General features: G+C 46.6%; 2 protein-coding genes across 4 annotated transcripts; one reads left to right on the forward strand and one right to left on the reverse strand.

Moving 5' to 3' along the window:
- Positions 1-734: 734 nt before the first annotated feature.
- On the reverse strand, positions 735-148365 carry LOC138503248 (uromodulin-like). Its single transcript, XM_069622841.1, has 6 exons — positions 147934-148365; positions 109742-109816; positions 81930-82022; positions 52779-52993; positions 12348-12508; positions 735-1091 (listed from the first exon to the last, which is right to left on the reverse strand). Exons 2-6 carry the CDS (start codon positions 109803-109805, stop codon positions 938-940), a joined length of 687 nt encoding a protein of 228 aa, XP_069478942.1. The 5' UTR covers positions 109806-109816; positions 147934-148365; the 3' UTR covers positions 735-937.
- A 144306-nt stretch (positions 148366-292671) lies between these two features.
- Positions 292672-802478, forward strand: CEP85 (centrosomal protein 85). Of its 3 annotated transcripts, XM_069622842.1 has the most exons (15): positions 292684-292729; positions 342681-342751; positions 346941-347004; positions 347505-347645; positions 348611-349305; positions 371520-371656; positions 377521-377638; positions 524699-524884; positions 525230-525382; positions 541764-541918; positions 638114-638234; positions 691157-691207; positions 691434-691541; positions 737223-737451; positions 800153-802478. In XM_069622842.1, the coding sequence occupies exons 3-15, from the start codon at positions 346950-346952 to the stop codon at positions 800314-800316; spliced, it is 2313 nt and encodes a 770-aa protein (XP_069478943.1). In that variant the 5' UTR covers positions 292684-292729; positions 342681-342751; positions 346941-346949; the 3' UTR covers positions 800317-802478. The 3 variants fall into 3 exon arrangements, with proteins under 3 accessions (XP_069478944.1, XP_069478945.1, XP_069478943.1); XM_069622843.1 differs by lacking the exon at positions 342681-342751 and having other exon boundaries at positions 292672-292729; XM_069622844.1 differs by lacking the exon at positions 342681-342751 and having other exon boundaries at positions 292672-292729; positions 737235-737451; positions 800153-800446.
- Positions 802479-908664: the final 106186 nt, after the last annotated feature.

Raw genomic sequence — 908664 nt, forward strand, 5'->3', positions numbered from 1 at the left:
ACTCATTTCTCTTTATTTCATTTTTCTTAGAACACCCTTTTCTCTCCTGATGAACCATTACTACATGTGATGGGGAAAAACGTGTTGGGAGAAGTGTTTATCTGAGTGGGATACTTAACTAAATGGTATTTGGAAACTGTGATTATTTTACAAGGTGTGATGTAACACTCGAGAGATTTGTTTATTTAAGTAGAATACTCAACTAAATGGTATTTGGAAACTATGAAAAGAAAAGAAAAAATCATTATCTTACAAGGTTTAATGTAACACCCTGCCACATTCAGCACTATTATTTATGCAACAAATAAAATTGGATCTTTTTCTGAACCCAATCTAGCTTCAATGTACTATTTCATCTATTGACTCACCAACAAGCATCTCATGAGTTACTGATTATTCAGGTTGGCGCATTTGAGTCTCCTTCTCATGAACATGAATCTTGACCATAATAATTAATAAAAAATAAAATGTAACTCCCAGATAACACAATAAATACATACGATCTACTGACCACGTACCAAAGAGTTTTGCATTCAGCAATAAGGAATAGAAGGCAGACCTCCTCAACCCTCCCTTCCACCCAAGTTGATTGATTGAATTGTATTCGATTTACACGGAAAGCTACATCCATGCAGCAATAATTACAAAGTAAAGCAACAACTTATGCACTGCATGCACGTAACTTGTTTCAACACAGACCCATCATAAAACGTTCAAAACAATTGGCAAAACAATAAAGTGCATACATATTTTTTATTTTAAGGAAACAAAAGATGACAAAGTGGTTGCCATAGAGAAGAGGCACTGTTGAATGGTTTGAGGTTCAGAGAGAGCGCCCTCTTGGCTAGGAGTTTCATCATTGCTTGATTTCCATTAATTCTCTACTAGCTTCTAGAAGATTCCTTCCTGATTACCGCATCAGACATCCTCTTGGTGCTCACGGATTCTGCTGGATTACTGTGACATTTAGTGACTCATCCCCAGAAAATGTCTCTGATGGTCCATATGGAATAAAATATCCTTCATCTTTGAAGAGGTTCATTGTTGGTTCTTGGTCTCCAGCCACGTCAGGACCTGTAACTGCCACGAGACTAAAAAGAGAGAGAAACAAATGAAAAAATGGTGACTGACCATAACTGGCTTCCTGGAGTCTGAGGGTTTTGGGCCTGGTTTCTGATCTGGAAGACAGGTGTTAGGCTAGCAGGCCGAATCTCCATCACTGGTGGATTTGTGTGTGCAGATGTAAGGACACGTGGCTTTGAGCGAGGCAAAGGTCTACAGATAGAGTGTCTTGGTGCAGAAGCAATGTGTGGTATGTTTGTTTGTTTGTTTAGTATTTATTATGCACGCCAGACCCGAGGGTAACAGGGCGCAGGTAAGTAAGAAGTCATACATCTTGGTGCAAAGTTACATTGGTTGCAAAGTATCAGAAAAACATGTGATCAACAGCTCATGGTGTGGGTACATACAATAGCCACATGAAAAGCATATGCTTGAAGGACCAGACAGGTTAAATACAGGAAGTAGAGGCAGGGTATATACAGGAAGAAGAGGCAGGTTATATACAGAAAGATCAGCAGTTATTTACATGTAAGATCAGGTTTTGTACGTTCATTTATCGTCTTTCTCTATTAACCATCTGATCAGATTTTGCCTAAATTTGGTGAAAGTTTGGTCCGTTCTCATTGTGGTAGGTAGTTCATTCCACAATTGGGCTGCTTTGACTGGGAAGCTGGAGCCCCCAATAGTGGAGCGTTTAAAGCGGGGTACCTGAAGGCAGTTGGAGTTCGCCTGTCTCGTGAGTCTGGTGGATGTTTTTCTAGAGAATCTATCTGCTGGATATTGTGAGGGTTTGTTGTTTAGGCATTTGTGAATGAGGTAGGCAGTCTTAAGTCTGATTTTCTCATAGGTGGAAAGCCATTTATACTTCCTTCTTGTCTCAGAAATATGTTCTTTCTTAGAGATGTTCAGTGCGGCTCTGAGGGTATTGTTTTGGAGTATCTGTATTTTGTTGATAGTAGATTTGGTCGCTCCAATGTAAACTGCATTGCAGTAATCTAGTTTGGATATAATCAGGGCTCTAGCTAAGGACAGGCAACTGTTGGGGGATAGGAACTGTTTGCCTGCTCTAATTAATGTACATGTATATGCTGTGGAAGAGGCTAGGGTATTTACCTGTTTGGTAAATGATAGAGTGGAATCTAAGTAAAAACCTAAAGTTTTTACTTCCTTAACGACCTTAATAAGGTTCCCATCAATGATGAAGGATGAATATTCCATGCCCAGTCTGGTGAGAAGAGGTACAGTTCCCAGGATGAGAAGCTCTGTTTTATCATCGTTCAGACAGAGGCCGTGGGTGACCATCCATGCCTGAACGATACTATACATTTTATTCACCATTGTTAAGTCCTTGCTATAGTCCCCAGTGAGTGGAAGGAGGATCTGGGTATCATCTGCATAACTAGTGTAGGTGATACCCAGATGGTCCATGTCATCAAACAGAAGCTTGGTGAAAATATTATACAGTGTTAGGGAGACACAAGAGCCCTGGGACACCCCACAAGTGATAGGGATGTGGTCTGCAGCTGCAGATGGTGAGAAGGCCCTCATGGTTCGGTCACTGAGGAATTATTGTATCAATGCTATTGTCCCACTGGAGAAGTGGGGATGGCTGAGTCCAAGTGGCTGCATAGGACTTTGTGGTCCACTAAGTCGAAAGCCGCCGACAGGTCGAGTAGAAGAAGTAGTGCCGGTTTACCATTGTCTCTTAGTTTGTCAATCTGGGTTTTAAGATCAATGAGTGCAGTTTTGGTGCCATCTAATGGGTGGAAACCAGATTGATGAGAACCTAGGAGTTGGTTAAGTTCTAAGAAGTTCTGGAGTTGGATATATGCCACCTTGTCTAAGATATTCAGCAAAAAAGGTACGGTGGTGTGTAGTGATACACGAAATTGCAACTTTGCCAATCAGGGCTTTAGATGACAGCATTAGCCGCTGAAAGCCAATAGTGTATTCAAAGTATGTGCTAAAAATGCTGACAGTAGTCTGTTGTAGCACTTCCATTATGCAGTAGTGAGCTACAAGGAATATGCAGGCCTAGTATGAGTGATAGGTCACATTATGCATTGTTGATAGACAGGCAGGGAGAGGACCCTAGCTCTGTAGCTAATAGGTATTTTTGGAGTGTTTGGAACATTAGGGCACCTATATAGCGCTTAGATAGCCAGTCTTAAGCGCTATAAACACTAAGCTATGAGTGCATGCCTTTTAGAGCTTGCAGATGGGGTTAATACATCCCTGCTTCCCTTAGAATATTCAGCCTCACTAACGGTATCCCTGGCCCCAAGCTAATCTTCCTTTTCTCTGGGAAGGCACTGATAAGACATTCCTGAGCTTTCGCAGATGGGAGCCAGGGTGGGGCTCAGACGGAGCAGTGGAAATTAACAGAGTTGGGTTTTTTCCATGAGCCAGCCTATATTTTGCACAGGGAAAGTTCTGGAACTGTGCGTCACGGACGGGCAGCACGAGATTATAAAATACACATGCTCACATGACTCGGGTGGGAGATCGTCCTGTGGACTTGGTTCGTGCAAGGTCAAGTGCCCGGAATTGGCTCTGACGGCGTCCTGCAGCACTGTTCTCTGAGCGGGGCTTGTTTACAGCTAGTTTATGAGGGCCAGGGTCTCCCAGTGCTGATTAAAGGGACGTAAGACTGTGTTTCTCTATGTTTCTCTATATTTCTCTATGTTTATCTAAGTTCCATGTTTCACTATATTTTGCATTTCTCTAAGTTTTATGCTTTGTAATATTCTCTAATTTGAATCCCAAATGTATATGAAATTCACTGCTTAGAATAAATATGCTAAAACTTATTTGAAGGTGTCATTTGTCACTAGCATGAGATCACTGCTCAGCACAATAGAACCTGTATTTTGGGCTGAATTGGGTATTTTTTGCTCTCAAAGGGCTGGCCCCGAGGAAGATTTTGCCCAGATCACGACATTTGGTGGCAGCTTGGGGAATTGTGCAGAGCAGTGCCTTGCTGTGAAATGACAAATTGTGTGAGAGAACACAGTGTAGAGTGAAGAGCAGGCTGTCGCATTTCCTTGGGGGTCTCACTGCAGCTCTGAGGCTTCAAAAGACAGCAGCGTTGTGTCGGCTTGCCGTGGCCGATAGCTTGTGTGGTTAAGACTCCCTTCAGTAAATCAGTCGTGACTGACTTATTGCTTGGGAATGGAGCCAAGGGAGTACAAGGCGATAAACAAGCGGGAAATGGCTTTGTTTAAAGCGCTCCGATGAATGGTCAAGAAAGATGTATGCTCAATTAGAAAAGAATTTTATTATGCGGTTTCCCCAGTTTAAAGTTGTAATTTGAAATGCAAAGTGAGACGGTGTTCTCATCTCTATTCTGTCATGAGGGCAGGGAAAAATAATTGCAAGGATTTGACATGCAAATTGTGAATAGTAATCTAACCATTGACTCAGCCCCAGTGTGCTAGCAAGTGGGGGGCTGTAATGTTCGGAGGCGAAGGTTCGCTTTTTTGATGTATGCTTTTGAAGTGTTGACATTCCTGAAAAATAACGTGGGGAATGAGCCGTGCTTAGGAGAAAGAGTAACATCTGTGCTGAGAGCCTAAAGGGTTTGTTTTTTCTTTTGGCAACTGTAAATTCCATGTGCTAGTGGTGGCGAATTCTGTTTAAAGGAAACACACTAAAATGGTTATATTGCATTTTAAGCTGTGCCATGCTTATAATGGGTGAGAGACTCACTTAAAAAAGGAAAGTGAGTGAATGTTATTTGGATTTTCGATTTTTTGTGTATTGATTTGAAATTGCAGAATCAGTTTGCAATGGTTTGGGGGGAGAAAAAACAATTTATATTTTTCTAAATTGCCTCTAAATTGCCCCTGGAGTATTTTTGACTGTTCCCACGCTATGCCATGGATTTGTACTGTTGCCTTATAAGTGATGCATGTTTGGAAATAGTGACCTGTTGACTGTGATATATGGTGAAAAATGTTGTTGACACATTTAACAGCCCACAAGCAATACAGAGTGTGGGTTGTTCTTGCAGGAAAAAACCGTGCAGGGAGCTGCACTAAACATGGCATTTTTATTTTTAAATGCACTGAAATAAGTGGTTATATTCTGGCAATGGTACAACAGAATGAAAAATCTGTGTGTGATAAGACAGCACAAAGATTTAGTGGGTTGCGGATTCTCTTGAAAAGGCACACATTACATTGGATTGAGCTCGTGAAACCAAAACTACAAGGTGACGAGGAAGAAGGAGAAAAAAAAACGTATGCCTTTTAAATGAGACATTAATCAGTTTAAAACAGGCTAAAGATGCTTTGACATTTTGCAAAATTACATGGAGTAGAATCTGATGACAAGAAAAGTGCCTCTTTTGAAAATAAGAGTCTTGCTGTGTGTGCAGAGCTTGTGCCTTGAAGCTGTCTTGGGTGAGGTGCGCGAAAGGAAGGCAGACAAAAGCAGAATACTGCACTTCTGTTTAGTGAAATGATGCTTCAGATATGGGAGCTTTTCTGAGTTGCTGGACAAGAGCAGTGCAAGAAAGAGTTAATCTGGATGAACTGTCTGAAACGAGTGCCTTTCCATTGAAGCTGCCACAGTTTAAGAGTTATAGAGCAAAGAGATAAGCTTGCTGCGTGCTCATGGCGCTGCCAGGTGCACACGAAAGATAAACAATGACATTCCTGCATTCCTTCCCCTGTGAAAAGACCGTCAGTGAGCAGAAAACTGAGGAAGGGGGTGCAAAGGCAGAAAAGAGACTTTCTAACGGCATGCAATAACAGAACTGATCAGAAGTAAAGAATTTGCCCAGTAACACTGGAAGGAAAACAAACGCTGCATGCAGGATGGCAGACGGGCACATCACATCTGAACATTGGGGAACCTGTGCACCTGTGAATGGGCTAAGAAAAGACAGCTGCCCATTCCAACAGACATTGCCATGCAAACCGCATTCCCATGCACCATGTGATGTGATGTAAAGTGAAACGCTATTACTGTGCAAGCTGTATTCCCATGCACCATGTGATGTGAACTGAAGTAAAGCGCTGTGCACTGGAGAAGAAACCTCCAGGCGCTTTGAGAAGAGAGAATACACAGCTGGCAAACTGCAAGCTACATTGCCAGGGATGGAGTAACTGACAAAGACATTATGGCATTCCAGATGGAAGCAATACTGACAAAAGTGCTTAGCCGTTTTGCAAGAGACAACATGCAGAGCGGGGCTTTGGAGTACAACATGAACACTGCACATTAGCCATGATCCAGAAGCCTCACGGCTTAGTGCAAGAATGAATGATTTGTTGAAGCAACAAAAGAAACTGACTTAGACTATTGCGCTCAAAGGGGTGGTCCAAGAAACAGCAAACACCCTTTGAGAAAATGACAAGTGAAAAAACCAGAGGCTTGAAAGACACTAGCTGTATGGAGAAAAATAAACAAAGCTGCTTGTGCAACTGTAGGCGGTATTGGACTGAAAGACTTTACCTTTGAAAAATGGAGTGATGCCAGCAGGGCAAACTAAATCAAGATCATGAGACACTGGAAGCAAGTTGGCGCCTGGCATTCGTGATTGCTTTGGTGAAAAAGAAAAACATTGTGCGACCTGGGTACTTATTATATGGCTTTTGTAAAAATCACAGATCAGTCTGAGGTACCATTGACCAACTATGATCGCATTGCACAAATGAGTTTGTGATTAGGCAGTTACACCCCGTATGGTTGAATGTAAATAAGCCCCCAATAACATGCAGACGGGTGATAAATAATTGCAGTAGCAATGATAAAGTGTGTAGTTACCTGGTGAGACTTCTGAAGATGGGGGTGGTGTTCAAGGAAGGGGTGGATAACGCTGATATTGATGAATAATGACATTGTACTTTTAATGGCATCCTAACATTTCTGTTTGTATTTTGCCTAGGCAAAAAAGCAAGACAATAGCGTGTCCTTATTGGCGTAAATGTGTGCAGTATGTGGGTGACACTGGTCTCAGAGAATTTGCGAGTTACTGCGAGATGCGAGTCAACTTTAAACGCGTCCTGCACCGCACTCAATGCTGCAATTTGTTCTGCAACCTGCGAACGGTGTCCAACAGAGTAATAACTTTTGCTGAACTGGCACGGTGCAGACTTGGCTAATTATCAAATATTTGATGCTACACATTCAAATGATTCAGTTGCTGGAAATAACTTAATTGACATGTCTTGCCTTTCTTGTTTAAAGGACTATGGACAATGAGTTGTGGACTGTAAGATCATGCACCACAATGCTAACACATTGAAAAATGGTTTTTAAATGCACTTTTTGAGATGAATCTGAAAAAACGAAATGGTTTTGCTCTTCCAACTGAATTGCTTTAATCAGAGATGTTTTGCTTTTTGAAAAAAAAAAAGTTCTACGTTGCACGTAGGCAGGAAAATGATTTATGAATTGTTGGGGCAGCAGGATTATGCAAGCAGGAGCGTAACTTATTTTGAGATAAATTGAGTGCGCACATCAAAGTCACCTGTGCGTAGGTTAAGATTCTTAATTTGAAGTAATGCTGCCAAGTGTGTGAGCTCTAATTTGAGATGGTAACCTTTGAAACACTGGATACTTTTACAGCCAGCTTAAGGCAGGTAAATGAAACCATGACTGACTTGATGTTTGATTTTATGACACAGTGTGTGACACGGTTTTTGTTAAACCAACCAGTTTCATGTTTTTGTGGGGACAGCTGTCTCCAGCACACTAATGCAAAGAGTCACCTTTTGATTGTAGACATTTGGAATAATTCTTTGGAAAAGCGCTACAAATGAGTATCCACATGGAATTGCTAGCGTACTGGCCTGGCACATTGTCAGACATCTTTTGTCACTGACTCATATGACTGGTGTCTATGAAGTCATAGGCCTAAATGTTTCAGTGAATGGATACAACGATTTGTTTAAATTTGTTTAATGTGATGTTTTTCTGACCAAGAACTGCAGCGAGTGTTCTCGCCAAGATTTTATGGACTATAACTTGACTAAATGCATTTTACACAATGGTGTGATGAAACAGCCACTGCCGGATAGTAGTATGGTGTTTGCGGCTAAAAACTAATATTGTATATGGTAGATATCCCACTTGAAGAAGGGTATTCTCCAAGTCACAATAGGTAGACACTGTGAACATGTCAGATTTTCTAGTAGTAAGGCAACATGTAAATTGTAGGCTGGTAATGCACACCTCCATTATTACAGTGATACACTTAGACATAGATTTATCATGAGGCAATATTTCCTTAGTACTACCAAGCTGCTACAAATGGAGTCCATTTCTATGGCCCATCACTAGAGTGCGCGTAGCTAGGGAGCTAGATCCATTAATTGCAGGAGCTTTATATGCTTGTGACATAGAAACTGTGCACAATAAGCTAGCCACTATGGGTTCTGATGCCAGCTCTGCTATAGAACTTCTGGCCTAGTGGGGTTCATTGATACGCCCAACACTGCTACAAGTATTGGCAACCACTGAAGATGGCAGAATTTTAGGTATAAAGACATTTTTTCTGCCATAGGGCAGGTCAACAAGACTGCTAAATACACACGATGCATTGTATGGCAAACATTGTTTAATCAGCAGGTGTTGGCTTTTTACTGAGTGGGGGCGACCATCCTCCACACACTGGCACGCAGAGCTACAGTTACCGGCATACATATGGATCAAAATGCTTGCTTTTGATTGCATGAATAACACATGCCATGCTTGATGTAAATTAGTAGAATTGTTTTTATTTAGACAACCTGGTGCCCATGGGTTCACCTTGTTCACGAAATTAGATGGTTTCTGGTTGGGTTCCACATACATGGGGGAAGTGTCTAGTCACACAGCCCATAGTCACGTTTGAATGCCCTGGGATCAGGGGGAGGGTAGGCCCTTAGAGTGAAAGGCTGCCAGGTTTTAGAATTGGTAACCATACATAAATGCAATAGTGCATTGTAGATTAGACTACACTGGATTGCCTTGACATTTTAACTGCATGCTGCTTTTTAACTGACAATCAGTTATACAATAATTATTTAGGTATTTTTGTGTAGGCCAGGTTTTGGCTAGAGTAAATGTCCATGTTCACTTTGTGTAGGTATTTTTGTGTAGGCCAGGTTTTGGCAAGGGTATATGTCACTGTTCACTTTGTGTACATTTTTATTTAGGTAGTGTTTTACCTTGCATGCCACGCTAACTAACCGCTAGAAGGTAGTTTGCTTAAACCTCTTGCAAAGCCCCAAGACCTTTATCACTGCACTAAATACTATATTGATAGGTATTAGTCAGCATTTGTCGCACACACGTTGAATAGGGGTGGAATGTAGTGATACATGAAATTGCAACCTTGCCAATCAGGGCTTTAGATGACAGCATTAGCCGCTGAAAGCCAATAGTGTATTCAAAGTATGTGCTAAAAATGCTGACAGTAGTCTGTTGTATCACTTCCATTATGCAGTAGTGAGCTACAAGGAATATGCAGGCCTAGTATGAGTGATAGGTCACATTATGCATTGTTGATAGACAGGCAGGGAGAGGGCCCTAGCTCTGTAGCTAATAGGTATTTTTGGAGTGTTTGGAACATTATGGCACCTTAGATAGCCAGTCTTAAGCGCTATAAACACTAAGCTATGAGTGCATGCCTTTTAGAGCTTGCAGATGGGGTTAATACATCCCTGCTTCCCTTAGAATATTCAGCCTCACTAACGATAGCCCTGGCCCCAAGCTAATCTTCCTTTTCTCTGGGAAGGCTCTGATAAGACATTCCTGAGGTTTCGCAGATGGGAGCCAGGGTGGGGCTCAGACGGAGCAGTGGAAATTAACAGAGTTGGGTTTTTTCCATGAGCCAGCCTATATTTTGCACAGGGAAAGTTCTGGAACTGTGAGTCACGGACGGGCAGCACGAGATTATAAAATACACATGCTCACATGACTCGGGTGGGAGATCGTCCTGTGGACTTGGTTCGTGCAAGGTCAAGTGCCCGGAATTGGCTCTGACGGCGTCCTGCAGCACTGTTCTCTGAGCGGGGCTTGTTTACAGCTAGCTTATGAGGGCCAGGGTCTCCCAGTGCTGATTAAAGGGACGTAAGACTGTGTTTCTCTATGTTTCTCTATATTTCTCTATGTTTCTCTATGTTTATCTAAGTTCCATGTTTCACTATATTTTGCATTTCTCTAAGTTTTATGCTAAGTTTTATGCTTTGTAATATTCTCTAACTTGAATCCCAAATGTATATGAAATTCACTGCTTAGAATAAATATGCTAAAACTTATTTGAAGGTGTCATTTGTCACTAGCATGAGATCACTGCTCAGCACAATAGAACCTGTATTTTGGGCTGAATTGGGTATTTTTTGCTCTCAAAGGGCTGGCCCCGAGGAAGATTTTGCCCAGATCACGACATGGTGATAGGCTTGTAATTGGTTGGTATGGACGGGTCTAGAGTTTGCTTCTTAAGGAGTGGGAGTACCCAGGATTCCTTAAGGTTCCTGGGAATCGTGCCGGTTGTGAAGGAGGCATTAATCAGTCTAGTGATAAAAGGTGCTAGAACCCTAGCGGAATCTTTGATGAGTTGTGCTGGGCAAAGTTCACCTTTACAGTTGGATGGTTTGAGTCCTAAAATAACTTTCTCAACCTCTGTTACAGAAATTACGGAAAAAGTGAAATTGGGTGGTGGGTTTGATTCTAGGTGGTGCTATTATGTTGGGAGGTGTCGAGGTACTTAGTGATGCTTTCTTTAGTTCTATCTTCTTTTGGAGGTTTAAGACTTTGTTTGCTAGCGCATGCTGGATATCAGAGCACCACGTTTTATCTTTGACACAGTTATCTTGAGATGTGATGGGGTTTTCTAGTTCTTTTAGTATAATGAACAGCTCCTTCATACTAGAATTCGCTTGTGTAATTCTATTGTTGTAGGTTTCTCGTTTGGCCGAAAGGATCTCTTTATTGTATTGGGATGAGGTATTTATTAGCTTTAATTTGTTTCCTGCAGTGGGATGAAGTTTCCAAGCAGTTTCACATTTTCTTTTTTGTAGTCTAAGGTTGTTTAGGTGGGGAGTGAACCAATTGTTTAGGTGGCTTTTAGGTTTACTATTTCTAAGTTTTAGCAAGGCAATGTTGTCAAGAGTTTTGTTCATGATTTTGTTGCATTCTTCAACTAGGAGGCTAGGATCCAGGTTATCCAGGTTATCAGATAGGGAGTTAAGTGTAGGCAAAATGCGAGGGAGTAGTTTGTCTACTGTAATGATGTACACTGCAACCATGTTCATGGGCAGCATTACTGTCTGTATCATGAGAGCAGCATAGTGAAGAGCATATTCAGGTAAGTGTTTTGTCAACATACACACAGGGGTCGGGATCCAGGAAAGGATGTCTGCATTCTACAGGTTTAAGTGGCAAGGTAGGTGCACACAGATACGACACACTCCTGGGTGGTAGCAGCTAGGTGGTGTACTACATGACAGCATTAGTGGAAAGGCAGGTTTAGAGTACTCTTTGTTACCAGTCTCTGTGGGAAGTGGAGGGGAACAGCATTGTATTAGTGGGGGTGTAGTGGGAGAAACTCAGACCATAGTCGGATGGTGCATAGGTATGATCTGATCTGATATGATAGGTTATTTATAATGCACTTAATACCAAGAGGTTTCTAAGCGTGGACCTGGGGATCAAACCTGTGTTGCTCTGTGTTGTCTTGCTTGCAAGGTGAGCACGTTGCCCCTGAGTTATCTTCCTAAAATGGAAGGACAATGTAGTTGTGCCAAATCACAATTATCCATGGGTTCTCCCAGGTCAGCCATATATAACTATGATTTGTCTGTATTACTTTCCTGACGGTAAATCCCTACTGATGGAAATATTCATGGAGAGGGTGGTGAAGGTACTATGGAGGCACTTCCAGGGGGGGGGGAGACATGAAACTATTAAAGTGGGGCTAGGTTAATGTACTAAGGCAGTTTTGACATTTTAGGTGGTGGTTGTGGAAATGTCTCTCTGAATCATACATATATCATATCAGTGTGGTGGGGGTGTCGGATCTGCAGGTATACAGAATGTTATAACTGCCATGTATGGGGATAGGGAGAAAGAAGGGGTAAAAGGGCCCTCTAAACCATGAACATTTAGAAGATGGGGCCATCAGAAGTATTGCCAGATGCAAGCTATTTTTTGAGAGGTACCTGCACTTCCATAGACATTAGAAGGGGAGTCTGCACAACGAGGCCATTAGAGCAGGGTAAAGTGAATGCACTGTCACAGGGACCACATTCAGAATCATGAAAATGCGGGGATGAGAACGTGCCAGTACTCACTCTGAAACCACTTTCAGGGGTGGCAGCATAGCCGCCTGCATCGCAAGTGGATACGCGCAGGAGAAGCTGATGCTGGCGTTGTTCTTCATGATGATTCCACTAGAGAGCACCTGAGCTGGGATTGTGAGGGCATTGGAAATGATGACATGGGACCCATTCATCTGGAAAGAGAGCAAAAGAGGTCACACAAAGGGAAGGAAGTGTCTTGTCATTGTATTTCTATGTATTTTCCATAGAAAATACACATTTCCACAATGTCTTAATGAAAGTACAACGAAACATGCATTGCAAAATACACAATATTTATTCATAAGTTAGTAAATCCACTCTACATAAACAGAAATACAGTTATGGTTGCTTCTCGGTTTGACTGCCATTCCGACAAAAATATTTTGTTGCCATACAGGTTGGTGCATCTTGTGAAATGATCCACTTCTTTGCGCCTTAGATGGTACCCTTACTTAGTAAGACACGACCAGGTCCAGCAGGAGAGGCCTTTATTTGCATAGGATGCAGACCACGCCAAAAGAACCTACTTGGTTCTCGGGCAAAAGTATTTGGTACCTTTGTTGGGGATACCTGACCATTCACTTTGAAGAACAAGCTAAGGCATCAGGACCCTTAATAAATCTATAAAAACCTCTGCAGGAGGTTTAGGAATTTACAGCTGGAGGGAATGCCAGCAAGAGGCCCAAGGTCATGATCACCCCCCTTGCATGTGGTCCATGGGACTCTTGTAAGCTTTGTACCCTTTGTCCTCCAACAATAAGAATCTAGCCCTTGAAAAACATGCTCGGCTAAGAGGGATCGAGTGGTAACCCGAAGGCTATTGGGAGAAATGGGACGGATGATAAGAAGGGAAGAGAGACTTTTTGAAAAGGTGGCAACGTACTCATGACAGGGCAGTGGTGAAAGAGGCCATGGTGGGAATGGAAAATGTACAATTGAATTTCACCATAATAAAGTGTCACCAATGGTGCATTTGGCAGTTTGAGCGATTTGTCAATAATGTTATGTGTATATCCAAATTACATTTGACTGATCTGCATTAAATTTATATGGCAGAGCGGAATGCTTTTGGCTACATAGAACAAGAACCTCTGGACCGCATACAAGGTCATTCATTGTTTGATAATATAGGAGCCCAAACATCATCTATCAGTGATATCACAGGAGATTCCTTTACTAAATTAAAAAAGAAACAATTTATAATAGAATTACATGCACATTTCCTTAGAGACTACGTGAAGGCTAATATAATTCCATTCAGTTTGCAAGTCAAGAACTCATTATGTTTCATTTAGCGTAGGGACTTTAAGACCATAATAATTTCAACAACAAAAAAACATAGTGACAGAATTCTACAAACATTATCAGAAGCTGAATAGAAATGTTTGCTTAATAGTGCAATCACTGAGGCTGCTGAAAGCTGAACACAAATCAATTTACAAAATTGAAACATTTCAAACCGACACCTCAAGGCAAAAATCCTCAAAGGAAATGTGTGACATAAAAGACTATAGCAAGGAAATTGTATAATCATGTCTCCCAGCGGAATACACACAATCTCCAAGTGTTGTCCTTCAAAAAACAATAAAAGAAGTACCTATAAAAGGAAATTGGTGACTGTTTCAGAAAGGTCCCCCGTAAACCATCAGAGCAAGAAAATACAAATGCAAGCAATCGATCCCAGACTCCAGTGTTAGCAAAGGCCTTTCTTAGTACAAGGCCAAAAGGCGGCCAGAGACTTCGAACAGACAAATGTACGCAATCGGGTCACAAGAGGCCTTCAGAATGCATTTAAAAGGTCTTTAATTTGTAGCATCCCAGATTCCATCTAACATGGATATTGAAATTAGCTTACAGGAACTTTTTGAAAATAATGAGCACACAGAGGAACATAGCATATCTGGACTTAAATGTCCCTCCTTTTTTTAATCTTAGAACATGATGCCTCCAGAAATCTTGACTTCTATGAATAACAAGGACATTGCAGGGTATTGAAAGAATTTTGTCTGGCTCCATCAGAAATAACATGAAAACCCTTTCTAACGCAAAGTGGCCTGCACTTAAAGATCTTAGATCGGATACAGAAATTATCATAAAACCAGAAGAAAACAGAGGTGGTTTAATCTTGATGAGTGTAGAACAATATGGAAAAACTGTTCTTGAACGGCTCGATTTTCCAGAAAACTATCAGCATAATCCATAATCTGAACCATAATCCAAATGGAGGAACTGATAGGTGCAGCCAAAGATAATAAGAACAATCTGCAATAAGGAATTTGACTTTTTGAACCACAAGTGTCCAAGCACCACAGTCTTTAACAGTCCTCCAAAAATTCATAAAAATTACACACATCCCCAGGAAGACCCATTGTGTCGGGATGTACTTCATTGATTGAACTACTTAGCAAATATATTGATTTTGTTTTGAAAGCGCTAGCCACTTGCACCACAGCCTTTCTACAAGACACCAGTGATTTGATAGACTTAACTGAAGGCCTAGATTTCAATGATAAAAGTGAGAATTTAGTATCCTTGAATGTGGAATCATTGTCCAATAGTATTCGCCAGGAGGATGCTATTGAAGCTATAGAAGTCTGCTTTAATAGTGTGACAGGGTTCATGACCTGACGCTTCCAAGAGGGGATAGGGACCCTCTCAACCTTGGACCAGAGGCCTACCAGGGTCTTTACCAGAGCCAGTCCTGCCACAGAGGTGGAGTATGGGAGTCGGGAGGGCCCTAGTTTCTGTCCCTTCCACCTGTGCATGGTTAAATGAGCTAAGGACCACTTTTTCCTGACCCATGCCTGTGGTGCACAATGCTGGCCAGAATTGTTCTCTTTTTCCCCTAGGACTACAACTCCCAGAAGTCCTGGAGGCAGAAGCAAGAATGTGCAACGCCCACAGTAAAAGAGCCGGCACGGATCATCAGGGCCATGGAATGATCTGCACAGCACCCCGACAATCCACATGCTCTACACCACCCGGACATAGACTGTGCAACTAATACTACCTTCGGCAGAACCATGGAGTGGTCCGTAACCCAGACCTGCACTGCAGATGTTCCACAAAGTCATGATACGAACACTTACATTGACTGCACCTTTGAAACGCTGCCGTTAGTAGACACCAGCTGACATATGAACTCTAAAATAGACTATATTTTTAGGATGTCATTTCCAAATGCCGGCAGACCTGCGTATACTGTGAAAAACACACAATGTCTTCATAGCATGTCTTGACTCTAAATATAGTATACTAAAAAGTTGATAGCACAAGGAAAAAATTCCTCTCACTTATATAACAGAAATCTTGTAGGGCCTTTATGGAAAAACAGCAAATATTTATTCACGCTATTTTACTAAAAATATACAACATAATCAATAGACATACAAATTAACATGCATTTCATACAGAAATAACTTGCCAAAATATTGGCCACAATACAAGGTTGGTGCACACAGATAATACTAACACAATACAAAAAATGCCTAACATGTAAACGTTACTAAAATGCTAATAAAACTCAAAAATAACATTTTTGGATGTATGCAATGAAAAGTGTGGCTGGAGTGGAGCGCAATCAGAAGATGGCACATCCACCCCTAGTCCCAGAAGCCATCATGAAAAAGGCCAACTAGTCAACAGTAGTATTTCGATAAAAATGTGAAAAACAGCACATTCCTCAAACCATTAGCCAAACCAAAGCGCTGTTAAACAGAAAAAAAAAAATAATAAAGCTACCATGGTCAGCGACTAGTTTCGACTAAGACAAGCAGTTTAGACGTCTTCCTCAGGGCCACAACAACGTCTGTAATAAATATAAATATGACATAAGAACAGCTGTATACCCCACACGCAATGCAACAAATCCAAATAATCTACAACAAATACCTGTATACTATCAGGTAAATCCATATGTGATAGGTCATCTGTTTCAAGCTTCAAAAATTCCTCAAATGCAGAGACACTGTACAAGGAAGCATAAATCCTTCTCTCTCAAAATACATACCAAATTAAACAGCAGGTAGGAGCCGATGTTGGTCCAAAATCATGCAGCGAATGTCAGCAGCCACATGCATAATGGCATATTAAAATAAATGTGCGCATCCCAGAAATGCAGACACACGTACACAAAAGGGGTAGCGTTTAACACTCGCTATATACTTTTTTTAGCCTGTAACCCGTGTGTGTGTGTGTGTGTGCGTGTGTGTGTGTGTGTGTGTATGCAAGGTGAGTGATGCTAACAGAGGAAGAGTAGGAGGCGAATATGATTAACTGAGCAAGTGACTCGGAGTGAAAGGAGGGTGACTTTGGTAGAAGATATGGGACGGCAGTGTAGATTAGTAGTGCAGAGAGGGAATGGTGCTGCTGTGGAGAAGGAAGAGTAGTAGTGTGGAGAGGAGACAGTACTAGTGTGGAGAGTAGTAGCTTGGCGAAAGGGGAAAGTAGCAGTAAAAAGCGGACGACGGTAAGAACAAGAACATTGGAGGGCAGAGATGAGGGAGGGACAAAAGAGTGGGAGGAAGATAAGGGAGGAGAGTGGAAGGGATTAAGAGGACAGAACATCGGGAGGAGAAATATAAGAGTGTGCAAGGAATATCAAAAGAGACCCAGGTGATTGGAAGGCACCACTTCTTCATTGTATTTTGAATTATGGGAAGCAGCTTAAGATCCACCAGGGAAGTCCCAGAGGGACTCAGAGAGAGAGAGACATGGTGTTTGCCCATCGGCGCTCATAGTTAGTCAGTCAGTCATTAGACAGATGTGGTTACTGATCTCTAGTGACCACCCTGGGTTTTAGGGACACCTCGGCTACCAAGGGATTTGTCCAGGGAAGATGAGAGAGAGAGGGAGAGAGAGAGAGAGACGGCTCTTAGTGAGCCACTTCTCCATTATTTCAATGCAAACACTTAAAAGGTCTTTGGGAGTTGGTGGGTTCTTGAGGGCACCTGTGACAATTAAAGAACACCACCACACAAAGTTTCTATAGAATTTATCATAGATTGCCTGAGAATTGCATTACAGAGAAACCTTTTTGCTATGAGGGCAAATTCTATGCTCAGATTTAGAACAGCAATGAGTGCAGCATTTACACCCAAATGAGCTAATCTGTACATGTCAATATTTGAAGAAAATTAGATTGTGATGAGAACAATCCCTTTTTTTCTAAAATCTGTCTATTGGAAAGATTCATAGATTAAATCATTTTGATATGGCATGGTACTAAACAAGATCACCGTTTTTTCCATTGCTGGTTAAATACCCAGAATGAAAATCATAAATTCGCAATGACGCATGCTCAGAATTAGTTACCATTTTTGGACATTATGATAAAAATGAGGATGGCAAGATATTCAGTACTCTATACAGCAAAGAGATGGATAGCGACATGTTTTTGTAGTCCTCAAATGAATTCCCTCAATTACTTAAGAACAATCTTCCATTTGGCTAGTGCTTTAGACTCCACTGTGATTGTAAGAAAAGGTCTGATTGCTTCAGGTCCAGAAAGGGAGGTTTAGAGCAGATAGATGCTAAAAATGTTCTTACAGGATTGTTAAAAATAGCCTGCTATAGAGACAGGACTGACATTCTTAGGTCTAGCGCCATTGACAGAGGGTTGAATGACAAAAGATTGTCTGTGTAACTACTTTCAACAAACATGGTTTGTCCATCAAGGAAACTGATACTTAAAAACTGGCCACTGTTTTATTAAAACATTCAGGAAGGATTCTGAAACTGATTTTGACAGCGAATACTCAAGGACATATCACTCGAAATCAAGAGGGGCCAATTTATTGAAAAAGTGCCTGAAATGTGACATTGTGGTGGTATTCTGGATTATGGGGAGTAGATATTTGAAATTGAAAGGTCAAATGAATAATGAGCTGTACACCCTCAGACATATATGTGTACCTTATAGTAATCACAATAGATTTTTTCAGGCATTTTCTGGTGGACGCAAATCCTTTAATACAAAAAACCTGATACTCAAGGGGGAATTTAATATTAAAAAAATGCTGGAATGATCCCTGGGTGATAATCCATAGGACCACCGATATAATAAGAATTTGAAGAAAGTAGTTTTACAATTTTGGTGCATATTACCAAATCCCATGTGCTCACCCAATTAAATGCTTCTCCAATATATAATACAAGCTCACCAGAATGAATTGTCATAAAACGTACATACAATATTCATTGACAAAAATTAAAAAAAACATTTAATCCATGATGTTGATATATTAATTGATTATTATGTATCACCATTTATCTATCTGAATTAGCCTTTGCCTACACATGTTTCACCCGCCAAGGGCTTTCTCAAGGCTATACGGAATTCTATCCTCATTAAGTTACACATTTGGAGAAACCACATTATTCCAAACGAATTGACACATTTTAAATCCATGAACAATGGTTGAGGAGAAATCCAACAGGAAAAAAGAATAAAACCAGAAGGAAAGAAAAAATATAAAAGGATTACCATTAGTGTGTTTTCAACGTAAGCTTGAAGTTTCTCAATCATTCATTTATACCTTGCTAAAACTTTTGCAAACTATTATGAGTGTTCCTTTTGCATACTTCTAATCATAAATTCCTAGTTACTTGATCATTCTTTATGATACTACTTAAGCATTCCTGAAACTATTATCACAATAATAATGTGTGTTTTATATTTAGTGCATTCGCTTAGCTCATCCTGCATAAATAGACTACGGGTGCTTGAGTTTTGCAGCATATATTATTGCATTGTTTAACATTTTGAGATTAGTAATACCAATTAAATTCCTATACAGAAAGATCTGTTCTACTATATATTCCAAAACCTGATCATTAATAGGATTATTTACCTCCACCATTATATACGTTAATCAATGTCTTATTCCATAATTATGTAGTTACCTATTTCTTTTCACATCTAGATCTCGTTCCTATAGCAAAAATATGTTTCTGATTTATACTATAATGCTCTGCAATAGTGCATCATATATCTAATTGTTATAAAATGAATAGTAACTTATCTATTAGATATCAATTTGTTGTTCACGATCTAAAATTATTCTCAGTGTTCCATTCTATATCCCTTAATTGGGTCGTAGTAGTCTGGATATCATATTGTGGCTCCCTTATTGGTTATTCAAATTACTAGAACCAAAGGTATAGTAGGAGCATTTAGTATATTAGTAATGATTATTCCTAACTGTTGTATGTACTATCCTGTAACTTTTCTTTTGTGTACCTGTTTGATGAGAGACTTATTTCTACCTTTGCCCTTCTTTTCGGTAGCTTGCCACTTGTATAATGGTGGCCGCAACTGTATAAATAAGGGCATCAGTGCATGTGATGTCACTCCATGAGACACCATCCTTTATGAACCGTATGAGAGCAAGTGCTACATGAGTTGAATAACCATGAAGTAAATGATTCCAAAGACTTTCAAGACCATAACACTTCAAATTTCTGACCAATTTACCCATGCACACAGTACGTTGTTCAATTATGGCAGGACAGCAAGGTATCACATGTTTCAATGTTTCTGGTACATTAGCATCTGAACAAAACCTACAGTGGTCAGCATCTGAAGAAATCATGTTCCTAAATAAAATGGTCCGCATTAAAATAATGTCCAGTCTAATGGGCATAAAATCCCCTCTGAACCTACAATCGAGAAAGATGCACAAACAAGGTGAAAGTTGGCGTAATTTCTTATATTCAAATGCAAGGTGGGACAGAGAGGGACATGAGCGGATGGTGGTCAAGGTTACCATCCAATCGTATTCATAAAGGGAATTTGTTTACCAGACTGGGGTTATTAACAAGGTCATCCACCCCCAAATCAATCCTGGCTAAAAAAAACTCCTGCACTTCTCCTCAAAAAAGTGAATAGCGTGTCTGCGCCATGTGGCAAAGACATGGGCAAGTTCTGCATACACAGAACCGTCCAGAGGGTCCAAATATGTACGAAACAGCAGAAAATAATGCCATTTAGCCCTCACAGTAAGCGATTTAAGACCAAGCACATAGCATATAGCTACCAATGGAACACAGTTAGGTAAACTAAGGACCCTCCACCATACAATGCCTTCACACCTGTCTAAGCATTCCAATGCCCAGAAGTGCATAACCTCAATCCCATAAGTGATCTATGCAACCAACTTGCCATCATAAAATATGACCAAAGTCACAACCGAGAAATCTGCCATACTTTGCATTAATCCTAATCATCTGCCCAACAGAGGCCAACAATTTGTTCTTCAGGAATTCCATTAGCTTTGTTTTATTCAGTTTATCAAAAATAGGAAAACCTAAGTACACTAAGCTGGATACTTTCAATAATGGTGTCTTATCTAAAACCCATTTAAAAGACACTATTTTCTTTGACCTAGTGAAGCAAAGTATCCTGAATCTGGACAGATTCATGTTAAAAATATGATCTGCTGCAAAATTGGCAAAATTATTCAAGGCCCGCTGTAATCCCACAAGGGTATAGTCGATTATCAGGAAATCGGTGGCATATGCCAAACATGGAAATCTCAAATCTGCCAGATTTGGCGGCATATAAGAATCTTTCACTAAGCACTGATCCAGGTTAAAAAAACAAGGTGCCAAAATGTAACCTTGTCCAAGGCATGATCGTGTGTAGATTTTCTCTGATAGATTCCCCTCTCCATCTAGCTGCACCTGAATATTAGAATCATGATGCAGCCCAATGATTAACTGCAGCATACCTGAAGGAATGTGCCAATCATCCAATTTTTCCCATAGATGCTCTCGCTACACCAGTTCAAAAACCGAAGTATGATCGATTGACGCAATACCAATGGATAAGTACGTAGTTTCCCATGTTAGATCTTTACAACATTTCAGCAGAAAACCATTTATAGAATTGCTGTGATGCTCCCTGAATCTAGTTCCAAAGATTCTAGGATGTCCCATACTCTACACCCATATAAGATGTTCCAAAAGAATTGAGGCAAAGATCTTACTATCGGCGTCCATGACGGATATCGGCCAATGGTTCTTAGGTTCAGTTCTCTGCCCTTTCTTATGAATTGCAACAACATATGAAGTTTGCCAGGACTCAGGAAATGAACTACTCTCCATAATGTTCTTAAAATAAATTTTCAATATTGTCACCCATGTATCAGCGTCTGATTTAAACAGTCCATTGGATACATTATTTAGGCAAGCTGCCCTGGATGAACTGAATTTCTTGATGATATTATAAACACCTTCCCAGGAAATCATGTGTAATCAACACTCTTCATCAGTATCAAGGGCCCAAGGGACAAAGGGGCTCCTCCATTAATGAATTTTATAAAGACTCGAAATGCTCCACCCATATAGGGTCTAGGAATGGATTAATTTGTAAAGTCTTTGTAGCACCACCCAAAGAATGAATCATCTCCCAAAATGAGCATCATACCTAGAAGACAAAACCCCCAGCTTTTCTTCCCCATCCCTACATAGCATAGTTACATGACAGCTCTACACCTCATTTTTATATACCTGTATAAGCCTGTAAATTTCCTTAGCCCTGTGTCCTCTTCACCTCATGAATTTTACTCCTAAGCTTTTTTTTCTTTTTACAAACCAAATTATTGAATACATTGGAGTGTGTGGACTTCTGACCATTCCTCCCCACCCCCTCCAAAGGAAAGGTACTATTTACGGTGTCTAAAATGAAATATGCAAAATAACATAGCTAAAAGTATCCACCTTCCATCCATACAACATATCATTCACAATAATTTCTCACTTGACATTCAATTTGTACATGATTTGTTCATTCTATTTCATACAATTTATAGACTGATTCATCTCTAAATTAATCATGGTAGATGTATCAGCTTTCCTTAAAACAAAATTTAAATTAGCAGTGACCATACTATGATCACTCAAAGAAGTGTCATGCCCATTGAAACATACACATCTATTATATAGAAACTTATCAGCAAAGATCAAATCTAAGGAAGTTGAGGAATTCTCCCTGTGCCATGTTGATTGGTCACCCATGGCACCACTGGGAATGTCGTTAGGTTTAATGAGACCCAGAAAATCAAGGGCTGTAACCCATCTATGCCCACTCTCATGCTTAGTTATTGTGTGGTGTGTGCTAGTTGCTGATAACCATAGCTCCTCCATCTCTTTATCACTTGATAAACAGAGGGAATTTAAATCCCCAACAATAACAACATGCCCATCAATATCATTGCTCATCCACCCTTGCATAAACTGTACTAAGAGATCTAAGAACTCAATCAAGTGGAAAATACCCTAATGCCAATAGATATTGATAATGAGTAAAGTGAGGGCAAATTCATCCTGTGACGTCTTAACAACTGTTGGAGGGCCCCTCTCACTAAGTCCAGATCACAAACAATGTTAGGCCCCACCCCTGATTTGGTTAGTGACAATGGCCCCCCAAAGGACGACCCCCTCCAACTTTGGTCGCAGACTGAAAAGAGCTTGCATACCCATCCATCACCAGACAGTCCATCAACCATGATTCTTGTAATAGAATCAGATCATATTGTTTTAATTCTTGATCTATTTCGTTGATGGTGATCAATATACGATAGCCCCTGGTATTCTAGCTCAAAATCTTTAAGTATTTCTTGTCACTATATACAACTCTTCCCCCTGTAAGGAAGTCATGGAATCAAACAGTAAGACAGACACAAGTGATCAGAGTTCAAGGGTGTTTATTGAACTTCAATTGGGTTTGAAAAACACCTATCTAATCCTAAATCTAAAGATGGGAGCAAGCTAAGACCATCAAATAATAATGCAGTCCTAGTCGAGTCTGTCAAAATAAAAGGGCATATACTAATAAACCTATTGCCTATCATTACTACTAAATACAAAGTGTGGGAAACAATGTTATGCAAAAGAAAAGTGTTCAAGAAATAATATATGTCAGGATATTCAAACCATTGGCTTCCCTTGCCCAGGTTTTCAGCACAGGACAAGGCGGCTCTCTCGAGCTTAGAATACTCGCTGGCTTCTCTAGCACGAGAGTGAAGTTCAAAACTTCAGCATCAGGGCCTTCTGCACCAAAGTCTATTTGCCATTCAAAGTGTCTTATTTCAGAGGGCCTGATGCAACACGACAAAACACTAGAGTTCCTTTCTTCTCAGGTATTTCACTTATACACCTTCTCAGGTGATTTATTGTTCACCCCGGGTCCCCCTCTGCCGGGCTCAGACCAACTTGAACATAAAACCTTCAATTGGTCTCCCTCTGCCAGGTTCGAACCAAATTCATATACTTTTTCAAACTTGCTCTACTTAATCAAAAACAAAGACTTTCGAATGTGCGCAGGATTTTGTTGGACCTGTCGCAAGACCATTCGATTCACATTTATTAATTCTCTTTCAATCGGTCTCCTTCCCTCGGACCAAATTTATCTACTTTTGTCACTTCTCAGTTGGATACCTTACAGAGACCTTCAATTGAGAACCCACACGGTGCCTGACTACTCTGTCAAAGGTATTGTAGCTTGTTTTAAAGTGCAATCACTCATCAGCAGTTCAACTTCACTTGCTTCTCTTATCACACGCATTTTAACTATGTTTGTTCCAGAGCTCACCATACAATGTTGCTGCTTGCAAACTTGGCTTCACACAGACCGGTCTTGTATTGGTCTCCCCAACTCACCGGCTGTGTTGACTTCACTGAAGCTGCTTTGTTCTTGGACCCAAGGATGGGACCACACCGGCTGGTGATGCTCCCTGCCTTGATTATTGACGCAGGATGGCCAGGGTATCTCCAACACACAATGCAGTATACTTCAGCCTGGTTTCTTGGTGTTATGCTTTCTATTCTTGAGGTCTCTGGAAAGTAATGTTTCTGTGTCGATACGGTGAAGGGAAATTCCCTCCATGCGATCCCCTTTGGTTTTGCCGTCTTTCCTCTCTTGCTCAGATGCCGCCTCAAAACTGCTGTTTGCTTGTGTGTTTTGCCTCGCTCAGAGTGCTCTCATGCTCCTCCTTTTATCCGTGTGGGGAAGTCTAATGGAAGTCAGGTGTGTGTGATGGTCAGTAATTGCCTGACCTCGCCTGACCATTGTATTGGGACATGTCAGGTATACTGATCATGATTCAGTCTGTTTTCTCTCACAGCAGGCTTGTCGTGAGAAAGTGTTCATGTTGTAAAAGGGGAGGTGGGGTTAGCGTTCCTAAATATCAGACCTGGTAGCATGGGGTAAAAGTGTTACAGGCAAGGCAATACTGCATCTCACCATTCGGTGTCCCATTCCCACTCCCTGAAGATCCCTCACTTAGGTGCTCCTCCTGCACTGGTCCACCCCCAGGAACTTGATCCAAAAGCGATGGCTGTGTCCTGGCCACCTGGATGACAGATCCCCGGGGACTAGTGTGTGGGACACCTTCTGATTTCTCACACGCTCTAGTATCTCTGTGTTCCGAAGAGTTTATTTCACTGGAAAGCCATGACCGGTCATGAGATTCCAAGCAGGCACTGTATTTCAAACATGCCAATGTAACATCTCTTGTCCCCACTCCTCAGCTTGCAACAGTCATCTGTATACCCTTTGAGTCCCAGTCCACCTCAAACCTCTCAGGTTGACACTTCTCTATAATAGAACATCCTCTAAAAGGGGTAATATTGTATCTCAATTGCCTTAATGGTGTTGATTCCTTTAAGATTAATCATACACTATTTGTGAAAGAATATTGAGGATGGATTTATCAGTAATGAAGTCATCCAAAAACTCCACATATTTTAAGATGAAATTGCCCCTTGTTTGAATAAGTTTGAAACTTCATTGAGCAAAGCTAGCACATTAGATCGATTTAGCAAGTATGGATTATCATCCTTAAATAAACGGTCAAGCAAAAGGCGATGCAAGTAATTACACTTAGATGGAGCAGAATCTACTTCGCCCCTATGGATAGGCTTAGCGGAAAATGATGGATGGGTAACCAATGAATTAGAATGCTGATGCCCTTCTGTACCTGTTAAAACACTATAAACATGTCTAGGTCCTGTTATGCAGGGTCTTTTAGAGAAATTTAAAGGCCCCCCATGCAACATTTTCAGTAGGGGGATTGAAGTAGCTCTTACAATCACTGCCAATGCATAGCGAATCAGACACACCCATGGGCACATTAGAGATCTGACAAACCAACGGATCTTCCGTTAAGCCCACGTTTGCTCCTTGAGAAGTCACTGAAGCTGGCAATAGCTGATCAGTGTGTGAAGTGTGAGGAACGACAGTAGAAGGTAAAATTCCTCACAAACATATTCTGGCAACTGTAAGGGGCCTAGATTAAGACTCAGAGACAGAGGCATGTCAAGTGTTGGTTATAAACTTTTATTTATCACAAAATGATAATAGGGGTTGGGAGAAATCCTATCTATGCCTAATCCTAAAATGGGTTTCCCTGCCCCAACAAATCTAAGGAACGTCTGTGTCAGGATGGCAAAGCAAAGAGCATCCTCCGTCCTGTGACCAAAAGCCTAAACTGACCCTTACACGCTAAACTCAATATAATGTGCAACTTGGGGATTCCGGTACGCTATGTACTTGTAGCTTACTTTCAAAGTTTCAAACAATGTTTTAAGGTTGCGAAAAGAAAAGGAATGCATATCCACCATCTGGTGATTCAAATGTCACTTTATCACAGTTCCAGCTTGTTCAAGGGGGAAGACTCTTCCCTTGAGTCTCTTTTCAATATATAGTTATTATAAATATATTAAGTTTCTCACTGGATCTCAATTAGTTTTAAAGGGGTATGGTTCTTCCCTCCTACATTTGACAGTCACTGTTTCACAATTTCAAGCAGGGCTTTTGGCCCCTGATATTTCTTAATCCTTTTCCTACCCCTGGTGTACACTCCTGCCAGGGTATTGTGATGAATCAGAGATGATTCTCCCAGAAAACCTGGCCTGGGACTCTTGTCATGTGGCCAGGGAATGACAGATCCCTGGTGTTCTGCAGTAGGATCCCATGAGGAGGGGGAGCAAGTCAGGAGGAATGGGAAACCCCCTTTCTCAACTTCCCCCGAGACTCCAATCTTCTAATGGCCTAATGTAAAATAGAAGAAGTTAGAAAAGCTGATCATTTTGGACTCCCAAAATTCACAATTACTGGAACAAAAAAGAGGGCTGAAGAGGAACGAAGCGGCCTATTGTAGCTTGTTAATCAAATTGACCCACATCTGAGAGAGACTTGGAGGCCTAAAGGGTGTTGCAGCAGAATCTGGAGGGAGAAGAAGATGCCAGGACCACAATCGCGCAGTTGCCGGTCCTTAGAGGGTATTTGCCTCCATAAGGCTTAATTGTACAAGAGCTCTCTGTAACCACCAGCTTGCTCAAACGAGGAATTATAACATAAAAAGTAACAGATATAGAGGGAAAGACAAGAAGAAAAGTACTTTTGAGTATTTTGAAAACCAAACTGACTTTAAGATGAGCGAGTGGAATAATAAGATCTTGATTATCAGACCAAAGTGGTGTGACTCCAGGCATGTGGGTCCATTTGAAAGCCTTGTCAGGGTAGGGATAGTGAAGTGTTTAGCCAACCTTTTGAATGAATACAAATGGCATCTATTGAAAAACCTTTGTAACATTGTTTTGTGAACCAGTGCTTGAAGCTTGGGGAAGGGCCTCCTGAGCTCTTTTGGAATATTGTTTTGTGAACCAGTACTTTGAGCTTGGGTAAGCGAACCCTAAATCCTGACTTAACATTTAAACCTATCATATAAACTGTATCCTGAACTTGCAAAATGAGCTAGAGGGTACTCCAGACTTTATTTTGTACACCATTTGAGTTAGAATAACCCTACACTAGATTTCTGTATTAGATGTGAGGGCAAGCATATGTTTTGACACAGAGAGACTCTTGATTTGGATTTATGTACATAGACGTTCCTTAGTTTCTTTGGGTAGGGTAATCCCTGCCATAGCTATAGTGCAAACTAGGCATTACACCCATTCTGATATTTAATAAAGATCTGATTGTTGATTTCACACTCTGTTGTCTGTGTCATCTCTTGATAGCATGCCGGTCTCGCACCGACCAAAGGGGTATGATTCCAGGCGTGTGGGTCCATTTAAAATCTAGCAACAAGAAGGGGCAATATTTCAAGAACTCATTACAAACTACCATTGCCAAAGCCAAAAGAGGGTTTTAACAAGGCAAATTAAAACTAACAACCACTGCCAAAGTCAAAAGGGGGCAAATGAAAAACGGAAGTAGAACTTATTACCAATGTTTGAAGCATTTAATAAAAGGAACTGATTCAAACCCACATTGCTAAAGCCGAAGAAGAATCAGAGTGAAATAGACAGATTTTTGTCAGTATTTGGTAATGAAGAAGTTGGCAAACAAGAGTGGCAAGAAAGCTGCCCTTCTGGTAAAGAATATTCAGAAGGAGTGGAGCATAACCTGCTGAGTGTGTGGAAGTCACACATGTATCATAAATAGTATCAATGTGAATCTTGCTTTCCCTTAAATCTTTTGAAAAACCTTCACAACGATATCTGCCTCACATTTCTGACCCCTCACTGTGTTGACAGCTTTATTATTTCTTTAGTTTTCTGGATCTCAATTATCTTCCAAAGGGGTATGGGTCTTCACTTTTGTATTGATGGTCACTGTTTCACAATTTCAAGGAGGGGTTTTTACCCCCGAGTTCTCTCACTTCTCTTCTTACCTGCGGTTTACTCTCCTGTCTGAATATTGCACTTTGGTGCAGGTCCAAGACTCGCACACTGGCCGGTTTGTCTTCCTGCCAGGGTTTTCTTCTGTCTTCTCATGTGTACAAGTCCCAGACTCACTGCTCGCCTCGTTCACTATCCTGCCAGGGCTTTTATGTTCTCCATTCACTCTCTCTTGCATCGGGGAAATAATGTCTTTCAAGTATTGGGTCACCAACCCTTTCTTAACAAAGTGCGGCTTCATATCAATTATTTCAGTTCCTTCACTTAGGCCCTCTCACATTGTCAACGGTATGCAGTATTCTCCTTGAAGCACCCCAGTATCCCATTTGCTCTCCCCGGGCTCACCGTCTTCTCTGCTATCGGCCCGCTGACTGGGAGTGCGTCCCATTAGCTGCTTGGGTCCTGCTTTGCCTTCCTGTGCATCTGGCAGCTCCAGCTGCTTGTGGCAATAGTACATCAAAGGTCTCTCGGCTCAGTCTCACTGCACTCTTCTCTCATTGGTGAGCGAGAAGCCACAGGAGAGACGCACAGCCCACCAGACGCACAAGGAAGCTTGAGAGAGGGAGCACAGGATGCCAGAGGTCCGCCGCAACAGCTGACCATGAGAAGGAGACACCAAAGAAAGCCGTGAATTGGTCAAATACTAACGCTGAGCCTGGGGCGCTCCAAATAAGAAAACTGCTAAAAGCACATACTTTTGTATACCCAAACAATTATAGAAACAAAGCAGAAACCATATGACTTTGAATACCGAACAGTTAAAAAAGCAGAGCAAAAATTGCAAGAATGTAAGTCCCCTTAAATGGGACTTCAATTGGGGAATGCTTATAGTCCGCATTGCCAACAGGAAAGAGGCTATGAGAGAACCAGCCTATAACAACAAGGACATATATCCCCGAACAGGAGATAACACATGGGGAAAGCTTATAACAAGAAGTTCCAACAGCCAAGAGACTGTGAAACCATTCTTGAACATCAACTGGGGGAAAATTGTAAACCACACTGCCAAGAGTCAGTAGGCTGTCAAGAAATAGTTTAAAGACAATCTGAAAACAATGCTTCTATTTTGAATTACCAGTTTGCGGAAAACTGAAACATACCTTAACAAGAGTCAAGAAACTGTAATAAAAGGCAATTATTATTCAGCCCTCCTTCCAAGAGATATGGGAATGGAGAATCTTGGAATCAATACTGCCCTCAAGTTTTATTGCAGTTATAGGAGTTTTCTTCCTGGCAGGCGAGTACACCAGGAAAGGGATCATAGTAGTTAGTCATGGCAGGCGAGTGTACCAGGAAAGAAGAAGATGATTTGAAGAAGTATGTTTGTGGCAAAAAGATGTGGTGGAAAGAACTTATTAACTTTTTGATTTGTTTGATAAATGGTGACACCGCCAAGAGTCATTGCTGTGCTTTCTTGACAAAGGTGTTTCACTTGAAGTATTGTTGGACATTTGAAAAGAACTATCACTTTGGATTTTTGAACAAACATTTGTGCAAAAAGACATTTGTGGTATCAATGGGAAATATGTTTTGAAAGAAAGAAATTTGCCTTTCCAAAAGGATACTGTGGAGAATAACGGTGGTCTTGATTTATGAACAAACCTTTGTGGAAAGGACATGTGTGGTATTAAGGGGAAAGACACAATTTATGGAACAGACTTTTTATGTTGCACTGAACAGAACTTTGGGGAATCAAAACTTTACTCAAAATATTCCTGAATTGATCCAGGGGAAGGGAGCCCAACCCAGTTACAAGGAGGGTTTCCAAAAACTCTTACGTTTGAACTGACACATTGTTTTGTTGAACTAAAAGATAGCCATATATTTCATGTATGATTTGTATTGTATGTATTTCGCGCCTAGAAATACTTGTGTACAGGTGCGTTATAAATGCCACATCATATCACTTGTATTAGTGTGAGGGTCAGAGACCTTTTGGACATTAGGTCATTTTTTCTTCAGTTTTAGTTTGCCAGGTAGGGACCTACTTTTCAGGATAGGGAAACCTAGGCATTTATCCCACCCATTTTCATTTAATAAATGACAAACCTTGAGAAAGCTTTACCTTTGTGTCCGTCTTGCATCTCTGACCTCTTGCATATCCCATTATCAGATGCTTCGATAATTATAACAGAAGGATCCATTGCAACCACCCCATTCTAAGGGGTAAGGGGGGAATCTCTATACCAAAGAACCACATAGCGCCTCTCCATAGATTTTGCAAAAATGTATCCTTCCAGGTTATTTTGTTTGGAGACAATCATGGCAAGAGAACACTCCTGTGCTTTGAAATCATCCCTAATTATTTCGTACAATCCGACTAGTGGCGCAAGAGCAGATTTGAGGACAAAAAAAAAAAACAGCACTTGGGGAATTAGACTCCTCATTTAGGGACAGTAGAGGAATCAGAGGTGGGCTCTTTGCAGAAGAAGGCATATAGGAGTAGGCTGATGGCTCAAATAGTTTAGAGTTGTCTGATTCACAAAGGGAAGGTGGTGATTGTGAAGGATGTGCAAGTCTCAAACCGTTGTCCTCTGGGAATGTTGGGGCAGTTACAATGGGAGTTGGAGCAGCAAAGTCAGGTACCACTCTCTGCCCAATGCCCAAGGCAGGAAGACGCTCTCTCTCAGTAGCCAACCCCACCAGCTCATTCATAGCCTCCATCATGGAAGTGTCACTGAGTGAACACACATACCCCTATCATCCTTTCTGTCTTGGAGGTGTTTAAATCATGTGACAAACCCCCATCTGCGGCTGCAGGAATAATTGCACAACGGTTAGTCAGACCCTCCTCCATTGTTGGAGTCCTTAACACTGCCGCAATCTTAGATCCGAAAAAGGTATTTGGTAGTGTGGCCATTTCATGTATCCCATGACTTTGTAGTGAATAAAAATTCATTCAAATAATGTTTGCCCTTGCAGATATTGCTCCAGCTTACAGCAAACAACACAATGCAAGAGACTGAGAGACAGAGAGAGGCAGGACCTCAAACAACCCCCATTCTGGTCACAGTAATTGGCAAGCCACAGTGACCACACCCAAAGTACCCTCTCCAGTCACTGCCAGTCACTTACAACAATCACCTAACCTCTATACAATCAGTAGGTTAAAAACCATTGGCAGGTATAAGGCAGGCAACACAGTGTGGTCAACCCTCAGCTCACTTCAGGAATTGTGAGGAAAGGACCACGCTACGCTTGTGCGCACAAGCTAACCTGTCTGTCAAGCCACACCAAACCTATTGTTAACCAAGTGACAAATATATGTGTCTTTCCATGTTAGCTCTTGCAGTTTTTGTACAATATGCATAGAATCTCTTACATATACGATTGAAGTTTATGTGCCTCCCTCCGGTTGAAAGTATTCATCATTGAATATGGAATCCAGCCACTACGATCAAACCAAACCTAGTTTCACAATTGGATTTGATGAGTGGAGGCCACTTCACCCACAAGGTAGGGATTGTACCTTATCTCAGAAGTGCAAGCAAGCCATTCCAGAATCAGCTATGTATTAATTTATAGTGAGCTGATCAGTGAAATAGACATGGCAGTGATTGGCAACATTTGTATTCCTGACCATGTTCTGCTCTGGTTGAATATCAGTTTGTTGGAGTGGGGCAAGAATTACCGGTTTTATTGAAAATATCAATTCTCACTTGAGGGCAGACTCGTTATTGGTAGCATTGGAGCAGAAATTGGGGACTTCGAACATGCAATTTGCACTTCATAGACAAGACTGGGGACGCCTATGACACGATGAAACATTAGATCAGTGAGAGATGAATTCAAATTAGCACAAGGGGTTTTGCGAAAAGATAAAAAGATTTTGACAAAATATAGGAAATCAGATTTGGCAGAAGACCTACAAGACCAAACTGTTTGTAGAATAAGGGGGTGAAGCTGATGCACTTGCAAAAGGAACCCTCAGTGAATAAGGGAGACCGGCTCACAGACGCCTTAACATGTCAGAGGAAGATGTGCCAGCAACTGGGTTGGCACGCCCATCGGATGTATTTCAAATGGTGCAAGGCGAGCCCGTGCCCTGGCAACTACCCACTGCTTTTGACCTCAGGACACCAACAATTTGGGCCCACAGTGGATTTGTTGGCCAAGGACTTCAAGGTATACATTGAATGCATGGGCCTCTTAGAGGATGAAAGAAAGAAAAACATGTTAACATTGGCAGTAGGGGCGGCCGTACAAGACACTGGGCCTCATTCCAAGTCCAGCGGTAACACTGCCGACGCTGCCGCCAGTTGCCACCGGACATGCAATATTTGCCAGTGCATGGCTTGCCGGGGGATTGCGTTCCAGGAAGTCAGGCGCTAGTAAATATTAATCCCCATCCCCATCTGACTCCCATAGGACTCAATGGGAATGGGGACCACGGAAGCACCGGCACCGTTAATAACGGTTTCCATGAAACTCTGTGGGCGGGTGCAGTTCCGCCCGCCAGATCTGACCCTGGCAGGCGGGATGGCACCCGTCCACAGAATTGTAGTGTGACGGTCTGCAACAACGGTGCCGGTAGGCTTACCGGCACTGTTGTTACCCGACCGACACACTTGTAATGAGGCCCATTCTATTTGAGCTGGTGGAGGAGGAAGTCCACATTCAGATGAGTACAAGAAGCATTAGCAACATACTTCGCCCTGCATACTAATGTGGACTTTGAGAGGCACATATTCCACACCACCATTCAAGAGAGGGGCAAAACTTTGAACAATTTTGCTATGCACAACTGAATTCGCATAAAACACTGTGCGTTGCATCACTTCTCAAATGAAGAAGCACTGTACTCCCAAGTCATAGTGGGGTGCAAATCTCCAGAATTCAAAAAGAAACTATCACAGAAGCAACGGTCCCTAGAAGAAATCCTGGCTATGGCACGGACAGACTCAGCTATCTCGCAACAGGTAGTCAACATAGGCAAGGTTAAACTGTCCTCAGCGGCCATGGACCAGGACTCTTTCAAGAAATTGGGACCAACGCCCCAAGACAGCACCAAAAGCACCAATAAGACATGTTTCCGGTGTGGATATGAATTTCCCCATGAAGGCACGTGCCCAGCACTAGGTCAAAAATGTGCATCCTGTGGGGAATTATCAATTCTGGACAGTATGTCGAAAATGCTCCTGCCCTGACACCACAAGGGTTTTCGCCTAGGAGTTGGAGAAGACAGCTTAAATATCGCAACTACGATCGGAAACTGAGTTGCGAATACTGAAGATATTGGCTGGCTGAAGGTGAGAGTGATACATATCAGACCCAGAGGTCGCACAGGTCCCCGGACAGGAGGTGGTCCTACAGGATACAGCGGAACATGCGTTATGTGGAAGTGAGATGCCAGTCGGGGAGTGACTCCTCACCTTCTCCAGACAATCAACGGAAAAGGGGATGTGTGGGCATTGGGCAACAAGGTTACAAAGGAGCATAGCCAAACGCTTGTCTTGCAAGTAAACACGAAGACAGAATTTCTGGTCGACACCGGCACAACAGTAAATGTGATGAGTGAATAAGCATACAATCTGCCACTCCATCTGCCGAAAATGAGACAGTCGTCAGTGGACATATATCCATACAGCTCAAACATGCCACTGCCCAGCAGAGGCATGTTCATGACGGTGTGTGCACACAAATCTCACAGCTTGCATATAGCTACACGTGCTGTCCACTCATGCCAACAGTGGGTGCACACTGAGTTTCCGAACTGCAATATCGGGCTGGTACATATCCTTTACTCTATGATGGCCCACAAGTACTTGGGCCCTGAGGGTGATGTCGTCAAATCATTCCCCAATCTTTTCAAGGGCCTGGGCAAGCTACACAATTGCAATATACGCCTCCACATTGACCGGTCAAACTTGTCACCCAACACTACCGAAGGGATCCCCATTAACATTCAGAAGCAGGTCAAAGAAGAGATTTCGTGGCTGCTAGACTTGATCATTGAACCCACTGTGGGGCCCATCACATGGGTCTCACAATTCATAACAGTCCTAAAACTTAGCGGAGGGTTCTATCCGACTCTGTGTAGAAATGCGCCGGCCAAACAAAGCCATACAACAAGAACGTCACTAGGCCCTCAGAATCACTGACTTTATTCATCTTCTCAACGAAGCAACTGTGTTCTCCAAGCTAGACCTCAACAAAGGTTACTACCAGCTGAAGCTCGCCCCACAGTCACACTACATCACCACTTTTGTGACTCACATGGGATTATACTGCTACAAGAGACTGAATTTTGGGATATCATCCTCAGCTGAGATATTCCAGGAGGAAATATACCAGGTCATCAAGCATATACCCAACTGCCTCAACTGCAGTGATGATATCTGAGTCTTCGGCAGGTCAACAAAAGGAACACAACGACACACTACATCTTGTCTGCCTAGCTTTAAAGGCAGACAGAGTGATACTAAATAAATACATGTCTGAATTCAAGAAGCGCACATTGAAATTCTTTGGCCATATATTCTTAGAACAGGGCATGCGGCCAGATTCAGACAAAGTGGCTGATTTAAATGTAACCCCTCACCCAAACGTGTCTGATCTGAGGTTGTTTCTCTGCCTGGACAGCTACTGGTCACGATACCTGGAAAACTACACTACAGTGAGTGACCCACTCCTGCATCTCACGAGAGACAAGCAAGAGTTCATATGGACCTTTGAGTGCCAGACAAGCTTTGAGGCAATGTGGGCGGCGATTGCATCTGCTACAGACATGGCCTACTTCAGTTCACAAAGGAGACAGAGGTGACGGTGGACACCAGTACAGTGGGCCTGGGTGATGTTGTGATGCAATTTGATGAAAGAACCCTGCACATCAAATACGTTGTGTCATATGCCAGCCATAGTCTGTCGACCACTGAGCAAAAATACTCACAAGCTGAGAAGGAGAGCCTGGCGGTGGTCTGGGCCTGTGAGTATTTCCATCTCTTCCTGTTATCACATATCACTAGGCACTCCTCTCCGAAAGAAAGGATGTCTCGACAAATTGCAAGATGAGGACTCTTCAAAACTACAAGTTTATGACCCGCCACAGACAAGAACCCTGCAGATTATCTATCTCGTCTCCCCATGGGGTCCTCCCAGCCAGAACACTCAATTGCAGACATCTATATGCACTATGCTATTCATCAGATGAAGCCATTCCCTGATACGTGGCAGGCACTTCAACAAGAGTCATCTGCAGTGCCCGCTATCATCACATGCTGCATCACAAAAGGAAAAATGAAACATGTAAGGGATATGGAAAAGCACCTCGACACCGCCTTCCAAGAAGACCGAAGCATGACCCTGGTGCAGGATGAGCTAACGGTCACTAAGGACCACATTGTGATGAAAGGATGAAAGATTGTGTTGCCCAGGTCATTGTGCTCGCCAGTCGTAGACCTGGCACATGAGGCGTATCAGGGGGTGGTCTCCATGAAGAAAATGCTCCGACAGAAAATATGGTTCCTAGGTCTAGACAAGCAGAATGAAGAAACTCTCAAACACTGTTCCGTCTGCTGTGTGGTGGCACCACTCCCCCAGCCTGAATCCGCTGCAGATGTCCCCCTGCCGGAGGGCATCTGGGAAGACCTGCTGATTGACTTTTTCAGCCCAGTACGAGATGGCTCTTATGTCCTGGTAGTCATGGACGAGTACTCAAGGATCCCTGAGGTGCAACTCCTACCTTCTACGGCTGCCACATACGTCATACCTAGATTGGATTGCATCCTCAAAGCATATGGCGTCCCCAAAACCATCAAGTCAGACAATGGGCCACCTTTTACAAGTCTGGATTTTGCCAACTTCGCACAGTGCATGGGTTTCAAACACCAGAAGGTCTGGCCCCTTGGCCCCAGGTCAACGGCATTATTGAACGATTTATGGGGAATGTCAAGAGGACTCTGCAAGTCACCTTGGTGTCAGGAAAGCCATTTGAGCAAGCCCTCTACCAGCTGCTGAGAGATTATTGCCACACACAACAAAGCACCACAGGCATGTGCCCAGCGGACCTGATGTTTGGCAGAAAAATAAGGGCTTGCCTTCTTCAGGCTCCAGAACCCAGCGTGTCAATGACCAATGACCAGTGGATTTGAGATAAAAACACGCTGGAGAAGATGCAAATGAAGGTGATTACAGATGCCAGGAGGGGTGTGCGTGAAGGTGCCTTTGCAGCAGGGGACCGAGTGATGATGAGGCAGTCACAAAGTCAGCCGAAAGACCCCAGGTTTTCCCCAGGTGTTCTCGCAGTCACACAGATGAAGGGTGCCATGGTCATGGCGGAGGATGAAGAGGGGAGGACAGTCATGCGAAACGCATCCCACTTCAGAGAATGCTAGTATTAGAATGGAAGGAGTGAAATGTCCACAGATGCTCTGAGGATGTGGGAAGCTCCAGAGTCCAAGAAGCGGAGAAATTAGACTGACTGGTGGTTGGGAACATTTCTCTGGCTCTGAAATCTCTAGAGCATGGGAAGAGCCTGGGCCCAGAAAGTTTCGAAGAGGACGTCTATGACTATTGACAGAATTCATTGTGCATATCTTGCCTAGAGTTCATAATGCAATCCTGATAAAACAAAGACTAGCCACTGTCGATCTACCTGGCATTTATCACAGGTGCTCCGAGACCCTCTAGGTAGGGCCAGCGCTAAACAAAAATTCAAATAAAATATCAAAGGGTGGGAAGTACCTGAGTAAGTTAAGGATTTTTAGAATAATATCACTCATAAATACTAATGTAAATATATTGAGTAGGTGTGACAAAATGACTACTGATCTGCAGGAGAACAAGGATGAGTTGCGAGTAAAATGCCAATTTAGCCCTACACTACTGCTAAACTAACAGTAATCATAATCAAAGTTGAAACAGTCAGAGCCAGACAAGTATACCTCCCTCCCCTCTTTTGGAAACATGGTTCGAGGGCAGGCTATACACTTCAGGAGGGATGCGAGTTGGGACAGAAACAATCCAAGCAACAATAGTACTATGTACCAAAATAAAAGAATGTCCAAACACGGTTCTATAAAATAAAATAGGATCTTTAATTAAACTAACAAAAATGCACACAACTAATAAAAACACTGATGACCCAACCTAGTAAAGGAAAACACTGAAAGAGTAGACTTTAAGATTGCGCTGCAGACAGGGGTACTAGGCAAAGATTACAGCAGTGAATGTCAAAGGTATTGGATATTTCTTTCAAAAAGGTAGAGAAGAGGACTTAAAAGTCACTAGGGTCCTTAAGGCATCACAGGGGGACAGGGACACTTGAAATGACTTTCAGTTCATTTCCATTAGGTTTTGCTGCGTCGAATCGAGAGTCTGCGTACTTTCGGCGTTGGGCGTTGTTAGTCAGGGGGAGTATTGTCGGGATCCAATGAATTGGTTCAACAGCAGCAACGCTTGAGGTTTAAGTTGCTAGGAAATGGCAGGTGGTCAGTTCGGTGGCATTGAAAGGCCCAATTGCATCGGGATGGAAAAGTGGCCTTGAGCAGCAAACAGACTCAACTTGCTCAACACACTATCGGGGTGTTGCAGCGATGACTGCTTGGAGCTCAAATAGACTGGTAACCTGGCCATTGATGTCAATTGGGGATGCAAGAACTCTCGGCAGGTAGCAGAGTGTCAAGTGAAACTTGAATATGCAGGCAGTTGAGGTCAAAGATGTCTCAGGCATTCTGTAGGAGCATATTGGACAGCACCAAAGATGTCCAAATTGGTTTCAAGGCAGTTCAAAGATAGAGAGAGACACAGGGGTTGCTTCATAGGTTCTGTGATTCCTGGGAGACCCAGTTCGTGGTCTCTGGGGCAAGATGATTCCTTTCCTCTGCTCTCCCAACCACAAAGGTTTGTATAGGGCACTTGCAGGGATGTAGTCACCTACAATAGAAGGTCTATGGGTACCAAATCCTCATTTGCAGTAGCCCTTGTCCAGCGAGCGGTTTCACCCCTAATACGCAATTGGGAGGGTTAGGGCAAATAACGTGCCTCTTCCTTGGAGCTCTCAGTCTTCACCTGTGTGGCAGAAGACTTTGGGGAAGACTGTGCCCAAAACAGAGTTCTAAGTTAATCCTTCAAGAGTGCTCTACCTACCATTATGTAGGCAAAATGCTACAGCAAACTGGTCCAAAGCAAGCCTATTGTTAAGGGTTCAATCCTGGCTGCTGTAACACATTTCCTTTTCTTTTCTTTTGCCTTCTGATATCATACCCAGAGTGCCTTGGCTGCAGGAAGTGGGCAGAGGGACAGACATCTTGGGAGCTCTAGCAAAATCAAAGATGGTGAGACCCTTCTCTTGACTTTAACTATGCCCCCTTCCTCTGTCTGCCTACTTCAAAAGGACTTCAGATATCAGCACTTAGTGTGAGGTGGCCATTGTAATGATAGGACTATCTTTCAATCATCCATTCCCAGGAGACCTCCCGGGGAGTGTTCCTATTCCCTGGGGGATGGCAACAACCCTTCTCAGGGGGATAAAACAAGGGCTTCCTGGACTGGACCCAACATGGTTGTTGAAGACACACCAAGTGCATCCTACTTAATACATACCAGGCTCTGTCCTGAATGAGTCGCTAACCACTAAGCTGACAATAATATTAAATCAAATGCTTGTGGCTGTACAATCGTCTAATCTCAGTTGTCAGCATGTCAAAACTAAACATGGCTTATATATATATTTTTTTTAAACCTGCCACCAGACTGCTGAAGTACAGAATTTTGAGGTTTTAAACCAGAGGTTCATACGGTTAAAATGCTGACTATGTCTGTTGGAAATTTGTCTTCCAGCAGCTGTGTTCAGGAAAGCTCATTTGACCTTGGAAACGATCATGAGGAATACAGTAATGCGGACAAGGGAAGTGCCATTAATATTCAAAGTACTGTGAAGAAGAGAGGGCATTATTGGCATGATTGGACAGGCGTACTGTGAACGAGAGAGTAGAGATATTAATAGAAAAGCAACATCGCATTGTAAACATGACAGGTATTGTTAGCATAGTATAGCAAATACTGTAAGCAAGAAAGTACTGTTATTAGAAAGAAAGTGCTACAAAAGAGTGTTGCATTAATTGAATGAATTGTATAGATCACTGTAAACAAGAGCTCAAATGGTTAGTATATATATAAGAAAATGCTTTATAACAGGGTTAGGGACTTGGCCCTCCCTGTCGGGGGGTGAGGGCAGCGGGACAGGGACCCCTCCCAGCCTGGGTAGGAGACGTGCCAGGGCATTTACCAAAGCCAGTCCTACCAAAGCGGTGGGAGGAGGGAGTTGGAAGGGTCCCAGTCTTTGAACCCCCAGAATGGGCCTTGATTGAAAAGACTGGTACCACTTTAAATCACCCAATACCATTCAGCCTCAATTCTGGTTCAAGTTCCCTTTTCTTTCTTACAGAACTACAAGGACTAACATGTACTGCTGTACAGTTCTATCCCAGAAAAACACTAGAGAGAGACAGCTACTTCCCTAAAGTTTCTGAGGTTTTGATGCATGTCCGACACAAGAGGCATTAGTCACTGCAGCTTAAATGGAGTAGGATGCTGACCCGAAATCCAGTGGCGAAGAGAATAACAAAGATGGCTGAATATGCTACACACCAAAGGGGACAAGGCTATAATGGGATTATGTGGCTTTACACCAGCATAGCCCCATCTTCAGGGAACAAGACAGCATTAGATTAGAATCTAGGATCAGGTGGAATGTGATTCCAATCGGGAGAAGGTTAAAGGCATGAAGTCACTGGTATAATAGACCTTTGGATGCCACAGACCGAGAGAGTAGAAGAATTACAGAAGTTGGAGAGGAGCGCTGAAACGACTGAAGAGATTTGATAGGAGTGCACATGTGAGGTATTGTGTGTGACATAGAGTGGTACTAGTGGGGAGAGTGAAGCAGTGATTGTGATAGTGTGAGTGAGAGGCAGTGGAATGAGGGTGTAAGGGATAGGGGAGAAGTAGGGGAGAGTAGTGAAGGTAAGAGGGTGAAGGTGAGAGCAGAGAGAGAGTATAAGAGGGGCAGATGTTGGAGAGCGAGAGAGCGAGGCAAGTGTAGGGGAGAGTCGTTGTGAAAGGTAGAGAGAAAGGGGAGGGCGGAGTTGTAAAGAGGGGAAGATTGGAGGGCAGAGAGTATTTAGTGGAGAAAGGGAGTGAGGGGAGAATAGTGTGAGACGATTAGAGGGAGAGTGGAAAAAAGAGGTAGGATGAGATAAAGAATGCAAAGGAGAGAAAGGGAGGCGGGATTGGATTATGGGAGAGTTGGAGGAGGAGGACGAGAGAGGGAATAGGATAAAGAAGGGATAGAAGAGTAAGAAGGCATACGATTAGGGAGAGGAGTGAAAGGAACCTAATGAGCAGGGCCAGTGGTTGAGACAACTTGGGCATGATCTCAAAACATTGAGACCTCATTTGCGCAACACCAGAGTAGGGTACCCTTAGTAAGTCCCAGATGAAGTAAGATAGATACGGTTTGGCCTTTAGGACCTCTCCTGATAGAGAGGTTATCCTACCAATTAATGCTGTTTGCACTGACCTTGGGCGATATGGAAGTCTGGGACAGTGTGGAATGAACCCACAGGAGACTAAGGAACCAGTTAGAACACCTCCTTTATCAAATTACCCTACAGTCTCCAAATCCTCACCACAAAGAGTTGTTACTAAAGCCCTTGAACCTTTGATTGGGCTTGCGAGTTCATTAAGGCAGTCTGTGACAACCGTGAACACTGAAGTAGGGCTATTAAAATGCACGTAGAAGTACTATCAACAAAAAAGCATTGTTAGTTGTGATAAGGTGACCTTATGTTCAGGTGCAGGGGTCCTTTTCAGTGTCAGGTGACCCATCAAACGATCCCACGTGGCACTGACGCAGTAAAGGTATGAGAAAGAAGTTGTTATGGGAAACAGTTGCTTGACGCAGAGGAGTTATGTGATGAGAGGAAAGCCAGCAAGACTCTCAGCCTCCAAAGACTGTGGAACCATTGGACAACCCATGTCTGAAACAGAATCTCTGAGGAGCAGCGAAGATGAGAAAAAGCATGTGTGTGTGGGTGTGTGTGTGTGTGAGCATAGCAGCAGGATGGCTGCCCATGCAAGCAGAGGTAGAGGGACAGATAACGGACATCAGAAACTCGTTGTGAAGCCACCAATGAAACATGTGCACAGAAAGTAGGAGTGAAGCCGGAACACCCAATCACAAGGTAATCTAACGCGGAGAGACATTGCTGAGGGGACACTGCCTGACAACGGGTCCACAAGGGAGTAACAAGAGAAAAAGTATAGTGCGGAGGGCGAACCAGATAACAAAATCTAGGACTGGAGAGATGCCAACTCAGCAAAATGCCCAACAATAAAAGTTACTTCTACAGGGAGGTGGAAAGATTGAAAAGGAAAATCAGTCATTACAGTTTAACAGACCACTTGAGTAGAACTTGAGAAACCCAGGTGCACTCTGTTGCAAGTTTGAATGCCCTGGTAGAACAAACAGCTGAGCATTCTCCCGGATACTCCCTGATAGGAGATTAAGAATCCAGATGATAGTGTTGCTAGTAGAAGAGCTTGGTGAAAAAGTATGCTGTTGAGAATCCCTCTAGAGAGCAGTTTGAGGATTCAAGCTCAAGCTGTTGCAAGTATAAACATCTCATGAAAAGAGAAGTTGGGGAACATACGACTGGATAAAACATGGAAAAAGAACAGAGAACATTGTGTGCTGGATCTTGCACTATACTTGAACTACAGACAGAATGATCACACTTTGTCAAAAGGACCAGCTACATTGACTTCAGTTCTCTTTCCACTTCTTTGGGATCCAAGAGGCTCTAGCCTCCGGGGATCTCCCTTTACTTTTCTTGGATCATACTCTACATTGATTCAGGCTTCATATCTCAGTCTTTTTTGCTTAAGTCTTTTCTTTTAAATAGGTGTACAATGTAAATCAATATCTTTTGGAAGGGACGTGTTTTTTTTTCCTCCCACCATTCACTAGTGCACTTTATTTTAGATTCATGGACATCTTGTGGGATAAAAAGGCTCTTTCTCCCAGAGTGCATCAGTTTGATTCGTCCCACTTTGTTCTTGATAACTCTCAGAACCAAAGACCGAAGAGAAATGGAGGAAGGTAGAAAGAGAGAGAAAGTGAGAAGAGAGTGAGAAGGAAAAGAGGGGAGGGAGTGAGAAGACCGCAGGGTGTCGATGGAGGGGAGAGAGGGAGCGAGACATTGAGAGGAAAGGAAGGGGAGACGAGAGAGGGAATGGAAGAAGAAAGGGGAGTAGCGAGTAGGAAGGCAAAAGCAGCGAAAGGGATGGGTAGAGAGTGTGTCTGGCAGACACCTTTCAGAACATCATTGAGAAAATTGCTGTGGAATTCTTAGCGCAGGTAGCCAGGGAAGGAGTTAGTTAGATAAATAAGGTCATGGCCACAGCCGTCCCGTCACACAGAGGATAGACTAGACAGTAGCGGTCACCATGACATGCTAACCCTGGGTGCTAGAGAACCCAGGATTAGCGTGGAGGGAGCCCATAGGAGGTCAAAGGATCAGTGTGCCTGAAGTCTCAAAAGCATCACAAAGTCACTTTTAAAGTACTATTAATAATAACCCTTGAACCCTCTATCTGCTGAGATTATTAACGCCATCTCTGTCACTACCCATATCAATCTCTGACTGTTGGAAACTTTTTCTTCATAGTTGTAAAAGGTGCTTTCATGGGTCTTGGGTGTGCAGAGCATCTGTTGCCAGGATATCACCCCAAAACGGATGGATGGACAGAATGAATACATCAGGAATTTTTGCAATATTTGCACTGCTATTGCACCCAACTAGAAGATTGGGTATGGTGTCTGCCTTTTGCTGAATTCTCACATAGCCCAAGCACCTACATAATCATTGGAACCACTCTCCTGTTCCCCTAATCACCATCATATCCACATATGCACACACATTTGAGGAAGGGATAACAAGCATCAATGAAGCACACCATTCTATACAACATCCCATAGGGAGCCAGGCAAACACAGCATGGAAGCAGGAACCTCCATACCAAGAATGTGAGTGGTGCATCAATCAACCAAAAACATATGGATGTATGAAGACACAAAATAATCTCCAACCCCAATATTTATCGGGCACTACAAGGTCAAACCTTGAGCAGATATGCTTTGCCTACCTGAAAGACTGAAAACCCACCCAGTATTACATGTGTCACACTCACAACCATCTGCAAAATCAACCAATTACTCACTGGTCCCAGTCTCATATCCCACTCCCCACACATCCTAATGAAGAATATGAGGTCTCCTGAGAGCTTGATTCAAAGTATGACAGCTACGGATTGTATTACCTCCAAGATTGGGTGGGATACAATATGGAAGATTGTATGTGGGAACGGGTCTCTAACAATATGCACCTTAGCGATCACATATTCTTCACATTAAACACTTGTTAAAACCCGATTTCTAGGTAGGGCAAGGCAGGCAATTCTGTTAACCTTGTGGGGAGGTGACAGGGTGGAGTACCCCTCTCGACCATATCCACTGCTTACCTCCGTCAGGTTCTCTTCCCGGCTCTCCTGCAGTAGGCTAAGGGAGGTAAAGGGCTGTGACTGGGTAGCTAACTTACCGGCCATCACGCTACCAAGACAAAAGCCACAATTGCCATTAGTTCTGGTAGCCTCAATCAAGGCTACATAGTGTGAGGGTGCAGTAGTGAGAGATCGACACAGGTGATTTTTGTTGCTACAGATTTTTATTCAAATGAAAGTAGGGTTGGGGTAAATGTCTCACTAGCCCTAACGCTAAGAGGGGTTTCGCTGCCTCAACACAAATCTCAAATGGGTCCGTCAGGATATCAAAATAAAAACAAGCCAAAAAACCCTAACTCTAATGACTCAATAGTAGGTGCAAAGGGGTTCTCTTCTCAGTGGGTCTTTCATAGTTCTTTTCCGAGTTCATAACACAAAGGTGCAAAAACAAACACGTTTCTACAGGTGTCAAGAGGATGTTGCCAAGTCCCACCGGGGAATGACTCCTTCCCCTGGTTTCGTTTAGACTTCCTTGAAGAGCCAAGAGAATGTCCTCCTTCGCTTAGCTTTGCCACAATGTTCACAAATTCCCGGGGTCATCTCCATTCCCCAGGTTTCCCTTCCTTTGCACAGCCAACCAGGTTCACTCTTCTCTCCGGTACTGTGACTATGAAGAGAAGTAATGATCGTTTTTCCTATATGAGTGTGAGCCTCAGAAGTGACTGGTTTCAACAGTTCTCTTGCCGTCCTCTCCTGCCAAGTGCTATCTATTGCACAGCACACATGGTTCAGCTTCTCCTAGGCACTGCGACTAGAAAGATGAGCAACTGAAGTATTTCTGTTATGGGTGCGAGTCCCAGACTCGCCTGTCTTCAGTGCCTCTCCTTCTAGGTAGGCTTGGTTTACTCTTCTGCCAAGCACTACCATATATTATTATAGATGTGAAGGTTTCTTCAATATTAATTTCAGGGTCCCAGACCCTCAGTTCAGGGTATTTCTCCCACTCCTCTGTTTGCCGACACTTTCTTTGCTTCCCAGGGTACCAGACCCTAGGTTTGGGGTATGTCTCCCCCTTCTCCGTTTGCCACCACCTTCTCTGCTTTCCAGCACCATTCTGCCCCTCTCTGTGCCTGTTTTCCTGGTTCACAAGGGTGTTGGCCTTCATTTAGCTTCCTCCATCAGATGCAGGACTTGTGATACTTGGGGAAGCTTTATTTGGTCTGCGGTGGCTCCAAAGCACAAACCGCCCGTCTGGAAGTCGTGGCGCTTCCGAAGCCTAAGGACTGTATGTCACCTGCGTCCCCCAGGTTGCCGTCCTTTTTGCTGTGTCAAGACCAGCTCCGGAGCACTCAGCTCCTTCCTGGGCGTCCCACTTTTCTCCCCGTCTCTGGCAGACACAGTACCTATCCTCGTGGCTCCTCCAGGAAGGATGGTTCCTCATGGGAAATCCTTCTTTCCTTTTTATTCCACAGCTGAGTTTGACTAGATCAAATAGGCTGGTCTGCTTACGGTTGTTCTGAAGGGTGCTCTTCTGAACTCCGCACATCATCTTTGTCTAAGTACATTTCTTTAAGATATCAAAACTGTTATTTTTCATCTCAGTACTATTTAGGGGAGGACAACGTTCAACGTTGCTCACATACATAGAAGCATGAGAGATTACAGGATTCTGGAGAGGGTAAGAGTGTAAGGGAGTTGGGACAGTGGTAGAAATAATATTGCGTCTCTCCTAGGGTGTCGACCCTCATCCCATGAGGGTTTTCCCTCCCCCCTATAATCCTCCCACGGTGCACCACCCCCAGAGGAATTATTGGACAGTGGCTGCACCGCTCTGGCCAGAGGAGAAGGGTCCTGCCCCATGTGAGAAGGAACGAAATCCAAGGATTCTTCACAATAGTTGATGTTCAGGTGGAAGATTAAACTGCCACATGAATGAAAAGAGGAATACTGTCACTTCTGGTTTCTTGTTGTGGCCTCTAATGCATTCAGTACCATCGGCTTAATTTTTAGTTATCCTTTGCAATGACTGTTCCAAAGTTCCAACAGAAAGGCCCCATGTGAGAGGTAGACTGCACACCGAAACAGGGACCTAAAGCATGTGCCACTTCCCTATGTGGGGGCCTGTTTTGGCCTCTGCAGGGGAGTTGGATATGTTTTCTAACCACAAATATTTTTAGCACATGGGTGTGTCACATTCAAAATTATATTTCTAGCGCATGCCCACCAGAAATAGAGCACGGTTGAGTCTCATGCTTACATAAGAATACATAACATTTCTAGCATGGGGTCGCCCATGCTAGAAATATTATCTAGTCTACATCCATTACCACATGTTTGCGAGTTTATTGTGGAGCTGAGAACCGAAGTGAACCACAAATATGTGCAGGCATCTTGAATTTTACAAGCAAGTACCTGCAAGAATTTACTGGATACATTTAGAGATGTTTGAGCAGGACTAACAAGGACCTCAGTCTTTACAGGCACCAAGATTTCTGGGTCTTGCCCCAGAATACCTAAGAGATTTGATCCCATTATATCAATCCCCAAGATCTCTATGCTCTAATGACCAGTACCTTCTGGTTATCCCCCGTGCAGTCTATAGCTCAAGGGGAGACAGAAGATTTGCTGTGTTTGGGCCAAAACTATGGAACTCACTACCACTGGAAATCAGGACTCTCCAGTCATTTGCACAATTTCGGAGAGCATTAAAGACCTTCTTATTTAGATAGATTTGTCTTCTTATTTTTATATTGAGCTGCCTCTTTTTCTGGATCTCTGTCTAACCTCTATACAATTTTTGTCACATCTGCGCCTCCATACGGTTCATTCCGTCATGTTCACGTTACAAATACAAAAAATCAAATCAAAATCAAATTAATCAAATCAACACAAGCCCCTTCGCCTGTATGTCCTACACCCCTACACAAGAGGACTAAAGCAAAGGGGTCACGTAGTCAAGCTGATATACCCTGAAAATGAGCAGAAATGATCATGAAACTTGTACGTGTCGAAGGATTCCAAATTCTATAAGAAAATCACCATCAGAAACTGCCAAAATGCCCCATCTACTCAGCATATGTTTTAGGTTTACGTCAACAGCAAAGCTGTTGAGCCTTGTGTCTTTTCGGCCATGTGGAAGAGGAAAACTTCCCAGCCATTGGATTCAAGGGAAAAAGAAGACAAAAAAAATCACAGCTGTCATTGATTCCTCTGGACAGGGGGATAATACATTTTAAGGAGTCATTGAACCAGCAAAGGAGACAATACAGGAACGGCTGCATACCTATGATGTGTATGCAAAGATAAGTAAGTGGAGTAGGGGAGATGGGTATGCGTAAACGCTATGGTTGGCATACTATTACATTAAGCAGATACAGTGAAAAGACTTCAGTTCGCGGCATGTATGAAATAGTTATACTAAGTCTGTGCATAACGTAATTGTGTGAATACCCTAACTTGCACGTATTTTTAAGCATTAAGAAGCGATGTACTAGGCACATGGACATTATTTAAATAGTCTGTCAGTTTAAAGCTATGTTTTGCAGTAGTGAAAATTGTAGTGAACAGAATTTAGTTTACTACTATCTATAATTAACTAACAAAAAGTACCCGTACTCTGCATGGGTTCTGTAGACAGACATGTTAACACTCATAAACTGTTGAAAATCAATGATCCTATAGGTTGCTGTTCGGAGTTGCTTATCGCTTGATATGCTTTGCACTCTGAAGTAAACTGCACTGAGAATGGGCATGTGTGGCTGGCTAACATACCCTGGAGCAGACATGGAGGGGAGACAAGAGTTGGCAGGCTGCATCATAGTGGGACCTTCTATGTGCTCTTCCCACCTATTGCCTCACCCTGGTGCGGTGCAGTGCGTTGCAGTGCAAATATCTCGGAAATGGTGCATCCTTCTGCCTTGAAACGAGGTTAACAAGGTGTGGGACCTTTGAGTTTTGTTTTTTCACGCATCAAGTCGCTTAAAATTAGCTTTGTCCGGACCTTCTACGACCACATTGATGTTTCGCCGATTTGAGGCAACCATCTCATGTGTGAAGGGGCTAAAATCCGGGGGAGGGGGTGGGGTGTCCAAATAGCAAGTAGCCCGAAACTTCTGGAGGGTCCTAACAGGTAACTATGCAAAGTTTAGTTCAGATTGGTGGAACAGTGTGGAATTATATAAGGAACAAACTAACAGATTTTCTTCTCTTTTGTTTAGGGTACCTTGAGTGTACAAAAAGTGGTTTTATTATAATACACAGTGCAGTCAACTTTACTGGTTTTTTTGCAAAATATTTGGCAAGCAGCCACATATTGCCTTTGAAGGACTAGTGCCACACTCAAGGTACCCTACACAACTCTTGTAACACAGTCTAAGGTTTGGGCATACCTTATCGGTACCTGGGGCAGCGAAAGTCAATTTTTTCAGAATCTTTTATGATTGGCGCAGAGTGAGCAGTACTACCCATAATCTGTACTCTATAACAGATTTTCCGCTTTATATAGAGAGAGATGTAATCGTGTGGAAAGCCTAACTTGCACACATTTTTAATTGTTGGGATGTATTTACTCTGTGTTAGGGCAGATGTTTTGACAGGAGTTGAATGACAACTGAAGGAGAATTATATAGAGAGAGATGTAATCGTGTGGAAAGCCTAACTTGCACACATTTTTAATCGTTGGGATGTATTTACTCTGTGTTAGGGCAGATGTTTTGACAGGAGTTGAATGACAACTGAAGGAGAATTGGGAAAATATTATGTAAGGAGTTTCTTTTCTCTCAAAGCACCAGGTAACTAAGCAGACAGGCAGTAACAACACACTGTTCTTTTCTCAAAATAGAAGAATCCATGAATGAAGAGTCAAACCAAGACTAAGGGCCTCATTATGACCTCGGCGGTAGCCGTGCCAGTGAAAACAGAGTCGTGTTTTTTTCCGGCGCCTGGCTTTGGGGAATTATCGGGACATTACAGCCCCGGCGGTCTCATTAATTCCCCAAAGCCAAGCGCCGGAAAAATTAACTCCCCATTCTCTTTCGAATCCCATTGAACTCAATGGGAATGGGGAGGACGGAAGCACCGGCACTGTATGAAACAGTGCCGGTGCTTCCGTCAAAGTCTGTGAGCGGTGCTGTTCCGCCTGCCAGGTCAGACCTGGCGGGCGAAACAGCACCCGCCTGCAGAACTCGGAGTGTGCTGGTCCGGTAACAACGGTGCCGGTAGCTTACCAGCACCATTGTTACCGGACTGGCACACTGGTAATGAGGTCCAAAGAGATCTGGGTGTGCACTGGTTGTACACGTAACATCCAAAGTATGAGGTCCTAAAAATATCAATTGATGTAAATAGAAGGTGTAATATAATTTCATGAATAACTATTTTTTCTTTCATAATTGCTAGTTATTTTGTGCTTGCTTTATTTATTTATTTATTTTATTGGATATTTGTAAAGCGCTTATACTACAATTCTTCTAAAAGAGCTTGGCTGCTGCCGTTTGGTCTAACATGGCGACATGGTTAAATTGATTATCAATAATTATCTAGATGAGTCCGTTCAGTGTAGATGGTCACGTCCCTCCAGGTTTTGGGTTTGGCCAAGAACAAACCCTCTTAGTCATATGGGTAAAAGTTGAATAACCCGGAATGAGACTGCGCCCAATGTGCAAGGGTGTGATTTATTTAACAAAATGCCCTTTTACAATGACACGTGTTTCGGTCTCCCATGAGACCTTTTTCAAATCAGGGCCAATGTACTTAAAATCTTCTAGTGCCCCTACCAAATTTGGCAAAACGTTGTCCACAAAACCTGCATACTGCCATTTTGTATCTCTTTGTGAATCCCTTCTCTTATAATATGTATGTGCTCATATGTTTCTTTTGGAGCCACTATTCATGTATTTCGGGCCATCTAGCCAGTGAGTACAGCCTTCAGCCATGCCCAATAACATTTTAAAATGCTACCAGGCCACAAGCTATGGCTTTTTAAAATCATTTTTCCCATACGCAGGTTTATATTAGCAATGGACTTCAAATAACCCCAGTTATCCGTAAATGCCCATAGATGACTGTGTTTATCCGTGTGACACACTTTCATTTCTGTTCCCATTTTCTACTATAACCCTGAAAATGCAAAAATAACCCAGAATCTGTGAACATTTTTGAGCTCTAAACGTGGTCACCAGCCCCCCAAACTCCCACACACACTCTCCCAACTTCCCAATTTCACACTACTTACTCTAAGGGCAGAATCCTAGATTTGATTGCTGACCTCAATTGCGACACTAAGGTCAATTCCAACTTACCATGTGCCTGGACGGACCATTATCTTATCACCTTTAGCATCCCCACTAAAACTGTCCATTCCACCCCTAACATAGCACCTGCCACACTCACCAGGAACAAGCGCAACATAACCTGCGCCAAACTTATCCCACTCATCCTCCCTGCCCTCGATGATCTTGCTTCAACATGCTCGGATCCTACTGTCTTGGTAGACTCCTATAATCAGACCATGTTAAAAGCATTAGATCTCATTGCTCCCTCCAAACTACGTAAACCTAAACCCCGGGCTCACCTCAATTCCTGGTTCACGCCTCAGCTGAGAACGTTACGCAAGGAAAAAAGGACCCTTGAAACTCGCTAGAGAAGCCACCCGACCGAATCTAATAAAGTAAGCATGGCACTAGCGACGCTAAACTATAAAGAAGCCATACTGTCTGCTAAAAAAGAGACTTATAACAAACGTATTGAACTTGCCCAATCTAACACCAAGGAGCTTTTCAAAATCATGAAGGAATTGGAATCCCCCGTCCCTACCACAGACACCTGCTCCAAAGACAGCACTTGGTGCACTAACATCCAAGAGGCTCTCCTGGGCAAAATCACCATGCTTCAAACTAAAATTAATGTAAAAAAAACAGCCTGCCCTCTCTTATAGCACAGCTTGCTCCTCAGGCTAACCACAAACCCACCACTGCTTCCTTGCAACCATTCTGCTTCTCACCTCTATCCACTTCGCAAGTTGAACACATCCTCAATAGCCTTAAGCCCTCTAACTGCCAGGGAGACGCATGCCCTGCCACTATTATCAAGGAGGCCTAACACAACCTGGCGCCTTTCATCACCTCACTCTTAAACTCCTCCTTCAGGACAGGGATCGTCCCGGACAACCTCAAGGATGCCTGGGTTATTCCTCTTCTGAAAAAAACAACCTTGGACGCTAACATTTCCACCAATTACAGGCCAAACACCACTGTGCCATTTCTCTTAAAAATTCTTGATCGAGCGGCATATCTGCAGATCCAAGATTATCTCGAAACCAACAACCTCCTGGTTCTAAGGCAATCGGGCTTCCGCCCTCGCCACGGCACAGAAACTGCGCTGTTAGACTTAAAAACGCAAGTAGAAGACTTAAAAGACAAGGGAAAACTGGCGCTCTTACTCCTCTTAGACCTTTCCGCAGCATTTGATCTAGTCAATTATCAAATCCTCTGCCACCACCTCAAAACTGCGGCCAACTTCTCTGAGAAAGCCACAGCCTGGATTACCTCCTTCCTGGACAACAGATCCATGAGGGTCTTTTCCCCCACTGCCACTGCCGCACCTTCCCCTGTCACATGTGGAGTCCCCTAAGGATCATGTGTGTCCTCGACACTCTACAATGTCTTCACAAAACCTCTATTTGACATACTGGACCGCATGGGCATCACGTACACTAATTACGCCGATGACACACAAATACATATCCCAATTACAGGCGATTACAAAACTGACTCCCTAGCTATCAACGCCATTTATCAAGTCATCCAGGCCTGGATGGCACAGCAGGAACTGTGCTTAAATGATGAGAAAACTGAGATCCTCATTTTAGGCTCATTTTAGGCTCACCCCATAAACTCAGTAAACTTGACTCCTCATTCAAATCCTTTAGCATTGATGGCAACTCCCTCAAAGTGGCCAATGACCACGACATGTACCTTGATTCCACCCTCTCCTTAACTAGACCCTCTCCTTAACTAGACAAATAAATGCAGTCTCCTCAGCCGCATCCTACACATGCAAGCTTATCACAGCCTGCCGCCACTTTCTGTCCCCAGCCAACTGCACTACCCTAGCCAGGACAATATCAGTAAACTCCAAATTATCCAAAATAATGCTATTACAGCGGCCATTAACTTCCCTAGGACCTCACACATTTCAGAATACATACGAAACCTCCACTGGCTCTCAGTTACCCAAAGAATCTCCCTTAAAGCTCTGGCACTCACACACAAAAGTATCGCGAATCAAGCCCCCAGTTACCTCTCCAACAGGTTCACTTCTCACTCAGCTGCGAAACCCCTCAGAAGCACACACACCAACTGTCTGGTCATCCCATGCTTCAACCTCCAAAAATCTGGAGGTCGCAGTTTCCCTGTCCTTGCAGCCAAGCTATGGAACACACTACCCAACCCACTCAGAGCTGAACCCTCGTTCCCTGCCTTCAAGCGTAAAGCCAAAGCTTGGCTGTCTACCCTTGACTAGGCATGTCCTTGACTGGAATATTCATCACAGCATCATAATCTGTTTCTTGCATTATATCCTGCCTGTGTACTTCGCTCAGCCTGTGTAACCTGCATACCACATATTATGTATCATGTATATTTTGTATATTTTTAATGTAAATATTATGTCTGTAACCTGCCTGTAACTAAATAATGCACCCGGTTGCTCTCGGGCCTTGTGCGCTATACAAATAAACAAAATACAAAATACAAATATACATAGTGCCCTCTTTCTCCCTCCCCACCTATATCCTGATGCCATTTCATCCTTGTTCCTCCTCCAAACAGCATTTTTTCAACTTTTCGTTTTCAGCTAACACCGAATATTTCCCCCAAAAAATTAAAGCTTTTTCATTTCGAAAACGTCTCTGCTGCAAAGCACCATGGGAGATATAGCTGTAATTTTGGGAGAAAGGGTCACCCCTTCTTCCATCTAATATTTTTAAAACTACTGGACGCAATAACCCTAGCAACCTCCCAGGAAAAATGCTTTGTCAATGCTCTGTGCCCAACCTGGTCCAATTCCGTCCAGCGGTTTTTGCTGTGCGGTGTGCAGAAATATGACATTTTCTCTATGGGGAAAATAACGGGAGTAGGCCGAAAACAGATTTATTTAGCTTTTTAAATAATTTATTAAGCCAGATCTCTGATTAACCCCACCCCCCAGAATACCCTCCTGGTCTGCACTCACCGTCATCTGATTACCACAGGCGTCTTCCCTGGCCTCCACACTCACGACGACTGTGGCTGTTGTGCTGTTCCCCAGCTGGTCCCCAGCTCCTGTGCAGCTTGTGTCCCTGAGGTGCAGTCCATTGGGATTATAGTGGTCCTTTTCCAGCTGGCACTTACTGAGTGTCAGAGACATGTTCACTGTTGAGCACTCCAGCACTGGTGTAGGAGGCTGTCCTGCAGGAAGACAAGGGAAGACAGGAGCAGAGGAAGCAGGACATTAAAAAAAAGGGTAGCTTTGTGTCTTTATCCACACGACCAGCTGAGGTACTTTGGATGGATAAAGTCCAGCTAGGGAGGTCGCAGCATCAATGTTACAAGACTCCAAAATATGACCCAAAGATTTAAGTATGGGAATTCTGCCAAGATGGTCAACTCTTATTATGATGGCCCTTGGTTTTCTCACCTGCCAGAAACCCCAACATGTAGCCAATATTGAGATTTGTGTACCTAGTGTCAGAGAGGACCGAGAACACCCCACCGGTGTGAACCCCGCAAGAACAGGAACTGCATCTTGCCCACAAATGTGGAGCCAGCAAATTGAAACGCAGAGTCACATGTATGCCGAAGGAAAGACTGGACTTCCGCCTGACTCCGAAATGGCTGCCGGGCCTTTTGAAGTCTCAGGCACTAGGCTGAGTAAGCACCTGCAAGTAATATGACAGAGGGAGTTTATATAAAGCCTGTACCTTTAGACTCAGAAGTTAAAGAACCTGATGGAGAGGCTAATGGAGCGTGAGAAGCAGACAGAGCTGCAAAGTAGAAGGAGATGGATTGCTAATGTGTAGATCGAGATATGCAGAGCAGATGCTGTGAATTTATGAGATCATGGAGAGGGTCAAAAGGTTTTAGTGGGCTGAAGGGAGGCTCTTTGGAGAAACCTGGGCTATACATCTGTGATGCTCCTGTAAGGACTTCCGAGGGAGTTGGGTGCTGTATTCCTGATGGCACAGTGAAAACTGCAAAGAGAGCTTGGCGCAATAGATATGAACACCACAGTACAAGAAGCCATAGCCATAGTGAGCTGGGCTGTAACAAGTGGTTATGTCGACATCTGTTGCATCGACCACAGAATTAACATTGTGCGGATGTCAACATACAAACACACTGCTAGTCCAATGTGGTACGGCGTGGCACTTGATGTCACAGGAACACATGCAAATAGACAGACTAGAAAGATGTTGGGGATGGAACGATAAAAGGACAGCAGGGGGAGTATGCAGTGTGCTGAAAATGTGGAGAAAGGGTGGGAATGGCAGAGCAGCAACTGGAGGGAAATAAATAGGGGTGCAAAGTGTGGTGGCAGACCGATGGGAGTAGGGATGGGGAGAAAGGGTGGGTATGTTGGCACATGGGTGGGCAGAATGGGGAACTCCAATTTCAAAGAGAGCGTGAACCTGATACGAGTGGGGGTAAATTGAGCCCCGCAAAAGTGAAGCAGGCCACAGAAGCGATTGCCAGATGCATGCACAGTGGGTAAGACGAGAGAGAGGTCTCATAGTGTGGAGAATAAAGACTTCCACAGATTGTGGGTATGGCTGGCAGGGACTATACACCATTTTTAAGAACTGCAAAGCAGGGAGAAGGGATAGAGAGGAGCAATGTAATGGTGTTTGTTGCAAGGAAAATATAGTGAATAAAGTGTGCATTCGAATTTGAGGTCAAAAGAATTCCAGTTGAACAGAGAGGGATAATATCAAACCGTGCACATAACAAATGGCTGAAAAAGAACCACTGAGCTGTGCACTATATCCTCATAAACCACAGTGGAGGAGGCCACAGCAAGCTGGGTGCTATATCCCTGGAAGCCAAAGAGCATTGCAGTATGCATGGAGGCAAAGAGGTGCATAGAGTTGCAGAGTAAGCCACCTGACTGAATAAGTTGGGCACCCTATTCCTGAAGGCACTGTGGGTGATACAGCCATGGAGACAATGTGATGTATGTGATGACAGTGAGAACAGAAGGGTCTCAGACTTTGGGTATTTCAAAGAAACCTCTATTAGGCAAGCGTAAGACAAAAAAGAGGTTTGAGGAATAACGCAGTGTTCAAACATAAACGATTTAAAAGTCCATCCCTTTTTACATAACACAAACTTAAGTTGCACTTCAGCAATGAAGTAAAAAGGTGCCCAAATAAAACGCTAAAGAAAACTCACCTGTCACAACTAATCTTCAACTGAAAATAAAGATTTCCCGAATCAAATGTTCCTAAAAAGTGAGTTGTCAGAATAGCTAAAACAAATGGTGCAATGAGAAAATAAACTTAAAGTCCTTCCCTTAGGTGAAGAAAGTGTTGAAGGTAAAATATCTAACTTGAGGTTCACTCTTAAATTAAGTCCAGCAATTAAAAGAGGTGTAGGCCCTTCGCTAACATCTGGCTCCTTAAGAACTTGATTTAAGTAACTCTGTGGAGAGTTGTGCATTTTCCTTTTTCTTCTTAATCTGTATTTTATTAGTGTAGGCCCTCAATTGTGTACAGAATTCTGGGAAAATTAGTAATATACACACATTTTTGATGTAATATGGGATCTATTACTAACGGCTTATTTAAACATTCGTTTTTCTTTTACTTCTTTTTATGCATAATATTCTTTTAGGGCTTGTACTAATGTATTAATGTATATAACATATGTTGTTTCTTCTTTTTAACATGTGTAAAGTTTGAATTTATTTTCAACCTATATCACATTAAAGAATAAATAAATAAATTAAAAGAGGTCTTCTCTTAGGGTTTCATTGGGTAGACAAGCAACAGGGCAGCTTACACAACAAACTCAAACTAGGACCTGTAGGCAAGGGATCAGCTAGATTATGGGCTTTGGTTCTTTTTCTCAGCACTCTGGGTGATTCATCACTCTCGCTCCCTCTCTCTTGGTTGTTTGGTATGTTGCACCACCCTCCTGTTGGGATATTCATTCATTCTCTCTCTCTCTTTCTCTTTCTCTTTCTCTCTCTCTCTCTCTCTCTCTCTCTCTCTCTCGGGGGTACTCTCACTGCTTGGTGGCTCTTTTGTAGGGTAGGCCCAAAACCCAAGCGACCAAAAAAGCAATCCATAATGAGTGCATGAATTGCAAGAAAACCCAAGTTGTATTACATGAAACTTCGGCCGGGAAGAAAACAAGTTTCATTCAACACGCCTACATTAAATAACGCTATATGAAAGGAGAAAACTGCAAGCTATGATGAATATGAGGATATCATCCCTTCTCCCCTAGGGGGACACCTTTCCCATGGGAACAGCGCGGTGTGTCTGCAGTACAATAGTCCCCCTGGGGGTGGTGTACCGAGGGAGGATCACATGGGGAACTTATCTTCCTATAGGATTGGGGATGACTATTATCAGAGAACATGGTATGACACCACTTCAATACTCTCAACCCCTTCTCCAATACTAAATCCCCTCCACCCCCAGATGGAGCTAATGTGTTTTGTTGCCAAATTAGTCAACCTAACATAAATGACAAGACTGAAAGACCAGAAGTATCATGCATATTGTTTTGAATTTGGTACTGTGAAAAAGATGATGACCGGGAGTTCAAGGATAACTCTGGAGAACCAGAATTAACGGTCTAGCCTCTCAAGGCAAGTAAGTGGCCCAAAGTAGTACAACAATCTCATACAGGAGTTTCAAATTAGGTCAGATGGGACGCTAGAGACGGAAAACATTCCTCTGAGGAGGAACACCGGGCGTCATGCACTGGAAGAGTAGACGCGAGCCGGAAGGGGAGCCGTGACCGAAGGAACAGGAGAGACTGAACGTGGTCAAGGATGGAAGGACTATTCAGACTTCAGCCAAGGGAAGCCTATGGTTGCCCCAGGACCCAGTGAATTACAGGAGAGAGAGAGGGAGAGAGAGAGAGAGAGAGATAGAGAGAGAGCGCACAGCCAGGAAGATGTCTGCAGAGCTGCTGCAGACCACGCCAGTTACCCGAATGCTACCGGTGCCTCGAGAAGAGACGCTGAGTCACGGGAAATGCACGGAAGAAACAAACAGGTAAGTGGATTACTTGAGAGGTCCTAGAGGTCCGGGGAAGCACGGGGTATAGACCGAAAGTTGAAAAAAGAGGGTCTGGGACCTGTGAGAAACCCGAGGGTATCCTCACTCCTACTCCCCTGAAGCCTCTTCTCACTTGGCCAGGGAAAGGCCATTGCTTTTGGATTCTGACCCCGGGGGTGGAGAAACGAGGGAAGATCACCTGGGTGGAGGGTCCTTGGGGATCAGGAGTGGGGCACCCGCCAGTGACCCATACATGGTATCCCGTTTTCCTTTTGAAAATGAACCGCCCCCGGCCTTTATGTGCTACTGAAAGACATCTACCCTCATTTACCCCATTTACCTCATTTACCCCATTCAATATGCAAGGGTACTGGGCTGAGGAAGAGGCGACTAAGAGTGGTGAACACCAAAAGGTATTTTCACCACTCTCGTACTAAGAGAAGGAAGACGACTGCACAAGAGTACCACTGGGGAAGTCAGAGATGGCCCACAAATAGGCTGTCTAGATGTCAGGCAATTGAACTCACTGACCCACACCTGTGGACCCTTAAGTCCGCAGAAGGAGAAAGACACCCCGGCCGAGGGCCACGAGGGGGTCGGAATATCCAGCTGGGCTCTGGTTGCTGATAGCAACAGCAGGAAGCTTTTCTCTCCCCAAAGCCCACAGCCGCTGCGGCAAGCGGGGGAGCGAGGGAAGCTCTCAGTGGCCGCTACAAGATCAAACAAGAAGGACCGGCTATGCTGCAGAGAGTGGTCACGCACTGGTGAGTGTAATGCAGGGAACACTCTGTGTGAAGCGCCCAGCTAATGCTGACACATACTCTGAAAATGCTGAGCGAACTGAAATAAGTAATCTGTGCATGCCGAGCCATTTGAAAGTAATTGGACATAGTCCCGAATAGCGAATTAAAATGTTTTGAATATCAAGCAAGTAATAAATACTTCAAATAGGATGTTAAGCAAATACTATATACCGAACTGAATGAAAAGGTTGTGGACAGAGCTACAAGCTGATGAAGGTTAAATGGAAAAGTGCCCATTTAAAAGCGAACATACAAAATAAGAGCTCTAGTGTGAAAGAGCATGACAGAAAGGTGGGGAATAAATAAGACCACCACAAAGTGAACTTTATGAATGAATACAATGCTGCATGGCCAAAGACTGGCAAGGGTGTCAAACAGATTGTGGCAAAGCCATGAGGCCGACAAGGAGAAGCTAAGCGAATGTGAATCTGCACACAGGGAAACATATAGGGGAACCTGTGTGGGCTGGAGAGTCTAGGGTTCTGGGTTGGGCAACCTGTGATGGGTGGACAATGTGGTCTGACAACTGTGCCTAGATCAGGGAACCCTCCATTGTGAAAGATAAAGACATTGTGAAACAAACAAAGATGGTGCACTTTAAGTGAACTGTGAATGCTATCCAGGAGGGATGCCAAGTTGACCTGGAGTTGTGTTGCACATTGGAAGACTGAAACCAAGTATAAGTTGATACGTTGAAGTCTCGGGGAAGGGAACCCTAAGGCTTGATGAACTGTAATGCTGTCTTGAAGAGGGGGCCCGCAAGACCCTTTTCTTTAGAACTGTGTTGTCTTGAACTTGGGAAAGGGAACCCCAATAATTTCTGGAACTTTCTGGAACTTGCGGAAGGGGAACTGAAAAGGAAGATAGAAGCTGGAAACAGCTTAGAACTTTGTTTGATCACTGTTTCTTTTATTACTGATATACCTACACATTGTTTAACTTTAGTTTTGAGGGCAAGGATAGGTTTGGGCACACACTTTTAAGTTGACATTTCTCACTCAGACTTTCCTTAGTTTCGTTCAGGTAGGGAAATCCCACCTTAGCATCGGGTAAGTTAGGCCTTCAAACATCCTGAAATTTGGTTTAATAAATTGTTTAATTCTGAACTTTATATCTGTTGTCTGTGCATTGCTTCATGATGCATTCACAGACCCTAAATGAGAAAGTAACAAATCAGGAAGAGTTGTATATTTTCCAGCGAAGTGAACCAAACAGATATAACGTAATAGTGCAAATCTGGGACCTGCACCCAAATAAGAACCTGAGAATAAGACTATCTGGGACCTTGATTGCAAAAGAAGTAAACCCGAAAGAGTTGTGTGCTTGGCAGGAGAGTGAACCAAGCGGATACAACACTAAAGTACGAGTCTGGGTCCTGCACCCAAATAAGAAGTCAAGAATAAGAGGGTCTGGGACCCTGAATATAAAAGAAGTAAACAAGGAAGAGTTGTATGCTTTGCAAGAGAGTAAACCAAGTAGACACAACGCTACACTGCAAGTCTGAAACCCGCACGCATGCGAGAAACCAAAATATAAATGTATGAAGTGTAAAAGGTTCTGGGACCCTGAGAGGGAAAGAGAGACAGTCCATAAAAGGACACTGCCTTGGCAGGCGAGTGAACCAAGCAGTTCTGCCAGTCGGGGGCCCGCACACACATGAGAAGTTGGGAATAAGAGTGATAAAGCACTGTAAAACCTTGATATAAGGAATCCTATGCTTGGTAGCAAAGTGTGCCGAATTGGTGCGATGAAGGACTGTGAATTCATGATAAAAGGAAGCCTACTGTGGCAAATCTATCAATATATTCACTGATTCTCTGGAGGGAAGCTTCTCTTCCATGGCCAGGGAAAGGCAAAAGCTACCTAACACTGACTATAGTGGTGAATTTCTGTGGGAGGACCACATGGGGGGAGACAAACTCCAGAGAGACAGGAAAATACTGTATCAAAATAATCCTGCAGCCATAATTCCTAATGACACCCATATGCCTTTGCAACATACCTGTGTGGCTTATTGGGTTGTAGATAATGAATTCCCAGGTTTTCTCAGCCAAACACCTTGTTTACCCCCCTTTTTAGTAATGAGACAAGGAAGAGGGATAGAGCAATGAAGATGACCAGAGGCGGCAAGCCAGTGGTGTGTTCTAGTCTTTGGAAAAAGTTAACCAATGCCAGGAAGTTTAAAAGTGCCACAGCTGACTAGAATTAGAAGGAGAGGCAGAGACCGAAGCTGTTTCCAATTTGTTCTGACACCGGCTGGAACGCTGGAGACGAGCAGGCTGTGAGAAGCAGCACAGTGGCTGACACGACAGCAAGCAGGGAGCCTGAAAGAAGTTCACTGCTTTGTGGCCATGGGCACCTGGAGCCGCCGGGAGCAGAGGAAGGCCAAGTGGGAGCTAACCGCCAGACAGGACGCACACCCAATCAGCAGGCTGAAAGGGAAAAAGGAAAGATGTGAGGAACGCCAAAGCTGCCCGGTAAGCTCAAGGAGAACTAATGGGTTTCCGGGGACTATGGGGGTGAATACTGCATCGTATTGACAGCTCAAGATAGACACATTTAAACCAGTGTAGAAACTGATACAAATATGAACAATGTTAAGAAAGGGTCGGTCATCAAAACAATATATAGTCACTGCTGCATTGAGTACTTCAAAATTTAGTAGAACATTGCTTCACACTGGTTGCGTGTATCTGCAAGGATATTGCGCTTGGTAGCCCCAAGAGCAAATATGAACAATGTTAAGAAAGGGTCGGTGACACTGTACTTTATAAGAGGATTTTATATTAATACAAACAGTTTTAAGAAAGGTTGGTGACCCAATATTGGAAAAGCATTATTTTGTGGATGAAAGAGAAAGTGAATTGGGAACGGAAAAGCCCTGGCAGGTTAGTAAACCAGGCAAATAGTGAGTCTGGGACTCACACGCAGGAGAGGAAGATACAACGCTGTAATATCCTGACAGGAGATTAAACCAGGAGTGAGAAAAGAAGTAAACCTGAAATTGTAGGAGCAATGAATATCCTGGCAGAAGAGTAAATCAGGAGTGAACAGAGAAGTGAACCTGAAATTGTAGGAACCATAAATATCCTGGAAGGAGAGTAAACCAGGAGTGAGAAGAGAAGTGAATTTGAAATTGTGGGAACAGTGGTAAACATATACAACAGGGAAGAATCATGCCACTTTTAAGGATTAACAAGAAAGTTGCAACTACCCTGGCAGGAGAGTACACCGGGGACGAAAGCGAAACAGTGAATGGAAAATGGAAGGATCATACCCTTTGTTAAACTAATAGAAATAAAGAGTATGAGCAACTGAACATTATAAATAACTGTATTTAAACGAAACTCAAGGGAAGATTCATCCCCATAGAATAAAGTTGAACTGTGTTAAAGTGTTGAATTTTGAAAACAGTAGGAATCAAGGAAAAGAGGTGTTTTCCTTAAAACTGTGGAAGTATACAAGTGGAGAAACTCAAGGAATGAGTCGCTCCCCCCTTAAAACTGTGAAGTGAAATATTGGGAGAAAAGTGAAACACAGGTGAGAAGTCCTCTTTTTGTTTGGAACAGTGGATAATTGTTGACCTTTGTCTGGAAGTACAGTTTAGACAGTAAAAGACTGGAAGAAGCCTAGGGGAAGAGTGGGTCCCTTTTCTCTAGCAGAACATTTATTCCTCTTCTATTTTGCACCTTAAAACATGTTGTTCAGAACTTTGAGAAAAAGCTACAAGTGCATAGCTTACAGAAATCCCCTTGTGCACATTATATTGAGTTTAGAGTGTAAGGGGCAGCTTAGAGTTTTCAGACACAGGACACAAGACGTTATTTTGTTTAACATCCTGACACAGACATTAATTAGTTTTGTTGAGGCAGGGAAACCCTTCATAGACTTGAGACAGGTAGGATATCCCCATTCTTTCCTATTATTATTTTTACAATAAAAGTCCTATTTCATCCTGAAACTGGTTACTGTGTCAGAGTCTTACTCTGGATCCCTTACACTACGCTTGGTAGCAGAGTGTGCCAAATGGGTGGGATAAGGAACTGTGAGTTCAAGAACTATATGCTTGTGAATGACCCAGGCTCATTTTACCAAAAGGGTGAGAGGGGCTCAGGTGCCCTAAATGAATGGAAATAACATACAGAGTAGTCTAGGGGAGGGCGCATTACCCTAGCATTGGACTCTTGTATTTGGAACACTGTTTATTTGTATCACTTTTGTCTACCAGAGAGACTGGGAAATTAGAAGGGACCATCCTTGCACAATTGCTTTAGGTTATTAGTGTTAAGGACAGAGGTAGCTCTTGAGACACGACCGTGACTGACTTTTTAGTTTTGGACATCCTGACAATTACACTAATTTACTTTGAGGCAGGAAATCACGTCTTAGATTTAGGAATAGAGAGGCATTTTTCCAACCTTTCCTCGTCAATAAAAGCCTATACACAAAGGGATACAAACATTTTGTTCTGAGCCTTTCTTCTGCACCATTACAAGGCATAAAGATGAAACAGTTGCAAAATCTCTACAATTCCATTGGCTAACATTATAAGTCCCCTAAAGAAAACCATAAATTAGTTGGTCCTATTGGACCAAATCTATCCCTGTGAGCAAATACGACAAGCCCCTCTATCAATCATCTCATGCCTGACTCCACCAGAATTCTCTGTCCCCATTGGCTGCTAGCTTTGGGTACATTTATTGCATTCAGACCCTTTCCCTATTGGTCAACCCACCCTCGAGTATCTCATGGTGTGTTTTGCCCCTCAGACCAGACCAATCCCCTGTGAGGTATAGACAGTGTGACAAAATACCTCATACTTTTCCCATGTGACCGGACTATTTGGCACCCATGATATTTGTCATCCTTGTGGCTGTACACTTGGCAGCTCTTGATACGACTCCTGGATCTCTGGGACACATCCTTCCCCTCCTCCTATGAGACCATGTTGCCTTCTAATAAGCACCACTAAGACACCACTCATTGGAGACCAATTTCCTGAATTTATAAGCTTTATTATACTGTTCTTCGTTCACTGTCTGTGATACAGCTACACCCTACACTCCTAAGCCAATCACTGCACGGCCCTTTACACCACCTCCAAGGATGCTGACCATGTCTGTGCACCAACTGGGAAGATCAGAAATGAAGCCTGCTTTTACTATTGACAATCTAGCTACCAACTGCGGCCCAATGATTTTGTTAATCATATACTGCAGCTTCTTACGTACCCTAAGAAACCTGGCCTGCTACAACATATTCCCTCACATTTGTTAATATATTCACTACTCACTCTTCATCTACAACTCATGCAACCAACTAAAGGTTTTTTGTTTTCCTGATACCTGCTACCACGCTGCCCAATACCATATGGATCTGCACTCTACATGTGTCAAATACTATGTGTTATTGGCCTATATTTCATCAAAGGCCACCCTCCAACCTGTCTCTGCATTACCCTTAGCTCAAGCTTAGCAGGAATGTCTGCTGATGACAAAGATGTGGACACTGAACTGACCAACTCCTCCATGCTACAGGAAAGTCCTCAATCTGTACTTCCTCCCTTGCTTGGGATGTTGGACTTTCATCCCAACACTATTCTCTGGGATTTTCTCTTTCTTTTTGATTTGCCCGTCTCTTCTTCAGGCGACTTGGTGTTGCTCCTCTTTCTTTCTGAAGTCTATATTCTTTCTCTCGCTCTTTGCCCCTCTTCTATTCAGGGGTCCTGATTCTGTCTGGTTCTTCTACCAGGGTCTTAGCAAGGTTTTGCCCTAGCCTCGCCCCGAGCAGGTCAGTGCTTCCACCTTTTTGACTTGTCTGGTGCTGCAGGGGTGCTCTCCTCCTTTCCCCTGGCTTAGTCAGTTTCCTCAGCCTTTTCCCAGATTGGCCAGCTCTTCCACCATTTAGGCTTAGGTGGTCCTGCAGGGGTACTCACCTTCCCCTTGGGTAAGTCTGTTTCCCCCAGGCACCTTCCAGGCCGGCAGTTCTCCAGGGTAGTCTAGGCTCCTTCACCTAGGCAGCCCCCCCACCATTCAGGATACAGCCCCCCCTTCATGCACCAGCATCTGGAATGAAGTACCGGAAATGTGCCCCTGACTTAGACAAGATCAGAGTGAGCTGGCTCTGCTTTTATAGCCAGACTCCTCCTCATGCTGTGGGTCCCTGTTTGGTGGAAAAGCCCTGCTTGCAGGATTGGATGGCAGGGTGTTTCTACTCTGTTCCTCCTGTGTTAGACTCGCTTGCTATTAGCCAGTTTGAACTTCTGTTATTTTAATTAAGGTTTCACTTTTCCTTACTTTCTTTTATTTATTCATGCTTTATCCTGGGCTCCTTTTATATACTATTTGTCCCGTCCTTGGTACCTGTTTTACATTTTATTAATTCAAGTACCCCTTACATTTCCCTAAATTCCTTAATTGGGGTTTGACCCAGGCTCCCCCCATAAGCTCCTCCCATAGGCTGACATAAAAAAGGCTAGGGCCTTTCTTCTGAGGTCCTGCAGTGCCTTTTTGCCAGCATCTCTCCACTTCCATCCCACAGCATGGAGCACACCCCTATCCTGGAACACAAGCACAGGTATGTTGTGCCCAGCTGTCCTCCACGGCAAGCTGTGCCACTGCCATGCTTCCTGGTGTCCTGCTTCAGTGGCCAGCGCTACCAGCGCTGCAAATCAGTCATGGTTAACTCTCTTGTGGGGATCGCAGTACTGCGATTCACCACAGGTACCTAGTAAGCTGGGCGCCACCTACCTGAAGTCACTGTGTTTGAACGGCATAAAGTGCGCTGGCCACTATATTTCTGCATGCAGAGGAAAGAAGCGTGCTGGCTACTAAATCCCAGAGACTCAGAAGCATACTGGGCGCCATAGCCCTGAAAGCGAGAAAGCAAGAAGCGTACTGGGAGCTATATGCAGGGGACTGAGAAGGAAAGAAGCAAAAGTACCCAAATGGGTTGTGTAGACAGCCATGATAGCACTCATCAATTGTTGAAAATCAATGATCCTGTAGGTCACGGTTCCGATTCTCTTATCGCTTGATGTGCTTTACACCCTGCTGAAATAAACTGCACTGATAATAGGCATGTATGGCTGGCTGACATACCCCAGAGCAGACTTTGCTGGGAGACGAGAGTTGGTGTGCTGCTGCATACTGGGACCTTCTGTGTTCTCTCCACACCTGTCGCCTCACCCTGGTGTGGTGCAGTTTGTTGCAGTGCGAATGTCTCGGAAACCAGGCATCCTAGGTTTCTGAGACCTCAGAAACGTTGTTTCTGAGGTCTTATAGGGACCTCGAGTTTTGTTCCTGGTGTCGTGACCGGTCCTTCTGTGACCAAATTGATTGTTTTACCGATTTTAGTCAACTGTATCATGTGTGAAAGTGCTGAAATCTAGGGAAAGGGTTGGGGTGTCCAAATGTCATTTAGCCAGTAATGTCCGGAGGGTCCTAACAGGTAACTATGTAACATTTTGTGCAAATTGGTGGAACAGCGTGGAATTGTATTAGGAACAGCGCTCCGCCAAGCCACAAACCCACACATTTTGACTTTTGCTGAAACCCGGAGAAAGGTGTGGGGTGTCCAAATGCCATGTAGCCAGTAATGTTCAGAGGGTCCTAACAGGTGACGAAGCAAAATTTGGTGCAGATTGGTGAAATGGTGTGGAATTTTATAAAGAACAATGCTTTGCCAAAGCCACAAACTGTGATGAATCAGTGAATTTCCTCACAGAAACCGGGTCTGGGGGGGCCAGCGAAAGGCAGACGCTTCCTGATTCTGACACTGGGGGTGGTCTGCGTGAGGTTCGCATGGGGGGGGGAACAGACCAGAAAGAATGGGAAACCCCTCTGTTTAACTTCCTCCATAATCCCACACTTTTGATGGTTGCTTGCAAACTGCAGAAGTTAAAAGAGATAACTTTGCTGAAGGGGACTACAAATCCCATAATCCCAGGAGTACTGGGATGAGGAAGAAGGCTGAAGAGCATGCAGTTGCAGTAGTCAGGCAATTAAACCTAACAGACCACTCCTGAAGGAACCTGGGAGGCATAAATGGCCCCCTCAAGTGCAGGCAATTGGAAGGAGCTGGGACTGTGACTGAAATGCAAGCCATTGCAGAAGTAGCAGAAGGAAGAAAGTACAAAGCGGTGCAAGAAACCTGAAGGCATCCTCACCTCCCTCTCCCCAGAATGCTCTACTCAGGTGGCCAGGGAAAGGCCATCACTTTTGGATCCTGACCCAAATATGCGATGGAGGATCACCTGGATGGAGGAGACTTGGGGAATGGAAGAAAGGTGTCTTTAGGTGATACGCAGTATCCCCCACTTCCATTCCACAATGAACCCTCAGTCCATGAAGCCTTTCTAGGGTATTGTCAAGCCCCCTCCCTTACTTCTTTACCAATCAAACCTCAGGTAAAACATCCCTATAAAGGAAAAGGAAAAAGAACAAGAAGAACATCTTCTCTTACAGGCAGATCAGACCCACATTCCCCTCCTCTGGGTAGATCACAAAATGGGAAAAATACATCCTACCCTTCCCCAACCTTCATAGGCTATTACCACTCTTCCCCACTGACACATATTCTGCATATATCCCATTCACGTACCTTTAGTACTGGGACGAGGAAAAGTCGACTAGGAGGAGCGCACACTTCCACCTATGCACACCACATTGGTACTGGGACGAGGAAGAGGACTGTAGAACACCATTCTGAAAGTCAGGCAAGTCCCAATAATTAATTGTAGTCAGGCAAAGGACTTGCACCTGCAACTCCTTAAGAGGCTACAGGTGCATATAATGGGCAGTGACCCACATGAGAGAACCACTTGGGAAGCCAGGATGCCGTGGAGCAGCTGGTGAAACGGATGCCAGCAGCTGCAGGAGAGCCAGATGGACGCTGAGGTTTGAGAGAGCCGTGACAGAGTCCGGAGTCCGGCAGAGCTCCAAGCAGTGCATCCCCAGCTAGAGCTGCAGGAGGCAGTGTGAACGTCAGAAAGATGTGAGCGTGGCTTGCCAGTTCTCCCGATGTGTGGGAGGGGAGCGAGCAAAAGTAGAAGAGGACCACGCAAGCACCTGTAGAAGCTGCTGCATACCGGTGAGTGACAGGGAGAGAGCACTGGAACCATGGTGCTCCGGGGGCTTAGTCTGGGCCAAAGAAAGGGCTGTACAAATAAATGCATATAATGAAAGGGTCTGGAGACCCGAAGGACATTAATAAGTGACGAGAGAATTACCAAGTACTTAACAAATATTGAATACCAAACTAAAGAAAAGTTATGCACAAGTGAAATTAAAATACTGCACGAATGGAGAGAAAGTGATGTGTATTTACGAACAGAGTGAAATTAAGGAATAAGCATTTATGAACAATGTGAAAGTAAAAAGCCAAGTGAAACCTAGTAATGAGAATTGGTGAAGCAGGTGAAAGACAAATAAGAAGCACTATTGGTCAGTGTGAAAGCAAGGTGATAACAAGAGTAAATACAGCAAAGTGAAGTGCGTTAAAAAGGCACGTGTTGGGAGAGTCAAGAAACTGCCAAGAAGAAACAAGAGTGAGAATGTCACAAGTGCAGAAAGAAAACATATGGTGCCAAAGTAGTCCAATGAAAACCAATGAACATTATTAGGTGCCATGGGGTTATAGGTTGCGTGACTTGTGATGGGTGGACTGTGTGGTCCGACAACCACGCCTAGACCAAGTAACCCCTACTTGGAGTGAGCCAAGGAAAACAACGAGATTGAAGCAGTTTTATTTTGTTTCATCAGTCTGGAAGTGACTAAAAGAGTAACAAGAGCCAAGCGAATGGTGAGGAAGCCTAAAAGAATAGCATTCATACCAAAAGCTAAGTGAATTGTGTTTAACTTAGGGAAACGCTAAGTTGTTTGCAACTTTGTTGAGCTTTCGGAAGGGAACCCTGAGGTTGTTCAGAACTTTGCTGAACCTGGGGAAGGGAACCCAGAGGTTGTTTGGAACTTTGTTGAACTTGGGGAAGGGAGCTCCAAGACCTTTTGTGGAACTGTTTTTAGTCTAAGGAAGAAGAAGCTGGAAACCTACCAAGAGCTGGAAGAAGCGCAGAACTTTACTTTTAATTCTGTTTCTTTGGTTGCTGAACTCCCTACACATTGTATATATTTAGTTGTGAGGGCAAGCATAGGTCTGAACTTTAGGACACAGACTATTCTTTGTTTCTTTAGGTAGGAAAATCCCACCGTGACATAGGGCAAGTTAGGCTTTACTCCATCCAGACATTTGAGAAATAAAAAGCTATATTTTAGAAAAGTGAATCTGTTATCTGTGTCTTACTTCAAGATGCCTTCACAGCTGGCAAACTAAGCAGAAGTTGGAGAACAAGAGGGACACCGGAACATGGAGAACGCAGATTTCACCTGCTTGTTCTGAGAGGATCCTGTTCCCCCAATCTCTGAAGTGCAGAGGCTTCACAGCGGAAGGCATGCAAGAGAAATTTCTTTCCCCATGTGAGCCCGATTGTGTGATTGCAGCGCAGCGAATGTGATGGAGACTGAGCCGTGGAGCAGATTTTAAGCCAGCTGGTCTCTGGAACGAGAGGGGCTCATAAACGTGTGGCCAGACCAGAGACACCTTCACAGAGGAACAGTCTGGGTCCTTAAGAAGCCAGAAGCAGCAGAAGTTGTGGCAAAAGTTTTAGAAGCAGTGTGACCCGCAGAGCAAGTGTTAAAGAAGCCAGTGAGTGAAGCACGGCATTCGAAAACCTTGCGTGAGCATTGCCAGCAACGGTATCCAGTTCCCTATTCACTTGCGTATGGTTTAAAGCGAGTACAAATTGTTCATTTTATCTGTTATACTTGAACAATGGAAATTTAGCACTCAGGTATATTATGAAAATCATTTTATTCGCGTGAAAGGCGAACACTGCTTAAACCCATTGTTCAACCATTAAAAGACTGTTACTGTTATGAAGGAGTGGTCGCATATCATTAATTTGGAAGAGTGAACGTTGTGAAGACCATTATTGAAAATGTAACCTTGATAACACCATTGTTGAAACATTTAACTTGTAGAAACTACATCAAGGTGTGGTGCCTAAAGAAAGACTGAACTCCACTCTTACCTTTAACGCGGCATACCTTACCTATATAAGATGTTAGAGTGTATATATAGCCGGTCAAGTGGCACAGCGAGTAGAGTGCTCACCTTGACATCCGTGCAGAGCCTGCTAACGCAGGTTTGAATCCCGGCAGGGCCAAACTCAGCCTTTCATTCTTCCGAGGACGATAAATGAGCACCACACACCGTGGGTAATAATAAGCAATGCTCAGATACCTGAGGGTTTGTAGCGCTATAGAAATGCAAAATTATTATTATTATTATTATTATGTTATTGAATTGAAAAAGAGACCAAGCATTGCTCAAGCCAAGATTCTCCCTATTAACAGTGAAACCAGCCTTTCTTAGAGTTAAAAAGAAATCTGTTACTGTGACGTTAATAATAATTTGATTGGTGTAAGCATTAAATGAAGCTAAGAGAGTGGCACCAAGTCTTCTGGGTAATTACTTCGGCTGATAGCTGGCAGAAAGGTGCAGGTAATGTTGGGGAAAGGGAAACGGACTACTTGTAAAGACTATTTTGAAGTGGACACAATCTTCACTGCCAGAGATTGTGGAAGACAGATAAAAATGAGTCTTAAAGGCAAACCCAGATTGTTATTGTTTCAGACAGACAAGAGAAGCAAAGAGGCTGCCCCTTTTGAAGAGAGATATTCCAGGAAGAGTGCCTTGTCTACTTGAAGGTGTTGAAGTACTTTAAAGTATATCTTGTCGAAGCCTGTCTAGAAGTACAAATCACTGAAGCTGTGGTAATAGTCCCATGTACTGAAGCTGTGGTGGGATATCTGGTTGTCAGTAGATGCAACATTGTAGTAGTCTAAGCAAGGTGGCGCACTGTGAGACAAAGGTGACTGTTCTCATGGTGAATCAAGTAGAAGTTAAGTTGTTGAAGTGGAAGCAGCAGCACTGAGAAGTCATTCTGACAAATATACCATTGTGAATTCTAAAACTGTAACTAAGGAAATATTAACTGTCAACCAAGAACTATGTATCACTGAAAGCTGTGGATATTGCATTTCTTTTGAACTGTTACAAATCTTCTTGAAGAGGTGGCAAAGCATTGGGGCTGGGATTACCATTGGTGCTATTTGGTGGAAGCGGAAAGTAGATATTTCACCAAGGAGAAAAGATTTGCCATCACTGAAACTTTTGTTGACACACTTTTACTTTGACTTTGAAACATCAAGAACTGATTTGAGACATTTCTTTCTTTACTTGAACATTAGCAGAATGGACTGTGAATCCTGGGGAAGGGAAATTACCCAGGACATTAGAAGTATTTTCAGAAACTGTGAATGTTGTTCATGTCTTCGTGTGTTGCCATATATTTTCCTTGCGTATTTGTTGCTCAGAGTGAGGGCCAGTTATCCTGTGTTAGTGTTTTCCTTTAGCTTTGGGGAGGCAGGGAAATGCTCAGCAGAGTAGGGATAGCAAGGACATTTTTATCATATTTCTTTTGAGAATAAAATGGCATGTTTTGATAAATCATCAAACCGTTGTCTGCCTCGCATTACTGACCCCTCACAAAACCCACAAACACATTTTGACTTTTATTAATATAGATATATGCTATATAACAGAGACTGGAGAAGATAGACTGAGCCGGGCACGATGTCCATGTATGCAGAGTAAAGAAACAGGTTTCACGATATATCGCTTGGGGCGGAAGGAGCTGGGTTCTATAATCTTGGATAGAGAATAAAGAAGCATGATTCACACTATATCCCAGAAGGTGAGAAAGTAGGAAGTGTGCCGGGAACTATACCCAAGAGACAGAGAAGGAAAGGAGCATACTGGGCACTATGTACCTGAGACTCTGAAAGATAGATTGAGCTGGGGACTATATACTTGAATGCAGGGTAAAGAAACTTGCTTGATGCTATATCCCTGACACTGAGCTGGCAAGAGAAGCATGATGGCTGCTCTCTCCATGAGACTGATAGGAAGAAATGTTGGGTGCAGGATCACTGAGGGAGGGTGGGTAATGATAATGATGTCTCATTTATATAGTGCTTTTGCCAAAGCACTCTACACAGAACATATTTACATACAATATCTCCCAACCAAAGTTGGTACTCATTGATCAACCTACGAAGGATGAAAGGCTTAGTTGGCTTTGCCGGGTTTTTGAACCTGCGACCTGCAGTTCACACACAGATCACGGCAGCAAGCACTTAACCCATTGAGCTATTTTACCAGGTATTTCCTGACACTATTAGTTTGCCTAAGTCCCTGTAGTTTATGATTATGGAATTAAGCCAAGGAGCATGCTGGGCCCTAAATGTCTGCAACTGACAGTGAAGCTAATGGGTACTGCACCCCTGGGATGAGGGGTATTTCCTAGGTCCTATTAAGCTCCCTAGTTACTTGTAGCCTAGAATCATATTATTGAGATGAGCAACATGTATAGTGATTATTGCAATACACTCTGGCTATAATAATAAATACTTCACAAAGGATAACTTGTAGTTTTGCTGATGCTCAAAATAGGTATATACAGCATGAGGTGGACACTCAGTACGAAGGCATGGACAAGGAAGGTAAGGGCATTCTGCTAAATGTAATGTGTGTCAAGGTCACCCAGTGGTGATGAGATCCGTTCCCTTCCCATGGGCAGATCCCTGGGCACACACCACAATGGAGCAATCGCATTTCTCGTTCCCTAATAGGGTTCACATTCTCTCCTTTGGAGTTTGGAGCATAGGTAGGAAGTCATCTTGGGCTCCTAAGTGGGAGAATCTGCATTCATTATCTTAAAAGAACCAGATTCTAGGAAAGAGAAGAAAGTGAATTTTGGATTGGAGGTGAAGGAGGGATAAAAAGTGTGGATGAAGGCAGTGGAAGAGTGAGAAATCGGATGAGGGTATGGGACTTAGTGTGTAAGGGTATAGCTCACTGAGGTAGACACTACACATAGGATAGTACAGGGGCAACATGCTTTTCTCTAAAGCAAGACAACACTGAGCAGCATGGGTTCGAAACCCAGTCCTGCGCTTTCAGGCTAGATTCCAGCATGAAGTGCGATATAAAACCCTAATTTAACTTTTTTTTTTTAATGGGGCACAGATTAGGGTGAGTCTCTGTAACTCACGGTCTAGACTCTAGCATAAAGGTCCTGGTAGGCCAGCTTTCCAGATTGCAGAGTCTCCGTCATGCCCCAGAATAGGTCAGGCCCTGTAAGGAACTCATGGGGGCAACAGTAAAGACACATGATCACAGTCCAAGGGTGATTATTAAACTGTATAGGTAGGGTGGAAGAACGCCTAATCTAAACCTAAATCTAAAATAGGAGCAAGCTATGACCATCAAATAATAATAAGGTAGTCCTAGTGGCGTCTTGGCAAATAAAAGGGTCTATACTAAAAAAACAACTATTGCCAATCCTACAACTAAAAACAAAAAGAGTGTGGGATAGGGTTCACAAGAAAGAAAGAAGTGGTCACAAATGATTAGTCAGGATATGGTAGCCGGGTGTCTCGCTTCCCCATCTTTTGAGCACGGGACAAGGTGGGACTCCTGAGCAAAGCACACACTTGAGCTTTCCCAGCACAAAACAGTTCCGTTCTCAGGTATCAGGACCTTCGGTGGTTAAGTCTCTTTTCTACAAATGTCTCTTGCCTCCGAGAACCTGATGTGTCCAAAATAATATACAAAGGTCCTTTTCAGTATGTGATGACCTTTCACCCCTGGATCCCCCTCTACCGGGCTCAGATCCACAAACAGTTCCTAGCAATATTAGGACCTTTGGTAGTTAACTCTCTTGCTTCCGAGGGCCTGATAGGTTCAAAATAATGAACAAAAGTTCCTTTCGGATTGCACTTGGGGTGATGATTCTTCAGCCCTGGATCCCCCTCTCCCGGGCTCAGACCCCTCTTGAATATCAGCCTCCCTCCATCAGGTTCACTATGGCCTGTATTCAAACACTTTTCTCTGTTGCATTTACGTGTCAGTGTGGTGATGGCTTTTCACCCCTGGATTTCCCTCTTCCAGGCTCAGACCCTCCTCTAATGTTTGCCTCCCTCCATCGGGTTCACTACGGCTTTTCCTCAAAACAATTTCACCTGTGGCATTCACAAGTCTATCAGCATCTGTCCGTCGGGTTCACTGTTGCCAACTCTTGCGAGTCTCACAGTTCTTTCTCTTTTCTCATTATGCAGGATTCATCTCCCTTAGCTTTCCAATTACGTGCATGTTAAAGACTTTCGACTGTACAGGAGTTTTTGCTAGACCCCTGTATGACCACTTTGACCTTTTCCTTTTGGCTCTCCTAGGGCCTTCTGGTATCAGTAGTTTCAACAAACATGGGATCAACCGGAGTCTCTCGAATAAGCACCCACGTGGTGCCGGACCCCTCTGCAGCTGGTTTTCCCTTAAGAGTTTAACAGTTATTTGAACTTCCCTTAGGTTGCCATTTGCAACTTTTGTTCAACACAGTTCAGTTTCTTATCGGTTCTCTCCTCGACTCACCAGCTGTGATGAACCACTTGGCTTTTCTTTCTTCTGGAGTCAAGGGCGGTGCCACGGTAGCAAGCTTCTCTCCCTGTCTTGATTATCAGCATAGGAGGGCTCAGTGTACCGTTGACATCTGCTGCAACACACGCTGGCTATTGTTCGCAGTCTTGCAATTCCTTTCATGGAGGCTTCGCGGGCCGAGGTCGGAAAAGGCAAGGTCGCTTCTCTCATTATTGCCCCTTCAGTTCTTGCCGTCTTTCTCCTCCTCTTGAACTGCCGGACCTGGATAGCTGTTTCGCCATGTGGTTTACCTTGCTCGTAGTGTGCTGTCATGCTACACCTTTTATCCCTGTGGGGATGAGAAAGGGCAGTCAGGTGTTATGTTATGTTATGTTACTTTGCATTTATATAGCGCCTTATATACTATTGGTATGGTCTGAAGGCGCTGGTAGGTTGAACGCCCTTGGGAACCGAAGTTCAGGTCAGTAGAGAGAGTAGAGAGAGTCAAAGGTGCGTGTGAGCACCGGATATGTGTGCAGCTGGTGTGGTATTCGTGTAATAGCTGCTTCTTAGCGGTAGGTGTGGTGGTTGAGAGATCAAGAGTATGTGTTCTTTCTGGCAGAATTTATCCAGACCGATTGTGGCTGCGTTAGGCCTGAGGAGAACGTGTGGCTGGGGTGTGTGTAACCAGCAGTGTTTAGTTAGAGTGATGGGGAGTATGAGGCAGATGTTGGTATGAGAACAGTTATACCGAATGGTGTCATAGTATCTCTGTGTTCTAGTTGAATGGTGGTGTAAAGAAGAGAGTAATCGTGGTGATGTGATATGGTGGGTTACATGCTCTTCAGACGTTCCATGCATTCCAAACCATTCCATGTAAGTCGCGCAATTCTATGCACTCTATTCTGCTCCATGCACTCCAGTCCGCTCCATGCACTCCAGTCAGCTCCACGCACTCCAGTCCGCTCCACGCACTCCAGTCCGCTCCACGCACTCCAGTCCGCTCCACGCACTCCAGTCCGCTCCACGCACTCCAATCCGCTCCATGTACTCCAATCCGTCCAGAGTATTTCTAAGTTGTTTTATGCACTCGATCCACGTATTTCACCCGTACCACATACTTAATCCGTTCCATCCACATATTTCACCCTTTTAATCCACATATTTCACCTGTTTCATCCACATATGTCACTCGTTCCATCCACATATGTCACCCGTTCTATCCACATACATCACCCGTTCCAACAACATACGTCACCCAATCCATCCACATACATCACTCGTTCTATCTACATACCTCACCCATTGCATCCACAACTTCACCCGTTCCGTCCGCTCAAGGCACTCAACGGCTCTACGTAGTCATCCGCTCTACGCACTCATCCGCTCTATGCACTCATCCGCTCTAGGCACTCATCCGCTCTAGGCACTCATCCGCTCTGCAAGGTCTAGGCACTCATCTGCTCTACGCATTCATCCGCTCTACACAGTCATCTGCCCTACACACTCGTCTGCTCTATGCACTCGTCCGCTCACGGCACTCATCCGCTTTATGTCCTCTCGCGCTCTATGCATTCACCCACACTATGCACTCACACGCTCTACGCACTCACCCGCACCCCTCCGTTCTCATGCACTCATTCGCTCTTACGCACTCATCTGCTCCATATGCTCGTCTGCTCTACCCACTAGTCTGTTCTACGCATTCATCCACTCTACACATTCCACCGTTTTTACACACTCCTTTGTTCTACACACTCTTCCGCTCTGCACCGTCTTCCGCTCTGCACCGTCTTCTGCTCTGCGCACTCTCCCGCTCTGTGCATTCTTTCGCTCTGCGCACCTATCACGATCTGCGCACCTATGACGTTGTGCGCACTTATCCGCTCTACGCACTCATCCGTTCCCGGAACTCATTCGCTCTATGCACTCGTTCTTTTCATGCGCTCATCTGCTATATGCACTCATCTGCTCCACAAAGTCATTTGCACGTACGCACTCATCCGCTCTATACACTTATCTGCTCTATACACTCATCTGCTCTATACACTCATCCGCTCTATACACTCATCCGCTCTATACACTCATCCGCTCTATACACTCATCCGCTATGCACATTCATTTGTTCTATGCACATTCATCTGTTCTATGCACTTCTGCATTCTACACACTCCTCCGCACTTTCGCACTCATCTGCCCTACACACTCGTCTGCTCTACACCCTCGTCCGCTCTACACTCATCCCCTCTGCACATTCGTCTGCTCTATGCACTCCTGCGTTCTACACACTCCTCCACACCTACGTACTCATCCGCTCTACACACTCGTCCACTCTACCCATTCATCCGTTCTACACCCCATCCGCTCAACACACTCATCCGCACAACATACTCATACGTTCTATACACTCATCCGGTCAGCACATTCATCTGCCCAACGCATTCATCCGCTCTCATCTCTTCTATTGCACGCATCTCTTCCATTGCACTCATTACAGTCTTTTGTATTCATATTTCCATCCTCTTCTCTTTATTCATTTCGCCTATTTTGTTCATTTGTCCATTGCATTCATTACATCCATTTCATTAATTTAAACCTCATTACTGGTTTTGTACGATTTATTCTTTTTATCCACTTCACTCCTTTGATCTACTTCACTCATTTTATTCCGTTTGTCCTTTTAGTTTATATTAGCGGTTATTACTTGTCGCTTTCTCGCATGGATCTTGATGTTGTATTGTCATTTGTCTTCTTGTTATTCAAGATCTAGTAGTTTGTTGGGTTGGTGTCATTGAGATGCTGTTATTCAGTTTGGGTTAGTTTGCGTATGGGTTGGTTTTAGGGGAAGAGCCAAGTTTTCAGTAGTTTGCGGAAAGACATTAGATCTTCAGTTAGGCAGATGTGGGGTGGGAGTGCGTTCCACAGCGTGGGGGCCAAGACTGAGAATGATGATGCGCCTAACCTGACTGAGTTTGTTTTAGGTATGACTACGAGGCTGGCTGAGCTTGATCTTAGAGTACGTGGAGGATGATAGGGTTTTAGCTTGTCTTGAAGATGTTGAGGTCTGGTTTTATGCACTGCTCGATACGAAATGCATAAGGTTTTGAAAGTCACCCTTTGGGCCACTGGAAGCCAGTGCAGAGTTTTAAGGGCTGGGGAGATGTGGTCTATCGGGCCGAGCGCTAGTAGTAGCTTGGCTGCAGCGTTTTGTGCTCCTTGAAGTTTATTCAGTTGGTAAGCATGGACTCCGAGGTAGAGGGGGTTAGCGTAGTCCAGTCTTGATATAACAATTGATTGGACCGTGGAGAGTCTGTTAGGGAAGAAGAGATATGGAAAGATGCGCCTAAGAGTTTTAAGGTGGTAGTGGCAGGACTTTGAGACGTTGTTGACTTAACGCGAGAGTGTTAGGTCAGAGTCAAGGGTGCATCCAAGCTTTTTTACTGAGTTAGAGGGAGTCGGTGAGTTGCCCATGGCAGGTGGCCAGGGTAGTGGGTGTGGAAGAAGTTCGGAGTTGCCACATACCATGATTTCGGTTTTCAAGGGGTTTAACAAAAGGTGGCTTTGGGTCATCCAGAGGTCTATGTCGAGGAGGCAGGAGGAGAGGTCAGGTCGGCGGTTGGGTTTTGAGTTCAAGAGTTTTAGAATTAGTTCAGTGTCATCAGCGTAGTTGTAACACAGGATGTTGTGTGAACAAATTATTGGTGGGAGGGTGATCAAGTAGACATTGAACAGGAGGGCAGAAACGCATGCTCCTTGTGGAACTCCAGTATCGACTGGCCGGGCTTGGGATGAGTAGGTGGAGAGTATTGTTATTTGGTACCTATCTTTGAGGAATGAGGCTATCCATTTGAGAGTGGTTCCACAAATTCCTAGGGAGTTGAGTGATTGATCATGTCGAAGGCGGCGGATAGGTCGAGAAGGATTAATGCGGCGCATCCCGCGTAGTCTGCCGTGATTTTAAGATCATCCCAGATTGAGGTTAGTGTGGTTTCAGTTTCGTGCCGGGCTCTGAAACCTGATTGTGCGGGGTCAAGGAGGTAGTTGGCTTCGACAAAGGCATTTATTTGGGTGTAGGCGGTTTCGTCAATGAGTTTGGCAAGGAACCTGGTGTGTGAGATCTCGGGGGGCTAAGGGAAGGTTTTTTTAATTAGAGGTTTGACATGAACCGTTTTGAATGCATCAGGAAAAATACCCGAGAAAAGGGAGTCATTTATGATGGATCTTGTGTGTTCTCCTGCGCAGGTAGAAGCGAGGAGTGCGTGATTCCTGTCAATTTCCTGACTCTGCATGACCCTTGCGTCGGGACATGTCAGGTAAAGTGTTAGTCTGTTGTTTATTATGGTATAAGAAAGTGTTCATGTCGAAAAAGAGGGGGTGTTATGAGGAATTATGTTCTTCGTCCTAGGCGGTTGGTAAATTCAGAAGGGTGTGTTAGGCAGAATTATATGCAGTACCCTTTGGGAACACCACACACAATTAAGACTAAAAGTGACAGTACCAATTCACCTTTGGTACAAGCCTGTACTACACAGTAAAGTGGTAGCGATGGCTGAGCAGCCCGACTTATCGCAAGAGCAAGTGAGCAGTATCAAATGGTTACACAAAGGACAGCAATTACTATGATTCAAACAAACACTGACTCAAGGTTTCTGAGTAAAATAATATACATTTATTTACACATCAGTTGTATAACATCTCAGTAAAGTAAAGTAGTTGAAAAATCACACTCTTAATACACCACACCGCTCCCAATAGATTCTGGAAAAGTTAAACTCACAATGAAGTATGAGAGAAATGGCACTCGAGTAATTTAAAAAGGGAGAGAAAGTCAAAGTTAGACACAAATTGAGCAGCACCAACAGGTATGTAAGCAGGGCAATCTAGAAAGAGGAACTACAGTGATGGAATCAAATCAAAAAGGCTTAGGGCCAAAGTCAATAGGACAAAACTGTTTTGCTCAAGATCACACAGTTCAGGGTAGTTTGCGGTTAAGTCTTTGCCAAGCGTTCCGGACAAAGTTGGTCAGCAGAAAAGTTAGTTTAAAGAGTAGAGAAGGACAAGCCCTCGGATTGGCGAAAGGTTTCTCACACCTTCACCGCGGCTGGACAAAACAAACAACCGGATTTGCACAGTACCTTTAAATGAAGAAGAAGCTGTAGCTGAGGCGGACGTTCCTGGCAGTTCCTGCAGGCTCACGGTTCCTGAAACGACTGTAGGATTGACATGATGTAGGAAGACTGGAGGGTCCTGCACCTCCCAGGGAAGAAACCAGCAGCAGAGCAAAGCAACGAATAAAAGGTGCGCTCCTTAAAACCCAAGCAGTGTCCGACCTTCCTGGCTATCCGGTTCACTGTAGCTCTGTACAGCAAATTCGACCAGAGGAGGGAGTCCTGGCTTGCAGTTTGGGTGAACTGGTTGGTCCCACCAGCTCAGGGGAAGGAGATTCCTGGTAGATCTTCTCTGTTGTTGGAGCTTGAAGATTCGGACCTGCAGCAGGGCTTCACCGGGCGCTTCAGTCGTTTTAGGGGTCCTCTTCTGTCAGCTTCTCATCGGTTCTTTCGTTCCAGTGGCGACTCTGCCTTTCCAATCCCAAAGACCTGCTTTTTATGCAGTTTTCCCCCATTCACACAGCCTGGCTGTCAATCACACAGCAGAGTGGCTGTCCTGGCGGGACAGTCACCCAGCCAATCAAACAGGAGTGCGACTTGGGCTACCAAGGGAACCCATTGCAGGGGTCCTAAAACCCCTCCCTAACATCCTGCCTACCCAGACCTTCAGGTGCCTAAGGCGGGCTTCTGTGTAGAAGCCCGCAAAGAAACGGTGAACAAAGGAACCAAACCTGGTTTGGTGCGCAGAGTAAAACACGAGAAAGACATTTTCAAAAAGAAATGGGGAATAAACCCAGCCGGAACTGTATAAAAACGTCATGGTCTAGTGGGTTTAAGTTCGAGGCTACCAAGATAGCCTAAAACAATACCAAGGTTATTTAAGATAACCGCGGTAGAATAGAAAAAAATAGGGTAGTCCACTGCCACCAGCCAAGTCTTGATGAAAAGGGAGCGAAACAATGCTCCAAGAGAAACAGACAAAAAGGGATAAGTATTAACCCTTTCCAGTACTCTATGCAAGAATGTTTGTTCTGGGTCTGTGGATTTAAAAGACTAATAAAGTCAATGGCAACTCTTCATGTTCTGGGAGACAGTAGTCAGTCCAGAAAATTGAGTACGAGTTGGGAAGTCTAAAAGACAACCCTGTGTCACTGCACTGAAGGTGCTGTGTAACACAAAGTAGAAAGATGATGCCTGTGGAGTAGGTGTGGCTCCATAGTCTAGGAACACAAAAAATGTTAAACACACACAGCAAAACACATGTAAGAGTGGGAAAAAAGGCTCACACTCTTACGAGGTGAAAAGTATAAATCCTAGAAATCCAGCAAAGCTGCTGAGGGACTCAGTTGGTAAGGGAAATTAGCCACTCTGGAGAATTCTCCCTAACAGGGTGGAATTGGTAGGGTTTGTGAAACAAACGGATGGTGGGGATGGTGGGAATGGTGGGAATGGTAGTGTTTTGTCAAAGTAGACTGGGAGTATGGGAAAGAATAATCAGAGGGATGTGGAGAAGAATGATTAGGAGTATTTGGGTAGGAAACAGGAAAACAGGGATTCTGGGAGTTATGGTTTTCAAGTGCAACAGTGTTTCTAATGGATTTACCAGATGTGGAGGGGATGTTGAATTCTTGTAAAGGAGGTTCATTGGGTGGAAGGGAGACTGAGTTGGTACAGCCTATAAAGGTTTACAAGGACCTAGTCATTCTCGTCCCTTTCTCCAGTATAGTACTGCGCCTCGACTGGGGCATTACCCCGAGCATAACCCCAGGCTCCCGTACCCAGGTGATCCTCCTTCGCTCATCCACCCCCAGGGTTGGGATATGAGAGCGCCAGCCCTTCCCTGGACACCCGAATAAGGGATTCTCTGGGTCTACTCGGGAGAACACCTTCAGGTTTCTCACAACCCCCAACATTATCCCAGTATGTGGACATTATTGATCACGCTTCCCAGAACCCTCACACATTCCTTGGGAGTCCATCACAGATATGATCCTTAGGACTCTGTGATGAATCGCAGTATTCTATCACTTCTCAGGGTGGATCCTTTGCCTGTGAGGCTAGGGAGGTGAGTCCGCTACGCAATACCCTTCCTAGGGGTAGAGGCAAGCGAGACCTCACCAGGAGAGACTCCCCCTCTGGGGACAAGGACTCCCGTTTTGGGAAGGAACTCCTTAAGCCATATGATATTAATGCTCCTTCAATGACACCTGTTGAAGAAAAGGATGAAGAGTCAATCAGAGTCTGTTATTGTCAGTCAAATGCATTAGAATCAGCAGTTCGAGATCTGCAGAGGAGAGACTGGCTGCGCGGCATCCAACAATTGAGAGGCGTGTAACTGTGGAGCCTAACGCCTACTGGGAAGCAACCCAGGAGACACGGGAAACTGAAGAGAGCCCAAGACGTCCAGTGACTGAACAGGGTGGTGGTGTGACCGTGCACAGAATGCAGTGGACCAGGAGGTCCGGTCACAACGCTGATACCACCTATGGTGAAACCAAAAAGAATCAGGCAACCAAAGAATGAATGGAAAAAATACTGAGAATACATGACAAAAGTAAAAACTGTTAGTCGAATTACCATATTCGTCCCAGTGAAGAGAAAATAATAAGTACCTGAAGAAAGCAACAATCATTCCTGGAATGCTCATACTCGTCCCAGTGAAGGTGGAACATTATGAATAATAAAAGAGACTGAGAATCAATACTGGAGCTGTCAGGTTTTCTCTAGTCCAGATACAAATCAGACAATCAAAGAGAAAAGTATAAGTTTGAAGAAAGAGAAAGAAATAAAGTCTCCCTGTGAGAGGAGAGCGACAAAGCTGTTTAGAATCAATCAAGAGGCAGTGAACAGAAGAAGAAGGAGCAATCACTTAAAAGAGAAGGATGAGACCTTGCAGAGCCCCATAACGGAACTGTATCATTTGATGGAAAGAATCACCAAGCACTAGTTTTGGGACAGTGGACTGTATTTGGTTTTGGACTCTCATAGACAACTGATGACTCCCTCCTAGTTAGTTGTGTTCGGTAAGGAATGCCTTATAGCCTAGGGAAAGTCACAGTTTTCAGCATTTAAGTTAATAAAATATCAGTGAGATGGAAAACCAGGGTCTGTGTCCTTCTTCTGGCCCACCACAACTCCCACACATTATGTGCCCGTCAATCGCGGAGTTTGCCCTAAGGGCTGCCTGCGTATTCTGCGTCTCACTGGTATTACACATTGTGTGCAAGTCCATCATATCACCACCCGGGATCTTCACACATTCAGTACCTGTAACTCACTGGTATTAATCACAGGGACTCTCACACATTGCAGTATATTTGACCAGTCAAAGAAATTTGCAGTTTTTATTAATGAAATAAAAATACCACCTGATACCAGTAGACACCAAGGACTTTAATAAAGCAAATGGAATCAATTTTCCATACAATCCAGAAAATGTCCAAGCCAGTTGCCACTGGTCATCTGGAACGGGTAATCTGTAACTTTTACCAGGGTCACTGAAAACACCCTTACGAGGCGGAAGCAATTGCTTGTGCCTGTGTCCAGCAAACACACTGTTTTAGGCTAACGGTGCTCTGTGGTTTCTTGACTTGCGCTTCACTCAGTGTACTTCAGAAAAAGGAAGACCGTCCTTTAAGATAAGTATCCCATGTGTCCCTGATTACATTACCTGAGCGTGTGTACAGGAGCAGGTCACAGTCACAAGTGGAGGTTGCAGTGTTGCAAATCTCATCAGACGCACAAGTTGGGCACTGGGAGGAACCTGAAAAGGGCACATAGGTAACACATGTTAATATAATGAATGGTAAGCTCATATGAGACGGGGCTATTACCAAAACCCACATAAGAGAGAGCATATTACTGCATGAGTTCCTAGACACGGGCATTTAAACCAAACCAATGTATAAGGGATATATCACCCATGGAATATTACTCACGTAGATTAGAAATGCACATTTCACTCAGGGTAGATGGCCTAGAAGATGTTTCAAACGTTGTATGTTATAAGCGCTTTGTAGCACTTGACTTGTGTACAAGCACTGTACAAATACATAATAAATAAATAAATAAATAAATAAATACATCATTGAGGATATTGCAAGCTAGTGAGGACTTCCTGGACCATGATGAGGCATAAGGTGGCTAAGTCACAAATTCAGGAATGACCTTGAAGGGTACATTATCCTAGCCAAACATGAAATCCCTGGGGCCACCCTTTTCTTTAAGTGTCTTTTCCCAGCACTGTACCCATTTTATCAGTCTAACATCTCTCCTCCATTCTTTTTCTCTATCTTTGCATATATCCTTTTTCAACTGTTCTGTCCCTATTCACTACTTTTCCTTCTCGTTTCCTTCTCTTTTGGTGTCGATTTTATAGGTTTGCTTGTTTTTCTGCATAGTGTCTTTCTTCCCAAGTACTTTCCCCTTGTTTTGTTTTTTTTCTACAGTTACCTTTCTCTCTGATTTCCGTTCCACCCCTTTTCAATCCCTCGTTTCCAAACCTGTTCTTATCCCAGAATCTCACTCATTTTTTTCACCCGTCTTATCATTTCCTTTCTACCTTCCTTTTTATCCCTCCCTGTCCCAAAAAGAAATTCCTCTAGTTCAAACATATAGCAATCACAACCGAGAACCTTCTCTCACAAAGAATCAGCGAGAGGAAAGAGGCACCACTCTGAGATGGAGTTTTGCGGGGGCAGGTGAGCACATGCCCAGCGAGCATGCGCGTGTATGTGCATGCATCTTCCTGTGAGCTCAAATTAGCGTGTATGCATACAGATGCAACTATTACCATGAGTGTATGCACGTGTCTAGCTCTGTGTATATGGCGTATGATTCGGACAAGTGATATAATTTATTTATTTATAAAATGTTTGTAATGCGTACAACCCAAGGGTATTACAGCGTTTCTACAGAGTAGTCAGGGTGAAAAACAGCATACGGTTAAGTAGGTGGGGAGCAGAGGAGCAATGTCATTAGTCATATTTATTGGAGAGTCAAGTTTTCAAGAGTTTTTTGAAGGTGGAGTGAAGAAATTTCCAGTCTAATGTTAGAGGGAAGTGAGTTCCAGAGAGCGGGACGTTGACCACAAAGTTAACTCCTCCAGCTCTATCCTTCTTGAACCGTGGAATGGCAAGAGTGGTATTGCTGGTAGAGCGTAGAGTTCTCAAGTGGTGTTTCAAAGAGATGCTCTTGTTTAGATACATAGGGGTAAGATTGTAGATGCAGTGGTGAGTTATTAAGAGAGTTTTGAACTCAATGCACGCTCTTATGGGAAGCCAGTGGGCATTGCACCTGGAGGAAGAGATGTGGTCAGATCTGCTCAAAACCAGGGCGGCCCGGAGGGCTTTGGCTAGGTTGGCCGCTAAGGTGCCAACGAGGAGGACATTGCAATAGTCAAGCTGCTGATAATTGTTCTGGCAAGAGTGAGGCAGTTGGTTGGTGAAAGGAATTGCCTGCTGAGAGAAATGAGCTGTACAGTGTAAGCTGTAGAAGACGCAAGGGCGTTAATGTGCTTAGTCATGTTCAGTTCAGCATCAAGAAAGACTCCCAGCGTTTTGACGTGCCTGAGGACAGGGATGGAAGTGCCATCAATGGAGAGAGAGAGAAGTAGGCTTGTCCAAGCTTGCTGAGACGAAAAGAAGGAGCCCACAATCAGTAGCTCAGTTGTATCATTATTTAAGAACAGGGTGTGAGCGGCCATCCTGCTTTGGATGGTAGCATAGGACGTGTTGATGATGGTGTCCTCAGCATGGTTACCTGTGATGGGGATGAGGATTTGCGTGTCGTCAACAAAGTTGGTGTATTTGATGTCCAGAGAGTCAAGTATGTCAAAAAGGTGCTTAGTGTAAGTGTTGTAGAGGGTGGGGGAAAGGCAGGATCCTTGAGGGATGCCGAGAGGCGATGGGATGGGGTCAGCTGAGGAGTTCCCAATGCAAATTCTAGAAGTGCAGTCCCCCAGAAAGGATTTGATTTAGGCGATTGCGTCGGACGAAAAGAGAAAGTGGGAACCAAGGTGTCGGCAGAGCGTGTCGGTCAACTAAATCAAAGGCAGCAGAAAGGTCGAGGAGGAGCAGTACGGTGAGGTTGCCTGCAGATGCATTTTCAAATCCCGAAGAGCGGTTTCCATTCTCTGCTTTGGTCTGAAACCAGATTGTCTAAAACCAAGGAGTTGCTGTGCTTCTAGGAAGTCTTGGATTTGTGAGTAAGCTATGCGGTCAAGAATTTTAAGTACAAAGAGGGCGGTGGTAATGGGTGATGGGTCGGTAGTTGGTAGGTTACAAAGGATCAAGAGAGGGTTTTTTGAGGAGTGGGGGGACCCAGCAGATTTGATGCTCTTGGAAACAGAGCAGGTCTCAAAGGAGGCATTCACAAAGTCGGTGATAATAAACATAGCTTGATAATGTGCGGCGGACAAGAGTCACCGTGCAGTTTGAGGGTTTGAGAGAGAGGATGGTATCCTTCACAAAGTCCTCAGTGACTTGTGAGAATGAGAATAGGGTTTTCCCAGTGCCAATAGGGGGGCAGTGGGGTTGCGGACGGGAAGGAGGATGCTTTGGTGGCTAGTACTGTTTATTTCGTGGCCATTTGATTTTGTAATAGGGTGATTTTGTTGGCAAGGATATCCTGAATGATAGTGTACCATTCTTTGTCGACTCTCGAGAATGTGTTAGGGGAGACAGGGTTTTCTAACTCACACAGAATAGAGAATAGTTCTTTGGCATTTAAACTAGCATTCGATATTCTGGTGTTTTATGAGTTAGCCTTGTGGGTATACTCTTTTCCCCCTGTGGTTAGATTGGCAAGGTTGGCAGGGGAGTTTTTAGTAGAGGTGCTCAGGGTCTCTCTTGCTTCTTCGAAGCAGGACAAGTTCATCAGAGAACCAGTGACTGGTGGGTTTGTGGGGTTTAGGAACTTTGGGTTTGAGAGGGGCATGTTGGTCCATCATGAGGAAGAGGCTCTGGTGGTAGTGGTTGGCAATGGCCTAAGGGCAGTAGTTGGCTGTTGGGGCAGAAGCAAGAATGGAGGATAGGGTGGGCATGAGCAACTCCGACATTAGTTTGAGGGTGTTGCGAACCAGGATGGGAGAGGGTGAGGGTGTGGAGGAAGTTGGCAGGGTGGAGTGCATGATAGCAAATTCGATGAGGAAATAGTCCGACCAGGCTACTGGGTCGATGGAGGAAATGTTTGTTGGTGAAGTGGTTGGTAAGGATCCAATCAAGGGTGCGTCCCTTGCAGTGGGTGGGTGTTTGAATTATTTGCGAGACGTTCATTTCTTGTAGGGTAAGATTGAGCAAGGAAGCTTATTTTTCACATGAATCATTAGAGCCTAGGCTAAAGTTGCCTAGGATGATGAATTTAGTTGAGGGTTTGACTAATTGTGTGATCAGGAAGGGGGTGTCGGCTTCAGGTCAGCTGGAGTAGTTTGTTGTCTGTATAGCATGAGAAGGTTGTTGGTTGTCTGAGTATTTATGGCAAGTTTCAGGAGAAGAGATTTGTAACCTGTAATTGAGAGGAGTCAATGCTCCTAAAGGGGAGGGAGGATTTGGCTACCCTCCCGGGTGTCCAATGCCGCCCGTCCTGAATATGGGGTAGTTATGGCATGGAAAGTAGTGAGCCGGAGGCAGCAGAAAGCCAAAATTATGTGATAGCAAGTAAGTCTAGGTCCCTCTCAGTGATGATGTCATGGATGTCAATGGCGTGGGTGCCAAGAGAACGGGCATTGATCAGGGCGTATTGAAGTGTGGATTTTCTGTAGTTAGAGTGAAGAATTGGCATGGCGGAGGGGGCACAGAGGGAATGGGGGTTTGGTGCGGGCGTAGAGCCTGGAGTTTCTGGCAGGTCCCAAATGATTTGTTGGTCCAGAAGAGGAGGTGGAGGAGAGCTGGTTTCTGGTGTGTAATCAAGTCAGGCAAGGCTGTGAGTCAGTGGTTTGGCTATGTGTATGTTTCGAGTAGTCTGGATTGAACTCTTCTTTGGCTCCCTTCCCCAAGTTCAAGGCACTCAGGTAGTGTTCAAGAATAAAGTTAGTGTAACCGTGGAGCTCCTCTGCAGCTCCCTTGCCCAAGTTCAAAGCACTCAGATTTAGAAAGTTCCACAGAGTTTTAGAATTCTCTTGGAAATTCAGATTCGCTTGACAAAAGTTCACAATACCGTCTCTTGTCAGGATATTCTTCTGAAACAGGTCCCTCAGGCTTCCCTCAACCCGTACTGGACCCTCTTAATTGGTTTACGCTCCACACAATGTTTAACTGGCTCACCATGTCCTCTTGTACAATATCACAGTACAGTTCACTATACTTCATGGAGTTTAGGGCTCCTTTGGTTGTGGCGCAGTTGTCAGAACGCATGGTCCTCCCACCACAGGTCGAGCAAACAGGTGACTTTCTTGTTCAATGTTTCTTCTGTTTTCCTTGTGGGGTTTCTGCAGCCCTCCTGTTCAACCTACTGCCTCGGGCCACCCCAATGCTTCTTTACACTCTTGGTTTATATGGAAAGTCTCTTTCCCTTTACTTTGAGATTTTGCTCCCACTTTGGTTTCACACAGCTCCCCCTTTTCTCACAGGAGCTCCTCATTCAACTGCAGAGTGCTCTTTATACTGTCTTGAAAAGCTTACAGGCTGGAGGTGTGCATGAAAGTCAATTGCCTGACACTGCCTGGCCTTGTTAATGTGACATAGAAATGGAGAGGTTGGTGTGACTAGATCTGCATTTTCTTCTTCTAAGTAGTATAATGGTGTTTCTCATATGAAATTTGTACTCTTCTTCGTCCCAGTACTTAAGTGGTGTTTGAGGGAAAGAGCAGAATGTGCCTAAATACATCCTATGAAGGCTGGGGGGGGTTGTGTAGGTCCTTATCAATCAAGAAAGGGGGATGCCATGTCTCATTCTTGGGTGTTCCCTCTCCAATCCCTGAGGACCCTCTAACCAGGTGATCCTCCCTCGCTTGTCCACCCCTGGCTGCCTGCGTAGAAGATCCCTGTGGAGTAGTTTGGGAAATACCCTTAGGTGTTTCACATTGGGAAGAGCCTGGAGGTGGTGGGTAGGGGAGGGACTGGGTATGGCTGGCAGGCAGTTGGCTGGGATAGCCTTGTCAGTGCTTGGGTTCAGTGGTGTTGTCAGATTGGTCTCCAAATCTGGCGTGGGCCTGCAGACATGAGGTAATGCAACGCCCCATGAAGGCAGCAAGGGGGTGGAAAGGGGTAAGCACTTGAGATTGGTCATGTCTGCAGAGTGCAGGGGCCAAGTCATTGGTAGTATGTGGCTGTCAAAAAGCACGGGATGTAAGAGCCGTCACTGGTAGGGGAGCTGGCATGGATGGGAAGGGCAGGAGGGAGAATAGGGTGGGAGGAGGGGGTGAGTGAGAGGAAGTGTCTAGAGAGGGGCCCTGTTGGGGTCTGGGAGAGCAGTCATGATTAGGGAGGTTATGCATGGATGCACTGGCAAAGTAGATGGGGGCCAGGAGAGGGGATATGGCAAGGTGCGTATGGCTGGCAGGGGTTAGGAAACACGATGGAGAAGGAAGGTGAATGGGATGGTGGGTGACAGGTGAGGTTAACGCAGATTCTGAGGAGGAGATCTGAGCGGTGCAGCAAGGTTGCGTTGGGTACAGTGCAACACGGGTCGCCGGGTGTAACATGGTAATTGAGTGGTTGTCATGGGAGCTAATGCGAGCGGAAGCAATGCAAGAAGCAGGAGGTACTGATGCAGTATTTGCAGTGCAACTCTTACGTTGGGTGGCCGTGTGACTCGGAAAGACACCGTGAGTGGGCAGGCTGCGAAGTGAGAGCAGGAGGGGAGAGCAGGCGGTGGGCCCAGGCGGGACAGAAGTGCAGGAGTTGTGCAGTTAATAGTTTTACAGTATGGTTATTATCAGTTTAGGCAAAGAGGGACAGGATGGATGAATGCCTATAGAACCTAGGGGTTAAGCTTATAATAAGAAGGGACAGCTCACAAAAGATGCAAGGGTCAGGATAATGTAACAGTGTGGGTTGGTGGGCATTATTCATCCACCCACGCTCTTGGTTTTAACACAAACAAATGCCTCTTCTTAACAAGCCTCTCTCCACCAATGCAACGTGGAAGGGCAAAGGGAGCCTACCAAAGGTTTTAACCTAAACTTAGCAAGTAGTTTAGCCTCCTGGCTAACCTTATTCTAAACCATCACAAAGTCTAAAGTCTTGGCTTATAGAAAAGCGCCAAACCTATTCTCTAATGTTCAGCCCTATTCTGGGAGACAAACACAAAATGTGCTCATTTACATATCGAGGTCCTCTGTTTAACAGGATCACAGTCTCTTCAACACTGTTTAGCTTGGGGTATTCATTCCCACCCACCTACTTTGTGTAATGTAAAGTTGGGCTATCTCCCTGCACTATTACAGGGTCTTGTAGTAGGCAAGTAATTTTTGTTCCCCGCCATCTGTGTCTTCTCTTCAGACGGCTGATTTGTCCCTACTGACAGTCAAGTGAGTTTTCAGGAGCTAGGGGATTCTTCCTGCGTTTCCCCAGTCTAGTCGCGACACAGCAAGTCTTTTCTCAAGTGGTGATATCTTCTCAGACCTTATAGCATTCAGTTGGGTTGTCCCCTGACTCAAATGAAACCCCCAGGGGTTTTGTAGACAAGTGGGTATTTTTCTCCCTTCCCCTAATGTATAAAGGTGCTTATTAGGCTGGCAATGTTATATCTTTATCTACCTTTTGGATTGCTGGTGGAAAGTCCTATATATGAGCTTCCATAGGGTAGACAGTCTTTTTGCTGGCAGTTTTTTTTAATGCGTTTTTTTAAATGAAGAATGTTCATCAAAAAAACTAATTGAACAATAAAGGGGGGTGGGTAAGAGGATAAAAGGGGCAGGGGGTTTGGGATAGGGATAAAATAATAGGGAATGGAGAGGCTGGGGGATCCCCCCAAAATCATTTTTTAGAAAGGTCGATGAGTTCTTTCGATGAAACATTTGTGTAAAAAAACACACTGAAAAGAAACCCGGTGGCAAAAGAACACATAACTCTCCCCAGGTCCAGGACTGTATCTTCATTGGATGCTTTCAAACAGTCTATATTATCTTCTCCTTCCCTGTGGATTGGTGGTCAAAAGCCTTGGCCTCAGGCACTCAGAGTTCCTCTCGAGAGTTTGGGTTTTGATTCTAAACAGTCAATCTTATCTTCTGAAAGGGGACCATCAGCCTCATTTTAAATGAGGCAGAGTATTAAAGCATAATGCCTCGCTTTAACACCTCTATTTAACGCCTCCATTTAACATCCAGTCTCATTTTCCAGCACGTATGAGACGGAGGAGGGGCACAGAGCTGAATTAAGAACTCTGCATGGATTCCTCCTCCGTCTCATTAGTGCATTTCGTTGTACGCCTGCATGAGATTTTCATGTAGGCATAGAATTAATGGATTCCTCTTGGAACCGGCTCAGAGCTGCACCTGGTCAATAGTAATCCATTGTAAACGCTGCCTGCAAAGCCTATTTATAGGCAGCTTTTACATTTCTATGAGACGCAGTGGAAGAATGCCATGGGGCAAGTACCCATGCTTTTGATAGTAAAGTATGGCAAAGCAGCCAGTGTCCCTCAGCCTTGCTGCACTCCTCTCTAGTTCTTCTGCCAGAAATATCGAGTTGGTGATACAAAAGGCACACATATTGGCTTTGGCAGCACTTGTTTTCTTTGCCATCCATGCGATTGGTCTGCTGAGTGGTCTTTTGAGTTTCACCATCACAAAGGTTTTTCAAAATGGCGCATGCTTCTGGAATCTAAACACATGGGGGCAGAGAGGGAAAGACCTTTGTTAGGGTTCACTTTGTAACTTGCCCTACTTTTTATTCCAGTGGGTGGGGTTCGATGGAAGTGTGCTTAATAGATCAAGTTTGAGGTTCTGGGTTTCTTTTTTTGAGTGTTTCTGGAGAAGCCTGGCTCAAAGTAATGGGCTCTATTGCTTGATATAAACACTGGGATCAGTTAGGGTCAGGCAATGTTCAGAAAATGTTAAGTCTGCAACACTGTGAGGGACTAAAACCCAAACAGAATAGAAGAGAATGCCCTGCCTCAGAATTTAGCAGGCGTATATACATGTGTGACCAGTGATCGCATGACATTTCGCATGTGGAAATGTTCATGAGCCCACCAAAGTGCAAGTTCTATATTCTAATTAATGCTTTGTGGTGCAGCCTCACCTAGGCATTAAAGGTCAAAGGCTTTATTAGTTAAATGTTAAAGGTATTTGTACCGCGCACCGTCACCAATGAAATTGGTCCCCAGGCGCTCAGGCGGATCTGGGAACAAGAAGGCGGGGAGAGTTAGTAAGGTGAAGAGGGAGGAGGATAAGTGGAGTCCTGTTGGCAGCTTCAGTTCGGTTTACACCGTGCGCGGTACTTTGGTGCGAGCATCGGTTCGATGCCAGTCCTCATGTGCTGTTGGTGCGGCTCATGTGTTGTTTGTTGTTGCAGTGTGGTGAAGTGCGTGCGGCTTGCTGTGCGAGAGATGCTTGTGTGAGTTTTTGTATGAGTTAAGGCTGCAGAGATTTTGAGCTTTTTTGGTTAGTGGGTTATATATCTCGCAGCTGATCGTCGTAGTTTGGCTAAATGCCTAGATTTGAGAATCCTGTATGGTGGGGGAGAGGCCCAGGTCACACAATATACTACGTTTCACCATACAATAGACAGCGATGGAGGCTGCATCTAGATTTGAGAATCCTGTAAAGTGGGTGAGAGGTCTAGGTTTCATAATACATTACGTTTCGCCATACAGTAGACAAATATGGGGGCTATACCTAGATTTGAGAGTTCTGCATAGTGGGAGAAAGGCCCATGTTCCACAGTGAGTGGGTTTCAAGATATAATAGACAAAGGTGCAGGCTACACCTAGATCTGAGAGTCTTGCAGAGTGGATTTGATGCAGGCTAATGTTCACAATTCTATCTAGGTGTAGCACCTCCTACCATTCACAATTCTGTCCGGATGCGACGCAGGCTAATATTCACAATTCCATCAAAGTGTGGCACATGCTAACATTCATCAATATATATTTTTGTCTTTCTTTCGTCTGAACGAGCACTAGCCAAAATGGTCTTCCAATCCCAACAGCCTCTGCGCTTTTAGGCCACGCCACTGTGTGCTACACTTCAAATTCTGTTTTTACCCCCACGTCACTTAATGGGAACTCATGTGCGACATTCCAGTTTCAAAGTATGGGAAGGGTATTGGTGGTGGGGAGAGTTGCAGTGCTAGGTTTAGTGACAGGCCGCACGCACATGACACCACCCTAAGCGATTGAAAGATGGGATCCTGTAAAAATGGACAGGTGTACACTGCGACCACCAACTGATAGCTATTATGCCTACCATACCACTACTATAATGGAATGTGAGGGACCTCGACTGGTTTCTAAAGTTCCAAAGAGTTTGTGCCACCAGTGTAGGAAGCAAGTCAAGCTAGCCTTTACACAGGAAACTAAGTTGAAGGGTGGGATGCAAGAGGGGTTTCTTGGTTTGGCTCGATGAGGCAATTCCATTTGTGTTGAGCCCCTTAACAGCTGATGGATCTAGGAGATGGGTGTGCATCAGGGGGAGGTTGCACGGAAAGCAGATATTATGACTCAATATCGATGCCCAAAGCAGACCATAATAGACCTCTCCTAGTGCCGCTGGACTGAGCAAAGTAAACACTGCCTCACATATGCAAAAGGTAGGGAGGAAACAAGAACCAGGGCACTTCTCCAATGGCAAAAACAAAAACATGCGTGCATGGACTAATAATATGCAATTACATATATAGAACAATATGCACAGAAATATCTGTATGGGAATGGAGGACAGGTTCTGGGAGTGGAGGAAGTGGTATGAACCTCAAGACTTTTGTTAGAGGTAGGCAGGATCCTGCACCGATCAGTGCATGGTCGAGAAAGAGAACAATTCAGAAAAGAACTCAAGACCCACCTCTTCAAGGAGTCTCTCCTCCTCAACACCTAGGCCACTGCGTTGACCCCCACGTCACCTGACTTGCTAGACACAGTCCACCCCTCTCCTTCCCACTACAGCTGTACCCCTCCTCTGTGTCCCTCTGTATCCTACCCCTGCAAGATAGAAGAGGCTGCTTTTATGGGGTAGTCTCCTCTCCCCATGGATGGTGCTAACAGACAGTGAATGCACCTGGACTTTGTGTGCCAGGCTATTCTGTGATTTGGTAATGTGCTTGCATCATGTGGGCTGAAAGGCGGTTCACCTAAATTTATATTAAACCCTCTTCCATTTTGGAATGGCCCTTCTCTGGAACATATGCTTTCCTATCATGTGAATTACAAGTCAGCAAATCCTCTGTTAAGCCTGGTAATCTGTCTGGTGCATGTGTGTCTTTTTTGCAATGAGAGAGTTGCAGCTTTGTAACTCCCACAATTTTCCCTGGAGCAGGAGAATGAGATCTGCTTATTTTCCTTCTCTCATTTATAATGTGAGTCACATTTACCAAGTCCTATAACTAGATTGCGATCCTCTATTTGGGTGGTTGCACAGTCCCTTTTAAATGGGATTTTGTACTGGACCCAGCCAATAAGATACCTGTGAATGGCAAATCAGGGCATATCTAGGATCTCAAGTTCAAAAACCCAAGTTTGCATGTGAGCTTCTACACAAGTCAAATATAGATTGATGGTATGTTCCACTACAGTATCAGTTGAAAGTCTACTAGTGTCCATGGCCTGTATAAGTTCTTGTTCAGGTTTGTAAATTGTAGGGTCACAAGGGTAGAGTTCATATGAAATGCGATATCCATGTATTTACCGGTCGCCCCCCGGGATCCATTAGTGGACCCTTTGGCCAGGACAAGGCTACCCGTAGGTGTGTGTGTTGAATGACAGAATGCAAAGTATTTGCTATTGACTGGGACTAGGATGTGGTGTTGCTCTCCTACTCACTTCCCTTCAGGGATGAGCATCGGCATTTCCCATTTGCATCAAAGTTTATTTGGGACATTCCAGGATGTTGTGGTCATATGTACCACAATAAAACACAAAGTCTGGTTGCAAACTGTTTTCCTTGCTTCTGTGAAGAGGTCCTCATACCAAGTCTACAGATCCAATGTATCTTCTGTATGCCTTTGGGAGAGCTGTTACAAAGACCCTGGCACATGAGTTGCTGTAATCCAAGAGAATTCAAGGAGCCAACATTCCCATCCTGATGTTTTTTAATACTTGGTCCAATGCAAGGCCACATGAAAAAAGTATCTGGGTAAGGAGGGAATTATTGCCAGGGCATCTTTTAACTCATTTTGTAGAACTTTATAGTAAACCGCAGTCTTTTTCATTTTGGGCAAGTCTGTAGAAACAGTCAATTGGTTGTATTTAGCAATATATTGGAACAAGTCTCCATTTCCTTGCTTCAAGTCCAGTAATTCCAAGCCCGTTGCTTGGGTCTGATTGCAGGTATCAAAATCCCTGACCAGTGCTGTGGTCAAGGCATCAAAGTCATGAAAGAGCTCAGGCCAAAACTCCTCCCCCAAAGTAGTGCAACAGGAATGTGGTTTTTGAGGTAGAGAAGGCTTACCGACGGAAAATGCAATGAAATTTGAACCAATTCAAGAACGTTTGTTAAGCCTTGTGGTTCCCACTAAAGCATTCAGGATGGGATAGATGAGGGCTCTGCAGCCTTTGGCTCCCCAGATGTTATGGACTACAATTTCCATCAGCCCTAAACAGCATAGTTAATAAAGAAGGGTCGTGGGGCTTGTAGGGAAAAGTATTTGCTGCAAACGCTTGGGCTAGGTAAAAAGGGGTCCTAGGTACTATATCTACGACTGATGTGGCTGCAGGATGTGAATCTCCCGGGGAACTGCAGGATCATGGGGAGGGTCAGATGCTCCGAGCTCCGGGGACTCCTCTTGCAATGGGTGTCTGTATGCCTGCAACTTATCAAATCTAGCATGAAGTGCATTTAGATACTGTGTGAGCCTGATGAAGCTCATGCAACTGCAGCTACTGGGTCTCGGTTGGTTTCATGTGGGCGACAGGGCACAAGGCGCCACAATTTCACATTAACTATAATCGGTGCCTGAAACCGCATCTCACAGACCTCCGCGACTGCCGATGAAGCAAAGAAAACAATGAACAACCTCAGACAAGCCTTGAAAAGAAAGAAGCTGGCATATCCCCAATGGCTGCAGAGAAAAAACCCACTGACAAGTACGAACTAATAATAACCAAGTACAATTATATAAAAATAGATACAGAAAAAGCAATAGAAAGGATGACAGGTCCCCCGGGAGGAGCTACTGGTAAGAGCCTGGAGGCTGTTGTAAGTGGCAGAACAGGATTTACACCTGTATCAGGTTAACAGGCTGCAGGTGTGGAATCAGAGGGAAGGTTGCCTGACCTTCAATTAACTTATCTTTGTGATATGCCTGATCTTTCCACTGAATGGGATTTAGTCTTAAAGAGACAGTCCTTTGGATTGTAGGTTCCCTGTGAATGATGGTGTGCTGCAGGGGAAACCTAGGGTAGTTAGACGGGAAAGGAGCATTATGGGATATGTAGTGTCCCCTCAGAATTTTGTTTGCATTGAGATTGAGGGACGGTTTTGTTTTCCCATGATGTTTTTGCTTTCGTTTCGTTACAGGAAAGTGCTGGGGCAGGAGGGGACTTTGGTGGCAGTATCCCAAAAAAAGCTGAGCGGATGTCGGGTCGGGGTGTGTCGGAAAGGGGTGATACCATGTCTCGCCCAAGGGTGTTCCCTCCCCCGTCCCCAAGGATCCACTGCCCAGATGATCCTTCCCTGCTCATCCACCCCCAGAGTCAGGATCCAAGCACAATGGCTTTCCCCTGGCCACCTGAACAATGGAACCCCGGGGTCTACAAGTGAGATCACCCTCAGGTTAATCACAGAAGCTTATGGTGGCTTGTGGAACAAGGACTTTAAACTGAGTTTCCCAGTAGGAGAGTGTACTGGGAAGCGTAAAATGGCTTGTGCAAAAAGGACTTTAAACTGAGTTTCCTAGAGTTTCTTAGAAGAAGAGTGTACTGGAAAGCTTGTTTTGGTTATTGCGAGTGAAATGTAACAAAACAGTGAATGGTGATGAAAGTAGAAACAATAAGGCTTCAAGGGCAAGTGAGAGGAATAAGTCAAGCCTTATTGTGAAACTGGAACTGTGGCAAAATAACTAAGTAGCAGATGCAAGAAAAGTGTGTCAGTAGCCTGACCTCTAATGGGTGGACTGTGTGTTCCAAAAAGAACTGCACCTAGACCACCTAGCCACTTGGTGATGGAATAAAGGAAAAGCCTGTATAAGTGAAACTGAGGAATTGAACTTATAAACTGGTGAAAGGTAACCAAACTGAAGAGCTGGGAAATGTCCCAAGAAATGGTGTTACTTTGGAACATTGACAATCCTAAAGAACTGTGTTATTTTGGATCTGTGATATTCTTTTTTTTTTTTTATTGAATGTGCATTTGGTTTAACTTCAACCTTAACACAACACATTATAAAACATGATAAAATCCCTACATTAAAACTATAAATATAAACTCAGCTATACAATAAAATGCTAAATATAAAGTTTGCAGCCTTACAATACATCAATAATTTACACTCTTTGTGCCTCATTACACGGACGGTGGTAACCATGGCGCTATTAGCGCCATGGTTGCTGCCGGTATTTTACCGAGTCCGCCATGGTGAATGGCGGAATTACCGCCCTATTCCAGGGTGTGTGGGGGCGGTAATTCCCCATTCACCATGGCACTTCCCCATTCCCATTTTTGCCCCCATAGGGCTCAATGGGAATGGGGAAGGCGGTAATTACGGTACCGCAAATTGCGGTACCGTAATTACCTCCAAGGTCCCTTTGCGGGTCCCGTCCTTAACGGCTGGTAGAACCAGCCGTTAAGGTAGGGTTCCACAAAGGGACCTCGTAGTAAGGCGGTAAGGGTTTACCAGCACTGGTACCCTTACCGGTACCGGTAAACCCTTACCGCCATCCGTGTAATGAGGCCCTTTATCTTACGACATGTTCATAAATATGTGCATTGGTTATGCAGACCTCTGTCGAAATGCTCACTATTTACACCGCAAAACTCAAGACACCTTCCAAATTGCATTGTGTTTGTAGTTTTAAGTCTTATTATCAATCTTAATATTATATATAATAGTTTGGCCTCTGAGAAGATTTTTACATAGAGCCTCATTATGAGGCTGCCGCTCCCGTAATAAAGGGTGCCGGTACGGGACCGGCCCCCTTCATTCCGGGAGCGCCGATTACAAGCATCCCATCGCGGGACCCGGATCGCACGCCTGGTAAAACCAGGCGTGCGCTCCGCGTCCCGTGTGGGGAAGAGGGAGGCAATAACGGGCCAGATGTAATCTGCCCGTTATTACCTCCCTCCCCATTCCCATTGAGCCCTATGGGGGCTCAAATGGGAATGGGGATGAGTTCCTGCAAGGAGGAATTACTGGGTCCTCCTATGTCGGAGTAACCCGGTAAGTCTCCATTGCAGGAACCGGGTAATTGAGCCCGGAACGGGGGCAGCCATGGAGCTAATAGCTCCATGGCTACCTCCATTCTCGTAATGAGGCCCTAGAGTCAGCTGCTTCGAACTGAAGGTTTAACCTCAATAAGAAATTAATTGTTGCAATATTCAATGAGATTTGATTTGCGTTGAAAATCTTGTGCCACATCTGTTTTGCATCCAATAGCCTAAATGAGATCAGATGTTTGAAGAAATATTCCTTCCTCCATTCAACCAGGTTTTTGCACTGAGCTAGTAAGTGCTCTAGTGTCTCCTCTTCAGATATTATTTTGCAGAACCTACATTTAGCATCTTGAGTTGCATGTTTGCTTCTCTTCGCTAATACCGCTTTAGTTGGCCATAAATGAAAGTGCAGCCTCATACTATGGGATCTATATTTCTGATTTGGGAATTGTTTAGTATTTGGTGCAAAGATCTTAACACAAAATTGCCAGATTTAAAAGCTTTGTGCCTCATTACAAGTCCGGCGCTAACCCTGCCGGTGCTACCGTTGGGTTGCCGCTGGACTTGCAATATTTACTGGTGCCTGGCTTGCCAGTAACACTGGGGTATTACAACCCCAGCGTTCCAGGAAGTCAGGTGCCAGTAAATTGTTAATCCGCATTCCCATTGAGTCCCATAGGACTCAAAGAAAATGGGGACCACAGAGGCACCACCACCCTTAATAACGGTGCCAGTGCTTCCGTGTAACTCTGCGGGTGGGTGCTGTACCGCCCGCCAGGTGGTAACAATGGTGCTGGTAGGCTTACCAGCACCGTTGATACCGGACCGGCACAGTCAGAATGAGGCCCTTTGAATTTAGCACATTTGTCCCATAACAATATCCATTCACAACTTCTCTGTTTTTTTTTGTTGCCACCTCAGGTTGTTCTTTAGGAGTGAATGGTCTATTTCAGCTATTTTCATTATGTTCTTACATTGGTCTCTCCAGCTTTCCAAGGATTTCTCATGTTTATTCATTAATGCTTTAGGAAGAATTGGTAGTAATGTTGGTTCATCGCTATCTGCTAAGAAGCATTTCCTATATTGTTAATACTTGCAATTTACCATTGTCTCTATTGAGATTATTTATAATTCAAATCTGATTAGTTGGATCAGAAGGCTTTTAAGTAAGCATTAGAGTGATTTCCAATACATCCCTTGAATCATATTCCAATCAGGATGATAATCTTGTGATTTTGTTTGCACACCATATGTAATTATGGGTATAACCTTCTGTTTATAAAATGATGCTATAGGGATACATGAATATTTGCCATATGTCTTTTGTATGAGTTTGGCCTGCGATGTTTACATTTCCATTTTATATCGGATTTCATTTTTGTATATACTTAAAAGCTTGGAGAAGAGAACCCCTCTTTTTGTGAAATGAACTGTTTGAATTTTGGGAAAGAAAACCTCTGACGCTCTGACCTTTCCTTTTGAACACTTTTTTTATTTGATGCCGACATCCCTACACATTGGCCCTCATTACAAGTTTTCCGGTATACTGCCAGCGATTCCGTAGTCCCGGGGGTGCAGCCGTAACCACGGAATCACCGGCACATCACAACATTGCAAGGGCATGCATTCTGGCATTCCCGGAATTGGTGCCACCAAAATGACAGAAACACAGTTGTTGCACTGTTGCCGGTGCTTCCGACTCCGAACATCTCTGACATCTCTAAGAAGTCACACTACCAACTGCACCTCCTCAGAGGTATTCTTCCTTTCCTCACCTTCCCCCAGAAGCTCACTGTCTCCAGAGCCCTGGTTCTCTCTATGCTGGACTACTGTAACAGCCTCCATCTAAATCTGCCTGCCTCTACTCTCCGCCCTCTGCAACTTATCCAGAACAGGACTGTGAGACTTGTCCTTGGCCTCAAGCCCAGGGATCGTATCTCTCCAGGACTGAAATCTCTGCACTGGCTCCCAGTGGCTGCAAGGATTAAATTCAAAACCCTTTGCATTGTCCACAAGGCCTTCTGGGGGCTGGGGCTGAAATACCTTCAACTCTCTCTTCCTAAATATCTTCCTTCCCGAGCTCTTCGCTCATCCGCCTCCAACTCCCTCAGGGTCAGTCGCTTCTCCAAGCAACGAGTTGGTGGTGGATCTCTCTCTTCGGCAGGGGCCTCCGTCTGGAACAGCCTTCCTGCCTCCCTAAAACTTGAGGAGAACCATCTCCGGTTCCGGAAGCACCTCAAAACCTTCCTCTTTGCTTCTGCTTTCTCTCTTCCTCTCCCTGCTGATTCCTGGCTGAAACTGCACTGGTTACATGGCCTCCCTCTCAGCTCACAGGCCCGGCCCTGCCAGTTGCTCACCTGCACTGCCTCCCTGGCAACCCTGCAATTGGAGACTGTTTCTGTATCCCTACAGTCCCCCTACCTGCACTTATGCCTGCACTTACCTTGCACTTGCCACTAGCTGGCCGTTATTTATTCTTATCCTTCTATCCCATTTATTGCACTTTCCCCTCTCCCTGCACCCTCGCACTTTTTCCCTTTCCCCCTTCCCATGCACTTGCGCGATCTGAATGACACCTGGCCTAGTAGGATCGTTATCTTTCTTCCCCTGTTCCCCCTCCCTTGCCTCGTCGCGCCTTGAAACACTTGTGTATAGGCGCGTTATAAATGCCATATCATATCATATATCAACCAAAATGCCAGTGGCACTGTTATCGGTGTGTATACTACGGAAACATCAGCGACGGAAACACCTAGATTGGAAACGTCATCACAGGAACTGGAAGCTCACCGGCGGCCATCTTTAAAAACACAATCCATATAAAATCACCCACTTCCTGTTGCCAATGCTGGGGAGCTATTTGCAACAGACTACAGGCGTTCAAGCCAAATGTGAAAGACTGCAATATGGCTGGAGGTGGCACAGAAGGTGTCGGATGTGGGCCCCGTGCCCCACACTCCAAGAGATTGTCACAAGCGATGAGACTGCCTCCGCCTGAGAGTCTGCAACCTGCTCTCGGCCCACAGGAGGGAAAGCATGGCAACAGGAGGCGGGACAGGCTCCCCAGTCAAGATGATGGCCTGGGAAGAGACATGCAGCACTGTGCTGCATCTCAAAGGCATCAAGGGAGTTGAATCAGTGGAGGCTGGTGCTGGGACATATGCAAAGGGTGGTGAGTACAAGGTGCAACACCTAAACAATGACTGTGGGCATGCAAATGTAGGGCACAACACACAGACATATCTCCAACTGCACAACAACAGACCACATCCAACCCATACAGTGGCCAACGAACCATGGCTGTTGTCCAAGGGTGCACAAACATCACCCCCTTCCAAGCAGAGATATGCCCACATGAGAACAGGTCATGTGCAGACACTGACAACATGAGAATAAACACACTCCAAGGCAGCATGCACTCACCAAAAGCAATCTGCCCCGTGACACACTCACATGCATGCATGCATCCAAAGCACCCTGCGGTACCAGGCACTGGCATGGTTGACTGGCTACCTGTCTGGCCGACACCCCCAAGTGCAACAGTGCCCTTCCCATCTGTTCACCTCACTTCCCCACCTGTAGCATCCCTCAGGACCACATTCAAACCCCGTGGCTCTTCAACAGCAACCTCACACCTCTGGCCCACTCGATCAACACCATTGCACCCCAGTCCCAGTTTTATGCTGATTGCACACTGCCCACCTACAGACTCCCATCCGGTGCTGCCTCTCCATCCCCTCCCAAAAATGAGTGCCTTACCGCCAGTCATGCAATATGGCCTGCCGATGATCCCTGCCTCAACAGCAGCAAGACAGAGAAGCCCTTCACCTTGACGGCTGTGCCCTGGCACCCACCAATTCCCTGGCCGCCCTCCATGGGCCCTCTCCCCATACCCCCCTGAGAGGCCACAGACCCTGTTGACACCTTTAACCCATCCCACAACTCGCATCCGCACATCACAAACCATGGCAAGAGGGCCGACCCACAGCACCACCACCTCAGAGGCATCCTCCGCTACCTCCCCTACCCCCAGGAACCCCCAATGTCTCCAGAGCACTGGTTCCCACTGGACATGACAACAGCAAAAGCCCTCCCTCATTGTGCCTCTTGCCTCCCTTTGCCCCCTCATACAAATCCAGAATACTGCTGCGTGAATCAACATAGGCCCAAGCCCCTGGGACTGCTACATCCCGGCCCTGGAATCCCTCCAGTGGTTCCCTTTGACTGCAAGGTACAATGCAAAGACCCCCTTCTCCATATACAAGGCTGGCTGGGGCCAGTTCCCCCATGAGTCACACTGCTGCCATCCTGTTCATGACCAGTCACACCTAGCATCCCACACAGGCGCTTGCCTATGGCCACCCTTCCCTGGCCTATCCCGACTCTGGGCCAGCCCATCCTTCACACTGTACTGCATTCTGCCCCCCCACTCTATCACCCCTGTGGCACCCACCCCCTGCACTGCGCACCTCCTATCCCGGTAACCCTCACAACGCTGTGCCCTGCACTTGCACGGTAACAATGACACAAGGCCGAGAACGGCCGTATCTCCTGATTTGTCCTCCCATGTCTACCACCATCTTGCTTGTGGCGCCAGATGGCCTGATGCACTTTATCAATGCATGAACTATAGACACCATGCACAGGCATCATGTCACATGCTGTTTGAACTGCATGTAGCAAGGCCATAGTATGGCACAGAGGTGACTAACGGCATGCCCATTTTGCACCCACAGGCATGTCATCTGACAGTGATCAGGTTGGCCCAAGCACATCACGGACAGCCACACGGAGGAGGAGAACGATGCCCCGCCACACCTCTGCCAAGCCAACACCAGCAATGGCGACACAAGGCAAAGGCCCAGTGAGTCTGCCACCGGCCCCTGCAGCTACCCCTGCTTCCCCAACAGAGGGTCAGCCTGCATGTCCTGCTGCTATCCCTGCTGCCCCTACAGAGGCTCAGCCTGCAGGCCCTGCAGCTACTCCTGCTGCCCTTATAGAAGCTCAGCTTGCAGGCCCTGCAGCTACTCATGCTGCCCCTACAGAGGCGCCACTAGGACGTCCAGCCCCCCCCTCAACCAGCTCCCCATATACATTGGAGAAACCACGGACGATGATACCGGGCAGGAGGCCAGGGACACGACTGAGGGGACATCTGAGCACACCCCTTGCCACCGTGCCTCATTCAGCACCAACGGCATCCACAGCCCACCCATCTCAAGCATCAGAAAAATGGATGCCTGCTTATGGTGCATCGAGGACGAGCATGACCAGATGGTGGTACACGTGAGCCAGCACCTGGAGGAGGCCAGGTTGAAGCGGGAGGAGACAGGATTGATCCGGGAGAGCGTGAAGGCCACCAGCCAGCACTGTGCATGTGCCCTTAGCCGGTTGTCATGTGCAATGGTTCTGCTCGCACCGAGGGTCTGGGAGGGAAACGAGACCATCTCAGCACTGGCTGAGACCCTCACCCTTTCCCTGCAGATGGCACTAGAGAGCATGGACATGGCAGGTTCAAACCCACCCTCATCAATCTGCACACCTGTCAGCGCATGAAAGAGCATACCGAGGCGATGGTCCATGCGCCTATCAGGCTCTCCACAAAAGGGCAGGTCTGGTGCAAAGAAGCCATGGAAGTGATCCAGGCACAGACATCAAGTGACACTTGCTTACCAGGGGGTGTTGTTGAGATTGTGTGTGTGGGAGGGTCAGTTGGGGAGGGTCATTTGGGGGGAAATTGGGGGTGTAGTGGGGGGGTGGGGGCAGATAGTGGGGGGATAGTGTGGAGGTAGTGGGGGGGAATTTGGGGGTGGGGGTGGTGGACCACACATTCAACTTGTGTGGTTGAGTGCTCTATTTGTGTGCAGAAACACATGCAGTGTGAGATTGGATCGTGTGTAGGTACTGTGTGCTCACAGGTATTTCTGTATGAGTTCCTGGCGGGCTGCATGGCCATCCATGTCATCTCTGTTGTGGCATTGTCCAATGTCTGCCGCTGCATCCACTTCGCTTTCATCTTCATCGTCTGCCGGAGGCATATCCATGTCGGGTGGCAGGGGAATGCTGCGCCTGATGCACATATTGTGTAACATGGCACAGGCCAGGACTATCTTGCCCACTTTCACTGGCCTGTACATCAGTGCTCCACCGGAGCGGTGAAGGCAATTAAATAGTTCCATCAACAGGCCAAAGGTATGCTCAGTTATCGCCCTTGTTTTTATGTACTCTGTTTCCTGGTGGCTCTGTGGGGGTCTTCACAAGTGTCATCAGCCATTGGGAGTAAGGGGTAGCCAGAATCACCTGCATGGAAAGGAACAAATGGAGGCCATGCCATTGTGCTGACTGGGCAGTACACGCATGTTGGGATGTGGTGGTGTGACACATGCATCTGGATCTGGGTGCTTGCAGCCCATCAATCACCTTTCTGAACCCTGTGACAGGTAATGCTGGTCAGGACATGTGTAGGACCCGACTCACAGGGATGGGTTGGTGGTGGTGGGTGGAGCATAGTGAGGATATGCTGTGCTTTGTGACATGGAGTGATGCATTCTGGTACTTGTGGTGCATTACATGTGTCTGTCCATTCATGCCCAGATTGTGCTGGTGTGTCCTTCCATATACTCATGTGGTACAGTCCAGTCATAGGCACCCACTTTTGCGTGCAGTTTGTGTGCCTCCATTTGCATGGTGCCTGTGGGCCATGCAATGGTGACAGTGGACCCCCATGGCCCAGTACACATGCAATGTGGTGTATGAGTACATCCTTTGACTCACAGAATAGCCAGGTCCGCTGCCCACCGTAACACGCCATGTACCCAGGCAGCGTGCTACTGTGCAGGATAATGGAGTCATATGTTGATCCCGGAGAGCATGCGCAGCAGTGTGTGAACATCAAGTCCGCACCACAGACGACCTGCACATTCATTGAGTGGTACAGTTTCCTGTTCAGATACACCTCCTCTGTGGTGTGGCTGGCCACTAGCTCAATGTGTGTGCAGTCCAGTGCACCCAATACATTTGCCATGCCCACAGGGGCATGGAAGCAGACCTTGGTCGCGTTCACCTGGGCCTGTGTCATTGGTAAGATGTGCTGGGACACATGACGTAGGAGCATCCAGGACCTGCACAAGAACTTTTGGAAATACTGGCTGTGAGATGCCATGCATCTCGCCAACTGTGTGCTGAAATGTGCCTGTGGCAAGGAAATGTAGCACAGACTCCACCTTCAACAGGAGGGGTATAGCAGTCCGGATGCCAATGATGCTCTGGATGTCGTCCTTGATGAGGTCCACTATTGCAAGGATGGTCTCCCTGTTCAGGCTAAAGTGTGTGGATCTGCCTGCCAGTCAGAGACCAGGGGGTGGCTCTTGTGCTGGGTATGGGTGCATGCCTCTGGGGCCCTTCTTGCTTCCCATTGTTCCTCTGCATTCTCATCCTGCTCCTCCTCTCCCTGTCAGCCTGTTGCCACTGTTGCACCTCCTGCTCATAGAGCTGCATTCCTGCATTCTCCGAGTGGCAGCATGGCTGTGTTGGAAGGTGTGTGTGGGGTAGGTGTGATCCTTTTCAGAAGTCCCTGTGCTCATTGTGTGCACCTGGGTCAATTGGGGGCACCTGTGGCCTGTTCCTGTACACCTGAGCCTGGTTACCACCTGCTCCGTGGTGCTCGTATTTCCAGCACAGATTTCCAGGTGGCTACGGCATTTTTGTGGCAGTGTTTCTGGGAAGTCTGCTGTTGTAATGCCACCATATTTCCGTGGTGCCAGTGTTTCAGACACTGGTTGAGGGGGGTCCCGCAGTTTACGTTACCTGTTACCAGCAACACGGTGTACGCTGTTACCAGCAACCCGTCTCTTAGTGCGGCGGTCTGGAATGTGTTCCAGTAATCAGTATTACGTTGTTTCAGTACTGCCACACTTGTAATGAGGGCCATTGTATGCAATTAGATGTGAGACCAATTATAGCTTTTGTACACAGACAGACATTTGCTTTGGGCTTCCAGACACAGAGTATCATTAGTGTAAGTTAGGTAGGGAAATCCCACCTTAGTATAGGGCTAGTTAGGCCATTTCAGTGGTCTGTGTCGACTTCATGATGCCTTCACAGCTGCCAAAACATGAACTGAGATTTAGGACACTGGCACACCCCAGAATAATGGTCATTCTATTTGATCTACCAAATGTGCAGGAATAAGACTCTTAAATCCTTCATGAATTGAATGGACTAGTGGGACACTGGGCCTAGCTCTAGAATAAAATCAAAACAATGGAAAAATTGGTAGAAATGATTACTCTAAAGCAATTCACCAATTCTTTACCACCCTTCTTGCAAAAGGCAGTACTACAACTAAATTGACCCACCCTAGTCATGGCTATTGAGACTGCCAAAATCATTTGGACACAGTCAAACACTTACACTCGGTCAATCGAAGTGAGGAGCGGAAAGATCACATGCTCAGTCATCGCTTCCAACCCCAGAAACTAGATAGAGGGGGGGATCCTATACATCCAAGGAATGGATACCAAAAGAAAGAATGGAAGTTAAAAGAACTGACCGAAGGGGTAGATGGGAAAGTAAAATAGAAGAACCTAAAGGAATCAAACCCTCTCCTCCTATCTGCTTTTCATGTAGAGAAACTGGCCATTTGGCCAAAAACCGTCCTACAAATCTGAAGGAAGAACCCATGGAAATAGGCTGTCTACGAGGGGGAGAATGGGAAGAACCTGAAGAAGATCTATAATCATTTAGTATATGTTTATGTCAATCTTCCACCGACTTTATGTATGAAAAGCCCATGGTAAATGGAAAACAAGTTAAGGCATTAATCGACTCAGGTAGCAAACAGACCGCTATAAGGGCCAATGTGATTACAACAGACCTCGAAAATGCATTCCTAGTCAGAGTTACATGGGTACACGGGAATAACAAAATATACTCCAAAATACCGGTGTACATTAACATCAGGGGAGAGTCATATTTGGTATCATCAGCATTCAGGATTGGCAATAGGTTTATTAGTATAGACCCTTTTAGTTTGACAAGACACCACTAGGGCTGCATTATTATTTGATTGTTTTAGCTTGCTCCCATCTTTAGATTTAGGATTAGATAGGAGTTTTCCAAACCCAACTGAAGTTCAATAAACACCCTTGAACCGTGATCACTAGTGTCTGTCTTACTGTTTGATACCATGCCTTCTGTACATATCCTGGTGGTGGCTGAAGCTCACTTGACAGTAGCTTCCATGCAGGGGGTGTCACAATCTAATCCAGCCTCCATCAAAGCCCCAGAAATGAGAAAGAAGAAGAGGTCGGCAAAGTTGGGAAGTAAGAAATCAGATTATCTTTTAGAGGATTCATCCAGGTTGCTCAAAGCAATTCCAGATAAATATTGGCTGTACACCAAGACAGAGGTATTCTTTGCATCCCACTTAACACCAGGGATCAGGCTGCAGCAAATGACAAAGAGCAAGGCCTACACACTATCAAGAGTGAGCTGCGGGTAATTCGATTGATTACACTTCAAAATCGATATGTCCTGGATCTCCTGATGGCGATAGAAGGGGCAAGTGCAAGAAGATAGGGTTAACCTGCTGTACGTACATACCCCCAAATGGCACAGAGAACGGGTCCTTGACACATATCATAGGAGCCTTGCATGTGCTAAAGAATGGCATGGAAAGTGAAGTGAGTGTGCAGGCCAAAGATTTGTTCAACATGTTGTTCTCCTGGGTGCCTTCCTGGCTTTGGCAGTGTTGTAGATAATGGTTTTGATTGTGATACTTATGCTGGTGTTTAACTGCATGTGCCAGATGATGCTCCAATGCTGTGCAAAGACTATCCCGAACAGCGCAATGATTATGGTTACTATCGGGGCAGGAATGGCTCTCCTAGGTACAAAGGATGGGCAAGCTCAGACTGAGGACCCAAGTATGCCGCGAATGGTTAGGACTGAAAGGCCTATATACCCACCGGGGACATTAAAATCACTCTCACCAGATCTAGAGAAATACACTGAGCACTGGGTGGATTTAGCGGGTGATGGAGATTGCATATATCTTACATATACTCAAGAGAAGTATGCACCGGAGGGTGGGAGTCTGCGTCATGTGTGTTGGGCATGGGTCCCCAAAGATGAAGGTGACAGAGAGAGAGAAAGTGAGAAGTTAGTTAATGGATGATTAACCAAAGGGGGGAATGGTGGGATGCATGTTCAAATTACCCCTCCCAGACGATTTTGATTGCGAAAAATATATTAGCACGTGGAAAATGTGTTGATGATGGTGTAGGAGGGATGGGGGTTTCTGCATGGGTGAGTATGACGGTTAGGAGATACATATCTACATAGGGGAAACAAATCAATTATTTTGCAATAGTGTTGCATAGGATACCGTGCTTATAACACAAACTAACATTGCATTTAAAAGTAGGCCTGAATCATTGCAGGCCATGTTGGAAATACAAAACAACAAGGCCCTGTCACTTGCTTGATTATCGCATTCCATTCTCCAGGCACGTTAGGGAACACTCACATACCCACATACTTAAATGTATCAAGCTGAACCTTTGACCAATTAGGCAGGAATCTGCCCAACCAAATTGGAGAAGGGCTGAGGCCTACCACAAAGGCCATACTCTTGGGAGCCAGGGAAAGGTCTTGGGCTGCCAAAACATGAACTGAGATTTAGGAGAATAGCGCACCCCCACCCCCAGTATAATGGTCATTCTATTTTAACTACCAGATGTGCAGGAATAAGACTCTTAAATCGTTCATGAAGTGGATCGATTAGTGGGACATTAGGCCTACCTCTTGGGAAGGAGGAACAGAGAATGACAAGGTCAGTGATTTGTACCAGGGAGAGCAAAGGGTAATGACAATGTTTATAAGATTGCAGCGGGGAGGCATGATGGGGGCACCTGGGTGTCTAGGATGAGAAAAGAGTTGCTTTGTTTGCATGGACCAGGCTGACCTCAAAGTTATCTGCCAAGTTCATGTTGACGACCAGCTGTACATCACATGGTTAGGAGTAGAGACAGGTTGGTGTCCTTTTTAAGTTTAACCAATTGCTTTGCAGCACTCCAAGGTCAAGAGGCCGTCACCCATGTGTGGAGATGATGGAGGAGAGGTCATGATCACTATAAGATTGCCAGGGAATTCCTCTCATCAGGAGATTAAGGGGCACCAGACCACCAATATGGGGGCTAGATGGGTGTTAGCCTGAAGCTCCTGGGATTCATTATAGCCATAGGCATTCCTTGCTATTGAGGGATAAGCACTTCCTGGTACTCTTAAAATGGTGGTTCAGTTGGCCTCAGACATATCTAGTGAGGGCGCTAGTCTTTGAGCGTGGCTGCCTATTTAAGCCACGTACAGAAGAAGACGAAACAGCCAATTGAAGAAAGGCACATATGTCACTATTAGCATGTATATAGGTGCTAGCCAATGAGGGTGGGGGATTAATACTATATATCGAATCAATCATGAATGACAATTTCTATGGATAACAGATCACATTTACTCTGATGACAAAAGAGCTCTGCAAAGGTGGACTTGTAATACCACGTCAGCACTTTCCATTTTCTATGCAAAATAAAGCTCTTGTTCTTCTCATAAAAGAGTGCACCCAGCCTTTTTCCCTAGTGGGTTGCATTTTCTATGTCTGGTTGTCATGGAGTTACCCTACACCCTATTCCGTTTAATCACTGCCTCCATCTCCTTTCCTATCCTCTTCACTGCAGGAATTGTTTGGGTCCACCATTGATCCTGCACTTTTTTACTCAAGCCTGGAGGTTCTAGACACCAGCGGGGCCACCTCCTCATTCATTTTTTCAAATGTGTCCTTTAGCCGTGACATCGATTTCTCGATGCGTCCCAGTGCGACCATTACTGGGTCCCTAGCAGGTGAGGTAGGCCTGTAAGTATCTTCACTGGCCTGTCTGTGCTATGCCATGTGAAGAAGTCAGTGTATCCTACCTCATTCCTCTTTTAATTTTTCATGAATGCCATGAGTAGGCTCCTGACCCCTGAAGAAAGTATGGAGTTGAAGAAGGCTTCAGTCACCAAAAATGTAAGTGATGGTCCACAGAGCAGGCCTTATAATGTACATTGCATGGCATATTTCTCAGCTTCAACTGAAGGAGAATGTTGTGGAATGGAAATGTTCCCAGCTTGTCTGAACCTCTGCGGAGTGCTCTTCTGAACTATGGGGTGAGATTTGCCACACAATGGGTGCACCATTGATTTTGCTCAGATAAACAACTTCATTCCCCTCTTTTTCTGTGCTGAACCGGTATCCAACCTACATAAATCATATAATGAAATGCATTAGAAGCAGGAGCAGCAGATGAGAATCCTCATTGTCCTCCCCAGAGATGGCCGCTCCCAGGAATGCAACACTGCAGCACCAGTAGATGCGCCCTGGGATCCGTGGGAGTGCGCGCCTTCACCCTTCTTGTGTTACCATGTACTTTGTGGAGATCCGGACTCCAGAGGCTGCAGCACTGGGGTCATTATGCCCTACATTGGAGAGCCATAATTATGGCCTGCTAAGTGTAAGATGTGTGTTTTTAGAGGGGTGTCTTTTCCTGGTCACCTGAATTGTTAAAATGGTTTGACTACAGCTACCACAATTCCTAGAGACTGCAACAGCAATTATATTGGATTCACCTGAACAGAAAGGCAACTCAGTCTCCCTGAGGAGTGTTGGCGACACGAAAGCGCAAGGAGGAGAACAGCAGTGCAAGAAGGGAATCAACCATGTGAACAATTGGGCAGCAATTGGGATTTAACCCTGTGAATGAACTGGACACTTTGGGATTTAACCCAGTAACTTTTTTTTTCAGGTAATATATTGGCCAGGAACTGGAGTGCGCGTCTCGCCCCTTCTTGTTTTACTATATATTAGAAGTAAGTTTATGATATGGAATACTGTGAATTTCATTGTGCATCACTAGCTGTTTGAAGAAGACAATTATCAAATACAGCATTTCTAAAAAATGGACACATTACAAGAGACAAAGCACCTTTATCGAAACAGCCAAGAGTGACGAGGAGCCCAAGCCAGGCCTTTATCTTCAAAGACGTCATTCCTGGGATCTCTAGAAGACAAAAGCACAGCTTTAGACCATCAGGGATGTAAGTATACTGTATCATGTGTGATGTCATTTGGCATGCATGCTACATGTGAGGTCATCAGCCATATATGTCTGGGGCTGAGAGGGGGAGCACTTTATGGTTGCGGTGCTAATTATAAGTGGTACATTCCAGTTTTTGAATCATAACCTCCCTTCAACTGCTTTACTTTTTTGAGGGAATTTGTCATCTTTTTTAGTAGCATAGATCCCAAGAAGTGTAACGTTTGTAAGTCTGTTACTGTGATTTTGTAATGTTATTCATGGAACATGTAATCCTGGCTCCTGTCACTGTGCTGATGGAATGTCTTATGACCACACTCCAGGAATAGTTTTCTCCCCACAGTGCACTGCTGACCTTATGCCACTTTGTTACCCTCCAGGTGCATTGTCTGAATGTCATAGTGTATGGGCAAAGCACCCAGTGTTTGGCCAACAACCAGGCCTAGGTATGTTGCTCCAACTTGTACTGGCCAAGGGCATGATCACAGCACAGTGCCCCTTACCTCCAGTACCCACAGGGCATAGCATTTTCCTGGTTTTATTTATTTTACAAAGCAAACATCATGGAATTCTACAGAGCTGTCTAAAACCCTTGAAAACAGCATAGTCATTGTGGTGATACAAATGAATAGATGCAAAATTGTAATCTCACTGAGTAAACATCATGAACAATTAATATTGAAAGAAAGAAGGAAGAAAAGAAGCGGTACACGAAGAATAAGCGCACACCAGAGAATATACATTCTATTGGGACACATTAGCCATAAGCATGATTACAATTTGTGCCTTGGGTGAAGGGTCCATAGGTTTGATTTTGAGTCATTTATAAAGAGCACCTAACTAACCAAATCGTATCTGGCGCAGATTGAATATAAATACACTCAAGCGAACAATGCGAGAAAAAACATTTCTACCAGATTCAAGAACATAATCCTGAGGAAACTCCTATATTGGCGCCATCCTGCCACAGTTACTTGAACAGGAGGGTCTTTAAAACCTTGCAAAAAGAACTGAGCGTTTGTATGGCCGAATTTCCAACGGAAGCTTATTGCATAACTGTGGGCCATATAGTGCAAACCTACGATCACCCCTAAATACACAATTTGAGGGGGGGATTTGCATCAACAGCTTACCGCAGGACCGCAACCGTCGAGTTGGTTGGTACTGAGATTTTTTCTGAAAGATAGCTGGGAGCCAACATATTCACAAATTTAAACCCCAGACAGAGATTTTCAATGTGCTGCTTCACCATAACCCACTGCAAAGTATGGTGCAGGCGTGGGTCATGGCCTATTGGACTTTGGGCAGCACAGACAGACGCTGAGCAAGGGTCAAACCCTAAGAGCACTGCAGCTGTACCTAGGCAGGCAGCACAGGAAATACTGGAATTTCTAGTAGGATCATTATATTTGGGACATGGCCTCAGACCACACCCTGTGGGCAAGAAAAGTAGTGGCACTAAACCCTGGGAAGGCCACAGGAATTGAATGCATTGCAGGAAGGGAGACTCGCCTGCAGGCATTGAAGGTAGTGCCCTCAGTGCACCGCCTGCAGTTATACCCCAGCTGCAATACCCAGCCTGCAGCCATACCCCAGCTGCAATATCCCAAGTCTTCACTGCCCAGAAAATCATGCACAGCCATGCCCCATGATAGACTGCACCATACTGCAGTGGTAGCAGGGAGTGGATTTCAGTCATTTTTCTATAGGCACTGCACCCAGGACATGGCCTCAAATCACAGTGCCTCTCTCTCCACAGTAAGGTCTCCAATCCTTTGGGTTTTTATCAGACCACCATTGTCAAACACTGCATGTTCTCAAGTGAAATGTGGTGCAAAAACCTGCATTCTGTGAACCAATGTTCCCACAGAACCTTTCCCCATTCTTAGTGAATGGAAATAGGCATACATTTGATTAGCCCTGCCTTCCCAAACATCTGGTGTGGTTCGCAGAGAAGCACCCTGATGTCCTTGATGTTCTTGCAGGATTTTCCTATCCCCAGTGAATACGGCCATGCATACAGTTTCATAGCCCATATCTCCCCACTGTTCATTTACACATCAATGAGATATGCATACAGGCTAGCTAAAATTGACAGTTCTTTCCGAAATTCGGGACACTTTCACATATCCTTGTCATCCCTGGTCAAGGATGGACCGGTGAGGTACAGTGGTGTTTACATGTTTGCAGGTTTGTGTTGATTGTGCTCCATAGCGTAGCATGTGGATCACACTCTACGTCTCAAGGAAGGTTCCCATTTTAGTGCATCATCCAGTATTCACTAGGAAATCTAGTGTGAGAAACCTGAAGGTGTCTCCCTAGCTAGCCCCTGAGGGACTGTCATCCAGGTGACCAGGACACCGCCATCGCAATTGGATCCAGTTCCTGGGGGTGGACTAGTGAGGGTGGATCACCTGGATGGGGGGTTCTCTGGGAGTGGGACACCGAAGGGTGAGACACGGTAGTCCCTTTCCTTTGACACCTTTTCCCCATCCTCTCACGTAGGACATTCCAAACCTCTGACCCCCCCGCCACTTTTCCAACACAAACACTTTCGCACAACGCAAAGGACAACAGACTAACACCAGAGTCATTTATCTGACATGTCCCAATACAAGGGTCAGGCAAAGTCAGGCAATTGATCAGAATAACACACACCTGACAGCCTTTTCCCTTCCCCACAGGGAGAAATGGTGGAGCCAGAGATCACAGTACGAGCAAGGTAGACAGCACGATGAGACAGCTAATCAGGCGCGACAGTTCAAATGAAGGAGAAAGACGGCAGGAAGAGAGAGGGTGGCGAGGAAAGAAATGACTTTGCCCTTTTTGTCCCAGACCAGCAGAACCTTTGAGGAAGAAAGCCTCAGACCACCAATAATCGCAAAAGTGTCTTGCAGCAGATGTCAACGGCACAAGGGCCAAGCCTACGTCAATAAGCAGGAGCGAGGGAAGCTCCTGCGATAATGGTACCGGCCTTGACTCCAATGAAGAGGAAAGACACGCGATTCTTTCAGCCCGTGAGTCGAGGGGAGAGCCGATAAGAACCAGGCTGTGTTCATTGGTAATCGTAAAGTGGTAAGTTTTGAGCCAAGTTCGAGGAACTGTAAAAGAACTGTAAAGTGTTAAGGGGAGACCAGCTGCAGAGGGAAGCCGGCACCACATGGGTGCTAACTCCAGAGACTCTGGTCGATCCCCATCTGAGAGAAACTACAGAAACCAGCAGGCCATAGGAGAGCCAGCGTAATAGGTCAAAGTGGTCATACTGCGGGTCAAGCAAGATCCCTGTACAATCGAAAGACTTTGATCTACAAACTAAGTGAAAGAAAGGGAAGTGAATCCCACAGTGAGAGAAAACCAGGGACACAAATCCAAAGAGGGGCAAAGTCTAAAGTCCCAAGAAACAGAGTGTTGACAGACGTAAAACCCAACAGAGAGATGTTCACTATGAACTGTTTGAAAAGACATTGAGAAAACAAGGGAAGTGAATCCTGCTAAAAAGAGGAGAGAAGGGTCAGCGCCCAGAAGAGGGGGACCCAGGGGTGAACCCATCACCCAGCAAACATTGGGAAAGAACTTTAATTTGTTGAAGGAACTTTTTGTTTTTGTTAATTGAAGACATCAGGTCCTCGAAGGCAAGCAAATTTCAAGTGAAATGAGACTTGGCCATCGACGGTCCTGAAAGCCGCCATTAGAACTGTCCGTCTCATGCTGGAGAGGCCAGAGACTGTACCGTGCTCCAAGATACCACCTTACCCTGTGTTCAAAACTTGGGAATGGGAGACCCAGGCTACTGCATCCTGACATATTATTTGAGAACACTTCTTTCTTTTCTTGAGGACTATCCCACACCCTTTCTTGTATCAGTTGTAAGGTTTGGCAATAGGTTTCTTAGTATAGGCCCCTTTCATTTGTCACAACGCCACTAGGACGGCCATAATTTTCATTTGATGGTCGACGCTTGCTCCCATCTTAGATTTAGGTTTAGAATAGGTGTTTTTCCAACCTGCATACAGAATCCATGGTTCAATAAACACCCTTGAATTGTGACCACTTGTGTCTGTCTTACTTGTTGCCACCATGAGTTCCTCACACTGGTAATGCTAATTATTATTTGCACCTCAGAAGCAGTGAGCAGTGGCCTTCCAAGACAAGGTAAACTATCAGAACACAACAAGGAGAGGGCTTTAAATACATGCCCTCCATAGATTTTGAGGTTGGCGCTTTCCACTTTAAAATGTTTTAACGTAATCAGTGCAGCAGTGATCGCACATAGAGAGCAAATTCACACGTGAACACAAAGCACATAATGCATTTATGCATCCATAAACAGCTCAGCTACCAGGAACCATAATGAATGAGATATTAAGCACCTTGGGGTGTTGAAACATGTACCCCAGCAAGTCTTAATGATAATATGATGCAAATAAGATTGATGGTTATCCCCTGAAGAATGTCCAGCAAATAAAAGCGAAAGGGACTGAAACTTGTGCATTTAGGGTTACCTCAACCCTAATAGAGTTAATAGAGCGGTGCGAAAGAGCTACATTAGCAACACAGACTAGGATTATAGCTGCAACGTATTGCACAAAAATATCAAGTGGTGAAGGGACAAATGGTTTTTGTATTGCTTTTTTGTTAGGTGTATGTTAACAGGTGTTCGTTATCAAGAGTGAACGTCAGAAGAGTGGTTTTTGACAGATCTCACAAGGTTCATACTTAAACACAACTATTTCTGCTTCAATGGAAGACATTTCCCACAAAAGCCTGGAAACTGCCATGGGCACACTAATGGCACCTCACTATGCTAACCTTTTCATGGCAAACCTCGAACAGAGGTTTTTACAACAACAATCTGTGAAGGCATCATGAAGCAAGACAGAGACAACAGATTCACTTTGATAACAAAGAGACTTTATTTTATATGTCAGGATGGATTAAGGCCTAGCTTTCCCTATGCAAAGATGGGATTTCCCTACCTAAAGAAACTAAGGATAATCTGTGTCAGTAAATTCAACTTAAAAGTCTGTCTATGTCCAAAACCTATGCTTGCCCTCACAACTTAAGATGTACAATGTGTAGGGAAGTCTGCACCAACAGAAACAGTGTTCTAAATAAAGTTATTTGCTTCTTCCAGCTCAGGCTTGTTTCAGCTTCACCTTCCCTAAGTTGAAATAGTTCCACAAAAAGGACTCAGCTTTCCCTTCACCAAGTGTAAAACAGTTCCAGGATATCTCGGGGTTTCCTTCCCAGAGTTCAACAGAGTTCAAGAATGTCTCCGGGTTCCTTTCCCCCCAAGTTCAATGCTTTTCCAGAATACCTCTGGTTTCTCTTCCCAAAGTGTAACACATTTCCAGAATACTTGAGGGTACTATTCACCAAGGTGTTAACACAGTTCCAGAATACCTCAGGGTTCTCTTCCCAAGGGTTAACACAGTTCCACACAGTTTAAGTCTCTTGACTTTCACCAATAATTTCAGCTTCACTTTACACTCATTTTGACTCGTTTCAATTCAAACATATGCTTTCTTTCATTTCAGCACTTGCAGCACACATCCTTGGGCTTTGGGCTCCTCTTTGCTCTTTCCCAAATCAGGCTACTTGCTCTAGGTGCAGTTGTCCGACCACACGGGCCACCCATTACAGGTCACGCAACTGTGAGACAGGCATGGTATCAAGAGATACAGACTCAAAAGTATTTATTTTAAAACCTTTATTTATGAAAGTTCCTGGGTTGGAGGAATGCCTGGCTGGCACTAACTCTAAAGGGATGGTTCCTTTAACTGATGTTTCTAATGGCCATTGTTGTCTAGTAGTTCAAAATAAAAGTCTGTCTGCGTCTAAACCTATGCTTGCCCTCTTGCTGTCCAAAAATGTAATATAAAGTATTTTTGAAAAGGAAAAATGCTGATTTCAAATACCTTCAGTGTCTTTAAGTTCCTTGGTGTTCCCTTGCCCAAGCTTCAACTTGTTAACTATTCTCAATAGGCCTCTCAGACCCCCCTTCCGGTTTTCAGCACAAAACACAAAGGGCCTCATTAGGAGCCTGGCGGCCGCGGAATGAAGAGTGCTGGTAAGGGACCGGCACCATTCATTCTGGGCCGCCTCATTACGAGGTCTGCTGCGGGTCCCGCTCAGGATGCCTGGCCAGACCAGGCGTCCTTAGCAGGACCCACTAGCAGACCAGGATGCTAACAACGGGCCTGTCATTAATTCCCCCATTCCCATTGAGCCCTATTGGGCTCAATGGGAATGGGGATTCATTTTTATCGGAGCCCAGAAAGGGGCAATTACCGGGTCTGCCAAGGTCAGCATGACCCAGTTATTGCCCTTTTCTGGGCTCCGGTAAAAAATCATTACCAGCGGCAGCCGTGCCCTTAATAAGGGCATGGTTACCGCTAGGGTTGTAATGATGCCAAAAGTCTACTTTCCTCCATAGGCCTCTCAGGGTTCCCTTCCCCAAGTTCAGGCCTCTTTAAGCTTTCAAAACAACATACAATATATTACAGTTTCCTTTTGGTTTCACAGGGCACCCTTCCTCAAGCTTAGACCCCTCTAGTTCCAAACACCAATTCATCTGGTCAGGATATACCTTTACCTTATGTATAGTCCTTCTTACACACCATCCTTTCATGTGGTAGAAGCAGAGGCTTTCAAAAATGCCAGACTCTTTGCTTTTCCTCAGCGTGACCACTCTGACACTTTTCCCCTCTCTTTGTTTCTTACTCTTGCTTTCCTTTGCACTTTTTTATCTTCAGGTGCTTCCTGCGTCACATTCGTGCATTCCTTTCCCTTTGTTGTGCACACCTGCATGGTCCTTTAATTCCTCCTCTTTGTTGTGCCTCTTGCATGTTTCTCCATGGGCTTCTGAAACCTTTTACACTGTCTTTTCCTTTCCTGCCTCTTGCACTTTTCCAGGGGCTTCTGGACCCTCCTTTCACTCGAATCACTTCATTGTCAGACTGTATTCCATTTATTATTTCACACACGCGCGTCTCCTTAGTTTCATGGTTACAATCTTACTTGTATCTTTCCCAGCGTTGAAATGTTCCCTTTAACTTCCATAGAACACTCACACAAATGTGGTCCTCTTTCTTATGTGTTTCAGATGCACTTTGTATCATGCTCTTCACAACCAGGCTCTGCAATTCTTTCAGACTCACTGGGCTGACTTCTGCACTTTGGCTTCACAACGGCTCTTTGTACCGAGGTCAGGGTCTCACCGCCTGCCCCTCGGGCACTACTGGGCTGTCACACCGGCCCAAGGGAATGAACACTCGCATTTGCAGTTTCTGCAGGGGACTAGCACGCCTCTCGGTTCCCATACAAGAACTCTTCTTAGCTTAGAAACGACTCGCTCGCCACGCTTCTGCTCTTGCGAACTGCAGCTTCTCAGCATCTCTGCACCCCAGTCTCTAGCCTCTGGTCCTGGGCAGCGCTGGCATCTCGGCTCTCCTCCCAACTCACTCATCTGCTTGCTCACCTTCTCACTCATCCATTTGTGTAAGACCACACCTTTTATAGTGAAAAGGCCAGTCAAGTGGAGTCAGGCGTGAATGATTGCCACTAAATGCCTGACTCTGCCTGACTCTATTAGTGGGACAACTTGAGTTCTTTCTAGGGTAGGTTTCCCTTGTTTTCCCCATGTTAATCCTATGGGGAATCTTTACTGATTTTAGTTACCTCTTTCTCATCTCAGTATTTGTTGGAAATGGGGAGGGGGAGATGAGGTGAGATTGGAGATACCGCATTAAGGCTGAGGGAGAATTGTTTGGGGTTGTTTTGGGATTGGGGAACTACCATGGGTATCTTGGGTATCCTCCTCCCAATCCCTCGTCACCCTCCACTCAGGTGATCTTCCCTCGCTTGTCCACCCCCAGGGTCGTGATCCAAAAGCAATGGCCCTTCCCTGGCCACCTGAATGGAAGATCCAGAGGGAGTGGGTGGGAGAATACTGTCAGGTTTCTCACACTACCAATAACCCTTGGCACTTTGTAATGCTCTTATTCTTTCTTGATTAACACCAGTTTTCACCTAGCACCAGTGTCAGTACTTAACATATGCTGTGGTTTCTCTTTGGCAGTCTTTCGGGCATGGTCATAACTTGTATATTGACAATCCTTTGACTACTTTCATTCACCTTATTCTCTGGTGTATATCTGCTTCAACCACATTGCTTTCACCTTGCCTCTTCAAGTTCAAAAACTTGTCTTTCACACTTGCCTTTCACTTAGTTCATAAGTATTCATGACAGACTATCACTTTGTTTTCAATGCTTCTTAGCAAGTTTCACTCCTTTCACAATATCACATCACTCGCTTTCCACTCGTGCTATAATTTCACATGATTTCCGGAACTTTTCTTTAGTTCGGTATTCAATATATGCCGTTGTATTTCCCAAAATACTTGACAACTTGTTCGAGATTCATTATTTCATTATTCGAGTTTCAAACCCCTTTCTTACAAGCTTTCGCTCGTTCGCAAACATTAAATGTCCAAGTCCCACTAATAGAGTGCCCCAGTATGAGTGTTCCCTGTCTCATGCTCACTGGGGCTGCTCTGCTTCGCCGGGCGTCTTCTTGCTGTTCTCCATCCTTCTCTTCACCCATTGGTACGCGTCGGGATCTCCAGCGAGCAGCACTTACTGTCGGGAAACCTTCTTGCAGCGTCCACCCGCGGTTGGGTGGTTTACGTGTTCCCCAGCTCGAGCTGGGAACAACCGGCTCAGGTAATTGCTGGGGCTCTGGTTCTCTCACGGCCCACTCGGGTCACAGCACCTCTCTCTCTCCACCTGGGAGCACACAGCATCCTCTCTGCCAGTCCTGCTCCAGCCTGCTCCTCGCCACGCAGCTGCTACCTTCTCTCCAGGCAAGATCCTCCTGCTTTCCTGCTTGGGCCTCCTTTTAAGCACCTGTGGCCTTCCAATAGGTTGCATGTGCGAGCAGTTTGCCTGACCATTATTACACCAATTAACCTAACATGCCTGATCCTCCATAGGCATCTTCGGCTTCTCAGTACCACAGTGATGAAACGGACTAGACATTTGCATTACTCCTAGTCACCTCTTCCTCGTCCCAGTCTTAAAGGCATACAATTGTGGGACATGGTGTGTGTGTGTGTGTGTGTGTGGAAGGGACAGGGATAGGGATTCCTGCTAGTGGTTTACTTTCTGGTTTGGTATATGTTCGAGGTGTCTGAGAAGCAACATAAGTGCCTTGAAGGAGTTCTACCTGGTCCTATACAGAGAGTTCCTTTGAGGTGTTATTTTCCTAGACCTTTTATAATAAGGGTGTTTCCACTGGTCGCTCTGAAAGTGGATAAAGGGGGTCTGTTGACAGGACCCTATTAAAGCTTTCGGGATGGAAGGGTTATCATGAAAAGGGAATGGGAAATACTGTGTCCCACCTAAGGACATCCTGCCTCCATTCTTCAAATCTCCTCCACCCAGGTGATCCTCCCTCACATATCCACCCCCAGGGAATGGATTCAAAAGCGATGGCCTTTCCCTGGCCACCTGAGCAGAGGAAGTTGGGGAGAAGAAAGTGAGGACACTCTCAGGTTTCTCAAAAATCCCAGAAACTACTAACATACATGCGCTACATCAATGATAATTTCTTGATTTGGACAGAAGGTGAAGATTCCCTGAAACAATTTGTATGAATCCCCAAATAGCTGCCACCACTGCACTAAGTACACCATGGAATACTCCAAGGTGAGTACACTTCCTGGACACCACCATTTCTTTTGGAATTAACAGGAAACCAACGGACAGGAACAAATACTAAAATGGGACAAGTTTTCATCGATGCCAAACAAAACGTTCCATCATCTACAGCCAGACCATCCGATACTAGCATATATGCTCCCACAGGAAGTAAAGGGGCAACCAACTTGCCACACCTTGTACCTCCTTCTTGCAAAAGGGACACTCAGCCAGACAAATTGACAGGGAATTTGATTGGGCATTGAGAATACCCAGAAATTACCTGCTTCAATACAGAGACCGGGAAAACGCGGAAAGAATACCCTTGGTCGTCACATATCATCCAGTACTAACACAACTGAATAGAATTGTTAAGGACCTACCATCAATATTTAACAGAGACGAGGAGCTGAGTGACGTCTTCAAAGAACCTCTTAAATTGCACACAAACAACCAAACAATCTTGCGTGGTCCATCACCACGAGCACGTTTCTACCAGATCAAGAACAGAGATGTCAGGGAACATACCCACTCAATGTTAGGAGATTCTAAAGCTGTGAACACCTCTACACTGAATCAGCTGCAAAAACTTCACAGAACCAAACACTACAGATACAAGGAACATACAATTGCAAATCATCCTATGTGGTATACCTCATCCAATGCAAGAAATGTCCACAAGGAAAGTATGTTGGTGAGAGCTGCAAGGACCTACGTTAAAGAATGAAACTGCCCAGATACACCATCATGAAACATAAAACAGAAACACCTGTTGGCCAAAATTCACGCAAGATGGGCACATGCTGCATTAACCGCCAGTAATGGTACTGTAAGGTTACCTCTTGAATATGTGAAGGTGTAGAAGAGGGAGTCTGACAAGGAAGGGTTTTGTTTAGGGCTACACATTTTATTTATGGAAGAAAAGAACCTATCTCTCCCTACTTCTAAAGGGCTAGGAAAATGTTTAGTGACCGGTCACAATGTCCATCCAAAAGTAATATGTTCTCTGCCCTCTGTCAGATACCTAGCAATCTAACCCTAACACTTAAACCAAACGTTTATAACAAAAGCAAAGTTCCTTCAGAAGAATTACTCACTTTTCCTGGTAGCTTGCTTCAGTCTTCTCGTAATAGTAATCCTTTCAGTGTCCCTTCAAAACAGGGCCAGGGAAATGACTCCCATTCCCCGGCTCCTTTATCAAAGTTCTCCACAACGATTCTTCAGCACTTTTACAGAAAACTTGTGTCAGTCCCTTCAACTCTTTCCAGGAAGTAGAAAAGCTTAGGGCTTTATTTTGCTTTCCTTTAATGTCTGGAGGATAAATATCTGTTGCGGGCTCCCCTGTATCTATCTTGTAAACCTTTCACAAGTCTTCTTGAGCAGTGGTAATGGTTGGGCCAGTATAACGAGTGAGATGAGTCCTGATGCCATCTGCTGGAGCAGTGGTATTTGCTTGGCCAATGCGATGGGGAGATGGCTCCCTTTGCACTCTGCTGGAGCAGTCATATTGACTTGCCCACTGTGACGAGGGAGATGACTCCCGTTGAACTCTGCTGGAGCAGTGGTATTGGCTTGGCCCCTGCGATGATGGGGTTCTATTTGTTTTGCCGACAGGAGTTTATTTGATGGAATTTTTACCAAAGCAATTCCATCAAAAAAACTCTTCAAAATATATATTTTTTTTAAATTCAGGGTTCTACCTGCCCTCCCAAACCCCTCCTTCCATATATTAGTATACCTATCCCAACCCCCCTTCTACTTCCCCTTCAATCCCCATACCTCCTTGTATATTTTGATTAGTTTTGTCGATGGAATCTTTTCAGTAAAAATTCCATTGAAAAGAATCCTGTCGGCAAGAGCACGTCGTACCGACGACAGAGATGACTCCTGTTGCACTCAGCTGGAGCAATGGTATTGGCTTGGCCACTGCGACAAGGGAGATGACTCCTGTTGCACTCTGCTGAAGCAGTGATATTGACTTGTCCACTGCGAAGAGGGAGATGACTCCCGAGGTACTCTGCTTGAGCAGTGGTATGGGTTTGCCACTGCGATGAGGGAGATAACTCCCAATGCACTCGGAGTGAGCTGGGCCTCTTCCCGGACCTCATCCAGTCTTCCTGCTGTTCCAGTTATCTGCAGTACCTTGGTGATATGGCTCTGGTTCTTCCCGGGTTCGCAGGAGAATTTCCTCCCCCTTCTCGCTTCCGGCATGGCTAAGCGACAGGCTTGTGGTCTCTGTGTCATTTCTAGACCAGACAGTCTACCTTCCAGCGGTCAAAACACCACCCAGTGAGTAGGCTCCCTGCCGGCTCTCAGGACGCTTTAGCAACTTCCTGCCTTTCCGCTATCACTCCCAGAGAGACATGATTGGTCTGGCTGCAGCGTTCCAACTTTAAACTTCCCCGGCTTTGTTTGCGTACTTCTGGCTCCCGCTATGAGATTGTCTTTGTCCGCTCTCGCTTTCCTGTTTATACTGGTGACGCAGCCCTTGCGTAACGTCAACACCATCTATGAAAGTCTATTTGACACTCTTCAAGCCTCCAGTGAGACGCCTCATTCTAGTACTTGGCTGTCTCATCATCTGGTTACTCTATATGCCTCTCACATTCTTCTTCGTCCTAGTAGTTCATATACTTGTCACAGTCATGGGTTTACAGTAGCACATGGTTCTACTATAAAGGACGGATGAAAAGGGTGACCATGATTGTCAGGAATTGGAGGCTGTGGAAGCGCTGGAAGCTTTGATCACGCTCCAGTCCTCACCCAAGATGGCCGCCGAACCTTTATAGGCAGGCTCCTCCCACAAGCCGACGTGTTGTATCTGTTTACCAGCGCTCGGTTCGTGTGGAGATTCTCTCGTGAAATTCATCCGTTCCGGCTTCCCTCTTTCGCCTATTGTTTGATTCTTAACTGTACTCCTCAGCCCTTCTTGTGTTAGCCTTGTACACCCGTTGTTTTTTGCTTTCTCCTTTGCCTAACATTTCTACTGCACTGTACGCGGTATTTCGGCTTGCTCTGGGCCGTGCCGTGCTTACTTTTTTCTTTTTTGCCTTCCTAATGTGTATTTCCGTTGGTAATTCTTTTGAGCACTATTGGTCTTTTCATTTCTTTTACTTTTAGGTACCGGGGGTATAATTGCAACCGGCGCCGTCACTCTGTTTTAGCGAGCGAAGCCTTGCTCACTAAGACCTTAAGGAGCATTTCTTAACTGGGGAGTGGTTTCTTTCACGGTACTTCTTCCTTTTTTCCTAACTGTTCGCCTTTGCAATCTGCTCTGAATGGGTTCTTTTTCTCCTTATCTACTTACCTTTTCTAGTCCTTTTTCTCTGTTATTCTGTTTAGTCTGAACCTCTGGCTCTAGTAGCTATCTTGTATTCTCCTGTTTAATATTCCACATCTCCTGGATACACTGAGCATTCATCAGCGGTGGAGTTTGTTCTAAATTCTAACGGACTTCCTTGCCTGCTGCAAATGGAACTTTCATAATGGGAAGAGAGGAGTTCTAATTGCCGCCCAGCAGAACCCAATTGGGAACAGGGTTTTTTCTGCCTTAGTGCTTTTTCCCTGAATCTAGGACTGGCCCCCTGGGGATCCCCGCGGTCAGGGAATATCTCTGCCAAGGTGGCCTCCGGAGGGGACAGACCCTATCTGTACGGTAAAAAGGCCCGAGCACCAAAGGACAAGACTCCCACAAGGAGGAGGGATCAGAAGAGATCAGAGGCTACTCTTACAGAACCCATTCCGGAAGAAACAGGTGAGGAGTTGGGGGAGGAAGCCTCGGTATCTGACAGCATACAACGCGCCAGATCCTTCATGGCGTCACTCGAGCAGTATCAGGAGTTGGTGGCTGCTCTGCAGAACCTTACTATGGAGGTGCAGGCCCTGCGAACAGAGAACGTAGCCCTCCGACAGCAAGTGGTGTTACATCGGGATGATCGCGGGGACCTGCCTACTATGCCCCTTTCCTTTGGCAAATACAATGGACATCCAGGAGAACTGAAGGAATTCCTTGACGCTTGCAGGGTGTATTTCGCCTTCCGACCTCACGCCTTTGAGACAGCCAGATCAAAGGTTGGGTTCATTATAGCCAATCTTACCGGAAACGCTCTTTCATGGGCTACACCCATTGTTACCCGAAACGATCCCCTTCTGAGTGACTATGACCGTTTTACGGAACTTTTCAGTGAAAGGTTTGATAGGCCAGAAGTATTCTATTCATCCTTGGAAGCAATCCTAGATATCAAACAAGGAAATACGGACGTTCAAACTTATTTAACTCCTTTCCAGAGGCTAGCAACCAAGGCAGATTGGCCTGATTCCGCCCAGCAAACCATCTACAGAAGAGGTCTCCAGGACGAAATCAAAGATGAACTAGCCAGAGTAGCCCGTCCTGCAACTTTTCAGGAGCTACTGACATTGTCCCTTCAGATTGAATTCCGACTTCAAGAAAGAAGATCTGAGAGAAGAAGAAACCGAAGTTTCTCACAACCTACCCCTACTCCTCCACCTAGAGCCAGCCCTGCTACAGATGAGCCTATGCAGATTGGAGCTGCCCGTGGTCCTCTGACGCCAGAAGAAAGAAGAAAGAGGAGAGAGGCAGGACTGTGCATGTACTGTGGCTCCTCGACACATTTGTTGAGAGAATGCACTGAAGTCCCTCCTCGTCGACAGGGAAACTTCCGTCCCCGATCTATAGCAACGGAAGTCTCGTGGGAGGTAACAAGCACCCTTGCAGCTACACAAGAGCAGTGAACACCCCGGAAGACAACAGTTTAATGGTGTTCAGAGTGGACCTATGGTTAACCGAAGAAGCTCCCACAGAAGTGTTCGCCATGTTGGATTGTGGAGCAGCGGGAAATTTCATCGACTCCAAGTGGGCTACTGAGCACTTGGTACCCGCCAAACCCAAGGTTACCCCGATTCCGGTAGAAGGGGTTGATGGTAGACCCTTGTCATCCGGACCACATAACTTTGGAAACTGTTCCATTAAGGGTGAGGTTAGGTCAACATGAAGAGTTTCTGGTGTTTGATCAGATCCGAGCTGCTCATTTCCCATTGGTATTAGGGATTCCTTGGTTAAGAAGACACAACCCTCACATAGATTGGACTGCAAACCAGGTTTCTTTCAATTCTAAGTTCTGTGATAATCACTGTATGACCTTGTGTAACGCTCCCCACACTGTAGACCGCAGGAGAAGTATCCAGAAGCCAGTCACAGTGGCCTCAATTCCCTTACATTACCAGGACTTCTCAGAGGTATTCATGGACACAATTCCAAAACAACTACCACCCCATAGAACCGAGGATTGCTGTATCGATCTGATACCGGAAGCAGTAGTACCATTCGGAAGAATGTACCCTTTGTCACTACCGGAAAGGAAGGCATTAAGAGAGTATCTAGATGCAAATCTGCAGAACGGACTCATTCAAGAATCCAAATCTTCATGTGGTGCCTCCCTATTCTTCATCCCAAAAAAGGACTCGACAGAACTTCGCCCTTGTATAGACTACAGGGGTCTCAACAAGGTCACTGTCCGGGATAGATATCCCATGCCCTTGATTCGGGACGTCTTGGAGGCTGTACAGGGGGCGGAGTACTTCACGAAGCTTGACCTGAGAGGCGCCTATCACCTCTTGCGAATCAGACAAGGAGACGAGTGGAAGACGGCTTTCCGCACCCCATTTGGGCTCTATGAATATCGTGTGATGCCCTTTGGCCTAGTAAACGCACCAGCCGTCTTCCAGAGGTACATGGACAAGGTTTTCGCTGACATGCTGTTTGTGTCGGTAGTGGTGTACCTGGACGACATCCTGATCTACTCCAAGTCCTTGTCTGAGCACAGATCATTGGTCCGACTGGTTTTACAACGTTTGCAGTCCCATTATCTGCTAGTAAAACCAGAGAAGTGTTCGTTCGAATCCAAGAGGGTGTCCTACTTGGGTTTCGTACTGTCTAAGGAAGGTGTTGAAATGGATGCAAATAAGGTAAAGGCCATAAGAAGCTGGAAAGATCCTACCAACATCAAGGAACTGCAAGGGTTTCTAGGATTGGCAAATTTTTATAGGAGGTTTATTCCCAATTATTCCAAGAAGGTACTCCCTCTGACCTCCTTGTTGAAGAAGGGCGTTAAATTCGCCTTTGACGGAGAACCTCGAAAAGCATTCGACTTTTTAAAGGAATGCTTTTCTACAGCACCCATCCTGGTTCAACCAGATCAGGCTAAGCCCTTTATTCTGGAAACAGATGCTTCTGCGGGGGCAGTAGGGGCAGTATTACTTCAAGAGGCAGAAGACAGCTATGAACATCCGATCGCATACTACTCCAAGACTTTAACTAGTAGTGAGCGAAACTACTCTGTTATCGAAAAGGAACTTTTGGCAATAAAACTGGCCTGCCAAGAGTGGAGACACCTCCTGCAGGGAGCCACACATCCATTCACTATCAGAACTGACCACCGCAACCTACGGGTCTTACAACAATTGGAATGTTCCAATGCCAGACACGCCAGATGGGCGTATTTTTTCCTACAATACGACTTCATGATGACTTACATACCCGGCACAGAAAACAAGAAGGCAGACGCCTTATCTAGAAGCCTAGGAGATCCATCCGGATCCTATATAGGACATGAACTGGTTTTGCCACATCTCACCGTGTTGGCTTCTACGGTTTCGTTTCTTCAGGATTTAATCCCTCAATATCAGATGTGTGCTGAACTTCCGCTGTCTACTAAACAGGAAAAAGATGGGTTGTTTTATCATGAAGGAGCCCTCTATATCCCCACAAAGAAGCTGCAAGAACAAATACTTTCTTGGTGTCATGACACCCCCCTGACAGGGCATTCTGGTATTAGGAAGACCTTTGATTTGGTCCGGAGAGGATTCTGGTGGCCTACCCTACGAAGGGACGTAGGTCAGTATGTCTCTACTTGTTCAATTTGTGCTTCCAACAAACACCAAGCAGGAAAACCTCTGGGGTTATTACACCAACACTCCTTACCGGATCGCCCATGGGAACATTTATCCACTGACTTTATTGTGGATCTGCCTCCTTCATACGGAATGACCACGATCATGGTGACGGTCGATTCCTTTAGCAAGCTGGCACATTTCTCCGCCTTCAAGCAAGTGCCTTCGGCCTCAGAGATGGCTGCAACATTTCTCCAAGACATAGTCCGTCTGCATGGCCTACCTAAGACCATAGTTTCGGACAGAGGACCACAATTTACCTCAAAGTTCTGGTCTTCCCTCTGCCAGGTTCTCGGAATTCATAAGGCTCTTTCCTCAGGATACCATCCTCAAAGCAACGGCCAAACGGAGAGACTCAATGCCAATCTGGAGCAATATCTCAGGTGTTTTTGTAGTCCCCAACAGGAAGAGTGGTATCGCTTCCTCCCGCAAGCGGAATTCGCCTACAACAACTCTCTTCACACCTCGATCCAGATGAGTCCTTTCTATTGTACCTATGGCTACCATCCTCAACACTTGCCCGGGCTCAGTCCGCCTTCAACCAAAATTCCAACTCTGGATACGATTCTACAGGACTTGCAAGAAGCTCACAAACTCGCTAAGGAGGCACACCAAGCTAGTCAACTTTCACAAAAGAGATGGGCCGACAAAGGTCGGAGAGCCCATCCCAGCTGGAAGGTGGGACAATTAGTCTGGTTATCCACCAGATTCCTACCCAAGTGGGTTCATAGGGGGAAGTTCTCCTCTCGTTTCCTTGGGCCATTTTCCATCATACAACAAATCAATCCAGTTGCTTATAAACTCAGGATGCCAGAATACCTCAGAAGGATACATCCTGTCTTTCATGTCTCACTTCTCAAGGAACATAAGGAGGATCCCTTCAAGAGACCTGTGAACCGTACACGAGCCCGTGTGAAACCAACACCTGAAGAATACGAGGTGTCTCATCTGGTGGATTCTAGTTACCGCAAAGGGCGGTTGTACTATCTGGTCCATTGGAAGAACTATCCAGTAGCAGAAAGGACGTGGGACCCTGTGGGTCATATACACGCCCCGCGTCTGGTGCAGAAGTTCCATCAACTCCATCCGGGCAAACCCGGGGGTGCCCCGAGAAAGAGGGGGTATACTGTCAGGAATTGGAGGCTGTGGAAGCGCTGGAAGCTTTGATCACGCTCCAGTCCTCACCCAAGATGGCCGCCGAACCTTTATAGGCAGGCTCCTCCCACAAGCCGACGGGTTGTATCTGTTTACCAGCGCTCGGTTCGTGTGGAGATTCTCTCGTGAAATTCATCCGTTCCGGCTTCCCTCTTTCGCCTATTGTTTGATTCTTAACTGTACTACTCAGCCCTTCTTGTGTTAGCCTTGTACACCCGTTGTTTTTTGCTTTCTCCTTTGCCTAACATTTCTACTGCACTGTACGCGGTATTCGGCTTGCTCTGGGCCGTGCCGTGCTTACTTTTTTCTTTTTTGCCTTCCTAATGTGTATTTCTGTTGGTAATTCTTTTGAGCACTATTGGTCTTTTCATTTCTTTTACTTTTAGGTACCGGGGGTATAATTGCAACCGGCGCCGTCACTCTGTTTTAGCGAGCGAAGCCTTGCTCACTAAGACCTTAAGGAGCATTTCTTAACTGGGGAGTGGTTTCTTTCACGGTACTTCTTCCTTTTTTCCTAACTGTTCGCCTTTGCAATCTGCTCTGAATGGGTTCTTTTTCTCCTTATCTACTTACCTTTTCTAGTCCTTTTTCTCTGTTATTCTGTTTAGTCTGAACCTCTGGCTCTAGTAGCTATCTTGTATTCTCCTGTTTAATATTCCACATCTCCTGGATACACTGAGCATTCATCAGCGGTGGAGTTTGTTCTAAATTCTAACGGACTTCCTTGCCTGCTGCAAATGGAACTTTCATAATGGGAAGAGAGGAGTTCTAATTGCCGCCCAGCAGAACCCAATTGGGAACAGGGTTTTTTCTGCCTTAGTGCTTTTTCCCTGAATCTAGGACTGGCCCCCTGGGGATCCCCGCGGTCAGGGAATATCTCTGCCAAGGGGGCCTCCGGAGGGGACAGACCCTATCTGTACGGTAAAAAGGCCCGAGCACCAAAGGACAAGACTCCCACAAGGAGGAGGGATCAGAAGAGATCAGAGGCTACTCTTACAGAACCCATTCCGGAAGAAACAGGTGAGGAGTTGGGGGAGGAAGCCTCGGTATCTGACAATGATGGTAGGGGGTTTATGTGATGTGGTGGTGGTGGTATGGAGGCTTTTCTCCAGGTGAACATCCTTATCCACAGGAGGCCAATCCCTCCCTATAAGGTCTTCCCGCATATTACCATGACTAGGGACACTATTGGGTAGTGGCCTCACCTCCCTAGCCTCATAGGAAAGGTATCCCCTCTTGGGAGATGTGATGAGACCGGGTGAATTGTTACAAATACTTAAAGTACTTAAAAATTCTCGTTGGCCCGGGATGTCAGGCAGTGGGAAAGTTCCCATTCCTGTGGAGTCTGCGAGGACTCCACGTTGCTAATGGTCCCTGTGCTTCCGTGGAAACCATGCCTGCAGGGGCTGGTGCTTCTGGTAGGTCAGACCTCCAGAAAGGGTGCTGGTACGGTACTACCAGCACCCTTGTTTCCGGATCGCCAGACTTGTAATGAGGTCCAATGTTTAGATTCCCAAATGGGTAAAGACACAGGCATCATGTGTGGCAATTTTTTATGTTTGAGCATAAATGATTGGTACCCAATCATTAAAGAAGAGGCATGCCAAGGAAACAGTGAAAACTTCACCATTGGAATAGTGGTAAAGTATTTCTGTTTTTGCCACTTTGTATGCAAGTCATTAAGATACTGTAAAATATGAGTCACAACTAGGATAGATTTGAATGTAACACCTTGGAAGCTTTTGTAATATTTCTGTACTAGTTGCACCATATGCATAGAGGTAGGCCTAAGCAAATCAGGTTAACCTATTGTCCCACCCTAGCACAGCATGGAGGCTGCAGAAACATGCAGCCACCTATAACATATTTTAGTCCCCACACACTGGTGCACAGTGCTTTTCTTAGTCAGGTGGGGCATTACAATCACTGCAAGAAATAATGTGGTTGTCACTGCCAGGACAATGCTTATACACAAAGTTGAGTCTGATTATAACATTGGACAATGGATACAACTGTACTTGTGAAAAATTGTACTGCGCAGGGAATGTATGAAAAAGCATACCCTTTTCTTTTCAAAATGTTTGCCTTTGAATCTAACATTTTGGAATCTGCCTTCAAATAGTATTCCTGTTTTTTGATGCTGGATTCCACACATTAGTGTGAGAAACCTGAAGGTGTCTCACCCGCTGATCCCCGGAAATCTGTCATCCAGGTAGCCAGGACATGGCCATCGCTATTGTATCCAGTTCCTGGGGGTGGACCAGTGGGGAAGGATCACCTGGACAAGGGGTCTTCGGGCAGCGGAAGTGGGACACCGTTGGTTGAGGCACAGTATCCCCTTCTCTAAAATGACTTTTCCCCTTCCTACCCTGTAGGATATTTAGGAGCTTTACCGCCTCTTTCCACACAAACACTTGCATACACGGTAACAGACAATGGACTAACCACATAGCCGCTTACCTGGCATTTCTCCAACACTTGGGTCAGGCAGAGTCAGGCGATTGACAATAATCACACACACCTAACGGCCCTTTACCTTCCACACAGGGATAAAAGGCGAAGCTCGAAAGCACTCTTCGAGTAAGCATGAACGCACGAGGAGACAGCTACACCAAACCAGCAGTACGAAGAAAAGCGGTGAGACCAAGAAGGACGACGAAGAGGGAATTGCCCTTGCTCTTTTCAACTCAGACACGTGAAGTTTCCAAAAGGGAAAATGTAAGACCAGGAGTTACAGCTGGTGTGCAGAGCAACAGAGATGAATGGTACACGGGGAACTCCTGCTTTGATAGCGCAGGTGGAGAAGCAAGCTGGCTACCGTGGTACTATCCTTGACTCCAGAGAACAAAGAAGCCAACGAGTTTGACACAGCTGGTGAGTCGGAGGAAGCTGATATCAAACCGAACTGCGAGTGGCAACATTTTGAACACAAGAAGAAAGAACTGTGTGTATGTTTGAACTTTAAAGAAAGCCTAGTTGAGGTCCAGGTGCAGAGGGGTCTGTAGCCACATGGGCGCTCATTCGAAAAGGCTATGACCAGGACCTATTTTGTTTGAAAACTAAAGAAACCAGAAGGCCTTAGGAAAGGGTGGCATGGGGGCTCAGAGTAGTCTTATGAGGGTTGCACCAAATCCCTTATACAATCAAAAGTCTCTGACCCATTTGCCAGAGGAAAGCTAGGGGAAGGGAACCCTGCTTTCCACAATGATTGTGAACTGTAATAATTGGCAAGTGATTGAACCTGCCAGAGGGATGCCGAAAGAAAGATAAAGAGAAGGAAACCCCACTTTCTGATAAAACTGAGCTATACATGAACTGTATTAGGAATACATGAACTGTGTTGAAGAAAGGCCATAGTGAACCCTACGTAGGGAGGCCTGTTTTTGTAAGGAGGATCCGAGCCTGGCACAGGGAGAACCAAGGGACAAAGAACAATTGCCAAGGTACATTAGTAACGAAGAAACCTTTTGTTTGTTTGTCATTCTGAAGCACCATAGGCCTTCTGAGGCAAGAGACGTTTGCAGGAAAGAGACATGTCCTATGAAGGTTTTCGATATTGTTGAACTGAACTGTGATCCTTGTGCTGATGAGGCTAAAGAGGGTGCTGTGCTCGAGTGTCCCGCCTTATCCCATGCCTCAAACATGGGGAAAGGAGACCCAGCCATACCATCCTGACTTATTTTGTGAACACTTCTTTCTTTTCTGGGGAACATTACCCTACACTCTTTTTGTAATTTAACAGTAAGGAATTGGCAATTGTTTTTTTTAGTATAGGCCTTTTTTATTTTGACTAGACGTCACTAGGTCTGCCTTAATATTATTTGTTGGTCGTAGATTGCTCCGATCTTAGATTTAGGTTTAGATTAGATGTTCATCTCACCCATTATAAGGTTCAATAAACGCCCTTAAACTGTGATCACTTGTGTCTGTCTTTACTGTTGCCACCATAAATTCCTTACATTAGACACTACACATTTAAATGTTATCAATTTCAAAGCATTTGATTGAAATGTAACTTCTTAGCGAGGGAAACTGCCTCTCCGTGTTTGAGCATGTGTCTGTTTTTCGCTTCCAGTGTATGGCCCTTCAGCTAAACAGGCCTCGCAGGACTGAATTCCTGGTATAATTTTTTCCTGCAGCCAACAGAGTTTAAAGTGGGAGAATCCCTTGCTTTTCATCCCCCATGTAAAGGTGGTGTCCAGCTCTGTGTGCATTTTCTTTTGGTTCCCATTTGTCTTGTAACTACCATATGATTAAGAGGTCTCTGCGACTTGGAAAACCTATGGAACCACTATCGGAGCACAATATTTTGTTAGTTCAATAAAAGGTACCACAACTTGGACTTTGCTTATCAGGAAAAAAAGCTACAGACTTCTTGCCCTCTGGTGCGGAGGTAATTACTGTAGCATTTGGATCTCCATGGTAGGATTGTGCACCCATGTGTGCCTTAATGGTGCTGGTTTAATCCAAGGTGTTATCAGTCTAGGAAATGGACAGGGCTTTGGGGGCTCTGGCATATGATCCTTGGGGGATGGTGTGCATGAGAGAGTAGGTGGCTCCTTTTGGGACTTTCTTCCCTTTCAATACGGCGGGTTCTCTACACATGGTCACTTCTATGCTGGGGCACTGACAGATGAGTCAGCAAAAAATGAAGTTCAAGTTTTGAAAACCTACCCCAAACGTGCTGGGTGATCATTTGCCTGTGCATTTACGTGTGTTCATAAATTTTTAAAAAATTACAGATTGAAAACTTTTTGATGTGCAAATCTAAACCAAAGCACAGAGGGAATTGAGGTTGGATCAAGATCCACCAAATTTTGAGAAGCTATCCTTGCCACCCTGTCCTGTCCCTTACCACCAAGCCCTGTAGTTATCTGTGACAGATTTGCTCAAAACTTTCCAAAACAAATCTAAGGTCACCAAAGACATTTTTTGTAGGTTTCATGCCGATTCCTCCTTCGTTAGTCATTACCCCAAGGGCAGCATCTGTGAAATTGCCAGAGAAACAATGCAAGGGTTCGTTCCACCCTCCAACAAGCAAGAAGGTCACGTTGCCTCCTGCCACAGGCATTCAGATTCTGAAACGGAGCCAGAGGCCAAAGGAAGATACTTAGACAAAGAGCATCTGTTTGACATTTTGCTTTGGATCAAGTCTAACTGAAGCCATCCAGATCCATCCAGTGATTTGATGTGAGCCCCACAGTGTGTCTCCCCTTTCACCCTGTGGAGGAGGTCACCTTGCAGAAATGGGTAAGCTACATAAGAACCAACGTTTATAGCCAAAATGTCCCTCGGTTGGTCGGACAAGAGGATGCAATATCAAACTATTCTAAATGGTTTGTATCAAGCTAGCTTCATGGGTAGCCCTTTTATCGAAGCAGAAGATGCCACAATAAGCAACTCAGTTGATAAGAAAGTTGACTCAGCTCTGAAAAAGTCTTATGGTGGAGTCCATTTGCTTCTTAGAGCGAATGCGGCCAGGATTTGAGAGTCCATTCTAGAAGACTTCCGAGCATTCTAGAATGCTACTGACAAGGAGGCCACATCCTCCACAATTGTGCAGACTATGCAGCGGCAGGCTGAGGGTCTCTGAGTCTTAGCCTTTGATGGAGTCAGGGACTGCGGCATTGGCAGAAGGCTCATCTATCCTGGAGAGAAGACCGTTACAGAAGGAATAGAGCTTGTGACAGTGGTCCAATAATGACAACACAGCATATTTCTTATCACTGGAGGAGCCAAGATGAGACCCAGCAACGGATTGTTTCACTGTTAGCCAAGAATGACCATTGAGAACCATGTGATTTGGTGGATGTTTTCCTTCATGTCCCAATCCACTTTAAAATTAGCAGATCCTGAGGTTTGCAGTGGAAAACCAGCATGTTCAGTACAGCGCCGAAGCATTCAGATTCATTTCTTTACAAAGTTGCTTGCGGCCTGGAAGGGCAGCTTCTTGAGAGGGGAATCGCCACCTTCCCCTATTTGGATGATTGGTTGATAAGGGCTCTGTCCTCTTCACCTCCCAAGACCCATCGGTCTACAGTATGTTCCCTTTTGCAGACCCACAGAGTTTCCATGAACAAGGAAATGCCCCTTCGTCATCCCTCCAAAGGGCTGACCTGGATAGGAGCACAGTTCTGTACTGAAATGCTTCAGGTTTTTCTTCCAGAGTAGAGGGTGATCATGGTCAGATTGGCATCACATCCTCTTCTGAACCTTGCTCACATTCTGCACTGAGCCAGTGCATTGGCATGGGCCTGGCTCAGGGAGCAGCGCTTAATGGAGTCTTTATCGTTCCATGAACCAGAATTGCTTTCACGCCCACTGTGCACAATTTCACTCCTGCTGGAACAATCAGGATCCGGGTTTCAAGACCCTCATTCCTGACTCTTCGGGGGTGAAATGCTCTACATATATTGAGAGGCTCCTCTATACCTCGGTAAAGGGATTTCATTTACTCCCTCTCTCTGAAGGTAGATGGCAACTCTTATAGGGCAACATCCTGGGATTACAGATAAATTGAAAGGATTGGGTGTGAAATAGTGAATCAGACAAAAATATGGGCGGTCAGGAAGTCAAACACTACCATAGATTATATTGTGTTTAAAATAGGATTTTCAGTTTTGGAGCCTCAGGACTATTCTGGAAAAGATCAGGTATTACTGATTGTGCTTGTATTTTTGCAGTGCTTTTTATTGAAGGAATGCCCACACTCCCTTCCACGCCTACGACCTTGAAAATCGTTTTTAAAAAGGTACCCATATCGCCCCACTAAAATACAAAGCTGTAAGAAAAATGCAGCAAATTTCCTGTTTCACCAAATGCAGTAAAACGGGCGTGATCAGATGTGCGGATACCTTCCTAAACAGAAGGATCTTATTTTAAATTTTCCTAAATGCCTCCCTATAGTACACCCCTCCAATCCCTGCACTCAAATTGAGACTTTAGAAAACACAATTACTTGAGAAAGAAAAGGCAGAAGCAGTCTGCCCATCTGTTTAACCTGTTATTTTGCCACAATCCTTTACTCCAAAAATGATAAGCATGGCAGTATTTGGCTACCAAACAAATGTAATAACTTGTACATGTTTAGCCATGGACTTGTAGTAGTTACTCTATAAAACATGAACCGGAAGCTCTGGTAGGAGACAGAGCCAATACTTTCTTCGGGTTGGAAAGACTGCCTATCAATCTTCAGGTTTCTCCAGTGGCGTCTTACCTTCCTGCAGGGGGCCGCCCCCTGCTCCCCTACCAGGATGGACAGTTAGATCATTACCTCTGGCTTTTATCAACAAGCCAGGTCCAGACCTTTGGTGGAGGTATCATGGCAGCTGTTTTTTTGAACGGTGGGGTTAAGGTGTGATGCCCCTCTCTCACATCCACTCTCACTCACAATATTAACATGATCCTTCCTGGAATGGATGCACATGCCCCTGCCAACAACTGTATCTTTAACACAAAACAATACAATTTAAAAACACTGATACTCGAGAGAGTTAAAAGAAGAAAGACTCAGAGCTGAACAAAAATGGATCTCCTCTAAAATTGATATTGACTATCGGTTTCTAAAACAAAAAATAAATCATAAATATAAAAAACAACTTAAAAGAACAAATATTCATCTGAAATGATTCATTGGAGCAATAATGCTGCTCCCGAAGGGCTGTCGCTCCTGGTAACGGCCCACCATCCTAAGGTAATGGTCCAAACAAAGAGGTCTGAGGTGATGGCCAATTACCAGGTGGGACAGCATGGCTGGAAGGGCATTACTGCCATTAGCACCCCACGGTCTTTGTCCAGGTGTACATCTCTTCTTTTTTAAAGGGAATGCACACTCTGTGTGTTCATTTTCCTTAGAAAAGTGGAAAACAAAACGAGTGGAAATAGAAGTAGGAAAAGGGCAGAAGTGCGTTTTCTGTTTCTATCATGGGAAGATGTAGTCGGAAATTACACCGGCAGTCAGTCCCAGCAGAAGTGGTAGGGTGTGGGGACAGAGAGTGAAGATTTGAGGGGATGGAGGAATGCCAGCCCAGCTGAGGAAAGATGGTGACTTGGTGGAGAGGTGCAAGAAGAAGGGATGAGCTTATCCCCACAGATATCGACCCTGTTCATAGCTTCTTGGTTGGCTGTTGCCACTCTCACGGTTCCTAATTCTCTAATAATATCAAAAAGTTAATGTTTAACCTTTTAGATGAACTAGATGACAATCTTTTGATATAGTATTAAACCGATCCATGAGCTACATAATGAGAAAGCCAACAGGGCCTGCACTCTTGGTCGTGGCTGTTTCCCCGCATTTAGGGAAACTGTCATTTTGCCGCATTTCTCTGTCTCTTTTATGGCAGGATAGAGGCCATTTTTTACAGATGTTCAGGCGAGGGGGGAAAAGGGCCCTGGAGCAAGGGGGAATTGTATGGGTGCCTGCCCCACAAAAAAAAGAGCGCTGCAAAGAATTTGGCAAAATGCCAACCAATCACTAGTCCCTGATCCTACCCAAATACTTTACTAATAAAAGCAATACCATTCAATATGATCCTCTTATCAGATGGCCATTACCTGATGAAGACATGAATGTGAATTGGTGTGATCCACTGTCAAAGCCCTCAACATATGTTAATATGACACCTGTCAGGCACCAGGACTGCAGAACAGTTCCTAATAAGAGCTGGCTCAGCAGGTTCTCTCAGCACACAATGCTAAACATACATGTTCCTTGATTAACAATCACATAAACAAGTTATAAATCTGTCACCTGCACAGGGCAAGATGCCAGAGATGATAAAACATGACATGATTCTTACACTACTTAAAACGTCATCTACTTAAAAAAACAAAGTGGGGAGCAGACCGTTGATGCACTCTATGTAGCCCTTCCTTCTTGGGGAATTTACTTGAGGCAGTGGTAACACGCGTTGAGTGCGCAGAATGCCCTAATATTCTGGTTGATAAAGTGGCAGGACTTCATCTTGGGCGTAGGTACATTTGCGGCATCGTCCATGACTGGTGATAACTGGAGAATGGTAGAGGGTTGCAGTATCACAGTGTTGGTCCCATTAGATTTTGTAACCACCTTCGACACCATCAACCACGCCAGTCTCCTAGAAAGACTGCAACGCTTCAGAATCACAGGCACTGTGATCCATTGGGTTAAAGACGTGCTATCTCATACCATAGAAGCCAATCCTTGGCTCTTGATAGTGTGACGTCATTCTCCACTCCCACTGCATGCTGAGTCCCCAGGGAGCCTCAATCTCACCCTTGATCTTAAAACTGTTCCTAGAGCCACTAACTAAATTGCTTCATTCTTTCAAAATAAAATCTGACACTTTTGGCAACTATTACCCGATCCTCTTATATCTGGCTGGGTTCATCATCTCTAACTTTACATGTTTTCTTTTACATCTGGCTGGATTCATCATCTCTAACTGTACATGTTTTCTTTTACATCTGGCTGGGTTCATCATCTCTAACTGTACATGTTTTCTTTTACATCTGGCTGGGTTCATCATCTCTAACTGCACATATTTTCTTTTACATCTGGCTGGGTTCATCATCTCTAACTGTACATGTTTTCTTTTACATCTGGATGGATTTATCATCTCTAACTTTACATGTTTTCTTTTACATCTGGCTGGGTTCATCATCTCTAACTGTACATGTTTTCTTTTACATCTGGCTGGGTTCATCATCTCTAACTGCACATATTTTCTTTTACATCTGGCTGGGTTCATCATCTCTAACTGTACATGTTTTCTTTTACATCTGGATGGATTTATCATCTCCAACTGTACATGTTTTCTTTGGGGATGTTGGCAGTCGGCATCTGGGTGGAAAAGGCAGCTTGAAACTTAAGGATATAAAACAGACTTTCCTGCGGTCCATTCTAGACTAACCGGGGGACCTTCTCTCTGGCCATCTGCCCTTGGCACATGTCCTTCTTCTACAGTGTGCACAATCTTGGGGTCACAACTGGCAACCAATTCACAAGGATAGTGTAAATGAACAAGGTGGTGGGCATTTGTTTTGGACAATAAGCAAAAACGTGGGAGCCCCCCTACTGAGAGCGAATATGGCCAAAAAACCTGTTCTTTACGATGGATCCCACTCAGGCCCCTACATTTGAGCTCACTCTTCCTTGGGAGAGGAGACATTTCCGTTTGAAAATGAGCCATTTCTTTTTGTAGAAAACTCGGGCAAGTTAAGAGTTTTCTTATTCTGTTCTCTTGTAGTCATCAAGTTAAAGTGGGCAATGCTTTCATTCTTCTAGATTAAAATGTAGTAATACAGCTTATATAGGTTTACCAGAATATGTGAGGGTACAAAATGCCCTTATTCAAGCACGCCTTAAAATTCCTAGGAGAGCTTCAACGACTTCTTGTATCAAACAACTACACTGTAGTGACAGAGCGTGGAAAATGTAAACCGTTATGAAGACACACATGGCAAACTAACAATGTGCCCCCTCACTTTTTTTCTCAGATAGATAAATACTTTATTTTGGTTCTCAGAATTTACAAACAAAATGAAATACAGTACAAAATACATTATTAAAACAGCCGTGGTTAAAATATAAAGTACAGCTATTAGAGGCAAGACTGGATCAAATGAAGACAATTATAAACGTAACATTTTCTTGCCATGCGCTAAAAAGAGGCAATTATATACTCACGTACATCGTTAACAAAGCGAGCATCAACACAAGATTTAATACGTCAGAGACGAGGCTAATGTTGTTAACAATGAAATGTCGTCTCAAGCGCTAAGTTCTCAAATGGAAACAAGTTTCACAGATAAATAGAAAGTGGGTTAAATCCTGTGCAGCCCTACTACCGCAAGTACAAAGCCTAGTATGGAACTGCCACGTCAGCTGGGCTTTTTTTCTCAGGAATGCCTTTGTTAAATGGACTTCCTTCTGCCTTTTGCACTATGCAAATTATATGTCATTAGCCCCTCCCATATTTCACTGCCTAAGATGAGACAAGCGTTCCTTCTCTCATGAAACTTCCCTGTGATGGAGCTCTATTCAAATCGATATTAGGAAGACTGTCAATCACTTGTATTTCTAAAAGCCTTGAAAAGTGTCGCCTTCATGTCTTTGTTTCAGGAAGGAGCTGAAGAATGGCTCCTCCTTAACACCCAGGTCCACACATCTTTCACTCCCTGCCCTACATGAGACTGGAGGATCTGCTCCCTCTTGCTGTCTCCCCTAGCTGCTTGTAGAACTCTCGCTGCTAAATTTCCCACCCCCTGCCCCTTTAGCCCCCCACTCCCTTGTATCTCTGCTTTCCTCGCCATGTACTTCCCCCATGACTTGCAAAGCATTCAGTTGCTTCTGAAGCTGATTCCATGCTCAATAAATATCCTAATACTAATTTTAGCTGACCGGACATTGGATTCCGGAACTTGTAGTTCCAATTGGTTTCGTAAATGTGTGTCCCAGCAAATAGAGTGTTATTATTTTTGCAAAACTAAAGAGTCAAATGAAAATTTGAAACATCCATTATTAAATTGCCAAGCTCTAGCATTACAGCGCCAGACCTATTTGGGACACATTCTCTTTGACCTTCATTCTTATGACGAAAGCGAATGGTGGTCACGTTTGCTGAGCGGCGAAAGGACTACATGGGTGATTGCTGTCACTAAAAAAAGTGAATAACGGTTAGGGTTTGGGGGGCGTTCTTTGAACCGATCAATAGAACCTGCATCGACAAATGAAAGGAGAAATCTCCAGGGACTTTGAAAGCTGAGGCTGACCATTAACTATTTTGTGCACCATAGTTTTTTCTTCATTGCCTCCTCCCTCTCTAGGATTTCGATTTTCTTTTTACTTTTACTGGACAACAGAAATGAAAATGTCGACTCTTGTAAAAATTGATTTTCAATTAAAACAAGTAATAATAAAAACATTAAAAAATGTAAAAAAATAGAGTGCTCATGGATAAAAAATACAGCATTAGGTGACAATGACCCACCTGACATGGGGAGAGTTATCAGTCTTATCTCACATGTGTAAGAAATAAAAATATCCAGGTACACCCTGGCCTTGCATTGCTCAGCTAATGCAGCTCTACAATGGACGAATGCAACGAATCTAACTTTTCTAATGTTTTTAAAGTCAAGCTACCAAAAATAGGTCCACCAATCTTACCACTCAGAAACAGGAGTCGATGAAACCACCACATACCACCATATACCCTTTTAAGACCTGCCACTTCTACAAAGCATAATGGGATTTAAATATAAATGTATGTGGGGAAGGTGTGGGGGAAGGGGCAGCGTTGGAAGGAGGCCAGAGGGAAGGGGAATGGGGCATGAATTCCCCCCTTCCCCAATGACAAGTTGAAAGAGAATGCAAGCAACCAAACGCATGTCAGCCAAACGTACCACATAAAAGCAGGAGTAAACAATACCACATAGAACCCCCAATAGGTATGGAATGCGAAATATGGAAGGATATAGCACATGACTAAATGGAGGCTAGAAGCAAGGATGCCTAGGTGAGGCGCATGTCTGTCCCAGGCGGAGAAGTGCAAGGAGTAGACCAGTCTCACTCTCATAAGGGCTACGTAAGCAAGGTCACAGGCTTGAAGTAATGAAATGTTCATTGTAAGCCCACCTGAATTGTATGAAAATGGTCTGCATTTCTGACTCAGAAGTTCTGCTAGTCAGACGGGATGCTCAGTTGGTGTATTTTCTTGAATTGTAATCAAGAATAAACTGACTATGACAAATGGGATTCTGTTCTGCAGAAGTACCAGGATGAGTAGAGGCTGCAATGCCCACTCAGGCTTCACATTGCTACCAACTAAGAGCAAACATAATCATAAAGGTAAAACAGGCACAGTTAAGAGATACACCTCCTTTGCCTTTTGTGATAATGTGGCCCGAGCAGTGGCTATAACCTCAAGATGGGTGGATCAGTATCGACCCAAACAGCATAACAGTTCAAAACAAACGGAATGACAAATCAAGGGTCTATAAAAATAGATATACTTTAATAAAAAATACCATCTGCAAAATAACTAAAATAGAAAAATACTACACAAAACCCACCTCTGAGGAAAGAACAGAGAATAAGCAAAGATGGCACAATGTAGCACTCAGAGTAACAAATCAGAGGTCTAAGCCAAGTAAAAACCACATTGTTCTTTAAAAATGATACGTTTCTAGCGCCAAAAACTAGAGCACAGAGACAGTTAATTGTCAATAGTACCTTCTTGTGGTTCTTGAAGGTTCAAGAGCGTCGAATCTGGCTTTGAGCTGTTCTGCAAGTTTGCCGAACCAAGTTCAGGGGCGGTGTGTCGTAGTTGATCCAAGCTTAGAGCAGACGTTGAGCCGGATCGAATATGAGACCTCAAAAGTTCGAAGGCGGCACTCGAGCAATGCATGTCGGAATGTGTACCAGGTTTGACGTTGAAGCAGGTGTATCTGTTAGATAGGATTGATGAGCGACGCTCCAACAGTTCACATCAAGGTCCGGGAGGGGTTTGAAGTGGTGCCCTTTTTATTCCAGTATGTGGTACAGCAAGGCGGCAGGTCGAGCAGGATCGAATCATTTGATTACAGCTGGGAGGAAGTCAGCGAGTGACGTCCCAACAGTTCAAGTTGAGAGCCGGCAAGGAGAAATTGATTGTCGTGGGCGAGGTGACGGGCTCAGCAAGGTACAAGGCATTGAGGTGGTTCACTTGGCACAAGCACGTTGGGGCGAAGAGTTGGGGACAGCAGCTGTTTGGGGACAGCAGCTGTTTGGTTCCAGGCAGCGAGCGGGTGTCTAGCTGGGAAGTACGTTGAAGTTCAAAATGGTGCTTGAAGAGGTGCAGGTCGTGAGGGCCACCAGTGTTGGTTTGACCGTCCAGGTTGGCGAGGATGCTGGTGACTGGATGCGCAGAGAGGTTTGAGGGCTTTGAGGTGGCTTTCGAAGATTGCTGTTCAAGGGAGGCCCCCCAGTTCTGGCCGACTGCCAATGAAGATTGGCAATCAAGGTGCTGGCAGTTCAACAGCAGTTCGAAAGCTGCAGCTGCAACAAAGATCTTCTGCTTCAAGCCGAGGCAATAACTCACTCAGCTGTGTGAGAAACGTGAAGGTGTCTCACTTGCTAGTACCCAGGGTTCTGTCATCCAGGTGGCCAGGAAGAGCCATCGCCATTGGATCCAGTTCCTGGGGGTGGACCAGTGTGGGAGGATCACCTGGATGAGGGGTCCTCGCAGAGTGGAAGTGGGACACCGACAGGCAAGACACGGTACACCCTTCCCTACAACACCTTTTCCCCCTCCTACCCAGTAGGATATTCAGAAGCTCTACCCCTGCCACTTTTCTTACACAAACTCTTTCCTACACTGAGACAGACAATGGCCGAACACCAGGGCCGTTTATCTGACATGTCCCAACGCAGGGGTCAGGCAGAGTCAGGCAATTAACTATAACTATACACACCTGACGGCCCTTTCCCTTCCCCACAGGGATAAAAGGTGGAGCACGAAAGCACACTTCCAGCAAGGCCGAACACATGAGGAAGCAGCCATTCTGGACCGGCAGTTGAAACGGAGGAGGAAGGCGGAGAAACCTGGGGGGATGATGAGGAGGGGATTAGCTTGACCCTTTTTACCTCAGACCCGCGAAGCCTCTGAAAGGGAAATCGTAAGACCGGGAAGTCCAGCTGGCGTGTGGTGTGACAGTGGTGAACAGCATGCAGGGCCCTCCTGCACTGATAAGCAAAGCTGGGGAAAGTTCTTGCCACTGTGGTGCCGTCCTTGATTCCTGAGACAAGAAACTGCAATTGTTCAGCACAGTCAGTGAGTCGGAGAAGACAGATAGTGAAACCAAACTGCTGGGTCCAAGGTTGCAGGCAGCAACCTTGTTGAACAAAGAACTTGTGTTTCGAACTTCAAAACAAACCCTGTCGAAAGGTTCAGAAGCAGAGTGGTCAGGCGTTGCAGGGCACTCATTAGAAGATCTCTGACAGAAGCCCTTTTAGGGTTGTGTTGTTTTGTTTGTTGGAAACTACAAAGACCAAGAGGCCTTACGAGAGGCTAGTGTAAACTGTCAAAGTGGTCCTATGAGGGTCGAGCAAAACCCCTCGTACACTCGAATGTCTTTGACACATGAGAGAAAGAGGATTGACATTAGAATGGCTAAGTGAACCCGACAGAGGGATGCCAAGGGAAAAGCTAAGAAAGATAAAGCCTGCATTGTCATAAAACTGTGAAATCGGCAAATGTGAATCCGACGGAGGGATGCCTGCAAATTGGGAGAATACAGTGATATACTCATTGAACATTGTGGCGACAAGTGTGAACCCAGCTGAGGGGTGCCAGCAATGAATAGTTGTTGGAAAAGACAGTGAGACTCTCATGTGTTATGTTTTGAATGAATGGCCATAGTGAACCCGATTGAGGGAGGCCAACATTGCAAGAAAGATCGGAACCCGGCTGAGGGGGATCCAAGGGGCAATCACCCAGCATAAAAGATTACCAAAGAACGTTTGTTTTGTTACAGCCGGCCTTCTAAGGCAAGAGACTAAAGCAGGAAAGAGACTTGGCCTCAGAAGGTCCTGGCATTGTTGAAAGGAACTGTAACCTCATGCTGGCGAGGCCCAGGAGTGTGCTGTGCCTTGTCCCATGCTAAAAACGTGGGGAAGGGAGACCCAGCCATACCATCCTGACTTATCATTTGGAGAACACTTCTTTCTTTTCTTGAGAACATTGTCCCACACTATTTTGTATCTTAGTTGTAAATATTGGCAAAAGTCTTTTTTTAGTATATGCCACTAGGACTGCTTTATTATTGTTTGATGGTCATAGCTTGCTCCCATCTTAGATTTAGGTTTAGATTAGTCATTTTTCTCATCCATTATACTGTTTAATAAATACCCTTGAACTGTGATCACTTGTGTCTGTCTTTACTGTTGCCACCATGAGTTCCTTACATATAGTCTCAGCAATGGGATATGATTCAACTGATAAAAAGTGAAGCCCATGCTAATAATTGTGGTACCACCAGAACGGGAAAATAAAATAGTTGATCTCCTAGATTCTAACCACGGATCCACACAGAAAGAGGTGTTGTCCTCTCAAATGCTTGTCCCGTCTAGTCAACAGGATCTGTTCTTTAAAACTCAAGTGTTGCCATTACAACATACAATCTTGGGACTGAATAATAATAAAAGTTCGACCTGTGTTTTCTTTAATCAGACCTAGTGCTCTGAATCCCTCTCCCTCCATGCCTTTTTTCCCCATGCTACCCAGTCCTCTTCCATCGCGGGGCCATTATGGTTAAAAGTTATATTACCACAGTCCACTCCTTCAACAGCCTCAGAATCAAAAGACTGAGGATTTTGAAACCTTATCCGAGGGAATTGAGAGTTGTTTCTTTTCTTATTCAGACATCACAGAAGGAACCCTTACACCCCCGGAAGAAATGGCTGACCTAGCCAATGTCATTACCCAATTAGCGGTCCATCAGATACAGGCCGAAAATAGACTCCAAGAAAATCTAACTAGATTAATTGAATAACAGGTGATGCCCTTACTACAACAGGGCGTACTTCAACCATATTTTGAAGGCGAAGATTTAGGAAATATTTTTTTAAACTTCAAATGCCTGGCCGAACAACTGGAATGGGAAGAGAATCTCAAAAGATACTATTTGGGTGCCTTGTTTAAAGGAGAACTCCAGACTTCCTATCAACTACTTAACCTTGCACAGGGAACCACCTTTCTATTCATCAAGGAAGGGTTGTTAAAAGAGTGGGGCAAGCCTGCAATTTTTATCAGAAGAAATTACAAGCCATTAGGGTAAACCCAGGAGAAACTCCTTTAGAGCTGGGTGAACATGTCAAAAACATGGTGGCCCTAAGAACTAAGAACAAGTCCTAAGAAGAACTGACGGAGATGATTACCTTAGAACAATTTACAAGTTCCTTACCCCCTTTGTTGCAAAAATCCATCCTTCAGTTAAATCAACCTACCCTAGCCATTGCTATTGAGACGACACAAAACCACTTGAATGCAGCTAAACACTTCCATTTGGCCCGTCGATAGGAAGGACGGAAGGATCATAAGCCCATCCATCGACCTCAACCTCAGGGAGTAGATAAACAAGGGGGGGTCCCATAGGATCAAAGAAGGGATACCACGAGAGAGAGTAGAAATCTGGAAAACTGATCCGAAGGCTAAGGATGAAAGCAGGAGGGAGGAATTAAAAGGAAGCAGACTACCTCCTCTGGTCTGTTTTTCCCATAGACAAACAGGGCGTCTAGCTAGACACTGCCCAAAGAATATAAAAGACGAACCTATGGAAATAGGCTGTTTGAAGGGCGAAAAGTGGGAGGAACCTGAGAAAGAACTGGGGACCTTTAGCATTTGTTTATGCCAAACTCCTACCGAGTCCACATAAGAAAAAGCTTGGGTGAATGGGAGGCAAGTAGGGGTCTTGATTGACTCAGGTAGTAAGCAAATCGCTATACGGGCCGATTTAATTACAACAGAAGACCTATACAACGCTGCCCTAGTCAGAGTGACATGTGTACATGGAGACAATGAAGTATACCCTAAAATACCAGTACACATTGAAATTCAGGGCGAATTCCCCCCCCCCTTCAGAGGGAAAGGAGACTTGGCCCCGGAAGGTCCTGGCCTCAATGAAAGGAACTGTAACCTTGTGCTGGAGAGGCCCACGAGTGTGTTGTGCTCAAAGATCCTGCCTTGTCCCGTGCTAAAAACATGGGGAAGGGAGACCCAGCCATACCATCCTGACTTATCATTTCGTGAACATTTCTTTGTTTTCTTGAGAACATTATCGCACACTATTTTGTAACTTAGTTTAAGGATTGGCAATAGTTTATTTTTAGTATAGGCCCTTTTATTTGACAAGACGCCACTGGGACTGTTTGTTTATTGTTTGATGGTTGTAGCTTGCCTCCATCTTAGATTTAGGTTTATAATAGGTGTTTTTCTCACCCATTATACAGTTTAATAAACACCCTTGAACTGTGATCACTTGTGTCTGTCTTTACTGTTGCCACCATGAGTTCCTTACAGCTGGCACATTGCGGCGAACCTGTTCAAACATGTGGCAAAGCGGTTCAAGATTGTGATGAGCCAAAAGCAGCTCCAGAGGGTCCTTCAAGTCCAAAAGCGTTGAATCAGGCTTCAATCACGGTTCAAAGTACTTTTACTGAAGAACATACGATTCCTGGCTGTCTTGGTGCTCTGGTTGCTCCGAGCCCCCACCCAGGGGCTCAATGATATGTTTTTGGTCCTTATTCTTATTCACCCATGCACAAGGGAGGCTGGGCCACAACTGCAGGGAGGTCCTGGGTACCCCTGTGGCTGGCAGAGGCAGGTGTTGTCCCAGCAGCAGGTCACCCCAGTGGTCCCTGGGAATGTTTAGGGGACAGAGATTGTCTCTGCTTTGGACACCGTCTTCACTTCACTGGCAGAGGATTTAGGAGAGATCAACTCTCCCAACAGAGGCCCCAATGATTCACAGATGTGGTGTGAGACCCCTTCTTTTAAAGGTAAAGGTCGACAGGTGATTGGTCTAAAGCAAGCCTTCTTTAAGGGTCCAATTTCTGTTCTTGAAAGTGAACTTTGACCTTCTGAAATCACACCCAAAGTGCTTTGTGCTAGAGGAAGTGGAGGGGACATCCACAGGTGTACACTATGCTTTGGCATGGAGCTTATGAAAGGGGACTCTGATCAGCAGATTACCCTTTCCGATATTTGCAAATTGTGGTACCATTATTTACACCTTCCCCATTCCCATTGAGCCCTATCGCGGCTGGGGAATGGTATTTTCAATGGGGACTTACCAGTCCCGCAAAGGTCCGAATAGACCGGTAAGTCCCCATAGAATGAGGGCGGACTCGGTACCGTTATTGGAGGCAGCCATGGCGCTTTAATAGCGCAATGGCTACCTCCAATCTCGGAATGAGGCCCAATGTGTCTAATGGAAGTCAACAAAATGATAACAATACCATGCTTACATATAGTGCTGTATGACCAATTCCCCCCGCTTAAAGCGCTGTAGTTGATTGCACTCAATGGATTGTTCTCCGGTGAATGAAAGGCAGTCCGCCCAGCAGTTGGCACACAGACGTCTGAAGGAGGTTTCGTGCCATCTAAATATTAATATAAACTAATCCGCCGCAATTCTTTTGCAGCGCTTTTAAGTTGTCCCATGACATGTATGAGTTGGTCATCCAGTCCAGTTTTTAACTTTGAATTCTAGAAGTGCTGAACTTAAAAAAACGGCAAAATGAAACCTCAAGTCTCAGAATGAAAAGAAAAAGCAAGTATTATTTTTTTATTTGTATACCGCACAACAGCCCGTGGGCACCATGTCCTAACAAAGCCAATAGTTTTTGCGCTTGCCATCGTTTACTACATTTAAACTGAATAGGGATCGATGCAGTAAATGCTTGGGCCCTGCATATCCAATAATGTCACAAAGATGTGTGCAAGTTAGTATTTGTGGACACATGCGAAATGACTGTATAAGTAGGGCTTATTAACGTAAGCACTGTGATTTTGGGAGCGAGCTGAGGGGTGGCCGGTGGGGGGCAGGGTTGAGCTAGACAGAGTGGGCGGTGGTCAGCAGAGATGAGCTGGGGTGGGTTAGCTTTGGTGAACAAGAATGAGGTGTGGTGGGTGAGTGGAGGTGAGCGTGTCAGAAGCATGGTGGTGATAGGGTGTGTGGGTGGGGTGAGCAGTGAGGGGCTAGGGTGAGGGAAGCATGGATGAGCTAGGGTGGGTGGATGAGGTGATCACAGAAGTTCTGGGGGTGGGGGATGCAAGGATACGGTAGATCAGATGTCTTCCATAGACTCCCAGCAAGGACCGGTCTTCTCTAACTATGCTTCTCCATTAACTTGAACAGGATCCCACTCCAACACTGTTCAGACATAGAAACACACCCTCCATTAACTTGAACACAATCCCACTACTAACACTGTTCAGAAGTAGAAACACACCCTCCATTAACTTGAACCGGATCCCACTCCTAACACTGTTCAGACATAGAAACACACCCTCCATTAACTTGAACCGGATCCCACTACTAGCACTGTTCAGACATAGAAACACACCCTCCATTAACTTGAACAAGATCCCACTACTAACACTGTTCAGAAGTAGAAACACACCCTCCATTAACTTGAACAGGATCCCACTACTAACACTGTTCAGAGGTAGGAACACACCCGATGGCAGGTAGAGGAACATGCAGGCGTGTATACTGCCACTAGGGGGAGCCGGCTTACCTCTGTATAGCAGCCGAACAGGTAAAGCGCAGAGGCAGCCAATGCGTCCTGCTTGCGCCCGCTTCACTGCCGGGCAGGGGCTGCTGGTCCCACGGTGTCCTCGTCCGCCACAGAGCCCGGGACAGTCGGGACAGTGCTCTTACCAGCACCGGGCAGTATTTCCCGGCGGTTCACGCCCTGCGCTCGCACGAGAGAGGTGTCCGAGGCTTCTAATGATATATTTATTTTCAAAGGCAGGTATGAGACCGGTTCCCCTCCCTGAGCGAAGGGGGAAACGAAGAAAAATAGGGCTGACGTCATCATGGGCAAGCCGGGCCATCCTCCTCAGCAGTGACAGAGCCTGTCGGGTTTCTAGCCTTGCCCATAGAGCGAGCGATGAAGCTGGCCTCCAGAAAGCCACATCTAAGGTTTAAGCCGCTTGCCGAGGAATCTACTGTAGGCATACATAAAGACCAGTTTAAACTGGACAAACTGCTTTGTTTTTACGTGAGACGATAATAGTTTTTGGTATTTCCTGTGTCAATGCTTATAATTTTGTCGGCGCATTTGTAACATTTGACCTGTAACCTATACACAAATCCCCACGGGACGGTGCTCCTAACACATATTATCCAAGATTATCTTTGAATTGATCGGAGTGTGGGTAGGGCAGGGGCCAGCAACCTTTCAATCACCAGATGATTTGAACTAAAACCCGCATGTGCCTTCAGCAACTAAGGCATCATGGGTGTGGTAGTCCAAAGCATTTCAGGAGTTTCAGGTTACATGTAAAGTAATCCCCGAGCCACCTCTTGAGGCTCATGTGACATAAGAGTCCCAGAGCAGCTGGACATGGTGTAGCACCCACTTGTCAACGTAGGTGAGGGGTGTGGTGATATATACACCACCTTATTGAGTCCAATCTTGGTTTTAACTTTGCATTCTGGAACTTGTAGTCCAGGGTTTATAATGGGGAAATCTGGGGCTTGTAGACCCTGAACTTCGTTTATAGAGGTGTAGGAGCCAGAGATTTCATGGGTCGCGCCGAGCCAGGGCCAAACCTGGGGATCAGGCCTTGCTGTAGTAGCCCACCGGGGACCGAAGCTGGGAAATGGCTGCACACAACTCTTTCTCCAAAGTGCTGTACATACAGCATATTTGCATGTCGATAAATGTGTTCCGCAGTTAGTACCCATTTATCTACCTGGGAAGGATGAAAGGCCAAGTTAGTCTTGCCGAGATGAGAACCTGCAACCTGTATATCACATACTGATCGCAGAAGCGAGCGCTCAACTCACTGAGCTATCTTACCCGCCATGGTATAGCATTAGGACACTCCCTGTTATTCTTTAATATGGAGTTCATACATTAAGTGGTGGTGACTGTTACTAAGTACGTTTGCAAGACATGTACATTGTGTCCTGCACTGCATTTTCATTGACAGTGTTAATGAAGGCTAAGTGCCTGCAAAAAGTGGGAGAAGGATCAGCAATTAATTGACATTCAGAGATGGAAGTGCAGTATAAATCACTGGTACGCCATGCCATTAGTTCTTTTAATTGCCTTTAGTTCAAAGGCTCAAGAAACGTGTCCTTGGTGCTTTTTCCTTCTCCTGAGCCAAATATAGAATCGGCTCAGGCTGGACATTCAAGCACTGTCAGTTTCCCAAGTCTCAGCTTGGTAGACACGCATACAACATCCTTCGCTCTGCAGGTCGTTAAGTGCTCAGGTTGCAAACACATTTCTTTTATCAGTGGCAGAGCCTTTCATATGCATGATGGAACATATCCAGCTCAAACAGCTCGCAAAGAACCAGTTACCTTGCACATCTGTGCTAGTTGAAATCAGCCACACAAGGCACCCATTCAAATATTTGTTTATATCTATGATGTCTACTATCTTGATATGCAAAACAATAAAGTTGCTTGAAGTCACTAATTACATGTTTTCAACATCATGATTAACCTAAGAAAAAAGGACCGAATGTGGTCTGCGGCATCATAGCAGGACAGCGCACCATGGAAAAATTGCTGCGCTGAGAGGGGCCGCGGCAAAAGAGGTGAACGTGCTATGTGTGCTGTTGCATGGAGGAAGCCAGGAGAGTGGTGGAGAAGGACGTGCTCTCCCGGGCAAGGTATGTTCGAGTCTGGAGCCAGAATACATGCAAATACGAGGGTTTTTATTTTGTGTTTTTTTAAATGGATGGATGGGCGAGCACCCAGTAGGCCTTGTGGCTGACCACTGCTTTGGGCAGTCACTGGCCCGAGAGGGGGGGTCAGGCCAGAACCCTAGGTTGGGCTTGGCTGACCCAGCCCCGCCAGACCCAAGAAGCTCTATGGATTTATTATAATGGGGAGTCCCTGAATGCAAAGTTAAAAGCAGGACTGGACTAGCATCTCCCGAATGGAATAGACAGCGCGCAAGCATCATGAGATGAAGCACAGGATGCAGGCGGCATGAACAAGCAGCACTGTGCTCTAGGCCTGCTCCTTGACTTTGCAGTCCATATACTTTATAAACCTTACCGCAGTCATCCTGTGCAGTATTCCATTGTTTTGGGATTCCTGACTCCTCAATGACAGCAAGCGATAGGCTGATGCAGGACCAACAGACACCATGCAAAGTGCCCCACCACTGCCGCTGTGCTTCCAGTCACCAGGAGGACCAAACCATTCTGTGGAATCACTGGCTTCCATTGTCAATGAGTTTTGTCGAAGTTATTGGAGGTACCTGCTTTACCCCTCGGTGCAAAAAGGCCATGATACTGAATGTCCAAGGTGTGGAGGGACAGTGAAAATGTACCTGCCTAAAAGAAATACCAAGAAAACCTAGCGCTCCACAAGATAACGTTCTACACGAGAACCCAAGCGCCCGATGAGCAGGTAAATGGCAACACTCTGTTAAACGGTAATTATATAGTCCCGCCTTAATATTTTATATTGGCCTAAGCCTAGTCGCACTACACGGAAAACGGTGTTGCAAAGTTCCGATTTTGGGTTAACTTCGCCGTCATTTTAAGATTCATCCGCCATTTTGATTTCTACTCATGTGTTCTTTGTTCTAAAATGGTGAACTATGTTTTCAACTTGTAACCAAGACTCCCGACCTTTGAGTTCTGTTAATGTTTAGGCTGTCCGAGAGCCGACTGTTTAGACTAGGCAATGAGACCTTGTGCTGCACTTGAACTGTTGTTTAAGTCTTGTCTGCGCTCACAAGACTTATCCTTGTATACACATTGGGACAATGAAGAACAAACCTCGAGCATATACATAGGCCGAATAGAATTGTAAAGAGAAGTTGCACGAGGCTTACCGCGGGATCTGAGAACATACATCACCATTGTGCCTCCATGGAAATGCAAACCTATGTAATCCTTTTCATAATATTGTATAATCTGTATGTGAACTAGGCACAAACTCTAGACCACAAATTATTAAAGTGAAGGGAGGCTGGACAATATTACATGAAATTGTATAAAAGCACGAATGTTTAGACGTCCAGCACTCTCTCACCTCTCTCTGTCAGGCTGGTACACATTGCGAGGTGTTGGGAGCCAGATAGCTATCTGTGTTGCTTTGTAAACTGTACAGTAATAAAAGATCTGTGAATCTTTTTAGCCCGTGATTGGTGTATTTCCTTTGTGGTACTCAGCCGCGATATTTCCTTGTTCTTTCAACTCTGAGATTAACAGCAAAATCATTAAACTGTAATTTTGGTGACAGAGCAGATGAAATGATAGTATTCTATTAGTCCATACAAATAAGAGGAGAAGAAAGGACGCAACGATGCAATGGCAAGTAGCAGAGATCAGGGGCATATCCTAGTCATTTTCCCAAAGCTCACACTAAACGTGGAATTGAGCTCAAGAAGGATGTGAACCAAGAGGAAACGAGAAAACACATGCAAGGGGAACCTATCATGCAACAGATACAGAAGCGGGTATCATATGGCCAATGAGCGCACATGCCCAGCAAGAAACGAAGGGTACAGATCAAGTGCCTAGACTGGCCACTTTAAGAAAGTATGCGGGCACAAAGCTTGTAACCGCCGTTGAATATTAACCCAACAGTGAAGTGGAATCTGGTGATGACACACACGTCGTATTCATCATTGTCATTGACATTGAACCTATTAGAAGAATGAAACCACACGGCACAGTCCTGGTAGACAATGACCCCATAGATTTGATGGCGGATTGGTAATTGGACCTTATGGCTATACTAATAAAGCCTTATAAGAAATTGGTAGACAAATACCAGGTCAAATTAGTACGTGTATGTAACCCCAACGGCTTACCGAAGGCAAGTAGGGAAGTTGCTAGGCTGAAAGACTTGTATGATCAATTGAAAGGGTGCCAGGCCAATGCAAAGATATACTTTGCAGGACACAGACCAGTCCTTCTACGATTACATAATCAAGTCAGATTAGTCATTGTCCTCAATCCCAACATCAAGTATCATGTGGTCTTTGCAAATTGGATCAGACTGGGAACACACAGGAAAGCAATAGTGGGACCTCTTCGCAACAAATTGGGGAGCCTAAATAGCTATGTCCACAGACTCAGACTACGCCCAGAAGCAGTTCCAGTAAAACACAAAGTCTGCCCAGAAACAGCCACAACAATACAAGCTCTCAAAGATTTTCTGCTGACATTTTTAATTGACAATACGATAGAACCAATAGAAGCCTCAGAATGGCTGAGCCCGCTGGTCCTCATCAAGAAGCTGAGCGCAGACAAGATTCGTCTTAGCATCAAACCTCGGCGGCTTCAACCAAGAGATACAGGCCAGTGTCTTTTCACACTTTTTATATTAGAGTTGATCTTGATGTTGAAGGATGTATTTATTTTTTATTTGTTTATATATTTATAACACGCCTAAGCTAGCAAACATCAGGGCGAGAATAAAAACACGTGGAATGGTTGGGACACAGGACAACGAGAATGGAGGACACGTGTCCAAAAAGAAGAGAAGAATAGTCACAAGCTCAAGTGCTATTTGAAGAGGGCAGTTTTGAGCTGCTTCCTAAATTCTAGGAAGTTGCTTTCAAGTCTGAGATGGCGAGGTAGCTCATTCCATTTTGATATAGCTTTGGTGGAGAAGGTTCTTTTTTGGGGGGCTGACTTCCAGCAGTCCCTGGTTTTCTGATCTGAGGCTCCACCTGGGTTAGTACAGTTTTAAGCCCTGTTTTAGGCATGCAGGGGCCGTTCCATATAGGCAACAGTGGAATAGTGTCAGAGATTTGAACGTGATGTTTTCCTCCATTGCTAACCAGTGGAGGTCCTTTCTGTCATTCGTAACATGTTCCCTTCTGGATTTGCATGTAATGGATCTAACGGCGTTGTTTTGTATTGTTTGACATTGTTTAATGCATTTTGTGCTGGCTCCCAGGAGCAATGCATTTCCATAGTCAAGACGTGACAGAATAGTAGCCCGAGCTATTGTGGCACTATTACGTTTATTCAGCAGGGGCTTGATGCGGCACAATAGCGTTTGGTAATATGGACAGTTACGCTTAAGATAGGATATTTGGGCTTCTGCTCCTAATGTTGATTGTAGGTAAATCCCGAGTTCTTAACCTTATCTGAGACTTTGATGGCAGAGTCTTTTATCAGAAAGGAGGAGTATGCAGGGTCTAGTTTGCTTATGGCTTGAGTCAAGCCGAATGTCATGAGCTCTGTATTTGAGCCATTCAGGCACATCCAGTTTGACTTCATCCATAATTCGATGGAGTTATAGATGGCTGAAAGTCTGTCATTATCAATGGTGTGGTTTCCGCACAGTTCCATGACCAGTTGTGTGTCATCTGCGAAGTTTGTAAAATAGACCCCCAGTTTTGTCAGTAGGGAGCAGAGACAGCGAATATAAAGATTAAAAAGTAGCGGCGAGAAGCTGGCCCCTTGTGGAACACCACAGTCCACAGGCCTAGATGTCGAGGAGTGGCCTCCAAGATGATTTTTGAGCTTCTGTCTTCTAGGAAAGAAGCAACCCAGTCAATAGCTTATTTACAACAGTTTCCTGCTGTATTCAGGGCCTCTCGGAGCTTCCGATGGTCCAACAAATCGAAAGCTGCTGAGAGGTCCAGAAGGATCAGGAGACCTGTCTTTCCTTTGTCCAAGATGGCAAGCATCTTGGTTTGCAAATCCAGTAGTGTGGATTCCGTGCTGTGTGCACTTCTAAACCCAGATTGTTGTGAGAGAAGGAGATTGTTTTTGTCGACGTAGTCCTGAAGGTGATTTGTAGTAAGAGTTTTTAGCAGAAAATTACAATTTGTAATTGGTCTGAGATTGGATGGGTCCTGTTGATCTAGTCCTGTTTTTTTTTACTAGAGGGGTAACTCTAACAGTCTTTGTTTCCACTGGACCTTTACAGTCCCTAAAGGAGGTGTTTGTTAATCGGCAGAGATAAGGGGCTAATATTTCTACATTTTCTAGTATGAGTTTAGGGGGTAGAATGTTCTCTGGACAAGAAGTGCAGTGTATGCAAGAAAGAACTATCATCATGTCTTCCAGTGAGATTGAAGAAAACTGGAACCTCGGCTCAATGAGCTCGATGGGATCCTGTAAGGTTGGGGAGGAGTGTGGTGGGTTTTTAACTTTACAGTTTATTATTGTTTTTCTGTCTTTTTTAATCTTGTTTTGAAAAGCTGTTTGAACATGTACACAGTCTTCAGAGGTGGGCTGGAACAGAGGAGAAAGTGTAGCTGGTTTCTCGATAGATTTTAAGATTGGGAATAATTTCCCAGTGGAGTTGGTGGCAGAGGAAATCTGGTCACTATAGTAGTTTTTTTTTTATTTCAGTTAATTTAGTTCTGTAAATACAATCAGTATTTTTCCAATTTTCTTTGTTCGTCTCAGAAGGGTCTTTACGCCATTTTCTTTCAAGTTTCCTTTTGGCTTTTCTAAGTTTGACAGTTTCTGCTGTAAACCATCCTTGGTGGGTGGGATTGGGGCAAACTTGTTTATTTTTTTAGAGGAGCGTGTTGGTCTAGTATCTCTTGAAAATGGTTACTGTAGGTAGATGCAATTAAATCACAAGGGTCTTCATCCGTCATGGTGTTCATAAAGTGGGTGATTCCCTGTGATAGATTGGCTGGTGTGATTTTTTTTTTAATTTAGTTTTTTAGGTTTCTGCTTTGGTTTGTCTTAGGAGTGTTGTTAAATTTTATATTCCTGTTTCTTAGGGAGAGATTAGCTTCACCTTTGTGATGGTCTGTCCAGAGAGAGGGTAGGGTGTTTGTCACTGTTCCACCTTATTTGCTATAATCCATTTGACATTTCCTCGCCTAGGAGCAGGATCCCTGTATTAGGTCCTTTTTAGGTTGTTCAAAATATGACAGAGCTCATCATTAAAGTCTGGCATTATCGATGGGGGCCTGTAGATGACAATGAAGTTGATACAGTGATTTTGGGTGGGAGTCATTTCTAAGTGTAGGATCTCACATCCTGTACATTGGATGGTGGAGGGAAAAAGCTTGAGGTTTTGTCTAGCTATTATGGCAACCCACCTCCCTTCCCAGACTCCTTGTTTACAAAATAGATGTTATAATCTGGGGGAACTGCGGTATTAATGGTGGGTCCTGTTGGTTCTTGTAACCAAGTCTCAGTGAGAAATAAAATATCTAGGTTGCCCTTTATGATGTAGTCATAGATGTCCTGAGTGTGTTTGTTAAGAGATCTTGTGTTTAGCAGCATGATTTTAGCGTGTAGACGATGCTTATCAGTGTCTGGGAAAGATTGCGAGGTTGTGCTCATTTTTTGGCTACCTACGTCACTTGCAGTGGTAACAGATATGGTGGGTGAGTTGTCTTGGATGCTTTCCATTGGGTGTAGATGTTTTATAAGCACTGTGCTGGCAGCAGTGAGGAGGTTTTGTTTAAATTGTGTCACGGTTGCCGCACCGGGTGTGTCCTCTGGTGCATGTGGGTTGAGCGTTTTGCTTTTGGAGTGAATAAATCTTTGCACTAGGTGTTGGTTGTGAATCTGGTTCTTACCAGAATGTGCTGATACGGAAAGAAAATTGGACGGAGTGGAGTAACAATATGCCGATGTCCGTCGTGGACCGGGGTAGACCGGCTTCGTCGCGGAAGCGCTGGCACTGAAGCGCCTGAAGTTTCCCTTTGTGCGATGTTGGGGCTTCTGGGAACAGTAGTTCCCAAGTGTTTTAGTTGAGCGCAGCACATGTTCAGGCCTGAATGGATGGTGGTTCTGTGTGCAGAGAGATGCAAATAAGTTGAAACAAGTCTAGAAATAAGAGTAAGTAAATTCAAAGTAATGTAAGTCAATTCAAAGGATCCGTAATAACAATGGCAATCACAAAGTTACACAAGGTTTCACAGTTCTAATTCACAGTTCTAAATAGCTATTCTCATTCAAGTGAGTTTCCAGAATGTGCTAGTCTAACCAGGGAATTCTGTCAGTATTTGTAGAAGATGCTACCTAATATATGGCGTGCAGCTTCACAGCGTTTGACTACAGCTGTCTGACAGCAACTAACCTTTCAGGATGTCGGCAAAACGAAAAGCATATGAGAAACGCTTACCAGGAAATAAGGCTCCAGCGATTCAAAGTTACTCACCTTGTGTATCCCCCCTTTTTGGTAGATCCAGATAAAATCGTATACCATTTGTACTCCTGTCAGCTGGATCAGTCTTTCAAAGAACAATGGATTACACAAAGATGTGGCCACCAACAAGCCATCCCCTCGTTTTTTGTTTACGGGGAGACTAGACTACATTGGGGTTCGTAATTCTTGCAACACAACAAGAGTGACTGACTTCCCCTCACTCGTGTAAATATATTTCACAACTACAGAAAAAATGAATTACTGCAGACGGACCTCAGGTTTTTGCTCAGGTAAATCCAAAATATATTCATTTTTCACATTAATTATAAAAATAGCTATCAGTGTTCAGGACACACCAAGATATCTAATACAAAAAACATACAAAACTCCTTCAAGTGCAAACATAGTATATTGAATATTAATGCAGATATAATATTGTGAGTTTCTATCAAGTACCCCTTGGGGAGTTTTTTCTTCAAAACATCTTGCATGAATTATAAACCCCTCACTATTTTGTATACTGGAACGGTATAACCACAATTCTCCTTGGGATTACTACTCATGGATATCCCGATTTCAAAAGGATGTTTTTAACAAATATGTCGACACGCAGTGTTTTGGCCTTTTCTCCAAGATCCACCCATCCATTAGCAATCTCTTATTTTCTTAAACATGTAGGCCTTCATCAGGACAAAGCACCTAATTATGTAGCGAAATCCAATCTCTTCACTACCCCTTATGTACTGTGTTCATGCCAAAATGAAAACACATATGAGTTGAAAGTTGGAGGTCCTATACTTGATCACTAATATAAAACACAATCCCATTCCAAAAGTTGCTACTAACCTCATTATCATTTTCGCAGGCGAGCATGCATAATTTCGTATCCTACATCACTTCATAGCATTGATATCTGAAAAAATCATACATTAGTCTCAATATTACTGTCCCATTTCCTCTCTTCTTCTTTCAACTGAATATCATTTGTTACCCAAAACCTGGTAACTAATATCCATTTTTATTTTCCAATTCTCTTCAAAGCAAAAATCTCTCTTGGGATCGATGTCCACCTGGGGCCAGATTACGAAACTTTGCACTGCTGCAAGTGCAAAGTTGCATTGTATTACCACTAGAGCAAAGTTTGCCCTATTTTTAAAAACACTGGGACATATTAGAAAACTTTTGCACCATGACAAGTGTAGTTGAGAATGGTATAAGCACCAGGGCAAAAATTGCCACAGTGCAAAAAAGATAGATTTTTGATGCACTTTTTCAGTAGGGCAAAGTTTAATTTCTCTCGCAGCACCTTCATGACATTCATTCCACTCAAATATCACATTCTTTTTCATGATTTCTCTCCATGGCTGTGTAATTTCTGCAAATCCTGGGATAAACGTGTAATACTCAGCTAAACCCAGGAAAGAATATTGTTCATCTTTGTTACTGGAACAAGGTTCCCATTCCACTGCTTCCATCGCTTTCATCTTCAGTTTGTATCGCCCCAAAGTATAACCCAACTAACCCACTTCAGGTACTCCAAACGTACATGTCCTGTACTCTACCATTAAACCCTTCTCTTCCAATATTCTGAACACTCTGCTCAATCGATCATTGTGCTCCTTTACTCCTTGTCTACACATTAAAATGTCATCCTGGAATACCTGCACTCCTGCTATCTCCCCTAACCTGTGCATCATCACTCTGTGAAAAATCGCTGTGGCTGAGGCCAGCCCAAAAGGCATTCTCACGTACCTATTCATGCCAAACAGAGTAATAAACGTGCTATATGTTTGAATTTTTGTATATTTATATTTGATGGTATGCTGCTGACAGGTCAATTGTTGAAAATATATCTGCATCTCTGATATCACAGGAAATGTGGATACCTTTCCACCAGTATTGTCTTGTTTAACTCTCAAATCCATGCAAATCCTCACCTTGCCATATGCTTTCTCGCAACCACAATGCAAAATACCCACTCAGAAGCTCTACCTCCTCTATCGCTCCCTCTTAAGTCTGTTATGCTCTTTCTTAACATCATCTCTCAGAGCAAATGTTATATGCCTCACTGTATGTGACCTGAGTTAACACTTGCTTTGAGCTCATTCTTGTGCCTATATCCCTTGAGCTTTCCAATGCCCTCCTTAAACACTCCAGGAAACTGTTCTTTTTCCTTGCCTTTGGAGTATTCGCTAATCTCCTTTTCACTTGCTGTTACAGCCAAAACCAACTCTTCACTACAAGGATGGAGTTTGATTTTTAAATTGGCCTGATCTTCCCAGCCTAAAATATTTACCCCCTTCTTTGCCACATACACCTTTATTTCTGCCATTCTACCTTTTGAGCTCAACCAAAGCTGTCCTATATTCAAGCATTCTAATCACAGAACCTTCAAAGGCTCCCGGATTCCTAATATTATATTTCTTCAAATTTGGGCAATAACCCTTCCTGCACAGTTCCACCCACTTTTCTTTTGTAATAATGGTGTATGGCGATCCTGAATCTGCAAAACATTTTGTGTTTATACCATCAACCTTAAACATACTCTTAGGAGCTCCTTTCTAATTACTTCTTACAATAGTACCAACTTCAATATATTGCGCCTCTACCTCGTCCTCTGCATCTTCATTCACCCATTTCACATTCATGGAAATGACAGATCCTTTCCTACTAAAGCAGAAACAAGTTGGAATAAACTTCCTATATCCCTGCGATCAGAGGAAAGTTATACCACTTTCAGAAGAAATCTGAAAACTCTGAGCAAAATAGTCCTCTCAGCCACCTAGTTCTCCCCCAGTTTTTTTGATGTTGTCGGTTTTGCGCCCTAATGCCTGTGGCCTATGACACGGTAGAAATAAATAAATAAATAAAATAGAAATAAATAATGCTTTGCTTCTCATTCCTACACACAATACTAAAAGCCCTTTCATTCCACAATTATAGCATCTTTGATTTGCACCAGGGCATTCTTCACAATTTGCTTAATGTCCTCTTTTTCCACAGTGATAGCATTTTCCACAAAGGAACTTTCCTCTTTCCCCTCCAACTTCCTCTAACTATGTGTCCTTTGATGCTTCCTTGTTCTTGGCCTCCTTGGTCTTGACCACGGATATGTTCTTTCCTTCTTTTGACCTTACAGTGTTACCCGTGGTCCTTTTCTGTAAATCCTTGTAATTTTCCTTCATGGTTTTAGCACAAATTGTGGTGTGTTCCACCTTCTTAGCTATTGCTATAGTGTCCTATAAGGAAGGATCGCCACACATCTACAACCTTTCTTGCATTGCATTGCTATTCATGTGTATAATGATCTTATCCCTTTTGAGATCATCCAATGTTAACCCTCTTCCAAAGTAGCAGGTTAAAGCCAATTTCTTAAGGGCACTCACATACTCGCCCAATGTCACATCCATTTCTTGTTTTCTCAAATAGAAATAATATCTGTTCACAGTTACATTAGTTTTGGGTCAGTAATTCACGTCTTGATGTTTCTGTACTTGTTCACACTCTGTCCCCATCACCTTCTCCCAAATGCAAAGGAGGTGAATCTCAGAAAAACTCTTTGCTCTTCCGGGCCCAAAGAATGCAGTAGCAACATTTTCTTCTTTGCAGGAGTGAAACTCTCATTCTCAATTTTCCCCACATAGTTTTTCAATACTCTTTCCATTCCCTACATGGAATAGGTGATCCCCATGTATTGCCAAAAAGGGCTGCAGTCGATAAATAGTAACTCCCTGCATTCCTGTACCTTCCTACTTGCACATATAATAATCGTCTTAACTAGTCTCCAATGTTTCACCAAAGATGACACTAATTGATTCCTGTAATCATTATCAATATTTTAGTACTTCAACGAAGATGATACTTTAAAATGATGATCACTCCTCTATGATCATCTCTCAGTACTGCCACAAAGAAGATTGTGCTGAAATGATGATCACTGTGTCCACAATACCAAACAAGATGGTCACTGGTTTCCTTATGTTTTGGGTCCTTTCTGCGAAAATGTCCAGCCAACATGGTCCTCCAAGATAGCCGCAAGCAGTCTCCCGTTCGACGGTCCTTTCCTCAAATGCCAGAGCAACCGATGATGCAACTGTCACTAGACCCTTAAAATGATGCCGCCCTAACACTGGCCCAAAATACACTCCTCAGTTTCCAGAATTGTCACCTTTCACTTCGGAGAAGCCCATATCCTCACAGCAAGGATCCCAGGCCCACTGACAGCAAGAGATCTTGAAGGATCATGGACGTTATGGCAAGTCAATGCATTGCGGCTGTGTCCTTCCTCACTGATGTTCTCAAGCCGCTCGTCGCCAATTGAAATGATAATCACTCAGGTAGATGATTTATCTCTTTCCACCTAGTGAGCCCCGTGCTCTCCTTCCCTGCCACTCCCGCTTCCTGGTCCACCTCCCTCCCACCTCCCGACCCGCCCACCACCCTTCCAATTGGCCATCCTCCATCCTGTTCCGAGTCTACCGACTCGCGTGCACCCACCGGCGCCCCTTCCATCCAGGAGCTCGGTGAGTGTGCACCTGCAGCAGCGCCTGAAGTTTGCGGGCATTTTGTTTTGTAAGTAGCAGATTTGAAATCCGCCTAGTGAGCCCCGTGCTCTCCTTCCCTGCCGCTCCCGCTTCCTGGAACACCTCCCTCCCGCCTCCCGACCTGCCCACCAACCTTCCAATTGGCCATCCTCCATCCTGCTCCGAGTCTACCGACTCGCGTGCACTCACAGGCTCCCCTTCCATCCAGGAGCTCGGTGAGTGTGCACCTGCAGCAGCGCCTGAAGTTTGCAGGCATTTTGTTTTGTAAGTAGCAGATTTGAAATCCGCCTAGTGAGCCCCGTGCTCTCCTTCCCTGCCGCTCCTGCTTCCTGGTCCACCTCCCTCCCGCCTCCCGACCTGCCCACCACCCTTCCAATTGGCCATCTTCCATCCTGCTCCGAGTCTACCGACTCGCGTGCACCCACCGGTGCCCCTTCCATCCAGGAGCTCAGTGAGTGTGCACCTGCAGCAGCGCCTGAAGTTTGCTGGCATTTTGTTTTGTAAGTATCAGATTTGAAAGCCGCCTAGTGAGCCCCGTGCTCTCCTTTCCTGCCGCTCCCGCTTCCTGGTCCACCTCCCTCCGGCCTCCCGACCCGCACACCATCCTTCCAATTGGCCCTCGCACCATCTATCCCAGACCATTACCGACCATCCTCAGGGCAGCCCTCTGCCCGTGCAGCCCCTGCGGCTAAGAACCCGAGGCAAAGGACGGCTCATACAGTGGACGGCTCCTGATCGTATCTGCAGGTATCTGCAGGAGAAGCAAGAAGCCAACAACATGTAAGTCTGGCAAGGGCGGGGCCAGAAGCAACTACTTCAGGCCATACTACCCTACCACTCATCTAACAAAGCATCACCAACGTAAATTCATTATATTTACATTCAGAAACTCTGTCGTTTGCATGTTAAAGCTGCATTTAGAAGTTGGCCCAATAGCCTAAGTGTGTATTTAGAACGTGTGCGCAACAGCCTCTCTGAGAAAAGTTGCATTTAGAAGTGTACCCAATAGCCTATGTGTGTATTTAGAAATTGGGCGCAATAGCCTCTCTGAGAAAAGTTGCATCTACAAGTGTACCCAATAGCCTATGTGTGTATTTAGAAGTGTACCCAATAGCCTATGTGTGTACTTAGAAGTTGTGCCCAATAGCCTTTCTGAGAAAAGTTACATCTACAAGTGTCCCCAATAGCCTATGTGTGTATTTAGAAGTTGTGCCCAATAGCCTCTCTGAGAAAAGTTGCACTTAGAAGTTGTGCCCAATAGCCTCTCTGAGAAAAGTTGCATTTAGAAGTTGTGCCCAATAGCCTCTCTGAGAAATGTTGCACTTAGAAGTTGTGCCCAAGAGCCTCTCCGAGAAAGTTGCATCTAGAAGTGTGTCCAATAGCCTCTCTGAGAAAAGTTGCATCTACAAGTGTACCCAATAGCCTATGGTTGTATTTAGAAGTTGTGCCCAATAGCCTCTCTGAGAAAAGTTGCATCTACAAGTGCACTCAATTGCCTATGTGTGTATTTAGAAGTTGTGCCCAATAGCCTCTCCGAGAAAGGTGCATCTAGAAGTGTGCCCAATAGCCTCTCTGAGGAAAGTTGCACCCACAAGTGTACCCAATAGCCTATGTGTGTATTTAGAAGTTGTGCCCAATAGCCTCTCTGAGTAAAGTTGCATTTAGAAGTGTGCCCAATAGCCTCTCTGAGTAAAGTTGCATTTAGAAGTGTGCCCAATAGCCTCTCTGAGAAAAATTGCATTTAGAAGTTGTGCCCAATAGCCTCTCTGAGAAAAGTTGCATTTAGAAGTTGTGCCCAATAGCCTCTCTGAGTAAAGTTGCATTTAGAAGTGTGCCCAATAGCCTCTCTGAGAAAAATTGCATTCAGAAGTGTACCCAATAGCCTATATGTGTATTTAGAAGTTGCGCCCAATAGCCTCTCTGAGAAAAGTTGCATCTAGAAGTTGTGCCCAATAGCCTCTCTGAGAAATGTTGCATTTACAAGTGAACCCAATAGCCTATGTGTGTATTTAGAAGTTGTGCCCAATAGCCTCTCTGAGAAAAGTTGCATTTAGAAGTCTGCCCAATAGCCTCCCTGAGAAAAATTGCATTCAGAAGTGTACCCAATAGCCTATATGTGTATTTAGAAGTTGCGCCCAATAGCCTCTCTGAGAAAAGTTGCATCTAGAAGTTGTGCCCAATAGCCTCTCTGAGAAATGTTGCATTTACAAGTGAACCCAATAGCCTATGTGTGTATTTAGAAGTTGTGCGCAACAGCCTCTCTGAGAAAAGTTGCATTTAGAAGTGTACCCAATAGCCTATGTGTGTATTTAGAAGTTGGGCGCAATAGCCTCTCTGAGAAAAGTTGCATCTACAAGTGTACCCAATAGCCTATGTGTGTATTTAGAAGTGTACCCAATAGCCTATGTGTGTACTTAGAAGTGTACCCAATTGCCTGTGTGTGCATCTAGAAGTTGTGCCCAATAGTCTCTCTGAGAAACGTTGCATCTACAAGTGTAGCCAATAGCCTATGTGTGCATTTAGAAGTTGTGCCCAATAGCCTCTCTGAGAAAAGTTGCATCTAGAAGTTGTGCCCAATAACCTCTCTTAGAAAAGTTGCATCTCCAAGTGCACCCAATAGCCTATGTGTGTACATAGAAGTGTACCCAATTGCCTGTGTGTGCATCTAGAAGTTGTGCCCAATAGCCACTCTGAGAAAAGCTGCATCTACAAGTGTACCCAATAGCCTATGTGTGTATTTAGAAGTTGTGCCCAATAGCCTCTCTGAGAAAAGTTGCACTTAGAAGTTGTGCCGAATAGCCTCTCTGAGAAAGTTGCATCTAGAAGTGTGCCCAATAGCCTTTCTGAGAAAAGTTGCATTTAGAAGTTGTGCCCAATAGCCTCTCTGAGAAAAGTTGCACTTAGAAGTTGTGCTGAATAGCCTCTCTGAGAAAGTTGCATCTAGAAGTGTGCCCAATAGCCTTTCTGAGAAAAGTTGCATTTAGAAGTTGTGCCCAATAGCCTCTCTGAGAAATGTTGCACTTAGAAGTTGTGCCCAAGAGCCTCTCTGAGAAAGTTGCATCTAGACGTGTGCCCTATGGCCTCTCTGAGAAAAGTTGCATCTACAAGTGTACCCAATAGCCTATGGTTGTATTTAGAAGTTGTGCCCAATAGCCTCTCTGAGAAAAGTTGCATCTACAAGTGCACCCAATTGCCTATGTGTGTATTTAGAAGTTGTGCCCAATAGCCTCTCTGAGAAAAGTTGCATTTAGAAGTGTGCCCAATAGCCTCCCTGAGAAAAATTGCATTCAGAAGTGTACCCAATAGCCTATGTGTGTATTTAGAAGTTGCGCCCAATAGCCTCTCTGAGAAAAGTTGCATTTAGAAGTTGTGCCCAATAGCCTTTCTGAGAAAAGTTGCATCTAGAAGTTGTGCCCAATAGCCTCTCTGAGAAAAGTTGCATTTACAAGTGAATCCAATAGCCTATATGTGTGTATTTAGAAGTTGTGCCAAATAGCCTCTCTGAGAAAAGTTGCATTTAGAAGCGTACCCAATAGCCTCTCTGAGAAAAGTCCAATTTAGAAGTGTGCCCAATAGCCTATGTGTGTATTTAGAAGTTGTGTGCAACAGCCTCTCTGAGAAAAGTTGCATTTAGAAGTGTACCCAATAGCCTATGTGTGTATTTAGAAGTTGGGCGCAATAGCCTCTCTGAGAAAAGTTGCATCTATAAGTGTACCCAATAGCCTATGTGTGTATTTAGAAGTGTACCCAATAGCCTATTTGTGTACTTAGAAGTGTACCCAATTGCCTGAGTGTGCATCTAGACGTTGTGCCCAATAGCCTCTCTGAGAAAAGTTGCATCTACAAGTGTACCCAATAGCCTATGTGTGCATTTAGAAGTTGGGCCCAATAGCCTCTCTGAGAAAAGTTGCATCTAGAAGTTGTGCCCAATAACCTCTCTGAGAAAAGTTGCATCTCCAAGTGCACCCAATAGCCTATGTGTGTACTTAGAAGTGTACCCAATTGACTGTGTGTGCATCTAGAAGTTGTGCCCAATAGCCTCTCTGAGAAAAGTTGCCTCTACAAGTGTACCCAATAGCCTATGTGTGTATTTAGAAGTTGTGCCCAATAGCCTCTCTGAGAAAAGTTGCATTTAGAAGTTGTGCCCAAAAGCCTTTCTGAGAAAAGTTGCATCTAGAAGTTGTGCCCAATAGCCTCTCTGAGAAAAGTTGCATTTACAAGTGAACCCAATAGCCTATGTGTGTATTTAGAAGTTGTGCCAAATAGCCTCTCTGAGAAAAGTTGCATTTAGAAGCGTACCCAATAGCCTCTCTGAGAAAAGTCCAATTTAGAAGTGTGCCCAATAGCCTATGTGTGTATTTAGAAGTTGTGTCCAATAGCCTCTCTGAGAAACATTGCATTTAGAAGTGTACCCAACAGCCTATGTGTGTAGTTAGAAGTTGTGCCCAATAGCCTCTCTGAGAAAAGTTGCATTTAGAAGTTGTGCCCAATAGCCTTTCTGAGAAAAGTTGCATCTAGAAGTTGTGCCCAATAGCCTCTCTGAGAAAAGTTGCATTTACAAGTGAACCCAATAGCCTATGTGTGTATTTAGAAGTTGTGCCAAATAGCCTCTCTGAGAAAAGTTGCATTTAGAAGCGTACCCAATAGCCTCTCTGAGAAAAGTCCAATTTAGAAGTGTGCCCAATAGCCTATGTGTGTATTTAGAAGTTGTGTCCAATAGCCTCTCTGAGAAACATTGCATTTAGAAGTGTACCCAACAGCCTATGTGTGTAGTTAGAAGTTAGGCCCAATAGCCTCTCTGTGAAAACTTGACTTTAGAAGTGTTCCCAATAGCCTATCTGTGTATTTAGAAGTTGTGCCCAATAGCCTCTCTGAGAAAAGTTGCATTTGAAGTTGTGCCCAAAAGCCTCTGTGAGAAAAGTTGCATTTAGAAGTGTACCCAATAGCCTATTTGTGTATTTAGAAGTTGGGCGCAATAGCCTCTCTGAGAAAAGTTGCATTTAGAAGTGTACCCAATAGCCTACGTTTATATTCAGAAGTTGTGCACAATAGCCTCTCTGAGAAAGTTGCATTTAGAAGTGTGCCCAATATCCTAATAGTCTAATATCATCTCTATAATGTAGAATCTATTACTGTGCCTAATAGTCTAAAATCCCTTTTATACAAAACTTAATCTAGAGGTAGACCTAATACCACCTCCGATGTACAGTCAAATCTAGAAGTGTACTTAATAGTACCTAATACCCTAACATCATCTCCGTGTACAGTTGAAGCCAGAAGTGCACCCAATAGTCTAATATCATCTCTGTGCAAATTGAACTTGGAAGTGTACCTAATAGCGTGCTCCCACTAAATTTAGAACTACAATCAGAAAGCCCTCCTAAACTCCACCTAAAAGTCCAACTAAAACCATACCTGGAGCGTTGCTACATTCAACTTCTCCTTAAATAGCTTACCCATATTCCAGCTTATTAGAAGAATGCCAGCCTACTAAAAGAAACTCTACCAACTGCGTTACTGTGCTGTAGCTACAACTAAATAGACTGCCTAACTAGCATAGCCTACGGTCTAGCTACACCTCAAAACGGCCTAATATCTATAAAGTAGTACAACCCTGAAATCAAGACTACTCACAGCCAGTGATATAGCCAAACATATAAAGCCCAATAAACTTAAGTTTCAATTGAGACAACTCCTAACAGCTCGTACTAAGCATGAGTACACCCACTCCAACAGAGTCTGTCGGAAACGACCACCGTGGACTGCCCTCACTTCCCGGTGTGCCTTCTGCCCCATACCCCCCTTCCCAAATCACCCCACCCTCATTGGCACTCCCTACCATTCCACTCTCCAAACACCAAGCCAGATGGGCACGATGGCGAGCCAACCACCCAAAGACCACTCCTCCCCCGAACCCCACCACCGGCCAGCCCACGTTAACCACGCCCTCTTTCCTCACTATCTTAGCTGGCACGCCTTGCTCTGCAAGCATCCACCTCCCACCTTGCCCACAAACCCCCACCACCTTCCCCCCCGAACACACCCTTTCCCGTCCCTAAAAACTGCACGCCTAGCCCTAGCAAGAACCGAAGCCGCATCTCTCTCTCCCTCTAACCCCCCTTCCCTCTCTCACACTCCAATCGCAACAAGGAAACTAAAGAGTAATCGCACCTGGTCTCCCTCAATCTCTCAGCACTCCTCGCCTCCCCTGTCCCGACCCTCCTCCACTTTCCCCCAATCACCTCCATCCCCCGTAGCTTCGCCATTCCTGAAACCCCTCTCCCTCGACTTCTCATCAACTGTAATGGAAACTCCTAACCTCCCACACCCTACTTTCCAATCCCCCAAGCCAAACCCGTTCATCAGAACACATGCAGCCACCCAATCCCGCCCGAAGCCCGCCAAACCTTCTGCCCGGCCACTCTTCCCACCGATCATCACCCACGCCCTCCCTCTCTAGCTTCCTCTATCTCCGCCACTACCCCCTTCTGCACCAGCCCCGAGACCAACCTCGCCTGCCGATGTGAACTGCATCCTATTTAATGCCCGATCCGTAGCAAAAAACAGATTCTCCATCTTTGGCCTCCTCACCTCTGACAATCCAGACCTGGTTTTCATCACCGAAACTTGGTTCTCTGACGACTTCGTACCAATCGCCAGTGAAACCTTATCCCCTGACTACTTCCTCATCCCACTAAACCATCCCTCTAGAGGAGGGGGAGTCGCATTCGTCTACAAGTCTTTCTTCCACGCCTCAATCATCGACAACCAACCTTCCATTCCTTCCTGCGAATCACTCCTCGTTAAACTATCCCTCTCTCCGTCGCCCTCGCACAGCTTCCTAATAATTTACAGGCCCCCAGGCTACGATAGACAATTTGCAAACAACCTCTGCGACTCAATCGCCACCCTTCATCTAAACCATCCCAACCTCACCCTTCTTGGAGACTTCAACATTTGGCTCGACATCCCCACCAACCCTATGACACACTCTCTGGTTGACGGTTTAGACGCAATTAACCTCCAACCCACACAAATGGCCCGACTCACTATAAAGGACACACTCTTGCTGCTATCTTTAGCTCCAACACCCTGATTCATTTAAACCCCCCATCCCCATCATCTGGTCCGATCACTTCATTCTCTCTTTCGCCGTTCACTCACCCGACCCCACTCCCGTACTCGGATCTGAATCACCAAATCTACGCAAATGCTGGAAAAAACGAATAATCGTCCCTGACCTAGCCGAAGCACTCCTCCAATCTCCACCACCTACCTGCCAGCTGACTAAACAACTAACCCCTGATGCCTTTGACTCATGGCTCAACGCATCTCTGATGCCGCTCACACCCCCTTGTAAACCATCATCCCGCCGTGGCCTTTTCCCCAGATGGTTCACTCCTGAGTTGAAGACCACTAAACAACTATATAAATACCTAGAACGCAAATTGCAGAAAGACAAAACCAAGGAGAACAACCCGACACCTCTATCAGTACAAGGCCAAAATCCGAAAAGCAAAAAAAGCCCACTACAACTCCCAAATCGTAAACTGCGAAAACCCAAGCAAGGAACTCCACAAAATCATCTCTGAGTTCACCAAACCGGCTTGCACCACGACCGTCCCGAACACCTCACAATCACTGTGTGACTCACTCTCCCTCCACTTTTACACCACAGCTCTGGAAAGAACAAATACTCTAGCCACCAAATTGGCTCTCTCGCATCCACCAGGCAATACCCCCTCCCTTAGCGGCAAACCCCCCAGCTGCGACCACTACGCAACCAACGTTCTAATCCTTTAGTCCAATATCACCAGAGCAATTTCTCAAACTTCTATCTGCCCGCAAACCATCTGGCTCCCCGCTGGACCCTTGCCCGGCCACATCCCTCAAAGAAATGTTCACTTCCACCTGCGTAGGAGAACACGCAAGATCCATCATAAATGCCTCCCTTTCCTCTGGTATCTTTCCGGACGCATTCAAAACGGTGCATGTCAAACCACTAATTAAAAAACCTTCTCTCGACCCACTCCAGCCCAAAAACTACCACCCCATCTCAAACACCAGATTCCTTGCAAAACTCATTGACCGAACCGCCTACTCCCAACTAAATGCCTTTGTCGAAGCCAACAATCTACTAGACCCTGCACAATCAGGTTTCAGAGCCCGTCAAGGAATCAAAACCACCCTAACCTCGAATTTGGGATGACCTTAAAATGACGGCAGACTCTGCGGGATGCACGGCACTAATCCTTCTTGACCTATCTGCCGCCTTTGACACAATCAATCACTCAATCCTCCTAGACCGCCTCCACTCATTAGGAATTCATGGAACCGCTCTTAAATGGATAGCTTCATTCCTCAAAGATAGGTACCAAATAACGATACTCTCCACCTATACCTCCCAAGCCCGACCAGTCGACACGGGAGTCCCACAAGGAGCATGCCTATCTGCACCCCTGTTCAATCTCTACTTGATCACCTCCTTCCAATAGTTCGTTCACACAACATCCTGTGTTACAACTACGCCGACAACGCTCAACTAATTCTAAAACTAATGAACTCAAATCCCAACTCCCGACCTGACATGGCCTCCTGCCTCCTCGACATAGATCTCTGGATGACCCAAAGCCACCTCTTGTTAAACCCCTCCAAAACTGAAATCATGGTTTGTGGCAACTCCGAGCTTCTTCCGCAACCACTACCCTGGCCACCCGCCATGGGCAGCTCACCGACGCCCTGCAAATCGGTGAAAAGTCTTGGATGCATCCTTGACTCTGACCTAACACTCTTGCGCCAAGTCAACAATGTCTCAAAATCCTGCCACTACCACCTTAAAACCCTTAGGCGCATCTTTCCATATCTCTCCTTTCCTAACAGACTCTCCGCGGTCCAATCAATTGTTATGTCAAGACTGGACTATGCAAACCCCCTATACCTTGGACTCCACGTGTACCAACTGAATAAACTCCGAAGGGCACAAAACGCGGCAGCCACATTGCTGCTTGCGCTCGGCCCAAGAGACCACATCTCCCTAGCCCTTAAGACGCTGCACTGGCTTCCAGTAGCTGGAAGGGTGACTTTCAAAACCTTATGCATCTCCCATCGAGCACTGCATAAAACCGGACCTCAATATCTTCAAAACAAACTAAAACCCTATAACCCTCTTGCACCCTAAGATCAAGCTCAGCCGATCTCCTAGTCATACCTAAGACAAACTCAGTCAGATTAGGCGGATCATCATTCTCAGCCTTGGCCCCCACCCTGTGGAACCCACTCCCACCCCACATCTGCCAAACTGAGGATTTAACATCTTTCCGCAAACTGCTGAAAACCTGGCTCTTCCCCTAAAACCAACCGGTAACCAAACTAACCCAAACAGACAAACAGCATCTCAACGACACCAACCCATCAAACTACCTGAGGCGAGAAATGGACAGCTGATAACCCTGAATATAAACTAGAAAGACAAACAGAATTAAACGAGTAAAGTAGATCAAAACAGTGAAGTGGATAATAAGAATAAATCATGTGGAAACAGTAAGGAGATGTAAACTGCTGAAATGCACATAATGCATGAGGAGGGAACGAAGTGAATAGCATTGATGAAATAGTTAGAATGGATGAAGCGTGTGAACAGATGAATGCACTGAATGAAAGAATGCATGAGTGGAAGAACAGATGACTATATAGATTGAATAAGTGTGTAAATCGAATACATCGAGATAAGAGAGTACATCGGATAAGTGTATAGAATGGATGAACATGTTAAACGGCCGAGTGTGTAGAGTGGTTGAGTGTAAACAGTTGAATGCACTAAGTGGAAGAATGCATGTCTGTGGAACAGATGACTACATAGATCGAATGAGTGTGTAAATCGAATGAGTATGTAGATCGGATGAAGGTATAGAATGGATGAACATGATAAGTCAGATGAGCATGTAGAGTAGATGGGTACGTAGATCAGACGAGTGCGTATGGCGGACAAGGGCATAAATACAGAGAAGCGAATGTAGAACTAATGATTGCACAGAAAGTATGAGCGTGTAGAGTGGGGGGAGCGTGTAGAATGGGGGAGCGTGTAGAGTGGAGGAGCGTGTAGAGTGGGGGAGCATGTGGAGTGGGGGAGCGTGTGGAGTGGGGGAGCGTGTAGAGTGGGGGAGGTTAGAGAGCGGATGTGGTTAGAGAGCGGTTGAGGTTAGAGAGCGGTTGAGGTTAGAGAGCGGTTGAGGTTAGAGAGCAGATGAGGTTAGAGAGCGGATGAGGTTAGAGAGCGGATGAGGTTAGAGAGCAAATGAGGTAAGAGAGCAAATGAGTTTAGAGAGCAAATTAATTTATTGAACAGGATTACTGCGTACTAACAAATGACTCTAAGGGGCTGATGAGTGTATACTAATGTTGAATGCAGGGAATGCATGAGTGCATAGAGCGGATGAGTGTGCGGAGCTGGTGAGTGCAGGGAGCTGGTGAGTGCCGGGAGTGGGTGAATGCGGGGAGCGGGTGACTGCGCACAGTGGGTGAATGCGAAGTACAGGCGCAGACAGGGTGCTTGCGGGGGGAGACACGGGTGCATGCCTGGGGCTGTCAGGAGCACGCGGGGCGGACTGGAATGCATGAGTGCGTCGAGCAGACCGGAGTGTGTAGCACTGACGGAGACGCATGGAATGAATAAAAGTGCATAGAACGGACTGGAGCGCATAGAACTGCGCGATGTACATCGTATGGTCTGGAATGCAGAGAATGTATGAAAAAGCATGTAACCCATCACATCGCACCCCACGCTTACTCTCTTCTTTACACCACCACTCAACTAGAACACAGAGATACTATGACACCATTCGGTATAACTGTTCTCATACCAACATCTCCCGCTCACTCCCCATCACTCTAAGTAAACACTGCTGGTTACACACCCCCCAGCCAGGTGTTCTCCTCAGGCAAACGCAGCCATAGTCGGTCTGGATAAATCCTGCCAGAACGAACACATACCCCTGATCTCAACCACCACACCTACCGCTAAGAAGCAGCTATTTAACGAATACCTCACCAGCTGCACACATAACCGGTGCGCACACGCGCCATTGACTCTCCCTACTCTCTCTACTGACCTCAACTTCGGTTCCAAAGGGCGTTCAACCTACTAGCGCCTTCAGACCATACTAATGGAATATAAGGCGCTATGTAAGTGCAAAATAACATAACATAACATAACATTACTATTATTCATAAGACCCCCACGAACACCTCACCATCTCCTTCCCTTAGGTAGCTGCAATTACTTCTCTTCCCAACCATCCTCCAATACCTAACCTTTCACATTCTACATTCCCTTTCCAAAATACGATTCTATCATTCCAACACGACAGGAACCGGGTTGCCTACAGACAGGCACGAGAAAGCAAGAGAGTTGGAATGCAAACCTGGTCATGAGAGCCCTAGAAAGTTGAACATTGAATATTGGCAAAGGTCAAGGACACACAGAAAGAGAATTACCAGGACCTGGATGGTCTTATAAAAGCAAGGGATATTGCAAGCCACATACATTGAAGAGAACCTTCAGGGTTCACCCAAGTCAATCTTATATTAAAGGAAGTACAAACAAGTTGGTGGAGGAGGAATAAAGGATGAATCCCCCTGTAAAAATACTAAGGCCTATATTCACAGACCGTTTTTCAATGGGATTGCGCCATTATAGAACACTTGTGTGAATCAGGCCCTAAGACTTTGGGTCTCATCACGAGTTGGGCGTTATCCAGGCGGTAATACCGCTGGGATACCGCCCACTGCTAATAGTGTTATGGCAACTCGGTCCGGCACAATTTGTGCCGGATCACGAGTTGTGGTGGCGCTTTTAGTCCCCATTCTTTTAGAGTCCATAGGATTCTATGGGGCTTTTCGGCGCTATTGCCACTGCCACGGTAATGTCGCCAGCGGTAAGAGCGCCAAAAATGGCTAACTGCTGGCGCATTCACCTCCAGCTCAGAGCGGGAGGTGAATGTGCCATGGCAGGGCCAATCTTGTGATTGGACAGAGCAGTAAATGCGGCAGTAATAGTGTTACCGCTGGATTCTACCGCTCCGCCCAACTCGTGATGAGGCCCTTTGACCTTGCATGAAGAACTATTATTAAGAAATCTTTTTGGGGAAATTGAACACTTGTTTCTGGTGATCTTTAATGGGCTCTTTTCTTTTTGTAACCAGAAGAACTATTTGGAGAGATATCCAAGTGACTTTTGGCCAGATGAAGCCTGAGTCTGATGCACATGGCGCTGTTCTCCAAAAAGTGGTAGGGCTAGGAAGTAAGCAGGTATTGGATGGAAGTCAGACATTTGTTTTGTACGATGGACCAGCACCCTTAGTCTAATTTGGTAGGTAGGGAATTCCCTCTTAGAGATAGGGCTAGATAGGCAATTTTCCTTTTACTTTTGAATAAACACCCTTGAAATGTCCTCTGAGTCCAACTCCTTCTTCTTGTCTGCCACACTACCCAGAGCTCTTGATCACACCCCATTCTAACACAACATGCAAACATATTGTGAAAACAAGTGTGGGATAATAAAACAAAATGTAATTTTCAAAGCTTATCACAAAACACACCAAAACAACCCACTCACGTTCCCTAACAGGAAATCCTCATAACCATGATATGATATGATATGATATGGCATTTATAACGCGCCTATAGACAAGTGTTTCAAGGCGCGACGAGGCAAGGGAGGGGGTACAAAGGGAAGACAGACAACAAACCTACTAGGCCAGGTGTCATTCAGGTTGCGCAAGTGCAAGAGAAGGGGAAAGAGAAAAGTGCGTGGGGGAAAGGGAGAGGGGAAGTGCAGTAGGGGCTAGTAGAATAAATATGATAAATAAAAAGCAGCCACCTGGTGGCAAGTGCAAGTTAAGTGCAGACAAAGGTGCTGGTAGGGGGACTGTACGGATACAGAAAACAGTCCCCAGGTGCAGGGGTTGCCAGGGAGGCAGTGCAGGTGTGCAACCAGCGGGGCCTGGGCCTGAGATAAGAAGGGTGGCCAGGTATCCAGTGCAGTTTCAGCCAGGAATTCAGCAGGTGAGAGGGGGAGAGAAAGCAGAAGCAAAGAGGAAGGTTTTGAGGTGCTTCCGGAAACCGGAGATGGTTCTCCTCAAGTTTCAGGGAGGCAGGAAGGCTGTTTCCGAGGGAGGCCCCTGCCGAGGAGAGAGATCGGCCACCAACTCGTTGCTTGGAGAAGCGACTGACACTGAGGGAGTTGGAGGCGGATGAGTGAAGAGCTCGAGAAGGAAGATATTTAGGAAGAGAGAGTTGAAGGTAACGCGACCCCAGCCCCCAGAAGGCCTTGTGGACAATGCAGAGGTTTTTGAACTTAATCCTCGCAGCCACTGGGAGCCAGTGCAGAGATTTCAGTCCTCGAGAGATACGATCCCTGGGCTTGAGGCCAAGGACAAGTCTTGCAGTCCTGTTCTGGATAAGTTGCAGAGGGCAGAGAGTAGAAGCAGGCAGATTTAGAAAGAGGATGTTGCAATAGTCCAGCCTAGAGAGAACCAGGGTTTTGGAGACAGTGAGCTTCTGGGGGAAGGAGAGGAAAGGAAGAATACCTCTGAGGAGGTGCAGCTGGTAGTGTGACTTCTTAGACACGTCAGAGATGTGAGGAGAGAAGGAGAGTGTGGAGTCGAAGATGACCCTGAGGTTTTTTGCCTTGTAGGTGGGAGCAGGAAGAGGGCCAAGAGAGGCTGGCCAGAGAGCTGCAGGGAAGGAGGGAGCGGGTGTGCCGATGAGTAGAATCTCAGTCTTACTGGCATTAAGGCAGAGGTCATTGGCGGCACACCACTCCTGGATAGCAGACAGACAGTCAGAGATGAGGGAAGGAGAGGAGGATGCCGAGGGTAGCCTGAAAATGAGCTTGGTATCATCTGAATAGCAATGGAAATTGGGGCAGAGAGCAGCGATGCAGTGGGCAAGGAGTGCCAGGTATTGGTTGAACAGCCAGGGAGAGAGGTTAGATTCATGGGGGACACCACAGGTAGAAAAAAAGATATCGGAGAGGAAGGACCTCAGTTGGACCATCTAACAGCACTCACACACACCCGACACAAAACAACACTGCAGTATAAGTTTTGATTTGATACAGATCGTCTGTGCATCGGCCTCCTCCTGACGGAAGGTGGTGAGTTGCAGGAGGAGGCTGATTCCTCACTCCTAGTAAAATTCGAATAGAGCAGCATGGATCTGTCCACCCGCCTAATTATACACTGTAACAACCGGATTTGAGATGTGAAGCATGACGCTGTCCACCTGTCTAATTATACACTGTAACAACCGGATTTTACTATGCAGCATGGCGATGCCCAGCCGCCTAAATATACACTGTAACAACCAGATTTTTCTGTGCAGCATGGTGCTGCCCACCCGCCTAATTATACACTGTAACAACTGGATTTCACTGTGAAGCATGGCGCTGCCTACCCGCCTAATTATACACTGTAACAACTGGATTTCACTGTGAAGCATGGCGCTGCCTACCCGCCTAATTATACAGTGTAACAACCGGATTTGACTGTGAAGCATGACGCTGTCCACCCGCCTAATTATACACTGTAACAACCGGATTTGACTATGCAGCATGGCGATGCCCACCTATCAGCCAGAATCATATGCAGTACCCTTTGGGAGCACCACACACAATTAAGCCTACAAGTGACAGTACAAATTCACCTTTGGTACAAGCCTGTACTACACAGTAAAGTGTTAGCAATGGCTGAGCAGCCAGACCTATCTCAAGAGTAAAGTGAGCAGTACCAATAGTTACACAAACGACAGCAATTACTATGGTTCAAACAAACACTGACTCAAGGTTTCTGAGTAAAAGAATATACATTCATTTACACATCAGTTATAAAACATTTCACTATTATCAAGCAGTTCAAAGTTAGACAAAAGTTGAACAGCACCAACAACTAAGTAAGCAAGGCAATCTAGAAAAAGTAACTACAGTGAGGAAATCAAATTAAGAGGCCAGGGCCAAAAGTCAATGGACCAAAGTCTTTGCAGAGGATCACACAGTTCAAGTCTTTGCCAAGAGTTCAGAACGAAGTTGGTCGGACGAAAAGTTACTTTAAAGAATAGAGAAGGACAAGCCCTCGGATTGGCAAAAGATTTCAAACACTTTTACCGCGGTCGGACGAAACGAATGACCGGATTTGAACAGTACCTTAAATGGAGAAGAAGGCTGTAGCTGAGGCAGACGTACCTGGCAGGTCCTGCAGGCTCACGGTTCCTGAAGCGACTGTTGGACTGACAAGAAGTAGGAAGACTGGAGGGTCCTGCACTGCCCAGGGAAGAAACCATCAGCAGAGCAAAGCAACAAATAAAAGGTGTGCTCCTTAAAACCCAAGCAGGGTCCGATCCTCCTGGCTATCCGGTTCACTGTAGCTGTGCACAGCAAATTTGACCAGAGGAGGGAGGCCTGGCTTGCAGTTTGGCGAACTGGTTGGTCCCACCAGCTCATGGGGAGAAGATTCCTTGCTGATCTTCCCTGTCATTGGAGTTTGGAGATTGGGACCCGCAGCAGGGCTTCACCGGGAGCTTCAGTCATGGTGGAGGTCCTCTTCTGTCGGCTTCTCTTCGGTTCTCTCGATCCAGTGGCAACTCTGCCTTCTCAGTCCCAGAGACCTGCTTTTTATGCAGTTTTCCCCCATTCACACAGCCTGGCTGTCATTCACGCAGCAGAGTGGCTGTCCCGGCGGAACAGTCACCACAGCCAATCACACCGAGTGCGACATGGGTCTCCAAGGAGACCCTGTGCAAGGAGTCTCAAACCCCTCCCTCACATCCTGTCCCCCTCAGACATTCAGGCGCCTAAGGAAGGCTTCTGTGCAGAAGCCCGCGAAAGGTCAGCAAACAAAGGAACCAAAACTGGTTTGGCACGCAGAGTAAAACACGAGAAAGACTTTTACAAAAAGAAATGGTGAATAAACCCAGCCAGAACCAAATAAAAGTAAATATGGTCCAGCGGGTTTAAGTTTGAGGCTACTAAAATAGCCTAAAACAATACCAAGGCTATTTAAAATAACCGCAGTAGGAAAAATAGGGTAGATACCACTGACACCAGCCAAATCTTAATGAAAAGGGAACGAAATAATGTTCCATGATAAACAGACAAAAAGGGATAACTATTAACCCTTTCCAGAACTCTATGTAAGATAGTTTCTACTGGGTCTGTGGATTTAAAAAGACTAATAAAGTCAATGGTAACTTTACATGTTCTGGGAGACAGTAGTCAGCCCCAGAAAAAGGAGTTTAAAGTGGGAAGCCTGAAAAGATACAACCCTGTGTCTCTGCACTGAAGGTGCTGTGTAACACACAGTAAAAAGATGATGCCCATGGAGTAGGTGAGGCTCCACAGTCTATGAACACAAAAATGTTAAACACACACAGCAAAACACATGTAAGAGTGGGAAAAAAAGGCTCCCACTCTTACCAGGTGAAAAAAATAAATCCTAGAAATCCAGCAAAGCTGTTGAGGGACTCAGTAGGTAAGGGAAATTAGCCATTTTGGAGAATTCTCCCTAACACCACCCGCCTAATTATGCACTGTAACAACCAGATTTGACTGTGCAGCATGGCACTGCCCACCCGCCTAATTATACACTGTAACAACTGGATTTGACTCTGCAGCATGGTGCTGCCCACCTGCCTAATTATACACTGTAACAACTGGATTTGACTGTGCAGCATGGCACTGCCCACCTGCCTAATTATACACTGTAACAACTGGATTTGACTGTGCAGCATGGCACTGCCCACCCGCCTAATTATACACTGTAACAACTGGATTTGACTGTGCAGCATGGTGCTGCCTATATGCTTGGCCACACACTGCAACTACTTGATATGTCTTTGCACCCCTGCGCTGCCCACCCGCCTAATCTTACACTGTAACTACCTGATTTCACTTTGCAGCATGGCGCTGCCTATATGCTTGGCCACACACTGCAACTACTTGATATGTCTTTGCACCCCTGCGCTGCCACCCGCCTAATCTTACACTGTAACTACCTGATTTCACTTTGCAGCATGGCGCTGCCCGCCCGCCTAACTATACACTGCAACTACCTGATTTGACTCGCATCCTGGCGCTGCCTACATGCCTTTGATTTTACCCTGAAACTATCCGACTTGACCATTAAGCACCTGCACTTTGCATCCAATCTAACTATATTGTAACCCATATCATATACATGACCTGTAACCAACTTAGTAAGAACAAGCGCCCAGATGCCTTTGGGTTCGGCGCGCTATATAAGTGTCAAAATAAATTAATAAATATATAATTCATCGCTGAGGCATAACATCTCACATTGACCTCTCAAAATAACTGCACGCAGAGCAAACCTTCATCCGCACCTGCAGACAACAAAACGCATTGGAACAATCCACACACGTTACCTAAGAACAGGGAATTCTTGTAGCTATGCCCCAGCATTCACTCCCACTACACCCAAAGACACCACGTCCCCGGAGGATAGCTCGGAGGCAACGTGCTCGCCCTGGAAGCAAGATGACACGGAGCAACACAGGTTCAATCCCTGGGTCCGCGCTTAGACATCTCTGCGTATTAAGCGTGTTATAAATAACATATCATTTTATAATAACTTTTGATTTCATACATGTGCCATTCATCACTAACGCATATTAGCCCAGATGGGCCTCCTCAAAATTCTACCCAGAACAACCTTTCATCCACACTGTTGGGCAAAAAAGACATCAGAACAAACCATACGCATTCCCTAAGAAGGACCTGGATGGTTGTAGGCCTGCCCCACCACTCAAACACACCACAACCAAATACAACTTTGTGTAATAAATGTGATAAGGAATAATCCCCAAACATGGGGCAATAGACACAAGGTTCATAACACACCAGTACTTACTTCACCTTGTGTGAAGATTCCCTAGGGATCCTCTACCCTGTTTTCCACAAAGGTTCATAACACACCAGTACTTACTTCACCTTGTGTGAAGATTCCCTAGGGATCCTCTACCCTGTTTTCCACAAAGGTTCATAACACACCAGTAAAGTATCTGAGCTGCTCCGACACTAATGCATCAAATCTAGCAGAGACCTTCAAAAACTGTGTATCGAAAAAACTCTCAAAACATTTTAATTAGCACATTCTGCTAATACAGGCACATGAACTGTTTGCAACATCATGCATGTCACAGCATGAAATCGCGCATAAACATGACAGCACTGCTCATACCCACACCGATTCACCAACTAGGAAAAGAAGGGGGAAAAACAAATCAGTCAAAACAAACATGTTTACCATCATGTGGCCCATAAGGTGTCTATTTACCATTATGTCAAGAGAAGCCACAGCAAAGGCTCAACATCCAAAAGTAAAGCTTGCATTGATACAGATCTATCATACATGACATAATCACTTGCCGTATTGCAGGCAAAACTGCTGCATTATGTTTCACTAGTCTCAACGAATGTGTCACACCTCCAAAGCTGAAGCTGTTGTGTGTGTTTTTTACATAAATGTGTGTATGGCCCCTTTGTACACATTCAATTGCTTAAAACTTTTGACTCAGTGGATTGATCTGTCTGTACATTTCAGTATTCTGGCATGTGAGCCCCCAAACTGAGAATTTTGGGTCAATTCATCAAATGGTTCAAAGGTGATTGATCATTTCATTAAACTGTTTCGGCCATAGTCCATTTATATTCCAATAGAGGAAAAGGTGCCTTCTTTGAATACGTGCACAGCAAACATTGCTGGATTGGTTTGTGCCAAATAAGAAACAAGTTGGCCACAAGCTACTGCTGATAATGATTTGCCTAATGTTGTTACCTTGCTCAATGCCCACGCTGATGCCCCCATGATCATTTCAGCTGAGGCACCGTCCACGTCTACCAGCCCACTTACTCCTAAGCACCCTACTCCCTACACAATCAGTTGCGCCATGCTTAATGCACGGTCCTTGCCTGCCCACGCCCTTGACATTAACGATTTGCTCATCAAGTCATTAAGAACGACCTTGACCTCCTCATCCTTACTGAAACATGGCTCAATGAGAGCTCAGGCCCAGCACTATCGCTGGCCATTCCATCTGGATACTCCATCCTCAGGAAAGACCGCACCTCTCACAGAGGTGGAAGCGTCGCCCTCATCGCCATGGAAACTCTTGCCATCAGAGTAGTCGATGGACTACTTGACAACAACAGTGACTACCTCCCACTAAAAATGAACATCTCCCCTTACTGCACCATAACTATGCACATCGTGTATAGACCCCCAGGCCCATGTCTCGACTTCCACGACCCCCTCATCCCTGCTCTCTCCAACAACATCAAAAAGACATCACTGGTTATACTTCTGGGAGATCTCAATTTAGGACTCAATGACCCCAAGTACTCCCCTGCCAAATCCCTTAAGAAGGCATTGTCCAACCTCGGCTTCATGCAATCTATATCTGACCCCACACATATCAAAGGTCGCACCCTTGACTGGAACAGCCACCACAACTGTTCCCTTCTCATCACCGCCAACACCCCCATCCCTTGGTCCGACCACCATTACATCCAATTCAACCTTGGAACCAAGAAAGTTGCACTCTCAATCCCGCCCCACCGTGCCTGGCCACCTTCACAAGGAGCTCACGTCTACTAACAGTAAAGAATCTAGCACCCTACCTTCTCCAACCTGCCCTACAGGCCCTGTCCTCCAATAACCCCGAAACCTTAGCTAACACTTTCAAGCAAGTCATCACGTCAGCCGTGGACGCCATCGCCCCACTGACCCTCAAAAAAGCAAAAAAGGCCAAACATGCCAATGCATGGTTCACTAAAGAACTCCTTGACCAACGTGCCCTAAAGAGGACTGCCCTCTCCGCATGGAAAGCCAACCCCTCTGAAGCCACCAAACAAAAGTTCAAAGCCATCTCCAAATCCCATAAAACAAACATTACCACAGCCAAAGCTGCCTCCTTCAACGTCAGGATCACTGATGCCAAGTCGGGATCTAAGGAACTATTCACCATCTTCAGGGAATTGGAAAAACCACCTGCTCCCTCCTCTTCAGTCCTCAAGGACGACAAGTGGTGTAATAGCATCCAATCCACCATGTTAGAGAAGCTCAACACTCTCCAAACCAAAATTCGCGGACACCAAAAAGCCCTCTCCAACCTTATAGCCAATCTGCACGCTAAACCATCCAACAAAACCACCCCCTGAGCTAGAGGTCATTGCCCTGCTAAACTCCATTAAACCTTCCAATTGTAAGGGTGATGCCTGCCCAGCTAGTCTCATCAAAGATTCGGCACTCACCCTAGCCCCATTCCTTACTGCTTTTATCAACGCCTCCTTCCAGTCAGGCCATGTCCCGTCTGGACTTAAGGAAGCCTGGGTACGGCCACTCCTTAAAAAATCCTCACTCAACCCAACGGTCCCTGGGAACTACAGGCCCATCACCACTGTTCCGTTTCTGCTAAAAATACTGGACAAAGCAGCCTACCTGCAAGTCCAAAAATTCCTGGAAGACAACAGTCTCCTCGGCCTGCGGCAATCTGGGGTCTGCCCACGCCATGGCACCGAGACGGCCCTCCTTGACCTAAAGAACCAAATGGACGATCTCAGAGACAAAGGCAAACCTGCTCTCTTATTGCTCCTGGATCTCTCCGCCGCCTTTGATTTGGTGGACCACAACACCCTGTGCCACCATCTAGCCACCCAAGCCAATATCTCTACCAAAGCGTGTCAATGGCTCTAAGAAAGAGCCATGAAGGTCTTCTCTGACTCAGCATCCGCCTCTTGCACACTATAGGGTGTGTTGAATAATCCAACTACTATATCCTCTAGGAACTAAATTCTTTGTGAGTAATTGAGTAGTATTCAAACACAAGAAGGAAGGATAAGTGGGCACACAATCAAGGTTACAGTATGATGGAAGGATAGTCTAAGGCAACCTAGGTGGGGCTAGTGCAACGGCAACGGCAATGCAATTACTTCTAAATTGTAAGTACGGGTGATCTGCTCTAAACTGGTGTGGCAAGGAGTTCCACAGTTTGGATGCTTTCACGGGAAAGCTATTGCCGCCAATCTTGTTGAGTCGGAATCTTGGTACAGTGAGGCAGTTTGTGTTGCTGGCTCTCGTGGGTTTGATGGACGTGCTTCTGTGTAGTCTGTCTACAAGATAACTAGGGGCAGCATAGTTTAATGCTTTGTGGGTAAGGGAGACCATTTTTAGAAGAACTTTGTTGTGAGAGGGAAAGCCACTTGTATTGGCGTCTAGTTGCAGAGATATGTTCTCTTTCATTCACGCCTAGTGCAGCTCTTAAGGCGTTATTTTGGAGTGTTTGTAGCCTGCCTTGTTAGCACCACTGTAAAGAGCATTACAGTAATCTAGCCAAGAGAGTATTAGTGCTCTGGCCAGAATCATACAGCTGTCACTTGAGAGGAAAGGTCTGCCTGCCCTGATGAGCTTACAAGTGTAAGCGGTGGTAGAGGCCAACGATTTCACCTGTTTGTCAAAGGACATGGTAGAGTCAAGGCTACCCTAATGATGTTTCCATCGATGGCAAATGATGAATATTCATGGCCTAGTTTCTTAAGGTTAGGGTGGAAGCCCCGGATGATGAGCTCAGTCTTATCATCATTCAGGCATAGACCGTGGGTGGCCATCCATGTCTGGATGATGAGATACACTCTATTCACCAGTGCCAAATCCTTGTCATAATCCCCGGAAAGTGGGAGGAGAATCTGAGTATCATCTGCATAGTTAGTGTAGGTGATACCAAGAAGGTCCAGATCATCGAACAAGGGCTTGGTGAATATGTTGTATAATGTGGAGGAGACACAGGAACCCTGGGGTACACCACACGTGATCAGGATGGGGTCCGCAGCAGCCGATTGGGAGAAGACCCTCAAAGTTCTGTCACTCAAGAATGAGTATATCCATCTGATGGCCTCTGTAGAAAAGTGAGCTGCTGAGTCCAAGTGATTCCAAAGGACCTTGTGATCCACTAGGTCGAATGCAGCTGAGAGATCTAACAGTAGGAGGAGGGCTGTTTCTCTTTTACCTTTATCTCTTAATTCATCAACCTGAGTTTTTAAGTCAATGAGGGCAGTTTCCGTCCCATATAATGGACGAACGCCAGATTGTCTTGTTCCTAGGAGCTTATGCAGTTCTAGAAATGTTTGGATATGCGTATATGCGACCTTGTCAGGTATTTTGAGTAAGAATGTTACCGTTGTGATGGGACGGTAGTTAGTAGGAATAAGTGGGTCTAAGGATTGCTACTTTAAGAGTGGGAGCACCCAATATTGTTTCAAATTAGAAGGAATAGTGCCAAATGCAAAGGGGGCATTGATCAGTGTCAGATACATCAGCCAGTATGCATCCTTTTTGAGATGGGAAGGTGTTATAAAAGACCACGTTACCTGGCGACCATGCAGAGTAGCGGTAGCAGCAGAACCAACAGAGGAAGCAGTGTGGTGAAAGAAAGGGAATGTGGAGTGCCGGGGCTCACCCTGCTCTTTGCATCACGTCATGGATCCTATGACGCGATGCAAGGGCGAGGTGGCAAGAAAAGCGCAAGGTTGGAGGAAGACGGTTGGGAGCCGCAGAGAGCGGGACTCGCTTTCCCATGTTATATTAATTAACCTTTTATTATATATAAAATACTTATACGTAAGAACCACTCACTGTTCTCAAGTCTCATGCTTCAAGTTTGGATCTGTACTTTGCCTTTTCTGCTTTCAAACAAGTTTCTTTATAAGCAGTCTCATAACAGTCAAATTATAGTTGGTGCAGTTGCCGGAATGCAGTCCCCCCTTGCTTTGGGTTGACTCACTGGTTCTCTCCAGTGTCTCCGGTACTGTCAGCGCTTCTCACTCTGCATTGTGCAGATGTCCGTCCAGCTTCATCCGTGGCTCCGCGGGTATACACCTGCTTCCCTTCAGGTCCCAGTACGGAGAATGCTGCTGAGCCCCCAGGAACTCAGAGGCAGCTCTCAGCGTCTCCACAGCCCTTCCGGCTCGTGCACTGCATGTTGCTTTATGTCTCAGTGGACTCCACTGCTCCGCCACACAGGTATGTGTCTCCTGCACTCGTAAGCCTCTGCAGAGCAACCAACATCTTCTCCTACACTGCCACTGCTACTGCCGCCCACCGCAGTAATGCGGTTGCCATCTTTAATGTCCAGTGCACGAGTTGTTTCGTAGAACTAGTATGGGAGTTGTAGTCCAGGGTGGTCATTGGACATACAGTATTAGAATAGTCTTTTTCAGTGGTTTTACATGACAAAACAGTTTCACATAAAGATGCACCAGAAGCACAAAAGGTGGTGTTGGAGGTTTTATTCTTCAGGTGATAAGTGTGGTTTGACTTAAAGAATAGTGGGAAGTGTTTTTGTTGTTGTTGTATTTCCTATACAAGGGCGATCAAACCCATGGCAATAGGCCATCAAGGTCTTGGGCATTAGAGGGTCTTCGTCATGGGAAAGAGGGAGATACTGCATCTCGTCCAATGAAGTCACAACATCTCCCCGGTAGTTGTCTCCTCCATATGATCCTCCCTCATAAAACCACCCCAAGGGTCAGGATCAGGTAGCAGCTGCCATCCCCTGGCCACATGGGAGGAGGTCACTGCCGGGGAATTTGTGATGACTCCACTAGATTCACCACACCTCTCACCAGACAAAGGGGCCTTATCTGTCATCTATTTGTACTATTGGTGACCAGTCTTCTTTTCACAGAACAAAAATAAATGTGCAATGACAAACGCATGCATACATACAAAATATATGACAGAATTGGTGAAGTTCTCGGTGGGCCACCAAGAGGCTCAGCACATCCCAGCATGCCATAGCTATACACAGAGGCATCACGACCCCTCGCCCCCAACCTATGGCTATGTATTTCGGCTCATCCAGAGCTTTCTCCAGGCTAGTAATGAAAAGGTGTAGTGATTAGGGAATTACTTTTATGTTTCACAGAAATAAATACCTATCCTCCATTTTCTTCTATCCCAAAATGCAATGAACATAAAAATAATATACAATGAGCACGTTTTGTATTGCTAAAGTAAAACATTTCTAAACAGCTGGAAAAATAACCAGAACAAATATATTAAGCACAGCCATTAATTACCTATTTAATAATTGATCATTTCAGAGAAAAGAGAGCTGTGTCTTACTAGCAATTCACCCTGCAGCCTTAAATGTGATTGTGTTGGTAGATGTACGCTGTGGCTGCTCATGCTGGGTTTACTAAAGACTGCATTTTGTGAATTTTGACTGAAGTGTTCATGTTTGCCATAAATGATATAGTTGCTACATAGGCACAACAGGTTTAGACACAAAATCAATATTGGCAAACCTGGTAACATGAGCTTATAGTATACTGCCATCTTGTGGACAGAGCCACGTAAAAGAAGAAGAAAAATATACATTTTTCACCCGTATCCAAGCAAAATTCTCGGTATAGTATCGTAAAAAAGTAAGGGACACACGCACCTTAGAAGGCAAAGCAGCGATGGTTCTAATGTTCTCAATCAGTAGGACAAAAAGACTTTAAATATTCATGGTAAAACTCACTATTTTAACCATAGCGAGTCCAGCTGCATAAAAAACAAAGATCACGGACCACAGGAAAATAGGAAGTGGGACAGCTAACAGACAGCCAGAGGATGCTTACCTATCCCTATTTGTGGATAAAAACACTCCAGAGAAAAGACAACCCGCTAGGGAAATAGGCCAGAAGATAGCGTTGCAAGGATAACAAGGTTTAATTGTAAAGAATACAAATATCAACAAAGGACTCTGCTGCTCAAGAGCGCTCTGACTCGTCCTGCTACAAACAAGGGCTTAAAAGCCCAAAAAACGTCATTACATACAGTACTAATTGGTGCCACTGATTTGTGGCACCCTACACATGGGCCTGCTCCATAGCGGATGCCAATCTGTAATAGGTTGGTTCTTTCCTGTCGATCGGGATCCACATGGGTCAGCTGTGCTCATCCTCGCAGTGAGTGAAGGTCAGGGGACACATTAATACCTTGTTTCATTCTAAGCTAAAAATGCTAAGCCTGGTTATTATATCATTGTGGCAGGCACCTGAGCGGCACTGGAAATTGTGCCAGTGGGAAGGGAGGATAAAATACGGTCACGCTGACCCACACATTCAGGGTTTCGTTGATACTGCAGTTCCCACACTCAAGATCTGCACACAGGGTTTTGATCTTTAATTTATCTCTCCCTGTACCTCGTGTTACAAGAGACGCATTTTCATGCTTGAAGAAATACAGCTGTGCATGCTTAGATCGTCTGTGTACTCTTGATTTGTGTTGGGACAGGGGGATCGCTTGCTTATCAAGGAATGCAAAAGAAGTGGGGGTCAGATCCAGTGGAGTAACTTTGCTGAAAATGTTGGGCGGACATGACATCTGAAGAAAAGGTGCCCCAGCCAAATTAATGGGGACAAAATGGTATGCCATGAAAGTTGGGGGGGGGACATAGTCAGGTCAATGGTGTGGGGCTGGCTCCAGACTGGCTGGGTGGGGGTTAGAGACCTATTGGCAGTTTAGTGGAGATGGATGGACGCAGTGCGGATTGTAGTATCATCTCACGTTCTTGCAAGGCACATTCCTCTGATAGATACTAAATGTTTGCAATAGTGAAAGGACAAGGGGGTAGTGAACGTCCGTGAGAACTGGCTCTGCGGATTCAGTCTGTTTTACTGAGATTGTGCCTAGTGAACTGGGTTCGCAGACAGCATGATTGTGTAAGCCCAGGCTTTTTAGGCATTATACAAAATGGAGTCATATGCTGTGTGTTTGTCTAATGTCGCACATCTACTTTCTGAATACTACAGTGCTTCTACATGGTGTTTACTAGTGCGGTTTTGCTCCCCCCTTATACACTACATCACCTCATATGGTGTTCGCCTCACCTAAAAGCGCCTATGGGGGTGGGAAAGACTCATTTCTATCCCAACATTCCCCCTTTCGTTACTTCTAAAGTAACAAAATCTCCCCCACCATATTTAGGCTAATTTGCATGCCTTTCCGCTTCATCCCATGCTGATGTTCCCTTGATTGGCATCCATGCTCTGCATGCGTGTTGTAAACTTTCACCCCTTTGCACATACTGTTCCGGGTACACGTCAGGGACAATGGTGGTGTGGTACAAGTTATCTACTACATCGCCAATAGGGATTGGGACCATGTGGTGGACGGGGCGGTCATTTTGCTCAGTTTGTATTTCGACTTCCTTTGTATCATGAGATAACTTATTATTTCCAATACTGAGCATCATCATGACGCTATGGCACTGCTTTGGCACAACATCAGAGACCCAATTGGCACGTGCAAAAGATCACCAGGATAATCACGATGATAGGAACCAGCATTTTGGCCAATGTTCCAAGCCACGATGGGACCCATCTTAAGGCCAGGGTAAACCAGTCCTCTTCTTGAACTCCAGCTTCTTTTTAAATTTTCACCGCTAGTTCATGTACTGCAGTAATGACGTGTGAAAATGTCCCATATTCAGAGTCTTCAGAAGGTACGAATGTGCAACATGAACTACCAATCTTTTTGCAAGCACCGCCTTCCATAGCTGTCAGGAGGTCTAACACGTAGCAGCTCTGCATTATCAATAGTCTGAGGGCCTTTAGTTCCACCTTTATGATGTTGAATCCTTGCTCCTTATCATTATCGAGCTGGATCAGCTCCCATAGAACTATCTGGAGCTATTTGGCATTGGCCTGTGTCTGGATGCTGGCTACTAAGGATGCAAAAAATGTCTCTGCTTAATTGGAGAGTTTATATTCTTCAGGTATTTGTGCAAGCAGCTTGGACGAGTCGTTGGATATGTAATTCGATGCTCTTTTCCTTCTACGTAGTTGGTCATAGGGCTCTTTTGTGAACATTTGTGGTGGCGCTGTGTGCGAGCTTCTACAGTGGGGGGCACAGTGAGAGCTTCGAGTAGGAGTCCCCCCTCTTTATGTGCTCTTCTGGTACGATCAGCAGGGTGGAGTGTAGCGTTGCTAGCAAACAGTAGCCCCTCCAAAAAGGCGGCAGGTGCAAGTATGCTTGCTGGCCGCAGATCCAATAATAGTCCATCAGCATGGCTGTACCTTTCTTGAGGTCGGGTACTATGACAGTTTGGTTGCATTGTTCGTTGGACCCGACTGCCACTCTCCCCTCGCTGAAAAAATAAAGTTTGTATGATTTCTGTTGGTGCTACTTCACTGGTTTCTCGAGGGCCACAATCCAAGTTAGCTTTGTGATATGTTCTGCCCATGTTTGCTTGCAGGTTTGCTCCATGAGCATTGCAATTTTCTCAGACAGCCCCAGAAGTCCTTTGGACCTGCATGCATATGTAGACAGCCCCAGAAGTCCTTTGGTCCTGCACGCATATGTTGTTACTTGCCACTCGTTGTTGACATATCTCGCTCCTTCAATTACTAGATGTGATTCTTTGAGACAGTTGTGGTTATTGGAACTCGTTTTGAACTTTTGGGGATCAGGATCGATGAGTTCTAAATGGACGTTGCGTGCCTGGAAAGTGCCTTTGATCCTACATAGAAGAATGGGGGTCTGGGAAACTCTCTACCAGCACAAACACAGCCCATTGACTTGTTCTTGGGTGCATGGCCCCTGGGAGAGTCTCAACCAAGTCTTTAGCTCACTGTTCTTTTCACAGAGAAGAAATTTCCCCGCATATCAGTCTTTGTCCTGCCCAGGGGCAGTCCAGCAACGAAATGCTAGGCAATTCTCCTCTGAACAAGAGTACCACAGCAACCCCATACACGTGTTTCAGCCTTGTTGGGCATCATCAGTGAGGTGAAGCTGCGCCTCTCTAAGAACAGTGAGCAAGGGGTCCACGTCTGGATCGCCCTGGTAACTTAGGGTTAGACCCAAAGTTAATTTATGCAAAAGAATGGGGGTCTGGGAAACTCTCTACCAGCACAAACACAGCCCATTGACTTGTTCTTGGGTGTATGGCCCCTGGGAGAGTCTCAACCAAGTCTTTAGCTCACTGTTCTTTTCACAGAGAAGAAATTTCCCCGCATATCAGTCTTTGTCCTGCCCAGGGGCAGTCCAGCAACGAAATGCTAGGCAATTCTCCTCTGAACAAGAGTACCACAGCAACCCCATACACGTGTTTCAGCCTTGTTGGGCATCATCAGTGAGGTGAAGCTGCGCCTCTCTAAGAACAGTGAGCAAGGGGTCCACGTCTGGATCGCCCTGGTAACTTAGGGTTAGACCCAAAGTTAATTTATGCAAAAGAATGGGGGTCTGGGAAACTCTCTACCAGCACAAACACAGCCCATTGACTTGTTCTTGGGTGTATGGCCCCTGGGAGAGTCTCAACCAAGTCTTTAGCTCACTGTTCTTTTCACAGAGAAGAAATTTCCCCGCATATCAGTCTTTGTCCTGCCCAGGGGCAGTCCAGCAATGAAATGCTAGGCAATTCTCCTCTGAACAAGAGTACCACAGCAACCCCATACACGTGTTTCAGCCTTGTTGGGCATCATCAGTGAGGTGAAGCTGCGCCTCTCTAAGAACAGTGAGCAAGGGGTCCACCTCTGGATCGCCCTGGTAACTTAGCGTTAGACCCAAAGTTAATTTATGCAAAAGAATGGGGGTCTGGGAAACTCTCTACCAGCACAAACACAGCCCATTGACTTGTTCTTGGGTGTATGGCCCCTGGGAGAGTCTCAACCAAGTCTTTAGCTCACTGTTCTTTTCACAGAGAAGAAATTTCCCCGCATATCAGTCTTTGTCCTGCCCAGGGGCAGTCCAGCAACGAAATGCTAGGCAATTCTCCTCTGAACAAGAGTACCACAGCAACCCCATACACGTGTTTCAGCCTTGTTGGGCATCATCAGTGAGGTGAAGCTGCGCCTCTCTAAGAACAGTGAGCAAGGGGTCCACGTCTGGATCGCCCTGGTAACTTAGGGTTAGACCCAAAGTTAATTTATGCAAAAGAATGGGGGTCTGGGAAACTCTCTACCAGCACAAACACAGCCCATTGACTTGTTCTTGGGTGTATGGCCCCTGGGAGAGTCTCAACCAAGTCTTTAGCTCACTGTTCTTTTCACAGAGAAGAAATTTCCCCGCATATCAGTCTTTGTCCTGCCCAGGGGCAGTCCAGCAACGAAATGCTAGGCAATTCTCCTCTGAACAAGAGTACCACAGCAACCCCATACACGTGTTTCAGCCTTGTTGGGCATCATCAGTGAGGTGAAGCTGCGCCTCTCTAAGATCAGTGAGCAAGGGGTCCACGTCTTGATCCTACATAGCGCAAGATGAATTAGGCATTGGGTCTCTATCATGGGTACTTCTTGCGGAACTAAGACCTTGGGTGCCCCAGATGCATGCAGTATTAAGGAACAGACGTTGCAACTCCCATTAGTCATTCATCTTCCCATTGCACTCATGTCGGAGTACCAACTGTTAGAGTGTTCAGGATGATGAATATCTTCCACTGCATCTATTCCTAAACCATGATATGTATGATATGATATGGCATTTATAACGCGCCTATACACAAGTGTTTCACATCGTATAATTGCATTGGCGTGCTTGCTGTTTCCTTCTGCTACTACCTATTGCATGTCTTTTTATTAATGCACTTCTACTGCTAGTGGTATTTACATTATTACACAAGGAGTTTTTTACATTCGGCATTATGATATGGCATTTGATATGATATGATATGATATAGCATTTATAACGCGCCTATACACAAATGTTTCAAGGTGCGACGAGGCAAGGGAGGGGGAACAGAGGGAAGACAGAAACAATGGGCCTCATTACGAGTATGGAGGTAGCCATGGTGCTATTAGCGCCATGGCTGCCTCCATACCGGGCTCCAATACCGGGTTCTGTGAATGAGGGATTACCGGGTCATTCTGACCTTGGAGGACCCAGTAATTCCTCATGCACAGAACCATTCCCCATTCCCATTGGGGAGGACCCAGTAATTCCTCATGCACAGAACCATTCCCCATTCCCAATGGGGAGGGAGCTAATAACGGGCACGTTAATAACGGCCCGCTATTAGCTCGCTGTTCCCCTCGCGGGACCCGCTAAGGACGCCTGGTTTTACCATGTGTCCTTACCGGGTCCCGCAAAGGGAACCTCTTACTTGCGCATCCCATAATGAAGGGTGCTGGTCCCGTACCGGCACCCTTCATTACGGGAGCGCAAGCCTCGTAATGAGGCCCAATGATCCTACTAGGCCAGGTGTCATTCAGATTGCGCAAGTGCATGGGAAGGAGGAAGGGGGAAAGTGCAGGGGGAGGGGCAGGGGACAGTGCAGTACATGGGATAATAGAATAAATAAACAACAAGTAAAAGTATGGCCAGCTGGTGGCAAGTGCAAGGGTAGGTGCAGACATCAGGTGTCAAGTACTGGTAGTGGGACTGTAGGGATACAGAAAACAGTCCCCAAGGGCCTGGGTTGCCAGGAAGGCAGTGCAGGTGTGTGACCGGCAGGGGAGTGGACCTGGGCCCGAGATCTGACGGTGGCCAGGTAACCAGTGCAGTTTCAGTTTCAGCCAGTGCAGTTTCAGTTTCAGCCAGGAAAGTCAGTAGGGGAGAAGAGGAGAAAAGGCAGAAGCAAAGAGAAAGATTTTGAGGTGCTTCCGGAACTAAACATGATTCTCCTCAAGTTTCAGAGAGGCAGGGAGGCTGTTCCAGAGGGAAGCCGCAGCCGAAGAAAGAGATCTACCACCAACTCGTTGCTTGGAGAAGCGACTGACCCTGAGGGAGTTGGAGGCAGATGAGCGAAGAGCTCGCGAAGGAAGATATTTATGAAGAGAGAGTTGAAGGTATTGAGGCCCCAGGCCCTGGAAGGCCTTGTGGACAATACAGAGGGTTTTGAACTTAATCCTCACAGCCACTGGGAATCAGTGCAGATATTTCAGTAATGGAGAGATACAACCCCTATGCTTGAGCCAAGGACAAGTCTCGCAGTCCTGTTCTGGATGAGTTGCAGAGGGCGGAGAGTAGAAGCTGGCAGATTTAGAAAGAGGTTGTTGCAATAGTCCAGCATAGAGAGAAGAACCAGAGCTCTGGAGGCAGTGAGCTTCTGGGGGAAGGAGAGGAAAGAAAGAATACCTCTGAGGAGGTGTAGCTGATAGTGTAGCTTCTTAGAGACGTCAGAGAGGGGAGGAGAGAAGGAGGGTGTGGAGTCGAAGATGACCCCAAGGTTTTTAGCCTCACAGGTGGGGGCAGGAAGAGGGCCAAGAGAGGCCGGCCAGTGAGTGACATGAAAGGAGGGAGCGGGTGTGCCAATGAGGAGAATCTCAGTCTTACTGGTATTAAGACAGAGATCATTGGCGGCACACCACTCCTGGATGGCGAACAGACAGTCAGAGATGAGAGAGGGAGAAGAGGTGGCTGAAGGTAGCCTGAAAATGAGCTGAGTGTCATCCGCATAGCACTGGTAGTTGGGACAGAGTGCAGCAAGGCGGTGGGCAAGAAGTGCCAGGTATTGGTTGAACAGCCAGGGAGAGAGGTTAGACCCCTGGGGAACACCACAGATAGAGGTAGAGATAGAGGAGAGGAAGGACCCAAGTTGAACCTGGGAGGGTCGATCAAAGAGGAAAGAAGTCAGCCACGCCAGGGCCTGACTTGTGATACCCAGGTTATCGCGGAGATGGTTGAGCCGGATGGCATGGTTGCTCGTGTCAAAGGCAGAAGAGAGATCAAGTAAGATGAGGACACAGGGGGGTTTGGAATTAAGGTTGGCGAGCAGGTCTTCACAGATGTTCAAGAGAGCAGTTTCTGTGCTTCTGGCAGGTCTGAAGCCAGAATGATTATCATGGAGACAACCAACAGATTCAGTTTGGAGATTGAGCTGGGAGACGGCCAGTTTTTCCAGGAGTTTGCCCAGGAAAGGAGTGATGGAGACTGGGTGATAGTTAGCCGGGCAGGACGGATCGGCAGAGGGTTTCTTAAGAAGAGGATGCACAAAGGAGTGCTTCGGGGGAAGGGAAGACTCCAGTGGCGAAGGAGTGGTTGCAGAAGTCGGCCAGAGCAGGAGCCAGGGAGTCAATGTGGTGATGGTTTTGGAGAAACAGGGATTAACCTATTTTGACGAGACTTTCATAGATCGAACTTGTCTAGAAACCTCATCTGGAGAGAACAGGGGAAAGGCAGAGAAGGAGGGAGGAGAGGTGGCCGAAGAAGGGCCAGAGGAAGAGCAGGGAGTAGAAGGGAGGAAGGGGAAAAGAGTAGAGATAGGACAGCTTTTGTAATGTTGTACTATTACATATAGTGGGTTGGGAGTTGCTACTACGTATGATGGTCACATTATATATTGATCCGATGTTCATTGCAATGGTTGTTTCTGGATTATCAAATTGTTCACTCTCATTCCTCCTTTCATTTGTGTGTGAGCCTGGGCTAGGACTTATCACTTTGACAGGGGGAGGTTAGGATAAATAGTACTTCTGATACATTGCAAGGGACCATAGTGATGTTGAATTTTAGTTCAGTACCATTAAAAGGTGATCCAGTGACATTGGAAGTTATGTTCATATTCAATATTGTTGTGGTCACCTCCCCCTTCTTTTAGATGGCCAGCCCAGACGTTGATGCTATCTCTATTATTATAAAAAAAATCTCTATTTTTATCATTACTTGACGAATAGCTCAGTGGTGTCATCTCCATGTTTGTTGCACCTGTGAGTTTTGGAGAAAATGGGGAGGGGAGGAAAGAGGTAAGTGGTGGGGGAGAGAGAGAGAGAGAGAGAGAGACAGAGAGAGGGAGAGAGAAAGAGCGTTTTAATTCACGTAGCTCATGCTCTAGGAGCAATACATGTATTCTGTATCTTCTCACATGCACTAATATGAACAGCGTAGGGCTACGTGTTTGAGGTAGATGTTTGTTGTTCACTGTGTACACTTGGTGTCGCGTCATGTGTTACCATGCAAACGTCTGAAAGGTGTATCCAGTACCTGAGCCCCTTCACTTTCACTGCAAGGGGAATGGAGTACACAACCTCATAGGGTCCATGGAGGGGGGCGTGGCCTGAGCCTATGGAGTGAGGACGTTGCTGGGCTGAGCTCCTGCCGCAATCCTCATAATTGATCCTGATAATGCATTTGTCCACGAGGAACTGCAGTAGAAACCAGCTATGAGTGTGGGCAAAGCGATTGCCCGGATCCCCAGAGGAAATCTGATGCAAATCGGAGTGGGGAAACTGCTGTTTTGGCCGTCGGAAGATACTCCCTGGGGCGAGCAAGATGGCGACTGCTGAGGCGGTGAGGGGAATGGGCAGGCACTGTTGTGAGCCCAAGCGAGATGAGAACCACTGAGCACCGTGATTGCCCCTTCCTGTGACTAAGGGCGCAGACCACCAGCACAGAAAGGACCCGCAGAAGGTGCTGCCTGGTCTGGCTACACAGTGTCACAGGGTCACAGAGCGATTAGAAGCTGCGCCCGGGCATGATCGTACCGCTTAACACCAATGCAGAGACACGGAGCAGAAGGAGGCGAAGCCCGACACAACACAGAGGCGCTCCATGAAACAGAACGCCTGGCAGCAGATTGCATCAGGAAGCTGTGAACTGGACCAGGGATACAGTTTGTGCTGGTTGGGGGAGGAAAAGGAAAGTAACAGTGGATCACACCGCGAAGGAGCTGCACTTACGCTGCGGTTGGGCCGGCTTGCCGCAGCCAGCCTTCTCCCGCCGGCGAGCATACTAAGGGAGGTGGCAGTGGTCGTGCAGAGTGGCGCTGCCCACTGAAGGGAGCACTGGCACTGTGCAGCGCATGGTGAATGCGCGACCAAAACAAGCGAGGCAAAGACAAGGCGACCGCAGCTACAGCTCCATGAGGATATGCTGCGGCTACTGAACAGCGCTGGGCACACGATCACAGGTACAACTACCATAATGCATACTGCGTGGAGATGAGAGAAGGGAAAGCAGAGCATTAGCAAGGCTGCGAGGACTGCAGCCAAGGCACGGAGCACTAATTGGGAGACACGAGGAGAACAACCTTGCCTAGATGGGGTAAACAGCCTGCCAGCAATAAGCACTGTAGAGCACACCCCTCAACATAGGGCCATCATGCACCCAGGAGAGTTAGCAAACAGCACAGTGCCTGACCCAGCAGCCCAGGGGCAGACTTGATCGCATCCAGGTGAACAGGTTGAAGAGAAACTAATGCAGGCAGCGGCACGAAGCAGTCGAGACAGCAAGACAAACGAGTGGATCAACATAGGCATGGTACAAACAGAGCAGTAGGTGCACACTGCAACAGGGGCACTCCCTTGAGGGTGCACTCTAAGGAGGGAGAGTGGGACAAAAATAAAAGGACCCTGTTTTGGTTGGAGAGAGAAAGAACCGCAACCCACTGCAACGAGATACCCACAACACAACCAAATCACAGAGCGGGGCACACTCAAACAGCATCATCAGAAGAAGGCAGTGACACCTCACAACAGAACCGAACCTCCACAAGCAGCGGTTGGTGCCCAGAACCGTAAATCTACAAGTGTGCAAATAGAAGTCGGGTGGCAAGCTGCCGAACTCATCTGAGGGACCCCTCCACGAGAAGGACTAACGGCACGCAATTAGTAGCACACAAGTCAAACAGTCCTCTACCAAGAACAAGAAGGAATCATATATCATGGACTCCTTCAATGCAGCCAAGCAGGAAGGGCAACCACAAACTTCCGCGGAGTCGCAATCAGGGACTCCAGACAAGGAGATTGACACTAAAGATGGTCAAGTGCTTGAAGCAATTGCAGCCCTAAGATCCTTTATTGACACAAAAATGGAGGTCAGATCGGATATGCAATTGATGAGGCAAGATGTCCGTAACCTCACAGAGAGAGTCACGACGGCTGAGACAGGGCTAAGAGAGACGACGGAAACCACCAAAGAACTGGAGAAACGGCTAAAGGAGCTAGAGAGGAGAAATGCGATGCTGGAGGCCCGGGTGGAAGACATGGAAGGACACGCACGGCGCAACAACATACGCCTGCTGGGTGTCCCGGAGGGGATGGAAGGATCCAACCCAATGGACTTTGTTGAAAATCTACTACTACAAGAAATAGGGGAAGGTATTTTGTCGCAGGGGTTTGTAATAGAGAGGGCCCACAGATCCCTACAGAGAAAAACACCACCGGGTTCTCACCCTCGCCCCATGATAGCAAAAGTACTGAATTTCCGCGACAGAGAATCAATATTGAAATTCTCAAGAAAAGTAGGGGAGATCCGCCGCGACAATGCTAGCATAGCCATATATCCGGACTATACACCAGCAGTGCAGAGGGTAAGGAACTCATTTGTACCAATCAAATCGAAGCTCCGGAAACAGAACCTCAAATGCATGCTGATGTACCTGTCTAGGCTAAAAGTACTCTATAAACGACGTGCTGTTTTCCTGGAAATGCCAGCGGCGGCTACAATGTGGTTGGAACACAACAACTTTGATGACGGAAAAGAGGCAGTGACATGAGGTACGAATGGAGAAAGGAGAAGGGGGAGAGACAAGACACACTGATGGAATGGAATGCTGGTGAGCGACAAGAAACAGTAATACACTTTGTTTTTTGCCATTTTTTGCAATATGGCAGGAGCGAGGTAAGCACCTCGAACAGAGAAAACAGACACACCCCACAACCTGGTAGGCATCGGCCAGTTGCTGGCGCAACACAGTCCGCTCGCTGAAGCCCGGATGGGCCAAGCTAATGTGGGGGCGCTCAAGCGCCACGGTTGGAAAGTGGCAGCTGAGTGCAGTTTTCTAGTTTTGGTTTGGTTCGGAGTTTGTAATGGTTTGAACCCTCACGGAGCGAGGTATGTGCTAGGAAATGTGTGAATGTGGTCTTACATAATGGAACGGGGGCGGGGGCTACCTCGCTGTTAGGGAGAATTCTCTGTTTAGGCTGAATTTCCTAACCTAGTGTGTCCCCCAGCAGCTTTGCTGGATTTTTGGGGTTTATGTTTTTCTCCTGCCAAGAGTGAGACTCTCTTACCCTCACTCTTGGGCATGATTTGAGTGTGTTTCTTTGAATCTAGATGTGTTTAATGGGCTATGGGGTCTTTTACTCCATAGAGCTTCATGTGTTTTTGTGATGTGTGTTAAACAGCACCCTCAGTGCAGTAACATAGGGGTGTCATAGTGACCCCCCAGTATAGACTCCATACCCTGGGACTGACTACTGTCTCCAAGGGCATGTAAAGTCACCATTGACTTTACTAGTCTTAAATTCTGAACAGAACCAGTACAAACCATCATATTGTGGACATACTGGCTGGGGCAATTCAATTGCCCCGGGGTCTGTTAGTCGAGGGGGCACGTCTCCGTCCCCCCTGATCGAGTTTTGGCTGGTGGCAGCGGATACTACTTTTTATATTCAACCGCAAATATTTTCCAATGGGATTTCCCATTGTTTTAGGCTACTATCTTTATTTAATTATTTACGGTAGCCTTGAACATACCGCCGGTTTATTTAATTAATATTAATTCTCCGGTTGGTATTTTTTGCCAAAACTTGATTCTAAAATGGCGCTTGTGTTCTCTTCTGTGACTCCAACCCAAGTCGAGCCCTTTGTTCCACTTTTTGGCAGGCTTCTCCACAGAAGCCCTCCAAAGTGGTGCCACTCTCTCTGGGGTACTTAGGAGGGGTGGAGGGAAATTTAGGCACCCTGGACGGAGTTGCCTAGGCAACTCAAGTCACACTCCATCCTGATTGGCCCAAGTGGTGAGCCGGCCGGCTCGCCACTTAGCATGTTTGAGTGACAGCTAGGCTGAGTGAATGGGGGTTTGCTGCATAAAAGCAGGGCTTTGGGGACTGGAACTTCAGAAGTCGCCACAGGACCTAAGAATCTGACGAGGGAGAAGCTGAGCCGACCTGCCACGACACCACCACCGGTGGAGCCCTGCTGGACTGCCTCACCACTTTTCCCAACGACAGAGGAGATCTCCCGCCGGAGAGTCTTCTTCCTTTGACTGGTGGGGATAACCAGTTTCACCGTCTTTTCACTTTCCCGATGTACCTCGTGGCCGCCTTGCCCGTGCCAAGCACCCCGGCAACCGGGATACCACGTTTTACCACGACCACGAAACAAAGGTACCACCTTTAACCAGAAAACTCGGCGGCTGGTTTCTGCCCTGGTAGTGCAATGACCTTCATCTTTCCTCCAAGTCGAGATCTTCTCTTCCCCTGGACGACGACGCAACTTGCACCCACTACCAGGAACAACTGCCACAGCTGGAGAATCCTTCCCACTTAAGGTACCGTGTCCCGCCTGGCTTCCCTTGCTACCGACTGTACGGGGTAGATTTAGCCCCCGGCTTTCGGACCTGGGTTAGCCTGGGACACCCTGGCCAAACTTTCCTAAGCCTCTCTAAACTCTTTTTGAACCCTCTGCAAGACTTTCTAAGCCTAGTGTAACTGTGTGATCTTGGGCGCATTTGTGCTCTGCTCTCTCTAAGAGGGGGCCCAGCCTTTGGACTTTGGGTCACCAGTGACTTTTGTTCTTCTGCCTTGCTAATAGTGTTCCTGAATCTTAGAGTGGTGTACCTTTCCATATTCTGTCTTTTTCCCTCCCTTTTTCACAAACCTATTGGAGTGTAATCTAGTTAAGCGCTCACCTCTGTATGAAAATAAGTGGTGTTTTACTGTGACTTATCTGATAAGGAAAAAAGGGGTGTACATATTACAATAGTAACTGTGTTTAGAATATTTTACAACAAGCGTGCTGGAGTGTTTCAAACCGTGTGTTTTTAAATAAATAATTATATACTTTGATACCAAAGCTCTGGTCAGTGTTTGCTTGTATTGTCGTATCTGAGTGCCTATTGTGTATACTTTGCATACTGCCTAACTCTTCTTGAGGGAAGTCTGACTGCTCAGCCACAGCTACCAGGTAAATCTGGGTGCTGCAGACTGCTACCAAGTGGGTTTACTGCCAACACCTGTAGTCTTAAATCTTTTGCAGTGTTCCCTAAGGGAACTGCACAGGTTTCTACCTAACACTGGTGTACAGCGGTGGGATTTGTATTGAGTATACACTTAAGAGTGCTTTAGGATACCTTAGTACAACTAACCACAAAGCTTAGCACTGAAAAAGTAATCTTTCTAACCTGTCAACTATGGAAACTTATAGTCAAGAGTCCCTTGCTACAAAGACTGCTGATTGTTTAAGAGTACTATGTAAGCATAAGAACCTCCTGACTAAAGGCAAGAAAATGGAATTAATAGAAAGGTTGTTAGCTAACCAAAGTCTGGATGATGGTTCAGAGGAACCTACCATGACAGAAAATGTAGATAACAGTACAGAAATTGATATTGATCAAAATGTTGATAATCTTGAGGAAGAGTCAGAAGAGGAGGGTGAGGCTGCTGTGACTGTCCCCCCTAGGCCTCTGTCTGCTCTACCTGCTGTACCTACTGGGCCTTTGCCAAGTCCCACACTTAGTCCTCAATATCTTGAATTAGAGAAAATGAAACTTGAACTAGAGTTCAAGAGACTGAATACTCAGGCTGAACAGAGACATCAGGAACTGAATCAAGAACTAAGGCTAAGGGAAATGGAGCTCAAGCATAAGCTAGAAATGAAGAAATTATCTGTCGAAAATGCTTCTCTCTCTGGCTCCTCTAGAAGTTCCAGTCCTAAAAGACCCCGGATGCCTAAACAATTGGTTGGTATGTATGAGCCTAAGTTGGATGTGTTGGATTGGTTGTCTTTGTTTGAATATAATCATGGGCTACAGAACATCACAGGAAATTACTTACTCACCTGGTTGTTCTCTAGGGTTCCCCCTGTTGCAACTGATGTGGTAATGGAGTTGGGGGAGGAGGATAGGAAAGAGTATGAATGTGTGAAACTAGCTCTGATAGCTAGATTTGGGAAGACCCCTTCCCAGTATCTTAAGAGGTTTAGGACCCTCAAAAAGAATGATGGTACCCCTTGGGCTACCTGGGTGAGTGAATGTTTGAAAAACCTAGAGGGATGGATTAAGGGTTACAAGGTTAACACTTATGAAGGTATGAAAAACCTTTTTATGTTGGGGTCAATTTATGATGCCTGCTCTCCTGAACTCAGACAGCACCTGGCTTATTCAAAGGAATAAGATTCCAGAAAACTAGCTAAGGCTGCTGACTTGTGGGTTGCCAACAGGGCCACTCACAAGGATTCAGGGGTCACTCAGAAAAAGGATGAGGGAAAGCAGCCACCTAAAGTAAATCCAGAGAATTCTAATACCTCCCATGCCAAAGAGGGCCACAAACAACAAAATAACCAGGGTAAGCCCAAGGGTAAACCGAATCAGGCTAGTGTCCCTTCTGGTCAACAACCAGAAGGAGGTCAGAACAAGCCACCCTTTCAGAGAGCATTTGGACAATGCTATATCTGTAAGGCTACTGACTATATCAAAGGGGATCCCAGATGCAAGGGTAAGCCTGCAGGGATCAACACAGTCTCCTTAGCCTTCACTCCTGAGGATGAAGTACAGATGGCTAGTGCCCACTTTGAACTCTTTGCTGAAGAACCCTTGGGTCTTCAAGCCACAGTAAACTTAGAGCCTATGGGTCTGGTTAGTCCCCAGTATAGGGTTGTGTATAACTCCCTACCTGTTAACTCTAAGGTGTATTATGTGGACAGTGTTCTTGTCAATGGCCAGGATACCCCTGCCAGGAGAGACACTGGGGCCAGCAGAACAGTAGTGGATGAAAGCTTCTTTCAACCTGAGGATGTGGCAAAAGCACCCAAAGGTCCCACTAAAATGTCTGGAGGCCCTGTCCAGATGGTTCCTATTCTACCAGCCCTCATTCAGTGTAACAACATGACAGTGAGGATCCCTGTCAGTGTGCAGACTGAGGTGCCTGGGAAGGTCCTGTTGGGGAATGGCCTGAGAACTCTAGGAGTAGTGTCACATACCCCCAGGCCTCCCAGTATGGAGACCCAGAACCTAACCAAATTGGCTAGAGAGGCCACCTTAAGGGACCCCTCTAAGCCTGTGGGAACCTCTACTGAGACCCCCACTACAAGCCCTGGTGTTAGTAAGTTGACCTCTAACCCAGGCACATTTCAGGCTAATACATTAGGGAAATGGGAGCCCCAACCAAGCTCCATCATTGTTCCCCCAGTTTCAGAGTCTGTGACTCCCGCTGCTTCTGAGGAAGAGGAGGATAGACCTATTGGACCCTTACCTAGGCCTGAGAGAACTGGTAATTCTCAATGCTGGTGGAAAACCAGGAAAGAAAAGTCTAAGGCCAAAAACCTTCAGACTGTTGGACCTTCTACTGAAGACCCCAACTCAAATCCTAGTATTAGGGGGGAAACTCCTAAAGTAGGTACGGTTAGATCTAAGAGGAAGGGGAAGCAGGTACATTGCCTAACCCCAACCCCTCCAACCAAGAGGCCTAAGACCGAACCTGCTCCCACAAGAGAGGTGGTGAGGAACCTTGGAGGCCCCTTTAGATCTAAGGGAATCCTTTATAAGGACCCCTTGAAAAAGCCTAACGCAGGTTCAGAAGTTGTAACCACTTCTGAGGGACTGGTCAACCAGGTCCCCTATAACTTTAAAAAGACTGATGTTCCTCAAAGGGTTTGTAGGTCATATAGCTTACAAAGGAAAACCTTTGCTTGGGCCATAGAACATAGGTCAAGGTGTCACCATCAAAATGCTGATGGACGCTCTAGGATGTATGTCATCGACTAGAGGTATGAGGTTCATCCAGGAGTGGATTAAATCCTCCTGTCCCTTAGTCTGGGGGGGGGGGGGGGCGAGTGTTAGGGAGAATTCTCTGTTTAGGCTAAATTTCGTAACCTAGTGAGTCCCCCAGCAGCTTTGCTGGATTTTTGGGGTAAGACTCTCTTACCCTCACTCTTGGGCATGATTTGAGTGTGTTTCTTTGAATCTAGATGTGTTTAATGGGCTATGGGGTCTTTTACTCCATAGGGCTTCATGTGTTTTTGTGATGTGTATTACACAGCACCCTCAGTGCAGTAACACAGGGGTGTCATAGTGACCCCCCAGTATAGACTCCATACCCTGGGACTGACTACTGTCTCCCAGGGCATGTAAAGTCACCATTGACTTTACTAGTCTTAAATTCTGAACAGAACCAGTACAAACCATCATATTGTGGACATACTGGCTGGGGCAATTCAATTGCCCTGGGGTCTGTTAGTCGAGGGGGCACGTCTCCGTCCCCCCTGATCGAGTTTTGGCTGGAGGCAGTGGATACTACTTTTTATATTCAACCGCAAATATTTTCCTATGGGATTTCCCATTGTTTTAGGCTACTATCTTTATTTAATTATTTACGGTAGCCTCGAACATACCGCCGGTTTATTTAATTAATATTAATTCTCCAGTTGGTATTTTTTGCCAAAACTCAGTTCTAAAATGGCGTTTGTGTTCTCTTCTGTGACTCCAACCCAAGTCGAGCCCTTTGTTCCACTTTTTGGCGGGCTTCTCCACAGAAGCCCTCCGAAGTGGTGCCACTCTGTCTGGGGCACTTAGGAGGGGTGGAGGGAAATTTAGGCACCCTGGACTGAGTTGCCTAGGCAACTCAAGTCGCACTCCATCCAGATTGGCCAAAGTGGTGAGCCGGCCGGCTCACCACTTAGCATGTTTGAGTGACAGCTAGGCTGAGTGAATGGGGGTTTGCTGCATAAAAGCAGGGATTTGGGGACTGGAACTTCAGAAGTCGCCACAGGACCTAAGAATCCAACGAGGGAGAAGCTGAGCCGACCTGCCACAACACCACCACCGGTGGAGCCCTGCTGGACTGCCTCACCACTTTTCCCAACGACAGAGGAGATCTCCCGCCGGAGAGTCTTCTTCCTTTGACTGGTGGGGATAACCAGTTTCACCGTCTTTTCACTTTCCCGACGTACCTCGTGGCCGCCTTGCCCGTGCCAAGCATCCCGGTTGCAACCGGGATACCATGTTTTACCACGACCGTGAAAAAAGGTACCTACCACCTTTAACCAGAAAACTCTGCAGCTGGTTTCTGCCCTGGTAGTGCAACGACCTTCATCTTTCCTCCAAGTCGAGATCTTCTCTGCCCCTGGACAACGACGCAACTTGCACCCACTACCAGGAACAACTGCCACCGCTGGAGGATCCTTCCCACTTAAGGTACCGTGTCCCGCCTGGCTTCCCTTGCTATCGACTGTACGGGGTAGATTTAGCCCCCGGCTTTCGAACCTGGGTTAGCCTGGGACACCCTGGCTAAACTTTCCTAAGCCTCTCTAAACTCTTTTTGAACCCTCTGCAAGACTTTCTAAGCCTAGTGTAACTGTGTGATCTTGGGCGCATTTGTGCTCTGCTCTCTCTAAGAGGGGGCCCAGACTTTGGACTTTGGCTCACCAGTGACTTTTGTTCTTCTGCCTTGCTAATAGTGTTCCTGAATCTTAGAGTGGTGTACCTTTCCATATTCTGTCTTTTTCCCTCCCTTTTTCAAAAACTTATTGGAGTGCAATCTAGTTAAGCACTCGCCTCTGTATGAAAATAAGTGGTGTTTTACTGTGACTTATCTGATAAGGAAAAAAGGGGTGTACATATTACAATAGTAACTGTGTTTAGAATATTTTACAACACGAGTGCTGGAGTGTTTCAAACCGTGTGTTTTTAAATAAATGATTATATACTTTGATACCAAAGCTCAGGTCAGTGTTTGCTTGTATTGTCGTATCTGAGTGCCTATTGTGTATACTTTGCATACTGCCTAACTCTTCTTGAGGGAAGTCTGACTGCTCAGCCACAGCGGGTAAATCTGGGTTTACCCGGTAGCACTGCTACCAAGTGGGTTTACTGCCAACACCTGTAGTCTTAAATCTTTTGCAGTGTTCCCTGAGGGAACTGCACAGGTTTCTGCCTAACACTCGCGAGTGACACAACTAGAAAAACCTGAAACAGTAATTGGAGACGAGGGGGGGCGAGAGGGCCGGGGGGATCCACATATTGAAATGGCCAATGAAATTAGAGTATTGACATGGAATGTCCGAGGTCTGGGAACATACATGCGCAGGAATCGGGTGAAATCCTTTATTAACAGGAAAAGGGTGGGCATTGCAATGTTGCAGGAGACCCACCTGACCAAGAAGATTATGGCCGCGGTAACGGAACACTGGGATGGGCAATGCTATGGGGCCCCCTACTCAAAATACACTAGGGGGGTGCTCATCTAGATAAATCCGCCAATTCCATTCAAACTACTGAGCTGGGAGGCAGATCCCAAAGGCCGGTACCTAATAGTAAAAGGATGCATTGAGCTGGTGGAGGCCTGCATAATAAATTCATACTTCCCCAACCATGGGATCCCGAAACACCTAGATACACTGGGGGCCAAACTAGGCCAATGCCGGAAGAGTTTTTTCACATGGGGAGGGACCTCAATTGTGTTAGGGATTGGGAGCTGGACAGGTCTAAACCAACAGCAACCAGAAATGACACCGCAACAGGGGTGCTAAACACACTGGTAGAAGACCTGGACCTAGTAGATGTCTGGAGGGAGCTACATCCCACAGACAAAGGTTACTCATACTTATCATCGCCATAATCCCTGCACATGAGAATTGACTACTTATTTGTGGCCAAGGGCTACCAAACACAAATAGAATCAGCACAGTACTTAGGCAGGTCAATATCAGACTCACTCACCGATACTGATGAATTGGAAAACACGGGGGGCCTAGACCGCCCATACTGCTGTGGCGTATGGCACCAGGAGCTGCGAGATAAAATAGAGGAATATGTGGAAAAAAACGTAGGTAGCGTTGAAACATGGGGCACAGTCTGGGAGGCAATGAAAGTAGTGGTGAGGGGCGAGGCCATTGCGGGTGCGGGGGGCATAGGGAAAACGCTGAGAGTTGAACTAGAGAAACTGGAGGAGGAGATAAAACACAAAGAGTCAGACACAAGGGGAACAAGGGAGGAGGAGGTGGAACTAGCACAACTGCGAGGAGACTGCCAAGAAGCATGGGGAAGGCTCTCCAAGTTCGATTACTCAGTGAAAACCGCAAAAGCACATGCTGAGGGCGATAAGCGGGCAGACTGTTAGCGTGGCTATGCAGGAGAGAACACCCACGATCTCAAACCACAGAGATCAAAGATACAGCAGGCACAACACGTAAAACACAACAGGAAATCAATTACATTTTTTGAGATTTTGACTCGCACTTCTACAGTCATGATCACCAGGTGCCACAAATAGACATATTAAACACATTGGACGAAATAGGCCTTCCCAAAATAGATCCATCACAACAGGAATCCTTTGAGGCTCAAATAACAGGGGATGATATCATGGAGGCAATACGGTCACTTGCCTCTAGTAAAACACCAGGAAGTGACGGACTCCCCCCCGAATTCCATAAAACATATGAAGCAACCTTTACACCGGTGTTGCTCGAGGCTTTCGAGAGGCATACACGAGAGGAGAACTGCCGGAATCCATGATGGAAACCCTAGTTATACCGATACCTAAACCTGGGAAACCAAAGGATTACTGTGATTCATATCAACCGCTAGCGATGCTTAACTATTATGTCAAGATTCTAACCACCATACTGGCCAGGCGCCTGAACAGGATAATGGGGGCTTAATACATAGTGACCAAAATGGCTTTATAATGGGACGCAGCACAGCGTTGAACTTACGCAGGCTACAACACATACTCAAACAAACAGCGGCATCCCAACAACAGTATGCCATACTCTCCCTGGACGCAACAAAGGCGTTCGACTCAATATACTGGGAATGGCTGGTGGCAACTCTAAGTGAATTTGGATTTGGGAAGGAATTCATCCAATGGGTGCAAATATTATACACAAAACAAAAGGCCAGGGTTAAAACAGGGAGGATAGTGTCAGCAATCTGGGATATAAAGATAGGGACGAGACAGGGATGCCCATTATCCCCAATGCTTTATGTGCTGGGCCTTGAACCCATAGCCATATACCTCAGGAAGCAAAACCTTGATGCTGGCATCTGGGTTGGGGGAACAGGACACCTGCTGTCGCTCTACGCGGATGTCGTGCTGCTGTGCGTGAGAGATCCGCACCTGAATGTACCACTGATCCTGGACATACTCGATAAATACGCGAAAGTGTCAGGGATCCACTTCAGCAAGAACAAATCCTGCATATTCCCGTTAGTGGGGTTCAGAGGGAGGAGTGTCAGCGAACTACCAGGGGTGGGACTTAACTGGGAGGTGGACTCGTTCAGGTACCTGGGGGTGAATATTAGACATACACCGGATCAAATGCACAAACACAACACGGCAAAGGTGGTGCAGGGCTTGAGGAAGTCTATGAAATTCTGGTCGAAGCTGCCACTATCACTGTTAGGTAGGGTAGCCATCACCAAAATGTTTATTCTTCCGAGGTTGTTGTACTAGATGAACAACGTGCCCTACTATGTTGGGGTGTCCTTTTTCCACTCCTTGAAGGTGCTGCTCTGAGAATTCTTGTGGGAAGCTAATCGCCACAGACTCCCACTAGCAATTTTATATCTACCATACGATAAGGGTGGGTTGAAATTGCCAAACCTCAAGAAGTACTACCTGGCAGCCCAGCTCAGTCACGCAATTAAATGGCTGGCGGATGAGACTACCTCGGAAACAAACTTCCTGCAGCACCTAGTGGCTCCCATCAAACTAAAAGAAATACTGTGGGTAACACAGGAGGGCCCGGAACACACACCACTGATGGTAACACTGGGTAGGAAGGTATAGAGGAGAGTGCAAACCTTACTGAAAATAACAAACCCCTACTCACCGGAGGTGCCGATAGCAGCAGACACATGCAAAGACAGTACAGATATGGCAGTGGTATGAAAATGGGAAGGGAAAGGGATATACATATGGGGAGATGTATATGAAGACAGGGACTTCAGGGAATTCGACCCAATGCGAGAAAGAGAGGAGCTGCCGATCGGCCAATTTCTCTGGTACCGCAGAATCAGGGAAAAGGCAAAAGAAAGGTGGGAGGGCTGGCCAGAGGAACCACAGGCAAGTCCACTGCTGACCCTGATGTACAATTTAAACAACGGCTGGAGGCCGACCTCTCGGCTGTAGAGCATGCTGATAGACACACCCAACCCCAAGGGCACAGCACTGAAAGAACAATGGGAGAAAAACCTAGGTGCAAACATAACAGAGAAGGAATGGGAGAGAATACTGAGCTTTCCTAAGGCTGTATCGAGGAACCAACTGAATGTGCTGTACCATACATACATGACCCTGCACAGAATAGCTATGTTTAACAAAGAAGTGAGTTCACAATGCCCGTGGTGCAAAGGCAAGTATGCTGACCTACTACACATGTTCTCGGGATGTGTGCAGGTGCGAAGTTTCTGGGCATGCATAGAGTGAGCGTGCAGGGAGGCTGGGGTAAAGAGGTATGAGTGGTCACTGAAAGAATGCCTGCTTGGTGCCTACCCCAGAATCAGCAAACACAAACATGTGGCCAGGTTTATGGACCTGGCATGCATATTAGTCAAGAGAACTATCGCCATGTCCTGGAAAACTGCTGCGTGGCCACAATATGGAAAATGACGCAGGGAATTCGAAAGGTGGGCAGAGGCGGAGACCAAGGTGTGGGTGGAGGGAGCGAACAGATCGGAACCTGATGGTACTGATAAATGTGCAGCATGGAAAGCGTTGCTCTGGGACATGTTTCACCCATCTGATGACAAACCCCCATGAGTGCACCAACTACACCAGGAAACACCCACGGTGTGCCCAGCTAGTCACCCCCCGGCACCCAAATGACATTGCCCAACTATAGACATGAGGAACGAAGAAACTAAGTCCCAAACATTGAAGTGTTTGCCCCAACCGAGGTTATAAGTAACAAATGGCACATGTAGGAAGTTGTTTGTTAATGGTTATTTGTTGTTGTTAATCTAAATGTAGGCATGCAAAATGTTAACTGAAATGCACAATTGTAACTATACAAATGCCAATAAAAACATGTAAAAATAAAATAAATAGGGTACATGGAACCTAGAATTGTTCAATTTTCGTACAAAACCTCTGACATAGACCACTTCCCCTAGCAACAATGGTTGCACCAGGGCGATGTCAGTTTGTGGTGCAGTTCATGCTTGTGCGTTATTTGTGTGTGGTGGAGCCATTTGTTTTGCAATACTCCTTATTGCAGGTGTCAGTTGGGACAGGTATTGCTTGAATTCTTCTCCTAGAATTGTGGCTACTCTATGAGCATCTGATGCTCTCCGTACTGGTGACAGGGGTGTTTGCATATGCCTGCCTGTCGATAGTTAGTGGGAGATATGTGGTGGTCCTTACTGGGCTGTGTGCACAGATGAAACAGTGTCAGGGGCAGGCAGTACACCCAATTCTTTTTCAGGGTGTTGCATAGTTTGGAAAGTCTGCTTTTAAGAAGGCTGTTGATCCTCTCTACCACCCTATTTGGTTGTGGGTTGTAAATGGAGCACATACAATGTTTTAGTCCTAACAGGGTGGTTATTTCTTTGAACAGTTCATTGAAAAATGTGTGCCATTATCTGACCCTAAAACGTCACACACTCCCCAGCGGTGGAAGACCTCTCTAAAGAGTCATATTGCAGCACACTTGGCATCTCGATGGGCACACAGACCTGCTTCAACCCACCTCGAGAACGGACACACCACCACAATCAAATATCGTGCCCCATTACATTGCTCTCACATGTCTGCGTAGTCAATGTGCAGTTCACGGAATGGACCGATGGGGCGCAGCAAAGTCCCTCAGTGTTCTCGGTGTCATTCCTGTACTGTATACTTGACACACTGTACATTGGACCATTATTGAGAGGTGTTCTTATAAATTTGGAATAAACCAATCCTCCTGAAGGTCTGCTGCAATATGTTGTTTAGAGCTATGGGATGGGAAATGCAATTGTTGAAACATTGTGTGCAGAAGTTCCACTGGCATTACTACTTTTCCTGTGCTTTGCTGTCTTCACAAGAGATCTGTGGGTGATTGCATGCACCCACGTTTGAGCCATCAGTCCTGCTCTTCTGGGGGTGCCCTGCGCTTCAGTTCAATAATTTGTGCTAAAGGGAGGGCTGTGTATGCATCTGTGCCGGGTCTTGTGTGTACGTGGGTTACGACGTATTCAGCTGATGTTGGGGTTGGGAGATGTGCCGCATTCTTTGCTGCTGCATCAGCAACTGCGTTTCCCAGTGATATTTCGTCTGTATTATGTGTATGTGCTGCGGATTTGACAACCGCCATCACAGAGGGTTCTGCAAGGGCAGAAATCAATGTGTTAAGCAGGGCACCATGCTGTACTGGAGAGCTGTCTGCTCTTCTGAATGCTCTCCTTCTCCAGCGCAACAGACCTGCATGCACCATAGTGGTGATGTATGCAGAGTCTGAGTATATGGTGACACAGCACCCCTTAGAGGCCTTTAGGGCCTCTATGAGTGCTACTAGTTCAGCTGCTTTTACAGAATAATGTAGAGGTAGTCTTTTCATGACGTGTCTTTCATATTCTCCCTCGTCTAGGCATACCACTGCTGTCCCAACATGTCTTTCAACTGTTTCCTGATCAATTGACGCTGACCCGTCAACAAAGAGCAATTCTCCCTCTTCTTGGGGGCTATCTTTGGTTTTGGGGATATCATCGTCTTCCCCTTCATATAATGCACAATCATGTTGCTGTAAGTCTTCAAGCGTACATGGTTGTGTGAGAAATGAGGCAGGATTCACCGTTCTGCATCGTACCTCATGGATATGGGGGCTGGACAGTATTATTTCATATGCTGATGCTCTTTGGGTAGTGAGTGTGTATTTGGAGCTGTCCAGTATTGCAAAAAGTGAGTGCTCGATGTACAACGTTACTGAGCACCCCATGACAATTGTGAAACTTTTCTCAATGGCAAAGGCTGCGGCTGCTAGGGCTTGTTTGCATGCGTATTGTCTCTGCATGACAGAATCGAGTGTGCCGCTGTAGTAGGCTAGTGGTTTGTGGACCATTGTACTTTTCTGTGTGAGTACTGCTGTCATAGTTGTGCCATTTTAGTGGGAGAAAATGTAGAACTCCTGTGTGTAATCAGGTGTGGCAATAACGGGGGCTGTTGAAATCACCTCTTTTAAGTCATTAAAACTGGTAATGATTCTGCTGTCCACTCAATTGTGTTTCCCTCCTTTTGGGCTTCTTTAAGGCCATGTAGGAGTGGTCTGGTGTACGCTGCGTAATCTAAGATCCACGTTCTACAATAGTTCCATAACCCTAGTTATTTTTTCTTGTCTTTCACTGTGAGTGGTTTGGGAGTGACACGCACTCTAGCTGCCCTGTTGGGAATTATCCACTTACCATCCTTGGAGATGAGTTGCCCTAAGTAACGTACCTCCAGTAGACAGTACTGGACCTTGGCTTTGTCCACCTTGTACCCTTTTCTCGCTAGTAACTGTAGTAGTGCAATGTCGCTGCAGACCAGTAGGGCATCTACGTATTGAATTATTGTGGTTGGTACTTGAATGTTCCGTAGATTTTCATGCAGTATCCTATTGAAAATACTTGAGCTCTCACAGTACCCCTGGGGCAAGCATCAGTGTTCATTGCGCTTTCCACCCAGGGTGAATGCAGTAAGGTACTGTGAGTCTGGGTGGAGGGGCACTGGGAAAATTGCATTCTTCAAATCAACCACTGTGAAATGGGTAGCTTCTTTGGGAATGCTACACAAAATGGATGCTGGGTTGGGAACTAGTGAAAACTCCTTCTGTACAATGTCATTAAGGGGCCTCAAATCCTGAATTATCCTCCAACTGCCCCTGTTGCTTTTATAATGGGGTATATAGCCATATTGCATGGTGAGGCGGAGGGCCCTATGATCCCTTGGTGCAGTAAGGCTGCAGTGTTTCCTGAATCCCCTCCTCTGTCTCCCTGGACAGTGGGTAGTGTTTTACTTGCGCAAGGATTGCTCCTGGTTTGAGTGTAATTCTTACAATGGTCACTTCTTGCAACTTCCCTACATCGTGGTGGCTAGTTGTCCATAGGTGTGTGGGGATGTACTGTAAATCTGTCTCGCTGAATGGGGGTGGACCACTGACATTTGCCATAAGGGGGCTCTGCACTTTCCTGTACTGTACCATTATGTCACAGGGTATACACATTTCGAGGATGATTTCTCCATCATTATCGTAATCCTAAAACAGATCCTCATCTGTCAACTCTCTTAGGGGCACATTGGGGTTGATGCACAACCCATTTCACCATTGGCACCCATGGGGATTGTGGGCTACATTGACCCACTCAGCAGAATTCCCATCCAGAACCGATCTGTGCTTCTGCGGTCAACAGCAAAAAGGCTGTGCTGGCTCCTTAGAGCACCATTGCATCAAAACTGTGTTTGGCAACGACAAAAGCATGGCTGCACCACCTTGCCAAACACCTATTGGGTGAGTTGGAACATGGAGCACACCGAGAAAAGTGCCAGTGTGTGTTCTTGTGTGCACCAAAAGAAGCGAATTGAAAAAGGACAGCGCTGCTCAGCTGCTTGCAAAAAGTTCCCATTGAAAAGGGAATATTTTACACTAAAAATGATGCTGCCCTAATGCTATTTTCATCCATTCCATATCACATTACTTTTATCAATAAGGCCCTGCTATGCCCATCCATATTCACATTGTGCTTCAGCAGAAGAGAGCATTATCCCTGAATGACAAGCTAATGTCAAGCCGCATCTGGGAAATCTAATAAACTTCACTTTCAGCCATGCGAGAAAATGCTTACCTTTTGGGTTACAAAATGTTAAAAATCAAGGCTTTAAAGAAATCCTAGCTCTATGGTCATATGTTAATTTCAGTGAACCTGTGGCTTCAACAAACTGCTGGATAAAAGAAACTGAATAGGGCTGCAAAACAATATAGGGAAGTCAGATGGAAGAACCGAATTTAAAAGAGAAATCCTAGCAGCTTACACCAGGTGTCAAAATGGGCTTTTGCAAACCAAAAGAAAATGCGTGTTTTAAAAGTACAATGTTGAATAAAAACTTGTCCCTGCCTAGCAATGTAAAGGGGTTTTTGCTGGGGAACATATGTGGGATGTTTTACTCAATAGGCTTGTTTTTGATACAAAACAAAATAAAAGAAAATAAAATGAATTAAAATGCATTGGCTGGATTTTGCCAGCTCCAGAATAGGTCTTTCTGCTGGCTAAACTGAGGCCTTCCCCCTAAAGGAGCCACCATAAACCTCTGGGACACATAAGTGATAATCGCTAGCTTGGAAAACTTTGAATAGGACCAGAAGGCCGCATATCGCAGGCTCATCAGACTTTTGCTGTGCAGAGGCCTCTTACAATAGAGATTCTGGCACACCAACCTGTGAAGTGAGGAAGTGGCAATAAACATTCAATCAAACTGGGAAATCCCCATGGCCACCCTGGGCTGAAATGACAGTTGGTGGCAGCTGAGAAAAGAAAAATTGGCCAAGTGAAGGACAAAGGCCAGCCCCATTTGCTTCAAAATACTATTTGATGAAGAAACTTTTAAGACATTTATCTTTGCAACAGGATTTCACAGGAACGTAAAACGTTAACTATGGAAATGTAATTTTGGGGTTTTTAATTTAAGACGTGGTAGCCTTCACTGCCATATTGGGAACAGAAATGGCAGAGAATTGCATATTCGAAAGGAAAGTGTACATGATGCCACTTTCAAATTCAATACTGATATGTCTAATAATAATCTATATACATGTATAAAGTTATAGAATTTTAGGCCAAATATTTCTTACTGAAAATGACGTAAAATTGTTAAGCGGACGAAACAAAGTCTTACAAACTGTAGAGTTGGACTGTCATGCTCTGCTTAATATATGGAATCTGCCCATGTGATTTGTTAAAGTGCCACAACTGTACAAATGTGTAAATTGTGTCAAGGTGGATTTTTGGCAAAAAGGTCTGTGGGAAGGCTTTGTACATCATAAAATCCAACTCCATAAACTGAGTAACCTCCTAGAGGAGGCAACCAACATTTGGTGTCCTATCCGGGTCTTGGGGATAGACCTAGCTCAGTTCTGCCCACCAGTAATTCTATGATGTCACCATGTCTTATAAATAAGGATGGCTGACAGAACTACACACACACTCTCTTCTGAATTTCCAGCGCCTGTGTTTCCAGATCCCACATTCACCCTGCAATATTCCAGACCCCATTGCCAGAAAAGGGATAGTTGACCCAGGCCTTCCTATCCAGGCAGAACCACCCTTCAACACTAAAACCCCATAACAAAATCCCACTAACTTCAGGGAGAAAGTGTTACGCTCACCTGGCTCCCACAGGGGCGTCGGTCAGACCCGGACAGCTGCGGTCTCCACCCACGTGCGCGTAGTGCAGCGATGACTGACTGGATCTGCCCTCCTAATCTTGTCTGCTAAACCCGTAGAAATATTCTCCTGCAAGTGGAGAGATGGATTTAGCCACTTGTGGATTCAAGTGATGGCACCCTCCCAGTCCTCCCCAACTAATCATCTTAAAAATGCCCTCACAACAATCTCAGCTTATATTCTTGAAAGATGAGCTCTCCATCCTGCGTGGATTTGCAGGGGCGCGTCGATTCCAGTTACTTCACTGTTTTGAAGGCTCGGGAGAGTTCCCGAGAGTATTGACTGTGAGGTTCTTGGTGAGGACCAGTAAGTGTTAAGTTCATAGAGTTCAATATGTCCGATGTTCACTCTTGTTCCCCCCTTCCTTTCTTGTCTTGCAGCTGGCTCGTGAAAAGATGCTCTTGTGCCAGCTGGTGGCGCTCAGGTAAGAGTCTATATTACCCAGCGATGTCCGATAAATGTTGCACATGGAAAACGTGTTGTTTTGTCTCTCTTTACAGATGCGGCACGTGAAAATATGGAGTAACAAAAGGATGCCTCCGGTGGTAAATCAGGTTAGTCTATGGTGGTAAGAATTATATTTGTTGGTTCCCTTTGCTCACCTTGTGGTTTTCTTTTGTCTCCTCGGTGCTGAAGTTCGGCGAAGAAATGATGGAGGCAGCGCCGACCTGAAGGATGCTGTGAAGACTGGTGAGTATGGCGTGGCGCTGCAGCTGGAGGTGCGGCGCGTGCAGAAATGATGTTCTTTACAGGTCCGGAGACGAGATGGATCCAGAATCAGGTGTGGAATAGAAATAAGTTCGTTTTCTAACCTTGTCCCTTTCTTTCCTCTTTGTTTTAGGAGCTCCGGATTCGAGGCGGGCGCGGCAGAAGACTGGATGCAGGCTGCAGGCACGGTGAGCGTTACGCTGCTGGATGCAGAATAACGCGAAGCGTGTGTTGCTGGTCGGGCGTGGTTTAAATAGCCTCAAAAGTAGTCCCAGGTAAGAAGTTCCTAGAACCACACCCGAGTGGCCTTAGGCGCCAGGACTGATTTCTACTATGAGCCTGGCGCATAAGGCGCCAGGACTGAACCCAGATAGCCCTTAGCCGGGGCTGCTTAGGTTTTACTAAATGTCTAGATGCCTGCTCCCGGGGCTGATGGGCTTAGTCCGGATGCCTGGGGGTAGGCATCATGACAGAAAGGGGAAAGGTGGCTGAGTCCGCTTTGGCATTCTCCAGTGCCGCCTGCTTGCCCTGCTTACCCGCTCCATCCAGCTGAGGCTTTGCTGTGTAGTGACCGGACCTTTGCCCAGCTGTCTTTTGCCAGGAGAGCCTGCTATACAGTGAACAGATCCTTTTGAACCCAGAACCCGGTTGGCTGTCCAAAATCCCAAACTCAAGCTTGGACTGTGAGTATTTACCCATCCCGTAGAAACACATTGCATACCCCATCTTGACCCCTTGTCTTTGCCCTATTTTCTAAGTAATCCTGCCCATAACCTGATAACATGTCTAAACTGGTCTAATTCTCTATGCACCCTGTCCTTGTTTTTCTAGTGTTAGTGCAATTCTCTCATTCATCTCACCTTGAAACTCCTTAGCAATATTTGGAATAATTTAAATTAATTCCCACATAGATCTGAACGCGGGGTGAAAGTGTTAAGTTCAAATTAACCCGGGATTGTACCGTGTCTTTCTTTAACAATTTAGTCTCAATAATCTAGTTTTAGTAAGACTTGTCCTTTTTCTCTCCAAACCGATTTCCTCCCTGTAATGGCTTTATTTTCCCAAAACCGACCTTCCTTTTATCTTGCAAATCTCATCCAGTTCTTCAGCTATAGCCCTCCTTTCACTTCTATTTTGTCCCTGTGATGTGCATCTATCCCCCAGCCCAATAACCGCATTCCAGTTCAGTGTATTTCACCTGTTTTTCAGAAAAAACAGGTGAAATACAGAACAGAAAACTAAAAAAATGCAACTTTTCCATGTTTGATTGACGGCACTGTGTTTTCCATTTCAACCTGCTTTGTGAACTGTTTGCCTTGTGTGGTATCTTACCTTATAGTTGCGAGTGATTTGATAGCCCTGAGACTGTGATAAAACACATGTTCATCATTATTTAAATACACATATAATTAATTATTTGTTAAAATCCAAGTGTCCTGTTAGGCCATTGTGGGTTGAGGGAACACTGCACAGGGAAATATTAACTCTGGGGCTATCTATCCTAATTGAAAAAGTGCTCCTATTCAATTGTGCTTAGGATATGTTCTTGTAGAAGGTTACCCAAGTGTACTTCAGTAGTTTTCATTGTGATCATCACCCCTTTGGTGATTGCTGCCCAATATAAAAATGTGTGTGATTTCTTTGAATTTTAAAATAAATAAATATTGCATTCCCACCAACCGGGCTGGTTCATGGCCCATTTTGACCCGGGGTATTTGTAAAAGGGGGTGTGAGATGGGTTGTGTGCCATCTCAAATTGAATTCATAGAAAATAAAGAGAACACATTCCAATTGTGCGCTACCTCCTAGGCATAGACCAAGGTGTGTCACCCGATTGAAATCCTTAACAAAATTGGGGGCTCAAAGCTGGGATTGGGTTTGTTTATTCACCCGTGATAGCTTAACACAGCAGGCTAACCTTCAAGGTAGTAATACTTTGTGTGGCTGGAACACTGTGTTACGCTGTAGAAGCGCCTCCCCAAAACAAAAATCCTAAGTACCAGGCCTGTGTATAATATTAAAGCTAAATCAACCCTAAAAAGAGACAAACAACAAAAGAATACAGATTACCCTTATAGAAATACATTAATAAAGAGAGAACACTTTCCAAAATGGCCACAGTAGAAATCAATATAGGTAGGGAGCACCTTCTGCACAAATGATTTGTCAGGGGGAATGGCCAGAGCAAGATGAAAAAGTCTGGCTAGAAGAAATGGTGCAACTGGTCACCCCATGAACATGGACATGTGGAAGGACAGTGGCCTATTACACCAAGCTTTGAGTGAGTTATACATGACCCCAAAAATTAAAGAGGAGCAAATTAAAATTGTCACAATCACGGCCTACATGTATCTCCATATGGGAGTGATGAGGGAAAAGCATGAGGAAAATAGAACTCTTGCGAAAAATCAATCTGAACTTTTAGCTCAAATTCAGACTGAGCTAAAATAAGCAGAACAAAAATTGCAAAAGAGTCATGATTCTGGGGCAGAATCTGGGAATTATATCAAAAAATTAAAAGAGGACTTGGATCTCCAACAGCAGAATAATTTAGAACAAGAGGACCAATTAGATGCATTAAAAGTAGAGTATAAGGAAAAGGTTGACTCTCTGGAAAAGAGTCAACAGAAGCTGACTCAACAATTAACATATAACAGGGTCTGCTCAGGACAAATACCCATGCTGCAAGATCAGGTCAAAAGGTTGGAAGAGGAGAATAATAAACTCGTTATTAAAGAACTCCACTCCCAAGCAGAATTTGATCTTGTGCGCCAGAAATTAAATACCATCAAGCAACAAAGGGGTGACCTGGCTGAACAGAGGGGCACCCTAAATCAGGAGAAAGATGCCCTATGTCAGGAAGTAAGCAATTTAAAAACAGAGTTACAGAAAAGTGAGTTGGGCCTCCAGAAACTAACAGCCTGATTCATGGATTTATTTGCGTGAAGAACACAGATTTGGCCGCCTTTCTGTCCGAAAATCCCTGAAGTACGGGGATTTTCGGGCAGAAAGGCGTGCAAATCTGCGTTTTTCACGCAAATAATTCCATGAATCAGTCTGTAAATGAACTCAAAATAGAATATGGAAAGTTATTGGAGCACACCAGATGGGTAGAAGATGCTCTGGAAGAGGACACCCAAACTAAAAATGCACAGACTCAGGAGGTGAGTCTCCTGCAACAAAAATTGAACTGGCTCAGTGTTCCCAAACTGTACAGGCAGCACAAAGAGATAATGAGGCCCTCTGTGAGGAGAAAGATGGGCTCCACAAGCTTGTGGCAGCTCAAGAGCGGGTCATAGAGGCCAGTTAAGCTGTGATAGCCGAGCAAAATGCTCAGATCTTTGCCTATTATTAAGAGGTAGGGGCTGAGAAGGAAAAACTAGCAAGGTTGGAGAAAGGGTATCCTAGATCTAATCCAAACTGGAGGGACCCCGAACAGGTAGAGAGGGACAGGGCAACCCCGGATCATAGTATGATGACCTCGATACTGAGGGACACCAACCCATTTAATACTTTGTGCACTGCTGACTTCATGAATACCAGTTCACATGAGCCAGAAACCATGAGGCCATCAGAATTGAATAGGCCTAGCATGATGGAGCTGACAGATCAGCGCCCCCCAGAAATTGATAGAAGGGCATACCAGGATAGATACAAAAAGATAATGGCTGATGTCTCTGACTCGGAAACCTCCTGTTAGGAGAAAGTCAGGGAATTTGATTTGCAGAATCACTACCTCCAAAGGGACCAGTTGATTCGATTTGCACAAGAACAACAGGAAAAGAGGCCCCAGAAGAGCATCCTGAAGACCTCCACCCAATCAGGGCTGTGGGGAGGATACTCTGCTAACCCTGGAACCAGGGAGGAGTCGGAAGACTACTCTCCTGTGTGCCACAGGGTAGAAGAAACTAGGCCCCATCATTCTGCGAGCCCCTCCCAATCTCACAGAATCAGGGAGCGCCTAGATGATCATGAGGGGACCTCAAACAGCAGCACCCTTTGAGTCTGAGGATGAATGGACTAGGGTGACGCAGTGAAAGAAGACAGATAAACCCAAAAGAGTGCTGGTGAAAGCCCCCATTAGGCAGATCAAGGCCATCAGGAATTTCATGACACTGTAAAATAAAAACTCAAAATATTCTGTCTGGGAGCATTTGGAACTCTATGAGCAAATGATGGACACATTTCACATAAAGGATAGCCAGAACTGTATAGATTATTCCAAATGGACATTCTATCCAGAGTACTCCAGCTTCTTTGCTGGACTGTAAGACCAAAAACATTCAAGATGGTCCACCTACAAGGCGGCCATCTTGAGGCACCACCCATCGAAACCCCCAAGAGGCTCGCAAAGCAGCCTACAATCTACAGTGTGGAGAAGATCAGGCCCCACGAGAGTTTGTGCAGGAATTAAAACACGCCTTTGCCAAAACCACCAGAAGGGTGCACACGGATAGCAGGGAGTTTATTACTACCTACTTTCATGCTCTCCCAAAATACATTATGACCCAGCTGGTGAGGGATTTCCATGATAAAAGATCTCTGGACTGGGTAATTGAGCAGGCTACCCGGATATATGAAGTCCAAAAACCTGCAGAAAATAAAAATCAGGTTAAAAACTCCAAGCCAACCAACACCCCTGCTGCTGCTAAGGTGGCAGAGGTGAAGGTTGCCCCCATTTTAGACCTAGAAATTGGGGAGCCTAAAAATGCACCAATCCCAACCAGCAAAACCAGAGGCCAAGAAGGCCTTCATGCCAATCAGAAACAGGTGGCGGTCAGGGAGGCAATCCCACCTATGGAACCGCTAATTCCCCTGATTATATAAGTCCCAGATACAAGGGCTACTGACCAATCTTGGGGTATGTATGGACTCCCCCAGCCCAAGGGGGGGATCCAATCAGGTAAGTACTGCCCCGGGAAACTTCCCTCCAAGCTTCCCCCAGGAGGGCAGTAATCCCCCAAATGCTGGGTTAAGTTTCTTTCCCCGGTATCCACAAAACCCCAACCTGCAGGAAAACCCTCCTTTCTTTCCCTGCTTTCTGGAGCCCAGACAACCCAATCCGGAAGAGGGGAGCCCAAGGGTGGAGGGTTACCAAAATCCACAATTCCTAGGGTACTCCGGGAGAAGTTACCCTTCCGGAGATCAACTGAGTTATGACCAGAGACCCCTGTACCAGCCAGAACAAGTGTCTCAACTGGAGCGCTAGGTCCAGAACCTCACCCAGGAGCTGGCTTACATGTTGAGGGCTCAGCAGAACCCTCAGATGAACATGGAGGCTCGGAACCTCACAAACCAAGGGTCTGGCACCCCAGAAAAATGACAGGGAGAGAACCCCGACAATTCACCCGTTCCAGAGGAGGAGGCATGGGAGGAAGGGGGTTGTAAGCCCTAGAGGAGGCTTCAACCCTCACCCGTGAAAAGCCCCTGGACACCCAGGAACTGGAACAAAAATCTCTTGCCCCCGAAAATCTGCAAACCAGGGAACAGAGAGTGGGTAGGAGAAACAAGGACAGTAAAAAGGCCCATTTTGAGGTTACCGCTGCATATAACAGCCCAAATGCCAAATACGAAAACAGTAAAACGGAATGTAAATAGACACAAACAACGAAAGGAAAACTTACCCTTAGCACCACAAAGTTATGTAAACATGATTGTACCAGAAGTATTACAAAAAACAGAAAAGGTAGAACAGTTTCTATGGAAATCATTAGAAATAAAGAGTGAGAAAATGTTAATTTTTACAACTTTTCAAAATATAACACACTTGGGCAATTCAAACATTTGGCATGGAGACGCTACATTTAAAACCTGTCCAACACCATTTCTTCAGTTTTATAGCATTTATGGAACAATAAATGAAACAGTGATACCTCTGATTTTCGTTTTGATGCCAGGAAAAACGGAAGAACTGTACAGCAGTATATACAAATTAATTCACGAATCATTGCCGGAAAAAAACCCAGAAACAATAATCATGGACTATGAACAGGGACAAATGAATGCATTTTCAAAAATGTATCCAGAAACTCATATTCAAGGATGTTTTTTTCATTTTAGTCAATCATTGTGGAGACGAATTCAAAAATTAGGATTACGGACATTATACATAGAGGACACCGAATTCCAGCACCAGATCTAGAGATTATAGGCTTTAGCATTTGTAAAAGAGGACATGGTTACTAAATATTATGACACTTTGATTGCATCTGATTACTACACAAATCATGAAGAACAATTATGTAATTTACTGGACTATATGGAAAACACGTGGATTGGGCAACTTACTAGACATGGGACCAGACAAAAAGGAAAATATGACATAGAAATATGGAATTGCTATACATCAGCGATAAAAAAATGGCCAAGAACAAACAACGTGCAAGAAGGTTGGCACAGCAAGATAAATAAAGAATTAAATTCTCACAACCCGACACTATGGCACTTCATCAAAAGTCTCAAATCTGAACAGAATAGGCAAGAAATAAAACTATCCCAAACACTATCACTGGAAAACCGACCAATAACCAAAAAAAAATACAGAGACTATGAAGAAAGGATTGCAAGCATTGTAAACAATTTTAAAAGTACAGAACCTATATAATTCCTAGAAGCAGTAGCCTACAATTTGAAATGTTAATAAAAAAAAACAAACTCACCGAAAAAAACCCAGCTCGAGGCACGAAAACCATTCACCAACTGCAGGAAATCAAATCCAAATAGGGACTCGATGCTAAATCCATCCATGGTAGAAAAATCCCGAATCCCAAAAACGCGTACTCCATGAAAAACCAGGAAAAACAGAAATCCTCGCTTTACAAAAAAAAAATTTGTTGCAGTGAAAAACCCAAATCCATGAACACATTGTCCAAAAATAAACCTCCAAGACACAATGCGGTAAAAAAAGCATCCAAGCAGGGGCAATCCATGATAAAAACCATCGAAAAATCCAGGAAAAAAGGAAAAATCCATCAGAAAAACCAAGAAAAGGGGGAGCGCGAGCAACAGGCATCCAAAACGCAAGCAAGGATCTTCAAAAAGGGCGTCTACGTCGACGTAGAAAACGTAACACGTCATACGTTACAAACTTTGACCAGTTTCACGTTACTATACATTTAAAAAATGATGCAATAGCACCATCTAGTGTTCAAAAAGAAATACATTCTTTCAAACTTTTTTTCATTGAACAAAAAGATTTGTTATGTTTAATTAATTAGTAGATAACAGCACAGTAATAATATATTTATATAAAAAGTTAACTCTAAAATGTTTTAAATGTTTAAAAACTATAAAATGTTTAAAAAGATACAACAAATATATGTAAAATAATAAATAAAAAACAATAAAATAACAAAATAAAGTGAATGTTTGAATCATGTAAAGTGTATGCTTGTATCAATTTCGATCAAAATGAATGCATTTTATTACGATCCTTTGACCATTCAACCAAATTGGGACGACCCTTTGTCTGTCGACCCTTTGTCTGTCGACCATTTGATAAATTACAAAAGCCTGGTCCTGACTAGGGGGCTATCAAATTGGAGAGGGGGTCACCATCCCAGAACATACCCGACAATTCCCACTTGAATTAAAACTTAAAAGAGGACAGAAACTGCAACATCCTGACACAAATGTACACCTCACTGCCCATCTCCAACAGCAGGGGTTGGGGTTAAACCCAACCCCATTTGTCAATGTAGAATGCAACACCATTCAAATAGTGGTGGATAACACTGACCTCAGGAGTATCACTCTGGGCGCAGGCACCATTATTGGAATGGCAGTTAATGAGCGACATTTTTCCATGTATCTAGGAAATGAACTGATAGGACCAATCCTCAATGACTGTTTTGACAATGACAGTGACAGTGACTTACCACCAGATATGTGGGATGTTGCTACGCTCACCTGATTCCCACGGGGGTGTCGATCTGGACTGGCCCGCTGTTGCTTCCACCAGAGTAACACGTAGAGCCGAGATGACAGACTGGACAGACCCACTTAGCTTTGTTTGTTGGACTCGTACGAATATCTTTCTGCAATGGAGAAAGGGAATTAACCTCCCGTAATCTGAGCGTTAACCCGCCTTCCCACTCCCCTTGTCTGCCCACAGAACACTCCTGAAGTTCCCTCTTAATCTCACCTGAAGATTTGGAAAGATGAGCTCTCCATCCTGCGTCGAGCGAAGGGGCGCGTAGACGACCAGTTACTTCACTGGCGTGGAGGAATTGGTGAGTTCCAGTATTGACTCTAAGTCCAATTGTTCGTAAGAGTTCAAAAGTCTGATCTTCACTCTGCCAGATTCCTTGCAGGTTGCGGATTTAAACCACCAGAAGAGTTCCAAGTGGCAATTGGTAAGTCTATTATGGTTCTCCCCTTTGGGGCCGGGGTACAGCGATGATGCAGAATTAACTGCGCCGACCCGAAATTAGGTGAGTACCCCCCTGTGGTAATCAGGTAAGTCTTTCGGGGTGATTTGTATTGTCCTTGTTTTCCCCTTAGGGGCCGGGGTGCGGCAGTGATGCAGAATTGACTATGCCGACCCGAGATGAGGTGAGTACCCCCCTGTGGTAAATCAGGTAAGTCTTTGGGGGTGGTAGGTATTGCCCTTGCTCACCTATCTGTTCTTGTATCCCCCAGGTGTTGAAGAATGGCCTGCAGATGCTGGATTTGCGATGGAGTAAAGGAATGCAGCCCCGGTTGGTGAGTTCAGCGCGGCTCTGCGAGGTGCGTGGCAATGCACCTGAGAAGGCTTCTCTCTTCCAGATCGACGATGTGCTGGATCAAGGATTCAGGTAAGGGTTTTGTTCTGACCTCTTCTCCTTCTCCTTTACTTGTTCCAGGTGTTCCAGGGCTGAAGCGGGCGTGGCTGAAGACTGGAGCTGCTGAAGACACGGTGAGCGTTATGCTGCAGCAAGCAGAATAACGCGAAGCACGTGTGGCTGTCCGGGTGTGGCTTAAATAGCGTTGGAAGAAGTCCCAGGTAAGTATTCTTCCACAGCCCCACCCGAGAGGAAAGGAGTCCCTGAGGTAAAGTAGTCCCTTTTAGCCTCATTTGGCTTGTGGCTTCGTGCAGCATGGTCTGCATCAGGTAGGTATGCAGCATGGTCTGCAACAGGTAAGATTTCTGTAATGAGCCTGGCGCCCATGGCGCCAGGACTGACTTTATTCTTATGAGCCTGGCGCTATAGGCGCCAGGACTGTAGCCAAAGAGCCCCTAACTGAGGTTTTTGGGCATGCTTCAAGTGGTATGATGCCTGCTTCCGGGGTTGCTGGGCCTGGTCTGGCTTTCCGGGGGCAGGCATCGTGACAGCTGTTTTTACCCATGCATCCAAGCCCTACCATAAAACTGTGCATTACTGGCATTGAAAACATCATGATGGCCAGAACTCCCCAGAGAGTGCACAGGGAAAACATGAAGAATAGGCTGCCACCCATTTTTGCCTATGTTGTGAGCACAGGAGGGCACTGCCTAAAACCACCATTGGGCTACACACACAGCAGCTGAAACCATTGGGAATGGCAATGCTGATTGCCAAAAGCAACCCAGAACTGTGGGGAATTCATTTTCTTAATGTCAAAAATGGATGCAGTACTGGTGCTCACCACTATCAGAAAGCCGGCGTTTTAAAACCACCAGACTTGTGTGTAAAACTGAACAAATGAACCCAAACCGGGCCAAGGAAAGACTTGCTAAGAGGTGGATACAATGTAAAACTATATTCTGAAATGACTTGAAGGAAGTAATTATTTAATGTATATATAAAAAATAGCTGGGGATGTCAGCAGCTTAAGAGAATTTGGGTTTAAAGCCACTAAAATCGAAATGTTTAGAATAAATGAGTGACCTACTTGGGAGTGTAACATAGGTTGCAACTGTTAAATGTCATAGTTTTGAACTTAGAATCAGCATTCTAGCTGCATGTGCAAAAATTGTAAGTGGATTTGAATGTAGAAAACTGGCAACTAAAGTGACATTTAGCTGAATTCTGCCTGACAACTACCCCCGACAGGAGTTGAACTGGCTCAACAACTCTTCCCAGGCCTGGCTGCATCCTGCTGCCCCCATCAAAAGGAAGTGACACCTCTTTGATTGAATTAGGGGAGTGGTACCTGCAGACTGCAGGAAGCTGAACAAAGCCCTGTCCTGGACTCAGGCAAATGTTATATTGGGGGAGCCGTAAAGTAGCTTCCTCTTGGGAGAAACTGGGAGGGGCAGTGCCTGTGAGGGCAAGCTGAGCTTGGGGGAAGTGGATAAACCAGAAATTCCACCATGTGCTTTGGAAAACCACACCCCTTTGGGGCCAGAGCATGATTTTAAAAAGATGGATAATTCACAGTGCGGACTTGTCAAAATTATATACATAACATCATCATTTTTGTGATTTTTCTGTGCACATTTTAAGAGGTGTTAGGACCCTGTGGGATGTTCTTGGGGATAGTAGCGGAAAAAAGGGTTGTTACTCCAAATGTATGCATGTTAAAAATCTGACACTTTATCATCTGAAACCCATATCCCTGGTGCACATCTGTGTAAAATCTGGAAAGGTTTAGAGGTCGTTATCTAGATGAAAAGGGGAGAATTCTGTCATAAGTGGACACGACATCGTACAAAGACAGGGATCGGATGGTTTGGTGCTACAGAAAATATGTTAACTGGACCTATAACATTAGAAAAATGGTACATAGATAAATATGTATTTGGGTCAGAAATAGATTTGTGTGCAATTTGACAAGGGGAGGTTCCTCTGACCATAAAACCTATAGCATCACTCTGACACTCCATTTCTTTCCCCCAATCATTTGAGAGAGGAAAGCTTGGCCAATGATAAGTGAGAGGGGCAGGCTTAGCTAGGCCCAGGCACACACCCATTTTCAAAACACATGAAAGGAACATTGAAACCCTGGTAGAGACATTCACTTTCCACTTTCTTGCGGGACGCGTTGCCGGGAGACTTCAGACTTCACATCCAGAGATCCAGACTTCAAATCCATCAATCTCCAGAGACCAGAAATTAACTCCAGAATTTGTAGCAGAGAGGCCTGAATCCACAAGCTGAATCCTCTTCAGCAGGCCTCAAAACCAACCAAACTATTCAACAGCCGGGTGAGCTGTTTGAATTCTTTGCCAAGAATTTTTGCAAGAACCTGTAGCAGTATCCAGAAAGCAGTGCTGTATCCGGAACCAGAGAGAACCAGAGACCAGACGCTGTGAGCAGAACCGCCAGAAGTCCCGTTCAACCTCTGTTACGCTCACCTGACTCCCACGGAGGCGCTGGCCAGGATCGTGCTGCTGTGACCTCTTCTAAGGTGTTGCGCGGGGCTCAGAAGATGAACTGGACCGGACTCCCAACTCCTGCTTGTCCGGCTTGCAAAAGTATCCTTCTGTAGGCGAGAATAAGGGATTAACTGTCTGCTGGGAATGCTACCAGCCTCCCCCTTTCCCCTCTCACCCTCCTCGAAACCCTTCTGTGCTTCCCGTGGCGTCTCACCTTAGGGTCTTGAAGGGCGAGCTCTCCTTCCTGCTTCTGATGCAGGGGCGCGTTGCTATCCAGTTACTTCACTGGATTCTTGGTTTTATGAGAACCAAACTTGCTTGGCTTCCAGGTAAGTTCCTTGAAAGGTTCCCCTTTTGTCCTTGCATTAATATGCTAATGTCAATGTATTTTTCCCCATAGGGGCCGGGGTACGGAATGCCGGGTTAAAGGCACCGACCCGAGATGCGAGGTGCAATCCCTGTAGAAATCAGGTAAGTCTTGATGAGCGTTTTTGGGTAATGTCTTTTCATTCGCTCATTGACGCTAATGTCTTTTTCCCCATAGGGGCCGGGGTCCGGAAACGCCTGGATGCGGCGTGGACCCGAAATGAAGAGGGAATGACCCAACAGGTAAGTCTTAACATGGAGGTTTAGGTTTCCTCATTCCCTTCTCTCTCTCACCTTTGCTCTTGTCTTTTTCTCCCTAGGCGTGGAAGCGTGGCTGCGAATCCGGGTGATCGCTGCTGAACATGGAGGCGCCCTGTGAAGGTGAGTGGAATGCGGCGCTGCGGCGGTCGATGCGATGTGCTTTTAAATTAAGTGTCTTCCTTTGCAGGATCGTCGGCGAGCTGACTCCGGAATGCGGGTCTTGCAGGTAAAGTCTTTTCCTTCTCCTATTCTCTCTTTCTCTTCCTTTGTAGGTGATCAGGATGCTGGCAGGCGTGGCAGAAGTCCGAATGCAGGAGCAAACACGGTGAGCGTCCAGCTGCTAGATGCAGAACAACGCGAAGCATGTGCTGCTCTTCGGGTGTGGTTTAAATAGCCTGTAAAGTAGTTCCAGGTATGTATCCTTCCACTCAGGTATGTATTCTTCCTCAGACCTCACCCGAGTGATAAAGTAGTCCAAAAGATAAAGTAGTCCCATTCAGTCCTCAAGAGGGCCTGGATGTAGCAGCACGGTCTGCTTCAGGTAAGTGCACATTAAAACACTTACACACATGTCTTGCTTTATGAGCCTGGCGCCTAAGGCGCCAGGACTGGGGTCCAGAATGAGCCGGGCGCCAAAGGCGCCAGGACTGCGTCCAAAAGGCCCCAACTTGGGCCCGCTGAGACGTCCTTGGGGAAAATGATGTCTGCCTCTGGGGTTGCTGGAGGTAGGCATCATGACAGTACCCCCCCACAAGGCCCCTCCCAAGGTTGTTTACTCCGGGGGTTTTGGCTTGTTCGGGAATCTACGGTGGAACCTTCGTATTAATCGAGGTGCGTGAATATGGTTACTAGGCTCCCACGATCTCTCATGAGGTCCATGACCCTTCCAGTCAACAAGATAGAAGAGTTTTGACTTTAACATTTTGGAGTCTAAAATGTCTTTCACTTTGAATTCTAATTCCCCATCAATTTGAATAGGATCTAGAGGCTTGGACAGTCGGGTTCCTGGTTGTACCGGTTTCAAAAGTGATGCGTGAAAAACGGGATGAATACGCATGTTGGAAGGCAAATCCAGTTTAAAGGCCACTGGGTTGATTATGGCTTTGATGGGGTAAGGCCCAATGAATCTGGGATTGAAAGTCCGTGGGCCCTTGAGAGATAAATGTCTAGTTGCTAGCCAAACCTGGTCTCCTACTTGGTAAGGAGGTGTTTTACTTCGGTGCAAATCAGCGTTTTCTTTGTACTTTTTCTTGGCTTGCTGTAAATGAGTTGTAGCTTCTTTGAAGGCTCGGGTTATTGTGGAATGCAGATGATTTACTGCGGGCATTTCCAGGGTCAGAGGTGGATCTAGGTCAGAGCTTCGAGGATGGCGACCATACAAAGTATAAAAAGGAGTTTGACCGGTTCCGGAATGCATAGAATTGTTGTATGCATATTCTGCAATCCAAAGAATGTCTTTCCAATTGTACTCGGATTGGTGCAACATGCACCGAAGATATTGCTCGAGAGTCTGATTTGTCCTCTCGGTTTGTCCGTCGGTCTGGGGGTGGTGGCTGGTGGATAATCGCACATCTATTTGTGCTAGTTGGCAACACTTCCTCCAAAAATGGGAAATTAATTGACTTCCACGATCTGAGACTAGTACGGGAGGGAAACCATGTATTCAAACTATATTCTCCAGGAATTCCTTGGCCAGGATGGAAGCTGAAGGCAATCCTTTTAGAGGGATAAAGTGGGCCATTTTGGAGAACAGATCCACGATTACTAGGATAGTGTTGTAACCACCACACAGAGGCAGGTCCGTAATGAAGTCCATAGACAAGGTGTGCCAAGGTGCCGGTGGAATCTCCAAGGATAGAAGTAGGCCGGCTGGCCTGTTCCTTTGACCTTTATTTTGGGCGCAAACTCCGCAAGACATCACAAAAGACTTTATGTCTTTTCTCCAAGAAGGCCACCAGAATTGGCGTTTGATCTTTTCTTCCGTTTTAGCGATACCAGGGTGTCCTTCCATTAACGATTCATGATAATGAGCAATAACTAGTTCTTGCAATTCCTTACTTGGCAGAAATAACCGCTCTTGGAAGTACGGTAAGTTATCCTTAACGGTGAAGTGGGGACCCTTTTGAGTCCATTCCAGTAAGGCTGAAGGGTCAAAAAGTGGTTTGACTCGAGTTTCAACGTCCTCGATGGTTTGCAATGAAGTCAAACCTAAGATTCTTTGCTCAGGTATTATCGGCACAGGTTCTAAACATGAATTGGGTTCTTCCATGCCAATCCGGGATACGGCGTCCGCTTTGCCATTCTTGCAGCCAGGGCGATAGGTAATTATAAAATCAAATTCTGCAAAGAATAAAGCCCATCGGAGTTGTCGTGAAGATTGGGTTTTGGCCGTCTTTAAATACTGCAAATTTCTGTGATCCGTAATTACAGTGATGGTGTGTCTTGCACCGAGGAGGTAATGACGCCAAGCCTTAAAAGCAGATTTAATGGCCAGTAACTCTTTGTCGGTAATTGCGTAATTAATTTCAGGAGCTGAGAATTTCCTGGACCAAAAGGCTACAGGGTGTAGCTGGTTAGTTTTCGGATCCCTTTGCGACAGGACAGCTCCCATGGCTAAACTGGATGCGTCAGTTTCAACAATATACGGGAGATCAGGACGCGGGTGCTTAAACACAGGTGCGGAAGTGAATTTGGTCTTTAGGTCTTGAAAGGCTTGTTCGGCCTCTGGAGTCCATTCAAAATGTTTATTCTTACGTAAAAGAGCAGTAATGGGTTGGACTATTCGTGAAAACTCTGGGATGAATCTTCGATAGAAGTTGGCAAAGCCAAGCATACTCTGAACCCCTTTCACTGAACCGGGAGATGGCCATTTGAGGATGGCGACCTCCTTTCGTGAATCCATTCGAATTCCTTTAGGAGTCAGAACAAATCCGAGGAATTCAACCTCAGTGGTATGAAAGACACACTTTTCCAGCTTGGCAAATAGTTTGTGCTGGCGCAATTTCTCTAGAACTGCTCGAACATGTTTTCGATGATCTGACTCAGAAGATGAGTACACCAGGATGTCGTCGATGTATACAATGACACAAACATCAATAAGTTCTCGCAGAACATCGTTCATGAAGAATTGAAAAGCTGCAGGCGCGTTGCACAAACCGAAGGGCATAACCTGATATTCGAAGAGCCCGTATTTGGTGCGGAAAGCTGTCTTCCACTCGTCACCATCTTTTATTCGCAGTAGGTGATAAGCTCCCCGGAGATCTAACTTGGTGTATATACGAGCATCTTTTACTTGATCAAGAAGTTCAGGGATCAGAGGCAGGGGATACTGATTTAAAGCGCGGTAGTCAATACAAGTTCTAAGGTCTCCTTTTTTAGGCACGAAGAACAAAGCGGAAGAGACCGGGGACTTTGATGGGCGAATAAAGCCATTGGCAAGGTACTGATCCAAATACTGACGCAAATGCTGGTTTTCAGGTTCAGTGAGAGCGTAAATCCTACTACACGGCGGTTGAGCATTGGGAACTAGATCGATCTGGCAATCGTAAGAACGATGAGGGGGTAGCGTGTTAGCCTGTTCTTTCTGAAAAACGTCCTGGTATTCAAGGTATTCTGCCAGTAGTTGAACAGTGGCGGGGGATACTGTGGCTAAACCAATAGCTGGATTTCTAGGATAACAAGTGGGACCACAATCTGGAAAAGTTGTTCTCTTTGCTCGCCAGTCTATTCGAGGATTGTGTGTTTCTAACCAAGGAATTCCGAGGATTACTTGAAATTGTGGAGCCTTGATTATATCAAACACTATTGCTTCCCGATGTCCATCCTGACTCACAAGTGTCACTTCTGTGGTGGAATGCGTTACCGGCCCAGAGGCTATTTCGGTACCATCAACCGTAGTAATGACATCCTGGTTTATTTTTGGATGCAGAGGAAGGTTCATCCTGGAGGCTAATTCGCGGTCCACGTAGTTTCCGATAGCTCCGCTGTCGACGTATGCTTTAATGGCATGCAACCGTTGGGGCTTTTTTGGATCCACGAGCACCATTGGCAAGACAAAATGCGAGGTCAGAGAGTTCGTTTTCAAGCTCGGCAAGCGGACCTCTACGCTTGTCGAGCCAGGTCGTTTCCCGAAACAGGTTCCATTAAGTTTTTGTCAGAGGCACCAACCACCTTCCTAGGTGGTTTTACCGGACAATCACGAAGAAAGTGACCGGAAGCCCCGCAATAGAGGCATAGTTGCTTTTGTCGCCTTCTCTCGCGTTCCTTCTGAGTTAACGGCCCCTTAACTCCCCCTATTTGCATAGGTTACGAAGCTTCGGTATTCCTGGAGTTTACGAGGGTTCTGATCGGTACTCGGGTTTCAAACTTGGACCGATCTGCTTTCCTATTCTGAAGTCTGTGATCCAGTTGTACCACAAAGTCAATATATTCTGCGCAGCCCTGGGGTGGATTCACTACTTGGGCCAGAATGTCTTTTAGCTCTCCGCGCAGACCCCGGTGAAATAAAGTGATCCTTTTATTTTCAGGCCATCCGGTTTCCACCACCAGTCTGTTAAAGGAGGCTATATAAGACAAAAGATCTTGACTACGTTGTCGTAGAGATAGCAGTTCGTTGTCAAGGGCCTGTCCCTGCGAGTGTCGAGCGAACAACCTTTCCATGCTGGCCTGAAAGCCCTGAAAATCCTGGAGAATTGGATCGTTCTGGTTCACCAAGGGAACAGACCAATCGGCAGCACAGCCACTTAGGTACGATAACACGAAGGCCACTTTGGTCCTATCATCAGGGAAGGCTCCTGGTCTGCATATAAAATGTAAGCGACATTGGTTCATAAAAATGGCATATTTCTTTGGGTTCCCCGCAAAACGTTCAGGCAGTGCTAAAGGCATGGATCCCGGCAGATTGATCTGAACAGGGTTACTCGAACCCAACGAAGTGGAAATTCCCCCGGACTAGGTAAAGCAATTTGTCCAGCCTGACTCTGTAGCAATCGTTTGGCCAGGTCATCAGTTTGTTCCTTGGAGAGAATGAATTCTCTTTTGAGGGCATTAGTCTCTTGGCGAGCTGAGTGTACCTCTGCCATTAATTCCCCCAACAGCTGGGCCAGCTGGTCTGTCTCAGAAGTCTCCATAGCGCCCGGGTGGGAAATTGTGGGTAGGCTTCACGTTCTGTTACGCTCACCTGACTCCCACGGAGGCGCTGGCCAGGATCGTGCTGCTGTGACCTCTTCTAAGGTGTTGCACGGGGCTTAGAAGATGGACTGGACCGGACTCCCAACTCCTGCTTGTCCGGCTTGCAAAAGTATCCTTCTGTAGGCGAGAATAAGGGATTAACTGTCTGCGGGGAATGCTACCAGCCTCCCCCTTTCCCCTCTCACCCTCCTCGAAACCCTTCTGTGCTTCCCGTGGCGTCTCACCTTAGGGTCTTGAAGGGCGAGCTCTCCTTCCTGCTTCTGATGCAGGGGCGCGTTGCTATCCAGTTACTTCACTGGATTCTTGGTTTTATGAGAACCAAACTTGCTTGGCTTCCAGGTAAGTTCCTTGAAAGGTTCCCCTTTTGTCCTTGCATCAATATGCTAATGTCAATGTCTTTTTCCCCATAGGGGCCGGGGTACGGAATGCCGGGGTAAAGGCACCGACCCGAGATGCGAGGTGCAATCCCTGTAGAAATCAGGTAAGTCTTGATGAGCGTTTTTGGGTAATGTCTTTTCCTTCGCTCATTGACGCTAATGTCTTTTTCCCCCTTAGGGGCCGGGGTCCGGAAACGCCTGGATGCGGCGCGGACCCGAAATGAAGAGGGAATGACCCAACAGGTAAGTCTTAACATGGAGGTTTAGGTTTCCTCATTCCCTTCTCTCTCTCACCTTTGCTCTTGTCTTTTTCTCCCTAGGCGTGGAAGCGTGGCTGCGAATCCGGGTGATAGCTGCTGAACATGGAGGCGCCCTGTGAAGGTGAGTGGAATGCGGCGCTGCGGCGGTCGATGCGATGTGCTTTTAAATTAAGTGTCTTCCTTTGCAGGATCGTCGGCGAGCTGACTCCGGAATGCGGATCTTGCTGGTAAAGTCTTTTCCTTCTCCTATTCTCTCTTTCTCTTCCTTTGTAGGTGATCATGATGCTGGCAGGCGTGGCAGAAGTCCGAATGCGGAGCAAACACGGTGAGCGTCCAGCTGCTAGATGCAGAACAACGCGAAGCATGTGCTGCTCTTCGGGTGTGGTTTAAATAGCCTGTAAAGTAGTTCCAGGTATGTATCCTTCCACTCAGGTATGTATTCTTCCTCAGACCACACCCGAGTGATAAAGTAGTCCAAAAGATAAAGTAGTCCCATTCAGTCCTCAAGAGGGCCTGGATGTAGCAGCACGGTCTGCTTCAGGTAAGTGCACATTAAAACCCTTACACACATGTCTTGCTTTATGAGCCTGGCGCCTAAGGCGCCAGGACTGGGGTCCAGAATGAGCCTGGCGCCAAAGGCGCCAGGAGCGCGTCCAAAAGGCCCCAACTTGGGCCCGCTGAGACGTCCTTGGGGAAAATGATGTCTGCCTCTGGGGTTGCTGGGCTGTGCCTGGCTCCTTGGAGGTAGGCATCATGACAGTTGACCAGATCCGTGACGAGGCCCATTCCTGTCCAAAATGTAGTGTGAGTACCCAGCTAGCACTGTGCCAAAACCAATCTCTTAGTTTAAAATAATCTAATCCAAACTATTTTAGCCTATTAGAACTGCCTCCTAAAATCGTGTCATTCTGTCATCTTTAAAACTGAAAACTGTCATCCGTCATTCTGAGCTTTAAAATTTCAAATCCGAAAAACTACCTTTACTAAATCGGTCGTATCTCTGGAACCGTTTGTGCTAGGAGCGAGTTTTAACTGTCATCTTAAAGCTATGATTCTAAGCTTTCAAACGACTTCCTACTCCTTATAGTGCCTCCGTAATTGCGCTCGACGCACGCGTCTAAATTTGCCGCGATTTGACATTTTACTTAATTTCAGCCACGTGTAAAAATATTTGTCCTTGCTTTCCTTGCTGAAATTCGTGTGCAACCTGACAATCATTCATAGAGCATTGCTAAAGTGATCCTGAATTAATTTAAGTATCTCTCACTCACCCTGAACCTCCTATAGGGAATTAAAAGCATTTTTCGCATATTTTTCACTTAATTGCAACCACATCAAAGTATATTGCCTGTGTTTAAAACTCCTACCTGTTTTCCTCTAAGCTTGCTAGGGGGGAACTGAATTATATTTGATTGCATTCCTGAGAACTGTATGCTCACCTTTTCATCTCCTTACCTTGCATAAAGGGGGGGGGTGAATTGTCAAAGAAAAGTGATTACATTGTCTTTTGTTGAAGTCATATCAAGTTTATTTTCTGTACTGCATTTTCATTCATCATTGCGCGTTGTCCTTGAAGCCATAAAAGCATTCTCAGCTACTTCATCCTCTCTATATCACTTCTAAGCCATCAAAAAGAGTGTACCACTGTAACATTATCCATTGTTGATCACTATCATCCTCACAAGTGTGCTATCAAATATTAATTTACTATAAAAGTGTGATAGATATATATTGTTTATTTTTCAAATAAACCTTTTAAATTTGCAAAACAAACCTACTTCTTGGCTCAGCGGGGTCAGGCGGATTCTGAGAGAGGGGTGTTATATAAGGGTTGTCATCCAGAGTAAATGAACTGGAAATAAAAATACATCAATAAGGGCTTCCATCAGCATCCCAGACTAGGCATTGACTTAGCTGTAGTGTTGAATTGAAGTCGCTTACAGACAGGATCTTCACCCGGCAAGGGGGAATTTCCTGGTGTACTCTTCCTGCCCTTACTGGGAGGAAGAGGTGACCTGTGACATCAGGCAGGATGAGGTGTTATTCCAGGTCCCCAATGTCTGCCTCTCCTATCTGAATCCCTCTGTCCAGGTCAATACTCTAACCAGAGACCTCTCCACCCAGCTGGAGGAGGCCGCTGAGATAGCAAAACCGAAAGTCTTTCCAGGCTTCAGGCATATGGTTGAAGAGCGGGTCAACGTAGCTGATGCCTGTGAGACTCTGGAGCAAAAGCAAAAGTTTAAACAGGTCTTCTTAGATTTTCAAGATCTCTTTGCGGTGGACTCGTATGACTGTGGTTGCACCGAAATCCATACTACAGCAATTCCCACGGACCCTGGAATGACTCCTCTGTTTTTAAAGCAATATTGCTTGCCTCTCACATCCATGGAGTCCCTGACGGAAATCATCAAAAACCTTGAGTCCCGTGGGATAATTCATCCAGTATTATGCTCACCTGGTCTCTGTGGGGACGTTGGGGCATGGTTGGAGCCCTACCAGGAGTTGACTCCCTTGGACCGCTTCTCACTCCCAACCACAGCGGTATCGAGGGCCCGGGGTGCTGGTACTGTTTTGATGTAAGGATGGGCTCTGCGTCCTGCTTTCCTTCAGCAGGGGTGCTGTGGAGGGACCTAGTTGCGTCACTGGTCCTGAGTGTGGAGGTCCAGACCGGCTGTGACCATTCTGTCTTGAAGGTAGGTTTATTACTATGATTATTGTCCGTACCCTTTGTGATCATTTTCACCAATGATTATTGTCGGTAACCATATATTGTCCTTTCTCTCTCTAGGTATGAAGATGGCCCATGAGCGCGTGAGGATGAAAAAAGACTATCCAGGAGGACCTACTGGTGGTAAGTAGACTGTTCCAGAAACTGCGCCAAGTTCATGAGTTGCACTGCTTAACATGTTATAGTCTATCGATTGCTCACTTAGTGTTTCCTTTTCCCTTTACAGGTGCAGCTGGTCGATGTTAGCTGGTGAGCGCTTTCCTGACACATGCAGGCTGCCGGAGATGAAGATCTGCGTGGATGCTGCACCGGAAGATGGCCCCGTGTTCATGGGAGTTCGGGACACGTGAGGATGCTATACAGCATCCGCGGAGGATTCGAGAAGACTGGTAAGTTGAGCGCAGCTGCTGCAGAGTTGGAAGCGGTAGCAGTGCTTCTTCAAGTGATGGCGAGGCTGACTCAGGTAAGATGCACGCTGAGACTCAAGAGTTGGGAGTAGGTAGCGGGAATTCCAGCGATGACGTGGTCTCAAGGTAAGATGCGCGTGGCTGCTGCAGATGGGAAGCAGATGGCAGTGCATCTAGCGATGGCGTGGCTTCAAGGTAAGATGCTCACAGCGTCTGAAGATGGGAACAAGATGGCAGTGCTTCTAGCGATGGCGTGGCTGATTCCAGGTAAGATGCTGGAGGGTTCCGGAGACTGAAGATGCATGTGCTGAACCAGGTAAGAGTCTTCTGAACGGCGGTAAGCGTTATGCTGCTCTAGCAGACTAACGCGAAGCGCCAGCATGCGGGTGCGGCCGGCTTATATAGCCTGGCCCCAGCCACTCCCCTTATGCCCCGCCTTCGAGCCCCACCTTGCCCTTCCTCCTGTCTTCTTCACGTGCCTTTCCTGTATTGGTAGGGCCCAGCCCGGTCTAGAGGCACGTGCTTTCTGTATTCTGTGTACAGAGCACACTTTGTAATGAGCTTGGTGCCATAGGCACCAAGACTGGGTCCATTGGGACCCTGCAGGTGGTGAAGTAATTGGCCCTTGACAGCCAGTACACAGCACCTTTAATAATCCGGTGCTCGGGATTTTAAAACCAAATGGCTAATGGAGACTCTGTGCAGACTTTAGGGACCTAAATAAACAAGTCCACATGTCCCGATGGCCTCTCCCATATATTGACCAAGGACTGGCTCAGATCCAGGGGTCAAAGGTATACACTGCCATTGACCTGACAAATGGGTACTGGACCGTGCCAGTCAGTAGGGAGGACCAATACAAGCTGGCCTTTACCTTTGAGGGGCAGCAGTACACGTGGAACCGGACTCCCTTCGGGCACATTAACTCTGGCAACAAATTCAAAATCTTCCTACATAAGGCCATGCCGACTTGGGTGAAAGAGGTAACCTGGCCTATGTGGATGATGTCCTGATAAAAAAAGCTCAACTGTGGAGGAACACATAGCAGAAATCAGTTATGTCCTAACCCAGTTGAGGTTTGCTGAAGCAACACTGTCCTTCCGAAAGGCACAGTGGTGCAGGACCCGTGTCAACCTCTTGGGGCATGAGATAAATCCTGAGGGTCTCTGTTCCCAGGAGAAGAACGTGGAAGCACTCCTAAAACTAAAAGACCCCACAACTCTGCGTCAGCTAAGAAGCCTCATGGGACTGACTAATTACAGTAGGAAGTTCATTGAGAATTAGGCAGAGGTCAGAAGACCCCTGATCCATCTGTTGAAGGGGGGGTCAAGTGGGAGTGGGATCCAGAACAAGCTGAAGCAGTAAAGCAACTCAAAAGAAGCCTCTCACAAGTGCCTTGTCTAGCTTACCCTGTCAAAATCAAGGAGTTCTTCTTGGAGACAGGGTTCTCGAATACACGCTTGACAGCAGTATTATAGCAAAGGCATGACAAGGTCAATAAAGTCCTCCCCTATGCAAGTAAGACTTTATCCTCTGGGGAGGAAAAATTCAACGATTGTGAGAAGGCATTCCTGCCAACGGTGTGGGCATTGAAGAATGTCTGCCTGTTTATCCAGGGGGAAAACATCATAGTGGAGACTCCCCACCAGCCTCTGCAATACCTCCAAAGTGACAGAATCCAGGCCGGAAATGTGAGTAATTGCTTCCTGGATTTTGTCAATGCAAGGCTTTCCTGTGGAGGTCAGATATGGCCAAAACAAGAAGAGTCCCCTTGCGCAAGGTCTGGCTGACTTGCATGCCAGAGAAAACTCGAGGACGAAAGTCTTAAAACCCAGGGCAACACAGAGGCGTACTCGAATTCCCTGCACAAAGTCTATGAAGAAGACAAGTTCCTGGGAATGCCCACAATTTATGTGGATGGGTGTGGACGGGTAATCCTACCATGTTGCCAACAACGGGGAAAAGGAACTGGTGGCCGGCGTTGGGAATGCCTGGGTGAATGATGCCCCGGAACCCTCCACTGGATACAAAATCAGTCCCCGTTGTTGTCAGGTGGCAGAGTTGATGGCAGTTCATCAGGCCATCCTCACTGCTGTCCAAAACCAACTCCACGAACTGGTCATAATCAACGATTCAGATTATGTCCGGAACGGGTTTGTGGAACACCTGGTTAATTGGAAAACCAGAGGCATGTAGTGTGCTAATAACAAACCTCTCAAACATGACAAGCTAATCCAAAATATTGATGATCTGGTCACCTCTAATGGGATGACCATTTATTGGAAGAAGATCAAGGGTCATTCCAGAATAAAGGGGCCAGGCAAAACTGGAAACCACCTTGCTGATCAGCTCGCCAAAACCGGAAACATCCAGTGGGATCTACTTGAGATCGTGTCCCTGTTATGGGAAAAGCCAAGTTACTGCTATCACTAGGTCCCAGACAAATGCTCACAATGAACTCTCAACTGCCCAGTGGATTAAGGAGACCCCAGATGCTGATTTAATCACAACACATAAAGGGGATCCAATTATTGGGAAATGTTATCAACACATTGAGGACCCTGAGAACTTTCCTCTGACGGATACTGATTACATTGGGAAAGAGGACCTCAGAATGTTGATGAAGTGTCCAAAAATGTTCTGACTCCAAGACGGTTTGTTGGTAAGGAGATCCATCTCTGGCTTTGACCAGTGGGTGGTACCTACCTCATTCCAAAGCCTGATGCTTAGTCATGCCATGATGCGGCCACAGCCGGTCATCAGGGGTTTCACACTACTTTAGAAGTCTTGTGGGAGGTTGCATACTGGCCACACATGAGGCAGGACCTCGACCAATACTTGGAGGGGTGTCTTGTGTGTGCACAATTTCAGCCAACATCACTCACACACCGAGCTCCCCTCCAGAAGAGGGGGATGACGATGCCTTGGTCAGATTTACGAGTAGATTTTATCGGGCCCGTGATTCGCTCCTCTAGGGGGAACAAGTACATGTTAACAGCGACATGCTTGTTTACCAAATGGGTGGAATGTCTCCCGGCCCCAAATTGCAAGGCAGAAACAGCAGCTGCCCTGATGATCAACAATATCTTCTCGTGTTTTGGCCTACCCCAAAGGATTGAGTCAGACCGAGGTAGTCACTTCACCAGCAAAGTGATGACAAAGATGTTGCCGATACTTGGGGTAAAAAGGAAATTTCACATTGCATACCGCTGTCCTCTAGTGGTGGAGTTGAGCGGTACAATAAAAACATTGTGGGTACGTTGGAGAGGTGGGGGAGGTCCTTAGTGGGGTTAGTTGGTTGGTTGGGGCCTGGCTGGGGGGTGGGTACGTTGGGGAGGTGGGTGGGCACAAGTGTTCTACTTTGCCATCCAATTCCCTTTACCCCTGTATTGTTGGGAATAAAAGGTTGTGCAAATTCAAGTGACGAGTGAACATCCATGATTTCATGTGCATTCAATCCATTTAATATTGTGCAAAATAAATGATTTACATGATGTGCATGTACAGTCTCAAAAGAAATTGTGAATGAGTGCTGCCCGTGCTTGTTGCCCATCTGGGCACCCCTGCCAGGGAGTGCACCCATCGCATCACCATTATCGTCATCATCATCATCATCATCATGGCACAGGAAAGCACTATTCTCCCTGTCTTGACTGGGCTGTACAACAATGATCCACCAGATTGGTTCAAGCAGCGGAACCTGGCCTTGAGTAATCCAAAGGTACGCTCTATTATGCCACGTGTGCATATGTTTGCCCTGTTGTAGGTCTCCTCATGCTGTTCCTTGTCCTTCGCATGGGGTTCATCAGCCATGGTGTGAGTGCATATCCTGCATCACCTACATGGGAGTGGAAGCAAGGGCACATGTCAGTGTTCGTGGTTTCATAGTCAGATTCAGATGCAGTACAATCATGTACTGTTTGTGGATCTGTCATATGGGGCATCTTGTGATCAGAATTGGAGCACAATACCATTCCGGGGCCATTGATGGTCACATTGGTGCATTGGTATTGGACAACGGCTTGTTGCGCGCAAGTCGATGCCCATGAGTTCATGTGTGGTTGGTGACAGTGGCATTGTGCTGTCATGGCCACACATGCACCAGTCAGACAATGGTCACTGTGAATTAGTGGTCAATGCACACTGCCGGGTAAGCGCACATTGTGTGCATTGTGGGTGCACATGAGCATTGAGCAGGCAAGGGACCCACATCCTCATGTCGGCCTTGCTTGTGGTGCAACAACATGTCTAGGGTGTGCATGGCCATTGGTGGTGGAGGTACCTGCATGCTGTGGCATTGTAGAATGTGAAGCGATGCACTGTGTGGGGTGTGGTGACTGTCCATGCCCTTGCCCAGGGGTCATGCATTGGCAGTTGTAGTTACCCAGTAGACATGTCATATGTCCTGCATAACGTTCCATGTAGCGTGGCAATGTTGAATTCTGCAGGACCATGGAGTCATGTGTTGACCCCAGAAAAACGTGCACAGCAATGGGTTATCACTTGTCCAGCGTCACATACCATCTGGAAATTAAATGAGTGGTATTGTTTCCTATTGCGGTACACCACCTCCATTGCATGTGGAACTGTCAGCTCTGTGAGGGTGCAGTCTAATACACCTATGCAATTTGGCATGCCTCCGATGGCATGGAAGGCCAACTTGCTGGCAATGACCTGGGCAGGGGTACGCGGGAGGTAAATTGTTGTGAAATACAATGTGCCATATTTGCATATTTGGGCCTTAGATGGCTGCATTAACAGTTAAGCCTAATAGCTTATTCAAAGTATATGCTAAATGCTGAAAGTAAGGTGTTGGTAGCACCTACATTAAGCATTAGTGAGCTACAAGGAATGTGCAGTCCTAGGAGGCTTCAGAGGTTACATTATGCATTGTGCATAGAGAGACCCCAGTTTAGTAGCTAATAGAGACTTGTATTTGAGTGTTTGGAGCATTATAGCTCCTATATAGTGCTTAGATAGCCAATCTTTGAAGCACTATAGACACTAGCTAGCAGAAGGCAGGCCTGGTAAAGCTTGCTCACTAGGGGTTAATTGATTTCAGCTTCTCCTAGAATATTCTGTCTTTGCAACCGTGGCTCTGCCAGGCCTGGTAAACATACCTTCTTTCTCTGAGAAGGCCTCGTACTGCCTTCCCAATGCTGATAAGACATTCCAGTGCTTTAGCGGACAGGGTTTCAAGGGAGGGGTACGAGCACGGAGCATTTCAGAGAGAGTTGGTTTTTTCCATGGGCAAACATATTTTGCAAAACAAAGGTTCTGGCACTGTGCGTCATGCTGATTGACAGCACGAGAGCACAAAAGGTGCAAGCACCCAGAACTGGGTGGGAGATTAATAATAATAATAATAATTTTGCATTTATATAGTGCTACGAACCCTGAGGTATCTAAGCGCTGCTTATTATTACCCACGTGTGTGGTCCTCATTTATCGACCTCGGAAGGATGAAAGGCTGGTTTGGCCCTGTCGGGATTCGAACCTGCGTTAGCAGGCTCTGCACGGATGTCAAAGCGAGCATTCTACTTGCTGTGCCAGTTAACCGGCATAGATTCATCCGCATACTTGCTTCAAGCAAGAGCGAGTGCCTGGAGTCGGTTGCCTCGTGCGGCACCTTGAATTGCTGTTATCTGAAGGGGCTGGCAGCAGCTCGCTTAATACAACCCGGGTCTCCTAGCGCTGAAGATACCATTCAAGGGACGTAAGACTGTGTTTCTCTAAGTTTTGGGATTTCTCTGACATTTCCATCATTGCTAAAATGCTGCTATATTTACTGTTATGTTATATTATGCTATATGTCTCATAAATGCTAAATCTATACTGAAGGTGTCATTTCTCATGCATGAGTTCATTGCTCAGCACGAGCGGACCTGTAATTGGGTGGAATTGGGTAATTTAAGCTAATAAGGGCTGGTCCCTGGGAAGAAATACCCCTTTTCAAGACAGAAATGTACTCTGATGCATGGGTCAGCAGCGCATCCAGTACCTGGTCAAGTATTCTGGAAAAAAAGGGTTGTGACAGCCAGTGCTTCTCACCGACAGTGTGCTGATATGTTCCATTTCCAAGGAGCTGCTGGTGTCCTCCTCAATCAGGGTGACGATGGACATGATTGATGGACAGTCAAGCCGGTATAATGTGTGTATCTGCTTTGGGATCAGGTTCCAGGGTGAGGCCCTGATGCAGGGTATTGCAGGCTGTCTTCCGGCTGCACATTTATGTTGCTATGGGTACGGGATTCACAATTTTCTGCCTGCACCTCCTCCTCCTCCTCCTCTGCCCCACTGCTGCCACAAAGTGCACTGCTGCCTGTAGATTCAGTAGCCCAAATGCTGCTACACCCGCTGGCTACATGGTTGTGTTTGGAGGTCGCCTGGGTGTGGGTGTGGCCCTTTTGTAGGTTCCCAGTTGCCTGCAGGGTGTAGCTGGGCTACCTTTGTGCACCTGTGGCCTGATTCAGCTCACCTGTCACTGTTTACCGCCAGCTTCGCTGGTGCCGCCGCGATCTTCACAGTGTTTCCAACATTTCTTTGGGGGTGTTTACGTGTCCGTGCTGCTCCTACTATGCATGGTGTTGCGCATTGCCGGTTACTGGGGGTGCATTGGTGTGTCATCACGCTGTTTCCGCTGACGCCAATTCAGGGTGCATTGTCACTGCGGGAGTGGCTCAGAGGTGATGCTGTTTCCGGGTTCACGGGTCAGAATTGGCCGGTCCGGAAAATGGAGCTGGTACGGTTTTACCGGCACTGTTATATCCGGACCGGTGGACTCATAATGAGGCCCATGGTGTACTTGTACAATTTCCAAAGGAACCAGATCAAGGAGTGGACATTTTTACCAAGCTAGCGTGGTCCTTTTAAAATTGTAGATAAAATTTCACCTGTCGCCTACAGAATCCGCATCCCCAAAGGAGAACTGACAGAAGAGAAATGGGTCCATATTAATCAGCTAAAGAGTTGTCACCATAGGCACACTTTGCAGCAAATTGAAGAGCCCAGAGAAAACCAAATAGAGGAGACATCTGGAGAATAAGAACAAGAAAAAGAAGAACCAGAAGAGAACAGATAGGTTCATATGTATATTTAATTAACAGGGAGTATTTTGCTGCAGTGTCGGGACGAAAGGGATTCCCCAAAAATGCTAGACAAACCAGTAGTCATCTGCGTTTTGTGAGTGATCACTTGCCTTTACCCTTCTAGTACTGTAATAATTGAATGTATGTATGTCCCACTGCTGTCAACCCTCCCGGAAGGCAGTCAGTGGGAAAATGTAATAACCGGTTTGTATTTATTTAATAGATTCATATTGGCTGCGCTCGTCATAGACCAAGGAGGACCTCCCCGTGGACCTTGAAACGAGAGATCAAAGAAGAATCTGGGGGTATCGCTTCACACCACAAAGAAAGACCCAAGAGAAAGCTGTGGGTGTCACTGTCATGATGCCTACCTCTAAGGAGCCAGGCCGGGCCCAGCAACCCCAGAGGCAGACATCATTTTCCCCAGGGGAGTCTCAGCGGGCCCAAGTCGGGGCCCTTTGGACTCAGTCCTGGCGCCTTAGGCGCCAGGCTCATAGCGGACCCCAGTCCTGGCGCCTTAGGCACCAGGCTCATAGAAGAGGATATGTGTTTAAGTGCTTGGGTGCACACTTACCTGATGCAGACCTTGCTGCTTCATCCAGGCCCTCTTGAGGCCTGAATGGGACTACTTTACCTGTAGGACTACTTCACCACCCGGGTGTGATCAGGGAAGGATACATACCTGATTGGTGGAAGGATACATACCAGGAACTTCTTCCAAGGCTATTTAAACCCCACCCGAACAGCCACACATGCTTCGCGTTGTTCTGCACCTAGCAGCTGGACGCTCACCGTGTCAGCTCCTGCATCCTGACTTCAGCCACGCCTGCCAGCACCCTAGAACACCTGCAAGGGGAGAAAGGAAGAGAATAGGAGAAGAAAAGCCCTTACCTGCTAAATCTGCATCCCGGAGTCATTTCTCCAAGGGCCCTGAAAAGGAAGACATCATTTTAAAGGCATTTCGTTTTGATCGCTGCAGCGCTGCATTTTACTCACCTTTGCAAGGCGCTTCCATCTTCAGCAGCGATCTTCCGGATTCAGCTACGCCCCGGCGCCTAGAGGAAAAAAGACAAGAACAAAGGTGAGAGGGAGAAAAGGAATAAGGAAAGCTCAGTTTCCTTTTAAGTCTTACCTGTTGGATTATTCCCACTGCATTTCGGGTCCTGCCGCTTCCTGGCATCTCCGGACCCCGGCTCCTATGGAGAAAAAAGACAAAGACATTGAATGAGCGAATGCAAAGACATTACCTGAGCGCTCATCCAGAACTGTTTCACTTCGGGTCGGCGCCATATCTCCGGCACTCCGAACCCCGGCCCCTAAGGGGAAAAAGACATAAGCATTAGCGCTTGCTGCAATTAGACAACGAACATTATTATTAAGCTTGAACTTTTGAACAGAACTTTTACAGCGCCTTACCTGAACAGTCAGGCTTACCTGAACTCCCATCAATCCTCAATCCAGTGAAGTAACTGGGTTTCAACGCGCCCCTGCATCAGAAGCAGGATGGAGAGCTCATCCTTCCAAACCCTAAGGAGGATATCCAATGAGCCAGGGAAGCCAGAATAGAGGGGCCCTTCCTGTCCATCTTCAGAGTTCTGCGCCTTTGACGCCGCGCCTCCGTGGGAACCAGGTGAGCGTTACAGTCACTCCATACTCCAACGAGAGACAACGGGAGGATTGTGGCGTACCGCTCCCCGATGGAAGCACTCCAGCTGTTGAACCCCACTTTGGCCTACTGATGAACCCCACTTTGCCCTACTCTCCCTTGACAAGGATCTCAGAAGAGTGGGGATTTGTGGGCTACATTGACCCACTCTGCAGAAATCCCACCCAGAGCCAAGCTGCGCTTCTGCAGTCAACAGCAAAATGGCTGTGCTGGCTCCTTGGAGCACCATTGCATCAAAACTGCATTTGGCAGTGACAAAAGCATGGCTGCACCATCTTGCCAAACACCTATTGGGCGAGTTGGAACCGGGAGCACAGTGAGAAAAGTGCCAGTGTGTATTCTTGTGTGCACCGAATGTAACGAATTGAAAAAAGACAGCGCTGCTCAGCTGCTTGCAAAAAGTTTCCATTGAAAAGGGAATATTTTACACTAAAAAGGATGCTGCCCTGTCGCTATTTTCATCCATTCCATATTACATTGCTTTTATCAATAAGGCCCCGCCATGCCCAACCATATTCACATTGTGCTTCAGCAGAAGAGAGCATTATCCCTGAATGACAGGCTAATGTTAAGCCAGATCTGGGAAATCTAAGAAACTTCACTTTCAGCCATGCGAGAAAATGCTTAACGTTTGGGTTACAAAATGTCAAAAATCAAGGCTTTAAAGAAATCCTATGGGCATATGTCAATTTCAGTGAACCTGTGGCTTTAACAAACTGCTGGATAAAAGAAACTGAATTGGGCTGCAAAACAATATTGAGAAGTCAGATGGAAGAATCAAATTTAAAAGCGAAATCCTAGCAGCTTTTACCATGTGTTAAAATGGGCTTTTGCAAACCAAAAGAAAATGCCTGTTTCAAAAGTACTATTTTGAATAAAAACTTGTCTCTGCCTAGCAATGTAAAGGGGGTTTTGCTGGGAAACATATGTGGGATGTTTTACTCAACAGGCTTGTTTTTGTTTCCGAACAAAATAAAATTAAATAAAGGAATTAAAATGCATTGGCTGAACAGGCCTTTCTGCTGGCTAAACTGAGGCCTACCCCAAAAGGAGCCACCATAAACTTCTGGGACACATAAGTGATAATCGCTAGCTTGGAAAACTTTGAATAGGACCAGAAGGCCGCATATCACAGGCTCATCAGACTTTTGTATGGGCAGAGGCCTCTTACAATAGAGATTCTGGGACACCAACCTGTGAAGTGAAGGAGTGGCAATAAACATTCGATCAAACTGGGAAACCCCCATGGCCACCCTGGTCTGAAATGACAGTTGGTTGTCCTATCCGGGTCTTGGGGGTAGGCCTAGCTCAGTTCTGCCCACTAATAATTCTATGATGTCACTGTGTCTTATAAATAAGGCTGACAGAACTACACACACACTCTCTTCTGAATTTCCAGCGCCTGCGTATCCATATCCCACCTTCGCTCTACAAGATTCCAGACCCCACTGCCAGAAAAGGGATAGTTGACCCAAGCCTTCCTATCCAGGCAGAACCACCCTTCAGCACTGAAACCGCATAACAAAATCCCACTAACTTCACAGAGAAAGGGGAAAGGTGGCTGAGCCCGCTTTGGGATTCTCCAGTGCCGCCTGCTTGCCCTGCTTACCCGCTCCATCCAGCCGAGGGAATGCTGTGCCGTGACCAGACCTTTGCCCAGCTGTCTTTTGCCAGGAGAGCCTGCTATCCGGTGACCAGAACCTTTTGAGCCCAGAACCCGGTTGGCTGTCCAAAATCCCAAACTCAAGCGTGGACTGAGAGTATTTCCCCATCCCATAGCAACACATAGCATACCCCACCTCGACCCCTTAGTCTTTGCCCTATTTTCTAGGTAATTCTATCCATACCCTGACTTGTTAAAACTGTTCTACTTCTCTGTGCACCCTGTCCCTGTTGTTCTACTGTTAGCACAATTCTCTCATTCACCTCACCTTGTAACTCCTTAGCAATATTTGGAATAATTTAAATTAATTCCCACATAGATATGAACGCGGGGTGAAAGGGTTAAGTTGCAAATTAACCCGGGTTCATACTGTGTCTTTCTTTAACAATTTAGTCTGAATAATCTAGTTTAAGTAAGACTTGTCATTTTTCTTTCCAAACTGATTTTGTCAGGACTCAGGGCTGGCAAAGACGAGGAGTGTTTAAATATGCCTCTTAAGCTGGGAAAGTCTAGAAACTACAATTCCCAGCATTCTCTGGTCTGCGTGTAGTTCGACATGCGCGCTTGGCCAGCTGTCTGGGATTAAGGGCAGCATATTAACTGGTAACGGCAGCGTGCAGGTGTGGCTTATTCTGATTCAGCGTGGAGGCATACCGGCCGCGTGCGGAGAGGAACGATGAAGAGCAGGACTGCATGAACTACAGACGGCCGCATTTCGGAAGGAGCAGGAGAGTGCTGATAAGGATCACGGCTTTACGGTCATTGTCTGGGATGTCCCGTGGGGCTCCCCAGACCAAAGATAAGTACGGGGAAATGCACAGTGATTGCTTACATTGTTGAGAGGGATTTACAGCGGGTCGCATTTCGTCTGGGAAGTCCTGAGGGACTCCCAGACATAAGATAAGTAGCGGCGAATGTTTTTTGGAATGTTGTGCTGAGAAAACACAGTGTATGCACTCATGTACTGCTGCTTAGGAACATCCAGGGTGTTCACTCATTTACGGTTGTGCTGGTCAAACCTAGTGTGTAACAAGCAATAGTGAATCTGCATCTTTAATGGGTCTCTATGAGTAACAAACTCTTTACTGACAAAAGACTCAATATGATACATGGACATTACGTTTACCAAGTTCACCAAATCTTCACAGGTGCAGTAAACTAGTGTAGGAGGGAAATCATTTATGTTATTTGTTGCTTTGCTGCCCGAAGGGCCATGTGTCTTGTTTATCATGATGGGAAGTTTTCCTAATGTTTGTTTTTATCATGTTGCTTGCTTATGTGATTTATTGTGAACCAACAGGGGTTAGTACACGTATTAAGGTGTAATAGATAGGAAGTCAGGTTATTTACGTGGACAGTGTTACATGCTGGACAGAGTAGGGTTCTTTCCTGGTGCTTCCCCTGTCCCATCCAAAGTAGGAGTTCCTTACCCTTTTTCCGGTGTTCCTAAATTTCCCATCCTATTCACAACCTCTCCCTAACCCCTCTTCCCCCCATTGGCTGCCACGTGGCGACCTGTTTTATATATCGGGCGTCTGTGCCAACCACGGTGGGAGGGTCAAGTTCATTCGGCTTCCGTGGTTTGGGGGAGAGTGTCGAGCTCTCTTCCTTTCCTTTAAAGTGTGATTGTGACAGATTTCCTCCCTATAACAGCTTTATTTTCCCAAAACCGACCCTCCTTTTATCTTGCAAATCTCATCCAGTTCTTCAGCTATAGCCCTCCTTTCTCTTCTATATTGTCCCTGTGATGTGCATCTATCCCCCAGCCCAAAAACCTCATTCCAATTGAGTGGATTACAACCGATTTTTGGAAAAAACATTTTTGTCATTTAAAACGGCAAACTAAAAAGATGCTACTTTTCCATGTGTGATTGACTGCACTGTGTTTTCCATTTCAACCTGCTTTGTGAACTGTATGCCTTGGGTGATATCTTACCTTATAGTGCTATCGATATGATAGCCTTGAGACTGTGATAAAACACATGTACATCATTATTTAATTACACATATAATTAATTATTTGTTGAAATCCGAGTATCCTTTTAGGCCATTGTGGGTTGAGGGAAAATTGCAGGGGGAAATGCTAACTCTGGTGCTATCTATCCTAATTGAAAAAGTGCTCCTATTCAATTGTGCTTTGGATGTGTTCTTGTAGAAGGTTACCCAGGTGTACTTCAGTATTTTTCATTGTAATTATCACCCCGTTGGTGATTGCTGCCCAATATTAACATTTGTGTGATTTCCTTGAATTTTAAAATAAATAAATATTGCATTCCCACCAACCGGCCTGGTTCATGGTTCATTGTGACCCGGGGTATTTGTAAAAGGGGTTTGAGACGGGTTGTGTGCCATCTCAAATTGAATTTGTAGAAAATAAAGAGAAAGCATTCCAATTGTGCGCTACCTCCTAGGCCTAGACCAAGGTGTGTCGCCCGATTGAAATCCTTAACAGGATCATTACCCAGCACTGGAATTCTTTTAGCAGACACCAGAATCCCTTCTAAATCTAATGACACGATTGTACCAGCAACCACTTCAGGAAGTACCACAGGTCGAAAGATGAAATCAGTGTGTACTCTCCACACCTTTCTGGTGTTCTGGGGGACAGCTCGAGCAAGCACTTTAATGCCATAAACAAACATGTCAGGGTTGACAGTGACACCTCTCACTGCCACTTCACTGGCCACGGTATGTATTACTAGCATCGCTCGTAAGAAGCACATGCCAGGTGTGGCACAGACAATCCCTCTGTCTGTAAAAGAGATTGTCATGTTCAACTTGCTAAGCAGATCCCTACCGAGCAAGTTGAAAGGAGAACTCTCTCTATAGAGTAGGGGAGCTCGTACATCCTTCCACCCCACCTTGACGTCTAGATCTTTTATGTACGGAACCATTAAAACAGCCCCAGAGAATCACTGCGTGTCGAGAGTTTTTCCTGATAGCGGGAAGTTTCTTTCACTAATTCACGACTTCTCCGCCACCATGAGATGAATTGTTTGTTCCCTATCTCTGCCCCCACAAGTGGCTCCTCTTCTGGATGTGAGGTCATTGACAGGACTGGACATGCAAATGCTCTCTGTGGGCTGTCCTAGTCAGGGTACTGTAAAGAAGAAGCCAAGTACCCCCACCTCAAGCACCGCTCCCATGATGCCTATATACTAAGAACCAAAATGTGAGACATGTGCAGTGCCAGTGAAGATACCAATACAAAGGAGAATCCTGGAAGCAAGGTTCCCATTGAGAAAACCATACCTGCATACAAGACAATATGATGGCCATTTGAATGAAATCCCAGAAAAAGTGGCAAAACTGAGCAAAAGGGAAGATTGGTGACTTCACACAAAGTAAGACTGACACACTCAGAAGAGATGAAGAGGCAAGAGAAAATAGACATCCTATAGGTGTTAAGAAAGTGTCGAAGATAAGAACATTTTGAGTTTGAGGTGAAGATGTTTATGCTACGGAACGATGAAGATTTTAAGTCCTTTTACACGTGTATAGATGCAAGAAATGCAAGCAGACAAAGTATTCTTAAGGCTAACTATGTAGTGAATAGATTGCGGCATGCACCAAACATATATATATATATATAGAAGTGAATGAACTATGGACAATTCCACAATGCACTTTAGCAGAGCTGGACCCAGAGAAAAAGAGTTTTTTTCAGTATGTCGCAGCTGAAATATAATTGAATTACAGAGGTGAACCATAGAAAGGCGAGGCTGGACCAGTACCAAGAGGTCAAGGCCACCTTGGGCCTGAATGATCAGACAGTAGCTACAAATGTGTGAAAAGAACAAACTTCTGTTCAGAGGAGAGGCACAGGAACAATGAAGACGTCAGAGGTTCATTAAATAAGAGTATTTTAAATGCAGCAGAACTCTAAAACATGGTCTTCAGTCATGTAGATGAGTGAAAATAGATAATCATGATGTGCTACGCCAACTCTAAGAGACAGAGTATGCTATACTCCCTATTATTCCAGGCACAAAGAACAAACTCAAGGCCAATCTTCAAAGGGATAATTGACTGGCAGGCGAGTGATGATGGATAGTAGGCTAATTGGTGGGAAGCAATGGTCAAGACATACTCCAGCAGCACCCAGGCTGGCATCCAGGTGCTGGTGGGCTGGTCTTGACCATAGATCATTATGTCATAGGGCCTCATTACGACGCAGGCGTTAAGGGTTAACGCCGTCGTTAACCCTTAACGCCCATTCCGATTTTAACGGCTGCTTTTAGCAGCCGTTAAAATCCATGGCGCTAACCTGCCATGATGCTAATTACGCCACCGTAATTTACGGTGGCGTAATTAGCGCTTTCCCCACTCCCATTATGCCCTATGGGGCAAAAATGGGAATGGGGAAGGGAAAATGGGAAATGGGGATTTACCGCCCCACTCACCTTGGAATGGGGCGGTAAATCCGCCATCCACCATGGTGTAAACAAAGTTTACACCATGGTGGTAAAGTTGACGCAATTAGCGCCTGGGTTGTAATGACCCCCATAGTGTATTTCAATGTCATATTGATTTACTCTGCATCTTATGAGGAGCACATAAAGCACGTCTCTACAATCTTGCAACATCTACACGACAATCATCTCTATGCAAAACTAGAGAAGTGTCTGTTTCATGTTACTGAAGTTGAATTCCTAGGGTATGATATCACCCATGAAGAGATTAAGATGAGTGACTCCAAAGTGAGACCAGTATTGAAATGGCCAATCCCTACCACCGTAAAATCATTGCAGTGGTTTCTTGGCTTTGTACATTTTTATAGGGGGTTTATCCGTTCTTTTTCTGAAACTGTCATACCGCCGAGTTCCTGGCGTCTATGGAGCCGCTGGCGATGCGGAACCTAGCTTCGTTCGCTTCGGCCACGCCCCCTATTTCCTGGTTCCCTTTTGCTGATTCCGATTGGCTAGACGCTCCGCGGCCCGGTGTTTTAACCGGCCACTTCCGGGTCACGGACGCGTTGCAACGCTTCCGGTTTCGTCCGTAGGCTGTGCTGCTTGCTACCTGTGGCTTTCGTGCTGCTCTCTCGCTTGCTGCTGGTCGGGTCCTCGTACCCTGTCTATCCTTTCTGTTATTCTTTCCGCTGTACCTGTCTGCCTTTCCCTTTCTCTTTTGGTCCGCAGTATTCTCCCTTGCCCTCCTTCCATCTTGCTTCCCCTCCCACCTTCCCATCTTCACTTACCGCTTTTTTCCTTTTCCGGTCTGTTACTCTCTCCGCTCTTCCTTCGCCTACCTTCAGCATTGCTTCTGTGACCTCCCGTGTACCAGACTCCGGCCTGTTCCCCTGGACTGCCTTTGCTTGCTGCATTAGTACTTCCTCACTTAGCCTGTGTACCAGTTCCTCGGACCTCTTAATGGACTGCCTGTGTTTTCTGAGTCTTCACTCCACGTGTTGTCTCCAGCCACTGCTACCAAATCTTACCTTATAAGAACTCCTGGTTCCACATCTCCAAGACACCCAACGATACTACAGGGGTTTTTTGTGCCTAAGGCTTTTTCCCCTCTTGGTCGATCCCGGGGGTGGGCCCCCTGTTCTCCCTTCTTGGGGAGCACGGTGGCTTCCTTCCGGGGTCGTCCCTATCTTCATAAAAAAAAGGTGTCTACTCGAAGAAAAGAAAAGAAGGGTTCTTGGAAGGAAGAAGAAGGTGAGGAGTCGGGGGAGGGGGAGATTTCAGAAGCTACACTTTCGGACGAAGATATCACCGATCCCGGTGACAGTTTGCAACGCCAAAAAGAGATGGCCACCCCACAGCAGGTACAAGAACTCGTAGCCGCTGTACAAAGTCTAAGTCTAGAGATGCAGAACCTTAAGACTGCTAACGCCACCCTTCAACAGCGTATGACGGACAGAGAAAGACCTTTAGCCGATTTACCTCCACTTCCCCTAGTATCAGGGAAGTTTGATGGATCCCCAAAGAAGGTTAAAGAATTTCTGGACGCATGCAATCTTCATTTTACCTTTCGCCCTCAGACCTTCGCCTCAGATCACGCCAAGGTGGGGTTTATGATCACCCACATGATCGGAAATGCCCTGGCTTGGGCTACCCCTCTAGTAAACCAGTCAGACCCGGTTTTACAGGACTACGATGCCTTTAAGGCCCTGATTCAACAAACCTTTTTGCGAACAGAGAGTACATACTTGGCCTCGGAGGACCTCCTTGACATCCGTCAAGGGAATTCTGATTTACTGACCTACATCACCACTTTCAAACAGGTGGCTGCAGAGGCAGGTTGGCAAGAACAGGCTCAGTATGCCATATTTCGGCGAGGTTTAAGGGAGGAATTGAAGGACGAACTTGCCCGAATAGAAAAACCGGCGTCTTTCGCCGAACTTCTGACAGCTACCCTCCGAATTGACTTCAGGATGACGGAAAGACGTCAAGAAAAGAGGAAAAACAGGCTAAGCGTACCCCCTCCCATGGAGACTCCTTCACCAGCGTCCATACCCTTCCAACGGACAACTAAAGAAGAACCCATGCAGATTGGAACCACCAGAGCCCCACTGACACCGGAAGAAAGGAAACGGCGCAGGGAGGGTTCCTTGTGCATGTACTGTGGATCTTCATTACATTTATTAAGAGATTGTCCGGAAGTACCACCCAGAAGATCGGGAAACGCTCGCCCTCGGTAAGCATTGGGACGCATTACCGAGGGGCTGCTTTTAGTCCCTACGCACCACTTTCTGTATCCTCTACAGAAACATCTGAGGACTCCCGGTTGATGGTGCTCACAGTTTCTCTCAGAGTAGGCCCCAAAGAAGTAACCGCTTTAGCACTACTCGACTGTGGAGCAGCAGGAAACTTCATGGATACCCATTGGGCAGAACGACATGGAGTCAAGAGGATAGCCAAAAACGAAGATCAAAAGGTGGAAGGAGTTGATGGCGAACCTTTGAGCTCGGGTTTGATCACTCATACCACTAAAGCACTTACTTTATCCATCCAACAACACACCGAAAGTATCACATTCGATATTATCAGAGCTGCTCACTTCCCTCTTATCCTGGGTATCTGTTGGTTACGCAGACACAACCCCTGTATTGACTGGTCTAGAAACCTACTTAGCTTTCAGTCCTCACTATGCAAATCGGAATGTTTGCCAGAACCAAGATTCGAGACCGTCAAGACCACTAATAGCTGCGAAGTCAAAACGGTGCACTGTCTTCCCCACTACCTGAAGGAGTTCAATGAAGTGGCAACTGAAAAGATACCCGTAGAGCTCCCTCCTCACCGGCCTGAAGACTGTTGCATCGATCTCACCCCAGGTGCATTGGTACCCTTCGGTAGGATGTTTCCACTATCATTAGAAGAAAAACAATACCTCCGAAAGTACCTGGACAGCAACATGGAGAACGGGCTAATTAGGCCTTCCAAGTCCCCTGCAGGGGCATCACTGTTCTTCATCTCAAAAAAAGATTCTAAGGAGTTGAGGCCGTGTATAGACTATCGCGGCCTAAACAAGGTTACCATAAAGGACCGGTATCCTATGCCATTGATAACCGATATCCTACAAGCTGTACAGGGTGCTACCATCTTTACCAAACTCGACCTGAGGAATGCGTATCACTTACTCCGGGTGCAGAAAGGAGATGAATGGAAGACAGCATTCCGGACTCCTTTCGGACTTTTTGAATACCAGGTAATGCCGTTCGGATTGGTAAATGCCCCGTCGGTATTCCAACGATTTATGGACAGACTATTCTCAGATCTCCTGTGCCAAACCACATTGGTTTATTTAGATGACATACTGATATACTCTCGTACACCTGAAGACCATGTGGAACATGTTAGGGAAGTATTCAGAAGACTACAGAGAAACCAGTTGTCGGTTAAACTCACCAAATGTGTGTTCTCAGCCTCCTCCATTCCTTATTTAGGATACATTCTGTCAGATCACGGAATCTCCATGGATCCAAATAAGGTGTCTTCCATCCTTGAATGGCCCTCACCCACCTCAGTCAAAGAGATACAAAAATTCCTGGGGTTAGCAAACTTCTACCGGAGATTCATCCCAAATTTCTCTCAAAAGATATTACCCATCACCTCGCTCTTAAAGAAATCTGCAACTCCATTTAAATGGACAACGGAGGCAGAAGACAGCTTTGGTACTCTTAAAGAAGCCTTCTGTTCAGCACCCATTTTACAACAACCAAACCAACATCTACCCTTCATTCTAGAGACGGACGCTTCTTCAGCCGCAATAGGGGCTGTGCTTCTTCAAGAAATTCAGGGCACAGAACATCCGGTGGCTTATTTCTCGAAGACCCTAAACTCCAGCCAAAGGAACTACTCGGTTATTGAGCGAGAACTTCTAGCCATGAAAGCGGCCTGTGTAGAATGGCGTCATCTACTTCAAGGAGGAAGGTTCCCGTTCACCATAAGGACTGATCATAAGAACTTACAGGTTCTCAAACAGTTCGAGTGTTACAATACTCGACAGGCCCGATGGGCTCACTTCTTCGCCCAATTCGAATTCAACATAACTTACATCCCGGGAAAAAATAATGTTGTAGCCGACTCTCTTTCCCGCCGGTGTGATTACGTGTCAGAGTCAGAGACGAATCTTGAACGGATGTTTCCCCAGTCCAGGACTATCGGAATAATTTCTAAATTCCTTCAACAGGTACAGGAGGATTCTGGAGGTCGTTTTGAAATCGAAAAACACTCTAAAGATCTGGCCTATGAAATCAGGAACGGTCTTTACCTAGTAGGAGGAAAACTTTATCTACCCACTCCGGCTTTTCGTAGAACCGCACTTGTCTGGTGTCATGACTCTAAACTAGGAGGACACAGGGGTGTGGCTGGTACTCATGACTATCTTCAAAGACATTTCTATTGGCCTACAATGAGAAAGGATGTAGAGCAGTACGTTCAGTCATGCATCATCTGTCTGAGGAGTAAATCATCCCGAAAAAGACCAATTGGTCTACTGGAACCTAATGCTGTACCCAAGGGTCCCTGGAGCACAATTTCAACTGATTTCATAGTGGATTTACCTCCGTCTGAAGGATGCACCTGTGTCATGGTAGTAGTGGATTCATTTACCAAATTGGCTCACTTCTCCCCATTACCTGGCGTCCCTACGGCAGCCAAGATGGCGGAAGTGTTTCTCCAAGACATATTCCGGTTACACGGTCTACCTAACAAGATTATTTCAGACCGGGGTAGTCAGTACACCTCCCAGTTCTGGAAGGCCCTGTGTAGCAGACTAGGTATTGAAAGAGCTCTCACCTCTGGATTCCATCCACAATCCAATGGGCAAACTGAACGTTTGAACGGAACCCTGGAGCAGTACTTAAGATGCTTTATCAACAACCAACAAGACAACTGGTGCACACTACTCCCTCTAGCTGAATTCTCTTATAATAACTCCACACATGCAGCTCTGGGGTTCAGCCCTTTTTTTGGTACTTATGGTTTTCACCCTCGCTCCATTCTTCCTGTCTCGGGCCTTTCTACTAACGTACCTTCAGTAGATTCTTCACTCTCCCTCCTTAGAGAGACACACAAGAAGGTAGAAGAAGGCCTTAAGTCAGCCCAAGCCCGATATTGCATTCAAGCCAATAAACATCGTAGACCTGTACCAGGATGGGATGTGGGTACCCAAGTTATGCTCTCCACTAGATATTTACCTCGTTGGGTACATCCCTCCAAGTTATCTCCAAAATATCTAGGGCCATATGAGATCATACAGAAAATCAATCCTGTGGCTTTTCGCCTAAGACTACCCAATAACCTAAAAAGGGTACACCCTGTTTTCCATGCTTCCCAACTTAAGTCATTTCATGCTGATACATGGGCACGACAGGTTAGACAGACTCCTATTCCCCAGGGTTCCACTCGAGCTGAATATGAGGTCGCCCAACTCTGTGACTCCAGGTATCATAAGGGCAGGCTGGAATATTTGGTTAAGTGGAAGGGCTACCCTTCTTCGGAAAACTCTTGGGAACCCATCTCACACATTAATGCTCCTGTCCTACTTCGCAAATACCACTTTTTCCATCCAGGGAAACCCGGAGGAGGAGCGTATAGGAGGGGGCATACTGTCATACCGCCGAGTTCCTGGCGTCTATGGAGCCGCTGGCGACGCGGAACCTAGCTTCGTTCGCTTCGGCCACGCCCCCTATTTCCTGGTTCCCTTTTGCTGATTCCGATTGGCTAGACGCTCCGCGGCCCGGTGTTTTAACCGGCCACTTCCGGGTCACGGACGCGTTGCAACGCTTCCGGTTTCGTCCGTAGGCTGTGCTGCTTGCTACCTGTGGCTTTCGTGCTGCTCTCTCGCTTGCTGCTGGTCGGGTCCTCGTACCCTGTCTATCCTTTCTGTTATTCTTTCCGCTGTACCTGTCTGCCTTTCCCTTTCTCTTTTGGTCCGCAGTATTCTCCCTTGCCCTCCTTCCATCTTGCTTCCCCTCCCACCTTCCCATCTTCACTTACCGCTTTTTTCCTTTTCCGGTCTGTTACTCTCTCCGCTCTTCCTTCGCCTACCTTCAGCATTGCTTCTGTGACCTCCCGTGTACCAGACTCCGGCCTGTTCCCCTGGACTGCCTTTGCTTGCTGCATTAGTACTTCCTCACTTAGCCTGTGTACCAGTTCCTCGGACCTCTTAATGGACTGCCTGTGTTTTCTGAGTCTTCACTCCACGTGTTGTCTCCAGCCACTGCTACCAAATCTTACCTTATAAGAACTCCTGGTTCCACATCTCCAAGACACCCAACGATACTACAGGGGTTTTTTGTGCCTAAGGCTTTTTCCCCTCTTGGTCGATCCCGGGGGTGGGCCCCCTGTTCTCCCTTCTTGGGGAGCACGGTGGCTTCCTTCCGGGGTCGTCCCTATCTTCATAAAAAAAAGGTGTCTACTCGAAGAAAAGAAAAGAAGGGTTCTTGGAAGGAAGAAGAAGGTGAGGAGTCGGGGGAGGGGGAGATTTCAGAAGCTGCACTTTCGGACGAAGATATCACCGATCCCGGTGACAGAAACAGTGGCTGTAATGATCACTACAAACCGTTTCCGGCAATACATCAGTCTTCAGGCATTGCAACACGGAAAGCGTAGAGTCTCCTACCTGGAAATAGATGAATGACCAAATCGTAGCTCCAATGGTGTTCCAGGTTTCACAAGAAAAGATGGAAAGATATATCCCAGTAGAACATAGGAATCCCCCTGGCATCCCCTTCGGAGCCCGGTTAAGTACTTGGCGACCGTGGGAGAACCAGGGAAACCCTCATGGGGGAGAAAACCCTATGAAGAGCTGCTGGGGAGCGTTGGTATAGGCGAGGCAGACAGGAGGAAACTGAAGGACCTCGGGTTCCGATTATAACGTTATGTGTTGGTTAAATGCTGGAGAGGTATAAGGGTGAAAACACAAGGTTCAATTGAAAGATCAGAAAACTACACAATAAGGAATGATGGTGAGATTTGGAAAACAGAATTACCATTCAAACATCTAGACAGGGAGTTTAGTAGTTGAGGAACCCTGGGAACCGAGTCCGTTCAAGAACTATTCCTTTGTATGAAACGGGAAGTTCTGGGAAGCAACATATAAAGAATTTAAGAATCAAAGAATGTCGGATGGCAAAGGTTGGAGTGTATGAGTGTATGAGAAAGAAATCTACCTTCAAGGGGAACACGAAATAAGGTCGATATTAGCCGCGCACTGTGGGGGCGTGGCTTAATGGTTACCAATACGATACCCTCGATCCGATCGTATTCCGGATTCCAAGAATGAACAGATGCATCAATAGGACGAAAACACGGTACGGATAGAAGGAAGGAGGAAACAATGAGATGTAAAGACTAAACTAGCTATACTCACTGAGCGTCCGTATACTCCTAAGAGAGTAGCAACGCGCCGGTATCCAGGACTTCCCGGCTGATATGCCGAAGAGAGAACGACTTCCGCATCCTGCGTGGCTCGAGGCAGGGAAACAACTAGACCGTTGCTAGGGCTGCCGCGGTCATAACCCGGTGCGGCCATCTTGGAATAGGTGGAAGAGGAATGATTCGTCCTCACGAACATTACAGTGGCTCCGTTGACAGCATTAACTAGTAACAAACATGCGTTTGTCTGGAATGGAAGAGCTCAACAGGCCTTTGATACTTTGAAAGCTGCTTTCACAACGGCTCCAGTACTCCAGCATCCCGTTCCTGAACGACCTTACTATGTCGAGGCTGACGCTTTGGATGTAGTGGTTGAGGCAGTATTGTCTCAATTGTGTAATGATTCAGGTATCCTGCATACAGTGGCCTACCACTCATGGAAACTCATGCAATATGAAGTCAATTATACTGTCACGGAGCGCGTGTTGTTGGCTGTGAGGGACGTGTTTCTGGTTTGGAGGCATCATCTCCTGGGAACGGCCACTCCTATACAGGTTTACATTGATCACATGAACTTACTTGCCTTGTAATCAGTTAAGTGCACTACTGCTCGTCATGCCAGATGGCACAAATTCTTTTCAATGTTCAATTTTGTACTAACGTTTCGACCTGGCTCGTTACATTCCAAAGCTGATGCATTGTCACGAATGCATGGTTCCTCCTCACTGCGTTCTTGGGATAGGATTATATTACTACCCAATCAGGTGGTCTGTGGTTGCATTTTACAGCCTTCATTGATATCACTTATCCAAGATTGGGTAAATAAGGAACCTACAGAAATAAAACGATATAATATGGACATAATCCAGTCACTGCCCTATGTCGAAGGACGTGTGTACATCCCGGGTACTGCCACTAGACGCATCACTTTGATATGGTGTCATGATTCACTCCTGGCTGTTCATCCTGGTTGGCGCAAGACTGTAGAACTATTGAAACGTTGGTGTTGGGGGCCTTCTTTGCATCGAGATGTAGCACTACATATAGCTTCTTGTTCTATTTGTGCACAGTGCAAGGGTACCACTTACAAACCTGTGGGTCTTTTACAACCCCTTACAGTCCCTAGACGTCCATGGGTAATGATTTCAATGGACTTTATAGTGGACTTTATAGTGGAGTTACCCTTAGTCACAGGACACTATTTGGGTTGTGATAGATTACTTTTCTAAGTTTGACCTGCTTATTCCTTGCCAGGGTTCACCCACAGCACGTATTTTTGCAGAACTGTTTTTGCACAATGTGTTTCGCTTCTTTGGTCTCCCCGACGTTGTCATCTTGGATCTGGGTGCACAATTCATTTACGATTCTGGAAACATCTCACAACCTCCAGGTGTCGTAAATCTCCCCCGTCTCACCTGGGATCGCTTCTTGCTCTGTTGCGCGGGAGGATTCCTCTTGTGGACGGATGGGGTCTTGTATAGGCTCGCTCGGGTCTCGTCCGGCTGCAGAGCGCGTTCAGAGTTCCGGGAAGGTCGCACTTCCCGGATGTCCAGGAAAAAAGGTAGCGGTCGCAAGGGATGAGGATTCCGGGAGCAGAATTAGAGGGAAGGGGTGAAAGGAAGGAAGAAGGAACCAGGAAACTAGGAATAGTGGATTCGCCGAACATCACACACACGTCAAGTCACTACCTAATGATAGCGTTGACACGGGCGGGGCCGTGAGAGCACGGCCAATTTATAGAACGTACCGTGTGCGACGTGAAGGCTGGTGCGAGGCAAGTCACTTGGCACGACCATGTTGGGAGTAACAAGGAATACAAGCCCCGTCGCGATAAGGACCAGGAAGTCCAGAAGGGGTAAGTTCTATGGGTCATGACAGCATGCATCCTCCGAAGACCTGTTCCACCAAGTTTGCCCGGGTGTATGAGATGGAATCTTCTAAGCAATCGAGGGGCATTTAAGTTAGAAACTGGTTCCCAGGTTCTCTCGCTAGGAGGATATCCTTTCCCTTCAACCAGGTATTGAAGTCGACCACGTTTATACCTGGAATCACATATTCTGGATACTTCATATTCCAGCTGATCGTCCACAATAACAGGACTGGGTCTGCAGGATTTTCGGGTGGATTGGATGTAGGGTTTCAATAGGGAAGTGTGAAAGACTGGGTGTATTCTCTTCCAGGAGTCAGGTAGCTTGAGTCGGAATGAGACAGGATTGATGATTTCCTTTATGGAAAATGGTCCAAAGTACCGAGGGGCTAATTTGTTTGGCCGTAGATGTTGTGGTAATAGTTTTGAGGACAACCAGACTTGATCACCAACAGAATAAGAAGGTGCTGGTCTTCTTTTGGAGTCCGCATAACGCTTAGTGCGTGTCTGGACCTCTTCCAATTGTTCCTTGGCTTCCTTGTGTATGTTGATGAGAGTGTGAATCCATGAGTCAAGAGTAGGTACTGGAGTGGGATGTGGAAGAACGGATGGGTAAACGGACGGGTGGAAACCTTGACTGCAATAGAAAGGGCTGACCTTGTGTGCTGAGTGATCGGAATTGTTGTAGGCAAACTCGGCCAGGGGTATGAGGAGAGACCAGTCATCCTGAACCTTGGTGGCAAAACAAAGAAGATATTGCTCCAGAGTCTGATTTACACGTTCCGTGGCTCCGTTGGTTTGTGGGTGATAACCCGATGAGAGAGCGTGTTGGATCCCTAGAATACGACACAGATGTTTCCAGAATTGTGAGACGTTTTGAGGTCCTCGGTCCGATATGATCTTGGAAGGAAGTCCATGAAGATGGAAAATGTGTTCCAGGAAGAATCCAGCAAGTTCTGAGGAGGATGGTAGTTTATACAAAGGTGTAAAATGAGCCATACGAGTGAACAAGTCTATGATTACCATGATGGTCGTGTATCCTCGGGAAGGTGGTAATTCCACAATGAAGACTGTAGCAATAAATTCCCATGGTCTTGTTGGCAGTGATGGTTGCATTAGAAGACCCGCCGGTCTCTTGTTATCATGTTTGTTTTGACCGCAGATAGCACAAGCCTTGATGTACTGTTGTACGTCGGTCTTCATTCCAGGCCACCAAAACTGTCTTTGTATAAGATGGAGGGTGTTAGTTATACCATGATGACCGGAGTGAAGGGTATCATGGCAGAGGTTTATTATCCTTTGTTGTAATTTCTGCGTAGGAATGACCAGTGCATTGTCCTTGAATAAATATCCTTCCTTAACTCTTAGATTCCATGGATTCTTCCTTGAAATATCCTTCAAGAGGTCACAGGACTGGGTTTGCACTCAGATTTCTTCCAGGAGGTTGACTGCTTGAGCTATAAAGATAGTGTGGGGAAACATCTTAGGATAGGCCTTGTCTTCAGTGGCTACGTAGTCAGGACGTCAAGATAAGGCGTCAGCAATCATGTTTTGTGATCCGGAACATGAGTGATTTGGTATTGGTACTGGGCAAAGAAGTAGGCCCAACGCGCCTGACGACTGTTCCTGCACTCCAACGACTGTAGAATTTGGAGATTCCGATGGTCTGTGCAGACCTGAACTGTATATCTAGCACCCAGACGTAGGTGTCGCCATTCAGTGAAGGCTTGGCGGATGGCCAACAGTTCCTTCTCCAGGACGGAATAGTGTGTCTTGCTGGGAGTACGGGTTTGTGAAAGGTAAGCAATGGGGTGTTCCAGTTCATCCTCAAGTTCTTGTTTCAAGACCGCTCCTATGGCATAGTTAGAGGCATCTGTTTCCACTAGGAATGGGCGATTTATGTCGGGTTGGGCCAGGATGGGGGCTGGCGTGAACTCTGTCTTCAATCGTTGGAATGCTCTATCTTGCGGTGTAGACCAGATAAAGGGGGTGTATTTCTTCAAGAGAGCAACGATCGGCTGAACGATCTTGGAAAAGGTAGAAATAAACTTCCGGTATAAGTTGGCGAGCCCCAGGAAGGATTAAACTTGTTTCACAGATGTGGGAGCGGGCCTAGCCAGTATGGCCTTTACCTTTGAAAGGTCCATACCAATTCCTTCTGGGCTAAGGATGAATCTTATGTAGTGAACAGAAGTAACGTGAAACAAGCATTTTTCGGGTTTGGCTAAAAGTTTGTGTTCACAAAGTCGTTGCAATACTGCCTTTACATGTTCTTCATGCTTTAGAGGATCCTTGGAAAAAATCAATATGTCATCTAGATAGACAATGACGAAGAGGAACAACATGTCAGAAAACACCCTATCCATAAAACGCGGAAAGACCGCGGGAGCATTAGCTAGTCCAAAGGGCATGACTAGATATTCATAGTGTCCAAAGGGTGTTCTAAAGGCTGTTTTCCATTTATCTCCTTCCCGGACACGGATTAAGTGGTGGGCACCCCAGAGGTCCAACTTCGTGAATATTACGGCGCCTCTCACAGCTTCTAGGATATCCGAGATCAGGGGCAGTGGGTACCGATCTTTGAGGGTGCATTGATTTAAGCCTCGATAGTCGAGGCAGGGTCTGAGTTCCTTGGTATCCTTCTTGGGAACGAAGAACAGCGAAGCACCCGCTGGAGAATTCGAGGGTCTTATGGTGCCGTTTTCAAGATTGGTGTCTAGGTATTCCTGAAGGGCCTTTTTCTCAGGTTCGGAAAGAATGAGCATTCTGCCGAAGGGAATTACTGCTGAGGGATCTGTATCTATGGCACAGTCTTGGGCCTATGAGGGTGTAAGGCTTGCACTATGGCAGTAGAAAATGCATCAGCATATCCCTGATAGGCCTCTGGAACGTGTATGATATTGGAAACCATGAGTGGTGCTTTTTGGTCTCTTGGTCGTTCTTTAGGAGGTGTCAAGGAAGGATCCAGGGATAGACAGTGGGACATACAGAACTCTGAGCCCAGGAATAATGATCCTGCTGTCCAATTGATATACGGATTGTGCTTTTGTAACCAGGGCACACTCAAAACCATGGGGTAATGGGCTGACTTAATGATGTCGAATGTAATCCGCTCTTGATGATGGTTTATGGAAAGTTGGATCTCTTTAGTCTGCAGGCTTATGGGTCCTGATGAGAGGGGTCTTCCGTCAATTGCTTTCACCGGCTGCATGGTGTTTCGTGTCTCGTGCGGAATATGAGACTAAAAACCCAGTCTTGATCAATGAAAATTCCCATAGCTCTGCAGTCCACCAAGGCCAGAATGGGATAGGTCTTGTTCTTGGAGGGCGACAGGAAGGCCTGTAGTATCACCAAATTGTTTTGTCCAGAAGAATTCAAGGATAGAATTGATGTGGAGCAAACATCTCTCTCCCGACACCTCGCTCCATCTGGGATTGGGAGCTGGCGTTTCCCGAACGCCATGGAGGGGCTAGAGGGCATTCTCTAACGAGATGTTTATCCGAGGCACAATACATGCACAGGCCTGTGTGGATCCTTCTCATCCTTTCTTGTGGGGAAATAGGCCCACGGAAGGCTCTTATTTGCATGGGTTCCGGATCTATGTCAGGGGTTGGGGCAGGATCGGTTTTTACAGAAGTCTCAAGGGAATTCTTTTGAAAGGGTATCTTGGTCTTTCTTCTTTCAGCCTTTCTTTCCTGGATTCGGGAGTCTATTTGCATGGCTAGATCCATAAGAGCCTGGAATGAGCTAGGACGAGCCACCTGGCTAATTCGTCCTTAATATCCTCGTTTATACCCCTGCGAAATAGAGTGAAACTTGCTTCTGAGGACTGTTAGGCAGAAATCTGTGCAGTTCCCTTTGGGAACACTGCAAAAGATTTAGGACTACAGGTGTTAGCAGTAAAGCCACTTGGTAGCAGTCTGTACCACCCAGATTTACCTGGTAGCTGTGGCTGAGCAGTCAGGCTTCTCTCAAGAAGAGTTAGGCAGTATGCAAAGTATACACAATAGGCACTCAGATACAATAATACAAGCAAACACTGACCAGAGCTTTGGTATCAAAATATATAATTATCTATTTAAAAACACACTGTTTGAAACACTCCAGCACTCTTACACAGTTACTATTATAATATATACAACCCTTGTTCCTTATCAGAGAAGTCTTACTTAACACCACTTATTTCCATACAGAGGTGAGCGCTTAACTATAGATGGCACTCCAATAAGTTTATGAAGAAGGGAGGGAAAAAGACAAATTATGGAAAGGTACACCACTCTAAGATTTAGGAACACTATTAGCAAGGCAGAAGAGCAAAAGTCACTTGTGAGCCAAAGTCCATAGGCTGAGCCCACTCTTAGAGAGAGCAGAGCACAAATGTGCCCAAGATCACACAGTTTTACACTAGGCTTAAAAAGTCTTGCAGGGTGTTCGAAAAGAGTTTAGAGAGGCTCAGAAAAGTTCAGCCAGGGTGTCCCAGGCTAACCCAGGTTCGAAGGCTGGGGGCTAAATCTACCCCGTACAGTCGGTGGCAAGGGAAGCCGGGCAGGACACAGTACCTTAAGTGGGAAGGATCCTCCAGCGGTGGCAGTTGTTCCTGACAGCGGGTGCAAGTCTCGTCATCATCCAGGGGAAGAGAAGATCTCGACTTGGAGGAAAGATGAAGGTCGTTGCACTGCCAGGGAAGAAACCAGCCGCAGAGTTTTCCGGTCAAAGCTATTACCCTTTAATTCGCAGTCGTGGTAAAACGTGTTATCCCGGTTGCCGGGGTGCTTGGCACAGGCAAGGCGGCCACGAGATACATCGGGAAGGCGAAAAGACGGTGAAACTGGTTATCTACAGCAGTCAAAGGAAGAAGACTCTCCGGCGGGAGATCTCCTCTGTCGTTGGGAAAAGTGGTGAGACGGTCCAGCAGGGCTCCACCGGTGGTGTCGTCGTGGCAGGTCAGCTCAGCTTCTCCCTCGTCGGATTCTTAGGTCCTGTGGCGACTTCTGAAGTTCCAGTCCCCAAAGCCCTGCTTTTATGCAGAAAACCCCCATTCACTCAGCCTAGCTGTCACTCAAACATGCTAAGTGGTGAGCCGGCCGGCTCACCACTTGGGCCAATCAGGATGGAGTGCGACTTGAGTTGCCTAGGCAACTCAGTCCAGGGTGCCTAAATCCCCCTCCACCCCTCCTAAGTACCCCAGACAGAGTGGCACCACTTTGGAGGGCTTCTGTGGAGAAGCCCGCCAAAAAGTGGAACAAAGGGCTCGACTTGGGTTGGAGTCACAGAAGAGAACACAAACGCCATTTTAGAACTGAGTTTTGGCAAAAAATACCAACCGGAGAATTAATATTAATTAAATAAACCGGCGGTATGTTCGAGGCTATCGTAATTAAATAAATAAAGATAGTAGCCTCGAACAATGGAAAATCCCATAGAGAAATATTTGCGGTTGAATATAAAAAGTAGTATCCACTGCCACCAGCCAAAACTCGATCAGGGGGGACGGAGACGTGCCCCCTCGACTAACAGACCCCAGGGCAATCGAATTGCCCCAGCCAGTATGTCCACAATATGATGGTTTGTACTGGTTCTGTTCAGAATTTAAGACTAGTAAAGTCAATGGTGACTTTACAGACCCTGGGAGACAGTAGTCAGTCCCAGGGTATGGAGTCTATACTGGGGAGTCACTATGACACCCCTGTGTTACTGCACTGAGGGTGCTGTGTAACACACATTAAAAAAACACATGAAGCCTTATGGAGTAAAAGACCCCATAGCCCATTAGACACATCTAGAGTCAAAGAAACACACTCAAATCATGCCCAAGAGTGAGGGTAAAAGAGTCTCACTCTTGGCAGGAGAAAAAAATAAACCCCAAAAATTCAGCAAAGCTGCTGGGGGACTCACTAGGTTAGAAAATTCAGCCTAAATAGAGAATTCTCCCTAACACTCGCCCCCCCCAGACTAAGGGACAGGAGGATTTAATCCACTCCTGGATGAACCTCATACCTCTAGTGGATGACATACATCCTAGAGAGTCCATCAGCATTTTGATGGTGACACCTTGACCTATGTTCTATGGCCGAATCAAAGGTTTTCCTTTGTAAGCTATATGAACTACAAACCCTTTGAGGAACATCAGCCTTTTTAAAGTTATAGGGGATCTAGTTGTCCAGTCCCTCAGAAGTTGTTACAACTTCTGAACCTGTGTTAGGCTTTTTCAGGGGGTCCTTATAAAGGATTCCCTTAGATCTAGAGGGGCCTCCAAGGTTCCTCACCACCTCTCTTGTGGGAGCAGGTTGGGTCTTAGGCCTCTTGGTTGGAGGGGTTGGGGTTAGGCAATGTACCTGCTTCCCCTTCCTCTTAGATCTAACCTTACCTACTTTAGGAGTTTCCCCCCTAATATTAGGATTTGGATTGGAGTCTTCAGTAGAAGGTCCAACAGTCTGAAGGTTTTTGGCCTTAGACTTTTCTTTCCTGGTTTTCCATCAGCATTGAGAATTACCAGTTCTCTCAGGCCTAGGTAGGGGCCCAGTAAGTCTATCCACCTCTTCCTCAGAAGCAGGGGGGGTCACAGACTCTGAAACTGGGGGAACAATGATGGAGCTCGGTTGGGGCTCCCATTTCCCTAATGTACTAGCCTGAAATGTGCCTGGGTTAGAGGTCAACTTACTAACACCAGGGCTTGTAGTGGGGGTCTCAGTAGAGGTTCCCACAGGCTTAGAGTGGTCCCTTAAGGTGGCCTCTCTAGCCAATTTGGTTAGGTTCTGGGTCTCCATACTGGGAGGCCTGGGGGTATGTGACACTACTCCTAGAGTTCTCAGGTCATTCCCCAACAGGACCTTCCCAGGCACCTCAGTCTGAACACTGACAGGGATCCTCACTGTCATGTTGTTACACTGAATGGGGGCTGGTAGAATAGGAACCATTTGGACAGGGCCTCCAGACATCTTGGTGGGACCTTTGGGTGCTTTTGCCACATCCTCAGGTTGAAAGAAGCTTTCATCCACTACTGTTCTGCTGGCCCCAGTGTCTCTCCTGGCAGGAGTATCCTGGCCATTGACAAGAACACTGTCCACATAATACACCTTAGAGTTAACAGGTAGGGAGTTATACACAACCCTATTCTGGGGACTAACCAGACCCATAGGCTCTAAGTTTACAGTTGCTTGAAGACCCAAGGGTTCTTCAGCAAAGAGTTCAAATTGGGCACTAGCCATCTGTACTTCATCCTCAGGAGTGAAGGCTAAGGAGACTGTGCTGATCCCTGCAGGTTTACCCTTGCATCTGGGATCCCCTTTGATATGGTCCGTAGCCTTACAGATATAGCATTGTCCAAATGCTCTCTGTAAGGTTGGCTTGTTCTGACCTCCTTCTGGTTGTTGACCAGAAGGTACACTAGCCTGATTCAGTTTACCCTGGGGCTTACCCTGGTAATTTTGTTGTTTGTGGCCCTCTTTGGTACGGGAGGTATTATAATTCTCTGGATTCACTTTAGGTGGCTGCTTTCCCCTCATCCTTTTTCTGAGTGACCCCAGAATCCTTGTGAGTGGCCCTGTTGGCAACCCACAAGTCAGCAGCCTTAGCTAGCTTTCTGGAATCTAATTCCTTTGAATCAGCCAAGTGCTGTCTGAGCTCAGGAGAGCAGGCATCATAAATTGACTCCAACATAAAAAGATTTTTCATACCTTCATAAGTGTTCACGTTGTAACCCTTAATCCATCCCTCTAAGTTATTCAAACACTCACTTACCCAGGTAGCCCAAGGGGAACCATCATTCTTTTAGAGGGTCCTAAACCTCTTAAAATACTGGGAAGGGGTCTTCCCAAACCTAGCTATCAGAACTAGTTTCACACGTTCATACTCTTTCCTATCCTCCTCCCCCAACTCCATTACTACATCAGTTGCAACAGGGGGAAGCCTAGAGAACAACTAGGTGAGTAAGTCATTTCCTGTGATGTTCTGGAGCCCATGATTATATTCAAACAGAGACAACCAATCCAACACATCCAACTTAGGCTCATACATACCAACCAATTCTTTAGGCATCCGGGGTCTTTTAGGACTGGAACTTCTAGAAGAGCCAGAGAGAGAAGTATTTTCAACAGACCATTTCTTCATTTCTAGCTCATGCTTGAGCTCCATTTCCCTTAGCCTTAGTTTTTGTTCAGTTCCTGGTGTCTTTGTTCAGCCTGAGTATTCAGTCTCTTGAACTCTAGTTCAAGTTTCATTTTTTCTAGCTCAAGATATTGAGGACTAAGTGTGGGACCTGGCAAAGGTCCAGTAGGTACAGCTGGCAGAGCAGACAGAGGCCTAGGGGGGACAGTCACAGCAGCCTCACCCTCCTCTTCTGACTCTGCCTCAAGATCATCAACATTTGGTTCAACATCAATCTCTATACTGTTATCTACAGTTTCTGGCATGGTAGGTTCCTCTGAACCATCATCCAGACTTTGGTTAGCTAACAACCTTTCTATCAATTCCATTTTCTTGCCTTTAGTCAGGAGATTCTTATGCTTCCAGAGAACTCTTAAACAATCAGCAGTTTCTGTAGCAAGGGACTCTTGACTATAACTTTCTAAAGTTAACATGTTAGAAAGATTACTTTTTCAGTGCTAAGCTTTGTGGTTAGTTGCACTAAGGTATCCTAAAGCACTCTAAAATGTATACTCAATACAAATCCCACCGCTGTACACCAGTGTTAGGCAGAAACCTGTGCAGTTCCCTTTGGGAACACTGCAAAAGATTTAGGACTACAGGTGTTAGCAGTAAACCCACTTGGTAGCAGTCTGTACCACCCAGATTTACCTGGTAAATCAGAATTCTCTCAAGAAGAGTTAGGCAGTATGCAAAGTATACACAATAGGCACTCAGATACAATAATACAAGCAAACACTGACCAGAGCTTTGGTATCAAAGTATACAATTATTTATTTAAAAACACACTGTTTGAAACACTCCAGCACTCTTATTGTAAAACACTCTAAACACAGTTACTATTATAATATATACAACCCTTGTTCCTTATCAGAGAAGTCTTAGTTAACACCACTTATTTCCATACAGAGGTGAGCGCTTAACTATAGATGGCACTCCAATAAGTTTATGAAGAAGGGAGGGAAAAAGACAGATTATGGAAAGGCACACCACTCTAAGATTTAGGAACACTATTAGCAAGGCAGAAGAGCAAAGGTCACTTGTGAGCCAAAATCCATAGGCTGAGCCCACTCTTAGAGAGAGCAAAAATGCGCCCAAGATCACACAATTACACTAGGCTTAAAAAGTCTTGCAGAGAGTTCGAAAAGAGTTTAGAGAGGCTCAGAAAAGTTCAGCCAGAGTGTCCCAGGCTAACCCAGGTTCGAAAGCCGGGGGCTAAATCTACCCCGTACAGTCGGTGGCAAGGGAAGCCGGGCGGGACACGGTACCTTAAGTGGGAAGGATCCTCCAGCGGTGGCAGTTGTTCCTGGCAGCGGGTGCAAGTCTCGTCGTCGTCCAGGGGAAGAGAAGATCTCGACTTGGAAGAAAGATGAAGGTCGTTGCACTGCCAGGGAAGAAACCAGCCGCAGAGTTTTCCGGTTAAAGGTATTACCCTTTAATTCGCGGTCGTGGTAAAACGTGGTATCCCGGTTGCAGGGGTGCTTGAACAGGCAAGGCGGCCACGAGATACGTCGGGAAGGCGAAAAGACGGTGAAACTGGTTATCCCCACCAGTCAAAGGAAGAAGACTCTGCGGCGGGAGATCTCCTCTGTCGTTGGGAAAAGTGGTGAGACGGTCCAGCAGGGCTCCACCGGTAGTCTCGTGGTAGGTCAGCTCTGCTTCTCCCTCGTCTGATTCTTAGGTCCTGTGGCGACTTCTGAAGTTCCAGTCCCCAAAGCCCTGCTTTTATGCAGAAAACCCACATTCACTCAGTCTAGCTGTCACTCAAACATGCTAAGTGTTGAGCCGGCCGGCTCACCACTTGGGCCAATCAGGATGGAGTGCGACTTGAGTTGCCTAGGCAACTCAGTCAAGGGTGCCTAAATCCCCCTCCGCCCCTCCTACGTACCCCAGACAGAGTGGCACCACTTTGGAGGGCTTCTGTGGAGAAGCCCGCCAAAAAGTGGAACAAAGGGCTCGACTTGGGTTGGAGTCACAGAAGAGAACACAAACGCCATTTTAGAACCGAGTTTTGGCAAAAAATACCAACCGGAGAATTAATATTAATTAAATAAACCGGCGGTATGTTCGAGGCTATCGTAATTAAATAGATAAAGATAGTAGCCTCGAACAACGGGAAAATCCCATAGAGAAATATTTGCGGTTGAATATAAAAAGTAGTATCCACTGCCACCAGCCAAAACTCGATCAGGGGGGATGGAGACGTGCCCCCTCGACTAACAGACCCCGGGGCAATCGAATTGCTCCAGCCAGTACGTCCACAATATGATTGTTTGTACTGTTTCTGTTCAGAATTTAAGACTAGTAAAGTCAATGGTGACTTTACAGACCCTGGGAGACAGTAGTCAGTCCCAGGGTATGGAGTCTATCCTGGGGAGTCACTATGACCCCATAGCCCATTAAACACATCTAGAGTCAAAGAAACACACTCAAATCATGCCCATGAGTGAGGGAAAAAGAGTCTCACTCTTGGCAGGAGAACAAAATAAACCCCAAAAATCCAGCAAAGCTACTGGGGGACTCACTAGGTTAGGAAATTCAGCCTAAATAGAGAATTCTCCCTAACAAGGACCAATCCGCTTCCTTGGCCAGTTGTTTGAATCTAGTAACGTACGTTAGCATATCCTGAGATCCCTGCCGAAAATCAAGTAACCATTCCTGAGCACTAAAAACCTGTTCTGGGCGGTCGAACATAGTCTTGAGTGCCTGAATGAATCCATCATAATCATCCAGGAGGGCATCTCCTGAGTTGACTAAGGGAGTGGCCCAGGTCAACGCGTTCCCTCTGAGGTGCGAGATTATGAAGCCCACCTTCGCCCTGGAAGTTGAAAAATAATAGGGCTTAAAAGTAAAATGCACCAAGCAGGAATCCAGGAATCCACGTAAGGATTTTGCCGAGCCATCATTGTCTACCACTCCACCCAGTAACACACTGTCCTTCTTAGCGGGGTCGCGAGACAAAACAAGCTGCTTTAACGCAGCATTCTTAGCTTTTAAGTTCTGTAATTCAGTTGTGAGTTCTTGCATGCCATGCATAAGGTCCTGGACTGCTTTCTGCATAGCAGTATCAGTGTCGGTCCTTTGGCGTCTCAACCTGTCGTAAATCTCCCCCGTCTCACCTAGGATTGCTTCTTGCTCTGTTGCATTGGAGGATTCCTCTTGTGGACGGATCGGGTCTTGTATAGGCTCGCTCGAGTTTCGTCCGGCTGCAGAGCGCGTTCAGAGTTCAGGGAAGGTCGCAGTTCCAGGATGTCCAGGAAAAAAGATAGCGGTCGCAAGGGATGAGGATTCCGGGAGCAGAATTATAGGGAAGGGGTGAAAGGCAGGAAGAAGGAACCAGGAAACTAGGAATAGTGGATTCGCCGAACAGCACACACACGTCAAGTCATTACCGAATGATAGCGTTGAGACGCGCGGGGCCGCGTGCGCGTGGCCAATTTATAGAACGTGCTGTGTGCGACGTGAAGGCTGGTGCGAGGCAAGTCACTTGGCACGGCCATGTTGGGAGTAACAAGGAATACAAGCCCCGTCGGGATAAGGACCAGGAAGTCCAGAAGGGGCAAGTTCTATGGGTCATGACACCATGGGCATTGAGGAACGATATTCAAGTGCTTACCAACCTCAGACAGAAAGGCAGACAGAAAGTTTGAACGCCACATTAGAGCAGTATTTGAGATGTCTCACTTTACAATATCAGGAATCATGGTTTTCGGTCCTTGTTCATGCTAAGTTTGCTTATAATAATTCAGTACACACCTCTGGCATGACCACTGTCAAGGACTACGAGTTGTGCCACAAGCAGGCTCTCACAATAGCCCTAAGGGCCTTAAAACATCTGCAAAACGGCTTCTGGAGCCAGTCCTGGCGCCTCTGGCACCAGGCTCATATGCAGTGAGGAAGATAATTATCAGGTGGGCTTTCAATTGTAAACATGGGACTAGAAATCTAACATGAAGGCAATCGCATAGCTCAGTTCTTTGAACCAAGCCATGCGGTCTAGTGTTTTGGGTGTGGCTGGGCCTGGAACTACTTACCCTGGCACTACTTTACCTCGGCTATATAAGCCACACCCAGACTGCAGAACACGCTTTGCGTTATTCTGCAACTAGCAACATGATGCTCACCATGTTCAGCACCTTCCTGTAGCCCTGCAAGAACAAGAACAAGAACAAGTTTATTCTGCCTTACCTGAGAAGTCTTGATCCAGCATTCTGCATCTCAATCATCCCTCGTTGTAGACCTCAACCTGAACCTGTGGAAACACAGAAGAAGAGACATCACTCACCTGTGAGTACGAGTGAAGGAATTCCTGTAATCCGCTGTCGTAGCTCCCGCTTGAACATCGCTACCTACAATAAGAAAGGGAAATATTTTAAAACGCGTGCAGTTCCAGAACATCAGACTTCATTATCCTTACCTGAATTCCATCACGCTACACCGCGTTTCCATCCGGAACACCACATCAAACTCCTGCAAGGGAAAGGGAGAAATATTCAGGTTCCCTTTCATTGTTTAATAAACACACAGCGCTTACTTACCTTAACAGATTCCTAGGGCCAATTTCCACCGTGCTCTCATCCACTCGTAGTATCACAGTGGCATGTGAGGAGGGGAATAAGAAAAACACAGGTTAGCCTTAAAGAACAATTACGAACGCTGCGTTTTGCGCTTACTCTTACCTAAAAGTACTTCTTCATCCGGCACGGCTGCATCAGGACCTTTACACCTGAAAAGGAAGGAGATAAAACATTAACCTTTATCCATTCTATACAAAGAAACAAGATTGCCTACCAGCAGACTCTGGTCACAGCAAGCCTGGACCCGAAAGAAGGTGAACTGCGCCAGTGAAGCAACTCAGACAGACTGCCAACGAATGCCAAGCGCCCCTGCACGAGAGAATCAGGACTGATAGCTCACCCTACAAATAATTAACCTCTTAAGTGCCATTGAGGTTCCCCCCCAGTGCCAATGGCTTTTTTTTTAAATTGCGGTATTCACCGCCCAAACCCGCCAACATTTCCCCCCTCATTTACCCCTTATGTGCCACTGACGAGCCGGCTCGTCGGTGGCAACCTGGAGCGGTTTTTACCGACGAGCCGGCTCGTCGCTGGCATTTAAAGGGTTAAGCAAGACTCAGTGAGAAGGGAATCGGTCGGAGGGGGGTGGGAGATCTGCCCAGTGGAGACAGTTTTCACAAAATCTCCCCTCCTGTATTGCAGATTTATTTTTCGCAATAGAGCAACTGTGTATCCAGGGTTCCAGACCTCAGAGCCTTCCAGACACCCCCGGGGATATCATGTGAGCGTAACACCTCAACAGGGTTTTCACCTTTCTTTGTCCTGTATGGTCAACATCCAAGAACATTGCCTCTTGATCTGGCTCCTGATTCAGATAACCCTGTGGTTCATGGGAGTCTTAGAGACCTTTTGGCTTTACATGAAGCCGTTGGTTTTCACTTGAAGCAGGCTCAAGAACAGGCCAAATCATATGCTGACCGGCATCGGTTGAAGGCTCCTACATACCAGCCTGGGTCCAAGGTCTGGTTGTCCACAAGAAACCTCTGCATTCCAAGTCATAGATGCCTGCTGCCTCGGTTCGTGGAGCCTTATGTAATTAAGGAAATCATTAAATCTGTGGCGGTCACACTCTGTGGCGCTCACCTGACTCCCACGGAGGCGCTGGCCTGGTTCGCGCTGCTGTGACCTCTTCTAAGGTGATGCGCAGAGTTCGGAAGACAGACTGGACCGGGCCCCCCAAATCTGGCTTGTCTGGCTCGCAGAAGTATCCTTCTGTAGGCGAAAATAGGGGATTAACTGTCTGCGGGGTAATGCAATCAGCCTCCCAGTTTCCCCTCTCACCCTCCTCGAAACCCTTCTGTGATTCCTTGTAGCGTCTCACCTTAGGGTCAGGAAGGTCGAGCTCTCCATCCTGCTTCTGATGCAGGGGCGCGTTGGTATCCAGTTAATTCACTGGATTTTCGGATTGGTGAGAACCAAACTTGCTTGGCTTTCAGGTAAGTTTTTTGATAAGAGGTTCCCCTTGTGTCCATGCATCAATGTACTAATGCTTGTGTCTTTTTCCCCATAGGGGCCGGGGTACGGAATGCCGGGGAACAGGCACCGACCCGAGATGAGAGGTGAAATCCTTGTAGAAACCAGGTTAGTCTTTAATGAGCGTTTTTTGGTAATGTCTTTTCATTCGCTCATTAACGCTGATGTCTCTTTTTCCGCTTAGGGGCCGGGGTCCAGAAATGCCAGGATGCGGTGCGGACCCGAAATGAAGAGGGAATGAATCAACAGGTAAGTCTTAACATGGAGATTTAGCTTTCCTTATTCCCTTCTCTCTCTCACCTTTTGTTCTGGTCTTTTTCTCCCTAGGCGCTGGGGCGTGACTGCGAATCCAGATGATCGCTGCTGAACATGGAGGCGCCCTGTAAAGGTGAGTGGAATGCGGCGCTGCAGCGATCGACGCAATGAGCTTTTAAATAAAAGTCTTCCTTTTCAGGATTGTCGGCGAGATGTCTCCGGGATGCGGATTTAGCAGGTAAGGACTTTTCCTTCTTCTGTTCTCTTCTTCTCTTCCTTTGCAGGTGATCCAGGATGCTGGCAGGCGTGGCAGAAGTCAGGATGCAGGAGCAGACATGGTGAGTGTCCAGCTGCTAGATGCAGAACAACGCGAAGCACGTGTGGCTGTTCGGGTGGGGTTTAAATAGCCTTGGAAGAAGTTCCAGGTATGTATCCTTCCTCCAATCAGGTATGTATCCTTCCCCGACCACGCCCGGATGGTAAATTAGTCCCACAGGTAAAGTAGTTCCTTTCAGGCCTCAAGGAGGCCGGGATCCTGCAGCATGGTCTGCATCAGGTAAGTGCACCCAAGCACTTCCATAATGAGCCTGGCGCCTATGACGCCAGGACTGATGTCTTTTATGAGCCTGGCGCCATAGGCGCCAGGACACTGTCCAAAGGGCCCCTATATGGGGTTGCTGTGTCCTTCCTTGGGGACTGGATGTCCGCTTTCGGGGACGCAGGGCTTGAACCGCCTCCCCGGGTGTGGGCATCTTGACACACTCGTGTTGCCTTTGTCCTGGAAAATCCATCTGGTTTTTCACGTTTCATTGATTAAACCTTGTGTGGGCAACACCAGATTCATGGACCGTCCTCCTACGCTCACGGTACATGGATCAAAGGAATATGAGGTGAATGCAATTCTTGACACTAAAATCTCTGGGGGTGTTCAGATGTTTTTGGTTGATTGGAAAGGCTATGGTCCGGAGGACCGCACCTGGGAGCCTGGAACTAACATCCATGCCGTCTCTCTTGACCCGCTTCCTGGCTTCAAGAAAGGGAGCTCTATCATTGGGGGAGTATACTGTGAAGAAATCACGGCATTATACAGGTTTTCGTAAATACCAGACTAAGAGACGTAAAACTGATGATTCATCTTTCATCCCTTCCTGCTGCCCATCCTCTCATGTTGTGGAACGGAGAAATCAACGTTCTGTGTTTAGTAAACACGGCAAAACCCCAACGCGTGTTGTTTCATTTTGCTAACGGTGGGGGTTACCATGGCGATGTTGGTATCCTGTTTGGCGATCGTCACGTTTACTGTCACGTTAATTGCAGCTTCAGCCGATCACGTGATGGTTCATTCAGCTTCTTAAGTCCCTCCCATCCAAGGGCTCAGCGCTTCTGAATTTGTTTTCTTAACCTCTATGACCTTTGTTGCTGTGTGGTTTGGTATTTGATCTACGCTTTGCCTCACAGATTTTCTACACGTCTTGCCCTTGCCAGTTTAAGCATTCTCTTGGCTTTTGACCCACGGAACGTCCTTGACCTGTTTTTGCCTGATCCTCTTGTCACCGTTCTTGACAGCTCATCTCATCGACCCTGCTATTCCACATGGATTGCTATTGTCTAGCGTCTTTGATATATTCTCGCCCGGAGGGTATCGACTTGCAATTCTTTGGATTGCTCAAGTGAACTTGCATCTGGACCTTACTCACGTTTTGTTTGTTTCGAACTACCCAAAGAATCACTGACTTGTGCTTGGACTAGAGACTGCCATTTGAGCATTTAGGCATCCTCGTGCCAACGTGTTTTAGGTGGACACAAGTTTTGCTTCATCTGGATTTACAGGAACTTTCTTTCACGCTTCAAGTCACCACGCTTCAAGACATTACCCTTCTTGGTAAAACATTCCCAGATGCACATCCTGTTTTACTTTTCCTCATGTTTAGTTAAGTTTACTAATAGTCGTAGAGTATTAAGTTTAAATCCTGTTATCCTTTTCTACAGGATAATACCCATCTTGATTCACGAACAGGATCTGTTTGGCACAACAGAAATTATTGTTAGTTGCAAGGTAGCAATTTCCGTCTTTATCTTGCATATATGTTGATTGTTGTCATTGTGGTGTTGATCGTGTATTTCATTTTGCAGCCAGCTGAATCCTGTGGCGTTCATCCATCTTTTGGTCAATTTATCTCCCAGACAGTCCTTCTGTACTCCTTAGAGTTACATTTGCAGAAAGAACTCGTTGACGACACGACTTATTCAACTACCTGAAGCAGAACACATCTTGAAGAATACAGGTGGTTCTAACAGAGATGATGGTTAAAAGCCCATCGACCTAGTAAACTTTGGGGTCCCAGAAATATCAGACGGCCTCCGGTATTTAGCTGGAGGAACGTGAAGCTCCCTTTTAAAAATCTTGCAAGTACAGATGTGACGGGTCCCTCATTTTCAAGCGGAAATTCCCTTCCCGACGTCTACAGGAAGCTGAGCGGACTAAAGGTTGAAGTGGCTGGTTGAGGAGGCGATGATCCCGAGAGTCCGTGAAAACGCAAATGGTGAGTAAACTGAGTGAGGTGGCAAAACACGCATGGGTATTGAATGTGGAAAGTGATGAAGAGGAAATAAGCAACAGAGGGTTGGTTGGGGTAAATAACTTGAGACAATGAGCGTCAAGATTATTAAAAATAAAAAACTCGAGACGACGAACGTCGAGTTATTAAGTAAATTGACTTGAGACAAGGAGTGTCAAGCAATAGAGAGTATATAGACAAGAAAGGATCTATATGATAAGACCAAGATCCTACTTCAATGGATGCTTAGAAGGAGCTGTTTCAGAGTTCCAAGGTGGATGACGCAGTATAGAAACAGATTATTCTGTTAAAGGGAACAGCTCACACTCCGTAGGAGTAGCTTTAGGGGCAAAGAATAGTCCGAAGACCGTGGACTGAGAGATATATGTGGGCCGGCCAAGTCTTTCAGTTTGTCTATGGGCCTCATCACGTGTTGGGCGGTAACGCCGGCGCTAATAGCGCTGGCGCTATCTGCCTTACCGCCAAACCCACCGGCACTATTAGCGCTGGATCACGGGTTTGGCAGATTTGGAAATCCCCATTCCCCATTGAGCCCATTCTGGAATGCCCCATTCCCCATTGGGCTCAATGGGGAAATTTCACGCTCATTCCACCAGCAGATTTCTCGCCGCCGGTATGAGCATGAATTTTCGGCGGATTTCCCCCCAGCTCAGAGCTGGGGAGAAATCCGCCGAAGCCCTGATTTGGTGGACCCTTAAATCCGTCGGTAACAGCGCTACCACCAGATTTAAGGGTTACCGTCAAACTTGTGATGAGGCCCTATATGTTTGTGTTGTATGACATGTATGTGGTGAAGAAATAAAGCACTGAGTTTTGAAATGTTATTATGTATTTATTTAGTTGACTGATGATGTTTAGTGAATAAAATAGATTGAAATAGAACATGACATAGAAGGGTTGGAGCTGCGACGATTGGTGCACGCTCATATAGTATATTTTTTTCTGAAAAGTGTTTGTAAGGTGTAAAAACAATGGTGAGTATTCACACTCAAGTGTGACTCGTCAAAATTGAGGATATTACTCTGCTTATACATTTGTGCAAACAGCACCCAAGCTTGGAATGGGTTACGGGCACAGCAGGTAAGATGTTCATGCCATGGCCACAAGGGGGATCACTGGCAACAAATGACGACATACTTGCACGCAGAATACACGGTTAAAAAGTTATAAAAGAGGTTAGCAAGCTTAGAGCTCTGGAAAATGTATCAGGAGGATACCTCCTGAAGACTGGATGCTTAACCAGTGCAAAGAGGGGGGTGAGGAACCTTCTGCTCCCCCCGCCCGCCTGAAATAATTGGCGATAGTACGAAGGATGACAGAGTATACTCATTAAGAGAGCTGAAGGCAGCGAAAGGGTACAGCAATCTGACATATGAGTAGCCTGTGCATAGCAGCGACGATAGTCCAGAAAAGACTCGAGAAAGGGATGTAATCTCTAAAGTCCCACGGGACAAGGAGAGAAGTGAGTGGCCAAGTACATCCCTAGACATAGGGTGGGAGATAAAGAGATGGAAAGGAGAGAAAGATAAGGCTGATGAGGTGGCGCTCATACAGAACGAATGGATGGGCTGTCAGATTTTGCTCAAGCTTGATGGGAAGAGCATTGAGAAAGTAAGGCAAAGAGAAGATCAGGACGAGTAAGATAAAAAAGATAGAGAACAAGGGAACAAGTGAAATGATTGAAAGAGGACGAGGCTAAAAGAAAGAATAGACAAAGACGGGAGCAGCTGTATCAAGATGAGCAGCTGAAAAAACAAGAAAGAGCAGAGGAGCAAAGGAAGAATGATACCAAGCAGAGAGCAATCGAAAAACAGGATCAGCTACAAAGAAAGAGAGAGGAAGAGGAAGAACAGAAATTGAGAGACAAAAGAATACAAAGACGAACGGATGAAGAACTACATAGGGCAAACGAGAGAAGAGAGATGAAAAGACAGGAAGAGGAAAGAGTAACGGAAGACGCAAGGAAAGGAAGAGAGGTTGATGAAGAAATAGAACTCAAAAGGAGGAAAATCGAACGCGACATTGATCACATAGAGAAAGAGTTGATGGAACCTAATCCAGTAGTAGCATTGGAGGACATAGAAGAATTCTTCCCGACACATGAACCAATTCCAGGTCCGCCTAGAGTAAATCTAGAGGATAATTTTGACATAAGGAGCATTGGGGACAAAATCAATAGGTCTATCCTGAAATGAGGACCAAAAAAGAATCAAAAGGAAAAGGAAAAAATTCTTGATTTGAAGGTACACAGCCGCAAGGCAAAGAGGGAAATTTGTACAATCTTGAACATAGAGCTTTGTCTTTGGACAGGCTATCACTGAACAGAGACGATAAAGAGGGAAGTCACACAAGTTAGGGACAGGAAATATCAGATGAGGACAGAGAAATCTATCGTGGGGAGGAGGGAGCTAGTGCATGTGGTCCTGAGGAGTGTTCTCCGACAGAGAGAGAAGTAAGATGGTCAAACCTTGACCTACCCAAATTAAGGACATCAGAGCCTCTGGCGCTTTCAGGTTGAGCTAAAGGGCGATCCCATAGTGAGAGTGGGGACTCGCCACCTTATTTGAGTAGGCTAAGGTCACTACTGGGAAGAAAGCGGTGCAGAACCATTGTCCCTGCCATGGACAAACAGACGATGGTGGATGAATGCGATTTTGGGATCTCGCACTTCCCGTTGCTAGAGAAAGGAGGGGCCGGACTGCAGTATATACCTTGGCAACAGATGGATAAGGATAATTGAAGGTATAAACTTCCCAGTTTAACTTACAGCGCAGGAAAATTGATACATGAACTAGAGAAAATGACAGGAGAAAACACGCTAGCTGTAGGAGACATTAAATGTCTTCTAGCTGCTATTCTTGGGGAGAGAGCTGACAACATTTGTTTGAGCGCCAGATAAGCAAGTGTCACTGTGCAGAACGCTGCTCATGAGGGAGCACAATTTAATAATTGTAGGGCAGCAGTCTGGAAAGCGCTTAGAGTACAATATCCAGATACGTCAGATATGGGAGCTATAATGGAACGAAAGAGGCAGGAAGCAGAGGATCCTCTTGTTTACATTCAGAATTTTCAGGAGGAATGGAGTTTGGAAATGTGGGAACCATGGGGGAAATCTATACCTGTATTCTATCATATATTATGTCAAGGGCTGCCAGATCAAGTGCAGAGACAGCTCAAGAAATTGGTGGTTATGGAGGTGAAACCATGGTCAGAAATACAGCTGACCTTTGCGCATTGTTGCCGATTGTTGCAGGAGAAAAATCATCGAAGGAAAGATGATATTAGGAAATTTGAAGAAGCAAAGTTAGTGCAGAAGAAATTGTCAAAATACACCATCGAAGGGGTGATGTTGACTAGTGGAGAAGGGTTAGTATCACAGCAAACAGCAGGCATGCCACAGGAAAATAACCAAAGGCAGTTAGATCAAGGAAATAACTGATTCGTACCAAGGGGTATGGGAGGCTTCCGAGGAAGAAGCTTCCAAAATAATCAAGGCGGCTTCCAAAATAATCAAGGAAATGTTCAGAGTAACCAAGGTAGGTTTCAGGATATGCAGAATGACAATCAAGCCATGCAGGGAGGGCAAATTAAGAGACTCCATCCTATATGTTGGACATGTGGAATGACAGGGCACATAGCGCAAATATGTGGGAACCAAGGGTTTGTGCAGAATGGGCAGTTCTCAAGGGGGGAATGACTTATCTGACGGCGTATAGTCAACAAAGTAGGGATGGGTTTGCCCAAAGTCAGACAGTGCCGAGCTGAGATCCACAGTGGAACCTCTCCTCACCATGAAAATGTCATCGATGTACCTGTACCAGCAGATGATGTTATGTTTGTATGGATTGTCTGCATGGTTAATTGATTTATCTTCTAGATTGGCCATAAACAAATTGGCAAGATCCGGGGCGAAGGTCGCCCCCATGCTTGTTCCATGTTTTTGGTTATAGAATCGGTCTTTATAAAGGAAAACATTTTCCATTAGTGTGATTCTGGCACATTCTAGAAGAAAAGTAGTGGGTACAGAGTGTAGGGTGGAAGTTCTCTTATGTATCTAAATAAGAGAACTTCCACCCTACACTCTGTACCCACTGCTTTTGTTCTAGAATGTGCAGAATTTCACTAATATAAAACAACATTTACATTTTAACTGGGACAAACAACAAACTTTCTGTGCCTTTCTTAGATTTAAACATCACTAAATCTAGGGGTGGTCATTTGGAAACCACACTATATCGAAAGGACACTGATAAAAACACTCTTTTAAGATTTGACAGTTTTCACCCGGAAAGAAAATCTTCCAATAGGGCAATTTCTTAGAATCAGACCAATTGTACCAACATGTCTGATTTCGAACACCACGGCAAGCTCTTAAAAACCTGCCTACAGAACCGTGGTTATCCCTCTAAAACCATCCAACGAGCCTACAGAAGGGCTAAGAATACTAATAGCCAAAGCTGTTTAGCTCCTTCTGACAGAAATAAACTAGATAAAATCACGTGTGTCTCGACTTTTTCACCTATCAGTCATAATCTAAGGAAAAGTATATTGCAGAATTGGCACATCATAAAAACTCCTGACTTTGACCCCTCGACGCCACGCTTTGCGTTCAAGAGACAATCCAATCTCAGAGACAAATTGGTACACACGTACCCAGATACACATAAACCATGCAATCCACAAACAACACTGTGGTCATTACCACCAGTGGTTGGCCACTATAAATGTGGCTCGTGCTCTGTCTGCTTCTTAACCAAAAATCTAAAAACGCTTGAATTATACGAAATGAAATGGACTCTCTCAGGCTTTTCCAACTGTAATACTCCTTGGGCCATTTATGGCATCAAATGTCCCTGCAATTTACTGTATGTTGGGAAGAAAAAACGACCAGTTAAGCAAAGAATATGTGAACATCGCTGCTGTAATAAGAACAAGACAGACAACAAACCCATGGTAACCCATTTTATTCGGCTCAAACATTTCTATAATGACATATCTTGGTTCATTATTAAAACCATCCCAGCACCAACTCGAGGTGGCAACAGAGATTGGCTCCTCACTAAACAAGAACAAAAATGGATTTTTAATTTGTGAACTGTAAAATGGGGTCTCAACACTGCAGTGGAGTGGTCCTTATTTTTGTAAAGGGTGCCCATTATGGTAGATACAGCTCCATCATAAAATGCAGGATATTCGTTTTTCGTTAATCTTTCCCTAGCCATGACCTGCACATCCCTTGCATAAGTGGCACCCACCCATACATGTTCGCACATTAACAACATATATACGATCAAAAACGCTGCGTCTTTAGATTCATTCACCGCATCCGATTCTTGCATGGGCCGCCATAATGAACTTAATTCTTATACAATTTATAAGACAGTTTAAAATTCTTAAATAAGCGTGTCCACCTATTTTGTAATAAGCATATTCAGATCCTTGTGTTGAATCTATACTAAATATAAAAATATATAAAAATATTTTGATCACTCCACAGACCGTCTCATCGTGCTGAGTTACATCCGGCCTTTAACGGTCTAGTGTTTTTCCAGCACACCAACGTCACCCCAGACGTCGGGTACACACAGAGGCTCTGCAGTATAAATCAGCAGCACGCCACGGCAACACGTACGCGATACGCTGCTGCCTACGACCTGGGACGCTGCCCTACTCGCGGTTTGCTGTTCATTCATAGCATTGCCCAGCCGATAGATAAAATGAAGGTAAGCAGACTACCAAGTTTTGTTACGGACACCATAGCAAAAAGAAGTACAGGCTTTTGACTGGTCCTCCCCATGTGTATTTTTTCCCCTTGCACTTGTAGGGATAACCCGATCACAGCATTGTCAACTCCATTCGAATCATCCCAGTTAAGTGAAGATTCGTTTTCCACAAGTACAAAGGTAATAATTCCTTCCTTGTTGGGTTTGTTTAGAATTTCCGTAGAATTTACATCATTTATAAATAGCCAGTGACCTTTTCATGTTGGAACTCATAGTTGGGCACCTGTTTAGTTCAACAGAACATTCACTTTGGGAAGTTGTGACAACGACCTGCTATATAATATGTTGGTCCGAACAACACACCTCCAAACAAACTGAGGCTCAGTACCGCACCTTTCAAGACATCCGCAACAGGTTCGTACGTCAATCACGTTACCTCTGTTGACTATTAGCGAGTCTGTCGTTAACCAGATGAAAACTCCACCCTTGTTCATGTTTACAGATCACGGTTGAGCAATCAGATTAAAAGAATCTCTGGGCCTCGCCAAACTCCGCCTAGTGTATACCTGATATTCAAAAAGACCTTTCCAATACACCTAGGTGAGAAAACAGTATAATCAATAAGCATTTGTGATTCATGTCCCCTGTTTTCAATAGGTGGCAACAATGAAGAAAAACAGGCATGTCATTTTACAGGCATTTTTGCAAAATACATTTTGTTCTGATGGCTAAAAATAAGGTTTTGAAACAGTGCATGATAAAACAAAAAGTAATAATCAGGGATTTCATGCTAGACTCTAGTCCACAATCAGTAATGATTAGGCCAATGATGTGCACAATTACAGAAGATTTTGCGCTGCAATTTTTGCAATTTTCCAAACATGTATACATTTTTACAAACACTATTGAGATTTTATTTATTATTTTTTTTTTTTATTATTTGATTTAATTGTACAAACAATTTTTTCAAAAGTAAAATAATAGTTCCATAGGTTCCAAAGTGGTCCCTTTCCGCCTTGAGTGATCCAAGAGAAGGCGCGAAAAGAAAGTCCCTTCCTTGTCCTCCATTTTGACCCGTACTGTTTATTCCTCTGCCTGACCTGTTGGGTTATTTGCGTAGTTCTAGTTGTTCTCAAGGTCTCCAGCCAATTTCTATTATCAAACTTCCTTGCATTATTTATTTATATAATCCTTTAAGTCTCTTCGTGTACTCATACGTTTTCACACTTGAAGTCTTTTACTTCGATGGTATTCTTTTTCTTCCCCTGGAAATTCTTCCTATTACTTTTACTTAGTTATTAGCCTAAGGTTTTCAAAGAAGGAGGCCACTGCAATCACATTTTTGTTATTTTCTCCTTCGTTAAAGGCCTGCCACCAGTCATCCTCTGTCAGTGTGGAAAATGATTGCATTATTTTCCCTATATAGGCTGCTCTCGATGTGTTGGTACCTTCACATTTGAGTAAAAGATGTCGACTAGTTTCTACTATCTCCTCTGATTTGCAGTATCTACATTTATTGTCCGGTGACAATTTCCTTATAAATAGGATTTCGTTAGTATGTAGTTGGTTTAATCGAAATCTTAAATATGTTCTGGCCAGCTTTTTATCCGGGAACTTTTTCAGATAACCTCTTGTATCGTATAGTTTTTTCGGGGTCGTTGGGAAATCTGTCGTCAGCTTATATGATCGCGCTATGTCCTCTGTCCTGATCCAATCTGCTTCAAATAGTTTTTTTGATATCTTGACTGGGTTTGTTTCAAGTGTCTCATCTGTGACGTCTAGATCTTTCAATAGCTTCGTATTTCTCAACTTCCAATCTTTTAGAGCCCGGATCTTGTTCGTTAACATCTCTTTATTTACCAACTCCAAAGGTTTTGATTTATTCTTCAATTGGAGTTTTCGATATAGCATCAGCATGTTTCTCTCCTGAATCGCTTTTAGTGACACGAGACATAGCTCTCTCCTTAACAATGGCATAGGAGTAGATTGTGCCAGATTAAGCACTTTCTTCCAGAAATAGCTCTCTAGTTTAGTCCACAGTGTGTCAGGTATTAGGAACATTGCATCCGCTCCATAGAGGATTGCAGGGACCACCTTCGCCTTATAGAAGTTGATGACTGCCAGTAATGAAAATTTCCCATATTTTTTGTCAATCATCCTTGCTTGTGTTGTTAACGTTTTTATCTTTGTCCATAGCAGATTTTGCATTGTTATTTCTGACTCGTTGATTGACATCATGACTCCGAGATATTTGAAGTCTTTTACTTTTTCCAGTTTTAGCCCATCCGCGAACCAATTCTGTTTGTTTTGGTTCTTTTTTTTCTTGCCTTCCCAGGCCATTATTTTGGTTTTTTCTGGATTTAGCTTTAGATTGTTCTGCTTTAGATATATGATCAGATTCGTCAGCTGTCTTTGCAGACCTATCGGCGTGTTGTCTATCAGAATGATATCGTCTGCATATAACAAGCGCGATATTTTCTCACCCCCAATAACAGGAGGGAAGCATCTTATTGCCTTCTCGTGTTCAGCATAGTCAGCGATGTATGCGTTAAATAGAGCAGGGGCCAAAGGGCAGCCTTGTTTCACCCCCCTGGAAGTTGGAATTTCCCTCGACAACAGACCATCTTGCCCAAGCCTTACTTTGATAGATGTGTCCTGGTACAATGTTTGAATCGGGCCCGTAATAGCTGGAGGGCATTTCATAGCGGCCAGCTTTTCCCATAGTTTGTCCCTGTTGACCTGGTCAAAAGCCTGCACCAGGTCCACGAATGCCATGTATACGGGTTGCCCGATCTGCATTGCCTTGGCCTTGATTGTTGTTAGCATTAGTATATTGATCGATGTTCCTGCATTTTTTACAAATCCTGTCTGGAATGGATCTCCCTCATTATTGGCTTTAAGCCACGTTTGAAATGCTTCCAAGGCGAGGCCACCGTATATTTTCCCGATGACATCCAACAAGGATATGGGGCGGTAGTGGCATGGATCTTCTCGATTTCCACGTTTAAATATTGGAACCACTATTGCTTTCCTCCATGAAGCTGGTATATTTTGCTCCTGGTTGCAGGTTTTAAAGATGTTACTGATCAAGGGAGCCCATATTTCTTGGTGTTGTTTTAGGTCACAATTTGTGATTCCATCCGGCCCCGGGGCCCTTGAGTTGTTAAGTTTTTTAATTTTTGCCAGGATGACTTCTTCCTTTGTTGTGATCTCCCACGGCAAGTCAGTCCCCTTTTTCCTTTTTCGGAGGCAGGCACTCTCTATATCGGGCAGTGGTGCATATAGGTTGGAGAAGTGGGAGATCCAGCTCCCTTCTCCTACACAGTTTTGTAGGGCGGTAGTAGATGACGTCATGGTTCCCTTTATAAGGGTCCAAAAGTCTCTTGATTTTTTCCCACATAAAGTTTTTAACATTGACTCCGAATCTGCCTGGTAAAGGGAGTGCCTTTTTTGAATTATCCAGGATTTATAATTCCTGTTGGCGCTCTTCCAACTTTCATGTGCCTCTTGTGTGTCAGATCTGATCGCCATCCGCTTTAGTTTTCGTACAGTTCTTCTTCTTATTACTAGTTCCTGGTTATAGACATGAAGATGATTCATTGAGATCTTTTTGATTTTATTTGTCGTCTTCATGTATTTATTTAGCAGAAGTGTATAATCCATCGTCTTCGCTGACTTCTTTTTTATTGAATTAACTTCCCCATCCCTTATCCTGGAGTATTTTTCAGAAATCTGCTTTATTGCGTTCTCCGTCAATTTCAACCTGGATTCCTTGATGTTCACATCTAATTCTTGGTTGAAGAGCTGTTGGGGTTTCTGTGGATTCGCCCACCTTATATGCTGTAAATTGTGGTCACTATTTTGAGTCCTTACTATCGCGAAACTGACTATATCTCCCAGCAGCTCCTTGGACACGAATGTGTGGTCTAATGTCCCAGATTGTTCCATTCTTTGCCAAGACGGGATCATCAGGTTTTTATCTGATCGTATCCAATGCAGGTTGTGCAGGTCTCTTGAACTCAATATTCTTTCGAGTTGTTCACCTCTTTTCAAGATTGGCGCAGATTTTGATAAATGTGGTCGTTGGTTTCCAATGTTCTTACATATGGCATTAAAATCCCCTGTGATTATAGTGTGATTACACGTTTGGTTTTCCGTATTTTCATCTAGAATATTTGTAAGATTTTCCAGATACAGTTCGTCCTTACTCAACTCTGGGTTCCAGTACGTGTTAATTAGTAGTATACGCTCTTCCTTTTCTCTATTACTACTGTCTATATATTTCCAGGATATTATTAGAATTTGGGATTGATCACAAGTATTTTTATGTTCTATCACTTCCAATCCAATACCTGATCTTATTGCTGTAAGTAGACCAGCGGTGGGACGGCCTTTTAGGCCCTGTTTTGCAGGTACGGCAAATGTAGAATATCCATCCATTTCTGGTTTCTGTGTTAGCCATGTCTCCTGTAGACATAGTATGTCCCATTGCCCCAGATTCACGTCACTCTTTACAGTTAGGTGACTGAACCCACGTGTGTTCCAAGAGGCCATTTCTATGAAAAAGTTTCTCCGTGTCAATAAGGAACATTCTTTTACCAGATGATCAGCCTGAGGAATCCCGATCCGGTTTTCTAGTTGCTAATTGTGTTTCTTTTTGTATGTGTCCGACACTTTCCATGACCAGTTTGGCGGTGATCTCCTCACTATATTTTCCGCTCCATGGCTACTCTTATGGGCCAAGTCTTTACTTCCTTTTAATCCATGTTGGTTTTCTTTTTCTTTTTTCTCCTTCACTGGGTGTTTTTGATTTCGTTCAACGTCATCCGTCCTTTCCCTTCCTTTTAGGTTTGCCCATCGAGTATTTCCGATGTTTTTATGAGGAATGTCTTTTGTCTCGTCCTCTTGTCTTGACGTCTTAATCCGTGATTTCCTTAGCTCATAACCCAGGATGTCAAAGTTTGCTGTTTCGTTCTCAAGCATCGTTTTGATAACTTCTGACTTAATATGTAGATAAGAGCAATCTTTTCTCCCAGTTTCGCAAGGTTCTACCATCCATAAATCTCGATTTTCAATGCATCGTAATCTTGGAATCTGTTTGAATAGGTCGATAATTGTATTTCTGTTTAGAATTAGATTGTCTTTGGAGCTTTTTTTCCGTTCCAAACGAAATATACATGAGCTTTGTATTCTGGACGAGTGTGTTTTGTCAGTTTGTTCTTTGTTCGGTGTATTTTGCCTCAACTCCTTACTCCACCTTGGTTTCTGATTTATCGGAGAGAAATTTCTACCCATGGTGTTTCTGGATTTGTTTCTGGGTGGAGTGACCCTTATTTCCTTCTTCTGGTCGGATTTCTTTCTTGGAGTTTCTTTCCGCCCTGCTGAACATTTTGGGGTCCGTTTATTTTCTTCTAGGGTTGAATTTCCTTTCCCTATTGTAAACAGCCTCTTGTCTTGATTTTCTTTTTTATTATTTGCAGCCTTCTCAGCTGCTCCCGATTTTTCATTCTCTCCTATAATACGAACCTTCTTCTTTGGTTCCATTTCCATGTTAGAGAGGTCTAGAATGACTGCTTTTCTTTTAAATCTTGGAGATGCGTTGTTTTCTGTTTCGTATTCATCCACTGTGTATACACTCCATTCACTTATGTCAGTTCCTGAATCTATTGTCTCGTCAAGTGGTTGACTACAATTAGTAATAATTTTATTTATTGTCTTAGTGGCTTTTTTTTCCGTGTATAAATTCTTTCTTGTTTGTTTAGATTGGCTATTACTGCCCACTGTACTTGTCAATAATTGTGGATTACTCACGATAGATTTTTGATTTGTGAATATTCCAAATGTGAAATTTGTTTTATTTCCTGACTCTTTCTCTTTCCCCTTTTGGGTTATAACAGCTTTTTCTTTCTGTTGTTTTGTCTGCTTGTTCTTTATTTCCAACCCGTCTTGGGTCTCCTTTCCTGCTATTTTAATGTTTCCGTTTGGTTCTTTTAAGGACACTTTTTTCCCACCTTCTATCACCTTCTTCTTCTCCAGATCTAAGTTCCTCGGTGAAGTTCCTCCATTATCTTTCTCTATCAACCCATCTTCATGTATTTTCCGTGGCCTGTCTTTTGCTGTTACATATCCTTCCAGATATGTTAATTTCGTGTTCATAAGGGCGATCAAAGAAGTCTGGTCCCTTGCTGTATCATTTAAAGCCTCGTATAGCTTTGTAAAGGGTGCTAGCGCTATGGTTAGAGTCGACATTATTGACATTAAGTCTGTTTTTTGTATTACGTCGCTATTTGAAGATGAGGGTTTTTCACTACCACTTCTGCTAGTGAATGATATTTCGTTTTCTGCCGACGTTTTTGGTTGTGGCGATCTTGTGTTTCTGTTAGGGTTTCTGGGTGTTCCGCCCATTTCGTCATTTTTGCTAAGATTAAATTCAGTTTGTATCCCAGCTTTCTCTATATTCCCAGAATTTGCGTCTTGCGTTAAAGCTGTTGTCTGTGTTGCAACTGACACTTTTTTTATTGTCATTGGTTCTGTTGAAAATAGAGTAGTCTGTGTGTTGATAGCTAATGTTTCAGAGCTGAGGGTCTCGATCACCTTCATTTGAGATGAAGGCGTAGCAGATAGGATCGCTTTTTCACTGAGTAGACTGTGTTTAACGTCCGGCTTCTTAAAATGCCATCTAACCTGCGCATTATTAACTTCCTTCGCTTCTTGCCCTCTTATATCCTCTCTCTCTTTGACTGGCGTGTAATCACAGTCTTCCGTCTGTAGCACACTATTTAGTAATTCTGCATCAGATATTTCTTCTTCTATGTCCTTTTCCTTGAGTTCTTTGAAGCCAAAGTAGCTTTTTATACGGTCTTTCTTTGTTAAATTCCGCAAGATCGATTTGTAGGTCGACTTTTTTTTTTTGCCTTTGAATTTCGGTGGGTTAGTCAGTAATTTGCAATACTGTTGTTTCTGGGAGTCTTTTCCTTGCTTCCTTTTACCACCTTTTCCACTTTCCATTAGTGTGGACTTTGTTTTTATTTGATCTTCCGATTCATATCTTTTGAAATTATCCTTCTTATCTGATCTTGTCTGTATTTCTTGCGTCGTTTCGACTCCTCCACTTACGTTTTTCTCTTCAGACATTTTGTCAGTTATTATATCTGTGTCTGAAGATTCATCCATCTTACTTTTAAGAAGTTGATGTAGACGGTCATATAAGGCCGCGTTTGGAGTTGCAGCGATATCATCGTTATTAAAAACGTCGTGAATCGATGTTATTTCTTCTAATGACTCATCCATGATTGCTGTTGTTTTTGTTGGAATTTGTATCTTGCCAATTGAGATTTGTCTAGGAGTTGAGTGCATTTCCACTATGATTTCCATTTTTTGATTTGGTATCTGGGTTTGCTCAGGAGGATTATCGTCAGTTGCAGTTTTGGTCCAGGTGTTATCTTTTTCTAGAGTTTCTTCAACTGCTTTTTGCAGATAAACTGCGTTTTCGGTATATTGAACAGCCACCTTGTTCACTCCCTCCTCCTCCCCCAACTGTGTATTTTGCCTTATATCCTTCAGGCCTTTGCAATTTGTCTCCGAATCCTGTTCCCTCGGCGGCTCTTCAATCATCTCAGCTCTGGCTTCCGATGTTATTTCCACTATTGGAGGGCTTGGTTCCACCTCCTTTGCTAAATTAGTGATTAGGGTGGCTCCTGCCTTTTCAACATCTCGCACCATGGATGGTATTGTTCCTTCATTGACCAGATAATCCACCTCTTTTACCCCTATATGGGTGTCAAAAGAATGGACTCCCCCTTCGCGTACTCCCTCCTTCTCCATGTAATTTGTAGGACCGATTCCCGTAGTGCCCTTCAGGGCACTTCTGAGTAAGGGCCCCTGATTTCCCACTTTCCCCCCTTCTTTTTCCAACTGCCCCAAAATTGATTCAGCTTTCCTCCCGACCCACGAGGTCTCATCTCTCTTAGCGGTTGGCCATTTTATTTTGGACTGCGTTGGGTCTCTCATTAGGGCCTTCGAGTGTCTCCTCACCCTTTTCGATTTCCCCTCCGGCATGCTTCCTTTTCTCCCACTTGGACTGTGCCCAGTCGCCTGTGGCAAAGACATGGCCGTGGGCAACTGTGCGGAAACCGCCTCATGAGTGTTGAAAGGTGGAGGGTATAGAGGCGGCGTGGAGGCCCTACCTTCCTCCATATTCTCGTTGGGGTTTAGGTCAGAGGGAATCGTAGGCCCAACATCTTCTTTTTCGGGGACCCCTTCTTCGGCCCCTCCCGAACCCTTCTTTTCATTTAATTTCTTACCTTCCAGGCAGTTGGTCCTGTCCATTTTCGACTGCACGCCCACCTCGCACTCCACTCCTAATTCACATCTTGGGATGTGTAGTGGATTCACCTTCTCCTTTGGTGAGGCGGGACTCATCCTAGCTTCCTGTTGCCTCCAGCCACGAGCGGTCCCACAGCTCCAAACAGACTCCCAACAGACTTTGCCTCCGCCAATCTCAGGTTCGCCTCAGCTATTATTGGCAGCTGTTGATCTTATGCAGGACCCATATGATTATTTGCGCCAACTGCGCTCAACAGCCGCACAACAGGCACTGGGCTTTACTCCAGCCGGGCTTAACGCCACAAGGGTGGTTGCCTTGGTCCTTTGTAGGCGGCCGCGATCACGTGATCCAGTCACGGGTGGGTTTCGCTGTGTTTTCGCAGAGTTCTCTATTGAGATTTTATGTACATTTATGTTTTTGTTTGTTCACTTCTAGTGAGTTCCTACACAACAGCACAGTCAACAAGAAGTACTCAGCACCATCAAATTTCATATTTATCTTCTTTTTTTTCCTGTCCTGAAGACGGCTATATTTGCATCAACAGACAATTTTGTGTATTGCCTGATTTTTTTTGTTGCCATTAGCCGAAACATATTTCGACTTCCACAATTTAAACCTAAGACATCTAATAGGTTTTGCCTTTGATAAAGATGTTTTGACCAAGAAGTGCTCTACTCCGAACTTGTGTTTGAATTTGTACAAGACACAATACCCATGTACTAACCCCACCACAGTTTGTGTTATATCAGACCTTTTGCACGCTTTTTTGTTGATTCATGGATGAAGATTTATATCTCTTTTCTCTTCTTTCTCTTTTTAAACAAAGACATTTTTATATAGTTTTTAGTCAAGTTTAATAATAAAATTGATTTTGTGACTTTATAGTGGTTGTTGTTTTGTCAGGGTCACCGCCTTCTTTGTTTGTTTGTTCACTTCTCCTTTGATCCCTGAAGGTGGTGTTCCCAGAAACATGATCTTCCCCAACTCTCACATTGCATTTGGGACAATGTACTGCCAGCTTTTCATCTGAATCCCTCCTCGTCAGAGGAAAGATGGCATTCTCTGGATGTCTGCAAAGCAGTGCTCGCATACATTGCAAGGACTACTGGTTTTTGGAAGGTGGACAACTTTTCTGTCACTTAGGGGGCCAGAGTGGCTGTGAGGAAGGCGTTGGTGGTTTCAATCAGCTGCTGGATTAGAACAATCATTTGCATGGTCTATGGGGCAGCAGGAGTGTTGCAGCCTTTGCAGATCCATGGTTCATCAACCAGAGGCATGGTGAAGTCCTGGGCTGATGCACAGGGCATCTCCCTGTAGAGGTAATGTACAGATTACTTACTGGTAATCTTCATTACTCCTAGTCCTAATCTTCCTGGTCACAGTACTTGCGAGAGTTGCAACCCGCCTCTCCAGCCTGATGAGGAATGTTAAGGCCCGAGATACTTGTTTGGAAATGGTTAGCTGAAAGGAATCTGCAAAGGGAGGTATTATAGCTGCTAGCAGGCGTGCAACTCTATTGAGCTAACATGGCTTCAGCCCACCCCATATCCCCAGAAATATGGGTTTAGGGGCAGGGCTTTCTTCGATGTTGCATCTCCCATGAGCCTTTCCTGGAACTGGTGTGGTTAAGGTTTTACTGTGTTTGTGCAGAAAAATGTACTTGCACAGACGCAGTGAAACTTTAAAGCTGTTACTTTCTAGAAAGGGTTCAATCGCGTGTCTGCCTCAGGAAAAATCAAATGCACACATCGGCCACCTCCCCACAGATGCGAGCAAACATATAACAACGTTATGTGTTCTTTCACATCCGAGGGAAGAGAGATAATGTGCACACTTGCATTTTGTTAGGCAGAGAGGTGAAGGACGCCTTTCCTGACACTGGCAGCATGAACAATTTAGTTTGTTTGTGCAGAAAAACCGACATGCACACATTCTGCAGCCCCTGAGAGGCAGATTTCACCCCACAAATCGGGAGGGTGTATTTTTCGAATAGGATTGCATTGGGGATACAATTATTTTAGGCGGGAGACAGTAAAAAAAATAGCACTACTTTTAATTTAAAAATTGGGAGTCTCCAGCCGAAATCGGGAGGGAATCATGCATGGAAATATTTACTTCTATCTACTTTCTGCATATTGCGCTTTAAAATGCACCTTTTCATAGTTGGTCCTCACACCAGACCTCGGGGGTAGGACAGTTTGCCAGCCCCTCCCTTCAAAAGTTACCCCCATCCCCTCCGAAATGTAGGTTTCCTTATGCCCCTGTCTTCTAGGGCGGGGCAGAACACATTTTGATTGGAAAGGTTTCCTGTCACAGGAGGCTGAGATTCAAATGTACTGTGACGAAGAAGAGTAAAGAGTTAGGAGTAATGAGGATTACCGATTAGAGATCTTTTAGCAGTCTAATCTTGTGTCTGTTCTCGGAGCGACCAAATGTCGACCGCCATATTGGTATGGGCTCCTTTTTCCAACCGTCTTTTTTCAGACTGACAGTAACTACCAATCAGAGGGACGAAGGCGGGGCTACCCGACGGGCAAGCGGCTGCAACGACCAATCAGAAGTAAGTATGTCAGCGGTGCTGCTGTGTGAGTTTCCAGTAGAGACACACACCGGTAACGGTGAGTGCAAGGTTGTGTGTTGTATGGGGGGGCGAACCTGTGTAGCACGGAGTTGCCCAGTGTCAGACAGCAGTTGGGTGAGACGGGGTGCTTGGTGTTGAGTTCAAGGGAGAGTTTTATGAACCCGGCGCGATACTTGGGGGCTGTTGGTGGATGAGCGTTGTAACTCTGGGGGAGAGGACAGTAGGAGGGGACCTGGAGGAAGGAATCAGAGGGCGCTGCGGATTAGAGGCCAGTGAGTGGGACAGTCGGTAGAGACTGCAGGTGGGACTGTACGGTAATGCCAGTGAGAGAGAAGACTGTCGGCAACAGTGCGGAATGGGGAACAAAGTACTCGCCAGTTCTGGGTCAGATGAAGTATCCTTGTGTTTAATAGGGTTATCCGGGGACAAGTTCAAGTAGAGGCATTGGCGGTCACCGTAACTCTACCAAATTGGCGGTCACCGTAACTCTACCAACTGTCACCGTTGGCACCCTTAAATAAGATCCTGCATACCATTAACAATAACGACTGACTTGGGGGTGTTCAGAAACGCTTGGCATAAGTGGAACTGTACACATGAGGTTAAACGCCAACGATGTGTTGTAAGGTAACTATAGCCCACTTACAGTGACGGCCCGAGCGGTGGTGGGGCAGGGGGAGGCAAGCTGCTTTTCCCCCTCTCCCTCCCCACACGCTCTTTTGAGAGCCTGACCGGGACTGTGAAAGGTGTCCCGTTGGGAGGACCGCACTGCCTGCAATTCCTGCTCAGCCCGGGCACCTTACCTTTTCTCCCAAGGGGATCTGTGAGGCTATTAGCAGGGACTTTTGTCGGTATGTGCATTGGAGGCAGTGAGAAGGGTGCCCACTGCTACAGGCTTTATGAAATAATGACTTTGGCTTTACCCAAGGGGCGGTTTGTTAGACTAATATTAATCTGCATGATGGTATTGTGAATTTGCATGAGCCATCTTCGTATTGCTCAATATAATGTGTTTATAGTGTAAAATTAATTATGAAAGGTAGTTTCGTGTTTAATGTGCTGGCATTGATTTAAATAAAGTATTATTTAAGCACACGAAATGCAAAGGGAAACATTAATATCTATATCGACTAAACCTCTGAAGATGTGCTCAGTTGCTTAAATTGTCCACATCCCGGTTTCACCGTTTAAGCAAAGTGTGTGTTCCTTGGCAAATCAATTAATCAAACTGTGTTATCTGCAGTTATGTGATTCACTCCAGGGCTTATAAAATATAATGCTGTTATTTTTTTTAAAAAAACCTGACTATAGAGTTGCTCCATAAATAACAATAATGCAATTTGGGTATTTTGTACCTCCCAGTTATTTGCCTCTTGGCTTACTTATGGCAACTTATTCTAAAGTTGCTTCCATGGTACCTCCCACGTTTCGAAGGCTGATGATGCTCCTTGCAATGACATTTTCTGTGAAGTTTTTTCTGTTGGTGCAAGCCATATACAAATTAGGCTTGTATGTATTTTGCCCCAGAACGTCCAGACAGTTTCTTGCATCCGTAATGATTTTACAGTTTTTTTTTTTGTTTGTGTTAAAATGCCATCTACCACTAATGTTACCAAACAAGTAGAATGGGGCGGGCGGTTTGTGGGTGTAAATGACACCATATGGAATTGTGCGCACTCCATTTGGGGTGTGGGGAGTAGCAGTACTTTTTTTGTGATTCGCCTTTATCCACAATCTTCTCCACATGTGAGTTGTCCAGCACTTTTTGCTGGATTTATTGATTTTTGGTCTGTTCCCCTGAGTGAGTTTTTCACACTCATTCCTTTACCCTATATTTTGGTATACCTTTGTGTTTCTTTGTCTTTTTCTTGACGTTATACTTTCCTCCAAGTTTTATGGACTCTGTCTTTTGATCTGTGCATCACACAGCACTCTGTGCATGTTGCTGGGATCCCTTTGGGCTTTCCCTTTTATTTCTGTTATAGGGGGATATTTCTATCCTTCTTATTGTGAGACCAGCACACTCCACCTAAGGGGAGTTCTGAGGAGCTGCATAGTATCTCCGTTCTCACTGCTTCTGTGACATTTTGGTAACAGTAACAAGCTAACCTGACTGGCTGGTGGCAGTGGTTTCATCCTACCTACTGTTGTGCAGTTTTGACACCCAGGCTGTACTCGCAGCTGTGGTAGTGCACAGAAGGTCCACCATTGACCCAAAATGGTGGCTGTATTCTTTTTTCATCATTTGTTTGCTTGGTCCTTCGTCTGCTGTACTGGCAGGGGGAGGTCCTCGTTTGACTTTTTGTCTTTGCAAGGAATTGTTTGTGAAGCCCGCCATGGCTCCAGTGTGTCTGTGAGGACAGGAAACTGGGTAGGACTCAAATGCCACTGTTCTGTCTTCTGGTGTGCCTGCCGGAAGCAGTTCTAACTGGGGGTATGTCTGTCCTGAAAGGAACGCTACGTTTTGTCACCTTTTATTTTGAAGCTGCTATGGGAACATAGAGAAGATCTAGCATCCATTGGCTTATCAATCTCTATTTTTGCCTCGCTTGAGGAAGCAAAAAACGATCTAGGAACTATGCCTCCTGTAGTTGAAAGTATAGCCTCTTGTTCCATCGAGGGTGCTCCCGCAAATTTTGATGCTGATACTATGAAACAGTTTGTCATTCATGTCGGCACTAAAGGAGATGTCATGGAGGGATCCTAAAATCGATCAGCCCCCAAATCAATCTAAAGGGATGAGAGACTCTTAGCCTGCTTAAACTTCACATCATCTCGTGGAACCCATGTGGAATAAACATTTTCAAAAAATGGTATAGCCTAAATTATCTCCATAGACCTGATATTATATTTATTCAAGAATCTATGAACCACTATCTTTACCATAGAGGGCTATTTCGCATTTATACAGGTCGCCTTGCGATACTCATTAATACCGCTTCAGAGAGGATCAGTAGTTCTGAATCCATTCTCGCCATTATATTAAAAGACGACGAGGATCCCTCGATCCTTCTTCTGTTGATCTGTATATATTGGAACAAACTCGCTACAATTGAGACCATCTTGGGTGAAATGAAAGATGTACTAGAAAAGAGTCTGATTTTATTTCCTTCAGCTAGAATAATCGTCGGTGGTGATCTAAATTGTTATAAGTGTTCATAATTTTGGAATATGCACTCGCTAACCTCGAAGTTTGGGAAATTGTGGAGTACTTTCTTTCTTGATTGGGACATGCAGACACCTTACTTTCGCTTGGAACGTTACCACTATACTTGGGCGAGAGCAGATAGTAAATCTTTAATTGATTACATTTTTATTTCTTCGAGGATATACTCGACCATTGATGTCCTTACTATCATCAATCCGAACCTAGGAGATCATATGATAATTCTTTGTCCTTGAATATCCCTATGGCTCGTTTTGATGACAACCTTTTTCTATCTCTTATATAAGCTGATCGTCACTGTCAAACAGTTGGATGGAATCCTAGAGTTTGTTCGACATTCATTCATTATCTAGAATGTGACCCCACAACTCCCTTTTTCATTTGGACAACTTAAATTCCAAAAGAATCCAATTTCATCTTCACAAACTAAATTACACACAAAATAAGAATGAGCTAGCTACCTCTACCCACGTTTATAAATTTAACCTTCAAGTTGCATGCCTAAAAGCGCAGAAAAATGTTGAGGTCAGAAAGCTTATTAAACCATTTGTCTTTCTGAAATCCGTGGCAAACTGATTAAATTGGTTAGACAACGTTACCGAAACAAGTTAAAATGGTTGAAAGGTAAATTGCACTATACAGACAATCAAAAAGTTATTTTTTATCTACTTAAACACGACTCTAGGCAAATTTGGTGTACTTTGCGCTCTATCACCTCGGAATCAGCCAACCAAATTGAATCCGTGATTAGTGCAGTAAGTTGGGTCTCCTATGTTAAGACCAAATACCTCATGCCCGAGCGTTTCTGTACTCTAGGGTGGAGAGCCACGTTTGTGCTTAGACTATCACTTCAGATGGTCTATTAGAGATATTATTGATGCCATCGGCAAACTTAAACATTCTAAGACGCCAGGCCCCAATGGCATCCCTCCCTGTGTATACAAGTCAAATCCCGACTTTTGGTCTCATATCCTTAAAATTAAATTTGACTCCATTCTGCTTTCTGGCAACATTCCTATATCCTGGTCTTCAGCTTTGGTCATTCCGGTTTACAAAAAGGGTCCCCCCCCCCCAGACTGCCCTTCTGATTACCGACCTATTGCTCTCACTGATGCCTCATCGAAAATCTTCTCTATTCTGCTACTTCAACAATTACAAACTTATATCCATGACCTCCTGTCTATTTATCAAGTAGGATTTAGAAAATATATTGGTTGCCAGCTAAACGCACCATTCTCTCTCACCTTCAGGCCCACACCTCCGTCTCTAAATCTGGTGCAGTCTATATGGCTAGCTTAGATTTGACCGCAGCCTTCGATTGTGTTATACGTGAAATCTTGTGGAAGAAAATGATTGTTTTGGGTATTACTCACCAACTGGTTGCCTTGATCGCCCTGCTCCACAAAAATACGAATGATCGTATTCGCTTGACTAAAGAAGGCACTCTGACCGATCCTATTCCCACCGAAATCTGAGTAAAACAGGGCTGTAATATGGCAGCGGTGCTGGTTCAACCTATACTTGCTTGGGACTAGATGCAAATTGGCAGACTGGAGAATGTTTCCCAGTGAAGCTTGGCTCTCTCAAGCTGAACTGGTTGGGATTCGCGGACAATCTGCTTTTCTTTGACAGAACCCCTTTTGGTCTCCAACGCAAATTAAATCTATTTGCAGACTTCGCATCCAGTCACAATCTCACTCCTAATTCTGCCAAAACCTTCATTCTGATTTTTTCTAATGGAAAACTAAATGCTCACCATTTATCTTGGTATTTAAATGATACTAAAATGGAATACTCTCCCGATGATGCGATACTTGGGATATCCTTTGACAGACAAATATTCATTAATTATGTGGAAAAACTAACTTAATCAAAAAATTTTATCCTCCCAAATGAAAATTAATTTACCATAAATATTGTATCTTTTCTCTTTTACCCTTGATACAATTTTATTTGCAAAAAGTAGAACCTATCATTATCTACTCCTTGGATAGATGTTCTTATGACATTGATGTTTTCCGAAATATCCTTCAGGGAAAACTTTGGAAAACTGCTTTGGGTCTTGCTCTTTCTATCCCAAATGTTGTGATTTGTCACGAGTTAAATTTACTACCTCTATCTGTAAAGCATACCTGGCTAAGTATCACCAACTATTAAGATGCATAATCCTCCTAAAAACACGCTCTACACTGAATTGAACAAATTATTGGGTGAATCGCAGATTAAATCTCTCAACATTATTTCTGAAAAACTAACAAATATTTTATCTATCAATGAAACTCCTGCTTCTATGAACATGTGGTTGCCCAGCCAAAAAAAAATAACAAAGGCTTTATTGGTGCAAAATACTCGACGAAATGGGCACTTAATTTTCATTTAAAGAATATAACAGTGTTCATGTTAAATGGGAATGTAGATTAAAATACCTAATCCAATTCCCATCTGCTAAAGCAAGGAAAACCTACATGCGATTTTGCCTAAATCAATTCGTTACACATGATCGGACCAAATACTGGGCTGGTAAATTTTAAAAAGTATAAATGACATGATGTGTCGCTTCTGTGAAAATAGTAAAGCGCCAGAAACTTTGAAACATCTTGTAATTGCATGTCCATACTTTGAAAAATCCCGTGTCCAAATCTTTGAGCATTATTATTCGAATTCAGATCCTGCTAAGGAATTTTTATGGAAACGCTGTATGGAAGGTTATAGTCAAAAACGTATTCTTAACCTAAATAACTTGTGGCGAATAATAGAGATTAAGTTGGCGGAAGCACTGTCGCTGGTTCAACCAGAGTAACATCCTATTATCATGTAATGCTCTGGCTTCAAAAAATTCCTCTGTGATCACTGTATATATTGTTTATATCTAATGTGTTGACATCTCAGATATGTCTTTGCACTTATATATAATCGTATCATCAGCTATGTGTTGAGTCCGGATTTGGGTTATGTTATTCGTTGACCTGTACACATTGGTGTTTTGACTTGCAATGCATTGGTTAATGTAATGTTGTTCAAGGGAGAATTTATTTTTTTTTCTTCTGTTTTAATGTGTATTTTAAATTTTGTATAAACATAATGTTCATATGTAATTTTTATGATTCTATGAAAAATAATTGTAAAGGTTTGTTTTCAAATAAACCAAAAACAATGAAAAAAAAGGAACGCCACCATCCAGAGTTTGAATGGTGCATGGGTGCTCATTGGCTGCGTTCCTGCATAAAAGGCATGGATCCTGACTGTGACGACAAGCTGACCCGTGGAACAGACGAATCGATGAGTAAGAAAAGGAAAAGATGTCGGCAGCCACTTCCAGGTGACTGTAGATGTCTTCTGAGTAATCGCTGCTGTCTGGCACCTTCCAAGCGTCGGGAGAACTAGGAAGAGGTCAGCTCTCACCTTTAGACTGGTGGGACCAATGAGTCTTGAGACTACCTGCATTTTGAGCCATCCCACTACTTAAGTGTGACCTTTGTTGGGGAGAATTCTCATTTATGGCTAATTTCCCTCACCAAGTGAGTCCCTCAGCAGCTTTGCTGGATTTCTGGGGTTTATTTTTTCCACCTGGTAAGAGTGTGAGCCTTTCTTCCCACTCTTACATGTGTATTTCTACTGTTTGTGTGATCTTGGGCTCTGGAGCTACACCACTCCATGAGCCCCACTTTTTGTGTTAAACAGCACCATCGGTGTAGTGACAGAGGGTTGTCTTTGAGACTTCCCACTGACTCCATTTTTCTGGGGCTGACTACTGTCCCCCAGAAACATGTAAAGTTGCCATTAACTTTATGTAGTCTCTTTAAAACTACAGACCCAGTACACCCCCTCTTACATGGAGTATTGGAAAGGGTTAATTCTTACCCCTTTTTTGTCTGTGCCTCTTGGAGCTATGTTTCGCTCTCTTAACATTAAGACTTGGCTGGTGGCAGTGGTATCTACCCTAACCTTTCTACCGCGATAAATGTGGTACTGTTTTAGGCTATTGTATTAGCCTCGAACATAAACCCGCTTGACCAAATATTTGGCTCCGGTTGGGTTTAGTCACCATTTCTTTTTGTTAAAGTCCTTTTTGTGTTTTACTTTTTGTGCCAAACCAGGTTTGCCTTATTTGTTCACCGACCTTTTGGCTGGCTTCTGTTCAGAAGCCCTTCTTTGGCGTCTGTGTGTCTAGGTGGGCTGAATGTGAGGGAGGTGTTTAATCACCCTCTGCACAGGGTCTCCTTGGAGACCCAAGTTGCACATTGTGTCGATTGGCTGAGGTGGTTGTCCAGGCCGGACAACCCTTCTGCTTAGTGATTGACAGCCAGGCTGTGTGAATGGGGGATGTTGGCATAAAAGGCAGGACACTTGGGCTGGAAGGCAGAGTCGCCACTGGAACTGCAAGGAACCGAAGAGAAGTGGAGAAGACAGCTGCTGCAACTCCTGAGTCCCGATGAAGCCCTGCTGCCCTTCAACGACAGAGAAGATCCAGTCTGTCTTCTTCCTTTGAGCCGGTGGGATCAACCAGCTCACCTTCAACAGCCAGAGGATCCTCTTCTTGGTCGAAATCGTTGAACACAGCTGTAGTGGTCCGGATAGCCATCTGAAGAGCCTCTCCTGTTTTTAAGGAGGGCACCTTTTATTCACCGTTGCTGCTGGCCTCATCCCTGGATAGTGCAGATCGCTCCAGACGTCGTCCTTCTTGTCCCCATGACTGAAGCTCCAGGAACCGTGAGTCTGCAGGAACTACCAGAAACAACTGCCGTGGCACCAGCTTTCTTCAAACGAATAAGTTACTGTGTCCGACTTCCAGGAATTAGGGTGAACCCTTCTTCCTCACAAAAGGCTTGTCCTTTTCTTCCTTCCCTCTTATACATTTTGCTTCTCCTTTTTGACAATATCCAAGCAATCCTGGCAATCTCGAATCGTGAACTGTTCTAACCATGTGACCCTCGACAACGGGACTCCTGTTCCATTTGACACTGGCGCAGGCCTATTGACTTTATCTACTTTTTAGAAAGTGTCCTCTGATTCTATCCGCCTTGACAAAGGTATTGCCTATGATTTTTATCCCCTATTCTCTTGTATTTAATTCATGTGCTAAGTGTGTTTGACTTCAGTTACATTTCTTCCTGCGGGTATGCTTTTCTTTTGTAAGACCGAACTGTCATTACTGTCAAAAAGTGATTGCGTATTAACCCACGGTAACGTCCTTGTTTCACAACACCGTCTGTCCAAACTCAATGTACTTACCGTGAATTTATCTGCACAAGGGTAATTGGTAGTGAAGTGTTTTGTGAACAGATGGTTTAAAAATAAATGTACTTATATTATTTTTTTTAACCAGAAACCTTGAGTCAGTGTTTGCTTGAGTCACAGTAATTGTAGTCCTTTGTGTAATCTCTACTACTGCTCATTTGCTCTTGAGATAAGTCTGGCTGCTCAGCCATTGCTACCACTTTTTCTGTGTAGTACAAACTTGTACCAAAGGTGAAATTGTACTACCACTTGTAGTCTTAATTTTGTGCATTGGTCCCTAAGGGCACTGCATAGGATTCTGCCCAACAACCTTCATGGGCTGGAAACCGCCAATTCCCTCGGACTTGTTGCCACTGTTCAGTGCATCATCTTCCAAAGATCAACTCTGGAAACTTTGGACTCCTTCCGGACCTCCTGAGGCAAGAATCCACTCCTTGAAATCCCTTCACCAGACTGCAGGACCGTGAAAGCGAGACAAATCGACCAATTGTTCTTCATTGGTGTTTCTCAAAAGGCACCAGCTTGTTGGTACTTGGCGCACCAGCCAAGTACCAACAAGTACTGTTAGCTGTGGATTGCTCTGTGCCGGTCTTTTTCTGTTGGATCCTCGACGCAGCGCTGCTCCTGGCTCACGCTGCCCTGTGCAACACCTTCTCTTTGCCGTTGGTACGGCTCGGACGATTTGTTGCAGCTTGAGGACGTCTGACTGTGTAACACACAGTTTGCCTGGCCCTGTTCGCTGGTCAGAGAAGGTGACTGTTTTCCCTATTGCTTTGAGCATTCCCCATTGAATTGAACTGAACTGCCCCCCACGTCCCCTTTTTTTTCCCCTGAGACTGTTTTCAGCAGTGTCACTTGTTTGGAGGTGTGTTTAATTTCCCATCATTTGTGTTTCCCCGTCCCTAAGGTTTCCTCTGCACGGGTGGCTCCGCCCCCCTGCGCTGCGTGACGCCCGGAAGCCTCTACTTAGACCTACGGCTTCGCGCACCAGCCAAGTACCAACAAGTACTGTAAGCTGTTCGCGGGGAGCCTGGAGGCGGTTGTATGGCGACCTTCGCCTTGTTTGCGCATTGAGGGCAACATTTTTGTTGGTGTTTGCGAAGGTATGCTAGTTCATTCTTTGCCACAATCTCTTGTCATCTGATCCAGTTTCGGGGGGAGCGTGCACATGCTGGGCGCCCTAAGGGGTTATCATGTACTTCCTCTTCCACCTTTGGTTTTCCCCCTTCATAGGAGACTGCAGGCTTTAGGCCTTTGATCCTGGGGGATAGGTGTGAAGTGTCTAGTGTTTTACCACTATGTGCTCCAAGATGGCTGCAAACTTTGTCTTGGCGAGCTACTGGTGATAATTGAGATTTGGTCAATCTCACAGCACCCTCTATGATATGACCATTTGTTATATTGTTGTTCAATCCACTTGCAGGTTAGGCGTATGCAAATGACTAGTTTTCTGGTCCAATGATCTGTGGCATTACTCTACCTTGTACATCTTGTGTGTAGCTCTTTACTTTAGTCACAGTTGATATACTGAGCGGTTGTGAGGGAAGGGGAGTTGGTTCAGCCTTTCCCTGAAACTGCTATGCAAGGTTGCGTCTCTTTCTTCTGATCCCTTGGCTTTGCAACTGTCTATACAAAAAGGGGGCTGTCCTACCTTTTTGTTTTTGTGGTGTGTATAGCTGTCGAGCATGAGCCCAATTCTAACAGGTGGTTGTAAGACAGGTTCTCCATCGAAGGCAACCCCGTCACACGCTGGGAATAATACTAAAAATCGTACCCTCCCCCTGCCACCTACCAACAAAAAGTCCTTTATCTATGTCTAGTTCATTGGTGGAGATGGCTGCTGGGTCGGCTCAAGATGGGGGTCCTGAGATTGCTACAACGGTAGCACCATCTTCGATTAAGGCTCTTCCCCCACTTGGCCCTCCCTCCGCCTTGGTACTGTCAACTTTTTCTGTTCAGGAAGCCAATGACAATGTTGGGGAGGTGGGCGATGTGGATGTCCATGAACATGATAGGAATTGTTCCCCTGTGCATGAAAGAGTCCTCCCCCGCATCTCGGACACCTCAATGTTGGCACCCAGAATTGTGAGCGAACTAAGTAAGAGTGCGGCTTTCATTGGGCGGCTCCTCTCCAGCGTCGCGTTCCTTCCCCTTTCGTGAACAAGTCCATTTCCATCTTCCATCCGAAAGAAGCTGTAAAAAATTTGGTGATCATGGAAGTGCCACTTTGGTTACTCCAAGAAGGAGTTTGGAAGGGGGCCCCGCCCCTCATTATGACAACCTTCACGTCGATGAGGGTCTGCTTTCAGGGATTTTTCTTCCATCTGGAGTGGACCCTTTTTCCCTAGGGAACGAAGATGCCGACCTCTCTGCCCCAAAGAGGGAAGTAAGATCGGCTTCCACCCCGGAAGATTTTTCTTCCACCACCCAGCCCAATGAGCCCTCCAATTTTCCGGTAATTTCACATATACTTAATCTGTGGGACAAGGGCCATAGTTAACACACTGATCAAAAAGGCAGATGCAGGCTTCTCTTGCGCTTATGATTGGAAGGTTTTATTTTAGCAGAAGAACAATCTAAACCCTTCTATCTGGCCCAATTTGAAAAAATGTTGGTGAGTGTTGCCTCCATATCGAAACAACCCCCGTGCTGCAATTCGACTTGCTCCCAAACTGAATCTGGGATCCGCTCCACATATCCGCCACAGAGATCTTACTCGCAAGGCGATATGTGGGACAAATTGGAGCATGGCGATTCGGAGGCTATTGATCTGTTGGCAGTTCTTAAACTCCAGCACGATCGTCTCCTGCAGGTGGAGCATCTCTTATACAAGTTGGCTGTGACCCATCACCATTTGGACTCTTCAGATTGCCCAGGCGAGGGCCCCGTGGTTGTCGAGGGGACTGACGGACCTCCGGACAGCCCCTCTCTTTTGACGGATATTATTGATGCCCAGTCCATCCCCTGCCCCCCCCACCCCTCTCCCCCTTGGCTTCTGTTTTGCCTTTGGAACCTGAGGAGGGCCCTGTAGTGCATGAAGGAAGGCACTTTATTTCTTTATTTCTCGCAAGGCAAGGAAGTCCTTCCTAAGAGCCCAAAAACGATTAAATCTGACAAAGGCTATGCAGAAGAAAGCTGCCTTCGAAGCACCCTCTGTCAAGCGTGTGCAGGTGCCATCCGAGCCCAGCTCATTATCAAATCTCAACAATGTTGCCAATCATGACGACCTCGGATTGGACCTTGATGAGGAAAGCAAGAAACATCTACAGATTGCAGCCCTGAAAAGTGGCAATGTCCAGATTGCACCCCGTGCTTCTCCTAGGATTTCATCGGTTAAGACGCAACCTCAGCTCCACTGTTTTTTCCAAAATATTGAATCTAAAGTGATTACCCGGTTGCCAGGTGGCTCAAAAGTGGCACGCGCTACGAGCCCAGTAAGCGTTTCGTTGCCCTCGGCACCGTCTTCTGGCGGACTGGTAGTTGACTCGGTTACTCCGGCAACTGTCTTTGTGGTACCTGAAGAGCAGGTGGTGACTGCCTCTCAACTAAAGGTCGCACCGGCTCCTTTGGTTCCGGTGTGGCCTGGTCTCCCCTGCAGAGCTCTCTATTGATGCCTTGTCCTTTTCGCAAACTCCCAAGGACATGAAACTAATCCTTGGTTGGACTAGTAACCCGGACATCAATGGCCTAGTTCGTATAAATAGGTCATTTCTGATGAATTCTTTCTTTCAGATTCCTGCATTAAGGAATTTATCATCTAAGGACCTCGACTGGGTCAAACCTGCGGCCCATAACAACCATAGAGTGCTCTGTAGAGTACAATCGCAGATTATATCTAAAATGCTTTTGGACTTCTCAGATGATCTCCACTCTATTGGTCTTGTGCCTAGCTTGTTTTTGGACATGGAGAGTGCCTGGGCCTTTCTTGACTGGGTACCTGCCCCCCCCTCCAGAATGCCCTGTAGGCCCGGCCTTGGTCCCCTTTGGATCTCATGCTAACCAACTATCTGTACAACTGGCCTCGCTTACGCAAGCACTCAGCGGCCTTTCTTGGTTGGAGCCCTTGATAGAAGTGGCTGTCGCCATGAAAGGACCCACTCCTGTTTCATAATTGGCCAGCTTGACCGTTGCCTCCTGGAACTGCTGTGGCTTAGGCAACCTCGGGGTATGGCATAGACGGGTTGTGCCTGTCAAGAAACCAGATATCTTATTTTTACAGAAAACTATGGCTTTAAGCGATATCACGTTAGACGGATACACTTCTGTTCCGGCTCGTCGTGTGCTTGCGGGCCGCCCCTCTGGGGGTATCGCCGTTCTCATTAGTCACGGCCTGAAGGTCGCTCAATTTGGACTCATGTATATTGGTGGAATTGTCGCTTCAGCACTTTAATGTTCCGTCTCTGCTCTTGCTGTCTATATACTGGAATCCAAAGTTAGTCTCTCTGAACTCGATCTTAGAGGAACTGGATCAGATCTTGGGCCATGCCTCTCTCTTGTCCCAATCACGAAATTGGAGGTGACCTGAATTCATAGCTAGAACTTCACAACGCTGCACAGCCCTCTTGTCTCTCCTCTCTATGTCCAACAAGCCTTCCATAGAGGATATCAATGGACACGTTTTTTCGAAGCATGGGGTATTTACCCAATCAAACTTGCGCCACATTCCATCAAAACCTCCTCGAGGCGTGGTTCAGCTTCATCTCTTATTGATTATTTACTTGCGTCTAGAGTGTGTTCTGGTTTGCTTGACCCAATCTTAGTTTTAGATTTGGGAGTGAGCGACCATCACATGCTGTTCTCGCGCTTACATATGGGGATTGATGCATATAAAGCCTCGGCCCCAGCTCGTATGGTTGAATGTGATAGGCATACTATCTGTCAAATGGCACCCTTCGGTTTGCAGGAAATTGGTGTTCCTGGTGAATAGGGATCTCCTAGTGTGCCAGGAGGACTTTCTCTTGGTGGGTAATGTGGAAAAAATTAATGAAATAAATACCACAATGATTCACAGGCATCTGTCTACTCTAGTGAATGATTCCCTGGTTAAGGGCAACCCTCTGGATGCCCATCCTAATTCGGACTTGGTCGTAATCCTAAAAAAGCAAAAAAATAGCGACCTTCATAACTTAAGAAGTCTATTAGCTTGCCTAATTACCACAGAGAAAAAAACTATATTGCCGCCCGCTTTAAGCAGCAATTAAAGACTCTTCGTCAGGCTGCGTACAACTTAGCCAACCAACATATGATTGAGTTGTTATGCAAAAAAAAAACAGGATCTATGGGCTATCCTAAGAAATCTGTCTGGCAAGGGAGACACCCGATTGGTTGCAAGTATTTCGGGCCCTGAATGGGAGCAGTTTTTTTTGTCAAAAATATGCACTGCCGGAAATCCATTCCAAATTAGAATCGATCAACATACAGTTGTCCCCTTCATGTGTTTGCCCATATAATGACTTTAAGTTCCCATGGGCAATCTCCCAATTTTCGAAAGCGGCTGGTCCAGATTGGCTGCCCCCTCTGTCTTTAAGGACGATCCCAATTTTTGGGCTAGGTACCTGCTTCCACGTTTCCAGTAGATTTATCAAACTGGGAGAGTTCCAAAATCATGGTTGATGGCCATAGTAATTCCGATACATAAAAAGGGTGCCTTAAGTAACCCGTTAAATTTTAGACCATTTGCCTTAATAGATACAGCTGCAAAAATCTTTGCACGGCTGATCCTGTGCGAGTTGGAAGCTCATTTAAGTGCCTCGAACATCCTCTCAAAAGCCCAGGTCGGTTTTCGGCGGGCAATGGGCACTCAATTAAATGCTTCGATTCTTGCTCACCTCCTTCAGACTGCGCACTCCAAGTCCAATGGCACCATATATACGGCAGCACCTAGATCTGTCAGCTGCCTTCGACAACGTACTTCGAACTCGCCTTTGGCAGAAGATGTCATATGGCATCCCTTCTGCATTGGTAGCCATAATTGCTGCTTTACATCAAAATACTTCTTATAGGATCCGTATCAATTCTGAAGGGCTATTAACCGATAACATCCCCACGTGCATAGGTGTAAAACAGGGTTGTAATTTGGCCGTGGTATTATTTAACCTCTACCTGGCTGATATTGATAAAATCTGGCAGGGTTCTAATTCTTTTCCGGTAGCATTGGGTAATCTACGGCTTCACTGGCTGGCATTTGCGGATTACGTCATCCTATTCAATAGAGTTCCCTTTGGACTCTAAAATAAATTAAAGGTGTTTCACGACTATTGTGTGCTGAACACATGACCATTAATCCAGCTAAATCTCACATAATTGTCTTTACAGCTAAAAAAAAATACCCAGATTTAATTTTGTTATTAACGCACAATCTATCTTGAGAAAAGAAGAGATTATCTATCTTGGGATACCATCTATCGAATGGGATGTCTATCAGCGCATTGGCGCACAGTGCTAAACGCCAAGCTTAACCCACTGTTGGCCCAAATGAGAATTATCTTTCAAAGATACTGTAGATATTCACTTATGCCCCTTTTGCAATATTCTACTATGAAAGTAGAGCCCATCCTACTTTATGCCGTGGACGTGTCTTTTGAAGTTGGGGCCTCTATTAAATCTTCTACAAGGAAAACTTTGGAAGAAAATCTTAGGTCTACCAGGATATTTACCTAACGCCATCATTTTACATGAACTAGGTTTATATCCCTTAGCGGATAAATATCTCTGGCGGATGGTAAATGCCTTTTCTAAAATTATTTCGCCTCCTCCAAATTCTCTTTGAGGACTTTCATGCAATGCTTGCTCATGAGTGTCCCTCTTCGATTTCTGAAGTTAAAGATCGAATATATGCCACTTTAACATCGCTGAACATGTCCCAGCAGTATCTAATTGATTCCCCGAGTAAAGAAGTCGTTTCTTTAAAAACACATGGGCATGCAACTCTTATCTGATCGGAGGTTACTCCTCATTTAGGACCTATGCCACATTTAGGCAGGTAGTTACACCTCGGATGCCCTACTTACTATGTTTTCCTGATAAAGATGCAAGAAGGACTTATATGCGATTCCGTTTGGATCTTATCCACACGGGCTCCCGGATTGGGAACTGGTCGGGTTATAGGGATTTGGTGAAGTGGGAGGGATGTAGATTTTATTTAAAAAATACTGAGTGAAACACTAGAACATCTGTTTATGTACTGCAATTTCTTTCTCAAACACAGGCGATGCTGTTTGGGTGCATTTTTGATCTCCTATTCCTCTTTTGAATGTCACCTAGTTTGGCTTCGATGCATGCAGGTTAACACAAATTATATTATGTTAGCAACTGTTAGACATGTGTTGATTGAGGAGTATCTGCTGCCACTTAATAGGGCCATCTTGAGTGGGCAGTTTGTGGAGTACTCTCCTCCACCTAATTAGTAATTGTGTAGTAACTCTAACACACTCTTGGCCTCTGATTGTTTGCCTTTTTGTGTTTTCGTTTTTTCCTAGTTTTTCTTTAATGTTTAAAGATGCAGTTTTTTGTTTGAATTCATTAGGTATATATTTGAACACCTTTTTTGTGGGACTAAAAGTTGGGGGGGGGGGGTGGTTGTTTAAGCCTCTTAAAGCCTGCTTCTGCGAGATCCACTCCAGTGTTCTTCTTTCATCTGCCTGATGTTAAGCGGCTTCACTTCAACACTACAGCTAAGTCAATGCCCAGTCTGGGATGCTGAGGGAAACCCTTATTGATATATTTTTAGGTCCAGTTCATGTACTCTGGATGACAACCCTTATATAACACCCCTCTCTTAGAATCCCACTGAGCCAAGAAGTAGGTCTGTTTAGCAAATTTAAAAGGTTTATTTGAGAAATATAACTATATATCTATCACACTTTTATAATTAATATTGGATATCACACTTAAAATATGACGGTGATCAACAATGGATAATGTTCTACTGGTAAACTGATTTGGTTACTTAGAAGTAGTATAGAGGATGAGGTAGCTGAAATGCTTTATGGTTTCAAGGAAATGCAAGGTGGAATAAATGCAGTACAGAAAATAAACTGATATGGTTTCACAAGAGATGTTCACTTTTCCCCTGGTGGCAATTCACTCCCCCCCCCCCCCCCCCCCCACCCCCCCGCTATATGCAATGCAAAGAGATGAAAGTAACACACACAGTCTTCAGGAATACAATCAAATACAATACGGAATTCAGTTCCCCCCCCAGCAAGCTTAGACAACAGGTATGCTTTTTAAAACACGGGCAAGAGTGCTTTGTAATGTGGTGGCAAGGAAGTGAAAAATGCTAAAATTGCTTTAATTCCCTATAGGAGGTTCAGGGTGAGTGGTAGACACTTTAAATCAGTTCAGGTCAGCCCTAACAATGGTTCAGGGATGGTTATTAGGTTGCAAACTAATTTTAGCAGTTCAGGCAAAAGCGGCTATCTTTTTACAGATGACGACATCATGCCAAATCGCAGTAAATTTTGCGAGTGCGTAAATCACGATTGCGGTACAAGTATAAGGAGTAGGAAGTTGGTTCTAGGCTTGTTGGAAAGTTCCTAGGACAAACGGTTCCAAAGATACGGACGATTTTGTGAAGGTAGTTTTTCGGATTTAAAGTAAGCTCAAAATGACAGGTGACAGCTTGCAGCTGCAGAATTGACAGGTGACAGTTGTGCAGCTTTAAAAATGACAGATGACACGATTTCTAGGAGGCTGTTCTAATTAGGTTAAAATAGTTTGGATTGATATTTTAACTAAGAGATTGGGTTCTGCACAGTTCTGGCGGATACTCGCTCCTAATTTTGAAATGAATGGGCCTTGTCACGGATCTGGTCAACACGTCCAGCGGCGGTTCTCTCTGCTCGGCGGGTCAATCAGGCACCGGTTCTGCTCACAGCGATCCGGATCTCTGGTTCTGCTCACAGCGGTCTGGGTCTGGTCTGCGGTTCCGGCAAAAGTTCTTGGCAAAGAATTCAAACAGCTTGCCCGGCTGTTGAATAGTTTGGTTAGGTTTGCTGGATTCTGAAGGCCTGCTGAGAATACTTTGCTTGCAGTGGGCCTTCTAGGTTCAAAGTTCTGTAGTCTATGGGTCCCTGGTTCTGGTCTCTGTCTGGATGGGATGTCGGCAGTCAAAATGCTCTGCAGAAATGGAAATGAATCCCCCTACCTGTCCCAGCAGTCTTTTTGTGTGTTTTGGAAGTGGGTGTGAGTGTGGCATAACTGAGCCTGCCCCTCTCACTTGTCATTGGCCCAGTTCTCCCCTCTCCCTTGATTGGGGAGCTGGGTTGTGTCATCTTTATGGCTTACAGAAAGACACCCCCCTTGTCAATGTGCACACAAATCTATTTCTGATCCAAATACATATTTCCCAGGTACACAAGTGGTTGACATTACATGTACATATTACACATTGCTTCCGGTAGTCTCTGTTCCGACTCTGGCGTTTCTAGGAGCTTGCATTCAAAAAAGGCAACTTATTTTCGATTTTAGTGGGTTTTGCAACATCGGATTTTCATCAAAAATTATACAAAGGTACATTTCCCTTCCACATATATCCCAGTAACTTTCCATGTCCCTAGCTTAAATACAGTGTCTACAATATTCATAATTAGCAGGGTTTTGCCCTAGAACATGGTACACATTGGCGTTTGGACTCAAATTGTGAGGGCATTTTCCATACTAAGACTCTCAAAGTTGTACATTCCTGTCATTTGGTTACAATAGGTTATAACTGTTTCTATAAAATATATATTTGTTGCAATTCAACTCCCCAAAGTGTTTGGGTCCGCCTCCAGAAGTCTGGGTGGGTCAGTGATCACATGTCTCTCCTTGCTGGCAGAGGGCTGTTGACAGGAAACGCTCAAAATTAACATACCCCATTCAACTGAAAGGGACTATTGTCTCTCTCCTCCAGGCTGAAGGGGAAACCCCCTCCCTCTCACTCAGAAGGGCCATGTGATATCCTGCCTCCTGTTGTGAGTCTCTGGGGTGTTAAGAGTTCTCAGCCTCTTGGCTTCTGGGAGCAGCAGGTGGCTAAGATTTATTTTTATTAACCCACAGGCTTTGAAGTCCAGTTGACTCGGGTCCCTTTGTCAGCCAGTTCTCCTGTCAGAGTTTAGACTGCTAGCGCCGCCTTGTGGAATTTGTTGGTACTGCATCCATTTTTGAGTTGTCTTGAATTTGACAGGAGATTTTTGCTATTATTTTGATAGGCATCCTTACATTAGAGTGGTTATGTGACCCCTCCCCCCCCAAGAAGGTTGAATCTTTAGAGTGGTCTTGTGCCCATGATTTCAGCAACTTTTTGACATCAGTAAAACGGATTTTTGAACAAAGGTCTCCGGTAAATGTTAAACAATTGTATTCATTTTTGCAACAAGGTAGCTCAGACTTGCATATCCATTAACATTGCACTGTATCAAAATGTGTCTGTATATTTCCCCCTTTCACCCAACTCCTCCTTCCCCATCTCCCAGCCTACTCCACCTACATTAATGCTATCGAATTGCAACTGACTGTACTCAGTCTCTACTTTAGCCTCTATTCTTGACTATATCGGATACCATCTGTTTCTAAGCATCCAAATCTACATTCTTCTCTTCCTGGCCTCGATGGGCTGCCTCTTGCCATACTGAGGTTTCTGTGTTCATCCATATTTGAAGGTCTGCCCAACATAAACGTACTTCCGGTCCCTTATGTGCTTTCCACCCCATCGCTTTTCTGCGTCTCGCCAGTATATATGCCAGATCTTATAACTTACTCGCGTGCCACGCCCATGCAAAGCCACCCAGCAGACAGGCCCTGGGAGATCCAGTATCTAGTGTTATGCCCACCCGTGCTAAAGCTTGCGTTATCTCTTCCCATTATTGTCTAATCTTTGTGCATGCCCAGCACATGTGTACTAGATCAGCATTAATCTGCATCATGGGCAGGATTGTTCTAGTGCCCATTACCTTCTCACGTTTAGTCTCCATTGTGCATCTTCCCCTGTAAGTGGGATCTCGGGGGGGAATATGGTGTTACCTTCCCCAGAAAACAGCAAGCCCTGCGCCACATTGCTCTACCTAGCGTCGGCAACAAAGGAAGCCACGAATCGCGAGTGTCCATTCACCTCTTTCAGAAAGAATGGGGTGTATGCTGTATGCAGCAGCTCTCTCTCGGGTCTGCTCGACGGACAGCCATTTAGCCACGAATTGCAATTGGCTTGCCACGATACTTCGAAATTGTGCACTTTTATACCACCTTGCTCGTACAGGCTCTGAAGTTTTGTGAGTGCCACCTTACACCTCGAGTTATGCCATAGGAAGCTCCGCCATATACCACCAATGAGAGAGGTCTCTTAAAGAAGGCTTTCGGGCTATCATACGGAACATTGGCGCAGTAACGAAGTAGTCTCTGGAGCACCTCCATCTTCAACAGTGAAGCTTGCTCCATTAATGGTAGCAGCAACCTAGTCCAGAGGGTCATGGAGTTCGATCTACTGTTTTCGGTGTGTTTTGTATGTGTCCTGTCTTGGGATCATGACAAATTTCTACTCCCAAGTATCTGAATGTGTGCCCTTCCCAACTAATCGGTAGCACCAGCAACATATTCGCTGGTTGTTCCTTGTAACCCGCCAGGTGGAACAAACACGACTTTTGCACATTGATCTTTATTCCCGATGGGTCCGCATAGCGCTCCAACACATCCAGGATATATTGTAAATTGGTTTCTGGCTGTTGTAGGCACAGAAGCATATCGTCCATGTATAGGGAAATCGTGCTGTCCCCCTGGCCTAACTATACCTGCGTCTAGATATTCTTTTTGAAGATACACTGCTAATGGTTCCAATGCTCGAATGAAAAGCATCGGGGACCATGGACAGCCCTGTCTTGTGCTCTTGCTCAATCGCCACTGTTGCGAGTGTACCTATTTTGACCCGCGCCGTTCGCTATATAGCAGCTGTACCCATTTGATGTATGTGGGTCCCATGCCAAAGCTTTTCAACACCATCAACCATGGCCATCTGACGGAGTCAAACGCTTGGACTGCATTCAGTGAGGCCACTGCCAATTGTTGTGTTCCCTGGGGAATGGTCAATTATGTGGTGTAGCCTCCTAAGGCTGCTTGTGATATTTCTGGGTGGCATTTACACTCCGATTGGGGTATCGGCTTGGCTATAACCGGCTTTATCCTATTGGCCATTAGGGCTCAGAGAATTTTCCCATCTTGGTTAAGCAATGAGAGAGGTCTATACAAGCCACAGTCGGTGTCAGGCTTGTTGGGCTTCAATAGGGGCATATTTATTGACTCTGAACCGGGCAGTATATAGCTAGCAATAGGGACATGACGTATGTAGAATTCACTGGGCAACCGATCTGCCCCTGTAGGCAACTCCCTTATGACGTGTTCTAATTCTTCTATAGTTGTGGGGGCTTCTAGCCTATTGGCCTCCTGTGTTCAGCTTTGGGAGTTCTATCTATGACAGTGCCTCCTCTGTCTCCGACAGTTGACATTCCGAGTGTTCTGCATCTAAGTCCCTGTAGTAGTCGTAAAAACATTTATTCACCCCTTCCTGCATCTCTCACATCTCCCCATTCCTATCCACAATTGTTCTTATCATTTCTTTCACTCTTGTAAAGCCAGGCCAGCAGGCGTCTGGTTTGATCTCCTTCCGCATGCTGTCGCTCAACATGCCTAGCCTATTGTGTTCCATACATTCTTGCTGTAGGTGGGAAACCTCTTGTGCCCTTTCTTTAAACCTGTCCTCCAACCTTCTATGGTTTCCAGTTTAGATTCTGTTTTGTGTAGGTCTCTGCATACCTTTTTTGTTCGCTATTGCCGCTGCGCTAACAACTACTTTGAAGGCTTCCCATAATGTACCTGCTGATTCCACACTACCCGTGTTGTATTTGAAGTATTCTTTCATCCCTTCTCTAAGGTGTTCCCAGAACACTGCATCCCTAAGTGATTCCCCTCTGAGCCTCCATGTCGGGATCCTAGCCCTGGGGCAAAGAAACTACCAGGCGATCACTAAGGGGGCATGGCCCGAAAGTACCTGCGCTTTGTACTCCACCACTTTGAATTCACCCAGAGTCTCTTCTCCTGTGAACACATAATCTGACCTTGTGTAGAGATCCTTAGGAGTAGTATGATGAGTATATCCTGTCGTGCAGGTGCAGCTCCCTCCATATATCGGACAATTGGAATGTGCGCAACAGCGTGTTTAGGGCTTTAGTCAAAGGCGCTGGGTGTGTGAATCTGTCCAATACCAGGTTAAGCGTGCAGTCACAATCCCCTCTGACCGCCCAACCCACAAATCAGTATGCCATTCCTGTATGAACTGATCTTGCAATATAATGACCGGAAATAGGCTGCTGTTAATAACACAGATTTCTCTACTCCACCAGTCCCTGAATTACGATCATCCTACCCTCTTTCTAGGAAGGTCTTGAGGACTCTGAATGGGACGATTGATGCCACCCATATCAAAACCCCTCTGGCATATGCTGAATATGAGCCTAGGGTTGTGCCCCCCACCTCCTTTTTTGCTAAGGTGTTCTGCTTATCTCTAGTGAGGTGGGTCTCCTACAGGAGAGCAATATCGAGTTTCTGGCATCTCCGGTACATTATTCTATTCCGTTTGATATAGCTGTTTAATCCCCTGACATTCCAGGTCGCTATTTTAAGTTCCGCCATCTCGCGTTGAGGTGCTACCATATTTTACCGGTCCGTTGCATGCATTATATCTATCCTGCGTGATTCTGTAGAGTAACTCCCTTCCAACTCCCTCCTTCCCAAAAATTGACCAGCTCAATACTATGTACTCAGGCATCCCTGTGTCTCACTCCTGCTCCAGACACTTGTCCCATCTGCTCAGAGTGCAGCAGGAGGATACGTAACCACTAGTATCCTAGAACAAACCAATCTAGTCTTGGGTGTAGGGCATTTCCTCCCAGTGTGTACCTAGCTGGGCACTTCACCGATGGTTCCTGCATTTTACCCCAAAAAAGTTTACAACTTGTGTCTTCAGTGTCACGGTTGTGCTTGTTTACAGTCCAGTAGCTGTTCTCCTTCCTGGTTGTTCAGTGTCTACTCAGTACCTTTGCGTGTGTCCCTTCCACCTCTGGCTTGGTCAGCCACGTCGGTTGATAAGGTCTGTATCCATCCACTTATGTGCGTCTTCTGGAGTCTCGAAGAAGATGACATGGCCCTTGTGCATGACTTTGTCTGGCTGGGTACAGCATCATATATTTGAGATTACCTTCCCGTAGCCGCCTCCTTGAAGGATGTAAAGTTCATCCTCCCTTTCTGCACCAGGAAGGTATAGTCCGGGTAAGCAGTGGTGATGGCCAATGCTTGCTGAATCGTTCCTCCCTTGCGGAAGTGTTAGATAATTTTTTTCCCAGTCCTTGTAGTTTATCCTGGCTACTATAGGCCAAGGCAGGTGATGGCCTCCTCAACAAAGACCTATGTGCTCTCCACTGTGAACCCGAGTGAGGGCTCCTGGGCCCATTTCCTGCAGCAGCATATTTTCTATGAAGTTGGTTGGGTTTGATCCTTGTTCCCCTTCTGGAAGCCCGATGATTTGTACGTCGTTCTACCTTGATCGCCCTTCCGCTCTGCTTTCAAGATTCTACACTTGTTGCAATATCGATATTTCTCTGGAATTGTCTTTCTAGGTACTCGTATTCACTGCTACTTCTTTTTCCATAGCTCCTGTATGTTCTGCCAGTGACCTAGCATCCTGCCTCAAAAGGTTCACATCTAGGCTTATAGCGTCCATTTTGAATTCCAGTGCGGTCTTTAAAGCTGCTATGGCTTCCAGGACTTGTTGGTCTACTTGTTTGGGCCTGCTCTCCTTGTGCCGCAGAGGTCGTTGGGTGTGTACCATCAGATGTTTGCGCTGGTCTAGCGAGCGTGTCTATCATGGGCTGCTTCGCCTTGTTTTTGTGAGCCTTCGATGCCATGACAGATTGGGCCGGCGCTGGAGTGCCCTCACCCTTCCAGTGATTCCTTGCACTGTGCTTCTGCCATTGGGGTCTGGGCTATGCTGGGTGGGCTTATTCTGTATTGCTGCCACTTTGCTGCTGCACAGTAGGCGTCAGTCGGGGGGTCGTAGCCTGGTTACAAGGTTACGCTGCCGGCTATTTGTCTGTTAAGCACCCCTGGTGGACATGAATACTTCCTCGCTCCACAGCTTGTGATATCCCATGCTACTGTAGCAGGTGTCATTTGAGTCGCCCTTTTGATGGAATTTGTGGTGCCATGTATTTACTGCTCCGGATCTCTGATAGTGCTCGGTGTGTGCATTCATGGGAATGGGACTGCCCGTCCCTGTTCTGCGACTCCAATGTCGGGACCTCCTGGGCTTGTGGGGGCTTGTTCTCCTTTGCACACCCTGGGGTGCACAACATGGGGTCTGTGGGCTTCTTGTGCCAAGACCCTTTGCCAAATATCCGCCTTTGGGTTGTGGTTGCATGTCTACGCGCTACTCCTATATGCTTGCGGTGCCTTCCTAGATCGCCTTCTGCACCAGGTCCCGTCTAGCTCCTGTGAGATACTTCTGTACCTTTCGCTGCACTTCAGCCCACATTTTTCTCAGTCCTTAAACTGCACTAGTGTGCGTTGCCTTTCCCCCCCCCCTCCGGACAGGAAATCCTATGCTGTGCCTTTTCTGCATGGATGTGTGATTGCTCTGCTTCCGTTGCAGTGTGTTCATTTTGTATCTCGGTGTGCTCCTCTTTTCTTGCCTGTCCTCGGTGTCCAGTGCTTCCTGCTGATACACCCTCGACAATGCTCATTCAACCCTGAGTTCAGGCTTTACTAGGCGAGGACTAGCACCTTTTTTTTATAGGTGACTTTCTCGATCTTTGCATATTTAATACCTGCCCAGCACAACAGGCTCCCAGCCATTCAGACGCATTCCCGGGCCCCTCCTCCGCCTCCTAGTACTATTTGATCCTTGTATCAATGGTGTTCTGTCGACTTTGGATCCCTTCGCTTCATCCTGAACCTCGTTAGCGTTTGGGGGTTAGTGTCTTCTTCTCTTGAATGTTGCAGTGTTGTCTTGAAGTCTGCCTGGGTGAAACTCCACACAACGCGCTGCAAAGTGTGCGCTCCAGCACTGGCTTGCCAGCTTGGGCATCCCACCAAGTGCCTGTCGCTGTTGGGAGGGAGTCCTTACTTGTTGCATCTCATTGTTTTGCCGTAATGGCACTTCTGGGTGGTCAACAGAAGCAGGCCTCTGATTATGTGCCTCACTTGATCAATCTTCCAGTACCCAGCTGTGAGTTTCGGGTTTGCCTCGACTTTACTGCAGGGACATATACGCTCTTCTGTTGGTTTCCTTGCATTGCTGTACCGTGTTTTATGGTATTCGGTGCCATGCTTGGTTGTCCCCCAGTCCGCCTTCTACGGTCTTCACTGGTTTCCCACACCGCCTCCTTCCTCCACGCAGCCGGTGTACACGGTCTGCGTTGGTGAGGGCTGGCTCTGTTGTGTGTTTTGTGTTACAGTAATACGAGCCTCACACGCTTGTACCGACCTACATTCAGCAGTATGTGCCGGCTTCCTCCTCTGCTTGTTTTCTCTATATTCCTGATGCTCGAGCTTTGCGGCCGCGTGGGCTGGCGCTGGCATTCGTTTCAATGCTGCTCCTCCTTCCCTCACACGTACGGATTCTTCTGGCGCACCGACAGTGTTGCTTCGCTCGCGTACTTCCTGCGGCTTATATAGAGGTGGTCCCACTGTACTTCCCTGCGGTTCCTCAGGTGCCTTCCGCCGGAGTGGGGCACCTGCTGCTTGCCTCGCACTGGGTTCGTGGCAGTGTCACTCCTGCTTTTTCCGAGGTAGTGTGTATCTTGGTCCTTTGTCGTGCACTTAGCAAACGTCTACTGAACTGAAGCTGCCAACAGTACATCACAGCTCTTGTTCTTTCTCCCGGTCAGTTCTACTAACTTACCCCCACAACACCCCACTCCGCCTTTGCTTTACATATCCTCCATAAATGTAGTAAATATTTTGAAACAAAACCTCTTTGCTGTTCAACTGTTTGTTTCTAATGGGTCCTATTCATTTTCAGGTTTTGTCATATGGTTGCCTGTTGCGTACTTCTTATACTCTTGCTGCGGCAGATCATTTTTACACCTTTAATTTACAGTTGAATTATAACTGTGTGTAAAATGATGTATGTACAGTCTAGTTAACATCCATTCCACCTTGCAGTCAATGGGGTACATTAATATAAATGGTCAGTGGCACCGAGTCCTCCAAGAGTGATTGTCATTACACCAATCACAGCTGTTGCAGCCTCTCAAATCTGCAAGACTGCATCGAAACCCGGACTCTCCAGGAAGGGCAAGCGCTGTTCAAAAACAAATTCTATTTCATTTACAAATGTAACTTTAAACTCAGCAAAACGTATCCCTAAAATATTCCAGAAAGGTATTGTACTTTTTTTATGTACAGCTTCATGCATGGTTCGTCCAACATCTAGGATCTATGTTAATTAAACCTCAGTCGATAGCCTGTTTACTAACCTCTGAAGGATGTTAGCCAGTAAGATAGCTCAGCCGGTTGAGCGCTTGTTGCTGTGATCTGTGCGTTACCTGTAGTTCACAGGTTTGAATTCCGGCAAGGCCATTTCAGTCTTTCGAGGATGAATAAAGGAGTACCAACTTCAGTTTGGGTATAATTGTGATAAATATGTTCTATGTACGTAGGCAAAAGTGCTGTATAAATAACAATTTGACCATTAGACTAGGTATAGAATGGAGTCCTTGCCTATCCACAATGTTGGATCGTAAGATTGGCATTCCATTAGGTAGTAATAGTCCCAGGAAATGAGGAACATTTCAAAAGACACTTTTGATATTGAACATCAAAACACACAATGTTTGCTTTACTATGTAATGCGCTAGGTTTTTGTGTTTTCAACATCTAAATATATACAGGAGAGATCAAATTGCCAGACCATAGAGAAATAATGAAAGGTGTATTCTTCCACAATGCAGAAAGCTGACGCTTGGTAATGATTCCCATACAGTTTTTGTCCATGTCGGCTGGATGTCATACATTTTACTCTGAGTGTACGTGTGATTTCAAGAATTCTCCTTTGTAACAAAGTTTAGAAATGGGGGAGTAAAACAAATACTCCCACTTATCTGTAGCATTGGCTCCGAGACCGCTCGCATGCACGATACAGCCTTTTACAAAGTAGCAAACACTAGCCTATGAGTGAAAGTAATGCTACAGATAATTTTGAATACCGAACTATCAGGAAACAATGTGTTTTCAAAACCAAATTACTGTAACTTTAGTGTGCGAGTTTGAGAACCTAGCAACAAGATGGGGGAAATATTATTAGAACCTAAGACAGACCACCATTCCCCAAGCCAAAATAAAGTGAGTAGTAGGAAATTTGAAATTAAAGGATATTGAAAAAGGCAGGAATGGCCTAATGGAAGGTGCAAAAGTTGTGAAGCTTGTTGTCCATATTTGAAGAAGTATATACGAAACGCTGGTATAAACCCACATTGCCAAAGCCAAGTATGAAGTACAATAACACCTTATCCTTGTCAGTGTTTGGGTACTCGTGCAGTTCGGAAGCAAGAGTGGCAAGACGGCTGCCATTCTGGAAAATGTTATTCAGAAGGCGAGGAGCAAAACTTTCAGAGGTTTTGCAAAGTGCAAAGGAGTACGAAAGAGCACCATGTGAATATTGTTTTCCCTGAGGAATTACTAAATGTCTGATGTTGTGAAGTAATGAACACTGTGAAGCTGTCCTAAGCTTCTCTTAACCACAGAGGCACTTGTTGTTTACGAATCCCTATTCGGGTAGGGGAGTATACCCGAATGGCAAACCTTTGAAGAAGTAGGCCTGGCACGGAAGTAAGCCAGGTAGAAGTTGATGAGGTGCTGTAAAGTGGTGCTAAATAGTTATTTTGCTAGGCTTTCATTGCTGTAGAAAGAACTGTATACAACTACTGTAGTAGTTATATATTTTCAGAAATAACATGTTGTGGCAAAACATCCTGACAATTTTTGCTATTGACCAACTAATTATCTTCTTTATTTGAAGATAATTCTGAATCTAATTATGGAACGAGGAAGAGAAAGAACCTTTGTTGAACCACTAGAGTGTTGGAACCTTCTGTTAAGACTTTTCTATCATCAACTTGGAATCACAAAGAATTATTGGAAATTTGTGAAAAACTAGGATTTTCTTGTATCGTTTTGTAGCTGTGGAGCATAATCCTACTAGAATCTGGGGAAGGGGAATTCACCTAGATTGTAAGGTGGGACTGCATTACCTTGAGTTACTGTATGTGTGGGACAGATTCTTTGTTTCCTTTAGTTTATTTTAGGCGGGAAATCCTAGTCAGGGTAGGAATAGTGAGGCGTTTATCCAACCTTGTTATTCAATAAAGTGGCATCTCACATTTCGAGCCCTAACAGGACCCAGTGTCATACAACTGGGGTATGTTCATGAAATGCCAAAGACATTGCGTCATGGATTTAAAAAAAATCTCCTGGCTATCCAGTATATTTTATAGGCATGGTTGAAGAAGATATTTGTGCCCCTGTACCGTGTTCTCTTGAATCTTGGTCTCTACCCTCTCTATTGACCTGATTACATTCCCCAACTATGAAGACTTGGGCTTCCTTAATTGCCCTAACACTAATGTAAACTTACTTTACTGGTAGCAGCAGTTCATGGATCTGCAGCACACCTGGTGCTTTTGCTGTTGCAAAGGCACCAGGAGGAGTGTGTTCTCTCGTTTTGTTGCAGTGAACCGAAAGTCCTTCCGGTTCCATGCCTCTGGATCTGCCTGACAAGGGTCTGGAAGGCACCACATTGGATGCAAATCCTGATGCACCAAGTGACCACGGCATCCCTGTGACCCTCGCATTCAGCGAGGGTCAGCACAGCAAACCATGCAAGTACAGGGCTAGGGAGTTCTGATTGGACGGTGAGGGTTGGGGCAGTATGCGTGCTGGAGAGGGGACTATTCCTTGTGGACTGTTCCTAACATTTGCTACAGTATGCACAAGCACTAATAATTTACACAAAAATGGGAAATGATGAACACAGTAGCCTGGTTATTGGGTTTTATTCAAGGTCTGTTGGAACCCCATCACTCGCTGCAGAGCCTATAAGCGTCCATTTGCCCCATACAGACACTGCATCATCAGTGTGGTGGCAACTTTCAGGCAGGAGTCGTGCAATGACAAGTCTCCAAATACCACAGCAATTCCCGCCTTGAGTATTCCTGTCGCTTTCAGTTATTTCAACCATAAATGCTGCACCCCCTCCTGTCCTCTCCCATTCATGATATGCCCCCTTGTCGCACTGCTTTCAGCAACAGCCAGGGTTGTTGTCATGCGTACCTGACAACAGGAGGTTTGCCCCAGAACAGGAAGTTTGAGCAGAGCTCTCAATCATTGTATGATCTGCTGTGTACAGCAAGTTGTTTTAAGTACATTTGTTTCTCTGTGGTGGTCTGTTTAACTACCGTTTCTTCATGACTTGTTAACTCTCCCTGAACTCCTATGTTCTCCTAATATTTCAGCTCCTAGACTTGTCGGAAGACCTCAAGGTACAAAGAAGATGAGAAAACAAATGTAATTACCCTTAGGACTTGTTATTGAGTTTAGACCTGGCCAATCATCCCTCACTTTTGGAGATACACTTCCACACGTTGCCATCATTAATTCTACGTACCATCTTCTTAGCTTGGTGATGTCTGGATGGCAAGAATGCACAATCTGTTTTATCACATACTTGTCTGCAGGCTGGTTAGCTTGTGGTTAAGCAGCATCCAATCGGCCTCTGATAAACTGGGATAGGGTTATTCAAGTCGCCAACGTATGAGTTGGCAAAGTCAAAAGTATAGTCCAAGACAGGACACAAACATGGGAGGATTCTCACAGATTAGAACGTCCGGAATTGCTATTTCTCCTTTATTTTAATGTATTCTCACTCCTACATTTGATACACCTTCTAGACTTTCCATCTGCACTCCTTGACTGCCTTCCAATACACATTCTCTTCATCTTCTGTTCTAGCCTTTGGCACGTTATACAATTTTTCAGTGATATTCCTCCTTCTGCAAAACATTTCTATCACTTGGTGCCATCCCCAGTTATTGCTTTCTCCCAGAGACTCCTGTTACCACCCCCCAATCCCCCCCTGCCCTCCCCATTACATCCACACGCTGCTTTCACCTGTGTTATTTGTTAACTACAAGCTGATTTCATAAACCTATTTTCCACTGGGTAAGTAGACAGTAGTCTGCCTGTATAGGTTTTTGTTTTTCATATTTTCAAAATGCTTTCTTTGAGCGATTTTGTACTTGGGAGGCATCATGGTTAACAAGCGTGTGTTGGTGATTTGGCTGCATGGTTCCAGAAACTGCGTTCGGCATTCTGGTTGGAGAGTTACATTTTCAAAGTGGGTAGTAATTTCAAAGTGCGTAGTAATTCTCCTTTAACGTTTAAACGCGGGTCCAACTACAGTTACCCATTGAAATGCATTGGGCTGTAATCCAATCTTTGAACAGCCACACTATGAAAGGTCTAATTTGGAACTAACAAAGTGTAAAGCTCAGGGCAGTGCAAAGGAAATTCTGTGGATGAGTTTTTAGTACTCGGAGAAGTGGCTTTAGATAAGCAAGCGAATGAGGAAGACTGAACGTTCGTTTTGAAGGGTTCTACATTTGTCATAGCGCATTAGCAGCAAGTAGATTATTGGCACACAACAATTGCGCAATTATGTTTTTGTGTATTTAACCGTGTTATTTGCTTAGTTGACGCACTGCCTTTTTTGTTTTACAATTGATTGCATGTGATCTGAAGTAGTGGTCTTGTTTGACAGTGCCAGTTATCTGATCCGGTCAAGGGTCCTCTTGCAGCCTCAGGTGTGAGGCCTACCACAGGGATTCCCAGAGCCAGCCCTACCTTTTGAGGCTGGAAGTGGGACCCTGAAGGGCCCCAGGTTCTGTCACTACTTTTTGAGCTTACATGCAGTAAGCTGAACTCAAGCACCCCACACATACAGAACCCCACCTGCAACTGTACCCAAGAGATCAACACTACGGGGCAATATGAATACCCACAAAGAGGAGACTGTTGCCGAAGTAACAGAAGGGACAGGGGTTTAGTAGAAGGGCATAGTATGTGATCTAGGGTCCCCTTCTTGCGTGTGCGTCCCGACAGTCGAAGGTGTTCTGGAGTCGAATAAACTACTTGGTATTTGCATTTGGCAAGCACTTGCTCTGCGCTTCAATGTAGTGCTATTAGCTTGATCTGGCCACATCAGCTCCTCCAGTCCTCATGTAGTGCCCTAGACCAAAGTTAAAAACGGTTTCTTTTTAATGATGCTGGATCCAACAAGTTTGTATGTTCCGTAAGCTGTCTCATGTCAACCAAGAGCCCACAACTTTGATATTCCAAGAAGCTGCAGCCTAAGCCTGCATTCATGCTTGGCAAACTGCATCACTTGGCTTTTCCAGATTTCACCCCACACAGGAACTAATTAATTATTCCAAAACATTTCCCATGCCCTTTTAATCCAAGTGTTGAACCATAGGGACTTTTCCCTGAATATGAAAGCATCCACTGCTGCCAAACCAATGGTCCTTGTCAAGCAAGAATTACATAGCAATGGGCCATCGTCCTTTCTGTAATTAACTCCAATTCTGTTTCCCCTCTTGCTCAGTCATCCTCAATCTCCCCTTTCCAGTTTATGATGGTGTTGCTCAATGCTCAATATGACCTAAACTAAGGTTAAAATTCCAGGAGGGGTCTCAATTCCCACCCGCCCTGTCCCCATCTTGCCCCCCCGCACCCACACCCCATGATTGCAATATTTAAGGCATTGAATTTAGACCTTTCCAGATGGTCTATTAAATCCCCTCCGTATTCCCATAGCCCACCACTAGTGGTATCGACATGTAGTTAATTCTTGGGCCCGCCTAGAATCCCAGGTTGAATACCAAGTCAATTTTCAATCTTGATATTATTTCTTTCACCCATGTGCCTTATGTTCTTGAGTGTTCTACCTATCCAGACACTTTGTCAGGGCACCGCTTGATCGTCTTTCAAGAAATATATATGCAGAAGGGCAATACTGGCAGTAATTCAGGTTTGGCACAGTTTATCTTCTACCGGGGCACCAACCTAAAGCCTTAACTCTGCTTTATGAATGGCATGAGGAAAGTTTGCACGTTGCTCGGCACCAAGAGAAGTCGTTGGCATACAGCCTTAGTTTTTGATCAATTAACCCACATCACACTCATTCAACATCCATGTCCTCTAAAATCCAGGTTAAGTTCCCAGTTGCCAAGACTAATATCTTTGACATAAAGCACCACGGTCGTCCCTTTCTTTTTAGCTCAAAATACTTTGACTCCATACAATTTCGTTTTAACCCTAATGCAGCATTATAGAGCAGGATAGTGTGGGCCAGAAACTGTTGCCCAAGTCCACTCTAGTAAAGCAGACTGGTGAAGCCCAATCTGTTATGCCAAAGAGTTTCACCACTTCTGAAGGCATGATGGAAGTGTCTACATTTTTAGATGGGGATAAGATTAACTTGTGTATAGTATCCACTCTTTCATTTGATCAAGCCTGCTTGGGTTGGATGGATCTGATGAGTTACCATTTGATCAGTTGCCTTTACGAACCTTTGCTACCACCTTGCAATCATTCTGTATCTGATTGGCCTGTAACTCCCTCGTTCTTAAGGGCTTGTTTTTAAACTCTGTGATGGACGCTGTTGGTACAAAGCCACTGGAGACATTGACACTGTACGGTATGATGGGCTTATTAATTTATCTGTTTCTTTTGTAGAATTATGTAAGGGGGCCCATCTAAACCTGTTGCCTTCCCAGTATTTAACCTATTGATGGCTTTTACTTATTTCTTGGATATCTCCCCATACAGCACTAGTGTCCTGGCCTCTGAATGCACAGGCAAGGGTTATTGGTTCGGGATATATTTCACCACACAGTGAACCTGGCTTTCTGATGTGTACAGATCTTCCTCAGAAGATCAGAGATTCTGTGACTTCTATGATCACAGGTCCGACTACCTGAGTTTGCTAGTTTAATCGCCTGCATGCAGTGCATGCTCTCCAAGTGGTGCACCAGTTGTTTGCTACATTTCTGTCCCTTCTTGATACTAAAATGGCTTGAATGGAAAAGTAGATATTCAATCTAATCTTGTCTTTTGTTCAAATAATTTTCTTTTTACTAGTCCTTGACAAAGAACACAGGTAAGGACACCATAATTCCTCAGACTCCTGGCCATGTTTTGCTCCAACAACTTCTATATCTGTTTTGAGGCTCAACATTGCGGATGGGACTGGGGCGTGGTGGCTGCAACAGCTGTCTATGCCAAAGGTGGCGGGCCCCATGCAGAAGCTTATTGCTTTTGATCTGTCAGTAATGCACAAAAAGGAGCCCATATAGCCAAAGTCTTTCACATTGACCACTTCTGCAGTTTTCTTAAGTTCTCTGTATGGATTCTCTGCTAGCCTGCAGCTCTAGGTCCTCACTCCCCGCAATGATCCCGTAGCGGTCACTCTGGTGCTCACTACTGAAACCCCTGCGATTTGAGAGTAGGTAGCAGAGTTTTCCACTCTTGGTCCCATTTAGGATCTGGTTTGGATAGCTGTCAGCGGCTGTATTCAGTGAGTTTGTCCTCCCTAGCCCTATCTGTCCACACTGCATCCAGGAATTGAAGGAGGATTTGTTGTGCAGTAGCTTAACCTCCGGAGCTACTACACGAAGAGATGTAAATCTAACTTTAACATGAGAGGCAAACTGTAACCTTTTTGCCCATTATGGATTAACTGGCTTCTAGTTTTCCCTTAAACCAGGCTCAAAAGGTACACTCGCCATTGGCTAGTAATTTTTGCTTGATGTATGTGTAGAATTGAGATGACAAGGGACTTTCTATGCCTAGCTAGTAGCTTGCATCTTGAAATGTTGCCCTTCTGCCTTGCATGCACTTCAGAGGGATATTTATTTATGACACCGGTTGGTGTAGGAAGTCAAAAGTAGCTTGCAGTGGTCTAGATAACCGGACACTTGTAGGTTACAAGAGGCAAATAAATGGCTCCTGTATCTAGTGGCCCATCCTGAGTTTTGGACTATGCCATCTGTTTCTTTTTCAAACATCTCACAATGCATCTCTTCCTCTGCACTGGAACTAGGGCTACTTAATCTGCCACATTCAATGGTTGAAGCCCATGAACTCCAAATATGCATACATTGATAATAGTTGTGACACGACACATTAACAAAATGTAGTGAACCCCTTTTCGGCCTGGATGCTGTACCCTAAAACATCACCCGGCAAGTTGCATTGTTGACATTGTGGTCTAATGTGGAGTATTTTGGCATACTGGCTAGTGTAATCTATCATCATGGTTCTCGGCCGCATGGATACGTCCTTTTCTGTTAACTCTCAGATGTCTCCATGAGCACGCCTTTGTGATGGCTTATAGGAAGGCAACCAACTGCCAGGCAGAACATTGGTTCACTGTGCACATCCGCCACAGAGCTGCTCCAGGGCCCTTACTCAAACCTCTTCACCAACCTGTTTGAAGGGCAATTTGGATTTACCTGGTGCACTGAGGCCATATAAGAGGGCCCTGAACAGTGTAGTTACTGCATACAAGTGTTTTACAAGGGACACACTACCACAAGGTAGAGTGCAATGAAAATTGTACTTCACAATGCTGGTGGTCGAGTGGATTTTGCCAGTTCTGCACTCAGAGACTTTACATTGTAACAACCCCCTGCCCACCCTCTCGACAACCAATGCCTGTCCCCCCCCGAAATGTGTCATAATGTACATGAAATCAATCAAACAGTTGGTGTATCAGAAGGGCCAATCTGCTCATTCTTCTTTGTGGATTATACCCTTTTCAATGAATGTAAAGAATCCATGGTCAAACCACAAGTACCCTTCCTAGGGGAACAAAAAGGCCCATCCGCTTAACATACCTTGGTTTGATGAGCTAAGGACTTGATGGATTATGAGATCGTACCCCACTGTCATCTTGGTCACCTCCAGCCCCAATTGGATCATGCTTCTCCTAGACCCTGTTGACACATGTATTCCTCTACCCAAAGACCTACAATTCTAGGCAGATCCATGGGTGGGTCCAGGTGAGTCCAGTATATGGCATATTAGTATAATTGACAGAATGCCACTTAGAGAGGGCACGAAAAGCTTGATATTTTTATTTTTCGAAATAAGTGGATGTTTGTAATTCTGCTTCTAAAAGTAAGGCCTGCTAATCGGACCCCATTTTATAATGCTCCCAAAATCATATAGCTCTCATGTGTCTGTTGCAACCAATGCCAATGGCAACAAGGCAGGTTCAGAGGTCGCATATTGCATTTCTGACAGATGCTGGAACAATGTTTCAACAGGCAGGTGGCTTTTTAATTATTTACACCTCACCTCTGATTTCAAACCTAATTGCATACCATAGTCAGCCTGATGGCAGATTAAACTGTAAATGCAAGCACTGTCTGGATTTGACATGTGGCTACTGGTGGTGTGAGGGGGACACTCCATTAAATAGCCACAGCCTTTAGCTGCAGTGAGGTGACTGTCATAATGGCAAGTGTGTATTACCTGTCTGGGTGTCTCCACAACAAGCATGTGTTACCCTGCCTTTGGAAGCTGCTTGTTTGATCTCCCCTGGTGAAGGTTGAAATCTTCCTGGACCCGTAGCAACAGGCTTGCTTTGGACCAATCTGCTGTAGCGTTATGCCTTTTACAAGTGGAGGAAGCCTTTTGGTGATTTACTTTTGGACTCTCAAAAGTAGGATTCACTCGAACTGTGGAGTGTGTCTATTCCAAAGTCCTCTGACAGAGAAGTGAAGAGGAAAAGACTCCTCCCACCCACCTCAGGGGCACATTTGGTGTAAAACTGCTGTGGTAGGATCCTGCAAACTGGAGGTTGGACCACTGCAGGTTCCAGACAATCTGTTCCAGACAATCTTCGCAAAGTTGAAGTGCTTATTAAAGGACTAGATTTGTTCGTGGAGAACTTGGACTTAAGTGAAGATCTTAGACCAAAGCGTTTAATCACCTGATTGCATAGAGATACTAGATTTGTTTCATCTCTATAGTGTCAATAATGGAGCGATCTGTATTGTTTGGTTTCAGGCCTTAATAACAGCAGGTTGGTTAATATCGCAAGCCTTTAGTTTTGTTTTTTTTATTTGGACTAAGGTTAGTTACCAATGCATGTATTTCTTGCATTTGATAGTTGAATGAGATTTTGAGTGTGAAATAGCCAATATGTTATTTATAATTATAGAAAAACTATTTCTTACCTGTAGGATAACATAAGAAAAGCGTTGTGTTAAGTGAAAGCTGTGATGTACCAGTAATGATTCCTCCCAGAAACCTGGTCTAGGACCCTTCTCATGTGGCCTGGGAAGGGCAGACGCTTCCTGAGCCTGGGGGTGGTGTACAGCGGGGCATTACATGGGGGTAAGGGACAGGCCAGGAAGACTGGTGGGGGCAAGCTAGGAACTCTGGGAAACCCCCATGTTGAACTTTCCACAGAATACCCCACTTTTGATGGCGGCTGGCCAAACCGCAGAAGTCAGAAAAACTAACTTTGCCGTTGGGTACTTCAAGTCCCATAATCCCATGAGTACCGGGACGAGAAAGAGGGCTGAAGAGGCATGCTGTGGTAGCAGTCGGGCTCTTAAGCCTAATACCCCACACCGTCAAGTGCAGTGTATGAGAGGAAAGAGCTAGAACTGTGGATGGTGTTGGTGTAGTAGTAGCTGAAGTAGAATGAAGGCACAGTGCTCGCAATTCAGGCAGACCGAATCGAAGGGACGCCGGAACTTGATGCTGCAGATGTCATCTGTTTGTTCTCTTCCCCCCCACTAAGGTGCAGAGGAAGGCATGCAGGAAGGCTGCCTTTCCCAAATGTGAGCCTAATTGCAGAGGTTGCTGAGTAAGAAGCGTGTCGTAGACCGAGGAACTGTTATACCCCTGCTGGTCTTGGGAGCGAGAGGGGCTCCTTAATCGAGTGGCCAGACCGGCGACACCTTCAGCGAGCAAGGGTGTGGGTGCCAAGTGAAGCCCGAAGTAATAGAAGTTGTGGATAAAAGATTACAGATGCTGGTGAGACCTGGCGTTGATTGTTGTGCGAGCACTGCTGGCAACAGTATCCAGCTTAATATTCACTTGTACAAGCAGAAGCGAGCTGAAGTTGTTAGTTGAATTTTTAATGGAACAATTGAGAAATGTAGCACTTGCATATAATAGGGCATTCTCTTTCACTCACGTGAAGAATGCACGCTACGGAAAGCCCCTGTTGAACATTTAAACCTTATAAAACCTTAAGTGGTTGCGAGTGCCAAATTTCGCTTTTGCAGAGAACACTGAACTTTGAATCTGTATTCATGCGAACGATGATTGCTTATAAAGAATTGTTAAATATTTAAACATTGTATCTGCAGTTGGAGGGAGGGAGAAGCCTTTCTCAAAGCCAGAAAACAAACCAACCAATATTGTGACCCTAATAGTTCAACATTTTCTAAGCTACAAGTGTGCAAGCATTACCTAAATTCAAAAGTGGCACCAACGCTTCTGTGTCATTATTTTGGCTGTTTATAAATATTATTTAAAAGTTGACGCAGCCTATATTGCCAAAGACCGTCAGAATTGGGTCATAAAGGCAAACTTAGGTTGCTGATGTTGGTTACTGCTAGACACGAGAGGCAAAGAGTCTACGACTTTGGAAGAGGGATATTCAGAGGAAGAGTGCTTTGCCTCTTTAAAGGTGTACCTGTTTAGTTGTGGTGATCTTTCTGATCAGTAGATGCAACACTTCAGTAGCACAATTGAAGTGGAATACTAGGAGACAAAGGAGACTGTCCTCAAGGTAAACTGTGGTGGAAGTGTATTTGTTGAAGTAGAAACAGCAGCACTGTGAAGTATTCCTGACAAAGATATCTATTGTAAATCCTAATATTGTAAAGAGAGACATTATAACTGTTAACCAAGAACTGTGTTTCACTAGCATTCGCAGAACCTGCATTTCCTTTATTCTTCTTGGACACCTGGGAGTTGTGGAAAAGCATTGTGGCTAAGAATAACATTGATGCTATTCTAGCAAGAGGAGAAGCTTTGTTGGAACCTTAGCTAACAAAACTTTACCTTGACCTAGAACAGTCTCAGTTCCTGATTCAATCTGCATGGATTTTTTTTTTCTTTTTGTTGAACATTCGAGCTGAATGTACCTTCAATTCGGGGGAAGGGAGTTCACCCAGGTTACTAAAAGGTTATCAAGGAACTGTATCTATAATTGTTGACGTTATTTGAGAAGGCCATTTATTTTCTTTGTATTTGTTTAAATGTGAGGGATAGACATCGTGTGTTAGTGTTTCCCCTTAGTTTTGTTAGGCAGGGAAATCATCCTTGTCAGAGTAGGGGATAGTAAGGCGTTTAATAATTTGTATTTAATAAAATGGCAAATTTTGAGCAAACATATAAAAGTCGCAAGGGAAGGTTTTTTCCGACGAGTGACATGGGTTTCTTGTTATAGGCCCTGCAGCCCAGGATTAACCCAAGGCTCCATAAGCTGCTTGAACAACAGAAATGTATTCTATTGGCAGTGTGAGGGCCATCCATGAGCAGCTCAGAACCCTGTTTACGGTCTCAAGACCTCTTTGAGCTGGCTCAACAGCACCCTTCTCACAACCAGCTTCCACAGGACCTGCAGTGTTGCTTTTAGTCCTCTAAGAACTTCGATCCACTTACTTGCTTCTACGATCAGACTGTCTGCCTGGAATTGACCACCGCCTCTCTGCTGTGGAATCACCCGACCTGCCCCATCCGAGCCACTGACTCTACTCAACCAAAACATCATCTTGACCGAGCTAGAAATTAGACTCTACCCTCTGGAAGTCAATGACTCGCCCATCTCGAATGCCAACTTGACCCAACACAACTCACTAGGGTTCGAATGGCCAAGTGCTGTAGACAGTCCCGGCAAGCTATTCTAGGAACCTAATCCATATTGCCCTTGCCCCTATCCAACACCCACAGACCACATGCACACGCTCTGATGTTGATCAATGCATGCTCAGCAGTTGCTCACGCTGCAGAGATTGCAGTAGCTCATGCTGCAGAGATCGCTGACCCTCATCTCGTACAACCTTGATGCGGTGTTCACTGAAACATGGTTCACCCTGTCTTCCCCATGTTTTCAACATCGTTTTACCCCGAGACTACTGCATCGAACATGCCGGGTAGGAGCCTGAGTGGCAATCGCCCACAGGAGTGATTGGCATGCTCCCTCATCACCCATGCCCAGAAAAACTCATTTGAATCACTTGTCTGCTGCTTCCCTTCCCTCTGTCACCCAACAAATCCATCACCTTCCACCTCATCTACAGACCACCTCACAGGAGTGACTTACATTGCAGATGTCTCCAACTTGCTCTACTCTGCCAAATTAGCACATTCAAATGTCTGTCACAGTGATTTTAACGTCCCTGAGTCACAGGCTGACAACCGGACTGGAAGCATGCTTTTCGCACTGACCGCTTCCATTGATCTTAAGCAAATTGTGCTCTCCCCCAAGCACAGCAAAGGCAACACCCTAGACTTAGTTTTCACATCATCACCTGTGCAGACTCTATCCCACTGACTGGTCTGACCACCCCACCCTCCCTTATCAGTCACGCACTCGACTATGGCTCCCAAAGGTCATGCTAAACTCCCCCCGCATCTCAACGCCGCTCATTGAAAACCTTCTCGGTCAATGAGCTAGAAGGAAACTTTGCAGATTTCTCCAGCACAGGGAATGCCACGGGCCTCCTGGAATTATTCATTAACTCTGCTTTGAAAATGGTGGACACTCGTACCCCTCCCCCGCACCTCCCATCGCCCAAACCCCCTCAAATCAATCTGGACTAAGACCAAACTATCCGTCCCATGGAACACCCCTGAGCTAGCCTCCAATAAACTCTCCGAGCCCTAGAGAAACGTTGGCGCAAAAACCATAACTCAGGAGCTATCACCAAATTCAAATCTCTGTTCGCAAACCATAGAAGTTTGAATGCCAAAGCCGCTTACTACTCTACCACCATTGCAGCAGCCTCTAAGAGGAGAAAAGACCTTTTTTTTTTTGAATGAGTAAAGCATTGTACCAAACCCTCACGTGCCCCCCGAGATACCAGCCACGCAGAACACATGTGACTACACATTTTGTATTGAAAAAATAGACACCCGAGAGACAATCGAATCCACCTCACAGTATTTTCATCCCCTGCACCCCAACATGCAAAGTACCCCTCTGGACCGAATTCTGCCCTCCCTTTTCTCTGGATCTTCTAAAAATGATTGCTTCCCTCAAACATGCTTCTTATTCTGACAATATAATTCTGGCTTCCAACATTAAACAATTGATTGCTCGGCATCATCCATGCTTCCCTTGCCGATGGACTGGTGTCGTATAACCTCTTTTGGAAAAAAAGATTGGACCCAGGCGACCTGGCCAACTACTGGCCCATTGCGAACCTCCAGTTATTGGCAAAATCTTGGAAAGAAAAGTTGCTACACAACTACTCTCCAGAATCGAACAACCTCCCCTCCTAATTGAATCTCAGTCAGGATTTCGCCCAAAGTGTAGCATCGAGACATGCACCATCCAGGTGGTGGATGATGCTCTCCAAATCATGGATAAGGGAAACTTGTGCCTCGTCGTCCTCCTTGACCTCTCGGCTGCATTCAACAACGTTGACCACAGCCTCCTTCTCTCCCTCCTTGCAGGCAGGATCGGATCCTCTAATATAGTCCTGAATTGGTTTACCTCCTAACAGCCAGTAGGCTGTGTTGCGCTCTGACTCCAGGTCTCCTGCGGAGTCCCCATCTACATGGAGCCTCTGAGCACTCTCCTCAAAGATCACAATATAGCCACCCACCAATATGCAGACAGTGCTCGGTTGTACATGAGTAAATGGTGAGCAGGACTTCGCTCATCTCCACTATTATCTAGCCATCATCCAGTCCTGGATGTCGACTGTCTACCTCAAACTAAACCTATCCAAGACTGAATTCGTCCTCATTGTGTCCAACAACGGCTCAATGATATGTGCCTAGAAGGATTTGATCCACAACTCTCGACTCTGCAAAAATCCATAGGCCTCACCATTGACCGCAATCTGCCCTTCCAGAAACACATGGCCACGAAGGCCCAAAAAGCCTGGCTCAGAATCTGAACCATGCGAACAATCCAACCCTTCATCATGCCGCGGGACATCCAGACCGTAGTGCAGGCCCTTGCGGTCTCGACCACCGATTGGGAGGGAAATGCTCTCTTGACGAGGCTCCAATCTGCTGACTTGCACCCCTAAAAGCAGTCCACCACGCTGCGGCACGTTTTAAGGGAATACAGGAATTTGACCGAATTACCCCATCCTACTCAAACTACATTGATTTCCACTCCAAGCCGGGATACTGTTCAAGACTGCATGTATCCTCTAAAAAGCCGTCCCGAGTAGCACACCAGCGTAACTGGCGGCTAAACTCCACATGGTGGCACACGCTCCTCACACAGCAAATTCACCAACCGGCTTGAATCACATCTGATCCACAAAGAGAGGTCCTGCAAACAATCCTTCACTTGTTATGCAACCACTCTCTGAAACTCTTATCCTGGTGTCTGCCAGGAATGACCCCACAATTCTCCAATGTTACTGTCTCTCAAAACATGACTTTTAACACCACCTGACCAAGGACTAATTCCAATGGATACACATATCGAAGCACAGACCTCACAGTACTGCGCTTCTGTTGAAACATGCCCGCCCAAATGCTGGCTCCCCATGCTCTGTAGAGCGCTCCGCTGCTTTTGCGCTAGTTCCACGCTTTAAACAATAATTAATAAAAATAAAACTTGACCAGTTGAGAACCATCAACTCAACCCCTCTCTAGTGCCATTGCCTCAATCCACAGAGAACCTTGTCTCTAAGCGGACTTATACCAGCTTGACTGTCCTAACATCGGCTCAACTGCAGTAAAGCGCTAAGAGGCCTGGCTTGATGCAGTCAAGATGCCAAAAGGAACAATTAAGGAATTTGGAGTGCTCCCGGTACATCTTAAAGGGTCCTACTGTCTTATTTGCAATTTCAAAATCCTATTTGTGAGATTTGCTCCTCAATTATTTCCCTGCATACCTGTCGTCACCCAGAGTGCCCCCTTTGCTCTCAGTCTGCATTCTTTTACAGGGGTGGGTATTTAGTGTTTTTAATTCGTTCTTGCAATGTGTTTTTTTTTTTTATTAAAAAAAAGCTTTTAATTACATTTCCTAATTTAATAGAACCATGGTTGGACGTTTTTATTTTGGTATCACAGTACTATTGTTTGTGATGCAACTGTATTCGACCACACATCTGCTGAAAAGTAGAACCTGCCCTCGTCCATTTTCCCAAAAGAGGTGATGGATGCATACCTGTCAGGCTTTGCCTATTTCACCTTTTATGATTAGGAATCGCTGCTGGTTTCCTAATAGTGTTTGACTCAGTAGGTGTTTCAGGCATTACTCACCACTGTGCTCCTGCAGAGTAGAAGTCGTTTCGTCACAGCCTTAATGGCAATATCAAAAATGTTGCTAACTAAAATGGCGGTGAAAATGCTTTTTCAGTGACAGTGTGCAAACAAAATGTAGACAAAAGTGCAGCTCAATAGTAGCTAAAAATGTAGTTCTGGGGAATGCATTTGGGGCTAGTGTTAGGTTAGAGTACAGATTTGGTTAGAAGTGTGATAAATGTTGGGGCTGGGTGATTGTTTTGGGCTGGTGGTGTTGGAGTTTGGTTTGGGTAGAGTATGGGTTAGGGTAGGTGTTCCGGTAAAACTAAGGTTAACCGAGTAAGTAGTTGGATTGGAGGCAAAGATAGGGATGGTTTGCAGAAGTCTTGTGGAAAGGAAGGGATTAGGATAAACGGAGGAGTTTGTATTGTGCAGTGGTCTTCTGAAGGGGTGGCAGCCCCCCAAACGGGGGGCCTGAAGGATGTTTGGGTGGGACCAAAAGGGATTAAGATGACTGGTTTCATATACTATATAATTAAAAGGCTAGATGTACGTTTGTCTGAAGCCGTCCTCCCTGCTTCACCTTTTATCACTGCTAGAGGGAGCTGTTGCCTTACGCATACACCAATAAGACTTCAAGTTCCTCTTCCAGGCAAACGGTGTATTTCAAAAATAACAGAATTGCTAACAAAATATATATATTGTGTATGTACTTATGTATTATGTAATCATTAATTGTAATATTGTAGCTATGTTATCAATATTCTTCATGCAAGTTTTAAACTTTATTTTATTTCAATGTACTTTATTTTATGATCCCATGTCTACTTCGAATCATGCTGCACGTGAATTGTATTACTCTGACATCCCTCAACATATATTTTAGTCCACAACCCGTAAGGGGAATCCAAGACCTTGAGGAGAAGATTGGCCGTATGTACAATGGATTCTGTGAGATTTTGTTAGGTTACTCCTCCATGTAAAAGAAAGATCCTTTACAAAATCCTCAATCCTTTTTTTTCTATTTACAAAAATTACTTTATAATACACCACATAATAGATTTACACTCTGTAAATGTTTTCCTTTACGCACACTATCTTGTGTATGCAGGCTTTTCCACTAGTATAAAATACAAGCATTTTCTACTGCTTATATTTTCTATTCGTTTTTAAAGGGCCTGGGCCCCTTTCGACAAATACTTTGGGCCCCCTGGGGTGGGAGGGCATCAAAAAGTTCAAATACCACTGATGATGTGCAAGGTTTGGGGCTAAGCTTTGGAGCTGGAGTTAATATATGGCTAAAGTTAATGTTGGTGGAAGGTGTTGGGTTAATTAAGGCAAGAGTGATTGGAATTGGTGAAGGGCTACTGATGGGTTGGGAGGTAGGGTTGCAGTACATTTTTCATTCATTTGGTGGTTTATATTGTCACATGTAAATGAGATATTTTGGAGCGCTGAAGTGCTAGGATTAAAAGGTTTGCAGTTTGGATTAGTGATAGGGTGCTTCTTGAGGGCTGCTGATTACCTGGCTTAACATTACAGCATTGCGCTTTGTGAGTGTTTACAGGTTGCTTTTTTAGCAACCTTATGACTGACCATGTTTGCACACTTTACATTGCTTGTATGAAATGAGTTTTTTTTAAAATCTTTTGTTTTTTTAAAACTTTTATTTAAGTACTTGGACTTAGATATCATGTTCATGGGTACACAACAAATTATACATGTCCAGAATTTCTTCAGCACACTACGATATAACTTGCAGTCTTTCAGCCTGTCGAACAAACACTTCAACACAACACCAATATTCGTAACGCTGACTGTGTCTAAATTGCTAAAATGGCCACTACTTGTAAGCAAATATGCAGGTATACCCATATATCCTTGGGCCGGCTCGGCTTGGAACAAAGCATACACCATCTCATTGTCCCATGTCCACGCCAACAAGTAAATCCTCAAAGCTGGTGGCCTATTGTCCCAGTGCAACAGTATGGCTCTATTGGCCAACAGGAATGCAATATTTAGACATTTTCTCTTCACCCTATTCATTTTACAGTAGTAACCCAATAAGGCACTGCATGGATCAGTAGGAACCTCCAAGACCACCATCAAGGACAGTTCAGTTCATATGCCTTTCCAGTATGCAGAGGGCACAGGACATGCCCAAAACATTTGAAAGTGTTCCATGTCAGGAGATCTACATCTGGGCAGTTCCTCGCAGCGTCATTACTAAACGTGCGCAATATCGCCAGTGCATAATGCAATTTGTGCATAATTATTTTAAAGCGTATCAATCTAAATTTAGAATGGAGTGACACTTCATTGATTTGCATGCAGTAGGCCACATCCCATCGTAAATATTTTTGCGTGCCCATCACCTCCTGACCCTAGTCTATTTCTCTTTGGCTTCCGACTGGACAGATCTACGACTTGCTAGTGCTCTGTACACAATCTGCTTCTATGGAGAAGGTTTTGCATATTCCCAATGCAGTGCCGACTATAGCCATTAGGTTTGAATTAGTGCCGATTTCAATGGAGGCACGCATTAGATGGAACTATATCCACCTTTATTGAATCATTTACTGAATTCCTACATGGGGCTCAGGGTTCCGTGGTCCAGTCGGGCTACAGTTCTGCAGTAAATGGATTTGTGTTTTGCTGTCATAAAATTCTGTCTGCCTCACACATTTGAAGTGGAACCTTTAAAATGCGATCCAGGTAAAGTGTATTTTACTCTAATGACTGTTGCTGTATTGAAGATGACTTTCACAGTTTTAAATCCCTGCGCTATCTAGCCGAGGAGCATGCAAATCTGGGAGCTCCTGCATCTGAACGCTAGTTGAGTCCAAGCTCTACTGTAATACTTAACTTTATGCGATTTAGTTGTTTCTAACCAAAGAAATACTGTTACATAGGAAGATTATATCTAAGGAACAAAGTCTATGTAGATTCTATGAAAACGATAACTCCTACGAGACATTGAAGCATCTGTTAATCTAATGTTACAATCTGCAAGAGTCTTGCATGATATTCTTTAAACTAGTTTGCAATAATTTGCCTTCTATCGCTATGTGCTTGGGAGGTGAGGCATCCCCCATGGTTTTAGCGTCACTGGTTTTATTATCTGTCTGAATTTGTGGGGTGCATTTCCTGAGGTAGTATTTGACGTGAACTTTAGTTCCTTCCTTGCAAACTGTTTTTAGCCCTTTTATCTAAATAGGGATTGTATGTTTTTGTCTGTGCATGAACGACTGTTTAATTGAATGTACAATATACTTATTTGTTTGGGGGAGTTTCTCATTTTAATATATTTTTTAAATTGGTATATCTGTTTTCTATGTGCAACATTGTTAAGGTTGAACATGTCTTAACCCCAAGAAAATAAAAATAAAACTGCTCTACTCTTCCTTACCTCATCAACTGAGCATTGCACTCTGGAATGCTCGTTATATATGCAACAAAACATCCTTTATCATTGACTACTTTCATGCCAGCTGTCCTCCCCTAGACATTCTTGCTATCACTGAAACCTCAATTTCTCCATCTGTCACTTTCCCTCTGCCGGACCTACATGACTCCAAACTATTCTTTATTCACTCTCCTCGAATGACTGGCAGAGGTGGAGGGGATGGACACTTACACACTTCCCATCTTAATGCCATGTCCTCTTACCTCTTTTGAATTCACCTTCTCTACTATTCTTCTGCCTCTCTCAGTTCACATCTCCGTGTGTATTGCCCTCCTGGTCCCACTGATCCATTCTTTGATCTTGGGAAACTCCTTGATTCCCTTTCGCACTAAACATCACCTCATTTCCTTAGGTTATGTTAACTGTCCCTCTCCAACCACTTCTCAGAAATCTGAACGCCAGTCTTTTCTTAGTGACCACGCTCTCCACTTCATCCATAACCTAGCCACACAGGGGCCTTTGGATCTCTTATACACCTTCACCTCTCTCAGCCACTAATACTACCGTCACACCACCAATATCTGATCACTCAATTGTTTCCATCACCACCACCACCATCTTCTTTCCACCCCCTGACCTTTCCTTACTAGTTGCTTTACCTATTACTTAAGGAAATATAACCTTCTGCTATTCCCCCCCCACCCTTTCTCTCTGACCTACAGTTCTCATTCTCCTCTCACAAACAGTGCCTCTTCCACAAACCTTGCCTCCTCGAGCTGCCACTCCCTACTATAACTCATTCACTTCTCCTCCCACTGTTTATTTTCACCCCTAAGTCTCAGTATCCTCAACCATGGATCACCCCATTCATATACTCTCGCTGCACAGGCATGCGTCGGCTGCTGTGTAAATGGAGGCGCACCCACTCGCATGACAACCTGCAACTATACCTCTCTGCCCTGAACTCTCTCGTCCACTCGTGATACAACGAAAAGGGAATTTTATCTAACCCTCATTGTCTCTATCTCCAACCATCCTCTCCGGTGACAGGACACCCTAAACTCACTCCTCTAAGTCTGACTATCAACTCTACTCACAGATAAAAACCTAGCTGAATACTTTGCTGCTAATGTTTCCAAAATTGAAGACCCTCTATTGACCTTCCTCGCTCCCGACAAGATCATTGACTTTGCTACTAGGACTCTTTGAACTCCGACTTCACACCTACTTCCTCGTATAGTCGCCAGGGTCAGATTTACGTTCCTTCTAGTGAGCAGAGTGTTTCTGTGTTGGCAATTCTGCCGTGCTGTCGGACGCACTGAAGCATTTCTTTGCTGGGCATTGGGGAAGGCGTGACTTCCTGCTCCACTGACTGTTAAACACTCAGCCTTTTGAGTGTCTGTGTTTGTGGGAGGTGCAGCCCCCTCGGAAGAACGTGCGCCTCCCGCAAGGAAGGACTAACTTACTAAAGTAATTTGGAACCTTAAAGGGCATTGTGTGCGCTTCGATGGACCAGTGCACCTCTATACTGTGGAGATTTGCTGTGTTCTATGGACATGGTTGTTGGGTCCTGTGCAACGTGAGGCGACTATTGGGAGGACTGTCCCCCTTTTGAGCCTGTGGTGTGTACTTTCCTTACATGTCCAGGATTCATTGTGCACTGCCGGCAACTGCCGCTCTAATCGGAGCGCAATAAGATTCATTGGAATTCATGGGGTACAACTTTGAATCAGACCCACCCTTGAAAGTTGATGGAAATGTATTTGAAAAATGTAGCAAGAAAGGGAACAATGTTCCCTGAGCTATCCTCAAAAAGGAGGTCAAACAGGGCTTCGATAACGTCCAGGGGTGGAAATGCCTACAGGGCCTCATTCCTGGCATCTGGGATGCCCAAAAGTGATTAAATAAATCTTGGCACACCCGGGGGGACTCGCACATCACCGCTGTTGATGGTTCGCTTGCAAGTCTAAATTTAAGTATTAATGTTGCAGGAATCTTGGATGTGGAAGGTCCTCTCCATGGACGGGTATGCTATTTACCAAGCTATGGTAATAAAAGGCATAAAGGGCCGTCCATCTGGGGGTTCGCTTATTGGGGTAGCCTCTGAAATGCCTTCTGCGCTGATAAAGCCGATGGAGGAAAACAGTGTTGCAATTGCAGTTGAAACTAGTTGGGTATTACCCGCCTATTTATGACCACCCTGGGAACGGGAAATCTCAGATTATTTTTAAATATATCGACAGGCCTTTGATGACATGGGTAATGGATCCTAATAAAGATATATTACTGTGTGCTAAATGTGGTGAGTTTGTAAATAAAACCCTGGCGGGGAAAATCCCTAAAGAAATGAGATGATTCTAAAAACTTAAACCTCTTAAGGTGGAGAATGGACCAAGTTTTGGGCCGGTTGGGAGATAGTTCCCCTGAATGGACGTTTGAAGAACAACATCCCTGGGCAACCGACTTGGAAGATGTGGGGAGGGGTTGGGGAGCAAATGAAAGTACCATTGATTTTTATATTTGTGTGAATGGGCCTTTACTAGAATGTGCATACACGTTCGAAGTAAGACAAACCCCCCCCCTCCCTCCGCCCCCCAGTGGTCAACACAGGTTGGAGCTGGAGTTTCGGATTCCCGTTGGGGAGTTACTGGAGTCTGGACCCGGAGAGTTGGTACTTGACCCAGGAGGCAATAGAATTACAGGATCAGAGGGTAACATCAGAAGGGTGGCGAAGCTGTTGCTCAATGTACTGGGGGGGGGGGGGTGGGTCAGCACCATTCATTGAACGACTGTAATGCCAATGACATCGAATTTTGGATTGCGAACATGACAGAGCAGGTGTTAGAGGAAAATCCGTTGCTTTATTAGGCTAGACGGGGAAACCGCTTTTTGAAATTGTACTGGCCAAACGGAAACTTCATAGATAATTACTATATACAAATGTATCTATATTAACTACCGTGGATAAATTGGCTTGGATTTGTAAAAATAAATATCGCAATTGGCTAAAGAGATACAAATATCATGCACTTAATAAAAAGTGGCAACACCTGCTTGTCATGATCACTCGCAATCCCAAAACTATCTGGCAAACCCTTACCCTGGCTCGGGAACCTAAAGATGTAAATCGGCTGTTAAACCCTATTCAAGGCTCAACTTGGCAGAAGTTTCTTGAAGCTAAAATGCTCGTAAAACCAACTATGGTGGACAACACGATATGTAGTGAGGGACCGTTGCATTTTATCTATGGTTGCCTAATCAGTATGATCAACAAATCCAAAATTTCTAGCACCCGACCCTAATGGGCTAGCATCAGTTGTATCGAAAGCTGATCCATCAAATTGGGCCTTGTTGCTTTATAGTTTATTCAGCAAAGTATGTAATCCGAGGAAAATCCCTGACACTTGAACGCGTGCAATATTGGTCCCAGTACATAAAGGTGGAGCCAGGTCGAGTCCCGAAAATTAGTCTTTGTCACTCTTAGATACAACGGGACAATAGTTTGCCACCTGTGTATTGAAAACTCTAACGGCATGGGTGGAGGAAAAAGATCTCCTTCACCCTTTTCAAACAGGGTTTCGGCCCGTTGCCAGTACCTATTGCCAATATCCGGGTACAATTAATCCAGCACACCAGAGGTAAGGATAGGCCCCCACACACACACCCCCCCGAATCCCCCTCCCCACCCCCACCACCCTCCTTAATACGTAGCCTACGTTGATTTTTAAAATATGCATTGGATTTGGTGAACCATAAATGTCTGAATAAAATGCAGAGGTGGAGTTCCCCCCCCCCCCCCCTCCCCCTGGCTCCTTGAGATGGTCAAAGCCTTGCATAAGAACACCACGGCCAAGATTAGACTGGGTAATGGCAATTTAGTTATCTGATGTGATTAACATCAATAGAGGTTTGAAGCAGGGATGCATGTTGGCCCCTCTGACCTTATTAGACGCGTTGAGGCTTTGGGGATTTGGGCTCCCAAGATTGGTTTAGACTGTATTACGGCTATTCGTTATGCTGACGACTTGGTGCTTCTGTGCCATACGCTGTCCGGCATCCAGATCTTGCTAACTCATTTGATAACATATGCCAGTGAAAATGATCTGGAGAGTAGCCTGGATAAAACTAGGGTCATGTTAGCTGTCCATAAGAAGATAAAGTACAGATTACGCTTAAGATGGGCCTGATCCAATATGCCAGACAATATAAGTATCTAGGCTTAAATCTATCATATAATGCTAGTTACAAATCCATCATTGACATAAAGACCACTAAATCCCGTCAACTGACCTTTCTAATTAAATGTTTATGAAGGAATATGCCGGATATTCATTAGAGGTTGTATAAACAATGGTTTTGCCCGACCATTTTATATGGGCTGGAAGGTCTGTAGAGAACAAGACTAGAATGGTTATAAATAATTGAGGGACACTTTTGGCGTTGCATGCTTAATATACCCTGCAGTAATTCAATGGAGTACCTTCGACTTGATCTTGGGTCTTCTATCCCTTCCGGCATTGCTACTTAAAGGGAAAGGTGTGTGTGTGTGTTTTTTTTTTTTTTTAATTTTCTTTTTTTTTAAATGGATTTTTAAAAAAAATGTTTAATTTATGCGTTCACAACTTGCTATAGGTACCTCCACAATTGCACGGATATCCATTGATCACACTGGAGATGGGCGCAAAGATAACTTTATACAACAGGTAAATAAAATCTTTGAAAAGATAAATTGGAAACCAGACTTTTTACGTCGATCGAGTTATAAAACGGTAAATAGGTTGTTCACACGGAAATTGAAAGAATGGGATTGGCTGAGTAATTATGAGCATGGGCTACATTAAAAGGTTACTCCTCTGTTGCAAAAGTATTCCACCAATTTATGCAACCCCAATGATACTTGATCCTTTGCCCAGACCCTAAATTAAGACATGTATACCTGCTCATTAGGATAAACCAAATGCCAGTACAGACAGTTAAGGGTGGCCAATTAAAAATGAATTATGAAGATCGTATTTGCACAATCTGCAAAAACCCATCCAATTTGGAAACTCTGAAACACATCTTTACATCATGCCCGAAACTGGGGCATTTGTCATGTTTCAGACATCTGGTCCTTGATTAGGACATGATTCTGGATGAGGACTTTTAGATCAGGTGCCTGAATTCCAACTCTATGTCCACCCTTATTGCTTTACATCGGATTTGGGAATCTATCAAAATCCAGTTTGAATAATCTACTTGTCATATATGGTTTATGTGCAAGTGTAATCTCTGAAGGGGAATGGCATTTGATGACGGTTGGGACGAGTACCGTTTTGATGAATCCGATGACATCTATGTTTGTTGAAAAACCGCAAATGAACACAACTGGAGTAGTGGGGATGATTTTCACATCTTGGATTGTTTTTGTTTGAATATGTTTGAGTTCTAGCAGTAACCAGGAATGTTTCTGGATTCGGATTTAATGTCCCTGTAGCAGGCTGCGGTTACAATATGGTATTATGCAAGAAGGTTCTGTAACATGGATTATTTGGAACTTAGATGTCTGTCTGTATGAAGTTGAGTATATGTAATTTATGTTGATTTGTCTGTTTTGTGTAATTTATACGTAAAGTACTAAATGGTATATAAATGGCTACAAATGTCTTCGACTGGTTCACATATTTATCCATGTTGAGTCACCACTTTATCCTCTATCCAATGCTACAAGCCTTCTCTTAATCTTCGCTCTGCTTCAACTACCCTTGTGGTTCCTTGCCCTCCCTGTGCTTACTCTTGCTTCCGCTCGTTCTCTCTTCTTGCTCCACTTGCATGCAATTTTCTTCCTCTGACAATCCGAGAAAGAGTCTACACAGATTTGTGCAAAAGCAAACTAAAAGCCTACCTCTTAGCCTCTCAGTTAACCTCTTAACCTAACTCTCATCTGCCTGCTAACACATTTCTCTCATATCTAACCTGTCTGTCCCTCACTTCCTCTGCATCCACTCTAGCACTTCACTCATCATGGTCTCATCCCGAGCACAGCTGCCCGTACCGCCTATGTGCACTTGAAGTCCATTGTTGGCTGTCCTTAATCTATGCATGTCCACTTATGTTTTGTCCCTGGTGACTGTTCCATTTACTCCCCTTCACAACCTGGTCAGAATGTCCCTCAAACCCACCCCATTGTAAAGCTTGCTACTTCCTGTGAAATCTTATTTCTTTCTTTGTGTTTTGGTACAATTGTTTTCAAGAGACACTTTTTTTTGTTTTTACAAAATATAATTTACAGGTTGATGTCTTAACGTAATAAGCAATGTTTATTGCAGACGTTAGGGCATATTGGCTACAAAACAAAGATAGTTGTCCATTGAAGTGCATCCAGAAATGTTTTCATGTTGTAATTAAAAACGGACAATGAGACAGACAAAACAATTTAAATTACTTATTTGGATTCTGCAACCTACACAAACTTGTGTGCTTTTTTTTTTTGTAAACTACATTGGTAATCCTGGCACCTGAAGGGAAAATCACGAGAGAGTTGGTTGAGCTCACTCTGGAACAGACTACATATGCGAGAAGCAGTCTTCTCTTAGGTCAATCCCTGCTACCTTTTTAAAGTCTGCTTCTGAGATTTGTTGATGGTCATGGTGAAACAAACCTTTAAGGGGACCTGAAATAATTTGAATTCAAACTGATGTTCTGAAGGTATAAGAGGTATTCCTATCCTGAATTTCCAAAAATCCTTCCTTACTGGGTGGCTACGTCATAAAAACAATGTACCTTCAGAATGTAAGTTCCTAGGTTAAATGGCTTGATCTGGGCGCCGATGAGTCAGTAAGGACATATATATATCACCACGGCCACCAATTGTAAGGATCTGCATCATTCACACTGGCCAGAGGCTGTCCAATCATGGACAGCCACTGGCCAAACATTCTGCCCAGCAACTGACTCAGGGGAGCAACCGTCCCAGCATCCACATCTGACCACACACAGGCTTCCCATGTATTGTAATTACGTACCCAAGTGGTCAGGAAGGTAGCCAAGGAACAATGGGTTAAGGACGGACAAATGTCTTGTGGCACGGCCATTTTAGAGTAAATGGCACTCTTAATGGCATTATGTACTAAAATGCAGAAGTGCATGAGTTTCAAAGTCAAACATACGGTAGAAAAAATATGTTTTACCAGATCTAAAAATGCAAGCGGTCCACTAAAGGAGAGCGTCTACCAGGACTGATCAGTTTACCCATAAAAAATTAGCACCACACAAGGAAAGTAAGGCAGAAGACTACTTGCCTCCAATAAGTCAGATCAGCAGTCAAAACAAAGCAAAAAGTGTCTACTTTTCATTTTACTGGTTTCCTCCCATAGAGTTCTGACAGACCACCAATCTAGATAAGCTATTATGCTTTCCAGCGGTTTTTGCAATGGTTACAAGTCAGACAGTTTGGACATATGTCTCCTTCCTCACAGACATCAGATGCCTTTCAACAGCCCCATATTCACATCCGGGCAAACTTATCCAAACACCCCTATAGACTCATTCCAGTGAACCCCACCTTCCAGGGAGTCTCCCCTCAACCTCCATCTATCCATCCTCGAACTAAACTCCACCCAAGTACACTCACAAAATGCAATTTCCCATCTGACACTTGAAGGGGTTCTATGTCGCTTTGCTGACATTTCTTTCGATGTAACTTTTACAGAGAATTATTAATCTTTTTCGATTTAATGTTTACTTTTTTTAAAATTTGGTGGTGTTTCTCTGAAGCCCTCCCTTTCCCAATGCTAATACCCCTACCCCAAACCCTTACCAACCTCCCACCATATTTCAGTGAGTTTTTTTCATAGTAATTTTGTCACCAGAAATTACTTCGGGAGAAATTATGTCGAAAAACGAACGAGATGCTCCACCTTCTATCCATACTACTCAACAAACTGGCATTATGGTAGTACAGGAAATGGGAGGGAGAGGGGGGGTTGAGGGTGAGCAGAGGGGAGCTAGCGGAAAAGAAAGGAAGAAGAGGAAAGTAAGGTATAGTGGATAGGTTGCCAACTTTAGTTTTCACGACTGACAAAATTTAGGGCAAATCACTATCTCATTGTGTATCTGCCAACTGTGTGCACGATTAGAAATAAAATGAAGACTAATGTAATGTGCATTATTAATTCATAAGTACGGGCGAAGAATAGATGTGATGTAGTTTAGTGACTAATTTCCAGACTTTGCCACGATATTGGTGTCGGAGCTCCTGCTTGCAACCTTGAAGAGCCTAGTTGGCTAGACACAAACAGCAGACGGGAGCTAGTTTTAACTCCACTGGTCTGTTGGTGCCATACATACTTGCATTAACCCTGAGTGGTTGGGAAGGAGCATTAGGACACATGTAAAAGGCATTGATAAGCATGAAAGGGTAATGGTGTGCTTCTAATGGATGCTACATTTGTGTCTCACTATGTTCTAACTCTGGGGAGGGAGGGGGTGGTCTGCAACCTGCAGATATTTTGAACTATTACTCCCCTGAGTCTTACTCAGGATAGCCAACAGTGATTGATCATGGGAGTAGTTAAAAGCATCTGGAGAGCTGCAAACCCCTGTTCTAACTAATTCCTCAATGGTAGTTCATGTTTTCTGAATGATATCAAAAACCGGTATGGAGTTAAAAAAAAAGGAATTTCCTGGGGGGGCGGGGTGGAGGGGGAACTCTGTGTAGAAAGACCGCTCCGAGATCGCTTTGTCAATATTGGTCATGCTGAAAAAGACCAAACAAATGCTTCTGATGGTTTAAGACACAAAAACCTAACTTTGTGGGAATTAACTCCTTCAGGCCTGCTAGTGGTGTAAAGGTGTTGGGGAAACTTACTGTGGTTTCAGTGTACTGTTGATCATTACTTTCTGCTCTCACAGGCTACAGTTATGGAGGCACTCAACAGACACCAGGACTTCAGACAGCAGCAGACCAGTCGGACAGGTATGTAAGCAGTTCTACAGATAAGATTTACAAGTATTTTACTCCCCATTTTCGAAAGTTGGAAGTAAAATCTATTTTTTAAGGAGTAAGAAACATTCCCAATGCGTGTTTTTTATAAATTAGTAAAATTATGTTAAATGTAAAACAATGTTTTTATAATATTTCTTTGTACCCAATTATTCATGTAGTTTAAAACACTTTGCACCTTTTTGGTTCATGTAGTACTAGTTTCTTCCCGTGGTACTACATACACTACTGCTCCAAAAATATCCATGGAACTGTGTGGGGAGCAGAAACGCCAGCTTCGATGTCTGTTTCCTATTTTTTGTTGGGAGTATTTTTACTCCCTATTTTTATTTCTTGCGAGGATTTGCCTTTTTTTTAGTAAAAGGGGCTGATGACCCTTATTTGTAGGGCTGTATGGAAGTGTTGCATGTTACCTTTGAAATTGCAGCCTTTCTTTGTTTTCCTCATGTTGCAATCTCTTCACCTTCTTTCAGGCTCTAACAATGGTGTGAATGTTAGCTCGGACACCAACTGGCAGACTCCAATACTGTCTGCAAAGTTTAAAACTCGCTTTGCTTATGAACATGGCATGATGGGGAGTGGGAATCCAGCCTTTAGAGCAGACTGCACAGAAGGTAAGTGAGCACTGTATCCCAGAAGATTGGGAACTGTAGGCTTGGCAAGGGTGGTTGTTTTTTGGTCCTGGGTGTACCACCTTTCCATAGCACTGACCTTCTATTGTACTGTCCCCTACCTTTATCTGTGCCTCAAATCCCCCCAATGTGTCCTATCTGATGCTAGGCAACTGCCTCCAAATTTAATTTCTTAACACTATTCCACCTCATCTCCTTAATCTTCAAGCTTGTTGGGCAGTTATTTCTGTAGCTATGGGATATCTAACAAAAAGGGTGTTTCTTGTGAAGTGTCTGTAGTTTAATTGGAGTCTATATCAGCAGTATGATCTTTTCCTTTTCCAAGCATGGACTAAGACAACTTAATTTGGTGTGCAGACCTGAGTGTTCTTCTTCCTGTGTGTAATCTGCAGTGCATGGTGGTTGGGGGATAAGAGAACCTGCAGCAGTCCCTTTATCAGAGAATTGTGAACATGAACAGCACATTTTGACAATCATGCATACATGGCTGTAATTGGCAAACCAATATGGTTCACATGGGCTCAAGATATTTTTAGTTTCCTTTTGTCTTTATTTGTGTGTGAGAATGTTACTTCTGGGTGGGCAGTACAACTTATATGGGGATCCTGTGACCAGGGGGTCAATATAAAGGACAATCTAGTCTCTGGTACAAGTTATACATGTTGGCACATGACTTGGATGTAGCATATAGTGAACAATAGCAAAACAGTTTGGGGTAGTGGGGGGAGGTTGGTTAGATTATGGGGGAGAATGTGCAGAAGGCAGGATGACTAGATGACAGGCAGGTATAGACTCTTCTCATTCCTGCTCCCCCACCAATATCCCTTTGCAGACCTGTTAATATATTGTTTAAATAATGCACCTCTGTTAGTCATATAACCCTGTGCTGTGGACTGTCTGGAATAGAGCACCTGCTCATAAATCATTCTGGTTATTTTTGTCCCTAGATTTCATCACTGCCAATGGTACCTCTTCATTTCAGCCAATCAAGAGTCATGTTACCATCCCTACTGCCCATGTGATGCCTTCTACCCAGGGAAGTCCCATTGGTATTGCCCACCTACAAGGTGTGCGCAGTCCAGTTTGCACCTCCGCAGGATTGTTGGAACACGGTCAACCGAGAGCCATCACTGACACAACCCAGGGAGCTGCTCCTGCTGTATCTTCAGATACGCTCTCTGCGGATGCACTTTCTGCTGTCAAGTTGGGGGACTATGGCTTTGAGAATTCTCTTTCTCCTTGGGGAGACCATGGCAGAGATGATATCAGGAGGTTTGATGTACCCAATATTGAACCCACCCTCAATCAATCTTCTTTGCTGGACACCCTTTCCAATGAGGCCCGTCTCCGCATGCAGATTTACAATCATGGGGCTGTGACCGCTGAAAAGGACCGTGAGACTTATCAGTCCCTGCCAACGAGCAAGTCTCCTTTGAACAGCGCAGTAGATGGCTCTTCGCTCACCACTAAGGCGAAACCCATGCCAATGGGCTTCCAACAGAACATTTACTGCAAGCCAATGGCTCCTCAAACACAGCTATGGAGGCAAGAGTCCCACTCTATGCAGCCTGACATTGCTGGAGAGCGGGCTGCCTGGCAGAAACAACTGGCAAACATGCGGGTACAGATGGAGCAGTTGCAGGTATGAACCTACACCTCTTAGGTGTTCTCCTCCCTCAGTGTGCTGCACACGCCCTCCTTCCTCCATGTGATTGGGTTCCCCTCACACATTTGTAGTGGGTGTTCCCCCTCATCCCCTTCTGATCACTCTGTTGCAGACCCTGTCACAATTGTTTCCTATAACCTTCATGACCCTATCAGTTTGTCACACTGCCAACTACTGCCCCTCCCCCGCCCAAGGAATGCCTTCATTCTAAAAATGTTTTTTTAGTAAAACTGTGTAGCTTTTATTAATACTGCTGCCTCCAACACCTTTCTTCCCCGTTACTTAATGACGCAGATTGTTGGGAGGCCTTGGTTGTAAATGGATCAGCCACGAAAGTAGCCATTCAGTGTTCATAAACCACTCCCCATTGTAGATGGCAACACACAAAACGGTCAACCTATTCTATTATTCCAGATCCCTGCATAGCACTAACAATCTAATTTACCAATGTCGATCATAACTTCGCTTGATCTGCTCTTACACCGCATGCTTATGAGGTTTTAGTCCCCTGTTTATCTGACAAACCATTTGAATGAATGTTTAAAATGCAGAACAATGCCAGTACCCCTCAGGTTTGGAGTATTCTATATCGCTCGTATACACACAACCCCACATTATATGGTATGTTCTCGTGCACCAGCTCACTTGGCATAGTATATAGAGAAGCTTCTAATCGCCAGTTTTGCACCACAACAGAGAAAAGAACCCAACGTAGTGTGCTGTGGACCAAGCAGTGGCTCAGAATTTAAAGCCATGGGTATGTTACTGGATAGCAATGAGTCAACATACATGGGGGCATGAGCATAAAGCAATGGGCTTGTTGGAGAGATGAAAATGGAGGAATCGATGCCTAGTAAAGAATGCCAGAGTTTTATTAGAAATCTGACCATTTTGCATAAGAAAATTGATATTGGGCACTGGGAAAGAGGGCACCACATTTTCCAATATGTGAGATTCTAGATACTTATGAATCAAATATTAAGACCAAGACAGCTGAACATTGTCGCAGACAGTGAGAAATAAAGCTGTACAACCTGAGACCAAGGGAAAAAGCCCCTGGTGCTGTCTGTTCCCTTACAAACGGTGCTGCTATTTAACGAAAAAAATCAATCAACTTCAATTCTAAGTTAGTGGCAAATGTTAATCAGGAGATAAAATGGTTGATAATGTGCATTTCAGACTGTAGACGGTCCTTTGCCGGGGGACCCAATATTGGACATTTGCATTTTCGAAAAACAAAGAAGGCAAACTTAACTAGAACTCGAAAATTCACTAAAACTGATTTTAAAAGTCTGTATGGTTTAGAGCTGTTGGCAAGATGGTATGGAGAGGTACTGCCCCATTCCCACCCATTTTGAAGGTTTGCCAGTACAGATGGAATTCCGAACAAGGATGTCACCCTGTCCACTAGTCCTCAGGGTCACCATCCTCCCCCTCCAAATAATCTTTGTCCCTCTCACAAGGAACCTTCCTCCCACATTTCTCAAAATGAGCTTAATATGATAGCTGCTCAAAAAAAAAATCAAGACCCAGATGACCTTAAAACTGACTTGCCTAGCAACCTTCACCTCCTGGGAAAGGTAATTGTGGGAGAGGGGGGGCATCAACAGCCCAAACAAGTAGATGAATGGTGTCTACCATACATGGATAGCAACCATGCATGTTATTTATGAGCCTTGCAAATCCTGGACAAGTAGAATATGTGCTTACTAGTCCTCCTTGACCTCTCCCAACATTCAATAGTCTGCCTAATAATGCTTCTCACACATCTCGCTGCATGGATTGGTTTGCAGGCTCTGCTCATCTGACTAGCCACCCACCTGTTTGGCAGGCTTCAGCTAGTCGAGACTGGGCACTGTAAATCCAAGAACCTTGGATGACATTCTTTAACCAAGTAGAGATGAAGCCATGGCAGGTGGTGGGTCTTGGTGCAACAACTTATTAAGGCATGCTTGAGACTTGCTAAAGATTATGCAGAGTGAGGCTCAGTGGTTCGAATGCAGGTAACTTGATGTGGAGCAATCTTAGGGCTTGGATCTTACCCTGCTACCTGCGCTTACGGATGGAGCCAGAGTCCCAGTCACCAGCTAAGCCTGCTCTGTGGCTGTTTGTGCTATTACAATGAGAGCTTGAGTCTTGAAGTGAGTAACCTGGCTGTGTTCCCCTAGAAAAGGGTAGGTATCGGTCTGGTGCTGGAGTGAGGTTTGGAGCACGCTTGCTCCAACAGTATGCATCCAACAGTGTGCATCCCTTCGTTCAGGGTGCTCTCCAGATTTAGCGGGCCGGAATCCTGACAGGTTTTCAGGACGCCCCACATTAATATGCATGATAAATTTGTATACATTTAGAATAATTTTACACAAATGTATCTCCTGAATATTAATGAGGGTTATCTTAAACTGTCAAGAATTCTAGCCCTCGAGGCCTGGAGTTGGGCAACCCTGCCTGAGGACTGTAGTGTGACGAGGCAGCACCTTTTTGTCGTCTTTGGATGAGTCCTTTTTGCTTTGGGATGGGCCCCAACATTTGACCAAGTTATGGTACAGATACCCCTAAACAACTCTTGTGGGCTGGATGCACATCCAGCCCCAATGAGACACTACACTATTCAAACGTTTGGTGGCCACGCATTTGAGAGTGTTCACCACATTCTATGCTTCTGTCTGTACCCTGAATACAAATTTGGGTGCGGATCAGGCACCCATTCATGAATCTTTTTTTTATTCTGGATATGACTGCTGTGCTGAGCACCGGTGCTGCAGTCTCAAAAAGGCCAGGTCTACATGTGGAGCACGCTTGTTTCCATGCTTACCAGGTAGACACACCTTGATTGCAGAGTCTTTAAAATCTAGGTCTCAGTTTTAAGGGGTTCATGAAGGGAACAAGACGTTTCTACCTGAGACTAAACTTGCAGCAGCGGCGGGTAGTTACAAAAAACTGCCACCAGCCAGTGCGAGCACAAAAGGGGCTGAGTTGGGTGACTGGGGGAAGCAGACCTCAAGATAACTTTGGGACACCATAAACTGGGAGTTTTTTGGACTTGCGGGGGATATACAGAGTAGCATTGCCATTGAGGCCCTAGAAGGGTGGAGTCACGGGGGTAAGAGTGGGCTAGTGAACCAAGAAAGCGGAATCCCAAATGGCACAGGACAGAGTCAGTTTAGACTCAGAGCTTTCATCCTAACAAACTACTTTGGTATTCGTGGCTGATTTACCATTTAATCAATACACTGGACTATTTTAAGCAACTGCAAATAATTTGTACCCATTTCAAAGACTCGTACACTCTGCACATTACAAAATTTGCACTTGCCACTAGCCATTGACAATTCACTTATGACGTTTAAAAAAGGGGTTCTTTGTCCGTTGGTGAACTCTCATGCATGCCAGGTTGCAGGTGACTTTTATGCCGCTAGTCGCTTGCAATTGAGGTTTTTCCCCATGCACTATGTGACGATTCACTGGGTCTTGTCACTTCTCGCCACAGGGGAGCCCTTCCCTGTGAGGATAGGGAGGTGAGCCTGCTACACAACATTCCCTCCAGGGGTGGCGGTAAGCGGGACCTCACAGGGAGACAGACTACTCTTGGGGACAAGGACTCCCGTTCCATGAAGGAACTCCATAACCTTCTAACCTATAAAACCCTGGAAGCAGAAATGGCCCAAGAAATCCAACCTGATCAAACAGCGGTTTGCTATTGCAATGTCCCTTCTTGTACTCCACTAAAACTACAGAGAAGATTAAAGGTGACATGAAGAATGGCAATAGGTTGAGACACAACAGTACTGGGAAGAAGAGTGAAGATTAATAACAACCACTCCTTCATTGGAGATACAGTACTGAGAAGAGTTGGAACCAAGGAGCCATAAATAGTACATCTTGAGAACTAATGAAGGACTCTAATCCTCTGCTGGGGAGGACCCAGGAAGGTCATATAAAAATAGAGAAAGGACTTGCTGAAGGGGGAAGCTGGTGTCGAGCCAGCACAGGAAACTCAAACCTAGGAAAAGGAAGTCTGTGGAAGGAAGCTTGTCCTCATTCGAGAGGCCGGTTTGAGACTTCCGACTCAATTGAAAGTTCGGAAGATGCAGGCGTTGGCATGACCTTGGGGAGGTGGACTGTGCGGTCTGAAACGCACTGGAACCGTCGAGCAGGGGGCTCCGCAGAGAAAGACATGGAGCATTTTCTAACGCATACCAGACCCGTGACACCAGGGAGAACCGGTTTTCCGTAGCCCGCAAAGTCAAAGGTAACTGGAATGGCAGGAGCCGTCTGGGGAATTGTGAAAACCATAATAGAAGTCAAAATACTTCTGGAGTAGCCTCCCATGTCACAGCAGTTGTGAAGTTCAGAATATCTATCCGTCTATCTGCTCTTTTCTATAGCGCCACTAATCTGTGGACCTCAGGCTGCTCACAAAGAGAAACATAGAGGACAATGAAAGGGGGGGGGGGATCCAGGCACAAAGTATTGAGTAGGGGTGTCACGGTATTAGTTTTATGACGGTACAATAACCTTCTTGCCAAATGACGGTATATCATGGTTATCGCGGTATAGCAGGTGGAGTTAACTAATCTTAACAAATATTTTCTAAAAGGTTGTGAATTGTCACATTTATCATCACAAACAAAATCGGGCACCCAGGGCCAGAATTGGGCTATTCAACATACTTTCCACTGAAATGCAAACCCTTTCTTCCACCAAACACACGTGTGGAGGAGGAGGAGGAGGAGGAGGAGGAGCCCTGCTGCGACTGGCATAGCAAACTGAATAGCTTTTCTTAAGTGGTTATTTAGGCTTTTAGCAACCCCCACTGGCTACTGGTGAACATGAACATGTTGCCATCTTGATAGCCTGCATGCCACAGATCAATGGAGGCTGATGGCAGTATACACTTATGCGCATACACACGCACACAAACTCTCTTTACGTTAAAGCCTTTAGTTTACTTGCGGGCCAAACGGTGTTGAGTAATCACGGACATGTTACCCTTTGGTATGGCAGCAGGGAATACCCACAGAGATGAGTGAATTTCGCAGTGTGACTTATTATATGCAAATTCAATGAGAGAACCAGGGAAATCCCCCATTGTCATATGTTTAGAAAACATCCATTATAAATATATAAACCCCAAAGCCGCAAACCCAAAGTAAACCCTTTTCCTTCTTGGCACTGTGTTTATCCTTCCTATTGCTAACATACTGACTTTGTGTCAGGCACGTGTTGTTTATGGCATCGCATTAAAAACTGCTCCAACTGAAACTACTTGGCAGATGGCACATCCAACAGTGCAAGACCAAGACTGCACAGCACTTGCTTACTGCAGCCTTTCCAAATCAGATTGAAAAGCACACTTAACGGTATAAACGGTATACCGGTTAAACCATGCGACGGTTATTATTGTTCAATGAAGTGGTTCACGGTATCTGTAACAGTATACCGTTATACCGTTACATCCCTAGTGTTGAGTCAAATAAAATACGTTTTTGGTCAAATACAAGTAAGGAAGACTTTGGGGACATATCCCCCTTGTCCCAGTAATTGGGGAAATCACAAAACAAGACCTCTGGGTGGCGGGAGAGGGGGGTGTTTATGTCCCTCGTCGCAGTAACTGGGAGAACATAAAGTAAACCAAGGCCAAGAAAGGGAGCCACTCTTTTGATTAGTGGTAGGGTCAGAGCAGATAGTTTTTTCGGATGGAAGACCTACTTTTTGATTTGGACAACCACAATGAATACTAGCACCTTAGTTCTGTTAGGCAGCCCCCGCTTCCTCTATTATAGGCAAAGATGGGCCTTTTTCCTATTTCAATAAAAGCTTTGGATAAAATGCCACCCCTTAGTCCACCTCATTCTTCTGACTTGCCACAACTATGAATCCTTGCTATTCCTGCTTAGTCTATCTTGTAAACTTGGAAATGGACTTGGTTTTCTTTGCATGCTTCAATGGCTGTTTTCCTTTGTAGTATGTGTAGCTTTCCACAATGCTTTAGGCAGATCCTGTTTGTGTTTTTATCTGTGCTCGTGTGTTCTTACGTTTGCAGTCCTGGGTGTGGGGTAGCATTCCTGTCGCATTATTCTAGGCTAGTAGAGCAATGACCTCTTTGAAGAACGTCAAGGGGTAGTATAGCCAAAGAATTGCATTTGATTTCCCCAATACCCTGAATTTCTTAAGATAACCAGAGCAGTAGCTGCCCCTCTCCCATAACCTACATATACACAACATTTTAATGACACCCTCCACAAAGCCCAGTGACTGGTTCATTCCCCCTTTTAGAAAATAGTTTCTCTTTTACACTTTCCCTCCATTGATTTCAATGGGGAACCCTTCTTTTTTCTTATAAGCCTGGCCTGACTTTTTGAAGGTAAGTAAATCCTTCAGCTTCACTTCCCTTTTGCTCATTGTTGTGGGAAAACTGACCGGTACCCGACTGTCGGTACTGAGAAACTTGTATTTTGTATATTGCATAAAGCACCTTAGAGTGCAGTGGGGATACTTTAATATTTTGAGTTGAAGGTTACTCTTTTAAGTAAGCGTAAGACCATCTGGTGGCGGCAGTAACATTTTTACCGTTTTGTATTTTACTTGTGAACTTTTGCCTTCACCACAAATGCCTACTAAAGGTGGCTAGCACCCAAACATGGCTGTGCCGCAAGTTTATTTTTAGCTTTTTCTTTGGCCTATTGTAGTTTGGCCTTCTCCTGCCATCTCGGGGAGTCACATGTAAGGTCACGCCCTTGCCCTGGAAAGCTGCTGCTTTTGAGCCTTTCTGTGGGCGCCAAGGGGAGTTTGCTGGGACTATCTGGTCCCAGTCTACATCCCTTGGTGTCAGTCTGCTGCTCAGCGGATTTGAAACCAGTGGTTGTCCCTTATTGGGCAACTACTTAGTTTGAATGTGACAGATCCTTGATCAGTGGTGGACTTACTTCCTGCGCCAAATCTCGATAAGCGGACTGCTGAAGCCTTTTTGATCAGATCTACATTGAATAAATATTCATGCGAAGAACAGCCAAATGACGACGTTTGCAGTGGACCAGCATCCCTGCCAGTGATTGGCCTGGTGAAACCCTGCTCCTCTGCCTGACTCTTGTTGGTGCTTCCACCCTTGCACTAGTTTTGAAATCTGCTCGAGGTTGCAATCCCCAAGAGCCTTCGGAGGTTTCCCTGGACTGCCCAGTAAACCTATGAGCGAACAGAAGAGTCAAAGGCTACCCCTTCTCAACTGTGTAGAGGCGGTAGGTCTATAGAGGGCAGATGGCTAGTCTGTAGAAATACTTGCTATTGAAGGTCACGGGAAAAGGTAAGTCAATTGTGTGGTAGTTACATTTATTCACAAGTACAGACACATCTAAAAAAGCTTATAGGTTCACAACAGAAAAAACAATTGAACCTTGAAGGACAGATGAGCCATACTGGGCTTGCAATATAGAGTTACATGGCTGTTTTTGCACCACAGTTAAGTGAGTGAGAGTTAGTAACATAAGTGTATACTATGAAGTTGAATACTACTTTGAAACTGGTAGTATGTTATTGTTGTCGACACAGGTTGATATTGGTGTTTCTAGTCCGGGAGTGAGTAAGCCATCACTGTGATGGACATGTTCGCAGTTGAAGGGTCCAAACTTTCATCATGACGCATAGGAGAGAGTGTGAGAGATTGGCTGACCTTACAGACAGAATAATTCTGTGTAGAGAACTGTGTGCGATGGGCCTACCTTTGTAGTATCAGCGGTTGATCATGCCTGCGCGGGTTGCTTGGAGGGAGTTCGTAGCCAAGGTCTGCAAAAAAAAGGGGGGGAGGGTAACGGTGAGTTGCCTAGAATATGGTGTATACTCATTGGAATTTAATAACCAGTATTGGAGCATACCTTAGGGTGCTGGAATGTTATGTCCAGCGAAGAGGCTGGATAATTCATAGGTTAGAAGCCTGGCTGGCCCGGAAACAGTAATTCAAGAGTTGGGAATAGTTCCATTTAGCTGGATAAAGTAAAAAGTCACGAGCGCAGAATATAAGCTAAATGATTGGCTTAATATTGAATTCTCGCGTGGAAGTGCCTAGATACAGATTTAGAGGCAGGAAGGTGTTTCTTAACGTGCTAGGGTCAGATTATATTTTACTGTGGATTTGGTCTAGATATATTCAATATATAGTTGTTCGGCGGGTTGCCGGGGCTAAGTAAAGTTAGCTGAGTGAAATATGCTACTAAACATTTAAAATGCTGCCTGCTTGCAGGAGTGATAAGGTAGCGTACTAAGTGTTTTCAGACGTAGTGGTGGAGCAAACAAAAGACCTTGCGGTCGAGGGACGATCAATGCTATAGCGCTAGGCAGTAACAATAGAAAATTGGAGCCTGCAGACGGCTCTTACCTGTTGGGGTGGGACACTGATCAGTGCCGCGTTGCGTTCGCTGGTAGAGCTGCGACTATGCTAGTTTGCCAGAAAAAATAAGCCATGTCATGATGCGGGCGCATGCGTAGTGGGGGACAGACTCCAGGAATGATGATTTAGTCGTGCATGCGTGTAGGGGAAGAGACATTAATCTCGGGGCGTGTGCGTATAGTGGCGTACGTGGGTAGTCGCCTGATTGGAGGTTAAAGAGGCAATGGTAGTGCTGTTTTGTTTTAGGATGCCGTTAGTACAGCATGAAAGTGGGCCATGATTCAGTGATAATGGCCATTGGATGTAGGTAATGAGGAAGCTGATCCAAACAAGATGTAGTGACACAGGCGACAGATTGGAATTGCATAGTTGGGTCTTTAGAGATTATCATGACGGTGAACATTCAACAAACATGAGAAATGGTTAATTTACAGAGGGTCCGTCTCAATAACCATTGGTGTATAAACTGAACCCAGCAAGATATAGTAACACAGGTGCCAAATCTGAGTTGTATAGTTCGATGTTTTAAATGATTGACAGGATAGTGAATACTTAACAGACATGAGAAATCATTTACAGCATGGGTGGGTTTCCACAGCTATATGAATTTAGGTGGATGTGTACAGGTCGGTTATTGGTTCCGTTATAAAATCACATTACACTTGCATGATATAATGTTAAAAAATGAACAACATACATGAGAGGTTATGTGATCATTTGAAGCAATGGTCGTTTTCAAAAGCCATTAGATGGAACAAATGATGCATCAAGGCATGTGAGAAGCAAAATAAACAATAGAGATATGCATGGCTATTGTGTGGCTATTGGTATGATGGTGTAGTTCAGTATTTAGTGTAGAAACACATTATTTAAAGAAAATGTTCCATTCAATTGCCACGTTTAGGCCTTTTTTAACTGAATTGAGGTGAAAAATCCAATGTTGCTCAAGTTTACGAAGTGATAGATCTCCGTCGCCGCCTCTGAATGGATTTCTGGCTGCCTGTAGAACAAACCAGAAGATGTCGTTATGGGTGTGATTTTTCTCTTAAAAGGGTGCCACCATTGCTGTCGTATTTCTCTCTTGCTTTTGCCGATGTAGAGTAGCTTACACGGGCATTGGATGGCGTATACCGTCCATTTACTTTTGCAATTGGCGTAGCATTCAAAGTTCCAATTTTTACCATTTAGGTCAATGGATTTCATATCTTTGGTCAGACAACAGACTGAGCAAGGCCTGCATTCATAGTTGCCTTTAATGGCTGGGAGGTTCCACGGGGTACCTTGTTGGTCGGGAGCTCTGGTTGGTTCTGTGTAGGTATTGACTAGGCGGTATTTCAAATTTCTGCTACGTTTGAAAGCAAAACGAGGTTTGGTTGGTTTGAAAGTTTGTGTGGAGGAAGTTCCAGTGTCGTAAAATGCTTTTTTTGATCCGATTACTTAAGGGAGTGAAAGTAGTTACACAGGTGATTTTATCTTTGCAGATTTCTCGTGGAATTGGTGAGAGACATGATTCTCTGCTTCCGTTTCTAGCTCTTTTCTGGCTCTGCGGATGATGTGGCTGGGGTAGCCTCTTTCTTTTAGTCTTGTTGAGAGGTCTCTGTTGGTTGAGTCGTCTTCTCGGGTCGTGCAATTATGCCTTAGGCATAAAAATTTGCTGAAAGGTAAATTCTCTTTCAGGGATGCCGGGTGGAAACGAACTCTAAGAGTGTTCTTGGCATTTGCTTTGTGGTTGGTTAGTATAAAGTGGCGGCTAGAGTGTTGGTAGAGGTTTTGTAGATGGTTGGGTCAAGGAAAGGAATGGAGACTTTGTCAGAGTGGATTGTGAACTTAATGCAACTATCTTTGTTAAACCAGGTGAAGTTTTGTAATTCTATTTCGTTTCCTTTCCATGTCATGAGGACATCGATATAACAAATCCAAAAAACCTATCTGTTTCTTGAAGGGGTAGTTGATGTCGTGTATGGATTTAGCTTCAAAGGAGTCCATGAAGAGGTTCGCTATGTCTGGAGCGAATGTAGCTCCCATGGAGGTACCATGGCATTGTTGGTAAAAGGATTTTTCGAAAATGAATTAGTTCTCTGTAAGAGCTATCTGGATGCATTCAAGTTGGAAAGCAGTGGGTGGTTCTAGATTGGTTCTTTTATCAAGGTATGTGGCTAGAACATCGATACATTCACGTTGGGGGGATACTGGTGTAGAGTGATTCTACGTCAAGGGTAGCTAGCAGGTTGTCTTGGTCCACAAAGGGTGTCTAGTTTTTTGATTGTTGATGTTGTGTCTTGAATGTAGGATCGCATTTGGCTGATGAATGGTCGTAGAAAGAAGTCAATGTAGATCGATAATGGTTCTAGAAAAGATCCTGTGCCTGCTACTATTGGACGGCCTGGAGGGTTTCTTGCATCTTTGTGGATCTTGGGTAAGAGGTAGAAAGCCGGCCGGTAGGATCGGGTTGCGGTTGGACTTTCTATTTCAGTAAGTAGTCTAGTGGTAGGATCGGTGGGTATCTGTCAGTAGAATTTAATGTCGTTTAGGTGTTTGTGGACTTCTTTGTCGTAAAGGGCTTTTGCCCATAGTACGATGCATCCGCCTTTATCAGCGGGTTTGATCAGGAATTTGTGGTTGTTTTCGAGGTTCTTCAAAGCCAGTCGTTCATTTTTGTTTAAATTGTCTGGGTACCTGATATTTTTATCAAATAGTTGGTTGGTTTCCAAGAGAATGTGATTTTCGAAAGCCAGGATTTCAGGACAGACCATATGGGATAGTGGAAAAGTAGACAGGGTTTCAATCCTGTGGATGTAGGAGGGTCATTTTCTGGTTTTTCATTGAAGACATATTTCAGTCTGATAGTTCTGAAGAATTTACGGAGTTCTACTTCAGTTTGGAATGTATTGTTGGTTGTGGTATTAATAAAACTCAAACCTTTGCTTAGGATGCTTGTTTCTTCGTGGGTGAGGTTATGGTCACTCAAATTGAAAATCGGTATCCCCATGTTTGGTTGCCTGGGGGCATCCATTGCCGCGTTCTCATAGGGTGTTGCTGGAATTGTCTTGGTCGGCCTCTTTGCCCACGTCCTTGAAAAGGATGTTGCTAGTTTGAGGTTAACGCCCCCGAGATTGTGGAGCTAGAGTCGCTGCTATTAGAGAAGGTAAACTTTTTTTGTGGATTACGTTTGTTTTTTTGGGTGTTTTGGTTTGCTTGATTGTAGAACCCTGGTATAAGGTACGATATGTTCTTTCATCTTTTTAGTTCTTCACGTCGTTTTGCAGTTTCCAGTTTTTTGTCAATGGTAAATTTTTCAAATTTTTTAATCTCAATTTTTTTCAAGGTGCTCTTTTATGTCAGGAATGATATTCTCAGTTTTAATTGTCTCTTCGAGGACTTGAAGGTCTGCTTTTTGGCTCTTGGTTTCTTCTTCTGCGGCCTCTATGACCAGGATGACCCAGTCACGTGAGCATTTGTTCCCTACTCCACTAAACGTTGTCATAAATCTAGGGTTATCCAGAAATACTTGCAGAATGTTCTTAACCTGAAGGCCTTCTGGAATGACTCCTGCTTAAGGTATTCGAGCATTAAGTCTCTGTGGGACTCGGTTCTCACAAGCTCACTCGTGGTGGGCTACCTCGTTGAAGCAGTCTCCGTTCTGCATCAAGCCTCTGAACTTTGATGGTCGCTAGGTTGTACCAGAAGTCGCCTTTTTCTGAAATTTCAGCATACTAGCATCAAAGGAGGCTGAGCTGGAGCTGCTTCTGTGATTGCGCCTAGAAGATGGTCGCCGCCTGCCAGTGGTCAGTCACTGGAACTCGTCTTCATCCTGTAAATTGTCCTGAAGGGGTATGCACCGCAACAGTCTGCATTCTTAATCGTTCTGGTATTGCAGTTGTCTGACATGTCAAAGCACTCCAACCTGAAACCCCTCATGTCCCCAGCGATTCCCGGATGATTCAGTGTGACCTGGGATAATCTGAGTTGGGGGCTATCTGTATATGGAAACATAATTGCCGCCCAACCCTCAGTATGTTAACATTGTGTGCACAATCTCTTGTCCCTTAACTCCCTCTATGCTTACCCTTTTAGTCGTTAAATTTGAATGAAGCATCATGCCTCTGCGCTAGCCTTGAGACCAGGACAGAGAAGTCTTTGGCCAAATACTTGTTATTTAACTTTGAATAATGTTGAACTGTTTCGAATTGCCACCACAAACCCATTGAACCATTTGTTGAGCATGCATTTCTTGGAGAAACCTGTACTTGCACCTCTGACTTCTGGGCACTAGGCCCCATACTTGGAAGAGCTAGACTTTTTAAGTGAAAGGGAATTGTGATGTTGTTGGTTTGACCATTTTACCTGCATCAAACTACTTACCTTCTTATCGCTTCTTTTTATGATACCTTCTTAAGATGTAGCTCAACAGTTTCTTGCTCTTTGCTCCAAGCAGTGCACCTAGCTGTGTGATACTCTAACACTGTGCTCTTTATACTTCAAGCAGCATTCCTGCACTGGGCAATTGCCTTGCCTCTATAGTCTTGCGCAGCAGTTAATACTCTTGTTTAGTACGTCTATGCCCTCTCCAGCCATATACATGTCCCCCCCCCCCCCCCCCCCTTTCACGGCCTTCCATGCCCCCCAACAACTTTCACTGATTTTATAGCTCAGTCTATTTTAGAATGGGTTGTGCTTGGTTCGGAATATTACCCCTTTGAAAAGAAAATCTTCCGACTCTAGCGATGTGTCCCCTCTGAGAGAGCGCTCCAGGCATCAAAAGTGCTCTAGATCAAGGTCACAACGCGAGTCGTCATCCTCTCACAAGAAGAGCTAGAAGCGACACCACAGGTCGCCTTCTTCTTCCTCTCCCGACTCTTTTCCAACTAAATCGACTCCCGCTGAATGGAGATTTCTGCTTGAAGATGCTTGATATTTTTCAGGGTACAGCACCTCCGGGTGGACCTCTGTCCATCCCTCTGATTCTCCAAAGACCAGCAGGGAGTCTGTGTCTCTTTCCCGTGTGCGCCTTCGAACCTAAAAAGAGAGGATGCTCCATGACAATTGAAATAGCCTTCTTCGAGACACAAAGTAAAATCACAATCTTACTTCTCGAAGTACAAAGGTTCAGTTTCTTCAACACCGGTCTCGAGGCTTTCTCCTAAGCCGTCAAAACAGTTGAGGCATTCACCATCCGCTTCTTCGAAGTCATAGAAACCCTCTGCGCTTCCAGGGCCCTCAAAGCCTACGAAGTCATATAAACCATTACCTAGACGGAATTTCTTTAAATCCATGGGTTCTATCTTTGAGGAAGAAGACAAGCAAAGCTCCCTTTGGATACGAATATGGGATTTTTCAATTCCCAGCGGAGCTTGTTTCAGAGGAAACAAATCTGAGATCTTGTTGCAACATTGAAAAAAGACTAGCACTTGGGAGACTTCACCTGAGGCGGATTATCTTATAGGTCAGTGTCCATAATATCTTGGTTGGGCTAAATCCGCTGCGTTAGTGGAAATGGATATCCTTGCAGTTATGACAGTGGACCGGTAAGGGAAGCGGTGATGCCCTTTCGCACCACATTGTGTTTCGGGGTTCATGGGGGGGGGGGGAATTAGCTTAGGCTGGATTCTATTCCACCACTGAACAAGACGCGACCAGGTCCCTTCGATCCAACTTCTCATGACACCAGAAAGTCGGTAGTACAGGCTGCAACATCGTCATCTAGGGCGTCTGCTTATCCTCTGCTCCAGCGATGACAGGAAGATTGCTGCCATAGGAAAAAATGTTCAGCAATGGTGGTATGGCACTGAAATCTGCTAATGCCACCAGTGCTCTGGACAAATATATGTATACCCTTTGGGGTGTGACTTCTCTGGCAGCGGAACAAATATCAGGCAGTGAAGAGCGATGGATGGATGGATGGATGGTATGAGGCACTCATTACAATCAAGCCCGGACACAGTTGACTCTGTAAGCAGAACAATGGCTGCTAGTACGGCGTTAAGAAGCTTGGCATGGCTTTGGAAATCAGGTTTTGCCCCAGATGTTCGGCACGTTTGCTGGATTTGCCTTTTTTAATGGTGCTCAATTCGGCAACAAAGCTGATAGCAGTTTAGAGAAGCTGCAGGCTTCTAGAGCAGTAGCTAAATCTCTGTGGGCTTCAATAAGGCAACATTCTGCACAAGGGTGGAGAGGACGTCCTTTTCGCTTTAACTTTGTTTTCAGGAGGGAGAGGACACTACTTTCGGAGGTCACGGAAGGACACCACGTGGGTCCAGAGGTAGATGGGCTAGAACTATTGGCCCAACACCCTCTGATTTGCCCTCAGCTGAGGCTGGGTCTGCAAAATCTTTGATTCCCTCACACACAGTCTGTGGTAGGAGGCAGGCTGTCCAGAGTTGGCGAGGCATAAACTGATGCATAGGTGCTCCAAACAGTGGCCTATTGTTACTGCCTCCCGTTCATAAAGAAGACCCTGGATTGTCCCCCAAGAGGTCTTTCTTCATTGGATCCAGATCCACTCCAACATGAAATTCTCACACTGTTGGATAAAGGTGCAGTAGAATTGGTACCTTCAGCGGAGAATAACCAGGGTTGGTACTCTCCCTTTTTCCTAATCTCCAAGAAGGATGGAGGAGTGCGACCCATCTTGGACTTGAGATGCTTGAACAAGTTTCTCAGGAAGGACAAGTTCAAGATGGTAACTGTTTCACAGATCCTTCAGGCCCTTCAACTCCAGGATTGGTTGGCTTCATCGGACCTTCAGGATGCTTCCTTTCAGAAGCACAAAGTACCTGTAGTTCGCAGTAGGCAGTTCTCGCTATCAGTTTTGCGTTCCTCCATTCGGGCGCACCTCTGCCCTAAGGGTCTTCACCAAGCTTGTGGCAGCAAGTTTAAGGAGGGAAGGGATTCACATGTACCCCTACCCGGATGACTGGTTGATAAGGACTTGTTCTCTGGAGCAGGCTCTGAATCCTGAGTCGCACTTGCCACTTCCACCATGAGGTGGGCTTCTCTCTCTGAAGTTCAAAATGTCCTGCTTGACACCATCAAAGAAGCTTCAATTTATTGGAGCAGTCCTGGATTCCACCTCGGGGTGGGGGGGGTAAGCCTTGCCACCCGAGTTGAGGGCTCCACATCTCTTGTAGATGGTCCAAAAATGCCAGAGTGCCCAACAACTCCCGGCCTTAGACTTTCTAAGGTTGGTCAGCCTCATGGCATACTACTTTTTTTTTTTTTTGTGCCGGATGCCTTTCTGAGAATGAGATCCTTCAGTGGCTCTCATATCCCAGTGGTGACAAATCTTCTCCAGGTCCTGACAAAGGTCGCCCAGGATCTCCAATGGTGGGCCTGCTGAGAGAATGTAATGAGAACCCTTTTGGCAGCTATGGCCAGAGATGACAATTGTGACGGACGCCTCCCTCACAGGATGAGGAGTGCACATGAAGGATCTTTCTGCCAGCGGACCCTTGTCTCGGTCGGAGTCCAGACTTCACATCAAACCTTTGGCGCAGCGGGCAATCTGATTAGCACTGATGGCCTTCATGCCCTCAATACGGGGAAGAAATGTCCTGATAATGACAGACAATACAGTGGCCATGCACTAACTGAAAAAGAGTGGGTGTAGGGTCACTTCCACTATGCAGAGAGGCGATGCTGCTCTGGTTCTGGGCACTAAAAGAAGGAATCGCTCTTCTGGCAGGTCCTCTAGCTAAAGAGGAAAAGAGCAGTGGACGCTCTAAGCAGGCACAGCTTGATCAGCTCATGAAGTCCTTCTAGAGATCTTTGCCCTTTGGGGAACCATTCAAGTGAATCTGTTTGTGACCACTGTTAACCAGAGGTACGAACAGTTCTGCTCCAGGGAATTTCCCAAATAGCTCTAGGGGATGCGTTTGTGGTGTACTGGGAATTTCCACTCCTCTCCACGTCATGCCTCATGTCATCGGAAGGTTGAAGTTTGGGGAAATCCATGATCTTGAGTGCTCTGGAATGGTCCAGGAGAACGTGGTACCCAGACCTTCTTCTAGAAATGCTCATCTGCCCTCGAACTTGTCTTCCCCAGAGAGAGGACTTGCCCAAAGAGGGTCTGGGGGAAGGGAGAAAATCTCTCCTCATTCATCCAGAAATCAGTACTATACTGCTGCTGTTGGAACACGTTTGACAGCTGGTGCAGCGAAAGAAAGTTGATTCTTTCAGATGCAAAGTTCCTAGTGTTCTTTCTTACTCTATTTAACCAATTCAGGGTTACAACTGGCTACAGTCCAATGCTATTTAGCAAACCTTTTGGTCTTAAGAGCTATCATGATGAGGGATCTTACTTTAAAGTGCCGATTGCGATAGTTTGCCTAACCAATCTATTGCCACCAATTCCTTTAGTCGTACCAACATGGGACTTGCACCTGGTGTTAAAGCACCTCATGGGGGGCTTTCTTTTAGCCATTACTCATGCCCTTTAAAGATGCTAACACTCAAAACTACCTTTTTGGTAGCTATCGGGTCTACCTGCAGGGTGAGTGAACTGCAGGCCCTGTCTTCAAAACTGCCTTGTACTTACTTTAAGGACAAAGTAGCGTTGAGTCTGTTCATCTTTTCTTTCAAAAGTGGTGTCGGAGTTTCACCTAACACAAAGGATAGACTTTACCGACTTTTTGCCTGCCACCTCATCCATCAAAAGAAAAGGAGTAGCTTTATCAGCCAGTTCCTAGAGGGGCAATAGGTTATTACATTTCACGCAAACGTTTGGACAACATAACTTGTTGTAGGATATGCAGGACAGAGGTTGGGTTTAGCTGTAACGAAGCAAACCATTTCAAGGTGGATGGTTCTGTGCATTACAGAATGCTACTCTCTAGCAGAGAGACTCCTCTTGAGGGCGCATTCCAATAGAGGATTGGCTGCTTCTTCGGTTCTGGAAAGAGGGGTGCCAGTGCAGGACACAACTTGGTCATCCCTTCATACCTTCAGTAGGTTCTACTGTCCAGACAGTTTGGAAAGGAAGTTAAGTTTGGCAAGGCTGTTCTCCACAACATCAACAAATAGAAATTCGTAGCACTTGCCTCCTAAAACAGACTATGGGAGTGTATCAAAGATGAGGAATACATCGATTCAAATTAATGTTCTTCAGCGTGGGAATCTGGCATGTATTCACATGCTCAAGAATATTCCCCGTCGTTGGGCTGGGAATCCTTGGTAAAGAGAATCGGTTTCACTTCCGAACTGTCTTTCTCCTAACAACCAATCACAGGTCTCTAGGTCATACTGCCCCCAACCAATGACTGCCCTGTACCTAAGCACCTACTCTCGCAGCCATCTTCAGATTTTTATCGCACGTTCAAGTGTTGGGAGTCCTTGTGCTATAGCTCTCGAGCTTTTAATGCGTTTTGCGATTTTTCTAAGAGTTTACTCTATTTTTTCCAGTCAATCGAGCCTCAAGTTCAATCATCCGACTAACGGGGACCCGTTTACGGAACTTTCTACACCCCTCACGGGTGATTTTTCTTCTTGGAGGATTCCGGAAGATTCTTTGAGGCCTAACCTGCGTGGACATGGCTGAAGACAAAGACTTGATGCCTCTGTTCAGGATCTGCCCAAGATGTGGACTACAGAACCTTTCCCTGGATGATGGGCACTCTGTGCCTTTACTTCATACATTCCGACCAAACTCACGTGGAGATCTGTGCGTTCTGCAAGGATATGGTGCCCCACTCCATGAAGGACCGTTGGAAAGCGACTCTCCGGGTGGCTACAGACTTGGATCCCATCTACCGGTGAGCCCCGAGCCTCACCCAGCAAGAGGAAATCTGAGCGGCCTTCTAAGACTTTTGAGGGTGCTCTGGCGACGGAGGCCCAACATAAGGCAAAGCACTGTGAGCGCCGTTGGGATGGGCTCCTCGGCAGCAATGTCGGGAACTGTCCCTGGCACCTTCAACCACAAACCAAAGCTCTGGGTCGGCAACAATGAAGTTTGGCCCATCCAGGTAAACTTCAAGTCCCAGTCGATTCCGACGGAGAAAGCCAAATGAGAGCGGGGTGCTGACCTGCTCAGAGGGAATAGTCTTTTCTAACCATCGAAGACACTGGTGAAGACCATGCGGGTCATCTCACCTAGACTGTCCCTGCTGGTCGAGCAGAAGTGGGGAGGGGGGGGAGAAGAGTCCTGTAGTCCTGCAGGGCTCGGACATCTCTGAGGAGCTTGCTGGCCTGAAGGCCGTGCTGGACAAAAGGTTCATCAAGGCCAGGACCTATGGGAAGGACCCCGGCGATGTGGAGCAGCAGGGCAGTGAGGAGCCAGAGGAATGCCTTAGCCATTATGACAGGGAGCTATGGTTCAAGATTTCTCCGCTCCTGGACTTCCTGCCCGACGGCAAGAGAGCGGAAGCGCTGGAGATCCTGCAAGAAGGTGCGATGGCATTGGACCATGCCTTCACGGTGGCCACGGACATCGCCGACACAGGCTTCTGTCACACCACGCCACTGCCATCGCTCCCATTGCAGCCACAACTGCCACCATCACCAGCGGATTTGTCGGCGGACATCCTACAGGCACTGCACACCTTTTATTCAGAGATCTTGCCATCCTTCACCACCATCCCGTCCTCCAAGGGACTATATGGAACCGGATGCGATAACGGGTACAGACAATGACGGAGAGGTATCTCCTGTTGCCCAGGGCCTCGCCAACCAACGAGTTTGGCTCCTTCCAGGACATGATCGCTAGGGCCTCCGGAGATGTTTCAACTGCCCTCTGAGGAGAAGGAAGGCTTCCTGTACCATCATCCAGAGGCCAAGAGGAAGGCCGTGTTGTCTATCCCTCTGTTGGACGACATTTGGGACGAGCGGGTGCCTTTCGTCGGGGACAACTTATTCCACAAGGCTGTGGACGAGTCGCTTCAGGCCATCAAGGCAGATACCGAGACAGCCTGGGCGTTGGGCACGCTCCAGCAGCGACGGCTGTCCTATTGTGCCTCTGGAGGCAAGGCCCAGGGATACTCCAAAGATTTTGGTGTCGGCTTGTCATCCTACCATCAAGCGTCCTGCTCTTCAACCCAGGAAGCCTACAGGGGCCACAGCAAGTCCGGAGGAGGTTGTCGTTGCCAAGGTCCCCAAGGCGGCACCCCTACGACGAAGCAGGACTGAACTGGCCGCGATGTCTGGGGCCCTACCTGCGCACCCCGGTGGGAGGCTGGCTGGCGAACTTCATCAGCGTGTGGAAGTCCATCTTCAGCTACCGTTTGGTGCAGGACGCCCTGGCCCACGGACACACCCTGGAATTTCAACAGAAGTGCCCGCGCATTCCACTGGTGGCCAGGAAGGAAAACCACATCCCTCAACTTCTGCTGGCGTTACGGGCCATGTTGAAGGGCGCGATAGAACTCTTCCCAAAAAGGCTCTGGGGCTCTGGCGTGTATTCCAGGTACGTCCTCGTCAGAAAGAAGACTGGCCGTTGGAGACCCATACTAGACCTGCGCCGCCTCAACAAGTAAATCAGATTCCAGAAGTTTCGATGGTCGCCCTGAAGCACGTGCTGGGACAACTGGAAGAAGGGGGATTTCCTGTTGTCACTGGACCTGAAGGATGCCTATTTCCACATCCCCATTCACAAGGGACACCGCAAGTTTCTACACTTCATGGTCCAAGGGCAGCATTACCAATTCAAGGCCCTTCCCTTCGGATTGAAGTCAGCACCAAGGGTTTTCACCAAGTGTCAGGCGCCGGTGGCGGCACGGTTACGCTTGCAGGGGATTCACATCTACCCCTACCTAGACGATTGGCTAATCTGCGCTCGTGCCACAAGTGGGAGATTTGACTCGACCAAGTGGATCTGCTGTTCCGACCATGGGGCAATACCCAGATTGATCTGTTTGCGACAGCGACGAACACCAAGTGCCAGAGGTTTTCCAGCAGGTTTCCCCAGCCGGGGAGCATGGCGGGATGCATTCCCCTTCCCCTTCCTCTGGGATGGCCTGTTTCTCTCTCTATGCGTTTCCCCCGTTGCCGTTGCTGTTGCTTCTGCGACTCATCAATCAACTCAGACGGTCCTCGTGCATGATGATCCTCGTCGTGCCTGCGTGGCCGAGGCAGATATGGTACCCGGACCTTCTGGACATGTCAACGTCCCCTCCAGTCAATTTGCCAGCAGACGCAGATCTTCTCGCCAGAGAAGGAGGCGCGATTCTGCACCACGATCCAGGGTCGCTGAGCTTGCAGGCCTGGCTTCTGCAGCGCTACAGTTTGGTGGATACCATCTCCCGGCAGACTGCAAGGAAGTGCTTGCCAAGACCAGGGCTTTGTCTACGCTGAAATGCTACGGACGCTAAGTTCGCCATCTGAAAATCGACCCTCTATGGATTACGGCCCCGCAGGTGCTGCCGTATTTACTGTCGCTGGCCAAGGCAGGGTTGGCCCATGCTTCCATCAAGGTTCATCTGGCGGCTATCTCCTGCTAAACCACAACTCCGGGGCAGTCGTTGTTACGGTCACACCGCCTGGTCAAGGAATTCATAAAGGACTTTTTTTGGTTCGTTCCCGCCGGTGAAGGCTCTGGCCTCGGCGTGGGAGCTCATTGTGGTGCTGACTAGGCTCATAGGTCCCCCGTTCGAGCCTATGCATTCGGTACCGCTGAAGGTTTTTATCATGGAAAACGGTGTTTCTTGTGGCCATCACCTCTGCACGACAATTGGGAGAGACCCAGGCCCTCTCTTGTAAACCACCATACTTGACATTCCACAAGACGAGGGTGGTGCTGGGGACGCACCCCTCCTTCATGCCCAAGGTGCCTTTGGACTTCCATCTCAACGAGCCCTTGGTGTTACCTTTTTTCTTCCCGTCGCTGGCAGAGAGGACTTTGCACTCGCTGGATGTGGCTAGAGCGCTGAAGTTCTACGTGGACCGCACAAAGTGTTTTTGGACGACATCACAGCTGTTTGTGAACTTTGGCCCTGTGAATCAAGAGAAGGCCCTCTCCAAGGCTTCCATTTACAGGTGGCTCTCCGGATGCATCACCCACTGTCACTGGTTGGTAAACCGATTGCTGCCTGGCCGTCCGAGAGCCCTTCGACAAGAGCGATCGCTGCAACTATGGCATTCCTGTCTGGTGTGACCCTGCTGAACATCTGCAGAGCCGCTACATGGAGGTCGACTCTCACCTTCACAAGATTCTACTGCGTAGACCTGGATTCCAGGGAGGAGTCCAGGGTCGGGCAAGCAGTGCTGCGCAACCTGTTTGCTTGAACGTGAGTCTGGTGAGGATGTAAGAGATGCTTAATGTTGAGATGTTGAAATGCTTCATGCTGAGCCTTGCCACCTCCCGTGCATGTGTGGACTGCTATGTATTCCTATTCATGAGCATGTTAATCCATGCCAGACCCCATGCTGGAGAAGGGACAAGTTGCTTACCTGTAACTGTTGTTCTCCAGCATGGGTCTGGCATGGATTCACATGCGAACCCCTCCCCGCCCCCCCCCGCCTACCCTCTGAGGCTCTTCTCTTGGTCCTACTGCCACTTTACATGCTACCAAATCTGAAGATACCTGCCAGAGGAGGGGCTCAGGTAGAGGACAGTCATTGGCTGCGGGCAGTATGACCCAGAGACCAGTGATTGGTTGTTAGGAGAAAGACAGTTCAGAAACAAAACTGATTTTTTTCTTTACCGAGGATTCCCAGCCTGACGGGAATATTCATCAGCATGTGAATCCATGCCAGACCCATGCTGGAGAACAGTTACAGGTAAGTAACATGTTCTTCTTGCACAGCATCAAACCCTCAGCCTTTGTGTTTAATTTCCATACATGATGAAACATTGTTCTTTTTCAATTATGACTCTCTTTGATAGGGATTGAATGGAGCTGGTTGCCCTCAACAGTCAGCCTATGGCATGGCGGTCCATCATGCTGTCGAGCCAAGCCACTGGGAGAACCTCCTGAAGTCCAGCGAGACCCTACTGAAGGACAAGGATTTTCTGGTGGAGAGGTAGGCCCAAGGCATGGTTGCATTTAGGTTTTCGAAGACACCTTTGTAAAATTTGTCATATGCTGTGGAAAGGCAATGCACTGGCTGGCCTGTGAGTTTAGTATGCAATCTCCTAGTGCATGGTTGCTTGTCATGCTGCCATCTGCGGAGGGTGTTCTGCAGTTCCCTGGTCAGGGGTTTGAAGAGACCTAAACAAACAGGGTGTCCATTGAGGTAGACTAAAATTATCTCAATGGGTAACCTAGCAGAGCAGTCAGGCTTCACTCTTGAGACCAAGGTAAACTTGAGTAAACGGAGACCTATCAGTCTTCTAAAGTTGATCTAATAGGTGACCTCTTTATATTCTTGTGTACTTCATGCACGTTAATTCAATGTCAGCATTAGGATTTTAAGAAAATGATCCTTGTCTGTCGCAGTTCACTGAAATTCGACGGCAATGAGCCTGATCCTTCATATTATGTACAACAGAGGAAGGAAATTCCAGGACTCTGCGCCAATTGATATAAGGTTGTATTGGAATTTATTAATTGGTCATAGGAGACCTAAATACAAATAGTAACAGTTGGGCCTTATAACCTGATGACACGTGTTTCGGCTCCTGAACCTTTATCAAATCGGGGCTAAAAAATACGAAAATTAGTGCATAATTCAAGCAATATAAGTTAATAAATAATAATCATATAACATAAAACATTAAGCCATTAGTTTAGCCAATCAATTTAGAATAATGACAATTGCAATCACATATCCAAACAGAAAATATTAATAGACAAAATTAATGACCGACATGGCGGGTTGGTAATGGGGAGGATTATGTAGGTTGGTAGAAACAATATAGAAACACAGAGAAATAAAACAAAATCAAGTAGATTAGTCAAACTTAATTACTATGACATTGTTTGCAAAGTTGGGATGTGTGAATTTGTACTTAATTTGTATCTTTGTTACCTTACCCAATATGATTTTAATAGGTAGTTCCATATGAGAATTCATTTATGGGTTTGATCCCAGGTTCCAAATCCCTAAAGCGATAATAATTCTAATTAATAGGTTGTACCCTGTCAATTTGTTGCCTTTCCTTGGTATTATCAGCGTTATATTAAATGGTGGTGCTCTAATCTGTGTAGTCAATGTATTCGTTACATGTAGACTCAGAGTTCAAAGATTGGCAAGGTATCAGTATACAGTAGTACCAATGTAGGCGTGTTAAATTAGATTGACCAAATTGCATGTATTCTCCATAAATGCCACCCTATCAGATATCCTCGCATTAGTGGTCCGTTTGACTATCATTAGCATTTAAGCATGCGATTCTGAACGGCGTTGCAGCCTCTTAATGGGTTACGCAAATCAAGTAGCATCATTTACATTCTTGTCTAAATAAACATATAATTGCAACCAGAAATTAAGGCCCCTTAATACATATCGTGGACTGATTTCCTTCGTCCCACCTTTGGTTCGCATGCAAAATCAGATCTTTCAATATATCTTACCGCAAAGTCCCCCACGTTGGCCGAAGTTTAATGGATTACTCGTATAAGCGCCATTTTGAAAGTTACGTGGCTATAAAGGGTGTCCATGGCAACATTTTTAGTACGTTGCCATAGTAAACTGGTCTCCCCTTCTGAGTGTTTCATCTAGCCGCATATTGTGCGTGTGTCCGCCATCTTGAAATCGTCAACCGCTATACTTATCAAACAGACATTCAACCTTTCTAAGCATTAGGGCATTGCTTCTACTCTTGTTCATAAGGTTTCATATACATTAATGTTATGAGCAATGATTATTACTATCGGATTTGCAAATTAAATTAATACATTTGCAAATATATATATCGAATTGTTTTGTCATTTAGCAATGATCCTGATATTGCTAAATAATTTTGCTACATAATTTGCATCAGAATAAATGTGCTTATCAATCTAGGAGAAAATAACGGTATTTACTCCAATAAAGTGATTATAAATTAGGTCCAAATATCATCCAGTCTCATCTTTGTGACCGCACTGCATACAGTCCAATATTCGCCCACATAATACTTAAAATTAACACATTATAAGTAGGCAGCTTATCTCTAAATGCTATTCCAAATTGAGGTCCATCACTAACTTCCTCAAATTAATCTCAAATATTAAATAGTGGGGTAAAATTCTTGCACTGGCTAAGGGGTGGTACTTACCGGAAAACCCCAAATATATACACCTTATTGCTGTATCCCAAAAAGGATACGAACCGTAATCTCAAAAGAGATACCACTTACAGGAATGCTGACATCTCATTGTCACTGTTGAGGCCCATTACTGTCATATTGAAGAAACAAATGCGTGCTTCTACCTGTCTCAAACCTTTTACTCTGTCTCCCCCTCTCTTGTTGAGTGACCTGTTTCAAGCCAATGAATCTAATATCTAATTTGTTTAGCTGATGATGGGATTGCCAATGGTGAGCTAGTGGTAAGGTGGGGTCCTGACTCCCAATTCTTGCCAAATGTGCACGTATCCTCACCCTTAATTCTCTTTTGGTACTTCCTATATACATTTTATGGCATACACAAAAAATCCCATAAATGACAAACTTAGATTTAAGTCTAATTTCAAACTTTTTCCCCATTAGTCTTTAAATTCACTAATAGGATCATGAGCGAATTTACATTGGGAGCACATGCCACATTTGCGAAACCCTATATCTTTACTATCCATCCAGGTCAGGTGTCTCTGAGCTTTTATGTCTGGTAGTAAGGATGGACTTAAAATTGTTTAGGGTTGCAGCCCTTGTATAAATCATGCATGGATGTTTCCCTATGCATTGACTGTGCTCATCGAGTTGTAGTAAATGCCAATGTTTTTCTAGAATTTTCCGTATTCTTCTGTGATCTCTATTATATTGTGCGATGAAAAAAGTTTCTGCTGGTTGAGAACTTTTTTTGCAATTCGATAGTAATGTACCCTTGAGTTTTGTTGAATTCTGCGGGTGTAATGATTTTGCTGAGTACCCTCTGTTACTAAATCTTGTGCGTAGTAACTCATTCTTCCTCAAATTTCTTCTGGGTTTGACAATTGCGTCTCGCTCGTGTGTATTCCCCCACTGGTATGTTGTTGATTGTTGGTTTAAAGTGACAACTTGTAGCGTGGAGTATAGAATTGACTTCCGTCTGTTTTCTGAAGGTCCATGTTTGTAGTCTACGACCATCTGGGTGTATTGTTCAATCCAAAAAATTAATGACATCAGCAGTTCACTCCCCTGTAAATTCAATTTCGTAACAATTCTTGTTCAATCTGGAAACAAAGCTTTGAAACTCTTCTGCTTTCCCCTGCCAATTTAGAAAAACAGTCTATGTATCGAGTCCACATTTTAAAGTAAACTTGATCCCATGTACTATAAATGCACCTCACATAATATACTGTAATAATAAATCAAACATGTATTTACTATTGCAAAAGGATGAGGGCAATCCAATAAGTACTATAGAACATGCCACCAAGCAAGTACATATCAAAAACACAGACGCTCTCCAACTATGAATCACTGAACATTGAACTCCAAATGCAATAAACTAGTGTTGAGTATCTTGGTGCTCTGGTGATCAACTCATGGGAATCCTGGAGTCCCATTCCAATGCAGAAAACTATTGCACTTTGATGAAACCATGAGGAACCGAGTTCTTTGAAGTTGAGGAGTTGTTCACTTCATTTGCAAATGATTCTTTTCTCTCGTTTTATTTTCAGATCTTTTTTCTCGTTTCTGTCCAAATCTGTTGTATTTCTTTTTAAAGTTTGTAACAAACTGAATTAAAAAAAATCAAAAACACAGTAATGGGGATAGTACCTACATTTCAGATCACTCCATGAAACATTGTATAAAATGACTAGCCTAACCAGGATGTACTAGTCCTATAATGGTTCTAGAAAGAAGGGAGGGGGAAATGGTTTGCACGTTGTAGGATATTGGTTCATCTGGCCAACAAATTCGTCCCAACAGGTTACAATTTACCACAACAAACAGAGGGAGCTTTAAAACGCCACTACTCTTGGACCAAGGGGACCCTTGAACTGAACAAATAACAGGATAAGGGCAGGTGCTTGCACGGCCGGTAGCTCCAAATTCATTCCTGGAATGGCGGGTGCAGATTTTGGGTTTGGGTGTACGGTTAATGTCTGACTAGTGGCAGGTTGAAGGCCCATCAAAGGCACCAAAAGGCAGGAGACTCTGCAGAAATGATATAACCATGACACCCTGAAGAATCCAGCAAGGATGATGTCAGTCCTGGGGAGCAGGAGCGTACAATTGGCAATGAAACAGTCCCATGTCTCAGGCTGGATGCCAACCAAGATGTAACAAAATGGAGCATTGGCCTTAAGCACCTGGGTCAGAAGGATGTTACCAGGGGTCCAGACTACAGTCTAGGAAAGGTCGAGCTATGACAGCAAGTTCATTCACCTCAGAGGATATCAAGAAGCAAAGGAATTGCCTTTGGCAGGATTCCACCAGCATAAAGGATCAGAATTTGCAGGTCAAAAAGCCAGGACCCAGCCAGTATGACCAAACCCAGAGTCCCCACAGTAGCCTATCATCACAGCAGCGGAGAATATAGAACTGAACTGAGGAATGGACAGTGCCTTCCACTTAAAATTCACTGAGGGACTGGCCTAAGCCAGCCTCCCGATCACACCCCAGGGAACACACCGGTTTTTGCAACCGCCAGCCCACACTGGAGGTAGATTGTAAAGTTTGGGGTACTTCATACTGGTATACACCAGTTTAAACCACAGTTGACAACGCCTTTGTGGACTAAGGATGAGCCCACTTCAGCAAACCGACTGTTCCACATGAAGAAAAGCCACAAAACCGATAGCTGGGAGCAGAGCTTAGAGAAAATGCACATGCGCTGTAGTGGCCACCACATGGGTGCATTGAGCTACTGATGCAGTAAAAGTGGCTACAGTCCTGGTGTAGCCAAAACTAAATCACAGCTGCCCACACCACAACAGACAATCCGAGTGATGGAATCCCTCTGGGACCAAAATTCAGAGTACTCAAACTAGCTAGCGAGTATGGGGATGTTTGAAACTTGTATTTGTCATTTACTGCAAAAACACTTGTTTGCAAGGCCTATGTAGATTATCCACACATTTAAATACATAAATGTTTGGTATTTAAGACTTGGCATTTACAGATTAGACCAATAACGCACAGTAGTTTGGCTGCATATTATTTGCGATGAGATCAAGCTGTACAAAGTTGAATTTAGGAACCTGCCTACTGCCTACCTAAATAACTAGTCTGACGTCGGCAAAAGGTGTACAGCATCAACTCATTTTTTAATTTCCTACTTCTTCTAGGCTGTGGCTGCTGTAAGACTCTAGGATCTACCAGGCAGTCTCTTTTAGCACACCAGTTACTTTCCTTGTGGTGAGGAATTATCTTTTAGTCTGGGTGGGCGTTGGAAGGACCTGGAACATAGTTCCTGCGATTGCCCCTTTTGTACACATTTTATATTTTCTAACTGCTGTATGTGACCTGTGCTGCAAGAGTAGGATGTTCTGGTGGCTGTTGAAGTGAGCAAGAGTAGAGTAGCCATGTTTCTTTGTGCTCTATGCTTAGGTTTGCTGCGATTTGAGCATTTGCTCAAGTGGAACTTGAGGTTAAAGGTAGACATGTGTTCAGTAGCTGGTAAATTGGTCCAGATGGAGGCTACCAGTTTGGTTGAGGCATGCAGGTATGGGGTACATCTTGAGTATTTGATGGAGCGTGGTTTCATATTGGTTTCATTGTGTGTTGCTCGTAAAGAGCGCATGCAGTCATTATCTAGTGCATGTGATCGCTATAAAGTATTTCTAAGCGTGACTTCAGTGATGTTGTCCCACAGGCAGCGACAGCACATAGCACAACTGGAACAGAAGATGCGTGAAAGTGAACTTCAAGTGCACAGTGCTCTGATGGGCCGCCCTGCACCATATGGGGACGTTTACATGCTCAGGTTGCAGGTAAGAGGTGTGAGTCTGAAAGTGGAGATGATTTTGTGTTGTGTAGTAGAGCAGTAGTTGTGTGCAGGCTGGGATGAAGGGTGTGCTGTGTTGGGGATTGGTTTAAGCAGTGTTGCTGCACCATTATTGTAGTCCTCCCCCACTGTGGAACTGTAGTTATGGCATGCTATTTTATCGACCACTTTTCAAACGTTTGCATTTTGGTTTAGTCAATGTCTATATATCCAGACTGGCCGTATGAATTGGTGTTTAGACTATTCATATATAGATCACCCTCTAAAACATTAAGCTTATGAATTCATGATTTAGGGTTTTGCGATGCTAATAATGCGCACACTTCAAACTCTTTCCTCCAAATCCCATATAGTGTACAGTCTCTGCAAAACTGATATCTTTTTACATGGCCTTTCATGGTTTGTGAAAACCAATCTTGAGTCAGTTGGTTCCAACTCCAACAATAGGGTGGCTGAGCAATCTGGCCTCATTCTTAGTAGGGTAAGAAGGGATACGATCCTCGAAAGACAAGATGCAATACTCTGCAATTACCACTAGATGTCAGACTATATGCACAGTATGTGAATCTAAGCAGATTCAATCATCAGAAATGCTATTACGGTAAGTAATGCATGTCATACCCCCAGCTGACTAAAATTAAGTAGTTAGTTTGAGATGGAAAGTAAGCTACGTATTACAAGCATTTCACAAGAGCTGTAGAGGAGAGCACCTTTGATATAGGCGAAGTTCGTAGATCCCAACACAGGACCTCAAGAGTGTTCAACAATCCTAAAATCGGGAGAGTTTGCTGAGATGGAACAAGATTACCTTTGCAGTAAGTACTGTGGTTTGGAGCGGGTGGGGGAGGCACCTTTTTTGGGCTCAAATCTGAATTGACTGTGAACCCCCATGGAGATGACTGGACAAGGAAAACGCACCGGACGATGTTGGATGACCTCCCCAATCCTCAAAGCACTGGACATGACTGACGCAGCAGCAGCAAGCAGCATGATTCCTCTTTCATGTCGTGATCCCTTGTGGTGGGGAAAAAAGGCACCTACTCACCCCTTCAATACTGCTCACTTCTTGAGGGTTATTAGGGTATGGTCCCTCATTCGCCACTACCTGGTTCCCCTAGTGAAAATAATGGAAGGCTTAGTCAGAATATTAGTCCACAATGTGTATTTTCATTATATACTGGGATATTGGTTAGGTTCTGCTGATAGATTGGTGTACTCAGTTCTGCTGTGAATTCCTGTTCCTAGGGTCTTGTTAAGGGCATCTGTCATTATGTAGACTGCTGTTACTGAGCAAAAGTCATTTCTTTCAACAACGCAAAAACGTTTTGTGGGTTGTTGGTATCTAAGGCTGGCTGGAGGCTTATAAGAGGAATTTTCTTGTTGAGAAAAGGTTAAAAGTTGAGTTTAATTAGTTTACTTGCTTATGTATAGAATATTGCTCAGAGAGTGCACACGGCAACACGTCTGGTCATCACCATGTCTACACAGTAGCCCGTGTTGCTCTGAAGTATACATAGTTTCCATTTTGGATGGGGGGATGTGTTCCCACACTGAGTCGCATGCGGTTTTTAAGATGCACGGCTGCCATCTTGAAATTGTCACAATGTGGATAGGACAGTATGTGTAGTCATGTTAAAGAAATGCCGAGACGTAGAACCATCTTTTACAGTCTGGAATGTATGAACTTTGTGATGCATGAACTTTGTGATGCATGAACTCTGAGCAGTACTCTGAAGGGGGACAGAGTTTTGAGTTTGTAATTTTTATACAAGTGTGGTAGGGCTGCAGCACAGGATTTCTGACATATTGCATTCTAGAACTATTCGAACTGCAGTTAATGGAACAGACTTGGCAGTTTGATTTTTCTGTTTCCATGAGTACAGAGAGCGTGCTCCAAACAGTAGCAGAGTAGAAGAAATCATTTGCTGCTTTGCAGCAAGTGGCAAAAAGAGACATTGACTGGGCCTGTTAGTAATAGTATCCCTAGTCTGTTGTCTCCTCTTTCACATTGCAAGGTCCCTCCAGAATGTTTCTCCTTTTTTTTAATTTATTTATTTTTTCTTTTTTTCTTTTCCACCATCGTCATTTGCACGTTAAAATTCTCTTGACAAGACGCCTTAATTATGATACGTTTTTAATATTTGATTTTTATCGTCTTAGTATTCCACCTCCAAGAAGTTCTTCGGCGCTCGACAGACAGACCCTGCGTCAAAGAGAAGCACTCCTTTAACGGACAGTCACTGAGGCCTACACACAGGCCTCACTGGGCTTCAGCCCTTTACAGTAGGGAGTGCGGGGTGCGGGGTGGGGGGCAGGTGACATATACTCTTCATCTTAAAGAATACCTATTCCTTCCCTTCCCCTTTGTCGTCATGCTGCCTTTCACCTACACTATGGAAAATGCACCTTTCTAAATTTTGCCCTTCTTGCGTAGAAGATATCCCTGGAAAGACACGCACTGTGTGCATCCATTGTCTTCCATGGGATCATGTCGAAAAGCATTGCAAGTCCTGCACGTTTTTCAGACCCAAGACACGAACAGATAAACATTGGGCTGCTCATGCAATGCAGGTCGAGGCCTCCATAGACGTGGCTGGTGAATCCGATGACTGCAGCGTCAACGTTCTCAGTGACTCTGAAGACGATCGAGGTTCAGTAGAACCCCATGTACGAGCCCCGACTCCATTAAGCAGGCCAGAGGTCCTGCCATGGAGAAGACACCCAGCGGCAAAAGAGCACACGTTTAAAAAAAAAACACTGAATGCAGAACCCCCAGCCGAGTGCAAACCACGTTGTCGACAGTTCACGGCCATGTGGTGTCCAAGGAGAAGACCCACTCGAAGTCATCTCTGTCCTCTGGGCCCTCGCATTCGCCTTACTACAGATCTCCTAAACGGGCATGTAAAGAAGGCCTGTTTCAGACACTGCGGCTATAAAGACCCTTCTTTTGTGCACCGAAAGAAAAATCTTTGCACTCTTTAAGCGCAACACGTTAAACACATCACGAATATGCTGCTTAAAGCAAGTGTCGAAAATCACTAGTCTTTGACGGACACGCCACCAAAGTCACTCGCCTCAGCAGACTGGTTATGCACCCGCTAAGGATACACTGTCGGGGATTCTACAACATAAAAGGCAGACTCCCTTTCAGCAGGGATGTCATTTCACCAAAATGCCAGGGGTAGCTGAAGTTGCTTCACAAGACCCTTGGCCTCTGACATCACAGGAAGTGATGTTATTTGACCAAACCCCAAAGTGACATCACGGGAATCGATGGAACACTACCTTTCTCCCTGTTTTGACAAAACAGGAAGTGGCATCACATAGCATTGTTTCTAAGTACACTGCAAAAAATATGGTTATATCACTGGAAAGTGATATACATTTATACAAGAATGGATCACCTGTTTTATCATTAATATCGGCGCGTATAGGCCAGTGTTACCAAATTACTGTGAATGCAAGCAGATGTCCAAGGCCAAACGATAATGTGTTATCATAGCACTTACGCTCTTCATATAGAACAAATATACATACACTATTACTCGACCTGTGTTGGTACTCATTCATCAACCTCAGCAGGATGAAAGACTGAGTAGACCTTGCCGGAGTTGAACCTGCAACTTGCACATCACACACACATTGCAGCAGCGAGCGCTCAACCCACAGAGCGTAACGGCTATAGCTATCAGAACACCAGCTACTCCAGAAACAAAGAACCATATGCTTCTGGCCACAGCCCAGGAGCCTCGATTTTTATTTTTAGTTTTTTTAGGGGTTGCAAGGTAGACCTCGGGGGTCGCAGGTGCGACACCTGCGACCCCCGGCAGCCCCTAAATGACATAACTGCCTTTCAGGAACCCTCCTCCCCTACACCCATCTCCTTTCCCAAAGTCCACAAAATGGACACCTAAAAGTCTGGACTGGGTAATAAGAATCTCTTGCTTTGTCGATTTCATGGATCGCCATCGATCAGTATGAAGGGGGAACTAGTGGGGAACCACCTTGTAAAGTGTGAAGATTAGACTGTTCTCAACCTTGTACTTCTACTCCGTCTTCACTACATGTAGTCAAGACCCCGCTCAGGACTTAATATATTGTTGACCCTTCCGACTTGCAAGATCCAGGCTCACAGGATGATCAGTACAATCGAGGTCAAGATCAATATTATGATGACCCTGACATTTACGTTGTGTCCCCAGATGACCAAGGTCAGCCTGTGGCTGACTCCCCCATAGACAAACTGCTCCAATACAATGAGCTGCTACTGCAGGCTGCACTCATTTAAAATGGAGATGCACATGGAGAAGTCCAACTTGACAAGGACTTTGTGGACAACCACCAGGGGGGACAAAAGATGGGTAAATCAATATATCCCTTTTCTACAGTTAGTGCGGACTCATCCAGCCCTCACTGCTGATGCATAACCTCACAAGAGCAGTTAACCCCTTAATCGAAAATATTTAAGCCGGTACCAACTGACCTTTACATTAGAGGTCAATTAAAACCTCACTCCCTAGTCGTTAAAATAACCGGGAAAAGAGCAGACACCCCTAGCTTCCACTGAGGCACCTCCAGTCAAGGAGAGTAAAACAAATCTGCACTGTCGGCAGTAAAGTGATGATGCATCCTCCGCTACTTAGCAAACCATAATTGCTAATAACACCACACTACTAGCCAGTTATAGCTGCCATGTGTGGGATTCACTATAACAGCAAATTGATGCTGTGCCTGAGCCCCTGAAGCCTCGGCTCGCTAAAACCATCACCAAGGGTAAACTGGTTGCAAACTGCATCCTAAAAAATAATCTGGACGCAGCTGATGATGCTGGACGCATTATAGCAGAGGGCACCGTAATCAAACGGTATACCATCGGGCTTCAAACTTGAGACCCCACCCACACACCAAATATGCCAATTGAACCTAACACATTATTTGGCAAAGCAGTGGAGGATGTACTAAAGAGTGCAAAAAAAGAGCATGACACTCTAAAATGACTAGGCCAAATAACTAACAAGCCATTGTCCAGCGAGAGATGTTTAAAACCAGGCTGCTTTTTTGTTTTTTGGGACAAGGTTCACAACATTACACATGTTATAACTAAGGAAGCCAACCCCCATCCTGGGCAACGCACAGGGTCAGTCATCTGGAAATTTTCAACGAGGATACAAAAGGTCAAGAAGTAGAGGTAGTGCCTCTGCCACTAGAGGCTCCTCTGCTCGTAAGCAATGATACCTTGATTCTGGTTCGCTCCCATGTAACTCCAGTCAGCTGTTGCATTTCTCAATTCACCCACACATGGGAGGGGATCACGGCTGACAAGAGGGTGTTGTCCACTGTGGCAGGGGGGTACTGCATGGAGCTGTAGAAACCACCAAACCATCTGAAAATTACACCACAAGAAAAACTTATCCTGGTACAAGAAGTAAAGTCCCTACTGGAAAAAGACGCAATAGTCCCCCAGAAAAACAGGTAAACAGGAGTTCAACATGTACTTCCTTGTACCAAAAGAAAGACACTTAACTATGCGCCCTGTACTACACTTGCGACCAGCAAACACATGTCAAACCTCCAATGTTTTGCATGACAACACTACAGGAGGTAATTACTTTGTTACAGGGGTAGTTCTTGGGAACATTGGAAATGAAAGATGCATGCTTTCATATATCAATGTTCCCAGTGCACAGAAAATATCTGCGCTTCAAAAAAGCAGGCACACATTACCAATTCAAGATACTCCCCTTTTGGCATATTAGCTCCAAGGGTGTCCACAAAAGTACTAGCAGTGCACCTATGCAGAGAATCCATCCCAGTGTACCCTTATCTGGATGACTGGCTAATAACACAGGAAACAACACAAATATGCAAATTCAACACCCAAAGAACAATCAATCTGTTGTTCCAATTGGGGTTCTTCATCAACAAGAAATAAAATCAAGTCTTGTCCCCAGTTAAGTAAAACAATTACTTGAAGCAATTATAAAGATTCAAGAAGAGCTAGTTTCCCCCCTCAAACGAGAGTACAAAACATTTTGTATCAAGTACCTCAATATATAGCCAGTCGCAAGGCAATGCACCAGCTTGGGATGATGGCCTCATGAATTTATCTGGCTCCACACACCCGGCTGCGCAAGCTCCCAATGTAGGAATGGCTAGCGAGCAAGCGGTCAGTGGGAGGATCTAGTGGTGGTTTCGCTAACCCTGGTACAGGCTCTACGCTGTTGGTCCAGGGACAACCTGCTAAGAGGAAAAACCTTCAGGGCTCCACCAGCCAAGCAATCCTAACTACAGACTCCTCACTCGCCAGATGGGGGACAGAAGGGGGCTCACTTCCTTCAACATACAGCCCAAAGCCAATGGGCAGATCCCAAAGACCTTTCAACTTCCTGGAACTTTTGGCAGTCCTCAAGGCTCTTCAGGCCTTTCAGCAACATCTTGCAGGTCAGACAGTGCAAGTCTTTACAGACGGCACCACTGTGATGTTCTACCTAAACCAGCAGGAAGGTGCACACTGTCTGTCTAAGCTATCGCAAAAAATATGGAGGTGGGCACTCTAGCGGAACATTTTACTAACCTCTCAACATGTTCCAGGGGAACTCATTCTCTGACACACTCTAAGCAGGTACCCTCTAAACTAAGAACACGAGTGGCAACTCGACAAGTATCCTAGATGGAATATTCCCACAATGGGGTCATCCCCCATTAGACTGGTTTGCTACAAGCCTAAACGCACAATGCCCAGACTTCGCGTCCAGGTTTCCCCAACCAGGGTCCAAGGGGGAACGATATGTGGATGAACTGGTTAGGGAAATTTGTCTCTTCTGCCCCCTTTCCCCACACAACACTCCCGAACAAAATAGTGCACAATATGCACCAGGAACAAGTAACTACTCCTGGTTGCTCCTATGTCGGTGAGACAACCTTAGTTTCCACATCTGCTCAAAGTGGCGATGTGAGACCCAATCAAGCTCCGGTGCCAGTCCAACATGCTAACAAAACACAAGGGTACATCTCTCCATCCACGCCCTCAACCTGTGAACTTGGCAGCTTGGCTCCTGAAGTCATAGACTTGGGCCACTTGAATCTTCCACAAAGGAGTATGGATATCCTACGCGAGGCATGAAAACCCAACAACAGACACTGCTATTTCAAGAAGTGGAAGGGACTTGTGATATGGTGCACGTCACAAACGCTAAACCCAACAGAATATTCCCCATCGCTTTACGTACTAGACTCCTGCCTAATTCAACACCAAAGTACATCTGGCGGCTCTTCAGTTTACACCACTTCACAAAACAGTGTCCTTGTGGAAAGTTACTTTCATTAAAGCATTTAAAAGAGGCTATGCCGCCCCCCCCCCCCCCCCAACCTCTTTCCGATTTCCAACCCGACTGTGTTGCAATCGTTGTGCTCTCCAAGCTCATGGGTCCACCCTTTGAGCCTATGCACAAAGCCTGCATAAAACATCTGACTTAGAAAACTGCATTTCTAGTAGCTAGCAACTCCATAAAATGAGTCGGTGAGCTACAGGATTTGTTATTAATACACAAGGACAAGGTTGTCCTCAGAACACATCATAGGTTTTCACCTAAGTTCATAAAAAGTTCCATGTTAATCCATAGAACATCCTACCTTCTTTCAAAATCCATCCAACGCAGCCGAGAAAAGCCTCCATACACTTGCTGTATGGTGGGCGGTCTTGTACTATGTGAGCAAAACCTCTATGGAAAACAGATCAACTTTGTTTCAATAGCACCTTGGAGAGAATGCTATCCCATATCAAAGAAGGCCATCCCTCAGATGGATAGTCAAGTGCGTACAGTTCAGCTATTCCCTATCCAAAAAGTCTTACCTTTCACCCCCAGGCTCACTCTACCAGATGTACAGGAGCTACCTTTCATGGCAAACGTCCTTCTAGACTCCATTTACAAAGCTGCTACATTGAGTTCCATCCATATGTTCACACAGCATTTTTTGCATTCATACTCCCTCTAAAGCAGATTCACATGTGGGGCAAGCGGTTCCAAAACATCCTTGCCGCTGTACCTTCTCACTTCCCAACTCCTTCTGCTTATACTGCTTGCTAATCTATGCAGAGCATGTCTAAGCAGATCCACATGCTCCAGAAGGGATACATTACTCACTGTAATCTTATTTTTGGAGCTTGTATCTGCTTAAAATTGCATGTGCCTGTAAAGGACCGTGGGGGGTGTCTGTACTTCTGCTCTCTATATGGCAGAGGAAAGGCACAGAGAACCCCAGCCAAGATTCTCTATTATTGGTACGTGGTCGAGCAGTCAAGACCTAGCTTTTCAGGAGGTGATGCAGGCTGGTTCTTAAGTACATTGTAGTCTCCAAGCACCCACAAAGGAATGTCCACACACTGTATTAGTTAAAACCGTCTTTATATAATTAATATTCAAGGTTCTGCACAATATCACGATAACTCACTTTGTATACAGTTCTATGTGGTACCACAATTACTATTAGATCTTTAAAGTGCATCAACTGTTCGGTTAAATGTCACACACATCCGTTCGTAAGGGAAACCAACAATGGATATAAGTGGAAAACGGTGGGTTAGAACAATTGGCACAATACTGGCCCTGAGTTCTTAGGCAACGGGAGCACAGCGGCTCCAGTTGGCGATGGAGGTCGTCGACAGTGGCGGACAACAGTCTGGGCGCTTCTCTTTGGGATTCCGTGGCAGTCTCCGGTCGGCAGCCTGCCTTAAGTCTGTCTTCCAGGGAGCTTTGGCAAAGATCAGCTGGTGCACAATGGTCCCTCTTAGCTCGGGAAGAGGGTGCCTTACCATGTCCTCTCTGGGTCAGTCCTTGGAGACGCAGCAGCTTTCAGATTGAAGGAGAGCAACAGCAATTCTTCTCTTCCAGCAGGGCTTCAAGGTCAAGCATCAGTTTCACTCCAGTTACTCTTCGTAATTTGGGCTTCAGCTCTGAACACGATTCCTAGCGGTGGGAGGTCCCCAGATATACTGTTGATCTCCCGTTCATTCCGCAGGGTCACACTCGCGCATCCAAAAGGGCATTCAGCAGTCTGTCAGCCAATCAGGCGCACGGTGCATTCAGGCCATTCTTCTCCATCCAGACACTCGCAACACAGAATGTGGATTTGGACAAGTACCACGCCATTCAACACTACACGCTGCATTCATACCAGTTTCGGGCAGGGCTGTCTCAGTCATTGTGTCAAACACCAGAAACCATACGGCCACAACAAGAAGTGCATATTCGTGTCACTCTTTCACCCAGGTCCCACCCACAGGCGTGCTTACAACATGCGGTCGTTGGGAAGGCTCCAGCAAGTCTGGTCAGCACTTCCCCACACTACCATATATGGAACCTCCACCCAACAGCCAGTAAGGGGGAAGGGACAGAGTCAGGGCTTCCGGGACTTCGGGAAGATCAAGGTAACAGGCGATGGAAGGCAAGAGGCCACGGGTGCCATCTTCGCTCCATCAGGAATCTACCGATTCCAATGACTGGGCCTGGGCATCCCAAAATGGAGGAAGCTCAGGGCACCAGTCAATTCAGCAGAGCTGCCACCAGCCCATACCCTGCTCTGTGGGCTACGCACAGGTGCCCAAAATCATACACTAGGGGCACAGGGTTGTACCCCCACCCATGGGTGCGATAAGGGTATCCCATGGGTCTGTTCACCAAAACCAAAAGAGAGCTGCACCCCCAGGAGTCCCACATGAATTAATGCGAGGAAAACATGACGGAACACACGATAAAAGGCAGTAAAGGACAAGGATACAGAGGCCTTGTCCCTCCGATGCATTTCTAGCATCACAGCGCCCAACCTTCCTCCCCTACAGGAGTAGAAGGCACATAGATGCCTTTTCTGGGTTATCACTATTTCTGCTTTCACATCTGTACTCGCGCTCCACTTCATGATATGATGGTTTATTTAAATAGCGCTTCTACACAATGTGTTTCAAAGCGCTTCAAGGCAAGGGAGGTAACAAGGGAAAGTACAATTACATTTCTACAGGCCATGAACAGTAGGGATGTGAAATTAAGTGTCGTATGAGGCCTGAGACCTAGATAAGGAAGGGAGGGGGAGAGTGGGAAGGACATGGAAACAGACAGGTGACTACTGTACTAGGCCTGAGAACCTTTCTGGTAGAGCTTGAGAAAAACAAACGGTGAGGGAGAAGGGTGCAGGAAAGGAGGGGAAGAACAAAACAATCAATATCGCACTAGTCCTGTCGACATTTCAAATAGTGTTGGAGGTGGGGAGTGGGCGGGACAACAAGGAAGGGAAGGGGGGGAGAAGACAAACGGGGTTGCTATCATACTAGGTCCATGGACAATTCTGATGGAGTAAGTTCATAGAAGAAAGTAAGGGGAGGAGATAGGAAAGGAGAGGAGGAGAGAACCAAGAGTAAGCAGTCAGAGTGAAGAAGCAAGAGGGAGAGCAAATACAATTGCAGAAGTCAGTAGTAAAACACAATGTGCAAACTCATGTCAGAAACCAACAATCTGAGGGACCTCGACCTATGAAGGACCATGGGTACAGTAGATGTCACACTAGGGATAGTATTACTAATGCGTCCTGTCGACTTCAGTTTTCGAGTTTTGAAAACAAATCTTGTAATACTCTGACTACCAGCTAGATGTCGGCCTATAATATGCCGCGACTACCACTAGATGTCGGACTATGCAGAGCATGTGAATCTAAGCAGATACAACCACCAGAAATAAGATTACGGTGAGTAATGTATCCCATATAGCATATAAAAAACTGTTTTCCCATAATGTATTTGGAAATATCAGGATTGACTGCATGAAATTGTTTTTTGCAGGTTTGCTATTGGAGAACTAAGAATGGTATCAGACTAGATGAATTGGTACATTATCAAAAAGGCATGGAAAGATAAGGCACTAAGCACTTTAGTATCATCAAATAAGGGAAATATGTAATTTTTTTGACAAAATGCAAGCATGCTGCACTAAAGCACTGTGGAAAACCCTTTCATTGATGCAGTAAAAAGGAACCAAAATCGAAATGCCTTTGAAGAATGTTAGGGACAATTCTCATTCAATGGCTTATTTCCCTTACCTAGTGAGTCCCTCAGCAGCTTTGCTGGATTTCTGGAGTTTATTTTTTCCACCGGAGTGAGCTTTTCCCCACTCTTACCTATGTTTGGCCATGTGTATTTTGACTGTGTTTGAGATTGTGGACTCTGGAGTACACCGCTTCAGTAGCCCCACTCATTTGTGTGTTACACAGCACTTTCAATGCAGTAACACAGGGTTGTCTCTTAGGCTTCCCACGGACTGACTACTGTCCCCCAGAAAAGGGTAAAGTTGCCATTAACTTTACATAGTCCCTTTTAAACACGAATCCAGCACACCCTATCTTATATGGAGTGTTGGAAAGGGTTAATTCTTAGCCCTTTTTATCTGTGCCTCTTGGAGCATTGTTTTGCTCCGTTAACATGAATACTTGGCTGGTAGCAGTGGTACCTACCCTAAGTTTCCTATCGCTTTTATATTCTATAACGTGGTAAAGTTTTAGGCTATTATAGTAGCCTCGAACTTTAAACCTGATTGCCCAAATACTTTTTATTTCGGCTCCAGTTGGGTTTAATCGCCATTTCTTTTTGTTAACATCCTTCTTGGGTCTGTCTTTGTTTGCCGACCTTTGGCAGGCTTCTGACCAGAAGCCCTCCTTTGGCGTCTGGGTGTCTAGGTGGGAGTGATTGACAGCCAGGCTGTGTGAATGAGGGATTCTGGCATAAAAGGCAGGATTCTTGGGCTAGCAGGCAGTCGCCACTGGAACTGCAAGGAACCGAAGACTAGCGGATAAGACGGCTGCTGCAACCCCAGATCCCGGTGAAGCCCTGCTGCAGTCCTGAGCTATCCACCCTTCAACGACAAGAGAAGAGCCAGTCCGGAGTCTGCTTCCCATGATCCTGGTGGGATCAACCGGCTCACCCTTTCTTCAGTCAGAGCATCCTCTCCTGGGTCGAAATCACTGCTGTGCTGTAGTGGTCCGGATAGCATCAAAAGAGCCCTCTCCTGATTTAAAGGAGCGTACCTTTTTATTCATCGTCTTTTTCGCTGCTGCTGGCCTCATCCCTGGGTAGTGCAGATCGCTCCAGACGTCGTCGTCCTTGTCCCCACGACTGAAGCCGCAGGAACCGTGAGTCTGCAGGAACTACCAGGAACAACTGCCGTGGCACCAGCTTTTCTCCAACGGAATAAGGTACTGTGCACATTTGGTCGTTCTCCCCGACTGACCACCCGGAATCGGGGTGAACCCTTTTCCTCCATGAAGATTTATACTTTCTTCCCTCCCTCTTATAACTTTTCCTTTACTTCTGACAATATCCAAGTACTCTTGGCATCTCAAACTGTTCAACGTGTGATCCTAGGCAACTGAGTATCTGCTCCATAGACACTGGCGCAGGCCTATTGACTTTAATCTGTATCTTTGAACAAATCCTCACATTCCCTTGCCTAGACAAACGTATTGCCTGTGATTTTTAGCCCCTTTTCCCTTGTTTGAAGTTCTAAAGTATAAAGTGTGTTAACTTTGAGCATTTCGTTCTGCGGGTACGTGTTAGTATCGCAACACCGGTCTGTCAGATCCTAATGTACTTACCTTGAATTTACTGGAACAAGTGGAAGTGGTTGTGTGATATATTTTACGTGTGGTTTGAATTTATGGAAGTGAAGGGCTTTATAAACAGGTGGTTTTAAATAAACGTACTTATATTTTTTACCTGAAACCTTGAGTGAGTGTTTGCTTGAGTCACAGTAATTGTGGTCCTTTGTGTAATCTCTACTACTGCTCATTTACTCTTGAGATGAGTCTGGCTGTTCCGCTACTGCTACCACTTTAACAGTGTAGTACAGGCTTGTACCAAAGGTGAACTTGTATTACCACTTGTAGTCTTAATTGTGTGTAGTGGTCCCTAAGGGCACTGCACGGGATTCTGCCTAACACAGAACCGGATGAATGTTGTCAAAAATCGTGTCTTGTGAAACAGCACCAAGCATTTAATTTACAATTGGGGACAAAACAAGGGGGCACAGCAACGCTAATCTCAATATTAACGATACACCTGATAGTGTGCCAAATCTTGCTGTAAGGTACGGCACTACTTGAAGCCACTGTATGGAAAAGCACACATGATGCATCTTTTAAAACACCAAATCTTGCTTTAAGGACCAGCATGAAGCACTAAGTTATTATAAGGGGAGGCACAGTAACATTATGAAAGATGCACATTACAATGAGCTAAATCATACCATAAGGTAAAGCATTATTGGAAAGGTACAAACAATGAACTTCATAATCCGGTAAATCTTTCCTTAAGGAACAGCACAAAGCATTTTATATTTGAAGCCCATATATGGACAGGCACGATACACCTTTCAGTGAGCCTAACCTTGCAAGAAGGAACAGTATTTCACACTTTATATTTATATTTGAAGTTATGTGGGAAGACGTCCCTTCAATTAAAATATGCATGATGCACCGTATAACATGCCAAACCCTGCAAACTCCAAGCATTAAGAAATCTAGAAAATTCAATATTTAATCAATAAGGACTGTGATATATCTGTTTATGTGCCTGAATTACCTATTGGAAAAAAGGATACTAAACACCATGCCAACATGGCGCCACTCTTTACGAGCAGGACATGGACACAGCCCTATATAACACATTTGAAAAAACGCTGAAGAATTCTCTTTGCATGCTCAATCGACCATATAAAAGACTGATGGGATGTTAAATACAACTCTGATGAAGCCGGAAGACTAAACGCATCAGTTGTTAATATCTGCCGGTATAATCTGCCACCATGGAACACTCATTTTGTTTTTATTAGATTTGACCTTGCATTTTCGTTTTCTGTGAATTGAAAGAAAACTGGTCTTGTGAGTGTGGAGCAACCAATGGAGGTTTGTGTGTCTCTCTAAGATTTGTTTTTGAAACTCAAACGGGCGTCGACAGGGCGTGTTTAGTAATGCTATCCTTAAAGTGATGTGCACCGTACCCATGGTCCTTCACGTGTCGAGGTCCCTCTGATTTTTTTTTATGCCATCGAAGACTGACAGTCGCAAATGCAGAATTCTGTTCCAGGCAGATGTCTTTGATTAGCTAAAGTTGTGCCTACAGACTTTTCTTTTGTTGCCTTGCTGCTCGACGGCTCCCGACTAACACAATCCTTGTCGACAACTGACTGACGACCAGAGGCAGCCTTCACAGGCCTCTTCGAGAGAGCTTTTGCTTACTGCAGCCAGAGAAGAGCTGAACATGGTGGAGTCTGCCTTCACTTTCATTTTGTTTTCGGTGCTCCCCAAACCCAGGGAAGCGCAGAAAATCGAAGGAGCCCAGGAAACGTAGACCGAAAACCACAGCATTTATAAATAAGATGTATTTGTTTGCGGTGGCTTCAGCTTTGAGTCAACCCAGGGAAGCCCAGGAGACTCAAAGCTGAAGCCAGTGCAAACATAAATACAGCGTTATAAATGCTGCGGTTTTCTAAGTTGGAAAGAAAACTGCATTTATTTTGCAGTTCTTTGAAAAAAAGAATGAAATTAAAAGCACTTACCAGCAGCATGTATTAATCTCTGCCCTCCGGCAATAATGAAGCAAAAGCCATTTGCTGTTTGTGTTTGTTTATTACAGCTGGCTGGCTTTTGCTTCATTAGTGCTGCAAGGGCAGACATTAACACAAGCACAGGAGGCTCATCCATTTCACAAAATGGATGCCTCCTACTGCTTGAAATGTGACTTTGAGCCTCATTTGCTCAAAAGTTTACATAGGAACTTAAATATTTTTTGTATATATTTTTGATCATGGCCTGTCCTTTGAGCCAGTAATATTTTAGAGTGCGCTATTCCTTTAGGAAACATGTTGGCGCCTTTCTGCTTAAGGCGAGGTTGCAGAAAGTCTAATTTTTCCACGCCATTGGCCCCAAAAGACACGCATATGGGGTTTTCCATCCCCTTGTACACCCTCTCGGTTGCCATGCACTGCAAGGTTGTCACTCCCTCCCAGGCCACACCTATCATGTCAGGTTTCCCACCCACATACGAATATACACCTGAGGAACCTTTATGACTATGATGACATTTACATGATCCGGTCGCCAGACCACCAGGACTAGCCAGTAGCAGATTCGCCTATTGACAATCAAATCCAGTACATTGAACTGCTACTAAGGCGGTACAGCATTTTACTATCAAGAGTCGCGAGGCACAGGTCGACAAGGACTTTGTGGAAGATATTCTGGGGGGACAAAAGGTCTGCCACCCAGTGTATACCACTCATATCCAACCATTCCTACTGGGGCCTAGTCTCACGTCAACCCTAGAATAGAGAAGCTATTCAGGCCCGCGCCCGCAGACCCTCTGTAGATCAGGGGTTGGCTCTAGCCAGATTCCCCAGTGGTCACCACCACCAGGAAAAGGGCGAGCACTCCCCTGGTTTCGGCAGAAGCGCCGCCAGACGAGGAGAGCGAAAAGATGTCTACTGTTGGGAGAAAAGTCACCTTCTGCAGCATACCAGACAAGAATCGCTAACACTATGCTGTTAGCTAGTACTGCTGCCACAAATGGGATGATCTGGAACATCAAATAGAAGCCGTCCCAGAGCCACTAAAGGTTCAATTACTGAACCACTATCTCAGAAGGCAAGCAGGACTCAAACTGCATCCTAAAGAAGAACCTTGATGCAGCAGATAATGGAAGATGCATCATAGCGAAGGGAACGCTCATCAAGCGCCACGCTTGGCTTAGACGGTCGGGGTTCAAGCTGGAGACTTGAGCAACCCTCTTAAATATGCCAGTGTAGCCAAATGTGTTATTCGGGAAGGCCATAGAGGACTCCCTTAAGAATGCCAAGGAGGAGTACCACGCTCTTAAATCCCTTGGACAGTTGACAAACCCTATTCCCAACGGGGCTCCCAAACTAGGAGATTTTGGCTCCAGGGTGCGTAATATTACTCGGGCTACTCAAGTCGTCCTGGGGCCAGACACAAGGCCAAGGTTCCTTTTCCAATCTTCAAAGAGGAAATTAAAGGGGCAGAACCTCAACTGGGAGAGGCTCAACCCCTTCCTTGTCCACCGTGGCAGGTGGGTATTATATAGAGTTTCTACAAAACCCAACCGATTGTCCGCCCCCATCCACCCACCCCCCCCGCCCCCTCCCCCGAGACAGAATAAAATGACAGCAGAAGAACAAAGCATACTGCTTGTGGAAATAAAAGTGCTGCTAGAGAAGGACGCCATAGTTTGTCCCGACAAACACGAGGGGTATTTATTCAACGTACTTCTTTGTGCCAAAGAAAGACCTTACCATGCACCCAGTATTAGATCTGTGCCCTGCAAACAAATATGTAAATCCCCAAAAGGTTTGTATGACCACGCTCAAAAGGTGATTCCACTCCTAAAATGGGAAGACTACATGGCGACGTTGGGCATGAAAGATATATACTTTCATACTTCACTGCGCACAGGAAATACCTGCATTTCAGGATGGTGGGAGTACACTACCAGTTTAAAGAACTCTCATTTGGTATTGCATCAGCACCAAGAGTATCCACAAAGGTGCTCGCAGTAGTAGCATACCCTTATCTGGACCACCGGCTAATCAATGGGGAAACTCCTCAAATTTGCAAATTAAATACTCCAAAGACAATCAACCTTCTCTTCAATCAGGGTTTCTCCATGAACGAGAAGAAATCAAGTCTAGTCCCCAGCCAAATAAAACAATTTCTAGGGGCTATCCTAAACGCAAGAGGGGCTGGCTTTCCCCCTCAAACGAGAGGGTACAGAACATGGTGCTGCAGGTACCTCACTACAAGGTTGGTCGCTGTTAGGGAGAATTCTCAGAAATGTGCTAATTCCTCTCTACTTTAGAGACCCCCAGCCCTTTTGCTGGACTCTAAGACTTTATCATTTTGAACCTGGAGAGATTGAACTTTTTCCCACTCATGTATTTTGACTGTGATTTTTAACTCTATTTTTGGAGGCTGAAAAACTCCATAGGCATCTTTTTGCATTGTCACACAGCACCTTTTTAGTACAGTGACACAGGAAAGTCTTTCAGATTTCCCAAGGTTTAAATACCTTACTCTTGCATTAACTACTGTTTCCAAGAGCAGTAAATTGAAATTGACTTTACTTGCATTGTAACTTTTGTTTGTGCCCTCCCTGTCTTACACAAGTAAAATGAATAAAACGGACACTCCCTGAGCAGGGAATACGGCACAAAAGAGCAGGCTGCGAGAGTTCAAGGAAAAGTTAATCTAGATCTCTGAGAGCGCTCTGACCACATCAAGGTTACAACACACCTATATAGTACATTGACATCTTTAACATATGATGCTACGTTGGACCTGGATTGGTCAGCCGGGGTGGTGTCTTAGGTGTGGGCATCATCTCTTCCTCCGGGTTGGTTGCTTGGTTGGCGGGAGGATTGACGTCAGACATCTGTGCTCCGGATGGGTGAAGGTCAGGTCGCTGTGAAACACGGTGGTCACTATCTAAGCAAAGCAAATACATTCTGAGTAATGCATGCACTAAATAATAGTTGATCAAAAGACCCTCAGTAGTGTATCATGTTATTGTACAAATCACTCAAGAGTTTATATCATCTACAACATTTGGGTTATACAGGTCACAGGTTTATGGGCCTTGACCACTATAATACTGTCATTGAACTATAGGGTTAGTCTCACAAGAATCTCAGGTATGTGGCACTTGTTAGTATTGGGCACGATCTACTGCAGCAGGGGTCTAATGTTTGTTGGGGGTCTGTTGGGTGGGCATCATTGCATGGTTGGCAGTCTGGCACATGAAAGGAATGCCTTTCAAGGACACAGGGTTAGAATGGCAATAAGTTTCAACTGGCGAGGGTAAGAGGGCAAGGACACTTTTGTGGAGATGGACGAGCTATGCGCTTGGCTCATGATGGTTCACATGCAGGACAGTGATCTCAGAGGAAAAGGGATGTTACATTTATTATTTGTTGCAAGCAGCTCCGGCTTCAGCGTGAGAATGGAGCTGCAGTTTTCCAGTTGGAGTGGGGACGAGGGTGGGGGCTATGTGCTCCGAGCTACTGCGGCGGGCACAAGGGAGAGATGCATTTTGTACTATCGCAGTGAGGCCTGGTTACCAAGTTGGAGTCGAAAGGGGGTACAAAAAATGGATGTCCTGCTTGGTGGTCCCATCTACGCAAATGTAACCCAAAGTTAACATCGCATAAGGGTGAGGGCCGTACCCACCACTAGAGGCACTTGGTCCGAGTTTTGTACTGAGAAGTGATGGTAGAGAGCTCGCTCCCACACATTCCCCCCCCTTTCGTTACATCTAAAGTAACAAATACTTCTACTTTTTATTCTTTTCATTCTCCCTTCAGTAGTACTCGGCCTCTGCCACAGCCTCGTCCCACGCGGGGTGCCTTTTATAGGCATCCATGCTCTACATACACTTCTTAGGCTATTTCCTCTTCTGGCATGTTCGGCTGGTGTACACATTGTAAATACCTCCATCCCCATCTAGATCTACCCATACTTCTTGGTACCATTGCAACTCTCTTGGTTCTTTTATCGTTGTATGATGCAAATTATCAACTATATCCCCATATTGCCTGTAAATTGCTGTCATCCTGTATTGTGGTGTAGTGTATTCCCCTGTTTGCATTTCTGCATCTATCATGGTAGCTACCGTTGTCGGTCGGCCCATTGTTACCATCATATCTGAGGTTGGCATGCTTTTCTCACACCGTAGTCCCAGTTGGCACACACAAAATAGGAGCACAAAGACGATGATGGGGATCAATATTTTCATTGCCACATTTACCCATGATGGTATCCAGCTGAACAAATTGTCGACCCATGTGCTTTCTTCTGCTCCTCCTTTGTCATGATGCCTACCTCCAAGGAGCCAGGCCGGGCCCAGCAACCCCAGAGGCAGACATCATTTTCCCCAGGGAAGTCTCAGCGGGCCCAAGTTGGGGCCCTTTGGACTCAGTCCTGGCGCCTTAGGCGCCAGGCTCATAGCGGTCCCCAGTCCTGGCGCCTTAGGCGCCAGGCTCATAGAAGAGGATATGTGTTTAAGTGCTTGGGTGCACACTTACCTGATGCAGACCTTGCTGCTTCATCCAGGCCCTCTTGAGGCCTGAATGGGACTACTTTACCTGTAGGACTACTTCACCACCCGGGTGTGGTCGGGGAAGGATACATACCTGATTGGTGTAAGGATACATACCAGGAACTTCTTCCAAGGCTATTTAAACCCCACCCGAACAGCCACACGTGCTTCGCGTTGTTCTGCACCTAGCAGCTGGACGCTCACCGTGTCAGCTCCTGCATCCTGACTTCAGCCACGCCTGCCAGCACCCTGGAACACCTGCAAGGGGAGAAAGGAAGAGAATAGGAGAAGAAAAGCCCTTACCTGCTAAATCTGCATCCCGGAGTCATTTCTCCAACGGCCCTGAAAAGGAAGACATCATTTTAAAGGCATTTTGTTTCGATCGCTGCAGCGCTGCATTTTACTCACCTTTGCAAGGCGCTTCCATCTTCAGCAGCGATCTTCCGGATTCAGCTACGCCCCGGCGCCTAGAGGAAAAAAGACAAGAACAAAGGTGAGAGGGAGAAAAGGAATAAGGAAAGCTCAGTTTCCTTTTAAGTCTTACCTGTTGGATTATTCCCACTGCATTTCGGGTCCTGCCGCTTCCTGGCATCTCCGGACCCCGGCCCCTATGGGGAAAAAAGACAAAGACATTGAATGAGCGAATGCAAAGACATTACCTGAGCGCTCATCCAGAACTGTTTCACTTCGGGTCGCCGCCATATCTCTGGCACTCCGAACCCCGGCCCCTAAGGGGAAAAAGACATAAGCATTAGCGCTTGCTGCAATTAGACAACGAACATTATTATTAAGCTTGGACTTTTGAACAGAACTTTTACAGCGCCTTACCTGAACAGTCAAGCTTACCTGAACTCCCATCAATCCTCAATCCAGTGAAGTAACTGGGTTTCAACGCGCCCCTGCATCAGGAGCAGGATGCAGAGCTCATCCTTCAAAACCCTAAGGAGGGTATCCAACGAGCCAGGGAAGCCAGAATAGAGGGGCCCTTCCTGTCCATCTTCAGAGTTCTGCGCCTTCGACGCCGCGCCTCCGTGGGAACCAGATGAGCGTTACATCCTTCCGCTCTCATTCTCTCCCCTAGATTGTGCACTGCTGTTATCACATGGGAGAGTGTCCCGTTATCAGCATCTTCAGTTGGCACGAATGTGCAACACGCCTCCCCCCCTATTTTTCGGCAAACACTGCCGTCCATTGCCGTGAGGAGACCTAGGACATATCTGTTTTGCATTGTCATTAGGCGCAGCGCGCGGAGCTCTATTTTTATCACGTTAAACCCCTCTTCAGTGTCGTTGGCCAGTTGAATGAGCTCCCAGTGCACTATCTGCAACCATTTGGCGTTCGCTCGTGTTTGCAGTCCCGGGACAAGAAGTGAGGCGAAGAATGTCTCTGCTGATGAAGAGCTTGTATTTCTGCGGTATCTCAGCAAGGAGTTTCGATGATTCGGATGAGATGTAATTGGAGGTTCTTTTACTTCGTGTCAATATTTTCTTTAGTTCATATTCTGCCAATAGTTCATATGCTGGAGCTTCTGTTCTTATTAGTTGGGGCCTTGCCGATGGTTCAGCCGATTGCTCTGCTGCCGATATGCCAGCTGATTGCCCTGCTGATCCTTGGATGTGGCTTTCTGGTATTACCATCAGGGCTGTGTGGAGGGTGGCTAGAGCACACGTTCCTTTCCACGATGTGGGAAGGTGAGGTAAGCTTGTTTGCCGCAAACCCAATACATATCCTTTAGTGCAGCTATGCCTTTCTTCATGTCGGGTAGGATTACCGTTTTGTTGCATCTTTTTGTCTCTCCCATGTTCACTCTTCCTTCCCCATGGAAACACAGTTCATGTGGCACTTCTTTTTGTATTTTGATAGGTTTTTCTAACTCTGCGACCCACGTTAGCTTTGTGACATGTTGCGACAGATGGGGGTCACATACCTCTTTTATCCATTGGAAAGTGTCATTTGATAGGCCTCAGTGCTTCTGCTTTGCATTCAATTGTTTCTTCGAGCCACTTGTTTTCTGCATATCGCATCCCCTTAATGACAAGAAATGGTTCTTTGAGGCAAATTACTCCTTGGCGTCTGCTTGTGCACGTTTTCTCAATGTGACAGTGTGTGCTTTGTTGGGTGTCCTGACCCACGTTTGAGCTATCATGCTGCAACATTTGGTGCTGTGGGCTTAGAAAATCCAAGATGGCCAAGAAGCCCACATGTACGCCAGAATAGGAAAACTGTGCAGTACTGGCATGGAAAACATCATAATGGCCAGAACTTCCCAGAAAATGCACAGGGAAATGCCTGAAGAATAGGCTGCCGCCTAGGTTGTGAGCACAGGAGGGTACTGCCTAAAACCACCATTGGGCTACCCACACAGTAGCCTGAAACCATTGGGAATGGCAATGCTGATTGCCAAAAGCAACCTAGAACTGTGGGGAATTCATTTTCTTAAATCCCCAAAATGGTTGCATTACCAGTACTCACCACTATCAGAAAGCCGGCGTTTTAAAACCACCAGACTTGTGTAAAACTGAACAAATGAAACAAAACAAGACCAAGGAAAGACTTGCTAAGAGGTGGATACAATGTACAACTATACTCTGAAATGACTTCAAGGAATAATTATTTAATGTGTATGTAAAAATCGTAATAGACTTAAACTGGGGGACAAAAAGTGACATTTAGCTGAAACCTGGCTTAATGAAACTGAATTCTGCCTGACATCTACCCCCACAGGAGTTAAAACCTGCTCAGCCACTCTTCCCCTTGCCAAAAGGAGTTGTCACCTCTCTGATTAGATTAGGGGTGGAGCAGCTACAGGGAGTTGAACAAAGGCCTGTCCTGGGCCCAGGCAGATGGTTTATTGGGGGGATCGTAAATGGCTTCCTTTTGAACAAAGCCCTTCCTTGACTCAGGCAGAAGTTATATTGGGGGGCGTCGTAAAAGTGGCTTCCTCTTGGCAGAAACGGGGAGGGGCAACCCCCTCTGAGGACAGGCTGAGCTTAAAGAAAGTGGATAGACTGGTTTCTCCACCATGTGACCTGGGAAGACACACCCCTGTTGGCCAGAATATGATTTTAAGAAAGATGTATAACTCATGGTGCGGACTTGTCAAAATTAGCTTAATGATACCATAATTCTTGTGATTTTTCTGCCCACATTTTAAGACCCGGTGGTATGATCTGGGGGGTTGCTAGCGGAAAATAGGGTTTCACTCCAAATGTCTGCATGTTAAAAATCTGACACTTCATCAATTAATGTCCATACTCCTTGCGCACATGTGTGTAAATTTGGGTAAATGTCCGATATTGCAAAACCAGTTAAAAAGCACAAAATGTTGCCATTTCTGAATGCAAGCCCCCAGGAAGAGCAGAGTTTGAACAGAGTATACCTCATGTGATGGGTGCATGTAATTTTAAACAACTATCTGTGCAATATGTATTTGAAACAAATATAGATTTGTGGGCAAACTGACATGGGGAGGATCCTCTGACCCATAAAACCTACAGCATCACTCTGACTCACATTTCCTTCCCCCAATCATGGGAGAGGGGAGAATTGGGCCAATGACAAGTAGAGAGGGGCAGGCTTAGCTTGGCCCAGGCACACACCCATTTTCAAAACACATAAAAAGAGACTGCTGGGACAGGTAGAGACATTCAATTCCATTTGCTGCGGAGCATGCTGACCGACTTCACATCCAGAGATCCAGACTTCAAATCCATCAATCTCCAAAGACCAGAACTTTACTTTAGAACTTAAAGCAAGGGCCTAAACCCACAAACTGAGAACTCTTCTCAGCAGGCCCAAAATCATTTGCAGACTATTCACAGCCGGGCTGAGCTGTTGATTCTGGCCTGAAACCCTGTGCCAGAAAGATCCAGAAGCCGTGCTGTACCCAGAGAAAGCAGAGCTGTATCCAGAACCAGAGGCCAGAGATCCAGAGTGACCCAGACAGCTGTGAGCAGAACCAGAGAGCTGACCCAGATCACTGTGGTGCCGAGACCAGAACCGGAGTCCAGTCCAAAACCTGACCAGATCCGTGGCGAGGCCTATTTCAAAAATATATTGTGAGTACCTAGCAGAACTGTGCAGAACCAATCTCTTAATTAAAATAATCTAATCCAAACTATTTTAATCTAACCAGAACTGCCTCCTAGAAGTTGTCACTTGTCAATTCTGAAGCTGCAAGCTGTCACCTGTCATTTTGAGTTTACTTAAAATCCGAAAAACTACCTTTATTTAATCGTCCGTATCTCTGGAACCGTTTGGGCTACGAACTTGGTTTAACTTTCACGATTCACGCATTCGCGAATTTTGCCGCGATTTGCGATTTGGCCTGATTTCAGCCACCTATAAAAATCACCAGCTTTTGCCTGAACTGCTAAAATTTCATTTGCCTCTTATGAAACAACCCTGAATCATTGCTAGAGTGAGCCTGAACTAATAACTAGATACCACTCACCCTGAACCTCCTGAAGGGAATTCAAAGCATTTTCAGCATATTTCTCACTGCATTGTCACCATATTCAAAGCGTTTTGCCTGTGTTTCAAAACTCCTATCTGTTTAAGCTGCTGGGGGGGGATTGAACTGAATTCTATTTTATTGCATTCCTAAGAACTGTGTGCTCTCATCTTCATCTCCTTACATTGCATAAAGGCGGGGGGGGGGGGGTGAATTGTCCAAGAAAGTGATTACATTGTCTTTTGCTGAAATCCTATAAAGTTATTTTCTGTACTGCATTTTCATTCCACATTGCATCTAGTTGAAACCATAGAAGTATTGTTGCTATCTTATCCATCCTATACCCACTCATCATTGATTATAAAGAAGTGTGCTAGTGCCAGACTATCCATTATTGATTACTGCTCAGATTAAGTGTGATATTCAATTATTAATTCATTATAAAAGTGTGATATATATATATACTGTGTAATTTTGTTTTCAAATAAACATTTTAAACTTGCAAAACAGATCTACTTCTTGGCTCAGTGGGGTCAGGGGAATTCTAAGAGAGGGGTGTTATACAGGGGTTGTCATCCAGAATATGAACCTGGACATAAAGATATATCAATAAGGGTTTTTCATTCAGTATCCCAGGCTAGGCATTGACTTGGCTGTAGTGCTGGATTGAATCTTCTTACAGCTTGGAACATGCTCTTTATACTACATAAAACCAGATGAATTAAACATTGGGCCTCCGACAAGGGCCCTTCCTGTGGTACTAACATTTTCGGTGTTCCTGATGCGTGCGGAATGAGTGAACAGACGTAGCAGCTTTCATTTGTTGCATGCTTCGCCGTGGCACTCATGTCGGAATACCATTTATTTGATTGATCAGGGTGGCGAGGGATCTTCTATTTCGTCCAACCCCAGGTCACAGATAGATGTCGTATCTTTTCCCTCCTGCCCCCCTTTTTCTCCTCCTCCCTTCCTGGTTGTTTTTCACCCTTTTGTAATGTATTGGAAACATTCCAGCCCAGGTTGTAGCTTTACTATTCAATATGGCATGTGTATCGTCATCAGTAGCAACAATATTGGGTGAGGTAGCGTGTGGTTGTCTGTAAATTGGTACTAGTGTTAATCAAATCATTTGGCCAATAATAATCTCCATCATATTCGTTATATCCTTAAGCATTACTCATATTTATATTGAAACGTAATACTGACACACTGGTTTATCCTAAGTGATGTATTCTGAGGGTTGCATCACATCTGTTTTGGTCACATTAATCTCGTGCGACTCTTTCCATATAGTCCTTACCCCAGTCCATATCATTTGCAATCCTTCTCGTATCATGTTAGCCCCGCTTCCTCCCCTTTGCATGTCATTAACAAAAGATAAAAGGGTATAATACTAAGCTGCAAAAAACATTACTGACATCAAAATTGCAGCACATTGCAAAACACATTTGACGTTACTGAACCTTTCAGCTCTAATGGCGACCCTATCACTATCTAGCGTTAATTTGTTCTCCGCGATTGTAGGTCGTTGGGCCATTTTTCACCTGGAGGGGCGATATAAATTAGTTAAGTCAATACAATATATAGATGTATTTACATTCTTTGTTCAACTTCATGTTTTAATCACCATTTTGGTCATGTTTGTTCTTTTACTCTATTGCACATGTACTTTTGCTATAGAGATAGCAATCGGAACAAAGGTGGGAGATAGAGAGGGAGAGATAGTTGAGGTGTATGGACAATGTCGATCAATTAAAGAGGAGCGAAGGTAAACATAGAAAAGAAGGAAGGAAGAGAAGTCGGGCAGAACAAAATACATATCCTAACTTTTATCATATTCTCTTTACTGACAATTTTGTTATTTGTTTTCAACCTCATTTGTGGTACCAGTGGCGCCATCTTGCTCCTCCTGGGGGATTGTACTATCGTGTGCCCTCCTCACATCTGATAAGTGCACCCAATACTTCAATCCTTTTACCTTCACCGCGGTGGGTGTACTATAAATGATCTCATAAGGGCCATGAAACCTTGGTGAATTCCACCTCCTCACAAAGCTGCGGACGTACACATGTGCTCCTGGCATCAGTGGCCCGCTTGAACTGTCTGTGGCCAGTGTGGTAGTATCCGTCACCACATTTTCAGTAAAAGGTGGCGCTATTTGTCGTGCTATGCTGTGTACTGCGCGTGTTCACTGGGTTAGGTATTCCTTGAACTCTTTCCCCCCCCCCCAGCACTGTGGCAGCCCTGTGCACATCCGATGCTCTTCTAATCGGGGAACTGGCGTGTGTATTCGCCTCCCAGTCAAAATTTCGTGTGGGCTTAGATGGTGGTCTTTACATGGTTGCGTCCTGAGTTGGAACAGTGCTAGGGGCAAGCAATACACCCAGTTTTTCTTCAGTGTGTTACACAGTTTAGATAACTTACTCTTTAATAATACGTTGATTTTTTTTTTTTTACCACCCCATTCGCCATTGGATGATAAATTGAGCATAGTTTGTGTTTTACCCCTAAGAGTGATGTCACTTCCTGAAAGAGGTCATTCACAAAGTGCGTACCTTGGTCTGATCTAATGACATCGCATATTCCCCATCGTGAAAACACCTCCCACACAAGGAACTTGGCCGCACATTTTGCGTCTGGGTGGGGACATGGGCCCGCTTCCACCCATCTTGAAAAGGGGCACACCACCACAATCAAATATCTTGCTCCATTACACCGCTCTCCCATATCAGCATAGTCTGTGGAGCTCTCTAAATGGTCCTGTTGGTCGGGGCAGGGTACCGCGCAGTGTTCTTAATGTCATTCCTGAATTATATGTTTGGCATGTTAAACATTCTACAATGAATTTCGACAGGTGCTCTTGCAAATTGGGGACGAACCAGTGGTCCTGGATGTCTGCGGCAATGTGTTGCTTTGCTACATGGCCGGGGGAATGCAGCTGTTGGAATGTTATTTCTAGTAACTCTATGGTCATTGCAACTTTTCCTGTTGTCTCCTGTCTCCAAATTAGATCTGTGGCTGATTGTTTACATCCCCGTTTGCTCTACAGTTCTTGCTCCTCTTGGGGCGCTCTTCTTTGTAATTCTATTATCTGCGCTACTGGGGTATTGTATGCTTCTTGTGGATCTGTGGTGGTTGCTTTTACAATGCATTTGAGTGTTGGTGCCACATTGAAATACCAGGCCTCCTTCGCTGCCGCGTCAGCTGCCGCGTTTCCCAAAGAGAGTGAATCTGTGTTGTTGGTATGGGCTTGGCATTTCACCACTGCCACTACCGATGGTACTGCTAATGCATCTATTAGCTCATTCAACAATATTGCATGCTGTACTGGAGAACCATCTGCCCTCCTGAATCCTCGTCTACGCCACCGTGACAACCCTGAGTGCACTGTTAGTTGAATTGTCACCGCACAGCCTTTGGCTGTGTGCAGTGCTTCAATCCGGGCAGTTAATTCTGCTGCCTGTGCTGAATAATGGGATGGGAGGCGCTTTTGCACAATCCTCTCATATTCATCTTCCTCCATGCGCACTTCCGCCATTCCGACGTGTTTTTCCCCTGTTTCGGGGTTTATTGATGCTGACCCATCTATGAAATAGATTTCTCCCTCCCGTAGGGCATTTTCGCTTGCTTTCGGGATATCGTCACCTTACCCCTCATATGTGGCACAATCGTGTTCCTGTATGTCCTCTGTCGTGCATGGCTCTGTAATGTTGCTGGGTTCACTGTTTTGCACCTCACAACGTGTACGTTGGGGGTTGAAATTATTACTTCATATGCTGTTGCTCTGTCGTTAGTGTTGATTTTGATTGCTCAAGGATGGCGAACAGGGAATGCTCCCCATATAGCGTTACCGAACATCCCATGACAATGGTGGCGCTCATTTCAATTGTGAAGGGCGCAGCTGCGAGAGCCTGTTCGCAAGCGAAATGGCCTTGCATTACTGGATCTAGTGTCCCACTGTAGTAAGCCAATGGTTTGTGACCTAGTGATGTTTTCTGTGTCAGTACTGCTGTCATCAGTGTCCCATTGCAGTGTGAAAAAAAGAAATTCCCTCACATAATCTGGGTTCGCGAGGACTGGGGCGTCAGCAATGAGGTCTTTAATTTCAAATACTGTTTTATCATTTCCTGCGTCCATTTTATTGCTGCTCTATTTTTCTGTGCCTCTTAACGCTTGTAGTAAGGGGCGTGTATGCCGCGTAATCAAGGATCCATGTTCGGCAATAGTTACAAATGCCAAGAAACTTTTGCATGTCTTTCACAGTTTTTGGTATTATGTTGCGTATGTTGGGGAGAATTCTCCGTTTGGGCTGAATTTCCTAACCTATTGAGTCCCCCAGCAGCTTTGCTGGATTTTTGGGGTTTATTTTTTTTCTCCTGGCAAGAGTGAGACTTTTACCCTCACTCTTGGGCATGATTTGAGTGTGTTTCTTTGACTCTAGATGTGTTAATGGGCTATGGGGTCTTTTACTCCATAGGGCTTAATGTGTTTTTGTGATGTTACACAGCACCCTTAGTGCAGTAACACAGGTGTCCTAGTGACCCCCCAATATAGACTCCATACCCTGGGACTGACTGTCTCCCAGGGCATGTAAAGTCACCATTGACTTTACTAGTCTTGAATTCTGAACAGAACCAGTACAAACCATCATATTGTGGATGTACTGGCTGGGGCAATTCGATTGCCCCGGGGCCTGTTAGTTGAGGGGGCACATCTCCGTCCCCCCCTGATCGAGTTTTGGCTGGTGGCAGTCGATACTACTTTTTATATTCAACCGCGAATATTTCTCTATGGGATTTTCCCATTGTTCGAGGCTACTATCTTTATTTAATTACGATAGCCTCGAACATACCGCCGGTTTATTTAATTATTAATTCTCTGGTTGGTATTTTTTGCCAAAACTCGGTTCTAAAATGGCGTTTGTGTTCTCTTCTGTGACTCCAACCCAAGTCCAGCTCTTTGTTCCACTTATTGGCGGGCCTCTCCACAGAAGCCCTCCAAAGTGGTGCCACTCTGTCTGGGGTACATAGGAGGGGTGGAGGGGGATTTAGGCACCCTGGACTGAGTTGCCTAGGCAACTCAAGTCGCACTCTGTCCTGATTGGTCCAAGTGGTGAGTGACAGCTAGGCTGAGTGAATGGGGGTTTTCTGCTTAAAAGCAGGGCTTTGGGGACTGGAACTTCAGAAGTCGCCACAGGACCTAAGAATCTGACGAGGGAGAAGCTGAGCCGACCTGCCACGACGACACCACTGGTGGAGCACTGCTGGACCGTCTCACCACTTTTCCCAACGACAGAGGAGATCTCCCGCCGGAGAGTCTTCTTCCTTTGACTGGTGGGGATAACCAGTTTCACCGCCTTTTCGCCTTCCCGACTCATCTCGTGGCCGCCTTGCCTGTGCCAAGCACACCGGCAACCGGAATACCACATTTTACCGTGAAATAAAGGGTAATACCTTTAACCGGAAAACTCCACGGCTGGTTTCTTCCCTGGCAGTGCAACGACCTTCGTCCTTCCTCCAAGTCGAGATCTTCTCTTCCCCTGGACGACGAGACTTGCACCTGCTGCCAGGCACAACTGCCACCGCTGGAGGATCCTTCCCACTTAAGGTACCGTGTCCCGCCTGGCTTCCCTTGCCACCGACTGTACGGGGTAGATTTAGCCCCCGGCTTTTGAACCTGGGTTAGCCTGGGACACCCTGGCTAAACTTTTCTGAGCCTCTCTAAACTCTTTTTGAACCCTCTGCAAGACTTTCTAAGCCTAGTGTAACTGTGTGATCTTGGGCGCATTTGTGCGCTGCTCTCATAAGAGTGGGCCCAGCCTATGGACTTTGGCTCACAAGTGACTTCTGCTCTTCTGCCTTGCTAATAGTGTTCCTAAATCTTAGAGTGGTGTGCCTTTCCATATTCTGTCTTTTTCCCCTCCCTTCTTCATAAACTTATTGGAGTGCCATCTATAGTTAATCGCTCACCTCTGTATGGAAATAAGTGGTGTTAACTAAGACTTATCTGATAAGGAATAAGGGTTGTATATATTATAATAGTAACTGTGTTTAGAGTGTTTTACAAATAAGAGTGCTGGAGTGTTTCAAACAGTGTGTTTTAAAATAAATAATTATATACTTTGATACCAAAGCTCTGGTCAGTGTTTGCTTGTATTATTGTGTCTGAGTGCCTATTGTGTATACTTTGCATATTGCCCAACTCTTCTTGAGTGAAGTCTGACTGCTCAGCCACAGCTACCAGGTAAATCTGGGTGGTACAGACTGCTACCAAGTAGGTTTACTGCCAACACCTGTAGTCCTAAATCTTTTGCAGTGTTCCCAAAGGGAACTGCACAGGTTTCTGCCTAACGGCGTATAGCAGCTGCTCTGTCTGGGAGTATTTGCTTCCCATCTTTTGATATTAGCTGGCCGAAGTATACTACCTCGGCGAGACAGTATTGCAATTTCCCTTTGTCTACCTTATATCCCTTGGTAGCTAGCACATTCACTAGTGCTATCGATTCTTCTCGGCACCTTTCTTCTGTATGGCTATAGACGAGTAAATAGTCTACGTACTGAATGATGGTGCTCTCTACATCTATGTTTCCATTGTCTTCCCGTAACACACTGTTAAAAATGCTGGGGCTTTCACAATACCCTTGCGGGAGTCTGCGATGTTCATACCTGTTCCCTAATGTGAACGCTGTCAGGTACTGGGATCCTGGGTCGAGTGGTATGGAGAAGAAAGCATTCAAGTCAATTACAGTGAAACATGTTGATTCTTTTGGCACACTGCACAATATTCATGTCGGGTTAGGCACTAATGGGAACTCTTTTTGAATGATGTCATTGAGTGGGCGGAGATCCTGGATCATCCTCCACGCCCCTCCTTTTGCTTTCTTGATCGGGTAAATCGCTGTATTACATGGGGAGTTTGATGGCACTATGATGCCTTGTTTCAGGAGTGCACTTATGGTCTCCCTAATTCCCTCCTCCGCTTCTCTTGATATGGGATATTGTTTCACCCTTGCAGTATTGCACCTGGCTTGAGCTTTATTTTTATTGGTGTCCCCTACGTCGTGGGGCCCTGTGGGCCAAATTTCAGGTGCTACTTTTGCCATGTCTTCCTCAAATAGTCAGTGGGGCCTTAATGCTAGCCATCAGTGGGTTATGTACCTCTCTGTACTGCATCATAATATCACATGGTATGCTTACTTCCATTATTATTTCTCCATCATTCTCACCATGTGCAATGTTCTTTTGGAAGAATTATTCTTCTGTAATATCTCGCAGCATTATGTTTGGGTCTGTGCATAACACAGTTCTCCACTCGCACCCATGCGCATCCAGTCCTATGACCACAATACGTTTGCTGGATGCTTGAACTGCCTCGATGTCTATGGACATTATCTTGCCTGGCACAACGTCTGTGTGTGCAATTGGGCGGAATATGAAATCTGATGGTGTTCACCATTCTTTTCTCGTTATCTCTGGCACCGCTCGTGCTAATACCTTGATGCCATAAATAAACATGCTTATATCAATGGGTATTCCTCGCACCACAACTTCGTTCATTACTGTGCTGATCATCAACATGGCTCGTACTGGGCATACTCCTGGTGTTGAACACACTATTCCTCGGTCTGTAAACAAGATGGTCATATTTAATTTGCTTAACAAATCTCTCCCCAGCAAATTGATTGGCGCGTCTTCGTGATACAGTAAGGGTGCGCGCACGGTTTTCCCCCCACCGTTATATCAAGATCTTTAGTGTAAGGAACTTTTAAAATAGCCGCAGAGAACCCCTGCGTCTCTAAATTCCTGCCTGAGAGCGGAAACCTCCCTTCCATAAGACATGATTTCTCTGCTCCTGAGTCTACCATGAAGATAAACTGCTTATTTCCTATCTATGCCCCCACTAGTTGGTCCTCTTCTGCACATAGGGTGGTGGATAGGACTGGACACGCAAGTGTTCCCTGTGGGCTGTCCTAATCTGAATGCCTTTCTTGCCCTGGCACTGAGAAGACATTGTCTCCAATCACGGTCACGCCACGGTGCGGGCGCACCGTTTGCAGATGTTGCATAGCAATTATTGTTTGCGCTTCCCACTGCATTTTGTCTTGCCATAGGTTGTGGTGGTGGTTGCTGTCCTTGCTGCACCTGAGGTTCGTTATAGCATTGGTCTTGCTGTTTCCCACTTCCCATTGGTAGTGCATAGGGGCTACCTGGGTGTGTGCACCCCAACCTTGTTCGTTCTCTATGGGCTGTTGCCCCTGGAAATACCCTGAAGGCTGCATTCTACAATCTCTGGCGTAGTGTCCCCATTTCCCACAGTTCCAGCATGACCCTTGTGGTCCGCCTCTCATTCTCTGACCGCCAAATCCTCTATTTTCCATACCTCCAAACCCCTCTCTGCCCACGGTACCCACCTCTTCCTCTTGCTGGTCTTTCTTGCCACTGTTGTCCACCGTATTGCTCTTCTCCGTTCCACTGCCCTTGTCCTCCTGTGGCCCGCAGTGCCGCTATTGTTGCTGGTCTGTTTCCCTCTCCTTCGTCCCCCTCGTTTTCTCGGTCTGTGGCTGCGCTGGCGTTGACGGCGGCGACCTTCACTAATTTGTTCTGTACCAGCTTCGCTTCGTCTGCCAGCCTTTTTTGTGCCATCTCCTTTTCTCCCTCTTTGATCCTCCTGCAGTGGTGCACAATTATACTCTGTATTTCAGGCCAGCCCTTGGCTTCTATCCAAGCTATTTTGTCCAAGGCCTTCTGCACCTCCTTTGGGAGCCCCTTTTTAATAAAATAAAACGAGGCGGTAGACTGGTTCCACCCCGTGCCAGTTTCGCTTCTCCATAAATCCTGCACCCTCAATATGAATTGCGTAGGAGCCTCGTTCTCCTCCATTGTGCACTGCATCACTAAATGTAAACCTGGAATATCTGGAAACGTGCGCCTCAATGCATCTCATACCTGTGCTCGAACGTTATTGAACGCTGATCCATCGTGGCGGTCACAACTCACCGTGACTCCGGGGAATCTGGCCTTTTCCCACACTGCGTCTGCTTGGTCACCAATTGCTGACACTAATAAGCTCTTCACATCCCCTATCGGTAGCGGCACTCCTGTGTTTTTCTCAAAGGTGTGTATCCTTTTCCCAGCCTCTCCCGACAGTGGGGGGACGACCGTTAGCAAGTTGTTTTTATCCATTTGAGCCCATGGAATGTAGTGTGGCCTACCTGCTCCTTTATGTATCAATGGCTTTTCTTTCCTACCTTACTTACCGCACTTTTCTTTATTTTACTTACCATCATATTTCCCCCTCGCTGTCTTAGTCTACCCTGCCAAAGTGGTGGCAATGGTGTATCTGGGTACCGGCGGTTTGGCAGTGGGGGACCCGGTCTCGGCAGCTGCCTCTTCATATTTGTCTAAGTCACTCCACGCCTCTTCTATTTCTGATTCTTGCTCATTGTTCCCTTCACATCCTTCCCCACTCTCACTTTCTGAGGTGGGTGGGCGTATAATCCTCACGGGTTTGTCATTTAGATGGAGCAGGAACTCCCCTGACCGCCACTCTTTTCTCTTGCCCTTGTGGTATGCGTGTTCCTTATGATGATACTGATTGCGCTGGCTCTGAGATCGCTTGCGCCACTTCCCCTGCTGTGCTCAATGTTGGCGTTAGATCCGCTCTGGATAATGGTGGCACCTCTCCTCCCCCTGGCAGCATTTGGCCTCTATCGCACAATGCTGTTAGCCGCGTTATTTCCATCTGTGCATGCGCTAGCTGGCGGTCTAATTCTCCAGTGAAGTGTGCCAAATTCACGGGGGGTGCACTTGTTGGCCCATACAAACCTCCTTTATCATAGGGTGGTGGTGCTGTGGCAACTGCTCCGGTTGTGGTTCCGGGGGTGGGACATGCTGGTATGTACAGGGGCTCACTGTATCCTACTGCTGGCCTTGACATTAAAGGATATATTTTGGTTGTATCGCCTTCAGCTGTAGTGGTTGTGCACTCGCCCTTTGGCGTTCCGCTTACCTCTTCCTGCGTTTTCTGTGTTTCGTTCATTCTTTCTTTACCTCTGCTGTTGGCAAAACTTCTTAAAACATTCACCACATGTCTAGTACTTCCCTTCTGTTTTGCAGTTGTTTCCCCTTATATCTTGCTAACAAGTGTGTGGATACTAAATATATACTCTTTTGTCGAATGACCCACCTTCTGGCCAAATTGGCGTCACTGTCCCCTTTTATCTCCGTCAATCATTGGTTCTGGTATTTTTGTATTTTTTCACTGTATAACGGAAGGTGCTGACAAATATGTGCTAGTGGTGTTATTCCCCCATGACGATATTTTTTCTTCTCCCTTTATCCGTACTTGCCTTTCGACCTCTTTCCCCTTAATCACTTCTTCACCAGTCTTTTTTTTCCCCCTCTAGTTGGATAATAAACGTCTTCTCAGTGACTTGTAATTTGTATGCACATGTATGTATCAAGATAAATATATTAATCGCTTTTCAACGTTAACCTTATAGTTGTTGCATGTTCAAATTCAACAGTTCATTGATGCATATTTTGCCAATTTAACCACAAATTAATCACAGTACTGGGATATTCTTGACGAAAAAATAGACAGAACACAAAAGCACATATAACACTTATCATGCACATGCACTGCCTGCGCGCGTTTTCTCCCTGTTTGCTCTTTTTTTTCACCCCTTTCCCGTTTTGCCTACTCTTCTCATTCACTCCCCACCTCTTACACCCTCTTACTTTTTTCCAAGAATCCTTTCGTACCCAGAAAAAGAATGTTCTAAACTGCTCCGAGTCTACTCAATATATACGAGACTCCTACTATTTTCTCTGTATTTTCACTTATTAATTCTGCACTGGACGAGACAATGCTATGCGGCGCCGCCTTCTACCCTGTTCGGGCTAGGATACCACTTCTCTTTTTTCTCTTCACTTCTTACAAAAACCTAATGGCCATATAAAGGACAGATCAGAAAAGCCTCATCACTCACACAGGCCCTACTCTTCTATTACCCATTACCACCTGTTCCCCCTATTTCCCCCTTACCTTTCCTTTGTAACCGGCACTCACGTGTTCAGTCAGGTGACCCGAGGGTCGCCGCTTGTAACGCTCACCTGTTTCTCGCAGAGGCGCCGGTCTTGACTGGGCGACTACCGTATTGTGTTTTGGTACATATTGTGTATACTTTACATACTGCCTAACTCTTCTTGAGAGAGGTCTGACTGCTCAGCCACAGCTACCAGGTAAATCTGGGTGGTACAGACTGCTACCAAAGGGGTTTACTGCTCTACCTGTAGTCTTAAATCTTTTGCAGTGTTCCCCAAGGGAACTGCACAGGTTTCTGCCTAACAAACTAGGCCCCTATCTGGACCCGAGAGAACTGGTAATTCTCAGTGCTGGTGGAAAACCAGAAAAGAAAAGTCTAAGGCCAAAAACCTTCAGACTGTTGGACCTTCTACTGAAGACCCCAACTCAAATCCTAATATTAGGGGGGGAACTCCTAAAATAGGTAAGGGTAGATCTAAGAGGAAGGGGAAGCAGGTACATTGCCTAACCCCAACCCCTCCAACCAAGAGGCCTAAGACCCAACCTGCTCCCACAAGAGAGGTGGTGAGGAACCTTGGAGGCCCCTCTAGATCTAAGGGAATCCTTTATAAGGACCCCTTGAAAAAGCCTAACATAGGTTCAGAAGTTGTACCAACTTCTGAGGGACTGGTCAACCAGATCCCCTATAACAAAAAGACTGATGTTCCTCAAAGGGTCTGTAGGTCCGTTAGCTTACAAAAGAAAACCTTTGAGTTCACCATTGAGCACAGGTCAGGGTGTCACCATCAAAATGCTGATGGACTCTCTAGGATGTATATCATCGACTAGAGGTATGAGGTTCATCCAGGAGTGGATTAAATCCTCCTGTCCCTTAGTCTGGGGGGGGCGAGTGTTAGGGAGAATTCTCTGTTTAGGCTGAATTTCCCTACCTAGTGAGTCCCCCAGCAGCTTTGCTGGATTTCTGGGGTTTAATTTTTTTCTCCTGCCAAGAGTGAGACTCTTTTACCCTCACTCTTGGACATGTTGAAGTGTGTTTTCTTGGTTAAACCTTGTGTTGAATGGGCTATGGGGTCTCTTACTCCATAGGGCCTCATGTATTTTTGTGATGTGGGTCACACAGCACCCTCTGTGCCGTGACCCAGGGGTGTCCTAGGGACTCCCCAACATAGACTCCATACCCTGGGACTGACTACTGTCTCCCAGGGCATGTAAAGTCACCAAAGACTTTGCTAGTCTTGAATCCTGAACAGAACCAGTACAAACCATCATATTGTGGACGTACTGGCTGGGGCAATTCGATTGCCCCAGGGTCTGTTAGTCGAGGGGGCACGTCTCCGTCCCCCCTGATCGAGTTTTGGCTGGTGGCAGTGGAAACTACTTTTTATATTCGACCGCGAATATTTCCCTATGGGATTTCCCATTGTTTTAGGCTAACACATTTAATTATTTATTTACGGTAGCCTTAAACATACCACCGGTTTATATATTTATTTTTATAACTCCGGTTGGGACTTTTTGCCAAAACTTGATTCTAAAATGGCGTTGGTGTTCGCCTCTGTAACTCTGACCCAAAGTGGAGCCCTTTGTTCCACTTTTGGCGGGCTTCTCCACAGAAGCCCTCCAAAGTGGTGCCACTCTGTCTGGGGTACTTAGGAGGGGTGGAGGGGGATTTAGGCACCCTGGACTGAGTTACCTTGGTAACTCAAGTCGCACTCCGTCCTGATTGGCCCAAGTGGTGAGCCGCCCGGCTCACCACTTAGCATGGTTGAGTGACAGCTAGGCTGGGTGAATGGGGGTTTGCTGCATAAAAGCAGGGCTTTGGGGACTGGGACTTCAGAAGTCGCCACAGGACCAAGAATCCGACGAGGGAAGAGCTGAGCCGACCTGCTTCGACGACACCACCCGGTGGAGCCCTGCTGAACCGTCTCACCACTTTTTCCCGACGACCGAGGAGAACTCTTAACGGAGTGGCTCCTTCCCTTGACTGGTGGGGACAACCAGTTTTCGCCTTCTTTCCGTTCTTTGAGGTATCTCGTGGCCGCCTTGCCTGTGCCAAGCACCCCGGCAACCGGAATACCACACTTTACCCCCATACCGCGAAAGTCGGCACCAACCCTTTAACCGGAGGACTCCGCGGCTGGTTTCTTCCCGGGCAGTGCAACGACCCTCTTCTTCTGCTCTTCAGCGAGAACTTCTTCTCCCCTGACCGACGTCGAGCCCTGCTGCCACTGCCTGGAACAACTGCCACCGCTGGAGGATCCTTTCCGCTTAAGGTACTGTGTTCTGCCTGGCTTCCCTTGCTACCGACTGTACGGGGTAGATTTAGTCCCCGGCTTTCGAACCTGGGAGTGCCTGGGACACTTTGGCTAAACTTTCTGAGCCACTCTAACCTCTTTTTGACTCTTTGCAAGACTTTGAATCTCTAACTAACAGTGTGATCTTGGGCACATTTTCGCTCCGGCTACTCTAAGAGTGGGCCCTGCCTAGTGACTTTTGCTCACCTGTGACTTTATTCTTCTGTAAGCCTATTGCAAGTGTTCTGGACCTTAGAGTGGTGTGTCTAACCCATTTCTGCTTTTTCTCTCCCTTTCTTGGAAACTACTAGAGTGTCATCTAACGTTAAGCACTCACCTCTGTTTTAATTAAGTGGTGTTTTACCTAGAGTTGTCTAGATAGGAGAAAGGATTGAATCTACTTTCATTATAACTGTGTTGAAGTACTTTTACTATATTTTTTGCTAGAGTGTTTTTAACTTATGTGTATTTTAAATAAATAACTATATACTTTTGAAACCAAGCTCTGGTCAGTGTTTGCTTGTGCTATTGTGTTTTGGTACATATTGTGTATACTTTACATACTGCCTAACTCTTCTTGAGAGAAGTCTGACTGCTCAGCCACAGCTACCAGGTAAATCTGGGTGGTACAGACTGCTACCAAAGGGGTTTACTGCTCTACCTGTAGTCTTAAATCTTTTGCAGTGTTCCCCAAGGGAACTGCACAGGTTTCTGCCTAACAGTTCGGAGTGTGAGGACTGTATGTCCATGACAGCTAAGGCCCTGAAGGAGCGTAAGGGGAAGCTGGAGAAAGGTAAGACTTCAAAAGCTTCTTCCTCAACGAAGTCGAGACATTCGTCTCCTCGTCACCATTCGCGCTCCAGGTCTCGGAGTGGGTCCCATCACTCCTTGATCGAAGCACTCAAAGAGGAGACGTCGAAGATCTCCTTCTCTGTCCTCCTCTTCCTCTGTTTCTCCTAAGAGAATCCCTTGCCCCACGAAACATAGTTCCCGGGCTGAATGGGAGGAATTCCGCAAAAATATGAGCGTCTTCGAGAAAGCGGCCTCGACCCCCTCGAAGACTGCCGAGAGCGATGCTCTGGTCGAAAGACCTGAAGGTCAAAAACGCCGCGAGTCGCAGTACCCGGCGAAGGAAGTTTCTCGAGCGCGTCACGAACCCTCGAGTAAAGCTATGACCTCGAAACCTTCTTCGAAGGTGCTGTCGACGAAGGTTCTGACACCGGCGTCGACGCCAAGGAAAGTCACGGTTGCGGCGCACCCAGTGGCTATCCCCAAGTCCTCGATGGCGTCGAGATTGTCGACTTCCTCGAGCAGAATCCCAATTCTATCGAGGTCCTCCAGGCCTCCGCCTTTGTTTTCGACGCCACGCCCGAAGCCTTCGGCGTCTACGACATCGACGTTTTCGAGGCCGATTACACCACGTTTGGCACCCTCTGCCTTGGAGATGGGTTTCACACCCTTTGTGAGTTCAGAACAATTGAGAACTATGTCCTCAATTATGGAAGATGAGAACTATCTGAACAAGACACATTTGAGTTGCAGGGACCTGCAACCCCAGTTCAAGAGGAGTTATCCTCAGAAGAACACAGGTTAAAGGATCTCCATGATACCTTACATGAGGCAAGTGGGTTAGACACTTCCCCTGAGGTGGAGTTCGCTAGGCCAGACCCGGGGGAGCATGCTGAAACCCCCTATAGAGCCTTAATGGCCAGGATCACAGAATTTATGGGGTGGTCAACACCTTCACAGGCTTTCCAACAAGATGACCTCACGGATATTCTTGATAAAGGTCCACAGGAGGATCCTGTAGTGCCCTTTCATAAAGCTCTTCAGAGGAAAATCATGACGAACTGGGAAACCCCAGATGTCGTCCCAGCAGTAAATAAAAAACTGTCTACTAAATGCAGGGTATCTTCTGCAGACCCAGAGTTTTTGTCAAAACACCCATCCCCAGAAAGTCTGGTGGTACAGGCAGCATCTTCTACTGACGTCAAGACTGCTTACCCTACCGTCCCACAGGACAGGGACGATAAGAAATATGATGCTATGGCCAATAAAGTTTTTTCGGCATGTAGCATGGCGTTAAAATCTGTTAATGCTACTTGCACCCTTGCGAGATTCAGCCATACACTTTGGGAGTGTGCTTCTACAGCGGCTGACTGCATCCCGGAGGGAGACGAAAGGGAGGCGTTCCTAAATATCACACAGGACGGTAAAGACGCTATGTGCGAATCCCGCCAGACGGGCATTGATTCGGCTGACAGTATCAGCAGAGCAATGGCGGCAAGCACAAAAACCAGGAGATTCGCTTGGTTGAGAGAGTCTGGTTTTGCCCCAGATGTGCAAGCCAGGCTCTTGAACATGCCATTCGATGGCTCTTCTTTATTTGGGAAAAAGGCGGATGACAGTTTGGAAAAACTGCAAACATCAAAGGCAGCAGTAAAATCCCTAGGTGCTCCAATCCTTCAGACACCTTTTCGTCCCACAGGAACCTCTGCGAGGGGCAAGTCCTTTCGCTTCTACTCCGCATTCGGAAGAGGTAGAGGACGACCGGCTCAAAGGGGACAAAGAAGAACTACCCGAGGTGGACGGGGTAGATATATTCAAAAGCCGCAGCAACAGCAGGTGCCGCTTTACCAAAACCACTCTGAGGACTTCCCTCACAAGACACCTGTAGGAGGCAGGTTAACTCAACATCTGGCGGAATGGCAGGCTATCACGTCAGATGCTTGGGCATTGGAAATAGTTGCCCAAGGTTACTGCCTGCCTTTCCTATGTATACCTCAGTCATCCACCAGGGATCAGCTCTCCGAAAGCTCCAGATCCGCTCTTCTTGCAGGAAATTTTAGACCTGCTAGAGAAAGGTGCCATAGAACCGGTACCTGTAGCGGAGAGGAACAAGGGCTGGTACTCACCTTACTTTCTCATTCCAAAGAAAGACGGAGGACTGAGACCCATCTAGGACTTGCGAGAATTGAACAAATTCCTCAGGAAAGACAAATTCAAGATGGTAACTCTTTCTCTGATCCTTCAGGCCCTTCAGTTCCAGGACTGGTTGGTATCTCTGTACCTTCAGGACGCTTATTTCCATGTGCCTATCCATCTCAAACACAGGAAATACCTGAGGTTCGCAATTGGCAACTCTCATTATCAATTTCGAGTGCTGCCATTTGGGCTGACCTCCGCCCCGAGGGTCTTCACCAAGTTAATGTCGGTAGTGGCTGCAAGTCTAAGGAGGGAAGAGATTAACGTCTACCCCTACCTGGACGATTGGATGATCAGGGGTGTATCTTCGGAACAAGCTCAGATCCAGCTAAATCACGTTTGCCACTCCCTTCACAGACTGGGCTTCTCCCTCAATTTAAAGAAGTCACAAATGATACCATAGCAGAGACTCCAGTTCATCGGAGCGATCCTGGACACTTCCCTGGGAAAAGCCTCGCCACCAGAGGTGAGGGCTCAAGATATTCTACAGATGGTTACCAAGTTCCAAAATGCCCAACGTCTCCCAGCCTTCGACTTTTTGAGGTTGCTAGGCCTCATGGCATCCTGCATTTTCCTAGTGCCAGAGGCTTGCCTGAGAATGAGATCCCTCCAGTGGGCACTGAGGACTCGGTGGTCACAATTCTCAGGAAGAATGACAGATCTTCAGGTTCCCGACAGGGTGGCTCCAGACCTTCATTGGTGGGCCTGTCAGGAGAACATTCTGAAAGGAGAACGGTTTTGGCAACCCTGGCCGGAGATAACAGTAGTCACGGATGCCTCACTCACGGGGTGGGGAGCCTACACCAACGACTTGACCATCAGCGGTCGTTGGTCTCCATCGGAGTCCAGACTGCATATCAACCTGTTAGAGCTGAGGGCCATCAGACTTGCGCTGAAGGCGTTCCTGCTAGCTGTACAAGGGAAGAATGTCCTGATAATCACGGACAACACAGTGGCGATGCATTACCTCAACAAAAGAGGCGTAGGATCACTACCCCTGTGCAGAGGCGATGCAGCTCTGGTTTTGGGCAAGCCAAGAAGGAATCTCTCTATCGGCAGTTCACCTAGCTGGAGAGAAGAACTTGACAGCGGACGCTCTAAGCAGGCAGAGCAGAGTCTCCCACGAGTGGGAACTAGCTCAGGAAGTCCTTCAAGAGATCTTCGCCCTTTGGGGAACCCCTCAGGTGGATCTGTTCGCCACCAGTGTCAACAGGAAGTGCGATCTGTTCTGTTCAAGGGAATTTCCCCCGAGAGCAGCTTTGGGAGACGCGTTCATAGTGGACTTGGAGTTTCCGCTTCTGTACGCAATTCCTCCCGGTCATTCCTCAAATGATCAGGATGTTGAGAAGATTCCGGAAAACCATGATCCTAATTGCCCCAGATTGGGCCAGGAGAACGTGGTACCCGGACCTTCTAGACTTGTCCATCTGCCCTCCAATTCGACTTCCACTCAGAGAGAATCTACTCTCACAGAAGGGAGGTCAGGTTCTCCATCCAGACATCAAAACCCTCAACCGTCACGCTTGGCTTCTGAAAGGCTGAGGTACACGGATTGGGACCTCCCTGATGATGATATGGAGGTGTTGCTTTCGGCAAGGAGGCCAGCAACAGTCTTTATACCGCTGCCGTTGGAACAGATTTTGCAGCTGGTGTAGAGAAAAGAATATCGACCCCTTTTCATGTGGTACACCAATGGTTTTGTCCTTCCTACTCCATTTGGCGAATTCAGGCCTTCAAGTTGGCACCATTAAGGGCTATCTCGCAGCGCTATCCACCTTTAAGCGCACTGTGGAAGAACCATCCTATTTCAAGTTACCCTTGGTAATACAGTTTGTAAAGGGGTTAACTAACGTTTATCCCCCAAGACCATTCCAGGTTCCCCTATGGGATTTAAACTTAGTCCTAACTTTCCTGATGGGCACACCTTTCGAACCACTCCATTCTTGTTCGTTAAGATTTCTTACCCTTAAAACTGTTTTATTAATAGCACTTACATCTGCTAGAATGGTGAGCGAGTTACAAGCTCTTTCTTGTAAACCCCCTCATACAATCTTTCACAAAGACAAAGTTGTCCTGCAAGTGAAGCCTAATTTCCTCCCAAAGGTGGTTTCTGAATTCCATATCACTCAGAAGATTACCCTGCCATCTTTCTATCCTCTTCCTCATCCGGGGAAAGAGGAAGAGAGGTTACACAGGTTGGACCCTAGAAGGGCTTTAAGTTTTTACATCAGTAGACTGGCTAGGATAAGACAAGCAGACCAGCTGTTTGTAGGCTACGCAGGTCACAAGCTGGGGTTAACGATAACTAAAACCATTTCCAGATGGATCATTCTAGCCATTTTGGAATGTTCTAAACTGGCAGGAAAAGAGCCCCCTCAAAATCTTAGGGCTCATTCGACCAGGGGTATTGCAGCTTCATCGGCCCTCAAAAGAGGAGTGCCGGTTAAAGACATATGTGCGGCTGCCACATGGTCGTCCGTCCATACCTTTACACGGTTTTACAACTTGGATTCCTCCTCCAGTCAAAAGACTAGGTTTGGAAGGGCAGTATTGCACTCTATTCATCAATAAGAGGAAGCATGAAGTCAGTACTCCCACCTCCAATAACAGAATACTGCTATGGGAGCCTATCTAAGATAAGGAATACGTCGAAGGACACAATCCCTTCGAAGAACATGTTACTTCTTACCTTGTAACTTTCTTTCGATGGGATGTTCCTCCGACGTATTCCTCATCGACCCTCCCATCCATCCCCGCAGTACTACTTCCCTTGTTGTTGCAGCTTACGCTCCTTCAGGGTGATTAGTCTAGTCCAGAAAGAAAAACTGTGGGCTACAAAACGGAACTGAGCAACGGCCATTATAGGCAGGATGACGTCGATACGGCGGCTGTCGAGGGAAATCGACTCGGCGGACGTCGACACGCAGCGCCCTCTAGAGAAAAATTTTCCGAGGCCAGCAAAGCTGGAAGGAGATATCTAAGATATCTAAGATAAGGAATACGTCGGAAGAACATCCCATCGAAAGCGAGGGGCGTCCCCACCACTAGAGGCAATGGTCTGAGTTTTGTACTGAGAAGTGATAGTAGAGAGGGGCACATTGGCCCCACGCTCCCACACACTTTCTAGACTTACAATAGGGTGCTGGAGGGATTACTTAGTAGCCCCTTTGTCTAGCTTCTCATGTAACATTTTTTGTTACCCTTTACACAATAATGCCTGGTGGCAGTGGTTACTTTTTACTACCGTGTTGTGTCTTTACCGTGGCCCCTGGGGCCATGCGAACGGAGCTGCACGAGCGGAGTGGGCCCGGGTGGGGAGGCCCCCGCCCCCATCAGGAATCCCCAAAGCGGGCTGCCACGGCCCTCTGAAGACCCGGAGAGCGGAGGACCCGGAGCAGCAGGGACACGAGAGGCCCGGGAGCCGCTCCACTCGGGCGAGCAGGCAGAGGTGAGGGGGTCCTCCACATACCCGCCTCGGGCGGAAGGGGGCCAGTTGGGTGCTCCAACCCCCCCCCCCACCCCCCAGACACAAACAGAGCCATCGGATTCGGGGGTTACCTGGGGTGCGAGGCCCCACTTGCGGTTGGTGGGGGCATGTGCCCGCCTGGAAGTGGCCCCCCCGCCCCCCCTTGGGGATCAGGGTGCGGAGGGGCTCCCATAGGTCGGGGGCAAGAACCACGGCGCCCCTCCCCCCCCTGCACATCGAGAAAGGCCCACGGGCCTGGCCTTACGAGTACAGCCGTTCCCACCGCCCCCCTGGGAGGAAGCCAGGGAAGGGCCCGGCCTGCCATGACAAGTTTGGACAGGGTATGAGGCCCCCGCCAGACGGAGTGTGTGCCTGCCCCCCGCAAAATATAACTACCCCCCTTGAGGCAATAGGGGTAATTTCATCCCAGTTGGAGGAATGTTTGCCTTGGCTCCCCAGGAGGGCAACCAAAGACTAAGCCGAGGGGGTCTCCCCACCCCCCGACGGGAACGTGGAGGTTGGGTTGGCTGCCGACAGGGAAGCACCAGATGAGCTGGCGGTAGTCTCTGCAGGGATACCGCTTCTAGGAGATTGAAAGGGGCAACAACGGTGCAAGCCTTAAAAGAACCATGGCTCAGTCGGAAGACGCAGGCCCCTCCTAATCGGCTATGGAAAGGGGCTTCGTCTCGATTTTAAAGGAAATCGGGGACATGTGCTCCGACATAGCACAGAAATTTGAAAAAATGGACCAAAGGGTGGACAAGGTTGAGGATAGACTGCTTCAGGTCGAGACTATCCAATCTGCATCAGTCCCCCAAGACATACAAATAAACATGAGGCTGGAGGCCTTGGAAAAGAGGGACGAGGAGAGGGCGCGGCAGATGGACGATTTTGAAAACGGGGAGAGGAGGCACAACCTCAATCTTTGGGGTGCCCGAAATGGTAGGGGAAACGGAGAGGGACATCATCAGAGCAGTGCGAGACATTACTCTCCTGTTTTCTGAAGAGATGACGGAAATCGCAATCGACAGGGTGCACAGGGTGGGGGTCAGAGCGGGGGGGCCCCCGGTCGATCCTGGTCCGGGTTTCCATTACTACTCGAGAAAAAACGAAAGTGCTGGAGGAGGCCAGAAAGGTCCGACAAATCACCTAAAACAATGCCCAGGTCTCAATATACCAGGACCTCTCCGCCTACACGCTGGCCAAGCGGAGAATGTGCCGTCCCCTCACGCAGCTGCTCAAGGAAAAAGGCGTGCGCTACAGATGGGGCTACCCCTTCTCTCTGACTTTTGAATATATGGGCCAAAGATCAACCCTGATCACGGAAGAGGACATATGGGGAGTTTTGCAAGAATACGTAGTGGATACGAACCCCCGGAGGGGCCCATCGGGGCCGGAGAAGGGCAGACCCAGTGGCCCCGGCCCGTCGGGAGATAGGAGGTGAACCGGCGCGCGGAAATTCAGGAAAATGAACACACCATCACCAGCGAAGGACGGAGAACGGAATGACTCCGAGGACTGAACGGGGGCGACCTGTAAAGACATGGACAGCCTTGTGTGGACTCAGAGGTTTCACCACTACCAACGTCCCAACAAACAGCAAGTACATGGGATGCATAGATGCGTCGTGGCCCTGGGGGCCTCAGGGGGGGGGGTGGAGGGGGCTCAAGATGAGGTGCTTCTAACCTGATCTGCCTGGCCGTGGGGGGCGGGCTGGTGGTTCGGCCAAAAGCCAGTGATGGCAGAACTAATTGGCTGGACGCCGGGGAGGGAGGAGGGGGTGTATATGAAAGTTGGGGTTGTTCAGTTTGGGACGGGGATTGGGGGGCAGTTGGGGAATAGTTTCAGGCCCACCCAAGGGGGCGGGGAGGGGAGCAACAGTAACAACCACGGGAGCACGCAGAAATGGGTAGTGAAGATATGTTAGACAAGGAGAGAAGCGTTCCTAGAATATGGCTGAAAGTCTGCCGGCCCTGGGAGTGGGCTCTCTCAATGTACGGGGCCTAAACACCCCCATAAAGAGGTCCCTGGTCTTTAGAGAATTCAGGAGGGCTAGCCTTGACCTTCTTTTCTTACAAGAGACTCGCTGGGCACGAGGGAAAGAACCCAAGATGCGGGGGGGAGGAATAGGGGAGGTTTTTTGCGCCTCCCACAAGACCAAAAAGAGGGGTGGCCATCCCCTTGGCGAGGAATGTTGGCTTCGAAAAAGCGGAAATACTGAAAGATCCTGAAGGCCGGTACTTGCTGATACTGGGGTCCCTGCAGGGCGCCCCACTCACCCTGGCAGTGATATACGGTCCAAATGAGGGGCCAGGCCCAGTTCTGGGAGGAGGTGGGGGAGAAACAAGTTTTGTGCGGGGGGGGGCGGGTTTGTGATAGGGGGGAGATTTCAACATGGTCATGGATCCGACCCTGGATAGGAAATGCGTTGGCCCTCAGTTACCCAGGTCAACGGATGAGACCATGGCCCGGATCTTCCAAAGGGTTAACTCAGAGCTGGGCCTGGTGGACACGATCCCGACCCCTGGGGTGGGAGCCCCCTCCTTCACATATTATTCATCCATCCACTCTTCTTTTTCCAGAATAGATTACATCCTAGTGGATGAGACCCTGCACCCATTTGTTACTGGCCACAAGGTTGACCCCGTCCCCTGGTCAGACCACGATTTAGTCTGAACCACCATTGCCAGGGGCTGGCTAAGCGACCGCAGAGGTAGATGGAAATGTAACTACCCCCTGTTGAAGGACGAGGTCCGCGCTCAAGAGGTGCTAGAGGCCATAACAGAATTTTTTGAGTTTAATGACAATGGGGAGGTAGGTCCGCACACCCTATGGGACGCCTTCAAGGCAACTCTAAGAGAAAATAGCTCAACTCCAGCCGGGGGGCCCCACAGCAGATCCCTTGGATCAAGATCAGCTCGCAACTCTGGACGATTATAGGCTCCAGTTAAAAGATCTTCTCTTGTACAAAACGGAACGAAGTCTCCAACTGGTCAAGATATTATGAAAAGGGGATAAAGCGGATAGGATCCTGGCCTGGAAATTGAGGGAGGTACAGAGAGAGAATGGTAAAGGCAGTGAAGAATGAGGAGGGGACCATGGGCCACGACACTCTCCACATAGGAGAGGCCTTCCGCTGATATGAGAAACTTTACTCATCAGAATACAATGGGCGGGGCGAGGAGATAGAAGGGTTCCTGAACTCGATACAAATACCCGCCCTGACTGGGGAGATGGCTGAGGGGCTAGAGGGCCCGGTGACCGAGGACGAGGTGGAACATGCAATTAGCGGAATGAAGGTGGGCACTTCCCCGGGAGAGGATGGCTTCACAGTTTATTTTTATAAAAGGTTTCGCTCCACCCTAGCCCTGCACTTAGTGAAGGTCTTCAACGCGGCATTAGAGGGGGGGGACCCTCCCGGACTCCATGATGGAGGCCATAATTGTTGTGATGCCCAAGGAAGGGTAAGGACCCCACTGAGTGCTCCTCCTACCGCCCGATATCCCTGCTAAACATCGATGTTAAGGTTCTTGCCAAGGTGATTGGGAGATGGATGGAGAAGATACTACCGAAGCTGATCCACGGGGACCAGGTAGGGTTTATAAGGGGAAGGCAGGGGTCAGATAACATCCGTAAAACCATAGACTTGATCCACTACGCCCAGGAGTCGAACCTCGACGTAAGTGTCCTCTCCCTGGACTCGGAAAAGGCGTTCGATAGGGTCGAATGGAGATATATGGAACTCCTTCTCCAGAAAATGGGTTTCGGCGCACACATCAGGGGATGGGTGGCTGCACTATATAGAGCTCCAAAAGCTAGGGTACAAGTAAATGGCAGGTTGTCGGACCCCTTCCCCCTTTCACGGGGCACGATGCCCACTGTCCCCCCTAATATATGTCCTTACAATGGAACCCCTCGCCATAGCAGATTGATTGCGCCCGGATATCAAAGGGATTAAGAGGGGCGAAGTGGAATTCAGGCTTTCTCTGTTCGCCGATGACATCTTGGCGTACGTGGTGGACCCCGACTCCTCCCCCCCCCCCCCTTTCTGTCCCTAGTGGGTACATTCGGGCACTTCTCGAGGCTGAAGATTAACGCATCCAAATCTGTTCTACTCCCCATGTGAACAAGGGACCCGAGCCTGGACCCCGTGGGTACACTTCATGGGATAAGTGGGAAAGGTCTCTCTCCGTTACCTGGGCGTCGTCCTCACTAGGGATCTATCCAAACTAGCCCCAACCAATTATGACCCCGTCTTAGCAGGCATTACCGCGGACCTCAGGAGGTGGGGCTCAATGTTTTTGTCCTGGTATGGCCGCATGACGGCAGTGAAGATGAACGTGCTGCCGCGTCTGCTGTATCTATGCACCTCTCTCCCAATGAACATCCCCGATCACACTTTTAGGACTCTACAGAATGCGGTCCGCAAATTTATTTGGCAGGGCAGGACCCCGAGGACCGCGAAGGCGGTCCTGACCCTACCGAGATAAGAGGGTGGATTTGGCTTCCCCGACTTCCAACTTTATTTCCGCGCCGCCCAATTGCATGTCCTCCTGGAGCACAGGAGGGAGGGGATGGGCACTTATTGGTCCTACTTAGAGGATATGGATGCTCACCCTCTCAAAGTTCGAGACCTCTTCTGGGCCCCACGCAGGTTTATCCTGAATAGACTTAAAACCCTCCCCACCCTGGGAGTTCTCTGGGCAATCTGGAAGGAGGGCCCCCAGACAGCGCACCTAACGTTGTGGCCATCTCCGATGTCCTCACTCTGGGGACATCCCCTGAGATTGGGTAACAGGGGGTTCAGCAAGGCACGGGCCTGGTCCGACTCGGGTCTGGAATGGGCGGGGCAGCTGTTCCGGGAGGGGGAATTCCTACCATAAGAGGATTTGAGGGATACCCTCGGGTAGGGGTCCCTCTCCATATGCGAATATCTCCGCTTAAAGGGCATCCTTTGCGACCAATCATGGGGTGAGAACCTGAAGAGGCAGCTATCCCCCTTTGAGAAATTACTTGACACGGCAACTTCTAGGACGGGAGCTGTCTCCGGGATGTACAAAATCCTTAACACTGTAAATTTAGTGGAACAATGGGGTCTCCGCACATTTTGGAATGACCTGGCAGGTGAGGTAATCTCGGAGGACGCCTGGTCGCGGATACTCAGAATAGCTTTCCACAGGAACTTATTTACAGCAGACATGGAACACAACTTCAAGATTTTGCAGGGGTGGCACAGAGACCCTGTGAAATTATCAAAAATGTTTACGGGAGTGTCCCCTGTGTCCGAGGGGGTGTGGTCAGACTGGCTAGAGGGGCCACATGTGGTGGCATTGCCCAAAAGTGCAGGCGTACTGGGAGAGTACCCCAGAATGTGGGAAACAATGCTGAGGGCGGGAAGGGTGGCACTGGCGCAGAAATGGAAAAGCCCGGAGACCCTCTCGAAGCAGGACTGGCTAAAGAAGTTAAGACATGTTCTTAATGGACAAGCTAACGGCAATGGTGAACAATGACTCTGGCTCATTCCTTGAAAACTGGTATGGCAGTCCTGGGGATGGGACGTGCACTGATGCCCGGTGGAGGCCCAGGTGGGGCCCAGTGGGACAAGACTGGGAGGTACCAAAGACGGTTTTGCTCCATATGTGCAATACAGACTGCTTAACATGCCCTTTGATGGTACACGTTTATTTAGTAACGAGGCTGACGAGAGCCTGGAGAAACTGCAGACCTCCAAAGCTGCAGCAAAATCCCTTGGTGTTGCTATTAGACGCCCACAAAACCGGCACACCTTGGAGTGGTAGGTCTCTTCACTTTTACTCTCAGATGGAAGGGGGAGAGGACTATCCAAACAGAGGACAGAAAATATTTCCCTATGGTGGACGGCGAAGAGGTTGTAGGATTGCCAAGCAGTAGCTACTTTACCATCGGCCACTGCTCCACCGCCTCAAAACCTCTCTGAGGTCTTAGTTCACAAGACCCCAGTGGGAGGCACTCTCAATGCATCGGAAAGAAGGACGATGCATTACTTCAGATGCATGGGCATTGGAAACAGTTGCCCTGGGTTACTGATTTCCTTTTCTAATAAAGCCTGTCATCCACCGGGGAACAGCTCTTTCAGAGTTCCAGATCCGCTCCTCATCTTGACCTTCCTAGAGAGTTTCTATAGAACCAGTACCTGTAGCAGAGAGGAACCAGGGTTGGTACTCTCTGTACTTCCTAATTCCAAAAAAGGACGGAGGATGAGACCCATTTTGGACTTAAGAGACTTAAAAAAATTCCTCAGTAAGGACAAATTCAAAATGGTTACCCGTTCTCATATCCTTCAGGCCCTCCAGATTCAGGACTGGATGGTATCATTGGACCTCCAGGATGCTTACTTTCATGTGCTTATCCATCACAAGCACAGAGTACCTGAGGTTCGCCGTTGCCATTTCTCATGATCAGTTTAGAGTTCTGCCATTTGGGCTGACCTCCGCCCGAGGGTTTTCACCAAGTTGACGGCAGTGATGGCAGATTCGCGTCTACCCCTACCTGGACGATTGGCTGATCAGGTTCAGTTCCCCTCAACAGGCCATGAACATCTCCACTCCACCCGTCACTCCCTTCAGACTTGGCTTCTCCCGCAACTTCAAGAAGTCCCAAATGATACCATCTCAAAAAGCTCCATTTCATTGGAGCAGTCCTGGATGCATCCCTGGGAAAACCCTTGGCACTGTAAGTGAGAGCTCGTGTCATTATGCAGATGGGCAAGAAAATTCCAATGTGCCCAGCGTCTCCCAGCCTTTGACTTTCTGAAGTTGCTCGTCCTCATGGCATCCTACATTTTTCTGGTGCCAGAGGCGCCTCTGAGAATCTCTCTAGTGGGCTCTCGCGAGTGTCATTTCTCAGTCAGGATGTCAGATATCCTTCAGGTTCCAACAGTCGCTCAGGATCTCCTGTGGTGGAACTGTGATGACAACATTCTGAAGGGAGAACCTTTTTGTCAGTCTTGGCTGGAGATAAAGGTAGTAACAAAGCATCACTCAGTGTGTGGAGCACATACCAATGATCTGACAATAAGCGGACGTTTGTCTCCATCGGAGTCCAAACTACGTAGCAACCTTTTGGAGCTGAGGGCAATCAGACTAGCGCTGAAGGCCTTTCTGCCCTCTGTGCGGGGAAAGAAGGTCCTGATAATGACGGACAACACAGTGGCCATGTATTAACTCAACGAGAGTTGGTGTAGGGTCATTACTGCTGTGCAGAGAAGCAATGCAGCTCTGGTACTGGGCAATTCAAGAAGGAATCTCCCTATCAGCAGTTCAACTAGCTGGAGTACAGTATACGGCAGTGGACGCTCTGAGCAGGCAGAGCAGTCTTCCATGAGTGGGAACTAGCTCAGGAAGTCCTTCAAGAGATCTTCACCATTTGGGGAACCCCCAAGTGGATCTGTTTGCGACCGGTACTGCTCAAGAGAATTTCCCCTAAGAGGCGCTCTAGGAGACGCGTTCGTGGTAGATGCGTATCCTCCTCCTATTGGGAGGTTCAGGAAATCCATGATCATAATTGCTCTGGATTGGGCCAGGAGGATGTGGTACCTGGACCTTCTGGACTTGTCAGCTGCCCTCCAATACGTCTTCTACAAAGAGGACTCTGAGATAGTGAGTGTCCACTTTCACACATGGTTTCTGAGAGGTTGAGATACAAGGATTGGGACCTCCTTTTGTACCGCTGCCGTTGGAATAAAGTCTCCAGCTGGTGCAAGGATAAGACTGGGATCAATTTACATGCAATACACCTATGGTGTTATTATTTTTATTACACTTGGCCAACTTGGGGCTCCAGGTTGGTGCAATTAAGGGGTATCTGCCAACGCCCTCTTATTTCTTATTTCAAAATCAAACTTTATTGGCATTTGTTTTGAAACAAAACAGATCAACAATAAACCTTCCCCATCTGAACCGCCTACCCCCCCAGCTTCCCAGCAATGAGTTTTCAACATGTCCACAAAAATCTAACACAGGGTGATGCCCCGTCTTTCACCCCAAACATACAATAGCACGCATGTTTGTGAGTATGAGAATTCCCCCTCCCCGAAATCAGTTTCACTCCACTGAGCTCCCAGCAATGCTTTGACCGTGGTATTCCCCCCCCTATTCCCCTAGAGGCCATACCCCCCTGACTCCCAGCTCCTTTTCCCTGCCACCCTCGCCGCCTGGATTTCTCAAAAAAGGAAAGCCAAAAGCCCTTTGTTAAACCTTCATTCATCCAGTAGATGAGTGAGAAATTCCATGTAATAAATGGCTCGGTCCTTGAGATCCATTCCTTCTCCATCGGCATTCTAGGATTTTTTGATAATTCTGCCAGACATCTTGCAGCAACCATCATGATCTGAAACGTGTCCCTGAGCAGACACCTGCTCCTCCTCTATACCTACCCCAAAAATGAGAAGCCATGGTGAGTTACCTATGAATCGCATCCACCCCCTTAATCCATGAGAACTCTCCAATATGTCTGGACCCTTGGGCAGTCCCACCACATGTGAATATAATACCCTCCCTCATGGTTACATTTCCAACATCGTGGGTAAAGCCATCTGTGCAATAGCTTCAAGGCCTGGTTTCTGTATTGGAGAGATGTCGAGCGGCTAGCCACCCCGCACATCCGTGACCACAAGATATCGTCAATCTCTCTACCTAGGTCTTGTCCCCATTTGTTTCTGGATGGGAGAGGGTCCCTGGGACTTGCAGAGAGTATCCTCCTATGCAACCCCGCTATATGCCACTTGTATCCCTTCTGCGTAATTAAAGAAACTCTCGAAACTCGTAAATTCTCTCCTTAAATTTACCCCCATCGAGCATGCATCAGAACCCCCTTCAATTGCAGGAAGTGAAAAGGAGACCATTTGTGAAGTCCCAGAGCCGCCTCCTAACCCGCCCATGGAGATGTAGGTATCCCGTTCACACAGCTGTCCTCAATACCGCCTTGTACCAAGATTGGAAGGCCAGAGGCTCTTCGATCACATGCCTCAGGAGGGGGCGGGGGGAATATACAGCTTCGGGGTGAAGGCCCGGTCGTGAGCCATCTATCGTCTCCACCCTCCCTCCATATGGAGCATAAAACCTCCAGGACCGGGTGGTGTAGCACCCTTCTTGGAATACAGGCTTGGGGTACCCAGAGCCACTCATCCAGTGTGACTGGGGCCAGTACCGCGTTGTCCATCGCAACCCATTGCTTGCCCGAGAGTGGGTCAGAGTGACAGACTAGGACCCGCAGTTGGGCTGGCTTGTAATATGTTGCCAAGTCGGGAAAGCCATCCCCCTGACTTAGGGAGAATCAACAGGTTATAGGCTATCCTGTCTGGCCCCCGCCCAGAGACACCTCCACATGGCCGCTTTCACCTCCACAAAGACTGATGCCGGAGTCACTACGGCAACATCTGAAACGGGAAGAGGAATTTGGGAAGCACCGCCATCTTGATACTCTTTGTGGGCAATCCATGACATTCCCAGGGGAATGCCATGTCCCTTTTTATAGTTCACCACAGAGAAAGAAAATTGCTAGAAAACGGGTCCCCTGTGCATTGTGTAACTTGAACCTCAAGTTAGTGAAAGTGATCTTCCCGCACCTCGAACGGTAGCTGCCTAATGTATTCCATCTCCCTATCCGCCAGGTCCCCCACCATGAACGCCACTGACTTTCCCAGATTAACTTTGAACCCACAATAGTTTGCCATATTGCTCCAAACTCTGCAGCAGGAGGGGAACCAAATCGGACGGTCTGGTTACATAGAGCAGGGCGCCGTCAGCAGACAGACTGATTTTATAATGAAACCCCTCAAACGTTCCACCTCTAGTCCCCTCATTGTCCCTTACCGCCACTGCTCATGGTTCCATAACCAGTGCATATATCAACGGGGACAGCGGACAGCCCTGGCGCAGGCCCCTCTGTAGGGGGGAGGAAGACCTGTGACTCTGCCCCATTAACCACCACCTTAGCCGTTCAGGTTTGAGAACAGGGCTGCCATCCTTCCAGACCACTTTGGCCCCATCCCCAGTGTCACGAAGACCTCCCCCATAAAGGACCAACTCACCCGATCTAATGCCTTTTTGGTTTCGGGGACTAATGGGAGTGCCCGTTCTTTTACCTCCGATGTACTGATGACATTGACAGTTTTGTGCATATTGTAAACACTTTTGTATGAGTGCGATACAAATAAAATATATCATATCTTTGTCTGCTCCCTGCCTATGAAGTACAAAGCGCGCCCATGGGTGGGGGTACAACCCTGTACCCCCAAGTGTATGTTTTTGGGCACCTGAGTGTGGCCCACAGAGTAGGGTATGAGCTAGTGGCAGGTCCATGCTAAATTTGAGGTGCTCCGAGTAGCCTCCATTTTGGGATACCCAGGTCCTGCCATAGGAATCGGTGGATTCCTGATTGGATAAAAGATGGCCTTGTAGCCTCTTGGTTTCTATTACCTGTTACCTTGTTTTCGCAAAATCCTGGGAAGCCCTGTCTGTCCCTTTCCCTGACTGGCTGTTGGGTGGAAGTTCCATACATGGTATTGTGGGGGAAGTCCAGGCCAGATTGGCTGGAGCCTTCCCAATGACTATGTTATGGGTACACCCTGGGGGTGGGACCTGGGTGTGAAGTGTGTGATCAAAATAAATTTCATGTTACAGGTGTCTGGTTTCCAGTATGGTATGTGTGACACAATGAATGAGATGGTCCTGCCCGCAACTTGTATGATTGCAGTGTGGTCTGCTGAAAGGCTGGGTGCTTGTCCCAATCCACATTCCTTGTTGTGAGTGTCTGGATGGAAGAGAATGGCCTGAATGCACTGTGAGCCTGAATGTCTGCCTGCTCTTCTGAATGATTGGCTGCCTGAGCGCAGCAGTGTGATTGAGACAGAACAGTATATCTGGGGACTTCTCACTTACCAGATTTGTTCAGAAGCTGAAGTCTCAAACTTGAAGCTACTGCCTCGAAGCCGAGCTTGAAGAATTGCTGCTGCTTTCCTTCCACGCACTCTATAAGCTGTCGTGTCTTTAAGGACTGAACCAGGAGAGGACCTCGCCAGGAGACCTTATCTTTCACCAAGGCTCCCTGGAAGTCAGTCCCGAAAGACAGTCCTGAAAGACTGTTGAACGGAGACTGGGGTAGTCGGCAAGCCGAGGAGAATCCGCCTGTGGGTTTCTCGCCAGCCGAAGTCCACAAAGATGCCCACTAAGAATCCACAAGCCAGCCGTGGTAGTCTTGCTCGTCGACGCCTTCCCCGACCCGACGCCCTTGCGCTACTTCATCAAGTACTCTTTGCAGCAACACACTCTCGCCATCTAGGTGTACTGCATGCCTCGTCTTCAGCGGACGTCCACGATCTATCCTAGTCGAGCACAGCAAAGGCTGAAGCTGCTGCCTCGATGACCTTGTTCACCTTTTCTTCGAGGAATCTCGACCCGTGGCTACTGCAGTAAAGTGAGTCCACTCAAGAGGGATCCATCGATGACCCATTGAAGAACTCTGCTAAACCAGGTACATTGGTGAAGTAGAAAGTCTTTTAGAAGGAAAGGTTATTAACTTTAAAGACCATCCTTTTAGTGGCCATAACATCGGCCCCAATAGTGAGTGGACTTCAGGCCTTATCCTGCAAGCCTCCTTATAAAATCTTTTTTTTTAAATGTATTTTATTTGATTTAGCTGAAATAAATCAGCCTTTCAAAATTAACAATAAAATAAATAAACATAAAATTATTTTTACAAAGGGTACATCAAGATGGCAATGTGAAAACTATACTTTGTAGTAAAAAACAGTAAATGGAATACATATTCAATAAACCTATGATATAAGGGTATAAACTAAACAAAGTTAAAATTCAAGCAAAAAACACTGGCATTTGAGTACCCAATTGTGCCATAGTGGCTACCACACAGGTTAATTCAATTAATTCGGGGAAAATTAGCTATCCAGTTTGAAAATGTTGCAAATGAAGTTACTTCATATATCCTCCAGATTTAAACTGTAATGAAGTTAACAGCAGCAATTTAAATAGGCATATGTGATGATGACAATCATTGGCCAGGTTTGATCACTCGGTAGCCCTCCCAGATACTTACAATGCCAGGCAAAATGAATGTCTCAAGTCTCACAATATTGTGCATTCTGTGTCCAAGTGGATTAGAGTTTTGTGTATGTCTACTTGCATGCAAAAGCGACAAAAATTAAGGTGGGGTGTTAGGAAGAATTCTCTGTTCAGGCTGAATTTCCTAACCTAGTGAGTCCCCCAGCAGCTTTGCTGGATTTTGTGGGGTTTATTTTTTTCTCCTGCCAAGAGTGAGACTCTTTTATCCTCACTCTTGGACATGACTTGAGTGTTCTCTGTGACTTGCTATGTGCTTATGGGCTAGGGGGTAATTTTCCCCATAGGCCATCATTGGTTTTTGAATGTGTGTTACACAGCACCCTCAGTGCAGTAGCACAGGGGTGTCTTAGAGACCCCCAAACATAGACTCCACACCCTGGGACTGACTACTGTCTCCCTGGGTCTGTAAAGTTACCATTGACTTTACTAGTCTTAACTTAGGAACTTAACCAGTACAAACCATCTTACTGTGGAAGTACTGGTAGGGGCAATTAGATTGCCCCTGGGTATGTTGTCGAGGGGGTACTGTCCCGTCCCCCCTCGCCGAGTTCTGGCTGGTGGCAGTGGATACCACGGAAGTATTCCACCGGAATACTCCCCAATGGGATTTCCCATTGTTTTTGATGCACCACTTTTTGGTGCAATGTTAAAGATACCGCCGGTTTATTTAATTAATATAAATTCACCGGTTGGGATCTTTTGCCGGAACTCGCCGCCAAAATGGCGTCTAGGTTCACTTCAGTAACCCTGAACCCGAGTCGAGCCTTTGTTCCACTTTTGGCGGGCTTCTGCACAGAAGCCCTCCAAAGTGGTGCCATTCTGTCTGGGTACCACAGGGGGTGTGGGAGTGGGTTTAGGCACACTGGACCGAGTTGCCTTGCCAACTCGGGTCGCACTCTAGTGTGATTGGCCCAAGTGGTGAGCCGCCCCGCTCACCACTTAGCATGTTTGAGTGACAGCTAGGCTGTATGAATGGAGGTTTGCTGCATAAAAGCAGGGTTTTTGGGACTGGTTCTTCAGAAGTCGCCACAGGACCTAAGAAGCCGAAGAGGGAGAAGCCGAGCCGACCTGCCAAGACGACACCACCGGTGAAGCCCTGCAGAATCGCCTCACCACTTTTCCCGATGACAGAGGAGATCTCCCGCTGGAGAGTCTTCTTCCCTTAACTGGTGGGGACAACCAGTTGCTGCCTTCTTTTCGCCGTCCCGAAGCATCTCGTGGCTGCCTTGCCTGTGCCAAGCACCCCGGCAACCGGGATACCACTTTTTACCTCAACCGCGAAAGAGGGGTAAAAATCCTTTGTGACCAGAAAACTCCACGGCTGGCCTCATCCCTGGTAGTGCAACGACCTGCAGCCTTCCTCCCCGTCGAGATCACCTTTTCCTCGGGACAACACCGCGACTTGCACCCACTACCAGGAACGACTACCACCGCTGGAGGAATCTTTCCACTTTTAAAGGTACTGTGTTCCGCCCGGCCTCCCTTGCCACTGATTGTACGGGGTAGATTTAGCCCTCGGCTCTCGAACCTGGGTAGGTCTGGGACACCCTAACTAAACTTTTCAGAACCATAGTAAAACCGGTTTCTACTCACCTGCAAAGACTTGTGACATTGTGTGATCTTGGGCACATTTTTTTGCCTGGCTCCCTCTAACGCGGGCCCCGAACTAATCCCCCTTGTTCCACCATTTACTGTCTTTGCTAACCTTATGTGAAAAGTGTTTTACCTAACTGCTCTCTTTATTTCTGCCTTTTCCCTCCCTTTTTGGTGATACTTGTTGGAGTACCATCTAACGTTAAGCGCTCACCTCTGGTTGGAAATAAGTGGTGTTAACTTAGAATCGTCCAACAAACGATTAGGGATGTACATATGAGTAATAGTAACTGTGTTTGACTTTCTTACCTTTTCTAATGTGCTAGTGTAATTTATGAGTGTACCTTTAATAAATAAGTTTATACTTTTACACCTAGCTCTGGTCAGTGTTTGCTTGTGCTATTGTACCTCTGTACCTATTATGTATCCTCTGTATACTGCCTAACTCTTCTTGAGGGAAGTCTGACTGCTCAGCCACAGCTACCACAGTGAATCTGTGCGGTGTGGACTGCTACCAAGTGGGTTTACTGCCAACACCTGTAGTCTTAAATCTTTTGCAGTGGTCCCAGAGGGAACTGCACAGGTTTCTGCCTAACGTGGGGCAATAATAACTTGCGCCTGGCTTTGATGTCATTTGTGGGCCGTATATTAAAGCGCACGTGTATTATTCCCGAACGATTAAAATGCTGCTGGAGCATTCATCAGATATTTTGGTAGTGTATGCATTTGTTTTTTTGGGGGAAATCTGGTGATGTCTCCATCTCTATACCGTAGGCATCTCATGTTTTAATCCAATCCAACTCGTATAGTTTGGATTTGGCTTTCTCGGGGTTGTTCAATAGTTGATGAATGAGACATTTGTATTCACCAGAATTTGATATACCTTCCCCATCCACAGTTTCACAAACTCATTATTGGCTGAGACCAAATAGGTTGACGGTGTTTTCAAAATTACATTTTGTCTGTAGAAAGAAGACACTTTCTGAACAGGGCACAGAGTCGCAAATGATATAGTGCTTGGAGAGAAACCAATCCCAGCTCCTATCTAATCCAGGCATGTGGGATACATTGCGGTAGGCATAATAATTGTTTCCAGAATTTAGATTCCCATCTATCAAACTGAAAGCTGGTGTTAATTGCTAATGATTCAAGCCCATATAATAAACAAGGTAAGATCGTCATGGACCAAAAAGACCATATGGGTTTAACAGAAAATTTGCCATATTTATTTCATCAAGAATTTTGCTTGGGAGATTGCTGTGGTTAGTTTTACTTCCAAACGCTCCATCTGGCCCAAATGTGTCCTTCAAATGAGATACCCAGATATATGTACTGAGGTATGACAGTTAATGCGATCTTGTTAATAGACCACGTATATGCGGAAGGCCTGGATCTTTTTGGGGAGTAAATTACAATCTGGGTTTTCCCGATATTTATGGTAAGCTCGTTTTGGAGTATGTACGACTGAAAGGCCATTAACTTTTTGTAGGCCCATCTGAGTTTTTTGACAAAAGGACTAAATCATCCGCGTACATTAATGTTTGGATTGCCTGTTGATGAAGCTTTGGCGAGTCTGAAATCACTTCTGCAAAGGCATGCCTGGCATCATGAATAAAGTAATTAAAGACTGTCGAAGCTAAAAGGCATCCTTGTTTCAAACCACGAGCTGTCGGGATTTGTACTGATAAAGCACCTTCGAGTGTCAATCTGATACGAACAGAGGTGTTAGAATTAGAATGCCGTCAGAGGTGGACTGGCCTATAGGGAACTCTGGAGATTTCCCAGTAGGCCGCTGCACACTGGGCCTCTTTTGTGTGGCATTTCCAAATGTTGTCATAGGAAAAGCATTGGGCTTGCTGAAAATGTGTCATATGGGGCCAATTTGCATATTATTTCCACGGCCTCTATCGGTCCCCAGTAATTATTTCCAGGGCCTCTTTTAGTTCCCAGTCCACCCCAGAATGCAGTGCCTGAATAACACCAAACACTGTCAGCGGACAGTGATCTCTACACAATTTAGCTAACAAAATGGAGATTGAGACAGTCGAAATCAGCATCGAGGTCTACAAAAGCAAGAAAAAGGGCTTGTTTAGATGACTGACATTGAGCTTTGATAACATGCAAGCACAACAAATTTATATTCGTGCCCATACCTGCAACAAATCCTGTTTGTTGGGGATCTCAAAGATGGTATTCTGATGTCCATGCATTGAAGTCTCAGAGCAATTTTGTGAATATTTTCCTAGGTGCGTCCAGTAGCGCAATGGGTCGATAGTTGCATGGAATACTATGGTCTCCCTTCTTAAATATGGGAATTATTGTTGATGTTTTCCATGATGGTGGGACCATTCAGTTCTTAATATTTCTCGATTATTGTACACAATATATGGGACCATGCAGCCGGATGTTCTTTGAGCATTGCATTGCTCAGGCCGTCAGAGCCTGCTGCTCTAGATGAACTTGCCTTGTTGATTAAATCTTCAATACATTCAGGAGTAAAGTCAATATTCCGCAAGGGTCCTATAGGTGGTTTTACAGGCAATTTCGAATATTGTGTATGAGCATATAATGTTGTATCCAGTGTTCCGTCTTAACACCATTAATTTGCATCTGCTTGAATATTGCATTAATGATTTTTTAATAATTGCCACATATTGGCAGAGTTCTTATTTGTCATGGCCATAAGCATGGCTTCACTGTCTTGTTGATAAATCAGACTTCTTGCTCTTAAGCCAATTTTTATAACGGCACTTTGCTGTTTTGATATCTTGCCAGCAAGTGTCAGAATTGGCACATAATAGGGTTTTCTTTAGATGCCTATATTCTGCTCGTCTACGGCAGATCTCAGGATCGAAGGTGTGGCGATGTTGTATACGATTTTTATTCGGAATGGTAATGGTATTAGCAAACCTCTCTAAAGGATCTGAGGAATTGCAAAGGATGACAGAATCAATGTATGAAAAGCAACAAGTTTGGTAGGGTTCAAACAGAGTCTGGTTCTGGAGGTGTTTGTAACCAGATTCTGCTTACAAACCTGTAGACCCCCCCCCCTGTGGCAAATTTTTCAAAGCACATCTACTGATAAAGGCCTATGATCGCTCTGCTCAGTGTCAATCAACTTTTGTATGGATTGTAGCATACTTGCCTCTACATAGTCTATGATGCTGCAACTTTTGCCTCTATGCCATGTGAATTGCGACAGGATGTCTCCTGTCATAGCACCATTGACCATATAAAATTGTTCTTTCATGTAGGAAGTCCAAGTGGACACCTCTTTTGATGCGCTGTTTTTACACCAGCAGTCTAAGTTTAGATCGCCCATGACGATCGTGTGTGAGACATGAGCATGGATATGCATTTCGAAAAAAAAATTCTAGTGAAGCCAGTGTAAAAGGCCTCGTCGGCCATTGCTGCTGGGTTGCGATATAAATTCACCAATGCTATGGTTTTAGTGTGGTAAGTAATATTAACAAGCTGTATGTAAGCACTCTGCGCAGCCCATGCAGCAATTTCGAAACCAGAGGCTGAATTAACTGCAACCAGAAGTCCAGATGATGGTCTCCCCTTGCCTGAAAGTGTTGGAAGCAATGAAATGTTAAAGCCATCCCATAGAGGAGCTACAGTCAGCCATGTTTCTTTTTAACGCCATGATATGGAAATTACCAGGCAACATTTTTGAGGACTGTAAATGCGAATGGCCTCGTGTTCCAGCTCAATTTTATGGAGTGACCCTCCTGCCTGCTTTGATGGTTACTGATTTATTGCTTCACATGTCGGAGCCCATTGCTGGGACATTAATTGTAAGCCTGGATAGATATTAGGTTTTGAAATTTCCTGTTGAGGCCCTTGAGTAAAGCGGTCAGGATCCTGGGTAATTAAGAATCCCATTGCAAATGGGCGCATTTTAGATTGCCAAATGATGTTCATAACCACACCAGATGGGATCCAAAGTCTAACTGCTTTACACGAAGATTCAGAAAGAAATTAAATTTGTTCAATGTCAGTCGAGGAGACATCTTCCAGTTCCACAACATCATCGAAGAGGTTTAGAACACTGCGCCTGTTCAAATCAAAAGATGGAAAAGGTCCATCTCTGCACTTCATTATAAGTGTGTGGCACGGGGAATTCCAAGCATGGGCACATCTTGAAATCTTCTGAGGCTGGGTCTTCACGGGGAACCCCTGAAGTTGTTCCATTTTATCACTCACCATACTATTATACTTCCTGCAAGAATCATTTGGAGTTTGTATAAAATGTAATGAGTCGATGGTTCGTACTGGGGCCACAGGACCAGAGACTGAATGCGTTTGCAAAGGCATGGGACCTAATGTCTTGAATGGTGGAATAGTCTGCTGAATGGAAGAAGTAGACGAACGTTCCAAGTATTGATCCACCATAGATTTTAAATTTGCAACTGATTCCAATTCCTGGGCTCGATCTGATAAATTAGCTAAACGAGCAGGCACACCAAATGTGACACTTTTCCTTGTTATATTAGTAGGCGCAGTGCTATTTGCAACACATTCTCCTGCTGAATAGATTTAATTAAATCATTAAGAGGAGAATGTGATGATGGCACTGCATCTGTGTTGGGCAAGGCAGGAGTTGCAATATTATGAGGTGAAGTGTTAGCTGAAGTGGGCAGCCTTAACGATGCCTGGGACTGTATGGGCTGCATAGGGCGATCTTTGCGTTAGTTTGGCAGTATTGTCCAGTGCTTTAAAGAAGGCATTTAAAGTACTTTTTGCAGGTTTCGAGGGGGCCATATTTTTGGATTTTTTTTTTTTCATCAGGGATCGCAAACCTTTCAAGAGACTTTGTAGTCTTATGTCTTTGGGAAGCAACCCTTGCACCACCCCCACTACAGGAGCGGAACTAACACACCTCTGGAGCGGAATGGCTAATGGCAATCGGGGACTGAGACTGAACAGATACCAAGGAGTCATTATGTGGGATCACAATTGCAGGCAAATGGTCAATAGTGCGAATGATGCCATCTATGGGTTTCGACTTCCACCAGACAAACGGGGTCAACCTCCATACTTAATTGCCTAGCAGAAGAATTAGACAAATTAGTATTCAGGGCCATCTGTTGCACCTGAGACCTGTTGGTCAACACCTAGTTGAGCTGCTTGTCTGCTCATTTGGGTACTCGTGTTGCCATATAATGGTAGAAGGCTCAGTGTGGTATTAAGTAGGGCAAATTGTTGTAAAGATTGCACAGGATGTACAAATTGTTCCTTCATAGGGGGTCTAAGTGGTCGCAGTGTTGGATGTATGAAGGAATATATTGACGATGGCACTTCCGCCATTGTGGAATTCATTGTGGTCACTTTAATAGACTTGTTAGTATCCTCTTCACCCAAGGAAATGGGTGATTCGCACTGACTGGCATATATATAGAAAGGCCCGACGCCCCTTCTGTCAATGATGGAAAAGAGATTGGTGATGGTGAAAACGCGGGGGGGCAGCGTCATCCCAATGCCTTTTTAGCTGAAGCTAAAAGTGTATTATCTGAAACGGGGTGATGCTAAACACACTCCCGCAAAGGCAGTAAAGGGATAGCAACGTTCTCTGTAATGCTGTGTCCATTAGGGTTTGGTAAAATAGCTGAGGGAACTAAAGCCCAATTAGAGGAAATACGTGGGGGGGCGGGCATGTATAGTACCCGCCTGCGTAGGTATGAAAGTTTAGGCAGATTGAATCATGCGGGTAGCCATAGCAGGTACAAATTTAGTGGGGGCTGTGGGGCAACAGTGCTCAGGCATGGTGGATTTTAGCGTATAGACTGCAAAAGCCATAGTTGCAGAGCGTGAGCTGGTAATTTGTCTAAATAGGGGGTCCCAGTAATTTGTACAGTGTTACAAGGAATACTCGCAAAACAGTTTGGCACCAGGGTTGAGTTACTGACTGTTGCCAGCTGCCACGCTGCACGGCTAAGCGGCACTCAACCGTGTACTCTCCTGTGTGCGGGTGTGCTGTGCGTGGGCAAGCCAAAATTAGAGGGCTCACAGAGCTTACTCGGTGCACGCAGGCAGTGGGCGGGTCAATGGGCAGGCCAATGAGCAAACTGTGAGAAAAAGAAAAATTAGAATCAAATGCGTGCTTTGTAGAAAAAAACGTCCTTAACAGTCGCAGGTTTGCAGAGTCCCTAGGGCTCACAAGGGTCACAAGAGCCAAAGGGTCCAACAAAAAGGCCCAACAAAAAGGCCCTAAGGGGCTGCAAAAGTCACCTTTCAAGTTGTTTCCAGATCCCAGGCAAAGTCCTTGAAGTCGGTACACTGGAGCAACACGATAACAGCAGGAGCCACAGCTTTGTAGCAGTAGTCCACGCGGCAAAGCGGTACTGAACTGTGTACTCCCGTATGTGCCTTCTAAAATCTTCCTTGAGGTTAAGATTGTGTCTGAGTTTCATTTAACTCAGAAAATAATTTTACCCTAATTGTATCCTCTTCCTCCTCATTCTGGAAAGGAAGAGGAGAGGTTACACAGGCTTTATCCAAGGTGTGCACTGACTTTCCAGGATGTCTAAAGTAAGACCTGATGACCAAGTTTTTGTAGTTTACACGGGCCACAAGTTGGGTATGGCAATTTCGAAACACTTTGTCAACATGGATCATTTTAGGAATATCTGCTACAGATTGGCAGGAAACGATCCCCCGGAAGTTCTTGGAGCTCATTCGACCACAGGCATGGCTACCTCTGCAATACAGAGGGGTGTCCCAATTAAAGATATTTGTGCAGCAGCCACATGGTCGTCCGTACATACTTTTACCAAACACTATAATCTGGACTCTCCCTCAAACCGGGAAGGTTTATTTGGAAAGGCAGTTCTACATTCTGTGCAAACAGACCTATGAAAGAACTCCTAAATGATCATGAGTCTGAAAATTCTGACTCCCTCCTCCAGGAATACCTTCACTGCTGAGTTTATCATAAGATGAGGACCACGTGGAGGACACAATCAATTTGAAGAACAAGTTACTTACCCATGGTAACATTCTTTCGACTGGAGGTTCCTCCCACATATTCCTCATCGCCCCTACCAGCCTGCCCCGTAGTCAAAGTTTCCATGCGATTGCAGTCTTCGCTCTTTCAGGAGGAGTAACTGTCAGGTGTAGGATATCCTATACTCGCATTAAAACAGAACTGAAGCAAACAGTCGCTGCACGCACGTGAGAGGAACATCCAGTCAAAAGAAAGTTACCATGGGTAAATAATTTGTTCTTCTGCTTGATCACATCTGTACCTGCTCTACACTTCATCCTCATGTCGGAACAATCAATCTGAGGGACCTCGACACGTGAAGGCCCATGGGTACAGTACACGTCCCACTAGGGATAGTATTACTAAACACGCCTTGTCTTCTTCAGTTTTTGAGTTTTGAAAACAAATCTTGTAATCTGCGACTTCCACTAGATGTCAGACTATGCAGAGCATGTGAATCTAAGCGGATAAAAGCACTAGAAATAAGAGTACGATGAGTAATGTATCCCATATGCAAGGCTCAGAGTTAAGGTTGGATAAGCAGGAGCTAAAAGCAGCTCCTGGGTATCCAGCATTAACATGTGACACTGGAGAACGATTGAGGAGCTAGTACTTTGGGTAACACAAATCTAACCTCCACATAAGATGTAAACCTATAATTGTGTCCTTAATTTATAACCAGTTCTGCTTTAAATGTCATATAGATGTGTCCTAGTGTTTTTTATAGATTTTCCCAAATGCTTGTTGGTAAAATAGCGTCTCGTAGCTGTGTTGTCAAGCCAACCAGGCTCTGCTAGGCCACAAACATGAGCTAAATAGCACCCAGCTCCCCTCAATTAGGAACCCTCTTTTATAACTATAGATGTTTGCTTACCAATGGTGGAAAAATGAAGGATTCGCACTTGAGTCATTGTTGTTCATGGACGGACCCGGATCATGAACTCTGTGGCCTCATAATCTTACTACCAGGCTACCTGTTTCTGAAGGGTCAAGTGGACTGAGCATGCTAAGAAGTCTATGCATGGCATTCCAGAAGTTAGTCGCCTAAGCTGTTAATGAGTCCCCTTCTTAGTTTTACTGTTAAGAATACCTCTCTGGCTCAGTTTCTTGCCCATGACCTATGGCGTAAACTACTTCAGGGTTGGTGTTATACCCATAGGGTTGAAGGCACATTGCGCAATGCAAATTGTTGCAAGTTGGGCCCTGCTTTGGACTGTGAGCCAGTGCAGCATCTTCCCATCTCTTCAGTCTTGGGAGTCTGGCTGTGGCATTTTATTCTCTCCCTGGAGGAAATTCAAAAGGTTGCTGGGGTGAATTATTTAGTGTCTCTAGGCACAATACAATCTTGGAAATGTATTTAGGCCAGACGATAGTCAATCTTTCAAGGTCCATCAATGCTGGTTTCAAGAGTTTGAAGGTGCAGAGGAGGAAAAAAGGCCTTGGCACAAGGCCCTACTATACATAAGAAAGGATCCAAATCGGGAGTCCTCCCATCCCCAGCACACTATCTACATATGCCAAAAAGGCAGTTAGTAATTCAATTAATTACAGTAATATACAGTTTTAAACAATCCACTCTAGTAGTGTGCCAATTACAGGCAGTATGCATACACATTTTAGTAAATCAAAATCATTTAATCAACAAAGTATTCAAGCAAAGCACATCAGGAAGTCCAATATCAACGGCTGACGCGTTTCGAGGCAATCCCTCTTCAAAAAGAGCCTAATAGGACTGTTGATCTGAGTCACACATAGAAAGAGACACATTGATTTGTGTTATAACATATACATTTAGAGCATATACATCCATTGTGTTAGAAATCAGACATGTAGATTTTGAGCAATCCCACAAGAACCTTCTTGGTGAGGCTGACTGTGCTTAACAGGGTGCAAGTTAGTCCGTCTTGAACGATCCCTTGAAATTTTAATGGTGAAGTAGTAGCGGGGCTCAAATCCCTAAGTGAGTACAGGCAGTAAAAAAATAGAAATATACATATTAGTCTAAATACATGCAGAAAGATGACGAAAGTGGATGACTCCTTAGGGTGTGTATTAGTAACCACACTATGTCTAGTGTACGTTGATGTCCAAAGCAATCTAGTTTCGTTTGGGTGGTGGAGACCAAAGTCTATAGTCTCATAGTATAGTTGAGGAGTGTAGTATTCAGCGCATCAATGAAGATATAGGTACATATAGAAGATCATAATCATGATGTCTCTGAGATGGAGTACTAATTGAAAGGTGGAAAGTGTGTGTGTGTGTATTTCCTTGCACATGAATGGATCTGTTTCCTTGGGTAAGACTTTCCGTCTCTTTATATTTCTGGGCTGGAGGTTTACTATTCTCCATTAACAGATATTTAGGTGAAACACCCTCCGCCCCAGTACACGACTGCATAGGCATTGAAATACTGGATAATGCAGAGGATTTGCACTTTTCACATTTCTTAGAGAATTCTTTCAGCATGATTTTCGTAACCCAAACATCCGGACTGTACTTGGAGCCCCTCCATGCCATTAACTGCGGGATGTCACTTCATGCAATATTACTATGCATTTATACTATGACCCGACGTGCTCTGCAGAGTCAAACCACTACTTATTTTCCAAATAGTACTTTGGCTTTACAAAGGCAGTCTCACTGTAAAGTGACAGACAAAATGCCTTCAAAGTTGGATTTCAGTTAAAGTACAACCGCTCGCCTTGAATTCAATAGATCAATAGAGAGCATAGGGTTTGCATTTATCGATCCCTCTATTCTTGTTTTTTAAAGTGCATCCCTTTTGCATTTACAGTCCTTGTATCTTCCAAAATTTTAATCTGTTTTCAGGATCGGACAACATGAGGATCGAAGTTGACTTGCCTTTTCAGATTTAAATTCTGTTTTCCCAAAAAGCAGCTAGGTACCCATTCTCCCAGGACTCATCCTATCGGCAAACCTCAGGTAGCCTGTTTGGAATTAATCCCCAGGCGCTGGCTGGTCCTCTCTGTGGGCTGGCTTTGAATGGACACATTTCCTTCTGGGTGAAGTTCTTTTGCTCTCCACTTTGTTCCCTTTTTCAATCTTTCTCACCCACTACTCCTGGGTCCAGAATGTGTCCTCTGCTCTATGGTAATTCCATTAGAATTACTACTAGCTCCACCTTTTGCTGGTCAGAGGCGTTGTCCGTTTTCCACGTGACCAAAAAGGTGGGATGGAGCTTATTCTTTGTCCAGATCTGTTCTACCTTGATAACTTATTTTTTCTGCATGTCGAAGCACATATTTTAATGTTACATGATGAAATTCTGATGTTTGATTTTACACTTTTTTTTAAAATTTATTTTTTTAGTAGTTGACAAAATTACAACTTAATTTGATGCAAGATTCTCTGATAGAGCTTACTTTTAACTATTACTGTCCACATTTCAAATCCATCAGAACCTTCATGGTGATGCAACGCTTAATTTAATTTTTTACATATTTTTAAGTAAGATTTGTTTTCATTTAAATGCATTGGGATAACCTTGGTATGCTATTACAGCAGTTCCCCACAAGAGGGCAGAAACATGAAGGACTCATCTATATTACCAATATTCATACTAAATGTTCTTAGTTGTACATATTCTCAATGACCTTTTCACCCTGACTAATTCAGTGCAGCTGACTGGTTGCAGTGCATCTGGAACTGTAATTGGATCTGTGACCCCTGCAGGATTTGGTATGGTTTTTAATTTCTACCATTTCTCCTTCTACGCTTGTTGATGCCTGCAGGCTAGAAAAAGCTTTGATACAGCACAGCCGATGTGTGGAATGTAACTATTTACACAGGCAAAGCAGGGGTACGGCATGGGAATTTTGGAAAATTAAGGAAAATTAATCCCTATCCCCATGTTTGGGAATTATACTTGCTATGCTCTAGAAGTGATCATACCTCCGTTCACCACCTGTTTCAGCCACTATTGTAATAGCCTTCATTTAGGATGGTTGTTTCTTTGGACTAGTTCATCCTCCGACTGGCATGTGGCCACTTGTATAGCGTGCAGCAGGAGGGGAGAAGCCTTTGCAGCTGATTTCCAGTTCCCCTGAGCCCCTGTGGTGGTGCTCGCCAGTCCGGCAGTGCTATATGCAGACGAACAGAGCCCCGTAAACAAAGGTGAGTGTGGGGGTGAACTCCAACGGCCCCTCAAGCTGTTGGACGTGCCTCATCCCGAGCCAAGACCTGCTGCAAAGGAGCGATCCAACCACTGCGAAAAGGGTGCCTACTCGCCCATCAAGTCCTCTTACTTGGACTTGTTCCCATACTTTGATATTGAAATGTGTGGATCAATTGATTTGTTGTGATCTTACTACTCATTTTAAAACTGAATTGGGTGACAATTTTATATTCGTTGCCACATTTAAACTTTTTATTGTGAATTGTAAGCCACCCATACATTGATTGCTGTAGCAATAGGCTACCATCAGACACCATATTGCCTATATAAGGGTGGGGCATTGCACCTAGTCCCAGGTTCCTTACTTTCTTAGGCTTGTGGTATTTGAAAAATTGTGCACAAGTGTTTTGTTGCTTGGCAGGAGCCTTCTCTTGTATTGCATTACTTGGATCTGCATATGTCCATACACTAAGCACTTATGGTCCTGCATGTTTTGCACTAAGCACACTGAAATTTTGATATTAAGTACTTTGCAGTACCTTAAAGTACTGTAACTGTACTACTTACATGTGTATAGGCCTAGGCACTAGGTTTTTTCATGATCTTGCAGGTTTGGCACTAAATGTGAGGCATTACTGGCATTAAGCACTTTGTAGTACCACCCCCCCCAGTTACCTGAAGTACATAACTATACAAACACACAGGAAATATAGCAGTCATTGTGCTATTTGAACTATTCTACCATGTCGAAAAGCAAGGCTGCAAGCCCACCCTCAAATTGTAATGCTGGGAAGAGGACCTTGAAGTTTGTGGATAGAACTGATGAGGCCAATGCCATGATTAATCAAATTGCAGGCCTCCTGCACGATATTGATTCCCAAGAGGCTATGAACAAGATGATGGGCATTCCTGGGATCCTGAGCATGGGAGAGGGGGTGGAGGGGGCACAAGGGGCTAAAAGTGGTCTGTAATTGTAGTGTTTTTTAGTGATGATCGGTCTACTCTGTCTGACAAGGATGTTTTATCGACTAATCAAATGAGGCTGAGAAACCCACCCCCCTGTAAACTTAGTGTAGAGGCAATGCACATCTAAAATTGGTCTGACTGCCCTAGTGGATGTTGGGAAAATATTGCCTGGTTATGAAGTCTCCTACCGTCCTGACCAACAGAACGGAAAATCCTTTCACGTACCAGTGGAGGTCAATCGCCACTCCACTGCAGTAAATGTTGGAGATGGTATGGGGGAGATGGAGATGGAGTGGGTGGGGATGGTTGCAGTACACCACAGCACCTATCCCCCTATTGGCAATAGGTTTACGATCTTGGGCGACCAAGTAACTGAACCGGGTGTAACAACTGCACCCACGTTATGTGGCAGCCCATCTGAAATGGGTGTGAAAGGGGTAACTACTGCTATCATTCATGGTTTGCAAAACTCTGGAGGGGGGGGGCTGTGATCGTGTACGAAGGTTGGTTGTATCATTACAAGAAGAGAATGAGGTGTTGAAATTGGAATTGAGCAGGCTTAATAAAGTAGTGGAGGGACTGGTGTTGCGTTTACAGCCATTCCTGGAACAGCCATTAGTAAAGGCTGTGTTGGTAGGTAAGGGCCGGGCTGGCTAGAAGGGAGTACAGTAAATCATACATGAGTGCAAATGATATAAAGAGAGGGTCCACCTGGGGAAGAGAGTACCCATGTAACCCCACCATTGTGTCAACAGGTGCATGGGTATGGAATAAAGGCTGGCAAGGTCACGATGCTAAACAACCACTCGCAGGACCCCAATAATGACCAGGGGAACAGGGGAACAGCTTGATTGACCAGGTCATCCACTGGATGAAAGGAGAAAAGCAAACCCTTTTTCCATCAGCCACAGCGATATCGTAGCCTGTGTAAGGCGGCAGGCCTGCATGGTAAGGACCTAATTAAAATCCAGATGAAAGAGCACATGATGATTCAGGACATACTAGTAATGGAACAATGGTCTCTATTTCCAGGAGGGATGGCCATAGCTATTAAAACGACTCCACCTCCCTGGCACCAGGCTTGCATAATTGGGAGAGCTAATCTCAGTATCCCTTCATACCCGTTGAGTAGCATGCGTTCACTCGTGTGCTCCCTGAGCGATTAATGATGTACACCGATATTGAGCCACGTCCCTCTGGTTGATAAAGCACCTTGCCTTCCCTGGTTGGGTCGACTAGGCTCCAGTGTAGGCTTATGGAAATAAGCAGGGGCAAAATTGGGGTTCCATGGATTGATGGGCCGGGCACCTCAACCAGGTTCCAGCCGACCAATCTTGTGAGCTGGATCAAGTGGGTACACTGGTTCTAGAAGTGAGGGGAACCCTCTTTGGACTAGTGGATGCTGGAACCACTAAAGTTCCTGAGGGTGGGTTGGCCCTGGCTGTTTGTGGCCTCACCAGACGGAATATCGGGTGGAAATAATTCTGCACACTGCATATCATATTGTCCATTGTTGGACTAGTTTGCTTTAATGGATCCGCAGGATGTTGCAACTGTAGTGAATGTGCATGAGGATGACTGGGAAACTGGGCCAGGTGTTCTCCCTTCCCCTAAAGACTGTGCGTAAAGCTGTGGCGGCTAGGGAGGTCAGAAAGCAGCACTCGGATAACTTTGCCCTACAGTTTCAAAAGACAAAAGGGCTTGGTGTGAGGACATGAGAATCCCTTCTGAAGGAGATGGGTAAAGGAGACTCCCGGGACTTTTGGAACATTATGGGCGTAGATGGGCAAAAGCCAGGGCCCAATGACCTGCAGATCTGCATTACAGAATCCACGTGGGCAGAGTATTTTTCTGGGTTTCTCATTGAAGATAGATTCCCAACTGCTGGCTCTCTGTGATGGGGGGGTTGGGGGGGGGGTGCGGCAGTACCAGAGGGAAGGGGTGCCCAGACTACCCACCTCGTTCTTACTAGGGAGGAGGTAGCCAAAGCACTATGGCGGTAAACAATTGGGGAAAGCCAGGGCCCAAATGGTGTCCCAATTGATCTGTATGCCACAGAACCAGTTGAATGGATTCCATATTTGACTAAATTGTTTAATGCAGTACTGAGCCATGATGTGGTTCCCGACTCTTGGAATGGAGCCCAAATAGTGCTGATCTTCAAAAAGAAACCGTAAGACACCTGCCAGTTATCACATACCAATATCTTTATTGGATGCGGAGAAGGTGTTTTGAGAGCCTAGAGTCCTGAATTGGTGACAATCCTATCATAAATCATCGGCAAGCAGGGTTCTGGGGGGCGGGGGAGGGGGAGCATTGAGCACAGTTGACCATAACCTACGACTGAGACTGGTCTGTGACAAGTATGATGTCCTCAGGAAAATGTGTGTTTATGCGATTCTACATTGACCTGAGGTCAGCATTTGACACAGTGCCTAGGTGCAGACTATGGGAGGTCCTACATAGGCTAAACTTTCTGGTTCACCTCCTGAAGGCCATGAAAAACGTATACTCTGGTAACCGGCCTGTGGTCTGCTGGGGATTGGATGGGAGCACTTCCAAAGCTATTAGGATTGAGAAAGGGGTACGCCAGGGGTGCGAATTGGCCCCCAAGCTATTTTGCATCTTCATTAATGGTGTACTGGAGGAGCTTTCGGCCTGTGACTCTTATGCTCCAATGTTAGCCAGTGATAGGATTCTAGCTCGATTGATTGCCGATGACGGTGCGTGCAGACAACTAGGGATCTTTGTGGATTTTTGTAAGGTAAATGGTTTGGCCCTCAATATTGCAAAGACAATGGTAATTTAACACCAGAACCAGGAGCAAGCATCAAAGGGTTAAGTTTGGCCTTAGATGAAGGCCCAATTGAGCAGGTTGACTCCTACAACTACCTTGGGGGAAGGGGGAGGTGTCCTTATGTAGATGGGGCATGCACCTAGATAAAGTGAGAGTAACACTGGCCAGGTACAATGGCGCCTTTGAAAGGTTTACCAGGGAAACAGTGCAGTCTGGGTTTCACTAGAGGCCTGTAAAGCACAAAAGCGTGACAAGCTGCAATCTATGGGGCAGAGTTATGGGGACAGGAAGGTACTGGCTACTTAGCCATTGTTGCAAACTGGGCACTGTTGTGCAGCCGATGGATGTAGACATAGAAATATGCTGCTCTGCCGGGGCTGCCTGTATCCAGGAAAATATCCTGCTTCCTGAGATTAAAACCAGTGTAAGCTATATCAGAGAGGGGGAAACGTATCCGCATCACTATCCCGAAGTTCTGTGGCAAATCAGGGCCGTTTTGAGCTCCTGGCTCTGTCCTGCACTGAAGGGGGCCTGTGGCGATCGAAGGGAGGAGCGCCACTGGGCCACTTTAAAGGAGCGGATAACGGATCATTCCGATGACCCTGTGCTGAGGTGGACAGTCGCTGTTCCCAACCTCCCCACTCCCCCTGGAATTCATGCCAGCCGCAGTGGTGAGACCCAATCGGTCCACAGGGGGCTGCGTAGCAGAGCCCCAGCAAAGGAAGACAGAGGGATCTCGGATCACTCCCCCCTACTGATAACGCTAAAAAGCATACATTACAAACCAGAAGTCAGCTGGCGCTTGAATACATACTGCTGGTGCTTGAATACATACTACTTGGATACCTGAAATAGTGGAGGGATTTTCTGATAAGACCATAGAGTATTTTGATCAGAATGAGGGGCCGGTGGATGACGAGGTGGGAGGCATACAAGACAGTCCTCTGAGGAAAAGCTATTTCCTTAGTATCGGCTTACCTCAAGCATCATACGCATGAGATCACTGAAGCAGAGGGACAGGTGGCTAGATGGGAAGAACTCCTTGAGCTGGGAACCCAAGCCTCACACGCGGCCCTTGTAACGGCACAAGAGGCCTTAAGAGATTACTGAGGAGTAAGTGCAAGAAGCACTGGTTCATCTTCAATCGGGGAAGACTCCTGGGCCCATCGGCTTCCCTGTGGAGACGATTGGATGGTTACTAAAGGTGCATATGCACAGCATGTTCATCTGGAGTAAGGAACAGTGGAAACCTCCCCTGAACCTTCGGAGAACATGCATAGTGGTAATACCCAAAACTGGGAAACCCCTGGAACACTGCAACTCTTATAGCCCATATCATGAATGGGGAAGCGAAGATCCTGGCTTGGATCCCCGCTATAGACTACTCTGGGTGATTGGATCTCTTGTTCACCCAGGCCAGTGTGGATTCATGCCGGGCAGATCCACTCGAATGAACTTACGTAGGGTCCAGATCCGCTGGCCCTCCTGGCGGTTGATTTTGAAAAGGTGTTTGACTCTGTGGGGTGGGATGCCCTATGGGAAATTATGAGACTGGTGGAATTTGGGCATGTCTTCACACGCTGGACCAAACTTTTTATGAATCTCCCGAAGTGACTTTGAGAGTAAATGGGAGATCTAGGATGTTCCGTACGGCCGTGGCACCAGACAGGGCTGGCCCTCTCCCCCCCCCTACTGTTCCTTCTTGCAATCGAACCATCTGCGATTAGACTCGGTACAGACGGGAATTGGTCTGGATTCACCTGGCCGAGAGGGGGGTGGGGGAGACAGTCTTGTCATAGGCAAATAATCTCCTCATCTACCTCCGCAACCCTGAGGTGGTCTGCCCAATTTGTGTCCCAAATTCTCCTGGAATATCAGAATTTTGGGGGACTCAGAATGAACAAGAAAGACAATAGACTTCCTGGTCCAAGGGGGGAGATGCCGCAATACCTGAACCCTGTCCATACCCTGTCTCAATCCTGGGTTTAATTTATTTAGGCATACGCAGTAGCCCAATGCTAGACTTATTTTCTCAGGCTCAACTTGCAACCGGTGTTAAATAGATTTGCAGACGACATCTCTCATTGGCAGTCCCTTTCACTATCACTAATGGGCAGGGCGGCATTGTTCAAAATGATGAAACTTCTGATGCTCTTATGTCCTACAGAACGCCCCGCTCCCCATTCCCTTCGAAACCTTTGTGACAATTGATAAAACCCTACGTACACTGCTTTTTGGGTGGAAAATAACCAAGTTGCTCTTACGACTCTGCAGCGCTCCGTGTGGGAGGGCGATCTAGAATTGCAAAGTGTCAGAACCTACTATTAGGCCACACAAACTGGGGTGGTAAATGAGTGGTTACATGGCGAGCCAACGCTCCCTCACATCGTGGCAAATATAGGCGATATGCGCTCTATCCCCCCCCAGATACTGTACACTGATAATAAATACTTGAAGTACCAAAAACGACATTACATATCCGCCGATTCTAGAGAGGTGCACTGAAACATTGGATGGGACGTAAAACCAACACTGACTCAAGCCCTGTTGGACAATGCATACCTCCCTGAAATACAGAAAATGTGACACTTTGGGACCTGGGAGAAACTAGGCATATGCACACTAGCGGACGTAATCCAAGAGGGGCGCCTTCTAGACTTTGAGACTCTGAAGGGGAAATATGGGTTACAGCCTATGGACCGCTTTAGACTCACACAAATTCACTCACGCCATAAATGCCCAATTCCTGAATCTGGCAGAAATACCCACCTGCTTCCCCCCTGGAGACTAATGTTCTCCCAGACCGCATCCCTTCTAAAATAACCTCTATGCTTTACCAGATTCTCAACTCCTTTGGTGCCAGGGAACTCGCTAGGCTGAAAGAAAATTGGGAAAGAGATCTGGGCATGCTGGAATCCAACGAATGGTTGGAAGCATTGATGTTCCCTCGAGAAATGGGGATCGATGGCACGCTACGACTGATGTAGCTTAGAATATTACACCGTTCGAGCTACTCTTGAACAATGATGGCTAAATGTGGGAGGGGGTATAGAGGAAGTGCAATGTCTCCGATGTAAAAGAGCAGAGGGCATCTTTTTCCACAATACTGGGTGTCTGGGAAGAGGTGGACTAAAAGGCATTTCTTGCAGTGGTCCTGGGGTTAGGGAAGAAATGGACTACTGCGACCTGGGGGAATCGGCAGATGCACTATGCAGAGACTGATGGTCCAATGAAGTCAGCAGATGTGCCTCCCTGGAACGCCACATCTACAAAGCAAGGGGTGCCTCCAAAAATCTCAGAAGATATGGGGGAAATGGGAAGATGTTTGAGGAGGCCGCCCCCGCTCCCCCCTGACGATGAAAGCCCAGATCTCTCATGAACTCCCCCAACAAACAGTATAAACAAAAAACAAACCAGTAGCAGGGTCCCATGAGAAACACTCCACAGCAATAATCAGGAGCAGTTCTTGATAGAGCCAAGCCCTCCCCCCCCCCACCCCCAATTCCCCCGAGGACTTGGTTCTATCAAGAACTGCTCCTGATTATTGCTGTGGAGTGTTTCTCATTTATAAACAGTTCTACAAAACAATACATTGTTGAATACAAGTATCTCAAGAACATCTTGGGGCTGCCATTAACGCCCCCCAATATACTTATACTCCTGGAAACGGGCATGCAGAGTACTCAACCTATTGGAGTACGGCTCATTTATTATTGGGTCCGGCTTTGGTCAAACTGTTCTTTATTACAGTTTACAGATGCCCTGCTGGATGTAATCAACCAAGCAGGGGGCCTCTTTACCATGGGTTAGACATCTAAAGGACATTTTAAGTGACCAGATGGTCTTGCAGGACAATACTCTTAGGGCTGCAGGCTCAACAGCCTAGAAACGGTACCGCAGCATAAGAGGGGTTTGAAAAGTACTTGGATTATGTTAATCCAAAACATGAAAGATCCCTATTTATTAACCTGCGCCTAGGGGTTTTGCAAACTCAAGTCTCTGCCGCAAATGGAATAACAATGTATCTCCGATGTGTCCATTGTGTGGCAACACAAATGAGACCGATTCATTTTATGCGGATATGTTCAGTGACGATGCCGGTGAGGCAACTTGGCACGAGGTTGCCGATCAATGGACGAGGCTATGAGTCTGCCACAATGCTAGTGATATTCTCATAGTATATGCCCCCTCCAAATATCTTGTATTGGCTTGTAGACTTGGGGCAAGAAAGATATTGGTGCAATGATAATGCTGGGCTATAAGTCTTTTTAGACTAATGAGCCGCCTTATTGAATAGTTCTATTGACGATCTAGTTATATATTTTTACGTATTTCATGTGCATTGTTTTAATGTGTAGTGCCAACTGTTGCTTTTGACATTTTGGTCGAAATAAAGCTTTATGAAGTGAAGTGACCATGTTCCCTCTGGGTGAACTTGGTCCTTTTGCTCTCCAGTTTGTTCCCCTTCTGAATCTTCCTCACCTAATATTCCAGAGTCAAGAATTCTCCCTCTGTTCTATGGGAATGCCATTATATTCCCCATAGCTCCACATTTGGCTGGTCAGAGGTGTGGTCTGTCTTCCATGTGACCAAAAAGGTGGCCGGGAGTTTACTCTTTCTGAAGAGAAGATTCTTTTGTTTACATGCTTCAATTTCTTACTCTTCTGTTGAACCTTGCTAACTTATTGTTTAGTTTTTGCACGTCCAGGCGAATATTTTAATGTTGCATGATGAAATTCTGCCAATGTTTGAATTCACTTTCTCTTTGCTTTTAAAAAAGAAAAGTTGACATTATGACAACCTAAAAATGTGATTCTGGATTCTGATGGGGCTTACTTTTATTCATAAACTGTCCACATTTCAAATCCATCCGAGCTTTCATGGTGATGCAGGGTTTAATTTAATTTGTACACATTTCTAAGTGAGATTTTTGTTTATTTAAATGCATCGGGATTACTTTGGTAGAGGGCAGAAACAACATGAAGGGCTCCTCCATATTACCAATATTTACAGTAAATGGTCTTGGCTGTGCATATTCTCAATTACCTTTTCACCCTGACTAATCCAGTGCAGCCGACTTGTTGCAGTACATCGGAATGTCCGATGTTATCAGTAACCTTTCAAAGGCTAATGCATATTTGACGTTGATTGGGCAGGAGCGGCTATTTTGCTGTAGCAAGGAGGAGGGTCCTTTTAACAGTAATCCAACGCTGAGCACCCGAGAGCCTTAAAATTACCACTTCACCAAATGAAGTTGAGCACGAACAGGAGTGAGCTGTTTTGCTGTTTAACTGCTCAGAAGTACCAGCCTCTCTCCGTCTGGCTTTTCTTCTCCCCCCTTTGCTGCCCTGCTGAGCCGCTGCCATAGCAGACTATTGTACGCTGACCTAGTCTCCTGACATTGTTAAATCTCGCCTAGTCTGGTACGTGGCTTGCAGGATACAGCATTTGGCACACAGCTCGGTTTTTGAGATAGTGTCGCTGAGTGTTTGACCATATTGGTTGCTAACTGTTTTCCAGTAAACAACAAATTGGCATAAAGCCTGTAAAAACTGGTTGGATCTGGAATCTTTGATGGGTGCAAGCTTAGTTAGATTCTCTTTTGAACGTAAGGCAAAGAAAGTAAAACTAAGTATTTGAAGTTTGGTTCCCAGCAGTTTCCAGGTTTTCCTTTACCAATTTTACTGAGCAGAACTGAGGCCAAAAGACTGATCCAGCTTTAATCTTGCATGTCGGCTTCTCTTAAATTAACCATGTGTAATTTTTTAATCGGCCGTGATGGCGCAATATGGCTCTTTATATAAGTTATTATTGTCACTCTAGATGAAGGCAGCCACTTAAAACAAATTATCTTTCAATGAGCTGCATTCTGGGCATTTTACACAAGACAAATGTGCTTTGCCAAAAAGCCCTTTTTCTAATTTTATTTATTTTAGGCCACATGTTTTTCTAAATATGCTAGTTTTATTTTTTGTATGGGTTGATTTTCAATGAATTTTGGTCTGCTAAGAGTCTATATTGAAGATGTGGTTGATTTTTGTTGATTTGAACATCTGCATAGTTGTATTGATTATTCCTTGTTTGCTGAAGTGCATGAGAAGAACCATTCAAATTTTGAAGAGCGATCAAAGGCTGAACACTTAAAGGAAGCAGCATGTAATGTTACATGTGTTGGATTGAAAGGTGGCATGTGGGTAGCCGACCGGTTTGAGAGGATTTTACTACTAATTGTATCAAATACAACTCAGCAGTCAAAATGGATGAAGGGCGCTCCAGTGTTGGACGTCACATTGTTCTAAAGATTGTCTAAGATAGCAAAGTGTAGTTTGCACTATTCTCCAGCATTGGATCTTTCATAGATTCACATGCTGTGAATGTTCCCCGTTGTCAGGCTGAGAGTCCTTGGTAAAATAGAGCAGTTTAAATTAAACCAATTTCAGTCACATTATTGCTGTATAGTCGTTTTGGGTCAGACTGTACATAGCCAATCGGAGACACTCCCTTGGCTCCTCCCCTGTCGGCGAACTTCAGATTTTCTTTTACTGCACGTTAGTGTTGGGAGTCCTCTAAAATCTTCTACGGTCAATATACGCTAATTCTGCATTTTCTATGATAGTGTTTTCTTAAAAATCGTTTGCGTGGCAACGCGGTGCCAACGTGACCTGCGTCCAACGTTCCTACCTCCGGTAAACGTCGAAGACGAGTCAGCTATGCAGTTGGGCCTACCTCATGGCGGAATCCATGAGAAAGTGCCTGTTCAGGCCATGTGCCTGTTGTGGCCTGAACGGTTATGTGGAGCATCAGCGCAAGGGAATTCTCTATTGCCTTCACCCCCAACATGTCATTAAGGACTGCGAGATCTGCCAGTCTCTCATCCAAGACGCTGAAGGACCATCACCATTGTCTCGTCGCTTGGCTGGAAGACGCTGGGGAGGCCGCTGACTCAGCTTTGGTATGGAGTCTTGCCTATTTAAGGCAGGGCAGGACAGCTCAGTGAACGACCTCCAAGTAAGAGGTACAGATCGCACGGCGACCAAACTGTAAGCAGGAAAAGGCAGAAGGAAGCCTCGGGCAATGGCTCAAGGTTGTCCACAAGGACTGGGCCTCCATGAAGGTCGGTACCCAAGGAGAGGCGGGAGAAAGACCAGAGCACTTTCCATCGCTCCAAGGAAGCATCTACCTAGAGGTCCAGCTCCAGTTCTGGTGAGCACTCCTCGCCGACCTTCTCACAGCCAGCTACAAAGCCGCCTTTGTCGCACTCCAGGTCATCTACACCAAAGTCATTGACTGCAACTTCCTTGTCGGCGAAGGTAACGCGTCGGCTAAGTCTGTGGATTTATCGTCATCATTGGTGGCAAACCCACCTAAAACATTTTCAGCAACAAAATCTAATTCGTCTACAAGGCCATCGGCACCAGTACCATCATCGACCAAGACAGTACCGTCATCTACCTCAACCACGAGCGCATCAACCAATAGCACTTCGTCAACCATACCATTTGTCTGGAGCACCGTCGACGAGTCAAAAATCCCGCCAGGCTGTTGGCCCCCGATACCCAAACCCCAGCCAGATTGTGTTTCCAAACCTGGGGGAGGCTCTATCATCAGGTGGCCTTGTGGTCCCAGAACAGTCTTCCGCAATCTGAAGAGGTTGAAGCTGTTGTCACAGCAGTCCTCTCCCCTCTAGGACACTGCCACTGAGGAGTCCACCATGGGGTGAAGCAAGCCTTATTAGACCACCACACCACCTTTGAACCCCATGCCGTCAGCAGGAACAATCCATCATCGCCAACCGTTCCCCAAAAGGAACGGATAACTGGATCTTTTGTCAACACTGACAACACTGTTGACAACCTTGCATGCACTGCCCGTAAAAACACCAGTTGCCGAACCCCACAGATGGATGCCGATGCTGGCTGAGGCCCTATGGCCCTCCAGAGAGGTGTACGAGATTTCTTGCCCCCTCCACCTCTCCCCCCCCCAAGACTGCAAAGGCACCAGTTGGCACCAGAGTCCCTGGCTGATGACAGTGCGGGCACAGAGCCTGAGGAGGGCACGTCTCCCACTCATTCTGATCAAACAAATGAGTTTGACAATTTTCATCACTGCGGATGGTAAGCCAGATGAGGTTCCTCTCGGGGATTCTCCCCCTGATGAAGGAGCTTTCCATGCGCTCTTGTCCAGAGTGTCCACCATATTCGGCTTGGCACCAGAGGAGCAAAGAAAGGAGTGTCTTATATCAGCACAGGAGGTCCATCATGTCAATCCCACTACTGGGCGACATCTGGGAGGACTGCCTAGTTGGCATGGTTCACCCTGCAACTGCACCTCCAAAGAAGGATCGTTTCGACAATAAATACAGGGCCCCAGAGAGCGCTGCTGCTCGTCTCCGCACTCAGCCTACCCCAGACTGTTGTTTCTGCGGCAGCCAGGAAGAGGTTGGCCAACCCCTCTTCCTCCTGCTCAGTGCCCCCCTCATCCCAGACAATGAGGGCAAGCGACTTGACGCCTCAGCAAGAGATTCATCACAACAGCTGGCACGACTATCAATGCGTCGAATGCTAAGGCCATAATCGCCCGGTATGATCGTGAGTTATGGTACAAGTTGGGGCCCCTGTTGGAATTTTTGCCTGAGGACAAAAAGCAAGAGGCAATGGACATTCTCCATGACAGGAGATTGCATCGGACCATGCCATCACTGTCTCAGTCGACTTCTCCAACACGGGCTATCGCCATATGGGTAATGGAGTGGTCCTGCACCGACCAGGTTGGCTCAAGGCCATGGACTTTCAATCAGATGTCCAATACTGGGTTACAGACATGCCCTTCAACGGTACAGCCTTGTATGGGGAAAAAGGTGGATGAGGCCATGCAGGCCATTAAGACAGACACTGAAACCGCCTGCTGCCTGGGCACATTAAAACACAGGTGCCAGTCCTTTAGTTCGGGTAAAGGTACGTACAACATGATCCCCTATTCATCAGATGGTCAGTACAGCAGGCAAACCCAGTCGCAAAGGGGTTCCCAGCGACAATGAGGTTCCTCCCAGCCTAGAGGCCAGCCGGCAAGCATAACCAGCCGAGAGACGGAGCCTCCCACTTCAGCACCCCAGTGGGGGTTTGTTGGGTAAAGATTTGGGGTAGTACCCTTTTGGGTGCACTACAACAACCTCAGCCTCCCTCAAGAGGGGTCAATGTGAGCAGTAGTGGAGTTAGATTCCCAGGGACAAGTATTCAATTAAACACGGATACTCAAGGTTTCTTGATTAAACAATTTATTTACCAGTCAGATAAACAAGCCACCTTCAGAAGGGAGCAATATGAAAGCAACACTCAAATACACTTAAATGCACACAGTTGGGTTTCTCAGAATCTGTAAAGATCCATTGGGGATGGCGCACACTTCCTACACCCTCGGGTGACTTAAATATGTAGGACACTGTGGACATTAATATATTACTGTTACATTTCTTGCAGGTTAGTAAAAGTATTTGCACAATGTTTTAGATGTCTTTGGTGGAAAAAGATGAATCAAATGTAGGGCCACAAGCCGGGAGGCTGGTCAAGTAGAGAGCTACAAGCAAATCTACACGAGAGGTAAGTTCTCTGACTGTACAGTACCTTTAGGTTGAAGAAAAATGCAGCAGATGACTTCTGTTCCTGTGCAGCTCTGCAGATCCTGTTGTTCCTGGGCCTCAGTCGTGGGGACAAGAGGGAGGACTTCTGGGGACTCCTGCACTAAAACGGGACGGTCACTGATGGCAACCGGCAAACTTCAAACAAGTGGCACTTTGGTGTTTCAGCTCCTCGCGTCTACTGCAATCAGCAACACTGCGGATCTTGACTGTTGAGGTTGGCCTTCCTTGTATCAGGGGTTCAGCACTCTGGGGGGGCTCAGGCTCTCAGTCCTGCTTCCTGGGAGTCCAGAGGATCTTCCTGGAGCTCTTGGCCAACTTAAAAGCAACGCACACAAACTGGTGCCTATTCGGTTCCAGCAGTGACTGCAATGGAAATTCAACCAGCTCCAAGAAAGATGTCCAGGTGGCTTACCTTGGAGTTGATTGGTCCCACCAACTCAAGGGGAGAAGTCTTCTTTGCAGGGCATCTCGGTCGATGCGAATTTGGAGCTTCAGCACAGCAGCAGGGCTTCACCAGGCAAACCAGCGGCCCAGGAGTTGCAGCAGGCGTCCTCTTCAAGTTCTTCTTTGGATTCCTTCGTCCAGTGCTCGACGCTGCCTTCCAAGCAAAAAAGCCTCACCTTTTTATGCAGCTCGCTCCCATTAATTCCAGCCTACCTGTCACCCAGCAGGGAGGCTGTCCTTGCCGGACCGCCAGCCGGCCAATCACCTTGGAGTGCATTCCTGTCTCCTAGAAGTCGAAGCACATGGAGTTTTCGAGCACCTCCCTCACTTCCTGCCCCCACCAGACATACTGGAGCCAGAGGCGGGTTTCACTCGGGAAGCCCGACAAAGACAAATCTAACAAAGTGACCAAACCTGGTTTGGTGCGCAGAGTAAATCTCAAGAAGGACCTAAACAACAAGAAATTACGAAAAAAGAAGTCAAAGGCCATTTTGACAAATAGCACCGATGGGTGCTTTACTGTGGCTGTGAACGCTTTGTGTGCTCCCTAAACATTTTGATGGCCTCTTTGAATTTGTGTACAGAAGGAGTTTAGGCCCCCTGTCATTGAACCCCATTTTGTATTGTGCTGTGCTAGTAACCATATGGCTACCAGGCCAGGGGAACATTTTAAGCACCTAATTTTGGTCCCAGGGTGATGGTCACCCTGAAGGTTTACTACAGGGTGGTGGCAGTTGTGGTTTAGTTACACAATGATTGTAGCTTCTGAGACATGCCCTAGGCCACTTTTCTATTTTGCCAATTCCTTTGTCTCTCAGCACCACCAGCCAGGCCTAGAATGGCAGTTGTGCTGATGGAGGCTCACCCTGAGGCCACTCATGCACACTCTGCTTATGGTTTTAAGCTTTGTAGTCTGACTTTGACTTTCACTTCCCAAGTCTATATCCTGTGTTGGTGGATCAGTGGATGTGGAGGCCTTTGAGGACAGCATGGTTAGCAGACTACGAAAACTTGTCCTGCCCCGTCTTGTGTTTGGTGGGCTGACATGGCTACTCCCTGTGGAAGAGGATAGCAGGAGACCCAGCCTCTTTCTCTTACCTGAACATGTAGATGAGCTGCTCGTAAAGATCCCTCGCTGGCCATACTGATTGGTCCCTTTTTGTCCCAGCATCCCTCTGCACCTTCCTGATAAATGAATCTCTTGGCTTGGTAATTCCTTTGCTTTTCCAACATCCTTTGTAGCTCGCTGTACTGGCTGTTCCCTGAGACATTGTCATTGCCTTTGCAATGCTGCCTCCCTGAAGTATTCGCCTGGTCAGAGGTCCTTTAGGGAGGGTGTAGTGGGGGTGGTGAGGTGGTAGTAGTCTTTGTCCTGGAAGAGTGATAGTTCACTGCTACTTTGCCCCCTGAACTGTTGGTCGTGATCGTCTGCCTACCTGTTGCCATTCTTGTCAATGCTGCTGCTTCTGCCCAGTGGGTTGTTCCCTCGCAGTGTCTGGGTTCTTGCTCCTTTTCGGCTACCTGAGTCCTTCCTGTTTGAGTTCTGGAGTTCTTTTTTTGGTAGCAAGGCCTAAAATGACCCTTACTGGGTTTTACCAAATTCTCTTACTTGCCCCGAGTACTGGCCTCCAGATCCTGAGGTATTTAGTTTGCTCTTCAGGGTTCTCGCAGGTGTGAGAGTAGTGGGACTTTGAGATTTCCCACTCCCCATGCCCACCACCCTACCACCGTCTTGTCTTCTCTGCACCCAGATCTTCCTGGCTTGTGTGTTCTTGAACCGTTGACTGGGGCTCTTAGTTTGCGTCCACCCTTTTGTCTCCTTTGGATGGCTGCAGTCTGTTGCACCTGTGGGCGTAAAGTAGAGCTTACCTTTTTGCACTAACGGCAATCGAACTGTGGGATTTAGCCACGTTGCTTCCAATGGGAGAACTTTTAGAAACACTCCAAAATGACTTGACAGTGCTTACCTGATTTCTGACATTGGTCCTGCTCACCTCTCCAAGGGCCCAGAGTGTGTGTGTGTGTGTGTGTGTGTGTGTGTGTGTATATATGTGTGTATATATATATATATATATTTTTTTTTTTATTTTTTTTTAAGAGCAAAGACTGGAATATTCCTACGTATTAGTGATTTATTATATATTTTACTATAATACACCACAGTTCACTAGGAATTGCTGACATCAGAATCCACCTGTGGTCTTTTGTATTTTGCGATTCCTGGTGTTGTCTGGCCGTGCTCCACTACTGCAATTTTATCTGTTAGCAGATGGGCTTGCTTTCTAATTCAATGAATCTTACTCTTCCATCCTTTTAACATCTCTTGGAGGAATTAGTTTTATCTGTCTGTTAGCTTGGACGACTATATATTAAGTCTGCGAGGGCCATAAAACCAGTGCTTTGCCCTTCCTATTGCTTTTCTATATGTTTCTGAGGATTGTGGAATCTGCTTAGATCACATGCTATGCATAGGCCAACGTCTAGTGGAAGCTACAGAGCATTACATTTTGAAACTCAAAGGGACGTCGACAGGGCATGCGAGTAATACTAGCTCTAGTGTGACGCCCACTGTATCCATGGTCCTTCACACGTTTTTTCTGCCACTGTGAGCGGTCGCTTCTTGCAGAGTTTCATTTTCGGCTGACTCCATTTGTTTATGCAAAGTTTAAATATGGTTACTCTTTCTGTCCTCTTTCTTTCGACATCGTTAATCGACGCGGTAGAAGAAACGAGCACAAGACACCGTCGTCGGACGAAGTAGAGTTTTGACGGACTCTTTCGGCTTTGGAAGGCCCACCGGGCCTAGGCCCATACAGTAGGGAGAGTGAGGGGGGGGGTGGTCATTGAACAATGCATTTTCCCCTCATTTCCCCTCATTGCCTGGTTGCCTTTCCCAGACATGGATAGGACACCCCTTTAAATTCTGCCCCACATGTAATAAGTTCCCAGGGATCGACAGAGTGTGTAACCTGTGTCTGAACCGCGACCACGACAAGGGGAACTGTCGAGCTTGTAAACTCTTTAAACCTAAGACCCGTAAAGAGCGCAGAACAAAAGGCTGGGCCCATAACGCCATGCAGGCCGAGGCCGCCATGGACGTGGAGGGAGCCTCCAGTGATGGCAGCAGCGCTGTCTTTTCAAACAGCGAGGGCGCCGGGGAACATCCATGTTCCCAAGTGCAAGCCCCCGACCCTGGAAGACAGGCCGGCGGCTCTGTTGTGGGGACTACACCCGGCGGCAAAAGCCCTCCTGGTTCCCACACTAAGCACATACCCCGCAGCGATGTGTCAGCACCGCCGAACAAAAGCCCAGAATCGGCGTCTAGCATATAAAGGAACGTATCAAACGCATACATAATATTCAATGAACATGTGTCTTCCCAATACATATGTAAACACTTGGTCCTTAAAAAATTGACATACTTCGTTCACACTAATATAACAAAAATAGAAACATGTATTTATACATAATATACATAAGAACATATATCGCGTTTAAAATCATCATACAGTGTGCAAATAGACAACCACTACTGGTTGTCTATTTGCACACTGTGTAATGTGTGACTTGCAATAGCCAGACAGTAGGAAGGGGTGGTTTATAGAACCAGATCTGGGTTGCACCGTTTGTAAAAAGTTAATCAGAGCTTTTTTCTTAATTGCATAATTTTCTAGAGCATAATGGAAGTACAGCTAGAGAATGAGACCAATTTAATAAGAGGAGTAAATGGAATCTGAACAGAATAAGCTAAATGCTTTTTATATACATCTTGGAGTCCATATTTTCAATAAAATGCATTCCAATCCTGCAAGCGTGATTTATTCATTCACATGTAAAGTATTCAAGCTGAAAACATACACTCAAATATTAACTCACTATCATGTAAAGGATTACCATGCTCAATCTTATAATTCACACCTAATCTGAACTGGCCTGTTCACAGAAACTATTGTGATCCAAGAGACCTTGAAACTTAAATCCACCAACATAGAAAACTATTCTGACAGTAATAATTGTGCTGCATGATAAACAATTTCAAACAGGTTTTTTTTTCTTCTTCCAGGTTACAGATCTATATCTCTGCATCCCTAGGCTATTTGTCACAGCCTTCAAATGTAATATTTAAGGTGGAAATCAAACAAACTGTCTTGGATATAGTCTAAATGCAGAATACACACTAGAAAATGTATTGGAGATAATCACAGCATTCCTCATCTATGGTACTTGGGTTGAATTAAATGGCTTTGCATTATTTTATTTTTGGTTGATTATAGTAGAAGATTCCTAGCAATTGTTTCAATGGATTGCCTTTCTCTCGCAGATTAAAAAAAAACTTTTGACAAGGGGTGTAGTGCACCTGGACTCGGCCGTCAATCTGTCTTGCCTCAGTTGTCTGCTCCAGACGTGCAATCGTTCGGCGTACATATACTGCATACGTCCCTGTACCTCAGTTCCTTTTTACCGCACGCTCAGCACACTGCTCGTGGAACATTCTCTATAGCGTTTACCACAAATTTGTCATGTTTTGTTTTTTTGTTCGGCCTGAGTTCGTCATATCCGATCAAACGCTGCAGAGACTGCAGCTCCAAGATGTCCATTACGGACACACATGACGTCTGCGTGTGGTGCCTCGGTGCCAGCACTAGGGGTTCATTTTTCAGCAGGAACCACAGCCTCAAGTCCCTCATGGAAAGGGTGGGTAACTCGCTTAGTCTCCTGTGCTTAGTCTCCTAGGAGACAGGAATACACCAATGATATTGGCCAGCTGGCTGTCCGGCAAGGATAGCCACCCTGCTGGGTGACTGACAATGAATGGGAAGAAGCTGGATAAAAGGCGAGGCTTTTTGGCTTGGAAGGCAGAGTCGACCACTGGACAAAGGAATCCGAAGAAGAGCTTGAAGAGGACACTTGCTGCAACTCCTGGACCGTTGGTTTGCTTGGTGAAGCCCTGCTGCTCTGCTGAAACTCCAAACTTGTATCGACAGGGAAGCCCTGCAAAGACTACTTCTCCCCTTGAGTTGGTGGTACCAATCAACTCCAAAGTAAGCCACCTGGACATCCTTCTCAGAGCTGGTTCAATTTCCATTGCAGGCGCTGCTGGAACCGAATAACCAGGGAGAGGAACGCCAGTTTGTGTGCGTTGCTTTTAAGTTGGCCAAGAGCTCCAGGAAGATCCTCTGGACTCCCAGGAAGCAGGACTGACTCACTGACTGAGCCTGAGCCACCGCAAGAGTGCTGGACCCCAGAAGCAAGGAAAACCCATCTCAACAGTCAGAAACCTTGGTGGTGCTGTTTGCGGTAGACGCGAGGAGCTTAAACACCGAAGTGCCACTTGTTTGAAGTTTGCCGGTTGCCATCGGTGACAGTCCGTTGTGGTGCAGGAGTCCCCAGAAATCCTCCCTCTTGTCCATATGACCCAGGAACATGATCTGCAGAGCTCTACAGGAACAGTAATCTGTTGCATTTTTCTTCAAACTAAAGTTACTGTAAACTGGGAACTTACCTCTCATTGTAGATTTGCTTGTAGCTTCTACTTCAGAAGTCTCCCGGCTTGTGACCCTACATTTTTATTCTGCTTTTCTTCACAAAACCCTCTAAAAACATTGTGAAAAGACTTTTACTCACCTTCAAGAAGTGTCTCGGCTACATAAACATTTGCCCATTGACATTGGCTTAGCCTGGTTCCCTGAATGACTCGACTCTCCTCTTCTGCTATTGTGTTGCTCCTATCCTTCCAGGAAGGGCGTAACTTATTCTACATTGGGGGGTTGAAAAGTATTTGCCTGCTTAAAGAATATATGTGATGCCTTGTTTGTTCTAATAAACATTTTCTTTTGACTCTCAAAGCCTACTCTGAATGCAACAGTAATATATTAATGACCACAGTGCCTAGTTATTTGTCACCTGAGGGTGTAGGAATGGGTAGTTACTGATTTTGAGAAACCTAAGAGTGTGTATTTCTAAAGTGTATTTGAGTATGCTTCTATATTCCCTTCTGAAGGCTTGTTTAAATGACTTGTAAATTAATAATTGTTTTATCAAGAAACCTTGAGTATCAGTGTTTATTTGAATACTTGTCACTGAATCTCTGTAATTCCACTACTGATCACATTGACCCCTCTTGAGATGAGCCTCGCTGCTCAGCCACACTACCATCCTGTGTAGTTCATACTTGTACCAAAGGTTGGGTCCCTATTTCCAGCAGGCTGAGGTTGTTGTAAGGCACCCAAAGGGTACTACCCCAAATCTCGACCTGATGCTTGATATGCGTTTGGTTTGTGGACTGTTAGGCAGAATCCTATGCAGGTCCCTGAAGATTAAGACTACAGGTATATGCAATAAATCCCCTTTGGTATCAGTCTGTACCACACAGATTTAGTTGGTAGCTGTGGCTGAGCAGTCAGACTTATCTCAAGACGGAGGTCAACAGTATTCAGGGTTTACACAATAGGTCTACAATAATATGGAACAAGAACACCCTGACCAAAGCTTTGTATCAAAAAGAATATATATTTATTTTACACAATCTTAAGTTCACACACAATTCATGATCATTAAAGCAAGTTAAAACAGTCAAAAGTATACACAACTCCCTATTTAAATTGTAGACCAGTTTGAGCAAGAGTGAAAACTGAGCAAAATGGCACAATGTAACCCAAGCAGAAATGGCACTCTAACAATTTCTTCAGAGGGAGGGAAACGACAAGTCATACAGGGTTAGACTCCTAAACACATCAGCAGTACTTCCCAAATGGATTGTGAACAAGTTGGGCAAGGCAGTACTTTAGCATAGGCAATACTTGGGTAAAAACCGAGCAAAATAGCACTTCACAATATTAACAGGGGATGAAACGGTGGTTATAAGAGTTTAGGTGCACCAACACATTTCTTGATGAAAAGCAATATAGAGAAGGCAGTTGTAACAGATTTAGCCAGAGTCAATAGGCCTGTGCCAGAGTCAGTGGTACATGGCAAAGTGCCCAGGATCAAACTGTTCTAGTAGCTGCAGTCAAGTCTTTCTTTAACGATTTCGAAAAGGCGGTTGCAGAAGGTAAAAAGATAATGTTAGATGATGGGGGCGGCCAACCCAGAAGGTAAGTAAAGGATTTAAAGCACCCTTAGCAGTACCCAGCTGAACGGGAGGCCTGACGGAACAATGTACCTTGTAAGTGGAAGAGGCTCCTGCGGTGGTGGTAGTTCCTGCAGTTCGGGAGATCCAGCAGAGGAAGAGAGGCTCTCATCGTGGAGGAAGGTTCGAGTTACTGCACTGCCCAGGGATGAAGCCAGCCGCTGTGCTGCCAAAAACAAAATAAAAGGTACGTGCCTTTAAATCTCGGTCGTGGTGGACGGGTGCCTGGCTATCAGGTCTCCTAGTGCAGGGCACTGGCGATTCAACCAAGGCAGGTCCTGGAAGGCGATTGGCAAACTGGTTGGTCCCACCAGCTCAAGGGAAGGAGACTTTCAGGTGAAGGTCTTCTCAAGTCGTTGGAGAAAGGTGGTGAGGATCTGCAGCAGGGCTTCACTGGTGGTTCAGTCGTTGCAGATGTCTTCAGCTTCTCTCCTCTTCGGGTTTCTTAGTTCCAGTGGTGACGTCTTGTCCTCCAGTCCTCAGAGCCCTGCTTTTATGCAGAAAAACCCCCATTCATACAGCCTAGCTGTCACACACACAGTGGGGTGGCTATCCTGGCGGGATAACCCCTCTGCCTATCAGGGCAGAGTGCGACTTGGGTTGCCTAGGTAACCGTGTCCAGGGTGCCTATTCTCCCTCCCACACATCCTGTCTATCCCAGACTCAATGGTGCCGAGAGGAGCCCGCCAAAAGGACTAACAAAGGATCCTAGACCAGGTTAGGATTTCAGAGAAAGAAGTATTATAAAAGATATGGCAATAAAAACCTACCAGATTAAAGTTAATAATAAAATAAACCAGCGGTATGTTAGAGGCTGTCAGTAAAAGTGGTAGCCTTGAACAATGGGAAAGTCCCATAGGGAAATAATTGCGGTTGAATATTTATGGTAGTAACCACTGCCACCAGCCAGAAACTTTGAAGAGAGGGACTGGAAGGTACCCTCTCGAAAATGAACACTAGGGAAAAACTAACCCTTTTCGTACTTCCATAGTAAGATGGGTTGTACTGGTTTGGTTCATAACTATTGACTAGTAAAGTCAATGGGGATGTTACATGCCCTGGGAGACAGTAGCCAGTCCCAGGGTATGGCGTCTGTTTAGGGGTCTCTGACACCCCTGTGTTACTGCACTGAGGGTGCTGTGTAACATATGTAAAAAGATACCTATGAGGGTGAGAAAAACCCCAAGCACAAAAATAGCCTAAAACACACATCAGCAATCTAAGAGTGGGAAAAAGAGTCTCACTCTTAGCAGGAGAAAAAAGCTGCTGGGGGACTCTATAGGTAGGGGAAATTAGTCATAGAAGCGCATTCTTCCCAACAGACTGCTATTGGTGAGGCTGCCCAAAATATTCCTGAAGGGGAGATGCGAGAGGGCTTTCAGAGACTGGTAGATGGCAAGGAGGTGGCCCGGCAGACGGGCATGGACGTTGCAGCTAGCATCGGCATATCACTGGGAACAGCAGCAATCTCAAGAATCACCCATGATTCCCTGTTTGGAGGCCGGTTAGGTGAGCATTGGGCCTAATGGTGGGAGATTACCTTCGATGCCTGGGCTCTTCAGCTCGGTCAGTGGGGCTACTGCCTGCCTTTCTTAAAAAGGCCACTGGACAGTCCACCAACTCCTCAACTGGAACAGGAGCTCCAGGGAGAACTGCGAGCCCTACTTTTGAAGGGTGCTGTGTAAGAGGTACCTTATGAGAAGAGAGGATCGGGCTAGCATTTCTTGGCACCCAAGATAGGGGGAGGATTCCGTCCCAACTTGGACATCAGTGCCTTGAACAAGTTCTTGAGGAAGGACAAGTTCAAGATGGTGATGAGAGACATTCTCCACGCTCTCCGGTTTCAGGACTGGCTGGTGTTGCTAGATCTCTGCAATGTGTATTTCAACGTGCCGATCCACCAGTGCTTTGTGAAAAGGATCAGTATTGGGTTACTGTGTAGTGCACTGGTGTGTCCAGATAATGCAGTACACTGTTTTTTTTCACTGCCTAGTAGTTGTTACCTACTGATATAGATAACAAGAAGACAGTTCTTTCACTACTTGAAGTTCTTAAGTGGATCACTTGAAAAGGTTGTCGTGACGGGGACCTAACTGTCTCTGGCACTAAAGCAGAATCAATTGTGGAAATTCTTGATTTTGAGAAAAGCAAATGTGTACCTCCCTTATCTAATGGTACCTGTAGTGGGGGTGGAGATGGACCCAGCAGCAGTAATGGTGTTAACTCTCACTGCAGTTTCTAATGGTGAGGAAGGGGAGGTGGAAAGTGAAGCTTCTGGACTTTTGTGTATAACCACCTCAGATGCTGAGGCATTGTTTGATCTGAAAAAGGAGAAGCTCGGGCTCAAAGAGAACGGGATTGAGCTCCATATGGCCAGGTTGGAGTTTGAGAGAGTTGAAAGGCAGAATGATGGAGATAGCCAGATGGAGCTTGCCAAGATTCAGGCTTCACAAGGTTCTTCCAGAGAATCTGTAGATGGTTCTGGGTCCTCTTCACATCCTATATTCCCAAAAGGTCTTCTTATATATGAGGATAAGAATGATACTGATTGGCTTGTAACCTTTGAGAATGCATGTGAAGTACAAGGAGTGGGTGATGCTGATTGAATTGCATGGTTGGTCAGCTGACTGCTCCATTCTGGCTGCAGTGCTATTATGGAAATGTCTAAAGCTGATGGGCAAGAATTTGCAAATCCTAAGCAAACTCTGAAGACCCCTGCCCAATACTTAAGGAGATTTAAGAGTGAAAAAGTGAGAATGTATGACCTATGTGACTTTTGTTGCTGATTCTTTGAAAAATGTGTGTGGCTGTGGTAGGCTATCAATTAACCACCTTTTGAGGGCATGATTAATTTAGTCATTCTCGAGCATATTTTTGCCTTATGTTCCCCAGAGCTTAAGCAGCATTTGGCTGACTAAAAGGAGTAAAATCCAAAGAGACTAGCCATGTTTGCTGACTTGTGGGTCTCACATAGTGTGTCCCATAAGTACAAGCCTGCTTCAGGTAAGTAGGAGGAAGGAAAGGAGGAAAGAGGGTGAGGATACTGATAACATTATGTCCAAGAAGGCCCACAAAGTTCAATAACGGGAAGTCTCATGAGTCTGGTCAGGGTAGTTGGACTAATCCTCCTGAGCATGTGTGGTTTCTCTAAGCCTCCCTATGTGCCAAGATCCAGTGGGACTTGTTACACTTGTGGAGCCAGTTACCACATGAAGAGGGACCCAAAGTGTAAGGGTAAGACCTTGGGGGTCCCCTCTGTCTGGCCTTCTCCATGTATGAGGAAGAAGAGTTTGCAGGTGTCCTTCCCTTTAGATTGCGTCCCCTCAGGTGAAGTCTGAATATAGACTAGATTCATTAGAAATTATAGTGCCAGAGCTTCTACTGTTCCCATCCCAGACCTGCCACTTAGCCATGTGTTCTCAGAGGATAGTGTTCAGGTAGAAGGTGTACGTACCTCTACTGTTAGGAACACGGGGCCCAGTTCAACTGAAGTAGGTTCCTCCATGGTAAACTCCCATGGCTTTGCCAGAAGTCCTGTGGGGGATACTCCGTTGATGGATAGGCCCTCTCTCAATGTGCCAGTAGCACCTGTCCATAGAGTGGTGACTAGTGAACTGGTCTGGGCATCTGTCATTGTTAGGAGAGCTGTTCCTAGAAGGGTTTTGGGTGAGATTAGTCTTCAAGACGTGGGTCCTGTTAGCCACTCACCAGATCCTTTAAGCACTTGGTCTCCGAATCGGGCTGCCTTGACAAAGCCTAGGCTTAAGGGAAACCCATGGCCAGAGGAGTCAGAAGAGGCAGAGAGAATATTCCCCCTGTCCTACCTACAACATCTGATGTAGTTGGTTGAGTCCCTTTTCATGGTTTGGAAGAACGACTACCAGAACATCTTGGATCCTATAGGTCTCCTGGACTACCTAGCATGCTGGTAGAGGAGACGCCTAGGGGAGAGATTAGTATGGGTCAACAAAGAAGGGAAGCCATCTTACCTAAATCTGTGGAGAAAGGCCTGGTTCCATTGGGGGGGGTTCCCCTCCAGTGAAGCAAAGTATACAAAAGGAAGGTGGGTTAATGGAATGTAAGCCCACAGAGCCCACCAGAGAAAACCTTGAGATGTTGGAGGTTTCTGAGGCCCTTCCTCCTACAGTTGGGGGGTGTGACATTCAGCTAGCGGTTCATCCTAGTGTCCGGCTACCACGAGAGTTCTAACACTTTTTTTGCTGATGGCGGTCCCAGAAGAAACCCACTGCAGGCGTCTTCACCCCCCCACCCCTCCCTCCTGCCCCCCCCCCCGTCACCAGTTTGACAGAAGTGAGACGTAGTAAGATACTACAGAGATTGCTTTTAGGAGTGGACTCCTTTGTACCAGAGGCAAGGCCTACTTTGTTTAGCCCTTTGACCCTGGAGACCTCGGGCAGTACGTTGAAATTGGTGGTTGCTGATGACGACACCATAGGCCTTAATGCCAACTCACAAAGAATTACTGTCAAGTCAGTCATTAATGCCATACTGAATGACAGTCCCAGAGGTAGCTCCTCTGCTGTACTCCATAGTGGTCAGACCCAGTGGAGGGAGAGTGAAGTGACCTGTCCAGTGTCACTGGGCTGTCATCCAGAAGAAGGTGGTCTGAGAGAGAGAACTGTCAGATCTCTCATAGGTTTGATTGGAGCCCTCAGTGAGCACCAGAGAAGAAGGTAGGACCTTCTCCTGTCAAACCTATTTAGTAAATCCCTATACACATGTGAATGGTCTGGGCCTTGCCATGCTTCAAAGCTTGGCAAGAGAAATTATTCAAAGGGCCTTGATGGACCCGTCGGGTTACAATGTTTCCTATGAATAGTGTGAAGTATTCTGTCTTGAGAGATAGAATAGGAGCCGTGCTTATCGCTATAGAGAGGGAGCCAGAGAAATCTGCGTGTCTTCCTGCCCTGTGCCAAGGCAGCCCTTCGAACAAATCAGTGAGGATGACCCAGTGCCTCCTCACCTGACCCCACATCAAGGGGACCTGGGAATTTACTGAGGCAACCTCCCCCCTTGTCCCTACCACCCTCTATCAGAATGGTGTAAACCAGACTGTATTGTGGGAGTTGGTGAACCCACCAAGTTTGGGTGTTGTGGTGGTTCAGACCAAACAAGAAGTTCTGACAGTTGGTGCGAGATCCACCCTGTTTTGGAACAAGGAGTGTTTGAGCACTCTAGCTGTCTAGAGTGCAGTTCTGAGGATCTGGAGGGACATACAGGTAAAGCCATTTTGGGACTCTGTAGGGACACTAGAGCTCTGTATTCTTTCCCCAAGACAGAGGCACACTCTTCACTTAGCGGATCAGCTGTTCACTGAAAAGTACAGTTGCCTTTTTGATCTATCTGCAAGGTATGGCAACATATCCCTTGCAGTCTATGCTGAGGAGGAGACCGCAGTTTCAGCCTTTTCAAATCTTGCAACTGACACCTGTGAAATGAGATTAGACCCTGTTCTGAATGGGAAATTGGATCTCTGCAATAGATGTATGGATGGCATGGCAGATTCAACTCCCAATTGGAAGTAACTGGGAATGACTTAAGAGACTGGTTGTCAGGACCATCACAAGGCCAACTTGTTCAGGGAAACAACCAAATGTCAAACTGAACAGGAGCCATTGGCCTTCCTTGAGCATAAGGTTGGTGTTTGTGAGGACAAGATGCAACCACATACAGAACTTGACAACCCCCACTGTCCAAGTGAGGACTTTCCTGGCCCTCACTGGGAAACACAGGAACAAAGTGGCTGGCTAGGGCAATATAGATGCCCCTTTGACTGCTATTGCTACTCATAGGGTATCTAAAGAATTCCTATGGTCCCTTGAGTGTGAGAATGCCTACACTGGCCTGAAAGAATCCTTAGGGCAGGCCCTTGGTTTAAGGGCACCTGATTGGAAGAAACTCTTCTTAGTGCAGACGGATGTCTATAGCACTGGGATAGTTGGGAAAAGTTCACAGCTTTAGGATCAAGGCACGGAACAACCTATGTTGCATCAGCTACCAGTTTGGGTGTGAAGAACTCGGGTGGCCCTTGGTGGAGAAAGATGTATTTATTATATGGTGCCATAGGAAGTTGAGGTCCTACCTCCTTGGGACTCTCTTCACTGTGTTGGTGGATATTAAGGGAGAGAATCCAAAGTGGCTCAGGAGGTTCAGAAGTCTACAGGCTTTGAACTTACTATTGAGCATATGCCCTATCCCAAATTTATCAATTCTGATGGGATGTGCAACTGGGAAAAACAACTGGGACAGAGGTACCCATCCAAGGGTGGATTAGTTCCCCTTGCCCCAGGTATATTGGGGGTGTGAGTGTTAGGAGCTAGTTATCTTTACTGCACCTTTTCTTCCATTTTTATGGATCCCCAAACACTTTGCTTTTATTTTTGATTCCGTCCTGTACTTTTTACAGTGCACTACACTGTCTTGCTCATCTGTTATGGTGAAACTGACATGTCCTTCAGACTGTCAGTACTGGGAAACATTGGTCCCTTAGTCTTGCAACTTTACAACTTTTAGTAACTTATCACTTGTAACTTTATTATCATTTTACAGTGGGGTAAACTTTTTGTTTTGCCCTAGACTAACGCTCAAAGGAGTTTTGGTTGTGGCCCGTGGCCCGATTTGGGAGTGGTTTTGCAAAATGTCCTCCTCGAAGGCTCTTCACGGATATTGCTTGGGGAGGGATATGCCCAAAAAAAGACTACATCCTTTTGTAAGAATGGTACAAAAGACAGAAAAAGGCCTGTACGAATCCGAAAATACCGATCATGAGGAGCGGGGACGTCCCCTGCTCCCCTAAGTTTGGCATGTTCTGATTTGCGGTTGCCCCCGCCTAGGGGAATAAAGTAAGAAAAAGAAAATGATCCCTGAAGCATTGGTTCCCAAGAATGTAAGTGAAGGGAACTGGTGTTGCAGGGAGTTGGCGCCACAGGAGGTGTGCCACCAAAATGTAAGTAAGAGGGGCCGAGGGGTCAGGGTGTATTTTTAGGATATGCTTGTGGAGGCATTTACATTGGGTAGTTTGACCCTAATGGTCAAGTTAGCGACGGTCTTTTCGGCTGCAAACATTTCCGTTACGGGCAAACAACCCAAATCCCTTTGAGTCTATCTGATGTGGGATCAGCGGGAGAAAGGCAATCCATTGAAGGCAAAATTATTTACATAATGTTTTTTTTCCCTTCTGCAGTTTCATAGCAGGTATGGATGTGAGGTTGACGAGGAAAGTGTCTGCAGTTAGTGGCGCCTTCCCTTGGGGGGGTATGAGCTTATGTTTCGAGGGCTACCGTCCACTTCTCGGTGGGTGCTGCGTTCGAATGGATTGTCCCCCAACGCATTCCACATCTTTGACATGTAATGTCTGCAGCTGTGCACTTCGGAAATTTTTCGGTAGAGGGCGTCCTGCGTCGATTAATTCAGGTCGATGTCCCTCGAAGGCCTCTGTCGAGGGTGACGTCACCGGATGTTATAAATAGGACGCACGGTGCCCTTAGCCTCGGTTCTGTTTTTCCTGCAAACGTGCTTGCTTTGAGAACTCGGTGTGCCTCGCGTGTTACATCGTAGAGATGTCTTCTTCGACCCCCTCGACTCCGCGGTTTGGCTTCAAGACTTGCCGGGACTGCAAGTCAATCACTGACCCGCATCGCATTTGATTGTGGTGCTTGGGCGAGAGTCACAACACCGACGACTGTGCAAAATGCCAGTCGCTGACTGCCAAGGCCTTGCGGGAGCATAAGGGGAAGCTTCAGGTAGGTAGGGGTTCTAAACCCAGTAAGTCGCATAAATCGAAATCCAAAGGGGTGTCCACGAACAACTCGAGGGGCGACCCTCCGCATCGGGAGGAGGCCCCGGGTTCTCGGTCCCGAGTGGTTCCCGCCATTCTTCCTCATCACAGCATTCTCGGAAGCGCTGTCTCCGGTCGCCTTCCATGGAGGAGGGAGCCGCGAGTAATGTGGCATGCCCGACGAAGTCTTCGACTCCGGAGGAATGAGCTGCCTTTAAGGAACAGATATTGGTGATTTTTCAATCGCAGGGCACGGTTCCGGTCGCGCTGTCTAATGAAGCCGGCAAGGAACGTTTTCGTACTGTGGCTCTCACGCCTTCAGGCTCAGGTCCGCGACTCACATCGGGAACGTTCGAGGTCCCGTTCGGACAGGGCTTCAGATAGTCGCAAGAGACTTGCTTCCAGGTCTCGGTCCTAGTCTCCGGCGAGAAGCTGCAACCTGCTAAGGGCTCGAAGCCGGCGTCGACTCGGTCGGGGCTTGCCTTCTTATCAGTCTACGCCAAAGCCTTCGGCACCCTCAAAGCCTTCAGGGATTTTTGCCTGAAATTTCCCAAATCTTTCCCACATATTCGGTTCCCAAATGATCCTCATTGCTCCGGATTGGGCCAGGAGAGCATGGTACCCCGACCTTCTAGCAATGTCCATCTGCCCTCCACACCCTCTTCCCTTTCGAGAGGATCTGGTCTAGTGCATGAGAGTGGAGTGGAGTTTGAGAAATCTGGTTCTTGTTTGTGCCCTCCCTGTCTTACACGTGTAAAATGAATAAAACGCACTCCCTGGACAGGGAATAAGGCACAAAAGAGCAGGCTGCGAGAGTTCAAGGAAAAGTTTATCTAGATCTCTGAGAGCGCTCTGACCACATCAAGGTTACAACACACTTACATAGTACATTGACATCTTTAACATATGATGCTACGTTGGACCTGGATTGGTCAGCCGGGGTGGTGTCTTAGGTGTGGGCATCATCTCTTCCTCCGGGTTGGTTGCTTGGTTGGCGGGAGGATGGACGTCGGACATCTGTGCTCCGGATGGGTGAAGGTCAGGTCGCTGTGAAACACGGTGGTCACTATCTAAGCTAAGAATATACATTCTGAGTAATGCATGCATTAAATAGTCAAAAGACCCGCAGTAGTGTCATGTCATTGTACAAATCACTCAAGAGTTTATCATCTACAACATTTGGGTTATACAGGTCACAGGTTTATGGGCCTTGACCACTATAATACTGTCATTGAACTATAGGGTTAGTCTCACAGGTATGTGGCACTTGTTAGTATTGGGCACGATATACTGCAGCAGGGGTCTAATGTTGTTTGGGGGTCTGTTGGGTGGGCTTCATAGCATGGTTGGCAGTCTGGCACATGAAAGGGATGCCTTGCAAGGACACGGGGTTAGAATGGCAAGTTTCAACTGGCGAGGGTAAGAGGGCCAGGACACTTTTGTGGAGATGGACGAGCTATGTGCTTGGCTCATGATGGTTCACATGCAGGACAGTGATCTCAGAGGAAAAGGGATGTTACATTTATTATTTGTTGCAAGCAGCTCCACCTTCAGCGTGAGAATGGAGCTGCAGTTTTCCAGTTGGAGTGGGGATGAGGGTGGGGGCCATGTGCTCCGAGCTACTGCGGCGGGCACAAGGGAGAGATGCATTTTGTACTTTCGCAGTGAGGCCTGGTTACCAAGATGGAGTCGAAAGGGTGTACAAAAAATGGATGTCCTGTGTCCTGCTTGGTGGTCCCATCTACGCGAATGTAACCCAAAGTTAACATCGCATAAGGGCGAGGGGCGTACCCACCACTAGAGACAATTGGTCCGAGTTTTGTACTGAGAAGTGATGCTAGAGAGGGGCCCATTGGCCCCTCGCTCCCACACATTCCCCCTTTACTTACATCTAAAGTAACAAATACTTCTACTTTTTATTCTTTTCATGCTCCCTTCGGTAGTACTCAGCCTCTGCCACAGCCTCGTCCCACGCAGGGGTGCCTTTTATGGGCATCCATGCTCTACATACACTTCTTAGGCTATTTTCTCTTCTGGCATATTTGTCTGGTGTACACATAGTAAATACCTCCATCCCCATATAGATCTACCCATACTTCTTGGTACCATTGCAACTCTTTTATCGTTGTATGATGCAAATTATCAACTATATCACCATATTGCCTGTAAATTGCTGTCATCATGTATTGTGGTGTAGTGTATTCCCCTGTTTGCTTTTGTGCATCTATCATGGTAGCTACCATTGTCGGTCTGCCCATTGTTACCATCGTAGCTGAGGTTGGCATGCTTTTCTCACCACCGTAGTTCCAGTTGGCACACACAAGAACAGGAGCAAAAAGACGGTGATGGGGATCAATATTTTCATTGCCACATTTACCCATGATGGTATCAGGCTGAACAAATTGTCGAAACATGTGCTTTCTTCTGCTCCTCCTTCCGCTCTTTCTTTCCCCTAGATTGTGCACTGCTGTTATCACATGGGAGTGTGTCCGATTATCAGCATCTTCAGTTGGCACACGCCCCCCGATTTTGCGGCAAACACCGACGTCCATTGCCGTGAGGAGATCTAGGACATATCTGTTTTGCATTGTCATTAGGCGCAGCGTGCAGAGCTCTATTTTTATCACTTTGAACCCCTCTTCAGTGTCATTAGACAGTTGAATGAGCAATCATTTGGCATTCGCTCGTGCTTGCAGTCCCGGGACAAGAAGTGAGGCGAAGAATGTCTCTGCGGATGAAAACGGCTTGTATTTCTGCAGGATCTCAGGAGTTTCGATGATTCAGATGAAATGTAATTGGAGGATCTTTTACTTTGTGTCAATCTTTTCTTTAGTTCATTTTCTGACAATAGTTCATATGCTGGAGCTTCTGTTCTTATTAGTTGGGTCGCTCTCAATGGTTCAGCGGACTGCCCTTCTGCCGATGTGCCAGCCGATTGCTCTGCTGCCCCTTAGATGTGGCTTTCTGGTATTACCATCAGGGCCGTGTGGCAAGTTTCAACTGGGCTGTGTGGAGGGTGGCTAGAGCACAAGTTACTTTCCACGATGCGGGGAGATGCAGGTAAGCTAGTTTGCCGCAAACCCAATACATATAAATTAGTGCAGCTGTGCCTTTCTTCATGTCGGGTATGATTACCGTTTTGTTACATCTCCTTGTCTCCCCCATGTTCACTTTTCCTTCCCCATGGAAACGCAGTTCATGTGGCACTTCTTTTTCTATTTTGATAGGTTTTTCTAACGTTTTGACCCACGTTGGCTTTGTGACATGTTGCGACAGATGGGGTCACATATCTTTTATCCATTGGAAAGTGTCATTTAAAGTGCTTCTGCTTTGCATTCAATTGTTTGTTCGTGCCATTTGTTTTCTGCATATCGCGTCCCCTTGATGACAAGAAATGGTTCCTTGAGGCACATTACTCCTTGGCGTCTGCTTGTGCACGTTTTCTCAATCTCCAGTTTTTTCAATGTGACGGAATGCGCTTGGAACGTGTTCTTTTTTCTGCATAAAACCAGATAAATTCAACCTTGGGCCTCCGACAAGGGCACTTCCTGCGGTACTAACATTTTTGGTGTTCCTGATGCGTGCGGAATGAGTGAACAGACATATAGCAGCTTTCATTTGTTGCTTGCTTCGCCGTGGCACTCATGTCGGAATACCATTTTTTTGATTGATCAGGGTTGCAGGGATCTTCTATTTCGTCTAACCCCAGGTCGTGATGGATGTAGCTTTTCCCTCCCGCCCCCTTTTTCTCCTCCTCCTCCCTTCCTGGATATTGTTTTTCACCCTTTTGTAATGTATTGGAAACGTTCCAGCCCAGGTTGTATCATTACTATTCAATATGGCATGTGTAACGTCATCAGTAGCAGCAATGTTGAGAGGTAGGGTGTATGGTTGTCTGTGCATTAATACTAGTGTTAATTAAATAATTTGACCAATAATAATCTCAATCATATTCGTTATATCCATAAGTATTACTCATATTTATATTGAAACGTAACACTGACAAACTTGTTGATCCTACAGTGATGTATTCTGAGGGTTGCATCACATCTGTTTTGTTGACATTACTCTCATTTGACTATTTCCATTTAGTTTTTACGCCAGTCCATATCATTTGCGATCCTTCGCGTATGTTAGCCCCGCTTCCTCCCCTTTGCATGTCATTAACAAAAGATAAAAGGGTATAATACCAAGCTGCGAAAAACATTACTGACATCAAAATTGCAGCACATTTCAAAACACATTCAACGTTACTGAACCTTTTAGCCCTAATGGCGACCCTATCACTATCTAGCATTAATTTGTTCTCTCCGATTTGTAGGTCGTTGGGCCATTTTTCACCTGGAGGGTCGATATAAATTCGTTAAGCCACCACAATATATACATGTATTTACACTTTGTTCAACTTCATGTTTAATCATCATTTTTAGTCATGTTTGTTCTTTTACTCGATTGCATAGGTACTTTTGCTGTAGAGATAGTAATCGGAACGAAGGTGGGAGATAGAGAGGGAGAGATAGCTGTGGTGTTTGGAGAATATGTCGATCAATTGAAGAGGAGAGGAGGAACACATAGAAAAGAAGGAAGGAGGAGATAAGTCGTGCAGAACAAAATACATATCACTTTTATCTCAGCATATTCTCTTTACTGACAATTTTGTTATTTGTTTTCAACTTCATTTGTGGTACCAGTGGCGCTATCTTGCTCCTTCTGAGGGTTTGTACTATCGTGTGCCCTCCTCACATCTGATAAGTGCACCCAATACTTCAATCCTTTTACCTTCACTGCGGTAGGTGTACTATAAATGACCTCATAAGGGCCATGAAACCTGGGTGAATTCCACCTCCTCACAAAGCTGCGGACGTACACATGTGCTCCTGGCATCAGTGGCCCCCCTTGAACTGTCTGTGGCCGGTGTGGTAGTATCCGTCGCCACATTTTCAGTAAAAGGTGGTGCTATTTGTCGTGCTATGCGCGTGTTAACTGGGTCAGGTATTCCTTGAACTCTTCCCCAGCACTGTGGCAGCCCTGTGCGCATCTGATGCTCTTCTAATCGCGGATACTGGCGTGTGTATTCGCCTCCCAGTCACAATTTCGTGGGGGCTTAGATGGTGGTCTTTACATGGTTGCGTCCTGAGTTGGAACAATGCTAGGGGCAAGCAATACACCCGGTTTTTCTTCAATGTGTTACACAGTTTAGATAACTTACTCTTTAATAATCCGTTGATTTATTTTTCTACCACCCCATTCGCCATTGGAGCATAGTTTGTGTTTTACCCCCAAGAGTGATTTCACTTCTTGAAAGAGGTCATTCACAAAGTGCGTACCGTTGTCTGATCTAATGACATTGCATATTCCCCATCGTAAAAACACCTCCCGCACAAGGAACTTGGCCGCACATTTTTGCGTCTGGGTGGGGACATGGGCCCACTTCCACCCATCTTGAAAAGGGGCACACCACCATAATCGAATATCTTGCTCCATTAGACCGCTCTCCCATATCAGCATAGTCTATGCAGAGCTCTCTAAATGGGCCTGTTGGTCAGGGCAGGGTACCGCGCAGTATTCTTAATGTCATTCCTGAATTATATGTTTGGCATGTTATGCATTCTACAATGAATTTCGACAGGTGCTCTTGCAAATTGGGGACGAACCAGTGTTCCTGGATGTCTGCGGCAATGTGTTGCTTTGCTACATGGCCTGGGAAATGCAGCTGTTGGAATGCTATTTCTAGTAACTCTATAGTCATTACAACTTTTCCTGTTGTCTCCGGTCTCCAAATGAGATCTGTGGCTGATTGTTTACATCCCCGTTTGCTCCACAGTTCTTGCTCCTCTTGGGGCGCTCTTCTTTGTAATTCTATTAACTGCGCTACTGGGGTATTATTGTATGCTTCTTCTTGTGGCTCTGTGGTGGTTGCTTTTACAATGCATTAAAGTTTTGGTGTCGCATTGAAATACGAGGCCTCCTTCGCTGCCACGTCGGCTGCCGCGTTTCCCAATGAGATTGCATCTGTGTTGGTATGGGCTTGGCATTTCACCACTGCCACTACTGATGGTACTGCTAATGCATCTATTAGCTCATTCAACAATGTTGCATGTTGTACTGGAGAACAGTCTGCCCTCCTGAATCCTCGTCTACGCCACCGTGACAACCCTGAGTGCACTGTGGTAGTTGCATAGGCTAAGTCTTAGTATATTGTCACCGCACAGCCTTTAGCTGTGTGCAGTGCTTCAATCAGGGCAGTTAATTCTGCTGCCTGTGCTGAATAATGGGATGGGAGGCGCTTTTGCACAATCCTCATATATTCATCCTCCATGCGTACTACCGCCATTCCGACGTGTTTTTTCCCCTGTTTCGGGGTTTATTGATGTTGACCCATCTATGAAATATATTTCTCCCTCCTGTAGGGCATTTTTGCTTGCTTTCGGGATGTCATCACTTTCCCACTCATATGTGGCACAATCGTGTTCCTGTATGTCCTCTATCGTGCATGGCTTTGTAATAAATGTTGCTGGGTTCACTGTTTTGCACCTCACAACGTGTACGTTGGGGCTTGAAATTATTACTTCATATGCTGTTGCTCTGTGTCTTTAGTGTTGATTTTGATCGCTCAAGGATGGCGAACAGGGAATGCTCCGCATATAGCGTTACCGAACATCCCATGACAATGGTGGCGCTCTTTTCAATCGCGAAGGCCGCAGCTGCGAGAGCCTGTTCGCACGTGACATGGCCTTGCATTACTGGATCTAGTGTCCCACTGTAGTAAGCAACTGGTTTGTGACCTAGTGATGTTTTCTGTGTCAGTACTGCTGTCATCAGTGTCCCATTGCAGTGTGAAAACAAGAAAAATTCCCTCTCATAATCTGGGTTCGTGAGAACTGGGGCGTCAGCAATGAGGTCTTTTAATTTCAAATACTGTTATCATTTCCTGCGTCCATTTTATTGCTGCTCTATTTTTCTGTCCCTCTTAACGCTAGTAGTAAGGGGCGTGTGTATACCGCGTAATCAAGGATCCATGCTCGACAATAGTTACAAATGGCAAGAAACTTTTGCATGTCTTTCATAGTTTTTTGTATTATGTTGCATATAGCAGCTGCTCTGTCTGGGAGTATTCGCTTCCCATCTTTTGATATTAGCTGGCTGAGGGATACAACCTCGGCGAGACAGTATTGCAATTTCCCTTTGTCTACCTTGTATCCCTTGGTAGCTAGCGAGTAAATTGTCTACGTACTGAATGATGGTGCTCTCTACATCTGTTTCCAATGTCTTCCCTTCACACCCTGTTAAAAATGCTGGGGCTTTCACAATACCCTTGCGGGAGTCTGCGATGTTCATACCTGTTCCCTAATGTGAACGCTGTCAGGTACTGGGATCCTGGGTCAAGTGGTATGGAGAAGAAAGCATTCTTCAAGTCAATTACAGTGAAACATGTTGATTCTTTTGGCACACTGCACAATATTGATGCTGGGTTAGGCACTAATGGGAACTCTTTTTGAATGACGTCATTGAGTGGGCGGAGATCCTGGATCATCCTCCACGCCCCTCCTTTTGCTTTCTTGATCGGGAAAATCGATGTATGACATGGGGAGTTTGATGGCACTATGATGCCTTGTTTCAGGAGTGCACTTATGGTCTCCCTAATTCCCACCTCCGCTTCTCTTGATATGGGATATTGTTTCACCCTTGCAGTATTGCACCTGGCTAGAGCTTTATTTTTATTGGTGTCACCTCATGCAGTAGCCCTATGTCGTGGGGCCCTGTGGTCCAAATTTCAGGTGCGACTTTTGCCATGTCTTCCTCAAATATAGTCAGTGGGGCCTTAAAGGAATGGTTCGGTCAAAAAAATGTTATTGTCCCTACAGGTTGGCCATGTGTTTTCAAGCCGAAGTCGCTCGATTTTAGAAAATTTTCCTATGGACCTTACCAGAGTTTCCGTCCATTAAACGCAAGCGAAAACGGGCACCAGGGCGCTGCCATTTTGTGATGATCCCATCACTTGCTGCATCGCCCTGGCTGACATGCTTTTGCGGCACTAAATCATATCCCCGCCCCTGAGCCTGACATTATGAAAACATTCTTATTCCCCGCCTCTCTCCGTGACGTTACTGTGCTGCACAGGCAAACGCGCCCAGTCGTCTTCTACGCGACTTCACACAGAAACCAACACAGATCAACTCACAACACAGCGCCACAATTCGGAATATGAAACTGTACTTTAAAATCAAACGGCAATACGGTACATTTGGTAAGGTACATTTATTTGACATTAAATGTTTAGAGAATATTCAGCAATTGGCATATTAAATCAGAATGGAATTATTTTTCTTCTCTCGATCTGCAAATCCGTAAAGGTTTATCGTGAGTCACGCGCTGTTCCTTTATGGTACACAGGGGATTGGTTTTTGTTAAAAGAAGCACTTTGGACGCACAGTGAACCGCAAGGCTGTTCGATCAACTAGGCACTAGGCCACGGTAGAGGTCGATATGTTGCTTCTAGGCGCTAGTACTGCGTAAGGGCATATGGCTCCTTGGCGATCGTCCCATAAGATGGTCAATGTAGTGCAGTTGTTTACAAGAAGCTGCAGTTGGCGGTTGAAGAAGCCGTCTGCCAGGGTCTGGAATAGGTGGCAGTGGCAATATGGTAGGATGTACCTGTTTAGAAAACATAAAAATTGAAATTAGTTTCACCAGCCGATCTTTATTACTATTATTCATTTTATTACGGGAGAGCTGAAACTATTTGCTTGCGAGGCTAGTGCAATGGAGTATGTGCGGCTCTAAAAGCAATGCGAAAACTAACAAAATAAATCGAGGGAAACACAAACTGTTTTTTTTCTTTTTTTACCGTTGTACCACTGAGAAACGACTGTTTGTCTAGATGCATGTCCAATGGGCACATGCATGCCCATGTGCCCGGTAGAAAGACGATCCCACAAATGTTGTACTTGCCAGTCATTTATTCATTCATTCCGGTATAAAAGCATCTAAAGAGTTACTTTATATTTGCCATTTCCATTGTATCTCTGCGTAATGCTGTCCGTAAATCCCACTGTGTTCGTGCCAATGATTTTTCATATACTGAACTAACATGAAAGCCGGTCTAGTTTCAGAATTTTCAGCCTTATCGTGTCGTACGTTATTGCCCACCGCCTTCAAATAAAGTCCTTTCGGCATGGTCCCTGTCTCTCAAGGTCAAAAAACAATAGAACCTTATACTGCCAGTGCGATTCGCGGGCCTCTTCAGCCTGCAAGCATAAAATCAAAGCCGCTGACCTTCACTCTGCATGAGCATACATTCTTACTTTGCAACATCCCGTGTAAAGCCATCTGTGAGAACTTGAATTTTGTACTAGGCTTCAATGTGCAATTGCAGACTGGCTTCTCTCCCATCTGCAACGCCTCGCTTGGTGCGTTCTAAGGCCCCCAATTTTGTCCTTGTTGTCCGCGAGCTTTGCAGCCCTAGAGAACCATAAATATGGAGACATTGACTTTTTGGGGGAAGGTCAGGGAAAGTATAAAGTACCCGAGGAGTTGAGTTGAAAGTGAGATTTATTGTTTATTTGCTTTATTATTTGCAATACGCAAGCCTCCCCTCGTTTAACAGTGCGCAGCATTTACATGAGATTGCGAAACTTAGTTACAGCAACAAAAATATATACATACACATATTCACAAGGTCAGCGATATGAGGTGAATATAGAGAAGTCAAAGATGACACACATGTTCGCCACTCAGGATGGTGAATGGAGGGTTTAGGGTTAGCATACTTTGTATGCACACTGTACAATAACATTATTTTCAAAAAGACAATCAGATTACAATGATTTATTTAAACCAGGATTTGAACTTCTCAATGAGCTCTGCTTTAGGTGGACATGGCACAGTGGCAATGTTTGGTGGCAATGCATCAGTGCTCTGCACAGAAACGCTCAAAATTCCATATCTGTGCTTCTCTAGTACACTAACAATAAGGCATTTAACAAAGTCGAACTCCAGTTCCTCATACTGGTTTTACCCCCCATTTCTTAGTTCTTTTTCCAAAGGTCGTGTAGCGAGGCATCCCTACATTTCCCGTAGTCCTAGACTGTTCACGGCCCACATTCTCGTTATGGGCCAAAACCGCTAGTCGAGTCCTATGTTGAATGCCCTGTAAGCTGAAATGCAATTGCTTTGGCCTGTACTTTAGGCACATATTGTGGAACACCTCCAATTCTCCTGTGTGACAGAATTCTATCAGTCCCCTCAAATCTCTTGATAGTTTTATCGAAAACAATCTTCTCAATGGCTTTGTGTGTAGGTGAAGATGCAATCAACCACTTCTTCTTCCGTGCCTCCTCTGTAGACAAAGGGCTATGTTCACATTGGTGGAAATGTTGGTTTTCTGTCCATCGGTGAATGTTGGTACAGTGGTGCATCAGTGACCGCCATTTTTCAAGTAGGATTTCCACTGAACCTTCACAAGTTTTGGAGCTCCACCAAAGATGGTTGCTGATAGACTGGGACCACTGTGAAATACTTTCAAAACCTTTTTTTTTTTTTTTTTCCCCTGCAGCTAAGATTTTCTTGATTGATTTAGCAAGATGCCATACGTCAAATTGATGTTTTTAATATGTGGGAACTGCTCTCCCATTGTCTTGGCAATTGAAACGTGTCTGTCCGTGGCTATGAGGTTGATGTGCATTCCCCTTGATTGTAGATATTGCAATGATTTTATAAATCCTAGTTTCTCCATGGCCACTGAGGACTTACATTGGGACACCTGCACGACCACCGAACTAACAATTTTCTTGGTATCCATGTCCTGAAAGGGGTAGGTGCAGTACTTGCCAGAAAATCCAGGGCTGTCGCACTGTCCATCGCCGGCTAGCCTGAATGGTTTCCCTTCTAATGTACTTGCTAGAGACAATTGTTCAATTTTGCAAGCATCACTAATGGCCAGAAACAGATAATCATGGTGGTATTTGTAGTTCTTTGTTTTAGAAATGAATTGGTGTCCCACAAACTGAAAGAAAGACTAACTTTCTAAAACTGGACCCACTAAAAAGTGAGGCAGCTGCACACAGTAGATTGCCTGCTGGGGAAGCTGCCCCAGCATCGGTTGTGCAGACCATGAGAACGCATGATTAAATCTACAGGCGGCATGTATTTTGACATTACTGCCTTGTTTTTGACGAGTCGCATGAATCAATGGCTCCCGCCAACTGAATGCCCACATTTCAGCATACTTGTAATATCCATCAAACAACTGTCGAATACTATGTATTTGCCCTCTTTCGTTAGACTGTCATCCGGCGTGAAAGTTGTTTCGGACTGTGCCGTTGAGGATATATCAAGAAATATCGCTGATATCAAGTTCTGATGCGTCGTTGGGTGCTGCTGCTGGTTCATTCTGTCATTTCAACATCTGTTACTTCAGCATTGATGGGAGAGCACATTGTCGACAGCTTTTTGGGTGGCATTTTTTTGGCGGGTGTAGATTGTGTGAATTGATCTGTGACTACTTCAGAGCTATCTTCAATGCATTCAGTATCATCTTCTTTTGGTGGTGCAGTCGAACTGTAGCAATGGTCCAATACAACTTTACTGGATTCTCCGGACACATTCAATTCATGTTCTGGCCATTGGACATGAGCATCCCGAGTCTCAACACGCCGCGTCTGAATTAATAGTTCCTCCATAGTGTAAATGGTCTAGCAAGCAACATCTCTCATTTGCTTCACTGTCTGTGTATGTATATTTCGTACACCCACGAGTAACTGGAGGACAGATTGGAAAAGGGATGTTCATTTTAAACACAATATAAAGTATAGTACAATTGACAGGAAAAAAACATAATATAGTCCCCAACACAAAACAATTCCTAAAATTATGAACTGTTTGTAACTAACCTTATTTTTGTTTCTTTTCTTTGCATCTTTATTGACTCAAACTTCAACATCTGCACGCTGTTGCTCCGATTCGTTTCTGCATGTCTTCCCTTCCTCTTGCGCTGCAACGAATATATTTTCTGGATCGGCATAGACCGCACGGAATGACGCTCCATCTACTCCCTGAAACATAGTACTTTATTACTATGTATCACAATATTGAAAACATAAAACACACGTGTGGACGAACACACAGGTACATCTCAATAGCTAAACACGAATTAAACATTCTGTAGAATAATCAAACCACAAGTATTCGAGCTCTGATGATCTAGTTTGATGGAACCGTCAGTATCCATACCTCTGGCTCCGCATGGACTGCCATGAATGGTTGTATTGGAGAGGAGGCATCAGCAACTCCCTGAAACACAGTACTTGCATTAGTATGGTTTTCAATATTGGAAACATAACACACACTTGGGGTCACCGGCACAGGTTCATGTAAAGTCATAACCACAAATGATGCATTGTCTAAAAGAATCAAGGAATATTTAAATATGATCAGATTTCATCGACTTATTTCTCCGATTTATTTACATCTGCATCATCTAAATGGGATGTTATTGTAGTGGAAGGTCCGCCGTCTCCCTGAAACACAGTACTTGCGTTAATAGGGAAGAAAGTATAGCAAATGGAATCACGTTATATGATGAAGCTCGATGGAGCTGCCGAAGAATATGTAGGGATGTTGTAAATGTAGTGCGCACCTCCGAAAGCTGTTGCGCCGATTCGTATACGCAAGGTCCCGCTCCCGCTTCCACTGGAATTACTTGAATGTCAGGCTCCGCATCAAGTGCAGGGGTTGGCGCTCCAACTGCCTCAAAGATAGTACTTGCATTAGTAAGGATTACAATATTGAAAACCTAAGACACACTTGGGGTCGACCGCACAGGTACATATCGATGGCTAACCACGAATGAAACATTGTGTAGAACAATCAAACGTCAAGTATTACAGCTCTGATCTAGTTCAATGGAGCTGTCAGTATCCATACCACGTGCTGCTGAAGAACATCTAGGGATGTTGTGAATGTGGTGGACGCTATGGATAACACTAAACATAATTGAAAACAAACACCAGTGGACGACAACTAAGGTGTATATCAATTGTAAAGCACTAACCAAACATTCAGTAAAATAATTACACGATACAATAAAAATATTACTTGACATGCATAAAACAAGTCTGTAGCGGAATAGCCAAGTAAGATTACCTGATACACGCTAGAAGTGGTTGATAACTGCGAGCACGTCACGGATGTAGAATGTTCTTGCTTCAGATTGAAGGGATAGTCAAGCAGTTGTAAAGGTAAATTATTGATTGATAATGAAATGCCAATATTAAAAATTGCCATGTAAGGAGACAGAATACTTGAGTAATGCTATTGAAAATGTGCCCATATATAGATTTCGTTTGTGGGTTATGAAATTGAAAGAATATATTGATAAATGTCATTATTCAAAAAGCTATACACACATCAATGTCGAAAGTATTACAAGGGACACAACACCTAAAATATCAATGAATCCATTTGGCTACCTACACACTACCGCAAGGCCTAAAGCTAAATCCGGACACTTGACTTACCAGTGGCGGAATGTGGACGAATAGAGTGGGAATAGCGTTCGTGAGCAATTTTTCGTGTCGTTCGCCGTTTATTCTTCTTTGTTACCCAAGATGTTGTGTACATGTTCGAGGAAAAGTGCTGGCTGCAGATGCGGTATCGATCACCCCTCTTGTCCTCTAAGACTTGTTGGACTCTACTTTCCAGCTCATCCAGTGGATATCCGCAATGTCTGACCCATTCTCTTATTCGATCAACAGTTTTCGGGAATACATGCATTTTAATGCCTTCAGATTTAGCATGGGTCTTCGAAGGGCCACTGCTAATCGAACAGGCAGGCATTGTTGAAAATTCTGAAAAGTAAATATCGACATTATACAATCTTGATGAATAAAAATGTGATACAAAAGTAAATGAACCATACAGTGTTCAATGCAAGGTTTGTTTTGGTCGCAGGATCTATACCAGTTCATCATGTGTGGCTTAGCATTTGCATAAATTGCAGAAATGTATAAATGATGTGACTTAACTCTGAACATGTGGCTCGTCCCTTGGATGTTCTGTCCTGCACGAGAAGGAAACATGCTTACATTATAGACTGGACCCCCGAAGGATGCATATCGATGACAATTGACACAGATGAAAATAAATCGATCTATTTATAGCATTACAATGGAAACTCAATCAATATCAATGAGACCAATGAACATAGCACTATTGAGTACTCTACTCGCAAATAGATAGTAATTTAAAAATCAGCGAAATATGACTAGGATACATGGCCTTACCTTGACCAACAAACAGTTGGATTCAGCAAGCCGAGCAGTATGTTGCAGGAGAACAGGTAGATGGCCACAGGTAGCACACTGACGAGTTTGCTCGAAGCGGTCACAGAAGTTCACGGATAGCACAACGACGAGCAGATTGGCATAGATCTCGGTGGTTCTCAGGTAGCACGTTCAGGAGTTGACTTGCAAAGCACAAAGATGTTCTCATGAGACATCAAGTGGTTTATAAAAGTATTACAAACAGGGGTGTGTTTTTGAATGAATGACGTGTGTATGTCGTGTTATTATGTGGTTTGCCGGGGGCCGGCCAGCGTGAGGTGGGGGGGGTCCTGGCCGGTCACAGTCTGAGGAGGCCATGTGAGCGATGGGCCCTTGGCGTGGGATACCTTTTGAAGTGTACATGCTGTTTGGCACCTTGGCCGTTCGCGCCCCTGACAGCCCCCCATGGCAGCGCACATCCACTGGCGCAAACCGCCTTTGATAGATGGGGGTGGGATGGATGGGCCTGGGGCGTGCAGCTAAGGCACAGGAAGACTGCTGAATGGAGACACACTTGATTCATTTAAAAAATCGAAACAACCGTTGTTAAAATATGTGGTGTTTTATTTTGTTTCTTTTTTTGATGGCACAAAAATACAAAACTTTACACATTATACAGGTCAGGTTGCAGCACAGCGAGGGAAAATCCCCTGTACTGACCGCTGTCACTCGGGAAAGTTTCTCTTATGGCACGAACGGCACAGGCGGGTATTACTCTTCGAACGCGGTGTCCAAGCCTCCAGTGCAGCCACCATGTAAAGGAACGATACGCCACCAGCCGGTACCACCTGTGAAAAATGATACAAACTGTTTTTAAATGACCAAGATAAGTTGATTAAATGTTTGTTGTCAATGACAATTCTTGTAACTAATGGCATTCTGCTCGGACAAATGCTATCTAGACACTGCACACTATTGAACGACTCATGCGTTGAAATGATATGTAGATGTAATTTTGTATATAGAAGACGACCATGAAATAGTAGTGGCATCACAAGCAGATTATACTTACTGGTTACTCTGATTACGAGGATGAACAGTTGTGCGAAGTTCGTGCATAAGCACCATCTTTATCCTACACACGGACCATGTGAGGCAGGCTGCCCTGAAGTCTGGCAGCTCGGTGATGCATTGCGGTCGTGGCTCGCCTTTCCGAAATGTAGGCCACGCATCCCGAGTTTTCACAGCAGCAGCAGTTCTCCTCCTCGGTCTGCATTAGCTTGCACGATTGCATGTGCACCAGGTGGAAACGCCGCCCATGCGACTAGGTCCAGTGTCTTCATCCATTGATTCGTCCTGCCAACTGCCGTCCGAAGCCCCATCGTTTTCGCGTGTTTCCCTTTCCAGTAGTTCCTCCTCGGTATACTCGGGCTCGTACATGTAGGGCATTGTTGTAGCCATTGTGTGGTAAACAAACAAAAATAATTTATAGCGCTGGTACAGGTGTTCACACGGGCTACAAGCGGCAAAGGTAGCTGACAAGAGCACAGAAACGAGTCACAGTATACTCAAAGTAACACCGAGAGAGGAATGGAATCGAAAATCTGCTGCTGTGTGTTGTGAAACGGTTTGTTTATACTTATTGAGGAAAGAGGCGTCCTGCCATTTCCATGGCGACACGTCATTAGCTGAAGCGCAGCAATTATTGACACGAGACGTGCTTTGGCGTTGTGAAATGGGTTGTACGCGTCTGCTGATGACAGGCTCAGGGGCGGGGGATATGATTTAGTACCGCAAAAGCAGGTCAGCTAGGGCGATGGGGCAAGTGATAGGATTATCACAAAATGGCAGCGCCCTGGTGCCTGTTTTCGCGTGCGTTTAATGGACAAACTCGGGTAAGGTCCATAGGATATTTTTCTAAAATCGAGCGCCTTAGGCTTGAAAACACATGGCCGACACGTAGGGTCAAAAAAATGTTTGACCGAACCATTACTTTAATGCTAGCCATCAGTGGGTTATGTACCTCTCTGTACTGGATCATAATATCACATGGTATGCTTATTTCCATTATTATTTCTCCATCATTCTCACCATCAGTGAATAATTCCTCGTCTGTTAGATACCATAGCATTATGTTTGGGTCTATGCATAACAGTTCTCCACTCGCACCCATGCGCGTCCAGTCCTATGACCACAATACGTTTGCTGGATGCTTGAACTGCCTCGATGTCTATGGACATTATCGTGCCTGGCACAACGTCTGTATATGCAATTGGGCGGAATATGAAATTTGATGGTGTTCTCCATTCTTTTCTCGTTATCTCTGGCACCGCTCGTGCTAATACCTTGATGCCATAAATAAACATGCTTATATCAATGGGTATTCCTCGCACCACAACTTCGTTCATTACTGTGCTGATCATCAACATGGCTCGTACTTGGCATACTCCTGGTGTTGAACACAGTATTCCTCGGTCTGTAAACGAGATGGTCCTATTTAATTTGCTTAACAAATCTCTCCCCAGCAAATTGGCGGGCCTTTGTGATAAAGTAAGAGTGCGTGCACGGTTTCCCCCCACCGTTAGATCAAGATCTTTAGTGTAAGGAACTTTTAAAATAGCCCCAGAGAACCCCTGCGTCTCTGAATTCCTGCCTGAGAGCGGAAACCGCCCTTCCATAAGACATGATTTCTCCGCTCCTGAGTCTACCATAAACATAAACTGCTTATTTCCTATCTCTGCCCCCCACTAGTGGTTCCTCTTCTGCACATAGGGTGGTGGATAGGACTGGACATGCAAGTGTTCCCTGTGGGCTGTCCTAATCTGAATGTCTTTCTTGCCCTGGCACTGAGAAGACATTGTCTCCAATCACGGTCACGCCACGGTATGGTGCGGGCGCACCGTTTGCAGATGTTGCATACCAATTATTGTTTGCGCTTCCCACTGCATTTTGTCTTGCCATAGGTTGTGGTGGTGGTTGCTGTCCTTGCTGCACCTGTGGTTCGTTAAAGCATTGGTCTTGCTGTCTCCCCCTTCCCATCGGTAGTCCATAGGGGCTACCTGGGTGTTGGCACCCCCAATCTTGTTCGTTCTCCAAGCGCTGTTGCCCCTGGAAATACCCTGAAGGCTGCATTCTACAATCTCCGTAGTAGTGTCCCCATCTCCCACAGTTCCAGCATGACCCTTCTGGTCCGCCTCTCATTCCCTGACTTCCAAATCCTCTATTTCCCATACCTCCAAACCCCCCTCTCTGGCCACGGTACCCACCTCTTCCTCTTGCTGGTCTTTCTTGCCACTGTTGTCCACCGTATTGCTCTTCTCCGTTCCACTGCCCTTGTCCTCCTGTGGCCCGCAGTGCCGCTATTGTTGCTGGTCTGTTTCCTGCTCCTTCGTCCCCCTCGTTTTCTCGGTCTGTGGCTGCGCTGGCTTTGACGGCGGCGACCTTCACTAATTTGTTCTGTACGAACTTCGCCTCGTCTGCCAGCCTTTTTTGTGCTATCTCCTTTTCTCTCTTTGATCCTCATGCATTGGTGCACAATTAAACTCTGTATTTCAGGCCAGCCCTTGGCTTCTATCCCAGCTATTTTGTCCAAGGCCTTCTGCACCTCCTTCGGGAGCCCCTTTAATGGTAAAATAAAACAAGGCGGTGGACTGGTTCCACGCCGTGCCAGTTTCGCTTCTCTATAAATCCTGCACCCGCAGTATGAATTGAGTAGGATCCTCGTTCTCCTCCATTGTGCACTGCATCACTAAATGGAAATCTGGAATATCTGGAAATGTGTGCCTCAATGCATCCCATACTTGTGCTCGAACGTTATTGAACGCTGATCCATCGTAGACCGCCATGATCACTCATCGTGACTCCGGGGAATCCGGCCTTTTCCCACACTGCATCTGCTTGGTCACCAATTGCTGACACTAATGTTCTTCACATCCCCCATCGCTAGCGGCACTCCTGCTGTGTTTTTCTCAGAGGCGTGTATCCATTTCCCAGCCCCTCCCGACAGTGGGGGGGAGGACCTTTAGCAAGTTGTTTTTATCCATTTGAGCCCATGGAATGTAGTGTGGCCTACCTGCTCCTTTATGTGTCAATGGCATTTGTAACTTGTGTTTCTTTCCTACCTTACTTACCGCACCTTTCTTTATTTTACTTAACATCATATTTCCCCCCTCGCTGTCTTAGTCTACCCTGCCATAGTGGTGGCGATGGTGTATCTGGGTACCGGCGGTTTGGCAGTGGGGACCCGGTCTCGGCAGCTGCCTCTTCATATTCGTCTGTCACTCCACACCTTCTATTTCTGATTCTTGCTCATTGTTCCCTTCACATCCTTCCCCTCTCTCACTTTCTGGGGTGGGTGGGCGTATATTCCTCATGGGTTTGTCATTTAGATGGAGCAGGAACTCCCCTGACCGCCACTCTTTCTCTTGCCCTTGTGGTATGCGTGTTCCTTGTGGTGATACTGATCGCGCTGGCTCCGAGATCGCTTGCGCCACTTCCCCTGCTGTGCTCAATGTTGGTGTTAGATCCGCTATGGATAATGGTGACACCTCTCCTTCCCCTGGCAGCATTTGGCCTCTATCGCACAATGCTCTTAGCCGCGTTATTTCCATTTGTGCATGCGCTAGCTGGCGGTCTAATTCTCCAGTGAAGTGTGCCAAATTCACGGGGGTGCACTTGTTGGGGCCATACAAACCGCCTTTATCATAGGGTGGTGGTGCTGTGGTAACTGCTCCGGTATGTGGGACATGCTGGTATGTACAGGGGCTCACTGTATCCTACTGCTGGCCTTGACATTAAGGGATATATTTTGGTTGTATCGCCTTCAGCTGTAGTGGTTGTGCACTCGCCCTTTGGCGTTCCGCTTACCTCTTCCTGCGTTTTCTGTGTTTCGTTAGTTCTTTCTTTATTTACCTCTGCTGTAGGCGTTATCTTCAAACATTTGCCACAAGTCTAGTACTTCCCTTCTGTTTTGCAGTTGTTTCTCCTTATAACTTGCTAACAAGTCTGTGGATACTAAATCTAATACTCTTTTGTCGAATGACCCACCTTCTGGCCAAATTGGTGTCACAATGTCCCCTTTTATCTCCGTCAACCATTGGTTGTGGTATTTTTGTATTTTCTCACTGTATAACGGAAGGTGCTGACAAATATGTGCTAGTGGTGTCATTCCCCCCCATGATGTTGTTTTCTTTCCTCCTTTGTCTGTACTTATCTTTCGGCCTCTCTTTCCCCTTAATCACTTCTTCACTAGTCTTTTTTTTCCCCTCCTAGTTGGATAATACACCACGAGTCTTCTCAGTTACTTGTAATTTATATGCACATATATGTATCAAGATAAATATATCAATCACTTTTCAACGTTAACCTTATAGTCGACTTTGGTCGAGGAATATAACAAAATCATGTCTTCCTCCCTGGACTTAATTGCCCCTCTCAAACTCAGGCCAAGCAAGTCCAAAAGCCACCTTAACAATTGGTACACACCTCTCCTTAAAAACTTAAGACAACAAAAAAGACACTGTGAATCTATCTGGAAAAAAAACCCATCAGTAGCCAACAAACTTAAATTCACCAAACTAGCAGCCCTGTACAAAAAAGAAATCTTCCTTGCTAAACGTACCTCCTTTGACTCTCGCATCTCCCAAGCCAGCTCAAATACAAAGGAACTATTCTCGATTCTAAAAGAAATAGAAACCCCCATAGCACCCATTGACACTTGTATAAAAGACAAGAACTGGTGTACCGACATCCAACTTGCCCTAGCTAACAAAATCGCCATGCTACAAAAGAAAATATCATGTAAAAAAGCCTCCTTGAATAATCCCGTCCTGCCTAAGCTTGAGAAACGGTCCACAACTGAACATTTACAATTCAACTTCACTAAAGTGACCATTCTTGAAGTGGAAAAAATCATCTTGTCATTAAAGCCATCTAATTGCCAAGGAGACCTGTGCCCAGCACAGCTCATAAAAGATGCTGCCCGTGACCTCTCCCCTTTTATCACCAAATTAATCAATGCTTCCTTCTCCACCGGTTCCATCCCAACTAATTTAAAACAATCCTGGGTATTACCCCTACTAAAAAAAAACACCCTCGACCCAGCAATACCAACTAACTATAGGCCTATAACAACGGTACCATTCCTTCTGAAAATTTTGGATAAGGTTGCCTATGTACAAATACAGAAGCACCTGGAGGATCACCACTTGCTAGGAGCCAGACAATCAGGCTTCCGACCCCAACACGGGACCGAAACAGCTCTCATCGACCTTAAAACACAGATTGATCTGCTCAAAGACAATGGTCAAGCAGCTCTACTCCTCCTCCTTGACCTATCCGCTGCATTCGATCTGGTCGACCACGCTGTCCTCTGTACCCACCTCCACTCGGCTGCCCATTTTTCCCCCGAGGCTATTACTTGGATCAGATCCTTCCTTGATGGGAGAACTATGAGGGTCTTCTCGCCGACAGACGCGGCAGACCCTATACCCATCACCTGCGGTGTGCCTCAGGGTTCCTGTGTCTCCCCGACACTGTACAACATATTTACCAAGCCCCTTTTCGATGATCTGGATCATCTCGGTATCACCTACACTAACTATGCAGATGATACCCAGATCCTCCTTCCGCTTTCTGGAGATTATGCAAAGGATTTGGCCTTGGTGAATAGGGTCTACATCATCATCCAGGCATGGATGGCCACTCACGGTCTATGCCTGAAAGATGATAAAACGGAACTCATCACACTGGGTACTAAAGCTAGCCTAAAGAACCTGAGCCCGGCATACTCATCATTTATAATTGATGGTAATACCATTAGGGTTGGACATGAAGTCAAAACACTGGGTTTTTACTTGGACTCTAACTTCAATCTTAGCAGGCAAGTGAACTCACTAGCCTCCTCTACGTCTTATACTTGTAAACTGATCCGGACAGCTAAACCTTTTTTATCCGAGGCCAGTTGTCTGACACTGGCCAGAGCCCTTATACTCTCCCGCTTGGACTACTGCAACGCCCTCTATCTTGGCTCATCCAAAGCAGTCACTGGCAAGCTACAAACTCTCCAGAACAACGCACTTAGAGCGGCCCTGGGCATCTCAAGAAGAGACCACATTACAACATATAGCAAACAACAAAACTGGATCCCCATCACAGATAAAATCTCCTTAAAAACTGCCTCACTCACCCATAAGGCCATTAACAATGCAGCCCCTACCTATCTGATCAACAGATTTCACAGACTAACATCCACGAGACCGACGAGGATAGCCTACAGAGACTGCTTATCCGTCCCTTCTTACAAACGTGCAACTATAGGTGGGAATAGCTTCCCAGTGAAAGCAGCCAAGCTATGGAACTCCCTACCACCCACTCTTAGAATGGACCTACCCTACCAAAACTTTCGCTTAAAGCTGAAATCTTGGCTGAAGACAGCTATCATCTAGGACCCCTGGCCCACATTCTGGATACACAACTGCTAACTGTACTTATGTTTATATTTCCGTTGATTGTTATTGTTATTATTACTGTGTTCATACCTGTACATATATTACTGTCTGTAACTAAGTCTTGCAAATTCTTGTATCTGCTGCGCCATGTTACCCTTGGGCTTTTCGGCGCATTATAAATAATAAACTAAACTAAACTATAGTAGTTGCATGTTCAAATTCAACAGTTCATTGTTGCATATTTTGCCACTTTAACCACAAATTAATCACAGTACTTGGATATTCTTGACAAAAAATAGACAGCAAACAAAAGCACATATAACACTTATCATGCACATGCACTGCCTGCGCGTGTTTTCTCCCAGTTGCTCTTCTTTTTCCACCCCTTTCCCGTTTCGCCTACTCTTCTCATTCACTCCCCACCTCTTACACCCTCTTACTTTTTTCCAAGAATCCTTTCATACCCAGTAAAAGAATGTTCTAAATAACTACTCCGAGTCTACTCAATATACGAGACTCCTACTATTTTTGCTGTATCTTCACTTATTTATTCTGCACTGGACGAGACAATGCTACGCGGCGCCGCCTTCTACCCCGTTCGGTCTAGGATACCACTTCTCTTTTTTTTCTCTTCACTTCTTACAAAAACCTAATGGCCATATAAAGGACAGATCAGAAAAGCCTCATCACTCACACAGGCCCTACTCTTCCCTTTTACCCGTTATCACCTGTTTCCCTTATTTCCCCCCTTACCTTTCCTACGCAACCAGCACTCACGTGTTCAGTCGGGTGACCCGAGGGTCGCCGCTCGCAGTCCGACCTCAGTCGGGCTCGGACCCCAACCAAGCCGTGGCCGACCTCGGCGAGCAGCTTTTCAGTCGAGTATTCGTCAACCGGGAACCCTTGACCCTTCTTCGTAGTGCGCACAGGCTGGTCGGCCGCGGAGGCGATGGTTTTGCTGGGGGCGTCCCGGATCTCGCCGCTTGGCGCCGGCCTCGAGGCACCGCTCTGATTATGTCGCAGGGGGTCACCAAATGTTTGTGCCCTCCCTGTCTTACACGTGTAAAATGAATAAAACAGACACTCCCTGGACAGGGAATAAGGCACAAAAGAGCAGGCTGCGAGAATTCAAGGAAATGTTTATCTAGATCTCTGAGAGCGCTCTGACCACATCAAGGTTACAACACACTTGTCAATGTACTATACATCTTTAACATATGATGCTACGTTGGACCTGGATTGGTCAGCCGGGGTGGTGTCTTAGGCGTGGGCATAATCTCTTCCTCCGGGTTGGTTGCTTGGTTGGCGGGAGGATTGATGTCAGACATCTGTGCTCCGGATGGGTAAAGGTCAGGTCACTGTGAACCGCGGTGGTCACTATCTAAACTAAGAAAATACATTCCGAGTAAGGCATGCACTAAATAATAGTTGATCAAAAGACCCTCAGTAGTGTATCATGTCATTGTACAAATCACTCGAGTTTATATCATCTACAACATTTGGGTTATACAGTTCACAGGTTTATGGGCCTTGACCACTATAATACTGTCATTGAACTATAGGGTTATTCTCACAAGAATCTCAGGTATGTGGCACTTGTTAGTATTGGGCACAATATACTGCAGCAGGGCTCTAATGTTAGTTAGGGGTCTGTTTGGTGGGCTTCATAGCATGGTTGGCAGTCTGGCACATGAAAGGAATGCCTTGCAAGGACACAGGGTTAGAATGGCAATAAGTTTCAACAGGCGAGGGTAAGAAGGCAAGGACACTTTTGTGGAGATGGACGAGCTATGTGCTTGGCTCATGATCGTTCACATGCAGGACAGTGATCTCGGAGGAAAAGGGATGTGTTACATTTATTATTTGATGCAAGCAGCTCCGGCTTCAGCGTGAGAATGGAGCTGCAGAGTTTTCCAGTTGGAGTGGGGACGAGGGTAGAGGCACTTGGTCCGAGTTTTGTACTGAGAATTGATGGTAGAGAGGGGCCCATTGCCCCTCGCTCGCACACATTCTCCATTCAGAGGTCAAGACTCTGTACCTTCAGGCATGGTATCTTTAAGGTTGAGGTAGAAGGATTGGGACCTCCCGGATGACGTGATGGAGATGTTGCTTTCAGAAGTTCTGCGACTGGTGCAGACGACAAAATGTTGATCCATTTCAGTGTTCCTAAGGTTTCGTCTTTCTTACTTTCTTTGGCCCACAGGGGCCTTCAAGTAGGTACCATTGAGGGTTACCTGGTGGTGCTGTCTATATTTAAGCGCTCGTCTGAAGAATGTTCTTACTTTAAGATTCCTTTTGATTTCTCAATTTCTTAAAGGGATCACTAATGTGTTCCTGCCGTCCCCTTTCCAGGTGCCAGTTTGGGATTTGAATTTGGTTTTGAAATTTCTCATGGGTTCTCTGTTTGAACCATCGCGCTCTTGTCCTTTGAGATTATTGTCCTTCAAGACCGTGTTCTTGGTTGCAGTTACTTCCGCCCGCAGAGTGAGTGAATTGCAGGCACTTTCCTGTAGTCCACCCTTTGCTGTGTTCCACAAGGACAGGATTGTACTTGGGGTACGTCCTTCCTTTCTTCCTGAGGTAGTATATGAATTTCATTTGAGTCAGAAAGTGGTTCTTCCTCCTTTCTATCCTCCTCATCCTGTTAAGGCAGAGGAGCGACTCCATAGGTTGGATCTTACGAGAGCTCTTGGCTTTTAGATTTATAATATGTCCAGGGTCAGAGTGGAAGATCAACTCTTTGTGGGATATGCTGGACACCGATTGGGCCAGGCTGTTACCAAACAGACCTTGTCCAGATGGATTATCCTCACCGTTACTGAGTAACCGATTGGCAGGTAAGGACCCTCCTGAAGGCTGGCGAGCTCATTCCACTAGGGGCGTAGGTACTTCCACCGCCCTCCAACGGGGAGTTCCTATTAGGAATATTTGTGATGCAGCCACATGGGCTTCGAGCCACACCTTTGTTAAACGTTACTCTCTGGATACAATCCATGGTCCGGATATGTCCTTTGGTAAGGGGTTCTTTATTCCGCAATCTGATAGGGTACTCCAAATTCTTTTCCCTCCTCCATTTACTGGTACTGCTTTGGGAGTCTGTCAAAGATGTGGAATACGTTGGAGGACACAATCCATTCGCGGAACAAGTTACTTACACTGCTAACGTTCTTTCGACTGGATGTTTCTCCAACATATTTCACATCGCCCTCCCAGCCTGCCCCTCTGGAGAATTTACTATGCAATTGCAGCTTATGTTCCCGCAAGGCTATGTGCAGCCAAGCAGGAATTTGATGGTGCCACACGTTCTGGGGGAAAAAAACTTAAACCGAGGCTAGGGGCGCCGTGCGTCCTATTTATAACATCCTGTGACGTCTCCCTCGACGGAGGCCTTCGAGGGACATTGACCCGACGTCATTGACGCAAGACGCCCTCTGCCGAAAAAGTTTCCAAAGTGCACAGCTGTGGACATTACATGTCAAAGATGTGGAATACGTTGGAGGAACATCCACTCGAAAGAACGTTACCAGTTGGTAAGCAACTTGTTCTTTCCTCACTAAAACAAACCCAGTTGGTTTTTTGTTTATTTTTATCAAGATATGGCTGTTTTAGCCAGATAGTTAAAACTGAGGTAGTAAGTATATGTATGATGACCAACATCCTTTGAGGAACCGATGCAAGACCGATCGACAGCCAAGTCCAGGTGCACTACGCCACCCGTCAGTTTGTCCAAGGAGCTGATGCTGGAATGTACATCTGAGGAATCTGGGGAGAAGAATTCATAGAACATTTTGGAAAAATATATTTTTCTTTATGAATTCATTACTATTATTAGATGAATTACTTGGCATTTGAAAGACTACACTGAACCATTGGGTATTAAATAGCATGTAGTGTGCAAATACTGCTTGCACGAAATCGTGGACACTTAACTATGGGGCCATTTTAACCTTTATTTGGAAGGGAATTAGAATGCCCTTTGAAAGATTCCTCCACTGATGGCAAAATGATGGATAAGTAATTGAAATAGGATTCATACCCGTTGTCTTTTGATGTGCACGGGCAAAGTTACAATAACATAGGTTTTTGAGATTTCTATTTTAAAGTTTTATGTTTTCAAGTCTTGGTTAAACTTTTTTTTTTTTTTTTTTCTTTTAAATGAAAATGATTTTCCTGAGCTGGATTTTCTGCACTCCTTACCTTAGCCAACCCCCCCAATGCTGTGTGAGAAGGTGGTGGATTTGATGATCCAGTATGAGCACACTCGCATTTTGGACGTGGGACTGTGGAGCTTGACTTTTCTCTAAGTTGAGGTAGTTTTCGCACCATCCTCTGGGAATGCTACAGCCACTAACTGTAGAAAGAAGGCGAACAAACCTTATAAGAAAGGGAAGCCAAACCTCTTCAGATGGGTAACGGAACGCAGTGACAAGGCTCAACTCTCTGGTATGGCTAGCCGGCTGACTTAAAAGTACAATTAGTTCACAAAATTATCTATAGAAACTACACCATGCTGATCTACTGATGCATACATCATTTAAGTAACCTTTGTAAAACTACAAGTATGTGGGTAATACAGTATTCCAATATAGCAAGCATATTTATAGTAATGCCCATACAAGAACTCTCCTAATCCCAATGTATATATCAACATACTTTTCTTTTGGCCATAAAAGCAGCCAATCACATTTAAAATAAAATTCCACTTGCGGTACGTCAATAAAATTGCATTTCGTGTTACAGATTAAATTCATAATGCAAATAATAATCACTGCATTCTCTTCAGATTGGTGAATTTCTTTTTATAAGCCATAAGAGATCAATGAATAAAAATTACAATCTTCCCACAATATCAATTGAATCCTTATGCTGTGTGTCTGTGTGCCCTCTACCAGAGATGAGCGCTCAACATATTGAACCATAAAACCTCACAAGCAGGCAGGTCCCTCTTCTATGCCTGCACAATAAAGTACTGGGTCCTAAATGCGAACCAATCTGTAGTATTTGTGGAAGGCACTAGACATACCTGATGGTCGTCAGGTTTTGGGCGGACAATTTTACCAACAGGAAAAATAGGTGTTAAACTCATGAGGCCTATAACAATAATTCAATCATTTAGACGCCAAACATGTTTTGGAAGTATTATTGCAAGCCCCTTATAATATATATTAGCTGTTGGGAAATATCTTTATTTTTGCTATTTACTCTAGGACCTACTATGGGACACCTTCTCTTTTTGTTTTGTTGAGACTCGCAACCTGACTTTTTGGAGGTAAGTAAAGCCCTTGTGTTTTTTACTTCCATTGTCCTTTTGCTCATTCTTAATTGATCAGTCCCTAAAGACAGTACTGATCTGGCCATGTCAAGAATAGACTGCGCTCGCAGCATCTACCTTGCTATTATAGACTACCTCACCAAAACAACTGCAGCAGATACAGAATACGGCAACACAAGTTCTCCTCAGGCTCACTAAGAGAACACCTCACATCAGCACTGAGAACCCTACACTGACTGACAGTCAAACGGATTTACTTCGAAACACTGCATAACGCAGAGTGATTCAAGGCTAAGGGGGTGGAATTCATTCATGAAAGAAAACGCCATCTACAGACCGAAGCAAACCATGAGATTCTAAGACACTTTTGCCTTGAACAATGTAATATTCGAAACTGAAATATAATGCATCAGCTTTCACGTGCTGCTCAGAAAACTCGCTCCATAAGGAACTATGAACGGGAGAGTCATAAAACCTGACTCTTAACTTGCCAATCTAAACAAAAACTTTCCTGGAGAAACAGCCAAACTGATCAGGCCAAACAGAAAGAAACCCTAACATCACCAATCACCATTTAATGAAATGGAAGCCTAACCGATCCTGGGTAGTGTACTAGTTCTCATGAATCTTCTCAAATAACCCTACTAAAACACTGTTTTCCTACAACACACTGCTCAACCACCAAATATAATAAACCTTCCCCTAGCACAGCATCAACTTGAAAATCGCACAGCAAACTACACACTCAATTCCAACACACTAATACTTCAACACTGCAGATGCACAAATCAATCCCATGCAGACTCGCACCAAAACACTAAATTCATACCATGTAGGAGCAAATCCAACAGTGATAGTTTTTCCGAACTGAAGGTACCAACAGCACAGCTAAAGCTCTTGCACTCTCCCTATCTGTCCAAATGATCAACTCTCCCCTAACCTTCCTTACTCCCCCTCCCCCTCCAAGTGTCTGAAAGCTGAAGGGCTACACCTGGGTTTTGTGCGCATTATCAAATAATAAACAAACATAAGATGGCAGCAGTGTGCAGTTAGTGCAGATAACATACTGAGAGACAGTCTTTGTGAATTTTTTCTTTTGTTATAATTGCACAGATCACCTTAAAGTGAAGTGTGGTTTAGGTATCTTTTATATCCTTTTTTGTTTGTTTTATAATGTGCCTAAAATGAGCAGTTAGCTAGCAGAGGATGCTAGGGTCTGGAATTGCCATATATGGAAAGGCCTTTCCTGGGCAAAGCTGCTGCTTTCCCTGGCTAAAAGGCAGTTTGTGTGTGAGCCTGTATGTGGGGGAAGACTCCTGCAGCGATTTTGACAGATGGAGCAAAGACACATGAAGAAGTGCAGCCGCTGAAGAACCGAGGATGACTCTGGCAGCAGACGGGGGCGTGGCTTGGGAGCCATGTAGGTGGGCGTGGCTTCTACGGGGCTCCTGCAGATCCGAACATTATCCTTGATGAACCACTCCTAAAAAACGGATATAACTGTGATGCGATTGTTGGACCGTGTATGACACCTCAAGGCACTGGAAGACTTATTGTGGCATTGTAGAACAGGCGAAGATGAAATGCTATTGACTGGAGAAGATTGCTGGAATTTGTCTGCTGCGAGGAAAAATGGCGGTCGTCTAAGAACAAAGGATAATAAGCTGGCTCCAGCGAAACGTGTGCCTGATGGCAGAGACCCAGGAAACTCTTGTAGTGAAGGTGTCCGAGGTGGTGACCGGGTGTGATACATATGGAATTGTGATTAAACACCCTGATCGGGCATGACCGTAATACGGTTTGGCAGAGTTTGGATACAAAGGCTATAAAGGCTGCGGTACACACGCTTGGGCTGTCTCATGAGCAGGCTGTGTCAGAGACACAGTGGACGTACTGCTGTAGCTGGGCCCGGGCTCTGCTACATTTTGGCTCTGACATGGTGTGTCGGAGCGAATGGACTAGACAAGACGTGCGGCGTGCCCGGGCCTCGGAAACTGTAACAGAGATGTATCTTGAGATATCTATCCCAAGCTGAGCCGCGGCATTGCAGCGGACCCGGTGTACGGCAGAGAGTGCCTTACTCCTGCCAGGCGAAGAAGGCAAGAACGTAAGGCCCGAGAACAGCATTGCAAAGCGCCCATATTACATGGATGTAAATTCTATTAACTACACATGCACGTGGTTTATACAGAAATTGTGGTGGAATGTTACGCATGGTGGGTACTGCCCAATGCGAGCAAACAGACTGCAAAGTGCCCATTGCAATGCTGATTATGGCAATGGCGGCATATAATGAGGCAAATGGGAGTATGAGGCCCAGCTGTGGAAGGGAGCCCATGCTAAGTGAGGACGGTCGAAGGCAGCGTTGCTGGCTGTCGCTGAAACATTGATTGACAACTGACGGGGCGTTGTGAGAACCCCCAATGTCCCTTCCCCCCCCCACCCCTGGCAATGTGAGGTGGTTGACAGTAGTGGAGGAGGTCAGGAACCCCGATGAGCTGGAGAATACGGGGGCACTCCTGTGATTGAGGACAGATATACGCAGAGGCGCCTCTTGAACAGCCTGGCGCACCACGAACGTGGGAAGACTTTGATGGATTCCAGCACCTCCTCCTTCTGCCCCCCCATGTGGATCGAGAAATCGGAATGCATCAGAAATTCCGTAACGCTACATGGTCGGGTATGTGCAGTAACTTTAGTGGAAGAAAAGACACTTAAACGCCTTCAGACAACGCAGAGCGCAACACACAATGGACCTCAGCAGGCGAAGGTCGTTCAGTGCAAATGAGAAGTTAGTGGGCAATACGGTTGCGTGAGGGAGCTAAGCAGCAGGCGCACATGAACCACGCAAAAAAAAGATTAACCAAATACCACACAGCTGCAGAGAACAATATTCATGGATACAGTACTGCACCAGCACATATCGGGACACAAACCCCACTGCTAAACAGCTAGTGTGGGCAACCTCACACAGTGTTGGTGCCTGCATGGACTAGTGGTAGTGCCTACGGAACACCGCAAAGGCCACAGGAGTTGCACACACACCACGAACGGGATGGTGGCCCGATTGGGCAACAAGGACAAGAGATTCACAGGGTATACCAGGAGACACTAAAGGACCTGTCCTCGCCACGACATACATGGAAGCAACAAGCATTGAGGGCGGTAATACAACCCTTTGTAGCAAGGACCCTATACAACCGAGTGCGCCGAGATCAAAGGCATTTTCCCATGGTAGCCCGCTCACAAAAGGGAGATGGCGTCCAAATTGCCCGAAGTCAAGGGAAAACAATCCACCATTGGAGTTTGCCAAATCACTGCAGGCGACGTAGGGGGCCAGTGGGAAATAACAAAGCATTAAAAACGAGAAGATGGCGCTCAACAACCAACAGATACTGGACGCCATAGCGTAACTGAAATTGTTGATGGTAAGTAGGATGGACACAGCCATTTCGGACCTCTGCACTGAAATCTAAAATTGATGCTGTGAGTATCTGTGAATTTACTGCGGCAGGATGTACGTGCACTGGCTGAGAGCACGGGACCCTGGAAAAGGAAGTGAAAGGCAATACAAGCTCATGTAAGGCCAAAACGATGGCCGTCCACGTGTTGTAACAGATGCGCAACCTCGAAAATGGAGCTGAAGAAGCAGGATGGGCTCGCAGAAACAACGTGCGCATTGTAGGTCTTCCGGAGGAGGAGGAGGGATCGGACCCGACTAACTACATCGAAAACATGTTGCTGCAGGAAATAACGGGCGCAGAACTCGGCCAATGGTTCGCATTGGAAAGAGCGCACAGAGCCCTGTCACGAAAACCGCCACCAGGAGCCCCACCGTGGCCGGCTTTTGCAAAGCTCCTGAACTGTAAAGCCGGGGAGACGGTCCTGGAACATTTTTCCGTAAGGGAGGAACAATAAGAAGAGCATCAGCAACTGTCACCGCGTACCCTGACTATACACTCCTGGTACAGAGGCAACACCTGAATTATGTGGCTGTGAAGAGGAGGATGCGCCAACAGGATATAGATGCATGCTGTTATACCCGGCAAAAATGAAGGTGCTGCTAAAGAACAAAGCTCTATTTTTTGATTCACCACAGGATGTGACGACATGGCTGGACTCAAGGATTTGTCAGACTGGAGCGGCAGACCAGAAGGAGAGTGAAAAAGAGATGAGCCGGAGCCTTGTAAGCGCCGCACGGAGACATCCGATGACTACACAAAATAAGTATGTCAGATATGTCGCCATTGGGACTAGATAATGGCGGATTGCGCACGCGTTGTTGGTTCACAGTATGGAGCTTACACTGCGACATGCTGTCAGCGCAAAGCAGGAGGTAATAACAGGAGACGCACTACCAATCCCCCTAGAGGTAGTTCAGTTGGGATATTTTTAGGAAGGTATCCCCCTGCTGAGTACTGGATATCGGTTATACCGAGAGGAGGGCTAGATGCAGTGTATCCTGAGATCCAGGGATGGAGCTGGGCAACAGTTTGGGGAATAGCTCACCCATGTTCATGTATGTTTTAACATAGCTTCACTTGTCTAGTTGATACTTTATGTAGTACTATTTGCATACATTAGGGTCCTAAAGTATTTTCTACCAGTGCCAGACACATCCTGCCACAGATTACTCGATTCGCAAACAGCTATTCATACCAGTAATGGACAGCAATCGCTAGTCAAGCGTGCTCTTATATAGCATAACTATTAAATGCATTGCAACCTCTATTTCAGCATGTACACCCGGCCACTTTACCCATGTATGCTGGGCACCTTGCTCACCTTTACTCGATGTACTCTTAGTGCCCATGTGCTAGAAGTTAATGATCTAATCACTAGTCAAAACATAGATATATTAGCTATCGCGGAAACCTGGCTTAACAAGGCTTCCGGCCCCGTCCATTACGTTAACCCTACCTGAAGGTTACTCAATCCTCAGACAGGACAGGCTTTCCAAAACAGGAGGGGGGGTAGCTCTAATCTTCAGAGGCCATATCTACTTGGCCCATGCCTCACCAACGGGAAGGTAGACATCTTATCAGCCAAATTATCACGCTTTCCAAAAGACACTAAACATTCATGTCATTTATCGACCACCGGGACCCCCGACTGACTTCCAAGGTAAAGTCATCCACCTTCTCGGAGACCATATTAAAAAATCTACCATAACACTACTCCTAGGCGACCTCGATTTAGGATTCAACGACCATAATGACAAAACTGCCTCTTCTCTCACCAAGGACCTCCTCGATCTGGGCCCCTCACAGAAAATCACTTCTCCCACGCACTCAAGGCTGCATCCTAGATTGGGTGATCGACCATAATTGTGATACAGCCATTGTTTCCAACACTGTCCTCCCATGGACAGACCACAACTGCCTACAATTCACCGTCCCATTAACGCTGTGTACCAAATCTTCTACTCCAGCACCTGCTACCATAGCTAGAAGCGCTAAAAAAATTCACTGCAGATAACATCTCTGCCTTTCTTGACCTTCCATGCTTAGCACTGCCATTCTCACTAGACCCTAACATCCTAGCAGAGATATTCAAATACACCCTTACCCGTGCAATTAACACTGTTGCCCCACTAGAAAATAAGAGAAAAAAATCATTCCATTCCAATTCCTGGTTTACAGAGGAGCGCCATACCCTGCGCAAAAGCAAATGCCAGGAGCTTAAAACATGGCAGATCAACCCCTGTGACATCACTAAAGAAAACTTCCAAACCATTGCTAAAACATACAAAGACTCCATCTTCAATGCTAAATCCAAAGCATACAATCATCAAATCTCCAATGCTAACTCCCAAACCAAAGAACTCTTTACTATCTTTAAAGAACGAACGATCCCTCGCATCTGCACTGACGAGATCGTTCAAGATGAAGCATGGTGCACCAGCATACAATCTGCTATGCTAAATAAAATGGACCTCCTCCAAAACAAAATTTCAGACCATTACAAGGCATTGCCTAAGCAGAACCATCCGACTCACTCTGCCTAATTCCAAAAATAGCAACTTTCCCAAATTTTCATTTACGAAAATCACAGAAGCAGATGTCATAGACCTCCTTAAACATCTGAAACCATCACAATGCAAGGGCGATATGTGCCCTCCCCGAAATCGTCAAGGAATGTGCTGAGCCACTTGCTCCTCTCCTTACCGCCTTCATAAACGCCTCATTCAATACAGGCACAGTCCTTGACAGCCTTAAAGATGCCTGGGTGCGCCCACTATTAAACACAAATGCTAGACCCCTCTCAACCTAATAACTACCGACCCATAACAACCGTCCTGTTTCTTCTTTTAATACTAGACTGGGCCGCCCACAGACAAATCCAACTGTGCCTTGAAACTAACTATCTTAGGAAAAAGACAGTCAGGTTTTCTCAAAGGGCATGGAACTGAAAAACTAATCACCCATATCCTTGACGGGGGCAAGCCGGCCCTCCTCCTCTTAGACCTCTCAGCAGCGTTTGGTTGATCACAAAACCCGCACCAATCATCTCGCGCATGCTGCGCACTTCTCCAATCATGCAGTGACCTGGGTCACCACCTTCCTAGAAGGCAGAGCCATGAAAGTGTTCTCCAATATAGCAAATGCAGAGCCCACTATCATTCACTGTGGTGTCCCCCCAGGGATCCTGTACTGCCACCACTCTTTATAATATTTTCACTAAGCCACTCTTTGATAAACTGAATGCACTTGGGATCACACACAAACTATGCTGATGACAACCAGGTGCTCCTTCCCCTTACAGGGATCTATCACCAAGATGCTACAACCCTACAACAAATTTACTCCACTATCCAAGCCTGGATGGCCACTAACAGCCTTTGCCTCAATGGGGACAAGACGGAAATCATCCTCCTTGGTCAAAAGTCCACATTAGCTAATCTCGACTGCTCTACTCAAACTTCCGTATCGACATCTGTCATCCCAGTCTTATCCTCTGTTAAAACGCTAGGAGTCCACATTGATGCTACACTATCCATGGATAAATAAGGCAGCGCCATTGTCTCTGCCTCCGCCCTGAGCACTAAACATATTAATGCTATAAAGCCGTTTTTAACCAAGGACAACTGCCTCTCCATTGCCAGAGCTACTATAGGGGCCAAGTTGGATTACTGCAATGCACTCCTTGCTGGCACCTCCAAATAAAAAACTAGCTAGACTCCAAACGACCCAAAATAGCTCACTCAGAGCAGCACTCAGTATACCTAAAAGAGACCACATCACACAAGCAAGAAAGACTGTTCACTGGCTCCCAGTCAAAGACCGCATTGCATTCAAAATTCTCCCGACACACAAATGCATCAATCTCCCAGCACCCTCATACCTATCAGACACACCATCCAGATCACACTCAACAAGGCCTACTAGACTATGCTACACTAACCAACTCTCGGTACCACGCATCAACAGGCCTAAGGCAGGAGGGATGAGCTCCCCTTATCTTGTCCCCAAGCTATGGAACGCGCTCCCTACTGCTCTCGGAGCGGAAACATCTCTGTCTTCAGCAAAAATCATAAAACTGCTCTCCAACTGTCTACACTCACATACCCACTATCTGTATATTTTCTCTACTACGCATACAATCTATATACGATGCCCCTGGGCTGCTGTGCGCTCAACAAATGTGAATAAATAAATTGGAAGTGGGGTGGGAGGAGGGCAACAGATGGGGTTGGGGAGGGTGGGTTGGGGAGTTTTGTTGGGTGCGGGGGGGGAGGGGAGTTTGGGTAAGTGAACAAGCTTACACCCATGCGCTACTGTGCATGTTGTGGAAGATAAGGGAGGACAGAGGCGGGACTGGGTATGGGTGAGAGATGGGCGATCTTAAGATACCAACCTGGAATGTCAGGGGCTCAATAGTTACTTAAAAAGGAATGCGATCATGATGTATCTAAGGAGGCAGAGGATGGATATCGCCCCATTACAAGAAACCTCACAAAAGAAAAACCGGATGTGATGAGGAAGAAATGGAAGGAGGACTACCATAGGGGCAACGTATTCAGCATACGCCCGAGGGGTGGTTACTTGGATAGCACCACATGTCCCCTTTCAGTTATTGTAGTGCACCGTGGAATCCGATGAGAGGATGGTGGCGATACGGGGATTGATAGAAAATAGAGTTGTGTATCATTAATACATATGCCCCGAACCAAGATGCTGTGGCCTATTTCAAGACCTTCTATAGTAAAGTTAGCCTGTACCTTGGGGGTGCAGTGATATGGGGAGGTGACTTTAATTGCACGCTGGACCCTAGGGTGGACAGATCAGACAGGAAGTTAGACAAACCTACCCCTGCAATCAAAATCTTGAGGACCCTGTTGGGAGACTTTCATCTGGAAGATATATGGAGGCTACACCATCCACATGAAAGACCTTATTCTCATTACTCGGCCCCACAAAACTTGTACACACGGCTAGATTATATGTTTGCTACTCTGGAGCTGACTGGGGAGCTAGAGTGGTTGGAATACAAAGCAAGGGTCCTCTCAGACCACTCGCCACTGATCTTAATATGGCGGTACTCTCCTCCAAGAGCTAAGATCCCAACTTGGCAGCTTAGAGCCGAAGCATTGAAAGACAGGGTTCAGGGAGGACCTGGGTTCAGGGAGGACCTGAGAAAGGAAATTGTAGAATACTTTGAAAATAACACTGGAAGCGTAGAATCGGCTGGCACTCTATGGGAGGCATTTAAGGTGGTGGTGAGGGGAGCAGCTATATCCAAATCCAAAGGGTTGCAAGGAGGCATAATGCAGGAGTTGCAAAAGGCAGAGGTGAAATTGGAGGCAATTATGCGGAGAGGAGGATGCCGAAACCATAAGCCAATTAAAGCAAGAGTGTGGAGGGCACTGGGAGAGATTATGCATTTCTTGTAATTTAAGTTTCATAGAGAGGCAGCACGCTGCTGGGGACAAGCCGGGGAGGTTGCTAGCATAGTTATATAAAAATGAGACACCCAGGCTAACGATCAGAGAAATTAAAGGGGGCGAATGGACAAATACTTGATATCCAAGAGGGCGTGAACAGGGGGTTCCGTGAGTTCTATAAACAGTTGTATGGAGACGTTGAAGGGGGTGAAACGAGCGAGATGCTGGAAACGGAGAATATTGGCTTATCTAAACTGGGTACTGCAGAGAGAACCTAAAGGCCCCAATAACAACATAGGAACTAGAAGCAGTAATTGAGCTATTACCTACTAGAAAGGCCCCTGGAATGGACGGACTACAAAATGTATAAGATGGAAGTGCTACTGGCAATGTTGAATGAAACGTTAGAAGAACAAATTATACTTACCAACTGTAACGTTCTTTCGAATGGATGTTCCTGCCACATATTCCTCGTCTTGTGATCTTTGTTATCGCCAGCTTTGGCTTCAGTTCTGTTTTTTTGAGGAAATGCTCGTGGAAAACCCAGGCGTGCCCTGTGACTGATGGGCCCATCGTGAGAGGAAAGTGTAAGAAAATGTAAACTGTACTGCGGGGTAGGTTGGGAGGGTCAATTAGGAATACGTCGGAGGAACATTCAGTCGAAAGAACGTTACAGTTGGTAAGTAACTTTTACTTTGAATGGAATATTCCTCAGACTCCCATAGCAGTGATCAATTTGGAGGAGTGCTAGTTATTGTTTTCATGGACGAAATGAAGTACCGCCCTGGCAAATAAACCCTCATTGGAGGAGGCATATAAGCAGTAATGCTTGATGAAGGCATGCATTGATGCCCATGTTGCAGCCGAGCAAATATCTTTTGTAGGGACTCCCCTCTTCAAAGCCGCAGAAGTAGCCATTCCCTAGTGGAATGAGCCCGTAGTCCATCCGGTGGGCCTTTTCCTGCTAATCTGTAGAATTCCCATATAGCCAGAATGATCAGCGAGATATAGTTTTTGTCACCGCTAACCCTAATTTACGACCTGTATAACCCATAAAGATTTGGTCATCTTCACGTAATTTTGACATTCTTGAAATGTAAAAACTGAGGGCCCTTTTGAGGTCCAGTCTATGCAATCTCTCCTCTTCACCCAAATGAGGAGGATAGATCGTTGGTAAAATAAGTTTTTGTGTCAAATGGAAGTCCAAAACTACTTTTGCTAAGAAAGATGGTTTAACCTTAAGAACTAACTTGTAAAAGTGGTATATGGAAGTTTACATGAGAGCCTGTAGTTCACTAACCCTGCGGGCGATGTTAATGCCACAAGGACAGTTTTTAGTGTTAGAAGCCTCAATGGACAGGAGTGCGGAGGCTCAAAGGGTATAGAAGTTAGAAATTTAAGAACTCAGTTTAAATCCCCAGTTGACACATGAAACGGTACTGGTGGATATACATTGGTAAGTCCTTTCAGGAACTGAATGATTTATGGAATTTTGAAGTAAGAAACCTCTTCCAAGGAGCGCTTGAAAATGGACAGCGCTGCAAGCTATCCTTTAATTGTTCCGATCTGGAGCCCCAGATTGACTAGATGCAATAGGAAAGAAAGCACCATTGGGGTGCCACATTGAAAAGGGTCCACATCCTTATCTTTGCACCAGTTACTGAACTTGTTCCAACGACATCGGTACAAAGATTTAGTTGCTGGCCTTCCGGAAGATCCCAATCATTGCATCTCAACCTCTCAAACCATGTGTGAAGGTTAAGTGTCTTGACCTCTGGATGGAGAACCCGACCTTCCTCTTGCGAGAGAAGATCCTCTCTTTGCGAGACTTATTGGAGGGCAGATGGACGTCCAGAAGGTCCGGGTACCACGTCCTCCTGGTCCAATCTGGGGCAGTTAGGATCATGGTTTTCCTAAACTTTCTCATCCTCCTGATTACTTGAGGAATTGCGGGGACTGGAGGAAACGTGTACAGTAGGGGGAAATCCCAGTCCACCACAAATGTCTCCTAGAGCTCCTCTTAGGGGAAATTCCCTTGAGCAATTCTGTTCGCACTTCCGGTTTACCTCGGTCACAAACAGATCCACTTGAGGGGTTCCCCCAAAGGGTGAAGATCTCCAGAAGGACTTCCTGAGCTCACTCGTGGGAGTCTGTGCTCTGCCTGCTCAGAGCGTCTGGCGCCGTGTTCTGCTCTCCGGCTAGGTGAACTGCTGATAGAGATTCCTTCCCGTATTGCCCAGAACCAGAGCTTCATTACTTCTCTGCACAGTGGTAGTGATCCTACGCCTCTTTTGTTGAGGTAGTATATGGCCACTGTGGTGTCCGTCATTATCCGGACATTCTTTCCTTTTATAGAGGGCAGTAAGGCCTTCAGCGCTAGTCAGATTGCCCTCAGCTCCAACAGGTTGATGTGTAGTTTGGACTCCGATGGAGACCAGTGACCGCTGATGGTCAGATCGTTGGTATGAGCTGCCCACCCTGTGAGTGGGACGTCCGTTACTACTGTTATCTCCAGCCATGGTTGCCAAAAAGATTCCCCTTTGAGGATGTTGTTGTTGCAAGCCCACCATAGTAGATCCTGAGCAACTGCGCTCGGGACTTGTAGAAGGTCCCCCTCCTCCCCCAAAAACTGGGACCACGGAGTCCTGAGGGCCCATTGAAGGGATCTCATTCTCAATCTGGAATCTGGCACCAGAAAAATGCAGGATGCCATGAGGCCGAGCAACCCCGGAAAATCGAAGGCCGGCAGATGCTGGGCTTTGTGGAATTTTGTTACCATCTGCAGAATGTGGAGAGCTCTTATCTCGGGAGGCGAGGCTTTGCCCGAGGAAGTGTACAAGACTGCTCCGATAAACTGGAGTCTTTGGGATGGTATCATGTGTGACTTCTTGAAATTGAGGGAGAAGCCCAGATTGTGAATGAAGTGACAGGTGATCGACAGATGTTTTTGAGCTTGTTTGTGAGACCGTGCTCTGATCAACCAGTCGTCCGGGTAGGGTTAGACGTCCCCCTCTCCTGAGACTCGCTGCCACTACCGCCATAAGCTTGCTGAAAACCCTCGGGGCAGAGATCAGCCCGAATGGCAGAACTCAAAACTGATAGTGAGAACCGCCAACTGCAAACCTCGGGTACTTTCTGTACTTGGGATGGATTGGCTCATGAAAGTAAGCATCCTGAATGTCCAATGATACCAACCAGTCTTGGAGTTGAAGAGTCTGAAGGATCTGAGGAAGGGGTTACCATCTTGAACTTCTCCTTTCTGAGGAACTTGTTCAGGTTTCTTAAATCCAAGATGGGTCTCAATCATCTGTCCTTCTTTGGGATGAGAAAATAAGGGGAGTTCCAAACCTTTTTCCTTTCCGCCACACGTACATGTTCTTTTGCACCTTTCTCTAGCAGGGTTAAAATTTCCTGCAAAAGGAGTGGGTCTGGAATTTTGGCCGAGTTGGCTCCCGGTGGATGATCGTGAGGCCTTTTTAGGAAGGGAAGGCCGTAACCTTGAGCTACTGTTTCCAGTGCCCAAGCATCTGAAGTAATGCCCCGCCATTCTTTCAGATGCTGAGATTCTGCCTCCCACTGGTGTATTGTATAAGGCCTCAGAGTGATTTGGAGGCGGCTCCAGGAGCGGCTGAGGATAAAGATGCCATTCCTGAAGATGGCTTTGTAGTCTTTCCTCATCCACCACGAGTGACATTTCATTTGCCCCTTTGAAAAGCCTGGCCTCTTCCTCTACCAAAGGAATAGTACCGAAAAGGACGACCCCTCCAGGAAGATGAGCCGAAATAGGGTTTCTGAGGTTGTCGCATGGAAGCACTAAGGGATTTAGCTGCCGCTTTTGAGGTCTGTAGTTTTTCTAGGCTCTCAGCCTTACTACCAAACAGCCTCGACCCATGAAAGGCATGTTGAGAAGCCTGGCCTGCACATCTGGTGCAAAACCCGACTTTCTCGACCACACAAATCTGCGTAGCCCTGTGCTTGATGCCATGGATCTGCTAATACTTTCAGCAGTATCCAGTCCAGACTCTAGACATTCTCCCATTGCCTCATTCCCGTCTTTGACAATATTCAGGAAGCCTTCCCTTTCCTCGCCTTCCGGAATGTGTTCAGCCGCCGCCGAAATGCATTCCCACAGGTTATGTGTGAACTTGGCCAGGGTACAGGTGACATTGGTTAACTTTAAGGCTTGCTACCTGAAGTAAAAACCTTACGGGCCCAAGCGTCAACCTTCTTATCCTCCCTATCTGGAGGTATGGTTGGATTTGCAGTTTTGTCTCGAAGTAGTTGCAGCCTGAATAACTAGACTCTCTGGAGTGGGATGTCTATTCAGATACTCTGGATCAGAAGTAGAAGTTCTATACTTCTTTGTAAAATTGCTGTTTACTGCAGCAATGTTGTCAGGGATTTCCCAGTTCTTTTCCACTGTTCTCTGAAGCACCCTATGGAAGGGGAGAACTGGATCTTTCTGGGGTCCCCAAACTATTATGTCCGTCATATCGTCCTGTTCAAAAGTGGGCGAGGCTCTACACCAGCCCATATATTCTACCACTCTATTCATTCAAATCCTGTACCCTGAATCTGCATGTTCTGCAGGGTCAGGTCTAGCAAACTCCAATTCAGGTGACGATTCAATGCCACTAGCAGAATGCAGAGTCTTGCACAGGTATCATCTTAGATTCAGGGTCTATAAGTTCCTCTGGAGCCTGTCTAGTGCCATATTGCACTCCAAAAGGAGAGATTTCCTCATCGTCCGGGCCAGTTTGTTCAAAGATTGAAGACATACTTAGTCTGATTTTGTTAAGGGTGTAAATCTCCTCTCTTCCTCCTGCTTTTTCGTCGAAAGAATGGAGGGTTTCTTAGAAGGAATCTTCGATGAACCTGAGGAAGTCTTTGACAAAGGCGTCAAGACATTTTAGGCTTTGATGTCGAAGCTGTCGGCGTTGACGAAGTTGCAGATGTTTTCGACAACTTCTGCTTTTTATGAGGTATCGGTGAAACACTCGACTCTTGAGGATTTGTCGACTTTGAGTTTTACGGGTTTCACCCATACTACTGGGTTTTACCGCAGTAGTTCCCGACTTCCCTGTGTCGTCCAGTGGAACGACCGGGGTCTGGCACTTTTGGGGTTTCTTTGAAGGGGTCGAGGCCGCATTCTCAAAGACCCATCATTTTTCTTCTAAAATCCTCTGATTTTGTAGGACATTGAACCAATTCAGTCGATGTATCAGATGATGATGATGGAGATCTATGTCTCAACTTTTTAGAAGATGACGATGAAGATCGCCTCGATCTACTATGAGATCGGGATCTCTTGAGTCTTTTGTGACATTCCAATTCTTTTGAATCAGACGTTTGTCTTTTCGACAAGGCCTTCGAAGTGGCCTTCGCCTCCTGCCTCACCGCTAGTTTAACTTTCCTCTCACAGAGGGCCTTCTCCGTCATCGACTGACAGGAACAACAGTCGCTGGTTCGATGATCTGAACCCAGGCACCAAAGACAAATGTGGTGAGGATCGGTGATCGAAGATGTCAAACTGCAGTCGATACACTTCTTAAACCCAGTCTTGGGTGTAGAAGCAGTAGATGACATTTTGAACCGTTCACGAGTGTGAAGCAATTGGAAAAACGGAATGAAGCCAACGGGCGCGGCTCGAGCTACTTATACCAGCAGTGATGTCGACACGGAATGGAGCCCATTGAGGGACAATCGGCGCCACGTCCTCGAGCACAGCGCCCTCTGCCAAAAAAAAAATTGTGAAGCTGGTGATAACGAATATCACAAGTTGAGGAATACGTAGGACACAATCCATTCGAAATAGGGATACTGCCGGAATCCCTGAGAGGTAACCATTATCCCTCTTCCCTAACCTAACACGCCGAGCACGGACTGCAGGTTGTATAGCCGCTATCCATGCTGAACCAGGACAGGAAGATACTTGCAGCTGTGTTGGCAAATAGACTGAGACATGTTATTAATAACCTTATACATACAATCTCAGAAGGCTCCTCCGCGTCATAGAGCAAACCGAAGGACTCGCAAGAAGTTGCAATTGTCTCATTAGATGCAGTGAAGGCCTTCAATTCTGCCAACTGGCCTTGGCTGAGGGCAGCCCTAAAATAATATGGAATAGGACTCGGGTACCTGAAGTGGGTGAAACTACTGTACAGTACCCCACTAGCCAGAGTCAAGACGGGAGCAATCATTTCAGAGAGGTGGCAACTCAGCAGAAGCACCAGACAGGGCTGCCATTGGTCTCGGATGCTATTTATCATCGCACTAGAACCCTTAGCGATATATCTGAGGCAACAATACAAGACGGAGGGAATCTACACGAAAGGAGGGCCACATTTAATATCAATGTGTGCCGACGATATGCTGTTATACTTAGAAGTAATGGAGTGATTTTCGTTTCTCTCTGGCATTAGCCTAAGAAGTCGTGTATATATTACCGTTGGGGAGATAAAATGGGATTCCGCGAGAAAATTTACCAGTATTACAAATACCTTGGGAGACTAGAACCTTTAGATACTTGGGGATTGATATCTATCAAACTGTGGAGGCTGAATATAAACATAACACAGAGAAGGCAGTGGCAAACATTGAGAATAGCATGAGATTCTGGGCTAAGCTCCCTTTGGCCATGGTAGGGAGGGTGGCACTTTTGAAGATGGTAGTATTGCCTAGGTTATTACATTTTTTTGGGAATGTCACATACATGATACCCAAGCGATTCTTTATTAAATTTCAGAGCATATGTAGAGGGGTCATATGGCACAATACCAGGAATAGAATAGCTCTGTGGAAATTGCAGAACATGTATGATGAAGGGGGCATAACATTGCCCAACTTTGATGTCTATTATCTGGCCAGCCAATTACAATATGTGGCTAACGGATGACTCCAGATTTTTGAGGTCTGAATGTGTTCCGTTCTTTTTGAAAGAATGGATATGGCTGCCAAAATCAGAGCTAAAAGGGTGCACGAGGATGTTGGCACTGGAATGGAAGATGTGACACAAGGCTTGCCAGGCCATGGAGAAACAATTTGATATCTCAGAACGGGGGCACGAGGTCTCTCTGAACTGCTGAGGTCCAGTGTGGGGAAGGAAGTGACCCAGCTGAGACTGGACTGGGAAGAGGAAGCTGGGGAACCCATGATTGATGGGTTATGGGAGAGGGTCCAGAGATGCCATAAAAAGTGGCTAGGAATGCAAGGCTGCAACAGATCCAGCTTCATGTCACCCACCGAGCATACATGACCCCCCCCAGAGGATTGCTCGATTAAAGAGCGCAGAAGTACAAATATGCCCCAAATGTGGTGAAGTTAACGCAGGGATGATGCATATGTTCTGGGCATGCCCGGAAATTGGAAAATTCTAGGGAGAAGTAGCCCACCGCTTAACCGAGAAGTGGATCACGCTAGATGTGGAATCTGTGTGGGCATGCATGGTAGGGGGTTTTCTAGACTGCACAAACTGAAACACGTGAGTAAACTCAAGGACTTGGCCTACATACTTGCCAAGTGCAGAATTGCCATGGGTTGGAAAGCAAACTGACCAAAGGTAGAGGTCTGGTGACACGATCTCCAAAAATGGGCAGAAGTGGAAATGGCGGTATGAGCAAAGTGGTAACTCTGATGGCCTAGAGACACTTAGTGGCCAAACTGTCTGGGTCCACCCAGGCCTGCCTGAGTGAACATGATTCCTCTGGGAATACAGAGGGGGAGGTACCCCTAGAGGAAACCGGCAGAGGGCAAAGTGGAGTAGGCTCGAGTTAAGGGGGAGGGTAATGGGGAGGCAGTGGACATTTCACGATACTGTATGATACTTGAAGTTATGATATACACTGTTGTTTTTTTTTTTGTGGATTGGTTGTAAAAGTTAATAAAAATTGTTTAAAAAAAGACTGCCAGGATCTTTCCCAGTGAAGCTCTGCTCCTATGACCTGATCTCAAGAAGGCCTTCATTGGTACTTCGAACCCTGGACAGGTGGGAGCAACGAGTCTCGCACTTGCTCGAGGATCTGTGCCTTCGGAAGTGTCCCTGGACCAACTGGAGGACTGACCAGTTCTTTCATGGGCTATCTTGTTGTAGCTGTCGTGATGCAGTGTGTATTCCCCCTTTTATTCGCTTGAAAAACATCTTCTACATTCACATCATCAGATCTTTACTTCATGCATTTGCTGCTTCTTCCCTTTACTTGGTCTGCATCTTTATATTGTTATTGTGGCAATAAATATCAAGTTAGATGTAGGGATCGAGTCGAGGGGGTAGAGGGAAGAGTATGGGTTAGAAAAGAGGGATAGATGGGTGACTCGCCCCATCCCTCCTCCCCCTCAAGACAAAGTGAATGTTAGAAAAAGTGAAAGACAGAATTAAAGTTATGAAGACGTAAACGTCACAAAGTGAATGTACGGTGCAGTAAAGACTTGCATCTCGTTCCATAGGCTCTTGCATGAATTCACATGCTCATGAATATTCCCCATAATCAAGCTGGGAATCCTCTGTAGGCTAAGCTAAAGCTTTAAGCTAAAACCGCTAGTCTCCTCTATAGCCTGTCGGTGTCCTTTGACTCATACTGCCCACTGCTAATGACACTTGTCCTAAGCTATACCACAGTTGGCCATACTCGGATTTGACCACATGTTTAAAGTGTTGGAGTACTCGTGCTCTGCTCCTCGAAAATCCTTAGTTTTTGGCTGTTTTCTGAAGAAATCTACCATCTTTGTTGTCAACCATCATGCAATGACTAACGAAAGCGATCTTCACTCACGTCTGATCTTCAGCTTGTGGCGCCACAAGTAGATATGTAATATCTACATTCAGCCGCTGATTCGCCTCATCTATTCCTTCAGTTTTCGGTGCTATTCTTATGCCGACGACACTCCGATCCTGGTCCGTTTGGATCAGGAACATGATGCGGTGGCCACAAAGTTTCGTGAGTATCTGCCGGCAGTAGGAGACTGGATGAATGCAAATTGGCTGAAGCTGAATGGGGACAAGACTGAAGTCTTGGTGGTGGGTTCTTCTCTGATCACTGTGGAATGGTCGGGTTCTTTCTGGGCTTCCACTTTGTGACTGTCCTACTCCGGTAAAGGTGGTTAAGAATCTTGGGGTATTTCTGTCAGCTGATCTGTCGGTCAACGCAGGTTATTGCTGTTTTTAAGACTGTTCATTCTCGGGGTTCTTTGCTGTGTCCTACCTTTTTTCCGGAAAAGCTGTGGCCCCTGGTGGTATTCTCCTTTATTACCAGCTAGCTGGATCACTGCAATGCACTCTTATCTAGCACAACCTCTTAGGGTGATGCATCGTCTCCAATTGCTGCAGAATTTAGCGGCCAGGGTGGCTACTGCGTCATTTATGGTGCTCATTGAAGTCCGTTACTTGGGGCACTGCATTGGCTCCCAGTGTCCCAAGAATCGAATTCAAGGCCATGTGTCTAGTACACCGTGCTTTCTCTAAACAGGGACCTGAATATCTGCAGGATAAGTTCTCTCTATATGTCCCTGGCAGACCCTTGCGGTCCGGAAATGCTAAACTATTAGCTATCCCAAAGATGGGGCCCGCCTTGGTCGGCGAGCATTTTCTTGTGCGGCCAGCCGGCTTGGAATGAGCTACCTCCTGAATTGAGAGCGGAAGTAGATCATTTTAAATTCAGGAAAGCTCTAAAAACATGGTTGTTATAAGGTTCCCTGTTATGGTTCGTATTGCGTTGCTTTTCTTGCGCCAAGATACCTTTTGGATGTGTGTAACAAATTGCCCTAACATAAAAACATAACAGCACAATGGAAACGGCAAGTATGAGGTGTGCCAGCCATAGGTGGCGCTCGAGCAAATGAGACTGAAAATGGATATTTTTATAGAAGCAACACTAGCTGCTGCATGGTAGTGGAACTGGTGGGTACCTCAGGCCTACTGCAAAATAACAAGAGAAAACAGCGGGGGGTGTATAGTTCCACTAATTCAATGCGCTGCTAATTCGAGAGTTGAACAAACCACAAATATGTTAGTCCCAATGTAAACGAATCAATTGGCTGAAACATGAGTAGTTTTAATAAATTCTTGTATTGGATTCTTCTATTTAAGACTGGGAGAAGTCTGCCGACACGTGTTTCGACCAAGAACGGTCTTTCTCAAGGCAAGACTCTACAGAAATGCATGTGTAGAAGGTGGGAGGTCAGGGGCACAGATGGCTGAATGTATTTGATGCTATCCCTGCCATCTGTGCCCCTGACCTCCCACGTACGTTGACCTCCAATTTACTTTGGCACTTCTACACATGCATGTCTGTAAAATGTTATGTACAATGTTACACTGGTTTTTGTTATGTTTTGCTTGTGAAATGTAGACTCTTGCCTTGAGAAAGACCGTTCTTGGTCGAAACACGTGCCGGCAGACTTCCCCCCAGTCTTAAATAGAAGAATCTAATACAAAAACATAACCGGCCCAGGCTTGGGCCTTGCTTGGAAAACCATGGCAGATGCCACAAAGAAAATCCTCTTCAGGTCCTGTGAAAGCTGCGGCCTTAAGAATATTTTCATTGAGGATCTGCATCTCAAGTGCCTTTACTGTCTTCATCCCGACCATGATGTGGACGGCTGTTCAATCTGCCAATCCTTTTCGCCAATGACACGGAAGGACCCCATCCGAGCTTGGTGGCATGGATCGAGGAGGGGCAGGCCTCTGGCGCGGCCTCCGGGGCATAGTCTTACCTCTTCAAGGGGTGGCAGGTTCACAGAGTGTACTCCTTCTAATAGGTCAAGGTCCTTTGAGGATACTTCCTTGGTGAATATCCAAAAGAAGGCAAAATCTCACACTCCATTGGTCTCCGTTGCTGCAGGACCTAGTTCAGAGAGCGGCCAGTCTGTCGAAATGCAGGTGGACTACCTCTGTCGGCAAAAATTGCTGGCCTTGTCAAAACAAAGTCGTGGAAAAGCAATTCGTCAAGACTGGTCACCAGCTCCACCGGCATGAGCCTCGTCGACAACTTCATCCAACACTTGCCCTGTCGACTAGCACTGCTTTGACTCTGTCTGCGAAGTCTACCAAAACAAGTTTTCCTTCGGCAAAGGTTCACCAGCGACCGTCCCCTTTAACTCTGCAACGGTCACCATGCCCATTGTCTCTCTGCCTATTAGGCCTCCGTCAGTAGGTTTACAATGATCCAGTCAGCAATGTCTCCTGTTGCTACTCCGCAGGCCCCAGGCTTTACCTCTTTGCTGAGGGGCTCTGATTTGGAGAGGGAGCTACCTCCAGCTCTGGACTTCTGCCCAGACCCACGCAGGCTCCACCACTTTTACTTGGACTACTCTGGGATCCTCCAAAAGGTCAACAGCCATCTTCACCAGTTCTGACAGAGGACTTCTACTCTGATCAGGAAGGGAGCCATGACAAACCCAACCCTTTTCTTCCTGTACCTCATCAAGGGTCACTGGCCCGCAGGCCTTCATACCAGTTCAGCCCTGCAAGGGGCTCCAGCCCAAGTCCTGCTCCTGCCCCAAGGGACATGTTGTTGGACAGTCTAACCACCCGTCACACGCTAGTAGCTGAAATTCAGCAGTGACTGCCCACTGCTTCTCTCCCTTCTCCCGCAAGAAGTCCTCCTCGGCATCTGCTGACACCACCTCATAAGGCCCATGTTACCCCTCGGCCAGGGCCTCTGCCTCCTATCATTGAGGAGCCAGTCCAAACTGACGTACACCAGTACTTGCACAAATGAGTTTGACAACTACGTTCCCGTGGATGGGGATCCTCCGGATGTGCATGTGCCCTCCAGGACCTCTCCCCTGGACAAAATTGGCTCTTTGCACTCGGTCATCTTGAATGCTGCCAAACTCTTCAACCTGGTGCCAGAACTGAAGAAAAAAGATTTCCTTTAACAGTGGGGGTCTTCCAAGAGGACCATAGTATCAATCCCTTTATTGGATGGCATATGGGAGGATGGCTTGGCAGTCACGAAGGCTCGTAATACCACGCCTGCTAAGCATGACCGGTTGGAGAAGTAGGAGCAGCCCCTAGGTGTATCGGATCCCAGCTTTCGCCGGACTCTGTTCGGCCATCGCCAGAACGAGGTACTCCAATCCCTTCTTTGAGGGTGCCTCCGGACCAGGAGGGCAAGAAGCCTGATGCTGCAGGAAAGCGCATCATCACCACAGCAGCTTCTACAATCGATGCTGCCAACTCCGTTGCCGTCCTGTCTGGATACGACGGGGAGCTCTGGTACAACCTACTGCCCATCCACAACTTCCTCTCTGACAAGAAGGCCGAAGCCTTGGCCTTGTTCTGTGCCCCCAACAGAATCCAGAACCTCAGCAGTGGTCTCTAGAGAAATCTGAGTTGGTTGGAGGGGAGGCGGCTGCTAAGCCAACATACAGATTACTCCCCCCTTCCCCCTCTGTTCCATCGCTCCATAGGGTGTCATGGGTGTAAAGTCATGTCCCTAAATCACTCTGTCCTGACTTTATAGTCGGTGGGGGGTCCTGGTCATGGACTGGAATTTAGGGAGTTTACTTGCCTGAAGTTTACTTGACTTTTTAATCATAAGTACAGGCCTCGCCAGTCTCATAAAACCCCTACCTGTGAAGTATGTTATGTTACCGCAAATCAAGGGCCTGAAGGCATATTCGGGAACGGATGACTTTTGGGCACAAGGCCCCAAACACCTCTTAGTGTTGGACTTTATAAGAGCTAGGCAAACTGTTCATGGTTAGATACCTACATGTGCTTCACTGGTTATTGAATAAAAAATATATACATTCATCCTTAGGAGTAAAAAGCATTTCATAGTGTTAGTGTGACCATATTTCACATAGGTTTTCCTCTAGTTTGAAGGTTTAATAAATTGTGTATTTTTATCTCACTGGAATTATTGGTGGTGATCTGTGTGGCCTCATTGTAGCCCTAGATTACTCTCGCATCCCTCACGAGTCCAAGTCTTGTTGCACCGCTACCTACCTTGATTGGCTGGATTTCACTGTCTTAGGTTGGCCTCCCAAAATCCACCCCGGGTTGGTTTTTTGAAATACGTCTTAACAAAATCTATTCCTTGCGGTCCTCCTTTGGGCCTAAACTGCCATGGGAGTCTAAGATGGTGAATCTCTTGGCGGAAGCAATCAATTTGAAGAACACATTTCTTGCCTCCAGTAATGGGTTCTTCCCACACAGATTCCTTATCTAATGCTCATGCCATACATGTAGTTAGCTAGTACATTTCAGTAAACATGTACACATTTCTCTCAGCTGCTGAGCATGAGGTGGCATAAGGGAAAGAGGACTAACGTTAGAGGTGCCAAATGTAATGCTGATGGTCCAACCTCATGGCCTCGGAATGGACTATCGAAGGCTGAGCTACACTGCATATTCTGCTTTGAAACATTTCCCAGATGTGCCACTGTTGCATCATGAATATCTAAGATGAGTAATCTGTGGGAGGAGAATCCAACAGCAATAACATTACTGAGGTAAGTACTTTGTTCTTTGTTCCTACTCCTACTTTGCCTCCACAGTTCAGGTTTAGTGCATGAATCCTGCCTTCATAGGCCATCCTGTAACCACACATGTTGCATTGAAGACTGTTGTATATTCTGACACTCTGCCAATTCACAGCACTTGAAAGGTTTGATCACACTTTCTTTTTTGGTTTCCTTTTCCTTGGCTTCCCAGTTATAGAACACTGTTCTATTTAAGATCCACTGCATCATTTACAAGATGGTGGTTCTGGGGCAACCACCTGTATTTGGCTGAAAAAGTTCATATTTCAGGAGTGCTGATGTTCTAAGGGTAGACCTTTTCGTTTTTTTAAATGTTCCTGCTCTTCTTTCTAGGCCTTTAAGTTCCTGCCGCTGGAGTCTGGAATTCTCCACCCCACTCTTTGTTTATTGCCAACATTAATCAAACTTAGAAAAGCTTAAACATTTGTTTAAATTGGCTTATGCTGAAGTTCTGTACGTGTATACTATTGTTTCTATATTCTGTTTATACTTGAATTATTGTAACTGCTCAATGTAGGAATGCATCCTTTTAAAAAAAATGTTTAGCTTGTATTTCCTATCTTGTACCATACCCCGCTGCTTTTGAACCAGGGTTTTCACACTTAATACACTTTATGAATCAACAAAAAAATTATTTCTGGGGCATTTAATTGTACGCCAAGTGCTTGCAGGTTCTGGTATGTAACCGGTTTGTGCTCTTTGCAGGAATTGCAGCGGGAGAACACCTTTTTGCGAGCGCAATTTGCTGAGCAGTATGAAGCATTTAGGAAGGAGAAGGCAGTGCTGGAGCAGAAGCTTGCTGCATTGGAGACAAATGGAAAAACATCCCAGGAGACCCTTCAAGCATCCACCCAAAAGCATGAACAGGAGATGAAGAAACAAGAGGAGAGGGTACAAAGCAATAGCTCTCAGGGTGGTGGGCTATAGGGTAAATGGATGTGTGTTGTACATTGATAAGGAATGTAGACATGGTAGTCCTGTCAGAGATTTTGGCACACAGCTCTTTAGAGGGAGAAGGCAAGTGTCAACCTTAAGAGGATTCCTGCACTACTCATGCCTGTGAGTCGAGGTAAAAGGATGCTTTCTGTGGTTTCTACTTGGATCTCTGCACCTACCTTCATGCAGAGGTCACCATGAAAACTGAGTGCACGACGGCATCTTGCTGCATTAGCCAACACTGGTGACATTCTGTGCTGCAGAACAATTTTAAAGGTGTTCCTTTTCAATTCCGTGCAGGTAAAGGGACGGGACAAACACATAAACAACCTGAAGAAGAAATGCCAGAAGGAGAGTGAGCAGAACCGTGAGAAGCAACAGAGAATAGAGACTCTGGAACGATATCTGGCAGGGCTGCCCACACAGGAGGACCATCAGAAGCAAAGCCAGCAGGTAGATAACAAGAATTAGGTTCTGGATTAGTCCGAGCCAAGGGTTATGATGGTTTACTAAGGGGGCAGAAGGTTTGCAAAAGCCTTGACTGAGAGGTGAAGCGTAACAGTTCTGTACTAGTGGTGGGGAGGCTGAGACTATTTGAAGGGTATGCGGAAAGAGCACATGAGGTTACACTGCACAAAATAGGTGGTGCCATGGGCACCACTTTACCTTTCAGTTATTCAGTTTTTGGGCACTTGAAGAGCAGGACTTATTGCTCATGATAGCCTTAGCCCTGCCTTAAATTTGTTTCTTGGTTTTTCTCGGGGTTCTAAACCTTCATTTTTACAAATGAGTACCGCTTGGTGAAAGTACAGCCCTTGGTCTGTAGGACTAATCCACTTGGCAGAATACTTTTGACGGTAATATGGTTCAAAATATATAGGGACGTTTTTTAATTGGGCAAGGTAAATAAACATATCTTCAATAGAAGGTAACAGTGGGTATGCGAAGGTACAATCCTCTTTTAGAAAAAGCCTGAATAAAACAAAATTGCAAGGACTTTTTCGAGGGCATTTGTCAAATTTTCCTGTCAGAAAAAAATGGCATAGAGGCTAGTACAAAGCCCTGGTCTGTGGGCATATCCGGCCATCTGTTAGGAAGAGAAGGTTCTTGGGAAGACTCTGCCCTTGCGTTAAGTCCGTAAGAGAATGTGTCTGTCGAGAACTAGGTTTACCATTCAGACCAACCGTACTGGTAAATCTAGTGTAGCAGCCAAGGAAGGGCACTCGAGAGGTGTTGCAAGTAAACATTTTAGCTCATTCAATATGAATGTTAACTCAGTATACTACTCAAAATAGATCTTTGTTTGCTAGTAGGAAAAAAAATGCATAACTGCATGCAAGAATTACATGCAAGTAACTTCCTAAATTGAATAGTTCAGTGTCTTTTAGAATGTGACCCTGCAAAAGTTAGGACAGTGAGTAAACCAATGTTGACCAGTTGCAACCAATGTTGTAAACAAGTTTTATTCTAAAGGGAATACACTTCTGAGTAAAATGTTGTGGTGTAAAGGCAGTAGGCAAGCGCTCATGGTATAGGAAAGCAACCGCTATCTCATAAGGTTTGGAAACTGTTTTGAAAGTCATAGTTTGCTGCTATCAGACAGTATCTGATTAAGAAACCATGTTTCTGATATGTCAGTGTGTGGCAGGAGTGTTGCCTGTGTGGACCCCTGCAGAACCAGAGTGTTTTTTCTAGCTCCATTGAGAAGACGTAGCAAATTTGGCAAAACCCCCTGCCAGACGCTCCGCGTCTGGAGTGTGGCAGGAGTGTGTTGCCTGTGGAGGCTGTGGAAGGCGGCCGCAGCCGAACATGACTGAGAGAACAGGTATCCTGCTAACACGTGCACAGCTCAGGCAGACTGAAGCGCTGGTCAGTAAAAAGCTCCGCCCACCACGCGGAACGTGTGTGGCTGCCCTCCTCGTGATCCCCAAGAAGTCTACGAATCCTACGAGTGAAGTGTCTGGCCGCTGCATCGATGCAAACAATAAAAGTGAAGTGACTGACTGTGGTGCGCGAGGGCACTGCGAGGGTGGGGGTGGAAAGTGGAAGCCCGAAGCTGGCGGAGCATGAAGGAAGCAACGGCAGCGCCAGCAGCTCCACGCCTGACCGCGTTGAGATGAGCGTTGCTGTGGCAGTAGCCTGTGATGGTGCCCGTAATGTAATCGTACAAACGCACATGAACCCCTCCTCAACCACCCTGCTGTCTCACCACCTTAATGAGAATTGTTCATTGTTACCGGCGAACTCAAATGAACCTAGACATAGCGTCTCCCAGCGCAAACACGTTGCTGGAGAGTCTTTGGTTAGCTGTAATGACTAGGTGTAGAACGGAAGCTGAGAGATGGAGCCCACTCCAGATGGAGATCTACGGAATTGGACTGCCGGTCGATTATCTGAGTATACAAACTGAGACGAGAATTTAAAAGACAATTGCTGTCAAATTGACCACGAGTGTATGAACCCGCAAATCAATCTAGAGCAATCTGCAAAAGGAATGCACGGCAAGACAGTAACTTCATTGAAATTGTTGACATGGAAGTCTGTTGCAAGAGCGGGGAAATCGGCATCTGCTAAAGCCAAAGTAACGCTTTAAAGTCACCCAAGAGCAGAAGGGAGTCCCACTATGAAGGAGAGTGGTTACACTAACCATTCCAATCTCCCTCCACAGTGCTATCCGGGTGGAGTGCAAAAGAAATGCAGGGCGCCGACGCAGTGGGTCGATGGAAAGGGACAGGAGTTTGCATAACACCCGACTAATTTCAAAAGCTGACCGTAACGCCACAGGGCATTGCGAATTGGCATTAAAGTAACCGAAGTATGCTCCCCCGGCCACAATCGCACCAGTTCTCAGATGAAGGGGTTACTCAAGATGGCAGCAACAGGGTCGCTGATCCGGACAGTAGTTGATGAAATTTGGAAGCCGGCTTTGGGGCTGAACTTACAAATTGAAAGTCAGGTGCTAACGCCACTCATTCATGCCGAAATTCAATTGCGATAGCTGACCAGGTAATTCGGGAGCTCTTACAAATGCATGCAAAGTTGGCATTACCGCAGCCTGAGCAGCAAACTCTACCCTTGGCTCAAATTAATAAGCCAAAAGCTGATAAGTGGCAAAGAAAGAACAGCGATATGGCCAGTACGAGCCATCTAAATTTGAGGACAGCTGAAATGAGGGATAACGAATGCTTGAAAAGGACACGAAATGAAGCGAGCTCGGAAAACAAGTCTTGTCATTCGCAGAAACGAGTCAAAGTGAGCATGAAAATAAACCAGGCCTTCAAGAACAGAAAAAGCCCCAGACCGAGGCATTGCAATGCCTAGTGCTGGAAACTACTACATCGAAATCAACAGAATCTGATTATGAAAGTACAACTCCTTGTAAGCGGAAAGACAAAGTATTATACTGTCGATCCAGAAAGGCACGGGATGGGCAGGGTGCAAGCGTACTAACAATCGAAAAAGTGATAAATAGCTTAATACCAAATTTAATGTCTGCCACAACGATTGCAGTGGCGCCTCTAACAAAATTGCATGAACTACATGAATCCTGCAAGGACCAAAATACCATGATCGCCCTCCTCAATGCCAACATGATAAAATTGGAGGGTGATTTGGCAGAAATGGCATCTCAAAATCGAATGATGCATCAACAGCTTTATTAAAAGAAGCACTAAACAACGCGGAAGACGAACCCCTTTTCGCTGAAGTCACAAGGAAAGCGTTGAACATTCTAAACAAGGAATAAGACCAAAGAGTCATACCATACAGTAATCGGGGAACTGAGGATCAAGGTATGAAGCGTCAAACACTGCACCAGAGTGATCTTAGAAATCCACAACCATCGCCTAGTATGAGGCAAGCAATGCAGACTTGTGACCTTCAAAGCACAATCAAGAGATGCAGGTGAATTGAGGCCAAAGGAACAGGACCCGGATCAAAGTTCTACTGATTGCAATCAACGCAACGAGAAGGATACAGCTCAGAACGTTAGCCAGAGCCTCCCAACCAGTGCAAAGGCTGATGAGACTGTGCCCGAGATTGATTGAACGACCAAAAGATGGTTCGGCGAAGATAGTTGTGATGCCGCCCATTCTTCCAGAGTGAGAATTCCCTCTTCAGAGAATACCACTACTCCCTCCTTAAACCAAATGCCACTTGTAACAGACCCAATAACAAAGGATGACGAGCAAGGAAAAGGAAAGAAAAAATCTCTGGCAAAAGGCTTTTCAAATCAAGATCAGTCGAATGAGCAAGATTGGTTAGAAATCTTCGAAAAACCTCAAGCCGATCCAAAGAAAGCAAAAAGGCTGAGGGACTGGCCACAAAGCAAGGCAAATGCAAACGGAAAACAAAAAACATGGCTGCTCCAAAAAATAAAAATGCAAAAAATACATCAAATTTCTTTAGAAACATAAAAGCATTAAATGTTACAATTAATAATGCTGATACAAATAAGGAAGTAATGACAAGGATCACTGATGAAGAGCATCAGAAAAATAGATCCTCAAGATTGAACAAATCGCATCTAAAAAATGGGAGGGGAATAGAAGTCGTAGAGTGTAGTGACGAGGAAGATGCCATTGCCGAACTAATGAACTTGTCAACATATAGTATGCCTGATGCAAACATTGAGGGATCAACTGTCGCCAATGACGACGAGATCAGATTATATGCCAATAAGGAGCAGAGAGTAGATGACTCCAGCGATGGTCACAGTGAATGAAGGAAAAGTATCAAAAAGAGCAATGCGGATCATTGAATCACCTGAAAAACCTAATGAGGCTGATCAAAGTGAACCTATGGGCTCTAGCGCAGAGGTGACAGCATTTTACACTATCGAAGAAAAACTGAAACAAGTCTCTGGAAAGAGGATTTGTTGATGAATAAGGTCTCGCAAAGTCAAGCAAACAAGGGCAAACTAATGAGTGAAAAGCCTCCGCAGGATGACTGCACGCAAGCATGAACGAGAGGCAAAGTGTTAGCTAAAGCGACTCTTGCTACCCCAAAGAAGTTGATTGAAGCAAGGTATCGGGGCTCTGCCCGTGAAACCGAAGTGCTTTAGGAGAAGACATCAAGTGCAAGTTACAGACTGTTGATCGAAAGAATAGAGGTGAATAAAACACAACTCCCCCATAAATAGCTAGTTTTCCAGCTATTCCATGCAATTCCAGCCCTAAGGGCGGTCAAGTGCAGAAATCAAAAGGGTGCAACTCCTTGATGAATTGGGGCAAGCAAGAGCATTGTTGCACATCGATTCGCTAAAAGTAGTGAAACAAGTCATGATGTGTGAAAGATTGCTAATGGACGAGGGATTCCAGACCTATGAAGTCGATAATGTTTTACCTCATGCTATGACAGCGGTAGTTAGTAAGCAAGAGGCACAAATGAAATTGAAGTAGATGAATGCAGAACCAGTTAAAGCCAGGTGCACCGATGTTGAAAAAACAAAACCAAGTAGTGACGAAGCAGTGCAAAACGGGGACTGGAAAAGAAAAAAAATGGAAATCACGGTTGAAAATTCACAGCCTAACCCCTCCGCAAACGAGACGGCAAAGCGAGGGATGAGCAGAGGTGAAGCTGGGATTGGCTCGCAAAGGTTTTAAACTTCACACATGAAAGCTAATGCCAAGACTCAAATCAATTGGTGCTCGCAACGTGGAATACACATGGATTTGCCCACTTGATAGACCCGCCGAGAAATGAGCTCCGAACATGTGATATTTTATGCTTTCAAGAGAATTGGTTGTCAATTGTCCATGCATTGAAGGTTGAGTTCGCGATGAATCCAGCTGTGCTGCAAAAGATAGGGTGCCCAATGTCTGGCCAACTAACCCTAGTAAAACTACAAAGTGGGTATAGTATCAAAACAATCAATCCCTCTCCATACATTCAATATGTAAAGCTGGAAGCGACCGTTATAACATCTTAAACAAGAGGTGCACATCTTTAATGTATACTGGAATCACACCGAGCCAAATCAAGGAAATTTAATGGAAGAACTACTTGATGTTGTGGACGGTGTGTTAGCAAATACGGCAACTCCCAACATGGTGAGATGTGGAGATTTAAATATGAAATTGATCGAGATTAATTCAAATAAGCTCGATAAAGTGAAAGTACCAAGGAAAGGGCTAACAACTATAAGTCTATGGCTAGACGAAATGAGTGATCGATCAATTAATATGATGAATGGAAATACGAGTGTTGATATGCCCCAGTTGAGACATGGGAGAGTGGCACCCAGAGGTCGATACTGGATTACTTTTTCATATCTGAGACAATGTCAGCAGAGATCACTGACTTAAGTCCTAAAGACACCAGAAAGTGACCATAACTTAGTGAAGCTCACCTGGCATCGACCAAAGATTCAACTGAAACAAATCTGGATGCAAAATAGATCGCTCGAGCCAGGTAAGAACCGTTTGCGAATGAACAATCGAGACATAACCTCCTCAGTTGGTGCTATCAGACCGCTGCCCGGCACAAGTAAAGAATGTGACGGAATACAGAGAATTTATGGAAATTTACATGGTCAAAAGAAAAGGGCCATGGAAAGCACAATTTAAGAAACATAAATGCAACGAACAAGTGGCTGACAAGAAAAGAGAATTAAGGAAAACCTGCAGGAGAATAAGAAGACAACCAAGGAAACAAACCAAAGTATAAGATCAATACAAAACACATAAAAATTGGTTAAATTAATTAAGAACAATGGAGCAAAACTATGTCGAAGCCATCCTGAAGGCCCTATAGCAAAGGAACTTGCGCGGCTTCTGGACGCTGATTAACGATCTTGATAATCCTTCGAATAGATTAATGAAGAACTGGTCAATGAAAACCAGTGGGTAGAACATTACAGCCAACTACTTAAACTGACATTCAAAAGCACACATATCCCACTAACATAGCCGTGGGATTTAAAATTCGAACTGGAAGACATTAAGAATTGCATCCAAAACTGTAGTTCCTCTCGGGCAGCAGGGCCCGATGGTCTTTCGAACAAAATGTTGAAATATAACATCGATGAGTGGTCTGAATTTTGTAACATCTTATTCCAAAACATAATCCAGGAAGCGAGAGTACCCGCCACGTGGACGGAAAGCATCATAGTTCCAATTTTTAAGAAAGGCTGCCGAACAGATCCAACAAATTACAGGCAGATTGCCTTGTTAGACGTGGTGGGAAAAATATTTGCAAGCCTGTTATTAGACCAATTGTCGGTTGGGGTAAGATCTGAAAAAGCAATGGACGAAAGACAAACTGGGTTCGTAAAAGGCGTTGGATGCAGCTTGAACCTTTTTTTGATTAACATCCTAAAAATAGATGCCATCAGCACAGGTAGGAAAATCTACCTGGCATTCATTGACCTAGCTCACGCCTTTGATGGCATAGATCGCAAGATTTTATGGTCGAAATGAGTAAAAAAAGGATGTTCAGCAAGTTTAATCCTGGCAACAAGAGAACTTTATTTGCAAACAAAGGTGAGGATTCGCCTATGCAACGAAGGTACTCTCCGAGGCAATTCCAACAGCCCGTGGCGTAAAACAAGGGTGCCCTCTGGGGGCGATGCTATTTAATTCTATATTTCAGAAGTTGGTGCAGCTTTAGCAGAAGTAAGATCTTCACTACCAAAGCTGAATGGCATGCAAATCAGCTGGATACTATATGCAGACGATAGTTATCCTAGACTTGACCCCAATAGGGTTGCAATGAAAACTAAATGCCCCGAAGCCTTACACCGAGGAAATTGGGTTGGAAATAAACTCTGCAAAATCAGAGATCTTGGTCATCGAAAATCAAAGGAAAGTCTACTAAAAATAATTGTTTGTTGGACCTTGTGCGCTGATCAGCTAAAGCAAGTAGACTGCTGCAAATACCTAGGAACGTACATTAATTCAAGCATTAGAGTTGAACCAATTTTAATCAAAGTGCTAAGTAAATGTAAACAACTGACTGCACAAGCCATTCGATTACACTGCAGATCTGGGAAATTCTCCAGCATGGGGTCTGGCCTGAATTCACATGCTCATGAATATTCCCCGTCAGGCTGGGAATCCTCGGTAAAGAGAAAATCCGTTTCAGTTTTGTTTCTGAACTTTCTCCTAATAACCAATCACTGGTCTCTGGATCATACTGCCCCCAGCCAATGACTCCTCTACCTATGCCCCTCCTCTGGCAGCCATCTTCAGATTTTTACCGCACGTTCAAGTGTTGGGAGTCCTCGTGCTATAACTCTTGAGCTTTTACTGCGTTTTGCGATATTTTTTTTTTTTTTCAGAGTTGAACCTCATTTTTTCGGTCAATCGAGCCTCCAACTCCAGTTTCTACTTCCGATCAACGGGGACCCGTTTCGGAATTTTCGATGCCCCTAAAGGGCGAAGTTTTCATCGAGTCCCTCTTCTTGGAGGATTCCAGAAGATTCTTTGAGGCCTACCCCGCGTGGACATGGCCCAGGAAAAAGGGAGCACGACACCGGGTTCCAAGCTGTTCAGGAGCTGCCCTGGATGCGGATTGCAGAATGTCTTCAAGGAGGACGAGCATTCTAGATACCTCTACTGCCTTCACAAAGACAAAACGCAAGTGGAGAAGCAGATCCGCCTCACCGGCTGGCTGGATGGGAAGAGGCTAGCAGCAGGTGAGAAGAAGAGGTCTGAACGGTCTTCTAAGACCTTTGAGGGCGCCCCGGCGACTTAGGCCCAACAAAAGGCAAAGCACCGCGGGCACCAAATGGTCGGGCTCTCAGCTGCCAGTCAGGGTGCACTTTCACCAACGCCATCAACCACGAGCCAACGCTCTGGCTCACGGGGGGAGGGGTCTGAGAACCTGGGTAAGCTTCGGTCGATCCCAATGGAGACAGCCGAGGGGGAGCGAGGCAGCGACCCCTCCCCCACCAAGCTGAAGGCCTCGGGCGCATCCAAAGTCATCAAGGCTTTGATTCACCTGGCTAAGGCCTCTATCAAGGGAGTCGTGGCGGCCCTGGCCAAGCCTGTGGAGGTCACCCCAGTGGAGGCGACCTCGGGCCCAGAGTTTCCCTGCCATTGCAGAGGGAATCCTCTTTTCAGCCCATCGATAAGACCGCCGTGAAAACCCCGGTGAAAATGAAGGGTGGGGCGGTGGCCATCACGGACACGGATACAGCTTCTGAATAGGAGCTGGCTGAAGTCGTGAAGATCCTGGACAAGAGGTCAGAGGAAGTCCGGTCCCACAGGAGGGATCCTGATGAGGCGGACGAAGAAAGCGACGGTGACACCGACGAGGTTCCCATGGTGGCGGAGGATTCCGCTCCCCAACTGTCGCAGCCAGTGCCTGGGCCACAGGACGGCTCAGGAGCAATCCTGACGGCTATCCAGGCCTTGTGCACAGAGATGAGGACAAGGTTGCCTTTACCCCCAACGGACGACACAGCGGAGCCTGGACCGTCAGGAAGCCCTCCAAGCAAGCGGAGGAGAAATCCTCCCCATCGCCCTTCCAGCCTACGCGGCCCTCAAGGCCTTCATTCCCTTTCCCGGATCTGCGGGATGACACTGGAACATAGACAGCTACGACGGGGACGGATGATGGAAGGCCCATCCCGTCGTCACCATCCTCCCCTCCAACCAAATACCCCCCCCCCCCCCCCACCGGGCTTCCCCGCCCGACGAAATTGGCTCCTTTCACGCCATGATCGCCAGGGCATCCGAGCTCTTTCAGCTCTGCCCAGTGGAACAGAAGAACAAAGGTTTCTTCTATCAAAGGTGTGAGGCCAAGAGGAAGACGGTCCTCTCGGTCCCGTTGCTTGACGACATCTGGGACGAGGGGCTGGAGCTCCTGAAGAACCAGTCCATGACGAGAAGTAGTACCGGGTCCCAGATTCCGCCCACATGTGACTTAGGGCGTAGCCGAATCCGGATTCGGCCGTCTCGGCGGCGGCGGCCAAGAAGAAAGCAGCGGGGGCGACGGCTTCAACTTAGACCTCCCCGCCGGACGGCGAGGGGAAGAAATTGGATGCCATGGGACGACGGGTCATCTCGTCACCGGCGACCACGATTAAAATGGCAAACACCCTCGCGATTGTGGCCCGCTACGACAGGGAGCTGTGGTTTAAGATCGCTCCTCTGCTGAACTTCCTCCCGGACGACAAGAGGGCTGAGGCCCTGGCGATACTGCAGGAAGGCGAGGTGGCGTCGGACCACGCCATAACGGTGGCCACGGACATTGCTGACAACCAGCTTCCGCCATATGGGCAACAGTGTTTGCCTTCGCCGGCGTGGTTGGCTCAAGGCAACCGATTTCCGCCAGGACGTGCAAACCAGAGTTTTGGACATGACTTTCGACTGAAACAACTTGTTTGGCAAGACAGTGGACGAGTCACTTCAGGCTATCAAGGCCAACACGGATACGGCACGGGCCAACAACTGCCGCCCTTTCAGAACTCTAGAGGCAAGCAAGGTGCCTCCAAAGGATTCGGCGGCGGCTCCTCGATGTACCGCCAGGTGGCCCGCTCCTCTTCGCAGGATGCCTACAGAGAACATGGCAAGTCAGGAGGATCTCGTCGTTGTCAAGGAGGCCAAAGTGGCAAGGCCACTACCAAGCAGGACTGAACCGGCCGTAGCGTCGGGCCCCCACCTGAGTGCCCTGGTGGGAGGCCGGCTGGCGAAGCTCGTCAGCGTGTTCTAGTCCATCTCCACCGACCAATGGGTGCTGGATACTCTGGCCGGCGGGCACACTCGTTTTATAAGTGCCCCCGCATTCCTCCCGTGGCCAGGAAGGAAAACCACATCCCTCAACTGCTGCTGGAAGTAAGGGCGAAGCTGGAGAAAGGAGCCATTGAGCTCGTCCCAAAGAGGCTACGGGGCTCGAGTGTACTCGCGATACTTTCTCGTAAGGAAGAAGACTGGCGGACCTTCGTCTCTTAAACAAGTACATCAAGTCCCAAAAGTTCCAGATGGTCACTCTCCAGCACGTGCTGAGACAGCTGGAGGAGGGCGACTTCCTATCGTTGCTGGACTTGGAGGATGCTTACTTCCACATCCCCATTCTAAAAGGACATCAAAAGTTCCTCAGATTCGTAGTCCGAGGACGGCACTACCAGTTCAAGGCTCTCTCCTTCGGATTGAAGTCGGCGGCCAGGGTATTCACCAAGTGCCTAGCATCAATAGCGGCTGCGCCTCCAGGGGATCCACGTCTACTCCTACCTGGACAATTAGCTCATTCGAGCAAGGACGAGGTAACTTGACGTCGGACGCACAGAGAAGACCCTCCAGCTACTCACGGATCTGGGATTTTCCATCAACTACGCGAAATCCCACTTGGTCCCGTCACAAGTCGCACTGTTTCTGGGAGCCAGGCTCGACAGTGGCGCGATTGGCCTCACCGTCGGAGGAAAGGACGAAGGCCATCCGGGGCAAGGTGAAACCACCGTCTGCCATGGATGTGGCCAGGGTGAGGTCAATCAAGTCCCTTCTCGGCATGATGTCCTCGTGCATCTACCTTGTGTGCCTGTGCAGGCTGCGGATGCGTCCACTGCAAGAGTTCCTCGACGCCCGTTGGATGCAAGCGGCGGGCAGCTTCGAAGACAGGATCTCGCTCAACGAGACCTTCCGGCAAGCAATGCGCGTGGGGATGGATTTCCAGACCCCCGCACACCAGGAGACGGTGATGACAGATGCCTCCCTGGAGGGGATGGGGAGCGCACGCCGGAGATCTCCACGCAAGAGGCCTTTGGCTCCCGGAGGAGAAGTCACTATACGTCAACGTCCTGGAGCTCAGAGCCGTGTTCTGGGCCCTCGGGTCGGTCCTTCTGTCCCTCAAGGGCAAGGTGGTGAGGATCTTCACCGACAACACCACCATGATGTTCTACATCCGGAAGCAGGGAGGCCGAGATCCCCGGCCCTATCCAAGGAGGCCCAGGATCTGTGCCATTGGGCTGTCGCCCAAGGGATGTTTCTGGCACCCTTCCACCTGGCAGGAATAAAGAACCCCCATCGCCGACTCACTCAGCAGGGAGCTACGCTCGTGCCACGAGTGGGAACTGCGGCCGGATGAAGTGAATCTATTCCCATTATTGGGCAATCCCCAGATCGACTTATTTGCGACAGGGACGAACGCCAAATGCTGGAGGTTTGCAAGCAGGTTTCCCCTGCCTGGCAACATGGGCGATGCCTTCTCATTCCCCTGGGACGGCCTGTTCCTCTATGCGTTCCCGCCGTTGCTGCTGCGACTCATCAACCAACTCGGACGGTCCCGTGCAGGATGATCCTCGTCACACCGGCGTGGCCGATTCAGATATGGTTCCCGGACCTTCTGGACATTTCAGCGTCCCCCCAGTCAAACTGCCGACGGACGGGGATCTCCTCTCCAGACAAGGAGTCGTCATCCTCTACCACGACCCGGTGTCGCTGAACTTGCAGGCCTGGCTCCTGCAGCACTAGAGTTTGGAGGGTACGCTATCCCGGCGGACTGAAAGGAGGTGCTTGCAAAGGCCAGGGCGTCCTCAACTCTCAGGTGCTACGGACACAAATGGAAGAGGTTCTCTGTCTGGTGCTGTGCACAGATTAACCCTCTGCAGATTACGGCCCCTCAAGTGCTGCCGTACTTGCTATCGCTGGCCAAGGCGGGGCTGGCCAACGCCTCCAAGATCCATCTGGTGGGTATCTCACGCTACACCTGAACTCCGATGCGCTCATCCCTGTGGTCCCATCGCCTGGTGGAGTTCATGAAGGGACTGTTCCGAGCCTTCCCGCCGGTGAAGGCTCCGGCGTGGGAACTCAATGTGGTGCTGACCAGGCTTATGGGACCGCCATTCGAGCCTCTGCATTCGGCGCCGTTTTTGTACCTACTTAAGGAGCCCTCCAGCCTCTTTTCCTTTGCAGATGGGGAGCAGGTGGAAGTGGATCTAGGTCACCTGGTCTAAGCACCACCCACCTTCTTAGCCCTGTCTCTTCCTTCCTGCTCTTAACTATTAGATCAAGGGCGTCTCGCCCGGGTGTCTGCAGCGAAGGGCAAATGAAGGAAAGGGCAATTCTTGTTTGGACCAGGAGGACCCAGGGCCGAGCCCCTGCTCAGACAGCAGGTAAGCATGCACCAACATGTGTTACCCCTCTGTCCCCACAGGCCATCCCCACCCCCTCTGGTCCCCCTGTCATGTTATCTTGTGCCCCCCCTTCTCGCACACAGGTGTTTCCTGTTTTGCTTGTTTCTTCTAACCTGCTCCCCCTCAACCTCCTCCAGCCTACTTCTGCAGGAGTCTGTCCTGATAGATTCTGCTTTCACCATCGCCGTCTTGTGGCCAATGCTGGATTTGACTTTTATGGACTTCATTCATTCACGGTGCGTCACTCTTTCTCAACTCTCATGCTGGACTTCCTTTGCATCTTGTACTCATGGTGGCCCTGAATCATGCTGTTCCCATCTTCATCTTGTATCCTGGCTTCGAACATTGTGTTACTACTGACTTCTGCAATTGTATTCGCTCTCCCCTCTTGCTTACCACTCTTTTTGACTGCTTACTCTCTGTTCTCTCCTCCTTTCCTTTCTCCCTTTTCCGATCTCCACCCCTTACTTTCTTCTATGCACTCTATCAGAATTGTCCCTGAACCTAATGATAGCAACCTCGTCTGTTTCCTCCACCCTCCCATTACCGTTATTTTCCTCCCCACGCCCCCTCCAGCACTATCTGAAATATCGTCAGGCCTAGTATCATAGTCGCTTGTTTTGTTCCTCCCCATCCTTTCTGCACCCCTCTCCCTCACCTTGTTTTTCTCCGGCTCTACCAGAAATGTTAGGCCTAGTACGGTAGTCGCCTGTCTGTTTCCATTTCCTTCCCACTCTCTCCCTCCCTTCCTTATCTGTCTTAGCTCTTGTACTATCTGAAATGTCATCAGGCTGAGTACGATAGTTAATTTCACGTCCTTACTGTTCATGGCCTGTAAGAATGTCATTGTATTTTCCCTTGTTGCCTCCCTTGCCTTGAAGCACTTTGAAACACATTGTGTATAGGCGCTATATAAATTATCATATCAAGTTCCTGTCGTGGAAGACAGCGTTTCTTGTGGCCATCACCTCCACATGACGAGTGGGAGAGATCCAGGCCCTCTATTGTAAGCCCCCGTACCTGACTTTCCACAAGACGAGGGTGATGCTGAGGACGCACCCCCCTCCTTCATGCCCAAGGTGCCGTCGGACTTCCACCTAAATGAGCCCTTGGTGTTGCCTGTTTTCTTCCAGTCGCCTCCGTCGCCGGCCGAGAGGATTTTGCACTCGCTGCATGTAGCTAGATGGCTGAAGTTCTACGTGGACCGCACAAAGTTTTCAGAAGACATCACAGCTGTTTGTAACTTTAGACCTGTGAACCAAGGGAAGGCCCTCTTGAAGGCTTCCATTTCCAGATGGCTCTCCGGCTGCATCATGCATGTCACCGGTTGGCAAACCGACTGTTGCCCGGCCGTCCGAGAGCCCATTCGACCAGAGCGATCGCTGCTACCACGGCGTGCCATCTGGTGTGCCCCTGCTGGATATCTGCAGGGCTGCTACGTGGAGGTCGACGCACATCTTAACGAGATTCTACTGCGTCGACTGGGATTCCAGGGAGGAGTCCAGAGTCGGCCAGGGAGTGCTGCGTAACCTGTTAGCCTGAAGGTGGGCCTGGTGAGGTGGTAAGAGATGCTTAATGTTGAGCCTTGCCACCTCCCGTGGTTGTGCATGTGTGTACTGCTATGTATTCTTGTATTCGTGTGAATCCATGCCAGACCCCATGCTGGAGAAGGAACAAGTTACTTACCTGTAACTGTTCTCCAGCATGGGTCTGGCATGGATTCACATGCAAACCCTCCCTCCTACCCCTCTGCGGCTCTTCACTTGGTCCTACTGTCACTTTACGTGCTACCAAATCTGAAGATGGCTGCCAGAGGAGGGGCTTGGGTAGAGGGCAGTCATTGACTGGGGGCAGTATGTCCCAGAGACCAATGATTGGTTATTAGGAGAAAGACAGTTCAGAAATTAAACAAACTGTTTTTTTCTTTACCGAGGATTCCCAACCTGACGGGGAATCTTCATGAGCATGTGAATCCATGGCAGACCCATGCTGGAGAACAACAGTTACAGGTAAGTAACTTGTTCCTCTCATATAAGCCAGTGATAAACTTCTACTATCTAAGTTGTACCAGTGTTAACCTTTGGGTCAGAAAGTATTGTTCAGCTGTTTGAACCAGATCTGGTCACGATGTGAGGGAATGTTTTGGAAACTAGTTCTTCAATTTCCCCAAATCTACCTTATTGCATGTGTTCTATACGAAATCAGTATGCCGACTTTGAACGCCAGAATAACATGGAAGAAGAATAACATGGAAGATGTTAACCTTGTTCGGCAAAATAAGTCAATTCCACAATTTGACATACTGGCTGAGCACGGACCACTCGGCTCTTCACAAATGGGTAAATAAATGCAGAGAAATCCTGAGCTGCTTGGGATCCGAGGAAGAAACCCTAATAGCTAAACCGAACAATGGCAAAAAGAAAGTGCTTGAACACGACTGGATTGAGACTTCTGATAAGAGGACCCACCTATGCATGGGAAATGCACCTGCTGAAGCAAAAAGATATAATGGGTTACCCCAATACATGGAAGTGTTCCCGTGTAAGATCTTAAGGAGACACTTTTTGAAATTCAGACTAAATCTCTGAGACAAGAGAAATCCAAAATCATAGGTGTCTGAAAGTAAGTGACATCGTATGCCGGTTCTGTGGAAAAGAAGACAAAACATTAAAGCATTTGGTTCTATTCTGCCCAGAACTAAAAACACAAAGAATCATATATCTAGCCGCGGAGCTCAGCACTGGTGTGGCATATAGCGCTGAAGATTGGTGGTCCCGAATGCATAATAGTACGAATAACAAATTGTCGATTGCACTAACGCTGTTCTTAAAACAATTAGAAAGTAAATTGTTAGCTGTCCCGTAATGATGAGCCTGAATGAATGAAGCAGGACACCCTGCAGCTATGCTACTAAAGATGACTGGGAAGGACAAGTATGAAATTGAAAGCAAAATGACCAAAATTGAACTGGTCAATGTAGCATATTTTAAGATGTAATAGGGACGAGTTTTTAGTTTTGGAGTTTTTTTTTTTTCAGCTGCATGAATTTACTGTGTACTGTTTTTCAAAAGTTTGTAAAACTAAATGAAAAGAAAGATATGTCTCTTCAGCAGAAGGGGGTTTTAGAGTTACACAAAATTTGCTGTGTATATAGCATTGTGCAAGATACCCCAATGTGTGTGGTGTAATGGTTATTTGAACTGGCAAGGTCTTGGGCTAAAGCGAGGTTAAAAAGTTGCAGATGCAGGATTGTGATTAAATGGCTAGCGTTGCGTACAAACAGGGTTGAAAAGAAGGTAGGTTGAGACAGTGCTGTGAATAGGAATATGAATGTGTTTGGGAGGGATGGAACTACAGTTTCAGAGGGTATGGTTCTTGGAAAAGGGTGTTAGGGCGAACCTGTGTACAGGAATATAGTTGATCCATAAGGCTATGTTGCACAAGTGACTGAGGGCAAAAAGCCTGTTTGTCATGTCTTACCTGAAGACGAGATGAAAGGGTGGTGCAGCAGTGCCTCACCTGCTTTCTTCAGCCTCCTTATTCCCCTTTGTGCGTGGGAGACCATCCTAGTGATGGGACATCTTGGTAGAATCAAAGCAGGATGCTTAAGAGCAGTATGAGATGGGATGGTGGAAGCAGTGCTATGCAGAGAACTGCTCTGCTTGCATTAGGGGTCGCAGGATGCACTGTAAAGTAAAATGCCTTTTTTATAATGTATTTGTTTATTGGAAGTGGTACTGAGATGTGGGATTTATTTGGTAGCTGAAGGACATGGATGAGAAGTGTGCAAACCTGAAGGAGAAAGTGATCGAACTGGAAAGAAGCCTTGGGAAAACTCGCAATGCCTGTCGAGAGGGGGAGGCCCAACTTGAGACCGAGAAACAGAAGGGAATGGAACTCCTCATAACTGTGCAAAGGTATGCAACAAGGCATAAATTAGTTTACAAAAATTGATTAGCAGAGTTTGCTAATGAACATTATTTTGATTAGAAAACCTACCCATTTGATTAGCAATTTTGTACTAATGTTATTTGTACCCATGACCTGAAATGAGCAACAATACAGCAGTTTTGCAAACCGCTTAAATTACATTAGTGAGAAGAGTCAAGCCTTGCAACTTCTTTAAACTTCAACTAGACCTGCAGGTCGGGTATCTTAGTTGACCTATTGAACCTAAGAGAAATGCACTCTACCCATAGCAACGGAGGACAACAAATGTAAAATGCAATTTCTGTAAAATGATGCATGTCACTGCAAAACCACTTTCTTTGACACACTGTCAGCCAGGCACAGTGAAACTTTTATTTAACATTTACTTGGTTTGCAGTAAATGTCAAACAGCGCTTGTAAATGCTACACGCCAGTCATAAAAATCTACCCGACTTTGCAAGTCGTCTGTAAGATTTTACGAGCCATAGATGAGTGTCTGTATAATGTAAAAGGTTAGCTACATGAATGGACTCAAAGTAAATATGATAAAAAGGCTCTGAAAACCGTTTGGCCAGCTGTCTCCTGCAGGTGGTAACATGTAATACAATCCTAAAGCAAAGCGGGCTCTGGTGTTTCGTATTGCAGTAGATCTGTAGATGTTTAGACTGGATGGAACTATTGATCACTACTTTGCATAAGCATCTAGTTCGCTTTGTGTATTCATTATGAAAGAAGAAAGACTCACTATGCAGAGTGAATTGCATGGCAGGCAGACAAATGGGAAAACTAGGAGGAATATTTTAGTTTGTAGTCATCTCCCTTTCAGGGTACTTGGTATAAAGCAACATGGTGTTAATATAGAATGTGAAGGAGTGTATGGGTTCGCTCATGGGTTGAGCACCAGTTGCAAGATGTATGCTACCTGCAGGTTACATAACTAAGTTTGCCATCCAAGGCATTTGATCATGTTATGTATCTTCCCCAACACAAGGAAATATAGTTGACCCTATGAAATTTAGATGCACTAACCTAAATGTTACTGTAAAGCATGGGGATGATGCAGTGTTTTACAGTATAAATACTGTAATTATGCATTGTCTAACACATTACATTTTTGGAATGGCGTTGCATGTCTATCATTTAAAAAAATATAAAGTTGACACATACTGGTCTTTGCCAGACAGGATACGGAACACTGAACAAAACAGGATGTAGATTGCTTAATAAAAGTATCATCCTGATTACTTTGGGTTTGAAATTATTTGAAAAAGTAAAACACTCTTGCCTAGCACTCCCACACATAGTGGAGGAGATGGTTACTGCTGCGCTTTCTCTCCATTAGCAGTCTAAGTGAACAGGGAAAAGAGGTTGAACAGCACTGAGGGCAAGCAAGGAATACAGGGCATACAGGGCTGGGGGCTAATTTAAAGAGAACTTTGCTACACAAGTGCCCATTTGATTAGCAAGCCCACAGAATTGCATTGCAAATTGCTATGCGCCATTGCTTATTTTAATGCATTGTGCAATCAAAAGTAGCCTGTCCTCATCCCTTACAGTGTAAAATCCCGAAAAGCCCTTTTGGCCTGTTCTGTGTTCTAAACTGCAGGACAGGTAAGAAAGATGCATCAACAGACTGTGACACCTCTAGAAGGGTATGAAGATACTGCATTCTCTGTATTGTATTCAGGGATGGTATACATGTCATGTGTGTCCTCTCCTGTGCGCTGATAACACTGCAGGTGGGGTTATCTCCACTTGAGAAGAACCTTTTGTTCTACACTGTTCCTGCCAAAAGCTTGTAGTGGGTGAGTGTGTTTGGGTGGGTGCGTTGTCGAGGTCTATGCGTGAATCGTGCATTAGGTCGTGGCAGTTCTTTTCCGGTGAAGGCAGCACAACATTGGAATAGGCTGCTTGCTGCTCTCCGGCAAGAGGAAAATTATGAGTTTCAGGAAATCATTGAAAAGTTTTCGGTTTAAACACAATTTGCCATAAGAGGCAAGCCCCCATTGCCCACTGTAACTGTTAGCTGGGATTATGATGTAATTTGTCCTTTACTGGTTTCTCTGCGCCCTGATGCCCGTAGGCTTTCAGCGCGCTATAAGCACACATAGCATAACATGGACTATGCATATGCATGGCATTCATGGTTATGGGTTACCATGCTATGCCAAATGATATAGTCCTCCTATGTTGTCTCCTTTCCTCGACACTTGCCGAATGTCGTGGTGTTCAACATTGATTTGACCGGAGCACTATGCATAACAGAATTTGTAAAAGCAAATCCATGGGTGCAGGGGTACCCATGCACCAATGCTTCCCCTCACATGCACCTCGGGTCCCAGCTTTCATTCTCGTTCTCTGCATGGATGAGTAGGGAGCTCTTGTGCAGCCTGCAAATCCACAGTTCTAGACTGTTCCTGCCAAAGCCACCTTTTTGAGGTAGATTTCTTATTTTTTCTCCAACCCAGACATTTGTCCAGAGTGCCTGCCCCTGGCCAGGGTTTGCCTCTGCACCCACTTTCTGTGCTCTGTATTTTACAGGTTATCAATGTGATGAGTCTCCTGTAAGGGCAAAATGATTTAGCATCTCATTCTAGTGGTTTAGACTAGTCCTAGTGTGCACAAGCATGTTACCAAGGGTACCTCCTAAGGTGTACGTTTGACCTAATACTTAAGACCCTTCTGAGGGAAACCCACAGATGCAGACTAGGCTGTCCCTCCCGGCTCTTCAGCCACATGGTCCGGTCAGGCTGGTTTGCTTGCTGGGTTCTCCTTTAGGATTAGGCCGGAGGTCTTGAAAGGGCCGTCAACACCCTTGAAGTCCTGTGCCATGACGATTTGAGGGCTTAACCTTTCCTAGGATATGGTTGCCACACTACCTGCCCATTCCTTGCCAGGACAAAAGACCCTGAGAATCAGCAAGACCTGTCAAACTCCTCGCCTCCATTACGGTTTTACAAAATGACATAAATGTGCTCTCCTCAGGAGGAGCCTAGGGCCCAAACTAATACTCTGCTTCTCTGGGAAGTGAACTCGGCCCACAATGTGGATATCAATGTCCATATTGGAATACTCTAAGTAACATTGTGCTTTCGGAGAAGCGCCTGCCCGGACAGACTGGGCCTTGCCTGATGTCCTGGGGGGAGGTGATTCAGAATTAAATATCTCCATGAGAGTGGGACTCTCCCCCAGTATGCACTGGACCCTCCCACACTCCTCTCCTCCTCACTGTTGTACATATTTAGGTGTCTGGCCACCTTCTACCAGGCCATCTCGCTCATCACTGGAAAAGCAAGCAAATTTTACTGCTACGTTCATGCAGTTTATGGCTGCACGTACCATTAAGACTTTTTCAGGTACATCAGTTCCTTTGCTGGCATCTCTGGGGATTGTAGTACCGACTCCTGTGCATCCGGTCAAGACTCTGAAGATTGTCATACCATTTTAAACTGGATGTCATTTAGCGTCAAGGAGAGTGATACAAACCATGCCCTGTTCCTCTTCTGCACAAGCACACAGTCTTGACTGTGTGCCTAGTTTCTCATCCATCTCCACTGACAACAGTTGCAATGGCAAAACACTCTTACCTTTCCTCCTCGTGAAAGTTACTGGCGATGGAAGAGAATGCTATAGGCCACCGTTTAGGGTTTATTTGAACTCATCCCTCCATACTCTGGCAAGCCAATGCTGATGCCATCCTGGTAGCCTCTGATGCCAGATAGTGACATTTCATAGACTACCAACCAGAATACGAAGCCAGTTAAGTCGTGGCAGTGTACCAACTGGAGGCTGCAGCTATCCATATTGATGGTTTCCAAGGGCATGTGTTGGCACAAACATCAGGAGACATGGCTGACTGCATAGCATAACTTTATACTGTGAGGCTTGGGATATGGTGTTGGTCCTACCCTTGGATGGCATCAAACCTTTCCTACCTCACTGCAGAAGAGGCCTAAATGAAGGGGAAGGCAGACACCCAGTACTTCAACTTTACTGCCATCTTTAAACTGGCTCAAAATAAAGCATGGCTACTTCCTGGAAGTCTGAGGATTCCAACTGCGGATCCCAGGAGTGCCCTACACATGACTATCTTCTGACACCGCTCCAAAGAAACTGTAATGACCAGCCTCTTCCCCTCTTTGACCAGGGACCACAAGACTAGGCAGTTTGGGTGTACACTAGAGGACCCATCTCATTCCCTTAGAGGATAGCCCAGCCAGATTGAGGCAGATGACCTGGAGCTCATAAGCTCCAATTGCTGGGGATGCACCCTGCCCCCCTCCCCTTTAGTCTCCCCTTCCTCCCTACCAGCCGCTCTCAAGCTATCTGGATGGATTCTAGGATCAGGACGCTCTTGTACATGAGCTGTGGAGATGTTCCTCTCAGAGGGAGATTAGGGTTTTAGTTTCTCCTGTTCAGTCCTAAAGGACAAAGGCGGACGCAAGCTGACCCTCCGATCTGTCCCACTTCAATGTCAATTTCCTTGCCACCGAGAAAGTCAAGAATGTGAACTGCGCTCAGATAGTGTTCTCTTCAGCATGGAGGCTGGCTCTGTGCAGTAGACCCGTAGGTTACTTAACCTGCCAATCACAATTTGTTCCTCACATCGAAAATGTCTGCTTTATCAGAGTATTGGCGCAGTTGTATCAATTCTCCAGTGTGCAGATTTACTACATAAACTGGTTTGTGAGACTTCCTGGCCCTTTCCATGCTTCACCTGCCATGGCTATGGTTCTGGACCTGGCTTTTACTTGGGGCTTTTCCATCAATTGGAGGAAGCAGTCTCTGGTTGCCACTTAGCTCCTTTCCTTATCGGCTGTCTTTGGAGCACTGAGGCAGGGCCTCCCAGACAGGATAACAGCAAATGCCCTTATATTGCTAGTGTGCCATGCAAAGCTATCCCTTCTAATTCTGTTTCCATGGCTCTGTTGGCCCCCCTGACATTTTACGATTGTTTCTTATGAAGAAACAATCATGGGTTATGTTAAAATTCTCTGGATCCAGGAAATTAGGCTTTATATCTAACTGAGGGTCCTCCATTTCTATTTCTGAACTGGTTTGCTCCATGACAAGCGCGCCTCCCTATCTGGATGGGGCTACAGACTCGTGATTTTTTTAACTCTCGGAAAATGCGTATAATTTTTGTGGAGCCAAAGGCGGTCTTCTTGGCCCTTTAGGCTTTTCATCCCACACACCACAGCCATTGCATTATGTAAAAAAGCTGGGACGGGAGCACAGATGGGCCATGTTGCAATCTGGCTTAGCTGGTTCTTTGCATATTAGTGGACGCCCTCAGCATAATGTCAGAGGTTCCCCACGAGTGGCAGACGGACAAAGGAGATTTGCGAGCTCCTCTTGTCTTAAGACTCCGTTTTGGTTGATCTTTCCGCTACAGCTCAGAACTCTCCCATCTCCTTTTTTATGCATTTGAGGATGGCAAGGGAGGTCTATAGCTAGCAGATGCTTTGCTTTTTCCCTCTGGTGGGAGAGGATAGTTTCTTTATGTATTCCCTCCTCCTGACTGTAATAGGCTAAGTAGTCCACAAACTCAGTGGTTGGGGTGGTTCAGAATTACAAGGTGCTTCTGGTAGTTCTTTTAGTCATTGAGGTGTTGGCTTTTCGTACCTCTTGGAAATCTCAATTCCTCTGCACATGTGTTAGGCAAAGTTTGTATGCAGTACCCTCTGAGACCACTACACACAACTCTTGACTACAGGTATGGGAAACCCAACCTTCGATATAAGCTTGTACTAGACGGTTTTGATAGCGTGTTGAGCAGCCAGGCTTATCTCAAGAGGGGAAATGTGAGCTGTAGTGGAGTGACAAATTCACAGTTACAAGTATTCAAATAAACGCTTACACTCGAGGTTTCTTGCATACACCATTATTAATTTATCAGTTAGAATAAGCCTTCAGAAGGGAGCAATATAATAGCAACACACAAATACACTTCAATACTGTACACTCTTAGTTTCTAAATCAGTAAAGACCCCTTTGGGATGGCCCACAGAAACCTACACCCACGGTTGACTTCCATAGCTAGGGTGCTGGGGACATTAATATCTTACTGTTGGCATTTATACTCTTAGAATTTGGTAAAAGGCAAAGGTTATTGGAACAACAAGAGACCACAAATATTCTTAAACGGGCAAATACTTTTGGATCCCTCAAGAAGAGTCATACAATTCAATAGTCTAAGCCAAAGTCAATGGGCAAAAGCCTTCAATAGGATAAAGCACTTCTGGTAAGTAAATGGAAAAGTCTTTGCACAATGTTTTAGAAGCCGTTGAAGAAAAGAATCAAATGTAGTGCCACGAGCTGATTAGTGTTGCGAGTTGTAGAAGTTGCAAGCACTCAACATTAAGATGCAAGTTCTCTCGACTTTTACAGTACCTTAGAAATGAAGAAAAGATGCAGCTGATGACTTCTGTTCCTGTGCAGCTCTACAGAGCTCACTGTTCCTGGGCCTCAGTCATGGGTTAAGAGGGAGGATGTTGGGGGATTCCTGCAATGCACTGGAACGGCCAAAACTCGCAACCAGCAAACTTCACTTTCAGTGGCTGTTCAGTGTTACAGCTCCTCTTGTCTACCACAAATAGCAACACCAAGGTTACTGGCTGTCGAGATGGACTTTCCTTGCTTCTGGGGTCCTGCAGTCTGACGGGGCTCAAGCTCTGTCAGTCCTGCTTCCTGGGAGTCCGGAGGATCTTCCTGAAGCTCTAGGCCAGCTTTAAAAGCAACACACACAATCTGGTGTTCCTCTCCCTGGTTATACGGTTTCCAACAGCAACTCTGTGGAAATTCAACCAGCTCAGATGGATGTCCAGGTGGCTTACTTTGGAGTTGATTGGTCCCACCAACTCAAGGGGAGAAGTCCGTGCAAGGGCTTCTCTGTCGATGCGAACTTGGCATTTCAGCAGTGCAGCAGGGCTTCACCAGGCAAACCAACGGTCCAGGAGTTGCAGCAGGTGTCCTCTTCAAGTTCTTCGGTTCCTTTGTCCAGTGTTCAACTCTGCCTTCCAAGCCAAAAGACTCCCCTTTTATCCAGTTCTCTCCCATTCATTCCAGCCTAGCTGTCGGTCACCCAGCAGGGTGGCTGTCCTTGCCGGACAGTCAGCCGGCCAATAACCATAGTGCATTTGGGTCTCCTTAGAGACTAATCACGGAGTTTCGGACACCTCCTTCACTTCCTGCCTACCCGAGACACCCTGGAGGCAGAGGCGGCCTTCACTTGTGAATCCGCCAAAGGCAAAATGAACAGAGACAAAACCTGGTTTTCTGCGCAGAGTAAATCTCAAGGACCTTTCCACAAAGAAATGGCGAGGAAAAATAGACCCGAGCCATTTTGACAAAAATGGCACCCTTTGGTAGTTTACCATGGTAGTTAAAACGAAAACACTGCCACCAGCCATTCAGTGAGAAAAGGGTAACATAAAAATGTTACATGAGAAGCTAGACACAGGGTATACTAGGTAACCCCTCAAGCACTCTATTGTAAGATAAGGTGTGCTTGGTCTAGAGCGTTACAATGGTAAGTGAAGTCAAATTCACTTTACTACTCTTGGAAACAGGAGTTTATCCAAGAGAAGGTATTTAAACCTTTGGGAAATCTGAAAGAATTCCCTGTGCCACTGCACTGAAGGTGCAGAGACACAATGTAAAAGATGATGCCTATGGAGTTTCAGACTCCACAACCAAAAGAAACGGTGTTCTAAATCACAATAAAATACACGAGAGTGGGGAAAAGGGTCACTCTCTCTCCAGGTGAAAAAAAAAATCAAGTCCTCAAAATCCAGCGAAGTTGCTGGGGGTCTCTAAGGTGGACGTAATTGGCACATTTCTGAGAATTGTCCCTAACATGCTTCTGATGTCTGGGACACATGAGCCAGAGTGGGGGCAAGACTACTCAACTCTCCCCTCAAATTCTTTCCTTCGCCTCCAATGTTGGCCAATTGATAACGGCAGTACAAGAAAAGGTGACCTGTAGAACCCAACGGCCAGGTTTTGGGGGGGTGGGGGGGGGTCACTGTGGTTATCATGAATAACCCATTAAACCAGAGGTCATTACTTGGTGTTCTTGAAAACCCAGTTCCACAAAGGCAAAACTGAACAGTACGTGTTTGTTTTTTTTTTTTTTTTTTTTTTTTGTGTGAAAAAAGCATTCGGTCACCCAGTAAATTGAACTATGAGCAGATTACCCCAATGGACCAAAAAATAACTATCGTCAATGGAGATGGCTCGAGGAGGATGGAGGCACCTGCACACAGCAGACCCTGGCTGCTCAGCAGGCAAATGTGGGTGGCACAGCAGTAAACGCTGCCCCTGCAGCAGGACAATGGTGGTGGAGACGAGAGAAAGTCCAGACAAATTTGGCAGGCTGTGGAGGTGGAGTCCAAACACCTGTTCAGGTGGCAGCAGCGTCCAAAACCAAGTTTGGGCACACGCTGGTGGGGAAAAAGGAGTAAAGTGGCCTGGACAACGTTCCAGGATTAAAGGCCTGGCCCCAGCAGATGAGGATCAGTAGAACGACTAGGGACGGCACCCTGTGATGCTGGAAACGCATTGGAGGGACAGGGCCTCCCATGTCCTTGTCCTGCACTCCCTTATGTTTTTTCTGTGATATTTTGTGCACAGGAGTCCAGTTAGGATGTTTGTGGTGAACGGAGACCCTTGGGATACCCTTACTGCACCCATAGGTGAGGGTACAACCCTGTAGCCATAGTGTATGTGATTTGTCGCCTGTGTGTGACCTACAGAGCATGGGCTGGTGGCAGCTCCATGCTGAATTTGACAGGTGCTCGGAGTGTCCTCCATTTTGCGATACCCAGGCCATTCCATAGGAATCGGCGGATTCCTGATGGGAGACCAGATGCCCCCTGGGGCCTCTTGTGTTCTATTGCCTGTGATGTTTTCCCAAAGTCTTGGGAAGCCCTAACTCTCTCCCTTATCCAGACTGGCTGTTGGATGGAAGAACCATATATGGTATTGTAGGGACTTCCAGGCCAGACTGACTGGAACCTTCCCAGTGACTATGTTGTGGGTACACCCTTGGGGTGGGACCTGGGTGAATAGTGTGTGACCAATATGCGTTCTATGTTATGGGTGTCTGGTTTCTGTGTGTGAGACACAATGAATGGAACAGCCCTGCCTGAAACGGACATGAATGCAGTGTGGTGTGCTGAAAGGCTGCGTGCTTGCCCCAATCCACATTCCTTATGTGTTTCTGGGTGTAAAGTGAAGAGCCTGATTGGCTGCCTGCATGAATGCCATTCTGTGTGAGTGAATGAGGGACAGATGTGCATATCTGGGGGCCTCTCGCTTCCCAATGTGTTCAGAAACTGAAAGTTGAAGCTGCTTATCCTTGAAGATTTGCTGCTGCTTTCCTTCGACAAAAGCTAAAAGCCGTCTAGTCTGAGGCCTTAACCTGAGGGAGGACCCAGCTAGGAGACCGCTCCCTGAGCTACAAGGGAACATTGTGCAAAAGCTAATCTTTGATGTACCCTGGAAACCAGTCCCGAAAGGCTGTCTACCAGAGAAGGGGTCCACCGAGAATCTTGAAGTGAAGCACCAGCTCATAGAGGCCATCGAAGTCCATTGCTGTCGACCGGGGTTTGGAGGATTTACGTAACTATTGGAAGCCAGTCGAGTCGTGTTGCCCAGAAGCGGGGACAACTTGATGCTGTGCTGCTGGACGACGAACTGCAATGCTCCACCTTGCCTAAGAACATTAAGCAAAGGGCTCCCTTGCCATCACCGCCGACCGCTTTGTCCAGCTGGAGAAAGTAGAGGTCGTTGGCTACCGAGGAAAGTCTGCCGGTGGGTTTCCTGCAACCAGAAGCTGACAAAGCTGACGGACGTCCCGAAGACACCGATGTGAAGATCCGCAGTCCAGCCTATGGTCTAGTCCCGATCACCGAAGCTATCCTGAGGTACATGCTGCAGCACCGACAGGCCAGAGGTCCGCCAAAGCATCTCCCCAATGCCCGCTGCTGGGCTTACATCCATCAGTCATCTTTGCGTCACAGAACTCTTTGCACCGAGATAAACGGCATGACTCATCTTCACAGGGCTTCCACGATCGGTCGTCTAAGAGCACTGCGAAGATTGAAGCTGACGTGTTGACGTAAGTGTTCACTTTTCATCGATGAATCTCTACGCCCTGTGGTTCCTGCTTTAAAGGGAGTCCACTCTCGAGGGGACCATCGACGAACCATCGACGAAACTCTTCTATCTCGGGTACATTGGGGTGGTTGAATATTTTTAACCAGTATACAAGACTATTTAAACATTAATGGAATGGGCTTTCTAATATCCTTTACAGGTTGCTCAGGTGGAGAGTGGGGGGGGTCCTCAGTCAGAGTTGTCTTAGTAGCTAAAGAAGCATTCTGCCATTGTTTAACCTTCCTATGATCTATGCTGTTACACATTGCTACATGATTTGTATGCCATAACTGTCAGCAGTTGATTCCTTTTAAAGGAACCAATAGCTCAATGTGGTACCACATAGAGATTGTATATATTTGCCTTATTAGAATTGTCACAGGACAAAGTGTTTATAATCCTTATTTTTATATAAAGAACTGCTAGCACAGAACATAGTGTGTGGACCTTCCTTTGTGGGGTCTTGGGGACTACTGTACTTAAGAACCAGCCTGCATCACCTCCTGAGAGCTTAAGTCTTGGTTGCTCGTCCATACCACCATATAGGGAATCTTGGCTGGGGTGCTCTGTGCTTCTACTCTGCCATGTAGAGGGCAGGAGTGTAGATACCCCGTCCAGTCTTTACACCCCCTAGCAACCCAAACCAGAGGTATGCCCAGACCACTGTGCACAGGCATTATTGCCAGCAGGGGGCCTAAAAATGCAGCAACAGCAAAAAACTGCAGGAGATCCTAGAGCAGACAAGCAAACCTGTTGAAATCCAGCTGCACCGAGATCAGTAGCAGGGTATTGCCTTTATATTCCTTCACTGACTCAGGATGGCTTCTACCAGCCTACCAATCACAGTAGGGGATTTAAAACCAATGTTTAGGCTGCCATCTAATCGGATTGATAAAATAAAAATACCAAACACCTAGGGACCAGTCCATAGGAAGTTGTGGTTGGACCTTCCCTGGAACTTGCCTAAAACCACCATTATGGAATTTACCATTTTACCCTCGCAAAGAACCTACATGAGCATGACAGACATTTTAAGGCCTGCCTCCTCATGGTTTCGCTGAACAAAGGAAGCCCCTAAAAACAAACGGCAGAGTAGGAGTTAAAATTGAGGTGCACACATGGTGAATCCAAAACTAAATGAGCAGCGACGAGCCTATCACGGTGTGCAGTTAAAATGTAGAATCAATAATTTCTAATGCATTTATTTCGAAAAAAATGTTGAATATTTTTTTATTTTGGGTTTGGCTAGTAAAAAAAGGGTTATTAAAAAAACGGGGTTGGGGGGAACCCCATTAAAAAAAAAAAAATAAAATCCACATTTGTTTTCGACATTATTGATTCTAAATTAATGCCTTTGAAATAATTGAATTCGAAAATATCACTATAAACCTCCCATCACTAAGCCCATGCTAGCTGATCAAATCCTGCCAGGGCAAAAATGGGGTGCTTGAGGCACTCCTGGGATTGGGCATCTTATGGGTAACCCAATATCATGTACCTTAAGTAACGTAAGAATGGATGTAATGACACAGGGACTTCAGCAGAAGCCCCTCCTTACAACAAAAATAAATTTCAATTAAAAACTCAGAAAAATGAGGGTAAAGAGTAGGGGGTCCATAAGATGAGACTGCAGAGCCCTCTCAACTTGAGATTCTACACGAACACCAGCCAATCAGGCAGTTCATAAAACTCCCAAGACCGTCACTCCCTATTAGGATGGAATCCTTTGGGGCACCCTATCTTTTTGCTTTTAGACTCCTGACCTGACTTTTTGAAGGCAAGTAAATCATTCTGCTTTACTTTCTTCTCTTTGTGCTTATTCTTACGCTGTTAGGACAGTTTTTCCTAAAGTCCTACCCAGACTTCATAAAACTATTTCGAATGGATTGTGTCCTCCCATGTACTCCTCATCTTAGATATATGCATCTTCTTCGGAAGAATTTTATCAACAGAGGGCGCTGTGCTAGAGGCCGATGTCCCTCGAGCGTCAACCTCATCTGCAGTATAAAGGGCTCGAGCTGCGCCAGTTGGGTTCAGTTCTGTTTTTACAAAACCTTTGCTTCGTGTCTCAAACAGCGCTTCAGTTTTTTCTGCGAATGTCTTCATTGAATCCTTCCACGCCGAAAACTGGCTTCAAGAAATGTCAGAAATGCGGGAAGATGTCGATCACCGACCCCCATCGAATTTGCCTCTGGTGTTTGGGCCCTGACCGTCGGGTCGACGAGTGCGGTTCCTGTCAGGCTATGACCAACAAGGCTCTTGAGGAACATAGAGGTAAACTGGCAGTGGGGGAGGAATCCTCCATCTTCCTTGAGGAAACAAAGAATCGAGAGAATTGGGTGGGAAATCTCGATATAGGTCGAGAGTCGAGATCTAGAAGTTGTTGGATAAAATCTTCCTCTTCTTTGTCTAAAAAAATCAAAGAAAAGACTACACTGATCATCTCCTTCCTCGTCGGCCTACACAAGGGTCATCTCCTACCCTTCAAAACATGATTCCCCTGAAAAAATGGAAGACCTTCAGGGCCTTGAACATTTTTGGGAACGCGGCCCAGACCACCTCAAAAAAAGCTACGTGGAGACCGTGCCCACACTCACTCCAAAAGTGACAGGGAGGTCAAAGATCAGAATCATGAAATCCAACATCAAGTCGTCGAGGGTGTCATCGCAGGAAATTTCCCCGACTCCTTATAAAGCGAGATTAAACCTACTGGTGCACAAATCTGAGGTGGCGGCTGATAAGATGGTTCCGGGAACACCCCCGCCATCGAAGTCGATGTCCTAGGTTACTTCGCATCTATCGAAGGCACTCTCGAAGCAGACTGCAAAGATGGTGTCGACACCTTCCTTCGACATTGAAGCCAGCGTTTGACATTGTTGGAGCCATCTTTAATTCGGGCACAAAAATAGACACCCTTGTCGAAGCCGAGATCAATGCTATTACATCACCCACAAAAGTATACCAGCCACAGCCTAGACAAGACTTTATTAGGTCAATATCTTCCTGAGGAGCAATCCTCTCAAGAGGACATTACTCCGGCTGGAGCAAAATTGGGACTAGAGATGTCCGTGAAGAATTAATAGACCCTAGTTCTAAGATGGCTGATTTATATGAATGCCTTCAAACAGCCAGTGGCCTGGATACTTCCCCCTGAAGTAGATTTTGATGGATCCAACCATGCAGACGCCGGGTACAGAAATCTGATGAATCGAGTCATTGAATTTATGGGATGGAAATCAAATTCCCCACATTTTGAACAAGACGACATGATGGATATCCTTAATGAAGGCCCTCAAAAGGACCCTGTCCTCCCCTTTCATAGAGCATTGCAAAAGAGTCGTGGCCACATGGGAAAACCCAGATTCTGGCCCATCCGTTAATAGGAAATTTGTACAGAAGTAGAGGCCTTCCTCAGCTGACCCAGAATACCTATTGAAACATCCCTCGCCTGAGAGCTTAGTGGTTTAGGCGGCCACATCTACTAGACATTCGGCTTACCTTACGATTCCCCCGGATAGGGACAACAAAATTGATGCCTGGGCCAGAAAGCTTTTTCTTCAGGCAGCGTGGCCTTCAAGTCCACCAGTGTGATTTGCACCCCTGCAAGGTTCACAAACACCCTGTGGCATTGAATGATGGCAGCGGCTGAACATTCCTGAGGGCGAGGAACGGGAAGGTTTTCTCACAATCATTAGAGATGGAAAGGACGATATGGGGGAATGCCTTCAATCAGGACTGGACACTGCTGATAGCATAAGCAGGTCCATGGCATCTAGCACAGTCCTGCGTATATTTGCATGGCCGAGTAAATCGGGTTTTGCACCGGATGTGCAATCCATATTACACAATATGCCTTTGATGGCTTGAGGTTGTTTGGCGGCAAGGTGAATGAAAGTTTAGAAAAGTTACAGACCTTAAAAGCAGCGGCTAAATCACTTAGTGCCTCTAAGACAACCTCAACATCACTCCTAGTCGGAGTAATCTTCCTGGAAGAGTTGTCTCTTTCGATTCTACTCCTTCTTTGGAAGAGGGAAGGGACAGGCCAGTCAAAAAGGACCAAAAAAAAAATGTCCACGTGGTGGAAGAGGAAAAGGTGTTGGATCAGCCCCAGCAGCGGCAACTATCCCCTCGGCCACTGCTGCAGCCGCTGCAAAGCCACTCTGAGGCCTTAACCCACAAGACCCCGGTGGGAGGCAGTATTACTTTGCATTTGAAAGAATGGCGGGGCATTACTTCAGATGCTTGGGCACTAGAAACAGTAGCCCAGGATTACTGCCTTCCTTTTCGACACAGGCCTCGGGACAATCCACCGGGAGCCAGCTCTACCAAGATTCCAGACACGCTCCTCATGCAAGAGATTTTAACCCTGCTGGGGAAAGGTGTAATAAAACATGTACCTGTAGCGGAGAGGAACAAGGGTTGGTACTCCCCTTACTTTCTCATTCCAAAGAAGGATGGAGGATTGAGACCCATCTTGGACTTCAGAAACTTGAACAAGTTCCTCAGGAAAGACGAGTTCAAGATGGTAACCCTGTCTCAGATCCTTCAAGCTCTCCAACTCAAGACTAGTTGGTATCATTGGACCTTCAGGATGCTTACTTTCATGTGCCGATCCAAGCACAGGAAGTATCTGAGGTTCGCAATAGGCGGTTCTCACTATCATTTTCGAGTTCTGCCATTTGGGCTGACCTCTGCCCGCGGGTTTTCACCATGCTGATGTCTGTGGTGGCAGTGAGTCCCAGGAGAGGGGGGGATTCAAGTCTACCCTTACCTGGATGACTGGTTAATAAGGGCGAGTTCACCTGAATGGGCTCAGTAACATCGGACCATGACCTGCCACTTGCACAGACTGCGCTTCTCCCACAATTACAAGAAGTCACAAATGATACCACTCCAAAAGCTCCAATTCAATGGAGCAATACTGGATACGTCCTCGGGCAAAGCCTCGCCTCGCGAGGAGAGGGCTCACCACATTCTGCAGATGGTAACAAAGTTTCTGAATGCCCAGCATCTGTCAGCCTTTGATTTTTCTCAGGTTGCTCAGCCTTATGGCAACCTGCATTTTTCTGATGCCAGAGACCAGATTGAGGATGAGACCCCTTCAATGGGCCCTTGGAACTCAATGGTCCCAATATTCGGGAGATCTGTCAGATCTTTTGCAGGTTCCGGCCAGAGTGGCTCAAGATCTGCTGTGGTGGGCTTGCAAGGACAATATCCTCAAGGGAGAACCTTTTTGGCAACCATGGCCGGAGATGAATGGTAGTGACGGATACCACTCACGGGGTGGGGAGCCCACACCAACGATTTGTCAATCAGCGGTCGTTGGTCTACATCAGAGTCCAAACTACACATCAACCTGTTGGAGCTGAGGGCGATCAGACAAGCGCTGAAAGCCTTCCTGCCTTCTGTACGAGTAAAGAATGTCCTGATAATGACAGACAAAATAGTGGCTATGTACTACCTCAACAAGGGAGGTGGTGTAGGGTCACGACCACTGTGTAGAGGCAATGCAGCTCTTGTTCTGGGCAATACAGGAAGGAATATGTCCGCAATTCACCTAGCCGGAGAGAAGAACACTGTGGTGGATGCTCTGAGCAGGCAGAGCAGTGTCCCACTAATGGAAACTAGCTCAGGAAGTCCTTTAAGAGATCTTCACCCTTTGGGGGAACCCCTCAAGTGGATCTGTTCGCGACCAGGGTCAACCGTAAGTTCGATCAGTACTGCTCGAGGGAATTTCCCCCAAGAGGAGCTCTAGGAGATGCGTTTGTGGTGGACTGGGAATTTCGACGACTGTACGAGTTTCCTCCCCATTACGTGAGGAATCACGGGGATTGGAAGTTGAGAAAGTTCAGGAAGACCATGATCCTAATTGCCCAGGATTGGGCCAGGAGAACGTGGTACCCGGACCTTCTAGACATGTCCATCTGCCCTCCAATATGTCTTCCACAAAGAGGATGATCTCTCGCAAGAGGAAGGTTGGGTTCTCCATCCAGAGGTGAAGGCTGAGTGTTTTGACGCTTGGCTTCTGAGCGGCTGAGATATGAGGATTGGGTCCTCCCCGACGATGTAATGGAGATTTTGTATTCGGCCAGAAGACAAGCAACAAAGTCCTTGTACCGGTGTCGGAACAAGTTCAGGAGCTGGTGCAAGGACAATAATGTGGATCCATTCCTATGTAATACCCCTATGGTACTTTCGTACCTGTTGCACTTAGCCAATTTCAGGCTCCAAGTTGGCACTATAAAGGGATACTTGGCAGCGCTATCTATTTTCAAGCGCTCCTCAGAAGAGGTATCTTATTTTAAAATGCTCTTACTCATTCAATTTCTGAAGGGGCTCACAAATGTGTACCCTCCAACACTTTGTCAGGTACCCATTTGGGATTTAAGTTTAGTTCTAAAATGTCTCACTTGTATCCCGTTTGAGCCGTTACATTCTTGCCCGTTAAGGCTCCTAACTTTGAAAACAATTCTGCTAGTGGCAATTACATCAGCCTGCAGGGTGAGTTGCATGCGCTCTTGTAAGCCTCCTTACACCATTTTTCATAAGGACAAAGCTACTCTTGGGGTCAAACCCTCTTTTTTAAAAAAATATTTTTTTTTTTACCAAAGATAGTCTCTGACTTCCACTTGTCACAGAAAATTACATTACCTTCTTTCTATCCTCCTATGCATGCAAGTAAGGAGGAAGAAAGGCTACACAGACTGGACCCAAAAATGGCTCTCAGTTTCAATATCTCCAGATTAGCTAAATTCCAACAGTGGGCAACTTTTTGTCAGGTACACTGGACACAAATTGTGTCTAGCGGTATCAAATCAGACGCTATCCAGATGGATAATTTTAGCAATTACGGAATGCTATAAATTGGCTGGGAAAGAGCCTCCAGTTGCTTGGATTCAACATCTTCTGAAGGTGGCCTTTTTGCAAAAGCCGTTTTTCACACGGTTCATGATTAACATTTCTGGTACTCCTTCCTCTGAATTCTTACTACTTTGGGAGCCTACCTAAAATGAGGAATACGTGGGAGGATACAATCCATTCAAAGAACAAGTTACTTACCAACTGTAACGTTCTTTCGTTTGGATGTTCCTCCTACATATTACTCATCGACCCTCCCAACCTACCCTGCCGTAATGTTTACGCCAGTTGCACTCCAAATTCCTTGAGAGCCGAGGGTTCATGAAAGCCAGATCAACTGATGCGGCTGGTCATATCGTAAAAACAGAACTGAAGCTAACTGGCACAGCTCGAGCTCTTTATACTCCGGACGAGGTCGATGCTCGCCGGCGGCCCTTGAGGGACATAGGCACTCTGCGACCTCAAGCACAGCGCCCTCTGAAACTTTTTTTTTTCCCAAGCAGCAAGCTGGAAGATGCATATATCTAAGATGAGGAATACGTGGGAGGAACATCCAATTGAAAGAACGTTACAGTTGGTAAGTAACTCGTTCATTTGAGGCAGTCCAAAAACTCCACTCTTCGTATAAGGCTGTACCACTTGAGAATGTGGTAGCATGAGCATAGTAGCCAGGCTTATCTTAGGAGGGAGCGAGGGCTGTAACTTGGTGCAAAGAAACGATACCATACATATTGTCCAAACAAACACTATGCAATGTAAACATTTATTATAAATACATGTAGGCTAAGATAAATCTTAGGAAAGTTAAGTACTATCACATACCTAGGAGCATTAAGCAAGTCAAGGTGAGTCAAACCTAAAGTTATACATTCAGAATGGCACGCTACTATTCTTAGGGAATAAAACCAAAGTAGCTAGACTTTTAGAATTCCATACGTAATTCAAGGGCAGCAGACCCTATTGGTCCTAAAATAGTTTGTTATAGAACCTAGTTGAAGAAACACTTGGACCCTCACTGTTGGAAATGGATATCTTGCAACATTGAGTTAGTAATATAACTCCTATACTCCTAGAGGGGCCTTGAGCTACTGAAGGAGAACACAGTAAACTATTTTAGAAGTGCACTAAAGCAATTCAGGCCAAGCATAACCCAATACTACAGTTTAAGAGCAACAGCTATTCAGCCATTCAAGGTCCGTATAACTTATTGGTATTTAACTTGTACACTATTTCTAATACAGGAATAGACAGTTTAACCAATTATATTGTTCAGAAGTATAGAATATAATTCTAAGTTAAGTAAGACCTCTAATCAACTTTGATCAGACTTTTAAGAAGGCAATCATCAGTTCAGGGTAAGTTAGGACCCATATACTTTTCAAAGGGTCAGTAACCAACTCGTGGATAAGTAATTGTGTTTAAATCCAGTGCTTAATTTTAAGACCTGACTATTTCAAGGTAGGTAAACCCTATTTTGCTTTTACGCTTTCAGTTAATAATAATAAAACTGTACCAACACCATTGCTTTTAAGAAGAGTGACTTACTATTTCAAAGTAAGTGAAACAACTTATATACTTTTTTTAAAGTAGCAACCAGCAACTTAAAGGGAAGTATAAACATTGGGACACTTAACTTATGTTATATAGTTATAGTTACCACACTTACTACTTTAGCAAGTAACTACTTTTCATTCTACAGCTTGAGTAATCTTCGAGGTGGAAGATGGACCAATGTGGTCTAGGAGCCAGCTGTAGGCAGGTCAGGATTGGATTCTGTTGCCGGAAAGTGAAGAGTTCCAGAGGATATCGTTTCAGACCAGTATTAATTCACTTTTGAGTTAGTTGAAAGTGTTCAGGGACTTCACAGAACACTCCCCATAGGTGGTTCAGCGTTTTCTGGGCATATGTTTTGGGCAAAATCCAACCCAAATTACCCAATCAGTCACACACACAAGCAACACTGGACCTGGTCCTTGGATTGTCTGTCTGGTGACGAAAGAAACAGACACTGGATTTTAACCAGAAAAGGCTTCCAAAAAGAGCAAGCCTTATCGCGGCACTGTGGATTTGATGCCCCTTTACAGGTAGCTGATGAACAAATCTTGCCAGTCTGATTCTCTTCATTAATCTGGTCCCGCACGCCGGTGAGGGGATGTCATGATCTCTGCTTCCAAAAGATCAGGACTTGCCCGACTCCCTTGGAAGCAGACCCATAACCCCGGTTCCGAGTGCCAGCCAGTCCCAATTGGGACCTTTTGGACCCTGTCCTGGCGCCAGTGGCACCAGGCTCATAAAAATGCCCAGTCCGAGCGCAGGAAGCGCGGGCTCATAATGCTTGGGTGGACTTACCTGCAGCAGACCATGCTGCTTACTTACTTGCCAGTTGAGCCCCTGATCCTCTTCTGTTTGGGACTACTTTTCCTGTTGGGTGGGGCAGGTGCCACTCCCTAGGTTCAGAACACTGGAACTCTTCTGGAAAGCAGGAACTCTTTTCTTACCTAGGCGTGGCTGTGGAAGGAGACACCTAAGCACTACAGGAGGCTATTTAAACCACACCCGATGGATGAATCTTGCTTTGCGTTATTCTGCATTCTCTGCAGCAGAACGCTCATCGTGTCTTCTGCTTCTGATCCTGGGCCTAAGGAAACAAAGGCTTACCATCCTGGAATCCAGTCTTCAGCAGCACCTGTAAAGACAAAGAAAGAACAGGTTCTCCAGCATGGGGTCTGGCATGGATTCACATGCTCATGAATATTCCCCGTCGTCAGGCTGGGAATCCTCGGTAAAGAAAAAACCAGTATCAGTTTCGTTTCTGATCTGTCTTTCGTAGCAATAACCAATCACTGGTCTCTGCGTCATACTGACCACAGCCAATGACTGCCCTCTACCTAAGCACCGCCTCTGGCAGCCATCTTCAGATTTTTACCGCACGTTCATGTGTTGGGATCCTCGTGCTATTGCTCTCGAGCGTTAGTGCTATATTTTTCGCGCTTTTTTCACAAAAACTTCGATTCTTCGGTCAAAGAGCCTCAAGCTCCACCGATCCTACATCCGATCTACGGGGACCCGTGTCGGATTCATCTGTGCCCCTCAAGGGTGAAGATTTCGTCGAGCTACGCTTCGGAGGACTCCAGAAGCTTCTCAGGCCCGGTCTCGGAGATGGCCCAGGAGAAGGGAAGCTCGACGCCCGGAAAGCTGTTCAGGGTCTGCCCTGGATGCCAGCTGCAGAACGTCTTTAAGGAGGACGAACACTCTTTCTGCCTTTACTGCCTTCATGAGGACAAAACGCACGTGGAGAAGGACTGTGCGTTTTGCGGCAACATGTCGGAACGGACCATGAAGGACCGTCATCAACGTCTCGCCAACTGGCTGCAGGGTAAGAGCCCGTCTGGCGAGAAGAAGAAGAAATCCGAGCGGTCTTCTAAGACCTTTGAGGGCGCCCCGGCGACGGGGGCCCAACAGAAGGCCAAGCACCGCGAGTCCGCTGGCACCGGGAGCGCCGAACGGTCGGGCTCTACGGGCGCCAGGCAGGGCGCACCCTCCCCGGCACCATCAACCACGAGCCAACGCTCTGGGTCGGGTAAGAGGAAGGCCGAGCACCCGGCGAAGCTCCTGGAGAGGCCCCGGTCGAGCTCGAAGGCAGAGGAGGAGCGTGGCAGTGCCCCCTCCCTCAAGGACAAGGCGGTGAGCGCACCTAGGGTGGTGAAGGCCTTGATCCATCCGACCAAGCCCTCTATCGAAACGGTCGCGGCGGCCCTGGCCCAGCCTGTGGAGGCTACTCCAGTGGTGGCGACCTCAGGGCCCAGAATCTCCCTGCCTCCTCGGAGGGAGTCTTCTTTTATGCCCATCGATAGGACCCCCGTGAAACCCTCCGTGGAGAAGAAGGGGGGGCAGGGCGTCGTCGTAGATTCGGCCTCAACCTCAGAAGAAGAGCTGGTCGAGGTCTTAAGCCACGGCCTAGGCGTGGAACAAGACCAGCCCGTCGGAATGGGTCCCGACGCAGGCGACGACGACGACATCGTCGAGGATGCCGACGGGGCCCCTGCTCGCCCGTCGGATTCCCCTCTGCCAGCGCCGCGAGACAACTCGGCGGCCATTTTGTTGGCCATACAGTCCTTATGCACTGAGATAAGGACGAGGCTACCGTTACCGACGGAGGAACCTCTCCCGTCGGGGGATCCAGAACCGGGACCTTCTGGTGTTCCCCCTGCCAAGAAAAGAAGGATCCATCCTCCACCTCCTTTTCAACCGTCGCGCCCCGTCCAGCCCTCCTCCCCGTCCACCCGAGGGGATGATACGGGGACTGACACGGCAGCGACGGGTACGGACGACGAGGCATACGACGAGGATTTTCCGTCGTCGCCCCCCACCAGGGCTTCTCCGCCCGACGAGATCGGATCTTTCCATTCCATGATCTCCAGGGCTTCCGAGCTTTTTCAACTCTGCCCCGAGGAGAAGAAAAAGGAAGGCTTCCTTTATCAGCGGCGCGAGGCCAAGAGGAAGACGGTCCTCGCAGTGCCTCTGTTGGACGACATTTGGGATGAGGGCCTTTCCCTCCTCAAGAACCCTTCCACGACGCCAGCTAGAAGAGACCGGTACGAGAAGAAGTACCGGGTCCCGGACACGGCCCCCCTATGCCTCCGGGCGCAGCCTACCCCGGACTCCGTCGTCTCCGCGGCGGCCAGGAAGAAAGCGGGGGGGGGTGCGGCCTCCACATCGACTTCCCCGCCGGACGGCGAGGGAAAGAAACTGGATGCTATGGGACGTAGAGTCATCTCGTCGGCAGCGACGACGATTAAAGCGGCCAACGCCTTGGCTATCGTGGCCCGCTACGACAGGGAGCTCTGGTACAAGATGGCTCCCCTGCTGGATTTTCTGCCGGACGACAAGAGGGCTGAGGCCCTTGAGATCCTCCAGGAAGGTGAAGTGGCTTCGGACCACGCCATCACCGTGGCGACGGACATCGCCGACGCTGGGTTCCGCCAGCTAGGCAACGGCGTTTGCCTTCGACGTCGTGGATGGCTCAAAGCTACGGATTTTCGGCAGGACGTCCAGACCAGAGTCCTGGACATGCCCTTCGACGGGAACAACCTGTTTGGGAAGACGGTGGACGATTCCCTCCAGGCCATCAAGGCGGATACTGAGACGGCCCGGGCCCTGGGAGTCCTGCAGCAACGACGGACGCCCTTTCGGAGCGGCGGAGGCAAGGGCGCCTCCAAAGGTTCCGGTGGCGGTTTCGCTTCCTACCGTCAAGCGGCCCGCTCGTCGTCGCAAGAGGCCTACAGAGGACGAGGCAAGTCTAGCGGACCCCGCCGTCGTCGCCAAGGAGGTCAAGGCGGCAAGGCCGCGTCCAAGCAGGATTGAACCGGCCGTGGGGTCGGGCCCCCACCGAAGCACCCCGGTGGGAGGCCGGCTGGCGGGCTTCGTCAGCGTGTGGGAGTCCATCTCCACCGACCGTTGGGTGCTGGACGCCCTGGCCCGGGGCCACGCGCTCGAGTTTCAAAGAAGGTGCCCGCGCGTCCCCCCCGTGGCCAGGAGAGAACTTCACGTCCCTCAACTTCTCCTGGAGGTAAAGGCGATGCTCAGAAAGGGCGCCATCGAACTCGTCCCAAAGAGGCTTCGGGGCTCCGGAGTCTACTCGCGATATTTCCTCGTGAAGAAGAAGACGGGAGGATGGCGCCCCATCCTAGACCTGCGACGGCTGAACAAGTTCATCAAGGCGCAGAAGTTCCGGATGGTCACCTTACAGCACGTCCTGGGTCAACTGGAGGAAGGAGACTTCCTGTCGTCGTTGGATTTGGAGGATGCCTACTTCCACATTCCAATCCTAAAGGGGCACCGAAAATTCCTCAGGTTCGTGGTCCAAGGGCGTCATTACCAGTTCAAAGCCCTTCCCTTCGGACTGCGGTCGGCACCCAGGGTATTCACCAAGTGCCTCGCACCGGTGGCGGCGCAGCTGCGCCGCGAGGAGATTCACGTCTACCCCTACCTGGACGACTGGCTCATCCGCGCCAAGACGAAGGAGCTCGCCGTGGTCCACACGGCAAGGACCGTCCAACTCCTCACGGACCTGGGATTCTCCGTGAACTACACCAAATCCCACCTGGTGCCCGCGCAAGTCGCGCTGTTTCTGGGAGCGAGGCTCGACACAGTGTCCCTTCTGGCCTCCCCGTCGGAGGAGAGGACCAGGACCATCTTGGGCAAGGTGCAACGGATGCTGGTGGCCGACGCGGCCAAAGTGAGATCCATCAAGTCCCTCCTCGGGATGATGTCTTCCTGCATCTACCTCATTCCCATGTGCAGGCTCCGGATGCGCCCGTTGCAAGAATTCCTGGATGCGCGCTGGATCCAGACGACGGGCAGCTTCGAAGAAAGGATCAAGCTCGACGAGAGTTTCCGGCGAGCGATACGGTGGTGGGGCACCCGCGCGCATCTGACGGCGGGCATGGACTTCCAGACCCCAGCCCACCAGGAGACTGTGACCACGGATGCCTCCCTGGAAGGGTGGGGAGCGCACACCGAAAATCTGCACGCGAGGGGACTCTGGCTCCCGACGGAGAAGTCCCTGCATATCAACGTCCTGGAGCTCCGTGCAGTGTTTTGGGCCCTCAGGTCCTTCCTTCCGTCCCTGAAGGGCAAGGTGGTGAGGATCTTCACCGACAACACCACCACCATGTTTTACATCAGGAAACAGGGCGGAACCAGGTCCCCAGCGCTGTCCAAGGAGGCGCAGGACCTGTGGCATTGGGCCGTCGCCCAAGGGATTTTTCTGGTGCCGTTTCATCTGGCAGGGATAAAAAACACCATCGCCGACTCACTCAGCAGGGAGCTGCGCTCGTGCCACGAGTGGGAACTACGGCAGGATCTGGTGGATCGCCTCTTCCGACGGTGGGGCACACCCCAGATCGACCTGTTCGCGACGGCGACGAACACCAAGTGCCGGAGGTTCGCCAGCAGGTTTCCCCAGACGAGGAGCATGGGCGATGCTTTCTCGTTCCCCTGGGAGGGCCTGTTCCTCTACGCGTTCCCTCCCTTGCCTCTGCTAATCCGGCTCGTCAACCAGCTCAAGAGGTCGCGGTGCAGGATGATCCTCGTCGCACCTGCGTGGCCGAGGCAGATATGGTTCCCGGACCTTCTGGACTTGTCAGCGTCCCCGCCGATCAAGCTGCCGGCGGACGCAGACCTACTCTCCAGGGAAGGAGGCGCCATCCTCCACCACGACCCGAAGTCGCTGAACTTGCAGGCCTGGCTCCTGCAGCGCTAGAGTTTGGAGGATACGACATACCGGCCGATTGCAGAGAGGTTCTTGCAAAGGCCAGGGCGTCCTCGACTCTTAAATGCTACGGACACAAATGGAAGAGGTTCTCTGTCTGGTGCCACGCACAGAAGATTAACCCTCTACGGATTACGGCTCCCCAAGTACTGCCGTACCTGCTGACGCTGGCCAAAGCTGGACTGGCACACGCGTCCATCAAGATTCATCTTGCTGCGATCTCCCGATACACCAGAACCACGGGGCGGACGTCCTTGTGGTCTCATCGTCTGGTGAAAGAGTTCATGAAGGGACTATTCAGATCGTTCCCGCCGGTGAAGGCTCCGGCCCCGGCGTGGGAGCTCAACGTGGTGCTGACCAAGCTCATGGGACCTCCGTTCGAGCCTCTGCACTCGGCCCCGTTGAAGTTTCTATCGTGGAAAACAGCTTTTCTCGTGGCCATCACCTCCGCACGACGAGTGGGAGAGATCCAGGCCCTTTCCTGCAAGGCCCCGTACTTGACTTTCCACGACACGAGGGTAGTGCTCAGGACGCACCCCTCCTTCATGCCCAAGGTACCGTCGGACTTCCATCTCAACGAACCCTTGGTGTTACCTGTGTTCTTCCCGTCGCCTTCGTCGCCGGCTGAGAGGACTTTGCACTCGCTGGATGTAGCTAGAGCGCTGAAGTTCTACGTGGATCGCACGAAGGGTTTTCGGAAGACGTCACAACTCTTTGTGAACTTTGGACCTGTCAATCAGGGGAAGGCTCTCTCGAAGGCTTCCATCTCCAGATGGCTCTCCGGCTGTATCATGTACTGTCACCGGTTGGCAAACCGACCGCTGCCTGGCCGTCCGAGAGCCCATTCCACCAGAGCGATCGCAGCTACCACGGCGTTCCTATCTGGTGTGCCCCTGCTGGACATATGCAGGGCTGCTACGTGGAGGTCGACGCACACCTTCACGAAATTCTACTGCGTCGACCGGGATTCCAGGGAGGAGTCCAGGGTCGGCCAAGCAGTGCTGCGCAACCTGTTCGCCTGAGGTGAGCCTGGTGAGGAGGTAAGATGCTTAATGTTGAGTTGATGTGATGCTTAATGTTGAGCCTTTGCCACCTCCCGTGGTTGTGCATGTGTGTACTGCTATGTATTCTTTATTCATGAGCATGTGAATCCATGCCAGACCCCATGCTGGAGAAGGAACAAGTTACTTACCTGTAACTGTTGTTCTCCAGCATGGGTCTGGCATGGATTCACATGCGAACCCTCCCGCCTACCCCTCTGCGGCTCTTCACTTGGTCATACTGCCACTTCACGTGCTTCCAAATCTGAAGATGGCTGCCAGAGGCGGTGCTTAGGTAGAGGGCAGTCATTGGCTGTGGTCAGTATGACGCAGAGACCAGTGATTGGTTATTGCTACGAAAGACAGATCAGAAACGAAACTGATACTGGTTTTTTCTTTACCGAGGATTCCCAGCCTGACGACGGGGAATATTCATGAGCATGTGAATCCATGCCAGACCCATGCTGGAGAACAACAGTTACAGGTAAGTAACTTGTTCCTTACCACTACGGTCTTCAGTGGCAGCGCATCTCTTACCTGGTCCATCGGCTGTCACCAACGCCTCGCGCTGCATTCCGGCATCTGAAAGACAAAAGCTTACCAGCTCTTCGCACGCTCCGGAGGCCTTCGGCGCTGCATCCCGCATCTGAAAGACAAAAGGTGCGTTTAAAGACATTGGGCAACTTTATTACTCACGTGCCATCACTCCTTCCCACGCCGAATCCAGTGGGTATTCCAGCACCCTTCAGCTTCTCTAAAGCTCCGAACTTGTACCTGCAAGATAAAAGGGACAGTTAGTGCGCATCGTGAAGCAGGCTACAAGCGCTTACCTACGTGCTTCCAGGTGCTTCTATTCCTCACGCGGGTTCGATCCTCCACTCTCATCAGCCCGCCATCCGCCATCGCCGGAACCCTGCAAAACAAGAGATATCATTACAAAAGACTTTTAAGACATTTGAAACGCCCAGAACTTACCGTTCGTGCAGTTAACGACGGACAGCAGTCCTCTGAGGTCAAGAGGCCTGCACCCTTATCCAGTGAAGGAACTGGTTACGGCACCCTGCCCCGAGGCAGATGGAGAGCTCGGCGTTCACTTACCTAAGGTGAGGGCGTTAACCTTTGGGGTTCTACAGGAGAAGAGAAGGGGAAGAGGAGAGAGGCACCCAATAACCCCAGTTCATTAATCCCATATTTTCTATCTGCAGACATCTTACTCTTCGAGTCAGACATACAGTGCACAGAGGTCCAGCCCAAAGAGCCAACCGTGTGTTACACATCACCTTTGAAGATACGGCATTCACCCAGTCAAGACCGGCGCCTCTGCGGGAATCAGGTGAGCGTTACAGGGGACTGCAAGGATTCTGATTGCGTGTCTCGAGGTCCAGCAGGAGTCCACCAACGTTTCGGCACGACTTCGGAAGACCATGCACCGCAAACTGGCTCGAGGTCCCTGGGTATTGGCGTTTTGCAGCCCAGCAATGTTGCAGCTCGTCCAGGGATGGCTCAAATGTAGGTCTCAAGACTAGTGGGACTCGCCAGCCTCTTGGTAGGAGTCATTTTCGAGACCCTCATGTCGCTTGGAAGGAAGGGTTAAAACAGACTGTGGTTACACAGCAGGCTCTCCGGTCGCTGGAATTCATTACAGCTGCCTTTTCTTCATCTTCCTCTTTGTATTTGGTTCCAGTGGTGGACTTGTCAGTAGCTTCCAGGATTGGAGTATTTTTCAGGAACTACAGCATAACCTCTGCAAACTCTCCCTGCAGTGTACAGAAGGAGGCGGCTGGCTGTCCAATCTGGTAAGCCATGCCGCCTCTGGGAACTGGTTCCTTTCAGGCAAGCTTGAAGACCAATGGTTGCAGAGTTTTGGACTCTTCCCGCGCTTCCTGCCTTCAGACACTCTGGAGCCTCATTGGGAAACACAGGGTTACCACTAAAGTCAAAACTTTAACCAAGTTCTTTCTCGCCTAGGACTGTAGAAGACCACCTAAGAAACAACAAGCAAACGAGAAATGGTGAAGAAAGGAGCAGCTCACCATTCTAGCAGAATGGTAACCCTCCTGTGCATTACTGCGGCTGATTTGATACCATGCAAGTAATAATTACTAAAGTCATAAAAGTAGTTTCACTGCCACCAGCCATTCAAGTTAACTTGCAATTGTAACAAAACATGTTAAGTGTGAAAGGGGATACAGTGTGAAGGGGATACAGTGTGGGGTGTGCTAGATCACTATTTAAAATGTAAAGTGGATGGGAATTCCACTTTACTACTTAAACAGTATTTTACCCAAGAGAGATTAAGAGAAATTACAAAGAAGCTAAAGGGGGCTGCCCAGCCCAAGCCGCAACATTATGCGGAACGTAAAGCCATATACACAAACTGGAGGGACGTATAAAGGTCACCCATAAAGAGTAAGACTAGAGGGGGGATTCCCACTCATCTAGGGACAAGGGGGAAAAATAATCCAGTCCAGCAAAAAGTTCAAGGGTGGACATGGGTCACGAAAATGTATCCCATTTATTAAAATCATACCGAACATATCGGGACACTGATTAATCTGCAAGACTAGCTGTACTGAGAGACTGTCTCTTTTTGGCTTTTTAAAGCTGCACACTTCCCCTTACAGTAAGGTGTGGTTAGGATAGTGTGTATCATCTAATTTTCATTTGTAAATTTGTTTTTCCAAATGGAATGTGTGATGGCCTGGTGGCAGCAAATGTTTTTGTACTGTTTTGAACATTCCTTGCGCACATTTTCAATTACAGCAAGTGGCTATCGCTCTAAAAGTGCTGTACCACGTGGTTTTCCCCTGTCCTTTGTCCATATGTTTCTTTGACCTTCTGTTGGGGGTGTTTTCCTACTGGCAGTAAGACATTAGTACGCTATCCCATTGGTTTGTAGAGACCTAACTCTTAGTATCAGTCTGTACTAGCTCAGGACCTTGGTAGTGTGGCAGAGTCATGCTTATCTTAAGAGGAAGATGTGAGCTGTAAGTAACACTGAATCTTAGCTAGATGGGCCCAACAAAGAAGCACTTGCACATATAGTTATATAAAAAGTATATATTCTATTTACACCCGAATAACTTTAAATACTTCAAGCCATACAAGAACACTTAGCATTACTTGATAATACTCTTCAAAGGGCACTTTCTCTTTTGTTTGCTGTTATGTTTGTAGCAATGTTAGAAAGGGAAAAGACAATGTTATCGTACTATCGGTTATTGCGCACTCAATGGTTTATATGGTAGTACATCACATGTAATTGAAGGGAGGAAAATAGTTTGTGCAAAATAATCTTAGTTCACGGTTCTAGCGACTTTCTTCGCCTAGTAAGTCTTAAGTGCAAAAACACAACCCTAGCTAAAGGCAGTTCGGAGAGGACTTGAAATCTTGACAAGCAGTGAATTACGAAAAGTTCCTCTGGATATCTTCCAGTGTCTAGAGTTATTGAAGCAGCAAGTTAACTAACAAGAGAGACCTTAACACAGACTCGAAGGGGACACAAGCAGGGGCTTGGGTCCGAGGTAAGAGGGATTTGCCCTGGACACCTACATGCGCTCTGGAGCGACTTCTTGGAATCAAGTAAGCAATACCCCTCCCTCCCAGTACCTTAGGTTAGAAGAAAATGTTGGTGCTGGATGCAATGTTGCAGTTCTGTACCCAACGTCCGGATTCCTTGCTCTGGTGACTGAAGGCAGAACAATGGACGGGATCTCTCTGCAGCAGTCTCGAGGGAGGATCTGCCGCATGACTTTCAGCAATTTCTTGGTTCACTCTGCCGGTTTTGGTGCTATTTCTGCAACACCAACAAAGGACACGGATCGCCAGGTCAATCTTATTCGCTTCCTGCAGTCCCACACTCTGGAGAGGGGGTCCGTCTGAGTTGGATCAGATCTCTGGAGTGTCCCTGCAGGTTCAGCAAAGATTTGGACAGATATGGCCTTTCCACGACAATTCACTCGAAATGGCTAGCCGGTCTCCTGGTAGGACCTCAGGAGATGGCTTGTTTCAGAATTTATCTTGGGACTGGTTTTCCCACCAGCCAAAGGGAAGGAGTCGTCCTCTTCGGAGCCACTCTGTCGCATTGAACACTGGGTCAGGACAGCAGTGGTTGCTTCAGTGTTGCCAAGAGTCTGCAGGCATCCCTGGCCGTCATCTTTGGTTACTTAGGTTTCCAGTGGTCGACTTGCTTTTCACTCCAGAATCTCACCTTTTATACAGTTCCAGCAATCAATTCTCTGCAATCTCTTTTGGCATTTTACAGAAAGGGGCATTGGGCTGTCCAATCAGGACAGCCAGGTCCCTTGTTGTAGCTGGACCTATTCAGGCACTCTGGCAGACAATGGACAGTGGGGGGGGGGTGGAAAACTCCTCCCTTACTTCCTGCCTGCCCAGACACTCTTGAGCCTAGGCGGGGATACCTACGGGGTTCCCCCAAATGCAAAACACACACAGGCCTCCCGCTCCCAGAATGGTAGAAGGGCTAACAAAGAAAAACCACGCTAATAATGGCAAAAAAAGAAGGGAGGCCCCAAATTGGTACTTGGGTGCCCTTATTGTGTACTACCGAGGCTATGGAAAAATAAACAATAGTTGGTAGAACACATCCACTGCCACCAGCCGTAACTAGGTGATTGTCTATGTGACTAAAAAGTCACAGGAGCAGAGAAGGGGGATCCTATGCGTCCCTTTGGCACTCCACTGAAGGTGGTGTGTGCGCCAATCTCTCGGACTAAGGAGAGATAATAAGTATCTCGCTCTATCCTTGAACTGTAGTTACTTGCATTTATAGAAAAAAGAATCTTAGAGGACCATAAGGGACGCCAGCATCACTGCCCATGAGGAGCTGTGTGTGCTGCAGTAGTAGAAACACAGATGCCTTTAAGAGCTTTGCAGCAGACGGACTCCATAGTACAGGTAGAGTACAAAGAATAGAGTTCCAAAAGACAGAGCCCATAAGAATGAATGCGTGGAAAAAGGCTCTAGTCATTCAGGATTGAAGAAAAAAGGTCCAGAAGTCCAGTTAAGTGCTGCGGGTCTCATTGGGAGAGGGGATGAAGCATAAAAATGATAAATCTCCCTAACACCAGCTTTCTGCTTTCTGTTTCAAAAATGCCATATATCAGAACCCCTTTCCCGGAAAAAGCTTCTGCTTTCCTGGACAAAAATGTGCAGTCTGTGTGTAAACTCTGGCGTATTTGGGACTCACTGGTCCCAGGCAACATTCGGGTGCCTGAATGTCGTGCTGGGTAGATTGCAGTGCGGCAGTGGCCATCTGCTCATGGATAGCCACTGGCCACACAGTTTTTTGTTCAGATCCTTAACATTGATCGACCTGGACATGCTTCCAGTCCAGATCTTGGATAAAAGGACCCCTGCAGCCATTGGGGCTATCACCCTTACAGCCATGACACCTACGAAGAAGTGAAACCCACTGAGGACCAAAGGACGACTGTTGTAGCTGACCTGCATTGCCTACAGCCAAGTCTCGGTCAACCCCTGCTGCTTTGTCCCGATCTGAAGAAGCCCTTGTCGCTGTTTCAACCCCTGAACTAGTGGGGATGACCAGTCTCATCCCCTGCTCAGGGAGTTGTGCCTACTGAGCCTTTGGAAGTGTCCATGGACCACCCAGTGGACAGACCAGCTTTTGCCTGGGCTAGCTAGCTTCATTGGTCAGCATTCAAAGTTCTTCCATGGGACTTAGCACATCTTCGTCTTGTGAAACAAGGATGCCTTTTCCAGCATTTTCAGCCTTCCTTAACAAAGAGAAGCTGTTCAGGGCGTGCTCCTTTATTCTCAGCAGATGGATCCTTGTTGCAGCCTGGCCATGGTGACTGCTGCAACCCGTCTTCATGTCCTGGAGGTCTCCTGTATCCGTGGAGGTCCTGATCTTATCTTGCCAAGGGTGTCTAGCTGTCCTATCTCCAAAAGAGACTCTGAAGACCCCAGAACCACTGTCTAGCTGCACCCAGTCAGATGCCAAATTGAACCCCTACATCTGAGGCCTTGATATGGCGCACACTAGAAGTAGTCCCAGTGTGAATTCCAAATCTAGTACTGCAAAGGCCATCAGTCACAAGTTAAACAGTAAGTTATTTCGCTTCAAGCGGACCCAGGTTCAACTAGGTCTGCAGAGAGCTATAGAGAAATTGAGCAATTTACATCATGGTTTGCTTGTCTTAAATGCACTCCCGATTTGCTTAGGATGTCAATTCAGTTTATAGCTTCCTGCAAGCAACGTATGTATTTTTCTGCAAAATACATATATCTCATCTGCGTCATGTTTGTACAAATTTACTGTTAAGTCACAAGGGTCAGACCATTCCCAGTGCAAGGAGACCTATTCCTACGCCCCGTCCCCTTTCCTCCATACTTATGGGACATTCCTCCGTTCTGTGGGACGGGACCGGAGCACTTTGTAAAAAGCATCACATTTTTCAAAAATGTGTCCTTCCTCTTTTTACGCGGGGTACTGCACGTGGCTGTAACCCTACCCTCCTTAGCTGCGCCCAGCGCATCGCCCATCAGTACTTTTCTCTGCTCGATCGGGACTGGATGCACTTGCATCTTTTGAAGATTTTTTTTTTCCTTCCAGTGTCCTCTCCTGCTCCGGCTTAGCGGTCGTGTGGCAGTCCAACTATGCCGTTTCAGTTAGACTTTCCTGTTTGTTCTTCCTGTGAGCGACGCTTCGCTAGGGCGGATCTCCATCCTCTTTGTTTAGAGTGTTTGGGTCTGGACCACCGGTGGGACTTGTGTTTTTGCTGCAATCCCCTTTCGCTCTGGGTGCTTCAACGTCGTTTAGAGTGGTGGGAGGAGGTGTTTCAGCGCACTCTCCCTATGCACTTTCGTCTTCTCGTCGATGAAAGTTTGAAACGCCTGGTGAGTTGTTTACTTTTTAGGGCACCCTGACCGGGGGACTCCTTTCTGGGGTCTTCCCGGTCCCGGAGGAGCATCAAAAGCTCTGTTACCGGGGCTTGCCCTGACGTGCCTTATAGGCCTAACAAGTGTACCAGAGTTTTCTAAGGGCCTTCGTAAGGGGCCTGTGGACACCAGATTACAATCCGAGGCCCCTTCTGTGGGGGCTGTTTGTGGGCCCAGTTCTACTGAGGTGACAGGTACTGGAAATTGCTTCGAGGTCTCCTTGACTGGATCTTCCCGTAAAGACACTGGGGTTACGCTCTGAAGTTTTCTGTACCAAACTAAAGTTCAAGGCCCTTCGTGAAGAGGCTTTTGCAGGCTCTGGTCCGAGGTCCCTTGTTTGGAGGCTAAGGTGACCGACCGTTCTGAGAGGCCTGTTAAGGTCTTGTCGGTGAGGTATACTCCTCATTGTTACCGCTCAAGCGGTGATACCAGTTCTGTTGAGGGGGCACGGAGTGAGGTTTGTGACCGGAATTCCTCTTATACCGACGTTGCCAAGGTCCTTCCGTTGAAGGCTATTCTGGCTGATGGCATGTCTCAAAAACATTCTAGGCCACGCAGTACCGGCTAGGCCGAGGTTGTTTGTGTCAAGGCTAAGATGAAGCCCCCTGACCCATCTGTGCAGACCCCTGTCTCACTTTCTCACGTGTCGCAATTCTCCTCAGGTGCTGACAAAATGGCGGCTACTCCCGCCAAGACTACGCCATTTTGGAAACCTCCCTTACATCTACGTAATCGGCGCTGGGTGGGGGAGTGGCATTTCAGGTGAACATAGTTTTCCTTGTGCACATCCCTTTCGTCCAGTTTTTGACTGGAATGCTCGGATGCCTCTTCCACACGTCTCACTCCCTATGGCATCTGCGCCCTTGATCTATGTTAACAGCAGAGAAGGGCCCTCTAGGCAACCCTCTCCCTTACGTCCATGGAGTTACTCCGCTCATGAGCGGCCTCCTCCAGTCAACCCTAAATCGTTGGCGGAGGGCGCATTTTTTCGGCAAATTTCAAAAGCTCATGCACTCCGACCCCATGAAAGAGTATTTTCGAGGCTTGTTTAGGGAGATATGCCCTCCTGCGCCGTCAGTCCCAGTTGGTGGTACCAGTGATTCCACCAGCGCCGCCTCTACCGGCCGGGCCTCCACCAGCCCTCCCTCCCCTGCCTCCATTGTCCCCAGTGGACAAATCTCCAGCAGTGCCAGATGTTGCGTAGCTTGATCCGGATGTGTTGGACGACGCACAGGGGGATCAAGACAGCGAAGACCAGCCCCACTCTGTTAGAACCCTTCAAGACCGGGTGCTGGACATGTCTTTTGGATGTTCCAGTACCCGAGGCACCTGTTCCGCAGGAAGGGGTGCTTTCAGGGGGCTTTCATTTTGTCTCCTTTGGAGCGCAACAGCTTGTTCTTGCGAAAGGACATTTTAGCAGAGGTCCGTAAAGTATGGGAGAAACCACACTCTGGACTGTTTGTTAACAAAAAGATTGACGCTATTTATAGGCTCCATTCTTCAGAAGAAATGGCCTTAGCGTCGTGTCCGCCCCCTTCCTCCACGGTGGTGGCTGCTGCTACATTACAATCCAGATCCGCTTCATCATCTTCTACAGCGGCAACGCAGGTTTGGCCAAAGAGGATCAGCTTCTTGACTCTTTAGGGAGGAAGATTTTCGCTAATTCAGCCCTCCAGTTACCAGTTCCGCGTTAGCTTTGTGTTAGCGGGGGCAAATATGAAAATGTGTCAGTTTGAGGAATTCATTCCCGCTAATAAACTAGAGGATTTTAAAGCAGGATTGTCAGATGTCGGGGTCCTGGCGCAGGATATGCTGGAGGCCGTGGCGCATCATGTTGACACCTCGGCCCGGGGCCTTATGCTTGGCGTGGACACCCCTCGTCAGGCTTGGCTGCATGCTACCAAGTTCTCTAAAGAGGTGCAGGATAAAGTTCTGGACTTGCCTTTTGATGGCAAGGAGCTTTATCACTCAACAGATGTTGAAATGACTAAGACTAAGGACAGCACCCAGACCGTCAAGTCCTTGTCTGTCTTGGTGAAACCCCCTTTCAGGGCACAGAGAACGTCTTCGCAGCCTCGTTCGTCCTCTGGTTTTAGGGGATTTCTTGATCGGAAGTCCCGTAAGGTCGATACGCAATCAGGAAATTCCCGCCGACGGCAACAAAGGGGCAGGTTTTTTCCTGTTCCTCAGCCTCCTCTTCAGGTCCAGGTGGCACCGCCACCGATAAACCAACTAAATGAAGTTTCTCTGCGCTTGCACGAGACCGCGGTGGGAAGGTGCATTGCGTCTCACTGGGAGGCGTGGCAGGCCATCACCGAGGACCGGTGGGTCTTGTCACTTGTTCGTGTGGGCTTCCGCTTGACCCCCCCCCCCCGAAACCCCACCCTTCAATCCCTTTTCCAGCAGTCGGGGTCGCCCTCCCTCAGAGCCGAGATTCAGAAGTTGCTGGATCTCAGAGCGGTGGAACCCATGCCCCTAGGGGAGCGACGGCTTCTACTCCCAGCTGTTTACGGTGCCCAAACCCAACCCAAACTGGCCTGAGCACCATCCTAGACCTTTCCCAGTTCAATCTCTCTACCCCAAGATAAAGTCCTCTTTACAGAAGGGCGATTGGCTCAGCGTGGTGGACCTTCAGGATGCTTATATGCATAATCTGATTTGGAGTCTGCATCGGAAATACCAAAGTTTTTCTGTGGGGGAGGAGCCTTTCCAGTTCCTAGTGATCCCGTTTGGCCTCAGCTCGGCACCGTCTTTACGAAGATGTCGGTTATCTCAGCTAATTTTCGGCTTCAGGGTATCCATGTGTATCCGTATTTGGACGATTGGCAGCTGCGCAGCCCTTGTCGTCAATCAGCCTTGAGCAACCTTCAGTCTCTCCTCCAGCTCCTGTTCCATCTTGGGGGGTCGGTGAGCTGGTGGAAATTCTCCATGATGGTTTCTCAGGACCTGATTTTCCTGGGTTTTCGGTGGAACACGATCGACTGCAGAGGGAACAGAATGGCGGATCTGTTGGCCACAGGTCAGGTGTTTGCGCAGTCAGAGAGCATGTCGGCCTGGTGGTTCCAGAGGCTTCTGGGCCCCATGGCCTCGTGTGTGCTGGCTCTTCCTCTTGCTCGTTTCAAGATGAGGCGAACACAGATGGCTCTTCGGAGTTCTTGTCGCCAAGCAGTGGACCGAGACTCCAAAATGATTCCTGTTCCATTTTCCATGAGAGCAGACCTTGTGTGGTGGTTGTCTCTCAGCAATATGTCAGGGGGATGGGGGGGGGGGGGGCTTTCAGGATCCCGGCCTGCTAGTGACGATCGCGACGGACTCTTCCCTGCATTGTCAATAAAGTAGTTTGGATTTGTACGGACAATGTGGTGTCCATGTTTTATATCAACAAGCAAGGGGGTACCAAGTCCCCTCCTCTTGTGGATCTTGCCATTCAGATGTGGGAATGGGTGGTTCAGCATGGCATCTGACTGGTGGCAGTGCACATCCCGGGTGAACTGAATGTTACTGCAGATGCCCTCAGCTGATGTACAATGATCAGCTACTAGTGGGAACTGAATTTGGAGGTCCTCTTGCCTCTGATTCATCTGACACTATGCAAGCTGAGGAGCATGGTGAACTGTTCTCTTCTGCTCATAGCATCGTGGTGGCCGGCCAGGTTTTGGTTTTCAGAGCTTCAGCGTCTGTCAATGTGTGCACCGATCAGGCTTCCGTTGGTTCCCGACCTGCTTCACCACAGAGATCGCCAGCTGTGGCACCCCTCCCCACAATCATTCAGCTTGGCGGCATGGTGCCAGAGTTCAGATCTTTAGAGCACCTCAACTTGTCAGCTGATAACATGTGTATTATTCAGGCGGCCAGGAAGCCCTCAGCGAGATCTCAATACAGGAGCAAATGGCTTAGGTTCTGCCACTGATGCTTAGCCAGACAGCTGGACCCCAGGGGGGCTACGATCGGCACAGTACTATCCTTTGTCTCTCATCTAGCAGAGTCGGGCATCCATGTCTTGATATGCAGGACTTATCTTTCGGCTGTTGCTGCATACCTATCCATGGATCGGTGCTTTTTCACTGGCAAACCCAGTGGTTAAAAGGCACTTTGGAGGGTCTCATGTCTCTTTACCCTCCTGTTCGCAAACCGCATCCGACGCGGGATCTGAACGTGGTCCTTACGGCATTGTGCCATAAGCCCTTTGAGCCAATGGCTACTGTAGACCTAAAGCACCTTTCGTGGAAAATATCCTTTGTGGTCGCTGTGACTTCGGAAAGACATGCGAGTGAGCTCCAGGCCTTGTTGGTGGAGCATCCCTGTCTGGTTTTTCGTAAGGATAAGGTTGTCCTGAAGACAAATCCTTCTTTCCTTCCAAAAGTGGTTTCAGATTTTCATCTGAATCAGTCCATCTCCTTGTCTGTCATCTTTTCAAACCCAGCCTCAGAGGCTGGGAAGGTTTTGCATTTCCTGGACGTTAGAAGAGCTCTTAAGTTCCATCTGGACAGAACATCTGAATTTAGGAGTTCTTCTCAACTCTTGGTGACCTTCGGTAATCTGCAGGGTAAACAGGCCCCCAAAGCGACTATTTCCAGATGGATTGCTGCCTGCATTATGAAGTCTTACGCTGTTAAAGTTCTTCAACCTCCAGAAGGGGTTCATGCACATCTGGTACGGGGCAAGGCTGCTGCTATTGCCTTTCAAAAGTATGTCCCCTGGCAGACCATCGCGAAAGCGGCTACCTGGTCCTCTCCATCAGCCTTTTGTTAACACTACTGTTTGGATCTGAGCTCCAGGTCTGATGCTCGGTTTGGCCAGGCTGTGAATAAAAACCTTTTTCAGTAAGATTCCCATACACCCATAATTCCTGTGAGGAGTGCTTGGGAATCTCCCATAGGTATGGAGGAAAGGGGACGGGACGTAGGAGTATAATAGGGTAACTCACCGTAGTGACCACCTTACTCCTAATCCTTAGTCCCCTTTCCTCCATACGCCCGCCATCCCCTCTAATAAGGTTCCTCTGTTATTACTTAGAGGCGATAGAAAAGGACTGATGGGCGATGCACTGGGCGGAGCTAAGGAGGGCAGGGTTACGGCCGTGTGCGGTACCCTGCATAAAAAAGACACATTTTTAAAAATGTGGTGCTTTTTACAAAGTGCTCTGGTCCCGTCCCACAGGACGGAGGAATGTCCCATAAGTATGGAGGAAAGGGGACTATGGACTAGGAGTAAAGTGGTCACTATGGTGAGTAACCTCATTATTATTCTTGCGCATCTGATCTGTTTTCCTTGACCAAAGGTCTCTGTGCATCTGAGGCTTGGCAGTTTGTTTAAAATCTTACTCCCTGGAATGTACATGGCATGTTATGCTTTCGTTAATAATTGTTATGCTTTCATTAATAATTGGTTTGTGCAATTAGTTTTGGAAGTCAGGCTCTGAGGATATATGTAACCTCTTATCTTTACTGGTGACTGGCTGTTCAACATTCGATGCCTGCACAAACACTGAGCTAATCATTCCTTGCAAAGATCTGTTTTTCAGAAGAACTCAGCAGCTTTTCAGGATGTGATCATTTTAAACTCAAAAATGGAAAACCTCAAAATGGGCCAATGGCCCAAAATGAAGGCAAAGTGAGCTACAATGTGAGAGCTTGGACTAACACAAAATGGATGCCATTTCACAAACCCTACTTTTAGCCTAAGCTCACGCATTCTGGTCAAACATCATCCTAATCGTCTAAATGAATGGCCATAAATTGTCTGCTCTCCATATCCTGCATATTTAGTGCATTAGTCGCATTAACTAGAGGGCAAGGTTCCAGTTGTAAATTTTCCAGAACCCTAGTACAGAAGTTACATAGTATAGAACCCAAAACTGGTAGACATTGTAAGCAGCAGCAACAAAATAAAATAACCCCTATAAGTATTGCAAGCGCAGAGAATATTTTCCAGCCCCAGGCTGTAAACAGATTCCAAGCCCAGGTCCCAATGTCCCAATTACTCATCCACGTGAATATCGGATCACAGTGCGTGTAACCTTTTGATAGCCTGAAACACAGTAGAGGAGTCTGCTATATACACGCAACAGGCTGAGACACGTTATGCAAACTCATCCTCTTTCATCAAGCAAGACATCTAGCACCATCCTATTTTGAAGGGCAACCAGTCTAATATTTATTTATTATTAATGTGTTATAGCTTGGTATAAGCTTTTCACATGATATAAAAATTACATTTACAAAACAATTGTACATTAAAAACAGAAAATAGTAACATGAGTTAACAAAGGAAATAGTACAATAAGAGAAAGAATAAGAAGAGAAAGAAGAATAAAAGCAAGAAAAAGAGAAAATTAAAAAATAAAATCTTAACTTAGAGTTCAAAGTTAAAAATGTACATGTCTAGGAAAGTGTGTAAATAAGTCCTTAAGATCAATGATTAATGAGTGGTAGTTCTTTTGCATGATCAAAACTTCAAGTCCATAAAGCGATTACTAATGGTAGATAGGTATACTATTTTTTCCTACGTATAACATTCCCAAAGTTGGCATCCCTAGGTTGGCAGATTGCTATATGTTTATGCCCAATGATTTCTCAACATTCGTCCAGACGTTATACATTGCAATGTATAGTTTCATTCCTTTTGCATTAACGGCTCTTTGCCAAAATTTGTTGCTGCTAACATGTTCCAAGTTATGGGCAAAGCCTACATAACATATTGTGTAGACCTTTATCATAGCAGCACATCTGGTAAGGACATGTTTGCCCGTTTCAGATTCCGTTCTCTCCTTGCACAGCCTGCAACAGCGTTCGGATAAGGCGAGATTGTTCTTGATCCCACTTATGGCCAGTACAGGTAGCTGATCAATCCTTAGTAGAAGAATTAATAATCTTAGGCGTGGTGAAGGGCATAAATTCAAATATGGTAAAGGGTTCTTGAAAGTGTAGTTCATGAACTGCACAAATTTATAGCGCTTTAGGTCTTCAAAATGTGCAAAATTGCTGATCCAATCATGTAGTTCAGTTTTCTTGGCTAGCACTCTAAGCAAAGAAGTTGAGACCACTTGTTGTTGTTTTTAGGTCCAGCCAATCGCTTCAAGATAGTTATTCATGTTCTTTTTCATAAGAGAATATGAAGAAGCTTTGTTGATTTCACAGTGAATCGCTGCTAACAATAAATTGTCTGTCAGATGTTACTTTTAGATATAATTCGGCTTTTTCTGAGTACTAGGGACTTCCAGGAGATGAGGCGCAGTTCTAATCTAAGGATGGCCATTGGAATACAACCCGGGAGACCGAGTATTTTTTTCCAGAATTTTCCTTCGAGGATTTGGAACCAGTCAAGGTCCATCAGTTGCAGTGCCTCAAGGCCATAGGTTATCATTGGCGTTAAGACCTGTAGGTAGAGTTGGCCTGCTGCCCAGATGGTATAAACACAGTGGGATGTAGAGAAACGAAAGATAAGTGCTGTGACTTGGGCCGCTCTCGTAGTTCTGGTTTGTTTACAGATAGGTGTTGAAGTTGAGCCCAAGGGGCAATACACTATCTGTAATATGGGGTATAGTTAATTACAGTCCCATATATGTTTAAGCTGACTCGTGAGGTCTTCTTGGAACTAAACATTACCATCTGAGTTTTGTTCAGATTAATAGCCAGTCCATTTGTTTGCGTATAGGACCATAGTGCCTCTGCTGATCTCCGAATGCCGCTAATAGTGTGGTCCATGATGACTAAGTCATCAGCATATGCTAATACCACACAATGAGCAGATCCAATCTTGGGGGGGCAATTATTTCCCAGTGATAGTACTTTGGGTATATCATGGACAAACAGGTTGTACAGTATTGGTGCCGTAACACATCCTTGTTTCACGCCACAATTTTGATTGATCTTGTTGGTCATGTTCCCTTTAGCGTCTAACTTCAGGGAAACTGTGGTGTTGTGATGTAATAACCTGAAATAGTGTAGTATTCCTTTAGGACATCCCAAGTTTTCAAGTTTGGCCCACAGTAGTTCCCTGGGAACTAGATCAAAAGCGGACTTAATCTATGAACAGGGCATATAAAGGTGGATTGCCTGGTGTTCTGGCCTTGTTACAGAGAATATCCATTACTACCAGGTTATGTATGGTAGAATATCTGCTCCTAAATCCGCATTGGAAACGGTCAAGGATCTTTTCTCTGTCTGCCCATATTTGAAGTTCTTGTAGAAAATATGCTGCAAATAACTTGCCTGGGCAGTCCAGCATAGAAAGTAGACGATAATTACTAGGGTCTGTACAGTCACCTCTTATATACAGGGATCAAAATTGCTGTCTGCCAGGATTCTGGAATTTGTCCCTCCTTCAGGATCTTTTCGAAAAGAATCTCTAGTACCTCTGCCCAGTACTCCGGGTTGCTCTTTAGTACGGTATTTGCTAGGCCATTAGGTCCTGGAGCTCTTGATGATTTAAGCTTTTTTTATCCTAATTGTCAAGGATTCAGCTGACACTTTAAAAGGGGCCGTAGGTCGATCCCAGGTTTTCCGCTCCTGTGGCTTTGGAGTAGCATGGTCGCTCCAATCATCCTTGATCTTCATATCTGTGACCCAGGTGGTCATAGTGGTGGTCATAGTGGGGCTTACATAGATATAGACATAGATATAGTCCAATGTACTGCTGGATATGGAGTTTCCCCATGTTGGTTTTCCCGGATAGTCACTGGTGGTTCTGCCATTTAAAATTTCAAGGTCCCATGACTTAAAGAAATTCAGCCATAGCAATCCCTCCGTATTTGCGCTTCCATGTCTCAGCTTGCCTATTTTCTTCAACAAGGGGTTGTTACTTGTACTCGTCTCACCGATTAAGTGGCAGTTGAAGTCACCAACAAAAATTACCATATTTCTCTTCGGCTCTGTTAGCCAGTTAATCAACAAATCATGGCAAGCTTCCTGGATATACTCTGAGAAGATTCAGGTGGGTTATATATATTAACCAGCAGAACATATTCCGTTTTATCTTTGCCAGGGAGCTCCAGTTCTACTGCTAACACGAATTCATCCATATTCGTGTAGATGCGAGTGGATCTTAGCGGGTGCAAAATGCCGGTTAATAGACCTCCATATGGTCTTCCCCTTTGTCCCTTTTTTGCCAGTTCCTGATGTATGGTGTATCCATTTAGCAGGGCTCGGGAGGTAAGCCACGTCTCCTGTAAGCATATGCAGGTATGACCTGTTAATAAGGGGATGGAGCCGTCAGGTGATAGTAGATGGTGAATCCCCGACAGTTCCAAGATATTAAGGTTTGATCTCATTGACTTAATGTTATTCCCGGTAGAGACTCTGTTAACCATTTGAGAACCTTCTGCGTATCTGCCAACTGTATAGAATCACCACGGTGTGGTCCTTTCTTCCGTAATTGGACTTGACATCTGGATCGGCCACTGAGGGTCAGTGATATTGGGATCAGCATCTATTTCTAAATCAACTTCCCTCAGAATAGTTTTGAAGTTACGCAGCAGCTCCGCAGTAGCTAAGAATTTACAATGTAGGGCCGATGTGCTCGAATTCATGACTTTTAATGGTTCGACAAATTCAAAGTCCTCAGATCGTAGTACTCAGCTGCGGAATGGAATGCAGTCTGGTCATCAGTACTGATCTGGTGATCCAGTCATGATCACTAGATTGATAAAGATTTTTGATCAGGCAAGTTCTTCTGCCTCTTGGCACTTCGATGTTCCCCTTGTCCTCAGCTGGTGCTGCTAATGGTAATTGAGGCTCGTTGATCGGCAGCATTGAGATAACTGATAGATTGTTTGTGTTATTCTGGGATAAGTTTGTGTGCTGTTCTTCTCCACATAGAGATGGGTCTGGTTCTTGTGCCACTATTGAGAGGTATTGCATTTGTCATTAATAAGTAATGGTAAGCTTCCCCTCTTTTCCTGCAATACGTTTACGGCTCCGTTTGGCTTTCCTCTGTCCCTTTTTAGGCGTACTAGAGATTTCCTCCACTGACTCTGCTGTATCTGGAAATGTAATTGTTGCCATTTTACGCTTTCTTCTTCCAATCGCCTTTTTGGTCAGGCGTCTGTTTACGTGAGAGGTAAATTTCCGAGTTGTTGGTAATATTTGGGTCCAACATTAACGAGTTCCGGCTCAGACTCAGAGTTATTTTCTGTGTCGCTTGTTGCAATTGCGAGGGTGACGTTTAGTATCTTCCCACACATCTTCAGTAAGATGTTTAATGCAAATTGTAAAGATGCAACAGAAGCTTGCAAATCCCCCAAGCTCGCCCTGCCTTCTCCGTGGTCGCTGTTATTTTCTGGTTCCAGTGAGTCTAAATGGACATCGAGATTTGGGGAAGCAGATAGTCTATCTAGTGCTTCACGTTGAGTCTATCGTCTGGTGTTGGTAGCTATTGGTTCGGTTACTCATGTTGCTTCCAGGCAGCGGAGTCATGGCTCTTTGCATGGACAGGCAGAGGTCTAGCAGTGAGTTATTGTCAATTGCACTCTCCCCTAGCCCCACTGAGTTATTAGTCCTACTGTGACTGCCCGGCTCCTTATCCACACTTGGCAGTGGACTTGTGGGATTTGGGGTAGTCGGAGGTGGAAAAAAGTCAGTAATAGCACCTTTTTCCTTCGGAGCAGGTTTCGTACCCTTGCCCTTGTTCAGCCCTGTAGTGGAGGTCCTGCCCTTCTGGTTCCGAAGGTTATACCTCGTGGCAGAGCACTTCTTAACAGTTAGCATAATGAGTCTATTCCTTCCCTAATGTAACAGATCAGGGCGAGTAGGGAATGAGCCGTGAGAAAAATGTCCAGCAGGGTCACCTTTTGCTGATATTGTGTAACGCTCCCTCCAGTACTTTCAGGCATTGGATATCACGAGCAGGATATCTTAGAGGTGGTTTTAAACGAATCCTCAAGTAATTGGTGCAGTTGGTGGTAAAGCGTAGTGTCTGCTTGTAATTCAGCACAATGGGTCTAAATTACGTCCTAGGCTCAGTGAAATAGCCTAAAGTTTCCCTGATCGAAAGTAAGTGGGAGTGATTGAGACCCACGTTTATAAATAGCACCTTCCCTTGCCTATGTCTAACATATCATTGTTCCGGGCACAGGGGACAGGAAATAGGTGAGGGAGCACTGGAGGTGGAAAAGGTTCAGGCAGCTGTGCTGAACGCAATGGCACAGCGCAGGAGCCAAAAGGCAGGAACAGAAGGCAAGAGCCAGTGGGGAAAGGTGGTGGGGTAAGGGGGGAGGGGGAGGGAGAGCAGAGGGGGGGCACTGCAGCCCGAGCTCACTTGGCGTAGGGGAGAGACGAGAGGGAAAAGGGGCGAGGGGAATCTTAACACAATCTCCCAAATCGCCACTCACTGTGCATCCCCTTTGCCTCGTGCGTCCCAGTTCCTGCGAGGTAGCTGCGAAGCAGCTGTGGTCAATTGCGGAAGCACCACCGCGGGGACACCGCGCACCGAAGCTCGGCTCTGCTTTGCTTCCGCTCCGCAGCTCTCCAGCTGAGCAAACATTCACCTTACACAGCCCCGCCCCGCCTCGCGTCTCTGGGTCGCGGCCTCCGCTCTTTATCACTAGAGGAAAGCACCCAAAGCATCCAACCTCAAGCCGCACCTACGAACACATGCTCAATCTCCAATCGCACTCGCAGTGTGGCGTGGCCGCTTCCGACGCTTACCAGTCTAATAGCTTTCTGTTCTAACGTCATTTGATATGATAGTTTATTTATAACACGCTTAATACCCAGAGGTTTCTAAGCACGCACGCGGGGATCAAACCTGTGTTGCTCCGTGTCGTCTTTCGGCCAAAGCGAGCACGTTGCCCCTAAGCCATCCTCCCAAGACAGTATATCAGTAGTCTCATTAGAAGCAAACGGGTTACTTAGGGATCCTGTTGCCAGGCATTTACTTGACCTCAACTACAGAAATATTAAAACATCGCCCTAGGAGGGGGATGACGACACCTCAAAATATTAGGGGATGTAGCAAAAGGAACAAGTTACTTACTTGTAACTGTTCTCCAGCATGGGTCTGGCATGGATTCACATGATCATGAATATTCCCCGTCAGACTGGGAATCCTCGGTAAAGAAAAAATCAGTTTTGTTTCTGAACTGTCTTTCCACTAGTAACCAATCACTGGTCTCTGGGTCATACTGCCCCCGGCCAATGACTGCCCACTACCTAAGCCCCTCCTCTGGCAGCCATCTTCAGATTTTTACCGCACGTTCAAGTGTTGGGAGTCCGCGTGCTGTAGATCTCAAGTTTTTTACTGCTTTTTGTGTTTTTTCGAAGAGTTTACGCTTATTTTCGGTCAATCGAGCCTCACCGATTCTACTTCCGATCAACGGGGACCCATTTTCGGAATTTTCAACGACCCTCAAGGGCATCTTTCCATTAAGTTTCCACTTCTCTGAGTTTTCCAGAAGATCTTTGAGGCCTACCCCGTGTGGACATGGCCCAAGACAAAGGAAGCATGACGCCTGTTGGATCCAAACTGTTCAGGAGCTGCCCTGGATGCGGACTACAGAAAGTCTTTGAGGATGAGCACTCTCAGTGCCTCTACTGCCTTCACAACGACAAATCACACGTGGAGAAGGACTGTGCGTTTTTGTAGGAACATGTCCGAATGGACAATGAAGGATCGCCGTACTCGGCTCACCAACTGGCTGGAGGGGAAGCAGCAGGTGAGGAGAGGAAGAGGTCTGGCAGCGGGGGCCCAAAAGGCAAAGCACCGCAAATCCGGGGGCACCGGGAGCGCCGATCGGTCAGGCTCCTCGGCTGTCAGGCAGGGCGAATTATCAGACGCCATCAATCACGAGCCAACGCTCTGGCTCGGTGAAGAGGAAGTCGGAGAACCCGGGTAAGCTTCGGGAGAAGCCCTGGTCGATCCCGATGGAGAAAGCCGAGGGGGAGCGAGGCGGTGACCCCCCATCCCCCCAAGGAGAAGGCCTCAGGCACGCCTAAGTTTGTGAAGGCCCTGATTCACCCGGCTAAGGCCTCGATTGAAGGAGTCGTGGCGGCCCTTGCGAAACCTACAGAGGCTTCCCCAGTGGAGACGGCTCCAGGGGCTATAGTTTCCCTGCCACCCTGGAGGGAATCTTTTCTGCCTATCAAGAAGACCCCTGTGAGACCCCAGCAGGAGAAAGAGGGGGGGGGCACGGTAGCCATAACGGACATGGATACCATCTCTGAGAATGAGTTGGCTAGCGTCCAAAGGATCCTGGACAGGAAGTCTGGCAAATCCAGGGCCCACGGGAAGGATCCTGGCGAGGCCAATGTAGAGAGCAACGGGGGAGCCGACGAGGAAGATGGGGCAGCGGAGGGCCCCATGCCCCCAGCTGCCGGCCCTGTTGCAGCCGGTACCCATACCAGGGGACAATTCAGGAGCTATCTTGATGGTTATACAGGCCATGTGTACGGAGATAAGGACAAGGATGCCCTTACCCCCCCACTGACGACCCAGCAGAGCCTGGACCGCCGGGGAGCCCACCTAACGAGCGGAGACGAGTCCATCCCCCCCGCCTTCGTCTCCGGCCGAGAGGACTTTGCACTCGCTGGATGTGGCTAGAGCGCTGAAGTTCTACGTGGACCGCACAAAGAGTTTTCGGAAGACGTCACAGCTGTTTGTGAACTTTTGACCTGTGACTCAAGGGAAGGCTCTCTCGAAGGATTCCATTTCCAGATGGCTCTCCGGCTGCATCATGCACTGTCACCGGTTTGGCAAACCGACCACTGCCCGGCCGTCGGAGCCCATTCGACCAGAGCGATCGCTGCTACCACGGTGTTCCTGTCTGGTGTGCCCCTGCTGGACATCAGCAGGGCTGCTTCGTGGAGGTCGACGCACACCTTCACGAGATTCTACTGCGTCGATCGGGACTCCAGGGAGGAGTCCAGGGTCGGCCAAGCAGTGCTGTGCAACCTGTTCGCTTAAGGTGAGCCTGATGAGGAGGTAAGAGATGCTTAATGTTGTTGTATTGCTTAATATTGAGCCTGTTGCCACCTCCCGTGGTTGTGTGTGTGTGTGTGTATACATCTATGTATTCTTATATTCATGAGCATGTGAATCCATGCCAGACCCCATGCTGGAGAAAGAACAAGTTACTTACCTGTAACTGTTCTACAGCATGGGTCTGGCATGGATTCACATGCGAACCCTCCCTCCTTCTCCTCTGCGGCTCTTCACTTGGTCACACTGCCACTTTACGTGCTACCAAATCTGAGGATGGCTGCCAGGGGGAGGGGCTTAGGTAGAGGGCAGTCATTGGCCGGGGGCAGTATGACCCAGAGATTTGTGATTGGTTATTACTAAGAAAGACAGATCAGAAACGAAACTGATACTGATTTTTTTTCTTTACCGAGGATTCCCGGCCTGACGATGGGGAATATTCATGAGCATGTGAATCCATGCCAGACCATGCTGGAGAACAACAGTTACAGGTAAGTAACTTTTTCCTTTCTTGACTTGCTGTGGTTTAAGTGTTGGTACTGTTATTTTCCTATTCTGCCTTTTCTCTCCCTTTTTAAACAAATTATTGGACTGCCATCTACGGTAATGCGCTGACCTCTGTTTTGCTAAATAAGTGGTGTCTTAATCTAGACTTGTCGAATAATTAACTAGGGAGGTGTATATACTTATAGTGACTGTGTTTGAACTTGCTTGACATATTAGTGCCAGTGTATTTTTACAAGTGTGTTTTTAAATAAATAATTATATACTTTTATACCAAAGCTCTGGTCAGTGCTTGCTTGTGCTACTGTATTTTTAGCCCTATTGTGTACTCTATATACTGCCTAACTCTTCTTGAGAGAAGTCGGACTGCTCAGCCACAGCTACCAGGTAAATCTGGGTGGTGCAGACTACCAATTGGGTTTACTGCTTACTCCTGTGGTCTTAAACATTTTGCAGTGGTGCCTAAGGGAACTGCACAGGTTTCTGCCTAATACAGGGGTTGTTGGTGGCGAGGGCTGAGGTAACTCACGTGTGACAGGGGGTGGAGGCCAATTGTCAGCACGCGTGTCGCATGCTGGTAATTGTGGCTGGGATGCCATAGGCGGCGGTGGAACATAGGCAGGGGGTGGTGGTGCCGAAGAGGTGCTTACCTTTCATTCAGCTCTATTATCTCATCAGATGTGTGCAAATCTTTTGATGGGTATATTTTATGTGCTTCTAATTGGAAGCCCCTATCCACAGCCCCAAGAGCCTCGTCTTATTTTTGCTGGTCATGTGCTAAAGACTTTTCGAATGGATTGTGTCCTCCCGCTCGTATTCCTCATCTTGGATATATTCGCCAGCTTGCTGCTTCTTTCGGAAATTTTTCCGCCAGAGGGTGCTGTGCTCGAGGCCGCGTAGCTTAGTACCTCGAAGGCTGCTGTCGAGCGTCATCGTCATCCGTCGTATAAAGGGCTTGTGCCGTGCCCATTGGTTCAGTTCTATTTTTCCGGGCAAACAGTCGGCTTATCCCTCTATGCCACCTGACAGACGACAAAAACATTGATGCCTGGCGAGGAAAGCTTTTACTTCTGGTAGTATAGCCCTTAAATATACAAATGTGACTTGTACATTAGCTAGGTTCACTTACACCATGTGGAGCTGTTTAGATGCAGCGGCTGATCACATCCTGGAGGGTGAGGAGCAGGATGGTTTCCTGGCGATAGTAAAGGTTGGGAAGGAGGCTATGGAGGAGTGCTTCAAGTCAGGACTGGATACTGCAGAGAGTATAAGCAGATCCATGCATCTAGCGCAGTCTTGCATAGATTTGCATGGCTAAGGAAATTTGCCTTTGCATCTGATGTACAATCCAGATTACTTATTATGCCCTTTGACGGCTTGAGATTGTTTGGCAGCAAGGCGGACGAGAGCTTGGAGAGGCTGCAGAGCTCGAAAGCGGCCGCAAAATCACTCAGCGCCGCTATAAGGCAACCTCAACAGCACTCTTACGCAGGGTCATCTTCCTTGAAGAGTCGCCCTTTTTGCTTCTATTCCTCTTTTGGAAAAGGGAGAGGGCAGGCCAGTCAGAGCAGACAACAAAGAAATCCCTTTTGTGGTGGAAAAGGGAGAGGTGCTAGATCAGCCACAGCAGCGGCTACTACCTCCTCAGCTGCTGCACAGCCACTTTGAGGCCTTCACCCACAAGACCCCAGTGGGAGGCAGAATCACTCAGTATCTGGACGAATGGTGGGGCATTACATTGGATGCTTGGGCACTAGAGATAGTGACCCATGGTTTCTGTCTCCCTTTTCATCAAAGGCCTAAAGATCATCCACCGGGAGCCAACTCTGTAAAAATTCCAGACCTGCTCTTTGTACAGGAGATTTTAACCCTGCTAGAGAAAGGTGCAATAGAACATGCTGTAGCGGAGAGCAACAACGGTTGGTACTCCCCTTATTTTCTCATTCCCAAAAAGGTCGGAGGATTGGGACCCATCTTGGACTTGGGAAATGTGAACAAATTCCTCAGGAAGGACAAGTTCAAGATGGTGACGCTTTCTCAGATCCTTCAGGCTCTTGAGCTTCAGGACTGGCTGGTTCCTGGACCTTCAGGATGCTTACTTTTATGTGCCAATCCATCTCAAATACAGAGTACCTGAGGTTCGCAATTTGCGGATCTCACTATCAATTTCGAGTTCTGCCATTTGGGCTGACCTCTGCCAGAGTGTCTTTACCAAACTAATGGCGACAGTGGCAGCAAGTCTCAGGAGGGAGGGGATTCACATCTACTCTTATCTAGACAATTGGCTAATTGGGGCAAGTTCACCCTAACTTGCCCAGGGACATCTGGTGATGACCGGACACTTCCTCCACAAATTGGGCTTCTCCCTCAATTACAAGGAGTCACAAATGATTCTGAGCCAAAGACTCCAATTCATCGTAGCGGTCCTGGACACCACCTTAGGTAAAGCCTCGCCTCACGAGGAAAGAGCTTACCACATTCTGCAGATGGTAACGAAATTTCAGAATGCCCAACATCTACCGGCGTTAGACTTCCTAAGGTTGCTAGGCCTCATGGCATCCTGCATTTCTCTGGTGCCAGAGGCTCGACTGAGGATGAGATCCCTCTAATGAGCTCTCAGGATGCAATGGTCCAAGTTTTCAGGGGAGATGTCAGATCCTCTACAAGTCCCATCCAAGGTGGCTCAAGATCTCCTATGGTGGGCTGGGAAGGAGAATATCCTCAGAGGGGAACTTTTTGGCAACCATGGCTGGAGATAACTAGTGACGGATGCCTCACCCTCACAGGGTGGGGGGCCCACACCAACGATTTGACAATCAGCGGTCGTTGGTCTCCATCGAAGTCCAAACTTCACATCAACCTTTTTGGAGCTGAGGGCAATCAGACTATTGATGAAGGCCTTTTTGCCCCCTGTACAGGGAAAGAATGTCCTGATAATGACGGAGAACACAGTGGCCATGTACTACCTCAACAAAAGAGGTGGCGTAGGATCACTCCCACTGTGCAGAGAGGCGATGCAGCTCTGGTTCTGGGTAATGCAAGAAGGAATCTCTCTATCGGCAGTTCACCTAGCCGGAGATCTGAACATGCAGAGCACAGTCTCCCATGAGTGTGAGCTAGCTCAGGAAGTCCTTCAAGAGATTGTCCCCCCTTCGGGGAACCCCTCAAGTGGATCTGTTCGAACTGTATTGCTCAAGAGAATTTCCCCCGAGAGAAGCTCTAGGGGACGCGTTCATAGTGGACTGGATATTTCCACTCCTTTACGTGTTTCCTCCAGTCCCTGTGATTCCTCAAGTAATCGGGAGGTTAAGAAAGTTCAGGAAAACCATGGTCCTAATTGCCCCGGATTGGGCCATGAGAACGTGGTACCCGGACCTTCTGGACATGTCCATCTGCTCTCCAATATGTCTTCCACAAAGAGAGGATCTTCTCTCGCAAGAGGAAGGTCTGGTTCTCCATCCAGAGGTCAAGACACTCGACCTTCACGCTTGGCTTCTGAGAGGTTGAGATGTAAGGATTGGGACCTCCCGGATGACGTTATGGAGATTTTGCTTTCGGCCAGAATGCCAGCAACAAAATCCTTATACCGGTGTCATTGGAAGAAATTCAATAACTGGTGCAGGGATAAAAATGTGGATCCTTTTCAATGTACCACTCCTGTCGTGCTTTCCTTTCAATTACATTTAGCCAACTCGGGTCTTCAAGTTGGAACGATTAAAGGATATTTGGCAGCGCTTTCCATCTTCAAGCGCTCCTCAGAAGAAGTTTCATATTTCAAATTGCTTTTAGTTCTCCAATTTCTTAAAGGGTCAACAAATACGTTCCCTCCTACACCATTCCAAGTTCCCATTTGGGATTTAAATTTAGTCTTAAAGTTTCTTATGTGTGCCCCTTTTGAGCCTTTACATTCTTTTCCTTTAAGGCTCCTAACTTTAAAAACGATTCTACTTGTGGCTCTAACTTCAGCTTGCAGGGTGAGTGAGTTGCAGGCGCTCTTGCAAGCCTCCTCACACGGTTTTCCACAAGGATAAAGTTGTTTTAAAGGTCAAGCCTTTTTTCCTACCTAAAATAGTTTCGGATTTCCATCTGTCAGAGTAAATCACTTTACTATCCTTTTATCCTCCTCCGCACGCTAGTAAAGGGGAGGAAAGATTCCAGACTAGACCCTAAAAGGGCTCTGTTTCTACATATCTAGACTGGAAAGATTTAGACAAACAGATCAGTTGTTTGTCGGTTATACTGGACACAAATTGGGCCTTGGTGTGTCCAAGCAAACTATATCCTCATGGAATATCCTAGCAATATCTGAATGTTACAAATTGGCTGGGAAGGAGCCTTAAGGGCTCATTCAACCAGGGGCATAGCAACTTCCATGGCTCTTTAGAGGTGTCCCAGTGCAAGACATTTGTGCTGCGGCCACTTGGTCATCAATGTACACTTTTGCAAAACATTGTTTAGACACCACTCCTTACCAAGGAGGCCTTTTTGCAAAAGCCGTCCTTCATTCTGTGCATAATTGAAGAACTATGGTACTCCCTTCTCCTCTAAATTACAACTGCTATAGGAGTCTATCTAAGATGAGTAATACGTGGGAGGACACAATCCATTCGTAGAACAGGTTACTTACCAACTGTGGAACATTCCCACGACTGGATGTTCCTCCCACGTATTTTCATTGACCCTCCCAACCTACCCCCCCCCCCCCCCTACAGTTCTTACGCTTGTTGCACTACTTCCTTAAGAGCCTGACATCTGCTGACACAAAATACAACTGATGCAACCATTAACATCGAAAAAACAGAACTGAACCAACGGGCGCGGCTCGAGCCCTTTTATACGACGGATCACGTTGACGCTCGACGGTGGCCTCGAGCACAGCGCCCTCTGGCGAAAACCTTTCCGAAAGAAGCAGCAAGCTGGCGAATCTATCGAAGATGAGGAATACGTGGGAGTAACAGCCAGTCGAAAGAACGTTACAGTTGGTAAGTAACTTGCTCTTCTGCTTTGGTAATGTGTATGTGCACACATCTCTCCCTAATTTTGAGGCACTGGGTGGCTTCCTTGTGCCAGTCCCGAACTTCGTCAAAAGCAGCAGGTCTAGCCTTTTTCTAAAACAGCTGTATTATAGCCGGTTCAAAAGACCCAAGCGACGGCCACTGAAGTTCTGCTTTGTCTGGTCTGGCAGTGCCAAATGCTAGTAAAAACTATTGTTCCTAACACGTACTAAATTTACAGATCGTAGGCCGGGGAACCTTCCGGCTGACCATATTCTAAACAGTCTGGCTGTTTTCTATTGCAACCAAGTGCTGCCCAACAGGTGCACATCTTACTGAAACCAGGCATTATACTTTACTTAAACTATTTTTACCTGGCAAAATATTTTGATATCCAAACAGTTTGAAACAAATGTACCCGATTCAAAATAAAAAATCCCCTATCCAATCAAACCCTGTCGTGGCTGGTGGTCTTCTACAAAAAGGAAACTCTGTCACAGCTTACGGTTAGGGACTCTCGTCGTGATGACCTCTGGGTGAAGAGACAGACGTGGATCCACGAGCAGCAGTCTGAGAGAAACACTGTCTCCAAAATGGGTAATCATCTGGACAGCTGCACATTCCCAATTGTGGATTCCAAATCTAGTGCTACAAATAAATTGAAGGCCATCAGTCACGAGTAAAACAGCAACAGTCTATTTTGCTTCAAACGGACCAGGTTCAACTGTCTGCGGACAGTCCTAGAGAAATTGAGCAATTGAAATTGTGTTTTGCTCGTCTTGACCTTCTCTGCATACACCTCTCAAACTCCAAACCAAACACAACCACAAACCTCTAGCGCAGCAAACCGCACGAACTTCACTACACTGCAACAACAAAACAAAAAAACACAGACTCGCACATCAGCACACGACGACTACCGGCCGCATACACCCCAGGCCCAGCCGACGGAACCACCGGGCTGAGGCTGCCAACAGCACATCACTGCAATCTTGCACTTTTCCAGCCTCCATCCACTAACCCACCCTCCCCCCCTCTTTCAGAGCCGCCAGAGCGCCAGGGGACCACTCCGGTGGTGATAGTGCGCGGTACAAATTACCTTTAACATTAACATTAAATGCACTCCTGATTTGCTTAGGTTGTTAATTTACAGATAGTTTATAGCTTCCTGCAACATATATATTTTTATGCAAAATGTATAGCGTCTGCGTCATGTTTGTACAAATTTACTGTTCAGAGTCACAAGGTTCAGACAGTTCCCTGCACACGGAGACATTCATGTATATCTAATCTGTTTGCCTTGACCTAAGGTTGCTGTGCATCTGTGGCTCAGCAGTTTTAAAATCTTCCTTCCTGGAATGTACACTGAATGTTATGCTTTTGTTAATTGTTTTGTGCAATTAGTTTTCGAAGTCAGGAGCCGGGAAGACATATAGTACCTCTTATCTTTACTTGTGCCTGGCTGTTCAAGGCCTGCTCAAACACTGAGCTAATCCATACTTGCAAAGACCAAAGCTTTTCAGGCTGCTATCATTTTAAACTCGAAAATGGAAAACCACAAAATGGGCAAGTGAGCTACAATGTGAGCTTAGACTTACAAAACATGGATGTCATTTCACACCAGCAGATTCTGGAACACCTGAAGTGATTGTTGAAGAAATCAGTTGGGGTTGTGTGGGGGCCTGAGGGGAGGTGTTCTCTTACCCCTGCCATAGGGTTTAATGGGCATATGTCCTGATCCTGTCTATCCCTTGCCTGACTAAGATCAGTGGTGGTCTGGTCAATGATGCACAGATTCCCTGTGCCCCTATCCCCCCCTACTTGCCCCTAATCCCCGCACCCCCTCCTTTCTGGCTTTACCCTAAGAGCTAGTTACCTTGTCTTTAGTTTACTTGTGGGTGTTCTATTTATCGAGCAATTTACCAACCTGTCTTCAACTGGTTCTAAATTGTGATTTACACTGTTAACCACTTGGTTTACCATATCCAGTTACTTAATGTTGCTCCTAACATTGTTAACTACTGCATAACTGTCTTAAAGATAAATTGCTAGTGTTGTGTTAGTAGAACCACCCCCCCCCCCCCCCCCGATAGTGAATGTATATATGAATCTGATAGTTTTGTTGCAATGCTTAACTGGGGTATTCACTGCTTGGAGTGTATTCAAAGGTCTAATAAATAATGGTATACTTTTGTTCATGTTCTGTCTAACCTGAATTATTGGAGTGCTTTGTGTTTCTCATTATTGCCTAAGACCACTCTTGCACCATCTTGAGTCTAAGCCTTACTGCTCTGCTACACTACCTTGATTGGACATAGCTATCTTTTACTGTGGCCCGTCAGAATCCACACTCTGGGTTAATTCGGAAAATTCATCTTAACACTGGGCAAAGCAGTGGTATGTGTTAGTCCCATTTGGTCCCAGTCGTCAATCTGGTGAAAGTGTCTGTTGCTGGGGCGATGTGAAGACCGGAGGCTTTCTATAATTGGACAGTGCGTGCCTGTCTGAATGGTGCAGATCATTACTATTACTGAGCGTTGGCTGGCCCTCCGTTCCAATTTAGGATAAAAGGACTGCTCCTGCAGACATTCTGCATATTGTCATTGGAGCATAGACCCATTTGAAGAGAAGCATCTTACTGAAGACTAGTTGAAGTCTGTTGCGGACAACCATCATTGCCTCCAGCAAGTCCTTGCAATGTCCTGCTGGTTTGTGCTGGTCCTCCGTACTGACTAGCTCCTTCTTAGGCCTCTTTGCTACGCCAGTTGTCATCCCTCGTTCTGCTGACTAGCTGGACCCCATCCCAACGCCCATAGTAACCTCTGCACCTGCGACCTCTGGACTCCTCCAAAGGAATCAACACTGTCAGTCCAGCGAATTCAGTAACACCGCAGGTGTAATCTGTGCAAAGTGGGTGTGTTTACATGCTGATTTCTCCCCAACCTGATCCGGCAATGGGGTTTGACAGGCACAAAGTCCTAACCCTAGGCCTCCCTTACCTGGTTGTGATTGGTGCTCTGACCAGGGATCCACCCAGGCTTCCCTTAAACTGGTGTCACGACCCTCGCAAACCCATTGGCCAGGTGGAGTCAGGACTCGGGCCTCTAGAGCCTGGCATCCTCTTCAAAAGCCCTCATGGGGCCAGTCATGGCGCCTATGGCGCCAGGCTCATACACCATGAAAAACAATGTGCTTGGGAACTACTTTATTGTATTGTCAGCCAACATGGAGGCATCCACATAGCTTGGGTCCTAAGAACCAAGCTATGCGGTCTAGTGTTTTGGGTGTGGTAGCCTAGGGACTACTTTACCTGGACTATTTTGTTGGGGCTATTTAAACCACACCCGAGCAAGACAACACGCTTCGCATTACTTTGCAACGTGACGCTCGGTGTCCAGCTATTCCCTCGGAGAAGCAGAACCTGCAAGGAGACAAAAGGAACATCATTAGCAGCAGCATCTTACCTGCAGTCTTCATCTTTAAACACTCGCAGCTACTGAGAACGGCTTCCTCGAATCTGCACGCCTCCCGGACAGTACGACCTGAAAGAGGCAACATTCAAGAAAGTAGAGACATTACGAACTGCTCAGAAGGCTTACCTGGCTGGTCGCCTCTCGGCTGGCACCACTCCGGACATTCCACTCGCGCTGAAGAACACTGCGACCTACAAGGAAGGAAAACACAGGTTAGCAAAGGCAAGACTTTGCAGCGCTACGCATAGCGCTTACTTACGCATCATAGCGCTCTTAATGCGCCATCATTTACCAGCGGGGCTCAACCAAGCCAGTTCGCCGTGATGAAGCTCCGCATACCTTAGGGAGAAAAGACATTTTAAACAAAGAGGCATGCAGGATAGCAACAAAACTAAAAAACAGCAATAAGACCTACCTGAAAAATATCAAACGGGCTGGCATCAGTGAAGTAACTGTACCGCACTCGCCCATGAAAGACAACGCGCCCCTGCAAAGAAGGCAGGACGGAGAGCACGCCTAATTCTACCACAAGGTGAGGAGAGGGCACCAGAGGGGCTGAAATCATACGGGGGTGGAGGGGAGGATACTTACCCCAGTCGGTCGGTCTTGAACACAGCCCTCCTGTATTTACAGGCAGAACCTTCCCCGCAGACCACATCAGGGCAAAGCTGAGAAGCATACCAGCGAGTAACCCATCTGGGTGGCGTCCCTGTGGATACCAGGTGAGCGTAACAGCTGGTGAAATTGGAAGAGGACCCCTAAAGAACTTTGATTACTTCTTACATTCTTCAAACACTTGCAGTCACCTGTTGGCATTGGCAAAAACATGTTGCGCTACTTTTAAAGAATCTTGACTCACCACAAAGGGTTAACTTTGGGACTTCTGGGGCACTTGGACTCATTCTCATCAGCAGAGGAGGACTTTTTAATTGCTAATCTTTGTATTCTATCATCATTCAGTTTGTTACTGTTTTCCCTATTCTCTCAATACTTAACACTTTCTAACTGGTTCTACAATACGTTCTCTGTCTACTCTACTGCATACAGTTTACTTGTGTTTCTTATCTGAAATATATTTGTGTCTAAAGATTTGGTGCTTTCTCACCCTGGTGAAATGTGTATATGTGCATAGTGTTGATTTAGTGTTGTCACTTATGATTTATTTTCATTGCAAGGTGTGTGTTGGGCCTAATAAATACATTTGGTACTTTATTGTCTTAACTTGAACTGTGTGCGTCTCAACCATTCAACACCCCCACACTCGCTGTCTAGGAGTTACTGCTCAGTTACCTACCTTGTGAGTTTGCTTGGACTCCCTGTTAACTATAATAGGGTGGGCTCTCGGAATCTACCCACAGGGTTCAAAATCCTTCTCCCAGTTTTTTTTTTTTTTCCTCCATCCGATCCCTTTCTGAGTTGGACAGGGAAGTGGAACTTGCCAGTGCTGTGCCATTTCTAAAGTGTCTTTGGCCGGGTGCTTGCTGCTAATTTAACTTAATCCCACTGCGGTATTACCATATATCAGATTCCTGGGGTCACAGGTGTGCGTCAAGAATCCGGAGATGTCCACGCAGACTACTTGTCAAAAATGTGCAGACACTGGCATCAGAAGCAAGGCATGGATTAGTTTTCTTTTTGATTAGCAGAGTTTGTTAACATTTTTCTGGTTAGCAAACAAACGCATTTGATTAGCAATTTTGTACTAATATTGTTAGTGACCAGAAGTTATCAGTACCCAAGACATGAAATGAACAACAATACAGCAGTTTTGCATACCGCTGAAATAAGACATTCGAGTAGTCTGACCTTGTAAATTCTTTAAAGTTCCCCTAGACCTCAGGTCTGGTATCTAGGTTTGCCTATTCAATCTAAGAGAAATGCACTCAACCCATAGCAATGTATGACAACCCATTTAAAATGTGTGTACAGTGCTGCATGTCACTACAAACCCGCTTTGTTTTGCACACTGCTGTCACCATGTGGCTAGCCATGCGCAGTGAAACTTCCGTTTGACATTTACTGCAAACAAAGTAAATGTTACAAACCTCTCTTGCAAATGCTACTCACCCTTCATAAAAGTTACTAGACTATGCGAGTGGGTGAAGAGACTTTGCGAGCCACAGTTGAGTGTCTGTAAAATGTAAAGGGTTACCTGCATGAATGGACACAAATAGATATGATAGAAAGGCTCTGAAAATAGTTTGGCAGCTGTCTCCTGTAGGTGGTAATATATAATGCAATCCTAATCAAAAAGGAAAGCAAGCTCTGGAGACTTTTGGTATTGCAATAGATCTGTAGATGTACAGATTGGATGGAACTATTGATCACTACTTTGGGTATTCATTTTGTATGAGTAAAGAAAGAGACGAAGAGTGGATTGCGTAGCAGGCAGAGAACTGGGCAAACTAGATGGAATATTGTAGTTTGTGGTGATCTCAATTTCAGGGTACCTGGTATAAAGCAACTGGGTGATAAAATATAATGTCAAAGAGTATTGTTTTGAGCACCACTTGCAAGGATGCAACCTACAGCGTACAGAACTAGGTATGCCATCAAAAGCATTTGATCATGCAATCAGGTACATGTTCACTCATCAATTTGATGCATCTTCCCCAACAAAATGAAATATTGCTCACACAATTAAATTTAGATACACTAACCTAAACTTTACTTTAAAGCATGGATATGATGCAGTGTTCTACAGTATCAATACTCTATTATGTAAGAACCTACATTTTAGGAATGGAATTGCATGACTGTCTTTTAAAAAAATATATAAAGTTGACACATACTGGTATTTATAAACAAAGAGGATCTCCAATACCTCGGGAACACAATGGAGCGTAAAACTAACCTATAACAAGAGATGTTCCCATACGGCTTAAGTTATAAAGTGATTTTGGGAGCTGTCAGTGCATATTCAACTGATATGTCAAACTGAATGATTTGTTTTAGTTTTAGCTATGTACTTACATCACCAGTCATATAAACCTCTGTTGTGCCTATTGTTGGTAGCACATGTAATACGGAATTCGGAAAATAAGTAGAAAAAATATATATATTTTTATTTAGAGGAGAAAACATGAATATAGCCGCTTATTGGCTTCATAAATGAGAAATATTTACACAAGTAAACGTATATAAAAGAAATCTGCAAATATAGACAAAATACATTCAGTGGTATTGTTAGGCAGAAACCTGTGCAGTTCCCTTGGGGAACACTGCAAAAGATTTAAGACCACAGGTAGAGCAGTAAACCCCTTTGGTAGCAGTCCGCACCACCCAGATTTACCTGGTAGCTGTGGCTGAGCAGTCAGACTTCTCTCAAGAAGAGTTAGGCAGTATGCAAAGTATACACAATATGTACCAAAACACAATAGCACAAGCAAACACTGACCAGAGCTTGGTTTCAAAAGAATATAGTTATTTATTTAAAAACACACATAAGTAAAAACACTCTAACAACGAATATGGTAAAAACACTCCAACACAGTTATAATGAAAGTAAATTCAATCCTTTCTCCTATCTAGACAACTCTAGGTTAACACCACTTAATTAAAACAGAGGTGAGTGCTTAACGTTAGATGACACTCTAGTAGTTTCCAAGAAAGGGAGAGAAAAAGCAGAAATAGGTTAGACACACCACTCTAAGGTCCAGAACACTTGCAATAGGCTTAAAGAAGAATAAAGTCACAGGTGAGCAAAAGTCACTAGGCAGGGCCCACTCTTAGAGTAGCCGGAGCGAAAATGTGCCCAAGATCACACTGTTAGTTAGAGATTCAAAGTCTTGCAAAGAGTCAAAAAGAGTTTAGAGTGGCTCAGAAAGTTTAGCCAAAGTGTCCCAGGCACTCCCAGGTTCGAAAGCCGGGGACTAAATCTACCCCGTACAGTCGGTAGCAAGGGAAGCCAGGCGGAACACAGTACCTTAAGCGGAAAGGATCCTCCAGCGGGGGCAGTTGTTCCAGGCAGTGACAGCAAGGCTCGACGTCGGTCAGGGGAGAAGAATATCTCGCTGAAGAGCAGAAGAGAAAGGTCGTAGCACTGCCCGGGAAGAAACCAGCCGCGGAGTCCTCCGGTTAAAGGGTTGGTACCGACTTTCGCGGTATGGGGGTAAAGTGTGGTATTCCGGATGCCGGGGTGCTTGGCACAGGCAAGGCGGCCACGAGATACCTCAAAAGAACGGAAAGAAGGCGAAAACTGGTTGTCCCCACCAGTCAAGGGAAGGAGCCACTCCGTTAAGAGTTCTCCTCGGTCGTCGGGAAAAAGTGGTGAGACGGTTCAGCAGGGCTCCACCGGGTGGTGTCGTCGAAGCAGGTCGGCTCAGCTCTTCCCTCGTCGGATTCTTGGTCCTGTGGCGACTTCTGAAGTCCCAGTCCCCAAAGCCCTGCTTTTATGCAACAAGCCCCCATTCACCCAGCCTAGCTGTCACTCAAACATGCTAAGTGGTGAGCCGGGCGGCTCACCACTTGGGCCAATCAGGACGGAGTGCGACTTGAGTTACCAAGGTAACTCAGTCCAGGGTGCCTAAATCCCCCTCCACCCCTCCTAAGTACCCCAGACAGAGTGGCACCACTTTGGAGGGCTTCTGTGGAGAAGCCCGCCAAAAGTGGAACAAAGGGCTCCACTTTGGGTCAGAGTTACAGAGGCGAACACCAACGCCATTTTAGAATCAAGTTTTGGCAAAAAGTCCCAACCGGAGTTATAAAAATAAATATATAAACCGGCGGTATGTTTAAGGCTACCGTAAATAAATAATTAAATGTGTTAGCCTAAAACAATGGGAAATCCCATAGGAAAATATTCGCGGTCGAATATAAAAAGTAGTTTCCACTGCCACCAGCCAAAACTCGATCAGGGGGGACGGAGACGTGCCCCCTCGACTAACAGACCCTGGGGCAATCGAATTGCCCCAGCCAGTACGTCCACAATATGATGGTTTGTACTGGTTCTGTTCAGGATTCAAGACTAGCAAAGTCTTTGGTGACTTTACATGCCCTGGGAGACAGTAGTCAGTCCCAGGGTATGGAGTCTATGTTGGGGAGTCCCTAGGACACCCCTGGGTCACGGCACAGAGGGTGCTGTGTGACCCACATCACAAAAATACATGAGGCCCTATGGAGTAAAAGACCCCATAGCCCATTCAACACAAGGTTTAACCAAGAAAACACACTTCAACATGTCCAAGAGTGAGGGTAAAAGAGTCTCACTCTTGGCAGGAGAAAAAATTAAACCCCAGAAATCCAGCAAAGCTGCTGGGGGACTCACTAGGTAGGGAAATTCAGCCTAAACAGAGAATTCTCCCTAACACTCGCCCCCCCCAGACTAAGGGACAGGAGGATTTAATCCACTCCTGGATGAACCTCATACCTCTAGTCGATGATATACATCCTAGAGAGTCCATCAGCATTTTGATGGTGACACCTTGACCTATGCTTAAGGGAGAACTCAAAGGTTTTCTTTTGCAAGCTAAAGGACCTACAAACCCTTTGAGGAACATCAGTCTTTTTGTTATAGGGGATCTGGTTGACCAGTCCCTCAGAAGTTGGTACAACTTCTGAACCTATGTTAGGCTTTTTCAAGGGGTCCTTATAAAGGATTCCCTGAGATCTAGAGGGGCCTCCAAGGTTCCTCACCACCTCTCTTGTGGGAGCAGGTTGGGTCTTAGGCCTCTTGGTTGGAGGGGTTGGGGTTAGGCACTGCACCTGCTTCCCCTTCCTCTTAGATCTACCCTTACCTATTTTAGGAGTTTCCCCCCTAACATTAGGATTTGAGTTGGGGTCTTCAGTAGAAGGTCCAACAGTCTGAAGGTTTTTGGCCTTAGACTTTTCTTTTCTGGTTTTCCACCAGCACTGAGAATTACCAGTTCTCTCAGGTCCAGATAGGGGCCTAGTTGGTCTATCCACCTCTTCCTCAGAAGCAGGGGGAGTCAGAGACTCTGAGACTAGGGGAACAATGATGGAGCTTGGTTGGGGCACCCATGTTCCTAGCATACTATCCTGAAATGTGCCTGGGTTAGAGGTCAACTTACTAACACCAGGGCTTGTAGTGGGGTTCTCAGTAGAGGGTCCCACAGGCTTGGAAGGGTCCTTCAAGGTAGCCTTTCTAGCCAATTTGGTTAAGTTCTGCTTCTCCATACTGGGAGGCCTGGGGGTATGTGACACTACTCCTAGAGTTCTTAGGTCATTCCCCAACAGGACCTTCCCAGGTACCTCAGTCTGAACACTGACAGGGATCCTCACTGTCATGTTGTTACACTGAATGAGGGCTGGTAGGATAGGAACCATTTGGACAGGGCCTCCAGACATCTTAGTGGGACCTTTGGGTGCTTTGGCCACATCCTCAGGTTGAAAGAAGCTTTCATCCACTACTGTTCTGCTGGCCCCAGTGTCTCTCCTGGCAGGAGTATCCTGGCCATTGACAAGAACACTGTCCACATAATACACCTTAGAGTTAACAGGTAGGGAGTTATACACAACCCTATTCTGGGGACTAACCAGACCCATAGGCTCTAAGTTTACAGTTGCTTGAAGACCCAAGGGTTCTTCAGCAAAGAGTTCAAAGTGGGCACTAGCCATCTGTACTTCATCCTCAGGAGTGAAGGCTAAGGAGACTGTGCTGATCCCTGCAGGTTTACCCTTGCACTTGGGATCTCCTTTGATATGGTCAGTACCCTGACAGACATAGCATTGTCCAAATGCCCTCTGGAAGGGTGGCTTGCTCTGACCTCCTTCTGGCTTGTGGCCAGAAGGTACACTAGCCTGATTCGGTTTACCCTGGGGCTTACCCTGGTTATTTGGTTGTTTGTGGCCCTCTTGGGTATGGGAGGTATTAGAATTCTCTTTGGGGTCCTTTTTAGGCTGTTTCTCCCCATCCTTCTTCTGAGTTACCCCAGAATCCTTGTGAGTGGCCCTGTTGGCAACCCACAAGTCAGCAGCCTTAGCTAGCTTCCTAGGATCCAATTCCTGTGAATCAGCCAAGTGCTGTCTGAGCTCAGGAGAGCAGGCATCATAAATTGACTCCAGCATAAAGAGATTTCTCATCCCCTCATAAGTGTTCACCTTGTAACCCTTAATCCATCCCTCTAAGTTTTTCAAACATTCACTCACCCAGGCAGCCCAAGGGGTACCATCATGCTTTTTGAGGCTCCTAAACCTCTTAAGATACTGGGAAGGGGTCTTCCCAAACCTAGCTATCAAAGCTAGTTTCACACATTCATAGTCCTTCCTATCCTCCTCCCCCATCTCCATTACCACATCAGTTGCAACAGGGGGAAGCCTAGAGAACAACCAGGTGAGTAAGTCATTTCCTGTGATGTTCTGGAGCCCATGATTATATTCAAACAGAGACAACCAATCCAACACATCCAACTTAGGCTCATACATACCAACCAATTCTTTAGGCATCCGGGGTCTTTTAGGACTGGAACTTCTAGAGGAGCCAGAGAGAGAAACATTCTCAACAGATAATTTCTTCATTTCTAAGTCATACTTGAGCTCCATTTCCCTTAGCCTTAGTTCTTTGTCAGTTTGAGCATTCAGTTTCTTATACTCCAATTCTAGCTTCATTTTCTCTAGTTCAAAGTACTGAGGACTAAATGTGGGACCTGGTAAAGGTCCAGTAGGCACAGCAGGTAGAGCAGGCAGAGGCCTAGGGGGGACAGTTACAACAGCCTCACCCTCCTCTTCTGACTCTTCCTCAGAATCATCAACATTTTGCTCCATGTTAATTTCAACACTGTCATCTACAGTTGCTGGAGTGGTAGGTTCCTCTGAACCATCACCCAGACTTTGGTTAGCTAACAATCTTTCAATCAGCTCCATTTTCTTGCCCTTAGTCAGGAGATCCTTATGTTTACAGAGCACTCTTAAACAATCAGCAGTTTTGGCTGCAAGGGACTCTTGACTATAGCTTTCTATAACTGACATGTTAGAGGTTTTACTTTTTCAGTGCTAAGCTTTGTGGTTAGTTGCACTAAGGTATCTAAAGCACAATAAAATGTATACTCAATACAAATCCCACCGCTGTACACCAGTGTTAGGCAGAAACCTGTGCAGTTCCCTTGGGGAACACTGCAAAAGATTTAAGACCACAGGTAGAGCAGTAAACCCCTTTGGTAGCAGTCCGCACCACCCAGATTTACCTGGTAGCTGTGGCTGAGCAGTCAGACTTCTCTCAAGAAGAGTTAGGCAGTATGCAAAGTATACACAATATGTACCAAAACACAATAGCACAAGCAAACACTGACCAGAGCTTGGTTTCAAAAGAATATAGTTATTTATTTAAAAACACACATAAGTAAAAACACTCTAACAACGAATATGGTAAAAACACTCCAACACAGTTATAATGAAAGTAAATTCAATCCTTTCTCCTATCTAGACAACTCTAGGTTAACACCACTTAATTAAAACAGAGGTGAGTGCTTAACGTTAGATGACACTCTAGTAGTTTCCAAGAAAGGGAGAGAAAAAGCAGAAATAGGTTAGACACACCACTCTAAGGTCCAGAACACTTGCAATAGGCTTAAAGAAGAATAAAGTCACAGGTGAGCAAAAGTCACTAGGCAGGGCCCACTCTTAGAGTAGCCGGAGCGAAAATGTGCCCAAGATCACACTGTTAGTTAGAGATTCAAAGTCTTGCAAAGAGTCAAAAAGAGTTTAGAGTGGCTCAGAAAGTTTAGCCAAAGTGTCCCAGGCACTCCCAGGTTCGAAAGCCGGGGACTAAATCTACCCCGTACAGTCGGTAGCAAGGGAAGCCAGGCGGAACACAGTACCTTAAGCGGAAAGGATCCTCCAGCGGGGGCAGTTGTTCCAGGCAGTGACAGCAAGGCTCGACGTCGGTCAGGGGAGAAGAATATCTCGCTGAAGAGCAGAAGAGAAAGGTCGTAGCACTGCCCGGGAAGAAACCAGCCGCGGAGTCCTCCGGTTAAAGGGTTGGTACCGACTTTCGCGGTATGGGGGTAAAGTGTGGTATTCCGGATGCCGGGGTGCTTGGCACAGGCAAGGCGGCCACGAGATACCTCAAAAGAACGGAAAGAAGGCGAAAACTGGTTGTCCCCACCAGTCAAGGGAAGGAGCCACTCCGTTAAGAGTTCTCCTCGGTCGTCGGGAAAAAGTGGTGAGACGGTTCAGCAGGGCTCCACCGGGTGGTGTCGTCGAAGCAGGTCGGCTCAGCTCTTCCCTCGTCGGATTCTTGGTCCTGTGGCGACTTCTGAAGTCCCAGTCCCCAAAGCCCTGCTTTTATGCAACAAGCCCCCATTCACCCAGCCTAGCTGTCACTCAAACATGCTAAGTGGTGAGCCGGGCGGCTCACCACTTGGGCCAATCAGGACGGAGTGCGACTTGAGTTACCAAGGTAACTCAGTCCAGGGTGCCTAAATCCCCCTCCACCCCTCCTAAGTACCCCAGACAGAGTGGCACCACTTTGGAGGGCTTCTGTGGAGAAGCCCGCCAAAAGTGGAACAAAGGGCTCCACTTTGGGTCAGAGTTACAGAGGCGAACACCAACGCCATTTTAGAATCAAGTTTTGGCAAAAAGTCCCAACCGGAGTTATAAAAATAAATATATAAACCGGCGGTATGTTTAAGGCTACCGTAAATAAATAATTAAATGTGTTAGCCTAAAACAATGGGAAATCCCATAGGAAAATATTCGCGGTCGAATATAAAAAGTAGTTTCCACTGCCACCAGCCAAAACTCGATCAGGGGGGACGGAGACGTGCCCCCTCGACTAACAGACCCTGGGGCAATCGAATTGCCCCAGCCAGTACGTCCACAATATGATGGTTTGTACTGGTTCTGTTCAGGATTCAAGACTAGCAAAGTCTTTGGTGACTTTACATGCCCTGGGAGACAGTAGTCAGTCCCAGGGTATGGAGTCTATGTTGGGGAGTCCCTAGGACACCCCTGGGTCACGGCACAGAGGGTGCTGTGTGACCCACATCACAAAAATACATGAGGCCCTATGGAGTAAAAGACCCCATAGCCCATTCAACACAAGGTTTAACCAAGAAAACACACTTCAACATGTCCAAGAGTGAGGGTAAAAGAGTCTCACTCTTGGCAGGAGAAAAAATTAAACCCCAGAAATCCAGCAAAGCTGCTGGGGGACTCACTAGGTAGGGAAATTCAGCCTAAACAGAGAATTCTCCCTAACAGGTATTAAGAAGGGGAACAAAAAATAGAGGGGAAAGGGATGAGTAGAAGATGAAAGCAGCAAAAGCAATTGGTTTAGCAAAAAACATTTGTTCCGATAGAGGTCTTTAACCATCCACATTGTACAGGGAACACCAGTTCTGATAGACATCTTAGTCTGTCCATTTAATTGTTTGTGCTAAGTCGGAAAAGAGGCAGACTAGAACTGGCCCTTACTAGCTCAGGGGTATAATTTGTAAACTTGATTGTAAAAAAAATAACAAATGATGGCCTTTTTCATAGAGAACACAAAAATGCTAAATGAAAAATTGTGCAACAGACCAAAATACTGTGCATTAACCCTAACTCGGGCAAGGAAACCAAAAACAAAAATGTTTGTACAGCAGACTGAAAATAATGTACACAATTGCTTTTAGTAAGACAAAAACGTAGGAGGTTGTGTCACAGGCTGAAATGATGTACTACGCCTTCCGCTGGTGTGCGTGAGTAGCCACGCTCTCTGGTCACAGGTACATATGCACCTATACCAAGGGTGTGGCAAAGTTGGAGTTTCGGTGGTGTGTAGACAGATGAGGACCACCTTCAGGAAATTTGATCTTAAATTCAGCCCCGACAAAAGCAATCAAATGTAGTCCCATCATGTTGTGTTATCTCAAGAACATTTTGAGATGCAGTGTGAGGTATTAACATGAAAGGTGAATTGGGAGTACCAACAAATGGTAAAGCACACCAGGCAACCACCCCTTTAGGCTGGCAGGCGGTCCCCCGGCAGCTCACTCCTATTTCCCATAGCCCAATATACAAAGCCCATAGTAGTCGCAGTGCAGAAGTGATCATCCTTTCTTTGTGGTATTCTTGAATTAATTAAAAAAAATTAATAAAAAAATATGAATCAGAATGAAGGTAGGCATAAAGATAAAAATGAGTGTGTGAAACACCCATATTTCGTGATTTGAGGAGAATAGACGCCAACAACCCTTTAAATGTAAACTGAATCCATACATAAAGTAGTATTGTAGATGCCTCCTAGACAGGCATTTCGAAGTCAAGACACCACGACCGGTTCACTCAGATTAATGTGGCGGCCTCTGAGGTATGCAGACACATCTATAACGAAATGGATGACATGAGGAAGTTGGAGCCATGTGCTATCAAACAGTAACAAGTGTACAAAGATCAGTGTTCACTGAAGTTAACCTGTTGTCGGCAGTTAAGTCCTGTGCAGTGGGGTGGCGTTGAAATCCGGCACTAATTAGGCAGAGGACAAAAGTGTCTCAGACGAACATAGCCATCAGCACGTACTGTCTTTGCAGTTGCTGGAAGCACAAGTGAAAACACCTGTTACAATCGAAGGAAACACAGAATAGTGATCTGTGAGTAAGCAGCAGACCCAACAATGCTTACCTTCAGTACGGCTCCGTGAGGGGGGAGAGTGGCAGTCCATACTGATCCGAGTGCGCGTCCAAGCTGGAGCCTCAGAAACAAGTACGTTTGGACTTCCGGGGGCGTGGCTTGTTGCTATATTTGAAGCGTATAGAAAGAGGACTGGATTTATTACTCTGCCGTGCATTGCACTGACTCCTAAATGCAACGAGACATCCTGAGTTACGGCATAGTAGAATGACTTTAATAAAGCCAGAAACAGAAGATAAAACCAATCACCAAAAATATATATCTTTGTCTACTGAATATAAAAAATAGAAAATAGCAAAATACAAGCGGGAAGAGCAAACGAGCAAAGCTTCATGGAGCATCCGACAGAAGGCACATTTGGCAGGAGACTATATCTCCATATGCTACAATGCATGGAGAGAAGCCCCAGAGCAAAAGTAGTGTGTATGGGACATAGAAATTATTGGGAGAAGTAGGTTAGGGAAAAATGATATTCCGACCAAAAATAACACCAATTTGGAGATGCTTTGTTGAGACCATGTTCAATCGTGTCAAATGCAAAAATCCAGGGTGCCTCCTTTTTAGCCAGTGCCTGAAGTTGGTTAGAAGCATTCATAACCACATCAATCACCCACCAATGTAGGTCTTCAGTTGTGTGGCCATATTCCATGTAGTGGCTCACTAAGGGTGAGTTAATGGCTTTCCGGGAATGTGGGAGCGGTGCTCCGTGATAGGCGTATGGACCGGCCGTGTGGTTTTGCCTATTTACTTAAGCCCACAAGGGCACTCAATGCAATGAATCACCCATGGTGTCTTGCAATTTGAGTGGCGTGTTTCCCAAGTTTTGCCATGTAGGGGGAATGTTTTTATTTTGACAGCAAATGTACAGATTGGTGTGGTAGATCTTGAAGATTTGCTTTGGGTAGACGCGTGGACCAATTGGTCCTTTAAGTTCTTCTGTCTTTTCATTGCAAATATTGGCAATGGTTCTGCTTGTAAGGAAAGGTGCGCCACAGACCAATGTTTTTTGATATATCTTTTAATTAGAAAAGTATGTGGGCTATAGGTGAGAGCACACACTAGTTTATCGTGTGGCGCCACATCCTTGGGTTGTAGCAGGATGTCGCGGGGGGGTAAATCTTGCCAGTTTGTATGAATTTGTAACCAGTTTTTTAGGATATCCACGTTGCTGGAATTTAGTGGTCAGGATCCGTGCATGATGATCGTAGTCCAATATGGATGTGCAATTTCTCCTTAATCTCAAAAATTTGCAGTAAGGCAAATTTTCTTTTTGTGGGTGGTAGCTGTCAGTGTAATAAAATATTGCGTTCTGTGGGTTTAGTGAATAGGCTCAATCATGGCTGGGAGGGTTGTACTGCGTGTGATGCGCTTAGACCACACGCTCTGAACAGATTAGCTTGGTGGAGGGAGCTCTTTAAGAAGTTGCTATCAGAGGACTTGAAGGACTTCATCAGAGACAAGTCAAGGCCCAAGGTAGGGCTTCTTTTTTCCATTGCACCCTGGAAGGGCGATTCCTTCCCAAGGAAATGTCTGAGTGGGAGGAATCGATCAGGTTCTCGCACTAGAACAGGTACAGAGGCTGCTTCAGCTACCGGCTGCCAGGCCGAGGGGTCGTTTGATTCTTCCGGGGACAATGCTGAGGGACCGCAAGGTTCTTTTACCGGGTGTCCACCCAAGGTCTGAGGGGGCGCCTGTATGCAGCACTACCGGCGACTCAGCCGAGGGCAATACGCCTACCAGGCCCTGTCCTGGGGTGCAGGGTAGGTATCCCGCTACACCACCAAGAGTCATGGAGGAGGCTGTTGGAGAGAATTCTCAAAAATGTGGGAATACCCTCCACCTTGGAGACCCCCAGCATCTTGGCTGGATTTTGAGGACTTTAATTTTTTTAACCCGGAGAGAGAGACGCTTTTCCCCACTCTCTAGTGTATTTTAATGTGATTTTGTACAGTTTCTTTTTGGCTATGGAGTCTAACCAACTCCATAGGCGGCATCTTTTACAATTGTCACAAAGCACCTTCAGTGCAGTGCCACAGGGAAGTCTTCCAGATTTCCCAAGATTTAAATACCTTCTCTGGGATAAACTACCGTTTCCCAGAGCAGTAAAGTGAAATTGACTTTACTTAGTGTGTGCTGGGTCTAGCAATTACAATGCCGTCTTACAATAGGGTGCTGGAAGGGTAACCTAGTATCTCCTTTGTCTAGCTTCTCATCTAACATTTTGTATGTTAACCTTTCCTCCCTGAACGGCTGGTGGCAGTGGTTTTGTTTTAACTACCGTGGTGTGCATTTACCGTGGGCTGCTTTCGCAGCTGCAGTAAAGCCACCCGAGGGTGCCATTTTTGTTGTCTTTTTTCACCATTTCTTTGTGGATAGGTCCTTCTCGAGATTTACTCTGTGCGCCAAACCAGGTTTGGTCCACTTGTTCGCTTTGCCTTTGGAAGTATTCACGAGTGAAGCTTGCCTCTGGCTCCAGGGTGTCTGGGGTAGGCAGGAAGTGAGGGAGGTGCCCGAAACTCCCTCCCACAAATGCACTCTGTGTGGTGATTGGCCGGCTGACTGTCCAGCAAGGACAGCCACCCTGCTGGGTGACTGACAGCTGGGCTGGAATGAATGGTAGAGAACTGAATAAAAGGCGAGCATTTTGGCTTGGAAGGCAGTCGACCACTGGACGAAGGAACCGAAGAAGAGCTTGAAAAGGATGGCTGCTGTAACTCCTAGACCGTTGGTTTGCCTGGTGAAGCCCTGCTGCAGTGCCGAAATGCTACATTTGCATCGACGGAGAAGCCCCTGCAAGGACGTCTTCTCCCCTTGAGTTGGTGGGACCAATCCACTCCAAAGTAAGCCACCTGGAAATCCATCTCAGAGCTGGTTGAATTTCCAGAGTTGCTGCTGGAAACCATATAGCCAGGGAGAGGAACACCAGATTGTGTGCGTTCCTTTTAAGCTGGCCAAGAGCTCCAAAAAGATCCTCTGGACTTCCTTCCAGGAAGCAGGACTGACGGAGTCTGAGCCCCCTCAACAGAGTGCGGGACCCCAGAAGCAAGGAAAGTCCATCTCGACCGCCAGGAACTGCGGTGTTGCTATTTGCATTAGACACAAGGAGCTGAAACACTGGACAGCCACTGAAAGTGATGTTTGCCGTTGGCAAGTTTTGACTGTCCCAGTGCAGGAGTCCCCCCTACGTCCTACCTCTTGTCCCCCACGACTGAGGCCCAGGAACAGTGAGACCTGCAGAGCTGCACAGGAACAGGAGTCATCAGCTGCATCTTTTCTTCATTTTAAAGGTACTGTACAAAGTCTGAGAGAACTTAACTCTTGCTGTAGAGTTGCTTGCATCTTCTAACACTCGCAAGTCTAACGGCTTGTGGCCCTACATGATTCTTCTTTTCTTCAAAGACTTCTAAAACATTGTGCAAATACTTTTCCATTTACCTACCAAAGGTGCTTCATCCTATATAAGACTTTTGCCCATTGACTTTGACTTAGCGTATTGTACTGAATGACTTTCTGGGGGGATCCAAAAGTATTTGCCTACCTTTAAGAATATTTGTGTTCTCTTGTATGTTCTAAATCTTTTCCTTTTGACTTATACATATGATTCTAAATGCAACAGTGATGCATTAATGTCCCCAGCACCCCAGCAATTGAAGTCACCTGAGGGTATAGGTAGTGTCTGTGGGCCATCCCAAAAGGGATCTACTGATTTAGAGATATTAAGAGTGTGCATTTCATGAAGTGTATTTGAGTGTTACTATTAAATTGCTCCCTTCGGAAGAAGGCTTATTCTAAGTAACTGATTAATAATTGTTTATTCAAGAAACCTTGAGTTAGTTTATTTTAATACTTGTAACTGTAAATCTCTGTGTAACTCCACTACAGCTCACATTGACCCCTCTTGAGATGAGCCTGGCTGCTCAACACGCTACCAAAACTGTGTAGTACAAGCTTATACCAAAGGTTTGGTTTCCTATACCTGTAGTCAGTTGTTTGTAGTGTTCCCAGAGGGTACTGAATACAAACTTTGCCTAACACTCTGCCCATCAGGTACTACGTATTTACGGCAATTGGCTAAATCAGGAATGGTGCATGCCTCCATCTAGGTGCATCTGGCTGTCTCCCGCTACACCAGATCTCCGGGACGGTCCTCCTTGTGGTCGCACCGTCTAGTCAAGGAATTCATCAAGGGACTGTTCCGCTCATTCCTGCTGGTGAAGGCTCCGGCCCCGGTTTGGGAACTTAACGTGGTACTGACTAGGCTCATGGGGGGCCTTATTCGAACCTATGCATTCAGCTCCGCTCTAGTTTGTCATGGAAGACGGCTTTGCTTGTGGCAATCACCTCTGCAAGAAGAGTAGGTGAGATTCAGGCCTTGTCCTGCAAGCCACCTTAATTGACTTTCCATGAGACTGGGGTTGTGCTGCGGACGCACCCCTCCTTCATGCCCAAGGTTCAGTCTGAATTTCATCTCAACGAGCCCTTGGTATTACTTATGTTTTTTTCCGACTCCTTTGTCGCTGGCTGAAAGGACTTTGCACTCACTGGATGTGGCTCGCGTGCTGACGTTTTTATGTGGCGCATACGGAGTGTTTCCAGAAAACTCCAACTTTTTGTGTACTTTGGTCCTGTGAACCATGGGAAGGCCCTGTCCAAGGCTTCAATTTCCAGGTGGCTCTTCGGCTGCATCACTCATTGGCAAACCAACCGTTGACTGGCCGTCCGAGAGCCCATTCTACCAGAGCGATCACTGCTATGACGGCGTTCCTGTCTGGTGTGCCCCTGCTGGACATTTGCAGGGCTGCTAGGTGGAGGTCAACGCACACCTTCACGAAATTCTACTGCGTTGACTGGGACTCCAGGGAGGAGTCTAGAGTCGGCCAGGTAGTACTGTGCAACCTCTTCGCTTGAAGGTGAGCCTGGTGAGGAGGTAAGAGTAATTGCTTCTGTTGAGCTCTTGCCACCACCCGTGGTTGTGCATGTTTATTGCTATGTATTCTTTATTCACGAGCATGTGAATCCATGCCAGACGCCATGATGGAGAAGGAAAAAGTTACTTACCTGTAACTGTTGTTCTCCACTATGGGTCTGGCATGGATTCATATGCAAACCCTCCCGCCTACGCCTCTGCGGTTCTTCTCTTGGTCTTACTGCCACTTTACTGCTACCTAATGTGAAGGTGGCTGCCTGGGGAGGGCTTGGGTAGGGGGCAGTCATTGGCCGGGGGCAGTATGACCCAGAGCTCAGTGATTGGTTTATAGGAGAGACAGTTACAAAACTGAAATTGTTTTTTCTTTAACCGAGGATTCTCAGCCTGACTGGGAATATTCATGAGCATGTTAATCAATGCCAGACCCATGCTGGAGAACAGTTACAGGTAAGTAACTTGTTCCTTCTTTGCGGATCCGATGCTTAAAGGTTCTTGCACTGTCTGGATGTCGGACATGCTCTGAAATTCTATCTGGGCAGGACCAAGAGCTTCGGCAAGTTGGATGCTCTCTTGGTCACCTTCAGTGGGTCAAGACCGGGCGTCCAAGGCCTCTAGAGCAAGGTGGATGGTTTTGGCCATCAAGGAGGCCTCTGAGGGGCAGTACAACCCACTTCAGCAAACATGCATGCCCATGCGGTCAGAGCCAAGGCCATGGCGGTCGCATTCCAGAGACGGGGCCCATGGCATGTCATCAGCAGGGCTGCCAACTTGGACATCCCTTCGGCCTTCTGCAAGCACTACTGTTTGGCTGTCGGCTCTAGGTCAGCTGCGGCTTTCAGACAGGCAGTTCTCGGGGTCTCCTCACCACCCTGGGGCTACATTCAGTTGTAATCACCCGTTGTAGGAGTAACTATAAGTTACTCACCGTAGTGACTAACGTACTCCTAGGCCACAGTCCCGTTTCCTCCATACGTCCCACCATCCGACCCCCCCCTAACATCCTCTCCCCCTGATTAAAACTGGTGCCACTAGGCAGTGTTAATATTGTTGACGTGTAAATGGACTTAGGAGTGGCGCTGGTGGGCGGACTAAGTGGAGCGCATGCTCCCAGGACCATGCCCCTGCGCACCTCTAAATTTAAAGGGGAAGACTTTTTGTTGGGTGAAAAAGCTTCTGTCTCCCGTCCCTAGCGAGGGCCGCCCATGCATTATGGAGGAAAGGGGACTATGACCTAGGAGTACGTTAATCAATATGGTGAGTAACTTAGATCAAGCTACCTGGCCCCTCATATAAAAATTCTATTGCTGCAAGCTCATTTTATGGCAATGGGTGATCGCACACAAAGTGGGTATTCATATAGAACATCTTCCAGGAAAGACATGTCCGGAAGGGGACACTGGTCTGGTGATGCACAAGTGGGAGGTAAACCGCGTGCTAGGCGAGGCATTCTAGAAAATGAGGTCAGCCAGCTAGAGACTGGTTCACACCAATGGATAAGGCAAAATGCCCTGTCGTGGCCATCATGCAGCACCGTCCACAAGTAGAGGGAGAAACCCTTTAATATTCCCTGATCAGGGAGATTTTTGTATGCCTTTTTCCTCCCATTCCCTGATTCCCAGTGGAACAAACAAGATGTACTATCATGTTAAAAGGCCCCACATGGGCTCTTAAACCGTGACCTTTAGAACCTCGTAGTTCTGTAAAGTTTTTGGTCCACACTTCGGTTTCTGATGTGGCTGAGTCTGCTAATGAGAGATAAGTAATTTGTCTTGATTTTGTGGTGTCTGAGAGGAATAGGGTTCATCAATTAAACTTAACTGATTGCCCTCTACCCTCCACCAGGATGTGAAGGAAGTAATCAGAAGACCTCTGTAAGGTGATGCTGCCCTAAATTAGTATGGTAAACGGAAACCAGCGGTATTAGAATGACTGATCAGCAACCTGCCCATTCTCAAGCTTTACCTGCAAACACCTTACCGCACAAATGCGCGAGTTGTGAATCCGGGGGGGTAGAAATGGACAGGAACCTCAATCATAGACATGTCCCATGAACGTTAACGCCTCCATTGTGCGAAAAGTTATAAATTGTATATATGATGAATGAACAAAATACACCAATGAAGTTGTCAGCTCAGGAGGTTAACTTTATATAAATAAATAGATGAATAAATATAGCAGCAATGCCTTAGCAAGGCTGGTTAAAATGGGCCAAAATGCGCTGTGCCCAAACATGAGCCACGACTACCTTGGGTGCCCAACAGTCCTGACAATGGTCGGTTGTAACCATAGGAACATTTAGGAGTAGAGATTTACCACGACACTCCGGGTTCATCTCACAAGCTCAGGTGCTCAAACCCATTTGCGCACTTCATTCCCACTACATCAAGTCCGCAGAGGGACAGGAAGTGCCTTACAGTGTTACCGTCTCGCATATCGACTGAAGGACGCTGACCGGCGTTCGTGATTGTGATGCCATATTACACGTCAGCTGATGTGTTGCACACTTTTAGGTCCTTTCTTCAATACGCTATTAACGCGCCAAACCCTGCATAAAACGCTGGTTATTCCAATTCTCCTTGTTCGTGCAATGGTCGTAACTCTCAACCAGATCCTGCGCATTCAGAGCCATCTCATTCAGATATTTAGGTCTGTGTATTTAGCTCTCAGCCTGGATCATTCGCTAGCGTTTTACGTTAGGAGTCATTCCTATTGGGTAAACTTACAGCCACCTTTAGTCTCCTTCCTTATACTGTGTATTGCCAGTGGACCTGTTTCTAATCACTGTTAATCGTGTCGCCCCACTACAACTCCTGATTCATTTTATGTTGAAGGGGGTGTGTCAAGTAGCACTCCTGCCCTGGTCCATGGGTTCCCTAGATTGTAACTCACTCTGAGGGTCTTGATGATTAGGGTAGGCACTAGCATAGTGTCCTGACTCCCGAGATTCTTCATGTACTTCTCGCAACTCTGGCTGAGCTGACGAGAACCAACCCCTACCAATTGCATGGAAAAAAAGCCCCAGAGAACTGACCCGGGGATTGTGGAGTATCACATTTACTCCTTTGGTGCCCTTGAACAAGATGCATAAGATCCTTGGACTTGAGGAACGTCCCGAAAGATTCACGTTAGCTGCCTAATAGGGGAGTCTTGTGCAGTTATAGAAGGAACTGGGGAAACCCAAAACAGTCTAAATCAGCTGTTTTACAAAAGTCGGTTTGTTCCACGTGAAGCAAGTCTTTGTTTTTATTTCTTTTTTAGCCATGTGGATTGTAATATGAATTTCCAGAAAAATCCAATCAGACCACGACTCGAGCCTCCTACATGTGTCACTTGGCAGGGGGGCGAAACCAGCATGGAACGCTGTGGGGGGAGGGATCTGGATTTGTTTTACAAGGACGAGCAGCTGAAATACTGCTGTCTCGCACAGCATGACACCGGACCTTTCCAGACCAGAATGACCCTGGCGGACAAAGCCGAGCGGCAATGGAGCGAATATCCAAATAAGCCAGAGGATAAGCCTCACTAAGAAACACACCTCGAATAGATTGTGTCCTCCCAAGTATACCTCATCTTTGACGTGTAATGTCCAGCTTCAGCAAGAGGGCACGGTGCGTCGATGGCGGTGAGTCTGTCCCTCGAAGGCCTCTGTAAAGGGTGATGTCATCGAAGTGTATATATAGAGGTTGCCATCGCCCGTTGGCTTCAGTTCTGTTTTTCCGCGTTGGCAGTTTGCTTCGAGGGGAATTCAGCACGCCTCTTACGTGATGTACGTTACAAAAATTATTTACTCTTCAACTCTGCCGAAGTCCGGCTTTAAGAAAGGCAGAGATTGAGGCTCAAAATGTCACTTGCTGACCCACATCGCATCTGCCATATAGGCCATATAGGCCTCTGTCACTTATGACCATAGATACAAAAATATTTGCCAAAACGATAGCTAATAGATTTCTCCCAATCATGCCCCATTTAGTACACGAGGACCAAGTAGGATTTGTTCCCGTTCGCTCGACGGCCCTAAACAGCTGTTATAACTATGACAGCTGAAAGACTGATCCCGAACCTACTCCCGACACTCAACACACTCCCAGACAACCTGGACCCAGAGACCCTGGTTGAAGAATATAATAAGATCATGGCCATCTCACTGGACCTAATTGCCCCCCTTAAACTGAGACCAAGCAAACCGAATACGCACCTAAACAAATGGTACACACCATTCCTCAAAAATTTAAGGCAGCAAAAAAGGAACTGTGAGGCCACTTGGAAAAAATCCCCATCAGCCGCAAATAAACTCAAACTCTCCAAACTAGCTACACTTTACAAAAAAGAAATCTACCTGGCTAAACGAACCTCCTATGACTCTTGCATATCCCATGCGAAATCAAACATGAAGGAATTATTCTCCATCCTTAAAGAAGTAGAAACCCCCATAGTACCTCCCGACACCTGTACCAAAGACAAAAACTGGTGCTCAGAAATCCAAAGCGCCCTAGCAAACAAAATTGCGACCCTCCAAAGTAAAATCGTCTGTAAAAAAGTATCCCTAAATGACACTCTCCCCTCAAAAACACCAGATAAGCCCATGCTTGCAGATCTTACTCGCTTCAACTTCTCTAAAGTCACGATTCTTGAAGTAGAAAAAATCATCCTGTCTCTGAAACCCTCCAACTGTCAGGGAGACCTGTGCCCAGCACAGCTCATTAAGGATGCCGCCCGTGACCTCTCCCCCTTCATCACAAAACTGATTAATGCCTCCTTCACCTCTGGCTCCATCCCCACCAATCTGAAACAATCCTGGGTACTTCCACTATAAAAAAAAAACGCACTTGACCCAGCCACGCCCACAAATTACAGACCCATAACAATCGTTCCCTTTCTACTAAAAATCCTGCACAAGGTCGCCTATGTATAAATTCAGAAGTACCTGGAAGAACACCATCTACTAGGTTCCAGACAATCAGGGTTCCGCCCTCAACATGGGACCGAAACTGCTCTCATTGACTTGAAAGTTCAGATCGATACACTCCGACAACGGCCAAGTTGCCCTACTCCTCCTCGATCTGTCTGCAGCTTTCGACCTGGTCGATCATTCTGTCCTATACATCTCCGCACATCAGCTCATTTCTCTGCTGAGGCCATCACCTGGATTACCTCTTTTCTCAACAGTAGAACCATGAGGGTGGTCTCACCTACTGCGGCGGCAGACCCCATACCCATCACTTGTGGTGTCCCACAGGGCTCCTGTGTCTCCCACACATTGTACAACATATTTACCAGGCCCCTTTTCGATGATTTGGATCATCTCAGTATCACCTACACTAACTATGCAGATGATACCCAGATCCCCCTTCCGCTTACTGGAGATTATGGAAAGGATTTGACCTTGCTAAATAGGTGTCATGATCTCTGCTTCCAAAAGGTCAGGGTTTTCCCAACTCCCTTGGAAGCAGATCCATAACCCAGGTTCCGAGTGCCAATTGGGACCTTTTGGACCCAGTCCTGGCGCCAGTGGCACCAGGCTCATAAATATGCCCAGTCCCAGCGCTGGAAGCGCCGGGCTCATAATGCTTGGGTGGACTTACCTGCAGCAGACCATGCTGCTTACTTGCCTGCCAGTTGAGCCTCTGATCCTCTTCTGTTTGGAACTACTTTTCCTGTTGGGTGGGGCAGGAGCCACTCCCTAGATTCAGAACACTGGAACTCTTCTGGAAAGCAGGAACTCTTTTCTTACCTAGGCGTGGCTGTGGAAGGAGACACCTAAGCACTACAGGAGGCTATTTAAACCACACCCGATGGATGAATCTTGCTTTGCGTTATTCTGCATCCTCTGCAGCAGAAGGCTCATCGTGTCTTCTGCATCTGATCCTGGGCCTAAGGAAAAAGGCTTACCACCCTGAATCCAGTCTTCAGCAACACCTATAAAGACAAGAAAGAACAGGTTAGCATTCCGGTCTTCAGTGACAGCTCTTCACTTACCTGCTCCATCGGCTGTCACCAACGCCTCGCGCTGCATTCCGGCATCTGAAAGACAAAGGCTTACCTACTCTTCGTGCGCTCCGGAGGTCTTCACACTGCATTCCGGCATCTGAAAGACAAAAGCTTACCAACTCTTCGCACACTCCGGAGGCCTTCGGCGCTGCATCCCGCATCTGAAAGACAAAACAAGGTGCGTTTAAAGACATTGGGGAACTTTAATACTCACGTGCCATTACTCCTTTCCACATCTAACCCAGTGGGTATTCCGGCACCCTGCAGCCGCTCCGAACTTGTACCTGCAAAATAAAAAGACAGTTAGAGCGCATCGTGAAGCAGGCAACAAGCGCTTACTTACGTGCTTCCAGGCGCTTCTATTCATCACACGGGCTCCATCTTCAACTCACTTCAGACCGTCATCCGCCATCGCCGGAACCCTGCAAAACAAGAAACAGATTTACTCGAAACTTACTGTTCGTGCAGTAAACGACGGACAGCAGTCCTCTGAAGTCAAGAGGCCGGCTCCCCTTATCCAGTGAAGAAACTGGTTACAGCACCCTGCCCCGAAGCAGATGGAGAGCACAGCGTTCACTTACCTAAGGTGAGAGCGTTAACCTTTGGGGTTCTACAGGAGAAGAGAAAGGGAAGAAGAGAGACATTCAATAACCCAGTTCCTTAATACCATATTTTCTATCTGCAGACATCTTACCCTTCGAGTCAGACATACAGTGCACAGAGGTCCAGCCCAAAGAGCCAGCCGTGTGTTACACATCACCTTTGAAGATACGGTATACGCCCAGTCAAGACCGGCGCCTCTACGGGAATCAGGTGAGCGTTACAATAGGGTGTACATCATCCAGGCATGGATGGCCATACATGGACTATGCCTGAATGATGATAAAACGGAACTTATCATCCTAGGCACTACGTCCAGTTTAAAGAAACTTGGCCCTGCCTACAACTCATTCATGATTGATGGTAACAACATCAAGGTTGGACAAGAGGTCAAAACTTTGGGCTTTTACCTGGACTCTAATTTCTCCTTCAGAAGACAGGTGAGCTCCCTGGCTTCCTCCACGGCTTATACGTGTAAATGAATCCGCACAGCTAAACCATTTCTGTCTGCACTAGTTGCCTTACCCTCACTAGAGCCCTTATACTGTCCCGCCTGGACTATTGTAACGCCCTCTATCTGGGATCCTCCAAGGCCACCACTAGCAAACTACAAACTCTTCAGAATAATGCTCTCAGAGCAGCCTTGGGCATCTCCAGAAGAGAGCACATCTCAGGACTTAGTCAACAGAACAACTGGCTCTCCATCAACGACAAAATTCTCTTAAAAACTGCATCGCTCACTCACAAATCCCTCAATAACGCTGCCCCTAATTACCTGATCAATAGATTCCATAGACAGTCCTCCCTGAGACCCACCAGAACTGCCTACAAAGACTGCCTCTCTGTCCCTAACTTTAAACGTGCCACCATAGGGGGCAACTGTGACAAGGGGGTTGTCCTCCCCTCTGAGTCTAAGGGTTGTACGCAACTAGTTAGGAGTACACTGATTTATATTGACCCTAATGGGAGCACATGTCATTCTGGGCAACCATTAAGCAAACTAACATGATAGCTGGTATTAAACACATGACTCAAACAGTATATGGAACAAATTTTTGATTTTTCATTTAGCTTATTAATGTAAGCTGTTTATTTACTTTTTTTATGCAGTAGTTCAAAGGTTACTTTGCATAATTGCTTTGCATTACAAACCATAGTGTCATAAAATCATGTACATAGTTAGACATTCACTGGAGAGTAATATTTGTGACATGGGATGTGGATTAGTAATTTGTGCGCGTGAACACTATCTAGAAAATACAATGTCCCATGTCATTGGAAAAGAAAGGCACACTAAGGAAGTGTGAGTAAAAGAAACAATACGTCTTGGTCTCTTCTGCCCGGGGCAACAGCTTCCCACTGAAAGCAGCCAAACTGTGGAACTCCTTACCACCCAATCTCAGAGTGGACTTGCCTAACCAGAACTTCCGATCCAATGTAGTTTAATGGCTGAAAACGTAGGCCGTCAAAGATACTCCAGTGCCAGGCTGTCCCCTTTTCATGCTACCCGCACACAATGTAACCACGTGTGCCCACTTGTTTATATGTATATAATATCCATGTACCTCATTGTTGATATGTATATAATATCGGTGTACCTTACTGTCTGTTTGTATACCATATGACTTCTGTAACCAAGCTTCGCAAATCCTTGTAAAGGCTGTGCCCTGATACCCTAGGGTACGCTTGCACATTATAAATAATAAACAAACATAAACATTAGAAGGCTCTTAAATATGCTGTCTAGAATTGACCAGAGCGCAGATGCCGTAGCTGTCATGCTGCTACGCCCAAAAGGCCTTTCACATGGTTTCATGACCATGCATGTAGGGAGTCCTGAGAAACATGGGTGTGGGAGCTTACATGATTAAATATATTAAACTATTGTAAACAAATCCCACGGCTAGAGTACTGGTCAACTCCCAAACCTCAGCCTTGAACAGGGGCACCCGACCGTCATCGAACCAATGGCAGACTTTATTAGAGCAAATCCCGCCCAGAAATGAATACGCCTGCAGGATACCCCCGAAATATCGCTATATGCGGATGACGTGCTATTGTACGTCACACTTCCACAAACCTAGACTCCATACTAAGGAATGTGATCCAAATAGGCACCTACTCCGGATTCACGATAAACTACAGTAATTCTGAGATTTTCCCATGTGCCACGACTCAGCAACCCACATGTGAATACCGCCTCCGGTGGTCACTGGTGGGAATCCGGTATCTGGGGGTCCAGGGGTTGGGAGATAAATCAACACTAACTGTTAACTATGCAACTGTTGCACGACATATGGAATCCAAACTAGTGAGATGGCGATCCCTCCCCCTTACGCTGGCTGGGAAACTATCACTGGTGAAAATGATCCTGGTCCCTAGACTCATTTACATATTTGCGAACGTCCCTGTTTGGCAGGAAAGCAATACTTTGACAGATTAAAAAATGTGTGCACAATTTCTATGGCATGCTGGTGCGGTTCGCAAAAAATGTGCATACATGACTCTACCATATGAAAGATGGGACTTCACAGACCCCAACCTGAAACTATACTGGAAAGCAGCACAAGCTCAATATGCCACACACTGGTACTTTGACTCTCCCGCATGTTAATTTGGAAAGACTTGCAGTGGGTGAAATTAATCTAAAGACATTGATTCTACATCGAACCTACAGGGATGACTCCCCACTGCAACCACACTATTAGCTTGGGACTGCCTACTACACCTACTTTCAGAACTGCGTCAGTTGAAGCTCCTGTCCAACACTGGCAAATACTGGGATACCAAGTGCTAAATTTCCTATTCCCGGAGAGCAAATTCATTACCCCGCAAATCTGGAGGGTTTGGACATTCGGGGACAGCACTGGAAAGGTTGCAGTACTATAGACTATGTGCCTCTGTCCGAACCCTGCGGCCGTGCTTCTCTGACTAATCACCTGATACACCCGAAATACACTACATAGCAAATTCAAGTGGTGCCCGAGGTATGGTCTCCTCGCTATATAAGATTTTGTTAGCTAAAACCCTGGCTCAACCCCCTAAAGCACATAATGAATGGGCATCCAAATTAGACCTCGAGATCAGATATGTGGAAGAAGCTGTGCTCGCACACAAGCAAAGTTTTCCTTAACTTCAGGTTCCGTTGCATCCAGTACAAACTACTGCATAGACTGTACTACACTCCCCATAAACTCAGTAAGGTCAATCGCAAATCGATGCACACCGGCCCAAGATGCCAGGCCGTACCCGCTATTCTCCAGCATGGGGTCTGGCATGGATTCACATGCTCATGAATATTCCCCGTCAGGAATCCTCGGTAAAGAAAAAATCAGTATCAGTTTTGTTTCTGATCTGTCTTTCTTAGTAGTAACCAATCACTGATCTCTGGGTCATACTGCCCCCAGCCAATGACTGCCCTCTACCTAAGCCCCTCCCCTTGCAGCCATCCTCAAATTTTTACTGCATGTTCAAGTGTTGGGAGTCCTCGTGTTTTAGCGCTCGAGCTTTTACTGCGTTTTCGCGCTTTTTCAGGAGATTTTTCTCATTTTTTGGTTAATCGAGCCTCAAGCTCCACCGTTTCTACTTCCGATAACGTGGAACCGGTTTGGAATTCTTCTACGCCCCTCAAAGGTGAAGTTTTCGTACAGTTACGCTTCTTGGAGGATTCCAGAACATCTGTGGCCTACCTCAACAGACATGGCCCAGGACAAGGGAAGCTCGACGCCCGGATCCAAGCTGTTCAGGAACTGCCCAGGATGCAGATTGCAAAATGTTTTCAAGGAGGACGAGCATTCGCGATGTCTCTACTGCCTTCATGAGGGCAAGACTCACGTGGAGAAGGACTGTGCATTCTGCAAGGACCTGTCGGACGGATCAAGCAAGATCGTCGTTCTCGCCTCCTGGCTGGAGAAGGGCGCAGCAGGTGAGAAGGCGAAGAAAATGTCTGAGTGGTCTAAGTCCTGTGAGGGCGCCCTGGCGACGGGGGCCCAACAGAAGGCCAAGCACCGCAAGTCTGCGGGCACCGGGAGCGCCAAAAGGTCGGGCTCCTCGGCTGCCAGGCAGGGTGCGACTTCCCCGGCACGATCAACCACGAGCCAGCACTCTGGTTCGGGGAAGAGGAAGCCCGAGAACCCGGGTAAGCTTCTGGAGAGGCCCCGATCGATCTCAAAGGGAGCCGGGGGGAGCGAGGCGATGACCCTCCCCCAAAGCGAAGGCCATGGACGCACCTAAGGTGGTGAGGGCATTGATCCACTCGGCAAAGGCCTCTATCGAGGTTGTCGCAGCGGCCCTGGCGAAGTCGGCAGAGGCTACGCCAGTGGAGGCGGCCTCGGGGCCCAGAGTTTCCTTGCCGCCACGGAGGGAATCCTCTTTCCAGACCATCGTGAAGACCCCGGCGGAAAAAGAGGGGGGAGGGGGCTGGTGGCCATTACGGACTCCGATTCAGCCTCCGAGAAGGATCCGGTGGAAACCGTGAAGGGCCTCAACGAGAGGTTCATAGGCCTCAACGAGAGGTTTGAGAAGGTTCGATCCCAGGGCACTGTTCCCGCTGATGTGATCGAAGATAGCGACGAGAGCCCAGTGGAGCAGCCCTCTCGTCCGTTGCAGCCATTACCCGAGCCCCAGGATAGCTCGGCGGCCATTTTGTTGGCGATCCAATCCTTATGTGCTGAGAAGGACGAGGTTACCACAGACCCTGACGGAGGGTCCAGAACCAGGCCCGTCGGGAAGCCCTCCGAACAATCGGAGGAGAGTCCACCCCGCTCTGCCCTTCGTGCCCGCGAGGCCTGTGGACACCTCATCCCCCTCGCCAGACCCTAGAGAGGCTACAGCAACGGATACAGCGACGGGGACGGACGACGGCGACAACACAACGGACAACCCATCATCAACCCCCCACCCCCCTCGGGCTTCTCCGCCTGACAGAATTGGCACTTTTCACGCCATGATAACCAGGGCATCCGAGCTCCCAGCTCTGCCCTGAGGAACAGAAAAAGGAAGGGTTTCTTTACCAACGACGAGAGGCCAAGAGAAAGACGGTCCTCGCGGTGCCGTTGCTCAACGACATCTGACACCAGGGGCTGGCTATCCTCAAGAACCCTTCCACGACACCCGCCAAGAGGGACAGGTACGAGAAGAAGTACCGGGTCCCCGATGCCGCCCCTTTGTGCCTCAGGGCCCAGCCCACGCCGGACTCTGTCATCTCGGCAGCGACCAAGAAGAAAGCAGCGTGGCGGCGGCTTCAACTTCCACTTCCCCGCCGGACAGCGAGGGCAAGAAGTTGGACTCCATGGGACGACGAGTCATCTCATCGGCGGCGATGACGATTAAGGCGGCCAATGCCTTAGCGATTGTGGCCCGTTACGACAGGGAGCTTTGGTTCAAGATAGCTCCTCTGCTAGACTTCCTACCGGACGACAAGAGGGCGGAGGACCTACAGATTTTGCAAGGAGGAGAGGTGGCGTCGGATCATGCCATAACGGTGGCAACCGACATTGCCGATACCGGATTTTGCCAACTGGGCAACGGGGTTTGCCTCCGACGACTAGGATGGCTCAAGGCCGACGGTCTTTTGCCAGGACGTCCAGACCAGAGTTTTGGACATGCCCTTCGACGGCAACAACCTGTTTGGGAAGACGGTGGATGAGTCGCTCCAGGCCTTCAAGACACACGGAAACAGCCCGAGCCCTAGGAGTCCTTCAGCAACGGCGGCCCTTTCGGAGCTCTAGAGGCAGACGGGGAGCCTCCAAGGTATCCAGCGGCGGCTCTTCTACTTACCGCCAGGCGGCCCGCTCCTCGTCCCAGGAGGCCTACAGAGGCCGCTGCAAGCAAGGAGGGTCTCACCGCCGTCGGCAAGGAGGCAAGGCCTCTTCCAAGCAGGACTGAACCAGCCATTGCGTCGGGCTCCCAACGAAGCACTCCGGTGGGAGGCCGCCTGACGAAGTTAGTCAGCATGTGGGAGTCCATCTCCACCGAGCGTTGGGTGCTGGACACCCTGACCCGCGGACACTCACTGGAATTTCAAAAGAAGTGTCCTCGCATTCCTCCCGTGGCCAGGAAGGAGAATCGCGTCCCTCAACTGCTGTTGGAGGTAAGGGCGATGCTCAGGAAGGGGGCCATCGAGCTCGTCCCCAAGAGGCTCCGGAGTATACTCTAGATACTTCCTCGTCCGAAAGAAGACAGGCGGTTGGTGCCCCATCCTGGACCTGAGTCGGTTGAACAAGTACATCAAGGCACCGAAATTCAGGATGGTCACCCTCCAGCACGTACTGGGACAGCTGGAGGAGGGCGACTTCCTATCGTCACTGGACCTGGAGGATGCTTACTTCCACATCCCCATTCTAAAAGGTCACAAAGTTCCTCAGATTCGTAGTCCAGGGGCGTCACTACCAATTCAGAGCCCTGCCGTTCGGATTAAAGTCGGCACCCAGGGTGTTCACCAAGTGCCTCGCACCGGTGGCGGCGCCGCTGCACCTGCAAGGAATCCACGTCTACCCCTACCTGGACGAATGGCTAATCCGTGCAAGGTCAAGAGAACTTGCCGTCGAACACACAGCGAGGACCGTCCGCCTGCTCACGGAGCTGGGATTCGCCACCAACTACCCCAAATCCCATCTGGTCCCGTCGCAGGTGGCACCGTTTCTGGGAGCGAAGCTCGATACAGTGAAGCAAGTGGCATCTCCGTCGGAAGAAAGGACGAAGGCCATTTTGGGAAAGGTGCAGTGCCTGTTAGCCACAGAGGTGGCCAGAGTGAGGTCCATCAAGTCCCTCCTTGGGATGATGTCCTCGTGCATCTACCTTGTGCCCCTTTGCAGACTCTGGATGCGTCCGCTACAAGAGTTCCTCGACGAGCGCTGGATTCAAGCGGCGATCTGCTTCGAAGACAGGATCCCGCTCGACGAGGAGTTCCGTCGGGAGTTTCGATGGTGGGGTGCCCGTGCGCACCTCTCGGCAGGCCTGGACTTTCAGGCCCCAGCGTATCAGGAGACGGTAACGACGGACGCCTCCCTGGAGGTATGGGGGGGGCCCACACCGGAGATCTCCACGCAAGAGGCCTCTGGCTCCCAGAGGAGAGGTCTCTTCACATCAACATCCTGGAGCTACGAGCCATGTTCTGGGCGCTCAAATCGTTCCTTCTTCCCTCAATGACAAAATGGTGAGGATCTTCGCCGACAACACCACCACAATGTTCTACATCCGGAAGCAGGGAGGCACCAGATCCCCAGCCCTATCCAAGGAGGCCCAGGATCTGTGGCACTGGTCCGTCGCCCAGGGGATGTTTCTGGTTCCCTTCCACCTGGCAGGAATAAAAAACACCATCGCCCACTCACTCAGCAGAGAGCTGCGCTCATGCCACAAGTGGGAACTACGCTAGGACCAGTTGGATCGGCTCTTTCAACGATGGGGCAAACCCCAGATCGACCTGTTCGCAACGGCGACAAACTCCAAGTGCCAGAGGTTCGCCAGCAGATTCGCCCAGCCGAGGAGCATGGGCGATGCTTTCTCATTCCCTTGGGGGACGGCCTGTTCCTGTACACGTTGCCGTTGCTGCTCAGTCTCATCAACCAGCTCAAGAGGTCCAGGTGCAGGATGATCCTCGTCGCACCGGCGTGGCCGAGACAGATATGGTTCCCGGACCTTCTGGACTTGTCAGCATCCCCACCTATCAAGCTGGTGATGGACGCGGATCTTCTCTCCAGAGAAGGAGGCGCCATTCTCCTTCACGACCCGGTGTCGCTGAACTTGCAGGCTTGGCTCCTGCAGCACTAGAGTTTGGAGGATACGATATCCCGGCTGACTGCAGAGAGGTTCTTGCAAAAGCCAGGGCGTCCTCAACTTTCAAATGTTATGGACATAAGTGGAAGAGGTTATCTGTCTGGTGCCGTGCACAGATTAACCCTCTGCGGATTACGGCCCCTCAAGTATTGCCGTACCTACTATCGCTGGCCAAAGCTGGACTGGCTCACGCCTCCATCAAAATCCATCTGGCTGCTATTTCCCGATAAACCAGAACTACAGGACAGGCGTCCTTGTGGTCTCATCGCCTGGTGAAGGAATTTATGAAGGGACTATTCCGATCGTTCCTGCCGGTGAAGGCCCCTGCCCCGGCGTGGGAGCTCAACGTGGTGCTGACCAGGCTCATGGGGGGCCCCATTCGAGCCTATCCACTTGGCGCAGTTGAAGTTCCTGTCGTGGAAGACAGCATTTCTTGTGGCCATGACCTCCGCACAACGAGTGGGAGAGATCCAGGCCCTATCTTGCAAGCCTCCATACTTGACTTTTCACGACACGAGGGTGGTGCTGAGGACGCACCCCTCCTTTATGCCCAAGTTGCCGTCGAACCTCCACCTCAACAAGCCCTTGGTGTTGCCAGTTTTCTTCCCGTCGCCTTCGTCTCCGGCCAAGAGGACTTTGCACTCGCTGGATGTGGCTAGAGCACTGAAGTTCTACGTGGACCGCACAAAGAGTTTTCGGAAGACGTCACAGCTGTTTGAACTTTGGACCTGTGAATCAAGGGAAGGCAATCTCGAAGGCTTCCATTTCCAGATGGCCCTCCGGCTGCATCATGCACGGTCACTGGTTGACAAACCGACCGCTGCCCAGCCGTCCGAGAGCCCATTCGAGCAGAGCGATCACTGCTACCACGGCGTTCCTGTCTGGTGTGCCCCTGCTGGACATCTGCAGGGCTGCTACCTGGAGGTCGACGCACACCTTCACGAGATTCTACTGCGTCGATCGGGACTCCAGGGAGGAGTCCAGGGTCGGCCAAGCAGTGCTGCGCAACCTGTTCGCTTAAGGTGAGCCTGGTGAGGAGGTAAGAGATGCTTAATGTTGAGTTGTTGTATTGCTTAATGTCAAGCCTGTTGCCACCTCCCGTGGTTGTGCATGTGTAGACTGCTATGTATTCTTATATTCATGAGCATGTGAATCCATGCCAGACCCCATGCTGGAGAAGGAACAAGTTACTTACCTGTAACTGTTGTTCTCCAGCATGGGTCTGGCATGGATTCACATGCGAACCCTCCCTCCTTCCCCTCTGCGGCTCTTCACTTGGTCATACTGCCACTTTACGTGCTACCAAATCTGAGGATGGTTGCCAGGGGAGGGGCTTAGGTAGAGGGCAGTCATTGGCTGAGGGCAGTATGACCCAGAGATCAGTGATTGCTTACTACTAAGAGACAGATCAGAAATGAAACTGATACTGATTTTTTTCTTTACCGAGGATTCCCGGCCTGATGGGGAATATTCATGAGCATGTGAATCCATGCCAGACCCATGCTGGAGAACAGTTACAGGTAAGTAACTTGTTCCACCACACATGTTTTGGACGTGCAACAAGCTGCACAAATTCTGGGGTGAGATTTTGCAGGCGCTCTTCAAGATCGTAGGTACTACCGTGGGCCCTGTCCCGACCAGTGTACTGTTTGGGCTATGGGAAAACCCCAGTGTTAAGAAAATGGCCACTTTTGTGAATATGAGCTGCATGGTGGCAAAAAGGTGCATCTTCCAGTGTTGGAAACTTTCCTCTCCTCCAACCTTTAAAATGTGGTTAAATGCACTCACCTGGACCCAGACTTGCGAAAAGGAATACATAAACTCCCTTCATAGCTCGCCCGAGAAATATATTGACTGATAATTCCGAAGTTACCGTATTAACCAAGCTGATCCGGGATCACCGGGCCGAACTTAAGCATTGAACTAACTACGCTACACTGTGAATATAAATACTGTATATTTATGGTGCAATCTGATGGGCTTTATGTTGACGTTTAAGAGTAATGTGTCTGTATATAGAATGTAAACCTTCCTGATTGTGTGTGCTGTACACTTATGCCAATAAATAAGTTAAAACATATTTTTTAAAAAGGGTTTCTTGAATAAACAAAGTCACACAAATATTCTGAAGCAGGTGAGTACTTTTTGAACCCCCAATGAAAAGTTAGTTAATCCCTTCCTGGAAGGAAATTTAAAGCACAATGTCGGAGGTAAGAGTCTTTTAGGGAGCCAGGACAGCCAATGTAAAGTTGGCGAGTCTAGGTGAGCTGAAGCACTTCTTGTAGATAAGTAGAAGTCTTTGTAGAAAAAAGTCGAATCAATGTAGGGTCACAAGCTGTTAGGCTTGTGTAGGGCAAAGCTGCAAGCAATTCTGCAAAGGCAACCAAGACTAGTCCCAACTGAGAACAAGTAAGGCTACACAAGAGGTAAGTGACCTTAGTTTTACAGTACCTTTGTTTAGAAGAAATGGTTCCAGCTGGCTTTCTGTTCCTGTGCAGCTCTGTGGATCCTGTTGTTCCTGGGACTCAGTCGTGGGGACAAGAGGGAGGACGCCTGGGTACTCGTGCACTGCAATGAAACGGTCAGCAGCTGCAAAGGACAAACTTCAATTCAGCTGCACTTTGTGGTTTCAACTCCTCGTGTCTCAGCAAATAGCACCACTGCGGTTCTCAGCTATCACCTTGGACTTTCATCGCATCTGGGGTCCAGCCCTCTGTTGAGGTGGCTCAGGCTTGGTCAGTCCTACTTCCTGGGAGTCCGGAGCTCGGGTCTGACTTAAAAGTGATCCACGCAATCTGGAGTCCCTCTCCCTGGCACTTCGGTTCCATCCGCAGCAGTGGAATTACAGCCAGCTTCGAGGAGGATGCCCAGACAAGTTAACTTTGGGGTTGATTGGTCCCACCAACCCAAGGGGAGAAGTCGCACTTGCAATGCTTCTCTAGTTGAGGCGAATTCAGAGCTTCAGCACAGCACCAGGGCTTCACCGGGCAAACCAACGGTCCAGGAGTTGCAGCAGGAGTCTCTGCCAAGTTCTTGAGATTCCTTCGTCTCGTGATCAAGACTGCCTTCCAAGCCAAAAAGCCTAGCATTTTATACAGGTGTCATTCCAGCCTAGCTGTCAATCACACAGCAGGGTGGCTGTCCTCCAAGGACAGCCAGCTGGCCAATCATCTTTGGGTGCATTCCTGTAACCAAGGGAACTAAGCACAGGGATTTCGGTTACCTCCAACACTTCCTGCCCCTGCCAGACATAAGGTGGGGTACACTCGTGTATGCTGTCAAAGACAAAAGGAACAAAGGGACCAAACCTGGTTTGGCTTGCAGAGTAAATCTCAAGAAGGACATTTCCAGCAAAAAATGGCGAAAAAAGACAAGTATGGCCATTTTGACAAGATGGGCACCCATCGGTGCTGTACTGCAGCTGTGAACGCAGCCCGTGTTAAAAACGCACAACGGTAGATGAAAGTAAACAACTGCCACCAGTCATTAATTGTAGAAAGGGGATACTAAGTAACCCCTCCAGCACCCTATTATAAGATGGTGTGTTGGGTCTAGAAAGTTACAAATGTAAGTAAAGTCAATTTCACTTCACTGCCCTTGGAAACAGTAGTTTATCTAAGAGAAGGTATTAAACCTTGGGGAAATCTGAAAGACTTTCCTGTGCCACTGCACTGAAGGTGGTGTGCGCCACAATGTAAAAAGAAGATGCGTATGGAGTTTGTCAGACTACAAAACCAAAAGAAAGACAGTTCATATTATAGAAAAATGCAGGAGAGAGTGGGGAAAAGGTCTCGCTCTCTCCAGGTAAAAAATGAAAAGTCCTAAAGTCCAGCAAAAGAGCTGGGGGTCTCTAAACTGGAGGGGAATTAGCACATTTCTGAGACTTCTCCCCAACAAAGGGGATGGGCACACAGAATGTCTTTAATGCCTCTACCCAAACCATACCGCTGACTGCTGCAAAATCTGCCTGGGTTTCTCGCAAAAAACCCATAAGGACCGGAACCAATGCCTAATCTGCTGACTCAATGAAGGAGCATATCTGGCTTGTCACCAAGTCTGAGAGAAACCACTCCCTCTAACAAGAGGTCACCGTCAAGACAGAGGTCCAGCTCTGAGTAGCCGGTGGCAAAGGAACAAGACAGGTGAGGCAAAACTGTCCTCGGGGCCATGACAAGGCCAGACACTTTCCCTGTAAAGAAACCACCAGCTAGGGGCGAAGGGTCCCATACGGGTCCAAATACTCTTCCAAGGGCCTGTTGACGAAAGCACCCTCAGGCAAACTGAAGGAGAAAGGCTCTCACCCATAGTCAAAATCTGCAGACCCGCCCAGGAGATCTTCTCTGTCGACAGACGAGCACAGATCCTCCTCTGGCCATGAGTCATCTAGACACCTGTCGACAGCCAAATCATTGTTGAGGTCTCCTCCGACAGCACAATCAACGGCATTGACGACTGCATCTTCTTCAGGGGCTACGGCTCGTCTAATCTATGACCACCTTGTCGACTACCAAAAAGAAATAGTCTGCAGAAAAGCCTACGCACCCGCCAACCACGTTACAGATTTCGGAATTACCGGCAGAAGGCAATATTTTGTCCCCGAAGGGCATTTTGAAAATCCCAATGGGGTCCACGATGCAGTGCGACCAGGCTCCCCTGGGAATGTCTCCATAGAGTACCCAGATATGCCAGAAGATGTTTTGCAGCATGATTACATCAGATTCTGAGCCTCCACCACAGGAATGTCTAGGTCTCTTTGAATCTGTTCCTGAAGGAACATCCCATCCTCCAAGGACCATCTACAGAGGAAGACACACCTCTAAGGTTGCAGGCACCTACTCTTGTCATCAACACCGGTATGCATACACAATACCCCCTTATAAATCCACAATCGCTGCTTTCCCTGCAGGTCCTTGCAACACTGCAGTCTCTTTTGGGACAGCTTGGTGCCAGGCTTCCGCTCCCTCAAGCTCGGACAATTCAGCCTTATGGAGAACATCAATTTACCCCACAACATTGAAGGTGTCCAACCCATCCCTTTCAAGACCAGTGCTTACTCCCTAGGATTCAAACACCTCCTAGCCCTCCACGTACATTCAGTACATGGAGGAGAGCAAGAAGAGGGGGGAATTGATTGACACGAACCAGGACACTGATCCGAGGGATACAAGTTCCACTGTCTCCACGGAGAGCCGGCACGTGTGACACAGATCCTGACCAAGATGCGTAGTCTAGCCAGGCTCAACCTTCGCCTCCAGGTGACATTGGGGCGTTTCACTCCATGTCTGTCATGCCAGGAGTTTAGTCTGATTCCAGATGAGGAAAAGCAAGATTGTTTCCTCTTCGACCAAATGGGTAAACACAGGAAGGCATACCCATACCCATTCTGGATCACGTTTGGCAGGAGGGCCTCCGTACTCTGAAGCATCCCTTTACAGAGTAGGTGGTTAAAGGGAGGCTGGAGAAGAAGTTTAAAGCTCCAGACACAACACCAAAATGCCTCACTTCTCAACCTGCTCGGAATGTCAGTTGTTCCAGCGGCCACAAGGCTTGTACGCAGTATAAGTGCGCCACACTGCCGGACAATGAAAACCGGAAAATGGATGCCTTTTGGAAAAAAGGTTTTACCAATAGGGCCAACAACGATAAAAGCAGTGACTGCCCAGGCAATAGTCGTTCGATATAATCGAGAGATGTGGCATCATCTGGCTCCTTTTATTGGAACACTTGCCGGAAGAGAACAGAAAAGGCCATGATGCTGGTGCACGAAGGGGAGGAAGCCTCGAATCGCATAAATATCGCTGTAGACCTTGCTGAAACAGGGTTTAAGCAAATTGGCAATGGGGTAGTCCTTTGATGCCAAGCATGGGTACGTTGCACCAATTTCCGTCAGGAAGTCCAACACAAACTCATTGATATGCCATGTGAAGGAGAAAATCTGTTTGGGGACAAAATTGATGAGGTCCTTAAAGCCATGAAGGCTGACTCTGCTAGGTCTCTTACAGCCCTTCAGGGCAGGCGTCCCTTTTGTTCCTTTCGAGGAGCTTCAGGTAATGCAAGATTCTCAGCCTCTAGAAACAAGAGCTATGGTAGACTGATTATTCTCAGGAGTACAAGCGGAATGACCAATCCTCCCAGCGCAACAGAGAATACCATAAAGGGCAAAGAAAGTGTTGATATGCCACCTCCCAGAGAGGTAGGCACAACAATGACTGCCTCAGGGGCAAACAGGTGGGGGAAATGTGGCGTTCTACTTCACCGAGTGGCAAACAGTAACAATTCACAGGTGGGTGCTAGATGCAATCCAGTAAGGACACTTATTGGAGTTGAAGCGCGCACACATCAGATACCTCCCATAAATGTATCTCATCCGCACCATCCGGTTTTACAGCGGAAGATACGTCAAATTCTAAGAAAACAAGCCATTGAAAGATTTCCTCCCTCAGCAAAAGGAAATGGAGTATATGCCAGGTACTTCGTCAAAAAAACAGACCGGAAGTGGTGCCTTATTCTGGATCTACGAAGACTAAAGAACATCAAAAAGCAAAAATTCAAAATGATAACACTCCAGGATGTCACAAAAGCTGTTCAGCCCAGGAATACCTTGTGGCCTTAGATCTCAAGGATGCATAATTCCACGTGCCAGTACATCCAAGTCACCAATTGTTCTTCAGATACGTAGTCGCCGAAATAGCCTGAAATCAGCACTAGCAAACTCATTCACGCCAAACAAGCTAGTCCCAGTCCGCGCATACATGGCTCTCTTGGGGTTCATGTTCTCTTGCATTCCACTTATTCCCCACTGCTGGCTGCACAAGCGGCCAGTGCAAACGTTTCTGGCTACCAGGTGGTCCCAAAGCTTAGATTCCTGGTCAGACAAAGTAACCATCTCTTGGACTCTGTCAAACACACTGAAAGGGTGGACATACCCCTTCAACAAATTTCCATCTAACCATTGTGACCGGTGCCTCCAAGGCGGAATGGGGCGCGCATTTGGACAAGCACCAAGTCAAAGGTCTCTGGAGCCCTGAGTAAGCCGTCCTCGTGCTGGAATTACTTGCAGTGCACTGGCCTCTAAAATCCTTTCTTCCTCTAATTGAACATTTGGTGGTTCAGGTCCTCACCAACGACAATGTTTTATCTGCTGAAACAAGGCGGAACGCGATCAAACACCTTCTCCCAGAAAGCACAGACCATCTGGCATTGGGCCATCCGGCACAACATCCATCTTCAGAGCTTTCACTTGCCGTTGATGCAGAACAAGCAAGCAGTCACCCTCTGCAGGGAATCTTCGCAGATAGACAAGTGGCAACTGCAGAGTATCCAGATAGCCAAGATTTTCTCAATGTGGGGTCATCCCTCTCTAGACCTATTCGCCAGTCCCGACAACAAGCAGTGCAGAAATTTGCTAGCAGGATTCTGCATCTTGACTCTCAGGGGGGACGCATTTTCATTCCCTTGTAATGGCAGGTTTGCTTACGTGTTCCCTCCATTTCCTCTCATCAGGAAAACCATACAGATGATATGCAAAGGTTGTTGCAGAATAATCTTAACTCCGTACTGGCCGAGGCAGACCTGGTTCTCGGACCTCCTGCAACTGGCAGTGGACGATCCAACCATCTAGGATCTAATGCTATTCTTCTATCCTAGAACAGGATGATCTTCCATCACGACCCAGGCGCTCTCAAGTTAAGTGTAGCTCCTGACCACTCAGAATTCGGTCATTTGAATATCCTTCAAGACTGTCGGCGCATTCTAGCAGCAGCTAGAGCTCCTTCTACCAGCATTTCCTATAGCCGAAAATAGAAATGTGTGCATGGTGTGCACAGCAGCCTAACCTCTAGCTGCTAGTTAGAACACCACATCGGATCCTTCCTTATCTGCTAAATTTATCTGCAGAAGGTCTAGCGATCTCTTCCATCATAGTGCACTTATCAGCAATCTCTAGGTTTAGACGGAAAAGATCTTCCCCCCCTCTACAGTGACAGGCTTATCAAACCCTTCCTTCTTAAAAGCTTTTTCTTACCTTTCCGCCAAAGAAAGATTCCACGTGTATGCAGCCTGAACCTGGTCCTGGCATAGCTTATGAAGCCTCCATTCGAACCTGGAAGGTGGCTTTTATTTAGTAGCCCTTACGTCCTCTAGATGTGTTTCGGAGCTGCAAGCTTTGGTGGTAGACCCTCTGTATCTAAGGTTCATGAGACCAGGTGGTACTTTCCATTAATCCTCATTTCATCCCTAAAGTACCTTCAGAGTGTCATAAAAATCCAACCATAACTCTGGCTACATTCCTTCAAAATACTACTTCACCAGCGGGGAGGGTCCTGTAAACTCTGGACGTCATAAGGGCATTGAAATATTTGGATCGCACAAAATCTTTCAGGGCGACTAAGCAGCTGTTTGTCGCCTTTGGTCCACCCAACAAGAGAAACAATATCAGAACTGGGCATTTTAAAATGGATTTAATCTACAATCTCCTTCTGCCACTCAGAGGCCAACAAGCCGTTGCAAACTGCGCCCACACACTCCACTAGTCATGTCTGCCTCAGCGGCTCTCTGGTCTGAAGTTCCCATCAGAGACATTTGCCAAGCAGCAACATGGGAAGTGCCCCACACATTTACCAGGCACTACTGCGTGAATCGGAAACACTCTGAGGATGTACAGATGGAACAAGCATTCCTTCAATGGCTATTCCAGTAAGGCAAGTCCCACAGCTTCCGGGGTTGATTCCTTTCTCTACTTGCGTATGTATTCTTCTTGCATTATCACGGACCATTTTAAAGTATCTCATCTGTGCTTTGCCTGGTTTACCACCTCTTTATATATGTATACTGCTACCTCAAGAGTTGGTATCTTACATGGATTCACATGCACCCTCCAGCCTACCCCCCTACAGGCAAACATCCTCCTCAGGGGGATATCCTCCAGCTGGAGTGGTTACAATCTGAGGGGAAGCTACTAGGGTGGAGCTTTACACTCAACGTCCCACTGGTGGGTACCAAAAGCACCCACGACGTCGAATGAGACACTCAAGGTGTCCATTTTTCCATAGGATAATTACTAAGTCAAAGTAACCAGGGATTCCCAGCCTGACGGGGAATATTCACAGCATGTGAATCAATGAAAGATAGCAATGCTGGAGAAATGGAGTTACAGATAAGAGATTGCTCCCTTATATACTGTCTCTATTATGTGACAAGTATTTATTGGACCCGATTGAGATCTATATGTGGAACATAATGAAAGTAAATATTTGTCTTATCAGTGGGATGTTCTTTCTGTGGATAAGTGTTTTTGTCTAATTGTACCTTCGTGTCAGTCTGCTACCCCTACCAGAGAGTTGAGCTTTGTCGCCACGGCCACGTTACTTACCTTTGAGAGATTTCACTTCCCTTTCTTGTCTGGTGTTTTTGCCCCGGATTAAGGTTGTTGGTTGTAGATGTGCCAACGGAGTGTTGTCCAAAAACGACATTACGACTCTCTGCCAGTCTTTTCCCCTTTGAATTAAGCCTGCCTGCACTGCCATTGCTGCCCAAAGTGTTTGTGTTTTAACCAAATGACAGACCAGCTTTGCCATTAGGATAAATGGTTTCACACCCTTCACAGGAGGATTCTGGAATGAAATCTTGCATGTGCCCAGACTGATTTCAAGGTTGGTGCCCCTTAAGGGGATTTCTACTCTGAGCTTTCAAGGTTCCTTGAACCCTTCTGACATTTTTGTGTTCACTGTATGAACTCTCAATTCTTTTTTTTAACCTAAAATGATTTTGAATTATTTTGATGCCCCTTAGTTTGCAGCATGATTTGATTATACAAATATTGTTGCTGATGTGAATGTCATTGCTGGGACCCTCCATACCCTCTTCAAATCAAATGTTGCACTTACAATTTAGGGTTGATGTTTTTGACTTCCAACAGTGGGTCTTAAGCATGGTTAGAGCATTTCCAATTAATTCATATTCCACCCTCCTACCTTTTTGTGCTTGTTCGCTCTTCCTGCTCCGAAAAGCTTCTGTTGTGAGTCTACCTTTTTAAAGGTTCTCCTTGTATGTACAAAATGTTCTGATGCCCTTTAACTGATGTTAAATGTTATGAATCGAGAGACAATGCCAACATTCGAGCCATTGCTTATTCTCGCTTAGTGTTTATTTAATTTCAAACATATTTGTAAAATATCTCCATAATAGTTTGCAGAAAAAGTTGGATGTGTGTTTGAAGAACGGAGAAGGAGAGGAGCCGCCGCATGTGAATGAGGAGCTGGAAAAGGAGTGTGAAGCTTTGAAGAAAGAGCAGGAGTACCTGAAGAAGGTGAATGCTTAAGATTGCTTACAAGGCCTCTGTTATGCGCTCACACTTTCCTGCCTGATTGTATATTCAGTGGCTCTCATCTGCACACTGATGGTTATGTGAAGCCGCCTTTACCGTTTCTTCACCCCATCTCCCTTTGTCCCGTTAATGGTTAGTGTTAGGAAGGTTTCCTGAGGGTTTGAGAAGGCCATCCAATAGTCCATGTGCAGGGTTTCTCTTAATGGTCTTGAATCGCAAAACTGCATTGACTGAGCAGTCTGGCTTTACTTTTTATAAGGCAGAGAGATACTCTAAAGTGCAGCTTGCTCATCCACACATAAACCTGCACAAACCATGGAAGATCAAGACAATTTTTACTGAAAAGATACTCTTTATTGAAAGGTTATGGGGTTATGCATCAGAAAATCACTACAATTCCAGTCAGTACTTTAGATATAGAAGGAATCTATATCAGTCAGTCAAACAAGTTTATTCGGATGTATAAAAACAACCATTAAACGACAAAGATGCACATTATTGCACAAATCCAGGTTACAATTTCATAAAATTACAGTTCCATAAAAGATAAAATCAATAGACCTTTCCAAAGGCATCATACGATAAAACAGTGGCTACATTAAAAATATTTGATAAAAAGATCGTACAGAAAACAGTACTCAGACATTTGTCCCATTACAAACGATATTATACTTTATAACCCTAACTTTCACCACCTTGTAGTTGCAATAGCCTATTTCTGAAGTACATCGCTCTTTTCAGAAACGTCAAAAGAGCCCAAGCTGTAAAAACTGTTTCGGCACTTAAAAGAAACACAAGTGCAGCCCTGTGTGAGCGAATCTGTCTTAAGGGCGGGAATCAAGGTATTTTTACGTATGCCAACATACCCCATACAGAAGAACAGCAAATGGGGGAGGTCCTCTCGAGAGTGGCAACAGACCGGGCAACCCGCTGAGTCGGGAAAGCCTTTCCACTTATGTGTTTCCTTGCAGCCGAAGGCAGTCAAACCGTGCCCTCGTAATCAGTCACCTATCCTTTTTAAACAGGCTCTTTAACAAATAAGGTTGTATTCCAGCAAGGATACTAATGCTGGTATGAAATTGGCCAGATTTGTGGCCGTACTCTAACAGAATTCTTTTTCTTACTGTAATTTCACCCAACGTTGCTTTGTAAGCTGTCCCCTCATTCTTTGAGTGAGTCAGGGGGAAAGAGGACACCTAAATTGACTTCACCCAAAGTCGAAGAGACATACGCAAGCCAGGGGATTTTTTTCCAGCCAGCTTTACCCAGCACAGTGCGTATAAAATGACAGAGAGCCCTGCTCGTTGTCCCACAACCGAACCCACAATAGAAGAGGGGCCAACGCCCACATGTCCTCCCAAAACTCCATACCCAGCTATCTGTGGACGGCTATTCCAGAGACACTGGTCGGGAGCCCTAGCAAGTTTTTAAAGAATTTGCTCTCCTTACTCTGGATTTCCGCCACATTCTGGAAACCCCAAATGGCTGCGCCATACAAAGTGGATGCCAGAGTTTGTGTGCGCCATAGATCTTAAGAATCACATCCAGGGGCTGGCCCCTACACTTTGACATAAATCTAAAGATTCCGCCTATCTGTTGGCTCAACTAGGCAGATTGATTGGCCACGTGATCCTTGCCATTTAAGGCCTCTGAAAAGCTTATTCCAGTAAAATGGAATAACTTCTTAACTCTGGGAATAATTTCCACTACACAAAGCATAGGTTTCATGGGCACAGGACGTTTTCTACCAACACACGCCATTACTGCTGATTTCTTGGTATTAATTTTTAGGCCCAAATTATCCATAAATGTTGCATAGGCATTGATAAAGACCTGTAAGGCCCTAGGTGTTCTTGCTAGAACTGGATCGTCCGCATAGGCCAATACTGGGAACCCACTCCTCCCACCTCCCCCCGCCCAAACTAGAAAATCAGCCAATATATCAATAAAATCCTGTGAAAGGCCATTAATGTAGAGGCAGAAACAAATGGGGGCCAACACACAGCCCTGCCTCACATCACACCCCACCTGAAAGCAGGCGGTGCAGTGCCCCCCGGGGCCACTGAGTACACAGGCCTCATTATCCGTATGGAGGTCAACCAATACCCGCAATATTTCCCCTGGGCACCATAAGGACCCAAGCACTGCCCAGAGCTTTGCTCGATCTACTTTATCAAAGGCAGTGCTTGGGTCCATAAAAGCCAAATAAACTGCCTCGCCCCGACAAAAAACAGAATTGGCCACCAACAAATAAAGATTAAGGCTCTGTTCTATTGTGCCCACTCCTGGGCGAAACCCAAACTGAATGTCAGAGAGAATTGACTGTTCCCCGATCCATGTTTCGATTCGGGCCAACAGTATTCTCCCAAAAATTTTGAACGAGGAGTCCAACAAAGAAATTTGCCTATATGCGCCAGGGCTAGATATGTCCCCCTTTTTAAAAATTGGGAAAATTATCGCCCTCTTCCACGAGGGCGGATATGTCCTCGCTTTTATACATGAATTAAACACCACAGTCAAAAGTGGAGCCCACAGATATACTGGATCCTGGAATAAATCTGAGGGTATCGTGTCCAGGGGCTCGGTTGTGCGCTTGAAGATTGATTGCCTTTATTGTCTCCTCCACCTCAAACTTTAGGCATAGCCCTATAATATCTAACTCTGCTTCTGATCGTTCTGACCCAAACAGGTTACCAAAATGTGTTCTAAAACAGCACCACAACCTAAACGGATATTCGGCTCAATTTTACAAGTATATAAAATCAAGTACCTGTAGTTGGTTTTCTTTCAAATTTGTCCTCTGACTTTACCAGGGCAAAGTTGATAGATGGCTCCCAGTTAATGAAAGTACATGTTACTATAGATGCAGGAGAGCTGCAGAGGAGGGAACCTTTAGGCTGGCAATGATGGGGGACACCTGGCACTTGGATTAGGTGACTGAGGGTCTGTCAAAGGAAAGGATAGAATGCACCAGTGACACACAGGTTTGGAGCAGATTCCAATAACTGGGTACTCTTGTGTGCATATCTTCCTGGCTGCCTCGCATTCTAATCACAAGGACTCGAATGAAGAGTCTGTAATACGAGGGTTGCAACGATCCTTAAAATGGCATCACTTCCCGCCAGGAGGGAGTGCCTTTCCAAAAGGCTAGGGTGGTGAAGCTGCTAACAGTCCCACTAGGGGGTGGTAGGATTTAGGAGGACCTCGTGGAGCAGAATTCCCTTCCCGGGGCACAGGAACCCCTAATTCCCCAATCCCATGGCGTAATAACATCACCCAAGCCTTCCATACATGTGGTTAAGTCATGGACTATGTGCTACTGTAGCCAACTCAGACATTCTCCCGATAACACATACTGGGACGAAGAACTCTAGAATGCTACTGCAAAGCACGAAGACTATTCAACCAGGTGTTGTGGATTTGGCTGATGCTGCACTAGGGAAAACGTGGCTGTTCAAACCAAACAGCCAGAAAGTACAAGTAAAGCGAAATCCGGAAGGAATAGTTTGCAATCTGGGAAGCAGAGTAGGAGCCTGCAAGGTTGCGTCTGGACTTCGTGAACCTTCAGAAAGGTTGTGTAGTATATAGGAAGGTGTGGTGTGGCGGGCCACTCAAAGGCATCGGAGAAGTAGTAGTAATCGAGAAGTGGAGGACCCACTGGGGAAAAAGGCCGGTCAGGTGTTAAACCAGTCTGCAAGTCAGAAACTGTACAATTGAAGGCTGCAATCAGGAAGCTGTATGAAGTTGGAGGAGCGGGAAGAGGGACATGTGGAAAGCGTCTTGCAAGTTTGCTGACAGTAGACACACCTGAAAGTGAGAGGCGTTGTGGTGGTGGTGGTGGTGGCATGACCTGGCGTGGGTGGGCCCTGTGGTATAACTACGCTGAGACCACCAGCGGTCATGGTCGATTGGACATAGAAGCGAAAAACAAAAAGGCGAAAAAGACGACGCCGATCTCCCTCTTCTTCTTCTTCCTTGACTTCGGAGGAAGTTATTACTTGTCCAACTAAACACGACTCCCCTAAAAAGTGGGAAGCATTTAGAGAGTCCACGATGAAAATTTTTGAGAACGCGGCCCAGACCCCCTCAAAAATGTCTGTTGAAGGTCATGCCTCTAGTCACAAAAGTGACAGAGGAAGGTCTAAAACTAAGAAGTCCGACAAGAAATTGTCGAGGGTATCTTCTAGGGACTCTTTCCAGACACCTAAAAAGACTTTCGACGTCGATAAGTCATTAAAGACTTCGACGAAAACATCTTCGAAGCCTCTGTCGAAGGCTGTCGAGTATAAAGGGCCGACGACCCAACAGAAAAAAGTCACGTCGAATATTTTATCGACGACCTCGAAGATTTCTTCGGCGTAGAGTATTTCGAAGACTACTTCAACATCGACTGCCTCAAAGATTTCTTCGCCATTTGTAGTGCCTTCAAAAACATCGAAGAATACCTCGACAACATCGAAGCTAACGGCCACGACTTCGACGCCATCAAGCTTCTGTCGACGCCAGGGTTGAAACACATTCCTGAAAAAATATTTCACCCTGAAAACAGACATGATTTTTTCCATACTATGTTATCTGTATATGGAGAAATGTCATCAGAAAATGAAGAATATGAAGAACAAGATCAACCTGAGGTTACATCAGTGGGGGTAAAATATGGGACAAGAAATGTTCCAGAGGAATTAATAAATCCTCAATCAAAAATGCAGGATTTATATGTTTACAGTCTGCAAGTGGAATAGACACATCTCCTGAAAATGAATTTGAGAGACCAGATCCAGCAGAATATGCTGAGCTGGGTTACAGAAAACTCATGAATAGAGTAACAGAGTTTATGGGGTGGGGTAATAATGCACCTGTATACCAGGATGATGACATGAGATATTTTGTCAGGAGGTCCTCAACCAGACCCCATACTTCCTTTTCATATTGCCCTGCAAAGGAGAGTAAATGCTGCTTGGGAAAGACAGGAATCTAGTCCAGCAGTAAATAAAAAAATATGTGGCAAAATACAGACCTTGTAACTCTGACCCAGAATATTTGAGTAAACATCCTTCTCCTGAGAGTCTGGTAGTTCAGGCAGCCACATCAACAAAAAATGCTGCATACCCCACTATTCCCCCTGATGGGTATGACAAGAAAATAGATACTTGGTCGAAAAAGATCTTTACATCAGGGAGCATGGCTCTGAAGTCTACCAATGTATCTTGTACATTGGCTAGATTTAATTATACTCTGTGGGACTGCATGTCAGCGGCAGCTCAACACATCCCGGAAGGAGAGGAACGTGATGGTTTCCTATCCATAATTAAGGATGGTAAGGAGGCTTTGGGAGAATGCCTTCAAGCAGATTTGGACACTGCTGACAGTATCAGATTTGCGTGGTTAAGGAAGTCAGGTTTTGCACCAGATGTTCAACCTAGACTCCTTAACATGCCATTTGATGGCTCGAGGTTGTTTGGCAGCAAGGCGGATGAAAGTTTGGAGAAGCTGCAGACCTCCAAGGCAGCGGCAAAGTCACTTAGTGCCGCTATACGACAACCTCAGCAACGCCCCTACACAGGCTCATCTTCCTGGAGGGGTCGTCCCTTTCGTTTTTACTCCTCATTTGGGAGAGGAAGGGGACAGGCCAATCAAAGGGGGCAAATAAAATGTCCTCGCGGCCGAGGAAGAGGCGCTAGATCTGCCCCAGCAGCAGCATCTGTCCCTTCAGCTGCTGCTGCAGCGGCCTCAAAACCACTGAGGTTTTGACTCACAAGACCCCAGTGGGAGGCAGGATCTCACAGCATCTGAAAGAATGGCGGGGCATTACTTCAGATGTTTGGGCACTGGAAACAGTTTCCCAAGGTTACTGCCTTCCTTTTCTAAAGAAACCTCAATCACACACCGGAATACAACTCTACCAAAATTCCAGACCCGCTCCTGTTGCAGGAAGTTTTAACCCTGCTACAGAAAGGTGCAATAGAACATGTACCTGTAGCGGAGAGGAACAAGGGTTGGTATTCCCAATATTTCCTCATTCCAAAGAACGACGGAGGACTGAGACCCATCTTGGACTTGAGAAACTTGAACAAGTGCCTCAGGAAGGACAAGTTCAAGATGGTCACTATTTCTCAGATCCTTCAGGCTCTCCAACTTCAAGACTGGTTGGTATCATTGGACCTTCGGGATGCTTACTTTCATGTGCCAATTCATCTCAAGCACAGAAAGTACCTGAGGTTCGCGATTGGCAATTCTCACCATCAGTTTCGAGTTCTGCCTTTCGGGTTGACCTCCGCCCCAAGAGTTTTCACCAAGTTGATGGCGGTAGTGGCAGCGAGTCTTAGAAGAGGGGGGATTCATATCTACCCCTATTTGGACGATTGGATGATCAGGGCACGTTCTCCAGAACAAGTCCAGGATCTTCTATCCAAGACTTGCCACCTCCTTCACAAACTAGGGTTTTCTCTGAATTTAAAAAAGTCAAACATGATACCATCACAGAAGCTCCAGTTTATAGGAGCAGTCTTGGATACTCGTTCGGGCAAAGCCTCGCCTCCCGAAGAGAGAGCGCGCCACATTCTGCATATGGTGACAAAATTCCAGAATGCCCAGTATCTACCGGCCTTCGATTTTCTCAGGTTGCTCGGCCTCATGGCATCCTGCATTTTTCTGGTGCCAGAGGCCAGATTGAGGATGAGAATCCTTCAATGGGCCCTCAGGACTCAATGGTCCCAGTTTTCAGGGGAAATGACAGATCTCTTACAAGTTCCAACCAGAGTAGCTCAGGACCTACAATGGTGGGCTTGCAAAGAACACATCCTCAAGGGACAATCTTTTTGGCAGCCATGGCCGGAGATCACTGTAGTGACGGACGCCTCACTCACGGGGTGGGGAGCCCACACCAACGATCTGACAATCAGCGGTCGTTGGTCTCTATCGGAGTCCAGACTACACATCAACCTTTTGGAGCTGAGGGCGATCAGACTAGCGCTGAAGGCCTTCCTGCCCTCTGTACAGGGAAAGAATGTCCTGATCATGACGGACAACACAGTGGCCATGTCCTACCTCAACAAAAGAGGAGTAGGGTCACTGCCACTGTGCAGAGAGGCAATGCAGCTCTGGTCCTGGGCAATACAAGAAGGGATCTCTATCTGCCATTCACCTAGCAGGAGAGCAAAACACAGCGGCGGATGCTCTGAGCAGGCAGAGCACAGTCTCTCACGAGTGGGAGATAGCTCAGGAAGTCCTTATGGAGATCTTTGCCCTTTGGGGAACCCCTCAAGTGGATCTGTTCGCGACCATTGGCAACAGGAAGTGCGAACTGTACTGCTCAAGGGAATTTCCTCCGAGAGGAGCTCTAGGAGACGCATTTGTAGTAGAGTGGGAATTTCATCTTCTATATGCGTTCCCTCCAGTCCCTGTGATCCCTCAGGTAATCAGAAGGTTGAGCAAATTCAGGAAAACCATGATCCTAATTGCCCCGGATTGGGCCAGGAGAACGTGGTACCCGGACCTTCTCGACATGTCCATCTGCCCTCCAATACGTCTTCCAAAAAGAGAGGATCTTCTCTCGCAAGAGGGAGGTCACGTTCTCCATCCAGAGGTCAACATACTCGACCTTCACGCATGGCTTCTGAAGGGTTGAGATACAAGGATTGGGACCTTCCGGATGATGTTATGGAGGTGTTGCTTTCGGCCAGAAGGCCAGCAACAAAATCTTTGTACCGGTGTCGTCGGAATAAATTCAGTAACTAGTGCAGGGATAAGAATGTGGATCCTTTTGAATGTGAGATTCCAATGGTATTATTTTTTCTATTACATTTAGCTAATCTGGGGCTCCAGGTTAAGACAATAAAAGGATATGTAGCAGCGCTATCTATCTTCAAGTCCTCATCAGAAGAAAGATCTTATTTTAAGATACCCTTAATACAATTTCTAAAAGATTTAAACAATGTTTTTCCACCAGTACCTTTTCAAGTTCCTTTGTGGGATTTAAATTTGGTACTTAAATTTCTGACATGTGCACCCTTTGAGCCTTTACATTCTTGTCCGTTAAGGCTTCTTACATTAAAAACTATACTTTTAATTGCATTGACATCAGCCCGCAGAGTAAGTGAGTTGCAGGCACTTTCGAGTGGTCCTCCTAACACCATCTTTCATAAAGATAAAGTTGTCCGAGTTAAACCATCTTTTCTGCCAAAAATAGTTTCGGACTTTCATCTGTCACAGAAAATAATTCTACCTGCGTTCTACCCTCCTCCTCACACATGTAAGGAAGAGGAAAGACTGCATAGGCTATATCCCAGAAGGGCTCTAAGCTTTTACATCTCAAGATTGTCACAGATACGTCAGTGTGATCAACTTTTTGTGGGATACACTGGCCGTAAATTGGGACTAGCCGTAACCAAACAAACATTATCAAGATGGATAATTTTAGCCATAACGCAGTGTTATAGGCTAGCCGGAAAAGATCCCCCTGAGGGCTTAAGAGCCCGTTCAACTAGGGGCATAGCAACTTCAACAGCTCTTAAGAGGGGTGTCCCTGTGCAAGATATTTGTGCAGAAGCCACATGGTCATCCATGCATACTTTCATCAAACATTATGCTTTGGACTCAAATACATCTCAAGGAGGTTTATTTGCCAAATCTGTACTACATTCGGTACATGACTAAAAGGCATCTGTACTCCCGCCTCAAATACAAAAATGCTTTGGGAGTCTATCTAAGATGAGGAATACGTGGGAGGACACAATCCATTCGAAGAACAAGTTACTTACCAACTGTAACGTTCTTTCGATTGGATGTTCCTCCCACGTATTGCTCATTGACCCTCCCATCCTACCCCACAGTACAGTTTACGTGGTTTACACTCTAAATTCTTTCAAGACTTGGGTCAATAAGAGGCACGCCTTTGTTTATAATACATGGGCTCTGATGCGAAAAAACAGAACTGAGGTCTACGGGCGCGCTTGAGGCATTTTACTACGGATGACGACGACACTCGACGGATGCCGCCGAGGGACATCGTCGCCTCGAGTGGAGCGCCCTCTGGTGGAGAGAGAAATTTTTCCGAAGCAGCAATGCTGAAGGTAAGGATATATCTAAGATGAGGAATACGTGGGAGGAACATCCAATCGAAAGAACGTTACAGTTGGTAAGTAACTTGTTCTTCTCTCCTTTGCAGTCTCTCTTCTATCTCTGTTCTCCTGGACCAGAGTTACAGGGAGCTGCAGAAGAGACAACCTACAGACTGTGAGGATGGAGAACCCACACCAGATAAGATAAACAAGAGGTTTAGAGATGGATGGTTGCAGAGGTGAACCACATGGTCTGAAGAGGACAATCGCCAGGGTGGTACCTGGGAAGAGCTGCACATGGCATCCTCAGGTACTTAATACTGTGTCAACGATGGCTTTCAGGTCCAAAGACACAAAGGAAGTTGAAAATCCTTGTGTGGCCTGAACGAACAGCCTGCGGTTTGTGGGTGCAATGGTGATTTTAGACTTGGTTCATGTTCCCAGCACTTTTCACAAAAGCCACTAGGGAAAGCTGGCTGGTTCATGTGAGATATAGTCTGCAGATTGACAGATAACCCTTATAATGGTGAATTCCAATAAAATAAAAGCATGTTATCACAATGTTGGGCGTTTAGGGCTAGCCAATGATACTCCAGTTGCGAAAAAACTGTATGACTTCATGTACTAGTGTCCCATGGCAGTACCACTGCAAAGGCCCAACCTAACCAGTCTCGCAACAGAGCTGGCACAGTTAAATATCTCAAACGCCATTTGGGGTCCAGCAGTGGCACTTTCTGCTAAGTTGTTGAAGAAAATGTTCCATGCATTCAAGTCACCACTGCATAAGGAACCATTTTGTTTCTGCTGGTTCAGAGCGTAAGCCTCGAAACAGGATTCCTCTGAAGCAAAAACAGTGCTTTGCCTTAATGAGCTTTGGAGACTAACCAATTTCCGGAGTAGGTTCTGAGTTGTGTACACAGCATCTTCAGCCACTTCTACGTACGGCTTGGGATTTTCAGATAATCCACACGAGTGGGGGCTACACCAGTCCACCACTTGTACAATCCGGATGGGCCATCCAATCTCCACTTCGTGCAAAGGATGTTCCTTGAGGTGTCTGCAAAACCATTGGGTCAGAACTTTATACCATTCACAAAGTACCTTTGTGGGTTCTGGAGAACGCCCACTTCAGCACAAATTGCCAAACTGGCAGTTCACCAGGTAAAGCACCCAATGAATATCCACAAACTAAGTTTCGAGGGTGACGTCATCGGGTATACAAGTACCACGCACGGCGCCCGTTGGCCTCAGTTCCGTTTTTCCACATAATGCGTTGCTTCTGGGATTCGGAGCGCCTCATGAGTTATTTCTACTACGTACTTTGTTCTTCGAAAGAAAATCGTAGAAGAAGTCTTCATCTACCCTGACTACCCCTCGCTCAGGCTACAAGTGGTGCAAGGAATGCAGTTTGAAGATGTCTATCACAGACCCGCATCGATATTGCCTGTGATGTTTGAGAGAAAACCACAACACAGAGGCCTGCTCGAAGTGTCAGGCGATGACTGGTAAAGCCCTGCGAGAGAGGAAGGAGAAATTACAGGGGGGGTCGTAAATCCAAATCAGATCGACCCTTGAGTCTGGAGTTCATTCTCCTCGACGCAGAAGGGAAGAAAGGTCAAGATACCAAAGTGGCTCCCGCCACTCGGCTTCGACAAAATGATCGAATCTGCAACACCCCCGCACGCCATCTTAATAGGTGCCATCTTTGTTGTCAGAGTAATCCCCCACTAAAAAAGGTTAGGTGCCCCACCAAACATTCTTCTTCTGAAGAGTGGGAAGCATTTTGTTTAAAAATGTTGGAAGTTTTTGAGATGGCCAAGCCTCTGTCTGCGCCTTCCTCGGAAGCCGGCTGAGAGCGTTCCCGTTCCAACACTCGTGCGCCCTCGGGCCTGGGTGTCACTCGAGCTGTGACGAGCGCTCGAGTGCTTCGACACCGTCCAAGGCTCCTCATACTATGAAGGTGAAATCTACAAAGGTGGTTGTCGAAGCCTCGACGCCTTCTGTGCCATTTCCATAGACTCCTTTGTCGACGCCGAAACCATTGGCGCTGAAGATTTCGAAGGTTTCAGCACAGCCTCCTGAGCAGGTTGCAGCAAAAGAAAAAAGCTGCTAAACCAAAACCTTCCACAAAACTGACCCCACCTCCTGAAGATCTTATACTCCTTTGCCCAGAAACGAGTACTTCAAATCTTTATCTTAACTTTTTGAAGGAGGAAAGGTCTGAAGACGACAACGTCACTTTGGTCTGGAGTTTGGTACTCCTAATGTGCTAGAGTGTTTAATCTATGAGGAGTGCAAGTGGTGTGTATACATCGCCAGAGACTGAATTTGGCAAACCAGAGTCGGGTGAACATGCGGACTCTTCTTATTGGCATCTGAGTATTTAGGATGGGCTAGACCACCAGCTCAATTTATTCAGGATATCAGACATTCTAGATCAAGGTCCACCTACAGACCTACTTTTACCCTTTCATGTGGCCTTGCAAAATAGGGTGGCCAAAAATTGGTAGTCCCCGGATTCTATCCCAGCTGTGGAAAAGTCCCTCACTAGAAAATGCAGCCCTTCCAGGAGCGACCCCTGCTATCTGTAAAAACACCCCACTCCAGAGAGTTGGTCCAGGCAGCCACATCTAACAACAAAGTAGTGTTCCCTACCATCCCTCTGGATAGGAACGACAAGCTGGTGGCTGGATGGGCACGCAAGGGATTTTCAGTGGAAGTATGGCCCTAAAATCATCCAACTCCACATGTGCCTTAGCCACATTTTCGTACTCTGTGGGAGTGCATCTCCATGGTGGCAGAGCACATACCAGAACGGGTGTAAGGGAGGGCTTCCTAGCTATTGTTGTAGATGACAAGGAGGCAAAGTGTGAATCCCGTCAGTCTGGTTTGGACAGTGCAGACGGCGTCAGCAGGTCCATGGCTGTTAGCAGTTATGCGCAGGTTTGCGTGGTTGCGGAAGTCTGGTTTCGCACCAGATGTGCAGTCCCCTCTTCTCAACATGCCTTTTGATGGGTATCACCTTTTTGGCAAGGCTGACGAGAGCCTTGAGGTTGCAGACCTCAAAAGTGGCTGCCAAATCTTTAGGGTCCGCTGTTAGGCAACCTCAGCCTTTTTGTTCATCAGGACAGTCTTGGAGGGGACAAACCTATCGTTACTACTCCTCATTTGGAAAGGCAAGAGGACTAGCCAGTCAAAGAGGCCAAAGGAAAATCTCTTGTGGTGGACGAGGTAAAAGTGCAAAGCCAGCTCCCGCCGCAGCTTCTTTGCCATCGGCAGCTGCAGCATCTGCCACAAAACAGCTTTGAGGACTTGCGTCACGAAACACCTGTGGGGGCAGACTCTCAGCATCTGCAAGAATGGCAAGACATTACTTCAGATACCTGAGCTCTGCAGACAATAGCCCAAGGCTACTGCCTCCCGTTCAGAACTCAGCCTCACAACAATCCACCGGGGAAGAACTCATTCCTGATCCGCTCCTTGTGCAGTAGATTTTTTTTTTACTCGGCTAGGGAAAGGCACTATAGAACCAGTGCCTGTAGCCGAGAGGAATAAGGGTTGGTACTCCCCCCCCCCCCCCCCCCCCCCCCCCCGCATATATTTTTGCACCCCAAGACAGACGGAGGACTGAGATTCATCTTGGACTTGAGATACTTGTTCAAGTTCCTCAGGAAGGACAAGTTCAAGATGGTCACTTTTTTTCAGATCTTTCAGGCTCCCTAACTTCAGTATTGGTTTGTGTCATTGGACCTGCAGGATGCTTATTTTCATGTGCCAATCTACCTAAAGTACAGAAAATACCTCTGGTTAGCCATTTGCAGCTCACACTATCAGTTCCGAGTCCTGCAATTCGGGTTAACTCCGCCCTAAGGGTCTTAACTAAATGGATGGTGGTGGTGGCAGCGTATCTCATGAGAGGGTGGGATTCATGTCTACCCTTACTTGGACGATTGGCTGATCTGGGCACGCTCTCCCGAGCTGACCCTGAATCATCTGTCACCTGCCACTGCCTTCACAAACTGGGCTTTTCCTTCAATTTAAAGAAGTCAAAGATGGCACCTTCCCAACGGCTTCAATACATTGGACCCGTATTGGACACATCCTTGGGGGAAAAGTGCTCGCCACCCAAGGCGAGGGCTCAAGACATTCTTCATATGGTTTCCAAATTTCAAAATGCCCAGACTCTTCCGGTTTATGACTTCTTGAGGTTGCTCGGCCTCATGGCATCCTGAATTTTTCTGGTGCCACAAGCCATCCAGAGGTTACCGGACCTATACCCTGATCATTCCGGCCTACATTTTAGATCATCTGATCCTTCGTCAACCTAAGTACAATTAATATCCATTGAATTGTACCATCCGTGCTGCAAGCGTATTTCTTTATGCTTCCCTTATAAGCACGAACCCAGCTGCATCTAAAAACAGCAAACAGCATGGTTTACCCCTTCTAAAATGGCCGCCGCCTTCCATCTCGCACCTCAGACAGCAACGTGCCTCTGACCCAGGATTGGTCAGGCACACCTTATCCCAACACAGATGACCGGTAGGCGTGAGCTGGCAGTTGAGCAAGGCAGGAGAATAAGGTCCCTCCTGACAGAGCTGACTGAGCGTAACTGGCGTTGGGCGCCGGTACACCGCTCAGCTGGCACCCACCTCCACGTTCAATGGCGCCCCTACACAACGGGGTGCCCAAGCATCTTGCTCAACGCCCAGATCCCCGGAGGTACAGGAGCAATGGACTAGCCTTCTACTGCCACCCGTTCTTGACTTTTGGGACACTAACCACTGCAGCCAGATCTCAATCTGCCTGGTAAGCTCCTTGACATTCACCATTGCCTGACCAATGCCTTGTGTAAATCACATTGTATTTCTGCATGTGCCTCTGCGCAAGTATTATGCCACGCTGACATGATCTACTGTAACTCCGTTGCCTGAACTGTCCTATGCTCACTGTGTGCCTCTCATACGACGTGCCTTATTTCATGGCTTACAGGTGCTATGAGTTCCTGCTGTTGCCATACTAGTTGTAGCACTGCCCCTGACAGCATCCGTGACGATTAGCTCGCACCCTCGTAAATTGCATTATAATTATGTTCCTCTTGCGCCATGCTACCTTGTTGTATGACTGAAACCGGCAACCTACTCCTCTGTGGCCCTACCTGGCTCTTCACATCATTATAAACTGCATATCTAGCTGCCCAATTGTTCCGAGGCAACTGCTTCTGCTCTACATAGCCAGCTGTCCAATAGCACCACTCTCGAATGTTACTGCTTATCTGGCTATTTAACTGCCATGCTGCGAATGTTGGACTCCTACCTCGAGTCATACAGCCTACTCAAATTGCCGCTAAAGTAACTACCATTGCTATAAGAAACCTAGGCTGACCTCTGTTGCAAGTAAACACCTGGCACCAACCTAGAACGCCAGCACCGGCGCCATTATCAGACCACCAGTCCAAAACCCTAAACTAGCTATGCTAGCCTGGACTATATTAATTTTTCCTTTTTTATCTGGTACCGCTTGACCTACCGTGCACAGGATCGCACTTTCTATCCCACCATAATGGCCTTAGTAGGCCAGCTTGCCCTCGACATCATCATATCCCATGTCCCACCACTTTCCTACCCAACATTAACCCATTCCAGCCTTCCCACAATCTAACCCACCCCAGTGCAGATACTTGCACCATCCATAAAGAAACACATGACTCTATCCCTCGCACTCCTATCCTGAACAACAATCTCATTAGGAAATCCTATCCCAGTTTAGGCACACAGACGTGATCGTCTCAGATCCAGGACATACACCACCTCGACTCTTCCTACCACATGTACAAGTAAAGGCAAACTCAAACTAGCTACCCCCATCACACACACAACATCCTCTCCCGATCAGCCCACTCCCCACACACACAACAGAAAACCACTCCAACCTACCACCGAAACATTAAAAGACTCACTAATCAACCTAGTTCATTAGCTGCCCATGCCTTAGACATTGCCAACATCATCTCACTAAATGACCTAGACTTCTTAGCTATCACTGAGACCTGGCTCCACACAGCCTCATGTCCCACACTAGCGCTAGCCATCCCTAATGATTACACCATCTACCGCACGGATAGACAAACAGCCAAAGGTGGAGGAGTAGCCATTATAGCAAGATTCTCCCTTAACATAAGACACATAATCAACCAAACACGCCCCTCTGCAGAATCACTTGCCATCAAACTATCCACTAGTTACATAAGCACCATCACTATCCAACTTATCTACAGACCGCCAGGCCCCATATCCTCATTTAACGATGACATAGCGCTTCTGCTCTCCAACAACAACAAACCTAATTCACAGATACTTATACTAGGTGATTTTAATCTGGGCTATAATGACTAGAAAGACGACAAAGCAAGCGCAGTCGCAAACACTATCTCAGAATTAGGACTCACCCACCACATCTCTCAACCTACACACAAGAAAGGCCGCTCATTAGACTGGATTGCAGACCTCCACTGCAACACCACCATCCTATCCAACACGCCTTGTGCTTGGACTGACCACCACCTCGTCACCTTCACCATCAATGAAGATAAACACCGGCACCCCTTCCTAACGCTCCACCCACATTCACAAGAAACATCAAAAACATCACAGCTAAGAAACTAATCCCTTTACTCCAACCTATCATTGACTTCACACCAACCATCACCAACCCCACAGAATTAGTGGAGCTATACAATACAACCATTCTCAAGGCCATTAACACAATTGAACGACTTAAATTATGGAAAGTTAAACTACGCACACCTCAACTCCTGGTTCACACCTGAATTAAAAACTGTTAAAAATAAGACAAGCCGAATCAGCCTGGTAACAGACTCCTTCCAATAATAATAATAATGCATCCTATGCCTTAGCCTCCCACATCTACAAGTCAGCAATCATCCAAACAAAAAAATATATGCACAAGAGAATTAGTAAAGCCAAATCCAACACCACAGAGCTTTTCAACATCCTGCGCGACCTCGAGTCCCCATCGCCCATACCAGACACATACAAAAGACAGCTCTTGGTGTACCAACATACAAGAAGCACTCCTCTGCAAAATTGCCATGTTACAATCCAAAATTGAGTCAAAGAAAGAAAGCCTCACCTTCGCTAACAATCTCACCTCAGCCACCCACACCACAAGTACGGATAATAATAATCTATTCAAATTCTCCACCATCACTACCAAGGAGGTTGAAGATATGATAAACTCTTAATCCCTCCAAATGTCAGGGCAACATCTGCCCAGCCCCAGTTATCAAAGACGCTGCCAAACATCTTGCCCCTTTCATCACCTCTTATAAATTCATCCTTCATATCAGTATAGTACCCAACAACCTAAAGGATTCTTGGGTTTTACCTTTACTCAAAAAACCCACTCTTGATCCTAGCGTGCCCTTCCTGCTAAAAATACTCGACAGGGCTACCTACCTGCAGATCCAGAATCACCTAGAAAAAAATAACTTGTTAGGACTAAGACAATCAGGCTTCCGTCCCAAACACGGCACAGAGACAGCCTTGATAGATCTCAAGACACAAATGGACAATCTCAAAGGCAAAGGCAAACTAGCCCTTCTCCTCCTCGACCTTTCAGCTGCTTTTGACTTGGTAAACCACGATCTTATCTGTAAACATCTAACTTCAGCAGCAGCAGCTAAACTCTCGGACAAAGCCAATGCCTGGATCCAGTCCCTCCTGAACAATAGATCCATGAGTCTTTGCTCCCGCGGCCGCCGCAGAACCAGCCCCGGTCACTTGCGGCATCCCCCAGGGCTCTTGTGCTTCCCCCACATTATACAATGTGCTTTCGAAACCCCTCTTCGACATACTGGACCATTTGGGTGTCCTCTACACGAATTACGCAGATGACACTCAAATACTCATCCCACTAACAGGCCATTACATTATCCAAGAATGGATGGCCAGACACAGACTCTGCCTCAATGACAATACTGAGCTCCTACTACTAGGTTCCCAATCCATACTCGATAACCTCGACAAACTCTACCAGTCCTTCACCATTGACGGCAACAATATCTTGGTCTCCAACAGTGTCAAAACTTTGGGGATTGACCTTGACTCTTCCCTTACACTGAATAGACAAATCAATGCCATCTCTTCCACCACTGCTTACACATGTAAGCTCATCAATGCCAGTAGACCTTACCTCTCGACCTCCGACTGTACTATGCTAGCCAGAGCACTAGTACTTTCAAAAGTCGACTATTTCAATGCTCTATACCTGGACACTAGCCAAAGGAACATCAACAAGCTCCATGTTATCCAAAATAACGCATTAAGATCAGCATTGAACATTCCCAAACGCGAGCACATCTGACGCCAGACGCTCCAATCAATGGCTATCCATCCCTCAGAGAATCAAGTACAAAACACTCTTACACACAAATGCCTATCTAACCAAGCACCTAGATACCTCTGACAATTTCACGTTTCACATCCCATCTCGCCTAACTAGATCAGCCCAAACACAATGTTTAAACATCCCCAGATTCAAGCTCCAAAAAGCAGGCGGCACAAGCCTCACTGTACTCGCCGCAAAACTTTGGTATTCCCTTCCAGCCGATATCAGATCCTAACCTTCCTTTCACCGCTTCAGACATAGAACCAAAACTTGGCTACTTGCCAAAGAAGTCTAAAACGCCAACTCCTTACTAATCTCTTACCACACAACTGAATATATCAACTTTGTGCAGCCACCTGTATATTTTTCTTTTCAACTACCGTTGCACCGCATCTACTATCTGTACAACCACCAACCATGTATATAATTCACAATATTTCACGACCAATCTATTCTAATGTAATAGGTCTGATTATCTGTAATGCTTGTTTGCACTATTTTGTTGCAACTCTGAAACATTTGCTAAGCGCCTGGATGTCCCAGGGCCAGGCGGCGCTATACAAATAAACTAAACACTCTCAAACTGCACGATTGGTTTCTGAAAGGCTGAGATGCAAGCATTGGGACCTCCCAGATTACATCATGGAGGTGTTGCTTTCGGCAAGAAGGCCAGCAACAAAATCAGTGCCGTTGGAACAAGTTTTGCAACTGGTGCAGGGAAAATAATGTTGATCTTTTCTTTGTTCAATTCCAGAGGTGTTATCTTTCCTCATCACTGGCACACAAGGTTCTCAATTCCTGAAGAAGCTCACACGTGTTCCCATCTTCTTCGTTTCAAGTCCCAGTTTGGGGCCTTAATCTGGTGCTAAAGTGTACCCCTTTTGAATCTTTGCACACTTGCATTTTATTGCAGGCACTTTCTTCCAGGCCACCCTATACTGTGTTCCACAAGGACAGGGTTGGGTTGCGGGTTAAACCCTCCTTCTTACGCAAAGTCGCGTTTGATTTCCATTTGAATCCGAGAATCATTCTGCCAGGGTACTATTTTCCCCACTCCGACCCCCCCCCTCCCCCCCTCCAACCCACCCACATCCAGGTAAAGAAGAGGAAAGGCTCTATAGGTTGGACCCTATAAGAGCTTTATGCTTTAATATTGCTAGGCTGTCCAAGCTCAGAGTGGATGACCAACTCTTTATTGGGTTTACCAGAAGAAACTTGGGTCAAGCTGTTTCAAAGCAAACCCAATCAAGGTGGATTATGCTTTGCGTCACAGAATGCTTACAGATTGGCTGGCAAAGACCCACCAGAAGGGTTGAGAGCCCATTCGACCAGGGGTATAGCCTATTCGACAGACCTTCAAAGGGGCGTTCCTATTAAGTCGATTTTGTGATGCATGAACCTGGTCTTCAATACATACTTTCACAAAGTATTAGTTTAGATGCTTCCCACTTTCAGGAGGTTGCCTTTTGGTAAAGCAGTACTTTTTTTGGCTTTGTAAAATGCCAACAATCTAAAAATTCTACTCCCTCCACCATATTCTGTATACTGCTTTGTGAATCTATCTAAGATGAGGAATACTTTGGAGGACACAGTCCATTCGAAGAACAAGTTACTTAACTACTTGTAAAGTTCTTTTGATTGGATGGTCCTCCAATGTATTCCTCATCGCCGTCCCAGCCTACCCCTCTGTAGAATTTCCTGTGCTACAACTTCACCTCTCGCAAGGCAATCAACTGCCTGCCTACACTGACAACAAACACGAACAGGAAAGGAAAAAACTGATCTGTGGCCAACGGGCGCCCGCACGTGCTACTTGTATACCTGAAGACGTCACCCTCATCGGAAGCCTTCGAGGGACATCGAACCGACGCACGGCGCCCTCTGCCGAGAATGTTTTCCGAAACAGCTGAAGCTGGACGTGATTATACAAGATGAGGAATACGTTGGAAGAACATTCAGTCGAAAGAACTTTACCAGTTGGTAAGTAACTTGTTCATCTGTCACTGGGCTTGAAAGAAAAAAACCCTTGTAGTGTGTGTGCACTTACAAGTGGCAACAAATGCAGTAAAATGTAGCCATGCGGTGTAGCTAAATAGTCTTAAAGATGGCACTAGCCATTCAATATTTACCTGTTGGGAAAATTTTGCAATACGAAAAAGCTGGCTAAAAGACAAGTTGTCTTCCAGGATTAGAAAAAAGGAAAGCCAAAAAGGACTTTCTGGCATAAGTGAAATGCCCCCATCACTATCCTGACGCTGGAGTAGTTGCTTCGTTTTCTAGGTCCCTACCTAGTCTTACTTCTGCTCCAATCTGCCTAGAACCTTTAGAACCATTTCCCTTGCAAACTGTTAAGCATATTTCGCACCACTATCTGTTGAGGATGCTACTAACTCTAGGAGGCAAGCGAACACACCTGATGAGGTGAAGTCCAATGTTTGGAAGTGTAGGTAACCTGGTCAGATCGCCGTTCAACTCTCAGACAGAGGTAGCTGGCTGACAGAGGTCAATTAGTCCACACAACTCCAGAAAATACAATACAATGATATGCTGAAATGTATACTTCGAAGGGATTGTGTCCTCCGACATATTCCTCATCTTAGATATCTCCTTCCAGCTCTGCTGGCCTCGGAAAATTTTTTCTCTCTAGAGGGCGCTGCGCGTCGACGTCCTCCGAGTCGATGTCCCTCGACAGCCGCCGTGTCGATGTCATCCTGCCTATAAAGGCCGCGCGCAGAGTCCATTGCTCAGTTCCGTTTTTCCGCGCTTACTCAGTGCCTCGGAATACCGTTGCTCAGTTCTTAGTCAGGTTAATCCTATTTACCTCGAGTCATTCGATCCGTACTCGATGGCTTCCTCGTCGGAACCGACAACTCCTCGATCCGGCTTCAAAAAATGCAGAGATTGTGGGAAAAAGATGTCATTGACTGACCCTCACAGAGTTTGTCTGTGGTGTTTGGGAGCTGAACACCATTGTTCGGAATGCGAGGACTGTATGTCCATGACAGCTAAGGCCCTGAAGGAGCGTAGAGGGAAGCTGGAGAAAGTTAAGACTTTTAAAGCTTCTTCTTCGTCGACGAAGTCGAGACACTCGTCTCCTCGTCACCATTCGCGCTCCAGGTCTCAGAGTGGGTCTCATCACTCCTCGAGATCGAAGCACTCGAAGAGGAGACGTCGAAGATCCCCTTCTCCGTCTTCCTCTGTTTCGCAAAAAAGAATCCCTTGCCCCACGAAACATAGTTCCCGGGCTGAATGGGAGGAATTCCGCAAAAATATGATGAGCGTCTTCGAGAAAGCGGCCTAGACCCCCTCGAAGACTGCCGAAGGGACCTTCGACACACGGGTCTGTCGACTCGACGCCAGCTTCGGCGTCGACGCCAAGAAAAGTCACTGTTACGACACACCCAGTGAGTATCCCCAGGTCCTCGGCGTTGAGATTGTCGAGTAGAATTCCAATTCTGTCGAGGTCATCGAGGCCTCCGCCTTTGTTTTCGACGCCACGCTCGTCGGCGTCAACGACATCGACGTTTTCGAGACCGATAATGACAAGTTCGGCACCCTCTGCCTTGGAAATGGGATTTACTCCTTTTAGGAGTTCAGAACAATTGAGAACTATGTCCTCAATTTCGGAAGAGGGTGAATTGTCTGAACAGGAAGACACATTTGAGTTGCAGGGATCTGTAACCCCAATTAGAGAGGAAATTTCCTCTGAAGAACGCAGGTTAAAGGATCTTCATGATTCCTTACATGAGGCAAGTGGGTTAGACACTTCCCCTGAAGTGGAGTTTGCTAGGCCAGACCCGGGGGAGCATGCCGAAACCCCCTATAGAGCCTTAATGGCCAGAATCACAGAGTTCATGGGGTGGTCTGCACCTTCACAATCTTTCCAACAAGATGACATCACGGATATTCTTGACAAAGGCCCACAGGAGGATCCTGTGGTGCCTTTTCATAAAGCTCTTCAGAGGAAGATCATGACAAACTGGGAAACCCCAGATGTAGTACCAGCAGTAAATAAAAAACTGTCTACAAAGTACAGGGTATCTTCTACAGACCCGGAGTTTTTGTCTAAACACCCATCCCCAGAAAGTCTGGTGGTACAGGCAGCATCCTCTACCGATGTCAAGACGGCTTATCCTACCGTCCCACAGGACAGGGACGATAAAAAATATGATGCTATGGCAAAGAAAGTCTTTTCAGCATGTAGCATGGCGTTAAAATCTGTTAATGCTACTTGCACCCTTGCTAGGTTCAGCCATAAACTTTGGGAGTGTGCTTCTACAGCGGCTGACTGCATCCCGGAGGGAGAAGAAAGGGATGCGTTCCTGAATATTATACAGGACGGTAAAGACGCTATGTGCAAATCCCTCCAGACGGGCATTGATTCGGCTGACAGTATCAGCAGAGCAATGGCGGCAAGTACATCAACTAGGAGATTCGCTTGGTTGAGAAAGTCTGGTTTTGCCCCAGATGTGCAAGCCAGGCTCTTGAACATGCCATTCGATGGCTCTTCTTTGTTCGGGGAAAAAGGCGGATGACAGTTTAGAGAAACTGCAAACTTCAAAAGCAGCAGCAAAATCCCTAGGAGCTGCAATCCGTCGGACTCCTTTTCGTCCCACGGAACCTCTGCGAGAGGCAAGTCCTTTCGCTTCTACTCCGCATTCGGAAGAGGTAGAGGTCGACCGGCTCAAAGGGGACAAAGAAGAACTACCCGAGGTGGACGGGGTAGATATTCAAAAGCCGCAGCAACAGCAGGTGCCTCTTTACAATCGGTATCTGCATCAGCCGCCCCAAAAACACTCTGAGGACTTCCCTCACAGGACACCTGTAGGAGGTAGGTTGACTCAACATCTGGTGGTATGGCAGGCTATCACGTCAGATGCTTGGGCATTGGAAACAGTTGCCCAAGGTTACTGCCTGCCTTTCCTACGTATACCTCAGTCATCCACCAGGGATCAGCTCTCAGAAAGCTCCAGATCCGCTCCTCTTGCAGGAAATTTTGGACCTGCTAGAGAAAGGTGCCATAGAACCGGTACCTGTAGCGGAGAGGAACAAGGGCTGGTACTCCCCTTACTTTCTCATTCCAAAGAAAGACGGAGGACTGAGACCCATCTTGGACTTGCGAGAATTGAACAAATTCCTCAGAAAAGACAAATTCAAGATGGTCACTCTTTCTCAGATCCTCCAGGCCCTTCAGTTCAAGGACTGGTTGGTATCTCTGGACCTTCAGGACGCTTATTTCCATGTGCCTATCCATCTAAAAGACAGGAAATACCTGAGGTTCGCAATTGGCAACTCTCACTATCAATTTCGAGTTATGCCATTTGGGCTGACCTCCGCCCCGAGGGTCTTCACCAAGTTAATGTCGGTAGTGGCTGCAAGTCTAAGGAGGGAAGGGATTTACGTCTACCCCTACCTGGACGATTGGTTGATCAGGACTGTTTCTCCGGAACAAGCTCAGATCCAGCTAAATCACGTGTGCCACTTCCTTCACAGACTGGGCTTCTCCCTCAATTTAAAGAAGTCACAAATGATACCATTGCAGAGACTCCAGTTCATAGGAGCGATCCTGGACACTTCCCTGGGAAAAGCCTCGCCACCAGAGGTGAGGGCTCAAGATATTCTACAGATGGTTACCAAGTTCCAACATGCCCAACGTCTCCCAGCCTTCGACTTTTTGAGGTTGCTAGGCCTCATGGCATCCTGCATTTTCCTAGTGCCAGAGGCTCGCCTGAGAATGAGATCCCTCCAGTGGGCACTGAGGACTTAGTGGTCACAATTCTCAGGGAGAATGACAGATCTTCAGGTTCCCGGCAGGGTGGCTCGAGACCTTCAGTGGTGGGCCTGTCAGGAGAACATTCTGAAAGGAGAACAGTTTTGGCAACCCTGGCCGGAGATAACAGTAGTCACGGATGCCTCACTCACGGGGTGGGGAGCCCACGCCAACGACTTGACCATCAGCGGTCGTTGGTCTCCATCGGAGTCCAGACTACACATCAACCTGTTAGAGCTGAGAGCCATCAGACTTGCGCTGAAGGCGTTCCTGCCAGCTGTACAAGGGAAGAACGTCCTGATAATGACGGACAACACGGTGGCCATGCATTACCTCAACAAAAGAGGCGTAGGATCACTACCCCTGTGCAGAGAGGCGATGCAGCTCTGGTTTTGGGCAATCCAAGAAGGAATCTCTCTATCGGCAGTTCACCTAGCCGGAGAGAAGAACTTGACAGCGGACGCTCTGAGCAGGCAGAACAGTCTCCCACGAGTGGGAGCTAGCTCAGGAAGTCCTTCAAGAGATCTTCGCCCTTTGGGGAACCCCTCAGGTAGATCTGTTCGCCACCAGCCTAAACAGGAAATGCGACCTGTTCTGCGCAAGGGAATTTCCCCCGAGAGGAGATCTGGGAGACGCGTTCATAGTGGACTGGGAGTTTCCACTTCTGTACGCGTTCCCACCGGTCCCTGTCATTCCTCAAATGATCAGGAGGTTGAGAAGATTCCGGCGAACCATGATCCTAATTGCCCCGGATTGGGCCAGGAGAACGTGGTACCTGGACCTTCTAGACTTGTCCATCTGCCCTCCAATTCGACTTCCACTCAGAGAGAACCTACTCTCACAGAAGGGAGGTCAGGTTCTCCATCCAGACATCAAAACCCTCAACCTTCACGCTTGGCTTCTGAAAGGCTGAGGTACAAGGATTATGACCTCCCTGATGATGTTATGGAGGTGTTGCTTTCGGCAAGGAGGCCAGCAACAAAGTCTTTATACCGCTGCCGTTGGAACAGATTTTGCAGCTGGTGTAGAGAACAGAATATCGACCCTTTTTCATGTGGTACACCAATGGTTTTGTCCTTCCTACTATATTTGGCAAATTCAGGCCTTCAAGTTGGCACCATTAAGGGCTATCTCGCAGCGCTATCCATCTTTAAGCGTACTGCGGAAGAACCATCCTATTTCAAATTACCCTTGGTAATACAGTTTCTAAAGGGGTTAACCAATGTTTATCCCCCAAGACCATTCGAAGTTCCCCTATGGGATTTAAACTTAGTACTAACTTTCCTGATGGGTACACCTTTCGAACCTCTCCATTCTTGTTCGTTAAGATTCCTTACCCGTAAAACTGTTTTATTAATAGCACTTACATCTGCTAGAAGGGTGAGCGAATTACAAGCTCTTTCTTGTAAACCCCCTCACACAATATTTCACAAAGACAAGTGAAGCCTAATTTCCTCCCAAAGGTGGTTTCTGAATTCCATATCACTCAGAAGATTACCCTACCATCTTTCTATCCTCCTCCTCACCCGGGGAAAGAGGAAGAGAGGTTACACAGGCTAGACCCTAGGAGGGCTTTAAGTTTTTACATCAGTAGACTAGCCAGGATAAGACAGGCAGACCAGCTGTTTGTAGGTTACGCAGGTCACAAGCTGGGGTTACCAATAAGTAAGCAGACCATTTCCAGATGGATCATTCTAGCCATTCTGGAATGTTATAAACTGGCAGGGAAAGAGCCCCCTCAAAACCTTAGGGCTCATTCGACCAGAGGTATTGCAGCTTTATCGGGCCTCAAAAGAGGCGTGCCGGTTAAAGACATATATGTGCGGCCGCTACATGGTCGTCTGTCCATACCTTTACACGTTTTTACAATTTGGATTCCTCCTCCAGTCAAGAGACTAGGTTTGGAACGGCTGTAGTGCATTCTATTCATCAATAGAAGACAGCGTGAAGTCAGTACTCCCTCCTCCGATAATAGAATACTGCTATGGGAGCCTATCTAAGATGAGGAATACGTCGGAGGACACAATCCCTTCGAAGAACAAGTTACTTCTTACCTTGTAACGTTCTTTCGACGGGATGTTCCTCCGACGTATTCCTCATCGACCCTCCCATCCATACCCGCAGTTCTACTTCCCTTGTTTTTGCAGCTTACGCTCCTTCAGGGTGATTAGTTTAGTCCAGAAAGTATTATTGTGGGCTACAAAACGGAACTGAGCAACAGACGCTGCGCACGGCCTTTATAGGCAGGATGACGTCGACGTCGATACGGCGGCTGTCGAGGGACATCGACTCGGAGGACGTCGATGCGCAGCGCCCTTTAGAGAGAACATTTTCCGAGGCCAGCAGAGCTGGAAGGAGATATCTAAGATGAGGAATACGTCGGAGGAACATCCCGTCAAAAGAACGTTACAAGGTAAGAAGTGACTTGTTCTTCTCCAGCATGGGGTCTGGTGTGGATGCACATGCTCTTGAATATCCCCGTCAGGCTGGGAATCCTCCGTAAAAGAAAAAAGTTTCACTTTCACTTAACTGTATTTCTCCTCTAAACCAATCACTGTCCTCCTGGGTCATACTCCCACCATCCAATGGCAGTCCTCTCCCTAAGCCCCTCCTCTGGCAGCCATATTCAGATTTTTATCGCATGCATGTCTGTTTGGGGTCCTCGAGTTTGCTCTCTGAGCTGTTTGTATGTTTTTTCATGTTATCGATGGGAAAAGTTCTGTATGACGCCTGTGTGCTCATCTGCCGACAGCTGGGACCCGTTGTTTGTGAAGTTCCATGCCCCTCAAAGGCGAAGACCCATAGAAGATTCTACTAGGCCTCTTGGGCCTGTGCTCCGAACAGGGTCATGCCTCACCCAGGACCGGCCGGTCCGAGGATCAGTCCAAGTCCTTTGAGGACACCTCATCTTTTGGGGCCGAAGAAAAGGACAAGAGCCGCAAATCTGAGTCCACCGGCTTTGCTGTGGAAGCGAGTCGCAAGTGGATAGGGCGTAATCAGCATCACCTTCCTCCATTGCCAGCCTAACATCAAGCTCCTCTTCAAAGAGGAAGTCGCCTACCCCGGCTAAACTACGTGAGAAATCTGGGAAGGTGTAGACGGAGAAGAATGCAGCCCAAGCAGACTCAACCAGCACAGGCTAAGACCTTGTAGACATTTCTATCGCCTACTGCTACCGTGACAGCTAAGGGCGCTAATCCCACAAGGGTAGCTCACATGGCTCAGTGTCCATGCCCCCAAATTGCGACAGAGCAGCAGTGACTTTGTTAAAGTCTGCAAGCGTGCCAGAAGGTGAAACCGGCCCAGGCCCGTTTAAGCAACTCAAGGGTGGGAAAGGGGGGGGGTGCAGGGCGAGGAGGCCCCGAAACAGCCCATTGCCCAAACCATGGAGGTCTCGACCACGGACTACTAAGATCAAGATTCTTTACATACGGTCCACAAGGACGTTGAAGAGGATGACAGCACAGGGCTTCTATTCCTGTTCTGCCTTCTCAACCAAGGTACATTTCCTTGGATATTCTGTTGACTCTACATACCTTGGTGTCGGATGCAGATGAGGATGCCTTTGGTACCTGTGGTTCCCCAGGTCCCCGATCAGCCTCCAGCGAAGAGGAAGCGTCATCCAATGTCCCCATATCCACCTCCTCCACCACGTCAGGCACCTTCTCCCCCAGCAGACCACACACAGTTATGGGAATGGATACAGCCACGACGACGAATGAGAATGATGTTCTTTATATAGCGCCTTTATCCAAAGCTCTTTACAGAGCACATATTTACATACAATATCACCCAACTGAAATTGGTACTCATTTATTGACCTCGGAAGGAGTTTCGAACCTGCAGATCACGCTCAGATTGCAGCAGCGAGTGCTCAACCCGCTGAGCGATCTTACCGGCCACCTCGTGACAGCGGACGGTGAATCGCAGCATTTGGGTGCTCCGCATAGGGTGTCCCTATGAGGTGGGATCTTTCCACTCCATGATCGCCAAGGCCTCCAATCTATTCCAGCTGGTGCCCGAGGGCCTCTTGTATCAAAGGCACGAGGCCAAGAGGAAGACTATCATGGTGGTGCCTTTTCTGGATGATGTTTTGGGGGGAGAGGGCCTGGCCCTTGCATGGCTCCAGCCAAAAGGGATAAGCTGGAGAAGAAATAACGGCTGCCGGACTCGGCACCCAAGTCCCTGAGGTCGCAGCCGTCTCCAGATCCGGTAGTGTTGGCGGCCGCAACGAAACGGTTGGCCAAACCATCCTCGTTGCCCCTCTCTCCAGACAGCGAGGGTAAACGATAGCCGTCTTGGGAAAGAAGGTGATTTACACCAAGACGTCCACTATCAAGGCGGCCAACGCTTTGGCGATCCTGGCTAAGTACGACAGGGAATTGGGGTACAACCTGGGACTGACACTGGAGTTCCTCCCCGACGATCAAAAGATGGAGTCCATCGCTCTCTTCCAGGAATAGCAAGTGGTGTAGGATGTAGGATCACGCCATCACAGTGGCTTTGGACGTCACAACCACAGGATTACGGCCAATGAGGAAGAGTGTCTGCCTACGACAAGAATGAATGAAAGCCACTGATTTCTGTCAGGAGGTGCAAGCAAAGGTGCTGAACATACCCTTTGACAAAATCTGTCTCCCTCCAGGCCATCAAGACGGATACTGCCCATTCGCTGGGCACTCTACAGCAGCATTGCTTGTCTTTTCGCTCCCCCGGGGGAAAGTCGAGCAAGTCTTAAAGGGTTCTCCACTTAGCACCGACCGCCATCAAGCTCCTCAACACAAGCCTACAGAGGCCATTTGCAGGTCTATGTTAGCAGAGGACAGTGTTGCTGTTGCCCGCAGGTCAGGACGCCAAAGCAAGCCTGAACTCACGGGGACGTCGGGCCCCAACTTGTGCACCCCAGTGGGAGGCTGGCTGACTAGGTTAGTCAGCGAGTGGAGAAAGATCACTACCAACAGATGGGTGCTGGACGCTGTCGCCCAAAGACGCACCCTGCAGTTCTAACGCAGGTGTCTGCGGATCCCTCTGGTTTCCAGTCAGCTCAGCTTCTGGAAGAGGTACGAGCCATGCTGCAAAAAGGGGTGATGGAGCTGGTTCTCCAACGGCTCTGCGGCTTTGGAGTCTATTCCAGATACATTTTAGTCAGAAAGGAGACTGGGCTGGAGGCCCATCCTAGACCTGCGGCGTCTGAACAAATAACTAAAGTCCCAAAAGTTCAGGATGATCACGTTTGCAACACGAACTGGAAAAAGGAGACTTCTTGACGTCGTTGGACCTGGACAACGCCTATTTCCACGTCCCTATTCACAAGAAACATCAGAAGTGTCTACCGTCCGTTGTGCAGGGACAGCACTACCAGTTCAAGGCCCCCAGGGTGTTCACGAAATGCCTGGCACCAGTGGTGACCCATCTGCGTCTACAGGGCATACACGTATTACCCGTACCTGGACAACTGGCCGATAGTTGCCAGCTCGCGGGAGCTGGCTGACGGACACACCAAGACGACTGGCCAGCTACTGACGTATCTGGGATTCTCCGTCAATTAGTCCTGATTAACGCCATCGCATAACACACTGTTCCCCTAGGTGCCAGACACAATATAATGTCTTGCTTGGAGTCACCCTTTGTGGAGAGGCTAGCAGCCATTCAAGGAAAGACAGGCATGGTGCGGACCATCAAGTACTTACTGGGCATGATGTTGTCCTGCATCTATCTCGTCCATCTCTGCAGGTTGCAGATGCGACCCATACAGGAATTCCTGGACGCCCGCTGGATACAGGTGTCCGGAAGCTTCACGGAGCAAAACTCTCAACAATGAGTTCCGATGGTGGGGTATCTGCTCCAACATCGCCCAAAAACAAAAGGAAATAGAACTGCTACCTTCCAGGTTCATACCCAATTTTAGTCAATACATGGAACAAATGGAAATCGGGGAGCCTGGTATAGTTTTACTAATGGAATAAATCCCTAAGTTAGTAACCCAAATAGTTTGTCCAGAAAGAAGAAAGATCGAATAAGGAAACTCACACGTATCAAGGGTTGTGAACATACAAAGTTTGTATTAAAATGAAAAAACATCAAAAAAACATTTGGAAACAATATGTATGAGACAAATTTCAATAATCTAGACAACGAATAACTTGGTGAGGTACATAAGAACATCCAAAAAAAAAGAAAAAAAAAGCATTTGAAAGCAATATGTATGAGACGAATTTCAATAATCTAGACAACAATGAACTTGATGAGGTACATGAAAGAGATGCCCATTCAGGCCTTTTAGTGCTAGCTGAATGGAGAGTATTTGAGCGTGACCCAAAGGGGAAAATATTCACAAATAGTTCTGGGTTTAGAACATTCTCCATGTAAAATATATGTAGGAGTCGAAAAGGTTTATTAGACCTGTAGCCCTCTAGGTCCTGGAGTTGCTTCTATACAAGGAAGCAACTCGCCTTGCAGGTGCCAACGTGACAGGGGGAACTGGGTCAGCTTCTGGAATACAATTGCTGGCCTGAGGATCTTAGTTAAATAAGTACTAATCGGACATATGGATCAATACAGCCCCCTTGCACATAGTACACGTTTCGGCGGAAAAATTATCCCATTTGGAGACGCTTCTGAGGGATACATTTTGTTCTACGTGAACCGCCTTCATCAGGGCGAGTGGGTGGCCCCACAGAAACCTTGAGGTGAATCTCACTGGGAGGCAGGCACTCCTTGTGGGCCGGACCAGTCAAGCCGCACTGTAGGTTGCTTGATTGAAGAGGAAGTGGCTGAATTCAGTCCACTAAAGTGAATACTGCAGGGAACATCATTGATTGTCTATGGTCCTCCCAGTTGCTTCCCTGGTGGCAGAGTGTGCAGGTAGGGCTGGCACACAGGCTTCCAGGGCACCCAGGTGGCCTCCTATGGCTTTGGATTTACGCTCCTGGAAGCTGGGTCAACTTTAGTAGGAGCCTCTAGTCACTGGGCTCCTCGTATCAGCAGCAAGGCATGGGGTTTCAAACACCCCCCCCCCCATATAACAGGAGACTCTCACCATGAATGCCTCCCTGTAGTGTTGGGAAGCTCACACCGGCCGTTTGCACGCCAGAGGCCTGTGGTTGCCGGAGGAGAAAGATCTTCATATCAACATTCTGGAGCTACTGGCAGTGTACTGGGCCCTCAAGTAGTTTCTCCTGTCTCTGAAAGGCAAGGTGGTGAGAATCTTCCCAGACAACACCACCACCATGTTTTGCATCAAGAAGCAGGGGGGCACCAATCCCCGGTTCTCTCCGGAAGAGCAGGACTTATGGTGCTGGGCCGTCGGACAGGGGATGTCCCTCTCCACCTGGTAGGAGTCAGGAACACCATGGCAGGGAACTGCACTCATACTAGGAGTGGGTGCTTCATCGGGATCCGGTGGACCTCGTGTTCGTCAAATGGGGCAGACCCCCAGATCAATCGGTTTGTGATGGAGGCGGACTCCAAATGCCAAAAGTTTGCCAGTAGATTCCACCAGCCGAGGAGCCTGGGGGACGCATTCTCTTTCTCATGCAAAGGGCTGTTTCTGTACAAATTTCCTCCATTCCCTCTCCTGTTGCGAGTCATCAACGCACTGTGTCGATGCAAGATGCTAATCACCCCGGTGTGGCCAAGACAGATTTAGTGTCCGGACCTTCAGAACTGGTCCGCGTCGCCTCTGGTCATGCTGCCAGTGGTTCCAGATCTTCTCACCAGAGGGAGGCGCAGTCCTTCATCACGACCCAGGATCGCTGAACCTGAGGGCTTGGCTCCTGCAGCCCTAGAGTTTGGAGGGTAGGAGTTACCAGCGGACTGCAGGGAGGTCCTCGCCAAGGCAATGGCATCCCTGAGCTTGAAGTGCTACAGTCACAAGTGGAAGCGTTTCGCTGTTTAGTGCTAGTCGCAGAAGATTACCCCTCTGAGGGTCATGGCCCCACAGAACCTTCCGTACTTGCTATCCTTGGCCAAGGCCGGACTGGCTCACACATCATCAAAGTACATCTTGCGGCTATCACCTGCTACACCAGGTCCCCAGGAAGAGTCCCACCGACTCGTCAAGGAGTTTCTCAAAGGACCTTTCCAATCTTTCCGGCTGGTGAAGCCTACTGTTCCGGTGTGGGAGCACGTGGTTCTGACTATGCTTATGGGGGGGGCCCCTTCCAGCCTTTGCATCAGGCCCCACTCAAGTTTCTCTTGTGGAAAACGGCTTCTCTTGAGGCCGTCACCTCTGCCAGAAGGGTAGGTGAGATCCAGGCCCTATCCTGTAAGCAACCGTACCTGACATTCCACGCTCTAGGGTGGTGCTGCGTATGCACCCCTCTTTCATGCCAAAGGTTCCGTCTGAATTCCACCTCAAAGAGACTTTAGTGTTGCCTGTCCCCCCCCCCCCCCGCATGACTCCCAGCCCGTCCCCCTAAAACCTTCATCGCCGGCTATTGGGTAAAGATTTGGGGTAGTACCCTTTGGGTGGGCTTTAGCCTCCTGGCAATAGGGACTCAACATTTGGTATAAGTCTGAAATACACAGGTTGGTAGTGTGGCCTAGCAGCCAGGCTTATCTCAAGAGGGGTCCATGTGAGCAGTAATGCAGTTAGAGATTCACACTAACAAGTATTCAAATAAACACTGGTACTCAAGTTTTCTTGATAAAAAAAAAAAATGTATTTATCAGTCATTTAAATAAGCCTTTTGCAGAAGGGAGCAATATGAACAACTTTAAAATACACTTCCGAAATACACTCTTGGGTTTCTCAGAATCAGAGGCCCATTGGGGATGGCACACAGACAATTCCTACACCCCCGGGTGACATAACTAGGCAGTGTGGACATTAATATCTTTCTGTTGCATTCAGAGTAGGCAGTGAGTGTCAAAAGAAAGGTTATCCGGTTAAACAAGAGACCCCAAATATTCTTTAAGCAGGCAAATACTTTTGGACCCCTGCCCCCAACCCCCCCCCCCAATGTGTAACAGAGGAGAGAATAGTCCTTCAGAGAACCAGGCTAAGCCACTGTCAATGGGCAAAGGTCTGTGGCAAAAGTCTGTGGCTGAAGCGTGAACGTTAGGAAAAGTCTTTGCACAATGTTTTTAGAAGTCTTTGTTGAAGAAAGAAGAATCAAATGTAGGGTCACAAGCCAGGAGACTTGTGAAATAGAAGCTACAAGCAAATCTACAGTGAGAGGTAAGTCCTCTCAGACTTTGCAGTACCTTTTAGGTTGAAGAAAAATGCAGCAGATGACTTCTGTTCATGTGCAGCTCTGCAGATCCTGGTGTTCCTGGGCTTCAGTTGTGGGGACGAGGGGACTGCTGGGGCTCCTGCACTACAACACGACTGTCACCGACCAAGCAGCAATCTTCAAACAAGTGGCACTTCGGATGTTGGCGGTCGAGATGGGGCCTTCCTTGCATCTGAGGTCCCCCCTCTGTTGAGGGGGCTCAGTCAGTCCTGCTTCCTGGGAGTTCGGAGGATCTTCCTGGAGCTCTTGGCCAACTTAAAAGCAACACACACAAAACTGGTGTTCCTCTCCCTGGTTATTCGGTTCCAGCAGCGGCTACAATGGAATTTCAACCAGCTCCAATAAGGATGTCTAGGTGGCTTACTTTGGAGTTGATTGGTCCCACCAACTCAAGGTGTGGAGTCTTCTTTGCAGGCTTCTCTGTCGAGGCGAACTTGAGTTTCAGTACAGCAGAAGGGCTTCACCGGGCAAACCAACGGTCCAGGAGTTGCAGCAGGTGTCATCTTCAAGCTCTTCTTCGGATTCCTTCGTCCAGTGGTAGACTCTGCATTGCAAGCCAAATATACTCTCCTTTTATGCAGGTTTCTCCCATTCATTCCAGCCTAGCTGTCGTCACCCAGCAGGGTGGCTGTCCTTGCCGGACAGCCAGCCAGCCAATCACCTTGGAGTGCATGCCTATGTCCTAGGAGACTAAGCACAGGGAGTTTCGGGCACCTCCTCACTTCTTGCCCCTACCAGGCATACTGGAGCCAGAGGTGGGTGTCGCTCATGAAGCCCGCCAAAGACCAAACTAACAAAGGGACCACACCTGATTTGGCACGCAGAGCAAATCTCAAGAAGGACCAAAACAACAAGAAATGGTGAAAAAAAGACCAGAGCCATTTTGACAAAAATGGCACCCGTGGGTGCATTACTGTGGCTGCGAACGCAGCCCGAGGTAAAAACACAACACGGTAGTAAAAAGTAACCACTGCCACGAGCCATTAATTGTGTAAAGGGTAACATGAAAAATATTACATGAGAAGCTAGACAAAGAGGCTACTAAGTAATCCCTCCAGAACCCTGTTGTGTGTGGTGTGTGCTGGGTCTAGAAAATTACACATTTTAAAGTAAAGTCAATTTCACTTTACTGCTCTTGGAAACAGTAGTTAATCCAAGAGAAGGTATTTAAACCTTGGGAAAATCTAAACGACTTCCCTGTGGCACTGCATTAAAGGTGCTGTGACAATGCAAAAAGATGCCCATGGAGTTTGTCAGACTCCAAAAACCAAAAGAAACGGAGTTTAAATCTCTCAAAAAATACATGAGTGGGAAATGGTCTCACTCTTGCCAGGTTAAAATTAAAAACTCCTCTAGAGTCCAGCAAAAGTGCTAGGGGTCTCTAAGGTAGAGGGGAATTTTTGCTGAGAAGTCTCCCTAACACCGGCAGATTGGGCCTTGCACTCGCTGGACGTTGCTCGTACACGCACAGTGTTTTCTGAAGACTTCACAACTGTTCGCGAACTTTGGTCCTGTGAACCATGGGGATGGTCTTGTCCAAGGCTTCCATTTCAAGGTGGCTCTCCGGCTGCATCACGCACTTTCATCGGTTGGGGAACGGACCGCTGCCTGGCCATCAGAGCCCTCTCCACCAGAGCGATTGCTGCAACGTCGACATTCCGGTGTGGTGTTCCCCTGCTGGATATCTGCAGGGCTACTACGTGGAGGTCCGCGCACACCTTCATGAAGGTGTACTGCGTCGAATGTGATTCCAGGGAAGAGTCCAGGGTCAGCCAAGCAGTGCTACGTACCCTGTTTGCTTGAGGTGAGCTTATTCCAGAGGTAAGAGTTAATTGCTTCTGTTGAGCCTTGCCAACTCCTGTGGTTGTGTAATGTGGTACTGCTATGTATCTGTTATTCATGAGAATGTGAATCCATGCAATGCCCCATGCTGGAGAAGGTTTAAGGGAGGTGCTGCTGCTCGTAGGGAGCTGCCATTTTAAAGTCACTCTGGGCCGTGGAAATTTATTTTTTGCATTGTTTTTAATTGTACATCACTGTTGCTAATGTTGTATGCTATCTGAGTATTTAAAATAGTTTTTTTCTACTCCCTGCATCCACCGCCATTCCTCTTTCGGTGTCTGAGGGGCGGGATTATTGCGCTCTCCTCTCGGCACATCTATACTTATGTGCATGGGCAACCGCCCACGCAGCGGACGGGTGCAGCGGGCACGCCGAGAGAGCAAGCCCGTCTGTGCAACGGCCGGTAACAGAGGCATGCTACACTATTCCTGGGAAAAGTTGTTGAATTTTGCCCCTCCGCACATTTACCTTCCTGCTAGTTGGATAATGCCACATGGACTGGCTCCTCCGTCCAACAGTCAACAGCTGCCAGTCACAGAGCCACGCACTACTGCGCTGTCCCTGGTACTACTAAATACTCGTTCCTTTATGGCCCATGTCGCATAATTATCATTTCTCTTCACTGATCGTTGCCCTGCCATGCTAGTCCTTACAGAAACCTGGCTACAGGAGTGATCAGCTCTGGTTTTGGCCCAGACCGTCCCGGCATTATCCACCTCGACAGGCCGGGCCCCAAACATGATGGTCTGGTTGCCATTATTTTTCTAATTGATTTGTAATGCTCCCAACTATGCTGTCCCCATAGTTTCAATGTTGAATCTTTATTACTTAGATGTATTGTTTTTCCCCTCTTACCATATGCTGATTATCTACCACCCTCCTGGCGCCTATGGCGGCCTGTTGGAACCTTTGGTTTATTTTATAGCCAGCTTGCAGGTGACATATTTCAACTTGATCATTCTTGGTGACCTAAATCTAAAATTTAACCTCCCTAGGACCTTTTTTATGACCGCCTACTAGATTTAGATCTCCCACAGCAGGTTGGACCTACCCATAAGCTGGGCAATAGGATGGATGTTGTGTTCGCCAGCAAAACCCTTCTTTCTCCAGCATGGAGTCTGGCATGGATTCACATGACTATTTCTTCCGGCTTTGCTGCAGCCCGTGTATGCTTCCTGGGCCGAGGAATGGGATGGTTGGTGGTACGAAGAGAAGTTGCCATCAAATCCTTTGGAGGCCTTCAGCCAACCTCGCCGAAGAAGGCAAACGCTGTTGCCCATCTGGCAGGAGCCGGTGTCAGCGATGTCCTTGGCCAGTGTGATGGCAGGGTCTGATGCCACCTTGCCACCTTGTAGGATTTCAAGGGCCTCTGCCCTCTTGTCAGGAAGGATGTCCAGGAGAGGGGCCATTTTAAACCAAAGCTCTCTGTCGTAGCTGGCCACGATGGCAAGAGCGTTGGCCGCCTTAGTGGTCGTTGCCACCGACAAGATGATGCATCGTAGCGTTTAGCTTTTCCCTCGCCGTCCGGTGGGGAAGTGGAAGTCGATGCCGCCGACCCTGCCGATTTCTTCCTGGCCGCCACCAAGACCACAGAGTCCAGGGACGGCTGAGATCTGAGACACTTCGGTGCAGAGTCTGGCACCCTGTATTTCTTCTCATACCGGTCTCTTTGCTGGGCCGAGGACTGGTTCTTCAGGAGGGTCCGTCCTTCGTCCCAAATGTCGCCCAACAGTGGGATTGAGAGCACAGTCTTCCTCTTGGTCTCTCGGTGCTGAAAAAGGAATCCCTCGTTTTCCTGGGGGTTCAGTTGAAATGGCTCTGAGGCCCTAGAGATCATGGCATGGAACAAGCCAATCTCGTTGGGTGGAGAAGCCCAGGGTACCAGCGACGGGAGGTCTGTTACATCGTCGTCCGTACCCGTCTCGGTCTCCATCTCGTCCCTCAGCAGAGGGGATGGAGGTGAAGGATGGTAGGGTGGAGGCAGATGGACTTGTCTCTTCTTAGGCGGCGGGCCCCTGATGGTCCAGGCACCGCTGGACCGCCTGTCGGAGGCATGGGCATCCTTGTCCTCATCTCTGAGCGCAGGGTGTGTAGAGCTTGCAGGATGTCTGCCGACATGTCAGTCGGTGGTGGCGGGTGTGTCGGCAGAGGAGTGGTGTCCTCCGGTTCCTCGCCGCACTGCCGTCCCTCGTTTGTTCCCTCGTCACTTTCCTCATCCGCCTCGTCGGGGTCCTTCCTGTAGGACCTGCCTCGGCGAACTTCTTGTCAAGCACTGTCTTCAGGCCTGAGAGCTCCTCCTCCTCGGAGATATCAGAGTCCGGCAGGACTACAGTCCCCCCCCACCTCTTTTCAGCCAGGGTCGACTGCCTCAGGGATATGATCGGCATCGTCTTCACGAGAGTCTTAGCAATGGGCAGGAAAGGCGATTCCCTCCGAGTGGGCAGGGAAACTCTTGTCTTGGGGGCCATCTCCATTGGGACCGCATCTGCAGCCTTTCCCAGGGACGCTACCACTCCCTCAATGTATGCATTAGCCTGGTGAACCTGGGCCTTCATGACCTTGGGCACGTCTGAGGCCTTCACAGTGTGGGCGGGGGGTCAACGCCTCGCTCCCCCTTGGCTTTCTCTGTCAGAGTCGACCCGGCCTTCTCCAGATGCTTACCCGGGTGGTCTGGTTTCCTTTTCTTCGCTGAGCCGGTTTACGGCATTGACGAAGCTGCGCCCAGCCTGGCTGCCACAGAGCCCATACCAACAGCGCTTCCGGTGCCCATGGACACGCTGTGCTTTGCCTTATGTTGGGTCGCCGGAGCGCCCTCAAAGGTTTCTCTTGGGAGAAGCATGCTGCCGGGGCTCACCAGCTGCCGGGTTCTGCGTCTGCAGCCACTCGGCGAGCCGCTTGTGACGGTCCTTCATGGTGCGTGGCACCATGTCCTTGCAGAACGCACAGGCCTCCTCCACGTGCGAGCGGTCTGAATGCAGGCAATAAAGGCACAGGGAGTGCCCATTGTCCAGGAAAATGTTCCGCAGCCTGCGTCCTGTCCAGATCCTAAACGGAGGCGTCGAGTCTCCTTTATCCTCAGCCATGTCCACACAGTGTAGGCCTCCAAGAATCTTCTGGAATCCTCCCGGAAGTGAACTCCATGAAAAATAGCCCTTGAGGGTGTAGAAAGTTCCGAAAAACGGGTCCCCGTTAGTCGGATGATGGATCGATGGAGCTTGAGGCTCGATTGACCGAAAAATAGAGCAAAACTCTTAGAAAAATCACTAAACGCAGTAAAATCTTGAGCTATAGCACGAGGACTCCCAACACTTGAACATGTAGTAAAAATAGAAGCTGGCTGCCAGAGGAGGGGGCTTAGGTGAAGGGCAGTCATTGGCTGGGGGCAGTATGACCCATAGACCAGTGATTGGTTGTTAGGAGAAAGACAGTTCAGAAACGAAACTGAAACTGAATTTTTCTTAACCAAGGATTCCCAGCCTGACTGGGAATATTCATGAGCATGTGAATCCATGCCAGACGCATGCTGGAGAACGACAGCTACAGGTAAGTCATTTGTTCCTGCTTTCCTTTCTGCCGAACCCATGGTCTGGACTGACCATTATTTAATAACATGTACTTTGCTTAGCAACTGTGCTATACCCAAGATCCTCCCCGAGTGCATCCTGCAGCGTAGTTCCGCTAACCTTCAGGATCTGGTTGGCTCTGTTAAGGAAAAATGGTCTCTGGCCTCGCCTCCTTCTATGTACCTACTTAACACCCTGCTTCTGGGGGCCGCTAATGAGGCCATTTTCGACGACCTAGATTTCCGTTCGAGCCATGGTGCACTGATCAACTGAGATTGTTGCATCTAGGGGTGAAACTACTAGAGCACAAATGGCATATGGGCTATGATGTTACCGACAAGCAGCGTTACTGGGATGGTCTCAGCCTATTATGCTGCTATACTCGCAGCAAAAAGCTCTACTTTGCAGAATGGATTGAAACTGCCTTAAATCAACCTAAGACTCTTATTTTTTTTTTCTGTAATTAATTCTGTCATTGTCTACCAAATGTACGCCTGCTATCAGACTGGCTCGGGAGCTATGCGACTGTATGACTTTCATCACTAAAGTCGAAACCATCTGCAAATATTGGAGGAAGTCTCGCCTCTGGAGCTTACACTACTCTATCGGGCAATCTGTCCTCTCTTCCAGATACTGATTACCCCAGGCCTCTTTGGTTATTTTCTGGTATTCTCGGAAGACAGTCTCCAAAGCTCTTAAGGATTAAGCCTTGCGCCCCCTCCGACCCATTTCCTTTGGCAGTGATGTAACGGATATCAGCCAATCTCCTAGGCAGAATCACCACCACTGTCGGTCTTTCCAGCCAGTCGGGGATTTATTCCATCCGGTTTATAGTGATAGTTTTGAATCAAAAGATTTGAAAAACAAGTTTCGAAAACAAAAGCTGTGATATGCTATGTTTAACATGCAAAGTGCATGTCTTTCGAAACCAATCCGTTGACAAGTCATGGATTGGTTTCTATTGAAATGCACTTTTACATGTTAAAAGTAGCATTTCAGTGCTATATATTTTTTTTTTTTGGTAACATGGAAATGTTAGATGGAGCTGTCCAGTGTAATTTCAGCACTGGACAGCTCCATTTAACGTTTCAAGGTTTTGGTGTATATTTGGGGCGGGGGGGGGGGGGGTATCCCCTGGCCCCTAACCCCCACGCCAAAACCCTAACCCAAGCCCCAACCCTAACCCAATCGAAAGATTGCCTTTTGAAACTTTTGTATTTGAAAAAAATGACTGGACACCATTCCATTCAAGCTGAAGGCTGCCCTTGTCCTCCCTCTTTTGAAGAAGCCATCTCTTGATCCCTCTCTTCAGTCTAATGTTCGCCCTTCTTCCTTGTCTTTTGAAACTGCTTGAATCACTGGTGTCTCCTTTGCTGTGTTTCTTTGTTGAGTCGTCCAGGATGCTCGACCCAGCCCAGTCTGGTTTTCGCCCTGGTAGGGGGACGAAAAGTGTTCTTGTCTCCATACAGGACGACATGGTCAGGCTGGTGGATGGGGATACAGGGGGGGCGGCTTATCTGTACCCTGATTCTTTTAGATCTTTCAGTGGTGTTTGACACTGGATCACGTTATCCTGCTCACCCACCTGAGCCAGATCGGTGTCTCGGGTCAGATATTGGCCTAGTTTGGCTCTTTCCTAGAAGACTGATCCCAAACTCTCTTGCCCCCTTTCTGTCTAAATCGGAACTAAATCTATGCTGTCGTGTTCCTCAGGGTTCTGCTTTGTCCCCTATCCGTTTTAACATCTACATCTTTCTGCTGACTTGCATAAGTTCCTGACTGCCGTGGGTCAGTGGATGGGGAATAATTGACTGAAACTGAATGGGGACAAAACCGAGGTATTGGTGGTGGGATCCTCTCCCCCCACCAATACTTCACTGTGGATCTCCTCCTTTGGCCTTCCTTGGGCCCGCTCCTGGCTCCTTCTACAAAGGTAAAAAATCTTGGCGTTATTATTTCAGCCAATCTGTCTCTGGGCCCCCAAGTCTCCTCAGTATGCCAGCAGAGGCACTTCCAGTTGAAAATCCTTAGGAAAGTCCCCACCTGATCCCACCCTTGCTGCAGCCACCTGTAGTAGCAGCAATGATTCTCCACAGGCTGGACTACTGTAACACTCTGCATCTTTCACAGCCTAAGGGGCTGATTGGCAGATTACAGCGCCTCAAGAATCTGGCAGCCAGACTGGCAACGGGCAGTCCTTATGGGCCCCACATATTCCCTGTGCTTCGTTCTCTCCATTGGCTTCCAGTGGCACAGCGAGTTCAATTCAAGGCGCTTTGCATTGTTCACCGGGCCCTGCATGGCCTTGGGGCAGAGTATCTCTGTGCTAAATTTGAGTGGTACATTCCTAACCGCCAAAGCCGCTCAGCTTCAGCAGGTTTGCTGTCTATGCCCCCCTTCTGCCGTTCGCGACTGGGTGGACTTGCCTTCTCTATCACAGCGGCACAACTGTGGTACAGTCTCCCACTGACTCTGAAGTAATTGTCCAACAATCTAGCCTTCGGAATGCTCTTATGACTTCTCTTCTAATTATGTCACTTCCCTTCGTTTCTCTGTGACCTCTTGCTTGTAGCTCCTCCTCCTCTCAGCGCCAAGATGCCCTTGGGTGAACGCACGCTCTATAAATAACCCTAACATAACTTAAGTTACTTACCTGTAACTATTGTTCTCCAGCATTCCCTACCAACTCATATAGATTGCTTGCATTAGGGAACTTAATTTTTGCATATAACGTAAGCATCCTCCACTGAATTCGGGCTCATAGGGAGAGATACCCCAGCTCATACCAGATAAGTTATGGGTACAGCGTTGGGGATGCCAAGGATCAGTCTCCAGATTCCACGTTCTATTTGGTTCAACTTGTGCATTGTTACATCGGAACAAAATTACAACCCATAAACCAGTTTGGGGGACTACCATCCCTTCAAAAAACATGAGTGCAGGTTTTATAGAGCATATCCTGTATTTATGGTCGATTTTCAGTATCTGGTTCCCCAATAATTTAGCCTTATGTGCGAGAATCTCCAGTTGCCCTCTGGCTGTCATGATCTCTGCTTCCAAAAGATCAGGACTTGCCCGACTCCCTTGGAAGCAGACCCATAACCCCGGATTCGAGTGCCAGCCAGTCCCAATTGGGACCTTTTGGACCCTGTCCTGGGGCCAATGGCACCAGGCTCATAAAGATGCCCAGTCCCAGCGCTGGAAGCGCCGGGCTCATAATGCTTGGGTGGACCTACCTGCAGCAGACCATGCTGCTTACTTACCTGCCAGTTGAACCCCTGATCCTCTTCTGTTTGGGACTACTTTTCCTGTTGGGTGGGGCAGGAGCCACTCCCTAGGTTCAGAACACTGGAACTCTTCTGGAAAGCAGGAACTCTTTTCTTACCTAGGCGTGGCTGTGGAAGGAGACACCTAAGCACTACAGGAGGCTACAGGAGGCTATTTAAACCACACCCGATGGATGAATCTTGCTTTGCGTTATTCTGCATTCTCTGCAGCAGAACGCTCATCGTGTCTTCTGCTTCTGATCCTGGGCCTAAGGGAACAAAGGCTTACCATCCTGGAATCCAGTCTTCAGCAGCACCTGTAAAGACAAAGAAAGAACAGGTTAGCACTACGGTCTTCAGTGGCAGCGCATCTCTTACCTGGTCCATCGGCTGTCACCAACGCCTCGCGCTGCATGCCGGCATCTGAAAGACAAAAGCTTACCAGCTCTTCGCACGCTCCGGAGGCCTTCGGCGCTGCATCCCGCATCTGAAAGACAAAAGGTGCGTTTAAAGACATTGGGCAACTTTATTACTCACGTGCCATTACTCCTTCCCACGCCGAATCCAGTGGGTATTCCAGCACCCTTCAGCTTCTCTAAAGCTCCGAACTTGTACCTGCAAGATAAAAGGGACAGTTAGTGCGCATCGTGAAGCAGGCTACAAGCGCTTACTTACGTGCTTCCAGGCGCTTCTATTCCTCACGCGGGTTCGATCCTCAACTCTCATCAGCCCGCCATCGCCGGAACCCTGCAAAACAAGAGATATCATTACAAAAGACTTTTAAGACATTTGAAGTGCCCAGAACTTACCGTTCGTGCAGTTAACGACGGACAGCAGTCCTCTGAAGTCAAGAGGCCTGCACCCTTATCCAGTGAAGAAACTGGTTACGGCACCCTGCCCTGAGGCAGATGGAGGGCTCGGCGTTCACTTACCTAAGGTGAGGGCGTTAACCTTTGGGGTTCTACAGGAGAAGAGAAAGGGAAGAGGAGAGAGGCACCCAATAACCCCAGTTCATTAATCCCATATTTTCTATCTGCAGACATCTTACTCTTCGAGTCAGACATACAGTGCACAGAGGTCCAGCCCAAAGAGCCAACCGTGTGTTACACATCACCTTTGAAGATACGGCATTCACCCAGTCAAGACCGGCGCCTCTGCGGGAATCAGGTGAGCTTTACACTGGCCCCCTTATATGCACCAACATAATAGCCGAGATAGGTCACATTAAGGGAGATGCCCACCATAATCCCCTCCAGGCTCCAAGTAGGACGCGAATTCTTATGTTTTCTCTTCGCAAATGCAAGGATTTTAGTCTTGCTCTGATTAATAACAAGTCCATTAACTGTAGCATATTTTGCAAAGGTAGTAGGAAGGCACTGCAGGCCCACTCTGGTCAAATCTAACAAGAAGTCGTCTGCATAGGCCAACCAAGCGACCTTACTTAGGCCCACTCTTGGAGCTACAAACCCATCTTTCATCAACCACTCTGCCACATCAGACAGGTACTGGTTAAAGATCCATGGTGCCATTACACAACCCTGTCTCACCCCATAGTATGTTCGTATTCTAGCAGACATTTCACCCTTCTGATTAAGCCGAACCTATATGCCAGCATTCTCATAAACGCCTTCGACTAGACCAAGAAGACACCTTGGTAGGCCCCACAGGGCTGATTTATGCCACAGTTTGTTGCAGTCAATGCAGTCAAAAACCAGTTATTACATGACACACAGTTGTAACGAACATTTCCACCGGTGACATTCCACTATGCCAGCAAATGTTTATGTATGCACTTTGTGCTTACCAAATCTGAAGATGGCTGCCGGAGGAGGGGCTTGGGGAGAGGACTGTCATTGGATGGGGGCAGTGATTGGTTTAGAGGAGAAATACAGTTTTTAAGTTGAAGTGAAAAAATATTTCTATTAATGGAGGATTCCCAGTCTGACTGGGAATATTCATTTGATTTGAAGAATTTGTAACGCGCTCGGAACAAACCAAACCATATAATGACGTAGATGACTTTCGCTAGGAACAAATTGCAGGAATTGTACAGAATGCGTTTATGAATACAAAGGTGATGTTCTGACCTGCCCCTGATAACAAACTTCATTTAAACGAGAATGTTTTTGCCATACTATTCATACACCTAAAGACCAGACAAGCTACTTTAAATGTTATCCTGTCTTCAACTGACAACCAATGGCAAAGCAAGCGAGAGGGAGAAACGTGAGGTTTTGTTTTGTTCCGTAAATCAACCTGACTGCTGCATTCTGCGCTCTTTGCAGTTTAAAGACTTGTTTTTTTGGATTGCCCAACAATTGACTATTATAATAGTCCAAGTGGGCATTTTTAAGTAGTGCTCGCACTACCTGCGCATGATATTCTTCCAGAATGTATGGAAGAGTTTGCCGTAGAAGTCTCAGGGAGTACAAAAAATAGGCGTCTAACTTTAGTGGAAAATTTGAGTTAAACTCCCAGTAACTTGGAGTGGTTGTTTTTATATATATATATATATATATATATATATATATATATATATATATATATATATACCACAAGATACTCCTTGGCGGCTTTCAGTTGCAGTTTATTAGAAGCCATCCAGTCACTAATCTCCTGAAGACATTCACTAATCTTGACAAAGGTTTCCGTAACCTTGTCAATTGTAATGCAAATCTGAGTATCTGATGCTTCTTAATCTGCTTAGAATCACATGCTGTGCATATGGTCCGATTTACAGTGGTAACTGCGGAGAATTGCATCTTGTCTTTCAGGGACCAAAAGGGGACGTCGGCATAGGCGTGTCTGCAAAACTATCCCTAAAGTGACGTGTAGTGTACCCAAAATCCCTCATGCGCCGAGGTCCCTCAGATTGTTTTTTTCTGCCCAGATAACTGTTCGCCCTATTGCAGAGCTCTTGCATAAGACTGTTATACATTGTTATCCACTTTGTGGATTATCCCCTGATGGTAACTTCGGTGCTTCCTGTGCTACACCGAAGACGATGGCGACTTTCAACGACGAAGACTGCAGTGGACTTCAACGCCTAAACTCCGGCGGCGGGGACGTCGACGTGGCCGGGCCCTCTGGCCGTCTTACACAGTAGGGAGAGTGGGGCCGGGTGGTCATATCTTTTTAGCTATGTCTTTCCTCTTTCCACCTCTTTGCACTCTAGGTCTGGTCATCGTCTTTATTACCTTTCGCTATGGTAAGGACACCATTTAGGTTTTGCCACTCTTGCAGGGCCAGAAACCCTTGGTAGGAGAAGCACGATAAGTGCAATAATTGTCTACCCCTTGATCACAACGAAGCGTGGTGCGCGGCCTGTAGACTCCTTCGACCTAAAACTCTTAAGGAGCGCTGAGTTAAGCGATGGGCCGCCTATGGCATGTCAGGGGTTGGATCTTGTTCCCCCACCGCTGCACCTGCTGAAAGTGACGGGGGCATTATCCCATTGACCTCATGACGGACACCTCTAGGTCCGCCACGCCTGATCCCGCTAGGCCTGGAGCGAGTCACGCTATGGGGAAAACATCCGGTGACAAGGGCGTACAAGATCGCAAACGCGCAACCCCTGTCCCGGTTTCGACGGTACTGTTGAAACGGGCGGAAGCACAGACAGGACCACTGAAAGTTTCGATGGAATCCTCTGATCCTCAAGATCAACAGCTTTCCCTGCATCCGCAGCAGCGTCTTGCGACTGGGCCTTCAAAAAATAAGGGCGCTCCCTCCAAACCACATTCGGCTGTCGAAGCACGCTCGTCTGATGCTCTGACGCCCTCTAACCTGTACGGCCCACTTCGCCGAACATCGCCGAAAGCATTGCTAGGATTGATTCGATAGTGGGACTGACGCCTAAAGACACAACAAAGCACAAGGAGAAGACAGCCGACACGTCAAAAGACGCGCCGCAAATCACCAATGCTCAAGATTACTAGGAGAGTCAGGCACCTTTTGACTAACTCTATGGGAAAAGAAATTTGGCGCCAAAGGGAGGAAAATGAACATTTTTCACCTTTTTTGACCCTTATGGTTCATCTAAATGGATCAAAGAAATTTGAAGGGTGCATGAACCGTTTGGAAAAGTTTGTTTTACTTTCAGAGCAGCCTACCCCAAAAGACCTCGGGAAGACCATCCTTTTGTGCCTGTTTCTAAATTTCCTAGAAATGTTGGGCCTTCTCAAGAACAGTTCACTTCTATCCACCCAGATGAGATCCAGATGGACACTTATCAGGACATTTATGATGAGGAAAAGACTACCTTCCTACAAGACTGCACTGTGGGTGACCAGGCGGATCCCAGTGAAGGGACTCTCCTCCCTCCACTCTGGCCCGCCAAGCTTCCCCAGTGGACGATCAAACGGCATCAAATGGCATTCAATGCCATCTTAAAGGCGGCAGATTAATTTAAAATCGCCACCCAGGAGGCCCTATCTGAACAAGATTTTGTGGAGGATATTCTTAAAGAAACCCCCACCTCACCTGAATTCCATCAGAAGGAGATTGGCTCCTTCCCTGGTCACACCAGCCCAGACTAGAGCAGTAAATCCAAGAGTGGAGAAATTATTTCGGCCATCGCCTACTGACTCTACATATATTAAAGGCCATGCCACCCCCGACTCCCTGGTGGTTACCACCACCCGGAAACGGGCGGGAGTACCCCTTGCTATGGGAGAGACCCCTCCTGATAAGAGTCAAAAAGATTGTATGCCTTGGGTAAGCAAATTACCTCGGCAGCTGCTTTTACCACGCGCATAGCAAACATTACTTTGCTTGCCAGTTATGCAGATGCACAGTGGAACCTTATGCAAGAAGGTCTCAAGGAGGGGCCTGAACCTGCAAGAACCAAATTACTCGCCATCGTGGCCGAGGCAGGCAGGTCAACCTGAATGTACTAAAAAACACACTGGATACTGCAGAGACAGCAGGAAGATCCCTAGCTCAGGGCACCTTGCCCAAACGGCACGCTTGGCTACAGAACTCGGGCTTCAAGCCGGAGACCCAAGCAGCTCTTAATAACAAACCGATCAAGGAGTCGAATCTCTTTGGCAAAGCAGTCAACAATGCTATAGAGACTGCAAAAAAGAGCATAAGACTCTTAAGTCCCTGCAACAAATCATACAAAAACCCTCCCTCCAAAGGGGAAGTGGGTCCCGCTGGTCCTTTAGAGGCCAATCCCGTTCCGCACAAAACATGTACAATACGGGAAACTAGAACTCGGGACAAGCATCCAGCACCCCTGCCAACTATCCACCTAGGGGTTAGCGGCAAAAGCAGAGGCCCCAACTCCAGGGTAGCCACAGCCTCCGGTCAGAAATGACCTACAGATCCAGGTCCCCTCCCATGTCACCCCGGTCGGGTGCTTAACATCTTTCCTTTCGGCATGGGAGGGGATTACGTCAGACCAGTGGGTTCTACAAACGGTCGCCCACTGGTACTTTGTGGAATTCGCCCACCCCCACAATTCAGACCGCCCAGAGCACGACGCCAGACCATCTGCGAATCCTAATACAAGAAGTAGAGGCACTTCTGGGAAAGGGCGCCATAGAAGCCGTCACTATTCAGGTAAACTTGGGTATTTATTCAGTGTACTTCCTTGTACCCCAAAAAGGACCTCACCATGCGCCGTGTTAGACTTGCGCCCAGCGAACAAATTTGTCAAACCTCAAAAGTTTCGTATGGTAACCCTGCAGGAAGTAATCCCACTGTTGAAACAGGGGGATTACATGGTAACTTTGGACATGAAAGAGGCATACTTTCATATTTCAATGTTGCCAGCGCACAGATAATATCTAAGGTTCATGATAGAGGACAGGCACTATCAATTCAAGGTACTCCCCTTCGGGATTGCCTCGGCGGCAATGGTGTTTACGAAGGTCCTGGCAGCAGCACACCTGCGCACACCATTTGTCCCTGTTTACCCTTAACTCGACGACTGGCTCATAACAGGGGACTCTTACGAAATGTGCTTAGTGAATACTCGGAAGACTATAGACCTCCTGTTCAGTCTGGGATTCTCTATCAACGAGAAGAAATCCAATCTTGTCCCCAACCAAGTCAAGCAATTTCTAGGGGCTCTGATTCGGACAAAGGATGGCCTCTTCTTCCTTTCCAACGAGAGGGTTCAGAACATGCTTTCTCAGATCCCTCAGTATGTAGCCAGTCTGGAAGTGACGGTACGCAAGGCCATGCGCTTGCTAGGTATGATGGCGTCATGCATTTATTTAGTTCTCCACGCGCGGCTGCGCATGTGTCCCATGCAAGTGGCTCAACAGCCAGTGGTTTCAGGCCAGCGGACAATGGGAAGATCTGGTAGTTGTCTCGCTAGCCCTCGTTCTATCTCTGCAGTGGTGGTCGAGGGAAAACCTCTTCAACAGACATCGCATGGAGTGTGGTCACCACAAGTAGCGTCCAACCATATAAATCTGTTACAGCTGCTAGCGGTATTCAAAGCACTGAAGGCCTTTCAGACACAGATACAGGGGAAGACAGTCCTGGTCCAGACCGACAGCACCACAGCCATGTATTACCTAAACAAACAAGGGGAACACACACTCCAGGGCTATCTAAGCTGTCCCAGAACATTTGGATGTGGGCTCTCGGACACAAGATGTTCCTACTGTCACCACATTGCAAGAGAACTCAATCTTCTAGCGGACGTGCTTAGCAGAGATTTCCCACTGCCCATAGAATACGAATGGCGTCTGCACGAAGACATCGTCTCCAAAGTCTTCACAGAATGGGGCTTCCCAGTGATCGACCTGTTTGCAGCTCGGGAGAACACCCAATGTTAGGACTAGGGGAACGGGCTCTGGATAACATGATCAGGGAACTTTGTCTACGCTTGACCCCCCCACCACCCACTGACTTCCCTACTCAACAAAATAGTGCACAAGATGCACCAGTAACCATGATCTTGATGGCCCCCATGTGGGCCCACAAACCTGGTTCGCTCATCTGATGGAAATGTCTCTTCCTCCCCTGTGATACTACCCTGCCCGTACAACATGTCTCAGGACAGTGGGATGACACTACACCCATGCCCACAAACACTGAACGTAGCGGCCTGGCTCCTGAGGTCATAATTTGGACACCTTCAACTCCCTCAAAGATGTATGGACATACTCGGGGAGGCTAGAAAACAAGTGGAAACGCTTTGTCATCTGGTGTAAAACCAAGGGTGTCAATCCCATTGATTGTTCGTCTACCCACATTGTGTTGTACTGAACTCATTTGTTGGACTCAGGTTTGGTTGTTAATTCCCGGACGGTTCATCTAACTGCTCTATCAGCCTACACTACATCACAACAGAAAGTGTTGAGGTTGAAAATACCTGTTATTAAGGCCCCCTCCCATTTCTAACCCAGCTCCCGGATGGGATCTAAATGTGGTTTTAATCAGACTCATGGGTTCTCCCTTTGAGACAAAGCATAAAGCAAGCCAAAAAGACCTTGCTTACAAGACTGCCTTCCTAGTGGCTATCACTTCTATTAGAAGGGTTTTGCGAACTAAAGGCCCTTTCAGTTCTAGACACTTTTTTTTTTTTTACAGTCCACAGGGATAAGGTGGTTCTGCACACTGATCCCATATTTACGCCTAAATTTATCTCGAAGTTCCAAGTGAACCAATCAATTTAACTACCCACTTTCTTCCAGAATCCCACTAGCATGGCCGAAAGAAGCCTACACACACACACACTAGATGTGCACAGGGCAGACATGTTTCACCTGCAAAGGATGTGAAACCACTAAGGAAGACGAACCAGTTTTTCGTTTTAGTGGCAGCTGGTAGAGAAGGGGATCCTGTCTCTAGATCCGCTATCTCAAGGTGGATTGTTAAATGCATCACACTGTTATACTCTTGCTAAGAGAGAACTGCCCTTCAAGCCTAGAGCACACTCTCCTTAGGGCATTGGGGCATCCATAGCATTCATTACAAATGTTCCCTTTCAGCCCATTTGCAAAGCGGCAACCTGGAGTTCTGTACACACCTTTACAAAACACTATTGCCTAAACACTCATTCTAGTTCCGATTCTCGGGTGGGACAAGCAGTATTAAGACATCTTTTCATTACTGTTCCTTCTCATAACCCACCTCCAACTCCGGGTACTGCTCACTAGTCTATGCACAGCATGTGATTCTAAGCAGGTTAACAAGCATCAGAAGACCTGCATTACTCACCGTAAAAGCATTTCTGATGATTGTATCTGCTTAGATTCACATGCGCCCACCGTGCCTCCCCGCTCGGGTGGAAGGAACATAGACGTCTTACTCCTTTCTGTTTATGTACTCACTCACAATAGCCTTGGGCTCCCTCATGGCAGAAAAAATATAATCAGAGGGACCTCGGCACGTGAGGGATTTTGGGTACACTACACGTCACGTTAGGGATAGTGTTACAGACACGCCTATGCTGACGTCCCCTTTCGGTCCCCGAAAGACAAGATGCAATACTCCGCAGTTACCACTGTATGTCAGACCATATGCACAGCATGTGAATCTAAGCATATACAATCATTAGAAATGCTATTACGGTGAGTAATGCATGTCATCCTCTGCATAGGACTGGAAACTGATTCCATAACATCTCAGAATTTCCATAACCAGTCGGAGATACAAGTTAGAGGAGTGGCGACGGTGATGACCCCTGTGGAACCCCACAATCCACCATACTAGGGGCTGATGTAAAGGCACACAGTCTTAACACATTGTTGACACCGCCCCAAAAATGACCTGAACCACCGAATGGCCTGCTCTGAAACTCTCCCAACCGTCCTCAGTCTATTCAGAATAATCTTGTGATTGACCGTTTCAAAGCGGCTGACGGGTCAAGCGGCACTAAAAGTGAGAGCATGCCCTGATCAGCCACCTTCAACAATTCATCATAGACTGTTAGCAGAGCCGTCTCCGTACTTAATTTTGGATGGAACCCAGACTGCAAGGGATCCAAAAGAGATTTCCTCAACAAACGCTTGTAGTTGAGTCACAACTTTCTCTAAGATCTACCCTGGCCAGGGAATACCAGCGATAGGGTTATAGTTCTGGAGAACCAAGGGATCCAAATTAGATTTCTTTTTAGAAAAGGAGTCAGGGTGGTGTGCTAAGCATTAGAGGCACTATTCCTTGCTCCAATTATTTGTTAACAAAAGGAGCAATTTCCATGGCCATGCGTTTGGCTGTTTCAGCCAGTAAAGGAAATACAGTTGTTGATTGGTTTCACATTTTTCATCAATGCACATATATTCTCAACCGAAGCTTGATGAAAATTCAACTGTTTTAAAGGAAGAATAACGTTTAATACAGTCACATACAAAACAATCCGTTCAGAGAAGTACTTTTGGCATTCATACACCGTATTAAAAAGATACTAGCATATATTAGTAATGCCTATGCAAGAACTCTCCCAACCCCAATAATATGGGTCCTTTACAAGAGTAAGCTCCCTACATAAAATAGGATGGTGGGGGGAACCAGGGATCCATTGAACCTAACAAGCGGGTAAGCCCCCTCCCTCCATGGGCCTGCACCTTGTTCCCAACCATGGTATTGTGTAAAGCTCTTGACCTGGCGGTCTCTAGCTAACCGTGGTGTTGGAAAAGTTTTTTTCCCTGCTTTCCTCCCATGCACTTCTATTGGAAACACTTGTGTTTTTTTTTTTTTTTGTTACCTGACCTTTTGGAAATAAGTAACGCCTTCCGCTTTACTTCCCATGTACTCCATTTAATGGGGAAACTGATCAGCCATAAGACTTTTGGTAGAGAGTTGTCTGTCTATGAATTTCTTGTCTTTTTAAAGCTGCAGACATCACCTTACAGTGAAGTGTGGTTGGGGAAAATGGTGGACCTATGCACACTTCCAGTCCAAATCTTGAATAAAAGGAGGATGCCTGCAGATATTTGACTGTTGGAGTCAAAAACCCTACGAAGTGCAGCCTGCTGACTACACGGCGACAACCATTGCAGCTGACCAGCATTGCCTCTGGCCAAGTCCCAGTGAAGCCCTGCTCCTCTTGCGTGATCTCAAGTAGGTCCTTGTCAGCGCTTCAACCCCTGAACCAGTGGGTACAACCATTCCTGATTCTCACACTCCCTCATTTGATGATCCCAGTGTCCCTGGACCAACCAGTGGACTGGCCAGCTCTCACCTGGGATAACTTGCTGCAGCCTTCGCAGCGCATCCTTGGAAATTGGAGGATCTTCACATTGTGCTACATGATGCCTACATGTTCAGCCTTCTAGTCTCAACAGAAGCCGTGTAGGATCTGCTCCTTTGTTTGCTAACCGAATATCACCTGACCATAGTGACTCCCATTGCAACCCATCTTCACTCCCTGGAGGTCTCCGAAGGTTCCCTGCTGTGTAGAAGTCTTCCTCCTTTCATGGCAAGGGTAACTAACTGGCCAGTCTCGCACAGTAATGCAGGTACCATGACCAACCAAAACTAAATCCTTTGTCCAAAACCTACCTCTGCACCCACTACTTAGAAGCATCCCTCAACTGGACAAAGCACAGAACATGTTCCTAACTAAAAGCCAAAACCTCTGACGTGGTCTCTGGGGGAAAATGGGAGTAAGTGGGCAGTAAGTTTATTTGCCCCCCATTTTCTCTAGGTGTAAAGTCCTGGCGCGTTCCTCTCTTGCCTGACTTAGATCAGTGGTGGTCTAGTCTAGGACCCCCTCCTAAGCCCTCTACTTTCCTTTTTTTTTTTTTTTGGAATTCTGAATCTCAACCACTCGCATTGTCCATTCCAATAGTAAACCTACCTGAAATGGATAGCATTTTCAACTGTTGACTAGTGCACTAGCTCCAATTTCATATCAAGGCTTGGCTTTCTAAGTGTGGGGGGGTCTATTCTAGGGTTGCGCTTAAGTGTTTCTACTTTAATTCAAGACCAGTGCTACAACAAGCAATCATTCAGAAAACAAATGCTTTTCTAGCTTTTCACGAGTGAGTGTAGGTGGACTTTGCAGTAGTTGTGACAATATCGATTTACAGTTTTCATTGCTTGGTGTGTATTTGAAAGGTTTAATAAATCTGGATATTTTTATTTTTTACTTCTGTCCAACTGGAATTATTGGAGGTCTGTCTGTGTGTGCGTCAGACATTGTAGCTCTAGACCACTCGCACCCCTCAAGAGTCTATGCCTTGCTGCTTTGCTACCTACCTTGATTGAGCAAGAACAGATGCCTGTGTCTTTCCATTCAGTTCACCATAATAGGTTGTCCTCCCAAAATCCAACCTGTGGGCTGATTCTTCGAAATCCAGCTCAACAATGGTGTACAAAAAGTGTCCCTCGCACCCATTTTTTTTATAGCCCTCACGCCACCCCACTCCCCATATACACAGTAAACTACCTTTTAGTTAAATCAGGAATAATACTCCAGGTCAACTACTAGATGGTGGTCTGTGAAAGCATTCAACTCTAGAACAGATGTACACTGCACAATTTGAAATAAATCAAAATTCCTTTACTGTTCTCATTAGATTAAAAGTTGTCCTGACTAATTGATGCTTTCTGACAATTAGTCACGCAGCCATTGCAGATGTATTGGAGTAAAAGAGTAATGCCACGTCTTTTCATGGCCCTTTTAAGTTGGCTTTGGTTGACATTATGCTGTTAAGCATGTGGTATATTGTCCTTTTCAATGTGACTTGTGTTCAACCTGTTCTGTTCCTATTTGCACACTTTTCCTTCATCTGCCTAGTTACATTTTCACTGAATTGTGCTTGACCCATTCTTACACTTGTTTTTCCCATTAGATGGTGAACAGTCAAAAGCGGAAGATTGAACAACTTAGTTTACAGCTGAAGGTATGTTGAATAGAAGGGATGACCTGGTTTCAGAGAGCAGAGGTGAAGGATTGAGAATAGCTTTACACAGATGGCCCTTCAATGCAGGTGATCTTGGTTGAGAGTCTAGGGTGTTTGGCTGATAGGAGACTTCAGGCTTATGCTGTTCACGATATTCTCATTGTAGGCTGCTTTGTACAATCTGACATTTGGATCAACTGTTCACAATTGTATCCATTTCTTCCAGAGTATGAAAGACCAAGCGGCTCAGGAGGAGGGTGCTGAGCAGGCTCTGTGTGAGGAGTCCAGGAGGAAGGAAGAGGCTGTGCAGCAGCTCAGAGAGGCTGTGAAAGAGGTGAGAAAATAGCAGGATTGGGCAATGATTTGCTTGATCTGAAGTCAAGGTTGATGATGGCAATGTGACTATCAATGAGATGTCATCTATACTATCAACGTTGTTAGGCAGAATTGCATGCAGTACCCTCTGGGATCATCACATACAAGTAGGACTACAGGTGTAAGCAAAACCAACCTTTGTTTAAGTTTGTCTACAAAGTTTTGTGGTAGCGAGCTGAGCAGCCAGGCGTATCTCAAGAGGGAATGTGAGCAGTACAAGAGGTTGCACAGAGGTCTTACAATCACAGTGGTTCAAGAAGACACACTGAAGGTTTCTTGGTAAAACACTTATTACACAATCATTTAGAAAACATTCACTAGGAGGCAATTTAATATTATACACAAACACACTTCAATAACAAACCAATGAGTTTGTGAACAAATTAGGCTCCCCTGAAATAGGAGCAAAATGGCATTTCAGTTACTTTCAATGGAGTAAAAAGGCACAAGTTAGCAGAAGAGATCACAAATACTTTCTTAGGCAGTTCAAGTAGTTTTAGTTCACTAGAGGACTCGATTCAGTTCAATAGGCCTAGGCCAAAGTCAATGGACTAGTGTCTTGGATAGGAAAGAGCAGTTCTTGCAGTAAACGGTAAAATCTTTGCAAAAGTTCTCAGAAGTAGTTTGTACGAAAAAGAATCATATGTTGGGTCACAAGCTGATTAGTCCTGTAAGTCGTGAAAGTTTCACAAACTTTCACTGCACGAGAGGCGTTCTCTCAATCGAGTTGGCGCAGTACCTTAGTATGAAGCAAAAGATGCAGCTGAAGACGTTGGTTCCTGGCAGTTCCTGCAGATCTCACTGTTCCTGAGCCTCAGTCATGGGGACAAGAGGGAGGACGTCTGGACTACTGCACTGCGCAGGATCGTCGGAAAACGCTGACAAAATGAAGTCACTTCAGTTCGAGTAGCTGTAATTCAAGCACACAAGCTGGTGTCCTTTTCCCTGGTTAATCCTAACCATCTTCTAGAATGGTATCCAGGTGGCTTACGAGTTGATTGGTCCGACCAACTCAAAGGAAGAAGTCGTCCTTGAAGGGGCTTCTCTGTCGAGATGAACTTGGCAATTCAGACCGGCAGCAGGTCTTCACCAGGCAAAGCAACGGTTTAGGAGTTGCAGCAGCCATCATCTTCCAGCTCGTCTTTGGTTCTTTCGTTCCAGTGGTCGACTCTGCTTTCCAGTCCAAGAGATTCTCCTTTCTCCCATTCATTCGAGCCTAGCTCCCACTTACCCAGCAGGGTGGCTGTCCTTGCCGGACAGTCAGCCAGCCAATCACGCCAGAGTGCATTTGGGTCTCCTATGAGACTAAGCACAGGGAGTTTCGGGCACCTCCCTCACTTCCTGCCCACCCCCGACACTCAGATGCCAGAGGCGGTCTTCAGTCCTGAAGCTCATCAAAGGCATAGAAACAAAGGGACCAATCCTGGTTTGACGCACAGAGATAAACACTACAAGGACCTTTCCAAAAAGAAATGGTGAAAAAAGACCGCGACATGTTTAAACAAAGGGGCTTAAGGTGCCATCTTGAAAAACATGGCTCCTGCGAAAATCATGGTAGTTTGTTGTAAAACCACTGCCACCAGCCATTTCGATAAAAAAGGGTAGCATTTGACTGGTACATGAGTTTCTAGACACTATGTAGCCCCTCCAGCACTCCATAGAAAGATAGTGTGTGCTGGGTCTAGGAATTTAAGACTAGTAAAGTCAATTTAACATTACATTCTCTGGGAAACAGTAGTTTATCCCAGAGATGGTATTTAAACCTTTGGGAAGTCTAAAGGGACATCCCTGTGTCAATGTACTGGGGGTGCTGTGTAACACACATGAAAAGATGCATACAGAGTTTTCTTAAAACTCCATAATCAAAGAACACAAGAGTAAAACATGCATCAAAATACATGAGTGGGGGTTAAGGCTCACACTCTTTCCAGGTAAAAAACCAAGTCCTCAAAATCCAGAAAAGTTACTGGGGGGTCTCTAAGGTGAAGGGAATTAGCACATTTTTGAGAATTCTCCTTAACAAATGTACCAAGGTGTTAAGAAGGATTTCCAAAATCAACCGTTTGGGGTGGATTTTGGGAAATCAATCTATTCTGGTGAACTGGGGTAAAGTCGGGTCAGGAGTTCAAACAAAGCAGAGACAGGGTGTCCTAGACATCTATGGGAGGAAAGCAGTAAAAGGAAAGTCCTGACAATTGCCTTTGGCTACCAGTGCACACTTGCACATCTCCATTTTCCTGCATGTTGAGGATTTTCGTTTTGCTGCTTTCCCTCCGTGGACCTCGATCAACCCATAATCGCCCAACTAACTTTTGAAAGTAAATTCTTTTGGCTTACCTTTCCTTGCTTAGCTGATCTATTTTGCCTGCAAGGATCAGTCCTTATGGCTATCTGTGCAGGGGGACTCTGTCCACCATTTTTTTGAAATCCTTGGTCTTTTTACCCTGCACAGATCTGTATCCCTTTCTCTTTTGTTTTGGGTAACTTTATGGTTGCTTGGATGTGTCCAGGATGGCTGGTAACAGCCGATATTTTTCTGTTTTTAACTTTCTCATATGCTTTTTTGCATTTGTATACTGCCTTTTGGAGTATCATGCATTCTAAATAAGGCTATGCCACAAGACTTTGTCTTGTAATTTGGGTGTTCTGTATTTGGCGGTCTTCCTGCCCTCTCAGGGCCAGATATGCCATATGTGGTAAAGCCCTTTCCCTAGCAATGCCTTGACTTTCCCTCGACAAAGTGGCAGTGCTTTAGTGCCACATGTGGGGCTTTAACTCCCTGGTCCCAAACTACACCCTATCCAGGGTGATGGTCTGCTTCTGGGCAGATGTGGGGGCAATAAGCCATCCAGGTTTGGACAGCCCTTGCCAGTTGAAATGGTGCAAATCGTTTTCATTGGTCGCTGGTGGCGACCCTGTCTCAAATTTAGGATAGACATCCTGCAGCCTTTCTTCAGATCAGTGTTTGTGGCTCAACGAAGACAAGAGGACAACCTTTTTGAAGACATCCACCATTGCCTCCTGGTAAGTCCAGATAAAGCCATGCCTCTCTGGATTCATCTCCTGCAGACCTTAGTGGTTTGCCTCTTGGATGGGTGGAATCTACCATTCTGCACCCTTGTAGACCAATCCTGTCCTCTGGTTTCCTGGAACCATCCCATGGGATTACTAGCTGAATACAGTGCCACTGTTCTGATTTTCTTCTTTGAACTCACTAGTCTTCGAGCTTGTGACTTAAGAACAGTCCTCCTGCAGCTGCTGCTGCTCCTACTTGGAGAGGAGCTTTTTTCGAGTAGTCTCTTGGCCAAAGGAGTCTCCTGCCAGCTCCTGAGCCTGCCGTTCTTTGCTGCTGCCCGGGTATCATGTCCAAGGAGTCTCCTGTTGAGACTCCTGGTGGTCTGCATCTCAGGATGCCTGTTGTCCACCCACCAAGCATCAAACGGTTTCACTGGAGTTCAGATCCTTTGCTTAGCCAGATCCAATCCTCACACCAAAAACCTCCATTGCACCCATGGTCGATGGATTCCCTGCCCAGGAGCCAATGATGGAAGTGAGCCTAGATAATCGGAGTCCTAAGGGTGGTGTATAGTGGTGTCGGAGTAAGAAGGGCAAGCTTCCATTCCTGTTTCCATCCCTCATCCAGCCATAGGGTTGTACAAGCACAAAGTCCTGACCATGCTTCTCTGGCCTGGTTGCGAGGAGTTGTGGCCAATGATCTCCCACCCACCAACCCTTGGTATACCTGTGAAGTGGTTGCATTAGGAGAGGACTCAATCTCTGGAACAACGTTTTGTTTCTTAATTGGAAGAGTTTAGTCGCATGTTGACTGTCGCTGCACCAGGCCTGCTTACTTTAGCGGAGGAAGAACATTTTAAAGAGGGTCTTAATTTTAAGGGAAGGGATCATTGCTTCCAGTGCTTTTTCTGTGTCCTTGGTGTTATCTGAATTTCAATTACTTTTGGTATTGATTACTTTCTTTTTCTTAAGTTTTTCCCTGTTATTAATGAAGTAACTTGAAACTGTCTTAAAGTATTGGTGACCTCTATTATGTCACCACTTTGTGAATGTAAACAGGTGTATAGTGTTGATTTGGCAGCACTATTTGCTATTTATCTTCATTGCTGGTCAGAAAGAACGGCAAGCTAAGCGCTCGCCCCTGATATCTGTGTGCAGCCTGCTGTGGCAGGGTAGAATCCTTACCAGGTCAACCCAGCCTTTCATTCTTTTGAGGTCGATAATTTGAGTATCACTCAGTGAGATCATGTCTTGTGTTATTTCAGCACTCTGAGACCTACGGGTGTGTAGCGCTGTATAAGAAATAAATTATTATTGCATGGTGTGTGTGCTCAGGCCGAAGAGTATTTGTATACATCCTGTCTGATTTGCTTTGTCTCATTGTATCATTACACCCCCATATCTCCTAAAGTCTATGCTTTGCTGCTCTTCCATCTACCTTGATGGAGTTGTGCTAGATTTTAAGTCTTTTCCATAACTTTCTTTGTATAATTGTATTGCACTCCCCACCCCCGCCTAATGGGAAGAGACTCGGTGAGGGGAAGAGCGGGATAACAGTTGTCGGTTGAGATAGGGTACAATGAAAGGCAGAGTTGTGGCCTTTGGAATCCCTCTTGGGCTTTGATCCCTCCCCTAGACCCCGAACTGGGGCTTGTTTAGCCACCACACAGCTTCAAGATAGTGCCTCAAGCTGCTTCTGCAGTCCCAATACTGGGACTTGTGTAACTATTGCTCCATGTGACACTGAAGGTATGGCTGATTTTTGCCTGTGGAGTGAGAAGACTGCACAAGTGCATGGAAAGGACACTGGAGTGGCAGGCTTGCAGAACTCTAATCCAGAGCAGCATGTAGGTTTTTGGGGCACCTTACTGCGCTTCCTTTCAACTTGGGTGGGCAGCTAGTCCATTCAGGGCCCCCGGAGCTGAACAAATCTGCGCCTGCACCACCTTGGTTAAAGCCGGATTGCTTTGAAGTCAAGTAAGGTTAACTTTGACATGTCATGAACTAATTGTGCCCTGCTGTTTTTTTTTCCCTGACCAACTGTACCCACCACAGGGAGCAGCTCAGAGTACACTTTGTTTGGGAATTGTGAGGAACCGGAGGGCATCCTCCCTTCTACTCCCCTAGATCATCTTCTCAGGTGGCCAAAGAAAGGCCATTGCTCTTGGATCCCGACCCTGGTGGTTGATATGAGAGGGAGGATCACTTGGGTGGAGGGACCTTGGGGAGTGGGGAGAGGAGGTCCATCGGTAGGGCATGTTATCCTACTTTCCCTTGTCAGAATGAACCCTACGTCCCCCTGCCTTTGTAGGTTATTGTTGGTCTTTTACTCTTTCACACACACAAACTGTCCCACAATCCTATTCCTTTAAGACTGGCTTGAGGAGAAGGCAACTGGGAGTTATGCACACTTCGATTCATTCACACCACTTGGATATTGGGACAAGGAAGAGGACTATGGGGATTTGCAACGTATGGCCTTGCCGCTGTGCTTTTTATCTTTTTATTTATAATTGTACTCAAGTTGGCTCAGTTTTTCCTTTCAAGCATCGGTTCATAACCCTGGTTGCAGCGTGAGACTGGGCGCCACTTACTTGTACTCATGCTACCTCGTAGCGAATATATATTGGCATTTTAATTTATTTTAACTTGCTTCATGTTTTAATTACTGCCCTCCTTGTATGCCAGTAACTGGCAGCTGGTGCCTGGTCTCAATTGTACACTGAGGCTTGTGCTTGGTTGTACAGGTCTTTCTTTGGTTTCTTGCCGCACACGGACACTAGGGGCAGTCTGTCCTCACTGCTCATTAGCAGTGGGACCAGATTGTCACCGGTAATAAACGGCCTGCATATATGGGTGGACTAAACAGACAGCGCAGTGGGAACGTGCCTGTTGCGCTGAAGTTGTGCCAAAGTTAAGCCTGTCTGGGCCCGTCTGGAATTTGGACTGGCATGGTAGGCCTGGATGTAAAATGTTTTTCGAGGCAAGCGCTGCTAGATTAATTTCCTCCAGGTACATTGACAAACCATTTTAGTACTATGGGGTTTATTAGTGATACTAACCTACATGATGACTCTCTATTGACTGTTTAATTGATAGATTCTCGCTCATTGGTAGAGCATGCTTTATTTGTACACAAGCTCTTTGCAGAAACTCTTCTGGACGTGGCTTTTATGACTGAGGCGTGGTTGACTGAAACATCCACTCTGGCGATCTCTCATTCTGTTCCGGATGGCTATAGTATTATGCACTTGGACCAGATCTCCCCTCATCCGCATGGGGGTCTAGCTGTCATATTTAGTACGGTTCTTCAATTCTGCCTGATTCCTTTTGAATCACAAGTTGAGGATGGAAGCACTGTTTCACAGTATCGATATCAGTCTCTTGGCATATGTTTGATCGTATATCGCCTGCCGGTCACATACATGTTAGTGTTGGGAGATTTTAATGAGGTTCAACACTCCTCAGGTGCCAGCATTAGCCCAATTCTGTGAGGCTATGCTGGATCTGGGGTTATACCAATTTGTATGTGAACCTGCTCATGTTCTAGGTGCCATACTTGAACTTATTTTCTCATCCGTAGCCAGTATTCCATCCGCTTAGGAAAAAGGGTGCTTTGGTCAGATGAAAACCTCCTACCCTTTAGAATATTGGGGCGTGTAGTATCTGCCAAATCTGCCCCGCAACCTTCTGGAGATGTAATTGGCACACTGTGCATCATCAGCTGTTGTCCCTGATTTTGGATCGATGTAGGGGCTCTGCAGTAACTAATCTGTTCTCCCTCACTTATTTTAATTTTAAGTGAGGTGGCCAATCGGGTAGCTTCCCTTAAACTCATCCAGGCTCTGAGGCGTCCCTCCCCGCCTTGGTTTACTGACCAATTTAAAGTTAATCAACCGCAAGTGAGGCAGGCGGAGCGCAAATATCTGTTCCTACAACCCCACAGAGAAAGTAATATTCTGACAGCTTGCTAAATAATATCAAGATATTCGGTAATGGGCCAAAATGTCGCCCTTAGAATTCCGATGGCTGAAATTCTGCATTTCGAAGGGATTATGTCCTCCGACATATTCCTTATCTTTGATATAATCCATTCCAGCTTGCTGGCCTCAGATTTTCTCTCAGTAGAGGGCGCTGCATGTCGATGTCCCTCGAGACAGTGTCCCTCAACAGCCTCCGTATCTGTGCCAACGTCACCCTGAGTATAAGTGGACTCGCGCAGCGTCCGTTGCTCAGTTACGTTTTTCCGCGCTTCGTGTGTATCGAAAAAGTAACGCTCGGTTCGTTTTCTTCATATAAAAACCTTATTCTTCGAAGATATTTGGTTCTACACGATGGCATCTTCATCCGAACTATCGACTCCACGGACCGGTTTCAAGAAATGTTGCGAATGTGGAAAGAAATGGCTTTAACCAATCCTCACAGGATCTGTTTGTGGGGCCTGCGATCGGAGCTTCACTGTTCAGAGTGTGAGGACTGTATGTCCATGACAGCGAAAGCCTTGAAGGATCGTAAAGAGAAGTTAGAAAGAGGTAAGGCTTTTAAAACTTCTACCCCTTCAAAAGTTTCTTCGGCTGACTCAAGGCATTTGTCTCATCCTCGTCAAAAACACTTCCATTCGAGATCTCGAAGCGGTTCCCATCATTCTTCGAGATCAAGACACTCCAAAAAGAGGTGTCCTAGATCTCCTTCTTCCTCTAGTTCCCCAGAAAGGGTCACCTGCCCCAAGAAACACCGCTCTTCGGCTAAGTGGGAATAATTCCGCAAGAAAATGCTTAGCGTCTTCAAGAAAGCTGCCTCGACCCCCTCGGAGACGTCTAAGGGTGATACCCTGGGTGAAGGACCCAAAAAATCAAAATGCTGCGAGTTGTTGAACATGGCGAGTAAAAATACTCTAGAGCGCCATGAACCCTCAAACAAAGGCACTAATGCCACGTCGTCATCGCAGATTCTTTCGACTCTCAAATCTGCATCATCGACGCCTCTGTCGAAGGAACCTTCGCATAAATCTGTTTCATCGGCGCCGTCTTCGACCCCGATGAAAGACAGGCCTAGAACAGCCACTACATCACAGGCAGAGATGTCGAAAGCCCCGACCTTGATGTCGAGAGTGCCATCGACAATCTTGACAGCGCTGAGTAGGATTCCGGTCCTCTCTGGTTCATCAAGGCCTTTTTCAACGCCCTTTTCAGGAATGTCAAAGCTTATGACGTCCACGTCGACAATCACGTTTTCTCAGGCAGTAACAACAAATTTGGCTCCTTCTCTAGAAATGGGTTTTACTCCATATCCTAGGTCTGATTTACTTTAGAGCCTTGTCTTCCATATATGAGGAAGGGGAGGACTCTGACCATGAGACCTTTTGGTCTGCAAAGGACTACAATACCCATTCCAGAGGAATTAATCTCTGAAGAAAATAGGTTAAAAGATCTTCAGTAGTCTCTGCATGAGGCAAGTGGTATAGATACTTATCCAGAAGTAGAGTATGCTAAACCAGACCCTGGAGAACATGCTGAGATACCTCACAGGGCCCTTATGGCTAGAATAATTGCGTTTATGGGGTGAACTACACCTACTCCTTTTCAGCAAGATGACCTTATTGATCTTTTGGATAGAGGACCCCAGGAAGACCCTGTTCCTTTTCATGCTGCTCTGCAAAGAAAAATATCTGCAAATTTGGAAACTACTGAAGTTATCCCTGCAGTAAATAGCTCTGCTAAATGAGTATCCGCTTCAGATCCTGAATATCTAAGCAAGCATCCAACTCTGTAGGGTTTAGTTGTGCAGGCAGCAACTTCATCAAACAGTAAGTCAGCATACCCTACCATTCCACAAGACCGAGATGATAAAAGATTTAACGCCATGTCAAAAAGTCTTTTCAGCATGTAATATGGCGCTGAAATCCATCAACGCCACTTGCACGCTAGCAAGATTCAGCCACACAATTTGGGAGTGTGCTTCATCTGCATCTGACTGTCTCCCAGAAGGAGAAGAACGGGAAGCATTCTTAAACCTCATCGGGGATGGAAAGGATGCAATGTGTGAGTCCCTTCAAACAGGCATTGACTCAGCTGACAGTATCAGCAGGGCCATGACGGCAAGTACCACAATCCGCAGGTTTGCGTGGTTGCGGAAATCTGGGTTTTCTCCAGATGTGCAAGCCAGACTTCTAAATATGCCCTTTGACAGCACTTTCTATTTGGAAAGAAGGCTGATGACAGCCTGGAGAAATTGCAAACATCCAAAGCAGCAGCGAAATCCATTGGGGCTGGAATCCGCAAACTCCAAATCGCCCCTCAGGTACATCCTGGAGGGGCAAGTCGTTTCATTTTTACTCCGCATTCAGAAAAGGCAGAGGACAGCCAGCTCAAAGGGGCCAGAGACGATTCTCCCGTGGTGGACGGGGTAAAGGTACAAAATCGGCATCAGCAGGTGCTACTTTACCCTCAGCATCTGTCAGCTGCTTCTAAACCCCTCTGAGGTCTCCCCTCACAAGACACCAGTAGGGGGCAGGTTAACTCAACATCTGGCGGAATGGCAGGCTATTACGTCAGATGCTTGGACATTGGAGACAGTTGCCCAAGGTTACCGCCGGCCTTTCCTACACTTTCCTCAGTCATCCACCAGGGAACAACTCTTTGAAGCTTCCAGATCCGCTCCTTATGCAGGAGATTTCAGACCTGCTGGAGAAAAGTGCCATAGAACCGGTACCTGTAGTGGAGAGGAACAAGGGTTGGTATTACCCCTACTTTCTAGTACCGAAGAAAGACTGAGGACTGAGACCAATCTTGGACTTGTAAGAATTGAACAAATTCCTCAGGAAAGACCAGTTCAAGATGGTAACCCTTTCTCAGATCCTTCAGGCCCTCCAGCTTTAGGACTGGTTGGTATCTCCAGACCTTCAGGATGCTTATTTCCATGTGCCAATCCATCTCAAACATAGGAAATACCTGAGGTTCGCAATTGGCAACTCTCATTATCAATTTAGAGTTCTGCCATTTGGGCTGACCTCCGCCCGAGGTTCTTTACCAAGCTAATGTCGGTTGTGGCTGCAAGTCTGAGGGAAGGGATTCGCGTCTACCCCTACCTGGACGACTGGTTGATCAGAGCAGTATCCTCGGAACAAGCTCAGATCCATCTAGATTGGGTTTGCCACTTCCTTCACAAGCTGGGCTTCTCCCTCAACTTGAAGTCACAGATGATACCAACACAGAGGCTCCAGTTCATTGGAGCAGTCCTGGACACATCCCTGGGAAAAGCCTCGCCACCAGAAGTGAGGGCTCAAGATATTCTACAGATGGTCACCAGGTTTCAAAATGCCCAATGCCTACCAGCCTTTGACTTTTTGAGGTTGCTCGGTCTCATGGCATCCTGCATCTTCCTAGTGCCAGAGGCTTGCCTGAGAATGAGATCCCTTCAGTGGGCGCTAAGGACCCATGGTCAGAATTCTCAAGAAAAATGGCAGATCTCCTACAAGTCCCGGACAGAGTAGCTCAAGACCTTCATTGGTGGGCCTGTCGGGAGAACATCTTAAAAGGAGAACAGTTTTGGCAACCCTGGCCGGAAGTAACAGTAGTCATGGATGCTTCACTCACAGGGTGGGGAGCCCATGCCAACGACTTGCCCATCAGTGGTTATTGGTCTCCATCCGAGTCCAGACTGCACATCAGCCTACTGGTGCTGAGACGATCAGACTAGCGCTGAAAGCTTTTCTGCCATCGGAACAGGGAAAGAATGTCCTGATAATGACGGACAACACAGTGGCCATGCACTACCTCAACAAAAGAAGCGGCGTAGGGTCACTGCCCACGACTATGGTTGACACCTTTAACCTCGCTATGCAAAAAGCCTTAGATATCATCGCCCCATCCAAACTGAGAAAACCCAAACCTCAAGCCCACCTGAATTCTTGGTTCACACCTCAGCTCAGAACCCTGCGCGAAGAAAAACGAATTGCGGAATCACATTGGAAAAGCAACCAGTCCGCAGCCCACAAATCGTGCCTCCTCCTGGCCACCCTTAACTGCAAGGAATCCATATTCCAGGCTAAAAAAGACACTTGCAATAAACTTATCGAACAAGCCAAATCCAACACCAAAGAATTGTTTAGAATCCTAAAAGAACTTGAAACCCCTGTCACTGCACCAGACACTTGCATCAAAGATAGCACTTGGTGTACCAAAATGCAAGAGGCCCTCATCGGCAAGATTGCCACCCTCCAAATTAAAATCAATAACAATCAAGCCTACAATCCAACCCAACCCTATCCCCACCCTAAACAACCCCATCCCAGACTCTGACTCCTTTTAGCTTCTCTCCACTCCATTTCCGAAGTGGAAAAGATAATCACCAGCCTTAAACCGACCAATTCCCAAGGCGACCTCTGCCCGGCACCTATAATCAAGGAAGCAGCTCATGACCTAGCGCCATTCGTTACTACGCTCATCAACTCTTCCTTTAGCTCTGGGATCGTACCTGACAATCTAAAGGAGGCGTGGGTCATCCCCCTATTGAAAAAACCTACCCTGCACGCTAGTATACCCACAAACTACAGGCCAATCACCACAGTCCCGTTTTTACTAAAAATCCTCGACTGTGCAGCATATCTACAAATTCCAGATTACCTTGAATCTAACACTCTTGGGACTTGGGCAATCTTGGTTCCGGCTACGACACGGCACTGAAACTGCCCTCATAGATTTAAAAACACAGATTGAAGTTCTAAAAGACAAGGGGAATCTTGCTCTCTTACTCCTCTTGGGCCTCTCGGCGGCCTTTGATCTTGTCAATCATAAAATCCTCTGCCACCATCTTAAATCAGCTGCACACTTCTCCGATAAAGCTACAACCTGGATTAGCTCCTTTTAAGACAATAGATTATGCGCGTGTTCTCTCCACTAGCAGCCGCCCCACCACCTGCACCTGTCTCCTGTGGCGTGCCACAAGGATCTTTTGTTTCAACCACGTTGTATAACGTGTTCACCAAACCTCTCTTTGATATCTTGGACTATCTGGGTGTCATTTACACCAATTACGTCGACGACACCCAGATACTAATCCCTATCTCAGGTGACTACACGGCTGACTCCCTCGCTATCAATGTCATCTACCAGGTCATCCAGGCGTGGATGGCTCAACATGGACTCTGTCTTAATGATGAAGACTGAGCTCCGTATTCTTCGTTCGCCACAAAAACTTACCAAACTCGACCCTGCGTTCAAGTCCTTCATCATCGATGGGAATATTATCCCAACCCCCAAGGACACAAAAACCCTAGGGATCTACATTGACTCGACCCTAACCCTGACCAGACCAACTAACTCGGTCACTTCCGCAGCGGCATATACCTGCAAGCTTATTACAGCCTGTCGCCCTTTCCTCTCCACAACCGATTGTCACCCTGGCTAGAACTCTTGTATTATCCAAGATTGATTACTGCAATGCACTGTACCTAGGCACCAATTGCTGCAACCTAAGCAAGTTACAAATTGTCCAAAACAATGCGATTAGAGCTGCCCTCAACATTCCCAGGGGCCAACACATAACCGACACCAGACGCAATATTTGCTGGCTCTCACTCCCACACCGTATCTCCCTGAAAACCCTGGCTCTTGCCCACAAATGCCTTCATAACCAAGCTCCCTGCTACCTGGCCAACCGATTTGCCCTCCACAACTCCATTAGACCACGCAGAATGGCTCATTTAAACTGCCTTGAGGTTCCACGTTTCAATCTCCAAAGATCAGGTGGAATTAGCTTCCCTATCTTGGCAGCTAAACTCTGGAACACGCTTCCTAATGAGCTTAGAGCAGAACCCTCATTCCCGAGATTCAAACACCTTACGAAAACCTGGCTGGCCGCCCAGGACATTTAGCTCTGGGTTCTCTGCTTAATTTGTACATGTATATATAATCTACTTGTCCTCTCATTGCTATTATACCTGTAAATTCTGTATTATACTTGTAAACTTTGTAATTATGGTTCTGTCTGTTTTTCTTATGTTGTAACTAAGGGATGCGCCCGGTTGCCCCTGGGCCTGGTGCACTATACAAATAAATAAAATACAAATACAAATGCAGAGGCAATGCAGCTTTGGTTTTGGGCAATTCAAGAAGGAATCTCTCTATCGGCAGTTCACCTAGCCGGAGAGAAGAACTTGACAGTGGACGCTGTGAGCAGGCAGAGCAGTCTTACGAGTGGGAACTAGCTCAGGAAGTCCTTCAAGAGATCTTTGCCCTTTGGGGAACCCCTCAAGTGGGTCTGTTCGCCACCAGCATCAACAGGAAGTGCAATCAGTATTGCTCAAGGGAATTTCCCCCGAGAGGAGCTCTAGGGGACGCACTTGTAGTGGACTGGGCTTATCCACTTCTATACGCATTTCCTCTAGTCCCCTTCATTCCTAAAATGATCAGGAGGTTGAGAAGATTCCGGAAACCCATGCTCCTAATTGCCCCAGATTGGGCCAGGAGAACATGGTACCCAGATCGTCTAGACATGTCAATCTGTCCTCCAATTCATCTTCCGCAAAGAGAGGATCTTTTCTTGCAGAAGGGAGGTCAGGTTCTCCATCCGGATATCTGAACACTCCACCTTCACACCTGGTTTCTGATGGTTGAGATACAAGGATTGGGATCAACCGGATGACGTCATGGAGGTGTTGCTTTCAGCCAGAAGGCCAGCAACAAAGAATTTATACCGCTGCAGCTGGTGTAGAGAAAAGAATATTGAACCCTTTTCATGTAGTACACCGATGGTGTTATCTTTCTTGCTTTACTTAGCAAAGTCAGGTCCTCAAGTTGGTATGATCAAGGGCTTTCTCGCAGCGCTGTCAATCTTTAAGCGTACTGCTGAGGAGCCTTCATATTTCAAATGACCCTTGGTAATCCAATTTCTGAAAGGATTAACTAATGTTTATCCCCCAAAGCCTTTTCAAGTTCCATTGTGCGACCTAAATCTAGTCTTAAAATATCTGATGGGTACTCCTTTTGAACCACTTCATTCCTGTTCATTAAGATTTCTCACTCTTAAAACAGTCTTCCTAGTGGCTCTAACGTCCGCCAGAAGAATGAACGAATTACAAGCTCTATCTTGCAAACCTCCTCATACAATCATTCATAAAGACAAGGTTGTTTTACAAGTGAAGCCTAATTTTCTCCCAAAGGTGGTCTCTGAATTCCACATTACTCAGAAAATAACTTTACCCTCGTTCTATCCTCCTCCCCATCCAGGAAAAGAGGAAGAGAGATTACACAGGCTGGATCCAAGGCGTGCCTTAAGCTTTTACATTAACAGACTGGCAAGAATCAGACAAGCAGACTAATTGTTGGTTAGATATGCAGGGCACAATCTAGGGTTGCCAATTACAAAAACCATTTCAAGATGGATTATTTTAACCATTATAGAATGCTATAAATTGGTGGGGAAAGAGCCCCCTCAACATCTTAGGGCTCATTCAACCAAGGGTATCGCAGCTGCTTCGGCGCTCCAAAGAGGGGTTCCGATTAAGTACATATATGCGGCTGCCACATGCTCGTCCGCACACACTTTTACCAAATTCTACAGCCTTGATGCCTCCTCTAGCCAGGAGACATTTGGAAAAGCTGTGTTGCATTTTGTTCATCTTTAAAAGGAAACATTTAATTTTTACTCCCGCCTCCTCTTATACTACTGCTATGGGAGTCTATCAAAGATGAGAAAATCATTGGAGGACACAATCCCTTCGAAGAACAGGTTACTTACCAAACTGGTAACGTTCTTTCGATGGGATGTTCCTCTGACGTATTCTTTATCGCCCCTCCCATTCATCCCCGCAGTAAAACTTCCCTTGTAGTTACAGCTTACGCTCCTTCAAGGTTACTAACCAATTCATGCAAAGCAAAACTGAACTCCAAAACGGAACTGAGCAACGGACGCTGCGCTAGTCTACTTATACTCAGGGTGATGTCGGCGCCGATACGGAGGCTCTCGAGGGACAGCGTCTCGAGGGACGTCGACGCGCACGCCCTCTACTGAGAAAAAATGTCTGGGGCCAGCAAGCTGTAATGGATCCTATCAAAGATAAGGAATTCGTCGGAGGAACATCCCATCGAAAGAATATTACCAGTTTGGTAACTAACTTGTTCATCTATGTGGTGTAAAGGGGGTTTGAAAAAAAGTTGGCATTTTCGGGTGTTGGAACTCTGGGGGTCGCAGTCATCACATAGATCCAGATATTCAGACTGCCAGACAAATCTTTTTTACACATAAGGTTGAGCAGGCTCTCAACCAGAATTTTCTATGGTAAAATTGCTCCCGTTTCACTACCCGTTTTTCTCCTGGGGTTCTTCCGACCCAAGCAATACTTGACTCTGATTTTTAAATATTTTTTTTTTTGTTTCCTTGCTAAGGTTGCAGATATTCGGAAGACCATCTCTGCCGGTAGCCTGTTTAGGGCTATTTTTCCTTCTCTGAAGGCTTCATGCACCACTATGACCGTGTGGACTCGGTTCCCAGAATTGTCGATTAACGAGGTTTTGAGGTTTTGAATGCAGTCTCCCGACATAAGTCTGCTGCTCCCTTGGATCAGATTCCACTGGCCACTGTTAAAATAATTGACAAGCATGATTTCGTGGGTCACCGAAGTTGGAATAGACCCTGACTGAAACGGGCGACTGTTACCCCTCACCTGAAGAAACAGTCACTGGTGCAGGCTAACCTTTGCCCTATTTCTCGTCTTCCTTTCTTTATGAAGCTGTTTGATCCCTGGCGGCCCCTCTTCTTCCTTCCTGGAAACCTCTACATTCTTTGACTCCTATCAGTATGGTTTTTGGCCGGGGCGAAAAGGAGTCCTGGTGTCTGTGGCTGACTATCTGTCCGTGCTGGTTGACCAGGGTGGTGTTGGGGCCCTGATCCTTCTAGATCTGTCTGCTGCCTTCAACACTGTTGACCACTCCATCCTGCGGTCCCGGCTAGTAACAGCAGGCATCTGCGGGCACGTCCTGGACTGGTTCACCTCATTCCTAACTGAGTCAGTATCTGACTCTACCTTCCTTTTCTCCCCCTGTGAACTATCATGTGGTGTCCCTCTGGGCTCTGCCTTGTCCCCCATGCTTTTTTAATATCTATGTTCAGCAGCTGGTTTGCCTCATCTGCTCCCATGGCTTCAGACTTTTACTCCTACGCCGAAAACGCCGAGATTCTGATGCGATTTAGATCTGAACCAGGTTGGGCGTCCTTGTGGTTGGGAGTGCCTGTATGCAGTGGGGGGGGGGTAGATGAATGAATACTGGCTTAAGCCGAATGAGGGCAAAATGGAAGTTCTGGTGGTGGGATCCCCTTTCTGACTTTTCTATGTGTACATCTTCCTTCTGGCCTTCCACTCTTGGTGTTCTCCCCATTCCCGAGACGGTTTTCAGGAATTTAGAGATTATCTTGTCATCCTCTCCCCCTCGATGACCCCGCAAGTAGTGCAGTTTGCAAAATAGGGCACTTTCTTCTTATAGTGCTCTAAAAAGTACTTTATTTTGTTCTTTTTTAAAATATTAATTTTATTGGCATTTTCATTTTTATAAATGCAGAAACACAATGAAATGAGTATAGTTCCCCTCCCCAAAAACCCTGGAACACCACACACCCTTTTTACCAAACCTCCCACCCTCCCGGACAGCTACCTCTCCAGTATAAATATTATTTACAATCCAGATAGTATGCTTTTTAATTAAGTACATTCTCCATATCCTTTGCGGGCACCAGTTCTCACAAAGGTCTTTATGCAGAAAGTCCAACACAAAATCCCAATACTACTTGAAATTCTTGTGTTCCCCTAGTAATAAATACATAGGTGACCCACTCAAGATTTTTGTTAAGCACTGTTCTGTTGGAGACTCAAATTGTTTCAATTTTTGCGCTAGGAGTGACCGTGGGGCCACTGATGGCATCGTATATGCTTTCCTTTTTTTCTTTACTGTTAAAATGTCCAAAACATCGCCCAAAAGCAGCATCGACTCTCACATGCCTCTTCATATCTGGAGGCCAAATTATCTCATACATAGCTTCATTGATTTTTTTTCCCCAATAGGATTTAATTTTTTGGCACTCCTACCAAATATGTACCCTAGTTCCTTTTTCTTCCACACCAGCATTCATTTGAAATTTTTTTTATAAAGTTTATGCTATTTCGCAAGCGTTCCAGCCTCTCTTCCTTTGCAGATTGGGAGCAGGTGCAAGTGGATCTAGGTCACCTGGCTTAAGCCCTGCCCGCCTGGTGCCTTCCCGGGTTTGCCGCTCTTTTTCCCTACTTACGGAGCCCTCCAGCCTCCTTTTCCTTTACAGGTGGGGAGTAGGTGCAAGTGGATCTAGGTCACCTGGCCTAAGCCCCGCCCACCTTCTTAGCCCTGCTTCATCCTTCGTGCTCTTCACTCTTAGATCAAGGGTGTCTCACCCGGACGTCCGAAGCGGAGACAAAGGGGCAATTCCTGTTTGGACCTGTTGGGCAGACAAAGAAAAGGGCAATTCCTGTTCAGACCAGAAGGACCTAGGGCCCAAACCTCTGCTCAAACAGCAGGTAAGCATGCACCAACATATTTACTCCCTCAGTCACCACAGGCCATCCCCACCCCGGCTGGACCCCCTGTCATGTATTCTGGTCTCACCATCACCGTCTGAATCATGCTGTTCCCATCTTCATTTTGTATCCTGGCTTGCAACATTGTGTTACTACTGACTTCTGCAATTGTAATCTCTCTCCCCTCTTGCTTCTCCACTCTTTTTGACTGCTTACTCTGTTCTCTCCTCCCCCTTTTCCTATCTCCTCCTCCCTTTTCCCATCTCCTCCCCTCTATGCACTTACTCTATCAGAATTGTCCCTGGACCAAGTATGATAGCAACCTAGTCTGTGCTCCCCTCCCCTTACTTGTTCCTCCCCACCCCCCCTCCGGTACTATCTAAAATGTCAACAGGCCTAGTACGATAGTCGCTTGTTGTTACTCCCCTCCCTTTCTGCACCCCTCTCCCTCACCTTTTGTTTTTCTCCGGCTCTATCAGAAATGTCATCAGGCCTAGTACGGTAGTCGCCAGTCTTTCCATTTCCTTCCCACTCTTCCCATCCCTTCCTTATTGTTACGCTCACCTGGTCTCTGCGGGGGCTTTGGGGCATGGTTGGAGCCCTCCCTCGACTTGGCTCCCCTGTGTCGGCTATCTTCCCCAGCTGCTGCGGTGTAGGTTTTTCTGGATGCTGGTCTTGCCCCTGGGAGAAGATGAGAGGCAATGAGAATGGTGTGGGTGTGTCGCGAATACCCTCGACCCTTCAGTGCGAAAATGTAGTGTGCAAGAGTTTTCCCATGCAATCCCACCTGTTTTGTAATGCTGAGCTCTCCATCCTGCTTCCTTCAGCAGGGGCGCGTAGAGTGGATCTAGTTGCTTAACTGGCCAGAGGAAGTGGCGATCCAGATCTGCGGCGTCCAATCCACTTGGAAGGTAAGTCTTTTATGATTATTCTTTTATTATGTCTTTGGCAGGGAGTCTTTTGCCTTGATTGGAAGTAATAAAATAATTATTGCAATGTCTCTTTTCTTCCTAATAGGTGTGAAGATGGTAGAACAGAATTGTGGAGTGGTTCCGGGGATTCCCTAGGATGATGGAGCTCACATCAGCAGGTAAGTTGGCCGTAATAATGGAGTTCTAAACTCGGGTATGGAGCGGCCAAGTGTTTGTTATTTATAAGATTTCTAACCTGTTGTGTGCTTTTTCCCTTGCAGGAGCGGTCTGGCGGTGTGGAGCAGAGTCTGGATGCTCGAAGGCCGTTCTGCGGCCTTGTATGAAGATACCGCGAAGATGAAGAGGAGCTCCCATGTCGCTGGACGTCCGGATTGGGTAAGGAAAGACTCCGATGGAAAGCAGGTAGGGTGCGCGCACAACGATGGAGCGGCTGATATCTGGTAAATTGCGCCCTCCGCGATGGAGTTGCTGGCTTCAGGTAAAATGGTCTTCAGAGGTGGAGTAACAGGAACTGAGCTGAGGAACAGCAGTAAGCGTCATGCTGCAAAGCAGAATAACGCGAAGTGGGGGCATGTGGTTGGGCTGGCCTTAAATAGGCTGGCTCTGGCCCCTCCTTTGGCCCTGCCTTGTGGCTCCACCTTGCCCCCCCCCCCATAGATTCTTGCATGTGCCTCCCAATGATGTACTAAGGACACGCCTTAGGCACAGAGTGTGCATAGCACACTTTTCTATGAGCCTGGCGCCAGAGGCGCCAGGATTGGGTCCATTTGGACTCTGAGGTTGAGGAAGAACTGGGCCCTTGCCCAATGGCCATGACACTTATCTGTGTCTTAGCTCTTGCAGTATCTGAAATGTTGCCAGGCCGAGTACAATGGTTAATTTCAATTTCAAAATGGCCCGAGCTGCTTTTTTCGCCATTTCTTGTTGTTTTTGTCCTTCTTGGGATTTACTTTGCGCGCCTACCAGGTTTGGTCCCTTTGTCATTTCGTCTTTGGCGGGCTTCACGAGTGAAACCCGCCTCTAGCTCCATAGTGTCTGATGCGGGCAGGAAGCGAGGGAGGTGCCAAAACTCGCTGTGCTTAGACTCCTAGGTAACGGGAATGCACTCCTAGGTGATTGGTTGGCTGGCTGTCCGGCAAGGACAGCCACCCTGCTGGGTGACTGACAGCTAGGCTTGAATTAATGGGAGCGAGCTGCATGAAAGGCAAGGCTTTTTGTTTTGGAAGGCAGAGTCGACGACTGGACAAAGGAATCTGAAGAGCTTGAAGAGGACGCTTGCTGCAACTCCTTGACCGTTGGTTTTCCCGGTGAAGCCCTGCTGCTGTGCTGAATCTCATGTTGACAGAGCAGCCCTGCGAAGACTACTTCTTACCTTGAGTTGCTGGGACCAATCCAACTCCAAAGTGAGCCACCTGAACATCCTTCTCAGAGCTGGTTGAATTTCCATTGCAGTTGCTGCTGGAACCGAATAACCAGGGAGAGGAATACCAGTTTGTGTGTTGCTTTTAAGTTGGCCAAGAGCTCCAGGAAGATCCTCTGGACTCCCAGGAAGCAAGACTGACCGAGCCTGAGCCCCCTCAGCCGAGTCCCGGACCCTAGAAGCAAGGAAAGCCCATCTAGACAGTCAGAAACCATGGTGGTGCAATTTGCTGTCGACCCGAGGAGCTGAAACACCGAAGAGCCATAAGTTTGAAGTTTGTCGGTTGCCGTTGGTGACCGTCCCGTTTTGGTGCAGCAGTCCTCCCTCTTGTCCCCACGACTGAGGCCCAGGAACACCAAGATCAGCAGAGCTGCACAGAAACGAAGGTCATCTGCTGCATTTTTCTTCAACCTAAAGGTACTTTAAAGTCTGAGAGAACTTGCCTCTCATTGTAGATTTGCTTGTAGCTTCTACTTCACAAATCTCCCGGCTTGTGGTCCTTCGTTTCATTGTTCTTTCTTCACCAAAGACTTCTAAAAACTTTGCAAAGACTTTTAATCACCTTCAAGAAGTACTTCAGCCACAGACTTTTGCCCATTGACATTGGCCTGGTTCACTGAATGGCTTTTCTCTCCTGTTATTGTGTTGCACCTATCCTTCCAGGAAGGGGTTAACTTACTCTGCATTGGAGATACAAAGGTATGTGCCTGCTTTAAAGAATATTTGTGATCTCTTGTTTGTTCTAAAAACCTTTCTTTTGACAATCTCTAAGCCTACTCTTAATGCAACAGTAATATATTAATGTCCACAGTACCCTAAAAGTCACCCGAGGGTGTAGGAATTGTGTGTGCCATCTCCAATAGGTCTTTACTGAATCTGAGAAACCTAGGAGTGTGTATTTCTGAAGTGTGAGTGTTGCTTTTATGCTGCTCCCTTTTGAAGAAGGCTTGTTAAATGACAGGTAAATAAATGTATCATTGTTTTATCAAGAAACCTTGAGTATCAGTGTTTATTTGAATACTTGTCACTGTGAATCTCTAACTCCACTACTGCTCTCATTGACCCCTTTTGAGATGGGCCTGGCTGCTAGACCACACTACCAACCTGTGTAGTTCAGACTTGGGTAAGGTTGTTGTAGTGTACCTTAAGGGTACTACCCCAAATCTTTACCCAACACTGGTGGCAGTGGTGGGATCTATTGTAGAGTTGTTACATTGAAAAATTGCTCTAATTGTTGTTCAACTAAACACCTTCACAAGGCTAAGCTTCACTACAATAGCAATTGTAACATGCCAAATATGGATGACTTCAAGCAGGAAGCCCTGATCATTTTAACAGTATAACATCTGAAAGAAATGTGTAAGGTCAGGAATCTCCCAGTTATAGGAAATTAAAAAAGAATTGATTACAAGATTGTTGGATAATCAAAGTTTGGGTAGTAGGTCTGCAACACCTACTAAACCAGGAAATGTGAAGAATGATGAGGATGATCATTCAGAGTCTAACGTTTTAGAGTCAGAGGAGTCTCAGGTAGAGAGACCCTCTATGCCGCAGCCTGCCCCTTTGCCTCAACTTGTATCCACTGAGACCCCACAAGGTTGATTACAGAGTCCAGAATTTGTCTCTTGAGAGGCTTGAGTTAGAATTCAAAAGATTACAAATCCAGGCTGCAACCAAACATCAAGACCTCAAACTCGGAACAAGAAATGCAACATTCTCTTGAAATGAAGAAATTGTCTCTTGAAAACATTTCTATCCCAGAGTCCTCTAGGTCTACCAATCCAAAGAGGCCTTGCAGGCCCAAAGAAGCAGTGAGTATGTATGATGTGAAACATGATGTTTTTGGATTGGTTGGGTGCTTTTGAGTAGAACTATGGGATTCAGGGTTACACAGGGAATCGGCTGATTCCTTGGCTTTTGTCTAGGCTCCCCCAGGTTAAAACTGATGTTGTAATGGAGGTGGGGGAAATTGAAAGATTGGAGTATTACAATGTGAAGCTAGCTTTGATAGCTAGATTTGGGAAAACTCCTTACCAGTACCTTAAGAGGTCTAGGACCCTCAACGACTGATGGTACCCCTTGGGCTACCTGTCTGCGTGTCACGATTCCTGCCCCAGCCCTCTGGCATATTGTGCTGGAGCCAGGCCACAATCACCTAGTTGGCCTCAAAGGGCCTCTCCATCTCCCCAGAGACCTATTCGACTCAGACTTGGCGCCTTTGGCACCAATCTCACACATAGCCCTAAGATCCATTTAACATTGGATGTGCAATGTATTATGGGCAAATGGATGCACCCATGTTATTCAGTTCCCTGAACTGAATGAGCAATCTAGCCTTTTGGGTGTGGCTCAGCCCAGGGATACCTGGGATACCCACAGACTATTTAAACTGCGCCCGGCACAAGAAACACGCTTTGTGTTTCTCTGCACCTGCAGCGTGACACTCACCGTGCTCTGATCTCTCTCAAAAAGGCCTACTTCTTTCTTCCGCGCCACCGCTCCTGCAAGAACATCATTAACAATACTCACCTTGAAGAGCATCCAGCTTCTGCCCAGCTCTTTCTCAGTCTTGCAGATTCCACCGGCACTGTCATCTTCATCACGGCACGCCGCGCCTACGAAAAGGGAGAAGAACAGAAGAGCATTAATAAGCATTCAGAAATACCTTAACTCTCTCGAATCTACAAGGAGAGTTGGTTCCTTACCTGAATTCCTGCTGATCGGACATCTGTTCCGGAGCATTCCGCCGATCTGAAAGATGGAAAAGACAAATCGGGTTAACGCAAAATACATTTGAGACGCTGCACATCGTGCTTACTCACCGCAGCTAATCTCCTCGGCTCGCTTCCACGCTGGGTTACTGCGGCACCTAAAAGGACACAAAATAAACGAACATTGGTTAGTGCGAAGGAAACCAACTAGCATTGCGCTCCGTGCTCTTACTCACCTCAGCAGCGCCTCGCCATCCTCAAGACCTTCACCACCTAAGGAAGGAAAGACATAGTTTAAACAGACTAGAGCCATCCGACTTTTCGCAAGGCTCATTCCACTTACCGGTCGGGCTGAAGTCACAGCAAGCCCTGTCCTCCGGTTACAAAGTAACTACTTTGAAGGAATGAGATCTGTTTTTGTTAGAATCTATTTTTGATGCCTGCTCTTCTGAGCTGAGACTGCACTTGGCTGACTCTAAAGACATTGATCCCAAGAAGCTAGCAAACACTACTGACTTGTGGGTTGCCAACAGGGCCACTCACAAGGGTTCTGGGGCCACTCACAAAATGGATGAAGGGAAGCGGCACAAGAAAGATGACTAGGAGAATTCTAAAAACTCCCTTCTGATGCTTGTTAATGTGCTTAGAATCACATGCTGTGCATATGGTCCAACATCCAGTGGTAACCGCGGAGTATTGCATCTTGTCTTTCGGGGACCGAAAGGTGACATTGGCATAGGCTTGTCTGTAACACTATCCCTATCGTGACGTGTAGTGTACCCAAAATCCCTCACACGCCGAGGTCCCTCAGATTGTTTTTTTCCACCCAGATAACTGGTCGCCCTATAGCAGAGCTCTTACATAAGAGACATTGTTTTTCTTAAAACGACTTGTCGGTTATTCCCCCTTTAAGTCACTTTGACGGCAGAAACGACTTCGACGAAGACTGTCGGATTTATCTACCGCTGTGGATTTCGGCACCTAAGATCCGGCGGCTGAAGCATCCACGTGGCTGGCCTTCACAGTAGGGATAGTGGGGTTGGGGTGGCCATATCTTCGTTATGTCTTTCCTCTTTCCCCCTCTTCGCCCTCTAGGTCTGGTCATCTTTTGCGCATTTCGCTATGGAAAGGACTTCATTTATGTTCTGTCCTAAGTGTAGGGTCAGATACCCGTAGAAGGACGAGCACAAAAAGTGTAATTCTTGTCTCACCTTAGATCATGACGAGAAGCGGTGTGCGGCTTATAAACTCCTTTGGCCTAAGACCCTTAAGGAGTCCAGTGTAAAGCGGTGGGCCGCGTATGGTATGTCGCGGGCGGAACCCTTTTCCCCCACCTGCCACACCCAGCGAAAGTGGCAGGGGCACCTCTGATGACCAAACATCCGTTTCTTGTGGATGTTATAGACCTCGAGGCGGACACTTCTAGTGCCGCGCCCCATCCCCAACCCTTATCGGGCTCACGCTAGTCTTGCTTCAGGTACAACACCCGGCGACAGGGGCGTACAAGGAACGCATCACACTATACACACAACCCCTCCACCAATTTCGACGGGTACGTCGGAAAAGGTGAAAGCGCCAGCATGGCCGTCAAATATCGGCGGATTCCTCTGATCGTTCAGATCAGCAGCCTTCCCCACATCAGCAGCATTGTTTTGCGACTGGGCATTCCAAAACAACCCAGGGCGCTACCCCTAAATCAGGTTTACACGTCGAAGCGTGGACGTTCGATGCTCCGACGGTCCCTAAAGGCCTGGTAGGCCCACAATCTGTGACTACGCCTCAAGGCTAGAAACCTACTGCTAGGCCCTCTAACGCCCCGGTAGGTGGTAAATCTACAAATAGACCTTCGGACCCACTAACTCACACCGATTCGGCGGTGATTGAACACAGTTTCGCAAGAATCACTTCGGCGGTTGGGCTGATAACTACTCCATCGGAAAACATGGGGCAGGCCGCGGGCAAATCTATAGATATGCCATGGTGCCCCGATTCTCGCGTCCTACGAAGACCGTCGGGAGCCTCTTTCCAACACCCTGAGTGACAAATTCCAGCGTTAAGGGGCAGAAGATGACGTTTTTCCACCCGTAGGCCCTTCTGGTTCCTCTAGGTGAACAAGGGCGAAATTTGAAGGGTGCATGGATCGTCTTGAGAAAATTATCAATTTTTCTGAACATCCTTCCCCCGAAAAGATCTCGTGGAGAACCTAATCTTAAATTGGCTTCACAGTTCCAAGAAGATCAGCCCTCGGTCCCCGTCCATCACGAAGACATCGTCCAGATGGACACCTATCAGGACATTTACAGTGAAGATGAAGAACCTTCCTTCCTGCAGGGCTACAATGAGGACCAGCCAGGCGGATGCCACGGACAATTTGGAAGAAACCCAGAAAGTGGAGACGAACCCATGGACGCTCCTTCCCCCCCCTCCCCCCCACAAGATCTGGACACTGATGGTTCTGTGCCTGGATTCTCCTCCGTCCACCCCAGCTCGCCAGGCCTCGCCTGTAGACGAGCAAATGGCCTTCAATGCCATTTTAAGGAAGGCAGCAGATCACTTTCAAATCACTACTCAAGCGGTACCCAAGCAGGACTTTGTGGAGGACAGTCTCAAGGAGAAATAACTCCCTCCCCCCCACCCAAGCCAGGCCATTCCCCTCCGTAATTCTGTTAAGATTGGCCCCCTCCCTGGTGTCGCCAGCTCAGACCTGGGCATTGAACCCAAGAGTGGAAAAGCGATTTCTGCCAGCTCCTTCGGACCCGCAATACATTAAAGGGCGCTGCACTCCCGACTCCCTGGTAGTGACTACCACCCGGAAACTGGCAGGAATACCCCTTGCTACAAGGGAAGGCGTCTCTGGATAAAGAATACAAGAGGTTGTATGCCTTGGGTAAGCGGGTTACCTCGGCTGCTGCATATACCACACACATAGCAAATAACACTACGCTGCTGGAAAGTTATGCAGATGTTCAATGAAACCTAGAACAAGAAAGTCTCCAGGAAGTCCCAGAACCTGTCAGGTCAGTCTTCTCACCATTGTGGCCGAAGGCAGGCAAGTAAACCAGAATGTAATAAAGAACACTCTGGACACTGCTGAGACAGCAGGCAGGTCTCTGGCCCAGGGCACTTTACTTAAGCTGCACACTTGGCTTCGTAACTCAGGTTTCAAGCCGGAGACACAGGCCGCTCTCATCAATAAACCCTTTGAAGAAACTAACCTCTTCAGAAAGGCGGTCGATGAGGCCCTGGAAATGGCCAAAAAAGAGCATGCTACTCAAGACCTGCAACAGATTACTCAAAAACCTCCCCCTAACCCCCCAAAGGGGAGGTAATTCTTGTCGGTCCTTTCGAGGGCAGTCCCGTGCAAGTCAGAGCTATAGCACAGGAAACTTTAATGCTGGACAAACGTCAGGAAGCCCCACATACTACCCACCAAGGGGGGTCAGCGACACACAAAGCCAGAGGTAGAGGCCCCAATCCTGGAAGAGCCACAGCCTCTGGTCAGAAATGACCATCAGATCCAGGTCCCCTCCCATGTCACCCTGTCGGGTGGCGCTTAACATCTTTGCTCAGGGCATGGGGAGGGGATAACTTCAGACCAGTGCGTCATAAAGATGGTTGCCCACGGGTACTGCGTGGAATTCGCCCGACCTACACAGTTCAGACCACTGCGCTCACGGCACCTCTCACCGGACCATCTGGAGATCCTGAATCAAGAGGTGGAAGCGCTGCTGGGAAAGGACGTCATAGAAGCCGTGACTATTCTTCAGGTAAACAAGGGTATTTATTCAGTGTACTTCCTTGTACTCAAAAAGGACCTCGCCATGCGCCCTGTTCTAGACCTGCGCCCAGTGAACAAGTTCATAAAACCTCAAAAGATCCGCATGGTAACGCTACAGGAGGTGATCCCACTGTTGAATCAGGTGGACTACATGGCAACATTCTACATGAAAGATGCATACTTTCATATTTCAATGTTGCCAGCGCACAGGAAATATCTAAGGCTCATGATAGAGGGCAGGCATTACCAATTCAAGGTGCTCCCCTTCGGCATCGCCTCGGCTTCAAGGGTGTTTACAAAGGACCTGTCAGTAGCAGCAGCACACCTGCGCAGACTGTCCGTCCCGGTTTACCCTTGGCTCGATAACTGGCTCATAACAGGGGGACTTGTACGACGCATGTTCTCCAGCATGGGGTCTGGCATGGATTCACATGCTCATGAATATTCCCCGTCCGGCTGGGAATCCTCGGTAAAGAAAAAATCAGTATTAGTTTCGTTTCTGATCTGTCTTTCGTAGTAGTAACCAATCACTGATCTCTGCGTCATACTGACCACAGCCAATGACTGCCCTCTACCTAAGCCCCGCCTCTGGCAGCCATCTTCAGATTTTTACCGCACGTTCAAGTGCTGGGATCCTCGTGCTATTGCTCTCGAGCGTTATTGCTATTTTTCACATTTTTTCTCAAACTTTCTCTTTTTTGGTCAAAAGAGCCTCAAGCTCCACCGTTTCTTCATCCGATCAACGGGGACCCGTGTCGGATTAGTCTACGCCCCTCAAGGGTGAAGATTTCGTCGAGCCACGCTTTTGGAGGACTCCAGAAGTTTCTCAGGCCCATCTCGGACATGGCCCAGGAGAAGGGAAGCTCGACGCCCGGAAAGCTGTTCAGGATCTGCCCTGGATGCCAGCTTCAGAATGTCTTTAAGGAGGATAACACTCCTTTTGTCTTTACTGCCTACATGAGGACAAGACGCACGTGGAGAAGGACTGTGCGTTTTGCGGCAATATGTCGGAGCGGACCATCAACGTCTCGGCTGGAAGGGAAGAGCCCGTCGGGCGAGAAGAAGAAGAAGTCCGAGTGGTCTTCTAAGACCTTTTGAGGGCGCCCCGGCGACGGGGGTCCAACAGAAGGCCAAGCACCGCGAGTCTGCTGGCACCGGGAGCGCCGAACGGTCGGGCTCTACGGGTGCCAGGCAGGGCGCATCCTCCCCGGCGCCATTAACCACGAGCGAACGCTCTGGCTCGGGTAAGAGGAAGGCCGAGCACCCGGCGAAGCTCCTGGAGAGACCCCGGTCGAGCTCGAAGGCCCCATCGGAGGGGGAGCGAGGTGGTGACCCTCCCCCCAAGGAGAAGGCGGTGAGTGCACCGAAGGTGGTGAAAGCCTTAATCCATCCGGCCAAGGCCTCTATCGAGGCAGTCGCGGCGGCCCTGGCTCAGCCTGTGGAGGCTACACCAGTGGTGGCGACCTCGGGGCCCAGAGTCTCCCTGCCACCGCGGAGGGAGTCCTCTTTCATGCCCATCGACAGGACCCCTGTGAAAAACTGACGGAGAAGAAAAAGGGGGGGCAGGAGGTCGTCGTGGATTCAGCCTCAACCTCTGAGGAAGAGCTGATCGAAGTCTTAAGCCACGGCGTTGGCGTGGAAGACCAGCCCGTCGGGAGGGACCCCGACGTAGGAGACGACGAGAACGTCGAGGGTGCCGACGGGGCTCCTGACCGCCCGTCGGACTCCCCTCAACCAGTGCCGCAAGACAACTCGGCGGCCATTTTATTGGCTATACAGTCCTTATGCTCGGAGATAAGGACGAGACTGCCGTTACCACCAACGGAGGAACCGCTCCCGACGGGGGACCCGGAGCCAGGCCCTTCTGGGAGCCCTCCCCCCTAAGAGAAGGATTCATCCTCCACCTCCTTTTCAGCCATCGCGCCCTGTTCAGCGCTCCTCCCCGTCCACGACACGTGGGGATGATACAGGGACTGACACGGCCGCAACGGGTACAGACGACAAGGTTTACGACGAGGATCTCCCGTCGTCACCTCCCACCCGGGCTTCCCCGCCCGACGAGATTGGATCGTTTCACTCCATGATGGCCAGGGCATCCGAGCTTTTCCAGCTCTGCCCGGAAGAGAAAGAAGGAAGGTTTCCTTTATCAACGGCGCGAGGCCAAGAGGAAGACGGTCCTCGCTGTACCTCTACTGGACGATATTTGGGATGAGGGCCTCGCCCTCCTCAAGAACCCATCCACGACGCCGGCTAGAAGGGATCGTTAAGAGAAGTACCGGGTCCCGGACGCAGCCCCTGCGGCGGCCAGGAAGAAAGCGGGGGGGGGGGTGTGCGGCCTCTACATCGACCTCATCGCCGGACGGCGAGCGAAAGAAAGTAGACACGATGGGACGCAGAGTCATCTCGTCGGCAGTGACGACGACTAAGGCGGCCAACGCCTTGGCTATCGTAGCCCGCTACGACAGGGAGTTGTGGTACAAACTGGCCCCCCTGCTGGACTTCCTACCAGACAAGAGGGCGGAAGCCCTAGAGATCTTGCAGGAAGGAGAGGTGGCGTCGGACCACGCCATTACGATTGCGACGGACATCGCTGACACTGGAATTCGCCAGTTGGGCAACGGCGTGTGCCTTAGGCGGCGTGGATGGCTCAAGGCTACTGACTTCCATCAGGACGTGCAGACCAGAGTCTTGGACATGCCGTTCGACGGAAACAACCTGTTTGGGAAAACAGTGGACGATTCCCTTCCGCCATCAAGGCGGAGACGGCCCGGGCTCTTGGGGTTCTCCAGCAACGGCGGGCGCCCTTTCGGAGCAGCGGAGGCAAACGGTGCCTCCAAAGGTTCCAGCGGCGGATTTTCCACCTACCGTCAAGTGGCCCGTTCGTCACAGGAAGCTTACAGGGGACGAGGCAAGTCAGGCGGACCCCGTCGTCGCCAAGGAGGACAAGGCGGCAAAGCCTCGTCGAAGCAGGACTGAACCGGCCGTGGGGTCGGGCCCCCACCGAAGTACCCCGGTGGGAGGACGGCTGGCGAGCATCAGCGTGTGGGAGTCCATATCCACCGACCGTTGGGTGCTGGATGCCGTAGCTCAGGGTCACGCGCTCGAGTTTCTAAAGAGGTGCCCACGCGTCCCCCCCTGTGGCCAGGAAAGATCACGTCCCTCAACTTCTCTTGGAGGTAAAGGCGATGCTCAAGAAGGGCGCCATCGAGCTCGTCCCAAAGAGGCTTCGGGGCTCCGGAGTTTACTCAAGATACTTCCTTGTGAAGGCGAAGACAGGAGGATGGCGTCCCATCCTGGACCTACGACGACTGAACAAATTCATCAAGGCACAGAAGTTCCGGATGGTCATCCTCCAACACGTCCTGGATCAACTGGAGGAGGGCGATTTCCTGTCGTCGTTGTATTTGGAGGATGCCTACTTCCATATTCCAATCCTAAAGGGACACCGAAAGTTTCTCAGGTTCGTGGTCCAAGGGCGTCACTACCAGTTCAGAGCCCTTCCCTAAGGATTGAGGTCGGCACCCAGGGTGTTCACCAAGTGCCTCGCACCAGTGGCGGCGCAGCTGCGCCGAGAGGGGATCCACGTCGACTCCTACCTGGACGACTGGCTCATCCGAGCAAAGACGAAGGAGCTCGCCGTGGAGCACACAGCAAGGACCGTCCAACTACTCACGGACCTGGGATTCTCCATAAACTACGCCAAGTCCCACCTGGTGCTCGCGCAAGACGCACTGTTTCTGGGAGCGAAGCTCGACAGTGTCGCTTCTGGCCTCTCCGTCGGAGGAAAGGACGAGGGCCATCTCGGGCAAGATGCAGCGGATGCTGGTTGCGGACGTGGCCAGGGTGAGGTCCATCAAGTCCCTCCTCGGAATGATGTCGTCTTGCATTTATCTCATCCGCCTGTGCAGGCTCCGGATGCGCCCGTTGCAGGAGTTCCTGGACGCGCGCTGGATCCAGACGGGCAGCTTCGAGGAGAGGATCACACTCGATGAGAGTTTCCGACGAGCGATCCGGTGGTGGGGCACCCGCGCGCATCTGACGGCGGGCATGGCCTTCCAGACCCCCGGCCACCAGGAGACAGTGACCACGGATGCCTCCCTGGAAGGGTGGGGAGCACACACCGAAAATCTGCACGCGAGAGGCCTTTGGCTTCCGACGGAGAAGTCCCTCCATATCAACGTCCTGGAGCTCCGTGCAGTGTTTTGGGCCCTCAGGTCCTTTCTTCCGCCCCTCAAGGGCAAGGTGGTGAGGATCTTCACCGACAACACCACCACCATGTTCTACATCAGGAAGCAGGGCGGAACCAGGTCCCCAGCCCTGTCCAAGGAGGTGCAGGATCTGTGGCATTGGGCCGTCGCCCAAGGGATGTTTCTGGTGCCGTTTCATCTGGCAGGGATAAAAAACACCATTGCCGACTCGCTGAGCAGAGAGCTACGCTCGTGCCACGAGTGGGAACTACGACAGGATCTAGTGGACCGCCTCTTCCGACGGTGGGGCACACCCCAGATCGATCTGTTTGCGACAGCGACAAACTCCAAGTGCCGGAGGTTCGCCAGCAGGTTTCCCCAGCCGAGGAGCATGGGCGATGCTTTCTCGTCCCCCTGGGAGGGCCTGTTTCTATATGCGTTCCCTCCATTGCCATTGCTGATCCGGCTCATCAACCAGCTCAAGAGGTCACGGTGCAGGATGATCCTCGTCGCACCTGCGTGACCGAGGCAGATATGGTTCCCGGACCTTCTGGACTTGTCAGCGTCCCCGTCAATCAAGCTGCCAGTGGACGCGGATCTTCTCTCCAGGGAAGGAGGCGCCATCCTCCATCACGACCCGAAGTCGCTGAACTTGCAGGCCTGGCTCCTGCAGCGTTAGAGTTTGGAGGATACGACATACCGGCCGACTGCAGAGAGGTTCTTGCAAAGGCCAGGGCGTCCTCAACTCTTAAATGCTATGGACACAAATGGAAGAGGTTCTCTGTCTGGTGCCACGCACAGAAGATTAACCCTCTACGGATTACGGCTCCCCAGGTACTGCCGTACCTTCTGACGCTGGCCAAGGCTGGACTGGCGCGCGCGTCCATCAAGATTCATCTTGCTGCGATCTCCCGATACACCAGAACCACGGGGCGGACGTCTTTGTGGTCTCATCTTCTGGTGAAAGAATTCATGAAGGGACTGTTCAGATCGTTCCCGCCGGTGAAGGCTCCGGCCCCGGCATGGGAGCTCAACGTGATGCTGACCAAGCTCATGGGACCTCCGTTCGAGCCTCTGCACTCGGCTCCGTTGAAGTTCTTGTCATGGAAAACAGCGTTTCTTGTGGCCATCACCTCCGCACGAAGAGTGGGAGAGATCCAGGCCCTTTCCTGCAAGCCCCCGTACTTGACTTTTCACGACACGAGGGTAGTGCTCAGGACGCACCCCTCCTTCATACCCTTGGTGTTGCCTGTTTTCTTCCCGTCGCCTTCGTCGCCGGCCGAAAGGACTTTGCTGTAACGCTCACCTGAATCCCTCGGAGGCGCAGGTCCGGGCTTGAAGATTTCAGTGTCTTCTAGGGTCACGCGCAGGCCTCTGGTAACACCCTAGATAGACCCTCTCCTCACCGTAATTTTGACCTGGAGGGTGAGGTGTCTGCAAGCAGGAGAACAAGGGGTTAATGTATGTCTGGTTGGCCAATCTGACCTTCCCCTTTTCTGGACTCCCCCACGTTACTCGTAGGCTGAATATGCTCACCTTATGTAGGTGAAAGCGGAGCTCTCCATCCTGCGTCTGTGCAGGGGTGCTGATGCCAGTTGCTTCACTGGTTAATTGCCCAGCCTCTTGATTGCAGAGGATGAAGTCAGGGAGCAAGGCCGTCGTTAGCTGCACGAACGGTGATTGCTTGAATATGGAGTTTTATTTATATGACCCCTTAAATGTCTCTCGCCATTGCAGGTCCGGTATGTAGATAAGGTAAGCGAGAAGAATGCCGGAGCTCGTGAAGGCACGTAAGTAAAAGAATGTTATTCGAAGTTAAATGCACTTCTTAATGTCTCTTTTCCCTTTCGAAGTTAAATGCACTTCTTAATGTCTTTTACCTTTTTCAGGTAGCCGTAGCAGTCGGCGTGGAGATGGACGCCGAGGTATGTGCCGGAGAATGGGCAAGCCGATGACAGCTAGAAGGCACGTGAGTAGTGATGGCGTACTGTGCCCCTAATGATGTCCTTCTTGTTTTAGCAGGTGCGGACAAACCGCGCCTGACGAAGATCGAGACGTACATGGCACAAATAAGCAGAATAATCACGGAGGTTCACTAACCAATGTCCTTTGTTTCCACAGGATTGCCGGAGTATGAAGAGTGCGGCACGCGGCCTCGGGATGCTCCGATGGACGAGGTAAGTGCTGCGCTGGTTTTGTCTTGTCCTAACCTGGTGTCCTTGTTCTCTGTCAGACGCTGCTGAAGACTGATCTTCCGGGAGGTAAGACTGAAGATTTCTTATTCACAGATGCAGAAGCTGAAGATTCTCTGGAGCTGACACGGTGAGCATCCTGCTGCTAGTGCAGAATAACGCGAAGCACGTTGCACTGATCGGGTGTGGTTTAAATAGGCCACTGGAGTGCTTGGGTGTCTCCTTCCACAGCCTTGCCCAGACAAGAAAGAAGTTCCAGCTTCCAGAACAGTTCCAGTATCCAGTCCCAGGGAGTGGTGCTGGCCACACCCAGAAGGTAAAGTAGTTCCAGCCAGGAATGGATGAGGATATCATCCTACAGGTAAGTGAGCAGCATGGTCTGCAGCAGGTAGGTCCACCCAAGCACCATTCCTCTCAATATGAGCCCGGCGCTTCCTGTGCCGGGACTGGGTTCCCTTATGAGCCTGGCGCCACTGGAGCCAGGACAAGGTCCAAAAGGCCCCTGTGGGGACCGGTTGGTGCCTGGAATGGAAGTTGTGACCCTGCTTCCAAGGATGTTGGGCTGGGTCTGACTCCTTGGAGACAGCGGTCATGACAGCTGCACTCGCTGGATGTAGCTAGAGCGCTGAAGTTTTTTGTGAACTTTGGACCTGTCAATCAGGGGAAGGCTCTCTCAAAGGCCTCCATTTCCAGATGGCTCTCCGGCTGTATCATGTACTGTCATCGGTTGGCAAACCGACCGGTGCCTGGCCGTTCGAGAGCCCATTCCACCAGAGCGATTGCAGCTACCACGGCGTTCCTATCTGGTGTGCCGTTGCTGGACATCTGCAGGGCTGCTACGTGGAGGTCGACGCACACCTTCACGAAATTCTACTGCGTCAATCGGGATTCCAGGGAGGAGTCCAAAGTCGGCCAAGCAGCGCTGCGCAATCTGTTCGCCTAAGGTGAGCCTGGTGAGGAGGTAAGAATTGCTTAATGTTGAGTTTGATGTAATGCTTAATGTTGAGCCTTTGCCACCTCCCGTGGTTGTGCATGTGTGTACTGCTATGTATTCTTTATTCATGAGCATGTGAAGCCATGCCAGACCCCATGCTGGAGAAGGAACAAGTTACTTACCTGTAACTGTTCTCCAGCATGGGTCTGGCATGGATTCACATGCGAACCCTCCCGCCTACCCCTCTGCGGCTCTTCACTTAGTCATACTGCCACTTCACGTGCTACCAAATCTGAAGATGGCTGCCAGAGGCGGGGCTTAGGTAGAACGCAGTCATTGGCTGTGGTCAGTACGACGCAGAGATCAGCGATTGGTTACTACTACGAAAGACAGATCAGAAACGAAACTTATACTGATTTTTTTTCTTTACCGAGGATTCCCAGCCTGACGACAGGGAATATTCATGAGCATGTGAATCCATGCCAGACCATGCTGGAGAACAATAGTTACAGGTAAGTAACTTGTTCCTTTTTTGAACACCCAAAAGACCGTAGACCTTCTATTCAGTCTGGGTTTCTCTATCTGAGAATAAATCCAATCTAGTCCCCAGTCAAATCAATTTCTGGGAGCTCTAATCCGTACGAAAGACTGCCTCGCCTTCACCTCTGAGAAGGTTCAGAACATGCTTTTTCAGATCCCTCAATGTGTAGCCAGTCGGGAGGTGACGGTGCGCAAAGCCATGCGTTTGCTAGAATTATGGCGTCATGCATATACTTGGTTCCCCACGCGCGGCTGTGCATGCGTTCCATGCAAGAGTGGCTCAACAGCCAGTGGTGTCAGGCCAGCGGACAGTGGGAAGATCTGGTAGTTGTCTCGCCAGCCCTCGTCGTCTCTGCAGTGGTGGTCAAGGGAAAACCTCTTGAAGCCGAAAACCTTCACCCCTGCAGTGGAAGCCATTCTCACAACACTCATCTCTTACGGGGTGAGGGCTCACCTGCTTCAGCAGACCGCACAAGGCGTGTGGTCCCCACAAGTAGCATCCAACCATATAATTTACTGGAGCTGTTAGCGGTGTTCAAGGCATTACAGGCCTTTCAGATGCAATTACAAGGGAAGACAGTGCTGATTCTAACAGACAGCACTACATCCATGTATTACCTGAACAAACAAGGGGAGACTCACTCTCCAGTGCTATCCAAGCTGTTCCAAAATATTTGGATGTGGGCTCTCAAACACAATGTTTCTGTTGTCCCAACATGTTCCCCGAAAACAATCTTCTGGCAGACGTGCTCAGCAGAGATTTCCCTCTGCCCATAGAATCCGAATGGCGTCTGCACAAAGGCATTGTGTCCAACTGCTTCACAGAATGGCGCTTCCCAGAGATCGACCTGTTCGGAACTCAGGAGAACGCCCAATGCCAAGACTACGCCTCCAGGCACCCCCAGAACCGCTCAGAGGGGAACAGTCTCTGGATAACAAAGTCAGGGAAATTTGTCTACGCTTCCCCCCCCCCCCCCTCTCCCCTCGACTCCCCTTCTCAGCAAGATGGTGCACAAGATGCACCAGGAACCAGTTACCATGATACTGGTGGCCTCCATGTGGGCCCGCCAACCCTGGTTCGCTCATCTAATGGAAATGTCCCTCTCCCCACCAGTAAAACTACCCTGCCCGTACAACATGTCTCAGGACAGGGGGGAGACCCTACACCCATGCCCCCAAACTCTGAATTTAGCAGCCTGGCTCCTGAGGTCATAGGGTTTGGACACCTACAGCTCCCTCAGAGGTGCATGGACATACTCACGGAAGCTAGAAAACCGAATACCCGTTATTGCTATGCCAATAAATGGAAACGTTTTGTCATCTGGTGTAATACCAAGGGCGTCAATCTCATCGATTGCTCACCCACACACATTGTGCTGTATGTAACCCATTTGTTTGACACAGGGTTCGTCTTCAATTCCCTAAAGGTTCATCTGGCTGCTCTTTCGGTCTACACCACATCACAACAAAGGTGTTGTGATGGAAGATACCGATGATTAAGGCCTTTATGGAAGGGGTTAAGAGGATTTTTCCTTCCATTTCTCACCCAGCTCCTGGATGGAATCTAAATGTGGTTTTAACCAGGCTTAAGGGCTCTCCCTTTGAGCCAATGCATAAAGCAAGTCTAAAAGACCTTACTTATAAAACGGCCTTCCTAGTGGCTATCACTTCTATCAGAAGGGTTAGCGAACTACAGGCCCTTTCTGTTCTAGACCCCTTTGTTACAGTCCACAGGGATAAGATAGTTATGCGCACTCATCCCAGATTTGCGCCTAAATTCATCTCGATTTTCCATGTGAACCAATCGCTTGAACTACCCATTTCCAGAATCCCACTAGCATGGCCAAAAGAAGCCTACACACACTAGATGTGCGCAGGGCAGTCATGTTCTACCTGGAAAGCATGAAACCACTGAGGGAAAACGAACCAATTTTTCGTTTCAGTGGCAGCTGGTAGAGAGGGGATCCTGTCTCTAAATCGGCTATCTCAAGGTGGATTGTCAAATGCATCACACTGTTTCACTCTTGCTAAGAGAACTGCCCTTCAGGCCTAGAGCACATTCTACTCTGGGCACTGGGGCGTCCATTTCATTAATTGCAAATGTTCCCCCCTACAGTCCATTTGCAAAGCGGCAACCTGGAGTTCTGTACACACCTTTACTATTGCTTAGACACTCATTCTAGGTCTGATTCTCAGGTGGGACAAGCAGTACTAAGACATCTTTTCTCTACTGTTCCTTCTCACAACCCACCTCCCCACTCTGGGTACTGCTCGCTAGTCTCTGCACAGCATGTGATTCTAAGCAGATTAACAAGCATCAGAAGACATGCATTACTTACCGTAATAGCATTTCTGCTGATTGTATCTGCTTAGATTCACATGCGCCCTCCTGACCTCCCCGCTCGGGGTGGAAGGAACATAGATTTTTTACTACTCTCTCTCTTCTTGTACTCACTCACAATAGCCTTGGACTCCCTCATGGCAGAAAAAATACAGTTGGAGGGACCTCGGCGTGTGAGGTATTTTGGGTACACTACACGTCACGATAGGGATAGTGTTACAGACACGTCCGTGCCGACGTCCCCTTTTGGTCCCCGAAAGACCAGATGCAATACTCTGCGGTTACCACTGGATGTCGGATCATATGCACAGCATGTGAATCTAAGCAGATACCGTAATAAGTAATGCATGTCATCCAAATGAAGGCCACAAACATGAAAAGGGTAAATACAATGGGAAACCAGGTCAGTCTAGCGACACCTCTGGTGCTAAACCAGAGGGAGGTACGCGGAAGCCCCCATTTGTCAAAACATTTGGAAAATGTTATGCTTGTGGGTCAACTGGCCATGCGAAAGTGGATCCCAGATGCAAGGGTAAACCTTCAGTGGTCCACACTGCCTCCTTAGCCTTCATCCCGGAGGGAGAAGTTAATATGGCAAGTGAAAACTTTCATCTATTGGCTGAAGACCCCATTGGAGTCTCTGCCAGTGTTTTAGTGTCCCTGGGTCTGTCGGAACAGCAGAATGTAGATGTGTATAACTCTGTTCAAGATAACGCAAGAATATTACAAGGACAGTGTACTTGTGAATGGTTGGGAAACCCCTGCCATTAGAGACACTGGGGCCAGCATTACAGTGGTGGATGAAACCTTTTTCAAACCGGAAGATGTTGCTAAGGTACCCAAAGGCCCCACTAAGCTTGCTGGGGGCCCTGTCCAGTACTACCAGCTCTCATCCAGTGCAACAGTATGACTGTAAGAATATCTGTTAGTGTACAAAATGAGGCCCGTGGGAGAGTCCTGTTGGGGAATGACTTAAAAGCTGTTGGAGTTGTATCAAGCACCCACAGGCCTCCCAGCAAAAGGAAGCAGGAGTAGATTAGACTGGCCAGAGAGCAGACTTTGGGAAGTTACTGAGACACCTTTAAATCCCAGTCCACAGGAAGTTCAACCGTCTGACTCCAGGAAGAAAGAGACAAAGGGGAAACCTAAAGTCTCGGGAAGTAAGAAAAGTGGCACCCCTGTGCACAGAACAGGACATCCCCGAGAGTACAGTCCAAGGTCGCACCTGGGACCCCTCCACCAGCTGAGGCGGAGTGTGAGGCTCAACCAGAGGATGGTGAATCAGCTACTGATGACACAGCTGGAAGACGCCCTTCACCCTGTTGGAGATCTAGATCCTAAAAACTATCCTGAGCTGGAGACTTTGGTTGCAAAAGGTGGCCCCTGTAGGGCAGACTTCAGCAGAGGTCAAAGAGTTTCCTACTCTTGATGGACTTCGACAACATGCGGCTTCGCAGCCGGAAGGGCAAGAGCCAGGAAAGCACAGGCTGTACTGGGAGGATGGCCTACTTAACAGTGAACCTATTGAGACTACCCCAGGGGACTACAGTAGACTTGTATTGCCTCAAGAGGTGAGATCTAATTTTCTACAATTAGCCCATGAGATTCCTTTAGCTGGTCATTTAAGTTTTAAGAAGACCAGGGAAAGGCTTTCTGTTTACTTCTACTGGCCTTAGATGGGGTCTGATGTAGATAAGTACTGTACAAGCTGTCACACTTGTCAGACTTCTGGCAAGAGTGCATCCAAGAATGTGGCACCCTTGGTGCCTTTCCCAGTGGTGGAAGTCCCTTTTGAGAGGGTAGGGATTGATGTTGTTGGTCCATTAGATACCCTCCCACATCCTCAGGCAACCGATTTTATATTGGTTGCAGTAGACCATGTACCAGATATCCTGAAGCCATACCTATGAGGGCTGTTACTGCTCAGGCAGAAGGCCCTCCTTGGTTTTTTTACCAGGGTTGGTTTTCCTAAGGAGGTGATCTCCGACAGGGGGACCGATTTTTATGTCCCACTACATGCAGACCATGTGGAAAAACTGTGGAGTGACCTAGAAGTTCTCAACAGCCTACCATCTCCAGACCAATGGGTTGGTGGAGAGGTTTAACAGGACTATGAAGAGTATGATGGGTGCTTTAGAGGAACCCCTTAGAAGAAAGTGGGACCTTCTACTGCCATGCCTTCTCGTTGCTTATAGGGAAGCCCCTGAAGAAGGGGTTGGCTTCAGCCCCTCTGAGCTTCTCTATGGTCATCCGGTTAGAGGTCCATTGGCCCTAATCAAGAAGGGGTTGGAGAGTGCTCCTTCCCACAAGTCAGTGAGTCACTTACTTTGTGTTAGGTCTCTGTTAGAGAATGAAGCACATGACAGAAGCTTCTGATAACTTGAAAGCAGGTTAGGCTCTGGTGAAGCATTGACATGACCAGAAGCCCAACATGGTTGAGTTCACTCAAGACCAGCTAGTTCTAGTTATGGTACCTACAAGGCAGAGAGCCTTAAAGGAAAAATGGATTGGACTCTTCAAGGTTGTGGTCAAACTTGGAGAGGCTAATTATTTGGTGGACTCAGACCAACTGCTTAAAGGCCTATGCCTCTAGACCATAACTGGGAGCTTTGCTCCTAGCCTCTGCTCAGGAGGAGGAGAGTGAACCCCTACCTGACCTCCTCAGGGGACAACCTTTAGAAGGGAAGATAGGAGTCAATCTCTCTTCAGATCTGACACTGGAGCAGGAGGAGTGTAAAAATCTGTTAAATCAGTTTGCCCCTCTGTTTTCACAGACACCAGGCTTGACCCCTTGGGGCCAGCATGATATCCTCAACTGGTGACGGTCTCCCTGTCAAAAGCAGGGGTTACAGGATGTCAGACCATGTAAGAACCCACATAAAGGAAGAGGTCCAGTAGATGCTTGATCTTGGGGTAATTGAACCATCTACAAGCCCATGGGCTAGTCCAGTCGTACTAGTACCAAAGGCAGGATTCAAGGAATTGAGATTCTTTGTGGATTATAGAGCTCTCAATGCATTCACTACGACTGATGCCCATCCTTTACCTAGGACAGATGAGCTGGTGGACAAACTTGGTTCAGCCAAGTTCCTCAGTACATTTGACCTAACCTCAGGCTATTGGCAGATAGCTCTGACAGACCATGCCATGGAGAAAACTGCATTCTCAATCCCTGGAGGCCTCTACCAGTTTAAGGTTATGCCTTTTTGGACTAAAGAATGCACCTGCTAAATTCCAAAGGATGGTAAAGCATGTTCTGAATGGGATGGAAGACTTCTGCATAGCATCCTTGGATGATATTGCAGTGTTCAGCCCTACTTTGAAAGAACATATTGACCACTTTGACCAATTGACATTTACTTGCCTTTATGGTCAGATTGGCCTGCACAAGATATTCTGAGTGAAGTGGTCTACCTTGGACGTGAGGTAGGAGGAGGAGGTTTAGATGCCCTACTCTTGGATTAACTACTGTTTGGAATCAGGCCATTGCCTACAAGGTACAAGCTGTACGAGACTGGGCCACCCCTACTACTTAAACCCAGGTGAGAGCCTCTCTAGGTCTCACAGGTTAATATAGGAACGTCATTGAGAACTATGGGGCCATAGCTTCTCCCTTAAATGTGATCTCCTCACCCAAGTTTCCCAAGGTCATGAGGAGTACACTAAGGCATTTGGAAAGCCCTTTGTCAAGCTCCGGCCTTGCGAGTTCCTGACTACAACCAATCCTTTATTGTACAGACGCATGCTTCCAATTCAGGTAGAGGTGCAGTTCTGAGTCAGCTTGATGAGAGGCAGGGAACACCCAATCCGCTTCATCAGTAGGAAACTGAAGGACCCTGAAACAAGGTAGGCAACCATAGAATGTGAATGTTTTGCCATTGTATGGTCTTTGAAGAAGTTTAGAGCATACTTCTATGGATCTATTTTTTAATTCAAACAGACCACTAACCCTTGAGATGGTGAATGCAGATGAAGGGGGACAATCCTAAATTGTTAATATGGTCTATCGGCCTCCAGGGGTTGATTTTACCATTGAACACAGGTCAGGGTGTAACAGATTCATCCAGGGGTGGATTAAATCCTTCTGTCCCTTAGTCTGGGGGGGGGGGTGAGTTTTAGTGAGAATTCTCAGTAATGTGCCAATTCCTCTCTACCTTAAAGACCCCCAGCACTTTTGCTGGACTCTAGTACTTTTTAATTTTTAGCCTGGAGACAGTGAGACCTTTTTCCCCACACTCTTATGTATTCTTCTTTGATTTTAAACACTTTTTTTGTCCATTGGTCAAAACAAAAGTAGAACCTTTACAAAGTATATTTACAACATATCAGAGTTTAAGTCCTCATTATTCTTAAAAGAAAAGGAGGGTGGTAATTAAAACAGATATTCATAAAACACATATTCAAAAAACAAATATTCTTAAAACAAGAGAAATCAGATGGCACAAGCATGGTATCAGTTGGAATCAGAGTACTAGCTCTTTTTCTATGTTTACAGTGAAACCCGCTTCTGGCTCCACAGTGTCTGGTGGGGGCAGGAAGCGAGGAAGGGGCCTGAAACTCTGTGCTTAGTCTCCTAGGAGACAGGAATGCACTCCTAGGTGAATGGCCGACTGGCTGTCCAGCAAGGACAGCCTCCCTGCTGAGTGACGACAGCTAGGCTGGAATGAGTGTGAGCGAGATTAACAGTCGACCACTGGACAAAGGAATCTGAAGAAGAGCTTGAAGAGGACGCATGCTGCAACTCCTGGACCATTGGTTTGCCCGGTGAATCCCTGCTGCTGTGCTGAAACTCTGAACTCGTATCGACAGAGAAGCCCTGCAAAGGAACTTCTCACCTTGAGTTGGTGGGACCAATCAACTCCAAAGTAAGCCACGTGGACATCCTTCTCGGAGCTGGTTGAATTTCCATTGCAGTCGCTGCTGGAACCGATATAACCAGGGAGTGGAACACCAGTTTGTGTGTTGCTTTTAAGTTGGCCAAGAGCTCCAGGACGCAGAACTGGCTGAGCCTGAGCCCCCTCAGCAGAGTGCGGGACCCCAGAAGCAAGGAAAGCCCATCGCGACAGCCAGAAACCGCAGTGGTGCTGTTTGCGGTAGACCAGAGGAGCTGGAACACTGAAGTGCCACTTGTTTGAAGTTTGCTGGTTGCCATCGGAGACCGTCCTGTTGTGGTGCAAGAGTCCCCTGGAGTCCTCCCTCTTGTCCCCACGACTGAGGCCCAGGAACACCAGGATCTGCAGAGCTGCACAGGAACAGAGATAATCTGCTGGTACTGTAAAGTCTTTGAGAGAACTTGCCACTCGTTGTAGATTTGCTTATAGCTTCTACTTCACAGGTCTCCTGGCTTGTGGCCCTACATTTGATCCTTCTTCACCAAAGACTTCAAAAAACATTGTGCAGACTTTTACTCACCTTCAAGAAGTGCTTCAGCTACATGAACTTTTGCCCATTGACGTTGGCTTAGCCTGGTTCACTGAATGACACTTATCTCCTCTGTTATTGTGTTGCACCTATCCTTCCAGGAAGAGGTTAACTTACTCTGCATTGTGAGGTCCAAAAGTAATTGCCTGCTTTGAAGAGTATTTTTGATCTCTTGTTTGTTCTAATAACCTTTCTTTTGACACTCTCTAAGCCTACTCTGAATGCAACATAATATATTAATGTCCAGTGTCCTAGTTATTGAAGTCATCTGAGGGTGTAGGAATTGTCTGTGCCATCCCCAATGTGTATTTACTGATTCTGAGTATTTTTGAAGTGTATTTGAGTGTTGCTTTTGTATTGCTCCCTTCTGAAGAAGGCTTGTTAAATGACTGGTAAATAAATTAATATTTGTTTCATCAAGAATCCTTGAGTATCAGTGTGTATTTGAATACTTGTCCCTGTGTAACTCCACTTTTGCTCACATTGACCCCTCGTGAGAGAAGCCTGGCTGCTAGGCCACACTACCAACCTGTGTAGTTCACTTATACCAAAGGTTGGGTCCCTATTGCCAGGAGGCTGAGCTCTCCTTTGGCTCCCTGTGGCCAGGAGGATTAAGTTAAGTCCATGTGGTCCACCGGGCCTTTTACCGCCACAGGGCTGAGTAACATCAAGATAAATGTTGCCCATATATTCCAAGATGACCACTTTTCCCTCTGGTAATGCTAATTTGGTGGCCATTCCTAAAATTTGGCTATTCCTAGTTCGAGGACAGGCTTTCAACCACTCTTAAGGAGAGGTACGCCATATATACAACCCAGGGTTTCTGAAACATCAAAGGATTCCGGTGACACAACTCTTTGGGAATGATGGGCTTTTTACCATCTAGAACCCACATACACTCAGGAAAGCCAAAACAAAGGGCTACATGTGGCATACATTTTCAAAAATGTACCTGAGCCGACAAAGCAATCTGGTGTGTGGGGGTGTAGTGCATGATATGTCACTGAGCAGAAGGGATGATTGTGCGGAGTCATAACATTGTTGTGTAGAAACTCTCGGGCATTGTAAGTGGCACTCACTACCATGTACTTTTTTGGGGGATGATAAATAAGGGATTACCCCCTCACCCTGCCCCCAAGCTCTGTCGCTGCTACTGGAAAATCTAGCAGATGCCTTGCTACTGGGAGAGGGTTTGCGTTATGATGACCACACCTAGGAGACCACCTAAATATGCAAAGCTTTCCCGGGCCCTATGTTGCTTTGTGTACAGTTTCCGGGTCTGGCCATAAGATCAGAAGCTTTAGTGCCAAGAATTTTACAGATCTTGGGGATCCTCTGTTAAAGGGTTGGGTTTGCCTTAGTTTGCAGTGGGCAGGATAGATGTCAGTGCGTATCCATGTGCCAGTTGTACCGCTCTGTTTTTTTCTTTGAAAGACCATATACTTTTGGCTCATTGACTGGAATAGAATCATTATTTTCTTATTTATTTTTTTGGCACCAGCAGTATGTTCACTGGTGCAACATATTTCAAACCAAAATTCATTTGTTAAGGATGCACTTGGTCATCCTAATAAATCCCAACAATGCAAACCTTTATAGACATTCTAACCATTCTGTTAAAAGAATTTTCACTTTCATTAAGGAGTGCCACAAGTGATGATTGCAACATGCCTTTGAGAAAGGCTTTCTATGATCGCAAAGGGCAAGCTCTTACTAGCTGAGCACCACCCAGTGATGCAATTCTATTGCTATTTAAAAAAAAGAATCCCTGCAACACTAGTCTTACTCGTACATGTGTATCCCTTTTAGCATAAATTATGCTTTACAGCCCTCCACTGTAGGTTAGACCCACTTATAATGACCTAGATGCCCAAGTTGATGCCATGGCAAAACAACTTTGGTTCAGGCTAGCGGACAGCACCAGCCAGTGTAGCCCAAGGATGTGGGGTATAAAGCAGCCCCCGTAACAGACGGAGGGTTGGCAGCCCAGGGGTCCTAATGTGGAGAGGTGCGGTGGCCTGGCAGCTGGTACGAGAACAGGAGTCAGCTGATCAGTGGGGCGTTGGCATGAAAAAGCCAGTGAAGCAAGTGTGTGGCACGCAGGCATGATATGAGCAGCTAGACAGAAGACGTGGCAGCAACGGTGTGTTCAGGTCCCGCAGATTGTGTTGTGGCTGAAACTCTGGACTGTATTTGAAAATATAGCCCAGCGTATATATAATGGGAGAGTCCCACATCACTCCCCGCGGTACTAACGTCCTTCATATTCTCAGTAATATTCAATATATTTTCTTGTTAATCTCAGACAAAAATTCTGTCAAATGTTTCTTGAAACTGAAGCTTATTGCATTCATTGGTCCATTTCCTAAGGCATAGCCTATTCTTCCTGAACTCAAAACACCAACTAAAGTGGTCTTGTAGCTGAGAAAGTATGCAAGTCATGATCGAGATTTAGACCCTTTCAAGTGGGGGAGGGAGATGTAAGTAGACTAGATGGAGCTGTATGGGTGTATCTGCCAGCTTTGCGGTCGACATACCCTGAGAACCAGAAGACATGCATCTTAAACCACATTTGAGAAAAGTTGTGTGATCTTGGACAAATCAGTGCCTCTGATCTTTTGAAATTCATATGTGCTTATTTGTGCAATGTTAAGTGCTTCTGAAGGCGGATTTATTCGTGAAAGAAGGTAAAGTCTTTAGCACAGAGCTTTGATTTGCTGCTCATCTTAAGCTAGGTACGCTTCGTCCAATTATTGCATGAAAAACTGTCCATATTGATGATTTATTAGTAGCTGATACCATACGGCAGAAAGTGAGGGTACAGTCAGGCACTGACTAGTAAAGGTAAAGTGCTTTGTTTCTTCCACATGCCCGTGTTGATTTTTGACTGGGGTCTCAACATTTAAAATGGCTTTTAATGTGCTGTTATTGATGGAATATACTTAACAGGATTTGTGATTTTCGGTTCCGTTTTATGAAGTACACAATTCTGGAACAGAACCTTGCTTTCTTGCTGTGTAGGGTCCATTTGTCCCTTCTTCTGTTCCGTTTTGTCCTTCAAAACAAGAGGCGACAAGTAAAAGCGTGTTGACCTAATAAAGGTAACCTCTTTAAAAAAAATGTCTAACTGCCAATTTACTTTTGTAAAAGTACTTTTTTGTTCAACCTGGTTGTCCTGCCCTATTATTTCCACTTTCGTTCTAATAAATAAATTCCAGTGAAAATTAATGCTTCATTAAAATTTGTGCTTCTTTCTCATCTGTCAGTCATTGCAGTTTTTGCCTGACATTGCGTCATTCCTCAGTCAAGCGCATTGCTGTAGCCTGAGGGGATAACTTGGCACCAAGCCTTAGGCTAGTGTACTTCTGGATAGAGCAGTGTATACACCCACAAAGTGTGGATCATCTGTTTAAGACATGTCTAATGGCAGAGCATCCTAATCTTGGGGCCTGAATGGAATGAAAATACAGTAACTGGTGTCTGATACACTGTGTTTTTGATGGCCATAGGCTGGTGATGTTGTCACACTGGCATTGTGTACAGTAGTATTACCCTGTAGTTCTTGTCCGCTCATACTCGTGGCAGTCTTTCTCCCTCCTCTGGTCTCACTTTGGTTTAATTTTCTAGCTCTCTTCCCAGAACCAGGATTTGATGGAAAGGAACCTCCTCTTGCAGGAGCAACTAGGGCAGCAGAAAGATCGTGAATCTACGCCTCAAGACCAAGCAGCAAAGCTCCTCGCACAGCTGTACCGAGACCTGTTCTGGTGTTTGCAAGATCTACAGTCTGTGTGCAGTACCATCACTCAACGATCACAGGGAAAGGACCCCAACTTGTCCCTGCTTCTTGGCATACACTGTAAGTACTCTGAGCAGAATCTCGACTTAATTCTGCTTCTCCACGTATGCTTAGGTACACCTGGCAAGGTCTCAATTTTGCTTCTCATTGTTCCTTAAACAGGGCAAGGTGCTAGAATCGCCCCCCCCCCCCTTTTCTGTTTCGCTATTTGAGGTGCAAGGAGTCTTTTTCCTTGTACATAAAGAAAGGACCCCAAACCTTTGATTCTCTGCTGTACTCGTATGCCCCTCTTTCATGTGCCTGATAATCTGTTCTGTTACTTGATATTTGATTGTAATGGCTTCAAAGCTCTGTGGGGTGAATGGCCCTTTGGGAGACCATTTTTATTTATTTACATTTATATAGCGCACAATGGCCCTGGGGCATCGTGGCGCTGTTGCAGACAAGATTACTTATACAGATAAGTGGTTAGAGCAAAATTACATACAGTAAGGTGGCAAAGGGATATGCATGTTCTGTGGTAACAAAAGTGAATCATGACAAGCAGGGGAGCGAAGCAGGTGGCAATTGTACACATTTACACTTAATTGAACAGTTTGGTTTTCAGCATTTTGCGGAAGACGTAAGATTTTTCATTTCTGAATGCTGTGCGGGGGAGTTCCAATTTTTGGGGGCTAGGTGTTGAAAGCTTGAGCCTCCTGCTTTTTTTTCTTTTGAATGTAGATACATATAGTACATTAGAGAGATGAGCTCTGATGGGTCTGGTCGAGGTGTGGGTGGTGATTCTGTCGGAAAGGTAGGGAGGGGAATTGCAAGACCGCCATTTGTGTAATGGCCATGGATTTAAAGAGAATATGTTCTCTGATTGGCAGCCAGTGTGCATCTTTCCTTGCCTGTGAGATATGTTCCCTTTTGGGAATAGTCAGAGCTGCCCTGAGTGCATTATTTTTGGTAACTTGGAGCTTAATGTTTTTGGCGGAGGTGCCTAGGAAGAGAGGGCATTGCAGTAGTCCAAGAGTTTTTTCTGCTGAGGAAGCGGTGATAGTGGTATTATCAATTTTGAAGGTGCTATACTGGGGGGAGAGCTTGTTAAGAGTTTCTTTGGTGCCTACCACAAGGATCTCTGTTTTGTCTCCATTGAGACGCGAGGCTATTGGCAGGCATCCAAGTTTGGATGATTGTCTAGATTTTCGTTAGGGCTGCGTCGTCTTGTTTGTTGATACCGGATAGAGGGAGTAGGACGTGTCTCGTCGGCATAGTGTGTAAGCTATGTCACGGCTATCAAGATCATTGAAGAGGGGAAGGCTGAAAATGTTATACAGTGTAGGAGCGGTACATGAGCCTTGTGGGACTCCACAATGTATTGTGGTGGGAGAAGCACATGCAGTGTCCGAGAAGACTCATTAGTCTGCCTTTGAGAAAGGACTCGATCCAAGCTGTGGCTTGAGGGGAGAAGTGGGATTCATTTATTAGTTCCTTAACCAGAATTTCATGGTTGACTAGATCGAAAGCAGCTGACCGGTCTAGTAGCAGTGCCGGTTTGCCTTTGTCCATAATGTCACCCAGTTGTATTTTGAGATCCAGTAGGGCAGATTCTGTCCCATGACTTGGGCGGAAACCTGATTGTCTTTTCCTTAGGATTTTGTTTTCTTCCAGGAATTGCTGGATTTGCGTATAGGCCACTTTGTCCAGGATTTTGAGAAGGAATGGGACGGTGGTAATGGGCCTGTAATTGTTGGCAATTTCAGGGTCCGGTGAGGTTTTTTTTTTGAAGTGGGCGAACCCACGCTTCTTTCAGTTTGTCAGGCACTGTGTTAGTATTGAAAGAGGCATTAATGAAGGTTTTTAGAAAGGGTGCAAGGGTGCAAAGGTTTCAGCCCAGTCTTTGACTAGTTTAGCTGGGCAGGTATCACCTTTACAGTTTGATGGCCTGATTTTTTTGATGATATCTAGAACTTCAGATTCTGTGACTTCCCTGAAGAAGAAAGGTTTTATATTGTCTGCGATGAGTGTATTTTCTGAGGGGGGCAGCTAGGTTGATGTGGTTAGAGAGGTTTGTATGATCATGGATTTTCTTTTGTAGTAGCTCAGTTTTGTTTAGTAAGGCTGTTTGTACAGTATTACACCAGGCTTCGTCTTTGGTGATCATCTGGTGTTTAGTGGCTGGGGTAGAAAGCTCTTTGAAGATGGCAAAGAGTTCTTTGGTTTATAGGATGCATATTTGGCATTAGTTATGGCCTTCTTATATTGAGTGGCCAGAGTTTTGTAGGATGTTAGCGTGGATTCCTGTGGGGCCGCTATCCATTTACTTAAGGCTTTGCGTTTTTGGGTGCGGAGTACTTTAAGTTCTGCAGAGAACCAGGCGTTGGAGTGTTTTATTTTTTGGGCTTTGTTTTGCATGGGCGCTATACTGTCGACCGCGGAGGTCATGGTTGTGTTATAGATGTCTGCCAGTAGTGCTGGGTTGGATGATTTAGGGATGTTGAGTTAGTGGGTCTAAATGGGGGAGGATCCTTTCTTTGGTAAGGATCCTAGCACTTCTAGATGGAGCTGGTGGGATGGGGTTGGGCCTTTTGGGTGCATTGGCGCCTATTGGTAAGAAGTGAGCTGATGGTCAGACCAAGGGGTAGGAGTGTTAGAGCTGACGTATATATTGCAGTTGTGGTCAACTACCCAATCAAGGGTGCGCCCTTTGTAGTGAGTAGGTGTGAGGATTTTTTGTATGAAACCCAGCTCCTGTAGTGCTTGGGCCATGGCTTGGGAGGATCTGTCTTTCTGGTCATTAAGACCCAGATTGAGGTCACCTAGAACTATTTTGGTAGAGGTTTTTATGTTATCACCTAGGAGATGGATAAGGTTGTCATGGAAATCAGCTGCAGGACCTGGGGGGTCGGTAGACTAGGTGGATGCTGATGGTGGTGTTTGGTGATGTGGAGATCTTGACTGAGAGGGAGTCAATGTTTTCTCCGAGGTTGGAGGGGATTTGCCTTACCTCTAGGTAGTCTTGACTGAGGGCTAGTCCCCCACCTTTGGCTGTGTCTATCTTACCTGTATATAGTGTCCTTGTGAGAGGGAAGGACCAGCGGCTTTGTGGAGCCAGGTCTCAGTGACCACTAGGATGTCAAGGTCGTGGTTTGTGATTAAGTCATCGATTTCCATGGCATGTGCTAGCAGGGATCTGGCATTGATCAAGGCGCATTGCAGATTGGTGGGTGATTTGTCTACCCATATCTTACTTTATTTGGAGTGGGCAGGCAGGGGTGGTGGAGTCTTGGTTTTGTTGGCCTTCTGTGGAGTGGAGGCGGTTTGTGACATCATTTTGCAGAAGAGGCGAGAGCCTAGTCTTGCGTTTCTTAGAGTGAGAGGGCATGATATGAGTGGAGTGGGGAGAGGCATAGCGGATGATCCATTCTGCAGGGGAGAGGATATGTGTGGTGTTGGCAGAGTCAGGGTGTAGTGTCTCAAGGGGTGGTATGACTTGAAGGGCAGGGAGGAATGTAGTAGGGGTTATGGTGGAAGATGGTGGTAGGGTGGCTGGCATGGTGAAATTAGTTGCCTGCGATGTGAAGGGCATGGCTAGGGTATCCTTTTGTTTAGCAGGGGGTGAGGATGGCTGTGTCTAGAAATATAGAGCTGTGCAGTAGCTGGCTGCAGCAGGGGAGGCAGTTAGTGCTGGGCACTAGCAGTAGGACAGGCAATTAGTTTGCTAGTGGGTTTACCAGCGTGGATTCAATAACACATGGAGGGGTATGGGCTAGTAGACTTAGAATTCCGAGCAAGTGTGTTGCAGGTACGTTTGGGTGGATTCAGAGGCACTGAAAATGCAGAGGCAAATCGGCAGGCTAATTACAGGCAATGTAAAACCCTGGAGATGCACATTGAGTCAGTGGGCTGGTTCAGGTCAGTACAGAACACTAGGGATCCACATGGAATGCAGTAGACTGCTACAAATTGACAGAAAACACTGGCGATGCGCTGGAGATAGTGTTAATTGCCTTGAGTATAAAACATTAGAGATCAATATAGAATGCAGTGGGCTATTTTAGACCAGAATAAAGCACTATAGTTGTACAAGGCGTGCAGATGGTTGGTTAAAATCAGAATAAAACATTGGGGATGCACAACAGAAACAATGGCAAATTCAAATCAGTCAGGTACTAGGGTGTACATGGAGTGCAGAGGGCAACTTAAGTTACTACAGTGCTGGGGCAGCGGGGTGGACTAGTAGTAGGGAGCGGAGCATGGAAACGAAGGGGCAATGGATGGCGCAGGTTAAATGCAACAGTTTTGCCTTCGGCAGTGTCAGTTCGGCACTGGGCTAAGTAATAAGCAGTCAGTGCTGATAACCAGAAAGCAATGCAGGTTAGATGGAAGGCTATATAACATGCCGGTGTCATAGTTTTTAAAACATAGGCAACATGAAAATGGCAATAGGCATGCAAAGCAGTTTAGAGTAGGCAACAATAAATAAAAACATTGGGTTATGTAGAGAGCTGGTAATTTGCAATGAGTAACAAGTTAGTTTACGGGCTGAACAGTTAAGATGTCGTACGGCTGTTGGGTGACGGCGTATAGTCTCATGCAAGTGTACGATGCAGTCCTTGTGTTAACAGGTTGTGAGACGCTTAACAGTATATATTGTGTGGACGGGTCGCGGCATGGGATGACCAGTGCAGAAGTCAGAGGCCAGAAGGATCCTACCTTAGGAGGCACAAACGTAGAGGGGTGCCGAACCGAAAGTGTGCACCCGTGCGCTAAGAGGCGCAAACAGGGCCTTTTCTTTCACGGGCCTTCTCTTGAGCGCCCGGCGTCCGCCTACCGGCGGATGTCCAGCAGTAAATATCAAAGCCGTTGCTTAGCAACGCGTCTGTCTGCCATTTTGCGGATCGGCAGCAGATGTAACAGAGTGAAAAGAATGGGTAATAGCATCTGAGGTAGCTGATGCAGACCAGCGGATTTACAATCAAATCGTGGGCAGGGAGGGTCTTGTCTGAACAGACATTAAATAATTACATTGCATGCAAATAGTATTTATTTCAAGTGAAAGTGACTGATAGTCACCACTGCTGATAATTGAATAAAGTGATAATAGCCGTAGTATAAAGAGTGAACCAGTGTGGCGTGGATTGTTATGACTTCCTGACCGCTGCACCAGGATTTGCTGGGTTTTATAGGGCGCATACCAAAATGAGTCAGTCTTCCCCAAATGGAAGTGCATACAGTTGCAAGTTGTACTATACTTTTCATGCAGAACACCTTCACAATTAGTAAAAAGCAGTTGCATGCAAATTACATGCACATGTGTGAAACGCCCCAAAGATGAATTCTATGCATGTCCTCTAGTCAGGCTGCATTTGCAATTGTTTGTAAAGCGCTTATACACAAGTGAAGTCTTGCAAAGCACTTCAAGATGGGAAGGGAACAAGGGATTACAGTCATTCTTCGGCCTTGAAGATTCCGAATGATCAAAGAATAGCTAGCACACTAGGCCAGAGGCTTATCTACTAGGTTTGTGATAAAGAAGGGAGCAGGAGGTGGGGGGGGGCGGTACAGTACAATAAACTACAGTACTAGGCCTGGCTAGGGAAGGGAGACGGAGGGAGGACAGACAGACTTGCTAGGCCTAGTACATTCATGGTTGTACAAGTGCGCAGAGACGGGAAGTGTGGGGGAGGGGGACAAGTGCACCCATTCCAGCAGGGGCCAGGATGAAGTGCAGTGTGGTTACTCCTCTCATGGAGCATTATGCAGTAGTGCCAAGCAAAGTGTAGAGGCTCAGAGTTAAGTGCAGTACTGGCGGGGAGTATGGCACCTGTAGGGCTCTGAAGGTGCGCCAGGCGACCAGTCAGCTAGCTGAGCAGGTTGGGAAGAGAAGGGAGGGGAAGAAGCAAGGAGAGGTTAGCAGGGGAGAGGGAGAGAGGAGGAAGAGAAAAGGCAGGCCTTGTGGAGTTTCCAGAATTTAAGGAGGTCCGGTTCAAGACCGAGGGGCTGGGAGGCTTTTCCAGTGGGAGGCACCTGCAGAGATGAGTATTAAACTGCTCACCCACAGAGTTGGAGGAGTCGGAGCTGAGGCCTCTAGAAGGAGAGTATTTTGGAAGTGCGCTGTAGATAGTAGGGACCCCGACCCCAGAATTTGATCCTTGCAGCCACAGGGAGCCAGTGGACTGATATCTGTGCCGGAGACATGCGGTCCCTGGGCTAGAGACCAAGGATAAGTCTTGCGGTTCTGTTCTGGCTAAGTTGAAGAGGTCAGAGAGAAGAAGTTGGAAGATTGACAGACTGTTGCAGTAGTCCAGTCTGGAGAGCACCAGGGCTCCGGAGACTGTGCCTCTGGAGAAGGTGAGAAAAGGTAGAATACCTCTGAGGATGTGCAGCTGGTAGTGAGATACTTTTGGACATGTCCGAGATGTGAGAAAGAGAGAGTAGAGTCGAAGATGCCCCCCAGATTTTTTGCTTAATCAGTTGGTGGGGGCGCAGGACCAAGGGAGGCCGGCCAGAGTGGGAAATCGGGAGCGGGTGTCCCAATGGGGACGCTCTGTCTTGCTGGCATTAAGGCAGAGATCATTAGCAGTACACCAAGACTGAATTGCAGACAAACAGTCTGGAATGAGCGAGGAGGAGGAAGAGGCAGAGGGTAGCCTGAAAGAGCCGTCATCCGCATAACACTGCAAGTTGAAGGGGAAGGCAGACATCATGAGGGCAAAAGGGGCCATGTAGATGTTGAAAAACCAGGGCGATGGACACCACAAGTAGGGAAAGTGATAGTGGCGAGAAAGGTCCCATGTTCAACCTGGGAGGCCGGTCATAGGACGCAAGTCACGCCAGGGCCTCATCTGTGATGCCCAGGGTATCACAGAGACAGGACATCAAGATGTTGTGGTTTACTGTATCGAAAGCAGAGGAGAGGTCAAGGAGAATGAGGACCTAGGGAGAGTTAGTCCAGGTTTGCGAGCAGCTCTTCACGGGTCTTCAGAAGAGCTGTTTCCCTGACTCTAGATGCTCTAAAGCCAGACTGATGGTCATGGAGACAGCCAACAGATTCTGTGTGGAGGGTAAGCTGAGAGATGGCCAATTTCTCCAGGAGTTTACCCAGGAAAGGAGTAATGGAGATCGGGTGATAGTTTGCCAGAAAAGAAGTGTCGGCAGAGGGTTTTTTGGGCATTGGGTGCACAAGAGAATGCTTATGAGAAGTGGGGAAATCTCCAGTGGTAAAGGAGAGGTTGCCGAGGACTGCCAAGGTTGAAGCTAGAGTCAATGTTGTCCTTGATGGTTTTGGAGGGGGCAAGGGTCCTCCTGTTCGGAAGAGGGTTTCATAGACTTGACATGTCTCGAAACCTCCTCTGGTGTGATGGGTGAAGAGGGGGGACGTGGTGGGGGCGGCGGAAGAGGGCACAGAAGATGGTGCATGAGTGGGTGTGGAGGAGAGGGCAGGATGCGATGAAGTGTGCTGCCAAGGCCCCGTAAAGGGCCTGGGTGGGTGCAATATAGAATACTGCAGTAGGGTTGGCCAGCTCCTTACAGACTTTGAAGTTCAGTCGTGTTGGATGCCGCAGGGATGGCGGGGCTTGAATATGGACTCTTTTCTGAACCCGGATGCAGGGTCTATATTGCCTTTGCAAAAGACAGCAGGCCAGTTTATCAGAGGGTGCACCTGAAGATCCCCATTTCTGTTCTGCTGCCCTGCACTTGCGTTTAAGGTCAGCCAAATCGGAGTCGGACCAAGAGTTGCACTTTTTGGGAGGCTTCATTCTGACACTTATGGCTGTGGCCAGGATGCCGAGAGTATTGGCGATGGAACGTTGAGTTAGAGAGGGTTGTCGGGGGAGTCAGCCGCAGGAGTAGGATGGGAGTAGGTGGCGGCAAAGGCAGCCAATTACACTATTTTCATGGGTGAAAAGACCTTGTAGATGGGGTGCGGTGCAGGGTGTGCCGGTGTTAAAGGAGAGGACAGCTGCAAGTGAGAGGAGAGGAGAGAAGAGTGATCAGTCCATGAGAGATGGTAGTGAGAGGGATAGAGAGTGGGATGTCTGTGGAGATGAGAGCATCCAAGGTGTGGCCAGCCGTGTAAATCAGACCAGAGGGTAGAATGGAGAGGGAGAGGGAGTGCGAGTTGCATAGCTTGCGGAAAGCTCCTGAATCGGAGTTGAGATTGATGTTGAGATCCCCCAGCAAAAGGAGTTGGGAGGATGAGGTAAAGAGAGCAGATGCTAGGTCAGCCCATTCTGAGAGGAAGAGGGTGGCCTGGCCCAGCGGCCGATGGTGGCCAGAGTAAGAGAGGAGATGGGCGAGGGAGAGGCTGCAGACCCGGCGTTCGAAATAGGAATGGTACAAACCGGGATCCACTCTGGAAAGATCAGGGCAACTCCCCGTACTGGCCTGTTAAGCCTGGGTGCAGAGAGAAGTGTGTCGAAACTCGTAATAGAGCTGTCCTTAAACCAGGTCTCGGTCAGAGCAAGTAATATACAAATAAGGTTCCAAAGCTGCTAATTTCTTATTTTAAAATTGGATTCTTATTTAAATGTGTACCCAAAAAACAGATATCACTGAGTTAAATTGAATTTCCATGTATCAAAATGAATACAAAATAAATCTTAAAGACACAAACATGTTCCAAGGCTTCAAATTAAGGTTAGAAAATTCAAAGCAGTGCATACAAGACCAATTACAATGCAAAACGTACTCCATCTGGATCATTATTCTTTGAAAAGTGTGCAACCAGGTTATTTTTGTAAATTCACAATTTTACAACCAAATTGTTCTATTAGTTTCACATTTTAAGCTTTTTCTTTTAGCATGTCTGCCAAAGCAAGAACATCAAGGTCATGGTGTTGAAGGATTAAAGGAATTGGACGATATCGCAGTGCTTGAATTCAGAGCAAGAAGTGTGACAACGTGGAGCAGATTCCCATTTTTAAAGGACATGCAGGGGGCGAGGGGTGCAGGGGACTGAGGTCCCACATGTAACGGTTGCAGGCGCCAAAGAGGGGCAAGAGAAAGCGGAGGGGCCGAAGGGAGTGCAGGCATGGGAGACGGGCCAGTGATACTTTGCGATTGCCCCAGTGAAGGAGGGACCTCAGAGGGCAAGGGAGACCCAGATGCGCCAGCAGTGGGAGGCAAGGAGGCCAAGGTGTGCTTAGCAGGCAAGGGAGCCAGGGAAACCATAGGTGCAGTTTGCAATGGTGCCAGTGAGTAGGAAGGTGGAAGGCTGATAAGGCTAGGGAGCAGCCTATCAAAAAGGAGGTTGGGTTGAGGCCCTTGTACCAAGACGGTACCACCACGATAGACCTTTATGGTGACCCTGGAGGTCGGGGAGGAGTCGAGAAGGACCTCCCATCGGGTGCCACCTTTGAAGTGTGAGGAAGAGTAGGGAGGGAGCAGAGAAACCATATGAAAAGTCCACAGGTCGGGAGAAGGAACGACAAAGACTATGGCTGTGAGTGTCTCTGGTGGAAGCACTGAGGTGTGGGCGATAGGAAGGCCTGGGTTGGAGGCAAGTGCCCTTCAGTTTCTTCCTGCCTGATTTGGTAAGCAGTGAAGGGTATGAGATAAACAGTTGGTGAAGATAGGAGAGCTGGAGAGCACCATGAAGAGGGGGGCACAGAGCATATATACTTAACCAGGCGGAGCAGCTGAGGCACATGGGAGGGAGTTAATAGGTAGGCGCACGTGAACAAGGAAGCTCAATAGGAATGGGAAGAACCGGTGAGAGCTAAAGGTGGGGGGTGCAAGGGAGTAAGTAGGCTTTTAACTAGCAGAACTAGACAAATGTGGGATGGGAGCACACCTATATTCGATTTATTTATTTATTTATTTATTTTTTATTTATTTTTTTTAAACGAATGGTCCAATCATTGCATGAGGGAAAACACACCTAAAAGCACAGCAGTACAGGAGTGAAGGCAGTGTGGTAGGAGCTCCAGGAGGAAGGAATCACTTTGAGGTAGATTGTCCCATATGGGAACATAAGACAACCAAGCGAGTGCAATGAAATGCCCTGAGGGAGGAGGGTAGTGTCCAAGAGAGATGTAGCCGGCCACTGAGCAACAGTCGACCCTCAAGTGATGGCAGGAGGGATGCCACAGTCCAGGAGTGCTAGAATGTAATGCCCAGCATATTCTAGGTCTTTGCCAGCAGTAGTAAGTAGTGTGGCCCATGCCCAGACAGAGCCTTTAATAGTGGGCCTTCGTTGTCTGGGGGAGGGGTTTGGGGGGTTCCCCATTAGTCACGATGTGAAGTAGAGTGGCAAAGTGGAAAATTATTAGAGCGCATATTCACTGCGCTCGCATTGAAGTTAAATAAAATGACGAGCCCCCACTGGGCTTACCACTCCGCAAGGCCTGGTTGAATGTGCAGGAAGAGAATTACCAAATCTAATAACTGGTATTAAACACACATACCTACATCTGATATGCACAAAACAAGGCAATAAAACAAGTTTTAGTGTGGTGCTTCTGGCCAGGGTCACTGTGGTAGTGAGTATTCGATATAACATTTTCTGAATGAATTACCACCTGAAGTGAACGCTTGATAAATGGGCTTAGTGTAGCGATCGTTGCGATGAATGTGTAGTTTTCAGTGTGTTGACCAGAAATGCAAGTAATCAAAAGGAGTGAGACCCTTCTCAGTCGGCAGAAATTTTACGCAAGCAGTTATTGGGCTAGTCGTATTCTGTCAAGTCATGTTATGGATGCATTATGGCTTTCAGGTGTGCTTGTGTTCTAGTAGTTGTGGGGGCTACTTACAAGATAATCCTATTTTATTTACACCTGCTAATGGCTGGTGGGGGATTATGGTAAAGCCGAACCTACTGACTGAGGTTGTGGAGCAAGGCATTGGCAGTGTGCAGAATGAGTATTTGGGATGCAAAAGGAGAGCTTGACAAAAGAATGGTCCCCTCCTCAAACCATAAGTTTGGTTGTAGGCGCAAAAGATAAAACGAGTGGTTCCCTTGTGTATGGTGAATTGATTAAAACACTGGAATGCAGCATGCAAGAATTCATTTAGAGTGTAGGTTGGAAAATGGTGCCTGGCAGGCAAGTTAGGCCAAAGTAGGCATCTCGGCACTAAGGACATCAGTGAGGGCAACTGTCCATTATGAGGCCCATAAACTGAGGCCGTCTGCTACCTTAAGCACAGGAATTACTGCACGCCCTAAGTGTATTGAAGCGATGCCCAAATGAGCAGGAGAGCACACACATTATCGTTTACTCCCTAAGCCTTAAACTACGAATGGCCAGGTTCTGTAGACAGGATATCTAGAGGGAGCTATGGGAAAACTTAAATGAGGCTGGCGTTTGATCTGTGGATCCACTGGGAGCAAGACTCTGGACTGGACTTTCTGGAATTTCTTGAGGGGGGCTACTAGGAGCGTTCAGGAGATGCTAATGGTCTAATGGTGGTGTGGCAGGTTAGATTCCTCTTGGGCTGCGGTGGGGGCACTCTGGGAGTTAATGTGCCTTGCCTAGAATAGTTTTTTTATAACGTGCTTAATAACGGAGACCGGTTTCTAAACATGAGACCGGGATTCGAACTTGTGTTGTTATGTGTGGTCTTGCTTCCAAGACAAACGCGTTGCCTCTGAGTGAACCTCCCTACCCTACCCTGCTCAACTAATTAATAATCAAGCCTTGACCACTCTTCTGAACCAGAGCTGCAGGTATCTTGTTGTCTTAAAGGAATGGATCGCCCAAAAAATTTTATTTCAAAAATAGATAGGCAACATAAAAAAAGATTGGCATTTTTTTTTTTTTTGAAGTCCCTATGTAAAATTTTGAGCAATTCAAGCTCAAAAATTGAAAAAGCAAGCACATGGGTGCATCCATTTTGTGAAATGGCTGCCCGCCTGTGCTGGCTTTTGCGGCACTAATGAAGAAAAAGCCAGCCAGCTGTAGTAAACAAAAGCTACCACTGGGTGGCTTTTCCTTCATTGGTGCCTGGACTCGGAGGACGCGGACCGGAGACTACAGGCAGAAAAGCTGCAGCTGCATCTTGGTAAGTGCTTTTTTTTTTTTTTTTAAAAAGTAGGCACTAGCTGCGTTTTTTTTCTAAGTTTTCCGGGCTGGAGGAGCCCGGAAAACTTAGAAATAAAACCGCAGCTTTAAAAACATTGTATTTATGTTTGCGGTCGTTTTTGAAGCGACCGCAAACATAAATACACTGTTATTGTGTTTGAAAACGCTGTTTTTCTTTCTAAGTTTCTCAGGCTCCTCCGAGCCTGAGAAACTTAGAAAGAAAAACTGCAGCGTTTTCAAACACAACCGCGTTGTGTTTCTGCCTAAATCTGCTTTCCCATTTGGGGCTTTAGGGCTCCCTACGGGGAGCCCTAGCGCCCCAAATGGGAAAGCAGATTTAGGCAGAAACACTGCAGCATTTAGCATTGCGGAAAACCGCGTAGTGTTTCTGCCTAAATCTGCTTTCCCATTTTCCCAAATGGGAAAGCAGATCTAGGCAGAAACACAACGCGGTTGTGTTTGAAAACGCTGCAGTTTTTCTTTCTAAGTTTCTCAGGCTCGGAGGAGCCTGAGAAACTTACAAAGAAAAACAGCGTTTTCAAACACAATAACAGTGTATTTATGTTTGGGGCTCTAGGGCTCCCCACAGGGAGCCCTAAAGCCCCAAATGGCAAAGCACATTTAGGCAGAAACACAGCGGCATGTAAACACAACCGTGTTGTGTTTCTGCCTGCTTTTGCTTTCACTTTGGGTCTCCGGTGCTCTCCTGGGGGAGCACCGGAGACCCAAAGTGATAGCCACGGCAGGCAGAAACACAATGCGGTTGTGTTTGAAAACGCTGCGGTTTTTCTTTCTAAGTTTCTCAGGCTCCTCCAAGCCGGAGGAGCCTGAGAAACTTGGAAAGAAAAACCGCAACGTTTTCAAACACAATAACGTTGTATTTATGTTTGCGGTCGCTTCAAAAGCTACCTCAAACATAAATGCAATGTTTTTAAAGCTGCGGTTTCCTCCAGCCCGGAAAACTTAGAAAAAAAAATGCAGCTAGGGTTTATTTTTATTAAAAAATAGCACTTACCGAGATGCAGCTGCAGCTTTTATGCCTGTAGTCTCTGGTCCCCGTCCTCCGCGTACAGCACCAATGAAGGAAAAGCCACCCAGTGGTAGCTTTTGTTTACTATAGCTGGCTGGCTTTTCCTTCATTAGTGCGGCAAAAGCCAAAGCGAGCACAGTGGCGGGCAACCATTTCACAAAATGGATGCCGCCATGTGCTATCTTTAAGCTTGAATTGCTCAATTTTACATACGGACTTCGAAGAAAAAAAGCCAATCGTTTTTTTTTTATATTGCCTATCTATTTTTGAAATAAACATTTTTGGGCAAACCATTCCTTTAAGATATTAGCAGTGTCATCTTCAGTTCAGAATGGCTGTAGAGTCTGTTTCTGCAGGTATGCAGTGGGATCTGTGGCCTTTTTTCCTTAACTGAGTGCTAATGTGTATTTTTGGGACCGTTGCTTTACTGCGCTTGACTGCCTTGTACAAAGCGACAAGACATTGCAAATAAGATTCTCCACCAGTAAATCATTATGAAATCAACACGTCTATCTAGCTGGCTGACTTCTAGTTTTCCCTAATGAACACCTCTACAACCATACATAAACATTGGATACATGGGTAGTTTGAATTATGCAAGCCTGAAAGAACCACTGTTGCTTCAAAGCTGGAGACTTCCTAATTCTCCATCATGCACCCTAGTGGCAATTTGTTTCTGACCTTTTGCAGAAACGTTTTGTCAAGAGATGTCTGATGGACTTGAAGACGGGCAGGTCATTTGGCTTGCCCCTCTGCAGGAGACGGCAGAGGCTGAGTGGGAAGAGACTTCTATCCCTTACAAAGAGGCTTTCTCTCACTGATGACATCCCCTTCATGGTTATACAAAAGAGGGTGACTTTGAAGATGAATATTATAATTTCAGCCCATAGACTGGAAATCTCCTTTGAGATTGAGGTGCTGCAACCAAGGGAGTTATCCAGACTCATTGGTACCATATTTGCTGGAACCCATTATGGAAACTTGTTGAGCGCTCGTGAATCCTTTGGACAAGCGGAGGTGGAACAAAGTACAGGGGCCCCAGATTCCAGATTTCTGTCCAAGACCCTCTCGCAGATTCCCTGATTGTCATGGTAGCCAGGGGAACAGCTTCTGTGTTGTCATCTTCCCCTGCCCCACCAGAAAAGATCCTGCAGGTTATATCACACTACTAGGGAAATGTGGAATCCTTGCCTGCAGTTAGGTGCCAAGATGTATTAGCACTACTAAAGGGAGGTTCTGCTGCATACAACACAGGTCATTAATACTCTTAAGGATGTCGTGTATATTCTACAAATGTGTGTGACTGCGTTGCTTTCAGATGCTCTTCCTGGCCATATCTTACAGATCTTAAGATGAACTCTCCTTGGAGAAATATTCTCTGGAGTGTAAGGAATTGCCATGTGGCAAGAATGTAGGAGCCCTGCCGGTTTTGAATAGTTAATTAAATGAGGGCAATTCCATTTCAGGAAGGATATCTGCTGATCGGATTTCCTTTGGATAAGCTCCATGCCAAAAGCATAGTGTACACCTGTCAGTAGTTTGATCTGTGCCACTGGGGAGTAGGTGCTGCAGAGCAGGTTCAGAGGTCACAGGTGCCTATTTGACAGCTGCAGTGACATCCAAATCTCTGCAGCGCAGGGGCTGCATTTAAGATATGCATCCTAGTTCCAAAAACGACATGACTGGGATTGTTGTCCTGGTGGAAAGTAAACTGTAAATGTAAGCTAAATTTGCGTTGGAGTATAGTGGCCAGCATCTGTTATCCAAGCCATGTCAATTTGATATCGCACGTCAGCCCTGTGAGCCCAGTTCAGCTGTGGGAGGGTTATGTGCATTTCTCCAGCATGGATTCACATGCTCATGAATATTCCCCGTCGTCAGGCTGGGAATCCTCGGTAAAGGAAAAATCAGTATCAGTTTCGTTTCTGATCGGTCTTTCGTAGTAGTAACCAATCACTGATCTCTGCGTCAGTGACCACAGCCAATGACTGCCTTCTCCCTAAGCCCCGCCTCTGGCAGCCATCTTCAGATTTTTACCGCACGTTCCTGTGTTGGATCCTTGTGCTATTGCTCTCGAGCTGTAGTGCGTTTTCGCTCTTTTTCATAGGAAAATTCTCTTTTTTTCGGTCAAAAGAGCCTCAAGCTCCACCGTTTCTTTATCCGATCAACGGGGACCCGTGTCGGATTCCTCTACGCCCCTCGGGGATGAAGATTTCGTCGAGCCACGCTTTTGGAGGACTCAAAGTTTCTCAGGCCCATCTTGGTCATGACCCAGGAGAAGGGAAGCTCGACGTCCGGGAAGCTGTTCAGGGTCTGCCCTGGAGGCCAGCTTCAGAATGTCTTTAAGGAGGACGAACACTCCCTTTGCCTCTACTGCCTGCATGAGGAGAAGACGCACGTGGAGAAGGACTGTGCGTTTTGCGGCAATATGTCGGAGCGGACCATGAAGGACCGCCATCTGCGTCTCGCCAACTGGCTGGAAGGGAAGTCCGAGCGGTCTTCTAAGACCTTTTGAGGGCGCCCCGGCGACAGGGGTCCAACAGAAGGCCAAGCACCGCGAGTTCGCTGGCACCGGGAGCGCCGAACGGTCAGGCTCTACGGCTGCCAGGCAGGGCGCATCCTCCCCGGCGCCATCAACCACGAGCCAACGCACTGGCTCGGGTAAGAGGAAGGCCGAGCACCCGGCAAAGCTCCTGGAGAGACCCCGGTCGAGCGCGAAGGCCCCATCGGAGGGGGAGCGAGGCGGTGACCCTCCCCCCAAGGAGAAGGCGGTGAGCGCACCTAAGGTGGTGAAAGCCTTGATCCACCCTGCCAAGGCCTCTATCGAGACAGTCGCGGCGGCCCTGGCTCAGCCTGTGGAGGCTCCACCAGTGGAGGCGACTTCGGGGCTCAGTCTCCCTGCCACCGCGGAGGGAGTCCTCTTTCAAGCCCATCGACAGGACCCCCGTGAAACCTCCGACGGCGAAGAAAAAGGGGGGGGCAGGAGGTCGTCGTGGATTCGGCCTCAACCTCTGAAGAGGAGCTGATCGAAGTCTTAAGCCACGGCATTGGCGTGGAAAAAGACCAGCCTGTCGGGAGGGATCCCGATGTAGGAGACGACGAGAACGTCGAGGGTGCCGACGAGGCTCCTGATCGCCTGTCGGAATCCCCTCAACCAGTGCCGCAAGACAACTCTGCGGCCATTTTGTTGGCTATACAGTCCTTATGCTCGGAGATGAGGACGAGATTGCTGTTACCACCAACGGAGGAACCGCTCCCGACGGGGGACCCTGAGCCAGGCCCTTCTGAGAAGGATTCATCCTCCACCTCCTTTTCAACCATCGCGCCCTGCTCAGCCCTCCTCCCCGTCCACGACCCGTGGGGATGATACGGGGACGGACACAGCCGCGACAGGTACAGGCAACAAGGTTTACGACGAGGATCTTCCGTCGTCACCGCCTCCCCGCCCAACGAGATTGGATCGTTTCATGCCATGATCGCCAGGGCATCCGAGCTTTTCCAGCTCTGCCCGGAAGAAAAGAAGGAAGGTTTCCTTTATCAACGGCGCGAGACAAAGAGGAAGACGGTCCTCGCTGTACCTCTACTGGATGATATCTGGGATGAGGGTCTCGCCCTCCTCAAGAACCCATCCACAACGCCTGCGAGAAGGGATCGGTACGAGAAGTACTGGGTCCCGGACGCGGCCCCCTTGTGCCTTCGGGGACAACCGACCACGGACTCGGTCGTCTCCGCGGCGGCCAGGAAGAAAGCGGGGGCGGGGCTTTGGCTTCTACGTCGACCTCCCCACCGGACGGCGAGGGAAAGAAATTGGACACGATGGGACGCAGAGTCATCTCATCGGCAGCGACGATTAAGGCTGCCAACGCCTTAGCCATCGTAGCCCGCTATGACAGGGAGTTGTGGTACAAGATCACCCCCCCCACCCCCTGCTGGACTTCCTACCGGACGACAAGAGGGCGGAGGCCCTAGAGATCTTGCAGGAAGGAGAAGTGGCGTCGGACCACGCCATTACGATAGCGGCGGACATCGCTGACACTGGTTTTCGCCAGTTGGGCAACGGCATGTGCCTTAGACGGCGTGGATGGCTCAAGGCAACGGACTTCCGGCAGGACGTGCAGACCAGAGTTTTGGACATGCCATTCGACGGGAGCAACCTGTTTGGCAAAACAGTGGACGATTCCCTACAAGCCATCAAGACGGACACGGAGACGGCCCGGGCTCTTGGTGTTCTCCAGCAACGACGGCCGCCCTTTCGGAGCGCCAGAGGCAACCAGGGGGCCTCCAAAGGTTCCGGCGGCGGATATTCCACCTACCGTCACAGGAAGCCTACAGGGGACGAGTCAAGTCGGGCGGAGCCCGCCGTCGTCGCCAGGGAGGACAAGGCTGCAAAGCCTCGTCGAAGCAGGACTGAACCGGCCGTGGGGTCGGGCCCCCACAGAAGCATCCCGGTGGGAGGCCGGCTGGCGAACTACGTCAGGGTGTGGGAGTCCATCTTCACTGACCGTTGGGTGCTGGACGCCCTGGGCCAGGGTCACGCGCTCGGGTTTCGAAAGAAGTGCCCGCGCGTCGTTGTCCACCCCCACCTCCGTGGCCAGGAAGGAACATCACGTCCCTCAACTTCTCTTGGAGGTAAAGGCGATGCACAAGAAAGGCGCCATCGAGCTTGTCCCAAAAAGGCTTCGGGGCTCCGGAGTTTACTCAAGATACTTCCTCGTGAAGAAGACCGGAGGATGGCGTCCCATCCTGGACCTACGACGACTGAACAAATTCATCAAGGCACAGACGTTCCGGATGGTCACCCTCCAGCACGTCCTGGGTCAGCTGGAGGAGGGTGATTTCCTGTCGTCGTTGGATTTGGAGGATGCCTACTTCCATATCCCCATCCTAAAGGGACAGCGAAAGTTTCTCAGATTCGTGGTCCAAAGGCGTCACTACCAGTTCAGAGCCCTTCCCTTCGGATTGAGGTCGGCACCCAGGGTGTTCACCAAGTGCCTCGCACCGGTGGCGGCACGACTGCGCCTGGAGGGGATCCACGTCTACCCCTACCTGGACGACTGGGTCATCCGAGCAAAGACAAAGGAGCTTGCCGCAGAGCACACGGCGAGGACTGTCCAACTACTCACGGACCTGGGATTCTCCATAAACTACGCCAAGTCCCACCTGGTGCCCGCGCAAGACGCACGGTTTCTGGGAGCGAAGCTCGACACAGTGGAGCTTCTGGCCTCTCCGTCGGAGGAAAGGACGAGGGCCATCTTGGGCAAGGTGCAGCGGATGCTGGTTGCGGACGCGGCCAGGGTGAGGTCCATCAAGTCCCTCCTCGGAATGATGTCTTCTTGCATTTATCTCATCCGCCTGTGCAGGCTTCAGATGCGCCTGTTACAGGAGTTCCTGGACGCTCGCTGGATCCAGACGACGGGCAGCTTCGAGGACAGGATCACACTCGACGAGAGCTTCCGACGAGCGATCCGGTGGTGGGGCACCCGCGCGCATCTGACGACGGGCATGGACTTCCAGACCCCGGGCCACCAGAAGAGTGACCACGGATGCCTCCCTGGAAGGTTGAGGAGCACACACCGAAAAGCTGCACGCGAGGGGCCTTTGGCTGCCGACGGAGAAGTCCCTCCATATCAATGTCCTGGAACTCCGTGCAGTGTTTTGGGCCCTCAGGTCCTTTCTTCCGTCCCTCAAGGGCAAGGTGGTGAGGATCTTCACCGACAACACCACCACCATGTTCTACATCAGGAAGCAGGGCGGTACCAGATCCCCAGCCCTGTCCAAGGAGGCGCAGGATCTGTGGCATTGGGCCATCGCCCAAGGGATGTTTCTGGTGCCGTTTCATCTGGCAGGAATAAAAAACACCATCGCCGACTCGCTCAGCAGAGAGCTGCGCTCGTGCCACGAGTGGGAACTATGACAGGATCTAGTGGACCGCCTCTTCCGACGGTGGGGCACACCCCAGATCGATGTGTTCGCGACGGCGACGAACTCCAAGTGCCGGAGGTTCGCCAGCAGGTTTCCCCAGCCGAGGAGCATGGGCGATGCTTTCTCATTCCCCTGGGAGGGCCTGTTCCTATATGCGTTCCCTCCATTGCCGCTGCTGATCCGGCTCATCAACCAGCTCAAGAGGTCACGGTGCAGGATGATCCTCGTCGCACCTGCGTGGCCGAGGCAGATATGGTTCCCGGACCTTCTGGACTTGTCAGCGTCCCCGTCAATCAAGCTGCCAGTGGACGCGGATCTTCTCTCCAGGGAAGGAGGCGCAATCCTCCATCACGACCCGAAGTCGCTGAACTTGCAGGCCTGGCTCCTGCAGCGTTAGAGTTTGGAGGTTACGACATACCGGCCGACTGCAGAGAGGTTCTTGCAAAGGCCAGGGCGTCCTCAACTCTTAAATGCTACGGACACAAATGGAAGAGGTTCTCTGTCTGGTGCCACGCACAGAAGATTAACCCTCTACGGATTACGGCTCCTCAAGTACTGCCGTACCTGCTGACGCTGGCCAAGGCTGGACTGGCTCACGCTTCCATCAAGATTCATCTTGCTGCGATCTCCCAATACACCAGAACCACGGGACGGACATCTTTGTGGTCTCATCGTCTGGTGAAAGAATTCATGAAGGGACTGTTCAGATCGTTCCCGCCGGTGAAGGCTCCGGCCCCGGCATGGGAGCTCAATGTGGTGCTGACCAAGCTCATGTGACCTCCTTTCGAGCCTCTGCACTCAGCTCCGTTGAAGTTCTTGTCGTGGAAAACGGCGTTTCTTGTGGCCATCACCTCCGCACGACGGGTGGGAGAGATCCAGGCCCTTTCCTGCAAGCCCCCGTACTTGACTTTTCACGACACAAGGGTAGTGCTCAGGACACACCCCTCCTTCATGCCCAAGGTGCCGTCGGACTTGCTCCTCAACAAACCCTTGGTGTTGCCTGTTTTCTTCCCGTCGCCTTCGTCGCCGGCTGAAAGGACTTTGCACTCGCTGGATGTGGCTAGAGCGCTGAAGTTCTACGTGGACCGCACAAAGAGTTTTCGGAAGACGTCACAACGTTTTGTGAACTTTGGACCTGTCAATCAGGGGAAGGCTCTCTCGAAGGCTTTGATTTCCAGATGGCTCTCCGGCTGTATCATGTACTGTCATTGGTTGGCAAACCGACCGCTGCCTGGCCGTCCGAGAGCCCATTCCACCAGGGCGATCGCAGCTACCACGGCGTTCCTATCTGGTGTGCCCTTGCTGGACATCTGCAGGGCTGCTACGTGGAGGTCGACGCACACCTTCACAAAATTCTACTGCGTCGATCGGGATTCCAGGAAGGAGTCCAGGGTCGGCCAAGCAGTGCTGCGCAACCTGTTCGCCTAAGGTGAGCCTGATGAGGAGGTAAGAATTGCTTAATGTTGAGTTTTGGATGTAATGCTTAATGTTGAGCCTTTGCCACCTCCCGTGGTTGTGCATGTGTGTACTGCTATGTATTCTTTTATTCATGAGCATGTGAATCCATGCCAGACCCCATGCTGGAGAAGGAACAAGTTACTTACCTGTAGCTGTTGTTCTCCAACATGGCTCTGGCATGGATTCACATGCGAACCCTCCCGCCTACCCCTCTGCGGCTCTTCACTTGGTCATACTGCCACTTCACGTGCTACCAAATCTGAAGATGGCTGCCAGAGGCGGGGCTTAGGGAGATGGCAGTCATTGGCTGTGGTCAGTATGACGCAGAGATCAGTGATTGGTTACTACTACGAAAGACAGATCAGAAACAAAACTGATACTGATTTTTCTTTACCGAGGATTCCCAGCCTGACGACGGGGAATATTCATGAGCATGTGAATCCATGCCAGACCCATGCTGGAGAACAACAGTTACAGGTAAGTAACTTGTTCCTACTCTCGGACGGGCTGTCATGCTGCATCCAATTAGACTGCTGTCTTGAGGGTTGCCTCTTTGTTCCTTTTGTGAGGGTAGGTAACTTGCTTCACTGGAAGACAACCACTCCACAGGAATCCAAGGGCACGCACATCCTCAAGGTGTAACCTCACACCAAGGTGCTGCATATCAAAAGGCCTTTGATTCTACTGAGAAGGGCAGGGTCGTGGTTAGTGTAGACATATGGAACTCTTTACACCTGGAGAGAGGCCCCACCCACCCAATCTTGTCTCTTTCCTTCCTGTCCCCTCCGCTTACTGTAGCACAAAACACTTTGGGTATGTCAGAAGGCAAAGGCCAACTGATGCAAGGGCAGGGATTGGTCCTTTAACGCAGGCTTGCTTTAGTCCAATCGCACAAGGGATTTTGCCTTTAAAAGAAGGGGTCACTCACCATTTCTTGAAGATTTGAAGTCCAGAGATTATTCAAAGGTTTTGTTCGACCCTGTTGGTAGAGCAGTCCTATCCAAGTACTACAGTTATGAGGTAAAGGCAGGTGTTCCAAGGCCGAGGCATGCTCTGTCCCCTAACCAGCCCCATGGACCATTGGGGTGAACTGCTGCTGGAACAAGACCTGCATCTTTGGCAGCCACATCACTGCCTACGACCTCCACTGTGTTTTAGGATCCCTTCAGGTGTGTGCCAGCCTCCCCCAGGGTCTGAAAGACAGAGAAAAGGACCCATCTTGTCCTTGAGACCCTGGAATGTGGATCGCAGCACCTGAATATCAATATCGTGATTGAACTTCTGGAAGCCATGATTTAAGTGCATTTGACACAGATCGAACACCAGGATCCTCTGGAGCTGCCTTTGGCCCTCGCTCGTCTTTGAACTGCTGTCCCACACATTCAAACCATTTCGACAACCACACTAATTGAAAGCATGTTGTTGCCTCGACTCGAACAGTACTGCAGCAAATGCACTGCTTCCAAACTCCCAGCTCGTTCATTGCTGCATGAGTCGCTGATCAAACTGACCCCTGTGTTCATCCCAAAGTACATCCTTTGGGCCCTCTGATCGAAACAACTCGTCTGGTATCCTGCCATCAGCCAGTTCACTGTCTAACCTAGACCACTGAACCTGGTGACCTCCATGATCTGCAGCACTCTAGTGGAGCTTCAACCCTGCTTCAACATCTGCTTGCCGCTGGCACCACAACTGCTGTATCGTCAAACCACCGAACAGCTCTGAGAAGCCTGGTTCACATTTGTCAAATCGGCAAGACATTGTAAAAGGTATTATTGCCCGACAACTGCCCCATGGCCCATTGTGAGCCCTAGAGACTGGCTAGGTTACATTAACCCATTTTTGCAACTCAAGAACATATCCTTTTTGAATCTAGTGGTTTTTATTGCCAGCTCTCCCCGTCTCACACCCATAGTGCTGCATATTAAGATCTTGCATATTCTGTGTGCTTTCTAAAGGGGATTGGGGAGAGGTTTGTTGTCTGTCCTATTTAGTTATTTCATATGGTGCATTTAAAGTGTATATATATTTTTGTAGAACCTGGATTGGACATTCCTTTATTTTGGACTGTTATGCTTTGCTGTTTAGGTTGCTACTGAACCACATTCACACCCCTGTTGAGAGTATAACCTTCCCTCTACCCATATTTCCACAAAATGTGAAGGAGTTGGATCTCTTAACTGTGCCTGTTTCACCTTGATAATTGGGTTGGCTCTTGGTTTGTAGAGGTGTAAGGGCTCAGTAGGCACTTCAGCCTTTACTCATCCTTGTACTCCTGAGGGGCTGGAGCCAATTCGTCACATGGATCCCATTTTGTCAGCCTACTCAGTCCCATCAATTCATTGTTTCAAATGCCTCGATGGGCTGGGGGGCTCGCATGGATCATCTGACCCCTTCGGGTACCTGGTGTCGGAAGGAAAAAACATTCCACATAAGCATTCTTGCTGTCCAGCTAGAATTGAAGGCATTCTTACCTTCCGTCAAGACAAATCAGTTCCTCGTACAGATAATACAGCCACGATGCATGGTCTAAACAAGCAGGAAAGAACCAGATCTAGGACCCTTTCAAGTGAATCTCATAAAATCTGGTACTGGCCTCTGGTAAGAAAGCTCTCCATTACAGCAATCCACTTGCCAGCAATAAAGACCACTTAGACAAACTAAGGATCTTTTTGAGAAGCGCGCAAGTGGATTTTAAACGTCCAGGTGCTTGATGAAATGTTTCATAAATGGATAAACTCCTTTCAACCTTTGTGACGAGAGAAAACGCAAAATGTAGGGATTTTATTGTGCATTAGTTCCATTTAAAAAACTTTAAGCACATTTTATTTCATCAGTGTTTGGCAAATCTTTCACCTGCATACATGTTGTTGTCCAAAATCTTTACAATTCATCATACAATATTGGTAGGAAAATCAATAAAAGGACCATTACAATTAAAGTCCATACACTGGCATTGATTAAAAACCATATACTAAACAAGTATAACTCTTGTTTGATTCTGTTACCTTGTCATTTCATATCACCTCTCCCAGGAATTTGCCCAGGTGTCTTGCCCTTGTTTCCTTAATTCCTTGACAAAACTGAACCACATGCTGTAAAGTTTCCACAACATCCTCTTTTCCAAATTCTACACTTCAGGTCACCGATTCTCCATAGTCTCCTAGCCAACAACACTTCCTTATGGGATAAAAGTTCAATCTAAATCTTAGGAATTTCTGTCGGACCAAGATACATGATGATCTCCTTGGGTATTTCAGAAGGGCGTCGCTCTTATCGGCAAGTTGAAACTCCCCTCTTTGTTGGCAGGTTAAAACCAATCCTGTTTCCATAACCACCTTTTCTTTATTCGCATATAATTCTGCACCAGGGTCTCCTTCATTCACTTCCAGTTCACTTAGGAGGGCTAAACAAGCGGCTTTCAATTTTACCAGGACCTATTCACCCTTTAAGATTGCTTCCCTCAAGATTTTAAACCCTCTTAACGCTGCAGCGATTTTGCATTTCTACAGCAAATTAAGATATTTCCAGTTTACCATTGCTTCCAATGATAATGATAATGTGTGCCTAAAAACCTGGATTGGGGCTCCACCTGGTAGTCTTATGTCTTTCCTCCAAAAAAGACCTTCCAATATTCCCCACATCTTTTTTGGGGTATACAATGTTCCTTAAGTCACTATCGGAAACAACCTTCAGCCTATATAATGTAATCAATGGAGACCTGGTGAACTTGCAGTACCTTTTTAGCAAAACCAACCTGGCCCGCCAAGTTTCTAATTTTCACCCTCAGTGACTCGAATCCAGGTGCATCGTTCTTGCTTCTATTTAAGGGCATTCGTAAGTATGTGAAGGTTTCCTCCTTTTTGAAGCTTTTCCTGGTCCAAAAAACAATTTCTCACCTTCTCCTTTTGCCCCTGTAATGACGTGAATACTAGGATCCTGGACTTGGATGCATTTATGCTCTAACCTTTGTTTCTCACATACTTATTAACAATGTCCAGTTTTCTGTCGGCCCACTGGGGTTTGGTCCACCAGCGCCAAATCATCTGCATAAACCATGTGTCCTATTGGTTCACCATTTACTCTTTCGTTCGGTGGAGGGGGCTGTTTGGGGTGGGGGGGGGGTAGCCCTTACCACATTCAGAGCTTCTCCCATGTCTGAGATGAAAAGCGAAAACAAAATTGGTGCTAGCGGACACCCCTGTTTCAGACGACTAGATGTGTTTATGAATCTTGATCATAGGCCTCGGCTGCATTCAACCAGACTTTTACCAATGTTCCCTCATGCAACACCCAGATAGCGGCCACCAAGTCACTTGGGCAGTCCAACCAACCAATTTCTGCCATAAAACAATTCTGTTTACTGAACCAAAGGCCTGAGCCAGATCTATGAAGGCCATGTATATCTTTCTGCCCTTGGCCAGAGGCTGTGACTTCAAAACGCTGAGCAGCAAGAAGTTATGATATGGCATTTGTAACGCGCCTATACACAACTGGTCCTTATTCCCCACACGAAACCCGACTGCAAGGGATCAAATCGCCCCTTATCTATGACCCATTCGGCTAATCTCTGCCAGAGCACACCTGCAAAGATTGTTCCAATTACATCCAGCAGAGATATTGGTCTGTAGTTTTTGAGGTCCTCTCGATCCCCTTTTTTTTAAAAAAAAATGTGATTGATTGACTGTTTCCAGGAGGCGGGGTCCCGACCAACTAACAAAATTTGATTGAACAGTTTCATTATGAATTCTACTCATGTTCTAGATCTTTTTTTTAGCTTAACATGTTGTTCCATCCGAGCCTGCCGCCCTCAACTTACTCGCCTTTTTTATGAACATTTGAATATCAATTTATTCCAGCTCAATAGGCCATCCCCTTCCCGCTGCAATCTTGAGTTGGTTGACACCCCGCTGTATTAAACAGAGCTGTTTAAAGTGCTCCACCAACACCTCTTCTGCTACTGCATTCAATTGGACTGCCTGTTGAGAGGACCCTAATGTATTAATCAGTTTCCAGATTTCCGTCGTATTCTTTGTGGCTATTTCCCTTATGGCCTCTGTATCCTTCTGCTGTTGTAAGGCTCGACTCGAACGAGACCAGTTATTATATACCTGCCGTCAGTGCTGAAACAGCCGTAACATGTTCACCTGTTTAGCACCAATTTATCTTTTATGTCCAGAATCCTTGTCAAATGAAATCTTCCTTCGATGCCTGGAGTGTGGGGAACCCTTGATCCTGAACTTCGCCCCTCCCTCTCCTCTTGTTCTAACCCCTCCAAATTCAGCTTGTCCACACCCGACCAGATATTTAGAGCCTTCTTATTTCACTGTTCCAAGGTCAGGAACTCAACTTGGGTAGTTGCCCATTTTTCCACCCATTGTCTGCTCCCCCCTCCATTGGATCCATAGCTTGATATTGAATCGTAAGTAATTGTTATGCTCACCTGGCTCCGACAGAGGCGTCGATCTGAACTGGACAGCTGCGGAGATGATGGACTGGACTGGCCCACCTAGCTTTGTTTGCTTGGCCTGTAGGAATATTCTTCTGCAAATGGAGAAAGGGAATTAACCACCCGTGGAGTTGAGCGTAAATCTCCCCACCCCTTCTGTTCTCCCCACAGATCACCTTTGATGTCCCCTCTTATAGTCTCACCTGATGGTTTGAAAAGATGAGCTCTCCATCCTGCATTGAGCGCAGGGGCGCGTTGATAACCAGTTCCTTCACTGACTCGAAGGAATTGGTGAGTTCCAGAACAATATTGACTCCGAAAAGTATGTAGTTCGTATGAGTTCACATGTCTGACTTTCACTCTTGTCCGATTCCTTGCAGTTTGCAGCTTGACCCCAGCGAAGAGTTCCTTGTGGTAGCTGACTAAGTTCAGGTAAGGATTTGGCTTATCCTACACAGTTCAATAAAATAAAGGCCAGAATGTAACCGGTTGCTTGCTCCCTTATTCAGGTGTGGAGAGAAAATATGAAGTTCGGGGAATAAAGCCTCCGGCGGTAAAATTAGGTAAGTCTATTGCGGTGAGAAGAGTTCCCCTTGTTTGTCCCTTTGTCTCACCATGTTGTCCTTTTGTTCCCCTTAAGGGCCGGGGTACGGCGAGGATGCAATGGAGACTGCGCCGACCCGTGAAGAGGAATAGTACCCCCGGCGGTAATCGGGTAAGTCTATGGGGGGTGGGTACTATTGCCTCTGTTTATTCTCTTGGCTCACCTTTGCTGTTCTTGTGTTCCCCTTAGGTGCCAGAGTGCGGCGGGAACGTGCAGAAGGATTCGGTGGATCGTGAGGATGCTCCGAAGGCCACTGAGTTCAGCACGGCGCTGCAGCAGGCGAGGCGGTGCGTGTAAAATGCTTCTTTCTTCCAGCTCGAAGGCGCGGTGGATCCAGAATTCAGGTAAGGATCGAAGGTTTTGCTCTTATTCTAACCTTTTCTCCTTCTGTTCCTCCCTTTTTCTAGGAGCTGCAGACTCGAGGCAGGCATGGCAGAAGACTGGATGCAGGCTTGCAGACACGGTGAGCGTTACGCTGCTGAATGCAGAATAAAGCAAAGCGTGTGCTGCTCTTCGGGCGTGGTTTAAATAGCTTCCAAAATAGTCCCAGGTAAGTATGCCTCCCTAGCCCCACCTGAGTAAAAAATAGTCCCTAGGTAAAATAGTCCCTTCCAAGCCTCATTTGGCTTTGAGCTCTGCAGCATGGTCTGCATCAGGTAAGTTTGCAGCATGGTCTGCATCATGTAAATTCTACTCCATAAGCCTGGCGCCATAGGCGCCAGGACCGCACCCAAACAGCCCCTAGCAGGGGTTTTTGGGCTTGCTCAAAATAACGATGCCTGTTTCCGTGGTTGCTGGGCCTGGTCTGGTTCCTGGGGGTAGGCATGACAGTAATGTTGCGTGCCTCACTCTGGTTAAATATATTTGTTGCGTCCTCCTGATCACTTGAGTACGTTGACAAGTTCATGAGCTCCCTCATTATCCATTGATGACTCGTTCAAACGTACTTGTTTCCCTCCTTTCGTTCTGGATTGGGGGGGGGCTTCATTTTCCATCTTCATTCTTCTCTTCTGTGTTTTTGTAAGTCTGGCAATCATCACTGTGACCTTAGGTTGATTTGTGGGTGGAGGGGTTGTAAGTTGCCTTATGACTTTTGATGACACATTAGATTTGGGCTTTTTTCCCTCTTGCATATTCTTTTATTTTGTTGTGGGGGATTGTTTTTTTTATCCATTATTCCAATTCTTTGTAAAGATAGCATGTCTCGTCTTTTGGGAAGGATAGCTTTCCTTCCGTCCTTAATACTTGGATCCCCCACTTGATCCTCTGTTCACAGAATGGCATTTCTTGTAAGCCAGTTTTTGTAGTCTCCTTCATGTATCTCCACGACTCCCCCCACCCCCTCCCTTTAATCTATCGACACCAATGTTTGCACTAAAGCTTCCACCAAGCTCGAGAGGCTAGACTCTTGTTGCACTTCTACGGCCTGACCCTCTGGGTTTCAAGCCATGACAATCATCCTCTGTTGCTGGAATAACCGTAGGCTGTGCAGACTTTCCTTTCCTTATGCCCCTTTGTCACATTTTCTAAGATGCACTGCATTGATTTCACCTGTCGTTCTAATTTCTTATCCATGTTCTCCTGGACTGCCGTTATAAATCCCTCCATGTATATCAATTTTGAATGCATCATGTCCACAAGGGTTGCCGAATGTTTTATGGTCTACTTAGTGTTTCATACCGTTTCGTGAAAGGAGCCCAACTATAGTGAGAGCTGCCACGGTATTGATTTTTGTTCTTTCATTCCTTTCAGCATTTCCTGATGGTTCCTCCCTCCTTTTATTTCCGATACAGTTTGCAGTTCTTTGTAGATCCCAACTATCTGCTTTGTCAAAAGGTTCGACCTGTCGTCGATAAGTGCCCAACCTCCATAGGGTTTATCTCTTGTCCAGGGTCTGCCGTAAATTGTGTGGTTTCCATGGGCCTCAGGTACTGATTATGGGCTAGAACCTCAGCATTAGACACTTCAGATTGTGTAATTTGGGGGGGGGTTAACCCCCCTAATCCTGTCTTAGTTATTTTGATGTTTTAGTTGGGTCCATCCTTGTTTTATATTCAATTCCTGATTAGGCCCTCAGTGCCCACCTCCTGAATCTCCTCTGCTAGATTCCACATTTCCAAAATATTTTCTGATTCACTTATCCTTAGAGGCACTGTTAAATTATCCGAGAAATTCAGGTCCAGGTCAGGCACTTCTTATTCTCTTCTCTTTACTGTGACTTTCTTGGACATGTATCCCAACGGTTTCTCTCATGTTTCCTTCATTTGTCCCCATCTGATATTTGTCCTGCCTCATGTTGTTGAAGAAAAAATGCCTTTTTGGTGAATTCTCACCACAATTATTTGGTCATTTTAGAGGGAGACCCTTTTTTAACGTGGCACTTTGAAATTGATCACCTCCTGATTGGCCACCAAGGACCATTCAAAATTCCTTCATCGTAGCATAAGGGATTTGTTTGTCTTTGTGCTATTTTTATTTTTTCAAACTTTTTTTATTAATCGATTGGAACATGAAGAATTACAGCAAGTAAAACAAATACAGAAATATTATACAGCTTATTTAATATCAAATGCACAGTCCAGGATGGAGACCATGCATAAATCACCCTCTCAAGAGAGACAAATCCATTTGTAGATCCCAGTCCGCTGATAGTCTAGCCAGCCTGAAAGCCGGATAGCTCTGATCCTAGTCCAACAAGGGAGCCCACATGTTCATAAATTTGTGAAGTTTGCCTTCCTTTGCAGCTGTAACCTTTTCCACCACAAAGATAGAACTAGACCCTCTGGGGAATTGACTAATTAGTTTTGCCCGCTCCCCAGATTTAGGATATACCCCTTCACTTGGGGCCCCCAAGAGTAATGTTTCAGGACACATTGGAAGCTTGATGCCAGTGATGGATTTGATGACAGTGACAATGGCTTCCCAGAAGGCGTGAATACGTGGACAGTCCCACCTCATGAAAATGAGCCTTGAGCCCCGCATTTTTGCCAACAGGTGGGAGCGATTGAAGACTGAAAGAGGTGCAGTTGAACAGGGGAGTAATACCAACGAAATAGTAGTTTTAAGGAACATTCGTTGTTGGTCACACATCTGGAGGAAGAGTGGTTCCTAGACAAGAAGTCTAACCATGCTTGATCCTCCAGTGGATGGTTCAAGTCTGTCTCCCAGCAGCTCATGTAAGATGGGTGCTCAGTTAGCATATAGTCTCTCAGGAGTTTAGAGTTTAGAAGCCTATCCATAACCCGGTCCCTCCAAAGCAGTTAACTCTATTGGGCTCAAGGCTCGTGTTGCATTTTCTCTTGTCTCTGGATGTGTGATCCAATGCTGAAGCTGCACATATGAACTGACTCCAAAAGTTGGAATGCCACTTTGTAGTCTTAAAACGAGTGTGGATGATCCCCCTCAAACAGCTGAGCTAATGTTTGAAGACCACCCAGAATCCAATTTCTAAATGCTTCTGGATGCACACCCGGGCAGAAGGCAGGGTAATGAAAAATCGGGGTGAGAGCACATACCTCTAATCTTTTTCCATTTCAGAGCCCCATACCATGACTTCAAGGTCTCGAGGAGAGCAAATTCTGCCAACCTTTCCGTAGCTTATGGGAGATGAAAGGCAGGAAACTTGAGGGGAAGCAGGAGTTTGGAATGTTCAATCTGAGCCTATTTCGTGAAATTTGAGCCTCCTATGGATCCTAGACCTTTTTTGCCTCGTCCAATAAATCTCAAGTTCGAATGGATTGTGTCCTCCCACATATTTCTCATCTTAGATATATCCTTACTTCAGCTTTGCTGCTTCGGAAATTTTTTCTGTCCACCAGAGGGCGCTCCACTCGAGGCGAAAGGCGTCGATGTCCCTCGGCGGCATCCGTCGAGTGTCGACGTCATCTGTAGTATAAATGCCTCGAGCGCGCCTGTTGGCCTCAGTTCCGTTAGCTTCGCTTTGGATCGAAATAAAACGGCGCTTCAGTCTTAAGCGATTATGTAGTCTTCCTCGAACCCATCTAATCCGAAAACGGGGTTTAAGAAGTGTCTAAGGTGCGGCAGAAAAATGTCGTTGACCGACCCTCATCGTAACTGCCTCTGGGTCCTCGGGTCCGAACATCGGATCGATGACTGCGGTTCGTGCCAATCCATGACCCACAAGGCCTTGAAAGAAAGACGAGGTAAACTGGCGGTGGGGGAGGAATTCTCAAAGTTTTCTTCGAGAGGGAAGAAAGACTCGGCTGAGTCTTTGGCAAAACACCATAAAAAATCACGATCGAGGAGTAGATCAAGGAAGTCCTCTTCTTTCTTCGTCCAAAAAGGTGAAAAAGACGACACCGATCTCCCTCTTCTTCCTCGACTTCAGAGGAAGTTATTACTTGTCCAACTAAACACGACTCCCCTAAAAAGTGGGAAGCATTTAGAGAGTCCATGATCATTTTTGAGAACGCGGCCCAGACCCCCCTCAAAAATGTCTGTTGAAGGTCATGCCTCTAGTCACAAAAGTGACAGAGGAAGGTCTAAAACTAAGAAGTCCGACAAGAAATTGTTGAGGGTGTCTTCTAGGGACTCTTCCCAGACACCTAAAAAGACACTCTACGAAAAAGACTTTCGACGTCGACAAATCATTAAAGACTTCGACGAAAACATCTTCAAAGCCTCTGTCGAGTATGAAGGGTCGACGACCCAACAGAAAAGTCACGTTGAATATTTTATCGACGGCGTCGAGTGTTTCGAAGACTACTTCGCCAACATCAACTGCCTCGAGGATTCCTTCGACGCCATTTGTAGTGCCTTCGAAAACATCGAATACCTAAACAACATCGAAGGTAACGGCCACGACTTCGACGCCATTGATGCTTCTGTCGACGTCGACACCAGGGTTGAAACATATTCCTGAAAAAATGTCACCCTGAAAACAGACATGATTTTTTCCATACTATGTCATCTGTATATGGAGAAATGTCATCAGAAAATGAATATGAAGAACAAGATGAACCTGAGGTTACATCAGCAGGGGTAAAATATGGGACAAGAGATGTTCCAGAGGAATTAATAAATCCTCAATCAAAAATGCAGGATTTGTATGAATGTTTACAGTCTGCAAGTGGAATAGACACATCTCCTGAATATGAATTTGAGAGACCAGATCCAGCAGAACATGCTGATCTGGGTTACAGAAAACTCATGAATAGAGTAACAGAGTTTATGGGGTGGGGTAATAATGCACCTGTATACCAGGATGATATGGCAGATATTTTGTCAGGAGGTCCTCAACCAGACCCCATACTTCCTTTTCATATTGCCCTGCAAAGGAGAGTACATGCTGCTTGGGAAAGACTGGAATCTAGTCCAGCAGTAAATAAAAAATATGTGGCAGAATACAGACCTTGTAACTCTGACCCAGAGTATTTGAGTAAACATCCTTCTCCTGAGAGTGGTAGTTCAGGCAGCCACATCAACAAAAAATGCTGCATACCCCACTATTCCGCCTGATAGGGATGACAAGAAAATAGATACTTGGTCGAAAAAGATCTTTACATCAGGGAGCATGCCTCTGAAGTCTACCAATGTATCTTGTACATTAGCTAGATTTAATTATTCTCTGTAGGACTGCATGTCAGCGGCCGCTCAACACATCCCGGAAGGAGAGGAACGTGATGGTTTCCTATCCATAATTAAGGATGGTAAGGAGGCTTTGGGAGAATGCCTTCAAGCAGGTTTGGACACTGCTGACAGTATCAGCAGGTCCATGGCGTCTAGCGCAGTGCTACGCAGTTTTGTGTGGTTAAGGAAGTCAGGTTTTGCACCAGATGTTCAATCTAGACTCCTTAACATGCCATTTGATGGCTCAAGGTTGTTTGGCAGCAAGGCGGATGAAAGTTTGGAGAAGCTGCAGACCTCCAAAGCAGCAGCAAAGTCACTTAGTGCCGCTATACGACAACCTCAGCAATGCCCCTACACAGGCTCATCTTCCTGGAGGGGTCGTCCCTTTCGTTTTTACTCCTCATTTGGGAGAGGAAGGGGACAGGCCAATCAAAGTGGGCAAAGAAAATTTCCTCGGGGGCGAGGAAGAGGCGCTAGATCTGTCCCTTCAGCCGCTGCTGGAGCTGCCGCAAAACCACTCTGAGGTTTTGACTCACAAGAACCCAGTGGGAGGCAGGATCTCGCAGCATCTGAAAGAATGGCGGGGCATTACTTCAGATGTTTGAGCACTGGAAACAGTATCCCAAGGTTACTGCCTTCCTTTTCTAAAGAAACCTCAGAATCACCCACCGGAATACAACTCTACCAAAAATCCAGACCCGCTCCTGTTGCAGGAAGTTTTAACCCTGCTACAGAAAGGTGCAATAGAACATGTACCTTTAGCGGAGAGGAACAAGGGTTGGTATTCCCCATATTTCCTCATTCCAAAGAAGGACGGAGGACTGAGACCCATCTTGGACTTGAGAAACTTGAAAAAGTTCCTCAGGAAGGACAAGTTCAAGATGGTCACTCTTTCTCAGATCCTTCAGTCTTTCCAACTTCAAGACTGGTTGGTATCATTGGGCCTTCAGGATGCTTACTTTCATGTGCCAATCCATCTCAAGCACAAAGTACCTGAGGTTTGCGATTGGCAATTCTCACTATCAGTTTTGAGTTCTGCCTTTCGGGTTGACCTCCGCCCCAAGAGTTTTCACCAAGTTGATGGCGGTAGTGGCAGCCAGTCTCAGAAGAGAGGGGAGGGGATTCATGTCTACCCCTATTTGGACGATTGGATGATCAGGGCACGTTCTCCAGAACAAGTCCAGGATCATCTATCCAAGACTTGCCACCTCCTTCACAAACTAGGGTATTCTCTGAATTTAAAAGTCAAACATGATACCATCACAGAAGCTCCAGTTTATAGGAGCAGTGTTGGATACTCGTTCGGGCAAAGCCTCTCCTCCCGAAGAGAGAGCTCACCACATTCTGCAGATGGTGGCAAAATTCCAGAATGCCCAGTATCTACCGGCCTTCGATTTTCTCAGGTTGCTCGGCCTCATGGCATCCTGCATTTTTCTGGTGCCAGATGCCAGATTGAGGATGAGAATCCTTCAATGGGCCCTCAGGACTCAATGGTCCCAATTTTCAGGGGAAATGACAGATCTCTTACAAGTTCCAACCAGAGTAGCTCAGGACCTACAATGGTGGGTTTGCAAAGAACACATCATCAAGGGACAATCTTTTTGGCAGCCATGGCCGGAGATCACTGTAGTGACGGACGCCTCCCTCACGGGGTGGGGAGCCCACACCAACGATCTGACAATCAGCGGGCGTTGATCTCCATCGGATCCCAGACTACACATCAACCTTTTGGAGCGCTAAAGGCCTTCCTGCCCTCTGTATGGGGAAAGAATGTCCTGATCATGACGGACAACACAGTGGCCATGTACTACCTCAACAAGAAAGGAGGAGTAGGGTCACTGCCACTGTGCAGAGAGCCAATGCAGCTCTGGTTCTGGGCAATACAAGAAGGGATTTCTCTATCTGCCATTCACCTAGCAAGAGAGCAAAACACAGCGGCGGATGCTCTGAGCAGGCAGAGCAGTCTCTCATGAGTGGGAGATAGCTCAGGAAGTCCTTATGGAGATCTTCGCCCTTTGGGGAACCCCTCAAGTGGATCTGTTCGCCACCATTGTCAACAGGAAGTGCGAACTGTACTGTTCAAGGTAATTTCCCCCGAGAGGAGCTCTAGGAGACGCATTTGTAGTAGAGTGGCAATTTCCTCTTCTATATGCGTTCCCTCCAGTCCCTGTGATCCCTCGGGTAATCAGGAGGTTGAGAAAGTTCAGGAAAACCATGATCCTAATTGCCCCAATTGGGCCAGAAGAACGTGGTACCTGGACCTTCTCGACATGTCCATCTTCCCTCCAATACGTCTTCCAAAAAGAGAGGATCTTCTCTCCCATGATGGAGGTCACGTTCTCCATCCAGAGGTCAACATACTCAACCTTCACGCATGGCTTCTGAGAGGTTGAGATACAAGGATTGGGGCCTTCCGGATGATGATATGGAGGTGTTGCTTTCGGCCAGAACGCCAGCAACAAAATCTTTGTACTGGTGTTGTTGGAATAAATCCAGTAACTGGTGCAGGGATAAGAATGTGGATCCTTTTGAATGTGACATTCCAATGGTATCTTTCCTATTACATTTAGCTAATCTGGGGCTCCAGGTTAAGACAATAAAAGGATTTCTAGCAGCGCTATCTATCTTCAAGCGCTCATCCGAAGAAAGATCTTATTTTAAGATACCCTTAATAATACAATTTCTAAAAGGTTTAAACTATGTTTTTCCACCAGTACCTTTTCAAGTTCCTGTGTGGGATTTAGATTTGGTACTTACATTTCTGACATGTGCACCCTTTGAGCCTTTACATTCTTGTCCGTTAAGGCTTTTTATATTAAAAACTATACTTTTAATTGTATTGACATCAGACTGCAGAGTAAGTGAGTTGCAGGCACTTTCGAGTGGTCCTCCTCACACTATCTTTCATAAAGATAGTTGTCCTTCGAGTTAAACCATCTTTTCTGCCAAAAATGGTTTCGGACTTTCATGTGTCACAGAAAATAATTCTACCTGCGTTCTACCCTCCTCCTCACACATGTAAGGAAGAGGAAAGACTGCATAGGCTAGATCCCAGAAGGGCTCTAAGCTTTTACATCTCAAGATTGTCACAGATACGTCAGTGTGATCAACTTTTTGTGGGATACACTGGCCGTAAATTGGGACTAGCCGTAACCAAACAAACATTATCAAGATGGATAATTTTAGCCATAACAGATTGTTATAGGGTAGCCAGAAAAGATCCCCCTGAGGGCTTAAGAGCCCATTCAACTATGGGCATAGCAACTTCAACAGCACTTAAGAGGGGTGTCCCTGTGCAAGATATTTGTGCAGCAGCCACATGGTCATCCATGCATACTTTCATCAAACATTATGCTTTAGACTCAACTACATCTCAAGGAGGTTTATTTGCTAAATCTGTACTTCATTCGGTACATGACTAAAAGGCATCTGTACTCCCGCCTCCAATACAAAACTGCTTTGGGAGTCTTATCTAAGATGAGGAATACGTGGGAGGACACAATCCATTTGAAGAACAAGTTACTTACCAACTGTAACGTTATTTCGATTGGATGTTCCTCCCACGTATTCCTCATCGACCCTCCCATCATACCCCACAGTACAGTTTACGTGGTTTACACTCTAAATTCTTTCAAGGCTTGGGTCAATAAGAGACACGCCTTTGTTTATAATACATGGGCTCTGATATGAAAAAACAGAACTGAGGCCAACGGGCGCGCTCGAGGCATTTATACTACGGATGACGTCGACACTCGACGGATGCCGCCGAGGGACATCGGCGCCTCGAGTGGAGCGCCCTCTGGTGGAGAGAGAAAAGATTTCCAAAGCAGCAAAGCTGAAGGTAAGGATGAGGAAACATGGGAGGAACATCCAATCAAAAGAACGTTACAGTTGGTAAGTAACTTGTTCATCTTATGCTGGAGACAGTCTAATTAGTTTTTCGGGATTACCACTGGCAGAGACGAGCACATATAAAGTCGTCGGGGGAGTAAATTCATTTTGACTGCCCTAATGCAGCCCATCAAAGAAATCTAATTCCCCCCCCCCCCATGTTTCCAAATCAATTTCCAGCACAAATTCATCTTTAGTTGAGGCCGTTATCTGAACCCTCAGATATACAATGGATTTGGCATACCACCGAGACTGAAAAGAGCTAATATCCTGTAGGGACAGACCCACCCCCAATGCCACGACTTTCCATAATTTATTTCGAATCCTGCTGCTTGGCCAAAAGACCGAAGCTCCTAAAGGGCTGCTTGAAGAGAGGGCCAGATATTGGTTATCGAGAGCAAGTCATCTTCTGCATAGATGGAAACCTTATGTTGAGAGCCCCGAATCACGACCCCTTGAATTGTTGAATTACTGCGTATGCGCTGAGCCAAAGGTTCCATGATCAGAGCAAATGAGGGGGGATAGAGGGGGCATCCTTGTCGCATCCCACACGTGAGAGGAATTGGGTGCGTTTCATCCCGGTTAACCCTGAATGTGTTCAGGGAAATGTAGCTGGCTGAAACCATTTTTCGGAAATGGGCCCAAAGTGAAAAGCTTCCAGGGTTGAATGCATAAAGGTCCATTCCACCTTATCAAACGCCTTAGTGGCATCTAATGCCAGAAGGGCCAATTTTCCTTGGTTCATAGTCCCAATCCAGTTCAGCGCTCGCCTAATTTTATCCCCAGTCCCCCCCCCCCCAATCCCCCAGAACAAACCTATAATCTATCAAAGCTGGAAAAAGTGAAGCCAAATGATTAGCCAATACTTTCGAATAAATATTTGCATTAATGTTTAGCAGTGAAATCGGTCTATATGAGGCACAGTCCTTAGGATCTTTCATGGGCTTCAATAGCAAAATAGTGGTAGAGGTTATGGTGCCCGTTTCTCTAAAGAAGTTAGAGGGCTGTCAAAGGGGACTAAAGCTGGCCTCTAAAGTGTACCAAGTTTAGTTGAAAACCCATCAGGATCTGGGGCTCTTGCCTTCAAGGACTTAATGACCGCATCCAGTTCTTCCAGCTGAATCAGGGCTTCTAAAACTGCTGTTTCTTCTTGGGGAAGGTGTGGTAAGACGGCTGCTTCAATATATCTTTTTTGGACTTGAGATGACCGGGCTGATGCTGGTATTTTTTTCCAGCAAATGCACCTTAGCTAGCTGAAGTGTAGCCTGTTTCCCATATTGTACTGCCCCATGCTGATCCCTAAGGCCTATAATAGTGTTGCTCTTTTTTAGACTGGGCTAATTTCCTCACCAAGAATTGGTTGGCTTTGTTATTTTTGGCTTAATAAGCTTGTTTCGTCATTAATAGGGATTGGGCCGTCTCCTCAGTATGAACCCTTTTCCCAGAAGTAGTCCTGTATTGCTTTTGCTACCCCATCCCTCGGGCCAGAACTTTTACAATTGGATCATTCAATCGCCATGGAGGTCTGGGAGGGAAGGATGGGTGCCAAATCCTGACTTGCATGAGGACCGGGGGCATGATCAGAGCGAATTCTGGGAGCAATAGAGTCCCTGTCAATGAATGGCATAAATTGAGGAGCAGGGGGTATTAAGATTGGGTCTATGCGTGACGAAGAGCATGGGATAAGGTCACGTCTCGATCCTCCGGATGCAACACTCTCCGAGAGTCCACCACCCCCAGAGATTTGAAAAATTGAGACTACTCAAAGCAATTTTTAAATCCTTCTTTGAGGGGTTATGTTTTTTAATGGGGTCTGGCACCCCATCTCCACCAATGATGACCTGGCCCTCTAAAAGGTGAGGAGTGTTGACCATAGCTCTTCGTTGACCGCATAAATCAAGCTTAGCGAATACAACTGCCCCAGCAACATACCTTTTACTCCAATATATTGGTCTCCTGTGTCTCGTATAATATCCAGTTCCTCGAATTGGGTATCTTTCACCAGTAGAATCAACATACCCCCTACTTTAGTGCTGCTAGAGATCAGAAATTGTTTAGGGAATTCTCTTCTCCAGAGGAGAATATAGTCCAAAGGATGAAGATGTCTCTTACAAGAAGATTACTGACCCTTCTAAATCTTTCAGCCGACATAAAACAGACTTTCACTTCACTGGGGAGTTCAACATGCAGTGACAGAAAGCACACGTTCTGATGATGATTAGTCTCTTGTAATATCTTATTCCATAGCGGAGGAAGGAGTGGAGGTTAAATGATGTTCAGTTGCCATCCTGAATTAGTGCTTATCCTCAATCATGTTCCAACCAGGGTTTTAACTGAACAAACCAACTGAAACAAAAATCGAACCACAACAAAGAAACTCAAAAATGAAGGGTGAAGCGCCCCAATGCTCCTCAGATGACCTGTCACTTGAGGTTGGGCATGTACCACATGTTACCCATTGCCAATGCAAAGTTGCGTGATGCTTCTGCGATGTTTGGTACTAATTCACCTGTCATGTTGGGGAAACTTTTGTGAGTGAAAACCATGATCCAAATCTGTAGCAGGAGTTTTCCTGGATTATGAACTTTGTGGATCCTCAACCAAGTAGACCGCTGCATTTCTGGCTGGTTGCTCTCACCTTCTTCCATGGCCTCAAGCAAGGAGCCCTCCTCTCTATTTGGTGAAGAGGAGCTCAGAATCCCTTCTGCGTCTTCCAAGCAAGATATGGTGCGGAGAGATCCTTTAAACATAAACTGTAAAGCAGTAGGAAATAACCATTGATATTTAATGTTCCAATCCCATAAAAGTAGTCGGTGGCCGCAGAGCTCTTGGTTTTTGGATTGTGATGGTTGCAAGGTCTTGCAAAATCTGTAGTGGAGTGCCCTGGAATGTTAGTTCATCTCGGGTACAGCCCACTGCCAACATTTCTTCCTTTGTAGTATAGAAATGGATCTGAGTGATAACATCTGGAAAGGAACCTGGAGTTGAACCTCTCCAAGTGTGCAATCTATGGGTGTGATCAAGTAGGCATATTGATTTGTCGCGATGCAGCAAGATGGTGGGAAAAAAATCACCAACATAGTCCCCCCCAATACTTGATCCGGGACCGATGAAGGCACTCCTCATATGCGCAGGTTGTTCCTACAGGTCTGGTTCTCCTTATCCTCCTGCTTATGCTTTAACATATCACTCCTTTCTAAAAGTCAGATCTTTTGCTGCATGTCCGTCAATGTGGTTGAATGCTCCAGGATGTGGACTGCGTTTAACCCCACTCTTTGCTCCACCTCCATGACTCTCTGATCTAACCTCTCCACTTTGCTGGATATCTTGGACATACAATTCCAGAACTCTGATTTGATATCCAGCATGAAGGCTTGAATATAGTCTTTTGTGGCCAGCTGATCAGTAAGACACTCGCGGTCTGAGATGGAAATTTCGCCGGGCCTGCTTTCTTTCCTTTGTCTGATGATACCAGCATAGTGGAAATGTCTGCATTCTTTGGGGGTTTTCGGTTGCTAGGATAGAACGCTCCCTACCGGAGCTCCCCCGTCCAGCAGATGCCAAATCCAAATATTTGCTGCCCACCCTAAATCCCAACCAGCAAGTTATTGCCTAGAGTGCCTGCCGGTCCAGATGGTTGTAGAGTCCAGTGCCACATTGGTGGAGACTGAGTGAGGATCCCCAGCAAGAATGCCCCCAATATGGGAAAATGTTTTTTTAGCATCCCCTAACCCTCAGAACTTCCCCAGTGTGTAGGAAGCAGAATCCACTGTTCATTGGATGAGGTGGAGGTGGAGGGGGAGGGGGAGGAGGGAGAGGTCCTTATTTCCTTTCAGTAACTGCAGCCTGTAGAACTCTCATTGCAGCAATCCCTTTGACAGCAATCCGGCTTCCTCAACTTTGGCCCCTTACTGTGTGTGTGCACTGTTCCAGCTAGTAAGGTGGGCTGAAGGGGAGCCAGCGCTTGGTCTAGGCAGTCCGCTCTCCTGGACTGAGGGCTCAGCCCATGAGGAATCCACCGAGCTGTGGCCTCTCGCGGAGGGGGAGTGCAAGGCATGAAGAGAGGAGCGAGCTCTCCGCTCACTGGGATCCAAGCTGTGCCACCTGTGGAGTGGGCCCCCAGCGTTATCCAATTTGGCCGAGTGCAGTTGCAGGATGCTGCGGCTGTACGGGTTGCATCTGTGCCATTTTGAATATCTTTCACCGCTGCCTCGGTCCCTCCGGCGCTCTCCGTCCACTGTCGAAATCGTGGTGTCAGCGTAGCATCAGCTGTCCCCACGGCCTTCCCCGCATTGTTTTGGCCAACAGGGTGGAAGCGCGAGGCGAGACGCGCTGGAAAGTTACTTTTAATATGGGCTGTATGTGGAGGCCATCAGCACAGCATCCGCATCAAGGGCGTTACTGGCCATCTACCCTTTGTGCTTTTTTTTTTTAATGCTGCGCTCAGTGGATAGATTTGTGAATTCTCCTGTCCACGTTCCTCCTCTTGATGAATGTGATCCCTCCAGTGACCTGCTAGTATCACGGTTCAACACTTGCAATTCCACTCGGTTGTAATTAATTGCACCTTCTTGGACGCTTCCCTTGCAGGCCACTGTATCCTCACTTGGCCATTCCCCTTTTGCCCTGACCTCTTCTGTTTTTAGCAGGGTACCTCGCCTTGTCTTTCTAACTACTGTATTTGTGGGGAAACGGAGTGGGCTATCACTCCATATTCATTAGTAATCGCTTTGTGCCTCAAAACTACCTCTATCCCAATATCTCTGGTAGGTTTATGCCTTTTTTCGGAACTGTCCCTCGCAGCTCCAGCCACTGTACTCTGTCATGAACACTCTGTACCTGTGTGGGGCGCAGAATTCTTTCCAGGCCCTCATTTGTAGCCCATTCTGACTCCCCTATGCGCCATTGGCTTGGTGTGCTTTGGGTGCCCATATGAATAGCTGGATCGGTGTCCGGCAGAAGCGGTATATATGACTATTTTGCTTTCACTTTGCTCCAGATGCGACCCAACAAGTTATTCCCCCTCTTCTGGTGTCTCCAACATTGCTTTTCTTCCCAGTAGCAGGCTCTCAAGAAATTAAACACTTTCACTTGGTTCATCCTTATTTAAAAAATACTTATTTCGTTAATTGAAACAAATGATTTTGGGGAATACCAATAAATTAGGTTATTGGCTATCTTTTCTTCCTTTTTGCATAATTTATTTTGCTCAACATTTAACCTGAATCCTCTGTCGGCAGCCTTTTGTCTTCCGAGATGTCTTTATTTCCATGCTCCATATTACTTTGACCAATTTGACTTTTTGGTTTTTAAACGAATTTAAACATTAATTAGTTCAAAACATAACATATATTCATTGCTTATCTCCAAAAGGAACATAAATGAAAGCAGTAGACCTCCTCTGCTCTCACCACGTGTTATGGCTCCCACTAATCACCCAAGTGCACACATTTTTATTTAATTTCCAACAAATAGGGTCTATGTCTACAAACCTCTATTAGAGTTTTCTCTTTTATTCCTGGCTTGCAAGGAGGACCCAACGTCCCTCTCTGCTAGCTTGACGTTTCGGCGATAAACTGCGTGGCCACCTCCCTCAAGACCTCTAGTTATATTCTGACCCTGAAGAATACACTAAAGAAAAGTGTGTATAAACTACTTCTGCAATGCTGGGTACAATTTAAGACCACTAATTGTGTTTTTACAAAACATTACAAATAGCACAGTTCCTTATGAACAGTTAAATGTTTAAAATTATATTTTACTGACCTTTGATCTCTTACTCTCCTCACTCCTCCAATATTGCCAACTGATGGTTTCCTGGCAAACGTGGTTTACTATCTCCTTCAACTGGTTAAAAAGATCATTGAGATTTTGTTGGTTGGGCTACGTGTAATATGTTGTTTTAATGCAGTTACATTACCAAGGTCTGACCCAGGACTGTTTGTTGGGTGACTATATACCTTTTAGGATAGCCTAATCACAAAAATGGACCAAAAGGTTTATTTGTGGTGTTGGCATGAGTCATCTGACTTCCTCCCCACAGCCGTATAGCTGGAAGTCCTAGCCCCCATTTGATTGCAAAGCCAACTCCCGCTATGAACAGTGTCCCTCTCTATTAAGTACAGCATAGATGTTGAAAGCAAGCGTCCCCAAACAGCACGATCCTCCCCGCAATGAGAGACAATGAAGGACTCTCCCAAGATGGGAATAAGGCCAAGACAGAGTGCGGGTGAGCGTAAATGGGAGTTTATCAATCAGAATTGGGCATGCAAAGAACTCTGCAAACTCCGAGAGCGCTCTGTCTGACAATCGCAAAGACAGGCGTATATATTTACAAAAAACGTCATCAAAAAACCTACATACTATAGGGGGCACAAGTTCATTGGGATTGGGTGGCGACGACTAACTATAGGTGTTGCTGCGGCGTGGTTGGTCTTGGCTGAAGGACGTCATTGGTCACCCTCGTGGGTTGGGCTGGGCCTGGCAGGTTGGCTTGAGTTCATCCGGGCGGTGTTGGTCTGCCACTGCTGCCTGTGGCAGAGATGAATGCCTTTTCTGACTTACTTGCCCTCGGCCATGCACACCGCAGTCATTCAGTCATTTACAGTGTTATTCTCTTTAGTAAATCTTCCAATAGGTTATTTTATAGGTTAATGCAACACAGGAGGAATGCACCTTGTGAGGGGTCTGGAGGTAATATATCGAGGCCTGGTTACCCGTGTCCTGTTGACCGGGGCCATAGGTCGAGGGGCTAAGCTTCGGGGCCTGGGGCGGGTGGTACAGGTCTTTCTGTCTTGTTAGAAGTGGTTATGGATGTTTCTCTGTGTGTTGTCAAAGTGTTGGGTGTCCTGATTGCACAGGGCCATAAGTCTGAGACAGTCCGGTGGGTTGTGGGGTTTACGAGGGGGCGCTTGAGTTTAGACAAAGGTTTACTGCTGTGCTGTAAATAATGCAGGTGGCTGGCCGCGGCCTTGGGTGCCGCAGTGGGGCTACAAATCTTTGAAGCGGCTCCAGTCGGGTCGGGGGAGGCGTGATAGCGCAGAGCGGGCCTCTGTTCTCATGTCTTGGCAGCCTTCGCAGGGTGGGAGGGGGATACATCGAGACCTTGCACGCATTCACAAAGGTATCTCCCTCGTGTGTTGCTGAATATAGGTAAAGACATCGCAAACATTTGAATACTTTCTATAATACTTATTTAAAATCACTTCAAAACATGCATTTAACCTTTGCTGGATGCGTCTCGATTATACCCAGTCCGAGCACCATATTTGTACATTATATTCTAGCAGCTACAGTGTTTTAGTTACATGCATATACATTCGCAGTAAATGAGGTAGTAGTTAGATCAGTGGAGTACATAGAAAACGACCCGCCACTGTACGTGACGGTGGTGGCACATAAGGGGCTTAGACATACACACATTATAAGTGCATTCTCGCGCATCCTTTACATGAGTTCATAGTATAGTTGCATTCGCTTTCTCGTGTATTCTAGCAGCATTAGCTCTAGTTATGGCGCAAAACCCTGGGAGGTAGGCTGCCCAGTGATACACGCAACAAACAGATCCCTGGAGCGTTCCTTTATTATTAGCATCCACCTGCAATGGTGTGAGCTCGCCATTGCTTATATCATGGGAGCATGCTCTCTCATTTTAATACATTCTACAGGCGTTTGTAATATAGGAGATTTTGTGGAAGAAAGCATACTTCGCAAGAGGTCTTGACATTTATATATACATATATATATATATATATATAAAGACTGTCTACCATCAGATGACCATTTTGCCGTTCTTCTCATTGTTCAGGCCTGCTGGCCGGGTCATGCTGATAGTGACAGTACACTGCGGGAGGTGAACTGTTACAATGTTAGCGTATTGCGCTAGCTCATGTCCGTCTTGTTCGTGGGAACGTGCTCGCAGCGGATCTGCCAGGGTGCTGCGGCAACAGGGATGTTCTCCAAGGGTGGGGGCCGCGCTACAGTGCGCTGAGCTCACACCATCTTTACCGGGCAAAGAATGGTTTCTGGGCCTAGCTAAATTTGTGTTGTAATCAATACATGTGGGCATTCGATACGTGTGGGCAATGTCTCCAGTGGGTGAGCCCTCCACCACCTGGGCCCGGGTGGCATGAGGGAACGCCCAATGGGCCATAGCCCTCACCTGGGGAAGAAACGCAGGCGAGAGGGGTCTCCTGGACCAGTCCTCCCCTACAATGTGTATACTGGTACATTAGGATGGTCACTCACCTGGATCGGGATCCTGTGGGGGATGGTTAGGGCTATACACATTCCATGTTTTTAAATGTTTTAGCGGGGCTCATTTGGCTTGCTTGCAATGTGAATAGCTTTCGTTGTATCTGTTACCTGGAAACATGGTACAAAGAGGCCACTCAATATGATGCGGAGGGCCATTGAGCATGACCTGGTTTTTAACAGAACTTTGTTCCATTGTGCCGCTATATTCCCTATGCCACTTAACTTGTTTATGTCCTCCTGCTATCTACAAGATACTACAGCCACGATTAGTTGCTTTGAGGAAACACTGTTTAACTTGAGTGAAGAACTGCTAGTCACCATGGACATAATTGCCTTTTATATACTGGCATCCATCAGGAGGAAGCCATTGAGTGTGTGCATCGACAATTGACCGTACATGACCTGCAGAGAAGGGTGCCTGTTGAATTTATCTCCTTCCGATATCTTTGACAAAGAATTTGTTCAAGTTTGACAACACATTCTACCAACAGGTTAATGGGACTGTGATGGGGACAAAGTTTGCCCCCAGTCTCGCAATCATCTATATTGCCAAGAGTTTGAAGAGAAATACATATATATTCAGCAACAAATCCCTTCATACAAAAAATACACAAGTGGAGGAGGTTTATAGATGGTATCTTCATATGGAGACGCACTGAATCACAACTAGAGTAATTCTGGAGTTGGGCCAATGAACAGGATCCCCAAATACAATTCACGATAAATTGGAGCAAAGAAGAAATTCACTTCCTGGACCTCGACATTGGCCACAAAAATGGATCTTGCTGTGTTCTCTAGTCGGAAAAGAAAGCTGACGGGAACACTTTGTTGGAATATAGGAGTTTCCACCCATTGCTCCTTAAGCAAAACCTTCCTTATGGACAATACTTAAGGGTACAAAGAAACTGCACCGCCCTCAATGACTTTCATACACACGCAACAGTATTAACTGAGATTACAAGCTAGAGGATACCCAAGTAAATCACTCAGGTATTCGCAAAAAAGAGCAAGGTTCACTTCGAGGGAAGCACTCCGGACTCCAAAAAATCGAGCAACACGACATGACACAAAAATGACTTACCAGTCAGAATGCACCCAAACTAAGATCTTTAATCAAGAAGCATTGGCCATTGGTAAAACTGGCCCTACCAGAAGAACCACTTCCAAAAATGGCCATAGAAAGATCCAGAAACCTAAAGGAGTATTTGACCCATGAGAGCAGTTAAAAATGTTATAGAACCTCAGACAGATCACAGGACACCATCCCTGTACAAATTATACACTATGTTGGTTTACCAAATAAATGACTTACGGTGGAGGCACGTCAATGGGAACTCAAGCAATTTACGCACTGCAAGACACCCAACATAATCTACTGTATACAATGCCCCTGTTGAAAGAAATATGTGGGACAGACCTGCAGACCAACCCACAAAACAATTGGAGAACATCGCTCATTAATACGGTGCAGGACTTTAACAGCACACATGGTACAACACGGTTTCCCCGCCAACAGTCCGCGGATGACCTAGCCTGGTGGATCCTGGACACAGTAAAGAATTCATCGAATACAAATAGGACACTCCTGCACAAGGAAGTATGGTGGATCCACAAACTAGGATCACATATTACGGGCCTCAATGAGGAGCTTCTCTTCCCGGAATAGACATGGCAGCAGAAAGAAACTGAATGCATTCACATTTTTTCTCGACATATATACAAAGCACTGGGTTCATTACAATGTGTAGGACAGAGGTGCCTGCAGTCATGTTTGTAATCTGTCTGAAACGAAACATGTATTACTTTATTTATTGAGGTATATGGCACATGGGGTATTTACAGTGGTGAGGCACCATTTCTACTTATGCCCAGCTTTAAAAAACGTCACCAGTACACTTAAACCCAAAATGGAACTGGTATAACATGATGCAATAATTAAGCACATAGAACTTTGCTGTGAGAGGAACACCATCCTATTAAACCAGGGATGGGATCCTTGTATACATGTCTCCTCCCTCCCCCTACTCACAACTAAGAGAACTGGAAAGGGAGGGGGTAGTGAATTGGACAGAATGCTGCTTTTTGCAAAAATAGAACTACACATGGATCAATGCACAGGCGCACTGATCCTAGTGAACGTGGCTCTGTGGCAACAAGAAACCGTTGCCTACGAATAGACTGAGACGTGCAACATTGGGTCTGCTTGAAGACGTGGCACAGCTGAGACTAGCAATGGTTGAGCTGGACCCGCGCACCATACAATACCAGTAACTCCCCATAATCTGAGGCAGTGCGTAGAAATGGTCAGGAAGCACGCAGAGTTACGACCCTCAACTGGACACATTTTCTGTTTTCAGATACAAAGTGAAACCAAGTGAAAGCACGGACTCCATATTCGAAGGGAGAGACAAACTGTAGAGCTGCCTCATGTACCCAGCAGGAGGACTTAACAAAAGCTGCGTAGCATATATAGAAACACAATGGAACAAAGGTTCTGTTAAAAACCATGTCATGCTCAATAGTTTTGCATCATATTGAGTGGCCTTTTTGTACCGTGTTTCCAGGTAACAGATACAACGAAAGAGATTCAGATTGCAAGCCAGCCAAATGAGCCCTGCTTAAAACTTTTAGAAACATGGAATGTGTATGGCTCTAAGCCTCCCCCACAGGATCCCGGTCCAGCTGAGTGACCGTCCTAACCTACCAGTATACACATCTATCCTGTACAAAAGAGAGGGACACTGTTCATATCGGGTGTTGGGTTGGCAATAGAATGGGGGGCTAGGACTTCCATCCGAAAACACAGAATGTTACACGTAGCCCAAGCAACAAAATATAAATTATCTCTTTAAACAGGGGAATGAGACAGTAAGACAATTTTGCTATTAGACTATCAGTTGGCGATATTGGAGGATTGAGGACAGTATTGAGGACAGTAAAAGTGCGATGCAAAGTTAGTAAATTATCATTTTAATGTAGCGCTTCGTAAGGAACTGTAGTATTTTTAATGTTTTGGAAAAACAATTAGTTTTATATTGTCCCCAGCTTTGCACAAGGGAAGTATTTTTCAGGGTCAGCATATAACTAGAGATCCTGAGGAATACAGGCTTTTTTTTTTATACTGACGAAACGTCAATCTAGTCGAGGGGGACGTTGGGTCCTTCTTGCAAGCCAGGAATAAAAACAAAAATACACTAAAGCAGCTTTGTAGATGTAGACCCTAGTTGTTGGAAATGAAATTAAAAATGTGTGCACTTAGGTGATTAGTGGGAGTAAGAACACATGGTGAGAGAAGAGAAATACGTCCTCTCCTTTTGGAGATGAGCAATGAATGTATGTTATGTTTTGAACGAATGTTTACATTTGTTTAAAAAACAGAAAGTGAAATTGGTCAAAGTAATATGGAGCATGAGGCATGGAAATAAATACATGTCAGAAGACCAAAGGTTGCCAACAGAGGATTCAGGTCAAATGTTGAGCACACAAATTATGCAAAAAGGAAAAAGATACCAGTAAACACGATTTTATTTATTTTTTTTTTTTTGGTTAAAAACCGTGTTCTGGAAAATCATTAGTTTTCATTTAATGAAATAGAAGTAGTTTTGAAATAAGGATGAACAAGGTAAGTGTTGGGCGCACCTTCGTGAAAAATGTGTAATTGAACCTATTCTACCCAACGCATTAGGTTTTTCCTTTTTGTAAAGGTGTCCCAAGAAATTCAGGTTAGGCTGCAAATCAAGTGCCCTATATTCTAGACTCCACAACTCTGCAATAGCTACTGCGCTGATATGCTAATTCGCTAGTTCCAATATTGGTGTGAGGGCTGGTACAAAGCGCTGCTTGTAAAGAGAAAGTCCAAATATGTTTTTGATAATGGGAGTTACATCGGATCACCAGACCACAGCAAATAACAGCATTTGCGCTCACCCGGTTACTCACCGACTGCTTTGCTGTTTTGATTCTTCCGAGTCTAGCTGGTCCTGCAAATGTTCTTTGACGTTTAGGTGTATTCCACTAATCCTCAGGAACCCCTGCCGTACCACTGCCAAACCCCTCTTGCTCCGCGCTGGATTTAGCTATATGTAGTGGTTGCTTCTGCTTCACTGTATTTGGCTCCTCCTCACAGTAGATATACTCTGCCAGCCACTGCCAAACTACTTATGCTTCACTCCGCCAAAACATTTGTGCATTTCCTCCAATCCCTCTAACTACAAAGGTGATACTGAAGGTTAAGCTGACATGCCACTATGACCGAGTGCTCAATCATGGGCACATGATTCAATTGTCCATCCAACTACACTGGACTAGACTCAACCATGCTGACCGGATCTCCTATCCAGATTAGACCACAGGGTTTTTCATCACTATCTTGGAACTCTGAACCTGACGGCATGGATCCTGAAGTCTTACATTTTGGACACCTAAATGTTCTGTTAGAATGCATGAAGGTCCTCGTAGACCAGACCTTTGGCCAGGTCCTTGTACACTTTCAAGTGGAAAGGTTTGTTCCTTTAGTGCTGTGAGGAGCAGATCATGTATCCTGCCAGTAAGAAAGATTGCTGCTTTCTCATTTGTAATCTGCTAAATCTGCATACAGTTTCACTCTATTAAATTACATATCTGCCGTCACAGCCTATAAAAGGAGCCCCACTCAAAATTCTTCCTTCTCTTATATGGTGATTTAAAGAGCTTTTAGAAATTGGACCATCCGATTAGAAGTCCTTCTCCCCACCTCAGAAGGTAAATGTTAATGAGATTCAGACTTTGCGTGCTGAAAACCCTTTCACTATTTCACAATCAAAAGGTGGTCGTTTGGGCACACCGGTTTTGCCAAAGTAATTTCAGACTTCCATATAAATCAATCAATTTATCTTACTCCCATTTGTTTCCCTTAATTCCTCCTTTCCGGCTGAGAGCCCTCTTCCCACTCCTGGATGTGAAATGGGCCTTTTGGTATATTGATCAAACACAGGGAGAATGACTAGGCCACTCTTTACAAACTATTGTATGAATAGCAAGTGGCATCCTGCCACTAAAAGGTTACTGGTTCCATGATGAGTATCCTGTACTTTGCTATGCTACCAGAAAACTAAAAAATCCTTTCTAGGTAGGCCATGAGCTCTACAAGGGGTAAAGCAGCTACAACTGCTCGTCTAAGGAACGTTCCCAAAGCAGTGGTCTGCAAGGCTGGAAATCTGTTCATACTGTCACTGAACAGTACTGCCTGTTCCGGTTTTCTGCCACTAGATGTCCCCACATCCATTTTGCGGCATGGGCTTGGTATTCTACTAAGTGTTTACGATACGAATCTCAATGAAGATCCCACAATGAAGTTATCGTGGGTGTATATGAATTGAATTTGTAACCAACCTGCCCTCTTGCCTGTGGATATCGGATGCAGTAGTTTGATTTAAGAGGACGGTGGTCCATGCAGGATGTAAACCAGAACTGGCTGTAACTGACACTAGGGTGCGTGATTGGAACCAGGAACTCCATCCTTAAAGCAAGTTTTTCTTTCTGGCATAGGTAACCACCGGTCTTTCTAGCACCTATCTGGCCACTGTTCCTCCTATGGTTGCAGGGAATCTGCCCGCACATGCTTTTAATAGGGCAAAGCTAGATGTCTCACGTACTCCGTTGCTGGGTACTTCTGCTGTTGGTCCAGTTGATGGAAGTCCAGCGGGTGAATATGGGGCCTCGTATTGTGACGGTTCTGGTTCAGCAGAAGGGAGGTTTTGCTGCAAGTCGACCTATGGAGTCCCAGACCACAGCTCAAAGCAGCAGTTAGGCCTTTGCAGAGGATGGACAACCTACAGGATTGTCCTGTGTCAATTTCAATATCCATTGATGGTGGGCTTTAGGTGCGGGCGGTGTGAACTGATTGATGGCACAAGTCCAAGGATAAAAGCAACAGCAAAGGTATCCTAGGTTGGCAGCAAGAGCAGGTAGGCTTCATCAGGAGCTGGCTTTGCCAATGCTGGTTCTCATTAGTAATAATAGTCGTCTTCCGTGTCTTGAGCATGGGCTTCTCCTTCAGGGTCTTGATTTCCGTGGACGAATTGAGGCATAGCTGCAGGACTGCATTCCTCTGCAATGTTCAAACAAGTGGACTAGGCAGCCTCAAATCCCGCATCTGACGGGCAACAGACATGTCCTTGCTTGTCACAAACTCGCTCACCCCTTGCCCCCCCCCATTACCGATGCAAATGGCACTTTGCCCAGGAAGCCGAGCGGATCCTCTGAAAGTGCATACCTTGTATGGACCCGAGAGAGTAGGAAGTAGGGTGGTCAACCTTTTGATATCCTTTTGCGGGACACTTGCCCACAAGGCGGTGATGTCGGCGTCATTCACGTTTGGCCCGCCCCATTTGTAATTTAAATGGGTTAATGGCTAATTGCAATGCAAATGGTTTGTTCTTGGGAGGTGATGGTCACGTTTTTTAACTGCAAACATAACCATCACGACCCCAGCAACAACGCATTAGCATTGGAATGAAGACCGGTGTCAGACCGTTCTGCAGGCTCAAAAGGAGCGGGGCTGCGGAGCCGCCCAGAGAAAGAAAGCAGCAGGCGGCAGTGCCGTGGTGGGTAGACACACTTCAGTTTGCAGAGTGGCTGTGCTGGATGCAGGTTGTCCTGACTTGCTGTCTCCCAAGAGTCACACTCCAGGGAACAAAGCAAGTCGGGACAACCTCGGTCCCACGCAGCCACTCTGCAAACTGTAGGACAGAGTCCACAATTACGGGTCGATCCCGCAAAATGCGGGACATTTGGCCACCCTAGTAGGAAGGCCAAAGAGCGAGATGGCCAAAGGAAGGGTCTGAATTCTCAGGACAAAGCCATTTGAGTATATGGCACTCAAAATGGAATTGTGCAGTAAAACTGATGATGCGCGTGAGTGTACAGAAAAAATAAGTAGCACATGGCTTGCAGCCACAAGCCTTTCCTAGGCACTTCTAGAAATGTTGCAGAAAACAGAGGGAACACAGCAGTGAGTTCCCTGCAACAATTCACTGTAAAATGATGTGTAGTACATTAAAAACACGAGTCACAAAACGGTACACAAGTCGCCACCGCACTGTAACCAACAGGGCTGTCCGCTGGCCCCATAAATAAATAAAGCACAAATGCTTTGCAGACCCTCGAGGGTCTGGTTGTGTTCAAGGCACAGCAAAACGTGTAAGGGATTATTTGTCAAAGACAGGCAAGTTTCAAAAAGAAAACATATTTCCTAGCTCTACACACTGATATAACACATCCTATCATATGCTACTAAGCCACTGTTATTTCCCATAAATGAAGGAAAACCTACACATTCATGAAACGTCAAACTCCCTTAAAGGCAAAAATTGGCCTTTGGTAATGCAATCGAAATGTGGAAGGATGATGTGTGTGTTTGTGGGGGGTAACGCCATCAAGGTGGACATGATAAATGGGGGAGGGTCAAAAAGAATTTCTCAGTTTAATTCCAAGTTCATGACCTATGTCTGCAAGCTGGTGGGATTGCATGAAAACCTGTCAACACACACATGAATTTCCTCCAAAACGAACGCCCAAACCTCTATACTTAGCCAATATTTAAATCTGTTTGCCTTAATGAGTTAAGCATTTGATCTGCAAACGTGGTTATACGGGAGTGAGTTTAACCCGAGCATGCATGAGGTGCCTTTGTAAGAAAGTGTAAGGATTTTCATTATTTTAGCTTTCTCTGTTGTGTCGAGTAGGATGTGGCAGCAAAAAAGCTCCTCGCAAAACGTTTCCAGTTTCCCTCGTTTTCAATGCGCAGACTTCTCCTCTCACGAGTCTGGTGCCTGTGCCACCGCAATGTCTTATAATTACTTTTGTAAGACTAAAAAGCCTTTAAAATGTCTTCCAAAGCCCCCCGTTTTAACTCTTCATGTGCACCCCTTCTGCTTTTTTGGCTTCCCACTCCCCCCCCCCCCACAGTGAAAGTACCCCCTCGTAACATAATGTGTCCCCAATTTGTTCCTCTTTCAACCGCCACACATCGATGTTAAAATCTCCCTTTTCCCTAGGGTCCAGATATAATTTTGAACACTTTCCTTTTCCCCATGCATGCGTGGTTATCTGTGAATGGCTCGCATTAAGCACAATTTTGGGTCTGGGTGCTTTCCGTAATCTGTCAAATTTTAAAAACGACTGCTTTGATTTACACCAAATGGCACATTGGCATGGCTTTGTTCCCAACTTTGTGGTGAAAATCCGCCAAGCAGTCTGCTGTGTACCTATCCAAAGGATGTGCCTACTCTTACATCCCTTACCCTTTCCTCCATACTGTATGGGCGTCCCTCGCGAGGGACAAGAGACGGAACCTTTCTCACCAGAAAAAAATATCCCCCCCACACCCCCCTCCCCTAGAGGCACGTGAACCTGGGAGCAAGCGCTCACCATATTCCACCCACCGCCGCACTCCTCAGTCCCCTTTAGCACGTCAACAGGAACAGGCCGATTTCACCAGCACTTCTGGGTTTGGCTTTGGCCATGTAATACCACACACTCTTCACTGGATATTCTTCTTTTCTTTTGCTTTTTTAACTAGGTACTTGCTCCCCCGACGCCATGCTCCTCCCCAGCGCATGTCGACTTCAGCAGGTGTCCAGCCTGCGAGGGGCTCTTCCCTACGTCCGATCCCCACAACCTTTTCCTCTGCTGCCTTGTGTCATGACTGATCTAGTTCAACGCGGGAGCTGCTGAACCCCACAGACCCTCTAAAGCGTAGCGTTCCCAACAAACTATAAAACCAGTTGAGCTTGTGACACCCCAGGGCAAAAGGGGAATTTGGATAAAATAATAAAATCAGACACTGGAACTTCAATTCCTTCCAGGAGGTAAGTATCTGCATGGATAAGAGATCAACAAGTTGAACAAATATAATTATGCATTGATAAATAGATTCTTTGTTTTAAATAATCTAACTTTGACAAAGGTTAACTGGAAAATCCTCTACAATTGCCTAGGGGATAATTTCCTTGTCATCTTAACTTGTTTACTTTTGTGATTTACTTTTAACACGGATAAAACATTCAACTTGAAATTAGTTCAGCACGTGTTCTTATTCCTTTTTTGAATTAAAGTGTGCACCCTTTAATTCTTAATGAGAAAATCTTCCATTTACAGGCTTTACTTGCGACTCGATGCATGCAGAGAGTTCATCAGTTTCTGTCTTCCACAACATTTAGGAAGACAATTGAAACTTAAACGAAAGATGTCTTTCTTCTTTCATTAGCTGAAAACTAAAATGTCATTCAGATACCAGCACATTCAACTGGAGCACAATAAACCACTTTAACAATTCTGAATAGCGTTCATTTTCTTTTTAAGAACTGATATAGCTGTATTTTCTCTTGGTTGCTTTCAAAAGACCTTTGCTTATTATATTTACATGGATTGCCTTAGTTGATTGATTTCCATGCTTTGTACTTAACTCATTATAGTTTCACTTTAAAATGTTTTCCATTAAACACTCTTTTCCAGATAAGAATTCTACAATTGTAAAGTCACTTGAATCTGGTGATGAATGTTTTCCTTGCTTAAATTTGGCTGACAGGGAAGTCTTTTATTAAACTATGTCGCCTCGTACTTGCGCTCAACTCAGGGAATATGTAAACAAGTTACGAACAGTTCTGTTTGTCACACGCGCGGTACGCGAAGTCACAAAAATATACTTGCGACGGAAAAAATAAACAAAACACACGAGCTGCTTACCTTATCTTCAAGGAAACAACCCGGAAAGGACTTGCAAGCCGCCTTCTCAATACTTATTTGACGAGCTCCCGCGGCTGGAATCTCCCTGCGTCGGCCCCGTCACACGCGATAACTCATAGCTTCACCAAGACGGAAGCAATCGAAGGTACCGATTTGTCCCCTGAAGAGGGAAACATTTACTTTAGAAAAAATAGCGCGATTCACAAGGAAAACAAACGCACACAAAAACACGCACATACAATAATCAATTTAGTTTTAAACGTGCAACAACTTTTGGAAAATATAATGCGTACATGTGCATACAGTCAAAGATTATTTTAACCCTAAACAAACCAGGTTCTTTATATCAAGAATGAAATTACTTAAGCAAAGGATTTAACATTAAAATTGGATTCCACAATTGTTCATTAGAAGGTTGGTACTTAGCTCTGGTTCTTGAAATGAATGTAGCTGAATTTTATCCTTCTGCTCACAGAAATAAAATCTTCCTTCCAAAGAGTTGGGATGATTTTTATCAGGTTACTTTCTGAATTCAGTTTTCTTTACTGAGACCCTAGGCCTAAAAGTTCAGGTGAAAACAAAAACATGACTTGCTCACAAGACAAAACTAAATGAAAGGCAGTTTAGAATGTTTAGATCAAACCTTTTTTTAACCCCTCAACCAATCATGGCTCCAGCTCTATTCCACCATTTTGGCTTGAGATCCCAACTGCATCATGAGAACTAAAGTTAAGGCCTAACCAAAAACAGAAAGAAACTTAACCTGAAATTAAATATTATAATAAAATAAATATTTTGCTTTAATTTTAATTTCTCAGGGACCTACATCTACCCAGAGACCCGACACCTTGGCCCGACCATTGCTGGGAAGGCTGGTCCGCATGCGACACACTAACTCCACGTGCACTGAATAACAGGATAGTTCGGTGGCGGGTGCTCTTCAAAAGTCAGCTCCAGAGGACCTAAAGGACTTTGTCTAACATTGCTTGAGGCCAAAGGCAAGGCCTCTATTTACCATCGCAACCCGTAAGAGCGACTCCTTCCCAAGGCAGTGCCTGAGCGGGAGTAGCCTCTCGGGTTCTAGCACCAGCACACATACCAAGGCTAGTCCAGCTACCGGCCTTACAGCCGAGGGCTCTCCGGATCCTTCCGGTATAAGTGCTGAGGGACTGCAAGGTTCTTTTACCGGGGTTTTCCCAGAGGGGCACCACCCTAGTACTAGCAGCATGTCTGAGGGGGGCGACTATACGCAGCAGTTCTGCTGATGGCAATACGCCTTCCAGGCCTCAGCCTGAGGTGCCGGGTAGGCCTCATGTTCCCACACCAAGAGTCTTGGGCGAGGCTGGGCCCAGTGAGCCAAGCACCACGACTCCGGCATGTAGCAAGCAGCTTGACAAGATAGCCGCCGTGCCAGACAAAATGGCCGCTTGTCCAATGCCTCCCCTGGAAACAGAGCGGGCAGAGGAACGAGTCACAAGGTGGGACTGGTGTCAACCAGGTACGTGGCCTACAGCCTATCCATCAGCAGCGCAGGGCAGTTTTCCACAGCACACCAGGCAGGGTGTGCCCCGGCCCCAGCAGTCAGACACCCCGTCAATATCTCCTGCTACCTTTTCAGCCTCCGAAGACAGCTCCTTCGAAAGGTTCCTATCGCTGATGACTCCACAAATGGGGGCCATCCTTTGGGATGCTATCAGGGACATGCTCCTCCGGTCACTCCACCGGTGCCCATAGTCATTCCTCGTATTGCTCCGGTGCCGAAGGCCCCAGTGCAGCCCCTGCTGCCCATACCAGCTCCTTAGATTTCGGTTCCCCTGCCTCCCACAGTCCAGGCAGGTTCAACACCAGCCTCCACGGCAGCCTCCGGTTCCGGTTTCCACACCTAAGCCCATGGCGCCCAGTACTCCACCCCCGGTTCTGGCCCCTCCCAACACTGTCCTCACAGATGAGGAGGACCTCAACATGCCGTCCTCCACCAGGGCCTTCGATGAACGCCTTGCAGGTCTGGCAGAATATTTGGGCATTCCACAGCCCGAGGTCAAACAACCAGAGGAGGGGGTCTTGGCAGAAGTCCTAACCCTAAGACCTGCTACTAGAAAGGGCATCCCGATCCAGAAAGACGTTGTTGCCCTGGCTCAAAAGAGGTGGCTAAAGCAGCACTCGGCCCAGCCTGTCAACCGGCACCTCGATGCAAAGTACAGGCAGATGGAGGAGTATACACTCTTGCTTTCAGCTCATCCTCAGCCACACTCCTCAGTGATCACTGAGGAATCACTCGATTCTAAGCCTAAGCCTGTCGTCCTTGGCCACCTCGTCCTCTACGCTGCTAGGCAAGTAGAAGATCTTGAAGGTGTGCGGGAAGAATCTGTACTCCAACGCCTCCTTGCACCTGCGTCAAGCCAACGCTGATGCCATGCTGGCAGCCGTTAACCAAAGGCTTTGATGGGAGATTGCGGACTTCCTCCCAGAACTTCCCGGCCAGAGCCAAGCCCGTCTTAAGGCGGCCTAGGAGAAGCCAGGCTGGTAGCGCAGGACATCATGTAGTCCACCATGGCCCACATCGATGCCTCTGACCAGGCCAGCTGCATCACCACGGACATGAGGATGGTCTGGCTCCGGGCTACTTAGTTTAATCCCGATGTCCAGGAATGCATTTTGGACCTGACATTCGAGGGGAGTGACCGTTTTTCCTCCATCACGAATGAGGAATTAGATAAAAAGAACAACTCGCAAACAGCAAAGTATTTATTCTTACCAAGGCCACGTCCCAGGCATCCACCCAGTCACATCAACGCTCTCACAAGGGGCAGGCGTTTGGTGGGTTCCGGTGCTTCCAAGAACTAAGGTCCAGACAACCTGACAGTTCTCAGTCTGCACCAGTGGAAACAACAAAAGGGGGGAAGGGGCAAGGTTTTTTTCCCTGACCCCAGCCTCTGCAACAACCTCAGAGGGAAAGGAGGCATGACACATCCCTTCGGGTCCATGTGTCTCCGCTGGGGGGCAGGCTTGCCTTTCACGTGCATTTTTGGCATCAAATTCTCGGTCCCTTGGATCCTATCCGTTTTCTCCACGGGGTACTGCCTACTGGTCCCTTCCTCCCCTCCTCTCCTCCTCTCCCACAGATTGGGACAGCAACTATGTCGTCCGAGATCCGTTCGCTCATTGATATCCGTCCAGTGGAGGAAGTCCCAGCCTCCCAGCGAGGATTGGGCTTCTATTCCAGGATTTGCCATACAGAAGAGTTGTGTTGGACTCGTCCACCCTCAACTTCTCCCTTCCGCTGCAAAAATTCAAGATGGTTACACCAGCACTCATTACGGAGACACTGGACAGGGGAGATTGGATGTCCTACCTGGATCTGAAGGACGCTTATCTACACTTTCTGATTTGGCAGCCTCATCGGTCATTACTGTGGTTCAGGATCATGGCCTGCCATTTCCAATAAAAGGTGCTACCCTTTGGCCTCAACTCAGGACTCTGGGCATTCACCAGGTTGAATGCGATGGCAGCCCTCCTCAAGACCAAGGGCCACCATGTTTACCTGGACGACTGGCTCGTTCAGGCCTCTCTGGAGGCGGTTCACCATACCTCCTCCACACTGATGAACACACTCCACGACCTGTGGTTCAATATCAAGAAGTCTCAGCTGCAGCCTACGCAGAGCCTGACCTTCCTGGGCCTCATCTGGGACACAAGCTCTGCGAGGGTCTTTCCCACGGAGGACAAGGTCCTGGCCATTGAGAGCCGCGGGTCACTTCCTCTCAAGGACAGTGACCTCGGGCTGGTGGTACCAACACTTGTTGGGTATAGCTGTCCTAATGCCCATATCCCACACAAGACTCAGGATGTGGAGATTGCAGCTGCACTTCGCAGCCTAATGGAATCGTGAGGACTCCTCCCAAGAAGAGCCAGTCAACATTCCTGTTTCTCCACTCGGACCTCACTTGGTGGTTCGCGGACTGCAACCGGGCAAGCCCTTCCGGTAGCCTACTTCTCAGGTCACCATTACTACGGACACTTCTCTGGAGGGCTGGGGTGCCACTCTGGGCCACTGTAGTGTCCACGGAGTCTGTACTCGGCAGGAGTCCCACATCAATTGGCTGGAGCTGAAGGCCATCTGGCTGGCCCTCGAGGCCTTTCTCTTATTGGGGGCAAGGCAGTACTTATCCAGACGGACAACTCCACCAGTATGTACTAGGTCAACAAGCCAGGGGGGCGGGGTACCAGGTCCCCACTACTGTGCAGCCTAGCGATCAACATGTGGGAATGGGCACTGGAGAACATCTACCTCATGGCCGTCCACCTCCCGCGGGCAGTCCAACCTGGAAGCAGACGGGCTCAGCAGACTGGGAGTGGACAATTACGAATGGCAATTGAACGACCTGTACTGAAGGAGATATTCCTCAGATGGGGTGAAAGATCAAATATCGAGGCTTCGTACCACAAAATGAAATATGCCAATCATGGGTCAAAAGATATGAATCTTTATTTATGTACAGAATTCAAAGCAAAACAAATGGCTATCTGGCTCCCAACACCTCGCAGTGTGTGCCAGCAGACCCTGTGAGGGGTGAGAGTGCTGGACATCTTAATGCAGGTTCTTTTATACATTTTTCCAATCCCCTCTCCAAACTAATAATTTACATGCTAGGGTTCGTGCCCAGTTCATATGACAAATATAACAATATTGTCTAAAATATATAACAAGTTTGCTTGTCCATGAAGATACAATGGTAGTGTTTGGTCTCCGGCTTGTGAGCGCAGACAACACTTGGATTGCAGTTCATACGAGTCACAAGGTTTCTTTGCACAGAACAAACAGTCTACTCTCGGTCAGCCTAAATGTTGACGTAACTCAAAGGTCGTTCGGCTTGGCTGCAGTTGAAAACACAATCCACCATTTTAGGACACAAAGCAAGAGTTGAATTCAAAATGGCGGATGGTTCTTAAAATGGCGGCGAAGTCGATTAGAAATCGGAGCATTTCAAACGCGGTTTTCCATGCAACGCAAATGGGCTTAGACCAATATTCATAAGACGGTATTATTTGAATAAAGTTTAACGGAGGCATGCCCAATTGAATCTTTGTCTCCTGCTGGGTCAACAGGAAATGCGAGTAGTTCGCCTCCTGGTAGGGTCAGGGCCCCGGCTCCCTTGACGACGCATTCCAGATGCTGTGGAATGGCACGATGGTAAATGCGTTCCTGCCCCCACACCCCTGGTCCACAGGGTAATCTGCAAAATCAAGGTGTCTTGTCACCTCAGCATCATCCTGATGGCTCCCTGGTGGCCGACGAGACCATGGTTTTCCGAGTTTCTCAGCCTATCAGACAGACCTCCCTTTCACCTTACGCTGAGCCCAGCCCCTCTCCTGGCACAGCAGGGGGGCAGAACAGTCCACCCTGCCCCGCACAAGCTAGCCCTTGCAGTCTAGTTCCTGAACTTGTCACGCTGAAGCACTTAAGTCTTTCTCAGGCTAACCTAGGTATCATTCAGGGTGCCTGAAGCAAGACTACTGGGACCCAATACAAGAGCAAATGGTCTAGAGTCTGCCATTGGGCCGACTTTAATGAGATGGAACCCCCCACCTTAAGTGCACTTTGGATGACGTGTTCTCATTTTCGGTACACATGGCCCACTCCAGTGTCCAGGTGGAGTGGACACATGCAGCACATTTGGCAGCCATCGGGGCTTACAGGAATTCGGAGGAGGGCCTATTCTCATCCTCCTCCAACCCAGTGGTCAAGCGACATTTGGTGAGCCTCCACAGACTTTACACGCCTATAAAGAAACCACACCCCGTGTGGGACCTCAATATAGTGTTGGGCGCCTTGGCGCACAAACCATTCGAGCCAATGGCATCCGCGGACATCAGGCTGGTCACCATTAGGATAGCTCTGCTGGTGGGCCTCAGCTCAGAGTCGGCGAGATACAGGCTCTGGTGGCATCAGTGCCCTAAACTACTTTTCACAAGGACAAAGTGGTCCTACCGACGCACCCTGCGTTCCTACCCATGGTAACCTCCTCTTTCCATCTTAACAAGGAGATACTGACCCACTTTCTTCGCTGACCCCAAGGATGAGCCTCAGAGGGTCTTGCACTGTCTGGATGTCGGGCACGCTCTGAAATACTATCTGGACAGGACCAAGGACTTCTGCAAGTGTGACGCCCTTTTTGTCACATTCGGTGAGTCAAGGCACAGTTATCAGGCTTCCAAGGCTTCTATAGCAAGGTGGATGGTTTCGGCCATCAAGGAGGCCTATGAGGGCAGCACAATCCATTGCCAGCAAACATGCATGCCCATGCGGTCAGAGCCAAGGCCACAGCATTCCAACAGCATGTTCTGTGGCAGGTCATCAGCAGGGCGGCCACCTGGGCCTCTCCTTCTGCATTCTGTAAACACACGACTGTTTGGACGCTGCTTCTAGGTCAGACCTGGCCTTTGGACTGGTGGTTCTAAGGAACTTGTTTGCTTAAGGAAAGTCTCTCCACCCTAGGGCTACATTCAGTTGGAATCGCCCATACAGGATGGAGGAAAGGGACGTAAAAGTAATTAATAGTTACTCATAGTGACTACCGTACTTGGTCCATTGTCCCCTTTCCTCCATACGTTCCACCATCGGGCCCCCCCCCCCTAATAATACTGGAGTCATTAGGTAATGTTAACTATTGTCGACACGTCAATGGGGATTGCGGAGTGGCAGTAGTGGGCAGAGTCATGCGAGTGCATGCTCCAAGGGCTGCGCTCCCGTGCATCTCTAAAGTTAAAAGGGACGTTTTTTTCTGGTGAAAAAGGTTCCGTCTCCCGTCCCTTGCGAGGGACGCACATACAGTATGGCGGAAAGGGGACTATGGATTAAGAGTACGTTAGTCACTACAGTAACTATTAATTTTGTAGTCTATGCCAAAATTAATTTGCTCAATCCAAAAAAAATGTTCCCCATTTGGGAGTTGGCATGGCAGGTTTTTTTTTTTTTAAACAAAACATTCGAGTCAAGTTCATCGCAGTAGAAAGTTCACAAAATTAAGTGGTCTTTAGCTAGGTTTTCCTGTTTACAGTATTTTTGTCCAATTCCAGTTTTTCCGGGGTTGTCAAAAATTCAATCTGTGCTTACCCATTCTTTCACTCCCGTAAAATAATACAACTGTTCGACCAGCATGGTCAAAAATGTATCTTTTATTGCTTCAATTGAATTATTGTATGCATGTGTATTCTGTAGAAAAATAAAATCCGGTCCCATCTCTGCATTCTTATATTTGTAGTCTTGAATTTGATGGAAAAGGAAACCCGCACATATAAATAACAAGGTATCGATTACGATTTTGATGGGCTCCATGTGCCTGCCCTGGAGAATAAAAGCTTACATTAATTTTGCATTGAACCCGCAAGACCTACACTACCCAAAGTAAAAAAGAATCATGGAGTACAGGAGAGGAAGGGGGAGAGGCAGGTGCATGGTAGACGGAGGCAGTTTTGTCTGCATGTTTTGAAAGCTACATACAGGACACAGAATGAGCAGTATTTTTTTTTTACTTGTAGCCAACTAAGCTTCTCATTAAACACATTGCCAAACAGTGCGTATTTACTGATGGGACAGTAAAATACAAAAAAGCTGGGAATTAGCCCATACTGGACTATACTAATTAACTGATCGCTACACACATTTTGCTAAATATTTAGCATAATTTTCCATGCTCTGTTTCCCAAATGGAATTTGAAAGACTACTGTTTGAGGACCATCAAAATACAAGGTGCAATTTGATCAAGTTGTCAATTTTGGATCTTGGTTACTTTGTTCAGCCATGTAGCGTCAGGAATCCAGTATTGAACATAAAATTGCTACTTTTGAAAATGCATTGTCGAAACAATAAATATTTAAGGGGAATATGTACATAAGGCCCATTTCGTTTTGGATCCTAATAGGGTATGAAGATGTCCGCTAGATGGCAGCACTGACCTTGCTTTTAATTTTCAATTAATACAGAAATCCATGTTTAGCAAGGTCAGTGCTGCCACCTAGTGGACATTTTCAGACATCTGCAATGCAAAGTGTGTGCGTGTGCTTATATAAATCTCCATCTCGACAGCGGCACCGGTTTGTTCTTTGGGTTCTGGAAAAGACAGTTGGTTTATTATAAAAGGAGTTGAAATACATTTGGGATCGGTGGTGGTCTTGGCAAGGGCTAAGCCACGCAAGCACAGGCTTCTATTTTCTGATACATTGCTTGTCACTTCCCCTGCAGCAGCGGGCATCTTGGTGGCATAACTGAAGGTGAGCTAAAAGCGAATTGGCTTTTCCATCCTTGGATCTTTATCATTGTTTCTAACTTCTAGTCTGCAAGGATTGGGGGGCAACAATAACCACATAGCAGTGTTCTAAAGGTTATGAATATGATGCAAGTACTCCTGTTTCCATATACTTACTGGTGAGTAGTGTTTTTGTTTTTTAAACAAGAAGACCTCGCAGCAGTAATCACCCTTCCTGCTCCCTGGGCAGCATGTGTCTAATAGTCTAATAGTGCTCTGTCTGGCAGCGCGGGGCACTGCTGGTGTCGTGTGGTCCGCCCTCGGCAGCCAGCATGGCCCTTTAACGTGTGGGGTCTACTTTCACTGAAGGTGTCTTAACAGAATAGTGCCTCTGTTAAATGTCTGACAATGGGCTCCCCTTAACGCTGTGGGCAATGTAGAGTGCTCTTCCTGCAGAGTGGCTGGCAGTTTGGGGGGCTTTCTTCCAGTGCCTGAAAATTATTATTTTAAAAGAAGTGTGTGCATTTTTGTGTGTATATTCTCTGTGGAGTCTGAATTTGCTTCCTCTTTTCTTACAGCTGTGCCACCTGACATGGAAGATAGTGAAAATGTTCAGAGCCCTGAAGTCCTCGCCAGAAAACTATCTGAAGTGAAGCAGCTGCACAAGGACATTGTGGAATTGCGAACCGCGATATCGGACCGCTATGCCTCCGACATGGGCGACAACTGTGTCACGCAGTGAGCGGACTGGCCAACATGCAGTTGCTTGGTGTGCCAGTGGCTGGCGGCCGGAGGACCAGCATGCATGTAGCCTTCCACTAGTCAGGACTCTGACAAAGCATGTTTGGAAGAGTGTTCTCCTTACTGCTGTAATCTTGACGTGTGGTGCCCATCGATCCGTGCTTCTACTTGAATGCCGGTTTGTTAACTTGCAACATTCTCCTGTCATTCGGAACCATGGGTTGTGTGCTCTGAAGGTTCTGCCGGACCCTGGACATGTGCTTTGTGATCTGCAAAGAAAGCCAAGATGACGTTCCTTTGTCTACCCAGGTGCTTTCCAAGGCGGTTTTCTTTTTTCACTGTTTTGTTTGGGCCTGATGGGAGGGAGTTGGCTCGTGTTTCAGGCACTCCCCTCTAAACCTCACTGATATGCCAGGACCGCCACCATTTCTGGGTTGTCCCTCCATGCCTTTTGATTCTACACTGGCTCCGACTTGTTTAATGTTTTAAATGCACTTTCCTCCTGCTTTTACCCATAGTTTCCCCCTTTTTTTATGTGACTGACCGGTTTGGTGAGGCCTGCCGCTGAGCTTCTGGGAGAATGTGTGCAACAGGTGTGCTCACTATCTCCAGGGCCGTCTACATACCAAGCAGAATGTCTACTGCCCGAGACCTGGAGAAGCTTTTGTCCTGGTGCATTGCATAGTTCTCCTTCTGTGCTGTACCCCCATTGCCAGGTGTTGCTTCCTTCATCGCACCAGCAGATCTCATAAAAGCAAGTGGCCCCCTTAACCAATCGGCCATCTAAATGTCAAATTGTAAGAGGCTTTGATGCATGGCTGGAAAGATAAACCGCCCTTCTGGCTCGAGCTCACAGTAGGTTTGGCTGTTCGAAGCTAGCTCGTTCTGTATGGACATCTCATACCATGGTAGCAAACCATTCATGCTGTTCTGTCTCGCCTAAAGCTGTCCTCCCAGGCCTGCTAATCTTCAATCCTAGAGATGCAGGATAATGCAGATTCATCCGTATTCGCCAAGTGCCTGTACCCTGTGCTGTACAACTAATGGCCAGTAGTGTGCTCTCGTGCCAAAGCTCCAGGCCATCCGAGTGTCGTAATTGAAGATGATTTTGCTTGAATTTCTTTACACTGAAGCCTGCGTAGTCTTGCATCAGTGTGGCCTGTGGTTCATTTAACCAAAAGTTAAACCGTGCTATATTCTTGTGCAGTCCAGCAGCCAGTGTTTAGTATAGAGCCTGATCTTGAACTAATCTGAAGCCTTCAAGGGTGCTCTTGCCATAAGACGCAGGCCCACCTGTCTGACTCCTGCATCCTCCTGATCTTGCCTGCTCGTCTAAACGGATGCAGGCAGCACTGAAACCCCACTGTCTGCATCTCCGCGCTGCTTGCTTGCGCAGTCTCTTGCATCAGGTGGTCGGTCAGCGGAACTTAAGGAACTTTAGTAAAAATTGTCGGGACGCTTACCTGAGGCCTAGTTTTACAAATATTTAACAAATGGGTTACTTCCATAAAGAAGCAACATTTTTCAACTCCTCGCACATTTATTGGCAAATTGCCCTTTAGAACGTTACCCTTAAAAGCTTACTGACCCCCTTGCCAGGCATGTTCATGCCAATCATGGGCATGTTTGTATTTTGCACAGTTGTTTAAAATAGGATCTCATTGAAACCGTGTGTGCTGTTATAGTGATGGGCAATATTAGCTGCACCAAGAACATAGAATGAGGCGATCCGGTTGCACAAAGACGATGCAGAGTTGTATCCCCTTATGCCCGCATAACGTGCTTAAAGTGTTTACCTGTCCGACTCTAGCACTACAGAAACCTTTTCCTTCATCTTTTAGATGGCCATAGAAAGAATCTAGGAAGGGACGCCTCCTGATTCCAGATGTGCACATGGTTTCCTTGCGGGAATTCACGGTCCAGTAGAACTGGGAACAGGTTGTGGTGCCTCATGTAATTCTGACATCACTCCAATGCACAGGTTTGGTTCTGCCAGACATCTCCGAGTACTCTGCGGATCTTTTTGTCTTTTATGAATGTTTATACAGTTGACATGTTCGATTGGCACACGAGTGCAATACCTGTTTGAAAGTTTGTATTGGCCAAGTATTTATATTGTTTTTGATTGTATTGAATCTTTTTAATAAAATAAATTTGACATGACCTGTGTTGGTGCAGTAACTGCGGGATGTCTGCTCCAAGCACCCTCTGTACATAAGAAGGGGAGGGGGCTCTGGGGAAAGGTGGGTGGTTGCCGGAGACTCTGGATTGTCTGCATACTACCACAGACCCTACCGGACACAATAGAACAGACTGCTGTTCTCTTGCCCCCCCATCCCCCATGGATTAACGACTCCCAGTGAAGCAGCCCGTGTGCCGGGCTGGCACACTAGCACCTTTAGCGCCTTGGTAACCTGAGACGGAGTGGATTCATCTACTTCTATACTCCAAACAAGAGTGGGCCCAACATGGGAACAAATGATGATCCTCACAGTACTTTGTTCCACAATTTGGTTAGATTTGCAATTGTATTCCTAGGGCACAGTTCAAAACATTTTGTTTGGTTAACAAATTAAGTGCGACTACCATCAAAATACATGTTCCTGAAACTTTTCACCATCAAAGGTTCAAATGGATCATTTGATATGATGGGTTATTTGTGATTAATACCCAGAGGTTTCTAAACCGGACCCGGGGATCGAACCGGTGTTGCTCTGCCTCTGAGCTATTCTCCGAGGCAATCTTGTGAAGATCTGAAATCCTGTAAGTGTCCAAAGATAAACTGATGATAGGATCAATACTGCAAGTGATAGCCATAATTGGGAACACACATGTTCTAAAGTGCAGGGGTGGGAAGATGTCCACTGCAATTTCCCAAGTAGACCTAGCATGAAGTAGTTACTTCAATTCTCACCACTTGGTATCAATGTCTTAAGAGAAATCTACATGTCACTTATGGCTAGATATATGTAAACTCATAATGGACCATTTAAAAAATATGAAGTCTTCAGCAGTATTCATTTGGATGAATAAAACAATATGTACAAAATTCACCAACATGGTGGTTGATTGAGGTTACAAAGTGTCCGTTTTCGACATCGAACTAAAATAAGCTCATTTTAACAACCTATCCCCAATTGATGCAATACACTCTGCTGGTATGGTAATTACACACACAAAACAAACAACTCATCAAGGCTCAAAGGTGTCTTGCATTGAATACCTGAAGCATATCGTCTAAAATGACAATTGTTAAATCAAGGAAATGGTACTCTTCGAGCCACTAGGGAATGGCTAACTATAGTGCTGTATCATCGGAATGCTGATGCCTAGTCTCTGAACTATAGTGCTGTATCGTCAGTGATCATGCCTAGTCTCTGACCTAATAGTGCTGGATCATCGGGCTCCTGATGCATATTCTCTGAAATATAGTGCTGTATCGTCGCAGTGATGCTGATGCCTAGTCTCTGAACTATAGTGCTTTATCGTCGCAGTGATGCTGATGCCTAGTCTCTGAACTATAGTGCTGTATCGTCGCAGTGATGCTGATGCCTAGTCTCTGAACTATAGTGCTGTATCGTCAGTGATCATGCCTAGTCTCTGACCTAATAGTGCTGGATCATCGGGCTCCTGATGCATATTCTCTAAAATATAGTGCTGTATCATCGCAGTGATCCTGATGCCTAGTCTCTGAACTATAGTGCTGTATCATCGGAATGCTGATGCCTAGTCTCTGAACTATAGTGCTGTATCGTCGCAGTGATGCTGATGCCTAGTCTCTGAACTATAGTGCTGTATCGTCGCAGTGATGCTGATGCCTAGTCTCTGAACTATAGTGCTGTATCATCGCAGTGATCCTGATGCTTAGTCTCTGAACTATAGTGCTGTCGCTTTTTAACATAGGAGCAATAGCTAAACGAAACTCATAGAGAACCCATTGGTCCATCCGATCTAAATGCATAAAAAAATAAACTAGCTATTGTTTTTAATGAAGGTTAATTTAACATCCTCTTGCATGAAATTAACGGACAGACCAGAGCAACATTCTGTCAACAAAACTGCTGTTCATCAATGTCATTCTGGTCACAGAAGGTTAACGGACCCAAAACCTAGGTACAATTTTTCTAGTGAATCCATAATCTGTCGAGCAAGATATTCGTTAGATGCTCAAAACTCAGTTTGAATAGGCAACAATCACCTTATTGTGGCTTTGCTCAGTGTTCGAGTAAAAGTGTGGGCTTCCTTTTGTGGTTGGCGTTCCTACATCTTACTGAAAACTTTTTTTTGTCAGTGGCCCAAATAAGATAGTGTGTGAGTGTTGGTCTCTCGGAGATGTGGGCCTTAATACCAAACAGGATATTCCCAGACTGCTTACAGGGGCAATCGAAGAAGTACATACATGTCACACCTCATATGGATTAAATGTTACAGATGCCGCTACAATGTACTGTTACAGAAAAATGGCAGAAAATGTAAATATTAATGCAATCACAATGAAAAAGCGTGAAGGCAAACACGTGTTCTATGTTATCCTCTGATCACAATCCTTCAAACCATTCCGGAATGAATTAATAGTACTTTTTAAGATGGGCTTTCAGAACTAACCCTGTGGCTGGGTAATTGACACTCTGGTCCATCCACATCCTATGAAAGTAAGAGTGGATTGAGAGGTAAACCAGACTTCAAGAGATATGGGGGGTTGTGATTTAGTTGTTAACCACACACCGGAGCACTCCTGCAAAGCCACCACGTATGTAAACTCCTGGACCAAAGCAGTGGGGGCGGATGCGCAGTGTGCTTAACGCCCCTGCACTCCCTATGGTAGGAGGGGGCAAAAAAGTAACTATTTAAGCTTGCTCCCCATACTGATTTCCAGAGTGACCACCCAAAGGTCATTCTGATTCTCTGCGGCCACTCTGTCATTGGTCTGGTTACACAAGGTTTGCCTGGTGGATTAGTTGTGCGCCCAAGATGCGTACATGCCCATACCTCTATGGGAGTCTCACAGGCAGTTCCTGCGCTTCTCCATAACGGAAGCCCACTTTAACTGCGTTCCCCTTTGCGCTCAGTTTGCCCTTTAGGGTGTTTACCAGAGTAATGGACCCCCTAAAACCAATGTAGGGTGATATCACTCTAGGGGAAAATGGGGAGCCTGAGAGGCACCCCGGGGTCTGGGCACCTTAGGGGCGACGCAGCCGTTGCAATGGCAGGGGCACTTACGGAGTAACTCGGACCACCAAAAAGTCTGTGGTCCAGCCTCCAAGGACTTCATATTACCCTTATTTAGACAGTTGGCTGAATAGGGCTCTGACATACACAAACACACCCCTACTAAAGACTCAGTTGATGGCGTTCTTCCGCTAGTTTATGTGGTGGACCTCACTTTAAACCGGGATACTCTTTCAACCTGCCCCCTTTTTGTCCATACGTGTGGAATGTCCCACAGAATGGGAATGGACAGGAGCCTGTTGCCAAACCGCATTAAGAATTTTCCAAAACACCCATAGCCCTACTGCTCTTCCCCCTGCGCGCCACACTGAACCATCTATTCCGTGCTGGCAACAGGCCAAATTACTATGCCTCACTGTGCCTAAATTCATCCTGTCTCATTCCCAATAGGTTTAAACATAATGTGTGGGTACGATGCTTGCTCGACAGGCTTTTTTTTTTATTTTTTTTTTTTTTGCTGTGATCTTTGCCGAAAAAACTGGAAAAAATGTTTGGGGGGTGAGAAACTGCAAATCAAGGGTTTAGGGGGGTCGGGAACATAACAGGTGGGGGATGGGGGGGCTTGGTGGTGGATCCCCCCAGAAACAAAAAACACATTTCAATGACTTTTTTCAGCAAAATGTTTTCGTAAAAACACCAGTCGAAAGATGACATCGAACCAATGTGGGTTGTCCATAGAGCAACTTTGCTGACCGGAAGGTCCTATGCCATTTTGCCTGTGAACTTCACATGTGTGGCACCTGTGCAATGTGTGCAACTAATTCTCACATTCGAAGGGATTGTGTCCTCCGACGTCTTCCTTATCTTTGATAGATCATCTCCCAGCTTGCTGGCCTCGGAATTTTTTTTTCAGTAGAGGGCGCTGGGCGTATAAATGGGCTCGCGCAGCATCCGTTGCTCAGTTCCGTTTTTCCGCGCTTCGTGGGGCCTCGGAATATCGTTGCTCAGTTCTTCAGTCAAATATATCAATATATTCCTCGTGAATACCGACTTGTACTCGATGGCTTCCTCACCCGAACTGACTCCACGGTCCGGCTTCAAAAAATGTCGAGACTGTGGAAAGAAAATGTTGTTGACGGATGTTTGTGGTGCCTGGGAATCGAGCACCATTGTTCGGAGTGCGAGGACTGCATGTCCATGACGGCGAAAGCCTTGAGGGAGAGTAAGGGGAAGCTCGAGAGGGGTAAGGCAGTTAAAACTTCTTCAAAGGTTTCCTCGGCGGAGTCGAGACATTCGTCTCCTTGCCATCACAAAAGATATTCTCCTTCTAGGTCTCGAAGCAATTCCCATCACTCTTCAAGATCGAAGCATTCAAAAAAGAGAAGTCGAAGATCCCCTTCCTCATCTTCGTCTTCCGTTTCCCCAAAAAGGGTCTCCTGCCCCACAAAACATAGCTCTCAGGCTGAGTGGGAGGAATTCGGGAAAAAGATGCTAAGCGTCTTCGAGAAAGCGGCCTCAACCCCCTCGAAGACTGCTGAGGGTGATACCCTGGGTGAAAGACCCGAAAAATCAAAAAGCCGCGAGTCGCAGTACCCAGCGAAAGAAGCCACTCGAGAGCGTCACAAACCCTCGAGTAAAGGCAGAGTTGCGTCTTCGACGCCATCGTCAAAGATCCCTTCGACTCATAGATCAGAGTCGTTGACGCCGTTATCGAAGGGTTCTTTGACGCACAGGTCAGTCGAGTCGACGCTGTGTTAAACGTCGACGCCGAGAAAGGATAAACCCATGGCCACCTCACAGCCAGTGGCCATACCCAGAGCCTCGAGCATGAGAATGTCGTCGACAACCTCGAGTAGAATCCCGATACTCTCGAGTTCATCGAGGCCTCTACCACCTTTCTCGATGCCTTTTTCGATGGCTTTGATGGCTTTGAAGCCTTTAACGTCCACGTTTTCTCAGCCAATCATGACAAATTTGACTGCTTCTGCTCTGGAAATGGGATTTATACCATTTTCAAGACCTGATCACTCCAGGGTCTTCTATTTATGAAGAAGGGGAGGATTCGGATCAGGAAAGACATTTTGAGTTGCAGGGATCTGCAACTCCTGCACCAGAGCAATTTACCTCTGAGGAAGGTAGGTTGAAAGACCTCCATGAAATCCTACAGGAAGCAAGTGTTGTTGGACACTTCCCCAGAAGTGGAATTCGCCACACCAGACCCAGGGGAACATGCTGAAACCCCTTATAGAACCTTGATGGCAAGGATAATAGAATTTATGAAATGGTCCACACCCTCACCTGCTTTTCAGCAAGACAACCTCACAGACATCTTGGTCAAAGGTCCACAGGCGGATCCTGCGGTGCCATTTCATGCGGCATTACAAAGGAGAATATTGGCAAACTGGGAAACACCAGAGGTAATCCCGGCAGTTAACAAGAAATTATCAGCTAAATATCGGGTGTCTTCTGCTGACCCTGAATATTTATCCAAACGCCCAACTCCGGAGTGTCTGGTTGTTCAGGCAGCTACTTCAGCAGGTAGTAAATAGGCCTACCCTACTGTTCCACAGGACAAGGATGATAAGAAATATGAGACTATGGCCAAAAAAGTATTTTCTGCATGTAGCATGGCATTGAAATCCATCAATGCTACTTGTACGCTCGCAAGGTTCAGCCACACACTTTGGGAGTGTGCTTCATGAGCGGCTGACTGCCTCCCGGAGGGAGAAGAAAGGGAAGCGTTTCTCAACATCATTAAGGATGGTAAGGACGCAATGTGCGAATCCCTTCAGACTGGCATAGATTCTGCTGACAGTATCAGCAGGGCCATGGCGGCAAGTACAACAACCAGGAGATTTGCTTGGTTGCGAAAGTCTGGTTTTGCTCCAGATGTGCAAAGCAGACTCTTGAATATGCCCTTTGACGGCTCTTCTTTGTTTGGTAAGAAGGCGGATGACCGTTTAGAGAAACTACAAACATCAAAGGCAGCAGCAAAATCCTTAGGAGCTGCAATCCGTCAGACACCATATCGCCCCTCAGGGACCTCTTGGAGAGGCAAGTCCTTTCGCTTCTATTCTGCATTTGGAAAGGGCAGAGGACAGCCGGTTCAAAGGGGTCAGAAGAAATTCACCCGAGGTGGACGGGGTAAAAACACAAAAGCCACAGCAGCAGCAGGTGCCTCTTTACCCTCGGCATCTGCATCAGCCGCCTCCAAACCGCTCTGAGGACTCTCTTCACAAAACACCAGTAGGGGGCAGGTTAACTCAACATCCGACAGAATGGCAGGCTATTACGTCAGATGCTTGGGCATTGGAGACAGTTGCCCAAGGTTACTGCCTGCCTTTTCTACGCATCCCTCAGTCATCCACCGGGGAACAGCTCTCTGAAAGTACCAGATCCGCTCCTCTTGCAGGAAATTGTAGACCTGTTAGAGAGAGGTGCCATAGACCCGGTACCTGTAGTGGAAAGGAACAAGGGCTGGTACTCCCCCCAAACCCCCCCCCTTACTTTGTCATACCGAAGAAAGACGGAGGACTGAGACCTTTCTTGGACTTAAGAGAATTGAACAAGTTCCTCAGGAAGGACAAGTTCAAGATGGTAACTCTCTCTCAGATCCTTCAGGCCCTCCAGCTCCAGGACTGGCTGGTATCTCTGGACCTCCAGGATGCTTATTTCCATGTGCCAATCCATCTCAAACACAGGAAATACCTGAGGTTCGCAATTGGCGGCTCTCATTATCAATTTCAAGTTCTGCCATTTGGGCTGACCTCTGCCCCTTGGGTCTTCACCAAGCTAATGTCGGTAGTGGCTGCAAGTCTAAGGAGGGAAGGGATCCACGTCTAGCCCTACCTGGACGATTGGCTGAGAGCTGTATCTTCGGAAAAAGCTCAGATCCAGCTAGATTATGTCTGCCACTTCCTTCACAAACTGGGCTTCTCCCTCAATTTAAAGAAGTCACAGATGATACCATCACAGAGACTCCAGTTCATTGGAGCGGCCCTGGACACTTCCCTGGGAAAAGCCTCGATGTGAGGGCTCAAGATATTCTGCAGATGGTCACCAAGTTTCAAAATGCCCAATGTCTCCCAGCCTTCACCTTTTTGCGGTTGCTAGGCCTCATGGCATCCTGCATCTTCCTTGTGCAAGAGGCTCGCCTGAGAATGAGATCTCTTCAGTGGGCACTGAACTCCGAGGTCGCAATTCTCAGGGAGAATGACAAACCTTCAGATTCCGGACAAGGTGGCTCGAGACCTTCAGTGGTGGGCCTGCCAGAAAAACATCTTGAAGGGGGAACTGTTTTGGCAACCATGGCCGGAGATAAGTCACAGATGCCTCACTCACGAGGAGGGGAGCCCATACCAACGACTTGACCATCAGCGTTCATTGGTCCATCTGAGTCCAGACTACATATCAACCTGTTAGAGCTGAGAGCAATCAGAACAGCGCTGAAAGCTTTTCTGCCATCTGTACAAGGGAAAAATGTCCTGATAATGACGGACAACACAGTGGCCATGCACTACCTCAACAAAAGAGGAGGCGTAAGATCCCTGCCACGGTGCAGAGAGGCAATGCAGCTCTGGTTTTGGGCAATTCAAGAAGGAATCTCTATCTGCAGCTCACCTAGCCGGCGAGAAGAACTTGACGGCGGACGCTCTGAGCAGGCAGGGCACAGTCTCCCACGAGTGGGAACTAGCTCAGGAAGTCCTTCGGGAGATCTTCGCCCTACGGGGAACCCCTCAAGTGGATCTGTTGGCCACCACTACCAACAGGAAGTGCTATCTGTTTTGTTCAAGGGAATTTCCCCCGAGAGGAGCTCTAGGGGACGCGTTCGTAGTGGACTGGGAGTTTCCACTCCTGTATGCGTTTCCACCAGTCCCTGTCATTCTCAAATGATCAGGAGGTTGAGAAGATTCCGGAGAACCATGATCCTAATTGCCCCAGACTGGGCCAGGAGAACGTGGTACCCTGACCTTCTGGACATGTCCATCTGCCCTCCAATTCATCTTCCACTCGAGGAGAATCTTCTCTCACAGAAGGGAGGTCAGGTTCTCCATCCAGACATCAGAACCCTCAACCTTCACGCCTGGCTTCTGAAAGGTTGAGATGCAAGGATGGGGACCTCCCTGAGGGCGTCATGGAAGTGTTGCTTTCGGCCAGAAGGGCAGCAACAAAGTCTTTATACCGCTGCCATTGGAACAGGTTTTGCAGCTGGTGTAGAGAAGAGAATATCGACCCCTTTTCATGTGGTACACCAACGGTGTTATCCTTTCTACTCTACTTGGCAAATTCAAGTTGGCACTATCAAGGGCTATCTCGCAGCGCTATCGATCTTCAAGCGCACTGCGGAGGAGCCTTCGTATTTCAAATTACCCTTAGTAATATAATTTCTAAAGGGATTAACTAATGTCTACCATCCAAGACCTTTCCAGGTTCCTTTATGGGACTTAAATTTCCTGGTGGGTACTCATTTCGAACCACTCCACTCTTGTTCGCTAAGATTTCTCACCCTTAAAACTGTCTTATTAGTGGCTTTAACGTCTGCTAGAAGGGTGAGCGAATTACAAGCTCTATCTTGTAAACCCCCCTCGTACAATTTTTCTCAAAGACAAGGAGGTCCTACAGCTGAAGCCTAATTTCCTCCCAAAGGTGGTTTCTGAATTCCACATCACTCAGAAAATTACTTCGAAGGGATTGTGTCCTCTGACATATTCCTCATCTTAGATATCTCCTTCCAGCTCTGCTGGCCTCGGAAAAATGTTTCTCTCTAGAGGGCGCTGCGCGTCGACGTCCTCCGAGTCGATGTCCCTCGACAGCCGCCGTATCGACGTCATCCTGCCTATAAAGGCCGCGCGCAGCGTCCGTTGCTCAGTTCCGTTTTTCCGCGCTTACTCGGTGCCTCGGAATACCATTGCTCAGTTCTTGTCAGATTAATCCTATTTACCTCAAGTCATTCGATCCGTACTCGATGGCTTCCTCGTCGGAACCGACAACTGCTTGATCCGGCTTCAAAAAATGCCGAGATTGTGGGAAAAAGATGTCGCTGACTCACCCTCACAGAGTTTGTCTGTGGTGTTTGGGAGCTGAACACCATTGTTCGGAATCTGAGGACTGTATGTCCATGACAGCTACGGCCCTGAAGGAGCGTAAGGGGAAGCTGGAGAAAGGTAAGACTTTTAAAGCTGCTGCTTCTTCGTCGACGAAGTCGAGACACTCGTCTCCTCGTCACCATTCGCGCTCCAGGTCTCGGAGTGGGTCTCATCACTCCTCGAGATCGAAGCACTCGAAGAGGAGACGTCGAAGATCCCCTTCTCCGTCTTCCTCTTCCTCTGTTTCGCCAAAAAGAATCCCTTGCCCCACGAAACATAGTTCCCGGCTGAATGGGAGGAATTCCGCCAAAATATGATGAGCGTCTTCGAGAAAGCGGCCTCGACCCCCTCGAAGACTGCCGAGAGCGATGCTCTGGTCGAAAGACCCGAAGGTCAAAAACGCTGCAAGTCGCAGTACCCGGCGAAGGAAACCTCTCGAGTGCGTCTCGAACCCTCGAGTAGGACTATGACCTCCAAACCTTCCTCGAAGGTTCCGTCGACGCAGTCGACGAGGGTTCCGTCGAGGTCGATGTCTTCGACGCCGTTGTCGAAGGGACCTTCGACACACGGGTCTGTCGACTCGACGCCAGCTTCGACACCGGCGTCGATGCCAAGAAAAGTCAGTTATGACACACCCAGTGACTATCCCCAGGTCCTCGACGTCGATGGCTTCGAGATTGTCGTGTAGACTTCCAATTCTGTCAAGGTCTTCGAGGCCTCCGCCTTTGTTTTCTACGCCACGCTCGAAGCCTTCGACGTCCACGACATCAACGTTTTCGAGGCCGATAATGACAAGTTCGGCTCCCTCTGCCTTGGAAATGGGATTTACTCCCTTTGAGTTCAGAACAATTGAGAACTATGTCCTCCATTTTGGAAGAGGGTGAATTGTCTGAACAGGAAGACACATTTGAGTTGCAGGGACCTGTAACCCCAATTAGAGAGGAAATTTCCTCTGAAGAACGCAGGTTAAAGGATCTTCATGATTCCTTACATGAGGCAAGTGGGTTAGACACTTCCCCTGAGGTGGAGTTTGCTAGGCCAGACCCGGGGGAGCATGCTGAAACCCCCTATAGAGCCTTAATGGCCAGGATCACAGAGTTCATGGGGTGGTCTGCACCTTCAGAATCTTTCCAACAAGATGACCTCACGGATATTCTTGACAAAGGCCCACAGGAAGATCCTGTGGTGCCTTTTCATAAAGCTCTTCAGAGGAAGATCATGACAAACTGGGAAACCCCAGATGTAGTACCAGCAGTAAATAAAAAACTGTCTACAAAGTACAGGGTATCTTCTACAGACCCAGAGTTTTTGTCTAAACACCCATCCCCAGAAAGTCTGGTGGTACAGGCAGCATCCTCTACCGATGTCAAGACGGCTTATCCTACCGTCCCACAGGACAGGGACGATAAAAAATATGATGCTATGGCAAAGAAAGTCTTTTCAGCATGTAGCATGGCGTTAAAATCTGTTAATGCTACTTGCACCCTTGCTAGGTTCAGCCATACACTTTGGGAGTGTGATTCTACAGCGGCTGACTGCATCCCGGAGGGAGAAGAAAGGGATGCGTTCCTGAATATTATACAGGACGGTAAAGACGCTATGTGCGAATCCCTCCAGACGGGCATTGATTCGGCTGACAGTATCAGCAGAGCAATGGCGGCAAGTACATCAACCAGGAGATTCGCTTGGTTGAGAAAGTCTGGTTTTGCCCCAGATGTGCAAGCCAGGCTCTTGAACATGCCATTCGATGGCTCTTCTTTGTTCTGGAAAAAGGCGGATGACAGTTTAGAGAAACTGCAAACTTCAAAAGCAGCAGCAAAATCCCTAGGAGCTGCAATCCGTCAGACTCCTTTTCGTCCCACAGGAACCTCTGCGAGGGGCAAGTCCTTTCGCTTCTACTCCGCATTCGGAAGAGGTAGAGGACGACCGGCTCAAAGGGGACAAAGAAGAACTACCCGAGGTGGACGGGGTAGATATTCAAAAGCCGCAGCAAGAGCAGGTGCCTCTTTACCATCGGCATCTGCATCAGCCGCCCCAAAACCACTCTGAGGACTCCCCTCACAGGACACATGTAGAAGGCAGGTTGACTCAACATCTGGCGGTATGGCAGGCTATCACGTCAGATGCTTGGGCATTGGAAACAGTTGCCCAAGGTTACTGCCTGCCTTTCCTACGTATACCTCAGAGTCATCCACCGGGGATCAGCTCTCAGAAAGCTCCAGATCCGCTCCTCTTGCAGGAAATTTTGGACCTGCTAGAGAAAGGTGCCATAGAACCGCTACCTGTAGCGGAGAGGAACAAGGGCTGGTATTCCCCTTACTTTCTCATTCCAAAGAAAGACGGGGGACTGAGACCCATCTTGGACTTGCGAGAATTGAACAAATTCCGCAGAAAAGACAAATTCAAGATGGTCACTCTTTCTCAGATCCTCCAGGCCCTTCAGTTCCAGGACTGGTTGGTATCTCTGGACCTTCAGGACGCTTATTTCCATGTGCCTATCCATCTCAAACACAGGAAATACCTGAGGTTCGCAATTGGCAACACTCACTATCAATTTCGAGTGCTGCCATTTGGGCTGACCTCCGCCCCGAGGGTCTTCACCAAGTTAATGTCGGTAGTGGCTGCAAGTCTAAGGAGGGAAGGGATTCACGTCTACCCCTACCTGGACGATTGGTTGATCAGGGCTGTTTCTTCGGAACAAGCGCAGATCCAGCTAAATCGCGTGTGCCACTTCCTTCACAGACTGGGCTTCTCCCTCAATTTAAAGAAGTCACAAATGATACCATCGCAGAGACTCCAGTTCATAGGAGCGATCCTGGACACTTCCCTGGGAAAAGCCTCGCCACCAGAGGTGAGGGCTCAAGATATTCTACAGATGGTTACCAAGTTCCAACATGCCCAACGTCTCCCAGCCTTCGACTTTTTGAGGTTGCTAGGCCTCATGGCATCCTGCATTTTCCTAGTGCCAGAGGCTCACCTGAGAATGAGATCCCTCCAGTGGGCACTGAGGACTCAGTGGTCACAATTCTCAGGGAGAATGACCGATCTTCTTCAGGTTCTCGGCAGGGTGGCTCGAGACCTTCAGTGGTGGGCCTGTCAGGAGAACATTCTGAAAGGAGAACAGTTTTGGCAACCCTGGCCAGAGATAACAGTAGTCACGGATGCCTCACTCACGGGGTGGGGAGCCCACGCCAACGACTTGACCATCAGCGGTCGTTGGTCTCCATCGGAGTCCAGACTACACATCAACCTGTTAGAGCTGAGAGCCATCAGACTTGCGCTGAAGGCGTTCCTGCCAGCTGTACAAGGGAAAAACGTCCCGATAATGACGGACAACACGGTGGCCATGCATTACCTCAACAAAAGAGGCGTAGGATCACTACCCCTGTGCAGAGAGGCGATGCAGCTCTGGTTTTGGGCAATCCAAGAAGGAAACTCTCTATCGGCAGTTCACCTAGCCGGAGAGAAGAACTTGACAGCGGACGCTCTGAGCAGGCAGAACAGTCTCCCACGAGTGGGAGCTAGCTCAGGAAGTCCTTCAAGAGATCTTCGCCCTTTGGGGAACCCCTCAGGTAGATCTGTTCGCCACCAGCCTAAACAGGAAATGCGACCTGTTCTGCTCAAGGGAATTTCCCCCGAGAGGAGCTCTGGGAGACGCGTTCATAGTGGACTGGGAGTTTCCGCTTCTGTACGCGTTCCCACCGGTCCCTGTCATTCCTCAAATGATCAGGAGGTTGAGAAGATTCCGGCGAACCATGATCCTAATTGCCCCGGATTGGGCCAGGAGAACGTGGTACCCGGACCTTCTAGACTTGTCCATCTGCCCTCCAATTCGACTTCCACTCAGAGAGATCCTACTCTCTCAGAAGGGAGGTCAGGTTCTCCATCCAGACATCAAAACCCTCAACCTTCACGCTTGGCTTCTGAAAGGCTGAGGTACAAGGATTGGGACCTCCCTGATGATGTTATGGAGGTGTTGCTTTCGGCAAGGAGGCCAGCAGCAAAGTCTTTATACCGCTGCCGTTGGAACAAATTTTACAGCTGGTGTAGAGAACAGAATATCGACCCTTTTTCATGTGGTACACCAATGGTTTTGTCCTTCCTACTATATTTGGCAAATTCAGGCCTTCAAGTTGGCACCATTAAGGGCTATCTCGCAGCGCTATCCATCTTTAAGCGTACTGCGGAAGAACCATCCTATTTCAAATTACCCTTGGTAATAAAGTTTCTAAAGGGGTTAACCAATGTTTATCCCCCCAGACCATTCCAAGTTCCCCTATGGGATTTAAACTTAGTACTAACTTTCCTGATGGGCACACCTTTCGAACCTCTCCATTCTTGTTCGTTAAGATTCCTTACCCTTAAAACTGTTTTATTAATAGCTCTTTCTTGTAAACCCCCTCACACAATATTCCACAAAGACAAAGTTGTCCTGCAAGTGAAGCCTAATTTCCTCCCAAAGGTGGTTTCTGAATTCCATATCACTCAGAAGATTACCCTCCCATCTTTCTATCCTCCTCCTCACCCGGGGAAAGAGGAAGAGAGGTTACACAGGCTAGACCCTAGGAGGGCTTTAAGTTTTTACATCAGTAGACTAGCCAGGATAAGACAGGCAGACCAGCTGTTTGTAGGTTACGCAGGTCACAAGCTGGGGTTACCAATAACTAAGCAGACCATTTCCAGATGGATCATTGTAGCCATTCTGGAATGTTATAAACTGGCAGGGAAAGAGCCCCCTCAAAACCTAGGGCTCATTCGACCAGAGGTATTGCAGCTTCATCGGCCCTCAAAAGAGGTGTGCCGGTTAAAGACATCTGTGCGGCCGCTACAATGTCGTCTGTCCATACCTTTACACGTTTTTACAATTTGGATTCCTCCTCCAGTCAAGAGACTAGGTTTGGAAGGGCTGTACTGCATTCTATTCATCAATCGAAGACAGCGTGAAGTCAGTACTCCCTCCTCCGATAATAGAATACTGCTATGGGAGCCTATCTAAGATGAGGAATACGTCGGAGGACACAATCCCTTCGAAGAACAAGTTACTTCTTACCTTGTAACGTTCTTTCGACGGGATGTTCCTCCGACGTATTCCTCATCGACCCTCCCATCCATCCCCGCAGTTCTACTTCCCTTGTTGTTGCAGCTTACGCTCCTTCAGGGTGATTAGTTTAGTCCAGAAAGTATTATTGTGGGCTACAAAACAGAACTGAGCAACGGACGCTGCGCGCGGCCTTTATAGGCAGGATGACGTCGATACGGCGGCTGTCGAGGGACATCGACTCGGAGGATGTCGACGCGCAGCGCCCTCTAGAGAGAAACAATTTTCCAAGGCCAGCAGAGCTGGAAGGAGATAACTAAGATGAGGAATACGTCGGAGGAACAACCCGTCGAAAGAACGTTACAAGGTAAGAAGTAACTTGTTCTTTACCTTCATTCTATCTGCCTCCACATCCGGGGAAAGAGGAAGAAAGGCTCCATAGGCTGGACCCAAGGCGGGCTTTAAGCTTTTACATCAGCAGACTTGCTAGGATTAGGCAAGCAGACCAACTGTTTGTGGGTTACTCAGGGCACAAGTTGGGACTACGATAACCAAACAAACTATTTCCAGATGGATTATTTTGGCCATTCTGGAATGTTACCAACTGGCAGGGAAAGAGCCTCCTCAAAATCTTAGGGCTCATTCAACCAGGGGTATCGCAGCCTCCTCGGCCCTCCAAAGAGGGGTTCCGGTTCGAGACATGTGCGGCTGCACATGGTCATCCGCACATACCTTCACAAGATTTTACAACCTGGATTCCTCCTCTAGTCAAGAGACTAGGTTTGGCAAAGCTGTATTACATTCAGTTCATTCCTAAAAGGAAACATGGCGTTTTACTCCCACCTCCAATTGCACACCACTGCTATGGGAGTCTATCAAAGATAAGGAATACGTCGGAGGACACAATCCCTTCGAAGAACAAGTTACTTCTTACCTTGTAACGTTCTTTCGATGGGATGTTCCTCCGACGTATTCCTTATCGCCCCTCCCATCCATCCCCGCAGTAATACCTGCCTTGTGGTTGCAGCTTACGCTCCTTCAAGGTCAATAACCAATTAATGTAAAACAACTGTTAATGTCAAAACGGAACTGAGCAACGGACACTGCGCGAGTCTATTTATACGCGTGGTGACGTCGATACGGCGGCCATCAAGGGACATCGACGCGCAGCGCCCTCTACTGAAAAGAAATTCCGAGGCCAGCAAGCTGGGAGATGATCTATCAAAGATGAAGAATACGTCCTCTGGCGCCACGCTCCTCCCCGATGCATGTCAACGTCATAGGGCTTTAGCAGATGTCCAGCCTGCGAGGGGGCTCTTCCCTAAGTCTGACCCCCACGGTCTTTGTCTCTGCTCCCTTGGCCCCGACTGGGAGGGATGTTCTGCGTGTGACATGCTTACACCGCGCGCACAGAAGAACAGGTTAGCTCGGTGGAGAGAGCTCTTCGAACGATCGCCTACAGAGGACTTGAACTTTGTCGAGCATAAGTCGAGGCCCAAGGTAGGGCCACTTTTTTCATCCGCACCCCAAAAGGGGGACTCCTTACCCAGGAAACGTCAGAGCGGGAGGGACCGTTCAGGTTCTGACACCAGCACAGGTACTGAGGCTGCTTCAGCTACTGCCCGCCAGGCTGAGGGGTCGCTAGATCCTGCCGGTGACGTTGCTGAGGGAATGCAAGGTTCTTTTACTAGGTGTCTACCTGAGGGGCTATGCCCTACTATCTGACAAATGTCAGAGGGGGGCACCTGTACGCAGCACTACTGGTGACACAGCCGAGGGCTTGACATCTACCGGGCCCCATCCTGAGGTGCAGGGTAGGCCTCAAGCTCCACCGCCAAGAGTTAAGGAGGAGGCCGGGCCCAGCGCGGCAAGCCCCACAACCAAGGCATGTGGCATGTAGCCAGACAAAATAGCAGCGGCACCAAACGAAATGGTCACTTGTCCGATGCCATCCCCTTTTGGGGAGCAGGTATGAGAACGAGTTTCCAGGTGGGACTGGTCTTCGCCAGGTATGTGGCCTACAGCATATCCTTCAGCGTCGCAGGGCAGATGCACCCTGCATGCAGCAAGGCAGCGTACGCCCAGGCCTCAGCAACCCAAGGGCCTTCCTACTACTCCTGCACCACCTAGCACCCCATTGGCCAGTGAGGACAGGTTTTCTGAAAAGTTCCTCACTCTGAGGTCCCCTCAGATGGGAACTGTCCTTCGGGATGTGATCAAGGGACATGCTGCATCCAGTCCCGCCGCTCGCGTCCAGTTATTCCTCCTTTGGCTCCCGTGACTCAGGCCCCCACGCAGCCCCAGCTGCTCACGCCAGGCCCCACAGTTCCAGCACCCTTGAAACCCAGGCGGTTCCACATCAGCCTCTGCAGCAGCATCCGGCTGCAGTCAACACCTCAGCCTTCGGCGCCCAGTACTCCTCCACCTGCTCAGGACCAGCAGGGCACCCTGGTGGACACTGATGAGGAGGAGGACCCTGACACTCCACTTTCAGCCAAGGCATTCCATGAACGGCTTGCAGGTCTAGCTGAATTCTTGGGGCTTCCACAACCCGAGGTTGAACGGGAAGCTGGGGTCCTGGCCGAGGTCCTCACTCTACGCCTGGTACGTAGGACGTAGTCGCCTTGGCCAAAAAGGGATGGCTTAAACCTTGGCGCCTTGACGCCAAGTACAGGCAGTTGGAGGGGATCCACTCTTGCTGTCGGCACTCCCTGAACCACACTCCTCTGTGATTGCTGCAGCCTCGCTCTACTCCAAGCCGCAGTCTTCCTAGACTACCTCGTCCTCTGCGCTCCTAGGCAAGGAGAAGATCTTGGAGGCGTATGGAAAGGAGGTCTATCCAACGCCTCGCTGCACCTTCGTCAGTCTAATGGGATACCATGCTTGCAGCTGTGAATCAAAGGTTTTGGCGGGAAATAGCCAACTTCCTGCCGGAACTTCCAATGCGGAGTCAGGCGCGATTTAAGGCAGGGTTTGGCAGAAGCAAAAAATGGTGGCTCAGGACATCATGGAGTCCACTGTGATGCATATAGACAACTCAGGCGGTGCCATCTGCATCGCCATGGACATAAGATCATCTGCCTGGCTACGGGCTACCAACTTCAACCCAGACATCCAGGAGCGCATATTGGACCTTCCATTCGAGGGTGGCAACCATTTTCATTCCACCACTGATAAGAAACTAGATAAACTGCCCCCAGATGCAAAATCCTAACCTATCCTCACGAAGTCCACGCCCAAGACGTACCACCAGACGCACCAGCATTCCGTAAAGGGGCAGGGCCTTTAGTGGGTTCCAGGTCTTCCAAGAACGAAGGTCAAGACTTCTGGACTGATCTCCAAGACAGCATCGCCGTAAACAGCACAAGGCGGGGGAATAAGGGCTTCTTTCAGTACCCCTCTTCAGCCCCAGCCTCAGAGGGGGAAAAAAGGCATGTCAATGGGTGTATGTGTCTTTGGTGGGGGCGCAGGCTTGCCCTTCATGCACAATATTGCCACACAAGGTTTGTGTACCCCTGGATCCCCTCAGTAGTGTCCATGGGTTACCGCCTACCGGTTCCTCCCTCCACTCCCCTCTCCTCCACTCCCACAGATTGGGATAGCAACTGTTTGCATAAATTCGATCCCTCGTAGAGAGTCTGGCAGTGAAAGAAGTCGCAGCCTCCCAGCGGGGAATGGGTTTCTACTTCAGGATTTTTGCCAATCCCGAGAAGAACTAGGCTGGCCTGAGAGTTGTGTTGGACCTTTTCACCTTGAACCTTTCCCTTCCTCTTGAAGAGTTCAAGATGGTTACCCAAACACTTATTGCAGAGAGACTGTGCAAGGGAGACGATGTGCACCCACAATCTGAAGGACGCATACCTACACGTCCCGATTTGTCAACCTCATCGGTCATCTGAGGTTCAGGATCATGGGCTTTAATTTCCAATACAAGGTCCTACTCTTTGGCCTCAATTCAGTCCCCAGGGTCTTTACCAGACTTATGAATGCGTTGGCAGCCCTTCTCAGGGCCACCATGTCTGTCCATCCCTAGAGGACTGGCGCGTCAGGACAAGATCCCCGTAGGCGGTCCAGCACACCACCTCCACAATCATGAACACGCTACACGAATTGGGATTTTCCATCAATCTCAATAAGTCACAGTTGGAGCCTACGCAGAATCTAATGTTCCTGGGCATCATCTGGGATACGAGCTCTGAGAGAGTTTATCCCTCGAAGGGCAAGCTCACGGCCATCAAGAAGGCCACGGGTAATTTTGGCGGTACCAACGCCTTTTGGGTACCTTGGTGGCATGTCTACTGGCAGTGCCATGCAAGATGCTCAAAATGAGATGATTGCAACTGCACTTGGCAACCTCATGGCGTCAGAAGTGGGGTTCCCAGGTATAACTCATCGGCATTCCTCCCTTTCTCCACCAGGACCTTGTCTGGTGGAGCACGGACTGCAACCTGAGGATAGGCAGAACCTTCAGGCAACCGGCACCACAGGTTACCATCACCACCGGTTACCATCACCACAGACTCTTCCTTAGAGGGCTGGGGAGCCAGCCTTATCAACCAGAGGGTCCATGGAGTTTGGTCTCTTCAGGAACAGGAGGCCCATATCAATTGCCTAGAGCTGAAGGCGATCTGGCTTGCTCTCAAAGACTTCCTTCCGGTCAGTGGCAAGATGATCTTCATCCAAACGGACAATTCCACCAGCATGTATTACTTCAACAAGCAGGGTGGCACTATGTCTCCTACCCTATTCACCTTGGCAGTCCACATTTAGGAGCAGGCTCTGGAGAACAACATGCACTTGAGGGCAATCCACCTCCTGGGGGAGTCCAACCTGGAGGCGGACAGGCTCAGCAGACTGGGTGCGGACATCTATGAATGGCAGTTGAACTAACAAGTCCTTCAGGGGATCTTCAACAGATGGAGCCATCCTCGGGTGGATCTGATTGCCGCTTGGTCCAACAAGAGGTGCCCCCAGTTTGCGTCCTGGCATGGACAGGGCTGGGGCTCTCTGGGCAACGCAAAGCAGATACATTGCGACAACATGAACGCGTAGGCCTTCCCTCCCACACCCCTGGTCCACATGTTAATCTGCAAGTTCAGGGAGGCCTGGCACCTCCGGGTCATCCTGATGGCTCTGTGGTGGCCTCTGAGGCCATGGTTCTCGGATTTAGTCAGCCTGTCGTAACAGGCCCCGGTGCACCTTCCGCTGCGCTGGGTCCTGCTCACCTACTCTCACAGCAGGGGAGCACAGTCCTCCAACCCAACCCCCAGAAACTAGCCCACGCAGCGTGGTTCCTGAACAGGGCACATTAAGGCATCTACATCTGTCTCCGGCTAAAATGGACATAATGGAGGGTGCTAGGAGCGATGCTACCGGGAGCCAGTACAAAAGCAAGTGGACTAGGTTCTGCTACTGAGCTTCGTCAAAGGAGGTCGATCCATTGACCTGCACTCTGGACCATGTCCTATCCTTCTCGGCACACCACCTGCACACAGGGGTGCAGGTGAACACATGTCGCACCTATTTAACGGAAATCGGAGCATACTGGAACTCAGAGGAGGGTTACTTTCCTCCTCTAATCCAGTGGTTAAGACATCTGGCAGGCCCCACCAGGTTCTACCTGCCTATTAAGCCACACCCTGGCTCATAAACCATTCGAACCATTGGCATCCGCGGACATCTAGCTAGTCCCGTTTAAGACAGCCCTACTGGTGGGACTTGCATGCAGGGTCAGTGAAATCAGACACTGGTGGCTTCAGAGCCTTATACGATACATAAGGACAAGGTGGTGCTTGAAACGCACCCCACATTCTTAACAAAGGTGGTCTCCTTTTTCCACCTGAATGAGGTGATAGTGTTACCCACCTTATTCACGGACCCCAACGATGATGCTCAGAGGGTTCTGCACTGTCTAGACATGAAGCGCCCTATAAAATTCTACCTGGAGAGGACTAAAAGCTTCCGCAAATTGGAAGCTCTGTCACCTTCGGTGCGTCAAGGCCAGGCTATCCAGCTTCTAAAGCATCCATAGCAAGATGGATGGTGGCGGCCATCAAGGAGGCCTGTGAGGGGAAGGCAAATAGCATGGGCCTGTATATCTGAGCCAAAGCTACAGCTGTGGCTTTTCAGAGGCACGTTCTGTGGCAGGTCATCAGCAGGCCGGCTACCTAGGCTATGCCTTCGGCCTTCTGCAAGCACTACTGTTTGGATACCAGGTCAGGCGCAGCGTTTGGGCAGGCAGTGTTAAGGAACTTGTTTTCTTAGGAGGGTCACCTCTCCACCCTGGGGCTACATTCAGCCCATGCAGTATGGAGGAAAGGGGACGGGACATTGGAGTAATTATGAGCAGGCAAACAAACCAGTCCCGATGAAACCAGTTTGAAGAAATTTAGTGGCTGCAGTGCAGCTATTCTTTTCTTTTAGAAAATGTATTTGTCACTTTCTAGTTATCTTTTCTGACTCTAAATGATTCTTTCATTTATCAATTTTAGAAAATTGGTAGTGGGACTTTACTGCACCAAGGACAAAGGACAATATTTGCTAACCAGATCTGTTTTGTCCATGTTTTTATACACGGCTGCAGATGAACTCATGCATGAAAGAAATTTCAAGTGTTCATCTCGGATGTATTATCGCTTTTGTTGTAAACTACAAATATTAATCTGGAAAAAGAGTGGACTGTGTCACACTGAAACTCATTGTTAGTAGTAGGGCAAGCATCTTCTGCTGACCTCATTTTGGGTACATGGCCCACCAGCAAAAACCTGGGTTTCGCACCCCATACTAGAGCCAGCAGTTTTTTCTGGACGGCAAGATAGTGACTCAATAGTGCACACTGGAATCAAATTTGGATTCTTTCATAGAAAGCTCATGTGATGAGTAAGTAGTCAGTAAAAGGAACCATACTTGTCCCAGAAAAACCTTGTGCGTTTGTGGCCATGCCGGATATTTGGTAGTTCCCCTACTTACAAAAGGACCAAGTCGCCACCATATCAACCAGGAAGGAAAATGTCTTGTCACCTATGTTTACCTCGAACCTCTGTTTGTCTTGTGGGTTTTGTGTGTTCCATCCCATCAGTTACACAAAGTCTCTCTGCGGGCTGTCCTATTGTGGATAAAGGTTCATCCCTGTGCCAGTGAAAGGATTCCCTCCCACCACAGTCACACTCCCTATCGTGGGCATCTGGGCCCCTGCATTTGTGTTCCAGGCTGTCGTATTCTGTTTGTGGTTGCATCTATTTGTTGTGTCCGCATGTGGTCTTGTGTTTTGTATTGGTGCTTGTTGTACTAATGGGGAACATCTAAAGGAAGGAATGTACCCTTACTGATACTGTTTCAAAACATAAGCATTATTAAGTGAACAGATATGTAATTCTCTGGATCTGTCCACTAACTTTAATTTATTTAGAAGGGGAATTAGGTTTCCATATTCTGGAAATCCTAGGACTGAATCATCCGCTATTCATAGATTTCCACTCACTTGGTGAAATTGGTGTATGTTTCAAAAACAAGCGTTTGGGTAATTGTTGCAAAGGTTAACAAGGAATTGTTGTATGGATAGGAAAAACAGTCAATTCCTAATTCCAAAAGGGTATAAATCATATATTTTTTAGCAAGACGCATAACAAAACATCAACATGGTTATAATCTCAACCAAGGGCATAAAAAAGAAATAATTACATACACATGGTACATATAGTTGAAAGTTCAAAAAGTACAAAGGAATATTGTGAGACATGCATATAGCCGAAGCAGAAACAAAAAGCAAAGAAACAATGTTATTTAGTTAAATCACTAGAAAAACATGTATTAAGAGATAGATGCAGGGAAATCAGATGCATGATAGTGGTTCAATGAAAGCATTGCATCATAGGTCCCAGGGTGGGAGCTTTTAGTTGTCCCTCCTTCAATTGTTTATACAGAGCAGTTAATGCTGCAGGGTCATTAGTTGCAAGATATGTATGCCTCTCTGCGGGCTGTCCTATTGTGGATAAAGGTTCATCCCTGTGCCAGTGAAAGGATTCCCTCCCACCACAGTCACACTCCCTATTGTGGGCATCTGGGGCCCTGCATTTGTGTTCCAGGCTGTCGTATTCTGTTTGTGTGTGGTTGTGGTTGCATCTATTTGTTGTGTCCGCATGGGGTCTTGTGTTTTGTATTGGTGCTTGTTGTACTTATGGGGGTGCCTGTTGCATTTGTACCGGCCTTCCCTATTGTGCAGGTTGCAGTTGTGATGTATCTGTCTGATACTGCGTGTGATCTTGGGCATAATGTTCTGGCGGTTCTGTGCTATACGGTGGAGGATATGCTGCCCCTTCCCCCTTGGATCTTGCCAATTATGCTGCATCCCTCCCCTGCTTCTACATGCTCAGGAAGTATGTCCCATTTTTCCACATGTCCAACACTGTTGGGGCAGTCCTCCAAACCTAGGTTGTCCCCCCCCATTAAATCGTCCTCCCGTGTGGCCCTGAACTCTGAATCCTTAACCTCTGGGCGCCCCCCTCTTCCTTGTGGCCAATAATTATATTCTCTCCCTGCACAATTTCCTCCAGTCATTTGCTGCACCTGCTGCGCTTCTTGTGCAATCATCCTCTCTCTGCCTGTTAACACTGCCCGGTCCACTGAAAGATTTTTCTGAACTAGTTTTGCTTCCTCCAACTTTCTTTCTTCAAGCTTCTTTCTGGCCTTTCTGTTGCCTCAACCGACAATGAACTATAGTCAACTGAATTTCTGGCCATGGTTTTTCTTCCATTCCCACCATCTTTTCAACTGTCTCTGCACAGGCTAAGGTAATCTGACACAATATGTGATTAAAAAATCGATATAGTTTTATCCGATGGTTCTCATTTCAAACGGCCATTTATTTCTTGTATCTCTTGAAAGTAAGCAACCGGGTCTTCGTCATCATGCATTTTACATGTCATAAATGCACTCATGTCTGACTTATCAGGGTTTTGTACCCTTAAGCGCCCTCCACTCATTGACCCTACAATTATTAAAAGGTGCTCTTTGGTGTTTTGTGTGTAACTCAAGGATAACCAGCTTGCTTTAAAATGTCATCTGCGCTCCCCTATAATAGCAGCAAGCAAGCTTTGTCACCCAACGCTAATGTCATTCCTGCTGTCATTCGTTCTAGTTCATAAATCCATTTGCCCGATCCCAATGCCAACATTGGCAATATACAAATTAAATTATTCGTATTAATCTGTGGCCATGGTGTATATATTGCGGCCGTCCTCCCCCTTCAACAATGGGAATTGCGTAAACCCCATCGTTCACCCAATTGTCCAGGTCTCTTCGGTATGGTGCCTGTCATGTCAACTCTCTTCCACCCCGGTAAACTCCTTAACCTATTCACATAGGGTGTTCCTTCTTCTTGACGTTCTGATTGCATTGTCTGGATCCTCGAACTTCCAAAGAAAATCGTATCCTAACTTCCATCACTTCCCCCTCATCTTCTCTATCCTCAATCAATTCCCCTCAGGGGGAGTGTCCTATCTAGTCCACTCATCCTTTCCTCCAATACATTCCCTTCCTCCTTTTCATAGAGACCTTACACTCCTTTTTACGCTGCAAACATTGTCTCCTGTACAAATTACCAATTCTCCACATTGTTGCTCCCTCATCTTCATCTGGAAGGGTACAGTTTCTGAGTATCTCCTCCATTTCCTTACTACGTCTTTATAAACTCCTCTTTTCCTCCTCTCCCGCTCTTTCTTCCTCTTGTAGCATTTGCCCTCTGATCTCATTGATTCCCTTTTGTCACCTTTCCCTAATTATTCTCCAGCATTGGATCATTCATCGATTCACATGCTTTGAATATTCCCCACCGACAGGCTGAGAATCCTCAAACATTTTTATATTAGCTAATAATGGAACTTTTAGGCTCACTTTAGTAGCCCATCCATGTCCTTTTGGGTACATGGTACCCCAGCCAATGGGATGTCGAGTGATGAGCCCCACCCAAGCGGCCATGTTCAGATTCTAACCGCACACTGTACTGAGGAGTCCTTGAGGCTTTCTCTCCCAGAGAAATGAGGCCAGAAATCAACATATTTTTATCAAAATTCAAATCCTTCTTCAAAAACAGATAAGTACTTTTCAATTATGGAAGAAAAGTGTCGAGCTCTTTTCAAAGCATGCCAGTCATGTGGAATTAAAAATGTATATGAGGTAGACAAGCATTCTGAAGGCATTTATTTTCTATATCCTAACATCAAGGAGGATTGTGAAATTTGTGCCAAATTCAGCACAAAAACCCTCAAAGATAGAAAGCGGATACTAGCCCTTTGGTTGAATGAGGACAGCTACCCCCCTTCACAGGCTGACTCCTATAGCAGTGTGGTGGAGGACTGGTCTGTGAGGCCAAAGACTCATAAAAGGGCCAGGTCAGAAAGAATGTTGTCTTCCGCAACTTTTAAAAAGGAAGGAAAAATTGAAAAGTTCATAGACTACAGACTTGGCAAGAACGAAAACTACAACGGTGTCCACTGGAAGCGCTCTGTCAACAAGCATGACAATCCTTGCCATCGCCCAAGAAACATCAGTGGCAGGGCCACAATCATCCATGACCCACTCATAGTTGGCGGCTGTTAGAGTATCGTCGCCGGCTTCGTCAACGACCATCAAACCATCAACAAACCTTGTTGATGGCAAAAAGCTCATCCTCGACTACTAGATCGCCTACACACCCAATATGATAGGTTATTTATAACAAGCTTAATACCCAGAGGTTTCGAAGTGCAGACCCGGGGATCGAACCTCTGTTCCGTGTCGTCTTGCTTCCAAGGTGAGCACGTTGCCCCTGAACTATCCTTGACACCAACCAGATCTACAAAGGCCCTGTCGGCGCTCACTCGAAGACTGCACCGTCCATGGAAGTCCAGATAACATCAGCGGCAACATTACATGGAAAGTTGCCAACACCTCTCCTGTCTGTGCCATCAAGGGGGGTGGGGTAGAAAAAGGGCATTAGTGTCCTTGTCCACAGCACACAGAAAACATCAAATCAGAACTGAAGAGACATTAGGAAATTGAAAACACAAACGCAGGCCTGGAGGCATAGATATGCCAGAAAAAGGGAAACCAGAACCTGAGACTGTCCCTGTACAAAGCCCAATAGTCCTTAACATACCTGTCGGGTCCCTGCACTCACTAAGTATTGCAGACGAAGGGATCATAATTGCCAAAAGTGGCTCATCACCCTCTTGTTGAGGTGAACGCTGATCACCCAATAGTCTAAGGGCCCGGCCCTGTCTCCAATCTCGTTAATTCTTCCAGACCAGATACTGCGGTACCATATTGAATTAGAAGTTGAATAGGGGTACTCACCCAGTCACCAATACCTGTGGTCCCGGAGCCCCTTTAAGGCTAGCAGAAACTTTACTTAACCCACAGTCCTTGTTATCAATACAAGTCTCATCTACTCTCCAGTCTCTACTTCAGCAACTGCATACTAGGCTGCCACCCAGCCAACTACAGAAGCCCAATGAAGCACCAGGCCCTTCTGGAGAACCCTGCAGGTCTAATACTACAGCAAGGAAACAACTTAATGTACCTAGAGGTAATACACCCACCAGGCGTACAACCTCACCACAGAGGCTACCTGTCAAGCCTATGAGGCATAACGGGTGGCACAGCCCCACTAGAACACAAGGGTCTTCTCCAGCTAGAGCATAAGGGTCTTCTCCAAGATTGCAACATTCCCCATACAGATGAGAATTACAGTCCTCTACTACGGACAAAGAGGAACTCAACGGGGACACTGACATTTCTACCACAAAATCGGCACAAGATAACTGGGAGGACACTGAATTGGTTCTAAACCAAGATGCTGAGGAACCATCCCGTCAGTCTCCACCTGACATAACTGCATTCCACAATACAGTCCAAAAGGCTTGTGAAGAATTTGGCCTAGTTCCATCAGAGTAAAAAAAAAAGTTTCTCCAGCATGGGGTCTGGCATGGATTCACATGCTCATGAATATTCCCCGTCGTCAGGCTGGGAATCATATTCCCCGTCGTCAGGCTGGGAATCCTCGGTAAAGAAAAAACCAGTATCAGTTTCGTTTCTGATCTGTCTTTCGGTGCAATAACCAATCACTGGTCTCTGCGTCATACTGACCACAGCCAATGACTGCCCTCTACCTAAGCACCGCCTCTGGCAGCCATCTTCAGATTTTTACCGCACGTTCATGTGTTGGGATCCTCGTGCTATTGCTCTCGAGCGTTAGTGCTATTTTTTTCACGTTTTTTCTCAAAAACTTCGTTTTTTCTTTCAAAAGAGCCTCAAGCTCCACCGACTCTCCATCCGATCAACGGGGACCCGTGTCGGATTCGTCTACGCCCCTCAAGGGTGAAGATTTCGTCGAGCTACGCTTTTGGAGGACTCCAGAAGTTTCTCAGGCCCGGTCATGGGCCAGGAGAAGGGAAGCTCGACGCCCGGAAAGCTGTTCAGGGTCTGCCCTGGATGCCAGCTGCAAAACGTCTTCAAGGAGGACAAACACTCTTTTTGTCTTTACTGCCTACATGAGGACAAGATGCACGTGGAGAAGGACTGTGCGTTTTGCGGCAACATGTCGGAGCGGACCATGAAGGACCGCCATCAACGTCTCGCCAACTGGCTGGAAGGGAAGAGCCCGTCCGGCGAGAAGAAGAGGAAGAAATCCGAGCGGTCTTCTAAGACCTTTGAGGACGCCCCGGCGACGGGGGTCCAACATAAGGCCAAGCACCGCGAGTCCGCTGGCACCGGGAGCGCCGAACGGTCGGGCTCTACGGGCGCCAGGCTGGGCGCACCCTCCCCGGCACCATCAACCACGAGCCAACGCTCTGGGTCGGGTAAGAGGAAGGCCGAGCACCCGGCGAGGCTCCTGGAGAGGCTCCTGGAGAGGCCCCGGTCAAGCTCGAAGGCGGAGGGGGAGCGAGGCAGTGTTCCCCCCCCCCCCTCAAGGATAAGGCGGTGAGCGCACCTAAGGTGGTGAAGGCCTTAATCCATCCGGCCAAGCCCTCTATCGAAACTGTCGCGGCGGCCCTGGCTCAGCCTGTGGAGGCTACACCAGTGGTGGCGACCTCGGGCTCAGAGTCTCCCTGCCACCTCGGAGGGAGTCCTCTTTTGTGCCCATCGATAGGACCCCCGTGAAACCCCCCATGGGGAAGAAAAAGGGGGGGCAGGGCGTCGTCGTAGATTCGGCCTCAACCTCGGAGGAGGAGCTGGTCGAGGTCTTAAGCCACGGCCTCGGCGTGGAAGAAGACCGGCCCGTCGGGATGGATCCCGACGCAGGTGACGACGACATCGTCGAGGGTACCGACGGGGCCCCTGATCGCCCGTCGGATTCCCCTCTGCCAGCGCTGCGAGACAACTCAGCGGCCATTTGGTTGGCTATACAGTCCTTATGCTCAGAGGTAAGGACGAGACTACCGTTGCCGCGAGACAACTCGGCGGCCATTTTGTTGGCTATACAGTCCTTATGCTCAGAGATAAGGACGAGACTACCATTGCCGACGGAACCTCTCCCGTCGGGGGACCCAGAACCGGGACCTTCTGGGGTTCCCCCTACCAAGAAAAGAAGGATCCACCCTCCGCCTCCTTTTCAGCCGTCGCGCCCCTTCCAGCCCTCCTCCCCGTCCACCCGAGGGGATGATATGGGGACTGACACAGCAGCGACGGGTACGGACGACGAGGTATACGACGAGGATGTACCGTCGTCGCCTCCCACCAGGGCTTCTCCGCCCGACGAGATTGGATCGTTCCACTCCATGATCACCAGGGCATCCGAGCTTTTCCAACTCTGCCCTGAGGAGAAGAAGGAAGGTTTCCTTTATCAGCGGCGCGAGGCCAAGAGGAAGACGGTCCTCGCAGTGCCTCTATTGGACGACATTTGGGATGAGGGCCTCACCCTCCTCAAGAACCCTTCCACGACGCCAGCTAGAAGAGACCGGTACGAGAAAAAGTACCGGGTCCCGGACACGGCCCCCCTGTGCATCCGGGCGCAGCCTACCCCGGACTCCGTCGTCTCCGCGGCGGCCAGGAAAAAAGCGGGGGGGGGGTGCGGCCTCCACATCGACTTCCCCACCGGACGGCGAGGGAAAGAAATTGGACGCTATAGGACGCAGAGTCATCTCGTCTGCAGCGATGACGATTAAAGCGGCCAACGCCTTGGCTATCGTGGCCCGCTACGACAGGGAGCTCTGGTACAAACTGGCTCCCCTGCTGGACTTCTTGCCGGACGACAAGAGGGCAGAGGCCCTGGAGATCCTGCAGGAAGGTGAGGTGGCTTCGGACCACGCCATTACCGTTGCGACGGACATCGCCGACACTGGGTTCCGCCAGTTGGGCAACGGCGTTTGCCTTAGGCGGCGTGGATGGCTCAAGGCTACGGACTTCCGTCAAGACGTTCAGACCAGAGTCCTGGACATGCCCTTCGATGGGAACAACCTGTTTGGGAAAACAGTGGATGATTCCCTTCAGGCCATTAAAGCGGACACTGAGACGGCCCGGGCCCTTGGAGTTCTGCAACGACGACGGACGCCCTTTCGGAGCAGCGGAGGCAAGGGCGCCTCCAAAGGTTCCGGCGGTGGTTTCTCCACCTACCGTCAAGCGGCCCGCTCGTCGTCTCAGGAGGCCTACAGAGGACGAGGCAAGTCTGGCGGACCCCGCCGTCGTCGCCAAGGAGGTCAAGGCGGCAAAGCCTCGTCGAAGCAGGATTGAACCGGCCGTGGGGTCGGGCCCCCACCGAAGCACCCCGGTGGGAGGCCGGCTGGCGAGCTTCGTCAGCGTGTGGGAGTCCATCTCCACCGACCGTTGGGTGCTGGACGCCTTGGCCCGGGGCCACGCGCTCGAGTTTCAAAGAAGGTGTCCGCGCGTCCCTCCCGTGGCCAGGAAAGAAATTTACGTCCCTCAACTTCTCCTGGAGGTAAAGGCGATGCTCAGGAAGGGCGCCATCGAACTCGTCCCAAAGAGGCTTCGGGGCTCCGGAGTTTACTCGAGATACTTCCTCGTGAAGAAGAAGACGGGGGGATGGCGCCCCCTCCTGGACCTGCGACGTCTGAACAAGTTCATCAAGGCGCAAAAGTTCCGGATGGTCACCCTCCAGCACGTCCTGGGTCAGCTGGAGGAAGGAGACTTCCTGTCGTCGTTGGATTTGGAGGATGCCTACTTCCATATTCCCATCCTAAAGGGGCACCAAAAATTCCTCAGGTTTGTGGTCCAAGGGCGTCATTACCAGTTCAAAGCCCTCCCCTTCGGACTACGGTCGGCACCCAGGGTGTTCACCAAGTGCCTCGCACCGGTGGCGGCGCAGCTGCGCCGCGAAGGGATCCACGTCTACCCCTACCTGGACGACTGGCTCATCCGAGCCAAGACGAGGGAGCTCGCCGTGGTTCACACGGCAAGGACCGTCCAACTTCTCACGGACTTGGGATTCTCCGTGAACTACGCCAAATCCCACCTGGTACCCGCGCAAGACGCTCTGTTTCTGGGAGCGAGGCTCAACACAGTGTCCCTTCTGGCCTCCCCGTCGGAGGAGAGGACCAGGACCATCCTGGGCAAGGTGCAGCGGATGTTGGTGGCCGACGCGGCCAAGGTGAGGTCCATCAAGTCCCTCCTCGGAATGATGTCTTCCTGCATCTACCTCATTCCCATGTGCAGGCTCCGGATGCGCCCGTTGCAGGAGTTCCTGGACGCGCTGGATCCAAACGACGGGCAGCTTCGAGGAAAGGATCACACTCGACGAGAGTTTCCGATGAGCGATCCGGTGGTGGGGCACCCTCGTGCATCTGACGGCGGGCATGGACTTCCAGACCCCAGCCCACCAGGAGACCGTGACCACGGATGCCTCCCTGGAAGGGTGGGGAGCGCACACCGAAAATCTGCACGCAAGAGGCCTTTGGCTCCCGACGGAGAAATCCCTACATATCAACGTCCTGGAGCTCCGTGCAGTGTTTTGGGCCCTCAGGTCCTTCCTTCCGTCCCTCAAGGGCAAGGTGGTGAGGATCTTCACCGACAACACCACCACCATGTTTTACATCAGGAAACAGGGCGGAACCTGGTCCCCAGCACTGTCCAAGGAGGCGCAGGACCTGTGGCATTGGACAGTCGCCCAAGGGATGTTTCTGGTGCCGTTTCATCTGGCAGGGATAAAAAACACCATCGCCGACTCACTCAGCAGGGAGCTGCGCTCGTGCCACGAGTGGGAACTACGGCAGGATCTAGTGGATCGCCTCTTCCGACGGTGGGGCACACCCCAGATCGACCTGTTCGCGACGGCGACGAACTCCAAGTGCCGGAGGTTCGCCAGCAGGTTTCCCCAGGCGAGGAGCATGGGCGATGCTTTCTCGTTCCCCTGGGAGGGCCTGTTCCTCTACGCGTTCCCTCCTTTGCCACTGCTAATCCGGCTCGTCAACCAGCTCAAGAGGTCACGGTGCAGGATGATCCTCGGCTCACCTGCGTGGCCGAGGCAGATATGGTTCCCGGACCTTCTGGACTTGTCAGCGTCCTCGCCAATCAAGCTGCCGGTGGACGCGGATCTGCTCTCCAGGGAAGGAGGCGCCATCCTCCACCACGACCCGAAATCGCTGAACTTGCAGGCCTGGCTCCTGCAGCGCTAGAGTTTGGAGGATACGACATACCGGCCGACTGCAGAGAGGTTCTTGCAAAGGCCAGGGCGTCCTCGACTCTTAAATGCTACGGACACAAATGGAAGAGGTTTTCTGTCTGGTGCCACGCACAGAAGATTAACCCTCTACGGATTACGGCTCCCCAGGTACTGCCGTACCTGCTGACGCTGGCCAAAGCTGGACTGGCACACGCGTCCATCAAGATTCATCTTGCTGCGATCTCCCGATACACCAGAACCACGGGCCGGTCGTCCCTGTGGTCTCATCGTCTGGTGAAAGAGTTCATGAAGGGACTGTTCAGATCGTTCCCGCCGGTGAAGGCGCCGGCCCCGGCGTGGGAGCTCAACGTGGTGCTGACCGAGCTCATGGGACCTCCGTTCGAGCCTCATCACTCGGCCCCGTTGAAGTTTCTGTCGTGGAAAACAGCGTTTCTTGTGGCCATCACCTCCGCACGACGGGTGGGAGAGATCCAGGCCCTTTCCTGCAAGGCCCCGTACTTGACTTTTCACGACACGAGGGTAGTGCTCAGGACGCACCCCTCCTTCATGCCCAAGGTACCGTCGGACTTCCATCTCAACGAACCCTTGGTGTTGCCTGTGTTCTTCCCGTCACCTTCGTCGCCGGCTGAGAGGACTTTGCACTCGCTGGATGTGGCTAGAGCGCTGAAGTTCTACGTGGACCGCACGAAGTGTTTTCGGAAGACGTCACAACTCTTTGTGAACTTTGGACCTGTCAATCAGGGGAAGGCTCTCTCGAAGGCTTCCATTTCCAGATGGCTCTCCGGCTGTATCATGTACTGTCATCGGTTGGCAAACCGACCGCTGCCTGGCCGTCCGAGAGCCCATTCCACCAGAGCGATCGCAGCTACCACGGCGTTCCTTTCTGGTGTGCCCCTGCTGGACATATGCAGGGCTGCTACGTGGAGGTCGACGCACACCTTCACGAAATTCTACTGCGTCGATCGGGATTCCAGGGAGGAGTCCAGGGTCGGCCAAGCAGTGCTGCGCAACCTGTTCGCCTGAGGTGAGCCTGGTGAGGAGGTAAGATGCTTAATGTTGAGCCTTTGCCACCTCCCGTGGTTGTGCATGTGTGTACTGCTATGTATTCTTTATTCATGAGCATGTGAATCCATGCCAGACCCCATGCTGGAGAAGGAACAAGTTACTTACCTGTAACTGTTGTTCTCTAGCCTGGGTCTGGCATGGATTCACATGCGAACCCTCCCGCCTACCCCTCTGCGGCTCTTCACTTGGTCATACTGCCACTTCACGTGCTTCCAAATCTGAAGATGGCTGCCAGAGGCGGTGCTTAGGTAGAGGGCAGTCATTGGCTGTGGTCAGTATGACGCAGAGACCAATGATTGGTTATTGCTACGAAAGACAGATCAGAAACGAAACTGATACTGGTTTTTTCTTTACCGAGGATTCCCAGCCTGACGACGGGGAATATGATTCCCAGCCTGACGACGGGGAATATTCATGAGCATGTGAATCCATGCCAGACCCATGCTGGAGAACAACAGTTACAGGTAAGTAACTTGTTCCTTCCGGTTTGATTTAATGCATACGCGCAGGAAAGCGGTAATGTCAATGCTTATTCTAGACCATGTTTGGGAGGAAGGGATGTTGCTTATGAAGAAATCTTTCTCAAAACCGGCATTAAAAGGCTGCCTAGAGAGAGAATGTAAACCACAGGATGTGTCCCATCGGCAGCGTGCAGAAAAACCAACGCACAAGGTCAAAAATGTGCAGTTCCACCTGACAATGACTGCAGGAAACAAAAGCCATAGAACCCTCGACAATAAAGGCAGCAAATTTACTGGCAATACTCCAGGTACAGTCATGAGATGTGGAACTGGATGGCGCCACTTCTAGAGTATTTGCCAGAAGATGAAAGAAAGCAGGCCCTAGACATCCTGCGAGAAGGGGAAGACTCCTCAAATCATGCAATCAAATTCGCAGTTTGGCGTAGTGGACAATGGGCTCCAACAAGTCAATAATGGTGGGCTACGAAGACACAGGCATGGTTAAAAGGCACAGACTTCAGGGCAGATGTTGAGGCAAAGGTAATAGACATGCCTTTCGAGAGGCACCAATTATTTGGTCCCCAAATCGATGATGCCCTAAAAGCAATAAAAGCAGACACAGATACAGCAAGATCACTTACCAGGGTAACCGCAAGACGCACTTTTTGTTCCTTCGCAGTAGCCTCGGGTCGTTCCACAACGAAAAACAGAGGTGAAAAGGACACCAAAGAGGAACCTTTTATTCCCGAACATACGACCAGGGGTATCGCAGGGCGTACCCATACAAACAAAGTCTACAAGCAAGGTCCAAGAAGGCGACGGACAACATCCGCCTCTAGGGGCAGGCAGCAAAAACAAGTCTGACTTTAATCGACCAGTTGCACCCACGGCCAAACTGCAGCAGGTGGGAGGCAACCTATAATTTCAAATGGATTGTGTCCTCCCACGTACTCATCTTATGATAAGTCGTTATCTCCAGCTTCGCGGCTTCGGAAATAATGTTCTCGGCAGAGGGCGCTGTGCTCGAGGTCGTGGCGTCTATTGTCCCTCGACGGACTGTCGACGTCACCGATGGTATAAATAGCTAGAGCCGCGCCGGTTCCTTCAGTTCCGTTTTTTCCGATCGCTTCGCTATCGAGAACGGCGCGCTTGAGATTTTTCTTTGAAGAAAATGTCTTCGACTCCTTCGACACCCAAAACTGGGTTCAAGAAGTGCGTAGATTGTGGATGGAAAATGTCAATCACGGATCCCCACCGAGTTTGTCTCTGGTGTCTCGGTTCAAGTCACCGAACCGACGACTGTGGTTCCTGCCAATCCATGACCGGGAAGGCCCTTTATGAGAGGAGAGGAGAGGTAAACTGTCAGTGGGGTGGGAAGCCTCTAAGAAGGCTACGTCCAAAAAACATAAAGCGACTGATTCGAAGGAATCGGATTGCCATAGGCATTCCAAGAGATCTCGATCTAGGAGTAGATTGAGACACTTCTTCCTTGTCCAAAAAAATGGAGACCTATATCTCCCTCATCTTCTGAGTCAACCGAAGAAATTCAATGTCCGACAAAATCGGATTCCCCCAGAAAATGGGAGGAATTTCGTAAAAAGATGATGGAGGTATTCGAGAATGCGGCCCCGACCCCCTCGAATGAACCTCAGAAGAGCCATACCCCTAAAGTCGCTCCATTGGTCGACAAAGGGAAGTCTAAAGCTACTATGGTAAAAGCCAGTAGTGTCGAGGATACTCTAAAAACTCGAGTCGACGACAAGTCGTCGAGGACTCTTCGAGAGTCGAGCACCTCTCCGGTGCCACATAAAAAACATAAGTCGTCGAAGGCTTCGACGACTTCGACGCCATCAGCGTCGATCCTTTCGGCATCGAAGCCAAAAGCATCCCCAAAGCCTGTATCAAAGTCATCTTCAAAGTCATCGAAGATTCCTTCGACAACTTCGAAGGATTTTTCCATTCCTTCGACGCATATTGTAGAGGAAGAAAGGAGATTTACTCCATTGCCCAGGTCAGACTTAAGTCCATGTCCTCGATTTATGAGGAATCTGGCTCGGAGGAAGATGCAGTCACTCCTTTCGGAGTTTCATATGGCACAAAACAAGTTCCTGAGGAACTCATTGATCAAGAGTCTAAAATGAGAGACCTGAGTGATACTCTACATTCTGCTAATGGAATCGACAACTCTGCAGAATTAGTTTGCCAGACCTGATCCTGCAGAACATGCAGACTCTGGGTACAGGAGTCTTATGACCAGAGTGATTGAGTATATGGGTTGGGGTAACACTTCACCCGTTTTCGAACAGGACGACATGACGGATATAATTGCCACAGGTCCTCAAAAAGACTCCCTTTCCACAGGGCTCTTCAGAGGACGGTGGAGAAAAACTGGGAAAATCCTGAGCATTGCTGCTGCAAATAGTAATTTCCCCAAGAAATACAGACTAGCTGGTATGGATCCTGAATATTTAAACGGGCATCTGACTCCAGAGAGTCTAGCTATTCAGGCAGCATCCACATCAAAACAAACTGCATATCCCTCTATCCCTCTAGATAGAGAGGATAATAAAGTAGAGCCCGTAAAGTTTTCACTTCAGGCAGCATGGCCCTTAAATCGACAAATGTCGCCTCTACCCTGGCCAGGTTTACCCATACCCTGTCGGACTGTATTTCGGCGGCGGCTGATCACATTCCGGAAGGCGAGGAAAGGGGAGTCTTCCTGAATATAGTCTAAGACGGGAAGGAGGCAATGGGGGAATGTCTCCAGTCTGGACTGGATACTGCTGATAGTATCAGAAGATCCATGGCTGCAAGCATTGTGCTACGCAGATTTGCGTGGTTGAGGAAGTCGGGGTTTGCACCAGACGTGCAAGCCAGACTCCTCAACATGCCTTGTTTGGCAGTAAGGCTGAAAGCCTAGAAAAACTTCAGACCTCGAAAGCGGCAGCTAAATCGCTTAGTGCCTCCATGCGCCAGCCTCAAAAACCCTGTTCTGGCTCATCTTCCTGGAGGGGTTGTTCTTTTCGTTACTACTCCTCATTTGGTAGAGGAAGAGGACAGGCTTCTAAAGAGATGCAAAATCAGCCCCAGGATCTTTACCCTCAGCCACTCCTGGAGCCGCCACCAAATCCCTCTGAGACCTTGTTGCACAAAACACCAGTGGGAGGCAGGATCTCTCAGCATCTGAAGGAATGGTGGGCATTACCTGAGATGCTTTAGCACTGGAAACAGTAGCTCAAGGTTACTGTCTCCCCTTCCAAAAAAGGCCTCAATCATCCACCGGGAGCCAACTCTGTAAAAATTCCAGACCCGCTCCTGTTGCAGGAAATTTTAACCCTGCTAGGGAAAGGTGCCATAGAACAGGTACCTGTAGCGCAGAGGAACAGGGGTTGGTACTCCCCATATTTTCTCATCCCAAAAAAGGACGGAGGATTGAGGCCCATCTTGGACTTAAGAAACTTGAACAAGTTCCTCAGGAAGGTCAAGTTCAAGATGGTGACCCTTTCTCAGATCCTTCAGGCTCTCCAACTCCAAGACTGGTTGGTATCATTAGACCTTCAGGATGCTTACTTTCATGTGCCAATCCATCCAAAGCACAGAAAGTACCTGAGGTTCGCGATTGGCAACTCTCATTATCAGTTTCGAGTTCTGCCATTCGGGTTGACCTCCGTCCCGAGGGTTTTCACCAAACTGTTGGCGGTTGTGGCAGTGAGTCTCAGGAGGGGGGGTATTCGCATCTACCCCTACCTGGACGATTGGTTGATCAGAGCAAGTTCTCCGAAACAAGCTCAGGAACATCTTTCGATCACCTGCCACTTCCTCCACAAATTGTGCTTCTCCCTCAATTTCAAGATGTCCCATCCCAAAAGCTCCAGTTTATCGGAGCAGTCTTGGATACTGTAACGCTCACCTGACTCCCACGGAGGCGCTGGCCTGGTTTGCGCTGCTGTGACCTCTTCTAAGGTGATGCGCAGGGTTCGGAAGACGGACTGGACCGGGCCCCCAAATCTGGCTTGTCTGGCTCGCAGAAGTATCCTTCTGTAGGCGAAAATAGGGGATTAACTGTCTGCGGGGTAATGCAATCAGCCTCCCACTTTCCCCTCTCACCCTCCTCAAAACCCTTCTGTGATTCCTCGTAGCGTCTCACCTTAGGGTCTGGAAGGACGAGCTCTCCATCCTGCTTCTGATGCAGGGGCGCGTTGGTATCCAGTTACTTCACTGGATTTTCGGATTGGTGAGAACCAAACTTGCTTGGCTTCCAGGTAAGTTTTTTGATAAGAGCTTCCCCTTGTGTCCATGCATTAATGTACTAATGCTAGTGTCTTTTTCCCCATAGGGGCCGGGGAACGGAAATGCCAGGATGCGGCGCGGACCCGAAATGAAGAGGGAATGAATCAACGGGTAAGTCTCAACATGGAGATTAGCTTTCCTTATTCCCTTCTCTCTCTCACCTTTTGTTCTGGTCTTTTTCTCCCTAGGCGCTGGGGCGTGACTGCGAATCCGGATGATCGCTGCTGAACATGGAGGCGCCCAGTAAAGGTGAGTGGAATGCGGCGGTGCAGCGATCGATGCGATGAGCTTTTAAATAAGTCTTCCTTTTCAGGATTGTCGGCGAGATGTCTCCGGGATGCAGATTTAGCAGGTAAGGACTTTTCCTTCTTCTGTTCTCTTCTTCTCTTCCTTTGCAGGTGATCCAGGATGCTGGCAGGTGTGGCAGAAGTCAGGATGCAGGAGCAGACACGGTGAGCGTCCAGCTGCTAGATGCAGAACAACGCGAAGCACGTGTGGCTGTTCGGGTGGGGCTTAAATATCCTTGGAAGAAGTTCCACGTATGTATCCTTCCTCCAATCAGGTATGTATCCTTCCCTGACCACGTCCGGATGGTAAATTAGTCCCACAGGTAAAGTAGTTCGTTTCAGGCCTCAAGGAGGCCGGGATCCTGCAGCATGGTCTGCATCAGGTAAGTGCACCTAAGCACTTCCATAATGAGCCTGGTGCCTATGGCGCCAGGACTGATGTCTTTTATGAGCCTGGCGCCATAGGCGCCAGGACACTGTCCAAAGGGCCCCTATATGGGGTTGCTGGGTCCTTCCTTGGGGACTGGATGTCCGCTTTCGGGGACGCAGGGCTTGAACCGGCTCCCCGGGAGCGGGCATCATGACAGATACTTCCTCAGGAAAAGCCTCGCCCTGCCGAGGTGAGAGCTCTCCACATTCTGCAGATAGTAAAAAAGTTCCAGAATGCCCAACGTCTACCGGCCTTAGATTTTCTCAGGTTGCTCGGCCTCATGGCATCCTGCATTTTCCTAGTACCAAAGGCCAGGTTGAGAATGAGATCCCTTCAATGGGCACTCAGAACTCAGTGGTCCCAGTTATCAGGGAATATGTCAGATCTTCTGCAAGTCCCGAGTGCAGTTGCTCAGGATCTTCTATGGTGGGCTTGCAACAACAACATTCTCAAGGGAGAATCTTTTTGGCAACCATGGCCGGAGATAACAGTAGTGACAGACACCTCACTCACGGGGTGGGGAGCACACACCAATGATCTGACAATCAGCGGTCGTTGGTCTCCATCGGAGTCCAAACTACACATCAACCTTTTGGAGCTGAGGGCAAACAGACTCGCGCTGAAGGCCTTTCTGCCTTCTGTACAGGGAAAGAATGTTCTGATAATGACGGACAACACAGTGGCCATGTACTACCTCAACAAGAGAGGTGGTGTAGGGTCACTTCCACTGTGCAGAGAGGCAATGCAGCTCTGGTTCTGGGCAATACGAGAAGGAATCTCTCTATCGGCAGTTCACCTAGCCGGAGAGCAGAAAATGGCGGCAGATGCTCTGAGCAGGCAGAGCACAGTCTCTCACGAGTGGGAGCTAGCTCAGGAAGTCCTTCAAGAGATCTTCGCCCTTTGGGGAACCCCTCAAGTGGATCTGTTTGCCACCGTAATCAATCGGAAGTGCTAGCAGTACTGCTCAAGGGAATTTCCTCAAAGAGGAGCTCTAGGAGACGCATTCGTTGTGGAGTGGAATTTTCCACTACTGTACGCATTTCCCCCAGTCCCCGTGATTCCTCAAGTAATCGGGAGGTTGAGAAAGTTCAGGAAAATCATGATTCTAATTGCCCCGGATTGGGCCTGGAGGATGTGGTACCCGGACCTTCTAGACATGTCCATCTGCCCTCCAATACGTCTTCCACAAAGAGAGGATCTTCTCTCGCAGGAGGAAGGTCAGGTTCTCCATCCAGAGGTCAAGACACTCAACCTTCACGCATGGTTTCTGAGAGGTTGAGATACAAGGATTGGGATCTTCCGGATGACGTAATGGAAGTCTTGCTTTCGGCCAGAAGGCCAGCAACAAAATCTTTGTACCGATGTCGCTGGAACAGGTTTAGTATCTGGTGCAGAGATAAGTATGTTGCCCCTTTTCAATGTGGCACTCCAGTAGTGCTCACTTTTCTATTACATCTAGCCAATCTGGGGCTCCAGATAGGAACAATAAAAGGATACCTTGCTGTGCTGTCCATTTTCAAGCGCACCTCGGAAGAGGTTTCATGTTTCGAAATACCATTAATCATTCAATTCTTAAAAGGGCTCACTAACATATACCCTCCAGCACCTTTTCATTTCCCAACTTGGGATTTAAATTTAGTATTAACATTTTTGACTTGCATACCTTTTGAGCCTCTGCACTCCTGTCCATTGAGGCTTCTAACGTTAAAAACAGTCCTTGTGGCCCTATCATCAGCCAGCAGGGTTAGTGAACTTCAGGCTCTCTCATGCAAACCACCATATACTATTATTTATAAGGATAAGGTAGTCCTTAAAGTTAAACCTTCTTTTTTACCAAAAGTAGTTTCGGACTTCCATTTGTCACAAAAAGTATTACCAACATTTTATCCTCCTTCTCATTTGGGCAAGGAAGAGGAGAGACTGCATAGACTAGATCCCAAGAGGACTGTTTTTACATCTCAGGGATGTCTAAATTACGACAAGATGACCAACTGTTTGTGGGTTATACTGGTCATATTTTGGGCTGATCAGTAACAAAACAGACCAAATCACGCTGGATCATTTTGGCCATAATTGAATGCTACAGATTGGTGGGAAAAGACCCACTGGGCTTCGAGCCCATTCTACAAGGGGAATGGCTACTTCTGCGGCTCTAAAGAGGGGAGTCCCGGCAGCATATATTTGTTCAGCTGCAACTTGGAAAACAATGCATACTTTCATCAAGCATTACTGCTTGGATACTGCCTCCTCCAATGAGGAGTTATTTGCCAGGGCAGTTCTACATTCTGTCCATGAAAACTGTAATTGGTACTCCCACCTCCAAAATTGCCACTGCTATGGGAGTCTATCATAAGATGAGGAATACGTGGGAGGACACAATCCATTCGAAGAACAAGTTACTTACCAACTGTAACGTTCTTTCGACTGGATGTTCCTCCCGCATATTCCTCATCGACCCTCCCATCCTACCCCACAGTACAGTTTGTTTTATTGCACTTTCCTCTCACGAAGAAGGCATCAGTCATGGGACACGCCTGGGTGTTCCTCCAATATGTTCATCGAAAAAACAGAACTGAAGCAATGGGCGCGGCTCAAGCTATTTATACCATCGGTGATGTCGACAGAGTACGGAGTCCGTCGAGGGACAATCGACGCCACAACCCCGAGCACAGCGCCCTCTGGCGAGAATTCTTTTTCTGAAGCAGCGAAGCTAGAGATAACGACTAATCATAAGATGATGAATACGTGGGAGGAACATCCAGTCGAAAGAACGTTGCAGTTGGTAAGTAACTTGTTCATCTACAGCAGTGGCAACAAGTAACCACTAACAAATGGGTGTTAGACATCATACAAAGAGGGCACGTCATAGAGTTCCAAGGAACCCCTCCTCCGATGCCTCCATTATTCCAACACCAACTGCAGTTAAACATTCCAAAGTGCGAAGAAACACTACTCACAGAAAACACAATCGAAAAAGTTTAGAAGCATCAAAGGGGCAAAGGCAACTACTGCCGATTCTTCGTTGTCAAAAAAACCAGACCACTCATGGAGACCAATTCTGGACCTAAGAAGTCTGAACCAATATGTCAAGAATCAAAAATTCAAAATGGTCACCCTGGTAGAATTCATGAAGTTGATAAAGGAGGCGAACTTCCTAGCGTCACTAGACCTCAGACACATATTTTCATGTTCCAATTCGCAAAAGCCAAAGAAAATTCCCAAGATTTGTCGTGGGCACGAATCGCTATCCGTTCAAAGTCCTCCCGTTTGGTCTTCGCTAGGCCCCAAGAACATTCACAAAATACCCAGCCCCTATAGCCGCGTCGTTCAAAGAGAAGGATATCATGTGTATCCATATCTTGATTGGTTAGTGCGAGCTCCATTGCGCCAAGCAGCGCAAAAAGCGATCCAGTAGGTGTCCCAACACCCTCTTACGCCTTGGCTTTGCAATAAATTCAAGCAAATCCTGCTTTAGGCCATTGAACAAGCTGGTGTTCCTAGGGGCACAGTTCAACAGCCAAGGCTGGATGCGCCCCTACGTGGAAGGGGCAGCGTCCATACCCCGCCTAGTCATGAAATTAATTCTGGGAGCCAGGACTATCATGCAACTCTTAAGCACCATGTCTTCCTGCGTTCCCCTAATCCAACACTGCAGTTTGAAAATGAGACTGCTACTAGAATTCCTACTGGATCGGTGGTCCCAACTAACAGGGACGTGGTATGACAAAATACCAGTAACCAGGTCACTCATAGCTTGTGGTAGAGGCTCACACCAGCACACATCACCAAAGGAGTCCCAATCCGATATTCCCCCATTCCATTGGACCCTAATAATGGATGCATCACTCACAGGATGGGGCGTGCACACAGACCAGTTATTAGTAAAAGGTTGTTGGTCCCTGACCGAGACACAAATCCACATCAAACTACTGGAGCTCAAGGCAGTTGTACAAGCCCTTTGCTTATTTCAGCCAGTGCTCAAGGGGAAAGTGATACAAGTGTCCACAGACAACACAACCACAATGTATTCCGTGTGAAAACAGGGAGGCACGAGATCAAGGGCACTGTTCAGGGAAGCCCAACAGTTGTGGCATTGGGCCATCGAAAACAACATGCAACTGCAGGCTTTTCACCTTCCAGGAAAGGAAAACCAAACTGCAGATTGGCTCAGCAAAGCCAACAACCAGTCGCACGAATGATAACTGGCGGACGGGAATCTCAAACAAATCTTCAACAAGTGGCTGTGAGAAACCAAAGGGTATCTCTCCCGCTAGTCCTTGGGGACTTGTCATTCAGGTGGCCAGGACACGGCCATTGCTTTTGAATCCAGTTCCTGGGGTTGGACTAGTGTGGGAGGATTACTGGGTGAGGGTTCTTCAGGGAGTGGGGGTGAGATAGTCGATGGTGAGACGTGGTTTCCCTCTTTTTTATGTTTATCTAACCCATCCTATGCTTTAGGATACTCTGAAATTCCAACTCCCCTTCTCCCCCTTTTTCACACAAACACTAGGCCGAGGAAAAGGATGACGGAGAATAGCAACACTGACTTGCATACATCCTACTGGCCATATGCTGCTAATCCGGTCAGGCAAAGTCAGGCCCTTAATCCGAAGTGCGTACACTGATACCAATTCTCTCTCCTCACACAAATAAAAGGCAGAAACCAAAGACACACTCTGAGCAAGGCAGAACATGAGAATGAGCAGAACTTCTGGGACAAATGCCCACCTACTAGATAAGAGCAACAGACCAAGGGAAGAGGAGCGGGCCTAAAACCCCAAGGTTTCCCTATTGGAGGTCGTTGCCCCGGACAGGCCACGAAAGGCGCATGAAGAAGGCTAGATCCCACAAGTGAAGATTGCATTGTGTTTGAAGGACACCAACGACCCTCCTGGGTGAACTGCTGAGTTGGGGTGGTGAAGTAAAGCCTGTGGTACTAACCTTGACTCGAAAATCTGAAAAAGCAAACCAGAAAGGAACGCACACAGCCGGTGAGTTAGCAAGCGGCCTACAGATCAGTGTGTGTTAAAGTGAAAGAAGGAGCAACATCATATCACAAGTGAAGGCTGCATGTGTGTGGATGAGACACGAAGAAAGGCAGACCTGTGAATGAACTGTGATGCAAAGAACAGCTGGGAAATCAGTGATACTAAGTAACAGAGTGGTCTGATGAAAGGAACTAACCCACTCGAAAGTCTCTGTGAAAGGTGCTTTGTTTAAAGTGAGAAAGCGAATGAACAGTGAAAGGAAGAAGATTAATTCCTTGAGAAGGGAAGAGTGATTGTAACATAGGAACTTTGAGTCGTAAGTGGTCCTGCAGTGGTCTGACAAATAAGCCACGCAAATTCATTGGACATCGAAAGGGTCAGAGCCCAACAGATGGAGAGCTGAAGTTTGTGTTGAAAATTATTGTGAATGGTCCGAGCCCTACAGAGGGAGACCCGAAGTGAAAAAAGCTTGGGAAAGGGAGCCCCTTTTCAACTTTTATTGAACGTTATCGTAGGAGATCTGAGCCCGACAGAGGGAGATCTAAAAGAACTGTGTGGTGAAAGGTCTGAGCCTGGCAGAGGGGGATCTTTTGGGAACGTTTTGGATAATAAATTATTTTGGAAGAAAGAGTGTCTCGAAGGCCAGAAGTGTGGAAGGCCAGATGGGCTTCGAGCCATAGCTTTTTGAACTATATATATTGTGTTGAAAACCGAGCCAGAGTGGGTCACCCTGCCTACAAGGATCGCCCTACACTGTGAGGCCTAACATTCGGAGGAAAGCTAGTTCAACCACATTATCATTTGAACACTGTTTTTTTTTCTTTTGTAGACATTTTTCCTTTTCACACTTTTTGTACAAGATATAGGGCAGGCATTAGGTTTTTGTTAGCATAGGCCATTTTGATTTGACAGACTCCACAAGGACTGCGTTATTTATTATTTGATGTTCAAGACTACTCCCATCTTAGTTATAGGGCATATAGTTAAGGTTTCTGTTTTCAATGTTACTTTATTTTGCTGACCATGCTGAATTTGGAATGTAACTTGTTGCTGAAAGAATTTTTTATTCAATTTTAAAGGCAAATAAAATGGGGCAGAATAGTTTTTCCAATCCCAACCATTTAAATAAAGGTTTTACAACTTGTACCCTTTGTGTCGGTCTTCACTTGTGGTACCGTGCCTCCCCTACATGGGGAACACCAACCATTGATTTGTTTGCCACGTGGGGGAAGAAAAAAGGCCTGCGTTTCGTGAGCAGGTATCTGTACCATCAATCACTAGGTGACGCATTCGCACTGTCATGGAAAGGAATGTTCGCCTATGCCTTTCCCCCGTAACGCAAGTCATACGCAACGAACTGCAAACGATTGTAACATACAAGTGCACAGTCATTCTCATAGCCCCGACATGGACGAGACTACCGTGGTTCTTGTAACTTCTTCACCTGTCCCAGGACTGTCTAATCCCTCTGGGTCAGGACCCTGACATGTTGACTATTTACAGCCAACAGGTCAGACACCACAGCCTAGGGACACTCAACTTAGAGGCTTGGCTCCTGGCTTCAACGAGTTCGGACACGTATTCACGCAAGAGTGCAGAACCGTTTTAAGGGCCGCTATGGTGTAGTCCACCAACAAGTCATACGTGTACAAGTGTAATAGGTTCTGCACTTGGTGCTCCCAACAAGTAGATCCATTAGACGTGGACCCTCCCCAAATCCTACCATACCTTTTACAGTTTGTAAAAGACGTTTCTCACTCATCCATCAAAGTGCATCTGGCTGCAATCTCTAGAATACTCCAGGAAGCAATGGAAAGCTCCCATTTGCAGAGCCCCCATTGTTAAACACTTCATGAGGGCTCTATTTGCACTTTTCCCCCTCAAAAGAAAATACCACCTCAGTGGAGCTTAAACACTGTGCTGTCAGCCCTCACGAAACCCCCATTTGAACCAATGGCAACTACGGACATAAAATGTGTGTCCTGGCAGACTGCTTTTATAGTGGCAGTAACGTCCTTCCAACGGGTGTCAACTGCATGCACTATCCGTTAGGGTCTGTATCTACGGTTTGAGAAGAAAAGCCAACCCTAAGTTTGTTCCCAAAGTACCATTAAACTTCCACCTGCAAACTGAAGTAACCCTACCGTTTTTTTTTATACATCCGTCCACACCATCTGAACGAACCCTACATTCACTCGACCTGCAAAAAGTCCTGGACTTCTACATTGATCGAACCAAACACTTTCGATAAACATCTCAACTATTTGTGGTTTTCGGGCGTCCTAAAATCCAATTCAAAATCAAGGTATTGCCAAGTGGGTTTGCACTGCAATTTCCACGGCACACACCCATACTACGCAACCACTGCAAGGACCCGTCCGTGCTCATTCCACTGGGGCAGTGGTGTCTTCGGCAGTGCTATTGGCAAGGGTTGCCCTGTCAGACATATGCTGAACAGCAACCTTGGCTGTCCCACACACCTTTGTCGAGCATTACTGAATGGAGGACAAGAAGCAGCTGAATCAAGAGTGGAAAGATCCGTCCAACGCTTTGTTTCAATAAAGTATGCCTGCTCCCGTTTACACCACCTGTTGAAAGTTTTTAACTGCTGTGGCAATCAATTCAAATCATTTGAATCCATGAAAGATCCAAAGCTGGAGAAGGAGTATGTTTCTTACTTGTAACTCCTGTTCTCCAGCATTGGCATCTTTCATGGATTTGCATGCGCCCACCTACTGCCCCTAAGGGAGCAAGGCTACATTACGCCGACTCTCTCATCCTGATGGGGTCAGAATATGAAGATGGCCTCTTGGGTGGGGTTTGTCACTCGTCATCCCATTGGCTGGGGCACAATGCACCCAATAGGGCATGGTTGGGCTACAAAAGTGAGCCTAAAAGGTCCACTAGAAGCTATAATAAAATGTTACTGAGGATTCCCAGTCTGTCGGCAGGGAATATTCAAAGCGTGTGAATCCATGAAAGTTACCAATGCTGGAGAACAGAATTTACAGGTAAGAAACATACTCCTTCTCATCTCTTGTTCTATTGCCCTATCTTTCTTCCTCAATTTTCCTTGCGCTCTCTACATCCCATTGTCTTTCTTTTTCATCTGGTCTCTTTTCCTTTTCTCTTTTTTCTTCATATTTTTGCCCTTTCCTTTTCTTCAATTCTCTTCTCAATTTTGTTTTCCCTTTTCTTCCTTTTGCTTTCTCTCCCCTCCATCTGCCTCTTGCTTCTTCTCTCTCGCCTTTTCCTCTTCATACTTTGATTCTTTCTATTCTCTCCTGTTCTTCTTGTTCTCGTTCTCGCCTCTTCTTCCTCCTGTATTTTCTGATTTGCCTTTCTTTAGAATCATCCACATTCCTTGCATCTTATTTGGCAATATTTGCCCTTTTACCCACTTTTGGTAATCGCCATCTCTTCCTTATTGTCCTGTCTGGCCCTATTTCTCTGGATCTCTTCCTCAGCTTCTCAGTTTCGCCTGCAGCTCGCAGCACTCCTTATGCTCATCACGCGCCTACCCTGGATTCTGTTCATTTATTTGAGCTCCAATTCTATCATCGTCACTACTATAGGCTGGGGGGCGCATATGTGGAGTTCGTGTACTTGGATGTCATTTTTTTTTAAATGGTATGTTTGGCTTTCCCCAAGTTCATTTATCACTGTCTCTTTTAATTCATGCCTTTGACCTTGCTATGCGAGTTCTTTTACAGTTGAGTCTAAGCTTGCTTTCACATTTCTTCGTTAGGCTTCATAATGGAAATCCAGGATTGCATTATGGTAAAGATTAACGCCTTGTGACCAAGCAGAATTTTGGTACATCTTTCCTTTGCATCCATGTGTTTCTTTGCACTTCCAAAGATGTCTCTGAATTGCTTTCTTTTGTCAGTCAATTCCAAGCATATCACCACCATATGGAATAACGTCTCGGGTGTCTTTTCTTGCTTACAGAACCAGCAGTTTTGATGTGTAGCCGGAATTTTCTTAATTTGCACTTGATATTCTCTTGTTGGGAGAATATTGAGACGAAATTGCAAGAATAAATCCCAGATCTTTTTGTCAGGGAAAAGCGCTAAATACTCTGGTAGTTGATTTAATGATCTTGATTCCGTCTCGCATCCCATATTTTGTTTATATTCTGATTGTTGGGCTAAGGTCTTGATCCAATCGTTTCTTTGGATTTTTCGTTTGGCATATTGAGGTCTCTGGCATAGCATCTTTTCTTCAACTTTTGTTGCCCAATTCTTCAGAGCTGTCGCATTCATTGCGTTTGATTTTTTCCGAAGAATCTCCATTGCTGGTATGTGTTCGTTGGTAATTATTTTTCTATACAAGTCCAATTGTTTGCATACAATTATGGATTCAAGGGATTGCAAAGCGAATTCTCGGCATAGGGAAGTTTTTAGGCAGAGCTAAAGATTTTCCCCAAAAAATTGCCTCCTAGCATTGCCACTTCATATTTTGATTTAATATTGTTTCTCCAGCATAAATCAAAATTGGTGTCACTTTTTGTCTAAAAAAGGCCACAATTGGTTATAGTGAAAATTTGCCGAATTTGGATTGAAAGAATCTGCCTTGTTGTTGCGAGAGAATGAGCTTTCACGTCAAAATGATCAATCCATTCCTTCTCGTTAAGTGATTGGTTAATCAGTGCGCAAAGGTATTTGATTTTTGTAACCATGTCGAGTGGTTTGCCTCCCAGACTGACTACTGGAATTCTTTCTTTACCTTTGCGTTACTCATCATTTTTGATTTTGAGCTGTTCATTTTCAATTAGTTAACTTCCATATAGTGTTCCGTTTTAGCCAGGCTTACTTGCAATCCTGAGAGCATTTTATCTAGCAGAATGATGTCATCTGCATATAACAGCGTTTGGATAGGTTGGGTGATAATGTATGTATATTTGTTCTATAAAAGCGCTTAAGTGTTGTATAATAACACATAATTATCATTTGACCTTGGACTTCTGCTTGCATTCAGTCATTTGGTAATATGGGCCTATGCACACTGATATTAACGATACACGTGATCCATTCGTGTATGAAATGTATATCACATTAGAGTGATATTGTAACTATATTGTTCATAGTGTACTTGGAAACAATGCTATGTGATGCCACTTCCTGTTTTTCAAGGGATGAAAGGTCATGTTCCACCACTTCCTGTGATGTCACTTCAGGGTGGGGTAAAATTGCATCACTTCCTGTGATGTCATCAGAGGTCAAGGGTCATGTGATGTTACTTCCGCTACCACTTGCATTTTGGTGAAATGACGTCCCCGTTAGTGTAATGAGTTACAGGTTTTGTAGGCACACTGCGCACAGACACTAGTTAAAACCAAAATGGTGTAATGATTTTTAATTGACACTAGGGTAGCCTGACACGTGTTTCGAGCACTTGCCCTTCCACTGAGGCTTCAAGATTTTTGTACATGCGAGGTAATGTAGTACAAATAAATTAAGCAAAGTCATATATAAGACCCAAGGTAACAGGGCAAACAAAGAGAAAAGCCACATAATTATCATTTGACCTTGGACTTCTGCTTGCATTCAGTCATTTGGTAATATGGGCCTATGCACACTGATATTAACGATACACATGGTGATCCATTCGTGTATGAAATGTATATCACATTAGAGTGATATTGTAACTATATTGTTCATAGTGTACTTGGAAACAATGCTATGTGATGCCACTTCCTGTTTTTCAAGGGATGAAAGGTCATGTTCCACCACTTCCTGTGATGTCACTTCAGGGTGGGGTCAAATTGCATCACTTCCTGTGATGTCATCAGAGGTCAAGGGTCATGTGATGTTACTTCCGCTACCACTTGCATTTTTGTGAAATGACGTCCCCGTTAGTGTAATGAGTTACAGGTTTTGTAAGCACACTGCGCACAGACACTAGTTAAAACCAAAATGGTGTAATGATTTTTAATTGACACTAGGGTAGCCTGACACGTGTTTCGAGCACTTGCCCTTCCACTGAGGCTGCAAGATTTTTGTACATGCGAGGTAATGTAGTACAAATAAATTAAGCAAAGTCATATATAAGACCCAAGGTAACAGGGCAAACAAAGAGAAAAGCCACATAAGTTTCATTGATCATATATGGCACAACATTGCAATGTTTCAATCCATAGTGCCAAAAGATAATATATAATTTAAAAAACACAAAAGTAAAAAACCATTCATGTACAACGTAATTGTGAAAAAATCCATACCATTTGTGTATTTGAAAATCATCAGATCAGAAAAAGAGAAGGGAGTGGAAAAATACAGATTTTCATTAGCTTTGGAGTTCTTGGTGTGCCATACAAATTTTAAGAGCTGATAGAAAAGTTTAGGTCTTTTACCTGAAGTCAGGTGTAAATTGAATGTGTACTGAGAGAAAAACAAACGAGTCCGATTAGGGCAATTCTATTTAGGGGACATCACCAATTAAAAGATGCTAGTGCTACGATTCAACCCAAGAAATTAAAAGGTTACACACTTACCCAGATTTAAGGTAAGTGATTAATTATTGATTTCTCACGGGCTCCACTGTAAATTTAAATTTATAAGCTATGTATTAGACATGTGTGCTATTGCATAAGTAGGACGGTTAATCATTGATTATAAAAAGGCAAGTGCCATAAGAGTACCTGTCACTTGGAGTTGCAACAACTTATAATAATGCGTTTCCGCGTTTCAGCTTGGAGAACAATGTTGATAGAGGGGACAAGCGTGCGACGCGAGCCCAGCAATGAGGTGAAGGAAAAGAACAAAAAAGGAGACAACGCAATTAGTGACAGCTGTGTGTCTGACTTGGTAATTGATACGCGCGTAGACCCTCACGGCTCTAGGGGTCTGCGTGCAAGTATGATACTTACCAGCGTCTCCGCTGCAAAACGAAACTGGAGCCTGCCGTCCGCGACTCGCGCTGCCAAAGTTATTGGCAGTCGCGTGTGCACATCAACATGCACGACCGTACCTTTGGGGATGTACGGCCGCCATCTTGGGTATGTATGTGCGGCGGAAGGCCAATTCAAGTTAAGAGTGGTTTGAGTTAATAGTAAAACGCCTAGTATTAGATTAGGAAACTATGCATGGATAACAAGGATGTGAGATGCAAGAATTGGTTCACTTGTAATTTAGGTCACTTACATAACGGTAATAATAGACAAGCCGCATTGTGGCTAAGAGAGAGGGGCCATTTAAAGGGTGGCCCGATAATAGGAAAGGTAACAAATATATATGACAACCAGAGAAGAGAGGGCATGGGTTGCCTTGAGAACCGGCCCTTCCTATTACACCTCATGTGGGCAAAAGGAGGTATCGAGAGTTATTGAAGGTTAAGTCTGTGAGCAAGCTCATTGCATGGCAAACGAAGAACCACAAGCATATAGGAGAAAGGAAGTGTGGAGAGCACTGCAAAGTCAAATTAGACAATACATTTATACATTGCACTTTGCTCATAAGAATACAGAAAGTTTGTGGTCTGTATTGAGGCCATGTGTGACAGTGCGATAATGGCAAATAAGCCGTGCTTCTAATTGTCGCAATTTGAGAACCAGATTCCCACCTCGTTGTGGTAGCATAACCTTGGCCATCCCAGTGAATTTAATTTCTGCTTTGTTATCCATTTGGTGGGCTTGTTGCCAATGTACTGATAATGGATATTTGGAATCTACCTGGGAGATGGATGCCAAGTGTTTTCTGATTCTGATTTTTAGTGGTCCGATTGTGCTGCCAATGTAACACTGTCCACAAACACAAAGGATACAATATACACAAAATTTGGTATTGCAATTTATAAACGAGGTAATTGTATGTGTACCCAAATGGCCGAATTCGAGCTTACTTGTTTCATATGCAAAGGCGCACATGGAACATCCCCCACATTTGCGAAAACCACTGGTACTTGCTAACTGTAACCAAGTTGGTTTGTGTTGTGGATTGGGCATGAATGAAGGTGAGAGGATGTTCTTGAGGTTATTTGCCTTGGTGCAGATGAAATTTGGCGAATCATCTACCCAAGGGGTAATGTCTGTGTCCAGTTGGAGGATGTGCCAATGTCTCTTGACTATACGGTACAGGCTGGAACTTTCTGTATTATATTTGGTAATAAATTTCAGTTTATTACTGTGAGTACTTTGAGGGCGTACTTTGGGAGTGAGTAAATCCTCTCTTTAGAAATGTTACCTCACTTTGTGCTTTGTCAAGGAGGCGACTGTCGTACCCTCTTGCCAAAAAGCGGTTACGAATAAATCTGCATTCTGTAAGAAAATCTTCATCTGAGGGACAATTACGCCTAGCACAAATGAATTCTCCTTTAGGGATATTACGCAAGACCGATTTCTTATGGCAACTGCTCGCGTGGAGTAATGAGTTGACTGAGGTGGATTTGCGATAAGTCTTCGTTACTAGTTTGTTCTCTGAGATAGTAATAGTTAAATCCAAAAAGTTAATACTACTATGGCTGAAAGTCTGTGTAAATTGAATTCCCCATGTATTAGCGTTGAGGTAGTTCACAAAATCATTAAGTGTATCACAAGAACCTGTCCAGATCAGAATCACATCATCTATATATCTCTTCCAAATGTGGATATATGGTAAGAACATAACATTTGTAAACACAACTAGTTGTTCAAAGTGATGCATGAATATATTTGCAAGAGCAGGGGCATAGTTTGCTCCCATTGCTACGCCAATGAGTTGATGGTAATAAGTGTTATTGAACAGAAATACATTATTAGAAAGTGCACAGGTAAGAAGCTCTTTGATCAGTTCAATGTGTTCGAAAAACGAGGCAGAGTGTCATGGAAAATATAATCAACACTGGTAACTGCCTTGACATGGTCGATAGAAGTATAGAGTGCTTTAACATCAAGCGTCACTAGTAACATATTGGGTAGTACAGGTAATTGATCCAATATATGTAGAATGTGCATGGTATCTCGGATAAATGTGGGAATGGAGGTCACCAAGGGTGCAAGGCATTCATTAATATAAATGGAGATTGGCTCAAAAATGCCACCGCCCCCACTCAAGATGGGTCTCCCTTCTGGTATTGTGGTATAGGCTTTGTGAATCTTGGGTAGGGAGTAAGCTGTAGGCATGACTGGGCCATCCACGGTAAGGAAGCGTTTTTCAACATCTGTTAGAAGGCCTCTGGTGTGCCATCTGGCCACAAGTTGGCTAACTGTTTCCCGTAATATACCAATTGGATTTCTCATAACAGCCAGGTGAATTTAAGTGTTCAAGGCCCATGGCAATGTAGTCCTTCCTGTTCATTATTACCACATTGCCACCTTTATCTGCCTCTTTGAAAATCAAATTGTCGTTAGAAGCCAACTTTTGCAAAGCTATTTGTTGTTGATGAGATAAATTGCGTTTGCACCCCTGTTTCGTGTTGATGGTGTCTTGCAATTTGTGTATGTCATTGATGACTGCTTGGTGAAATGTGTCAATTAAGTTATCTTTCGGGAAAGTAGGCACATATTTTGATTTGCTTGATAATTCCTTTATTTTCAGATTTTGTTGTTGTATACTGAGATCTTGCAGTAAATCAATCACATTAACAGTAGAATCATGTTCACATTCATTCAGAGACATGAGAACATGTGTACTTAACATTGTCTGTAATGTGACATCTGAGGGGGCAGGCTGACACTACACCTAAAATTACAGGTCCTTGCGCTGAACCTCGCTTCTTCCCCCCTCTACCAACTCCTTTTTTCCACCCGTTAGTGTACCTTGCCCCTGCTTTTAGTTCTTTCAATGGGTATACTCTCTGTATTTCGGGAGACAAATTGATGTTAGGAGGAGCCGCCGAGGGTGCTGTGCCCTCCCCTTCATACTGATTAAGCATCCATTCTCACAGTGGCTCTTCAGTCTTATCCCCATACATCTTCCAGAATTCTAGAATGGCTAATCGTTTCTCTAACATTTTCACTTCGTATGCAGCATGCAAATATGTTGTGTTACAGCACTGCTCTCTAAAGTGTACCCACCTGTGGCCAGTGCATGAACATCTTGCCCGCTGTGCCTTTCACCTACTCAGCGTGGTATTTACCTATTTTGTCTTTGTATCTAGGCAGCACCTTACATGAATGCGTAAGGGGGGTGTCTCCCATGATAGCAGGTCACAGTTTTGACTGCCGATACTTACTAGACCTTAGTATATCCTCAATCATGTCCCCTTATTCACCCCTCCATCACACTTTCCCCACCAATATTTTTCTCTTTATTTTCAACACTTCTAATTATGTATTAAATTAAATTTGTTGGGGCTGTAACGCTATCTGGTATCCACGGGGACGTCACTCAGCCTGTTCAGACCTCTTACGACCTCAAACCCTTCCCTGGAGTCTACTCGACTGGGCCTTGTTTTCTTGGAAAGTGTACTCTCCGTCCTGCTTTCAACGCAGGGGCGTGTTGATAGATGCGGGCTTGTTGCTGCCTAGTGACTTCACTGGCAAGAGTCCGACAGGTAAGTATAATGAGTCTTTTAAACAGTTCTCTAACTTCGATCCTTTCCTTCATTAGATGATGGCCGGCGTTCAGGGATGGCGACGTGCTGCTGAGATGAGTAGTGCTGAAGGTGAGTGAGTGCGATGCGAACCTTTCGTATTTGTATTGAACCGGAGTTCTTTTTCTGTGTTGTTTAGGTGCCGCTCTGTTTTCAGCGTGGATGCCGGTTATGAAGAAGAAATGCGGTGAGTAAGCGCGGTATGCGGCGCATCTAGATGTTTCCACGCTAACCTGGAGTGTCTTTTCCCTCTTGCAGATGGATGAGAGGTTCCGGAGACAGAGTTCCCCCAGAACGGCTGGGATTCAGGTAAGCATTTGAAGCTACAGTCTTTAAAAATAAAGGATGATTTGCTGAATGATTACTAATGCCTTTTTTCTGTTCTTTTCCCTTTTCCTTAGGAAGCGGTGTGCCGGGATGGGAATGACACCGCCGAAGATGCCCGCAGAACAGAAGAAGCGATGAATGATGGGCAGAAGCGCCGCAAGGTAAGGCCGTTCCTAACGGTGTTCTTGTTCTTGCAGGAGCTGAGCGCAGAAGAAAGATGCAGGCCTACTGGAGACCGATCCGAACAGGGTGAGCGTCATGCTGCAGGTGCAGAAAACACAAAGCATGTTTCTCAGCCTGGGCGTGGCTTAAATAGTCTCTAGGTATCCCAAGTGTCTCTGGGCTGAACCACACCCAAAAGACTAGACTGCACATGCAGTTCTGGGAACCGAAATATGTGGGGCATCCATCTTGTCCCCATCAATGCACTACAAGTACAATGCCCAATGTTATCCTATGGGAGTGAGTGAGTCTGGTGCCACAAGCGCCAAGTCTGACTCCAAGTGGGTCTTTGGAGGGATGGGGAGGCCCTTAAGGGCCATGTAGGTGATCGTGGCCTGGCTCCAGCCTGACATCTTGGAGGGCTGGGAACATGAGGGACAGGAATCATGACAGGGGCTGATGCGTGGCTATGGCTCCTTTTAGCCTCTGCACACTGAATAAAATTATACAGTTGGGACTTGATAAATCCAGAATTCCCTTGATTAAACTCTGAAGGTGAGTGCATGCAGGCAGACTAATGGCTTGCAGGGAGCACTTATCAATGGTAGATCGGCAGTTGAAATGCTGTATCACTGAAATTAGACTCTTTTTATCACAGAAACATGGTTCCAGGGTAATTCTGTCTCAACTACCATCTACTTGTCCCTACTGGATTCTCGATTCAATTTGAAAACCATGCCCATAAGAAAGGAGTGGGGATTGCTATCATTTTTAAGTAAACTTTACAAATATCTAACTTCCAGGCCCTACAATGGGACGACGTCATTCAGGTCTTTGCCTGCACTTAAGTATATCAGTAAATTAATCTATACTGGTCGTATTATGCGATCGACTGCCAGGCCCTATTGGCTGCTTCTTGGAGAGGTTATAACTTTATTTCGAGGGGATTGGGTCCTCCGACGTATTCCATATCTATGACAGTAATCACCACAGCTGTGCTGCGGTGATTACTGTCATAGATATGGAATACGTTGTCGGACCATCCCATCGAAAGAACATTACCAGGTAAGAGAGTAACTTGTTCTTCAGGTCGGAAGCTCTACAATGCAATAAATTGATGGTTCTTGGGGACTTCAATGTTTGGTGTAATGTTTCCACAAATGCCGATTGGCTAAGACTGGACAAACTACTGGTAGTGCATGATCTATCACTATTAACTACTTCCGCTTCTCATAATCGGGGACATTGTCTAGATCTAGTTTTGACAAGAGGTCTGAATATTGCTCACATTGTCCGGCCACCTGGTTGTGGTATTCTCCATTGCCACAGAATATGCTGGTGCATTGAATAATGTTTCTTCAAATCCGGTCTCATCTCACAGCAAGAAGGCCCTGAAAGCAATTGCAGGACCCCAATTAACCGCACAACTAGTATCTTTTTCTGCGGATAAACACATTTTATCTGTCTAATATATCATTCCTGAAGGAGTGTTGACAAATGCACCCCTGAAAGTAACAAAAAAAATAGAGAATTCCTGGTTCTACGCAGTCCCTGAAAGCACTTCAGCAAAACTATCACAGTAACGAAAAACTTTGGTTGAAACCCCAAGATATACCCTCTCACCAAAACACTAAAATGGCACTGGTGGCATACAAACATGGAATAATATAGGCAAAATCAGTTTGTCCAAAATCAAATTGAATCCTCAAAAAATCAATCTAAGGAATGATTTACCATAATTAAAGTGACATTGCCAGTGTGTCCACTACCCCAAGTTACCCCCTTCCCGCACCTTGGCACATCAGTTCAATCTTTTCTTCAGTGAAAAAGTGAACTGTATTTGATTGAACATTGATTCTCAAACTATTTATGTATCCATCCGTATCCAGGCCCATGATCCACCAACAATTCGACCTCTTCAGCGCCTTGTTGTTCCTTATCACCTGTAGATTCTAATCACATTGAAGCTATGATTCAAAAACTGAAGCCCACAAATCACGATTATGACCCCATCCCAGTGTATCTGGCAGTGAAGCATGCCTCTGCCCTCACCCTCTTTATAACAGATTTTGTGAATGCAGCATTGAGTCAGGGAACTGTGCCAGCAGTATTTAGGACATCTTTTTTGATGCCAATATTTAAAAAAAAACACATTGGATCACCAGACTTTGGCAAATTATCATCCAATTGCTGGCCTTCCTTGGCCTTCTAAGATTTTGGAAAAGATAGTCACCATGCAGCTGCAGAATCATCTGGAGGAAAATACCATCCTGGACACCTTTCTGTCCGGCTTCAGGTCTGGAAACAGGACTGAGACAGTCTTGGTGGCTGTATGGGATGATATCTTAAGGGCCGCTGATAAGGTTATTTGAGCATGTGAATCATGCTCGATTTGTCAGCGACCTTTGACACAGTAGATTTTGGCCTTTTATTGTCTAGACTCTGAGGTGGCCCAGGTCTCGGAAGGAGCCTTGAAGCGGATCGCCTCTTTTCTTGACAACCGCACCAAAGTAGTCAAACTCGGAGGCTTCTATTCTAATGCCTGTCCAGTCGTATGCGCAAAGTGTCTATGGGGTCGTCCTTATCTCCAATTATGTTTAATATTGATTTGAGACCTGTGATGGATATCTTTATGAAGTTCAAATTGAGCTATCATTCCTACACAGACGACACGCAGATCTACGAAAGAATGAAAGCAGCACCAGATGCGATTGAACGTGTGTTAGACTTTGCTAATGTGATCAAAAACTGGATGATCGAAAATAAGCTTCAGGTCAATCCCTCTAAAACAAAGGTTATAGTTTTTGGTGCAATACACCATTTAAACAACCTTTATGAAACCACTCCATGCCCAGCCATCTTTGACACAGCAACATCCTTTTCAAGTAAAGTAAAACATTTCGGCTGCATCTGGCAAGCATCTCTGGGCTACAATGCCCATGTTTCAGAGGTGTTTAAGGCTGTGTTCTATCAACTCGGGCTTCTAAAACCTATTCTGACACTTCTTCCTGAATCGGATCGGGTCACAGTCGTGGGGACAATGACAAATTCTAAACTAGACTACTGCGGCACTCCTCTTCTGAGAGCACCTGAGAGCCAACTTCAATGACTACTGGTGGCCCATAATGCTGCTGTCAGGTTGATATACAACCAGCGCCTATCTCTGCCTATCGAAAGAGATTGCATTGGCTGCTGGTTCGGAAGAGAATCGAATTTGGATCGTTGAGTCTTATGCATAAGTGTATCTTATGGAACAGCACCCGAGTACCTGCTCTCAAAAATAAAACCTGATCTGCCTTTGAGCCCTGCGTTCATCTGGTAAAAATATGCTTTCTATTCTGCTTTTTGTCATTACGTTTTCCCGGGGTGATCGCTGCTTCTCCATCAGGTGCCCCCGCCTCTGGGACTTACTCCCAAAGTACTTGCGGAACATTAGCTCTATTGCCCTTTTTTCAGAAAAACCTGAATGTTCTAGTGAATCTTTATCATGTCGAAGTCTGGAAGGAATTTTAACATCAGCGCCTAAAAGCAAGTTTTTGCTTTGTCCCAAAAGGATTTGCGCTCTATAAATTCTAAATCAATCAAAGCAGGGATCAGGTAGCATATTCTGGCTCCTGTTGGCCTTCTCAGTTGACGTGTGATTCACCGTTCTCCACAGGTCACCTCGTAGTCTTCCGCTATGGCAGGGAATGTGGACAATCCAAGAGTCAGGGGGGGATAGCTCAGTGGCAAGGTATTTGTCTTGGAAGCAAGACAACACAGCGCAACAGAGGTTTGAATCCCGATCCCCTGCTTTGAAACGAATCTCTGGTATTAAGCACGTTTTAAAAGAACAATTCTAATAATTATAAGGGTACTGGCCAACCATTTGAACTGCTACCATATGTAAAGGTAGACTGGAAACCCCCAGCCAAAGCAACATCAATAGGCTGGGAAATCCTGCACCCAATAACATAGGTAGTCAAAGTAAATGGCATAGCCTACTTTATTATCAATCTACGTAAAGCAGGGACAGCAGATAAGCACATAAGTCTCAAAGCTCCTCAACCAGTACAACACATTATAAATGAAAACCACATCACTCGTAACACTCTTGGTTACAAAAACCTATGGGGTTGAAGGATTAGTTCGGGGAATTGTTTACATATAGAGACTATAAGGGTTAGTCATTTAATTGGTTAGGACTATCTGATGGCTTCACCTGAGACCATCCCATAATTGATAAGGGAAGGGTAAAAAGACATCTCTACAATAAGTAATTGGCTTGTGCAACATGTACCGGGTGGCATAACATTGACAGTTCGGATTGGTTGGCATCTACTTTACCAACCTTGAACACTTGACGGGTCATCAACATATGAGCCAAAATGGCAGCAGAGGTTGGAAGGTCCACAGACTGCTTTATTCAATTAAAGAAGATACTATCCCTTATTCCTAAGCCACAATCCAGGGCGCTTAGCTGTGTACTCGGCCTTGCCAGGCTCCTTGATTCTAAGAACGTGTGGGGAGTCTAGGTAGGTGCCTATCTGTCCCTGAAGCTAATGAACTGGACATTGTCTTCCATTTCTAGGTCACGTGTGAGACGACTGTCTTGAATTATTTAACTGGCTTTCACTGCGATTTTAGCTAATATTAGTGCGAGTGGTATTAGCTTCTTTGAACACTGGAGAAAGGTTTGATACATTCCTTTTACAGTTTGAACTTATAAATTGGCACCTGGCATTCAAAGGCTGTTTATTTGTTGCTTAATCTAAAAGAAATATGTCTTACGCCTTGTGAATTATTATCTTGTGTTCCTTCTTGGACTCTCTGTATACCCAATGTCTGGGATCTGTTTTTCAATTAATATAGTAAGTTGAGTTTCCCTATAGCCTCAAGGCTTCCATTTCAGTTCAATGTGAACCCCGACGTCCATTTTTATAAAAGATGGCTACTCATTACTATTGCATTTCTACGTTAGCAAGATATATAGTTATATGGTTCGTGTTGCATTTCAGCATGTACATTGTTGTATTCTTCTTGTACATATGGAGCAAGCAATATTCTTAGTGTCTAAATGCACGTTTGACCTAATGTCTGCGTTTCTTCATGGTGAGTGCATATTTGCTTCATGTCTATTGAATGCGTGTGTATTATAATGGTCCTGGTCCGTGCTGGTTTCTGGAACCAGCCCATAGCAAGCGCGCACACCCCGCTACACGTTTGCCTTGTGCAATGTGATGAACCTCACTCCGGAGAAACATTCACATGTAATAACTGAGCATTTATTTAGCAATCGATAACATGGTCATTTTGCAAAAAATGGCAAAAATGCAAGTCACAAGTTATACATTACACAGAGAACAATCTTGCATTCCTTGGCCACCACGCAATGGGACCAGTTCAACTTGAGGACTGCCTCCCCCCAGCCCCTCAAGCACGGGACTTGCCTCTCTGGTCTGACCCAGCACCCCTGTGCGCACTCTCCCTCTCGGGTCAGCCTGCAAGTCGGATGCAGCAATGTTAGGAACCCCTGCAATTGCACGTTCACGATACAAGTCCACTGGAGAGTCCCTCTCTTCTACTGTGGGTGGACATATTATCAGATGTGTCTACCACTCAACGTGACTTAAACTTTCTTGAACTTTTCCAGTGTCAAACCATGTTTTTGGTGGAAAGTTACCATTCTGCACCAGTCCAAGTTGCTTGTCCCACCCCTCCCATCTACAGGGCTGGTGGGCGCTTCACTGGTATGTATACTTATCAATGTGCATGCAAGTTCCGGCTGTACCATCCTGTGTCCGTTTACCAGGGGATGTGGAACATTGCTTGCACAAAGAACGTGTTTCAGTGGAAGCTAAAGCCTGCGACGCAGACTGCCCATGTAGGCCTTGCAAAATACAGCAATTAGCTCTTAGTGAGCATTTCCTGCAGACCTATGTGTTCTGCTAGTTATGTAAGCGCTAGGGTGCAAGCACTCAATGCAGGCCTCGATAGTTAGCTCAGTAGGTTATGCGTCGGTGCATACCTTAATCATTATATTACATGGGTCCCACTGTCCCTTCTCCTGTGCCAGCTGTCTCCCTCCTGTGTGTGCCCGATCCAGAAGTGTCGGAGTGTAACTGTCCTGAGGGTTAAAGAGGTTTCTGGGGTCATTCACCTTTGAAAATCAACTCTCTTTTTGATTTCGGACTTTTTTTGTTTCCAGGGTAGGGCAACTTTCCATAGCCAAGATGGAGGAAGTAACTTTGCAGTGATTGGTTACAGTAAGCATAAAGGCAGTCTATCCAACATTCGAAAACTCACTTTCATTAGTCTTGTCCTAGAGGCAGGTCATGTTTGTGAGGATAGCCGAGGGGCAACATGCTCCTCTTGGAAGCAAGATGATGCAGAGCAACACAGATTCGATCCCCGGGTCCGCGCTCAGAAACCTCTGGGTATTAAGCGCATTATAAATAACTAATTATAATGAAGATTACCCCTGCTAATAGCGCAAGGAGTCTTGATGCTATTAAAGGCAAGGAGGCAAGCATTATGCTTCAACTTCTGTTAATTCTGTCTTCAGCAGTTTCAACAAAAAATCAAAACATTTCAAACTTTTCTTTTTGTTTTCAAACTACATTTACCTTTTAACTATGTCCTTTAGGTAGTCCATCTCATCTCCTGTCATGTGACCATAGTCTTTCCTGTTACTTTGCTCCACCTCTTCTTTGAATGTTCTAAACTGCACTCTAACATTGTAACTGAACTCTCAACTTGTGGAAAAAACTAGAGTCCTGTTGCTCTGCTTCTGAGCTGCTCTGCTCCTTCCCCTGTCTGTAATCGGCCGTTCTTGCTGGTCTCTCCAATCCTGCACCTTATCTACCTCAGCTAAATTGCTCTTCTGGCCATCTCCTATAAAGATACAAAGAATGCGTTAGGGAGGAGGATACCCTGCCCTATTCGAGCTTGAAGCAATGTCTCATTGCATATTGTTAATGTTCAACTTCTCCAGTGTGTATCTAGGGCGGGACAGTAATGCTCGCCTCCTTGTCTTTAATAGAATCAAGACTCCCTGCGCTATTAGCAGGGGTAATCTTCCAATGCTTGGTCAAAGCTTCCCATCACTGCCGCTGCTACTGACTGTATAGGCTTAAAGTAAAATGTTCTGAATGCGTTATCGCTGGCCTAGTCTGCTGCCTGCAGAATATCTTGCAGTGTCACTCCTGTTTGTGCTTTTGAGGCCATTGCTCCTCTCACGGAGTGTGCCCCAAACTTAGACAGATCTACTCCTGCTAGCTGCATTACTTTGCGTACCCATCTGGCTATGGTAGCTGTCGCAATAGCTTTGTGCGGTTTCCTACTCACTACCAATAACTCTGTCACTCCTGCTGCTCACATTTCTGCTGTTCTACTGTGGTACTCTTATGCACTTAGGATGCTCTTGCAAGTAGGGGTATGATATAGATGAGGAGCCTGTCTTCGTACTCCTGCCGAGTGTAAACGTACCTCCCTCTGGTCTGAACATTTTTCTGTTCACATCTAGGGCTTTAACATCTGCCACTCTCCTGCATGATACTAGTGTTACGCTCACTTTAGCTATGCAGGAGCATCCGGTCCCTCTTCGCTGCTGTGGATGCCTGGATTCTCTGCAGCCTGGATTCTCTGGGGGATGCTCCTAAAATGAGTGCACAGGGGTGAGTGTTAAGGGTACCGGGGTCTGTCTGTCCCTCCCCTCACCCTCCCGCCTTCCCTGTACTTCTAGGACCACTCTGTGTGTTCTGCTCACCTAATATAGTTTGAAGGGTAGCTCTCCATCCTGCTTTCTCTCTAGCAGGGGCGCTAGTCTGTGTTCCTGTGCGAGTGAACCAGTTACATCACTGGTGCTGTAGTTCCAAGCCCAGGCCTGCTGTGGCGTTGGTTTAAGGTCCTTTTATGTGGCGGTTTTCATGTGGTAGTGGTGGTGCCTTCTTGGCACGTGTGCGGGCGGGTGGCTATCCTGATGTATGGTTGGAGAGTTGCTGCTGATAGCTCCTTAACACGAATGCAAACGGGTCTTTGTAAGTTGCTGACTGCGTGGGATGTGTGTGTACGGTTCTCTATAAGGGAGCCCTAAGCAGAACTCGCAGCATTACGTAGACCGCTGGGTCCGTGGGTGCCTTTGCATGCGCTGCTCCTCTTGCGCTGATTTTAGCTTACTGTCTCTTTCCTTGCATGCGCTGCTTTCCTCATTCTGCTTTTAGCTTACTGTTTCTTTCCTTGTGCACTGCTTTCAGTGCATTGCTTTCCTTTTCCTGTACGGTCTCTTCCTTTGCACGCACTGCTTTCCTTGCATGGTTTCTAACTTACTGACTCTTGTTGTTCTTTCTTTGTAGGTGTCGGCCGGAGCCGCAATGACGGGAAGCTGAGCGGGGCTACTGCAGAATGCCTGGATGACAGTGCGGGACTGGGAAGCAGAAAAGGAACACCAGGTAAGTATTGAAGAGGTTGTGGATCCTGTTGCAGGGGTCAAGTGCCTCCTCCTTTGATTGCAGGAGGTGTCCGTTATTGCATTACAGGAGCTGGTGCACAGTGAGCGTCACGCTCTGTTGGGCAGAGTAACGCGAAGCAGGGCTGCATGCTTGGGTGTGGCTTATAAAGCCAGCCACACCCAGACGCAGGGCTGCATGCAATGAATCACGGAGGTACAGGAAGTGTTTAAGCTGCCCTGTTACCTAATGAGCAATTAACTCGGTGTCAAGCGTGCTATGACAGGGTCCAGCTGGCCCTACTCTTAACCCCTCGTGGACTAAGTGTGCTGGTCTTCCAGAGGTGATTTCTGAGTGGTGGTGAACTATGTGCCCCATGGGGGTAGCCTGGGACGCAGGTATGAGTATGTGCCTGCACATCAGGGCTGGTGGTGGTGACAACTAGGCATAAGAGCATGGCTAGCTTTCCTAACAATTGCTTTAAGGACAGATCTGTTTATTGGCCAACCCAACTAGCGAGAAGCCTCAGCACCACTGTCACGTCCCATTGGACGTGACAGTGGTGCTGTCACCACTATTATAGTACCTCAGCTCTGGGGGTTTTCTGAACTAGGCTCCTTTTATGAGCCTTATCACTGCCGCGCACTCTCCCACAGGTATACAGTCGTTAAGTATGTCCTAAATGATTTCCTGTCCTGTAGCAGCTCTGCAAGGAAATTTAGGACTGTTACTATAGGGGCAGAAACGAGATGAAAATGTCTCCTTATACACCACTGCGACCATTTACCCCAAGCTGCGTCGTAGCACTGCCGTGTAGATGGCGCCCATGATTCTGTAAAGAGTCTTGCAGCTTGCACCGAAAAGCCTGGGTAAACCCAGCGCTTACGGCTATCCTGCACGCGGTTCCCTGTGTTAATATCCCTGCAAATATATCACAATACAAGAATGGTGCTGTTTCTTTGCAGCGATATTAACCAATGGAACCTGCGGCGGACACCCGCGCAACCCCCATATTTTTTAAAGGGAGCGGGGGATACCCCCTGTTCCCATTTACCCCATAAATTATCCCCATAAATATCGTCTATGGCCCTTCCCAGCAACTGATACCCTGCACGCCATAAATGGGAGAGTCCCTTTGATGCTCAGAGGATGAAATTACCCAACTGGTTCCATGAGCAGGGGTTCTCCTGCGGGTAGAATTCTCTGGTAGTAGTTCCATCAGCTCTGGGAACCATACTTGTAACTTCCATATCGGAGCCACTACAACCAGTCTCGCTTCTTCCCTCCGTGCTTTCACTAGCACTCTGCTCATCATTATAAACAGGGACAAGGCGTAATGAAGGTTCCCTCTCCATTCTTGGAGAAAAGCGTCCGCTCCTCCTGCCGTCGGATCCAACTGTTACGCTCACCTGGATTTCACAGGGGCATTGAACGAAGCTGGGCTGCTGCTGTCTTCACCAGTGTGACTCGTAGCAAAGTGATGATCGACTGCACTTGCCCACTCAGTTTCGTCTGCCTGGCCCGCAAGAATATTTTCCTAAAAGCAGTAAAGGAGATTAGCCACCCATGGTAGAGAGGTTACACTAACACTATTTTCCCTGAAAACTTCCAGTATTCCCCTTCATTAAGTCCAAACCTTATTGTTTGGAAGGATGAACTCTCCATCCTGCGTGGAGTGCAGGGGCGCGTAGAAGTTCAGTTACTTCACTGAGCCGAAGGTATTTGGCAGAGTACCAGACAACAATGACTCTGAGGTAAGTAGTATGTAAACCGAATGTATAGTTCTTTTAGAGTTCAAATGTCTGTTAATTCACTCTTGCTCCTTTTCATACCTTTTCCCTTGCAGCGTGATCCAAGGAGTGAGTTTGCCTCGATGGATGAAGGTAGCGCTTAGGTAAGAGTCCGTTTTATACCAAGCACTGTCTAGCAAGTAATATAGTTCCAAATGTAATTAACAAGTAGTTCTCTAACTTCTTTGCAGGTGCGGGGCCTTGCCGAAAATGTCTAACGTAGGATGGTAACCAGCGCTGCCTCGAGCGGTAAAATTCCGAGTAAGTATCTTGTGGTAAGTAAAAGAATGTCTTTGGCGGAACCCACTCACCTTTTGTTTGTTCTTATCTTTTCAGATGCTGATGTTTCGGGCGGCGATTCAACGGGTGCTGTGCCGGGTCGTGGAAATGCTCCGAAGACAGGTGAGAATGGCATGGCGCTGCAGCTGGCAATGCGACGCGGTTTATTTTAATGTCTTTTACCTTTATCCACAGGTGCGGCTGCTCCAGGAAAAGATGACCAAATGGAAATCTCCTTGTTCTAACCTTCTCTTCTTCTTTCCTTTTCTCTAGGATCGGCTCCGGATGCAAGCCGGGTGTGGCTGTAGACTGGATGCTGGACTGCAGACACAGTGAGCGTTACGCTGCTAAAATGCAGAATAACGTGAAGCGTGTGCTGCTCTTCAGGCGTGTTTTAAATGGCATCAAAAAAGTAGTTCCCAGGTAAGAAGTTCCAGTACCACACACAAGCAGCAAAGTAGTTCCTAAAGGAAAGTAGTCCCTTCATGACCTATATATGAGTTTTTTGCAGGATGACCTGCATAGTTTAAAGTTGGCAATATGAGCCTGGCGCCTATGGCACCAGGACTGAACCCATATAGCCCCTAGGCTGGGTGTTGGGAATTCCTGTGTCATCTTGGGTGCCTGTTCCGTGGACAGATGTACCTGTTCCGGATGTCTGGGGGCAGGCATCGTGCCACCAACCTACAGCTGAAGTGGATGCAAATAGGTCTGTGTGGAAAGGACCCTACAGTTGTTCTATCCCCTGAAATACTCCTACATCTAGTGTCCAATCGCTGGTATCCAACAAGTGCCTGGGATTCCATTCCGCTACTACGTTGAGCATTCCCGGGACATACTCTGCTGTCACTGAGGTCCCTGATTGGAGGCAGTAGTGCCAGAAGTCCATGGCTAGTTCCGCCAAGAGTCTGGACTTTGTTTCCCCTAGGCGATTGATATATCTGACTGCTGAGATGTTGTCCATCTTCAGCAGAATACATGAGTTCACTTTCTTTCGTGAAGGCTTTGATCGCAAAGGATCCCGCTAGCAGCTCTAGACAGTTTGTGTAGTCGGAGTTCTTCCGAGTTCCATCTTCCTCCTGTCTCTAACTTCCAGCAGCAGGCTCCCCAGCCCACTCTGCTGGCATCTGATTTTATTAGGTTGGGCTGGTCCCCGAATATGGCTTTCCCATTCCAGGTGTCCATATTCCGCAGCCACCATTCCAGTTCTGTTCTGGACTCGAGGTCTAGGGGCACTGTCTGGTGGTATTTCAGCCCTTGCTGTAGGTGCCTTATTTTTTTGCCTTTGAAGAGCCCGATAACATAAGGGCCCTGGAAATATTGCTTGAATAGACGATGCCAACTGACTATTCTCGCTAATGTCCTCCGAGATACTACGCTCTTGTCCAGACATCCTCTGATCTCCCTCTTGATATCTCTCACTTTCCTGGCTGGTAATTCCAGCATTGCTGCCTTGGTATCTACTATGAATTTCGAGGAAGTCTAGCCTCCTCATCGGGATTGAGTCAGATTTCTCCTGATTCACTAGGAATCCTAGCAACGAGAGCAGGTATTTTACCCATCCTGTCTGATACTGGAGTGTCCTTGCTGTCTGCTAGCAGCAGATGTCGTCCAGGTATATGATCATTCGGTCCCTTTCTCCCTTATCGCTGCCGACATCAGTCTCATGGGTTTCGTGAAGGTCCATGGTGCTGATGTCAATCCAAAAGGCATTGTCGTGTACTGCAAGTATTGTCCACCCCAGGCGAATGCTAGGAAGGGTCGGTATTGTTCTTGTATGAGTATCATGAGATATCATAAGATATCATGAGTCTTTTAGGTCGATCCTTGTGAGACAGTCTCCTTGCTTTAGTGTATCTCGCAATTGGTGGATCCCTTCCATCTTGAAGTAGCGGTATGTCACCCAGCTGTTCAAATCTTTTACATTTATCACTTGTCTCACTTTTTCTTTCCTGAGTACCGGGAACATGTTGCTTACACATCTTGGAGGCGTTAAACATGGTTCGATGTCCCTCTTCTGAACTAGGTGCTGAAGCTCGCTGTGCAAGCTTAGGCTCTCTGTCTGGGCCATGTGTATCGGGGGTGGGAGCTGGCTGTGAAGTGGCTCTTGTGTTAATTCTAATTGCAGCCTTTTGGCTGTCTGTAGCACCCAGGTGTTCCTGGAAAGCACGTGCCAGTTTTGCCAAAATTGGTTTGTTGTCCTCCCACCCCCACTGGTGGATATGTAGTGTGCCTCACCTGCTGGGAAGTTCTGTCCTCTTCCCAGTCCCCTTCTTTGTTGACCTCTCGGGAATCGGCCTCTGGCCGGGGAAAAACGTGTCTTGTTTATTTTCCCTATAGTGGGCTCTGTTATTTTGAGTTCTCCTTGTGCCTTTAAAGCGACCGATTGCTCGACATAGATAGCGACTGGTCCTGGCGAAAACTGGCCGGAAATATTTTCCGAATGGAGGCTTGGGCTTTCTCCATGGAGGTGTATGTCCCCACAAATCTCCCAATTTCTTTTCTGAAGGTATCTCCAAAGAGGAGATCCTGAGCTGCTTCGCCTGATTCGTATGAGGCTAAGTCCCCTAGTTTGGAGTCAATCTTTAACAAGAGTCCTCGCCTCCGCGCCGAGGAGATAGTGCAGTTCGTGTTTCCCAACAAACATACTGCTCTCTGTGCCCAATTGGCTAGGATTTTTGGGATAACTCCTCTGGTGTCTCGGGACCGCTCTGTGAGGGCCATGATCTTGGCCAGTGGCCCTGTGAGATCAAGAACTTTCTCCTGACAGCTTCTCCAAGATCTGTCTGTTCCCTTCCAGGGATCTCTGGATGTCTTAGACATGAAAGCTAAAATCTTGGTCTAGCCCAGGTGCCTCTGCTACCTTTCCTGGTAGCTCTGGTGTCGGGTACTCCACTCTCATGCGTTGTCTTGCTTCCTTTTCGAGCGCCTTGCACAGTCTCTGCATCATGTATTTGGCTACTCGTGGGGATGGCTGCCAGTCCGAAGATCTGGGATTTCTAATGTTCTTGTATTCAAACATATCTGAAATCTCTTTGCTACCGTCTGTGCTTTTCTTTTCTTAATCTCTTCTTTCCAGCGGGTTCTAAGTCTCCTGCCTCTGTTCTCTTCTCCTCTTCTTGGGAAGAGCAGGAGGTCTCTGGTGACTCTTCTTCTGAGCCTAGGCCTTTGTTTCCCATATTGTCCTCCCCTTGGTCAGGGTTCATGAGACTTGGCACCACCGACTTACACAGGAATGCGTCTTTAAGCTTATTGAAGGCGTCGGTAGCCTCGGTCCCTCTTTGTCTGCCCTGTAAGGTTGACCTAGGGGGGGGTCAGAAGAGGCCTTCCTCTTCCGGGTCTCAGTAAACCCCTGTGGGCCCTCTAAGGTGGCCTTTGTGGATGTGCGCTCTGTTCTTTCAGTGCTCTTGTGTTTCTGGCTCAAGGTCTCTATCGTAGCCTGTCTTTCTTGTAGGGATCTTACCCCTTGGGCCACTGCCTCCATTAGCAAGTTCTCCAGCACCTCTCTGAAGCTGTGTGCTAGGTCCTCTGCCTGTTCCTCCTCACTCCACGCAAACTCTGGCATTGCTTGTGCCTTTACCTGGATTCAGGTTGTAAGGCACGTCCACTGCTGCGCTGTGGATTTGTCTGTGTGGCTTGCACCCGTCTAGCTCTTATCTATAAGAGCTGTGTTCTCGCTTTGCGATTGACTGAATGCAGCCTTTGCTGCTGGGTTGGTGCACGTTCTGCACAGTGTTCAATTGTCGGAATCTGACTTGCTTTGTCAGCAGGTATACAACCTCTCCCCGTTCTAAGGGAGATTAATGCGTGCTCCGCAGAAAAATGCTTTCGGTGCTGGCTCATAGCATGATACGGCTAACTGGCAACTTTGTTTCTTCGAGTGCCGTTGCTTTCTCTAAAGTCGCTCAGTGATGAGCGCTGTGTATGTGGCCCAACCCCCCAAGGGTAGGGACTGCTGTGCTCGATCGGCTGTGCCCCTCTGATTGAGTGGGCTGTTGCTCCTGCCTTACGCAGAAGGCTGGCTGGTCCCCGATCGTGCCGGTAGTGCGGCACGGGACTGCACCTCAGCCGCACTGGTGTGCCCGCTGCTTCTCGGGCAGATTTGTCTTTCCTGCGGATATATTGGTCGCACTCTAGCGATCTGGTGCCCTAGCACTCCTCACGCTGTGCTGTGATGCTGCTGCACCTGTTTGGGCAGCATTTTATGGTCCTTTATTAGCAATACAAACATTTGCGCTCTCAGCTAAGAGTATAGGGCACTTATCTTGCTGAAGACAAGGAAAAGAAGAGATGGAGCAAAGGAACAAGAAGGACTATGGTCACGTGATAGGAGATGAGATGGATTACATAAAGGACATAATTAAAAGGGAAATGTAGTTTGAAAAAGAAAAGAATATTTTGAAATGTTTTGATTTTTTGGTGAAACCGTTTAAGACAGGAATAAAATAGAAGTTGAAGCATAATGCTCGCAGAGGAGCAGACGCAGAGAAGAAGAAACAGTGTGGACAAAACGGCAGCTTCAGCATCTATTGGCAGCTATAATTTTTAACAGTTGTCAGCAAACCTCATTTTAGTCTTGTGGCGTAAACTGTAAATATTAGAGCAATACAGTTTGTACAGTAATGTTGAGGCGAATTCGTTTTAAAAGTTAATTTAATCTCCTCAAAACTCGGACAGCGCACGTGTGTCTTAGCAGTAGCTGTAGCTCTGCGCAGTAACTTTGTGGCGCATGCGTGAAGGACTGCATGACTTTTCTAGTTATCAGCAGCACACGGATGAGTGCACTCGCAGCAGTGATCTGTTAAAAGAAACAGACTGACCAAACGCGGCTTGCGTTGTGTGGCATCAAAACTAGAAGCTAGGCAGTTTTGTTAGCTTTCATTTTGCCGAGTCCGCCCCTGGTCCGGCTTGCACAGAGACAGTGCTTCTATGGAAGCTTTCGGTTTTTAATGCCCTCTGGCAGGCAGCTGTGAAACTGCACGCGTGCAGCAGCCGTGCTCATTATTTTGACAGTTTATCTTTTGCTTTTATGTGCGGTTTGCGCAGGATGTCTTCAGAACGTTAAAGTCAAAAGGATATTGTTGAAGACATTTAAAAATAACCAGTTTCTGGAACATTTTGGATATGTCATTTCAGTTTAGATGTAGCGTGCAAATGAGTGGCTACTTTTCAGGAAGCAAATGGGAGACAAGAAAATGTCAATTATGAGACGGTTTGGAAGCATGATCCACTATTCCTTTTGTTGAGTTAATTGACAAGAACATTATTACTGAGAACTTAGAGAGATTTTGGACCCTCATATCAACTTGTGAGTTTAAACTATTTTGAGACAAGAACTCTCTGAAGATTTTTGTAAATAATGTCTTTTTTTTCTCCAAGAAGACTTGCATGCAAGATCCCTCTAGGCAGTTGCAGAGGGAATTCAGGTAAAGAGTATAGCTGTAAGGGATTTCAATGAGGCACACACCCAAGTCTTGCCTAGCATGTAGTGCGCAACTGAAACCCTTATTTTAGTTTTGTCTATAAATTCAATATTCTGAATGATATACCACTCATATCACACCCTTCTCAAAATACCCCCCAGGTCACACTGAACCAGGAATCAGGCTAGTTTGTAAAGGTAAATATTTATTTTAATATTCAAATCACATATAGGTTTACTATAAATAGATATATATATGGGGCAGCAATCACTCAAAGGGTGACAATACAATTCAGAAATAAGCAAAGCAATTGAATTCACTTATAAGTAGGCAAAATAGAAAACACAGGGAAAAAAGAACAGTTTGTTTTGCATACAGCGTTTCTGTTCCCCCTGCAAAGTTTTGTTTAAATACAAATGGGCAGTCCTACACCAATGTGAGTAACCAGCAGGTATTGAGGAATGAAATACAATGTCTAGAGTTATAGGCAATCTTACCTCCATAAACAAGAGAGGAAAACCATTTTGGCAAATGATACTTTTAAACTGGCAGATGAAAAATGGCTTTGTGAAATACTGCAAAAGGTACATAAATGCTTATATGGAGACAAGTTCTGAAGAAAGCAACACTAATCAGGTCCTAACCTACATGAGCTACAATATAAACATCAATACACACTTCAGATCAGGATAGGATGGAAAAAGCACTTTGAAATGGGGAAATGACACGTGTAAACTTGTGAATTTTGCAAATCGTGGCAAACTTTACTATGCAATATTGAAGAAAATCGGCGTCAAATACACTGATCCACGATGCGGTTTTTAGTTGTAGATGTAGCTAAAGATGTTCGGTATCACTGAGTGTTAACATTTCGTTTCTATCTTTAAAACTGAAGGAGTTATAGAGGTTTCCGTAAGAGCCATTTTTGCAAAATAGGCGCGAAACTGAAAACAGAAATGCGCTTTTGAAACTGACATATGGCTTTTATTACACTGTTATGACAATGAAAAAGAGAATGACACATATGGATCTTACAGTCACGTGATCACCGTAACCTGTCCCGTTGTGGATAATCTACTTCTTCCTGGGATTTACTTTAGTTATTCAGAATCACTAGGGAGTTATGGTTTTGGAACACAGGTGAGACAGTCGGGGCAAGAAGGATTTTAACAATATTGGAGTTCTTAATTAAAGATGGGATAGGTTGAGATAGGGATAATACAATGCAGATATACTATGGGTCACTGTTCTTCCTATTAATACTTACAGAAGAAGTTATTAAATTGGACCGTCAGCTCTGGTCAAAGAATTGGATCTGGTCTACCGGCAGCAGGGCACCTCTAGCGGGATTGGATCAGTAAGGCGGTTCTGGTCAATTTGGTCTGCACCCCAGACTGGATTTGGATGGGCCCCTTCTGGTTACTGGACACGGGAGATAGCAGGATGCAAGTTTTCAGCGGGCAAGCCTTAATGGTATTAAGCCAATCTGAATCAGAATTAAATCCCTTCAAGTTTGGGAGGTTTGCAATTGGGTCAGGCTAGCAATAATTTGGCAATGCTAGAGTCTGAATTCTGCAAAGAAATCTGGATCTTTCAAGGATTCTGGAGTCAGCTACAAGTTGAAGAGTTCTGGAATAAGGTGCTGTGTGGACATCTGGATGGGTTATGGAAGCAGTGTGTGTCTGTGTGTAGTGAAACTCCTATATCCATTACAAGGTTTATGGCATGGGCAGAACTTCAAAACACACCCCCATGTCTGGAGTGGCTACAGGTTGGCAGTCTGAACAGAGCTGTCCTCTTATAACAGGATTGAGGAACGCCCACCTGGATTTTTACCCAAAACATACTTTTGCACAAATGTACATTTCTACCATTATGTAACCTCATAAAATTGGACACATATACTTTATATTCGATTGTCTACATTTATATTCACTCCCCATCTTTGTGAGAGCTGTATTGGTCATTCTATGGATTTTTATCAATTTTACCCAAAACACTTTGGATTAATCATTTCTAATTTGATAAATCTCTGGGCGCTTATCAGTGGATCGTGTACATACAATTGTAAGTTTGCAACATTAATTGTTTTGCCACAATCAGACATTTTTCATAACTTTGGTTCCTTAAATGGTATGAGTTTCCTCAATGTCTTCAAATCACAAGGCTGAAATTAGTTTGTCTACCAAGTTTCAGATTTATCCCTTTTTAGGTTTCTCAGTTAAAGAGTTTTAAACTTTAATCAAAAATAAAGATTTCACACCAAAGTCCCCGTGTAACCTCCCCTTTTCAGGCAGCAACTGTCCAGTCCTTGGAAGTTCTCTAAGAAACCTCCTCCACATCCTGCTCCTCCTTGCAGAGGTCAATGCTCAGCCTGGCTTTGTTCTTTGGTCAGCCAGCAGACGAATGTCTAATGCGGCCTCATTGTGTTGTTTGCTGGCATTATGCGGGAACATTAACAGCCATTAGCCTTCCTGTTCTCTAGGAAGTGTCAAGCGGAGATGTCAGTTTTCCCAGGCCAGGCTGTCAGATCAGAATTACATAGTGGCTTGGTCCCAGACTGGGCTCCTTGACATTAAAGTCTTCATTTCAAATATAAAATATAAGCACAGTTTATAAAGGATTTAAACATTTTAAAAGAATTAGCCCTTCACAAACATGCTTGAAATAGTGGATTTTGCAATTTCTTCCAGAAAAAGAAACGCCTTCAAATGGGTTTGACAGCTAATTTCCTTAAACAGCTGCCAGGCAGGGAGACCTGGATTCCTCCGACTGCCTGGAGAATACATGATTTCAGCACACTTTCCTTTCCAGAATTCTCTGGGAAAATGCCTGAATTTTTAAGGGCATTTTCGGATTAGGCTTTTTTGTGGCCTTTTTTCAGGTCACCGATGACAACAGTGATTCCTGCTTTTACACCACTTTGCCTGTGTATGTGGCAAGGCGTGCAGATCTTTTGTTGGTTTATGAACTCTGCGCAATTTTGCAGATTTAGTGCGCATAGGGGTTATTGCCTCAATTTTTGGCAGTTTTCTTTCCCCATTGGCAAAGGGGTGCAGTGGCATGGATAAAAATACTCCACATAACGTAGGAAATACTTGAGTGATTAGTTAACCTAGAAATGTTTAACTTATAATTCTTTCTCTCCCTGATGCAGATATCCTCCAGCGTGAAATCCATTAATCTGAACAGTTTATTTTATCCACTTCCCCTTTCCCTTTGGGGTGTTCTGGGCTCAGCTGTTTAAAATTAGGTTGACTGCAAAATACCTTAGAGGGACTATGGGGTTCAGCAGCTCCTGAGGACATCAAGAGAAAACCTAGACCTAACCGAATGAAAGGCTAAAAAGTACTTTGTCCTCTTGAGCTGTCATGAATCCCACAGAGTTCACTATGGAAGCCCTGTGGGAAATAATGGATTTGAGGGATGAGTTGAGGGCAGCTCATGGTGAGAATGTAAGTTTGGCGAAGAAGGTAGTTGAGTTAAGCGAAAAGACGGCACAAATTCAGTTGCTCTCCAGCCCTACAACTTTAGGTGCAGGGAACTGGGAGATGTAGAAGCCCCCTGTTTTGGAGAGGGAGGTTATGAGGTAGAAAGTAAGGGGGCAGCAGCGGGCTTAGGGTCTCTCCTTATGGCCATTCTCCGAAGAGTGCCTCTGAGTGGTGCACTAGAGTGTCAACCAGTGAAGTCAGCTCGGCCTCAGAGAATTTGGGTTGAGCAGGCGGACGTCAGGGTGCGTCTTTCGGCTTACCAGCATGTTGTTCACCTGTTATAGCAGTTTGGCACCTCTTGTACCAGTGGATGGCAGTAAGAAGTGGGGGATTCAAAGTAGATTGAGCTTCAAAGATGGCTGCCGGCAAGCTTCAATTTCGGCGGTGATGATATTTCCGACACCGGTAATTGCGGCAGTTTGTGTGCTGGCATTGGTATTATTGGCGCAAATCTGCCTGTAATACTGGCGGATGGCTGCTAATGACTGTGATTCTGGCTTCCGGCAGAGGGGAGTTCTCCTGAGGAATAGTAATTTGCAAGAAATTCCAGCGGTTGCCCTGCTGGAGACTAATACCGGCACACCGGAATTACCAGTGTTTTACTGACAAACTCGTAATGAGCCACAATGACTTAAAAGTACACCACTATACTGAATTCATTGTTATAATCACTGTGTAAGGATGCAGAAGTAAAGCTGGGACACAGAGGGGACATGTTTTGGGTCATAAAAATGTTTTCAAAATAAAAAGATGGTTGCTAAAATGCTTGTCTGTCCCTTAAGCTAAGAGGGTTTCTCTGTCTCAAAGAAAGCTAGTGAAAATGTCACAATGTCAAAGAAATAGTAAGCTTCCTTACTCTACTCGATCTTACTCTACGCCTCCTTTACACATTTTCTTAACACTAGAAGCACGACCCAGACTACTGAGAAGTTACTACATCTCATGTTCTGCCGGATCCACCAGTTTGAGATATTGCCATTCTACCTTCATGGTGACTACTTTCCTTACCATAAGGGTAAGCACAAAAAAACCCATTGAGGTTTATATTATATATAGATACAGCCCGCACCCCCCCTTTTTCAACAATTATATCATTGATTAGCAGCCCTTTTTTTATTGATGAACCACTATGTCTTTTGCTATTTAATGACGACAAAGATGTCCCCTCCTTTAATGCCTTCACTACGCCTCCATTAGGCTGACATACCTTTTAATGCTTTAAATATTCATATAGCAATATATATAATATTTACCACAGAAATTCTGAATTTGCTACATTTATTGTTGGACACACCTGATTGTCTGGGGTGGAACAGACAAACAACTTTATACTAGAACTGAGTGAATGTGTTTACTTAAATGATACTTACCTAAGCTATCTGAACATTGGGTACTCTCCTGTTAAGAATACATGTGAATACAATATATTGAATCATGATTGACTTGGAAAATAAATTATCAAATAGATAATTAAATGTTTTGTTGAAATTTCCCATTAGAGGTGATAAAAATCGTGTTGAATTTGCCACTGAAGAAGAGATGAACTTCTCGAAACGCGTTGGGCCAACGTTGAATTATTGAAAATTAAAGAAACTGAAAATACCTGCAATTTATTTGTGGATGTTCTTCATTGAATACTAAAACAATGTTTTTTTGTGCTTTAAACAAACTAACAAGTAATGTAAAGTATGTACAAACATATATGGTGTATCTAAGTCATATTACTAATTGGGCTCTATCTGAGCTTGTGAAAGTGTGCAGGGGACGGGAGTTCCTCTATTAGGAACTTACTTTGTTTTCGTATATTTTACAACCCATATGCCAGGGTTGACTGTTATCTCCCCTGCACCTTAAATTGTTCAAAAAGCACTTGTGTGCTAGTTATGATTTATGCAAATTCACTAATAGGAGTGCATGGTGAACACATTTGTTGTTTTCAAACCTGAGTATATGACCATGTTTTTATATGGGAATAATCCCCTCAGTCCTCTTTGATTGGTTCGGGCTCCCTCGCTACGCTTGGTCGCTCGGCTCGGCCTATTTACACCCCAACAATTACAAAAATTCACCAGCCGCTACTGGGATGTACAGTCATAAATGGAAAACTGTAAATTATATGGGAGCAAAGTGAGACTTTTGCAACCATGGCTAAAGAACCATGGGGGCAGTTGCCTCCTTTCGCCCTGTACTTGGCGCCTGTATGTGATAGTTCATCTGTTAAACAGACTGTCCTTGAATATCATTTGAAACAGAGATATGAGTGATATATCTTCTGTTAAACTGACTTTTTTTGGCTGCCTATTTTTTAAAGCTGAGCTGGAAGCGATGTCTCTTCTTTTAAATACCACTTCTAACTACACATTATTTTGAAGCTCTGCTGGAAGTGTTGTCTGCTTGATTTATAAGAATGCAGTCTCTTGTGGCGTGCATAGGGCATTTTTGCAACTGTTGAAAATGAGTTGACGTTTTGGGATGCTTAGTAACTTGAGGCAAAACGTTGTCTTACACCTACTCTGAACATGCTTAATGTCACATTGTTTTAACTAGCTTGGTAAAATATAGTTATTGTTGGCCCTTATTTAGGGTGACCAGATTTTCATAACGAAAAGCTGAGTGGGCCAACAATATAAAAGCACTCCCTACCCCCACTCACCCACGCAACCCTCCCCCAACAGGTGCCCATCCTGCACTATTTCCACTGTATTGAAGCAGCCTTTGAGATCACAGCAGCTGCCGTGACCTCGTGAGACTGGGAACTAACGCGGCATGTGATGGGAGCCATTGGGAGAAAAGCAGGTGCTCCTCCTGTGACAGGCCTGAAACCTGCCATCATATCATAAAATTGTGATGTGGACATCATCAGCTCAAAGCTGTAATGCAGCAGTGAAGCAACTGCTGTAATCCCCACAAGGCCACTTACAACCTGACTGCAAGGCTGCTTGACCCCTATTGTGTGTAACCTGATTATTAAACCTCTAAACCACACTCGGTGCCTGTTGTCATTAGGCCACAACATAATTGGCGACGAGGATCAAGGAAGGAAGGAAGTTGTCCACGGCAGCCTGCAAGGAGCTACGCCCCCTCCAGCATTTCTCCAGTCCCCAGGTAATCCCGGGAGACACAGGCTACAGTGGGAACTATTGTTTGATAAGTACTTGGAGTCCATGGGTGGATTGGACTATGCAGTGGGCAGAAAAAGGCAATATTACTCAATGCTATGGGCGTCGAAGGGAAAAGAATATCCGCAAACCCCAAACCAGAGCTGGTGGAGGGAGATGACTATGTGTTCGAGGAGGCTGTGCGCCGCATCGTCCAGAGGATTTCGAACAAAGAGAACACTGTATTACGTTGGTTGAAATTCTACACTAGGAAGCAGGAGAATGGGGAACTAGCGGATGACTACATCACCCCAATGAGGGAGTTGTCGGCCCAGTGTGGGTTTGGAGAAAATGCAGAGAACATGATCTGCAATATGCTGGTGGTGCATATCAACTGCAGAAAAGTTCAGGATAAATTCATCGTGGAGAATGAGTTGAACTAAAGCTATCCAGATTGCGGAGGAGAACTTGTGCAAGTGGAAGGAAATGGCGGGACTGCACCAACCACCGATGTATCTGCAGTGCAATATAAGGGACAGTGGGACAGGCCCATGAGGGACATTCCTTATGAAAAGAGTGTGATAAAGGAGCACCTGAAGTGTCACAGGTGTACCAGCACGAAACACCTCACCAATGACAGGGACTGCCCTGCGAGGAACAAAGAATGCTCCAACTGGAGAAGGAAAGTCACGTACATCTAAGACGAGGGTTGCCCAAGTGAGGATGATGAAGGGGCTGATGATATGCCGACGGTCATCATGGAGAACAGTTCATGGGCAAGGAGAGAGAAGCCACATTGCATAATAAAAGTAAACGGAAACAAGATCCTTATAATGGCTGACTCAGGCTCTGACTTAACAACCTTGCCCATTCAAAAATGCAAGAACATGATGGGATGCCAGGAGATAGAAGGCAGAAGCACCAAACACAAACCAACGGTTTTCAAAGGAGCATCAGTCGATCTGTTGGGCTACATCAAGTCCAGCATAGAGTTCAAATCAGACAGACCATGACCAAAGTTTACTTCTCAGAAGAGGGCCTGGCAGTGTTAAGGTGGGACGATTAACACAAGCAAAAAATAAGATTGGATCCCAGCACAGAGGATCAAGTGCTTTTGTTGAATACAGGAGGCGCATCAATGTCAAGGGAAGAATTCCCAGCCCTATTTTCAGAGGAACCAGGGAATATAAAAAATGATGTGCATAACATTTTTGGCTCAAGCCCTATGTGATACCAGTTAAACACAGGGTTTGGCCGGTGCCTGCAACCGCAAGAAGTGCCTTAAATGCCCAACTAGACAAAATGGGGATGGAAGGTACCATTGACACAGTGGAGTCCTCTGAGTGGCCAAGTCCAGTGGTACTTATCAAAAAGCAGCAGTCAAAACAAGATAAGCTTGTGTATCGGCCTGCAAAGCTTGAACATGGCAGTAATAATGGACAGCTACCCCTACCCAGCATTAACAAACTCATTCTTATGATGAAGGAAGCAAAGCTAGATATGTGTGATGCGTACCACCAGATAGGCCTACACAAGGAGTCGAGACTGCTCACAGCGTTCATCACACCCTTTGGCACTTATCAATACACTTGCATCCCATTTGGGTTGTCATCAACTGCCCCAGCATTCCAAAAGATGATGGACTCCCTGTTGCGCAATGTTGGGAATGTCGTACTTTCAGGGCGACATTCTCATCTATGCGGAAGATGTAGAGTATTGAGGACAGTACTCAAGAAGCTACAAGGAGCAGGAGTGTGCCTGAGGTACAAAAAGTATGTAATACAAGCCAGAGAAGTAGAATATCTGGGATGTAGGATCTCGAGGGATGGAGTCAGTCCCAAGAAGAACCTTTTGCAAGCAATAGTCAAGGCCCAAGCCATCAAGTCAAAGGAAGAGCTGCAATTCTTTTTGGGACTCGCAGAGTACTATGCAAGATTCATACCAAAGTTCTTGGCGACTATGGCCCTGTTGAGAGAATGACTGAGGAAAGGGACAAAGTATGTGTGGTGCCAAGAACAAGAGGCTATTTTTTGAAGCAGTAAAAATAAGAATAGCCAATGCCCCGTGCCTGAAGTCATTCAGTCCAGCATGGGAGACGTACATCACCATGGATGCAAGCGCCTATGGGCTGGTAGCCACGGTCCCCCAGAAGAAAGGTGACATGGAACAAATTGTTGTGTTTGTGTCAAAAGCACTCTCGGAGGCAGAAAAGAATGACTCCACAGTAGAAAAGGACATGCTCATCTGGGCTGTGGAGTATTTCAGAACGTATATATGGGGCATGAAATTTAATTTGGTCACCGTACACAAACCTCTAGTCCACATGCTAAGCTCAGAAGGCACGAAGACTGCAAACCCGGGACCGGCGCGGAAAGCATCCAAACTGCAAGAATACACCTACAAAATCATGCATATAGCAGGGTGGAAGAATGCACAAGAGGACTGCATGTCACGGTTGCTCTAATGCTGCCACCACATTTCTCCAAGACTAATGCGTAGTAGCATCAGTGGGTGACCTAAGCAGCCGGGAATTCCTGGACATGAGTGAAAACCACTGGAGTGGTGAACTAGAAAAGGATGGGTCTTTGAGGAAAGTAGCCATGTGGGCCCGGAATTAGTGGTCCAGTGAAAGAGCCATTTGCGAAGGATTGAGGCCATACTGGAAAGTGAAGGAAGATATTTTTGAAGCCAACGGGTTGGTGATGAGAGGGAATCAAGTAATACCGGTGGCAGAAATGCAGAAGGTAATTTTATGCAGGACCCACTCGGGACATTTGGGCAGCAACGTGACCAGGCGAAGAGTGCAGGATGCATACTGATGGCCCTGCATTGATCTGGACATCAAAGTAATGATCGAAAGGTGCCACGAGTGTATGAACAGTAACAAATGGCTCAAAGTGTGGCAAGCACCCATGATCCCCATCCAGATTCCGATGGGAGTATGGCACAAGTTAGGGCTTGACTTTATCGGACCGTTGGACAGCATGGAGCCTAAAACAGGTATGGAGTAGTCCTAGTAGATTACTTGTCGAAATGGGTGGAGGCAGAATTTGTACCCAACATCACCACAACCACAGTTATTGAAGTTTTGAATGCAATCTTCCAGAGGGAAGGCTAGCCCAAACAAATAGTAATGGACAATGGCATCCAGCTGGTGTCAAGAGAAATGGAAGAATTTCTATGAAAACACTTAATCGGGCGAATCAGAGCGATCCTCTATCACCCACAGACAAATGGGCTAGTGGAGAGGACCAATAGGTTTATAAAAGGAGCCATACAACTCGCTTCAGGGATGGGTCCCTACAAAACAGCCATGGTGGCAATAGCGTCCCAACGCCTGACCCTGAACGCGATCAAAAATGTGTTGCCCTACGAACTGCTGAGGTGGAGGAGAGCTGTTTCCACCTTAGTATCCCCATGGCTGTTCAGAGTGAGGCAGGATGACGCCGTAAACATGAAGGATGTGGTCTGGAGAATACAAAAGAACAAAGACAAGATGGAAGCACAGAGTGACACCCAAAGGCCAGCCCCAAGAATGGAGTTAGGCAAAATAGTGAAAATAAGACTGCCACATAAAGATCAAGTGATGGGATCCAAATACAGTGAACTCATAGAGGTGTCAAGAAAGAAAACAAACCGCATCCCGAGATGGAAAAAGATGGAATCTAGAAAGGGTTGCTATGTTCAAAAGACGCACACCCGAAAGGAGAGAACAACCTAGAGAGAAACCGAGAGAAGATCAAGAACCATACAGAGAGCACGAGACAGTAGAGACAGAACAGTGTGGAGGAGAATCAAGGAGAGGGCGAAAACAGATTCCAAGAAGAAAGAGCAGCACAGCAAGAGAGACATGTGCCCCCAGGTCCAGTGCTGGCCAATGGACTGGCTCCGAGATCCGGCATCAGATGTGTAGCCGCATCTCGGGATCTAGCCAGCCTCAGCACCAAATAGCCCATCACATACTAAAGGGCTTTTGAAAGGAAAAACAACAACAAAAAGAAAACTCTTTCCGCACTACGTAAGGGAGTGGGGGATGGAGCCGCACACAGCACATTGGCATCATGAGCGCTCTTCTGGCTCTGCCCTCCCACCCACAACTACCTATGCCACAGGCAGCAGGAGCCAAAGCAGACCCTCGGCGAACCTGGGGGCCTCGCCTCTGTGACCTAATCTGCTCTGTGTGAGCGCACTGTGCACAGCCTGTGTGCACAGTGCTTGCACAGAGCAGATTACATCACTGAGGCGAGCATCCAAGTTCGCCGACGGTCAAAGACACTGTGACTGAGCAGAAAGCAGAATCCATTGGAAGACGCAATGATCACTGAGCCCACAGCTTTGCGGGCTTAGTGATCATTGCCTTTCCCAAATGAATTCTGGTATTTGTAGTTTGGGATGTCAAAATACATTTTGACACGGAGGGTGCTGGTCTGAAAAGTACACAACCCATAGCAAGGTACGCTTACTTTTCAAGCAATTAAAGAAATTGCACAATTTTTACAATATTACTTTTAACATTTCCATTGATCGGAGTCCAACTGGCAGCTATGCCCCTTCTGTACTCTGCCTCCTCGGAACTCCGCCCCCCTCCTCCAAACTCTGCCGCCACACTGGCCCTTGTGGGATCTGTAGCATCCCCTCTCTATGACCATATGTCACAGCAAGAGGATCTGTCCTCTCTTTATATTATGCACGTGCATGGAGGGGGGGGGGGGGGGGGGGGTTACCGCCAAAACAAGCTCGTAATGAGATGTGATTAACAGGGATTAGATATGATTCACGTTTCTGTGTCATTATTTAATTTGCCGTGCTCCATTGCAAGTATTGGATTTAACAACGGCGACGAGTAAATAGCTCCCTGCGTGCTGTGGACATCTGCCTTCCAGCACAGGCAACAAACTCCTGTAAATTTCAACTCCCTGCAGCGCAGAGTCTGCCAGCACTCACACAAAGCCATCATCAACCGTCTGAGAAGAGCAACTTCAGCCAAAGAAGGATTTCCTGGAGAGAAGCATGTGTTTTTTCCAGGCACCAACACACACACCCTCAAGTAAGAGCTGGCCACACTTCACCCTGCAGCTGTGGTATTTTTGCCACTCCTGGGCCCAATTAATTAATTATGCTGCCGGGACGCAGTTTAGCTCATTTCTGCAAGAGGGCAGGTGCCCCTCTGTGAGCCCATTGTTGCATACTAATAGACCAGCACCATGTCTGACCAGGAAGCTGTCGGTGGGTCATCAGCACTGCCCCCCCCCCCACGCCTGCAACGCATGACAGGGATGACATGGGTCATGAGTCCCTGGAGCTACAGGTGGTCCCGCCTGTTGACATCACGGATACTAGCAGCTTGACCCTGATGGAACAGATGGCTCCAGGAACTGCACATATATATTGATGCAACAGGAGTGTGGGAGGAACGCCGCCTTAGGGGAGTTTTAATGCACTTGCTAGGCTCTGTAGTGTGTGACATCGTTTTTGAAATGCCTGAGAATAAAACCACCACATTTCAAGGCATCATTGACTCTGTGAACAACTATTACGTGGCCCTATGGAATGTAGATTATGAATGACATATTTTCCATACTTCCACGCAAGAAAAAGGCGAAACACTGACAATTTTGTCATGAGACTCCTCAGAAGGGTGAAATATTGTGACTTTGAACACTACTCAACAGAAGAGGCCCTCAAATTTCAGACAATTGCAGGCTGTGAATCAGCTGAATTTCGCAAGAAGCTGCTGTAGAGAACTAGAACGCTAGAGGAAATATTACAACTGGCAAGGGCTGACATGGCGCTTTCCATGCAGACGGAATCCCTAGGAAATATCAAAATTATGCAGACGTCACATACTGCGCCCCTGTGCCAGGTCCGAGTGTCTGAGAGAGAACAGAGCATGGATCAAAAGAAATGCTACAGGTGTGGCTATAATTTTCCCCATGTTGGCCCATGTCCAGCCGTTGGTCACAATTGTGACAAATGCAGAGGAGAATCATTTTCAGTCGGTATGCAAGAATGTGAAATACTTCCAAAGGCCCAACAACCACAACGAAGCAAGCAGAAGGAGAGCTAGCTCCCACTCGAGGCAGAAAAGATCTCCCGCGAGCAGTAGTTGATGGTCAACCAGCAGAAGGAGGGAATTCCCCCATCGATCCAGGCATGCGCGGGAGAGGAAAGGGGACACTCGAAGGAGGTGCTCACCTGAGGACACAAAGAAAAGATCGACAAGGCACAAGGTGCAATACAAAGACCTCACCGAGACAACGCAATGCCTCAAACTCCTCGTCATCCAGAGGTGACCGCAAGAGAGGCTATGTTCATGCCATAGCAACAAGACTGCAACAGAATACAGCCCGACATCATTATTACAACTGAACGGCAGCGCCCGGGTATTCCTAATCGACACAGGAGCGACCGTAAATGTAGTAAACGAAGAAATCTACCAGGGCCTCAAATGCAAAAGAGAGCTGAAACCGGCTGACATTGACATATACCCATACGGCACAAACCCGTCCCTACAATGCAAAGGCATGGTCAAAGCCACGTGTTCATACAAAGACAAGACGGCAAAGATAATGATATACATAGTCAAAGGAGAGGTGTGTGGGATATATTGACCAACTCAACAGTATTTCACCACATCACCAAGTTGCCTTTCTGCAGAAAACAGCAAATTGCTGTGCTGGCTCCTGTGCACACCAGGACCTCAACACTGCATTTTGCCTCAACAAAATGATGGCTGCACAGTCCTGCCAAGCACACATCAGGCAGGATGGAACATGGGGACACACTGAAGGAGCGTGCCAGTGTGTTCTGAAACATATACATGGAATAAAGTGAAAAGGCAACACTGCTTTGCTGAAAACCCCAAATTCCCCTTCAAAATTAAACCTTTTCACCCTTTAAAAATGCTGCTTTGATGCTAATTCCATTGGTTCTTTCTTAAACTACTGTGATTAAAAAGGCCCTGCCATGCCCAGGACATTTCATGGTGCCTCAGCAAAACCAGGCATAATTCCTTAATGACAGGCCCTGTCAAACCAACTCTGAGAGAAATCAACAAGGAACTTCACTTTTACTCGTACGGGAACACGCGTTTATTTCTTTCCAAAAGTTTGTCACGCTTACCTCTGGTACCTTGAAGGAGTGCCTGGTCCAGACTGTGCTGCAGAGTGGCCCCCGTACTGGTCCCCTTCACCCGGTTGTATGTCCCAGCCACGCCTTCCCTCACCTGTCGCATGGAGGAAAAACCTCCAGGGGGCCGTGAGGTTGGGAGGGGACTGGGTGTATTTGGGACTTGCGTTACTGGTGTTCTGGGGGGTGTTGTGGGAACCTAAGGGGCGAACAGAGGGTAAGTCTACTATGGAAAAATAACTGCAATGTTCCCCCATTCCCCTCTCACTTCCCCTAATCCACTTAAAAGGTGAGGCTGGCTGGAGCGCATGGATGCAGCTCACCTGTGGTTCTGTGTCTGCAAACACGGCTCCGGAGATGGGTCCCGAAGAGGGGGGCTGAAGCGGATGAGAGTCTCTCTCCCAGGTGTGATGTCTCTGCTAATTGTCTTATGTTCTTTCTCTCCCCCAGGTGTTGGAACTTCAGCGCCAAACCAGTAGTGGAACCCTGAGGGAGGATCGCTCGTTCCTGGATACAGGTAAATTCTCGAATTCTTAGATGAGGGGTTGGTTCTGATGGGAGGAGAACGGAAGGCGGATGCTAACCCTGTTGCTTGCTTTCGAACAGGGCGTCTGACACCTGGAGCTGGGGGCCTGGAAGACCAAGGGTGGGACAAAGTTCGCACAGGATGCGATGAGGACAGAGCCCGCCACGGAGCGGCGTTGAACAGGATGCTGAAGGCCACAGACCAAGACTGAAAACCAGGTTGCCAAAGAATGCCGAAGGACCAAAGGTCCGAAGGATGCCGAAGGACCGAAGGATGTCGAAGGATGCTGAAGGAGTCCCAACTGGATGCAGAAGAATGCTCCTGACCAAGGAGCTCAACGAAGGAAGATGCTTGAGCGCAGAAGCGGTAAGCAAAACACTACTCTTGTCAGGAGCAGAAGATACACTAGGCACAGCGTGAGGTCTGGGGCGTGGCTTTATAGACCTGCGCCACACCCTGCTGGAGCTAGATGCGTCGGGGCGTTGCCTCTGTGCCTGTGCCAGGTAAATTGCTGCACATGCCGGGCTTGGATGTGCTCAGTGCTTCTTGGCTTGTGATGGGCGGTGCCCTTGCTTCAGCTCTTTCTTGCAGGCCGCGACCAGGGCACGCCCACCAACACGCTCGCGCCAGCCAGCCACCATCCCTGACTACCTTTTCCCTATTATATGAGAGGGGGGCTCCCTCCCCCTGTTAGCCAACCACCCCTAGGCCCGTAACAGGATTGTGACAGTATCCAAGCTTAGCAGTTCAAAGAGAGTCTAATTTTCTGAGCCAGGTCAGTTTTAATATATCTGTGCTTCAGACAAAACTCCTGCTTTCAAGAAAATGACTTTGGCTGCAAAGGCAGTGTGGGAATCTGATGAAGATGCAAAATCGAATTTGAAAGGAAATGCTAGCAGTTTTCAACACATGTGTGAAAATGGGCTTTCGCAAAACTAAAGGAGAAAAATGCCTGTTTAAAAAGTAAACTGTTGAATGAAAGCTTGACATATTTAGAAATGTAAAGGGGTTGTGTTGTTGGTGATAATACACATATGGGCTATTTTATTCCACAGGTTTGTTTTAATTCAGGACCCAAAATAAGAAAATAAAGACACATGGGCTGAATTTGCAAGCTCTCAAAAATCAGTTATTCCAGATGGCAGAGCTAAAAGCTTCCCCCTAAGGAAGGGAGACACACCAAAGGGAGACACACCATAAACTCAGCAGATAGTAACACTTAAATGATAATTGCTAGGTTGGAAAGAATCTAGGCTATCCTAACCCACTGACAATGGAACTCCCAGGGCAAGGAAGTTTGAAGTGTGAAGGGGCAAAAAAACCTTCAATCAAGCTGAGAAACCCCCACCTTCCTTTGAAGGAAATTACAGTTGGTAGCAGTTGAAGGAAGGAAAAAAAATGATCCAGTGACAGAGGACTGCCATTTGTTTCCAAAGACTATTCCATAAATAAACTTTAAAGACTTTTATCTCTGCAGCAAGACTTTGTAAAAATGTAGAATTTTCGCAGTGTAAAAGTGATTTTTTGGGCTTTCTTTTAAGACTTGGTAGATTTCACTGACACCTTGGGGACAGAAATGGCCAAGTATGGCGGAGTACAAGAAAAGCATCCATGTTGTAAATGCGCATTTTTGTACATACATCCCTTACGATAATCCACTCCCATGTTATAAAGTTATAGAATTTTGAGTAATATAAATCCCATTGAAAAGCGTGAAAAACTGGTAGAAGGGCGAAACAAGGTCTCACGGACTGGAGGATTGGACTGCAATGTGCTGCACAAAATATGTAACCTGTGTATATAATTTGCTAAGATATTACAATTGTATAAATGTATGTTTGTGGCAAAATCGGATTTTAGTTAAAGTAACTGTGAGAGGTTTTTGTACATTGTAAAACTCACCTCATCAATCTGACATTTTCCTGAAATCCAATCAGCTGAGAGCGAGGTGGAGACTATCATCCTTGTCCAATCCCGTTGTTAGAGGCATGTTTAGTTAAGCCTGCCCCAGTCATATACTTTGTTGATGTCACTAGGCATTATAAATAAGAATCCCTGACAAGACTTTAGACACACACTCTTCCTGACATTCCTGTACTGCGTTCCTGTTCCATCTATCCAGATTCCTGATCCCAACTGCAAGGCCAAAACATTGCTGACCCTACTCCAGGGCCCACTGAAAAACCCAAGCATTGCTGATCCTGCTTCAGGAAGGCCTCAATTCTGAAATCCCACTAAAATGCTCAAATAACCAAAAGGGAAAGCTGTGGTGTTTTTGGGAAGCATCCCAATACCACTAACTGCATGCATCCTGCCATGCACTTCACCTTTAGTATCATAGTGACCAGAATTGCCATTCCAGTCCAGTGCCAGCTGGTGACCAGAACTGCCCAGCTGTTTGCCAGGCGTGCTGCCGTGTAGTGACCAGAACCATTGACTGTCCAAAATCTCAAATTAAAAGTGGACTGTGAGTATTTCCCCTCCCAGTAGAAACCCTTAGTCTATCTTGTCTTTGTCCTTATTGCACTCTCTAAGTCATCCTATCCTTGTCCTGATAACTTGATGAAACCGTTAGAATCATTCTTGCAACCCTGCCCTTGATTTCTAGTGCTAGCGCCATCGCTTTAGTAATTTTGCCTTGTGTAATCCTAAGCCATTAGTCCTATTTCGAGGGATCGGACTGGTTCTGCCAAGGTTGGGCGCTGGGGTGTGAGGGTTGAACTCGCAAATCAACCCTGGAGCTTACTGTGTCCCTCTTTGGTGGCCTAGCCTGAATACTCTAGTGTAAAGTAAAACTGTTCTGGTCACAATGATTTCCCTTCCTTTTTCACCGCTCCATTTTACTCAAAGCGAACCTTTTTATATCTTGCATAACTCATCCAATTTACCAGATAGAGACTTACTTTCACTTCCATATTGTACCTGTGATCCAACCAAAAACCCACACTCCGAATCAGTGTATTTCACCTTTTTTTTTAATTAAAAACCGTTTTGAGTAATTTTAGGCGGGAATTGCAAAATTGCAAATTGTCAGTTTGCTGCAATCTGTTTTAAACTTTCCACTCATTTTTGAACTGTATGCTTTTGGTAAACTATTGTTTGTGATTGTTGGTGTCTTTGCACTGTTGCTTTAGTGCGGAATTATATTTGCTTCTGGGTTTTGAACACACATTCATGATTTATTTGTCCATTTCAGAGTGTCATTTCATAACATTGCAAGGGCTTTAAAACCTGTTTTTCTCTCTTATTTGGGGAGGGAAAGTAAGATTTAGATTCCGTTTCCTATTTCTTATTCCTGATTTCCTGCTGCTTCTGTTTATCCACTCCGAATTGATTATTTGTGGGTTTAGAGAAAATTGCAGGGGGAATTCTAACTTGGGTGCTATCTTTCCTAAATCAAAAGTGCCCCTATTCCGCTGTTCTGTGTCTAAGTTCCATTAGCAGGTTAACCCAGTGCATTGCTCATATTCTCATTGTAATTATCACCCAATTGGTGATTGCTGCCCCATATTAAAAATTGTATGATTTCTTTTGAATTTTAAAATAAATATTGTATTTTACCAACCAGCCTGGTTCATGGTCCATTGTGACCCGGGGCATTTGAAAAGGGGGTGTGATATGAGTGGTGTACGATCTCAATATTGAATCAAAATAAAAAGATAGGCATTTCAGTCGTGCGCTGCATACTAGGCCGAGACCAAGGTGTTTGTCGCCTGATTGAAATCCTTAACAGGTGCCAGGCCGCAGCATACTTAGTTTCAAGTCTGCCATACAGATGGGACTAATACACATCATGTACCAAATCATGAAACCTACACCACCAGCCCAAAGGAAATGATGATCAAAATGTTTCCGACCCTCTTTAAAGGAATATGACGACTCAAAGGGAAGCAAATCAAATTACATATCAACCTAGATGTTAAACCTTTTGCACAACACTACAGAGGAATTCCACTAAACATCCACAAGCAAGTACAGGAGGAATTACATTCCCTTCTAAATCAAGACATCATAGAACATGCTACCGGGCCCACACCCTGGGTGTCACCCATTGTCCCAGTCCTGAGAAAGGAGAACGGGAAAAGCATTTGCATCTGCGTTGACATGAGAGCGTCCAACACGGCCATTGAAAGAGAGAGGCATATGTCACCAAGAATGACTGACATGATGCAATGGCTGCATGGAGCAAAAGTCTTTTCAAAATTGGACCTCAACAAGGGCTACCATCAGCTCAAATTGCACCCAGAGTCCCGCTAGATAACTACTTACGCCACACACGTGTAACGCTCACCTGATTCTCGCAGAGGCGCCGGTCTTGACTGGGCGACTACCATATCTTCAAAAGTGATGTGCACCACCCGGTTGGCTCTTTGGGCTGGACCTCTGTGCACTGTATGCCTGACTCGAAGAGTAAGATGTCTGCAGATAGAAAATATGGGATTAATGAACTGGGGTTATTGGGGTGTCCCTATCTCTTTCCTTTTCTCCTCTCCTGTAGAACCCCAAAGGTTAACGCTCTCACCTTAGGTAAGTGAACGCCGAGCTCTCCATCTGCCTCGGGGCAGGGTGCTGTAACCAGTTTCTTCACTGGATAGGTAGCGCAGGCCTCTTGACTTCAGAGGACTGCTGTCCGTCGTTTACTTCACGAACGGTGAGTTCCGAATATTTCAAATGTCTTTAAAAGTCTTTTGTAATGCTGTCTCTTATTTTGCAGGGTTCCGGCGATGGCGGTTGACTGGCTGAAGTGAGTTGAGGATGGACCCGTATGCGGAATAGAAGCGCCTGGAAGCACGTAAGTAAGCGCTTGTTGCTTGCTTCACGATGCGCACTATCTGTCCTTTTATTTTTAGGTACCAGTTCGGAGCTGCTGAAGGATGCCGGAATGCCCACTGAGTTCGGCGTGGATGGAGTAATGGCACGTGAGTATTGAACGTTACCCAATGTCTTTAAACGCACCTTCTTTTGTCTTACAGATGCGGGATGCAGCGCCGAAGGCCTCCGGAGCGTGCGAAGAGTTGGTAAGCTTTTGTCTTTCAGATGCCGGAATGCAGTGCGATGACCTCCGGAGCGCGTGAAGAGTAGGTAAGCCTTTGTCTTTCAGATGCAGGAATGCTGCGCGAGGCGTTGATGACAGCCGATGGACCAGGTAAGAGATGCGCTGTCACTGAAGACCGTAGTGCTAACCTGTTCTTTCTTGTCTTTATAGATGTTGCTGAAGACTGGATTCAGGATGGTAAGCCTTTTTCCTTTAGGCTCAGGATCAGATGCAGAAGACACGATGAGCGTTCTGCTGCACAGGATGCAGAATAACGCAAAGCAAGATTCATCCATCGGGTGTGGTTTAAATATCCTCCTGTAGTGCTTAGGTGTCTCCTTCCACAGCTACGCCTAGGCAAGAAAAGAGTTCCTGCTTTCCAGAGGAGTTCCAGTGTTCTGAACCTAGGGAGTGGCTCCTGCCCCACCCAACAGGAAAAGTAGTCCCAAACAGAAGAGGATCAGGGGTTCAACTGGCAGGTAAGTAAGCAGAATGGTCTGCTGCAGGTAAGTCCACCCAAGCATTATGAGCCCGGCGCTTGCAGCGCTGGGACTGGGCATATTTATGAGCCTGGCACCACTGGCGCCAGGACAGGGTCCAAAAGGTCCCAATTGGGACTGGATGGCACTCGGAACCTGGGTTATGGGTCTGCTTCCAAGGGAGTTGGGTAAGTCCTGGCCTTTTGGAAGCAGAGATCATGACAACACGTAGGCCTGTTTCATTACAAGCGACTCAGCTTTGGGGTGTCTTCCGCTGCAGAAATGTTCCAACATGAAATACATCAGATAATCCAGCACATCCTGCAATGCCTTAATTACAGTGGCGACATTCTAATGTTCGGCGCAACTCAAGAATCCCATGACGATGCCCTGCGTCAAGTATGCATGACACTAGAAAAAGCCAATTTGACCCTAAATGTCGACAAGTGCGAACTGAGCAAGGCAACGCTCAAGTTCTTTGGACATATCTTTACACATGAAGGATTACAACCAGACCCTGACAAAGTTCAAGCCCTCGTTGAGGTACCCACGCCCCCAGACAACATCAGCAGTCCGGTCATTTCTAGGAATGGCCAGCTATTGTTCACGGTACATACAGGACTTTGTATCCTTCAGCACACCCTTATGGCATCTCACAGGAAAAGGACAGGATTTCATTTGGTCAAATAAGTGCGAGGAGCCTTTCCAAGAAATCAAACGATGGATCGCATTGGCCTCATGCATGGCCTACTATGATCCAGATCTTGAAACAGAACTAACAGTCGATGCAAGCCCAGTTCACACCTGGGCCCACTTCATCGGCATCACGTCGCAACGTAACCCACGCCAGCTGCAGCCTATCCCCTACGGAGTGTGCATACTCCCAGCAGGAAAAAGAACGCTTAGCGGTGGTCTGGGCATGAGAGCACTAACACCTGTTCCTCTAAATGCAAATGCACGATTATCACAGACATCAGGCCCTCACAACCATCTATGGAAAATCAACAGCTAAAATGCCTCTCTGCATTGCACAATGGGGACTTCGCCTGCAAGACTATTCATTTACAATACAGCATCGCCCTGGAAAAAGACAACAATCCAGCAGACTTCCTATCGAGAGATCCTCTTCCTGCACAAGAGGAATCAGTCCTGCAAGGCAGACCAGTACATTAATTACATCGTCATTAACGCACTGCCTAAGTCCCTCACCATCACTGAAATACTCGACAGCATGTGTCATCACACAGTGCTAGTGACCGTCAAAAAGAGAGTATCCTCTAGGAGATGGCATGAATCAGCACCCGAAGAGCAAACCATCACTGATAAAGAAAAGAAACTACTCCAAATGTTTCACCTTCTTAAACCTACACTGTCTCTATCTCCAGAGGGGTGCTGCTAAAAGAGGATCTAATTGTAATCCCAGAAACAATACAAGACAGAGTGATCGACATGGCACACATCGGACATAGAGGAATTGTGTCCACCAAATGCCAGCTGATGACAAAAGTATGGTTTCGCCAAATGGATGCTAAAGTCGAGAAGATTCTAGGAAACTGCACAACATGCATTTCCGGAACCACTCAAAATGACAGCAATGCGACCCCAAGTGTGATCTGAAGTGGCAGTCGACTTGTTTGGACCCCTGTCCAATGGCAAATATGTCCTGGTTGTTATGGATGAAATCTCCAGATTTGCAGAGATACACTTAATACGATACAACGCCGCCCTCCCGGCACTGGACAAGACATTTGCAGACTACAGCCTTCCAAACACTGTAAAATCTGACAATGGACCACCGTTTAGCAGACATTGACTTCAGAATGTTCGACGAACACCTTAGATTCCAGCACAGAAAAATGACCCCCTTAAGGCTGCAGGCAAATGGCAAGGTATAACGATTTATGGCAACCCTAAAACGAACACTCCAGGTGTCTTCCATCACAAACGGCTCCTTCATGCAAGCCATCTGCACTCCCCTCACAGTTCCACAGGAGTGTGCCCCTCCAAACTCATGTTTGGCAGAATTGTAAGAATGACCATCCCACATCTGCCCACCAGTGAGGTATCTGCAGATCTAGAACTAAAGGCGAGAGAAAAAGACAAAAAAAGCCGAGAATGAAGGTGTACGTGGACTCAAGGAGGAAGGCGAAAGAGGCAGAGGTGCACATAGGCGATCAAGTACTCCACAACCTATGACAGCTACCCATGTTAACGGGTCCATGGTAACAGCAACAAGCCCAAATGGCACCGTTACTAGAAATCCTCGTTCTTCAAACGAATAGGAGAAGCAACCCAACAAAATGAAGAGAATGACCCCTCAAAGGACTGTTCAGACAGTTGTTCAGACTTCATGGGCGGGGACAACGACACTGACAATAGTGACAGTGAGAGAGATGATCACCCTCAGGTCACCTGCAGCTCATCCAAGAGAACTATTTGTCGTCCCATTAGATGGATAGAAGAGATGAACTGAAAGAGAACTTTTCAGCTAGGGGGAGATATAGCGTCCCCTCTCTCTGATCATAAGTCACAGCCAGATGATCTGTCCACTTTGTTATACGTTATGCACGCGCATTGAAGCGGGGTTACTCCAAAAGCGAGCTCAGTAATGAGATGTGATTTAAGGAGATTAGAAGTGATTCACGTGTCTGTGTCATTATTTAATTTGCTGCGCTCTATTGTGCTAGATTTAACAGGGTCCCCATCTACATTTTTTCCATTTCCACCACTGCACAGGTCCAAGAAGGAACAAGAGAACCAGAGATCACAACTTTGAGATCATCGGCTGCTGAGTCGTCCGTAGCGAGAGAAGATAATTAGTCCTGCCAGGTACAGTAGCTTTGTGATGGAGTAGGACCATCGCTATGAACTCACGAGACTGCGAGCAAGCACACATGCGCTAAGAGTGCGGAACGCGATAGGAGTCACCGGGAGACAAGCAGGTGTTATGTATTACATTATGACGTGCTCATGGAACCCCATGAACGCATCCATGCCAGTGAAAGTTAAACATTCCTTAGTTTTCAGTTATTGTCGGTCCGTCCTCCGGGGGCCTTGCCTTAAAGCTCCTGTTACTCAACTCGCTGCGTCTCGCCTCCTTTACTTCAAATGGCGACGAGGAAATCCATCCGGCCCCCGGAGCGCACCGGACTGCACTGCCCGTCGGCCACGGCCCCGCAGCGACTGCAGCGCTGCCCGCGCTGCTGTGCGCCTCTCTCCACCCCTGAGAGAGCATCGCTGACAACCCCAGCACCCCCGCCCCTCCCAGCAGAGGAAGCGGAGCTGAGCCTTGCCATCCCCTCTTCCCAGCGCTCTCCTCAGGTACCGTTTTTTTTTTTTCTTACTTCATGGGGGATTTCAGACGAATACGCTCGTCTCGTGGGAGCGTCTTATGAAGCACAAAGGGCGGTGATTCGAGGAAGGGCCCTGAATGCGTAAGATTACGCGCACCCATCTTGGTTTCCTGTGCTTTGTCACAATGACAAAAATGTCGCCGAGCTCGCTCTCATTGAATATTAGCTTCCATCTATCCTAGCAGAGTCAACCATAACTGTGACTCAGTCCAGAGGGCCATCAACCAAGACAGCCCTCCCAGCTGTGTCTACTGACATTTTCACAACCTTGTGCCAGCAACCTCGAATTCCAAAGTGATTGCGATACCACAGCAGTTTACAAAACTGTGCCCCACCATCATTGTTTGAATCCAGTCCTCTGCAACCATTCTTGCGCCAAGAGTGCCTGAAACCTCCACCTCTACCACTGTGACTGCAAAATCCCCTAGGAGACACAAGTGTTACACCCCACTGTCCCCTCAGCGCAGACTTCCCCCTCAACCCCCACCTCCCCTACAGTCATGCAGAACATTCCTCATCCCACCAAGTTCCTCGCCTGCCCTGGAACCCCGACCTGCCCCTGGGAGCAGTGGATTGACGGGTTCCATGTCTACCTCAGGGCCATTGGCGGCAATAAGTTTAATGATGACCTTAAGGAAGCGACTCTGCTGAATTGTATTGGAGCCCAAGCACTGATTTAGAGCGCTACCAGAACCGGACAATGCTGGGGGTGATGGCAACCACAAATTTGACACAGCTCTGGCCAAACTTTCCAGGCATTTTGGGAATGAAACCAACATAGTACTGGAGAAGTACAGGTTCTTTGCCAGAAAACAATTGAAGGGTGAGTCAATTGACTCCTACATCGCTTCATTGAGAGTCCTGATGTCGACTTGCGAATTCACTGGGGTCGGTGACGAATACTTGAGAGATCAACTCGTCCTCAATGTGGCTGACCCACGTATCCAGCAGAAGCTGTGGCAAATGAGGAACCCTTCTTTGGACCAAGCCACCGAAATGGCGAGGAGCATGGAGTTCGGTGACCACTGCAAGAGGGAGAGGCTGGCCCAAAGATAGAACATCGAAATCAAGTCTGTCAAAAACGACTCTGAAACCGACCCCAGTGACAATCTGCTAGCCCTAGTGAGAAGAGCCCCCCCCCCTCTCGAGACTCGAGATTTAACACCGGAAGAGGGAGGAACTCAGTTAACGACAACAGAGATTCTGCTCACTGCCAAAGGTGTGGATGGTTTAGACACGAAGATGCTGACAAGACTTTTCCCGCCAACAATGCTGAGTTTTACAAATGTGGCCATTTCAGACACTTTGGGAAAGTCTGCCGAAATGTGCGGGGAAGACCTAATAGACCCAACAAGCACTCCAGGAGGCCCTTCAACAGATCGGGGTCTGTGAGATCCATAGAATACGAATCCAATCACAACGACATGTTACTCATTGACCAGGCCTCCCCGTCAATACAAATACTGACCATCACCTCTCCACAAGAGCCCAGTGGTCCTTGGGTTGACATGCACATAGATGAGAAGCCCTTGCGAGTAATGGTGGACACAGGCTCCCCTTATATGATGGCGGATGTCCAAACATTCTTTGGGACGCTATCCAAGAAAAGCCAAGACCTACAACACACTCCAGTGAGAGCTACAGGCTATGGGAAAACTCCCATTGAAATAATTGGATATACATGGGTGAGACTCAAATTTCATGACGGAGAGACATATTGCAAGCTTTTCGTCGTCAAGAATGGCTCTTCAGTTGTAGGCTGGGAAGAACAAGCCGCCTTGCAAATTAAGATCCACCTTGGAGAAGTGATTCCTGTATTGAGTGCGCTCGCCGATACTGCCAACTTGGAACCCACTGATATAAAGTCTACCATGGCCAGAAAAATTTCCCAAAGTCTTCACTAATAAGGTGGGACTCCTTCAAGGTTTCGAACATAGGATAATATTGAAGAAGGGCGCCATTCCTGTAGCTCATCGTGTCAGAGGAATTCCTTTTGGTACCAAGGAGGCTCTGAGAAAGGAACTCTCTCGCCTTTGTGAAGAGAAAATCATTCAGCCCATTGAAAGCTCTGAGTGGCTCGCCCCTATTGTCCTGGTAGGAAAACCTGACAACTCCATAAGAATGTGTGTCGACTTGAGAGACTTAAACAAGAACATATGGGTGGTTAGACACCCTCTTCCTAACATATCTGAGCTTTTATCGACCATGAAACCGGCCAAGTACTTTAGTACCCTCTGTTAGGAAAGATTTCGTAATTGTAGGTAATTTTCCTTCCATGTGGCAACCCCTAAACTTTTTGCTGTTGTTTTTCACCTTGTTCTTGACTTTGCCAGAGAAGTGCAGCCTGCTGCCGCACTCCTCTGGGCTTTCGCTCCTTTCTTACGGGGAAACTGACATTCCCTTAAGACAGTCCGCACCGGGGAACGCTGTTTCCCGTAGTTTCTTTTATCATGTTGCGGCTTTCGTGCAACATGACACAAGAGGGCACTGTAAGCTAAGTTACAGCTCTCTTGGGTCTCTAGCCTTCTACAGGCCCTAGCTACTCGTTAAGGATTGTATCTGATCGGTGCAAGTGATTCAGGGACAGGAATGGTGGCAGCGATCGGTTCTTTGTATTTTGAGCTCCTTTTGGCGTTCTAAGCACGTTTTCTGCGCTTAACCCAAAATGGTGGCCTGGCTCCCAAAATGGCCAGACCACGAGGCTCCTTTGTCCTGCCCGCTGACCGTCTTGCTCCCTTCACCTTCCCCAGGTCGAGCCGACCCGGGGCCTTCTTTATTTGGGCATGTACTTTCCCGCGAAACACGGATGCTTTCGCGGGCTTCTACATGTCTTGTGTGTGCCTCCAGGATGTGGGCTGGGATGTCTGGTCCCAATACACATCCTGGGTGCCAGAGAGTCTAGGGTGGTGTGAATGCCTGGGACCACCGTGGTCCGTGATTGGTCCACGAATGGTGTGAGTGTTGATGAGCGGATCTCCCATTGGGTCCCCTCCGTTTTGGCGCGAAGGGAACCGTGGATAAGAGGGGGCTGGAAACACCACTACCAGGTCGATCTCCTGAGTTCTCACGAACGAAGGAATACAGGAGCCAAGTATCCTGCAACCAAGAGGCTGGACCGAGGAATCGCTGGTGACCCGCTGAAGGACTTCTCCTCTGTACTGCTGTCGCCTTGTGAAACCCTTTTCACCTTTGATCGAACCAGAAGGCCTGTACTGGTACTTCGACCCTTGGAAAAGCGGGGACAGCTATTCTCGGCATCTTCACCATCTCCTGCCAGTAAGCCTTCGGAAGCGTCTCTGGGCCATCCAGCTGACTAACCAGCTTACAAGGGAGTCTTGCTCTGTAACCGCCGCCAGGTTGTGTAGTATTTCGAGTCCTTGTCACTCTCACACGCTTCGTACACTTGGCGTTCCCAGGTCGGAAGTGAGTAGTGTACATTTGGCTCAGATACACACGGCCGCTCCGTTGCCCTGCTGTGGTAACAAACTGTGTGGTTTTCTTCGATTGGGACGTCTTTTTACTCAACACGACGACGAGGCATTCCCTGCTCTTCTGAACCTGCCAGCTGCTGAAACTGACGCGGAGAAGCCTGGGTCTGCTTGCATCGGGGACCGGTGAGTAGCATAGCTAGGATCTGGTCGCCCTCCTGCAGGAGCCCATTGCTTTTCCCCGCTGTGTAAAACAGCACCCTTGTCCGTACTCGCGCTCTGCTTCTGCCCACTGTGGAGGCTGCGCTTGAGTCACGGAACTTGTTCTTCTTTTGTGCACTAACTGAACTGCCTGACTTCCTTCGAAGAGCTTCTCCTTTTGCCCGTTGGCACCAGCGCGTGCAGGTACTTTTGAGCACAAGGCTCCACTCTTCGCAGGGCTCGGACTTCCATCTAGTTAGGTGCCGCTGAAGGCGAACTGAGTCTAAGCATTATTTCGCACTGCCTGTTTTCCTTCCCTTTTAGGTGGACTACACATTTCGTGCATATAACGCTTGCGACTGTCGTATTTGTATATATATTGTGTTGATATGGTATGTGTTGGTTTAATATTGTGATATTGTGATTTTCTCGCTACGGTCATTGTTTTAAAGGCCTTAAAATAAATGTGTATATATTTTTTATATAACAACTGTTTGGAGTAGTTTGTAAGTGATCTTGCTTTGTGTGCTCATTGCGGGCTTTCAGTCACCCTCACCCCTCTTGAGACCTAGTCTTGACCGCCGCGATCGCTACCTTGATAGGTCTGGCTCGTCCAGAGGTTACCCTGTTCCAAGTAATTAGGTTGGCCTTCTGAACTTCTGCGCCACCAGGACAGAATTCAGAAATCCGTCTTAACAAATTGGTGTACAGCGGTGGGATACGACTGAAGGTATCCAGTGTTGCGCTCGAACTAAGGCATTTCAGGTTATTCCAACCAGGACACGTAGTGAATTGTTGTAGTATAACTTTAAAAAGGCCATAGTCCTATCTAACAGTATGGAAACAAATACCTTGTTAACTTTAAATGCTTCCAAATCAGAAACATTGAAAAAGATGTGTGCGGAGAGAGGTGTTTCCTCTCAAGGCACGAAATTGGAAATGATCCAAAGAATCGTGGCGTGGCAAGAAGCACAGCTAGACGCTATAACTTCTGAGGACAGTGCGGAAGGTGGTGGGGCTGCTCTCACTGGTAGAACCGACGGTTCTGCCGCTGCACTGATCCATCGTGACCACGAGGACAGGGAGGACGAGATGTCTAATGTTTCCTCTGCCAGTGCTGATGGGGAGGCTATGCTTGAATTCAAGAAGCAAGAGCTGCGGTTTAGGCAGCAGGAGCTTGAATTCAGCATAGCCAAACTAAAAATCGAACAGGCAGAAAAACAAAAAGACAGGGATCACCAGTTGGAACTGGCCAAGCTTCAGGTTGCAAATGGGTCCCCGGGTCCTGGACATGGGTCTGGGGCCTCCTCTCATCCACGGTTTCCGAAAGATCTGCTCAGTGTGTATGAAGAAAGGAATGACATTATGGACTGGCTGAATGCGTTTGAGTATGCATGCGAAGTTCAACAAGTTGACAATGCTGATAAGATTGCCTGGTTACTCAGCAGACTGCCCCATTCTGGCTGTAGTGCCATTATGGAAATGTCGAAGGCTGAGCGAGCTGATTTCGCAATGTTAAAGCAAACTCTCATATTAAAGTTTCGGAAGACTCCGGCCCAATATTTGAAACGTTTCAGAGAGTATAAGAAAAAGGAAGGTGGTACTTGGGTATCTTATGTCACTGAGTCCTTGAAAAACTTAACTGGCTGGGTCGAAGGTTATAAGGTTTCTACCTTCGAAGGCATGATAAATCTTGTCATGCTGGAACACATTTTTGCATCTTCTTCCCCGGAGCTTAAGCAGCATTTGGCCGATTCGAAGGAGATAGATCCTAAGAAGCTGGCCATTGCAGCAGACTTATGGGTGTCACATCGAGTGTCCCATAAGGACAAAACTCATCCTGGTAAGCTGGAGGAAGGGAAAAAGTCCAAAGATATGGAGGGTGGAGAATCTGCTAAATCTTCTTCTCATAAGGGCCACAAAAAGAAAAACAAGGGTAAGACACAAGAGAACTCACAGGGTAGTGGAGGTCAGCCTCCGAAACAGAACTCTGGTTACAATAAGCCTCCCTATGTAAACAGACCCAATGGATCTTGTTTTGCTTGTGGAGCAACTGACCACGTGAAGGGGGATCCCCGGTGTAAGGTTAGACCTTTGGGGGTCCACTCCACTAATCTGGCCTTCTCCTCCTACGAGGAAGAAGAGATTACAGGAGCATCCTTCTCCTCAGACTCATTTCCCAGCGGGATAGAGGCTGAGGTAGTTTGTGTCCCTGGGTTCCTGGGAGCCTAAAGTCGCAGAGGCTTATGCTAGGATTCCGGATAATACCAAGCACTACTTTAAAGACAGTGTGCTGATCAATGGAGTAGATACTCCAGCTCTTACGGATAGTGGGTGCAGTCGCACTGTAGCGGATTCTACCTTGGTAGACTCAGAGGAAGTTTCCAGAGCTACTCTGATGCCCACTAAGTTGGCTGACGGCCCCCTCCGTATGTTTCCAGTAATACCTGTAAATCTTACTTTAAATGGTACAGCATCCAGGATTCCAGTGAGCATTCAGAGAAACGTCCCGGGAAAGGTCTTGTTAGGTAATGATCTCAGAGCTTTAGGGCTCGTAGGAGACACTGCCGAAAGACCCTACACACAGTCTCAAGCACGGGCGGCATTGGCCAAGACCAATACGCTGCCCCAGCCGAAGGGGAAACCCAAGGCGAAAGGAGTCGACAAGTCAAGACGAGGGAAAGAGAATATTCCCCCGAGCTCGCCTACCACTGCGGTGGAGGAAGTTGGTCAATCGCCCGGGCCTGACGAGGAGGTGGCGATGCCTGAAGTATTTGACCCCAACGATCATCCTGAACTAAAAGACTTGTTAGTTGAAGGAGGTCCTGATAGGGACGAATTCAGTAAAGGCCAACGTGAGTGCCCATCTCTGGAAGGCCTAAGGAGACAGGCCTGCTCCCAGCTTGAGGGTGAACCTCCTGGGACGCATAGGATTTATTGGGAAGGTGGACTCCTGTATAGTGAGCCCACAGAGTCTACAGGAGGAGACCATAGGAGGTTGGTGGTTCCCCTTGCTGTTAGGCCCTTCCTCCTGCAGTTGGCGCATGAAGTTCCCCTTGCTGGTCACCTTGGTATGAAGAGGACCAAGCAAAGGTTATCCATGCACTTCTACTGGCCCAAGATGGGGGTGCAAGTAGAAAGTCACTGCAGGAGTTGTGCCTCCTGCCAGTTGTCTGGTAAGGTTGGCGCAACAATCCAAGCTCCGTTGGTACCGCTCCCAGTTGTGGGGGTACCATTTGAAAGGGTAGGGATCGACATCGTTGGTCCCCTTGACCCGCAAATATCCTCGGGCAATAGGTTTATCCTGGTGCTGGTCGACCATGCAACCAGATATCCTGAGGCCATCCCATTGAAAACTGTAACTGCCAAGTCAGTTGCAAAAGCTTTACTTGGCATATTTACTAGGGTTGGCTTCCCTAAAGAAGTTGTGTCGGATCGTGGCAGCAACTTTATGTCGAAGTATATGCAGGCTATGTGGAAAGAATGTGGGGTCACCTACAAGTTCTCTTCTGCATACCACCCCCAGACCAATGGTCTGGTGGAACGTTTCAACAGAACGTTAAAGAGCATGATTGGGGCTCTGGAGGAACCTCAGAGAAGAAAATGGGATCTTCTTTTACCATGCTTACTGTTTGCCTACCGAGAGGTACCACAGGAGGGTGTTGGCTTCAGCCCCTTCGAGCTTCTGTCCGGTCATCCCGTACGGGGACCCTTAGCCATCGTCAAGGAGGGATGGGAGATGCCCACTCCCCCTGTTACTACCAACGTAGTTGATTATGTGCTAGGGCTCAGAAAACGGATGGTACTTCTGATGGGCTTGGCTAGTGATAAATTGAAGGCAGGACAAGCGCTGGTGAAACATTGGTACGACCAGAAAGCTTCCCTCATCAACTTTACACCTGGTCAGCAAGTCCTGATCATGAATCCCATAAGGCCTCGAGCTTTACAGGACAAATGGTCAGGCCCTTACACAGTGGTGGAGCCCCTGGGTGAGGTTAACTATTTAGTGGACCTTGGAAGGCCTGGACAGGCTCCAAAAGTGTTTCACGTGAATAGGATGAAGGCTTTCGTCCCAAGAGTCGAAATCGCAGCACTGCTACTGGCTTCAGACGTTGAAGAAGAGGAGTCTGAACCTCTCCCCGACCTGTTCCAAAGCGGTCCTTCAGATAGCTCCTTTGAGGGTGTCCGAGTGGCCCCTCACCTGACTTCTGATCAGCAGGCTGAGGTGAAAAGTTTGCTTAGGCAGTTTTCCCCCTGTTTTCACAGTCGCCTGGTTTGACACCTTGGTGCAAACATAACATTGACACAGGAGACAGTGTACCTACCAAAAGTAGGGGATACAGGATGTCGGACAAAGTACGGTCTTATATTAAGACCGAGGTCAAAAAGATATTAGACCTTGGGGTGATTGAACCCTCTAGTAGTCCTTGGTCCAGCCCTGTGGTTTTGGTTCCAAAGGCAGGCACTTCTGAATTGAGGTTCTGCGTGGATTACAGAGCTCTGAATGCTGTCACCAAGACAGATGCACACCCCTTGCCTCGAACAGATGAGCTGGTGGATACTTTGGGTGCCTCCAAGTACCTCAGCACGTTTTACCTCACTGCTGGCTATTGGCAAATAGTTTTAGCAGAACATGCCAAGGAGAAGACAGCATTTTCTACTCCAGACGGCCTTTACCAATTCCGGGTAATGCCGTTCGGGTTGAAGAATGCACCTGCCACTTTTCAGAGGCTTGTGAATCATGTGTTGAATGGGTTGGACGAATTCTGTCTTGCATATCTGGACGATATAGCAGTTTTCAGTGCCACCTGGGAAGACCATGTGAAACACCTCGGGATTGTGCTCCAGGCTCTTCAGAAAGCACACCTGACCATAAAGGCTAGTAAATGCCAGATTGGACAAGGCTCAGTGATTTACCTTGGACATGAAGTAGGTGGAGGGAGGATACAGCCTCTTCCCAGTAAAGTACAAGCAGTACAAGACTGGCCTACCCCCACTACGCAAACCCAAGTGAGAGCCTTCTTAGGACTCACGGGGTATTACCGCAATTTTGTGGCAGACTATGGCACCATAGCTGCCCCTCTGACTGCCCTCACAACTCCGTAGAAACCCAAGAAGGTAACTTGGACCGACGAGTGTGAGAAGGCCTTCAATGGCTTAAAAGACTCCTTGTGCCAGGCCCCTGTCCTCAGGGCCCCTGATTATCAAAGACCTTTTATCGTGCAGACGGACGCCTCTGACACTGGGATAGGAGCTGTACTATCACAAGTAGATGAGAAGGGTAAGGAACACCCTATCGGTTTTATTAGTCGCCAGCTTAAGGACAGAGAGCTCAGATGGTCCACGGTAGAGAAAGAATGTTTCTCTGTTGTGTGGGCCCTAAGGAAGCTGAGGCCCTACCTCTATGGGACCCACTTCACTGTGCAAACTGACCATAAGCCGTTAAAGTGGCTAATGAACATGAACGGGGAGAATCCAAAGTTGCTTAGGTGGTCCATAAGTCTACAAGGCTTTGACTTCACTATTGAGCATAGGCCAGGTGTCCAACATAGCAATGCTGATGGGTTGTCCAGAATGTTTAACCGACCTGAACAAGAGACTCATCCAGGGGTGGATTAGTTCCCCCTGTCCATAGTCTGGGAGGGGCGAGTGTTAGGAAAGATTTCGTAATTGTAGGTAATTTTCCTTCCATGTGGCAACCCCTAAACGTTTTGCTGTTGTTTTTCACCTTGTTCTTGACTTTGCCAGAGAAGTGCAGCCTGCTGCCGCACTCCTCTGGGCTTTCGCTCCTTTCTTACGGGGAAACTGACATGCCCTTAAGACAGTCAGTACCGGGGAACGCTGTTTCCCGTAGTTTCTTTTATCATGTTGCGGCTTTCGTGCAACATGACACAAGAGGGCACTGTAAGCTAAGTTACAGCTCTCTTGGGTCTCTAGCCTTCTACAGGCCCTAGCTACTCGTTTAGGATTGTATCTGATCGGTGCAAGTGATTCAGGGACAGGAATGGTGGCAGCGATCGTTTCTTTGTATTTTGAGCTCCTTTTGGCGTTCTAAGCGCGTTTTCCGCGCTTAACCCAAAATGGTGGCCTTGCTCCCAAAATGGCCAGACCACGAGGCTCCTTTGTCCTGCCCGCTGACCGTCTTGCTCCCTTCACCTTCCCCAGGTCGAGCCGACCCGGGGCCTTCCTTATTTGGGCATGTACTTTCCCGCGAAACACTGATGCTTTCGCGGGCTTCTACATGTCTTGTGTGTGCCTCCAGGATGTGGGCTGGGATGTCTGGTCCCAATACACATCCTGGGTGCTAGAGAGTCTAGGGTGGTGTGAATGCCTGGGACCACCGTGGTCCGTGATTGGTCCACGAATGGTGTGAGTGTTGATGAGCGGATCTCCCATTGGGTCCCCTCCGTTTTGGCGCGAAGGGAACCGTGGATAAGAGGGGGCTGGAAACACCACTACCAGGTCGATCTCCTGAGTTCTCACGAACGAAGGAATACAGGAGCCAAGTATCCTGCAACCAAGAGGCTGGACCGAGGAATCGCTGGTGACCCGCTGAAGGACTTCTCCTCTGCACTGCTGTCGCCTTGTGAAACCCTTTTCACCTTTGATCGAACCAGAAGGCCTGTACTGGTACTTCGACCCTTGGAATAGCGGGGACAGCTATTCTCGGCATCTTCACCATCTCCTGCCAGTAAGCCTTCGGAAGCGTCTCTTGGCCATCCAGCTGACTGACCAGCTTACAAGGGAGTCTTGCTCTGTAACCGCCGCCAGGTTGTGTAGTATTTCGAGTCCTTGTCACTCTCACACGCTTCGTACACTTGGCGTTCCCAGGTCGGAAGTGAGTAGTGTACATTTGGCTCAGATACACACGGCCGCTCCGTTGCCCTGCTGTGGTAACAAACTGTGCGGGTTTCTTTGATTGGGACGTCTTTTTACTCAACACGACGACGAGGCGTTCCCTGCTCTTCTGAACCTGCCAGCTGCTGAAACTGACGCGGAGAAGCCTGGGTCTGCTTGCATCGGGGACCGGTGAGTAGCATAGCTAGGATCTGGTCGCCCTCCTGCAGGAGCCCATTGCTTTTCCCCGCTGTGTAAAACAGCACCCTTGTCCGTACTCGCGCTCTGCTTCTGCCCACTGTGGAGGCTGCGCTTGAGTCGCGGAACTTGTTCTTCTTTTGTGCACTAACTGAACTGCCTGACTTCCTTCGAAGAGCTTCTCCTTTTGCCCGTTGGCACCAGCGCGTGCAGGTACTTTTGAGCACAAGGCTCCACTCTTCGCAGGGCTCGGACTTCCATCTAGTTAGGTGCCTTGAAGGCGAACTGAGTCTAAGCATTATTTCGCACTGCCTGTTTTCCTTCCCTTTTAGGTGGACTACACATTTCGTGCATATAACGCTTGCAACTGTCGTATTTGTATATATATTGCGTTGATATGGTATGTGTTGGTTTAATATTGTGATATTGTGATTTTCTCGCTACGGTCATTGTTTTAAAGGCCTTAAAATAAATGTGTATATATTTTTTATATAACAACTGTTTGGAGTAGTTTGTAAGTGATCTTGCTTTGTGTGCTCATTGCGGGCTTTCAGTCACCCTCACCCCTCTTGAGACCTAGTCTTGACAGCCGCGATCGCTACCTTGATTGGTCTGGCTCGTCCAGAGGTTACCCTGTTCCAAGTAATTAGGTTGGCCTTCTGAACTTCTGCGCCACCAGGACAGAGTTCAGAAATCCGTCTTAACACCCTCGACCTCTCGTCAGCATACCACCAGATCGCACTGGAAGAATCTTCGAAGAACCTCACTTCATTCGTCACGCCTTTGGGGGCGTTCATGTTCAACAGGATGCCTTTCGGCCTCGCCTCGGCCGCGGCTGTATTTCAGAGGCTAATGTCACACTTATTTGGGGGTCTTGATGGGGTACATTGCTTCCAAGACGATATCCTCATATCAGCCAGTACTGAAGATGAACATGATGCCAAACTTATGGGTGTCCGCCAAGTAATCCAGAAAAGCGGACTTACTTTCAAATTGGAAAAGTGCAACATAAAGTGCAACCAAGTATCCTATCTTGGCCATTCCATCGATGCCAGGGGAATCAGTCCCAAGAAAAAGTTCATGGATGCATATTAAATATTGCTGAACCCGGAAACAAGGACCAGCTCAGGAGTTTCCTCTGCATGACCGAATACTACTCCAAATTCATAAACAACTCTGCCAACAAAACGAAACACATGAGAAACCTCATGAAAAAAAACACCAAGTTTACTTGGACCACAGAATGCAAGAATGAGTTTGAAGAAGTTAAGGCCAACATCAATCAAGCTCCTGCCCTAGCGATGTTTGACTGCAAGGCTAAAACCATCATTTCCATAGACGCCAACAAGATTGGCCTAGGCGGCGTTCTTGAACAACAACAGAATGGGAGCACCGTAACCATCGCCTTCGCCTCGAGGGTACTGAGAGGTGCTGAACTAAATTATTCCACCATTGAGAAGCTCTGGGAGTGAAGTGGGTTCTACAACACTTCAGGAACTTGATATGGGGCACACCTATAATACTCAAAACGGATCACAAACCACTAGTGAATGTTCTTCAGTCCAAGACACCTCACCACATCTCGCCTAGGATTAGGCGTTGGTTTCTCGATATCTTACAGTACAATCTCTAAATATGCTACACCCCAGGTCCCTCGAATCAAGTGGCCGATTGCCTCTCCAGGTTGTCTACCAAGAAGAAGAGATCAAGCACTCCGATGAGGACATCATAGCCATTGTCAATCCTGCCATTCCCAAAGATGATTGGATGAACATCACCAGCTCTGATGTAGAGCAACGAGAAATCAGGAAAGCCATACTCAATGATTGGATTGGACATAATCAAGCCCTGGCGGAATTCTTACCTACCAAGGATGAGATAACCATGGATGAGAAATATGTCTTCAGGGGTGACGGGCTGATTCCACCTATACCACTCAGGAAAAAACTGCTTGAACTAGCCCATGAAGGTCATTTAGGTAGAAGTCTGACCAAAAATAGGCTGAGGAGTAACTACTGGTGGCCCAATATGTGGAAAGAAGCTGAAGAAGTAGTTAAAAACTGTCCCGCCTGCGCCATGAGTGACAAATCTAAAATCCTAAGGAAGACTCCCCTTCAACCCGTAGAGCCACCCAAAGATGTGTGGTCAAAAATCGCTATAGACATCATGGGTCCCTTCGAAAGCATTGAAGCCGTAAAAATATATATAATGGTACTGGTAGACTACACTTCAAAGTAGTCTGAATGGGGAATTGCCGAAACAAATGTTACCACCAGGAAGGTCACAGAGTTCCTCACGGAAATCTTCAACAGAGAGGGAGATCCCAAGGAAATAGTCTTGGATAACGGATCTCAGTTTATATCCTCCGAATTCCAAGAATTTCTTAAACAGATCTATCAAACATGTGACCACGTCCTTGTACCACCCAATATCCAACGGACTAGTGGAAAGAATGAACAGGCTAATAAAAAGCATAATCCAATTAGCCGCTGCTAATAACCTCCCAAGGAGAGAAACACTCAAAGAAGCCCTGTGTGCGTACAGAACAACACCACATACCAATACCAACATCGAGCCGTTCACCATGATGCGAGTCAGAGTGGCAACCAACCATTTAAGGCCAGCGTGGATTTTCATGGGCAGCGGAGAAGCCAAACTAGACACGGAACAAATTCAGAAAAGAATACATGAGAAACAAAGTATAAAACATATCATGACTCTAAAAATGCTGTGAAAGAGATGCAAATTAGAGAAGGTGATTGGGTCTGTGTCGGAGAGCCAAAAAAGACACTTAAGGAAGAAACCATTTTTGGATCTCCGCAAAGAGTAATTCGTTGCCAAGGCAAATTTTGCTACATTAGAGGATGGAAAGAAGTGGTCGGGAGATGATCTAGTAAAGATAACAAACATTTACAGACCCAGTACATCTGAACTCAGACCCAATACATCTGAGAACCTTACGCACAGTACCACATCAGAGAAAAACTCCACCCTAGGAGGCACACTCCATCACAGCCAAACAGGAAGCAATGAAACTCCTCGAGACATCGACGAAACCTCCAGTGGGAGACTCTCGAAGAAAAACAGAAGAATCATCCGGAACTTCAGCAACGACTACATTTATTACTAATTCATCACTGTTTACTTAACCCCTCTTCTGTGCCCCTGTTCCCCCTCCCCTCTTCCTCCCTTTCTTTTCTGTTTCTCCCAGGAAGGGAGATGTTATGTAT

Source organism: Ambystoma mexicanum, chromosome 11 (genome assembly GCF_040938575.1).
Source record: "Ambystoma mexicanum isolate Mex_15411 chromosome 11, UKY_AmexF1_1, whole genome shotgun sequence".
Lineage (NCBI taxonomy): Eukaryota > Metazoa > Chordata > Amphibia > Caudata > Ambystomatidae > Ambystoma > Ambystoma mexicanum.

What these genes read in the sequence shown, in the direction of transcription:
- LOC138503248 (XM_069622841.1), bottom strand. Translation starts at nt 109,805, where the DNA reads ATGACGTCTTTGAAGATAAAGGCCTGGCTTGGGCTCCTCGTCACTCTT. An exon ending in GCTCCTGTACACACGCTCAG is followed by an intron (nt 52,994 to 81,929) that starts GTAATGTAATCA and finishes GTCTTCCTGCAG; the next exon opens with GACAGCCTCCTACACCAGTG. An exon ending in CCTGTGGTAATCAGATGACG is followed by an intron (nt 12,509 to 52,778) that starts GTGAGTGCAGAC and finishes CTCTCTTTCCAG; the next exon opens with ATGAATGGGTCCCATGTCAT.
- CEP85 (XM_069622843.1), top strand. Translation starts at nt 346,950, where the DNA reads ATGGAGGCACTCAACAGACACCAGGACTTCAGACAGCAGCAGACCAGT. An exon ending in AAGGATTTTCTGGTGGAGAG is followed by an intron (nt 371,657 to 377,520) that starts GTAGGCCCAAGG and finishes GTTGTCCCACAG; the next exon opens with GCAGCGACAGCACATAGCAC. An exon ending in CTCCTCATAACTGTGCAAAG is followed by an intron (nt 541,919 to 638,113) that starts GTATGCAACAAG and finishes TCTCCATAATAG; the next exon opens with TTTGCAGAAAAAGTTGGATG.